This window comes from Vulpes vulpes, chromosome 10 (assembly GCF_048418805.1).
Source record: "Vulpes vulpes isolate BD-2025 chromosome 10, VulVul3, whole genome shotgun sequence".
NCBI classification, from domain to species: Eukaryota; Metazoa; Chordata; class Mammalia; order Carnivora; family Canidae; genus Vulpes; species Vulpes vulpes.
Window position 1 is genome coordinate 45166197 of NC_132789.1, and position 1082453 is coordinate 46248649.

The 1082453-nt window shown below is 51.6% G+C and overlaps 5 protein-coding genes, 2 long non-coding RNA genes and 1 pseudogene across 13 annotated transcripts; 4 read left to right on the top strand and 4 right to left on the bottom strand.

The window, feature by feature from the left end:
• Positions 1-390719: 390719 nt before the first annotated feature.
• On the bottom strand, positions 390720-424997 carry C10H1orf94 (chromosome 10 C1orf94 homolog). The gene is made up of 7 exons (XM_025992296.2): positions 424669-424997; positions 407382-408055; positions 404445-404705; positions 403192-403367; positions 398201-398278; positions 394960-395156; positions 390720-391088 (listed from the first exon to the last, which is right to left on the bottom strand). The coding sequence occupies exons 1-7, from the start codon at positions 424995-424997 to the stop codon at positions 391013-391015; spliced, it is 1791 nt and encodes a 596-aa protein (XP_025848081.2). The 3' UTR covers positions 390720-391012.
• A 13817-nt stretch (positions 424998-438814) lies between these two features.
• Positions 438815-932841, top strand: CSMD2 (CUB and Sushi multiple domains 2). 6 transcript variants are annotated; one of them, XM_072723914.1, is made up of 71 exons: positions 438815-439168; positions 494894-495110; positions 535178-535290; positions 601299-601493; positions 611079-611286; positions 669007-669119; positions 678056-678133; positions 682018-682105; positions 682791-682915; positions 689189-689310; positions 702668-702771; positions 705358-705470; positions 715655-715837; positions 736253-736579; positions 740116-740310; positions 752243-752381; positions 753339-753526; positions 754762-754950; positions 755188-755304; positions 761553-761768; positions 763018-763206; positions 767416-767585; positions 776910-777066; positions 778124-778315; positions 782275-782401; positions 796870-797072; positions 801040-801231; positions 804815-804953; positions 808135-808322; positions 816381-816575; positions 817127-817243; positions 817678-817791; positions 824268-824363; positions 825410-825613; positions 825900-826024; positions 826877-826973; positions 828174-828278; positions 832600-832718; positions 832944-833013; positions 834694-834810; positions 838017-838226; positions 842173-842361; positions 844523-844700; positions 846009-846154; positions 855679-855759; positions 856180-856293; positions 867445-867633; positions 870268-870414; positions 872547-872735; positions 877006-877191; positions 878132-878326; positions 879633-879806; positions 881010-881183; positions 886625-886798; positions 888374-888562; positions 896482-896655; positions 899628-899810; positions 903423-903599; positions 904387-904566; positions 905025-905198; positions 915580-915753; positions 915985-916058; positions 916229-916340; positions 916785-916964; positions 924013-924078; positions 924717-924878; positions 926757-926869; positions 928187-928274; positions 929337-929417; positions 929883-930092; positions 932213-932841. In XM_072723914.1, exons 1-71 carry the CDS (start codon positions 439030-439032, stop codon positions 932380-932382), a joined length of 10938 nt encoding a protein of 3645 aa, XP_072580015.1. In that variant the 5' UTR covers positions 438815-439029; the 3' UTR covers positions 932383-932841. The 6 variants fall into 6 exon arrangements, with proteins under 6 accessions (XP_072580015.1, XP_072580009.1, XP_072580011.1 ...); XM_072723908.1 differs by having other exon boundaries at positions 438929-439168; positions 924016-924078; XM_072723910.1 differs by having other exon boundaries at positions 438929-439168; positions 929279-929417; positions 932213-932599.
• LOC112914944 (annexin A2-like) lies at positions 480844-491504 on the bottom strand (annotated as a pseudogene).
• Positions 652855-653430, bottom strand: HMGB4 (high mobility group box 4). The gene has a single exon (XM_025991799.2). The coding sequence runs from the start codon at positions 653428-653430 to the stop codon at positions 652855-652857; it is 576 nt and encodes a 191-aa protein (XP_025847584.2).
• Positions 655454-659463, top strand: LOC140594190 (uncharacterized). The gene is made up of 2 exons (XR_011994792.1): positions 655454-658018; positions 658569-659463. It is a non-coding gene; the product is annotated as an uncharacterized lncRNA (long non-coding RNA).
• An 8149-nt stretch (positions 932842-940990) lies between the features above and the next one.
• Positions 940991-966881, bottom strand: GPT2 (glutamic--pyruvic transaminase 2). The gene is made up of 11 exons (XM_072723915.1): positions 966548-966881; positions 959723-959812; positions 957788-957896; positions 952933-953066; positions 951503-951746; positions 948052-948131; positions 947086-947222; positions 946014-946188; positions 944803-944958; positions 943896-944008; positions 940991-943055 (listed from the first exon to the last, which is right to left on the bottom strand). The coding sequence occupies exons 1-11, from the start codon at positions 966785-966787 to the stop codon at positions 942965-942967; spliced, it is 1569 nt and encodes a 522-aa protein (XP_072580016.1). The 5' UTR covers positions 966788-966881; the 3' UTR covers positions 940991-942964.
• Positions 966882-997518: 30637 nt separating this feature from the next.
• LOC112914706 (uncharacterized) lies at positions 997519-1021988 on the top strand. The gene is made up of 4 exons (XR_011994793.1): positions 997519-997709; positions 998565-998731; positions 1007102-1007198; positions 1020973-1021988. It is a non-coding gene; the product is annotated as an uncharacterized lncRNA (long non-coding RNA).
• A 7814-nt stretch (positions 1021989-1029802) lies between these two features.
• On the top strand, positions 1029803-1059170 carry C10H16orf87 (chromosome 10 C16orf87 homolog). Of its 2 annotated transcripts, XM_072723916.1 has the most exons (4): positions 1029803-1029946; positions 1036362-1036458; positions 1051850-1052032; positions 1058118-1059170. In XM_072723916.1, exons 1-4 carry the CDS (start codon positions 1029881-1029883, stop codon positions 1058234-1058236), a joined length of 465 nt encoding a protein of 154 aa, XP_072580017.1. In that variant the 5' UTR covers positions 1029803-1029880; the 3' UTR covers positions 1058237-1059170. The 2 variants fall into 2 exon arrangements, with proteins under 2 accessions (XP_072580017.1, XP_072580018.1); XM_072723917.1 differs by lacking the exon at positions 1051850-1052032.
• The last annotated feature ends 23283 nt before the right edge of the window (positions 1059171-1082453 follow it).

The following is a 1082453-nucleotide window of genomic DNA, read 5'->3' on the forward strand; positions in this document are numbered from 1 at the left end:
GACCGCAAGTCAATTTGGTTATTAATTTCCTGTTGTTAACAGAAGCTGTACTGTCTGAAATCTCTGCTGTGCCATCTGGAATTTTTAATAGAAACCTGAGGAATTTCCAGGGGTTTCTGTGCATTGCTTCCGTGTAACAGCCAGGGGAAAAAATATCGCTATTTAAAACCAGAGATGCCTACAGCCACCCTTACACTCCAGGTGGGGGTGAGGGGCTGCCCAACAGAAGGCAGGCTGCATTTTTTATTTAAGAAAACACTATAAATAGGTTTTTTCTTTTTTTGATTATTCAAAGGAAGGCTCCCTCCTTCCCTGCCCCCAACCTCGCATAGTCTGGAAGGAGGGGGCTCCGCTGAACCTGAGGTTGCTCAACAAAGCAAACCAGTAGGAAGCAGACATGGTACACGGGTGGCGGCTTGTTGAGGCAGGGAGTTTGCAGCATCTTGCAGGGCCCGAGGATGAGAGAGGGTTGGGGAAAACTCCTGGTGGGGCAGTTAGTGCCCTCAAAGGTGGCAGCAGGCTCTGGCCCCAGAAGAAGACACTGATGGAGTCCTGTGTTGGGCTGCTTGGGGGACTCTGAGGTCGGGGCTCTGTCTGGAAGGTCTGCAGTTGTCCGCGGTTCTGTAAGGTCCCTGCGGCTCAGTTAGAGCTGCCTTTTAGGGTGGCAGGTAGGGGCACCGGCTTCCTGAGCGGGGGTGGGAGCCAGGCAGCAGGGGTGCAGAGAGGGAGGTGGGAGGAGCCTTGAGATAGGGGACAGGGAGCCAAACCCCAAGAGACCCTTCACCTTAGGAAATAAGCTGCGCGTGGCAGGATGGGAGGGGGTCGGGGTGACGGGCACGGAGGAGGGCGAGATGGGGGAGCCCCGGGAGTTATATGGAAGGATCCCTGGCCTTGGCCTCTGCAACTAATAATGCATGCTATGTTCATCGGTTGAATTTACATAAAAATAATAAAAAAAATAAAGAGGCCCCAGTAGTTACCTCCATTCTGGCCTTGAGCTGTACTTTCTGATTCAGATGTGTCAGCTTAGTTTTTCATGCAGGCGAGAGGCCTGGTGGCAAAGCGTCCCGATGGCCCCGGTGCCAGTGGGACCCCGCGAGCCTGACGCCCACCATCAGGCCCGAGCTGCCCACCGACCTCTGTCGTGCGTGTTTTCCGTGTGACCCGGAAAGCAGGAGTCGGGCTGTGTGACGCGAGCCTGCTGTCGTCGGGGCTCCTCTGGTTTCACGGCCCCCTCTCCCTCGGCCTCGGGGTTGGAGGCGAGTGGCTGAGCCCAGCTGTTTGCAGACCCCCAGGGCCTGAAGCTCAGGGGCTCCCGGCCCCGGTTCGAGCCCTAAGACCGAGTGGAGAGCAGGGGAGCGAGAGGGGACCAGGTGAGCAAAAGCACCTCTGACAAGGGTAGGACTTGCTGGAGAGAAGCCTATTCTCCCCGCAGATGGCTGGGCTGGAGGTGGAGGTGATTTCTGCAGCCAAGAGAGGAAAGAATGTTCTGAAAGACACCCCACTTGGTGGAGAAGTGGCTCCAGCGGGGACGGGGGGTGCCCAGGGCCGTGTACCCCACGTCCGCACTTCAGAGAGCGTCCTTTGTAATGACAAACACAGCCAGGGCCACTCGAGGTCCTCTCTGGCGCATCTCCGGGGCTGGCGTGACTCAGAGAGGTGCCCTCCTGCAGCTCCTTGATTTCCGGGTAGTATGATGCGTCGCTGAGATGCACGAGGAGGGCGCCGCTTGGTCTCACGTGCCCAGAGCCACCACCCGCGCTCGTGGCAGGTCTACACGGCTGCTGGGGGTTGAGTCCTTACTACGTGTCCCGCCCTCCGTGCAGAGCACCTATAGGGTCGGCCTTGTCCGCTCCTGACGGAGAGGACAACAAGGCTTAGGGGGCTCAGGGCTGCGCAGCTGGATGTGCCAGAGCTGGAACATGAGCCAGGACCCCTCTGTCTCTAACCCTGGCGTGGCTCGTAGCCCCAGCAGCTCTATCCTTTGTCCTTTGAAAGGACCGACCGGTTCTTACGTCCATACTTTGTCCCAGAACTTCCCTCTGCAAGGCCGGAGGAATCTGACCCTTGCCGGGCCTCACCCCCCCAGGGCCTCCAGGTGGAGCCTGGAGTTTGCATTTTTGATGGGTGATTAGGTGACCAGAGGAGCTGCCCTGAGGACCACAGCCGAGAGGCGCTGTGCGAGGCTCCTAGAAGTTGCTAGATAAACTGGCTGGCATGCTCTGCTGCGTGATCCTTCTGCAGCCAGACATCTAGGCTGTAGACGGCCTGATGTGTCATCCTCTGGGACTGAGCTCCAGGCGGCTTGGGGTGTCATCCTGGCCAGCTCCTCAGCCCTGCCTGGGCCGGGCTTGTCTGGTCTGGGCGCTCTCCCCTCCTCCTTGTGGGAATAATCGCACTGTCTGTGGCTCCAGCTACATCAGTGCCGCGGACCTGGTGGGCCGGAGGGACAGGGAAGCAGGGCCCTGCAGCCGAAGTGGATGGAGGTCGCTGGCTTCGTCTCTTCCCTCCTTCTAGGAGCTGGGGTGGCGCTCGGGGGCTTGGGGTGCACCTGCTTGGGGATCCAGATGGCCTCTGCAACAGCTCAGTGTCTCCTCCGTTCCCCCTGCCTTGCATAGACAGCCTCAGCCTGGGAGACAGACAGGTTGGAATTCTAAGCAGAGAGAAAAACATCTCAATACATCAAGTGTCTTTGGGTGGTGGTTTAAAGGGCCCAAGAGACAGCCTGTCAAATGCAGTCCTTGGATACCCAGACCAATATGCCTCTGCTCCCGATGCCTGTCTCTCATCTCTACAGCTAGAAGGGGAGCAGCAGCGCGTGATGTGGCCACGATGAGCTAGCCCTGTGTTCCCGCCAGGACGGCTGACATGAAGCAAGCTGGCCAGGCCAGGGCTGCCGGGGAAACGGAGGGGCCGGAACTCTCCTACTCTGCTGCTGGGAATGTAAAGTGATGCCGCTGCTCTGCAAGTCAATTTGGGCAGGTTTTTTTTTTTTTTTTTTTAAAGGTAAACGTCCGGGATCTCTGGGTGGCGCAGCAGTTTAGTGCCTGCCTTTGGCCCAGGGCACGATCCTGGAGACCCAGGATCGAATCCCACGTTGGGCTCCCGGTGCATGGAGCCTGCTTCTCCCTCCTCCTGTGTCTCTGCCTCTCTCTCTCTCTCTCTCTCTGTGACTATCATAAAAAAAATAAATAAATAAATTAAAAAAAAAAAAAAAGGTAAACGTCCACCTGTCATGGGAATTGCCGTTCCATTCCTAGGTGTTTACCCAGGAGAAAAGAAAGCATAGATCCGCCCAGAGATGCAGATCTGTATGCTCCTAGCTGGAAATAACCTAAACGTCAATCAACAGGTGAACTGATAACAGACAGCGACAAACCCATACGACGGAATAATACAAAGCAACAGAAGGAAACGAACCCTCAATATGTGCAGCCACACAGATGCACCTCAAAGCAGTCACGCCGAGTGAAAGGAGCCGGATACAAGAGGATGCACACTGTGTGATTCCATTTATATAAAATTTGGGAAAATACACGCTAATCTGCAGTGACAGGAATCAGATGGGGGGCCGCCTGAAGACGGGGCGGGGGTGGGGGGAGGCGGTGATGGGGAATGGGGAGGGCCTGGCGGGGGCTTACAAGGGACACAGGGACATGTCGTGGGGGCGGAGATGTTCATTATCTTGCTTTTGGCGCCAGGTTCAAAGATGTATATGGGTGTTCGTATTTATCAAATGTGCACGGCAAAGGCGCAGATTTTTATAGGTCAGTCACAGCTCAATGAAGCTGTGAGTAGTAATAATAATAGTAATAATAATAATAATAATAATAATAATAATAAGACCCAGCCAGTAGTTTGCATCTAGAGCTGGCACTTGTGTATCCACGACTGTGTGTGCTCCCTGCACCCCGGAGCAGGCCTGGCTGCATGTCCGTCCCGGGCGAATGACAATAGCAGGTGCTCTGTGCTGGGTCCTCCACCTGCCGGTGGTCTTCAAGCAGGTCCTATTCTTTTTTTTTTTTCCTTTTTTAATTTTTATTTTATTTTTTATAAATTTATTTTTAATTGGTGTTCAATTAAGCAGGTCCTGTTCACTGTGCCCGCTGAGCATATGTGGTTAGAAGAAGTCGAGACCTTCTTGGGAAGACTCAAGGTCGCGTGGGTGGGACCTGGAGGAGAGTGAAACCTTCACAACCGCTGCTCGGGGAGGGAGACAGAGCAGAGCCTCTGGCCGAGGTCTACGAGCAGGTGGGCCAGGGCTGCGGACTCCTCCTCCCTCGCAGGCCTTGGACAGACCGCTGAGTCCCTCCGGTCCCACCGTCCTCAGCCCCCCCCCCCCCCCCCGAGTCTCTAAAAGGAAAACGCTTCCGTTCCTTAAGGGGCCGGCCACCTACAGAGGCTCCTTGGCCTGTGTTTTATTAATTTTTTAAAAAATGTTTTATTTATTTATTCATGAGAGACACAGATTGAGAGAGAGAGAGAGAGGCAGAGACACAGGCAGAGGGATAAGCAGGCTCCATGCAGGGAGCCAGACGTGGGACTCGATCCCAGGACCCTGGGGGCACGACCTGAACTGAATGCAGATGCTCAACCATGAAGCCACCCAGGTGTCTCTGTTTCTGGGACTTTTTTTTATTTCGTGCCCATGGAACACAAGCTCCCCGTTTCTAGATCCCCCCACCCCAGGCCCTCCACTGGGGTAATGACTCCCCTCCTCTGTATCTCCCAGAACTTGCCTGTTCTAGGTCCCTCGGGTAAGGGGAGCCATACGATACCCTACTCGTCAACCCCACTTTTGGTTTTGGTAGCAGGGATAAGAGGAGATGGGACCATGGTGACTGCTTTGTAGATAAGGGAGCCTGCTGTCCCCAGAGCAGAAGATGGGGCGCTGGGGTGTTCCGGCCGGGACGGGCCCGGGGCTCTCCCGAGACTGGACTTGGCACCTGCTCTTGCCCAACGGCTGTGTGGTTCGCAGATGTTTCCGTGTGTCCTACTAGATCGGGGCTGCGGCTCCCAAGCCATTCAGCAGGTGCCTCAGGAGTTCTGTAAATGCCTGATCTGGATTTCATTTTATCCTTTAAAAAAGGCCTGTAAACACACCCGCTCATGCATACCTCACATGAACACGCTGGTGGTGCGGATTGGGCAGGTGCTAGGATGGGACGGGCTCTGACATTCCCGGTTAATTAAAGAGAATCCTGAGATTGCAGGAACTTCTACCATGTGCATCGGCCTCTGATCACGATTAGAGATTGCCGGGAGGTGTGGCGATTCACTGGCCGTGGAGGCGGCCGCCGGTGGCGTGCAGCATTGTCCTAAGACGGTGACACTATCTCCCACTGTCTCCTTTTAACGTGACTGGTATGGTTTTACATGTGTCCCCAAATTGCTGTGTTGAAGCCTTGGCCCCCGGTTCCTCAGAAGGTGACCTTATTTGGAAATAGCGTTGTTGCACATGTAATTAGTTGAGCTGAGGCCAAACTGGAGCTGGGTGGTCCCCAGGCCGATAGGACCAACGTCCTTACTAAAGAGGAGGTTTGCACACAGGATAGAACACCGCGTAAAGAGAAGATAGAGACCGGGCGGCGTGGCCATGAGCGCCAGGGCGCTAGAGACTGCAGGTGAAGCCCTGGGAGCTTGGAGACGCCCCCGGGAAGACCTGACCCTGTGACCCCTCGACCATGGGCTTCAGGTCCTAAGTGGGGACGCACAGTCCTGCGCTCAGAACGGCCTGGCCTGTGCTATTCCGTTGCAGCCCCTGGGGTACCAGTGCAGTTTAGCTTTCCCAGAGCAGGTGCTTACGGGTGTGCTCTGCGGGCCCTCCCCCGGGACCGGGGGGCTTTTGTGACCAACAGGTTGGATGGATCTTTTGTGACCCACAGGTTGGAACAATTGGTTGGACAAACAAGGGGCAGCGGAAAGACGTCATGTGGCTTCTGAGGCCAAGCTGGGCGTGGGGGGATGCCGACTGGGGGGGATGCCGGCGGCACGGCTGGTGAGAGTCCACCCAAGGCTGCACAGCAGAGATAGAAGCTTCTTGAACTCACCGCAAGGGAGCAGCCGGGAGGACTGCGCAGGAGAGGCGGGCTGCGGGAGGCCATGGTGGGTGGCGGGGAGACCCGGAGAAGTGCCCCCTCTAGGCACCTGTGCCGGCCGTCAGCGCCGTTGGGCAGCCGGGCTCAGTGGACTGGAGGTGGGCCTGGGGTGCCGGGGCGCCCTGCCTCCCGTGGCCGCTGCTCGGGCTGGTGCCTCTAGGCATCGGAAGCCTGAAGCTTCAGCCGGCTTGCTGTGACACCTGCTCTGGACGCCTTCGGCCACCGTGCAAGAGTATGAGAGCCCAGGCTCCTGCCGTTTTGGGGTGCGGGAAGCAACGGGATCTCTAAGGTAAGGGTAGGGGGCGGGGAAACCGCCTCTCGGTGGGCGGCAGCACCGGGCCCCTCTCTGAAAGCCCCCCATTTCTGATCTGTTAGGGGGGTCATTGTTGACCCCCCTAACAGATCAGATGCCACACCACGTCCAGTTGAGAGTTCTAGAAAGCCATCTGCACTCAGGTGACTGGTTCTTTCTCCCCGCTGGGGGAGCGGATCATTGTCCACAGTCCAAACCCCGAATGGAGAGGGGTCAGCATATCGGAGGCTCCTTCCTGCAGGGAGGCTACCCCAGGCGGGGGCCCAGACGCGCCCTCTGCTCCCCTACGTCTTGTCTTCCCCTACATTGACCGTGCCTTCAAGGAGCTGTGGTCACTCACCCTCAGAACAATTTCTTTGTTTGGAGGGCGGAGAGGAGGTCCCTGCCCCTGCCAGCCGCTTGACCTGCATGACCTCATTCAGTCCCCGCAACAACTCTGGCAAATGGGTTTGTGGTCTTTCTGCTGCACCAGCCACATCTCAGTAGGGATCACGTAACCAGGCTCATCCTCTAAGCGAATCTCAGTAGCACCAGGAACGTTCCAGAAGGATCAGGCTGTACCTACTGTGGAGGGAGGCCGGCCCCTTGAGGGAGAAGTCACCGCCACCAAGAGCCTAAGCAGGTTGCAAACTGTTGAAATCTGCTGAGCTCCCGAATGGAAATTTCTTTCAATGCAGATTAGGCCTTGGCTGGGGGGGAGGGGAGCCCAGGACCCCCGGTTCCCGCGGCAACCGCCTTCCTGTCAGAAGGAGCCCAGAGCTCAGAGAAGGAGCCACTAGGAAGGCGCATGGGACTCGCCCACGGGTGGGCAGGAAAGTGAAAAGCAGCCGCAGGTGCAGCTATGGAGGAGAGGGTTTCTCCCTCCTTTTTATCAACCTGCTGAGGTCTTGGGGGTGGGGGATCCCAGGTCCCGAGGAAGGGGCCGGGCCTGCCTGCCCCCGGGTCAGAGAGAAAGTTGTCCTGTCTCCCCCGAGAGCTCAGAAGTCTTCCTCTGCTCCGTCCTCTGAGCATAGAGACAGAGGAGGTCAGACAAGGTGTCCCCGGAGTGTGCAGGCAGCTGCTGGAACCTTCCGGGCAGAAGCGCAGCCCTGGCAGGGGCACGAGCACCTTCAGTAGAGGCCAGGAGGAAGGACAGGGAGCTCCAGAAATGCCAGTGGCAGCTTCCTCCCAGAGCCCAGCCTCTGATCAGAGTTGATGGAGAGGGGCGCCCGGGGGCTCAGCGGGTGAGCTCTGCCCTCGGCCCAGGGCGTGACCTAGGGCTCCTGGGATCTGAGTCCCACACTGGGCTCCCTGAATGGAGCCTGCTTCTCCCTCTGCTTGGGTCTCTGCCTCTCTCTGTGTCTCTCATGAATAAATAAATAAAATCTTACAAAAGGAACCCGCAGATCTGATGATGGCACCCCCTCCGCGGAAGCATCCTCACATGTGAAATACCGACTCCCTGGTCGGTCACAGAGGGCCTCCCTATCCGACCTACCCCACTGCATTCCTGCTGCTCCAAAGCCCCCAGGACACTTGCTCGAGTGTCCCTCTTCCCAGGGCAGGGCCGGCGTGTGCACCCCCTTCCCCGATGCCCGCTCTCACTAGGTGAAGCCACTTCTGAGAAGCGGACTCCTCTGTGGGACCGTTGGGTAATCACAGACACAACCAACGCCGGAGCACAAAGATGCAATAATCATAAACCTCAACAATAATTTTAGAACAAGAAAACAAGTGTTGAGTTCTAGGAAATGAGCACACGAACATTAATTGTACAACAGACCCTCATGTGCCATAAGGTGTGAGTAAAGAAAATCCTCCTCAAATATACCATAAACTGGATATAACGTGGATGTGCTGGGAGGCAGAGTCGAATGCTACCCGTGCCACCACTGGCTGCACCCCTCGGGGCCAATAAACCTCTCTGAGCCTCAGTTTCCTAGACAGTAAAGAGGAATAATAGTAACCTCCAGGACGTGATGGTGTCAGGAGCATTAAATGAGATGATATGTGCAAGGCTCCGAGCAGGGTCCTTGGCCTTGTGCTTCCTGACCCGCAGGAGACATTAAACAACAACCAACAGCGACTCTCTTTGCTCTCAGGGTGATGTTCCCTAGAGGAGAGCCACGTTTTGCCGTGTGACATTTAAACTCCTTCCACAGACTTGGAACCACTTGGAGACACTTGGAATCTTTCCCCGGGGGCGTTCTTCAGGGTGGCCCTAGGCCCATGCACTGCCCCCTGATGGGTTGTGGAGGGCTCTCAAAATCAGACATCTTGTTTTCTTTGGTTTTGTTTTGCCTTTTTTTTTTTTAAAGAAGGCTAATCCTGTGCAAAAGCCTCCATAGTTTCGTTTTTGTGTAGGATTCAGCTTTACTTACTGAGTGAGTTAATAAAGGGTTGCCAACATCATTATTTAAAACAGTTATTTACTAATTTGTTAAGTGATGGAAACCTGTAACCTTTTTAGGTCTTTTTTTTTTAAACGCTTTATTGAGATATGATCCACAGACCACACAACTAACCCACTGAAAGTGTGCTGTGCAATGGTTTTTAGTATATTCACACATTTAGTATATTTAGTATATATTTAGTATATTCACATACTATATTTTGTTTTAGTAAAACAGAAAAGCTTTGTTTTTCTCCATTTTTTTTCTATCATAGGGCTTTTCCAACTCTCTCCCCCCTCTAGAAAGTTTTAACAGGTGGGGAGGTTAGTGGTGGGTCTCCTGCCTCAGCTACAAGGGTGCACGTTATTTGGAGGCCCTGCCCGGGCGCGGCTGTATGCCTGGCCTGGCACCGAGGCTCTGCAGACAAACGCGAACAGAAGAAAGGGGGTAAAAATCAGACCTCATGGAATGATTAGAGCTTTAAAATTTCCTGTGTTTTACTTGGCCTGGGCTTGGAAAACTGCTTTACATTTGCTTAGGCATTTGGCAAAAAAAATTAGAATCCTCTCCTCACCCTCCTGCCTCCCAGACTTATTCCTTCATTTCAACATGTCAGGAACCATACGTGTCGTTTGCCTACCCCAGACACTCCCTGGCTGTTTATGTACATTATCACATTCAATCTTCCAACAGCCCCTGCAAGGAGGGATCTATTAGATCTGTTTTTCAGATGAGGAACCTGATGTACCGAAAGATACAACAGCTTCCCCAAGATCTGAGAATATAATTAAATCGTACGAGCCAGTGGTGCAGTCGGATGAAGACTCAGGCAGTGTGACTCTGAAGCCAGAATTTGAACCAGGTCTGATCCACTCAAGGGCTCAGGCACTTAGCCACCAGGCAGGATGCCTCAGACCTTCCCCTAGAGCGCCTTGGTTCTGAAGACCACCAGGACGACATTTGATCCTCATCTAAACCATGTGAGGTAGGAAGGAGCACGTGTTTATACTGTCATTTTACAGCAAAGAACATTGCAGATCAAGGGGAGAAAGGTTTTTCTTTGATCATCTGTGCAAACAAAACAAAACAACTCTGATCCATATCTCACACCATATAAAAATTTTCTTTAGGGGTTGATCATCGAAGTAAATGTAGAAACCCCCAAGCTATAGGATTTCCAGAAGAAAACAAGAGAAGGTTTTTGTGCCCTTGGATTAGGCAAAGATATCTAGAGAAGGCACCAAAAAGCACATCTATAAGAGAACAAGTTGATAAATTTGGACTCATCAAAATTAAAAACTTTTCTGCTTTTGAAGAGACTCTGTTAAGTGAATGAAAAGACAACTCACAAACTGGGAGAAAACGTTCGCACAGAATATATCAGATGGAGGGCTTGTGTCCAGAAAATATGAAGAACTCTCAAAACCCAATAACACAAAAACAAATAACCCAATTAAAAATTGGCTTAAGATTTAAACAGACAGTTCACCAAAGAAGATATATGGACTGCAAATAAGTGCATGAAAGGAACACAGCATCATTAATCATCAGGAAAATATAAATTAAAAGCTATATACTGTATGATTCTATTTATATGAGATTCTGGAAAACTACACTTATAGAGGGTGGGTAAGTGGTTGCTGATGGTAGGAGGAGAACTAGACTATGAAGGGGCCGTGGGCGGGCATTTTCTGGGGTGAAGAAACCGTCTCGTTCCCTGATTGTGGGGGTCGTTATATGAATCTGTACACATGTTGAAGCTCATCGAGCTATACCCTGAAAAGAAGTCAATTTCACCGTATTTAAATTAAAAAAATATTAATGTGACGCAGCTAATGCTGTGCCCAAGCAGGAAATTTTTATCATTGTGTGCTCTTATCAGATAGGATGAAAACCTGAAGATTAATGGGCTAGAACAGGTTTTCTCAACCTCATCCATATTGACATTTGGAAATTTGTTGCAGTGGGAGGCTGTGGGGTGCATTTAAGACCCTGGATGCTCCCTTCCAGGTCAATACCAGCCTCCCCCAAGTTGTGACAACCAAAGAAAGTCTCCGGATATGGCTAAATGTTCCCTATGGGGCAACATTGCCCCTGGTTGAGAAGCCCCAAACTAAATACCCAACCTAGGAATTCAGAAGTGAATAACAGGGGTGCTTGAGTGGCTCAGTTGGCTGAGGGTCTAACTCCTGATTCTAGCTCAGGTCATGGTCTCAGAGTCGTGAGATTGAGCCCCGCATTGGGCTTTGCCCTCAGTGTGGAGTCTGCTTGAGATTCTCTCTCTCCCTCTCCCCTCACTCATGCTCTCTCTCTGAAATAAAAAAAAGTGAATAATATGAAAATTATCCACAAAAGTAGGATATAGGAAATACTAATAACAAGAGCAAACATTTATGAAATGGAAATGAAATGTACAGTAGAAAAACTCCATTCAGCCAAGAGTTGTTTCTTTGAGAAAACCAATAAAATTGAAAAATCTCTGGTGAGATCGACTAAAGGAAAATGAAAGAAGACAGACAAAGCCATAGAACGAGTGATAAAGGGAACATGTTTCCAGATGCAGCAGAGATGTAAAAATGAGAAGGTGTAGTGGGCAACTTTATGTTAATATTTTGGAAAATTTAAATGAAATGACAAAATTTCTAGAGAAATATAAGAACTAACTCAATAAAAAATATAAAACTTGAACAGTACTTTAGTCACTAAATAAACTGAATTATTAGTTTAAAAATATACCCCAAAAGCAGGCAGCCAGGGTGGCTCAGCGATTTAGCGCCGCCTTCAGCCCAGGGCATGATCCTGGAGACCCGGGATGGAGTCCCACATCGGGGTCCCTGCATGGAGCCTGCTTCTCCCTCTGCCTGTGTCTCTGCCTCTCTCTCTCTCTGGGTCTCTCATGAATAAAGAAAATCTTTAAAAAAATAAAAATATACCCTAAGGGAAACACCAGAACCTCCCAAATGATTTAACTGTTGAGTTCTACCAAACATTCAAGAAATGGATATTTCTGATCTTATAAAAACTGCTCCATAATGTAGAAAAAGAGGAAATATGACCCAACCCACTTTATAAGGTTAGCATAAACTTGATACAACACTAAATCCTGACAATTGTAGTATGAGAAAAAAAAATTATAGGGTAACCTCACTCAAGAACACAGATACCTAAACCAAATATTGGCAAGTCAATCTTGCAATGTAGAAAAATGATAATATGCCATGACCTAGTTTATTCAAGGTATATAAGATTGGGTAAATATTGAAGCATAAAAAATTAATGTGATTCCCTACATTAACAAAATAAAGAAGAAAAGTAGGATAATCATTTTAATGGATGTGAAAATTTAATAAAATTCAACATCCATTCATGATTTTAAAAAACAGTCGTCACAAACCAGAAATAGAACGAAATGTCCTCACTTGATAAAAGGAAACGATGAAAAACCTACACCAAATACCATATTTAAAGTGAAACATTGATGAGGTGCCTGGGTGGCTCAGTCTGTTAAGTGTCCCACTCTTGATTTAGGCTCCAGTCATGATCTCAGGGTCGGGAGGTGAAGCCCTGGGTTGGGCTCCATGCTCAGCACAGAATCTGCTTAAGATTCTCTGCCTCCCCATTTGCTCTTTATTGTTGATGCAGAAAACACAATTAACTTTTTGTACTACTCTTATACCCAGTGACCTTGAGAAACTCTTTTATTTATTCTAATAATGCATCTGCATATTCTCTGGGGGTTTCTAGATTTATAATTATATCGTCTCAAAATAACAGCAGCTTTTCTTCCCAATCTTTAGGTCTGGTTTTCTAAAAAAGATTTTATTTACTTATTTGACAGACACAAAGAGAGAGAGCCAGAGCACAGAAACAGAGAAAATAGCAGGAGAGGGAGAAGCAGGCTCCCCATTGAGCAGAGAGCCTGATGTGGGGCTCGACCCCAGGGCCCTGGGATCATGACCTGAACTGAAGGGAGACACTTAACCAACTCAGCCACCCTCTCATTGTTATTGTTTTAAATCTTTCTTCTTCTTCTTCTTCTTCTTCTTCTTCTTCTTCTTCTTCTTCTTCTTCTTCTTCTTTTTTGGCCTTGTTTCATTGACTAGGGTCTTTGGTATGTTGTTGAAGAGATGTGGCAACAGCAGTCACCCTTGTCTTGTTTCTTATCTTAAGGGCAATGCATTCTATATTTCACCATTTTTTTTTTCTGAGAGCAAATGAGAGTGTGAGTTCATGGATTGGGAGACAGGTAAAAAATATCAGTCCTCTCAAAATGATTTATAGATTCAATGCAATTTCAATAAAAATCCAATAGGTTTCTTTTTCAAGGACCCTAATGAACTGATTCTAAAGTGTATATGGAAGGCTCAAAAATAGCCAAAATACTGCCAAAGAAGAATGAGGTGGAGGAGTAGACTTGTCAAATATCATTATAACACTGTGGTAATTAAGACAGAGTGGCACTGGGTTAGGAACAGATAGACCAACGGAAGAGAACAGAAATTTCAGAACAGATCCCACACACAAATGGGAACTTGATTTATGACAACATAGATATTACAGTTCAGTAAGGAAACAGTCAATTAGAAATTTTTGCTGGGTAAATTGATTATTCATATAAAAGAAATTGGGCTGATACCTCACTATATATATATATATGTATATATATATATACATATATATAAAAATTTCAGGTTGATTATAGATTTAAGTGTTAGAGACAGTATTATAAAATTTTTTGTGATGACGATGGTGATGGTGGGAATGGTGATAGTGATGGTGATAGTGATGATGGTGGTGATGGTGGTGATGGTGGGGGTGGTGATAGTGACCATGGTGGTGATGGTGGGGATGGTGATAGTGACGGTGGTGGTGATGGTGGGGATGGTGATAGTGACAGTGGTGGTGATGCTGGGGATGGTGATAGTGATGGTGGTGTGATGGTGGGGATGGTGATGGTGATGATGGTGGTGATGGTGGGGATGGTGATAGTGATGGTGATAGTGATGATGGTGGTGATGATGGTGACGACAATGAAGGTGATGATGGAGATGACAACAGTGACGATAATGATGATGGTGATAATAGCTGGCACATACTATTCACCATAGGCCAGTGTTCTAGCTGCTTAGTTAATCCACAGAAAGACAATGTGATGTAGGTACCAAGATCATTTCCATTTTTCAGATGAATATACTGAGGCACAAAAAAGGGTGAGGAGTTTGCTCAAGGTTTCATCACTAGGATTTAAATCAAGGAAGTTTGGCTTGAGAGTGCATGTACTTAACTACTGTACCTACAGAGGAGTATAGGAAATAACTTCAGCGTAGGGAAAGATTTCTTAAAACCCTAAGTTTTAATTAAAAAAACCATAACAAAGAGATCGAAAAACCTGAAGACATTTAAATTAAGCACTCTTGCTTATCAAAAGGCACCCTAACAGAGTAAAAAGATAAATTGCAAGCTAGAAGAAATGATCTGCAACACCCACGTGGCAAAAGATTAGTATTGAAAATATGCGAAAAATACGCCAACAAATCAATCAGAAAATGACAAACAACCCAACAGAAAAATGGGCAAAAGAAATGGAATAGGCATTTAGTCAAAAATTAAACCTGAATGTCTGGACTCAATGCTCAGTCTCACTGGTGATCAAAGAAGTGCAAATAAAACAAGATACATCTATCAGATTGCCAAAAATGAAAAAAAAAAAAAAAAAGAAAAAAATCTGATAACATCTAGTGTCGGCAAAGGCACCGAGGAGCGGGGAGTTGTAACGTGCAGGTGGGAGTGTAAGGTGACCTGGTCCCTGTGGGATACCTTCAGTGTTGTCTAGTCTAGTTAATAATGCACATCTCCAATGACGCAGACATCCTACATCGAGGTCTACCGCTGGGAGAAGCTTAGACAGGCGCACCAGGGCTCACCTCAGGAAAGGCCTCGAGCAACGCTGCTTGTGGAAGCAAAACAGTGAACCATGTGCATCCACGGCAGAACGGATGAAGACATTTGAGGCAACTGATCCAATGAAACACTATACAGCAACGAAAGGAAAGATCCATGGGCAGGGATGAAGCTGAGGACGGTAATTCTGAGTAAAAAAGCAGGCCAATAAGGTAGTGACAGGGTGGGAGGAAATACTTTCAAACTGTAAATCTCTAACAAAGAACTAGTATCAGAATGTCTCAAAACAGAGATAAAAACCCAGACAACCGGTAACGATGTGAACAGATATTTCGCCGAAGAGGCTATTTGGATGGCACATCGGCACGCTGAAAATGTGCTCAACACCATTAGCCGTCAGAGAAATGCAGATTTATTTTTTAATTTTTATTAAAAAAATATTTAATTTATTTATTCATGAGAGACACAAAGAGAGAGAGAGGCAGAGACACAGGCAGAGGGAGAAGCAGGCTCCCTGCAGGGACCCCGACGTGGGACTCGATCCCAGGACCCCGCGATCATGACCTGAGCCAAAGGCAGACGCTCAACTGCTGAGCCACCCAGGTGTCCTGAGAAATGCAGATTTAAATCACGATGATGTATCACTGCATTGATCTGAATCACTAAAATTAAAAAAAAAAAGTGGCAATCGTCCAGGATGCGGAGAAACTGGCTCGCTCCTGAATTTGCTGATGGGATGTAAAGCATTGGAGCCCATCTAGAAGTTTCTCATCACGCCAAGCCCGCACATGACTCTGCAAGTATGCTCTCAGGCACACATCCCAGAGAAATGAAAAGTATGTGGGAAGCGGAACACACCCAGCAACAGAAAGGAAGAAGCTACTGAGACACAGCATCATTGATTGTCCACGAATCATCACGGGTGAAGGAAGTCAATAGGTCACGTACTCTGTGGTGCCACGTATGTGAGGTTTCTGAAATGAGTGTCATACACGGAGAGCCGTTTAGTGGTTATTGGGGGTTAGGGATGGGGTAGGATGGGAGGGAGACTGGTGTGGTCACGAAAGGGTGGCAAGGGGTCCTTGTGGTAATGAATTGTCCAGTGTCCTGACACGGGGGGTTGTGCTCACCAGCCCGCACGTGTGATCTGGTCGTAAAAGTCGGTATCAACAGGCCTGTGAACTCAGTTTGACTATAGGGAAGTGTGAATAAGGTTGGCGAATCCTACTGTATCAGGGACTCTGCGCGGGGCACTGCACTACGGCTTTGGAAGTGTCACCACCGGGGGAGGCAGGGCAAAGCCCGGGTAATGGACTCTGTGTCCATTCTTACAACTGTATGTGAATTTATGGTTGTTCCAGTAAAAAGATTTTCAATTACAAAATGTAATGCATACCTCCAAATTAAAAAAAAAAAAAAAAAAAAACACCTTATGATAGTTTTGACTTGGGCTATCCAGGAAAAGGAAGCCATAGATTCGTAAGTAATGGCATGATGCTGGTTTTTAGTATCAAACACGCATATTTTAAACAAAACAAAACAAACACGCATATTTGTACGTCAGAATATTTGTATGAGTGAACTTGTAAACAAAAGAATGTGAGAGAAATAAACGCAGAACTCAGATTGAGCTTCCTCCGGGTCAGTGGAAAGGGAATGTGCTCAGAGAGGAACACTGAGGGATTTCAGATGCAAAGGTCATGTTTCCTTTCTTTTTATTTATGTATTTATTATTTCTCTTTAAATTTTTTTCCCTTAAATTGGGTAGTGGGGTATGTGGGTGATCCTTTCATTGTCATTCTTTACGTGGTAGGTGTATTTTATGTGTGTCTCAGGTATCAACTCAGTTTAATAAAACATTTTAGAGAGTCTTTGCTGTGTGTGCTGTGCGTGTGCTTCTGTCTGGCAGTGCATTTCTAGCTTCCGAGCCTGGCAAGCCCTTCCCAGCCACAGGGCCTTTGCACTTGCTCCAATCTCTGCCAGGAGCTACGCTTCCCTGACTCTCCATGGATTTGCTCCCACCTTAGCCCAGGCAAGAGAAGTGAAGAGCTTACGCATCCTGTAGTGATCTAGCTTGGTCATTCAGTTACCTGTCCCTCCTGACTAGGGGGTCAGCTCCCCGAGATCAGGGACTTTTCCTGACTCACTCACCCCAGCACCTCAATGTCAATTGACAGACCAAATGGATATTCATGCCTATGACTTTAGTTTTTTTTTTTTTTTTTTTTTAAGTCAGGGGAAAGTTAAATTCCTGAGCCTAATTAGCTCGTGTCACTGACTTGTCCTTTCGTGGCGCTGTGGTGACCCGGGGAGTAAATTGCTTTTGAAAATCGTCAGAGACACCTGGGGCCGCCTAGCTGGCTCTGTCTGGAGGGCACGTGACTCGTGATCTCAGGGTCATGAGTTCTAAGCCCACGTCGGGTGTCAAGATTCCTAAAAAAAGTAATAAATAAATAAATAAATAAATAAATAAATAAATAAATAAATAAAAATAAAATGAAAAGAGCTATTGCAGACATCTGATTGAAGGGGTTACGGGGCGTGACCAAGGGCTCGTGTCTTTGAAGGACACGGGGGACAGAGCAGGATGAGTTTGAAGGTGCTAAACAAATTAGGCTAAAGAAAGAATATGTTTAAATTGGGAGATTATTGGGATACCCAGGTGGCTCAGCAGGTGGGCCCCTGCCTTCGGCTCAGGGTGTGACCCCAGGGTCCCGGTATCGAGTCCCACATTGGGCTCCCCGCGAAGAGCCTGCTTCTCCCTCTGCCTGTGGTTTTGCATCTCTATGATTTAATTTTAAGATCCAGTAGTTCTGAGTTCTTTACTAAAAGTGTAATTCTGTTACCCGTGGAACGGTTTGCATTTAAGTTTCCTGGAAGTGGGTTCACACGCGGTTTGGGTCTTTACAATTAATTTTGATTGGTACAATTGCCATGGAATACAAAACCGGGAGGACAAAGTAGAGAATTTAGTTCATGCCTCTCAGTATAATTGATTTGAATACGTTGAGCCAGAATGTGTGCTTATGGGGAATTAAAGGATCAGCCAATTACAAACGTTGCCACTATAATCGTATCTGAGAAAGGAGTAGTAGGACCCACTGAGCGATGTGAGGCGACGGGGAATGGATCTTTTGACAGGAACCCACATGCGGAGGGTTTTCTGTAACACGAAATGGAGTGGGTGCGCTGGGCTGGGCGGGAAGCCACCAGTTCCCAGACGAAAATCATAAGAATGATTATAATAATCACAACTTATTGTGCATTAACCATGTGCCAAGCCCTTTACTAAGAACTTGTCTGTGTTATTTCATTTGATCTCATAAGAACGTCTGAGGGTGGAGCATGCGGGGCTGTGTGTTGTCCACCTGGCATCACCGCTGCCTGTCGTTGGGTGTCTTTGTGGGGCAGAGGACACACTGGGACCTGCATTCCCCACAAAGCCCTTCCCCATGGGGATGCTGGTTTGAGTCGCCCAGACAGACGCTCAGGGGGGATTTGGAAAGCAGAGAAGGTGGTGAGGTCATTACTCTCCAGAAGTAGCCACGGACATGCATGTGGGACTTGAAGCATCTTCCATCCCGACGGGCTACCTGGGATCCACCTGCCCTGTTCCTGGGCGCCGAGGGGGTCGGTGGGAACTGCGCAGGGACGCAACCTTCGGAGGCGTGTGGCTTCTGTCCTCAACGTAGCTTCCCGGGCTGTTGTCACCAGGCCCTTCCAGCAGCCGTGGAAACTTCTAGTTCCCTTCATCAAGGACCTTTCTGCTTGGAATACACAGAGCAGTGTCCATGTTTTTTTTTAAATTTTTATTTATTTATTCATGAGAGACAGAGAGAGAGAGAGACAGAGAGAGAGACAGAGAGGCAGAGACACAGGCAGAGGGTGAAGCAGGCTCCATGCAGGGGGCCGGACATGGGACTCCATCCTGGGTCTCCAGGATCACGCCCTGGGCTGAAGGCAGACGCTCAACCACTGAGCCATGCAGGGATCCCACATCCATGGTTTTGATTGGACCCTGACTTAATGCAGAGGGGTTGTTCTTATTTCTGTTTTTTTTTCGGGTGAGTACACTGAGGTTCTCGAGGTGAACTGCCCAAGTGCACATAGAAAGTGGCGGAGTAGGACTGAGCCCCAGCCCTGCCTGATGCATGATCTTCATCACCAGGCGCCACCATGGGACACAACCTGGACCTCCAGGTACTGGATACATCTGCTCACAACCTCACGGCGCAAAGTGTGCTCCATCCCACTACTGTAGCCCCACTCTGATTCAGGAGCAGGGTCTGGTCCACGTAAGACACCTGGCACCGGCTGGCTCGGGTGCGCTTCCTCCTTGGAGAGCCAGGCAATGTGTGGAGATGCATTGACTTGAGGATGAAAGCAAGGAGCTTATTTTCAAAAGTGGCTTTGCTTGTGCCGACTGCCATTACAGAGGGCAGATTTTTTGCATCAGTGATCCCAGGGACACCTGAGGTCGTTCATAATAAACATCCGCTCGAAGGTTACATTATAGGCTGTTGACATTGGTCCCGGTGGAGGAACGGCTGTGACGTGGGGACCGGGAAAGCCATAACTTATAACCTCTCCTTGGTGTGTTCCAACGGTTCTATTGTTCGGAGTATTACTTTTGTAATTTGAAAGGCATTTTGTAAGAAACCGGAAAATAAAAGGAAAGGGTAGGTCCCCTTGGATACAACTGTGTGCGGCATGACGTATGCGGGGGTGACACCAAGTTGACAACGGACGTCTATAATGCCACATGGTGCATTTTAAGGAGACGGCGCAGGACCTGCTGTATTCGGACGCAAGACTGAGAGCAGGTGTTCTCAGATTTTTGTTTAGTTACCTAGTGGGTGGACGTTATGTCTGGTATGCCTGTTAGACGCCCAAGTGGAGGCTGGAATGTGCCGTCAGGTACCCTGGTCTGAAGCTCAGAGAAGTGGGCCTGCCTGGTGACGTGCACGCAAAAGCCACCACCGTACAGATAGCATCTCAAGCCGTGGGACTACAGGAGAGGTTTCCCTCAACCCTTTTATTTTATTTATTTATTTTTTTAGGTTGTGCTGCAGTAACAAGCAACCCCTAAACTCCAGTGGTTCATAAACGACACGGATTTACGTTCCGCTCCCTTTACCTAACACCTGCAGGCCACATGCTGTGTCTCTGCTCCGCCTGCCTTCTTCGTTCTGGCAGCAGGGCTGGAGGGCAGCAGCCCCTGTGCAGGGCTTGTGGTTCCCAGGGCAGAGGCACAGAGCAAAGACAGAGCAACGTGACAGCACCGGGGGCTTTTGTGTAGCACGTGTCACATGGTTTCATCAGAACAAAGGCCAGGGACGCCTGGGTGGCTTGTGCTTGAGCGTCTACCTTGGGCTCAGGGCATGACCCTGGGGTCCTGGGATCAAGTCCCACATCGGGCCTCCTGCATGGAGCCTGCTTCTCCCTCTGCCTGTGTCTCTGCCTCTCTCTCTCTCTCTGTGTCTCTCATGAATAAATAAATAAAATCTTTAAAAAGAAATAAAATCTTAAAAAAAAGAACAAAGGACCGTATTCTGTGCACATGCCCCCATCCCCCCGACACGCACATCTACATCCTTAAGCACGTGTCCTCAACAGATACAGCCCCTGTGTACTCCCTGCACAGGCTGGGCCCGCTGAGCCTCATCCAGCCGGCCTGGACACATGAGCACGAACGGTCCACGATGACTTGGAGCCTGACGGCGTGTCTCCTCCTTGAGCACGTCTTCTCGTGTGTGCGGCACCTGTGCCCACACCTTTCCCTCCCCACCTGTGCTACCTGGGGAATCCTCAGGCTGCTTCTGACATTTCTAGATGATGCCTCTGCTGGGGGTGGGGGGCGGGTTCTGAGGATGGGGAGAGCGGGCGACCCAGGTGGAGCAGATAAAAGAAGCCATCTGGATCTAATCCCTGAAGAACAGAGAAGAAACCATGGTCTGTTGCCAGGAGGACAATGAAGACGTAACGATCGGTGTGCATCTGCGCCACTGAGTGCCGTGTCCTTGAGTGTGCACCTTGGGGGGCAGGGGACGAGGGGGAACGTGGAGGGGATGATGGGTGACAGGACATGGGCCTTGGTAGGAAGGGCCAGCGGATGGTGCCGTCTGCACGGTCGCGTTAGTAGGGGTTGGTACAACAATGTTGGGCCACGGTTCCATGACGTGGTTGGGGGAATGACATGACCGACCACGCGGGGGGGGGGGGGGTTCCAGGTGCCGCGCCGGGCACTGGGCAGGTGGCTCAAGGCACAGGACCTCACTGGGCAGGTGGACACGCCACTGGGAATAAAATGCTGCCATTTAGTGTCTGCTGGGGGTGCCCTGAGCCTCACGACTCAGCGTGGATCACCACCGGGGGCGGGTAGCTGTACCCGCCCCATGAAGAAACTGAGGCGCAGGCCCGGTACGTGGGTAACCCCACACAGAGCCGGGTTTGCAGGAGGTCCCCTGGATTTTCAAAGGGGCTGCCCTGGCTCTTGGTGCTTTGCTACATCCGGATCAGCCCCGCAGGACCGAGCAGTGACAGGTGGGGAGCCCAGCAGGTCTGTCTGAGGGTCACAGGTGCTGGGCGTGTGGCGGGGGGGTACAACTGGAGAAAGGGAACAGCCAGGGGAAAGATGCGGTGTTCCAGACTCAGCTCGTGCTTCCCCTGCCCAGTCCTGGGAGGGCCCTTTAAAAAAAAATAACTTTGGTCTCTTCCGGTGGAGAACGGCGTTTAGGGACGGAGGTCTAGGCGCTAGGGGTGCTGTGGCTGCCGGCGGTTCTCTGCTTCCAGGCTCTCTGAGGACACAGGGCCGGGGACGAGGATCATGCGAGGCAGACACTCGCACGTGCAGCCATCTGTCCCCTTCTGTGCTCATGTTCCTGTCTGTCTCTGTATTGCAAACTCTGGGGCCACCCTGAGGCCTCCCCGCTTTTGCGTCTCCAACACGTCAGGTGCTGTAATATGAATGGGCCATGGGGTTGGATGGGCCGCAAGGAAGGATGGGCCATGGGGACAGGTGGGCCATGGGGACAGACAGGCCATGGGGATGGATGGGCCGTGGGGTTGGATGGGCCATGGGGTCGGATGGGCCATGGGGATGGATGGGCTGCAGGGTCAGATGGGCCGTGGGGTCGGATGGGCCATAGGGACGGCACGTGCCAGGGCAGGAGGCCACCATCCATCCTGCTGGGATAGGGACACTCGGGGAATGCAGCTGGAGGCGCTGTGAACGGCATGGTGAACCTTCCACCCGCCTCGGGCGTCTGTAAGAACGCCGGTGACTCCTGCGAACGGGTCTTGGGGTCCTGCTCCAGGGTCTGACACTTTCTTTGCCTTTGAGCCAGGGGAAGTGGTCGGGGAGCAGGGCCTGCCGCTGCTGTGGGTGCTTGGGGTGTGTGGCCACCTCTCACCCATCGGGGTGAACAAACGGGGGATTGTTTAAGGCTCGTCAGTAGGAGCAGGTTGGAAGAAGCACTTGAGCTCTGTCCTGCACAGCGCTAACCACTGGCTGGCTCTCCCTCAACGCTTCCCACGGTGGCCTCACGGCTGCATCGTGGCTGCCGCTCCCAGAGGGTGTGCGCCTGCACAGGAAACCCCCAAAGACGTGGGTGGCGGGGACGAGCCACGCAGACCTCATTTCGATGGCTCTCACTCTGAGTCCCATCTGCTTTCTTGGGGCCTTTACAACAAGTCCATGGCCCTCTCCACTGCTCGGACTCAGAAGGGCCTGCTGCACTGGGCTCGGGTCACTCGGGTCACTCCCCAGGCGGACGGGGATGACCATGGGCGAGGGCAGCCCGGAAGGAGGGAGAGCTCGCGGGGCTCCAGCCAGGGGGGCCTGGGCAGGCCAGCATGCGGACCCAGGTGCAGCAACCTGGAATGAGGTAGAGTTCATCCCTGGGGTAAGACCAAGGCCCTTGGCGGGGAGGGCGGGGGGGGTGCGAAGGCCTGAATTGGGGCAGGACTGCAGTTTGGGGTCCAAGCACGGCCGGCGGGCAGAGGTGGTCACGTGACCTCAGCTCTGGGCTCCAAGGCTCTTTATGGGAGTGATTAGCTCTTCCCCGGGTGTGGCGGGCTTGCTCTGCGATCCCACCAGGGGCTGGGCACCTCCTCCTGGGGACAAGGGATGCACCGTGGTTGCCCGTCTCAGCATGAAAGGGACTGGGAAGTGGGAAATAATCCAGAAGGACTTCATTTCATCCAACAGGATCACTTTCCAAGGATCCTCTGTCTCCCCGATGGCCGTTTGGCGGTCAAGGCCCGACCTTGGCACTTTATCGGCCCGGCGGTGCCGCGTGTGCTGTAGAGGTCGCCGGGCACGGGGCAGGGAGCACTGCCCCCAGCCTCCTGAATTGGAATCTGCATTTTCAAAAGCGTCTCCAGGGTATTCCTTCAAGCCATGGGCTGCAGTCTGCTTGCCCGTGGGCTGGGAGGATGGAGGTGGGTGCGCACCTGCCATGCGGCTGTGGAGATCATCAGTGCACGTCCCCGGCGGAGGGGACAGGCGGGGGCCGAGTCAGCCTGGGCTGCAATCGCCGGGGGGGGGGGGTCAGCCCCGACTGGGGGGGCTGCCTTCTAAAACCCTTACACCACGGCTGCCGGGGGGCGGGGGGTGGGGGCTGCAGGCGGGGACGGGGAAGGGTGGCCATTTCCCACGAGTCCTGTGGTCACAGTTTCAGCCTTTGTTACTTCCTAATCTGAAAAAAGTCCCCCAAAACAAAAAACAACCCCATGCATATTTTGTGTTCCAGCCTCCGTGTGGCCTTTGGGTCCTGCGATTCCTCAAATGTGTCGTGTTTCTTCACTGCTCAGGCCCTTTCCTCTGCCACTGTCTACACCCCAATTGGTCATGAAGCCCTGGTTCCATCCCCGCGGTCTCGGTGTAAAGGTCACTTCATCAGGGAAGCGCCCTTTCCCCCAGGTGACATCACATCCCCAGGTTGCTGGTGGTACCTCTTCGAGGCACGCGTCTCTGTCTATAATTAAATAACTAATTGCATAACGAGCTGTTCCACGCTCGTCTCCGCCCTCCCATTGAGGTCAATGCCTCAGAGCCTGTAGCCCTGGATTCTACTTTATACTAATCTGCTCCAAGTGCTCAAAAAAGAATTTGTTGAGTACACGAGTAGGATGTGGAGCAGCACCTGCCCGGGACTACTCAGGGCAAGCTGTCTTCTTTCCCGTCGTGAGCCTTCCTACGGCTACGCCTGGAGCCAGAGTCCTGGCCACACTGCTCTTTACCCCAAGCTGGAGCTTTTCTGATGCCTCCTGCAGCTGCATGTCTTCAAAGGGAACAGAGATTGGCCCTAATCTGCTCTGGGTAGACATCGGAGTTTCCCTCTCCGCCTCCCTGTGGCACAGCCTGTGTCTGCACTGCTTAGGTCGACCAGAGAGCCGACAGAGTCATCTTCCCACGTCCCTGCCTTGTGTTAGTAGGTGTTAGGTTATGCGTGTAGGTAGTACCAATGCAGGCTGGCTGGGGCCCGGGACCCCCAGAGGGCCCTACAGCACCAGCTGGGAAGGTCCTTGGCTTCGTGCAGGATAGAAATTCAACCTAAGTGGAGAGGAGGTGAGAGCGAGCGAGCCGACACAGAGCATCCAGCGGGACTTGGAAAGGAAAGGAAACTAAGCCTCACCTTTGTTTGGGGTCTGGGGCTTTTACTGGAGACTGTGGTCTCGGACACGTGTCTTCTCAGGCATCCAGGAAATGGTTAAAACAAAGACCGGTGTTTAGGGGTCCCCTATAAGTCACTTACGCCCTGGAGCCAGGGGTCCTGGTGAGTCAGCATCTGGAAACCACACATGATGACCCCCGCTGGCCACTCCTTAGATGTCAGCTATGGTTCTGGAAGCCTCCAGAGAAATCATTAACTCCTCGACTTTTTAAAGGAGGACATACACCATCTCTAAGGGGTGTTGGCAGGGGTGAGGGCCCAGTAAGAACGGAAGCAGGAGAAGGAGCAAACGGTCGTCCTTCGTGGGGTCCCCTCAGGTTTCCTCTTCCAGCGCTGTGCAGAGAAGAGCCCAGAATTCGGCACAGACTTGACGCTAACCTCTAACTATGTGCCTTTGGGGAAGTTTCTCTTTCTTTCCACCTATAAGACGTTGGGCAAGGTTTGAGGTGGCACACGGGCGCTGACCCCCCTCCCCACGCCCCTGGCAGGCAGCATGCGGTGATCAATGAGGTCTTTCTTGCTGATTCAGACAGAGCCTTCGAGCTCTTCCTAAGGCTGTGTTCTGGACAACCCCCAGCCGTCGATCTGCATTGGCACTTACGTTGGACGCCGTCCACCAGCTGAGGACCGCGTGTCCCCTAAGGTTCCCTCTTGCTCAGGCCTTGGAGATTGTGTCTCCTCAGCTGTTCCCAGCAGCCCTTCCCAGGACAACCCTGTCGGTGCTCAGCCCTCTGCAAAGCCCCCTGCCTGGTCCACCCTCATTACAAGGTGGGAAGCAGTCTTGGCTGAGCATCTTGGACCTTCCTCTTCTCTCCCACGTGTCACGGAAGAGAGCTGCCCCACAAGCACGCAAGCCTGTCCCCCAGGTCCCCAGACTGGCCAGGGTTTCAATTCACTGGAGTGTGCATCGAGCAGGACACCTTTAGTCTAAAGAAAGTGGCAAAGCCTTCTCCAAGCTTTCTGCAAACTCCCGAGGTGGTTTTGCTCTCCAGCTTACCTCTGAATTCTGACCTTGGGCCTCCCCTGACCCCCGAGTCACACGCTCGCCAGTTCCCCTCTGCAGCTGCCCCCTCTGTGCGTGGACTCTCCCCATGATGGCCTCCCCGCTCTCAAAGCATCATCACCGCATCATCCGTTGGACTTTTCCTGAAGGTTTGGAGTAATGGGGGGTAGGAGTGACAGCACCGGGCTGCACAGTGTCAGAAAGACTTTAAACCTTGGGCGCCCGGGGCAGGGCTCCGCCAGTTAGGCATCTGCCTTCGGCTTAGGTCATGATCCTGGGGTCCTGGGATGGAGCCCCTCCCTGCTGAACAGGGAGCCTGCTTCCCCATCTCCTCCCAGCTTGTGCTCTCTGCCGCTATCTCTGTCTCTCTCTCAAATATATAAATAAATAAAAATCTTAGGAAAAAAAAAAAAGGAAAATACCGTAAACCTCAATAGTCCACATCCCGTGTCTCCGATGCCTCAGCCCACAGGGCCTGAGAGATGGCTACTGTCCAGCTCTCCCCTTGAGCCTCAGCCTACTTGCTGAGGCCTGCAGGGGCCACTTTTGGGTAACGGGCTTGAGCCATGCAAACGTGCACCACTGCCGGGCTGACCGCACACTGGCTCATGAAGCGACCCACCTCAAAGTAACCGTGGGCCCTAACTGATGCACGACAACCAGAAACAGTTGCTCAGATCACCGAACAGGGGGAAATTCTACGGGGTGCCTGGGTGGTGCAGTCGGTTAAGCATCGGACTCTTGGTTTCAGCTCATGCCATGACCTCAGGGCGGTGAGCTCGAGCTCCATGTGAGGCTCTGCACTCAATGCGGAGTCTGCTTGACATTCCCTCTCCCTCTGCCCCTCTTGCTTGTGCTCTCTCTCTCTCTCTCTCTGGAATAAATGAATAAATCTTAAAAAAAAAAAGGAGATTCCCTGTGTCCCCAGTAACTCTTCCCTGGAGCTATGTCCCCTCCCCACCCCCCAACCCGACTGTCTTGTGACCAGGCATCTCCTCTGCCGCCCTGCCCGCTGCTCCCTTGTGGTATGTTCAGTAAACCCCTAGGTCCTTGTTTTGCCTTGGGTGAACTCCATCACCACCTGGGCTGCCTCCCCCCCACATTTGGTGGCCCCCCCGATCCGATTGAGGTGCCCCACGGGGCTCCTATCCTCTGTGCCCCTTTTCACTCACTCCTCACTTCCCTCTGTTTTCCCAAGAGCCACCTGCCTTCTCTCCTGGACGGTCCCGGAACTCGACTGTTTCTTTACTTCATCATGCAATTCACCTCTCACTTTGATGTGCTCGCTCTTTCTGGACCATGCCTTGCAGGGCTATCACGTTTAACTCCAAAGAGGTGCTTCTTTGTATTTTCCTAAGTAAAAAGCCATCTACTCTGATCAGAGTTTTGCCGTTCCTCTAGGACGGAAAAGCAGCTGCAGTCGGTTCTTGTGAAGAGCAATCGTTCTTTCCTCTTGGTCCCACAGAGGCACAGGGTGCGTCTTGGCCCTCCAGGTGCTCGCAGCTGTGTGGCAGGCACAGGCAAGTAAGCCATCGTTTGCCTTGGGGGGAGAGCAGTGCCGGAGAGGGGGCCAAGTGAGACGAGTGAGGGCACATGGTGCAAACAGGGGAGGGGGTTGGGCGTGTGCAGGGAGGGGGTCTTAAAGGCGATGTAGGGGTTAGAAGCTGGACTGGCAAAGGGTAGGGCGGGAGATACAACACACCACCTGAAGGCAGCTGCCGGCACAAGGGCGTGGGGTCTTGAAGGAGCATCTCGAGGTCAACAGGTCAACAGCCCTCTGGTGCAAGTGGGAAGGTAAGAGACAGGGACGGGTCCCAGGGGTCCTGGGTAGGAGCTCCTACTAACCTGAGGAGTGTCAGGGCTCTTTGAGGAAGACCACTGGGCAGCCCACTGTTGTGGAAGCTAGACCAGGGTGGAGAGAGGGAACTAACAGGGGTCCAGAGAATTGTTTTTCTGGTCTCTCTGGTAGAAGGATTAAGGATCCCTCTAATCAGGAGCAGAGGCAGGTGTGATGGAGACAAGACAACATATGAAGGACATTAAGGGAGCATGTGTGGGTGGGACTGGGCTGATGGGGGGTGAGGCTGGAGTGACAGGATTAACGTGTCGATCAAATATTTACTGAACGACAAGTGTGAGGGCCTGATCAGGAATCTGGGTCCCCTGCCTAGGTGCAGACCCCCACCCCATAACCTCTGACCTGTCCCCACAAATAACTCTAAGTACCTCCCCGCCCACCACCACATCCCCCCCTTGGTGTGCACACCTGGGCAGCAGGCGACCCAATGGTCAGTGGTCCCACTGACTTCTCACTAGAAGCACCTGGATTGCCAGCGGGTTGGACATCAAATTCAGTCAAGGAAATGGTGAATTTCTCTTTTTCTGGGACATTAATGAGAAGGTTTTCGGATCTAGTCGTGCAGGCAAGTGAGAGCGCTGGACTCTCAGAATCGTGTCTCTGGTGGTAAAACTCAAAGAGAGCTAGTTAGAAGAAAGTCCCCCAGGAGAGCTGAGAATCACCATTTTCCCCAGGGGAGAGCCACCATAATAGGAGCCCCAGGATGGGGATCGTCCCCCCCTTAGTGGGGATTCCAGATTCTAATAGGTCTGGGACACGGGGACTAGGCTTTGAGTCTGCACACCTCCTTACGGGCTGTGCTTTCAGACTTTGTTCCTCCTTCTTGGGGAAGGGCCCAGGTCCCTCCATAACCTTCCCCGCTGCCAGCCGAGACAGGGCATGTGGAGTTAGAGGGGTTTGGTATGTTCTCTAGGCTCAATGGCGTAACTCTCAACCATTCTGAGAACTTTAATTAAGATTCATTAATTTGCAAGTATCAGAGACCAGCTTTCCTTAAACAAAAATAGAGATTTTTTTTTTTTTTTCACAGAAGTCACTGACTGGGAAGCCACCAAGAGCCACAGCTGTCACCTTGTATACGTGTGTTGCTCCTTCTGGAGCCAGAGGATGTTTCATCTTGTATTTCCTTGAGATTGTGCTTCACTGTTCAACCTTTCTCTCTCTCTTTTAGTTTTATCTATGCTTTTTGACACATGGCGTCAGACACTTACCCCACAGATTCCAACTTCTTTAGCAGTGAGAATTATGAATCCCACCCACTACAGGAAGGATCTGATTGCCTCAGATCGAATCACATGCTCACTGCTGTCTAATCAGTCTGAACCAGGAGGGTGAAGTCCTGTCCTACAGTTAATGCTGCCGGGGTCAACCATGAACGATCCCCATGTACACAGGGTGGCTGGGCCTGTCACGGCTCTGCCTGCATATGTGTGAGCTTTGTCTCTGCCCCAGAAGCTCTAGGAGAGGACAGCAGAGCCTGCGATGAGGGTGTGATGGCAGGAAGATCAGAAAGCCAAATCCCAAGGTGATGCCGGGCACTGAGTCACAGAAGCATCTGCATTCTGGGAATAAGGGACTAAGGATTAAGCTCGGGGCGATGTAGGCAACTTCCTTTGGACGATTTGTGTGCTATCAAAACCGGATTTTATTGGGGCCTTCATCAAAGAGATTAAGATTCTTTCCACAAATCACATAGCATATGAGCGAGGGACAGGTGGATGCAAATTCATCCTGTTGGACTCCAGAGCCATCGCCTCTCATCGTCTCTCATCATCTCCTACAGGTATTGGGAAAAGCTCCCCCGTCCCCAACTCCAGAAGGTTCTTCCTTGGAAAGGGAGCTCAATTCGTGGAGCTCCAGGTGCCTTTCCACTCCATTTAATCTTGCTGCCCTGGGGAGATGGAATGATGCCTCTGCAATCAGTAGACTTAGGAAGAATGATGGGGGTACTTCCTCCCTCCTGGGAGGGATCCGGCCCAGAAGAGAACCCGAGGGCTCCTCTCTGCTGCGTGGCTCCGTGGTGCCGCCTCCCGTGCAGAAGTCTGCTCTGGTCAGCCGCAGCAGCCTGCAAGCAGGATTCACGCCCGGTGCAGTCCCTCTGCCCCCACGTTAAGCTGCATTGTCCAAGTCAGCCTCTGCTGGTATGAATATTGATATTTTGATCTCTATCTACTTGTTTTATACAAAAATGATCTTCAGCACTGGGCCAAGAGGACTGCTGCCATCTGGGCAGCCCGTGGAGAGCACATGATGCTACTAAGGACATAAATAGCCCTATAACAACAATGAGGATAATAACACGAGTGGTTCCCGCCTCTGGGGACTGCCCCGTGCACTGACATCCTTGCGCGGGTCACCTAGAAACCCTGGCAACCCTGAGGGGGTGGGAGCTACTGGCAACCCCACGGGACAGGTAAGGAACCAGAGGCTGAGGGTGATGCGGATGTGAGCCACGAGCCAAGTCCCGCAGCCCAGAGTGGCCGCACGGCCTCATGGGGAGGGACGGTTCCGGCCATGGCCTGGTGGGAGGCCGCACGGAAGCCTTGAGCGCAACCTCGACGGATCCACAGAGGAGTCCTCGGCGCGCCGGCTTAGCCATTCTGCTTGGCTGTGTTGGTTAGCAAGTCCCAGGGGTGTGCACTCCACAACCTTTGGGCGCCTCTGCTTCGAATTTAGAGATCATATCATTTGTTTAACTTGCTGAATAAAGTAATTAGTACCTGGGCGCCTGCCTGCCCGGCAGCATGTGTCGGCGGCGTTGACCCAGTGAATGCCTCAGGCCGCACCGTGGAAGTGGATGTAATCTGTCCCAAGGTTAGGGAGGACGAGGGGCGTCTGGGGTCTTGTCCGTCTCTGTTGTGGGGCCATCTGGGCAGGGATGGGACTCCAGAAGCCTCCCTGCGGGGGCCCGACGTGCCTTCTGGATGCAACCCATGCAGCCAACAGCCCCCCTTCCTGGGGAGAGGCTAGGCCTCTGGGAGGCCTTCGAGAGCCCATCCTATTGCCCCAGCCTCCACTTACGAGACCGTGCCCCTGCTTCCCATCCCTCTGTCCTCTGTGACAGGAAGGCCCCAGGCCCCCCACAGCCTCTGCTTTAGCCAGTGTCATCCTGCGTGCCTGCTGCTTGCGCCAGGCCCATCCCTCTGCCATCCCCCCACTGTTCTCCTGAACAACAGCCTTTCTGTGTCTCTAAATTTGTGAATTCCCCGCACCCTTCTGGTCTCCCTTCTAACCTCCCTTCTTCTGTTTCGCTCTTCCCCAGACTGCTCCATATGCACAGTTGGGAAGGCGGCGTCGTTCAGAGGCTAAGAGCATCGGCCCCAGAGCCTGCGTGCAAACGCCAGCCGTGCGGCCTCTGTGCCGTGTGGTCCGGGCCGAGTTCCCTAACCTCTCTCTGGGCTGGTTTGCTCCTGTGTCACCTGGGAGACATCTGAGATTACCCTCCCAAGGATAACGAGCTCATGGACACATAAGCACACAGAGCAGCGCTGGTCTGGGCATCCCGATGCCCATCACTCTGTCCGGGCCTCCCGGGAGCTCCTCGCCTTCGGGAAGCTGCTGGGACTGCATTTTGTCCCACCGCCACCCTCCCTGGGCCCGTGCCCGTGGCTCCAGGTCCCGCAGGCAGGCTGCACCTTCCTTTGGGCCCTCGACCGTGGTTAGTGGATCCCAGGCCATGCACAGGAGGCCGAGCCGGCGTTCCTCCTCCAGCTCTCAGTTCTGCTCAGCTGCCCGTCCCCATCCTGACCACCTCGGTGGGTTGGGCTGGCTCACTGGGTGCTTGTGTTCCTTCAGCTTCCATGGGCGGAGGGCTCTGTGGCTGAGGCCGCCTTTCCAGATGGAAAAAACACGGGTCTTGCCCAAGAGAGGGGGTGGGAGGAAGGCTCGGAGGTCCTAACCTGATGGCCAAGGGCCTTGCCATCCAAGCTCAATGTACTGAGGGTGCAGGTGGTCGAGGGAAGATGAGCGACTCACGAATGCCATCTCGATCTGTGGTCTCTGAGCTGCAAGAGGAGAAGGGTTGGTGCTGCTTTCAGGGCAGAGTCGAGACGCCGGGGAAGGGGGGACAGGTTTCTGGCTCCTAGCAGGTAACTGTTCTAATACTTAGAGCTTCCTGAAAGCATCAAGGGCCTGGTAAGATAGTGAGCTCCCCGTCCCCAGAGGGGGTCCATACGGCCTTGCATGGGGCCTGTTATGCTGATAACACTTCTTAAGAGCTTAGGATGTGCGAAGCCCTGCATTAAGTCCTTCATTGCCTCATTTAACCCTCATGTCAACTTTACAAAGGTAGATACAGTGGTCATTTCCCTCATATTATAAATAAGGAAATTAAACCCCTGAGGGCTTATGTGGCGAACCCAAGTCAGGAAGGCCAAGGTCCAATCCTGGCTTCACCACTTGCATATGTATATGTGCATACATAGCTCACTGCGCACATGGCGTTCATTGCTCGGCGCCTCGACTTCTGCACTCAGAAGCCCATGAGCTCCAAGTCAGTGTCCAGCAAATGTGAGCTACTCACATGAACACCACGGGCTCCAGCTGCTCCTCTCTGGTCAGGTCCCTGGGGCCAGGGGTTGAATCAGGCTCCATTCCTTCTCTCTTACCCATGGTCAGAGGTCTTAACCGTGCCAAGAAACATGTTCTCGAAGACGGTTCTGCAGGATGTTCCCAGGTATCTGCAAACAAGGTCCCTTAATCAAAGCGACTTGGGAAACAGCGGGTTAAAAGAGCAGACCAGGTTATTTCCTGCAGGACTTCTCTGCAGTCCTGACCCGTATGCTGCGTTTCCCCAACTTATTCAATCACATACATCTCTCCAGCCTTTTATTTTTGGTATCGTTGCCCAGGACTGCTTGCTGACTCTAGAGCTGATCACTTCTGGAGAAGCTCGTGTCTCTCTGGTTATTGATAAGGGGCCAGGATAAGTCCTCAAGACAGGAGGCATCAGGTTAGCCTCCGAGAGGAATCCCAGAGGCTGCTGGGAGGATGGCCTTGCCAGCTCCTGGCCAGCGGGAGGCAGGTGGGGGCATGGCGGGGATCTCCGCGGTTCCTGACGCGCCGCGCGTGGCACCGTGGCGGTAGGAGACGTGCCAGCAGGGACCAGGCCCCGACCTTCTGGAGCATTTGGGTTTCATGCATATCTCGTCCGGCCCAAGCCTGGCCCTGCGCGTGTCCTTCTCTGTCCTGGGCGCAGGTGGCTCCCAGGTGCCATTCTGCGATTTCCGTCTCAGGCTCCAGGAACGTTGGGAGCGTTCAGTCTTTTCCTCACTGTCCTCCCTGGGCGGCCGAGGCACGTACTGACCACGGTGTTGACTATTCCCCCAACTCGATCGGTTCCGCGTCTCCCAAGAAAGCACAACAGGTAAGCTCTTCCCAAGCGTGCATTACCCACGCCGTACCCTTCTCCTCCTCATTATCCAGCCAAATTATTCCTCCCTATTATAATACAGCACGCTTTCCTCCTACTCGCTGGTCCATTTGGGAGTCGCGCTTTGGAGACATCTAGGGAAAGAGGGCGAGGGGCTTTGCGGGGTGGCTGGTCGGGCCGTCTCCGGGCTGCAGGTCCGGAGGTGCCAAGGAGCACAGGCGGGGGCATCTTCCAACCCCAGGAAAGGACCAGCCAGCAGGTCTGACCCTGTGGCCTCTAGGCCCCTGTGACAAAGAAAAATGAGTCAGCTTCAGCTCCAACGTTGTTTGCTTCCCTCCTAATCGGTGCCAGGGCCCCAGACACCAGGGCTGTAATTACTTATGCTGTCGAGAGAAGGGAGTTCTTAAAGTGATTTATCATGCAGGCGACAGAAAATGACAATTGCTCATCACTTAAAACAATGAGGCTGCCAGACGCTGACCACGCAGGTGCAGGATGCGGAGGGGGCAGCGTTCCGCCTCCACGGGAGGTCAGTGGCAGAGTTAATAAGCGACGAGCCCCCTGGGGGATCCCTCAGGGGAGAGGCACCCCATGGCATCCGTAAGGCCCTGGTCACAGCTGTGCCATAAGTGCAGGTTAACCAAAGGTTTAAAACATTTAAAACCAAAAGGTTTTAAAACATTTAGCGAATGTTTACGGTGTCAGGTGCTGTGCTGTTTTGTGTGTGTCATGTCCTGACAACCAGTACTAGGTAGGGGTTGTCCCTCAGGTGTGCCAAGACCTGCAGGGAGGCAGAGGTACCCACAGTGGGCCACCCTGAGGGGCCAAGAGAGCCAGCTGCCATGGCGCACTCATCGCTCCTGCACCTGCTTCCAGGGTGGAAGCTGGTGGCTGGGCTTAAGGTTCCAGAGGCAAAGGCCAGCTCTGGGGCTCTCTGTGCACCCACGTTACACCCCCCAGGTCATGGACATCCCCCCACCCCCCCCACTCAGGCCCCCAGGGTGGATATGGGGATGTCCTTTTCTGACTTTTCTCCCAATTTTTGTTTCCTTCCGGCTGGTCTCTGCACCAGTGCCCTCCACCTCTCCAGTCCTTCCTGGGACGCTTCACATCCCTTCCACTGTGAATACCTGCTGCTGAGCCACCTGCCTGCCGTCGGATCCCAGCTCCGCTGTCCACTGGGTGACCTTGAGCAAGGTTTCTGACCTTTCTGTGCCTTGGCTTTCCTGCTCGTAGAGCAGAAAAGTACGGAAAGTATCCCCCTCGGGGTTCTTACAGACTTACAAGAGCTAACGTGTGTAAGATACTTAAAATGACTTTGTGAGTTAACTGTTATTACTTCTTTCATTAATATTTTAAGCACCCACAGGTTGTAACACAGTGTAGCTGCCACGGGAAATGGTATGGAAATTCCTCAGAGAATGAAAAATGGAACTATCGTATGGTCCGGCCATCCCACTTCAAGGTGTGTAACCACAAGAATTGGAATCAGGATCTCAGAGAGGTTCCCATATTCTCACAGCCCATGCAGCATTATTCACAACAGCCAAAATAATAGAAACAACTGAAATATTGATGGAGGAATGGATCAAGAAAATGTGTACACTCACAATGGAGTATTACTCAGCCCTAAAAAAGGGGAAATCCTGCCATATGCTACAACCGTGACAAACCTGGACGTCTTTATCCAAAGCGAAGTAAGCCAGTCACAGAAGAGCAAACACTGCGTGATTCCACTCACGTGAGCTGTCCAAATAGTCAAATTTGCAGAAGCAGAGTAGAGGGGTGGTCGCGGGGGCTGGAGAGTGAGGATTGAGGCCTTGCTGTTCAATGGGCATGGGGTTTCAGTTAGCAAGCGGAAAAAATTGCAGAGATTTGCTCTACAGCATAGCACGTATCATTAATAAGACTCTAGTGTGCGCTCAGAACACTTAAGAGTATAGATTTCATGTTACGTGTGCTTTGCACAAAAACAAAAGCAAAAAAAAGAAACCCTAAAAACCAAGGGGACATGAGGAAAGTTTTGGAGGTGATGGATGATGTCTACTGTGTTGATTGTGGTGTATGAACTCATCAAATTGTATTCCTTAATTACGTGAATTTTTGTATGTTGTTACCTCAATAAAGTTGTTAAAAAAGAAATGAAATTCAAACAATATGAATCTTTATCAAAATGAATAAATGGAAAAAAAAGTATTTTGAGCACCTGGCAGGTGCTAGTGCTGGAGCTGTCGCTGGAGATACAGTAGACACCCTCACAAACGTAGCCTCTGCCCTCAGTGTGCATAGCCTTGTTGAGCAAGCAGGCATTAGTCGGTTAATCATATAAATAATCATGTACTTAAAATCATGACAAATGCTGCAAAGAGGGAGTACAGAAACCAGATCATACAACAGGGCTGTGTGACCTTCTGTGGACAATCAGGAAGTTTCCTGGGAAGTGATGTTTAAACTAAAACCTAAATGATAAGTAAGGGGCCACCAGGCAAGGGGAGAAAAGGAGTTAGTGTTCCAAGTATACCTCAGCGCCAAAAGCAAGCATATGCTAAGGTCCTGGGGTGGAAAGAAGATGGCTTTTCTGCTGAGGCAAAAGGAAGACCAGTGTAGTCAGGGCACAGAATGGCGTTAATGATGTGAGGGGCATGTGCTTATTTTCCGCTCCTGGTGTTTCTTGGCTTCTCTCTACCCCTTTCCTCTCTCCTCTTGGAGAAGACAAGTGATTATTCTCACTTGAGAGTTTGGGAAAAGGGGCCGAGTATACTGGGCTCAGCTACCCCTTCTGTCTCCTGTAGGGATCTCTGGGGGGAAGCCTGCTGGTCTGCTACTCCGTGTGGCTGGCTGTGTGAGGTTGCTCAGTGCTGAGGTATAATTAGGGAGCTCAGTGTGGCCACCTGAGCACGGTCCCTAACAGCACACTCTCTGGACTCCCTATGGTTATAAATCCAGGCAGGATGAGGGAGAGGGGTCAGTTCCTGAGCCTTAGCGGAGGGGACCAGATTGTACAGGCCTTATCAACCATCCTCCTTTTCTCTACTTGCCAGACCAGGGCTGAGTGATTATCACTTCGGAGGGTTGGTCAAGGGCTAAGTAGCCACCATTTATGTACAGCCTCGTTTTCCTTCATGGTTGGAGCGGTAGGCATGGGGGAAAAGGAATCAGGGAACCTATTTAATACTGAGTGGCCCGGGGATCCAATTATACATCCCTTCACCAGAAAGTTAGTCCATTTTAACGGAATACATCAACAATTTAAACGGTGTTGCCGGCTTCTCTCCCTGATGAGAAATTTGAGCTCTCTGGTTTTGCCTCTGAGCCCACCCAGGTTTTGCAGCTGGATTCTGGCCTGGAGCATGAGAGACCCCTCACTCTTTTACCCCAACTCAGACTGCAGATTGCGGGAGCCCATCAGTCCCCGTGCAGCTCATTATAGAAGGAACATGCCTTCCATCTCATCTCATCCTTAAGAGAACCCTGCAAAGGGAACAATATTGCCCCATTTTATGGCTAAGGGGACCAAAGCTCCCAGAGAAGGCAACTGGCCCAAAGATATAATGCAGAGTGGAGGCTCTGGGAGTCTAGTCCAAGTCTCTGCGATCTCAAAGGCCCCGCCAACAGCCGTTGGGAAGCTTCATCATTTTATTGGTCAGGGTTTGCTCATTACTAGCCTATGAAGGAAAGATGGCGTGCCTCCGAAAATGAGAGGCAGAAGCTTCAGGAACTTCAGACCAGGAGCCGGGGTACCATGACCTTTAGGATCCTCTTTATCTCTCACCTACTTGCTTCCTTTACTCTCACAGTGGGCCGGCTTTTCCCATGTGCTGCAGAATGGGGCCACTCACGAGCCCAGCCTCCTATCTCCCCGCCAGTTCCTGGATGACTACGCACCTCTCAGCTTAAAGACCCCTTCTTTAGGGAAGCGCTCCCAGATGGCAAGGCTTGATCTCTGTGTCATTCACCTCCACGGCACTGATCTCAGTTTTAAATTATATATTTGTGTGGTTGTTTAATTAATCTGATATCCTCCATGAGACAGACTCTGAACCTCGTGAGGACAGTGCCTGACACATCCCTGGCACTCGCTAGACACTCACTGAATAAACTCAGCAAGTGAAGAAGAGGTGTTTTATGCAGGGAGAATAATAACACATGCCCAGGCCCACAGCAGAGAAGGAATCTGACACTCTCAAAGCAGGCATGTCAAGGGTCTGATCAGACTGGGCCAAAGGCTAGATGGTTAACGCATTGTCAGCCCACTTAAGGATTTTGGATTTTCTCCCAGTCCAATAAGAATTCGGATTTGCTAGGTTTTAAGGGAGTGGAGAGGTAGGAACTGTGTTTCAGCAAGATCGTTTTGGTTGTAGCAAGGGGTGAAACTGGAAGCAGGGAGAGTGGGAAGGAGGCCATTGCAATAGTCCAGGAGAGAAGCCAGGCTGACTCGGAATAGGCTGGTGGCAGTGGCGTTGGAGAGAAATGGATAAATTTGGGGATAGGATGGATAGGACTTGGCGTTGGGTGTTGAGAAAGGTGTCAAGGAAGATGCTCAGGTTTCTAGCCCAGGGAGCAAAGGGCTGTGGGTTTCAGCAGGACAGAAGTGGGGTACAGGCCAATTCACTGTGGCACTCCCACCGGGCTCTGGAAATCCTCCCACATCTTTTGAGGAAGGGCTCAGTGGTGCCACTTAGTGCCACCCTCACCAGGTAGATTTATTCCATTACAGATAGCTGTTCCAGTCCAACTCTCTGGCCACCTAATGTTTCAACTGGATCAGCTACAGGAGCTCACGAAATCTTTGCTGAGCCACAATGCAGAATTAGACATGCTCACGTGGAAACCAGAGGGACAGTGTCTTCTCAGTCCCGAAAGCCCAGCTGAGCCAGGACAGGGTTTAGGAGGTTTGAGCCATTTTGGGTTTGTTCACACAATCCCAGATAAGAGCACCAGGGGGCTCACTTGAGTCTCAAGAAAGATTATCCTGGGCCAAAAAAGGAAGTTGGGTTTGTTACCTTTGTCTTGCATGGATTTTAATAGATTTAGTAAACTTAACAGACACAAGGCTTAATGCCTAGAGGAGTAGCACAAGAGGCTGAGATCGACTGATTGATTATCATTCACCCAACAAATAGTTGTTGAGAGCTTGGAGTATTATGGGATTGGAAGACTTGTACTTGCTGCTCATAGACCAGGTAACCCTGGACAGCCCTTTCTCCTTCTCGGGTTGATAATTATAAAAGCCGCACTTTACCGAGTCATTAACATCTTCAAGGTGTTGATCACTTTAATCCCTCAAAGTGGTTTGACCTCTGAGGTTGGTGGTTTGACTTTTGAGGTCAGTATAATTACCCCCATTTTACAGAGAGGGAAGCCCTGAGTTGGAGAGATTTGTTCACGGCCACATGGAAGGTGGCTGGGTTCAAACCCAGTGCTGAAGATCAAGGGAAAACCTTACTAACTTGTGCCTCTAAATACTAATTACTGTCCCCTGGGGTATCTTGGCAGTGCAATACCATGAAAGGATTGAAGCAGAAGGATGACATGAGCAGATTCTTTAGAGAGGATGGATATAGTGGGGAGTGACCAGAGAGGAGAGGTCATACTGGTTTGGCCAGGGATGGGGTTGGAGAGAGGGCAGAGTGGGACAGGATATGAGCTGCCCTGCCAAGGGCCAATCCCTGCAATGTGGGGGCTGAGTGCACAGTGGGGCGGGGGATTCTGAGGATGTCTTGTGTGTGCTACAGGATGGTGGAGCCATTGGCAGGAGTAAGGAGGGTGGAGGAAGAACAGGCTATGGGGGAAGATGAAAGCTCTACAGCGTAAGGCGGCCTGGCTGAGCTGTCCCAGGCAGTGGTGCTTGAGAAGGCCCTGGTCTTCTTTGGTGTGAAATTCTATCATTTTTATTTATTTATTTTTAAAAGGTTTTTATTTATTTATTCATGAGAGACATACAGAGAGAGAGGCAGAGACACAGGCAGAGGGAGAAGCAGGCTCCATGCAGGAAAAGCCTGATGTGGGACTTGATCCCAGGACTCTGAAATCATGCCCTGAGCCAAAGGCAGACACTTAACCACTGAGCCACCCAGATGTCCCAAATTCTATCATTTTTAAATGATTTCTGAGACAGGGGCCATGTCTTCCTGTTCAGTCTTTAAGAATTGTTTGAAATTGTGTGTGTGTGTGTGTATGTGTGTGTGTAGAAGTGTGTGTGTTTATTTTTCAGCTTTTAACCTTGCTAACTTTGCCTCTTAAATACTAATCATCCATTGGATTATGATAATCCTGTTTTCTTGAAACAGCTCCACAGGCCCTTCCTTTCTGTGAAAGGCCAAGCATGTGGCTGTCTCTGTGCAGAAGGCCTCTGGACAACACCAGTCCTGGGCTAATTACCAGGGAGGCCAAAGCTCTCAGAGCAGACAAGGTGACTTGGGGTTGGCAGCCATAGTATCTCCACAGTGGAACTCTGGTCTCCAGGCAGAAGCTGCTACAGCAAGCCACTGGCCAAGATGCCTCCTGTCCCCTCAGGCCTAATGAGAAGAGATAGGCCAACCACGGAGTCTGCTCGCCAGAAGGCGAGGGTGTCTGTGGGGACCAGGTGGGTTCTTCCCTGGGCCGGCTGTCAGCCTGATTGATGCTGGAGGGGAAATTATCTTCTTCCTGTGGGGACAGAGTGGGGACACTGCATAGTCACCAAGCTCCCTACTCTCTGGAACTAACTCTGCCAACTTCAGAGCAGAGCCTTTCGTTAAGGCAGATCATGGGTAGAGTGTGTGTGTGTGTGTGTGTGTGTGTGTGTGTGTGTAGGGTGGCAAGTGTGGGATCTTGAGGAGATTTGAAAGGTCAAGGTCTTCCTTCAAGGATGGGGGTGCAGGGAGCAGATATATGTGAGAGGTGATAAGAACCATTCAACCCTCTCCCCAACTCCAGCACTCTATGCAGTGTGGGATAGAATAGTGGTTAAACTATGTATAGGGGAGAAGAAAGAATCGTCACTTTGCCCTTCTGAGTTCTTGCCTGAGACCCCTGTAATAAATGATAGAATAATAAGAGAAAGACAAATACAAGTTTACTAACATGTGTACCTCGTGACTGCATGGGAGATCCCCAGGGAAAAACGAGTAACTCAGAGAGGTGGTTTGGAACTTGGGCTTAAATACCTTCTTCAGATAAAGGCAAGAGAAAGAAAGGTGTGGGAGGTTCGTTATGGGGCAGCAGAGTGGTGACCAGGAAAAGCACAGTAAACAAGAATATGGTTTGTTGTGCAGATTTAAGTTGGTGCCATTTTCACTGGTGAGGGTCTAAATATATCCCTGGAGATTGACCTGTGTCCTTCCTGGTAGGTTTGTGTCCTCCTTTTAGGCAAAGGAGAGAGAGAGAGCTTTTCCTGTACCTGCTTTTTCTCGATTGCCTTCAGCTCAAAATAATCCTTAGGCCAAAGAAGCATATTCTGGATGACACATTCTGGGTGGAACCTTTACCTGTTTGGAACCTGACAAAGCTTGCTTGGTTCGAATTCTGACTCTAGTTTTTCCTATCTGTGTGCCTGTGGTCAGGACACTTAACTCCTGTGAAGTTTAGTTTATGTAAAATAGAGACAATAACAGAAATGAGCTCCCAGGGTGGTAGCAATAGCTAATGAGATTGTACGGCATCCTGGGTGCCTTAGACAAGAGAAATAGATTCTCTCACAGCTCCGGAGCCTGGAGATCAAAGTGTGGGCAGGGTGTGTTTCTTCTGAGGGCCATGAGGGAGGTGTTAGGTTTTTCCCAAATGAACAGCGGAGAAATTAAAAACAACAACAACAACAACAAAAAAAAACGGCAGAGCCAGGCAGTAGGTTTGAGAGTGCTTTAATGGGGAGTGCTCCCGGGCGAGGTTCCATGACTCAGAGGGGCTTGAGTCAGGGAAGTTGCACCCAGGCAAACTGCAGGGGGTCTATAAAGAGTTTTCGGTGGGAAGATGGGGGCAGGGTGGCATTCTAATTAGGGCAAGGGTTACAGGTCTTTGTAAGCTAAGTTAGGGTAGGGAGGTAAGATGGTGTTGGCAGGGAAGATGGGGGTAGGGTGGCATTCCAGTTAGGGCAAGGGTTACAGGTCTTTGTGTGCTAAGGTAGGGTAGGGAGGCAAGGCGGCCTTATTGGGAAGCTGCTGGCCTGGGGTCGCCATCTGGAGGTCCCCAGTCTTGCCAGCCCAACAGGAGGGTCTGTCCCAAGCCTCTCCCCCTGGCTTGTAGATGGCCACCTTCTTGTGCATGTTCGCCCCCATGTTCAGGGTCCCTGTATGTGGATCTGTTTCTAAATTTCCCCTTTTTATAAGGACACCAGTCATATTGGATAAGGACCCACCCTAATAACCTCATTTTAATTTGGGCAAAGATAAGCAAAGATCCTCTCTCCAATTAAGGTCTATGTTCTGAGATACCGTGGGTTAGGATTTCAGTTTATGGATTTTGGGAGTGGGGCACACAATTCGACTCATGACGCAGGCAACACATTTAGTGCTGGGCACAAAGTGAGCATGTTGAGACTCATCACTATTGTCACCAGCATGATTCTAACCTCCAGCCCCATCTCACACTGTATTTCAGCCTCCATTACCTGCTTGTTCCCTAATGCTCCTTATCCTATTCATTCCCACCCTAACCTCTACCTCCTGTCCTTCCTGACCTGAGGATTCAACTGGCATCCCCAAGACAGAAAAGAATCCTCAGTGAATGGTGTGACAAAGGTTGGGATCATCAGGAGTGGGCACCACAGGTCCAGGCTGACAGGTGAAGTCTTCCTCGGGCATCCGTGATGGGCTGTACCCTGGGACTTGTTCACTTCTAGAGAAGGATGCGCGTAGTGGTTAAGAACTTGGACTCTGATGTCCAACTACCTCCTAGCTCAAGGATTGGCACACTATAGCCTGTGGGCCATATCTGGCCCTCTGCCTGACTTTGTAAATAAACTTTTATTGGGACTCAGTCGTGTTCATTCATTTACATATTGTTTATGGTCACTTTTGCTCTTCAAATGTAGAGTTGTGTAATTGTAACCGAGACCATTTGGCCTGTGAAATTGGAAGCATTTACTCTCTGGCCTGCCACAGAAAAGGCAAATATCTTAACTTCTCTGTGTCTGGCCTCCCCATTTATTAATTGGAAACGGTAATGATACATTCCTCATGGTACCTTCTGCCTATTGCAATGGGACTGTTGTGATTATTAAGCGAGCTGATGCGTGCGATCCTACACTGGCAATTAGTACTATTATTACACGGCCATTAGTGTCACTATACAAGCCACAGCCAAACTCCACGGACCCAGAGCCATGTGCTCTCAGCTGAGCGTGTGATCAGGCCAGAGGCCCAAGTACTCAGCTTTGATGGAGGATCTAAACCTCTAGCATTTTTCTGCCAGAGAAGACCTCCTCTGGCTACTTGTGGTTTGCACAGATAGATGTGCGTGTCTCTCCCGTCTTTATTTCCAGGCCTTTCCGGGCCTGGATCTCACCCCTGGCCCTGTCTATGCTACTCCATTGGGTTCTTACTTAACGAGAACCTATTATGTGTGTGCAGAGAGCCCAGGGGTGGGCATTAGTATGTCTACAGATAAACACGACATCATCCCCGTCTTTAAATTCATCATCTTCCTTCCGATTCTTATGTAACAGGGCACCTGGAAGATCGGACGAACAATTTTTGAAGCCGACAAACTGATTTTAAAAATTATGGGCAGCTTCTGTCTTCAAGGGTGGAGACTGGAATTTACCTTTAGGGCAGACTGTCCCTTTGTTCTTGGCAGCACCTCGTGAGGGGCCCTCGTAGTTATGTAAATGAGAAGCGAGGCTAGTTCTCCCGGGCTTTTGGAGAAGACCTAAATGCAATTGCTTCCAACCGAGATGTTAGGTGTGCGGCTTAGTAATGTAAATCAGGGGAGTATTTTAGTGGAACCATGCCTCTGCAAATGATGTTTCCTTTACAGAAATGTTTCCTTTCTAATTCTGGATTCACACTGCCCCATGCTTGTAAATTGTCGCATTTGTACCGAGATGGTGAGATTTTTTTCCTTTGAGCTGTTGTTGGAAGGGAAGCGGGTGCTGGTGAGGTGCAGAACACAGGAGGGGCTGCAGCCCACCTTCTGGTCACTGCTGAGGGAAGAAGGGGGACAGGGGCGGGACCGGGGGAGACCCAGACCTCGGGAAATGTGCTTGGGGTTCTTGTAGGGTTGTCCTGCTGGGGATCTGGTGCCCCTCTGAGTGGGTGCGGGTCAGTTTCTGTGCCGGTCTGTGCTGTCCATCATTTTGGGATAAGATCTGAGGACTTTGAGGCAGATTTGTGTTTGGAGAGGGAAGGCTGGCCGGCAGCCTGCGGGGAACCGGTTCGGTAAAAGGTTTAGAGGGTGGGTTTGGGCCTGGATGTTCCAAGAATGGCCCCTCAGAGCTGTAGCCCTCAATGATGCTTTATGCTGTACTTACTCTCATTAGTCCCAAATCTTCAGTAAGATCTTGCTAAAGTTCCAGCCTGTCTGCAGCAGGGATGTAGGAATCAGGGGGGCAGAGCTGGGTAGGTGGTGACTCACCATACGGGAGGAGCAGCCACATCCTGAGTGAGGGCATCAGAGGGGGACATCTGGTGGCATCAGGAGACGTTGGCTGGGCTCGGCAGCCTCTTGGCCTCACTGGAGACCGCGGCGGCAGCTCGTTCCACGACACCTGGGCTGTCCTCAGGAAACCCTCAGAAAGAGCCGGAGGACGGGGTGAGAGGTCAGTTTCCAGCAGTTAGGGGACGTCCTCCTGGATTAGGAGAAACCGGCCACTTGTCACCCTTCATTTCTGTACCTGTTACACAATCGTGTACCTGTTACACGATCATCTGGCAGTGATCGGTACTTCCTTTCGTCGTCGTGGAGTAGTTCGTTCCCTGCCACCTTTTCCCTGGCTGACATGCAGGGTCCAAGCAAATTGGGTATCTGTCCTATCGATGTGGGGTATGACGGCCCTCAGATAATACCACTGTGACCAGCTGTCCAGAGGCACCCAAACCCTTCAGGACTCATCGACAGGTGCTGCAGGTGCCAGATGCCGAGAGCTCATGAGGAGGGAAGAGGAGGGCACCCCCTAGGACAAGCATCCCTCAAGTTGGAGCCATGGTCACCGCGGCAGGTGGCCCTCCTGGGAATCGTCACGGTGGTGTCAGGCCTGGACACTGAAGGCGATTGTGCAGGGCTGCGACCCGAGAGGAAGGCTCCTCTGTGCCACCCAGGCATGCTGTGAACGACCCTCTGGACCTTGGCAGGACTTCTTGGTCTTTCGGTAAAATCTCTGGAGCTTCCGAGAGCCAGACACTGGACTGTGTCCCCTGGAGCGGGCACTGGGATCATTGCCGTGGGGAAGCTGGGGGGTGCTCTCTGGGGGTGGGGGAGGCAGCCCGTCAGGAGCCAGTGCCCTCGGGGGACCTCCGGAAGAAGGGATCTCAGGGGAGCCGGAGAGGAGAGCCCAGGGAGGAAAACCCGAAGCGCGGAAACCAGCCCGTGGGCCGGCCGCAACCTCTAAGGGGGCCACTTCCCTCGGAGGCCCCACCTCCCTCACGGGCTGCTGCTGGCATCAGGCTGCTGGCATCAGGCTGCCCTTGAGGTGAAAGGTTCGGCCAACTGCCCGCCTTGGCAGCCTGGGGAGCCGCTGCCTGTTGGTGCATACTGTATGCCAGCCCACATGCTAGGCGCTTGCCCAGGTGGGCCCCGGCCCTGGAGGGGGCCTGGCGCTGCCCCCGTGTCTCTGCGCAGCCCTTCAAGGTCCTCAGAGTGTAAGCCTGGGAGGGCAGGACCCAGGGCTGCAGGCCCCGTGTGAGGATGCGGAGGAGGCCGCGGCCCGGATGCGGCTCCCAGCCCGGGTGTCCAGAGACCCCTGCCCTGGGCCTGGGTGCTGTGGGCTCCAGAGGAGGGAAGGCCTGCCCGGGGGTCTGGGTGCTCCATCTGCGGAGGAGGGAAGCCCTGCCCGGGGGTCTGGGTGCTGTGGGCTCCAGAGGAAGGAAGCCCTGCCTGGGGCCTGGGTGCTGTGGGCTCCGGAGCAGGGAAGGTCCGGGCCGCCCAGGCCCCCCTGGAAGTTCTGCGGAGCAGGTCGGACGCCACTCGCTCGGCCAGGCCTCTCTTCCAGGGAGGACTTTTAATAAGTTTCATGGAGGAAGTCTCAGTTACCAGTAACGACTTAACAAAGTTAATTAGACTAAACAGCAATTATCGTGTCTTCTCATTGTTCAATTATCTGCTGAACTGGTGTTTCCTGATTAATTTTCTGATTAAAATGTATTAAACTGAAAAGACCCGCAAACAGGTCCTGACAGGCTCCCAAAGAAGGGGGGAAGCTGGAGCGGGCTACACCGGGCGGCGGGGCCGGTGGCAAGCTGAGCTTGGGGAGGGGGGGTATGCGGGGCCAGGGTCAGGGCAGGGGGAGGAGCCAGCGAAGGAGAGGGGGTGTCCTGTTCATCCCCATCCCCACAGACCAGACTTTGTGTCTCTGCTCAGAGCCCTTCCTTCCCCAAACCTCCGCTGGTGCGGGTGGTGTCCGAGCAAGGGCAGCTGCCAGGAGGTAATGTGGTGCATGCAGAAACCTGTGCCTTGCCTCCCGCCCCCCAGCCTGCCCCAGGTGTCTCATAATCACTTTACCATAAAAGTCCTTAAGGGTCTTCCCTGTGGCACTTGCGTCCTGGCCTTCGGCTCTGGCCAACCTCGCAGGTAACCCCAAGGGGCCTGCACAAGTCTGCGGACCAGGCGGGCTTCGAGCTCCTGACCTCGCACCCTGGATGGCAGGGCCCCCGGCTTCCTCCTCCGTCCCCTGCCCTCTCCCCCAGCGCCAGGCTGCCCCCTCCCTTCCTCGCCCTTGGCTGGTGACTGATGCGCCCGATGCGCCCCAGACGCAGTCCCACAAGAGCCCCCGGGTCTTCCCATCACCAGACCCACAAACCTCCTCCTCCGGCTACAGTGAAGGACACGTCCCTACTGTTAACAGGCGCCGACCCTTCTGACGGGCCCTGGATCCGGATTCCTCACCTTCTCCAAGCCTCTGTCCTTGTAACCGAGCCTCGTTCCTGCACCACCACTTTCTCCACTGGCTCAGTCCCATTAGCACACAAAATGCCTTGGTACCACTCCTCTTAAAAAAATTAAAAAAACCCGCAAAGTCAAGCCCCTTCAAGCAGAACACAGGCTGTCTCATTGTTTTGGATGCCGGGTACACCTGGCGGAAACAAAAGGGTGAAGCAAAAGCTCCTCCCCTCGACCCCACCGTCCGTCCCTGTGTTGCCCATTTCCTACTATATCCTTGGTGACAAAACTGACCAGGGAGCTACATGGCCTCCCTGTCCTCACTTGCCGCCCCCCCCGCCCTCCTCCCCACCCTGGGCTCCACCTGGCTGCATCCCCGCTGCCCCTGAACCCGCTCTTCTCACCACCAGCGCCCCACGTGCTGGTCAACCTCTCCTTCCTCCCCTTTTCTCATCCTCCCCAAGCTCCCAGCAGCCTAAGATGCAGTGGACCCCTTTGTCCTCGAGACGCGCTGCTCCCTAGGCCGGCCTGGGCCTCTCCTCTCCTCGAACCCAAGCCCCGGGGGTTCTGTGCCTTGTCTCTATGGTCTCCTAGGTTGTCTCACAAGCCCTGGCTTTAGACACTGTGGCTGTTCTTCCCACAGGCCGAGCGGCTCACACATTAGCCCCTCGAGCGCAGATCTCTCCTTGAGCTGCGGGGTACACGTCTGACCTGGACCTCAATGTCCCGTGGGGACGGCGACGGACACTGGTATGGAAGCCCGTGCAGGAGTCAACGGCCGGTCGCCGCCACACCTAACCCAGATCCGCTCCTCCCCGACTCTTGCACATCTAGTAAATGCCAGTTTGTTGTTTGCCCAATCCCGCAGGCTAAAAATGTGGCCTCTTTCTTGAATCTTCTCTTCGCACCCCCGCACGGAGCCAGCAAGTGTTGCCCGTTGCCTCCACACTGGATCCTGTTTCCGCCCCTCCTGTCCATGTCACTGCTACCATCCGGGGCCGAGTCACGGCAGTTCCTCCCTGGACCACTGCCTTCCAGTAGTGGCTCCTGCTCCTGGTCCTGCAGAGAGTCCTTTCTCCACGGAGCAGCGTATCTGTTATGCACTGCTGTGTAACGAGTCATCCCACGTACGTGGCATAAAGCAACGACCATCTTACTTGCTCACGATTCTGTGGGCCAGCAACGTGGGCCCAGCTAGCTGGGCAGTTTCTCTTCTGGTCTCACCTTCTTCTCTTCTGCTGCCATCAGCTGGGAGATCACCTGGGGCCAGTTGGTCTAGGGACCCTCAGTACACGGAGGCCTTGTCTCTGTCCTACTTACTTTCATCCTCCAGGAGGTGACCCTAGGTTTCCTCACATGGCCAGGTGATTTGTGCCTGGGTCTTAATTTATAAAGACGCCACATGGAAAGGACATTTAATGTTATACACAGAGCTCCATGCAAGGCCACAGGGGGAAGCAGGAGGCAGAAAGGAGTGAGGGGACTGCAAAAGCCACAGCCTTTATAGGGGTTTCCATGGGGAGCAAGGCAGGGCAGGGCAGATGGCTCAGGATTAGCTAGTTTGAATAGTTCTGGAGGGCTTTGAGGCATAGGGGCCATTCTTAGTTGTCTGGGACATTGGACAGGTTGCTTTAGGCCAATATTTCCCCTGGTGCATGAGAGACAAAGGAGATGGCTTGGGAGGGGGGCATGGGCTTGGCTGGTTTGTTTTTGAGAGACAGGCCCACTGAGTTGTTTGCTATCTCTAGGAGTTAGCTAGCTCTGGGAGGGGTGGTCCTGCCCCAGCCAGCAAGGCCCCCCAAAGATGCCATAGATTAATTCTATAAAAATGTAAGCAGTACACAAGATAGCAAGAGGGTGGAGGCTTAGCCTTGGAAGTCCCAAGCATCACTTTCACCGCCTTCTATTGAGGAGAGTAGGTCCTGTCCAGGTTGGCTGGGACAAGTGGGTGGGTGGAGAAGCAGACTCCTCCTCTTGATGGGGGCGTGGCAATATCACACTGGGGATCGGAGGGATGTATTTTGCTACATATACCACAAGCAGTCAGAGAGATATTTTGAAGGTAGGAATCAGAGGATGTATCTCTCCTTGCAAAACCCTCTGGTGGCTTTCTTCCTGTTGTTACTGAAATACAAATCTGTGGCCCTGCAGGTCCTTCATAATCTGGCCCCCCTGCCAACCTCTTTAATGTTATCCTTCACCCCTACCCATCCCTACCCTCCACCATGCTCAGGTCACCCTGGCCTTCTATTTCTCGGATGCTTCTAGCTAAGCCCCAGACCCGGCTCTTTCCTGCTGTCTGGAGCACTCTTCCAGAGAGTTAGCAAGTTTGGCTCCTTTAACCATTCTTTTAAGGTCTCAGCTCAAGAGTAAGCAACCAGAGAAGGCTTCCTTAACCTGCTAACCAAAGCACACCTTCCCTACTTCTACCACAAAAGTCCCTCTCTAATGCATTTCTGTGTATTTCTTCTTACTTAGGATAACTAATGCTTGCGTAGTACTTACTACGGGCGAGGCACCGTTCTAAGCCCTTTATAGATATTACCCCACTATATGCTCACAACCACCCTGTAAGGCCGATACTATTGGTGACCTCCATTTTGCAGACAAGGAAACTGAGGCATGGAAAAGTTAAATGACTTGATTAAGCTCACACATTTCTATCATTTCTATCACCTTTACTTTTGTTGGCTTCTTTATTATTATTTTTTCACCCCACCAGAAAGTAAGTTTCATGGGGGGTAAGACATTGGCTCTGGGGTCCAGCGTTAAATTCCCAGTGTCTAGAATAGTGCCTACTATCCAGTAGATGTTCCATAAATATCTGTTGAATAAGTGAATAAACCTTCTGGTCCACTTTGTTATCACATTCATCTACCATACTTCCTCATGTGTTAATTTGAACTTTTCCCCCTCTCTGTAGCCATCTCTACCACGTAAGTAAAGATAATTCCATACCTGGTCCTTGTACCTGCTTCTGTAGGCTCACTCTTACTTTCTCCAGCCCACGGCAGAGTGAGCAAGCTGAAATAAAAAGTTAGGTCACATTCTTCTACTTAAAAACCTCTCCTAGTCTTCAATTATCATCACAACAAACCACAAACTCCTTAGAATTGTGGACCTTCCATTTATTTATTTATTTATTTATTTATTTATTTATTTATTTATTTATATTTTATTTAATTTTTTAAAAATTTTATTTAATTTTAATTTAATTTAATTTAATTTATTTATTTTTGAATTGCGGGCCTTCCTGATCAGAATCCCTTTGCCTCTTCTCCAGACCCCCAGCCCCAAACTCTCCACTACTGCCCAAATTTGTGGGCTCTTCCCACATCCCTGCTCCTGTCTGGGTGCCTTTCCTCTCTTTCTCCTTGCAAACTCCTATTCATCTTTTGAAACCCAATTTAAATGATCCTTATTCATCTTCCTGGGTATGTAGTTTGTAGCTCACGCCTCCATACTACGGATACTCAGCCAGCCATCTATCCATCTATCCAGTAAATATTTACTGAGCATTGCTTTTGGAAGCTCCGTCTATAGGTTAGAAAGGCACATGAATGGTTTTTGAGCATGTGTGGATTTTTTCATGGATTCATCTGCATGTTTGTTTCTTCCTTTACATTGAAAGCCTCATTTGGTTTTATATCCCTAATGCCTTGCTTAATAAAGGCTTGCTGGATAAATGAAGATAATTATGAAACAAGCCAGCACAAACTATTGCGGGAGAACCTGCAGCAGACCTAATCCGGGGTGGGAGGGTCAAGGAAGGCATCTGGGATAAAGGCGATGTTGGACATCGCCTGAGCTGAGATTTACCTCTATCTTGTTTTCCCCCCTCAGACTGTGAGCTTCTTTTTTATTTTTTAAAAATATTTTATTTATTTATTCATGAGAGAGAGAGAGAGAGAGAGAGAGAGAAAGAGAGAGACAGGCAGAGGGAGAAGCAGGCTCCATGCCAGGAGCCTGATGTAGGACTTGATCCTGGAACTCCAGGATCACACCCTGGGCCAAAGGCAGGTGCTAAGCCACTGAACCACCCAGGCATCCCTGACTATGAGCTTCTTAAGGGCAGGGATTCTGTGTCACTCATGTTTGATCAGGGCCAGCATATAACATAGTGCTTGGCACATATTAAATAACTCAATAATTTTTTTTCAGTTTTAAAAATTGTGGTAAAATACACACAACATAAAATTTGTGGTCTGAACCAAGTTTTCAGTGTCCAGCTCAGGGGTATTAAGTGCACCAACGTTGTTGTGTGACTATCACCACCATCCGTGTCTAGAACTTGTTTTCATATCACAAAACAAGAAATGAGTTTTGAATGAATAAATGAATAGCCTTTTCCTTGCTCCCTATTCCCGTGCACCTACCCCACACCCAGGGTTTGAGGCGGCTCAATAATTAAATTTACCCACAGCATCTCTTGCCTGAGGTGAGACCTTGTCACACTACACGAAGCCAGACAACGTGATAGAAATCTACCAGGAGCAATCAGATTCAGACTGGGACCACATGGCACTTTGCCTTCAAGCTCTTTGTAAATCAGGGTGTTCCCATACCCCAGACCTGGGAGAGCTTTGTTTTATCAACTCTGCCACTGAGTTGGAATTCTAAATTGGTCCCTGGCATCTGAGCCCAAGGGTCCTAATTGGAATTGGGAGGCTGATGAGTGGCATGCTTACCCCTTCCCCTACTTCCATCCTCCCTTGTGTTAACCGTGTATGCATCTGTCTCCCCACCAGATTACAAGCTCCTTTGAGGCCAGAGACCACACCTGGAGCATGTTTGTATTCCCCACAGTGCCTGCCACATCGCAGGCAGGCATCAATAAAGGGTTGTTAAATAAATAAATAAATAACCCGCACTGAACGATTTATCCTAATTAACTCCTCAGAAGTAGTTCCCGCAGGATGGATTCAATATGTGGTTTTTCCCATCTTCTAAAAGCCTTCGCCTTTTTCTACACCAAATTATGGCCATTCCAAGTTCTACACCATTGGTCTTTTCTACAATCTACTTGTGTAGGACTGTCCATCCTGAACTGGGATGGCTGGCTTGACTCCCCACCTGCCCAACCCCCCCCATGCGCCCCGCCCCTCTTGTCTCCCAGCTTGATTTCTAGGCATGAGGTTTGGGCTCATTGATTCCCGGAAGTACTATTGCATTGTGACTGAGATGTGCGGTTGTGATGTTGGTACATTGGGAAGCCGGGACAACCCAAGCATGCTCTATGCACAGGAATGCTGCATCACTGGGGCCTTGGCTCCAAACCCAGTGGGGTACATGAGTCAGCTAGCCTTGGCCATGAGAGGCTACCTCTGCCTTAGCTATACTGGTATCAGTGCCCTAAAATGTCTGGTTTGGCTCATCTTCTTCTACGATGAAGCTTGGACCCCAATCTCAGCTCTTACCATTTCAGTGGGAGAAAATATTAGTCTAAAGCTTCAATGTCAATGAGTAGAACCAGAAGGACTGAGAGGATTTACCTCGATTCTTAGAGCTCAATTTACTTACATCTCAGACCAAGGCTTTCCCCTTCCCACCCTACAAAATTCCCTTTGAGTACCTCTTCCTCAATCTCATGAGAGAAGAGAGAACATTCATAAAATGGCCACACCCATATCTGCTTGACCTTGTCCCATTCAACGAGACTACAGCCCAAATACTGGTCCTGAACTTGAGCACTGCAGAGCAGCATCCCTCCTCCAGAAGGTGGAGAACCATGAGGACAGGAAGATACAGATTCTTTGATCTTCCCTAGAACCCAGTGTCTCCCTTACTACCACCTCCAGCCCCTGAGCCCAGTTCAGTTCTAAGGAAGGAGGAATATAAGGGGATCTCATTTAGGATTCAGTATCTCATGGACTCAGTCCAATCTTGGAGAAAAATCTTCTGCTTAGTCCTGAAACCAACAGCCCTCCTTTGTACCCCTGGTAGGAGGGCTTATTTTGCATGTCGCTCCCTCCCCACTGTATGTCCTGGCCTTCTATCCTAGCCATACTGGCACTAGGGCCTTACCTGGCTCAGACCTTCCTTCTGGGAAGGTGTGGGGCTCTCGGTTTCTGAGCCCAGGGCCTGGGACATTAAGCTTCCTTACTCCCTGCCAGGTTCTTTGCATTTGTCTGTTCCACTCACCCTTTTTTTTTTTTTTAATTAATTTGAGAGAGAGGCAGAAAGGGGAAGGGGAAAGGAAGAGAAGGGGAGACTCTCAAGCAGATTCAACCCTGAGCACAGAGCCTGATGTGGGGCTGGATCCCATGACCCAAGAGTCAAATGCTTAACTGACTGAGCCACCCAGGTGCCCGTGTTCTGCTTACCTGTGACGCACACTGTCTTCTAAACCTTCTTGCTGCCTGAACTTGCTTAGACAACTGATCATCTGTTGAGTAGTTGCTAGCCCTTCTCTAGCTCCTGGACCACCACTGGCATGGGTTGACTTATTTCAATCAGCTTAGCTGGGCTTACCCTCCAGCCCTGGCCTCATCCCAGCTGGTGTGCTGGGTCTTCAGGCTGTAACCTCCCCTGGGCCCATTCAAACCTCTGCTTTGGAGTTTCTAGTTCCTCTGCTGATTGATCTTGCGTGAAAACTAACTAGGTCTGGACACAGCTGCTTCCCTCCTGATCATATTTCTATTGTTTAGTGTCACCCAGATAGCAGCTTAAAATAATGAAAAGCTTTATTTTTTCAGCATTATTGATTTATGATCAGTCATTAGTCCCCAAAGAGAAAACATTTAAGAGTGAGCTCAGACTAAACCATAACAGGAGAAGATAGTAATGGTCCCATGTTAAATAGAATAAAATATGATTGTGCTCTTTTATTTCAAATTTACGTTTAAATAAGTTAACTGGGTTTTTAGATGACCTAGATATATCTGCTCTTGCCACAGTAGTTTTGGAGACAAACATGTTTTCTTGTCCAAGGACTGATTTGATAAGTGTAAATAAGGTTTGAGAAACTATTATTTTATTTATTTGTGCATTCATGCATTTGTTCATTCTACCAAACACCTTTTGGATGCCTAGCACATCTCAGACACTAGGTGAGGTGTTGGAGATTCAGAGGTAGGAAAACAAGGGTCCCAACTTCAAAGAGCAATTGCTCTACAAGATCATTACAGTGTGACAGGTGTGATAGGCAGCCTCTAAGATGACGTCCAGTGGTCTCTGCCTCCTGGTGTTCATGCCCAGATGTACTTTCCTCTCCTTCTGTGTGGGCCAGACCTAGTGACTCACTTTTAGTAAATATAGGAAAAGTGATGGGAGATGTGATCTGGTTACAAAAAGGCTCTGGTTCCATGTTGGGCTGCCTCTCTCACTCTTACCCACTTGCTCTAAGGGGAGCCTGCAGCCATGTTGTGAGGCTCTTTATGGACAGGCTCACGGAGCAAGGAGCTAAGAGCTCTGGCCAATACCTGGTGAGAACCTGAGGCCTGTCCACAGCCACATGAATGAGCTTAGAAGTGGATCTCCTGGGGCTTACCAACAGCCACATGAGTGAACGTGGAAATGGGTTCTACTCCTCTTGGGCACAGCATCCTGAGGGATTCTGAACCAGATGCATGGAGCTAAGCCATGTACAGATTCTTGATGCACAGAAACTGTGAGACAACAGATGTTTCCTGTTTTAAGCCACTAAATTTTGGGATGATTTGTTACTCACCAATAGGTAACTAATACAACATGATAGTTTTCTGGAGAGATGAGGACATATCGTAGGAGCACAGATTAAGTCTTCATGGAGAATTCGGGCAATGTTTCTCCAGGGAGGGGATGGTTCTCTCTCTAGAGAAGATGGGTGCAGATAATTGATGGTGAGCCAGCCTCCTTGTTCCTTCTTTCTTATTTCCAATCCCCCATTCCTCCCCTAGAGTCCTTTGCACCTTGCAGAGAATATGTCATGTCATTCCATAGATCTGGCTAATACACCACTGGGTCTGCTTCTCTCCCCACACCTCTCTCAGCCACAGCGGATGGGCTCTGTCCTGGCTCTGTCACCCTGATCCCAATCCTAGCTGCTTTCCCCCCAAAGGGGTCACAGACATTTCTTCTTTCGTCTGCAAAGTCTCTGCTCAGCACAGCTCGACTATCTCCCTGTGCCCTCTTCAATTAAAAATGACACAAAAGTAAAGGAGACACATAGCTCTTTGAAAAAGCTTCCAGATCCAAACTTTTTAATGAAGACGGAATATAAAGAGCCCGTCTTATCTCTCCGATGCGACTCCCATGTGCTGTAATCAAGCAGAATTAATTAAAAGCAATCAAGTGGCGAGCTGGCATGGGGGCCTGCGGCACCAGTCTTTCATCTGAGCCACATGAGTGCTGTCCCCAAGGGGGTGGGGTTGCGGGGGTGGGGGAGAGTGGGGTGGGCCCAGCTCTGGGAGGGAAATCAGCTTCCCCAGCGAGCCTGCCTTGCCAGGGCATGACCCATGCCATTGGAGGGAGTTGGGTCTGACTCAGAGAACCATTTCTGCATTGTTCTGGGTGAAGGGTCTAGGCTGTGGTCTCAGGTTACAGCCATTGGGCTGGATAATTCTTTGTGGTGAAGGACTGTTCTGTGTATTGTAAGTGATTTGCCAGCATTGCTGTCCTCTACCCATTAGATGCTAGTAGCACCTCTCCTATTGTCAAAACCAAAAATGTCTACAGAAGTCACCAAAATTGCCCCCTCTCAAGGACCACAGCTCTGGATTACAGTGTTCTTTGATAAAGATGCCTTGTACCAGCTAGATCAGTACAATCTTTCAGTCACTGTGGCCCTTTGGACACTGGTGTAGCTTAATGATGACAAAGATTCTCTAGCCTACGGTAACTTGGGAAATTTGATGATCTGGATTGGGCCCAAGAACCAGTTGCATGGAGGCAGGCAATGTGAAGCTTCAAATCTAAGGAAGGGTGATCCTCCCCAAGACTTAACATAGAATGCTGGAAACCCCTCCCCCGGGTGACATTTTATAGTCACTGCCAAGCATTGCACACTCTCTTCTAATGTCAGCCATCTTCCCATGCTGTGACATTTCCAGTGCACAGCAGTGAATGGGGCTGCTAGGGTCGTGGTAGTGGGAAGCCAGAGGACTGTGTCTCTAATTTGGTGATGTTTGTTCTCACTGGTCCTCTTCTGTCTCTGAGCCCACAAGCATCTTATGGGATCTTGGGATATTGGCACCTGTCATACCCAAAGAGCATGAGCCTTTTGCTTGACTTTTTCAACACCAGGAGTATGACCTGGACAACTCTGTCCTGATCCAGCAACAGTAAATTAGGTGAATGAAATCATATCCTATATAACAACCAGGAGGGAAATGAAAAGCATGCTAAAGTACCAAGGGAGTGCAGGCTTTCACCCAGTGGCCCCGTTTATTAGATAAAGAAGGACAGAGAGTTGAAACATCCCTTAATGCAGGATGGCAGGGGCTGAAGTATTGCCTGGTCCTAAAGAACAAAGGAGGAGTTTTTGCTCAAGCTTGCTTGGTGCTGCTTAAATGGAGAGTCTATTATAGCTCCCTTTTCTCATCGATTATCTATCTTTTTTAGCCTCCCCATCAGATGGGATGCCTGCAGGATGACAGAGGCATGGAATGAACCATCCTTCCTGGAAAACAACAGGTCACCTTTGAAGGGGATAGGGAGACTAACCATTTTGAAAGCCCCCATTATGTGCCAGGCACAGTGCTCATACTTCATGCACCCTATTAGCTTGGAGAGGCCATGGCCATTATCCTCCCCAGGTGCAAAGGAAGCCGAAGCAACTAGGAAGTGGCTGAACCAGGATTCAAACCCAGTCTGCAGATTCTCAAGCTTATGGTCTTTCTCCTACGCCCATTCCTTTCCTTAATCTTCTAAGATAGACTTAAGGACCTGGGGCCTCAGAGCTCTTAGGATAAGGGCTGGTGACTGGCAGGCTGTGTGACAGGATCCCAGTTCCAGAGGAGGCAGGGGCAGGTTCAGGCTGCAGGCTCTGGTCTACTCTGGTCTCTTCCAGGGTTCCTGGGGGGCCAGGTACATTAGTGCAAAATAGGGTACATTTTAAGGACAAATTGGCTGACACTTTGGCCCTTTTTGTCACCTTCCTGGGTCATACTGCCAACCTCACCTGCTGCTTGTATTTCCAGGAAGGTCCTATCTTCATCCCCATTTGGGCTGTGAAAACAAATTTCCATAGACCGGGTGGCTTATTATCAACAGAAATTTATTTCCCACAGTTTTGAGGCTGGGAAGTCCAAGATGAAGCCACCAGCAAGTTTGGCGTCTGATTGGAATCTGTTTCCTGGTTCATAGGTGGCAGTCCTCTCTCTGTGTCCTCACGTGGCAGAAGGGCTGAGGGAAGTCTCTGGGTGAGGGCACGGATCCCATTCATGAGGACCCCATCTCATGACCCAATCACCTGCCAAAGGCCCCAAATCCAAATACCATCAGATTGGGGGTTAAGTTTCAATGTCTTTAGGTGATACAGACATTCAGTCTGTAGCCATTCTTCTGTGCCAGAGTTATTCCTGTCACGTCATTCTGTGGCCAATTCCCCCAAAGACATGTTCATGTTCTAATCCTGGAAGCTGTGAAAGTGACCTTATTTGGAAAGAGTGTCTTTGCAGATGTAATTAAGTTAAGGATCTTGAGAGGAGACCATCCTGGATTATCTGGGGGGCCATAAGTCCAATGACAAATGCCCTTATAAGAGACAGAAGAGAAGACACGGAGAGAGGAAGAGAAACAGTGTGAAGACAGAGGCAGATTGGAATGGTGCAGCAACAAGCCAGGGAATGCCGACAGCCGCTCCAGCCTGGAAGGCGAGGAAGGCCTCTGCCCTCTAGGCTTTGCAGGGTCTATGGTCCTGGTACCACCTTGATTTGGGGCTTCTGGCTTCCAGAACTGTGATCTGCATTTCTATTATTATACTATTTATCATTATAAATAAATTTCTGTTGTTTTAAGCCACTAAGTTTGTGCTAATTTGTGCTAGTTTGTTCCAGTAGACCTAGAAAGCAAATGCAAGGTGCCAAAGTTAAGTGTGAGGTCACTGATGTCTACTACTGCTCCATCTGTGCCCATCGTCGGGGTACCCAATGCATGTGTGGCTCCCTGTCCCTGTTGCAATGATAGAGCATAAAGGGAGGCACGTGAAAGCCACATGCCACAGCTGAGGCACACAATCGAAGATTCCATGGGTAGGAAGCTGTTTTGTAGCAACCGATGGAGAATTGATAGTACAGATGGAGAAGAATGCGAGCTCTGAGAGATGATAACGAGCCAGAATAGACAGGACTTGAGGATTAGTGGCGCGGTGGGTGAGGAAGAGGAAGGAGTCTCAAGTTTCTGGCTTGTGTACTGGAGCAGGTGCTAGCTCCCTCCATTCTGACAGGGAGGTCAGGGCGTTCTCTTCCATGTTCCCATATATCTCCATGAAGCTCTGCCTTTTACTAATGGGTTGTTCCCACTTGGCCAGGGGGGCACACTTGGGAGGCGAGTTGGCACTCTTGGTTGCCAGCCAAGCTGTGCGGGGAAATCACGCTCACAGTGGTGGACCTGTTGTTTGTCAAAGCTCTTCAGGCATTTGAATTTTTATTTGTCACCAAGATCTCTCTGCCAGTGGCCTATTTCCATGCAAGTCATCACAGAAATTGTTTTTTAAATCAGGCCAATTAAATTAAGGTTTCCCTTCAGTATCCTGGAGAGACTGGAGGTCAGTGACTCTGAAAAGCAGACCCGGCCAATGACATTGAGATCCACGGACCTCTCCACACAGCAGCAAGGCAGTTAACCAAATGTTGGTGAGTTTTGTTCCACTTAAGTTGACAAATGGAAACAGAAGCAGCTTTGGGGTCTGGGGCGGGAGCCAGGACCGAGTCAGTGCTTTTGTTTGCATTGAGAGGGAAAACAGAACCACCGGGCTGACGGGGGCGGCCCCCCGCTTCTCACTACCATACGTACAAAGGCTCTGGCTCAAGCACAAGGTAATCACAATTCCGTTGGACATCCTGTTGCCTATGGGCTCAGCTCTAAAGTCTTCTCAGTTTGATATTCAGTCTTCTGCCTCAATGGTTCTCTTATATCCTACCCTCCGCTTCTTTCCACCTCTGAGGGCTGACACCCTGCCAGGGCTTGTCCAAGACTTGTTTATTGCCATCTGTGTCTTTGTTGGCTATCTTTGCTCGGTTCATCTTCCTGTTTCCTCTCCATCCAAGCTTTGTAGTATATTCGTTAAGTGTGTAGTCCTCGAATTATACTCCCTGGGTTCACACCCCATCTCTGTCACTTACGTGAAATAAAATATATAAAGCTCTGAGCACAGAGCCTGACTTAAAATGAGTGCTCTGCAACGTCGGCTGTGACAGTATTATTATTACCCCCATGCATCACTTCCTTCAAGTGTCACTATTCGCTTCTTTCAAGAAGTCTTGGCTAAGTAACATCGGCCTCATCTTTCCTGACCCTGCTCACTCACAGATGATGAAGCCTCACCTGGGGGATCTGGGCAGAGTCCCTTTAGAGTGTTTGACCCCACAGCTGGGCCTGCGGTGACAAGTGCTTTCTGCTCCTCTTTGGCCCATTAGTTAGTATGTTTTGATGAGTTTCTGCCAAATTGACCCAAATCGAGCTTTCTCTTCACATCAGCCACATGCCATTTACCCACCCAACCCACCCATCTATGCATCCATCCTCCCATTCATCCACTCAGTTGTTCAGCAGTACTGTTGAACACCTATTTTGTGCCAGGCACTGTGTGCTAGGTGCTGGAGGGACCATGCTGGGCAGACTCTGACCCATCGTCACAAAGTCATGGTCTAGGTAGGAGAGATGACACATGGATGGAGTTATGGTAGAATGGCAAGTGTTCTGGAAGCAAGATCGGGGTGCTGAGATAACCCAAAAGCCCAAAGAAGTTCTTAACTCTGCCTCGGAAGATCAGGGATGAATTCCCAGAGGAAGGAAGGTCCAAGGTAAGATTCAAAGAATAAGCACAATTTAGTCAGATGAAAGGGTACTGCAAGTGAAGAGTTCCAGTTGAAGGAACTACATGTGAAAAGATATTGAAGGAATGGAAGGAACGGTGTATGAGAAAGCTCGGTGGAGAGAGAGAGGGAGTGTGCGTGTGCATTTGTGTGTGTGTAGTATGTGCGTGCACACGCATATCACAGGTGGAAGTGTGCAATGAGGCTGGAGAGGCAGGTGGGGGCCGAGAAAGGCAGGGTCGTATATACTGTGTTAAGAAGGTTGAACTTAAAAAAAAAAAAAGAAGGTTGAGCTTGGGGCACCCGGGTGGCTCAGCCGTTGAGCGTCTACTATTGGCTCAGGGCTTGATCCCAGGGTCCTGATATCAAGTCCTGCAACGGGCTCCCTGCATGGAGCCTGCTTCTCCCTCTGCCTGTGTCTCTGCCCCTTTCTCTGTGTCTCTCATGAATAAATAAATAAAATCTCTAAAAAAAAAAAAAAAAAAAGAAAGAAGATTGGGCTTGCACATCACAGGCACACAATTAATGTTTGTTGAGAAAGTGAGTGGGAGTGTTTCAGTGGGGGATGGAATGCTCAGATTTATAATTTAGGAAAATCACACTGGCTCTAGTGTGGAGAATGAGGATGGCTGGTTTGTCAGTTGCTGTGACGGAGAGTCGGCCTCACTTCTTTGCACAAGTATCCCCGTTCCCCTCTGGGTCTGACCCCCCAGCTGAGGTCCTGGAGTCTCGCCTGGTATTGGCCAGCCCCTTGTCTTGGAACTAAGATCCCGCCCGTCCACATCAAGCCTCTATCTGTATGGGAGCTCTACCTTGGTTGGGTCTTGTGCATACTGATGTTCTTGTGCACTGGTCTGGGTCAAGCTGGGGATGGCTGCACATGCTGGGATGATACAGTTTGGACCTTTGGCTATTACTTCTTGGGTAGCAGTAATTTTATTCATCTCAAACATTGACCAGTTATTTACTATGTTCCCAGTGATGCCTCCTAGTGGATATCCAACAGTAAGCAAGGCCAACTTGGTTCTAGAACTCATGGCAATTATGAGAGATGCATCTCAAGTAAATATAAATTGAGACCTTTGCTCATGTTCCTTCATTATGTGACCTTACAATTTGCCAATGGCCCATCCAACTCCTAATTGTGATTCTTCTGAGATAATTTGTCAGGATGTGTGAGAGGAAAAAGGGAGAAAAAAGGCAGGCAGGAGGATTTATTACTTGGGCATCTGGAGAGAGATCGTATCTCCTCCTTTGTCCATCTCATGCAGACTTCACCTAGATACAAAGGGGTGGGATTGGGTTTCTGGGGCAAAATTGAACCTCTTTGGTTCGACTGGGTCTAAATTGAGGGAAAAAATAGTGAAATAAATATAAATTCTTCTAACTGTGATTAAGAAAAAGATTAAGGTTCTAACTTTGAGGGCAACAAGGGGAACGTACCTCAGGTTGGATGGTGTGCCCAGTTTCTGGTAGGTGTGCTGGCAAATTTAGCTAATGGCATCTCCAGTAGGAGATGGGGAGGGGGGGAGGGCGGTGCGGTTGGAGTGTTTCCTCTCCTAGCTTCTCAGTGCAGGATCACCCTGGGCTGGCTGCAGCCATTGTCCTGCTCCTTCATCCTTCTGGCCCAGGGTTGTTTCTGCTCTGTCCCTTGTGGGCTCCCTTTGTCTTGCTCCATGCCTTTATAAATAGTCCTTTTATCAAACCTCCTTGAATTATCCTCATGCAAGTGTGCCATTGTTTCCCGCCAGCACCCTGACAGATACAGATGGCAACCGAAAGCCTTTCTGAGGAAGTGACATTTAAGCTAGACTTGTGGGATGAGGGGAGCCAGCCATGTGAGGAACGGGGGGGAGTGAGGCTCCTGGCTGAAGGAAGTTGCGTGTGAAACTGGGGGGTGGGAAAGAGCTGGTGGTTGAGCCCAAGGAACAGAGGAGAGAAGGGCGATGCGTCTAGGTCATGGCGAGGAGGGGAGATGGAGGAGCAGGCAGGGGGCAGAGCATCTGGGACTCTGCAGACTGTTGGGGGAATCCGAATTTTATCTTGACCACAGCCAATAGCCAAGGGAGCCCTTGGCCTGACTTCCATCACCGCTCTCCGCGTGGTGGCCCTTACTAGGGATAACGAACATTTACTGAGCACCTACTGCGTTACAGGCATCGCTGTAGGGGCTTTGGGGACGTTGATTCATTTACTCCTTAGACAGCTTCCCGAGGAAGGGGTCGTTTCCTGCATTTCGTAGATGAAGAAACAAAGTTCAGAGAGATCGGATCGAGTAACTCACCCCCATTCCACAGTCGGTAACTGGGACAACTGGGATTTGAAATCAGTCCGCCTGGAGCCAGGGCCTTACTCTGAACCATTTGCTAAGACCCCAGTAAACACAGAATGGCTAAGTCCTCTGCCCTCACTGGTCCTTCCCTTACTCGCCTCAAACGTGTAATGGTTTCCTACGTCTATCAGTCATTTCTAGTGGTTTCGTATCTCTGTCAATTGTTTAATACATTTTGCGTATTTACTCTGTCTCCTCACGTGGATCATAGACTCTTTAAAGACCTAGGTGCATTCTTTTCCTTCTCTACCACCCGTAGTACCTTGTAGAGTGGTGAGTGCAAAGAAGTACTCACAGTAAGTGCTTTTGGGCGCTTGATATAAATTTACACAGTGGGTGTAAACTAATAGTTTCTGGAAAATAGAAGGTGTTTAACAGACGGAATCTGTCACTGGCGCTTTTCAGGAGGAAGCAGGAAAAAAAAGGAAGTCAGTTTCCTAGGCAATTGCTAACCCCAGATCACACAGAACTCAGTGGCTTACCACCCAAGGTCATTGCCATGGTGCCTACAGTCCAGGATCTTGTCTTAGTCCAGGATGTTCAAAAGCAAATTAGGGAAGAACGAGATTGTTCCCCTAGATGTCAACGTCACTAACGTCACTCTCTGTCAATAATCCAATATTATCTGCAAGTTTGGGGATACTATTTGTTTTTCTAGCTGCATCTCCTCTTGGGATGATGAGTTCTGAAAGCTTGTTCCCTGCTGTGTGAAGGAGCACTTCCTTTTATCAGTCCTGAATTTACCTCCTGCAAATTTCAAGTTCCAAGATTCCTCCCCTCCCCACTCCTTTGTCTTTCCCTGGAACTGGTTCCTGGGGCTAGGTGAGCAATTTCCTATGCTCCACCCTGACCTTGCATCTATCTTACTGTGCATCCCGGGAGATCTCGAGATTTTTTTTCTGTGTTTTCATTTTTTCCCATATTTTTCCTTTCGTTCCTTTGGCATGGTGGAGATAGTAAGTAGAATGGCCTTTCAAAAATAACTTTCCTAAAAATGAAGGCAACCCAGATAGGAGAGAAGCAGAAGATACAGAGTCGAAATTGTCCAATGGCTCGAACATAAGCCCCTTCTTTGAAGCAAAGAAGCACCTCCCTAGGCCTCTGCTTCCCAGGCACCAAGAATGCTGTGTTTGTTTTCTGAGTGGTTGGCTTGCTCTCCACCTGGTCTCCTGTCTGTCTGTTGGCCAGGTAGTCACCAGGGATCTTGCCATTGGAAAAAGCTCATCTGCCATCTTTTTCTCCTAAACAAGACATTTGGACAGAGGAGAAATTCATATTAATCACTGTGTTACCACATCAAAATGGCTCCATCACTTTACAATGTCCATATTATTTGTTATGATGCATGACATACATTTTAATGAGTAGGTAGTATGGCTTTTGGACCTCTCTCTGCCTCTCTGCCCCTGTGTCTCCTTCCTTTCTGGAATTGTGCACCATACCCGAGCCTTATCCCAACTGAGCTCTACTCTGGAACTCTGACCCTGGGCCAACCGTCCACCCCTGTAAAATCAGAAGTGTAGGGTGAGGAAGGAAGGTTCATGCAGATCTGCTCCTCCCAGAGGGTCTGGGCAGGAGAGGCAATGAACAAGTCTTGTAGAGTAAGGGTATAAGTTTCACATATTCCTTGGTTAAGAAAACCCAGCGGCATAAAGGCTAATTTTTTGTTTGACATGAGGATGTCACTGGCATCTAAATAAGTTTAAGTACTCACATCAGAATATTATTTACTATGGAACCAGTAGTTCTCGACCCTGGCTACACATTAGAATCCTGTTGGAGCTTAAAAAGAAACAAATAAAGCAGTCTGTCTCCCTCTTCCTTCTGCCCCCAATCCAGGTCATTGAGAACCTCTGGGGATGGGGACAAAGCATCACCATTTTCTGAAAGCTCCCCAGTCGTGACTCTCAAGCACAACTGAGGTAAAGAACCAGTGTCGTCATTGAGTGTACAGCTTCTCAACACCCAGACGTGATCTCTCAGTCTATTTTTTTTTTTTTTTCAGGAATGTCCACACCTCCAGTGACAGTCAAGGGGTGGGGCCGAGAGGCCATGTGGGAGACTCGTTCAGGAGAATATTGATTCTGGACACTGATCAATGAGTGCTGTATTGACATTGGTTTTGGTTTTTAATTTCTTTATTGTATTTTTATTTTTATTTTTTTATTTTTAAATTTATTTATGATAGTCACACAGAGAGAGAGAGAGGCAGAGACATAGGCAGAGGGAGAAGCAGGCTCCATGCACCGGGAGCCCGACGTGGGATTCGATCCCGGGTCTCCAGGATCGCGCCCTGGGCCAAAGGTAGGCGCCAAACCACTGCGCCACCCAGGGATCCCTCTTTATTGTATTTTTAGTATCCAGTTCCATTTTCTGGAACTGCTTGGTTTATGGTTCCTGCTAGGAATTCATTCCTGGTTTATGCCTGAGTTACAGGCTTCAGTCAAACTCATGTATTATTTACTCATTTATCTTCACTCATCTGCTCACTCATGTAACCAGTGATCTGCCAATTCATGTATTCACTTTCTCACTCACTCATTCATTCATTCATCCATATCTCTGCCCATCTCATCCATTTATTCATCCCTTTATTTGACTCATTGACTCATTAATTTCATTGATTTACTCAATTGTTCATTAGTTCATCCATCTACCATTCACCCATCTATCTGTTCATTCTCTCACTCATTTGCTCATTCATTAATTCTTTGTGAATTTATCCACTTTTTAGAGATTTTTCTGATACTTCAGAGATGAAGTCTCCTGAGCCTGGCTCTGGGTAAACAAGATGGTTGCACAGAGGATAGGGTAGTAGTTGGAGGCTGTATTTATTTGCATTTTAGGGTCAGGGAATCCTGGCCTTTTGCCCTGTTTATGATCAGAGGTAGTGACATGCGGTGGGAAACACATGCTGCATAGTGATAGTTATCACTATCCTATTGAAAAGTCTTTACAGGCTAGGGACTGTCCCAGGACTGGACCAGAAAATCTCCTTTGGACACAGGTAATGGGTCTGTAAAGGTAGCTGGTGAGGACGGATGGGGGGAGAGGAGGAGAGACATTTAGTGTTCATGACTTAGAACAAGTCAGCGGCTTAGAGCTACACCTTCTTACAGTGGAACTTCCTCTTAAATAGTAATAAAGGAAACAGGAAAACAAGAGAAAAACACAGTAAAAAGGAATGAAGTAGGCTAAAAATGGCATAATAAAAGGAAAATGGAGGTAGAGTCAAAGCAGACTGCTATACTAAACACAGCATAAAAAATAACACAGATATCAATCTCCAGGAGACTGGTGGTACAGGTGGGTGAGTTAAGCATGACAAACCTGGTAGCAGGTCAGGGACAAGGTGGGCTATCCTCTAGAAGGTAGAAATGTAGACTGGCATTTTCTTCTGTGCTCTGTGGTTAGAGAATCTGGCTGAGAGTACTTGAGAGAAAGGTTTTAACTCTTAAAGCACACATTTGAAACAGAAATTTATTATCTATTCAGCGAGTATTTACAGAGCCACTGCCTTCTTGCAGCTTCCCATAGAGCGGAAGACAGGTGCTCAGACAGGTAGTTATACTCAGGGATGATGAGCGCTATGAGGAAGGAAGTACAGGCAGCTATGGGACCATGTAATGGGAGAAACTAGTCTAAGAAGCCAGGGAAGTTTCCCGGAGAAAGGGAGGGTGAGCAGTAAGGTGGGGATGCATGTAGTACAGGGGGAGAAGAGAATGTGAGGAGAGAGTAGGGGAGGTCAGGAAACGAGAGCTAGCCTGCATGGCTGGTATGTAAAGTGCAGGAGGAGAGGGGGGGAGAAAAGAGACAGAGAAATGGAAGTGTTATTCATTCATTCATTCATCCATTCATTCATTCAACAAAGCATCACTAAGCATCTCCTCCCTGCATGGTCCAATGGTCCAGAGCTGGGTGTTGGGAATGTAAAGACGAATAGGACAGTTTCTGTCTTCAAAATCGTTTATAGTCCAGGAGGTTCAAATGGCAAACAGCAAAGGAATGGTTAAGAGAAAATTGTCGGGGTGGTCTCCGCTGACTCACTGACTTAGATACATGACTCCCTGCTGTGGCTGAAGGAAGCAAGCACAACATGCTTTGTTTCTTGGGTGTGCTATGCCTGGGTGGAAATGCCTGAGCACTGGGCCTTTCCAGCCGAAACCAGAGGGTTCCCTGATGAGCCACTAGCTAGGCCATCATACTGTGTGGTGATTTTATCATAGGAGGAAGCAGCAGCAGGAGGAGGAAGCAGACGAGGGATGGAGAATATGATCGGGTTGTCCAGACCTGCTACAAGGGCAGTAGAGCCTTGTAGGGCTGGTCTTACCAGGAGTGGAGTGACAATAAGGGGACAGTGCTGGAAATGGAAACTGTGAGTTTTTTAAGAAGAAAGAGATTTATTTACTATGAAGAGTTAGGTGCTTCTCAAATTGTTGGAAGGGTTGGAGGAGAGACTTTAAGCTGGGCCCTAGGCATGACTTCCAAGAGCAGGGATTCATCAGAAGAGCTGTTGCCTTGGATCAGTCTGGATTGTGGGAGCTCAGGTGGTTGACTCTGAAATCACTGAGTCCAAGAGCACACAGCTGTATGATCCACACCTCAGTTATCTGCTGCTGCTGCCACCACTGCTTCCTGGACACTGAGACCTAGTCGGACAAAGGCCTACTGGCATCTTGATCCCTTTGATTGTCAGCAGGAAGATGGTGTCTGCTTTACTTTCATCTGCAAATATCTCCTTTAAGTGCATCCAATTGGTGAAACCTATTTCTTACTCAGAACCTAACCCTCAAGGGAGTCTGGGAAATTTAGGTTAAAAAGAATTTCCAGCCTTTCCCATATGCCCGGAAGAAGGAGACGGGAATGGATGCAGAAAGCTAGTTGGCCATGTCCATCACACCTGGCACATGTAGAATTCAAATAATAGGATTTAATTATGTGACTTGAAAGCTGAATTGTGTAAAGCTAAGACATCCTGAAGAATCAACCTCTACCTTTGCCACAACACGCCGCTGGAGACTGAAGGATCAAGGCCTTGGAACACAGTGATCTGAACCCTTGGGCCTCGCATGGACATTCCAGTAGTTCTCCTCTTGTTCTGTGATTTTGGCTGACCAGTTCCTATTTTTGTTCATAAATAGTTTCTTTAGCCACAACTCGCCCATCAAATCTTTACCTGACTTTGCTGATCTCAGAAAATATTTGTAGGCTTATTTGTATCATTATGTTGAATAAGCATGACTTTCTGGGATGGAATCGTAAAGCATCTTTATTTTTGTCCTCCACTGTCCCAGTTTAAATCCATCTGTGGGGGCTAGTTCCCTTGCCTCTGGATGAAAACTCAGCTGGGCCCCTGACAGCTATGGTTGTCATTAAGTAATACAAAGTCCTATGCATTCTTTAAGTTCCAACTCTATTTCTAACTTGGTAATTACAGCATGTGGCACCGACCGCCATTTTCCCGAAAGGCTCGCCATCCTCCCCCGTCCACTGCGGGCTGTTGCAGGCTGCAGGCTGCGGGCAACGGCGATGCGTGGTTGGTGTTTTCTCCTTTCTTCCCCTGGTACCTCTACTCGTCTCCCATCTTGGTGACCGTGTTTATAACGTCTCTGTGATGGGACAGGGGAGTGCCTGAAGAGGTGGGTGGGTGGGGGGGAGCAGAGGAGTCTCACTTGGATGTTTTCACGGAGGTGACCAGCTTCAACACTCTTTGGACTTGGCAGATGTTGACAGTGACCTCTTTCTCTGATGAGTGCTTTTGTGGGTGTTGGAGATGCCCATCTCATCACTGGGGGTCTTTCACCTGCAGTTGCCAGTCTAGAACAGATGCATCTTTATTTGGGCTATTTGCTTTCTCCTGGGCACCCATCAGTGATTGTTTTCTCTTTCTGACAGGACCTAAGGTGACCTCCACACTGGCTCGCTCTTACAACTTGACTTACTTCAGAGTCTGTTAAACCTTTGTCATTCCTGTGCTCTGGTATATTCTGGAAGTTAAGTTACTTCCCAAACTATAGCCCTCTCCTCTGCACTACCGGCTGCTGCAGCCAGCCTCTTGACATTTGGATTTCTCAAGTGAGACTACAGGGATCCCATTTAAGTTTTCCAAGTGGTCTCTCAAAGCCACTCTCCTGTCACCCTGGGGTTAGGAGGTAGCATCTATGCACTCATCAGACCAGGCTAGGTTATGCTGAGTTAACAGCATCCAACCTAAGTGCTTAATACCACGCAAGTTCATTTCTGGCTCTCAGTCCCCTGTGGCTCTAGAAACTCTTAAGGGGAGTTGTCCTCCAAGGGTTGACTTGGCATTCCAGGCTGCTTTGGTCTATGGCATCCCCATTTCAAACTGCATCTAAAAAAAAAAAGTGGGGGATCCCTGGGTGGCTCGGCGGTTTAGCGCCTGCCTTTGGCCCAGGGTGTGGTCCTGGAGACCTGGGATCAAGTCCCGCATCGGGCTCCCTGCATGGAGCCTGCTTGTGTCTTTGCCTCTCTCTCTCTGTGCCTCTCATGAATAAATAAATAAAATCTTAAAAAAAAAAGTTCCAGAGATGGATGATGGTGATGGTTGCACAAAAGTGTGACTATATGCTGCTGAACCGTACACTTATGAATGGTTCAAATGGTAAATTTATGTTATGTATATTTTACCAGAATTTAAAAAATATGACATGGGGGAAAATGTATTTTTAGCAAACTTCACTTTTGCTTCAAGTGAGAAAATGATTGTTATCTTCACTAGATGCTAGGCATTTGTTCAGGTATTGTCAACATTATCTCTTTTAAGCACTCAGCGTAAATACTGATGAGTTTAAGAGCTTCAGGAGAATTAAATAATAAGAAAAAAGGGCTTCTACAATTGCCACAGGGAGGGAAGAGGGGGCTGGAGGGCGGAACACTATCACGGAATTTGTTGGCCAAAGCGAATTATGCAGTCAGCTCTGACTTGAAGGCGAGTGGACGGGGTACAGGGTCCCTGGCGCCCAGAAGTAGAGGAAACTCAAACCCTGGAGAACTGTAGCAGTGATTACCATGGCCTCCCACTCCTCTCCCTGGGAGGGGGTAGGATGCACGACACAGCTCACGCCAAGAAATTCTTTGCTAAAATAGTTCCCCCCAATCCAACTTTGGACCCACATGTGCACTTGATGTGAAACTGGCTTTGACAAACTCCTTTGTAAATTCTATATAAGGTCTAGCACCTTCTTTGAAATATGAGAGCTATTGTCTCTTGGTGCCCTGGCTAACACTTTCATTTAAACATCCTGTTATATATTTGTTCATTGTCTGTCTCTCCTACTTGACTGAAGGCCCTTGAGATCAGTGACCACATTTGTCTTGTTTCTGGGACAACCCTTTAGGCTGCACGCTCAGCACAGGACCTGCTGCGGATTCTCTATAGTTATCACAGACAGGAGGGAAGGAAGAAGGAAGGAAGGAAGGAAGGAAGGAAGGAAGGAAGGAAGGAAGGGAGATTAGAAGGAATGAGAAGGAGGGAGGAACAAACAGGGGAAAGGCAGGATGGACTTGAGGCAGGATGCAGAGTCAGGGCTCTCAGACAAAAAGTGAAATTCCAGTATTGGAGCTCAATGCAGGAGGAGCAAAAGCAAGTCCAACATCTCAGGACTGGATCAAGTTAGACCTAGAAGTGAAATTATGGTAGAATGGCCAGGATGTGGTGGCTGAATGTGTGAGATAAGGCTCGGTGCTTCCTGGAAAAGGGGTTTCGGGTCCCTTTCATTCCCTCCATGGGATGGGGGAGAAAAGAGAACTGACATTTGTTGAATGCCTGCTTCCTGCCAAGTCCTTCCTATTGGTCATCTCACTGAGCTCTCACAGGAACCTTATTTATAAACCTGGGGAACAGCTCAGAGAGATGAGGTGGCTTCTCCAAGGTCACACAGCTAATGAGTGTAGTGGGAACTCAGATCTGGGTGCCTGCAGCATTGGGCCTGTCCTCATTACAGACGGATCCTTCTTAGGGCATCTCTCTCTCCCAGAACTCATTTCCGAATAGCCATTTCACTAAGTGGATCGTGTAAGATGCTTGCTTCCCCATTTCCTACCTTCTGAGATGTCAATAGCTATTGTTTGAGGCATAAAACAACTTTAGGATAAACCTGACTGCCTCCACTCCATTGATGTTTGGTTTCAAGCTTCCTCCTCTCACCGAGTCCCTGACCTGCCTCCCACACAGGGCCACTGGGCTTTTAAGTAGATAGCTTATAGTGTTTTCTGCAGCTCCATCCTCTTTGAAAGAAAGATACACATGTCTGTATTTGTAAATGAGCATGTGCAGCATTGCTTGTGCTGTGCTGTCTAGGGGGCTTCAGATGTGCAGGTGCGATGACAGTGATCGTGTGCTGAGTGTGCTGTGCATTGTACACAAGACTGTTTACAGCAATGGTCCCCATGGTGGCTTTGGCCTAACACGAGCCTCGAGGGTTGGTTAACGTTCCAAGAGAACTGCTGCGAAGGATCCCCCTCGGGTGTGAAAACACTGTTATTGATTCCAGTGCTGAGCGTCCAGGGGAAAATGACACAGTACCCCGTCGCTTGTGCTGGACGGTGTCCCTTCAGTGAGGCTGGTCAATGTGTAAGGTTGGACACGTGTGCACCCATGCTTCAGTGATCCGAGGTCCACCTGGCCAGCGGTGGGGATGGTTTGGGGCTCTGCAGGAAGACATGTGTCCTGTGAACCCTTCCTGAGCACATGGGAGGGGGGAGGGCTATCTTTCTATCTTAACTCAGTGGTGACTGCGAGTATTTTACATCCAGTCTGAGTGAAATTTGGGCTGTATCTGCGGGACTCCAAGACAACTTACTCAGGCTTGATGAAAACACGCAATTGTAGTGGGTGGTCCCATTACATGTTTACTATAGCCCCCCTTCTTCTTTCACAAGGCAGTGTCCCCTCTAGGGAGCAGGGGAGAGGTCTCCCTCCTCTCGCTCCTGACTTGAGTGTGATGGAATATTCCATATGCCACCTCCACCTCTGCAGATCTACTGCAGATCCCCACCCTTCTCTGCCCTGCTCTGTATCTCAGGAAGCAGTTTAGCCCCTGGGGACCACTGGCAGGAGACAGAGGGAGGGTGGAGAACAATGTTTGCACAGTTTTTTTCCCAATTCACTGCTGCGAGTGAGTTCCCCTGGGATTCAGAATTGAACATTCCAGCTTGAGCTTGGTGGGCGGTGTTAACTCCAAGGGTCGGCTAACTGCACCTGTGGGTCACATCTAGCCCGCTGTGTGTCTGTGTGTAACTCTGGTGCTAAGAATGTTTTTTTTAAAAAAACATGTTTTAATAGTTGAAAAAATTGAGAAGAAGAAGAATATTTAGTGATGCATGAAAACTATATGAAATCCAAATGGCAGTTTCTGTAAATAAAGCTTTATTGGAACACAGCTGTGCTTACATTATGTGCCGTCTAGAGCTGCTTTTCTGCTACAGAGGAAAAGTGGAGTAGTTGAGACAGAAACTGTGTGGCCTCCAAAGCCTAAAATATTTATCACCTGGCCCCTCACTGACAAAATTTGCCAACCTTTGGTGTGCGAGAGTGGGTCTCAGACTTTAGGATCAGAATGACTTAGAGGGCTTTTAAGGTGCAGATTGCTTGACTCCACCCCCAAAGTTTCTCATTCAGCAGGTCTGGGGGGGGGCCTAAGCATTCACATTCTTTTTTTTTTTTTAAGATTTTATTTATTTATTCATGAGAGACACACAGAAAGAGAGGCAGAGACACAGGCAGAGGGAGAAGCAGGCTCCATGCAGGGAGCCCGATGTGGGACTTGATCCCTGGTCTCCAGGATCACGCCCTGGGCTGAAGGTGGCGCTAAACCGCTGAGCCACCCGGGCTGCCCTTACATATTTTTTTAAATTGGAGTTCAATTTGCCAACATATAGCATAACACGCAGTGCTCATACCATCAAGTGCCCCCCTCAGTGCCCGTCACCCAGTCACCCCCAGCCCCCGCCCTAACAAGTTCACAGATGCTTCTGCTGTTGCTGGTCTGGGGGACCACATTTGAGAAGTATTGGTACACTGGGTTGGGTTAGGGAACGTTGAACCTAACGGCCTACAGATAATAGGATATTCTGGTTTCAGTGGTCACTCACCTTCTTGCCTCTTCAGGTCAATCACTGCACCTTGTTGTTATAAACGCAGAATGCTGACCATTCTTGTGGTTTCCCTACACCCTCCCCATCCCTTTATTAATAGCTCCTTCATTAAACTCTCAAGTCATCCAATCCCTGCCAAGATCCTTACTCATACATGGGGTCCTGACCAGGACTCTGACTCTGGAGCAAATTGTGAAAAAAGAAAAGGAAGAAAGAAAGAAAGAAAGAAAGAAAGAAAAAAGAAAGAAAGAAAGAACCATGGTTATTTATTTATTTATTATTATTTTATTGTGGTAGCCATGTGGTATCTAGCAGTGGCAGCAGCTGTGGGTAGTGTCAGTGGTGTCCTTCTATAGTGGCCATAGCATCCTGGATAGATCATTTTAGTGCTTGGCCCTTGGGGGAGCCCTTGGCCCTTGGTTCTTGCTTACCTTCCAACCCCGGCCCCTAGTCTCCTAGTAATTCTGTGAGCCTTCAATATTATTCCAAAAAATTCTTTTTAAAAAATAAATATAGCCAGAGATGTTTCCAATGCTTGCAACCAAGAACCTGGACTGAGAGTCATTCAAGCAGATGTTTGATATACGGTCCAAAGCTTTAGTTTTTAACTAAATTGTGAGTGTGTGGAGCTCTCTGAAAAGAGCCACCTCCCTTGGCATGTACCCCTTTTGTTCTTTGCCCTTGGCATTTCCCCTTGTTTTTAATTGGAATGTGGGCTGATGTTGGAGGGATGCTGCTCTTCTGTAAGCGTGAGTTAATCATTAAGGAAAAGGCCAAGAATATCATAGAGGTCTTCCTCTGGGCCAGGGCTGGTAACAGTGTCTTCCAGGCTTCTTAAGAGAGAAAAAAGAAAAACCCCACTTGGCCTAGGTCATTGTTTCTTAGATTATTATTAGCAGCAGAACACAATTCCTTCAGCATTATTTCCTTTCATCTTTAAACAACCCTGGCTGAGACGGAATTATCTCTGTTTAACAGCTGGGGGAACAGGCTCAAAGCAGAGAAGTGACTAGTCCAAGTACATTCAGCCAGCATTGAGGAGAAGCAACTGAGAAGGATTTCTCATAAATATGTTTTGATCCTTTTATCTGTCCACTCATTCATTCATTCACTCATTTATTCAGCCAGAATTTTCCCAGTTCTTACCTTGGGCCAGACTTGGGTGCAACAGTTGAGATACAAAGATGGATACCCCTGGGCCCCTGCCATTGGGGTCCACTGAAGCGGCCCACGTAAGAGATGATAGAAAGTCGGACAAGGAAGATGGAGAGGGGTGGGCAGATTAAAGAGATGTTGAGTAGGAAGAGTCAGTAGGACTTGGAATGGGTTGATTTAAGGGATCCAGGGAGAGGAAGGTATTTCAAGTGATGACAAGATCTCTGGCTTGAACACTGGTGAGAAACATGCAGTCATGACCGGGATAAAGAATGTCAAGGGAAAGGCGGGGAGCTGGGAAGCAGGTGGTCTGAGCAGAACGGCTTTCTGAGGCAAGGCTGTTCTGGGTGAGCATGAACTCCAGGATGTTGTCGTGGGAATGGTGACTGAGGTGGAGCAGAGGTGCAAGACGAGGCCCGGTTAAGTATTTAACTACTAAAAACGCCTTAGCTATTCAACCCCTACCATGTGGCCCTTGCAAGGAAATAGCAAAGGAGACCGTATTCTTACATCGGCCCGACAGAGGGCCTTAGCAGGGCTCCGCTCCCCTCCCCAGACATTTCCTGGGCTCCAGTTCAGTGTTTGGTCGATCTCATTAGTAGGAGCAGTTCCATGGGTCTGTAGGACCACTCAATACATGTGAGGGAGCCAACCCCAGGAGTTCCTCTGGGTAACGAGTACTTAAGCCCACCATTAGCCATCATTAAGACTGTACTTACTGCTTAATGATCACCAGCTACAAGGCCTGGTGGGGCCGGACAGATGGAGAGCAGGGAGGAACTTCCCCACAAAGAGGCATTTCAATGCACTTCTCCAGAGACTCCACAATCGAGGCTGCTTTGTCCCTGGATGTACGATTAGTTCCAGTTCAGCGGCCTGTCTTGGTTAGAACTGGTAGGAATCGATGTTTGATGAGTCTATGGAAGGAAGGAAGGAAGGAAATGTTATGAGAGTCTAATGCTCTGCTTCTCTCTAATGAGTGGGACCTGGGGTGTTTGTGCTGTGTGTGTGTGTGTTTACACGTGTGTGCATGTATGTACGTTTAAGGGAATCTCTGCTCTGAGGAACCTGGGATTCGGGGTCACAGATCCCAATTTGTAAAATGTAACTTTCTCCAGCCTCCATCCGTCTGTGGGTATCAACGAGCTGATTCGGGTTTCACTGCCTTGCATCCCCACCTCAGCCGACTGTGAAAAATCTCATTGAGTTGCTGAGAATCCCCACAAGTGTCTCTGGCCTGTCTGAACACGTCTGCTGCGGTTTCCCTGAGGGCTGTGGTCTCCTGTAGGGGGTGCTGCTGCTCCACTGGGCATGGCTGACCCCTTTACCACCTCGGCTGCTCTGCAGGTGCTGGAATCCTCAGGCAGGGCTCCTTGGCTCCTTGGCCCTGAAGCCTCTCCCCTGCGCTCCTGGGCTACCTGCTGAGCTCTACAGCTCCTCTGCCCTGCCACCAGGCCCACCACTGCCTCACTGCTCTGAGCGAGAGAGCAGAATGACGTCTGTGGGGAGGGTGGAGAGAAGAGGAGAAAGCCTTTGTGTCTTTTGTGCGGCCCTCTCCTGGAGACCTCCCAACGTCCTATAGAGCTTGATGAAACAGCCCTTCCAGTCTTTACTGACATCGCTTATCATGCAGCAAATATTCATTTCCTTCTCCCAAACCCACATGAAAGGAGGGTATTTCCCAGCCAGGAATGTTGGGCTTGGCCCTGTGACTTGCTTTGGCTAAAGGGATGGTGGCAGATATAAAATAGGCCAAGGCCTGAAATGTGCTCACGCGGCCGGACTTGCCTTCTTGGACTTTGGCCATTGCCAGGAGAAGAGTGTGCCTCTCTGGATGGACCGCTGTCCTGGGGGAAGGAGAGGAAGAGGGGGCAGCACCCAACAGAGCCGGCCTGTGGCTTGAGGCAGAAGCTCCCTTCTCAACCTGCAGGTGCCAGAGAGAGGAACGGGTGCTTATGGCTGTGTGCACTGAGCTTTGAGACGGTTGGTTATGCAGAATTATTTGGGCCGTAGCTGACCGAGATAAGCCCTCTTTCCTCCAAGATTCAGACACGTATCTGCGGAAACGGGCTGAGGATGCGATGGAGTTACAGCCGCTGTACAGTAATGAGAAGTCTTCTTCTGTGCATTGACTAAAACTCTCAGACTGGGTCAGGCCACTTGAATTTGGTCCCTTCCTTCCTTAGGGAGAATTCTCTCAAAGGATCTCATGCAAATGGGCTTCGGGAGGGTCGTTTATCCGAGCGACCCTGGGTCTCAAGCTGTATGTTCCTCTACCTGCAAACTTTAAAGTTGCTAGTTTCCATAACTGCTTCAGAGCAGAGATTGGCAAACTTTTTCTGCAAAGCTCAGCTCATAAATACTTCAGGCTTTGAGGACAACACGATCGCTGTCACATCTATTCAACGCTGTCATCTGAACTTGAGAGTGGACGTATAAAATAGGCGTCGTTGTGTTCCAATAAAACTTTATTTACGAATAAGGCTTGCTCCCCCGCCACTTGACAGCAAAAGCACATCAGCTCTTCCTGCCACCAAGAGGTGGCGACAGCGGTTGGCGCGCTTGTTGCTTGATTTATTAGGGCATGTTTGCAGTGTTTGTGCTTAGACTGAAGGTGTTTCATAAACGTTGTTATCATCATGACCAATAAGTGGAAAAGCAGTGAGGGAGCGTGTTGAAAATGCTAGTTAGAGGAGACATATGGTTACGATGGAAACCAAAGTGGCATAATAATTTCAGAAATGGCAAGTGGTGAGAAAATGGATGTTGCAAGTGAAAATGGGATAAATCTTTCCACAATGGCGTGATTGTAAAGGACCAAGAGTGAATCAGGAAACGTCTAGAAGGTGCTGCGCCCATGCCATCGACAATAACCAGCAAAGAGGATGAGAAACAGTTGAAAAATCAAAAAAGTTGGAAGACTTTTGGTATGTGGTGGAGAGGAGCAGCATCAGTGGAGCCTCACTCTCCTGGCATGAGCCCAGGTGAGGCCTGAGGGGTCTGAGGACCTGGTCACGGCAGACGTGCTCAGGGCTCCTACGATCTACACAAGGTCAGAGCGATGTCAGTACTGTGGCTGCCACCGACTTCTCTAGTAGAGATTTTGAAGGAAGGGTTTGCGGATTTTCAAAGTGGGAGAAGTGGGGATATTTTGGAAAAAGAACACCTATCAGAGCAAAACAGAAGATTATGTGAAGTGCCAACTCACTCTTCTATTTGGTGGAAAACGTACCTGGGGATTATAAGCTTAACCTTCACTAGGCTCTTTGGGCTTGCAAACAAACGGACTTCCAAACGGCTTTTGGGACTGAACTTACTGTTAACACACATAGGCACACACGCTTGTATCCATACGTGTGTGCTTGGATACGTGCATGTGTGCGCACACGGGCAAATAGAGGAGGGTAGAGAGGTAAAGAGCAGACTCCGTTGCTTTGCAGAGCACAGTCTTCAGGTGGGGGAGGGAGGGGAGGTCTCAGCTCAGCTGCTGCTCCTCACTCAGGGGAAGGAAGGAGGATTAAGGAGACAGTCTGCGGATGGAAAGCAGTGATACAGTGGAGTGAATGTGGGTTTTGCAGTCAGGCAGACCGGGTTTCTTGGAGTCTGAATGCATCCCTTACTAGTTGTGTGACCCTGCGTGCTGCTGTGAGAAGCTTCCAACTTCCTAAAAGAAATGCATTCCTGGGAAAGCGTGGAGGATGCCTCTGCTTTGGAGAGCAGGGGGCAATCTGGGCGGAGCCTTCATAGCATTGACTGAAGGAGAGGAGCTGAAGGCGTTACAGCAACACAAGATATTCTAAGTTGAGATGGTAAATAAAGGATGGCTGAGGGGGAGCGAACTGAAAAATAAGTTAATAAAAGGGCAAACCCAAAGAACGGGCAGAAATGGGGAGGCAGGAGGCATGAGGAGGATTCCCGATGGAGGAGCAGGACGTGGGCTGGGAGTGGGCCGACACCTTCCTTTGCGGGCCAGGGTTGGGAGGCGGTGGTAAGAATTTGAGAGATGGAGGTCTGCTTCTCTTATCCCAGGCTCCACCAGCTGTATTAGTTGAGGTTCTCTTGGTTGCAAGTGATAGAAACCAATTCGGAACAGTGTGAGGAAAAATATATTTGGTTTACTGGAAATCTATTCCAGCGTCTCACAGAATTCAGAGAAACATGGAACAATCTAGTTGAATTCACAGAGTTCCTTCCCTCCAGGGCGAAGCTTCTCTGACTTTAGACAGAAGCATCACCTGGTGGCCTTGCTGGACCCAACTCCCTGCAAGAACCTGCCTTTCGTTCCCAGGTGGTGCCACCCCTTGGTTGGCCCAAGAGCACTGCCCTTAGCTTGTTGCAGCTCTCAACTCTCAGCTCGGTCCACCGGTTCAGATTTTGGGATGGAAAATGGGCTGGCCCGTCCTGGTCATGTGTCTTCCTATGATCCAACCACTGCATCTTTACGGACCCACCGAGTAGCTCCCTAGGAAGTACGATCCTGGGAGACAGCTGCGGATTACCCGGACCCCTGCCTCTTCTGCTTACTCACATCCTCCTTATTTATTTCTTGGAGGATAACAAGCCCAAAAAACCCCAAAGAAACAAAACAAAACAAAAACTGCCTTCCTTGGACCAAACCCTAAGAAGAACAAGGAATGTGTTGCCTGCTTCTGGGGAGGCATCCTGGGCAAGAGAACAGAAAGGACCTCTGCTGCCGTTTGGCACAGTTTTTTTTTTTTTCTGCCAATGAAACACCTCCTCAAAGTGGCGAGGGACACACAACTTGAGCAGGAGAAGCCTTTCTTAAGTGGAGAGGCTCCAAGAGATCTAGAATCACGGGCTGAGGGCTGGGAAGGACCTTTACAGATTCACGCCTTTCTTCCACAACTTCTCCACCAGCCAGTTATCCAGCCTCTCCTTGAACCATTCCAGTGACAGGGAGCTCGCTACCAGGGAGGTCAACATGCTCCTTCTTCAGGAGTTTCTGATGTTTAGAAAGCTCCTCCCTATACTGGCCTGTAACCTCTCCACCCTCCAGCATCCCACTGGCCAGGTTCTTTTGCAGTTGGGTCCTTATGCCAGCCTTGGGCCCCCAAAACATGAACCAGACCAGGGAACGTATGAGAATCAGGCACCAAATCAGGACCACTTCAATTCGAAAAAAGAATTAGACTTTTCCTGAGACTCTTCACCCAAAAATCGACACGAAGATTAAATGTGAATGGTACTCAAGCTCATAGGCAATCTGGTGAGGCCCCTTGTCATTGAGCCAGTGTTCATCAGGGAGGTCTGGCGATGGCAGAGAATATGGAGGGGAGCCGGGCAGGGGTCCTTTCCTATGGGCCCAGGGTCGTGTGATGGGCCATCACTCCGTGGTCTCTTCCTTCTGCTCAGTCTGTGTCGCGTGCACTTGCTTTTATTAGTGGGGTAATGGGAACTCTCTCTACCGGAGGAAGCCTCAGCTTCTGATTGGCCAGCAGCTCTGGAAGGCGGCGGGAGGACGGGCCGCTGGTGGGCCAGCAGCTCAGCTGTGTCCACGCTGATCAATGGAGGAGGACCGGGGCCAGGTGACCCTTCCCATGGTTGTGGTGATGTTGTCGACAGTTTCCATTCATGAGTTCCCTGTGGGCAGGTCTGTCTTGTGATGATGAAAAGGAGCTTCGTGCAGAACTGGCCAGTAAGCTTGCAGCGACCGTGGGGGCTTCACAGGTCGGCGCTTCCACTGTGCTGTCATGATTTTTCCGCTTGCTCAGTCTCTGAGGGCTGAAGAAGACATGGGTCATGGGGATCCCTTGAGGTCTGGGCCTCGCCTGGTCCTTCTGATCTGATAGGGCTTAGCCCAGTCTCACAGAGCCCAAAGCTGGGCTGCCATAGCATCCCCTGAATGATTGGTGCCTTCAAAAGGGGTGGACTGGGGCAGACCGCTGGCTTCAGTTGTAAGATGCTGGGGGTAGAGTCTATCCCACCTGGTGGGGTTGGGGACAGGCTGACCAAAGCACCTGTGATGTGTGAAGGTCCCCCGGGCCAGCTGGAATAAGGAGCCAGGTTTTACCCGGCATTACCCCGGGGGAATCTGACCCGTGGGCCTTCTTAACCTTCTGTTCTCTTTCAATAGACATTTTGTGACGTGGGATCTCGTTTGGTTAGTAGTAGAACCAGGATTTTAGTTCACCTCCTTAACCTATAGATCCTAAACTCTTTCCACTCAGGTTAGTCCGCTTTGAAGACGGTTCACAGGCAGAGATTGTCCCCGTACAGCTAAGGGGTTGCTCAGTATTGAAACAGCTCCAATACCGCAAGTTATGCAACTATAGGAATGACAGTCATCTTAGCAGCAGGGGCAGCAGTAGACACGCATGCAGCACTTTGCGTCTCAGAGCGCCTTCTCCGGGGGCAGGAGAACACCCTGAGAGCACAGGAATGATTAGGACCAAGCCCTGGCTTGTAGGACCTTCCGGTCTAGTGTGGGATCCAGATCCGGCAATGGGGACACTGCGGCCAGGGTAAAGGTCAAATGGGAAAGAGCAAGTGCTGAGGACTCGCTGGGGGGGGGGGGGGGCAGGGGGTGGATTTCGGGGAAGCCTGAAGAATGGCCAGGGTGCAGGCAGGTGGAAAGAAAGAAACGGGGCATTAGTGGCAGGAAATTTAGAAATGGGACTATGTCACCCCCGTTTGAAAATCCTTCAGTGGCTTCATCATCTTCCAAGATGAAATGCCGGCAGCACACGGCATCCAAGACCTTCTCCATCTCTTTCTCGGCAGAATCCTCGTCCGTCACTCGCTGGCACGGGCTTTGCATTCCAGCATCCCAAATGGCTTGCTCCTCGTGTGCGTTGGGTTCCAAGCCTTTATTCCTCGCTCATCCCCTTTCTTTGGTTCAGGACCGCTTCGCCCTCGCTCACGCTCTCCTTCCCTCCCCTCCGCTGGCCCCTTCCCTCTACCACAGCCTCTACCACAGCCTCTACCACAGCCTCTACCACAGCCTCGACTTCTCCGGGAAGCTTTCCCTGACGCTGCCGGTCCTTCCAAAAAGGGCTTCTCTGTGCTCCAGCAGCACCGAGCATGGTGTGGCCAGAGCTCTCAATGCCAGTGTTAATCTTCTGTTTGCACGGCTGTGTCCCCCAACCGCTCGGAGCACCTCGGGGGCAGAGGAGTCCACACTATGCACCCTGCACCCTGGATGGAGAGGACAGTGTGTCTGCGTTGCGACCTGAGCCGCAGGCCACTATGCTGGGAAGTCCAGCAATCCTGGTCTCTGCTGATTCGTTCAGCGTTGGTGCCTCCTTGGCCCCTCGGCCACCGTGCGAGGCCTCTGCTAAAGTCTGGAGCACTACAGGCCACGTGGTCCATGCGGGCATCTCCGGGACACCTCCCGCACCAGGGCACTGGACGGTGCATGCCAGCCATCCTTCAGGGACCTGCCTTACAACCATTCGGCCTCCTGGTGTTGGTGGGGCTCCTCATAATGGAGTCAGGGTGTGGGTTTCTCAGACGGGGTGAAAATTTGGCACCCTTCAAATCAACACTCTTCCTGGGTTTGCTCAGCATCTATAATGAGGTGGGGGTGCAGGCAGAGGAGGCGAGATCAGGGCTGCCCCCTCAGGGCCGCTGGGCTGCTCACCAGATTCTGCTTCCTTCGGAGACACTGAGGCACCTGCTGTATCTTATGCACAAGCCTCGAGGCTCTAGCCCACAGCGGGCCCAGCAAAATCTACCCAAATCTCTGAGCACAGAGAGTCGTCTCCTGAGAGATCTCTGTGTGAGCACGATTTTCTCCATCTTCACTGTGAACCGACCAATATCTCCGTGTCTCTACTGCTTCTGCCCAGGTTTGATTGAACCTCCCCCTTTGCACTCTCTCTGCCTTCCCCTTGGGGTCTCAGATGTTTGTTTTGGTCTTAAGCTCTGCTTCCTGGAGAACCCAGGCAGACGTGTGTGTGTGTGTGTGTGTGTGTGTGTGTGTGTCGCTGTGTCTCTACTTAGGTGGACTTAGTATTCTTGTGACTCTGATTTGGCCTTGGGGGGTCACATTGGCACCGGCGGGGGGGCCCCAGACTCGTTCTGAAGCTGGAAAGCTTTGGAGAGAAGGGAGTGGCAGGTGCCCTCTGGGCTGAAGGAGGGGGAGTGGAGCTCAGAAGTCCTGTGTCCGGCACATTTCAAAAGGGAATGGTCACTAAGGGACCTGCTTCCACGTCCCCAGGCCAGCCCCGTGAAGGGAGAGTGACTAATTTACGAAGCCCTCGGCTGCTCCCTTCTCCCGGCCTGGAGAAGTCTTCCCAGACCTTGTTAACCTGAGACAGCCGCTTAGCCTCACAGACCTCAGCTCTCAGCCGGGCTGTCTTCCAGGTGTTGTCATGGCAATGCTGGAGGCAGGTCGCTTGCCCCAACTCTGCTTTGACTGTAAGAAGTAAATTCCTCCTTCCTTTTTCTGGAGGTGTTGGATGCAGCCTTTCCTGCTATGGGGTGAGGGTGGGGGAAGCGCCCCTACAGGTGCAGGTGCAGGTGACTGGCCCCACATGCGCTGTTTCTGAGCCAGCCTGGGTGGGCTCCAGAGGGGACAGGCGCTCAGGGTGGATCGCTCATGGGGGGTGGGCGGGGAAGCCGGGGGCCACACAGCTGACCAGCCGGGTCCTCTCCCAAGCGGGGGACAGTTCAAGTGATCCGTGCCTCCCATCAAGTCCACCTCTGATGCTAAGGTGACTTAAGAAGTAGAATCAGCTTGTCTATCCCAAGCCATGAGGTGGGCTGGGGGGGTTCCTTGGTAGCCCCTTGTTAACAGCCACAATGTTTGCTAGCACTTGTGTAGGTATTTACAGGTTCCAGGCACCATTCCAGGGCACATGGTAAGAAGCTTGGATTTACTGCAGTTGTGCATGTGAAATGCCTAGCGCAGCACCTGGCATGGGAAAGTGCTCAATAAATGGAGCTGCTGTTGCTCATGTCAGACTCCTTGGGCAGCGGTGCTACCTCCTACCTCCTCCAGCCAGTCTCCTTGGCTGCCAGCACCATCCCAGACTGGCAGGAGGCTACCCCCAACCCGGCCCCCACTCCGCATTGAAGACATCATTGTTCATCAAAAGGGCCAGACTGAACACTGCACCCCCTTATGCCTGGTTCCCTGGAGCCCTGCCCTGGCCTCAGCCACGTCGTTCCCTTCTGTGAGAGCTCTGAGGAGTTCCTAGAAGGTCAATCTCCGCAGCCACTCCGGGCCAGACCCCTGTCCTAGGGGTCAGTTTTGTGAGGATCCGATGCAGAAAAATCCCCAGGTTGTATCTGTGTCTTGCCATGAGGCTCAGCACAATGGCACCGATGGTTGAAGTAAGCAATTGGCCAAGTTCCTTCAGGAACGTTTGAAATAAAAAAGCAGTTTGCCTGAGTGGAGGAAATTGTGAGAGCCCCAAATGGAATTGCTTAAATTTATTGCTGGAGAGTTTTTACATATTGAGCCAAAAGCATATCTCCCTGCGCTCAGTCTTGGGTTTTCAGGGGTGCCGCACTGCACCAGAGGTGGAGGGTTCTGGGTTGGTTCCAAAGTTGGCCTGCAGGCGTAGAAACCTTCATCCTACCACCAACCTTCCAATGGGAAGTCTGAGATCTGCCCCATGAGGGTGGAGAAGATTTGCCTTTGGGGAAGGGCAACATGCCAGACTTTTCCACTGGAAATCCAAGAGTGGTACCTGCATCCCAGGACGCTGACCAAGACTTAGCGTCTGTAGCATCAGCCATGACCCTCGGCTGCCAGGCCACCCGAAAGCTACAGGGGAGGTGGCTTTTCAGGAGGGGCTCCCAGACCCTGAGTGGTGTGCTCAGGAGGCAGGAAATTTGGGGGCCACCAGGAAAGAGCTCTTTCAGCAGTGTTTCCCGGATGGGACAAAGTTTTGGAAGACACTGGAGGCTTTTGTGCAAGTCAGCATCAGACTAAGAGGTAAATTACTTGCAGACCAGCAGGCGGATGTAGCGGAAACATTGGCCAAGCTGTTGTGGGGCCTGAGACCCGGTCTAACCTGGTGTTAGTTTCCTGTATGGCCACAGGCAAGTCTCATTTCTTCTATGGACACCTGTTTCCCTATCTGTAAACTGGGGTTAGACACTGAGGTCCTGCCTAGCTCCTAGGGGCTGTGACCTGTGCCTCCTCAGGGATCAAACCTAAGACCTTACCCCTCTTTACCCCTCCAAGTAGGACTTGCGTATTTTCTGCACGTGCATGTCGAAGATCCCTCATCACAATGTTGACCTCAGTGGGTTTGCATGCCCTGAGAGAAATCATCTGTGTGCGGTGGAGAGTAGGGGCCCGGGAGTTAGATGGACCTAGTCCTTCACTTGCTGGACCTTGTACATGTCACTTGCTTTATCGGATGCCCGTCTCTTTATCGAAACCTAGGAATAGTAAGGATGAAACTAGGCGGCGTCATAACCCATTGGGGGAATGGGCAGGGCAAACAGAGGTGCTCACCCAGCATGAATATCCTGCCTAGACCCATATGCCCTCATTATCTGAAGCACTGCAGCGTGAGAAGGAAGCCCACGCTGGCTTTTTTTTTTTAAATTTATTTTTAATTTATTTTTGCCCCCTCTGGTTTTATGCAGAAGTTTGTAACCCTCAAGAGCAGGTGTCATGTTTTGTGTTATCCTCTGAGCAACTGGAGTCCAAGGTTCTTGGAGCACATCATAGATGTGCTTGGTCGAGCTTCTTTGACAAATGGCTCGGGTTGGAGATTGAGTGAGGCCTTTGGGATTGTCATTAAGTAAAACAGATTAGAGCTAAACTGCCCTTTAAAGAGGGTGGGTCCAATTAACTGCAGGACCTCTGTCTGGTTCAGCAAAGAGACTGAGTGGGGCGTAGGGGGCTGGGAACAGAGTTGATTTACTCTGAGCAATGGGGAGAGGGGTGTTAATGGGGCTGGTGGAGAGAAGAAAGAGCCAAGTGGTGGCCTCAGAGAGGAGACTTTTTATTATTATTATTATTATTATTATTATTTATAAATTTATTTTTTATTGGTGTTCAATTTGTCAACATATAGAATAACACCCAGTGCTCGTCCCCTCAAGTGCCCCCCTCAGTGCCCGTCACCCAGTCACCCCCACCCTCCGCCCTCCTCCCCTTCCACCACCCCTATCTCGTTTCCCAGAGTTAGGAGTCTCTGTCTCCCTTTCTGATATTTCCCACTCATTTTCTCTCCTTTCCCCTTTATTCCCTTTCACTAATTTTTATATTCCCCAAATGAATGAGACCATATAATGTTTGTCCTTCTCCGATTGACTTATTTCACTTAGCATCATACCTCCAGTTTTGGAGGGTATGATGCTAAGAGAAGAGATTTTGGAGAAAGGATGGCAGCCTTTAAGAGGGACTTCAGTAAAGCCGTTGTGCTTCTCAGATAAACGTGCATACACAGAGATGCACGCTTGTATTGGCGATGTCACACTGAGGCACATGCGCTCTCACACGCGGGCATGGAGTTAGCCTGATGCACGTAAATGAACTCGTGTGTGTGTGCACATGAACACACGTGTGCTCTGGCACTAGACACACCTGCTGTCTAGGCTCTTATGAAAACAGTCTGTAGGTACCTTCCACGCCTGGGCCAAGACACCCGGTTGGGTTCAGAAGTGCTCTGTCCTCCCAACTCTGCACGGGCTCACCAGCTGGAGTAGGATGGTGGGGGTACCCACAGACAGTGACACTTCTCACTCACTCGCAACATCTAAGGGACAGTAACGTATTTTTCTGCTTGTAAAGGTGACACGCTCAATCATTACCAAGTGCCGGGCTCTGTGCTGGGCACCGGGTGTGTAACAAGCGGCAAAGCAGGCATGGCCTCGACCCTCCTGCCCTCATGCAGCCTGTGTTCTCATGATGTAGACAGACATAAAACAGGCCTGGTACCTGTGATGGGGGTCATGAAAGGGGGTGCTTGGGGTGCTCCGGCGGTGCCTGAGAAAGGCACGAACGCAGCCCTTGAGGACCTGTTTGAAGTTGCAGAGGAGGGAGAGAGAGGCAGAGGTGAGGCTGGAAATGGACCTGGGTCGGATCACAGGCTTGTAAAATATGTTCAAGGATTTGAACTGGATCCTGTGGGCCCGGGGAGCCAGCCAAGAGTTTTTAGCTTGGGGGACGAGCATGCTTAGCTTTGCCTTCTAGAAAGCTCACTCTGGCTTCAGTGTGCATGTGAGTCCTTCCTTTTCAGGAGCCTCTGTAATGAAAGATCAAAGCCCATCCAGGACCCAAGATCACAGGCCTGGGCCAGGCCTGGCTGCACAGAATGGGCCCGTTTCCTCTTCCAGGCACTCGAGTTCACTGTGCACAGCCTGAGGACTCGCGGTGGCAACATGAACTCAATCATTTTAGGGTGTTGGATTTTAATGAACGTTTACCGAGTGCACGCAATTTGCCAGACTGGATTGTGGCACATCAAGTTCTCAGCAACCTTCGGAGGCATGTGGAAAAACAAGTCTTATTTTAGAGATAAATGGAGAGAGGAAGGGACAGACAACTGGCATCATGAATGCCTTCTACGTTGCAGGTGAAGAGCTTCGGGTCGGCCTTACGTAATCCCATCTGAACATCTAGGAGACTGGGCCTGTTATCCTCATTAAAGACAAGGAAGCTAACGTCGGAGGTGAAGCAGCTTATCCAAGAGCACCCAGTGAGCGGTGCACCTGGGATTCCCACCCACCGGCCCACCGTCATAGGACTGCACGGCAGGTTCACTCAGCTAGGTCATCGCTTGAAAACTGAGAAAATCTTGTCTTGCCTAGGAGAGTCGTCCGGGGTCCTGGGTGCTGCTTGGAGACACAATGAAGTGGAGATAAGGCAACTACAGAGGCACAGGGCACCCTCTCGCTTGGCTCTGGGGGGTGGGGTGGTGAGCTCTCTCCAGCTCCTTGGGGGTGGCACAGACTCCCTAGCCCTCCTATTAGCTCCGCGGGAGATGGAATGCAGGACGCTGCGGTCAAGAGCTCTAATGGGCACTGGCTCACATAGTCACCACATGTGTTGGCTCTTTTGGGAGCTGAGTTGTGGGAAAACACAGATGGTCAGGGACAAATGGCAGGAAGCAGCACAGTGTAGGGAGGGGGCATGAGTTTCAGAGTCCGAACTCTCTGGGTTTAGATCCAAGCTCTGCTCTTTAAGAGCCGTGGAACCTTTGTACCCTCCCCGTCACCTTGCGTCACCATCTGTCCCCTTTGTGACTACAGGAAAGCCTCTGTGCCCTAGTTTCCTCATCTGCAAAATGAGGATACTAGCACTTAACTGACAGACTGGCTGTGTGGATTGACAAAATTACACAGTGCATTAGCCCAGTACCCGCATGGTTTAAATTCTCTGTTGTTGGCAACACCTTACTTATGAGCCACATCTGCAGAATGAGGATAATGCTCCCCTTGGCATCGAGTCTGGGGCATGGTGGTAGGAATTAAATGACAAAAATGTGTGCAGAGCATCCAGCATAGCGATGACCCACAGCCCAGTACATACAGGGTGCTCAAGCCTGGGTGTACTTCGGCTTCCTTTTCCCTCAGCCTGTGTAAGAGCGAGTGTCAGATCTTTTTATCAACTACAAATATTTGCTGAAAATTTCAAGGCTGGTCCTTTGCTTTGTCAATCCTTCAGGGAGTAGCTTAGATTGTGTTTGCTGCTTCACTCCCGGTCTCTGCCTTCACGCTGGGCTGCTGGTAGAGCCATGAAATAATAAAATGATTCCTCTCCCCAGATAGCAGTCCCCCCACATCCTATCACTTTATCAATTACACTGGTTTTTCGAGCTGAGTTCCCCCTGGGCCCATCACCAAGGACAAGGATGGGCGAAGCCCTGCTCTGGCTGTCATTTCAGCCGCAGAGCCTCTCTCCACTTATATTTTCAAGTCACTTCAGCAGCACTGAAATTCTCAGAGCCCGACCAGCAGGGGTGACGGGGGTGGGGTGGGGTAGGGGGTGGGAACGCTTGCCGGGTCCTGGTGTTCACATTCTACCTAAGTCGGGAACAAGTTGGTTAGGAGCTCTGCAGTTAGCATGCAGGCTGTCAAGTTGGAGAAACGTATGGTTTGGATATCAATTACCCTCTACTTAAGTCAAGTCCCTTTGTGGTTGCCAGAAGCCGACCTTGACCTTCATGTCTCCTGGTCTTTTCCATCCATTTTCCTGCTCGTTTTCCCAGCACAACTCACGAGTCATCTATTCCTCTGTACTTCTCTCATCACCAGGAGGGGTTAAATCTGCCGTGTGCTGGTTCTGCTCTTACTCATAGTGCTTATTTTCCTTGTGTATTTGGTGTTCTTTGAATGTGATTTTACATGTGGTCCATCTTAATAATCAATAAATTGAGGATATTTTCCTCCAGAGAAGATTTATATTTACCTGTGTCTGGCACAGAGGGTACCATTAACCACAAATCTTTTTAGCCTCTTTCAAGATTCTTGGCTAAACCTGAGTCTCAGATTCAGCTCTACAACCATGCCACTGGCTCAAGGCTCAGTCCCTAGGTCGCATATTTTACTGTAACTCCACACTTCACTCTTGCTTATGGTTCATGGTCTTCTTCCAGCCCTTTGGAGATTTATCCCCATCTCCTGAGAGTTCAGTAATATGGCCAAAACTGTGTGGTATGCAGGATACAATTGTTTTCAAGTAGAAGACCCTTGCGTTGTATCTCATTGGTCAAAGCTCCAGAAGCGGAAGCATCTTCACTCGCTTGGCCCCCTACTTATCCAGTTTTATTTTTTCTTATATCACCTAAGAAGCATCTAGATATTATATGTTTGTTTACTGGTTTATGCTGTGTCTTTCCTCACTGAAATACAAGTCCTATGAGAGCCGGAATTTTGACTGGTTTGTTCATTGCTATATCACTCGTTCCTAAAACAATCTCTTGCATATAGTAGATGTTTGATAAGTATCATTGACTGATTCAATAAGGACTCCTTTCAGTTGTTTCAAGCAGAGGTGGTTATTTTAAGACATGAAGATATGAGAACTCTCCAGACAATCCAAGAACAGAAGTAGCTGGGCTGGGCTCCAGAATGATGGGGGCACAGCAGCTGCTTTTGGATCTAAGGTGGTTCTGGATTTTTCCCCTAGCAGCAGAATACTTCTGCTCTGCCACTAATGTGTGTCAGCTACTCCACATACTGTCTGCTTCCTCTCTTTCCATATACATTTCCATCCCATTTGGCCTTGATTTTCCATTGTTAAACTCAATGTATTTTTGTTTTTTCAAATTTTCCCTTGGTAAACTTTTTTTTTTTGGTCATAGTCTTAAGAAAGGGGAATAAGTTGATTCAGTTTTGTTTGTTTTTGTTTTTAAAAGTCAGCTCACATGATTTCTGGCTCACCCATGGATTTTAAGAATGAAGATAGAGAGATGGAAACTCTCAAGGCAATCCAAGGACAGGAGGAAGAGTGGGCTGGGCTCCATGAAGCTTGGAAGCAGTGGCTACTTCTGCACCTAAAGTGGTTCTGGCCTTTGGTCAAGTGTCCACTCTCCAACCCTCTCAAATATGGCAAGTCAAAAAAATGGTCTGGTAAGATAAAACATGGAAGGTGGCCAGCTGAGTTCTGGAAGTAATTACTAAATAAGGACAAATAAGGAGACTGCTAAATTCAAAACAATCTCTGGGAGCGAAACTATGAAGACTCAACATTTGACAGAATAAATCAGGATCTTGAGAAGGTAGAGACCCAACTTGAGTGATGACAAAACATACAAGTCTAATCAAGGGAATGAGGCAGGAGTCTCAGGAAGATGTGATTACGGTGAAGAGAGTTATAGTCAGATCAATTATATTGAACCATGTTTTAAAAGAGTATGTTTTAACCAGCACGGAGGAGGTGGCAAGTGGTCAATCAGAGAGCAAGGAATAGCAGCATCACTTCTGCTCTGGCCAGGGGAGAAAGTCTAACACACAGGGAAACATGTTGTTAAGCATGAGCCAGATAGTCTAGTAGACAGACATCAATTAAATAATTTTCCACCTCTTCAGGCTAAATGGTGCTTAAGGCTATTAGGGAAAAGAACAAGGAGCCATGAACACTTAGAACAGTGGATTTGATCTAGGCTATGAGGTCAGAAGAGCTACTTGAGGAAATGACCTCTGACTGGACATCTGAAGGTCATTTGGAAATTGAAATGGGAGAAGCCGGGAATAGGAAAAGTATTCCCAACCTTGCAAATGCCCTAGGTTTCTTGCTGTTCTTCAGATCCATGTGTTGAGCACTTTCCTGCCTCCAGTTTTTTCATATGCTCTTCTCTCTGCTTACAAAGCTCTTTCATCAGATAATGTCAGATAGTGGGGTGGCTCACTCTTTGCTCAAAGTTGAGTTCTTCAGAGAGGCCTTCCCTGGCATTCCGGCTAGTACAGCACCCCAGGACATTTGTTATTTCCTTTCCCTACTTCATGCTCCTTCACAGCACTGTTACCCCCTGCTTTTGAAGTATACGGTGATTTGCTCATGATCTGTCTTCCCTCGCTATATCATAAGCTCCATGAGGGCAACAATTTTGTCTATTTTGTTCACCACTGTACATCCATCCCAGTGCCTAGTATATAGGTTTGCTTTAACAAATATATAGTAAGTGATTAAACAAAAAGGAGCAAGGTACATCTAGGAACGGAAGGGAGGCCAGTGTAGCTGGACTTCGATGGGTTAAAGGGCCTTGTTGGTCAATGTTTGGAACTTGGACATTGTTCTAAGTGTAATGAGAAACCATTGGTAGGTTTTAAGCAGGGGAGTGATCTCCTACGATAAATGTTTTTAAAGGTCACCCTCACTGCCATGTGGTGAATAGACTGGACGGGGCAAGAGTGGAAGGAGGGAGTCCAGCAGGGAGGCAATGTGGGAATTAGGGCGTGGTAACCAGGTTGGGGGCTGTGGAATGGATGAGCTGGCTTTGGGGTGCATTTGAAGGCAGAGTTGTCAGGCCTTGCTGCTGGATCAGATGTGGGAGAGAACGTGGGTTTTGTCTTGAGCTCCTGGGTGAATAAGGGTGCCATTCACTGAGCCCCATCACATGGAATGCAGACCTTCCCAAGAATTCTGATGTCAAGTTGCTGGAAAGTCATAGGGATTGTTGAGCTCACATGGACAGGACCTCCTGGCTGAGGCAGAGCAGAGGGGAAGACCCTGAGCCAGGACCGGAGTCCTCAGGGAGGTGGAAATAGGACTTGGAGAACAGATGTGGCTGCAGAGGGGAGGGGCAGAAGGAAGGCATTCCCATTTGAGATGGTACCGAGGTGAGCGGGGTGGTGGTGAGCAAATCACTCCTCTACCTGGGAGCTCCGGGGGCTTAAGAGAACAAGTCCTGCAGCAGAGTGGGTCTCAGTTCCCCCAGGAAGTGGAGGGGGCACTTGTGCAGGGGAGAGGATGTCAGGATGTGGTGTGCAGGCAGGGTCGGTCCAATCCGTTGAAGTTTGGTCAAGGGCAACAGTGCATTTTGACATCTGGAGTCGATCAATCTTTCAACAGTCTCTTCCACTATTCAATAACATATTTTCAGTACCAATCATTAAAAATGAAACCAATAATAATAATAATATCTGGAAAACATACTCCATAAAATCTTATTTGGTATTGAATTTCACATATCATCACACCAGTAAAAAGTAAAAAAAAAAATTAATAAAACATTACAGTACAAAAGTCTTAGAAAGTAACAGATTGATGCTTTTTAATTATCTTAATGTATGTTTTGAAAAAAAAAAGGAGGAGGAAAGCTTATATTTACTTATTGGTCTGTCCCAATAACAAATGATAACATTACAATTTCTGTTTTTCAACGTCAAAGATAGTATCCAACCTCGGCAAGAGAGTTCACGTGTGAGCTAAAATTTGCACTTTCCAAACAAAAGAGAGTACACATTGCAGCTCGCATTCTGTTTCACTGTTTTAAAAATTTATACAGAAATAAAAATTCCACGTGGGTGCATAGAAATACAGGATGGAAGTAACTCAAGTTCAGTTTTTTGTTTTTTCAAAGAGTCTCTTTACCATCACTACCCTGTGGTGGTGTATTTAGAAGCTTCTGTTTAAACACCGGTTAGATAGTATCATGGGAGAAGGAGGCATAAAGTGTGCCCAAAGTGAGCTTAAATGATCCCGAACGGTGGAACGCTCTGGAAATGAACATGCGTAGCTGGGGTCCCACATGCAGGGGCCTCCTGTGTGACTGGAGGGACTCAGGATTATATATATATATATATATATACACACACACACACATACAACGTATGTATTAAAACTCAATGTAGCCACAGCAATTATTAGCATTTTTACCAACCAAAGAATTTTTTGGGGGAGAGTATTTTATTCCTTCGATGTTTAGGATTGTCAATACCTGGTGAAAACAAAAAGAGACAGACTTTTCGTTGTCTTTATCACCCTTTGGAGCATCTGTTCAGACAGCCCATCCCTGTTGCTTATACCGGGGAGGGCCGCCCCTGCCACCCTGCCCCACCGGGTTTGGGAAGGGCAGGTGATGACACCCACCTGGATTTGGTGGTGGTGGCAGGGGTGGGCAAGGGCCCCCCGGATGTGCGGTGAGAAGTTTTGTCCAAGAGGACCTGCTGGCAGCCTTGGGTGAGGTCTTCTGTGGCCTCTGCATGCAGGTGGGTGTCCCCCTGCAGGGACAGCTGTCATGGGTTCTCCTGCTGAATTTGTTTGTCCTCCTCTTCTTCATCTGTTCTTTTGTCCTTGTCTCTGCCTGTTTTCCATCTTCCCTGTTTGTATCACTCCTCTCTCTCTCTCTCTCTCTCTCTCTCTCTCTCTCTCTCGACCTCAGGGTCCAGCTTTGCTGTCCTAGCCCCTGCTTTGCTGTCTCTTATTGTCTCTGTCATGCTGGTTTTTCATCTTCCTGGCCTGCCTTTCCTGTGTCTCCAGATGTCTCCGCTCTTTGCGCAGTGCACGAGTCTCTTAGATCCTCTGTTAGGAAACTAAGTCAGTGGCAGGGGCCCGAGGGGGCTTAATTCAAACTGTGCATCCCCCACATTTTATTGAGATATCCTCCCCAATGTTCATAGAGATGCTCCATCCCTTGGGGGCACTTCTGAAAGTCAGAGGGTCAGGCCATCAGGAACGACAGTCTGTTCTTCAATCCCAGGGCTGGCTCACCAGGCCCCACACTGGTGGTTAGGGAGGGCGTTGGTGGCTTGGGGATAGGTAGGAGAGGGACCCAGATAGATGGGGAGAACAAACGCAGGTGGGATCAGAGTCCTGGGGCTCAGTTGGAGTCTCTGCAAGACTCTCTTGGGTCTGTGCTCCCTTCTTCTGGCTTAGCCTGGGGAGGGAGAGAGTCCTCACTTTCCAGGAATAAGAGCTGCCCTGATCCTGGTTTCCCCAGAAGGGCTCCTGCCCCGGCCGAGATGGCACCCTGGGAACTGAGGAAGCTGAGTCGGCCTCCTCTCTACCCTCTTCTTCACTTCTTCCTCTTGGCCTGTGGGTTTCGTCCACAGAATGTGGGAACTGTCTGCTGCCCCCGCTCCCCAGTTCCTCTCACACTGTGCCACCTCACATCCCTGTGCTTTGGTTCCTGGTCAGCTGTCCCTTGGCTATTATTTAAGGTCCCCTTTCCTGAAACAGGGCAAGATTCAGACCCCAAGGGAGAGGGCAGTGGAAACCATAGGCATGGAACATGTGGTCACTGGGCGCCTGTATAAGGGGGTGCACCCCTTATACAGATGAAAAGACTAAGGTACAGAGAGGTCCCCAAGAAGGTGGCTGGAGGCCATTCAACACAATCACCTTCTTCCCACTCCCTCCACTCGTTCTTTGCTGCTCCTCAGACACCAGAATGTCTCTGCCCTGGGGCTGTTGTACCTGCTGCTTCTTTTGCCTGGAAAGCTCTTCCCCCTACGTATCTGCTTGGCTCCCTCTCTCTCACTCTTTCCAGTCTTGTGAAAGACTTATGAAGCCTTCTCTGACCACCTTGTTCTTCCAGAACTCCCTGCTTCACTGCCTTTCCTTGCTTTGTTTTTCTGCGCAACTTTTGTCACTGAACACACTGCAGAATAAATTAGTATTATTTGCCTTTCTCACCAGAGTGTACGTTCTTTCAGGGCAGGGAATTTGTCTATCTTGGTGAAGGCTATATGCCCAACTCCTAGAACACAGTCTGGCACTAGGAGGTGCCCAACACGTTTGTTCAATGCATTTAGAGTGCCTGGCACTGGGTCCTGTACAGAGCGGACGCTGCCATTGTGAGGCTAGGATTTATTGAGCAGCCATAGTGTCTCCAGCTCAGCCGATAGCTGGAGCTCTGGCTGGAATGCCCTTTCCCCAACACCAAGGGAGCCCCTGCCTGAACTTGAAGGCTCCACCACATTTTCTTCAAGGTCTCTCCTGTCCTCCAGGCAGATTTGGTGTCTGTCTCCACCTGCTCCCCCTTCATTCTCTGTTAAACACTTGTCATTTTTTATCTTTAGATTTTATTTATTTATTTGAGAGAGAGAGAGAGAGAAAGTATGAGCAGGAGGGAGAGGCAAAGGGAGAAGAAGACTCTCCACTGAGCAGAGAGCCCAACACAGGGCTTGAGCCCAGGACCCTGAAATCATGACCTGAGCCAAAGGCAGATACTTACCTGACTAAGCCACCCAGGTGCCCCTAACACTTGTCACTCTTGAAAGATCCTGTGTTTTTGAGCCACCTGGGATTCACATCTTTGTTTCCCCTCTTCCTAGCCTTGGGCAGATGACTTAACCCCTCAGGGGTCTCAGTTTCTTTATCTGTAAAAAGGGGGTAACGTCGCACACATTTCTGAAACAGCAGTTCTCAGCAGTCGTGGCCCTTGTACGTGGTGGACTTGACACTGAAGGCTTAGTCTGGGTGGCCATGCTGGTGGAGGTGGTGTGCTCTTGGCAGCAGGAGCTCCAGACCAGATTCCAGAGGTTGTATCCATCTACTGCAAGCCAAGAGGTACAGATGTGTCAATGTTTGGTGAGCGCTTGGGTTCTGTGAGGAGGATCCTGGCTGGGCAGGTACCCTGCCCTTGAGATCCCATGCTCATGAGGCCATGGGAAGAGCCTGACCCAGATTGCCACTTCTATGGGCTCCCTGTGTCTGGTGGAGCCCAGAATGAGGATGCCGCCCCCACACTGTCTGAACCTGCAGGTGAGGCTTGAACATCCACCTGCCTATCTCCTTTGGAGTGCCAGGCCTTTGGTGAGAAAGGTACAGAACCTCTTCGAGCTGGCCGAAAGGGGTCCTCAGCCTTCACAGAGGGATGTTTTGTGATTTGTGGGAGATTAGATGTGCCAACCTTGAACAATCCTTCCAATTCTGGGAAGCTACAGACCTAGGAATATTTATTCTCTACATACAGCCAAAATTTCTTTCTCTTACTTTTTATTGTTCCTCTTTGTATTTGGAAACCAGAAAGCAAAATGCTCAGATTTTGTGTACCCAGAGGCAAGTTCCTTTTCCTCTAGTGCCCCTTGGAGGCTGGGAAGGAATTCCTGGTCAGCCACGGGCAGCAGGCTTCTTAGAACATTAGTAAATCAAAGGCAGTGGAAATCTTTGGAGGGAAGAGAAAAGCGACTCTGGCGCATATTCAGCCAATTAGCAAAATGTCCAGCAGCTTTTCTCAACAGAGCATCTTCTCTTTAATGATCTTATTTATGCCTGTGCAACCAATGAATACATTTGTTTGGAGACTTTTTTTTTATTCATGAAATATGATGTATTGGATGCTCTAGGTTGGGTATTGAGGAAACCCCGTGCTTGAGACCAGAAACAGAACCTGCCCATTCAGCACTTGGTATCTAAGGACTGACAGATGCTTTGACCAGTAGGATTTCTCCCGGAGGAGGATAAAGGTAGGCCGGTGTTTCAATCAGGGGTCAAATAACACAAGAATCAGATGCCGACTCAGGTGAGCTCAGTAAAGAAAACTCATGGGCCCTTGTGTGGGATGCACGCTCAGGCCTTGTGGGCCTTGGAAAGTCTTCAGGCTATGCCTCTTTGACACTCTCTACAGTCCTGCTTCTACAAGAGCCATCCTAATTGCCCCCAAGTGGTGAGCTCAATTCATCATATCTATGGGCCTTTCCGGCTTGACTCCCTATATTGTCAGGGGTCCACCAGAACACAGATGATCTGCTCAAAAGAGGTATCAAAGAAAGTTTAAGGAGGGGATCATTTACTAAGGCAGGGTCAAGGTAAACCAACAAGAGATGTCGAAGCATCCTGGGGCTGGCAATGTAGGAAACCATTTCCTCTGTAGATGAGAAGGAGTAAGGAGAGGGAATGGTGTTGCTGAACCTGGAAAGGGCTGCAGCAATGGGAGAAGGGCTACGTGACAAGAGTCACGGCCTTAGGTGGAAAAATTCAGCCACTGCCAAACTCTAACCTGAAAGGAAGAGATCTATGGGAAGAGATACCCCTCCCTCTCTCTGCTCCTCTTTAGTCTCCTGCTGATGCCTCCTATTGGCCAAATAGGATTGGAATCCAGGAGGTCAGATAGGCCAGTTGCTATGATCCACAATTAGAGGTCAGCCCCCGTACCCCCCTCCCCGCCCCGGGGACACAGAACAGGGCAGAGAAGGGTGGAGAGTGGATCTGGAGGGGCAAATGGAAATTATCTATAGCCATCTAATGTGGGCTCTCCCTCTCACTTTCAGATGCCCAAGAGAGAATCGAATTGGAGTGGCTCAGGCTGAGACAACAGGGGAAGGAGCTTCTGGGGGAGAAGCATCATCATCCTCATTCTCAAGATGAACCAACCAAGGCTGATGGAGGGAAAGATGGATGTCCAAGGTAACACAGATGATGAGTGGCAGTGCCATTGTGCCAGAGATTACCAAGAACCATGAGCTCGAATGAGCTACCGTCCCTGGAGACTTTCTTAGGGACATTCCTGGCTTGGGCTTAGGAATGCATTTGCTGGGTCTCTCTCTCCCCAGGTGTTTCTGACAGGTGCTGCATTTAGACGCCTCTTTCAAAACCATCAAACTGAAGATCATAAAGAGCTAGATATGGGTGCATGTGTGCCCTTCAAAGTATGTTCTCTCCCAGAAGAGCTCTATTCCTGACATTCTCTTGAGCCTACTGTGCACTGTCTGGTCCAGGATCCTGGATTCCCATGAGGCTCCTCTGTACCTGCAATCTGACTCCAGTATGCTTCTTCGCTAGGCTTGCCTAGTGGATTGTTGGACAACATGGTGTCTCCACACTGCTGTCATTGTATCTTCTTGATGTAGGCCTGGGCCATGCTTTTGGCTTTGTTGTGCCTGGATTAGCACTGACACGTTGAAGGGATCCACTACCATCCCGGCCCAAGTCAAAGTGGTACCAAGGAGCCCCTGAGTAGACCCGCCACCCAGGAAACCTGTAAGTGCTTACCTGGGAATCTTCAAAGAAAGAAGTTCTTTGCGGTTGTATCTTTAACTCTTCTGGTTAGGAAGTCCTACTACGTATCTTGCCCAACTCCCTTTCAGCCTGATTGAAGCTCGTTTTACTTAGTGAGAACAGAGTAGTCATTTGAGGTGTGTTCAGAAGCTGTCATAGACTCCATGGTAAAGAGCAAGGAACAGTGAGAAGAAGCTTCCCAGACGGTGCAGCAGCCATTCTGGGGCACCGGTTGTGTGAAATAGGTGCCAGCTGTGAGGACCTGGCCTCCAGCCAGCTCTGTGGGCTGGGTCACCATCTGTGTGGGCTGGGGTGCCAGCTGTGTGGACTATATTACCAGTCAGCTGTGAGGATTGAAGTGCCAGCCAGTTGTATGGACCTGAGTGCCAGCTGCGTGCATTGGGTGCCAGCCAGATGTGGGGACTGGGTTCCAGCCATAGGGACTATATTACCAGTCAACTGTGAGTATCGATGTGCCAGCCAGTTGTATGGACTTGAGTGCCAGCTGTGTGCATTGAGGTGCCAGCCAGGTGTGAGGACTGGGTTCCAACCATAGGGACAATATTGCCATCAGCTGTGAGTATCGACGTGTCAGCCAGTTGTGTGGACCTGAGTGCCAGCTGTGTGCATTGGGGTGCCAGCCAGGTGTGAGGACCGGGTTCCAGCTGTAGGAACTGAATTACCAACCAGCTATGCAAACCTGGTTCTAGCTGTGTGGACTAGGGTGCCAGCTCGCTGTGTAGATTGGGGTCCCAGCTGTGAGACTAGGGGTGCCGGAATGAGCCTAGTTGAGACCAGACCCCATCTCAGCTGTTCACTGCATGCGCTTCTGTTTATGGCACTGATGTTCTCCTCAAGCAATTTCAATAAATCAAGGTCACTGAATCAAATCGTCTTTCTTGCAGAACTGAAGATGTGCTTCTCTGATGCAAAGAAAAGAAAATGTTCTTAAGAATGATAAAAGCATCATTAGAAATTGGGGAAAAAAGAGCCAGACCTTTCAGCATCATACATTCAAGGGAAATAATGGCCATTTATATTAAGACGGTTATTTGTTCATATTTGTTGACTGCCTACTATGTATCAGATATGGTATAAATAATCATATTAACAGCAGTGATCAGAGGTCAAGATGAAGTCCCGGTGTTATTTATTTGTACATTCTATGAGTCCGCCATGGCTGAGGCCAGAAGGGCTGGTTAGGCTCTCATCTTCATCCTTTCTTCTTATGGGAAGCAATCTTCACCCTCAGTCAGTAGGGGCCTTGCCTCCAGAGCCAGGTCACTTCTGCAGCAGCCACAAAGGACCCCAGTAGGGTGCTGGCCCTGGGGCCTGGAGCCCTGGGTTCATAGAGGTGCAGCTCGCAGCATCTGTACTTCCACACTTGTTCCACACCATTCCTGCCCCTTTTCAGCTCACCCTAGGATTTTACAATGTTCCCTTTGGGGAAGTATATTTGATAGTTGTTCTGAAAAAATATATCAAAGGAGGACCTGTTAATATAGCTTTTTCAAAAAGCCACTGGAAAGAGAGAGACACACACAAACACACATATGCATTTGATTCTCCTTCTTTACGGTCCTTGTAGTCTACAGAGTTGCCACCAGTGCTGAATTAGTGAATACTGAATCATTGCTTCTAGGGCAAATATAGGGTTAGTTTCTTGTGAGCCTTCAGGTCACAATATTTCTGTCAACTGATCAGTATATAACCTTGTTTTATGCATGTTTCTGTTTAAAGACACCGTATCTAATATACAGTGTTGATTCACTAACATTGAACTCATGGCCAATGCACCGTAACTCATGCCAGAATGGAGCTCATCTATTGTGTATTTTCTCCCTGAGGCTCAACACAGCCTCCCTGTGCTTAGGAACTAGACAGCTCTTCAGTGCTGTGCTTGGGGGCTAGTTTAAAGAGCAAAATCACCAACAAAAAGCATACAGATGCAAAAAAAAAAAAAAAAAAAAAAGACAAAAAAATAGACTGTGAAAAGGATGCTTGTTTATTCTATGACAGTTGAAATAAGAAAGCAAACCATGGCCTGTTTCCACCTCAGCTGGAAACATGGATATCATGAGTGTTGACTTTTGGGGTCACGGATAAATTTTTTGAAGCAGACGAATTCACAAACACGAAATTTGTGAGTAATGAGGGTCGACTGCTTATATACTTGCACATATAACTGTGCATACACACATACACAGTGATGTTACTCTAAGGCTAAGGACATAGCCTAGAGGCAGAAAACACTGATTAGAAATGACCCAGTACTTCAGAGATGTGTGAAGAGGAGTTCCTGTGAGATTATCTCCGTGAGGGGTTTCTTCAAGCATCTCTGAGTGACCGAGGGTAGGGAAATTTCTACATCTGCACTTCTATGGAGTCTATGAGGAGCTGAGTCATGAAGTTGTTGGGTTAGGTTCTGGGAAGACCTTCGACTCTCCTCGAGGGAATATGAAACAGTAACCGCGAAGCAGGACCAGGTATGAATATAGTGCACTGAGAAATGAATAGTTAGTTATAGAACAACAAGTTCCAGGCCTTGAGAGGGCCCTGGGAGCAAGAAGTCAGTGGAGATTCTTAATTCTGGTGCCATGTCCTGTACAGGTCAAGGTGGCCAGTCTCAGTCTAGGCAACATGCCATCACTCTCTCATATCCTCCAAGTTGCACACCTGAGAGGCACCCTAAACTACCTTTCCTTTTGAGATTTGTGATTCTACTTCCTTTATATTTCTTTAACCAGGGTGTTGGCCATTCTCTGTACCATCTCAAACTGGAAGTGACCAGTACTATCCTCTGGGTGTGGCCCATGAGTGTTTTATATAAGAGGGAGAAGTACATTTGATTATGTTTCCAGGCCTACACAACAGGCCCCAGGCCCTGGGTAGCTGGGTGGATAGAACAGTTGAGTGAAAATTGTCTTCATTCAATATTTTTTTCTTATAATTATCCAGGTGTAACAGTCAGTGGTCTATCACTATCTTTCCTACTAAATTGGATCACTTGGTGAGAAATAATGATGATGACAGGATAGTAATGACAGCTACCATGCTCCTCAATGTCAGGTGTTGGACCAATGTTGTTTTTAATTTTTATTGGAACACAGATACCTGGTTTCTCCCCAAACATTTTATTTTGGAAAAAATTTTTAAATGACAGAAAAAAATTTTCTTTCAACAAAAATGTTGAAAGAAAAGTACGTGAACATCTATATGTCTTTTATCTAGATTCACTAATTACATTTTGTCACATTTATTTATTTTCTCATCCATCTTTCATCTTATTTTTTCCCTGAATGATTTAAAAGAATTATCACAGACATTGTACTGCTTTACGACTACATGCTTCATCATGTATCTTCGAGGACTAAAGGCATTCTCTTATATAAATATAATACATTTATCATAACTAGGAGATTTCACATTAATTCAACACTATCATTTCACATGCAATCCGTATTTAAATAACAGAGACAATTTAAAAAGAATAAATATCTATATAAGGCTTTGAAGGGAAGGCAGCCCTCTTCCTTTCTCTGGATTCCTTCTCCCCTAAGGTAACTCTTTTAGCTGTTTTCTTTCAGTGTTAACTCCATAATTCTAAATAACATGCTTAGTCTAATGTTTTTTTTTTTAATTTACTTATCATTTATTAACTTCTTTTAATGTAAGAAGATTTAGCTCTCCTATCTCCCACAAACACATTTCCTCGCATCCTCCCAAAATGATTATATCATCATCTTTTGGTAATATTAGTATTCAGTATTTGTGTTATTATGATATTACTCTCAGCTTGAGATACACGGTGTGCCATGATTATATTTCTTTCCTTGCACAACTTTATTGTTTTTCTTGGGTTGTAATTGCTCTGATCTGTCATTTACTTGGTTTCCTATGTACCTATCACTATTTTATCCTTGAGCTCTCTGGAAGAATTATAATTTTCTTTTAAATATGTTGACATATATAGAATTATGTATTGGTTTAGTTCTTTTCTTGGTCTTCCTGCTCCAACTTGTTCCACCATTCATCAATCATCCTGAAACTTTTCATCATCATCATCATCATCATCATCATCATCATCATCAAATTGGGAATTTCCTTAGCTTTCTCTTGTATTAAATTCTTTATTTCCTTGGTCCTGGGTTTCATATTTCTTGATTTACTTCCTTGTCTCTGTGGAGAACATCCTTCAGTAGCTTTCTGAGTAAGGGTTCATGGGGAGGCAATATTTTTGAGATGTTGTATGTGTGAGATGATTTTCTATTGTATCCTCACACTTGATTAATAGTTGGGCCAAACATAAACTTGTAGAATGGAAATCATCCATTTCCGTACCCCCTCAGGATTTTGAAAGCATTTCGCCACCGTTTCTAGCTTGCATTGCTGGTGTTGAGAAGACTTATGTTGTTCTTCTTCCTGAGTGTTTGAATATCAGTGAGTGAGGGATGTTTTCCATCCTTTGTTCTGGCAGTTGGTGGCCCTTTGAATCTGGAAACTCATGTCTGGATTTATTGCTTCACTAATTTCCCCTCTGGGTTTCTCTCTTTCTGGAACATCTGCTATTCAAATATCAGCTCTCCTCGTAGGTGTTATAATCTTATACTTTCTCTTATTTTCCATCTTTTTGGAGTTCTGTGCTTGTCTCTGGAGTTTCCCTTGATTTATTCTTACAACCATTCCATTGAATTGTTTATTTCTGTCATATTTTTATTATTCATTTATTTATTTACTTAGAGTGTGAGCAGGGAGGAAGGGGCAGAGGAAGAGGGAGAGAAAGAATGTCAAGTAGCCTCTGAATTGAAAGCAGAGTCTGAAGGGGGCTTGATCTCACCACCCCGAGATCATGACATGAGCCAAAATCAAGAGTCAGATGCTTAACTGACCGAGCAACCAAGATGCCCCTATATTTTTAATTTTAAGAGCTCTTTTTTTTTATTATTTCTTCTTTAAATAATTATATATTCTTGTTTAAGAATATAATATTTCCCCCATATCCCTAAGAATATCAGTTATAAGCTTGTGTTTTTCCCCCTTTCTATATTGTTGCTATTTCATGTGATATTTTTTCCTGTTTGCTTATGTTAGTCTTCCCTCCCACAATAGAGTGGTTCCTTAAATATCTGGTGAAACTTGATGCCCTTCATATTTAAGAGGGAGGCACCAGAGTTCACTGTAGTTCATGTGTGCAGGTTTAGGCACTGGTGAGTTCTCCTAGGATGACCTAGTAGGGTGTGGATGTTCCAGTAGGAGCCCATAAATACCAACACCATAAAGTCTCTTCTCTTGGATAGGTCCATTGCTGCCCATTCCAGCCCCATGGACAGCCATACTCTCCTCTCCTCACCCTCTCCCCCATCCAAATATACACATAGCCCTGCAGTCTTGATGCTTCTCCCTATTGATACCCAGAAGTGTGTGGTTACAGGCTTTTGTGTGGATATTTTGCTGAAATGCATTTTCTCATTACTCTACTTGCCTGATAGAGTCTCTGAGAATCACTTCCCTTGCCTCCACACTTCTTTTGTCTTCCCTCTGCTCTTCACTCAGGGACAGAGTTAGCCTCTCTGTGCTACCTGCCTTCATGGTTCCCTGTGACCCTTAACGGGCATCCCACTCCACAGCATTAAGATCTGTTTGTCTCCTCCACTAACCTCAATGCCTTTTGAGAGCAGAAGCTCTTATTCTGTTACCTGGTCATGGTTTGGCCAGTTCCTTTAGCAATAGTGACACCTTAGCATCCTGAGGGGATACAGAGAAAATAGAGACACTGTGATTCCCGGAAGGCAGAGAGATTTTATGGACCTGCTGCCATCACAGGCAGCTAAACTCAATTCAAAGAGCTACATTTTGATCAAGACTGATGAAAGTTTTTAAAAGCCTACAAGACCCTCCCCCGTCCCACATTTTCTTAATTCCCTCTTATGACAGCAACTAGATAGACTCACATCATCATTTGTCTACCACACCTTATGTCCAGGATGGATCTATTATCTGGATAAACAGGAGGAAAATGCCACAGTAAAGACCTTTGACCTCTCTCTGAAGCCATCTGTCTGTGGAGGTGTCAATCAGTCATGAGCATAAAGTCTCAGACGGAGTTGGGTTCTCCCATAGTCTCTACACCTGCACTTCTTGCATATCCATCATCAACAGATCAGAAAAATGTCAACATCATATGAATACATATAAACTAGGGCAGGGTTGGCAATTACATTTCATCTCCTGGGTAATTCCACCTGACGAGTGGGGGCTGCCTGAAGTGCTTGTTAAGAGTTCTGAGGCCTTAACCAGGTTCAGTATGAAAGAGTCCCTGTGATCAATTAGTGATGTCTGCCATGGGCAGTTATTCACCAGCCCCAGAACCAGGGGAAAGATGAAAGTAAAATGTTTTTACATAGTGTTTCTCAAACTTCACTGATGATAAGAATTACCCAGAGGTGCTTGTTAAAAATAGATTCCAGGGGTGCTGGGTGGCTCAGTAAGCTTAGTGTTCAACTCTTGGTTTTGGCTCAGGTCATGATTTCAAGTTCTTGAGATCAAGCCCTATGTTGGGCTCAGTGCTCAGTGTGGAGTCTGCTTGTTTTTCTCCCTCTGCTCTCCCCACTTCTTTCTCTCTCTCATAAATAAATACAATCTTAAAAAATGATAGATTCTGGACTCTTCCCCAGAAGACTTAGATTCAAAAGGTTTTGAGTGAGGCCTGGGAATCTGCACTTGGTAAGCACCCATGTGACTCATGCCATCAGGCTAGTCTAGAAACAGTGTTCTAAGTGAGGGTGGATTTCTAGGAATCCCAGCTTAAGAGAAATGCAAGAAATGCAGGAAAATGGAGCAACAGAACCTGGTCTTGGGGAAAGAAAGGACTAATGGTTAGCCCAAGTACACAGGACTCCAGACTCCTACACTTAAGTGAAGGATCCTTATGAATCCCCAAATCCTAACCGAAGCCCCTAAACATATTTAATGTTGAACCCGTGGACTAGCACAGTGCCTGGTGTGCAAAAGGCATAAATCAATGACTGAAGAATAAGCAAATCATTAAGTTTTGGAAATACGCATCTCAGTATCTTGTTTAACTTCCACTTGCCCACACTCAGATCCATGTGTATTGCTTTTGTCACCTCTGTTCTGAGATGACCTAGTGATGCCCCAGAGGAATGGTTAGATAGAGCCCATAAGAAATTACAAGGACCTATGTTTGTCAGTCAAGAAAACCAGAGATTGAACAAGAATATGGTCTCCCGCTTTGCAACATAAATGTCTCCTTAGCAGACTCACTAAATTCTTGATAAGGGAGCCCCCTGAACATTGAATGCAGTCAGTTTAGACAAACTTCAATAAATCATGTCTCATCAGTGAGGAATCAGTTCCTAAAAGCAGTCTGCCTGCCTCAAAAAAAAAAAAAAAAAAAAGAATTCCTATAAAAAGTCATAGCTAATGTGGACTCATAGCCCCTTTTTCCAATATTCCAATATCAACAGTGTGTGCTTGTGCTCCAGTGAGGAAGAGTTAGGTCTTAGATGCATATTTGATGAAGAATCTATACATATATCACGTAGCAAGAAGAGAACACTAACATTTAATGGGCACTTACTCTTTTAATCCTTTTATGTATTGTTTTATCCTCTCTAGATATCATGAGGATATATTATTATTATTATCCCCATTTCATAGCTGTGAAACAGGCACAGAAACTATTAGTTATTCACCCAAGATCACATAGCTAACACAGTGCTCATATCTTTTACTTGTTGCTACATAACAAACGACTCCTGAATTTAGTCAATAAAATTTATCTCACATTTTCCGTGGGTCAGAAATCTAGATGTAGCTTTCCTAGGTCCTTTGGGTCAGGATTTGTTACAGGGCTGCAGGCAAGGTGTCTGCTGAGAATACAGCTCAGCTTAAGGCTAAGCTGGAGGAGGATCCATTTCCAAGATCATTCATGTGGCTGTTGGTAGGATTCAGGTCTCCCTGGGCCTGTTGAACTGAGAGTCTCTCTCTGTTTCTTGCCAGGTAGACCTTTCCATGAGGATAGCTCAAAACATGGCTCTTGGCTTCTATCAGCGAAGTAAGAGAAAAAGGGGGAAGAGTGAGCAAGACTGCAGCTAGGATCTTTCTGCAAATCTATCTTGAAAGTGATATCCCATCATGGTTGTTATATTCTCAAGGGAAGGAGATGACACACGGCATAAATACCAGAATCACTGGGGGCGTGTTTTAGAACCTGCCGGCCACGTTGACAATAGCCTAAGCAGTGAGTCTCCAGAGCTGCCTTCCTAACACCGGAGCTGCTCCTCATAAGATGCAAGGAAGGGTGAGCACAATTCAGGATAAAGATTATTCTCTCGGAGGGAAGGAAGGAGATGGGATATAGGAGGCACGTATCGGTAGATGCAACAATATCGATGATATTCTAATTTTTAAGTGGGTAGTCTCATAATTATCATGGTATACAACTCACGTGTTGGTTACATTTTTTTTTTGGATGCACCAAATTTCATGACAATTCATTAAAAAATAATATATTAACTTATTTCCTTATGGAAGAAACAAGAGCAGATGCCAACTCTGAAGAATCAAGGATCTTTGTGTGCTTGGTGCCATGCAACAGGACTGCACATAAGTAACTGAGGAACTTTTAAAAAAATTAATATGTATTTTTTAGAACTACCTTGGTTTATAGAAAAATTGAGCAGAAAGTACAGAGTTCCCATACACCTTCCTTGCCCATCTCCAGCTTTCCCTATTTTTATTTTTTTATTTATTTTTATTTATTTATTTATTTATTTTTTAGCTTTCCCTATTATTAACCTATTGCATTAGTGTGATACATTTGTTATAATTGATTTTTTTCCCTTTATGGATTGTGTTCTTGGTGTTATACTCAAAGGTCATCTCCAAGCCCAAGGTCGCCTGGGTTTTCTCCTGTTATCTTCTAGAAGTTTTATAGTTTTATGCTTTACTCTTATGCCTATGATACATTTTGAGTCAATTTTTGCAAAAGATTGAAATCTGTGCCTAAATTCCTTCCTTCTTTTCCTTTCTTTCTTTCTTTCTTTCTTTCTTTCTTTCTTTCTTTCTTTCTTTCCTCTTCTTTTTTTTTTTTGCATGTGGATATCCAGTTTTTCAGCAATATTTATTGAAAAGACTATCCTTTCTCCATTGAATTGCCTTTGCTCCTTTGTCAAAAATCATTTGGCTTATTTCTGTGTGGATCTATTTCTGGGCTTTTTATTTTGTTCTATTAGTCTATTTATCTATTCTCTCACCAATACCACATAGTCTTGATTACTGTAGCTTTACGTAGTAAGTTCTTAAGTCAGGTGGTGCCATCCTCTGACTCTTTTTCTCCTTCAATATAGTGTTGTCTATCCTTGGTCTTTTGTTTCTTCATAGAAACTTCAGAATCAGTTTGTTTGTAATGTACTAAGTAACTTCCTTGGATTTTGACTGGGATTGTGTCAAATCTATAGCTCAAGTTGAGAAGAACTGACATCTTAACATTATTGAGTTTTCCTAACCATGAACCATGATAATTTTAAAACAGCTTTATTGAGTCATAATTCACACACCATGTAATTAACTCATTTCAAGTGTAGAATTCAATGTTTTTTTTTTTTAGTATATTTAAAGCTTGTGTAACCATCATCATTATCTAATTTTATTTTTAAAGATTTTATTTATTTATGAGAGAGAGAGAGATGGGGCAGAGGGAGAGAGAGAAGCAGATTTCCCTTTGAGCAGGGGACCTGATGCAGGGTTCGATTCCAGGACCCTAAGATCATGACTTGAGCACACGTCAGAGATGCTTAATGGACTGAGCCACGCAGATGCCTTACTACCATCTAATTTTAGAAATTTTTTGTGTTCCCCAGGTAAACTTAATGCCCATTAACAACCATTCCTTATTTTCTCCCAGCCCTGATTCCAGCCCTGGGCTAGCATTAATATATTTTCTCTAAACACAGATTTTCCTATTCTGGATATTTTACATAAATAGATATTCTATGTAAATATAATATGTGGTGTCCGTGGCTGGCTTCCTTCACTCAGCATAATGTTTTCAAGACTCATGCATGTGGAGGCATTTATCAGTACACCACTCGTTCTTACTGTGGAATAATATTTCATCGTATAGATACATCAGATTTTATTTATCCATACATCAGTTGATGGACATTTTGATTGTCTCCACTTTTGGGCTATTATGACTAATGCTGCCATGAACATTTGTGTAAGTGTTTGTGTGGATGTATGTTTTCGTTTCTCTTAGGTATATGTCTGAGAGTGGAATTGCTGAGTCACATGGAAACTTTATATTTAACATTTGAGGAGCTGCCAAACTGTTTTCCAAAGTGGCGGCACCATTTTAAAATCCTACCAGCAATGTTATGAGGGTTCCAATTTCCCCACATCCTTGCCAACATTTGTTATTGCCCGTCTTTTTAATTATGGCCATGCTAGCACTCAAGTATGAAGTGGTATCTCACTGTGATTTTGATTTGTGGTGACTAATATTGTTAAATATATTTTTATGCATTTATTGGACATTTGTATATCTTCCTTGGAGAAATGTCTATTCCGATCCCTTGACCATTTACAAATGTGTTTTTTTAAATTGTTGAGTTGAAGGAGTTCAAAAAAAGTATTCTGAATACACATCTCTTACTAGACATATGATTTGCGAATATTTTACTTTATTTGGTGGGTTATCTTTTAGTGAAAAGATATCTTTTCACTATCTATCTTGGGGGTATCATTTGCAGCACAAAAGTTCTTAATATTGAGACAGTCCAATTCACCTTTTTATTCTTTTGTTGCATGTACTTTTGGTAGAGGATTTAGAAACAATGGTTTCTAACAATGGACCTAACTCGAAGTCACAGATTTACTCCTATGCTTTTGTCTAACAGTTTTATAATTTAGTACTTATATTTAAGTCTATGATCCAGTTTGAAATAATTTTTGTGTATAATTAAGGGAGGGATACAACTTCATTATTAGCATGCAGATATCTTGTTGTCCTAGCTCTGTTTGTTGAAAGATTGTTCTTTCTCCATCAAATTATCTTGACACTTTTATTGAAAGTCAATTGGCCATAAATGTAAGGGTTTATTTCTAAACTATCAGTTCAATTCCATTGACCTATATGGCTATCCTTATGCCCGTACAACACTGTCTTGATTACAGTGTAATTTTGTGGTAAGCTTTGAAATCGAGAAGTGTGAATTCTTCCAAATTTATTCGTTTTCAAGATTGTTTTAGCCATTCTGAATCCTTTAGATTTCTACATGAATTTGAAAATCAGCTTTTCCATTTCTGCAAAAAGGGAAGTTGGGATTTTGATAGGAATTGTGTTAAATTTGTAGATGATTTGGCAAATATTGCCATCTCAACAATAGTAAGCCTTCCAATCCATTAACATGGGATGTCTTTCTGTTTATTTAGATCTTTTAAAATTTCTTTCAACAATGTATAAGTATATATGTATAATTTCTTTCTTTCAATGTGTAAGTCTTGTACTTTTTGTTTAATTTATTCTTTATTTTATTATTTTTCATGCTGTTGTAAAGGGAGTTGTTTCCTTAAATTCATTTTTCAAACTGTTTATTGGCAGTGTATATAAATACAACTTGTTTTTGTAAATCGATCCCACATCCTGCATTCTTGCTGAACTCATTTGTTAATTCTAATTTTTTTTGTAGTGTATTCTTTAGGATTCCCTAGATATAAACCGTATCATCCAAAATAGAGATAGTTTGACTTTTTTCCTTTCAGTGTGGTGTGACTTTCATTTCCCTTTCTTGCCTAATTATATTGGCTAACACCTTAGAACCCCCCCCCCCCAGTGCAATACTGAATAAAAGTGGCAAGAGGGGGCATTCTTGTCTTATTCCTGATATTAGGAGAAAAGTAGTCAGATGTTCACCATTCAGTGTGTGCTAACTGTGGGTTTTACTCAGATGGTTTATCAAGTGGAAGAGGTTTCCTTCTATCCACAATTCTTGAGTGTTCTTTATTATGAAAGGATATTGGACTCTGTCAAATGCTTTTCCTGCATCTTTGGAAATCATTTTTGTTCTTTATTTTATTAATGTGGTGTATTACACAAAACCGATTTTCAGATATTAAAACAATGTACATTTCTGGAATAAACTTCACTTGGTCATGGTGTATAATCCTTTTCATATGTTGCTGGAATCAGCATGCTAGTATTTTGTTGAATATTTGTGCAAGTATATTCATAATGGTTATTGGTCTGTAGGTTATTTTTCCCTTGTGATGTCTTTGTTTTGTTTTGGTAGAAGGATAATACTGGCCTTGTAAAATTAGTTGAGAAGTTTTCTTCTTCTACTTTTGGGAGAGTTCATGAAGGATTGAAGTTGATTCTCCTTTGAGTGTTTGGTAGAGTTCACGGTGAAGCCATCTGGGCTTTTCTTTGTGGGGAGTTTTAAAATTACTAATTCAGTCTCTTGCTTGTTGGAGATATATTCAGAGTTTCTATTTCTTTTTGGATTAATTTTGATAATTTGTGTCTTTCAGGGGATTTCCCATTTCATCTAATTTATGTGATTTGTGGGCATACAGTTATTCACAGGATTCCTTTAGAATTGTTTTTATTTCTGTAAAGTCAGTAATTATGTCCTGCTTTAATTCCTGGTTTTAGTATTAAGTCTTCTCTCTCTTTTTTTCCTTGGTCTCTCTAACTCAAGGTTTGTCAACTTTATAAGTCTTTTTAAAGAACCAAACCTTTGCTTTTTGTTTTCTCTATTTTTTACTATTCTATATTTTATTTTTTACACTTAGTCTTTATTATTTCCTTTCTTATGCTTGCTTTGGGTTTAGTTTACTCTTACTCTTCTAGTTTCTTAAGGTGGAAGCCTAGGTTATTGATTGGAGTTCTTTCTTATAGTTTTGAATATAGGTGTTTACAGCTATAAATTTCCCTCTGAGTACTACTTTAGCTACATTCTGTGCCTCTTGGCATGTTGTATATTCCCTTTCCTTCATCTCAAAATATTTTCTAATTTTTCTTGTAATTTTTTCTTTGGTTATTTAGGAGTATGTTGTTTAATTTCCATATACTTGTAATGTTCCCAAATTTCCTTCTGTTATTGAGTTCTAATTTAATTACTTATGGAGGCTTATTTTGTGGTCCATCATGAGAGCTGTCCTTGAGAGAGTTACACATGTGCATGAGAAGAATATATATTCTTCTGCCATTATGTGGAGTGTTCCATCAATGCCTTTTTTTTCCTATTTTTTTTAAAAGATTTTATTTATTTATTCATAGAGACAGAGAGAGAGAGAGAGGCAGAGACACAGGCAGAGGGAGAAGCAGGCTCCATGCAGAGAGCCTGATGTGGGACTTGATCCAGGGTCTCCAGGATCACGCCCTGGGCTGCAGGCAGCGCTAAACCCCTGTGCCACCAGGGCTACCCCAACCATCAATGCCTTTTAGGTCTATTTGGTTTATAGTGTTGCTCAAGTCTTCTTCTTCCTTTTTTTTTTTTTTTTTCTTAATTGAACTTCTTCCTAGTTGTTGTGTCCATTGGAAGAAAAGTATTGAGGTCTCCACCTATCATTGTTGAATTGTCTATTTTCCCCTTCAATTGTCTCAGTTTTTGCTTCATGTATTTTGGGTCTCTGTTGTTTGATGCATGTATATTTGTAATTGTGATATCTTTCCCATGAGTTGAGATTTTTTTTCATTATAAAATGTCCCTTTTTATCTCTAGTAACATGGAACCTCTTTCCTACAAGAGAACTGAAATAAAGCAGTGGGGATCCCAGTGGTTTGGCCCGTGTGCCTAGAACAGAGCTTCTGCCCTATGAGTGAGGGTGGAGTGAGGGAAGGGAGAGGCTGGTCATTTCTGCAGCATCAGCCAAAACAGGACTTTTGCATCCTGGGGCTCGGAGGGGGCTGGGAAATGCCAAGGGCCTATCCCTGCCCAGATGAATCTATAGCTCCAGATTGGGAGCTGAAGGGAGAGGAAACCCTCTTCTTCTCAGCCACAGTGACCTGGAGTAGAGCTCCTATAACATGGAACTAGGGGTAGGGGACAAGGAGCAGGGGTTGTGGCTCAAGTGCCACAGACTCTCACTGTTCTCCCTGGGATATAGTAGATTTTATTAAAAGAATGTTTCTTTCTTTGCTGTATGCCCCTCAGGATAATTTCTAGAGACTTTAAGTAATTTTTAAAAAAATAGTTTTCACCAATTAAAGAGTGGTTTTGCAGGACAGAGAGTCTGCCAAGCTCCTTCTACACCTTTCAGGAAGTCCTGCCCTTCCATGTAAAATTTTAAAAGAGTAAAGAGGACTAGGTGTAGCTTGCTGGGGTTGAATGCTACCCAGAAATTCTTAGCTGTTGAGGTTGCCGTGACCAGAAATGAGGAAAAAACAAAACATAGTCCTTGGCAGCACCAAATTATAAAGAAATAAGAGTTGGCTGCTGAGTGGCCACATATTTGCCTCTCACTTCTCTCAGAAATCAATCTCATTACTCAGCAACTCAAAATTATGGCAGCAATAAAAGTGCAATTGCATTTGTGTGAAGGCCTAACCTAGCCCAGTGCTTCGGATTGCTTATCAGCTCTGTGGGCAAATGCCAAGCAGGAGGCTGATTAGCAAGAAGCCGTAGATTAAAAAAAAAAACAACAAAAAACCCAAAACAACTAATTATGCGTTTAAAAGGGAAAGGGGATCTTGGTAGAAGTGAATAAGTACATTCTCAAACTGAGTGTCTCTTGTCAGAAGAGAACCTAGTTTGTGGTGAGCAGATGTAGTCTAGGGAGGTCTCAGATCCAGAGGTTAGACATGTTTCCTGGACAAGGGTGACCTTTGCTATGTGAATGAGGTGACTTTGGGGCTGCACCTGCAGATGGGGGTTGGTTTAAGAGAATTAACCATGTGGGTAGAAAGCTGAAACTTTTGGTCTCACCCCACCAACCTCTGGGAGAGTGAGGAGGGTTTGGAGATCAAATTAATTACCAGTGGCCAATGATTTAATCAGTCTTGCCTATGACATGGAGCCTCTAATAAAAACCCCACAGGAGTGGGTTTGGAGAACTTCTGGCTGGTGGACATGCGGACTTACTGGGAGAATGGCACACCCAGAGAGGACGTGGAAGCTCCATGCCCCTTTCCATGTATCTCATCCTGTGGCTTGCTTCCTTCTGACTGTTCCTGAATTATATCCTTTCGTAATAACCTGGTAAATAAGTGGTAACCTAGTAAGTAAAGTGTTACTCCAAATTCTGTGAGCCACGGTAGCGTATTAATTGAACCCAGGGAAGGGTCATTAGAACCTAGAGTCTATAGCTGGTCAGTCACAAGCACAAGTGATAACCTGGATTTTTCATTTGGCATCTGAAGCAGGGAGCAGTTATATAGGTTTGAGCCCTTAACCCGTGGGATCTGAAGCTATCTCCAGGTCGATAAGGTCAGAATTGGGTTGAGTTATGGGACACCCAGTTGGTGTCTGAGAATGGCTTGGTAGTGTGGGGGGGAAACCCCATCCTGGAACTGAGAGCAGAAGTGTAATTAGGTTCCTGGAAATCCACGCAAAAAGTCAAATGTGAAGTTACAAAGTTCAGATAACCAGAAAGGAAGCCACAGGCCAGTTTCTTAGGGCAAGTTTTTTTTTTTTTTTCTTCTCCTTTCCTCTGCTAGCACTGGGCTTTGACACCTTGAAAGCAGGAAAAGACAAGTTCAAATTTCCCTTAAAGACAGGACAGAAATTTCGCAGTGAATATTCATAAAAGAGCTTTGCTAGGCTGCATCTTGAAAAGTGAAAATAAATACTATTAAAATAAGTTTATTTTACTGTACACTTAACACAATTGAAATTGCACGTGCAACTGTCCACCTGCTCATTGAATGAACAGAGTGAAGCATGGGCTGACTTTTTGGTGGAATTTTCCCAACAAACACACATGACAGAATGAATATCATTCTCAAATTCACTTTTGACTTTTGCAGCATGATCATCAAAAGGGTTATTTTCTGCAAAAACTCTTTGAGCACTTTATCAATTTTCTCAAGAGCCTCTCTTATTCCTTTGATATTCAAACCAATCTCTTTCAAAGTCTTTGTGGGATCATCATCCTTGCTGCTTTCCCCTCTTCAGCTGTTAACTGCTCTAATGCTCCCAACTACGCATTTGTCACATCCTTCGCACATGACGCCAGCAGTTCTGCACTTCACTCTCATGGACTTTGTGAAGTTCTGCCCCTTTCACTGCAATATTTGCAATTATGCTTTGCAATCAGTCTGTATCGTATTCCCGGTGTATTGATCACCTGTCAACCAACCAGGGAGAGGTAGAGTGACAAAGATGTCTATGGGACAGGAAAGCGTAGACCCTAGAGTGAGGGTGGGAGGCATGAGAGGGAGGGAGGCCCCATAGTGCAAGAGGAGATTTTTGCTTCCCTGGTGAACTTGTGACTATAAGTGTTCACGTAATGAACCCTCGAATCAAGGCAAACCTTGTGCTAAACTCTTGAAGTGTTTCTCCCGTGGCCCCTTACACAGACAACGACAAAATTAGTGAAGCGGTAAGCAAGATGTGTAATAGCAGGTGCACAGCAAACCTGGCGGCACATTTCACATGGCTGTTTCCTGTATCCATCTCTGATGAGAGTTGGCGCCGAACATCCGAACCCAGCACGTGGAGGCGATTGGGGGGCGGGGGCTGACCTGATCTGACCCAACGTGTCATTGGCCTGCGTTAGTTTTCCATCGCTGTATGACAAGTGACCCCAAACTTGTTGGCTTAATGCAACAACCATTTATTGTCTCATTGTTTCTGTGGGGGAGGAATCCAGGGGCAGCTTAGCTGTGCATCAGCCAGGACTGCAGTCATCTGGGGGGAGAGGCCTGGGTCTGCAGGGTCTGTTTCCAAGCCCGCTGACTTGTCTCTTGGCAGGAAGCTTCCATTCCCTGCTACGTGGGACCTTGTCATTGGGCTTCTCATGTCGTGGCCTCCTCCAGAGCAAGGGATTGAAAGAGAGAGAGAGAGAAACCGACACAGACAGGAGCCACGATGGCTTTGCAACTTGATCTTGGAAGTCACATACCATCATTTCCACAGTGTTCTATCACCCTGCACAGTGTGGGAGGTGACTACACACGGGTGTGAATGCCAGCAGGCAGCAGATGCTGGGGGCAGCCCGGGAGACTGGCTACCATACTGCCTGGGAGTTGGCTGGCGGTGAGTAAGGGAGAAGCAGTTTTAATATAGCAAAGGACTGGGAAGGGGAGAGGTGTGGAGAGGAGGGTAAAGTGAGGGACTAGACAGAAAGAACTTAGGGAGTAAGGGGTGTGGGTGCTGGGGCAGGACTGCCCGTACGGTTTTGCTCGTTGGGCGCTGCGCTGCTTCAGGAGGTTCTGTTACGCAGACCGTGCAGGGCCCTCAGTCGAGGTGAGCACAGCCCCTTCTCTGCGGGAGTTTGACATGGAAGGGGCCTCACTGCAGTGAACTCTTAAAACTCACGCAAAAATGGCCCAAAAGTCCCTGGAAGCTGGGTTTGTGGGAGCCCATTCTCCGTGTAAGTGAGGTGGGGGGTGGCTGCCCGGGGACGAGGGGCTCAGTGGCTCACAGATGTGAGCGCCTGTCTGTGAGATGACACTCCCTTCCACTAAAGGAACTAGTGGAGGTGGGTATCATGTGGGTGTCACAGGAGATCCTGGCTCCACTTGGGGATGGTGACATGACTCGCTAAGCAGGAACAGCAGTGAGGCACAACTGCTTTTTTCCTTAGCGTCTGCAATTCCATTTACACCTTTGTCAAAAACAAGGGTTGACAGGGACACGATGACTTTGGAATAAGCTCCAGAGTCTTATAGATGGGAAGTCAGAAAATATCAAGCTCTATTTCTGGAATCATCAATGGCTTTCTGTGTTGCTCTGTGTTACGGGTTGAAGTGTGTCCCCTGCTCCCCCCTCCCCAAATTCGTGTGTTGAAGTCCTAACCCTCAGTCCCTGAGAATGAGGCTGTATTTGGAGAGAGGGTCTTCAAAGGACATGAACGTGAGGTCGTTATGGTGGGGCCTTAATTCCAATATGACTGGTGTCCTTGTAAGGAGAGATGATGAGGACCCAGGCGTGCACAGAGGGAGCAAATGAGGACGCAGAAGGAAGGTTGCCATCGGTTAGCCGATGGTCACCTCGAACACAACTTTCTAGCCCCCAGAACCGCTGTAGTTGAAGCCACCCTGTCTCTACTACTTTGCTATGGAAACCCCAGCATGAATACGGTCTGGAGAAGTCCTTCTCCTTTCTGTGTCCTGGTCTTGTCATACTTAAGATAATGACGCTCCTTGTCTTGGGTGCCTGCATACAATGCCTGTTGCACGTGTGGGTGGCTGCTGACCCACGTGGTGCTTTTATGTTGGTTAAGAAAAGACGCCCCTTCTCCAAGGCAGTTGCAGTCCTGTGTTAGGCCCTTGTCCTGGTGAAGGGAGCATGGGTGACGCTCCAGGACTCTCTCCTTTCTATGCTGGCCACGACCTGCATCTATACTGGCGATCCTACCCACGCGAGCACTCTGGATCCTTAGGAGGCCAGCTCTGGCAGGGAAGCCAACCATGCAACTCTCCTCAAGGGGAAAGGGTGAGATGACATCCCTTTTTCCTCGTTGCCCTTTCTTAGAGCAAACTCAGTGGAAAACTTCTGCAAATGGTGCGTTAAACTTTTAGATTTACAACATACTTTGCAAGTCTACTGTACCTTAATAACACAACACACCAACGAGTTGGAGAGAGCTCCTTTAAAATATTTTATGAATTCATGGCTCTCCCTGTCTCATTCTCATTCCCAACCACAGATACTTACAAACTCAGAAATTTACATATTCATATATAGAGAAATGCCACCTCGTGCTCTATATAAATACATTTTAATATCACTTTGAAGAAATTTGTAGACCTGGCTACCTTGTCACAGATTAATGAATATTTGGTTAGACGAAACTGAGTCTTGCTTGACAAATTTTCTCCTCCGAAGCCACAAGCCCAGGAGATGCCATAATTCTCTTCCCACTGCATGGTCCTCTCGAGGAAGCTCAGGAGAGCAAGAGCAGCTCAGGAAAAGGAGTCATACTGACTGAACTCAGGTACGGAGTGGCCACTGATGTCTGGGGCAAAGTGCTGAGACCTGTCCACGGTACCTGCAGCTCTGGTCCTGGGGCTTTCCCTACAACCACAGGAGGCTACTCTGCATGTGTTGGGACAGAACCAGCCCTGGGAGCAGCCCTCAACTAGTGACTGATGCGAATTTGTACATAAAGTCCCTCAGCTACTTTGCTGGGGTGTGTGTAAATCATCTTGAGGCATGTGTTTTACAGCATTTCCCAGAGTTTCCTCATGGGATTATGCAGCACAGCCTCACTGAGGGGAGCTGGCTTATTATCACAACATTTTGGCTGCCTTTCTTTCCCTGGATCACTTCCCACTCTCCCATTGTGTTTCTGGTGTCCTCCCCCCAGTAAATCATTAGCATTTGAATCCTGTCTCAGGGTCTACTTCTAGGGGAATGTGGACTAAACCCCCACACCCGTTTTTATATTCTAAGAGACTCTGCTTCAAACTGCAGATAGTTAGCTAATTGCTCAAAGAGCTTGGTCAGAGGGGTTCCTTTCACCAATTCGCTGCTACAGGGCACCTTTAAGGTTCCTATCCTGAAACACATCCGGTGTGTTTTGCAACAGCCTGATGGAATAGATATTATTATTCCATTTATAAATTCTCAAGGTAGCTAGAGCAATCAAGTTCAGGAATTGGAAGGATGGAAAGGGAATTTGCAGCTATTGCACATCTGTTACATTCTAGATTCTTAAAAACTTACAATTTTGATCTAACAGAAAAGTTGCAGAAATAAGATAAAATGTTCTTTTTTATTTCTCTCTTCGCTTTCACCATGCAAAGCCAGAGTACGGCACAAAGATACAGAAATACAGATGCGCCTATTTGCGTGGGTTGGTGCACGTACTGACATTTCCTGGCTCTGTCTGATGGCGGGGCCTCGAAGTCGTGACACCTCAGTAACAGTGAACACATGTAGCACTCAGTTCTTGGCCTCTAAACACCGTTCTCCATGAAAAGGAACTGACATTCCTAGAAGAAGTGATCGATGCCAGGGGCGAGGAATGGTACCTACAAGATGAGCGTGGAACATCTGGAGGCTTGTTGAAAGAAGTTGGGAGCCAACCTAATGGGGCCTCTAAGGGGGAAAGCTGGAACTATTTGAGGTGCAAAAAAATAATGCTGCCACTGGATTTAAAATCAGAGAATATAATATTTACAATAATTTAAAATTTTTTCACAACAACCCTATGAAATAGATTATAGACTATCCCCAGTTTATAAATTTTTGAGGTAATGGAGGAGTGAAGATTCAAACTGAGGTCCATATAATACCCAAACTCCCCTATACAACACCTTCCCCATTGTAGCAAGGCAAATAGCATCACATTTAAAGTCTTACTTCTACTTTGAGTTGAGAAACACAGAAGCTCTCATTCCAATGGGATTCAGTTCTTTTTTTTTTTTTTCTTTTCCCTCCACCTTTCCATCTTTTCAGCAAAGATTGATTCCTACAGGCCCCTCACTGACTTCCTCACTGAGTTCACTGTTCACTCTGCTGGCTTAAAGCAGAGATCCCTGGAATGAGCTTTACAATGATCTCCCTTTTCAAAGTCCATAGATGTTTCCAGGTGTTTTAAAGCAAGTCTTCCATTCTGGTAGCACAACTCAGAAAAATCTCAAGTCCTATCTGGAAAATTCTGGGGGCATGGGAGGGATTTAAAATAAGAAGTAAGGAGGGCAGAGGGCTGGAAATGTGACGTCCTATCCTTAATCACCCCTCTGTGCTCCGATGCCTTCCTTGATAGCTTGGGTTCCAAATTTCTCATTTGTTCACATTTCCTGGGGTTGGGGGCCTGGCAGAGAGAGCGCAGCAAGCCACACCGCTATAAAAATAACGGAGGTGATGAATGGCCTCAAACAGCAAGGAAGGGAAGAAATGGCATTTCCTCGCCTCTTTCCCTCGGCGGCTGTAGATAAATTGCACCTGTCGCGGCTGGGCCGGGGAGCTTTAGCTGTGATGTGGCGGGTGGCCATCTGCCAGACTCGCCCTCCCCCTACAGCAAGGCAACTGACCCCGTTGGCTAATTTTAAAAAGAGAAAAAGGAAGAAAGAGGGTCCAGTCTACTTAACATCTAAAAGCTCTGACTCTCCAGAGCCTAGAAACCTTCACCTCCACGTCGGGCAGCTTCCCTCCTGTGCGCTGCAAGGAGCGTTTGCCCTTCACTGCACTCATGGCTGGCTTTTTAGAGGGTTAAATGCAGGTGGGGGCCCAGGCAGGGGGTTGGGCGAAATGACCCCTGACAGGCTCCTTCCTGCTGCAGGCTGAGACTGCATGATTTTTTACAGCTTGATTGAAGTGTGGTTGATGCACAAAAACTGTATATATTTGATGTAATTTGATAAGTTTCAACATACGTGTATGCCTGGATACCACAACCACAGTCTAGGTAAAAAACATGCCCATCAGCTCCAGAACTTTCCTTTTGTCCCTTTGTTTTGTTTTGTTTTAGGGTGTGTGTGTGTATGGTTAGAACTCTTAAGATCTACCCTCTTAATTTTTTAAGTGCCCGGCACCGTATTGTTATCTCTAGGCACCATGTTGCACAGCAGCTCTCTAGAAATTGTTCATCTTGTATAAATGAAACTTTATATTCACCGAACAACTTCCCGTTTCTCCCTCTCCCCCTTCCCACCCATCCTTTGGCAACTGTCAATCTATCTTCAGCTTCTATACGTTTATTTTAGATTCCTTATACAAGGGGAATCGTGCAATATTTGTCTTTCTGTGATTATTTGTGTCACTTAGCATGATGTCTTCCAGGTCGATTCATGTTGTCACCAATGATAGGATTTCTTTCTTTCTTTCTTTCTTTCTTTCTTTCTTTCTTTCTTTCTTTCTTTCTTATTTCTTTCTTTCTTTCTTTCTTTCTTTCTTTCTTTCTTTCTTCTTTCATTTATTTATTTATTTATTTATTTATTTATTTATTTATTTATGAGAGACAGAGAGAGAAAGAGGCGGAGACACAAGCAGAGGGAGAAACAGGCTCCATGCACGGAGCCTGATATGGGACTCGATCCTGGGACTCCAGGATCAGGCTGTGAGCTGAAGGCAGACGCTTTAACCACTGAGCCACCCAAGGATCCCGGATTTATTTCTTTTTTAAAGTGAAGTAATGTTGTACTATATGTGTCTTTACCACATTTACCACATTTTCTTTATCCATCCATCTGTTGATGGACAATCGGGTTGTTTCTACATCTCGACTAGTGTGCAGAATGCTGCAATGAGCACAGTAATGCACGGACGACCTACAAAGGACCAACAGGCCTATGAGAGGGTGCCGAACGTCACTCTGGTCAGAGAAACGTAAATCAAAACCACAAGGAGACGTCGCCTCACAGTTGTTAGGATGGCTATCATTTTAAAAATTCAAACAATTAAAATATAACAAGTGTTGGCATGAGGTTGTGGGGAAATTGAAACCCTTGTGCTCTGTTGGTGGGAATGCAAAATGTTGCAGCAGCTGTGGAAAGTGATGAAGAGATTCCTCAAAAAAGTCAAAAATAGAACCACCACGTGAGCCAGCAATCCCACGTCTGGATAGATCTCCGAAAGAATTGAAATCAGGATCTTGAGGAGATACCCGCGTGATGGTGTTTGAATTCCAGCCCCAAATGCATCTGTGGTGAAGCTGTGTTGTTTTAGGCCCTGTTGGGGGGAGTGCTGATGTCACTTGATTTTGCCCGTTGTGATTTCACTTGGGCCCAAACCTAGGAGTTGCTCTCGGCTCCTCCTTCTTGCCCATCCCCATGTCAAGTAGGATTGCCTGTCCTGATGCTTCTATCTCCTTAGTATCTCCTGTGTGTGCCTCCTCTCTCCCCAGGGGCCCCGCCTTAGGGCTTTCGGCTCTTCTGTGCCCTAATCCATGTAAGGGTTTCCTGGTGGCCCCCTGCCTCCACTCACGTCTTCCCTAATCCACCCTCTAGTAGCTGCCCGAGTCAGCATACATCTAGGCCCACATCTCCTCCAAGTATGGCCTTTCCAGGGCCCCTGACGTCATGGAGACAGAATCCACATTCTACTGCCTCGTGCCTGGAGTCTTGCGTGATGACCTGGCCCCCGCTTGTCCCTCCAGCCTGGTCTCTCCCTGGTTGCTCTGCACCACGGCCTGGGAATATCGAAGCGCCCTGTGAGCCCTTACAGAAGACTTGCTCTGTCTTGCCTTCAATAAGATGCCCGGACATGTTTCCATCTGGAGGACTCCTGTTGTGTCAGAGCCTCAGTTCCGGCATCACCTCTTCTGCTCTTCTGGGAAGCCCTCCGACGGCTGGATTTAGAGGTGACTCTCCACCAGGACATGGAGGCCTCCTTCCGTTACCCACTTCACAATCTCACCAGACTCCTGAATAATGAGGCTCATACCTGCTGGGCTCGCACATGACCCAACTGTTCAACCCCGTAACCCTGCCCTCCGTTTAGCATCTTCTCCTATAGATGAAGCCGCCGAGGCCTGGAGCGGTTTAGTGACTTTCCCCAGATTACAGAGTTTGTAAGTGACAAAGGCAGCCTCGAACCCGGCCCATGACCTTGGCCCCTTGGCTGTGCCCCTGGCATTAAGTGACTGGCAGGGAGTCCTGCTTTCTCATAGTTTTGCAGTTTTCCTTGGAGCAGCTGGGCTGAACGCCAGCAGCTGTGATCGGGGTTGCGAGTTGCCCCTGCACTGGGAGGACTAAGGTGAAGAGGGGCCAATTACGCCTCGAGAGAGGGCTGCCTGTTTCTGTAAATAGTTTTATTGGGACGCAGCCATGGCCACTGGCTTATGTGTTGTTTCTGGCTGCTCTGGTTCTATAGCACAGAACTGGGGAGTGGGGAAGACGTTATGGTCCCCAAAGCCTAATATTAACCACCTGGTCCTTTAGGAAGAGGTTGGCACATCCTTGCTAGACAGCCCCAAACAGCAAGTAAGCGCTGGGCTGGGCTGGGGATGACGACCTCGCAGGCTCCGAAGCCCGTGCCCTGGTTTCTGAGGCCTCCCCCATGCAGCCAGTTGCCGAGGAGGGTGAGGCACAACGGCAACACGCTGGTCCCTAGGAGGAGCTCTGTCGCTTGCATGGCTCCCTCTCCCCTGCCCACCTCTGTGTCTTCTCCTCCCCGTTGGGTGTCTGGTGTCTCAGCTGAGGCTGTCGGTCTACACAACCCATGGGCCACGCATCTGCGCCTCCATCTCCAGACCTGCACTGAAGCCCCTCCTGGCTCGACTGGTCAGCCTCCTCTTGTCTGGCGTCAGCTCCCTCCTCCCAAGCAGGTGTCAAGGATTCGTGCCCGCATTTCCTCCAGCCGGCTTCCTTCCCCAGGGTCCCACTCCAGGCTGGTTTCGGTGCCACAGATGGAGCTGCTTATAAGAGTGCATCAATAAATGCAATTGGCAAAAGATAAAATGCCCAGCGTGGAGAAGAGCTGTGTGTGTGCGCGTGTGTGTGTCTGTCTGTCTGTCTAGCGGGGATGCTGGAAGGGAGGAGTGGGAGGAGAGCTCTGCAGAGAGGGAGAGAGGGCAAAGGCCTCGGGAAGGGAGGGTTGAGGAGGGCTGTCAGCAGCAAGAAGGGTGATTTAAAATCAATTTCCCAGCCAAGAAGAATCACTCTTGCCAGGGTGAAATATAATATGAAATAGGAAAGGAAGGCAAGCTTGGGCCCTGCCATGATGTGCCTCGGGCCCTCCTGCTTATGAAGCAAATAAATAACCTCCTCTGTAAGGCAGCCGGCCCGGCGCCGTTATCCCGGCAGCAGCCGATGCCACGCGCAGCCATGCCGGTTGCCAGGCTGGGGACGTCAGGTTCAAGTTGCACACGAGGCCCCCGAGGGCTGCTCTGGTTCTGCCGGCGAGTGGCTTCAGCACCAACCTTCCCGGGGGCCAGACTCACTGTGAACTCCCCCCCCGACCCCGATATCCGATATTGGAATTGAAAGGGACGGAAACCCAATTTGATTCAGTTTATGTTCCAAGGGGCCCTACGGACTCGAGTCCCGGGCTCAGGCCAGGCGGGGCAGAGTGGAGTGTCCCACGCTCACGGCCCTCAGAGCGGGACTTCTGTGTCCCTGAGTTCTCCTACGCGGGCTCCCTCCACCAGCCTGGGGTCCTGAGCCATTGGCCACTCCTGGCCTCCGAGATCCCAGCTTCGTCCCTAGAGAGGAAGATACTCTAACCCCTTTGTTCTAATTTGACATCCCAGGAAGAGCTCTGATTGGCGTAGCATCAACTCATGGCCTCTTCTGGATGCAGGTCCCACTAAAACCAAATGGCTACAGTTGGGGAGGCTATGACCCCAAAGAGGTGGGCATGTGCTTCTAGAAGAAAGCAGTGGCTGGACATAGAAACCACGATGTCCACCACAGCACCGGAGCTCCTGGCCCACCCCGCCTCCCACCAATCAAGTCCAGGCCTTGGATCTTGAAAGCATCATCTACTCCCCCTGCCTTGGTTTCTCTGCCCCCGTTTTCCTCTCTGCACGTTGGTCTTTCCCCTTCGTGGAAAATCTCCCTTGAGGGTGTTGACAAGCTGGATCATTTGACGATGCCCTCAGTCTTCTCTCACTCCCTTGGCCTCCCCACAGGGGCTGTAGGATCGTCAGCTGACTGCAGCTGGGACGTTTTCCCATCCTTTTTGTATCCGGGCAAGTGTGCTCTCCTGCTCTCCACTCACCCCTCCGACCGCTCCTTCTCTGGCCCTTCTTCGTGAGCCCGTCCCATAATGATAGGGTTTCACACCCTTGGGTCTTCTTCACCTGGCTGCTTTCCTGTGGTGATTTCAGTTAGGCTCCGAGCTACGGGAATGGAAGCCTAGTGCACAGGGAAGGGGAGGTGACATTCCTGCTCTGTGGACAGGCCCCGTGGACGGTGACATTCTCAGTTCAGGGCAGCATTTTTTTTTTTTTTTTCAGGGCAGCATATTTGTAAAGGCGCACTGAAGGAGTGGTACGTGCCCGAGGCCACACGAGGATAGCAAGAGACTTAACACGTGGTCATACGGGTGACAAATGCAGACATAGAAATGTTCAACCCAGACAGAAGAAGCACCGCCGAGCTGGAGAGGCTACTCCTAAAGGGTGGGCCACCGCGTCGCTCCAGTGGTGGGATGAGGCTAGGTCTTGCAGCGGCGCCAGAAATGCAGGGCAGCCAGTTCCATCTGTGTCCCCAGCGCTAGCCCCAACTTCAGCACTGGGATGAGGGCCTTCAAGAGAGGACTTGGTCATTCTGTGTGAGAGAGAACCGCTCCGTCCCCCAACGTGAAAACACGCAGGAGGACACTGGCAGCCGTCACTCAGGACACACTGGAGGGGACTCAGGCTGGGCGGCCACTTGGACTCCTTGACACTAACCAGTCCTTCCCGTCTCTCAATCCCCAGGGCTCTGTGGCTCAGGGATGAGATTTTTGAAACAGGCCCGGGTCCTCTTTGGTTAAAGGGCGGCAACAGTGAGTCACCCCCCCCCGCCCCCCCCCACCCCCCGGGTGGTCTGGTTCCTTCAGTGGCCTTGGGGAGATGCCTGTGCTCAACCTCACCCTCCTCCCCAGCTCAGGGGGCCTTTCTTCTCTGTTCAGTTGTCCTCAGAGTGTTGATTCAGAACCTGCAATGAGCCGGGTGGTGTTGCCGGACCTAGTGCCAAGGTGTGTGCAGCAACAGGAACAGCACTTGTAGAGAGCCTACTGCGTGTTGGAAGGACGTCAAGGCAAATGGGTCACATGAGGTCTCTGCCCCTATGGAGCTTCTACTTTAGGGAGCTGATGAGCATTAGCAAGTGAAGACACTTGCAAGGTGCTTGGGTGATGGGAGGAGCCAGGCCGGGGTTAAGGTGGGCAGAGAGAGGGAGCCCCCTGAGGAAGGACGTTGAGGGAGGGACCCCCTGGCTCAACCCCCAGCCCAGCCTGACAGCTGCTCCTGGCCTCCCACTGGGAGTTCGGCCTGCTTTAGGAAGGGACCAGACTCCCCACCGAGGCCAATAAATAGGAGATTCCTTGCAGATGTCTCTACACCTAGAAAACACTCTAAGACATTATATCAAGAGCATAATGGGTTTTATTTGCTCCTCCCCCCCCCCCCCCCCCCCCCCCCGCCACTTCTTTTGTACCAGAAGGAGGTTTACCTAAGTCTGTGCATACGGGTTGGGCGAGGGGCTGCACAAACTCCTGCATAAGCTCATCCTAAATCGTCCCAGTTGTCACCTTCCCGCTCACCCACCCAGGGCCCTTCGGAGCTTGGGGGGACTCTTCCTGGAGGAGAGTCGTGCGCAGTGCAATGGGTGCAGAGGGAATGTGGGAGACAGCGCCCTGAGAACCACCGGCATCATCTCTGTGCATTTAGAATTCGAGTTTATGGGCTTTGTCTCTTTTGCCAGCGGCTTCCTCGTTGTGGAGCTCACACTTTTATTTGCGGGAAGCAAAGCCAGCAGCGCTGCTGTGGCCCCTTGACCTTACCTTCCCATTGGGGTTGGAAGCCTGAACCGGTGTGGGCAATGCGGACGGCCTGGAAAATAATCATCATAATAGGCAGCAAAAGGGGAGGCGGCTCACGGGAGGGGGCTGGTGGATGGCTGTGGACTCTGGCACACCTGCCCCCCCCCCCCCCCCCCCCCGCCCCCTACCGAACGACCCCTCCCCCAGCCTCCTTGCAGCCCTGCAGGAATCCCAGTAAGAAAGGCAGCACACGGAGAGGCTGGCATTCACTTGGGAAGGACGCTGGTCCAGGGGGCCCGTGACTGGGAGCCTAAGGGAGCTGCTGGGATGAGAGGGAGGAGCTGGAACAGGGGAGGGGGGGGCGGTGAGGCTCCCGGAGCCTCGGGTTCTCCCTCCACGTGGGATGAGCGTGCTCACCGAGGACCGGGTAAGGAGCACAGTGCAGGGCCTGGCGCACAGTAGACCCTCTGTGGACCCCAGTGTTGTTCCCTCCCTCCCATCCCAAGGCCGAGGATGGAACCAGGGAAAGAAGAGAAACGCAAGGGGAAGCCAGTGGGTTAGATGCGGCCCCCGGCAGGGGCGTGAAAGCGCCACCAAAGGCTGGCAGGACCCTCCCCGCCCAAGTCCATGTCCTCCTTCTGACCGCCCGCCCTGCCCCCCCCCCCCCCCCCCCCCCCCCCGCCGCGGCTCTCCGCCTCCCAGCCCTTGGGCGTTCATGGTCCACATCCAGTCTGTCACCTCGGCACACCTGTGTGTCCTGCGTCCAGGTCCCCTACCCTGCTGTGCGTGGGCTCGTGCTCACTACGACATGACCAGGTGCGCCATTTCTTTCTTTGAAGGAGACCTAACATACTCTGGGCTCCCACCACGTGCCGATGCTGTATCAGTCATATTGTAGCATCATTTTTCTGATCCTAACACCATCCTAGGAGGTTGGGGTTGAGCTCTGCATCTCATGGAGAAGCCTGCTTGGGTTCTGGATGCAAGAGTGACTTCGTGGTGGGTGAGCTGTAACCCGGGGTGTCAGACCCCAGGGGCTGTGCTCTTTCTAAGGCACCAGGCTGCCTCCAAGGAGGTGAAGAGGCCTGAGCTCTAGGGGGCATTCAGCTAGTGGGCTGAGCCGGGCGCACCTGTCCCAGCGCTACGGCCCTAGGCAGCCTTCCCGCCCAGTCCCAGGCTCTGGGGCAGCCTTGTAAGGAGCGTCTGCTGGAATCCGCCTTTCTGAAACCACCTCTGTGACCTCTGCTTGAACACTTGCAAAGATGGGACACTCACTCCTTCCAGCCACCAACGTGTTGCAGTGCAGCGGTTCTCAGGGTACAGGACCCACAAGAGCAGCTTCAGCATCACCTGAAAACTTGGTAGAAGTGCAAATTCTTGAGCTCCACCCTGGAATCGGAATCAGAAACCTTGGGGGTGGGCCCAACAACCAGCGCCTTCCACAAGGCTGGGGGGGAGGGGGGATTTTGATATGGCTGAAGTTTGAAGCTCACTGGCTTAGTGGAAAGGAAAAGGGCTTTGGCGTCAGGGAGAGGTGGGCTCAACACCCTGTGTTGAGCTATCCTGTGACCGTGGGCAAGGTGGCTGGGAGGGTCTTATAACAATTAGGAACATTTATTGACCACTATGGTAGACCGTGGCTATCCTGTGACCGTGGGCAAGGTGGCTGGGAGGGTCTTATAACAATTAGGAACATTTATTGACCACTGTGGTAGACCGAATCAGGCCTGCTCTTCCCCCAAAGATTTCCCAGTCTCCAGGACTCGTGGTAACGTCGCCTTCCGTGGCAGGATGGACATTTAAGGATATTGACATGGGGAAATTATCTGGGTGGGCCCCATTTAATCACGAAAGTCCTTCTAAGAAGAAGGCAAGAAAAGTGAAGAGAGGAGAAGGTAACGTGAGGACAGAAACGGGGACCGGGATGACGTGGCCGTGAGGCAAGGAATGCCAGCAGCCTCTAGCACCCGGAGGAGGAAAGGCCTGGATTCCCCCCTGGAGCCTCCAGAGGAGCTGGCCCTACCCACACCTTGAGTTGGGTCATATTCAACTCATCTCACACCTCCGACCTCCAGAAGCACAAGGGATGCATTTGTTATTTTAGGCTGGGAAGCGGGCACGGAGGCCAGCCTTGGGAGAGCCGTCTGGAAGCTGGGCCCAACCAGAATGCCCTTGCTGGCCGGGTGCCAGGCTTCCCCTGAGGTTCTCAGCCACCCCACAGTGAGAACTACATTCTGGCTCTTGTTGCAATGTATACACGTGTGTGGGCTGCACTTCATTCATGCCAGAATCTGACACATGGGCAGAATTTTTGTAGTAAGCATATGGCTGGGAACCCTCAGATAGCATGCTCAGTGGGGACCCATTTTGAACCAAGATTTTGAGTGGAAGCATAATTCAGCAAAGAAATGACTGGGCTATGCACAGAAGAGCCCTTAGCCTCCACGTGTAGACCTTCCAGGGTGCGTGCGTGCGTGTGCAGGCGTGTGTGACACACGTTAGACTGCGCATGTTGGAGCAAATCTGAACATGCGGCCACGTGGGGACTGCATGGGTCCCTGTGTGTCGGGACAGTGTCGGGTCTGAGGGTTCTCACGAACCTCAGAGTGGGCGCGTGGTTTCAGAGTGTGAGTGTCTGCACGGGTGTGTCTGTGTGTATACAAGCGTGTCCTGAGCAGGTGTTCGTGAATGCAGGTGGATGTGTCACGTGTGACTAGCAGGGTAAAGATACGTGCATCTGGGAGTGCGGGCACGTGAGTGCACAGTGGGAGGGTTGGGGTGACCGTGCATGCCTGAGTGTGGGCTCGTACACGTGCACAACGGTGCAAATGAGCACACGACAGTTCTGCACCTCCGTGCTTCTGCATCTCAGTGAATGCTCTTGGCTGAACAGACTCAAGGTTGCCTCCCCAGCCTCTGTTTGCAGAGCCTGGTGTTTTACGACCGAGCCTTCCGGGCACAGTTTCAAAGATGCCCAAACAACAAGGCCGCTCGGCGGACGATCCTGACAGATGGGCCACAAGTTCCTCATCTCCCGGCCCCAGGGTCGTGCAGCTGAATTTAGATCCTTGTTTTAGCAAGAGTGCTCTCAGTGGTCCTCCCGGAGCGCCTTGTGGCCTGGGGCACTTCTGTGCACGCCAGACGAACAAGGGCCGTGCCTGCTGGTGCTGTCCCCAGCCAGCAGGGGACACAGTCTATAAATTCCCTCTGGACTCGGTCATCAGAGGTTGGGCCTGGGTCCGCCCCCTCCGTCCCCACTGTCTTGCTCTGCAGCCTCATATCACATGCGAGAGTGGCTTGTCCCGGCCCCTTCAGAGGGAAAGGAAACGATCAGAAAGGCTCACGAGGCTCCTCCGAGACGCCGAAGGCTTGGACTTGGACTCCTGAGTCCCATTTCGGCATTTTGCAAGCAGCCCGGGAGCAAGAAACAGGTTCCAGGTTTTCCAAACGAGGGCATTTTCTCCAGTAGCTCTAACGGAGAGTTGGAGGTTGGGGTGAGTTCGGGGAGCTTGGCAGATCTCGGGGAGGGGGGGGTGGGCGTGGGCTGCAGGAAAGTGGGCGCCCACGGAAGGAGCCAGTGGTGATTCTTCAGGCTCTCGTTGTGGTTCAGGAAGTGCTTTCACACACGACACCACACTCCACGGTCACGACAATCTTGGGGAGCAGCATCATTTGGGTTTTATAGGTGACAAATCCAGGATGTGGAGAGGATAAGCGACTGGCCCAAGGTCACATAGCTGTAAACCACTGGACCTGGATCTGAATTCGGGAAAACAAGACTCTGTCTTGACACTAAATACGTGCTGACGAAGGTCCCAGCCTCGGGCAGGCAGCTTGTTAAACATCACTGGCAGCTTGTCACGGTGCCATGTTCTCCTTCCACACTCAATCCCTGGGCTTTGTCTTCTATCATATGGGTGTTTTTTTTTTTTTTTTTAAGATTTTATTTATTCTTGAGAGACACACAGAGAGAGAGGTGGAGACACAGGCAGAGGGAGAAGCAGGCTCCCTGTGGGGAGCCTGATGTGGGACTCGATCCCAGATCTCCAGGATCATGCCCTGGGCTACAGGCAGGTGCTAAACCACTGAGCCACCAAGGCTGCCCGTTTTTTTTTTGTTTTTTTGTTTTTTTTTAATCATCTGTCCTTGACCCCCAAATCAAGACAGAAAGTTGTCAGGAGCTACTGCTGGGAGGGCCGCCGTGAGTGTGCTCTGAGCCGGGTACTGTAAGGTGATCTCTCAGAGACAGAACCTGCGGCCTTTGTTCAGGACCTGCTGCAGGAGGCAAGCCTCAAACACCCGTCACTGTCTTGCTGGGTGACTGTAGGTAAGTCATTTGTTCATTTACTCTCCTTGACAGGGCCATCTGTTACTTTGGCTCTCGAGCAGCTACTCTTCCCTCTTAGCACTCCACTCCAGCTTTCCTGGGGGGGCCTCACTCCTCCCTGCCCACCGGGCGCTCTCTGCCATGCTTTAGGCCCTGCTGTCTAGATAGAGCCAGCGACTCAGGCGTGAGGAGTCACAACATTGCACTCACCTGGCCCCTGCGGCAACTGGCTCAAGGATGGGCAGGGGGCCCAGGCAGAGCCAATGAGATCTAAGGAGGCTTTGGCTGGACCAGTGGGAGGGGGCCGGTGCTAGATTCTGGCCTGGACCCAACCTGGCTAGAGAGAATCTGGGAGGCAGGGCTGTCTGGGGGAGGCTGCGGCTGTGTGAGCAGTCGGCCTCCAGATGGAGCTGGAGCAAGGAGCCAGTGCCTACAGAGGGCCAGAGTCTGGCTGGAGACAGAGCTCAAGTTCTCCGGACATCGTTTCAGCCTTGAAACCAGTGAACCAGTGATGCTACACCTGAAGGTGGCACCTTAGTTAGTGGTGCAGACCAAGGGCTGCAGTGGAGACACTGACCTACGCCGCAGTGTACACGAAACCCATTTCCCTCCCAGGTAACAGCCCAGCAATGAGTGGTCCAGGGACAACAGGATGGCCCTGCATCTTCAGTTCATGGCTTCCACCTGTAGGTCCAAGGCAGCCAGTTCCAGTGCTTGTCTTCTCCATGGCTGGAAGGAGAAGGGGAGAAAGGGAAAGCGTTCTTAATAAACTTTATTGAGATACGACTTACAGCCAATGTAATCAGCTTATTCTTTTTAATACATTTTTTATTGGTGTTCAATTTGTCAACATAAAGAGTAACACCCAGTGCTCATCCCGTCAAGTGCCCACCTCAGTGCCCGTCACCCAGTCACCCCCACCCCCGCCCACCTCCCCTTCCACCACCCCTAGTTCGTTTCCCAGAGTTAGGAGTCTTTCATGTTATTTTAAACATCCCGTCCCATGATTTTTGACACATGCATACAGTCATGTCACCACTGCTACAGTCAAGACATAGAATATCTCCACCCTTTACTGTCAATCCCTGACCCCAACCCCAGCCCCAAGAAATACCAACCTCTTATCTGTGACCACAGTTACGTGGTTTCCAGAATTTCGTATAAATGAAGGCACAGAGTGCGAATCCTTTTCATCTCGCGTCTTTGACTCAACATATGCTTTGGAGATTCAGCCGTATTGTTGCACGTGCCATTTATTGTTTGTCTCTTTTTATTGCTGAGAAATAGTCCATCGTATGGATCTACTGTAAGTTATTTTTCCATTCACCGGTTGGTGATCATGCGGTCATTTTGTTTCTATCTGTTATGAGTCGAGCTGCTGGGAACCCTTGGGTAGAAGCCCTGGTGTGGATATTTGCTGTCATTTCTCTTGGGTAAATGCCTCGGAAAGGCATTGGTCCGTTGTAAGTTGAGCGGTTGTTGAACTCTGTAGGATCTGGCCCTGCTCTTTTCCAGAATGGCCGCGGAATTTTGCATTTCCATCATCGATACGTCAGAGTTTCAGTTGCTTCCTATTTTTGTCAGTATCCGATATTTTCCGTTTTTTAAGAAGTATGATGTTTATCTTTAGCCATTCTAATAGTTACGTAGTAGTGTCTCATTGTAATTGTTATTTCAATTTCCCTGAAAGTAACTCTTTGAACATCTTTTCATGTTCTCATTTGCTAACCATGTCTCTGGTGTTCAAATCTTTTTGCCATATACTAAAAATAAAGCTTCATCCATACCTCCTACCATATGTAACAATGAACTCAAAATGGATCATATGGGTTTTCAGTTCTTCCAGCACCATCTGCTGAAAAGACTGTCCTGCCTCTGATGGATTTCCTTGGCACTTTTGTTGAAAATAAATTGACCATCTATGCAGGGCCTATTTCTGGACTCCCTTGTGTTCCGTGCATCTAGTGTCTATCTATTTACACACCACAGTTCTTCATTAATGTAACTTTATAGTAAGTCTTGAAACCAGGTACCATGAGCCCTCCCACTTTATTCTTCCTTTTCAATATTATTTTAGTTTATTATATCTCCCTTGATTTTCTATGAAAATTTTAGAAATAGCTTATGAACTTCCACAAAAATTATGTTGGAATTGTAATTGAAATTGTGTTGGCTCTGCTGATAAATTTGGGAGAATTAAAACCTGACTAATATTGAAACTTCTAATCCATGTATATGGTATACCTCCCCATTTCTAGGTCTTCCTTATTTTTTTCCATTAATCTTTAGTGATTTTCAGCATGTAGGTTTTGCACATATTTTGTTAGATTTATATTTAAATATCTTATATTTTATGGTGCTATTGTACATGATATTTAAAATACAATTACTATTGCCACTAGTGTATAGAAATATGATTGATTTTTGCATATTTTCCTTGTATCTTGTGACCTCGATAAAATTGTTTATTAGTTCTAGTAACACCCCCTCCTTTTTTTTTTTTTTTTTTTTTTTGCCTTATTGCATTGGCTAGAAATTGTGAGAATGGGAATTTTTGCCTTGTCTGCCTCTAATTTGAGAGGCAAAGCATTCAATCCTTCAATATTAAGCATATTAGTTTTTGGCCTTAACAGTTGAGGAAGTTCCCTTTAATTCCTAGTTTGCTGAACACTTTTTAAAAGAGATCTATTTATTTAAGAGAGAGAAAGTGTGAGTGGGGGGAGGGTCAAAAGGAAAAGGAAAGACAGAATCTCAAGCCAGACTCCATTCTGAGCACAGAGCTTGATGAAGGGCTGAATTTGATGACCCTGAGATCATGACCTGAGCCAAACTCAAGGGTCAGATGCGTAACCCACTGAGCCACCCGGGCGCCTCTGAACATTTTTTATCAGGGATGATGATGAATTTTCTCAAATGTTTTTCTGAATCTATTGAATGATCATTGTACTTCTCCTCTAGTCTGTTGATGATGAATTATATGGTTAACAATAGTCAATCTTGCATTTGTCGGAAGACTTCTCTTGGTCATTAGGTGTTATCCTTTTACATGTTACAGGATTAGATTTATTAATATATTGTTAAGGATTTTTACATTTATAGTTATGGAAGTTATTTTCCCATACTTTCCCCCCATAATATCTTTTTCAGATTTTGATATTAGGATAATATGGATCTAAGAATGAATTAGGAAGTGTTTGTCCTCTTTGGTATTTTCTGAAGGAGTTAGAATAGGATTAGTTTTTTTTTAAGTGGAATCACCTGTGGAGCCATTTGAACTTGGAATTTTCCTTGTGGTTAAGTTTTAAACTACAAAGTAAAAAGTCTTTAATAGATATAGGGCTTTTTGGGACACACACACTTTCTTTTGAGTGTGCTTTTGTAGTTTGTGTCTTTCAAAGAATTTGTCCATTTCATCTAATTTGTTGATCTATTGGCATAAAGTTGTTCGTAATATCGTTTTATCCTCTTACTGTCTCTAGGATCTGAGGTAATGCCCTCCTATTCTCTATATTGGTATTTATGTACCTAGTAGTTTTTCTTGATCATTATAGCCAAAGCTTATTAATTAATTAACTCTTTTAATTTTATTATTATAAAATAATTTATTATTATTATTATGCTCTTTTAACTTTATTATTTTTTCTCTATTTTAAAAAATTTTATTTTTCATTGATTCTGGTTCCTATCTCTTTTGGTTCTTTTTCTAGTATCTTGAGGTGGAAGCTGAGATTGTTGATTTTAGCCTTTCTGCTTTTAATATAGCCATTTTAATGTAAATTTTTCTCTATGCATTACTTTATCTACATCCCACACACTTTGATATGTTGTGTTTTTATTTCAGTTAAGTTCAAAATAATTTCTAACAACCTTGTAATTTACTCATTGACCTGATGTGTTGATTAATTTCCAAGTAGTCGATGTTTTACATATATCTTCCTGTTATTGAGTGTTAGTTCAGCTTCAGTGTGATCAGCCCTTTTAAATTTATTATGGATTGCTTTGTGGCACAGAATATGGTCTATATTAGTGAATATTCATATACCGCAGTTGAATGGAGAGTTCAATAAAGGTCAACTAAGTCAAATTTGTAAGTGAAGTTAAAATATTAGTGTCTTTTTTGTGGTCTACTTATTCTTTCAATAACTCAAATTGGTGTGTGGAAATCTCCAGCTACATTTGTGGGTTTGTCTTTTTTCTCCTTTCAGTTATATCTGTTTTGCTTCATGTATTTTGAAGTGGTAGCAAGAGGTGCATGAACATTCCTTATTGTTATATTGTCTTTTTTAAAAAATATTTTATTTATTTATTCATGACAGACACAGAGAGAGAGGCAGAGACACAGGCAGAGGGAGAAGCAGGCTCCCTGCGGGGATCCTGATGTGGGCCTTGATTCCCGAACTCAGGGGTCATGCCTTGAACCAAAGGCAGACACTCAACCACTGAGCCATGCAGGCATCCCGATATTGCCTTAATTAATTGATCTCTTTATCACAATTGTCATTTTTTTTGCCCTCAGAATATTCATTGTTCAGAAATATTCTTTATCTGATATTTATATAGCCATGCAAACTTTTTTCAATTAATGTCTTTGTGTTTTTTTTTTTCCGTCTTTTGATTTCTAACCTGTCAATGTCTTTCCAATGAAAATGAATTTATTTTAGGCAGCATACCATTGGGTCTGGCTTTTTATTTGATAATCTCTGCCTTTTAAATAAAGTGTTTAGTCCATTTGAATTTAATAAAATTGTCAATATGGTTAGATTTTGTTAATTTATTTTCTATATGCCTTGTTGTTCTTTATTCCCTTCTATTCTCTTCCTGTCTGTTTTAGATCAAATATTTTAGATCAAATATAATTTCATTTTATTTATTATCATGGCTTATTAGTACATACATGCTTTTTTTGTTTTACTTACTTTAAGAGTGTATATATTTACTGATCACAGGTAACCTTTAAGTACTATTATGTCACTTCACATGTAATGTAAGAAGTCTTGGTCTCTGTGCTACAGTTGTTATACATTTTCCTTTTTTTTTTTTTAAGATTTATTTTTATTTATTTTTGGTAGACATAGAGAGAGAAAGAGAGGCAGAGACAGGAGGAGGGAGAAGCAGGCTCCATGCCGGGAACCCGATGTGGGACTGGATCCCAGGACCCCAGGATCGTGCACCCGGCCAAAGGCAGGCGCGAAATCGCTGAGCCACCCAGGGATCCCCATACATTTTACTTTTATGTTGATATGCATCAGAAATTCATTTTCATTGTTTTGCTTTAAAAAGTCAATTATCCTTTAAAGTTATCTTTAAAATAACAAGATAAATAAATACTAAATAGTAAAAGTCTTTTATGTATTACTATATATTTACCATTTCTGGGGATCTTAATTCCTTCGTGTAAATCCAGATTTACTTCTGTTTATTTTCCCTCTGCCTGAGGGGCTTTCTTGTGTAGTCCTCATTAGGTGGAAATGAATTTTTTATGCTGCTATATGCCTGAAAAAGTCTTTACTGTACCTTCATTTTTGAAAGATGACATTCTTTCAATATGTTAAAGATGCAGTTCCACTGTCTAATGGCTGGTATTTTTCTATTGAAGTCTGCTGTTATTCTTAACGTTTGTTCCTTTGTACACGTCTTCGTTCCTCCCCGTTCTATACTTGATTTTCTTTTTTCTCATTGGTTTTAGGCAATTTGATTATTAAGCACTTTGATACAGTTTTCTTCATATTTCTTGGTATTGATTGAACTTCTTGATCTATGGTTTTCCTTCAAATTTAGAAAAAAATCAGCTATTCTTCGTCTATTTTCTGGCATATATTTTCATACATTCCCTCACCATAAATAACTAGAAAAACAGACAAAACATAGAAGACAACTTTTACAAGATATTGCACAACAGACACCACAGGACTGTGATCCCTGAGAGAAGGGACATGACAAGGTTAGCACATGGTAGCACTTGCTTACTGTCTGGAGGCAGTTTCCAGGATGTAGTATATGAAGGAGCCCAGTGGTCTTGTTAGTTGAGGAGACAGAACAGAGATTGGCGACACTGAAAGAATGAACTAGAATGAACCCTCAAGCGCTTATTTATTTATTTATTTATTTATTTATTTATTTATTCAAGTGAGTCCAGAATGTTAGACTGCTTGCTCTTGTCTCACAGATCACCAAGGGTTATTTTTTTTAAGTCTTTTTTCTTTCTATGCTGCATTTGAAGTAGATTTTATTGTTATATCTTCAAGTTCATGGATTTTTTTCTTCTGAAGTCTAATTTATTGTTGAGCCTATCCAGTTTATTTTTTATTTCAGATATTTGTACTTTTCATTGGTAGAAGCTCCATTTCAGGGTTTTAAAGTATCTTCTATTTCTGAGCATATTTATAAGATTTATGGAGCTATTTTAAGGTCTTTCTTCTCCAAAATCCATAATATCTTGTCATTTCTGGGTCTTTTTCAGTTGATTGATTTTCCTACTGATTATGAGTTATATTTACTCATTATTTGCATGCCTGGTAACTTTTGATTCAATTCTGGAAGTTGGGTATATAATACTTTGCTAGATTTTTATTTTTCTTTAGAGTTTTGGGATTTTCTGAAGCACGTTTAAATTACTGAGGATCAATTTATCCTTTTGAGGCTTTCTTTTAAACTTTATTCTTGAAAGTACAGAGCAGCTTTTATTTTAATTTAACAACACAACGAAGGCCTGAACCTTCTGAGGACTCTACCCATGATCTCTCCACTCTAGATTTTGGAAATATAAACTATTTTCAGTCCTGTGTGAAGTTTGACCATCTTTGGCCTACTGATTATGAGTGCTTCTTTTTCTGGCCTTGAGTCTTAATCTAGGGAGTCACACATTAGTACACAGCCAAAAAACTTAAAAGGAACTTTTTGCAGATGTCTGGAGCTCTTTCTGAGTGCGGTTCCCTCTTTTCTGACATTGTGTCCCACAAAATCTAGTTCATTCTTTCAGCATCCCCAATCTCTGTTCTGTGTTCTCAACTAGCAAGACCACTGGGCTCCTTCATATACTACATCCCGGAAACTGCCTCCAGACAGCAAGCAAGTGCTACTATGTGCTAACCTTGTCATGTCCCTTCTCTCAGGGATCACAGTCCTGCGGTGTCTGTTGTGCAGTATCTTGTAAAGGTTGTCTTCTATGTTTTGTCTGTTTTTCTAGTTATTTATGGTGAGAAGGAATTTATCTACAAAAGAAGCAAAGGCCCTTCAGGGGGAATATTTTTAAATGGCAAGATTCTGAAGTTGCCTCTCTTACTTCTAATAACATTTGATCGTCAGAACGTAGTCATCCGCAACACCTAGTCATAATGATGGCTGGGTAATGAAGTCTGTCTGAGTGGCCATGTGCCCAGCTAAAACTGTATTACTATGGAGGAAGAAGGAACTGTATGCTATTGTTACTCCTGGTCTTTTCGCTTAATTGTGCACCAGTTTGTGTTTGACTATTTGTCCCTTGTAATTTGGAGTCCTGGCTGGAGTCTAATTAGTCCTGACTAATTAGAATTAGTCAACAGACAGAGGGAAACAAATGTTCAAAAATAAGGATACATTTAATTTTTACTTAACCTTTTTGTTTCTTGTTTTGTTTTGTTTTACTTAACCTTTTTGAAACTTAGTTTTCCTATCTGCAAAATTGGGATATGTTATTATTCATCTTTCTGGTTCTTCAGTTTAATGATTTCATGAATGAGAAAGCCCTGTATAAGCTGCCTAGTACTATACAATCATGGATTATATTAATCAGTCTTTTTCTAACCCCCAAGTTCAGTTTGTTTTCTTCACCTATTATACACTCTTAAAACATCTGGTACTCGTTCCTACAGTTTATCTCAATTGTAATAAGTATTCATTTGCATAATCATTTGTTTCCAGGTTGTATTCCCCAATAGAGCAAAAGATGCATGGGATGCTCAGAAAGTTGCTATTTTTCTTGTTCACAGCTGTATTGCCAGCCCATTGCATAGTGACTGGCATATATTGAGTTTTCAAGATGTATGTAAGCGAATAATGTTAACAATATAAGATGATATATCATTGTCTGACCTCTATGGACAACTCAAGGCTCCTCTGCAGTTCCTGTACTTCAGCCAAAGAAAGATCTGGATAGAAAGTACAGTATTTCTCAGGTCGGGATGCTTGGGAGTCTGTGGGAAGGGGGTATATGGACAGCTTCTTATGAGAATAGATAAAGATTAAAAGTAGTTGTTTCTACATAGCCTATCTTCTGAGATTATAATCTCTCTTTGGTTTGCCCTTGGAATAGTTATCTCCTGTGGAGCTGTTGCACTAAGATGGGCTGGAACTACCTCCTGTTTAAAAGATATGCCCATTTTAGGAAAGACTCAAGATCCAGGACTTCAGAAGAAAGCTTTCTCTTTCTTAGGTTGAGTTGAGTGGTAAGACTGTGAGATCACAGTCAGGATCAGGGTCCAAATACAGAATGTAAGATTATTTTCAGAGTATGTCCCATCCTTGAATGATCAATTTCTTCCTCTCTGTCTCATATCTTCTATTTTCAAAATCATCTTTTGACCCCAGTCTCCCCAATTACTGTTCCATTTATTTGCTTCCATGTACAGCAAGCTTCTTGGAGGATTGATTCTGATCACTGCCTGCTTATCCTCATTTTCCCTTCCTTTCAACCAACACCCAGCAGCCAATGACTCTTGTCAAGGTCATCAATAAAATTCAATGATCAACCTATTTTTCTTTCTAACTTGTCCTCTAAGCAACATTTGACACAGTTGATTCTTCTGCTTGAATCACTTTCTTTTGCGACCTTCCGTGATACCACAATCTCCTTGATTGATTTCTCCTTCTCTATATTGCTTTTAAATGTTGGAACATCACAGAGTTATGCTTTCTCATTTCTCTAATTACATACTTTCTCTAGGTGACCTTATCCAGTTCCATAAACTGTACCTATATGCTGATGACTCGTGAATCTTTATTTGTAGTCCTATCCTTCTCATGGAACTTCAAACTCCTATATCTGACTGCTTACATATCCAATGGTTATCCAATAAAGTCTTTTCAAATGAAAAGTGGCCCAAGTAAAACTCTTGTTTTGTCCTTCAAATCCTCCCCCTTCTTCCTCATATCAGAAAAATGGAAACAAATTGTTCCAAATTGAAGTGTTATCCTCAATTCCTTTCTTTCACTCCCCAAATCCAACTAATAAGCAAGTTCTGCAGACTCAACTGTCTACCTATTTCTCTCCAACTCCAGTATCTGTCCTAGCTCAAGCTTCTTTCATTTCTTGCCTGGATATTGCAGTGGTCTCCTAATGGTCTTCTTGGAAGCCATAAATAGATTTGTAAAGCACAAATTTGATCATGTCTGTCTCTCTTTAAACATTCCTCTACTTCTCCCTATAACATGAGAACAACATTTGACATTTTATCCTGGTTTTCAAACTCTCTTGTGACTTGAACCCTGCTTACCTTTTGAAGTGTACCCTACACAACTTTCCTTTTCCTTTTTCTGCTGTGCTCTTGCCATGTTGGTTTGATCTCTCTTACTCAAACTTGCCAAACTGGTTCCCGCTTTGGAGCATTTGTGCTAGCTGTTTCTTCTACTTAGACCAATTTCTACCACGTCTTATCATGACAGGTTCCATCTTCTTTCCTTACCTTAGTCTAAATATCAGCAACTTAGGAAGAACCACTAAATATAAACTAGCCATCTGGTTTTTATCCCTTCACTCTATTTTGCCTTTCTACATAACATCTTTTTACTATCTGATATCGATCTTGCAATTTTTTCTGTCTCCCTTTTTCTTCCCACTAGACTGTAAGTTTGAGAGTAGGGACATTATCTCCCTTGTTCACTGCTATAACTTCAGTACTTAAAATCACTCACGGCACAATAAACGCTTGCTGAATGTAATAATGAAATCAGACCACTTATTTGTTTTAGGGTAGGTTGTCCAAGTCTGCTTCTACCTAGGCGAAAGGGCTTGTCTTAGAACACTTGGTCCAGCTGAATTCACCAGAAGATCATAATGAAGTCCAGAGCCATTAATACAGACCATGATTTTGTTGATCTCTGACCCTGGTTTGCCTCTGTTGCCGACCTATGGCAGCACTACATACCTAGTAGAAGATTTGGGGCCTCATTTCAATGAACATCTTGCAGAGTCAGCAAGGTTTAAAGATCCTGGTTAGTTGTCATCACACACTACTCCCTGACTTCCTCCTGATTGTACTTACTTTTGTTAGAATTGCCTGTCCTCACAGTGTTGAAGTGCAGTGGATAATCAGAGAAGGGAAATATTAGCCGGCTTGCAGTTTTCATGGGCTGTAGCTGGGCCATGGTAGGATTAGGATAGATGGTTGCAAGAGGGCAGAGTCCTGACAGAAGTGTGGTAGGGAAAAGTAAGGTGGGAGAATGAGAAGACTTCTGAAATACCTGGAAGCATTGGATCAATTTTTAAAAGTTTTGGGGATGGGATTTAGGGATATAGGGTACAATTGAGCCATGTGCAATACTTGGTTTCTTTTAATAGCTTTTAAAACTCTAAAAAAAAAGAAGATTATTATTATCCCATTCATTAACCTTTTTACCCTCGGCAGGAATGCTCTCTACCATGGAACTAGAAGGTGGCTTCTGAAATACTAGAGAACTCACTCTCATGCAAGGAAGGCAATTTAAACTTTAGGAGACTGGTTATTAGAAATATGTTCCTTATACTGAGCACAAATTGTCTTGAATTGGCTGTTTAATGGTCCTTGATTTGCTCTCTGGAGCATCACAGAGTGAGCCTAAAACTCCTTCCCCCCTGACAGTCAGTCAGTAATGGACTGAATTATGTCCCCTCTCCAAATTCAAATGTTGAAGCCTTGATCCCAGTGTGAATGTATTTGGAGCTAGGGCTTTTAAGGAGGTTATTAAGGTTAAAAAAGATCATAAGGGTAAGGCCCTAATCAGATAGGATTGGTGTCCTTACAAGAAGTGAAAGAGGCATCGGGAATGAATGCACAGGGAAAGAAAAGCCATGTGAGTACACAACAAGGAAGGGCCTACCTGCAAACTCAACAGAGAAGCCTCCGGAGAAATCAAGCCTGCCAGTACCTTGATCTTGGTCTTCAAGCCTCCAGAACTGTGAAACAAAACAAAACAAAACAAAACACATTTCTATTGGTTAAGGCACCCATTCTGTGGTATTTTGTTGTGGCAGCTCTAGCAGTCTTTGTACACCTCAGGTAACAGAGAATAATGCTCTTTGTAAACCTGTCTTATTCAAGCAAAGTGGCTCTAGTTTCTTCAACTGCTCCTCACTAGAGCAGAAATGTCCATTAGATGAAGGGTAATGAGTAGAAGAGAACATAATACCACAGTGAAATATGGTGGGCGCCGGCCACAGCAGAGGGACCATCACCTTACTTGTTCTATAGATATTATTTTCACAATAATCAACTGAAGAATAATGCTCTGACAGCTCTGGACTCAGATAAACCTCCCAGACAACTTAATCCGCTCACTCATAGGTTTTGCTCACAAGTTCACTGGCATTGTGCATTAAGTGCCTGATTTAACATTGGTCTGATTAGATTTCATCATGTTAGATTTGCCTCATTTTTTGAGCCATCCAAAGACACTCACTGTCTGCCCCCAACTGCTTGTTATCAGAAAATCAATGCCCTTCTTCAGACATTTCATAAATATGTTGAGTGGGTAGGGGTCAAGAACCGAACCTGATATTATGAATGATAATAGTAACAACTTATATCTGGATAGAACTTTACGGGTTATAGAGCTTTCTGCCAGTTTAGGGATCCTGGAAAAATAGGAAATGAGTTTCATCTTTTATGACCTTTTCTTTATGAGTTGCTCAGTATGATGAAAAAGGACGGGGAATCAAAAGTGCTAATCTTAGCTTTGAAGCCACATTACCTCTTTGAGCTTTGAAGCCCACCTGTGAGTGAAGGGAAAGACTGGATGATCTGCAAGGTCACTATATCTTCAATACCTTCCACCCTGGATAGCCACCCAGCATAACATTTCCCTTCATATAACAAGATCTACGGATATATAAAGACCTACATAGATATAAAGTCTCTTTCAAGCCAAACATCCCTGATTCCTTAAATAAAACTCTGTGTTTGGTAAATCCACACTGATTCCCAGGCTTCCTGCTGTGTCTCCAGAGCATTCACAAAACTTCTCACTCGCTGATAGTTTGATGAATGCACCTTCTTCTTCTTTTTCTAAATTAACTACCTTCCACCATCTGCAGCCATTGGCATCCCACCCGTCATTCTCCTTGATACCTCATAGAAAACAGTGGTTTAGTGACTGCATCTGTAAGTCTTCCTAGGACTGTGGGGTGCAGTTCCTCCAGCAGAATCTTTTTTGGCTTTGCAAGAGCAGCCAGGTGCTCTCCTGCTCGCTGTTCACCCATTGTGAGTGCTCCTCTCAGCTTTTTCATCTGCACATTTGATATTCATGCCTGCCATATCTTTATTCAAGGTGCCAATAAAAATGCATTATGTATGACTTGGTCTGCCCAGAAAATGATCATGTTTTGTATATTTAGGGATGTAAGAGCTTGTAAATGAGCAAAAAATTGGGGGGAAAGTGTGTTATTTCTTGACAAACAAAAAATCTTCAGAAAAATAATATTTTGGTTTCACTTCTCTTTGTCAACCCGCTCCTTACCCACATATTCACATCTCAATCTAAAGCACATAGTGCCGGAGGGGAAAGAGAAGGGGTTAAAGCTGGATCGATGGTGTGCAGCCAGAGAACCAGGCCAAGACATTCTGGTTACATACAGTGGGCAGCGGGTGACCACTTGAAGATTTTAAGCAGAGGCGTGATGCAATGATGGCATGTTTCCCTTTTGTCTTTAGATAGTTCTGATCAGACCAATCCTGAATTCCCACAGCCAAACAGATGTGCTTGAAATTTCTTTATTGAGCAGCAGTAGCTTTCAAAGTAGGTTTTTTCAATCTCTCTCCGTGTGTGTAATCTGTTATTACACAGATTAATGAGATCTACCTCCAGAGTTTTTGGTTAAGTCAGTCTGACATGGGGCCGTGGAATTTGCACAATTAACAAATTCCTAGGTGATACTGATGTTGCTGGTCCAGAGACACTCAAAGCATCACTTCTTTAAAGAATCGCATATGGGTCTTCCCCTGAACTTTCTTTGCTAATGAGATGAAGGCAGCAGCTTGGGGTCCAGGAGTGGCCTCTGAGGACAACCATGTCTCCTCTGCCCATGGCAGGACTCAAGGCTGCATGTTGGTATATGTCCAGACATTTTTCCTGGGGAGGCTTGCCTTCAGAGGATAAGTTTTTATAGCCCAAACCATGGAATTTGGGGCTACGGTCCATTTATTATAAGCCGAAGTTCTACTTCTCAATTGAATGGGCTAGCTCATAGATGCAACACTTATCAGATCATCTCCATCTTCCCAGGGTGTTGCAATTACCCTGGGAAGGATATAGATTAGATACCAAGAAGAATCCACCTATAATGAGAATGTAGAATGCACTCAGGGGACACAAGGGAAGTTATGGTAACTCTTGTCTGGGCAAGAATTGGAAACAAGTTAGATTTTCTTCACTGTAGATTAAATTCAAATTTTAGAATCAGAGAGAACATGGTTTGAATAAATTTTTTCTGTCTCTCTCTTTTTTTTTAGATAATTTGCCTTGAAACAGTCACTTAAGCTCTTTGAGCTTCTGATATTATATACATGAAATAGGGATTATCAGGGCTTTTTGTAAAGTTTAAGCAAAATAAAGAGTGTAAACTGTTTGGCACCTTGCCTGGCTCATAGTAGTCGCTCAACTAATGTTAATTACCTCCCTTCTAATGTCCCTCCCCAACCCTATAACAGAGGCCACTTGACCACTGGATATTATGATTACTCTGAAATATAGCAGGAAGGAAAGGAGAAGCAGGTTTGGAAGGGAAGAGTCATTTTCAGAGTCAGCCCCCTTGCTGCCAACCTGGAGATTAAACTTTCCTGGTGGCTTGAGAACATCAGCATAGTAAGGGATTTACCTAACTGCAGAGAGAAATGGATTCTGCAGGGGGCCAGCTGGTTCAGTGCTGAGTTCCCCTAGGAATTGGCTTCCTGCTGGAAGAGGGGAGCCAGCAATAAGTATGTTGGGCTTCATCCCCTTGAACAGGGTGTCAGAGTCTCAGGTCTGCAGCTGGGCACTCACTAGGCCGGGGTAATGATCCTTGGCAGTCTTGTTAATGGCCTTAGGGTTTTGCATATTTCTGTAATTATTCAATCATTTGAAAGTTTTGAGTTTCTAATTATTAGACACAAATTAAAATATCCTCTGTAATTCAGTTCCCTCCAGGCCTTGAACTAGTGGTGCTGGGTTCCTGTAGCATCATCCTTCTAATGAATGGTGGGTAATCATAGTTGCAGTCAGCTTTCTTATAATTTCTCCATGTATTTTACCTCCAGGACTTCCTTTTTGCCATCAAGTGCCTAGCCCATCACACTGATGTGCTCAGTGATAAATGCCAGATGCTCTTCCTTCTAAGTCTGGCCCTTAGTGCAAGGTAATATTCTCAACCCTGGCTGCATATTAAAATCACCTCATGAGCTCTTAAAACACCCATGCAAGGCTCCATTCCAGATAATGTGATTTAATTGGTCTTAGGTGAGACGTGGCCACAGTATTTGTTAAGTACTTTCTAAGCACTCCCCCGTTAATCTTAATGTGCAGCCAGGGTTGAGAACAACCACTGGTCTAGAGCTGGACTTCTGGCTCTCCTAATAGCTCACCAGACTTCATTGCAACTTCCTACTCATGATTCTGCTGGGACGTAGACTGAACTCAATTTCTGGCTTATTGATTTATGGCGTGGACAGAGCCAAACCCGGCATTGCGACTTCATCTTCCTCAAATGTAGAGTGGGGATACTGACTGCCCTATTTACCTCAAAAGCTTTGTCACAAGAATAAAACAAAATGATGTGAACGTTGAGAATTGCAAGTAAAAATATTTAGTGTTAATATATGGGGGAGGGGGAGAGTCTAGGGAAGCAAAAGAAGGGATCTCAGTTCTGATACAGCCATTCTCGAGCTCACTTAGTGAAATTATGCACACACCCTAACCCAGCAATTTCACTCTTGTGTATATATACCCAGAAAACTTCAGGTAGGGATGCATCTTGGAACACGGACAAAGATGTTCATAGCAGCACTGTTTGTGACAGCAGGGAGTTTTAGGCAATCACACTATCTGTCACTAAAAAGCTGACAAGCAAAATGTAGAGGACACATTTATGGACTGCGGTGTAGAAGTTAGAACAATGAAATGGGTATATACACAGCAACACGAATAGACCTGTAAGAGAGTGATGAAAGAAAACAGGAAAAAGCATGAAGTCTATAGCACATGCCACATATGCATATTTAAAACAAACTCATAAAAAATAAAAAAAGTAAAACAAACTCATTCACAAAGCAATATTACAGATTTTTCATGGAGACATTTCATATTCAAGGGCATGTGCCAAACACAATAGAGTAAGTGCTTATGGGAAATGAGACTAGAGAGAGGGGATGGAGGGGCAAATAATGAAACAAAATCGAGCAAGAGCAGAACCTTAAACAGACAGATGCTGATGGTATGTGCTATGAACTGAGGAGTATGATTACTCCTTTACTCCTTTGGAAGGAGCAGCTCATTACTGCTCCTTCCAAAGGCAGAACAATCCAATGAGAGAAGAGAAGCGAGTTCTGACTGTTTGCAGGTAGGAGGAAGACAAGCTAGAGAGAAGAATGAGACCCTGGGAACCCAGAAAGAGAACCAGGAAACTGCCCTGGGCTGGAAAGAAAAATCTAGCTTTATTGCTCCCTGCAATGAATTGGAGGAGGAAATGAAAGAGGCTTTCTAGGTTGGTAATAAAGGCATTTACAAAAGCCCTGAGGTGGAAGGGGAGAAATTTAAAGATTGGAGCTGAGAAATTGTATTTCTAGACCTGGAAGGGAGTTTTAAGTGGGAGACTCAAGGATATTGCTGCTGCCTCAGTGAGCACCCGGTGGGTTCTGGTCCTCCTAATACTCTGACTTTCAGAACAAAGGAGTTTCCAGGAGAGGATGTTCCCCCATGATAGACTGACCCCATGCCTAAGGTCTCCTTTTCAGACGTTCCAGGCAGTGATCTAATCATGGAATCATCCACCGAAGGTCTCAATGGGCCTCTACAATTCCCAGAACAGGGGATGTAAAAGTGAGGTTGATCCCAGCTTCAGGCAGGGCCTATATAGAGGCCAAAAGCATCCTTTGCTTTGTCCTAAACACTGAGCTAGGGCCATGCAGAATTTCTTTGAGCCCTGACATCAGGAGATCATCTATCCACAGAATGAGAAGCCCAGGGACTCATTCACGTCAACCCAGAGAAACACACGTGTTAACGTGAAGTCTTTGTATCTGGGTTACTTACTGATAAAGAATAATGACTATATTAATTAATATGTAAAGGAATCACATCCTGAGCTTGTTTTCTTTTTTTTTTTTTTTTTTAAAGGATTTCTTTTTTTTTTTTTTTTAATTTTTTATTTATTTATGATAGTCACACAGAGAGAAAGAGAGAGGCAGAGACACAGGCTGAGGGAGAAGCAGGCTGAGGGAGAAGCAGGCTCCATGCACCGGGAGCCCGACGTGGGATTCGATCCCGGGTCTCCAGGATCACACCCTGGGCCAAAGGCAGGCGCCAAACCGCTGCGCCACCCAGGGATCCCCTGAGCTTGTTTTCTATTAGAAGTCTAAGAAGAACAACACAAATACAGTCAACTTATAGTTAGGAACAGCTTGTATATCAGATCAGACCTGGGTACTAGCTAGTCAGGTCCTGCTGCAGGTAGGTGGGACCATGGAGCTGTGAAATCAAATGTAGACCCCGAAAGCTAGGGCAGGGAAGCTAGTGTTTGGGGGAGCCACCCTGGCTGGCCCCTGAAAGTCACACTGGAGTGGCTCTGAGAGCAATTATCCTGGTAGAGCAGCTCTCATTTTGCATTTAAGATTGTCCTCCTGAAAAGGTCATGTGTAAATCAAATTTAATAAATCAAATTCTACACTTCATACCTTGGGGAAGCTCTCTCTTCAAAGGAAGCTGTGAGTGAATCCCTTTTTAATAGAAGTAATCAACTCTTCATTTATCTGATTTGTAAGGTATGATTTTTATATATCAGATTTTCTTAAAGTCATCGGCAGAGTTTTCCTTTGTCAGTGACGGAAAACCCAACACGGAATGATGTTAAGGAAAAAAGCAACAGCAGACTAATCATAGGCGCCCGTAATGAGAAGTTTAGGGCTACGCTGGCTTTAGGCATGGCTGGACTCGGGACCCACACGGCAGCGACACTAAGATTTTGGTTTTTCGCATCTCCCACATCCGTCTTCTCTTGGCTTTGTTCTCGCGCGCTCCCTGGGTGAAGCAGCTGCAGCATCTTATCTTGCCAGGTTCGGGGCCAACAGGTGAGATTACTTGCTTTTTTTTTCCCCCTCTGTAGTCTCAGAATTGGCTCTGATTGAGTCATCTGCCCATCCCTGAATGAGTAAGGAGTGAAGACCTGATTCTCGTAGGCCTGGTCACATGGGGCTCTACACCAACCACACAGGCTGCGAGTGAGCCAAAGAAAGAGAAAAAAGCAGGAAACCAGGCAGTTATCAGAAGAAATGGGGGGCAATGTCAGGGAAGGGGGACAAAAACTCAAGTCTTCCCCCTCCCTCACTTTCACACTCAATCCATCACCAAGCTCTCCCTCCCGTCCTAGAAATCTCTCTCCAGGAGTTGTCTGCACAGCCTCTGCGTCAGAGCCTCTGGGGTGCTTGCTGATATACATGGGTTCAGAGTCCTCCTCCAGGTGAACGGAATTGTTATCCTGGAGTGGGCCCGGCATCTGCAGTTTTGGATCATCTCCCAGGCAATTAAAAAATAAAAAGTGTGCTGACATGTAAGAACAACTTCCCAACACTGTTCCATCCTTTCCACGTCCACAGTTGATTCAAGACCCACCATCTCGCTGCGGGCCTCTTCTAGGTACCTCCTTGCTGCTCCTAAGTCTTCAGGGTTTTCTCCGTCAGCCACAGTCCCCTCTTTGGCCATGTCTGCTTATGCGAATAGCCACGATTTCCAAACTCTGTCACTGGTACCTCCCTATCCTGTTTTACGCGATCTTGTTGACTCTGGATCCCAACCACTGCCGTGTCCCCTCGCCCAATCCCTGGACTTTCCAGGTCCCTTCCCCACATTCACCTCCTCTGCTCCCGAGCTCCCCTCTGCCTCCAAAGCCATTCCCTCTTTTCTCTATGTGGCAAACGCAAGCCCCAGCGTTAAGCCCAGCTCAGCTGCCTCCTCCTCTGTGAAGCACCTCCATCCTTCCCCCCACTCTCCCTGCCCTACCTCGTTCTCCCAAAGAACCCTGTTTGTGTCTCCTCTACGGCGGTTGAACATGCTCTCTGGAACTCACAAATCTACATGTCTGTTGTTCCCTCTGGCCCAGCAAAGGGGCTCGATAATATGGGTTAAGTCCTAAAAGCAAGTCATACAGCTCAAGCTATTGAAGAGACATGTGACTTTGGGCGAGTCACCGCCCCTTCCTGAGCCTCAGTGTCCCATCTGTAAATGCAAATATTATACCTACTGCATAGGTTTGCTGATGGGCTCAGTCGAGATAATGAACAGAAATCTCTTAGCACAGCACGTGGCAATGCAATTAGTGCGGCGAATGCTAAATTTAAAAAATTAACCTTCAAGTCAGGGAAGCAAGAGCCCTCAATCGTACATGTAAATTCATATTTATATGACACTAAGCGACTGTTTCTTAAAACCACATTACTCAGACTAATCCTGTTGTGATGTGCGGGTCAAATCTGAAATGGGGCAGATGGACTCCACACCTTAAGCCACTTTCCCGTGTCCCTGGGACCTGCACACCCCTCTTCGTCTTCTCCCGAGCTGCAGGCAGCTTTAAGTCTGTCCCTCCGAAGTAATCGGCCTCGGCCCACGGAATGCTGACACGGGCGTAATGCAGCTCCCCACAGTGCGATCGCTCTGGACCATGGGAATGTTTGGGCTCTGTGAGAATTAGGAAAGCAGAGGGTGCCTGATGGGGGACAGCCAGTTCAGAAGTGGCAGCCTTGAGCTCGCATAAATGAAAGTCATTAAAGCTGCTTGAAGTGACAAGATTGGTCCAGGAATCCGAATGAAATGATGACAAGTGTGAGAGTGATAAACATTTCATTGAAATGAGCAGCAGGATGAATCTCAAGAAATGTAGCCCCTCTTCTGGTGACTCTTTCCCGCTTGTTTTATAATCTGCCTGAAATTTGTCACTCCCTTTTACAATCGTGCATCTTGCGCTTGGCGCGCAGGAGGTGATGCAAAAGGCATTACAGGCAGAAGTTGGGGAAAGCAGAGACGGTTCGAGAACAAATGACTCCAAATTCCTGGCTTTCCGCGATGCCCACTATAACGGAACAGGCAAGGGGAACCTTTACATGGTGCATGTCTGATGCCCGAAAAGTACCCAGCACAGTAGCTGGTGCTTTGTAGCTTCTCACTAATGCCGACTTCTTCCCTTCCTTCCATCCCTCGTGGAGTTGAGTGCGTAGGGGATGAACAGGTGCATGTGTGTGTGTGTGTGTGTGTGTGTGTGTGTGTGTGTTTCCACATCCGTGCGAAAGGATGCAAGAAAATTATTTCTGGGCCCTTGTGGATTGTCAGAATCTAGAGTACAGATCACAGCGCTAACCTGATTGTATTTACCTAACGAACATGTGAGCTATTGTAAATGCAGCCCTCCCCTCGGCCCAGGGAATATGAAGTTTAAGAAGAACACAGAGGGCAAAATCCTTATCTTCCGGGAACTCGTGATTAGAGCCTAAAAATAGATAAGTAAATAAACAAAACATGAGATTAGGCTCCCTTGAAGGCAGAGATTACGTCTTAGGGATTTTTGTTTCCCTAGCACCTCTAGGTTGTTTCACGACCTTCCTAGGATTAAGGGACTATTAGTTTTAGAGACCTGCCTTGTTTAAAATCAAATATGTTAATTTAATTTATTTTAATTTATTTTATTTTTTAAAAAATCAAATATGTTATAATGTCACTGCCGCATTAAATACAATTTTTATATAACCATGTGACTTGTGCTGAAAAGCAGTTGACAGGTCGACATAAGGTTATTCTTTGTAGACTTGCAAGTAGACGCTTGTTGATTTAATTGCTCAGTCTTAAAAAAAATAATTGCTCAGTCTTTGTATTATGGAGATGATATTAATTATTTTCAGGTCTCAAATATTTCCAGGAAACCTTGAAAGGCTCTTGGGTCCTGAAAACTGCTCTGATAGTGTCTAATAGATTGCACAGCCATGGACACTTTACACTGTGCCTGGTGCCCAATGAGTTCTCCATAAATACTTAATGAATAAATAAATAGATTGAGGATAGCAAATAATGAATAAAAACCATGTGTTACAGTCCAGTTCCATGAAGCAAGGAACTTTTCTTATGACTCTGGAGTCTATTCCAGATCCTGGTTGTGATCTTTTTGAAAGCAGAAGTGTTTGGTTGCTGAGGGATCACGGTGGCTTGGAGCAAATATCTCCTTCCCCTTGGAAAACTAAAAAAAAGCTCTAGTCCCAGTGGGATTTTTAGCAAAACACTTGGAATGATCCAATTTGCACAAAGTGCAGTTAAGCATTGTGGAAGTAAGCAGGTACTTTTGTCTGAGTTCAAAACGAAGGGTGATAGTGGGGTACGGAGTCTGAAAACCTAAGGCACTAGGGGTAGAGGGGAAGAGCATGACCCTGGGGGTCAGACTGCCCGGGTTTAGATCCTGGCTCTAGCACTTCGGGGTATGTGCCCTTGCAAATCACTGTCATCATCATTATTTTAATCTAAAAAGAGGGAAGCATTACAGAACCTAAGTCACAGGGTTGTGGCGAAGATGAAATGATTCATGCGAAATGCTTATCGCGGTGCCTGAAATGTGGTTGGCATCTCCAAACTTCAGCCATTATTTTGATTTGCTTTAGTGCTGTCAGAAATTAGCAGGATGATCTTGGACAAGTCTGCATCTATGTGGAGCCTCCGCTTTCCTTCCTTTTGTACTAATGGATCCGCTGGGGAGAGACGGCCGATGAGGTCCCTAGAGATGGCTTGGAGTTAGAGGCATCATGCTGAGGCAGGCTCACAGGAGCCTGTTAAATTTTCAGGAATTCTGTAAGCTGGTTACCAAATGCAGCCATTTAAAAAAATTAAATTATACATATGGATCATTTCTAATGATTTAGGTAATTTCTAATTATATTTACCATAATATATAGTCTGTTTTACTGCTATTGGGGCTCGCGCAGTGTTATTTATGTCTGTTTTGTCTTTATTTTTTTTAAAAGATTTTATTTATTTATTCATAAGAGACACAAGAGAGAGAGGCAGAGACACAGGCAGAGGGAGAAGCAGGCTCCATGCAGGGAGCCTGATGTGGGACTCGATCCGGGGTCTCCAGGATCATGCCCTGGGCCAAAGGCAGACGCCAAACCGCTGAGCCCCCCAGGGATCCCTGTTGTGTCTTTATGACGGAAACACCATCTGATCTTGTGCTGTTGTGTGTCTCTTCCCGACTCCACATTGGAACCGTTACCCTGGCATGGGTGGGAGCTGTGGTGGGAATATTTACACCATGAAAATTGACAAATGCCACAAATGTGGGCTTTTCTTCCTCTTGAAAAGCCAATTGTTAAACATTTACCAGTTAACCACTGATCAGAGCGATCCATAAAATAGTCCTAATTTTTGTCTTGTGTAAGCGGATTTGTGATGCCTTCTGGGCCCATCTGGTAGCATGAGTGAGACAGAGCCATACACTGGGCTCAGTAGGAAGACCTTGACCCTCACCCAGCTGCTTATGGATGCACCATCCTAGTCCAGCCCACTCCTGGCCAGCACCAGTGACCTTGCCACATGCCTCACTGAGTTACAGACACAATTGTCGCCGTGCTCCTTTTTGAATCAGCTTCAAGACCCTGTTAGAAAGAGAGAAGAGATCAGGCCTTTTGGAATTTTTCTTATGCGGATTTTAAGAAAAAGTAACTCTACGTTTTCTCTCCTGTGGGAACCTGGTGACATTGCCTTCGCTGAACATGTAATCCATCAAGGCCCTTTGAGCATCTCTGCTGGGGTGGCCCAGGCTCTGCTGCGCACTCAATGAAGAGGTGGCCATGGATGAGACTGTCACCTGGCCCACAAGAAGGTCACAATCCAGTGGGGAGACACACATAAATTAACAACCACAAGAAACCGTAATGTCCCTAGGAGGGGAGGCAGGAACTGGGGACGACTTTCCTGCATGTGTGTGTGTGGAGGGAATGGTCGATGGGAGGTAGCAGGAAAGGGAGTTCTGGAGATTTCAGGGCAGGGAAGCTGTGTCAGTCAGAGCTCTTAGCTACAAACGCTTGAAGCCATCCTGGCTCATCGAACAGCAGAGATTTAAGAGAGGATATTAGAGATCTTGGGGGAACTTCTAGGAGCATCTAGAGATTATGCTTTTAGGAGCAACACCCCAAATAACACTGCAGAACTGGCTCAGTAGAGACATCCTGGCAGCCGCCCTGGGCGTGGTCGCAGGAGCCCTGAGCCACTCTGTGGATGCCACGCCTGGACACTCCATCAGCCTCCTGCTGGGGCTGGTGTCTCCGCAGCTGCTGCGGCCCCACCTCTACACTCCACGTGGTTCCTGATTCTGGAAGTCACAGGCTTCCTGTTCAAGGCCCAGGGCGATGTGCCTGATTGATGAAGCCCAGATAACATCTCTCCCTGTGTCCTAGGTGCAGGGGAAGCAGAGGAAAGTATGGCTTCTGTTAGGGGATTTGGAAGACGGGTAACTCTCCAAATATAGGAACGGTGTTCAAAGAGCTAGTCAGCCCAAATAATGATGCGTGTCCATTATAGTGTAACCTTTTGGCTGGTTTCACAGGAAGTTTAGATGCAGCATGCTAAACACAGCAGGAGAATATTCAAAGGCTGGTGGCCTGCGGAAGTTGGCACGGACAAGTAATTTAAAATATTTCAGTCTGGCTGGAGTGAAAGTCCTATGGGTCTGTGTGTGTGAGTGTGTGTGTGTGTGTGTGTGTCTGTTTTTCCTCTGATTGCCTTAAAGATTTTCTTTCTTTCTTTTTCTTTCTGTACTTGTTTTCCTCTTTATTTTTTTTTAATTTTTTAAATTTTTATTTATTTGTTTTTTGTTGTTGTTTTCCTCTTTATTATAAGCCAATACCAAGTCTTGTGGAAAGCTCTACCAAAAAATTTTCATTTTTTTTCTTATATGTGAAAATTTTTCTCATTTCATAAAACAATAGTTTATATCAAACTAAACAAGATGGATAGAGTCTCTGCAGTCAGTTTACATAGGATGTTGTATACATATATTGAGGCATTTTGTAAAAAAAAAAAAAAAAAGAGGGACGCCTGGGTGGCTCAGTGGTTGAGCATCTGCCTTCAGTGCAGGGCGTGATCCTGGAGTCCCAGGATCAAGTCCCCCATTGGGCTCCCTGCATGGAGCCTGCTTCTCCCTCTGCCTGTGTCTCTGCCTCTCTCTCTCTCTATGTCTCTCAGAAATAAATAAATAAATAAATAAATAAATAAATAAATAAATAAATAAAACCTTAAAAAAAATAATTCAAAGACAAAAAATAATAGCTGACATTGAATACTTACTTTTTGCCAGGTCCTGTTTCATTTTTGAAAAGTTTTTATTTAAATTCCAGGTAGTTAACATATAGTGTAATATTAGTTGCACGTGTACAATATAGCATGCGTCACTTCCGCATGACACTCAGTGCTCAGGGCATGTGCCCTCCTTAACCCCCACCACCTATTTCTCCCATCCCCCACCCGCCTCCCCTCTGGTAACCATCAGTTTATTCTCCATAGTTAAGCATCTTCCTTTGCTCCCTCCCCCTCTCTCTTTTTTCCCCCTTTGTTTTGTTTCTTAAATTCCACATATGAGTAAAATCATATGCTATTTGCCTTTCTCTAAATGACTTATTTTTCTTAGTATTATACTCTCTTGCTCCATCCATGTTGTTGCACATAATTAAAGATTTTCTTTGTCTTTTTGGCTTAAGTATAATGTACATAGATGTGTTTTTCTTCATATTCATTACGTTTAGGTTTTGCTGGGCTTTGGGATATCTGCATTAAATTTTTAAAGTCAAATTTGAAAAAAAAAGAGCAATTCTGTATTTATATATTTTAAAATTACCAGTTATCTCTCTCCTCACCTTCTGGGACTCCACTTACATGTATGCTAGATTTTATGTTAGCGTACACGTAACTGATGTTTTGTTTAGCCTTTTATTCTCTGTGTTTCAATTTGGGTAATTTTTAGTGACTTGATTTTAAGTGTACTGTTCATTACGTTTGTTGTATCTAATTTGCTGTTAAGCCCATAAGATTAACTTTTAATTTCAAATAAATAAAATTTCAGATCTGTGATTTCTACTTCGTTCTTTCTAACTTTTAATTTTTTAATATTTCCATTTCTTTCCTAATACTCTACTTTTCTTCATGTATTTTATTCGTTTTTCCCTATAAATTCTTTAATATGTTCATAGTAGTTATTTTAAAGTCCTCTGTGAGTCTGCTTCTACTGACTGTTTTTCTCTTGATTATGTATCACATTATTCTGCTTTTCCCATACCTTGTACTTATTTTATCGTGTGCCAGAATAGTGCATATAAAAATAGCGGACACTAAGGTACGATTTTTTAAAGTATATATGTACTTGTTGTTATTCCAGACATCACAAGTCTTTTTCTCTGTTAGGTAAGATTCAGATTTCACTGAGAATTTAACTGAGCCAGCACTGGAACACAGCTTTAATTAGATTAGATTTGCCTCTTATATCAAATGGGACATCTTTTTGGCTCTCATCTGAATCCTTGACATTGACCTTGACCAAAGGGCTGCTCTCTTTGAAATTTCAGAATTTTACTGGAGAGGGAGTTGGGCTGCAGGTTCAAATAGATTTGGGTCACTTTTGGATTAAATTCTAGCAAGGCCGCAAAGTCTGAGAAATGCAAGGCTGTACAAACTTCTCTCCTTTCCAGCTACATTTCCACTGGTGGCTACTCAACAAAATCCCTAAATGGGACAAGTGATTGACATTTACGTTTGGGACTCTTCCCAGATTCCTAGATTTCTTGTCTTCAGGTATGGAGGCACCATTACTTGACACTCACCTATGAAGGACTCATTCCTCTCCGGAATTTAATTTATCTGGGCTTCCTTGCATGTACTGCTCTTTGATAGTTTAATAGTTTATTTTTGCTTGCTTTTTCCTTGTTGTCACCATGGAAGTTATAGGTCTTTTACATGCATTTACATACTAACCAGAAATAAGAATGCATTATCTCCCATTCCAGAGTATTATTTTCCTTTGGCAGAACACTCTTTGGATTTCTGCTTTGAAGGGAGGCCTATGACTCTGAACACCCAGAGATCACTCCCTCCGTATCTATCTGCCACTCAGGAGCGCCCCACTTTCCTCCCCTCGTCTTCCTGCAAAGACCACAGCTACCGTGGTGCTAAATGTTATGAGATAGGCTTGGAAAGATGCCCAACTCTCAGTGATTTCAGAGCATCCACTTTGTACACTTTCGGATACTTCCCTTTTGTATCCAGCACATACATTTAGGTAAATTCATAATTTCCTCTTTTGTGATTGCATTAATTGTTAAATGCCCTATGGGAGTTTTCTATTTAAAGGAAGCTTGTAGTTAATCCTTTCATAATATGAATAATGAGAGTAACACGTCACCTCCCACTCCTAGACACCCGTCTCCATTCCAGCTATTGAGTATAACACAAAGAGCTTGGATGTTGCAATCAGGGAGGTCTGAAATCAAACCCTTTTCCAACCACTGTACACGTGTGAGATCTTAACTTGTTTGCCTCAGTTTCATTATTCATTCAAATTGTTCTTATTGTCCTAGATATTTTTCCCATCTTCCCTAGTTAGATTCTACTCCTTTTCTGATCTCAACTGAAGAGTCACTTGGACAGAGAGGACTTCTCTGACCTCCTCGACTAGGTCAGATATGCTTAGCTTACATTCTTAGAACCCAGATACCTCTCACTTGTAGCACTTGCCCCAATGATGAATATATTTATGTGATTGCTTGTTTCGCATCCTCTTTCAGTCTAGAACACAAGCCTCATGAGGGCAGGATTATGTTATGTATGCCCAGGGCCTAGCACAGGCCTTGGTAAAGGCTCGGTGTTCAAAGAACAGATTCTAACACTGAGACTAACGATGCTTACCTCTGCAGCGTTGTCGTGAGGGCTGACATAGCCAATAGTTTGGACCTCCCAGAAACAGGGATTTAGATACAAAATGTTTATTTGGTTGTTGATCCCAATGAAGACAGTGAAGGGGCGGAAGAGTGAGACAATGGGGAGAGTAAAGCCAATCAAGAGTGAGTTTATGAGGGGGCTCTCACTGTGGGGAACTGGGACTCATTCCTGCTGGGGAATCTCTGAGAAACTATGTACAACATACCTTGGAATTTTCCAACTGGGTTATTTATTTATTCACGGTCTTCTAAGCTTCATTGTTTGAGGGTCATTCCTGGAGCTTCCCCTGCCAAGCAGTCACTCCCTGGCCTCCAGAGAACAACCTTAGGTTGAAGGTGTATGAAGCCAGGAGCTATAGGTAAGGAAATTGTCTGCAGGTGACCCAGGGGTGGGTGGGGTGCCTTCAGTGACCACTACGTAGGGGACACTGTCTGTGCAATGTGAATGCATATCAAGGCTGTTTCCAGAAATTCCGCCCTCTACCTCATCTCCCACAGCTTCACTGGCCCCCGCAGAACTGGGCCCAGTTATGGAGCTTATGCCAGGCTTCAGAGTATGCCTGTCTTTACCGTTGACCAAAGGCATCAGGACAGAGGGACAGGAAGGATGGTGTCATGAGTCCAAGCGTCACCTACCCTGGGGAAGCTCACCTCCGAGGTTTACCTTGGGGACAATTGAGGAACACAGGTGAAGTCACCTTGGTGTGGTTATCTGGAAGCAGTGGGTACTGATCCAACACTTGCCCAGGATACGAATACATCGCCTACAGCCAGGGCAAGACCTGCTGTTTACCCTGGCATCCAGCTCAGTCTAGGCCTCGAACTCGGTAGGTGCATAATAAATGCTTATTAACGAGCACTGAATCCACCCCAACTGAGGTGGTATCGGGAGCAGGAACATCACAGTAGAAACACACGAATATTTCAAAAGGCCAGTGGCAACAGGAATGATTTGTGACAATAAAAAGCTTATTTCTTTGAGAGATGAGATGGGACGATCCTAATCCCCCGAATATGGAATTAAGCTTTCTTTATTTTCACAATGAGATGAGAATTTCTAGAACATTTGTGCTGCCAAATTTTAGCTCTGATTTAAAACACCTTGATCACAAATTCTGGCTGAGCATAGCTTTTTAGGACGTAGAGAGCTGATTCAGCCCTCCTCCTGAAGAGGAGTAGGTAAGTGGGGGAGGGAGGGGGAGGGGAAGGAGGGAGGGGGAGGGAGAGGAAGGGAGGGGGAGGGAGAGGAAGGGAGGGGGATGGGGAGGGGGGAGGGAGGGGGAGGGAGATTTCTTTTCCCGGCTTTGCCAACACTACTGTGCTTTCCAACCCTGTGTGCGTCTCCCCGGAGCGCGCGTGCTCCTCTTTGGACAAGAGGGGAAGAGGGGCTTCTTCTCTGCTTTCCTCTTTCCTCTGGTGTCTGCGTTCTTGCCTCTGCGTGTCTCTGCTTCCCTGCCCATCTGCCCATCTTTTTTGGATGCTTTTCTGTCACAGTCTGTTTATCTGCCTGCCACTCCTTTTCTGCTGCTCTTTCTCTCTCTTTCTCTGGCATCGATCTTCCCTTCCCTCATGTCTTTGGCATCTGCCTTTCCGGCTCTGTCTGCGGCTTATTTGTCTCTCTACTTCTGTTCATCCCCTTCCTTCCCTTTTCCTCCTCAGTTTCTCCCTCCCTCTTCCCCTCCCTCCTCTCCCCCCCTTCTTATTCTCTCTCATTCCCTCCTCCCCTCCCTGTTCTCTTCTCTCTGAATCGAAACACAGACATCAACACGCAGAGACATACACACCATTTCTTAAGACAAGCACAGAGCTATTTTAAATTTTATTAGAAGGAAAGTGAAGTATCTTCCATTTACCTCAAAAAAAAAAAATGAAATAAAACAAGGGGAAAACATCTAAATCACCTTGCTTCCTCCTCCCATGGCCCTGGGTGAGGCTCTCTGAGGACCTGCAGAAAAGGGCTTCCTTGCTCCTCATTTGGCTTTGATGGGCGATCTGAATCTCAGTGTATGGTTTTTTTTTTTTTTTGTATGTTTGTTTTGTTTTGTTTTAGGCGTGCTCCCTGCATCCCAGGCTCTGGACCAGGCGGTGGGAGGGCCCCAGGGAGCCCGCCGGTGACCCGAACCACTGAGTACATCCTAGGTCTTGTATCGTGTGGATGAGACTCCCTAAGGGCCCAGGGCTCCTTGCCTCCACTCCGTTCTGTAGAGTCACAGCACCAATGACAAGTGTTCGTTTGGGGCAAACGTGCTGAGTTAAGTGAATTGTTTCAAATTAACTGTGTTCCTTCTGCCCGCCGTTCCGCATTTAAGTGCAAGTCCCAACACCTGCTAGCGAGTGGCAGGCAAACTCCTTCACCCTTTGGTGCCTTGGCTTTCTCAACTGTTAAATGAGATGATACCCGTGTTGAAGAGTTGTTTTGGGGTTCGGGGAGGGGATGAGCGTAGAGTGGTGAGCAGAGCGCTGTGCCCGAACTGCAGGTGCAATACGGGGGAGAGGCTGGCCTGGCCGCTGCACACAGTCACTGCTAGTGTTAAAGGAAGCGACAGTGGAGAATGTGCTTTGGAAAAAGGACCACGCATTACATAATGTTTACTCTTGTTATTAAGAAGATAATTTTAATAGCTAACATTTATTGAGCACTTACAATAATACACTTAAAAAACCCTCCGAGGGGAGGGATCATTTCTCTGTTACAGATGAGGAGAAGGAGGTACAGAGAAGCTAAATGATGACCAAGTCACACTAAACAATAATAAAATGTATTTATTAAGCGCCTCCCATGTGCCAGGCACCGTGCCCAGGCCCTTACATGATTATCTTATTTCATTTTCACAACTTCGCTGAGGCAGTTATTGTCTCCATGTTTTTCTCTTTAAACCCAAAAACCAGAGTTTAGAGAAGTTAAGTAGCTCGCGTGGCCAGGGGCCGGGTCTGTGCCGAGACGTTTGTCCTTGAACCTTCTCGCTCTCCTGGTGCGTAGCTTCTGGAGGGTGGACCCAGGCCTGCGTCCCGTCCCTTGACCCTGCGTTGTGGTGAGGGGCAAGCAGGGGCATGTGGGGCAGTGGGATCAAGGCTCAGGGCCTGTAGGAGGTGACACAAGCCTGTTGGGTTCTTTGGTTGGTTCTCCTCTGCTCCTCTCATTGCTCATCTTCCCCTCCATAAGCCTCCCCTCACTCCTCTCCTCTTTCTTTTCCTCTTCCCCTTCCCTCTGAGCCTCCTGAGACTTCTTTCCTTCCATCCCTTCCTCTGACTCTTCTCCCTTCCATCCCCCACCTCCTCCTCCTCTGCTGCTAACTCCAGGCCCAAAGAGCAGAGCTGCCTGCTGTTGCTATGGAAACCCTCAGCCGCTGCTGCAGCCTTTTCCTGGCTCTCAGCTGGCCTAGGACCAATAAGAGAGGCCTGATGGAGTGGCCAGCACTTCCTTCCTCTCCTCCTCTCAGAGACCCCAGGAGCCCCCCGCCCTCTCCTGGGCCTGAGCCAGCTGTCCCCGAAGTGCTAGGGGCAGAAACACGAAGGGTCATCAGGAGCTCAAGGGCACTCGTGGGCGTGGATCTGGGCGGCAGTGACCTTCACTGATGTCATCAGCCCCATCCTCCAGAGACTACCAAGCATCCTGGGCACAGCACAGGGATCGAAGCCTGACCTCCAGCCCCAGCTGTGCACTGGGGGCTCATAAAGCTGACTTGGGCCTGCCTTCAGCTAAGCGCCAAGTTGCGGCCACATTGAGAGGATGGATGCGTGATCCTCACTCCTGCTGGGTGACTGAGAGCTTCACTTTGCATCTGTCATGGGGAGAGGTCCCATGGGGCCTAGGAGCCTCCAGGGCAGGCTGGGAGCCCAACCCACGGGTCATGCAGGCTCTCCTGGCTTCTCCTTCCCTCCCTGCAGGAAACCCTTTCTGTGGACTTGCTCTTCTGCAGGGAAAACAGTCTCAATTTGGGCTTATTCTCTGCATCAGCTGCAGCCACCCACCAACTTTCTCACCATGGAAGGGAAATTCAAAAGACCTTGGCCACTTTCTCCTTCATCTCTCACACTCCTGAGTCCTCTATGGCTTCATTGTTGAGGTTTTCGAGAGCATATTTCAGTCCCCACTTATGTGCCAGAATGCAGTGGGCTGGTATAAAGGCCATCTTTACAACCAAATGGGTTACTATTTTGCAAAGCAGGGAACTTGGCCCGTCCTCTCCGTTGAGTTGCCTATTCCGTTGGAGTGGAGCTTGCCTGGTTTACTCCCCTGCCCCCCAGCTTTTGATGTGGCCACACCCTCCACTCCCTCCTGCCAAATCCCAGGGGTTTACAAGAGCAAACATTTATTCCCTGCTCACAGTACGTGAGGGCTGCTGGTCAGCACCAGCTAAGCTGGGTTCTTCTGGGCTCTGCTGGGCTTGGCTCAGTGCCACTGGGCTCCTCTTGCCCTGGGAACCTGGCAGAAAAGGGCAACTCCCATCTGCAACTGCTGTCCTCACGGCCGAGGATGGGAGCTCCGGGGAGAAGGAGGTCAACCAGCAGGCCCATTGAAGGGCTCCGCTCAGCTGCGGGGCAGTCAGATCTGCTGGCACACGAGCAGCTCAGCCTCGGCTCAAAGGGGCACGTAGTGGGGTTGCCGACGGGGCAGGGTGACAAGGACAGGGAGGGGGAAAATGCAAAGAACAGAGACTACCACAGTGTCTAAACAATCCCAGACGGGAGTTAATCTCTTGCCAGGATTCTTCTCATTTTACTTTGAACAAAAGAACTGAAAGAACAAAAAGCATGTCCAAGTTGGGGGTCAACAAAACATGCACTGAAACCTGGCTTCCTCCGCTTACTGCTGTGGAAAGCCAGTTGGCTAATCGCTCCGAGCCTCAGTTTCTGCATCTGTCAAGTGGGGGTAATAACATGGTTTCACGTGCTTGTTGTGGGGGCGAAGAGGGACCGCCCAGGGCTTGGCACGTGCTAGGTGCTCGGCAGACCATAGGCAGCGCCGTTATTAGTACTAGTGAATGTGAAGAGTGAATAAATTACTGTCATCAAAATAAATAGCTGAGGTATAAATACCCAGATAGTCCCTGCTTTTTCCTAGTCACCCAATCTAGGCCATAATCCTTGGCGGAGTGCCATTAGAGTGGTAATAATAGCCAATGCCAGCAGTTGTACTGTCTAAAGGGCTTTAGCTATGCTGATCCAATCTTTACAAACCCAGGAAATGTTTCCACTATTATCCACAGCTTTTAGGAGGTAGCACAGAGGCACACGGAAGGCGGCTGGAGGGAGGGCTTGCCTGTGATCATGGGGTTTGCTAGTGGCAGAGCCTTGGACCCAGGCAGCTCGGCTGGCAGTAGATGCTCTTAACTACTGTGCCATGCTGTCTCTCAGCTCAGCTGCAGGCCAGTGGATACACAGAAATGTAAAAAGACGTGTGGCTGTCGATATGATGCTAAGCCTAGCTCATTGGACTAAGAGAAAGCTTGGCGAATGACTTAGATTCAATATCTATTTGGACATAAAACAAAGGCGCTACTAGGGGCAAGAGCAAGATGAGAAATCTGGGACGGCCCGTAGCCGGTTCAGATGGAGGGTGATCCCAGTCGGAGGTGAGGGGGATAGGGGATGACTCTGGGCGTAGGGGATGACTCTTCCATTCAGAAGCTGCGGGCCTCGCTCTCCAGCTGGAGCAGCTGTCTTTGGGAAGGCAGGTCTCGGAGATTTCAGCGGCTGGCAAGACTGGTTCTTTTGGCCTCTCTACACACCGAGGCAGTAGGATGGAAACTTCTCTAGGGAGCATCCTCAGCTGAGAACACTGACACCCCAACTCACCCAGGGTGGCTTCAGCATCTATAGCAAAGGGGCGAGGAGGTGATGCTGCAGGTGATGCTGGAGCCCACAGAGTTACCCATCCTCCTCTCCCACATGCCAAAAGCCAACCACTAACTTGCAGCCCCGGGTACTAAGAAGAAAGGAGGCAAACACCCACCTAAGTCTTAAACGTAAGGGCTACTTGGGCCTTATTTGAGTTGATTCATTGTTTTGGTTTTGGAATTGCTTTCTGAATCCAGCCCCAAGCATCAGCCTGCTGGGCCAGAGCCCACGGGTTGGCCTCATCTCCTTGCAGGACAAACACCGCTCTGCTGCGACTCAAGCACCGTCCTTGGATTTCACTGAGGTCTCCTCTGGGGAACAGGGCCAGGACTTTATACCAGTCAATGGGGGAAGAGCATTATCTCAAATTCATTCCTTTCAAAATCCAGACTCCCTGGATCTCTGATCTGTGAGGAGAGCGCTGCCGTGCCCACCTTCACTTCCACCTCTAGGCTGGCGAGGCTGCTAGCCTCCTCCTTCAGGGAGCCAGCTCTCTCGTCCTGGGTATTTTCTCTAAGAAAAATCCCTGCAAGCTTTTCTCTCTGCCACATGGGCTTTTGCAATTCCTCATGGCTCTGCCAAGATATATAGTTATATCATCTCTTTAGATGGGTTCTTTCTTGGATGATTAAATTGTCAAATTTAACAAAACGAGACATCAGGTTTTACCCATCAGATTGGCCAAAATGAATATGATTGGCAATGCTTGGAAAGGGTGTAAGGAAACATACTCTCGGCATTCGTGGGAGTATACATTAGCACACATTTCTACTTTTTGGGGAGGGTGGCTCGAAAATATGTAGCAAAATTTTGACCTCAACAATTTGCCTTCTAGGAACTTATCAGGGAATTAACTAGATGACTTTAAAAAAAACATATATGTAAGAGAATGCTCCTTTCAAGGATGTTCCTGATAGCAGAAAAAAATATGTGGAATTTGTTAAATATCCTTTCAAAGATGTTCCTGATAACAGAAAAAAATATGTGGAATTTGTTAAATAATTTATGTGACATCCATACAAAGGAATATAGTGCAGCTGTTAAAGAGCTTGTTATAGAGTCACATGCATTGATATGGAAAGATATCATGCCATCCATACTGCTGAGTAAAGAAGCAATTTGCACAATAGCTTGTCTAAGATAATCTCAGTAAATGGATTTTATTTTTATTTATTTATTTTTTTTTTAGTAAATGGATTATATATATATATATATATATATATATATATATATATATACTTCAGGGAGCTCACAGTCAGGGGGTAGGTGCTGATGGACACATTCGAAAAAGATAATTATGGAATTACGTGGTATGTAGGGGTCATAGAGAAATGCAGGATGGAGAGTCGAAGAGATTCAGGGAAGCCTTCCCAAACAGAGTGATCACTAAGCTGGGAACTGAAGGAGGAGAAGAAAAGTTGGTAGAGGGAGAGGCAGAGATCCGAGTAGAGGTGTCTGGTAAACGGTTGGGGCTGTGGGCCTCAAACCATAGCTGTGACCTAGACCTTCTGCTCTATCCACTGAGATCACCGGCCACAAGCCTCAAACATACAGAAAAACTTTCATGGCACGGGTCCCGTGGTTGGGTCTCTGGGCAACAGGTCGACTTGGACGGGAACGCTGAACTTTGGCCCTATGCCCACTGATTGAAGGCAGAGAAAGGCTCCATCTTCTTGAGGTGACTTTCCAAGTTCTCCTTCCCTCGCTTGCCCTGCTGTGCCCTACAGCAAAATGACACTTAGTCACACAATCCATTCCATAGTTAAACTTGCACTTTATTAAAATTGCTCTGAATAACTCTGGGGGGGAAATTGTATCCGTCTCCATTCATCTTCAATGGCTTTTACACCTCACTCGACACAACTGTCTCCTTTGATTAAATCTCCATTAGGGCTCTGTTCCATATTCAGCAGCTCTATAAGCCAATTAACCCACCGTTCCATAGGTTAGGACAAAGAGCAGTGCTTCTTGAGAGAGAGAGACACACACACACACACACACACATAGAGAGAGAGGGGAGAGGAAGGGAGGGAGCGAGAATGAGATCGGAAAGAGAAACTTGCCTCCCCTGCTGGGGCCGCGGTTATTCAGTGTTTATCATCATGCTCTCATTTCTCCACACTTCACCTAAAGGAAATGGCAGGAACGTTGCCAGCAAGATGCAATGTCAAGTCCGGGAACTCTGAGCTTGGTTGACCCACTAAGCCGGGCGCCATAGAAGGGTCGCTAATTCCTGAGCCAAGGGGTGCTTGCAAGGGTCCTCGTCCCTCTCAACCTCCTCCTCTCCTTGCTCAGCTACGATCTCCAAGGGTGCTCACCCCAGGCTCAGCCCAGGTCTGCGTGTTAGAAGGCCAATCTCCACTAGCATGTCTAGTCTAGTATCATGGCCTAGGCCGTGGGACTGGAGACCGGGGCCTGAGTATCCACAAACCACCAGGTTACTACCTGTCCCTTCTCAGCCCTCTCTTACTGGAGCAGAGTGTAGAACTGGCTTCTGAGTGGAGATGTGGCCAGTGCTTGAATCCTCTGGAAGGGCTGGAGCCCCTACAAGCCCCTACGTCCCAGCCTGCTGTTAGGGTCCCTCTTCCTGCCTGGTCCTGGCTGTTATTTCCCCTGGGGGATGGCCAGTTGCCCACTCCTGGCCTTGGGATGGAATTCTGCTCTGAGGGGCAGCGTCTGTCCACATCTTGGCGTTGCCTGAAGATGGGTAATCCAACTGATTCTCAGTATCCTGTCGACCGCATATGAATACCACTTATTTGGGGCCCTAAATGCCTCAACAACCTGGACCCATGGCTGGGCTGAATGAAGTGACCTTGAGCAAGAATTCATGTGATGTCTTGCACTGAGGCCAAATGCTCATGATTAAAATGAGATGACTCAGAAACACAAGACAAAGATAGGACTGGAGGTCAACCCGAGCCCAGGGAACAAGCTGATTCAGACCTGAGTCCATCCAGCTGCTTGGAGTGGATCCACTAGTTTCAGCCTCTGCCTACCTCATGGCAGGGATAACGGGAGGAGAATCCACCTAGCAGACTGTCCGAAGCTCGCTCTCTGTCCTCCGGCAAGTGGCCTTGGGAAGAGACTTCTGACTGTTATTTTTTTTTTTCTTTTTAGATTTTATTTCTTTATTTGAGAGAGACGGCATGAGCAGGGTGGAGAGGGAGCCCGATGTGGGGCTTGATACCAGGACGGTAAGATCATGACCTGAGCTGACGGCAGAGGCTTGACAGACCGAGCCCCCCAGGTGCTCCACGTCCCGCTCTTCCGTACAGAGGTGAGGTTTTAGGGTAGCCAGGGCCTGAAGGTGGCATCTCCCTGGGCCTCTGTAAGGGGCTGCGTGCATGAGCATCTGGAGCCCTTTAGCTTCGTCTTCTGACCCCACGTGGAAGCCCAGCCATGGTCCCCAGCCCACTAGGGATCTTTCTGTTCTCCAAGGACCGCCCAGCCTTTTTCTAGGCCTTCCTTGATTCATGCAGTTTCGCCTGTAGAGGCAGGTCTCTGACCCTGGCTTGCTGGTCGCCTCTGCTCTGCCCCCAGGTCCCGCTCTGGATCAGGGCTGTTTCTTGATCTACCTGAGGGAGAGAGAGAGCGAGTGAGAGAGCACAAGGGCAGAGCGAGAGGGAGAAGCAGACTCCCCGCTGAGCAGGGAGCTCAAGGAGGGTCTCAACCCCAGGACCTTGGGATCAAGATCTGAGCCAAAGGCAGGTGTTTAACTGATAACCACCCAGGTGGCCCTGGATCAGGACCCTTCAGACACGGAACTTGTCTTCAGTTGAGGGTGTCTGTACAACCCTTTCCTCAGGGACTTGTGCATTTTTGTCCCTTCCCTGGAAGAGCACAGAGGATGCTCTTCCTTTCAGCTTATGCTGAAATGCTTTCCTTTCAGCATTAGCTCTCCGCCTCCCCACCCGCAGGCCTGGTGGATTCTAGACATTACATGCTGGACACCCGTGGCTCAGGTCAACACCCTCCTGGCATCCCTTCTGTCTGCTGCAGAGGCCCCCGAGACCGAGTTCAAAGGCAGCAGTAGCACATGTACAGCTTCTGGAACGAAGGAGTCGACTGTCCATGCCCAACCTTCACGTGCATGGGCTTTGCCGACACATGTACCTAACCTTGTGTCTCAGCTCTGTGGCACACGACTGTGTGATCTTGGACGGGTTCATTCATCCCTTTGAGCCTCAGTGTTTTCAGCCATTAAATGGAAAGAAAAATATTTGTTTCACAGTGAGTTGCGGTGAGGATTGAACGAGATCGTATACATTAACTGGCATCGGGTAAGTGTTTGATAAATGATAGCCATTTAGTGAGGATGGTGGAAAGACTCAAGCCATTTTTATCAGGAATGTTTGGGAGCACTGGGTCAGCCTAGAGAAGTCCAGGATACACATGATGGGAATTTTCAAATACTGGTGCTGCCTCCGTGACGGGGATGAGGGTCCGGGGAGTGCCCGCTGTAGCGACACCCAGAGAGGATCACTTTTCAACACCCATCTCCTCTGTACCACAAAATGATTCTCACTGATAAACGTAAAAATAAACGAACAATAAAAATGATCGAAAAGGAGAAGAGTGAACATCTTCTTTTATTAAACTTCATAGGTTCATAATCACACCAGTTAAAGAATACAGCAAATATTGCAAGATAAAAAAGGAAGAAAGCCATGGATTAATATTTTTTTTATTATGTTGGTATAGTTTTTTTTTTTATTTTTGTTGGTATAGTACCTGAGAAAAGGGGAAACATAGATACAATAGGCTGCAGTAAGAAATAATAACATTACAGGTTTATTTTCCTGATTAATTATTTAGTTTAGAAACAGTTAACAATTAGAAGAGGACACATTTCAATTTTAAAGATATTACTCTGATTCGATGCAGATGAACTAAAAACTACACTTACCAAACAGGAAAATACTGCACCTTGCAGTTTTCACTCGGTTTCACTGTTTTAGAATTTATTTATTTATTTATTTATTTATTTATTTATTTATTTATTTATTTAATTTTTTGGTTTTAGATTTTATTTATTTTTTATTTTATAATTATTATTATTATTATTTATAAATTTATTTTTTATTGGTGTTCAATTTGCCAACATATAGAATAACACCCAATGCTCATCCCGTCAAGTGCCCCCCTCAGTGCCCGTCACCCAGTCACCCCCACCCCCACCCACCTCCCTTTCCACCACCCCTAGTTCGTTTCCCAGAGTTAGGAGTCTCTCGTGTTCTGTCTCCCTTTCTGATATTTCCCACTTGTTTTTTCTCCTTTCCCCTTTTAGATTTTAAATGCAAGTAAAACTTCAAGTGGCCATATAGAATGTCCGAAGTGAAGTGGCTCGCTTTCTGTTTTGTTTTGTTTTTTGTTTTTTTTTTTTTGTTTGTTTGTTTGTTTCTACCATCATTGTGCTTATTTCTAAAAATGTACCATTTAAACACAGGGAACCGTAGGACCTCACCGGGTGGAGACGTGGGCTGAGATGGAAGCAAGCTGGAATGAAAGCAAACCCTAAGAATTTATTTTTGAAACGCGCACAGGTGGCCGGGTTTGTACGTGTTGGCCGATTGTGTTACTGGAACTCCTCCGAATTCTTAGTGCCCGTGAAGAACCGATGTTCATCAGAGGATCAGTAATCAGAATGTGCTAACTGGACGCTCATTATGCGTAAGTCATTATTAGTAAAACTCAACAGTAACCGTGACACCTGCTTAGAGCTTGACCAATGAAAACTTTTGTCAAGGAGGAGTGTTTGGCGGCTCACGTTGGCAGGATGCCGGCGATGCTGATAAGGAAAGGCAGAGCGCGACTTTTTATTGGCTTCATTTGGGGTTTTGTGTTTCCTGTGGACATGGCTCCGTCCTCCTGTGTGCCCCTGGGTGCCTGTCTGTCTGCCCCCGAAGCGCTCTGATGACAGGGACGCCGGCAAGCTGGGCTCGGCTCTGGGAGATGGAGTGGCCGCCGGGGAGGTCGTAAATCTCCTGTCACTGAAGGTGCTCAAGCATAAGATGACCTTTAAGGTCTTTCCAACTTGGGGACTCAGTGACTCCATGAATCAGGAATGACAGAGCTTCCTTGGGTCCTTGGGAGGGCTGAGGTCTCAGCGGTGTCTGCAGCTTGGGGACCAGCGATGCCTCGCAGGGGCATAAAACCCCAAAACTCCAGAGTCGTCGGCTTCGCCCCCCCTCCTGGCCACAGCTGACAATTCCTGACTCCTGGTGGGAGTGAAGAGGGGCAGGTCAGAGCCTCCTGCGGGACTGTCAGAGGGAAGGTGGCAAGTGCGATGGCCTGGGTGGGGCCTCTTTCCAGGCTGAAGTCCTCCCCTCTGTGTGCAGCTCCTCCTTCCCGCCTCGGCTTTGGGAGGCCTGGTGTGTACCCCACTGTTTGCACCTGGGAGGGATAAAGCGATCTGGAGAAGGAGTATCAACCCTTAAATTCCCATCATTCTGTAATCCCCCTGTGGGAGACTCCCATTATCTCTCTTGTACAAGGTACATTATTAATGGATTATGCCTACAGCAGGTAAAGGTCATTTTTTAATGCTTTTAATGATTCCAGCCTGGATTTTCTTTCCAGAGATAGTATTTTCAAGGTTCTGGCTGTGAATATCAGCAAGAGAATGGATCACAACCGGGGGAGGCACCCAAATGTCTCTGCCGCCTCCTGGGGGGAACACACCCATCCGAGTAGTCACTCAGCAAGCTTTCGCTGACACTGCTCAAAATCACATGAGGTATGGGGCCCTGGAAATCCAGAGATGTGGAAGCAGCCTGTGCATTCCAGGTGCCCACAACCTGCCCAGAGCAGTGTGCCCTGCAAGCAAAGACCAGACCACAGTGCAAGCTGGTAAATGCCCCGAAGGAGATGTGAAAGTGCTGTAGGAGTTCAGTGGGTTGGTCATGTTGGCTTTATTCATTGAAGGAAATGAAAATGGATTCTGGGCAGAGTCAGTGAAAGACACTGGGATATCTTTTGGAAATCAAGGAAGACCTTGATCTCTAAGCTTACAGCACAGAATGGCGCTGGGCAACTCAACAAAGGGAGTTCATGGACTCCTGTCTAAAAGGCAGCAATGTGTAGATCCTCTTCCAATGATACCCTTGCCCCCAACCCCACCCCTCTTAGTTTCTGGGTCATCCATTTAAAATTCCAAATCCTGGGAGAAGGGATCTAATTGGTCTGGCTTGGCTCAGGGTTGGTCCCCTGCGTATTGCAGCAGTTCCCAGAGGAAGGACCATGGTTGTGAGGAAGTCACCCACTGCAGGTGAAGAAACAAAGTACCAGCTAATGTTTTCTGCGGGATCAGAGAAGGCTGTTGGAGGTTGTCCATTAGCATTAAATCTTGAAGGAAGGGGCCAGGCAAAAGGGATAATATATGCAAAATCCTGGAAGAATTAAAGATCATGGCGGATCTGCAGACTTTGAGTACCTCCCTGTTAGAAGGGTCACCCTAACACAGTGCATGAGACTGAAGCCTCTGAAGTCAAACTGCCTGGGTCCAGATCCTGCCTCAACTACCTACCAATTTTGAGACCTTGGGTTAGTTGCTCGATGCTTTGTGTCTCAGTTTCCTCATCTGTGTAAAGGGATAGCAAATAGGATTTATTCCACAGACTGGTGGTGGAGATTGCACAAATTAATCCATGTCAGGGACGTGAATCAGCGCCTGGCACGTAGTAAAAGTTTGTTAAATGTTAATGAGTATCATCACGAATGGACCACTGAGTGAGAGAGTAAGAGGGGAAGTGAGGAAGGTCAGTTAACAGGTCTCAATCCCTGTAGGCCAGTGGTTTCCAAAGAACCAGATGTCCCCTGAGGTGTGGGATGAAAATAATGGAACTTTCTGGAAAATGGCAGAGAATTTAGGCATTACCAGTACTCCCTAAATGGAGTAGCTTGGTTATCCTCACCTGTCCATTCATCAGACAGTTGTGTGTCTCCAGGGGTGCATAAGGTCTCCGGAGGAAGCAATGGGAGCTCCCCACGCTGAAGGCTGCAGAGCCACTGCCACCACTCACCTTCAGCCTGATGAGTCACACAGCAGTTGACTTGGGCTCACAAAGTCTATTTTAAGCGTCAGAATCTTTCAATAGTGTGTAATGAGAAGGGGACCGATGCTACCCCCCTCAGAGGGTCTCTTTCTGGCTTGCTGAGCTTAATGATGAGAGATAGAATTTTCTTTTCCCAAAAGACAAGTTTCCCAAACTTGCTGACCTTTCCGTGATGACAGGTAGCTCTTGCTGTTAGATATTTTCAAAAAATAAACATCTGTAATCTGCCCTTTCAAGATAAAAGTGAGAAAGAACTTGTTTTTTTTTTTTTTTTGAAAGAGGTTTACATGAAAGAAAGAACATTTAAAAATTGGTATTTGAAGTGTTTCCACCATTATGGGATCTTATTGCCTATAATATTGTCAGTATGTCGTTTGCAAAAACTGTCACATCTACACTCTGTAAAAACGGGAAACAGGGTTTTTGAAGCATTAAAAAAATCTTCCAAATAATATATTCTAGAAGATTTTGAACACATTTGTTCAAAATGTAAAAATGTCATGCCTTTTGGTTTGTTTGCAAAAACAACTGGTTGACGTGTGGAATATGGAAATCTACCAGCCAAATCCCCACATCTTCTGTAATAATTGGTAAATGGGATTGGAGAAATGAGTAGAATGTGTAGAAAGTGAAGACGATGATGTACTTGTCCCATATTGATCTCTGTCTTTGGGATGCGTCTTTCTCAGCCTATCAGGTCACTAAGACCATGTTCAAAATAAACATGGTCTCTAACTGACCTTAAAATGATTATATCAAAAAGCGTCAAACTAAGATCTTTAAAGTAACAAAACATTTCCAGCGAACAAGGTACATGATTCTTCTTTTATTTATTTATTTTCTTTTTCTTCTTTTATTTAATTTCACATGCAAAATGGTTTATAATTTTCAACTTTCTATATTTAATTAACCCCTAAAAATCTTCTGCTGGTTGTACAAAATGTCCACATTCCATCAGCACACCACAAGGTGCAAAATTTATAAATAAATAAATAAATAAATAAATAAATAAATAAATAAATAAATACATGATGGTGAAGTTGCATTTTCAGAAAATTTTTACTAATGATGTGTTGCTCATGAAATTTGGAAACTTCTCCTGGATTTGGAATGGTTGTTTCCTCTCAGCTCTGCCTGCCTAAGTCAGACAGGCTCTATTCATGAGTCACAGCTCAGCACCTGGCAATTGCTCCAGGATGAACTTCCTGACCTCCGTGGATTGGCTTGAGTACTTCTCTGTGCCCCCACAACACCGGTCTTTTCCATAGCATAGCTCTTCTCATACTGTTTTGCAATTTGTCTCTTTGGTTTTCTGTGTGCTGCTCTGTCTACCGTTGATTGCCACCGGAAGGCAGGGAGCTGGTTCTTGACTTTTATTTCTGACTCACAGGAGGCACTCTTATCAATACTTCTGAATGAACAATGCAGGATTTGACATGATTGCTTGGATGTCAGGAACTAAAGAGAGGTTGAGGATTTCTGAGATCAACTCTTTCAGAACAGCTTGTCCTGGATCCATGGAGACCTTTTCTTTGCCCTTTTGATGTTCAGAAAAATTTTTAATTCTATGCTAACTAATAATTTGGAGATTTTATGTTAATGTCCAGACTTCCGGCTTCTCTTAAAAAATCAGGAGAGCAGACAATGGGGTCCATCCATACTCCTATTTGGCAGCATCAGCTGGAGTTGGCGAGCTGCTGCCCGACCTGACTGGGGCATGTACTCCATTCATCCATGTTACTTGTCTGGTCCCATTGGGCATTTTAGTTGGTGAAATCTGCTTTAAAGAGCTGTGCATTTAAAAAGTGGTAACACTTGATCCAAGAAAGAAAGCTATTAACTGGGACCTTTTACCCCTAAAATTGCACTGTAGAGATCACTTGTGAATCAGACAAATCTGCTGATATATATATGCCTTGTTATTTGTAACTATTCTTGCTTCTCATGGAACTTTCAAAGTAAAAAAATCGTTTCCTCCCTTCTAAAGAGAAATACCTTTATCTAAATTCTTCCCTTTTCTAAGTGAGACGGTCACTTTTTGAGTCTTCTAGTGGTATTGGATCTCTCAACTTCAGGCTTCTCTGGCTTCTATCCTAAAATAAGAGAACAAAGGTCAGGGAATAGAAGACTCTGCTTCATTATTCTCTGTTACAGAGAAGTCAATGACCCGGCCTGAATTTTCCAGAAAGCAGCACTTGACATATGGGCTTATGTCCATGAGTACTGTCTTGAGGAATACAAGCCCAGAGAGCAGAAGTGAGGAACAGAGGAAAGAGACAGCGAAGGAGAGAGGGTCTATATAAGGATGCATTATTAGGTTCATCATCACTGTGGTTGACCAGTTGGTCGATCCTTTAGGATTATCAACAAACTTTATGAAATGCATCATTTCACAAAGACAGTGTCCTGGAATAGAGAGAAGAAAGTGTTACGTATCATCCTCTCATCCACTGATCAAAAGTTGGCCCCACAGGACATCAACCCTGCCACACTTTGGGATTACACAGGCATGAATACTGAGCATGTTTCCATGATATCCCACACTGCAGCATCGAAAGAGAACCCTCAGATGGAAGGCAGAAAGCACACGGTGTGGGCCTGAGCTATGGTGCTCTTAAGTTTCCCTGTGCACAGCTGGTTAGGGTTTTGTGGAGGATCAAGACAATTAACATCACTTCCATGGGTGACTCTGCGGCAGACAGCAGGAGAGTCAACGTAGTCCTAGCACAAGTGAATGTGTACTCTTGTCCTTCCCATGTAAAGCTAAACTGCTTTTAAATATCCTCACTGATCAACATCCAGAACAATTCATCTGACAAATCAGTGATCATATACAAATGCATGTTGATCTGCTCAGTATAGATACCACACGGCAGCTGTGTTAGGGCAGCCTCCTGGTTAGGTTTATGGCACTTAATTTCATCTGCCACAATCCATTTGATTTTTGGATGAGCCACAAAGCAGAATTACAGAGGGAAACACCTTTATGCCTTCTGTAGTGGCACTGATCTCGGCAGTTTTTTTGCAAGGATGCAAGATGGCATCTGATTTACTATTGTTACTTAAAGAATGGGGTAGCAGTTTTAGGGGCTTCCATTTGGCCTTTCCTACCATCGTGGCAGTCAGTTTATACACTAGAGGGCCAGTGTAGGGGATATTTCAGCTGTTAGGTGTACCTATTCCAATTCTAAACCGGAGATTTGGGGAAATAATTACATGGTGGGCCTAGGATCCAGGACCTCTATGAGAAAGACCTAGATCAGAACTCCACTGATTACTTGCCTTCTGATGTTCTCTGCTTTAACTGGAGAATCATAATAGTGTTTCAGATCTTGTGTTAGTATCACCTCAGTCTCCATACCCAAATAGTCCTCGAAATATCTATTTCCCCTTCCCTCAGCACACAGTCAGCCTGACAAATAGCCACAAGTCCTTTGGGAAATGATCAGATATGTGTTTCCTATATGTATGTGCAAAAGCATTGCACCATCCTTCCTCAAGGGAACTTGACCTCTCCTTCAGTTAATAGCTCTTTGTGGCCTTGGCTGGTATCAGCCTTCTGCTCATAAAGTCTTGATTTTTAAAAAATCATACCAGTGAAGGCATGCATTAGTTGTCTGTCCATCTATTTGCTCCCAACAACACCTTGATACATTTAGGCAGCACGGTTCCCCGGGGACCAAGGCACACTAATTGCCGTTCCAGCCTTGCTGCTCATAATGGAATTATATTAATTTTGCCTCCGATGGTTAAGTGTTGACCCTTGTCCTCTGATATACTGGGATCTCTTCATCCCCTTTGATCTTGACGATCCAAGTTCCATGGCATTATCTTTAACAGTCTACCCAGGCCTAAAGGAGAAAGCCATGGTGTCTCCAAGATGATGATGCCACCCTTGCCCCATGCATTCCTCATTGTTCTATTGGAAAGAGTACCTTCTGGCTCACCCTGGAGCCAGTGGTAGGTTCTTATTTGGCACATTATTCTAAAATTCCCAACTTTTTGAGCATTTAGACCCCTTCCCTGATGCCAAGTACAGAATCTCCCTCTTGTTTATTGTAGGCTATGGTCAGGTCCAAGCTTTAAGTAGTCACTCCCGTAGACTATTAGGACTGGATCCATGCTTCCTTCCAGAATGTTAAATCCCAAGTCACAGGTGACTCCCCCCTTGGCAATAAATTCTCTCCTATATCACCTTATAACCCCAATTCTCTCCTCTCTAATATCTTCCATATCCACTTTCACATGTGTTCTCAAATTTCTGCTTCTACATATAATCTGAACACTGATATTTTCTCCAGGAGCAGGGATTGTGTTTGCAGAAGCTGTGCTGAGACTGACCCCAGTTAGGTCTGGAGGCAGTGAGAGGTATTAGGGGGGATCTTGAGACGGACAAACTTTATTTTGCAAACACTTGCATTGGGTAAAGATATTGCACCACCTCCAGACTGGGAGGCTGTTCTCCTGAGACAGAGGGAAGGGGGTACTTCTGCTAGTCTAGAGGGCTCAGGGGAATCTGGGGATTTAAGATTCTCGAATTGTTTGCTCAAATGTCCCCATCCTGCATCTCAAACGCCCATTCCTCTTCCATCAGGGCTACACCTCTGACAGAGGAGATCTATGAAGGCTGTGCCTTCAGTTTCCTTTGCAACACTGTCACCTTCTCAAATAATGCTGGCCAGGATTTTGGCCCAGGGTGGCTCATGGCGGCAGGAAATGAATGTCTCTTCAAAGCTTCCATAGAGGCCTTTTGGTTTTCACAGCATGGTTTGAATCTGCAACTGGACACCTTGAGTGTTTTATTGTCTTATTTCAAGGTGTTGAATGTGGTTAACAAAAGGCTACACCATTCCATAATCTGTATAATTAATATTCTCTATACACTCAAGGGCCGTAGCCACCATGACTCATGTGCACCTTCCAACTGGCTTCTCATTTCTATCATCAGCTTCAGGTGAAAGTCTTAGCTATTGTGATACCCAGAGAGCCAGGGGTCACCACCCCTCCACTTAGCACTGGCACACAAGAGTCCTTATTGTCGTGTGAATGGTAAGTGGTGCAGCACTAAAATCCTATCCTAAGGGTCTGCATTCAGGGCCACTGTTGGAAACAACCATTTTAACTCGGAACCCTCAACAGTAAAACTTGAGATAAAGGTTTACCTACAAGTATTTTGTGGGTGACCGACCCCAGGGAGCAGAAGTAGAGAGTGAAGCAGAGTGGGAGACTGAGGCAATACAATGCTGCATGACCTTGGCTACAGCCATGAGCAGCTGGTCCCTCAATCTCAAAGACCATCTGAAAAGCCCTCCGAAATGTGTCTGGGACAGTGCACCTAGTGATAGAAGAGGAACATTTATCTGCTGCTTTCTGTCACCCGGAAAGAGTGTCAAAGGTTCAAAGGTTTTCCTCAGGGGGGATTAATTCCCCTGCACCTCCAGACTGTGCAAATGTGGGCTACTGAGCAGGTTCCCGGTGGCATCCCACACTTGGGTGTCACAGAGGAGCCCAAGGGAAGCAGGTGAGAGATGCACAGTGCGCCCAATCAGAGTGCCATCATTTTGCACCTGCGTAAAGCTGACCGAAGCCTGTGCCCACCGGGTTGCAGGAGCAGGGGATGGGATCAGGGGCAGATGAGGCCAGGAGGGTCTGAGGTGGTGCAGAGCCGTGTCTGTCGTCAGCCTGGCAGGGACTTGCGTAAGTGAGCACCATCTAGGGCTGGCAGTGGTAAGTGTGGCGGGATTGTCTCCCTACCAGGCTGGGAGAATCACTTTGAAAGGAATCATGCAGGGAAGGGGTGTGTGTGTCCGTGTGCATAGTGTTTGCTTCCACGTGTGCATGCGGTGGAGATGCAAGGACAGATGCAGAGGTCTTTAAGGGTGCATTTGTCTCATGTCTGAAAACCCAGTTGGAAGTGCACCTACAGGGGCGCCTGGGTGGCTGAGTCCATTGTCTGCCGTCGGTTCAGGTCATGATCCCGGGGTCCTGGGATCGAGCCTTGCATCTGGCTCCCTGCTCAGCGGGGAGCCTGCTTCCCCCTCTTCCTCTGCTCCTCTCTCTCTCTGTCAAATAAATACATAAAATCTTCAAAAAAAGGAAGGATACCTATAAGGATGCTCATTAAGAGCGTCCCATCTCCTAGGGACCGGACCACCGTGTTGCAGTCACCTAGCCAGCGCCCAGACAGCTGGGGTTTGGCTGCTGTTGCTGCTACAGAAGCACTTTCAGAAGCAGAGGGGGAGTCAGCAGCTTTCTTTCTGCCCAAAGCAATTAATGACAGTCGGGACTAGAACCTGGCTGAGGAGGACAGACAGAAGGTGGTCAGATGTCGCTGCTGAGTTCTTGGAAATGCTTTTCCTGGAAGGGTCTCTGGTGAGTAACAAGACCTGTCTCCCAGCCTCCAACCTGGCGGATCCTGCAGAGGGGCAGCAGCCGTCTGCTGTGTGACACTGCTGGGCTCACGGTGGGGAGAGAGAGCATGACGTGACTGAAGAACAAGACACTCAGCACCCCATACGAGGTGTGAGCCCTGGACCGCAGGCCTGGGGACGGTCCCGAGCTGGAATATGCTCCTGTTCTGGCTCAGGAGTCCCATGATGGAGGGGAACCATTCGCCCAACCGGGAGTTGTCTTATCTCTAGAATGAGATGCTGGATGTGTTGGTGGCTGCCTTCCCCTTCATCCCAGTGGCACACGGGACACGCGTTGTCAAACTCTCCTAATAATAGAGATCTACCCATGGTTGAGCACTTCCTTGGTTTGAGGTGAATCCTGAGCATGCTTTGCACCTCGTCTCATTTAGCGATCCCAACCACCTTCTCAGGAAGGGTCTGCTTTCCTCTCCATTTTACAGATGAGAAGTGATGAGACTTTGGTACATTAAGTAGCCCAAGGGCAGCGTCTTATCAGCGTGGGCTGCTGTAGGGAACACTGGACCCTGGATGGCTTAAACAACAAACACTTCTTTCTCTTCGCTCCAGAGGCTGGAAGCCCAAGATCAGGTTGGGGGCAGATCCAGCATCTGGGGAGAGCTCTCTTCCTGGTTTGCCGATGCCTCACCGTAGTCTCCACGGTGCAGAGGGATCACCCCTCTCCTGCCTCTGTCATAAGATACCAAATCCATTCACCTTTGGACCAAATCACCTTCCAAAGGCCCCACCTCCAAATACCACCTTACTGGGGCTTAGGCCTCTACATGTGAACTGGGGGAAGCCAGAACTTTAGTCCACAGCAGCCAGAACGGTGGCAAGCAATGCAAGTAACACGAGGGTTCCCGATCTTTAAAAGCCCATTGCCCCGTTGTGGAAATCTCACTCTGCGCCCCGAGATTCTTGTATGTACCCCTAAAGTGCAGTACAGACTCAGTGACAATCCTTGGGCCCAATCATCTCTAAAATCGTTGTAAAGCCAATAATTCAAGGAGACAGTTTGCGTAGAGCAGAGTCGGAGATGGAGAGTCAGTCCTCAGTGCCGGCAATGTCCACGGCCTTGCTAGCTGCCTCCCCGGCATCTCCTTGCCCCTTCCCTCTGCCCTCCCATCTCCCATTTGCCCAGTAGGGTGGAGTCAACCCACTGCCTGATCAGGAGTGGGCCCCTACTGGCTGCCTCTCATTCACATCTGCACAGAATATCCTTCCAGTTACTCATTCAGGGATGGGCATGTGACCCAAAATGACCCAATCGTGGAAAATCCCAGGATTCCGTTCCAAGTCTCATACTTGCAGCAGGCATGAATATTGTATACCACCAGGTACAGGATAAAATCTCTAAAGGGAAGAGCTGGAAAACATTTTCACTTGAAAACGGAAGGCAATGAACCCATGAAGAAATAATATGGGTCATGCAAATGGAGTAGGAAAGCATGATTGCGGGTCCTTTCCCTTCTCTGCCCCTTGGCCCTCCTGACAGCATCCTCCCGCCCGTAGGTGCCATCCTCCTGTCTCCCCAAAGATCCCAGGCCAGTGTGAACTGAAGCAGGAAACATTTAAGAAGCCGGGCTCCTCCTCAGTCCTGGGGGTGTGGACTTGGGGTGGGGAAGCAATGGTCTCTCTTTCCACGCGTAAGCCACCTGCTGGTTTGACTCGGGGACCCAGGGCTCACCTGGAGCCCCTGAAATGTCACCAGAGTCCCAGGCCATGTACTCCGGAGCTCCCAAAGCCCTTGTTGTGGTCCACACCATCCTCACCACTACCACTGACAGCTAGGCATCGCCTGGAGCCTCTCTGGAGTAAGTGTCCAGGGGTTTTCCTAGCTCCTTGGGTCTTGAGGTGCCAGAAGCCTGGCCTGGCCTGAGCCTGAGGCCCTGGTCCTCAGCTGTGCCCCGTGTTAGCTGCTGCGCGTGGACTGAGCTCCCCGAGGTGGATGCCAGCCTGGATGTCTGCAGACCCCAGGTTAGGGCTTCTGGCACACCCCGCTGCTTGCACCGTGCCTGGTGGCTGCGCCCTGACGTGTGCCCTCTTCCTTGCCCGCCGCTGCACCCCAGAGCCACCCCGACCCCCCCGCCCCGGGGCCCTGCAGTAGCTCGCCCCGTGGACACACAGGGAGGCCTCCACGCGGCTGTGGGTCGAGCCTGTGTCGGCTGCGGAGATGGCCTCTGCGGGGTCAGAGCAGCTGCGGCTCGAGAGGACAGAGGCCAGCGCAGGAAGGAGACGACGTGCTGCTGAAACCCTGCTAGAGGCTGCTAGGGAGCCGGGTGGGCGGAGCGGGGCCCGCCTGAGCCCTCAGCAATTTTTCCTGCTCCCCTGGCCTCCAGGTGACAGTCTTGAAAGATGACCTGGTGCAGTGGCTGGTCAGCTCGAGTGCTTTATTTTTATTTCTTATTCCCAATCAACAACTGCACCGCTTGTATCAGCAATCAGTGCTCCGACAGCAGCGCGCCTTGCAGGAGGCCCGAGGGGGAGTGGGCGGGGCCGGCGGAGAGGGGGTGGGGCCTGTGATGAATGGGAGGTGGGAGGGGCCTGCGGTGAGTGGGCGGGGCCGGTGGGAGTGGGAGGGGCCTTGATGAGTGGGAGGGGCTGCAGAGAGTGGGAGGGGCCTGTGATGAATGGGGAGGTGGGAGGGGCCTGCGGTGAGTGGGCGGGGCCGGCGGACAGTGGGAGGGATGGCTGGTCCATAGAGGATGAGCTGAGTGAGGAGGAAGAGGAGGAGGAGGAGAACAAAGAGGAAAGAGGAAGGTTTGTCCGCCCGGGAGCGTTAAGAGAGCCAAGGCCCGCGGGGCTACTCCGTTGGGAGGCTGGGCAGAGGCCTGGTGAGCTGCTTGCGGCCTCCATATCCACCCCGTTCCCAGGTGCCTGGGCCTCTGGATGTCAGGGGCTCAGTGGGGACTGTTTCCTCCAGCGTCTGCAGCAGGGTGATGCTTCTAGAACGATTCCTTGCTTTCTTTCCTGGGGTGGAGGAAGGAGAACAGAGACCACAAAATCCCATTCAGGATTTGAAATGGAAAAGCTAAAGGGTGAAGGGGACATGACCCTCCCCCTTCCAGAGCTGCAGGCCCAGATGGAGGCCTAAAGCCTTAACAAGCCTATTATTTCACGGTCATAAATGGATCCCTTATTCTGGTTACAGCCTGAAAACGACCACTTGGGGTCTGAGCAGAAATTCAAATTCCTATTTTGCTGTGGAGCTGTTAAGAGAATGAACTTGGGGTCAGGCCCCCTGGGGCTGAACCCTGGCTCTGGCCCTCACTAGCTGAGTGGCTTTGCCCAAATAATGTAACCTCTCTGACCCGAGCCTCTTTGTTAGGGAAATGGAAGATTAGAGGAGATCCAGGAGGCGGGCAGCCAGGGAGGCCCCATGTGCCCCAGGTGCCCCAGCTGCCCCAGCTGCCCCAGCTGCCCAAACTTCAAAGAACCGCAGCGTTCCCTTCCTTGCTCTGCCAGTAACCGGAGGTGTGACCTTGGGCGAGCTGCTAAGTCACCATATCTCTCGACCTGGGTGTTCTCAGGTCCCTGTGAAGACTCCACGTCTGCCAGGCACTGAGAATAGGGGCTGGCTCCTCATGAGCTCTGAGTTGAGCTGATTTAGTAATCTCCTGACTTCATGCGTGGTGTAGTGGGGTGTGTGGAGGGTACAACGGCAACCATGACATCATTGTCTAGGATATTATTATCTAGGCTTGGCATCAGGAAGGGAGAGGCCAGCTGTCCTCATTATAGTGTTCTAGTAGCAAAAAAAAGTTTGCCGCCCCTGCCCTGGAGCCTTACATCACCGACTGCTAGAAATGGGGTCTTTTAAAAGAAATGCAGATTCTCAGGCTCACTTCCGAGCCACTGAGTCAGAATCTGCATTTTAACAAGGTCCTCCAGGTGACTGTGGATAGGAAAATTTGGGAAGCCCTGAATTGGAGCACTGGGAGGGGAGGACCAGATGTGTTCCTGGCGCTCCCTCCGAGGCGGTGCCCTCCTTTGAAGCCCTGCCACCTTGCAAGCTGCCTCTCTGTCCCTCCCTGGTATCATCACCAGTGTCCTCGACTGTCTCCCCCGCTAGCCTGTGGGGCCAAATCTGCCTCAGTGACCCCCGAGAGATGGGACGCGTAGCGGTTAAGAACAGCGGCGTTGGACCTGGATTGTGAGGCCCCAGTGCCATCTCTGTCACTTCCTAGCTGTGTGACGGCAGGCAGGTCATCTTACTTCTCTCTGCCTCCATGTCTTTCTGCACAAATAGTGAAGTGTAACGATCTCACAGGGGTGCGGTGAAGAGTAAAGGATTGAATGGGTGCCAGGCGCTAGGCGTTCGGGAAGAGGTAGCCCTTCCTATTGTTGCTGCTGTCATCGTACCCCCGGTGCCCAACCCAGTGCCGGGCGCACCGGAGACACTCAATACGCATTGACTGTTGAACGAGGGATCTCAGCCGGGTGCACATCGACGCGTTTCACACCCTGCCATTGGCAAAGCTCTTTCAGATATCGGACATTGAACTCTGCCTCTGGTGTGTGACTTGAATCCAGGGGAGATGAGTGATGCGGAGCAGACTCTCTGTGTCCTCTGAAAAATAACCTGCTGAATGTGGGAGACCACGCTAGCTTCGGTCTCGAGGGCCAGGTCAAGGAAAGAACAGCGCTTCAAAGAATATGGTGATTATGGTTTAGGGAGGCAGCCCTTTCGAGCCGAGTAACTTATGATCTAGGAAAAACAAATGCTGCTCATCTATATTTAAGGAAAAGGCAGGGGCAAAGCTTTGACCCAGCTTGAGCAAGACACTGTGCTTTCAAAATTTTGTCTTTTTTCACCCAGGGTCAACAGCTGGAGGAGGCAAATGAGAAGATCTCCATATTAAGTCCTTGGCTTCTACTTCCGTGCCCCCTTCTTGAAGTAATTGGAAACGCAGATTTCTGATTCTGTGCCCTCCCAGGCAGCTCAGCCACCAGGGAATAGCACACAGCAGGCTAGGAATGGTAGAGAGTGTTTGAGGCGCACCAATTCCAGACAAAAACACTGGCTGCAGAGAGACTGTGAAAGCATCTTAGAGCGGATTTCGTCGGTGTCTGTGCTCTTGAATCGTCTTTTCAAGCTTGGTTACCTATGTTCCTCTGACCCGAGACGGTGGGGACTTTGGATCTGATGTCCCCAGGAACTTCGAGCTGGGGTTTCCTTGCTGTGTCCTCCACCTGGCTGGGAGGGCTTCGAGGGCCATTATCCTATGTGATTCATTACTGTGCTCCCAGAGCTCTGGATGTGGCGGGACACAAAGTGGGTGTCAGCAAATATCAGTGTGAATCGAACTTAGGCAGGAATCGGAAGCCCGGCGAGGAGGGGACACTTCTTGGAGACCACTGTGGGCTAAACCAATGGGCAGGAACTGGGAGAGATGGATTCCAGAGTAATGACAGTAAGAGTTTGCCAGCCTGGGAGCGAGCCCCGCGGTGTGCGGGGTTAGCTGGCACCCCCACGTTACAGATGAAGAGACCGAGGCCTCAGAGGAGTTAAGTAACTTGCTCAAGATCAAACAGCCCACAGCCCAATACATGGTGGAGCCAACGTGTGCCTGCTTCTTGCTCTTTCCCTTATGGGCTCTCCTGCTGACAGTATTAGACCATAGACTAGACCCAGCAGTGCTGGCGACCTGGTGTCGGAATCTCTGTGTCTGAGATGCTTGAAGGCTATGGGCCGCTGCGAAGGAGCAGTCCTGAGTGGGGCTCCGGGGGGTGGGAGGCCGCGAGCAGGTGGTCGTTGACTCATGGTGACAACTTTCCGGTAATGAAAGCGCAGCCACCGGGGCATCAGCGCATGCTATTGAATGACTTTAAAAAATTGTGTTTCAGGGAACTCCAGACCTAGACTATCCCTGTGGGTAAAAACAGTGTGAAAGAAGTAGAATTTTGATTTCAGACACTTTGAGAAGCTGCATCCAATATTCCTTCTTGGAGATTCACGATGCACCATCACCGGTTAAACACTCAGAGGCATCCTGAGAGAGGCTGATTGACTTTCTTGAACCCAGTGTTTACTGGACTAGTGAACATCCCATGGAACTACTATTCCACCAAAACTCTGCTGGGGAAGGTTGGCCCGGAACACCCCCTCCGAGCCCCTTCCTGCCCTGCGGTTGACTGAGTAGGCTATGGAGCTCTGTGACAGAAAAGTCCCACTTAGCCAATCTGTAATGATTTCCTAAATTGGGCAAATAACCTCATCCAAATGGCCGAGGTGATAAGCTCCCAGGAGGAGAAGGCGCTGGAGGAAACGCTGTGCCCGGCTGCACGTGGGCACCTCCAACAAGGCGGCGCTGATAGCAGTGTTTTTCTTGGGTGTTTGAAGTTTTCATCCCACAATTATGTCTTAAGCCACAGATAAAATTCACATCCACGTTTCACTCAAGATAAACCTAACATAATAATAATACAAGAAGATTAATTCTTTGGGGAAAAATAGAGGGAGAAATAGCCTCAGCTTAAAAGGAAGTCAACACTCAAGATTTGGAGGATGGGATTTCTGTGGTACGGCCCTCCACACTGACGTGGGGCTCTGTGTGCAGTGCTCGTTAGCATATGCATGTCCGTGCGTGTGCCGCGACGTGCTCCCATGCACGTACCCACAAGTGTGGCTGCCAGAGGCCCACAGGTAAAGCCGTTAACCTCGAAATCCAGTCCACCCCTCAGGACTCACTACAATGTTTTCCCTGTGAACTCTTCCCTGACCATGTCGGCATCACTAACTTTTCTATGTCATCTTGGAGGCGTATCAGTTAGCTCTTACCACGACCTGCTGCATAACCACCACCCCCCGCCCCAACAGAACACAATGGCAAATAACAAGAAGCACTTTTGACCTGCGGCATCTCACGTCTACAAGTCAGCTGAGGATCGGCTGATCTTGGCTGGGCTTTGCTGTAGGTTGTGGGTTTGGGGCAGATCTCTTTGCATGTGTCTCATTCTTCTGGTGCCAGGATGCTACCTTGGACATGTTCTTTAGGATTCTTCTTAAGGCGACCTAGGTTTTGATTCATACATTGTTACCTCCATCCGTGTTCCACTGGCTAAAGCAAATTTCATGACCAAGGCCAAAATCTGTGCGATAAAGGAATGTATTCGAGGTCAAATGCATGGAGGTCAAGGGGAAAGGAGCCAATGTTTGATGAACAGCACATGATGCACTAGAGGGGGTTCGCAGTCATGTCCCTGACTTAGGTGCTTGGTTATATACCCATGTACCCGTGGGAATTGAGCTTCTGTGTATAGCAGAGATGATAACATTGGAGCTGAGGCTTGAGGAGCTGAGATTTCCTGCAGCACCTCTGGGTGCCTTCTGTTCCCCACAGCAGTGCTGAAGGGAGGCTGTAATGAAATGTAAAGTGCACGGATGGTCTTGCAGACATAGGCACACATCCTGGCTCTGCTGTGTGCAGGGGACCCCAGTGAGCCCTTTAAGGCCTCTTCGTGTTGCAGTTTATAAGAGTCATAATTAATCACACCCCTCCCTCCTCAAAGTTCTGACCCAGTTTAGAATTATATGTATTGGGGCAGCCCAGGTGGCTCAGCGGTTCAGCACCTGCCTTCGGCCTAAGGCGTGATCCTGGAGACCCAGGATCAAGTCCCACATCGGGCTCCCCGCATGGAACCTGCTTCTCCCTCTGCCTCTCACTCTCTCTCTCTCTCTCTCTCTCTCTCTCTGTGTGTGTGTGTGTGTGTCTCTCATGAATAAATAAAATCTTAGAATTTTATGTGTTAGTTTGACGGGGATGCGAATACTGACTTTTATGACTGGCAAAGCTGAATCCAAGAACAGCTTGGATCTGAAGCTGATGTGGTTTTCTTGATACCTTCCTCTACATTTGGACTCTGAAGCCCACCTGAGGGTAATTCTGAGCCTTCATAACTGATTTTTAAGCTAGATACATGGGGAGTTGGAACCAGGAGAGAGGCCACCCTGGACGGGATGTTTACATGTTAGAGAACATGGACCAATGGGCGTCAGCCTCTTGCCATCTTGAAAATCATGCCAATCTCTCCTCCACCCACATTAAGGAGGGTGTGAAGGGTGGAAGAAAAGATGGAACCATTTGCTTTCCTCCACACCTCCTCGGAGAGGGAAGGCATTTCTGTTGCATAGAATGGCAGGAGTTGGGGACAAAGGAAGGATGGCTCTAACGACCCATAAAGTGAGGCTGATTTTATGCAGAAAGGGCCACCATTGAGTCAGAAAGCCCAAGCCCTTCTGTGCCGCTTGGTACAGATGAGCCACTGAACCATGTCTAGCATGCCTGTAGTGGCTCTCTCTTGCTGCCGAGTTCAGAAGGGGAACATTCTACCTCCATACCAAATTATTCATCCCAAATCTTAACCCCAGTGTCCCCCCATTTCCAACTGAACAAAGCCTCTCGTGTTTGGTGAATTCATCTGTATATGCTAGCCACCTCCCGGGACGGAGCCCATACTAGTCTACTAGTCATACTAGGGAATGTATTGGAGGTCAAATGCATGGAGGGCAAGGGGAAAGGAGCCAATGTTCTAACAGGGACTTGAATTTGTTGTGTTCAGCCAAATGCTTGTTTACACTGTCCCCTGTTTGTTGTTCAGACAATCAGAAGTTAGAAATACAGCGTGGTGACAGGTCAGAGAGTAGAGAATGTGTAATTAGGCTGAGAGTGAACCTCCAGAGGTTATGAAAAGCTACAAACCAGGCTGGGGGCTTATACTCATTCCGGGACAAGCACTGAGTGAGGTGTAGCTGGAGGGAGATCCTGGGGAAGGGATCCTGCATTCATGAGGGCAGGGGTATCATTATTTACAGTGTTACCTCTGATGGTCCCAACAATTCAGATGGAGTGGTTAAGAGCACAGCTTCTGGAGTAGCTTCCAGACTCCAGTTATATGACCTTAGGAAAGCATGTGCCCCGGTTTCCTCATCTGAAAAAATGGTTATAAAGGAGAATAGCAACAATACTCCCCACATAGTGATAAGTATGAGGATAAAGTGACTGAATGCACATGGCTCCAGGGACCCCTGACTCCAGGCATTCACTCCCTTGTAGATTCCCCATCTCTTGGATATGGGGTGGACCTACTGACTCGCTTCTAATAAGAGAATACGGCAAAACTGATCAGGTGTTGCACTGAGATTGGGGCACAAGACACTGTGACTTTCACCTTGCATGCTTTCTCTCCCTCTCTAGAGTATTCTGATAGAAACCACTGGTTGTGTGAGGTCTCCTGTGATAAGCTCATCTGGGAAGCACCTGCAATGGCCTCTGGTCAATAGCCAGCTAGGAACCAGGCCGTCAGTCCAACAGCCAGCGAGGAACTGAATCCTGCCAACAGCCAAGTGAGGTTCTCTTCATTGAGCATTGAAATAACTGCAGCCCCCAGCACCTTAATTGTGGCCTGCATGAGATATGCCCATGATCCTGACCCACAGAGATTGAAATAATAAGTGTTTGTAGCTTTACAACACTATTTTGTAATTTGTTAGACAGCAGTGGATAAATATAACACAGGCACAATCCTTAGAGCAGTACTTAGTGTATAGTAAGTCCTCAAGAGATATTAATTATCTTTATTTTTTATTTTTTAAAAAGATTTTATTTTATTTATTCACGAGAGGCGCAAAGAGAGAGAGAAGGGGAGAGGCAGAGACACAGGCAGAGGGAGAAGTAGGCTCCATGCGGGAGCCCGATGTGGGACTCGATCCCTGGTCTCCAGGATCACGCCCTGGGCTGAAGGCGGTGCTAAACCACTGGGCCACCAAGGCTGCCCAACTATCTTTATTATGAATAACTCCATTTCACAGATGAGAACAGCGAGACTCAGGGAGAGGTGATGTGCCCAGAGTCGCACAACAAATATGTAGTAGAGCAGGGTATCTGCCCTTGTTCTATCTCTCTCCAAAGTCAATGTTCTCAAAGTATTACTTTTCCAAAGATCTAGCTCGTGGGGGGTCCCTGGCAATAGTTATTGAAGAGGAGAAGGCAGGTTAGCATGGAAAACCTTGGAGAGGAGAATAACCCCCTAAGGTTGCAGAGGGTCTGTACCTGGAGTGGGGAGAGCTATGGCCAGCCCTTTAGGGGGTCTATATGGGGGAAGGGGATTAACTCTTGCACTGAGACTTAGTTAGGGGCTAAGCACATGGGAGAACCAATGCATGGAGGAGTCTGTTCCAAAGGTTTGTAGGACCATGTAGACCAAAGGGTGGAGCTCTGGTCTCTCCTCGCCTTCTTGCATCCCCTCCAGGAGCTCATGAATACAGTAGCTCAGTTAAGCCCCACCCAGAGAAATCCCATCTGGGACTTCATTGCCATCTTGTCATGGTACTGACAATGATGATGAATCATATTAGCTGATTAAAGGGCGGTCATAACCCCTTGGGACGGCATGTTCTTTCAGCATAGTGACTGTTGGGAGCATCAGTGAGATCTCTCGGGCTGTATGAGCAGCAAACGCAGGAAGCCTGCAAGGAGGCAGGTGAAGCTGCTGGGTTTTGAGGGAGCATGTGGCAAGGAGGATGAGGATCTAAGCTTTGCCACACAGACACCCGAAGATTCAGACAGATGCCCAGAGGCACACGGGCACTTTTATTAATATAGCCACACTCCCAGACACGCAGCCACGCTGACACTTCGTACCTACAGAGAGACACACACCCTTGGATATTCAGACAGAAAGACAAAAATGCTCAGATAAATGTCCAGATGTGAGAGAGGAACATTTATGCACCACAACTCGTGTTTCCAAGAAGGGGTAGACATTTGTATTGCATCATCCGGGGAAGAATAATATGGAAGAAAAATCTTCATACTTTTGTCCATCCCTCAACCATTTTCTTTCTTTCTTTTCTTTCTTTCTTTCTTTCTTTCTTTCTTTTTCTTTCTTTCTTTCTTTCTTTCTTTCTTTCTTTCTTTCTTTTTTTTCGATTCATGAGAGATACAGAGAGAAAGAGGCAGAGACACAGGCAGAGGGAGAAGCAGGCTCCATGCAGGGAGCCCAACGTGGGACTCAATCCCAGGTCTCCAGGATCAGGCCTTGGGCTGAAGGCGACGCTAAACTGCTGAGCCACCGGGCTGCCCTCCCTCAACCATTTTACCCCAGAGAAGTAACTTGTCTTATTGGTGAGTTTGGGAGAACTGAGCATGCTCAGCTTAGCCCTTCCAGGGCCTCTCCTTCTTCTGCCCCGGCTCCTTGCAGAGAGGTAAGCACTTTCTGGCCAGTTCTCTGGTACTGGGTAGCCTCCCAGGGCTGGCTTCGCCCCTCTGGGGAGTCCCTGATGTTATCAGCACTGAGCAGAGAGGTCCATGTAGCTCAATGGCCAAGGATTTGCAAACCCATCTGGCTACAGACCTAACGGCACATCTTCCACTTGACTTGACTTTGTAGAATTGACATTCTGATCTCCATCTTCTGTCTCCTGGGTCTTATTTCTCAGCTGATTTCAAAATTAGGATTCCCTGGTTCCAACACCAGACATTCCCACTGATAGAAAAAAAAAAAAAACCAAAACAAAACAGACATGTGGACAGATGTTCAAAGACACAAGCAGAGGCACATAGACGAGACAGTACCTTCATGGTCAGGAGAGCAGTTCTTAACACTGGCTGGGCATTAGAATCACCTGGAAGATCGACAAATGCACGTTGATCCCTGGGTCCCACGCCAGATGCACTGAATCGGAATCCACTGGGTAAGGGCCTGAGCAGTGGTAATTTAAAAAGTTCCCCTGGATCCCTGGGTGGCTCAGTGGTTTGGCACCTGCCTTCGGCCCAGGGCATGATCCTGGAGTCCCGGGATCGAGTCCTGCATCGGGGTCCTGCCATGGAGCCTGCTTCTCCCTCCACCTGTGTCTCTGCCTCTCTCTCTCTCTGTCTTTGTCTCTCATGAATAAATAAATAAATCTTAAAAAAATGATCTGTAAATAAAAAGTTCCCCTGTGATTCTAACAGGCAGCAGCCCATCTCCCAGTGCGCAAAGGCTCACACATACTTTTGCCTCTGTGGGGAGCCATAGTGATCCCCGTGTCCTGATCTTTCCACTCTGACGTGGCCTGCTCCCTGGCGCTGCTCCACATTTAACTAGACATCCTAGAGATTCCAGGGCTGATTGCAAACAGCGATGGGCTGTGGCTGATGCCATTTCAGGTCTTGTGACTCTTCTGATGGACCAGGAGGACCTTCTCACCACTTTTCCCAGCCCTGCCTCAGGGTCTCCAGCATACGTGAATGCTTAGGAACCCTGGATCTCATGGTATCGTGTGTTTTGCTCCAGTCCTGCTTCCCAATGAAACTGTCCCAGTGGCCTAGTGGTGCAGGTGCCTGGGCTGCTGAGCAGAGAGCGGTCCCTGTGACAGTGCGTAAGCTGCTTTTCTTGCAGCCAACAGCACTTTCCTTGCAATGGATGGAGGCCAGACCTCTCCATCAGCAGCCGAGAGGGGAAGGCCGGGGTGGTGGCTCCAAAGTGGGAAGCTTCCCTGGCACTGGACCTGAAGCTGCCCAGATTCCTTCTCTGCCTTTCTCTATGCATCAGAAGAAGCCATTGGCATCCCAACCAGGAATCTGGCCTTCTCCATCTCTCCATCTGCCCCTTGCGCGAGGCCCAGAATTCTCAAATTTATGTGCATCAGAATCATCTGGAAGGCTTGTTAAAATACGGATCGCTGGGCTTCACTTCCAGAGTGAGTCTCTGGTTTGGTAGGTCTGGGGTGGGCCTGAGAATTTGCATTTCTGACAAGTTCCCAGGCAGTGCTGAAGCTGCTGTTCCAGGACCCACACTTTGAGAACCACTGCTCCACACTGTTTCTCCCCCCACTCTTGAGTTAGCTTGGTGGTTTGTTTCTGTTTTTGTTTTTGTTTTTGTTTTTTTTTTTTTTCCATATGAGGATTCAGGGCACAGGAGAAGGCCCCTAAGTCACTTCAACTACAATGTCGACCAATGTGATCAAGCTTCTCCTTCCTGACCCCATTACTAGAAGCCAGACCCCGGGCTGAGCGCCTTACACGCATTCTCTTCTCACGTCTTCCCAACTTCCCAACTACTCTGCTTCCACTTTACCCACAGGGAAACCAAGATTAGGTAACCAAGCCAAGGTAGCATAAAACGGAGTTACGAAGTAGTGGAGCTGGGGCCGGAACCCAACACAGTCATGGTCTTAAAATATTCATTCGTTCGTTCACTCATTCATTCATTCACTTATATGGGACAAGTACATTCAACAAAATGTGTGAAGCATCTTCTAATGTTCCTGGCGCTCTTCTAAGTCCTAATGAGACAGCGAAGGAGCAAGGTGGGGCCAACAGCTGCTCTCATGGGCCTTAGTTCAAGAGGAAGAGAGGAGACATAGCTAGTAGATTAAGAGATGCCTGGGGACTTTGTGGGCCACGGTGAGGGACAACCTGACTTAGCACGTCGTTGGGGTTCAGGGCAGGGCCTCTGCTGCAGAAGCAGGCAGTGTGGTTCTCAGCTGAAGGCTGTGGGCTGGAGCCTGTGGCTCTTGGAAGCAGGGTAGAGCCTAGGGATTAGCAGCGATCCCCACCACCCCTTCCCGCCCTGGAGAGCCACTTAGTTCCCTCCAGACTAAGGGGTCCTTAGCCCTTTGTAAGCCCCAGCCCCAGTCATGGTGGGAGGCCTCGTTCTGGACAAAGATCATCTGATACTCACTGTGTAAAGAGAAATGGTTTATTGAGCCACTTCACTGAACTCATTCACAGGGCGAGCAGGTGAGGGGGCCTGACATGCAGCTTATTTTAGAAAGCAGCCGTCAGCTTGATCTTTATACAACTCGTATTGAATACCCATGCGGATGGTGTGCCAACCTCTTCCCCACTGGTTACGCACGCCATCGTCCCAGCCCCCGCCTGACTCCCCATCATTTATCAATACGTGTCCTTGGCTTCCTGTGGTTGTCGGTTTAACTCAGTGTCAGACTTAAACCTTGGGGGCCCCCTGAAGGCACCAAATGGATCCTAAGATTCTTAATTTCTGCAGCGCCCAGCGGAGTGCCCGACACTTCGATTTCAGCAACTGCTGGCTGGCTGGGCAGTTGGATGGTCGAGTGAAGGCATGAGGCCCTCTCTGCCCTCTGCCTGTAGCTACAGACCCTAACGACCTCCGGCACCCAGGGCCAGACTCCCACTCAGCCAGGCTGCCCCCGAGGAGCCCAGTCGACCACCTGCAGCATCCGGGGTGAGCTCCATTGGGGGTGAGGAGTCATGCCTGCCTCCGTTTCCCCGTCGCCTGCCCGTAGCCTGTGTGGCCTGAAACTTGCCTTGAATCTCCACCTGTCTTTTTCTAGGGCCCCTCCATCCTGCCTGGCTCTTTGCACCCCCCTAGCTGAGGGGCTGGAGTCTGCCCCGTAATTCCAGCTGCGGGCTGGACCCCCCGGGATCGCAATGCCCCCGGGCTCCTGCCACTTCCGTCCACGCACCACATGGGATGGCTCCATCGTAGCTCGTCCCCGCTGCATCCGCCAGGTTCCTCCAGATGCCAGCACTGGCACTGACAGTAGTCAGCACCCTTGGTCTGCCTGGGAGGCACCTGAGATGCCAGCCATGTGGTTCGGCGTCTTCTCCCCTTTCCTCAGTGGCTTACTGAGGCTTCGGCCTCCCTGGGCCCACCCAGCTCCGGACACCTCCTTTTCTCTTTCTCAAGTCTCCTCTGGGCCTGGGAGGCTCTGATGAGAGTCCTCTTCCCTCTGTCTTATTACTCTGGGCTGACCCTCTGCTTCTCTCCAGCCCCCTAGCATGCAGAGGCTGTCACCTGTCCCCTCCATCCCTTCCCTCTCCTCCCCGTGGCTGCCTCTGGCCACACTCCCACGGCCTCCCTGAGCAATAAGCCGCTTCAGACAGGAATCCGCTCTTCCCAACATCTAATGTATTCTGCTAATCTGCTCACAGGTGCCTTGGTGATCCCGGTGAGAAAACTTGCTTTAAATATTTTAAGGAGCAGTTAATGTATTAGTTAATAGCCCAGCCTCTGGTGTCGGACTGTTAGGATTCAGATCCCGGCTCTGTCGTTTTCTAGCTGTGCATCCTAAGGCAAGGGAATGAACCTCTGGGGACTGCTTTCCCCATCTGTAAAATGGGGATAATAATGATGCCTGCTGTGAGGGCTTCGGTGAGAATAAAATGAGCCAGAGTATGTAAAATGTTACAAAAAAGATCTAGTGCATAATAAGCACCCCGTAAACATTAGCTATCTCATTACACACTCAGATTGTGGCCCAAGAGCCGTTTGTGCATCTATTTATTCAAGATACAGTTATCACAAACCTACTAGGCATCAGGCTCTATGAAGCAGTCAAAGATGAAGAAGACGCATCTGGAGCTCCCAGTATGAAAGGAAGCAGGCCCCGGCCCGAGCCGTCCAAAGGGATCTGGGTCTGTGTGAGCAGCGTGGACAGGGCGCAGGCACAGTGGCCCCCAGAGCGAAGCTCACGGCACAGCTGCAGGGGGTGTGTGGGGAAGTCCTATATCTTGTCCTTGAGGCAGTCTTGAAGGTGAAGAGTCCCCAGGGTCAGCAACAGGAGGCCAGGCGGGATAGGACTGCACCTCTCAACCGGGGAAACGAGGCACTGTCCCCCAGGGCTCCAGGATTCACAGGCCCCGGAGCGCATCATGGTGTCCCAAGCAATGGGGCACCTTGACTATGGGGCCACGTGGGGATAATCCCATGACGATGCTGGTGGCACTAGATGGAGTGCATGGGACAGGGCCTCCTGGGCCAGCAGACACGGGTGCGGGGGTCTCAGTGCCCCATTTCCTCTGCAAGATTGTCTTCCGAGGGCCACACCGAGCTTCTCTCTGCTCTCGCCCTCCCGTCCCAGCACCAGAAAGCAATTTCTTTAAGCTGCTTCTCATCATCTTCATTGAAGCTTGAGGTCTTGTAGATTTTTTTTCCCCCTCAGGATTTAGTGGAAAAGCCATGACTACGGCTTCCCTCTCCATTTTGTTCACGGGCTAAGTCCTATCCCTTAGCACAGTTTGCCTTTGCTCTCTGCCTTCCCCAGTCGGCCCAGTTCTGTTCACTCCCCTGGGGACCTCACGCCGGGCTCACCCCCAGGGTGCTTATTATTAGAGGGAATGGGGGGTTCCCTCTACCCGGGGGCGATTGCAGTCCCCCAGCCAAGCCGCCCTAACCACCAATGGTAGATCACGACCTCGGCTCGCAGAGATTTGAGATGTTAGACCAAATAAACCCAACAGACGGAAGACAAACATCCCAACAGAGAAGTCCACAAACGCTCAGGACGTCATTTTCCTGAGATGCCCCTAAGAGATTCCAGACATCTGGTGGGAAGCATGACGTCAAGGGTAGACCGCCCTTTCTAGAAGTTTCTAGTGGAAAGAGGAGGGAGATAGGGTGGGGGGCTTAATAACAGATTAAAGCAGATTTTCTTTCTTTGAGGAGGCTGTGTCTGCCTGGAACCTGAGGGGAAGGGCGCAGAGGAGAGGGGTATAAGGGCACATGAGTGATGAGTGGGGGGGAGGGGCGGTGTCAGGATGAGGCTGGGCCTTGGGTGCACGTGCCAGAGGCCGGGCCTGCAGAGGGGGCGCGAGGGAGGCCGCCACTCGAGTAGGAAGCTCACTGTGCCCCCGACTTCACGCGGAGAACACGTGGAGCGTGTCCTTTCCCGCCGCGGACAGCCACTGTCCTGTCATCGTCCAAATAAAAAATCTGAAGGTCAAAGAGGTTAAGTGGCTTCCTCAAGGTCCCAGAGCTAAAAAAAAAAAAAAAAAAAAAAAATCACACAGAGCCAGGACTTCAGCGATTGCGTTCTCGACATTGCTTTACCTGTGTTTATGTGTGGTGCTTCCTGCACCCGGATGATAACCATCGCTGACGTTATTCCGCTCGTACGCTGAGCTAGACACTGTTTCGCGTTCACTAGCTCCTCGTTTCCTCCTCAGCAGCTCTAGGGAGCAGAAGCTACGGCTGCTCTCCTGTTTCGTCTATAGAGGGACAGACCAGAGGCCACACAGCTAGGAGGGGGCAGCCTCTGCTCTTTTTTTTTTTTTTTTAAATATTTTATTTATTTATTTATTTATGATAGTCACAGAGAGAGAGAGAGAGAGAGAGAGAGAGGCAGAGACACAGGCAGAGGGAGAAGCAGGCTCCATGCAGGGAGCCCGACGTGGGATTCGATCCCGGGTCTCCAGGATCGTGCCCCGGGAAACCGCTGCGCCACCCAGGGATCCCAGCCCCTGCTCTTGACTCTGCTGGGCTGACTCCAGGGCCGATGTTTGGCTCAGGCTCCTCTTCCTGCCCCTTGCTTTCAGTGAGAGCATGGCGGGACGGACGACGGGGGCCGAGGTGAGGGGGTCCCACCCGGTGGCCCCCATGCTTCCTCTCCTGGAGGTGGTGTGGGGCTGGGAGGTAGGCCAAGGGGGAAGGGAGGCGCTAAGGCTTTAAGAGAGGAGGAAGTGGGAGCAGGGCTCAGGACCCCGTTGCCAGTGGCAAGGTGGACCCAGTGCAAACTGCCCCGACTATCCCAGCTTGAAATCCCCTTCATGGCCCTCAGCAGAGAGCTCAGCCTTCAGCCTGAGCTGGGTGCCCAGGGCTAGAGATCATGGGGTCCAAACGCTGAGGCTCCACGAGTTGATGGGCCCCATATCAGCTTTGGGAACATCTGATGGGTAAAAGGGACTCCACTTGGAGAAGATTCCTACAACCAACTGAATGAACTGCCCCTCCTCACCCAAACTTATACGCTGATGTTCTCATTCCCATGTGGTGGCATTTAGAGGAGGGGGGGCCTTTGGGAGGTGATTGGGTCACGAGGATGGAGCCCTCCGGAATGGTGCCCGTAGAAGAAGACACGCCAGGCATTCTCTTTCTCTCTATGCGAAGATATAATGAGAAGTCAGAAGCCTGCCAACAGGAAGGGGACACTCCTCAGAACCCAACCATCCCGAAGCCTTGATTTTGAACTTCTTAGGCTCCAAAATTATAAGAAATAGGTACTTATTAAGGCACCCAGTCTGCGGCATTTCTTACAGCAGCCCGAGCTAAGACAGGATTCCACGGAATACAAGCGACTGCCAGTTCTGGAGACAGAGCCCCAAGAATGTGGCCTTGGGGGCACTAATGGTAGATAAACTAATGTTTATTCTGGCTCAGTTGACCACTGTTCATCTCCAGCTTCAGGGAACTGCCTGATGTAGGCTCTCCAATGCCAAGTGCTCGTGGTCTTTAAACCCTTGGGAGCGGGAGCTGACCTTTTAGAAGAGATCCTGGTAAGAAAGGTCTGGAATTAGCCAGATGAGCACTGCCCATCCTCCCATGTCCCACCAGTCTCTTTCTGCCTTGGCTCTTTCTCCAGGGGCTGATCCTGGCTACTGGCCTTAGCGGTGCACCTCTTGGTCTCTCTCATTCTCTCTGATGATATCTCCTCTTATCGGGCTTGGTTGCTCCATGGGACTATTTCTGAGATCAAGAACAGATTCTGGTTCAGAGTTGACCACTCCACAGCCCAGGACTATTGTCCCTGTGCTTGAAGCTCACTGCTGTCAGGTTCCAGTGTCCCAACAGACAACAAGCTATGAGGCTCTAAGAGGAGGGGCTCAGGTCAAGCTTGATCCAGTAAGATGCAGCTGTGGACAGATGTGGATAGATGTGAGGATGGCAGCTGTTCATTCACGGCTATCCCCTAGGGTAAAAGCCTGAGGCCGGGGGTGGGGAGCTGGTGGGGGGATCCTTGCTCAGCTCTTGCCAGCTGGAAGGAGAGCAGCACTCAGCCTCATTCTCAAAAGAAATCTTAGATCCAATGGTCGGAGGAAGCTGTGCTTAGGGATGCATCTGGAGAGCTCAGAGGAATCATTAGAGCATCCTCTTGCTCTGAGAAATTGCTAGTTAACACTTCATGGTGGGGGATGGCTTTATTGCCCTCCACCGAGAATTCCTACCTCTTTATAGATGCACATTATTGGGAAGGAAGAATTTTATAGATGGTCTAAGTGACTAAACATTCTGAGCATTCCTCAAGTCTCACATTATTATGCTCTTTGGATCTATAGAAACCCAGCCTTGTGCCGACTGGGTGGAAATTAGAGGAATCGTGCTGGAATGGAATTAGGGGACAACCAGACATCCTAATGGTGACAATGGCAGGAAGATGAAGAGTAGCAGTAATTTATGGAGCTTCTATATTCCAGGCCCTCTGTCTAGCGCCTGCGGTAGGCTGAATAATGATTTCCCAAAGTATCCAGGTCCTGACCCTGGGAATCCATTAATGTCACCTTCAGTGGTAAAGGGACTTTTTGCAGATGTGACTGAATTAAGGATTGCAAAACAGGGAGATTGTCCTGGATTGCCTGGGTGAGCCCTAAAAGTAGTCTGGGAAGGCAGAGGGAGCGTCGGCTCAGAAAAGAAGGAAATGTGACAGCAGAAAGCAGAGGCCAGAGAGATGTGGCCACCAGCCAAGGCGTGTGGGCGGCCACCAGACGATGCCAGAGGTGAGGACTGGGTTCCCCTCCCTAGCCTCCAGAAGGAACCAACCCCTTGATGAGGGCCTGACTCTCTAGGTGCCTGTCCTCCAGGACTGCCCTAGAACACCTTTCTGTTCCAGGGCACTAAGTTTGGGAACCAATGCGGCACCTACTGGGCCTTCGCTCGTTCAACCCTCATGTCTGCTTGGCATCAGGTCACCTTCTGGTCTCTATGTGTGGCTGAAGCTTGTGGCTCAGAGGGGCTGAGAGGCTTGCTCAAGTTCACAGAGCCAGCAAGCAGAGGAGCGGGAAGCCCAGCTCCAGTTCATGTCCTGAGCTCATGTCCTTTGCCTTGAGTCTGTAGGACGGACGGAGAGCGGCAGCTTCGGGTCGGCCCCGGTGGAGGTGGCCAGGACATCAGTCAGTCTCTGCAGGACCGGGCTATGAAGTCATGGAACCGCGGCCGAGGCGACTTCATGGAGGTCCTTGCACGTGGTCCCTGTCAGGAGAGAAGCCTCCAGAAGGAAGGATGAGGAGCAGTTGCGTTGCAAGGGGCGAGGGCGAGAATTGGGTGTCAGTGGTCGGGGAGCAGCGTCATCGGGGTGCCAGGCAGAGCGAGGCCGGCAGTAGGGGTGCTGACCTGAGCTTGCGGCCCCCTCGGAGGGCCGGGCATCAGAACTTCAGTGGGCCTCTCAGGTGTGTCCAAGCCAGTGTTAAGGGGGTTATGGGAGAGCCGCCGGTAGGGCGGGGTGCATGCGTGTGCCCGCAGCCCTTCTGGTCTGACAGGCGCGTGCTTCTCACCCGGGGTGGGAAGTGTTGGGGGGTGGGGGAGAAGGAAGCAAGATGCCAGTTCCACGCCCTTGGTAAGGGGAGGAGAGGGCAAGGGCTTGGGCTTGAGTCAAGTGTCATGGGGTTGGAAACAGGGCTCCAGGGCCAAGGCTACCGAGGTGCTGGGCCAGGAAACCAGGGCTGAGGCCAGCCATCGGGCTGCACCCACTCTGCAGGAAGCTGGGACTCATCGGGCCACCAGGTGCCCGGGCTCATCTCGGGCCACCAGACTCCCTGCCCTCCCTCCCCTGAAAGCGCAGGGCCAGGTTCAGCACAAGCTCAGCCCGCAGGGGCGAGGCTGGGCCGAGGCTCGTCGTGGGTAACCAGCCCTGCTCAGGGCCAGCTCCAGGAGCCGTCCACAGCTGAGCGGGCAGGACAGAGGCGGGGAGAGGGCGGGCTGGCAACAGAGGCCCCTGGGAGCCAACTCCCGGTGCAGACGTTCAGGAAGGTCCAGGAGGTCCAGGCCACCGCCTCTCAAGTGTGGTCCCCGGACCAGTAGCATCAGCATCACTTGGGGATTTGTTAGGAATGTCGGTTCCCGGGGCCGCCCGGCATCTACTGAGAGCAACTCTGGTGTCGGGGCCCGGCAATCTGGGTTTTAACAAGCCCTCCAGGTGATTCAGATGCTGAAGTTTAGGAGCCATTCGTGGGCCTGGAGCACCAACGAGGATGCCGACCAGGAAGATTGGGGTCATCGTCTAATCCTTTGCATTTTCTCCCCAAACCACGCAAGTGGCAGATTTTTCAAAGATGTTTGCAGCTGTATCCAAAGCAATCGTCTGTATGAAAGGAGCCTTTTTTCCCCCCTTTTCAGGGATGTGAATTCATATCAGCAGATGAGTATCTCCTTTCACCGGAGCTTTTGAATTATACAGGGCTGAGGGGGAGTCCACGGGAGCAGATATTAACCAGACCTTGAAATCTATTTTTCCAAATGGATGCGTAGTCTTTATTTAAATAGAAAGCGTTTCTGGTTAGATTTGGTGGCTCATTTGTAGGAAAACCAGTGAAAACCTGGCTTCTGGGAGTCTCGATGATTTAAGCCCGGTTAATATTAGCTGCCGGTTGAATCAGAGGGAGAAAATGGACAGATTCATTCTCCCGGGGGCAGGGAGCAGTGGGAGCTCCCAGCTGAGCCAAGAGTCGCCAAGTGTGCGTCCGGGTGATTAATGGCACCAGGCCTCGGGGCCGTCCTGAGCGGTCCAGCCAGTGGCCTCAGGGACCCTGCAGCCTTGGGCTTGTTTGTCTGAAGCAGCTCCCGGAGCAGCGCTGGGGACGAGCGCAGGAGGGCGGCTCACGGAGGAGCCAGGCGAAAGCAGGCGTCTCCAGTTCCCTCCAGAGCCGAGCCTCCAGCCTCCTGCGCCATGAAAAAATGATGACTTGACTTCATTAAAGCCTTGTCATCTTCCCCCTACTGACAGCTTGAAAAGAGCACTCTCGCCTGAGCAGAATGGGATCCCAGAGGCCACCGGGGGGCTTGGGGATCACACACTGAACTCTCAAACGGAAGAATCCACCCCCCTCCCGCTCCCAGTGTTAGGCAAATGCTGATCCTAAGAATGAAGGGGGTGGGGGCAAATGGGGGCAAATGTCTCCGGAGTGTAGGCAATCTGGGGGCACACGCAGCCCAAGCAAGAGACATCCTGTCGTCAGGCCCCGCCCCTGCTCTGGCCTCTTAGAGGAGGGTCCCTGGTGCCGGTGGCTGTCCCCGAAGGGAGGGCGGAGGAGCCGTTACAGGTGCCACAACCAGCAAACCCATGACTAGCCTTGCCTGGCGTCGCAGCTTGTCTGACCCTGTCTTTCTGATTTTGATCTGATCTCACTCCGGCCCACATGGTTCAGGTCCTGGATGTCTGGTGAGCACCTAGACAGCGGTGAGTGTGGTGGGCACAGCCCCACGCATGAGCCCCTGGATGCCTTCCTTGAAGGTGGTATCATCAGCTCCACTTGGCAAAAGCAGAGGTTGGGAGATGCGAATAGAGGCCATTTGTTCAAGGGGACCCTGGGTTGGTGCCAAGTGTGGGGTACAGGCCTGTTTGACTCCGGGGAGGTCTTCGGGTCATTGAGCCACAGAAGAAGGCCTAGAGAGTTCCCGCCTTGCCCCGAACTCCAGAGACTTGATGCCTTGCTGGTTGATGGAGAGACCAGAACAGAACCCCGATCTCAGTCACTCATCCACCAACTTAAAAAATATTTTCTAAAAAAAAAAAAAAAAAAAAAAGGAAAGAAAAAAATTTTCTACCTTCTAAAGAATTTTTTTAGGTAAGATATGCATGTGATTAAAAATAAATCAAATAACAACAGGGGGGATAGGAGCAGTCCCTGAATGGCTTCACCAACTCTTTCACGCATTTCTTTGACTTAACTTTAAGTCTGTTTCTCTACGTTTATGCCTCTACTTCTATTTTGTGATTTGTGTGTTGGGAGACCATAGCTTTCTTACAGTGGCTCCCCCCATCCTCGCCCCCCACCCCCATCATACCATTTTTGGGGTGATAAATATACTGAGGATTTTACTTAGATGAGTGATCAGAGTTCATCGCAGCTATATTTTCCTTCTTGAAATTTTGCTTTTCCTTATACTTGCTAGTATTTTCCTTGCATTCCTCTCTACACATATATCTTCAAACCTAAAAAAATCAATCAGATCTATCATCTGCACATCATCAGTTTTTACTGAAATTTCATCATGTCACATATTTTATCAGCCCTCCCCCCTTTTTTATCCTTAGACCTCCACTGTAAGGAATTATTTCCTCTCACTTCCAGGTGTTCCGGTTAATGTGTGGGCCTCCTGCACAGCTATATTCCAGAGACTTCTTTTACTCCCATCTTGGGTTGGATCTACCATTTCTTAATTGTCCATCTTCCTCTTTCTTGGAATGCTCCCTAATGTTGCTGGAACACACCCTCCAGGAGCTTCTTTTTTTTTTTTTATTTTTTATTTTTTATTTTTCCTCCAGGAGCTTCTTAAGGAAGGATGCATGAAGGGTCATTTGTTTCCAAGATTTTGTGTTTGAAAATGTTTTTATTTTGTTCTCACATAATTTCTAGTGCGGCTGAATATAAAATTTAAGGCTGACAGTAATATTTATTTCAAAATGCTGTTGCATTCATTATTTCATTGCCTTCTGGCTTCCGGTTCTGTGCTTGGGAAGGTAAATGCCATTCTGATGATCTGTCTTTTGCGTAAAATTGTTTTTCTCTTTGAAATCTTTTAGAGTCTATCCCTTATACCTGATGTCCCGAAAATTTATATATAATCCCTGAGATAGAAGATGCATGCTAGTTCCAGGAAATATTCTTAACTCCGTTCTTTGACAATTTCTTCTTCTTTCTCTGTTCTCTCTTCCTAATTTTTCTCTTTGTCAGATATTGGATTTGGTGATTGGTCATCTAAGGCGCTTGTATTTTCTTCTGTATTCCATCTCTTTTTGTTCTGCTTTCTAATCAATTTCATTATCTTCATCCTCCAAGGCTTTTATAGAATTGTTGTATTTTTTCTCTTCTATTCTTAATTTCTAATAGTTCTTTCTTGTTCCCTAATTGTTCTTTTCTTAATGAACCCTATTCTTCTTTAACAGAAGAAGTACCTCTCTTATGGCTCTGAGTGTCCTGATTCAATGTGATTTTAAAGTTTTCTTCTGAGTCCTGCATTATCTCTATTTTCTTCAGTTCTTCCCTCCCCTTTTTGATATAAGAATTATTTAAAAAATTAAAAAAATTTTTTTTGTTATTTCTATGTTGTTGGTGCATTTTTTCAAGTGGCTGGTAATCCTTTGTGCCCGTTCATGAAATAGGTACTACATAGATGTATGTACTCTGTATGTGGGACCGAGGCGGGATTAACAACCGGTAGGTTTTCACCACAGGGCGATCAGATGCAAAACTGTCTCTTTTGGGAAGTCTTATATGGCAATAGCTAAGTCTACTCTTTGGGGTCATTCCACTTACCCAGAAAACAATCTTTAATCTCCTGTCTAGTTGGCATAGTCTTGGCTTCTAAAAGGCCAGGCATGGGACATGGGAGGGGATATCACCTTTCCATGTGCAGCTTTAAAAAATATTTTTTATTGAGGCATAATTCGTGCAAAGTAAAATGTAAAAATCAGAACTGTATGTTAAATGAATTTTTATATTTTATATAAAGATAAATTTCCTTCATTCCTCAATCATGCACAGATTAATTCCTGAAAACAGAAATTAATTACCTGACTGTAATACTTGCTGTACCTGGCTCCCAGGTACAAATATTGTTGTATCTAGCTCCTAGCCTCCCCTTCCCCTACACCCAATGCCCCTGAATCTTGTCCTTTCCCATTTTCCTTCTCCAGAGAGTAATCTTCTCCTCACCCACCTCCAGGGTATAGCTGTAATGGATGGAGCCTTGACTTCTCTTGGCGTAAGCAAAAATATTATTGCATATAACTAGAGGTTCAAAGGTAAGGAGAGCTCTGGATAGAGTATGGATCAGTGGTGCCATGTAGGATTTAGGGGTTTTTAGGCTCTTTGTTTTGCTCTTCTCAACATCTGGTTCAAGTGAGCTTCCTTCATGACCATGAAATTGTGCTACAAGAAATGAGCTATGCTTTTACTCCTCAAAGTGAGGTCCTTGGACCAGCCACATTAGTACCACCCAAAAGCTTGTCATAAATGCGGAATCCAAAGGCCCTAACCCAGACTTACCAATAAGAATCTGCATTTTAATAAGATCCCCACATGATTCATAATGCACATGAAAGCTTCAGAAGTCCTCAGCTATACACTTCCATATCCAACTGAAGAAAGTGAGAGAAAAATCTCTCTCCTAGAGCTTTTCAATTCTATCATATTGGGTGAGTCTGGCTCATGAGCCCACCCCTAGAGCCCATGTGAACTGTCCTCTGCTGACTGGTTCTGACCAATCATGTTTCATCTGCTAGACCTGGTTTCGGGTCTCCCCTTGGAGCATGTGCCATGTGGAGGAGGAGGTGGTTTGCCAAAGGCAGGGATCTATTAGGAAGGAAGAGGCGGAAATGTAGGCAGATTCCTCACATCCCACCAGAAAGTTTTGCTTGCTGTGTGTGTACCTGTGGGTCTCTTTGTGCAGCCCTGAGCTCCTCCTCTGCTCTCTGTGGCACCTGGTGCCTCCAAGCCCTGACCTGTCCAGGGGCCCCTCAGGCGGAGCACATGAGCTGTCCTATCTCTGCTCGTATGATAACCATGTCTGGAGGGACTTGCAGGTGTAGCTTCCTCCTCCCTCATAAAACACCTATCATGCCTCCTTGTGTTTTACATCCTCTAAAAATCGTGAAATCTCTTTTTTTGTTGCTCTTTTCCTCCCTATTCTCTCCATCTTTTAAAAGATTCTATTATTATTATTTCAGTGGGCTCTGGAAGGAGAGGAGAGGGTGTTCAGTCCATCATCTTCAACCAAAAGACTTCGTTGGAGGTTGATAGAGACCCTCCGCCATACCACTTTTTTCTGATCTCTTTCTTTCCTAAGAAGAAGCCAAGCAAAGAGTGGCAAGCTGCCTGGCCACAGACCAGCAGGGGCAGCATCGGAGAGAGGGAAGGACACAGCTGAGGGCAGATACCTGAGTGCAGGATCATGACTGTGAGAACCAGCCGAATGGCACCGCCCCAGGGGCCCCAAAGCACTGCACTGGAAGGCCGATGCTTACCTCCCTTCACCTCTCTGCCTTGTTTATCTCAAAACCGCTCTGCTTTTCAAGTTCCTTCAACAAAAAGGAATGTTTAAATAAATGATAGTTAAATACGTATAAAGAGGAGCACGACTCACCTATTAAAGTGACAATGTCCCTGTCTACTGATATGGAAGGCCTCACACAATATCACAATATATCGTTGAGGTTGGGGTGGGGGGAGTGGATTTCAAAACAACAGGTAGAGTACATGCCTACTTTTGTCAAGTGTCTATTTGTACCCTATTTGTCTAGTGTCTATTTGTCTCAGACGTCACCAGCCTGTGAAAACATATTTCAACTAATACCGTAAATTACAGAGGCTCCAAATCTTGGTTTCGCTCGATGGCAGGAGCAGAGCCTTCCTCAAAGGGTCATCTAGTCATTTTTTAGAATCCTCCAGGGCACACATTGTTCGGCCTCCACTTCCCTGCAAGCGCCAGGATATGGGCCTGGCATCCTAGTATCTGAGACTGGTGACCTTCTGCTGGCCGCCCCCCGGCTCCCCCAGGCTGGGCCCCCGGGCTCCCGCAGGCTGGCCGTAAGAGGGCCACCACTGTCCTTCTCTTTATCATTCTAACTCCAGCCCAGGAGAGCTCTTCCCTCAGCTATGCAGCACAGCTGGCCCCCGGGCCCTCTGACTTTTCACTGGATTTGGGGAACCATCCCCCAGAGCAAAACTGCCAAGTCCCACCAGAAATGGCTGCTTTTGGTCTCACAGCCCAGGCCCATCCTCGGGCTCCCCCAGGGCCTCTGACTGCCTTGCCGCCACCTCTACCAAGCTGCAGTCCAGCCTGCTCCCCGCTGGAAGTCTCTGTGCTGCCCGGGCCTGCAAGGTGCACCCAGTTTGCCCTAGGACCCGGGGAGAGGAAGGCAGGCCTTGCTCTTCCCCTCTGAGGCTCATCTGCAAGGCCCTAGCTTGCCTTCTGTCTCAGGATCACTCTTCCCTGGCTGACCGCACAAATGCTCGTTTCCCCTTCAGTGAGCTGGGCGGGTCCTGTCTAATGGCCTCCAAGTGGACACCGGCATCGAGAACAACGGTTGGCCATCCGTTTGTTCCCCCAGAGCCACAGGAGGGACGCATTCGCTTAATGTGTTGTTCGAAGGGTTTTCCCAAAATAAACAGTTTGCTCCTAAGGTCAATGCTAGTCTCGATCACTTTCTGGACAAAAACTGTATCAAAGCTTTAACCATTAAGGTTGAAAAAAAAAAAAAAAGCCAAAAACCAGGTCCAGAATTTCAGCTAGGCATTTATTTTTAGATGTGCATGTAGTAGAGATGGCAGGTTTGCCCCAAAATGTGACAAAGTGTGGTTATTTCAGAATAGTGGGACAGAGAGTCATTTTTCTTAATTTTTCCTTTGGCCTATCTGCTTTTCTTAAAATAAACATGTATTATTTGTAAAATATTTTCAAAGTCAAAAAAAAAATAAATGAGAAACCACAATGTTCATGTTCTTTCAATCAGATCCTTAATAAAGATGCTAAACGCACTGGTTCCGGGCACTGCCCACGTGCCCCTAAGGAAGCCCGTCACCGTCACGTTTCCCCACCAGTCAGTTGTGCAGCTAATTCCTGTCATTACCCTGTCCCAGCAAAGGTGAATGCATTTTTCAAGAGAAGACCAGCACCAGTTGACCTGTGTTCTAGAATCTGAACAGGAAAAGGGCCGCTGAGAGGGAGGCGGTTTTCTCTGATGGTGCCTGCGGTGGGCCCCGCTGCCACCCCGTCCTGGGAAGAGCCACTACTGGAAGCCACAAAGCCCTAAGCAGAGGACCAACCCCGGCAGGCTCGGGGCTGTCACAAGCAGGAGGCCAAATGGGGGTGGTCCGGGTTCCAGGAACAGAGCTGGGCCTCATCAGGCGTGATCACAGGAGGCCGAAGGAGGCCCCCGGTGCTGCCAAAGGGTCATCAGGACCTGGGGCATCAGGAACAGAGCCCGTGAACTCTCTGAGCCCCTAACTCTGTGTTGCTGGGGCTCGGGTCATGGGATCAGAGGGCAAGGCCGATGGTGCTTAGAGGCTCCCGCCGGGCTCCTGCTCCCAGCCTCTTTAGGTGAGCAGCTCGGGAAAGTGTACCCTGGCTCTGTCACTGGTGGCTCAGGACCTCAGCCCCTCATGGCATCACCCTGGCAAAGGGTAGGTGAGAGTGCAGCTACCTCCTTGGAGCAGGACCCCAGCACAGCCGGCGAGTGGGGTTCAAGGTCCTTCCCACCCTCCGTCTCCAGCAGAGTTGCTGGTTGAGCTCAGGTTCCGCCAGGCCGGCCACAGGGCAGGGGTGTAAGCCCTGGGCAGAGCAGTAAGGCCGAAGCTGACCCGGGGACTGCGCTGCGGGGCCGGTGGCTATGGGAGGGCAGGTGACCAGGAGCCCTCGGAGGTGAGGTCTGTCCCTGTGAGTAAGGAAGGAGTGTCCGGGCACTCTTGACCCCAGCGTGAAGGCGTGAGGAGCAAGTCAATCTCTACCGTGTGGGGTGGCCGGGGCTTCCTCCCGACGTGTCCTCAACACTGTGCACCCACGGGGCTGACCCTGATCTGAGCCGGGTGACACCACGCCACCCCCGCGGGACAGGGCGAGCCCTCAGCCTCAGCCCAGGAGGAAGCAGGTGCAGAGACGGGAAAGTGTCCCGCCCAAGTGGACGGCCAGTTCCAGCAGGCTCGCGGGGTCTCCCTCTGTCTTCACTTCCCCAGGCCGGGAATTAATGACACCTGAATGGAGCTGCCCCAGGAGCCGGGTGGTGGGCGGTGGGGGGGACACACTTGCTGCCCCGGCCCTGCCCCCTGCAGGGACCATTCCTTCTCTGGCCCGGTCACACCATCCCACTGGGGGCACTGGGTCCTTGCACCTGAGGGCGTCCCCATCCCAGCAAGCTCGGCCAGAGGGCAGGACCCCTTGGAACAGTCCCCAATCAGCCCTGGAGATGATGGGTAGCTACACACGCACGTTCTTTGCCCTCAGGTGTGGCAGCTCTGTCACTGCCTCTGTCACTGTGTACACTGTCCCCCGGGGGCTCCCCGATGGGCTGAGCCCGATTGTCCACACCATAAAGTGTGTTGGCCTCCTCGTCTCCCCTATGGGGCTCCTCACTCACACCCAGGACCGTGTTTCGGGTAAATGACGGGCTCCCGTTCCCTGTCGCAGAGTAGGGTTCTGGGGGCCCAGCCCTGCCACCTGTTCCCCGTAACACCTGACCCTCAGGACCTCGCAGGCCCCGCCGTCAGAGCCGGCCTCTTCCTTTGCAGGTGCATTCTCAGGGGTGCAGGAGGGGGGCAGACGCAGTTTCCGGGGACCTGTCGGCTCTGTCCCAGAGCTGAAAGAACAATCGAACGATGCGCTGTTGGAGGCGGCCGCTGCCTTCATCCTCACAAGGCAGACGCAGCAGCGTCCCCGTCTCCGCTGGTCTCCTGGAAGCAGCAGTCTGCGTCTGATCGAGGCCGTCCGCCGACGACGCGTACACACGACGGGGCAAACTCCGCCTCTGCCATTGGACGTCTCTCAAAAAATAATAAATAAATCTTAAAAAATAATGCAGCTGCCGGTGGTTTGACCAGCAAAAGATGAGTTCGTTTGGGAAGAGCGAAGAATTGTAAATCTGGACAAGCAAGCCAAGGCAAAGCCATGGGGAAGTCCAGCAAACGAAGGACGAGGAACATTCCTTAATGGAGAAGAAGGAGCAAGTGGGGGCGGGAGAGAGGGGCACGTGGTCTTGAGCAAAAGTCCATGAGAAAAAAAAAAAAGCAAGAGTTCAGGGTGACAGTTTGTCGTTGGCTCAATCACGGGAGTCACATGGTATAGACGTCCCCGTGGGGCCGGTGTTTGACGGCTCTTTGCTGCGGAGTCTGTGGTTATAGGGTCTGCAAGTGACAATTTTTCCTATAACGGACATGACGTGTCACCCCACCTTCCCTCCCAGCCTCCTGGGGTTGCTTCAGCGAGCTTTCCCTTGATGAACCGAACCGCTCGCACGTCCCTCCTGTCCCCCCAGCGAGCCTCCGGGAGCCCGTGCCTTCTCTTCAATGGCTGTGGGGTCTTCCAGCCGCTGCTCTTGACTCGCCACCCTGGTCGTCAGGCCCCTGTGCTCCTCGCCTCTCGCTGCTGCGTGAACCCATCTTGCCCTCCATGGCATGAGTGCTCCTCGTGTCCCCACCTTCCTACTGGCCCTAAAATCATGGGTCCGATTGGCCTTGTCTTCAAGGAACTTGGGGAGAGTTTATCCAGGGTTCGGTTTGAGGATAGTACCACACCTGACCCTACATACTCTCTCTAAATTTAGCCTGAAACACCTACATTTTATTTTATTTTATTTTATTTTATTTTATTTTATTTTATTTTATTTTATTTTTTATTCTATTCTATTCTATTCTATTTTATTCTATTTTTAATTCTATTTTATTTAATTCTATTTTATTTTATTTTATTCTATTCTATTTTATTCTATTTTATTTTATTCTATTTTATTCTATTCTATTCTATTCTATTCTATTCTATTTTATTTTATTTTATTTTATTTTATTTTTAACACCCTCATTTTAAAATACCTTTCTGTTTAAATGAAAACAACGCATCCATTGGCAGATACGTATTTCTAGATCTAGTTAATCCCCGACCCCGGAACTCCTACGTAAACCAAAGGCCCAGGGAGTGAAGATACTCTGGTCCCAGGATTCCCAGCTCTGCGCCTGGGTCTTCTGACCTCCCGTTGGGTTGGGCCAACAGGGAACGCCAGTAGGAGGTCCCAGGGAAGGGGGAAAGGAAGGGAAGGTCCTATTTCCCCTATTTCCCTTACTTCTCTCCTTGTGGCGTCATCGTGAGCTAGCGGACACCACAAATGAAGACCACAGACCTTTCTGCCTCCAGACTCCTCTGCGTGTCCCTTCCTCTCCTTCCTTCAGGTCAGGGGTCCCCGTGCCATCTTTCATGGGGTACCTGCACCTTGCCCACCCCACTTGTGAGCTCTCCTCACTTGCCCAAGCGTGCCCCCTATATTCTGCAAGGACCCTCAGAGAGCCCCCTATATTCTGAGAGGCATCAGAAAAAAAAAAAGAGCATCAGCGTGTGGACATTGACCTAATAGGTAGACAGACAGGTGAGCAAGGCGGCGGCTGGCATGACTCCGCGCACTCCGCTTGTTTCCCGTAGTTTCATGAAATTGCGCACAGAAACCCCTAACCTTGGAAATTCTGGAGGCCACCCTCTCAACGCCCCCTCCCTCCCTGGGAGCTTTGCGCTTCAGGGGCCTCGTCTTCATCCTTCGAAGCGGCACAACCCCTTAGGCCCTTGGGAGACACAGATCCCGTGGGGAGGGGACGGGACCCCAGGCGTCGCTAGCGAGTTCGCGTCTCTGCCTTTCCGTGATCACTCAGGGCCTTCGACACACAATAAGAAAATGGCTTTCAGCGTTTCTCTCTTTATTTGTAGCTCCTTTGCCTATGGATAATGTCAGTTTTCAGAGAAGGAGCATCCTGAGCCCTGGAACGGGGGAAGAGGGTGCACTTTTGGCATTTTTATAACACTTAACAAAATGAACGGTTCTCAGCATTTTCGATTGATTTTATTTTCTTCCTTGTATGTCTGCATGAAAAGCTCTTTTCTCAAGACTTTTTTCTTCTCTCTCTCTCTCTCTCTCTCTCTTCTTAAAACCAGAATTGCTGTGAGTTATCCCAGGGGCCTGGTATCTGGCTGGAGGTTGTTTGTGAAATTGGCATTTCTCTTTTTAAAAATGTAATTTATATTAAAAAAAAAAAAAACACTAAATAAGCCCATTGTGATAGCTTTACCAGAGATCAGGGCAGGTTTTCAATAAATATTAGCTTTCATCTCGGGAGGCCTTGGAGGGGTGTTTCGACGTCATGAGGCACGTGGGCCTTGGGGTTCGGGATCCCGTTCTGAAGATCCTGGAAAGGGCCGTCGCATTTGTGGTCACGCGGGCAGAGGGTGGCTCGAGGCCGTGGGTGCCCGGAGCCGTGGGCCGGTCCCCGGCGGGCTGGATGGCATCTCCTGGGTGGAGGCCTGCAGCTCTGGCCCGGCCTGGCCGCAGGGGGCTAACTGGGCTCCGGGGTGCTCTGCGCCAGGGGAACCCGGCGGCTGCACAAAGGCAGCCTCCACCCGGGGGAGGGCGAGGGCCTCAGTTTCTCCACCTGGACTTCGAGGCCAGTGTGTCCACCAGGGAGGCGGCCTTGAACGTCACTGAGCCAAGGCCCCGCCGACCGTACTCCCTGGATGCTCCCCGTTCATTGTCGCCCTGCTTTGACCACAGAGGGGGACGTGGCCCTGCGACAGCATAGAACAATGGTCCACACGATCACTCTGCTGCATTCAAAAAAAAAAAAAAAAGAAAGAAAAAATTTTAAGTTCGACCTCTTTTCGGGGCGGGGATTGTGAATCTGAGTTGCTAGCTGTTGGGTCTCAGGAAGGACTGCCTTTGTTCTGAAGCCACGGCCTCTCCGCTGAGCTGCTGAAGTGTCCGCGAAATAATGGCAATCGTGGATGCTCAAGAAGACTCTTGTTCGCCAAAATAAAAAATAGATATATTGTAAGTCACACTTTCTAGAACCTGTTGTAGAGGGTGAAGGGCTTTGGGCTTCTTCGGGGTCCCGGGGAGGGTGACGAGGGGGGGCCCGGGGTGGTGGCCGAGTGTGTGGCCATCCTCCGCGGTGAGGGTAAAGCGCCACGAAGCTGCCCGCGGCCCCAGACCTGCCGCCCGAGCTGGCTGAGCACCTACTGTGTGCAGCCCTGCCCCAGCTCTCGCGCCGCCCTCCTGCGGCTCACAGAACCAAGGACCCCGGTGTCATGGGTACGAGGCTCCACCCTCGGAGGGGGGGGAGGGAGGCCGAGGAAGGCCGAGGCACCTGGAGCAGGGGCAGCTGTGCTTTAGGGCCTGTGTCCCCAGAGGAGCCGGTGCCTTCTAGGGGTCACCACGGGGCACAGCCTGCACCTGGGCCTGTTTCCCCGGTGAGCGGCGACAGGTTGGCCTCTGGAGCTGAGCTCCTGGCGCACGGAGCCTCCTTCCCGAGCTGGGACAGTTCACCTGGCTCATGGGTCTGCCGTGGAGTGAGGACCGTGTATGCCGGGGCCACGTCGGGACGGCGCACGGAGCCCAATTTAGCAAAAGCCGGTCCTCTCCGGTGCAGATGCGATCTGTGATTGGAATCAGAGCGTCTCCATGTGGGGCATCGACAAGCCCTGCACACGGTGGCTGGGCGCACTCGCCAGCAGCTCGTGTGTCGCTCAGTGCGGCCTCGGTGGCACCTGGGCACCAGGTGGACCCCGCCAAGGAGCCCAGCACCTGCCCGTCGGATGCCTCCACCACACTTAGGATGACAGCCTGACGCCATCCGTGGATGGAGGGGCAGGCACTGAGGAGCACACGCCTCCCCACCCACCCCTCGAACCTCTTCAGGCGTCGGCGAGGACCGCGGGGCTGTGCTGCTGGGGCTCCGTCCAGGCCATGGGCTGAGGTGTCTTGATGCACAACACAAGCGGTGCCACCACGAGTTGCCCAGGAATGAGTTAAGGGATGGCTTCTTTGGAGAGAAGGTCACGCCTTGTTTCCTAGGGAGGGAGCAGGTGGAAAACAGGCCTGGCCGAAGTCCCTTGGAGGAAGGCCCCCTGCACAGAGCCGTGGAGCCTGGGAGCAAGGGCCGGAGCCGTGTCCCCGGGACAGGGGCTGAGGCCACGTGGACGGGCATCCAGGAGGAGTCGCAAGCAAGTGTGCAGGAGATGGGTGTCGGGTGCGGGGCCAGAGGTGCGCTGTGCACCAGACGTGGGACGTGCCCATTGCCAGCTCCTGTGTCGCCCGGGCACCAGGCACGGCAAGGGTCTGGCTGTGGACCTGCCACAGGTCAGGGGGCCTGGTGGCTGCACAGGGCCAGTGGAGGGGGGGTCCCGGACTCCTCCTGGTGGAGGCCGGGGTGCGGCCTGCAGGTCAGGGACCCCTGGGGGGGGGGGGCGGCAGCGAGGTGAAGACCTGGCGGCCTAAGGAAGCTCGGGCCACGCTGGGTGTGCTCTGGGCTCCAGCTCCCGGCAGGTCTCACCCTCAGCATACGTGTTGCCTTCTAGTCTCAGGCTGGCGATGCCTGGACCCAAGTGACAGGCACATCACGCCAGCTGGGGGCCTGGCAGGGGCTCCCAGGGACTCTGACACCAGCAGGTGGTTTGGGGCAGACCTAGGGCCGACACGCGTGAGGGGTGGCTGTTGGCAGGCTCTGTGTCTCCTGCTGACCACACGATGCTCCTTTCCCTCCTCTGGCCCCTGGGACACTGAGCGTGAGGCCCCCCCTCACCCCCTGTGCAAGGCGGGGAACCAGGGCAGTTGGGCAGGTGGTTCAGGCAAAGGCCCACACTGCGGCCACCGGGACGGGGACCTACCAGTGGCACCTCCCCTCCGGGAGCCCTGCCTTCTCGATTCCTGCTGCTTTTTGAAGAAAACCCAGACCTTTCATGTTAAAGTCGACTCCGGGGTTGGTGCGGCCGGGCCTCCCCCGCCCTCCCAGGATGGGCGCTGGACGCAATCCCCAACCAACCCCGTCAGAAGGGCGGGTGGGGCTGTGAGGACAGCCAGGGCTCAGCCAACACCCAGAGGAGTGGCTGCAAGCGCAGAAATCCCCACCGGGGACCTCGGCTCAGCCCTCCACGGGCAGGGGCTCTTGCGGGTCCCGCTCCTCGCCTTCCTGAGGAGCAGCTCACCGACCTGCCCAAGGAGGCCACGTCCACACCAGCCCTGACCCGTTTTGAGCCCCCGACCCTGGTCCTGGGGGAGTGTCTCCAGCCAGAGAGGCCCGGGCTCAGGCTGTGTTTCGGGGCCTCCTCCTCTGCCTGGGCACCCTGGCCTCCGCCTTGGGTCTCAGTAATCCTTTGCATGTCCTGGTGCATCTAGAAACAATGCTCATCACAGAGCAATCTTCTTCGTCGTCGTCGTCTTCTTCTTCTTCTTTGTTTTTTTTTTTTTTTCAGTCTTCTTTTTTGGTTGATGGAGGGCCATGCAAGACGGGCAGATGTCCCTGCACCCATGTCAAGCCTCAGCATGCGGGTAGTTGCCATACTCTGAGGAGGCAGCCGGAGTGCTGGGCCTCAAAATCTGTCCTAGGCCCGCAGGGTCCTGGACAGCGTGGCTAGGCCTGGATCCACCTGCCTGCGGGGTCTCTCCCGGGCTGGGTGGGTTGGGCTGGGCTCGGGGCCTGGATGGGCCGAAACTGCGGGGTCATCTGAGTCTAAAGAGAAGTGGGAAGGTGGCAGGCAGCAGGGCACAGACGGCAGGCTGCTGGCTGGTTACACAAGTCGGGACTTGAGCCAGTGTCAGCAACTTCTCATGCCAGCGTTTGCCAACACTCCCGGCGTGTCATACCCTCATGACACAAAGGAGTCATCCCAGACTCCTTCCTGCTCGTAACTCGACAGACTGCGTTGGTTGAGCTTATTTCTGGTCGTCTTTTTTGTTTGCTAATTCTGGAGGTGTCCGTTTGCTACTGCAAAAATACAAATCCTTTTACTAGTATGATCAAATTTAACTCAATATGACAATCACCAGCCTGATGCAAGCATTTCCTCTTTCTCATCCACGAGGTCTCATAGGGAATTAATGTGAAAGCACGCCGTGTCTTTGGAGCTAGGTGCTGAGCCTGAGCGGGGGCCGCAAACTCCCACGTGGCCGCGACCAGCGGTGTGCACACAGGAGGAGGATGCTGTGTCGGCCCAGCAACCAGGGGACCTGTCCACAGGTTGGAACCGCATCCCTCGTGCTTTCAATCTTTAGCTCTCAGACCCAGGTCCCTGGCCGCTGGCACTCACACCTGCTCTGGGCCCTGCCGTTGGGTGGATCCTCCCATCTGTGTGTGTGTGTGTGTTTTGGAATCCAGCTTTGGCTTTGTTCTCAGCTTTGTACAGTCTGTAGGTCTTGACGTTCTCTGGGGTCTCAGGTAAGAAATCCCATTCTTCTCTTGCATTCACAAGGTCAGAACTGCTCGGAGCCTCTGTCTGTCTGTGGATCTTCTGGGCCATTGGAGGTGGAAAAAAAGTACAGACTTGGGAGTTGAATGAGCATGACGCTGAAGCAAGCCTGGGCCTCCTTACCGTCCCCGGGATGGGGCACAGTCCCCTACCCCCCCCCCCCCAATGCGCATTAAGAGATGCTATGCCCAAACAGATGTTCCCACTGTCCTGCTGTCGGGGCTTCACTCCGGTGGGTAACGGGATTGAGAAGGTTGGGTTCTTGGTTACCCGAAGTAATGGGCGTCCTCTACTTTCATCAACTTAGTGTTCCTTTCCCCCTTATTGTGACCATATCGTTTTCCCACTTATCAGTTGCTGTATAACAAATCCCTCTAAACAACCACGTTCTGTAATGTCTCACAATTCTGTAGGTTGATTGGGCTCATCTGGGCGGCTCTTCTGCTCCCGGTATTGGCTGAGTTTGACCTGAGGCTTGATCTGGCTGGGAAGTCCAAAGTGCCCACTCACATGCTTGTCTCTGGTTCTGGCTGGGAGCGGGGTGCTTGGGGGGCCAAGCACCTGGCTCTCCTCCACAAGACCCCTCTGCGTGGCGTAGGCTTCTCATAGCACCCTGGCTGGGATCCAGGTGCCTGAAAGCAGAAGTTGCAAGTCTCTTAAGCCCAGCCTTGTAGTAAAATAGCACCAAGTCTGCTACGTCTTATTGTTGGAACAAGTAAAAAATCAGTCTGGATTTGAGGGAAGGAGAAGTAATGTCCACCTCTCAATGGCAGGCATGCCAAAAACGTTTTGAGCCTTTTGTCTACCATGCTTTCCTTTGGAAAACTGCCTGGTGGGGTTGCCAGGCAGAGGTCTTAGCCCCCTGGCCACGAGAATGGACAATTGGTCCAGGTTTGGACAAAGTTCCCTGTCCATACTTCCATCCCCACAAGCCCCGCCATGGCGGTTGGCCCAAGAATGGGCATGTGACCCAAGCTGAGTCACCCACACTTCTTCCTTGGGATCTAATACATGGGCAACAGAGGAGACAAGTTTGCGCCTTTACTGTGGCGCGGGTCACTGGGATGATGTGACCCGAAGCTGTCCTCAGCCAGAGTGCTGCTCCAAGCCATCCATCATGAAAGCTCATTAGCCTACGGCAACCGTGAAGCCAATATCCAAATAGCAGGAGAGAGAGAAAGAGGGTGGAGAGACCTAGGGAGAGAACGGGGAAGATAAAGAGGAGAATGAACACGATGATGACGGTGTCGTTTGTTGAGACCTAGAGTCCCCAGACTTTCAGTTACAGAAAGCCAACAAATTCTCGACTTCGCTAAGGCTAGTTTGACTTAATTGATGATCCAAAGGGTCCTGACGAGGAGGACGTCACTCATTAGGCGTCGATTCTGCATCTAGAAAATAGTAGCAATTGTAGCCAGAATTTACTGGGCTTCGACACAGGGCCAGGTGCTGTGCTAGACACATTCCATGCTTTTCTTCAGTGTTCATCGGAACCCCAAGGAGCGTGGATACAATGGTGCCCGTTTTACGGGCAAGGAAGCTGAAGCTCAGAGAGTTGTGGATCCCTCTCCATGAGCAAACGGTGTGGCCATGCTTCCAACGTTTTGACCAACCAAAACTTTATTCAGCTCACTACTTTGCATTGCCTCGGGTTGGGTATACAGACCAGCCAGACCAGGACTGGCTAAAGTTGGCGTGACGTCTGGGACAAGGGACAGGCCTAAGGACATTGTGAAAAAAAAAAAAAAAAAAAAAGGAAGGGGGGATCTTGGTCCCTGTAAGCTCTCCTTCTCTGGGACATAGCTTCAGAATCACTAATTCACGGCAGCAGGATCAGGTCATAGATAGTTCTCAACATTTTTGGAAAGGAGCATCTCTTTATGTTTCCGGTCCCAACAGACTGCAGTTATTGAGGACGAGGAGAGGGAATCGATAGGGTGTGAGACCCCCACGCTGGCTCCGTGGTGGGGGTTGGGGGGGGCTCACCAGCTTCTGGGACCCGAGTTCCCAGGGTCTCCTGCTCTGCGTTCTCAGCTCTCCTGTGGGAGTCACGTCCCATCTGTTGTTTGCAAGTCACTGTGACAATCATCAACCAGATGGGTGTCTAACAAGGAGTGGGCATAGCAGAGCAGATTAGGGCCGTTTTGGGATTGGACTGTTTGCCAAATGCAAAAACAACTTCTCTACTCTCGTCCCAAACATTTATCCCACAGGGGTAAGCTCAAGGCCAAGGCCCGGGAGCTGTCAAACGTCTGGGAGGAGGAGAGCCGTGCTTTTCCGTATTATTTACCGGGCACCTACAATGCGCCAGACTTGACCAGCAGTGAACCTTGGATGCTGCTTCTTTTATCCGGGGTTTATTATCCAAAATCTTGTCCCTAGGCTGCTAGCCTTCTAGCCCCGGGCAAAGAATTCTGCAGAATTCAATTTGCTTCCTGATGGAAATGGACTTGAGGGCCTCGTGAAAAATATAAACGAGCGCACACCTGACGCGTGCAACATACCTTTTCCTGTCATTCCTGACTCTGCCTGGGCCTGGCTCACGCCGGACCTGAGGTCCCAGAGACGCACAGGCTGCCCTAAAACCTCACTGGCAGGGCTGGCTCCCTGGTGCTGGAAATGATGCCCCTGCGTTCCGCCCGCCTCCCGCCCCCATTTCACAGCCTGGGGTCGCTCACTGTCCTCAGAATGACCTTCAGGGCGCCAGGTACCTGGAGCAGCTCTTCCTTGCCAAGAGCTGTAGCTCACAGAAACCATCAGCACTAACTGACCACGGGAGGGGCCGCTCCCCATTTGAGTGAGAAGAGTGTGGACCAGCCTTGTCTTTTGAGGAAAGCGTCCTTTCTGGGCAATCTGGGAAAGTGGCTTTTGGACCCAGAAGGCTGCTGGGACGCTGGCCTTCTTCTCAATCCTGGTGGCCCCTCTGCTAGAGCCGGACCCTGCTTTCGGACCTTTCCTGTATCTCCCAGTCCATGCAAGTCGCTCAGGACTCTGGAGGCCACCCCTCACCCCTCCTCATCCCATCCCCCGTGGACTAGAGGACTTAGAAACCAAGGCTGACCTTGAGCTGGCCCCATGTCCTCGGATGTATGATTAGAAGGATCACAGCCACCTCTACTGTCTTCCAAGATGTCTTCCTGCCCCAGAAGGTTGCCTGCAGCCCCCACTAGCCCCCACTGACCCGACCTGCTTGCAGCTGGGGCTGCTCACAAGTGCCAATTAGGAAGGTGCGACCAACCTGGGGAGTTTCGTTTTCTACCCAGACTGTGCTCCCTGCTCCCCGACACTTGCCCTTAGAAGCCTCTGCATCACTGAGGTGGAGGTAGGGCAAGCCAGGAGCGGGGACACGCGCACCAGGGGAAGGGTCTGGGGCTGGGACAGAGAATGTGCCAAATGACCTCTCCGTGTGGGTCTGTTGAGCTTCCTCCCCGCGGGGAGAGGCATCAGCAAGGAAGGAAGGTCAAGTGGACGCTGCGAGCAGCCTTGGACAGGCTGTCCCTGGAAATGGAGCGGCTACCTGGGTGTAGGGAAGCAGACCCAGAGGGGCTGCGGCGGGGGGCCTAGCCGGCCAGCAGGTGCACCTTGCCCCCCGGAGCAGGGCTGGCTGTGGGCCGGGCGTCGGGGAGCTTTGTCGGGAGAGCAGCGGTGCCGGCGCCCGAGGAGGGAGGCTGGGCCCAGCCGCCACCGCCCAGCCCTGCTGCCGACTCCTGGGCCTGAGCTTCGGGCCTCTCGGAGGTACCAGTGGGAGACACCTCCGCATGCCTGTCGGGCGGCCTTTTTCTCCCGCATCGAGGACCTGCCACTGGACTGGTGTGAGCCTCCCCCAGATGACCCAGAGGAGGCCCTGCCTACTGGCTGCATGGAGCCTCCTGCAGGCCGCACCGGGGTCCAGGACTCCCCTGGGGCAGCTGAAGACTTCCGGGCCTGCCTGCTACCTCCCAACTTGACCACTTTTTATTGGCCTCCTTGCTCTCCTGCAGGCTCGTGCATTTTTCATCCGCTCAACAAGTGTAGTATGTGCCTTCTAACTGTGTGGTGGGGCTGCAGCAATGAGCCAAACAAGTCCCTGGCCTTCCGGAGCTCACCCACCAACTTGGAGCGCTCGGTAATCCTGTAAAGGCACAAAGGGCAGGTGCTCCGGTGAGAGGTCACAGGAGCCCTGCACGCACCCGCTGGGGGCCTGCATTCATTTCCTAGGTCTGCTCAACAGGTTACCACGATTTGGGACTTTAATTTTTTTTTTTTAAATTTTGTTTATTTATTCATGACAAGTACAGAGAGAGAGAGACGAAGAGACACAGGCAGAGGGAGAAGCAGGCTCCCTGCAGGGACCCCAACGTGGGACTCGATCCCGGGTCTCCAGGGTCACGCCCTGGGCCGAAGGCAGGAGCTTAACTGCTAAGTCACCCAGGGAGCCCAACTTGGGACTTTAGGACAGCAGAAATGTGGTGTCTTGTAGTTCTGGAGGCCAGACGTTTGAAATCAGGGTGTTGACCGGCCTGTGATCCCTGGGAAGGCTCTAGGGGAGGATTCTTTTTTTTGTATCTTCTTAGCTTCTGCTGGTGGCTGGCAATCCCTGGTGCTTCCTGGACCCCCTGCCCCCATCGCCACGCAGCCTTCTCCTCCTGTGTCCGTGCCCCCATTTCCCTCTTCTTATAAGGACGCCAGTCTTCAGATTTGGGCTCAGCCCTAATGTTACCTGATGCTATCTCATCCTGACTTGCTTCTATCTACAAAGACTCTCTGCAAATAAGGTCACATCCATAGGCACAGGGCATTTGGGGATTTGAACACATTGCAGGGGACCCAATTCAACTCAGCATAGGACCCTTAGTACGGACTTGGCTCAGCAGGGCAGGCTTCCCAGAGGAAGTGAAATTAATCTTTGAAAGTGAGAAGGGGTTGGCCAGGTAGAGAAGGAGAAGGGATGGACATGCACGACGTCCAGGCGCAGCAGACGGTGGGGAGTGCTAGGGCTGTAAAGGGCGCGCAGCCTGGTCGCAGGGAGCTGGAGTGACACGGGGGGGGGACCTCGACAGGGCTGGCTGTACAGGGCCCTATATCACATGTTAGGGGGTTTGGGTCCTGTCCTCAGGTAACGGGAAGACCCTGAAAGCTTTTATGCAAGACACTGATACGCAGCCCAAGAGATTTCCAGAGAGGCTATTTCCACCAACATGGGGAAAGCACAAATTTGGAGGAAGGAAAGCTTCAGAGGGGGGTGGTCCAGGGCAGGGTACCACACTTAAGACCGAGGCTGGGGTGCAGACTCTGCACAGGCAGGTAGGGAGCAGCAAGAAGGGGCTCTGGGCCTCCCTCCTCCTGACCTTCCTTTGCTCTCTGGAGGTCATACATCCTCCCATCCCCTCTGCACCCCCACCCGACCATGCTCGGGGTCGACACTGGTTCTTAGGCTGCACCGGCCCACCCAGCTGCCCTGACCCGGCTGCTCCTGGACTGCAGCGTGGAGGTCTGTCCAGCCCTGGGGAAGCTGCCAGCGGGCTTCCCAACCTGGTCCCAGCCACTGGCAGCTGCCCCAATAGTGGCCCCGGCAGCTGCTGACCCAGAGCCTCTCCCGTCAGAAAGCAGCTGACCACGAAACATGGAAATGAAGTCACATTTTTCCATTCTGAGAATTAGTGGGGTTTGGAGACATTGGGTAAAAAAAAAAAAAAAAGAACCCAGGAGAATAAGATCCTCCGTGTATGAGGCCAAGCCCTGCACCGAGCCCTTCGCAGGCATCGTCCCATTGGACCCCCGCCCCAAGCATCGCTATTTCCCATTTTACAGATGAGGAAATGGAGGATGGGAGAGTGCAATGACCTTCTGACAGTCCCCCAACCGTCCCAAGGTCACACAGTTGGTACACGGCGAAGTCAAGACTGAAAGCCGGGACCGTCGGATGCTGAAGCCTGTGCTGACAGCCCCGCCGTCCTCCGCCTCCCCGCACCTGACTGTGGCACCTCATCCCTTGTGACCCCAACACCCAGCGCCGGGACAGCCCCACCCGAAAGCAGCCGCACAGTAGACTCGCTTGAGATTAAAAGCAAACAACAGATCTCAGATATGGAAATTGTGTTTATTACATTCATGACCATAAAAAAGTCTGTGCCAGGCCCGCTTTTGTTTTATGGGCTTTTCCCCACTTTATCCTCAGTCCTCACTCCTGTCCCTTCTCCTCCCCATGGTATTCACTCCAGCGGGTTTGATAGATGGTCCAACGTACTCATGGATCCTTGTTAAAATATAACGTTGTTTTGTGGTGTGTATGTGTTTTTAATTTACACTAATGGTATTGTGTCATAAATCTTATTCTGTTTCTTTTCTTTTTTTTTTTTTTCACCCTGTGCTACGTTTTAAAGATCTATTCCTATTGCTCTTTACAGTTCATTGCTTCGGGTACATCTGCCACCGTTCCCTTACCCATTCCGCCAGCTTCAGCCACAAGCAGCACCCGGGAGGTCATTCCGGTACACGTGTCTCATGAGCCTGGTCAGGAGCCTCTCAGGCTCTATGCCCGGGAGACGATTGCCAGGTTATAGACGTTACACGACTTCGTTTCCGTAAATATCTCCATAGCACTTTCCAGAACGTCTTTATCAATTTAGGCGTCGCTCACAAGAGTTCCCTCTCTCTATTTTCTAACACTTGGTTTCGTCCGCTTTCCTAAATGTGTAACTCCCTTAGGATTGGTTGGCACCTGAGGGAGGGGATTAAAGACCACGGGCCTGAGCTGGTTGCCTTCCTCAGGACCAGCTGCTGGCTTCCAGAAGGTTCCACGTGCTGGCCTGCCGCTGCATGCCCTGCAGCACCTGTAAACCCCTCTTCGTCTGCCTGTCCAGACTTTCCTAGCCCCGCTTAATGAGAGTCACCCATCAGCATGGGTAGGTCTCAGAATTAGTTGCATCATCTGGTCTTCTTGCCTCTTGGGATATGCCCGCTGTATTGGTCTTCCTCTCGGCCTCACTGAGTTGGCTCCAACTGTAACTGGACTCCTTCCTCATTTCCAGTGCTAGTCCTTCAGGGCCAGACTTCCTACTGCCTCAGTTTCCCTAGTCCTCTTGATCTCAACTACTCATCCGCCCTTCCCACCAACCTACCTAGGGAGCAATCCCAGCATGCTCTCCTATCTATGACTGATGATTATTTGCATAAATAACAGAGTGACCCACTAAGGAACTTGGTTTTGGCTTTTTATTGGTGTAGCAAGACCTTTCCCCGGAAGGGTTCAGAGTGGGGTTCCCTCCCACCCCCCTCCTTGGGAAGCATGGAGCACCCCTTTGTGTTTCTTCCTAATTGGCCATCAAGTGCCGCTGAGGAGTGGAGAGATGGGCAAGTCGTCTGTGTCTCAGAGTTGACAGTGGACATGGTCGGAGGCTGAGAGCCACCCTGGGGCTGATGGTAGATTCCTGAGAACCCAGCTTTGGGAATTTACAAGGGAATCAGGTTAAGATGAAGAGAAACCAAAGACACTGACCTTTAGAAAAAGAATAGATGAAGCAGAAGAGCAGGGAGCAGCTGGGACTAAAGTCCATGAGGAATCTGAACTTGAATAGAAATGGGAAGAATCTTCTTGACGCCCCTGCTGGTTAACAATTGTCCCCGAACGCTGCATAACAAGCAACCACAGAGTCTCGGTGTCACGGGCCCAGTGTTCACGCAGCCTATGCCTCTTTTGGTGAGCTGGGATGCGCAGATCTGGGGTGGGCTCAGTTGACACTGGCTCAGCTTCAAGTGTCCCTCATTCTCCCCCTGGAACTAAGGGCTGGTGTTGTTTTCATGGCAGTGGCAAAGTGCAGGACAGCAAGTCCGATCATGCACGTGCTTGTGGAAGCTTCAGGTGCACGGTACTCGTCTTGCTTTCATTGGCCAAAGCAAGTCACATGGCAAAGGGCATGGAAATAAAGGAGAGGTGAAGGTTTGGGGCCATCAGTGCATCCTTCCACGCAAGCTTTCAGTTTTGTGCGGGCTACTTGTACTCCCTGTAGTTTAGTTAACGAGTGGGACTGCTCTCCCTTACAGGCAAACGATTCCCAGCCAAGGTCGGGTGTCAGGATACAGCATAGGTGAGCAGCTTGGCTTCCCTTGCATCTTTCTTATGGCAGAGGACACGGGGCCGGAACACATACTAGCCCCTTGATAAGGAGAAGATGATGGATTTGACCAGCCAGGAAGAAATGGTTGAGGAAGTAGGGTGGCCTCCGGCAACCTGCCTAAGTCACTGCATCCAGGAGAGCCTGATAGACTCCATTCTCGCAGCGTTGCGTCGAGTGAGATTGTCTGCAGAGGCAGGGCATGGTGAGCACGTGGGCAGGGCCTCCAGGCATGGGGTCCTCAGCACCGGGCGGAGGGCCAGGCAGGGAGGTCTCTCTGGGCCAATGTGAGGGCTTCCCGAAGGAGATGTGTCTGAAGGAAGGAGGAGGGACTGGTGTGAAAGTAGACCCGGGGATCAGAAACCAGCTGATCAGGCTATGAGTTAACGTGAGGCCCAACTCCAATAGGGAGCTGGGTAGGAGCCAGGCAAGAGCCAGGCACCAAGCTGGTGATTGAGGGCAGTCCCGTCAAGGGGCAAAGCTGTGAGAAGGGCTCTGGCGCCATGCTTCTACAGCTGCTGGAAACTGCCTGCCCAGGCTTGAGGAATGGGGCAATCGATGATTCCCAAGCCCAGGGAAGTTCCTTCTAGACCCAGCTCCTGCTGGTCCAGGGCTATGGGTTGAAGCTTTCAAATGTGTGGGTGTGCGTGCGTGCATGGTACTCGTCTTGATTTCATTGGCCAAAGCAAGTCAATGGGCCTAGGACAATGGGCTTCAATGGGCCTAGGACAGGTAGGTGCTACAGATGCAAGAACTGGAAGCCGGGAAATCTAGATGAGAGCCTTTTCTCCCTTCGTCCACCTTCTAGGAGGATGGGAGAGCAGCCTAGGCTGCCCCGGCTGCCTGCTAATGCTGCTTCAGAGTTATTGGTGCTCCCAGGGGCCCTATCCCTCACTTACAACAACTGCTCAGGAGCCAGATCCTTGGGACGTTTATGGGTGATGAGGATGTATGACCCAGAACAAGTTTGACTCCCTGACCCCCCATTGAACTGAAAACAGGAGGAGTGAAATCAATTCTGGTAACCTGAGCAGCAGGAGAAAGGCGGCAAGAGTAACGGGAAACTGTCAAGGTCATTTTCTCACCCGCACAACAGGGAAGAGGAGAAAGAAACGAGCCAATAACAACACGATGATTGTGTATTGATGCCCAGTACGTGGCAGGTCTTGCACTGAATAATGGGATATGAAAGTGCATGAGGGATGGTCCCTGAACTGGGCCGGGTCTGGCTGACATTAAGGGGCGCCCATAAACACATAAATAAAACATGCAACTGTGGGAAAAAAGGCAGAGTGCTGTTTGAGCCTAGAGGAGGCGAGGTTAGCCAGCTCCGTCAGGGAGGATGTATCTGTCAGCACAAGCTAGGGTGTGCTGCAGCAACAAACAGCCCCCCATATCTCGGTGGTTTTGAGCAAAGGTCTCTTTCTCCACTCTGGGTGTGTGAGGCTCTCTGCTCCACATGATCATTCCTCCTTCGAGACCCAGCTTATCAAAGCAGCCGCTATCTGGAATGTTGCTGCTTGCCATGCAAGCAGGTGCTCAGGCCCAGAAGGCACACATGTCATCTTAATCAGGACCCACGGGCCAGAACTAGTCACAGGGTCTCAAAGACAAAAGGCCTGGAAATGCGATCCTATCATCCGCCCGGCCTGTGGGGAAAATGGAATATCTGATGAGCAGCGCTCGGGACTGCCGCAGAACGTGGGAACTGCTTCTCCATAGAGGAGGAGACCCTTGAGACAAGGCTTAGAGAAGTGGACGGTAGGCAGAGAACAGGGAAGGGCGCTCCGGGCTCCTAGGCTTCACGGAGACGTAGGAGATGCGGGGTGGGCTCCTGGAAGCCCGGGGACACAGGAAGGTGGAGCCTGGGGTGGTGGGTGATGGTGGGAGATGAGGCGGGGGGGGGGCCTCAGTATGAAGCTTCCTGTGAGTCTCGTTTGGAAACTCGGAGTCTACCCTCCAGCAACGTGCAGGCAGCAGGAGTCGTTCGGCAGCCCAGTGCTAGGGATGCTTAAAAGGGAAATACCCGGGAGGGTTTGGGGAGAGCTATATTGGGCGCCGAGCTTCCCAGGCAGGGGCCTGCAGTCAGCTGGCCTCAGCCTTCATTGTCTTTGTTTCCCTGGATGATGCTTTTTATAACTGCAATATCCAGCACTCGCTTTTATTATAAGATTTTGGAGACCTGCTGTTTGGACGGGTGTGGGGGGGGGCAGTCGGACTGTCTGAGCTGGGATCCTCAGGGTGAACGCAGCTGTGGTGGTGGTTGTGCTTTGGAGACAATACACGTGGGTGATATCGCGGATGCCAGGAGCTTGGGAGCTCCTGGCTGCGCCAGGGGTCGTTCCCAGGTAGGGCTGTCAGTCTCAAGTCCCTGTAAGACAAGGCTGGGCGGTGTGAGTTTGCATCAGACTTCGGAAGACCAGCATCTCCGGAGAGGCTGTATGGCTGCATTTGGAGGTGCTGCATCCCATGTCTCTCGGTGAAGCCCGTGTCCCCATGAAGGGAGGAGCTGGCTGGGAGGGAGCTCGGAAGGAGTCACGATGCCGGAGGCTGAGCCTAAAATACCTGCGTTGAAGGAGAGTGCTGAGAGCCCCCTGGGGGCATCGTGCAGGCGCCCCCTGTGGAGAGGCCCTTGGCACCCTCCCCGTGCCCTGCTGGGAAAGGGGCTTCCTTCCTGCTCCCCAAGATGGGTGAGTGTGGGAGAAAGCTCTCTTGGCTTCCTCTTCCTTGCATGGCCGTGCTCCATGTCCTAACTGCGTCCTTTCTGGCACGAGGTGAAGCTTCCACCCACAGGTAGACTTTCTCCTTCCTCTGGGAAGCCCCCACCTACTCGCAAGGCCTTTCAACTGATGAGGTCTGGCCCACCCTGGTCGCCTGGGGGTGATGGCGCTTACTTCTAGTCAACGGATCACGGAGCTGAATCATGTCCACAAACCCCTTCACAGCAACTCCCCGGTTACTGCCTGGCTGGACGGTGGGGCGTGCAGGCCAGCCACCCCGACATGGGAAGCCGACCCCCCCCAAGGGGCTGTTGTCTATTTTTCTTGTTCCAGAAACTCTGCTATTGCCGAAGGTTCTTGGGACAGGTACACCCGGGCCTGGGGCTTTGCTCATGTGTGGCCACGACGGCAGAACAGGCTCCCGAGGTGGCTTTCTGTCGGGGGCCACCTGGGGCAAGGGGGAGGCTGGCTGCGGGCTCTCGAGCAGCCTGCTACGAAGTGACCCGGGCACTGAAAGGAGGGCCTAGAGAGCCTGTAGGCGAAGCCCCAAAACACCAGCTGCCGCTTTACCTCCTATGGGACGTGGAAATCCGGACACCCGGCCGCAGAGGGCATCTCGAGGAGGGACGAGGCGCTGGTGAGCTGGGAGCAGCACCACGCGGACGTGCCAGCCTGGGCTCAGACACTCCAGGCAATGATGCCTAAGCACCTGCCTCCAGGCCCGAATGTCCCCTTGACGGCACCTGTGTCCCCTGCCGTTGCCCAGCATCTGTGGCTGTACTACGCGCTGGATTCCAGCAACATCATAACAAAGCTCAGCTTTAAAAGGCACGGACCGGTATTCTAGAAAGTTATGTGAAGCTATTTCAAGAAGTGTGGTGGAAATGACATTTATGTGACTCGTTTTGTACATAATCTTGGAAAACGCCCACTTATCTTTTCACGTCTAACTGAAATGTCACCTCCTTGGTGAGGGCTGTCCTCGTCTCTGCAGGACGGGGTCTAGGCTTCATTGGGGGTGACTATGGGGGACGGCTGTCCAGGCCCGGCCCGCTGCCCGCACCTCCAGCTCAGCTCCAGCCCTCGCTCTCCCCCGGCCCCGGGGTCTCCTCCGCCACTGAGTTTGGAGTCCTACTCCTCGTGATGAAGGGGCGCTGGAAACGTGTCCCCACCGGGCCCGATGTCGTGTGTCCCCAGGCATTGAGCCCTGGTCCCCTGGTGATGTGGAGCTGCAGGTCCTGGGGGCGGCCAGCCGTGTCCTGGGTGCTGTGCTGGATCCTTGCCTGGGCGATTTCTACATATTGGCCTGCGGACCGTCCCCCAGATCCCTTCCTAAACCTTGCCGAGTGCTAACGTACAGGAGCCCCATAATAATCTGCGCTGGAGACGTGGTGAAGCTGAGCGCCAATGCCTCACCCAGGGCCTGCAGGCTGGCGAGTGACTGCCAAGCGCATCCAATCCACAGCCGGTGTCCTTAACCGCTGCCTCGTGTCACCTCCATTAAGACACTTTAGAAATCCCTGCACCTATTTCAGTCCTTGCCGCCCCCACACTCGCAGGCACACGTCGCTCAGGCCCCTAAGAGATCACCGTCGGTGTGGAGCTTGTGGTGACCTAACCCTGACCTGGAGGTCTGGGCTTCTCCTGCTCTCCTGGCTGAGCCCCCCTCCCCGCCCTGGTCAACCCTCCAGGAGACATAAGATCATAGCGATTCCTCGTGTGCCCGTGACGTTGGCCCGGCCTCCTATTCCCCCCTTTACGTCACCATAGTGTCTTTATCTGATTGTGTCTCCAACTCTTCACTGGCCTGCGAACTCCCTTCGGGCAGAGATTGCATCTCCAGCTTCCTCGGATCCTGACTCAGAGGAGGGAATGACAGAGGGAGGTGATCTGCAGCTCTGGGCGGAAAACCCGTTCTTTGGCACAGGGTGCGAATCAACCCAACAGAAACGGTGAAGGGGACCAGCGGGGACCATGTGTGCCCACAGCTGCCGGCCGGGTAGGACAGCAGCCGCCTGCTGGGCCCACTGAGGCCCAGAAGCACCTGGGGGACCAGAGAACTCACAGCAGGACCGCGGCGTGGCCAGGCAGGGGGTGACGACAGTTGGCTGACAGCCCCCCCACTTCTGCTCAAGTATCACTGTCTTGGTTTCTCTGCCGTTCGCATTTATTGAAATTCACTGCTATTTCTCAGGAAAGAAGGGCAAAAATATCAGCAGACCCACCTGTGAAAGCTTGGAGGAAGGAAGTGAGGAAGGGAGAATGAGAGGAAGGAAGGAGAGAGGGTGAGAGGAGAAAATGGGGGAAAAAACCAAAAATGGGGAGGAGAGGAAGAGAATATTCAAAACAGACTTCGGGAGGCTCCGTGGCTGGGCTGTTTGCACCAGCAATCACATGCTAGTGGGTTCTTTCTTTCTTCTTTCTTTCTTTCTTTCTTTCTTTCTTTCTTTCTTTCTTTCTTTCTTTCTTTTTTTTAACATTTTATTTATTCATGAGAGACATAGAGAGAGAGAGAGAGAGAGGCGGAGACACAGGAAGAGGGAGAAGCAGGTTCCATGAGGGGAGCCTAATGGGGGACTCAATCCTGGGTCCCTGGGGATCATGCCCTGAGCCAAAGGCAAACGCTCAACTGCTAAGCCACCCAGGCGTCACCCCCCCCTTTTTTTTTTAAGATTTTATTTGTTTGACAGAGAGAGAGAGAGAGAGAGAGAGAGAGAGAGCACCAGCAGGAGGAGCAGCAGAGGGACAGGGAGCCCGATGTGGGCGGGACCCCACGACCCAGGGTCACCACCTGAGCCCAAGGCAGATGCTTGACCACTGAGTCTCCCGGGGACCTCACATTCGTGGCTTCTGATCTCATCTCCACCATCTGTGTCCAGAGTCTCAGTTTTGCCTCCTGTCAGGTGGGCAGTCACAAATCTTTGTCTGCTCTAAACTCTGCTGTGAAGGAGGACTTAGGCATGATCTCCAGGGCCTGGGGGTTCCCCTGGACCTCCCTCCCTCCCCAAGAAGGCCACGAGTCTCATGTCTTCTGCTGGATTTGAGGGAGCTTTGCACCAAGACAGAGAGGGAGTCACTCAGCAGAGCCCTGGGCGGGGGCCCCTCCACTACTCCTGGTTTGGGAGCGATTGGCGGAGGGCACGGGGACCCCGGCTCTGGGGGGCTGCGTGAGGGTGAGACCCTGTCAGCGGAGGGGCAGCTCTGAGGGCCGGCAAGCCTCCAGGAGATGCAGTGGGGCGGTTTGCTGTGTCTTGAAAATTATTGACGATCCCGAAGGGCTTTCGTGACGTCCGTCACATTGATTACATTTGCCATATTACAAATTAAACCTAAGAGCGTTTTGGGACGGAGAGCACACCGGCACATATAGCCTCAGCGCTCAGAGCGATGACATCACCAAACACAAGGCAGGTGCTGAGGATCTGCTGGGGGCCTCGAGGGGGCAGCTTAGCGTGGTGAGGAAGAGGGCTTTCTCTTTTATTTTTTTAAGATTTATTTATTTGAGAGAGAGAGAGAGAGAACATGAGTGGGGGGGGGGGTCAGAGGGAGCCGGAGAAGCAGACCCCCGGCTGCAGGGTGAGCCCGATGCTGGGGGGCGGGGGGGGTGGCGAAGGCCATCGGGTCCCGGGACCCTGAGGTCCTGACCCGAGCTGAAGGTCAACGCTTCATCGACGGAGCCAGCCAGGTGCCCTGTGCACAGCTTTGACCTCTCGGAGGCCCTGGGAAAGTCTCGGGCCCCCGTGGGTCTCAGGCTCCACTTTGAACACCTGCGACCTGCACACGATGCTGTACCCGAGGCAGCCCCCCACCCCCGTAAGCCCTCGAGCCCCCTGAAGACTCGGACACGCTGGGCCTGGCGGCCGTGCTTGGCACCCTGAGCCCTGGGTGTGCACCGTGTGCCCACGAGCCAGCAGGACTCGCAGCCGGAGGAGCAAAGCTGGGGGCCCGGGGAGGTCCAGGCACAGCTCCGGGAAAACACCCTCCGTAGGGCCCCACGGGCGCTGTGAGATTTGGGGTTTTGCACCCAATTCGTGTCCACCTGCCAGAAGCAGGAAGAGCCCGGGTGTCCCGGAGGTTCCAGCCGGTGAGCCCTGCACTCCCAAGGGCTCACCCCTCCAGCCGGCGCCCGGCCTCAGGTCGGTGGGTGCCCCCCCCCCCCCCCCGGTGCTGCAGGGAGTGACGCACGGCCGCAATCAATGCAAAATGTCACATTCTGTAAACCCGGGAATAGCTGTGATTTGCAAGGAGACAGAAGGCAATTAGCATACGCTGTCAGGCCAGAGCCGATTCGTGGGTCCTGCGTAGACCCGGCTGGGGCCTGTGATGCCATTTGGATCTGTGCCCCTCGGGTGGCCACACCGTACAATAGACTGGGGGCCCGTGGGGAGTGCCGGTGAGCAGCACGGCAGACCCTCGAGCTCCTTCAGGAACGGCAGAGAGGCTGGGGCGCCCCCCGGGGGAGCCGGAGACCCGAAGGCCCTGGCCCGGAGTCCTGCAGCTGCATGGACCTGGCTCTGCTGGTCACAGCTTTGGGGCAGGATGTCCGGAGCAACAGTGTCAGCCTGGTCACCTAGACGAGCCCCGGGGGACAAAGGAGAGGGACATCGCAGCTCCCTGGCGGGTCCCGGGGGGCAGTCTCGGCTGGGGTCCCCCGCTCCCCGCTGCGCGGCATTTGTCTGCCCCTGCCCGACCTCGAGGCGGCCACTGAGCACTGAAGCTGCTCTCCTCACGGCCGTGGGCTCCCCTCGCAGGTCCTGCAGACCCCGGGGCCGGGCGTGGCTGCAGCCTGCCTCCCAGACTCCTCTGCGTGCACCCCTCCTGCTGGCACCTCCTCCCTGGGCCCCCCGGGAGGACACGGCAGCTGCACGTGCAGCCAGCACAGCCCACGGATCCAGCCGAGGCTCGGTTTTATTTTTGCTCCCATCCTCCCCTTGGAATGTCTGCAGCGAGGCCCATTTCTTGCCTGAGGATGAAATCTGTGTCTCGGGCAGGGCCCATAATTTTCTCCTGGCTGTTGGGTAATAAAAGGATCTCTGGTCACTTTAAACCACAAATACAGTCTCAGTTCAGTAATTAAAATGGTCTAGTTCTACATCATAAAAATTCTGAACTTGCTTTAATGCCAGCTCCCCCCACCCCCTCCCAGCCTGGCCCACGACAGAGGTCCTTTGCCTCAGAGAAGCGGCAGGAAGCTTCCTCCAGCTTTGAGCTCAGCATTTCTCCTCCTTTTCCAGCTGAACCGGGAGCCGCTGAGGTGTGTGACCCTTCCGGGTTCTGGCTCTGGGCAGGTGGGGTGGGGAGAGGGCCTGGCTCTTGAGGCAGGAGCAGTCCTTTATCCTGCAGATGCAGATGCAGCCTCTCTGGCGCAGGAACGTCACCTCACTGGAGCCCCTTGGCCTGGATCTAGATGGACCTTTGGCAGAATTTCTATGCTTGGCTTGCAGACCAGTATCCAGACATTTTGCCGGGGGGGGGGGGTGCCCTACCTCCATCCTTAGCTGTGTTGTCTCGGTGGCAGTTGTCTTCCTCCCAACCCCATGGGATGGGTCCTGTGGGCTTAAACCGATCAGTTCCTCTGTCCCTCTCACCATAAGCTCTGGGCGCCCAGCCAATGAGAGCAGAGCAAGGAGAGGGGACACAACCTGGGGATCTTGCCTGGTGTCTCTGTTCTGTACCAATGACCAAAATCAACAGCCTCTGTCTTGCCTGGACAGTGGGGTCTGGACTTGTGATGGCGTTTGTGACATCCAGTGTGGGGCTGCTGGGGCATCACTACGTGGACCTTAGGATGAAGCCAAGACTTTAGAAAGCGTTGCCCTGATCGTGAGAAACCGGGTCCTGGCGATGTCATTTAGTCCCTCGGTCAACGTTCCCTAACACCGGGTCCTCAGTGAGGGGATGGCGGTGGCAATTTTGCGCACCACCCCGCCCCCCACCCCAGAAAACATTGGGCAATGTCTGGAGGCACTTGCATTTGCCACAACTTGGAGGTGACTACTAGCATCCAGGGGGAGAGGCCAGGGATGCTGCCAACCATCCAGGGCACAGGACGGGCCCTCACAGTGAAGAATCATCTGGGGCAGAACGTTGCCGGTGCTCGTCAGTAATCTGTTGAGAAAACGTGGTCTCGAGCCAGAACTATATCTGGACTTCTCCATTATATGAGGCAATGTGTTTCCTTTATTTTTGAATCAGAGTTGGTTTTCTTGTGATTTGAAATAGAATCTTAACCGATAGTTTTTAAAAACAATGCCACCTCCCCTTCCCCCCACACTCTCCACTCCGGGACTGTCCCTGGCCTTGCAGGTTTCCTCTCGGGCGTATTGACATAGTGACCCCTTCTGCCTCCTTGCTGGGCACTGTTCGGAGGCAGAGCCCTGACTATCCCCGAGCCCTTGTCAAAAATCCCATCTCCTTAAGTCTTAAAGATACTCCGGGTGAAAGCATTTACAATCTCGCCTAAAAGTTTCAAGGTTGATATTTAACAATTTTTTATTGTGAAATCTTTCAGACCTGCCAGATGAGTGATATAATAAGCACATTTGTGTACCCATTTTCCAGACTATTATGTCCTCTTTCTCTCCTTCCCCAAGAGAAGCTAATGTCCTAAATTTGAGATTTACCTTCTCATGCACAGTTTTTGCTTTCTCATCCATTTACATATTCCTAAGCACTATTTAATATTTCCTTAAATCTTTTATATGCACTCATATAAAAATGATATTATATTGTATGTGTTCTCCTGTGGTTTGTTTACTTGGTTATGTGGCTCAGAATCCTCTAGGCTTTTAGGCTTTTAGGTAGCTTTCTGTCTTCCAGGTCTGCATGGTGCTCCACTGTGGGAATTTCTAAATCCGTTTGCATGGAGAAACACCTAATTTTTTGCAAGTAGAAAGGATGCTGCCCTGAAGATTTGTGAGCCTCTTGTACGTGTGTACAAGAGCTTCTAGTGGATCCATCTGGGAGTGGAATTGTTGAGTTCTAGGATGTGTGCTCCTTCAGTTCTTGCTATCGGTCTCAAAGGTCACTTTGATTTTGCTTACGACGTACACATTGTATAGTCGTGTTGGAGGACATGGATATTGGCCTTGGACTCCATCCATCTTGGTCCCTTCTGAGACTCTGTGGAATCTTTGTGTACAAAGACCGTATGAATAATGTGGTAGAAACAATAATGGCCTCTCAAAGATGTCCACATTCTAATTTCTGGAATTTGTGAATATGTTTTTATGTGGCAAGAGGAGCTTCACGGATGTTAAATTGAGGATCTTGAGATAAGAATTATCCTGGATTATCCAGGTGGGTCCAATGCAGTCCCTTATAGGAAAGAGGTAGAGGGGTCAGAGTGTGAGAAGGGGGTTGGAGTGATGCAAGGAGGGGCCATTAGCCAAAGACGGTGGATGGTCTCTAGAGGCTGGAAAAGGCAAAGGACAGATCCTCCCTGGAGCTTGTGGAAGGAACCCTGCCCTGCTGACCTATTTACACCTCTAATCTCAGGAACTGAAAGATAATACATTTATGTTGTTCTTGTTGTTCTCTCACCGAGTCAGTGGAGATCTGTTACATTAGCCATTGGGAACTAATAAGCAAGGACAACTCAGAATAAAATCAAGAAGGCAAAGCTGGCCTCTAGTGACCCCATACACTCACTATTGTGCCAATTTACAGTAGATGTTTAACAAATATCTTCCCCTTCCCCTTCTCTCCATTTTTAATCCACCTGCCAGCCCTTCAGGCTTACCTTTGGGGTCTATCAAAGGGCCAACCTCCTGATTCAGGTTCTAATGTGAGGACACCTAGGAGAACCTTGGGAGCCCTAACCCAAGAGAATCACACTTATTACGTATCAGGAGCTGCCCATACCGTGCTTTCACACAGTATCTCATTTAAACCTCACAACAAGGATGTGATGATGATGATGATGAGGAGGAGGATATGATAACTACTTGCTATGGAGAACTTATTATGGGTTCCAGGCTCCATTCGAAGAGTCAGTTTAACCATACAGCTAGGCATGGTTTTCTCTTTTTTGCTGAAGAGGAAGTTAAGGAAGGCTAAGTGACCTGACGGAGACTTCAGAGCTGTCAGGACATAGAGCAAGGGTTTGGAATGCAGATTCACATCATCTCAGAGTCTTTGCTTCTTTTGTGACAACTCCTTGAGAAAACAGTTGTGAGGGTTTCCCGCCCTAGCACTCAGCTCCAGTCTTCCTCCTGCCAGGGCCACACGTCCACCAGGAACCTCCACTCCTCGACTCCTCTGTGGTCATGGGCTATGTTTGCTGAGAGAGGAATATGTTCCGGTTGTTACTAAAGCATGTTGACAGGATACTCCCAGGCAAATAGAGTAGTGACTTCCGGAGGTGGAATGACTCTTCCCCAGTTCCAATTCCTGCAAACATTTCCTCCTCTATCTACTGATGATAACCTCCTGGTTTGCCTCCTCTCCAATCAGAAGCAACTGGCGCAGGGTGTCTATAAGTAAACGCTGATGGGTTGCTGTCAGCCTGTTCCTGTGTGTCTACTTGTGTACGTGCATGTGCATGCACATATGTGAATGCTTGACTCCTGGTGGGCCCCTGTTTGGCAGCTGGCTATGAGCAAGTGACTCAAGCATGGAGATTACTGCAGTCTTTGATCTGTTGATTAAGCTCGAAGACAGGAGGGAGGCTGTGAATGAATGAGGAAGCTCCAGGGTGGCCATGACATTTTCCTAGCCGTGGCAGTCCGGGTAGGCCAGGAAAATAGCTCATCTCTGATCAGACAGGAAATGGGCTTAAATGGCAACTCAGTTTCCCAAAAGGAAGCAGATTTTTAGTTACATCCTCCAAATCCACTGTCCTCTCCCCCTAAACTCCATTGTGCCCTCTCCCAAATTTATTTTCTCCTTCCTGAGCATACATGTGCTCAGAGACTGTTTCTCCAACTTCTCTTGCAGGTAGTTGTGATTGTGTGACTAAGTACAAGGCAGTGGAGCATGAGCAGAAGCGATAAGTATAGCTTCTGGGTCATCTCCAACTAAGACAAGCTGTCTTTCCTGGATGTGGCCTCTATTTCCTCCCTTCTTGAGATCTGAATGCTAGTGTGAGTGTGCCAGTGAATCTAGCTTCCACGATGCAAATCAGGAGAAGGTCCTGCAGGAAGAGCAACGGGGTGGAAGGGATCTGGGATCCTGACTGACTTCATGGAGCACCGCTGCCCATCAGCCTCGACTGTCTGGACTGTTGTATAAATGGGAAATAAACTTCTAGTTCATTCAATCTGCCTTGTCGTGGGGTGTTTTTGTTATGAAGCTGAGTAATTTTACCTTAACGTCCACACTATAGGCTGCACCAAAAGAGTGATTACCCAGGCTTTATACTCGCAGGAAGTATTAAAATGATTTGAGAGAATAAGCCTTGATTTTTGGCTACATGGATTACAAATTGGACCATTCCTCCATCTCTTCTTTATTCTTGACCTTACAGTACAATTGCTTCTTAAATTGGGGTTAATTTCTAAAGTTAGGGCATAAGATAAAAATGATTGCTATTCAAAATATACTTTGACACTCTTAATATGTCCAATGCAGCAATATTTTCTTCCAGCTTTGAAACATAGCTGTCTTTGGTTAAATTCAATGACGACTAACATTTAGGGGCCTTATTGTAGGAAAAATACATTTTTTAAATATGCCTAATTTTTTTCTTTCTCTCCAACTTTTTCTTTCTTCCTAGTGGGTGGAATTGAATGCACCTAAGTTTAATGTGTGTATGAAGCAATTCAGTATAAACACTGGTGGCCAACAGCTTGGCTGCCAGGAATGAACTGGACTCTAAATGCTGGAGGCCAGAGATCTCCCAATCCATCTGGTTTGCTTCAGGTACAGTCCTGCCTTGGGTTAAGGAGCTGGACACAGTGATTTAATGAGATTGCTTTGAGCAAAGACAGGCAGCTCCCAGAGTGGCGGAGGAAGCAGTTGCTTGCATGGGTAATTATTTCTCTCTTTTTCCATCCTCTCCAGCATCTATCCTAACTATAGTCTGATTTACACTTGGAATTCCACAATTAGAAATCTCTTTACTCTGCCTCACTACATTAATAGATACTTCAACACAAATCATCACAGTATTCTCTATTTTCATCATTTATACATCATCTTTGCAGCCTCAGCTTGTTTATTAGATGTTCACTATGGATAATCGGTAAAGAAAAAAATATATCACCGACACTCCCATCACGCTGTCCCAACAACTACCTTTGTTGTGGTTCAATCACTCTCTGTCTTTGTCCAAACTGATATATTTTTCCCTAGTTGCAATTATGTCAGACATACTGTTTGATATCTGACCTTTTTATTTCAAAATTTATCGCCAAAATCTTTCTACATAGTTACGTTTTGTAATTACAGTTTTAAGAGTTTCACAAAAGTCTGTTGAATTTATGCACTATATTTTATTGCACAGCTGCCACAGCCTGTAATGGAGAGAACAATCCACTTCTCAGAGTTGTTGAGAGGATTACATGTGGTGCTTAGCCCAGCACCTGGTATATCACAGGATTAGTGGAGAATATAATTTCTGAACCCAGACTTTCAGGCTTGGAATCCCAGCTTCACCTCTGCCTCGCTGTATAACCCTCCAGAAATTACTCAACCTCTCTGTGCCAGTTTCCTTAGCTATGAAATGGGAATATTAGCAATTCTGGATCACAGGTTTGTCATGAGATTGCAGTAAGTAAGGACTACATGTGTTAGTTGTCGCTTTTATTGTCATTGGTTTTATTTCAATCCAACATACTCCGTCTTTGCCGAAGTCTGAGAATCAATCCTTTCAAATATTTCAATTTCATGTCTTATTACTTTATCTAAAAACTCCCACAATAGTAGTAAACTATTAAAAGATTATTTGGTGTATTTTAAAGATTTTTATTTATTTTATTCATGAGAGACACAGAGAGAGAGAGGCAGAGACACAGGCAGAGGGAGAAGCAGGCTCCATGCAGGGAGCCCGACGCAGGACTCGATCCCAGGACCCTGGGGTCACGCCCTGAGTCAAAGGCCAATGCTCAATCACTGAGCCACCCAGACGTCCCTGAGATTATTTGGTGTAATTGTTCTGTTGCTTAAAGTTGATATGTTTTTATAGTTATCATTAAGCATACAGTGAGGATTTTGTGAACAATGAGTATCACTTTTTATGTAAAAAGGGGGATATTTTCATTCCTTTTGTTAGAGTTCTTAACATAAGGAGTAATTGTTAGATTGTACCAAAGCTTTTGTATCACCTATTGGAACAGTCCTGTTGTTTCTTGCTTACCTGTTGAAGGGATGTGCATTTGTTCTTACTTAAATGTACGAGATTAGGTTTCTTTAACACAATGTTTATTTATTATTCCCTTCCTTTTGATATCCTTCGGGTTTTTGTCCTTGTTCTCCTTTTTCCTGTCTCTGCCTATATCCTCTCTACATATATTAAGTGGTGAGAAAGTTTACAAGGGCTAAGTGAGGCGACATGAAAGTTCATAATAGCCAAGTGAGGTCATATGAAAACCACTTCTATTAACTTTTATACATTGACATTTGCAGATGAGTAGCCACCAGGTAACTAGTTAAAAGAATTTAAAACATTTTGAGTGATTATGTATTTAATATTTGAAAATAAACCTAGTCTTTTCGCAGTATATAATGTTAAATATTTCATCTATTTTGAACTTAAAGGGATTTGCTCTATGTGGTTCTGTGACTATTACAAGAAGGGACTTCTGATAGAATCTGCTTATACTCTTGGAAATGTGTGTTTATTCATAGGCAACACTGTGTGATTCTCTCAAGAATTTTTTCCGGGATTCATTAATTGCTGTATCTGGTAGGAAGATGATTATTAATTGTGTTTACAATAGAATATGTGCATAAATAATAAAGTAGGCAATATTAATAACTATTAGGGTCTTCTAGAACAGCACATGTTATGCCAAGTATGGTTGATAGGAATAGATTTCCTCGTTATAAACCACCTTTATTTTGCTGCAGTAAATAATACATGCTTCCGGTATATTATTCTTATAATGTAGGGCTACTTTATTGAGACCTCATTTCAACACTCTTATCTACATTCAGATATTGTGTTAGCGTAGATTTTATTTTGTTATAATGTCTTTCTCAGATTTCAAGCCTTGATTTGTTCTGACCTCATAGATTAATATGGGCACCCTGCAATTCTTGTCTTTGTTTTGGAATGGTTTATAGCACATAGAAATCACTTGCATTAGGAATAATTTGCAGCACATCTCTATGACCTTTGTAAATAATCTTCTATTGAGGCCTAATAGTATTTTCCTTTTTTTTTTTTTCTTGCATCAGGTTTGGAATGCAAGTCTTTTTAAAAACCTTTTTTCCCCCATTTTATTGAGGTTTTGAATTATGTGACAGTTTGGCATAATATGCCTTTATGATTAAAAAATTATTTTATATTGGTTGTTATATCAGCTTTCTGGTTTTAATGTTGTTAATTTGCGTTTTTTAATTGTCTTTGCTACTTTAGGTTTCTTTATTTTGTCATTTACTTATTTTTTTTCCTTTCTTCCTTTGGGGTTTAGTTGCTATTATTCTTGCCCATATGACCCTACCTCCTTTCCTTAGCCATGGATGTCTGGCTGATGCAGGCACAGGTCTTCCAAAAGGTGGGATTAACCATTATATTCTTATTCACTAGAAATGCAATTAGGAGACCCAAAGACTGTGATTGCTGGCTGTAGGGAGCCGAGCTATGATGTCTCAGTACGTATGAGCCAATATGGACAACCAGCAAAGCCACATGCAAACTGAAATCAAGGGACAAACAGATACAAGTCTGAGCTGTGGAAACTTGTAGGGAAAAAGACATAGATGGGCAGAGAGAAACAGAGGTTAGGGACCTTGTAGCCCCTAGGGAGAGGAAGAAGAGAATCTAGCTGCCTTTTATTCTTCCAATCTCTTGAGGCCTCACTTAATTCTTCACCATGAATTTCCATGAGAATCTCCATTTTTACATAATTTCATTTTGTCCTTAAGCTAGAATTTCTGTTTCATGCAACTAAACACATCTTAAGATTTTCTTTTGCTTTTAAACTTAATGCTCATTTGACTTATTTGGTATTTTTAATAATAGAAAAATTTTAAAATTAAAAGGCTGAAGTGATGCAAATTCATCATTTCTCCCACTAATTATTCAGAAGCATTCATCCTCTATGATTCTTTGATAATCTTTGCTTTGCCCATTTTTCCCTCTGCCTAGCAGCCAATACCAGGACACAGTTTCTTCTATTGTCTTAACTTTCTCCCAAAGAGGTACGGTACCGAATTCTCACCTCATTCTCTCTCTTTCTCTCTGAATTACAAATCAAATTAAGCAAAAATCTTATCAGTATCTCTGTGAATATATATGTAAGTCTACACAGGGGAAAAAAAAGAAAATAGACAAAAATGTTATCAGTGGTTATCCACAGTTTTTATTTTCTTGTTTGTTCTTTCCTGTTTTCTGCAAACAGTAAGAGTACATTATTTTATAATCAGATAAATGTAATTATATGATACTAAAAAATGAACAGTTAATTTTCTCTGAGTCTGAATTTGCTGTACTACAGAGGTTTTTATATATAGTGTTTTTATTTTCATCGATTTCCACATTTGCAATTATTTGGCCTTAATGCAATTCTGCAAAGGATTTTTTTCCTCTTGCAAGCTTTAAAAAATGTTTTGTCTGTTCTAACTTATATTCTTGATAGAGCATTGTTTACCTGACCACTGGGGTTGGAGGAAATAGGGTCACAACACTTGTCACTCTCGACTGCTGTGCGTCACTTCTCTCAACTGGTTCAACTGTCTTTCCCAGACACTAGTAGAACAAAAATGATTGATGCCAGTAACTCTGTTATTTCACTGTTTTCAATAATTGTTTGGGGCTTACCACGTGCCTGTCCTGTTCTAGGGTCTGAGGATGCATCCTAATTATACTGACTCTTCCTACCCAGGAAGGTGTATCTCTCCACTTAATTTCGATCTTCTTGAGCTCTTTTATCAGAGTTTTGTCGTTTTCTTCATACAGTTCTTGTACCTATTTTGTTAATTTTAATCTTAAGTATTTCATTTTGGGGGGTGCTAATGTAAATGGTATTGTATTTTGCATTTCAAATTCCAATTGTTCATTGCTTACCTGTACGAAAGCAATTGACTTAGGTATGTCAACCTTGTATCTTGCAATCTTTCCATAAATGCTTATTAGTTTCGGTTTTTGTTGGGTCCTTGAGATTTTCTATGTAGACAATCATGTCATCTGTGAACAGTGACAATTTTCTTTCTTCCTTCCCAGTCTGTCTACATTTTATTTCCTTTTATTTCATTAGCTAGAGTTTTAGAATAAGGTTGAATAGATTGGTGAGAGGGGAAGTTCTTGCCTTGTTTCTGACCTTGGGGGCATCATCTAGAATCTCACCATTAAGTATAATCTTAGTTGTAGGTTTTTTGTGGATGTTATTTTTTTAAGTTGAGAAAAGTCCACTTTATTCCTAGCTTTCAAAATCAAAAAATTTCGATCATGAATGGACATTGGATCTTGTCAAATGCTTTTTTCTGCATCTCTCTATGTGATCAAAAAAATTTTTTTTAGCCTGTTGTTGGTGTGACAGATTACATGAATTGATTTTCAAATGCTGAATCAGCCTTGTGTACCTGGAATAAATCTCAGTTGGTCACAGTGGGTAATTCTTCATTTTATTGTTGGATGCAATGTGCTAGTGTTTTGTTGAGGATTTTTGCATCAACGTTCATCAGTTTTATTGGTCTGTAATTTTCTTGATCTGATTTTAGTTTTAGCATAATGCTGGCCTCATAGAATGAGTAAGGAAGTGTACCCTCTGCTTGCATTTTCTAGAAGAGACTGTAGAAGATTGGTATCATTTCTTTCTTATATGTTTGGAAGAATTCACCAGTGAAACCATCCAGGCCTGATGCTTTCTATTTTGAAGATCATTCATAATTCACCCAATGTCTTTAATAGATGTTGGCATATTTAAGTTATCCATTTTTTTCTTGTGTGAGTTTTAGTAGATAGTGTCTTTCAAGAAATTAGTCCATTTTATAAAAGTTAGCAAATTTGTGGATATAGAGTCTTCATAATATTTCTTTGTTATTCTTTTATCAGTACGGATGGTCCTACTTTCATGTCTAATATAAGTAATTTATACCTTATTTTTTTTTCTTAATTAGTCTACCTAGAGGTCTATCAGTTTTATTAATCTTCTCAAAGAAATATCTTTTGGTTTCGTTGATTTTTTCCCCATTGTTTTCCTGTTTTTACTTTCATTGATATCTGCCTTAATTTATATTATTTAATCTTGCTTGCTTTTGGTTTATTTTGCTCTTCTTCTCTAGTATCCTAAGGTGGAAACTTAGACAATTGATTTTAGATGGTGATTCTTGTCTAATACATGCATCCATTGCTAGAAATTACCTGCTAGGCATGGCTTTTACTCCATTCTACAAATTTTGATGTTATATTTTCAGTTTCATTTAGTTCACATTTATAGTTTTTCTTTAAGATTTCTTTTTTTGACTCACGTTTTATTTAAAAGTGTATTATCAGGGCGCCTCTTTGGCTCCATAGGAAGAACATACTACTTTTAATCTTGGGGTTGTGAGTTCAAGTCCCACGTTGGGTGTAGAGATTAAATAAATAAACCTGAAAAAAAATGTGTTGTTTACTCTTCAGCATACTGAATGGGCACCAGAGAAAGCAGGGACACCAGTTAGAAGATGTCACAGTCATCCATTCCAGAGCTGATAGCAGCTTGGACCAGGCTGGTAGCCATGAGGGTGGTGAGTAGTGGTCAAATATGGGATATATGTGGAAAGTTGAGCCAATTGGAAAAATACAAAAGAAGAAAATTTAAAAAGACTTCTAATCTCTTCAATCAGAATGAGACTCTTATCAATTGTCTATCTTTCTTGTTTTTTTTTAACATACTTTGATACTTTATCAATTATTTCAAATATTTGTTCACATAAATAAGATGTATTCTAAAGCACAGTTTTAATAAACAAATAAGATTTGATTATGGGATGCACTGAAATTTACTCTGCTCATCGTCTATTTTGGACACTCAGGTTACTTTCAATTTTCACTGTCTTATAAACACATCTACCACGTATGTTTATTTTATTAGCTAAATGCACACATTCCTACTTATTTCTTTAGGATACTTTCTTAGATGCACACAAAGGGTTTGCAGGTTAATATGCATTTGTTAAGTACCCTCCAAATTATCCCCTGATAGCAGGTTATGAATACTCTTTCAGTAGCACCCTTATAAAGTATTATCTATCTACTTACCACAGAGTATTATCATTGCATTTAATCTTTGCCAGGTTTCTAGGCAAACAATGTTATCTCATTGCTTTAATTGGCTATTCTTTGATTTTAAGTGAGGGTGAACATTTCCTTGACTACATCGATTGACTCTTCCCTAGTCATTACTCCGGTCACAGCTCACCTGTGCTGGCATGAAGGATAGACTAGGTGAGGGGGCGGGGCATTTCTATTGCAAGTGACAAACAACCCAACTAACATAATCGAAAAGTCCAAGGGTAGAAAAGCCATATTCAGGTCTAATTGGATTCAGGGCTCAAAGGATGTTTTCTGGGCTTCATTTGTCACTGTTGTTTTTAGTTCTGGTTTCTACTGTGTTGTTTTTTGGTCTCAGGCTCCTTACGGCACCTCTGTAGCTGCAGAGCTTACTCTTCTCAGTGTCAAGCACAGCTGGCAAAAACACCTGCCCCTGCCCAGAAATGGTACCCAAGGTCTCTGGCATCCCATGGATTCTAAGGCCCTAGCTGCTAATCCCGAGCCAAGCCTGGGGAGTGTGGGGTTCTCATTGCTTTGGATCAGGGGCCTGTGTTCCACCCCTGGGACTAGAGGTAGAGATGGCCTCATCTGAATGGACAGGGAAGAGGGAAGCAGGGAGTCTCAGAGTCTCAGCTGGACATTGAAGTACTGTTATCACTTCGGGGCAAAAATGGGCAACTTCTATTGCAAAGGAAGTAGAGCCTGGTCTCTCTCTACCCCCTCAGGTTCCCTGAATTCATCAAGGAGTCTTTCCAACGTGTCTGGCCCTTGGCTGGGCACGAACAGGGTGGCTGACCAGCCTCATCCTCAGTGCAATGCCATGTAGTACGTACGTACTGATTGCATGCAACAGGCAAAGAAATAACCAGGTGCTGGAGAGGAAGGAGGAAGACATCAGGGTGCCGTACACGTGGCCTCACCCCTCGGGGAGTTTTCGTTGAGAGAGGCGGACACAGAGCCATAATTCAGGGTGAAACTGAAGTGAGGTCTAAATGCAGGTGAGATGACCCAGGGAGACCAGATAAACGGGAGGGCGGCGCAAACTGCGGGCAGGGGGGGGCGGGGTGCAGCGCTTGAGCTGACCTGGCCTTCCTCAGTAGAGCGACGATACCCCGAGCCACAGCCTGCAGCGCCTGGGTCCAAGCCGTCTCTCCCCGAGCCCCGTGCAAATGACAACAACGTGTAAAAGTGGCAGGGAAGTAACTGCCCGGTTTCTCTTCGCTCAAGATCCCGGCGGGTCTGCTCTCAGCCTCTGAAGCCAGCAGCGGGGCCACTGTCCCGCCCTGTGGCAGATGCTGCTTCTCTCACTGATGTCAGCTCATCTGGCCCCGCCGGCGGGGCGCCTCCCGAGGGCCGCACCATGTCCCCAGCTCGGGTCCACATGACGTCAGGCCGAGCCCCTGTGATGGGTGTGCGGGAACCCGAATGCTCTCCTGTCCCTCCTTGTCTGGGGACAGAGGCCACAAGCACGTCGGGAGGCCAGCCTTGGAGACAGAGGCTGCGGGCACCCCTCCCTTCCCCGGGCGCCCCATGGGGGATACAGGGCCCAGTCCAAGAAGCATACCTGCAGTTGGGGCTGCGGGAAAAGGCTGCAGAGGACCCCGAAGGGGCTGGTGTGAGGGGGGACTGGGCAGGGGAGACCATGACCTCCTCAATGGCCAAGGGTGAACCTGGAGAAGAACATTCCAGAAAGAAGAGACAAGCCAGGAGTGTGGGGGCTGTGCTGTCCTGGGCTGGGGGCTGGGTGGCATGTGCAGCTCTGGGCCCCCTCCTTCCTTCTCCCTCCCATCTGTTGCTTGTCCCCGCCCCCCTCCCTCATCCAGACCTAGCTGATCCCTCTCGTCAGCCCCTTGGTCTGTCCCATCCAAACTCATAGACTTTTGGGAGTCCAAGATATTGTGTTTTCTTTCTTTCTTTCTTTCTTTCTTTCTTTCTTTCTTTCTTTCTTTCTTTCTTTCTTTCCTTTCTTTCTTTCTTTTTTTTTTTGAAGTTTGGCTCTTGGCAAAGAGCCAGCGCTATTTCCATCTTGTGTGGAAAATATAGAATTACCGTGAATTATATTGAAAAATTAGATTCATTCACTGCTGTGATAATTTATCTCCCAATCTGTCTCAGAGAGTTAGCAGCTGGTGAGAAAATAAAATGTAATTTAGGCAAAAAAAAAAAAAAATCACTTTTAATCTATGTCTGGCAGGGAGAGAGCCTATTAAGTGAGTTTACTCTTTGCCAATCAGGTGGTTTTCTCCAGCACCCCCCAGATGCAGCGTCGTGGTGGAGGCCGGCGGGGAGCTCGCTCTCCTTGGCGGGGCCCTGCCGACGGTGGGCTGAGAAGTCAGAGCAGCGGAGGATTCAGAGCTTCCAGCGAGGGGCTCCTCCCAGGGCTCATCGCCCACGGTCTAGTGGATGCACTTAATAGCCCTGGGGTTTTCTATGACGGAAAGGAGGAGAAGCAGCCCCCAGATTTAAGCCTTATTGATTTACGGTGTTGGAAAGATTCCTCTCCGATGGGTCCTTCTTCTCCGGAGGGCCCGACCATGCACCCTGGGATCGTCCCGACATCCCTGCATGAGTCAGAGCCCTGAGCTAAGTGTGCTCTGCCCCGGGTCAGCCCCGAGCTCCCCGCCTCTGTGAGTCAGCACCCCGCCCCCGCCGCAGGCCCGGGAAGGCCGCCCCAACAGCCGGCTCCAGGCTGCACCCCATTAGCCACAGGCCGGGCCCTCCCCGTTGCATCCCACAGCAGCCGCAGGCCTCTCCCCTCCCTGCAGGGGCTCCGGGCCTGCTGAGCAGAGCGGCGAGGTGAGTGCAGTCTACCTGCTTCCTGGAGAGCCACCTCCCCGACGGGCCCAGTCGTGGGCACCTGCTTCTCTCCTCCCTTCTTCCGGGCCCAGAACCCTGTATCCCTGGGGAAATCGAGGCACTGCTGAGCAAGCACGCTCTGAACAGGAATCGAGAGATTCGGGATGAAGTGCAGGCCGTCCCTTCACTCGGCTCCAGCTGCCTCTTCTATAAAGTGAGGAGCCTGGGCAAGGTGGACACATATCCCTCTGCCCAGAGTCTATTAATCTGTGAATCTGGGGTTCAGGGCACACGGATGTGTGCACAGCTGCCTCCTTCCCCACTGGCTGAATAGAGGCTTTGCATGCGCACTCGGGCCTACATGGGGTCCTTGCTCCACACATGGGGTGTCAGGTGGCTCCGGGGAGCCGTGGGGCGGCTGTCACTTGGGGAGGGGACCAAGCAGAGGGGACCCTTCCAAGTAACAGTAGGGACAGGGAGCCCCCGTGCAGGGGGCCCTCCCGGGAGTCACCTGGCCCACCAGGCGTTACCTTAGGCAGGACTGTGCCTCATCCAGGCCCCCAAGGACCTCGACGACTTCTTGAACATGACCTTCAGGGTCAGGCAAAGAGAGAAAGGGCTTGATTGAGATTCTGTGTGAAGTTGCAGGAAAGCCAGAGCTGTCATTAGGGAGGCCACCTGCCTCGGCCTCCTCCCTGCCCTCCCCGGGCAGGCTGGATTACGGGAGGGATGTAGAAACGGGGAACAGCGTGCAGAGCGGGCAAGGCCCAGAAGTACGGGGCCCTTGCGGGTAAAGGGGGCGGGCCAGCTGGCGGGGGAGGCTTCGGGGGGGGGCGGGCGCTGCTCTCGGGATGGGGGACACTGGTGAGGACAGCAAGGACACACTCTTGGTCGCATGACGGAGGGCATGCACCCGGCGGAGAGGTGGTGCTGTGCAGGGCAGCAGGCCTCCGCAGGTGGTTAGCAGGGCCATCTGGGGGATGTGAGCCCGGGGCCACTACTCATGGAGGGAGGGATGACAAGGGGACCATTCCCGGTGGCCTCTGAGCGGGGAGTGGCCCGCAGGCCACTGTGGGAAATCGGGATTTTGTTTTGAGAGTGATGGGGAGGCCTCAAAGCGGCATAAATAAGCTAGTTTATATTTTTTACAAAGTGCCCAGGCTACGCACGATGGGTTTGGTGTCCTCCTGAGTGACAGCGAGATGCTGGCCGGGTCCCCTCTTCGCGGCCCTGCCCCGCCTCCATGGGAGGGCCTGCGGTGAGGCTGGGCCACAGGGGTCTGGCCAGACCTTGGGAAACACCCCAGCACCACGGGAGTCTCACTGGGAGTCACCCCTGACTGGGCCTGCGGAAGCGAGGGCCGCACCCCAAAATAGCCAGACCGCCTTTGGGAGCTTAGGGAAGCGTCCCGAGGCCCCCGGACTTTGGGGCTCTGATTACCCAGGACACCGACAGTACACCTGTTCTTTCCTCCTCTCCTCTCTGTCTGGACCTAACAGGTTAGAGCAGGGAGGGGCCCACCAAGGGCCCCCCCCGCCACCTCCGCCAGAACTGACCTCACCTCGATCCCGAGCGAACCAAGCCTGTCCCTGGGAGGACAGTGGGGCAGAAAATCATCAGATGCAGAGGACGAGACTAAAGTTCAAAAGAAGGGATCCATCTGGGGCATCGGATAACACGTCTTCCTAAATAGTGAAATTACGGGAAGAAGTGGGAGATAATTTTAGACAACTTTTAATATTCCTCTCAACGAGATTAAAAATGTCATCGCATCTATGAATCTAAAGCAGAAGCTCAGCCGTGAGAGTATGAAGAGGGGACGGATTAGGACAAACGGGGCTCAAGACCATGCTGGGAGGAGGTGGGAGCCTCACCTGAAGAGCAGCCCCACACTCTCTGGCTCTATGCTCCCAGACAGGCTCCAGAGCTTATCAATTTCCTGTAAAAAGGGAATTTAATACAGTGCTTCTTCCCAGAGCAGTGCGCAGCTTAAACCAGATACCACCAACTGATCAACCCTTAGCACAATGCCAGGCCGTCGGGGGGCACCCTACATGCATTCTTCCTCTTGAGAAGGTACAGGGAAACGCGATGGGACTGCCCACTGCATGCATCACACTGAAGACAAAGGAAACCAAGAGCAAAGTAGAAGTCATGTTTTGGGACTCTTCTCTGATTTCAAAAGAAAAATAACAAGCAATGAAAATAATAAAGTTTTTTTTTAAGAGCATAAATCACAGGGGCAGTAAATTCAATACAGGGACAGGAAGCGGGGTAGGTGAAAAAAAGAGCAAATGAAGCTGGATGAATTATTTTTATAAAATAGGAAACCATCTTCTGCTATTTCTGCAAATTGAAAGAAACGATGGAGCAACGGGAAAGGAAAACAGACCCACTGAAAACATCCTCGTGGAAATTTGGAATCGCAGAGTAGAGGAAAAAGGTTTGCTGAATGGCAGAGAAAATAAAAGAGGTTTATTACAAGGGAAGAAAATCGGGGTTGCTTTAGATGTCTCCACAGAACCAAACAGCAGACGAAAGGCAACGTAAGAGGAAATGCATGATGGAAAATTCTGATTGTCATCCCAGATTATCATTCTTGTGAAGGCAGCAGCAGAGGTTGGTCATACATGAAAAAGCTCAGAAGTACACCTCCCATGGGACTGTGCTGGAAAAAAAAATCACTTGAAGATATGGCCTAATGCTTAAGAAATGAATTAAATACAGAATTTCAGACTACGGAAGACATCATTTGAAGAAGAGGAAAATAATCTATGAGATGGAATTAAAGCCAAATGATTATCTTTAATGGAGTTTCACAATACGCAAATTTAAAAAAATAAACCTGAAAATTAGTTAATACTAACTCAGACTTGAAACCTTGAATTTCTTTCGCATTTCTCTGAATATTGAGCCTGGATTGGTGATGTCGAGCATCTTTTCATGTGTTGGTTGGCCATCTGTGTGTCTTCTTTAGAGAAATGTCTGTGCATGTCTTCTGTCCATTTTTTAATTGGATTTTTGTTTTGTTTTGGTTTGATGTGGAGTTGTATAAGCTCTTTATATGTTTTGGATATTAACCCCTTATCACTTGTATCATTTGCAAATATCTTCTCCCATTCAGCCGGTTGTCTTTTTGTTTTGTTGATTGTTTCCTTCACTGTTGCAAAAGCTCTTATTTTGACATAGTCCCAATAGTTTATTTTTGCTTTAGTTTCCCTCGCCTTAGGAGACATACTTACAATAGCCAAGATATGTTAGTGACCCAAGTGTCCCCTGATAGATGACTGGATAAAGAAGATGTGTAAACATCTACAATGGAATACTACTCAGCCATAAAAAAAGAATGAGATCTCGCCATTTGCAACAGTATGGATGGAGCTAGAAGAATGAGATCTCACCATTTGCAACAGTATGGATGGAGCTAGAAGAATGAGATCTCACCATTTGCAACAGTATGGATGGAGCTAGAAGGTATTAATGCTAAGTGGACTAAGTCCATCAGAGAAAGACAAAGACCATATGATCTCACTCATAGGTGCAATTTAGAGAAACAAAACAAATGAACAAAGGAAAAAAGAGAATAAAAAACCTGACTCTCAAATATAGGGAACACACTGGTGGTTGCCAGAGGGAGGTGGGGGGGCATAGGTGAAATAGGTGAAGGGGATTAAGAGTACACTTATCACGCGGAGCATTGAGTGATGCATAGAATTGTTGAATCCCTATATTGTACACCTGAAACCAATATAACACTGTATATTAATTCTACTGGAATTAAAGATAATAATAAAAGGTTATTTCAATTGAAAAAAAAGAAAAAATCCTGAATTTCTTTTTAAAAAAATTTTATTGGGCTACAGTTGATGTGTAACATTACATTAGTTTCAGGGGTACAAACAGCGTCATGATCTGCTATCTGTGTACATTGTGAAGTGATCGCCATGATAAGTCTAGTCGCTGCCCATCACCACACAGAGTTATGACCATGTTTTTTCTTGTGCTGGGACCTTTTAGGATCTACTCTCCTAGCAACTTTCAAATATGCAATACAGTATTACTGATCATAGTCACTGTGCTATACAATACTTATTTATTTTATAATTGAAAAATTATTTTCCAATAATATTTTCTGTGACTTATTTATTTTATAATTGGAAATTTGTACCTTTTGACTCTCTTCACCCATTTCACACAGCCTCCACATCCCCGCCTCTGACAAACACCAATCTGCTCTTTGTATCTGTAAGTTTGGTTCGGTTTCAGATTCCACATGGAAGTGAGTACATGTGGTATTTGTACATATTTCTCTTAGCGTAATACCCTCTAGTTCTATCCATGTTGTTGCAAATGGCAAGATTTCCTCTTTGTAATGGCTGAGTAATATTCCATTGATATATATGCCTCATCTTTGTCATCCATTCACCTATTGAAGGACACTTAGGTTGCTTCCATGTCTTGGCTTTGGTAAATAAAGCTGTGGTGAACACAGGGGTGCAAATATCTCTTCATTTTGGTGTTTTGTTTTCTTGGAATACATTTTCAGAAGTGGAGTTGTTGGCTCAAATGGTAGTTTTATTTTTAACTTTGGGGGGAACCTCCATACTATTTTCCAGAGTGACTGTGCCAGTTTGCATTCCCACCAACAGCGCGCAAGGATTCCTTTTCTCCACATCCTCACTAATACTTGCTATTTCTTGCTTTTTTGATCATAATCAATCTAACAGCCTCTCTTTTTTTTTTAACTGAGAAATGAGGGTGGTAGGAAAGAAGCCAAAATTTATTAGATGTTTCCTCTTTTCAGCAAAGAAGTATTGATAAAGCTTTTTCTTCTGACACAAAGTAGGGAGAGGTTGGTCATTTTTACATTTGAAAACGACTTTTCAGAACAAAACTAGTTATAAATTTCAAATTCATCAGACAAGAAGAAGAACAACAACAAAAATACTTTTCTAGAGGGCAACGATGACAGAAACAGAGCAAAGAAAATAACACATAAGCATAAAACACAAAAGCTTAAAATAGTAGAAATAAAATTACTGATTTTTAAAATTGTGATAATAGCTACGAATGAGCTAATGTCCTTTGTTAAAATGAAAAAGCTCTCAATTAAATGATGAATTTAAGTCCATCACATTTATATCACACAAAAGCTAAAGCCCTGCTCTAGGATATAAAAGTGAATTCGTGACAAAATATACCATGTTCCCGGATAAGCAATCTCAACATTTTAAAGATTCAATTTATTTCTAATTAATTCATAAATAAAATATAATTCTAACAAACATTCATATAGAATTTTTTTAGAACTTGGCAAAATTGTTTTTAAGTTATTCTAGAAGAATAGACTTGGGAGAAATCAAAATAAAAATTAAAAAAACAAAATAAAAATGAAAGCAGTGGAATAAAGGAAACACTTTTTTAAAATATTAAAACCTATTTTAAAGGTACATTAATTCAGAGAATGTGGTAATGATATACAAATGAAGATAGCACTGTAATATCCTAGAAATACCCAGAACAGACCCACATAAAATAAGGCAGCATTTTATGCAATTGGGTAAAGAATAAGTTATTCAAAACATCATGGTGAAATAAATTGCTAAGTATTTGCAGATTAATAAAAGTGGATCATTACATCATAGCACATCCTAACTGAAGACCAGATGGGCTAAAAAATAAATGTCAAGGTCTAAAACAACTAAAATAAAACAAAGGTAAAACAAGGATAAATGTTTGCTTCATCTCTGAGCAAAAAAAGGAATTTCTAGAGGCCAAAAAACAAGGGAAGAAAAAAAACACAATAGAAGAAAGCATAGGATCTCACTATATTGTATAAATATAATCATAATCATAACCACTTCTCTTTTTGAAAAAGCCCATAAATGAAGTTAAAGGAGAATAAGCAAAACCAAAAACTGATGTTTACACACACACACACACACACACACACACACACACACACACGTTAATATCCTGACTATATAGAAATTAATATTAATTAGAAAAAAATATAAGCACCAAGCTGGAAAAAGTGGGCCAAACTCACAGCCTGATGAATTACAAATAAAGAAGCACAAGTGGCCAATCAATATGAAAATCAACCAATATCAACCTCATTAGTAAAGAAAGATATTCAAATTCAAACAACATGCCTGTCAAATTGAAAAAGCTTAAAATGTATACAGCTCCTGAGTGCTGGAGAGGCTCCAAGAAACAAGCGCCCTCATCCTGGAGGGCAGGGGCTTTAGCGACATTCATCAAAATCCCTAAAAGTGTTCATCATCTCGGGTCTAGGTACCCCTTTCCTAAATTCCTAAATTCCTAAATTCCTAGGAATTTATCCTAGGTACATATTGAAGGATTTAAGTTAAAATTTATGTGCAAAGATGATCTCTACAACCTTTCAAAGGCAGGTCAGAAGTGATATATAAGAACCGTGGTAGCTATTTATTGGGCACGTGGAATGGCACGCGAGTTTGTTGAGCACCGTGCCAAGCCCTCCTCCACATTATCTCATTTTATCCCCAAACAGCCGTGTGAGGTCCCTCCCATCATTCCCTCTGTTCTACGCATAAGAAGGCAGAGGGTGAAAACAACTCACATGCCCAGCAGAAGAGGACGGGTAGACGGATCATGGCACAAAATTAATGCAGATGTAGTGCAGCCTCGTAAGACCGTGTTTCTCAGAGGACATACAGGGACATCACTAAGGTTCACAGGACATTTGTGCATGTGTGTGCATGTGCGTGTGCATGTGTGTGTGCGAGAGAGACAGGTGCCAGGCATGTGGTCATAACTTTGGGGAAAAATATATGTAGAATGTATTTCCCTAGGACCAAGGATAATGCAGTGAACAGTGGGAGAGAGAAGAGGCCACGCGGGGCAGAGAGGAAGCTGTCAACACTGGTTTTCTCTCTCTAGCTTATAGAAGGATGGTCATATTTATTTTCTTCTTTTTATTACTATTCTTTTTATTATTATTATTTATTTATCAAATTTCCCTCAATGCATGTGCACTTTTCAAATAAAATAGAATTTTATTTAAGGGGGAGGGGCGAATAATTGGTGTCATTTCAAAGGTCGTTTTATATATATATATATAAAGGATTGTTTTCAGATTTACAGCTGAGCTCTAATGGTTTACCCAGGGTTGCTGGGTCACTGAAGTTCTCAGAGCTACGTGATCCTAGAAGAAGAACAGGGCTGATTTATTTACCTTGGAATAATTCTACCCTTTAGCCCAGAGAGACTCTGGCTTAGAAGACATTCCTTAGATCACTAAGTCCTCCCTCTGGCTAAGGGTTTTGTTCTGAGGCTGAAGCCCTGTGCACTTTCCAGCTAAATATGTATGTCCTGATGCTGTGTATTGGTACGTCTGAGTGCTTGGGCCCAGATGCAGTGACAAATTCCTCCCATAGTTTCCCGAATTTCCACAAGCTAAGCTTTTCACTAATAGGGGAAAAAAAATCCTAAGATGTCCTGATCAGGTCCTTGCCACAAGGTCACAGGGTGAGTGGGCTGCGGAGAGAGTGGGCTGGAGGGTTCGGTCAGGTCCCGCCGGCCTGGCGAATGCGGTCACGATGGCCACCAGAGGCGGTGGGTCACGGTTTGCCCACGGCCAGCGCCCAGGGCCCAGGGGCTCCCTTCAGGAGGACAGAGCATCGGGGATCTTGCGGGGGACAGTCATCGGGCCAGACAGGTCAAAGGCTGCCTCTGGTCAAATAAGGCAGAGGAATATGAGAAAGTCCCACTGCTGTCGGTGTGTGGCTCTCTGTGACCTCTTCACTCACCTCCCCCCTTCGCTCATTCACCCATTCGTTCAAAAAAAATCCACTGACCACGTGATGCGTGCCAGGTGCTGAAGACCTAGGGAAGGACGGAAACAGGGAAAATTCCCGCCATACTGGAAGTTTATAGCCTGAGAGCATTAAATATGCAAAAACACAGACACATGTAGACAAGTCAACAAGCGAATGATGTGATGATTTCAGGTCGGGGTGAGTGCTTGGAAGACGATAAAATAGGGTAATGCGATGAGAGGGGCTGGGAATCACGCTGAGGGGCCGCGGACGTTCTCGACGCCGAGGGGCAGCCGGGCCAGGACGCCTGAGCGGAAGCCAGCCACCCCTGGCTACGAGGGTCTCCTCGTTTCTCCCAGCCTGGCTGCACCTGTCCACCAGGCCCACCTCCTCCGGGAAACCCGAGGTCTCGGCCACGTTGCTGTCCTCCCCCTGCCCCTGTCCCCGGTGCCCAGCCTGCGCTGCACGAACCATCACACCATGCTCCCAGGCGTGTGCGTGGGTGGCTGTGCATGCACGTGTACAAGATGCACACACATGTCCTGCCCCTTCGCTAGGCTGCATGGTCAGGGGGTAAGCCGGGGGTGCATCCTGCTGGTCGGAGGTCTTCCCAGGCACCGGCCCAGATTCCCTTCCACAGCTGCCCACTGAGTGGATTCCCTCAAATCACCCCAAAGCCTTGGGCTCCGTATACATCCAGAACTGAATTCATTACCTTCCCTCTTCCCAAGCCCATTCATCCTCCTGTGTTTCCTGTTTCAGTGACATCTCAGCATTTATTTATTTTTATTTTTTATTTTTTTTAGCATTTATTTCTTTAAGGGTCTGAGGCAGGATCGATAGAATGCTTGGGCAGTTTGTGCAGAGCACAAAGGCCAAGGAGACGAGTAGAAGTGAAACCCGAACTATACTCCCCGTAATGCAGTCAGCCTGGCATGAACCTGGATGCCCCCAAAGGAAGGGGTGCCTCTCTTTCACCCAACCCCATACCACAGGTTGCACTGGCCAGAGCCGATAGCTTTTTCTGATTTGTATGAACGTGCCCTGCAGTTTGCTAGGCCCCGGGTCCCCCCATGGTGTGATCCTTCCCTGCGTATCTTTGGATTCCAAGTCAGTCAATATTCCTTCATCCGCCTGTGCCTTCTCCAACCTCCAAGGTCATTCTAAAATCCTTCTTCCTCCAAGAAGTTCTTCCGGCGCCTGAGCCCACAGTAACCTCTCTCTAGAGACCACAGCACAGGCCACCTGTGCCTTGCCTACACCTTCCCATAAGTGAGTTTTTGCCACTCCAACTGGACCGAGAGTTTGCAAAGGCTGGGTCTGTGTGCTGGGCCTCAGGGTTGCGCACTGCGTCGTATGTCGATCTTGCAAACCCCAAACATGCTGCCTCTCTCTGCAGGCACATGGGATTCTTCCCATGGCACCATTTTCCAGTGCGGTTTCTGCAAAGTCTGCGGCCCACGTTGTATGTACTGCATCAGAATCTCTCGGGAGCAGGTCGCTGGAGTCTGTGTCATTAAGACCCTTTCAGGAAGTTCCTACAAACACTGAAGGGTGAGAACCTCTTGCATTAAATCTCCAGAGGAAAAAGCACCATGAAACAAGCGACCAGGCCAGGCAAGACCCCACAGGTCACCAGGTGGTGGGTCACTGCTCCTTGCGTCCTCCTTACCTATTTCCAACCCTCCAAAGGAATGCCAAAGACCGCTGAGGGCTGCCTGGAGCCCTTTTTGAATTATATCTTTGATTGAATAAAAGCAAAGTCCAGGCTGTGGACGAGAACATGGAGTGTTATGGTTCAGTACAGACAGGTGATAGATGACGGTTAGCTAGAGATGTGCGTATGCGTGTTGGTAGGTGGCATTACTGTCTCTGGGAGGATGCAGGGGAGAGTAGCGATGGACGTTGCTTCTAGGGAAGAGAACTCGTAGGTTAGGGTGGTTGAGAAAGGTGTTCTCACACACTTTTTATAGCCTTTACATAAAAGCAACAAATGTGCAATACAAAGCTTCCCCAATGTTGCTGTAGCCAACCATCCTATGGAGAGCACTACGTGCAGGCGCTGGCTTGCATGGCTGAGCCTCTTCCCATTTCATCACTGGGTAAACGGAGGGGGAGCAGTTTGCCCAAGTTCACGCCAGTAGTGACAGAGGAGGGGCTGAAATGCAGGCACGACCTTGACCCCTGGGCTATGCTGCGCCTTGAGCCTCCAACCCTGGATGGGTCTTCGGGAGACGATCATCTGTGTCTTGGCCCTGGCAGGACCCGTACGATTCCTGACCCAGGCACTGTCTCCTCTCTCTCCAGCTGGTGGGCCAATCGTAACTCCAGGCACAGGACTCTGAGCCAGGTGTAGACTGTCTGAATGTCAATGAATGAATGAATGAATGAGTGAATGGGTGAATCAACCAGTTGGTGAAATTGGAGGCCAATCAGTCAATGGAGCACGGTGAGGTAGACCAGATGACCGGAGAGAAGGGCTGGGGATGTGGCAGGGCCAGTTCATGCAGGCCTCCTCGAGGACTGTGAATGTGTCCCATCGAGGCAGCCCTTGGGCACTGTAGCCCCGCGCTGTCCTGCCTGAAGGCTGCATGGCCGTCAGAGGCTCGGGAGAGAAACAACTGGGGCGGGGAGTGATCCTGTCCCTAGAATGCATGTGGGGAGCCCAAGAGGGTGCCCAGGTGTGCCTGCAGGGGCTCTTGGGAAAGAACATGCTAGAAATCCCTGCTGCTGACTCCCACGCTGGCTCAGGCCTTCATCCCAGCCCATCCCCCAGTCGGCCCGGCCTCGGGCCTTTCTCTGGCTAGAACCTCACCCAGGTGGCCTCATTCTGTAGGCCTCTGAGGCCTGGGGGCAGCGCTGGGAGCGGAGAGGAGGCCAGGCACAGACGCGTCAGCGCCCCGCCATCCCTGAGCCTGTGGCCGGGGTCCTGAGGACAATAGCAAAGTAAAGCACAGTGGCCCAGGGAGGACACACACAGGCCCTTGGGGGGCCCACCCAGGTCCACGCAGCCCCTTGACCTGGAGCACTGACCCAGCCTCCGCGTTGGGCCTGCACTCCAGTCCCTCTCCGAGCCCCAGCTGCAGCCGAGGGCCCCCAGCCACGTCTCCACCGTCTCCCTGGCCGAGTCGGGAGCTGAGCCGCGACTGCGGTGCGCCACCCAGGGGGCACTGAGTGGGCTCCGGGCCAGCTCTGCGGGGGGTCCTGCAGCTGCGGACACACGTTTCCACCTCTGGGACCTACAGGCATCCGAGGAGGCCGACCCCAGGGAGACAGGCCTCTGGTGGAGCTGTGAGCCGGCGCGATGACGGCCCAGCCGGGGGGTCCTCCTGTGGGGAGGGGGCTCTGAGCTGCCCCGGATCCTCTGACCCCCGAGCACGAGGCCAGAGGTGCAGTGAGGGCGAGGCTAGGACGTGCCCCTGCCCTTGGCCTGCAGAGCCAAGCCCCTTGGAGCCGGAGCCCCAGCCCTGGCAGGCTCAGGGCATCCTCTGAAGGTGGCCAGGGTGCCCCAGACGCGCCTGTCCGTCACGAGGGCCTGGAGGACAGGACGCAAATGGCTCCGCTTGAACCGGACACCCTGGTGAGTCTGAAGGCCGCCTGGATGCCCGGAGGCGAGGGGACGCAGTGGCCGCAGCTAGGCCCTGCCGCCTCACGTGCAGGCTGGCCCCTGAGGGCCCCCTGGGAACCTCCGTGCGACCCACCCGAGGCCATTCGGATATAAGGAGAAGAGCAGCCTACCCTCCCCCACCAGGAGGGGCCCCGGGCTGTGGGTCTGGAGCCTGGAGGCAGGCGCCGGGGACAGGCGGCCTAGACGCAGGCCCCAGGTGGCCAGGCTCCCTGCGGCTCTGTCCCTGCAGCTGCTGAAGTGCCAGGCTGACCCGGAAAGAGCAGGACACCAGGGTGAAAGCAGACAGCAGTCCCCCCCTCCCCCGCCCGCCCCTTCCACGTCTACCTCCCCACCTCTGGGTGACCTCGTCATCGGGGCTGCTCGCTCCACCACCATCGGGCCTCTCAGTGCTTGGCAGCAACCAAATTGTCCTGTTTATACCAATCGAGGTGTCCGGGGTGGCGTCCCCTTTAGACCTGACGAGGCCTTGGCTACAGCGGCCCTTCCTTCCTCTCCCCGCCTTGGACCTGCTTCGGCGAAGGAAGAGCCAACACAGGCCCGCGGGGGGCCGACGCCTCCCATCTGCCGCCTGCACGCCCCCCCCCTCCCCCCCCCCCCCCCCCCCGTGCCCAGCGGGCTGGATCCCTGGAGGGCCCTCCAGGGATCCAGCCAGCAGGAGGACAACGTTAGGGGAGCATGGCCCGGCTGCCCGGCTGCCACCAGCGTGGACTCTCTGGAGGCGATCGCCGTCAGCCCCGGCCGAGGACCCTTCTCAGGAAAATTCCTTTGCAAGATGGCATCAGGCCAGTGCTCTCCCGTCCTCGTGTCCTGAGGGGAAGCCGGCCTCCCCCTCGCTCTGCTCTGTGGGTGCAAGGGTCGCTCGTCTCTAGCGCAACCTGGCCTCTCTCTCTCTCCTTCACCCCATCAGCCAAGACTTGACATCTTGCTTGATTTAGATTTCTCAGATGAGTGTCAGGCACAGGTCATTGTCTCCTCTTGTCTCCAAGGACCACATAGCAAGCTTTCCACGCAGTGTCCTCACAGTCCCTTCCCCACTTGGCTTAAGGTGAGGACCATGTGGTGTGGACCCGCAGTGCAGGGACGGCTCTCTCCGATAAATCACTGTGGCTGGCTCTCACCCTGTGACATTTCCGACTGGACCCTTGGCACCCTTGACCTGGGGGATGAGCTAAAGTTCTCGAAACTGGGTCTTCCCACTCCTTCCCACGTGCAAGGCCGGTGTGGGCAGTCATCTGCCTCCTTTCTAGGTTCAGAGCAGACAAGGATTGGGTCTGTCCACAACTGAATGGATATCGGAGCCAGAAGCATGGCTCCCCCATATGCACACGCCCCCATGCACGGAACGAGTGAACACGGTAAGATTCATGGCAGAGGGGATTAAGGTCGCTTATCAGGCCTCGAGAAGGGGAAGATTACGGGATTTTGTGCGCGGGTGCGACATAATCACGGGGATCCCTGTAGGTGGAAGCAGAAGATCAAAGTCTGAGAGAGATTTGAGGATGCAACTCTGCTGCTTTCGGAGATGAAAAGAGCCCCAAACCCAGAAATGAGGGCAGCTTGTAGGACCTGGAAAAGGCAAGGACGTGGATCCTCCAGAGAGAAGTGCAGCCCTTGATCTCGGCCCGATGGAAGCGAGTGGGGCCGCAGACCTCCTCAGAACTTCTGTGAAACGGAGTCTACTTGCGTTGTTTTAAGCCACTAAGTTTGTGGTGGTTTGTTACAGCAGCCGCCGGAAACTAATACAGCCCTGATACAACCGGGCCCACCAAATATTGCTTGAATCACGATACTATTCTGCATGGGAAAGGTGTCTGATGAATGGGGAAGGAAGGACAAAACCCGGAGGGCCCCATCTCCAGGCCCCAGGGAGGCTGCTGAGCACGCCCGCCTCCGGAGCGACAGGCCTTTGGGTCCCCGTGCCCAGGGAGGCTCCTCCACGGCCAGTACTCGAGTCCCCGTGCCAGCTGCTGGCCCGAGAACATCTCCCTTCCTAGTCTGCGTGAGGACCACTCTTTTCTGCACTGTAATTGCTGTTTTTCAAAATTATAAATTAATGTATGCACCCACTGGATGTTTTCCTCACAATTCAGGGAAGTGTAACATGAAAATAGAAGCATCCCCCGCCCTGCTCCCAGCTCCCATTTCTGATCTTCAGAGATTAAACAACTGCTACTTGTAAGGATCCGTTCAGAACTTTTCTACACGTACACAGCCTGCATCTACGTGCCTCTACATATTTGCGTGCACACGTAGGTGCACACGAACGTGCTCGCACACACACGCACCCAGTATCTTGACACAAAATGAATCGCTCTGTACGTATTGTTCTACGTCTTGCTTTCTTCGCCTTACGTGTTGGAGCCTCTCTCCTGTTACCACACGGAGCTCTGCCCCATTCTGTGCACGGCTGCGTCATAGTCCGCTCAACCGTAATTTACCGCCACCACGGCAGCATGAAGACCGATCGGTGTACGATACAACAGATCCTTTAATTTTTAATCACGGTCTCCCAAGACCACACATTCATAGGCATTTTGTGACTTGTATAGACCCTCAGTACTCATTTCAGCACACCCGCATTCCACATCAAATATAAATTCCTGTTGTAAAAACTGAAAGGATTTTTACGATTCTGCTTTTGAAATATTTTGGCTCCGAGTAACATATTCAATTTATGGGCTGACCGCGGTTTCTCGGCAATCACCATGCAGACTCAGGGATTCTCGCAAAGTTGAAACCATTTAACCTGCAAATAGTTTGGTGAGTGTGATGACATTTTTATGGATAGTAAATTTAATAATCAGTGAATGTGACCTAACGCTGCTCTTCACAGACATTTAAATAAATACTTTTTAATCTTTGTTTTGCTGCTTTCTTTGTGTATTTGGAGGCCAATTATTGTCTTTGTCAGACCTCATCTTTTGCTGAGTGCCTGAGAAGATTGCATTTCCTAGAGACGGTGAGTAGAGCACCGTGGGGGTAAACAGCCCCGTTTTCCAGGACTCCTTGCTTGCTGCCTGGGCTTGCTCGAAAGGTGAGACAGTTGAGTTGTGCCTGGGCAGGAAGCTCACCGGGGCCCCAAAATGAATATTTCCCAAGGTCTGAGGCAGCAGAGCAGCCAATAAACTGGAGTGGTCATAAAGAGGAGCCAAAGTCACAGGTAAAGAGTCAAAGGAGATAACCCGGGGCTGGCCTTTGATGAAGGGAGCGAAACTGGCCAGGACTTGGGTGCCCCCCAAATTCCTCATCTCCATATTCCAGTCCTATTTTGTTCATTGTTATGGGGAGGGTCTCCCTCCTTTCCCTCCCAAGGAGTGGCCAAGCCTGAAGGGCCTGGAGGTCTCTAACTTTATGCTTTGCCTACTGTAAAACCAGAGCAGGCGATGGATAGGCATGTGTGGGTCTCCATCAGGAGGTAAATGTCCCCATCTGCATTGTTACACATGAAAATGTCACACTGATCAGAGCAGTAAGTGCTCAGGAGGGAAGGGCAACATAATGACAGAGACAATTTGGCATCTCATTTGATTTCCTCACACACACAAAAAAATTAACATTTTTGAAAAGATTGACTTTCTCCATGGAAATTCCTCTCCAATGTAAGCACTTGCTCAATGATGGGCTATTATAAATGCTTATGATCATGAGGATGAGATTTCTATAGCATCAGATGCTGTTATTACTTTGAATGAAATCATTGTGAGGACAATTTCAGGTCCCACAAGCAGCTCTTAGCTTTAAGAAGTCCCCGTGGATCAGAACACAATTTTCATAGCTCAGTAACACGGGCAGCCAAGAAGTTGGGCAGAGTCATGGGTAAGAGAGGGAGGCCAAGGGCCAGGGATGCTATGTGGTCAAGAAAAAAAATAAACGAGACAAGACAAAGACAAATAATCCCGTCTGTTGGGTTATCCCCCCTGGGATAGGGAAGAACGCACAATTTCAGGCACGCATAGTATTTCCCTACTTCGGTCCTTGTGGACTCTCTGGGACTCCCTCGAAGCCTGTTGCTTAGGTCCATGTGTGCTCTAGATATTATATTTCTTGGCCACCCTCTTCCTCCTGTCCACCCTAGGTCACTGCGGAAATGACTTCTGCCATCGACAATTGGAAACACGTCATCTCTTACAGCGACGTTTAAGACACCAACATTGCAAAGGCCACCAGAGTAGCTGCCAATTCTAGGTCAAGATTGATGTCACCCAGCATCATGGGTGTGTACCTGGTTTGCTCCCCTTGTGGAAGAGAACGCCTGTGGTCTCCCAAACCTATGTACGTCTTTTTTTTTTTTTTTAAATAGAAGAACTCCAACTTTTAGCTAGACATATTGCCATCCAGCAATAAAACTGTATCTCCCAGGCTTCCGGTGGCTACATTAACTGTGAAAGTAAGTTCGGACCAGAAAGATTTAACCAGAAATTGAAGCAGAGATGACGTGAGAGACTTCAGAGAACTCTCAGGATGATGAGGGTACGAAGGCAACCCTCCCATGTCCCTTTCCCTTCCTCCTCATTCTGCCCAGAGTGCAGCAGATGCTCCGGCGGCCGCCTCAGAGCCCAGCACGGCCTTAAGAATGGAAATCACATGCCGAGGACGACAGTCTCGCTCCCCGATGGCACCATGCCGCCACCACGCCAGCTTTCATTCTGGGTATTTGCTCACTCATTCATTTAGAAGTCAAACCAATTCCCTTCTTATTTGTTAAATCAAATTAGAAAATACAAACAGGGGGCACCTGGGTGGCTCAGCGGGTGAGCATCTGCCTTCAGCCCAGGGCGTGACCCCCGGGGTCCTGGGATCGAGTCCCCATCAGGCTCCCCGTGGGGAGCCTGCTTCTCCCTCCACCTGTGTCTCTCCCTCTCTCTATGTCTCTCATGAATAAATAAATAAAATCTTTAAAAAAATACAAGCAGGTCTTATCTACCATAATTTGCAACATCATCTTCATTTTATTTTAAATCAAGATATAATCGACATGTAACACTGTGTTAGCTCTGAAGTACAACACCGTGATTTGATATTTGTAAGAGTAGTGAAATGACCACCGCAAGGAGTCTAGTTAACACCCACCACCACACAGTTACAGTATTTTTTTTTCTTGTGATGAGAACATTTAAGATCTGTGCTCTTAGTGACTTTCAAATACACGATACGGTGTTGTTAACGAGAGTCACCATGCTGTACCTTACGTTTCCAGGACCTATTTATCTTATAACTGGAATTTTGTACCTTTTGACCTCCTTCACCCACGTTACCCACCCTCCCATCTCCCGCCTCTGGCACCCACCTGTCTGTTCTCTTGTATCTACGGGTTCAGGTTTTTCTTCTTTTCTTTCGCTCTCCCTCTCTTTTTATTTTATTTTTAGATTCCAAATACAAGTGAGACCAGATAGTATCTGTCTTTCTCTACCTGAGTTATTCTACTGGGTCTTTGTGTTTTATGCAGTCAAACTGCATGCTAACTTATACACAGCAGTGGCTGTAGAAAGTCCTGGTTCTAAAGCTTCTGGAAGCCATATAGCAACAGTTCTTTGAGATTTTTCTCACTGTCCGTGGAAGTCTTTGTACCCTGTACCCAGACAGGAGTTCACGGAGGTTGAGTGACGCTGAGTAGTAGATGAGGCGCCCTGCAGTCCCACCCCTGACCGCCCACCACATCATCATACCCCCACCCGGTCTTTCCTGGAGCAACTCACCTCCTTAGAGACTCCTCTGCCTCCCACCAAAATAGGCCGCGAGTGGACTGGCCCCAGCAGTTTTTTGGCCCTGCCTCAATCCCAGGGTGGATGCAATTCATGATAAAACCATGAGTCCTGGGCAGCCTGGGTGGTCCAAAGGTTTAGCGCCGCCTTCAGCCCAGGGCGTGATCCTGGGGTTGAGGGATCGAGTCCCACGTCGGGCTCCCTGCACGGAGCCTGCTTCTCCCTCTGCCTGTGTCTCTGCCTCTCTCTCTCTGTGTGTCTCTAATGAATAAATAAATAAAATCTTAAAAAAAAAAAAAAACCATGAGTCCTACGATAGTCTTTCTCCTGTAAAATGCATGTTCTCCCTGCCTCGTGCCTCGCCTTCTTTCAAGGTGGTGTCTTTGAAAAGATGAGAGACCTCGGCTTCTTGTAGTCATGCTGAGCTTCTCCAGCTGGAATCTCCTAGCCCGGCAAGGAGCACAACCGTGTGGGGGGTACTTTCCCCTGTGATGACCGGGCAAATATGCTCTTGTAGGAACTGCGCTGGTTAGATTTTTGTTCCATGGGTAATTTCCGCCCCCCACCTCTGCCTTCATGACAGTAGAGTCTCTCACCCACTGCTGCTATGCTTTGCCATGTGACTTGCTTTGACCAACAGAATATGCGTGGAGGTGATGATACGCGAGGTCCAATCTTGAGATAACGTGCCTCAGGAGCCATCCCATGCCTCTGCGCATCCCTCTGGGAACATCCCACTTACACCGTGAGAAGAACATCCTGGGTTCCGGAAAGATACGCATGGAGTGGACTTCTGCAACTAAGCTGTGGTCTGAAGCAGAGGCGCCTCAGCCAACCAATGGGTACTGTTTTAAGTTCCTAATTTTGGAATGACTTTTAAAGTAACATTATTTCAGTAAAAGCATAGCCAGTACACTATGGTAAGAATCCCCTGGTGTACCTTACGCCATCTTTCAAGCCCCTGGGTGGAAAAAGATCCTTCAAATCCCCTGGGTGTGAGTTCAGACCTATGAATATGCTCTCTGGGGTCCTCTAATTCTTGATTTCTCTCTATCCCAAAAGATAAAAAGTGTGGACCCCGCCACCTGCCTGAGAAGGGCCTCCTCCATCTGATTTGTTGCTGGCTCCTTCCAAGACCCACTTGCCCTCATGTGCTTTCAGAAGCAGTCGATAGTTTTCAAACCACCCAGCAAACATAGCCAGACCTGCCATGTCAGCTGCTCTTCAGAACAGCTTAACCGATCGTGTCAGCCCCATGCTTACAACCCCACAGCGACTCTCTAAGTAACGAAAGCTCCCATTTCTTAGCTGAAGGACACGACCCTTCACGTTCTTGCTCCTTCCTTCCCGGCCTGCCAGTCCACACCACCCCTCTCCCTCCAACTTTAGAGAGGGCCAGTGGTTCCCAAAGGCATCCCGCCACCCCACACCGATGCACATGCTTTCCACGGCTTTGCACACCCTGCTCTCATTCCCTGGGGTGTGACTGTCTCAAGGTGACAGTGATATGATTGATGGAACGATGCCAACAGCCACAGGAAAAGGAAATGAGTTTCTTTAATGTGGAGGATACGGCTAAGTACACAGAGCAGGGGACGCAGCAGCAGGCCCAGTCCAAAGCAGTGGTAGTTAAGATCTAGTCTAACTGCTGTCACTGAGACACCCAATTCCCCAAGGCCTCCTTCATACCCAGCTCAAGCCTTACCTCCGCAGGCCTTCCTTGGTCTTCTTTGCCATCCACTCTCCAAGCTCTGGGCTCCTAAGAGACCTGCTGCGCCATTGTACCACCAGTCTGTACAGGTCGAAGAGCCAGTTTGGGAGCTTGGGGTGGGCAGGTGATCTGGCCTGTGCTTTTTTATTCCGTAGACATTACCTGGCATATTATAGATGCTCAATACCTATTTGATGAGCAACGGGGCTGCTTGAGTTGGAGTGGGAAAGGCAACAGCCCAAGTAGTTGGTATGTGCCACCTGGATGACAGGCCTGCCATGGACTTGGATGTGCCCTTGTAACTGCCTTCCTGCCTCTGGGGTCATCTCCAAAATGCAGCCAAACAATTGTCTATGGCACAGAAGTGGCCATGTCACTCCCCTTCTTAAAACCTTCCAAGAGTCCTCATTACTCTGAGATTAGAGTGTGAACATTCCCCCTGTGATCTCCAAGGAGGGTTGCCATATTTAGCAAATCAAATTGGACACTCAGTTAAACTTGAATTTCAGATAAACCGTAAGTAATTTTGGTATAATTATGTCCCACGCAATTTTGGGGACATACACTAAAACCAAACTTGTTTATCTGAAATTCAAACTGGGTGTCTTGAATTTTACCTGGGAACCCTGTTCGTACATCCTCTGGTCATGCCTTCCTCTGCATTTCCCACTCTCAATAAGCCTCTGCCCCAGCCCTATTGAAAACCCTTTGGTCCCTCCCTTTCTTCTGTATTTGGTCCTGGGAAGATCAAGTGAATTAAGACCCATAAAGTGCTTCAAACACTTCCTGTCATGTTCTGTCTATGGTAGGGGATACTAAAGTTCTGCTGTTAGGACCCACCCTGCTGGGCACTCCCATCCCCCTCGTTGCTCTATGTTGTCAGGCTAGCTCTTACCCATTCTAGAACATGCCATCAATCTCAGGTTGTCAATCTCTTTCTTAAGGAGCTTCCTCCAACTACATTCTTTATTTTTTTAAAAGATTTTATTTGTTTATTTATTTATGAGAGAGAGAGAGAGAGAGAGAGAGAGAGAGAGAGGCAGAGACACAGGCAGAGGGAGAAGCAGGCTCCATGCAGGGAGCCCGACAAGGGACTCGATCCCGGGTCTCTAGGATCACACCTTGAGCAGAAGATGGTGCTAAACCGCTGAGCCACCCGGGCTGCCCTCCAACCACATTCTTAATAAGATTAGGGGTATCTGCCCCCAAGCACCCTGCATCTACCCTCTTTCAGCTCTTATCCCCCTGTGTTAGTATTTCATAGTAGTTATAAGTAGCTTCTGTTCCTGTACCAGACTATAACTTCCTGAGCGGAAGGGATTGTGTCTGTCGTGCTCATATCTCTGCCCTTGGTGCCAAGCATAGCACTTAGCATCAGAGGCAGCCTTCAGCACAACCCAAATGAAGAAATGGCACCCTGCCACCCCTAGGTTATTCAGGAGCTGGTTTCCTAGATAACTCAACCGCTTTGTGGTCAAGGTCAAGAGAAAGCCTCACGCTGCCCAGCTGGGGTACCCATTCTACTCGAGGTGCTCATTCCCAGTCCTGGTAGAAAGGAAGCAGAACAGTAGAGTTTCCAATTCGGTTCTGTGTTAGCACCTGCAAACCATGTTTGACACCAGGAAAGGTGAATCTGAATCGGGTGACACCTGAATCCAATGTCCTCATCTAAGATGTGAGGCTGGTAAGTCCACATGGACAGACCTGGGGAGGAGGAAGACTAATTCTGGTGATGCTGATGAGAGAACCCGGGGCAGAGCAGGCCCTTGGCAAACGCTAGTTTTGTTTTTCTCTCTCTCCCAGTGGGCTCCTTTCCTTTAGAGGAAATATGAAGTTTGGAAGCAGGTGACTGACATCTGGTAATGTATTTAAAGCCATGTATTTTGGTTTCAGATCAGAACCAAGAGACCCCGTACTTTAAAGATGAGAGAGGGAAAATGTGGACGTGAGAGAGAGGCCATGTCTAGGGACTTGAGAGAGAGAAAAAAGAGTTTGGCAGCAGCGGTTCAATCATCAAGGTGAAGACTTAAAAGATGATTGATTTTCCTCCTTGATGTCCACGTTTCAAGGGCCTTGTTGGATTCCTCCTGGGAAATCAACTTTGAGGCTCATCTGCTGCACAAAGTCATTTCCTCTGAGCTCTGTTTCCAGTGGCTCCTGGGCTCTGGGCAGGGAGGAAACACCAGTCCCTTGAGATCTGTAGCCTGACCTTGGGGCCATTCTTCACTCTTCCCCTGTAGCCTGATGGTGTCCAGAGCGCTGAACTTGGAGGACCTGGGAGTGGACAAGGTAGAAAAGTCCATGCTTGCTGAGAGATGGGACAGACATGAGGTAAGGGGTCTGGAATGCCCAAGGCCAAACTCTAGCTATCCCTGGTTGAAGTGGGCAAATCTGGCTTAAAAGCCTAGTCAAGGTTGACCGATGTGACTTTGGCTCTACAATGATGGCGTGAGGGTTACGTGAAGTAGTGAATGGGAAGTCCTGCCACATAGGGCTGGAGAAACGTGCTGAGAAGAAAAATACGAGTCAGGTAAGCAAAGGACCAAAGAATCAAAGTGAAATTTATCTTCCCTGCCTCAGACACCTGGGGACTCTGCTGGACTCCTGGCCACCTCAAGCTCCTATGACAAGTAGGACCAGAGCTGACCTGTCCCAGGCAGCAACTCAAGCTAACGCCTTCCCCACCAGCAGCCCCTTCAACAGTGCTGGGCACTTTCTCTGATTTCCTAAGGCAACTTGGACCCGTGGACCAAATCTGACCCAATGCCTATTTTTGCAAATAAAGTTTTATTGAAACACAGTTATGCCCCTTCATTAGCATACTGTCTTTGGCTGTTTTCGTGCTATAACAGCAGAGCTGAGTCATTACAACAAAGACCATATGGCCTGCAAAGCCAAAGTGCTTATTATCTGGCCCTTTACAGGAAATGTTTGCCAGTCCCTGGATTAGATGCATAAATGTTTGTGGGTGAGGCCAGACTCGAGACTTCCTTTCCCACTCTGGCAACACTTCTTTCCCCAAAAAGCTTTCGAAGATGGCGGCTTGGATTTAGTTGCTCAAATCAGAGGAACAGAAAAGAAGGAGAATTTCAGGAATGGAACGAAGGAATTGTGGAAGAGATAGAAGGATGTATGCTGGCCAACAAAAACTTTCTATCTTGCTCCCAAATTGAGGAGCATCTGGGAAAAGAGGCAAATAGGATTTAAAAAGTTAAGAGCAAACTGGCTTAAGGTTAGTTCAGCTCTTCCTTCTCACTGTGTGACCTAGGCTGTTACTCAGCCTCTCTGAGGCTCAATTTCATTTCCCATATAATCAGGATAATTGAGAGTGAGAATAATAATTCTCACAGAGTGGAGAGTGACATCACCAATGTGGCTACACAGATGGTTCCTGACCTTACTTCCCCTCACAAGAAGAACGCTAAAGTTCCTCACAAGAAGAACTATTTAGGGACAAGACACCAGGGCCACCTGGGTGGTTCAGCGGTTGAGGTCTGCCTTCAGCCCAGGGCCTGATCCTGGAGACCCGGGATTGAGTCCTACATCGGGCTCCCCGTATGGAGCCTGCTTTTCCCTCTGCCTGTGTCTCTGCCTCTCTCCCTCTTTCTCTGTGTATGTGTGTCTCTCATGAATAAATAAATAACATTAAAAAAAAAAAGAACAAGACACTACTGAGGGAATCCTGGAACATGGGGAAGAGGCTGAAGCACTCCTTGCACCACGGATACCAGGACAGACTACATTAAAAGGGCAACAGAGGTGGCTACACAATGACTGCATTGCACTCCCCCTGCCAGCACAGCACCATGTCAAGAGGTCTCCCCGAGCCTCCAGTGGGGGGGACAACCAGCATCCCCACCCCCAGCATTGTGGGTCTCTATGTAGGAGCCCTACTCTGATCTCACCACTGGCATTGTGCGGCTCAACCACTGGGAATCCGACTCTGATGGAGATGGCGGGGGCGGGGGGGGGGGGCGCGGTGGAGCTCGCAACAATCAGCCACGGATCTTGGCAGACCAAGTTCTTACCAGCAGTGGCCAAGTAGTAATCAAACCATAGGCTTTGCTCATTGGCACAGCCAAGTCACAGGTGCACTCTGACCAGGGAACGTAGCAGAGAGCAGATCTGCCTAATTCAGATCCTCAAAAAAGGAGTTTTGCAGGCCGGAGAGTCTAGCATGCCCATGTCAGGCAAGGTGCTAAGTCACAGTGCCAGGCACTGTGAAGAGCACCTTCCAGCCCTATCTGACCAGAGTTGGTGACAACTCCTAGCAGTGGTATAGCCCACCGGCTCCGGAGTGGAGAGGCAGGCAGAGCTGATCGCCCCCAGCACAAAGGGCAGTGTTCCCTGGCAGTGCACATGTAGGGGAGGCAACTCGCAGCCAAGGCTGAAGATAGCTCCTGGTCCCTCCCTATCAGAGAGCCTGGTTGGGAAGTTGAGAGTAGTCTGGAGCTATCTGTTCTCCGCCCACCCAGCCAGGGAGGCTGTGATAGAGCCCCACCTCCTGTGACAAGTATCTTCTGATCTTCTGGGCCTTTGTGACCAGAATGGCTGGTGATAATTCCTCGAAACTGTGTGGCCCAGTGGGGACTTGAGCCTAGAATTGGGCAGGCAGATATGACGGTTTGCAGAGCAAAGCCAGTGGTCCTGTTCAGTCAGACAACTTGGGGTGTGGTTCAACTTAAGACAACCAAGTAAGAGCTTTACCAGCTTTGAAGCTGCATCTCCCACTGCACCCAGGTGGGGAATGTCATTCAGAGCCCACTCATTGCTTAGTACAGCCTTCAGCCTATTCTACTAGGTACCTACCCACAGAGCACAGGAAACTCTGTAGCCCATTGGACAAACCCATGTACAGTGACGTTTGAACAGAGCATAGCCCATGTCTTGCTCCATCTGTAGAGCAATATCAGTGGCTTGATCTGACCAGGAAGTCCAGTGCACACTCTGGCCTGATTCAGGTCCCTGAATGATGGCCCTGAGTTCCATCTTGCTGCCCTGCCAAGGCAGGAAAGCTAACTCATTGCCCCACATAGTACTGAATATAGTACCCTGCCCTGACCATCTAGTAACTAGCCTGACTAGAGAATCTAGGCCGCCCTGGAGTCCATCCTACAGCCTCACTTGGTCAAAGAACCAAGCCAGCAGTCCTATCTGACTATTCTCAGCCAGTGGCACACATCCCCATCCCTGTCTTCAGAGCTTCATCTTTAAACTAAAGATGGTAAAAAAGAGAGAGAGGGAGAGAGACAGAGAAGGTCATTATGTAATGATAAAGGGAGCAATATATCAAGAAGATATAACAATTATAAATATTTATGCGACCACAGTGGAACACCTAAATATATAAAACAAACACTACCAGAGCTAAAAGGAGAAATAAACAGTAATACAATAATAGCTGGGGACTTTAATACCTAACTCTCAACAACGGATAGATCACCCAGACAGAGAATCAATAAGAAGACAGCAGATGCTAACACTATACACCAAATGGATCTAACAGACATATACGGAATACTCTGTCCAACAATAGCAGAATACATATTCTTCTCAAGTAAACATGAAACATTTTCTAGGATAGACCGTATGTTAGATGACAAAAAAAGTCTTAGTAAATTCCAAAAGATTGAAATCATACCAAGTATCTTCTCTAACCACAATGGCATGAAACTAGACATCAATAGCAGGAAGAAAACTGGAAATTTTACCAACACTTGTAAATTAAACAACACCCTCCTGAACAACCAGGGGAAAAGAAGCAATTAAAGGAGAAGTAAAGTGGTTTCATGAGACAAAGAAAAATGGAAACACAATATCCTAGAACTTGTGAGGTGCAGCAAAAGCAGCTCAAAGAGGGAAGTTCATAGCAATAAATGCCTGCATTAAGAATGAAGAAAGAGCTGGGCAGCCCTGGTGGCTCAGCAGTTTAGCGCCGCCTTCAGCCCAGGGCGTGATACTGGAGACCCAGGATTGAGTCCCGCATTGGGCTCCCTGCATGGAGCCTGCTTCTCCCTCTGCTATGCCTGTGCCTGCCACTCTCTCTTTCTCTTTCTCTCTGTCTCTCTCTCTCTCTCTCTGTATCTCATGATAAAATAAAATAAAATCTTTTTTTAAAAAAAGAATGAAGAAAGAGCTAAAAAAAAAAAAAAAAACCTAACTCTACACCTTAAGGGACTAGAAAAACAACAGACTGACCCCAAAGTTAGTAGAGAAAAGTAAATAATAAAGAATAGAGCAGAAATAAATGAAATAGAGACCAAAAAAAAAAAAAGCAATAGAAAAAATTAAGCAAATAAGGAATTGGTTTTTTGAAAAGGTAAACAGAATTGAAAAACCCCTAGCTAGATTAACCAAATCAACAACATTGTAAATGGAAGAAAATTACAACTAAATACTACAGAAATTAAAAGGATCGCAAGAGGCCACTGTGAACAACTATATGCCAACAAACTGAACAACCTAGAAGAAATGGGAAAAATCTTAGAAACATGTAACTTAAAAAGAACTGGATTAGGAAGAAATGGAGAATCTGAATAGATCAATAACTAGGAAGAAGATTGAGTCAGTATTCAAATATCTCCCAATGAAGAAAAGGCCAGGACCAGATGGCCTCGCTGGTAAATTTTACCAAACATTTAAGGAAGAACTAATGCTCATTCATCCTTCATAAATTCTTCCAAAAAAAAAAAAAAAACTGAAGGAAAGGGAACACTCCCAAACTCATTTTATGAGTCCAGTATTACCTGAAACCAGAAAAGGGTGCTATTAGAAAAGAAAGCTATAAGCCAAAATCCCTGTTGAATATAACTGCAAAATTCTCAATGAAATACTAGCAAACTGAATTCGGTAGTACATAAGAAGTATTATTCACCATGTGATCAAATGAGTTTTATCCCTGGGCTGCAAGGATGGTTCAACACCCGCAGATCAATCAATGAGATACATTGCATGAGCCAAACAGAAGAAAAGAACCATGATCTTCTCAATAGATGCAGAAAAAGTATTTGACAAAATTCAACATCCACTCAAGATAAAAAGTCTGACACATAAAGTATCGAAGGAACATATTTCCACATAATAAAGGCTGTATATGACAAACCCACAGCTAACATCATACTTGATGGTGGAAAGTCAAAACTTTTTTCCTGTAAGATCCAGAACAAGGATCTTATTTAATGTAGTACTGGACTTTCTAGCTTGAATAGTGAGATAAGAAAAGGAAATAAAAGCTATTAGAATTGGAAAGGAAGAAGTAAGATGGCCTCTGTTTGCAGATGACATGATTTTATATAGTGAAAGATCTTTAAGACCCAATTTAAAAAAAACTGTTAAGTTAGTCAATGAATTCAGTAAAATTTGAGGATAACAAAATTACCATAAAAAATCAGTAGCATTTCTCGACACTAACAGTGAATTTTTTAAAAAAGAAAAGAATAAATCCTATTTACAATAGTATCAAAACCAATAAAATACTTAGGGAGAAATTTAATGAATGAGGTGAAAGATCTCTATTTCTGAAAATTACAAGACATGGATGAAGGAAGGAATGAAGAAGACGCAAATAAATAGAAAGGTATTTGGTGTGTGTGGACTGGGACAAGTAGTATTGTTCTCATCACAAGGCAAAAAGGATTTTTTTTCTTTTTATTGTGTCTATCTGTGAAGATGCATATTAACTTAACCTGTAGTGGTCATTATTTTACAATATATGTAAATCAAACCATCATGGCGTTGGACTTAAGCTCATAAATGTCAATTATTTGTCAATAAAACCGGGGTAGCAGGAGGGGAGAAAGAAAAAAACAAAACCAACCCTGCTTTCACTATCCAGCTACAACTACTGTTAATATTTCGAGGCATTTGCATCTCATTTGAGTGGTGTGCTTGTTTCTAACGATCGTGTTACGGTATATTAAAACTAAACACTAGGTGATGGGCATTAGGGAAGCCATGTGACTTGATGAGCACTGGGTGTTCTACTCAACTGATGAATTATTGAAAACTACATCTGAAACTAATGATGTTGGCTAATCGAATTTAAATTAAAAATAAATAAAATTAAATATAGTTTTAAGAATAATAGCCATGCTCACAGGGCAAAATGCATATGAAGTATTTAGCGTGGTGCCTGGTACATGGGAAGCATTCATAAGATGCCATTATTATCAATATCATTGTAAACAACCCTTGAGGCGGAGAAAGGGGCCTATGTTCCCTTCCCTCCCAAGTTCCCAAAGGGAGCCATTTTTAAGTGTTAGAAATATGATAAAAATTGTTCATTCATTTGGGGAATATAAAAATTAGTGAAAGGGAATAAAGGGAAAGGAGAGAAAATGAGTGAAAATATCAGTGAGGGAGACAAAACATGAGAGACACCTGACTCTGGGAAGTGAACAAGGGGTAGTGGAAGGGGAGGTGGGTGGGGGGGTAGGGGTGACTGGGTGACGGGCACTGAGGGGGGCACTTGGCAGGATGAGCACTGGGTGTTATGCTATATGTTGGCAAATTGAACTCCAATAAAAAATTTTTTTAAGAATTTCCCAGATTGCAGGAAACCTGCCATAGAAATTGCAATGAAGAAGTCACGGCTCTAAATAGTCCACAACAATGAAATACTAGTAACTATGCATCACGTGATGAAATAAAAGTTACATCTATGTCCCCTGGGTTGGTGCCACTACCCCTGCAACAGTTTTTTAATTGGCCCCTGCAAGTGACTGCTGAGCCCTCTGCTCTGGGGCGTCCTGAAGGGTAGGTACCCTGAAGGGCTGCTTCACCTACTCCTCCCTACTGGGGCTCTGCCCTTTATTCCACCTGTGCCCCGGTTCTGGAGGCGTCCATACTGCTCCTTACACAGAACTAGCTTCCCCTACGACGCAGCCGGTGACCCACCAGTCCATCCCTCCTCCAAGGCCACCTGCGCCTCCCCATCGTCGGCCCCACCCAGCCATGACCTCCCTTCAAGTCTTAACCATTTATTCTCTGACTTGGCTGCAGCCTCCTCACTGGTGTCCACGGCTCCAGACATTCCGCCCCCCAACCCATCCTCCTCAGAGCCACCTGAGAAATTGTTCTAAAACATGAATAAAATGTCACCACCCCCTCCTGCTTAAAAAAAAAAAACAACACATAGAAGGAAACACCAAAAAACTTTGCTATCACCTACAGGATACAGCGAGGAATACTTTCCATTGTTAGAGTAGGATATTTGTTTCATCTTGTTTGGGGCTCGTTGTTGGATCACAGGTACAAAGGGTCAAGTTGTCCCGCACCCAATCCTTGCCCTGCGGGATGCTGACGTTTCGATCTGTATAAGACCACTCTGACTTGTTGGTGCGTGCTTCTGTCTCACTAATCCTCTCCGTATGGGAGGCAACCACGTGACTCTGTTTTATACGTGTTCTTGAATTCCTATGGATCCTTGGAAAATAGGGATTGTTTTAATCCACAGAAGTGGAACTGTGCTAAAGCTCTTGTCATAGTCCCTGTCTTTTCACTCGGCACTGTGTCAACGTCTGTCCGCTCTGCCATGCATGCACCTGTTTCATCGCTTCCACTGCTTTTTGGAGCACCCAGGTGACCTCCGAGAACACCTAGCTGACCTCTGACTCCGCTCCTGCGAGCTGTGCTCCCATGCACGTTCCTGTGCATGGCCCCTGTGGACTGGTGCACGAATTGCTCGGGGGGAATGGTGGGGTCGTAGAGGTCCCACCATGTTGCTCTCCAGTATGGCTGCACAATTTGACCCCTAGGCCCCTCTCCGGGCCCTACTCCTGCCACCCAATCCTCGGTTCTTGCCACCAAAGTACTCACTAATTCACTGAAGCAGAGTGTTTTTGAAGCCTGTGGAGCCCAACTCTCTTATTTTACAGATGAGGGCACAAGGGTCCGGAGAGGGGACATGACTGGCTCAAGTTCTCCTAGCATAAGATGGCTTAACTAGGAGCACCTAGGTGTCTTGATGAGTCAAGACTCCTTTCCTCCTACTCTAAGGTCAACTTTGTGCCCCATTTTGCAGGAGTGGACAAGGAAGTTCCAGAATAATGAAGTCATAAACTTTGGGTTCCATGGGAAATTTTAAGAAGAGGGGAAAAGTCATGGTGCTTTTGACTCTGCAATTATCTTCCTTCCTGGTGTGGAATAAGCAAGAGCTGGATGCTCATGTCAAAGGAGCCTGGGGGTTGTGTTGGGCTCCCTCCAAATCATGCAAAGCCGCAATAGCCGGGGCTCAGATGGCCCACCCCACTGTGCTCACCTGTCACCCAGCGCCGGGCTGAGGCCTGGATGATTGAATGGGCCTTTTATTGGCCCGATCTTCAGGAGACTTCAGCTTGGGGTAGTGCATTGACAGTGAAGTTTGTTTCCCTGTAATTGTCAATTACTCCAATGGATCAAAGTGGGTTTGGGAAACCCAAGGCTAAATGTAAAAATCAGTTTAAGCTTATGAAACTATTTGGGGACAATAATAATGTAAACAAGCTGCCTCTTTAATACATTTTAAATGAATTTGTTTCATTTTTCATGGGGTTTTCATCTCCTGTGTCCCCTCCACCTTCAGGGCATCATCAGTCTTACACTGGAAAAAGGTTGGGAGGGAGAGAATGGAGTGGAGAACAAAGCGATGTGTGGCTGGCGTCCCTGGGGTGACTTTCCAGGCAGACGAGCCACAGGGCATCCTTAGGGAGTGGGGTGCCCACCAGGCGAGGAAGGGAACACCCCATCTGGACTCAGGGCTGCTGGGTCCCACAGTCTGCGCGCCAGGCTGTATCACTTTTTGGCTTCTGGGGCAAGAGGCAGAAAACACGGTCTTCTTTGGAGCCTGTTCTTTTTTCTTTTTTTTTTTTAAGATTTTATGTATTTATCCATGAGAGACACACAGAGTGAGGCAGAGACACAGGCGGAGAGAGAAGCAGGCTCCATGCAGGGAGCCTGATGTGGGACTCGATCCTGGGACTCCAGGACCACGCCCCCAGCCGAAGGCAGACGCCCAACCACTGAGCCACCCAGGCATCCTTGGAGCCTGTTCTTTATGCAAGAACAGCCACATCCTGCCTCCCAACCTCTGCCTCCCCTCGGCTCCCCTTGTCCACCCACAGTTTACAGGCAATTTAACAGGCAGATCTAATCTCACCGGGATTTCAAGGCCATCCCATGAGTGCATTCACACTGTGCCTTCCTCCTCTTCCTCCCCCTCCTCCCAAACTGCCCCTGCCAGAGGGTTAGGAGCATCTCCCCCATTTGACTTTGGCCCTTTCCCCTGAAATTCTCAATGGAGGGAGGGGTCCAGAGTCTGCAGCCCTTCTGGCAAGACGCGGTGCAAACTGCTCGGCATGGACCCTGGAGTAATTTTTCATACTTGCTCGAGCAAGTTGCTTAACCACTCGGTGCCTGGGCTCCCCACTCGGGAAGATGGGAGTACCCCCATGTACTGCCTGTAGCAGGGTCCGCCTCGCAGGCTCGTTGGTGAGATTGAAATGTGCAACAGGGCACCTGGGGGGCTCAGCGGTTGAGCGTCTGCCTCTGGCTCAGGTGGTGACCTCGGGATCCCGGGATCGAGTCCCGCGTCAGGCACCCTGCAGGGAGCCTGCTTCTCCCTCTGTCTGTGTGTCTGCCTCTCTCTCTCTCTCTTTCTCTGTGTCTCTCATGAATAAATAAATAAAATATTAAGATAGATAGATGATAGATAGATAGATAAATGTGTAACGTGCTAAGAACAATGCTTGGTCCACAGTTAGCGTCATGTTGGCCTTTGCTGTGATGGGCACCTTTGATGGTGCTGATGATGGGGACCAGATGATGATGCTGCTGCAGGAGGGGAAGTGACGTAGGGTTTGGTAGACTCAGTTATATCTGGACCTTCTTCCTCCATTCTCCTTGCAGCTCAGAGAGTCTATGTGTATGCAAAGGAGCCTCCAGGAGACGGTCTTAAGTTGGCTGGAGTGAGGTCAGCGGTAGAAAGCCGTCCTGGGCTTGGAGGAGCAAGCAGCTCATCTGATGCAAGACGGCTGATGGCTTGGGTTTTCTCTTCTTAGGACAGAGAATCAGCATGCTGCCCCATGAGGGATTCTAATTTTTCGCTACTCAAAGTATGTCTGATAACAAACAGCATGAGATTCCCCTGGAAGTTGATCAGCAATGCAGAATCTTGGGCCCCTCCCGGATCTACTCAACCAGAATCTGCATTTTAATATGATGTATTTCAAAGTCTGAAGAGTGCTCTTCTTGTCCAAATGCAAGGGAGTGTGGGGATCCCCGGGTGGTTCAGTGGTTAGCGCTGCCTCCGGACCAGGGCGTGATCCTGGAGTCCCGGGATCGAGTCCCATGTCGGGCTCCCTGAGTGGAACCTGCTTCTCCCTCTGCCTGTGTCTCTTACTCTCTCTCTCTCTGTATCTCTCATGGATAAATAACTAAAGTCTTTAAAAAACAAATGCAAGGGAGTGGATTTGGTGGCCCTCTCCTGTGGCCCCCCTGGACCGCAAGCTCCACACAGGCAGGGCCTGTGTCTGTCTTATTGCCCCCAGAGCCCTGGCATCTGGCACCGTTCCTCTCACTTCATAAGCACATGAATGTCCGCAGGGGGATGGATGAGTGAGTAACTGAAGAGGGGAGCGAGTGAGCTCTCAGTGCTGGGCCGAGGCCTCTGTTGGCCGGTTTGGGGGTCCTTGGTGAGCCTCGGTGAGCCGCACTGGGACAGCCCGGCCAGAGGCATATGGTAAAGCAGGCAGACACTCCCGCAGCACCTAATTTCCCACTGAGATTGAGCGAGACTGGCTTGAGGGACCAGAGACTTCTAGTTTTGTGTAGCTGGGCCGAGCTGAGGCAGCCAGGGCCCGACCTCGTGTCTGCCGCATGTCCCGGCTCTCATCCTCGAGTGTCCCTGACAAAGAATGAAACCGGGTCAGTACGACATGACTTGTTCTAAATGTGCCTGCACAACCTGACAGTGAGCCTTGAGTCCTCAGCCGGGCCCTCTGTGTCCGGCCCCTCCAGCACTGGATATGCTTTCCTGGGTCCAGACAATGGCTTAGAGAACTCAGCCTTTCCGAGGCTTTGAAAATATGAATGACGTTTGCCCGTTTCCAGGCTTGCAGCTGCTGCCGAACTTGCATGATTCCTCAAAGATCAACAAATCACGATGGGCAATCGCCTTTGCAAGTGTTTTTAAATGCCTTCGCACGTCATTTGTCTGGGCCAAGAGGCTAGGGACAAACATAGTAGCTCAGTGTTTGATTGTAGTGCCCTCTTCCTCTTCTTTTGGATGTCTTTTATCCCAACTAATATTTGCTCTAACCTTTACAGTCTAAAGATTATGCTAAAGATCTGTGCAAAGGATTGGGGCCGTGTGTGATAGCCCCAAGGCTTTTGAAGATCTGTGGGCAGCTCAGAGAGAGCCCCGCTGTTTAGGGCTCTCTTTATCTTGTTCCCCACCTGCCCCTTCTCCTGCGATGATCCAACTAGAGGAGAATCTTTAAGAATGGAGGGAGAGGGAAAGTGCCCACGGTTTGATGTCAAACAGACCGGGGCTTGGATGCCAGCTGCGGAGGAGCAGACCAGCAGGGAGTGCTGCTCACGAGGCCCCACACAGCTGTGAGTGTGAGGCTTATCCTCGGCCCCTGAGTCCTGCTCCCTACGTCTCCCATGCTCTGCCTCGAAGCCGAACATTCCTACTCCCCCTTTGCCCCATGAGTTGATAAGTGTGGAGGACATGGTGATTGCCCACCCCCAGTATCCATTCCCACCCTGCCTTACTCCTTCCTTATGGAACCCCTAGTTTGTTCTAAATCTACTTTCCCTGTGTTGCCCTTTCCCTTGGGAGAAATGAGTGGAGCCTTGGCCGTGCATCCTAATGAGCCTAAACCAGTCTCGGTTGTTCCTGTTCCTACTGCAGGGGACTAAGAATCAGTTCTGGACAGTGAAGTGTAAAGGGAGTCTGCAAGAGGGCCTCTGGGAGATATTCACTTGCTCTCGAAAGCAGACCCACAGAAAAGAAGGTACTGTCTTTTTCCCAGTGTCAGCAGGTCTAGATCGGATGCTGGGAAATGGCTGTAGCTTTGGGGAGAACCAGACTTAGGACAAAGGGAAGATATTTTGGATAGCAGACAGAAAGTATAAAAGGAGCCCGGGTCCTTGATGACATCTACGGGCCACTGAATTAATCAACCCGGGAGCTGCCCTCCCGCTGCACTGCTTGTAATATAAGATAATAAATCTTCTGATTGTCTGAAGCTGTTGAGTTGAGTTTGCTGCAGCCAAAAGTGAAAAAGCAAAATGTGTGATTAGATATAGACATCTCAGGAGGAGCGGCTGTGCATCTGTCTCCTTTGCAGGATTGATCTGAAGAGAATTCCGGGCCTCGGTGTCAAGCTTTATGCCTCCCATACACACACACACACACACACACACACACGCACACGCACACGCACACGCATGCACGCATTTCGAAGACACTTGCACAGATGCACATGTCCAAAATCGGCCAAGAAATGGAAGCAATTATGTAAATATTCTTACGAGAAGAAGCTAGTTATGCTTAAAGCCTAAAATACAAGGTCCCAGTTTTGTTCAGATCAGGGAAGTGAAGCAACACCAGGTGGGATTGGGTGAGAACAAGCCAATTAAACTGTGGCATTTATTAGTATCTTGTCCTTGAGCTTGGGCCTAATTGGTGCAAATTTGTCTAGGAGAGGACTTTGGAAATCATAATTCTGTTGCTAAAACTAAAACTCATCGTTTTGATGCAAAAAGTCCTTCTCTTGCTCAGAGCTCATCATGTAGTTCAAGAGATATACACTGTGTGATGTATAAAGTTCTTGTGAGAACCATGAAAGTGGCACCAAGCCTGCTGCCCTGAACCTCGGCATGCCAGCGTGCTGCAGCCCTAAGAATCGCCTTGCCTCCATCCTTCTTTAGCCAAGCAAAAGCCAGGACCTTAACGCTGGTCTCAGGAGACAGAGAGTTGCACACAGGAAGTCTGTTTTGCAGGAGTAGGGGCATGGGAGGGTGTGCTCTCAGGAACCCCTGAAGGGGTGCAGGAGGGGGACAGGATTGGGCAAAGGAGAAGGTTGATTGCAACATAGTCGTTGTGACTGAGATCTCAGCAGATCCTACAGCACACTCCAGAACCACAGTGGCCCTTCAAAGTTAGCCTGAATGAAGGCAAGGGGGCTGGGCCTTCGCCTTACTCATAGAGCCCTTATGGGATCTGGGCTGTCCCTGGAGTAGGCACATCACCTGGGGCAAGGCAGCTCCCTTTGAGTGAAGGAGGATAACCCCCAGGGAGGGATTTGTGAGGCATCAGCTGCCAACATTCCTGACCACCTGGGGAGTGAATGACTTAATCCTATGAGGAACTTCAATGGCACACCAGGGCATCTGATGTAGCCATTGGAAAGCACGGAGCAGAAATGCTCTTACTCCCCTTCTCTTCCCAACACCTTCCAAATGCATGTTGTAGGTACTTTGCAAATATTCTTAGAGGACTAATGATGGACATGCAGGACCCAAATGAGGTGAAGGTGAAAGCATCATGTTCCCATCCGCTCTTTCATCCATTACTCCCTTCAGAGGAATCACTGTGTCTTCTAGAGCCGTTAAGTATCGTTTAAATGGCATAGATGGGCACTGAGGGGGGTATTTGACGGGATACGCACTGGGTGTTATACTACATGTTGGCAAATCGAACTCCAACAAAAAAATATACAAAGAAAAAAAAGGAAAAATGACTGTACAACTTTCTGCGTATCCCATTGGCCACTGACCCCTATAAAGCTGCTATGCCTCTTAGTCTCGGGGTCCAAGTCCCTGTTCCGCTGTGTCCTGTGTCGGGTACACTTGGACCCAAGCTCGAGCTTGTAAATAAACCCTCCTGTGTTTGCATCGGAAAAAAAAAAAAGGAAAAAAGATAAATTGCATAGATGGGCTTCAAATTAGGGAAGGCAGAGTGATCTGGTTCTGGGAGGGTTTCTTAACCATCTGGAAAACAAGCTAAAGCTACAGCATTAGCATAACATACCACAAAATAAAGTTCAGTGGTTGAAGAGTTAAATATAAAAGGTTTAATAAACCGTGAAAGAATTAGAGAAACGTTCTAGAGGAATGTTTTTATAAACTTGGGGTGGTTGGGTCTTGCTAGGCATTACCAAGCATCCAAGCATTTCTAAGCATAAACAATAAGGGAAAAGATTGATGAATTTGATTACTTAAATATAAAATCTTCACTGGGTCAAAAAAACACCATAAGCAAAATTAAAAGGAAATGACACACTGGGGGAAAAACTAATAAACATATATTATAGACAAAAGGTTGATCTATAGGTTATGCTCTCAGAAGTCAAAAAGGAAAAGATAAGCACCCCCCATAACAATGGGTAATTGACATAAGTAGACAATTCACTAAAGAAAAATTATCAATCAACAATAAACATATAGGGAAGCATTCAGCCTCACTGGAAACAAAGGATATGCAAATTAAATCAACAATAAGTGTGGAAAATTGGGCATTCCAGGACCCTGCTGGAGGGAGTGTGATTTGGTGCAACCTTTTTGGAGGGCAATTTGACAATATAGATATTGTCTAAAGCCTTAAACATGAGCATAAGGATCTTCAACTCAGCAATTTTCTTTCAGTCAATTTACCTAAATGATCAAAGCAAATATATGTGCAACTATTTATGTATAAGTATATTCAATAGAGTGTTATTTATGTTAATGAATCCTGGAAATAATCTGCATATCCAACCACAGGCAATTGATTAAACAAATTATGGAATAGCCATACTACGGGATGCTATGGAGCCATTAAACTGAAATTATAGAAGAATGCTTACTGACGTGTTTGGAACCTATTGCTGAGTGTGAAGAGCAGGCTACAAAACAATATAGAGAACACCATACGTGGGGGTGGGGGGGGGGAGTCTGTGTGTGTGTGTCTGTGTGTACCCAGAACCATGTATTTTCCAAATATTTACCTTTCACTTGGTGGCGAATTACTGTTTTTCTTTTTTTCTTTTTTTCAGATTTTATTTATTCATGAGAGACACAGAGAGAGAGGCAGAGACACAAGCAGAGGGAGAAGCGGGCTCCATGCAGGGAGCCCGACATGGGACTCGATCCCGGGACCCCGAGGTCACACCCTGAGCTGGAGGCAGACGGTCAACCACTGAGCCCTCCAGGTGCCCCGAATAACTGATTTTCATTTCCCTTGTCTTTTTCTGTGTGTTGTCCGAGTTTTCTGAATTAACCCAAGAATGACTTGGGTTAAAGACTACTTTGTTCAAGACAATAAAATGTCATGAACAAAATGACTGGATTTGGTAGGATTGGCAAATGTAATGTAGTCGTTAGTGTGGAGCATCGGGCATGGAGTCCTAGCTCCAAGGTGAGTCTCACTGGGACCCATCTCAGCTTTGAAGTTGAGGACTGACAGCCGGAGAGAAGCTCCCTTGAGGTCCACGGAAGACGCCCAATGGGAAGCAAATGGCGCTACAAGACTGTCAGTGGTTGGAGAGCAGGGACGGGTCCCAAGTATCTCAGTGACCCAAGCAAGATTGACAATGAGTTGAGTGAAGGCGTGAGCCAGGGGCATGACTATTAATGCCGTCTTCTACCCTCCCCTCTTACGTGGAGTTTACTGCATATAAAAAGGTGAGCTCCACTCCTCCCTCCCCTCAGGAGCCAGCACGATGCCCTTGTGCCCAGGGCAACCTCCTTGGGGGCAGAGGTGTGGCCTGGTGGAGGCCTCCTTCCACCTTGCTTCTCCCCTCTGTGCCTGTCCCTTCTTCCCACTCTTGCCGGAGCCTCTCTCTAGGGACCTTGGGTCGGTCGCACAGTAGAGAGCGAGAGCGTTGGCTGCTCTACACAAAGACAGAACCATATTTTTTCCAAATATTTACTTTTGTTAATATTTACTGTGTTAATCTTGGACCCCAGACACGGCCACATGAAACTCCTGCGACCTCACATACAGACTGTACCGATGCAGCTTTTCTACCAGAAAACAGAGGGTGAAACTGTAGTTGAGCTTGGGTGGATGGACGGCCGGATGTTACATTCCTGTTACCTTAACTCTTACGCCCACCAGCTTCCGGTAAGGCCTCTCTACAAATACCTGAATTTCATTCAGACTCAAAATGGGATCTGCATTAGAGTTGGATCTGTGATTCTCCTCCATTTTCCAGATTAAAAAAACCTGAGGACCAGACAAGTAAAGGCCTTTGTCCAAAGTCACACAGCTAACAAGTGGCAGAGCTGGGACGCAAACCAGGCCCAGTGGATTCATGCCTTTTCCTCTCTCACTCCACTACGTCCAAGAGAAGACATTGGGATCTGTGGCCAGTGAGTACACAACCCTGCCTCACGTGGGAACCACATGACCACTGTCCCCTGTAAGGGAGGCCTTCCCCGACGATGCTGGCACTGCCTGCTTCTCCATCGCACCCCTAGATAGAACAGATCCAAGCCAGAGCTCCCCACGGAGAGCTCGCCCAGCTGCTGGTTGGCCTGCCCGCTGGGAGGAGGTTGGCAGCTCCATCTGGCCAAGCCAGATTTCCCTGCTCATCCGCCAATTGCTCGGCTGCATCTGAGACACCAGCTCTGTGCTAGGAGTCCTCTCGACTCCGCCGCCTGCCGCGGGCTTTCCCAGCCGTCTCTGGCTTAGACAAGCAGCCGTCCTGAGTAGTACCTCTGAGGGCTTCTGGAAAAAAATGGGTCAGCCTTGTGGGGTCAGTGCCACTAGTGGGTGAGAGCCCTTTGGAGTCAGAGGCTCCTGGGTAGGAGTCGTGCCTGCCACATGGGCTGCAGCAGGTCTCCCAGTCCTCAGGCCACAGGCTCCTGGTCCTGTGTGTGTGCTTGGCCCCTCCGGACAGCCTCTGCCCTCGCCCCTGCTTTCTCCTGCCTCCAGGTCCTGCATCGTGGCAGCTCTGCAGGCGGGGGCCTTGCCTTTGCTCCACCCAGAGGCCTCCTCCGTGCCTGTTTCCAACTCTGTCCCCTTAGCCACGGTCTGGGTCTCACAGACGTAGACAGTACGTTGTTAGCCCGGCATGGACAGGATCACTACAGCTGCCTTATTCCTGCTTCTGGGTGTCAACCTTGGCTCAGGTCAGACAAAGTTCCTGGGGCTTCTTGAACTATGGGGTTTGGACTGCTGGCCCTCTCCTAAGCCTGGATAGAGTCTGTGCCTTAGTTGCTGCACGGCAGGGCTATCCTCAGGGCTCTCAAGAGGACAGAGCCGAAAGCAGTGGCATTAATTCCCAGGAGGAGGGTTCGGGGTGGGGGGGTCCTCTTACGCAGGAGAGGGACAGCATCCATAAACCTAGACCCTGATTCTATAGCTGAGGGGCCAGGGGTGCACAGGAGTGAATGCCGGGTGACACTCCGCCCTGCAAGCATCGCTGAGCAGGATCTGGGAATTGGATTCAAGATCGCACGCATGTGCGTGCTCGTGCACATTTTACTAGAAGAGTTTCCATCACTTTTATTCCTGACAACAAACATTTACTCAGACTCACAGTGAGCCAGGCACTCTTTCGAAGCTCTGACATGTTCGCTGATTTAACCCTTATCCCACCCTCAAGGTGGGTACTACTGTTATCCTCACTTTATCCATGAAGAAGCTGAGGCACAGGCCAGGTGTGTAACACCCTCCAGATCACACGGCCAGCAAGAAGGGAAAGGCTATTTTAACCTAGATCTTGCTGAATCTCCTTTAGCCTCGACATCTTATTTTTAAAGACTCAAAGACGCACGTGGCCCAACGAAGGCTCAGAGCCTCACACAAGGTGAAGAGACGGGAAAAGGTAGCGAAGAACCTTGACCGGGTCAACGTGCCGAGCAAGGGGGTGTTAGAGAAGCAGCATCTGCGCCAGGCTGGCAGCAGCCTGCTATTGGGGCTGCGCACACATTTCCTGTTTACTCCTCACGACAACCGTGTGCAACAGGCCTCACAAGCCCCGTTGTGCGGGTGCGTAAAGCGTGCTCAGGGAGGCACAGTAACCTGCCCGTGCACAACTGGCTACCAGTACACGGTGGTGCTCGGAGATTCAAACCCAGACTTGCCCGAACCTCAAAGCAGGGCAGCGTGAGAGGTCTGCTTTGTTACCGTGGACTTGCGCACCACGGGCAGGGGTGGCGGCTCCTCCTTCATCCGTCCTGCTGGCTTCTCCCCTCCCCTGCGCCTCCCACCCCCGCCCCATCCACCACACCTATCCCTCTTCACTTGCTGGGGATTAAGTTAGGAAAACAAAAATGAAATGAACGCTGCTCCACCAGCCCCTCCCTGGAGACGCCGACTTACACGCGTCTGATGCTCTTGATGATGTTATATTGATTTCCCCTCTAATTGCTGCAGCTGGATCTATATTCATTTTCTGTCTCAAACTTCTCCTTTGTTGGTTCAATCAGCTAAATGAAGGGCCCATTTCTTCCTGCTCCTGTCCTGAAAAGCCAAAGAAGTTTCAAATGAAGAGCTTTCTTCAGAAGTCAGAGAGGTCAGTAGACTTAGGGACAGAGAGGGTCAGAATGGGATGACCTCTTCTGATGACTTGGTAAAGAGCAAGGCTGGAAAAGAAAGGCCCAGGAGACAAGAAGGCAAGAAGCAGCAATATCCCACCTTGGATTCACACATCAGATGTTTACTCATTCATTCCGCACCGTTATGGAGCACCTACCAGGGACCAGACCCATGGTAGGATCCAGAAATCTTCCTGACACAGAACCTGCCCTCATGGGGTTAAATGTGAGATGGATGGGAAGATATTAGTCAAATAATGTCATAAATAAATAATTTGTGCTATGGAAAATGTCTATCTAGGTCGATCTCAAGGACCACAGGAAGCAAACTCAGGAGATCAGAATTAATTCAAGCAAGACTCCTCTTTCCCTGTGCTAACTCAGGAAGCTGTGAGTTCCACTCGGCTCAGGATACACCATGGAGACAGCAAAGAGCTGAGGGGGATCTTCAGTCTGGACAAGAATTGGTGACTTTCTCCCAGGAGCTCATTATATTACGGAGAATCTAGATGCTGGGCTATTGCACCTGCTTGCATAGGACCTTGGGTAGAGGGTGGAATGCGTGCAAAATCAACCCTCTTCTTTTGTGATCTGTGTGTAGCTTTGGCCCCGTGGGTAAATGTGTCACTTTCTTTTGCTGCTCACGCCTGACGGTTCATTCCTTGCTCGAGAGCATTTGAGATACAGGCGCTATTCTTGAAATCTGACTGCACCTTATCCTTCCACTCTATATGCATTGCCGCTTACTGGCCTTCTTCCCTCAATCCTTTAATCATTAGGCCAGGTGAGTGCGTGAGTTATACAGTGGCATTAGTCAGGATAAACGAGACTATGCTGCAAAAACAAATAACCCCAAGATATCAGTGGCTGAACACAGCGAAGATTTGTTTTTTTACTCATGCAGAGTCTGCAGCAGGGTCAGGGTCTCTCCAGGCCCATTCCTTCCAAGCAGGGATTCAGGATCTGAAGGTTTTCCATCCTGCGACTCTGGCATCCGAACACATACTCGCCATGGTAGAGGAGAGAGTGGTTTAGGAGCTTTTTACTGCATTTCCCCCACTGTGACACACATTCCTTCTGCTCACAGTCTCAACCAGAATTAGTCACAGGGGACCACCTAACGTCAAAGCTTCCCAGGAAGAAGAAAAGAATCAGATATGTGTAAGTGCTAGTAATGTTTACCATAATTTGCCCCACCTCTGAATAGGACTTGCTTACAGACACTTACCTGGGGCTCTAAATTTCAACCCACTGTAGCCCAGCTTTCTTATATCTCATCCTTATTCCTTTGCTGCAGCCTTAATTCACAGTCTATATCTGTCTTCTCTGGACATATTTCTTAGCCAGTTACTGGTAAGCTATGTTTCAAGCCCTTCAGTATCTTCAAAAGGAAAACACACACCTTTTCCTCTACCTTAGACTGACTCCACTGGGAACACTCATGCCCTTGAAACAGTTCTGCTCTGGTCTGGACAGCAATATTGAGACCTACGTGAAAGGCAAGATGGCTCAAGTGTCAGGGTGAAGGGTTTAGTTTATGAAACTAAACGAAGGCACACGTAAATTCAACTGTCAACCCTGCCATTTATTATTTGGGTGACCCTCAATGAAATGACTTAATCTTCAACTTGCACATCTGTAAAACGGGAATTATAATAGTACTAACTCAGAGCGGCTATGATGCCAAATGAGCTAATGTAGTTAGTAAGGGCTCAATAAGCAGTAACTGCTATTAGTATTATTATAGATTTCTAGAAGTCAATATCTAATTAAGAGTTTGATAGTGTGTTTCAGACTCAATGCTAGAGAATCTGGGAGAGGAGTGGGAGGGAAGCAGAAGCACTGGGAGATCTGAGTTTTCTACAGGCTCCAAATAAGTTGTTGGGCAATTAAGCTGCCAAGAAAGCCAGGATGGTGAAGATATTTCAGGCACACCTACCCAAGAGTAATAGGGCCTAGAGATAGGGGTTGATAAATTCCTGAGTATAACAAAGAGGTTAAGGGTGTGCAAAAGTAACCTCCTTTCTCTATTCTGTAACCTTGAACTTGGGCAGGCTCCAACATTGCTTGCATTAAATATCACCATGCTTATGAGATGCACAGCACAGTCCCAGGCTTATAGTTGATGCTTAATAAATAATAATTATTATCATGATGATAATTATGATTCTCATTCTACCCCAATAAGTTGGCACATTAATATGGGAGACCATAACAAGGAAGTCATCTCTAACTCTTTAGAGATTATTGAATTGTTGATCTCCACCCACAGCTTGTTAGGGGACCCTATTCAAAAGCAAAACTTCCCTTAAATAAAGTGAGTTCAAAACTAAGAAATGCACTGTTCCAGACCCGTGAGGAGCTGTGGTCAAGAAAGAGAATTGGATATGGTATAAAGACAAGGTGTGTGGAGCACCTTGCTTTATATTGTGCACATCACTGACTTTATCTCCAAACCTCACAGCAGTCCAACAAAGTAGGTCTTATATTTCGCATTTTATAGATGAAGAGAATTAAGGCCCAATTCCTTTAGTCTTAAGACAAGAAACATCACTGACTTGCTATGAAGGTTGGGCGCAATACCTGTACAAGGCACAGAATAATTCCAGGCACAGTGAAATTACAGAAGATGATGGAGTCTCCGGTCCCCAAAAAGTGTCTATGTGGTTGCTGCCTGTACTAGGAAGGTATATGGGGGGGGGGTGGTTGGTGACCCAGGAATCTGACAGCAGAGGTATGGGGTAGGAGAGGTGTGTTGAGTGAACTCATAGGCACTGGAGAAGATGGGGAAATGAAGGAGGAAATGAGTGAGTGGATGGGTGGGAAGGAGGTGATATAAAGCCTGCCAGCTCATGGCCACAGGGACGAATCTCAGACCCTCCAGGCTGGCCAGTTGAAGCTCTTGCAGACTGTGACCTGGTATGAGTATGGGACAGCTTTCTCCCTGTCCCAACCCTCCACACCACCCAACAACCAGGGTCAGGATAATCCAAAGGTCACACCCAGCTCCTAGTTGTTCTAAGGACTAAGGACTGCCTACAACTTTGACTTCCTGTGTTTCACTTAAGTCTCCCTTTGTGTTGTTACCAGATGCAAAAGTCAATGGGTAGGGCAACTCCAGGTTTCCCCACAGCCTACCACTCCCTCCCCCTGTATCATTTCAGGATATAAAGTTAAGACACTGCCTCTCATCCCCATTAGCGGCCTTCTGGAGTATGATCCAGTACCATCAGCTTCTCTGCATGATGTTTTCTGATGTTCTCTCATGACTGTATGTCCTCTGCTCCTGAATATATGACTCAAGGTGACATATTTACAGGACCACGAGGAAGACTTTTGCAAGAGTAACAGGAACACATACTTCTCAGGTTTAGCTGAAAATGGCCACCTGTAGGGTGGACTTTTTTTGGAAGCTCCTCAGTCCAAAATACTCCCTTTCATCTATAAAAGGTCTATAAATTCCACTGTCAGAGGTATTTTATTTTAATTTGGATTAAGAATCTTTCAAAGTGCAAATATTTCTAATAAGGGTAACATGATATCAGAGTTCAGAAAAACTCTTAAAAAGAGGAGCTTTTGATGAGGCTGCCTGTGGCAAAGCCAATAGTCCAAATGTTGGAGTGGAGACAGCAATCAGCATGGGCTTTATAAGGCCAGGACCGTGGGGAGTTCCTTCCTGGTTTATAGCAATTTCAGGGAGCATTCCAGATCTGCTCCATCTCCTGCAGGCACCATTGCCTTTGGGCCATCAGGCTCTCTGGAGAAGAGTTGTCTAGCACGGGCATTAGACAACCAGGACTTCATTCCTGGGGGAAGGTAAAGGTCATTTCTCTGGACAGAGTTAGAGCTTCGCTTGGAAGTTGTGCTCAAGAGATCAAATTGGGACTTAAGGACACTGACCCCTTCCGGGACTTATTTTGACAATGATCATGATGGAGATGGAAACAGTAAATACAGCCAACATTCACTGTATATTTGCAATGTTTCAGTGCTACCATTTCAAGTACTTCACATGGGTTAATTCACCAAACACCTGGAATAAGCCTGGAAGGGGGGTACTATCATTACTCTCATTTCGCAGATGAGACAGAGGCAGGGCTTTCTTGTGTCACTACATCACACAAATCAGAGTGTCATTCTCATTGTGGCCCATATGAATGGTGCCCCCTGGAGTTGTGCAGGGCACAAACTGTGCAGTCAGTCTGCAGTAACTTACTTGAGATCACAACGCTAGTAAGGGATGGCTTAGAACACCAGAAATGAAGTTATTGGGTCCCCATTCTTAACCACTACACTTGCTGGGACCCCCTTCATCAGGGCTTTCTCTTCAGTTAAGTGTACTATGGACATAACGGGTCAAGCAGTATTTTTCTCATTCATTTTTATTCTTTATTTGTTATTACAAAGATAATACGTACATTAGCAGCAAATTCAAACATTACAAAAGCAATCAATGCAAAGCCAAAATTTCCAAGCCCACCCCACACCTTCATATTCTCCCCCCATTGGTGTCTCTACCTCAGATACTTCCACCAGTGTCCTACTGACAAGAAATAGGAAGGGAGGAGATGATGCTTGACTGATTAGATTAGTATTTGGAGAGGGGCGGTTGGTTTGGAAAAGAAGGAAATGAAGCTTGAATTTCATGACAACTTTTTGGCACTCAGGGTAGATGTCCCACCTGGATCTCTCCCATCTGGAGTGATGAGATGAGGATTGCATCATATATGCGACTTTGAGGAGCATATTTTTAAAAGCTTTTGAATGGGGCTTTCAGAGATATTGAATCTCACCATTAACTATGACCCTAGCTAGGACAGCAAAGTGAGCATCAGTATATCATACCCATAGCTAGATTATTTCTGCTCTCCTTGTATGACTTTGAAGACTGTGTGGCTCTTCTGAACACTTTCTTGGCCATAATCATAGCTAACAGCAGCTATAGGGACATTATTAACTAAGGGTCATTCGGCCTAAGGTCATCCTTCTAATCTTAAAAACATATGCATATTTTTCCTTTATCAAAATGAGATTATGCTATATTTGTCTACAATTTTCTGCTCAACATACTGTTACATGTCATGCACAACCCCCCATGTTAGTACAAGAATCCTATGCTTCTTTCTAATAGGGGTGTGGTGACCCTCTGTGTAATAGCCCTACAATTTTTTTGTCAGCTTCCTGTTGATGGATATTTAGATTATTTCCAATTTCCTCTTTTTTTTAATGTTGCAAGCAGTGCCATTACAAATATTCTTACATATACCCTTTCATCTTGCACTAATATTTTTGTATGAAGGAGAATTGCTGTGTCAAAGGATAGGCAATTGGCCAGTTTTAATGATATAGCCAGATGGCACAAGAAACAAAGGAGACATGTTCTAATATGAGGGTGCGGGCGTAACGGCTTGGAAGTGGTCATGAGGAGCGAGGAGAATGCTGACCTGAGTTTTTGTACCTTAGCTGAATGAGCAGCCTCGACTTGAGAAGACCACAAAGGCATCAGTGTCCTCTGGGGAGATTTCATTCTCTGATAAGATGGGGAGGGGGTGCAAGGAGTGTTCTGGAAAAAGTCCAAGAATGCAGGGAAGTCTGTTTGGAAAATAAACTGAGCAGGACTGGGAGGGTGGAAGCTGTGAGGCTGGGTCAGGGGTGAAGGACCAAAGAGCAGTGCGGGGATGTGAGGGTAGGAGAAGATAAGACTGGAGGAGAGAAAGGGTCTTCCATCTGTGAGCCACCGATGACAAGGCTGCGGGGCTGGGGGATTGTTGGGCTACAAGATTCTAATGGATCTCAAGTCCTAGTCCCCGAATGGTACCCAAGTCTTAATGACATTTGCAAAATATGGCCTTAGCACAGTGTCTGTCTTGGGTCTGATTCCCTACAAACAGAGCCTGAGAGATTTGGGTGCATATGATTTGTGAAGGGAGGGCTCCTGAGGAAGTCTTGTAAAGGAAGGAGGGAAGCAGGATAGGGAAGGGGAAAGAGCCAGTAAAGTCTGTGGCCTCAGATAAACTTTGCCTGACCCAAAGGGTGCTCTGGGGTATTACATCATAGAGTGGTCATGCAGTGAGATGAAGGGGCCAGGTGTTTGTGCCCTCATGCCAGCCAATTAAGTCATTGGACACCCCCAGAGGAGAGAGTGTAACGTCCCAGGCTTCTCTAGGCCAGCAGGTTCCTATCAGCCACATATGATACGCAGAGAAGGTCACAGTTATGAGCCATTAGTTACAGCACTTGTGGCAGCTTAGGGAGAGATGCATGGATGGGTCAAGGGACCTGTGAAGCCTGAAAGTGCTACCAGCCAGGAAGGGAGTTTCCAGGGTCCTGCTCTTATGACTTTGCCCTCAAGAGACAGTTGGAGTAATCTAATGAGAAAGCCTCCGTAGACATACAAGCTTGGCATCGAAGGGGAGTGGGTTCATTCATTGCCAGGAAACTTTGCCCGCAGCGAAACAACAAGAACTCCAGTAGGTGGGAGGACCCAGACGTCCTCAGGTGAATGGCTTACCAAGGTCTGGCGTGGGCACACTTTAGAGGAACACTTGTTTTGTGAGGAGTGGTAGTTTTGAGAACCAAGACTAATGGCTGGTGCTGACCTGGGACATTGGGACTAGTCATCAGCACTGGTCCATTCTGTAGAAGGATGTCCAGTGGAGCCTGGAAGATGTGTGCTGAACTGCACAACTTCCAGCTGGACACCCCCTTTCCTATCCTCGGCCCACACTTTACCTCACTAGAGCATCTCACACCTACTGAAGCCCTGCTCCCATCATGGGCACTGGAATCAAACAGTCTGGACATGTCTTCAGATTTGGCCCCTTTCTAGAGTGAGCTTAGGTGACTTACCTCATGTCTCTGAGCCTCAGTTCTCATCTGAAACATGCAAGAAATGGTAATCATATTACCAAGTGGTGGTGCAAATGAGATAATCACCATAAAACACCAAGTATATAGTGGATGATCAATACATGGCAGTTGGATTTATAGTTGTATCTTTAAATAAGTATTATTTTCATAGTTCTAGAGTGTCTATGCTGGCTCTCTTTGCCTATAGGCCTAAATCCTAAAAGGATTTCTCCTCGTCCATTCCTTGGAGAATCTTGCCAAGCTTCTGCTTCCTACCTCTGTTGCTCCACTTTGCCCATTCTTCATTCATGACTGATCACAAGACATTTGTGTTTTTATGGTTTGCCCAGAACAGGAAGGAGATAGGACCAGATGGGACCAGGATTGAGCAGGTGGCTATGCCCCAGGGCTTGCATCTCAGAGAGGAAGACATCCATCCTTTATGTAGTGCTTACAGGGGCATGGAGAAGTCAAGCTGCACTTCCACAAGTTTCTGGGTTGCTTAGGAATGCATTAAGCTGCAAGCAACAGAAAAATTGGTTAAAAGTGGTTTATACAAATAAGAGTTCGTTTTTCTCATACCACAAGGAGCATAGAGGTGGGAAACTTCCGGAAATGGCTCGGCAGCTAGAGGATGTCGGAAGTGCTCTTGGCCTTTGAAATGCTCTTGGTCTTTATTTTTGCATTTTGCTTCATGGTTATAAGATGGTTACATCTCTGGACATGACACTCATGCTCAAGGGAGGAAGAGGAAGGAAGGGGGAAAAGGGAGAGACTGCACCAACCTTGCCTTTCCTCTTTGATCACGAAGTAGAAGTCTTCCCAGAACCACTCAAAAGACTTCCACGCAGGTCCAATTGGCCTATATGCAAGAAGAACTCATTCCTGTTTCTCGTACCCTGGCACAGTACCACACTTCCCTCCTGCTTACCAAATGCCCAAGGACTCTCTACACATCAAACAACTCCCCAACACTAAGGGTTCACAACTTAACTTAATTCTCACACTGTCTATGTGGAGTTAGCATCGGATCCCACAGGTTAAGGGCTCAGTCCCACAAGACTCCTCCCTACCCCTTCAGATGCCAATCACAAGTCCCAGGTTATCGCCTGCACTTCTGACCAACCAGCTGTAAATCGGGGTCCACATGACTCCCCTCCTTTGGTTTGATACTTTGCTAGAATAGCTCACAGAACTCAGGGAAACACTTACTCACATTTACCACATTATTATAAAATAAAGGATATAGTAAAGGTATAGGTGAAGAGCCAGATAAAGAAATACATAGGGCAAGGTCCAGAAGGCTCCTGAGGTGCAGGAACTTCTGTCTCCATGTAGTTGAAGCACACCAGTCTCCTCGCACATGAATGTGTTCCCAATCTGGAAGATCTCCAAACCCTGTACTTTTGGGGGTTTTATGGGGGTTTCATCATCTAGGCATGATCAATCATCAATGTAATCTCCAGCCCCTCTCTCTTTCCCAGAAGTTGGAGGTGGCCCTGAAAGTCTCAAGCTTCTAATCATGACTTGGTCTTTCCAGTTACTAGCCCCCTGTGGAAGCCCACCAAGAGTCACCTCATTAGAACAAGAGACTCCTCTCACCCAGGAGATTCCAAGGGATCTAGGAGCTCTGTGTCAGGAACCAGGGACAGAGACCAGTATTTATTTGTTCTTTACTATTTCACAACCCAAATAAGTTCAAAGGCCAGTTCTGATTGCCAGGAAATCCAGGACTAGTATTGTCACATTTGGATTAGACACGAATTATGGCTCATCTCCAAGGATGGGGCATACTGCTGCTTTGAACAAAAATCAGAGTTCAATGGGCAAGAAAGAAGGAAGGAAAGGATATTGAGTAGGCAGTAAGCAGTCTTCCCACCTTCACATCCAAGAAAGTCAATCATTAAGAGTGTAGATCGCAGCAGAGAAGCTGCAGCTAAAGATGGACTACACCCAGAGTGTGGGGTGGGAACACACGCCCTCACAGCTGTGCCCCAGCTCCCCAGATCCCTGAGCCATTTGGGGGCACCCAGATCCCAGGGTGTTTTTGCTCCCCTACAGCTCCTGTGTCTCTCTGTTAAAGGATTGTCGTAAGACACAGGACCTCATTTTGCCTATGTACACAGACTCCCAGATGGGTGTGAGTACCCAGTCCCTTGCCCCTGATTGGGGCAGTTTTGAAGTGTGACGTGGGTTGTCTTCAGAGCCTCTTTATAGGATTAAGCCCAAGTTACCCTACATAGGATTTTGTTTGAAATTATACTTTGCCTGCTTCTTCATTCATTTGTCTCACATACCCACTCCCCTGCTAGATTTTCCCAGAAACCCTTTATAATAAATCACTTTCATGTGGGTCTTCAGAGTCTGCTTTTGGGGGACCCAACTTCATATCCTGACAGTGGTATGATTCAAGTAGTCTGTTCAGAGGAGGACAGGAAGAGGGAAGAGGGGAACAGGGTCCTGGAAAGCCGTGAGCGGTGCATCGGGATCCAGTCAAGGAGGCTGGGATTTAGGACAAGGCTCTCCGCTTGGTAGTAGCTGTGGGGGAAGGGAGGAGATGGAAGCAGAAGCTTGAGTAGAAGAATAGGAACAGCACCACAGGGACTAATCCCAGGCCTCAATCTCCCAGGGGGTAAATGGTCAGTGACCTTGTAGCCTGGGTCAGGATTTACAGGGCTGGGGCATGCTAAGTCTGTGGTACCAGATACCAGCCCAGAGCTCTCGCTGAGCACTGCACACAAGGAGAGTGCTGATTTACCCCACCCCAGCTCACCTCACTTAGGACAGTGCCACAGCCAGGGGCAGTTTATACACTGTGACCCCCAGAGCACCTGTGCTCTCCACACAGAGCTTCTGTATACCATTGCATTTGAACAAAAGGATCTGCTGCTTACGAATGAAAGTTGAAAATTATCATTGTAGTTCAACCCCTTGGTGGAGTCTCCAGATAAAGCTAGTTTCTCCAGTACTCTCAAATTCCACGTGCACCTGTGTTCCCTGAATTTACCAACCTGATAAGTGAGAGTTAAGATAAATATAACACTTCAAGGCATGGCTAAAAGAGCCATAAATTCAGAGTGAGGACCATTCTGCACAAGTGAAGTATCTCGGGCAATTGAGGTAGGATAACCAAACAGTGCAGAGTGTCGGCTCTGGTTCAAATCCTGAGTCTAGCACTTATTAGTCATACTACTAAGTGATAGGAAACCAGCCTCTGACCCCCTATCCTCGTCCATGAAGGGAGACAAATAAAATCCATAAAATAAGAACTATGCCTATCAAAAACTTTGCTTAAGGAAGTCTGAAGATCAGATAAGATGATTTCTGTAAAGCACTTGGCAGAGAGCCTTCTACATAGTATATACAGCTAATATGGCACTAGTGCCAACCAATCAGCATGTTGCACTGACCAATCAGAGCAGATCCACTGTCCAATAAGAATGGATGCCTGCTTGAACCGCCCTACAAAGCAACACCTATGGGTTTTCTCTAGAACTCTTCCAGTAATTTTATAAATGGTCGCCAGCGAGCATGAACCCTCAAACAATTTTGCTTTGCTCTTTGCTATAGAAACTCCAAAATACTCTAATTTCTTTTCCATAGTCAATAAGGATAGAGAGCTGCTTTTCTGAGTGACAGTGACTTTCTGCCTTCCCTTTTCCCTAATAAAAGCCTCCAGTGAAGATGGAGAGAGGGGATCTGAATCCCGGCTCCTCAGTCTTAGGCATGCCCTTGTCTGAGCCAGAGCAGTGAGAGGAAGATCAGCCATAGAGCATCCTCTGGGGACTTCTTCAACTTCTGCGCTGGGAAGCCAACATCTGGATTGAATTTCTCACTGAGAACAGTGTGTTTCACCCTGTGCCCTTGCTCAGGATTCAAAGTTTAGGGAGACAGAGTCTGAAAAGATGAGCTGTTTACATGGGTTTATTTTTCACTGCACCAAGGCACTGAGGAAAAGGATCTACCAGAAGGAGATAATTCTCCAAAAGGAAACTGAGAAGGTGTTAGGAAAGGAAGATGTCCAGAACATTGGGCAGCAAAGACAGACAGACAGACATATCAAACACATAAGGAGGCATATGACTCACTTTTTAATGTTCATCCTTTAAGTTATGATAAGACCTCAGTTGATCAACTTGCTAGAAATCTTATCACATACACTGTACGATACTTAACTCCGTTCATTCCAGCAGTGGTGACCAGAGGAAGGCAGAGAGGTAGGTGTTTGCCACCAAGACTTCCTGGAGGTGTCCAAGTCTTGCTAATTCCAAGTGTGATTTCCCCTTTATGTCGCTTTCAAGTGGTGACTGTCATCACCCCTTGTAGGTTTTCTAATGAATGCCATTTTTGTTTAAGATACCCAAATCTTAATGGAAAGATTATAAATAATAGGTTCCCTTCATGTATATAAATATGGCATGATAAATGGACATTCATTGAACATATGATGTCACAGATTGCACAAAGAAACTCACCCCAAACTTGTTTTGCCACAATTGCATGATGCACCTTTTTGCCTCCATGTCTTATTGCATTTGCCAACACATTGTCCTCCAACCAAATGTCCTGTCTCCTTGCAGTAGCCATCTCTTGGGGTGGACATCAAGCTCATGATGACTCCTCTTTGGAAACTGCCCTGGGTCAGGAGATGAGTCTGAACTAAGTTGCATCTTTAGGTCTGGCCTAATACACCAGGAATGTATCTCTGACTGGACATGGGCCAATAAGATTCTTCCAAGAATCTGGAATTTTCGATTGAGATGCCCAGGGGTGAGACATTGGTGGAGGAGAATTTTGTCCATGCATGCTCTCTAGAAAAAAAAAAATCATAGATTCTTGCCAAGGTCTCCCAAACTTGGGGTCTTGCCATTCTTGAGATTTACTTGTTCATCTCTCCTTTGGGTTCCTTGAAACAACCAGGAGCCTTACAACAACTCTCTTTTATTTTAACTAACCAGTCTGTTTGTTACTTGCAACCAAAATAATATTATTAACACACTCTCAATTCTCTGTTTCTTTAACCCTGCTTTGTCCCCTTTTCCGTGAAGCCATCTCTGGCTCACCATCCCCTGGCAGGCAAAATTTGGCCCCTTTCTCTTCTGTGTTCCCGTAATACTTGATGCTCACTTGCGCTGCAGCATTTTGTACACTATTATGTAATCTGTTGTGTATTTAGATACATGGGTTCCTCAAGGAAAGAAGTGGCTTTATTTATACCGGTGTCCCTAATGCTGATCTCTGTGCTTGCAACATAAGTGTTTATTAAATTTTTTTGATTAACTGATTAAGTGAATAAATAATTAGAGCTAAATTGGAGACAAGCTCCATGAAGAGTTAAACCTTATTGCTTTTTTTTTTTTTTTTTTTGCGTGTAGGTAAAAGCTGCAGAGAGATGTCAGCAGCAAACCTGCTCCATCGAGCTCACATCTCTGCCACAATGAACCCTACAACCTGTCAGAATCCCTTTGTCCTGTTGAAGTGTCTATTTGTTGTATGTTGCTTGGAATGAAAGGCCATCAGATAGGAGCCTAGAGATTCCCTTGGCTGTACTGAGATTTCTTGTTTTCATAGGGCTAGACCTGGAGGACCTTTGGCCATCTTATTGACCCTTGGCTGTCTGGAGTAGGTCCCAGAGGAGCAGGGAAGGATGCTTCTCTGCCTGGGGGAGGAAGGCTGACAGGGACTATAAGAGAGTCTAGCCAACCTTTTCTCGTTCACAAAGATTTGATTCTGACAGGCTTCTGAGAGACTCCTGGGTCTGACTCTGGGCTGAGATTTAAAGACAATTCAATCATGGCTGAACATGAGGCTCCTGGCAAAGTAAGGATTCCAGAACAACTGCTCCAATGAATATAACTCTGACCTAAGCTGCACAAAGCAAGTGCAATTATGAAAAAGCAGAGCAGAGTGGAGAGATGAATCTGATGCTGATCAAAGTTCAAGCACTCAGAACACATGCTAACTGAAAAGTTGGGCCACAAGGCCAACAGTTGACTTCAATTGAGCTGCAACATCTATAAGAAAAATGCAATCTGCTCCAGGGGGCTATAGTTGTGCCATTTGGGCACTGGATTAGAAAGGTAGAAACAGCCTGGAAGGATGAGTTCTCTGAACTAAGGACCTAGGCAAAGAATGGTTGATAATTATGATAAAATAGTGGTAATATAATAACAATAATAAGAGCAAACACGCCAGACACAGTTCTGAGTGCTCTAGATGTGTTATCACATTCAATCCTCACAATACACTTATGAGATCAATGCCTCTATTATACAAAAGTGAAAACAGCTTTAAACCTCACATGACTTGTCTAAGCCTACACAATGGGTCGGTGGTAGACTTGAGAGGCTGACCCAGTCAGCCTGAAACCAGAGCCCTCACACAGAGCCTGAAGGCCATAGATTCTCATAGCCACCCTGGGCTCTTTCCTGGCCCAAGGCCTTTGGATATGCTGTTGTGTTTGAGATACTTTCAATGATGATAATAATAGGGTAACAAAATGGACATTTCCTGCAAACCTCTGTACAGCAGATCTCAGATATTAACATGGGTTATGAGATAGGCCATAATTCTACTGAATTCAGTAAAATTCAATAGAAAAAAGTGAAAAAACAGCTAAGTGTGGATAAATAAACCTTAAACTCTTCACCCTTTTGAAGTAGGATTGGGGGAAAGGGGAATTGGGGGAGAGAATATTTTGGAGAGTGAAAACTAAGGTATTGTGATTTTAATTTATCCAGATCCCCCCTCCCCCAAAAAAGACCCAGAATTTGTCATTATATCTCCTGGATCAGGCTTATGTTGACCTTCAGTTTCTCTTTTGTGGCAGTTACTAAACTGCTATTCACTGAAACCATTTCTTTTTGGGAACCCTTGTGCACTGTTGGTGGAAATGTAAATTGGTTCAACCACTATGGAAAACAGTATGGAAGTTCCTAAAAAAATAAAAAAATAGAAATATCACACACACACACACACACACACACACACAGGAATATTACTCAGTCATAGAAAAGCATAAGATCGTGTTATTTGCAACAACATGAGTGGAACTGGGGGGTATTATGTTAAGTGAAAGAAGTCAGTCAGAAAAAAAGCTAATACCATATGATTTCACTTATATGTGGAACCTAAAAAACAAAAATAGCAAACAAACAGAAACCAGACAGATTCAAATACAAAGGACAACTGGTTGCCAGAGGGGAGGGAGGGGAAATAGATGGAATAGATAAAGAGTATTAAGAAGTACAAACTTACATTTATAAAATAAATAAGTCACAGAGATGAAAAGTACAGCATAGGAAATATAATCAATAAGATTGCAATAATGTTTGTATGGCAACAGGTGGTGACTACATTTATTGTGGTGAGCATGAAGTTTAGAATTATTCAATCAATATGCTGTACACCTGAAATTAATATAATATTGTACTTCAATAATTAATTACTAAAGGCTATCTTAGTTCGGGCTGCTATAACAAAAATACCATAAATCGGATGCCTTATAAACAAAAATTCATCTCTTACTGTTCTAAAGACTGGGAAGCCCAAAGTCAAGTATTCAGCAGATTGGGTGACTGGTGATGGTCCACTTCCTAGTTCATGGACAGCTATCTTCTCGCTGTGTCTTTACCTGGTGGAAGGTGGAAGGCAGCTCCCTCTTTTAGGGCACTGATCCCATTCACAAGAACTCCATCCTCATGACCTCATCACCTCCCAAATAGCCCACTTCCTACTATCATCACACTGGAGATTGCTTTTCAACATATTCATTTTTCAGGGACACAAATATTCAGCCTATAGCAAAAGCTATTGGAATAATCCAGGTAGGAGACGATAATGTCTTTGTCCAGGTTGGTAGCATCAGTGGTGGTGAGATAAAGTCTTATTCTAGCTCGATTTTGAAGGGAAATCCACCAGGATTTGTTGACAAATTGGATATGGGGGATAAAAGGAAGAGTTCAGATCATTCCAAGATGTGGGGCTTGAGTAGTTGGAAGGGTCAAGTTGCCATTTTCTGAAATAGGAGAGATTTCCAGAGGGGCTAGTGTGGGGAGAGCTATCAGGAGTTCAATTTTGGATACTTCAGGTTAGAAACATCTTCAGGTTAGAAGATGTTGAGTAAGTAACGTTTGGGTTGAAGACACACACTTGGGAGTCATCAGCCTAGACATGGTATTTCAAGCCATAAGACCAGATAAGACAATCTAGTTCAGACAAGGAGAGAAGAAGTTTGAGACTGCCCTTCAGTGTGGAAAGGCAAAAGAGATAAGAAGGAGGCAGGAAAGCAGATCGAGAAGACTTCTTGCTCAATAAGGCAAGAAGAGAATCAGAAACTGAAAGAAGAAAGAATTTCAGGAAGGAGGGAGTGATCAGCTGTTTCCAAGGCTGTTGAGAGGCTGAAAGCCCACCTTGGACTAGGGCAGCTCAAAGTCCCTGGTGACCCTGACAAGAGATATTTGGTGGAGCCACAGTAAATGAAGCTGGTCCAGTGGGTTCCAGGGGAATGAGAGGAGAGGGCACAGGTAGAGCAAGCAGAGGTAATGCTTCTGGAAAGCTTTATTGTAAATGAGAGTGGAGAAATGGGGCACTATCTAGGGTAAGGGAGGTCTAATCAAAAGGGTTGTTTTCTTCTTTTTTCTTTTTCTAATCAATCACTGAATACTTTTGAGGATGGTCATAAAGAGAAAGAGAATTGATGTGAGGGAACAGAGAAGATATTTTCTGGTTGACAGCTACCCTCCTGGGGCCAGAAGGGAGGAGAGCCAGTGCCCAAGTGATGGGAGGCTGGCCTAAGACCGAAGCAGGAGCAGGATCGCACTTACTAGCAAAGAAGCAAGTATCAATCAGGACGCTAGCCGAGGCATTCAGAATCTGTGAAGGCACCTTCTGAGTGTCTCTATTTTCTCAAGAAACTAGGAAGCAAGGTTATAGCTGAGGGCGAGAAGGAGGAGGAGGAGGAGGAGGAGGAAGGAGGTGTGAAATGGTTTTCTAGGACACGGGAAAGAACAGGAGCTGGGAGCCTGTAGGATAATCACCAGGTTACACTAAGTGCCTGTTTGAGGTCGAGGACATAAACAGAGGGAGAACAGTCAGTGTGGTGGGGTTTTCCTCCAGCCATGTCCAGCTGTAAGCGTGCAGGTGTGATGCCAGGCAAGGACCCAAGCTGGGTAATGGCAGACAGCTGTGGCGGGGAGGCCGCCTTGTCTGAGAGAGAGCCCACTGATGCCACATTTGCTTTGGGTGGTTCCAAAAGGTCTAGGATGCCTTCATGCTAATAAGAATTTTACAAGCTTCAGTCACGGTAGCTGGGTTGTTACTGTTTGTTGAGCCCCTCTCTGCCGGATCGCGTTCTAAGCACTGTACCTGGATTACCTTATTCAACTTTTGAGAACCTTACAAGGCAGGTGCTCTCATTGCTCCTATTTTTGCTGATGAAAATACTGAGACACACGTAGAGATGAAGATAGTCCGAGGCAACACAGGTAATAAACGACAGAGTTAGAGGTGGTCCCCCAGCAGTCAGGAGAAAGCGCAGAGGCTCCACCACGACCGCACACCTCCCAAGCCCTGGGCTTTGCCGTATATCTCGGTGGCTCATGCAAAATCAGATTCCCTAGATTTGGATACCAGATGGGGAAGCATATTCCAATTTATTGCCTAATTTGTAAAGGGCTCTCACGCAGCTCGAGTCTGGAGGCATGCTTGTTTAGCAGAAGCATCCCACCCCAGTTACCAGAGTTGGAAGAGAAAGGAAAGATGGCTGGTAATTCCCGGCCCGCCTGCCTTAATTGTCAGCAAATGGGAGTGGGAGAAAGTTTGCCTCGATTTCTAAACTTCTTCATGATTAACAATATTGTGACTCAACATCACATCCACACACACCCACAGACTTTGGCATGTTGGCGTTCCGAGGGCGGATGCCGTAACCATCACGCTTCTCTCTGAGTAGCCAAGGAAATGACCTTCTCCATCCGCCCAGAGATATTAAGGAAGTGCCTCAGCCAAATATTTTAAAAATCAGTACATTATTCTCCTAAATCCTATTTTCTTGGGTGTTCCCAATTCCCTGGTTCCCATGCCCCTTGCACACCCCGTCAGCTTCCCTTTTAGCAGCTACTTCCAAACCTTTTCTAGCTGCTGGGATCTGGCCGTTGCTGCTTCACGAAGGTAACCCACCTTGACCCAAGCATGCCTGTTCCTGATGTGACAAATATATTTTTGGTAAAAAGCATCAAATTTCTTCTTGTGTAAGTGGTTGGAATTGTTAATTTTGCTTTCAGCACTCTTCAGAGGATAAACTGACTCACAAGACTCCTACAGGAAGAAGTAGGTCAGTTAGGAAGGGAAGGACATGATGGGGGTGCTTCACGGCCCACGAAGGAGCACAGAACCCTGGAGCGACGTCAGCTGGAGGTTTAGGTAAGGTGAGGAAAGACAGGGCTGCCCAGAGTGGACCATTTATTTCCACGAAGGCCCCAGGGGTCTGCTGGGTGAAATAATGGCTCCTGGACATTTTTTAGATTTTTAAGTAGTTCACCCCGTCAAAATAGGATGGTTGAATATTGCCTCTTTCCCTTTCAGGTTGCTGTCTTCCTAGTGGAGATGGCATTGATTGGCACCCTCCCCTGGGCCCGGTCAGTGAAGGCAGGACAGGGAGCTGGAGTCCTACCCCCGTATTGTCTAGGCCTTCTACCCCCCATTCCCTACCACGGCCTGGGCTGCCAGTGTGGACACCCATCCTTCTTCCATTTCCCAGGCTGCTTGGTTGGGAACACGGCAGCCCCTGAGGATGGCGACCCATCTCTCCCCACAATACCGACGACATGGGAACTGTGGGAGTGTTGTGGGAAGCACAGAGAGGAGAGACAGAGAGACAAATGGTGCTCTAGGCACCCGCAGGGAAATGAAGCCACACAACGGGGGTCAGGAGTGAACTCTGAGAAGGCCCAGGGAGCACACGGCAGAGCCCCATGGAGGACCCAGCTTCACCAAACTGGGCACCCAGCCCGGGGTGGGCCAGCAGCAGGCTCATAAACCCCTAGCGCCAAGTTCAAGCCTGACACTTAGCTGTGGCTCTGTCGCCTGTCTTCATGGTGACCTAGAGTGGCTCTCCGATTGCAATTGTTTTTCAGTGTAGTGAAATAGTGCATTTCATTGTAAAGAAATGAGAAAAACTAAGATAAAAGCAAAAAAAAAATCCTATAATGTCAACACAGAAAGACAGACATGGTCACATTTTCATATCTTTCCACCAAGGCATCTGTGTGTATATCCACACATAAATAGAGTGTACACAGATGGCTTTGTACCTTGTGTACTGTTATGTAACCTTCTTTCTCACTTGACAATACGTCATGTTCAGCTTTCAATGTCAGCACACGTGGCTCTACATCATCTTTAATGACTGCACTGCAAGCCTTTGGATAGGCACACTCAAATCCATTTAACCAACCCCCTATTGTTGGATATTTATGCTGCTTTCAATTTTTTTCCTACTGCAAACAAAGCTGTAGTGAATACTGTGGGACATATGGTCTGTGCCCTGGAGGAGCTCACGGTAGAAGAATCTGGGAGGGGGCTTCCCCTCCCAAATGAAATAGTGAATGTTGTTTTTAATGATGACACTGATAACACGGGCCACTTTAATGGAGCATTTAGTTCGTGCCAGACATGGTGCCAAGGGCTTCACACCTGTACATCTGTCATCTAATCCTTACAACAACTCTGTGAGGTTGGCATCCCTATTTTGCAGAAGAGGAAATGAAGGCTCAAAGGAGCAAGTGACTTGCCCAAGGTTTACACACAGGGTATGTGGTAGAGACAGGACTCACACCTAGGGTCTGAAGGCTCCAAAGGACGAGCTGTAGGCCAAGCACTAGACTTTCTTTTGACAATGACTTGGAACCTGTGTTTCTGGATTTTAGCCTCAGACCCACTCTCTATTAAGCTTAGGTTGGAATAATAGAACAGCAGTCACCGAACACTTGAGGTAGATGCTTTGTTCCCTCCGTAGACACGTGCCCCTTGGTGCTTTGAGCTCGAAACTTCTTCCTTTGAGGGTGGAACCTGTTTCTCGGACTCTGGAATCAGTGCCGGCCTTTGTGGTTTGCTTTAACCAGCAGAATGGGGCAGATGGGGTGTTGTGCCTGTTTCAGGCTTAGACCTCAGGATGCCCCACAGCTCCTGCCCTCACCTGGGAACCTGACTCTGTCCTGGAACGCGCTCAGGCTAGCCTGCTGGAGGATGAGAGCGGTGTGGCTCAGTGGCTCTGTGTCCTTGCCGACAGAAATTAGTTGGCTGACAGGTGACTGAAGATGCAGGAAGACCCCCAACCACATCCAGCACAGCCACCCACCCAAGTGTGAGCTCACAATGCCTACTGCTTTAAGCTCACAAGTTGCGGAATGGCTGTCAGGAAGCAAGAAATGATGGGTACCTGGTTCTGTTAGTGTGGGTGATGCAGTCTGGGAGAGGGGGGCTCAAGTGGGGTTTGTGAACCACGTGGCTGGGATGGCTTCAGAGAAGAGGTGACAGCTCGTGCGTTGCAGGGTGTGCAATAAATAGCAAAGCCTCCTGAAGCAGAACAGGGAGGTGGGTCTGCATGCACAATCAGATAAACCTCTTCGCTGAGGCTGCAGGTTGCCAGAGACATGTCTCCAGAGCCCGAATTAAACAGAAACCTCCCTCTGGCCAAAAAGGCAGCTAGACGTCATTTACACACCAGTGCAAAAAATAAAACACCTGGCAGGTTCCCGGGCAGCCTCTCAGGTGTGCCCTGAGGGCTGGAGCAGAGATACCTTGGGTGATGGGCTCCCTTTCAAGTGGAAAATTGGAATTCCAGTCTCAGGCCAAAGGAAAAGGTTGCTCTTTCTCCTGCATCTCCTCCTGTTGACCGAGGCGTGGCTCGGAGGCATCCTGTGCCCTGGGAAGTCCTGAAGGAAGACCTTTCCTGCACCCGCTGACAAGGTATGGAGTGCAAAGTGTTTTCCAGTAACCCTGACACACATGACCTAGCTGGAATGCTCTCAGCTGCGTCCTGATGAAAGAGTTGAGTCAAATAATCTGCCAAAGCGAAGGACTCAGCAAGTCATTTGTTCATTCATTCGTTCATGCCACAAACACTCCCAAGGGGTCTAAGGTGCCCTGGAGAAGCTCATAGCCTGGTAGTAAATGCATATCTTGAAAATTCTGTGCCTTGTTTTAGCGAAACCAAGCAAGGATGGACCCGGTCGGCTCTGGGTTGGTCATGGGATCAGTGAGCTCCCTTCTCCAGCATCTGAAGAGCCTAGAGGCCTGGGAGAGCAAGAAAGGAGAGAAGAATGATGGGGCATGTGTCCAGAGGCTGAAATTGAAGCACTTCAAGGTTTTGTGTTGCCTAGGAAGACAGCAGGGGACAGGGGGGAGGTGCTGAGCTCCAGTCTTACAGGAAGCGAAGGTGACAGGTTGGAGTCCTAAGGGCACCGTCCTCTGGCATCGTGCCATCCTAATAACAGCAACTGTGTTTCACACCTGAAAGTATGTGTTAGCGCTCATTTGTTAATGGTGTATGGTGTTGGCCTGGTGGGAGGTGTTGGGGAGCGGTGGGGGGGAGGATTCCCGCCTCCAGGACCTCATGGCCTGTGGGACACATAGGTCTGCAGACAAGTTACTGCCTTCCAGGGCAATGGAAACCAGCCCAAGACGCTGAGGGAAAAGAGATAAAGGGCCAGCATAGGTCAGTGCAGGCTTCATATTTGAGTTGGGTGAGTGGGAGTTTCTGGGTGATGAAGAGACATTTCAGGAGGAGTAAGAAACACAGTATGATGCAGCAAAATGAAAAAGCATAGAGCACTCCAGCATCTCTGAGTGTAGGGTGAACAGAGTTCAATGGGAGGCAGGCTGAAGCGTGGCAAGCAGGAGCCAGACCACACAGAGATTTATGTGCCAGTTTGAGGAGCCTGGATTCACACTGTAGAAAAACGAGGAGCTCTTGAAAGGGTTTGAGCAGAGGGATGTGATCAGAGCTGTCTTGTGGGAGGCGTTCTCTGGTAGCTGTGTACGGGATGGTCTAGAGATGGCAAGACCGGGGGCGCAGTCAGACCCTATAGGAGATGCTGCGGGAATCTCAGCAAGAGATGATGGGGACAGTGACAACGGGAGAGCATTATTGCAATGGTTTTGTGCAAAAGCCCTGCAGGCGACCTTGGGGCTTGAAACCTGCCTGTATCCCTTACCAGTTGTGTGATGTTAGACAAGTTATTAACCTCTCTGCACCTGACTTTCTTCATGTATGAACTAGGGATAATAAAAGCGATTACCTCACAGTAGCTGTTCCACGAATGAAGTGAAATGGTCCACGTAAAGCACTTGAACCTCGCCGGGTATGCTGCAGATGCCCTATCACGACTGGTTATTCTCATTTACCCCAGTAGACCTGATGGTGGTTACACGTGGACACCGAGTAGAGGGTGAGCCTAGACTTGCTTGCACAGAGCTAGTTAGGAAGTTGCCATTCCAGAGGTGAGAAATACGAGAATATTGTAAAAAGCTTCCTCCCTTCCAGGAGAATGGCCGTGGTACCCAGGGTACAGCACTAGGCTTTGCCCTCTGCCTCTCTCTGAGCGCTCCTAATGGCATCTTGGCTGTGTGTAAGTAGACGACTCTGGCCTGAGACTAGCAGCAATAAACGTCAGCAGAAGGCATCACACCTGCTTGTCCTCTCCAGGCCTTGCAGTAAGCTTGCCAGACTCTTGAACTGGGCATACTGTTGCCCCCTTTGTACAGATGAGCAAATGGATGCTCAATGCCACAGCCCAGGATGGGCAGCTAAACAGGGAAAGATCCATGAGTCTGATGCTCAGGCCTTTCGACTCCCAAATCCAGCACTCTTTCCAGGACCCCTATTTCCTACCATCCTTTTGCTTCCTTGTGGGCTTGCCGAAGTCCATGTGACAGCCCAGAGCCCCAGTAAAGCTCCAAACTGTGTGTGGTCCTGGCACAAAAACAGACACATAGATCAATGGAACAGAATAGAGAATCCAGAAGTGGACCCTCAACACTATGGTCAACTAATATTCAATAAAGGAGGAAAGACTATCCACTGGAAGAAAGACAGTCTCTTCAATAAATGGTGCTGGGAACATTGGACATCCACGTGCAGAAGAATGAGACTAGACCACTCTCTTGCACCAGACACAGAGATAAACTCAAAATGGATGAAAGATCTTAATGTGAGACAAGATTCCATCAAAATCCTAGAGGAGAACACAGGCAACACCCTCTTTGAACTTGGCCACAGTAACTTCTTGCAAGATACATCTATGAAGGCAAGAGAAACAAAAGCAAAAATGAACTATTGGGACTTCATCAAGATAAGGAGCTTTTGCAAGCAAAGGATACAGTCAACAAAACTACAAGACAACCTACAGAATGGGAGAAGATATTTGCAAATGACGTATCAGATAAAGGGCTAGTTTCCAAGATCTATAAAGAACTTATTAAACTCCACAGCAAAGAAACAAACAATCCAATCATGAAATGGGCAAAAGACATGAACAGAAATCTCACAGAGGAAGACATGGACATGGCCAACACGCACATGAGAAAATGCTCTGCATCACTTGCCATCAGGGAAATACAAATCAAAACCACAATGAGACACCACCTCACACCAGTGAGAATGGGGAAAATTAACAAGGCAGGAAACCACAAATGTTGGAGAGGATGTGGAGAAAGGGGACCCTCCTGCACTGTTGGTGGGAATGTGAACTGGTACAGCCACTCTGGAAAACTGTGTGGAGGTTCCTCAAAGAGTTAAAAATAGACCTGCCCTACGACCCAGCAATTGCACTGTTGGGGATTTACCCCAAAGATACAGATGCAATGAAACGCCAGGACACTTGCACCCCGATGTTTCTAGCAGCTATGTCCACAACAGCCAAACTGTGGAAGGAGCCTCGGTGTCCATCGAAAGATGATGGATAAAGAAGATGTGGTCTATGTATACAATGGAATATTCCTCAGCCATTAGAAATGACAAATACCCACCATTTGCTTCGACATGGATGGAACTGGAGGGTATTATACTGAGTGAAGTAAGTCAATCGGAGAAGGACAAACATTATATGGTCTCATTCATTTGGGGAATATAAAAAATAGTGGAAGGGAATAAAGGGGAAAGGAGAAAAATGAGTGGGAAATATCAGAAAGGGAGACAGAACACGAGAGACTCCTAACTCTGGGAAACAAACTAGGGGTGGTGGAAGGGGAGGAGGGCATGGGGTGGGGGTGACTGGGTGATGGGCACTGAGGGGGGCACTTGATGGGATGAGCACTGGGTGTTATTCTGTATGTTGGCAAATTGAACAGCAGTAAAAAAAATAAATTAAAAAAAAAAGGCTCCAACTGTGATCTTCCAGTCTTCCAGGGGCCGATGGGGGACTTTGAAGTAACAAAGAAAGGGTGGGGCAGGAGGGTGCCCCCAGCTTTGCTTGAGTTCCTGCAGAAGGACTTCAACCCCTTGAAAGCCCTTGCTCCAAGCCTGGCTATCTTGTGATGAGGGAGAGATGTGGCGCTCAGCTGCTCTTTAGAGAGTGATCCAAAGAAGAGCCGAGGGGGAGGTAAGAACCGTTCTTCTCTGAGCCCTGTGTTCCAGGTGCCAGACATTCATCATCGCATCGACTGCTCGCATCCACTGTGAGGTAATCAATATCATTTCCATTTTTCATACAAGGAGCCCGAGAGCCAGCGAAGTTAGGTACCCAAATTCTTAATCATTCTGCTATGGCAATCCTGCCTTCGGATGGAGAAATGAGGACATAAACCCTGGGCTAGGACAGCCTCTTCTCACGCTGGGCACGTTCTCTTACCAACTCTGGAAGGTATCCTACCTCTAATCATTGCTTTTGTGGGGATAATTGAGTAAATTAAGTACTGTTGACGGGGCTCCATGGCATAGCAGGAGTGGGAAAAGGGAGTTGTTTCTTCATAGGCTCAATGTGCATCTGTCTCTAGCTTGGAGGAACGTTTAACCGAAATGTATTAACTGCCAAGAAGTGTGGTAGGTGCTTTATATACGTTATTTCATTTACCAACCCCAAACAACCTCATGAACTAAGTTCTATTCTCATCCCATTAGCTGAGACGTCTGAGGAGGAGTAGGAGTAACCTCTTGTTTCAAAGCCACTCAATGACAGAGCATAGCCTGTGTTCTTAACCGCCTTCTGAAGGAGAAGAGAGTGCCCCTGCTGGTTACACAAGAGGGTGGGCATGGCACCTAGACCACCTGGGACATGTGGACCCACCTTGGCTTGCAGAGGGCAATCCCTGAGGTTAATTAATCCCTGAAATGAGCCTAGAACAAGAGTTCTCAACTGTGGTTTCCATCCCCGGATGGGGATCCACAAGCTAAGAACCCTATGTCATCCCTAATTGGGCTTCCCAGACCATTGCTTAACAGATAGACAGTGACCACTTACAGGCTGACAGCACAGGCCGATGATGTGAGAGGCCTGAGATTCTGGTCCCACCACTTGTTAGCTCTTTGGCCTTGGCCAAGTGGTTTACTTTGTTTGACTCTCAGATTCCTCCCGTAAAACAGGACCAATAACGACGCCCATTGTTCTGGTTATGATCGCTCTGTAACAGACTATCCCAAAGCTTACTGGTTTAGTACAGCCACTTGTAACTTTGTGTGTCAGGAATCGAGGAAAGATGAGGATGGGAAGATTTGCCTAGGGACTCTCATGTGATCACAGTCACGTGTCATCTGGGGCTGCTGCCATGAGAAAGCCCAACTGAGCTGGACATCCACGGCTGACAGTTAGTGCTGTCGCTGGGCTGCTCCTCTTGAGCTGGGCATACTGTTGCCTGCCTTGTACAGACGAGCAAATGGATGCTCAATGCCACAGCCCAGGATGGGCAATGCCTGGGCAAGGTGGGTCCACATGTCCCATGAGTGCTTACACATGGCCTCTCCTGCTTGATGGTCTCAGGGCTGCACATGGCAGCTCAGAGCTGCAAAAGAGAGTCTTCTCTAACAGGGGGAAGCTCCACCCCTTTGTATGCATGAGCCCAGAAATCATGCTGTCATTTCCACGGCACTGTATTGATTACAATGAGTCACAGAGCACTCAAGTTCAAGGGCAGAGAATTAAACTCTGCTAAGGATCTTGAAGAGCAGGTGAAACAGGAGGTATTGTAGCCATCTTTAGAAAATATCATCTGCCAGGCTTGTATTACGGAACTGTACACAGATTAAATGAGACACTGAGTAGAAGGTACTTAGGAAAATGCTTGGTGTATAGAAAGTACTCATATGGGATCCCTGGGTGGCTCAATGGTTTAGCGTCTGCCTTCAGCCCAGGGCGTGATCCTGGAGTCCCGGGATTGAGTCCCACGTCGGGCTCCCTGCGGGGAGCCTGCTTCTCCCTCTGCCTGTGTCTCTGCCTCTCTCTCTCTCATTAATAAATAAATAAAATCTTAAAAAAAATAAAGAAAGAAAGTACTTGTAAAGGTTAGCTATTGTTAGTAGATGTCACATGTTTGTGAGAAGTCTTTCAACATATCAGGATGGTGGAAGGGGTTGTGGAAAGTCTAAAATTCATTCAAAGTAATGGCAAGGAAAGAGTCCCTTGACTGTTTAGCTAATCAATGGAAGGGAAGAGGAAAGGGAGAGGAAAGGATTGGGTATCAGATTTATGCGGGCTGGAGGGCTTGAAGTCCTGGTCAGGGAAGGTGTAGTCAGGAGCCAGGCAGGAAGGGTTGAGAATCAGAGCAGGACTGACAGGCCAAGGTGAATGGGAGCAGCACATCCCAGACTCATGGTGCATGAGAAGAGAAGACAAATCAAGGAGGGAAAAAGAATTGACCAGGCCCAGAAGGGAGTCCAACACGCTGGTGAGAGCTGCCCAGCTTGGCCCATGGAGGCTGGGCTTATGTCTGGGCTGGCCCTCGATGACGAGGAAGTTGGCCTGTAAATATGTTCACTTTGGAGGACAGGGCGGATAGACTGGAGGTGTTGCCTCTCGGTTTCCTAAAACATTTCCTAACCCAGGAACTCTCAGTGAAGGCTGAAGGTGGCCACATCTGAATTCCCTAAGAAGATCCAAAAAACCACTTCACTGTTTTAATATTGCTTTGACAATAAAATCCAAACTCCAGAGCCTAAACCTGAGAATCATTTGTCCTCTGCTAATTCTACACTCTCATCTTCAACATCTGTCTTCTACTTACTAGACTTCAATTCCATTGAGCTTCTTTCAGGTGCTAAAGCTCTAAAGTTCTTCTTACCTCAGGACCTTTGCACCTGCTATTTCCTCTACTCAGAATGGCCCTTTCTCCTCCCCTTTACATGACTGGCTCCTTTTTATCCTCTAGACCTCAGCTGGAATATTGTTTCCCTTCATATCATGCATCACAATTTTGTGTATTTATGTACTGGATTATTTTCTTGTTTAGTGCCTTCTTTCTACTAGACCATGAGGCATATGAGGGCAGAGTAATGACGTACTTTCACTCTATACCCCTAGCGCCCAGCCAAGACCCTCGTACTCAGCAGCTATTTAGTGACTATTAGTTATGAGAAAGTCTATAACCTCAGTGTGGCTGAGCTAAGGGGTATGGACTTTGTTTATTCTGCAGCCCTGAAGCTGGAGTCGGTTAGAATGTACTAGAATGTTGGAAGTGGTGGTGGCCATGCCTTCATGTAAGAACCTGTGGGGTTGAGAGACTGACGTGTTTTTGCTAAGGATGAAGACCTTTGGAAGGCAGCCGTGCATGGAACTGGTCTCCCTCTCCTAGTGTGTTTCTTTTGAGATGATTTTCCACAAAAACACTTTTTCTGTACAGATGAATTAGAACATTTACTGATGTCAGAAAATGAAAACGGTGTTACCCAACGTGCGATTGCTACAAAGAACAGAGTCTAATTTACAGTCTGCCACTTGAGATGGGCTCTGGTCAGGGCCTGACATCATCAGAGCTCACCCGTTAGGCTGCTCTCCTTGGTCCTGAAATGTCCTGCCTTTACATTGTGTCCTCCCAGAAACCTGCATCTCAAAACACCTAAAAGAACACAAATTCATATGAACGTGCACACGCACACACACACACACACACACACCTACAGACACAAATACGTCATAAACTTATCCACATGCACTCTGTAAAGAGTGAGGTAGCAAGACTCGTTTGATATTTATGCGTTAAGCTTCTGCTGAATTCATGCTAAGAACTAGGAAGATATAGGCCCTTTTTGGGTGACAGGCACTGAGGGGGGCACTTGACGGGATGAGCACTGGGTGTTATGCCATGTGTTGGCAAATTGAACTCCAATAAAAAAATAAATTAAAAAAAACACTGAACAAAAATTAAAAAAATAAAAACAAAGAGCCATCATATCTCCTGAGGCAAACTGTTTGCCAATCTGCAGTTATTTCCCTCCATCCCTGATGGCTGCAATGTGAGTTTGCACCATTTCGCATCTCGAAGGAGTGTCTATGTCCTCAACCTCTGCATCTGGGCTGATCTTATGAATTACTTTAGCCAACAGGCACTGAGAGAAATGAGATTGCACCTGTTCCAAGCCTACTTCCCAAGAGGCTTTGAATACTCTCTCCCCCTTGAAAACCTGCCCAGCTGCCACGTGAACAAGCTGACGCATTCCTGCTAGAGGATAAAGAACCACATAGGGAAGAGATGAGCCATCCTAGCTGAGCCCCTTCCAGATGAGCCTGTCCCTATCAGACAGCAGATACGTGAGTAAGCGCTGCTGTAAGTGGCCTGGCCCAGCTCAGACCAGAAGAGTTGCCTAGCCCATCAGTGGACTTATGAGTAATAATAAATGGTTGTTGTTTTAAAATCACAAAGTTTGGGGGTAGTTTGTTACTTTATAACAGCTACCAGATATACTTCCTTACATGAAAGAAAGGATCTGAACTATTCCTGAAAGTGATATGTAGACACCAGTCAGATGTCTATGTAGGACACTGAAGCAATGCTACTGATTATGATAAAGTCCTAACGGGATGTGGTCAAAGAGCACTGCTTTGGAAGCAAGGAGATTTAAGTCTTCATCCTGACTGCCACCAACTGACTGTGTGACCTTGGGTAAGTCACTTGACAACATCTTGGCAACATCCCGTATAAAGGGAAAGAGCAAGTTTAGCTTATTTTAGGCCTCCATGGCTCTGACACACATTCTGTGGTCCCATGATTCTCAGGCTCTGCTACTTTCATCTGTAAAGCAAGGAAAGATAATTCACAATTCTTTCTGTCTTGCAGGATAATCCAAAAGGATGAAGTGTTATTTCCTTGGTGGCACCTCTGCTTCCAGACACTTTCAAGAATGTGAGTGTCTATGCAGCAGGAACAGACACCCTGAGATGCTGGCTTTGTGATAATTCACTAGGTTTTATCAACATATGTGAACACACAGATTTTCAGCTAATATTAGAAGCTGAAATGGAACTGATGACTGTGATCCCCAGACAGTCTACACCACATCTCTTGAAAGAAGAGCAGGCATCCTATTGAAATATGCATCCTGCCCCCACCTTCTTTTCTCCTGGGTTCCCACTGTGGGCCAATAAAACTTTATTTGTGAGATGAGAGTGGTTTCCCAGTCTGAACAGGCAAAAACATATGCACACCAAGATTGGAAGAGGAGATTGCTTGGAGCTCTTTGCTTGCTTCTGACCAGACTTAGATCAGTATAAATGTTGAGTGGGGTAAAATTATTCCTGTGGGCAATTCCAAATGAGCTCTAATAATTTGACTGAAATTGGTTCCAGAAGTGGTATTTAGGGAATGCCATAGACCCCAAAAGCTGGAGCCTGGCTCAGGACAGTGTTAGCGACTAAGGAGATAGCCTTGCAGGTGGACTGTGGGGTTGTGGGACAGGCTCGGGCATTCCTGAGAGAACACCAAAATCAAGCCCAACAGAGAATGCCCCATCAGTCAAGGACCATGCAAATGTGGTCAGCCAGTGCCAGCACTCAACAGAAGATCAAGCAAGTAGGGAAACTTGTACAGGGAAGGTTTAAAGACAAAATGAATAGTGCATTGTTCACATTTTTGGGGCTGCATATCACAGAAAATCCAACCCCAAGTGACTTAATCTGAAAGAATTTAGTAGGTCAGAAAATGGAAAAGGTCAAGGAGAAAGACTGTTCTCAAGCAAGGCTTCATGTGGGCATTGAAACATTGTTATGAGAACCCAGTTTTTTGTCTCTCTCTCTCTCTCCCAACAGAATGCACCAAGTTCTGGATCTGAATCTTTTTGGTCCAATTAAGCCACAGGGTCATACTTGAAGCAATCCTAGTGCCTAGGTTATGCCATACACTGTTTGGCTTAGGTTGATCAGGCAGGGGCCAACCCCATTCAAACCACAGGAATCTAGACAGAGAAAAGTACCTTCCCAAAGGAAATTCAGACCCACAGGCATCCATGAGAGGAAGCTATAGATAGAAATATGGAATCCCAAGCCTTCTGACTTGAAAGTCAATGTTCCCAAGCCTTCTGGCTTGAAAGTCAATGTTCCAAAAACAAAGAGTAAAGGTTGTTGCAGAAAGGCAAGGGTCTAGATGAAGAATATTAGTAAAATAAGCCAAATCATGGCTAGAGAGGAAGAAAACAGGCTTCCTGGAGAGCTCCTTCTGGATCGGAGGGCTCTAAGGCTATAGGACTTCAGATCTCCTGGACTTGGTGTCCAGAAGAGGGATCTCTTAGCCCAGGTTGGGTACTGTTACACAATACATATGAAACTATAAAACCAGTCAAATGGAACTGATGTTTCCAGGGACTAAGACTCAGAGTAAAGATAAACTGCCATGAAAGGAAACAGGTTTGATTTTTTAAAAAATCTAGATATATTTTAAGGCATATATATCAAACCGAGTTCTGATTCTTTTGTTCATTGTGTATACTCTAAATGCAGCCTGCAGATGCAAAGCAGGTCACCTTTAATGCTCAGATTACCATAGCTCCAAGCTCCTACCTGCTGGATTACATTTATAAAACAGGATCATAGTCTTCACTACAACTCCCTCACACTCTGTCACCTAAACCCAAAGCAGTTCTGTTTATCCCCTGAGTCCACAATATCTCTCAACAAAACAACTCAATCAGCTGTTGGCTTTAGCCCTCTAGCCAGTGATGCTTAAAACTGGCATCTGGAAAAACCAGGGAGGAACAAATATCATGGCTCCTCTCCTTTTTGTTTCTTTCTTCTCTATCCTGCACCTGGACTCCAATAAACTGCTGTCCTTCTCCCATAGCTTCTCACTAGATAAAAATAAATATAAGCAGGTGATGGTTTATTCATTCAAATAATATTTATTGAGTACATAATATAGTATGTACTCAAGTTTACAGTTTAGTGGGGATGACAGAGAATGAAAAAATAGAGATGTGTATGTATAATTAATGATAAATGTTATTAAAAACTGGAAAATAATTAATGTAATCTATCACATCAGCTACCTAAAGGAGAAAAATCATATGATCAGATCAACAGATGCAGAAAAAGCATTTGACAAAATCGATCACCGATTCATAATAAATATTTTAGCAAAATAGGAATAGGAAAAGAGGGGAACCTTCTCAACTTGATATAGAACACCTACAAAAATACCCTCCAGCTAACATCACACTTAATGGTAAGAAACTAAATGCTTTTTTTTTTTTTTTCTAAGACCAGGAATAAGGCAAAGATGTCCCCTTTCACCACTCACTTTCAACTTCATACTGGAGTCCTATCTAATGCAATAAGACAAAAGAAAAAAATGTATACGGAGTGGGAAGGAACATATAAAAATGTGTTTGTAGATGGCGTGATTGTGTAGACTATCTCAGAGAATCTTCAACAACAAAAACTAATAAGTGAAACTAATAACTGATTATGTCAATGTTTCAGGATACAGGTTAACATACAAAAATCAATTGCTTTTTTGAAACATAGTATCATTTACATTAGCACAAAAATTAAATAGTTTGAAATAAATCTAACAGGATGTATACAAAATCTATATGAAGAAAGTGAAAAACTATGGTAAAAGAAACAAAAGAAGATCTAAACAAATGGAGAGATATTCCATGCACATGGGTAGGAAGATTCAATATCGCCAAGATGTCAGTTTCTCACAACCTGATACATAGATTAGTGCAATGCCGACGAAAATCCCTGCAAGTTATTTTGTGCACATAGACAAATTGGTTCTAAAGTTTATCTGGAGAAGCAAATGACCTAGAATACCTAACACAATATTGAGGGAGAAAAACAAAGTTGGAAAACTGATACTACCTGACTTTAAGACATACTATAAAGCTATAAAAACAGTGGGTGTTATACTATATGTTGGAAAATTGAATTTAAATAAAGAAAAAAAGACAGTGTTGATTGAAGAACAGACAAATAGATCAATGGAACCGAATAGAGACCAGAAATAGACCCATACAAATATAGTCATTTGATCTTTGATAAAGGAGCAAGGGCAATAAAATGGAGAAAGGATAGGATCTTCAACAAATGATGCTGGAACCACTGGACATCCACACGTGAATCTAGACACATACCTTCTTTCTCATAGCTGAATATCCCATTATATGTATAATATAAATATATATTATAATATATAAAATATATATAGTATATAGTATATAATATAAAATATGTATTATATATTTCTATATATGCATTATATAGAATATCTATTTCTATATATATATAGAGAGAGAAAAAAAAAACAATGAAGCAAAAACTCATTCTTTAAAAAAATCAACAAAATTGGTTAACTTCTAGCAAGACCTAGAAAAACAAAAACAAAAAAGATGCATGAATTGCCAATAGTAGAATTAAAATAGAGGCTATCATTGTGGATCATGCAGACATTAAAAAGATAATAGAAGAATATTACAATTTGGTACTCATAAATTTGACAACATAGAAGAAATTAATCAATTCCCCCAAAAGCTGCAAACTATCAAAACTCAGCCAAAATGAACAATCTGAGTAAGTCCTAAAACCAGCAAAGAAATTGAATTCATAATTACAAATCTCTTGAAAAAGAAATATCCAGGCCCAAATGGTTTCACCAGAGAGTTCTTAGCAAACATTTAAAGAAGAATTAACGCCAATTTTCCACAGTCTCTTCAGAAAATAAGAGGTTGGTAAGCAGGATAATGATGCCAGAACCTGTTAATGTTACTTTACAGAGCAAAAGGACGTTATTAAGAATGCTGGAATGGGAGATTATCTTGGATTATCCAGGTAGGCTCCATTTAACAAAAGGGGACCTTCAAGTGAAAGAGGGTGGCAGTGGGGTCAGATTCGGAGAGAGATTTGAGGATGCTAAACTGTTGGCTTTGAAGATGAAGAAAAAGGCCAGGAGCCAACATCTTAAGTTTAGCCCAATGAATCTTCCTTCAGACTTCTGGCCTCCAAAACTGTAAGATAATAAATTTCTCACATTACTTGTGTTAATGTGTTACAGCAGCAATAGGAGATGAATATGAATAGAAAACTAACACAGAGAGGAAACATTTCTCAGTTCATTTTATGAGGCCAGTATTGACACCAAAACCAAACAAAACAGCACAAATAAAGAAAACAGGCCAATATCTCATGAATTTAGACACTAAAATATGAAAATATTAGAAAACTGAATCCCACAATGTACAAAAATAATTACCTGCCAATATATGTATTGTATATTACCAGTATATGCCATGACAAATGAGACTTACTCCTAGGTATGCCAGGTTGGATCAATATTCAAAATTCAGTGTAATCCACCATGCAAGCTAAAAAAAAGAGGAGTCATATGATCATATGAGTTGATGCAGAAAAGGCTTTTGACAAGATTCAGCACTCATTTATGACAAAAAGCTCAGAAAAATAGGAATAGAGGGAAATGTTTCAACTTGATAAAAGCATCTTCAGAAAACCTGTAGTTAATAATACACTTATTGGTGAAAGTTTAAATCTTTTCTCCCTAAATTTGGGAGCAAGACATGGATTTCCATTCTCAATACTCTAACCAAACAGAGCTGGAAGTTCTGGCTACTGCAATATGGCAAGATAAAGGAGATAAAAGGAATACAAGCATGGGAATAAAGGCATAAAATAATCTCTATTTGCAGATGACACAAACACAAAGAAACCCCCCCCCCCTAAAATTTTCATACCAAAAAACCCTCCTAAAACTAACTAGTGAATTCAACAGGTTGCCAATATCTTTTTAAAAAGGGGAAAAAACACAATATCTCTGCTCCAAAGAAAAACAAGCTAACTAGATATAAAATTAATAAGGCATGTACAGAATCTGAATACTCAAAATTACAAAAAGCTGATGAAAGAAATAAAAATCCTAAATAAATGAAGAGATATACCATATTTGTGGTTTGGGGTTCAACATAATGAAGATGTGAATTGTCCCCAAACTGATCTATAGGTCTAATGCAATTCTTATAAAAATTCCTGCAAATACTTTCATAAACATGAATACGAATATTCTAAAATTTATATGGGAAGATACCAGTCTTAGAACAGCTAAACAATCTTGACCAAAAAAAAAGTGTAAGAAATTACAATATTAAGGCTTACTATAATAGCCACAGTAATCAAAACAATGTGAGATTGATGAATAGATAGATAAACCAATGGAAATTAAAGGATCCAGAAATAAAGCCACACAAATATGCTCAACTGATTTTTGACAAAAGTGCAAAAGCAGTTGAATGGAGGAAAATAGCCTTTTCAATATTTAAACAAAACTTAACTCAAGGGGAACGTAGGTGGCTCAGTCCGTTAAGCGTCTGCCTTCAGCTCAGGTCATGAGATCCAGCCCCGAGTTGCACTCTCTGCTCCATGGAGGGCCTGCTTCTCCTTTTCCTCTGCCTGCCACTCTGCCTACTTGTACTCTCTCTCTTTCTGTCAAGCAAACAAACAAATAAATAAACTTATCTTTTAAAAAAGACTTTAACTCAAGATGGATCATAATTTAAATGAAAAATGTAAAGTCACGAAATTTTAGCAAAAAACCCATATGAAAATGTAAATCAAACCATCAGCTGGATGCCTTTAAACTTCTGCACTGATACATGTCAATTACCTCTCAATAAACCTAGGGACAATACCTTTCATCTTTACTCTATCAATTTTATATCTAAGAATTTGTTCAAAGGAAATAAAGGAAAAATGCCTGCATTCATATTTAACTATTTATATTAGTGAATTATTTTTAAAATATTTTATTATTTATTTACTCATGAGAGAGTAAATACTCATGAGAGAGTATTTATTACTCAGAGAGAGAGGCTGAGACACAGACAGCGGGAGACCCAGGACTGTGGGATCACGACCTGCCCCACGTCTGACCGTGGGGCAGACGCTCAACCACTGAGCCACCCAGGTGTCCCACTAGTGAATTATTTTAAAGCATTCTAAATACACAGTAGATAAGTTGCCAAATAAAATTTATTGCATCCATGCATGGAAAAAATGTGAGGATATTTTCAGGATCTGGGGCTAGTAAAGAGTTTTGTTTTTGTTTTTGTTTTTAAAGATTTATTTATTTATTTATGATAACACATGTTGAGAGAGAGAGAGAGAGAGAGAGGCAGAGACACAGGAGGAGGGAGAAGCAGGCTCCATGCCGGGAGCCCGACGTGGGACTCGATCCAGGGACTCTAGGATCGCGCCCTGGGCCAAAGGCAGGCGCTAAACTGCTGAGCCACCCAGGGATCCCCAAGAATTTTTTTTTTTTAAGATTTTTATTTATTTATTCATGAGAGACACAGAGAGAGAGAGAAGCAGAGACACAGGCAGAGGGAGAAGCAGGCTCCATGCAGGGAGCCCGATGTGGAACTTGATCCCAGGACTCCAGGATCAGGGCCGAAGGCAGGTGCTAAACCGCTGAGCCACCCAGGGATCCCTAGGTAAAGAGTTTTTACACTTGACATCGAAAGTATGATTCCTAAAAGGAAAAAACTTGATGAATTGAATCTCATCAAAGTTTAAAACTTTTGCTCTGTGAGATGCCATGTGAAAAAGATAAAAATATAAGAGTGGAAGAAAATACTTGCAAAACACATATCCAGCAAAGGACCCGTATCTGGAATATGTAAAGATCTCTCAAAATTCAACATTTAAAAAAATTAGAAAATAAGCAAAAGACATAAACAGATATTTCACCAGAGAGGAAATGCAAATGGAAAATAAACATGAGAAAAGATGTTGAATATCACCAGTCATCAGGCAAATCCAAATTAAAACCACATAAAATATCACTATGCATCTATCAGAATAGCTAAAATTAAAAATTGTGGTGGGGTGCCTGGCTGGCACAGTCAGTAGAGCACGTGACTCTTGATCTCAGGGTTCTAAGTTTGAGCCCCATGTTGGGTGTAGAGATTACTTAAGAATAAAATCTTGGGGAAAAAAATTGTGGCAACACCAAATGCTGGCAAGGAAGCAGAGAAAAGATCACTCATGCACTGCTAGGGGAATGTAAAGTGGTACAGTCATTCTGGAAAATACTCTGGTATAAACACGCAATTACCATAAAACCCAGCAATCACAATCTTGAGCGTTTATCCCAGAGAAATGAAATTTTATGTTCACACAAAAACATACACATGAGTGTTCATAGCACCTTTACTTGTAAAAGCCGGAAACTGGAATCCCCCCAGAATTTCTTCAACACATGAATGGTTAAACGACTAGGCTACATACATATCATGCACTACTACTCGGCAATAAACTAGTAAAACTGGTAAGCATATGTCGATGAATCTCCAGGGAATTATACTGAATGAAAAAGCCAATCATAAAATGTTGCATACTGTATGATTCCATTCATATAACATTTTTGAAATGACCAAAGTTTGGGACGTCTGGGTGGCTCAGTGGTTGAGCATCTGCCTTTGGCTCAGGGTGTGACTCCAGGGTCCTGGATGGAGTATCATGTCGGGCTCCCTGCATGGAGCCTGCTTCTCCCTCTGCCTGAGTCTCTGCCTCTTTCTCTGTGTCTCTCATGAATAAATAAATAAAATCTTAAAAAAAGAAAAAAGAAATGACCAAAGTTTAGAAATGGAAGACAAATGTGTAGTGGCCAGGGGTTAGGAAAGGGAGGTGAGGAGATGGGGGAGGTCAGTAAGTATGGTTATAAAGGGGTGACATGAGAGACTTTGTGGTGTTGGAAATGTTCAGTATTTTGACTGTAGTGCTGGGTACAGAGATTTATACAGTTGATGAAGATATATGGAGCTTAATACAACTACACACACACACACACACACACACACACAAGTAAAACTTGGAAAACTAAGGAAATCTGGATAAAATTGATGGATTGTATCAGTGTCCCTATCCTGGTTGTGATATTATACTATTTTTTTGCAAAATATTACTACTGGGGAAAATGGGCAAAAGGAGCAAGGGATCTCCCTGCATTACTTCTTACAACTGCATGTGAATCTATAATTATCTCAATAAAAGTTTATATGTGAAAATCAATTAGCAAACAGTAGACCTAAATTCAAATTTATCAATAACTATGTTAAATATAATGGATTAAACATTTAAATTAAAAGGCAGATATTTTCAAAATGGATTACAAGAATCATGGCCTAGCCATTTGCTGTCTATAAAATATATACTTTAATTACAAGGATATGAGGTGAGCCTGGGTGGCACAGTCGGTTTAACATCTGACTCATGGTTTCGACTCAGGCCCTGATCTCAGGGTCATGAGATCAAGCCCTGAATCAGGCTCTGCTCTCAGTGCAGAGCCTGCCTGAGATCTCTCTCCCTCTTCCTCTGCCCCTCCCACTTTTGTGCTCTCTTTCTCTCTCTAAAATAAATAAATAAATCTTAAAAAGATAAATACAAGGATATAAATAGTTTAAGAGTTTTTTTATGTGAAATTTAAGAAACAAAACAGAGGACTCTAGAAGAAAGGAGGGAAAAATAAAATAAGACTAAAACTGAGAGGAAGAAAAAACATAAGAGACTCTTAACTATAGGAAACAAACTGAGGGTTGCTGGAGGGGAGGCAGATGGGAGGGTATGGAGTAACTGGGTGATGGGCATTAAGGAGGGCACGTGATGTGATGATGTAATGAGTACTGGGTATTATAGGCAACTGATGAATAACTGGCCTCCAGTGCTGAAACTAACAATATGTTAATTAATTGAATTTAAATAAAATAAGATAAAAAAGAGAGTTTTTTTTAAATAAAGGAAAACAATTTCCTATGCACAAACATATATTTAAAAGATGAAATGACATTAATGGAATATTACTCAGCCATTAGAAATGATGAATACCCACCATTTGCTTCAGTGTGGATGGAACTGGAGGGTATTATGCTGAGTGAAGTAAGTCAATTGGAGAAGAACAAACATTATATGGTTTCACTCATATGGGGAATATAGAAAATAGTGAAAGGGATTATAGAGGAAAGGAGAGAAAATGAGTGGGAAAATCTCAACTTTTTCAGTTGCATCTATCTATCTATCATCTATCTTTTTTGAAAAGATTTTATTTATTTATTCATGAGAGATACACAGAGAGAGAGAGAAAGAGAGGTAGAGACACAGGCAGAGGGAGAAGCAGGCTCCACGCAGGGAGCCCGACGTGGGACTCGATCCCAGATCTCCAGGATTGTGTCCTGGGCCAAAGGCAGATGCCCAACCACTGAGCCACCCAGGCATCTATCTATCTATCATCTATCTATCTATCCATCTATTATCTATCTATCTATCTATCTATCTATCTATCTATCTATCTATCATCTACCTTCGTCTTCATGTAGCTTGGCCTTGGATGTTGGTGTAGCTACAGAAGTATGTGGTGGAGTAGGGTAACTAAAGCTCCAGCTGGCTGCCCAAAGAACCAAAAAGGAGCACCCGAATTGCAGAGAAGAAGGAGCTCAAGAAAGAAATCTCATAAAGTTGTTTTGAACTCTTGGACGCCCCCTCCAGATACACATGTGTGAATCCAATCTTAATCAGCATATCAAAGACTTTGAGGATTAGACTAACACATAGACTGATGTCCAGGTCCAGGACCAGCCTCGAGGCAGGGCACGTGGGGGAAAGACTAACACAGCTCTTGTGAATGCTTTGAAAGCTGAACTGACATTGGAACAACAGTCCGCAGAGAGCCTGAACTTGAAGTCTGATGTTAACCAGGTTGGTTGGACTGCTAAAACAATAATATCAACGTGTGTAGGATTTAAATGAGACTGCAACTCTCCTAGCATCAGAGTCAAATTTTTCAGAACACTCTCCAAAAACTACTTGCTACAAAGACACAGGAAAATCTCAGCTCTCATGGTAAAAGACAACCAACAGATGCCAACATTAAGATGGCACAAATGTTGGAATTTTCCAACAGAATAAAATTAGCTCTTATAAAAACTCTTCAACAAGCAATGTAAACACTCTCAAAACAAATGGAAAAATAAAAAAAAATTTTTTGAAAAAATTTTGACCTGAAAAACACAAATAACTAAAATGAAAAACTCAGTGGCTGGGCTCCACAGCAGAATGGAGATTGCAGAGGAAAGAAGGAATTTGAGAACAATCAGTAGAAAGTATCTAATCCAAACAATAGGAAGGAAGAAGTTTTTGTTTTTAAGTGAGGAATAGAGCCTCAGGGACCTGTGGGACAAAATCAAAATGTCTAACATCTGATACATGCTGCAACATACTCATTAGAATAGAAAAAATTCAAAAGATTGACAACAAAATCTTATGAGGTTGGGGAACCACCAGAACTCTTCTACGTTGCTAATGGGATATAAAATAGTACCTCTACTTTGGAAAAAGTTCTGGCAGTTTCTTATAAAGTTAAAAAAAGTTATCTGGAACTACTCTGTGACCCCCTAATTCCAGTTCTGGGTATTTCTCCAAGAGAAATAAAAGCAAATGTCCAATCAAAGAGTTGTCATTGGCAACTTTATTCCAACTTTATTTTTGGTTGTTTTATAACCAAAAACCAGAACAACCCAAATATACATCACTATGAGAATGGGCTTTAAAAATTGTGGTATATTCATACAATGGAATACTAAGCAATAATATAAAAGCATACCACTGATACGCACAACATGGATAAATATCACAGACACTATAGTGAGCAAAAGAAGCCAAACACAAACATTTTCATGTTATATTAGCCCATGTATATGAAGTTCTAAAGCAGACAAAACCAATGATGAAAAATAAAAAACAGAAGAGGTGTTGGTCTCTGGGTTGGGGGTGAGGATTAACTGGGAGAAGATAGGAGGAAACTTTCTTGAGAGGGATGAGGGTCACACGGATGTGTCCATTTGTCAAAGCTACATAGCTTGTATTTGTTTATTTCAATAGAGGTAACAGTTTATTTTGCAAATAAGAACTATTTTTTAGAAATTGCTAAATAAGACACTAAATAAGACTAAATAAGACACTAAATAAGACTAAATAAGACGAAATGTCTCAAAGGTGGAGCATCCGTAAAGCCTGATTGTAGCAAAATGCTTGGTCTGTTTGGGAAAGTCCAAGGTTAGAGGGGGCTGGAATAGAGCTGATAGGAAAAGAATGGAACGAGAACACCATTGAGGTAGACACGGTGCACATTGCCCCAGCCTGGTTTGGCCGGAGTGTTCATAGTCTCTAAAGCATAATGGAAAGCTATTGAGGTTTTAGGTTTTAGCAGGGAAACACCATGGCCCACTTCGTGTTTCTTAAAAGGCTAACTGCCCTTGCTGTTGGGTGAGAAATACATCAAAGAAGCCGAGAGCCAAACCGGGGAAAGCAGAAAAGGCAGGTGCAGTTGTCTGGGTAAGAAATTTAGATGTTGCTGGACTGAAAGGCGGCCATAGCAGAGAAGGGAAAATCTTCTGTTTCTAGCTGTGTTTAGGAGATGGAAAGAATTGGACTTGAAAACGGGTCGGATGGGGCGGGGGGAAGGAACTGGAAGGGGAGGGAAGCAAGGCTGTCATCCAGGTTTCCCACCTGAGAGGTTGAGTAGAAGGTGGCAGCACTTGCAGAGGTATTTAAGACGAGAGGAGATTCAGAGGAGGGGTACATGAAACCCGAGGCTGTCTGCTACGCACGTGAGGGGGTTTGCTGTGGGGTATGAATTGACATGGGTGAGAGCGTGAAGAGAGAGCAGAGGTCCCAAGGTGAGTCCTGGGGAGCACGGAGGAGAGCATACAGAAGTCCAACATGCAGCAACTGGGCAGAGGAGAGGAAATCCGCAAAGCAGCCAGAGGAGGAGGGGGGAAACCAGAAGAGAGTCATGTCATGGGGAGTGTGTTGAGGAGGGAATCATCAAGGGTGTTAAATGAAGCTGAGAGGTCAAGAGCAAAATGAGGCATTAAAGTGCAGGATTTAGTAACAATGAGGTTGCTGGTAGCCTTGCCAAAATCATTACACTTGGAGTGGTGGTAGCTGAATCCAGACTGCACAGAGTAGAGGAATAACTACCTGGGAGTCGAGCAAATGTAAAGTATATGCAGTCATCTCTTTCTAGAACCTTTGGTATGAAGAAGCTAGAATGGGCACAAGAGGTTTGCAAGAGGAAAAACATGAAGTAGGCTTCTTACGGAGTAGGAATTGAGGTACTAGGAGAACCACAGGACTGCTGGCCCCTGCTGAGGGTCCCCCTAAAGGCAGGCTGATTTTCCTGTGGGACCAGGAGGATATTTCTTAGTCTCAGTGAAGAAAGGGGTAAATTAAAAAATGAAACAAAGAGAAGCGGGTCAGTACGGACAATGCAGACAATGGAGACCACGAGTGGCTGAGTTCACCTGTAGTTGGAGTTTTTCAGAAGAGTATGGTACGGGAAGAGCTGAGCAAGGAGGTAAGGCTTTCTACAAGGGGGTGGTTACAGCAATGGACCGTAAAGACTCAGTGATAAAAGGGGGGAAGTGGTGACCAAGGAGAATGGGTGGACAGAGGGCAAGTATACATGCATTGGAGGAGGGGAGGACCAATCATTGATTGGGTTTCAGAATGATCAGCACTCCGGAAAATAATTACAGGGATAGGGTGCAGTCGGAGAGCTGGGTGCTGGAATCATAGTTTTGGAGGTAGCAGCACTCTTTGGGCTGGATATTTTCGAGTCCAGGGGGAAGGTTTGGGCATCAGTTTTAGAGTAGAAGCAAGTGTTGTTGGAGGATGAGGGGGTACAAACCCCTGTAAGATGAGTGTATTAGTCTGCCGGGGATGCCAACAAACAACACTACAGGCTGGGAGGCTGGAATTTAGTTTCTTGCGGGAATTTATTTCCTTAGCATTCTAGAGGCTAGATGTTCAAGATCAAGGTGTTGGCAGGTTTGGTTTCATCTAGAGCCTCTCTCCTTGGCTTGCAGATGGCTGTTTCCTCACTGTGTCTTCATATGATCGTCCCCCAGGCTCTGGGTTTCTGTGTGCCTTAGTCCCCTCTTCTGCAAGGACACCAGATGTATTAAACCAGGGCCTGCCCACAGGACCTTATTTTACCTTATTTACCTCGTTAAAGGCCGTATCTTGACAGAGATTCTCTCCCTTAACCAAACTCTACTCTTGAACTCTTTTCTCAAAAAGATCCTTACTTTGGGGCTTCCATGCTCATCTCCACATTATCCAATTTTAGCAATAATCCTAAATCACTCTAACCAGAATGCCCAGTGTCTGACCACCCTTGATATCTAATCTGATTCCTCATCCTCGCTCACTCCCAAGTGATGTCTCATTACACTGGCCTGCCTCAAACTGAGAATCTCATTAGGTCCTTTGGCCAGATTCCCCCCTTTCCCCTGTGGTTTCACCTTAGTAGCTTCCTATCCACAGATTTCCATCCCTCTCTCCCCCTGCTCCTCAGCTATAATATCTCCATATTTCCTTGTTGTATTAGGAGTCGAACTTGATCTCTCTCTCCCCTACCGCAAAACCCCAGTGTGGCGGTCCCTACACCTAGTGATAGTCCCCCTTAAAAAGTCTGCCTTAGTGTTCTTCAACAAGTATCAAGAGTATATTTTTTTCCTTTAAAAATCTCCAAATAAGGGCACCTGGGTGGTTCAATCAGTTAAGCGCCTGACTGTTGGTTTTGGCTCAGGTCGTGATCTCAGAGTTGTAAGAATCAAGTTGCGCGTCAGGCTCCATGCTCAGTAAGGAGTCTGCTTAAGATTATTTCCCCCTCACTCCGGGAAATGAATAAGGGGTAATGGAAGGAGAGGTGGGCAGGAGGACGGGGTGACTGGGTGACGGGCACTGAGGGGGGCACTTGATGGGGTAGTGGAAGGGGAGGTGGGCGGGGGGTTGGGGTGACTGGGCGATGGGCACTGAGGGGAACACTTGGTGGGATGAGCACTGGAGGGAGCACTTGGTGGGATGAGCATATGCTATATGTTGGCAAATTGAACTCCAATAAAAAGTAAATTAATTAAAAAATGAAACTTTCCACCTTTGATAAATAATAAAAGAATTGGAGCAATATATATATATATATATATATATATATATATATATATATATATACAAAAAAATAAATAGATAAAAAATAAAATAAAAATAAAAAAATAAAACAAACTATTGTAAACAAATGCTAGAGTAGTGCCTGGCACTGTTAGGTATCCAATAAATACTTGTTAACTGAATTAAAAAAATAATAATAATAATTAATAATAAAATAAAATAAAGATTATTTCGGCCTCCTTCTTCCTCCCTGCTCATGCACGCTCTCTCTCTCATAAATAAATAAATAAATAAATAAATAAATAAATAAATAAAATCTTTTTAAAAAACCCTCCAAATACAGTCCCATTCTGAGGTACTGGGGACTTAGGTCTTCAACATAGAAACTTGGAGGAGGATCACAATTTAGTCCCTAAAAATGGGGTGTTAGGTGAGTCCTTATGTGGACCTTAGGTTATGCAGCAACCAGGACATAGAGCAATGTAAAGAACCAGTAGCTGAGTCTTCGGTGAATGGGGGCAGCGACCAGGCCAGCATGCATGTGTATGTCTGAGGGGAGCAGGGTATATCCTCGTGCATGCGTCTCCAAGGAGGGGTAGTTTTGAAGAGACCGACAGAAAGGGGTCTGGGAGCAGCCAAGGAGTGACGGAGAGCAATCAGGCCTTCCTCCCTGTTTGGAAATACAAACCTGGAAATGCTCCTTCCACCTGAGAGGGCTGCATGAGCAGTGACATCCTCCGCCGACAGCCACGTTTTTACAAAGACAAGAGGTGGACAGGATGTTGGGAGGAGGGGGCTGAGGATACAGAGGAGTTAACCAATCAGAGCAGGAGTCTACATTAGCGGCATCTGGGCCCCAGCCTACAGTGTCCATGTGTGTGGGCACATGTGTGTGAATGTGTGTGTGTGTGTGTGTGTGTGTGTGTGTGTGTTCCATCTATTTCAAGACCACCAATCGGCCTTTCCCATCTTCAAAGCAATAATTCTTACTGTCGACTGCCTATGTGGGACGTTTTTTCCTCTGTAAATTGGTGGCTGAAAGGACCACACTTACTCAGTGGTAACATCGGGCCACCGGTGAAATGGCAGCCGGCTCTCCAATTGAACTTTCAAATCCATCTGTCAATTTGTTCCTCGTGAGTAGTGCCCCCAAGAGCTCACACAGTCAGCTTTCTCTCCATCATTCCAAGGACAGCTTGAAGTTAAAGAATCACATCCTGGAATTTGGTGTCTCCATTGGCCTCTCCCATCAAAAGGATCCAATTAAAGTGCCAAGGGCTGAAATGCTTCTTTATTTCATTGATGTAAGGCCAGGTGATTCCTCCCTTCAGATTTGTACATTAATGTTCAAAATAAGAAGTCAGCTGCATGCAGTGGCTTAAACTAATCCTACAAGATACATTTAGCCAAGTAAGCATGTGCAAATGCAGAAATTTGAGTTTTGAGCTGGAACATCTGAAGGACAGGATGTGCCTGCACGTTTAGTACATTTTACTCCGTGGAATGAGCCAGGCACTTTACTAAGATGATGCATTGCTGAAAAGTGTCTAGAAACAGAAAAATGAACCTGAGCCAGGGCAAGCTTGGCTTAAATAGACAGGAATCCAAAATGAAGACCTTAAGGAAATGGGCTGAATTTGAATTATCTTAATCACTAGGAGGAAAAAAAAATTGAATATATGAGAATACCTGAGCATCTCTCTTTAAATAATAATAAAATCATCAAGTAAATAATTCTATTTTCATTCATTCAACCAGATTTTTAGAAACCATTTTGTATTTTGTCCTATACTAGGTGCTGGGGATATTGAAAGGCACAACGTCTCTGCCTGAGGATCTCCCAGTCTGGAGGGGAGACAGATAGTATGAATTGCCATTTGTCAATGGTCTAGACTAGATCATGATTTTCAACCTGCAGACAGGATCCTGGGGCAGAGACCATCCTGATTTGCAAAGTTTTCCTGCACTAGGCATTTTCTAGAAAAAAAAAAAAAAAGATTTCACATGTAGGTATGCCACTTTAAAGGTGAGTCAATAAAGCTGTGATTAACAAAAAGAAAATTCCTTTAAAAGCCTTTCTGAATTCATGAAGCTTCTTGCCATTATGCATTTTTTCATCAATGAATATTAAAAATGCAGCTACATCTGGAAGACCAGGGAGTAGTTTGAAGTTCAAAGAGGGGCTTCAAATGAGGACGAGCTGAGAGCAGGTGTCTCATCGCCAGCATGGGACCTCTGTTTCCGGCATAATCCCAGCGCAGTGGGAGAACAGGGCTAGATGCTTCCTCTGATTCAAGGCTGATCCCCCACCCAACCTGGGTTCCAGATTCCATGCCCCTCTCCTCCTTGGGGATCTCACTCTGACGATTTACCTTGTCAGTTTGGTACCTTCACTTTCTTCTTACCAGAGCTTTCTCTTCTCTGTGTTCATGCTCAACTCTCTTTATTTTTACGAGAATATTTTCTATCATGTCAGGTCCACAGATATTTATTGGGATTGTGTATAACCTCATCCAGAATATTAGGGAAAGACTACCTGAAAAGGTCGAAGTGGACCTCAGAATAATGAGGAGGCATCAGCCAGCAAGTAGGGGAGTTGGGGGAGGATGGGCATTCCAAACCTTTCATTTCATCTCCCAGTGTCTCTCAAAGCCATTTGCTTTTCTCCATCTCCAAAACCAGCTGGTGCAAACTGCCATCGCCTCCTGCCTGGATACTATGATGTCCTCACAACTTGTCTAACTGCAGTCACTCCTGCCTCCTCCTCTCTGGTCTCCATACTGCAGCCAGAGGGGTCTTTTCAAAATACGACTCTCCCCATCTTCTTGCCACCAGTGCCTGGTCCAGCCTCTGTCTGACCCTCCTGCCTCAGTGGACACCTCTCATTTCCTCCCTCCCTAACTTGCATTGGCTTCACAGTACTTTGTGTTTGCTTTGCTTGCTCCCATCCCAAGAACGTTGCACATGATTTTTCAGCCTCAACTCAATGGCAAGGAATTTGATTCCATTTTAAAGGTGACAGGAAGTCTTGAAAGGATATTTGAGCCGAGCAATGACTGCATGTAATCTGGTTTACGTTCCTCAAAGAGCAGCCTGGCTACTATGTGAAGAGTGAGATTGAGAGAGCAGAGGATGAAGCAAAAAGACCAAAGAAGAGGTTATTTTTGAGGAGAAATCATGGTGGCCTGGACCCAAGTGCTGGCAGTGCAAATGGAGAAAAGTAAAGAGAATTGAGAGATATTGGGAACTGGAACCAATAGAATTTGGTGATAGATTCAGGAACAGAGAATGTGGAAAATAGAGTTATCAAAGATGATTCCTAAGAGTCTGGCTTGAGCAATTGAGTGGGTGGTGGTTTCATTTACTGAGAGCCTGTGGAAGAGGCAGAAATGGAGGCTCAATGTTCTACTTCTACCGAGCACCTGCTCTTTCCAGCTCTTTTTGAGTTGTAAGTTGTTAGGACAGTTGGGAGCTGGAGAGCTTGATTAGCAAACTGGAAGACATCGTGAAGTTCACTCCGTAGAGATGAGCTTGAGATGCTACCTTGCTGAGCCATGACACCAGCATTCATTTTTCTCTGCATACCAGCCCCCTCCTGTCTTTCCTTCCTTCCCTGTCCAGCCTAGATCCCATTTCTCGTCACTTCACCCTCTCTCTTACCAAATACCCTTCCCCAATGTTCCCCCGATTCAACTTCTGGCAAAACATCAACTTGGATGAATCCAATTATTGCCCATCTCTGGTTGCTAAGCACTGCTGGAAATCCACACAGATTGGTGGTGTTGCTGTAAATCACTGGTGCCACTTTGAATTTATGGTCTCCAACTCCAAATGGACCCTCAGTGCCGCCTGGCAATCCTTCTTTATTTCCCTTGTCTGCTTTCTCTCATTCTCCACAGTGGCTATTTCAGATTTTAACCATTTCTTAAACCTTACATCCCCTTCTCTCTGAGCAGATGAAGTCACTCCTACCTCACAGAGAATATACAAGCTGCCAGGATGAAGAACTGCCTCAGCCTTCTCCCATCAACCTATATTCTTACTTGAGTCTAAAACTATCCTTTCTTATCCCTCTCCAGTTACATGTCTCTTCCTGTATCTAAAAGTAATACTTCAGTTGGCTCTCATTCCCTTTTACTTTTTAGGAATATTCTTTATTTATCCCCACTCTTCCCTATATTGTTCAACCATTCCTTTACCAGCTCCTTCCCAATAGTACTGAAACTTGTGCAAGGCTCCCCTATCTTAAAAAAAATTTTTTTAAGAATCTATTCTTCTCTCTATTCCTTACTACCAGATTTCTCTTCTTTCTCCTCATTAAAACTATCTGAAAATATCGTCAACACTGGTTATGCCTCCAATTCTTACTGTTCAGTCTCTTCACAAAATCATGGACATCTTGCTTTCACCATGAACCATTTTGCCAACCCCGGCCTCCATTTGGAATCCCAATGGTCACCTTTGGATCACTATGTTCCTTGGAGTCTCAGCAGCCTTGATGCTGTTCACCACATCTCCTGTCTGGAACTCTCTTCCCCCTTGGTCTCTGTGAAACACACTCTCCTGGTTTTCCTGTGACCTCGTAGGCTACTGTTAAGTCTTTCTCTTCGTGACTGAATGATGGAGTCATGTGCTGGGCTTTCTTCTCATTTGCTTGTGTGCCTTAATCGTGGATGCATTCTGTGATAGATTATTTGCAAAAAAAAAAAAAAAAAACCATTTTCTATCCCTCCTTATATCTATACTCTTTGTAATGCAACTTTGCAACTCCTCCTATGAAGAGACAGAATCTGTTTCTCTACTTCTTGAACCTAGACAGCCCTTGACTTATTTGGCCGAAAGAATATGACAAACCAATATTGCACCGGCTCCAAGCCTGGGTCTCACTGCCATGGGAACAGGGCTGAGCTACTTTCCTGGACAATGAGAGTCCTATGACCCAGTCGCCTCAGCCAAAAACCAACCAAGCAGCTGGTGAGTGAAGCCACCTGACAGCAGTCAGCCTCAGCCAATCTGCCAGCTGACCATAGACACATGAGCAAGCCCATCTGAGATCATCTGAGCCTGGCCCAGATCACAGAACTTATAAACTCATGAATAGTTACACATGGTTGTTTTAAGTTACTAAGGTTTGGGGTGATTTGGGGGTGATTTTGCCGTGAAGCAAAAGCTAATTGATACAGTTTCGGTCTCTTTTACACCTCAGTGGTCATCTTTATGTTGATAATTTCCTAGATACATCCCTAACATAGATCTACCTTCCTAAGTCCAAATTCATGTTTATACTTACCTACTAGACAATAACATGTATCCAGCTTTATATATATATATATAATATTATAATAATATATTTTATGTATATAACATATTATATATGTATAATTTTATATAGGTCCAGATACAATACAATGGTACACACACTTCTCTTCATCTTCTCAACCCCTCTATGTGGTGGAGTTTTTCATTGCTCTACCTTACAGAAGAAAAAAATGGAAGCAAAGGGAAATTAATAACATGTGCATGACCCTACAGCATAAATTGGTAGATCTAGGATTTGCACATGGGTCTATCAGACTCCAAAGCTGATGACTGCCACCACTGTATTGCTTTCCCCCACCCCTTGCATTCCAAAAATGTACCATATTCTCGTATCTCTCACTATATTCATGTTGACTTTTCTTCCGTAGGTGTTTTACCCTTCTGCTCTTATTGGCTAACTTCTCAGGCTTCCCCTTAGAATGAACTAGGTGACCCCTTTCTCTGCCGCCATAGCATCCCCTGCATACTTCTATCTAGTCTCACTGCATGGTATCATACTGAAGCTGTGTGTCTCTCTCCCTAGATTGTGAACCTCTTGAGGACAAGGGTTCTGGCCCCAGGAAGGGATCCAGTGGGCCTCAGATTCATTTCATTCAGCCAGGCACCATGATCCAATATATTCCAGAAGAATAGTTGCTCAGATATCACCTTGGCACAGTCCAAAGTCAGATAAGTAGAGCTGGAATACCTAAAACTGCTCCAAATGCCAGCTATTCATATAGAAATGGAAATTTCAGTCCATTTGGCAATTTCTAAGACAGTGCATCTTAGAATGAACTTTTCACAGAGAATTTGCAAAGCCACTCACCCCAGACTCTAACATATGGCTTGAAGGCAAACCGCACAAGATTATAAAGTTTCTGCTCTTCTTTCTTTTGTCGATAGACACTTTCCCGTGAAAACACACTCTAGAAGGTGCTAGAAATGAGTGATTTAAGGAATAGAATGAGTCATGCTGGCCATATCTCAGGCAATGCACAGGATTCAAATGGCTCCAGAAGGGCACTTTGCTTTTGACAATAAGAGCAAACCCTCTCTAGGGTGACCAGGGTTTCCCTAGACACCCCTGTCTCAGAAGCTGCTGTCATCAAGTTGGGAAGAGAAGATGCCATATAGTACGGAGCCATCAATTCCACTTCAGGCATCTTTGATGTGATGAGACAGTGATGAAAAAAGCTGCCTTCAAGAGAGGAGAATTTTTAGAGAACAGAGTCCTGGGTTCTAGCAAATGTCTCAAGCAATTAAAAAAACCATTTCAAAGTATGCAGGGAGCAAAAGCTGATATGGTGATGTAACAAGTCTAGAATACAGTTTGCAAAGTTTCTCAGAGAAGCATCTACCTTTTAAACCATGTGGCTTTTTTTGAGCTTTCTCTTAAAAGTCCTAGATTCTAAAATTAAGCACACCCTCATGAGGAGCTATGGAGCCAGTATAATCATGTGGGGCTTTGGGTTAGTTTGTCCTTGAGTTAATGGTGTTTGCATTGTAATCATGGCTTGGTATTATTTTGGCATGTAGATATGCTGTACATAAGTGGAGGATGACTAGTGATAGCTGCATGGTGATGTGAGGGTATTTAATACTTAAAATGGCTAGAGTGATCAAGTTTATATTATGTATACTTTACTACAATTTAAAAAAAATTTAAGTTTTTAAAAAAAAATTCCCATGCATGCTCAATCATTCTCTTACTTCCTTCCAACTGGCTGAAATAGAGACAATTTCAGGACATTCTTGGAAGCCATTGAAAATATTGGAAGTGACAGTCTCTAAAAGCATGGTTACAAGAACCAGAAATAAGTTTCTATCATATCTGAACCACTAAACATATCAGAGTCTGTATTAATTATCTATTGCTGTGTAAAAAGAAATTGCCCCAAATTATAGTGATTCAAAACAACACCATTTATTACTGCACAGTTTCTGTGGGTCAGGAATCTTGATGCAGCTTAGCTGTGTCCTCTACCTCAAAGTCCCTCATGGGCTGAAACCAAGATATCAGCCAGGACTAAAGTCATCTCAGCCTCAACTGGGGAGGAAAGCACCTGCTTCTAAGCTCACCCATATGATTGTTGGCAGGATTTATTTCCTCATGGGCTGTTGGCCAGAGGCAGCTCTCAGTTTCTGACTATGTGGACCTCTCCATGGGGCAGCTCACAACATGGCAGCTTGCTTCATCCCAGCAAGCAAGCAAGCAAGCAAGGAGAGCTAGAGAGAGTGAGCAAGACCGAAATCACCACCTTTTATACCAAACCTCAGAAGTGACATCCCGTCTTTTAGCTGCATTCTACTCATTAGAAGCAGGTCACTAGGTCTGACACACCCTCAAAGAAAAGTATGAAAGCCATGAGACAGGGATCGTTGTGTGATAGTTCAGGGGCTTCCTACTACAGGGTCTGTTTGTTACAGCAGCGAGCCCAACCTAACTGTTACAAGAAGCCTAATGGAGCAATTTGCAGCTTTGGTATTAGTGAGAGTTTTGGAGGTTGTTTGAACACTGTAGCCCATGCATCCTGCCTATTCCTGGGAGCAAAAGCAGAAGGGCCCAACTTCAGGTTATTCATGACTGAAGAGATAAGTAATGACATTTCAAAGAGGAATGAGTTTTCCTGGGATGATTAACAGCAGCATCAAAGCACAGCTAACCAGATCCAAGACCAAATGGAGAATTAGTTTCTTCTCACTGCCAGATGCTCCCTCTTCCCTATGTCCAGTGACTAAAAACCATGACAGCAGGGTTTTCCCCACAGCGGTGGCTTTGCCACCAACCTGCCTGAAGGGTGAGGCCAGTTCCTGATACTTTGGGAGGTGGAGGAGAGCACATTGGTTTGGCTTTCGTAAACCCTGGATTGAGGAGGGGCTGGCCAGACAGCTGTCAGATGCAAGGATCCTCCCTATGTGCATAGTTCAACTTAATTGCTCATCTGGCTAAGCCCCATTCCTCTCCAGATGTTGTATCACGGTGTTGCTGGAATTGCTGCTTTCAGCCTCCTCTCATCACCCTCATTAAGCCAAAATAATAAGGCAACATGTTAGACACGATGATCAAGTTTTAATTAGACTTTGATAAACCCAATGTGAATTTGGTCTCGTCAGGTGCAACATTTTTGACAAGTAGGGAGGCCGGTGAATCATGAGATGGTTTTGGTATAAATAGCAGCCATGGTTTAGATCTCATCTATGTGGAGGGAAGCCAGGGATTGGTTATACGCATAACCATAATAACCCTTTACACTAGAGGAACACTTTACAGTTTGCAAAGTTCTTTCAGCCCATTGCTATGTGATTGCGTGGGCTAAGGCTCATTTGGCAGCAAGGCACCCAGGTCCAGATGGGGAGAAGAAGGAAGAAGCTAACATTCAGTCAGTTCCTAAGACGTGCCAGGAACTGTGCGAGGAGTGTCAGATATGGAAGAGAAGTCAAATGTCTCACCCCGAGTCTCAGGACTTAAGAAGCATCAGAATAAGAACGCCCACCCAGGCCCACTCATTTCCTTTGTAGAACCCTCCTCACCATTTCATGCACACAGTCTTCCAAAGCCAACCTAAAGGGCAACTATCACAGAGGCAGAACCACAGAATTAGAGCTGAAAGTGCTCTTAGAAATAGGTCTAGCCTCTTCACTGTACAGTTGGGGAAACTGAGATACAGAGAGGCAAAGGCATGCCCCATGGTCACACAGTGATTTGGTGGCAGGACCAGACAAGAACTTAAGTCTGACACTGTCACTCTCTCTAATTCATTTGATCCAACAAATATTTGTTGAGCATCTACTATGTGTCAAGCACTGTTTTAGGGATGTATCAGTGAATTAAAAGAGACAATCCATTCTGGGAGAAGAGGGACTAAAAGTAAACATCAGATAAGTACATTATAAATATGCTGAAAAAGTGCTATGGTCAAAATAAAAAGGTGGAGCAGGAGAAAGGGGACTGAGAACCAAAGAGATAGATGAGCTTAAATTTAAAACAGGATGGTGGGATCCGTGGGTGGCTCATCAGTTTAACGCCTGCCTTCCGCCCAGGGCGTGATCCTGGAGTCCTGGGATTGAATCCCACGTCGGGCTCCCTGCATGGAGCCTGCTTCTCCCTCTGCCTGTGTCTCTGCCTCTCTCTGTGTCTCTCATGAATAACTAAATAAAAATATTTAAAAATAAATAAATAAATAAAACAGGATGGTTAGGGTGGGTCTTATTGTGACCAAGAAGGCTTCCTAAAGGAAAAATTTTCCTTTCATTCATTCAGTCAGTCAGTCAGTCACTTATTCATTCTCTGAAAATTTACCGAACACTTACTTGTGTCCAGTCTTTTGACAGAGATGGGCAGTGATGTCAGTAGAACCCGGCCAATCCTCTCTCTCAAAGGTTTCTGCTGAATTCCCTCCTGGGAATTCACCACTCTGGCCTGAGGCACTTGTTGCTACTAAATGGCATTCCCCAAGCTTATGACCAGGGAAATGGCTTCAGTGCTACTAACCACTTGTACATGGCACAGCATCTCTGGACACAACATGCAAAGTTTGATAGCCAAGCCGTGCTTGGGCCTGGAAGGGACTAGGCTTTCCCAGATGCAGGGGGCTGGGAGTTAGTCTGCAGGAGCCTTCCTCTCCTCCATAATGTACCCCACATTGCACCCATACAGGTCTCTCTGGGAAATGCCCCGCCTAACCTTTACCTGCCTTTCTCCTTCAGAATGTCCTTAGACTGGATTGAAGCCCTGTTTGAAACCCCAGGGTGGCAGCTAATTACCCCTATAGGCTAAATGAACTTGTGGATTCCTGTGTCTATTCCAGTCTGCTAATTGGAGTCTACTGACCCCAGATCATTCATTTTTCTCTCTCCTTCTAATTTGTTGAAGTAGCATTCCAGAGATAAGTGGTCTCTGTCAGAAGCCTTCATATTACGCTATGTGGGAGCAATAATCTTTCTCATTTGGACAGAATTTTACAATTGACAAGGCACTTTCATATCCATAATGTTATTCAAGCCCCACAAAAGTTCTAGGTCATTATCCCTTTTCTTTTCCCCAGATTAGTAAGCCTATACTCTTAGGAACAAAAGAGTTTTCCAATATCATGCAGCCATCGAAACACAACTGGGTGTCCAGTGCTGTTTTGGAAACCCCAAACTGGCTAGCCCCATGAACAACATTTGGTGACAGGCCAGATGGACAAAGTAGAGTGAATGAAAAAGGAATAGAGAGAACAGCATGCAATCCAGAGGCAATAGAGTGTAGTACTTCCCAGCTTCAGTATGTATGAAAACCCACCAGGGATCCTGTCAAAATGCAGATTCTGGGAACTTAGGTCTGGGAAAGGCCTAAAATTCTGCATTTCTTTAAAACTCTCAGGTTATGCCAGTACAACTGGTCCTTAGGCCACACTTTGAGTAGCAGGAGGATGATGTAAATCCACACACTAAGTCATCCTAATGGAAGGAGCTCAAATCCCAGTTCTGCCCTTTAGCTGCCTATGACTTCAGGCAAGTCTCTTCACCAAGTTGAAACTCAGGGTGGTTGTTATTTTTTCCCCCAAAGGCAGCAACAGAGAAGTGCCATGATGTGCACTTAAATGAGTCCTGAAGATGACCTTGACCGACCAATGGCCTGAGACTGTCAGGTAGGGTTATGCAAGATGTGCTCTGCACCCAGAGGAGGGTGGCTGGCTTTTAGCTGAAATCCAGCCCCCATTCCACCCACCATGCAGCACCTCCCGCACAGGTTATGTCTACACAGAGGAAGGAGTGTCATTTCTCTCATTTACACAAGGGCACCACACGGACCAGTGAGGCGTTATATAGCTTGCCACCATCCTTGACAACCGCTCACAATCTAATTTATCTGCTTTTACGAGGCTTAATCGAGTTGCCAGGCTTCTTGTTTACACGGTCTCCTTCTCATTCTGATCCTGTGACTTCTTTGAATCCTCTTCCAAGCCTCTACCAAGTCCCACATCCATTCATAGCTTTGAGGTGGGGTCCATGTTCATTCATTTTCCATTCATTTGTTCAACAGCAAATATTGTGTGGTGCCAGGCATGGATTTAGGCACTGAGAAGATAGTAGTAAACAAAAACAGATAAAGCCTCCGCCCTTCCGGAGGTACCATTCCTAAAGGGAAGACACAATCAAATAATGTTAAAGACAATGGTAGGCAATCATATGTGTCATGAGGAAAATAAGGTAGGAAATGACAGTTGGACAGTACGAGGTGAGGGAGTGAGCTTTGTGGGGTGGCGGAGAAGTGCGGTTGGGCTAGCGGGACAGTCTCTGCAACAGATCCTAGGGCAGCAGCGTGCCTGGCATGGTCAACAGAGCTGCAAGAAGCCCAGTGCGCTGGGAGTACCATGTGTCGATGGGAGCATTGAGGTCATGTGGAGAACTTTGGGCTTTATTCTAAATACAATGAACAAGGGGTAGTGGGTGGGGAAGTGGGTGGGGGGTTGAGGTGACTAGGTGATGGGCACTTGGCGGGATGAGCACTGGGTGTTATGCTGTATGTTGGCAAATTGAACTCCAATTTAAAAAATTAAAAAATAATAATAATAAAAAATAAAAAATTTAAAATAAATAAATACATACATACATAAAATGGGATAACATCTAAGAGCTTTGTGCCATGAGCATTGCTGTTACTATAGTTATGCCGCCGACATGCACCGCTCTCCCATTTAAATGGTTTAAGGAGGCTGGACTGTGGGATAGTTCATTTAACACACTCAACATACGTATCTTGAGTCCCTAACACGTGCTAGTCAGTTTTCCAGGCCTCAGTCTAGGTCTTGGGAATATTAACAGTGAGCCAGATAAGCAAACACCCCACAGTGGTGAGGCTTATATATTTTTTTAATTGAAGTATAATTAACATGCAATGTTATCTTAGTTTGTGATATTAATTTCAGGCATGCAACATACGGATCCAACGGTTCTGTACATTACTCAGTGTTCACCCTGATAAATGTGGTCATTGTCCGTCACCGTACGTTATTACTATGCTAGACTATCCTCTGTGCTGTACTTTTCATCTCCATGACTTACTCATTTTCAATTGGCAGTTAGTACCTCCTAATCCCCTTTACCTATTTCCCCCATCCTCATACCCACTTCTCCCTGGCAACACCAGTGTGTTCTCTGTATTTAAGAGTCTATTTTTTTGATTAGTTTATTTCTTTGTTCATTTGCTTTGTTTTTTTAGATTCCACATGTAAGTGAAATCATATGGTATTTATTTTTCTCTATATAACTTATTTTACTTAGCATAACACACTCTAGGTCTATCCACGCTGTTGTAAATGGGAATCTCTCCTTCGATTTTATGGCTGAGTGATATTCCATTGTATATATGTCCCACATCTGCTTTATCCATCCACCTGTTGATGGACACTGAGGTTGCTTCTGTATCTTAGCTATTGTAAATAATGCTGCTATAAACATAAGTGTGCATTTATCTTTCAAATTAGTGTTTTCGTTTCTTTGGGTACCCAGGAGTGAGATTCCTGGATTATAGCAAAGGGACATGAATCTCCCTACTGCTCTCTTCCTGCTGAGATCCACATGGGGATGAGGGTGAAATGACACTGTTTAACAGAGCCTACCTCTCTTGAGATTTGCAAATTGGGTTGTGGCGTGGGACAAGCAAGAAAGTGCTGAGGGACACACTACTAACTAAACACAAATGTTTTGTGTTGGCGACTCTTGTGGATATCAAGAACAAGAGATTGATATCATGTTTAGGTCAACGTAGAAAAAAAAAAAAGATTTCTGAGGGACCTGGAATTGACCTTGGGTGTGGACATAAACCTTGGGGATGCATATAAATTCTGGGAAGAAAAGGAACTGGGACAGGAAACTTGATGTTGCTTGTATTTGCATGCATGCACACAAGCATTCCGCCAAATTGTGCTTATCCTTCAAGATCTAGCTTAAGTTGCTGTGGCCGAGTTCAAAAAGGGTGTTGCCTGTGTTCTCCTCTAGGATTTTGATAGAATTTTGTCTCACATTGAGACATTTCATCCATTTTGAGTTTATCTTTGTGTCTGGTGTAAGAGAATGGTCTAGTTTCATTCTTCTGCACATGGCTGTCCAACTTTCCCAGCACCATTTATCGAAGAGACTGTCTTTTTTCCAGTGGTCTTTCCTGCTTTATCGAATATTAGTTGACTATAAAGTTGAGGGTCCACTTCTGGGTTCTCTATTCTGTTCCATTGATCTATGTGTCTGTCATTGTGCCAGGACCACAGTGTCTTGATGACCACAGCTTTGTAGTACAACCTGAAATCTGGCATTGTGATGCCCCCAGCTATGGTTTTCTTTTTTAATATTGCCCTGGCTATTCGGGGTCTTTTATGATTCCACACAAATCTTAAGATGATTTGTTCCAACTTCTTGAAAGATCCATCCATGAAGGCAAGAGAAACAAAAGCAAAAATGAATTATTGGGACTTCATCAAGATGAGAAGCTTTTGCACAGCAAAAGAAACAGTAAATAAAACTCCAAGACAACCTATAGAATGGGAAAAGACATTTGCAAATGACGTATCAGATCAAGGGCTAGTATCCAAGATCTATAAAGAACTTATTAAACTCAACACCAAAGAAACAAACGATCCAATCATGAAATGGGCAAAAGACATGAAGAGAAATCTCACAGAGGAAGACATAGACATGGCCAACAAGCACATGAGGAAATGCTCCACATCACTTGCCATCAGGGAAATACAAATCAAAACCACCATGAGATCCCACCTCACACCAGTGAGAATGGGGAAAATTAACAAGGCAGGAAACCACAAATGTTGGAGAGGATGCGGAGAAAGGGGACCCTCCTGCACTGTTGGTGGGAATGTGAACTGGTACAGCCACTCTGGAAAACTGTGTGGAGGTTCCTCAAAGAGTTAAAAATAGATCTGCCCTACGACCCAGCAATTGCACTGCTGGGGATTTACCCCAAAGATACAGTTGCAGTGAAACACCGGGACACCTTCACCCCGATGTTCATAGCAGCAATGTCCACAACAGCCAAACTGTGGAAGGAGCCTCGGTGTCCATCGAAGGATGATGGATAGAGAAGCTATGGTCTATGTGTACTATGGGATATGGCTCAGCCGTTAGAAACGACAAATACCCACCATTTGCTTCGACGTGGAGGAACCTGGAGGGTATGATGCTGAGTGAAGTAAGTCAATCGGAGAAGGACAAACATTATATGGTCTCATTCATTTGGGGAATATAAAAATTAGTGAAAGGGAATAAAGGGAAAGGAGAGAAAATGAGTGAAAATATCAGCGAGGGAGACAAAACATGAGAGACTCCTAACTCTGGGAAATGAACAAGGGGTAGTGGAAGGGGAGGTGGGCGGGGGGTTGGGGGTGACTGGGTGATGGGCACCAAGGGGGACACTTGATGGGATGAGTACTGGGTGTTACGCTATATGTCGGCAAATTGAACTCCAATAAATAAACGCTTAAAAAAAAAAAGATCTAGCTTAAAAATTGTCTCCTTTACAGGACCACCCTCACTTCTGCCTTCCAACAGGTGTCTCACCTGGTATGAGTGCTTCCAGTGCCTATCACAGAACCTGGCGCATAGCACTCAATAGCTGGGTGGGTGGATATATGGATGGATGGAGGAATGGAAGGACAGATATATGATGCCCACTGGGTATAGATTTCTCTCAGACTAGCTTGTTGGTTCCAATGTATATGCCCGTGGGATAAGGGAACCTTCAGGAAAGATCTGAGACTGATTAATCTTTTTCTTCTACAGCACCAAGACTGTGGCCTTATACATAAGAGTCCAAAGTGTGCATTGGATAAGGAGATAAGCTTTGACCAAAAATATGAGCCCAAGGGTTCGGTTTTTCCCATGAAACTTTAATGCCAAAAAGGATTTCTGCATATGAAATTCACCCTTCTCTGCTCACCTCTACATAATTCAAGCAGCATGTGGCTCCTTGGGGACTTCTTGGACATTAAGTTCTCTCTCAACAGTCTAAGGATTGAACAGCTGCACTTAAGCAATTACCATTGATTTGTCATCACGAGGGGGTATGGGAGTCGTGGGAGGAGGGGCACGGAGATGAGAGCCAGGGACAGAGGGACTCAGTGGCCAAGAAACACGGGGACTGCATTTGTGCAGGCAGGGAATTTGGAAAAGCCAGTGTCCCTGGAGGTGCCAAAATGCTGGACAAGGCCATTAACACACCCAGAGGCACGGGGGCCTTTAGGCTGTTTCTTGGTGTCCTTGTTTCTCTCCCCTGATCAGCATCTAGCTCATGCCCCTCAACATCTGCTTGACAAGCACATTTCAACAAGGCAAGACAGAAAAGGGAAGAGGTCGCAGGAGCTGTCTTTGTTTTGCCATGAAAACCCAGGAGATGATGAGGGAAAGCATCAAGGCACGCTGAAGATGAGAGTCCCCTGGGAGCTGTCAGAGAAGTGGGAAGTGGCTCAGGCAGGTTTTGCGGGCTCCTCCACTCTCAGCTCCCAGAAACACCTGCACCAAGAGAGGACTTGGTGAGTATGGATGTCGGGGTGAGGACAGGTCTAGGTGGGAGGTGACCAGGACGGCCGAGGAGCAGCTGGCTAGCACCTTCCCAGAGGAAAGATAGTAAATGGCTCCTGTAGGGAACCCAGAGCTCGGGAAGGGGAAGCCCTGAGAAAAAGAGGGGTGATATCCCTCCCCTGACTCCTCTAGTGGAGAAGGAAATTCCTCAGCGGAGGTGGGGGACAGAAGAAATCCCTCAGCCCCTCCTACTTCATTGTGAATTACTAGTGCAAACCCCTCTCTCGAGGACAGAAAAGCCTTCTGAAAAGAAGAAATGGGGAGAAAACCAGCGTTCCACATGCACAGCCCTTGCCTTGCCAAACCCTTAGCCAAACCCCCCTCTGGGTCCTAAGACTCCCACCTGTAGTGTGTTGTCTTGTAGTCCCTGAAAAGATGTGTCGTCGTGATGTTATTTGGAAACAGCGTCCTTGCAAATGGAATTAAGTTAAGGTCTTGTGATGAGAACATCCTGGATTGTCAGGGGGGCCCTAAATCTAACGTCACGTGTCCCCATAAGAGACAAGACAGAAGGACACCAACACAGTGGGGGATATGAAGGGGGGCATATGAAGATGGAGGCAGAGGCTGGAGCGATGCAGCCACAAGCCAAGGAACGGGGACCACCAGGAGCTAGCAGAGGCGAGGGAGGATCCTCTCCCAGAGACTTTAGGGGGATTGCAGCCCTGCTCATGCCTCGATTTCATGTTTCTGGCCTCCAGAACTATAAAGGAATAAGTAGGTTTGTGGTCATTTACTTTTTTTCTAAAAACTTTATTCATGAGACATACACGCACAGAGGCAGAGACCCAGGCAGAGGGAGAAGCAGGCTCCACGCGGGGAGCCCAATGTGGGACTCGATCCCAGGACCCCGGGGTCACGCCCTGAGCTGAAGGCAGATGCGCTGAGGCCCCCAGGCATCCCGGTTTGTGCTCATTAATATAACAGCCACATTATATCACTATATCATTTCATAGATGGGAAAAACGAGGCTCGGAGAGGGTAGGCAACCTCTCTAAAGACACCCGGCTCCAACGGGATGGTTCTGGGTTATGGACTGTGGAGCAGAGCACTCCTGCAGAAATGATCCAGAAAGGCCGCCTGAATACACTTCCATAGTCAAAACATTGGGACCCCATGCTGTTCTGAAGATGCTCTCTGCTGGTGTGCATGAGCGAAGCTCTTAGAGACCTGCTGACCCATCGCTTCCTCAGTGGGACCTGCCCTCGTGCTCAGAAGGTCAGGAGCTCGCGCCGGCTGTTCCTTCTCATGGCACCTTCCCTGGGCTTCTGCTCCTCGCACCAACAATAGCAAGCCTGAGCAAACTCATATTTGGACTTGCTTGTGTCCAATGCCTTCCTCCCCAGCCATTCCACAAGCTCCGAGAGAAGCAGGACTGTGTCCAGGTTTGTCCCCGCGCTGTTCCTGGCTCTGGGCTCCTACTTGCCCATTAATATCCGCTAAATGGGTGACTTTACTTAGGCTAAGGTCTTCCAAACTTACTTAACTATTAAACCCGACCCCCTACAGCACCCCCTAGAAATTTGGGGAAAGGTGAGGGTTTCTGTCGGGAAGTTGGGCTGATAACACCGTTTTCCCCTGATGTAGGTTTGAGTGCAGCCCTCTCCATCCAAAGGGTCTCTTGACCCGGAGAATCTACTCTCTCCTTGGGAAAGATACACACTCACGAGGCAACGAAATCCAATGATCAGACATAAGGGATATGTGGGGTGAGGAGGAATAGAAAGGCAATTTAAAGTCTACAGGGAAAAACAAACATGCTACTAGCCAGGAACGTTCTGAAATTTAAAGGAAAGAATAAATAAAAATGACAAGCCTTGCCAGATATTAAGACGTAATAGAAATCTATAACACTTAAAACTGTCTGGTACTAAGAGCCGGCCGAGTAAAGGAAAATAGAATCCAGACAGAAATCCAAGAACACACAGGAATTTAGTATATAATGAATATGGTGCTTCAAATCAGGCAAAAAGGATTCTTCACCGGGGAGTGTGAAGACAACCAACTTGCCATCTGGAGAAAAGTAGAGCTGGATCTTGTCTTCACTTCTCATGTCAAAGCAAATTCCAGATGGAGCAAAAATCCCAACATAAAAAATAAACCCATAAAAATACTAGAAAGGAACATGGAAAACTTTTTTTTTTTTATGGCTATAGAGTAGAGACAGCCTTTCTAAGCAAGACACACAACCTCTTAACTGAAAAAGTAAAGAATTGATTCATTTGGGCAGAAAAATTAAAATCTTAGAACTTCAGAAAGGACCGTTAAGTAAACTCAGAAGTCAACTATAACAAACTGCAGGGGGAAATATCTGACAAACAGAGACCTAGGTTACTTAATATATCAAAAGCTCTTATAGATCAATAAGAAAATGACAGATAACCTGACAGGGGGAGAAATGGACAAAATACAAACCAAAACAGAAAACACAGACAGCTCAACGAAAAAGACCCACAGATGGCTGACTGTATAAAGATATTTAAATCACCTCTTATAATTAAAGAAATGCACATTTAAAATGAGAAATTATTTTTTTATCTACGAGGCGATCACGCTGCAGAATTTTGGTAAGACACAGCAGCAGCAGGCATGGGTGCCGTAAGGCCTGTGGTGGGACGTACATTGGGGCAGGCTCTTTGCTGGGGAGTTCGGCGACACCCATCAAAATGAAGAGAGTGAGCCAGATGCTCAACACATACAGATTCCTGCTGCCGCAGTGCTTGGCAGAACCCGGGCCCACCGCTCCGATGTCCCAAGACCACCTGTCCTCTGCCACCTGCTAGGATCTAACCACCACCTCTGGAGACCTCCCTGTAGCCCAGACCACCCTGCACGTCTGTGCCTCCTACATCTACTGTCCTTGCCTCACCCCCCGCCCCCACCAGAGGTAGAAGGGACCAAAAGACCCCAACATGGCTGAACTTCCTTCCGAGCACTGAGAAAGGAGCCTACAGCCAATGGGAAAGCGATGGAACACGGCAAAATGTGCATTTGCATTTGAACAAGAGTGTGAATCTACTGTTAGCAGAAATTGCACAACTCAGCTGTTGACCAGATGATCCCCACTTTGTGAATTCTCTGAGACTCTCACCCGCTGGATAAATGTGATCCATCAATGAAGGAGGTGACCATTGAACCAACTTGTCCACTATGGAACCCAACTTCCATAAGAGGTGGCCCAAGAGTCTGGCAGGGTGCAGGATCTTTTTGATAAGCACATCCTGAGAGACAGTGGCCGTGGGAGCTAAGGCCCCGGCTTCCTTATACCCTTGGGGTGGCTTCCCAGTGCAGTGCGTATGCATGGCTGGGTCACCTTCAACTTTCTGGAAGCTGTATCAAAACATCCACCATGTTTTCTTTGGACATTTCCACTCTTCCTCCCATCAAGGAATCTTGTACCCCTTTGTCAGGACAAAAGTACTCAATAAGAAGGCCCATCCTGTCCTACTGCAGGCCAACCCCACTCCAGCTCTAAGGGAAGGGAGAGCTAGTCCCTGAAAAGGGAACACCTCCAGGTATGGCTGTTCTCTCAACCCAACAGCCTAGAGCATAAATTGGGCTCTTGTTCACGTGTATCATCCAAATTGTGCTTCAACAACCGGGTTCCCAGCAAGGATGGGGTGCCCCCGCCGGACCTCTGCCTCATGACCTGGAGGCAGAAACCCTTTCCTGGGATACGCGTCTCCATTAGCAGCTGCCCTTGATGTGTGGAGTGTAGTCTGCAGGAAATACCCAGCACCAGCCCTTGGAGTCCTGAGTCATACCTCCTGCGTGAACGCTGCCTTTTGGAGTATTTACAACTGACATCTGGAGTATCAGGCCCCACTTTTGGAGCGCTGAGCTCTGCCCTCCGGAAACAAGCTACTACCTGCTGGAGTCATCATCCCAACAAATGCCGCCTGCAGGCCCCGGTGCTGTTCCCTGGGGTCTCGAGTGCTCTGCCGTGACTGCTGATGGCTGGCTGTCCGGAGCACGGAGCCCTGCTGGTCTGGAGCTCGAACACTTCAGTCCTGAGCCCTTCTGCAGGGACCTGAGAGGGCCCCCGGGTACTGAGCACTACAAGCGTGGGCCACCGGCTTGAGTGTGCTGAGGGCTTTGCATGCTGCCCCTGGAGATGGGACCATCGTGCCTGGCAGACTGGAGAGGACCTCCAATGCCGACGCCACCACCCCATGGAGAACCACCAATGTTTCACATCAGGTTTTCTTTCTTCCTGCCATCCAACCCACTCGTCGGCATCTTCTCAGGCTAGCTCTACCCCCCAACAGAGTCACGTATTCATTGAGCGCCTAGTGTGTGCTGGGCACGTGGCGCATGGCACGTGGAAGTCTCATAGGATTGGCGGTAATAGCAGAAGATGGGACCCACTTCCTTGACCAGGTCTTGCTCAGATGCGTGCAGGGTGGGCTGGCAGTTTTCTGAGCTGCTCAGAGCGAGTTTAGCAGCCAGGATATAGATCTTGGCTGGCCAAGCTCCCAGAAAGCCGAGGACGAGGAAGATGGATTGACTTCATTTCAGGAGAGGCCAGAAGATCTCCGATTGGCTGTGAATGTTGATGGATTGGACCCCAAGATGTGCCAAGTTAGTTTCAGTGAGGATCATGGGAACTCGAGCACGTCCTATGGGTCAGAGGCTGGACCAGAGGGGGTCCGGGCTATGCTGTCTGTACCCAAGACGCTCTCTGTCTCTTGCCTTGGCCTCTGCACCGCCCACTCCTCCCCCAGTAACAATTCAGACTAAAGTTATAATTAAACCCTCTAAGTCGGGAAGCCTGGGTGGCTCAGCGGTTGAGCATCTGCCTTTGGCCCAGGGCGTGAACCTGGGGTCCTGGGATCGAGTCCCACGTCGGGCTCCCTGCATGGAGCCTGCTTCTCCCTCTGCCTGTCTGCCTCTCTCTCTGTGTCTCTAATGAATAAATAAATAAAATCTTAAAAATAAATAAATAAACCCTCCAAGTCATGATCGCAGATTTTGCCAGGTGCTCCCTAGTAGGCGGCATCAGCAGCTGGCTTGCCTCTGGGCACATGGTCAATGGTTAATACGTGGCAAATTTAGTAGTCACTCTCTGCCGGGGTCACTTTCTCTCCCACTCCTTCCCCGTCCTGATCTGTACCCCCTGTGCCGACCCAGGCTTTCTGGAGAAAGATGCCTCCAAGGCAGTCTCATGCCTACTTGAGACTGGACACGGACTGTAATATCGACCAGAAGGTGCTGCAGCCATGACTATCACGTGTGACATCCCTCATGGTGCCCAGGAGTAACCAAGCATATATGAGCACCTGGCTGCAAACTAGAGCCATGGCGAGTTGCTTAACTTTTCCATGCCTTGGTTTTTGCCCTGGCAAGAGAAGATGAAACTTGTGTCTATTTCATAGGTTGCCGTGAAGATTAACGTATCAAAAACCACTTAAAATGATGCCACCGCACACCGAGCGCTCACTGAACATTAGCTAATGTCCCTGCTGACAACGGTACGCGGCCTGTCGGACGCTGTCCTTCACATCCACCGTCTCCCTAGGTGTTCACACAGGGCTCGGGGGCAGGTATTGTCACCCCCCTTTGTTGATTAGAAAATTGATTCACAGAGAAGCAAAGTAGCTTGTCCAAGGTTTGAAGTCTAGAAAGCGGTGGCGCTGACGTGGGAACCAAGGGCGTTGGTCCCAGAGCCCAGGTCAACCCTAATCACGGTACCGTACTGCCCAGCAAAGCAGCCTCCTCAGACGGGTTTGTTAGAAGCTTTGCTGGACATGAGGTTTCTTCAGAGACCGGCGGTCCTGCAGGACTGCCCTCCTGGCGTGCCATTCCTTCCTCGTGGCCCAGAAGGCCGCCTGGCTAAGGTCACTGCAAGAGGAGTTCTTGGTGTCGGGGAGCCGGCTCCAGGGCGTGCAGGCCCATCAGGGCCAGAGTCCATGCTCACACCAGCTAGCATTTACCCGGCGCTGAGTTGAACATTTCCTCCTCACTTAAACTTCAAGTGGCCCCGTGAATTAGCTCCAGTTTAATCCCATCTTATGGATGACGAAGCTGAGACCCAGACAAGTAATCACACAGCTGGGAAGGGACAGAACCAGGACTGAGCCCCAGTCTGGCTCCAGAGGCCGTGTCTCAAACACTCCCCCGAACTTCCTCTAAAGTTGGCAGCTCAGAGCACATCCCCAGAGAGTGAATGGTTGCCCGCCCCCCCCCCCCCCCAGGGCCTCCTGTCCTTCATCAAAGCAAGGAGACCAGAGCCTGAAAAGATCCAGGAAAATCTGACAACCCGATGGGAGCATATATCTGGAACTTGCCAGGGGGTGCAGGACTCCGCTCACCTGCCGTTGTGTTGCGGTGAGACCTGCAGGGAGGAGGCTACAGAACACGGGGCTCAGGACCTGGGGAACTGGGTTCTGGCTCCGATGTGTGACCCCTAAAGTGTCATCTCCCCTCTCTGGGCATTGGTTTTCTCGTTTGTGAGTTAAGGTCAGCAGTTCTCTTTCGTCTGCCTCTCTATCGTGGCAAGAGAATTAGGGCCCGCTGTGGGGACAGAGACTTGTCGTGGGTTGATCCACCTGAAGCTGACACCTCCTAGAGGGTGAGGATTACCCCTCTCCTTGTCATGGGAGGGGCCTGGCTGGGGGCAGCAGATGTCATCAGCATCGGTGATGTTGGGAAGGTGACGCGTGCACCCCTGATGCGAGTGGTCCCTCAAAGGTCCTAGGAGGTGGGTGAATCCTGGGCAGCCCCCCTGCCAGGCTGTGGGCAGGACTGAGCTCGGAACAGGGGAAGCACTGGAATGGGTTCTCTGATGAAAGAGGGAGCTCCCATGGCTGAAATTATCGTGCGGAGACATGTGTTCATCTACAGGGGCCTCGGACGGGGAGTGTTCCTTCCCCAGTGGATTCAGAACGAAGCATAGCTTAGTCTGTTCACTTACTAACCATTTACCCCCCGCCCCAGTGGATATTTAACGGGCATCTACTTTGTGTCAGGCACAATTGATATGGAGATGGACAAGGTTCAGTCCTACCTCTGACTGCAAATGTATCCTGTGGTATCGAGGTATGACAAAGGACTCTCGGTCATGGCGTTGTAACCTTTTGGTGAGTCATGCACCCCCTCGAAGCAAGCTTTGGACGTGCACACCTACACAATATTTTATTCTAAATTTGAAGTCCACAGAGGAATGGAAGATGGTATCCCAGAGTTCATGCTTCCAACCTATTAGCGCCCATGCCCGCACAGCTGAGCAGGGACTGGCTGGTGGCCGGCTGTGCTGGGAAGATGGCAGACACAACCGGGTGCAAGAGTGAGGATCTAGAAGGGATGCAGGGCAACTGTGCTCTGAGCTTGTGTCAGGGGATGTCGGCCACAGTGACAGATCCAAGCTCTAAGAGGGCATGGATGGACCTATTCCGTTAGTTTTGGGTCTGAGAGAAATTAATGTTTCTAGGAGGATGAGCAGGAAAGGGTGTTTCTGAAGTGTAGGATGGAAACTAGAGGAGGGACGCCTGGGGGGCTCAGCGGTTGAGCATCCGCCTTTGGCTCAGAGTGTGACCCCAGGGTCCCGGGATCGAGTTACGAGTCGGGCTCCCTGCATGGAGCCTGCTTCTCCCTCTGCCTGTGTCTCTGCCTCTCTCTGTGTGACTCTCATGAAAAAAATAAATAAAATCTTTTAAAAGAGAGAGAGAGAAAAAAAAGAAAGAAAGAAATTAGAGGAGAGAGAGAGAGAGAATTTCAGGAAATTCCTCCTGGAATTTCAAGAGGAAAACCAAACTAGGAGGGGAGGTGGGAGTTGAAGTCCCAGACAAAAAGCAGGGACCCTTCAGTCTCTTGAAGCATTAGATGGAGAGGCCTGGTCAGGCAAGAGCGGGCAGCTAGCCAATCTCCCACAGGGATTTCTCTGCTTTCTCTCTGCAGAGAGCAGTCAAAACTATTTCTATTTCACTGCTGTTTCCAGGACAAAATCTCTTTCCATTGGGCTAAGTGGGTGGATAGGGCTGGCCACGGACCAGGCATACGCAGAGGGGTAGAACTTGAATGGGCAAGGGCTGCCAAGAACCCACAGAAATGCCACTAGCCTCCAAGCCCAGGGTCAATCCAGGTCATGCTGGGCGAGGGCGGGGGGCGCCGGGCTTCCAAGCAGCCTTCTGAGGCAGCCCTGGAGAACAGGGGGCCCAGGACCTCCCCGCACAGGCCTTTGAGGTAGCAGAAAACTAGAGGAAAGTTGGGATTAGAGGACCTGTCTCCGCAATGAAGCTGACCTTTGATCCATCTTCCATCAAGAAGGGATGCAGGGGATCCCTGGGTGGCGCAGCGGTTTGGTGCCTGCCTTTGGCCCAGGGCGTGATCCTGGAGACCCGGGATCGAATCCCATGTCGGGCTCCTGGCATGGAGCCTGCTTCTCCCTCTGCTTCTCCCTCTGCCTATGTCTCTGCCTCTCTCTCTCTCTCTCTCTGTGACTATCATAAATAAATAAAAATTAAAAAAAAAAAAAAGAAGGGATGCAAAGAGCTTCTGTCGGGGTGATGTCCTTCCCAGCACTGGTGTTTCATCCCAAGAGCCAGGGTAGCTGCCCCCGTCAGCAGGAAAGCTCATAGCAGCCCGTCTCCATCCACCTCACCATCCACCTCACCGTCGGCTTAAAAAAATAGAGCCCACGATCTCTCTCCTACTCTATGCCGGCCACTTCCGGCCAGTTGGCTCACGCATCTCCTACAATTAGCAAAGACCATAGTTGTCTTTATTAGCCTGGTCGGCGGTGGGGGTGAGGGGAGCTGAGATGTGGAGAGTTTCAGTAATTGTCCAAGGTCACAAGTTAGTAAGAGTAGAGCCGGGACGCAGACCCGGTCAGCCTGGAGGGACAACCCTGCCCCTTGTCACTTCCAGAACCTGGCTCCTCCGGGGATGCCCCAGGGCCGCTTCAGTTCATGGCTTCTCCTCCTTTGGCATTCGACGACCACGACAACCACACTCCTCGGTGGGGATCTGGACTCAGCTTCCAGCTGGTCCCCTCTCTGGCTTTGTCCCTCAGATGGCAGCACGAGCTCTGGGCTGCCGGCCCACCTCCACTGCCACCCCCAGCCCTGGCCTCCTCCTCGTGGCACTGACACCTCCACGCCGTGGATCCTTAATGCCAGTGCTCCCCCTTGGTAATATCCTTCTCCCAGACTTGACGACAGTGCTATCGAGCTGCCTAATCCTCACTTGAGTATCAGCCCACCCACGGCTCAGCCCGCTGAGATCCTGGAGGCCGGCCGGCTGGACCTGATGCCATCCACTTTGTCTCCCCCTCACAGTAATCCCTCCCTAAATATCCTCTGATGATGTCACAGGCTTTAAGCTTGAGCCTCATCCACATTTAGTGGATCATCTTTTTCCAAAACTGGTCCTGCCAGCTGAAGTTTTCTATCCTCAAATGGTCTAGTCCAGGACGTCCAAAAAACCTGCCTCTAAGTGAAGTGAGGTCTGCTCTTGCATCCCAGCCCGGGGTAGAACTAGAAGTTGGGCCTATTGGCCACCAGTAGCCGTAGGAGGAGACGGACCCGCTGCTCCACCAGTAGCCATAGGAGGAGATGGACCTGCTGCTCCATCGGGCACACTTCCGAACACGCCCAGGCATGCGGACCTTAGACAAATGCCACTGGGAGTCGTGCCTTAGCGGCTTCTTGTCTTCCCTCCCACCGAGATGCTAGGCTCTTAAGGCTAGTTTCATACAACGATGCATTTGAAATCAATGCCCGGATGAGGAGGAGAGGGGAGCTGTCCTTTACGGGACACTTTGAAAAAGGCACTGAGGAGCTGCTATGAACTAAACGCCGTCCCCTTCAAAAGCTCTATGCCGAAGCCCTAAGGCCAGCGTGATGGAACTTGGAGAGGAGGCCTTTGGGAGGCTGAGTTAGGTGAGGTCATGAGGGTGGGGCCTCCACGATGGCATTAGTGCCTGTGTTAGGAGAGACACCAGAGGGCTCGTCCGCCTCCCCTCTCCCATCTCACCACTCCTTTTTCTCTCTCCCTCTGTCTCTCTTTCTCCCACCTGCGCACCAAGGGGAGGTCGCGTGAGCACAAAGCACAAGGACAGCTGCCCAGCACCCAAGAGAAGGGGCCTCAAAAGGAAACGTGCCTTGCTGCTTCCTCAACCTTGCATTTCCCAGCCTCCAGAACTCAGAAATAAATGCCTGCTGTGGAGGCCTCCAGGTCTATGGCATCTCATTACGGCAGCCCGAGCCAGGAGGACAGGGGCGCCGCATCTGCTCGTCTAACCATCTTGTGAGCTATCAGGGCAAGCAGCTCTGGTTTCTACCTCACGCCAGCCCCCCTTCTCCCTTAGTTCATAAAACCCCAATTTGGCTTCTGTATTAGGCAATTCTAATGCATCTGGGGAGGTAGGGCCCTTCCCCCAGCTCCAGCTTCTCAAATTTTGCCGGAGTCTAAGGCTGAACCATGAACATGGCCTTCACTGAAGTCTAGTTACAGAGCCTGGGCTTGCAGAACAATTCCTGGGTTCACATCTCCACCTCTGACAATTAGCAATTGAGTAGCTTTGGGCATTTTTTAACAAAGGCTTTTGTACCTTCGAAGTGGCGCCTCTTGATCGGGAGTTTTGAGTATTACGCTAGCCCACGTGGGTATTTAGGAGGTGCCCGTTATGAACTGGATACTCCGTAAATGTCACTATTATTATTGCTGTTGTTCCCACGAGCTGTAATGGGGAAGTCTCCTGGCTGCTTCCGTGCAAGATTATGCTCCTTGATAAAAAGGGAGGTGACAAGAAAGACCGTCCCCTTCTTTCTGCTTTGAATTTGGTCGCGATATGATCTGATGCCCGGAGCTGCCATCTTGGGATAAGGACAAAAAAAAGCGATCATGCTAATATGGCAAGATCGAAACTTGGAGCAGCCTGTTTCCAAACTTCTCTTCCTTTGAGCTAATGCTTGGCCACACTCGGCGGTTTTTAAATTTTTTGGGTATATAGTTGACGCACAACGTCACGTGAACGTCAGGGGCGCCACACGGTGATGCAACAGGTTGATGTTATGTTGTGTCATGTTCGTCACAATTATGCTGCTATTATCCCTCCAGTGAGGCTGCCGGCTGGGGGAGGGCTGGGGAGTGGCTCAGGAATATGCTCAGGACCAGCTAGATGGAGGATCTGAGATTCTAACCCGAGGCCCAGGCTCTTCCCTTGGAACCCACGGGCCTGGAGGCCTGGAGGAGGCAGTGCACGCCTTGGAGGGGAGGGGAGGGGAGGAGGGGAGGAGTGTGCTCTGCCTGACTCGGCTTCCTCTGGAAGAGGTGTATTGGAGCAGGTGCCTGCCTGCCTCCAGTGCCTGGGCTGTCAATAAAACCCCCAGCCTGGCTGTGGCAAGCTGCAGATTCATGCAAATTCAGGGCCTATATTTAGCAGTAATTTAGCTGTCATCAGTCAGAGGGAGAAGAAAAAGCCCTCCCCGATGTAATGGTTATTCATATCAACTACCTACTCCTCCGGTGCCTTATAAATCCAACGGAATCTGACTCAAAGCGGTGGTGGTGCTCAGGGGGGCTGGCTGGCTTGGGTTATTCCATGCCCCCAGTCCCCAGCAGCCCCCGGGCGGAGGTGATAGGGCAGTGACCCAAGCACAGAGGGAAGGGAGCTGCATTTCTCAGGGAGGGCGATGCAAAGGGAGAGAGATGGAGACATGAGCCCATCGTAGAAATCTAATAAAAAAAACCCCGAAACAAGAAGGATGCCAATGAGTCAGAGGATGTCGGAGCTGAGAGGGCCGCGGGAAAGAAAGCAGTCCAACCCCGAGGAAGCCAAGGCCAGGGAGGAGGAGAGTCATCCTAATAAAAGCTATCACAATTACCATAATTGAAAGCTTGTTCTCTGCGCCGGGTGAGGTACCGACCACCTCGCAGGCACACGGTCCCCCGGTCCTCCTAGTAACCTTGCGGGATCGGAATCAGTGTCCCCGCTGTGTGGAACAGGGGCCAGAGATGTGGAGAGATCCGGCCGCTTACCTCACATCCAAAAATGGCAGAGCCAGGATTGGAACCCGGGTCTGCCTGAGGCCACAGGCATTGCTCACAATACAAATAACACTGTGAGATTTGTCAACAGTTTCGGGGTCAATGTCAGTGCCGGGCCTGCTCTTGGCTTGACCACCTCCTGGTCTTTTTTTTTTTTTTCCTCCTGCATCCTCCACGTGGAAATGAGTGCAGGATGGAAGGAGAGGGTGAACATGATGGGTGGAGGGAGAGCGGGTTTGTGCTTGAGGTGGTTGGAAGCCCGGGGAAGGAATGCGCTGTTTTCGCCCTCTCGTGATGCGTCCGATGGATTTATTTGGGGGCGCTGGGGGTGTCTGGGGCTGACAGGAGAGGCTGCTTTGGGAAGGGCTGAGGGGCGCACGTCAGGGAAGGCACGATTACACGGGGCCTCAAGCATCATGGCCAGCCAGGGGTGGGGGACTGGATGCCACGCTCACGCATGTCTGGGGGCCAACGTTCTTCTGCGCCCTTGCCCCAAACAGGAACTTCAGGAAAAAGAAGAGCCCTGGGGGGGGGGGGGCGGTGATCCATAGCGGTGGGGCCCGGAGGGAGCTGGGCACAGGCTTCAGGAGGACTCAGGACGCCGGGACCCCACAGGGCCCCCTCCGGGCCTAAGCACACGGGCTCTGGGGCCCGGGCAACCGACTTCAGACCCTTAGCAGCCGGCTGACCTTGAGCAAGTCACTTGACTTCTCCGAGCCTCAGTTTCCTTATAGCAGGAATGATGATGTGCCCGCCGCCCGCCGTGGATGCGAGGACGAGAGGCTGAGTGATGTGAGGCGCCCAGCACGGCGCTGGCACGGCCGGGCCCGGTGAGCCCTACCTGCCACTCGCTACTCAGTCCGAGAGGCTTTCGTCTGCCCCGCAGAAGGGCTACGGGGCCAAGCATTTTCCCTCCGTAAATTCAAGGTGATTGAATTATCCCAGCTCTGCCACGAATGTGCACACCCGGCAGGTGAGATGCAAAAGTACTGTTTCCATGCCCATGGCCCTCTACCACTCCTCGCCGCGCCCCCTGCCCAGCGCGCTGCCGCCACCTCCCAACACCACCTTTACGGGGTAACAGCAGTGAAGCAGGTGCACCACTCTGTCCTCAAACTGCCCGGGTATCTGGAGGCCAGGTCATCTGGGGGTACCTCAGCCCGGGCCACTTGGCCGCTGCAAAGCCCCTGAGCATCCCCAGCCGAGCTGCCCTGGCCTCTGGGGCCACAGGCCCAGGGCCCCCCGCCCTGGGAGGGTCACACGGCTGGTGTGGCTCCGAGGCCAGCACTTTCCCAGTGGCAGCTTCACTCACTGCAGGAAGGAGTCTCATGGCCTTGGGGTCTCGGCTCCATCCTCCCACTGCCGGGATGCCTCCCTGATGCATTGGGGAGGCATTGGGATCCCCCATGGCCGGGCCCGCCAGTGAGCCGCGGGCCTAGGGAACAAGCTGGCCAGGCGGCGCCACCTGGGAACGCGGGGAAATCCAGATTTCGGGGCCTCCCCACGTCCGCACAGCAGAGTCGGAAACTCTGGAGGTGGATCCCTGCAATCTGGGCCTTAACGAGCCCTCTTGGGAGCTCCACAGCTCGCAGGTGGAGGTCACCAGCCTAGTCCGTAGTTCTCAGACTTTGCTGAACATCAAAACCACATGGGGAGCTTTTAAAACTCCCAGCGGCCAGGCCACACTCCGGCCCAGTTAAATCAGAGTCCCTAGGGGTGGCATTCAGACATCAGAGCTTTTAGGTTCCTCCAGGGGATTCTGATCTATGTCGAGCGGCGAACCACGGATCTCAATATTTAATAGGCGATCCACCGGCGTGACATCCCCTTTTCACTTTTATTTATTTATTTTTTTTAAAGATTTTACTTATTTATTCATGAGAGACACAGAGAAAGAGGCAGAGACACAGGCAGAGGGAGAAGCAGGCTCCACGCGGGGAGCCTGATGTGAGACTCGATACTGGGTCTCCAGGGTCACACTTGTCCAGTAGTCAAAGTCAGAAGCAAAGCCCCCACCAGGCAAAGTACGTCCTACCGCAGGGCCTCCGGCTGGCCTGTAGGTTCAGAGCAGACCACAGGCAGAGTAAAAGGTGTGCAACGCTACTATCTGGACCACGGCAGCCCCCTAACCTGGGACAGCCACCACCAGCCGACAGACCTCACATCCCTGCAATCGGCCCAGACCACAGGCCAGTCAGAGCTGTGTGTCTACACTAGCAGTGCGAGGTGGAAATGAAACGGTGCATGTAGAGGAAGTGGCGTGCTATAGGAAATATGAAAAATTCATCGCGTCTGGCTAGCACCTAAGAAGAGAAGTTAGGGGGATCCCTGGGTGGCTCAGCGGTTTGGCGCCTGCCTTTGGCCCAGGGTGCGATCTTGGAGACCCGGGATCGAGTCCCACATCGGGATCCCTGCTTGGAGCCTGCTTCTCCCTCTGCCTGTGTGTGTGTGTGTGTCTCTCTCTCTCTCTCTCTCTGTCTATCATAAATAAATAAATAAATCTTTAAAAAAAAAAAAAAAGAAGATAAGTTAGAAGTCTTTAAGCACCGCGCATGGAAGATATGATGTTACAGGTGAGAGATCAAAGTCAGGTTAGGAAACAAAACGGAGACGGTGATTTCCTCCTTGCTGGGTTCACACACCCGCCTTCCGCCTTGGTGCCTCAACCAGTAGGCTTCAGCGCTGACTCCCAGCTCCTCCTCCCCGTGAACCCCAAGCTCAGGCACTCAATACTACTCTTGAGGACCAATCATTAGGGAAGAAACTTCTGCATAAGGATGTTCGTCGGAACATGCGGAACTACCTATAGTTCCAAAAAAATTTTTTTTCTTTTTGAAAAAAAAAGCACAAGGGATCCCTGGGTGGTGCAGCGGTTTGGCGCCTGCCTTTGGCCCAGGGCGCAATCCTGGAGACCCAGGATCCAATCCCACGTCGGGCTTCTGGTGCATGGAGCCTGCTTCTCCCTCTGCTTGTGTCTCTGCCTCTCTCTCTCTCTCTCTCTCTCTCTCTCTCTGTGTGACTATCATAGATAAATTAAAAAAAAAAGGGACAAAAACAGAAAATTAGCAACAATAACAGTAGTGTCTATCCTTACTGGGTGCTCTTGTGTTCCTGGGACCCTGTGCTCAGAACCCGACATGTGTCATTCCATTTTAATTATATGTTGTGAAAAGTATCAAAAGTTTCCAGTTGTCCCTGAGACACGAGGTAAGATGGAATTTCTGCCCCCATTATTAGTGGGCCAGGTCACGCTGTCAAGATAGTCGTGAACATGTGATACATGATTCTTCATCAGCTTGAGTCTCCAAGTAACTGCAGTGAGCAGAACCACAGTACCACCTTCCTACCACCAGTTATTTTTTTAAAGATATTATTTATTTATTCATGAGACACACACACACACACACACACACACACACACAGAGAGAGAGAGAGAGAGAGAGAAGCTCAGGACCTGAGCTGAAGGTAGATGCTCAACCACAGAGCCCCCCAGGCGCCCTTCCTACCACCAATTAATCCATGATGCATATGTAATATGAGGAAATAATAAACCTTTGCTTGGGGTTGCTTGTTACCACAAAATAATAGACTATGTTGACTGATTATACACACACACAATATATATATATATATTTTTTACATATAATATATTTATAATATAAAATGTCATTTTAATAACATCCCTGATTAGTATTTTTATTTATTTTTTATTTTTTTTCATCCCTGATTAGTATTGATTCCACTTTATAGATGTGAAAGCTGAGACTCCATGATTAAGACCATGTTTTTAATCACGACACTAAGGAAATGGAATATACACCCCGAAGGACTATTATGAAATCATCAGGCTCAATAACTTAAAGATTATGTGGAAGCAGAGACAGAATATGTATGATGAAATAAGCAGATTACCAAATGGTGGAAACACTGTGATATATATAAATATAAATACACATATTTGAGATGAGCCAAACCAGGAAGGAAATATGCAAAAGTGGAAATGGATGCTCTATTCGAACAATGGGATTGTGCACGACTTGTCAAAAGTTTCTCCAGTGTTATTGCATTAATAAATCAACCTTTTCTAAATGTCTACATCTGCACAATGTCAAACACGTGGGTGGAAGGTAGAAAGTGCCATACGTCAGCAGCATGCATCTCTTGCCCATCAGACATCTGGAAAGTCTGAATGAGCCAAATGACTGAATTTTTCATGCTTCACTGAAGATTTTGGGGAGTGGGGAGGACGGATCTCTCTCAATAGCTGGTGAGCTTCATGAAGAGACTGACTGAGGTAGAAACGTTGCGGACAGCAATGCCCTACTGAGAAAAAGTATGGGAAGAGGCGGAGTCTCCCAAGCAAATCGGACGAAAGAAGTTTCTCAGCGCAGCCACGTCTACCTCAGGTCCCGATGAGCAACATGGTCACTGAGGAGTGGACATTTAGCTGGTGACAGTGTTGGGATTGGTGGCTGCTCTCCAGCGAGGCCCTTGCAGACCCCCACCCCTAATATGGGAAGCTCTGAAGGCTGTTTCACCCCCTTGAAGGAAATGATACTCAGGTCAATATTCACCAAAAGACAGTGCAGATGCAGCCTCCAAACAGGCATGCCCATCAGGCCCTTAAAATGGAACCTTCCTCAAAAGCTGTCATGCTGGTGATACGTGACCACCTTCACCGAGACCCCAGCTGCTGCTAGCACAGGAGAGCACCTGAGCCAAGGGGAAGACAAGCTACAGGCTTTCCGGGGGCCTCTTGACTTGGTAGAGCCAGAAAGCTCTACTCAAAGGACAATGTCCTCTCACAAAACCAACCCAAATATCTCTCATGGGGGTAGTAACACCAGAAGGATTTGGGGCAGTAGATAGCAGCAATGGATATGGGCAGAAACACAGGGAGAAGCTGAGACGAGGACAGGCTCTGGCTACCATCACAGCAGAGCATTGCACGTACCCTTCTTCTTCTGGTGAAAATGGATGGTACTAAATGGCCTGGTGTCATTAATTAGTGTCAGCTCCTGGAGGATTTTCCAGTTCCCACACTATCTTCCAATCCAAAAGTTGTGCGGCTGCACAACTGGTTCTAGGAACCTCATTTGGGAATGTTGCCTAGGGTCATTCCTTCTTGGAGGGACAAGAAGTTTTACTCAGGGAGCGGGTCTAGGGCAGGGATGCCAAAGCAGCAATGGAGGGAAGTGACCACCAAGTTCTTCGGTATGCTCCCAGGACTGATCTGTGGGGCCGGGAGTCAGCAAACTTCAGAAAGGGCCATTGAGTAAATATTTCAGCTTTGGGGGCCAAATAGACTTTGTTACAATGACTCAACTCTGCTGTTATGACTCGAAATGAGTCACAGACAATCTGTAAATGAATGGGTGCCAATAAAGCTTCACTTATAAAAGCAGGTGGTAGGCTAGATTTGGCCTGTGGGCTGTAGCTCGCTGACCCCTGGGTTAGGCCATCAGGTTCTCTCACCTGATGGTAACGTGTCCCCACACATCTCAAGGACATAGTGCCCAAAGCTCGTTGAACGCCTTCGCTGCGCACAAGCAGCTGACAAGGGTAGTGGAGGGATTAGCTCCAGGGAGCAAAGGCATTAGTCTCCAGCTAATGTCATCCTCTCCCACTCTGTGAACCTGTAACTCTTTTGCAGCTCCTGGATTGCAGGGACAGCCCGATAATGAGGAGATATAGGGATGACAGAGGGCCCTGGCTCTCCTAAAAACTCTGCTTTCTGGGGGGGAAAAAAAAAAGCTTCTTAAGGTGTGCAGAGATGGTGACTGTTTTAAGAAAGAAAATACCATCTGTGAAGATCCCCAGCCTCTAACACCCTCCTTGCTCACAGTGCTCCTTCCACTCTGGTGTCCTTTCTTTTCCTCGAATCCAGCAAGCTCTCTCTAGCCTCCAGATCGTCATGCTTGCTGTCCCCCCACCTCACCTGCATCGCTCTTGCTCTGGTTCTTGATATAATTGGCCTATGGTCACTGCTCAGGTGTCAGCTCACGTGCAGCCAGCTCGTGGAGTCTGCCACATGTGGAGCCCAGCCCCAAGTTACTGCCTCACTGGCCGTCCATTTCCTTCACAGCCCTTATCTGAGTCTGAAAGGATCGGTTTGAAGGTTTGTGCAGTTGTTGACTGTTGCCTTCCCTACCAGAATCTAATCTCCAGGAAGACAGAAATCTTGTCGGTCTGCTCTGCTGTTGCCTCTGGGAGACCAGGCACAGAGTGACCAGTAAGTGACTTTGGTTGAATGAGTAACCTCGCCCCACAGGAGATGGGACCGGGTGGGAAGAAGCCAGGGGACCTCCTCTCCTTCTCCTTCTACGTCTCCCTAACCACTCAGGGTTCTTGGTCTTAATTACTTGGCTCAAGTTTCCACCTCACAGAAGGAAAGAAGGGACTCGTGTGTGTGTGTGTGTGTGTGTGTGTGTGTGTGTGTGTGTGTGTGTTAGGAACAGTTAACATGCGATCTACCCTCTTTACAAACTTTTAAGTGTACAGTGCGGTATTGCTAACTATGAACACAAGGCTCTGCAGAACATCTCTAGAATTTATCTTGTATACCTGACACTTTATACCTATTTTTTTAAAAGATTTTATTTATTTGTTCATGAGAGACAGAGAGAGAGAGAGGCAGAGACACAGGCAGAGGGAGAAGGAGGCTCCCTGCAGGGAGCCCGATGTGGGACTCAATCCAGGACCCCAGGGTCATGCCCTGGGCCCAAGGTGGACACTCAACCACTGAGCCACCCAGGGATCCCACTTTATACCTATTGAATGGTATTCAATTCTCTATTTCTACTTCCCCTCCAGCCCCTGACAACTTTTTTTTTTTTTAGTTTGATTATTTGAGATATTTCAAATAGGTGGAATCATGCAGCATCTGCACGTCTTTCTGCCACTGGCTTATTTCGCTTAGCAAAATGCTCTCAAGGCTATCCATGTTGCCACATATGGTAGGATTTTAGAAGGGACACCTTTAATTGTGTCAGGGATCCCACATCAACCTTGCCTCTTAGCCAAGAGCAAAAGGAATCAGATAAGTGAGGACAAGTGAAGTACAGGATCCCAGAGCAGCAGCGATCCTCCACTGGCCTTTTAAATTCTTGACTCCAGGGATCCCTGGGTGGCGCAGCGGTTTGGCGCCTGCCTTTGGCCCAGGGCGCGATCCTGGAGACCCGGGATCGAATCCCACATCAGGCTCCCGGCGCATGGAGCCTGCTTCTCCCTCCACCTGTGTCTCTGCCTCTCTCTCTCCCTCTCTCTGTGACTATCATAAATAAATAAAAAATTAAAAAAAAAAAATAAATTCTTGACTCCAAGGAAATCCCTCAGCTGCAGGTTTCAGTGCTCTGCGATGGGATAAGTAATAGTACCTTACAGGGTACTATCAGGATTAAGTGAGAGAACACATAAGAAGCCACCTTGGTGCAGAGAAACTCCAGAAACTTGGGGTGGGAGTAGGGTTTTAAGATACTGCCTTGGTAAGCATGGCACTTCAGAGGAGTTTTCACATCAAAAGCCACTCTAGAGGAATACAAGCTTTGTGGAGCAGATACTTTGTTTTGTTGTTATTGTCTGCCCAGTGGCCATAGCAGTGCCTGGCATGTAGCGCGCACTCAAGATTCAAGGTGAATTTATCAGTGGAAAACAAGTGTTCTTACTTGTTAGTCATGAAGAATGAGAATCCCTTTTTGAACTCGGCCACAGTAACTTCTTGCAATATACATCCATGAAGGCAAGGGAAACAAAAGCAAAAATGAACTATTGGGACTTCATCAAGATAAGAAGCTTCTGCATAGCAAAGGATACAGTCCACAAAACTAAAAGACAACCTACAGAATGGGAAAAGACATTTGCAAATGACGTATCAGATAAAGGGTTAGCTTCCAAGATCTACAAAGAACTTATTAAACTCCACAGCAAAGAAACAAACAATCCAATCATTAAATGGGCAAAAGACATGAAGAGAAATCTCACAGAGGAAGACACAGACATGGCCAACATGCACATGGGAAAATGCTCCACATCACTTGCCATCAGGGAAATACATATCAAAACCACAATGAGATACCACCTCACACCAGTGAGAATGGGGAAAATTAACAAGGCAAGAAACAGCCAATGTTGGAGAGGATGTGGAGAAAGGGGACCCTCCTGCACTGTTGGTGGGAACGTGAACTGGTGCAGCCACTCTGGAAACTGTGTGGAGGTTCCTCAAAGAGTTAAAAATAGATCTGCCCTACGACCCAGCAATTGCAGTGCTGGGGATTTACCCAAAGATACAGATGCAATGAAACACCAGGACACCTGCACCCCAATGTTTCTAGCAGCTATGTCCACAATAGCCAAACTGTGGAAGGAGCCTCGGTGTCCATCGAAAGATGAATGGATAAAGAAGATGTGGTTTATATATACAATGGAATATTCCTCAGCCATTAGAAATGACGAATACCCACCATTTGCTTCAACGTGGATGGAACTGGAGGGTATTATGCTGAGTGAAATGAGTCAATCGGAGAAGGACAAACATTATATGGTCTCATTCATTTGGGGAATATAAATAATAGTGAAAGGGAATAGAGGGGAAGGGAGAAGAAATGGGTAGGAAATATCAGAAAGGGGGACAGAACATGGAAGACTCCTAACTCTGGGAAACGAACTGGGGGTGGTGGAAGGGGAAGAGGGGGGGTAGGGGTGACTGGGTGGTGGGCACTGAGGGGGGCGCTTGATGGGATGAGCACTGGGTGTTATTCTGTATGTTGGCAAATTGAACACCAATAAAAAATAAATTTATTATAAAAAAAAAGAAGAATGAGAATCAGAAAGATGATTCTTTCTGATGGGTTAACATAGCTCAAATCCTCTCCTTAGTTTTAGTTAAAAGGGAAGGGAAGGGAAAGGAAGGGATAGAGAGAGAGAAGAGAAAGAAAGAAAGAAAGAAAGAAAGAAAGAAAGAAAGAAAGAAAGGAAAAGAAAGAAAGAAAGAAAAAGGAATGGAAAAGGAAGGGAAGGGAAGGGAAGGAAAGGGAAGGGAAGGGAAGGGAAGGGAAGGGAAGGGAAGGGAAGGGAAGGGAAGGGAAGGAGCCTTGTTCTGCTAGCCTGTTACTTTGTCCCTCCCTCATCTCTCTCCTGTTTGGACTCAATATCTTTCCCAGCAGCAAGCCTTCCATGTTACTTTCCTACCGTGCTTCAGTTCCTCTAGACAGACTCTGGGATTAACATGGGCATCCGTGCTGTTCAGATGGGGGAACCCTTCATTTGGTCTGATCAATGTGGAAATGCAAGTAAATTATTCGTTCACAATCACTCTTTGTCAGCCGTGGTGAGAGCAGCCCTCTGGACTCCAGCCTCACCACCTCCTGCGCTGGTGCCTGAGGCTGATGGTAGTGGGGTTCCTCCAAAGTCATTCAGTCCTGAGAGCTACCGCTTTCCTCCTAGGTCAGTTCCCAAAGTGAAACAATTTGCAGTAGTCATTTGGGTATCTGGACATAGCCTGAGGCACAAACCAGGGACTACTACTGGCTTAGGACATGGGTCTGAGCTTTCTTAGGAAAGTTCAGCATATGGATGAAATTGGGGAAGGAGGAGGATCCCAGAGGCCATCTGGTCCCAGCCCCATTCTAACCACTCTTCATCTCACAAATGTCACAAGCCTCTGCCTGGGATGCTTCTAGAAGAAAAACTCTCCCCCCTCCCTTTTTTTTTTTTTGGAGGGGGAGCTTATTTGTCCCTCAAGAGTTAGTATGCCTACTTCTAGGGTATCTTCCATGATTTTACTGAGTCAAGGGTCCTTTTCCCAAACCTTGTACTGGCCCCTAACACAGCCCTTAACTCACTATCTCCTTCACTACACTGAGAGCACCCCCCATGGCAGACCTTGTCTTATTCCTCTTTGATCAACAATGTCTGAAACAGGAACTGTTACTGAGTAGGCATCAGTGAATTATTATAGGCATCAGTGAATCCGTTGGGTTTGAATAAACAAAGCAACTTTCTGAAGATTATACAGCCTAGAAGTAGTGAGGCCTGGTATATTTGTCAGCTTTGAAGTATAACAAACAGCCCCCCCATATCAAGGCTTCACAAAACACACATTTACTTTGCGTGTATGTTGCATGTCACAGCTGCAAGACAGCTGTGGTTCTACTCAGCTCTACTCTGTGCATCTTCCTATTGGGATGCTAGTAGAAGAAGCATCCCCTGTTTGGGATGCACCCATTCTCAGGGCCGAGGGGAAGAGCAAGAAGCTGACAGGAACCACACATTTAAGACTTTTGCTCAGACATAATATATGTCAGGTTCACTCACATTATGTTGGCCAAAGCAAGTTACGTGGGAGAGCCCAAAGTCAGTGGGGTGGGGAGATACCCTCCTCCTTTGGAGAATATTTAAGTAGAATGAAACAGTCTGCCACACAGTCTGGAACATTATGACTCCAAAGTGGCCCATCTTTCCTTTGTACCCACCTTCTAGGTTAGCATTTCCTTCCCTAGGCTTGAGCCCAGGGATGGGGAGGGATCCAGACACAGAAACAGAGGCTAGTGGTGAGGAACAATCAGAACACCTTTCTGAAAAAGCTGTGTTTATCTTCTATCTTGCTGAAAAATTTGCAATGTTCACACCATTGCTGCCCAAGTAGAACCATGACTTAAGTTTCACATCTCCTGTAACCAATTTCATGCATTTTTGGCAGTCATATCACATTTTCAAGGAATCATAAATGTTCTTTCTCCTCCAGGAACCAAGTCCTGAAAATACAATGCTTATGGAAATAATCACAGGAACACAATACAAGCTCAATTCTTTGCCCTAGTCTACATTTCTTAGTCCCAAAATAACAGGTGATGTGAGAAAGAACTGTACTGAGCTGGTACCTGCAATGCAAGCCAACATTGCAATAATACCCCCCAGCTGAGAGGTGACATGTATCCTCAGGAACGTGGGTCTGACTTTCCCTTCTCCTTCAATGCCCTGCCTGTTTGTGGTGCATGTAGCATCTGGGTATCATTTTGACTCCCCAAGAAGCTGGGAAGGAGAAGAAATTCAGAGAAGGCCTAATGCCTACTTGCAAACCAGACTCCAACTAGTGACAGGAAATATTAAAAAAATCTGGAGATATCACTCAAAAACCCGGATTTCTGCTTTCTAGAAAAATTAGAAAATGAAGCAAGATTAGTCTGCCTCCCCATGTGGCAATAATTGGCTTGAGCTGAGCAATGGTGCAGTTGAATGATGGCTATCCCCTTTAACAGGGCCAGGAGCTCTGGTCTCCGATGGACACAATCATCTCCCAATGTCAAATGTGTAGCTACCTGAACATTCTAGCCTACCTCACTCATTTATAGGATTGGTCTAGTCCTTGTGAGTATCTCTAGTTTTTAACTTCTTTTTTCTTAAGTGCCTACTGTGTACAAGGGACTGTTCTAAAAGCTACTTAGTCTCCTTTTTCAGTGGCCTTCCCAAAAATCAATGGAAAAGGCTGGCCCTTTCTTTCCAAACTTCCTATTAAATTCAGTGTTCTGCCAAGGGGATCATGTAATGACTTTGGAGCCAAGTGACTGACACACCTAAGGCCCAGTGAATGGTCTTGTTTAGGACATTGATTCCATTCACCTCTGGAACATTCCCTAATAACTACACCAATGCTAGCTTCTAGCTGAAAGAAAAAGGGTTTTGGAAAAACTGACCTAAACTCAAGTTCCAACTCCAAATCACATCAATTCTCTGAGCCTGAGATTTCCCATTTGTAAAATAGGCATATTAATTTAATCTTGATGGGTTGCTATGAGGATGGAATAAATGAGATCATGTATGTAAAAAGCAGACTTTGCATTATAAAATATTCGGTAAATGTTAGCTCCCTTCAAAAATCCACTTACAAAATATGAATACCTGACACATGTTATAATTATATATAGAGAAAGTTAGCTAATAGACTTGAGTGGGAGTATTCTCACAAAGGAACAATGAAAAACTAGGTAGGTCCTTTTGTCTAAGGAAAGGAATGCACTATTACCTGTAAACACCATGTCCTATGATATGGCTTCCTGTGGACCAGGTAGCTCTGTTTGGGGCTGTGAATATGTTTTCTTACTTATTTGTGTCATTATTTCTGACCCTTGCACTCTGCGTTATGAAGTTGGTTGGGCAGACATTGTCCTATATTACAGATACAGAAAGTAAGGCTTCAGTGTTCTCGTCAGGACTCTTGGTTGCAAAAGCCAAAAGCTACTTGGGCTAGCTCTGATTCAGTAGCCTAAGGAACATGCAAGGACTGGTGCTCAAATATAGCTGAAACTGTCAGGGACAGAAACTAGCAAGTCAGAAACCATGCTGTTTTTTTCTCTCTGCGGCCTTACATTGTCTCATCGTTTTTGTCTGATTATTCAGCTTGCAGTTGGGCCAATATGACCAGCAGCCAACCTCTGTCCCATGTCCTTTTAACTTATCAGTTTCTCATAGCCCAAGGTTGAGCCTCAATCCTGGAGTCCGAGTTTCTTGTCCAGCTACTGGAAATAGGATGCTTGAAGGGTGTTACATTAGACACTACACCTGTATCCATGAGTTTTTCCTCCCTTCTGGCCATTTTTCGTAATAGAATGGAGCAAAGGGAATAATCAAAGTAATAGTAACTTGAAATTTTCCAGAATTGGTAAAGGAATATGTTAATGTGTGAGCACATCCAAATATATATTGACCATATACATAATAATCATAAGCATAATATCTAATTGGGATGTTACAAATATTGAACAACAATAAACTTGAGACAGAAGGAGAATAATTATAGTTCAAGTCCTTGAATTTGGGGGATAGTAAACCTATATTTACCTAATCTATTAAATATACATAGTAAAATGTCTAAAGGAGCACTAAAGGAACAAATATAGGATGTATAACTTCTATACTATTTGAGAGATAATGGATAAGTTTAATGGGGAATCGATCTAAAAGAAGATCTAATTAATCTAAAAGAACAGAGAGGGAACAAAATTAAAGAAAAGAGCAAGGGTAATAGGAAGCACAAAATAAAATGATAGAATAAAGTCCAACTCTATAAGTGATCCAAAAAAAAAAAATAAAGTGACTAAATTTCCCAGTTAAAATAAAAGTTTACCAGAATAAAACCAATTTGCTTCTATACTGTATATAAGACAGAAAGCAAATAGAAGTAAACAGATATATTAAAGCATAAAGATGGGGAAAGGTGCATCACTTAAATACTAAACAAAAGAAAGCTGACATAGGTACAATCATATTATCTAAGTAATTAGATTTTAAATAAGGCAAAAGCATTACTGGAGATAACAAGAGTCATTTTGTATTGATAAAAGTTCAGTTCACCAGAAAAATTAAACAATTCTAAAATTGCATGCGCATGATATTGCTTCAAAAAAATAAAACAAGAGCAGTCCAGGTTGGCAGTGTTTCTGTTGGTATAAAATTCTCAAAACTCTTGTAGGCCTCCCGTGCAATTAATGGGAGAGCAAGCTATTAGACAAGAAGTCCTCCATGTATCTTTTCTAAATAACACCGTCTCTATTCTTGGATTATGCTAAGATGGTTGATTGGGTCCATCAGTCACATTCCTAGTCTTTTTAGCAAATGGTTGTCCAGCCACACTGTTAGCCTCGTTTCCAGAGCATGCTATCTGGATAGACTGAGATTCTTCCAATCAAATGCTGTATTCTTTTTGCTTAGTAGTTCCTTCTTCAATTTATTCCTCTCTTCTCACACCAAGGAGACATCATACTGAAACTTCAACACTTTGCTTAGAAATCTCCTTAGCTAAATATCCAGATTCATCACATATAAGCTCTGTTCTCAGTCCAACAAAACACAATTCAGCCAAGTTCTTTGCAACATTAAAACAAGGATTGCCTTTCCTTCAGTTTCCAATAACATGTCCCTCATTTCTGTATGAGAACTCACCAAAAGCATCTTTAACATTCATATTTTTAGCAAAATTCTATTCATGATGGTACATGTGTTCTCTAAGACAACAGAATCTTTCCTTTCTGAGCTCTCACAGAATCTTCTTTAACATCTATATTTTTACCATAAGTTTCTTCAAGGCAATGTGAGCTCTAATTCAACCCACAACAATGTTGAAAGCGTAATACATTACACATTACTTAAATCAGACTTAATATGTTAAAAAAAACACATTATAAATCCCAGGGTATTTGCCAAAAAAATATTTTTTAGACACTGAAATATAGTTAATAAGCCAAAGTCGAAAGGAAATGGAACACTAAAATATGAGAGAGAGAACTTGATATGAGAGAAGGTAGGAAAAAGAAAAAGAAATAAAGAGCAGATGGGACAAATAGAAAAAAATTACAAGATGGTAAATTTAAATCCAACCATATTGATAATTACATTATGTATAAATAGTCTATGCACACCAGTTAGAAGACAGAGATTGTCAGACTAGATTTAAAAAGCAGAGCTTAGAGTGACATCAGAAAGATGAAAGAACAAGAAGTTCGAGCCTTTGTCTCCCCAACAAAAACATCAATTTAATAGTCATCCATGGATAAAAATACCTTTATGAAAAGTAATCCCGCTGAGAAATTACAGCACCCCAGTGGACCACAGAAATGTGATAAAATACATTGAGAAGTATAAGGACAGTTTTTATTTACTCACATCACCCCTCCCCATAGCCCAACACAAAGAAGCACCAAGATATCTTCTTGACTCAAGTTAACTCACAGGGGAAAGAGAGAGCAAGCCTGCCTCTGGACTCTGGCACAGTCCTGTCCACTTGTGGACCCCAATACCAGGTCTTCATCCCCCACCACCACCACCATGGGTTGTGCCACCTAGCCTACCCAGAACCTCTGGCTAGCCTGACTGGTGAAGCCAGTCTGTAAAGACTGGAAAAAATGACTACTTCCTCAAAGGCTCAGACACCAACAGAAGACTGTAAGAATCATGAAAATTCAGGGAAGCATAACACCACCAAAAGGTCAAAATAAATCTTCAATAACTGACCCTAAGGAAATGGAGATCTAGAAACTGACTGACAAAGAATTAAAAATATTCATCTTAAGGAAGCTCAATGAGCTACAAAAGAACACAGATAACTAAATGAAATCAGGAAAGTAGTACATGAGTGAAATGAGACATTTAATAAGGAGATTTAAAAACATTATTAAAAAGAGAGAGAAACTTTGGGAGTAGCAGAATTTAATAGAGGGGTACCTGGGTGGCTCAGCTAGTTAAGTGTCTAACTCTTGATTTTGGCTCAGGTTGCAATCCCAGGGTCATGAGACCGAGCACCATATTGGACTCCGTGCTTAGTGGGGAGTCGGCTTGAGATTCTCTCTGTGTCCCTCCTCCACCTCTCCAAAATAAATAAATATTTTCAACAACAGACTCAATCAAGTAGAAAAAAGAATGAGCAAACTCAGACAAGTCATTTGAAATTATCCAGTCAAAGGAACAAGAAGAAAAGAAAAGAAAAATGAAAAAGAGTGAAGAAAGCCTGTGGGACCTATAGTACATCATCCAAGAATCAATATATGCATTATGGGAATCCTGGAAGGAGAAGGGAAAGGGAAGCAGAAAACTAATTTAAAGAAATAATGGCTGAAATTTCCCCAAATATGGGGATGGACATGGATATCCAGACCCATGAAGCCCAAAAAGACTCCAAATAGGTTGACTCTAAAGAGATCTGCACCAAGACACATTTTTAACTGAATTGTCAATAAAGATAAAGAAAGAATTTTGATGCAGCAAGAGGAAGGCAACTTATCACACACGAAGAACCCTTCTAAGACAATTAGAATATTTCTTAGCAGAAATCTTAAATCCAGGAAAGAGGTAGAATGATATAGTCAAAGTGCTAAAAGAACGGCAAACCAAAAATACTATACCCAACAAAACTGTCCTTTAAAAAATGTAGGAGAGATAAAGACTTTCCCAGACAAAAACTGAGGGAATTTGTCACCAGTACACCTGCCCTACAAGTGCTAATGGGAAGTTTTCAAGTTGAAATGAAATAAAGCTAAACAAAACACAAAAGTATAAATCCCATTAGTAAAGGTAAATATGTAGGCAAATACAGAGTAATATACTACTACAATGTTGGTGTATGAATCACTTTTGACTCAAGTGTAAAAATTAAAATACAGAATTATTAAGAATAACTTTTTATAAATTAAGACTAACTATAGCCACAAAAATTTGTGAATAGATACACCATGTAAAAAGAAGTAAATTATGATAATAACATGAAGCATGGAGGAAGTAAAAGCCTAGAGTTTTTGTATGTGATTGTTACCAGCTTAAAATAGATCATTATAACTATAAAGAAGTTTTATGCAAACCCCATGGTAACCACAAAGAAAAAAACCTATATTTTAAAAAACAAAGAACCCAAGTGTATCACTACAAAAAAAAAAAAAATCAAATCACAAACGGAGACAGCAAAAAAGGAATAAAAGAACTATAAAAAGAGACAGAAAACAATGAAGAAAATGGCAAAAGTAAGTCCTTATCTAACTGATAATGATTTTAATGTAAAGGTATTAAGCTCACCAATCAAGAGACATAGAGTGACTGAATGGATGTTAAAAATGCACTTATATGCCATCTGTAAGAGACTCCCTCTAGATTTAAGGACACATGTAGCTGAAAGTGAAGAGATGAACAAAGATGTTCTACTCAAATGGTAACCAAAAGATAGCAGGGGTGGCTATACTTATATCAGCCAAAATAGGCTTTATGCCAAAAACTGTCACAAGAGTCAAAGAAGGTCACTACATAATGATAAAAGAGTCAATTGAACAGGAAAATATGACGATTCTAAATATTTATGCATCCAACCTCAGAGGGCCTGCATACATAAAGTGAACATTGACAGATCTGAGGGAAGAAATAGAGAGCAATACAACTGTAATAGGAGACTGTGATATCCCACTCTCAGGGATGGATAGATCACCCAAATGGAAAATCAATAAGGAAACAGCAGACTTAAATAACACTAGAGACCAAATGGACTATCAGACAAACAGAACGGTCAACCCACCCACAACAGAACACGCACGTTTCTCACGTGCTCACAGAAAATGCTCCAGGACAGATCACATACTAGGTTACAAGAAAAAAAAGTCTTAACAAATTTAGGAAGATTGAGAATAACTTCAAGTATCTTTCCCAATCATAATAGAATTACAAGAGGAAAATGAGAAAACTCATAAATGCATGGAAACTGAACAACACACAGTAACAGAGTTTTGAAATGCATGAAACAAAAAAATGGCAAAACAGAAAGGTGAAATGGACAAACCCACAATTACAGTTGGAGATTTCAACAAATATTTTTCAGTAAATGATAGAATAGACAATCAGTAAGGATACGGAGTAAATGAATAATGCTATCAAAAATTGGAAATAATTGAACACCAATAAAAAATAAATCTATTATTTTAAAAAAATTGGAAATAATTGGTATTTACAGAACAATCTTTGCAACAATCTCAGACCACGAATTCTTTTCCAGTTTACCTGGAACATTCACCAATCTAGACCATAAATAACAAATTTAAAACAAATTCAATAACAAATTTAAAAGAACTGGAATCCTATAGAGTACTTTCTCTGAATTCAGGGAAGTTCAATGAGAAATTACTAACAAAAATATATCTGGAAAAACCCATGGATATTTGGAAATTAAGGCAAACTTTTCTAAAGAATCCACATCTAAGAGGAAATCACAAGATTGATTAAAAAATACTTTGAAAAGAATATTTTGAACTGAATGAAAGCAAAATCAAGACATATCAAAGCTTGTGAGATGAAGCTAAAAGAATGCTTTAAGAAAAATGTATGGCTTGGGATCCCTGGGTGGCGCAGCGGTTTGGCGCCTGCCTTTGGCCCAGGGCGTGATCCTGGAGACACGGGATCGAGTCCCACGTCGGGCTCCCAGTGCGTGGAGCCTGCTTCTCCCTCTGCCTGTGTCTCTGCCTCTCTCTCTCTCTCTCTCTCTCTCTCTGTGACTATCATAAATTTAAAAAAAAAATTTAAAACAAAAAAAGAGAAAAATGTATGGCTTTACATGCTTGTATTAGAAAAAAATAAAGGTCTCAAACCAGTTATCTACACTTCCATCTTCAGAAAATATAAAAGGAAGAACACATTAAGGCCAAAGTAAGTAGAAGGAAAGAAACAATAAAAGCAGAAATTAATGAAACAGAAAACAGTCAAAGAATTCAGAAAATTAATAATATCAAAATATAGTTTTTGAAGAAGATTAATTGTTGATAAAACTATAGTGAGCTTGATTGAGAAATAGAGAGAAGACATAAATTACCACTATTAGGAATAAAGAGAAACTATCATTACATATCCTGTAGGAAATACTATTAACTTTATGCTAACAAATTCAACACTTGAGATGAAACAGGCAAGTTCCTTGAAAGACAAAATATACTACAGCTCATTTAAAAAGAAGTATGAATATGAATATCTTATATCTATTAATGAAATTGATTTCTGAATTTAAAGACTTCCCACAAAGAAAACACATGGTTCAGACGATTTTGCTAGTAAATTCTATAAAATATTTAAGAGGAAAAATAATACTAGTTTTATACAAGATCTTTTAGAAAATGGAATAAGAAGAAACACTTCCCAAATAATTTATGAGTCCAGAATTACTGTGAACCAAACTAGACAAAGATATTACAAGAAAAGCAAACTCTAGGCTAATCTCATTTGTGAGCATAGACGCAAAATCCTTTGCAAAATACCAGCAAATTCAATTCAGCAATATATAAAAAGATAAATTCTTCTTGACTAATTGGGGTTTATTCCAGGAAGGCAATATTGGTTAACATTAAAAAAAATCAATGTAATTCAGCATATTAACAGAATAAAAGAGAAAAACCTTATTATCACCTTAATAGATAGAGAAAAAAGCATTTGAAAACTTCAAGATCTAATCATGACACAATCTCTCAGCAAACCAGGAATAAAAAGGAACTTTCTCAACCTCATAAAAAGACATCTACAAAAACCCTACAGCTGGCGTCATACTTAGTAGTGAAAGATTAAATGCATTACCTCCTATACTGGGAACAAGGCAAAGATGTCTTCTCTCACTGCTTCTATGCAGCTTTGTACTGGTGATCCTAGGCAATATAAAACATCTGAAAAGGGAGATAATAAAAGCCCTAAGTAGAAAATCTCAGTGATATTTAAAAATAATCCACCAATACTATTTAAGTGAGTTTAGCAAGGCCAATATACAAAATAGATTGTGTTTATATAAATTACCAGCATTCAATTGGAAACTGGAACAAGAAAACCATGCCATTGATAGTAACATCACAAAATATGAAATTCTTAAGTATAAATGTAATAAAATATGTCCAGACATGTATACTAAAAACTACAAAATAAAAACAGAAAGTGAAGAAGACTAGCTAATGGAAAGATGCATCATATTGACGGATCAGGACTCGATGTTGCTATGATAGTTGTCAATTTTCCCCAAACTGATCTTTGAGATTCAATGCAATCTCAATCAAAACTCTAAAAACTGAAGAGATGATCCTAAAATTTATATGGACATGCAAAGGAACTAGAATAACAAAGACAATTTTTTTTAAAAAAGAAGAGCAAATAGAGAATTTACAATATTTAATTTTAAGATTTGTTATAAAGCTAAGTATCAAGGAAATGTGGCACTGCCAAAGGGTGTAAAGGTAGACACCTAGATGAATAGAACAATATGGAAATAGATCCACATATATATGGTCACTTGATGGTGCCATCTCAGTTTTCCTTTACTGCTATAACAAACTACCATTGATTTAGTGGCTTAAAACAACATAAACTTATATTATGGTTCTGTAAATTAGAAGTCCAACACGGAGCTCACAGAGTTGAAGTCAAGATGTCACTAAGGCCACGCACCTTTTAGAAGTTCTAGGGAAGAATCTCTTTCCTTGCCTTTTAGAAGGTGCCCGCAATCCTTAGATTATGGTCCCCTTCCTCCGTCTTCGAATACAGCAGTGATAGGCCAAGTACTTTTCACATTGCCTCACTCTAACTTCTATTTTGCTTTCTTTCTCCATTATTAAGGATCTTTCTGATTGTATCGAACCAACCCAGACAACTGGGAATAATCTCCCTATTTTAAAGTCACTCTAATAGCAAACTTCATTCCACTTGTAACCCTAATGACCCTTGCCACGTTAATTAATATTTACATGGCAGGTTAGAACATGGGCATCTTGGGGGAGAGGGTCATTGTTCTGCCTCCCGCGTTCAGATGCCAAGGTAATTTCATGGGGGGAAAAGGTTGTCTTTGCCATATCTGGTGTTGGTACAACTGGATACCCACGTGGAAAAAAAGAAATCTCATCATGACCTTAACCTACCCACAAAATCATCTTGAAAAAACATCATATATCTAAATATAAAAAGGAAAACTATACAACTTCTAGAAGAAAATCTTTATGGCCTAAAGGAAAGCAATGATTTCTTAGGATGGAAAGGACACAGACTATAAAAGAAAAATTGGCTGATTGTTTTTGTAATGACATTAAAAATTTTTTACTTTAAAAAGTCAAAAGCAAGCCTTAGACTAAGAGAAAATATTCACATATGTTTATCTGACAAAGAATTTGTATACAGATTCTATAAAGAATTTTTACAAATCAGTAATAGAAAGACAAAAAACTCAATTTCAAACATGGGCAGAAGATTTGAACAGACATGTCTCCAAAGAAGATACATAATAGGAAATAAGTGCGTGAAAAGATGTTGGACATCATTAGTATTCAGGAAAATGAAAATCACACTGAGATGCTTCTAGATTTCCACTAGAATAGCTAAAACTAGCAAGATTGATAATGCTAAGTGTTGATAAGAAGATGGTGCAATGGGAACTCTCAGATTCCATGGTGGGAATGTAAAATAGGTCAACCACTTTGGAAGTTTCTTATGTTAAACCTACACTTAATCTATAACCCAGCAATTCCACTTCTAGGTAGTTACCTAAGAGATATGAATACATTTTTCCATACAAAGATGTGCACTTAATGTTCATAGCAGCTTTATTTATAACAGCCATTAATTAGGAACAATCCACAGATCCACCTTTAGGAAAATTACAGTATATTCACACAGTGGGATATAATACAGCTGTGAGAATGAGTTGATGACTATTAAGCACAATGTTGATTGAAAAAAAAAAGTCACAGAAGAATGAATACCTACAGAATGGAGTCCATAGGGACACCCGGGTGGCTCAGTGGTTTGGCACCCACCTTCAGCCCAGGGCGTGATCCTGGAGACCTGGGATCGAGTCCTGCATGGAGCCTGCTTTTCCCTCTGCCTGTGTCTCTGCCTCTCTCTCTGTGTCTCTCATAAATAAATATTTTTAAAAAATGGATTCCATATATAAAATGCATAAACACATATATCATTTCTGTGCTTATGTACCTGGAAGAATTATTTTTAAAGCCAGGGAAAGATATACATGAAATGCAATGTGGTGGTTATCTCGGGAAAGGTTAGGAAGGGTATGGGTTTGCAGTGAGGCATGAAGAAAAAGTCAAAAGTATTAGCAATGTTCAATCCAGGCACCCCGGGATCATGACCTGAGCTGAAGGCAGACGCTTAACCAAATGAGCCACCCAGGTGCCCCTCGCTCACCATTTCAAATGGCAGTATTGGGTCTTTTTTTTTTTTTTAAAGAATTTCACCTAACTTTATATTTCATCGTATATTTCCATTTGCCTTATTTTGTCTCTAAACTTTTTTTTTTTTTACATTTTTATAGTTAAGTTCTATTTGCCAACATACAGTATAACACCCAGTGCTCATCCCATCAAGTGAACGCAAGCCTCTTGACCCCCAGCCTCCCTGAGTCTGCGAACTCTGAGCTGGGGGAAGAGAAGCAGATCTTCTCTCTCTGACTCCAGGTTGAATCTGAATTAGGAGGGAAGGGAAGCAGTGCAGCAGCCTTTGCCCTGCCCTCCGTCACCTACGGATATAGTTGGTATTATTTGCCCCTTCTCTCCACCACGTATCTCCTCTGGGTACTAAGACACCAGGCAGCAGATTAGATTCTATACCCCAATACAGATCCTATGTATACACCCATGAGATCCTATACAACTAGACAGCCCATTAGATCCCCACCACAAAGGGAATTCTTTCCTTCCTAATGAATAGCGATAAACAATGAGGGTGCTGGCTACCGGTGGATATTCATTCCATCCTGAGGCAGTTGGGATCTTGGGGACAAGCTCCCCAGAGGGTGACGAGCAGTCCGCTGGGCTCCCTCCCCTAGCCACAGGCAGTATGGAAAATCACCTCTGACACCAAGGAAGGACTCATGAGGCTCTCTGGAAAAGACGGTCTCCATGTGCCAGCCACCCTCCAGGTTTACATGAGCGCCCCACCATTTGTCGCTCCCCTGGGACTATATTGAAATGCACGTCCTTTACCTTGGGCAGCCTGTTGGCCCTCTCCCGGGAGCACGTCTACACTGATGAGATCAAATCTCTAGAGACGGCTCCTTCGTCCGTTCATTGGTCTAACATGTATTAAGCAGGAACCAATTGCAAGAGCTGTCTTAGTGCATGGGACACGACGATGAGGAAGCAGACAAGGTGTCTTTGCATGAGGAGCTCATAAAAGGAGAGCAAAATTTATCGACAATTACAACACATTAAGGCTGTGCTAATTGAGTTTTGTGCAGAAGAAAGCGTAGCAAACTCCTGGCCTCATCAGAGGAGGTGGCATTTGATACAAGGTTCGAAAAAGGAATAAGAATTCACCAGAGGAGGTGGTGGGGACAGAGAGCCTCTGAGAAGGTGTGAGGTTCTGGTGTGCTCTGGAGAAACAAAAGGGATTCCGTGGCTGGAGCTTACATATATATATATATATATGGAGACATTGTGCACAGAGGCCCTTTAGAGGAGTGGCAGGGAGCTAGAGGTTTGGAATTTTAGTTCTAGGCCAATTATCTTCAACCTGTGAGCCCTCAGAGCCTTTTTTTTGGGGGGGGGTTCATAAAGTTATGTGGAAGAAGTCACATTCTTATGCTCACTGACTTGTGACTATTGGATGTATATATGGTACTATTTCAAAATAGAAATAAATTTTACAATAATTTTTAAAACTCAGATACATTTGAAAGTCGTGGTATTTTTTGGCATTATGCATTTTCCCCAGGGACAGTTACTGCTAGTTCAACTGCTGTCATGGCTTGAGGTGAAAGGAGGCATCTAGGAACATCATCAGTGGTAAAGTTGGAGAGCGATGGTCCTGATCGAAGTCCTGGCCTCCTCTGAGGCAATGAGGAGAAACTAAACAGTTTTAAGTAGGAGAAGGACTTGCCACTTTTCTGGTTTGGAAAGGTTTGCCTAGCCTGCCCGGGGTGGGTGGGGGGATGGATAGGATACACTACAGAAGGGAAGTCCCCACTGGAGACAGAGCCACCAGTTTAGGGACTCTTGGAGTGATGAAATGAGACATCCAGGTGGCCTGAGCCAGACAAAGAGTGGTGAGTATGGAAGAGAGAAGTATTTTAGGAGGCGTTAAAGAGTCAGAATCGTGGGGAAGGGATGGGTAGGAAGAGCATAGAGGGATCTGTAGGGCAGTGAAAACACTCTGTAGGATCTAATGATGGGTACATGTCATCATTCATTGATCCAAGCTCATAGAATGTGCAACAGCAAAAGTGAGCCCTAATGTAGACTATGGGCTTTGGGTGATTAGTATGTGTCAGCGCAGGTTCATCAGCTGTAACAAATGTACTACTTGGGGAGGAGAACTCGATAGTGGGGACACTACTATACATGATGGGGGACAGGGGGGATAGGGTAAACCTTTGCATCTCCCTCCCAGTTGTGCTGTGAACCTAAAATTGCTTTTAAAAATTGAATCTTTTGGCACCTGGATGGCTCAGCAGTTGAGCGTCTGCCTTTGGCTCAGGGCATGACCCCGGGGCCCCGGGATGGAGTCCAACATTCGGCTCCCTGCATGGAGCCTGCTTCTCCCTCGACCTGTGTCTCTGCCTCTCTCTGTGTGTCTCTCATGAATAAATAAATAACATCTTTTTTTTTTTAATTGAATCTTTAAAAAAATAGGTAGAAAGAAAAAGTCAGAATTGTTAGTAGTGGCCAACTCACTGTCGGAGGTGCAGCAGATGAAGGAGCCCAGGGTGGCTCCAGGGTTCCAGGTCTGGGTCTGATAGTTACTGGAACGGCTCCATCCTCAAGGCTGTCTGCGTTCTTGAGATGTCCTGGGCTTTGCATTTGCAAATCACTAAACTCTGCATTAAAAAAAAAAAAAAAAAAGGGCATGACCAAGTGTTTAGGATGTAAAGAGGCAAAAGGAATGAAGTGAGAAGGTAAAAGGTACTGATGGGATCCTTAAGGGGAGGAGAGCGTGAATGACACTGGTCCCTATGTACAGCGGAGTAGTCATTGCCAGGCTGTGGCCAAGCGGACTGAAAACATTCGGAGCGTGGAGGTGGCAAGGCCTGCCGGTTAGCCGGCCTGGTCGCTCAGGGGAGTGAAGGCCCCACTGCAGGGTGGCACGGGCACGGCTCTGTAGCTGAGGCCTGCATCTGTCCACGTGCACAGGGTTCGCAGCTGGTCGTGGACAGGGCTCCCCATCATAGCATCCGACACTCACAGGTTGCTCACGGACTGTCAGCAGCTGTCCTCAATTCCTGCCAGGCATGGGTTCACTTAGTAAACATCCTACTCGGTGAAGTAGGCCGTATTCTTATTTTATTTGTCAGTTCATTCATTCGTTCATTCATTCATTCCCAGGTTAGAAAACTAAGGCCCACAGAGGTGGAATAAGTGATCCCAGAAAGCAGATGTAGTAAGCGAGGGAAGCTAGGAATTAGACCCCGGCAACCTGGAACCAAAGCTTGAGGTCTTGGCTGCTGCTCAGCAGCCCGAGTCTCTGTCCACCTTGGAGACAGTGCGAGGCTCAGCGCTTCACCCCAGGGCCCCACTGCTCCGGCGCAGGAGGGAGTCCAGGTGTCACGGGAGGTGGTAAAACCAGTCCCGTTCAGGGCGCTGAGGCCTGAACGGGCAGGGGGCCCCCCGAGGCGCACCTGCTCAGTGAGGTGGGTCTGCGTGTGCCCTGGACTGGCAGCCACAGCTTGTGGTGGACGGAGGTGGGCGAGGGATCGAGAGGCTGCAACCCTCCATCCAGGAGGAGGGGGATTGTACGCCGGGCTGCAGAGGATGTTGAGATCCTACAAGGACCCTTCACAGCAATCAGGCTTTCTGGGTCTTATGGAATGGATTTTATTTCCATGTCTTAAGTTCTCATCTGGATGTTATTTCTCAGTTGAATTCCTCTGACTACATCTTGTCTCCCAATTACACTCTCCTTCCTCCAGCAGCCGTGCGTTGGTTCCCATGCAGACGGATGAGCCTTCTTCTGCCTCTTGGCCTTGACCCAGAAAAGGAGCGCTTTTCCGAGTCCCCTGACCTGTGTGAAGTCGGCCCTTCCCCCTTAACCATCCATCACTGGTTTTGCCTTTTCTTTCTTTTTTAAAATTTCTATTTACCACATCCTTTTTTTTTTTTTTTACCTTCAGAAACTCAGTGACTGTGCACGTTGACGGATGACCAGGATCACTAACCTTTGGCCTCGGCTAACAGGCTCCATCCAAACCTCAGTGCCCTTGGCAAGGCTCCGTCCTGCTTATGACTCCGTTTTCCCCAGAGGTCGACCTCACAGAAGCAGCCTTAGGAACGAGCTGAGGGGAAAGGGGGTGGGGGTGCATATTTACTGAGCTCGAACTCTGTATCCAGCAAACACCAGGCATTCTCTAGGCTCATAGTCACATTAATAGGTGTCCGACTCCATGCTGAGTACTTTACAAAAACCGCAGTGGTCTTTCAAAACACAAATCTACGCCTGCCATCTTCCTGAAAAAAAAAAAAAAAAAAAAAAAAGCCATGCAAGGGGTTCCCACGGCTCTCAGGATGGAACTCAAAGTCCTGCTGTGGGCTGGGAGGCTCTCTGCGGCCTGGCCCCTGACGGCACCCGAGGCCTACCTGCTAACCCCCTTCTCCCTCAAGCGCTACCTGAACTGGGCCACTCAGCCTCAGAACCAGCACCCAACTCAGATACTGTCGCATGTGGGGTGAAGGGGGGGTGCTGTGGTTTCGGGACTTCTACCCCCAAACTGTCTGGGTTCAAACCCCAGCCCTGGGCCTGGCTGCTCTGGTTGGATCAGGTGCCCGTCTTTTTTTTTTTTTTTTTATGATAGTTACAGAGAGAGAGAGAGAGAGAGAGAGAGAGGCAGAGACACAGGCAGAGGGAGAAGCAGGCTCCATGCACCGGGAGCCCGACGTGGGACTCGATCCCGGGTCTCCAGGATCGCGCCCTGGGCCAAAGACAGGCGCTAAACCGCTGCGCCACCCAGGGATCCCTGGGTGCCCGTCTTTAAGCCAAGCGCTGGTCAAGGGGATGGATCACCCAAGGCTGCCCCGGAGGTCGGGGAATGAAATCAACTTTACTGTGAGCACCTGGCTTAGGACCTGGGCATGTGTTTCACCGGGGCAGGTCTGGAAATGCTGGCCCAAGAAGGGAAAGCACATACAAGAGTAACAAATGTCCACTTTGTGGTCATGCTGTGTTTTCCAGACCGTGGCCGCTGTGCCCGCTCCGTGATCCTGGCTTTATCCGTGTATTGCTGCACTGCTATGTCATTCTCCACCACTCCCTTTGTGTACTTAGAGCCTTATTTTAAAATAAATGTATTTACATGAGCACCGTAAATGAAAAGCAAATGTTACTTCCCTAAATAGGAGGTAATCTTACTTATTTTTTACCGTGAAAACAAAACAACGTTATTAAATCCTAGCTAGAGATGGTGGCCTGCTAAAAATGTTCTGGGATTGTGGCCTTGTTCTGTCTTTGTTAAAAAGAGAGATTATCAAGTGTTAGAGAGGCGTAAAGACGTACTAACACCAAACTGAGCCTTTCTCCCTGATGTAATCAGAAGGCCTAAGAAAGAATTGAAAAGGAAATTACTTTCTCACTATGTGATTCGATGTGATGGGATGCCGTGTCCATGCAGCACTGAGAAGTCATTTTCCATGCCACTGGCAATCGCCGGGTTTACCCCCAGTGCTATCCGCCCAACACTTTAGAGAACACGGTTTTGGAGTATTTGACCTTGGTCACAATTGTTGAAATGAATGTCCAACCTGAGGACTGGTTGGTTATCAGAGAGGGAGGGAAGCAAAACAGGAGGCACTGACAACAGGAAATCACGTCCTTGTCTAACTGGCCCTTTTTGATAAGACGCAAAAGGAATCAGTTCAAGTCGTCTTGTTTCTCGCCTTGCTTCCAGCCAGCTGTGCCTCCTCTGTGTCACACACTGACCTACCAGGCTGTGCCTCCATTGTGTTCCCAATAAATGACTCCTTCTGCCTCAGCAGAAACCTGACCTCCATCCCTGACACCTCTATGTACTCGTCCCCCTCATGGGACGATTTCCCTGGCATATTTGGCCATTTCTACCATTAAAATATTTTCTCAAATCTGTCCCTTTCTGCTCCTCTCCCCTGCAACAGCCATAGGTCAAACCAGCATATCTCCCGTCTGGACTACTGCAAGTGCTCCCTATCAGTCTGCCTCCCCTTTTGCCCTTATTCCTTGATCCGCTTCCCACCCACCATTGAGGGTGATTTTTTTTTTTTTTTTTTTTTTTAAGAAAGGAGATTGGAGCATTCGCTTTCATTAAGACTTCAATGACTTAAAAAAAAAAAAAAAAAGACTTCAACGACTTAGGGGCACCTGGGCGGCTCAGGGTTGTGAGAACAAGCCCAGTATCAGATTCTGCATTGGGCATGGAACCTGTTTAAGATTCTCTCTCTCCCTCTTCCCACTTTCCCTCTCTAAAAAGAAAAAATATAAAAGAAAGAAAGAAAGGAAGGAAGGAAGGAAGGAAGACTTCAATGGTTTGTTGAGGTTGGAATAAAAGCAGTAGCTACGCCTCCCTGGCTGTGCCATCTGGACCTGCCTCAGTCGCACACCTCACCTCGTTTCCACCCACAAAACACAAAGTCCATCCCTGCACTGGAGCCCCATAATTCCCTCTCCTAGGATCGTGGATCAGTAGGCTCCCAGTCCTTTGTGCCCACACTCTGCGCCAGCCCTTCTCGGACTCATTCCTTCTCATCCTTCCGGAAGGCCTTCCTTCACCCCCCATACAAAGTGTACCCCTCATCCCAGGACCCCATTCTTGGCCTGTATAGCACTTCTCGCTATTTTAACCACACATAGATGCATGAGTGTTTGCTCAATGTCATTCTCCTCCATCTGACTAAAGATAAATCCCCAACTATTTTAGCCTGGAGCCTGGCACTCATTCATGTTTGTTGAAAAGCAAAAATAAATACTTTCCATAAAGCAAATAATGTCCTTAATGTCTAAAATTGGCTAAGAGGGAAATGCATTGCGTTAGGAGAGGGGAATCTGTAGGTTAGGAATTAAGTATATTGGATGGATTTGGTAAGAGGTTTGATAGTGGATAAGGTATAATTATGTAGCTAAATATGTTTAGGGATGATTTGTGTTTTATGTTTGGTTGGTGGAAAATTTTAAAAATCTCTTAAGTTGAGGAATTCAAGAAAACATGAAGAGCTCATTAAGGCTTGGACAAAATAGGCAGGACAACTCAGAGGATGCTAAGTGTTCACCCCCTTGAGACACAGGTGTGAAGTGAGCCATGGACATGGCTGGATTCCAAATAAGCAAAAAAAGACCTCACAAAGACTAAACCGTGTGGTCACCACTCAACTTATTCCTCCTGCTAATTACGCCAGAAATGGAAAATCCCCCTACAAATGGGGTGGTACAACATGGAGTCTAGCTAGCTCCACCTCAGAGAGGAATTGGGTACAACTAGGAGGGGGTTGAGGGGATTATGCCAGCATATTGGGATGACACTGAGGGGTAATTACTTTAAAAATATCCTGAGCTTTTGCACTTGAGACAATCTTAGCAAGTTACATCATTGCACATTTCTCTTGAACGCATGTAGCAGCCAGTGTTAAGAAATTAAGGATTTGTGCAGCCACGTTTCTACCCCCCCACCCCCATCCTACTCACCACTGCTGCTGCTTAGAAGGGAACCCCATGGGGAGTAGGGGAAGGGAAAGTCAATTATCTCCACCAGCTTTTAAAAGTCAGCTATCAGGGCACCTGGGTAGCTCAGTCAGTTAAGTGTCTCCCTTTGGCTCAGGTCATGATCTTGGGGTCCTGGGATTGAGCCCTACATCGGACTCCTTGCTCAGTGGGGAGCCTGCCTCTCCCTCTCCCTCTGATAGTGCGCGCGCTCTCTCTCTCTCTCTCTCTCTGTGTTGAAAAAATAAATAAAATCTTAAAAAAAAGTCAGATGTCTTCTTCCCATTATGCTGATAAGGCCAATAGGGCGAGTAGACATGAAATGTTGACAGGATGGGCCTTGATGATGGGTCAGTACATTCACAGTGTAAGCGCAGTCAGTGCACAGTCCCTAGAATTTAGAAGTAAGATCACTCTTTGTGAATGAATCTATGAAAACTGTCAATGAGGGTGAGTTTGACCATTAGCACGAAGCCCTAACTAAGTAAACCAGAGGCGTGTTGGAGCCAGATTATACCAACTCTCAAACGTCGATTGGTGAATTTTCTGGAATTTTGTGAACTGGTTGTCAAGCATAGACATTATTAAAAATTTAATTATCTCAACCTACAATGAAATAACTTTTATTACAAAGATAGCAAATACTCAGAACTCCTACTTCTTAATTATTTTGCATTTTACTACTATCTATGCTCTTGGGGTTATTTACTTCTATTATATCTGTATGGTGGAAATACCTCATTAACAGTGTACTCACTGTCGCATCCCTTCTTAGGGTTTGGTGACCTCATGTTGGTGGCTTGAAATCAGCCAAAACGGAGTGTTTTTACCATGGAAATCAGAAAGTGTCACAAACTACAACTTGATTTATTGTTTTGTTGATTGTCTAGGCTTAAGAAAATGACGGAGAAAATATTAATAATGCAGATAAAATGTAAAAGCCTTCCGTGTCTATAAATGTCACACTGGGAATGGCACAGAAACTGAGGAAACAGTCTTCCAATATTTGGAAACTATTACCTGGTTCAGCAAAGCAGTCACTCACATCACTGGTGAACAAACGGAGTTCCAGCATATGCTCTTGTTGTTTCACTTCCATCTTGCTTGTTAGTGTGAAAGAGAATATCAGCCAATATCCACGTCACCATTCACCAATTGCTTCCTTGGGTTGGCTGTAGATACAAACGCTAAGGAACAATCAATGAAAGCATTCTGCAAGAATCAATTGGCTGTACGGAATTTATAAGAAATAGTGTCACATATTATATTATTTGCAAATCACATGCTACACATCCTTTACATCAGTAGAATTTTAGCAAACATATGCATATGTGTACAGTATGCACCTATCTTTTTGAGAGCTGATTATTTTGACCAGCACATCTCTCATTGTCTCCCAAACCAAAGCAGAGGAATGAGCATAAGAGGTCACTGGGTCCAAATCAATGACATCGATAGTATTGCAGAAAGACATGCCAATGGGAGGAAGCTGAGCTTCACAGATCCCGAGAGGATACTGTGAAGGGGGATTCCACTCTCTAGCCAGTCCTGTCTAAGTAGGGGACACACGCAGGCTGGCAGCAGCAAGCTTTAGAGAACAAAGGCTTCCTCAGATCTGAGTCTATACTGCACTTTCTTAACCTTGGCATGATTTTGGGTCAGAATACTCTTAGTTGTGAAGGGCTATCCCGTGCACTGCATGGTGTTTAGCAGCCTCCCCCGCCTGTACCCACTAGATGCCAGCAGCACCTCCCCGGTTGTGGCAACCAAAATGTCTGCAGACCTTGGCCCTCGGGGTAAAATTGCCCCCTGGTTGAAAATCACTGGCTTTGATCAAATATCACTTCCATGCCAGTCAACTCAACAAGTAGTTATGGTCATCTGCTATGTGTGAGGCACTGTTCTGGGTTCATGGGATGCAGAAGTGAACAAACCAACAAGGAGGCTTGCTCTTGCAAAGTTTCCAGTCTTCATGCCTTTGAATATCCACTGGGTTGATTTTCTCTACCCCTCAGTGGGCTCTTGGATAGCAGAAATTGGGTCTCTGGCTCTCCAGCCTATTTCAGTACAAGGCCTAGTGCCCAGGTCCTCAGTAAATGTTGAGCTGGACTGACCTGAACACTGCAGCTGGGTGAACACACTGCCTGCCTCTACCACCCCACGCCTCTATGCACCACTGAGCCCCAGCGGCCGAGACCTAGTGCAGTTAGCACCCCAATATCCTCATGCCCTCTTTTTCTTCAATATCTTCAAGGTCGCCCACTGGGTGTGTTGGTTTTCTGTTGGTGCACAACAACCTACTACAAACACAGCAACTTAAAACAACACCCGTTGATTACCTGACAATTTCCACAGGTCAGAAACCTAGGCACACCACACCTGGGTTCTCTGCTCAGATTCTCACAAGTCTAAAATCAAGGTGTCAGCTGACTGAATGCTCATCGGGACTTTGGGGCTCTTCTCCCAAGTTCATTCAAGTTGTTAGCACAGTTCAGTTCCTTGCTGTGGGACGAGGCTGTGCCGGGGCTCTGGGGAACCGCACTCGGCCCTGGAAGGCCAGTCTTCTGTCCTTGTTACATAAGCCACTCCGTCTTCCAAGCCAGCAGTAGAGAACTTGTCGTGCATCAGATCCTCCTCATGCTTTGAATCTGACTCTGATCTCTTTCTCCAGGAAGGGCCTCGTGACTTTTAAGGGCTCACGTGAGTAGGCCAGGCTCACTGGGGATCATCTCCCTTCCTTCATCCAGGTGCCCTGTAATATCACCTAATCATGGAAGCAGCGTCCCACCATTTTCACAGGTACCTCTCTCCTCCAGAGAGGGGATTCCACAAGGGCAGCGGCCTTGAGGATTGTCTTAGAATTCAGTGTAGATGTCACTAATGACATTAGTTTCCTCTTTTTTAAAAAATTTTATTTATTTATTTGAGAGAGAGAGAGAGAGAGCATGAGCAGGGGCAGAGGGAGAGGGAGAAGCAGACTCCCCACTAAGCAGGGAGGCCGATGTGGGTTTGGATCCCAGAATCCTGAGCTGAAGGCAGACACTTAACTGGGCCACCCAGGTGCCCCGACAATAGTTTCATCTTAATGAGTCATCTCTAAAAGCTGCATGCCACCCTTTACCTAACAGTATTCGATTTGCTTTTGGAACAGCCCTGTGAGGTAGGCACTGTTTTGTGCTGAGTTCCCCCTGCCTAAAATCTTCCAGATAATCTTCATGTTCATTCCTTCACTCCTCTCTGGTCTCCACTCAAATATCACCTCCTCGGAGAAGCCTCCCCTGATGACCCCATCTAAAAACAGTTGGTAGTAGGATAGCAACTAATGAATGCAGAAGGAGTGGTGGGAGGAGAAACTCGCCACTTGGCAACCATCATATTAGTAAGTGATTCAGGCAGGAATCATCAGTGGATGCTAAACCTGATGAGTAGCAGCTTGATGAGGAGCAGGATAATTACACGGGCTCGGAGTATCTCCCCACAAAATACGTATTAATTATAAAGGAAGGAATAGTGACTTTATGATGGAGAAAGCTGGCAAACACCACCTTAACTAAATGAGTAAAGTTAATATCACCAGTAATTACACAAAGCTACCTTGCGTGCCTCTTAGTACGATGCGCTGAGGATGCGTTACTTCTGTGGTTTTCCTGTATTACCAGATTTGCCCAAACTGAGGAATCATGCTACAGAATAACTAGGCTGTATTCCTCAAAAATGCCAAGACCAAGAAAAGCTGAGCAGCAGCTATTCCTAATTAACCGAGATTAAAGAGATGTGACAACTAGGTGGAACATGTGATTGATCCTGGGTTGGGTCCTGGACTAGAAAAGAGAAGCTTGTTTTGTGTGTGTTTTTTTGTTTTGTTTTGTTTTTTGTTTTTTGTTTTTTAGTATGAAGGATATTATTGGTACAAATGTTAAAATTTTAATAAGGGCTGTAGAATAGATAAACAACATTGTTAATTTTCTGATTTTGATAATTATACTGTGGCTATATATATATATATATATAAACTTAGAAACTATAAAGTAGTTAAGGGTTAAGGGGCATCCTATCTACAACTTACTGTACTGAATGGTTCTGAAAATAAATTTAAAAAATAATGATAAAGCAGGGGCGCCTGGGTGGCTCAGTCAGTTAAGCATCCCGCTCTTGATTTCAGCTCCGCTCATGATCTCACGGTTGTGAGAGGCTCCTGCAGCGCTCATGTGCTCATGTTCTCTCTTTCTCTCTCTCTCTCTCTCTCTCTCTCTCTCTCTCTCACATAAATAAATAAGAAGCAAAATGTAGTAAAATGTTAACTGCTAGGGCATCTGGGTGAAAGACTTATGGGAGCCCCTTGTACTCTTCTTGCAATTTTCTTGTATATTTGAAATTGCTTCAAAATAAAATTTACCAAAAGAGAGGGAAATAGAAGAATAGCTCACTGCCCCATTCTTCATGCCTTACTCTACATTGCTTCTCTGCACGGCTCTTACGACCACTGGCTGGAGCATGTACTTCGGTGCACTTCGACAACACCGAACGAGGCGAGTACTGTTATCATGCTTTGCCTTTGTGATCCCCTCGGCCCAGACTGCCCTCTTCCCCGGGTCTCCACAGGTCACTCCCTCACCTCCTTCTGGCCTCTGCTCAGGTATCAGTGGTGAGAGCAACGATGCTAACATTTCTTCCTTCACTAGACTGCAAACCCCAGGAGAGCAGGAGCTTTGTTACTGATCCTCATCTCCTTCCACGGTAGTTGGCACATGGTAGGTATTCAATAAATATGCATTGAAAGGAACAGCTCCATTTTAAAGAAGGGACTTAGGACAGATCATAGGTCTTGAATCCAGGCTTTGAATTCAGGCAAGGTGATTCTAGAATTACCATTAGCTGCTCTGGTTCCAGGAAGCCTCCGAGCCTCCCTTACTGCCTTGCTCTTGAGTGGGTCCTAGACCTTGTAATTCACTTTTAATGAACAAAATATGGCCCAAGTGACAGGATGCCACCTCCATGATTAGGTGCATTGCAAAAAGTCTGCGACTTCCATCTTGCTGGCACTTTTTCTTGCTTTCTTGCTTGTTTGCTGCCATGTTGTGAACTGATCTATAGAGCCGCCCATTTGGTGAGAAACCAAAGGGCCTCTCACCAACAGCCAGTCTTGCCAACAGACACATGAGTATTCACTTTGGATGGGGATTTTCCCTAGTCGGGTCTTCTGATGGCAAGGTAGCTCCAGCAGATGCTCGGGCTACATCCTGTCTGAGATCCTGAAGCAGGGGACCAAGTGAGCCATACTCAAGTTCCTGACCCACAGAAATGATGAGTCATTAAATACTGTTTTTAAGCCCCTACCTTTTGGAGTAATTTCTTAACCTGCACTAGAAAACTCACACTACAGCCCTCTGTATCTCCAGAGCTATGTTCCACTATTCCAGGGGCATTTTGCGTGATATTTACCTATATTTTCCATCCTCCCAGCACCTGCCATATAAGGTCTTTGTGCACATGGACTGTGGCTAGTTTTATCATTTTATCTCCGTGTCATAGCACATTGCCTGTTTCATACCTGGCACTCAATAAATGATTGTCAAAAATTATTGAGAAGTCCTGCATTAGAAATAAATTATAGTTAGGTTTATACATCAACCTATGCATTTCATCAGATGGAAGGACCCCCCAGTAATGGTCTTGAATTTTCAAAGCTCAAAAGCACAGCCTCAACTATGAGCATTCACCAGGTCTCTCTCCCTTCCTCCACAAAAGGCCCCATCTGGGTGGCCAGCTGGTCCCCTAGCTGGTGTCTCTCTCACCTTCTTTAGGACCATAATTCTCAAAACTGGTGTTTGTAATACTAAACCATATAAGAGGACAAAGTGACCTGCCCATCCACCTATTCTGATTAAAACACTTTTAAACTCCTCAAGAAAAACCGTTTCTCCTCCTTTCTTTACACCAAACAAAGATTTAGCCATAAAATTTCGGTTTAGAGTAATCACATCCTGAATCAATGGCTTCTGTTCCGAGTTAAGGAAAAAAAAAAAAAAAGAGCCCTCTAACATGTTCATTTTAATTTTAAAAATGCTATTTTAAATGGTAGGGAGCCTTTTAATTCTCCACTCTGGGTTATAAAAAAATAATAGATAGGCAGAAATGTGTTATTAAAGCTATTTTTCTTGGCATTCTGGTAATTTAATAAACTGCTGAAGCTAAGCCTTGAGACTTTATGATGCAGCAAGAAGACGACTTGTCTGTTGATTAATAGTTTCTGATCATCCCCCACCAAACCCCCCTGCCTCCTGGGGTGATTCCTGAAGGACAACGGGTGTTTTCTGAGGAGTGGAGATGTGGAGAAACGTTGTGCAAAAATGTCTCGTTCAAGGAAGTTTAATTTCCAGGAGCACCCACATACCCTCATCTAGGACTAGGGTGCTAGGGAGCTGGCTGAGGCGAGTCCCACAAGGTAAGTCTTAGGGTGGTCACTCCCATCTATGACAACTTCAGAGCATTTCATTGATGTCAAGGTCGCTGGGGAACATCTGAGTCTGCTTGAGTGGCCATGACAAAATACCCCAGACTGGGTGGCTTAAATAACCAGATCTTTATTTTTCACAGTTCTTGGGGCTGGGAAGCCCAAGGTCAAGGTCACAGAAAGGTGGGTTTTATTCTGAGGCCTCTTCCTTCGGGTGGTAGGCGGCGGCCATCTCGATGTGGGCTCACAAGACCTCTTCTTCATGTGCACGTGGAGAAAAAAAGCAAGCTCTCTGGTGTCTCTTCAAACACGTGTACTAATCTCATCATGGGGGCCTCACCCTCCTGACCTCATCTGACCTTAACTACTTCCCAAAGGCTTCATTTCCAAACAGCACATTGGGGTTGGGGCTTCAACATATAAATTTGTGGGGGACGCAAACATTCAGTCCATAACAGGAGGTGTTGAGTTATTAAGACTTCATTACTTGGCTTCGAACCCACTCCTAAAGATCCTGAAGCCCCCCTCTGCAGATCACTTTTCCGTTTTGTCTGCTGGCCCTCAGGTTCTGTGGAGAAGGGTATTCGAGGGAGCCCCGAGGCTGGAAGAGGCAGAAAGGCCCTGTTCATTCTGGTCTGGATCCTGTTCTGGTCCATGTCACCTAGCAATGCCCATATTTTCCAATAGCAGCCATGTACCTAGGGTGCCATTGTCCTCATGCTGGTAGAACCAGCCTCACTCTGCCTTCTTGGACTCCAACACTGGTGGGCTGATGCCTCCTCCTGAGAGGTCTGTGTTTCCACACCAAGGACCCCTTCCTCTGAACCCAGACACCAATACCAGCCAAACAGTCCCTGTTCCCCAGACCCAAATGCCCAAGCCTCAACTCCTCAGGGCTCCTCCTCTGGGCTCCCAACTTTTAATAATTCCACCCTCTTCTCTTAGGATAGTATCTGCTTCCTGCAGTTGCTACTTCTGTGCTACCCTTCAATCCTTTTCTTCTTCTCTTTTTTAGTTTTTTAATGGAGAGCTGATAATTACTTATATTAAATCCTATTAAAATAACTGAAGTGGCTCTGTCTCCTGTCTGGGCTGGGCCCTGACTGATAGTGGGTACTTGGCCTCATTCATTCGGTAAAAAGATGCAATCCCCTAAAATGTAGAATGACTACTTTTGCGTTGTCTAGGCCTGCTTCTTTCCTCGTAAAGTGGAGCAACTGGTGAATATATTTCATGTAGTCAGTCATGAGACCGACCTCACTAAGTCAATTTTCTCCTTCTCCTTTTGGGAATCACGAGGTTGTATGATTATGACAAGGAAAACCTTCCTTGTTGGAAAGTTTTCTTTAATTATAGTCAACTAGCTCTGTTATGGCAGATAATACGATTGTCCAGGTATGTAACTCAGCCCCTCGCCCAATGCCCAATGTACTGGGGAGGGAGTCATTAAAGTGACTAAGTCAATAAAGTCACTAAATGATGAATGAATGAATGAATGAATGAATGAATGAATGAATGAATGAACAGGAAGATGGATGATGGATTGATGGATAGATGGATGGATGGATGAATGAATAGATGGGTGGGTGGATGGGTGGAAAGATGACATTATCTGATCTCAAAAACATTTAATAGGGAAAAAAGCCTTTTTGAAGAAATGGTGTTACTTCATTTTTGAGTGTGTGAATTAGGATTAGATTTGGCTACTTGGGGGAAAAAATTTTAAATAACAGTGGCTTTTCAAAGGTGTTCGCTTTCCTCTGACATAAGCAAAGTCTTCGGACAGACACTCCAGGGCTGGCCTGGCACCCCCACTGTTACAGGCTCCCTCCTTCTGTCTTCTTGCTCTTCCTACCAGTTTCATACTGTAGCTTTGACCTCCAGAAATCACGCAAGCACTTTGCCTGCATCTCATTCCGTTAGAACTCGGTCACATATTCCAGGTGGCCAAGTGCCGACCTGAAAAATGAGGTTCTATTACTAAGGAAGAAGGGGGAAGACGCGTGCTTGGTGCCAAATGGAAATCCCATCATACAGAGGAACGAATAACACAAAGCTGAGGGTGCCTTCCCCAAGGAGGGAGCCTTGGAGGACCTCAAGTCCTGGAGGAGGAGTTTCAGGGCTGAGACTTCATCTTGGGACCTACCTCCACATTTCTAGATAACTATGGGAATCCCATTCTCTGAAATCATCCATTTTGGATACCACATACCGACTTTCTCTTGCAGCAAGTGAGGAGTTTAGCTTTAGCCGCACCTCTCTCTTCACCTCCATCCTTCCACGGCAGTTATAACACGAGTTTTGGTAAGGTCTATATTTGGGCTTTTTATTGTTTATGACCGCGTAAATATTGTCCGCGGCCAAGTTAACAGTTGTTGCATTTTTCACTTGAATTTACAGCTAAAGTCTTCCCACCCCCACCAACCACTATAAAACAACTCTCAGCACAAGTTTCTACCCAGTCAACTCCGTTGGGATAATCTGTTTTCTTTTCCTCCAGCCGCCTGGCCCCCGTGGATATACCTGCTGTCTTAGGTCTCCAGCTTCCTGCTGCTGCCTGGCCTGGCAGTGGTGGTGGTGGTTTCCCCGGTTCTGAGCTGAGCCCTTCCTCTCTCACCGCCTCGGATGCCTCCTTAGCCTCCCTCCTGCTCACGTTCTGTTGAATACCTGCTTCCAGATTCCGGATCCTCTTTCTTGGCCTACCTGCTCATCTTAGCCGAGCACACCCTCCCTTAATTTGTTGACAAGCATGCAAGGAGGCAACATTTTTTTGAGACTTTGCATGTCTAAAAACACCTCCATTCTATACCCATACAGATAAAAATTGAGCTTTAAAATTCCAGGTCAAAAATCATTTCCAATCAAAGTGATGACAGCTTTGTCCTGGGATCCTTTACGTTCACCGGGTTACTGTTGAGAAATCTGATGCCTTCCTGATTCTTGCACATTTGTATGTGAGTGAGGTTCTCTGCAGTTATTAGCATCCTGCCTTGATCCCTAATATTCTGAAATTTTACAGGGAAATGTCTTGGGAGAGATTCTTTTTTTAATTCATTTTTTTCAGCACTGGTCTGAGACCATTATATTTGGGATATTTCCCTGTTTTTGTGTGTGTGTGTGTGTGTGTGTGTGTGTGTGTGTGTTTAGTACTACCCTCCCCTTATTGTTGCTATTGTGCCTAGAACTCTTGTTAGGTGGATAGCTGGTGTCCTGGACTGATCCTCTCATTTTCCCATGTTTTATCTCCTATAATCCATCCCGTGTCTTTTTTTAGTTCTCTTTTCCATGAGATCTCTCTGATGTTAGCTTCCAACTCTCTTCACTGAAAAACATCAACTATCACTGTTTTAATTTCAAAAGCACTTTCTTGTTCAGATTTTTAAAAATAAGTGTATGGCATATTGTCTTATTTTTTTTAATGTACTATCTTATCTCCCTGAGAGTATTATGGTCTTTTTTTTTTTTGGTTCCTTTTTTACCTTTGTTTTGATCCATTTCTTTCTTTTTGGAGTTTGTCCATTCCTGTTAAGACTCAGGTCTTTGAAAGTTGATTGGCAGCTCTTTGTAATGGACATAATCATAGGGTAATTTTCACTGGTACCCTCAAATGCCTTTGGGGCAGTTCAGTTTTTCCAGAGGACCCTCCAGACTCCTACCTCTTGGTTAAAACTTAGCGGTGCCACTGGATGTATACATGTATTTCACTTAATCCCCATTTTCAACCTGGACTCTCAGCTCCACGATCCTTATGCATGTTCTCCAAGTGTTCCCCGGCCTTCTGTCTTCTATAGAACTGCCCGTGGCCCCTCACTGTGTGGGGCCAGGATAGAAGCTACCTCTTACCTCATGGCCTCCCTTTGAACCATCTCCTTCCACGGCATCCAGCACGGGCACCTCCTGAGACCTTTAGGAGTTGGCAGGAGGAAATTGCTCCTTGTTGATCGTTCTCCTTCAGTGGGCTCGTCAGCACAATCCTCCCCTGCTCCACTGAGGCGCTTACTCTTCCTCCATCCCGTTTCTGCCTTTGTATATAGTGGATGGGGGCGGGGAGGGGGGTTGCTGGCTTCTCCTAGTTTCACTGAGAAAGGAGTTTGCATAGGTTTTCTTGCTCTCCTTGCTATTTGAGGGCCAATTTTAAGAGGGACAGAAACGTCTTCACTCCACCATTGTAGAACCACAAGTCTGCATTAAGTAGACATTAAACCTATATTAAGCCCACATGATCTTTTAATCCTCTCAACTCTTAACATTACCATTAATAAAGCCTAAGTTCTCGACCCAAGGTCAGTGTTGGAAAGTGGCTTAGAACCCAGGTCTGGCCAAAGAAAAAAAAAAAATCAATGTTTTTTTCTCTTACTCTCTCCTGCCTCCGAAAAGCCTGAGATCAAGAGAAAGTAGTAAGGTACGGTCCAGCCTGGGGTTCATACCTGGAGATACAATGTGAGAAAGCCCCTCAGGAAAGAAAAGTGCTCCTGAATTTGTCAGAATCCTAGGGGACTAATGTTTCTTAGAGTCCATGGAGAGTCTAGATTGTTAGTCAGATAAAAAAATAATAAGATATACTAGAAACAGGGTCCGGCCTTAGGGGCAGGGGCTGAAGAACTTGGGGAGCATCCCAGACTTAGACCATGGATAAAGGAAGGGGGCCTGTGTCTTAAGAGAACTTAGAGGAGAAACTAATTTCCAGGTTCCCAGGAGAGGCCAGTGAGGCCAATGGCCTCATGATGTGAGGGCAGGAGAAAGGCTCTCGTGGGCATGGAGCCACAGCCTGTCCTGGGACATCAGAGATTTCCAGCCCCCAGCCTGTCACTGCTACCAGGATCGGACTCAGCCAGGGTAGGTGGTGAGCCGTCACATAACTAATCAGATCGGCAATAGAGCAACTTAGAACTGATAGTGTCGGTCTATCTTTTCTGTGCATAGCTCATTTTTTTCCCCCCAAGAGTAGGTCCTTACAGTAACCTGTTTAATTTGAACTTGTTGGAGTCTGCTGAAGGATGGCACACGGGTGTCGCTTCCTGGACCACCCTGGTCAGTGATGGCTGGCGGGACCACCATGGGGAGAGCCACTCTGGCTTTGTCCCGGCTCCGGGCAGCTGCAGGGGTACAGGGGAGTTCAGTACATGCGCGGTCCCCACCGAGGCGACTCCTGTCCCCAGATTTGTGTCCTCCACGCATGTGGTCAGGAGGCTCCCAACGCCCTTAGTCAAGTCGCTGGTAAAAGCTGATCGAGATGGATGCGTGAGCAGTGCCAGCTCATGTGGCTTGGAGGCTGGCCCGGAGCTGGGCACCGGCGCACTGTCCCTGCCGGGGTCTACCACAGGCACGCTTACTTCCGGAATGGATTTCCAGGTCACGTTTCCCCATCTCACATGCAAGAGAGGCTTTTCCTGTAAAACAACCGCCTGAGGAGGGTGCTCTGCTCAGTCTGCTCCTAAGATGCATGAACCCGGAGGTTGAGAAATGAGTGGGGAGAGAGCAGCTCTCACAGGAGAGAACAGCTCAGCCCTGGCGGTTATGGCCTTCCCCCCCACCCGGCCCGGGGGCTCATATTTAGACAGCAGCGCCACGAGGGCTCCAGCCCGTGGTCTCCTGTCATGTCCTGGGTCAATGCTGTATGTCGTGCGTGGGGAAATGAGCAGTGAAGATGACACAAAGCGTGACAAAAATACACAGGCACATTCTGTTTCAAGCAGCTCACACTTTTATCATAAAATACAAACTTTCTAAAATTAAGCATCTTACTTCTATTTTACCAACAACAACAGAAACAAAAATCACTCATGTCAGCTAAATACAGGTGCATATGTGGTCAAGCAGGGGGCGGGGGTACGGATGCGAGGGAGGCGTGTGTGTGGGGTGCGGGGTGTGTGACACAGGTGGTCAAGAGATGAGCCCGGTCTTGCCGTTTTCTGTCTGTGACACGGTCGGAACTTTGGTTTTCCAAACCCCCGGCCACGCAATTACAGAACCCGGAGTTCCAGAGCCCTCAGCCCCGATCTGAGGGCTAAGGTAAGAGGAGGGAGGAGAGAAGATCATCTAAAAGTTTATGCCATTCCCACTGGAGGAAAAATAGGGGCTGTTCACCAGGGGCCCGCCAGCCGTCGAGCCGAACCTGGAAGAGAAAGAAGAAGGACCTCATGACGGGACTCCTGGGGTTGGCGGAGATATTGGGAGAAGTGTGTTGTCTTATGGCTGTCGGGGACCGGGAAGGCTGTGACAGGTTTGGAGGCTAAATGCTCAGCATCATTAAAAAAAAGTTTTGGTTCTGGGAAAATAAAATACTGCAAGGATACAACTGGAGGACAATTAAGAGCTTCCAGGGCCACTTCCTTAGATCCGGGAGGGCCTAGCGGGCTGCAGGGACTGCCTCCTTGGGCCCAGCGCTGTCCCCATCTCCAGGACCGCACAACAGGGGGCCTGTCTGCACCTGAGCACCTCGCCGGCCCTTTGACCTGCCCGGGAAGACCCGTGTGTCCCCCAGGGGGTCCGCAGCATCACGGGACTCAGGGTCGGGTCCCAGGGTGAGCCCCAGAGTCTGCACGGTCCCGGGGCTGCCTGTCCCCTTATGGGTGCCAAGCTGAACCCGGTTCCCTATTTTAGCACCTGAGCCCAAGCACCCTGACCCCTGCCAGGCCCTCCAGGGAACGTATTTGAGCGGCGCACCTTCCCGCGGGGAAAGATGACACCCGCCCACCCCCACTCTGCCTGGGTTCCAGGGCTGCTCACGCCTCAGGGGGGCCCCAACGGCGGCTCCCCCATGACCCGGCCTGACCTTGCCCCATGGGACCAGCTACTCGCACGGCCCTACAGGGATATCGTCCTGTCCCGTCCGCAGGGGAGCCAGGCTCTATACACACCGCAGCAGGGCACCCGGCCACACGGAGTCTGACCCCGGGGTTCTCGGGCCTTCCTGCGGCTGGTGCGCAAAGCAGGAGACAGTCTAAATTAATGAAAGAAAAAAGAAAAAAAGGGGGGGGGGAGAGGGCGGGGGAGGGAAGAAGCGATGGGAACAAACCGGCGCCCTGAGGGGCTGGGCAAGCTGGGCTTCGGGTTAGTTTGATTCGCTTTTCATTAAGTAAATCCCAAGAGAGCGGAGACGATATCCGCCCAGTTTGCAGCCCGGGACCTGGCACGAGGAGGGGCCTCTGCTGGCGCCCCCCTCCTCGCCCCCACCCCTTCCTCCCTCTGCCCCAAGCTCACACTCAAAGGAACTGATGGAGACTCAGGTCGGGCCAGGACGCCCCGGATTCTGTGCTGGTTTATGAAACAAAAACTGGAACCCGCAGCTCAGCCTAATAACCATCGGTAATGAATCACTGGGGACACGCCCGACCGCTGATGCCACGTCCCCACGCAGCCAGGCCACCCGGCAGGGGGGTGGGGGAGATGCTCTGGGGGGCTCACCTGCCCGGGGCCTGGTCTGCACATGACACTCGCCAGAGTGTCGGAGGGAGCCGGGGGTCCTGGGGGCGAGGGGCATCAGGGAGGGCTTCCTGGAGGAAGAGCACCAGCGCCCTGGCCTGGGGCATGGTCGCTGGCAGCAGCCTCCCCACTGGCGCTGCCTGTGCCACTAGGACCTGTGCTCCTTTCACCCTCGAGCTTGTTATGTGTGGGAGGTAACTGCGTGGTAATGGATGGGGCAGGGAGGGGGGAAGGTGAGTGGGAAGGGAGGGGGTACGGAGGGGCGGGGGAGAGGCGAGGGAGGGAAGGGGACAGGAGGAGCGAGGGGGGAAGGAGGGGAGAGGAGGGATGGGAGAGGAGAAGGGGGAGGGAGGGGAGAGGAGGAGGGGGAGGGAGGGGAGAGGAGGAACTAGAGGGAGTGGGGGAGGAGGGAATAGGGGGGGCAAGGTGGGTATGGGAGCCGGGGTAGGGGGTAAGGAGGGGTAGAGGGTAAGGAGGGGTAGGGGGGCCGCCTCATCCCCGGAGCCCTGCTCCTCCCGCCAGCCTCTCCCCTGCCCCTGCCCGTCGCCCCACCACGCCATCCCTGATGCCCTCGTCCCCCCAATGGCCTTGCGTGCTTCCCCCAGCCCTGCTCCCCCCACATCCTCCAGGAAATGCCTCCTCCTCTGCCCCCCGCCCCCGTGCCCTACCCCCCTACAGCAGCCGGTCCGGCCTGCGCCCCTGCCTGAGCCCCGCTCCTGGTGCAGACTCCGTGCAGGCCACCTCACCTCCACCTGGGGAAGTTTCACCAGTTCCCCAGGGCCTGGCCCCCAGGCCCTGCTGCCCCGCAGCCACTCCCCCCCCTCCAGCTCCCACCTCGGGGCCACTGCCCTGATGCACAGCGCCCCTATGTATGCTGTCGCTTCATTCAGACCCGGCTCCGGAGGTGGCCCTCCCTCATTCTCTGTCCTCCCCTCCCCCGGCCCCTGCCTGCCTTTCCTGCTGCCTTATTGCTCCCCGTGAAGGAGACAAGGAAGGCCTTTTGCCTCGCTCCTCCTTCCTTCCCTCCAGGAAGCGCTGCCCACGACCAGTCATGCTTTTGGGGGACTCGGGCCTGCGCTGAGCCCCTTCCCTGGCGTCCCCAGCCCCTTCGGCCACTGCCCACCCTGCCAACTACGCCCCCCCCATGGCACCATCCTCCAGCGCCCAGCGCCTCCGCCCGCAGCCAGGGCCCAGGTGGGGACCCTCCTCCCCTCCTTCCCCACGGTGGTGCTCGTCCTGCACCAGGCTGCAGGCCCCGGGCCTCCCAGTCAGAGCCTTTAACACCCAAACCCAACCTCCCTTTCTAATCCTATTTTCCACCTTTTTTACGGGTAAATCAAATACTTCAAGCACGCACCTCTGCTGCCCCGGCCTCATGTGTCCGTCCGTGTGAGGGCTGCACCCCCCTCCCCTCCTCCCACGGCTGCTCCCTGGGGCCTTGCGGGCCCACACACACACCCCCCACAGCAGGTCGTGCCACCGCCCTGGGCCCCAGGATGCTCCCCACATCTCAGCCACTCAGACTCCGAAGGGAGGAACCTCGTCCTCGACCGCTGTGGGTCCCCTGCAGGCTACATTCCCATCAACCACAGGACCCGACACAGAGCTTGGGGGGCGGGGGGTGCAGATGACATGCACCCTCGTCTGTGGTAGGAGAAGCAGAAAAGATGGGGAGGGAGGAAGGAGGGAGGAAAAAGAGAAAAGGAGAAAGAAAATGGGCTGTGGATTTGGGGCTCAGGTGAGGCCACCGACCCCACCCCAGGAACATTTCCCAGGCACTTTGGCAATGAAGCCATCTGAGGGCCCCGATGGGTAAGAAACCCGTTCACCTGTGTCTCCCTCAGCTCTTCCCAAGCATCCTGACCACAGAAACCTCTCGCTAACGTGTCATCCTTCTATAAGACGCAGGACTGAGAGGGTGAGGGTCTGGAGGCGCCCAGGGGGCACCACAGCAGGGGTCTGTGCAGGGACGTGGAAGGCTGGGGACCGACGTCCCTAATCCCGGCAGTGGAGTTTCCCAAGCTCAGACGCGCCTCCCCAGGGTGTGTGGGGACTGGGGTCCCCAGGGGGACCTCAGGCCCCACCCTCCTCCCAGCCTCAAATATGAGCTGAAGGTTTGCAGATGCAAGTGGGCGACCGCCAGTCCTTTCATTTAGGACAACAGCCGTCGTGGAAAGTGTGTGTCGAGGTTTGCATCACCTGCGAAGCCCTGCCCCTGCCGCCGGGCCTGCTACACCCTCCGCAGGACGTGGGGGCAACTGGCCTGTGAGGGAGCTCAGGGTCCCCCGCGCCGCGGGGAGCCCAGCAAACGGGCCTCGGCAGATGGGTCCTGCTCCACTGCCGGCCCCGCTGCAGGCCGAGTGCCCACGTCCACGGCCGCGTGGCTAGGATCCCGTGGGCCCGCGGCCCTGAGCAGCCTGGCCTGCGCACCAGCTCCCTCCGGCGCCCACAGGGCCGGGGACAGGCCAGGGCCCCTCCCTCCCCAGGACCCTGCAACTCCCCTCCCGGCTCTGCAGCTTCCCGCGAACGAGGTGCGCCCAAGGAGGGGGCTGAGGACTCACCCGTATGCCTGGGGGACCACGTACTGTGGCCCGTCTCCCGCCATCGGGGAAGGGTCGCGGGGATGGCTGCACAGCTTTGGAGGTGTCCTCTGAGGGTGCGGGTAGCCGGGCTGGATGAAGGGGATGTAGCTCAGCAGGGGGGCGTAGGGAGAGCGGAACACCTGCTGTCCCACCTGCTGTGGGCTGTACGGCGTCACCTGCAGGTCACAGACAAGAGGGGCCGCGTCCACCAAAGCCCGCTGCTTCCGAACCTCCAGGGCCTCGCTCGGACCCCAGCCTTAACCCCGGCACGGCGGGTGTGCGGGAGGCCCCACGAGGACTGTGGCGAAGCCCAAGCCTCCCCCCTGCGCCTGGCTGCCAAGGTGCCCAGGTCACCCAGGCCTCAGTTTCCCCGTTGGCAGGAGGGCGAACACTCCCTCCACGGCACGGACACCGAGTCGGCCGACAGCAGCCTGATGAACAGCAAATGGACTTTATTTCCATTCTCTGCGCTGCCCTCCCCTCCCCACCCCATCCCCTGCCAATAGCTGCCCCTGAGAGCCCTCGTTCATTTTTACCTAAAAAAAAAAAAAAAAAAAAAAAGGCCTGTTGATATTTCTACGGCCCTGGCTTCGACCTCGGGGCGTCCGGGACAGGGTGGCTCCGCGGGGATGTTGGCACCCAGCCCCCCCGTACGTGGGCCACCACCCGCCCGCGGCGACTTGCGGCCACTTGAGCTGCGCCTGCCGCGAAGGGCGAGGAGCTGAAGGTGCACGCTCACTGTAACTGGTGTGGGTTGAGGTGGCCGCCCGGGGCCGGCGGCAGCGTCGTACAGCGGGATCCAGGCTCCGTAGAGCTCAGCACCCCCCCACCCGCCCCCCGGATCCGACCTCCACCAAGAGCCGGGGCCCCAGCGGTCTCATCGAGCGTTGTCTTCTCGGCCCTGGGATGGGGCCTGGCCCACAGCAGCTGCTCCATAAACATGCGTTAAATGAAGGAGCGCAAGACAAAAAAGAGGGGAGAGGGCAAAGAAGAGGCCACTCGGGGTCCGCTCGAATCCCTGCAATGATGGGGAGCTCGTTACGTTGCAGGCACTGTATTCTACGGACGTCAGAAGACCCTCTCCTGTACGGGGTGACGTCCGTCCTCCCGCACGCTGAAGGGAGCTGCAGTCAAAGCGAGGGAAACTTCTGGACGTCGTCTTTAAAAGCAAGAGTCCAGCATCCAAGCTGCCCGGGGACCCAGCACAGCAACAGCCCTCTCTCACCCTGCGGATCCTTCTCTAATTTAAAAAAAAAAAAAAAAAAAGGATCACAAAGGCTGGGGCTTCCAGAGGGCTCAGGCCGTGCCAGGCCCGTGCGGCTTCTCTCCTTCCAGTCCCAGAGCTTGGGCGGCAGGAGCACGAGCCAGAGACGGAGGAGGCGGCTCAGGAGCTCGGACCTTGCAGGTAAGCACTCCACGGGCTCCACGGGCGTGACTCGCAGTCGGACCCCTAAGGCCCACGCGGACCCGGGGCCTGTGTGCTTGCTCCCGCTGAGCCCCCTCCTACACCAGGCTGCAGGTAGGACTCGCGGATGCTGGACGTGGGCCCCCAAACGCCCAAGATGACACGCGGACCGTGACAAAGAGCCAAGAACTCACAGAGAGAGGCCAGGATGCCCTCCCCCCCGGGGACAGGTGCCTTGGCGGACGTGCAGGGAGGCCCCCCACCGGGTCTCCTGGGAGTGGGACGGTCCAAGGCCTGCACAGGGGGATGCCTGGGGGCTCCCGCGGGCCTCCTGGGGGACATGTCCCCAACCGCACACGGCGGGTGAACCCCGTGACACAGCGCGCACAGCTCTGGAATCATCTCCAGGATGCGCTTCGCCGGCAACGGCAGTGACAGAGCCGCGTGCCCGGAAAGCCACATTCATGTAAAGTGTGTGTAGATAGATTCGGCCGGAAGGACCCTGCGGGAACCGGCGACGGGACCACCTCTCCGGGGTGGTTTGTCTCTGTTTGGAACCAAGGGCCTCCAGCGCTTTCTCAGACAGACGCGGGCACCTGCGTGGGGCTGTCGGCCCCCCCCCTTCCCCGAGCCGGGGTCACTCTCTGTGGGCCAGGTAGGGGTGCCCGCTGAGGCTCCCCGGGCCAGGCTGGGCCTCAGCTCTGCGCTCCCCGAGGACGCAGAGCCCCCACTGTGACACGAGCAGCCCCGGGCCTCCGGGCTCTTCTCTGCTTTCTGGAACATTCCAACACAGCTCAGGTCAGAGGTGCGGTTTGCTCCCTGCCGGGCAGGAAGAGGCCCCCAGACAGTGAGTCTGAGTGTGGGGGTCTGTCCACCCGCGGTGGAGCCACGCTGGCTGGGGTCCCACAGCCGGACCCGAGGCCGCCCCCCATCCTGCAGTTTCCGAGCTGGAGTCCACTGCTGGACGTGGGGGGGGGGGCACTCGGCCGAGCAGCCCACAGACAAGACGCGCGTGCGATCAAGTCTCAGTTGCAGATGAACCAGCCAGTAATTTGATTTTTATTGCGCTTCCGGCCCGGGCGCTACTTGGGGCCCACATGCACCGGGACTGCCTCTGCGGCCTGCCTGTGACTTCGGTGTGACCAGACGGCTTGTATTTGAATGACACGCTGACGGGAAAGGGGGTGACTCTGCAGCCGGCCGCAGCTGGGCCACACCGTGCGGCTTTCCTGGGCCACGGAAGGTAGGTGCCAGTTGCCAGGCGCTAGCCCCAAGCCCAGGCCCCAGCAGCAGGCGCTCTGCTCCCCCCCCCCCCACACACACACACTCCTGTCTACATGGCAGGAGCAACAGCTGCCGTGGGTCCAGCAAGCTCCCCGAGGGGGGGACACATGACACAGCCTCGAACCCAATACCAGCCCAGCACAACCAGCCCAGGGAGCTGTGGCTGAAAACCTCTCATTTATTATTGGAAGTCCCTGAAATGCCGAGGCCGCCGGTGGCCACCGCACAAGCTGGTTCCTACGGTGACTCGGTGACCCTGACAAGGCCTCCGTCTCCCTAGGCCCCGTGCCGTGAGCGCCAAGCCGCCCCCTGGGGGGCTGGGACGTTCGCGTGGGTGGAGCCCCGACACAGGTGGGCACGGGGGCGGGGGGGCTCCAAGGGGCAGCCGCGAGCCCCAGGGACGCCATCGATGGGGGGCCCAGGGCAGGCGGCGAGCACGGAGAGTGGCCCGCGGGCCCGTCGCAGGACACAGTGCCCTCTGGGCGCAAGGTCATGTGGAGCCGGGCAGGGCTGGGGACGCGGCCTACTCACCTGCCTGGAGGAGCAGCCCAGCGGGGGCTGCGGGGGCTGCTGACAGGGCATCCTGGCTGCGCGCGGTGGGTACAGGCCCTGCGGAGAGAGGCGCGCTCAGCACGGCCGGCCCCACGCCGCTCCAGGGCCCGCGGCCGGGGCAGGGGGACAGCTGCACGCTGGGCAAGCACGGCTCGGGCCCGAGGCCTGCGGAGCAGCTCCCATAGCCGCCGGGCGGAGCCTTCTCTGTGGCCCCCCCCCCACCTCGAGAGTCCCAGCTCTGCCCTCTGGGAGGCCCGTCACCTCAGGAAGGCCCCTCGCATCTCTGCGCCTCTCTCCCCACGGCTACAGATTTACCTGCGTCCCCACCGTGAGGCCCGCGAAGGGGCGAGTTCTGTAGACCTAAGGGCCTTGCCCCAAACTCCATCCTGCCCCATGACGTGGTCGTCAATGCACATCTGTGTGTGTGTGTGTGCACGGGAGTGTGGGTCGCCATCCACGTGCTTGTAAGCACGTCGGCACGGGCGCTCCCAGGTGTCCACAGCTCCATGTCCAGGCGTGCACACCCACCCTGGGCTGTACCTCCTGACGAGCCCAGGCAGGAAGGTAGAGGAGTCTGCGTGTCCCCAGGGCCCCAAGCAGCGCCCGGCGTGGAGTCAGGATCTTGCTAATGATCCCACTGCTCCCCCACTCTAGGCGCCGGCCGCCGCGGAGCCAGATGGGAAGTTGTGCTTCTGGTCAGCGCTCCATGCAGGGTGGCCGCGGGCCCCTGTGTGCACACACACCCGCTCTGGGGGCTGGGGACAGATCACACCCCTGCCGGCCGGGGCGGCCTCCAACTGCCAACCCACAGTTTCCCCCGAGGATGCAGCCCAAAGTGCCCCTCGGGCCTGTGTGTGTTTCTGGAAGATTCTGAATCCAGAGACGCTGCCCCCAAGATGCTGGGCTCAGCTTGTGCCACTCACCAAAGTGCTGACGGCGGACACTGTGCCCCTGGGGCTTCCTCAGGGCCCTCGGGCTCCTTGGAGAAGCCACAGCATCCCTGCAGGGTACCCCCCCTTCCCCCTCCATCCCAGAACCTCCCCTTGCTCGCTGCACCCAGGCCGCTCACACGGCCCTCGGTCGGGCGGCTCCTACTTCCAGCAGCCAGAACACCTGCGGCCAGGACACCCCCCACAACACCCGCAGCCTGGCCCCTGCATGCCCCTCCTCATGCCTCAGCCGGAGCCTGGACATCGAAGTGGGACACAGGGCTCGGTCCTGGCTGGCCCGGCACACGACCTGCTCCCACGTGGGGTCCGCGTACCCGTCTCCCGGCCCATCAGCTGGGGCTGCGCTGCGAGGCCAGCTCCCCAGGCCCCCGGCCTCCGTGGGACACAAACAGCCGCCACCCCTGCTCCCTCCGGGCCGACTATCACACGCGCAGCACATTCTGGCGCTCAGGACATTGCCGGTTGCTCAAGTTGCAATTCTGTGATTCTGTAAAATCATAGGCACGGGCAGGTAAACATTCATTCTTCTTTTTTTTTTTTTTTTTGCCTGAGGTCAGCGCCTCTTTCCAGCTTCCCTCCTTGGCCGGGCGCCACGCTCCTCCAGGCCCAGCGGCCCTGCCACCTCGGGGGCTACTTGGCGCTGCAGACTTAGTCTTCCGTGGCTCCACGTCACTCCACAGGGGAGCTCTGAGTAAATTGGATTTGGGCCCTCATCTTTATTCCTGACGCCACACATGAAAAGGGGCGAGGAGCGACTGCTCCCTGTTTCTCCTCTCTGTCTGCTCAAGGTCTGCAGAGCTCCCTGACCCCGTTTCCTAGGAAGATCAGGGTTGAATGATAATAAAAACCAATGTCTGCATCCTACTTTAGGTTTCTCAAAGGCCTTTCTCACCCACGGACTCCATTAGCCTTACAGCCGAGTCAGGTAGAGGCTGCTGCTGATTGTTATGAGCCCATTTCACAGGTGAGGAAACCAGGGCTCGGGGCATTTAGCGGACTTCGGCTTGCCCACGGCCACACAGCTTGAAAGCAGTGGATTTCTGTAAGGCCAGGTCTGCCAATTCCAAAACCTGCCTTCTTCTTATTGTGTCAGGCCTCCCGATGAGCCATCCCGAAGCTGGATGATGAAATCACTAGACGCTGGGAGGAGGTAAACTGCCCTGGTCTCCATCACAGCCTGGGAGGTGTCAGGGGGCAGCCTTTGTGCCCAGATACGTTGAAGCCTCACTCCCTCTGCAAAGCCAAGTCACAAGCAGTGGACGGAGCCATCGTGAACGGCTTCACACGCTGAGCCCCGAGCACACCGAGAGTGGATCGGTTCACACTGCACAAAATCCTACACTCGCTTCTCTTCCAGAGGTGGGGTGCACGCAGCGCCCGGCTCTGATCTGCACCCAACGTGCGCCGGGCGCTGAGCGTCCTCTCCGAACGCCCTCACCTCGCCAGTGCCCGGCCTGTGGCCAGGGCGGAGCCAAGGTTCTTAAAATTGCTTAAGCGAATGAGTCAACAGGTGCATAAGAAGAAGGGACGTGTCGGCGGCTAGGAGGTGAATAAAGGACCGAAGAGCAAAGGGGCAGACGCAGAAACACAGGAGCAAGGAGTGTGAGAGGAGAGGGTGGCAGATGGACGAGGGCACTTCTCTGAGGACCCGGGTAAGGGCGGGACAGATTCGGGACGGACGCACTCCGGCCTCCCCGTCTGTCCGTCAGGCTTCCTTACAGCCCCACGGGGAGGCTTTCTGTCCTGCAGAAGGTGAGGGAGGGCGCTCATCCTTTTTAGCAAACAAACTAACAAAAAGGCTTGGAACAAAACATGAGAGGGAGAGAGAGGGAGGCTCTGCTCAACTCCCTTAGCTTCTGTTTACGCTCCCGGATGGCTAAGTCTGGTGGATCAGCTCAGAGAGGCTCTGTATGGGGTCGAGAAGATCCACCCTCTGCGCACGGGGCTTCTGGGCTGCAGGCTTTGCCGCCCGGTTGTAGAAGAGGAGGTGACCCAGGGCCCCCAGAACAGCGGCAGGGGCAGGAACACAGAGGAGCGACTGTGGATTGCAGGTGTATTGTCTTCTCCAGGCCTTGCCGGGCCAGCAGGGCAGCAGGCTCCCGAGGACCCGGCTGTACAGGTTGGGGTGTCCGGCCCGCACACCTGTGTGCCATTCTGGAGAGGAGCCGGGGCAGAGGCCAGGGGACCCCAGATGCTGAGCCCCCCTCTCCTGGAGAAACAGAACACCACCCGAAGGGCCTGCTGAAGCCATTGAGTTGGACTAAGGCTTAAACCAGAGTGGACGTTGATTTGATTTTTTCCCCTCCTTCCGCCCAGCAGGAGGCAGCTCGTAAGGGAGACCGACTTTAAATAGACAAACTATAGAAACTCGGTTTTCCTGCATAAGGAAGCTCCGTGAGTAGAATTTCCAGCCCTGCTACTCGTGTTTCACCATCCCTTTGTGTCTGGTCACGGATGCCCCCGGAGTGTAGAGCCCAAGGCTGAGAATGTGCACTGAGACCAGCTAAGGCTCCTCAGATGCTATTACATCTGAAATAAGGTGGCCACGTAGTTTGGCATCTGCACCAGGACGCCGGACGGTGAAAGGGGGGGTGCTTTTGATAATTATGCTGGGATAAAAACTAAACTGGGACTGTCCTGACTGCTCTAGGACACACATCATCCAACTCTAAAGGAAGTCCTAGCAGGTGGATCAGAAATGAGGACAAGGCCATCAGCCTACGCTGGGAGCCCAAGGACCAGCTGTCACCCTGCGCCGGGAGTCCAAGGAACAGACACCACCCTGTGCTGGGAGCCCAGGGAGCCCAAGGGCCAGCCATCACCCTGTGCTGGGGGCCCAAGACCAGCCATTGCCCTGTACCAGGAGCCCAAACAAGCCATCACCCTGTGCCAGGAGCCCAGGGAGCCTAAGGGTCAGCCATCACCCTGTGCCAGGAGCCCAAAGAGCAGCCATCGCCCTGTGCTGGGAGCCCAGGGAGCCCAAAGACCACCATCACCCTGTTCCTGGAGCCTAAGCAGCCCAAGAACCAGCCCTTGCTCTGTTCCTGGAGCCCAAGGACCACCCATCACCCTATGCCGGGAGCCCAAGGAGCAGCCATCACCCTGTGCCAGGAGCCCAAGCAGCCCAAGAACCAGCCCTTGCTCTGTTCCTAGAGCCCAAGGACCACCCATCACCCTATTCCCGGAGCCCAAGGACCACCCATCACCCTATGCCCAGAGCCCAAGGACCAGCCATTGCCCTGTGCCAGGAACCCAAGGAACAGCCATCACCCTATACCGGGAGCCCAAGGAGCAGCCATCACTCTGTGCTAGCAGCCCAGGGAGCCCAAGAACCACCATCACCCTGTTCCTGGAGCCCAAGGACCACCCGTCACCCTATGCCCAGAGCCCAAGGACCAGCATTGCCCTGTGCTGGGACCCCAAGGAGCAGCCATCGCCCTGTGCTGGGAGCCCAGGAGCCCAAGGACCACCTACCACCCTGTTCCCGGAGCCCAAAGACCACCCGTCACCCTATGCCAGGAGCCCAAGGAGCAGCCATCACCCTGTGTCGGGAGCCCAGGGAGCCCAAGAACCACCATCACCCTGTTCCCAGAGCCCAAGGACCACCCATCACCGGGGCCCAAGGACCAGCCATTGCCCTGTGCTGGGAGCCCAAGGAGCAGCCATCACTCTGTGCCAAGAGCCCAGGGAGCCCAAGGACCACCTACCACCCTGTTCCTGGAGCCCAAGGACCACCCATCACCAAAGCCCAAGGACCAGCCATCGCCCTGTGCCAGGAGCAGATCTGGAATACACAGCACAGTTTTGCTGGCTTTCAGACAACGGAAAATTCAAGAGTGCGTGTGTGTGCGTGCCCACGTGCCCGTGTGTAAAGCACGTAGATGATCTGACGTGGCCATGGTGAAGAAAACAGGCAGTCTGAGCCTCTTTGTGATTTCGGCGCCCTGCAGGGCACACTCCTGGGTGGCTGGGAGCTGGGAGCTGGGAGCTGGGATCCAGGCCCGGGACCCACTTGCTCACCTGATACTGTGGGAAGGCAGAGTGATTTGTGAACACAGGCGGAGGCGGGTAGCTCAGGTTGAGCCAGAGCGGCTGGTTCAGGGTGGCCGAGGTCAGGGCCGTGGCAAAGCGTGGGGTGAAAACGTTCCCTGTATACTTGAGGTTGCTCTTGTCGGCCACGGTCCCCGGCGGGTTAACTGTGAGTCACAGGAGGGGTAGAATGTTTCAGGGACTGCGGAAGGGAGAGGCCAGCGCCCCCCGCCCCGCCCCCTGTGCCGTGACTACCCCGGGATTCATGTTCTCAGATGTCAGGTCTTTGAGCTCCAAAAGGGTTCTTCAAAGTTTGGGTGGCTTTCCCACTACGGGAAAACATCGTTAGCACACACCTGGCCAATTGGGAAGAGGTGCGAGTCCCTGCGTGGCCTGGCTGGGAGTGCTTTCTCCATCCCTCACTAGGACAGGAGGCGGCTTAGCAAGGGACAACCATAAACCAGGTGGCCAGGGCCACAGCTGACCTACGTGGAAAACCAGATTCTTCTCTGTGCTTTATGAAAATCCAGTTCTTTAGCAATAACTGCTGTGCCTTTGGGATCCGCTCCTACCAAATTATTAAAGCACCCCCTGCGGACATTTACGCGGCAACACTGAGGCTCTTGCACCGACTAGTGTGTCTATACTGGCTGCATATATATATATATATATTTTTTTTAATCTTAAACATTATATAATTGACATAGCGTGACCCCCACATTAGTCTAAATGAAGGTTTGGCTGAGTTGTCCTGGGAGATGAATCCTAGATGCTCTCCCCGTGTAGTACGCCCCGTGGGCTCACAGAGTCAGAGATGGGACCTCAATTTCCCCTTTTCTTTTGGGTGGTGGGGGAAGGACGTTTGAACGGAACACTCGTAGGGAGAGAAAGCAGGGCCGTTGAATCATATTAGGGTAGAAGTCATGTGAAGCGTGGATTTCCCTGTTGTTCGAGCAATCTGGGGCGCTGCTGTGGACCTGGCTCAGGGCCGTACTCAAGCTGACCGCCAAGGACACCCATGGGGCCCCGAAAGCCACCTGCATCTCTCTAGCACTTGCATTCCTGATACGGGACATGGGATAAAGTCAATTCCCCGATTTCGTGAGTCGGAGGATGTCACCGGGGAAACCCCATGAGCTGCCCGTGGCTGAGGCAGCCATTTGGAGGCAAAGCCATCACGAGCCCGTGAGAGTTTCTGGAATCCCTTCCCCTACAGACTCTCCCCCCGGGCAGGGTCAGCTTACGTTTCAGCTCCAGTCCGTCCACCTCCACTTTGCTGCGAAGCTTTAGTGGCCCGCTTGGGTTCTTGGCGACCCCAAGAAACTCATAGAGCAGGTTCTTCTCGGCAGGCCACATGGACTTCTTGGCCGGCAGGGCCACGGACACGGAGCCCCCGGGGTCATTGTAGCCCTCCTCGCCGCAGGTGTCCTTCCGGGTCTGGGGCCACTGACTGAGAAAGAGGCTCTCTCGACCCTTTGTCGGCTCCTTGGTGCCAGGGTTCCATTCTACATCAGGGGGAAACTGAGTCAACGGCTCTGGGAGGCCACGTGCTAAATGTGGGGAGCACTTTCTTGTAGACAAAGTGATAGGCCCTCCCTGGAACACACCTGGGGCTCCAACCACTCTGGGGTCTCCCTCCCAGTCCAAGCCAGGCCTAGTGTCCTCGCTGAAGCTCTTTGAAGACCACTGCCCATTGCAGTCTTCCCCTCCCACCCACGTGAACCCACTCACCCACCCATCCACCCATCATACCTGGACCCACCACTCATCCATCATACCTGGACCCACCCACCTGTCCATCGTACCTGGACCCACGACCCATCCATCATACCTGGACCCACGACCCATCCATCATACCTGGACCCACCCACCTGTCCATCGTACCTGGACCCATGACCCATCCATCATACCTGCACCCACCCACCTACCCATCCATCCATTGTACCTGGACCCACCCACCCACCCATCCATCCATCCATCCATTGTACCTGGACGGACCCACCCACCCATCGTACCTGGACCCACCCACCTGTCCATCATACCTGGACCCACAACCCGTCCATCATACCTGGACCCACCCATCCATCATACCTGGACACACCATTCATCCATTGTACCTGGACCCACCCACCTGTCCATCATACCTGGACCCACGACCCATCCATCATACCTGGACCCACCCATCCATATCCCCCCATCCATCCATCCATCCTCCCTTCCTTCCATCCAAACTTCTTTCCTCCCAATTACCTTTGTTTTCATCTCTCTTCCTTCCTTCCCTCTTCCTCCTTCCCCTTTGCCCTGCTTTCTTTCCTTGCTACCTTTCCCCCTGTCCATCCACAGGGCCAAGCTTGGGAATGCAGAGCTGCCTCCAGGGCACCCCTCCCCACTCCTCCGTGGGGGGACCTGTGCGCCTATAGAGCACGTGGTCTGAGGTCCGGCCCCGCACCACGGACACGACTCCTGCTTCGTCGCTTACGGGGGATCCAGCCCGGTCGCCAGTGCCAGGCCCTGACCTGAGTCCTGAGGACACTGTGATGAGTCAGAGCCAGACTCAGCCCTGCAGGAGCTCACAACAAGAAGGGAGAGAGAGACAGACCCAGAAATAGCTCCAGGACAAGGCAGATGGGGACCGCGAGGTGACAGAGGGACACAGTGGGAGAAGACGGTGGCTGGGGCGGCTTCTATCTGAGAGGGTCAGAGGGTTTCCAGAAGGAAGTGGGCCTACAGTGAGGCCCTATATCCGGGAGTACGGGGAGATGGCGCGGGGGCGCTGGCGTCGCAGGCACAGCGAGGGCCTGTGCTCACGGTGTGCGTGGTCGGGCCAGGCCCGGGGCTCTCTCCAGACAGATGGAGTGGCCCCGGGTGCGAGGGCACCACCTGGACCCCCCAGAACCCCCCTCAGCCGTGATTTTTTACCTCGATTTCCCTTTGAGCAAAGGGACTCATTCTTCAAACTGAATGAACTATGGGCGGGATCGCGTTCATGTGGGTCTGTTTCGAGGAAGGACCCCTCGCCCCCTCTCAGCCTGGAGGCTTTGCAGGTGTCCCTGGGCCTTGGCTGGGAAGCGCCCTGGGTCACTCCGTGGCGGCTGGACCCTGCTGGGCGTGGGTCTGCTCCCACCCGCTGTTGCCCCAGCGAAGCCCAGGGGTCCCACCGCTGGGTCTGGACGGGACTGGGCCGGGCCTCCATACACCAGCAGCACAGGACCGACTGCGCCAGCCCCCGCCAGTTCAGACGACAACGACATCTTTAGCAAAACATGTCCTGAGAGTCTCTTGCAAGAGCGTCTCTGGTTGCTGAGTTTAGCCCACGGCCGGGGCGCTGGACCGACGGTGGCCGCTAATTATAGCCCTTCCCCCGGGACCCACACACCTGCAGGCGCTCGCGCACCTCCTGCCGCCCGGAACACTCCTGCCACTCACGCACCCCAAAGCTCCTTTTCCCGGCGCCCGTGACACAGACGGACACACAGACACGCGCACACGCTCCGGCCTTGTCGCCGCCCCGCCTCACGGGACGGACACCCCCACACCCACATTGCCTCTTACAAACACTCACACCTGGAAAGCTCCCTCGGCCACACGTCTACACAGACACACACACACGGGGTGGGACGGGGGGAGGAGGAGGTGGCGGGAACGTCCCTCGTGGGCACAGCTCCCAAGAGCCCGCTGGGTGCCAGAGGCCATCCGGGGACCTGGAGTCGGGCCAGTGTCCCTGAGCTCTGACGCCTCGGCCTCCCCACCACGTTCAGCCATCCCCTCAAGGTCATGGGTCGAGCCCTCCCCACCCAGCGCTGCATCATCCGTCCACGCTCCTCCATCCGTCTGCCCTGGGGCCGTCCAGTCTGAGCGGCTGGGTCAGGACGGGCACCCAACACGCGGAGCCTAGGAGCGGGGTTCCTGGGGCACCCTGGGGTGGGGCCTGGGCTCTCGGGAGCCCCGGGGAGCCCGTCCTGGGCTGCACACCAGGGCCTGGCACCTTCACCCTCAGAGCCCAGACAGAGGACACGTCCCCTGTCCAAGCGTGCGGGGCTCAAGGTCCCTGTGTTTGCTCCCCAGGCTGCCCGCCCCCCGCACCCATCACGGGGCCAGCACTCCCCTCGGCACGCAGACACTGTGCACCTGTGCTGCCCCGACCGGCTGTCCGCCGGTGCCTCCCCGCGGGCCCCACTCACCCACGAACGGACGCTCCTCCGTGGCCGCGTCAGCCTCGGGCTGGGAGCAGATCTTGGCAAACACTGGGAGCTGCCTCTTCTGAGCGGGGAGCTCGGGGAGCTTGTCAGGGGTTGCGGACAGGGGGGCCGGCGGGGGCGGAAGCAGCAGGAGCGGGCCGAGCGCCAGGGCGTCCCTGGGCCCCGGGCCGCCGAGCGTGCCGTTCTGCAGGAAGCCCTCCTTGATGGCCCTCGTGTGCTCCTGCACCGCCCCGGTGTCGGGGGCCTGGCTGGCGCCCGATGGCTTCAGTGGGAGCTGCGCCAGGAGCCTGCCGACCTCCGAGTTGGGGGCCCGCGGCGCGCGGCCCCCCGCGTCCGCCCCCTTGACGTTCTTGACCTTGGCAGCGCGCAGAATGCCCGTCACCGTGGACACGACTGAGTCACAGTCCGGCCGGCCGCTGAGGACAGACCCGGCCACCTTCGGCTCCTGGAGCGTGTCGCTGGCCGCGATGGGGGCTCCCGAGCCCTCGGTGCTGCCTGTCCCCCGGAGAGGCGCGGGCAGGCGGGGAGCCGGCCGTTGGGGCCCCGCGGGCGGCAGGCTCTCTGTGACGAGGATGAGGTGCTCCTGGGTCAGGCTCAAGAACTCCTGCTCCACCAACAGGGAGATCTCGTCCTTGCCATGGCGGGGCTCCGGGGCTCTGCAAACAGGTCAGAGAGGGGCGGCTGGAGCGCGGGCTCACTGGGGTGGCTCCCCGGTGGGGCCCGGGCCCCCAGAAGGTGACAGGGAAGGCACATCGCCGCCCGGGGACAGAGGCCTAGTGCTTTTTCGGGGAGGAGCCAGCCGGGCAGTGGGTTCCGAAGGCCTGCAAACACCAAGCCTGCCCCGGGAGCCCCAATCCAGGAAGCAGGACTTTGGGGTCCCCCCCAGGGAGCCTTCCTTTTAGCTCACCACCCCCCCACCATGTGGAAGGGCAGCCCCACAGGGGTCAGGAGGGAGCCTGCAGCTCTGAGCACGGAGGCCGAGCCCGGGGAGCCCCAGGCCCACGACCGAGGCTGGGAGACTCGGGGAGGGCCCCGCACGCCCCTGGGCAAGCGCCTGTCTCCTCATCCGCTTAACAGCAATAGCGCAGGTGCAGGTGCGCCCAGCACGTGGGGCGGGGTCAGCACAGAGTCAGAGATCCCGGGTGTCTACACCTGTGTCAGCCGGGCTGCAGCCTGGAGTTCGCATCGTGGCCCTGTCCCCGCCTAGTGCGGCCCCTGACCAGACCTCGGCCTCTGGCAGAGCCCCAGCATCTCCCCGGCCCACGGCCAGCTTCCACCTGCACCCCAAGCCCCAGGCCCCCGTTGGACCCCTAATGGTCAACACCAGCCTGGTGGGGCTGTTGGACCCACGAAGCCTGGGCTCCTGCTGCCCGGCTCCCACCAGGTGTGGGAGAGGAAGGCAGCCCTGCTGGCCTGGCCCAGGGCCCAGCTGCCCCACGGGTGGCATCGGCAAGGGGCGCCTTCAGCCCGGCACTGCCACGAGGACCTGGCCCCATCCTCTCTGCTGTCCGTATAGATGAGGCGGTCTACGAGGAGCCTTCTGGAAGCTGCTCCATGCCCCCCCCGGGGGGGGGGCACCGAGGCCCATGGAGAAGGCGCTGGGTGAGAATGGAGGTGCCCATGGGGAGGCCCAGGGTGCACTCCCACCTCGGTCCTTCCCCATGCCGCCCCCCCCCCCCGTGTGGAAGCCCACACCCGCCCCCCCCCCCCCCCCGCACACGGGAACAAGCGTGCACACGTGGGGGTGGGTCTGGGGCCATCCTGGACGTGGGGAGAAGGCACAGGCCCCGTCCCAGGGGCTTCCAGCGGCGCCAGGCTCCCCCCAGCTGCGGGATCCTCAGAGGCCCAGGGTCCCGGGAAAGCAGCTGGGAGGCCAGGGCTCCCGGGAAACACGGGACAGGCCTGGCACTGGCCTCACGCCTAAACAGCCCGCGCCCCCTCATCGCCGGCCCCGCATTGCAGCCGCAGGGTCGGGAAGAAGCAGACCCCAGCCAACCAGACCAGGGCCCCGGGGCCCCAGCACCCACTTCGTGTCTGGGCCTCCCCGGCCACGGGAAGGCACTGGAAGCACCGTGTAACCCGGTGTGAGGCTGCGGGGAGGCTCCCTGGGGGTGCCTCTCCTCCCGCCTCCCCTGCTCCCAGCCCTCTCCGTCCCACGTCTAGACGGCAGCTATAAATAGGACCCACTCTCACGCGCTGTCCCTGCCGACAGAATAAAGGGGAGCCCCCCCTTGTCACTTGTCCTCCTCCACCTCCTCCTCCAAGGGAGCAGGTGAGGCTCAGGCCACAGACGCCGGCGCGGGAAGCATCAGGTTTGGACTCGTCCCTCTACAAAAACACGTGCAAAGCGAACCGTGTACCAATAGGTTTTTTTTTTTTTTTTTAGGGAGACCCACTACAATTATATCCACCTCAGGACATCGTGGTCGCGTTATTGTGGTTTATACGCAGATAACAGCAACAGCAAGATGAGTCCTTATCTCTTGGACATACATGCGAGTGTGCATGAGAGTTGCTGCAGGGGGAAGACGTGGGGCGCGGATGGGGCAACAGGCCGGACGCCGACCACCACTGGGACTGCGTGTTGGCAAGTACGCGGGCTCATCGCCGACAGTTCGCTCTACTTCAGGCTATGGTTTTGCTTTTTTTTTGGTTTTTTTTTTTTGCATTTTTTTGTGTGTGTTTGTTTTGTTGTTTTTTTTAAATACAGACGTTACGCGGTAGCTGTGCACGGAAACCGTGTCGCCGCGGAAACTGCAAGGACAGGTCCAGGCGGATTCTAAAAGACCCTCAGGACCCCGGGTCCCTGTATCCAAAACCACCCATGGGCGGTTCCTTGTCAGCGTGGGAGACCGTCCAACCCCATCCCCGACCCGGGGCGCAGCAGACACTGAGCGGGAATCCCTGTTCTTACTGCTCCGGATGCAACCCTGTGTCCCAGAGACTGCCGTTCCCAGAGAGGTAGGTGAAGCGGCAAGGACAGAGGGTCCCCGGGGCCCAGGGCGCCCGGCCCTCCCTCCGGCCAGCCTCTGCAGCCCCCTCTTGCCCTTGCATCGCTCATGAATGCAAGGGGAAGAATCTAGGCACCCCAGCACACGCCATCCCTCATCCTCTCCACACCTCAGGGCAGTGGACGCCCTTATCCCCAGGTACAGGCGGGCAACACAAGCCTGGAGGAGGCTCGAGAGCCTGTCGCCTAGAGAGCGGGGGGAGGCGGGGGGAGGCAGGTGGGCCCAGCTGCCTTCACCACCTCCTCCAACCCCACCCGGCTTCCTTTCCAGGACTAACCGCTCCCTGGCCCCTGGCTGGGCTCCGTTCTGCAATTTGAATGCAGGCGGGGCCGTTGCTGGCCCCATCCCATCACCCCATCCCATCACCCCAGGCTCTGGAGGCCCGTCCCGGTGAATCCCGAGCTGTCATCCGCAGCATCAGCTCCGCATCGGCTGCACATCCCATGAGCGCATCTTCTGGATCATCCTCCAATTTAAGGACAGAAATGTCGAAAGGAACGAGCCCAGGCCTGAGCTTTGGAGATGCTGCCAGAGTCCCCACCCCCAAACACACACACACACACACACATACACACACACGGGGTCGGCCTGGCCGTCATCCTACATCCACGCTCTGGGGAATGAATCAGTCCAGTCGCTATCAGCCCACGCCCTCTTCTCCAACGACAGCCTCCATCAAGCACCTCACCACAGTCAAGACTCCTCGCCCAGGCACGGGTCCGTCATCAAGGGTGTCCCTACCTGCCTGCCGCCGCCCCACCCGCCAGACAACCAGATTCCTTTGTCCTTGTCTGTTCTAGAGAACCGCACGCCTGCAGAGTCAGGGCGTCCTCAGGACTCACATCAATCCATCCATCGCTCTGCTGAAGCTCTCGGGTGGACTCTGACTACGCGCAGGGTACAAATCCAGGCTCTGTTCTGACCGTCGGGATGGTAGGCAAAGTGGCCCCGTCGCCCCTCCTGCTTTGACCCCGTCCATCATCCAAGCCATGTAGGCCTGAAAAATACTCCTTGGCGTAGTAGGCCAGGGTCATTCCCGCCCCAGGGGCTTTGCGTCTCCTACAGAATGCGAGATGGTCCCCTGACTGCTTCTCCTCATCATTCGGGCCTCAGTTCACGTGTCTGACTCCCAAAGTAGCCTTTTCTGCCTGTTTTTGACGGGCACCCCCCCCGCCCCTGCTAGGCATGAGCCCCACAAGTCTGCTTCCCCTCCTCGGCCATGAGCCATCGCAGCGCCTTTCTCCCCACGACAGCAGCGCCTCCCCGACGGCCGGGGCTCTACTGCTCAGCACAGAGCCCAGGGTCCAGGGCAGGGCCCGGCATGTGGCTCCAGCCCAGGTGGGCCCGTCGAGTCCATGAGCTCACGAAGCCGTCTTCCCCGCGTGGTCTGTCTGTCGCGTCTTGGCATGGAGGGCTCTGTTGCCTGAGGCTGCTCAGCTCCGCTCCTTCCCCGGGCTGCAAACTGGCCCCGCTTCCGCTTCCCGGCTCCCGCCTGAGGCCTGGCACTGCCTGGGTCAGACGATACCTGCATCGCCTGCCAGAGGAGCTCCGCAGCTCTGCACAGCGGGCTCCATGTGGAGCCCGCCCGACCTTTGCAACCCCCCCGGGGGGGCTCCCAGCAAGATGCTTTTGTTCTTCCTACACTTCACCAGGTTCCATGTCTGCTCCCCTGCGTTTCCTGGAATCTGCCTTTTATTCTCTCTTCCTAAGAAGTTTTGCCGATCCTGGCGCCTCTCCCATGCTATTTGCTTTCTCCTTTGAGTTGGTTAAAAAAAAGAACAACAACAAAAAAAAAAACCACCGTAAAATCTGCCACAGTGAATCATTCAGGAGGTTTACCCCAGCTCCCAGACGCAGACAAAGGAAGAGGCCGGGATGGGTGCTGTGACCACAGCGGCTGCCCCCACCTCCAGGAGTGACAGGTGCCCCACGGCCACTCCGGACGCGAGCGCTGCGCTTGGTTTCTGCATTTGCCGCGGACGAGGTCATGTAAAAATAAAGGCTATTGACTGGTTGGCACCCCTTCCCAGAAATAATGACTAAGCAAGCACACTGCGAGCTCCCAGCAGTGGTTCTGTGTACACGATAACGCAGAGCAAAGATGAAAACTGCTATTCATCAGAGCCAGACAACGGAAAGATGCGGGCAGAGAATCGTCAGCGCCACAAGAGGACACCCAAAACAGTTTTCTCCCCGCCGTGGCATTCCAGACCGATGGCAAACGCGGTACCCGGGCCGGGTGTCCGTGCAACATGGCTCAATGTGAAGGTCCCCGGGCCCCGCACAGACCAGGCCTGAGTGGCGGGCGCTCTGCAGATGGACCTCCTGGCCGAGGCTGAGCGGCCAGAGCAGCAGAGGGTAGCGGCCAAGAGCTCAGTCCCTGGCAGGGGGCAGAGGCAGACGGACACCCCTGCGGGTTAACGGGGACGACTCATCACGCACGTTGGCTGACGGGTCCAAGCTGCAGGTCCCGGGTCACCAAATAATAAGGCTGATTATCAGTTAGCTCTCCACGAGCTAACTCACTGGCCTGGCCCCACGCTACGTGCCGTCCACGCCAAAGTCTCCTTGTAATCCCCACAACAGCCCCAGTGAGGCCGACCGATCGTACTAACAGCCCCCGTCTTATCATGCCTTCCTGTGCCCGGGCCCTTTGGCAGCTTTAACCCACCTTGACCCAGGAATCAGCAGAGATACCGAGGGATAAACGTAATCAAGGAGGTGGAAGACCTGTGCTCTGAAAACCATAAGACGCTGTTGAAACAGATTGCAGGTGACACGAACAAATGGAAAGATACGCCATGCTTGTGGATTAGAGGGATTAATGTCGTTAAAACGTCCGTAGGACCCAGAGCAGCCAGCGGCCAGTGCGACTCCTGCCGAAATACTATGACTCGGAGACAACAAACGGCCCTTAAAGTCCGAATGGGACGGGATGAGCGCTGGGTGTTATTCTGTATGTTGGCAAATTGAACGCCAATAAAAAATAAATTTATGAAAAAAAAATCCTTATGGAACCACGGAAGACCCCAAATAGCCGGAGCAATCTTGAGAAAAAAAAAAAAAAAAGGAGGAAGCTAGGAGTATCATGCTCCCAAATTTCAGACCATACAGCCCCGAGCCATCGTGACCAAAACAGTATGGACACACGGGCCAGTGGAACAGGATGGAGAGCCCAGAGATAAAGTCACGCTTGCATGGTCCATCAATCTGCAGAAAGGAGGCGACAGTGGACAACGGAGAAAAGACTGTCTTTTCGATAAATGCTGGTGGGAAAACTGGATGGATACGTGCGGAAGGGTGAAACCGGACCACGTTCTTATACCGTCTGCAATAATTGGCTCAAGATGAATTAAAGACCCTCATGCAGGGGACGCCTGCATGGCTCAGCGGTTGAGCACCTGCCTTCGGCCCAGGGTGTGACCCTGGGGTCCCGGGATCGAGTCTCGCGTTGGGCTCCCTGCGGGGAGCCTGCTTCTCCCTCTGCCTGTGTCTCTGCCTCTCTCATGAATAAATAAATAAAATCTTAAAAAAAAAAGTGCTGGGGAGGACCCGGGGAAAGGGGGGGCCCTGCACACGGCTGCTGGAACGCAAAGGGGCGAGGCCGCTTTGGAGAACGGTGGGCAGGCTCCTCGAGAAGCAGACCAAATACCTGGTGCCTGGCAATGCTAGTACCGAGCACTTACTGGAAGAAAGTGAGGACGTTGATTTGGAAAGATGTGCACGTCCCCGTGTTGACTGCAGCATTCTTTACGACCCCAAGATAGGGACGCCGCACAGGTATGCACCAGCAGATGGATAAAGATGTGGGCCACGAACAGGGCTATCGCTCGGCCGTGAAAGAGAATGGGATCTTGCCATCTGTGGCCCCACGGGTGGGACTCCAGAGCCTTCCGCTAAGGCACGTCGGGGAGACAAACACCAACGCCGTCTGATTTCACGCGCACGCAAAATCCAAAAAACAAAATGAAGGAACAAACCAGACAACGTGGAAATGGGCTCAGACGCCCGGAGGCTGCCAGAGATGGGGAGGCAACGGGCAACATCGTGGAGGGGGGATTAAGAGACACGAAGTCTCCGTCATGAAATACACGAGTCACAGGGGTGCAAAGTGCCGCGTGGGGAACGCCGGCCGTGCTGTGCGCGGTGACCTGGCGCGGCGACAGGTGGTGATGGGACTCTGGGCTGCCATTTTGTGGCGTCCGTGGGTGTGGAAGTCCCTAGGTCGTACCAGCCAAGGATCGGGTGGCATGGCGTATCGACTACATCGCTATGGGAATATAATCCACATCCAAAAATACATTAAATACAGCAAAGAAAAGGCAACGAGCAGAGACTCATAAAGCGTGTGGACGGCGGGGCTTCCCGGCTGGTGTGTCCTGGTAGGCACGTCCGGTCCGTGGGAAGGAACGAGCAGAGGCTGCCAGAGGAGAGCGCACGGGAGCCTCAAGGGAGTGGAAAAAGCCTCCCACAAGTGACAAGCTTTGGGAAAGCTGTGGGGGAAGGAGCAGAAGGAGCCCCGGGGGCAGGCGGGGAGCAGCTCTCCAGACACGCAGACATGGCCAGGGCTCTGCTGCATGGGTGGGCCTGCTGCTCAAGCACGTGGGGCGTGGGGCGACCTTGCAGGTGGGGGCAGGGGCGCCGGGGTGATGCTCCAGGACTGGACTCTAAAGGCGCAGACATGTCAGCAGGGAAGCGCCAGGTTCTGGTGTCCACGGAAGAGGGACCTTCCTCCAGGGAGCAGCCCCTGGGGCCTGAGCCACGACCGGCGTGGGTCTTCGAGGTGCCGCGTCCTTGCCGCACACTTGTCCTCACAACCACTGTGACGCGCAGGTGGCGTCTTTGTTCCCGGCTTAGGACAAGGAAACCGAGGCTCGGGAAGTCCGGGGGTAGAGTCAAGGTCCCCCAAGCGCGTCCGGTGTTGCAGCAGGAAGGGACCCGAGGCCCCATGGCGGCAGGCCTCACCCATAGCCACGACCCTACAAGGGCCGGAGACGTGGGCGCAGCGGCTGGGCCTTTGCAGTCAGGCCTGTGCCCCAGGCGGGAGCCAGGCAGGACGTAGGAGTGTGGGCACGAGGTAGGACCTGGGGGGGGTGCAGGGGGCTGGGGGGGGGCCCAAGGGCCCCAGACCAGGGGAGGCCCTCATCGTGGGGGCGGAGGCTCGGGCTTGGCCGAGGGTGCTGGACACTCGGGGTCTTCCTGGCGCCATCACCCACTCCGGGCACCCGGCCGGAAGGGACGGCATGTCTGTGCACGCTGCCTGTGTCCTCCTCAGCCTCGCCTGTCCTCCTCTCCTCCTGTGGGACTCACCCAGCTGCCCTGGGCGTCCTTCCCTGCACACACGGCGCAGCCCCCCCGCCCCCCTGCGCCCCGTGCACACACACCGCCACAGCCTCGTGCACAACCCTCAGGAAGGAAGGGACGAGGGTGGATTCACCGCGCACGCTGGGCCTGGGCTCCGAGTGCGTTCAGGTTTGGGGCCCGAGCACCTGGGGACCCGCCTTGCTCAGCGGCAGAGGGGCCTTCAGAAGGCTTGACCTGCTGCCCGCCTCCGTGCCTCAGTCCTCTGGCTGGAGAGGATTAAGTGAGGCGCCACCGAGGCAGTGGGTAAACTGTGAGGAGCGCTATGCAAATGTTAGCAGCTAGAGGAGAGCGTGTGGGGGGAGCTGTGGGGAGCGGCTGCAGGCCTGGAGCCCTGCCGACCCTCCACCGCCCAGCCCCCGCCCCGACCGGGCGCCTCGGGGTGCACAGGGTGCACGGGGGAGCGGGGGAGGCCTCGGGACCTCGGTCTTATCACACGCTGAGCGGAGGAGGCCACCCTGCGACCTCCCCCCGCTACCCCAGGCCGAGGCCCGAGGCCCGCTCCCGCCTGAGCAAAGGCCAGTGCCCTGCGTAGACCCCGCGCTGCACCACATCCTTGGCACAGCCGGCAGCTTGCTCAGGGACCTTCGGGCTCCTGCCTCGGGCTCCTTGGAAAGCTGTGTCCCTTTTAAACCTGAGCTTCCGTCCTCTTTGACCCAAAGCCCCGGGGGACTTGCGTGCACGCGCACAGGAGTCTCCTGGGGCGACTGTTCCAAACGCAGACCCCGGGCCCTCCCGGGAGGCCCAGTCCCCTTTTGAGCAGGTGACCCTCCTCCACCCCCATCCCTCGCTGCCTTGAGGCAGGTGAGACACCCAGACAGGTGCGTACTGCCCCGAGGTCGGGGTGGGGGGTGTGCAGAGGGGAGCCACACCTGCCACCACCGCCTGCCCCTCGTCCTGCCCCCCCCTCGCTGCAGGGTTTGTTTCGGGGCAACGCCGTGCGCTACGACTGCAGGTGCCGGGGCGAGAACGCGGCAGGAAGGGAGCTTCGGCGGCAGCGGCGCAGCAACGGAGTGATTCGTATTGTTCAAATTATCTTTAAAACTTTTCATTTGAATCTGTTTAATAAGAGAAGGCTTACCCTTAGGAAGACATATATATATTTTTTATTTATTTATTTTTTATTTTTTAATTGACTTGGGAGCTGAATTGGAAAGAACGTTGCAACAAAGATATTAAAAAGGGGATTAAACCAAACCACTGGTGGCCCATCTCCGCAGGCTCCCACAACCTGCAACGCAGCTCCCGAAACCATGAAATTAAATTAGAAAAGGGGGACACGGGATGTGGACGTTAATCAGGAGTCGCCTCCCCTCTGCCGCTCCCGGCTCCCGGCGCTGAGCAGACACGGAAGGGCCACCCGGGGGTGTGGGTCCTTGCAGCCCCACATACCTCCTATCCCTGCTCCACCCCCCTGGGCAAGCCACCTCAAGCCTGAGCCTCAGTTTTCTCACCTGTGAAACGGGAGCGACATCGACCCTCTACGGGGAAGGGCTGCTAAGACAGGGAGCTAAACCGAAAAATTAAAATATAGAGCCTGCTGGGAGGAGCACGGGGTGTTTTTAACTATATGTGGCAAACTGAATTTAAATTTTAAAAAAATGTTAAATAAATAAATAAATAAATAAATAAAATGTGATTAATAAATTAATTAATTAAAATAAAACTCAGAGCCTGGCATGTGTTGGATGTACGAGAAAATGCCAGTTCCCCTCTCCGCAGCTTAAGCAGAAGGAGGAAAAACCCCTGCGACATCTTGCCTTATTGCTATTCCGTCCTTGGGACACTCAACGCTTCGCCTGAGGACGGTGACCCCTCGCTTGGATCCCAGCCACCTCCGGGCCTCACCCTCCTGACAGTGGCGTTTTTATGGCCCATCTATCACTCCCTTCCTCATTCATTCATACACGCTGCCCAGCGGCCACCGGGTGCCAGGAACTCTGCTGGGCACTGGGGAGGAAACAATGAGTAAGACACAGTCCTTGCCCCTCGGGAGCCGTGGTCAAGTGAGGGAGGAGGGGCCGAGGTCGCGAGGCAGCGTCCAGTACGCGCCCGATGGTCGGAAATCTCCCGCCAGGACGGCGACGACACATCCCGGGGACGCCGTGTCTTCCCCGTTGGCCCACGGTCAACCCAGCAGTTGAGCCTCAACCGACTCTTCCGTCCCATCGTGATCAAGCCTGGAAGCTGGGGAGCGTCCGTGTCTCCTGACGATCCCTCCCGTGTTCTCCTGTCAGAAGGCATAAGTCCTAGAAACCAACCGCCGTGTTCCCACCGGGGCCCCGGCGGCCGAGAGCCTCGAAGCGAAACGCCAGCCTTGGTTGAGTTGGTTTCCATTAGCTTAGGTTTTCCAGTGTAGCGTCTCCTTCCCGCCCCCTCCCGGATTGTTCTTAATCACCTAAACCTTGTTATTTTATCCTTGATCAAAACAATAATGGTGATGATGATGATGATGATGACGACGACGACAACGACGATGGAGAATAACCTGGCATCCTCATCTCATGCTAGGTGCTGTGGGAGCTGTGCACACATTCTTTTTTTTTTTTTTTTTGGTCTTTTTGTGTGTGTGTGTGTGTGTTTGTGTTTTTTTGTTTTGTTTTGTTTTCTGTTTTTTTTGTTTGTTTGTTTTTGTGCATGCATTCTTTCATTAACCTCCACAGCAGTCCTTTCGGGTGCTGGGTCGCTACGATTTTTTTTTTTTTTTGCATTTTTCAGGTGGGGAAAATGGGGCCTAGAAAAGTCCGAGCAACGTGGTTAGAGCTGGGGAGTGCACTGGGATTCTAACCCACCTGCTTCCTCATTTTATTGTTTTTCTAGCCACCCTGAGAAGCTGTACGTACTTGCTTATATTAAAAGGAAGAACACAGAAGAGGGAGGAAGGAAAAATAAATTGCTGAATGAGTGAGTGAGCAGCAAAATATCCAAAGGAGGAGAAGCTTACTCTAGGTTTTTAAGGATCGATGGGCTTTTGAAGGACGGAGGTATGTGTGGAGGAGAGGCAGTGGACCGACACAAGCAACAGCGGGGAGACGTGCACCTGCTGGGGGTTCATGTGGGTTTACAGAGTGTGGAGAAGGGGGGCTGGGGCGTGGGCAGGGCCAACGCGAGGCTCCTGAGCTCAGGTCCGGGGGTTCAGATGACAAAGGGGAGCTGTGGAGACATTCCTGAGCAGCACGGTGCACAGGTGGCAGGCGTGGGACGCGGGCGGAGGGTGGAGCGCGTCCGGGAAGGAAAGGAAATAAATTAAAAAAAAAAAATCTTAAGTGTCCAGGAGCACAGGGTTCCAACCGGGGGCCCACGCGGGGTGTGGGGGAGCCTGACGCCCACAAAACGTGAAGGGATAGACGCATGTGCATGAAGCCCAAGGGCGCACAGCAGCTTTCCTCAGAGTCCAAGCCTCTCCAGAGCCGGCTTCTGCTCCAAGACACCCATCTGCGTGTCCGCATGTCCGCGTGTGAGGCTCGTCCCCATCACCCCCATCGCCAGGTTCCAGGCTTTTTGCAAGAATCCTACTAGTACGCAAAAGTGAGCACATATTCCAAGCAGCTCTCCCGGGAAAGAGGGTTCACCCAGCTGTTCGCCTAACAGTGGCGCAAAAGACTGGTTTGTTGGGGGAGCAGCTTAAACCAGGCGGCACGTTGGGTTCCAGGCCCCGGGGGCCCCGGGGGCCTGGAAGACTGGTCAGGGGGGCGAATGGTGAGGATTTACTAAAGCCAGTGTCCAATAGGTGACTCAGGAAGTTGTTTCTTTCTTAAATCCTTAAATGCATTCGTGTAGACTCCTCTTCCCTCTCAGGTCCGGCTCGGGGTGACACCCACCGAAGCCTTTGGATTCCGCAGACCAAGTCCTGTCTGACTTTGGGGAATGGGAGGTTCCCGGGGTGCAGCCTGAGAGCCCAGAAGCGCCTGGCGAGCTCCCAGCCACCTCTCCACCCCGTCCACCCCCACTCAGAATGCGCCGTCTCCGGGGAGCTGCCTGGCTTTTCCTGCACCTGCAGGATGCTCTCTCTCTTCTCAAGACCTAGCTCAGGAGATGCTACCGCACAGCCCTTCACAGTGACAATCCCACCACCCTGGCGCCCAAGGGGCCCTCCCTGTGCCCTTCATCGCATGCATATGGCAGGGGTCTCATCGCTCCACCTTCAAGCTGGTCTCCCACAGCATCCTCCAGGAAGCCCTCCCTGCGCCCCAAGCCCAGACCTCGAGTCTCCCTTTGCGTCCCCCCTTGCACCCTCGGTAACATGTTGTGACCTGCCTTCCTCGAGATGGCGGAGGTCGGCGGAGGTCAGAGACCGTCCCCATCGTTCCCACTGTGGCATCCACGCAGCGGGTGCACGATCAATACGGCGAAGGTCGTTGCCGCTGTGTCTGGGTCGGTCCCGGCCACTAAGGTGAAGTTCTTAGAGAGAAGGGCTCCTGCCCTGCTCATCTCTGTGTCGTGGGACCCAGCACAGGGCCTGGCAGCCCAGAGGGCAGCCAGGAGTGTTTGTTGAATGAATCTGCAAACACAGGAATGGACAAATGCCACTTCCCGGTCAGGGCAAGGGGGTCACTGCAGACCCAAAGCCCTGTTCCGAGGCTGTGGATTGTCAGCGGTGGGGTGGGGGTGGGGGTCCAAGAGGGCCTTGGTCCTAGACTAGGAGTCAGGCGGTGGCTTCCCACGATTCTCTAAGCCCAAGAGTCTAATTAAAACATAGCTCAGTAAGAGTCTGGAGTTTGATGAACACTAGATAGAGTCATCGGTTTCTCCCCAAAAGCCCATTTGTCCCGTTTCTTCCCCATCTCAGGGAATGGCCCACGGTCCAACCCGCAGCACAGGCCGACGGCCTCGGAGGAGCCCTGCTGCCTCCGCACTGGCCGCTTTCCCAGCGGTCTTCCCGCGTCCTCACGCAGGCCCGCACACCCCGTCCACACCGCAGCTCGAGAGGCCTTTGAAGAGCAGTCAATTCGCTCATGCTACAGCCCTGTCCCCAAGGCCTCCACTCGGGTCCCACCCCACGGAGATTCCCATCGGGGCTCTGATGGTCATCCCCCGGGCCGTCTCCACCTTGCCAGCCAGCTTCCCATCGCTCTGTCCCGTGTCCCCCCGACCCCCGGCACCTGCCCGGGTCCCGCACTCCCTCCCCAGGCTCACCTCGATCTCGGGCTCCTCGTAGTCGCCCTTCCCCGGATTTCTCCCGACCGGCCCCAATTTCAGGTCACATGACCACGTCTCCCCAGAGGCCCTGCCCTGACCCCCTCCCCCACCCCCCACTGCCTCGGGGTGCTGTGCTGGGACCTGCGTTCTTTCCATCAGAGCACTCGTTGCCACCTCAAGTGATTCGGTCTCTTTTCACGTGTTTGGTTCCCTCCAACTAGCATGCCAGTGCTTCTCGCGTTCCAGAACCACCAGCGCCTTTTGTTCACTTGCTTTCTGCTTCTGTCCCCTGCTTGAGAGGAAGCTCCCAGACAGAAAGCCCCACCCAGCCCGGGGCTCCATCCCACTCCTTCTCAGCGCGCTGCCGGGCACACAGTTGACGCTTATTGAGGATTTGCTGAGTTAATAGCTGAATGAATGGATGAGCTCAGAATGTGCACACACCATGAAGCTGGCTCGTGGAGGAGAGCGAATGCGTCCTATTCATCGGCTTTAGCGTGAACATGGAATACGGAGACGATCCAGTTTGCACTGACTGGGGTCACCCCTGGGTCACCGTGCTCGGTCCCGGTCACCGCGCTGTCACGGGGACCACAGTGAGCGTAGAAAGCTGACCGGGTTGGCGTGGGAGGGGAAACTTAGGAAACCAGCAACGACCAGCTACGGAAACAAGAAATCCCAGGAAGGACGCCGGCACCATCGTTTAATAGCTCAAGAGCGGCTGGAAGAACGAGGGGGTTGACGTAGCTTGCAGCCCTAAGCCCGTGGATCTGAATCCAGATCCATGGGTGTTCGTTTGACAGAAACAGATGCCATGTAGGACGGAAACGGTCCCTTGACAGCCTGCATTCGCGTCTCGGGAGGTGGTGAGCTTGTCATCTAAGAAAATGTATGGGCGGGTAACGCCTTGGCGAGGATGTTGAGGGATTCAAGCAGCAGAAGACGGCCTCCGATACCCCTTTCAACCCTGACACGTCTGGGGTTTTGTGATATACAGGGGTTGAATCCACAAGACGTTTCTGGCCAACAGGGGTTCTGGAACTTACTTATCTAGCCACCCTGATAGCAGAAAACATCACCCAAACCGGGTCTGCACGTTAAGCAGTGGGAAGACGTGCTGAGGGGTATCTCGGGGGCTTGCAGCCATCCCGCAGACACACCGGGCAGCTCACTGGGTTCGAAGCCCGCCGTCTGTGTGTGACCATTCAGCCCACGAGGCTGTCGGGTGGCGTGAGGACCCAAACGCCGCTTCCACTTTCCGGGAACAGCCCGCACTCCCTATGGCATGGTCGCTCAGGTGAACCTGGGTGTGCTTTCTGAAACCCCAGCACCCCATAACCGCCGGGGCCCCGGGCAGAGATGCCAACCCCCCAGCCTATGACCTCTTCTGCAAAACGGGTTTCATTAAAACCCCGGGGAGGGGAGGAATCGGACCGAGAATGGCACAAATGTGACACTTCATGAACCTCGGAGACAGACCTTATTCTATTGTATACATGGGAACATCTGCATAATAAAAAGTAAAAAAAAAAAAAGAGGGGGAGTTTAAAATAGTACCAACCTCACATAATAATTGCATAATAATTCACATAATTTAAAGTCATCGTCGTCATCGTTATTGTCCCAAGGAGTTTATACGGATCCTAGTTATTACCATTATTGCCAGGGACATTTAAATATCCCGCTGAATCATCCCAACAGGCCTCTTCGGTGGTGGAGATGGTCTCCACGTGGCAGATGAGGAAACTGAAGCTCGCAGCAGTTAAATCCCACAGCGCGATCTGAAGCAGCTACGGGGCTCCGCCATCAGGCTGCCTGGGTTTCAGTTAAGAGCCCCTCGTATTCTACTTGGGTGATGTCCACACACTTCTGACATGGGGTGTTCATCTCAGGCGGGGGTTTCTGAGCTTTCTCAGTGGCAAAACCATTGTTTTTGTTTTTGTTGTTGTTGTTTTTCCAAATGCTGCTTTTCCTGCAAACTCCAGGGAGCAAAACCCCAAAAAACCAAACAAGCCCTCTGGCCGAAGTGGGTATGGGGCCCCACCCACCTAGCCCCTTGATTCTAGGGTGGCCCCTGAAGCCCCTTAGGGTCCAGGAGCAGAGTGTGACAACCCCGACTGAAGCCAGCAGCAACAACAACAACAAAAAAACCCTAAGCTCTGAGAATTCGGTGTGAGGACAGCCTCCTTTGCGTAATGCAGCTTTGGAGGTGGGGGGGGTGGGGGGGCTCCTCTCTCCGAGGCCTGTGATCCTCATTATCAGCTCTGAGGTGGACCAGGCAGGGCAGATGACCCTCAATTTGCAGATGAAAGACATCAAGGCCAGATGGGAGTTGAGCCACTGGGCAAAGGTGCACCAGTTCACTTTGGGGCCAAGCGCAGACTGGAAGCAGACCTGAGTCCATTAGCTCAGTGTGACCTGGCAGAGAGGGTGCCATCTACTGGAAATTGCCACTGACCCTTGGTCCACAAAGTGAACGATCAGCGTCTTGGCCACCGAGTGCTGAGCACAGCCCCGAGGCCCCCTGCCAGGGCTCCATCCCGGAGCAGATGGCAACGGGCAGCAGAGGGGGGCTCAGCGCCACTGGGGGGATGGTGGCGGGATTCTGCCAGTAGACGGGCCATTCCCATCCCAGCCGCATGGTGCTGGGCACGGGGCAGGGTGAGCAGTGACAGCCAGGTGCCTTCCACCTTTGTCGGCAGCCCGAGAAGGGACAGGCAGGAAGTGCACCTGGGACACCTGCACACGCTTCGCCTTTCTTCCCAGCTCTTTTCTAGAAATCCCCGAAACCAGACACCGTTGGTGATTGCCTAGACGCCCCCCCACCCCACCTCCGGCATCTCCGATTTGAACTGGAGCATGTGTTGGAGCAGGCGACACTTAATTATCACTTAGTCTTCAATTAGCTTTTAATTATTAACACTTAATCCATCTGTAAAATGGGGACACCAATACCTGCCTCCTAGGGACCCTGGGAGGATTAATTAACGTCTGCAGCCCACTCTGAGGATGCTAGACATGACTGGGGGCTCACAGTGGCACTGACGGCCGTGGCGCTTTGCTCGCTTTTCCTGACGCGCTCTCTCCTTCCTTTCCCTGCGAATTTCCAGCCCCAGTCATATCTGCCCAACATTGAGCTCTGTGTTTCCCAGGCACAGGATTCCCCAACTAGGAAAAGGGCTATTTACAGCCATCCTCCCGCACTTTAATTTTCTATTGTGCCCTCTGAATATGTCAATGCCTTCCCAGTAAATATTTTGATGTGCGCTCTTGCAGCGGCTTCTGTGGAGGCTGAATGGGACAGCTGCTCCCTGTATTAGGGAATTCCAGATGTGGTTTAAAACCACCAGACTCATCTGTGCCAGTGCCTAGCCTCTGGGAGCGGGAAAGGGAACGTATCGCAGAGCTGCCTCGAGGGAGAGCCACGGGTATCTGACCCTCAGCCTAGGCCGGTGCAGGTTTTTGAGGGCCTCGGATCTACACCTGGGTGGCCCAGGCAAAGGGAAAAACATCCCCTTTGTGGGCTGGTCAAGAGGCAGCCGAAATACAGCCCTGGTCTGGCTCTTCACCGGGGAAGCTCAGGATCCTGGTCACCCACCCTATAAAGATTGGACAAAGGACCCCAACAGGTAGAGAGAAGGCATATACAGCCTTTAGGGTTTAACCAGACTCAACAATGGGCCAGAACATTCCCCCAGAAGGTCGGACCTCGGCTCCTCCCTCCTCCCTTGGTGCCAGCCACAGACGGGGACACTCACCCTTCTTGGAAGCTGAGCCCGTTGTCTCTCGGAGTCCCAGCCACCGGGGCAGAGAGCTGTTCCTTCGCGGTCCTGGGCTGCAAGGCCTCGGGCAGGCCTTGAACTCTTTTCCAGATTTCGTGGCAAGTCTTGTCTAAGCTGTCTTGGGGTGTGTCCTGGTGGATCCAGATGTATCTGGGGAATGGGCCCAGGGCGGAGGGGCGCTTGGCCACCAGGGCTGAGGATGAAGGGAGCCCATTTCCACTGGCCATCCTCCTCCTGTCTTTCCGGAGGCCCCTTCGTCCGCCCAGGGCTTGAAGACAGGGGGACCATCCACCACCACCCCTCATTCACCGGAGAGGGAGATGAGGATGGGCAGACGCAGGTCAGTTCTGCGTGGCTGTTGCTTCAGCAAGGTGGCTGTGCTCAGAGGCCTTCGCGGTGGGTGTGAGGGGAGGATGGAGCACCGCTCTCTTTTGGGGAGGGGGAGCTTATTTTGATTTGCTTTTATTTGCTCTCTTCTGACTTTTGCCCCCCTCCCCCTCTCCCGTAGAAGAAAATATTTGAAAGTCAACAAAAACCAGTAGCTTAGTAACCGTGGAACCCCCCTGAGCTCAGGAACCGGGCGCCTGGGCAGGCAGAATGACATCTGGGAACAGCTGGAGGGGGAGGGCGGGCTCTCCCCGCAGCCCCCTCTGTCCCGTCGCCACGCCCCCGTGACACCTGCGGCGCTCAGCCCAGTCCAGGGCTGGTGGGCAGGTGCTAGGCCAGGGCCCGGCGCAGGTGCTGGGTCAGGGCCTGGCGCAGGTGCTACGCCAGGGCCCAGTGCAGGTGCTAGGCCAGGGCCCGGCGGGCAGGTGCTGGGTCAAGGCCCGGTGCAGGTGCTAGGTCACGGCCTGGCAGGGAGGTGCTGAGTCAGGGCCTGGTGCAGGTGCTGGGTCAAGGCCTGGTGCAGGTGATAGGTCAGGAACCGGCAGGCAGGTGCTAGGTCACGACCTGGCAGGCAAGTGCTAGGTCAGGGCCCAGGGCAGGTGCTAGGCCAGGGCCCAGGGCAGGTGCTGGGTCAGGGCCCGGGGCAGGTGCTGGGTCAGGGTGCAGGGCAGGTGCTGGGTCAGGGCCCAGGGCAGGTGCTGGGTCAGGGCCCGGGGCAGGTGCTAGGAGCGGTGGGGGCGGGGTCAGCCCTCGGGGTCCCGCCCACCGTCCCGGGGCCTCCCAGGGACCCCACCCCCCGCGCCCTGGGGCTCCCGACTGCAGACCCCGGGGTGCCCCGCCCCCCCGCCCGGCGCCCCCAGCAGATACCTGCCCGCAGGCCCGCTGCCTGGGCCGACTTTGCCGGCGCCCACACCCTGGGCCCAGCGCCGGGTTCCTCTGCGGCCCAAGCGCAACGGCTCGGAGCGGAGCGCGGGCGCGGGGTTCGGGGTTCGGCGCCCAGGGCCCCGGGCGGGTGGAGGCGGGGCCGGGACGACCCGGGGGCACCTGCACCTGCACCTGCCCCGCCGCACCCGCTGCTCGTGCACAAGCTCCGCACCTGCCGGGAGCCCTGCCCGGAACCGCCGATGTGGCCCCAAACTGACATTTTTGGGGGGCGCTTACCGTGTGCCAAGCTCTGGGCTTCCCGTGTCCTAGCCAACCCACCAAGCTCGTGACGTTAGTACCTTTGTTACCGGTGGGGCCTGGAGGAAACGCAGTCTGCGGGTCAGAGGGGGTCGGTCCAGAGCCCACCAGGAAGACGGGAGCTGGGATTCACACCCAGGCCCCCACCCTCTAGGCCCCACCCAACCTTCGTGGCCTTAGGGATCCGCGGGTCCCTCCTGAGCTGGGTTCAGCAGGTCCCCGGGGTGGAGGGGGAGTGGAGGGGGGCAGTGAGGTCAGGGGCTCCCGGCCAGAGAGAAGGGCTAGGTTAGCAGTTTGCGGCCCAGTGAGCTCACCTCTCTCCCTGGATGGGCTTCATTAAACTCAGAACTGATACGGCACTTTGCCTGCCCAGGGCTCCGCGGCCCCGGGGGTCAGGGGTCCACCCAGGAAAGGGAGAGCGAGCGAGATGACTGGGAGAAGAGTGGATGGGAAGAGACCAGCCATGGCCACCTCCTGGCTGGGGGGGCCCACCCCCACTTTTTTAACCTCCCCCATGCGCCTTCCTTCCTTCATTCCCCAGGATTGGCTGAGCACCCTAGGTGAGATGCGGGCACTTAGGACGCATGCAGGTGAGCAAACTGGCACGGTCCCTGCTCTCCTGAGGCTTGTATTCTAGTGCAAGGAGAAAGATCGCACACTAGCGAAGTAAATAAGCACTAATTACAGACAAAACGAGGGCTCTGACGGAAACTAACCATCACCACGTGTGCCAGTGCCTCGCCTTTGGGCATAGAAAAGGGAAAGTATCACGGAGTGGCCTCCAGGGAAAGCCACGGGCATCTGACCCTCGGCCTAGGCCAGTGTGGGTTTTCAAGGGGTGGATCGACAATCGGGTGGCCCATGCAGAATGAAAAATGTCCCCTTCGTGGGCTGGTAAAGAGGCAGCAGAAATACAGCCCTGGTCTGGCTCTTCACCCGGGGAACCTCAGGACCCTGGTCACCTGCCCTATAAAGACTGGACAAAGGACCCCAACAGGTAGAGGGAAGGCATAGGGGAGGACAGGGGGAGGAGAAAGGTGGCAGCATCAGATGGATGGCCAGGTCTCCTTGAGGAGCTCAGGTGTAACACTGGAGATGAGACAGAAGGAGAATCCTTTTTTTTTTTTTTTATAAAATGGTGTTGAAAATTCTTATGCAAACCACATTTCTGGCACATAGTAGGCACTCAACAAATACATGTTGGATGAATTAATGCTATATCATTTGTAAAGTACCTGGCATACAGTCGGTGCCCAATACACAGCTTTGCTCTTTAAAGAAGGCCTGAGTTCCTGGGAATGTTGACTCTCAATTTTGAAATCCGAGCTTCATTCGCCTTTGATTTTCATTATAAAATTGAAGATGTGCTCCTTTGGGGAAAATTCTGAGGACCTAGACTGAATAAAATTATAGTTAAGAATGTAGAAAACCTTTTAAGATAGTGTATTTAAAGGAAAAGTGATCATTTCTGATGAAATATTAATAGTTCTGAAAATGTCACTCAGTGTTTGTGCTGCTTGGCATTTGGTTGGCTAACACCCATGCTTAGAGCAGAAGGCCAAAAGCCCGGCCCTGCCCCGGCCACAGGATTCTGGAAAGTTAGCCAGCTCACTCGCTCCTGTTCCTTCTCCCCCCACAGCAGGAGGCTAGGCAACAGGGGCTAAATTGGAAAAGATTGAAAAATAAATAAAATAAAATAAATAAAATAAAATTCAGCAGGGATAGGGAATAAAGATAGGGGCATGTTTCTTGGAGCACACAGCAGCTGAGGTTTCCAGAAGATTCTGCAGAAAACATAAGCGAAGTAATTCGAAATAGTATAAAACTATGTCTGATATGGTAGCTGCTAGCCACATATGGCTATTTTCATTTTAATCCTATTTTAATGTAAATTAAGTTAAAATCTGAGTTCCTTAGTTACATCGGCCACATTTCAAATGCCGCGTGTGGCTCGCGGCTGCCATTTTGGACTGCAGGGGCGGGGGGGGGGAAGCATCTGCGTGGTCATGAGACACATGGGCTCTAGAGCCAGACTACCCGGACTCGACTTCTGAGTTCATGGGTTCTGGCGACAGATTACCCTGTGCCTTGGCCTGTTGGTTCTCTAAGGATGTAGCAGAAAGGGAGGCTAAACCCGAGAAATGCATTTCTTCCCCGTTCCAGAAGCTTGGAATTCCAAGACCAGGGTATCGGCAGGGCCTCTCGTGGGCTCCTGGCTGGCTGTCTTCTCCCTGTACCTTCATATGGTCTTCCCTCGGTGCACCTGTCCTCCTCTTATCAGGACCCTGGTCATACCAGATTAGGAGCCAATCCAGAGTCTCATTTTCTCTTAATCACTCTTTAAAGGTTCCATCTCCACCTAGAGCCATATTTTGAGTTTTTTTTGGGGGGGGGGTCGTTAGGGCTTCAACATATGAATTTGGAGGGACACTATTTAGCTCCTAACACTTGGTCGTATCTATAAAACGGGATGATAATGAAGAACACCTGCTTTGCAGAACTGTGGTGGACGTGCTATTCCTGAGTAAGGACTTAACACACGGGATGCGTGGCCCCGTAAGAGACGCACAGCAGTGCCGTATATCCGTCCCTTTGTTGATTATGCTGAAATGTGTGCCACCGGGGTTTCTAAATAACAGCTTTTGTGCAATGCGTAGGGAGGGGAGGACTTGAGCTGCACTGGGGAAATTGCTCTGTGAGGAAGGGACAGACTCAAGTCATCAACTAAGCCCTTCCAGGCTTTGTTCGTTTTTGAGCGCCTGCCACGGGCCAAGATTGTGCAAGACACAGGGTGAAGAGATGAGTAAAACCTCTAACTTAGACGTCGTCACAGGCGCGCGAAGGGAGCGAAGCTTTCCAGAAGTCCCCGGCACACAGCAGATGTGGGGACATTAGAGCCTGTTGGGGTCCTGCTCAATGTATGTTGTGGTGCCCCTGAAGCACGCAGGCGTCTCGGTGCCCAGCGCACGGAGTGGTGTCTGTGGAATGGGCGACCATTGAATGCGGGGACCAGGCCGCCATTGGCACCTTGAACGGTGGGTTCAATTGGTTTGAACAAATTCTTGAACTGCCTGTCACTGCCCTCGTGATGCTGGGCGGATTGCTTGCCCCCAGTATACCCCCATTTGCTCATCTGGTGAAACGGGGACGATAAAATGCTGACCTCGTGGAGCTGCTCTGTGACAGGTACAGAGCTCAGGACAGGGGGCCAGTGAATGTTAGCTACCATTATCTAGGATTCCGAGAGCCTCGTTTTTCAGTCTGGAAGCAGGAAAACCTCAGGAAGAAGCAACTCTCCCTCCCCACTCCCCAGCCAAAGCCTCCACTCATTCACAGGGCCTTGGTTGCTGTCACCTGCGCAGCCAGGGTGGGGAACGCGTCCAGGTGGGTGCAGCCTGCGCTCTGTTAAGACCTTCATGGGCCCAAAACCAGCTTCCTCTTGGAGGGCCCTATCCCTCATCTAACATAGTTTAAACACACCCACCTCTCACCACAAATATAACTTTTTTGGCTGGAAAAGAAAATTGAAAGGATTTTTGCCATTTTGCTTTTGAAAATGTTTGGCCATGAGTGATTTATTTAATCTACGGTCGGCTCTCGTTTCTTACCGCTCTTGGTGCTTTACCTGGGAAATCTTGCACAGCGAGGAGACTCCAACCTACAAATTGTCATCAAACGTGATGAAATTTTCATGACTACTAAATCCAGCCATTAATGAAGCTGACATAACGTCACATTTTGCATTTAATTAAATATTTACTGATTTTATTTTATTTATTTATTTTTGTATTTACTGATTTTAATGTTGCAGTTTTCTATACTGGTATTGTGGAGCTAATGAAAACACGATTAGGTCTCAAACTTCCTTGCAGGCCCCCCCAAGCCCCATAGAGGACCCCCCTTCATCCCCAGGCCAACGGTGCCCTAAGGGGTCCGGCTGCCCAGAGAGGGAGCCGGGGGTGGGGGCGGATGCCAAGGGGGATACCAGGTAAATTTCCCGAGGGACAAACCATCAGAGGTAGAGGAGGGTGCAGCCATGTGTCACAGGTGCAGGCCTTCCTGGATGTTGTCCCCGAAACCGAACCCAGCCACAGAGCGCCCGGCCACCTCCAGGACTTTGGAAAGGACACCAGAATGCTCTAGAAGCAGAGCTGACTCTGGCTTCTCCCTCCCGGCAGCAACATGAGCAATCCTCGCCCTCACCCAGGGGATTTCTCCTCTTGTTCTCATCCCCACTCCTTGCCCGCATGTGAGGAGATCGTTAAGAGTTCAGGCTGTGGGGTGGATGTCCTTGAACTCCCGCTCTGCTGCGACTACGGGGCCTTCACACACGCTTAACTTCTCTGGCGTCTCGTCATCTGCAAAGCGATCGAAACAAGAGGCCGGTGCCAGGTGCCGAGGGGGGAAGAGCTTCGGATAGGAAAATGCCAGGTTCTCGGCACAGATGCCGACTATTGTTTATTACTAGTTATTAAAGTAAAAGCGGTAGCTTATGAGGGGTCCACTTGAAGTTAGGGAAAAGGCGGGCGCCTGGGTCGGTGGAGCATCTGCCTTTGGCTCGGGTCATGATCTCAAGTTCCTGGAATCGAGTCTCAAGTTGGGCCCCCTGCTGCTCCCCCTGCTTGTGCACATGCTGTCTCTCAAACAAATAAAATTTTTAAAAAAGATAAAGTTAGGGAAAAGGAGAGTCATAGTTGATGGAGGAAAAGAATCTGGCTGGCTTGGCAGTGGTGGCCCCAGGAAGGTAGCAAAAAAGTCAGCATGCATTTGGCCTTTCACCTCCTGCTCTGGCTTCCCCACCAGGCTCATCGTGACAGGTGCCCCAAGAATTTCTGGAGAGGCTGTCTCAACTAGAAGCCTGGTGCTCTGCCCCTCCTCCCATAACTTCCGTGCCAGGACATTGGTCCCCAATATGCATTCATTGAAGATTTATACAAGCAGACGGCTGAGATGATTTGAGGCAGCTTTCAGATTAAAAAGTAAAAATCACGGCATTGAAGAGTAAAGCAAGAACTCACTTCATCTAAAGAAAACAAAGAGTTGCTACTTTCAGGCACCTGAGCTGGTCAGAACGCACGGAGGTAATAAGGTAATAAAACTGGGTATCCCTATTTGTCAGCTAACACAAAAATGGAAACACATCAAAGGCAGAGTTTTTATTTTCTGACAGCAAAAAAACACACATCTTCATCTGTGGAGACAGAATGTTTCCTGGAAATAACCCCAAGCATGAATTTATCATGAGTCCTTGTAGAAAGGACACTGAGTGACATAGTGGGCAATATATTCAATTCTGTTTCCATAAAGACAGAAATGCCATTAAGTTGGTCAGTTTCTCACATCAGGGTTCTCTGAAGACATAAAGCATAACATTAAATCATAACTCAGAGAAGGCATTTCTTTAAGGAACTCAGATAATGAAGTCTAGGGGAGACCCCTTTGGGACCATTCCACAAACATTAGCGAGCACCCAGTCAAGCATCTGTCCATCCATCCATCCATCCATCCATCCATCCATGTATCCATCCGTCTATCCATCCATCCATCCATCCATCCATCCATCCATGTATCCATCCGTCTATCCATCCATCCATCCATCCACCCATCCATCCATCCATCCATCCGTCTGTCCACCCATTCATCTGTCCATCCATCATCCATCCATCTATCCATCTGTCCATCCATCCATCCATCCATTCATCCATCCATCCATCCACCCATCCATTCATCCGTCTATCCATCCATCACCCATCCATCTGTCCATCCATCCATCCATCCATCCATCATCCATTCATCCATCCATACATCCATCCACCCATCCATTCATCCATCTGTCTATCCATCCATCACCCATCCATCTGTCCATCCATCCATCACCCATCCATCTGTCCATCCATCCATCACCCATCCATCTGTCCATCCATCCATCCATCCATCCGTCTATCCATCTATCCATCCATCCATTCATCTGTCTATCCATCCATCACCCATCCATCTGTCCATCCATCTGTCCATCCATCCATCCACCCACCCATCCATTCATCTGTCTATCCATCCATCATCCATCCATCCATTCATCCATCCATTCATCCATCTGTCTATCCATCCATCCATCCATCTATCCATCCATCCATCCATCCATCCATCCATCCATCCATCCATCCATCTGTCCATCTATCCTGCAGAGCTCCACTGAATGCCCACTATGTAGCAGACCCTGTAGGTGGCACTGGTGAAGATCGCCTGCAAGAGCTGACACCTGGACTGAGTTCTGAAGGACAAACAGGAGCACGCCAGGGAGCCACAGCCACAAAGGCCCAAAGCACAGGAAAGAGAAAGCACGCCCTTCTCAAGAGCACAAGGGCATCTGAAAGGCTAGAGCATGAGGTGGGCGGGGGGAGTGGGGGATGGGGTGGAGTGGGGGGGCTAGAGGGGCAGGTAGGGGCAGATAATGGAGGCCCTTTTAGGAAGACTTTGGCAGGGAGCTTGAGTTTCACTCAGTAGGTCCTGGGGAAATGTCAGAGGAAGGTGGGGAAGCTGTGAAATGAGGGCAGAGCGGGGCGGGGGCACCTGTGACGTGGCTGACGTAAGAAACTGGAAAGAAAGACTGCAAGACCTGGGAGATATTAAAGAGGCAGGACTTAGAGGACTTAGGGGCTGCCTGGGGGTGGGGGCCGAGCGAAGGTGTCCAGGGTGAGCTGCTCAGCTTTACGGCTCAGGAGCCCGCGGTGGTGCAGGTGGGAAGCAGAGGCGGGTGTGCTGACCAGTTAGAGGCAGAGGGGTCCTGGTGTGAGCAAGCTGGGGCCTCGCACCCCTTGGGACATCCATGAGGACAGAATGCCACCCACCCCGCAGACACTAGGGGCTGAGACCTTTAGAAGGAGGTTCCCGCGGGAGCCAACTCCCAGTCCCGGGAGTAAGGAGAAAATGACCCAAGGAGGTCATTTCCCCCCCAAGGCTGGGGGGAAAAGTGGGCCCATTACAGAGCCTGAAGGGTGCAGAGGGAGGCCCCTGCCCCTCGGGCCCTGCTGCCAGTATCCTGAGGGCACCAGCGCCATCTTCCTCCCAGCGCTCATCCACACTGCTTGCTCCCCAGGCCTGTCACCCTCAGCTGAGCCCGGGGAGCCCTCCTCCCTGCCACCACATGTGTTTAATGGCTGTGGATCCCCCTCCCCAGTAAACTACCAAGCCCCCCTCGGCCCCCCCAGGGCAGGGCCTCCTGACAATGTCTCATTCTTCTTTGCTCCTTCTTTATTTGCTTCCTCAGCACCCAGGTGGAGCCTGGCGCGCAGAGAAGCACTGGAGATGGGGACAGTGAACGGGCGAGGAGTAAGGCCACGACCACTCCAGAAGGAAGCCCCACTCGGGGGGCTGTGGAAGGGCCCTGCCCGCCGCTGGGGCCTGCCCCCATCTTCCATGGGCTCAGGGCCGTTACCCAGCAGCTCCCACATCAGGGCTGGCCCTGGTGTCTCTGATGGGTGGTGGTGTTCCTCCACACAGCCATTTGAGATCCAGGCTTCCTCCAGCCTGTGGCTGTGCCACCCCCGGGGGACCCAGGCGATCGGTACCAGCCGGCAGCTGGAGGGGGCAAGGATGGGAGGATCCTATGGGATTAGCCTTGGAGCAGCGCACACCCCTTGTGCTCACACTCCTTTGGCGGGGACACAGTCTCATGACTTCTTCACCCAATTACAAGGGGGCCTGGGAAATGTGGCCCCTTCTCAGTGACACTTAGCATTATTGACATTTTTTGGCCGAGTCAGTGCTGGAGGTAGGGGGCAATCTACCTCCCGGGGCATCATAGGATGTTCAGCAGCATCCCTGGCTCTGCCCCCAGATGCCCACACACCCTCCAGGCCAGACACCCCAGAGATCTCGCAGACATGCTCAACTGCCCCCCCGGGGGGCAATACTGCTCCTGGTTGAGAACAGTTGCTGCATCTGTGGACGGGGAAGCGTGCACTTTTGAGACCCGGCTAGCAGGCGGGTGCTGCAGGGGACCCCCAGCAGGGGGAGGGGGGCTAGGAACGGCTCCCCGGGAGAGGTGACATGGGCTGAGGGGTGTCGGAGGAGACAGGGGGCCCCTGCCCTGCACGTGCGGCTGCTGAGCACAGAGGAAAAATCCCACCTGTTCCGCCACGGACGTGAGCGCTGTCCCTTTCCTTGGGTCACCGACAGATTTTTTCCATGAGAAATGTCAGAACGTGGTGGCCCCAGCTCAGCCCCCAGCCCGCAGCCCGCTCCCTTCTCCCTCCTGATCCCTGAGGCCACAGCCTCAGTGCTGGGCTGCTGTCACCTTTCTGGGAGAAGTAGATGGTGTCGTCCCCACAGTGACAGCCTTGCTCTTGGGACGCCCTAACTTCTGTAGGGTCCTGCTCGAGCTAAAATCCCCATCTCCCCGGGGGCTGGGCTGTGCCTCGGAGCTCTCCCAGCCCTTGCTCTGGGGCCCTTCTCGCAGCCCCATCCACTCCTGCCCTCAGGGACAGCCTCCTGTCTGCCCCCTCGGCCCCCACCCCTGGGCCTCAGAAAGCTCCTTCATTTTCTCCTTGGGTCAGAAGGAAATGTGCAGACGGCCAGGCCCACAGCCCCTACTGCTGCGGAATTCTCCAGAGCATCAGGTCTTGTTTTCCTTCCCAAAGGAGCTCTGATCTTATCTGGACATCAGGCTTATCTTGCGAGTCACTGTAGTGCACTGAGCTTTTTGTGCAACGTGATATTGTGGAGACGCCCTGCCCTGCCTGCAGCTCTGGGGAGAGTGGAAGGGGCGAGTGGGGGGCTGGCCCTGGGGGCTGGGCTGAGAGCCACATTCTCCTAGGCTGGGGGGAGGTAGCATCCCCCGGGCTCCTGCCCAGCCCTCACCCTGCGGGTGTCCCCAAGGCTCCAGCTGTCCCTGTCCCCACAGCACAGGACTGCTGGGGTCGCCTTCCAAGTGGCTCCCTTTTCCCGCCATTCATTCCCACCCAGTCCCCGCAGGGACGTCCGTGCACACACGCGCCCTTTGGCTTCCACCTCCTGGAGATAAAAATCCACATCTCTGGTATTCAGAGCCAGCCACCCTCCCAGAGTAGCTCCCACTGACGCAGTCGTGCTGGGCTCGGTGCTACCACCCCGCTCTCTAAGTACATGTTCAAACCATCATGCCTGTGTTTTCTTTTCTCCTCTCCCACCTTCAAAAGTTCTGACTTTCTGTTGTGGGTTGATCTGTGTCTCTTTCCCCAAATGCATATGTGGAAGTCCTAACCCCCAGGATCTCAGAATGGGACCCTATTTGGGCACAGGGCTTTGAAGAGGCGATCAAGTCCAGATGAGATCAGGCCCTAATGCAATGACTGGCGTCCTTCTAAGAAGAGGCGATGTGGCCAGGGACGTGCACGGAGGGCGATGTGAAGGGACATGGAGGAGGCCGTGGACCAGCCAAGGCGGGAGGCCTCAGAAGGAGCCACGTGTCCATCAAGGTGTGGACACCTTGGTCTCCGACATCGGGCCTCCAGGACGAGGAGAAAATGAATTTCTGTTGTTTAAGCCGCACCGTGCGGTACTTCGTCACGGCAGCCCCGGCGAACTCACACACCTTGTGTTTCCCGCGGCCTAAGACTCAAAAGCAAACGCCTCACCATCCCCTGTGCCTCCCGGTGATCTGGTTCCTCTGCTCCCCTCTTCCCTCATCTCCTGGGTGCCCCCTCTTGATGCAGCCCCACACTCTGTCTCCTGTCCGTGTCCCTTTTCAGAACCCTACTCATGACCCCTGTTCTGAAAACCCCTTTCCCACCTCTCTGCAGGGCTGTGTTGCTTCATCCAGATCCCCGCCCCGAGAGGCCTGCCCAGACCGCCTGTTTAGGTTACGCTGCCCCCGCCCACCCCGTATTCTTTCTCAGAGCACCGTGAACTTTTCCTTCAGCGCGTCCTTAGTTAGTAATGTTATATGCGTTTATCTGTCACTTGCCTTCATTAGGCCGGGGACTGTTCACCTGGGTGTATGTTCCTTATCCAGCGCGGCGTCCAGTGTGTAATGATGCTCACTAAATATTTGTTGAGTAAATCTTCATCTTGCCAAAAATCTCTATCCAGGCCTCGGGGTCCAGCCAAAATCCTACTTCCTTCCTTAAGTGAGCCTTTCGATCCCCCAAGTCCAAACCAAGGTCTTGGTTTGTCTCTGTAGTGTGTCCCTTGTGTCACAGTGATCACTACTGCATGCGTGTGTGTGTGTGTGTGTGTCGCGTGTGGGGCGCCCACCACTGCCCCACATCCTCCCACGCTGGCCTGCACACCGTGGATCTCTGCATCGCCCACGGCAGAGGCTGGCACACGGCCCAGAGCCCGGGAGGCCTCAGTAGATGCGCGTGGACCCAAATAGATCACAGAAAGGCACCAACGGTGGAGGAGGAAGTAACCGGGCCGTTTGCAGGGATGAAAAGTGCGCCCCTGCCCTCCAAGCCCCCCGAAGAGGATGACAAACATTGCTTTTGCCAGGGGAGGCGCAGGGGCAAAGCTCAGCTGTGGGTTGCAGCCACTGGGGAAGTTCTGGGGCTAGAAGGGGTGGGGGCAGTGCAGTGGTCTGGAGCCCCAAACCCTAGAGCAGCCCAGACTCTCTCCTGGCCAGCTGTGGGCTGCTGGGGCGGCTGGGCATCGGCTGGGCATCACCAGCTCTTCTCTAGGGGGAGACCCAGCAGGCAGGGGAGGGGGGCCCAAGCTTAGGGGCCAGGAGCCCCCCAAGGCTGTCGCCCGCTCACCGCAGGGCCAGTCCTCGTCCTCCCCGGGCTGCTGGGAAGGCCTGGCCAGCCTGGGCTGGCTGAGCCCTGTCTTTGGGGGGCCGGGACAATGGGGAGCGAGGAGGAGCCCCCTCCCCGCCGCCCTGGGGACATAAAGCAGGCCTTTCACTGGGTTGGTCTGGCTGCCTCGGGGCGTCTTGGCACCGGCAAGGGCGTCGGGAGGGGAGGGGCGGGCCGGGAGTGTGCAGGGGGTGGGGCCGGACTCGCAGGGAGCTGCCCCCGGGCCACCGGGCAGGCTCCCCAGCTGTGGGATGAGCTCATGCAGGGAAACCGGAACGAGTTGGGCTGGGGGATGGGCGGCAGGGGAGCGAGGCCGCGGCTCCCGAGCAAGTTTTCGCGGGGAGCGAGAACGAGCATCGCCCCCACCCCACCCCCACCCCGCCCCGCGCCCCCTTGCAGACCTGAAATCCTCAGGCCCCGCCGGAGCCCCCCAGACCCCCGGGCCCCCGACTCGCGGAGGTGCGCCCAGCTCAGCGCCCGGGGCAGAGCGGCCCCCGCCCCCCCTCCCCTCCTTTCCCCTCGCCCCCCGGGGCTCGCCCCTCCCCCCGGAGTCGGGCAGGCGGCGTAGACCGCGGAGGAGCCCGCGTGCCCGGCGGCGGCCCCGGGGACCCCAGCCGGAGGGGGGAGGCAGGGTGGGGGATGGGGTGGGCCCGGGGGCAGGCGGCCTGGGAGCAGCTCCCCGGCTGCTGGGGCCGCCGTGGGGGAGGGGGGAGCGGCGGGGCCGCCTGGTGAATTTTGAGGACGGATCGTACAAGTAACTCTTGCATCGTCCTTCCGGCACCCTCCCCTGCCCCACGCACCCCTCCCTCCTGCAGCCCGACTGTGTCTTAGGGTAGGGGTGGGGCGCGCCGAGCCCAATCACCGCCCCCCTCCCATTCTTCACCCTGGGCGTGAGCGCACACACGCTTCTCCCGGGATGGGGATGGGGATGGGGATGGGATGGGGATGGGGATGGGGTGGGGAAGGGGATGGGGTGAGGATGCAAATGGGGATGGGTTGGAGATGGGGATGGGGTGGGGATGGGGTGGAAATGGGGATGGGGTGGGGTGGAGATGCTGATGGGGATGGGGATAGGGATAGGGTGGGGATGGGGTGGGGATGAGGATGGGGTGGGGATGGGGATAGGGATAGGGTGGGGATGGAGATGGGGATGGGGTGGAGATGGGGATGGGGTGGGGATGGGGATGGGGTGGGGATGGGGTGGGGATGGAGATGGGGATGGGGTGGGGATGGGGTGGGGATGGGGATGGGGTGGGGATGGGGACGCGGGGGGCGGGGGAGGCTGCCGCGAAGGGCGCTCCTGCACTTCCGCCTTGACCCCAGGATTGCAAGTTCAAAGCCGCCACCACCCTGATGAGCTCCCGAGAGAGCCGTGACTCGGGGAGCCGCGTCCTTTCCCGGTTACCTTCTCCCAGACAGTATTGCAATTTGCAAACGTGGGAGAGGCGTGTGCGCGCGTGTGAGTGTGAGTGTGTGTGCGTCCGTGTCCCCGTGTGTCTGTGCGCGCCCGTGTGCACGGGGAGGGGGGCGCGCGTATTAACGGGCGATCTTGGAAACGGAAGCGAGAGGACTGAACTTAAAAGAAACTGGTCCCTCGTAAAACCAACGGGGATAAACAACCGCTCCGCTGTGCTCTGCGGCTCGTCTGGGGGCGGAGGTGGCGCCGGAGAGGACCCCCCCCTCCCGGCAGCGCCTCCTCGGCTGCGCCTCCACCCCCGGCGTTTGGAGCGGCGGGGAAGCGGCTCCGGAGTGATTAATCCGGGGATAATTCACCCCCCCGCCCCCCGGCGCGAACCCCGCGAAGCGGGATTGGAGCGAGTCATTTCCGAGAGCGCGGCGCGCCTCTCCCCGGCCGGCGGACACTTGGTTCATTCCAGCCGCAGCAGCTCGGGGCTCCCGCGGACCCGGGCTCCGCTCCCGAGCACCGGCGCTCCCCAGCTCTCCTGACCTCCTTTCTCCTCGGCGGCGAGCGGAGCCTCCCCCGCGCCCCGGCCGCGCCATGCCGCGCTCGCGGGCTCGGGAGCTGGGGCGCTGCGGCGGCCGCCCCGCGGGGATGTGGGCGCCCCCGCCGCCGCCCCCGCCGCCGCCGCTGCTGCTGCTGCTGGGCTGGGGGCTGCTCGGAGCCTCGGCCGCCGCGGGTGAGTCCCCGCCGCGCCCCGCCCGCGCCCCCCGCGCGCCTCCGCCCGCGCCCCCCGCGCCCTCGCCGCCCCCCCTGCCCCAGCCGCAACTTGGCCGGATCCGGGCGCCGCGGGGGCCTGCGAGACACGCGGCCCTGCCCGCGGCCGGGGGCGCCGGGCCGTGGCTCCGGCCCCCACCCCCCCCGCGGGTGCCAGGCTTTTCCGCGGTAAACTTTCCTGGAGCCCCCCCTCCCCCGCCGCCTCCCATTCGGGGGGCGCCCGGCCTGGGGGCGCAGAGCCGCGGCGCACCCCCACCCCCAGTGTCCGCGGCGGCGGGGTCGGCCCTCCGTGCCCGCGCCCATCTGCTCGCGGAGGGAGCCCGCGCCCCGGCCCCTCCCCGCGCGCCCCCTCTGCAGGGCGCGGGGCCCGAAGGGGGGTCAAGGGGGGCAGGCGCCCTGCTGGGGGGCCATGGGGGACACACGGCCTCGGGGATGGGGGGGTGGCCCACGGCCTGCGGAGGGTCGGGGGGGCGCACGGCCTGCGGGGGGCCAGTGGGGCGCACGCCCTGGGGGGGTCAGGAGCGTGCGCCCTGCGGGGAGTCAAGGGGGGCGCGCGCCCTGGGGTGGCCAGGGGGACGCACGCCCTGCTGGGGAGTCAGGGGGGCGCACGCCCTGCTAGGGGGGCTGGGGGGCGCACGGCCTGAGAGGAGTCAGGGGGGCGCAGGGCCTGCGAGGAGTCAGGGGGGCGCACGCCCTGAGGTGGCCAGGGGGGCGCACGCCTTGCTGGGGGGTCAGGGGAGCGCACAGCCTGCGGGGGGGCCAGGGGATTGTGCGCCCTGGGGGTGCCAGGGAGACGCACGCCCTGGAGGGGGTCAGGGGGACGCGCGCCTTGCGGGGGTCGGTGGGGGGGTGGGGGGGCGGGGGCCTGGCGCCCTTTCCCGCGCCCTGCTGCAGCGGGTGCGGCGGGACCTGCTCCCCAGACCGAGCCGGGAGGGGGGCGCCCCGGAACTTGGCGGCGGGCGGCTGCAGCCCGCGGACCGGGACGCGGGGACCCAGGCCCGGTGGGGGCCGCTGGCCGCGCCGGTGCCCTTCCTCGCTCCCGCGGCGCCCCTCTCAAGCTCAGCCCAGCCGCCGCCTGGAAAGTTCCGCCGCCCGGTGGGGACGGGTCCAACAGGCGACGCCTGGGGCTGCATTTCCCTTCTACCGGGAGGCTGACACTGGGTGGGGGGGGGGGCGGGGGAGAAAACCCCAAACACCTGCTGCCAAGCCTGGACACTCCGGGCTGGATCCGTGGAGGGGGTGGTTATGTTTTGTATTTTTTTGTTTTTTAAACCACGGACTGGAGCTCTGGAGGCTTGGCCTCTGCCACTACACGCCCCCGGGCGCCCTTCTTGGAAAGCGCACCCCTTCCCAGAGCCTGGCCGCCCTCTGTGGGTGCCAGCCTGCTGTGAGCCGAGCCCCGCAGACCTGGGCCGGCTCCCTGGCGGGGACGTGGGCGCTGCGGAGCGGGGAGGGCACCCCAGCCAGCCTCCGTTCCCATCCCGACTTGACAGGACTTTCTTGGTTCTCCTAAGAATCATAGCCGCCGACACCCAGAGAGGGGCGCCCGCAGCTCGCTGGCCTCGGAGCGTTGGCCTCGCGCACACCCACACCCACTGGGTGGCTGCGCTGCTCGACACCAGTCGCAGGTCACCCAGACTTGCCGCCCCGGGCGGTGGGGGGATGGCAGGTGGGACGGGGACCGTCAGGGCTCCACCCGGTCGTCCAGGTGTGGCCCGTGCTCTGGCTCAGCCCATACAGACCAGCTGTGCTGTGACCCAGCTGTTTTTCGGGCTAGATCTGTCCCTCTGTCCCCTGGGCACGTCATGCCCCCGGGGAATGAAAAAGACCGGCTCACCGGAGCTTGCACACTGCTGGGCGGAGCTGGAATCCTGCCCTGTAGACGTCCACTGGCCTCAAGCTCTGTGGTCAGTGGAGCAGTTGGCTGCGGCGGTGGGGGGGCCGTGAATGTTGTGGGGGAGGGGGCGCGGGGCTCCCCGGCTCGGCTTCCAGGGCTTGGCCTTTTAAGCCTTTCCCACATGTAGATGTGCCGCTTGGCCTTGCAAGTGGCAGAGGTTTGGAAATGGACTTGGTGACAGATGACCGTGGGGTTCAGCACTCTAGACAGAGGCACGTTCATTTTGTGTTCTCTTTACACGGTTGACTTTAAAAGACGCTCAGGGCCGTGCTGTTTCCCCTCCTTGGACCAGTGATGACAGAATAAGAGGAAGAAGGGATGGGGAAGGGGGAGCTTCCTCACCGCCCTTTCCCTGGGACCCCAACCCTTCCGTGTGGGCCCCGCCTCCCACCTGCCCCTGGCTCTGGCCTCCACAGACACTTCCCATCAGTCACCTCCTCTACTAACGGTGACTCAGTCTGTCTCCCTCCTTCTGGGTCCCCTTGGCTACAAACAGCCTCCTCTTCACTCTAAAACCAGCCGAATGGCCTTGACCTTTCAGCCACCGCCCCTCTGTTTGCCTTTACAAGCTTCTTCCAAAGGGCCCTCTACTCACTTGCTCCTGGTGGCTCCCTGCAGGCGGCCTTCTGTCCCCAGGACTGGATCTCTCTAGGAAGGATCCCTAGGGACCGTCCTGATTGTCGAGTTTGTGTCTACCTTCCTCTCCCTCTCTGCGACTTGGAACCACTTGGGGTTGCCCCTTTCCCAAAGTCTCCCTCGGGCCTCGGGATGCTGTGCTTTGCTGGTTTCTCTCCTACCTCTTGGCTGTTCCTTCCCAGCCTCTGGTAGTAGCACTTCTTCCCCTCCTGCAGCCTCCTATTCCTCGTGGCTTTCCTCACTTCCTGTCACCACTTAGTGGGTGAGCTCATCCGGGCCCATCCCTTCCACCACCACATTCTGAAGCTTCCAGACAGATGTCTTCTGCCAAGACGCTTCTCCTGATATATCTATTGGCTCCCCTAGACAGCCCGTATATCCAGCGGATTCTTGGATATCTTCACCTAGATGGTTCCCTTCCAAAGCAAACTCATTAGCTCCTTTCCTGAGCTCCAGTATTCCCCGTGTAGGCTGGTGGTTCCCCCAGTTACCCAGCCCAGAAGCCTTCACATCACGCCTTCAATGCTTCCCTGTCGGGGGGCCGTCCAGCGCGTGCCCTCCATGGTTATGACACATCGCCACTCTTCTCAGGGTTCAGAGGCACGGGCGGCACTGGTGTGCCTCCGCGTGCTTACTGGGTAATGCAAAATTAAAAGCAATATCGACCTGTAGATATAAGGAATTCCAGCAAAGTTCTGATGTTTCCTGTGCTAACCATGTCATTGCTTTTTTTTTTTTTAAAGAAATCAAATACCAAATTATGACTTGTTTTTAATTCTTCCTGCTTTGCTTGCTCCCGAAGTGCTTGTTTCTAGAAGTCTCTTGCAGACCAGAGCACTGACCGAACCGGGGGTTCCATTACGGGACTAATTGGATTATATTTAAGGGATTTATTTCTTTGCCTCACGTGCTGAACTGTGAACTTCCTGAAGACAGGGACAGTGCGACTGTATGTCTCCAGGTATCCCCAGCACCCGGCTCAGGACCTAGCATAGAATTAGGCCCTGATGGTTGGTTGTTAAATTGGCGAATGGTTTTTAAACGTATATATTTTATTCTTGGGTGGTTTTCCAGGGGCAGATAAGGCCGAATGAAGAGTTTTAGCAGTCAGGACAGCCAGAGGCAACAAACACGCCTGGTCCCCGGTTGCTCCCCCCCAGAAGTAAATGTCACAGATGGGTAGGATGGCTCCTCAGCTTTCAGAACCGATGCACAAGCTCCTAGATACAGCTCTTCCCCACGCCCCCAAAGGAAAGGTATTTAAGCGCCTGGTCACCAGTGTATGATTTGAATTTTCATTTGCAATCGAGCTGCAAGCTTATGGTTTTCAAGAAAGAAGCTGACCAACGCTGACGGTGTTGGCCATGTCTCGGGCTGGCAGGTGAGGCTGGAATCGTGTGCAAGGGGAAGGGACAACCAGATCGCGGGATCTTAGATGGCAGGATTTGGGTTTGTCCAGAAGAGTCCAGCAGGTGGCTTGGGCAGCACCACCTTGACGCGTGCACGTGACCCGCTTCCGCCTCCTCATCGTTTTCCTGCCAGCAGGGTTGAGGGAGTCGGACTGCCCAGCAGAGCCAGATGTTCCTTGTGGAGAACTGGTCCATCTGCAGACCCCTCTGAGGCTCCGGTTCCTCACTTGGACAAGGGGCAAGTCATTCCTGTGTCGGGGGAAAGACTAGAATCGGAGCTGCACCCGACGGCCCAGCCACTGTGCCCTTGTAGTGGGAGCTGGGGCTGCAGCAGGACCCCTGAGGGTAGAGGACTCGGCCCCCCAGGTGCCCCCGAGGCACCCAGGGGAGTGACACGAATGGCCGGTGGGGTCACTGAGTCCCCACCATGTGCCGGCACCATCCCAAGCCCTTGGTCCTATTAACCATTATCCTCCCCATTTTGTACAGGAAGAATTAGGCTCCAGGAAGCTACGTAAGCGGACACACAAGTCGATGGCCAAGGCAGGGCTCGAGCCAGTTTGTCCAACTCTAAATCCTTTACTTGTAACCGCACTGTCGTCTGACTTCTAAGGGGACCCGGCTGATGTCACGCCCTGGGAATCCTCTGCCCAGGCTGCCTGCCCTCCCCACCCCCGGGCTGCTCCCCCTCCAAGTGATGCTGCACTGCTGTTGGTCCTTGAGCCCCGGACCCCAGACTTCAGCGCCTCAAGCGACCGTGCTCTGTGCATCCTCGCTCTGCTGGTCCCAAACACCCGTCCCGACCGAGTGCCCCAGTAGGCTCTCCTGCCGGTCCCCTGAGCTGCTTCAAGAGACTTTTCTCTCTGTTCTTCCCTTTGAAAGTGCCCCCCTAAGTACCTGTCCCAACCCTGTCAACCCCTTCACTCCCCTTTGCACAGGGGGGAAGGGGGAGGGTCTTCTTGCCCCCCCCCCCTGCAGGTTGCACAACGTCTCCCTGGGGAGTGGCCCCTTGAGAGCCCGGTATGGCCTCCCAACCTCTCCCCGCCACCTGCTGCGGAGATGTTCCACAACAACGGGGAAACATCTGGGTGAACCTGAACGTGGGGGGTTATTCCAGAGTCCTTGGGTTCACCGGCTTCGACCAGAAGACCCTGGCTCTCCCGTGGCCCCACAGAAAGCCCAGGGTAGTAGGCTCTGCAAAAATGTGCAGTTTTCTCAGCTTGAAAACGGTGATGAGGTTCTTCGAGCTCCTTCCTGGCTCTTGGAAGTTAAGGGAGACAAAGGCGACTCATTGGGTTTCTTTCCGGGCTCTTGAGAGCTCGGTCCCCTGGACTGTCTTTGCATAGGCCCCCTTTAAAGATGACATCCTGGCCTTTTCCCTCCGCTCCCACTCACCTACACGTTTAACTGTTAGATGTTTGGGGGAGACCCTTTGGCTTTTCCCAGGTGGCTTCAGGTCGCCTGAAGAATGGTCTCACCCTGTGTGCGACCACGGATGAGAGCTTTGACAAAGCAGGGCACGGGAGGGAGGGAACATAAGGGAAGACCGTGGCTTGGGATTGAAGAAATGGAATCGTTTGAGATGGACTCAGACTAAGTAGGAAGGAGTGAGCTGGGGTAGGATCAGGAGCCTCTGGGGGGTATTGGGATGGGATAGATCGATGGATTGGGGTGGTGGAATGGAAGGGAATAGGGTTGAGTGAAATACAATGGTTGGGGTGGGATTGAGAGGGCGGGAGATAGAGCGTTCCCTGGGATCGACTGGTGAGATGGGGTGGGAATGAGTCAGAATGGATTGGGGTGGAATGGGGTGGGACAGGATGGGTGGAGTTTGGGTGGGGTGAAATGGGAAAGTTGGGGTTTGGTGGAGTGGGGGTGAATGTGTGCTGGTGGGATGGGGTGAGGTGGGGCTGAGTTGGAACATGTTGGGACAGTTTGAGTTGGGTGGATGCATGGGATACTGGGACATTCGAGGTTTACAGGCAATCATGGCAGGAGCCCCGTGCAGCCCAGTGCGGGAGGAGGGCACCGTGTCCTCCCTAAGTGGGTGGGGTGGCTGTACCCACAACAGACGACCTCCTCAGTGGCTCAGGGCTTCATCTCCATGGCACCCCTCTTCTGAGGTGTCTCCCCACTGGGAACTGCCTTTTACTCCCCACCTACTTTGTTTCTGTAAAACGTCAGGACGTTTATAAACTGAACCGATGTCTATGAGGATGCCCATCCTACTCTTGGAAGTCTTGACTATAAGGAACTTCTATGATGCCAGAAATAAGGTATATATGGTCAAATTACTGACAGCATCAAGATAACCCTTAGGAATTCATTTGAGCATCTCCCCCGGGGTCTGGAGCCAAGCACAGGGGTCCCGCATCGCACAATTAGCCAATTTCTAATTTTTTAAAAAAAAAATTTTTTTAATTTTTATTTACTTATGATAGTCACAGAGAGAGAGAGAGAGGCAGAGACACAGGCAGAGGGAGAAGCAGGCTCCATGCACCGGGAGCCCGATGTGGGATTCAATCCTGGGCCTCCAGGATCGCGCCCTGGGCCAAAGGCAAGCGCCAAACCGCTGCGCCACCCAGGGATCCCCGCCAATTTCTAATTTATACTCAATTAAGTGCAATTATAATCCAGGGACCTCAAAACTCGATGTGTCCACCTTCTGGGTTCTCAGGCTGGAAATCACCTAAATTCCATTACGAAGCAGCCACATCTATTGAATGGAAAGCGAGTGAATGTGACGGATTCGGGTTGAAAGGGAGGGAGAGGAGACCTTGGAAAGGCTCCCGGGGGCTTCTGTGGGATGCGCAGGTGTGGGAGGGAGGACTCAGCCGCGGGCAGGGGGGCTGCTGGGCGCCCCCGCTCTCGCCTACACCTGCTGACCCTCGCCGGCTCCTCCCCGTGGCTTCTGGGACGGGGGTTGAGTGTGGAGAGAGGCCGAGAGATTGGGTGAGGCTTGTGTGGGCTTCCGGCACGTTCCTTGGCAATGGGAAGGAGGTGAGACTGTGGGATGATTCATTTTCAGTCCCCGAGAAAGAGTCCCAAGCCTGAAAACAGCTCCTCCTGGCGGGGCCCCGGGGGCCCTGCCCTGCTGGCCCTTGTCATCCGAGCAGCCCCAGGCGGGCTGACCCCACAGGGACAGGGATGTTCCCCTGTGTGATGCGGGCCTTGACGTCTGGCGTGGGGGGCAGGCGACGAGTCGCCTCTGCAACCTCCGTGAGCGTGAGCATTTCCTCTTCCTTACCTGTTGCATCCTGTTGCCCGCCGGGGCTACGTCCTGCTGGACTCAGAAGCTTTTGAGTGAACAAAACAAACGACAAGGGCCTAGAGATTCCAGGGCGGGCCACCAGGCTCAGCCGCGTCCAGTGGGAGGCCCTGTGCGGTGGCCCGGCTGGCTCGGCTCTCCAGGGGCGCAGAGCCCGCTGTCCCTGGAGGCCACCCGCGTCCGGAGGGGGTGCGTGGAGAAGGCTGGGTTTGCTGGGCGGCCTGGCCTCTTCGGCCACAGTCCGATAGCCTGCGTGGCTGCTCAGGGGAAGTCGGCAGGGAGGGCACGAGCGGTCATCCTGAGACCGCCTGTTGGTTGCCCAGGCCTCTCCCTCACTAGCACATTCATCCGGGGGACAAGCTCTGCATTGAGGCCTTTTAACTCTAGCGAGATGAACATTCCTTCTGTTCCAGGGCCCCCGGGACTCACATCTCCTCTGACATTTTGTTCCAGGGAACACGGAAAGAGGAAAATGTTAGAGACGGAGCTTTCCCGAGTCACGTGGAAAAACACAGGTGTTTTTAATTTGGTGCCTTCTTTTTTTTTTTTAATTTAAATTCAACCTGCCAATGTTTTATTGGCCTTTTTGTTTGCTTTGAGCTCAGGTGCACAGCATTGAATTGATCCCACCCCTCAGACCACGATACCCTGGGCTCCTCGGTCAGTGCAAGGCTCCTCTCTGGTTTCATTTTACATGTTTTCGTCCCCTTTATCTTCAATCCCAAAGCATGACTGCATCCCTCCGTCCGCGCCCACTCTGCCGGGGCTGATAGACGTCCTAAATATGCCCGGATCCTTATAATACTTATAGGGCTGTTTGTGCGTGTGATTCACTTTTTATTTACATAGATGATGGGGAGCTACACGTTTCGTGCAGTTTCTTCCTGACTCAACGCTGCATTTGAAAGATCTGGCCCCGCTCCTGTTTGTCTGGTTTGTGGTTTCTCGTGACGGTGCTGTCCAGAGTGTCGCATCCATCACATTCCAGGGAATCCCGCCCCTAACACCCCCCCCCCCACCCGGGGAGAGACTCCTGGCGCCGCTCCAGCTCCTGGCCACATGTGAAACTCTGAAGAACACCCTCATTCATGCTTTTGGGGCCCTGCGTGAGAGTGACAGGGGGCTCACCTAAAAGGGGGAATTAGGATCCTTAAGTTAATAGGTTAATTTTCTGTGTTCTGCTGTGGTGTTTTCCCGAAAGGCAGAGTCAGGGCCCAGGTCCCCCAAGAGCATACGAGGGTTTCCATCTCCCCATGTCATCACCAGTACCTGGTATTATCCATCTTTCTAATCTTCGCCATTCTTGAGATTCAAGTGCAATCTCATTGTTTTCATTTGCATTTCTCTGATTCCTGGTCAGTTCGGGGCGGGGGAGGGGTCCTTTATATGCTTGTTAGGAGTCTGAGCTTCTCTCTTTGCAAATTTTCTATTATCCTTTGCCTGCCTTTAAATAGAGCTTCTTGTGTTGATTTAGGACCACTTCTGGTCAACCTGCAGAAGCTCTCTCTACAGTCCAGGTCTTATTACCCGCTGTCGACTTTAGAGCTTACAAGTAACTTCTCCCAGTCTTTCATCCATCTGTGTTGTTTATGGCGTTTTTCTTTGGACGGAAACACTTCAGGTTATTTGGTCGGATCTATCAGTGGTTTTTTTGTTTTTTGTTTTTTTTTTTTAAAGATTTATTTATTTATTTATTTATTTATGATAGAGAGAGAGAGAGAGAGGCAGAGACACAGGCGGAGGGAGAAGCAGGCTCCATGCAGGGAGCCCTATGCGGGACTCGATCCTGGGACTCCAGGATCATGCCCTGGGCCAAAGGCAGGCGCCAGACCCCTGAGCCACCCAGGGATCCCCAGATCTATCAGTGTTTTGCGGAAAGGCAGATGTTGAGACACGTGGGGACGCTGGTGAGCCGGGGCAATGCCGGTTCCCAGGCGCCCCCCCACCAGGTCCACACGCTCCTAGGACCTGCTCTCTGTATGGAAGGCTCTGAGCATTTCCAGAGCCTTCCTGTCCATACGGGGCTCCTGGATCTTGCAAAAGGTCCATTTTCTGGCTCAAAGCCCTGTGCTTTCTGAAGGTGTCAGCTAAAGTAGGATTTACTGAATGCCTTCCACGCTTAGAGGGTGTGAGGGTTTCCTGGGCGCTTCAGCGAGGTGCTAGAGGGTCTGCTGCACCCGAGCTCTTGGATGCTCTGGGCACGTAGGCAAACTTCACGAATGAGCCTACAAAAGAGAGGCTACGACAAACATGCTCATAGCCACATTTATTCAGTTTCCAAAAAGTGGAAGCAACCCAAAGGTCTGTCAGCAGATAAGTGGATAAACCGGATGTGGTATAGACTCACTCAGTGGAATATTATTCAGCCTCAAAAAGCAAGGAAATTGCAGGACGCCTGGGTGGCTCAGTGGTTAAGCACCTGCCTTCAGCCCAGGGTGTGACCCCAGGGTCCCGGGATCGAGTCCCGCGTCGGCTCCCTGCATGGAGCCTGCTTCTCCCTCTGCCTGTGTCTCTGCCTCTCTCTCTGGGTCTCTCATGAATAAATAAATAAAATATTTAAGAAAAAAAGCAAGGAGATTGTATTCGCTGCAGCATGAATGGCCCTTAAAGACATTACACGAAGTGAAGTCAGCCTGTCACAGAAGGACCAATACTGCAGGATTCCACTTGGACGAGGTACAGAGTTAGTCTGTAGAGACGGAACGTCGGAGGGGGGTTGTGGGGCCGAGGGGGCTGGGAGAGTGTTTAGTGGGTACAGAGTTTCGGGTTTGCGAGATGAGGGGTCCTGGAGGAGGTGCAGGGATGCCACCAGCTGTGCCCCAAGGGGGTCAACATGGTAACCGCTCTGCTACATGCATTTTGCCAGAGGTAGACAAAACACTGGGGCCGGGAGGGCTCCTGGAGCAGGTCGTGCAGGGTGGAGGGCGAGGAGCAGGTGAAGAGGCTCCGGGGACACACGGCCTGGGCGCCCCGAGAGCTCTTGGTGGAGGGGAGCAAGGCGTGGAGTCTGAAAGAGGTTCCGTGTGTACCCCACCCTGCCCATTTCCCACCTTCCCAGAGGCCGGGAGTCCCTGAACCCTGGGCTGCTAATCCCGCCTCCGTGACAGCAGCACCTCGTGTCCACTCACACATCCGCTGGCCGTTTCACTCCTGCGGCCTCCCCCTCTCCCCCAGGGGTGAGCGCAGGTCCCTGGGTGCCCCGGATCTGGGGCAGGCAGCCGGGGGGGGGGCGGGGGCCTGTGCAGAGGCTGCAAGCGGCCAGTTGCGCGGGGGCCCTGGTTTGCCTTCGGCTCCAGCGGCACCACTGTCTGTGTCCTTTTGGGAACTTTGGGCCCCAGGGGGAGAGCTGGGTGTCCTCTCCCTAAAACTGGTGCTCCTGGAAGTCAGCGGTTTGCTGTTGAGGACGGTGGAGGGAGGTGGGGCTCCTCGCCCAGACCTCACGGCTGGTCTGATTCCGGCCTGATGGGGCAGCAGGTTTAGTCCCTGCAGAGAGTCCCGGGCCCTCCCTCCCTCCCTCCCCGGGTCCTCTGTGCTAGAGCCGCAGGTGCAGCCTGCACCCCTACGAGTTCCGATGATGATGATGATCATGATGATGATGCATTTGAGGTCCCTCTGCAAACTTCTCAGGCAAACAGCTCCCCAGGTCTTAGGCCTTCAATCACCCAGGCCTGCTCATCTTGCTATGCCCCGGCTCTTGAGGGGCGCCCGGGATCCAGCAGAGGAAGCCAGGAACTGAGGCTGTTATAGGAATTCTGGTCCCTTAGCCCCAAGGTCCTTGGTCCCACTGCACTGAGGGATGAAGGGGTGACCCGATGAAGAGTGGTGGGCAGCTGTGAGCGATCCCGAGAGTAAAGGGGGCCCCGATGGGGTTGCCCTCGGGGTTTCTAAGTGCAGGGGTTTTTGTGAGCCCTTTGGCAGAACTACCCTGAGTGTGGGCCTCCCGTGCGCGGGCTGCTAAGATGTGCTAGTCGGGGCTTTGGGCCTGCACCTGTCTGCCCACTGGGTCATTGTTCACGTGTTGATGGTCTTTTGGGCTGATGTTTGGACACTAAGGCCCTCTGCTGAGCTAGGGCTGCCCCCCAACCCCCTGACCCCCCCGGGGGACCCCCATCCCGCTCCTGCCAGGACGGTGAGAGGGCTGGGACCTGGATTCCTTGGCCCCACTCTGGGTGCTTCCTCCAGAAGCCCAGCCTCCCCACTGGGCCCTGACCCCACCCACTGACCCTGCCTTAGCCTGCCTACGGGCCAAGAGGGACCCGTGTTTTATGGGTAATTGTTTTGTCTCGGGATGTTTTGCAAAGGTCACTTTTGCAGGAGTTGCAGGAAAGAATGCTAGTGCGGATTTGTCTTAGCTGCCCGGTTCGTCATCTCCTGGTTGGGGGACTCTGGCCCCCACTGCCTGAGCACTTGTCCATCAAGTCCCAGGGCTGCTCCCAGCCCCGCCCCCACAGGTAGCCGGGTTCCTGCTGTGGGATTAGAGGAGGCAGGAAGCCCTGCAGCAGGTATTTCCCTCCCCAAACTGCTCAACCCACTGAACAAAGAGCCTGTGGGTGAGGGTTGGCCTGGCAGCCTGGAGCTCCTGAGCCAAGCAGCCTTCTCCCCCGCCCCTCCGCACCCCGGTTTGTCAGGTGAGAAGCCAGGGCGGTCAGGGGAGGCTTATCCTCCACTCCCTCTGTGTACTAATTCCCATTATTCCAGATTTAATACTCACCAAAGGGCAGACGCAAAGCGCCGAGATGCCATTTTGCTCAGGCCTTGGTGGGAGGCCGCTGGCAGTTCAGAGAGCAGGGCCGTGGGCAGGTCACCGGTGGGGGCAGCGCCCGGGGCGGGGCTGGGGTTTGGGTGCAGTCACGGTGGGCTTCTGGAGGAAGTGCTGAGTGGGGCCACGCAGTCCAGGTCCCAGCCCTCTCGGCTTCCTGGCTGGGGCTGGACTCCGTCCTCAGGGAGGCGGCCCTGGCTCAGCCGAGCGACTCTTGGAGCCTCCGCCATCCCCGTGAGGGGCCCGGAACTCAGCACGGAGACCGAGGCCAAGGGCCAGTAAACGAAGACTCTGGGAGGCCCGGGGAGGCGTTCGTTTGTGGGGTCAGGACCATTAAATCAGCCCTGGGAGGAGACTGGCTCATGATCAGGGGAGCCTGGGGAGCAGCAGGCCCTTGGTGTCCCGGGTGTGGTCCAAGGCCCGGCCAGGAAGCTTCTGAGATGTGCAGCCTCTTAGGCCTTGCCGTCCACCTACGGCATCGGGAGCGCCTTTTAATGAGATCCAGGTGATTCCTGAGCCCGAGATGCTGAGAAGCTCTAGGGGACACGCTTTCTCAGTGCGGACTTTGGAGGAAGTCCAGCACCGCAGCCCTGGCGCTCCTCGGGCCTCGGTGCCTTTGCATTCGGAAGAGGAGGCAAAGCCTGACCCCCGGGGATGCCTGCATGCGCCTTCATCTGCAAAAGGGACCTGGCTCTGGGCACACAGCCCTCCTGCCCCGTGCCCCCCGAAGTCCACGCCCCACAGGCCCCGTTTGGGTTGCTTTACTGGCCCTCCAGTGCCCCCAGCCCCAAGGGCAGCGCCTGGAGCACCGCAGACGCTCAGTCCACATTTGTCCAGCGACCGAATGCGCATCACGTGCTTATCAGAAAAAAACTAAACACCCTGGAAGCTACTTTCTATTATTTTTTTAAAAAGGTTTTTATTTATGTATTTGACGGAGAATGGGCAGTGGGGAGGGGCAGAGAGAGAGAGTAGACTCTTGCTGAGCGGGCAGCCCAACGCGGGGCTCGATTCCAGGACCCCAGGATGGTGGTTGGAGCCGAGGGCAGACGCTTCACCGACTGAGCCCCCGGGTGCCCCTGGAAGTGGCTTTTGCAGCAGCAAAGATGCAGCGAGGTCTTCGTTTCCGGGTTGCGTTGCTGCATCGGCCTAGGCAGATCCTCCAGGTGAAGGGCCGCGGGGAGGCTGCGGCCTGGCGTGGTGGCCGTTGTTGACGCGGGGCAGGGGGACGGCCTGTCTGCATCAGCCTGCGTCGCAGGAAGGTTGTGTCGCTGCTGTTGGTAGAATTGAATGGTTTCAGGGACATCTGGGCGGCTCAGTGGTTAAGCACCTGCCTTCAGCCCAGGGTGTGACCCCGGGGTCCCGGGATCGAGTCCCGAGTCGGGCTCCCTGCATAGAGCCTGCTTCTCCCTCTGCCTGTGTCTCTGCCTCTCTCACGAATAAATAAATAAAATATTTTTTTAAAAAAAGAATTAAATAGTTTTGAAAAGTGTTCACCGTTAATGCTTCGTAGTAAAAAATGAACTGCAGGGTCGTAGGATCGGGGTCGGCTAGGGTGGTGGGGACCCGCTGTGTGTCTGACACCCTCAGCGTCCCCGGGCCTCAGCCTGGGGCCCCGGAAGTTCACCTGACCCACCTTACTCCGGCCCTTCCTCTCCGTCCCACACCTGCTGCCTGGGCCACTCAGTGCACGCCCAGGGGTGGGGGGTGGGGGGATCTGTCCCGGGCTCTGTGCCCCTTTGAACCATCGGCTCCATCCGGAGTCACTGTCACCGCTGGGGCCGTCTGGCCCACGCGCTGTCCTGAGCAGCCGTGTTTCCCCCTTGTCATTGAAGGAAACCTCACGGCCGACTTGGGGGGGAGCGCCCCCGGCCCCGCGTGGCTGTCCTCGGCCTTCCTGCTCCCCACGGGCCCCTAAACGCGCTTTGCTTTCATCTTAAGCATCTAAACAACACCCTTCCCTGGCTCTTCACCCCGAGGGCTGTCACCGTCTCCCATGGGGAGGGTGTCTGCTGGCCCGTTTCTTGGCACCTGTCACCTGGGTCCCACCCGCCCCGCTTGGGCCCAGCGCGTCAGCCCACGGCGCCCCTCGGCCTCCTCCTCCCCAGGTCTCGGTGTCCGTCAGGCGCAGCTGCCCTGACCCTCCGTCTGTGCCTCCCCTGTTCGGCAGCTGACGCCCACCAGGACCCCCTCCCTGCCTGAGGTGGCTCTCACGCCCTCTGCCCGCAGCCCCCCCCCCCCCCGCCCATCCCACATCTCCTCCTCCTGTGCTGCCGTGCACACTCTACCCAGGGGTGGTGGGCCCTGCCTCGCACACGCGGGAATCCAGACCCAGCAGCACGCACCTGCGCTGACGGGCCCGCCCCTCCCCGCCCCCAGCAGCCCTGCATGCTCACCAGCCCCTGCTCCTGGGCGTCCCGCCCCTGCAAACGGCCACGCTCCCCGTGGACCGTCCTAAGCTGGACATCCAGGGATCACCTTAGATTCTCCCCGCACGGTCCGATCTTGTGGATTCCGCCTCCCACGGGGCTCCCTGGCCGCCCGCGGGACAAGGCCAGTGTGACCTCACTGAGGGCGACTGACGAGTTGCAGCCCAGGCGTGCTCGGCATGTGTCTGGCCTGGGCCATTTCCACGGGGGACAGGCACTGCCCCTGTTAGGTCTCTGCGATCCTGACAGTAGCTCCCAGACCCTCTCGGGGCTGCCTTTGAAGAGCCGTGGGGGTCCGGGAAGCCCAGGCGGGGAGCACCCACCTTGTCCGGGTCCCGCTCTGCGCCCTCCCCCCCACATCTCCCGCTCAAGCTTGCAACGAAGTGCGCGGAAGACAGGAGGGGTCAAAGGGAGAAACGGGGGTGTCAGCCTCACGACCGGGACGCTGGGGGGACGAGGTGGCTTCGGGAATGTGGCCGCTGATGGGCGAGGTCTGCTGGCCTGTGGAAGGCTCCAGGGGACAGGAGATGCCAGCCAGCCTTGGAAGCTCCTCCAAGCCCCTGTCCAGATGCAGAGACGTTACTGAGACATTGGTCCTCTGGGCTGCTTATCTCCGTGACACATTTAAATAAGAAAATAAATTGCTCATTTCTCTTTTCCCTTCCCTGTCCCCTGGAAGAGTAAACGGAGAATGAGCTTCATCCAGGTGAATTGTCAGGAAACAGGGCTGCTGTTTAAAATGCCTCCGCTCTGGGGTCAGTCCCGCTTCTCCTTGGTTGACTCCTTGATAGGAAGTGATGTCAGGTGACGGCCGGCACCGCACGTTTGCTCTGCAGACGAAGGCTCAGAACTGGGTGGAAGAGGAGCACGTGCGGGTGAGAGAGGAAGGGGGTGGCGGTGCCAAGACCCTTCCCTTCTTTCCTCTTCCTCCTGCCTTCCGCCTCTTCCTTCCTTCCTCGCAGACACTCAACCATCCACGCGTCTGTTCACCCCTGTTGTACTGAGTCCGTACTTTGTGCTGCGCCCTGTGTGGGGTTCTGGGGTTTAGCTGTGTCTCCTCACTCCACCCCTAAGCTTCCGTTCTTCCTAATGCATCATCCTCGGGGTGATCTTTTATTTTACTTTTTTTAAAAAAATATTTTATTTATTTATTTATTTATTTATTTATTTATTTAGAGCAGGGGTGAGGCGGGGGGGGGAGAGAGAATCTCAAGCAGACTCTGCTCTGAGCAGGGAGCCTGATGTAGGGTTCGATCTCCCGACCCTGAGATCGTGAGCTGAGCTGAAATCAGGAGCCAGATGCTCACCCGACGGAGCCACCCAGGTGTGCCCAGGGTGATCATTTATTTTATTTTATTTTATTTTATTTTATTTATTTATTTTTTAAATATTTTATTTATTCATCAGAGAGAGAGACAGAGAGAGAGAGAGGGAGGCAGAGACACAGGCAGAGGGAGAAGCAGACTTCATGCAGGGAGCCCGACACGGGACTCGATCCCGGGACTCCAGGATCACGCGCTGGGCTGAAGGTGGCGCTCAACCGCCGAGCCACCCAGGTGCCCCTAGGGTGGTCTTTTAAATGCCAGGAGGTGACTGTCACCGTGGAGTTTGGCCGGGCACTGGAGTGGGGTGATGGGTGCATACAGGTGGGGCGGGAGCCCAGCCTGGGGGCGTCAGGGAGGACGTCTGCGCAGACCTGGAAGGTGGAGCCCGCAGGCCGGGGGCGGTCGGCGTGGGGAAGTCAGAGAAGAGCAAAACAGGGCTCTTTCTCTGGTCGCTGTCGGTGGGACCGGCCCGGGAGGCTACCTCCCTGGGGGGGAATGAGCATCGCCTGGGTGGGATGCCTGTCCTGTTCCCATCCTGATGCCATGGGGCTGTACCCGGGCCCTGTGACGTAGGACTCAGCTGGGTTGTTCCCATTTTACAGAAATGGAAACTGAGATTTGAAGGGATGGAACAAATTGCCCGGAGCTCACACACCAGGCAAGTGTTAGAGCTGGGCCACCGCCCATCCGTGTGGCGCACGGAGTGAAGATGGGTCCACACCAACCCCCATCACAGGCTGTTCCCGTGACCGTGGCGATGACAATATCGCCTTCGGTGGGTGGGTGAAGCTCCTGCCATGAGCCCTGTGCCAGGTGTTCACAGGTGCCAGGTGTTGTGAGTCTCACAGTAGGTTTGCAGGATGGACGGTGTTGCGGTCCCCACTTTGCAGATGGCAGACCCATCCCCGGGAACGGCTCGAGGTCACACACGCCTGGCAGTCGGGCCAGCTCAGGACCGGGCCGGGGCTATGTGACCCCAGAGCTCGTGCTGGTGAGCAGAACCCTACTCGTTTCCTCTTCTGTCGTTTTGCAAGCAAATAGGGAGAGGGGGCCGCCCTCATCGGGTTGCCCCTGCATCTCCTCCCGCCCCTTTCGGGCTTTGGTTTCCTGGTCTGTGTCGAGGGGCCAGTGGTCCCTGCCTATCTTGACCGGGCACGACCTGGTGACAGACTCCCCCGGGGCTTGAAGGGCCAGTTTCAGGGAGCGGGGGAGGCACCTGCTGCTGAGCTCAGGGCTCCTGCCTCCCGAGGCCTGGCAGGTGTTCGTGCCTGACCCGGCCCTTGGGATCCGTGCTCCCTTAGACGTGTCGGGCGTGAGAGGATAAGAGCCTCTTGGAGGCTGAGGAAGTGGCCAGGCCAGGACGGGCCCTGCCTCTTACCCCAGAAGCCACGCAGCCCAAGGGAGGCGCAGCGGTAGCTCGGGGACGTGCTGACCCACGCTCGGGGAACACCGGGGGCCTGGTCACGTGGCCTGGTGAGGGGGGACAGCCTCCCCCTCCCACAGAGCTCGCTGGCCAGGGCACCTGTGGACACAGGCACACGCACACACGGTGCAAGGGATACTGGAAACCTGGCGGTCACCCTGGACCCGCTTCCCCTTTCTCTCCCTCTGCATCAAGCTGCGGGCAGCCCTGTTGGCTGCGCCTTCACCCGACATACCGATCCAGCCCCTCCTGCACCGCGGCAGGGCCCTGGGGTGGGGCCCGTGCACCCTCTGTGCTTTCCCTCCCTCCGCTCTTGCCTCCTGGGGGCCTGGAAGGGCCCAGAGCCCTCCCGCAGCTCCGCTGGCTTCGTGCATCCCCATCCCCATCCCGGGGCTTTCCTCGCCCCCCAGACCTGGCGGGGGCTCCCAGGCGACCTGGGCCACACCGGCGGCTGTGCTCGCGGAGAGTGTCGGGCTCCCGAGCGGGAGGGCCGCGTCCACAGCCCGGTGCCTGCGTCCACCTGCCCGGAGTCCCTTCCCCGCCAACGACCCGCACCTGCTGGCGTCGGGCTGCTCCGCGGCTCCTTTCCCCTGAACTGTTTCTCCTGTGTCTCCCGCTGCAGCGGCAGAGGCCATATCCTCACGGAAGGGGGACACTGTGCACGTTCAGTGCACGCGTGAAGGGGGCAGGGGCTGGGGGCCGACATGGAGCGGCAGCTGTAGTCCTGGGGGTCCTCTCGGAGGAGGTGGCATGTGGGGGCTGTGGGGGCAGCAGGCAGCTCTCAGGGGAGGGGGAGGGAGCCCGGGCCGAGCCCCTAGACCTTAGGGGGCTGTGCTGCGGGGGGTGGGTGTATGGGGGGGCGTCCTGCATGGTGCAGAGCCCCGGACAGGAGCGGAGTGAGAGGCCACCCCATGAAGGGGCCGTGAGCCTAGGCCCGGGAGCCACTCGCCCTGAGGGGATGGGGGACCTGCAAGTCACTCTGTGGGCTGGCCATGCCGTCCCCCCGGGACACAGGGAGCAGCACAGGGCGGCCTCGGGGAGGGGACACAGGTGCCCTGCCCTCCAGCAGCCCGTGCAGACACTGAATCTCTCCCCTGGCCTCGGTGCCCATCCCGACAGTGAGAACAATAGTCCCTGATTCCCGAGCTCTTTGTGGCGCTGCGGTGAGATGATGCACAGCAAGCACTCACCTAGGCCTGGCTGGTACTCAGCTCAGTTGCCAAGGCAACGAGAGGCCTGCCGAATCCAAGGGGATCAGGAACGTCGACAGAACCTTGTTCTCTAAGCTCTCGGGGCCGCGGGCGTTCTCTAGACGTGCCCTGGGTGCCCGCTGCCGAGGGGCCGTGCGTTTGCTTGGAGACCCTGCCCTCCGGGTCCTCAGAGGGCCACGCTCCCTCCTGCCTCTGGGCCTTTGCATGTGCTGAGTCCTCCGTCGGGAATTTTCCTGCCCCTCCCCACCCCCTGCCACCGCCACACGAACCGAGACTTGTCCATCATCTGCCACAAGGTTCGAGATTCATGGCTTCCCCCCTGGACCCCTGGCCTGGGTCATTCTCATAGATTTGTGTTCCTTGCTCTCGGGGAGCTTGTCTCAGGTGACAAGTGTACATCAGTTACACGTGGGTCAGAGTCACTAGTGGGTTATTGGTCTCTGTCGTGGACCTTAAGCCTCAGCAGGGTGGGCGCTGTGTGGTCTTTGGGCCGCGGACGGTCCCCAGGCAGTGGCGGGTGCTCAGTCGCTGCAGAGTGACTCAGGATATGCAGAAAGTACGTGCGCAGCCGTCGCGACCTTGCCATCCCCTGCACCGTCCCAGACGGGGCTGATGAGACTGAGGGAGGCCCTGCCCGCGAACCGCGTGGCCTTAGGAAGGATGCCAGTTCTCCTTAAATTTACAACAACAACAGAAATGATAATAAATAACACATACTCAGGGCCCCAGTCGCTCCGCTAAGTACTCTGCAGACATTACTTCATTTAATTGAAACGTCATTATTATTGAGTGAGAAAAGCAAGATGCTGAGGAGTTGTGTATAATATGATCCAATTTAAAAAAGATAAACAATGTCAAACCCCCACTATATATGTAAATGTGTATTTGGGAGCGTGTAGGTTTATGTTTGTATATGGTTTTTATGAGCGAGGATAAAAATATGGAAGGATGCGGATGAGATTGTTGATGTGGGTTATCCAGGGGTGTGCGCTGGCTGGTGGGTGGTGTGAGTAGGTGAGGGCGGCACCCGAGGGAGAGAGAGCCAAGTGAGTGGAGAAAAAGGAGAAGTAACAAGCCAAGTGACACTAAAAACCCAATATGCACAATAAGATCATACTTAGGTATTCACGCCAGGTTATATAGGAATTTGCATGTAAAAGGAAATACAAACATTGTTCCAGAGCAAACGTCCACCTGGCAGCGGGGGCGCGCCAGGGGCGCCGGGTGATGGGCGCTTCCGCGACTGCCTGTAGGGGCGTCAGTTGTTGCAGGCCTTCTGGAAAGCAGCTTGGCAATATACCCTCAACAGCCTTACAAATAGTCGTATATTTGGACTCCGTATTCTGCTTCAAAGAGCTTTACCCTGAAGAAATAAGCAGAGTTGCCATCAAGCATTCCTGCGGAAGACACATAGTGTGGTTTACAGTAGAGGGAAAATGGAAATAAATAGCCCACAAGGAGAGAGGGAACAGTTACAGCACAGAACGAGCGGCAGTAGTTAGAGCATCATGGCCACCCTGTAGACGGGGCATTCTTAGGGTCTTGGGAGGGGTCTTAGGGCCTCAGGAGTGCTCTTAGGGCATCGGGAGGACTCATGGTCTTGGGAGGACTCTTAGGGCCTCGGGAGCACTGTTAGGGTCTCAGAAGCACTGTTAGGGCCTCAAGAGCACTGTTAGGGTCTCAGAAGCACTGTTAGGGTCTTGCGAGCACTCTTAGGTCTCAGGAGGACTCTTAGGGCCTTGGGAGCACTGTTAGGGCCTTGAAAGCACTATTAGGGTCTTTGAAGCACTGTTAGGGTCTCGGGAGCACTCTTAGGGCCTCGGGAGCACTGTTAGGGCCTCAAGAGCACTGTTAGGGCCTCAAGAGCACTGTTAGGGTCTCAGAAGCACTGTTAGGGTCTTGGGAGCACTCTTAGGTCTCAGGAGGACTCTTAGGGCCTTGGGAACACCCTTAGGGCCTCAGGAGCACTGTTAGTGCCTTAAGAGCGCTGTTAGGACCTCAAGAGCACTGTTAGGGTCTCAGGAGCGCTCTTAGGGTCTTGGGAGCACTCTTAGGTGTCAGGAGGACTCTTAGGGCCTTGGGAATGCCCTTAGGGCCTTGAGAGCGCTATTAGGGTCTTGGAAGCACTGTTAGGGTCTTGGAAGCACTGTTAGGGTCTCGGGAGCACTCTTAGGATTTCGGGAGCACTCTTACGGTCTCTGTCTTATGGAGGGAAGGGGAGAGGGTGGAGAAAGTGAAGCAGGTTGGCCAGTACCGTGGCATATAAGTGGTGAGCAGGATTTGAACCCCTATGGATTGGCCAGGCCGGAAGGATTCCCACCGTGTGGGGGGCGCCTGGGTGGCTCCATCCATCAGGTATCTGACTCTCAATTTCAGCCCAGGTCAAGGTCTCAGAGTCGTGGGATCGGCCCTGCATCGGGCACTGTACTCAGCAGGGAAGATGCTGGAGATTCTCTTTACGTCTCCCTCCCTCCGTCACCCCCCCAACCCCCCAATAAATAAGTCAGTCTTTCAAGGATCCCTGCCTTATGGAGAGGATTAGGAACAGGGCGACCATCGTTCTCCAAACCCTTGCGACCCCGGTGTGGGACCTGCTGCATCGTAGCGTGTGGAAGGGCCCCTAGAAAACTCACCAGCGTGACTTCACTCTCTTTTTTGTGAAGTAAGACACCAAGAGCCTGTGGCCGGCACCCACCACCCAGTGAGCCCCCACTGTATACCGGACCTTATCCTTCCCGTCATCATTTTTTATCAGTTACAGAAGCAGGTGGGAAAATAGGTCTTTCTCTTGCTTATCTTTCTTTTTTCTTTCTTTCTTTATTATTAGTATTTTTTTCTTGCTTATCTTTCTTGATTTCTTCGTTCCGGGTTGGCTTAGAGATTGCTCTCTTGCTGGCAACTTGTGGGAATGAAAAGAGCGGAGTCTTTGGAGTCAGATCTGGGTTGACTTCTGACACTGCCTCTTCGTGGCTGTGTGGCTTCAGACAAATGACTTGGCTTCGCTGAGCCTCCGATTCCCCTCCTCCCAGACTCCCTAACTTGGAGAACTGCAGTGGGAATGAAATGAGGTGTCAAATAGAAAATGCCTAACATAGTTCCTGCCCCGTAGTCGGTGTCTATTAGACGCTCCCGACTAGAAGACACGTTCTGCGGTCACAGCCTCGCTGAGTGGCACCGGATTGTGAGCGGCTTGAGGCCAGGGCAGACCAGCCAGAGGCCGTAATAGACGTAATGTTGGCGCTTCAGCCCAGGCTGGAGTTCAGCGTGGCTGGAGGGGTTGTAAGGAAAGGAGCGTGTGTTGCTCAAGCCCAGGATGGTGCTAGGAGTTACAGGCAAGTTCTGAGTTGGTGTTTTTGCTCTTGGTACCTAGAAGTCACAGCTGATGAGAGACCAGTGGGGGAGCCTGGGCATGAAAGACAAAGGAGGGATGTGAAGTTTGGAGAAAGACTCACGTTGAGAGTGATCAGATAGGTCCTGGGTGCAAAGAGCTTAGTAGGCCTTGGGAATGTAGAGGGGTTTTCAATCACTTTTTTTTTTTTTCTTGTAAAGTCACTGGATGTTGGCTGCTTCTGTCTCTTCACCTCCAGAGGCATACCCAGTTCCACGCTATGGGGTGGGATGAAGAGGCACAGTTGGTGACTGGAAGCATGGATGGATAAATGGATGGATGAGTAGGGTGGATAGGTAGTAGACGATGGAAGGGTGGATGAGTGGGTGGGTAGTTAGATGGTATTAGGGGATGGGTAGACTGTTGTATAGGGCGGCTGGATGAATGCATGGGTGGTTAGGATGGAAGGATGGGGTTGATAGGCTGGTAAGAAGGGAGGATAGGTGGGATAGATAAGATGGGGGAAGGAACTGGATGTGTCCATGGAACGATGAGTGGAGGAATGAATGGACAGATGGACGTATTGGCTTCATAGATTATACAGAGGAAATGGGATGGTTGAATGAGAGGATGGAGGGAATGGACAATGAGTAGGTTCGTTGGATGGGTAGATTTAAGAGTGTTTGAGTAGATAAATGGATAGAAGAAAGGATCCAAGAATTCATAGATGGAAGGATGATTGGATAATGGATGGATCAAGGTTTCCATAAGTTACTGTTCAAGCAAACCCATTTGGGGGCTGGCTGGTCAAAAGTGGAAATAAAAGCTGAATGAGAGCGTAAAATATATTGGCGTCCTTAGAGGGGATAGAAGCCTGAACTGCTCTTCATCGTTCTCTTATCAATTCCCGTGATGCAGACACCAACGTAGACCACGCACATACCTCTGTAAAAATAAACTGTGTCTTTTCTAAAATGCACAGACATGGTCTTTATTGACTCTGACATGCAAATATGAGATAAGTCCACACTGGCATTTACACACACACGCGATTTGTGTTGGAGATGGCCTGTTTGTATTCTCCTGGAAACCAGATGAGACTCCTGGAAACCAGATGAGACTCAGTGGCCAACCGTCCACAGCACACCCATTTGGATGGGATGCGCCAGCAGGAAAGAAAATCAGGTGGCTCAGGGGCCCTTGCCTTGTTTAATGGATATGTTTTTGCTTTTTTAAAAAGATTTTATTTATTTATTCACGAGAGACACAGAGAGAGGCAGAGACACAGGCAGAAGGAGAAGCAGGCTCCATGCAGGGAGCCTGACTGTGGGACTTGATCCCGGGACCCTGGGGTCACGACCTGAGCGGAAGGCAGACACTCAACCGCTGAGTGGGCATCCTGGATATGGGGTTTTATTTTCCATTAAACAAGTATTTATTTTGAAAGCCACCAGTTCAATGAAACCGGTTACTTGCTCTTCATCGAAGCAACCTGAAGACAGAGCACAGAGGAAGCCTCCGAGGTGCTCAGCGGGGCCTGCATAGTCTCCAGGATGCAGTTGTCCAGATGATTGAACCTCCCTCTTCCCCTAGCCCGGCTTCTTTCTCTTGCTTTCTCTTTCTTCTTCTTTCAAGTTAATTAGTTACGACCACTTTTCAATGACTATCATGGTGATATACACTTAGGGCACCAATTCAAACAATGTAGAAGGGCCTACGGTGAATAAAGATCTTCTCCCCATTGAAGATTCACAGTCCTGCTTACTAATAGCTCCTTCTGAATTACTCTAGAAATCTTCAAAACACACAGAAATACGACACAAACTCTCTATCGCTCACGCAAATGGGATCCTTCTAGATACAGCAAATGTACTATTCCGTAACGTGCTTTTTTTTTTTTTTCTCTTGGCAATATATCTCATATGTCTTTCCGGGCAGGCCCACGGCAGTCCCCGCTTCTCCGCGGTTCTGCTTTCCCGGGTTTCAGTTACCTGCAGTCAACCCAGGCCTGGAAGCAGATGACCCACCTTCTGGGGGATGGTCGGGAGGCCAGTACTGGACTGACGCTAAGGCATGCTGAACGCCCGTGTCACTCCCTTCACTTCCTCTCATCATGCCGGCGTTTTATCATCTCACACCGTCACAAGGAGGGCGAGTCGTGTCCAATAGGATATTGTGAGAGAGAAAGACCATGCTCACATAACTTTTACTAGAGCATGCAGTCACGACCTATTTCTTATTAGTTATTGTTGTTCATCTCTTCCTGTGTCTAATAAATCAGACTTTATCACAGACGTGTACGTATGGGAGAAAAACGCATATATACAGGGTTTGGTACTATCTGTGGTCTCAGGGACCCACTGGGGGTCTTGAAATGTATCCCCTGTGGATGGACGAGGGGGGTACTATATATTGATTCACCTCATTCTTGTTATTGATCGCATAGTATTTCATAAGTTACCACAAAGGACTCCGTCCGTCCTTTATAACTGAGGCTTTTCCTCATTCTTGGCCAGCCCAGATGGTTCCACGATCACATAACCGGGTGTGTGTCTGCGGGATTTCTACTTGAGTGAATAGGCTCTAGACTGGATTAATCAATTAATTAATTAATTAGTTAATTAATTAATTTATGTTTTGCCTTAACAGGTATATGCATTTATGCTGATGAAGGTTTCATATGGCATTGATGTAAATATTCCCAACAGTATTTGAGAATTCTTGGTTTCTCTACAACTTAGAGTACACCAGGATCACTCAGGTGGTTTGTCAGAGTACAGATTTCTGGGCCCAGGAAATTCCGATTCAGGACATCTGAGGTGGAATAGATCTGGTAAAGGATTGAGAATTTGCATTTCCGACAAGTTCCAGAGTGATGCTGATGTGCTGGTCCAGGAGCCACTGCTCTGCGCCTTTCCCACAGCTTTTTAAAAATTTGCCAATCTGGTATATAACCCACATCTCGTTATTGCAATTCTTTAATCATAAATGAAATTGAACATCTTTTCATGTTTCTTAGGCATCTTTATCTCGTTTCCTGCAAACTGTCTGTTCATGTACTTTGCTCATTTTCTATGGCATTGTTCATATTTTCTCTTATTGATTTGTAAGAACTTTTTGTATATGAAAGACATAGGCTCTTTATCTGTAGCAGTATGACAAATCTTTTCCCCTGTCTGGATTTTGTCTTCAGATTTGATGATTTTTTCTTCCTTCCTTCCTTCCTTCCTTCCTTCCTTCCTTCCTTCCTTCCCTCCCTCCCTCCCTCCCTCCTTCCTACATATATATTTTCTTCATTTTTGTGCAAATATATCAGTATTTTGGCTTTCCTGTTTGTTTTATACTTAGAGGAAGGTCTTTCTAACCATTCTGAGATTGTATGAACATTAACACTGAGCATGTCTTAACGCTTGTTTTTTTACTTAAAATCTAAAATGGGGCAACTTAATGAAAAAAATACAATAAAATGGGTCACGATGTCAGTATGGCAATGTCGTAATTACTTAATTGAAAATGAAAATGTGGAGTCTTCATATTTCTGAATTAACCTAAAGGGATCTTTTCAGCCGCTTCATCCCTTGGGCCTGTAAGAGAGAAAAGAAACTCCCCCTTGATGGTTTCCTCTTCTTCAGGCTATCGCTGTGATGAGTTGAGATTAAAAAAAAAAGAGAGAGAGAGAGAGAGTTTGAAGTCTGAGGGCAAAGTATGAAGGCTTTTTTTCTTTTTTTCAGTTGAATGGATATTTCTAAAGTGAGGGAGGTACACAAAGAAGCATGGAGGCTGCAAACTCAACACAGCACAGCAAACAAAGCTCCCCCCCCCCCCCCCCCCCCCCCGCCGACCCCAGTCTGGCTGCCAGAGCTGCCCAGGCTTTCCCTTGCACACTCTCTGGGCCCACGCACGCTCGCGTCCACTGAGCCGCAGGGCTTACCGCTGCCAAAGATGGCTGGAAACGTGCGATTATGAGACACGGCCTTTTGCACAATCCCTCACAACGCAGGACAGCATCCTTGCAAGCCCCTGAGCTGGCTGTGCAGGAAGCAGAGCTGCACACAGTAGCCGTCAGGGGGCCCGTAGGCGACGCTAGACTGAACCAAGGCAGGGGCGTGCTTCACTCGCCATTCCGTCCTAGGACCTGGTGTGGAACCTGACGCTTCGGGGCTTGGCCAGTGCTTGGTGATGAAATGACGGACTTTGGGGGCAGGGAAGAGGGAGCAAGCAAGTCTGCCTGGGGAGGGACCGGGGAGGGCACAATGGGGCCCCACAGAAGACAGGTAACAGAGAGAAGCGGGTGTCACCTGTCGCTCCCCAAGGCCAGGGATGCATCCTGCAGCGTCACAGGGCCAGGCTGGGGCTGTAGGTTGTGTCGGGGGAGCGGAACGCTGAAGTCGGGGTGCGGGACAGGGTGGTGCGGGGTCTGACTGCGCCTCAGCCTCCGTGGAAGTGCGGGGGGGCTGTGGGGGACTGCCTGCATCCCAGCACAGGCCCCCCTGCCCGTCGCGCTGCCTCCTTATGTCAAGCAGGCAAACTGCCTGAAGTTCAGAAGGACCCATTGTGCCTGGAAGGGAACAGGTAGCCTGGTGGACAGGCCCCGGAGCCTGCGGGGAGGCTGTGCCTGGCAGCTGCGGACGGGGGGTTTGCACGTGTCTGCAGCCCTCCTGTGCCCACCCTTTCTGGGCTTCTGGGGGTGGACAAGCCCCTGGGGGCTGGGGCCTGGGGGCGGAGCTGTGGGGGAAGGTAAAGGCCGCCTGGGAGAGTGCAGGTTGGAGACGCCCCTGGGCCAGGCCCGTCCCAGGTGAATAAGGGGCAAGAAATCGTCACCGGTTTGTTTATTTAAAAAGCATCAGACAGGAGCCCCCTCCCCACCGGTCTCCGGCTCCGTCAATACAGCTGATCCTCATCTGGTGCTGCTGCTCCTGGCTGTGCCCCGGGGTCAGTGGTGGGAACTTGCCCTCAGTTTTCCCATCTGCGGAGTGGGGTCACAGCAGTCCCGGGCTCAGAGGGTAGCTGGGAAGGCGAGGTGAGAACAGGTCCGTGAAGACACTGCGGGCGCCTGCCCATGGGACACAGGGGAGCTGGGGAGGGGTGCCGAGCCCTGGGCAGGAAGGACGGGTGCCGCACCACGAGCGTGCATTTAGGGAGCGCCCACTGTGTGCTGTGTGCTGGATAGAGACACAAAGGAGACTCGCCTGCCGGCCTGTCCTCGTTGACAATGGGATAGCGTCACCTGGCGCCGCAAACCAGGAACCGAGGGCTGTGTGTGCGCAGAGGCAGAGGCAGCCGGGTGGGGTCTGCGAGGGCGGGTGGCCTTTGAGCCACAGGCTGCGGGGGAGGTGGGGGTGGGCCGTGTGGCCACGGAGGAGGCACCCTGGGCGAGACGCCCCAGGATGGAGCAGGGCCAGGCAGGGTCTCCTGGGGACAGCAGCTCCCTGGTGGCCACTTCCCGACGACATCCAGCCTCCGTTCCTTCGCCAAAGCCAAAGCTGTGAGAGGCCCTAACACAGTGGGGTCAATGCAGGTTCCCCCACCCCGCGCGGCTCGGAGCTTGTCCACTGCGTGAATGAAAGAGGAGGGTGGGTGGCAATTAACGTTTGTCCAGGTCCCTGGGCCTGGTGTCTCACCTCCATAGTCTCATCTAATCTCCCCAGCATGCCTGCCGGGAGCTATCGTCCTCCCCTCCTGTGGAGGGGGCCGAGGTTTGGAGAGGGCCAGCGGGGTGCCCGGGGTGAGCGGGGCTGTGAATTCGGGTCAGCCTGACCCCCTAGGCTGAGCTGGTCCCCAGAGGTGCGCAGCGGCGTGGTGAGCCGGCCGGAGGGGCTGGGGTCCGCAGGGGCGGGGGCAGCACACAGGAAGCCGTAGCCACGGGGGGGGGGGCTGTCTCGGAGGCCCCCCTGCTGCGTGTGTCCTCGTGGGTGTTCCAGTCTTCGTGTGTAAGCACCTGTGTACACAGGCCCACGCGCGTCCTCACCTCGGGTTCACCAGGACATGCACACCGCTCTGCGGCACCAGGTGGAAGAGAGCGCGGAGCTTTGCCCAGATGCCTCCAGGAGGCCACTGGGGTCCTGATGGAGGGTGGGGGGGCAAGGGGGGCCAGCAGCTCTCCACCTGGATGGTGGCCCCCGGCTCTGCAGGGAGGCGCATGCCCCTGTGCAGGGGAGAGCCGTGTGCATGTGGCAGGACAGGTGTGCGAGGCGTGCGTGTGTAATGAACCTGGGCGCTCGCCAGTGGGCGTGTGCCTCTCAGTTCTGTCTGCAGGGGCTGGCCAGTGAGGCTGTCGCCAAGCCTGGACCGCGGCCCCCGCCCCCAGCCCCCAGCCCCCAACCCCCAGCCTCGACCAGTCGGGCTGTGCCCTTCAGGCCCCTTCCCGCCCCATCCTCCTAGGGCCCGCAGGGCTTAGGGGCCAGGCCCCTCCTGGGGGGACCAGACGTCAGGGCTCTTCTTTCTCTCCTCCAGCGGCTTTCGCATGACCCAGGATGTGAGCCTGCATGACCCAGGATGTGAGCCTGCGCTTGGCAACCCTGGGTTGGGGGAGGGAGCTCAGCCGCAGGTGCAGGTGCAGGTGCAGGTGTGGGTGCAGGTGCGGCTGTGGGTGCTGGTGGGGGTGTGGGGGCTGGTGTGGGTATGGCTGTGGCCTTGGGTGCAGATGCAGGTGTGGGTGCAGGTGCAGGTGTGGGTGCAGATGCAGGTGTGGGTGCGGGTGCAGCTGTGGGTGCTGGTGGGGGTGCTGATGGGGATGTGGGGGCTGTGTGGCCCTTGGGGAGGTGCCGGCCAGGAGGGGCCTCCTGGAGCACCCACGACTTCCCTTCCCGGGGGGCCTCTGCCTCCTTGAGGAGCTAGTGCTCCTGTGGTGAGACCCAAGGGAAGGGCCTTGCCAAGGGAAGGGCCTTGCTTCGGAGGAGATGAGATGCCCCAAAGCTCCCGTGAGCCTGAGGGGTTCCTTGCCTCTGTGTCTTTATACTCAGTCTTTGAGGGCCCTGAGGAGCAGCCTCGGAAGCTTCTAGAGCTCCTGGGCTCTTATTGCCCCTGAGCCATCAGCACTGAGCGTAGAGCCGAGGGGCCCTCAAACCAACCCCCCAGAGTGGAGGCTGAGGTGCTTCCCCGCACGGAGCGCTGGGGAGCTGCGGCCAAGGGCGGATGGAGGTCATGGCTGTGACGGGCAGGGGACAGCGTCCGGGTGCCAGGAGGCACGAGAGCTGGGTGGGTGGTGGGAGAGCCCGGCCATTAACCCCCTGCCCCCCGCAGCGTCTTTCCTCTGCCTATCCTCCGTGGCCACTCCCTGGACGGTGCTCCTGGGGCCCCCCAGCCTGCAGTCCTCTGCGGCCCCTGCACTGTGGCCACCGAGCTCGCCTGCACCTGCACTTGCACCTGTACCCGAGCCTGCACTTGTACCTGCACCTGTACCCACAACTGCACCTGCACTCATACCTGCACCTGCACTCACACCTGCATCTGTACCCGCACCTGCACCCATGGCCACAGCCATACCCACACCAGCCCCCATACCCGCACCAGCACCCACACCTGCACCCACACCCGCACCCCCATCAGCACCCACACCAGCACCCACACGTGCACCCACACCCACACCTTCACCAGCACCCACACCTGCACCAGCACCCACACCTGCACCTGCACCTGTAGCCATGCTCCCTCCCCCCACCCAGGAAGCCCTGGGGTCCCTGCTGCCCATGGCAGCTCCCCAACCCCTGATCCCCTCTGTCTCCCCTCCACACCCTCCCTTCTATTTTCCTCTCCACCAGCTTTACTCTTTCAATTTAAAACATGTTCGTAATAAAAAGGGGGTGTCGTCGGGCCTGGTGGCCACCCATCCACGGCAGCAGAGCTGCTCCCTGTGTCTCCCTCCAGGCCCTTCTCCTCTCGCCACGGCCTCATGCGGCCCGTGTGTCAGGGGCCACCAGGGTCTTTGTGGGGACACTGCGCCTCCCCCCCCCCCGCCCGTCCTTGTCACGGTTGCCTTTTCTGCCCCATCTCATCTTTCCCTGGCCCCCCTCTGCCCTGGGCTTTCTGGCTGTCTCCCTTTCATGGGGGCGTCCGTCGTGGCTGGTGTGGTCCAGCGGGTCTGGGGGGCCCTGAGCACACCCCCCCTCCCGGGCCGGTCAGGGGCCTGCGGGACAGAGCCGGCCGGCAGCTCCGTGGAGGAGCACGTGGGGCCCACAGCGCCTCCGGTTACTGTAATTACATTCTTCCTGCTGACAATTCCCACCATGGTCTCAATTGGATGTGACATTCTTATTAAATAACTTCACCGGTAACTAGTAATAATAACACAGTCCTTACTTCGTGACCTAAATTGCTCGGTGCTATTTTGGTGAGCCGCGGCGACAGTGCTGCAGGGCTTCCGTGGCATGGCCTCCGGGTCGCTGCCAGTGCGCACACGGACATACGTGTGGGCACGACCGGGGCCGACGGGCCGGGAGCACACAGGACGGCAGCACCCACTCTCCAGACTGGGAGTCCTGGGTGCCTGTGGGCCCAGCATCCCCGCCAGCAATCTCCCCGCAGCCGGATTATCGCTGGTGGTGGAGACTTGACTCCTGAAGGGTCTCTCAGTCCTCCGGTCTCTCTCCACCCTGCCCCAGCCTCCGTGCACCTGCAGCTGCCTTCCCTGGACTTTGAGTCCTTTTCTTTCTCTACCAGGTGAAGTTTTAGTCATCCTTCAAGGTGCAGTGCAGGTGTTGCCTCCTCCAGGAAGCCGTCTCTGATTCTGCCTTGGTGGAACTCGCTCCTTCCCAAGGTGTCCTGCTCTTTGTCCGCTCTGGCACCGTGTCTTCGTTCCGTTAGCCGGATACAGGAGGGTCTTTTGGCCAGTAAGCCGTAATTTCCCTAAAACCAAGGACTGGGTGCTGAGCACTCATGATGCTGCACCCAGCGGCGTCATAGTGGGACTCACTGTTGACTGAATGGACATGGGTGTGGGCTCACGGCAAGGGGGGGGGTGCGGCTCAAAGCTTCGACTGGTGGTGCTGGGTTGCCCCACAAAGACGGAACGCTCACAAGACCCCCAGTCTCTCCATCTTTGTTTTTATTTTCCATCTGGATTTAAAAAAAAAGTGAGATGTTCACTCTCGCAGAACAAATAGAACTGTGACTTCGGTTTCATGATTTATGTGGCCAATTTTGTCTGCTTTTGACAGTTCTGTCCCGTTCCTGACAGTTACAACTCGGTCTGTCTCTGGGACCTCCGGATGATAGGTTGGGATGCCAAGCTCGCATCGATCCACTGGGGGAGCGCGCCGCCCCCCTGGCCTTCTCCCTGTTCTGTGGTTACGGATTTGGAGCCCTGTGCAAGCCACGGGGAGGACCACTGGGGAGAGAGCGGGACCGCGTGGGTGCGTGTTGGTGTGTGTGCGCCTGGGGAGGGGCAGCCCTGGATCACCTGACCCAGACGACCATCCCTGGGCGTGGCCAGCACCCACTTGGAGATCCCCGGACCTGCTCACCACAGCCGCTTAGCCTCCCAGAGGAGGCTCCTCCCCCTGCGCCCTGTCCTTCCTCCCCAGTCCACCCACCAGCCTGCAGCATGTCTCCATACGGACGTGAGCTCTTGAACTGAAGGGTCACAGCTGATTTCTCTCTGGGTCCTTGTCACACAACCTGTGACCTCAAGAAGCATCAACACGTGTGCCGAGTGCACGATGGATGGATGGATGGATGGATGGATGGATGGATGGGTAGATGGATGGATGGATGGATGGATGGATGGATGGATGGATGGGTGGATGGGTGGGTGGATGGATGGGTGGGTGGATGGATGGATGGATGGATGGATAGATGGATGGATGGATGGATGGATGGATGGATGGATGGATGGGTAGATGGATGGATGGATGGATGGATAGATGGATGGATGGATGGATGGATGGATGGATGGATGGGTGGATGGGTGGGTGGATGGATGGGTGGGTGGATGGATGGATGGATGGATGGATGGGTGGATGGGTGGGTGGATGGATGGGTGGGTGGATGGAAGGGTGGATGGATGGATGGATGGATGGGTGGAGGGATGGGTGGATGGGTGATTGGATGGGTGGATGGATGGGTGGATGGATGGGTGGATGGGTGGATGGATGGGTGGATGGATGGGTGGCAGGGCCCAGAGTGGTGGCTCTGCTCGCGTGGGAGGTGGCACCCTTGTTCGGGGACCCCACTCTCAGATGTTCTCATTTAATCGGTCTGGGGTGAAGGGCTAGTGCTGGGACTTTATAGGCTTCCCTTGGGCCACGACACTGAGAGCCAGCCCTTGCATCCTAGGAGTCAGTCCCACTTGGTCCTGGTGCATGAGCCTTTTGATGGTACCGAAGTCAATTGGTTTGTGTTTCATTGACCATTTTTGCATTGGTATTCAACTGGGTCCGTAGTTTTCTTGTAGTATCTTGGATACTTGGATTAGATGGAAAAATCATACTATCAGCCTCAGAAAACGGGCTTGGAAATGTGTCCTCTTGTTCCGTTTTTTGGACGAGTTTGAGAAGGATTGGCGTTTTTCTTATTAATCATTCTTATGATTAATGTTTGGTAAGAATTCTCCGGTGAAGCCACTGGGGCCCGGGCTTTTCTTTGTTGGGAGGTTTTTGATTACTGATCGAATCTCCTTACTAGTTACAGATCTATTTAAATTTTTAAAATTTCTTCATGATTCAGTCTTGGTCATTGTAGGGTTCTAGAAATGTATTCTTCTAGGTCATCCAATTTTCTGGCATATGATTGTTAAGAGCAGTCTCTTGTGATCCTTTTCATTTCTGTGGCATCAGCTGTGATGTCTCCTCTTTCGTTTGTGAATTTTGTTGAGTCTTCATGCTTTCTTCTTAGCCTAGCTGAAGTTTTGTCACTTTTATTGACCTTTTCCATATATACCATATAATCTTAGTTTTGAGGATTTGGGAGTATTATTTTTCTGTTCTCTATTTTACTTCTGTTCTGATCTTTATTATTTTTTTCCTCCTGCTAAGTTTGGGTGTTGAGTTTGGTGTTGCTGTGTTTGTTTTTCTGTTTTCTTGGGATATAAATTTAGGTTGTTGATTTGATATCTTTTCTTTTTTTTTTCTTTTTAAAGATTTTATTTATTTATTCATGAGAGACACAGAGAGAGGCAGAGACACAGGCAGAGGGAGAAGCAGGCTCCATGCAGGGAGCCCGACGTGGGACTTGATCTAGGACCTTGGGATCGCTCCCTGAGCTGAAGGCAGAGGCTCAACTGCTGAGTCACCCGGGCGTCCCAATATCTTCTTTCATAATGTAGCCATTTGCTGCTATAAATTTTCCTCTTAGTACTTAGTACTGCTTTTGCTAAGTACTTAGTACTGCTTTTGCTACATCCTGTAGTTTTTGCACGCTGTGTTTTCATTTGTTTCAAGATGTTTCCCAGCTTCTCTTGTGATTTCTTCTCTGACCCATCAGTTGCTCAATGGTATGTGCTTTAATTTCCACATATCTGTGAACTTTCCATTTTTTTTTTCCTTTGCTACTGATTTCATTTCATTCCACTGTGGCCAGAAAGATACTTGGTATGATTTCAGTTTTCTTTTTTTTTTTAAAGATTATTTATTTATTTATTTATTTATTTATTTATTTATTTATTCATGAGAAACAGAGAGAGAGAGAGAGAGAGAGAGAGAGAGAGAGAGGCAGAGACACAGGCAGAGGGAGAAGCAGGCTCCATGCAGGGAGCCTGACACCAGACTTGATCCCAGGACCCCAGGGTCACACCCTGGGCCCAAGGCAGGCACTAAACCGCTGAGCCCCCAGGGATCCCCTGATTTCAGTTTTCTTAAATTTATTGAGACTTGTTTTGTGACCTAACATGTGATCTGTCCTGAGGAATATTCTCTGCGTGCTTGAGAAGAATGTGCATTTATTCTCCTGTTGGTGGGCAGAGTGTCTGCATGGGGCTATTAGGTCCACTGTTGATCTGTAGTGTTCAAGCCCTCTGTCCTTACCGAAAGGTAAAGTATTGAAATCTTCTACTATTATTCTCTTACTGTCTGTGTTTCCCTTCAAATTCTGTCAATATTCTCTTCATATAGCTGTGTGCTCTGCTCGTATGTGCATCTGTATAATTGTATCTTCCCTGGTGGAATTGACCCTTTTATCATTATTATGATGTCTTTTTTTTTAAAAAAAAGATTTTATTATTTATTCATCAGAGAGAGAGAGAGATGGAGAGAGAGAGAGAGAGATAGAGAGAGATAGAGAGAGGCAGAGATACAGGCAGAGGGAGAAGCAGGCCAATCAGGGAGCCCGACGCGGGACTCGATCCCAGGTCTCCAGGATCAGGCCCTGGGCTGAAGGGCTGTAGCTAAACCACTGAGCCACCGGGCTGGCCTATGATGTCCTTTTTTGTGACAGTTTTTGACTTGAAGTTTATTTTGTCTGATAGAAGTATAGCCACCCCTGGTCTCCTGGTTACCATTTGCATGGACTATCTTTTCCCATAATATTGCTTTTTGTGCATGCATGTCCTTATATCTGGAGTGAGGCTCCTTGACAACATATGTTTGGATCTTGCTGTTTTCTCTGTCCAGTCTCTCGATGTCTTTGACTGGAGAGTTTAGTCCATTTATATTTAGAGTAGTTGCTGATAGAGAAGGACTTAACCATTAATCGTTTTGTGCATTGTTTTCTGTATATCTTGTAATTATTTTGTCCCTCTTTCCTTCTCTCCTGGACTTTCTTTGTATTTCTTTCCTTTGGAGTGACATACTTTGCTTCCTTTCTCATCATTTTGTGATTTTTCTGTAGATAGTTACCATTGTGATTACATAAAAATCTTATGGTTAGTATAGTCTGTTTTAAACGGTTAACATCAATCACATACAAAAACTCGTCTTCTTTACACTTCTCCACCTAAGTATGTTATTCATGTCACAAATTATATCTATTTACATTTTGAATCACTGACAACGTTTTACAGTTACAGCAATTTTTGTGCATTTATCTCTTAAGTTTTATACCAGAATTAAAAGTGATTTTCTATAATTACAGTATTACCAGGATTCTTTATTTTCTATGTATTTACCTTGATCAGAGAGCTTTATATTTTCATATGCTTTTGTGTTGCTGTGTTGTGTCCTCTCACGTCGGCCTCAAGGACACCCTTTAACTGTGCTAATAAGGCAGGTCTAGCGGTGATGAAATGTTCCGGCTTTTGTTTATCTGGGATGGTCCTTATTTCCCCTTCTTTTCCGAAGGACCGTTTGGCTAGTTGTAGTAATCTTGGTTGGCAGTATTTTCCTTTCAGCACTTTAAATATATCTTCCCACTTCCTTCTGGCCCACAGGGTTTCAGAAATCCACTGGTAATCTTAGGAGAGCTTTGTTGTATGTGGCAAGTTGCTTTCTCTCTTTTGCTTTCACGAGTTGTTTTCTTTGCCGTGACTTTTGACAGTTTGATTATAATGTGCCTCGGTTTGAGCTGTTTGGGGTTCATCCTGGTTGTAGTCTCTTGAGCTTTATGAATTTGGTTGTCCATTTTCTCCACAGACTTGGGAAGGTTTTGGACATTATTTCTTCAGGTAAGCTCTCTGCCCCCTATCTCTCTTCTCCCGTTGGGAATCCTACAATGTGTATGTTGGTCCATTTGTTGATGTCCTCTAAGTCCCTTGGGCTTTCTTTTCTTTCTTTCTTTCTTTCTTCTTTTCTTCCTTTTTGCTCCTCTGACTCAATGATTTCAATTGACCTTTGAGTTCAGTGATTCTTTCTTTTGCTTGATCAAGACTGCTATTAAACCAATGTAGTGAAATTTTCAATTCAGTTATTATATTTCTTTAGCTACAAAATTTCTGTTTATTTCTTTTATAATTTCTGTCTCTGCTGATATTTTCATTTTATTCGTGTGTTGTTTTCCTGGTCTCATTTCATTGTCTGTGCTATTCTGTAGTGCACTGAGCTTCTTTAAGATGATTATTTTGAATTCTTTGTCAGTAATTCTCCATTTCTTTAATTTTGGTTTCTGGAGATTTATTTGTTCCTTTGATTGGACGCAATTCCCTATTTCTTCATGTGCCTATTTTTCCCCCTCTGTGATTTATGTATTTGGGGAAAAAAAAAAAAAACAGCCACCCCTCCCTATTTTTATGGACTGGCCTCATATAGTGGATGACCTTTCCAGTTAACCTGGCTGGAGCTTCTGGACCTGGAGGTCACTCAAACTTTTTCCAGGGCTGTGTCTTCTCTGAGCTTGTGCATGTAGTTTCTTCATTAGCAAGAAGTTTACCATTTTCTTTCTTAGGTTCTTGGAATTTATTGCTCCCTCGCATGTCTGTCTGTCTGTGTTACCTAGGTTCTCTGATGCTACAGCAAGTACTGGGCTCCCTTTTGTTCCCTGTGGCTCCCAGGCATCCAAAGTGTGTTGGTTCCTTGTTTGCACGCTGAGTCAGATGAGACAGAAACCAGTCCTTGGGCAGTCCCCTACTCATGCTAAGCTGTGCCGGCTTGTGAGGAAGGCTATCATGGCTGCTGTGAAATGACTTTTCTTACCTGTTTTACTGAGACTGTTCTTGACTTTGAGCTTGCCTGGGATATTGTGACTTCTTAACTGGTTTCTGGAGTTCTCATAAAGACTCTATGGATCATATATTGTTATGATCCGAAGTTGATGACTATGGTGGGACAGAGTCTGAGGCTTCTTATTTTGCCATCTTGCTGATGTCACTCTTCAAACCTCTTTTTAATGGCACCTCATCCAGGCACCCTCCCACTGTCTATCACCAGAGCTGCTGGACTTTAAGGATTGTGAGGGTCACCTGGGCCTTACGCCTGTAAAGGCCTCACAGGATCATGATAAACTCTCTCCTGCCCAGCAGGATATGTGACAGTTGAGCGTAAGTTTATTCTGCTTTGTTTGACCAAGTGCAGGCTGCATGATCTCCGTGCTTCAGGTGTATGCATGTTCTTAGCCATTTTAGGGACAAATGTGTTTTGAGAGCCCATTGCACCCATGGAATTGTCAAGAGTCAGAGGTCCTAGGTGCCAGCTCCATGACCCCAGTAGATGTGACATCTCTGGTTTCTCTTGTGTCATACATAGTCAGGCCTACATTTCCCTCTTGGGAAGCACAAGGAGATGGTTACATCTAGATCCTAGGAATCCACATAGGAAGTTTCCCCAGGAGGAAACAGGAGTGGAAGAGATTCTTCAGTTTATGCTAAGAGATCTGACCTAAGAGGTGGCCCAGCCAGGGCAGAGCTTAGCTTGCAGCAATGAGAATGAAGCTGGCTCCCACCTCTCCCTCAATGTCTGTCTTGCTCTCCTTTGTATAAATTCCTTGGCCTTTCCTGTTATACACCTGCTTGCCAGCTGCCATTCAACTAAGTAAAAGCATTGTCAGGGAAGCTCAGACTGTCTTGTAGAAGGCCCTAGTGAATACCCATTGAATTGTCTTGAATTCTCTTCTTTCCATGGCCCTGGGTTACTCCTCAAGCCAGCATGTTTCCTGCCAGAAAATCTCTAGCAACTAGGTTTGAGAGCCTCCGGTTAGACTTGCCTTTTTATAGAGTCTCCTATTAGAAGATTCACTCATTCATGCATTCAGCATACACTTTTGATTTTTCTTAAGGCCACCCAGCAGATGGCCCTGGGAATTCCTGTCCTAGTCTTTGGCATGGTGACATCATTTTGGTGTGGCCTCAAGAGAAGGAAGCTAGCTAGGATGAGCAGGATTTCTGGAGGCCCTGAAGGGTTCCCAGGGCTCTCATACACAGGACTTTGCAGAGCAGCCCCCTGGTAAGCACTTTGAGTGGCTGGGTGCCTCTGGATGGGGCTTTCAGCTGGAACAAGGAGGCCACTGGAACAGCAGGTGGGCAATTAGGCAGAGGCTGTGGCTGACCAGATTGGAGGAGCCCAGGGTGAGCAAAGGCCACTAAGGCCAGCACTGGGCATCTGAGGCAACGGCCATAGGGATGTTTTCTAAGCTGAGGCCTGAGGTCACTGGGGCAGGTTCTGAATCAGATGCTTCCACATGCCCAGCCTCATCATGCTGCTGGCTTGCATTGTACGGGGGAAGGGCAACAAGAGAGCTGTGATGATTTCCTTTTATAGAGATGCTAAGAGGAAGTACATTTCTCCATTACTTCCTGACACAATTTTTAGATTATCTATCCACCTACTCAGATACATTTTTCCCTCAGTTCATTCAAGTTGAGCGAGGGAGAGAGAAGGGGAGAGAGAGGGAGGGGAGAGGAATTGAGAGGAAGGTTTTCAAAGAATTAATTAAAATAAAGTCTCTTCTAAGACGAGATGTGCCGTCTCCGTGTTACCTTCAGGTAGGGAGTGGGGTGGGGACAGGGCTATGGTGGAGTTATGTCCAGACAAGGGGGAAAGCGCCTTAGCTCTAGTCAGCAATTTTGGAGCTCCGTGCTACATCTGGCATGTGACCTGCCTGCCATCTTCCTTCTTCCTCCTTCCCTCTTTTCCTCCCACCATCCCTCTCTCCCTCCCTGTCTCTCTTCCCTCCCTCCTTCTGTCTGTGTTTCTCTCCCTCCCCGTCTTCCTGCCTCCCTTTCATCCCAGTGCAGCAGTGGAACATATACTTTCAGAGCTCAGTCTCAGGAGTCACACAAACCTCCGCTGAACCTCAGCTTTGCCATCTATTATTATATGTGTGAACTTGGGCAAGTTATTGAGCTCAAACTTCATTTGTTAAACAGGGTAAAAAATAACACCAACCTCTTTGGAATGTTTTGAGGTTTGAAAGAAATCATGTGAGTAAGATGCTCAGCGCTGTGTGGGGCACGGAGTCAGTGCCAGATGAATGACGGCTGGAATTCCTTCGTCCTTGTGCTAGTTGATTCCTTCCACAGCCCTGTTTGAGGCCCTCAAGGATGTGTTGGTGAAGAAGGCAGGCAGTGTTTTCTGCCCTAAGGAGACCATTCGGGTGGGGAGATGGCCACTCAGGAACCCCCTCCCTGGCTGTAATTCCACCATGGGCTGCTCTGTGGGTCCTCCCATCTCAAACTGCTCTTAGAGCCACAGCATCTGGTTTGGCTTCCTGGGTCTTTAGGGAGCTGTGCATTTATGAGCACACTGAATTACAGTTTATTCATTCATTGAACAAATATTTACCGAGTGCCTACCATGTGCCAGACACTGTTCTAGGCATGTGGGGTGGAACAATGAATAAAACAAGAGACCTTGCTTTTGTGAAATGAGTATTCAAACAGGAGGAAACAGACGGTAAATATACAAATAAACTACATAGGGTCCTACAGAGTGATACATGCTGTGGGAGAAAGGAAACTGAACACATAAGGGAGATTGTTGGTGTTGGGGATGGAGGTGAGAGAGGGTTGTGATTTATTACGGTCAGCTACCAGGTAGGCCTTGTTGGGAAGGGAACGTGGAGCAAAGACTTAAAAGAGGAGAAGGAGTTTGTGAGAAGAGGGGAAAGGAAGTGCAAAGGCCCTGAGGTGAGAGCATGGCCCCTTGTGGGAGGAGCAGACAGGAGGCAGTGGCTGGGGAGGGAGGAGCGAAAGAGGGAAGCTCTGCAAGAGCAGAGACTGTGTTTGTCCTGTGCCTGGCAGGTGGAGGAGGTACAGCGAGTATTGGTTGAATGAAGGAATCCTTGCTGGCATCCCGAGCTGGGCAAGGCCAGGATGGACCTCATCACTAATTTACTTGAACAGAGTGGCTGACTTTTCCTTTTTGATAGGAACAATTTTCAAATCACCAGCAGAGCTCATAGAAAATTCAAATGTGCAATTGGGGGGCATCAAAACACAAAGCTCTTTTCCTTAGCATGTAAAAGAGCAGCGCATCCGCCGGAGAGTGGGAAAAACAAAACAAAATTGCAGATGACCTTTGAATGGCTAATTTAAAGTCTGTACTGGGCTTTCCCTGGAGCTGCTGTGAAAGTCTGTGTGAGCGAGCTGTTTGGATTTCCAGCAGATGTCCAGTCTGAAGGTGCTGGGGAAATGAGGGGGTGGGCCATCTATGGAGGAGGGAGAGCCTGCACCCAAGTGCTGGTGACCATATGTTACGTCCTCCCTCTGGCCCTTGGGATGTCTGATTCTGTGTCTCACGCTGGATCTCAGGTCTCCCCCTCCCTCGTCTCTAGAACGTCAGTCTGCTCCCTGTCCTTCTCCTCCTCTGTGGTTGCTGAGGACTGAGTGTGGGAGCATCTCAAGGATGCACTCCTAAGGGACCACCCCGCCTAACCCTCACCCCAGGGCCCCTGGGGCAAACCGTCTCTAGCGCGGCCTCTGGTTCTGTCTGGCCTGAGGCTGGTGGACCTTGTTTTAGGCACTCAGGACCCTGAATGGAGCTCCAGTGCTCTCTGCCCTCACCTCTGCTGCCCTCACCCCTTCCCCAGCTCTCTCTCTCCCTCTCCCCTCTCTCCAGCCGCTTCTTCGTCTTACCAAGTCCCCCTTTCCTTCTCGTCTGATGCCGAAATCCTGGGAGAAATTGGACGCGCATCTGCAGTGGCCCAGGGTTGGGAAACAATTGCCCCAGGACCATGGACAGGGCTCTCTGGCTCGGGGACAGTGGCCATTCCCTGGGGTCTCCTGACCCAGGGCCGCTCAGGGCCACTCAGGGCGTCTATGGGAAGGTGGCCTTGGGAGGCTCATTTTAAGTCGGGGGGACAGGGGCCTCTCTGACTAAAGGACTGGACCATGTCCCTTGCTAGGAAGCAGCAAAACAAGCTCTGTGATTCTTTCCACGGCACCATATTAAATCCCCCACCTACCCTTTTACATTAATTTTCATGTATGAGTCACAGAAGGGCAAAGGGCTTGTAGTTGCCTGTGTCCCTCGGGGATGAGGCTAGTTCCTCTACGGGTGCATATAATAAAACAGCAGCCAGGAGCTTTTGATAAGTAGAGAAACAGACGAAAAAAAAGGCACAGATGACAACTGGACATATTAAACTGTTTACTCAATAAATATTAGCTGCGTGTCTATGAAATGCCAACTCCCGTATTGGGGATTTAATAGCAAATCAGACGTGGTACTTGCCATCAGGAGGCGCTTCGGTGGGGGAGAGGGACGCAGACATATGCTTGGCCTCACAGGCTTTTGACAAGTCACTTGTTTCCCAGGTTACTTTTTTTCCTTCTTTTGTGAAGTCCAGTGTGCACAGAAGTCCTCACGCGGTCTCCCTCCTGATGACTGAGCTCAGGCTTAGAAGGACGGGCATCGAAGCAGAAAGTTCGGAGTCGGAGCTGGGGTGATTGACACTTGAGTGAAGGCCGCCCAAAGGCAAGGTTCTTTGCCCTAGAGTGTGCTCCGGAAAGAAGTGTGACTGATCGATTCAGGAAAATAAGCATCTAGGCGCACTCTTAATGCCCCCGCCTCCCAATCCATCCACCCCTATGTGGAGAAGTGGGTAAGAAGGCAGATATTGGGACCAGCTTGCCTGGAGTTGAATCCTGCTTCTACCATTTATCAACTGTCTCACCTTGGGCAGGTGACTTAACCTTCCTGGGCCTCAGTTTCCTTGTCTATAAAAATGGGCATCATGATATACCTATCCATTATAGTTGCGGGGATGGAATGGAGTTTATTAGCTGCAAAATACATAAGAAAGTGCTTGGCACAGGAGGAATATGTAATAATCTATTCTTATTAGACTGAGCTCCAGGAGGCCAGGGATGATGCCTGGGATGATGCCTGGGATACTGCGGGTGCTCAATACTATTTTTTTAAGTAAAAATTCAGTTTATTCATCTGTTTATGACATAGTACACAAGAAGCAAAGTGTTTCACATCATAGATTTCACTTCCAGCTCCTTGGAGTGTTCATTTCTTTGGCTAAAAGGAGAGACTAGACATGGGAGGCAGGCAATGCTTGGCAACCAAAATAAGGATGGGGAGGGGGCTATGCTACCACCATCCTTGGCAGGGACGGGCACCGTGGGGCTGCTAGTCTCAAGCTATTTTCTAGGACTGTTAGCTGGAAACAAAGGGGCACCCTCGTGGGTGCTCATGCCACAGTGGGCTTCAGGCGTCCCCGCCCCTCCTGTCGTGCTGGATGTCGTGGTACAGGGACTTGTACTTGTCTTGAATTCAGACCTAATTTTCAACATGTCCACTTCACTGCAAGAGACCAGGATTCTAATCGGGACTTTATCACAAGTCCCCTTGCCCTTCATGGAGTCGTACAGTCGGTCGGCAAAATATAGGGGCTTGTTCTGAAGGCACTGGGCCAGGTTCAGGAAAGCATTTTCCAGATCTTCTCCTTTGCCCTCCTTCTTGGTGCTCTCCAGCGTGTCATAAGGGCTATCGCCCTTATACTTTCCGAGTGCTTTCTGGAGGTGACGCACACTCTTCTCTGTCATGATGTCATGATGCCCACGGGGACCCATCAGTTCCTTTCCTCTTCACCCCAGCGTCATGGAGATTCCAGGCATCTTGGTCAATCAATTCATAATCGATGAGCGAGCCACCCTCTGCTCTTTAACCCTTTGCAAAGCAACCATCAGCCTGCGGAAGTTGCCAGGCGTGTCCGAAGTGACGTCCTCCTCCAGACTAGTCTTGGACATTTCCTTGTAGACTGTTCATTTCCTGAAGCTCTCGGTTGGTCCTTGAGCAGATGACCTCAGTGAGGGAGTCCTCCTCAGTCCCCGGCCCTTCGTGGAGACTTTCAGTTCAGGAGCCTCATACTGAGCAGGTGTTTTCAATAGGCCCCAAATCATGGTCTCCAGGGGGCTGGACAAGGCTGACTTCAGGGCTGCTACAGGTTCCCTTTTCATCCTTCTCTGGTAGGCAGAGGCAATATCCTGTCTCTGTTCATTGCTACAGTTGGTCGAAAGGTTGACAGTGACGACCTCATCCACACCTTTGGTGTTGATGACCGTTTCAATGTTCAGAGCATCACACTCAGCATCAGAATTGGTGTATGCTTTGACCAGCGCTTATGCACTTGGGTTTGTTTTTTTTTTCACTTGGGGTCTTGGAGTGATCACCCTCCAAGCTGAGCTTGCAGAGAATTTCGTGAACAGTAGACATTTTGAAAGAAGCCGGGCCGGGCGCCAATAGCTGTGAGCGTTCCTGGTTATAGAGCAGAGCTGGCTGCCCTGGGTGGGCTCAATACCATTTTTTAAAAGGTTTATTTATTTGTTTTAGAGAGAGAGAGTGTACAAATAGGGGCAAGGGCAGAGGGGGAGAGAGAGAGAGAGGGAGAGACTCTCAAACAGACTCTCCACTGAGCACAGAGCCCGATATGGGGCTCAATCTCAAGACCCAAGATCATGGCCTGAGCCAAAATCAAGAGTTGGATGCTAACCTGATGCAGCCACCCAGATGCCCCTCAATGCTGTTTTTTAAATGAATGAATCGAGCATTTGCTAAGACCTGAGTTTTTGTGTGTCAGCCCCTGTGCTCAGCCACCACCTCTGAGTCAAAGCCACAGCTCAGGTGTCTTCTCAGCTGAGGAGAACTCAATGCCAGCTCTGTATTTTCTCTGAAAGACCTGGCCAGGAGTGGGACCAACCTGGCAAAGGTGCCTGTCCCCAGATGCACCTGGCCCCTCCTCTCCGTGCTGATCCAGGGATGGAGCACAACCTTGTGAGTGAGAGACTCCGCCATCAGCAATGCAGAGATCCCTCTGTTGGTCCAGGATTCCCCGTCAACACAATAAACAACCCCTGGCTGGTGTTGGCTCAAAATGATGACAAATGAGCTGCCTGTGTATTGCCAGGCAGGGAAAATCATATTTGGAACACAGTGGTGGCTTCCGTGTTAAGCATGTCCAGGAGAATCAGAGAGCCTGGAGGTAGAATTAGGAAGCTGAGCGGCATGGGATTACTCCCCCAGAACACTTGGATGTGGTACAGGGGCAGGCTCGCCGCCTAACCCCGTCTGCCGGGCATTGTTTTATACCTTTGCTGGATGCATCCCCAGCTTGAGAGGAGGGAGATCCTGTTTTGTTTGCATGTCCCCAAGGCACGGCAACTGTGCTAAGCTCTTTTCAATAAATCCCAGGCTGTGCCCCCCCAGCACTGGGTGCAGAGTGGAAACAGGACCACAGCTCAGGAGCTGTGTCTCCCGGCGGCGTGTGGGATCCTTGCAGCTTGAGCTTCGCTGTCCTGAAGACCTGGATTTGACTCCTACCTCTTGCGCTGCTACCTTCTTGAGCTTGAGTGTGCTCTTAAACCTCCGTGAGCTTCAGTCTCATCACACGTAAAGTGGTAGGGGCAGGACGCAATAGCCTGACGTCAGAGGCTCATTGCAAATGTTAGGGAGATAATGTCAGTGAAGCGTGTGAATAGATGTTCATTTCCTTCTCGGACCCTCACGGAAGCACCAGTTCTTCTGGGCTTGTTTGTATGTGGTCTCTGCTGTGCCCCCGGGGACCCAACCACGAGGTGTCCCCGGACAGTTAGTAAGCTGGGCCGTGTGTGTCTAACTCCACTTCCCACTCTGAGCTCCTTCGGGACACATACACACTGCATCCCTCCCGGCTTCCCACCCCCATACGCGTACAGGCTGGAACTAGGTAAATTTCCCCAGATTTGCTGAATGGAAGATTGAATTCAGTTGGATCTCCGGGGTTCTTGATAGAATCTAGGGGCTTCCTAACATGGTTGGGAGAAAATTGCGTCTTTATTTTCACTAATTTCTGGCCGAGACTTGGCATTTCTACCAATGATGAATATAGGCAACAAAGTAGTGGCAATGTGTGTGAATTTGTCACGGGTAAGATCACAGGTATTTTCATTACCTGAAAATATGGTTGTTGTAGCCATCCAGAAATAGCACTGATGCTTTGAGCTGCAGTATTTCATCAGGCCCACTGCTAGATCTTATTAATAATGCATTAATAGGGGAGTGCCCGTATTACCGGATGACAAATTTTCAAAATGTTTTGAAAACTGTATTTCAGCATAATTGGTTCCCTTTGTAATTCTATATGCTTTGCTTTATTTAAAACATTTATTTCACAGAAAACATCATTCACGAAGGCTTCATCAGGCCTCCAGAGAGGGTCATCGCACAGTAAGGATGAAGAACCTCTGGTGTAGGAGGTTTGTGACTCCTTCGAAATGAATGAAAAAGATGGGAGGTTAGCATCCTGCGTATCTTGTTCTAGAGAGTATTTGTAGCTTTTGGTAGGAGCTCCAAGCTGGCAAAGAATTAGGTCAGTGGCTCTCTACTCGGGGTGATTTTCCCCTCCTAGTGGACCCTGGGCAATGTCTGGAGGTATGTTTGGTTGTTACGACTGGGATGTGCTACTTGGCAGTCAGGGGGTAAGGCCAGGGATGCTGCTGAACATGCCACATGCAGAGGACAGAATTATTCTTCCCCAAATGCCAGTAGTGCCAAGACTGAGAAACCCCGGCCTAGACATCACGCCATTAATGGGAGTTTCTCTGAGTGTTAAGACCGATAGGAAAAAAAGAAAAAAAAATCAGCGTACAACTTTATGAGAAACACGTGTGCTAATTCTCTTGTCCAGCCCCTAAGGTTCATCTGCGATGCCCACCAGGTGCCGGGCCCTGGGATTACAGACAGAGGCATGGCCCTGGAGGCGCTCTGGGTCTGCCATTCGGTAGGACGTGTGTGCACCTCTGCTGGGCACCTGTTGTCTGCGCAGTGTCCTGGGTGCTGGGGATGGGCGTGAATGTGATGGGACATGGTCTCTACCCCGTGGAGTCCACACCCCTCAGGGATGCGTATGCACGTGTGACAGTGGAGAAGCAGGGCGTGTGTTGGGTTGCGTGTTGGGGTGGGGGCGCGTCTCCTCAATGCGGTGATCTGTAAGGTCTCCAGGAGGTGGTGAATTTTGACCTATGACCTAAAAGATGAATAGGAGTTGGCCAGACCAGAGGATGGGGAAAGGATGCTTCAATCGGGGGGGGGGGTGGGGTGGGGGGGTGGGGGGGGGTGGGGGGACTCAGTTTGGCGACTCAGAGTGAGCAAAGGAGCGGAATGTAGTCTGGCTGTGACCGGAGCATCATTTAAGGGAAAGAGCTGCAGAAAGGTGAAGAGAGGAACAGGGCCTGGCTCATGCAGGGAAGCGGCATCTCTTGCACCATATTGAGGATTAAGGGCTTTATCCAGGGGAGCCATGGGAGGAGTTTAAGCAAGAGTAGAGGCTGCTTTTGTTCGGCTGCAAGGTACAGATCGGGAGGGAAGAGAGAAGACCTGGAATTTGGTGGATGGTGGTTGGAGAGAGGGAAGAAAAGAGGAAAGGACAGATGGAGGGAGGGAGGGAGGGAGGGAGGGAGTGACAGAGGGGCGGAGGGAGAGGGAAGGAGGAAAGGACAGATGGAGAGAGGGAGGGGGAGAAGGAGGGAGGGAGGAGGGGAGGCAGAAACTGCCCAGGAAACCAGGGAAGACTCCTCAAAGGAGGTGCTCTGTGAACTGAGTCGTGAGCAGGGAGTAAAGCTGGGGAGGGGGGGGTAGGAGGCGGGGGAAGGGCATTCCAGGGCAAGCCTGTGAGGGCCTGGGGGTGTTTATGGAGCAAAGCTGGGTGTGTAGGGGAGGGGGGCGAAGACATGGTCCCTGGCGTGGTCTCTGCCCCGCTCCTGAAGGGCCAGAGATACTGTTCGGTTCGCTCCCTGCCCCCCCCCACCCGTCCAGGCAAGGGCCCCGTGCCAGAAGGTGTGCCCACAGCTGGACCATAGTCCCGCTATAGACCTGAGGTGCACAGGTGGCTCCGCGTGGCAGGCGAGTCGCATCCGGTGGACGTGATGGCCTGCGCCACATCTGCGGCTTCCCTCTGCGTTTCCTCTTGGGGGGCTTTCATTAATTACATGGCTTCGATGAATCGGTAGCTCGGCCCAGAGCACACTCCCAAAATTCCAGTCTATAGCCTTAATTGCCTTCTGGCCATTTCCATCTGGATTTCCCACTGGCTTCTCCAACTAAATTTGTCCAAAATTGACCTTATCAGTCAATAAATATTTGCAGAATTGAATTGAATTTTCCTGCCAAACTTCTCAAAAGAGTTATCTCCTCAAAATTATCATTATTTGTAGACAACATGACTGTGTACCTAAAACACCCAAGGGAATCAACCGAGAAATCTTTGGAATTAATAAGAGTTCAGAAACCCAGTTGGATGCAAGATGAATATATAAAAATCAATAGGTTCTCTGTATATCTGTAAAAACAGCTAGAAAAATAAAATCATGGGAAAAATGTTATTCACTAGAGCAAGAAAAAGTGCTTAAAATGTCTGGGAACAACCTTAACAAGATGTGACTGGGACCTATATGAAGAAAAGCACGAATCTTTATGGAAAGATTAGCTGGTATTTATTGACCACATGTCCTGTGCCAGGTACCGTCTGAGCATTTAGCAATTAGCAGGTACCAGCACATTAATCTATACAGCCATCCTTGAAGTGGGTGTTAATTTTAAAGATGTCCAAACTAAGGTTTAAAGGGTTTACATGAAGTGCCCAAAAAGTACAGAAATTTGCTCCCAAGGGTTTTGCTTCCCAAACGCATGCTTTTAACCTTTTCCGAAGCCACCTCCCCAATAAACCCTAACTACACAGATAAATGAAATTGTAGCGTATCGTCTGAATATTATAAAATGATTAATTCATTTCGGTCATGCATGCATTCATCCCCATAGTAGGTACTGAGTGTCCACAGTGGGCAAGGACTGAACCCTTGAGGTGGTGGAGATAAAAATATGAATAGGCTCTCAAGGAGGCTACTGATGGGGAAGCCACGCAAACGTCATCAGGGCATCATTGGGGAAAGCAAGGATATTCCCAGTGGGCGGCTGGTGGGTAGGGGGGACATCCATGCCATTGTCAGGAGGGTTCCAAGACGGTGGCTTGGAGGCCGGAAGGAATCTCGAAGCACCTGTAGCCAGCTGGGTGAAGGAACTGGAGAGCAAGCATCCCGAGCATGGAGTTGCGTAGGCAATTAATATTTATGAATTCATTCATTCAACCCGCAGCTCTTCCGGGAGCATCTGCCATGTGCCAGTATAGGTCTGGGAGCTGGAGATAGAGCAGAGAACAAAATAGCACCTCTGTTCTCACGGAGACGGCATTCTAATGGGAAGGGGAGGAAAGTGAGCAGGAGAGTCCATGGCAGTGGGTGCTGAATGCTATGGAGAAAAAAAAAAAAAGCAGGAACCTGGGACCCCCAGTGTGAAAGCAGCGGGGCCTGGATTTTATGTAGCGTGGTCTCTGAGAAGGCGATATTTGACTCCAGAGCTGAAGGAAGTGAGGGAGTAGGTCATATGGGTCTTGAGGAAAGATGTTTCTGGAATGAAGGGTCCCAGGGTGGGCGTATGATGGGCTCAAGGAATGGCCCGGGGGCAGCATGGCTGACCGTGAAAATGAGGGGACAAGGGACAGGGCAGGAGGTCAAGAGGCGGTGCAGCATCCATTCAGGTAGAGCTTTCAAGGGCAAGGACTTTAGCTTTTATGTTGTTGGCAGAGATGAGAAGCCAGCCGGTCTTCGGTAGAGAGGTCTTTCTAAAAAATATCACCAAGAAAAAGACAGGTGAATGGTACTGCTTGCAAAACTGGACATTTTAATCTACACACACACACACACACAAACCCTAAACAAAGCAGGAAGCACACAGCCAGGTAGACAACAATATTTGCAACAAACATGACAAAAGAGTAAAATCCAGATTCTATGAAGAGTTAGTACAAATTGGTAAGGAAATCGTGGGAACTTAACGGAAGATTTACGTACGTAAAACTTAGGAACGTCTGTATGTTAAATATCATAAAATTAAAAGGCCACAATGGCTACAGACGTATAGGTAGCACATGTGATGCCTAGAGGACATAAATTTGTAAATCAATAAGAAAAAATAAACACAACTGTGGAAAATTAGCCGAAGATTTCATTGGATCGTTCCCAGAGGGAGGATCTAAAATTATTAAAGAAAGTTGAAAAAAAAAATGTTTAGAATCGAAGTTCTAAAGAGATGTGAAATAAAACAAGATAGCTTTTCTTGGGGATCCCTGGGTGGCTCAGCGGTTTAGCGCCGCCTTCAGCCCAGGGCGTGATCCTGGAGTCCCGGGATCGAGTCCCGTGTCGGCTCCCTGCATGGAGCCTGCTTCTCCCTCTGCCTGTGTCTCTGCCTCTCTGTATGTCTCTCATGAATAAATAAATAAAATCTTAAAAAAAAAAAAAAAGGTAGCTTTTCTTTTTGCACCTGTCAAGGAGGGAAAAAGCCTCCAATAAGAGGACACACAATGCGAGTGAAGATGGCTCGAGATAGGCCTTCATGGACACGGCTGTTGAGAATGGAATTGGAGTGTTTTCCAGAAAGTATTTGCAAGATCCAGAGCCCAAGCATCACAAATGTTCATACCCTTTGAGCCAGTAACCTGCACTTCTGGAAGTCTGTCATAGGGAAACTGTCCAAAAACAGATGCATGAGCAACGACCCAAAGTGTTTAATTCTCCAGGATTGTTCTTGAGCCCCAAATGGGTCTTGGCCGTGTCTGGTCACCACGCTGATGGGAGAGAGGGATGGGTGGGTGGGGGCAGCACATCCTGTGCACAGAGGAGATGCCAGGTGCCCGCCAATGGAGTCCACAGCAGCATTCCCGCCTACAGGGCAGTAGGCTGGTCTTCAGGAGTCAAGAACGGAGACTACAAAAACAGTCACTATAGATGACTCGAGGACCTCTACATCCCTTGCGGCTTTACTTACGGTAACTGAGAGTCGGAACAGGCCCGAGCATGTGTCCGTGGGTGGACGATGGGTCGAGAAGAGCTGCTGAGGCACGTGACCCTGGGCTATGACTCAGCCACGGAAAAGGATGGCATCTGGCTGTTTGCGACAACCTGGATGGCGCCAGCGTGTGCTGTGCTACGTGAAATAAGTCAGGGAAAGACGAACGCCGTGTGATTTGACTCATCTGTGCAATTTAAGAAACAAAACAAAACAAAAGATTCTGAAATGCAGAGAGCAAACTGATAGGATGGGGGAGATAGGTGAAGGGGCTCAAGAGTGCACGTCCCGTGATGAGCCCTGAGTAACGCACAGGATCGTCGGATCACGAGAGCCCACGGCTGAAAGTAATAGAGCACTCGTGTTGCCTCCACTGGAATTAAGAAAATAATAAAAATAAGAATAAAATAATAATAACATAATAATAATAAAAAATGAAAATTTAAAGACAATAAAAATTAAAATAAAGAAATAATAAAAATACAAAAAGAAGTGAAGATCAGGAAGACATTCAGCATCTAGGAGGCACATTTAAAAACAATAAAAATAAAAATAAATAATAAAAATACAAAAATAAGTGAAGAACAGGAAGACATTTGGCATCTTAGAGGCACATTTAAAAACAATAAAAATAAAAATAAATAATAAAAATACAAAAAGAAGTGAAGATCAGGAAGACATTCAGCATCTTGAAGGGACATTTAAAAACAATAAAAATAAAAATAAAAATAAATAATAAAAATACAAAAAGAAGTGAAGATCAGGAAGACATTCAGCATCTTGGAGGCACATTTAAAAACAATAAAAATAAAAATAAAGAAATAATAAAAATACAAAAAGAAGTGAAGATCAGGAAGACATTCAGCATCTTGGTGGCACATTTAAAAACAATAAAAATAAAAATAAAGAAATAATAAAAATACAAAAAGAAGTGAAAAACAGGAAGACATTCAGCATCTTAAAGGCACGAAAGGACATTTAGCCCGTCCGGCAGGGACTCCCGCTCTATTTGCTGCTCTGGCTTATGACTTCCTCAGCTCACTCACACACATATGGTTTCAGGGAGACTTCCCGGTGAGTCAGGCTTCCAGGCTGTCTGCGTCCACAGTGCCCCCCACACGGGTCAGCCAGCCGTATGGACCATTCCCGCCCCAGCCTCGAACCCAAAGCTGGGTGCGCTCCTGCGAGCCAAGCATCCCTCTGGGACTCTGGCCACGGGGCAGTGTTTTCCACCATGCGGAGCAGCATTCAATCTGTCACCAGACCTCACTGAGCGCCCAGATGTGATTTAAAAACCGAAAAAATAAAATTCCGGAAACAATTGAAATGTCTGATGGTGGGAGAACAGTTGAGTAAATCTGGTTTAACCCTGGACCGGAACGTCGTGCATCCCTTTAAAATGCTGTTTCCGAACAGATTGACTATCTTGGGGGAGAAGCTCGTGGCATAATGTTTACCGAATCGTTGCAAAAGGAAACCGAGAAGCGACCTGGATGGCGGGCGGCGGGGCAGTGGTTGGGTAAACTGAGATACAGCCGTGCCGGGGACTATTAGACCTGTATATAAAAAAATAAGTTCGGTTTTATGTATCTACCGACCCCGAAGGCGTCTCTGATGTGTCGTTAAGTGAGAAAGCATTCGCAGAGAAATGAGCTAAAGTAGGATTTTGTTTTTAAGCAAAATAGTAAAAATTCTCCCAGAATGTGTCCATTTGTTTGCGAGGGGGGTGGAGGACAACGGAGAGGGACCTGTCCCCGCCTGGTCACTTTGGGTTGGGTGGAGGGAGGACACCTGGGAGATCAGTTTTCGCACGTGGGTTTCTGCAGGTCTACGTGGATTACAAATGCGCCTTGCCTTTTGTATTTTAAGACTAGAATAATTTAAAAAAAAGATTTTATTTATTTATTCATGAGATTTTATTTATTTATTCAGAGAGAGAGAGAGAGAGAGAGAGGCAGAGACACAGGCAGAGGGAGAAGCAGGCTCCCTGCGGGGAGCCCGATGCGGGACTCGATCCTGGGACCCCGGGGTCACACCCTGAGCTGGAGGCAGACGCTCAACCACTGAGCCCCCCGGGGCCCCAGGATGAGAATAATTTACTGAAGAAAGACCACACGCAGTTATATATACAGTCTTAGCTCCACAGTGTGAAATATGTATGGAAAAATGTAGAAAAAAAATCACAGTTGCCTCTGGAAGGAAAGTAAGGTTATAAAGTTTCCTCTTTTTTTTTTTTTTTTTGTTTTAATGTTTGCCTGTATTTTCCAAATTCAACGAGCCAAGTGTCTGGATTATTACTTAAAGCATAACGGTTTCCGCCTCTCAGCCGTGCAGCTGCCTTCCCTTGCTGCAATACAGCCTCCTGCTACCTGCCTGCCCTCTGCTGGGGTTCATGTGTCCACTCGGCCCCGACTTACTGGATTCTTTTTTTTTTTTCAAAGGTTTTATTTATTTATTCATGAGAGACACACAGAGAGAGGCAGAGACACAGGCAGAGGGAGAAGCAGGCTCCATGCAGGGAGCCCGACGCGGGACTCGATCCCCGGACCCCGGGGTCACGCCCTGGGCCAAAGGCAGGCGCCAAACTGCTGAGCCACCCAGGGACCTCCGATTTACTGGATTCTAAGTGCTGGGGACGCGCAGAGGCCGGGGTGGCCTCCCCGCTCTCAGGGCCCTGCTTACAGAGGGACCGTGTAGACGGCAACTGAGGGGCCTGGCCCGGGAGCCTCCTGTAACGGGCGGGTCTGAGGTGCCCCTGTCCCTCCCCTGTCACCGCTGCGGTCCCTCTGCGAGGAGCCCCTCTCTCCTCTCCCGGCTCTGAGCCCAGGCAGCAGCCGGGGTGCTGGGCACGGTAGCCAGTGTCGCCTCGTGGGTCGTCCAGGCCACGAAGGCCACCGAGGCGCGGGCCTGTGGACCGTGTCCTTCAGCTGCGGTGAGCGCACACTGCTGGGTTCCTCACGTCGGCCCCAGGATCCGGCCCCGTGGCCCATCATGGCGTCCAACCTAGAGGGAGGAATGAACGAATGAATGTGTAACGAGTGAATGAATGACACAATGCAATGAATCACCGGGCCTTAAAATCACCAGATTTTTAGAAACATGAGTAGGTCCGGTGCCTGTGCCAATGAGGGGAAGGTTAGGGAACTGAATCGGGGGCCTCCTTTGAAGTTTTGCTTCATCATTCTTACAGCTGAATATTTTTCTGGTTTCTGGGCCGCTTGCGTCTTCTTATAAACTAATTTGTTCACAAGCCTGTATGATTTTTCAATTACAGGGCTTGTTGATTTCCTATTGATTTGCAATGGTTCTTTGTATATTAAGGCTATTGCTTTTGTGCCAAACACTTTTGTATCCCTTTCTTTTTTGTTTTTTTTTTTTTTGTTTTTTGTTTTTTTTAAGATCTTATTTATTTGAGAGACAGAGCGAGCATGAGTGGGGTGAGGGGAAGAGGGAAACAGAGGAGCAGGCTCCCGCTAAGCAGGAGCCCGATGTGGGGCTCAGGCCCTGGGATCATGACCCGAGCTGGAGGCAGACACTCAACTGGCTGAGCTCACACCCAGGCGCCCCTTCTGTTTCTATTTTTGACATAACGCATACATTTTGCATAAAACTACCGGCTTGTCATATTTCCCACAGCTTTTCTGCTCAGAAAAACCAGTCAGATATGTATCTGCCTATATTTTTTTCTAATTATTTTTTGGCTTGAGTTTGTTTTAACTTCTCTCCATCTGGAGTTTATTTTAGTAAATGGTGTGAGTTGAGGAGGTAGCAGTTCTTTTCCCAGTTAATTCGGTGACCGTGCAAAAAATGCTTTTTCTTTTCTCATTGTTTTTTTTTTTAATGTTGTCCTCTATGCATTTCCATTTTCATGTGCGTTTTCCATGTATTAAGGCCGTCTCGATACTGTTCCATATTCAGCCCGTCGGCGCTTAGACCACCGCCCCACTGGTGTCACAAGCATCATTTGGCCGTTCCGGTGACTCCCCTGCAGGAGGAGGACCCGCATTCGCTACCTTTTCCCAAAATATCCATTGTCCATGACCATCTATTTTTCCAGTTAAACTTAGGTATCATTTTAGCAACTTAAAACAGGTCATTGGGCTTTTGATCAGAATTGCATTAAGCTTATAAATTAACTTTTCAAAAGGTTAATGTTCTAAATTAACCTTTCAGTAGTTCGTCTTCCTGCTCAGGATGACGCTATGTCTCTTCAATTATTCAGTTTTTTGAAACCCCTCTCTAGGTCTTTCCATCCAGCACCTGCTCATTCCTTACTGAGTTTATTTCTGCGTATTATATGCAGTTGGCAGTTATCATAAAGGAGATTTTTTCTTTATATTTTTATCTGTCCCTGGCATATGGAAATGTTATTGATTTTGTAAACTTATTTTGCATTTGGCTACTTTACAGAGGCGTTTTTTTTTAAATATTAGTACTAATAGCTTTATAATTGATTTCTTTGGGTTTTGGGTATATAAAAATATCATTTGCAAACCATGTTTTTCCTTGCTTTTTTTTTTTTTATTTTGCTGTGTGTGTGTGTGTGTGTGTTGCATGAGTTAGCTCTTCCAATAAGTCATGAAACCTCACAGATGAGGTCCCATTCTTGATCTTAACCAGGTGTTTTGCCGTAAGTAGGATGTAGGTGATTGTCCTAAAATGATGCCACATCATGGTAAGATCTTTTTCCTAGCTCCAAATGCTTATTTTAATCAGGGTTACATGTCTAAGTTAGGAAATGCCTATTTAGCACTTATTTCAGAAGGCTTTAACTTTTTTCTCCTTTAATGGGGTACTTTGTGTTAAGAGAGTTCTCAACAGTAAAGTCATTTCAGAGATTAACTGTCCTTTGTCAGTTAATCCCTAAATAGGCTTTAAAAAAAAAAAAACTAGGTTGAGGCCATTTATCAGCATCAGAATTGCGAGGCAGGACTGGGGGCGGGGGCTGCTCAGGGGGGAATCCCGCTGCCAGTAACGAGTAACTGTGTGGTTTGGGCTCCCCTCCTTAATTTCTTAGTTTTTCATCTGTAAAATGCAGATGATATTAATCGTCTCCATCCTCAAGGGCAGTTTGTGAGGTTTGAACAACTCGGTGTGTATAACGCTCTTTGAAGGGCGTCTAACCAAACCTCACTAACTAGAAGCCATGTATTGAATTATTAAGAATGTACCAGGTGCGGGATCTTGGATTTGAGGTGTGGATTCAGAGATTGGAAAACCCACATACGGTCTGTCCTTTCCTGGAACTAGCAGCCTGGCGAGAAGATAGATGCTTGTGAAATCATCCCGTGGAAGCATGGAAATGTGCTTCTATGATACGTGCTCTCAAGGGGAGCTTATGGTGTCATGAAAACAGGGAATAGGGCCATTCAGCTGGTCAAGGGGAGACGCTGAGCTGAGATCTGAAAGATCAATGTGCCCAGAAGGTAGGGGAGGGTGTTCTAGGAAAAGAGAAGAGCCTATGCAAAGGGCTTGTGGCCGCAGGACGATGGCGCGGCTGGTACCAAGGATGAGGGAAGGCAAGTGGCCCCTGGGGCCAAGAGGTCATTCAGGGCAGACCACGCTGTCACCCTGTCAGACACCCTGCCGGGCCCACCCGAGATTTTTCCTGATTGATCCGCGTGAGGAGCCGTGGAAGGCTCGGTGTAAGTGGGGAAGGGGATGAGACCCCATCAATTTCTGTTCGGAAAAGATGCCCTTGGCTGCGTGTTGCAAGGGCGGGGGTAGGGAGGCCGGCGGGCAGGCGGGGAGGTGGAGGCAGGGGCAGGGGCCGCAGCAGCGCCTGCGCATCCCGGGGGGCCTGAGGCTGCAGCTCCGACAGTCGCCCCCCTGCCCTGCGCCGTTGGGGGGTGGGGGGAGCCGTAGGGGTGTTGGGGGGCTGTGGGGGGCCGTGGGGGGCCGTGGGGGACCGAAGGGGGTAAGAACACGAGGCGGGGGAGGGGGGCATGCGGGGGGGAGGAGCCCGCAGCAGGGGGGAGGAGCACCTGGTGGGGGGAGGAGCACCTGGCGGGGGGAGGAGCACCTGGTGGGGGAGGAGCCTGCATCGGGGGAGGAGCACCTGGTGGAGGAGGAGCCCACAGTGGGGGGTGGAGCCCGCAGCGGGGGAGGAGCACCTGGTGGGGGAAGAGCTCCTGGTGGGGGAGGAGCACCTGGCGGGGGAGGAGCCCGAGGACATGCGCTCAGCCGTCGCAGGTGTGCGTTGCAGGGCCTGGCTCCCGACTCCCAGCTCTCTGCTCCCGGCTCCCGCCTCCCCTGCTCCCGTGTCAGCCGCCTGCCCCCGCCCTGGGGGAGGCGGGGCTCCTGGGGGATCGGGGCCTTGGGGTCCTGCGCGGATGCTTCCGGGCCCCCCGACCCGGCTGACCTGCCCCCTCCTGTCGCCCAGGCCAGAACTGCACGTTCCAGCTGCGGGGCCCCAACGGCACGGTGGAGAGCCCGGGCTTCCCGTCGGGCTACCCCAACTACGCCAACTGCACGTGGACCATCGCGGCGGAGGAGCAGCACCGGGTCCAGCTCGTGTTCCAGGCCTTCGCGCTGGAGGAGGACTTCGACGTCCTGTCGGTGTTTGACGGGCCGCCACGGCCGGAGAACCTGCGGACCAGGTACCGCCTGCCCCCGGCGAGCTCGGCCAACACACAGCTCTGCTCCCAGGGCTCTCCCCCTTTCCCTTGCTTTCTCGAAGTTTCCAAAGCCCTTCTCTGGCTTGGGAGCAGCCAGTGGGCTGGACGGATGGGCAGCGTACTTGGGGAGGTGACCTGGAGGGCACAAGGGTCGTGGAGAGACTCATGTCTCCGAAAGCTGGCTTTGCATGCATTTGTGCATGTGTGTGTGCATCTGTGGGTGTGCACTCTTTGCTCGCACAGAAATCTGTTTCCTCCTCTCGAACCCAGCGGATAGACCATGTCTTACCTCCTGGACTTGAAAACCATGGATGCTTGGCTGGCATTGGCCTTGCACGGGCATGGCCTTGGCGGTGGGCATAGAATCGGGAGTGTGGCGGGGGCACTGGGGTGGCTCAGATACGTGTAGGGCTCTTGACCTCAGCCCAGGTCATGACCTCGGGATCGTGAGGTCGAGCCTACCTGTCAGGCCCTGTGCTCTGAGTCAGTCTCAAGCCGACTTGTGTGTGCACACCTGCACGTGCACATGCACATGCTCTCTTTGTCTTTGTCTCTTAAAAGGGAGTTTGGGGCAAGCTTCCCATGGTCACAAACCCCATTCTGGTAATTGGAAGAGAAAACTCTGGAGAGCGCCACCCCCCCCCGCCCCCCAGCAGTCTCCCGAGAGGGAGAGTTCACATCAGGGAGGGAGACAGGCAGGGAGGCTGCAGCCTGTGCAGGCCCGGGTCCCGGCTCTCCTGGGGCTGTGGACCTGGTAGCCACCCTGCTCCATGGCCAGCCGGGCTTCGGGCTGCTCTGGCCGCCGGGCTTCGGGCTCCGCGGGGAAGCAGAGGGCTGGAGGCTTAGCAGCCGAGCCAGGAGCCAGGGCTGCTGCGTGGGACGGTGACCAGCTGGGCCCTGGCTGCTGCTTTGGCTTGAGGCTCTGTGTCCTCCGGGTGCACAGTCCCCAGCGGAGTCCCCGACGGCAACATAGGGCCGCATGGCCAGCTGGCTCCCTTCTCTCCCGCCCCCGGGCCTCTGGGGCACTGCAGGGCTGAGGCCGCCCTGTGTGCTGCTCCGGCCAAGGCTGGGCTTACCCATCCTGTCGAGCATCCCGCGGGTGTGGCACACGGCAGGTCCTCAGGGACCTGGGGGCAGGGGCAGGCCCTGGGGGGCTCTTCACTTCTCCGCTGTGTAGATGCATCAGGGGCACCGGCCTGGGCACAGGGGACGTGGCTGTGAGCCAGCAAAGCCACTGTCCATGCTGAGGCCACCTGCTAAGGGGGGCCATAGGCACCGTGCGACCCAAGGGTCGGGAAAGCGGAGACTGGGGCCCGGGCCAGGCTGTGAGGGAGCAGGCCCACCAGCGGGCACTGAGCACGGGTGACGCCTTCTGTGGGTGCTTTTGGACACTTGGCCGTTGGGTGGCGTGGCAGGTTTTGGGGCCCGTGGCGTGCCTGGCTGGGTGTGGCAGCTCTCCTTGCCCCCTAGTGGCCGTGGTGCGGGCCCTGCTGACACCCAGGTGCGGGGCTCGTGGGCTGCAGAGCAGCCGCTGGAGGTGGGGGGCAGCTCCGGCCAGAGGGGGCACAGCAGCTGTGTTTGGGAAGGAGGCTCCTGGGCGGGCACCTTGTCCCAGGGACCCTGGCGGGCTCTCCATCCATCCTGGGCTGATCCCTTCAGGCGGTGCCAGCAGCCAAGCCCGGAAGCTCGCTGCCTGGGGGACCCCGGGAGGGCAGATGACCCCGGGGCAGCCGGCAGGGCACGGGGGGAGCGGAATTGCCCTTCCCGGAACGTGGCTCCCTCGGGGCTGGGGGGCACGCACTCCTGGTCCCCGTGAGTCGGTGTCACGTCCTGCACGTGCTTGCTCACCCAGGTTTCGTCCTTACTCACGAGTCCGCAGCTTGACGCCCGGGTGTCCGGGGACCATCCACTTCCTGGAGCCTGGAATCGTTGCCCGTGTCTGCTGCGTGCGAGCACACCTCGTTCCTCCACTGTGCTCCTCCGTGTTGGTGTTTTCTTCCTTTTTACCCAATTAGCCTTGTCAGGAGGTCGCCCACACTGCGGGCCTTTGAGCCTTCCCCCTGCAGGGCTCTCAGCGTTTCCCTGTCCCCGTCATCTAACTCATTCCTTTCTGCTTCCATTTTTATTCATTCTTCTCTTCCTCTTACCTTGGGCAAATGTTGATCTTTTGCTGATTTCATGAATTGGTTTCATTATTTCTTGTTTGATCACAAAAACATTAATAGTCATTTTCCCCTAAGTATGACTTTGTGTCCCATAAGTTTTGATGGATACTCGTTGTTTTAGGAAGAGTCTCTCATTGTGGGTTTGTGCCTTCCTTGAATTTATGGCTTTCTCCCCCTCAGGTGTCCCCATAATGTTTGTTATACTTGAAACATTATTATCCAGTTGTATTACGTTACGATCAGATGATGATTTCTACTTTGGAGAATTTGCTGACTTTTTTCTTCCCACAGTAGAAGATCATTTTTTTGGTATGTGTTCTATAAGTATTTGAAAAAAATAATTTTTTGGTGAAAAAATTTGTGTTATTAGCATTATGCCGTTTTTTCTAATTTTTTTGTCTGAATGCTGTTTGTCAAGGATAAGCAAGGCATTGTGTTCGCATTTTCACTATTGTTCTTGTCAATTTACCTTTTTATTTCTAAGTTTTTACCCAATATATTTTGGTGCTATGCTCGTCAGTGTGTATATTTAAACATGAGATAGCGAGAGTGAATTTTATGTTTCTTTCAATACAAAAGTTATCTTTAGTCCCCAGGTTTTTTTTTTTAAAGTCCCCCAGGTTTTTTGTTTTTTGTTTTTTTGTCTTAAATTCTCTTTGATGCTAATATAACCACCTTCGTTTTCTTGGAGGTTTGCATTTATTGGGTCCTCTTTCCCAATTTTTCTGTGTTTATTATTTCTGCCATTGTTTTAGTTATATCTCTTAGGACGTCATATCATTGGATTTTTTTAAGATTCAAAAAAAATTGTTTATTCGAAAGAGAGAGAGCAAGACAGAGAGCACGTAAGTGTGGGGGAAGGGGCAGAGGGAGAGAAGCAAGCAGGGGGCCCGACACAGGCTCCATCCCAGGACCCCAGGATCATGAGCTGAGCCAAAGGCACCCAGGTGGCCCTGGATTTTTATTTCTTTACTTTTATTTTTAAAAATATTTTATTTATTTATTTATTTGAGACACAGAGAGAGAGAGAGAGAGAGAGCATGAGTGGGGTAAGAGGCAGAGGGAGCCCAACTCAGGGCTCAATCCCAGGACCCCAGGGTCATATCCTGAGCAAAAGGCAGATGCTTAACCTGCAGAGCAACCCAGGTGGCCCTGGATTTCTTTTTTCTTTCTTTTTTTTATAAATTTATTTTTTATTGGTGTTCAGTTTATCAACATACAGAATAACACTCAGTGCTCATCCCCTCAAGTCCCCCCCTCAGTGCCCATCACCGTCACCCCCGCCCCCCGCCCATCTCCCGGCCCTGGATTTCTATTTCAAACCCTTCCTAAGAGTTAACAGGAAAGCTTCATTTACCCACATTTTTCGGTGACAATCTATATGTTTGTTCTGGCATGATTCTTAATGCTTTTTGTTTTTAAGTTTCCTTACTCTTATCATTTCCTTTTCTCTACTTGCAAGTACTAGTTTTCTTTACTTTTTCCATGATTTTGATTCTACTAGGGGTGACGTTTCTTCTTCAGAAAAACGTTTTAAGGGGTGTTTCTCTGTCAGCATCTTGTCTGGCTAGGCTTTTTCTTTTTTTTTTTTTTAATTTTTATTTATTTATTTATTTATTTATTTATTTATTTATTTGGCTAAGCTTTTTCTTAATCGAGTCTTACTGGCACTGCATCTTGTAGAAATCCCTTAGTGTGTCTGTCTCTTTCTCCTAGTTCCCAGAATGGACAGTTATATTAGCTCTTTTTAATATACCTTCGATTATTTCCATGAGAACCTAGAGGCTTAGGTTGAAGGGGAGTTTGACATGTTAGCTTGGCTCTTCATCTTGAACTACAAGTTTCTTTTACCATTTTTGTTCTTTTTGATGCTATTGTGAATATAGTTATCTTTTTATTTTACATTATTTTATTTTTTTAAACGATTTTATTTATTTATTCATGAGGGACACAGAGAGAGGCAGAGACACAGGCAGAGGGAGAAACAGGCTCCCTGCAGGGAGAGTCTGATGTAGGACTTGATCCTGGGACCCCAGGGTCACGCCCTGAGCTGAAGGCAGACGTTTAACTGCTGACCCCCCCGGGAGTTAATATTAATATTAAATATAATATTATATATTAATATATATTATAAAATATATGATATTTTATATTATTTTATTTTTGAGTTATTCATTGCTAATCGAAATGCATTTGGTTTTGTACATTGGACTTATGTCCCGTGACCTTGTTGAACTTGTTATTAATATTTCTAACGTATTTTTTTCTTGGATCTGTGAATGAATGTTTTAGTTTTTCGTTTCCAATCTTGATGTCTTTTATTTATTTTGCCTAATTTCCCTGGATGGGCTCTCTAGTACAATCCTGAACAGAAGTGATAAACCTGGACATCCTTGCTTTGCTCCTGACCTTAAGACATTGAGGCTTTCGCTGTTAAGTGCGACGTTAACCTCAGGTCAGTGCTGGGTGCCTTTCGAATGAAGGTTTTGGGCAGCGGACTTGGGCACAGTCTGGCTGCAGTGGGGGAACACGGCGTGGAGTAGGGGCCGGCCTCGTGGCTGCAGACCAGGTGGGAGGCAGTGGTAGCCTGTGCGACACCAACGAAGAGAGATGTGTGACTTTATGTGACGGTTACCGGCAAGGCATTGTCTCTGAGCTGAAGGGTGGATTTATAGGGACTGCGAAGTGGCAGGAAGGAGGAGATGGAGGATGACTCCGCAGTGTCTGGCTTGGAAGCAGAAAACAAACAAAATCAGCGTACGGCGCATCCTGGCCTCTAGTAAAAGGTGTTCTCACGGCGCGCCAGGGTCTTTCCCAAACCGGCGTTTTTCTTTATTCGCTTAGTGGACCAGAAGGCTCATGTCCTCTCATGTTCTTTTCCTGTGAAACCGCAGAGTACAATGGGGCAGCCCTAAATTTATCCCCAGGTAGGTTCTCCATGTATTAATGCTGTGACCTGTGTGAGGTCTTGGGTCCTCATCTATAAAATGGAAGTCACCGTGCCCATCGTTGCCCATTCTCCAGGTGCTTGCATGGGAGCCACCTGCAGCAGATCCCTTCATGCTCCATCAACGGTATTTGCATCCTTCCCCGGCCTTCTGTGCCCAGAACCTAGGAATTTGGAGTATTCTAGAAGGTCCTGCTGTCTGTCCTGATACTGTGTCTGTCAACTTTTTAGATCAGAGGACTGCAGGTGAGGAGCACAGACCCTGAAGGAGGAGGAATCGGGCTCGGGGGAGTCACTCACTGTGGTGGCTTTACTGTGGCCACGGCCACCTGGCACTGGGCAGGACCACCAGGATGTCTGCAGCGGCTTTCTCTCGGCCTCTATAGCCAGTGGCTTTCCGTGTTTATTGTCTACGACTCTGCAGGCAAAACTCAAGTTTTGCGGTTCTGCTGCCTCTGCATTTGGGATGCATTTCTTGTCTCTTCTTCTCTTGCTCTGATGCCAACCTTTCTCGATTCGTAGATGCATTCCGGCACCTCCTCGCCTCAAGCCCCTGCCCCCTTTAAGGCTTCTCTGGCTGCTTGCTCACGGGGTGTGTATGAGCCACAAGCTTCCATCCTGGTTAGATTCTAAGCTCCTTGAGGCTGAAAGTCGGGGCTTCTGTGACATTTTGCTGTGGATGACGTGAGCTTGAGTGCTGGCTGGCCCTTCGCTACTGGGCCTCTGCCAATCACTCTGACTCTTAGCCTCAGCATCCCCATCTATGAAGTGGGTATATCAACGTCTGCTTCATAGGTTGGTTGGGGGAGGATGGAGTTAAATAACAAGTGTAAACCGCTTGGGATTCTGACAAGATAGAAACAAAAGGAATACTCGTGTATTTGTAGAAGAAAATCAGAAAACACGATTAAGCAAAAAGACACACAGCCTCCCAGTCAATGTGTAAGTCAGGGTAGAGCCATGGTTCCCGACCCCCCAGGGGACATTTGGCAGAGTGTCCGGGGGCATTTTTGGGTGTTACAACTGGAGGGGGCACTTTGACATGTTGGGGTCAAGGCTAAACATCCGGCCATGCCTAGGACCGCCCCCGGGGACACATTCCCGTGGTACTGACAGGGCGAAATCTGATGGAGGCGATGGAGGAATGAAGGCCTTGGCATCTGACATACGTAGGTTCAAATCCTATTTTTATATCGATGACCTTGGACAAGGAGCCAACCCATCTGAGCCTCAGTTTCCTCCCCAGCAAAATGGGGAGCTCAGTGGTGCTCCGTGCTGACAGCTGCACCTGGCATCGCTAATGAAGAGGTGCCGGTAGACACACTGCGCACAGCTCGTTCTATATGCAGATGCCATTCATCTCCCAGCGACTCCCTTTCTCTACCAGGAGTTCAGAGCCATCTTCTTGAAAGCATCTCACATTTCATCTAGAGCTATTCACAAGCAGCCACATCCCAGGGTGCCAGAAGGCAGCGTCTGGCTGCTTGAAATTAAATTTACAATAGGAGCTGATCAGATTCTTCTCATAATGGATCAGGGTGGGAAGCGAGAGTGGAAGCTGGCCTTGAAAGCCGCGGAGCCCGTCGGAGTTTGGAAATTAGCAAGCAAAGAACAAAGAGGCTCTGGATGGTGCAGCGTCAGCTCTGCCGGTGAGGTACTGACACAGTCCCCACGTCCCTGCTCTGGCGCAATTAGACGGCCTGTCCGTGCTGGCGAACGTCCCGTTGCATTGCAGTTGACTGTGGGATGGAGTTTTCTAATGACACGCAAGCAGACGGAAATCTGCAGACACACTGCTGATGAACGGCCTCGCCGAGCAGGCGTCGGAGGGTTCAGGGGCGCTGCCGACGACTGCGCTGGGTCAGCGCGGCTAAGCCCCCCTTAGTTCAGGCATTTGGCCTCAGGTTGTGGGAAACACTACAACTCTTCCCCCTAATCACCGGCAGTATGCACCCCGTCATCCATCTGAGGTGGGAAGCAGTTCGGGTCGTTTGGAGCTGGTTGCAGATGTCACTCAACTGGCGTTAGACACCTGTTTGCAAGTCGTAAAAATAACTCCACAAATTCGCCAGATTTACCATCTTCTTGGATCAATATGTGTCTCAGCAGAAGCCCCCGAAGGACCTGCCTGTTTGGATTCCTTTAGAAGTGTTCCCTGGGGCAGCCCGGGTGGCTCAGAGGTTTAGTGCCGCCTTCAGTCCAGGGTGTGATTCTGGAGTCCCGGGATCGACTCCCGTATTGGGCTCCCTGCGTGGAGCCTGCTTCTCCCTCTGCCTGTGTCTCTGCATCTCTCTCTCTCTCTCCTTGTCTGTCTCTATGAATAAATAAATAAAATGTTAAAAAAAAAAAGTGTTCCCTGCATGTCAGTAGGGCTGTCCTTGGAGACAGAGCCTGGAGAGTGTGCTGTGCTGTGCTGGGTGGGCCCTTGGGGACCAAGGGGGAGGGGATTGGTGGTGAGCCCCCCCCCCCAACCGGCCAGGCGCACGCATTCATGGCATTGACTGCCTACCAGGAACCCCACGTGTCGGGGGCACAGCAGTCACCCAACAGCCTCTGCTCTCAGGGGACTCACAGGGTCTTCAGGGAGGCAGAGAGATGCGTGGCAGCCAGTCCCGGGCGTTCCGCGCAGTGGCCGGGGCAGCCGTAGCGTTGGGCGGGCCCTTGTAGGTGCTGATGTAGGGCCCGGGCTGCCTCCCGCCATCTGCCCCCATGGGGGTCGCTCATTCTTTCCTACCCCACCTCACTCCTCAGTTCCTCCCTCGGGACTCCTCTGAGACCCCTGTCCTCAACCTGGTCAGACCCTCTGGCTTACGCTCCTGGGTTTACCATGCGTCCATTGTTCGAGGCTTTACACGAGGGGGTGTGTGATTGTTTATGTCCCACGGGACTGTAAACGCCTTGACTGCAGAGATTGTTTGTGTCTTACCTTCCATCGGATCTCCAGGGCCTGGCCTGGGCAACGAATGAATGAATGGATGGATGAATGAGTGCTCCGTGGCGTTTAAGGTTGCCTGACGGGGCATGGAGGGAGGGATGAGGTCCGTGCTTCAAGCCGGGAGACTAGTACGTGTGCAGGTCCAGTAAGGCAGAGAAGGTGAGGAATATAGGACGACTGTGGGCTCATCCGGGATGGGTCGGAGTGGAGAGATCCCCGGGGACCCCACGTGCCGAGCTAGGGAGCCTGGCATGAGTTCTTTTTTTTAATTTTTTAATTTTTTTAATTTTAATTTTAATTTTTATTTTTTATTTTTTTTTTATTTATTTATTTATTTATTTATTTATTTATTTATTTATTTAATTTTTTAATTTTTCGTGGCATGAGTTCTAATGCCAGAGGGGACATAGCAGAAAGTCCTAAACGGGCATTCTCGGTGTTACCTAATCATTCAACGGCACCACCGGGAAATGGGGTCACTTTTCATGGCAGGAGTGAGATGAGTATCTCCGAGTTCTCCTACCTGCTCACGGTCTCTTACCTGCGGGAATGGACTGACCATGGGGCTCCTGGAGCCAGAAACAAGGCTTTTAATTCCCTCCACATCAAATTGCTTCCTTACTCCGTCGGATTCATTTGCATCCGTTTCGTTTCCTTTTTAAAAAATTCATTCCTTTTAAAGCAGTTTCTTTAAGATAGCAGAAGTGATAAGCGCTCAGTACTTTGGGGGAGCCCAGCGATCCTGCGGTGTGTGGGGTCAAACCGCATAAGTGCCTCCTTCCCCAGACCCTCGTCCCAGCCTCGCTCCCAGGAGGTGACCGCTGTGAACAGTTTGGTGTGTGTCCAATTTCTTTTTTAAATAAAGATTCATTAAACTGCCCGTGAGGCTTATTGGGACATCCATCAGCCCTTTAAAAAATTGTTCTGATGAATTAAGTGTAAACTAATTAGAAACATGGATTCAATTACCCTCGAAACACACAAGGGCTTAATAATTAATAGGAAGAGGGCTTGAGGCCAAAGGCATTATGGATTTTATCAAGCCCCTAACATCTGAAAAGTAAATATGTTTGATTCACCCTAAATGCTGGCGGATTTGCCATCCGGAGGCAAACCTGTTGGTAGGAGCTTTGTGTTTTGTTTTATTTTATTCACCAGCAAGCTTTGAGGAGCTTTATGGGGTGCATAAGGTCCCCCATAAATTCTCTGGTCATTCCTATGGGTCCAGAGTACCTGGGCAGCCGCATGGGGCCAGGAAACACCACAGGGTTCTGGGTGGAACGTTCTGCTTATGGCCCAGGGCCATGAGCTATGACACCTTAGATGGAATTGGAGGAGAGCCGGGGGTTGGAATCAATACGTGCCTGTCATGCCAGGTGCTCTGGGAACCGTATCTCATTGAATCTGTACGGCTTTCTCAGGAGGGAGAGTTGCTGCCTCCATTCTTATCACTAAGGACGCCGAGTCTCAACGAGAGGCCCCGTGCCCTGGAGTGCGGGCCGCGTTCAGGCTCCCAGGTCTGCTAGACAGCCATGTGTGCACAAGTCTGCACGAAGCCGAGGACGCCACCACTGGGAGGAGGGGGAGACAGGGCCTGCCTGGCCTGGGCTCAGGAAACCAGCCCCCGTGACCCCTGGGGCAGCCATGGGCTCCGTGACCTAAGGCCGGGGGCGGGTGTGGGTAGACGCGTCGTGGGTGGATGGGGAGGGAGCTTGGCAGCTGAGGATGCGTGAGGCCAGGCGGGTTGCAGCGTCGGGGCCCTGAGCCATCTCGCCGTGCCCAGGAGGACCCCGTGGCTAAAGGTCAAAGTCAGTCATTGCAGCAGCAGTGAGAGTCGAAGGCCCCATGGAGCCCGAGTGAGCGCAGGCACCGCGTGGACCCCTCTGCAGGCCCACGACCACTCGCTGCCGTCTCACGTGCCCCCTTCTTCCCGGGTGGCCGTGTGCACCGGAGCCCCCACCTGCTGCCGACGGGCTGCATCCTGCCCAAGTGGCGCTTGGCGTGCATCCCTGAGGGCCCGAGGCCCATCGTCCCTCCATCACTGGCGTCTGAGCCCTCGCTAGTTCGGGGGCTTTGCCGTGAAGCAGTTTGCTCTAGAACCACCAGTGGCAGGTGGGCGTTCGGGGAGCAGCATCCCTGAGCTCCCTGGAGTTGGCGTGTGGTCTTGTTCGGGGACACGGGGCTCCTGGACGGTCTGCGCTCTGAGGCCACGGACGCACACTGAGGGATTTGTGTAGAGTGGTTGATTGTGCTCCTGGCTTCTGGGGGGGTCTCCCTGGCCCCCCAGGTGCCGGCTGTCGTCCCACCCCCGCCCTGCGGCCCCGGCCCCGGCCCAGAGCAAGATGGGCCTCGCGGTCAGCCGGCCTCCACGCGTGTCCCTGCGCTGCCGCCACTCACTGGCTGTGGCTCGGAGGGGCCTGCATCCCTCTGGGTCCCAGGGCCTCTGCCCTCGGAGTCAGGATTCCAGCAGCAGCCACGTTGTGGGGAAGCTGTGAAATATCCAGCGACCCCGCAAGGCGTGGGGCACGCGTGAGCCCTTGGGAGACCCATTGCCTTGTCGCATCCGAGGCTCGGCTCTTCCAGCCATGTCCACAGCCACCTCCCGGTGCCCCCCCGGCCCCGTGGCCCGTCGCCTTATTATACGGCAGTGTTCCGCCTGGTCTGCCGTCTGTCTTCCAAACCAGAGCCGGGGCGAGCCTTGATTTTTTTCTTTTTTTTCTTTAAAGAACAGTCTTTTGGGGATCCCTGAGTGGCTCAACGGTTTAGCGCCTGCCTTTGGCCCAGGGCGCGATCCTGGAGTCCCGGGATCGAGTCCTGCGTCGGGCTCCCAGCATGGAGCCTGCTTCTCCCTCTGCCTGTGCCTCTGCCTCTCTCTCTCTCTCTCTCTGTGTCTCTCATGAATGAATAAATAAATAAATCTTTAAAAAAAAAAGAACAATCTTTTAATTGAACCATGCAGGAAGAAATAGATTTACAGAAAAGTCGCAAAAAACGCACGGAGAGTCCCTCACTCGGGTTCCCTTGTTATCAGCATCTCCCGTTCATGCGGAATATTTGTCACAATTGAGGAACCTCTGCTGATTTACTGTCACTAACCCAGGATCGTGTTTCATCCAGATTTCCTTTTTACCTAACATCCTTCTGTTCCAGGATCTCACCCAGGCTCCCCAGATCCTTAGGCTCCTTTGGGTTGTGGCGTTTTTCTCAGACTTGTTTGGGATGAATGGACACTTTTGAGGAGTCCTGGTCGGATTGTTTTTTTTTGTTTTTTGTTTTTTGGTTTTTTTTGTAGGATGACCTGCAGTTGGGATTTGTCTGACGTTTTCCTCGTGATTTGACTGGAGTTGTGTTTTTTTTTTTTTTTTTTTTTATTGCTTGATATTTTATTTATTTGAGAGAGCGAGCCTGTGAGTTGGGGGAAGGGGCAGAGGGAGAGGGACAAGCAGACGGCGCTGAGCATGGAGCCCATGTGGGGCTCGATCCCATGGAGTCCGTGTGAGGCTTGATCCCACGATGCTGAGATCAAGACCGGAGCCCAAGCCAGGAGGCAGCCGGAAGCGTGACCACTGAACCACCCAGGTGCTCCAAGGAGTCATGCACTTTTCGAAGGAAGGTGATGTTTTCATCACATCCCATTGAGGGTCTGTACAACCGACAGGACTCGTCCCCATTGACGGTGCCCTCGATCGCCTGGCTGGGGTCCTGTATGGAGACCTGCTCCCGCCTCGTCTGGGAAGGAAGTCGCCGTGTGCATCCCACATCCAAGGACATGTTATGCTTTATCCTGCGGCAGAGCATCTGCATGAACTGTGTGACCTTCTTCTGCACCTGCTTGTTCTCTTCCATTTATTAATTTGTTCACGTCAGTGTGGCTTCACAGGTAGTTATTTTATACTCTGGGTTATGACCCAATACTGGTTTATTTTGTGGCCCAGATTGTTCCAGCCCTGGCCGCTGGGTGCTCCTTTCGTTGGCTCCGCGTATCTCCTTTGACGGTGCCCATCGTCGTTGTTAGTCGTTGTTGAGGACGTCAGTGTTGTTGAGGATGTCGATGTTGAGGACGTCGATGTTGTTGAGGACGTCGATGTTGAGGACGTCGATGTTGTTGAGGATGTAATGGCGCTGCTGTTTCACACACGCTCTCGGGAGAAAAGAGCTCAGGTTCCCTTGATTGGAAAAACAGTATCAGCACCCAAGATGTGGCTCTGCGGGCGCTCATCACCTGGGGGCATCGCTGCTTCCGGGCCCTCTTTGCTGACAGCGGGGAGCTGGGTTAGCGTACGCACACATACCTGTAAATATTTTCACGTGCATCTGTGTCTCTGCTACATGACTGTGACTCTAAACATGACTTCACGCCGATGTCGCCAACCCAGGTGCAGGACCACCTGGATCATTCTAGCCTCCTTCCCTGGCTTATCTGGAACCTCCCACTCCAACCGCGAGACCCCTGGCTGTCCCCATCTGCCGTGCGTGTATGTAATCATTCATTTGCAGGATGCGTGGATAGTGGTATCAGAACTGGTGACCTGCGCCCCCATGGGAAACGACTTTTTCAACTGGAGTACGGAGATTACACTCAGTTCCTCTTGCCTTTAGTCTTACAGACGTCACTTGTTTAAATTATTGAAGATCAGCGCTATGGAGGAAACACATGTCAGAGCAGCAGTGTGAAGTGTAAGGAATGAGGTTTTATTATTTCTTATTTTTTCAAAAATTTTATTTATTTATTCATGAGAGACACAGAGAGAGAGAGAGAGGCAGAGACACAGGCAAAGGGAGAAGCAGGCTCCATGCAGGGAGCCTGATGCGGGACTCGATCCCAGGACCCCAGGGTCACACCCTGGGCCAAAGGCAGATGCTCCACTGCTGAGCCCCCAGGGGCCCATGAATAAGGTTTTAATAGGGTGGCCCAGGGAGCCGTGTCATGAAGGGGACTTTTGTGTAGCAACTGGGAACAAAGTGGGTCGGGTGTCCCCCCACCCATGTTCAGGTGGCCCCAGACACACCTGCTCTGTTGGGTTATGGGTCTTACATGTGTTTCTTTCTCGGGGCCCAGCAGGTTGTACTAAGGAAATTTAAGGGCAAGGAAATATATTTATCAGTAGCTTCAGCTGACCCGAAGGATGCTCGGCATGGCGCACGTCGTGGCCCTTGTCCTCCGGGGGCTGCCGCTGATGGGGGTGTCAGGGCAGGAGGAGAGAAGCAATGAAGGCAGTGCAGTTGGCAGGTGGGGTCAGAGCAGGAATATTTTTTTTTGAATTTTATTTATTTGAGAGAGCGTGTACAAGCGGTGGGGAGAGGGAGAAGCAGGCTCCTCACTGTGCAGGGACCCCGAGCGGGGCTTGGCATGACCTGGCCCGAAGGCAGACGCTCGCCTGGGAGCCACCCGGTGCCCCCGAGAAGCGATTCCTGACCTCCTGATGCTGACACTTCGTGAGGACCCGGCCAATGGCCAGAGGCACATGCCACCCCGGGTGTTTCCGGGGTCCCGCCCATCACAGGCCGCACTCAGCCTTCTGTAAACCCTACAAGGCGAAGGAGAAAGGTGACCCGTTGCAGCGGCAGGTGCACCCTGGCAGGAGGCCGTCCCTCCCAGAAGGCCCCCCCTCCCCCAGGCCCTCGGAAGGGTGGAGCTGAAGCTGGGAAGAGCTCCAAGGCTCCTCCCTCTGAGCGTTCAGGGGTGCTCTTCCCACCCCGTGAGAGGCTCACGCTCCCCGGGCACAGCGTCACTTGCCTCCCCAGGAATCCGCTACCGGCCTTGACTTTGGTCCCGTTTCACAGAGGAGAACGCTGAGCTTCTGCTGAATGAAGGGTGGACCCCCCATGGGTGGCCGAGTCCTCACCGGCTCCGAGCGGCGCCCTCCAGCCGCCTGGACTGCAGGTCCACGGGGGGCGGGAGAGAGGGCCCAGCGGTCCCGAAGGACATGGAGGGCCGCGAGAGAACCTTCCAGAAACTGGGTTTCTGTGCCCGGGGCCGCCCCGTCCTCCTTCCCTGAACGTACCTCCGCGTGGCGAGGCGGGGAGCAGCCTGGGAAGCCTGCCTTGCCCCCGCCGGGCCCCTCCTGCGGCTCCCACGGGGCGAGGGCCCCCACGCGGCGGACGCTTCGCAGGACCTGGGGGAGTGGGTTCCTTCTATCTTGGAGCACATAGAAGAGTAAAGATTTTCTTTAATTAGAGAGTGCCGGATAGATTTAATTAAAGCTTCAAACCTGCAATTTTCTTTGTTTGATTGATCAGTTGGTGCTGATTGCCTCGAGTAATTACGAGGGGGGAGGCGGCGTCTTCAAAGCCTGGTGGCGATACGGAAGCCGCCTGAGTGGGCGCCGGGGCGCAGTCTGCGAGGTGCCCGTCGCCCGTGTCCGCGCTGGCCAGGTGAAGAGTGTCTCAGTCGAGCTCCCGGCTGATGGGCTCCTGTAGAAAAATTCCCTTTTACCTCGTTTTCCAAATGCAGTCGCGCCCCGGAGACCAGACGCTGTTCTGTTACTTTTGTCTCTTTTATTGATTATTTATCTGCTGCTGGGATCACCGAAAGGTGCCGTTGGGAGGAGCCTCCTGAATTGCAAGAGTGCGTGGAGGGTCCGGGCGGGGGAAGGCCGGCGTCTCACGAGCTCTGCATTTAGGGAGTCGGAGTTCCGGGGCCGGGCAGCCCTGGGTTAGAGTCCTCGCTCCGTGACCTCCTTTCTGTGTCCTCAGCTGCGGAGCGCGGGCCTGTAGGGAGGACCCTGTGCACACCCGCTTGCCCGTCCCGTGCCCCAGCCTGCCGTGGGTTCTCGCTGGGTGTGTGCCTGCCTCTTCCCCGTCCTGGGCCCTGTTGCCTCGTTGTGGTCACCCCCGCGACGGAAGCTGGGTGAGCTCGTGAGAGCCGAGCCGTCGGGCTCACCGAGGCACAGCCCCCACCCCCACCCGTATGGCAGCCGGGCCTTGGGACGTGGCCCTTCTCACAACCATGTGCCCAGTGCTGAATTAGGGAATGAACACCCCTTATGTTCATTTAGCATTTAGGTGCTCCCCCAAAGTAGTGCGGCGGGGAAGTGCGGCGGGGAAGAGGTGGTTCCACTCACGGAAGCCCAAGGGGTGACCCTGCTGGACGCGGCATGAACGGAGTGGAGGGATCTGCCGCTGCAGAGCCTTGCGGGGAGAAGCTGTCGTGTTGTCTCCAGACCTCGTCGGGCATCCCTGCGGGCTGACCCTGCAGGGGGGTGTCCGGGTGCTGTCGAGACTGTGGCAGTAGAGAAAGCATTTGGAGTCCTAAAGGCAGAGCAGGCCCTGGAATTGCCTGTGCATTGTGTGCCACGACCCAGGGACGGTACTCAGGCCGGAAACCCTGGCAGTGGAACCGCGGCCTGCTGGTAATGCGGGCATCAAGGTGCTGATAATATAGCCCGGGGGGCTCAGCGGTTGGGCGTCCGCCTTTAGCCGAGGGTGTGACCCCGGGGACCCGGGATCGAGTCCCACATCGGGCTCCCCGCATGGAGCCTGCTTCTCCCTCTGCCTGTGTCTCTGCCTCTCATGAATGAATAAATAAAATCTTCCAAAAAAAAAAAAAAGTCAAAAACCAGGTATTAGGACGGCTGGATGGTGAATAATTTTTTTTTATTTATTTTAAAATGTTTCTGACACGTAGCTGTTATTTTTACCCTAAGAATGCATTTTTAAAAAATATTTTATTTTTTTATTCATGAGAGAGAGAGAGAGGCAGAGACACAGGCAGAGGGAGAAGCAGGCTCCATGCCGGGAGCCCGGCGCGGGACTGGATCCCGGGACTCCAGGGTCATGACCTGGGTCGAAGGTGGCGCTAAACCGCTGAACCACCCGGGTGCCCCCTAAGAATGCATTTTTCAGTGGAGACAAAGTTGGGTGTAAAAGAAAAGCCCAGAGCTTAAGCATGTTCCCTCCCGGCCGTGTCCGTAGAGGGACAGTGACAGATGCGGGTTTTTACGAGGGAGAGCGAGTAGGACTCCGAAGGGATATCCCGTTCATGTTGCCAGATGGACACGGAAGGACTTTGGGGTGTTTGCTTGGAGCAAGGAGGCCCTCGGGGGAAGCGATGGCTGTTGTCAGGGGCCCGGGAAAGGGCTACAGAGCTGCCATCGGGGGCCGCACGCGGGCAGTGAGACCGACATGACCGGGCGGCGGGCTTTGAGTCGTTGCTGACACCTGCCTGTCCCTGGAATGGGGCTCCCTGCTTCCTGCCTCTGGAGGGGTCCGTGCAGAAGCCGGGGCTTCTCGGACTGCCCCCCTCCACCCCGGGGCCATGCATTGCCCCTGCCTCCTCCCGCCCCCCCAACCCGGGAGGTTGAGGCTCTTTAGATAATTCATTCTCCACCTGGGGGGCTTGCCGTAGCCTCGGCCTTGACCCCTGGAGTTGGGGAGGTGGCGCCGCTTTCAACGTGCCGGGTGAGGAGCCAGAGCGGACGCTTGCACTCAGTGGGAGAAGCAGCTTCAGAACCAGCATTGCTTTCACTCGTATTCAATTCTTGCAACGATTTTAAACGTCAGAGGAGGAAGCGATCATCTCACGTGGATCATGAGGGGCCCCCGGGTTGCAGAAGACGGATAAACGGGGGTCTAGGGGGATGCTTTGCAGACGTGAACGGGCGGACAGCTAACCCCGGGGTCCGCTCCGATTCCGAAGGCTGGGGCCGCATGTCCAGTGAGCGTGTCGGTGATGCCGGGCCTGGTTCTCGGCCCAGCCAGCGTGGCCTCCGGGGCCCTGCCCACAGCTCCCGGAATGGCAGCCTTGCGGTTGCCCACGTGCCAGCGCTTGGCCCTTTGTCTGTAGAGTCTGTTAAACGAGGAGGAACTGGGTAGGAATGAAGAGCGGGGCGCAGACGAACGCAGGCAGGACCTGTGCGGCCAGGCGTCTGTGGCTCAGGTTCACGCCTGCACCTGTTCGTGTGTGTGCTCGCGGCTGCTGAGCATTTGCGAGGATGTTCCGTCGTCCCAATCCTGCTTCGACGGCTACTGGTGTGCGTGCGCTGTGCTCCCTGCAAGCGTGGACTTGGGGTGCGCGTGCCTCCTCCACCTGCTTCCCTCTCACGGCTTCCCAGGGCTGCAAGTCGTTGGAAGGGACACAGGTGAGGGCGCGGGATGGTGACGGGGCCCATCCCCTGCAGCGGCGTCCCCGGCTGCCCGCTAGGAGCCTGGCGACGATGGGCTTTCCCTGCGGGGTGAGGAAGCCCCGGGGACTTTCTGCCCGAATCTCCGCGGGCTCAGTTGCCGACACCGGTGGTCGCTGGTCCCGAACCTCCCTCCCAGCCTTTGCCCCTTCCCTCTGCCAGCTTAGACGGTGTCTCGTGATGCGAGCGAGCGGGGGATACCGGAGGAGAGGTAAGCCCAAGGCGGAGAGCGGGGTAAGGAACGAGCGTGAGGACGATGGGATGAACCAAAAACCTGCTTCGGGACGGCAGTTCCTGCCAATAAAACTTAACCCGCGCCCACGTTTGTACATACACACGTATGTGTGCACGTGACAGAGGCGCACGCAGACACCTATGTATCTATAGGTGCACAAAATTATTTTTGTAATTATTTTTGTGCATCATTTATGTGTGTGTGTGTGTGGTTTTGTCCCGTCCCCCGCCACCATATATCTTGTGTGTGTGCTTGGCGCTCTAAGCTTGATGCACGGCATGCCACACGGGGCTCCCAACAACCCCCCGACGAAGGTATCACTGTCCCCGTATTGTGGATGGAAACCCAAGCAGGCGCTGGAGTGACTTGCCAAGGGGACGTAGCGGGCGAGCGGCCGAGCCAGGATCCGGACCTGGGCCGGGCTGCAGAGCTCGTGGTGTCGACCACTGTGTGGCCTGGTCCCGAGCCCCTGGCCGGAGCGGGGTGGGGGTCATGGACCCCTGGGAGCACCTGATGACACCCACGGGCCCTGCCCTCCTAGCCCCGTCCCCGCAGTGTCAGATAACCACGTGCCTTTCCCCCGATGGGCGATGACATGTAGACCCCGGGCACTGAGCTTTGAGCCCTGCGTCCCTGGGCCGACCCGGACCCGAATCAAGACGTGGAGCTTTGGGGCGATGCCGTCCTCCAGCGGCTGCTCCTCGGGGATCTTCATGGGGCCCATTCGCCCTGCAGGTTCGGGCGCGTGCGGCAGGGCTCCCATCCTCGGGAGCGGGAAGCCGGCTGCAGGGGGAGGAGGGCCCCGGCTGCAGGGGGAGGAGGGCCCCGGGTGCCCTGGGCTGCCCGGCCCCCCGCCCTGCTCTCAGGCCCCCGCCCATCTTCCCTGCCGTCCGGGCCCCGGCTTCAGCGCGGCGAGCTCAGGCCTGTGTCCTGAGACGCAGCCCCAGTGGGACCCCCGGCTTGGTCACCTTGGAGCATCCGCATGAGTACGACGGTGCCGGGACATGCAGACCACCTGCAGTGGTCGGGCCTGTGCGCTGGGGACCCTCCAGGTGGACGCCACCGGCACCTGCCCCTTGGTGACTCAAACGGCGGGAGGCTGAAGCCTCTAGGCTGCCTCCAAGTGCCCAGGCGCCTGCGGGGTCGGGTCCAGGGCCGTTCCCCTCTCGGGCCCCAGTGAGGCCCACACCCCACAGCCCAGGTAGGCCACTCTGCTTGCTTTCAGGTGCCGCGCCCGTCTGAGGGGAGGCCCGTGACCCCGCATGGTGGGCTCCTGCCCCGCTGGGTGCCTCCCTGCACGGACCCTGTACCCGCACCCCACAGCCGACACCGAGAGGCCGGACGCAGGCCACCTCCCCGAGCTGAGCCAACAGATACTAAGGTTGTGAGGGCTCAGGGGGGCCGTGGGGCCGGAGCTGGGAGTGGTGCGTGGCGGGCGGCAGGTGCTGCTGGTGCGGTGGGCTACGCCGCTCCCCGATGGCTCCTTCCACTGCGGGACGGGGACGGGGACAGGCGCTGAGCATTGACACTTGCCAGGATCTGCTGTTAATGCTCCCGAGCCTTACTGCCGTGCTCAGAGTTTCCCATTTCACAGGTGAGGGTGCCGAGGCACCCGGAGGCTAAGGGACGCGGGCCTGCGGCATTGGGATTGGGGTTCGGGGGCTGGGTCCCAGCCCCGCGCTTGAGAACGGCACCTGCAGAAACGTAAGCGGTGGCCGTGGGCGCCCGGGAGAAGCCAGGGCCTCGAGGAGCGTCCAGGTCACGCAAGGACAGGCCAGGGTCCAAGCTGCCTGTGGAGGGCCCCGCACAGAGCCTGGCACACCGTTGGGACGCCCTCGGGGCTGGGGAGCTCGTCCACGCGGTAGGATGTGCAGCGACCCCCAGCCCCCCAGCAGCACCCCCGTCCTGGAAGCTGAATTACGCCTTCCGACGTGTCCAGGCCCCTGGAGGGGGCCCAGCTGCCCCCCGGGAATCACCGCTGTCGGGGCGGGAGGGGCGAGCTTTGCTTCCATCCCCGGCTCTTGCCGCTGCCTCCAGGGACCCTCTCTGGTGTCCTTAGCTACCTCTGACTGCTGCAGACAGCTGGCTCCCCTGGCCCCCGGGGAAGGCGGGTGGCTGGGGCCTCTGGGCTCCTGGTGGACATGGGGTGCGGCTGGGGGTGGGCAGGGTCACGGTGCGGCCTGCAGTGGCTCCCGAGCCTTCCTGGAGCCTCGATCCTGCCGCATTAGCAACGTGCAATGCGTTTCGGGTGCGACGTTTCCACGAAGAATCAATTGAAAGGATAAAAAAAATGGCATCCAGAGAGTTTAAAATTAAATTCTTACAAAATATAAAGCGGAAGAGAGAATTAAAAAAAAAAAAAGAGACACAGGGAGCCCCGTGACTTGCATGGATCCCGAAGTGCTGGCCTGGGAACGGAGCTGAGGAGGAGCCCCAGGCTGCCTGGGGCAGGGGACAGGCTGCCCTGCAGACCCCCACGGCCTCCCCGGCCTCCGCGTCCCGGGCCTTCCCTCCCTTTCCATGCTGGGCATCCACGATAGACATAGATGCTCATTCTAGAAAACTCGGGGCTTGCAGACTGTTGTAAAGGAGAATCCTGGAGAATCAGCAGTTCTGTGGGCACCCCAGGGGCCGCTGATGGCGCCCAGGCGCTCATGCACCCTGAGCCGGGTTGGCCACCAGCGCGTGCTGGACGTGCTGTTCTCTGAGGACTGTTTGTTCTCGACTGGCGGGAGGAAGCGTGCTGTTCTGGGGTCTCCCTCCCCCCTGCGACCCCGGGACACCTGCACGGGCCGCCCTGGTGCTCGGCACCGCAGGGGCAGGCAGGGACAGGACGCCGGGGGTGCTCGTACCTGGAAAGGGCCACAGGACCACCGGAGGCCAGGCGGTCGTCGCGAGGCAGCATCTTTATATGAAAGGACAGCCTGGAAGGACCCATGCTGGGCTTTGGGGAGAATCTGTCAGCCTGGGCTGGAAAGGGACAAGGGAGGACCCTCCTGGTAGGGGACAGCATGAGCCGTGGCTGGGGTGGGGGGGGGTCCTGCAGGCTCAGGACATGTGCACAGCAAGCACCTGCCCTCTGACCACCTGGAAAGGCAGGTTCGAGGCTCTGCTCACAGCGGAGCTGGATTTTGCAGGAGGCACGAGCTGGGGAGGCTGGACTGAGGGCCCCCCTCCGCCGCCGGGGGCCCTGGAGCTGCCGCTGTGAGCTGGGCGGCCTCAGTCAGGGTGCCCTGGGAGGTCTCCTGTGCCTGGACCGCCCAGACCCGTCCATCCCGCGGCCAGCCTCACGCCTGCACTGGCCTCCCCGAGCCTCTTCCTGTCCCTTGGCTTCACCCACTCTTTGCTTCTCCGTGTGTGGCCAGGGCAACCTCACAGGCGCGTGACCAGTGCCGTCAGCTGGGACCCTGTGCCGGGGAGGGGCCCCCGGTGGACTGAGGCTCTGCAGTTGTTGTCTTCAGATTCCTAATCACTTTTGTCGAGGGGCCTTGCACGTTTGTTTGGGGCAGGCGCTACGCTCAGGAGCGGGTCTCTTTTCCCCCGGCCGGGGCCCCACACACCTGCCAGGTTCCATCCGTCCCTCTTTGGTGGCGGCCACCCTTCTCCTGGGCTCTCAGGTGCATCCCCACGGAGCGTCACCGCCCTCTGCACCTCGCATTCACCCTCGCTCTGCTCCTTCCCTGCAGCCCACACCCAGGCTGGGTTGTTATCCTTCTTCAAAATTAAAAAAAAAAGGGGGATCCCTGGGTGGCGCAGCGGTTTAGCGCCTGCCTTTGGCCCAGGGCAGGATCCTGGAGACCTGGGATCGAATCCCATGTCGGGCTCCCGGTGCATGGAGCCTGCTTCTCCCTCTGCCTATGTCTCTGCCTCTCTCTCTCTGTGTGTGTGTGACTATCATAAATAAATTTTAAAAAATTAAAAAAAAAACAAAAACAAAATTTAAAAAAAAGAAAAAATCACCCGCTTGTGCACCCGATGCCCGACTCCATCCCAAGGCCCTGCTCTCTCCGCCTCGAGTTTGAAACAGCTCCTGGGACATCTCCGCTGCTTTGTCGGCATCTGCATCATCTCTGGGGTCTTCAGTCCCCCTCGTCCACCTGCGGGATGTCCACGCAGCTGACCCAGGAGCCCCAGGGGCTTCCTGAGCTCACCCTCCTTGCTCCCCGAGCATCTCTCCGGGGCCTTCCTGGACTGGTCCTCACCGTCAATGCCCAGCACCCTGTGTTTTCTCGCCTCTCTTCTCCACCTCATGGGGGTGGCAAAGCCCCAGGCAGGGGCTTCCCAGCTATGCCTGTGGCTTCTAGAAGCTGGGACAGAGGTTGCCCCGGGATGATGGCGGGAGGTTTGGGATGTGGACGTTGGAACCAGTGCAGACAGGATGGGACCCGCCAAGTGATGGTCCAGGCGGCTGATGGGGCCTCAGGCCCCAGGGATCTAGGGCAGGGGGATTAGAGAGGTGAGAGGCCCAGGAGCGGGTGTGTGGCAGGAACTATGTGCACGCCTTCCTTCTGCTCTCCCAGCCCCGGGGGCGACCTGTGATGTGTCAGGGCCACGTGGTCGCGTGCACGGGCCGGGCCAGCGGGGCGTTGCGAGAACAGTGGGGGCGCACGGACGCCAGTTCCGGTCATCCCCGAATTCAGCCTCCAGTGGGAGAAGTTAAGCAAGCAGTGGAACAAGCAAAGCGGTTACGGCTTTGGATGAGGTTCCTGCTGGAAATACACGGGGGGCGGGGGGGAGCCTGCAGCCGTCTTCCCAGCAGGACCCCGGGCGTCCCAAGGGTGGGCTGGGGGCAGGGGGGGGTGCCCGGCACATATGCGGCGAAGGGCCCGAGAGGGAGGCGGCGGCCTTTGCCAGCAGACCCTGGAGGAGGCGTCCACTTTCCCGCGCCAGCTCCCTGGGGAAGGGGGCCGAGCAGAGCGTGGTGTGCAGGGTGTGCACTAGGGCAAGGGGCGGCCGTGTGCACCCTCGGGCTGCCCACCCTGGCCCCCAGGACCTGCAGACGGTGGCCCCGGGAGACGCCCCAGCTGCAGCAGGGCCTGGTGGGCTCCCTGTCCCCCTGCTGCTGCGCCGCCTGCATGCGTTTCCATCCAGTCCCGCAGCCTTGCAGACGCGGCCTGCCAGCGAATGCCTTCCTCCTCCTTCGAGCGTGTCTTGACTTCTTTATCTTCATAAATTTTGCTTGATTGCCGGAGGAACGGAGAGGGCTTGTGTTCAGATCACCACCGTCCTGCCCCCTTACTCTGTGCTGGCATCAGAGGAAATGAGGCTCCGAGAGGGGACGTGTGCCCAGGTCGCGCAGGGAGTGACCGTGTTTGGCCCGGCCGTGGGGGCCTCCGCTCTCCCAGGACAGGGACCACCCTTTTCAAAGGGACACGATGCAGGGGCAGCTCCCTGTACCCCTGGGCGCCCTTGCTCCTGGCCGGTGGCTCTGCTCCGCGCCTGTCCCCACCCACACCCTTGCCTCTGTGCTCTCGGGCCGGCGGAGGGAGGGCCTGGGGTAAAGGGGGGCCGTGGTCGGAAGCTGCTCTGGCCGGTCACCGGCAGCCGGGTGCGCAGCTGGCTTCCTCGCCCGGTCCCCGCTGGCCTGCCGGCGCAGGAGTGCGGTGCTATAAAAAGCCCAGTAGTAATATGCAAATCGCCCTGATTATTTATGGCCAAGTTAGTAAATAAGCCAAAGAGACAAGGTGGGTTGTTGTTTTTACGATCTCTGCAGTCCTCGCAGGAAAATCTATGGTAAGCAGAGTTCGGGGGAGCCGAGCCGGGGCCCACGGTTTAATAAACACAGCCTAATTACCAGGCACCGGGGACAGACAAGTGAGGGGGTTGATCGAGCGAGGGAGGGAGGGAGGGAGGGAGGGCTCAGCAGCCCCGCGGAGGTGGGGGGGGGGCAGGCGGGCAGGGGCTGGCGGCTGGGCCCACTGTCCCCCCACTTCTCTCCTGCCTGACTGCAGGCACCTGCCGGGAGGGGCAGGTCGGCCACCCCGGGAACAGCAGGCTCCGGGTGCTGCCCTGGGTCCTGCAGGGGCCCCTCTCCCGACTGGGGCTGCAGAAAAAGGTGTCAGGAGGGGCCCTCCCCCGGCGAGGGAGGCTCCGGGGAGGGAGGAGGGAGGCCTGTGCCAGCCATCAGCCCGGTGGTGAGGGTGACAGGGCCCCGCTGGCTCCCCAAGGTGGTGCCCCCACCCCTGCCCCAGGAAGCTGGAAGCAGGGTGGACTCAGGGAGAGATGGGGCAGAGGCAGGAGCAGTCCAGGGGCTTGAGGGGAGCAGGAGTCCTATTGCACCTTTGTCCCCTTGTCCCCCCCCCCCACGTTATGTGCTCAAGTATCAGATGGGAGTGGAGGGGAGACCCAGACGGCCCTGTAGGTGCCCCACCAGAGCTCTCTGGGTGGGGCGAGCGGCCGCGGGAGCATGCAGCCCACAAAGGAATGCATCTGGCAGATGAATACCTCTCAGTGGGACGAGTCAGCTGTGAGGGCTACACCCACTCTTGGCGACCCTGGCGGGGTCCAGCACCATCCACTCCCAGTGGCATCTTCTGCGGCCGGGACCCCGTCATGGGTTGCCGTCCCTTTCCCGTCTCCCTGCCCCTCCCTCACTGGGCTTCTGGGGATCGGTCCACAAACTCATTTGCACCCAAATCCTTACCCCAGGTCCTGCTTTGGTCAGATCTGACCTGGGTGACCCTGGCTCCCAGGTGCCCAACGCGTCCATAGAATCAATTATAATAACAGCTACGGGGCACCTAACGGGGTGCCTACTATGTGCCAAGCGCCATTCCAAACATCTCACTTGTGATGCCTCATTGAATCCTGTCAACACTCTAGGAGGTAGTAACCATTAGTAACCCCCCGTCTGGCAAAGGGGAAAAGGCACAAAGATGTTAAGGAACGCGACCAAGGTCACACAGCCAGGGTCCAGACCCAAGCACTACTAACCTTTCGAGACTTTTAGTGGGATCATCACACTAAACTACAGGCTTTTCGAGTACTGCCCAACACGTCTTTACTCCAGGCCTTCTGCTTGGACCTTGGGAGCTGGACATGAACCACGTGTGGGGCCTCACCTTGGACAGCTTGAGCGTCGGTGGCAGAAACATGAAGAAGTAGGACGGTGCAGTTGGAGTCACGTGTCCAGAGCAAGGAGGCCTAGAAGACGAGCACCTGGAGGAGTTAGGGAAGGCACTAGTCACAGGGGTGCCACTTGGGCAATGTCGTAAAGCAGAAACACACCGGAGGATGGTGGGATGGATGGATGGATGGATGGATGGATGGACGGGGTGGGCAGAGTCCAGACGGGGGAGCAGTGGGCGTGAAGGGCGTGGGCGCTAGTCTGCGTGGCTACGGAGCTGGTGTGAGTCGGCTTTTTGCTGGTTTATTGTTATCGTCCGGGGTGGGGTGGGGGATGGTGACAGATGGGCAGAGAGGCAGGGCCCTGTCTCCCAGTCAAGAGAGGGAGAGCGGCCCACGCTCGCAATGCTTCATTTCCTCTCGGGAGTCGAATACACCCACGCTTGTTATATTCTTCTCTAGGTCTTCTGAGGTTTCTGGTAGATTCTTAGTTTTATTTATTTATTTATTTATTTATTTATTTATTTATTATTTTTTAATTTATTATTTTTTTAAAGATTTCATTTATTTATTTATGAGAGATACACAGAGAGGCAGAGACACAGGCAGAGGGAGCAGCAGGCTCCATGCAGGGAGGGGAGCCCAACCGGGGACTCGATCCCGGGTCCCCAGGATCACGCCCAGGGCTGAAGGCGGCGCTAAACCGCTGAGCCACCCGGGCTGCCCAGATTCTTAGTTTTAGCAATGATTTAGGAAAATAAAAGCAGTTAGCAGGTAAACAAAGCCCCACAGAGAGAGACCGGAATCATCATCTCCTCCCTGTGGACACTGGTCCTGAGAAAGTATCCCAAGGGCTCGTGAGCTTTCTTGGCACCGAGTCACACAGTCCGCGTCAGCCTCGAGCTCCAGGAATGTTCGGGTCTAGGGTCCAAGGACACAGCTTACCCTTCGTGCAGATCCTCTGGATTAAGTCAGAGAGGACCTTTTGGATTTGGGCCTCGATCACACCAGCCACAGGTTGACCAGTGCACCCTCCGTGTTTGTTCCCCTACAAGACATTAAAAATCACGGCGCTCAGTGCAAGGCGGTTTCCTGGATTGGGTCTCGGAACGGAGACAACATTTGCGGAAAACCCGGTGAAATCAAAATAAAGGCTGTAGTTTGGTTAATAGTAAAATGCCAGCATGCGTCTCTTCATTTTGTCCAGCTACCATTTTGTCCACCACCATGGTTACGCAAGATGCTCACATCAGGAGACATTGAGTGAAAGGTATACAGTAATTCTCTGTGCCGTCTTTGTGACTTTTCTATGAATCACAAATTATTCCAAACTAAGGAATTTATATAAAAATCACAGTGGAGGGGATCCCTGGGTGGCTCAGTGGTTTAGCGCCTGCCTTTGGCCCAGGGCGCGATCCTGGAATCCCAGGATCGAGTCCCGCTTCGGGCTCCCAGCATGGAGCCTGCTTCTCCCTCCTCCTGTGTGTATGCCTCTCTCTCTCTCTATGTCTATCATAAATAAATAAATCTTAAAAAAAAAAACAGACTTTCTAAAAAGAAAAATCACAGTGGACAGAGGAGGCCGGAGAACTGGCTTCTGTCACAAAGCCCTATTCCCAGGTGACTTTTGTACGTGGCTATTGAGCCAGGAAAGAATGGGTGATTGTGATAATGTCCAGCCCACCTTTTCTCTTCCATGTGTGTGTAAATGCTTCATTGAAACCCGAATATTCCATTCCCGTCACGTTTTCCTGATCCTTCCCCCCCAGTGACTCTTTTCGAAACGGAATGGCGGTGATGCTCATGCACTTTGCAGAGAGCATGTCACTTGGTCAAAAGATGCACCAGAGGTTGCCTTGGAATGGCACGGCTTCTTCGTGCATTTTAAGAAGCTCGGGTTCTAATGTCGTATTCTCACTTGCCTCTTGGGAAATTCCTAGAGCCGTGCAGACCCGTTTTCCCGAAGAGAAAGAGACAGGAAGAGGGCTTTGAGGACAGCAGAGCCCAGCAACGAACGAAAAGGGACTCATGTTGGCTCCCTATGCGTGCCACTAAATTTTAACCTTCTTTTGGAGATTTCTTGCCTCCACGTTGCTTGGAGAGACCGAGAATGGACTAATGAGGAGTCAGTCACCCATGGAAGTCACCACAGGAAGACCCAGAGATAGCGAGGACCTTTCAGTCTTTCTTAGACGGGAGACACGGCAAATTGTCCTCGTTCTAATTGTCCCTGCTGATTAATGAGGTCACTTATGGTATCGGTTATTATCCTACCAAGAGAATGTGTATCAGACTGAAACAAATGCCTGTGAACTTGCTTATTCTATTAAAAAATAAAGTAACGAGAGATGATTAACGGTGTGTGCTCTGGGAGCAGCCGCGGGGAGGGTCGGTCAGGAGAGAAAGGTGGACGTGAGCCTTTCCGAGCAGGGATCTAGAAAGGCTTTTGTTTGAAAGTAGCTTCTACTGACCCTCTTCCTTTCAACACCACTTCTGGGGGAGCCGCCTAGACTCCGTGTCTCCACTTCCTTCCTTCCCGTTAGCAGCTTACCCCACTGTGACCCAATTTCAGCCCTACCCCTCCGCTTGGATCCGCCCTGGAAAAAGTCACCACTGCTCCCTGCCGTGTCCGTTGGCGCCTCACAAGGAATCACCATCACTGACCTCTTTCTTCTGGAAACACTATCTTTTCCTAATTCCTCTGACACCACCAACTCCCCATTCATTCAACGTCCCACGTGTTTATTGAGCACCTACTGTGTGCTAGGCATTGGACACATACAGGTAACCGAGATGACGGTTCTTGTTCTGAGTGGAGCTTACGTTCAAGCAGAGGAGGGGAGACAACAGACAAGTACGTGCACATCAACAAGACATTCGGTGTTAGGAGGGCAGCGGGGCTGAGTGGCCGGTAAGCGTGAAGGCCCAGCAACACCCTCCCAGCGCGGTGTGGTCGGGGGGGCCTCTCTGTGGACGCCACACTCCATCCCTTCACGTGGCAGTCCCTCAAATCCTGCCACGGTCTCCAGGGCTTCTGTCTCTTTGTGTCCTTTCGCCGCTGTAGATGTGGACCAGACCTTGGGGATCAGGGATTGGGCTGGCTCAGTCCCCGCTTTGCACCAAAGACGACCGAAGATGTCATCCAGGGGGTGAAACCCAGGTCCAAATTCAAGCTGACCGTTGTCTAGTTCTGAGGCTTCAGGCAAAGAGATGGGACCCAGGGACAAGACAGCCGTTCTGAGCTCAGGACCACTGACTACCCCTCAAAGTTGTGCAATATGGTGACCCTTAAAAATCCCAGAAGCCGAACTAGAGTTAGAGATTCAGACAGACGCGGGGGAAAAGAGCCTGAGAGATTGCCCGGACCACCTGCAAAGACCCCAGGTGACCAAGCTGGCTCACTGCCCTATGGCTCGGGACTGTCGGGTCCCCGGCCGAGGGCTCAGGGAAGGACCCTTTACTATTAGCTGCACCTGTCATGGGAGGCCACGCTGGGTCAAGGTTTTCCAGGATCCCCCGAAAGCAAATAAAGTCTGCATCTGCTAGAAGGCTGAGCAGCCTCCAGAAAAATCCTCTCTCTTGGGGAGACTGGTAATTAAGCAGTCATGGCAAACACGGGTAGGAAGAACAGCTGGTTGTATCCATTTGTTCTCCTGTCATTGGTTGGAGAACAGTTTCATAAATTACACGTGGGGTTGGATTTTGTCTTTCCTCTGCTCATGCCATCCCCTTTGCTGGAAATGACCTCCCTGTTCTCCTGCTGCCCTCCGTCTGTGCCCTTTGGATGATTGGCTAACAACGTGCCCTTTTAGATCCACTCAGGCTGATGACGTTCAGTTCCCAGGGCACGTCGCTGCCACCAAACTTACTGTGTTGCATTATCATTGTGTCTTCATCAGTAATACGATTAATTATCAGCTCCTACTGTGTGCCTGGTGCTGATCTCTAATGCTGGACATAGGCCGGGAGACCAGAGGGATCAAAATCTCTGTCCTCATGGAATTCACAGGCGAATGGGAAAGATGGGTTTAATAAATAATGATTAATCCAATATGCAGTATGTCAGATGGTGACAGGAAATGTAGAACCGAGAGATTAGGAGCCGGGAAGTGGTGGGGAGCGGGGAGGGTTGCAATTTTAAATAGAATGGTCATTGAAGACCTTTGGCCAAAAGGTGATACAGGAGGAAAATAACCTGGAGAGGAAATGGGACAGCTGGGAAAAGCTGAAGGAACAGCAGGTGCAAAGGCTCTGAGATGGAAACTTGGCAGCTGTGTTCAGGGAGCAGTAAGGAGGCCATCCTGGCTGGAGCGAGTGAGCAGGGGAGACCATTTGGTGAGAAGAGAGAGGGAATGGGAGACGGTGGTGATGGCAGACGTTTGCCCAAGGCCTTTGGGTTCATTAGGAAGCCTTGGGCTTTATCCCAAATCCAGAAGAAGCTTAAGCAGAGAAGTGACGTAATCCAACTTAAAATGATCATGCCAGCTGCTGTGTTGAGAATGGTCTGGAGGGGGCAAGAGGGAAATGGGGAGACCCATTCAATTGGGGAGTTACTGCAATCGCCGTGGCAAGAGAGAGATGGCGGTGGGGCGAACCAAGATGGTGGCAATGAAGGTGATGAGATGTGGCTAAATTTCTGGATAAATTAAAGGAAGTTTCCACTTCTGGGGGCGGACTTCTTGAGGGCCAGGTCCGTGTCTTACACGTTCCTATCGTCGGAGCCAAGCCTAGTATGTGACATTTACCAGGGCACACAGTTAATACTTGTTGAATGAGTGACTGATGAGAGATAATGTTTAAACGTCAATAATAGGAATAAGTCAGCCCCCGTTCTCTGTTGCGGAAGCGGAGTAGGTCACGGGGCAAATCCTGGGAAACAGCCACCTACAGCTACCAAGCTTTTGCCATAAAGAAGGCTCCTCGTAGATGTGTTGGACCAAGAAGCATGGGCATGCTGGCTTCCGGTGCGTGTGTCCATTTTTCTTGCTGTAGGATTTCTCAGACTCTTGTCACGCACAGCTTCCCAGCATTTCTTAGTTTGAAGCGCCATGAAGCGCTTCAGTTATTTTTCCATGGGTAAAATGGGTGAGCTCCGTGGGTAAAAGAAATGCCTATCAGCTCTACTTCTTAAGCAGTTAGGCCCACACGGCTACAGAAGCATTTACACCCAAATAATTTTATAGCTGTCTAGAAAAATAATAAATGTAAATCGAAAGGAACAAATCTAATATTTCATCCCTAAGTGATCACCATCACTTATTCATGGAAGGTGTGTGCTTGTTGGGATCACACAGCTTCTCAAACCTTGGAATCGGATTGGACACCACCAACCTCCTATCCTGTTCCACGCGGATTTTCACATAGCACCTGCTTCATATCACACCAACCACCAAACACCCGGCTCCGCGAAGATACGATGTCACCCGCCGGGATGTAGCTTCATGTTGAAACAGCAAACTGCTTTGAGCTAATACTCCGTGTGTCCAACAGATATTGGATGTCGTAGATTCCCTTGAGAATTTAGAACACTCCGCACTGCTCTTACACGTTTCCTTCCAGCGTGCCACGGCACACGGTCTGGGAACCACAGCGCTACGTTGTGTGTGGCACTTCCCAAAATTATTTGCACATTTTCTCAGGCGAATCTCCTAACGTAACGCTGGGTACAGCACAAAGAGAAAGTACCCAAGACTCCTTCCTGCGGAGTCAGAAGCTGCAGTTCTGTGGGGAATACGCCCGGGTATTGACAGAGTGAGCGTGTTAGCATTTGCATTCTGAGCATACAGTGCTGCTTCCTTATTTTTAGCTGTGAGCCTGCGAGGACTCCAGGCCTTGCTCCTGAGCCTGCGTGCATCCTAGACAGCGTGTCTGGAGGTGGGATGCCTCGCACTGCTCCCACCCAGCCTTGCTCAGGGCGGGTTACTGGCCTTCCCAAAATGGATGTACATGTGCAGCCGAAGGCGGAGGTTTGTAAAGCCAGTGGACATCTTCTGGATGGACTGAGACACTTTAGAGAAGACCTCTTGGAATTTCTCAGCACATATCTGGCTAATGCCACGTCTTGCTCAGAAACGGGGATTTATTGCAAGGATCCCCAATGCTGGGACAGCTCAAGAACCGTCTCTGCAGTTGTTTGGTTGCTGTGGATTCCAGGGCCTCTGCGACCAGGAGTGTCTGTGATCTCGTGGCCAATGTAGCAACGGCCTGGACTCCGTGCCCTGCGTGCTCTAGACATTCCGTTTCCCAGACAGTATTCCACGGGACCCCCACCCACAGGATGCTCTAAGGGAAAACAAGAGCTTGCGACATAGATACTTAAAAGCACAGAAACCCCCCCCCTTTTTTTTTCAAGTTTCCCAGTCTTAGAAGCTCTTGATGCAATGCAAATGGGAATTACCAGAGAGAACCCGTGTCTGTACGGGTGTATGTGTGTGTCTCCGTATTGTGTGATCATGACTAATGTCCATCAATTACCTGCAAATTACTAGACAGTGCCTGTAATGATAGTTCTGTTTTTAGCTTTAATGGTTTATGTATCTAACTAGTGGCTGCTGTCTGGAGTAAGGCTGCTGGCAAATCAAAACACTATTTGCCAAGCCTGTCAGTGTGACAAATGTTGCTTGCATTTACTCTTTTATTCCCAAGGTCAATTGACATGTCATTTTTTATATCACTGTTTGACGTGCTAAGAGCCTTCAATGAGAGCCGTCCAATAAAGGCCCAATTTGCTATATTACTGTTTATTCCTGGATAATTCTCTATTAGTTGGGCTCTTTAAGTTTCAGGGAAGTGATGTGCGTGGATCACCCTCAGAAATAGGGATTTATCACAAGGATCCCCAGGTCTTAGGACAGCACAGGGACCCTCTCCTCGGCCTTTTGGTCACCCTGGTTTTCAGGGATTCTCAGATGAGAAACGTCGACAGCTTCCCGACCATTGTAGTGACAGCGCGGAGTTCATGACCTCCCTTCTCTGGGCATCTAGTTTCCTGGAGGATTTCCCGCAGAACCCCAGCCCATACGCTGCTCTAAGAATAAACGGGTCTCTGGTGCAATGGGTTAGGAGCTCTTGGCATCATCTATCCCTGCCTTGCAAGTTTGCTCTTCACTTATTAAATGCTTCCACAAGCACTTTTTATTTTTATTTTCTCTAAACTCCTTTGCTTAATTTTATTTAACCCAGCGTCTTCCAATTCTGTTAAACTGACAAACACCCTGCAGTATCCTTTGAAGAATAGTCCAGTATTTGTACTCTGCAGACGGATCTGGTTGTGTTCATTTGTCACCCTCTGTGCTGGGAGCCGGGGAGGAGGTCCCTGCAACCACTGTCAGCGTCCACGATGTGCTCCGAGGACTCGCAGGATGCTGCGTGTCGCTGTCCTCGCGGCTCTGATCTGTCACAGTGGAGGCTGCGGAGCCAAACGGCTGCAGGAAACCAGGCACGGGATGAAGTCTGGGGCAAACCTGGCACTGGAATGGAGTCCTTTCCCAGTGGGTTCACACAGAATGCACTTAATTGCCCCAACAAGGAACTGTGATGATGCGTTTGAAATGCCGCCACCAGGGAGGCCCATTGGAGACTGAGGGCCTGGACTTTTTATACTGGGAGCAGGTGACATAGGCACTGTCTGCCTGGCATGGACCAAAGTTCCCGACTTCCAGAGGGCAGGCAGGGGTTTAGCACGAACTGTAATGTTCCTACAGGTAGTTTAGGCGACCCTTCCCGGTTCTGGGAACCATGGGGACGCTCCTGAACTCCAGGTCCAGCAACAGCCGAGGGCTGACCCTAAAAGCTGGCCTCCCCACAACGAGAACCAGGCCTTTGCTGCGAACTCTCTGGTGTTGAATATTCATTCGTTTTGTATTTGCCTTAATCAGCTCGGCTGCTGTAACCAAAGTCCCATAGCCTGGGTGGCTTGTGAACGGCAAAGGCTTGTTTCCACGGTTCTGGAGACTGGCCGGCAAGGTCAGGTGCCAGGACGCGTGGATCAGGTGAGCACTGTCTTCCGGGCCGCTGACCGCCAGCCTGCCCTGGTGCCCTCCCCGGCGGATGGCGGGGGTCCCCGTCAAGTACCTCACGTGACAGGGCGCCACCCTCACCACCCAGTCACCTCCCAAAGGCCCCACGTCCTCATCACGCACGGTGCGGGGGGTTGAGTTTCAACATAAGAATCTGGGGGAGTCATTTGATGACACCGTTGTGTTGAGTGTGTGCACTTCCCTGGGGACGAAGAGGAAAGGGTCAGCCAGCCCTTGCCTTCGAGAGGCTTAACATCAAGAAGGAAAGACAGATACGTCCCAGGTAATTCGACAAGAAAATGAAGCCGTTGCAGTTGGACTGAATATTGCAAAGGAAGAAGCAAGTGCTCAGTCCTCTGAGAACATTGGTCCTGGATCCCTGTGCCCTTCCTCAGAGGAGGTAACGTTCAAACTGAGACCTGAGAAGCTGGTGGGAGATGGGTAGGTCAGGGGGTGGCAGCCTGGGTGGCTGAGGGGTGAGGGTGGTGCATGCAGCTCTAGGGGCAGCAGGTGCAAAGGCCCTGGGGTGGGAAGAGACACGGTGCATTGAAGAGAAGCGCGCAGGCCAGAGCGGGTGGAGGGGACAGAGATGTGAGCTGAGGCGGAGAGAAGGGCAGGCCCAGTGATGCCAGGACCCGGCCTGAGCTGCATCACCCCGGGGGCGGCCTGGCGGTTTCCCGCCCGGGAGCCCTCATGCCCCTGCCTCTGCTTGAGGCGGGCAGCGCAGTGTCCGCCCCCATCCTCAGGAGGCCGCCTGTGCTCCCTTCTCCCCGGAACCCGCCGGAAACAAGGTGTCCCTGCGGGAGGGTCGTCGCCCCACCCGTCGGCCTCACCGCCCTGCAGGGTCATAAAGGCCACGTTTTCAAACATGGTGGTAACAGGCAGCCCTCACGTCACAGTCTTTCATGCACAAAAGCTGCTGTTGTGCCCGCACTGCACGTTCCAGAGCAGCGTCCAGGCCGGGCCTGTGGGTCCTGGGCTCCCGCCACCCTCCCGCAAGGCACTGGCAGAGGCGGCGCCATGGACAGGCCTGCTGTGGGCCAGGCGGGAAGGTGCCCCCGCCCCTCGCATCCAGGGAGGAGCAGAGACTCCACGGGGACCCTGGGGGACGCGATGGTCTCTGGACACAGCTCCTGGAGCCACTCACCTGTGGGACACTCGAGCTGGGATTTGAACACTGAGTAGGAACCCGGAGGCCAGTGGGAACAGCATGTGGAGGCCCCGTGGCATCGCAGGAAGTGAGGCTGGAGGATATGGGGAGGGGGACGCTTCATCGCGCACCGTGTGGCGCACTCGCGGGGACCTTGCTTCGGGGCCACTCTGTGGTCGCTCTCCAGCTCTGGGCGGGCTGCGCCCCGTCACCGTGGCTCGCTCGGCCCAGAAGGATGGCCGGGCCCTGTGGCCACAGGACAGCCTGTGGCTCCCGGGGGGCCTGGTTGTGACCCCACCAATGGGGCACGGGCATCACTGCTTCCATGGCCTGGGACCCGGGGGCAGGGGCAGAGCGAAGGTCCTTGAGACATGGGGCCCTTTGTTGGGGCAGAGGCTTGGCCGCACCGCCTGTTGGCGAAAGGTCGTCTCCTTCGGGACACGTCGTCCTGGAGCCAGGTGGGGGGGGGGCGGGTGGGCAATAGCAGGGATGCCTGCCCTGCTCGCCGTCCTCTCACCCGGTCCCGAGGAGTCTGTGTCCTCACTCCTCTCACTGCTGCGTCTACAGTCGCAGATGAACACGGGGAGTCTGGAGGTTGCATTTGCTGCTTCTGACACGCGACCCCGTGATCCCTCCTGGCTGTGAGGTCATCGGCTTGGCTCCAAGGTAGTCAATTTGGGGGGGATCCAGGTTTCCGTGTCCCCCCGCATCCGGGTGCTCAAGGAATCCCGTGCCTTACATCTCACCCACCAAGTGCGGGAGCCACTGGCAGACTGCGGCGGCTCTGGATCCGGCTGGAGGCCCGTCCGGGGTGCAGGCCATAGGACCGCAGCTGTCACAGTGCGGACTCCCCACGCCCGGCTCCGGCCCACAGGGTGGCAAGAAGTGAGGGCCTAGGAGTCGGGGCGGGCGGAGGGGTCGCGGGGAGCTAGGCCTCGGCATTGCCCCTCAAGGCCCACCCGCTGGGCTGGGTGCCGGCCCCAGATCACTGGGTGGGGGCGGCCTCGGGGAAGGGGGGCCAGCGGGAAGCTGCCCATGGTTGAAGGAAGGTCTCCGCAGCCTGGTGGGACCCCCAAGGCGTCCCTGCCGGGCCTAGTGGGGGGGGGGGGCGGGTTGCCCCTGCTGTGGCTCGGGCCCATGTGTGGGGCCAGGTGACCAGATCCACCCACAAAGGGGTGTGACTCCGAGGGGACAGCTGGATGCTTCAGCGCCAGGGTCCTCGGCAGACGGGACCCGCAAGTCTGGGGCAAGGGCACCTGGCACACGTGGGGACAGGTGGGCGGGCAGCCCTCGCCAGCAGGGACCTGCTGTGTGTGCCGCGGGGGCTGGGGGGCCGCGGGGGCGCAGGGAGCGGCCCGATCACCCCCGGAGGAGCTCAGCTCAGGAGCGGGGGCTCAGGTGAGCCACGGCGTCATTTTGAGGACTTCACGTGCGGAAGCCGTGACGGATCCAGGGAAGGTGGACGGGGTGGTGCGGGCGTTCCGCGGACCGCGGACCCTTCCCACCCCCCCGCCCTCCCTCCGGGGACGTCTGGGGTCGCCGTAGTAACACCTCTTTGATACATGTCGGAGCCCCTTGGCCACTGCCTCGCACCTGTGCCTTGATGCCACCTGCGACCAGGACACAGACCGGGTCATCGCCTCAGACGTCTCCCTCGCGTGTGGTCGCCCGACTTCTCTCCCTCTCCCTCCCTCCCCTTGGCAACCACAGAGCTTTGCTCATCTCTTTCACGTCATTCCGAGAACCCCGGGGTAAATGGAATATCTGGTATGTCAGTTCCTTCCGTCCTTCCTTCCTCCTTTTGATTTCTTTCTTTCTTTCCTTCTTTCTCTTTTTTCTTCTTTTTTCTTTCCTTCCTTTTTCTTTCTTTCTTCTTTCTTTCTTTCTTTCTTTCTTTCTTTTTCTTTCTTTCTTTCTTTTTTTCTTTCTTTCTTTCTCTTTCTTTCTTTCTTTCTTTCTTTCTTTCTTTCTTTCTTTCTTCTTCTTTTCTTCTTTCTTCTTTCCTTTTCTTCCTTCCTTCTTAGGGAGCACACATATGCCCGTGAGTGGTGGGGACAGGGGCACAGGGAGAGGGCGAGGGGGAGTCTTAGGCAGGCTCCGCATGTAGCGTGGAGGCAGCCTTGGCACTTGATCCCAGGACCCCGAGATCATGACCTGAACCGAAATCAAGAGTCGGACACTCAACCGGCTGAGCCCCCAGGAGCCTCCGGCGTGTCATCTTCTGAGATGAGCTGTTTCGTCACGCAGCATAACGGCCTTGAGATCCATCCAAATCGTATCAATAGCCCGTTCCGTTTTATCGCTGAGTGGTGTTCCAAGGTGCACAGTCCCTGCGGGACAGGGAACGGTGTCAGTTATCGCCCGTGCAGGACACTTTGGTCATTTCCAATTGTTGGTTATTACCAAGAAAAAATGCTACGGAGACGCCTGGGGCTCATAGTTGAGCGTCTGCCTTGGGCCCAGGGCATGACCCCGGGGTCCTGCGATCGAGAGTCCCACGTCGGTCTCCCTGCAAGGAGCCTGCTTCTCCCTCTGCCTGTCTCTGGTCTCTCTGCCTCTCTCTGTATCTCTCATGAATAAATTTTTTAAAAAATCTTTAAAGAAAAAAGAAACGCTATGAATGGTTTGTGAGGACACACATTTCCATTTCTTTGGGATAAATGCCCAGGAGTATGGTTGTATGATCAGTGTGTATGTGTGTTGGCTCTTTTTTTTTTTAAGAAACCGCCTGTTTCCAGAGGGTCCATACCGTCTTACATCCTCCCAGCAACGTCTGGGAGATGCAGTTGTGCTGTGTCACTGCCAGTATTTGGTGTTGTCACGATTTTTATTTGATCTGTTCTAACGGTGTGTAGCATGAGTAGCTCGCTGTGGTCTCACTTTGCATCTCCCCAACGGCCAGGGATGTCGAGCATTTCTCATACGCTCATTTGCTGTTCTAGTGTCTTTAGTAAGATGTCGCTTTGTGTCCTCTGCTGATTTTCTAATTGGCTTATTAGATCCTTGACTCATTGTCCGTCCCTAGGGAAAAGTATTCAGTATTTCACCATTAAGTGTGAGGTTAGCTGCAGGATCTCTGTAGACGTTCTTTATCAAACTCAGGAGATTTCTTTCTATCCTTCTTTCTCTGATAGTTTTTTTTTTTTTTTCCTCCATCATGAATGAGCATTGAATTTTTTCAGGTGCTTTTTTATATCAGTTTTTATAGTCATTTACTACTTTGGGCCTGGTTACATGGTGAACTTAACAATGATCGATTTTCAAATATTGAACTTGGAATTTTCAAGTATTTTCAAATATTGCATCCTCAGAATAAACCCCACTTGGTTGTGCTGTGTGATTATTTTACTATAGTGCCAAGTTCTCTTTGCTGATAATTTTTAAGGACTTTTGTGGTTATATTCATGTGGGATGTGGTCTTTCGTCCTATTGATTTGGACTGACTTTGGTTTTGGTATTGGTAATATTGATCTCATACAGTGAGTTTGGAAATGTTCCTTCTTTTCTCTATTTTCTGGAAGAGGTTGTGTAGAATTGGTGTTACTTCTCATTTACATGCTTGTTAGAACTCTCTAGTGAAACCATCTGGGCCAGTGTGTACCGTTTTGGGGATTTTTTAAATTACTAGTTCAATTTCCTTAATAGTAATAAGACTTTTTCAAATGATCTCCCTCATATTGGGGAGCTTACAGCAGTTTGCACTTTTCAAGGATCAGGTCCATTTCATTTAATTTGTCAAGTGCATGTGTATAATCTGTAGTATTTCCTTATCATTTTTCTGGTAGCTGCAGGATCTGTTTTCTGTAACCTTTGCCAAATCTGGACATTTGCCAACCTGAGAGGTGAAAAATGAGCCTTAAGGATTTAGTTTGCATGTTTTTTATATTAAGTAGGTGGATCATTTTCCTGTTTTTATTTGTGTCCTTTTTTCCTTTTTCCTTGTTTACCTTTTGCATAATTTGTAATGTTCTTTATAGATCATGATTGCTCCACCCTCTTCTTGTCTCCTCAGTTTGTATTTTTTTCTCCTTTTTTATTCTTTTTGCAGCTTCTTCTGCTTCGCTACATGCTTTTAATTTTCACATAATTAAATTGATCAATATTTTCCTTTAACGCTTCTAGGGTTTCGTGCTGTATCCATCAGTAATTAATTGCGAGAGAAAGAACCCAAATCAAACTAGCTTGGGCAAAAAAATAAATAAATAAAAGGGAAAAAGGTAGGAAGAACGAATCGATGGATGGATGGAAAGTAGGATGGAAAGAAGGAAGCAAGCAAACAAGAGAAAGAACGTTGGCTCACGTACTGGGCACCGCAGTCTCGGCGTGGCTAGATCGAGGATCTCAGCGCTGGGCCATCAGGGTTCGGCCTCTCTCCCGTCACCCTCAGCTTTGTCTGTACCGGGTGGGACATCATTTTGTAGAGCAGCGAGGCTCTGGGTAATGATAAAAAGGCTGCGGACAGTCCCAAGCTCACATTCTAATGATTTAGGATCGAACGAAAAGACTCTTGCAATCTGTATATCATCCTGTGGAAGGACTCGGAGTGACCCTGCTTGGGTTATGTGCCCTCCTTCTTCTCCCTGCCTTGAGCCCGTCCATAAAGATGAGGGATGTGCTGTGCTGGGTCACGTGCCCCGTTCTGTAGCAGGTGCTACAGATCCCGTGCAGTGACAGCTCCCTAGAAGAATGATGGGAGCCAAAGGTGTCCTTTAAACATATCACTCTTAGGAAGACCTTCCCCAGCACGAGATGTTTACATTTTTTTAAAAAAGTGTTTTTTTCTCTAATATGTGTGGTTTCACTATTTTACATCTAGATTTTTGATGTTAGAAAGTGAATGAGGCAGAGACAGAAAGCCAGGGGTCGGGGAGAGGAGAGCATGTGGGTGATGCAGGAATCTTTTGCTCTTCTCCTGGGGGAGAACATGACCTTGAAACTTACTGGGTCACCTGCTTCACACTCTCATCACGTTCCTCTCTGTTCCTCGAGTTTGCATTGAGTTAACACGAATCTTGTAAGGTTTAGGATGGTGGGAAGGGCAAGGGCTTCATCTAGCACAGGGCTTTTCATGGTTGGAATCAACACATATCTGATTCAACTTGGCTGAACCCTGGTGCTCATGACTCCAGGGGACACCTGGGCATCCAGGTGTTATTAGGGCAACGTGCTCACGACCCCAAGGGACACCTGGGCATCCAGGTGTTATTAGGGCAATGTGCTCACGACCCCAGGGGGCACCTGGGCATCCAGGTTGTTATTAGGGCAACGTGCTCACGACCCCAGGGGGCACCTGGGCATCCAGGTGTTATTAGGGCAACGTGCTTACAATTCCAGGGGACACCTGGGCATCCAGGTATTATTAGGGCAACGAGAGCAATAGAGCAGGATCCGGAGCACCATCGGTATCCCAAACTACCTGAAAAAGAGGGTAAAGGTAAACCTGGAGTTCCCTCGCAGAGCCCTGACGGGGGTGTGGGAGCCAAATGAGCCCCAGGTAGGAGACAAAGGACCCAGGCAGACCAGGGACTGGCCACCTCACTACCTCCTGTGTACTCAGGTCACCTGTGGGGGGCCCAGCCACGGACACCTGCTTTCGTGAAACATGTTCCCAAGTGTTGAGTGAAAGCTTCGTTATTTAATCTTTTTAACGTTGAAGAATCTTTTACAAATGATTCTCTTGAGCTGAAAACATATTTTCTCAGGTTCAACAATTCCTTCTGTTTCACCTCGGTTTCTTTTTCTTCACTGAACTCACAGGGAAAAAAATGTTTTTAAGCATTTTAGTTTTAAAAGCGTGTACAGGTTGATTCCATTTGTATGCAATAATTTCATTGATGATGATCCCATCTATTGATCCCTCCGTGGCTCTTTGTATGTCAGCTGTCAAGAGCGATTATTTCTAGATTGCGCTGGTTTTTTTTTTATTGCTTTCATCTTTTAAAAATAATAAGCACTTATCATTTCTATAAAAGCAGTAGACTCATTCCTTTTAAAGAATAAAGCCCGTGATGAGAAGTATCCACCGTCCGCTGCTTACAGTTGGGCGTATTTTCCTCAGTATCCAAGGAAGGGTTGTCTGTTGGCAACTATTAGCCGTGCATTTGTGGCGAGGTCCACTTGGAGGCTCAGAGGGCTTCGGCCAGGAAGGGCAGGGGTGGGGGAGGATTCCCAGAGAGGAGAGAAGTCCGTGAGGTGGGTCACCAGGTCGGAGCATGGCCTGTGGCTTTAGGGGAGTGGCCCCCACATGCCTGTGACTGCTCCATCTCCCCTTTGTCTTGGGACACCTTGCACCTGCCCCTGCCTATGTGCCTAAGTTAGCCTTGTGCATCCAGCAGGTGCTCAATAAATGCTTCACGGATGCTCTTTTCCCAAGGGGATCGTTCTCCCTAAATGGCACCTCTTTGTCTTTCAGGCTCACAGGCTTCCAGCTGCCGGCCACCATCGTCAGCGCCGCCGCCACCCTCTCTCTGCGCCTCATCAGTGACTACGCGGTCAGCGCGCAGGGCTTCCACGCCAGCTACGAAGGTAGGTGCTTCCGGGCTAGGCCGTGGAGGCCTGGCGCATGAGGTCGTGGCAGCCCCGGGCGCACCCCAGCTGCAGGGACGGGGTGCCCCAGATGCGGAGCTGCCGCCGGTCCTAACGAGGCTGCTCACTAACCAGTAACTTGGTTACCTAAACCGTCGGTGCTGTGTTCCCAGGAAACTGGAAATTGAAATCAGAGCCCCGCTGCCGTAATTTATCCTGAGGCCTGGTGACATCCTCCCTTTCTGTCCCCTAAGTGCGTTTTGTTGTGTTTTTATTTTTTTTTAATTCTGTTTTCTCCTGGGCTTTATTGTATAAGGTATCTCTGGTGCTGGAAATAAGAGAGAGAGAGCATAAGTGAAAGAAATAAAATCAGTATCTGAAAGACATTTCTCCTCGATATGGTGACTGCAGAGGCTCGGAGTTAGATCCTTCCGAGAAGAACGATCCGTTTTTCCTTAATAGCACAGATTAGGGTTTCTTGGTTTGAATTATGCAAATAATTTCCACTTCTCTCAGCTTGTTTAAATATGGTGTTGGCATTCAAATTAACACTAATATCTCCAGATTATATACTATTATTATTATGAGCTTTATTATATTAGTTCAGAAGGTGGCACTTCTAGATCTCTGTCATTTCCCTAGGAAATTTACATCTCATTAATAGGTAATTATGCTGCTCTTGGCTAAGCCCACACTGCTATTTTGTGTCGAGATCATTAATAGGCATAATTTAAGACTGTTAATGATAATTAATAACAGTAATGACATAACACCCTGGTAGAGCATGCCAGTTATTTGAAAGCTTTCTTACCTCCAAGAACTTAAAGGATAAGTGATGCTCTTTTGAATGGAGCTGTGGCAGTATGGAAACAGGACCTCTGTCCTGGCGAGACAGCAAGTCCTACTTCCTTGGCAATCCACCGCTGGTAGTCGGGGTTAGGGGACAGAGTTGGATGCTTTAACCTGAGCGTTTCAGGACTCCTGAGAGGTCTCAGTTATTTTTAACTAAAGGTTCCTGAGAAGGTTCCAGAGAAAATTCTGCATGCCTTCCACTGAGGGCTCCTGACATAACCACGGGTCCCCTTCAGCTGAGGGCTCCTGACATAACCACGGTCCCCTTCAGCTGAGGGCTCCTGACATAACCACGGTCCCCTTCAGCTGAGGGCTCCTGACATAACCACGGGTCCCCTTCAGCTGAGGGCTCCTGACGTAACCACGGTCCCCTTCAGCTGAGGGCTCCTGACGTAACCACGGTCCCCTTCAGCTGAGGGCTCCTGATCCAACCACGGTCCCCTTCAGCTGAGGGCTCCTGATCCAACCACGGTCCCCTTCAGCTGAGGGCTCCTGACATAACCACGGGTCCCCTTCAGCTGAGGGCTCCTGACGTAACCACGGTCCCCTTCAGCTGAGGGCTCCTGACGTAACCACGGTCCCCTTCAGCTGAGGGCTCCTGATCCAACCACGGTCCCCTTCAGCTGAGGGCTCCTGATCCAACCACGGTCCCCTTCAGCTGAGGGCTTCTGACATAACCACGGTCCCCTTCAGCTGAGGGCTCCTGACATAACCACGGTCCCCTTCAGCTGAGGGCTCCTGATCCAACCACGGTCCCCTTCAGCTGAGGGTTCCTGACGTAACCACGGTCCCCTTCAGCTGAGGGCTCCTGACATAACCACGGTCCCCTTCAGCTGAGGGCTCCTGATCCAACCACGGTCCCCTTCAGCTGAGGGTTCCTGACGTAACCACGGTCCCCTTCAGCTGAGGGCTCCTGACATAACCACGGTCCCCTTCAGCTGAGGGCTCTTGACTTAACCACAGTCACCTTCAGCTGAGGGCTCCTGACGTAACCACGGTCCCCTTCAGCTGAGGGCTCCTGATCCAACCATGGTCCCCTTCAGCTGAGGGCTCCTGATCCAACCACGGTCCCCTTCAGCTGAGGGCTTCTGACATAACCACGGTCCCCTTCAGCTGAGGGTTCCTGACGTAACCACGGTCCCCTTCAGCTGAGGGCTCCTGATGTAACCATGGTCCCCTTCAGCTGAGGGCTCCTGACGTAACCACGGTCCCCTTTAGCTGAGGGCTCCTGACATAACCACAGTCCCCTTCCTCTGAGGGCTCCTGACCTAACCACAGTCACCTTCCACTGAGGGCTCCAGATCCAACCATGGTCACCTTCACCTGAGGGCTCCTGACCTAACCAGGCATGTACTGCATCCTTGGAGTCAAGCTTCTGCCACAGAGACCACATGGCTGCAAAATCTAAAATATTTGCTCTGGCCCTTTATAGAAAATGTTTGGTGACCGTTTGCCTAGAACTGTGATATCCACTGTGGTCACCATTAGCCACGTGGAAACGCTTATGTTTAATGTACTCAAAGTTCAATGAAATTTAAAATTCCGTTTTGCAGCCACATTAGCTTCATACCCAGTGCTCGGGGGGCACCTGCGGCCACTGTATTGGACTGTGCAGGCAGAGAGTGCTTCCACCGTGCAGGGTGTTGTCTGGGCCGGAGCGTCCATCCCATTCACGGGGGTCTGCGATTCAACCAGGTTGTAACATAGTAGGGCGGGGTGGGGGCTGATGGGTGCCTCCTCCGCCTGCCTGGCTGGAGGATACGGCCCAGGAGGCTCAGCATTCTGCCGTAGGACCCGTGCGCCGGACCAAGGGCCTGCCCTCGCCAGCCACGTGTGCTGTCCCTGGTGGCCAGAGGACAAAGCCTGGCAGGCGAGGCCGGCACAGCCTGGACGTGCTACCCCGGCACCGAGCCCAACAAGCCCAGGCAGCCCCGCTGACCTGGCCGAGGCCTGGACCGGGGGCCACGTGTGCCTCCAGGAAGGTGTGACTTGCGGCGACTTCCGGAACACCCGAAGTTGGGGGACTGGGATGGGGGCCACGGTGGGAGGAGCCAGTGGGGGCGGCCACTCCGGGGACAGACCACCTGCTACATGTGTTCGCTGCTGGGGCCGGGGCGTCTCTCACCGGGCTAATGGATGCGATACCAGATAATCCCGTATTTGGGGATTGACCAGTAAAGCGTCTGAGGCCACTGACCACCTGACCTTGGGCCGAATGCTGGGAACTGCCTGGGCCTCACCGGACAGGACGGGGTATCCAGGAGCAGAAGGACCCCGAAGGTTTGGCCTCCTGGGAGGGAGGTCGCCACACCACAGAGTGCACTTAGCCATTTGTGGGGCGCAGACGGCCACCGGACAGGCTCCGCCCCCAGCCCCGGTGCCCCCAGCCAGGCCTGCCCCCTTGCCCCCTCAGGATCCCGCTGCGCCCCCTCAGAAGGCCTCGGGCCTATCTAGGGAGCTCCCCATGGCTGTGGCCCCAAGAGTGCGTGGAAGCGAGTCCGTCTCCTCGGCCCTGCAGAGTGGGAAGTGCAGAGAAGGGGCCCAGCGCGTGGGGCCTTCGGGGAAGGGAGAAGCAGGTGCGGAGTGTGCTGGGCAGCTGGCGCTTCAAGGGAAGGATCCTGGAGGCCAGGCGTCTAACCCTGGGCCCACGGGAGATGCTTGGTGTGTAATCCCCGTAGCCCAGGGGCAAGGGATCCACTGTATTAAGTGCTGACTGTATGCCAGGCACTTGACGTGCGATATCTGCCTTAATCCCCGCGGCTGCGCAGACAGACACCAGCCCCGTCCTACAGATGCGGGAGCTGCGGGCACCTCGGGAGGTCTGTGTTCAGCTCCAGAGAGGTGGCGGCCGGGGGTCTTTCCGTGGCTCCTCGGGCACGAAGGACTGACTCGCGTGCGCCGTGCTCCCTGGGGCGGGTGGGCCGGAGAGCAGAGGCTCCGTTTCATGGGTGGGTGGACGGAGCCAAGTCAGAGGTGGGGGTCCATGGGAGGCCTCCAGGCCTGGGGGGGGCATCCCAGGGAGGCGACAAGACGTGTGTCCAGAGTCTCTCGGCTGGAGTTGCCACAGAAACTGCGGGACGCCCAGTTGATCTGAATTTTCAATTGTTCAGACTAAAAACGCGACTTTTAAAGTCTAAGTCCGTCCCAAATTTTCCGTGGGATAGACTTATGCTGAAAACATGTCCCTGATCTTCTGAAATTCAAGTTTAAACAGAGCGTCCTGTATGTTCATCCGCCGGCTCCATTCGGCCGCCGTGTTGTCTGCGCTGAGTCCCCAGGGGTCGCCGCCCCATCCCTGCCCTCCCGCGATGGCCACATCTGCCCCCGTCCAGCCTCCCGTCTCCCCCCGCGGTAAGCGTGCTGGAGCACAGCTCGGCACGGGCATGCGGGCACCTGCACACGGGCGCATCTGCAGGCGAGCTGTAGGTTCAGATCTGTGCTGTGCTTGACAAGGACGGTGCTTCTCCGTGGGGGAGCAAGTAGCCCGCCTGGTTGGTCGTCGGCAATGCATGTCAGCAAGGGGGCCGCCGTGGTCTGCGTGCCTCTCAGTTACTTAAGTGGTCTCTTCCGTGAACACTCAGGCGAGGAACATTCTCGTACGTGCAACTGAAACCCTCATCCCATCCCCTTCGTAGAATGAGCTCTTGGAGGTGCAGTCGCCGGGCCAGGGAGTGCGTGGGCTGTGGGTGTGCAAGTGTGATTCCCCAGTGTTCCTGGAAGGGCTGAGCTGACACACGCCCCCACCAGCCCACGCCAGGGCCCCGCCCTCCATGCCTTGCTGGTGAGTTTGAAATCAGCTTCATGGATTGAAGTGGATTAAAAAAAGAAATGAGATCTCGCAGGTTGTTATAATTTCCGTCTCTTTGATGACCGGGGACGCTGAGCAGCCGTTGTCACTCCCTGGCCTTTTGTGGATCGTGTTGTGAATTGCCTGTCCCTGCCTCTGCCCGTTTTCCTCTGGAGGTGTTAGTACTTTTTCTTATCTCTTTTTTTTGCAAGTGGTTTTTGCATCTGAGAGATAAGAAAGGTACAGGCTGCCTTTGGATGTGCGGGAGTTTTGATTTTTACGCCAACGCCGACTTTAAATTAAAAAGTTTACTCTTATGATGGACCTTGGGCGTCCTGTCGGGAAAGGCCTTTCCATGCCATGATCAGATACCCGCTCGTTGAATTGTTGGCCTTATTCTTTTAGGGTTCTGTTTTTACACGTCACTTCTAAGCCCGTTGGAGTTCGGTTGTGTTGGCTTTGGTTTCTTGGTAGCTCTCTGTGTCCCGACGACCCTCCGCGGCTCTGTCCTGTGTCCCCTTCCTCGAGGGTGCACAAGGTCCCTGCTTCTCGGTGCGTCCCTAGCGTGACTCTCCCCGACAAGTCAGTCTTGTCCTTGACATTACTTCTCCCAGCCCAGCTGCCGGCGCTCGCCCTCTCCACGCCCAGCTCCCGGACACCACATGGGGTTGTGCTGTCAGTTCCAGGCTCATCAGACTCATCAGCGGGTACACAGGAGTCATTATAAGTAGATCAGAAACGTCAGTTAGATGAGGATCTCTGCAGCTTTTAAGGCCCGATCCTGGTTGCACCTTTGTGCTTTAGGACCATTAACCCTGAGTCGTCAGGCTGACACTTTGGGGAGCGAGAACCCAGCCCCACGTGCCGGAGCTCGTCCGTCAGGCCTGTTTAACCACCTAGAGCTGAAAGCAGCTATTCCTGCTCAGCGGAACCTGACTGTCATCCTGGGATCTCACTCTCCAAATATAGGAGACTTCTGCCGAAATCAGGCCTGTTGGGCAGCCCGCGGGGCTCAGTGGGTAGCGCCGCCATCCACCCGGGGCATGACCCTGGAGACCTGAGATCGAGTCCCACGTCGGGCTCCCTGCATGGAGCCTGCTTCTCCCTCTGCCTGTGTCTCTGCCTCTCTCTCTCTCCTTCTCCATGTCTCTCATTAATAAATAAATAAAATCTTAAAAAAAAAAAAGAAATCAGGCCCGTTCTCCTTCAACTTAGCATCTCCGCGGGATCTAGAAGGATGAAGGGCCCTTCTTCTTGCCAGTTCCCTGGTGACTGTCAAGGGGATAGGTGGCGTCACACCCTGATGAAGACCTCAGGCCCGGGGTTCACACGTCTCCAAAATTAAATCCCGTCCCCGCTGCTGACTTGCTGCGTGACCTCAGGGAGTGACTCCATGTCCCTGAGCTCTGCCCTCGCCATCTGTAAAATCAGGGCAAAGAATACGCTCCGCGGGGTTGTGAAGGCTGGGGACGAGAACGCACAAGCCACACCGCGTGCTCAGGACCAGGCCCTGGCAAAGTATCCCGGCTCCCTAAACACTCGATTAGGGCAGTCACCCTCATGCTAACTTCACTTGCCCGGGGTTATTGGGGAGGTGGAAGGAGAGATAATGCCATCACGGGGGGTCACCATCCCAGGTCCACCCCAGTCCCTGGCTCCTGACTTTGCCCCGAACCCTCAGCCCAGCTGTTCAGGGTGTGTCTAACCCACAAACAGAACGTGGCCTGTCTGGGGAAGGAGCAGAGTGTCGTCCATGACCGTGAGCCCCAGCATGCCTGAGAGGGCGTCCAATGGACGGGGACGAGGCCCTGGGCCCTGCTGCCCAGCCGACCAGAGCCGCCCAGGTCCCACCCAGGAACTTGGTCTTCTTTATTATTTTTTTTTTAAGATTTTTTCTTTAAATAATTTATTTATTCGTGAGAGAATCAGAGAGAGAGAGAGAGAGAGAGGCAGAGACCCTGGCAGAGGGAGAAGCAGGCTCCATGCAAGAAGCCCGACGTGGGACTCGATCCCGGGTCTCCAGGATCACGCCCTGGGCTGAAGGCAGGCGCCAAACCTCTGAGCCCCCCGGGCTGCCCTAAAAAAAAGATTTTATTTATTTATTTATTTGAGAGAAAGAAAAGGAGAGCATGCACAAGCAGAGGGAGGGGGAGAAGGGGAGAGAGAAGCAGACTCCCCCCAACCCCCTCACCGGAGCAGTGAGCCCTCCATGGGGCTCGATCCCGGGACCTGGAGATCAGGACCTGACCTGAACCCAAGGCGGACGCGACCCGACGGAGCCTCCCAGGCGCCCCGGGAACTTAGTCTTTTCGTGGCCTCTGCTCTTTATGTCAGAGAGGTTGGCTCCAGAGCTAACAGTGCCAGTAACCTGTCCAGCGGGCCCTCGGTGTGGGAGGTGGGAGCCCCGGACTTGAAAGCTGTGACCGTCTTTGCACACGCACTGTGCACGCTCACACGCTCACACGCACACACCATTTCTCCATGTTTCCTTTCATCTCACTCAGACGCCCTGAAGCCCACCCGTCAACCACCTGAAAAACGGAGCCCAGTGGGGCTGACTCCACACAGGAAGCCGACCGTAGAGGCCCTTTCTTTCACCGAGTTAATACTCGTTGAGTGCCTACTGTATGCAGTTGCCGACGTCCCACCAGGCCCCACCTTGGCGGCCATAACACGTCCCAGCCCCATCCACCCGTCCTCCCAAAGGGCAGCAGAACCAGGGAGGAAGAGGATGCACCCAGTGGAGCACCTTGGTGCGTGGTCGCTACCAGCGGTGGGACGGACACGTGTGCAGGGGACAGAAGGACAAGCTGGAGCTCCCTGCGGGCACGGGACCAGAAGAGGCAGGTTTGGAGCACGCGTCAGGACAGAGCGCACCTCCCTGGCTTTTGGATGTGGGAGCAGGGTCGAAGGTGCCCACGACACCGAGCACGCAGGGTCCAGCCGGGGCGCCCTCCTGGTTTCTTTCCTTCCTGTTATAGGCCTCCCGATTCCCATCTCCCGGTCTCTGCGTCTCAGACAATTGCCTCGTTCTACAGGGGCTCCCCAATTCTGGGACATCATGCGGACATTTCAGACCTGGACTAATGGAAGCAGTTCGACTATACATACACGTCTCCTCGGAATATGCAATTTGCACTCCGCCATCCAGGCCGCCCGAGTCCAGAACAGCAGGCCCGGCGCAGCCTCCTCTCGGGCGGGAGGTGATGAACGTCCATCTCCTGTGCCCGGGAGCCACGGGGTGTGCTTCCTGGATGAACCTGCTCCGCTTCTGATGGCCCTGCCTTGGGAGTTGGAGAACATTCCTTTTAATCAGTACTGTGGAGTAGCAGATTAATACGTAGAGATGTGACATTTGAGACAAATTGGGCGGCACTTCTCAATAAGTGGGGAGTCAGGATGAATGTCCTATCACGTCCTCAGTAATCCCACAAACAGTTCATCACGCGCCGTGATATTTGCCCCCTTTGGGGAACGAGGATTAACATGATTCGACGATGACATCATACCAAAGCGCGGCCTGACCCCCCCTCCCCCATCAGCATCCTGGAGGACTGCGGCGAGGGCAGGAGCCTGTCAGGTGGCCGCCGCACCTGCAGGAGAGGTGTGCCCTGCCCTTTAAGACCCTGCGCCCACCCCGTCCCCATCGGTTCCAGGTGTTGACTGCACACCCGCTCTGTGCCGGGTCTCAAGCCTCGGGAACATGAGTCAGGGAGAGGAGGCCCCGGCTCTGAGGAGCTCCGAGACCTGAGTTTCACGGGAGGTGTCGGGGCAGAGGAGCAGGGCTCAGAATGAGGTGGGTGCAAACCCTGGCTTGCCCTGAGCATCTCCCAACCTCCCCGAGCTGATGCTTTGCAAAAGAGAGACCGTAAGGGCCTCCTCCAGGGATTGGAAGGAGGCCTGAAGGAGTCGATGCAGGCAGCCCACCCAGCCCAGGGTCTCTGGTCCCTAAACACCAGCTCCCCCACCACGTGGAGAAAACAGCTCTCCTGCCTGGTTGGGTCCCTGCTGCGGGACCCCGGGCAAGGCCCCAAACCTCTTCACTCCCTCCTGCACATTCCCACAAGGGGACACCGCTGCATGAGCGTGCTGGCCTAGCGGGTGGAAGACAGGCTGGGGTTAGTTCTCATCACGCCTCTGGTCTAGGCACTCAGCTGAACGACCGCCTGGAGGCCTCGCCTTGGAGGAGCCCGCAAAGAGGGGCTCTGTCCGACCGAAGATTCAGAGAATCCTTAGACGCATGGGTGAAGGATCTGGGGGGCTTTTGCCCTACGCCCCCTGCTTGTCTCCAGCGGGGAGAACAGACTGCTCACGTGGACCTCAGCCCCACCTCCACCCCCTTCTTCCTCTGGCCCTGCTGGCTTTGGGCCCGTCTCTGTCTCGCCCTCATTCCTCAGACTCCTCACCCACTTCCCCCACGCGGCGCTCGGCTCTTCCCATCTCTGCTCGACCCAGATCCACGGGCCACCCGCAGTGCAGATGGCCTCCCAGCCCGGCGTCTGTCTCCTCCCACCCTATGCACGCTCCTGCCTTTCTCGGTCCTCCTTTGCCTCGTCTGCACTCACGTGTGCTGCTGGACAGCGGGACATGCAGGGGGCCACCGAGCTCACCCAGCTCACGAGCTCAGGTGTGGAGGGATCATCAGCCCCCAGCCCGGCAGCCTGGTAGCTGGTGTGGGACTTGACCTCCCCTGTCCGAGGAGGACAGCCGTAATCCCTTCTCTGGGCCCTTCTCGCTCAGAACAAAGGAGGCAGCACGTGTCGGGAGCTCCCGACGGGCTCAAAAGGCCGATGTGGGGACTGTGGTCGTCACGGCTGACAGCTGTGCCCGGCCCGGGGGCTGACACATGGTGGACCCGCCTGAACTATGACTTAACAAGGGGGAGTTGGCCGGTGGTCACCTTGCCGGGTGAGAAGACCCCGACGAGCAGAGAGGTGGGCTCGGGGTACCTGGGACCCTTCCCCGTTGAACGCGAGCTACCGTCTGTTCCGACAGAGCCGATTAAAGCCTGACGTGCTATTGACTATAAGACACATCACGACTTCAGAGACATTAGAATATGGAAAAACGGGTGCCCTGGAACCGATGAGATACGGCGATTCCCTGATGGCTGTTGGCCACCCTGGGCTCGCCGGCGCTGGGCTGGTCCTTTCGACGTCTTCTCCGACCTGGGACTCAGGGTGGTCTGAGCTCTTCCCGTTCAGCATTCAGGTGGCGGCTCTCTCAGCCACGTGACCACCTCTTAATTTATTCTCTTGGCTCCGAGTCTCATTACTTCTCAATTTTCTGCATTGAACTCTATTTAACACCTATTAGCACAGGTCTTCGGTTGATAGACGCCCTTTTTGCGGGAGGCAGCAGGATGCCCGGTCTTGACCTCCCTCCCATGTCGGACCCCGAGGCAGGTGAGCCCATTAAACCCAAACGTGGCTCATCTTGGGCCCTGGGCAGCCCACGGCCAGCCCCTCCCACCGTGACACGATGGGGGGGGTGTGAATGTGGTTTCCCCCGTCTAGATGGGACGGGCTGCCTCTCAGCCTTGTCCTGGCAGAGACGAGCTGCACGCACACCTATCTGCTTCCTGGGGCCTGGGTCAGCTGAGGGCATCGGAGCCTCCTCTGCCGACCCCCAGCCCGGGCGTTGAGGGGACACGTGCCTGTCACCTGCCTCTTCCTTGGGGGCACTTGTCTCCCAAGCCCTGAGCCGAGCATCAGTGAGGAGATGATACCTCCAAAGGGAAATATCAGATTGAATATTCCGATCGCATCTCTTCCCATTATTTGATAATTTGGGGGTGATGGGCCCCTGTTTGCAATTATTCTTTTCAGCTCTTCCCTTAAAAAATGTGGATAACCAAGCGTTTGAACCCACTGAGAGTTCATTTTAACAGCAGGAGAGAAAAACAGCACACTAGGTGGGAGACTGGGACTTGGAGGTTTGGGGGTGCACGGGCTGCGCCTCTCCCCGCTTCCGTCCCCGTGCATGAACTTCACAGCCGTGCGTCCCCGTACAAGCCACAGCATCTGTGCCCGGGGCAGGAGGCAGCACTGGCTGAGCACCTTTGACGTGCCCAGCCATGCAGTGGGAGCTTTGTAGGCCCTGGACGTCACCCCCTGGAGGGCAAGGCCGGGAAGTCCAGGCCCAGAGAGCTTGGGTAGCTAGCTTGAGGCCATGCAGCACCTAAGACCAGGCACCCCTCTCGGCTCTGTGCTGCCTCCCCGGAGGAGCCCCGATAAGTCCCCCACACCCAGCCCGCCCACCGCTCCTGACCCCACAGAAAGGAGAGGCTCGGGGAGAGTCGGGGGACCAGAGCCTGCAGGGCCCGGTCTGGAGCCTTCTGAGGACACTGTTGGCTGCTGGAGACCCTGTCTCGTGGGCGGTGGATTTGCTTCCCTGCTTTTCAACCTTTCCTTCTGGCTCTTCATTTCCTGCTCTTTCCTTGAGACCTTTATCCAGCCCTATTCCTTTCTGAGGCTTTTTCCCACAGTGCATCCCAGGAGTCGTTCCTCGCGCACACCTAATGCATCCCTGCATCGAGGAGTGATGCCGGTTGGGCCTGGCGGTTGCATGACCGGGAGCGGCCTCCTGAGGTGGAGGGGGGCAGACAATCGGGCAAGCCACGGGTCTCCATACGCCCTGTTGCCTTGGCCAGCACTGCCCTGTCCTGGAGGCCCCTCAGCCTCCTCCCTCGTCCCTGCCTCAGGTCTCTACCCAAGTGACCCTTCATCAGAGAGGCCTTTCCTGATCGCACGGTATGACACAGCGCACCGTTTATCCCCGTTTCTCCCTGTCGCCCCTTCACATAGGCCTTTATTTTCTCCCCTACTGGAGTGTGAGTTTGGGGGGCATCGGGGTCTTTGTCTTTTTTGCACTATTGCTGTTGTTGCCTGCTGAGTCCTCAGCTCCAAGAACGGGTCTGGAGGCATGAGGGCGCTCGACAAATATTTGGTGAACGAATGAAATCAGAGATAAGAAGAAAGCAAGCGTGTGTGTATTTGAGCACCCGCAAAAGGGACCTTAGAGGGTGGAGTGTGACTGTGAGAACAGGAGTAGCAGGAGCTGAGCTCCATGAGGGTCAGGGGCCTGCTCCCGTGGGGCCTCGGAGGCCACGGGAAGGAGTTTGGGGTTTCCGTGCAGGGAGAGGCCCTCACCAACAGGTTAGGCAGGGAAGTGAGGCGGTGGGATTTGCACTTTAAGGGTGGTGAGGAGGGCGGGGGGCAGATGGGAGGCAAGGGGGGCATTGCAGATGGGGACTGCTGCCCCGGGCAGAGGAGGGTGCTGGGGCAAGGGGACAGCTCGCCCGGGGCACTGCCCACCTCCCCTGTGGATGGGTGTCTGACCTGCTAGAGAGCAAGAAACGGCTGCACGTGGAGCAGCTTGGCTTTCCCATTGGTTTAAGCAGAAGCCTTTATGATCCTGTCTGCAGGCATTTATGGTGTGGCTGTGATTGAACAGGCTCACGTTCAGAGTCCTGATGAACCCACGGATGAGCACGTCCTGGGGTCTCCAGTTGTCCATGCTGAAGCCCTAGAGGTCACGCTTGGAAATTTTGCAGAGGATTCAGAGTGGGGAGGGAGCACTAAGAGGTAGGACCACGATGATTGTGGGGACGACTCCCACTGCTGCTGCTCCAGCCAGCTGCCAGGCCCTCTGCTAAGTACCTCACATTTTGGCATTTAATCCTCACGATGCTCCTGGGAGGCAGGGCCGGTTGTTGTCCCCAGGTTACTGATGAAGCGCAGAGAAGCTAAGCAGCGTGCTTGAGGTCGCAAAGCTAATGAGAGAGAGAGAGATGCGGGTTCAAACCCAGGCGGTGTGACGTCAGCTGGCCAAAAAAAAAAAAAGCATGAAATAATCTCACACAGCTGGGACTGCTGGATCAAAATAAAATATGTCCCTACAGGAGAGAGCAGCGCCAAGCTTTGTGCTATAAAGGACGTCGCAGGGCAGCCCTGGTGGTGCGGCGGTTTAGCGCTGCCTGCAGCCCAGGGTGTGATCCTGGAGACCTGGGATCGAGTCCCACCCGTGTCGGGCTCCCTGCATGGAGCCTGCTTCTCCCTCTTCCTGGGTCTCTGACTCTCTCTCTGTGTCTCTCATGAATAAATAGATAAAATCTTTAAAAAAATAAAAAATAAAATAAAGGATGTCACAGAAGCAAACAATGTACTGATGTGACCATATTCGAATGTAAAAGTTCTATACAACAAACCATCTCCGATGGAAAGGAAACAGCTGACCGTCGAAGCCCATTATGCCCAGCGTGATGGGGAAGGCTTGTTGTTGGTATTGTGCGACAGGCCCACCCAGGGTGGTGAGAAATCTGGAGTTCACATCAGAGGAAATAGAGTCAGCAAGTGAATATACAGGAGAGCTCTCCAGTCTTGCTGGTCATGCCTGCAAAGTAATGTCAATTAGAAAGAGGAAATGAAAACAAAAAAAAAACAAAACAAAACAAAACAAAACAAAAACAAGGAAATGACGTGTCAGCCCTAGTGAATTAGCTCAAAGAGCCTCAGGAGGAGAGAGCGTGCCGGGGCAGATGCAGAGACGTGGGCACACTCAGGTGGCTGGTGGCGATGCACATTAGTCCTCTGGGAATCCAGGGTGACACGTGTCAAGGGTTGTAAAATGCTTGTGTCATTGGACCCAGTAACTCCTCCCCTGGGATCTATCCTACAGGTAAGAATTCACCAGCAGGAGAAAGTCCCACGTGTAAAAGTGTGGATTTCAGCGATCCTTATAATGACGGGGAATTGGAAACCGTAAAGATGTCCAACAACGGGGGAATGACGAGGAAAATTATGGCAGGTCTACCTAGTGGATTTATGCGGCTGTTTAAAATTATAACAGCGGGCTGCCCGGGGGGCTCAGCGGGATCCTGCAGACCCGGGATCGAGTCCCACCCGCATCGGGCTCCCTGCATGGAGCATGCTTCTCCCTCTGCCTGTGACTCTGCCTCTCTCTCTGTGTGTGTGTCTCTCATAAATAAATAAATAAAATTTAAAATCAATAAATAAGGCTCGGGGGGCTCAGCAGTTGAGCACCTGCCCCTGGCTCAGGTCATTATCTTAGAGACGCAAGATCGAGTCCCGTGTCAGGCTCCCTGCATGGAGCCTGCTTCTCCCTCTGCCTGTGTCTCTGCCTCTCTCTCTCTCTCTGTGTCTCTAATAAATAAATAAAATCTTTTAAAAAATAAATAAATAAAATTATAACAGAATCATTTAGTAATATCAGAAAATGATATTATTTTCAGTGGAAAAAGCAGAATGCAGAGTTATTCCCCCATATTTTTTGCAGGCATGTGAAGTAGGTCTTCTATGGACAGGGACTGGATGAAAATCTCAAAAAGAAGCAATTGCTGTGAGACTGCTGGTGATTTTTTTTTTTTAAACTTCCTCTTAACGGGCGGCTCTCGCGTTGATTGTGTGAGATAAAGAGCAAATAGGAAGAAAAATCTGAAATCAAAGAGTGAACTGAAGTCAACAGCAAGAAGGGAGGGAAAAATAAAACAAGATGAATCCCAAGAAGGAGACAAACCGTACGAGACTCTGAATCATAGGAAACAAACGGAGGGTCCCTGGGGGAGGGGGCCGGGGGGCCGGGCATGAAGGAGGGCCCGTGATGGGGTGAGCAGGGGGTGTTGTATCCAACGGATGGATCGCTGGCCTCTCCCTGTGAAACCAGTAATGCAATCTATGTTAATTAATTGAATTTAAATTAAAAGATTTAATTTATGAAGTCCTGACCTACGTGAAAACAGCACAAAGTTTCAGTTGGCAAATGACGCGAGGCTCTATTAATAGAAGTATAGGCTCCGATCTTGGGAGGTGGAAGGAAACCCACACAATAAAGCGATGATCAGTAACCAGGTGGTTTTGAGGGCCCTGGGCCGGGTCTCCAGCAGGTGCTCGGGAAGAAGGACTGAGACGTAAGGACGTCCGGAGAACAGTTAGAGGACCTGGGGTGGCTTGAGGATGTGTCGCATTGAAGAACAGTAAATGCTTATTCTGGGTCATTCCGGAGAGCAGGACAAGGCCCATGGCGTCGATGTTAGAGGCAGATGAGTCTCAGTTGGGCGTCGAGAAGAAATGTCGCTTAGCTTTCATCATCGAAGCAGGGAGCGCCGGTGCCTGGAGCTGCGCAAGCGGGGTTCAGGCGGCCGGCCGTGCCCGGGGAGCCGTGAGCTCACCGCTCATGCTGGCATCTGCAGCAGCGACCCCCTCGTCGACATTCCCTCCGTGGTGAGCCGCACGCCCAGGGGAGAAGGCACGCGCCCCGTGGAGCTGTGACGCACCCTTGGTTGTGAAGTTCCTCCTAATCCCCAAGCTCTTTGAAGGTTAAATGTGAATAATAATAATAATAATAATAATAATAATAATAATCCGTGGAGCACCCTCTAGGTGCCGCAGGGGGCATGGCGCGGTTGGAGCGCCCACGTCCATGGGCTACACGGCTCACGTCTCCTGGTTGCCTTGCGGGGGCAGCGTTCCGGTTTCTCTGTTCGCGTCTCCACGTGTGAACATGCACGCACGGAGGAGATGACCAAGAGGCAAGCACATGCCAGCGGGCGTCTTGCACGAGGGCAGGAGGCGTGTCAGCCACCGCAGCAGCCTGGCCCCCGGCCCCCACCATACGCACCCACCTCTTGGCCAGCCGAGGGCCCCTTTGGAGTGGGGAGGCGGGCTGGGCTGGACCCGAGCCCTGGTGCCCTCTGCCGTGCTGCTGAAGCTCCCGGCTGCTGATTCCTGGCTCCGGGACGCTTGCTTCTTGAATCGGCGATGCCCATCCACTAATCCGGTTGACGCCGATTGAGCACTTTGTGATCCCCAGTCCCAGCCCGGGCCCCGCCAACACTGAGATGGCAAGGATGCAGGCACGCCCCCCCGCCCCACCCGTGTCCCGGCGCCCTCCCCTCCGGAACCACTGCGGCCCTTCTGACCTGGGACGGAGCTGGACACGCTGTCACCTGGGACGTGAGCCTCCCGCAGGCACAGGTGGGCCTGGCCCAGTGCCCTCGTTGCCCCCCACAGGCCTCCCACTCCCTTTGGAGGTGGGGGCGGGAAGGGGGCAGGAAGCGGCCAGGACCGTGGGAGGAGCTCACACTCTGCAGCCAGATTGTTCCTGGTTTATCTGCCGTGCGCTGCATGTTCTCTGCAGAGCATATGCTGTGAGGTTTCTGCGCCTCGGTTTCCTCAGCTGTAAAATGCAGTTGATGCCGAAGCACAACGACAGCAGGCCCATGGGGCTGAGCTTGCCTCTTCCTGCAAACCCTTTCCTGCTCGGGGCCCCTGGGGGCCTCTTCCATGTCCGTCTCAGAGGGATGTGGGGATGGGGCAAGGTTCCATCCTTGCTTGGAGGTGATGTCTGGAAGGCCGTGGTTTTGGCGGCCCTGCCGATCACAGGCCAGGGAGGCTGTTGTTTCTGGGGCCGTGCACTGGGCTGTGGTGGAGCACAGCATGGGCCCTGCCTGGAGGCAACACAGGGGTGGTTGGCTCCTGGTGAGTCTTCTTGGTTTCTCGATGTTCAGTCAAGCACAGACCCGAGAAAATGTCCTGAACACTGTCAAGGTTATGAAAACCTAGTTTTCCTGTTCATCCATCCATTTGTCTGTCCATCCATCTGTCCATCCATCCATCCCTCCATCCATCTGTCCATCCCACCCATCCGTCCATCCATCTGTCCATCCATCCATCTGTCCATCCCAACCGTCCATCCCATCCGTCCATCCCATTCATCCATCTGTCCATCCGTCCATCCCATCCATCCATCCATCCATCCATCCACCCACCCATCTATCCATCCATCTGTCCATCCCATCCACCCACCCATCCATCCATCCATCTGTCCATCCCATCCATCCACCCACCCATCCATCCATCCATCCATCCATCCCATCCATCCACCCACCCATCCATCCATCCATCCGTCCATCCCATCCATCCGCCCATCCATCCATCCATCTATCCACCCATCTATCCACCCATCCATCCATCCACCCATCCATCCACCCATCCATCCATCCATCTATCTGTGCATCCCATCCCATCCATCCATCCATCCATCCATCCATCTCCATCCATGAATATGCCTGGAACACCTACTCTGAACAAGGGCCCGGGAAAACACAGGTGGGTAAGGTCCAGTTCTTGACCTTGGACAGCCATGATCTGGTTGGGGGGATAAACAAGGAACCCCGAAGCTGTGATGGGAACTTAAGGCTGTGGGCACAGTGGTCACTGGCTTAGGCCAAGGAGGAGAGTGCCCTGGAAGGAATCTGGGGGAGCCATTCGGTCGCCTCCCGGAGAACCCACAGGCTCTGCGTCCGCAGCATTATCCCAGAGCCCCTGGGGCAAGAGTTTGCCTGGCACGTCTGAAGGACAGAGTCGAGCCAGTGAGGCCAGAGGAGAGCGCCCTGTGGGCGAGCTGTGGGAGGCAGTAGAGTCGGAGACAGAGGAAGGGGCCAGACCAGCGCAGCCTTGCCTTCTGGGAAGGACTTGGCTTTGACTCCAGGTGTGATGGGGCCCGTGGGCCGATCAGAGGCGGCCTGACCCCACCGGCCGTTAGCTCTGGGTGTGTAAGCTGTGCACGTGGTGCATTCGGGGGGGCCTGGCAAGGGAGGGAGTCTGCTACCGGGATGTGGGTGCGAGACCAGGGGGCTGGGACGACGGCAGCGCTATTGGCGCCTGACGGAGGGGTGGGGGTGGGACCCTTAACCTTTCAGGGACCTGCCTTTCTTCCTTCATAAAAACGGGGTCAGTGCTGGTACCTGCTGCGGTTTCAGCACATGGTCCTTGAGGAGGTGAGAGGGGGAGCGAGGGGAGGAGGGGCACAGGGGGTCCTTGGAGAGGTGAGAGGGGGAACAAGGGGAGGAGGGGCGCAGGGGGTCCTTAGAGAGGTGAGAGGGGGAGCGAGGGGAGGATGAGCACAGGGGGTCACTGGGGAGGTGGAGGGGAGGTCAGCTGGTCCAGCAGCAGCCCCAGCTCGGGTTGGCTGCGGGGTCCCTCCCCCTGTGCCCCCTGGAGTCGGAGCCACCAACTGATGTGCGTGGGGAGCGGTGGTGCCTCCCAGAATCCCGCTTTGGGTTGCAGCTCTTCCAGGTGATCATTTGTTGGTGTTGGTGAGATCGCCAGGCTCTTCCAAGGAGTCAAAGGACTTGTCCTCCGACTCCGGCTTGACAGCCAGATTGGAGATGCACGTCTATTTTTTATTTTTCATTTTTATTTTTATTTTTTTAGTTAAGACCATGTCTTGCTTTTCTAGATTATGAAAGTGTCACAGGTTCATGGGGAAGCAGGGAAAGTACACAAAAGCACAGAGAAGAAGGTGAAAATGAACCGTGGTCTGAGCCTTGAGATGCCACCACGGCTAACGTACTGGTGTTCATCCTTCCGGGCTCAGATTCTAGAGCTTTCTCTTGGGCTCTGCCCGTAGTCCGGGATGCCCCGGGGTTCACGAGCCGGGCCTCTTTCTGTACCTTCCAGAGGTGGCGAGCTGAGTGGATGTCCGGAGGGCCAGGTGGCTTTGCAGCCTTGTCCCTTCAGTCCTTCCGTGTCATCTGTTGGGGGCGGCCTGGAGCGGTCATGCCCCTGCCCTGGGCCCTGTGTCTCTGCCCAAGAGCAGACAGGGGGGGCACGGCCGTGGATTCAGCCCATCCTGCAGCGTGCTTAGGTGGGGACCGCCGTGGGCACAGACAGGCCGTGGAGCAACACCACCACAGGGGACGGAGAGGCCTCAGAGTGCTTGCTTCCATCACTCTGTAGCCCACGTGGCTCCCTCGTGTCCACCAGGCCCCCGAGGACAGTGTGGGAGGCTGGGCGGGAGTCAGGGAGCGAGGCCCGGGCTGGGCTGGTGGGCTCTGGGCAGCCTGTGATAGGGGTGGGAGGCGGGTCCAGAGGCTGCCAGGGTCCCCAGGGGCCATCGTGGGCAGCGTCCCTCCCGGGGCAGGGTGGTGGCCGCTGTCCTTAGAGCCTGCAGGATGCCCCACGGGCGTCTGGCTGGGCATCAGGCAGCTCAGAGATGAGCCAGGAGGGGTCGGGAGCTGCAGGGAGGGAGTCGGGCATGGACTGAGACCGGGGCTGGCTCCGGGCCCACACAGTGCGTGCTCCCCCCGAAGGCCAGGAGCTTGTAGTCGGTGCGGCCGCCGAGGCTGGTGGGTCAAAGCCTGGTCTTGGTGCCCTGAGGAGAGCATACAGTTCGGGGGTTGATGCCCACGTGGGAGTGGACGGGACGGGTGTTGGCACGGACGCTGTGCTCGTGACCCCTGACCCCGGGCCACAGGGACAGCAACAGGTCCTGAGGCTGAGTGCCAGGGGATGGGGCTGTGACGCTGGACGGGGTCGTCTCTGGGAGGCGTGGGTCCCACTGGAACAGGCATCTGAGGAGCGGGAGCCGTCGTGGTAGGTGCCGCACCGAGCTCCGGAGGAGGGCGCAGGCTTAGGGCGGCCGTCGCAGCGGCCAGGGCAGAGGGGCCGCAGCCCGGGTAGGGTCCAGCAGGCCAGCGTGGGCGCCGGGCTCCCCGTGGTCCCGAGGCCGGGCTGGGGGCCACACAGCTCCTTGGCACACGGCCTCCTGATGGGCTCCTCGCCGGGTCGGGACCAAGCGGGACCTGGGCCCTGTCACAGCCCATGATGCAGGCTGTGCATCATGCCGAACCATAACCCGTGACACACCCGCGTCTGCAAGGGCCCCCAGCCCGCCCCGTCCTGCCCGCCGGAGGCTGTAGCCCCGCGTGCTTCAGTCTGGGAAGATCTCCCCCTCGGCTCCGACGGGCTTCCCTACTGAAGGGCTGTTTTCCCAAAACAAGGACTCAGCTCCGGGGTCGCCCGTGTCGGTGGGAGAGCTATCGATGTGGGTGGCGGGACCGCAGGCCCTGGGTTGTGGGGCTCTGGGTACCCGGCAGCGACAGTGCAGCAGGGTTCGCTGGGGAGGAGGGACGAGTCCAGGAGGACCTCACACCCCCGGAGTAGGAGAAAGTTGGAAATAGTAGAAGGAACGGGATTAAGAGGAGGTCGCCCGGTCTCAGGTGTCCCTTCCTGAGAGTCCCCGGGGGAAGCCCCGCAGGCCTGGGCCCCCCCCCCCCCCCGTCCTTCCCCACAGTGCAGCCCTCCTGAAGCCAACACGCACCCTAAAACCATCAACAAGCGCTGTTCGTGCTACATTTTTCTTTTTTTTTTTTTCAAAAAGGAAATCTCTTTATTTAAAAAAAAAAAAAAAGGAAATCTCTTACTTGGGTGCTGTGGCACGACTGATGGTGCACTTCCATTAAGGAAATGGGATATATAAGCGCGGGAGGCCGGCAAAGGGACCCCTGACCCCATTATCTACTGATAAAACTGTGGTTCCGGGTGCTCTTGTGAGCCATCTGGACTCCAGAGGAAACGCGTTGAGCTTACTTCCGCAATTCCTGTAGTGGTTCACGAGGGAAAGCCAATTCTAGGGAGTTTGATGAACACGAAGGGAAATGTGTTGGCGTAGGTTTCCTGGGATGTCCTAAGGCTGTGTGGCTTCAGGCGCAGCTCGATCCAGCCTTGCTAGGACTCTCTTCATCTTCCCGCTCTGCTTTATCTCTTTAGTGTGGCAGCGACATGGCCTCTGAGAGCTTTGCTCTTCATGATCCTGGAGATGGCGATCCTACTCTTCCCAACATGTATATGGGATCCGCAGGGAAGAGCCGTTACTGGCCATGCCCACGTCCTGTGCGGCCCCCAAGAGAAATTGCAGTGGGCTGGGGACGAGATACCATAGTGATGAGCTGGGGGGCAGGCAGGTTGGACGGACAGCATGCACAGGGCCACGTGGGGTGTAAGCGGGATAGTTCTCTAACGGGAAGAGAGAGAAAAGCTACGGTGTTTGCATTGGGTCGGCCTGAAGGGTCTAGAACCAGAGTTCTTCTGCTCGGAGTCCATTCTCTGACCACTTGGACTCTGACCACTTGTGTTCAAGGAAAGGCCGGTCTAGAAAAGCCCATTGGAGTGACAGAGGACAATATAGGGACAGACGATGGCACTGGGCATGGCACCCCCAATGGGGTGGGACAGGGTGGGGTGGGGGTAGGGGTGGCCTCTGGACACCTTCCCTGTAGAGGGGACGTGAGCGTCTGCAGAGAAGGAGCCAAACAGCTGCAGGGCCTTGGGGCAGTGCCGCCAAGCGGGGGAGAAGCAGAGGAGAACCCGCATCCTCTGCGAGGATAATGCATGGGGATGCTTCGCCCAGTGCCTGGCACCCGGCGCCCAATCAATAAATAGCAGCTATTATTATTACCCATTAGAGATCATCCCTCAGCACCTGCAGTCTGGACGTGATGGATGTGTTTGTGTAATGGGGATTATTTATTAGTCACCTTATAAAAAGCAATGACGGAAGAGGCACAAGACTGTTACCGCAGAGGGATCTTATCTCCTAGAAATCGAAAGCTTCTGTTTTTTCCCCTAGAAAGCAAGACCACTCATTCTCAGAGATTAAATCCGTTTCCCCTGTTAAGACCCCCCCAAAAAACAAAAAACAAAACAAAGAAACCTAAAGGGGAAGGAGATGTAATTCCCACCGATCCCAGCACAGCGTCTAGGAGGATGGTCCTGCAGCCCCTGAGTCCCCAGGGCGTGGGCGCACCTGTTGCAGGGAGGAGGCCTTGGAGGGAACGGGGAGCCAGAGGAGGGAGTGGGGGGCTGGTCCCCTTGGAGCTCACTTAGGCCTTGACCCCTGCTCAGGGCAGAGACCCAGATATGATGTTTCCGAGAACCTGTTTCTGTTGGTTGGGGGAGGCTGGGCCACCGTGACCACCCCCCCGCCCCCCACCAGCCGCACCTGCCTCCAGCTGCCTCCCCCGGCTCAGTGCTGAGCCAGGAACCATGTCCCAAACTGTGACCCTCGACTCGTTGCCGTCGAGCAGCGTGGGCTCATTTAGGACTACTTAAGAAACTGTCTTTCAGTCTGATGGTCGCAGGTCACGGAGGCAGCCAGACCGTGTTCTTGTGGCCGCACCTACGTAATCATTCCACGCAGCCGCAGAGTCGCCGTGCACGGGGTTAGGTCTTTTGCTAATTATTTGTTTGATAACAGCTCTGCCTAACAACAGCGGAAGGCCAAGAGATGGCAATCAGCCGCCTTTCCCCCCGGAGACTATGGAGATGTTTCACATTTCTGCAGATAATAGAAGAAAACGTACAAACCGCTTCCTGTTAGCACGCGGTGAGGCGTAGCGGCCACTCGGCGTCTAACAGTTACTAAGTGCTTACGGGGCCGGGCACCGTGTGCCTCAGTGTTACCTGACGTAAACTCCTCCAAAGCGTGCTCTGACGGAGACGCTGTCGTGCCTGTTTGACGGGTGAGGACACTGAGGCACTGAGGGATTTTAGGAGTTGGGGAGTGTTGGACTCAGCCGGGCTGACTTCAGAGCTGGTGCCCACCACTCCCATCAGATGGGGCATCCTACACAGCCCCCACCCCCACACCAGCAGGTGGAAAGGGATCACGATTTATTTATTTATTTATTTATTTATTTATTTTAAGATTTTATTTTTTATTTATTCATGAGAGACACAGGGCGAGAGAGAGAGAGGCAGAGACACAGGCAGAGGGAGAAGCAGGCTCCACGCAGGGAGCCCGACATGGGACTCGATCCCGGGTCTCCAGGATCACACCCTGGGCTGCAGGCGGCGCTAAACCGCTGAGCCACCAGGGCTGCCCGGGATCACGATTTTTTCCCCCGGGATCACGGTTTTATTATCCTTAAACGATTCATGTCTATGATGCACATGAAAGAGGTGCAGTAAGAGCATAGACACAAAGCGCGCTGTGATTGCGCAGTCGCACCCATGCGAAAGTAAGCCGCTGTCGAGGCCTTGATGCCCTCGCTTCTAGGCACCGGGGCCGCCTGGGGAGACGATGAGTTAATGAGGCTGCTGGACACGACGAATTTTAGGGGGAAAAAAATGCGGCCACTGCATCTCCGTTTTATTTTTACTTTCTGAAAATTCCACTTGAGTTTAACAGATGGAAAAAAAACAAATGAAAGAGAAATGGAAGGAATCGGTCAAACTTAAGATAAATAGACATTAGCTCCGAAAACATCCCTGGAAAGCTAAGGATGAAGATTAAAGAGCACGTTGAGAGGCTGGACTTTTCCTTCTCCTCCTCTTCCTCCTCCTCCTCCCTGCACCCTCCTTCTTTCTGCAATATTTATTAACCTCTCTCCTTGAAAGATGAGGAAGTCCATGCCTGCGTATTTCTTTTCATTTCCTCAACGGCTTTTTTCCTTTTTTTTTTTTTTTATGTGTCATCTCTTTGCCCAGCAAAGTCTCTAACATTTATATTCTTTCCATGTCTTCTCTTTCATGGTTGTGTTGTCTCGGCCCCATATTTATAAAAGGATTTAACACTCACCACCAGTCTTCCGGCCACTTGTTTTATATTCCAGAATCCTGTATTTTGATTGATCTCTTGGATTGCTGAAGTTGAGTCTCAAATACCATTTGCGGGAAGGGCCCCTGGACGTTCTCTGAATTCCTACGTGGTCAAGGGTGTCCGCCTCTTGTCCAAATCCTTGAGTGGTGGTTTCCCTGGGTGTGCACTTCTTAAGCTGTCATGCTCGTCAGAGCCCGATCGGGTTGATCTAAGGCTAATAAGCAGACTCATTTTGCTGTTGTTCAGCTTGTTTTTCTCCTGCTTGGATGCCCATAGGATTCATACTCCTTCCTTGAAATTTAGGAAGTTCACCAGCATGTCCGGGAGGTGATCACTACACGTAAGAGTCTTGGAGACGCCGTGTGCCTTTTGATCTTCAGATTCAGCTTTCTTGATTCCAGGATGTTTTCATTGATTATATCGTTGTATATTTTTCTCTATGGATATGTGGGGCCTCTTTCGTTCAATATCCCGTATGCAGGATCTTCTCCATTGTCATGTTTCTATATTTGATCTTTTCCATTTGTTTACTTTTCTTTTTTTTTTAATTTTTTTTGTTTGTTTACTTAATTTTCACGGACGTGCCCACCACATTCCTATTTTGGGTTTTCCGGCAAACTCACCCGTCCCCCTTTCTTCAGGCGCTTGACTGTGATCTGTCCTTTCCTCTCTCCTCCTCTGCAAGCTCCCTTTCTGTTTTCTGTTTATCTTACTAATTGCCCTTTTAGATACTTGAAACTCTTCTTTGAATTGCCTTTTTTTTTTTTAAGCCTACAATTTCTTTGAGACTAGAGAACTACGTTTTTCTGGACTCGTGTTGTTTCCTTTGACAGTGCTCTCCATGATGGATGCTTTCCGTAGTCTTTTGCTTTATTAATTTCTTCCTTTGCTTTATTTATTTCGCCGATTCAACATGTTCCTTCTCTGCTCAGTTCCTGACTGTCTCTGTTGTTTTTTTTTTTTTTTGAAATCAGACCGAATTATTTGCCAACAGATAGTGTGCCAGACTCTGGGGCATGGGAAGTGAGGGGTTAGCAAGGGGCAGGCCTGCGTGGCAGGTCAGGTTTTGTAGCTCACGTAGCCTCTCAGTAAATCCAGCATTTCTGTTCACCCAGAGTCCAAAAGCTGCTCGGTGCGGTGGTTTGGGATGGATGGCTAACTCGCCTGCTGCCTTACGCTGCAGCCTCCCTCGGACGGAGGCAGGGCCCTAGACCACTTGGAGGAGAAGCGGTGTGGCCCGTCCTTCCCCCGCCTTACCTCCCTTCCTGCTTCCAGTGCCGACTGGGTGGCCCATCTCCTGACACCTTGTCATCTCGTCAGAAGTCCGTGGAAGCCTTTCGGGTGCTGAGCGACTTTGTTTTAGGGAGAACTGCATTTTGATGAAGGTCTGAGGGGGCCTGCAGCATCCCTCCTGGGTTAGTCCAAATTCCGCAGTATTTTGGTGAATATGCCTAGCGGCTTGTGGTTGGGATCATTTCCTTGTTTGACTTCACTTCTTGTTTTTGTTTTTGTCAGTGGATTTTAAGAGAGAGAACAGGTGCAAGTGCCCTCATTGGACATCTTTATTTATTTATTTTTAAAGATTTTATTTTTATTTATTCATGAGAGAGAGAGAGAGGCAGAGACACAGGGAAAGGGAGAAGCAGGCTCCCTGCAGGGAGCCCGACTCGTGACTCGATCTCAGGACCCCGGGGTCATGCCCCGGGCTGAAGGCAGGTGCTAAACTGCTGAGCCACCGAGGGATCCCCGTTGGACATTTTTAAAAGGAAGTCTTTCATGGCATCGTTATTGTGTAGGATTCTCCTGTACCAATGAGCAACACCCAACTAACTAAAATTCTCTGTTAAGGACGTTTCTGGGTTTTTTTCCTTCTTTTTGAATATACACAGTGCTGCGATGACTGTCCTCGGGTGTCCTCGCAGCTGCCCTCACCCACATTTTGGAGACCTGGGGAGAGCCTCAGAGGGTGAGGGAGTCGCCCACGGTAGGGAATCTAGTTACTAGGAGACGTGGGCTGGGTCCGTGGTCCAGAGCTGCGCATTGCTACAGGGGCCCATGTCTCTGTCCATCGCAGCCAAGACCCTTCCCACCACCCAGTGCCTCAAATTTTACTGCCTCTTCCATACTGTGTGCCTGTAGACTGAGCCCCTGTGCTCAGAAGGATTAACTGTAAGAGGATTTCTGTGCTGCTTTTCTTCGGGATTCGCACAAAAGGACTTAGATAAGTCTTGGCTTTATGGGCCCTTAATGGGCCATTAGAGGGAACTAGAGCATCTGGCCAGCCGTATCCAGAGACCCCTGGGAGGCCAGGACATGCCTGGGGCGGGCCTTTCAAAGCCCCTTCTTCATTGTGCCCTTGAGTAGGTACTCTGGGAGGCTGGGCTGTTTATGCGACCCAGATATTTGGAGTTTCTTAAATTGCAGATCTGCCCTTTGGGGGCGTTCAAACGCGGATGACACATCACTGAGTATCTGACACATACTCGGGCCTGGCTTCCTAGACACGGGGCGCTGTGCCAGAAAGGGCCCGGGCTTGGTCAGTGCTGTGCCCTTCCCTCGTGGAATCCTTATTTCTGTTTGGTTTGGACGGGGCCCTGCGTTTTCATCCTGCGCTGGATGCTGATCCTGCGGCCCCTGCCTTCGTGTGCCGGATACAGGTCTGAGCCCTACACCTGCACCGGCCGAGGCTGTCCTAGGGAGAAGCCCAGAAGGAGGCCCGAGGGCCGCCAGGCTGAGCGTGTCCAGGTCCTGTGGGCTGCAGCCCAGGCAGCCCGGGCGTGAGAGTGGCAGCCGTGTGGGCGCACGGTCACCTGGGCAGCCACAACTGGACACTGTGCAACGGCCAGCCATTGGGGTCTCAGGGCTGCACCCCAAAGGCAAGGAAGATGCCCCTCCTGCCTCCCCCGAGCTCAGTCTGCTGACGGAGGCTCTCGGGAAAGGCCCTCGCTCCATGTCGTCCGATCACCTAGCACATAGCAAAGCTCAGGAGCCCAGCGTCAAGCATCGGCAGACAGAGCTCAGTGCTCCTACGTCACCGCGCCTGGAAGACCGCCAACTCCTCTGTCCAAGTCTCTGTCTCTCTCTCTTTTCTGTCTTCTGTTTTATTAGCTGCACAAGAAAGGATTTTTATTACTTAAATGAGCTCTCAGCACGTCTGCTAATACATCCTAATGGGTTTTAAGACTTAAAAGCAACAGCACGGATAGCCATTTGCTTGCTCAGCAAGAATTTGCCTGGTGGGAGGGCAGGACGAGGGAGGGGAGGGAGGCGGGGCGGGGTGGGGGGGCTACCTCCGCTGGCCGGAGGCACCACGCAAATAGGCTGGGATGTGCTCCCAACATACTAAATGGATCAGAGCAGCTTCTTGTTCGCATGTGCAAATTAGATTAATCAGAGCAGACGCAGAGAGGAGAGTAATGATGCGGTTGCTAAGGACACACAGGCACCCGCAGGGACGCGCAGGAGCGCCGGGCGCCAGGTCGCGGCCTGGCTTCTGTCATCCGGCTGGTCCACATCCATCAAGTGATCCCTGCCTGCAGCGGCCGGTCCCTCCTGTTAGGCCCGGCAGCTTCCACCGCATGGATGGGCAGGGTGTCTGCATTTCCAGGCCCAGGACACGGTGTGGCCTGAGAGTTCAGAGCGCCGATGAGTGCGCTGCCCACCGAGTGTCCTTGGTCAGGTTGGGCCCCGATGGCCCTGAGCCCCCCCAAGGCTGGCTCTGCGGGTGAATGGGAGAGGACGCTCAGAGTAGCGCCAGGCGCAGTGCACGTTGGCTGTGCCTTCCCTCCGTTTTCCTTCCCTGTCCCACAGAGCCAGTTCCAGTTTTCTCCAGGTCGATTCAGGGACCCGACTCCATGACTCCTGTGATTTGATCTTCCGGGACAGACCTGCGAACCCGTCCCACCCTGAGGCGGTGGCCATCGAGCTCCTGCTGAGCACCTGCATTCGCCTGTGGGCAGCTGCCGTTTTCCTTCCACTTCCCGGGCTCCTCGGCCACCCTTCTTGGGGCCCTGGCTCTGCCCCTGCTCTGCCCAGGTCTCGGTGGCCCCGGGACACTTGGGACCTGCTGCCGAGACATTGTGTTTGCTGCCTGCCTGGTGCTGTGCGTTGTACGGGCCACGCACGCCTGTGCCAGGTCGGCAGGCAAAGGCGGGAGCTAGGAGAGAGGAACCCGGAGCTTGCCAGGCGGGGCTTCTCCTCTTTGGATGCGCTCTCGTCCCTCCGTGCTGAGGCGGCAGGCGGCCTGGGTCGGGGCGGAGGGCAGGTGGTAGGCGAGGTGGCGGGGCGTGGGCCCTGCATCTGGCTCTGATCATCAGGGAGCCTGAGCATCCTTCTCTGGGTATCAGCCCTTTGCACTTCCTGTGAGTTTTCTCTGCACACCCTCTGCCTTTCTCCTCTGGTCCTTTGAATTTCCTTTTTCAGTGCTTTGCAGGCGCTTAATATCCGTTAAGAGGGCCCTCCGTTCTGTTTGTTATGTGTGGTGTGCATATTTTCTTCCCGTCGTCTGGCCTTCCTGTCTGGCTGCTCATCCTCCCTTCATTGTGTTTTCTGCCTCGCCGGTGACCCCAGGTGACCTCTGGGAGCCCCGCGTGGCCCGGGCTGGGACGCCCCTGGGAGTCAGAGCTGTCTGGCCTGCGTCTGCAGAAAGATCTTGATGGCCGGCCGCTCCCGGCTACTGGTGTTAGCAGCACACCTGGACTCTGGCATCTTTAAAGTGCGGCTTTTCCTATTTGCAGTGAGTCCATTTCTTGCAAAGAAATTGCAGTTGCCCGTGAAGTGAGAGCCGAGGCCCGACGAGCTTTCATGGTCCTGCTGCAGCGAGGAACTGAGTCGGAACGAGACGGGTGGAGAAGAGTCTGGCAGCGGGGGCTGGTAAAACCGCTGAGAACCAAGGTCGGCCTGAGCAGGGCTCCGGGGGGCTCAGGGGGACTCCGGGGGCCTCCGGGGGGCGTGCAAGATCTGCACGGACCCACGTCTCTATCGCAAGGCCAGCCGCAGGTGTGAGTCCCTTGGCAGGATGGGCAGGGCTTTGGCTCCTGGATTGCCAGGCTGGCAGGAGTGGTAGTCAGAGGGCCTGGGGCTGCGGTCACCACCCACCTGGCAGCCCTGACGGTGAGCGTGGCACCGCCCGGCAGCCGTGGTTTCGAATGGATGGTTCCCACGTGGGCAAAGCCAGAGACCCCCACGTGGCCACCGGCTGGGGAGGCCGCTCCGTGAGAAGCAGGCGGTCCAGACAGGAACCTGGGGGAGTCTCCCCGCATCCCTGGTGAGGACCTCGTCCTAGACGGCATTTCTCTTCCCCTTCATCATTGACAAACACGTTTGCCAAGGGCCTAGTGTGTGTGTGTGTGTGTGTGTGTTTCTGGATGAGTATTTGTGCAAGACCCACCATGTGCTGTTCATGGGCCGGGCTCCGGAGATACACGGGAAGGCAGGAGCAGGTGCATTCCCTGCCTTCGTGGTGGAGGGAGGGAGCGAACCAAGGAACGCATGGACACGTGGGGAGGGCAGCTGTGGGCAGGACCCCTCCACCCCTGGGGCCCAGGAGGCCACGGGTCTCGCCAGACAGAAGGGGTTGGATTTCCTGGAACGTGTGGTCTCCGCGCGGCGGCAGTACAATGGACGAGGAGTCGGCTAAGGGGTGGGTGAGGGCCCTAGACAAGCCCAGGGTCCTGAGGCTCCAGGGAAAGCCATTGCAGGGAGCTCCCGGGGCGATGTGAGTCGAGCACAGGACTAGATAGCGGGGTGCGAGTCAGGGGAGCCACGGGCAAGGTGGGAGCAGCAGAGGAGGCAGAAGGAGATGGGAGGGGGAGGGCCAGGGGCTGGCTGGTAGGGAAGGGCCAGGAGCAGATGGGCAGAGGAGGCCCTACAGGGGTGGAGGCCCTTGGGGTGGAGGGCCCAGGGTGGAGGGCCCAGAGGTGGTAGGCCTAGAGGTGGAGGGCCCAGGGTGGAGGCCCCAGGGGTGGAGGGCTCCTGGGGTGGAGGCCCCGGGGTGGACGCCCCCTGAGGTGGAGGCCCCCAAGGTGGTGGCCCCCAAGGTGGAGGCCCCAGGGGTGGAGGCCCCAGAGGTGGAGGGCCCAGGGGTGGAGCCCCTGGGATGGAGACTCCCGAGGTGGAGGCCCCAGAGTTGGAGGCCCCAGGGGTGGAAGCCCCAGAGGTGGTGGCCCTGGGGGTGGTGGCCTCGGGGGTGGAGGCCCCAGAGGTAGAGCGCCCCAGGGTGGAGGCCCCAGGGGTGGAGGGCTCTGGTGCAGAGCGTCACCCTGGACGGGAGGACAGAGGTTCCCTGTGAGAGGGGCCACGTGTTCGGCGCCATTATGGGGACTGTGGGGGGAGGCGCACGTAGGAGGGAGGGAGCCGTCCAACCAACCTTCTATAAACCAAGTTCTTTTTTTTTTTATAAAATTTATTTGAAAGAGAGCACAAGTGGGGGGAGGGGTAAAGGGACAGGGACAAGCATGTGCCCCTGAGCTGGGGCCCCCCCATGGGGCTCAATCCCAGGACCCCGGGATCATGGCCTGAGCCCAAGGCAGATGCTCAACTGCTGGGAACCCTGTAAACCACAAGTTCTTAGGTGGTAAGAGTGAGCCAATAACTAGCACTGAAATCTCCGAAGTGCGACCAGTCTCGCCTCACGGCCCTCGTCCCCCGTTTGCCTCCCAGATTTTCGGGGCTCACAGTTTGCTACGCAATCCAGATCTTTCCTGTACATTCACACCGCTGTGCACACGCCAGATAGAGGTGCATACATATGCATAGACCCAGGCGCGCACACACCGATGGAGTTCTACTTCTTTATATAAATGTGATAATACAAAATGTACTATTCTGAAACTGCTTTTTCTCTTTTTTTTAATATGCCATATGCCTTTAGAGTTCTGTATAGGTTTGTACTCATTCTGTTTGGTGGCCCCGAGGATTTCTGTGCCCTGAGCTATGGGCGGACAGTGTCATGGCCCAGCGATCCCCGGGATGTGTTTCGAGGCCACCGCACCCATCTGCGCACCTGCAAGCCTGTTGACGGTGGGAAGGCTGGGGGTGGAATCGGGGGCTCAGAGGGGGCCAGGCTGTGATTTTTATATTGTGCATTTGCCCTCCCCCAAAGCCACGGCGATTTTCATTCCCACCAATGGCCTAGACTCATTTATTTATTTATTTATTTATTTATTTATTTATTTATTTATTTTTGTCAGTTATTTGTATTTCTGCCGATGGGACTCTCCGAAAATGCTCTCTCGTTTTGATTTGCATTTTCCTGGTGGTTAATGAGGTGTGTCTTGGGCAGCCCGGTGGCTCAGTGGTTGAGCGCCTTCAGCCCAGGGCCTGATCCTGGAGACCCGGGATCGAATCCCACGTCGGGTCCCCGCATGGAGCCTGCTTCTCCCTCTGCCTGTGTCTCTGTCTCTCTCTCGTGTCTCTTATGAATAAATAAATAAAATCCACCCCCCAAAAAAATGAGGTGTGTCTGTTCATAGGCTTATCCTCCATTTGTTTGTTGGCTTGTTTTCCAGTGAATGCCCCGCCCATACGCCCCTTGCCCATGTTTCCCTGTTGGGCCATGTTCTTTTTCTTGTTGTTTTGGAGAACTTCATATATTCCGGGTATCAGTGCTTCTGTTTAGGATGCATATTGTGACTTTTTTTTTTTCCCTCCTGCTTTTCCCAAACTTGTATTTGAACCTTGTCTTGAGGCTCATTTTGTAGATGAGGAAACTGAGTCAGAGAGAGAGATTTGAGATGATTTGCCCAGAGTTGTCTTGGCTCCCGGAGCCCCTTCCTCCACTCTGACCATTTGGGTGCGGAGCAGCGAGGCTGGGTCCCCTCTGGAACTCAGGCAGGCGGACTGGTAAACTCGCCGCTAAAAGGGAGCCAGGGTCTCACGAGGCTGCCGAGCTGGCCCGGGAGGGCAGACCCACAGTGGGGGCTCCCGCTCGCCTCTGCCACCATGGAATAGCTTCAGAGGCTCAGCAGCCCACAGCCCACATTGGCTAAGGCCTGCTGCTGTCAGCATGAGGGCTCCAAGCTGTGTTCCCAGCCCCAGGGTCGCTGGCTCCCGGGACCAGCCAGATTCCACAAACACAAATAACCAGACCCCCAGTTAAGTCGGAATTTCAGATAAACAACAAATACTTTTTTTTAGCAACAAAAACAGCGATGCAAGATTTACTAATGCTAAAAAAAATAAAATAAAAACTCTTGCTGTTTATCTGAAATCAGCCTTCACTGGGATTCTGATCCTATCGGCAACCCTAACCCGAGGGGTGGGAAAGGTCAAGCCTACCTGAGGGGGTGAGAAGGGTCCAGCCTGCCTGAAGGAGTGGGAAGGGTCAAGCCTACCTGAAGGGGTGGGAAAGGTCAAGCCTACCTGAAGGGGTGGGAAAGGTCAAGCCTACCTGAAGGGGTGGGAAGGGTCAAGCCTACCTGAAAGGATGGGAAGGGTCAAGCCTACCTGAAAGGATGGGAAGGGTCAAGCCTACCTGAAGGGTTGGGAAAGGTCAAGTCTACCTGAAGGGGTGGGAAAGGTCAAGCCTACTTGAGAGGGGGTAAGAGGTGTCAAGCCTACCTGAAGGGGTGGGAAGGGTCAAGCCTACCTGAAGGGGTGGGAAGGGTCAAGCCCACCTGAAGGGGTGGGAGGGGTCAAGCTTACCCAAAGGGGGTGGGAGAGGTCAAGCCTACCTGAAAGGATGGGAAGGGTCAAGCCTGCCTGAAGGGGTAGGAGGGGTCAAGCCCACCTGAAGGAGTAGCTCAGGTTCCCCAGGCCCCAGCATCAACCAGAGGGTGAGGCTTTCAAATGTCTTAGAGGCTTAGATTCAGAAATTGAAGGCACCAAGAGATGAAGGGTCTTGGCAGAGATGGAATCTGGATCAAGATGTTTCCTGGAGAAGAACCCACGACTTTCCCCATGTGTCTTCAGTTTGGGGAGGTCTGCTGTCGTCATAGGGCTCTCGTGCTGGGGAGCCGTGGAGGGGCTGAGGAGCGAGACCCCGTAAAGGGCTTCCCACATGGCGGGAGTGCAGGGTGAGCGGAAGTGTAGGGAGGGAGAGTACTGTGTGTTTTCTGTAAGACTCATCGCCTTAAATGGAGCGCATCCACATTAATTCAAATTAAATAACTATCTAATTGGCTCGAACTCCATTTCCAGGGACCCACAGCCCATGAGCGCATCCTTGGGCCTCTGATTACCGCAGATCTTACATCACTACACATCCCATCCCGGTTTCTTGATGTCACCGTTCTTAATGTTGGGTTTTTTTTTTTTAATCACCTTTATTGAGATAGAATTAACATAGAATAAGCCGGACCAATCCTAAACGCGCAGTAGGATGAGCTCTGACGAGCGCACACATCCCCCTAACGACATGGCAATGGAGACGCGAACATCACGACCTCAGAGAGTTCCTTTGCGTCCCTGCTTCATCGCTGGCCTCCCTCTCCCAGCCCCGGGCACCTGCTCTGTATTTCCAGTCCCTGCGCCCTCGCCCTCGTGACTAAGGCCGCTCTGAACGAACCCTCGCGTGGGCAGACGCTCTCCGTCCCAGGGTGGAATTGCCCGACCGTGGCTGCAGTGACCCTCGCGAGCAGTGGCTTGACAGCTTTCTGGAGGGCTTGTGCCGTCGGCAGTGTGTGATGGGCCTCCCCTCGCTGCAACACCGCGACCTCGGTCTTTGCAATTCTGAACATTCTGGGCCCCGGGGTGGCTCGGTCGGTGGAGCCTGTGCCGTCGGTCAGCTCATGATCCCGGGGTCCTGGGCTCCAGTGTCTGCTTCTCCCTCGGCCCCTCCGCCCTGCTCATGCTCGCTCGCTCGCTCTCAAATAAATAAAATCTGAAAAAAAAAAATTCTTTGAATTTCGACCGCTCCAGTGAGGGTGTAGGAGCGTCTGTTTGTGATTTCAATTTGCATCGCCCTGATGGCCAGTGGCGATCAACATCTTTTCCTGTATCTGTGGGCTATTCCGCTCTTGTCTGTTCATGTCTTCCGCTGGTTTTTATATGGAGTCATTGAGTTTTTTGTCTTCGTAGAGCGCGCTACTAAACTCTACGCACCTATCGCTGCGTACACTGGCACATTCCCGCATACGTATGTTTGCGTGCACACGGACACTCAAGGTTCATTTTCTCCCCCATGAATATGCAAGCGTTCCGGCTCTGTTGGTTGAAAGACCCTTCGATTCTATTAAGATGCAACACGGTTGATTCCTTATCAAAACGTTTAGTTTTTCACCTTTTCCCCCAATTAAATACTCGCGGAGCTTCTACATGGCGTGAGTTGTTTTAAGTGCTGAGCGTGAGCATCGGCAGGTGAAACAGGAGGTCGTGGTCTGGAGGCGGAGACGGACGGGAGCCCGGTGACTGGAGACAAACGCGCAAGGAGCCCTGGGCCCCAGAGAAGATGAGCTGGAGCGGGAGGAGGAAGGTGCGTTGCAGAGGAGCCCGCCTGGGTGGACAGGACGCGCGCAGGGGGCCGGACTCCCTTCGGAGGGCTTGCGCCAGGGACCCTCTGCAGGGTCCTGCGTCCTGGGGGGCATCCAGCCAGGCCTCTCCTCTACCTGGAGGATCGCAGAGCCGCATCCCATAGTAGCGATTTTGCTGCAAGTCCAGTGGGAGTGAGCTGAGCTCACTGCAGTCCTTCGTTCACTTCTCGGGCCAGAGGCCACACGGGAGGCCCACGAGGGGTGCTTGACGCCGGGCTTGAAGCTGGGGAGCCAGAGATGAACCAACAGGGGACAGGGTTGAGGATTGGGCCGGAGTCACTACATCACCAGGAGCCAGTGCAAGGAGAGTGTGGGGCGCGCTTGGCACCCTCAGTGTGTCCTCAGCAGGCAGAGGGCTCCGTGGGACGGCTGAGGCGGCGACTGTCCTCGCCGTCGTGTGGGGGGAGCCGTAAGAGTCTACGTAGAACTGTGATTACGTATATTCTCTCTGTAGATACGTAGCCTGTGTCTCTATGTAAGTTCTAGGCCTGGGTTGGAGGCCGAGGTCTGGGCTGGAGGCCGACGTCCCGGCTGGAGGCCGAGGTCCCAGGCTGGAGGCCGAAGTCCCAGGCTGGAGGCCGAAGTCCCAGGCTGGAGGCTGACGTCCCAGCTGGGGACTTAGGTCCGGGCTGGAGGCCGACGTCGCAGGCTGGAGACTGAGGTCCGGGCTGGAGGCCAACGTCCTGGGCTGGAGGCCAACGTCCGGGCTGGAGGCCGACGTCCCAGCTGGAGACTGAGGTCCAGGCTGGAGGCCTAGGCCCAGAGTCCTCATGGAGAGCTCACGGTCCAGGCGGAGGTGGATGAGAGGTGCCAGGAGCCTTGTGAGCAAACACGGCCTCTGTCCCCTTTGCTCCCAGCGCTAGACGCATAGGACAGTGGGTATGACCTGGACTTTGTTTTGCTTTAGAGCGAGAGAGAGCGAGAGAGCGTGTGCATGCGTGTGTGAGCCTGAGGGGCAGGGCAGAGATGGGGGAGAGAGCCCAACTCAGGCCTCACCCCCACAACCCTGAGGTCATGATCTGAGGCGAAACCGCGTCTCCGACACCCCAGCCACGGAGCCGCCAGGCACCCCACGACACTGGCTCTAATGCCCGGCTCCCTGGGGTCAAGTCTCCGTGCTCCTGCCTCGCAGCCACTGGGTCCTCTATGCCCCTGTGTCTTCATCTGCAAGAGGGTGACAGTCAGGCCTTGTCTGATGCTGAGAGACGCACCTTGGGGGGAGGCGGGGAGGATCACAGCGCTCTGAGCAGTGTTCGCCTTGAGGCCACTCACCACCCGTGTGACCACGATGTCCCTTGATTCTCTCCACGCGCTGGTGAGGGGCTTGGGGTCACCCAGGGCACAGATAGAGGGGACTCGGGGTCGTGGAGCCACGAACGAGAAGCAGCAGGCCCTGACCCCACCCTGGTGCGTGTGTCCCTGGCGACCACTGTGGCGAAGGCCCCCGCGTTCATTGCCTCCGTGACCGACTCAGCCCCCGGGCGAGGACCTGTGACATCAGCTCCGTGCAGTCCGCCAGCCTCGGCAGCGTCCTTCTGCCCCCAGCCTGGGCCCAGGGGACCCGCGGATGGCGGGCAGGCCTTACACGCACGAGGACACCTGCTTCTCTTACTCCTCCGGATATTGCAGGATTGCCGTCCCTACCCAGCCCAGTTCCTGGGACCTCAGTTCCCAGGCACCCTTCGCTCTGGGGGCCTGGCCCACTGCCTGGGGTGGGTGCACCCACCCGCCCCGCACAGCCTTGCCCTCTCGGCTGTGACGTTCTTCTCATGCACCTGTGGGTCTGAGTCAGGTGCTGTGGGGCCCCCAGCTCATTGCGGGGCGGAGGGGGAGAGGGGTCCCGAGTCGGTGCAGGTGGGAGCCTGTTGTGCCTGGGGCCCCGGGTCGTGCCCTAGGTGCCTGTCTGGAGAAGAGGGCGAGTCAGGAGCTGGTGGAGAGAGCACGGGGCCAGGGCTTGAGGCGGGGAGAGCAGGCCTCGGGGCTCGGAGGACGCTGGCCAGTGAAGCCCAGAGGGGCCACCAGCTGTGACAGGAGGGGAGGCTGGGGTCGGCGGGGAGGCCCTGGCATCCAGCTAGGAGGGGGACCTCAGGGCAGCGCCCGGAGAATTCCCCGTGTCTCCCCGTGCCACATGAACCGGGTGTCTGCAGGTGTGCCCGGCCCTCCCTCCACGACACCCAGGACCACTGCGCCCCACAGCCGCTCCCCGTTGGCCCTGTTCCCTTCCTTCCCATCCTTCTGTCCTTCTTCCTCCTTAGTTGATCCTCTCCTCCTCACTCCAGATGCATTTCCTAATTCCCTCCCTCCCTCAGTCTCTGGAAAGAATGCCCTGGGGGAGCAGATTTCCCTCCTGCTTCCCTGTGCCCCGGCCCCCCCATTCCTCCCCTGCCACCTCTTTGCTAGGGAAGCTCTGACCTGAGCGACATGTGAAGCAGCTGGAAGGATTCCTTAAAGGTAACGGGGTCAACTGAACACCCTCCGTGTACCCGAAGCCCTGCCTGGCTCCTGCCTTGAACCACCTGACCTGAGCTTGGCATCAGCCCAAGGAGGCAGATGCCCCTGTGGCTGTCTCACCCCTGAGGGGCAGGGCCATCCAGAGCATGTGTGCCCTCCCCTGTGTGCCCACACCGTGTGCCCCTCCCCCTGCCCTCCCCTGTGTGCCCCTCCCCCCTGCACTCATCCCTGTGCCCCTCCCCCCTGCCCCCCCGTGTGCCCCTCCCCCTGCCCTCCCCTGTGTGCCCCTCCCCCTGCCCTCCTCCCTGTGCCCCTCCCCCATTCCCCTCCCCCCCATCTCTGGCAGGTGCTCCCTGTGAGTCTCCGCATCCTGTACTTGAGCCTCCGATATACGGGGGATGTTTGCCAAGAGAGAGAAATGTTATTGGACATTTTTGCGTGTGGTTGTAAAGATTACCTCTGGATGAAAACACACAAAGGAAAGACTTACAAGCCACCGCCAAGGCAGGCAAATGAAAGACGTGTGTTTGCGGCGCCCCCGCGACTGATCGGGCTGCTTGTGGGGCGGGGACAGGATGGGGACGGGGGCGGGGGGGAGGCACCAAGCAGGGGCAGGTGGACCCTGAAGCACAGCGGCCCATTGTTCCGGGCCGTCCTGGCCCCCCCCCCCACCCCCGCGCTCCTCTCCGCTCCCCTTTTCCCTGGGAAAGCCAGCGTTTTCTTCATGGCCCGGCCGACGGCTGCCTCCTCCGCCCACCAGACCACCAGAGAGGCTGGTGCTGGGCGCCCTGGCTGGGCACCGGCCCCTGCGCTGGCACCGGGGCTCAGGTGTTTCCTCGTGTGGAGGCCTGGGTGCAGTGCTGTCCCCGAGTGCCGCAGGCAGGCCACGCAGGGCAGCTGCCCCCCTGGGGGACAGACGTCTGGCAGCCTGTGGCCTCAAGTCTCCAGGACCCGGGACCCCCTCAGGGGAACCAGGCTGCTCTCTGACCTTCCAGGGCACCCGGACCCCACTGCCCTGGCCAAGAGCCCCCTGCGGCCACCCCGGGGGGAGGAGCACCCTCCGCAGCCGGCCGCACTGCTGGCCCCCGGATCTGCTCGCAGCTGGCAGCGAGCGTTCTCCTTCCTGTTGCCCAGACACCTTGGCATAGAGACCAAGGTCTCTACAGCGAGACCACCCTTGCTGTAGCGACGGGGCCAGGCCGGGGTGCCGGGAAGTGAGCCCGGGCCTGTGCAGGAGGCCGGTGCGGCCCATGGCCCGGCCAGGCAGGGCCTGGGGACAGACGGGGCCTGGGCCAGGAAGGGTGGCTGGAGCTGGGAGCTGGGAGCTGGGGTCGAGGCCGAGATGAACTCAAGCTGAGCAAGGTCGGGTGCGTGGCTGCTCCTCTCTGAACTTGCCTTTCCCTCAGCCTGGAATGGGCACGTCCAGTCCTCCGGCTGTGGCACCCACCGCCTCCCTCCAGCCCCGCGCTGGGCCTTGCAGGGGCGTCCGGACAGGGTCGGCAGCCCTCCCGCCCTCCGTGGGGCGGGTATTGGCTTCTTACGGTCGCTGTGACAAACCACTAAGACCCTAGTGGCTCAGGACAACAGGAATTCATTCTCGTAGGTTCTGTAAGCCAGGAGTCCGATATCAGCCCCCTGGGGCTCAAGTCAGGCTGGTGGCAGGGCAGGTTCCTTCCGGAGGCTCCAGGGGAGGGTCCAATTCCTTCCCTTTATTGGCTCCTGGAGGCCGCCCCCACTGCCTGGCTCCGTGAGCTCCTGTCCTCAGGTCGCTTCAGCCTCTTGCCGCAGTCTCTCCTGCTTCCCCCCATTGGGACCTTTGGGCCCCACTGTGCCTTTCAGATGATCGCGGCGACCTCCCATCTCAAGACCTTGACTTAATCACATCTGCTGAGTCCCTTTTACCATGTCGGTAACCACGCCCGGGTTCTAGAAATTAGGATGTGGCCATCTGGGGGGGGGGGGAGGGGGGCGTGCTTCAGCTACCACGGGGGTGACACGTAAAGCCCTCCGTCCAGGAACCATCCAATAAATGTATTACTTTGAGCTCTGACGGCAAGGCCACACGGCAGCACCGTGCTCAAAGGGGTATCAGGGGGACGTGGCCCGGCCCCCGGGGACAGTGGGGCCACATGTCTCCATTGCTCTCCAGCCTTGTCGGTTCCCAAGGCCCCGCCTGCCACCCGGAAGTCCCCGGGGAGTCCCTGTTTGCAGCCACCGTCCGCCCACTCCCCTGGCCGGGCATAGGGGTCACCGGACGGGGAGGGCGGCTGAGGGAACCTTGAAGCATTTCCAGGCAGCCTGTGGCCCGTGGAGAGCAGCTTCCCTGGGGGGACCAGCGACACAGACATAGATACCAGTGTGTGTCGCCTGGGCTGGGAGGAGTACGGGGACCATGTATTTGGCCGGATATGCTGGCTCTTTCCTTCAGGAGCAAAAGCCCTCACCTGTCCTGCCCCGCGGGCCATCGGCCTCTGTGGACGTTGCCCCGAGCAGTGTCAGCCCCGACCCAGAGGCTCCCGCCCCCCACCTCGGCCCCGTCCTGCTACAGGTACTCGCCCTCCCACAGGGCCTGAGCGCCCAGACAAGGCAGCGGAGCCATAGCGCCCTCGGCCCTGGGGGAGCCCGCAGCCCCGATAGCTTGTCGCGCGGTCTGTCTCCCTGAGCCCCCGGTGCCTGTGGACGCACAGAGGGGACACCCCAGCACGTGGGCGCCACACAGGAGCTGGAGATGTGGGGAGCCAGGAAGGGGCCCAGGTGAGTAAGCTGCTTCCAGGGGCCCTCCCAGAGCCAAGGCCGCTCGTGCTGGCTCCCGTGGGCCCGGGGCCCCGGGGACTCGAGCTCACGGCCGCCAGGGTCGGGGCACACTCGTGAAGGGGGTGGCGGCGCTCGGGCGCATGTTAAATCTCGGTCGTCCTCTCCGGGAAGGAGCCCCAGCCAGACCAGAGCCTGGAAGGAGAGAGCCCACGGCCAGTGGCTCGGAACAGCACCTCCCGATGCCACGGAGACCGCTGTCGTGGGGACGGTACTGCCCCTGCTGACGGTCATCGCGTGGTCCCCCGAGCATCCGCGCCATGCCAGCCACTGTGCCCCTCACACACGGCATCCCAGCTCATCCTCCCGGCAGCCAGATCATTATCACCTGGTTTTACTGACGAGGAAACTGAGGCCGAGGGAAACAAGCAGGGACGCGGGGGGCTGGCGCCGGAGGGAGACACTTAGGGGACAAAGAGAACCGTTTTGGAGTTAGGTTTGCCACCTGCCCGTTCGGGGCCTGCCAGTCACGTCCCGGTGCCAAGTCTCTGGAGGCAGGTGACAGCGAGTGGGCGCGCACAGGCCTGCCTCCCCGGGCCCGGGCTGGCCCCACATGCGTTGCCCTGGGGAGGCTGCCTCCGTCCCAGGGGTCAGGCTGGCAAGCGGGCAGGGCTGGGAGTGTGCCCGGAGGTCTCTCCCAGGTGCCAAGCCTGAGCTCGGGCTGCAGGGCCTCCTCTGGGGCAGAGACCAGGAGCAGATCTGAAATGGTGGGGTCGGTACCAACGGACCAGGATTCCAGAGGGAGGGCATGTGGCAGCCTCCCCGAGGAGCAGGGGCGGTGGGGGGAGAGGGGCAGGGGTGAGTGCCTGCGTGCCTGCCGTCTCTCCGACCTGGCCTGGCAGCAGGAGCTTTCGTCACCATCAGAATCCTACGCATTTACTCACCGGCTCGTCCACCTGAAGACCCAGCAGAGCACAGTAGGTACCAGCACCCGCGTTTGGGTCCCACGGACCTGCCTTCGAATTTCTGACTCCGATGAATTCTTACGTGATCGTGGGAAGATCGCCCAATCCCTTAATCTCTCGGAACCTCAATTTTCTCATTTGTTAAATGGAAATAACAATATCTAATTTATAAATCTATTCCTCTGTTTGGTAGGAGTGTAATGTAGATCTCGGACGCAAGCCATGTATGTAATTTTTTTTTTTTTTTTTTTAGTTGGTGGCTGTGTGTCAATTTTAAATTTCTAGGAACCATAGTAAAAGTGGACTGGGGGCGCCTAGGTGGCTCAATCAGTTAAGCATCTGCCTTGGGCTCAGGGTCCTGGGATCGAGTCCCACATCGGCTCGCTGCTCAGTGGGGAGGCTGCTTCTCCCTCTCCCTCTGCCCCTCCCTTCCTCACGTTCTCTCAAATGAATAAACGAAATCTTAAAAAATAAAAATAAGAAAGTACAAAGAAACAGGTAAATTAAATCTAATAATATATTTTATTTAGCCTGACAGATCCAAAATATTATCTTTTAAACATGTAATGCTTGTGAAATATACTGAGATATTTCACATTCTTCCTTCCACATTAAGCCTCTGAGATTGGGCACACGTTTTATGCTTCCAGCACATCTCCATTCAGACTAGCCACGTCTACATACGAGTGTCCCTCAGGGTTCAGTCCTTGTCCTGATCTTCTCTCAACGAGCTCTTTCTCCTGTGATCTCACTGACTCCCATGGTTTCAATTATCACCTCTGAGTGCATGATGATGGGAGTGTCATAGGGGGCCTTCTCCAGGGAGCTAGGGAACAGACAGGATATACGCAGAACATGTCAAGAGGGGCATGCAACCAAGAAAGCTGGGAGTTAACAGAGGCCTAGAAAAGTAGCTTCAGCATGGTAACATCCCAGCAAAGCCGGGAATAGTAGTTATCAGCACAATATCGCTGATCACAATTACAGATTATCATGATTATAAAATCAGCACAAAGTTAACCTAAAACAGCACACGTTTATTCTCTCATGAGGAATAACATTAATGCTGATTAATGGATCAGGAGTCCGGGCACGGGCCAGCCGGGTCCTCTGCTCAGGACCTCACAGGTTGCAATCAAGTGTTGGCTGGGCTGCATTCTCATCTGGGGGCTTGACTGAGGACGAATCCCCCTCCGTGTTTGTTCTGGTTGCTGGAACTTTGTTTCCTTGCAGCCATATTACTGAGGGCTCCCAGATATCTGCTGGATGTCAGCCGGATGCCTCCTTTCAGTTCTGGAGGAAGCTCTTGGGTCCCAGAGGCCGTGTCTAGCTCCTTGTCACTTGGGCTTCTGCAACATGGCATCTTAGTTCACGGAGCCTGCAGGGGGAGTTTCTCTCTCTCCAGTCTAAGATAAAATCCTATATAATGTGACATAATCATGAGAGTGATATCCCATCACCTTTGCTATATTCTGTTGGTGAGGAGCAAGTCACAGGCCCCACACTTAAGAGGATGGTGTTACACAGTAGTATGAACATCAGGAGGTCAGGAATTTGTGGGGGAATCATGTTGGGGTCCATCTGCCACCTGGGACTTGTGAGAAACTATAACGATGAGTAACAAGAGTTCAGGGGAACTTAAGACACTCCTCTGATTTGAGCTCTGAGTCAAAGAAAGGAGATGCAAAGATATCTCACCAAATAGGAACCAGAGAACCAGCGTTACTTCTATCTGGACAGGCTCCCTGAGGTGTGGGACCTCGATGGGGCTAGACCGCAGAATACAGTGGGGCTGGCCATCTTCCTTCCGAAGAGAAGACACCAAGGCCCATGAGGCAGGGCTGACGTGATTTACCCACGTGGCCACAAATAGAAAAGGTGGACCAATGGAGAGAATGGGGCACTTCCCTCTCGAAGGCAGGTGAAATCCAAGCAAAATGTGAGAGTCAGGCCTTTTGCTGTTGAAATTATGGCCTGATGGATTCTAGGTTCTCAGTAATCAGTTGTGCTTGTGGAATACAGAGTGGCTCCGCCTCTCTCGTGTCTGTTTAGACTTTTGGCAGCGACCTAATGGAAAGTTTAGCAAGGACTGTTGGTAGCTGGAGAGCACGTAGCTGCCAAACCAGCAGAGGTGTATCCAGAGTACGTCCCATCAGAAATCAAGAAGACATTCCCATTGACAGTTGCACCGAAACCAATAAAACACCGAGGAATAAACCTCGCCGAAGAAGTGAAAGACCCGTGCTCTGAAAAGTATAGAGCAGTGATGAAAGAAATTGAAGCCAACACAAACAAATGGAAAGGCCTTCCATGCTCATGGATGGGAAGAACAAATATTGTTAAAATGTCCATACTGCACAGAGCAAGCTGCAGATGTAATGCAGTCCCTATCAGAACGCCAGCGGCATTTTCCACAGAACTAGAGCAAACAATCCTAACATTTAGGTGGGACCAGAAAAGACCTGGAGTAACCAAAGCAATCTTGAGAAACAGCAAAACTGGGGGTGTCCCGGATTTCAAGACCTACTACAGAGCCGAAGTCATCACAACAGCAAGGTACCAGCACAAAAATAAACACGCCGATCAATGGAACAGGAGAGAGAGCCCAGAAATAAACCCGCAACCATATAGTCAATTAATCTTCAACAAAGGAGGCAGGAATATGCAAAAGCGGAGAGGGATGGTCTCTTCGACAAACGGGGTCGTTCCCGTTTGTCCCAAATGGACAGCTACATGCTAAGGAATGAAACTGGACCACTTGCTTACATCACACACAAAAATAAACTCACACACACACACACACAAAAATTCACAACGGATTAAGGATCTAAATGTGAGACCTGAAACCATAAAAATCCTAGAAGACAGCACAGGCAGTAATTTCTCTGAAATTGGCCATAGCAACATTTTTTTTTTTGAGATACGTATCCTGAGGCAAGGAAAACAAAAGCAAAAAGAAACTATCGGGACTACATCAACCTAAAAAGCTCCTGCACAGCAAAGGAAACAACAAAACTAGAAGACAGTCCTACTGAATGGGAGAAGAGATTTGCAAGTGACGTATCTGATAAAGGGCAAGTATCCAAACTATATAAGGAATTCATACAGCTCAACACCCCCAAGACAAATAATCCAATTTCAAAAATGGGCAGAAGACATGGACAGACATCTCTCCGAAGAAGACGTCCAGATGGCCAACAGACACATGGAAGGATGCTCACCATGGCTCGTCCTCAGGGAAATGCAGGCCAGAACCACAGTGAGGGGTCACCTCACACCTGTCAGAGTGGCTGGAATCAAAAATGCAAGAAACAACAAGCTTTGGGGAGGACGTGCCAAAAAAGGAACCGGGGTGCACTGTGGGTGAGGATGCAGACTGTGCATCCCCTCTGGAAAAGTGGTTTCTCAAAAAGCTCGAAATGGAACTACCCTAGGATCTAGTACATCCCCCGCTGGGTATTTACCCACAGGACACAGAAACACTAATCTGAAAAGATATATGCGCCCCGTAAGCCTATCGCGGCGTCATCTACAAGAGGCAGACTGTGGAAGGGGCCCACGTGCTCGTCGGTAGACGAGTGGATGGCAATGTGCTGCGTACACGCGTTGGAGCACTATTCGGCCATAAAAAAGAATGGAATCCTTCCATTTGCAACAACATGGATGCGTCGGGAGGGTATGCTGAGCAAAGTAAGTCAATCAGAGGAAGACAAATATGTGGAATTTAAGAAACAAAACAAATGGACACAGAAAAAAACGAGACAAACCAAACACAGACACTTAACTACAGAGGAGAAACTGATGGTGACCAGAGGGGAGGCGGGCCGGGGGATGGGGAAAATAGGAGAAGGGCACGAAGGAGAGCACTTGATGTGTGTGAGCCCTGGGTGAGATGTGGGATTGTTGAGCCACGTGCATGCGAAACCCACAGCATGGACTGTTAACTCCCCTGGAATTAAAAAGTTTTAATTGCTATAGACAGTTGGCCAAGCATTGGGAAAAAATCACAGATGTGGGCAGTTGCCGTGCTTCGTTATCTAAGAGTGCTTCACCCGGGGGCCCTTTATCACCGGAAACTGCTAGAAGGAAGGCTTGATGTCCTTCTGAGTTTCTGTTCTGCTTGGGGCCGCCACTGTCAAACCAGCCCCCCCTTCTGCGATCTCCAGGCTTATGCTGCTCCATCGGACCCTTCTTCACCGACTAGGGTCTGAAAGTGCAATAGGAGACACCCGTGGCCCTAAGGGAGGCCTTTCTGTTGGGTTAGTGCAAGGCCGTTGGCTCTGATCTCAGCAGGTTGGCCGGGGAGCGTGTGCGCCCAATGTGCAGGCGCGGCCTTCCAGTGGGCACCTGGGCTGGGGAAGGGGTCTGGGACTGTCCTGTGTTTTCCTCCGCATGCCTCTAGGAGATCCTGTTGAATGGCTTGTGTGGACTGTGGCTAGAATTTGACCTGGGGTGTGGGGTGGGGACAGAGAAAGGAGGAGATGGGGTTGGCTTGGAAGCAGAAAGAAGCTGGTAATGGGGTCGTGTGCGGGGAGCGGGTGCACACGCGGGAGCCCGAGTGCCGCTGTGAGTGCAGGTGTGCTGGGCCATTGAGGGAGAGCGTGCCTGCAAGTGTGTCTACACTGGGGGAGCGTGTGTGTCGATCCGTGAGATCCGGGGAGCATGCGTGTAGCCTGAGAACCCGACATCCCCAAATCCTGCAGCATTTGTTTCCCCTATTAGAAGATTGGTAGTGTAGGCCCCTGAAGAAATGGTATTGTGGTGACTCCTCCAGACCTGTCACGATTCCGTAAACGTGGGGCCGAACCCATTTATGAAATACTAAAATCAGTTCTCCGCTAAACCGGTTCCTAAGCACGTTGCCCCCATCACGACCCCACAGACGCCGCCGAGAGTCTGGGCACAGCTGCTCGGGCCCTGGGGTTGCGAGGCCTGGAACGGCCGTGCCACCCGCCTGTCCCCCAGCTGCGCACACACTCAGCCAGACGTTTCAGCCCATCCGTGTCTGTGAGCTGTGAGGTCAGTGCGGTGGCTGCGCTCTCCGGGGACGCCCGTAGGCATCGCTGCACTCCAGGCACCTTCGGGGACGGCCAGGGGTTCCCTGGGCACGTTGTCACTACACCCTCAGCCTCCTTCTGTCGCTGTCACCCAGCCGCGCTCCTTCCCCCCCGGGGGTGGGGGTGCGATTCTTGCTCTGGCTGAAGCACCCGCTGAAACGCTTTCCCGAATCGTCCTGTTCTTGTTTTCAGACCCTCGCAAACCGTCCCCGCCGGTGTCCCCTCCGCAAGGCGCGCGCAGCCTCTGTTTCCCAGCTGCAAGCCGTTCCTTCCCGAGGCTCCCCTCGCTTCCTTGGCGCCTCCGCTCCCACCCTGGGCGCTTGGCTCTATTTTAGGGAGATGATTTTTCACGAAAAGATGAAGATGCTCCTCACTCGGGAGGAGTTGGCGCAGAAGGCCCAGAGCAGAAGCCCACGGAACCAGAGCTGCCGAGCAACTAGCTAGGTTTCCTCCCTAGCCGGGCGTCTCACTCGCGTGCCACACCCCCCCCCACGCCCACGCAGCCCATGCCTCAGCCCCAGCCGAATGCAGAGCGAGCAGCCCGGCCAATGCTTCACTTTGTGTGGACGGCGCCTGAGAGGCTGTGCGGCACCACGGCCTCCGTCGGGGATGTGCAGGTGGGACAAGGTCGGCCTAGCGCCGCAGGCCTGGGCTGCAGCTCACTGGGGCCAAGACCCGAGGCTCCGAGGGCCAGTGGGTGCCCTGGGACGTCTTGTAGGCTTCTTCTCGAAAGTCCAGATGGTGCATCCTCTCTCCTGGCAGCCATCCCTGACCCCGTCCTTCCCGGCGCAGCAGGACGGCTGCTCCCATGAGGTTCATGCCTTTCCCCACCGCACCTGTTACTCTGTTCTGCACCCACCTGCTGACTTCTTCCCTCTTCCGTGCCCGTTACTGGACTGCGCAGTCCCGAAAGCCAGGGCTGTCCTCCCCCACCCCTTGCCTGACCTTCACCCTGTCGCTCCGAGGTCTGTGGGGATGACGCGCCCTTTACGTAGCCTCCTGCATTCAGGACCAGCTCCTGCCTGGGACACGAGGCCCCTGCAGACACCGGCGCCGAGGGCCCCGTGCGTGGCTCCGTGCCCCGCTGCCATCTTGAAATCCTTCGCCATGTTCCCAGCAAGGGGCCGTCCGCTGTTAGCTTGTGTCGGGTCCTGCACATTTTGTAGGTGCTCCTGCCCCCGTTTAGTCAGTGGGTGGACGGGAAGCGTTTGGGGACGTGGTGTGCCTGCCTGTTGATGAAGGTCCTCCAGGGCCTGGACCCCATGGGATTTGGACCCAGGCAGTCCTGTCCCAGAGCCTTCTCTCGGTCTCCACACGGCGCTACTTCAACTCCGAGAGCTTTTGGATCCGTTTATTTATTTGTCACTTATTTTTGTCTATTTTTTATTGGAGTTCGATTTGCTGACATGCAGTACAATACCCAGCGCTCATCCCGTGCAGTGCCCCCCTCAGTGCCCGTCCCCCAGTTCCCCCGACCCCCACCCACCTCCCCTTCCACTACCCCTTTAAGTCCATTTAGAGAAGTTGTTCCAAACCCCAAATGCAGGTCAGAACCATGTAGGAGGTTTTTAAATCCCGGCGCTCCCCGTGACTCCCCTGCACTGCGGCTGGAACACGCAGGGGTGCGATGACCATGGAAGGAAAGTTTGATGGTTTCGTAATGACTCAAACAGCCCTGTCACACGTCCCCGTCCCTCCCACTCCCAGCTGGCACCCCGAGCAAGAGAAAGGCATACGTCCACATAAAGGCTTGTGCCCAAAGGCTTAGCCGGCTTTGTTTGTGAGAAGCGAAAACTGGAAATGATGCGGGTTGCCCGCCAGCAGGCGAACGGATAACCAGCCGTGGTGCATGCGGCCCTCGGAGTAGTACTGAGCCACGAGATGGGCGCCACCGACGGGTCTCGGAGGAGTCGTCCCTCAGGGAAGAGCCACACGAAGAGGACCGTGTACCCTCGGAATCCGATTCTATAGGGTCCTCGAGGCTCCAAATTGCCGCAGAGTGAAGGCGGGCAGATGGGTGGTGGCCGGGGGTGGGGGGGCAGGACAGAGGGGGAGACGCAGAGCCAGGGAGGCGGCGCGGGTCGTCTGGAAACCTCAGAGGTCACCGCTACCTGATGGCGGTGATGACGCAGGAGGAGGGCACGTGGGTTAAAGTTGGTCCAGGCGAGCACCTTATGGATGCTCGGCTTGCGGGGTGTCCGTGGTACCTCAACAAGGCTCCAAATTATAGACGGAATGCACACGAAATAGCCCTGCTCGGACCTGCCCCGGGGCAGTGTGGCCCATGTGGCCTAGACCTGCTGTTCTAGAAGCTTCCTGGAGGTTCCCACGGCTGCCCAGGTGCAGTGGGGAGGCGGGGGCCCCAGGGGCCATGGGCATCCCGACGGGCTGCCGACCCCACCCCGGGCGCCGGTCAGGGGAGGCGGCGCAGCAGGTGAGGGCTGAGTCGTGCCCGAGGTCGGGCGTCCTGAAGACCGAGCAGGAGTTTCCCGGCGCAGGGAGGGCGGAGGGGGCAAGACGGGCTGATCCGGGCGGGCTGGGCAGCATCGGGGTCAGCAGGCCAGCACCACATTGCCCACATCGTTGCCGGAGCCGAGCTATGGCTTCGTCGTGTCTTGCTCCTGGGGGTCCCCTGGAGGGTGAGGGGCATCCGTGGGGAGGGAACACTGCTCCCGGGGGGAGCCCGCCAGGGCGCTGGGCTCGTGAGGGGCCTTGCTGACGGGATGCAGTCAGGAGCCAGCTGAGAAGGCGGGGGACGCGGGGCCCCGGCTCCCGACTCTGGACACTGTGCTACACCTGCTCCGTCAGCAGCCTCCAGGCCCCGGCACTGCTCAGCTCAGGGACGGGCGGAAACAGGACCAAAAGGAACCCCGTTCCCCACGGGCTTCCCTGGCAGACGCCGAGAACTACGCGATGAATTCAGACAGCGATGGCAAAGGTGGCTGCCAGGTGCTCAGGAATGCTGTGGAGAGAACAAAAGCAGGGGCAGCAGGTGGGGGGGGGGGGCTTGTGATTGCAAATGTAGGGGGGGTCGGGCCCTTGAGACATCTGAGGAAGCACCTGAGGGCCGAGGAAGCGCTCCCTGCTGATCTCCCAGAGCCAGGCGGTTCCAGGCAGCAGGAGCTGTGCGTGCAAAGGCCCTGAGGTGGGAGGTGGGAGTGGAGGGAGGGTGGGAGAGAGGCGGGCAGAGGGCCTGTGTGGGGCCTGCAAGGCCGTGGCAAGGACTTCGTGCTCAGCCCGAGGGACGGGGGGCTGTTGGCGTGCTGGAGCGGAGGAGGCGGTGAATCTGTTCCTGCAGGGTTGTTGGTCGAATGAATCTGGGTTAGAATCCCCAACGAGCACCGGGTGGACCAAGCGTTCCTGCTTGGAGGCGGCTGGTTCCCGCGGAACAGGTGCCTCCCCGTGGGGTCTGTGTGGGCCTCCTGCCCCCCTTCCTGGGTGAGAACAAGCCCCCCAGGTGGGCGCACTCTCCACCACCAGAGCCCACCCTTGCACCCCGGGGACCTGGTCTGGGCTCCGCTGTGCCCCTCAGAGGGGGCCGAGGCCTCGGTGGAGATGAGAGGGCCTGTGAGGGTGACATGAGGGGCAGCGGCCGTGCGGGCCCTGCGGCCAGAACCGCCGCCGAGCCGGGCCCCACGAATTTGCCGGATGGTTTCTGCCGCCGCAACGGGAAGCGGGTGCCGGGCGTTCACCAGGCTCTTGCTGCCTGCCGGGGTGGGTGGTGGCTGCTTTGCACCATCTCTCACTTGTCGCCTGAACACTCTTGACTCTGCACACGCCTGTTGCGGAGACGAGCTCAGAAAGGTGGTGCATGAGGGTCTGCATTCACGGGGAGGACCGTGGCCCCGGGTGCCCTGCACCCCCTCCCGCCCCCACGACCTGCGAGCCTGAGTCTGAGCCTGGTACGAGCCCCTGTCCCAGGTGCCTGGCACAGGCCCCTCTATTGGTCATAAAATAAATTAATGAATAATTAGGAAAAACCGGCTGCCTGGGAGCAGCGAGGTTGCGAGTCAGCGGCCTGGTAGCGTCCATGCCGGTGAATCTGGCTCCCACGGACTCCATGCGTGGAATCGTTGAGCGGGTTTGCCAGACACAGAGCACATGCGAGATTCTGGAACCCGACACGTGAAAGGGTTTCTGGAAACAGAGGTAGACTCGGGGTGAGACGATCCTGGGGGTCCTTCCTCTGAGTAACCCCGGAGGCTGTGAGCTCAGCAGGAAGAAGGGTGCGGGGGAGGGCACAGCGTCGGGCCTCCCAGGGATGCCAAGAGGGCCTGGGACCCCGAGGGCTGCTGCCCCGTGGGGACCAGAAGCCCTGGGAGATGAGGCTTCGTTTACCCCATTCACCTGCATCCTGGGGGTCGGGAGCCACAGTGAACAAGACGGTCACTCCCCGTGTGGAGACACGTCAGCAGGTAAATCATGTCGCTTCAGGTTGGGGAAGGTGGTGCACAGAGACGGGGCATGGAGGGCAGTGAGCAGGGTGGCCTCGGGGAGGGGGAGGCACACGGGTTCGGGCAGGGGAAGGTACAGGGACTCAGGCAGGGGGAGGTGCAGGGGCTTCAGCAGGTGCACCAGCTGGGGCAAGGGGAGGCGCAGGGGCTGGGGCAGGGGGAGGTGCAGGGGCTTGGGCAGGGGGAGGTGCAGGGGACTTGGGCAGGGGGAGGTGCATGGGCTTGGGCATGGGGAGGCACAGGGGCTCAGGGAAGGGGAGGCGCATGGGCTGCGGCAGGGGAGGTGCAGGGGCTGGGGCAGGGGAGGTGCATAGGGAGGTGCAGGGGCTGGGGCAGGTGCACCGGCTGGGGCAGGGGGAGGTGCAGGGGCTGGAGCAGGGGAGGCGCAGGGGCTGGGGCAGGGGGAGGCGCACGGGGAGGCGCCCGCAGAGGGCCGTGCAGGGCGTCTGCATGGGTGGCTGTCCGCCTGGGGGGGTCAGGAGCAGCTCGAGGCCCCCAGAGTCAGGGACACACGGGGCAGAGGGGCAGGTAACCAACGGTGCCGCCCCACCTGCCCGCAGGCTCAGCCGGGACCGGGATGTCCCGTATTAAACCTGGAAACGTCCAAGGCCGGGGACCAGGTTGGTGACATGGAAGTAGGGCCCGAGGCTCATATTCGGGTTAAGGAGACGGACCTCTGAGTGGCCCACGCAGCCCGGGACCCGGTGGGCACCCGCCTTCACTGCCTTTCAGGCCTTTGCATCCCATCACGTTGGCGATGAAGCCGGCGGCACCACACCGTCACCTCACGCGTGCCCTTCTGCGTTTTCCGACCAGGTTCATGGCAAGCCAAGCAGAGCACCCGTGGGCTTCCGAGCAGGTGCCTCTCTTTTCCGTCCAGGACAACAGGACGCTCTTGGCAGACGTCCTTCTACTTGGTGGAGGCGCCCGGGCCACCCTGGAAGCCGAACACCTGGCCTCACACACCTGCTGGGGGGGGGGGGGGGCGCAGTGATGCCGGGGGGCACGGCCTCCAACACCTGCCGCGTGTCCAGGCCGCGTGACAAAGTGCCATAGATGTAGCGACGTCACGTGCATTTACTACGGCGCAGTCTCCGCTGTCGGGCTTCGGGCGCCGCAGGGCTCACACCCGGGGTCCCACGGGGCTGTAGCCCGCTGTTGGCCATGGGGCCGGGGGCTTGCCCGAGGCTCAGGGCCCTACCCGCAGCTCGCGTGACCCTTCGGAGAATCCGTTTCCTTGCGGCTGTGGGGCCAGGGCAGCTTCCTTCTGGAAGGTCAGCCGGAGAGAGTGCTGCTCGGAGTCGCTGGGCACCAGCCCCCCGGCCTTCCCTGATCGGGCCAGGCCCACCCGGAGTCCTTGCCTTTGGGACTAACTCGGCGCCAGCTGATCGGGGCTATACTTGCACGCGCCAAGGAGCCGTTCAGCGTTGCCAAATACCTTTTTCTAAAGCTGCGGTGCGAGTGACACTCCATCCTGGGTCCCCCCACATACACCCCCAGGGGGAGGGAATCGAGGGGGTGGAACCACAGGATGGGACTGTCGGGGCCCAGAGCAGCCGTGTAAGAGGCACTTTACGCATGGCGACGCGCTTCATCGTTGGAACTGCCCTCTGAGACGGATGCGGTCGTTGTCCCCATGTTACGAGCGGACAAACCGAGGCTGCAGAGGGCGATGAGAAGGTCCCGTGGCCAGGAGGAGCCGAGGCCGTGATGGCTTGATGGCTCGAGAGGCAGTTGGGCAGGGAGGAGGGGGCCAGCCCACCAACCCCAGCCGGTTCACACAGCATTGCCATGGAAACCCTATAGGAAGCGTCACTTAAAGGGCCTCTGATGTTTTTTTCCAGGGTCGCCTTGATGGGCATGGGGGGCGGGAAGCCCGGGAGGTCCCTCCACCCAGGAACGCACTCACGGGCAGTAGTAGAGGCTTGTCACCACCCCCGAGGCAGGGAACACGGATCCGGGGAACCATCCGATCCCCGCGGTCATGGTGCTGCCCCTCTTCACCTCCCGAGGGCCCTCCCGCCTGCTGGCCTGGGCCCCAGGCATCCTCGCGGTACCAACCTCAGGACCTGTGACGCCAGGATGTGTGCGCTCCGTGGAAGGCACGTCCCCCGGGGGGTAGACCGAGCCCTGCGGATGATCCCAGCTGCCACCATGACACACAACGTCCATCCCGGACACGACACCCCCTTGCCACACCTCTCAGAGGGAGAGCCACCCGTGCCGACCCACGAAGCAGGAGGCCTGGGGCTGTGCCGAGGATGACGCTGCTGATCCAGGCCATCGCCACCTGGGGCAACGTCTTGCCAGGCCCCACGCGAAGCACTTGGTGTGCGTTTTTAATTGCTCATGTGTGAATTCACTCAACAAATGTTTATTGAGCGGTGACGCCGTGCCAGGCCCTGGGTCTCGCCGGTGGAGCGGTTGGAGAGTGTCCTGCTCGTGGGAGCTTGCATTCCAGCCGGGGCGGACGATGCGGGGAGACAGAGTAAGCAGAGGGGAAAAGATAGCTAACTGTGGTCGCGTGGTGCAAAGACTCGGGATGGAAGGTGTTGCAGACGGGGCCTCGGGACTCCTTGGTGTGTGTGGGGAGCAGGAGCCTTCCCGGGCAGCCCGCGCCAAAAGGGACAGCAGGGGCGTGCGTGGGGCAGGGGCTCGGCCACGGCCCAGCTCCTCTACCTGGAACGCCCGTCCTTCTCGCCGAGACCGGGCCTGACGCCTCTCCCAGGAGAGCCCTCCGCGGCGTTGGTTCCTGTCATCGCCGAGGCCGTGAGCGCAGCCGGAGGGGCCAGGCAGGTGGCAGTGGGCCGGGGGCCTGACCCGTGGGCGTGTCCCGGGCTCCTCCGGGGCTGGTAGGGCCGCTCGGCCCCACTGCTCTTGGGGTCGGGAAGGCGTCGGCCCTGCCTGGCCCGGGGCAGGTGGCGGTGGGCCCGGGGATGCCCCTGCTGGCACAGCCAGCGTCTCCCGTGCAGTGTCCGGCCGTCTGCTCTCTCCCAGCGCTGGCCTCACCCACGCTGCCTGGGCGCCCTCCCCGGCGGCCCCTGGGGCTTCTGCGAGATCACGTCCCAGATGTATTGGGATTTGTACCCGGGCCGTCCGTGTCCGGGGCCCCTTGCTCACCCATGTGCTCTGCTGACGGCTCCGCGTTAACCGCTAACCCGCTGGCGGTGGGACGCCGGCACCCCTCCCCGAGCTGGGGAGCCCTGTACCTGCCTGACCCCACGGCCTTGCGGCCGCCTCATAGCTCGTGGTCTGCGCCAGAGCTGTGGGCACCGCCCCCCATCTGTGCCCAGGTGACAGGAGCTTCGACCCAGCAGCCTGGCAGGCCCCGTAAGTGTGGGGATGGGGACGCTGGCTTCCCAGAGGTGCATGCCGGGGGGAGGAGACGGCCGTCAGGACGAGTGCATCACCCAGGAGAGGCTGCGCGGAAGATGATTGTCATTTGGACAGAGTGTAGGCTGTTTGTCATATGTGCGGGAGGAGGTGTGGTGCCTGCTGCCATGTGGATGGATGCGAAAGCTACTGACAGTTCTGGGCCTGTGACGTAAGCATGTTCGGGTACGAGATAATGAGAGGGTGTCTCTGTGTTTCTCTGTGTGTGTTTGTTTCTGTATCTCTGTGTGTCTCTGTGTCTCTTTGTGTGTCTCTCTCTCTATGTGTGTCTCTGTATCTCTTTGTCTCTGTATGTCTCTGTCTCTGTGTGTCTCTGTCTCTCTGTGTGTCTCTGTGTGTCTCTGTGGTCTCTGTCTCTGTGTGTCTCTATGTGTCTCTGTCTCTCTGTGTGTCTCTGTGTGTCTCTGTGTCTCCATGTCTCTGTAGTCTCTGTCTCTCTGTGTCTCTGTATCTCTGTGTGTCTCCGTGTCTCTGTGTGCGTAAAGGAGCGCTTTGAACGACGGATGCCCGTGTCAGGCGTAGGACTCTGTGGGGTCCCCAAGCCAAGCAGCTCGTCGGGGGCAGAGCCAGTTCCGCCTCCCAACCCTGGAGGCCTGGGTGCACGGTCTGCACCTGCACAGGAGACCCCACGAAGGCTTTGGACTTCGGGGTGACCGTCCGGTGAGACCCCAGAGGTGGTCAGGGGGCCCCAAGGCCACTGACGGAGATAGGAGGGCTCGCAGATGTCCGGTGGGGACCCGGCTGCAGTGTCTCACCAGTGCCGTGCAGTCGCCGTGTCCCCTTCCCCTGCAGAAGGCCCAGGAAGTGGGGGGTCACAGCGGCTGGGCGCCCCCTTCTCAATTCCTCTCTGGGCCCCTCTGTCAAATTCTTCTTAGAAAAAGGGCAGCCAAGGGGCCCAGATCCTTCGGAATATTGGGCTTCTCCTGCCAGGATCAAGCCAAGGTGCGTCTTGCCTCAAGGAGGGAGACGGCTGTGAGGTGTCCCGGGGCTTCTGGGCCCCGGGCAGGGAGCAGGTGCAGGATGTGGGGCCTGGGGCCCGTGCCGGCCAGGGGGCTCCGGTGGGCTCGGGGCCCACACTGCCTGTTAGCCAGCAGGGTCAGGGGGATGTAAGGCCCAGCCCTGGGAGGGGACTGCGGAGCCAGGGGGATGGGCAAGGGGAGGGGCCAGGCATGCGGCCCGGGGGACAGCCCCGTGGGGGAAGGGTGACTCCCACAGGGCCGCCTCACCCCAGGTACGGGTCTCAGCCTCCTGAGCACCTGCCGAGCCAGGGGGGGCCGTGGCCTCTGCGAGCTCCTTTGCCGAGACTGGTTCAGGGTCGGTGACTCCCTGCGGCGGGGCCGGGCATAAACCTCAGCAGGTGCTGGCCTCCAAGGCCCAGGGCCGTCCCGCACCAGCCCCACAGGGCCCGGGCCCTGCCACGCAATCCGTGTCCTTGCCCTTGTGTGACATGTGCTGCGTTTGGCGGGGAGTGCGAAGCTCGCTTCTCGGATGACAATCGATCTCAGTCCTCAGAGCCGCCGACCAGGGGGCCCTGAGAACCTCGGGCCATCCCGGCTTCCGGAAAAGCAGAAGCATGGAAATGCCCAAGGGGGCTGATGTTTGCAAAAAAATAAAAAATAAAATAAGATCCTGTTAACCGGGAAAGTTCCATGTAGATGTGCAGTGTCACGGCTCCTGCCCTTGCCCGGGAGTGATGATTGGCGTGAACCAGGCAGCGCAGGCTCCTCTCAGCCTAGCATCTCGCAACTCCCAAGATGTGCTTCGTAGAACAATTGAGAAGGTACTAGGTGTTTCGGGGGGAGGACGGTGTGGGGAGCCGGGGGCGTTCTGCGTCCCGTTCCCGGGGGCTCTGGTGGAAGCGGGCCCCGGGAGGCTGCTCTCCTGAAGACTTGGGTATGCTCAGAGCAGTGGCTTCTCCCGGAGGACGGACTTTTTGGAGTATTGGGGAGCTTCCGCCACCCACCGAGCGCTCTCCTCGCGGGACGTCTGTCTCGTCCCGGGGAGCCTGCTTGGCCAGCGTCTCCGGGCTCCGCAGTCGGTCACACTCAGCCCCGAGCTGCACGGCGAGCTGTCCCAGGGGCATCTTGCAGTGTTGCCCCGCAGGTACCAAGGATCCTCCGCCTGGCTCTGTCCCCAGCAGCTTGGTGGCGCCGGGGCCCAGGGGTGGTGGCTCATCGGAAGCCACCGGCTCTTGATGTGGGACAGCGATGTGCTGGCGCAGAGCAGACGCTGGAGGCTCCTGTAGGGACCGACCCAGGGCAGCGGGGCCCACTGCCCCCCCGTAAGCCTGCTGCACCTCAGACGTAGGCAGGCCCCACCCGGGAGGCTCTGCACGTCCCCCTGCACAGCCGCCACCTCCGCACTGTTCGCCCTCGTGTTCCCCTGTGTCCTCTCGTTTTCCTCTTCCCCTTGTTCCCAGAGACATCCCTGGTCCCGTAAGTAGCTGAGGACGTTGATGTGGAGGTGACTTCCCTCTGGGGCAGGGTCGCCGAGATTGGCCGATCAAAATATAGGGCGGCCGCGTAGACTTGAATCTCAGATAATAAATATTCCTTAGTATAAGTATATCCCAGTCATCGTGTGGGATAGACTTACACTCAACCCCATTCCCCAAATCCTCCGTTTGTGTTTCTCTGAAATTCACACTTAACTGGGCATCTTTTGTTTTCACTGGCAACTCTCTTCTGGGGCCTAGGGTGTTGCCCTTATGGCCAGTAGGGGGAAGAGGCTTTGGGGGTCATGTCCTTACCAAGCCGCAAGGAGACGTCGACGACAGCCCCTGTGTGGCCCCTGCTGGTGGGAGCATCAAGGCCTGCACAGCCCCTTGCTTGTTGGGGTGGGGAGATGGGGCCGACGAGGATCCACCCGAGCCTGGGGGTCTGCCCCAGGTCTGCAGAGGGAGCAGCCGTGCAGGGGCCCAGAGCTGGGAAAACGGCCTTGAGGTTACAACCTAACGAAACACACGGCACCAGCACCGTGGTCAAGTGGTGTGGTCAAGTGAGTCTCGACCCCAGCTCTGACCCCAGCCAGCAGTGTGATGCTGGGCCGGAGTTAGCCCTGCTGAGCCTCCTCCCCAGCCCCCAAAACGGGGACCGCATGGGACCTCCATCCAGGGAAGATGACATAGAAGAGCCCGGACAGAGAGCTACGCGGGGTGCCTGGCTCGTGTTGAGCATCCAGGCGATGACCATTGCCATCATCACATCATCGCAACGGACCCTTCCGCTCTCTTTCCCGTCGTGGGGTTCACGAATGCCAACCCCAAGAGCAGCTCGAGGGCTGAGACGTACGATTCAAACAGGACGGGGATCCCTGGGTGGCTCAGTGGTTTTGCACCTGCCTTTGGCCCAGGGGGTGATCCTGGAGTCCTGGGATCAAGTCCCACGTCGGGCTCCCTGCATGGAGTCTGCTGCTCCCTCTGCCTGTGTCTCTGCCTCTCTCTCTCTCTGTGTCTATCATAAATAAATAAAAATAAATCTTAAAAAAAAAAAAAAAACAGGACAGTGGAGACTGAACCCCGGCAGGCCCTTCCCGGCAGCCAGCACAGCACTGCCCGCGCCCAGGGCCGAGCGGAAGGGGAAGGAAATTGGACTTGCGTCTCTGTCCTCAGGGGCTCAGTGCCTTGCTCGCCCTGCCCGCTTCCTGCCAGTCTTCTCCGTCCGTGACTCCCGCCTGCTTGGCTGCTCTCCTCCTGGCCCGTTCCATCCTCGATGCCCAGGAAAAAAAAAAAAAAGTTGTACACCTGAGCTAAGAGCAGGACTGAATCCACGTAGTTCCGGGCTGCCAAACTGTGGCCCGTGGGCTGGCTGCCTGTTTTCTCAGTAAAGTTTTATTGGAACATGTGTTGTCTGTGGATGCTTTTGCACTACAGTGGAAAAGTTGACTCACTGAGACAGAGACCATAAGGCGAGGCCAAAAATATTTGCTATCTGGTCCTTTACAACAAACGGTTTGCCAACCCTGCACTAGTTTGTGGCTTTATATGTATATATTTATGCTAATACATAATGCACATTCTTATATTTATATAATATACATTATATATATATACACGCACACGTATAAAATTTATTCAACACGTTCCAACAAGGCACCCTCTCCCTGCCAGGCATTAAGTCAAACAGCAGATAAATGCAGAATAAGTCATCCCCGCCCCTCGGGGGCGTCCAGAGATGAAAACAGACACCTAAACAAACAATTACAGGCAGGCTTAGCTGCTGCTCGGAAGCCAGCAGGTTGTAAATGGGTGAGGTTGTAAGTGGGTGAGGGAGTTGCAGTGCTGTAGGATGAGTGCAGGGATGTACATGCGACGGGGACTCCAAAGTAGTTCTCGAGGCAGGACCCCTAAACCCCAATCATGTCGGCTGTGGGGTGTGAGGTCACAAAATGACCGGATGACCAGGAGGGCCCCTGTAATCATCGGGCTGGGAGAGTTCCAGGATTCGGGGAGCCAACTGCCAGCGGCACCGTGCTTGCATTTGCATCCTATCACTATGGGCTCTCCTGGGATTTTACAGTTTATACAAGACACGAAGGGTTTCAAGGAAGGCTGCACAGGGAAAGTGACACGTAAGCACGGCTTTGAAGGGTGAGTAGGAGTTCTCCAGATGGGCAATTTGGAAGAAAGGCAAGATGTGCTTGGGGAGCCTGGGGTTTAGAATCACAACCCAACCGTGGACAGGACAAGATTGGGGGAGCTCCATAAAGCCGAGGCTGTCGGTCGGGGTCATATCATGGAAGGATGGAGCTGCGTGAGTGTCGGCCTTGATGTATCCTGACAGCAGTGGGAAAGCTCTCGAGGCTTTCTTTTTCTTTCCTTTTATTTATTTTTATTGCACTTTGAAATCGTTATTTGTTCTTGTGTTAATCACGCAAAAGAATAGAGGGCCTGCATTGGTCCGTGTGCCACGTCGGGCACGTGTGTGCGCCCGATGGGGTGAACAAGGCAGGGCCATGGCAAATTTGCCATTCTAGAATGCTCCCTCCAGAGTCAGTGGGGACCATACTTTGGAGGGAGCAGCAGCAGCAGCAGCAGCAGCAAGGAGATCAGCGTGGGGTGCAGAAGTCCAGGGGGGGACGGATATGAAAGGAGAGGCAAGGATGGGACAAGTGTGATTTATGGAGCACCGTGAGGTCCAGGGGAGAGGCCACACTCGCCGCCCCTAGAAGTCAAAGTGCAGCCTCAAGCAAAGCTCTGGAGATTGAACAGTTCACAGCTCAGAGAGAGAACTCAACGGGGTTAATGGAATGACCGACATGATAGGCCACCGCGAGTGGCTGTCAGTCCCAGCTCTGCTTTGCAGACCGTGGACGAGCCCAGACTCCACTCTGAAACCCTGACTCAGTGGGTTGCAGGACGGGCATTAGTATCTTTGTAAACCTGCCCCCGCGACCCTGATGCTGAAGGTTGCAAAGACTGCAAAGCTGAGCCAAGAGAGCATGCTCTCGGGGAGAGCGTGAGCCTGGCACCGGACAGAACAGGGCTCTGTGAGCTTTGTGGGTGGCGTACCCCGCCCGCGGGCAGGCGGCCTGTAAGGACGCTGCGGGATGCACGGGGCCCCGTGGACCGTAGGCGGAGTGGTCGGTGCCCGCGCGACCCGGTGCAGATGCAAAGTACCGGGGCCCAGCACCCAGGTACTGCCGCGGAAACCCAGCCATGTACCCCCCAGCAATCCCTGGGCCCCGAGAAAACGCCCCGGCCTCTCGGCAATCATGCCCGTCTCAATGAGGGATGATAACAGCATCTCTGTCGGGGGGCGGTTGAAAGGGTTAAATAAGATCACCGAGTCCTCCAGGAAGCTTTCATCAAAGCATTCCCATATGTGAGGTGCGGTGTCCCAGGAACTGGGGCACAGACGTGAACCAAACAGGCTAAACACTCTGTCCGTACGGAGCTTCCATTGCAGCAGAGGGAGACCAAGGATTTCAAGTGTGTCAAGTGTATAATGTGTCAGACGGGCCGAGAGGGAGCAGAGCCCGCAAGTGGAGGCGGTTCTCCTAGGATGGAAATGTGGACGGAGCACTTGGCCCTGAAGAGAGCACATAGTAAGTGTGCAGTAAATTGTGTTTACGAGGCCAGAGGGAGTTTGGTAGGAGTAAGGGAGTTATAAAGATTCACTTTATGAAATAAGGTCACGTGCGATGCAGAAGCGCCCGGCACAGGGTAATCGCTTGGAAGATGCTGGGTTTCATTCCTCCCTCCCCTGACCGTGCCCCCCCACCCCACCCAGAAAACACCGTCTCCTCTCTCCCATATTGAGGGGTGTGGGACGTGCAATCCTTCTCTCTGAATCCGCTTTTCCAGCCATCCTGCCCCCTAGTATCAACCGTACGGCCATGGAGATGAAACAAGTTACTTGGTGGAAGATAAGAAACCAAAACACACGGAGGGTGCTTGTCCAGAGAGCGTAAATGACTCTTCATTGTAATCCGGGAACTAAAGTCTCAAATTAAAAATAAAACAGGGCACAGTGTGGCTTCTGCCACACTCCAGCCACAGAGGAGATTCATTGTCAGACAATCACTGAGAATATTATGTTGATTGGCAAGAGCCAGGCTTTGTGGAAGGGACAAAACTCCCCGCAGCTCATCTACAATGGAATTGTTCAATGTCAGGCACAGCTTTAATAGCATTGTTCTGTGCTGCGCTGGATGTAAACATCCCACTCTTCATTTTGTAAGCAATCAAAGGGAAGTTTTATAGATGGGAGAGCACGAACAGCTATAATATCTGTGCCAGAAAACACACGGGCAAAATAAAAAAAAATCAAAGAGTACTGCACCTCGAAAGGCCTGCTTTGCAGCTTATCTCCCATCTCCCCTGTCCATCCAGCAAGTTGCGCATCAGACACATCACAAAGGCCCACGCTTTAAACGTTGCCCTTGACATTATTAAAAAATACAAGGTTAGTAAATCAGACGGGAGGAAGAAAATAAAAAGGAAGAAAGAACCAGACTGCTAAATCTGGACAGTCAGGTATTCACTCTTCATCTTGTCGCGGCACCTGCAGTAAAGGAGGGGGACTGAGGCGCCCAGGTGGTCGAGCACCCACTGTGTGCTGGGTGCTGTCTGGGTCACAGTGCAGTGAGGGTGCTGATCGGTGGAGCCAGGAAGACCGGTTCATGGCCTAGCTCTGCCGTTTCCTAGAATTGTCTAACCTTTCTGTGCCGCAGTGTTTCCATCCGTAAAATGAGCATGAAAATGACACCGAGGATCCAGGTATCCCACTGGATGGTTTTGAGGATTAAGTAAAATAAATTTGTCGTTGGAGGCGAGGGCCGAGGGGCTAAAACATACCAGGAGCAGTGGATAGTATAGATCTAATATTCTGTAATCTGCACCCCAGCCCTGCTGTAGGTTGAATCGGGTCCCCGAAAAGATATACTGAAGTTGTAGCCGCCTACAGCTGTGCATTTGACGTTACCTGGAAATCGGATGTTTGCAGATGATGAACCTAAAATGCGCCCCTTGGGGTCCTAACCCCAATGCAGAATGATTGGTGTCAAATACGCCCATTAAATAAAATATAAAATACACCAGGATGATCGGTGTCTTTATAAAAGGCTGAAACTTAGAGACACCGAGAAACAACGGCACGTGAAGGCGGAGGGCGGGAGTGACGTGTCTGTGCACCAAGGAACGCCAAAGGCTGCCCGGGGGCCACCACAAGCTGGGAAGAGACAGGGACATGGCCCTGCTGACACCTCGGTTTTGGGCTCCTAAACCTGCACGTTGTGAGACTATACGTATCGGTCGTGTTGGGTTTTTTTAAGCCGTTCCAGCATGGGATGCGTGGTTTCAGTCCCCGGAAGCTACTACAATCCCCAGCATGCGAAGGACACGGATTCTTACCTTCAGATGAGGAACTGAGAGACGGTGAGAGGGCAGAGAGGACGGTTGCAGCTCACAGTCACAGCGGGAGGAGGCAGCCGAGCCGGGCCCAACGCCTGCCCGGCCCAGGAGTCGCGACAGGGGAGCCGCGACGGGAAGGCTGTGCTGCTGGGGCGCACCCTCGGCCGTGGAGGGCCGCGGGGCGCTGGTTGTGTTCAGCTCCTTAGGAGAGAGCGCGAGGGGTAGAGGGCGACTTTTTAAAAAGAATCGGCTTTTATTTATAGTGACGTTCCAGTCATTAATTTCGGAGGAAGAAAGCCCAAAGCAGAAGCAGGTTCATTAAAAAATTTGACATTAGTAATTTAATTAAATTGGGTCTTTGCGTCTCGTTGCGGAAAATGAAACGCTAATTCTACACCGGTTCTCAGCCCATTTCCCCGCTTGGCTCCCTCGCTCACCTCTGCTTTCTCCTCCAAATGTTTATCTGACCCACCCCCCCACCTGCCCCCCACCTGCCTCCACTTGCCCCCCACCTGCCTCCACCTGCCTCCACCTGCCCCCCACTGCCCCCCACTGCCCCCCACCTGCCTCCACCTGCCCCCCACTGGCCACCACCTGCCACCCACGTGTCCCCCCTGCCCCCCACTTGCCTCCACCTGCACCCCACCTGCCCCCACCTGCCTCTACCTGCCCCCTACCTGCCCCCACCTGCCTCCACCTGCCCCCCACCTGCCTCCACCTGCTTCTACCTGCACCCCACCTGCCTCCACCTGCCTCCACCTGCACCCCACCTGCACCCCACCTGCACCCACCTGCCCCCACCTGCCCCCTACCTGCCCCCCACCTGCCCCCCACCTGCCTCCACCTGCCCCCCACTGCCCCCCACCTGCCTCCACCTGCCCCCCACTGCCCCCCACCTGCCCTCCACCTGCCTCCACCTGCACCCCACCTGCCCCCACCTGCCCCCCACCTGCCTCCACCTGCACCCCACCTGCCCCCCACCTGCCCACCTGCCTCCATCTGCCCCCACCTGCACCCCACCTGCCCCCACCTGCCTCAACCTGCCCCCTACCTGCCCCCCACCTGCCTCCACCTGCCCCCCACCTGCCTCCACCTGCTTCTACCTGCACCCCACCTGCCTCCACCTGCCTCCACCTGCCCCCCACCTGCCTCCACCTGCTTCTACCTGCACCCCACCTGCCTTCCACCTGCCTCCACCTGCTTCTACCTGCACCCCACCTGCCCCCACCTGCCCCCTACCTACCCCCCACCTGCCCCCCACCTGCCTCCACCTGATTCCACCTGCCCCCCACCTGCCCCCCATCAGCCCCCTACCTTCCCCCCACCTGCCAACTCGCACAGACACTCACAGCCACCAGCTCCACTGATCTGGGGAGACTGTGGCACCAGCAGCAGGGAATCCTGGGAAACTGGTACCAGCAGCAGGGGATCATGGGAAACTCCGCTGGAGCCAGCAGTGTGGGATCATGGGAAACATACCAGCAGCGTGGGATCATGGGAGACTGTGGCACCAGTAGCGGGGGAATCCTGGGAATCTGTGGAAACCACCAGCGTGGGATCATGGGAAACCGTGGAATCCAGCAGTGTGGGATCATGGGAAACTGTGGAATCCACCACCGTGGGATCATGGGAAACTGTGGACTCCACCAGCATGGGATCACGGGAAACCGTGGAATCCACCAGTGAGGGATCATGGGAAACTGTGGAATCCACCAGTGTGGGATCATGGGAAACTGTGGACTCCACCAGCATGGGATCATGGGAAACCGTGGAATCCACCAGTGAGGGATCATGGGAAACTGTGGAATCCAGCAGCATGGGATCTTGGGAAACCGTGGAATCCAGCAGCGTGGGATCATTGGAAACCGTGGAATCCACCAGTGCGGGATCATGGGAAACCGTGGAATCCAGCAGCATGGGATCATTGGAAACCGTGGAATCCACCAGTGAGGGATCATGGGAAACCGTGGAATCCAGCAGTGTGGGATCATTGGAAACCGTGGAATCCACCAGTGAGGGATCATGGGAAACTGTGGACTCCACCAGCATGGGATCATGGGAAACCGTGGAATCCACCAGTGAGGGATCATGGGAAACCGTGGAATCCAGCAGCATGGGATCATGGGAAACCGTGGAATCCACCAGTGTGGGATCATGGGAAACCATGGACTCCACCAGCATGGGATCATGGGAAACCGTGGAATCCAGCAGCATGGGATCATGGGAAACTGTGGAATCCACCAGTGTGGGATCATGGGAAACCATGGAATCTTGGGAAACCGTGGAATCCAGCAGCATGGGATCATGGGAAACCGTGGAATCCACCAGTGCGGGATCATGGGAAACCGTGGAATCCAGCAGCGTGGGATCATGGGAAACCGTGGAATCCAGCAGCGTGGTATCTTGGGAAACCGTGGAGTCTAGCAGTGTGGGATCATGGGAAACCGTGGAATCCACCAGTGCGGGATCATGGGAAACCGTGGAATCCAGCAGTGTGGGATCATTGGAAACCGTGGAATCCACCAGTGAGGGATCATGGGAAACCGTGGAATCCAGCAGTGTGGGATCATGGGAAACCGTGGAATCCAGCAGCATGGGATCTTGGGAAACCATGGAATCCAGCAGCACGGGATCATGGGAAACTGTGTGTAATCCAGCATGGTGGGATCTCGGGAAACCGGAAGCCAGCAGCGCGGACCGAGGGGAAGCTGGCAGCCAGCCGTCGAGCTTAATCCGATCGGCAGGACCAGGACGCGGAATAGAGACCAGGCGAGGGTTGGTTGAGGCGGGCTTCGGACTTCGGGCGCGGGAGGGAGGGAGCGGGAAGTCGCGCAGGGCGGGGCTCGCGGGCTTTCTCGGGGGCTGGGGTAAGGGGTCGTGTGTGTGGGGGTGACAGGTGTTAGGGCAGGTTACAGGCGGCCCGGCCCCCGCCCTCGTAGGGTCTGGGTGAGGCGCGTTCAGGCTCCTGCGTGGGTCCTGTCTCCCCGGTGACGTGTGTCCCCTGGCAGCCTGCTGGTGGTGGGAGACTTCTGAGGCGGGCCCGGGGTGGAGGGCCCCCCGCCATTCTGTTGGTGCCCCCGACCCCGTTGATCCCGCCAGCCCCACGCCAGCAGCCGGGATCGTGGGTACCGCGTGGATGCCCGCAGCGGGGACGGGAAGCTCGCAGGAAGCAGAGGTGGCTAGTAGTGTGGGACCCGGGAAATGGGAGCGTGGGGTCATGGGCGTGCGGAGGCGGCCAGGGCTGGAATCACGGAGCCGGTGGGGCGGCCACGTGGGACGGTGGGAGACGCTGAGTGGGGCAGCGGTTGGGTGCTGGCCGGGTGCTTCCATCTGAGTCCTCATCCCCCATGGAGGCAGAGCTGGGCGCCGGGAGCTCCGGCTCTCCTTGGCCCAGGGCGAGGCCCTGCCTGTGTCCTTGCCTGCTCTCCCCGGCACAGTAGGCCCGTGACCGACCTTGGTGGCCTGAAGGCGGGAAACGATGTGCGAGCCGCCCCCGCGACAGCTCTTGAAGGCCACGCCGTGATGTCGTGGCAAGGCCAGCGGGCCCAGGCCCCCGGCACATGTGCAGACTGGGCCAGGCCCCTGCCCTGGGGTCCTGCGACGGCCACCGCGCGTCTGCTGCTGCCTGAGCACCCGCCCCATGCCAGGCGCTGGCCCCACGCACCACCCGTGGCCGGTAACCCCAGTGGGTGCTGCTGTTCTCCTTGCGCAGTGCAGGAAGGCGAGGCTCCCCGAGGTCCCATGACTCAGGCCCCAGAGTGAGACCGAGCAGCACCAGGTGCAGACCCAGGTGATTCCAACATCCGCCGTTGTCTCTGCCGCGAGCTTGCTCCTCCTGGAAGGGACCGAGAGAGAGAGAGAGAGAGAGAGAGAGAGAGAGAGAGAGAAAGCCTCCCGTCCGAGGCTTATGGAGCCCCCAGAGTTGGTGGAGAGGGTCCCTGAAGGCAGCAGCGCAGTCGGGAGCCGGGCCCAGCAGGGCTGCGAAGCATTTAGATCCAGGCTGGCCCCGCCTCATCCCTGCCATCCCCACCCTCTTGTTTCAGACTTCTGGAGCTCCTAGATCACGTCGGTCTCAGGGCCTTTGCGTGATGTTTCCTTCTCCTGGAACGCTCTTTGGCCGAGCTAATTCTCTTGTTGTTGTTAAGATTTTATTTATTTGAGAAAGAGAGAGCACGAGTGGTGAGAGGAATAGAGCGAGGAGAAGCCGAGTCCCTGCTGAGCAGGGAGCCCGATGGGGGGGCTGGATCCCGGGACCCTGGGGTCATGACCCAGGCTGAAGGCAGGCGCTTAACCAAGAGAGCCACCCCAGGCGCCCCAGATCTCGCTAATTCTTACTAATCTCTGGGTTCAGCATGGATGTCGCCTCTTCCAGGAAGCCGTGTCCGACTGCCCCAGGTTGGGTTTGGTCCCTTGCTTGCCTGTCCCGTCAGAGCACGTAACAGCCTTTAATCGTGCGCATCTCACTGAGCGTGCACTGGGTGCTCAGGCTCCCAAGTGTTGTACTCCCGCGTGTGCCAGGCTGTGTCCCAAGCACTTTGCATATCTCAGCTCGTTTAATTGTCACGAATATCCAGTGAGGGAGCAAAGTGGTGCTGTGATGTGTGTGTGGCAGAGGCAGAGACTGGGGCATAGGAGGTTAAGAGGCTCGCTCAGGGCCCCCTGGGGAGTAAGCCAGCGGGAGTCTGCACTCCCTGCCGCCCTGCTCTTGGGCCTCTCAGGGACGCCTCAGCGAACCCTTGCCAGATGACGGCCACCTGCTTGGATGGCGCTCTGGACATGGCTGTGAGCCCTCAGCCTCGGCCTCTGGGGACATCTTGGATTGGCAGGAGGTGGCCCTTCAGGACACAGGCAGTTCTGACTTTGGGGAGAAAGGCAGAGGCTGAGGGAGCTGGGTTGGGCCAAACAAGTGACTGAGGCAGGGGCCGCACCCACCCTGGCCCCAGATGGGCGGGTCACGACACTCTGGCACCTTCCACGACTCCCTGTGGGTGACGGGAGCACACTCGCGGCTGCCTGTGATTGCCTTGGCTCGGGTCAACGCTGTACGCTGCCTTCTCCTGCCCCCCCCCCCAACCCCCCTTAAACCGGTCAGTCGGTCAGGACTCAGGCTCTGGTCTTCCCGCCTCTGCCTGTTCTGGCACTAACAACCCCTTCAACTGCCCCAGCCCGCTGGGCCACGGCCCCCCGGCTGCCAGGGCACATGCGCACGAGAGAAAGGGCCCCGGTTAATGAGCACCTACCCTGTGCCCTGCTCCACGTCCCTTCCCTGGCCGTGAGGGCCGTAGATCAGAAATGGGGCAGCCGAGCCCAAGGGATGGAAGTGGTCTCCCCGGGGGGCCCCGAGTGATGGGGCGGGCGTGATCCCAGGAAAGGCGGGGGATCCAATGTTGGGTTACGAACCACAGGCATGGCTCTCCCCGAACGGGAGCCTGCGAGCACCGGGGGGCCCGGCACCGAGGGAGGGCCCACTGCCCACGGGGGACGACACCCAGGGGTGACGTGCGCAGGCAGGCGCTGCGCGGGAATGGGGGGCAGGCATCGCCCGCTCACAGGCAGTGGCCTCCCTCTCTTGCAGTCCTCCCCAGCCACGCGTGTGGGAACCCGGGGCGGCTGCCCAATGGCGTCCAGCAGGGCTCCACCTTCAACCTCGGAGACAAGGTCCGCTACAGCTGCAACCCCGGCTTCTTCCTGGAGGGCCACGCCGTGCTCACCTGCCTCGCCGGCTCCGAGAGCAGCGCCACGTGGGACTTCCCCCTGCCCTCCTGCAGAGGTAGGTGGCCGGGAGGGCCCGGGGCCGTACCCAGAGAGGGCTGCTGCAGCTTCCCGGGGCCTGGCCTTCGGGGGGCAACGCCGTCCACCCCAGCTAGGTCAGGGGTACTTGCTGCTGGCGACCGCTGAGGGCTAGGGCCCCCGCTCTTCTAGAGGCTTCTCAGCCCCACATGACCTTCCAGCCCTCAGCTGTGCACTCTCCATCCCTTTCAGTAAACTCCTTTTCAGCCAGTCTGCCGTCCCGTCTGCAAGAAACACGGTTTCGTTTCTGTTAGGGAGCGTCCACGTGCAAGGATCTCCCGAAGCTCTCCTTCCTGCCGGCCTCCCCCTGGCAATTCTTTTTTCTCTCCTATAAATTTTCTGTAAATTCAGCCTCTCCCTGTGTCAGAGAGCCCTCCTCCAGCCTCCAGACATGCTCAAAACCTCTTGACCCCAGCAGCGCCCCCCAGAACCCACCACCTCCCTCCGGGGCGGCTAGGGTGGCTGGTTTTCCCAGGAGTTTCCCATTTTTAGCTCTGAAATTCCCACACCCTGGCCGTGCCCTGAGCCCCCAGCAGACCGGGATGGTGGGGCACCCTCTTCCCAGCCGATTTCTTATTGCTCGTCCAGCCCAGAATAACGGAGTCTGTTTCTAATTCTCCATGCCTCTCATCTTATGATAAAAATAACACATGATCATTTTCAAGTGATCTTCGAAAATTCAGAAAAGAGTAAAGAAGAAACAAAATTTTAACGATTTTCGTGTGTTTCCTTCCTACATTCCAATCCATACTGCACTCTGCGTCATGCACATGTGTGTAATTGTGATCATTGCCATGTGTAGACTTTTTTAAGCCACCTTTTAAAGGCTGTGACATGATGCTCTAGGCTTTCCCGGACTACCAGGAGCACCCAGCATCTCGAAAGCTCCATCCAGCCTTGCCTCTCCCCCACCCCATTTCCCACTTATGTGTCTGTAGACTGGCCTTTGGCCCCAATATTCTGTATCACGTTGCCCAATCAGATGGGAACTGTTGGGGCCCTTCCTTTTCTTTACCTCTCAACAGCCTTTTGCACTATTGACCATTCTCTTCTCGAAACTCTGGTCTTTAAATTGTGTCGATCCCAAAACACTCAGACATAGGTCCTGGGGGAATTATTTCAAGGAGTTGAGAAATGACTAGAATGTGTAGGTCTCCTTGGGTTCAAGTTTTACCTTTCCCTTGGAGGCAAGTTTTCTGTAATTACTACCCAAAGACTAGCTCAGGGAGACTTGCTCCCTCTTCCCGTCATGTGTGCACAGCCTCTGTGCCGTCTGCACCGGGGGCGGAGAATATTGGCATGTGGATCTCTTCCCTATTCCCACGCCACGGACGGACGTAATTAATGGGTCATAGCACCCTTTCTTGGGCCTACACATGGCTGTGAGCTCTTTCCCGCCAGACAGGCTCCACGCGGCCAGTGTGAGCTGCCACCTGGCCCCATGTTTGTTGATTCCTTCTCAGCCACATCCGTCCTTCTTGATGGAACCCAAGGGAATGAGAGCCTCCCTTCTTACCTTCGCAAGTGCTCCTCTCCGGCCCCATTTCTACCTTGGGACGTGCCTCTCATCATGTGACTGTTACCAGGAACGGCCCCTCCACATGAGTGTGTGGCCCTGAGTGGCCAACCACAGCCTAACAACTGCTCTGCTCCCTACTGTCCGCTCCCCTTAGAGCATCCCTCCCCACCCCCTGCTCAGAGCATGCCCCAGCTGAACACTCTGACTTTCCCAGGACGGGGGGGTCATGTGAAAGAGATACAAAACCTGGAAGTACACGAAATCAACTATTGGAGTCGTGAAACAAGACCCGTCGTTCTCTTTCCTCTTACGACACTCTAACTACCATGCTCTGTTAATAAGAAACTAAAAAAATAACGGGAGCCCAAGAACGAGAGGCAGAGGGGCCGTCACCCCATCCCGTGCAATATAACCCTCCTCGACAGCCGTCCCTCCCACGGTAGGAATTCACTTTCCCTCCCGGATCTTCAGGACATTCATCAGCTTTAGCCTCCTCTGAACCTGGAACTCCCTGCCGTGCCCCACCTCCGCGGGTTCTTCTCTGCAGACCTGGGAACTGGGACTTGCGTCAACTTCTTAGGCACCAGAGCCCCGTTGCCTCTTGGCTTTGCCATCTCCTTACAGGCGAAGGGTGATCTTGTCCTGAACAAAGAGGGCCTTCACCTGGAAGGAACTTGGCTGGCTGGGGAAAGGCCTTTTTGTAAATCAATGTAGTAAAAGATGAGTGATGAGGGCCTCCTCCTGGAAGCCTTCCTTTGCAGGTGGGCGCACGGCCCCCAGTCGAGGGCCTGCACGTGCAGGCGTGGGGGTGGAGTGGGCTAGGGTGATAGTACGCCCCCAGCACTCACAGCACAGCAGTGGTTCATGGCTGTGTGGGTGCCTTTTGGGGACGTGACTCTCCCAAGCCTCTTCCCTTCCTCTTGGCCTCTCACACGATGACGATTCTTCCCCTCTGCTCCCCAGACGTGTCCTCAGTGCCCTAGGGCCCAGCATGGACCTGCTGCTGGCAACATCCTGCATCTCTTGGGATTTCTCATCCACCATGTGGCTTCTTTGTTTTTTTTTTTAAGATTTTATTTATTTATTCATGAGACACACAGAGAGAGAGAGAGAAAGGCACAGGCAGAGGGAGAAGCAGGCTCCCTGCAAGGAGCCCGATGCAGGACTCAATCCCGGGACCCCAGGATCACACTCTGAGCTGAAGGCAGGCGCTAAACCCCTGAGCCCCCCACGGGTCCCCCCCCCCCACCCTGTGTGGCTTCTGTCTTGCTTGGAGGAGACTCTCCAATGTGTGTCTCCTACACTACAGACCCACATGGGTATCAGGCTCAACCGAACCTCTCCCCGGAGTGTGCTTCCAATGAGGCACGTCCAAAATCTAATTCTTTCCCTTTGCATGGTTCCTTCACTGAGGCGAAGAGTGTCACCACCCACGGTGACCAAGCCAGATGCCCCAGTGGCATTTACAGTCCCCCCCCAGCCTGGCCATCAGCCACCATGTCCTGACACCTCTCTCTCTGCACCAGCACTCGCCTCCAAGACTCTGCCCTTGTTTGAGGCTCTGGCTAGGGACAGTCTGGACTGCCTCACGTCTTGTGTGACCCGTCCCACCGCAGAGCAGCCCTCGCTGGCCGGCCGGCCGCCACCCGCGCCCCCACCCCTATCCCAAACCACTCTGAACTGCTGCAGTGGACTCCCTGAGCCAGGGATCTGACAGGCATGCCGCCAGCGGCTCTTCATCACCGACGAGGTCAAGGTCAGGCTCCCTAGCAGGGGCAAGGCCCTTCCAGAAAGAGTCCCAGGCTGATCTTCCTAAGTCTTTCCTGAGAGCTTCCAACATAGCCGCACCAGAGAATGCTTTCCTCTGGAACACACCAGGGGGCCAGCCAATGGGGTCGCGTATGACATGCAGAAGGCTCCGGGTCCCGGAGGCTCCTGGGGGCCTTCGGGGGCTGTGGTGTGGCACCACCACGTGCTGCCCGGGGTGAGGGACAGAGGGCTCGCCCACTCTCCGAGCTGCCAGCGCCTCCCTCATCCTCCGGGCCTCGGGTCCATCTCTGGTTTCTAATTCCCCGCAAGCTGTCGTCTGAGAAGTGTCCGCGGTGAATTTCCAGAAGCGGTGTTCCAAACCCCACTTCCTTAGGAGGCCAGGCTCCCCGGAGCGGCGGGTGCTCATCATGTTCTGCGTGATGCCAGGAGCCACAGTCATGCCAGAGTTAACGGTTCACACTCAGGAAGGATTACAGCCTTTTGGCCTCTTTTCCTCTGGTGTAGACCTCTCAAGGGCTGGCATCTGTGAGTAGATAAACCTCATCCACCGGGCAGTGGTCCGGAAATACTTGCTGAATGAGTGGCTGGCTGGCCGGGTCCGATTCGCCGCTGCATCGTGTGGGCGTGCAAGCCCGAAGGCACATTCCTGGCCTGATTAGCCCAGAGCCGAGTGACAAACACTCAGCCCGAGGCCTCCCAGAGCAGGCCGGGGGCTAGGACACGCTGCGTGCCCGACTGACAGGTAGACGTAGCACAGACCAAGCGGGAAAGAGGACCCACTGGCACATCGGGGGGCAGAGCGGATGTGCCACTGAGCTCCAAGGAGACCCATCCCGAGGCTGCTGGCTCTTTGGGTCTTGGCTTAGCTGGCAGAGGCACTTCTGCCGCTTTGTGTCACCCCGGGAACCTCGTCAAAGGTAGAGGTCCCGGGGGGCTCTGAGCTCTGTGCAACCTCTTTGAATCGCAGGAAGGAAGACCACGGGGGTTTCGGCAAATGGCCTCTAACTCACGAGGGGCCTCGGCCCCGGAGCACAGAAGGCTGTGGGCGTCAGATGTGCTGGGGGCTGCAAGCCAGGTGGCAGGAAAGCAGCTTGAGCAAACAGCCCTTGGCCTCTGGGGTTCAAGCCAACGGCGCCGGCTGCCCCGCCCCGGGGATGGGACGTGGCTGCAGGATGGCGCTGCGTTCCCGGCTTGCTAGCCCCAGCTGGAGGAGCCTGGGCAACGTGGGACAGGCAACATCTCGTGGAAAGAGCGCGCGCGTCAGACAGGTCACAGTCGGCCCCAGCCATGCCGTGCCAGCGCGTAGCCAAGCCGCTCCGCACCGTGAAGTGGGAGCACGAGCTGCAGCCTTGAAGGGCCGGTTACTTACCCGTTCACCGAGGATTCAGCAGCATTCCACGAGGGCCTCCCTCATGTCGGCCAGTTATTAACCCTGTCCTCGTCCTCGTGCACTGACGGCCAATTGTCACACATGTTCTAGACACAGAGAATTGTAGTGACAAAAAGTCAGGCCAGACTCCACCATCTCATGGTGTTTACATTTTAGCAGCTGGGAGGCGGAAAACAGAAAAAAAAAAATCAACTTTCAGATCAACGAGGGAAGTAAAGCAACTGGTGATAGGAAGGCTGCTTTAGATGGAGCTGTCAGGAGCGGACATCTGAACGGACTCCTGAATAATGAGAAGAGCTGCTCATGGGAAGACTCGGAAGAGGGCATTACCAGTAAAAGGAGTGGCAGGTGCAAAGGCCCTGAGGCAGGAGAGAGTTTGACATGTTAGAGACACAGAAAACAGGCCCATGTGGCAAAGTAAAAAGGCAGGGGGTGGGTGGGGAGGGGTTTGGGTTGGGTTCTGAGTTCAGGAAGGAGCCAGGGAAGAGCTTCACGAGCAGGTATGGTGCAGCTGAACTGAGTTTTTTCAAAAACTCACTCTGAAGACCAGAATGAGCGGGACTGTGGTTGGCAAGCGGCCCAGTCAGGAGGACAAGTCGGGGGGTGCTACTATAAGCAGGCAGGCGGGCTAGAGACGGTGCATCTGGATCGGGGGGCCATGGGAGAGGGGAGAGGGGGTATGCGGGGACCGCCCTGCTGATGGGGCGCAGGTAGGCGCCGTGGGGGGAGCCTGACCTGCCAGGGGCTACTCGCCTTCTGAAGAGGGAGCCTGACTCCAGACCCCCCACCTCCACCTGCATGCGGGTAGCTGGCCTGCACCCGGGAGACTGCACGGACCCCCGCGGCCAGTCCCCCGCCCCTGGCAGAGCCAAGGGGGAGCACTGGGAGCAGGTGGACGACGGCCTGGGTCCGGAGTCGGAGCCCCTGGATTTCAAATCCTGCCTCCAGCAGTTAGCAGCCCCGTGACAGTGGGCAAGTTTTAAAACCACGGCCTCAGTTTCCTCATCTGTAAAGATGATACCGTACGGATCTATCTCTTGGGGCAGCGTGAGGACTAAACGAGAGCGTCAGTGGAGCCTCCAGCACAAAGGCTGCCTACGGTGGAAGCCCCAGAGCTGCGTCACTGCGCACCATGTCCCGCCTGCCACGGCACCCAGAGCGCGCCGGGGCGACCGCACCCGTGGAAGTCGCCACAGTCGGAACGGGCAGAAATGGCCGTACTCTCGGCGTTTGCAACGTCTTCGTTTTAAGGAGGGGTCTCCTTGATGGAGCCGAGGACAGAGGAGCAGAACCTGAGTCCCCAGAAGAAGGGACTGGGGCTCCCAGGGTCCCTGAGCCACAGAGCACAAGGGGCTACTCACGCCCTGGCTCCCTGCCTCACACTTGCGTGGTTGGACAACGCGTCCCCCGCGGGGCCATGCGGAGGGTTGTTTCCCCGGAGGCGAGTAGCCTGGGGACTCAGGCCGTGGACAGAAGCCCAGAGCCAAGGGCACCCCGGCTCGCAGGCGCCAGGGTGTGACCTGTCCCACCGCAGAGCCGGGCCCGAGCGAGGCAAGGGAGCGCAGCTGGCTCCTCCATTCCCACCCCAAGTCCCCGGAGGGTCCGCAGACTCCTGAGGGCGGAGAGGGATCGCTCTCTAAAGTTCTCGTTAATCGAAGAAATTTCCGTGGAACTTAGTCATTCTAAGGAAAGTCCTAAACCTGGAAGGGCAGCTCTGGGCGTAACACACCTGCTGCTGCGACCCTGCACAGCTTAGTGGCACTGCAGGACGCCTGCTACGGGACACGGGGGGGTGTGGGGGGGGCGGTCCGTGAGCGCTCAGGTCCGTGGTGTCAGCTGGAGTCACGTTCCAGGGCTCTGAGGCTGCACCAGGAGATCCATGCCTCGTGCACAGTGCGGGGAAACCTCCAAACAACAGGCAGACCTTGGTCCATCAGAGCGGTACACTGGGAACGGGGGTGTCGGGGGAGCCTGCAAGGTGCAGGTGGTGGCCACGGGGCCTCAGGCCCCCGAGTTGTGGCCCCCGAGTGTCCGTGCACGCGGCCTGGAGGCCATCGGCTGGGATCAGGGACCTCAGAAACCTCGGGATGGCCCACAGACCGCTGGGGTGCGGGCGTCGCGGGAGGGGCCCTGGGCCTGGCGCAGAGACACTCCGCGGGACCCCCACAGGACCCGCCGTGTGCACACAGGATGTGCCTCCACCTCTCCGAGCCTCGGTGTCCCTGCCCTTTCACTGTTCGGCAGTGGGGACGGAGCTGCCGCCACCAGGCGAGGCGTTGGTGCCACGGGTCTCTCCCTTCCTCGGAGCCAGCAGGCCGCGGCCCCAGGCCCCACGTGCTCCGTCGAGGCCCTCCCCCTTCCCAGCAACAGACTCCTGCTCTTGAGCCCCCAGGTCGCGGCAAACGCGTGGGCTTTTAAGACGCTTCTTCAGGTGACGCTTAGGACTCGCCTCTGGGACGAGCTTCCGAAAGCCCCTGAGGCAGCTGTGATGGCACAAGAGGCCAGTGGTGACGGGCAGCCTGCGCCCGGCCTCGGCGCCCTCGCGGTGGTCACGCTCCAGACAGGAGATCACGACAGAACCCGTCCACCAGCGCGCGAAACGCATTCATTATGGGAAAGCGTGCGGCGCCCTGTGTGGAAGGATCCTCGAACAGCGGCTCTTAGACTGGGACCTAAAGGCTGCAGCGCGGCCCAGGGAGGCTGGGAAGAAGTTTCAGAAAGAGAAAACCGCACTTTCCGGGTTCTGGAGCCGGGGGATGCTCAACACATCAGAAGGGTGGGGGCGAGGCCAGAGAGGCCTGGGAGGCAGCGGGGAGGCAAGGTCCCGAGAGGCCCCCACGAGCCTCGGGGTGCTCCGGTTCCCGAAGGTTTGCCCGGGAGGAGTGGCGTCCTCGGCTGTTTCCAGGTGGCCCGGGCTCCGGGGTGAGGATCGGCGGCCGGAGGCAAGTCGGGAGCGGGCGGGAGGCCGTGCTGGGGAGGCCGCCCCACCCGGGACGTGGCTGCGGGGGGAGTGGGAGCAGGTGCAGGCGGCGTGGCCCCGCCCGGCCCGAGGCGCTGGGTGCGGAGCGCTGCCCGGCTCCCTCCGGGACGCAGGGCCGGCAGGTGTGGGCCGGCGGGAGGAGCCTGAGGGTGGCTTGGTTGGTGTCTGAGCCCCGGGTCCCCTCGGCCTCGCCGGGCGCCGTGCTGACCACTTGGCCCACCCGAGGGCACCCCTGCCCGGCCCTCACCGCTCTCCCTTCAGGTGCCTTGGCTCCCGCCTGCTGGCCACAGCATGTCATGGCCTCCTGAGCCCTCCTGTGTCCCTGGAGCCACCTGCCTCATCCTGCTGCTCCCGCCTTGCAGGCCCCTGGGAGAGCTCTTTCCCCGGGGAGAGCACAGCCTGTGCACCCTCCGCGGGGAAGGCGCTTGTCTGCCGGGGACCCCATGTCCCCGGGTGGCTCAGTGCCGGCCCGGCTGCCCCGTTAGGAGCCCTCCTGTCCTCTCTGCGTCCTCCCGTCCCTTGCTGGCTGCTCCTGGTGGACGCCGTGTCCTCTCCCCTCGCCTGCCCAGGGAATCCCTTCTCTTCCTTGTCTTCCTCCCACGGCCGCTCACTCGGACTGTGACTGACGGTCACAACCTCCCCGCTCTGAGAGCCGGCATTTAGACACGGGCTCGGCCTCTTGCAACAGACCTCGGCCTTGTGGAGTGGCACCAACGAGGCTGGCCGGGCACTGCTTCCAAATGTTCTCGGCCTGGCGTTCTTGGTCACATGGCTCCCTCCACATTTCCAGTACCTTCCCCTCCACCCCTCCCTGCCCCTCTTGGATAAGCCAGCTGGAGCTCCTCGTCTTGCACCTGCCGTGGGCCTTTGTGCTTCTGTGCTTCAGATCTTCGTTTTCCCATTTTCTTAAATGCAGTCTTCTTTTCTTCTCTATCTAGAGAACTCCTATTCATCCTTCAAAACCTAGCTCCCAGGGCACCTGCTCTGTGAAGCTTTCCCAAACTGACTCACCCAAGCACAGTAATTTGCCGCTTTATCCATGTCCTCCAAGGAGGGCGTGCACTCCTGGGAGATGGAGTGTGAAGGGCACAGGCCCGGAATCAGGTTTGGATTTCCAGCTCCTTTAGTCACTCTGAGCTGAATCGCTGTGTGCCTTGGTTTCCTTACCTGCAAAATGGGAGTCCTCCTTCACAGGGTCGTGAAGACTGGGGTCCCTGGATGGAGCCCCGTGTCCGGCTCCCTGCTCCGTGGGGAACCTGCTTCCCCCTCTGCCCCTCCCCAGTGCCCTCCTCCACTGTCTCTGCATCTCTCTCTGTCTCTGTGTCAAATGAATAAATAAAATCTGAAAAAAATAAAATTAAATCTTAAAAAAAAAATACACATGAGCAGTCGGCCTGCATGATGGAGGGCATCGTAGGCAGAGGGGACGGTGTGAGCGGGGGCAGCCGGCCTGGCCGCCGCCGAGGGCAGGAGGGAGGATTGCAGACGTCTGGCTAGCAGCCCCGTGAGTGATGCCCCAGGGACTTGTGTTGAGTTTTCATTTTGTTTCCCCCACATCGGAGGCTTCTTAAGATCTGGTGGGAAGAAATATCCTGGTCCCCACAGTGGCGACCAGGGCAGTAAAGGTGATGCAGGTGACGGCTGAGCTCAGGGAGGAGCAGTACGTGCGGTGTTGGGAAGGTGCCCTGAGCGTCCGGCTTCCGTACCAGCCCGGTGGCTGTGTGACCCCAGGTGGGCGGCTTAACCGGCCTGGTGTCTCTGTTACGGGGCCCGTTGGGACTGGGCCCGGGCCCACCCTGTCTGTGCATCATTCCCCGAGCCTGCCTTCCCGTCCTGGCCGGAGCCCGCGAGTGCTGGGGCCTGGGAGCCACGCCAGCTCACGTGTACCTCTTGTCTGTGCCCACAGCGGACGACGCATGTGGCGGGACACTGCGGGGCCAGAGCGGCATCATCTCCAGCCCCCACTTCCCCTCGGAGTACCACAATAACGCCGACTGCACGTGGACCATCCTGGCCGAGCTGGGCGACACCATTGCCCTGGTCTTCATTGACTTCCAGCTGGAGGACGGTTACGACTTCCTGGAGGTCACCGGCACCGAAGGCTCCTCCCTGTGGTAAGCACGCCCCCCACCCCGGCCCCCTGAGACGTCGGCCCCGGAGACCGTGGCTCATCCGGTGCAGTCCCCTCGGCATAGGGGCTGGGGTCTGAGGCCCCTTTGCTGCATCCCATACCCGTATGTACCCGTAGCCGGCAGGTCGGCTTCTCGTAACGGAAACGCGCTGCATGTGTCTGGAGCTGGGGCCCATTGGGGCAGTGCTGTTGGCACCTGATGTGAGGTGCGTCCTCACTGGAGAATTCCGGGGTGGGCCCTGTGGGGTAACTGAGTCGAAAAACGCCCCGTTTCGGAGGCCACGGGCTGGGTCTCAGCGTGAGGATGCGAGGTATGGTTGCGTTAGTGGAGGGCATGTCCAAGCCGCCAGCGGGGAGTGGGATCGCCCCGTGGCAGGTCCCCATCCCAGGTCCTGCCACGGTCCACGGGCCACAGGCCAGGCATGGTGTCCGGGTCTCCGATGCGAACGGCCGATGCGCGCCTCCATCGTCCTGGCTTGGCTGAACGTGTGGGCTCCTCCGTGCAGACCTGGTGCCGGCGGGTTCCGGAGGAGAAGGACGACGAGCCTTAGCAGCCTTGTGGCTCGCGCTGCCCCAGACTCAGACCCACGGGGCGCGCCCGAGAGGTGCTGGGCTCAGGGAGCGTCCCGCCTCCGTGTGGGCGATGAGCCTGGAGCGCTGGTGTGATGCTTGGCGGGCCCATTGTCTCCTCCTCTGGCAGGTCCTCAGGTGAGGGCGGGGCCCTGTGTCTGCAGTCGGGTCCTGGCGGGAGGCCGTGTCCGCATACGCTTCAGCGGGCTAGAGGGCAGCCCGTGGGGGTGGGGAGGAAGTGGGGGGAGGCACACGGGGGCAAGGGCACGGTCATGAGCACCTCCTTCGCACCCGGGGCCGTGCCGGGTGGGAGAAACATCTCCGCCGTGTAACACAAGGTCTTTTGAGGGACAGAAAACCAGACAGACCGACGGCGGGAGCCAAGTATGAGCGTTTCGGGGGGTTAGCACGGGAGCTCACAACCCTCGGACACTTGGGGGCCCAGAGAACTCAAATTTCCTGGGACTGTGGAGGGTGATGCAAGCTGGGAGTCGGAAGACCTTGGGGTCATGAGCTTGTCGGGTGAACGCGGCCCGATTGTCCACGACCCTGGACGGGGAGCCGAGAGCAGCACACGTGAGCCACCCAGACCGCGGGGTGTCCTGTCGACTAGCCTGGGGCAGCTGCCGGGCACCCGGGGTTGCGGAGGGGCACGAAAGCCGGGTGCCCCTGTCCCGCACGGGAATCCCACTGCCTCGCCAGCCTGAGGCCCTCTGGCCCCCCCACCTCTTTCTGTGAATTACCAATTTTTGCAATTGTAAGTGGAATACGTGAGCTTCTTACAGAAAACAGAGGGAACGTGAAAGGGTACGGAGAGACGCGTAGGAGGTAATAAGCGTTGGCTGTATTCCCCTTTGGCCTCTTGGCTTTGCTTGGATCAAGCTCCCTGGCTGCTTATGTATATATTAATATTGCAAAATCAGGTTCTTAACATCTATCTGTGCTTATACATTTTTAACTCAGCATCGTATAAGGACAGTCTTCTCCATGTTAATGCAGATGTTTCCAGAACATAAGAGGTGCAATAATAGCATCATGTACTGAGCATTTATCGTCCGTGCGCTGCAGGCTGGTTCTGAGCCCTTCAGGTCATGGTGTCATTGCTTCCTCCTAGGAACTCCGTGAAGTAGGTAACATCGTCCCCCACCCCCCCGCCATTTTACAGATGAGGGAACTGAGGTCCGGAGAGGTTGTGTCACTTGCTTGAGGTCGCACAGCTAGCAAGGAGCAGAGCCAGGCCTCGGCCTCCGGATCGTTGGGTGTAGAGGCCGTCGTCGTAGCTGAGACAGTGCAGTTGTGAGGTCGCCGTGTGCATGGCGGTCCCTCGTCGGGCCAACACGGGGTTACGCGTCACACCCGTCATCAGGTCCCTCCTAAGTTTTCGCTTCTGTAGGCAGATGCCAGGACGATGGCCCGGTCCCGCCTGCCTCCTTCGACTTCCTGCTTTACCTGTGGGCCTCCTGGGCTCCCGCTGCTCCAGACCCCAGGTGCGAATCCACGGGCTGCCCAAACCCCTGGAGTGAAACAAATCTGAAAGACTCTTCCTTTTCCTATTAAGTCACTCAGTGGGGAGGGAATTAAGCAGAGGAGAATGGTTCGGGGAGTCATGCAGAACTCCTTGCTCTAGGATTAAATTATAATTATTTACGGGGTCGGTGTCACCGTTTCCGGGCAGGATGCATTTGTTGCTCTGATTTATACTTGCATAGCAGTTGTGGGTAAACAAACTTGGGGGCTCAGGGCATGTGTGCAAAGACCCCACTGTCCCCTGCCCTCTCCTTTACGCATCCCTGGACTCCCGTGAAAATGTGATGCCGCCGGTTTAGGAGTACGCTGCTGTGTGGCACCGGCATTGAGACTGTGGGGTGTTTCCTTGAGGTCTGTGCCAAGTCACAGGAAGCCTGCGGATCCCGTTAGAAAAGACGAATGTGATCACCTAGGCCTTCCTCACCTGATGAGAAGATAGACGGCTTTGGGAGGAAAAACCCCGCTACCTCCGTTCCCAGATGGCAGATCCCCACTGATACAGGGTGCGGGTGGGCGGGGGTGGGCATGGGATGCTCCTGACTCAGTTTCCCCGCTCTTCTCCTCCCTGAGTGGGATACAAGCAGGAGAGTTTTAATCAGGGGTTCCGGTTACCTGGATTTCGCGGACAAGTAGAATTGCCAATTAGGGAAATACAGGGCTGATCATCTTTGGTTTTGCCAACTAAGGCCTTTAGAAAAAAAAAAAAAAACCTGCCAACTCCTCAGAACATTATTCCATAAAACAGAGGACAATTCAAAGCCAAGAATGTGCCAGGATATAATCAAAACGCTGCCTTGCGCGGGCACGACGGGCCAGGAGGAGCGCAGGGGAGGAGCGGCAGCGCCCGGGCCACGGAGCTGCGTGAGCACCCAGCCCCAGGCTCCGTGCCCTCCGGCCTCGTGGGCCACGCCTGGCCGCTGGGACCCTGAGCTCCGCATTCAGAGCAGGGGATGCTGCTCCTGCCGCGGCACCAGTGCGCGTCAGCTCGGACGTGGTGAGGGATCCCCGGGTGCTGCGGGTGTGTGCTTCCCAAAAGCCCAACTTTACACGTTTGGTTTTCTTAAATTTTTTATTTTGTGATTGTCCATGAGCACAAGCTGGGGTTGACCTGAGAGTTACAATCCAGATAGAATATTTGGTCCACTGCGTGCACACACACACCCACACGCACACAAACACATGTGCACACACACGTGCACAAGCACATGCACACGCACACATACGCACACATACACACAGGCACACGTACACACGCACGCACACATGCACATGTAGACACATGCACACATATGCACACAAATGTGTGCACACATATGTGCACGCACGTACACACACGCACACACGTACGCATGCACACACATGCACACACGTACACACATACACATACACATATGCACACACATGTGCACACGCACACGTACACACACAAACACGCACGCATACGCATACAAACACATGCACACACGTACACACATGCACACATACACGTGCGCACAAGCACATGCACACACACACAGACGTGCACACACAGGCACACGTGCACGCACATACATGTACACACCCACACACACATTTGCACGCACACATACGCACCAAATCGCATGCACACACAGACACGCACACACGTACACACACATACACGCATACACACGCGCACGTGCACACACCGCTCCACGTCACCACCGCCACCTCCACGTCACCAGGTGGACCACTCCTGCACGCACACACTTCTGTCTCGAGTTCCCTGCACCCAGTTCAGGGGCCAGATACTCCCTCGCGATCCTTCCGGGGGGGGGCTGTGCTCTCCTGTGACAGGTCTGTTGGCTGTGACCTTCACGGAGCCCCATTCCTTTCCCTCACATTCTAGAAGAATTCTCTTACCGCTGCTAACTCTGCTCGCGGGGCCCCTGGGCTCCAGGTGGCTGGGGCCGGGCAGGTGCAGAGCTGGGGTTTGATGACTCAGTAGTTGTTTGAGTCCCTGGGTTCTGTGTCCCCAGAGAGCATCAGGACGGTGCTACGAGTACAACGGACTGCCAGCCCGGGACACAGCTGGCCTCTCTGTGGTGGAGAAAATCAGTGAATTAAACCCCACTGAGAAGACCTGAGAGCCACAATCTTGCCCTCCTCCGTCTGCCTCATGCTTCACGCTGTGTGTTTGCATCTCTCTAGGCCCTTCCCGTGGGCTCCAAGGAGGGAGAGGAGGCCAGGCATGCCCTGCAAGAATGGGGAGAGGTCTGCACCTCGGCATCTGAGGACGGGGCGAGCCCAGGAGTCAGATTTGGGCTCAAAACCCAGACCCGCCCCTTCCTAGTTAGAGCACATTTACCTCTGAGCACCTTCCTCCACATCTGGGCAGTGGGGCCCGTCATACCAGCCTACAAAGCACGTTGAAGGCTCTGGACATGTACGGTGCTGCCTGGCTCACAATAGGGTCGATACGTCTAGGGTGGGGACCAGAGTCCGGGGAGGATGAGGCCTCTCCAGCGGCTCAGAGCCTCAGTGGCCCCATTCTCCGTGTCCCCACTGAGGCCGCTGTTCCTGATCTGCCGGCCCGGTGGCATCTTACTGGGCGGAAAGGCACAGCCTGGTCACGGCAGCGGATTCAGCTCCCGGGAGAATTGCCTGGAAACCTGAGTAAGGTGCCCTGGCAGGGAGCCCCCTGGCCGACTGGAGGATTCCCTTGCAAAAGTCAGAGGAGAGAGGGGTGATTTCCTCGAATCCGTCTTCCCAGGGCCGCCTTGGGGGAGCACGCTGCAGGCAGCAGCGTCTGTTCTTGGCCGGGCCCAGCACCGGTCTGGCCACTTAGGTGCCTTGTTAGAAATGCAGAAGAGGGATGCCCGGTGGCTCAGCTACTTACGCACCCACCTCTTGATCTCAGCCTGGCTCGTGGCCTCAGGGCCCTGGGATGGAGCCTTGCACTGTGGCTCCAAGTAAATCAATCTTTAAAGAAAAGCAGAAGGGGGGTGGGCTAACGTGACAGTGGCTGCTCTGGGCAGGGCCAGGAGCAGGGGGGCTTGGTGGCTCAGGCCCAGCCCCCGCCCCAGGAGCTGTGGAGCTGGGGAGAAGGGCCAGGGGGTCGGGAGAAGACCTTCAGGAGACCACCGTCCCAGACGCAGGGGGCACCGCTCTGCCCAGTGCACTCTCGCTGTCTCCGGTCCATGGCCCTGCAGAGCTGGGTGGGACCTTCGTCTCCTCTGCTCCTCTCCATCCTCGGTGGCGGCTTCCTCCTGCAGCAGGGAGGCCAGGCAAGGCTCAGGATTGCGGGTATCCTTTTGCTGGCAGAAGGGCCACTGCAGGGGTGTGTTTGCGGTGGGGAGGGAGCCTGGGAGGACCAGAAAAGCCCCTTCCCTCCCGTGGGATTTCTGTGCAGATCCTACGACGCGCCCCTGACCGCCCTCGGGAGCGTCACCCCATGGGCCAGCCTCTGCCAGCGATGCCCGGCCTCCCTTCCTTGCCCCCGTTGGTGTACGTGGACCTCCGTTCTGTACTTGTTTCACTGGGATCATTTGCAGTCGGCCTGGCCCCACACCCCTGCCGAGTCCCGCCCCCGCCCCCCCACGGGCCTCTAGGTGACAGACTTGCCTGCACCAAACCTTTGGAGTCTGAAAGGAAAGGAGGGCAGCTGCCTGCCAGGCTCCGGAAGAGGATCCTGCCCTCAGGTGGGAGAACCAAGGCCTCAAGGGGGCAGGGGGGCTGCATTTGACACGGGCCTGGCAGATACTGGAGAGAAGGGGGGCAGGGAGGGCATCGCCTAGGGTGCTGCCGGGCACCCTGCCCAGTGGGAGCTCCCCCCCGATCCCTGAGATCGCACCCACCCTGGGCCTCCACCCAGAGAGCAGCACAAGAAAACCTGCTGGACTGCTGGGATTTCCTGCCCCCCGGGCCACCCTATAGACGCCGGCTGTTTCTAGAAAGAGAATTTCCCTGGAAAGCCGTTTCACCCCACGCTCTGGATCCAGCTTTGAGGGTTTTCCTTTCTTTTGTTCCTCTTCCTTCTCTGCTCTTGTTTTCATAGGCAGAGATACAGAAGTTCCCGTCTACTTTACAGACAGTTCGGTTTGAAAATTTTGCTAGCAACATTCTCTTTCCTCTTTGAAAGACTTTAATTATTAAGCGCTTTACACATGAAATTTGAGCCAACTAGCGCCATTTGATCTCAGTGACTTTTAACTAGATATTTCATTCAGGAGTCATTAGATTCAGATATAATTAGGACGGGAACAGCATGCCAACGGGGATTTGTTAATAATAACTATTCAGTTATTTACTCATTCACATGTACTTTATCAAACCATTGGCTTAGATCATTTACGTTCTTTGTTACTTTTCCCCTATTTATTTTTAGTAATCGTTTATGGAGCGCCTTCTACGAATGAGGCTCTCCTAGGCTTGGGGAGGGGGACAAAGACAGTTATTTATTAGAGGAGTTATTTATTCCCTCCACCAATGTTTATGTAACAGCCATGCATCATGCCGGACCCTGGAGCTCACAGTCAGGGCGTAGCGGCACAACATAATTAAATGCTTGACGATATCATATGTTAGGTGCTTTTCTAAAAGGTATAAAGAAGCTCCCACGGAGACTGAAAAGGGAAATGTAATAGTTAGCATTCTCTGGGTTCGAGAAATAAAAACCCACCTCCAGCTGACTCAAGCTAAAAAAGGGAATGTGCTGGCTTCTGTAGCTGAAAAGTAGAGGTGTCGGCTTCAGGCACTGCTGGATCAAGGTACAGAAACACTATCATCAGAATCTGCTTCTCTCCCCCCCACAGCTTTGCTCTCTTACCTGTTGGCTCTCCCTCGGGCATGCTTTCTGCATCAGGTAGCAAAGGAAACGACCATCAGCCCTGTGCATTCTGCGGGGTTAGCAAGCCCAGCAAAAAGGAAGCTTCTCTATCCTGATGGTTCCCACAAAAGCCCGAAGATGAACCTTGAGTCTTCTCGTGGCCCAGGCCCAGGTCACGTGCCTGTCGATCCTGCTCAAACTCCCGGACCGGGAGCGGAGGAGGGTGGTTCACGGAAGGCAAACCGAGTCACAGAGAAGACAATGTCTTCCTGCCATTACGGCAGGGGCCTCCTGTCACTCAGTTGAATGAGCCCCCAGGGGGGTGACTTTTGAATTCAGCTGAGTTGCGGGAGTCACCACGTTATGGAGCAGGAAAGGGCCTTGGTGTGTTGGGGGCATCGCAGGTGGGTGCAGGGCGAGTGGGTCTGGAAGCACCTTGTGCTGGGCTCAGAGGCTGGAAGAGGATTCCAAAGACTGTAGAAAGCTCTGGAAGTGGTCTAAGCAGAGGAGTAACACAGTCACGCTGCATCTCAGTTGGGTCCAAGTGAAAGGCTCAGAAACCAGCCATAAAACTCTGTGTGACCACTCGGGCTAGAGATGACCCATCCTTGAATGACGGCAGCTGTGAAGGGATGGAGAGGAGGGGGTGACCTCAAGAAGCGTCTCAGGTGCAGGATCAGCTGCTTCGGGGGGATCCTCGGAAAGGAGGAATGGAGGAATGGAGACGGGAGAGTCTGGGTTGATCCCACGTTGGTAGGATTGTCCACCAAGCAGTGGGATACAGCAGAAGGAGCAGGGCTCGGGTGGCGGGGGGGGCGGGGATGGTGATGCTCTCCGGCCTCCCCAGAACAAAATGGGCACAGAGAGGGAGTCACGGCTACAGCAGGGAAGGGGGTGAGGTTGGATGCAGGGACGCAGGCACCACTGGGGATTCACATACAGTCTTTGAGGATCTCCAGTGGAACTGGTCAGGAGAAACCAGTAGCTAGGCCTGGAAAGTTTGGTGTTTGGCTAAATACCACCAAGAGGTCATGGTGCGGAGCAGCAGCAGCACCATCATCCTCAGCCTTGTCTCCTCCATCATCGCGGTTGGCCTCGCCAGCACCTTCCAGAGTCCACTCATTCAAGCAGACTACTTAGGCTTTTCTACTGCCTGGCGTCGGGCTTGGCATGGGAATACGGTCACGGAGCAGACGGATAAGTCCCTTTGTGGGACTCCTGGTCTACTTGGGAGAGGCCGGCATTAATAAAAATCACAAAATAAGCATAAAATCTACTTGTGTTGATGCCATGAGAGAAATTTGTAGGATGGGGAATCGTAGCAGTGAGGACCCTACTAAGGTAAAGTGGTCGGGGAGGCCTCTCTGAGGGGGTCAGATTTAAGCGGAGACCTGACTATTGGGAAAGAGCCACCACGGGAAGACCTCGGCATCGGCATTCAGGGCGGAGGGAACGGCACCCGTCGAAGCCTGTCGGTACAACACCCTGTATGTCCTTAAACTTCACACGTGGGAGTGCGATGGGCCTAATGCCTGTGCTCTGGGATTTGGGCTTATTTGAACATCAAGAGCAAGTTGGGGTCAAGGTCTGAAGCTGGCAGAGAAGCTCAGGAAGCGGCTGAGACGTGTGAGCAAGGCTGCCGAGCCCGGTGGCGCGCAGCTGCGGTGGGGGGGGAGGGGGGGACATGGGCCTATTCCAGCGGGGCCCCAACTCCTGCCTTCCTGTGGGCTCCCAAGGCCCTTGCTTCCCTGCCTTCCCGGCCACGTCACATGCCGCGAGCCACCCCAGGGAGCTGCCCTCTCTGCCGGAGCCCGTGAAGCTGCATCTGTTGCCTGAGTCAGGAGCCAGGCCCTAGATACCCCGCCCTTTAAAGCCTCGTCTCCGGGATCTCTCGGAGGGAGACTGCCCTCCAGGCCCCGCGGCGGCCGAGCGGCAGGAAGGGGCTAGTGCCTAGCGTGCCTGGCAGGACACCTCTGCAGAGGCCCGGGGCCGCCTTGCCGCCCTTGGTGGGAACTGGCTCAGAAGGAGGGAAGCCGCAACAGCTGGAAGGGGCAGGAAGGGAGACGAGCTTGCACGCTTGGCTGTGACACTTCTGCGCGCTTGTGGCCTCTGCGGTCCCCTGGTTCACCCTGATTTTCCCGTCTCTTGCTCCTACAACCTTTTCTGGCTTCCTTCATCTCAGCTTGTCCTCTTCTGGGGGCTGGGGCTGGGGCCCGGTATGTGACACTCCCGGCCTGATCAGGGAAACAGGATTCATACAGAAAACCAGCATTTGACAATCTGATCACTGGGCCAGTGATCACTACTGAACTGAGCAGATTGCATCATCTGGGAAGCAGGAGGGCCAGGGGGGCTTGAGAAGTGGGAGGCTTCCTGGAGGAATAGATCCCTGTCGCCTCTGGGATCTCCAGGGTCTCAGACCCGTGGTCGGCCTTGAAGTCCTCTGCATTAATTCTTCACCCACTTCCCCATAGTTTCTACCCCCAGCCTTCCCCCTGGGAACATTCACGTTAAGATCGTCGTCAGAAAACCACCAAAATCCCTGCAACACCAACCACTTCCAGTGCCAAATGCACAAGGTACTTTTTAGGTCTCCTCTTTTTTTTTTTTTTTTTAAGATTTTATTTATTTATTCATGAGAGACACAGAGAGAGAGGCAGAGACACAGGCAGAGGGAGAAGCAGGCTCCATGCAGGGAGCCCGGGGTCACACCCCGGGCCAAAGGCGGCACCAAACCACTGAGCCCCCGGGCTGCCCTGGGTCACCTCTTGACACTCATTCATTCATGTCCCTTGTTGCTTATTCTCTCCTTTTAGAACTTTCTCTTCGCCCTATGCTGCTCTCTCTGACGCTTCTCGGACCTGTCTGACCATTCCTTCTCTGTGTCCTTCGCTGTCCCCAAGCCTCTGCTCGTGCCTTACTGCTCTTCCCATGCCATGAGCGCCCTCCCTGGGTACCCTTATCTCCTCTCACGGTTTCAGGTGCCACCTGTCTGTGTAAACTCTCAAATCTGGCTTCCCAGCCTGGCATCCCTCTGAGCATCAAACTCTAGAGCCGACTAGCTGTTGGACACCTCCACCTTGATGTCACCAGCGTCCCCTATTCGGCCTGTCCCAACGTCACCCATCAGTGGCTACTAAAATGGTCACAGCTAGTTTTTCCTTTCTTAGTTTATGCTGTCACCCTCTACCAGGTCTCCCCAAAACCCGGGAACCATCCCTGTTCTCGAAGTTCTCCCAGCATACCTCCTATAACATCTTTCTCCATCTTTACTCCACCCCCCAGTTCAGCCCCTCATCTCTCCCTCTTTGTGGGCTGTAATAACCTCCTGACTGATCTCCCAGCTTCTTGGCACTCTTCAATTCATCCTCCCCCCTGCTACCAGAATGGTTTAATTAAAATGCAGATCTGACGTGCTAAGCCCCAGGCAAAAGCTTTCAATCATTCTCCATTGTCTGTGGAATAAAATTCCAGCCACTGATAAGGCTCTTTTTGATCCAAGCCTTGCCTGTCACCCTAGCCCTGACTCTTGCCACTTCCTTCCTTGGGCTTCATTAACCTTAAAACTCAGTGGTGTGATACTGCAGAGGTTTCTTTTTCACTCATACGACATGTCTGCCATGGGTCAGTCCACAGTGGCTCCGATCCACATAGGATGGATATATAATATAATATAATATAATATAATATAATATAATATAATATAAATCCATAGAATGGATATATAATATAATATAATATAATATAATATAATATAATATAATATAAATCCATAGAATGGATATATAATATAATATAATATAATATAATATAATATAATATATATCCATAGAATGGGAATATAATATAATATAATATAATATAATATAATATAATATATATATCCATAGGATGGATATATAATATATATAATACATATTATATGTATTATATATATAATATATTATTATATTATATTATATATATTATATACATATAATATATCCATCCTATGGATATATATTATATATTATATTATATATTATATTATACATTATATTATATATATTGTATTATACATTATATTATATATTATTATATATTATTATATATTATAATTATATTATATTATAATAATATAATGCAGGGGTGTCTCCAGGCTCAAGGAAGTTCTACGGTCCCCTGGGCGCACCATCTGGAAAGTGTGGCCTTCTCCGACGCCATGGCAGGGAAGAAGAGAACCTAGCATCAGCTTTTCATGGCCTCCACCCAGATACGATACACGTCACTCAGCTCCTATTTCATTGGCCAGAAATAGCCACGTGGCCCATCCTAGCTGCAAAGGAGCCTGGAAACACGACGAGCACATGAGAAGGTGGATGAGTCAGTACTGCTCTGCCACACCTCATATTTCAGTGGAGGAGATGCCCTGGCTCCTGTCAGAGGCCAGCCCCTCCCCGTATGGTCTAGGCCTCATATTCCCCAAAGACTTCCCTGCTAAATTCATCTCCTTTTTCTTGCATTCATCATTTCTTTTCTTCTCTCTTGAACATTGCTAACAGCACAGAGACGTGCTCTAATATCTACTAATACTAAAAAATAAAAAGCAGCACGTACCAAAATCCCATTACTCATTCCCATTCAGCTACTGCCAGTTGCTGGAAATGGCCCCTTTCTCAGTGTCTGCCCCACCTGCCCCCCCAAACTGACACTGATACGATTGTGGTCTCCAGATCCAAATCCAGTGTTGCTTCTCCACCGTCGCCTGACTTGGCCTCTTGGCAACACACGACATTGGTCATCGTCCTTGGTGAACTGTTCCTTCTCCTGGCTGACATGGGACCACGCAGCCAGCCGCCTCTGGCCATTCCTGCTCCAAAGCCTTTTCTGTCTCCTACGCTGTCCCACCTCTCTCCAGCCATTACATGTGGATCCTAACAGGAATCTCAAAGTGAACACTTCTAAGCAGATGTTTTTTTTTATTGTGCTAAAAGATACGAAAAATTTACCATTTTAACCATTTCTGGGTTTACCACCGAGTGGCATTAACTACATTCTCATGGTTGTACAACCAGCACCTCTGTCCATATCTACAACATTTCTCACCTTCCCAGACTGAACTGCAGTCCCTACCAAGTAACACCCCATCTGCTTCCACCCTCTGATAACCACCTCTCGGTCTCTACGCGTCTAACTGGTCGAGGGACCTCGTATAAGCGGAATCGTACAGCGTTTGGTCTTTTGCGATGGTTTTACTGAGAATGTTGTCAGGGCTCCTCCGTGTTCTGGCACATACCAAAATCCCATTCCCTTTTGTGGCTGAGGAACACTCTATGGTATTGTATACTACGGTCTGGTCAGCCGTTCTTCGTCCGTGGACACTGGCTTCTCAGTCCCTCCCCACCCCTGCCCTGTCCTCTGCCCGGCCTTCTCCACCCCTGCGTGCTCCCAGGTGGAAGCTGCTTGTGCCCAGTCTGTTCCCCCGGCACCTCCGGCTGCTAATCCGTTCTCCATGCAGCAACTTGGATGTCATCAAATCCTGTCTCCCTTGTTCAAGGCTTGCTAACAACTTCCCATCGCGCTTGGAATACAGTCCTTCGGCAGGACTCTGCGTCCCTGGGCCACCGGCCGCCTCCGTGGCTTCCCTCCCACCACTCAGGGCCCGCACCGCATCCTAGCCCACACCTGCCTTCCCCCTGCCTCTCAGTGGGCTACGTGGGTTTCTTCCTGGGGCTTCTGCACTAGCTGTTCCCAGGCCTTGAGATTCTCTTCCTTCAAAGTTGTTTTTTGTTGTTGTTTGTTTTTAAGACCCAGCTTTTCTGGAATGTAAAAGTTCAGTTGGAATATACCTCTTTAGAAAGCTCCCCCTATGTTTGCAAGCTAAAGTAACCCTCGCTCGCTAGCCCCGCATCTTGTTTGATTTTAGGCATCTGTCAATCCCGGATATTTTCTTGTTTGTTTATATGTATGTCTCTTCTCTTTGACCTTCCCCTTCCCCCCTACTGCCTGCAGAACCTTGAAAAGCCCCAAATGCAGGGCTCGGCACTTAGTAGGTGTCCGAGAATGGCTTGTTCGGGGGAGAGACCTGCTTCTGATTCACCAGTAACAATGTCCTGTGGCTAATTGCAAAGGTTAACAGGAGCCTCTCCACCAAGTATTTTAAGTGATAACCTTCCTGGGGGACATTTGCAAATTAGCCCTGACTCTTGCTGATTATTCATCCTAAACTCAGTCTGATTAATAATTAATCAGCAAACTGCCTGGCCAGAGCAGACTGATCAGTGCTAGAAAGGATCTTAAATTATGCAAGTCACTTGGCCAGTACTGAAAAATAAAAAGCTCAGCAGTCGACAGGACTTGGAGAGGTTTGATTGCAATGTGAGTGAGGTAAGGTTTCTCAGTTTTTTGTTTTTCCTTTCTGCCTTTTTTTCCCCCCTTTTGACAAAGAAATCAATTAGGCTCAAACTTGCAAACCTCAGAGAGAGACTGAGTAGCACAGAAATAGAAATGTGTTAAATATCACTTTCTTTCTTTTTTGTTCCTTTCCTTCAAAGGGGTTTCGGTCTGGGAGACAGAGGTTAAAATTAGCCAGTTTGTTAAGCAAATGGTTGTCTGGCACCTGATGTCAATTCCTGCGGCTGCATCAGCTTCCCCTGAGCAGCTGCACGCTGGGCCCGGAGATGAGGAGGTGAGAGGTGTGATGGGCTGCTCACTGCCTGCCCCAGGCCTGGGGCCCAATCCATTTGCCAGCAACCTGTCCCACTGGGAGTCCTTCGTGTACCCTGTGCCTCCTGCCTATAGACCCCAGGGAGACAGGGGAAAAGGCAATCAGAGGGTGATGAACAGGCTCCCCATTGCCAGGAGGGAACTCGGTGACCGCCGGGGACCCTTTTAATCCTCTGTCTGCAGCCTCCATCCTCAGAGGCAGGTCCTGCGTGTGGCTTCACTCTTCTTCCAGATTCCCCCTCCGGTCGTTAGGAACATGGCTGATGGGGAGACTTAGGGAAAGCCAGAGGGGCTGTTAACATTGAACTCTGGGCCCAGATATATAGGATTTAGTAAAGTTATATAGGATTTAGTAAAGTTAGGGCAACTCTGATGTTTGTCAGAACCAGCAGGGATGGCAAGACAACACCCCAGACCAACTGAGTCAGACTGCCCAGGGCGTGGGACCCAGGCCTAGATTTTCTTTCATTTTTCTTTCTTTCTTTCTTCCTTTCTTTCTTTCTTTCTTTCTTTCTCTTTCTTTCTTTCTTTCTTTCTTCTTTCTTTTTTTTTTTTTTAAGATTTTATTTATTTATTAATGAGAGACACAGGCAGAGGGAGAAGCAGGATCCCTGCGGGGAGCCCGACGCAGGACTCGATCCCGGGATCGTGACCTGAGCCAAAGGTGGGTGCTCAACCACTGAGCCCCCCAGGCGCCCCGACATCTGGATTTTCAGAGCCACACTGTACCTAAACGGAGCAAATCTTCCCAGAGTAGTAGTACGAAGAGGGTGGGTTTTTTGCCCCTGGTGAAATGATCCATCTTTTCATGAACGGATCCATTATTAAACCTCTTGGTATGGAAATCCCTGGATTACGTTTGACTTACATGTTTGGTTATGGTTTATGTACCAGTTGGGCATGCACGTCTTTTACATAAAACGAGGCACGGTGACTCCTAAATATTGTTTTTTTGTACGTTTTTATTCATTTAACCAATAATTTTGCCTGCTTCCTCTGTTATAAGCCCCGCAGTTAGGATGCTGAGCTGGAAAGTCTCAACCCTCTGGCCTTGATGTCTAGCCTCGTCTAGCCTCGTAGATTCACCTCCTGGGATGGGCCTTTGCCGCGTCTCCTTTTTGATCTGTGCTGGCTTCTCAGCCCCACCCCCTCCTCCGACCCCCGCCAGGCTCCCGCTGCACTGGCCTAGGCCCCTGCGCTTCTCTGGCGTCCTTCTTCCAACATAAACTCTTTAAAAAGCATGAACTTACCCATCATCTCTGAATCCTCAGGGCTCAGCAAACTGGAACAAAGATTTGCTGACAGGTCATTGAATAATGAAGAGATTATTGGTCTTGACATCCGTCCTGTTACTAAAAGGGCTCTGGGCCCAGGCAGCGTGAGACCAAGTGCTCTTGGGTGGTGGTGAGGTGGCGCTGAGGCTCAGAGGTCTCTTGATGGCTTCCATGGGCCAGTTGGTTCCTATGCCAAATGACGTCACACATCTCATCTCGTGTTTTCAGCACCACCTGCAGCTTAGGTATTTGTATACCCACCTTGCAGATGAAGAAACTGAGTCTCAGAGGCCGAGCCTTCCTCCCCTGCCTACTGCCCGCCTTAGCTGGGTTCTTCCCACGGCACTCTCCCTCTGGACCCTAGGCCAGCCCCTCCCGGGATCACGTCTTGCCCTTCGAGCAGCCCGTGCCCACCTGCGCTGCTGATGCCTCCAGGATTACGTCTTCTCACGTCCCCAGAGAGCCCGAGCTGCAGCCAGTCCCTGGCCTTTGAGCCAAGCGTTTGGTTTTGCCTTGCACCAGGCTAGTGCCTCCTCTGTTCCTATCACACGCCGGTGAACCTTGCAGGCTGCGCCCCGTGTAGGACCTCGGGTCCCGTGGTTTCTGTGAAGTAGAAGTGAAACCTCCTTGGAGGACGTCTGTGACGGGCCCATCCAGAGGATGTTTGTCCAAAGAGCAAGCAGACCAACTCCCAGGCGAGGTCTGACCCCCTCCAGCCCCCGCGTTGGGCTCCCGGGGGGTTTGATCCTCCACCCGGGATGCGCAGTCCTTCTGCATGACGCCATGACTCCGGGTATCCATGGCCCAAGTGGGGAGGTAGCAAGCCCCTGCCCTGCTGCACCTGCAGCTCTGGTTCCTGAGCCTAGGTATGCAGAGAGGAGCCGCGCCTGCCCTCCAGCATCCTGGAAAGATCCCAGGACTCCCCAAGCATGGAACAGAGTGAGGGAAAGAGCATGGCTTTAAGCGGCAATGCTAGGTTCCAATACTGGCTCTGCTGCCAACTGGTTGGCTACCTTACCCTCTCGGGGCCTTGCATAGAGTCACGAGGAACATTTGGCATGAGAGACTTTGAATGGGCCCAGCTCCCCGGCTCCTAAAGCCTGCTTGTGTCCTCTCTCTGACCTTGCCTGGCTAGAGCACTGGGAAGGGCCTCCCCAGCCCCAGCTGCTGCCCCAGCCCCCCGCTGGCCTCCCACCCCGCTCTCCCCGCTTCGCAGCCTCTGTGCAGACAGATGGCTGCATGCCGCCCCGTTCAGGGGGTTACAGGTGCTGTGGGCCTCAGCCTCTGCAGCTGGCGGGTCAGGGGGGCCGCCGGGGCCCGGACCCGAGCAGGAGGCTCTCTCCGGGCCAGGCAGCTCTGAGGTCCCAGGGCCACCTTGGCAGCACCCGCAAGGTCGCAGAGAAAGACAGGGATGAACAACAGGCTTTGACGCTTCCCTCTGAGCAGGGCGTGCGGTTTCTGAGCCGCCCCAGTTTTATAAGGCACATGGTGGGTCCTTCGCATCTCTCCGCACCCCTCTGCCTGCAGAGAACGGGCCTTGTGGGGCCTCGTGGGACCTCGTGGGACCTCGTGGGGCCTCGTGGGACCTCACGGAGCCTCGTGGGGCCTCGTGGGGCCTCGTGGGGCACAGAGGCCTCCTAATTTCTCATGTATAAACACAGCACCACAGATTCCCCTTCCAACGGGATCCTCTCCTCTCAAGGTGATTTTCCTGTCGTTGTTGATGTTGTTTTATGTATTGGATTATTTACTTATTTATTACTGATTTTTAATGCTTTTTGCTTGAAGTAGAATTGACCTACAGGGTCCTGTTAGTCCTGGGTGTGTAGCACAGCAGCGGGATATTGTGTGCATTACGAAACGGTCCCCATGATGAGTCTAGTCACCGTGTGTCGCCGTACAAAGCTATTGTGGTATTACTGGCTACACTCTGTGGGCTGTGTGCTACATCCCCACGACTTATTTATTTTATAACTGAGAACTTTTACCCCTTAATCCCCTCCCCGCAGCCCCCCCAGCCCCCTCCCCACCTTGGTAAGCAACAGTTTGTGTCCTGGAGGATTTGAGGAAGAAAAGACAAGGACCCTGCAGGTGCCAACTGCATGTCAGGCATTTACACTGAATTTTTTTCCTTTGCGTCTTTAAGTGACTGAGAAACAGAGGCAGTCCACGAAGCTGGGCTCACGGCGACATCGTCCAGCACGCTGCGGCCGCCCGGAAGGCCCGCTGGGAGCCAGGACAGGCCACCGGTCGCCGTGTCCTTGCGGACAAACACCCGTGTCGTTCCACTGCATCCGTCTCGCGGCTGCTCTGCGGCCTGAGCTGAGCTGTCCCAATAACCGTGTTCGCTTAGCATCGTCCTTAAGGACGCTGCGACGGTCCCCAGGCAGTGACAGCATGGCCTTCACCCCAGCGAAGAGCAGACACGGGCAGGCCTGCTCTCTGACTTTGGGGGTGGCCCATGGGGCACCTGCGGGTACCCGAATCTGTCAAGCTCCATCGAGGGGCGTTTCTCACTAAAGACAAGTGTCCCTTTGGCCTGGCTCTGAGCGGGGATGGCACCCCGGACGCTGATGTGGCTTCTACCAGCAATTTCCTTCCCAGCTGCGGTTCCCAGCCCTTGCCCCTTGATGCCCCCCAGGCCCCCCTCGGTGCCCACCAGCCCCCCTCGATGCCCCCCGGCTCCCCTCGATGCTTTCCCGGCTCCCCTCGATGCCCCCCGCCTCCCCTCGATGCCCCCCCGCCTCCCCTCGATGCCCCCCCGCCTCTCCTCGATGCCCCCCCCGCCTCCCCTTGATGCCCCCCGGCCCCCCTCGATGCCCCCTGGCTCCCCTCGATGCCCCCCGGCTCCCCTCAATGCCCCCCGGCTCCCCTCGATGCCCCCCAGCTCCCCTCGATGCCCCCGGCCCCCCTGCTTATGATTACTCTCCCCTGGCCCCCAACTCCCCCCGCCCCCCGTGCCTCGGCAAGTAATTACCTTCCAGGGAAGTTGACAAGTCTCTGGCGACTCCTAGCCCAGCTGGAAAAGATTCATTATTCTGTATCTGGAAATAAGCAGGCCCATCAGCACGGGGCTGAGATAACACCAGTGTAAAAGTCCTCTATTCAGGAGAATTAATTAGGGTTCCTTATTAAGGATCCCATTAGGCAAGAGGGCATTTTTATCTGTGATAGTCAGCTGCTCCTATTTTTCTAACGCTATAACTCTGGGTTTTAAAAACGGACAAAACCAGGAGCCGTGTTTTCCTCCAAAACCGTTCAGTGTCAGTTATGTCTTCATCAGGATGCGAAAATAGATTTTTCTCATTCAATTTGCGGTGCTTTATCTCTTCAGAGTCTGGTAATGATTCCACCATGTCCCTCTAGAAGGAACCCCGGCCCCAGACGGGTATTTGGGGGACTGGGATGTTGGGTAGAAGGACTGCGTGAGAAATCGCAATGTTTTAGCAACGTGGGCTGGCAGGAGGTACCGAATGCGGACTCTGTGTGACTCTGGGCAAATCGCTTAACCTCCCTGAGCCTCACTTTCCTCCTCTGTAAATCTAGCTCCCGTGCAGGGGGTGGGAGGGACCAAGGGCACCGCTGACCCACGAGCAACAGGGGTTTGACTTGCAGGAGTCCATTTACTTTATTATTTTTTATAGAATTTATTTATTTATTCACAAGAGACACAGAGAGAGAGAGAGAGAGAGAGAGAGAGAGGCAGAGACACAGGCGAAGGGAGAGGGTCGACTGTACGTGTTAACCCCTCTGACTAAGCCTTGGTTTCCTCATCTGCAAAATGGGAGGGAGAGCCCTCCTCCCGGGCCCTGGAAGGGTCCAGGAAGAGCAAGTACAAGCACCGAGCCTGTGGCAGGAGTGTTACACGTATGTGTCAAGCCCCGGTCAACTCCGTTTTGTGTTTTCCTTAGAGAAGCCCCGGCGAGACGCCTGGAGAGAGCCGGTCCTGCTCCCCACCCCAACAGGACTGAACCCGTTTGTCCTGGCTGGGGCCTGGGTCTTAGCCTCCCCAGGCTGAGACAGCATCTAGGGGGGCCTCGCCGATCCACATGCCGTGTCCTCCGTGGCTCCCAAAGGAGGTGGTACAGGGGCGGGAAACCGGAAGAGTAACAGGATCTGAGGCTTCCAGAAAGTTCCGAACAAGGTGTGACATTGTTCTCCTGCCTTACCCCACACTTCCATCACTCCGCAAACGTGTGGGGCAGCCAAGGCAGAGCCCGGGGCTTTCCCCGCCTCAGCCAGACCTGCTTCCTCCACCTTTGATGCCGTCGGGCGTCAGCGTTCACCACGCTCCGCAGGACAGAGTCCCAGCCGCATTGTTTCCTGCGAGAGCTGCCTCCACACAAAGCTTCCGTCACCCCATGTTCTTCTGTCTGCCTGTCCTGACACCCCCGCCATTGCTTGTGCCTCAGTTTACCCAGTAGAGAAGCCACCTTATCTTCGGGGTCCTCTTCTCACCTCTCCTTCACACTGCTTTGGCTTCAATCCCCTTTCGACGCCTCTGGCCCTGCCGTGTCCGTCCCCGTCCTCTCTGACCTCCGCCGTCCCGTCCTCTCTCGTCTACTTCCTTCCTATTCCCGACACCACCCGCTCTTTCTGCCTCGGGGGCTTCACACTTGCAAGTCCCCCTCCACCTGGACTGCTCTTCCCCGCAGGCATTCACACGCTCACTGCTCCACCTCCGCCCGGGCCACCCCCAGGCCACATCACCTGTTTAAAATGACCAGTGCCCCACTCCTTAGAATGTCCGTTTCTTCATTTTTATTTTTTCTCAGCTGGATTCCCCACAGCTCAGAGCATCTAGTGCATGAGAAGCCTGGAACTTGGGGGGCCCAGCCCCTCCCCTTGTTCCATCCCTGGAAGGTCTGCTCAGAGCTTCGCACTCAGGACCCTCACTCTCCGGGCCAGGCAGCTGAGGCAGGGAGGCAGCGTGCAGCCTCCCCGAGGTCACGCCGGGGGTTAGCATCACGGGAGTGAGTGTGCCCGGTGGTCTTAAACCAGCGGCAAAGAGCGCTGTTTGCAAAGGGTTGTTTGCGCCCATCCCCGTGTCTGCCCCGGGCTTCGGGTGCAACCGTCGTCAGCCCCCACGTCACGGAGACAGATTGCCCTCCTGCACGAACGTGCTGCTGGGAGACAGCGGTCTGGGCTGAGAACCAAGAAATCCTCTCCCCCCGGCGCTCCCCTGCTCGCCCCCCAGCCCCCCTGCCAATTCCCCCATCAGATAATTCCTGATAATGAAGTTAGGATGATTCATTGGTTTTCTGATGAGCATGAATTCATCATCAAAATCTACATATTTCAGTCCCCTGATACGGGTGCTCAGATTCCTAACCTGATTAATATGTAAAGCGCTTTATCCTGTGACTTCGCAAGAGGAAACCCAGCTTGGGGTTCAGGGGCCTGCGTGGCACCTCGGCCGAGAGGAAGTCCGCAGCTCCGAGTCAGGCCCTGGGAGGCCAAGCAGCGCAGCCTCAGGCCCGGCCCTTCATGGCCCAGGAAGCAAGGTCGCCCCACCTGGTGGGCACTTCTGAGCCCTTCTGGAAGGCCGGTCCGTGTGCCACCCGCCTGCAGCAGAGACCCTCCAGGTTCGATCCCCGCCGCTCCGGAGGGCCGGCCCAATCCAGCAAGCAGCCCTGAGCCTCCCTTCCAGGCTGCTGCCCCTGGGCCGGGTCCTGGGACCGCTCGGCTCTTATGCCTGACATCCTGCGTGTCCCCCGTGGCCCCTGCGCCATCCCCTTCCACCTGCCCACGTGCATCCCTGCCCCATCCGCTGCAAGACCCTGCTAGGGCCCAGGCTGAGCCGCCTCCGGCCCACACCTCCTTGGATTCAGACTGTTGCCTCACACCCCCCGGCCGGGCCACCCCACCTCCTTCCTCCCCGACCCACCAACCCGGACACACACGCACAGACGCCTCAGGATCCCCCAGCAGGTGCTGCGGCCCCTGACCCCGCGAGGGGCAGTGTGTCTGGAGCGCCGCAGAGTCAGATGCGGGTTCAGAGCTCAGCTCCGGGAGGGGCCCAGCTGCTTCACCGCTCTGAACCCCTACTTCTCTAGCCTTAAAACAGGCCTGTCAGGAATAACGATTCCTGCGTCAGGCTACTGCGGATGCCGCCCCAGCCCCGAGCAGCTGGTCTGGCGTGTGGGCGGCACGCAGAGGACGGGGCCGTCGTCCACCCTCATCCACCCTCGTCCACCCTCGTAGCACCGACCCAGGTGAGCCAGCACTGCCACCGTCCTGATACGGATGCGGAAGCTCAGAGACATTGAGGTTGGCTCGTCGTCATCTCCGAAGAAGTACCTGAACCTTCTGTCGTGAGGAGGACCTGGGACCCCACAGGAGGTGGGGACCGTCAGTGGCCTGGACACCCCAGCAAGGAGCTGGTCCCCACAGGCGAGCGCCGCTTCTTGGCACGTCGTGCATCTGATGCTGGAACTCCCACCCCCGCAGGGTGGGAATGAAAGAGCGTAAGCCTTGGGGCCTGGGCGGCTCACTACACAGGACTGGGAGCCGGAGCATCTTCCCTTGAGCCTTGAGGACCCGCTGAGGCTTTGGCACATCTACAGAAAGCTGGACAGGGGCACGCTGGCTCTGGTGAGCAGTATGGAGGACGGCAGGACCACTGCCCAGGCAGCCCCATGGCTGCGACGCCCGGTCCCCTCCCGCCGGCTCCAGTCTACAGCCGCCTGGAGACATCCCGGGCCAGGAGGAGGAGTAGACCCCGCGTCAGGCCCCGCGTCAGGGGGATCCTGCCCTTCCCTGCAGGGTGTAGCCACAAGAGGACCCCTCCGGGGACCGGCGCCCAGCACCCCAAGGGGCCTCGGGAAAGCCTAGGCTTCCTGCTAGGTTGGCAATTAGGCACTGAGATTTGGGAAATCAGGGAGTCAGACTGGAGTCAGACTTTGGTCACAAAACTTATTTTGTCGTCACAGAATGGTAAGCCCTGTGGATTTAGGTCACACACACGCACGCTCACACTCAACGAAAACCAATTATTCACTGGCATAGAAGAGCCTGCTGTCAACATTCAGATATTTTTGGAAGGTTTTGCCTTTTTCTGGCTGTGCATTAAGGGAAGTCGTGCTGCTTCCACCCGTTGTAGGCTCTGGGGTGAAGTCACCCAGCGCTCATGCATAGTTCAGCAGCAACGCCCACCTGGGGGCTTTATTTAGACTCACCCCAGCTCCTGCTTCGTCGCTTTCTGGAACCACCTTGAGAAGTTTCGGAACTCGGCCTAGGGAGAAGGAAGAAGGCTCAGGAGTTCAAACATGATCCTGACCCGTTTCCTCCTCCTGCTGCAGGAAGACTTTGTGCTTCCCCCTGCCGGCGCCCCGGCTGGCTGGCCAGGAAGGAGAGGGCGGGACCTGGGGTCAGAAAGACCCGGTTCATGCGTGGGTCAGCTTCGGGCCAGCACCCGCTCTCGGTGTTCCCATCTGCAAAGTGGGTGCAGTATTGCCAACCAGGAAGCCTGGAGACAAGCGCAGCATCGTACGTAGGTGCTTAATGAGCGCGACTCTCCTTCTGTTCTCATCATTCCAGTTCTCTGCTTTAAGTCCCCTCTCCCTCCCTCCACCTCGCAGACTGTGGCAGGGGAGCCATGACCCAGATGTTCCTGCCGGCGTGGGGAGGGGATGCAACGGTTGTGTGACGCTCCATGCGTGATCCCATAAAGCATCATCCTCTCAGTCCACACCTGCTACAACGTGAGGAAAGTCCCAGCGGTCATTTTTCGGGTGAGGGCATGAGCCTCTCTCCAGGCCCGTTGGCTTGTTCCCACACCCGTTTGGTCCCTCACCTGCCCCAGAGGCCGCGGAGTCCGCACTGGGCTCCAGAACCGCCCGGCCGGCCTCCGTGGAGAAGACAGAAAGCACAGTTATTTCACCGAATCGGCTGCCAGCTAAAAGGAGACCATTTAAAAAGAATAGAGAGTATTTGTGTTTTGTTTCCCTTATAGACGGAGCACGCGGTCCTTAAAGAAAATGTAGGAAACAGAGGAAAACTAGATAAAGAGGCTCTTGTGCGCGAGCGCGTTGACGTCCTGCCTTCCGTTTCCTCGGAGCGCGGCTTTGTTTCGTCGGTAACTTAAAGAGCCGTGTTCTGCGGCCTACGGATGCACGGATAGGTGTGGCCTTTTCACTATTTACAAAAGCAATTCATGCTTGTTGCGAAGAATTCAGAACAGACCCGGGAGCCCAGGATTCGCCGTTCGTCTTCTGTTTGTTGGCCCCCCAGCCCCGGCCACAGGCGGACACGGTTATGGGCCGGTACATGGCTTTCCAGATGTGTCCTGGGCGTTCACACACGCGGGACGGGGGCTAACGGCCACCTGCCTCCCTGCAGCTTGTTTTTATTCCCTCAGGTGTGGCTGTTAGATATTTTTCCATGTCGGTTCCTAGATCTGCCTCCTTCCTTCTTCAGCCATCGCCGTCCCGTATTTGTCGCCGACAAACGGTACCGCCGTTAACACCTTCGGGCATCTATCCTCGTGTGCCTGTTACAGCACCTGTAGGGTAGCTTCCTTTTTTTTTTTTTTTTTTTAAAGATTTTATTTATTTATTCATGAGAGATACAGAGAGAGAAGCAGAGACACAGGCAGAGGGAGAAGCAGGCTCCATGCCGGGAGCCCGACATGGGACTCGATCCCGAGACTCCAGGATCAGGCCCTGGGCCAAAGGCAGCCGCTAAACCGCTGCGCCACCCAGGGATCCCCCAGGATTTCCTATTTGACAGTGAGCTCCGTAAGCCGTCTGAATGATGTTTTTTTGTGCTGGGTGTGGGATATAGATCTAACTTTGAGTTCCAAATGAAGAATGAATTGTCCCCAAACCTGTCCTTTCTGGCCTTTGATCATAAACTTGAGTTCACATCTGTTCGTGGTTCTGTGTCTGGGCTTTTTTCCCTTGTATTTCATTTATCCATTATTCTATTTCTGTGCCTGGATCAATTACGATAGCTTTGTAGCCCTCCCCCATTAGGATTTTTAAGACATTTTATTGGCCAATCTTGTGTACTTACTTTTCCAGATAAATTTTAGAGTGAGGTTTTGGACGTTCCTTGTGAAATCCCGTTGTGATTTTGCTTAGAAGCTCACTGAATTTGTAGGTTAATTTGGAGAGAACTGACATTTTTACAATAGTGAACCTTCCTATATAGGACCACGGTGTGCCTCTCATTGTTCAGATCTTTGTTTATGTGCTTTAATAAAATTTTATGGTTTTCATCATTTAGGCCTAGTAAATTTCTTGTTAGGTTTTATTCCTAGGTAATTTTATAGTTTTTATTATTGTGAATAGTGTCATTTTGCTATTGCACTTCTCTAATTGTGGATTGCTGGCGAATGAGAAAACCATTGATTTTTGTACATTTCTTTTGTAAAACTGACCACCCCACTGAACTCTCTCATGGGATCTACCAGTTTTAAGGTTGATTTTTTTAGATTTTCTAAGTCAGACGATCATCTGAACTACATGTATTGCAATTTTCTCTCTTCCTTTCCAGTGTGTATGCTGGTTGGGTTTTTTTTATTATGATTATTATTATTTGGTGGGTGGTGTTTTGGGGGCTTTTCTGGTTTCTTCCATGACTAGCGCCCTCAGAACCGTATTAAAGAGAAATGAAAGGTTTGGCCGCCTCATGATTCTGCAAAGGAGAGACTTACGGGCAAGCACAGCTTTTACTAAATTCTGTATCACGGATCAATACAAATCACACAATTTCGAAAGATGTTTTTATTCCCACTTTATATAAGACTGAGAAATCATGTAGTGTCCAATTATGCTGCTATTTTTTTTAATCTGGAGGGATTTAGAAGGAGCTAATGGGGATCGGAGGGACAAGCCCCCCAAAATGCAACTCCAGGCAGCTCCGTGACCCTATCACTAGATGATGTCGCGTAATTTCATACCCTGATTACTTTGCCCTTACACCATTGGCATTTTTTGTGTTATTATAAACTCTTGGCCCCAAAATATTCCATTAGGTGGAGATATCACAACTTCCTTAACCATCCCTTCCTCTGTGGACAGTTAGATCATCTCCAGTTATTTGTGTTATAAATATTGCTGTGAAGAACACTGTTGTGTGTAAAGCCTGGTTTTTCCCTCTCTGAATTTATGATTATTTCTTTAGGAGCGATTCCCAGAATGAATATTTTTTAAGACTCTTGATTCTTATTGCCAAATTGCTTTCTAAAAGCTTTCGATCATTTTGCCCTGTCACGAGCAGTATGTGAATGTCTGAAGAAATGGGACTTTCAAAACTAAAGATTATGAAATATGTTGCACAGGAAAGAGAATGGGCTTTGGAGTCAGACTGTGGAGTTTGGATCCCAGTTCCTCCATTGACAAACTGGTCGGATTGAAAAAATATAAATGAATGAATGAATGAATGAATGAACGAACGCAAGCAAGCAAGCTCTGGAGCTTCGGTCTCTCTATCCAGAAACCGTGAGACCCACTCTGCAGTCATGCTTAAGGCTGAATGAGAACAAATTGGTGACAGCACTTGGCATGAAGCAACTGTGAACAAACGGGTGTTGTCTTCCCTTTATTTCAAGTCTTTTCAGGGGTTTTTCTCGTCTGACCAGCTTTGGAGACTTCCCCGGGAAAGCGCACCTGCTGCTGCGGTTGGGAGTGACCTCTGGGCCTCAGAGGAGGCCTTTGCCCGCTGCTGGCCACTGGTCCCAGCCGTGAGCTCCAAGCTCCGAGACCTGCTCCGTGGAAGGATTTCCCGCTCTGGCTGGCCACTCGCGAGCGTGCTCCCGGTGCAAGTGCCCAGGTGCTTCCAAGGAGGCCGCAGCTCCCCCTGCCCTCCCGACTCACCGACTCAGCCTCTCCTCCGCGGACGGGGCCGTCATCCTTTCCCACCAGGTCTGCCTCTGCAATATCATTGCCGTTTGTCCCTTTCCCTGCAGCCCCAGGACCCCCGTGTCACACCTGGAACACAGATGCAGCCTCCCGCCAGCCTCCAGGATTTCACCCTCCCCTCCCTCCTCCTCCGTTCTGGCCCAGGGTGATCCTATGAGGAGCCCATGTCCACCCTGGCCATCGCGCTGCTGAAAACCTACCATGGTGGCTGTCGCCCACGGGGGACAGTTCAGACTCTTGGCTCAGCACCTGGGGCCCCCGGCTGGCTGTCACTCCGCAGTGGTACAGCCCACTCATGCCTTGTTGATTCAGGAGACCTTCATGAATGTCCTCAGGGACCAGGCGAGGCCTTGGGGGTGTACCTGTGATCTAAAACTATGAGTGTGGGCTGACACTTCCCACACTCCTTTTAGGCCCTTGGTGCTGGGCTAAGCCCTTTATATGCATGATGTCTCTCAGCCCCTCCAGTAACCCTATGAGGCAGGTACGATTTTCATTTCCCTTTGACAGATGGGGACACTGAGGCTTGCAACGCTAACATAGGCTGCCCAGGGTAGCCCTGCTAGGAAGCAGCAGAACCAAGGCCTCTGGTGCCGGCGCCCCTATTCTCAGCCACTCGTCAGTCCTGGGTTCTCTTGGATGTTATTATGCCTGAGAATTCCTGCTAGACTGGATGGGGGTACCCTCTCCATATGCATATCTTGTAAGCAATATGGGCAGAGACTTCTCAGTAGCAGAATCACAAAACCTGCTGCCAACCCAGAGCTCACACAGGAGCTTGGGCACACTCTCTACCGCCCGTGTGCTCCAGGGCTGGACACAGGACCCCTGCCCTGAACTCTGGCTCCCAGCACTCCCAATTCCTGCCTCGTCCTCGTGCCCCACACCTGGGTTAGTTATGATTTCCCAAGAGGCGTCCCTGCCTTCCTCTCTGGACTTTCCATAACCAGCCCTTCCAGGATGCAGGATGCATAGTGGCCATTCGATAACTGCACTGCATTAAATTGGATTGAATTGAACCAAATTGAATTCAGGAGCAGATATTCCCCAGCAGTGGCTGGGATTTAAGTTCATTGTTGTCCTAATCATCCTGTTGTAGATAACATTGCCTCCTCCATAAGCCAGGCTAAGCGCTGAGGTGTTGGAGGATAGTATGTCTTACGGGGTTTCCGTTCGGGCAGGGTGGCTCTTTCAGCATCTACCCCTGGAAATAGATCTGAGCTGTGTGTGTGCTTTGATACAGTTCTCTGATATGTCTCAGAAGTGGGACAATCTGGGCTTAAGTAGCATCTGTGCCACTTGTACCACTGCATGACCTTGGACGAGTTACTTAACCTCTCTGAGCCTCTGGCTCCTTCTCTGTCTCTGTCTCATGAGGATATTGTAAGGATTAAAATGAAAACCTGAATATAAAGCTCTTACTATAGAGGTTTACTTGCATAGAAAGATGCACGAGGCACAGTAAGAGCTCAGGGGTGTTGACAATAATTTTGATAATTGTTCTTCTCTTCCTGTCTCTCCCGTCTGTGCTGAGCTGCATGGATTGGGGGCAGCGACAGTAAAGAAAGGGCAGAGGGAGGTAAGCAGAAGCGTGGTCTTCAGGGTGATTGCTCAGCCCTGGGCCCGGGAAGGAGGAGGCCCTCTCTGGCTTCATGCCTAGAAAAGTAGCTCAGGAGTGTGGAGAATGGAAATGGGATGAGCCTAGAGAGGTAGACGGAGGCCAGATTATTTGCATCTAATTCCGGGATCGATAGGAAGCCACCGAAAGGTTTCTGGCGGGGAAGTGACACGATCAGATTTGCATGTTTGAAAGACCGCTGCAGCTGCTGCTGGAAAGGACAGAGGTGTGGGTGCAGCCACAGGCGCAGACTGCTTGTTGTTGCTGTAGCCCAGGTGAGAAATGTTGAGACGCAGACTGTAACGGGGGGAAGGGGGGGGACTGCGGGCAGCAGGGGGTTTCGGGGACGGGAACCCAGCAACACAGCCACGCCTGCTCAGTGAACCTGAGGCACAGAGGAGGAGGAGGAGGAGGGGAGGTCGCTCCTAGCTCTTGGCTTGAGTAGCTGGTGGATAGGCAGGCAGTGGCCAAGAAAGCGATGGCATGTCAGGTTTCAGATGCCCATGAGACATCTAAGGTGCATGGACGCAAGGATCCAGAGTTTGGGTGGGTTGTGGGTTGTAAATAGACATCTGGGAGCCATGAGCAGGAAATTGGATGCAAGGAGAGAACTTACCCCAAGAGAAAACGGGAAGAGAGTGCCACACGCAAGAGGGTGAATACATTGGTGGATGTGAGGACTCCCTCGGGGCCCCAGCTCCTCCAGAAGGTGGATCTGGACTCGGTTGCACTGACCTCCAGTGTACTGGGGTTAAACCTGGGCGTTCAGCTGTCCAGCATGAGTTTGCCGTGGTCATGGTGACCCTCCAGCCCGCTCCCTGGCCTGGAGCGGGCCCTGAGTGTCCGTCTGCTTGGCTGGCCCATGAGCCCTGCCCTGCCCAAGGGCTCTTCCTCTCTATGAAGACTATGGAAATAGTTAAAGCCCCTGTGTACCTGGCAGCACACTTCCCGCTTGCACAGTTCAAATCCTGTAATACGGAGGGAACTGTCCCTAACTCTCTCCCTCTGAGAGTAAGACAAGCTGAAAATAGGATCCTGTTTTCAGCTCACAGGCATGTGTCCTCTTTGGGGCATCAGATGGGCCCTTGATTGCGGACCCCCTGAGAAGCCTTGGAGTGTGGCCGGATGTGTTGATGCCTTCCAACTTCTTGACATCGTGGATGCTGCTCTGAACTAAACAAATATGGAAGTTTCCAGATCCCAGTCTCACTGAATGTGTCTCAGTAGAGTAGAAATCTGCATTTCAGTTACTCATCGTAGACCACCGTGATGCAACGGGTCAGCGGGACCTTTGAGAAATAGGACTCAGCAGGAGATGCTTGTCAGGGGACCCAACGTCTCACCACCTGCCACCATTTGCCATACTTCTGACGTTTCTCGTAGTACTCACTACTCCCCAGCAAGGCAAACGCATCATCACATATGGTCTAGGAATGATTTGAGATTCAGAAATGTTTAGCAACTTGCCCAGAGACACACAGCGTGTCACGAGCAGAGTCAAAATTGGAGCCCAGGTCTGTCTGATTCCAAAGCCTAAGACATTTATACTCGAGCACATCACCTACGGAGAGGAAAATGGCACCTGTGTCCAGGCACTTAAATGTCCACATAGAAAAGAATGTGGAGGTAATTGGCAGAAATGGAAACCATGGGTAATTGCAAGAGTCCAGCCTTGACTCAGCACGAGATCTAATAGAGTAGCTTCCTAGGGGCGACCACTGGGGGGTTAAGTAGGTGCTGGACACACAGTCATTGGAGGCATTGGATTTGCGGAGTCTCGTGCTGCTGCAGTGTGACCAAGTCATTGTCAAGCTCGTGATGGCTATAGTAGGGTGTTTTGACGGGATGACTCCCTGACTCAGGACCTCACGTTTGCTCAAGATTTGCATCATCGCATGTGCAGCCATGAAAGGAGGGAGAGCAGAGAGGGGATAGTCTATCTTACAGGGTTTCCATTCAAGATGGCAGCTCATGGTTCAAGGTCATGAGGATCAAGAACTGTGGATTGAGAGTCTTTTATCTCTCACTGGGTCCTCACTTAATGACGAGAGAACTAAGAAGCCCTGCCTTGTGGTGGCTTGTTCTGTAAGCCCAGGGCAGGCAGGAGGAATCCTTCCGGAGTCCACCTCCATGGGACCCCGTGCCCTTCCTGCTGGTGCCAGCCCAAGGCCTGGGCCAACGGGGCGGCACCAGCCAAGAGAGAGGTAGAGATGATTCACTTCTCTTCAGTCTTGAACAGTCGGGTGGGAAGTTAAGATCTAGGCGGCTGTAGAGCGAGTATGAAATTACATGTATTATCTGCCAAACAGCTCTTTTGTCCTCTGACACTCTTTCCTTAGACCATCTATCTTCACCTGAGTGCGTTTCAGCCCTCCAGACCCAATCCCCTCCGGCCACCCCGGTCCCCTCTCCCCGCCAAAGCTCCTGCCATAGCTCCCACGTTCAGTTCTCAGCCTCCCATTTTCCAGCTGTTCAGTCTCAGGCAAGTCATTGAACCTCTTTGCTGAGATTATAAATTGGCACAACCCATTTTTTTTTTTAAGATTGTATTTATTTACTCATGAGAGACACACAGAGAGAGAGAGGCAGAGACATAGGCAGAGGGAGAAGCAGGCTCCATGCAGGGAGCCCAAGTGGGCGGGCTCCTGGGTCACGCCCTGAGCCGAAGGCAGGCGCTAAACTGCTGAACCACCCAGGGATCCAAGTGAGTTAAATTTTTTTACATGCATACATATACAACAGGCATTAAAAAAAAGAAGAGAAAAAAATGGGTGAATGGGATGCTCATATATTATTCATTATTCTTCTGTGTTTTCTAAAAGTTTTACAACTAGCCTGTTGTAATATTACTTTCCGGGTGCAGAAAAATCAATAAAAGTTAAAATGCATTTTGATAGCCCCCACCACCTACTGGATGAAGAGCAAACTTCTCAAGAGATGATTTTCATCATCTGACCCCACCCTAAGGTAGCAGCTTCATTTTCTGCCATTTCCCGTCCTCGTTGGCTCCCGACAACATGCTGGCATGCTTGCCATTTTATAGGTACATCGCAGCCATCCGTCCTGGCGCTCCTGTATCCTTCCTGTGTTCTCCATCTGGAATGGCCTTCTCCACTAGGTTTTGCAAGAACCAGCTCAGCTATCTCTAACCCCTCCTTGACACTTAATTCTTGCATTTTAATCCTGCAGGCCTTTTATATATAAATAAGAGTTATTTAGTCTCTGTCATCCCCACTTACCCCTTTCTTCAAGATTTTGTGGGAACCCCAAGGAGGAAAGATAATAACTGTTTTTGGAGAGTCGGGAAAGCATTCACAGAGAAGACGACATTTGATCGGGTTCTTAAAGAACGAATAGGAGTTGGCCAGGTAGACAAAAGACGGTGAGCATCCCGCACAGTTCTGGAACAAGCCTTTAGTGACAAACTCTGGTTTCTATCACAACCTTTATCTCACTACATCGTGTGCTCCGTGAGGGAATTGTCTGTCTCCTACCAGGAAATCGGTCCTTGGGGGCAGAAAATGTGCCTTGCTTTCCTTACAGCGTGCAGCACAGTGCCTGACACATGCTGGGCCTCATAAATGTATTTGCGTACCGGGGTGTGAAGGCACGAAGGTGCCAGTCCAGGGACCACCTTTCTTCTTGTCATAGTGCAAGTGGGGAAAAGAACATATTCTTATTGCCTCTTATCACTGGTTGCAAGAACAGGCTCAGAGATGCCGAAAATACTCTTATCAATTGTCTGCCGATTTGAACCAAATTGAAGAAGTTGTTCACCTGGCAGGCATTAAGAGGATCTTCTGTAACATTTGGACCTCATTTGAGTATAAAGAGCCCACCAATAGGAGCTTCGCCTCCCCTTTAAACAACGTGCCACAGTTTCAGAATGATTCCTTTTTTTTTTTTAGAATGATGCCTTTGAAATAAATCCTGCTTGAGTAATGTTTCTCTTGGACTCCTAAAATCTTTATGGCGATCTTTTTTTTCATCTCCTAGACTATGAGAAGGGAGAGAGAGCCAGAGCCACTGAGCTAGAAGTGGGGAGTGCAGTAGTTTCTCATATGTGGGTCACACATTTAATGTAAATAGTTTTTAAATGCAAATCTGATACTGACTACACGTTAGCGCAAAAATCCCAGCTCTGTCCAAAGTGCTGAATCCGTGAGTACTCTGATTAAAGAGTAGGTGGTATGGAAATGATACATCCTTTTGGACAGAAGGTTTGGATGTACTAAAACATCTAGTAGCAGCCGTACCAGGGATAACAACACAAACACCAGCAGAAATAAAACACAGATGAACGGCTTAGTCCCCCCACTGCAGAGACAGGGAGGGAGCAAGGGAAGGAGGGAGAGAGAGAGACAAACAGTAAGCTGATGGAACTGAGCTCGTAACTCTGTTGTGCAAAGGAGCACTGAGTTGGGAGTCACGCATTAATTCAACACCATTTTTTGTTGTTGTTGTTGTTTTGAGTGGCGACTATCCGCGAGGCATCGTACTAGGACATCAAATCAGGTAAATCATAATCTGGTCTCCACAAGATCACAATCCACGTTTACTCGACCACTGAGCAGCTGTTGACCTTGGACAACTTACTTAAACCTTTTAAGCCTCAAATTTCTCCTTTAAAAATTTGGGATCAGGGCAGCCCGGGTGGCTCAGCGGTCCAGCGCCGCCTTCGGCCCAAGGTGTGACCCCGGGGACCCGGGATATCGAGTCCCACATCGGGCTCCCTGTGTGGAGCCTGCCTCTCCCTCTGCCTGTGTCTCTGCCTCTCTGTATGTGTCTCTCATGAATAAATCAATAAAATCTTAAAAATAAATAAATAAAAATTTGGGATAGTAGGATCTCACAAGATCACTGTACAAATTAAAGTGATGGTTAGAAAGCACTTTGCACAGAATTTAACGTGTTGTAAGCTCTCAGGGAGCATTACATGTTAGCAACACGTGTGGTACATTCTGCTAAGTTCTTTATACCCATTGTCCTTTATGCTGTCATAGACTCTGCACCAGTCACATGGGACAGATTTTAACCTCCCCTTTACGTAGCCTAGGAAAGTGAGGCTCAAAAGAACGGAGTTTGTTAACTTGCCCAAGTTCCTACAGTTGGTCAGTCATGTGTATAGAATTCAGGGCCAACACTTTTTACCCTAAAGCCAATGCTCGTAATTACGGTGATGCTGGCAGGACTTGAAAGCAGACTGACTGTCCCTGTCAACAACCAAAGAAATAAGGCCAATTCCACCCGCAATCTGAGCTGGCACTTTTGGGGAAGGCACATTCTCAGGGAATGGGGTGGGCACACGACCCACGTGCCTGTCAATTTTAGGTTAGGGACACTTGCATGTTGACAAAGATGAGGAAGATAAATCCCAGCCTGCAGGAAAATAGAGCCAAACGCCAGCCACCCAGAAAGGGCCACAGGAGAGCAAGAACAGGGGCCCGAGACCGGAGCAGACCAGGCAGGCAGATGGGCCCCGCTTAGGGTATGGTGGGTACCTGCAGGGGCTCAATCCCACAGGGCACATTGGATTGGGAGGTTGGCAGTAGACTGTTTCCAGAATCCATTTGACAAGGGAGGACAGGGCTCATGATGGAGGCTCACTGGCACCTCGACAAGGCAGCTTGAACCCTGAAATGTGGCTGAGCAAAGGCTGGGCAAGAGCCGGCCCCCCAGAAGCCGCTGTCCCGCATGCTTCATTTAGAATCTTCAGCTCAGAGAAATCTAGGATTGTTCCGGTTTTGGCCTGTGGAGCAGGGGTGATGGGGCTTCCGAATCAGTGACAACACATTGTTGCCTCCTTGGTAAGAAGTTTCCTTTTCTTCTCATCCAAAGGCTTTTGATGCAGTCCTATAGACTCCACATAAATGTATATTTTCTTGGCTTTCTTCCCTGTGGGGAACGTGAGGCTACAAAGCACAACAAAATCCCCATTCCTCCTGCCACCCCCCCCCCCCCAGCCCCAAAAGCTGTTCGATAAACTATGGGAGCTTTGGACTCCTTTGATTGAAACCAAAAAGGTCACATCTCAGTAGTGTCCTTGGGTCTTGCGTGTCCCATTTGTGACAACCCCGGGCTGTCCTGGGGCCTCCCCTAAGGTGCCTTTCCAGCCCTGACCTTCGTGGGTGTCTTTTAAATGCACAGAGTCATCAGGCAGGTAAACGGATCAAAGTAGGCTGCTCATCCACTGCGCGTCAGGACGGTGGGGGGCACCAGGTAGCCCGGCTGCGTCTTAACGGTGACTCCTTTACAGGGTCTTTCCTAGTCCTCATCCTTCAAGCTGGGAGGTCGGGGCAGCCATGACTCATACCCCAGAAGCTGTGGGGGGCCTGTGGTGGCTTCTGATTAAGGTCATCAGGGGCCTCCGGGGGGGACTGTGTGCTGGTCTCCCACTCACCTGTTGTGCTGTCTGGTCCGTCCCCTTATTATCATTATTTTTTAAAGATTTTATTTATTCATGAGAGAGAGAGAGAGAGGCAGAGACACAGGCAGAGGGAGAAGCAGGCTCCACGCAGGGAGCCTGACGGGGGACTCGATCCCGGGTCTCCAGTGTCACACCTGAGCTGAACCACCCGGGCGGCCCTGGTCCGTCCCCTTAGCTGGGAGGCATAGTTGCCCCCATCTCCGTGTACTTGGAGCCCATGGGGCCCGGATGCATCCTCCACTCAAGCTAAGGGAAGGCATGTTGTGACCCAGAAAGCCAAGCGGGAGCTGCAGGTTATCTCCAACGTCTCACCTTCCTCCAGCGACAGCTCGTGCAATGGCCCGGGCTCGGGAATCCACAGGGTTTATTGAACAAATGCACGGGACAGAAGGTGCCGAGGAACGGGCTCTCTCAGGCACCACGTGGTCTCTTCCCCTCCCCCCGCTTCTCAATCAGCACGCGTGGCCCCAGACGGTCCCTGCAAATGCCGGGTCAGACGTGCTGTATTTCTTGATTCGAATTATCAAGAGAAAGAATCTGATTTGCTCAGCTGGCTAATCGAGCACCAACTCCCCATCCAGGCTGCAGACACTAAGAGGGGGCACCTCCGGTGGTGGCAGAAGGGAGTGCGTGAGGACAGGGCACAGGCTGGACACCAGCCCCACCGCACAGCTTCCACGTCAGCCTGGCCGTTCCAGCTTCTCTTTGGTCACCCTCCGACAGAAATGAGGAAAACTTGTTCCCTTCATCCGCCTCCTTGAGCCAAACAAAATAAGGCGAAAGGCCTGGCGCTCCATGAAGAGAACCTGAGAGCAATTCCACCCGCAATCTGAGCTGGCACCGCAATCTGAGTTGTGCACTCGGCACAAACCGAGAGCAGTTTCGGGGCATCCCCTCCGCTACGGTACCGGCTGGCTGGCTCTCCCAGTCCGCAGAAAGGAAGCTCCGTAAACACCGGGGCTTACGGCGATGGTCATGGATCCTCTAAGAAGCCGAATTTCCCAAGTTCCCGGAGTTGTAATGCTTTGGGGTTTAGAGAGCTAGTTAAGAACAGATGAGCCTCCGAAAGGTCGATGGCAACGCGTGGGGTTGCAGTCCAGAGCAGAGGACGCTGCGAGGGCTCCAGGACTTTGTGTCCCCGTATGGTCACAGAACACAGCCTGGGAAAGGGGAGGCAAGTGGCCCTGAGGACCTCGGTCGCTGGAGTCCGGGGTTCCCCGCCTCCATCTCCCGGAGCTGGTGACACAGCCCATAAACCCACTCAGCAGGTTGGACCCGGGCAGCGCGGAGTCGGCCGTTGACCACGCTGCTGCGGCCCGGGGTAACGTCATGAGGATCCCCCCCTCCAGTTTCCAGTAACGTGTCCTCGCTGCCTTCCGAGCTTACCTTGGCAGCTTCCTCAGAGTCCAGACTTTTCTAAGAAGCTCCACAAAATATTCCCAGCCTCTGTCGATGGTCTGGTTCCAAAGCCAGTCTTAGGGTTCAGGTAATTTTCATGATAACTGTGTCTTCTCTGGATACCACAGTCTGCGTTATTGTTTCTTTGGGTTTGTAACAAAGTACCCCAAAACGCAGTAGCCTGAGCCAACAGCACCCATGAGCCTCGTTTGTGAGTCAAGAATCAGGTGCGGCTCATCTGGGTGTCATCAGGCTACAGCAAAGGTGTGCCCGGGCGCCGGGGAGCACCCCGTCCCCACCCCCCCCGAGCTTACTCGCGGGCGTGGGCAGCACTCCTTCCTGGAAGGCTGTTGACAGGGTGCCTAGTTCTCCTGGGCGTCGGCCAAAGCCACCCTCACTCGGTGCCACACGAGCGTCCCCACAGGGCAGCTTGCAGCACATCGGTCTGCTTTGAGCGAGTGCGAGAGACAGACGTGGTCTCCTGGAGCCTCCTCGCTGGTGAGGGGGTCCTGTCTTCCCACGTTGGCCCTGTGCCGTTCATTAGGAGTGAAGCCGTTAGGCCCAGCCCACGCGTAGCAGAATTAAACAAGGGCATGAGTACCAGGAGGTAGGGTCACCGGGGGCTGCTCTGGGAGCCGGACGTGGGCGGCCGTGCAGAGGCGGCGACGGCTGGAAGCGGGTGACGGGCAGCCACGGGAACACTGCGGTTGACAGGTGGGAGGGGGGGTCTTACGACGTCAGTCAGGCGGCCAGAGCAGGGAAAAGGTTGGAAAGGGAGCGATGGGCACTGAGAGCTGGTGCTTGGAGGCTCACAAGGGGTGGCCCCACGCGGGCGTGGGTGGCACACGCTCATCCAGAGGTCAAAGCCAGCTGGGAACACCACATGCCCCCTCTGGGCCCCTGACTGGCCTTTCTCCTGCTTCAGTTGCCTTTTTATGTGATGTTCCCCTCTTTTAGGGACCAGGGCAGGCCCCCTCGTTCACAGGGCACTTCCTACACATCGGACTTCCCTTGCAGCCATATCCCAGAACATGTCCTTTATTCCCCAGCACACCTGTCAGGCAGCTCTTATTTTGGGGAGCGTGACTAGAGGTGCACACAGAGCGAGAGCATGTCATCGCCTTGGTGATTGCACCCGGAGGACCGTTCATGAACCTGACCCTCGGGCCTCATGGTCCAGAAACTGGATCCTTTGATCCTCAAACAATGGATGATTCAGCAGAAGCTAAAATCAACCATAAAGATCCCAACACAGGGGATCCCTGGGTGGCTCAGTGGTTTGGCGCTTGCCTTCGGCTCAGGGCCTGATCCTGGAGTTCCGGGATCGAGTCCCGCATCGGGCTCCCTGCATGGAGCCTGCTTCTCCCTCTGCCTGGGTCTCTCATGAATAAATAAATAAATCTTAAAAAAAAAAAAAAAAAGATCCCGACACAGTTGTCTGTTCCAGATGGTAATCGGTTGTTTTGCAACCAGGATCAACTTCTCTGCTGGAATCCAAGGCAAACCCAATAAATTCGCTCATTGCCGTCAGGTTTGGAACCAGCTGGCAAGTACAGAAGAAAGACAAATGAGGGTCGTCCTGTTGGCTCTGTTACCAGGGAGCTAATTGGAGTGTGTGCTGTGCAGCCCAACAGTGGGTGGGGACCGAGAAGAGTAGGGTCAGCTCCTCCTCTCCAACCCTGTAGGCAGCGAAGTCCCGATTATTATTCTTCCAAGGGACCGCCCGGCTTGCAGGAGGGAGAAGGATTCCTCTGTGGGCCCCGGGCTAGTAGCATCAGGGTCACCTGGGAACTTTTAGAAACGCAAATTCTAGGTCCAACCCCCAGAAAAAAAATGGAATCGAATTCTAGGAGTGGGGCCTAGCAACCGGCGTGCTCGGCGGGGATTCTGATGTAGGCTCAAGGTGAGGACCGCTGGCCCAGGGGAAACTGTTCTATATGCAAATAGGAGACTTGGGAAGAGGTGTCCTTATGGGACATTCTGCTCCCCGTGCCCACCCTTCTCGTCGTCCCCGGGAGATGAATCACGGGGGTAGAAGTTTCACACTTTGATTTTTAGCTTACGGCTGCTCCCGACAAGAACTTAAGCAGAGGCTCCTGATTATTTCCCCTCCAAAAAAGAAAAGTGTCATGGATTTGGTTACTTGTTGGCCCTGTCTCTTGCTCGTGCAGACCTCAGAGGCGCTAGCACCCTCTTGTTGGCACTGAATGGTTCCTGAAGGCTCTAGAATGACCAATACCCAGAAGTCAAAATGGAGGCATGGGTCCCACCCTACAGAAGACTCTGTGGCTCCACCCCCCCCCCCCCGCATTGCACTTAGATTCCAAAATAAATCCTTCCCAAGGCCGGCCCCACTCCAGCGGCATCTCACATCTTGCCAACCTGGCCTCCCTTCCTCTGCCTCTAATATGCCAAAAGCTCACTTCTGTCTCAGGACCTTTGCACTGGCTGTCCTGCTGCTTGAAGAACGCTTTCTTCAGGACTTGGTGTGCCTGGTTCCTTCTTGTGCTTTAAACCTAAACCCAGATGTCATCTTTGGCCACTGATTTCAAGTGCCTTCCACCCCGCTTGTCATCATTTATCTCATTACCCTTGTTTATTTTCTTCGGAGCGCTTGACACTATCAAAAAAAAATAGAAAAGATCTGCTGTGTTGTTTTTTTTTTTTTTTTTCCCTGCTGTGTTTATTTTTTGACTTATTATCTGTCTCCTCCTGCCTGGAATGTAAGGGATCAAGGCCCTTGCTCTATTCCTAGCACCAGAACGGTCTCTGGTATATTGCAGGCGTAAGATTTACATAAATATTTGTTGAATAAATGAATAAATGAATGAGTGAGTCAACACAGGAAAAGCTTTAGGAGGGAAGGATCAGAGTGCAGCGATTCAGTCATCGAGACGGTGATGGACCCAAACGCCCCGCCTTCCTCGTCCCAAGGACAGGGGCACGGAGCCCGGCTGGCACCACACCAGGCCTCCTGCCTGCCTCTCCTGCAGCCCACGGCCTCGGGCCTGCCCCCCTTCTCTGCCTCCTCCCTGCAGCTCACTGTCATTACATCACGGCCATTAGAAGCCCGCAGATTCACACCCCCCTGTCGACTTCTTCATAAAGGGATGTTAATGGGGTTCATCTTCAGCAGGGGCAATGCAGACTGTTGTCAAAACTCTGGCTTGGCCACCCACGCTCCCGTAATTAATCACACGGGAGGCCAGGAAGGTGCGGCGGGAGAGCCGTGGTGGGAGGCGTGTGGAACAGCACACGGCTGCTGCCCACCGGGAGCCCACGGGCCGGGCTGGAGGCCAGACAACCCAACTGCAACCAGCGTGGAGGAGTACGTCGGGGTCCGTCCGCCCCGGGGCATCTCCTCCACCTTCGGGAGGCTACAAGGGAAAGGAAATCAAACATAAAGTCGAAGCTAGAGGGAGAAATAAGGTCAAAGACAGTCTCTTCTGGAATTATAAGGATGCTGGCATTTATTGGGTGCCGTGTCGGCGGCCTGTTGCCATGAGACAAATTACCAGACATTCACCGGCTGAAAACAACACACATTCACGGTCTGGCAGTGTCTGTGGGTCAGGAATCCCGTAAGGAATCCTCGCAAGGCCGCAGCCATGGTGTCAGCAGGGACGGGGCTCTCCTCTGCTGGGGGAGGACACCTGTCCGGGGGAGGACACCTGTCCGTCCCTGCTTCGTGGTCGCCGCCACAGGTTCCTATGGTTGTAGTACCAGGAGCTTTAGTTTTTTGCCGGCTGTTGGTCTGAGGCCGCGGTCAGCTCCGAGGGACTTAACCACAGTTCCTTGCCTCGTGACTGTCCCCGGTTGGCCTCTTCATCAAGCCAGCGAAGACTCTAGAGAAAATCAGGCAGCAAGATGCAGTTTTGTAGATCATTACATGATCGTGGAGGCCTCGTCTCCTGTCCTTAGCTCCGTTCTGTTGGTTAGGAGCAAGTCACGGGTCCTGCCCATAAGAAGGGATCATAGCTGGGTGTGGACACAGCCGGGAGGGGTTATGAGACAGCCACTTAGAGGATGCCCTGTACAGTTCATACTAAGTGCTAAGGACGGGGCCAAAGGCTCCTGCACGTATTATATCATTTATTCGCTGAAACAGCCCGTAAGGGGGAGGTCCCACAGGGGAGGATGCGGAGAAGAGAACTTGGCTAAGATCAGAACCATCCTGCGGCCCCCGGGTGGCTCAGCGGCCGAGCATCCGCCTTTGGCTCAGTTCGTGATCCTGGAGACCCGAGATCGAGTCCCGCGTCAGGCTCCCAGCAGGGAGCCTGCTTCTCCCTCTGCCTGTGTCTCTGCCTCTCTCTCTCTCTGTGTTTCTCATGCATAAATAAATAAAATCTTAAAAAAAAAAAAAAGATCAGAACCACCTGTATCACAGCACCGTGCCAAGCTGTGCAAGCTTAGAGGCCGAAGGATTTGCATCTTGACAGTGAGGAGCAAAGGTCCCAGGGAGGCAGGGGAAGGGGGTCGTGGGTGCGCCCTGGCTCCCCCGTGAGGCTCGAGACCAGGGGGAGGGGATGGGTGTGGATCACACGCCGAGAAAGAAGGAAACCAGGAGTGCCACTGTGTGATGATCTCTGTTTTCTCAATGAGGCAGAACGAGGGCCTCCCCTGAGAGGGGGGAGGCAGGGCCAAGTTGGAACACCAGCTGTGGGGAATGGGGAGTGGGAAACAGAGATCGGGCCAACACCAGGGCAGTTTGCAAGGAGGATGGAGCTGCCTCCTCCCCGAAGACGTCCGAGGTCTCCTTGGTGGGGGGCACCCCCTCCCACCCCTGGCGCCCCGGGCAGCCTTCGCGTCCAGCCTGCCTTGCAGCGCTGCAGTGTACCCCATGTCCATCTCATCAGAAGGAAAGTTCTAGTGGGGCAGGAACCTGCCCGGAGCTTAGGCAGGGCCTCCCAGGAACCAGCACAGGATCTGCCACATGTGCGTCCTCCATAAATGGCCTGACTCCAGACCCTGCATTTCTGAATCCCTCTACCGTATTCCCTTCTATCCCCTAAAGGCCCTCCAGGTCTGTAGGGCTTTTCAAAGCGTGCGTTTTTATTTTCGTTTTGAGGGTCAGAGTTTAAAGAGCCATAGCATAGCAAAGTCCATCATGGAACAGGAGTGGAGATGGAGTTAGGGAGGCCTGTCGTATGCCTGACTTTGCGACAAAAAAAAAAAAAAAAAAGCAATTTCGCATTGTGACCCAGCCCTTTTGACGTCAAGGGGTCAAGAGCCATTTCAAAATATTACGTGTCAACCTATATTGGTTGATTCGACGCATTGCCCATGGTGTGTCGTCGCCTGAAACATAGAGCACAGATACAGAACAGTCCCATTTGTGTCAAGTTACCAGTTTTGACTCATCCTAAGTGGCCAAAAACCCTAACTCAGACTACCTTAGAAAAAAAAAAAAAAAAAAAAAAAAACAAAAAAAAACAAAGAAACATTGTGGGCTCATTTTCATTGAAAAGTCCCAGACTATCCTCCGATGCCATTTTGGCCCGAGAACAAGGCAGATGGCTTGCCACCGCCTCGGGGCGGCACCGTCCCCTAGGACTCCTTGCCCGAGTCCTGTAGTCCCCGCCAATCAGAACCGATCCATGTGACGGGGACCTCGCCGGAGGAGCGAAGGTGGGTGCTGGGAGCAAGAGGAGGAGGAATGGGAACCGGGCGGTCACAGAGGCAACAAACGTCCACTCCATGTGTGTCACGCTTCCAACCACAAACGGTTGGGTGCACGCCCACCAAGGTCGTGTAGGGCTTGCTCGAAGTCCTACAACTTGGGCAGAGGCAGGTGCCCAAGTGTTGGTAAAATCAGCCCCGCCTCTCATTCCCACCAGAGCAGGGGCCACCCGTGAGGTCTCCTCCGGGCCCCACTGATAGGACTCCATGCTCGCTGGGGGAGCAGTTCTGGAATTCCTGAGCAACCGAGTCCCCCAAGGCCCACCACACCTGCAACCCCGCAACCTCCTCGGGGGCCTCAGCGGGGAAGCTGACCTCAACTCTGGGCCACCTGGCCCTGCTGATGTTCAAGGACGATGAGAACGGTGGCAGGACTGGCACTCACGCACCTGAGCCTGAGGAAGGTCTTGGATGACCTTGGATGCCGCAACCAGGCGGCACCCACCTGGGCCACCTCCGCGTTACACCTGGAGCCCGCCACCCGCCTGCCAGAGCCAAGCCCCGTAGGCTCTGACCTCGCACGCGGCCTTGGACCCGTTTGCCCCTTTGTCTCACGCTGCCCCCCCCCCCCCCCGGCATCAGCTTCCAGACCCCGGGTCCACCACCGCCCCACTCACTTCCTCAAGGCAGCGGCAGCAGCAGCCACCCGGACGCCACACAGGAGGCCAGCGACGGGCGACACAGTCGAACGGCACTTTATTTCTAATTGGACCCGTCGGCTCCGTCCGGGTCGGCTTTCCCTCTGCGCTCGTTCTTAGGCGACCCTTGGAGGCCCTTCCTGGTGTTACGCTGCTGACGGTAGACCTCCAGCTCCTCCTGGTACCTGGCTCTCAGGACAGCTGCTCTTTGCTCGTATGGCTGCTTCTCGGCACCTGACGTCGCGGACCACATCCTCCCTGAGGCCTTCGCCACCTGCACGACTGACCAGGTGGGGTTCTCCCTCTTTAGCTGGGCATAGTGGTCTTGACAGAAGATCAGGAAGGACGAGGGGGGCCGCCTGGGTGCCTGGGGGTCCCGCTTTCTCCGCTTCTTCTTCTTGCCCACGTAATTCATCATTTCTTCCTGGTATCGGGCTTTGTCGAGCTTGGCCAGGGCTTCATATTTGGCCTTTTCATGCTTCGAGATGGACCTCCATTTTTCCGAGCACTTTCTAGAGAACTCTTTAAAGCCCAGGTAGGTGTTTGGCTGCTGCTCCTTGAACTTGTTCCTGTAATTCAGCAAAAAGTGGATGTAAGAAGACACGTTCACCTTGGGCCGTAGCTGGATTTCTTTTCCCATGTTCATAAGGTCATTTTTTTTTTCTGGATTCAGTAACGTGGACAGCAGAGACTTCTGTCTCCACACTCCAGGAGCAATCTAGAAGGTGCTCTGCTTGCGGTGAATTTTTCTCTCTGCAAGAGCTACAGTCAGGGGTCAGCCTTTTCAGGGCTGGAGGCATTGTTGAGTCAGAGGGGACTGTGACATCATTCCCAGCCTGTGGCACGGGCACACGGCTGCTCCTGCTGCTTGGTTGCTGAGGGTCCATTTCTGCTTTTCATGAGACGTGGTTCATCCAGAGGCGGCTTGGAGCTGCTTCTCCTGGAGCCTTTCGCCTTGAATTCCTGGAGGCGATGGGCTCTGCTCAGCTGTGGGAGCTTTCTGTCCCTTGGGTGTAGTAACAACGAGCAGTGGGGTCTGGCTGTCCAAAGCCAGGATGGAAATAATGAACGCGAGGAGGTGGATGGTTCCAGAGCTGTCACGACGAAATGGGAAGTCTTTCTGTTTGCCTCGAATGGTGGCAGCTCACGCCGTTCAAGGAGTTCAGTAGTAAGTCTAAAAATAATCAGGTATGACGGCCGTCACTCGCTTCCTGTCAGGACAACGTTGTCTAATTTAAAACCCGAGCACCTGAAAAAAATTAAAAATTAAAAATTAAAAATTAAAATAAATTAAAATAAATTTTAAAATTTTAAAAATTAAAAAGTAAAACCCGAGCACCTGGAAAAAATAAAAAATTTAAAATCTAAAAAAATATAAGAAATTTAAAGAATTTAAAAACAAAATAAATAAAATAAATAAAAATAATAAAAATAAAACTCGAGCACCTGGAAAAAAATAAAAAATAAAAATAAATTTAAAAAATTTAAAAAATAAAACCTGAGCACCTGGGAAAAAATAAAAAATAATAAATAATAAAAATAAATAAAAATAAATTTAAAAAATTTAAAAAATAAAAATAAATTTAAAAATTAAAAAAAAAAACCCGAGCACCTGGAGAAAAATAAAAAATAAAAAAACAAAAATAAATAAAAATTTTAAAAAATAAAAAAATAAAACCATGGAAAAAATTAAAAATTAAAAATTTAAAAAATTTAAAAAATTTAAAAAATTTGAAAAATTTAAAAATAAAATAAATAAAATAAATAAAAATAATAAAAATAAAACCCGAGCACCTGGGCCATGCACATCTGAATGCTGCATCTCTCCGAAGAAACTGGGGTGTGGTGGGCGGAGGGAGGAGAACCTTGAGGAGGTTTTGCTCATCACTTGAGTCCATGATAATGAGATCAAATTCTTGGCCCCGCTCTCATCACGGGGTCCCTGTGTCTCGGTGGTTAGAGTACGGGGCTCTGCTGGTGATACCTAGACTCATCGGCTTTGTACCCTCGTGGCAGCACTGCAAACATTCTAGCAGCCTTCCAACTGAAGGACAAAGAAAAGACAATTCAAGTGACCTTTGGACACTTTGAGGTCCTTGTGAGGTCCTTGCTTGTATGGGACCTGGGTTAGCCCAACACGGTGGTTGACGATGACAGCCCCAAATTCATAGGACGAGGCAACAGAGCCTCAGTAACAGAAAAATTAGGGTAACATAGCCTAATAGGTGAGAGTCTGAACCTGGACTGATTTGCTGGACTCGAGCCCGTGCTTGAAGCCACCACGTCAGGACCAATGCCTCGGGCCCACTGTGCTGGTGTCCGGCTTCGGCAGCCAAGCCCGACAGGTCAGCTGGCCTGAGACCAGACACATTGATGGGGCTCCGGTCCATTCCTGCAGCCCCACACCTGATGTCAGCTTCCATCCTCTGCAAAAGAGAGGTGGGAACTGCTGAGAGCCCCCAGTCCCGAATTTTAGCCGCAGCTCCACCCCGAGGTGGCCAGACTAGTGACGCCAGCCCCTTCGTTCCTGGAAGCCTCTGATCTCATATCGTAAGTGCCTTAGACTGGCTGGGAAAGGCCTTCCAGATGACATGCTGTAGCTTTGTGGCTGCATGTAGAGGCTTAGAGGATCTCAGATGCCAGCCGAGGACGTCTGGGCTGGTGGTAGGGGTAGGGGGGTCGGGGGTCGGGCTGGGGAATGAATTACTCTGAGAATCTCTCTCGGCATCGTTAGCTTTTTTCGCGCTGCTGCTTCCTCCCGAGGGCCAGGGGTCGGCTCACCTATTTATTGGGTTTGAGCTGGGCTGCCGAGGTCAATAGGACACAGCTCCCTTCCAGTGTGGAAGGATGGGCTGCGAGGAGGTGCTTGGCTAGCATCTGTGGATATTAATCAGACTCTTCTCAGACTCACCCAACCCCCAGCAGCTCATTTGTACCCCCATCCACGACCTTGTACCCTTGTCATGATGGAAGGATCCAGAAGGATTGGCCCTATGATAATCATCCGGAGCCTAACAGGTCTAGGAAGACAAGGCGATGAAAGGTAAGAGCCGTGGCCACGCTGTGAGGTTCGGGCCACGCTGTCGTGTTGGAGGGAGGACGTGGGAGGACGGTCTGGAGAACCTTAGGGAGGCTCAGTATGCCTGGCTTTGCAAGTCAGCGCTCTGTGTGCTGGTAGCTGAGCATCTCCAACCTTCGCTACCCTGCTCTTTGCCCTGAAGCTGACGCATACGGACCACATCCACGGATCTTATGCTGTGGCTTCCGTTTCAGCTTGGCCAAGCTGGACCCCAGCGGTAGATCCGGGGGAGGGGAAAGTGACGTCAGGGCATGTATTCTCCCGGCTTCCTCCTCGAGAGGTCATCCAGAGCTGGGTCTCAGACCCCAGACTGAAGGTCTAGGCTCCTATCAAGGTGTCCTTTCTTTCTTTTTTTTTTTTTTTTTAAGATTTATTTATTCACAATAGAGACACAGAGAGAGAGAGAGAGGCAGAGACACAGGAGGAGGGAGAAGCAGGCTCCATGCGGGGAGCCCGACGCAGGACTCGATCCTGGGACTCCAGGATCATGCCCTGGGCCAAAGGCAGGCCCTAAACCGCTGAGCCATGCAGGGATTCCCCAAGATGTCCTTTCTTAACAACTGACTCTTTCGGGTTCAGCAGTTGCTCGCTCTCCTTGTCCCCTCTTGCCAAGGGTGGCTAAAAACTCTGCTTTTACGGGTTTCTGAGGACTCTGCTATCCCTTGTGGCTTTCCTACACCTCGCTCCTCCCTTTGTAAATAACTTCTTTATTAAACACTCCTCAAATTATTCTAATTTGAGCGGCCATCTGTTCCCTGCTGGGACCCCGACCGATGTAGTTTCTAGCTTTCCACCCTGAACAGCCATGCAAGTGGATAAATAAAGCAAGTGTGGGCATCAGTCCAGGATAGAAGGGTACCCAGCTTCTCGAGGCCCAAGTCCCCAGCAATCCCACAGCCTGGAATGGTCTGCAGAGGCAGGTGCACCTGCCAGGGCAGTAGCAGAACAGGCCACGTGACCTCCATACAGGCATCTAATGTCCCTTGTGTTGGAAGATGACCTCTAGGCTGGGGCTGTGGTCTGGAGAGCCCGATAATGAATATTTCCAGCTTTGTGGGCCATATGGTCTCTATTGGGAGCACTCCACTCCACCATCCTAGGTCAAAAGTAGCCGAAAACCGTATGCACGCCGGTGAGTGTGGCTTGCCCACAATTAAACTTCACGAAAATCAGCAGTTGTCCGCAGGTCATAAACTGCTGACACTGGTCTAGAGATGGGAGTTCAGTGTTTTCTGATTTCTTAATTGCGGTTTACAATAAAGAAATACATATTTTGCATCATGACCCGTTTGTGCACATGCACACTTCACGGTATTTGTGTGCCAGTCTCTGTTCGAAGTACTTGCATCAATTTATTTAATCTTCATAAAAACTGTGTGTGTGTCAAGGGGAGGTGCTTTTAAAAAAATTATTTATTTTAGAAAGCAAGCGTAGAGAGAGCGGCGGAGGGGGGAAGAGAGCAGGCTCTGCCCCGAGCCCACAGCCTGATGTGCGGCTCAGCCTCAGACCCCTGAGATCCCAACCTAAGCGGAAACCAAGGGTCCGATGCTTAACCAGCTGCACCGCCAAGCGCCTCAGGGGTGCTATTTTTATGCACATTGTAAAGATAAAGGTCTCTAAACACAGCGTTCAGAGAAAACAGACATTTTATGAAACCACACTTAACTACCTGTAAAATGTGCTCTCTTCCCTTTTGTTATTTAAAGTGCAACCTGCAGGCCCATCTCATGACCCGCTATGGGTTACAGTCCATGGACTGATTTGATATCTTTTTTTTTTTTAAGATTTATTTATTTATTTATGAGAGACACAGAACAAGAGAGACAAAGACACAGGCAGAGGGAGGAGCAGGCTCCATGCAGGGAGCCCAACGCGGGACTCGATCCCGGGTCTCTAGGATCACGCCCCGGGCCGAAGGCAAACGCTCAACCACTGAGCCACCCTGGCGTCCCCCATGGACTGATTTGAAAAACCCCGTAGGCCAGCTTTTTTTTTTGGGGGGGGGCTCTCCCTGCAGCCCCTGTGGGATCCTGTGGGGTCCTCGTGACTGCACGGTGCTAACACACAGTCGTCAATTCAGATTCCAGCCTTGCCACCTCGTCTCCGGGTGCGGCTCGTTACGACCTCATCGCCAAGAAGCCGTGAGGTGGTAAGACAGCAGAGGGGAACGCCTGGCTGAGGGATGGGAGGCCTCCGGCACCCCTCTACCCTGTGGGTTGGACATAGGCCCCATTTCTAGTGAATCGAGTGTGGAAAAGGGCCAACTGTATATTGGCGGTGGAGACAGCCGGCAGGGACCACCTTAAGCAGTCATGGCGTCCTTCCCCCCCAATTAAACCCCTGATCTAATGGTGAGAAAATACTCGATAAACCCGGACGAAGTGATAGTCTACAAAATACTTGACCAGGCCTCTGGAGAAGTGCCACGGTCTTGAGAAAGCCAGGGAAGCCCGAGAAGCTGACCCGGGTCAGAGAGCAGGTGGGCCCGACGCCTCGGTGCTCCGGGGGATGCCGGGCTGGAGCTGCATCAAGAGAAAAGGCATCAGCGGGGAGCGGGGACCTGAGTGAGGTCCTCCTCTGGGCTAACAGCACCCTAGTTGCGTAAGATGCTACTGTTAGCAGACGCTGGTGGGGGCTCTTCAGGAAACCCCGGTGCTAACCTTGCAACCCCGTTCTTATTCCAAAATGGGGTCTTTCAGAAATCTTCCCAGCGCACCCGGCCCTTGATCCCTCTCCTCTGGGAATCTCAGGGTGGATTTGACCCTCAGTTGGAGCAGCATGTACTCTTGGCGTGTCTTCCGTGACCGTGTTCCCCTAATTTGGGGGCGCGCCAGGACTACCTGAGAGGCTTTCGAAGATCCCAGTGCTCAGGCCCCAAGAGGAGCCAGAGCACCTGCCTCCGGCGTCTGATAAATGCTTCCAGGCCTCCGCCCACACCCTCCTGCCCTTATTCCTGTGGGGTGACCCTCTGGCAGCCCGGGCCCTCTGAGTGGAGGATCTGGGGCAAACAGAGGTCGGCTCCCCGGGGATGTCCACGTCTGACACCCGACAGCCCGGGACGGAGTTCCTTTCCAGGGGAACGGCGCAGATGTGATCACGGAACGGATGGGACACGGGAGGATCACCCTGGGTCACATGGGTGGACCCGATGCAACCACACGGGGCCCCGTAAAAGGGGAGCAGGAGTGTCAGAGCCTGAGACAGAGATGTGACAGACGCAGGGCGTTGGAATCAAAGATTTGAAGCAGCAGCACGGCTGGCTTTGAAGCTGGAGAAAGAGACCACAGGCCAAGAAATGGGGTGGCCACTAGACGTCGGGCAAGGCCAGTGCCCAGGGGCTCCCCTCAGCCAGAGAGCTCAGCCCTGCAGACACCTTGGTCTTCTTGGCCCAGTGACCCCCATTCCGGACTCCTGCCCCCCAGAACCGTCCAACAGCCGCATCCTTGCAGCCGCCACACTCGGAGTAACCTGCTAAAGCGGCGGCAGGGAAGGAACGGAGTCTTTGCCGTCCAACTGGCGGCCCGTAAGATTTCCAGCGCTGTCCTTACCCCCCCCCCCCCGGCCCCGCTTGTGTTAATAAAGATGGAACATTTATGCCGCCGCTTATTGGATTAGTTGTGGGAGCAAGGCGCGTGAGCGACTCAATTTTACACACTCTTCTTCCCTCACTTGCTGACTCATTAAGTCACTAATTCACTCCTTCGCTTACCAGTTAATTCACCCCTGGGTTCTTGCAGCTCATTCGCTCACTCACGTACGCGTGCGCATCTCCACAAATGGCCGTGAGTTGCGGGAGCCGTGCGGCCATCAGGGAACGTGTGACGGCCGGCTAGGTCTCGGGAAAGGAGGTGGTGGTGGAGGGAGGCCACTGGGATCTTCCGGAAGCCAGACTGGTGGGAAAGGAAGGGTCATGAGCGCTAGGCCTAGGCCCTTTGGGACTAACTTGGTGCCAAGAACCGTCAATCACGTGACCATGATATTTTAGTAAGAATGACGATGATGTCGTCGGGATGTCCTCTCCAGAAAAGCCTAGAGAAAGAGAGGAGCTTTTTCAAGCAACGGGTGGGAGAGCTGGCCCTCACTCTCAAGTTGGTTTGACTCTTGCGTCCATGTGTTTAGCTTCTCCGGGGATTCTAGGAGCTCCCTTGACTGAGGTCAAGATGAAGAGGAGCCAGCAAGGACCAAGGCCAAGTATGGCAGGAGGAGGGCAGTGGAAGGAGAGGAAGGCGCCTCTGGGGAGATGGATCCTCACTTGGGTTGATGGATCTTTCGCTCCAGATGGATCCGGCCAGTCCGTCCTCGTGCACACAGCGCCCGGAGCCTAGGAGGCGGACTGACCTTGGGGTTAGGACCACAGCAGCGTGTGCACATGCACAGAACCGTGTCTGCCGCTGGGGACGCAGGCTGCTCGGAGCAGAAGCGAGGTGTCCACACCCAGCCCAGCGGTCTCAGGGGCAAGAGGACAGATAATGGAAACAGATGATCAAGCACAAGAATGGGATCAGCCTAGTGGGGACCGGGCGTGCCTGCTTACCTCTGGCAGGACACAGCAAAGGAGGGGAGGAGGAGACCTGGAACAAGACCAACGTGGGGGGAGACAGAGAAGGCCCACGGTCAAGGGACAGATGCCCCCGCGGCACACGGCAAAGCCACCTCCTTATGCCACAGAGCAGCAAGACCTACTGACCTTTTGTCCAGCTCCTGTCTCTTGCAGGCGCCGTGGACATCCCTCATTTTGCTGGCCTAGCACCGAGCACATCCCTTCTGTTGGAGAAGCATTTCTGAACGGTTCTAGCCCAGCCCACGCCCGTGCCCTTGGCCCCAGGAGAGGGCACCCCGCCCGCCCAGCTGGACAAGTCAGAGGCTTCCAGGGAGCTTTCTCTACTTAAAACTAAGGGAAGGGGGGGGCCTCGTGGCATTTGGGTCCCTGGGGCCGGTCACCCTTGGGGCCAGCGATGGTTTGATTGGGGCAGCCAGTGATCTCTTCTCTATTCCAGGCCCATCTGACCTGGGTTTCTCCCACTTGAAAGCAAATGCTAGTCCAGACATGATGGAAGTGAGCAATAGAAGACAGGGCCCCTCTCCCCTGTACCCACTCTCTTCCTGTCGCCTCCCTCGCCCCTCTACTTGCTTTTACCCCACTGTGCTACTGGCCAGACCTCTGCTTTGTTGGTCAGAAAGTACACGGACAACGCTGACATGCCGTGCGCCCTCCACGCTAAAGCAAATGCCATGTGCCGTGGGCCCAGCACTGCGCTGAGCGCGTTTATACCCATTATTTCACCTAGACCTCCTGTCAGGCTAGGAGGTGGGTAAACGGAGGCCCAAAGCAGGTCAGTTCCTTGCCCACAGTTCGATAGCAGGTAAGTTGGCAGCTGAGACTTGAACCCAGGCCCGCATGCCTCATCTCCTCTCCCACCGGCTTCCTATTTAGTGCTAGCCCTTTGCCCACGAGTCTCCCGTGCTGCATGGAGACATAGCATGATCTAGAACCTGTAGCTGCTGCGTCCGGAAGCCTCGGCAGAGCCTTACGGGCCTCCACACACACCGCAAGACACCCACTGGCGAAGGGAGACCCACAGAGGTGCAGCAGCCTCCCAGGGCCACACAGCCAGCGGATGTGGAGGCTGGATCTGAATCCAGCTCCGTGTGACGAGGACCCCTTGCTCGTCGGCTTGCACACCCCCGAGGTGGGGCAGCCCATCCCTCCTCCGGCCTGCGGGAGGCTCAGGGAGGCTCACGCCCTCAGCCAGGGCTTTGGAGCTGCCGGGCGCTCCGGCAGGGCTGGCTGGCTGCCTCTGGGAGAGGGCAGGGGACGTCGATGATGCTCGAGCTCAGAATGGCAGTGGAGCGGCAGGCAGAGGCTGGCGTGGGAGGCTCCCCGTAAGCCACCTGCAAACACTTCCTCTGGATGATAAGTATTATCCAAGCGTCGTCCCCGGAGGTCTCTGTGAGGCACACACTGCCGCCAGCTCTGGGAGGCGGACGAGTCCCTTCTCTGACTCGTGTTGGCCGGTGACAGGTGGAGATGGACAGACAGCAGGACTGGGGGAGGCCGGGCTGGGGCCACCGAGGGAGAAGGGCGGTGGCCGCCCCATGGACGGGCTGCCCTGGGCGCCAGGGGTGCTCTGTCCTCCTGGCACCCGGATGGATACGAGCATCCTCCTCCAGGGAAGTCAGAGCCAGGCCACGCCAGGGCCCCCTTCTCCCTGTGTGCCCTGGAAGGTGGGGCCCAAGGCCCCGGTAAGATCCCGTCCCTTCTCCTCTCACACCTAAGCAAGGGCGGAGAACAGTCCACATTTATGGGGCCCCTGCTGTGTGTCGGGCACAGTCCCAGATGCCTTACAAACAAGCACAGCTCTTCACGGGACCCCCAGTGCACAAGTGGGGAAACTGAGGCTCAGAGCAGTTTTGGCACATCCCCATATTTATCCAACGAGTGAACGTGGAGCCCAAGCTCATACACAGGGCTGAGCTGACTCCAGAAGGCCGGCCCTTAACCCTCCGCCTCCTTAAACCCCTTGCCTCTAGGGCAGCTCGGGGGGCTCAGGGCCTGATCCTGGAGACCGGGGATCGAGTCCCATGTCGGGCTCCCTGCATGGAGCCTGCTTCTCCCGCCGCCTGTGTCTCTGCCTCTCTCTCTCTCTCTGTCTCAATCTGTGTGTCTCATGAATAAATAAATAGAATCTTTAAAAAAATTTTAAAAAAACAAACCCTTGCATCTGCGTAGGGGACCAGGACAGGTGATGACCCAGCCAGGTGGCATCTCCATGTAGGCAGAGACCCGGAGCCGGGAAGGTGAGAAGGTCCAGGCAGACCGTGAGTGTGCCTTGGTCACCAGGCCCATGGACCCAGCTCCCGGCTGCCTGATGGGGCAAGCCCTGGCATCTCAGGCCATGGGGCCACCGGGTGTCGGCAAGCTCTCAGGTCTAAGCTGGAGCCACAGACTCGGGCTGGGGGCAGGACGTGGCTATGGGCTCAGCTGCAGGTGGGGTGGAGGCTGGAGTCTGTCCCAGGAGGACCGGGGCAGGCCAGGGAGGAGACACAGCCCCCAGTGTAAGAGGGACGGGGAGGGGGCAGGGGTTGGGGGGAGACAGGACGGGTGGGGTGGGGTGGGGGCGGGGATTGAGGGATGGGGTGGGGACCAGTCCTGGTGGGGGGACAGGGAGGGTACAGGGTGGGGAGATGAGATGGGACAGGGTAGGGACAGGGGGATGGAGTGGGGGGACAGGAAGGGGATGGGGGACGGGGTGGGGGGACAGGGTAGGGGGACAGGGAGGGGACGGGGGACGGGGTGGGGGGACAGGGTGGGGACAGGGGGACGGGGTGGGGGGACAGGATGGAGGTGGGGGGACAGGGAGTGGAAGGGGTGGGGGGACACATGGGGTGGGGATGGGGTGGGGGACAGAGGAGGTGGGCTGGGGGGACAGGGTGGGACAGGGTGGGGGAATGAGGAGGGGATGGGGGGAGGGGGTGGCGGTGAGGTGGAGACAGGGGGATGAGGTGGGGGGACAGGGAAGGGACGGGATGGAGGGACAGGGTGGGGGGATGGGGTGGGGCGGGGATGGGATGACAGTGGCATGGGTGGGAGAAATGCTGTGTGGCTGCCACCCCGCGAGGTGACGACCCCTGCTGCCTGGGCCCTGCCCCCCGCTGCCCCCACTCCCCCCTGGCCAGGGCTCACATACAGGCCCTGCAGGGAGCGGTGCATGGGTGGAAAGCGCGTCCCTGATGCTCTTTGTGCGGGGCCCCTGGAGCTAACAGCAGAGCAAGGAGGAGCCCGGGTGACTCCTTGGGCTTCCTGAGCTGCTCCCGGGAGGAAGAGCAGCGGCCACACTGGTTACCAGCCTTCCTGGCCTGTGTCCCCGGGGGACGGGCAGCCCAGGGCGGGGCCGAGGGTCGGGGTGGCCGTGGAGGCTGCTCCCCGTCCCCACTTCTCCCCACGCGTGCCCTCTGCTTTCAGCGCCTCGACCTATTTGTGCACTCGCTCACTCCAGGTTCTTCCTCCCTGTGGTACTTAGTGAGGCCTCCCCGCCCGGTCCCCGTGCGAGGTGCATGCAAGGAACTGGAGGGCGGACGAGCCCTGGGGGGGAAGGGAAGTGCAGGAGGCACCAGGTACACAGGGGGGACAGCGGACTCGGAGCCAGTGGCTGTAAAGTGCCACCTGAAGGGGATGCCCGGGGGGCTCGGCAGCTGAGCGCCGCCTCGGCCCAGAGCGTGACCCCGGGGTCCTGGGATCCAGTCCTGCGTTGGACTCCCTGCAGGGAGCCTGCTTCTCCCTCTGCCTGTGTCTCTGCCTCTGTGTCTCGCATGAATAAATAAATGAAATTAAAAAAATAAAATAAAAGAATCCAGCTGAAGGATGAGCGGGAAGCAGGCGGGGCGGGGGGGCGGGGAAGATGGAGGTGGACGGGGAGCACTTGGCAAGGAACCAACCTTCCAAGCTCTGGGAACACCCAGAGCAGATCTGGCCTGCCTGGCTGTCGAGGCCGCCAATGGGATCGGACACGGATGACCCCAGGCCTGGAAACCCCCTCAGGCCCTCCTGGCCCGGGAGCGTGCGGTCAGCTTACCGCCACCGCGCTGGTGGCAGGAGGGGCGTGAGGACAAGGCATGCCACCGCCGGAGGCAGGGTGCCGCAGTAGGTTCCTCCTTCGCGGAGCGGCGTGATGACCGGGCTCGCCCAGGCCCCGCTGGCCCTCCCAGGGCCCCGCGCTCCCACCCCCTGAGCCGTGTGCACTTCCTGAGAACTGGGTGGTCCCTTGCCAAGTCTCTCGGTGCCAGTCCTACTTGTCATTGTAATTATGTGATTTAAATTAAACATCCCATAAACTGATGAAATACGAGTGTGAAAGGAAATAGAGTTGCAACTGCGGGGACTGAATTGAACCCTTGGAAAGACTCCACGAAGGGGAATCTCTGAAGAGGATCGCCTCCCAGATATCAGGTGTGGACGGCCAGGTCCGCCACGCCCCAGCGGGGCCGCTCCGTCGGGGCCCGTCCTGCCCCTGTCGCGCCCCAGCACCCCACACAGTACCTGGCCCGCCGTGGGTGCCCAGTGGGTGCTTGTTGACTGACTGAGCTGCAGCACAGCTGGTCTCGGGGGCGACTACGCATCACGGGCGCAGCTTATATACGACCGACGGCGCGGAGCACAAAACCACGACCGAAGCAAACACCTCTGCCTGCATTGCACGGATTGACCAATAAATGCGCATTTAAGTACTTGCACACCGTGAGCAAAGCTCGCAGCCGCACAGGTTTCCTTTAGAAAATTACTTTTTGCCCACGAACTGCATCATCTGCAAGGCTTGGGGCAGGTGTCAGGAAAAGGGGTTCATAAAGGGCCATACAAATTCTTGGGATCAGTTATAGTTTCTGTAAGAACTACTCTGGGGGATCCCCGGGGAGCTCAGTGGTTAGCGCTGCCTTCAGCCCAGGGCATGATTCTGGAGACCTGGGATCGAGTCCCACGTCAGGCTCCCTGCATGGAGCCTGCTTCTCCCTCTGCCTGGGTGTCTGCCTCTCTCTCTGCATCTCTGATGAATAAATACATAAAATCTTTAAAAAAAAAAAAAAGCTACTCCGCACTGCCATGGTGGCAAGAAAGCAGACGGTATGTAAAGGAGCACTCACGGCTGTGATCCCGTAAAACTCGATTCACAAGAACCGACGGGAAGCTATTTGGACGAGTGTGTCAACCTCTGCTCCGAGGAACCGATTGGTCCCGGGCCCGTGCTGCGATGCCGGGGTAGCAAGGCCAAGAAAGCCTGTCCCTGCCCTTGCAGAGCGTGGCTCCGACCTGGGGAGACGGTCACGACTTGCTGCATTCGGACCCCGGCGGGGGGGTGAACGTGGTGCAGGGGGGTCACGGTGAAGGCCAAGGCTTCCTCCCGTGGGGGCAGGGAGAGAGTCGGGGAAAAGGAGGCCCTATGGTTGGGTTTATGGGAGCAGCGAGCGATGTTTTCCCGGAAGTCAGGTGAGGCAATAGGAAAGGACATTCCAGGTGCAGGGAGTGGCACCTGCAGAGGCATGGAAGATGTTGGAACTTGAAACGGGTGTCACCAGAGAGGGATGGTGTGGAAGAGTCTGGGCTTCGTAGAAGACAGCGGGTGCGGGTGGGGAGCCAAGAGGGCTTGGGGTGGCTGTAGGGTGGCAGGCGCCTGCGTCCCATGTCTTCCCGCGCCAGCTTTGGGGCTGCAGAGATGGTTTCTGCTTGACCCCGGGATGCAGAGGTCCCTCCACCCCGTGTGGGATCCAGGGCAGCTGCTCTGGGGGCATGAATCCAGGGGCCGCCAACGCAGGGTGGGGGTTGTGCAGACACGGGGACGTTGCAGCAGCTGAATGGGGTGCACTGCAGCTCCCGTGGACCCCCACCCACGTAGGGAGCCAAGGGAGTGGCCCCCATGGCGGGCGCCAGGCCCGCTCTGCAGTTGGGGGGGCCCGCGAGGCCTCCCCGGGGGACTGCGGTTTTCAGGAATTCTCAAATCTAACCCGGGGTCTCCTGATGCCCGTGCCCCTGCGCACGGCCGCGTGAGGGGCTGCGGTTGACCCCCACCTCGGCTGTTTCACGACAGGGTGACCTGGAGGGAGCGCCTTGGCCTCTCTGTGCAGTCAGGGCTGCCGCGGGGGCCAGCACGAGCCAGGTCCTGTGTTCGAGTGGAGACGGCGCGCGTGTGCACACACGGGAGCCCTTGCATGCGGGTCCACGCGTCCAGGGGAGGAAGGCAGGCTGCAGCCAGACCCCGCGAACATGCAGGGAGCCCGACGGAGACTCGATCCTGGGACCCCGGGGTCACGCCCTGCGCTGCAGGCAGCGCTAACCGCTGAGCCACCGGGCGGCCCTAAATGTAGTTTTCAAAGCTTCAACCGAGTGTGCACCCACATGACCACCATCCCCTTCAGAACGTGGACGACTCCGTGGCTCTGGGGCTCCCCCGTCCCCTCGTCCCCCTTGCCGGGACCGGCACCCGTGCCTCTCGCCCCAGCTCTCGCATGCAGGGCCGTGTCCGCAGAGGTCCCGTGGATGGAGCCGCAGCGGGCTCGCCGCCTGTCCGCTTGGCTGTGCATAGTCACGGGTCCAGGGGGTGCCTCCAGGCCGGGACCCCCATACCCTCCGGTCACCACTCCCTCCCTCCCTCCCCGTTCCTGGCCCCGTAAAGGGCCTTGGGTTCTGGGTCATTCAGGTAAATTCTCCCCATTTCCGCGTCCCTCCTGCACGCAGGCTCCGAGCCCTGTCATTGCGAGGGGACTGGATGGGCCCCGGGAAAGCCCGCCGTGCCCCTGGGGCCCCTCGGGCGGGGGGGGACCTACATGGCTCAGCCTGTGATATTTAAACGGGAACCGGTAAGATGCGGTAACGGCTTCTGCGACAGCTCCCACCCGGGGTTCATGGGTTATGTTGTTGGAGTTTGGTGAGAGTCAGCATTTGCGTTAAATACTCCGCTTTGCAGGGCGTGGAGCCACTTGGTGGGTTCCCTTGCTGAGCGCGTGGTTGTGGGGGGCACCATGCGGCATCCCTCGGCCCCCCCCCCCCGCGCTCTCTCCCCGGCTCTCCCCATGTGGGTCCGCGTCTGGGAAGACCTGGCTGTGGTTGCGTCCCTATGCTCCTTCGCTCCTGGCTTCCGAGGGGGTCAGATCACCAGAGGCATCAGCACAGACTGGAGGAGAGGAGGGAGGATGAGTTCCAGGTGTCCACTCCTTGCTCCGGTGTGACTCCCACGAACTGCCTGAGGATCTGGTCCTGTAGGGTGGCCCTTCCCATCCAGCCCTCTTCGTCAGGGTCCGCACCCCCTCGGCACACCGTAAGCGGGCACCTCACCCTTGCCCTCAGTGCCAGCCCTGGGACCCTGCCTTGCTGCTGGTGGTTAGTGTTAGGGACCCCCGTTTTCCCTCGGGATCCTGACGTGCTTGTCGGTTGCTCGTGCAGACGCGAGAAGGTGGGGGCTCCCAAGTATGAGGCCACGGCCAGGCTGAGGCCCAGGTTGCGCACTGCCTCACTTCAACCCGCGAGTCTTTGAAGGAACGGCTGCTATCGTCCCCATTTTACGGATCGGGTCACCGGGAGTTGAGGTCAGCTGACCCTTCTGGAGCCCGAGCCGTCCAGCAGGCCCCTGCACCCGCTGCGAACGGACCCCAGGGGGACCCGCACCCGCAAACCCACGTCTGGAGGCAGGGCTGCAGGGGGGAGCCCGGGCACCCTGGTCCTGGAGCTGCTATGCGGCCCACACGGGGCTGGCCTCCCGCCCGCAGCCCTGCCGTTGTCGCTGCAGCCCGGCGGGCACGGTCCCTGGGTGGCCGGACCCTGTCCCAGGCCAGGCTGGCGCCGAGGGCGAGGGCGAGGCTGGGGCTGGACGTGGCCCCCAGGGCTTCAGAGCCAAGTGGAGCGGGACGGGGATTTCAGGGCATCCTGCACCCTCAGACAGCACGGGGGTGCAGGACAGATGGACGCGGGTGAGCCCATGCAGGGGGGTACAGACCTGGGGGGGCGAGTGGGTGCTTGGGAGAGGGGCGCGGGCTGTCCCCGCAGGGCTGAGGAGCTTCATCCCTGGTCCTACAGGCGGAGGGGCCCGGGGGCTGCGGGACACGCGGGCAGTACCCAGCAGGGGGCCTCGGGGGACACGGTGGGAAGTTGGCGAGGCCGTGGCCCCGTGCAGAGCCCCAAAGCCGCCGGTGCCCCAGGGAGGGCGCTGCTGACCCGGCAGCTGGTCCGGGGGCTGTGCCGGGGGGCGCCCCCCAACGGGCTGGGCTGCAGAGGGGAACCTAAGGGAGGAGGGCAGCCCCCGGGCAGGGGAGGAGCCCCCGGAGGCCCCCCCCAGGGCCTGCCACCCCAAGTACCTGCCCGGGCCCTCCCCTCGGACTCCCCTGCCCGGGGTCACGGGCTGGACTTTGGCCACGGGTCAGGATTCAGGTGGGCGGGCGCCTCTCCCGCGACTCCCGTGTGTCGTGCACCTGAGTGGCCCCTGGCAGCGCAGCTGGTGGGGGGCGGGCTGCGCCTCTGCCGCCGGCCCGAAGGATGCACGGGCCCCGCAAGCCCCGGTAGCCTGGGGACGAAGCTGCCCAGCCCTGCCGTGGGTGTGGGGAAGCCCCTGCGTGGCTGCCCCGGCCGCCCCTGACCCACCCCCTCTGTGCCCGCAGGTTCACCGGAGCCAGCCTCCCCGCTCCCGTCATCAGCAGCAAGAACTGGCTGCGGCTGCACTTTACGTCGGACGGCAACCACCGGCAGCGGGGCTTCAGTGCCCAGTACCAAGGTAGGCGGGCCGCCGGGCGTCCTCAGCGGGTGCAGGGCTGCGTCCTGGGGAGCTCGTCCCGGCCCCGGCCTGGGTCCGGCTGGCCAGGGTGGATGTGCCTCGAGAGTCCTGTTCTTATTGGCAGACCTGGGGTCTCTGTGTCTGCCGTAGTGGCCTGTGGCCCCGGGGTCACCTCGCCCCACTGTCCCTTCCCAGCCCCTCTGCAGGCCGGGTGCTCGTGAGCCGGAGTGCCTCCAAAGAGCCGGGCCGGGCACTCGGGCAGCACCACCTCGATTGTCCTGCTTCATTCCCCTGCGAAGTAAATGCCGTCAATGTCCCCATTATATGGACGAGGAAACTGAGGCTTAGGGAAATTAAGCAGCTTCCCGAGGCAGCTGACGCCCCCTGCCTTTTATTATTATTTTTTTAAGATTTTATTTATTTATGAATAAATAAATGAGAGACACACAGAGAGGCAGACACAGGCAGAGGGAGGAGCAGGCTCCATGCAGGGAGCCGATGCGGGACTCGATCCCGGGACCCCGGGGCGCAGGGAGCTCTTCGTTCTGGAGGAGGCCCAAAGTCCAGGGGGCGGGGGGATGAGAGCAGATGAGATAAGGACGTTCCTTTCGACCTGGAGCTTACTGGGAGGTACACAGCATTTCTGGACACCAAGGGTGGGCTTCGTGACCACCGGCAGTCACACGCGGATGTTGGTTCTCGCAGATTCGGCGGGAACTCGCGTTTCGCACCTGTTCTTCGTAGGGCCCCGGGCTTCCCCGCCGGGGCCAGCTGGAAACAGGGACCAAAGGAGGCTTGTGAGAAGCATTCCCTTCCTAAGCAGGCTCATTTCCTTAGCATCGGGCAGCAGGACACCTTTGAAATATTTAAAACATAAACCAAAAAGAAAAAAAAAAACACCAACCTGGTCCCCTAGGTCGCCCCCCCCCCCCCCCCCCCCCCGAGAGCTCGCCTGCAAATATTTTTCTGGTGCCGACACTGGGCTTTCGTGGAGCAGAGCAGCCGCCTGGATCTTTTTTGTCGTCGTTTCCAACGCAGGGAAGCGGGGATGGACGTGAGCGTTTCATCCGAGTAAGAGGGGGCCCGTGTGTCTACTGTTTCCGGTGCCCGAGGGCCTGGCGGGCACAGTCAGGGTCTGACGCAGACCGTGGGCGCCCAGCCAAGCCGCGCAGGAGCCTCCGGAGGTCGGGAGCGCCCTCCTGCTGCACACACGGCCCCGCACCATCCCACGGGGCCCCCCTCCGCGCCCTGTGGCAAAATGTGCCTTAAATTCGCCCGTTTCCACTAAAGAAGCCGAAGCCCCGAGAGGTCGCAGGGCGCCCCACGCTGGCCCCGCTGGCTGGAAGCTGTGAGTCCCTGCAGGGAACCCCAGCGCCAGCCTTGCCTGCTTCGCCGGCAGCTTCTCAACTTTATTTTGTGAATCTCATCCCACCCTTTAAAAAAAAGGACATTTTCCAGCACAACCCAGGACCCATTTCTGTCTGTGGGACTAAAGAGAAAATGTTACCAAGGGGTGTTGACCCGATCTGAGCATCATGCGCCCTGAACGTTTCCCGTTTCTGATGTTAACGGCGACCACCCCACGGAGTCCATGGCCGGGGACGACCCACAGCCCGAACGTCAGCTTCCGTGACAGGCTTCCCTACCTCGCGCCTTCCCGTCTCCCTGAATACGGCCCCAAACGGGGTTGGCACGTCCACGCGGACCAGGGTTTCCGGAGGGCGTCCTAGGTCTCTGGCCCTTGGCGTGCATCCCTCTGCCCAGTGCTGAGCAGTGGCCCAGCCTCCCTCGTCTCCCTTCACCGCCGTAGTGCCAAGGACCAGAACCGCCCGCTGCTCTGAAGGAACCACGAGCACAGCCCAAGTCATGGAGTCGGAGACCCGGGGGGCGGCAGAGGCGGCTCTAGGGAGGGGGCACGCGGCCTGGCTATCATGGAAGGGGGGGACCTCGGGGATGAGGCGGCCTTGGACCCCCCAGCACGGAGGCCTCCCCACAGCTGGGAGGGCAGAGGGGGTGGGGCACCACCCGCAGACCCACAGGGCAGGAGGGGGCCTGGGTCAGTGTAGAGCGCAGGGTGGGGGGGCCTGGGGTCAGCGACCAGGGCAGGAGGGGAGCCTGGGGTCAGTGACCAGGGCAGGACGGGGGGGCTTGGGGGTCAGCGACCAGGGCAGGAGGGGAGCCTGGGGTCAGTGACCAGGGGGCCTGGAGGTCAGTGACCAGGGCAGGAGGGGGGCCTGCGATCAGCGACCAGGGCAGGACGGGGGCCTGTGGGTCAGCGACCAGGGCAGGACGGGGGCCTGTGGGTCAGCGACCAGGGAAGAAGGGGAACCTGGGGGTCAGTGACCAGGGCAGGACAGGGGGGCCTGGGGGTCAGCGACCAGGGCAGGACGGGGACCTAGAGGTCAGTGACCAGGGCAGGAGGGGGCCCTGGGGTCAGCGACCAGGGCAGGAGGGGGGCCTGGGGGTCGGTGACCACAGCAGGATGGGGAAGCCTGGGGGTCAGTGACCAGGGCAGGAGGGGGGTCTGGGGTCAGTGACCAGGGCAGGAGGGAGGCCTGGGGTCAGTGACCAGGGCAGGAGGGGGGCCTGGGGTCAGTGACCAGGGCAGGACAGGGGAGCCTGGAGGTCAGTGACCAAGGCAGGATCGGGGCCTGGGGTCAGCAACCAGGGCAGAGGGGGACCTGGGGGTCAGTGACCAGGGCAGGACGGGGGGGTGGGGCCTGGGAGTCAGCGACCAGGGCAGGAGGGGGCCTGGAGTCAGTCACCTGACCTGGGTCTTCCGTCCCCCTCGTGTCTGCCGTGCCTGCCACCCGCCCACCCTAAGGGAGCTGGAACAGGGAGCAGGGCCTGCGGTGCCCTGCTATGTCCCCGGGGTGCCCTGCCATGCCCCCGGCGTCAGGCTCCTGGCACAGGGCAGGCCAGGGAGGTGTGAGGATCGGACCTGGGGAGACAGCAGCATGGGGTCGGCTTCCACCGTGCTCAACTTTGTGGCTTGAGTCCCAAGTGATTTATGGAAATTGGGAGCTAATGGTCCCCAAGCTGAGTGTGTCGATGGACAGTGTCTTCCCAGGAGCCGCATCGCACAGGAGGCAGATGAGTGACGGACGCCGGGTGCATCCCGTTCCCGTCTCGCTGGGGGGAGTTTCAGGGTTTCCTGCCCAGGCTCGGGTTCCACTACGGTCAGGGCACCGGGGCCGGGCGTTGCGGGGCTGCTTGGCCTGAGGCCCGCCGTCGGAAGGGAAAGTGGCAGGCGTGTCTGCACGAGGCCAGGCCCGACTGCCTACGTCGCCAAGGTCGCTGGCAGCCCGGGCAGGAGCAGCAGCTCCGCAGCTTCAAGAAGCCCGACGCCGCGTCTCAGCGGCCCGCAGGGTAAACTCACCCGTTGGAATCCAGGTTGCGTGAATCGAGATGCTTTTCTGGTAACAAAGCGAAGCTCCTGCTTTCCACGTGCACTTGTCTCTCCGTCGCCTGCGCCTGAGCCGTGGTCTCAGACCAAGCAGGAGGGCCCCCGGCAGCCTGGGGTGCACGCCCGACGCTCTCTCCTGTTCCTGTGCACTGCGGAGCGCCTGAGTCCTGGCCAGCCCCATTTCAGGGTTCTGGGCCTTCGGGGCCTCCACACGAATCCCAAGGTTGGGGCTTCCAGGCACAGGAGCCCGGAGCCCGGTGCCCACGGAGCCACGCATCCAAACCGAACCAGAAAGTGAGCCTGACGTGAAAACAGCTCGGACACACGGGCTCGGCGCCAGGCGCCTTGGCTGCTTCCGAGCCGACCCCCTCCTCTTGCCAGGAAGCGGCTCAAGGCACATATTCTTCTAACGGTCATTCGTCCACTTGGTCGTCATTTGGGGAATGTCCTGCGGGCTCGCCAGTCACAGGTCAGAGGTGCGGGAGCGCGGGGGACACGGGACGGGACGTCACGGTGCGAGGAGGACCAGCGGATGCCCAAACGGAGCCTCCGATGCCTCGACTTCTCCGGAGTGGGCGCAGCCGCGGGGCGGCCTTGCAGAGAGGAGGGGAGGACCCGAGCCAGGAAGAGCCAAGGGCACGCGGCCTTGCAGCCGGCAGCCAAAGCCATCGGGGGTCCCTCAGCTGCCTTTGCTTCTGGACATTTTCCTTGACTTCTCAGCAGTTGTCTGTGAGGATGCCGCCGGCCCGCTGACGGAGCCACCGCACCCTTCAGGAAGTTAGAGCTCGCGCCCCGACGCGGCCTGCCGTGCGCACCCTCCCGGCGGCTCCCCTTCCCGCAGTCTTCGGGGACGAGCAGCCCCCCAGGAGCTGTGCCTCCCTCATCTTCTAAGCTCCCGCCGCCCCCCAGCGCCCACATCCCTGGTGGAGGACTTGCGAGGGTCTGCGGTTTCCGCACCAACTCTCCCCTTCCTGAGCTGCAGCCGTGCGTGGAAGCCAGGACATCGGCACACGTGGGCCACCTGCGATGCTCAACACGGCTGCACCACCGGGGTCCCGCCACGGGCCCCGTGGCCCCTGCCCCCGCTGTGGCCACCGGCAGCGCTTCCTTGAGTGTCCTCCACTTTGAATCCTGCCACGTTCCCCTCGGAGAAGGCGGCGTCCTCTCTGGCCACGGTAACCGTCCGACTTTTCGTCAGTCGCGAGCAAACTGCCCTTCCAGACAACACGCGGCCCGCGGCAGCAGCTGCAGGGCTCTTTCCACAACCCTGGAGCCTGGAGCGTGGGCTGCTGGAACCCGGAGGCCGACTTCCATCCTGTTGATGGGGGGCCCGGGGCACGTCACAGCCCCACCCAAAGGCTCTCATGGGGCGTTGGTGGTTTCAGGACCAGACCCTGGAACCCTAAGTACCCTGGATTCCCACTTCTGCATTTTCCTTATTTATTCATGAGAATACACAGAGAGGAGAGAGAGAGGCAGAGACCCAGGCAGAGGGAGAAGCAGGCTCCATGCAGGGAGCCAGATGTGGAACTCCATCTTGGGTCTCCTGGGAGGTCTGTACCTGGACGCGCCCAGATCCTGGGCGTCTGCAGCAGATTTCCTGTCTCTGGCAGAAATCTGAGCGAGCTGAGCCGCCAGCACACTAGACGCTGACTTGGTCCAGCGAGGAACTGTGGGTACCGACAGCGTCTGTGCGGGGCCGGTGGCCAGGCCCTCCGTGACGAGACGGGGGGCACAGGCCAGGGTGCGCACCCGCCAGGCTTCCTCGGGGAAAAGTCGTATTCCGGCTTTTAAAAAGAGCACCCTCTGCAACATTTTGTGGGGGGGGGACGAGTTAGAGAGAATGAATCGGTGAACAAAATCCAAGCAACGAAATAAATAAATCAAAAAAAAAAAAAAAAATCCAAGCAATGCAGGGTTTGTTTACGGCAGGAGCATGGCTCCGAATCCCGAACGGCAGACGTTTGTTGGAAACCGTTCTTGAGGCCGAATGAGGTGGGTTTGGGGAAGGAACAGGGGTGGGGAGGTGAAGCTGCACAGCCGGGCGGCAGGAACAGGCAGAGCTGGTGCAGGGCCCACGCCGGGGAGCGAGGGGACTGCGGGTTCCGTCCACTGTGGGACCCCCGGGGTCATGGAGACACGCGGGGCACCTCGCCTCCTGCACCAACGGGTCCAGCCTCCTGCCGGCTCAGCCCAACAGCTCACACCACAGACGGGGGAGGAACGTGTGGTGCCAGATTCCTGCCGCCAAGTGCGCACCGAGTGTCCCGCTACCTGCAGGGCAGTGGGGGAACGTCCTGTAGCCCGCCCGGGCGGGAAGGGGGGTGAGCCGCCTGCCGCCCTTGGCCCCCTGGGGGACACGACTGCAGCCACCCAGAGCCCCGTCAGCCAGCTCCAGCCAGCTCTCTTCTCTGAGACCCCTGACTTGGTCCACGGCGCAAACGCCTGTGCCGGCGCCAGTTAACATCTTGTCCGTATTTGTCGCCGTGTGTGCCCAGGTGTGCATGTGCATTGTCGCAGGTGTGCCCACTGTAGACGCGAGCATGTGTGCACGTGCTAGCATGCATCTGTGCATCCACGCGCGGCCGGAACCGTGCAGCCCGCAGCGGGCTCCTTACCTGCGGTGCATCGACGTCACGAGATCAGAGCTCCGGGGAGATGTCATCGGCACAACACGAGTGGGCGCTCCACAGACGGGCGGGCAGACCAGCAGCACGAACGACGGCGTGCCAGAAACCCTCTAGCCCTTGCCGCTTCCTCCTTCGTTTCCGCCGGGGTCTGTCGGTCATGCCATGGAGAGCTAGAGGGAGATGCGCCTGTTCCCTGACGCTCTGCACCTGATCTGACCCGGTGCGTTGGGCTAGCTCGTGCCAAGCGCATTTTGTGGCTGATTCCCCGTCATGTTCCTTTTTCCACCCCCCGATCACTCACCATCCACTTGGTCAAATGCTTTGAAAGACAAAGGAGCTGTTCGTAACTTGAGGTGTGACACCTTACCCGGGATCGCTGGAGGACTCGGGCCCCAGCCCACGGAGGCGACGTCGTGGTGTCAGCATCCCTGGTGATGGGGATCTTGCATGGGACACATTCCTGGCCTGGCATCGGCTCCCACCGTTGGGTGCCCCTCCCTGGAGCCCGGGCCCGTGCCGGCGGGGCCTGGACGTGCATCTAGAGACTGCGGTGTTGGTGTGAGGAACCACGGTCCGGGGGCACAGCCCCTGCCTCGCCCAGGCTCACGAGTGGTGTGCACAGACCGCGCAGGTGACACCGCTCAGGGACAGGCTCGGAGCAGTAATAGGGTCACAAGGGTCGTACGTGAACTAAGGAGCCCCCAGAGGCTTCTCGGGGTCCTTCCAGTTCACTTTCTCGACCACTTTAGCAAGTTCCTTCCTGCGGGAGTAGCCGGGAGGGAAGGAGGAGGACGGGTTTGATGCTACTGGGGAGGGCGATGGCGTCGTCCGCTGCCAATGGGCCGCGGAGGCGAGGGTGTAGGGCTGACCTGGCGGGTCTCAGCGGCTCGCTCCCTGCCATCCCCTCATGTCCGCCCATGTCTCACGGCTCCCCTGCAGGAGCAGCAGCGGCCCCTGGGAATGGGGTTCCTGGCACCCGGGGACCTTGAGGCTGTGAAGCGGGCGCCTGGGAGGACGCGCACCTGCTCCTGCTGGGCCGGGTGCCCAGAGCCACCCGCACAGACGGCCCCTGGCAGGGGTCCTAGAGACCCAGTCCCGGTGCCAGCTCGAGCTGCCTGGGACCAGCCCTGTCCTCTTCGGGACGACTGGCTGAAAGGATCCCCACTGCTTCGCCGTGCTGGCGGGCCGTGAACAATGCATGTTTCCCGCCCATCCCCCCACTTGTAACAGGCCCACCGTAGTGCCCATCGCAGGTTCCCCTGCTGGGTGCATGCGGAGAGCAACGCGCGTTCATACGAAAGGTGGGGATGTGCGTTGGGAAGCGGCAACTCTGAACTTGGTCGTGCATTCGTGTTAGCAGCTTGCCGAAGGACAGACCCTTGGGGAGCCGTGGATGCAGGCAGAGCGGGGCACCACGGGGGGACCGGGACACGGGCCCGCACCTGCCTCATTGCTGCGGCTGCCGCCTGGGGCACGGGAGGGCTCCTGGAGCAGGTCACGGGGCGCCTGGGGTCACTCCGGGGGCAGGTCTCAGGGGAAGATGCTGAGGTCTCGCCAGGAGCCCTCTGCGTCCCAGCTGCGTGGCCCATGGCGGCGAATCACTTAAACCACCCTGAGCTGCAGGTTAGTGACCAGGTGGCTGCAGTGAGGACCTGCCAGGTTGGGGTTGACGGATGTGTGAGGAAGCAATGGGACGGCCCTTCCTCGGATCACACCCCCCACGTACCAGGCTCTGCTGCGGGCACTAAGGATGCCCCCAGGAACGATTTGGACGCACGTCCCGGGGTGGCCAAAACCACTGAGTCCGCGAAGCAGGGTGCGCCACGGTCAGGGAGACAGGAGGGGTGGGAGCGGGGCAGCGGAGGCCAGAGAAAGCGCCTGCACGGAAGCTTCCAGGGACGGAGGCCACGAGAGGAGCCCCCCGGGGAGAGCACGCAAGGGAACCAGGCTGAGGCGGGGGCGCACAGGGCGGCCTGGGGAGCCACAGCAGAGCGGTCAGGCTGGAAGACAAGACTGAGAGGTGCCAGGAGGGCACCCAAGACACGCGGGCTCCTCCTTTAGGTGCCATGCTGGGGCCAATGTGGGTCTCTCTGCGGCCCTCGTGGTGCCTGCGGGCTGCACGGCGCGAGGGAGCTGGGCGGTCACGGCGACCCGGGGGGAGCCCCCGAGAGCTGCACCAGGGCGGTGGACGCGGACACCACACTGGGGGCGGACGGGGAAGGATCCTGCTGCATCGGGTGTGGATGGCAGTGCCCGCGGGTCCGCGACGCCCACGCAGGGAAGACCTTGAGAGGCCTTTAGCCCAGGAAGTGGGCACAGGAGGTGCCTGGGCACAGTCACCAGCACTGCTGGGTGGTGAAAGCAGTGGAGTCACCCGGGGGGGCAGCTGGCAGGCAGCATGGGGTCGGGGACCCACGCCTCAAGGAGGACACCATGAAGCCCTTCGAGGCCTGCAGAATGCCTTGGGAAACTGAGGCAGTCAGACACAAAGGCCCGGGAACTGTGGCATCCCGGCCCTGGTGCCCGCTCGGTGCTATTTGGCAAAGTCCCGATGAGCCGTGGGCCCCACTCAAGTGGGACCAAAGCCCCGTTCAGCCCCCAGCCGCCCCCCCCCCGGTGACCTGCGGGCCCTGGCCTCCCCGCCTGCAGTAGCTTGGCCCTCCTCGGCCCCCCAGGACCCGCCTCCCGACGTCCACCGGCCAAACCCAGAGCCAAGGGGTGACGTGCAATGGGAATCACTACGAGACCGCGTGGCAGGGGGTGTGGACACTGCTGGCCCTTAATTCCCCCCCGGGGCCGTCCTTGGCCCCAGAATGTCCCAGGCCAGGATCATTCTAGAAGGACCCATCCCCAGTCACAGGTAATAGCTTACACGCTCTTCCCTCTTGCTTCCTCTTTAGTCAAGAAGCAAATTGAGCTGAAGTCTCGAGGGGTGAAGCTGATGCCCAGCAAACACAGCAGCCAGAAGACGTCAGTGTGTAAGTGCCGCGCAGCCGCCGGGCCTGTTGCTTGAGGTCACAGCCGCGGGTGCAGGGACGGTGGGGAAGCCGGGTGATGCGGGGTGACCGCCCTCAGTCCTGGTTCTCCCTCACCCCATTGTAACCCAGTCCAGGGAGTCATTACTGCTCCATCTCTCTCTTTATTTTTCCTTTTGAATCACTTCCACCTGCTAAAGCAGTCCTCTCTTCTGCTCCTCGCCCGGGAGCCGGTGCCGCCCCCCGGGGCCTCACCGGGGAGCCTGGACCTGGCCAGGCGAGAGGCTGGGCTCCCGCGTTGCAGCGGGGGGGGGGGGGGGGGGGGGGCGGGGGGGACTCCGCGGGGGCGCCCGTGAGAACGCGGTCGAGCCGCTGGTGTTGGGACGACTCAGGGGCACATCCGGCGCTGGGCAGGGGGCTGCAGTGTCACCCGGAGGCAGCCGGCTCCAGCCTGTGCTAAGGGCCTTCGGGGCTGGGCACGGGGAGGCTTCAGGAAGGCTCCGGGCTGCCCAGCAGGCTGGAGAGCAGCGGAGGCTTTCCCAGGAACCGCCCTGGTTTTGTTGCAATGCTGGGTGTAGGCGCCTTCTGGGCCCGGGGCCCCCCGGGGCTGGCTGAGGGGTCTTCTCCGTCCCCCCGGGTCCCTGGGGCCGTTCGTTGCCTCTGAGCTTTGTGGCCTCGGGGGCCGAGGGCTCTGCTGGGCGCCGGGGGAGGAGCCGGGAGCCCCCAGGGCCACGCCGGGGCTCTCAGGGAGCAGGCCTGAGCCACAGGACAGCGGGTAAACTGAGGCTGGCATGATTTCATCTCGGAGTTTGCCCGGAAGCCACAGGCACTTTGAGGAAATGGGCCAGACTGGGGGGAGCAGGTGTCTATCCCAGGTGGCCACGCCCCTTGAGGCCCCAGTGTGTTTCCAGCGACCCCCTGCCCTCCCCTCTTCCCCCGGCATGTTGGGTCTGGGACGGGCTTTCCTGGCCTAGGACCTAAGAGGTGCGGGAAGCGGCTACAAACTATGCCACGTGGTGCTGGGCGCGCATCCTGGGCAAGGGGCCAGGCCTGTCCTTGGCGGCTCGGGGGGCCCAAAACGCCCTCAGAAAGGGGAAGACGCTTTTGCCCAAGTGAAATGATGTGGAAGCGCCCCAGGAACACAGACCCAGTTCTACTCCAGGACCCTCCCCTCCCCGGGGTCCCCCCGCCGGGCGGCGGCAGGTGTCTGGCCCTTTGGGTCCTGCGCACGCTCCCCATGGACAGAGGCCCCGAACCTCAAGAGAACTGGAGCCCACGCGCCTCCCGCCCTCACTTGGGTGCCCCGGCCGTGCCTTCTTCCCCGCGGGCCCACGCCCCCCTCCCTTCACCCCTTGGGGGCCGGCAGCAGAGGGGTGCTGCAACGGAGGCCGCAGGAGGTTGCAGGCAGGGAGGCGGCTGCAGGGAGGACGGGGAAGGACTCGCCACTCCGACCGTGGGCTTTGCTGGGACTTGCCCTGTCTCCTTCCTGGAGGGAAGGCCGTGCGCTCAGTCCTCCCGGAAGACGCGGTCTCGGGGGCCTTGCGTACGGAGCCGTGGCTGGTGACTTCTAGAATGGTGCCTGAGCCGCACGTCCAGCGGGGCTCGGGGGGCCGGGGTGGGCCTGCAGGGTTCCCACGCAGGGGCAACGGGAGGGCGGTGGGCACGGGAGCCAGACCCCAGGAGGCCAGTGCTTAGCGGCGCATCCCCCGCGGGGTGAGCGGGCGAGGCTGGCGTACCCAGGACGGGCACGGGTGCTCAGGGCCAGCGTCCTCGTCCTTCCTAGCCCGGGGGGTCCCCGAGGTCCCGTCCCCCCCGTCCCCCCATTGCTTAGAACAGGGAGGCGCCTGCCTGCGCTCACTCTTACGCCCCGGCCCGGAGGGTCCTGGACCCGCAGGAGCGCTGACATGAGAGGCTTGGCGAGGACGGCGTGGGCCCGGGCCGTGCCCAGCGGGCCGGCTGCCTTTCACCCCGCGATCGGGACGCCAGGGAAAGAGGGGCGGCCCCGGGGCCTGGAGCTCAGGCCTACGCGACGAGGAAGCCGCGGGGTGAGCGGCCTGCCCAGACCCGGTCGGTCCCCGGCGGCCACAGCAGGGCTTCCGGGAGCCTGGTCGGGTCCGTGAGCTCGGGACCCGGTGAGTGTGGGGAGGGCCGCAGGCCCCCCAGGGAGGACACCCCTTGCGCCCGCCTCCCACACTCGGGTCTCGGGGGGCCCTGGCCGGCTCTCATCCTGTCCCCCGGCTCCAAGGGATGGGCCGCCCCTGAGCATCTCAGCTGTGCCCTGCCTGCTCGGGACTCCTCAGGGGCTCCCCGTCATTTTCAGGATCGGCCTCAAACCCCTCAAAAGTCTCCCCTGCGGAGCCCCCCCCGCCCGCTCTCCTGTGCCACTCAGCACGCTCTCCCCTCTCCTGGCCTCGCCGGGCAGCCCTCAGTCCTGTCTCCTCGTCTTCACTTCACCCCTGTGTCCTCTGCCTACCTGGACTGCCTCTCCTTTGCCACCATGTGCTCAGTTCCTACGCTCTCAGGTGATTTCCTGTTAAGCGCCACCTCCTCCACGCAGCCTTCCAGGCTCCTCTTAGCGACCTAAGACAGGCCTTCCCTCTTAGTCTCCTTGGAGCTGCGCCTCCTATCACTTCCCCATTGTGGTTCTGCAGTTGGTTTCTATTTCATGTCTCCACCCGACCGGGGGGATCCCTGAGGACGGGGGTCATACCTGACATCTGACAGTGGCGTCTCCCATGGTATCCAAACTGGGGTCTTGTACACACTCGGTGCTCAATTAATGCTTGCTGTGTACCGGTGTATGGGAATGAGTGCGTGGGTGGGTGAGTGAGTGAGGAACGGAGCCGTTGCTCGTATTGTGGGACGGTGAGTGGGCAGAGGGGACGTGGGCCACGGCAGGGAACACTGCTCCACACTCCCCGTCATCTGCGTCTTGGGGCTGCTGCTGGGATCGTGGGACTGGCAAGGCCCCGATGGAAGGCCTCTGGCCGGGCCGCAGCTCCTGGTGGTCCCCAGAGCCAGGGATCCGGAGGTGTGAGGGCCCTGCAGCCTCACGGGCGTGACCGTCCCGTCCCGAGAACAACAAGCCAGCGTCGCCCGTGGCTCTCTGCCCTCTGGACTGCAGGCAGGAGGGAGCTGTGTGCATCCGCCGCCCCGGCCGGGCTTCGCCTCCGGCCCGGAGGACCATGCACACGGCCGTGTAGACCACTGCGGTGTTGGCGAGTGTGAGAGCATCACACCACCTGCCAGGACCACCACAGGGGCCGTCCCCGCTTGGCGCCGCTGGCCCATGGCCGTGGTCGGGGAGGCTCAGGTTGCTGCTTACTCCGCTTGAGAGGTGGGAAGCCGTTTCTTGGCAGAAAGCAGCCGCCTCTGAGCTCACGTCCCTGCTTTGAACGTCAGAGTGCAGCTCTCTCTCACATCCTTTACTGTCCTGATCACACATCCACCTTTTATTTACACGTCCTTTGAGTCATTTCTCCATCTGGGGCTGAGGTTGGGGGTGATCATCTCATCTAGAGTTGCCACCCGCCCCGGATCCAAAGCGCAGGGTGAGGAGGTCCCCCGGGGGCTGCGGACCTTCTGACGCCTCTGGCCGCCGGTGTGGGGCGAGGGGACGGGGTGGCTGCCAGTCCGGGGCGCCTGCCTCCAAGCCCACGTGCTCTTGATGAATTTTGCTTGGACTTTGCTCCTCGAGGAATTTGTCAAAAGCAGCTCCCCTCCTTGCATATTCATGCAGCCTGAGCCGGGAGACCCCGGGACCCCGCACAGCCCCGCGGAGCAGGGCCTCATTCTGTCTCTGTGTCCACCCCCCACCCTGAGCCACTGCCCCGGATGTGCCTTCCTGTGATTACCCATCTCTGTATGTGCTGTTTTTTGCTTTGTAGTAACTCAGGTTGGTGTGTCCCAAGGACATAATATGTGTCCAGACCCTGGCATACCTGAAAGGGGCAAAAGACTAGGCTCAGATTTCAGGTAAGACCTGTTTGGGAACTTTCTCATTGCAGAGAAGGGTGGATGGCCTGGTTTGGGGGGCGGCAGCGGGGAGACAGGGGCTGGCCTTCCTAGAGGTACAATGCAGGGGACAGTGTGGATTCGGGAATAGACGCTTTCCGGAGAAGAACTGTGGCCTCCGGCGTTCTTTCCCGGGACTAGTGCCCACAGCCTTATGGGGAAGGCGAGAGCTGCATATGGCCAGTGTCACCCAGCAGACCCATCCCTGAGTCACAGGAACTGCCCTCATCGGTAGTGATGTCTCCCCTAATCTGGAGAGACTAGGGCCCCAAGGCAGTACATCTCGCACAGTTCCTAATAACCGAAGCATCCTCCCATAACCCTCCATTTTCATTAAAGTTTATGGGTATTGTCCACCCAGTCTGAGCGGTCCTAATTGGTACTTATCTCAGAGCATGGCTGTTGTGCTCACAAAGTCACCTTTAAACTCCATCCCAAAACCATTACATGCCCCCCCCCCCAAGAAAAAGAAGATAAAGAGCAGGTGTTCCTTTCCATGGGGATCTTAAATGATGAAACAGTGGAGTAGAGGTGAAGGGCCAGAGGAGAAATAACGCTTGGGGTGGTACCGCTTTGTGGAACAGAGAAGGACTCGGGTGGGCCCGGGGGCCCAGGGCTGAGCTTACAGACACGCCCTGTCTCCCAGGTTAGGATCCAGCGTCCAGTTCACCTGCAGCGAGGGCTACGACCTGCAAGGATCCAAGCGGATCACCTGTATGAAAGTGAGCGACATGTTTGCGGCCTGGAGCGACCACAGGCCGGTCTGCCGAGGTGAGGGTGCCCCGGGAAAGGGAGGCGGGCCAGATCCCGGGCTGCACGTGGAGGATAGGGCCCGGCTCCTGGTACACCTGATCCCACCTGAGGGTACACACTCTCACCCAGCCTGGCTCACCCCGCTGTGCTCCGGGCCTTGGGCTCTGCATACACTAATTAACTTATGATTGGTCAGCACCTTGTGGGTATGAGGTCGGGAGGTACGGAGGGTGGGGATTGCCCTGCATGGACCTTACAGTCAGGTGGGGCGGGGGTGGGGGGCACAAGGAAGCAGGTTGCCAGCTCATTGCACAGACAGCACGATTACAGCGAGAGTGGAAGGGAAGTCGCCTTGCATAATGTCACCCTGGGATCCCTCCACTGTAACACGTGTGCGTCCCAGACCCTCTGTTTCTTTCTGTAAACAATACACAGGCCTGTCACCTCGAGAAGGGTGCGCTCAGCTAGGCAGGAGTCACGGGGGCCGTGATAGTAGAAGGCTTCTTTCTCCGTGGGATTCTTCTAACCCCACACCTGGGCATCTTGTTTTCAAAGGCCCCGCCACCCCGCAATCCCAACCATCGCTTGGCTGAGGCTGGGCTGCCAGAGGCCCCATCCTCCACATCCTAAAATAGTAGACCTGAGTGTCTTCCTTCCTTGAGATGGGACGGCAGCTCCCTCCTGGCCTCCTGCTGCCCCAGGACTCCCTCCTCCTCCTCCTCCTCCTCCTCCTCCTCCTTCTCCTCCTCCGGCTCCCCATAGCTGGCTGTTAGGCTCTTCTGCTCTCTGTGCGTCTCTCGTCGACCGTTGGTGCGCATGCCCAGAGCTCAGTTCTTGGAGCAAGAGTGAGTTTGTGAACAGAGCCAGCAGGTGCTGTTTGGAGCGGCCCTGTTGAGGGGACAGCACATCGCCCACTGTCCCGTCACGTTGCGGATCCTTCCCTGTTTAAGACGGAGATGCTTTGCTTCTCCCCAGGCTTACGTACCGAGATGAAATTCATGCGTAGAAAGGAGTCCAGGAGAAAGAGCTTGGATGATGATTACCCTAAGAAAGGGACAGAGTTGGAACTGAGACCCACTCTGGTTGGTTGTTTTTTTGTTGTTGGTTTGTTTTTAATGTGTTTTTGAGGCACCTTGGAAGAGGGTCATGAAGATACCTTTGAAAGAAACCTGGGCATATATACTCATTCTCACCGTTGACGTGGCCAAGACCCACCGTTAATAATGCACTTTGTGTTCTCACTCATCTCAGCTACATCATTACCTAATATTTCTTTAAAAATCAAAAGAATTTCAAAGATTGCACTTACTTAATATTTTTTTTAAAAAATCAAACAAAAGAAGAAGCCTGAAGTATAACTCTCAGCTTTGCCACCAGCTGGCCATGGGAAGTTTGGCAAATTACCTGTTTGCCTTGGGCTTGTTTTCTTACCTGTAAACGTAGATAATGGTACCTGTGCTACCCGTCTTGTGTCGATGGGGTCAAATGGAGCTGCGGATATGGACACACGTGGTGAATCGAGAGGAGCTCGCCAAGAACACCCATTTCCTCGCACTAGAATATCAGCTCGGTAGGGCAAGGACTTCTGTTTTGTTCACTGCCGAGAACGGGGCCTGGACCGTAGTAGGTGTTTGATAGCATACGTCGGGCGGGTGATTGAATGAATGAATGAATGAATGAACAACCCAATAGCAAACACCCCACCCGATTTCCAGGGAGCAGAGAAACCAGCTGTGTAGAGAGGCGCAGGATTATCATGTTGGAGGGCCGGGAGACCCTGGGCCGACCTGCCCTTTAAGAATTCCTTTTGAGGGGCCGGGATGACAATGCCTTCGGGCAGCAGTGGAGTCCCGTCTCTCCCAAGACCTTTCCACTGGTGGAAGATTATCCTCTCGGTAAGGGTGGTGACGGACATGCATAGGCCCAGGGAAGGGAGGGCTGGTGATTCAGAAGGAAGGTCACAGTCAAGTGACCATGCTCCTCCTTTTCTCCAGATGTGCTGTGTGGCCCCTTCAGGTCCTCTGCAGTGACTCTAGTGCACTGGACTCTAAATTCTCCGCCACCTGTTAACTGAGCTCCAGGCTAGGCTTTACACCTCCTTCCCTCACATCCCCTGCCACCGGAAGGCAGAGGAAATCCATGGAAAGCAAAGCCAGGCACACCTGCATTCAAATGCAGCTGCCGCCACTGGTTAGCCGGGCCTCCTTGAGCAGGTTCCTCCCTGAATCTCTTTTTTTCCTGCTAAAAGGCAAAGATCATAAGAACGTGACTACTCCCCAGCATGTCCATGAGGACTACAGGAGGCGGTGGACTTGAAAGCGCTTGCTGAGACAGGATCGAGGAGTGCCCGCGAGGCTCGCGTGCTCTCGTGGCACCGTCTGCGCGCAGCCTCCCCGGCCTGGGTGCCCACCCTCACCCCTCGGGGCCTGTCCCTCGCTGTCTCGGCGTGTTCTACGGCCGTCCCTCAGCTGGACAGACACACAGACCCCTGCTGCCTAGCAGCGTGCTGGTCCAGGGCAGGTTCCTGCCTCACCTTTAGCCATAGCTGTGCCCTCACTTATGAGCTCAGAAAACAAAGTCTCCTCTTCCCAGTGACGGCGACATTTGAACAAGCCACGTTAGGGAAGGCGGCCAGCGCCAGCCACGGTGGAGAGGGGGTTCTCAAGGCAGTTAGAATGCCACTGGCCCCCTCCTGTTTCTTGCCCCTGGGTCCCTGGGACGGAGGAGGAGACAAGCCACAGCCTCCTGGGTCTGGACCCGGATGGCCCGTCCTCAGCTTCCCTGAAGGCCAAGGGCTGAGACAGACACTCGCTTCAAGGCTCCTCTCATTGTGATAGTTTTGAAAGTTTTTCTTCTAGAAATCTCTTGTTTTTAATTAGTTAGAATTACTGTCACAATTGTAAATTTTTATAGCGGTGCAAGTGAACTCCACTTCAAGAATAAAAAGGGACAAAACCCTTTGAATTCCAGGATAGCTCCACTAATAAGCAGGTTATCAAAAGATCACACTCTAAAAAGGACTCCACTACCAATAACAGCGGTATTATTTTTTTCCCCTCTAATGCATTTAAAATATGATTTGATTTTAAATATTCATTTTCCACACAATTAATTTCTGCTAAAACACGGGGCCTGGCAAATAATAGGTTCTCAACACATGTTGGAGGGTGACCTGAATGAGGTGATGATTGGAATGAATGAGAAATACAGGACCGTGCCCTCATTTTTGAAATTTGAAATTAGGTATTCACGGGTTTTTCTTTCTCTTCCATCCCACCGAAGAAATAAAGAAAAAAGAAAAAAAAGAAAAAAAAAAAAGAGCGAGTTTCAAGTTTGACTCCTAGACGAGTTTGATCATCCCAAGTAGACTGAGGGCAATGTGAATTCTCTGCAGCCCCAGGTAGAGACGGGTAGGAGAATTCAGAGCTTCTCAGACCTGCTTTACATATGGAACCCAGTATTTAAAAAATGAGCTTTTGCAGAAGCCCACTAATAAAACAGGTACACATGGAGCTTCTTTCATTGAGGCAGGGGCATGAGATTTAGTAGGGCCCCCTCTCAACAGCCCCTGGGCCACCTCCAAGGAACGGTGGGAGGCTGGGGTAACTGGTGACGGGCACCAAGGAGGGCACATGATGGAATGAGCACTGGCTGTTACATCTGAAACCTGTGATGCACTATATGTTAACCAGTCGAATTTAAATAGAATCATTTAGTAATTAAAAAAAAAAAAAAGTATAAAAAGCCTTTTGGTGGATAGAGCACCTGACTCAGGACTCAGAGAACTTAAGTTCAAGTTCCAGCCTTACTGCTAACATACCACATGGCGCAGGGCAGATTACCAAAATGCTCTGAATCATCTCCCTCGTTCTCGTAAGATGGGAGTGAAATGTGGGACATAGGGCACCCGCCAGCGGGATTGGACAGTGTGATGGCTTCCTTCTCGGCGGCCTCTGCTGCATCAGCTTCTCAGCCCCACGCCTTAAACACGAATGCTCAGAGCTCTGCTCTCCCCCCCACCCCTAACCCTCCCTACCTTCCTCTACTCTCCTTTGTAGATCCTTCCCCCCTTGGTGGTGCACTGACTGCCCCGTTGTTGCCTGAGACTCCTACCCCTATATTTGTACCAATGATGAAGCTCCCATTTGTTATACTACTTACACTTGTGTAGGCATTTCAATAGCATTTTCTATCATTTCTGCATGAGGAAAGCGGCAATACCCACATTTTATGTTTAGCTCAAACCTGGAGTGGTCAACCTTCTTGCCCAAGGGCGCAAAGCTAATGGGTTGAGCAGCGGTTCAAGCCCTAACTCCCAAGGCTCTATCCTACTGGAAAATGGCACAGGGATACCCTTCGGAGTCAACGTACTGGATGGAACCACATAGAACACCGTATTCCCCACCTTTTGGCAATTTTTATTTTGATTTAATTGTAAACCAATAGACAATGTGCAAAGAACTATACACTCTTGACCCAGATTTAAACAACTAATTTCGAAGACTCAATGAACAAGAAGGAAGCTGAGAAGGATCCGTCAGAGAGGTAGGAGAGAAGCTAGGAGGCACACAGAAGCAACAAGTGTGAATTTCCCAAAGAGAAGGACCCGTAGGGTCAGATCCTGCAGAAAGCTCAAGTGCAGCAAAGAGCAGAAAGCAACCACTGGGGTCAAGTGGCTCAACAGAGCGGCAACTGTTTGAAGTTGCCTCTGTAGGAAACCATCAAGGAAGCTGAACAAAGACAAAGGAGAGGACCGACCTCAGCTGAAATGTCAGTTGCTATGGAAACCATGAATCCGTGTGGTAGAGCTCACCAGTGGGGGATGTAAGAGTATCGAGGGCAAGAGGATTGGTAAGGGTCTTGAGGTGTGGACTGGGTCGTGAAGGAAGGACCCAGGTAGGGATCTGCAGGCAAGGAGAAACGAGGGAGCCAGAGGGCTGGAGGGGCCTACGCTTAGGACAACAGGTACGTTGAAACCAAGTCTGCTGGGTTCAGAGGCAGCAGGGCAAACAATGGGATGGTGGGGTTTAAGGTCCCATAGATGGACTCTGACAAGTCCCAGAACAGCAGGCCCCGGCTCCGCTCAGAGACGTGCTTGACCTCAGGCAGGGGCACCAGCTTTCACCAGGAGGACCGGCCTCTGGAAGGGGAGGGAGCCCTCTCTCCGTTAGAACCAGAAGAGAAGAAGTAGGTGGGCACACAGGCAGATAAGAGCGCAGACTTGGGGGTCGGGAAGAGGGTGTGCCCGCCAGATGTCCTCCGAGTCATCCACTGTCCTCCCGCCCGCGGTGGCCCTTGCAGAGGACGCTCCCGTCCTAGGGGTTTCTTCTCCCCGTTCCTGCCCGGCCTGTAACAGGCGCTCAGGAAGTGTCGGGGTGACCAACCGCGGGAGCCCGTGCAGGGAGTGAGCAGATCCATTAGGCCCGGGGGCTGTGGGCCCCGCTCCCTGGCCTCCCAACGGGGGCATCCCCGGGAAGGTTTGCGGGGCCGCTACCCACATGCAGGGAGGAGCCCCCGGAGCGTGGCCCCATCAGAGAAAGCAGGTTGGACACCACTTTGACTTTATACACTCGAGCACTTACGCTTGCTCACGGTTGCCTGACTGTTGGGCACTTTGCCTACGATTAGGATACGTTGCCACGTGGGCAGCGACGCGACCGGCTCCTGGAACTCTCTAGTAAAGTAGCCGGGTGCCAATGCTCAAGAGCGATGTGGCCAGAGCCACGGAGCCCGGTCCCGGAGAAGGCAAAGGCCCGCGTGCGTGCGTGCAACGTAGTACCCTGTCATCCGTCACTACTTAATCTAATTAGTCTAGAAGCTATTTTAAAGAGCTTAATTCGATTACGCTGTGATTGATAACACTTTATATCTCCTTGAGGAGAGCACTTCTCCTAATTCACCTTGAATCTCTATGCTCCAGGCAGGAGCCTGTTTCGGGCCTGTGCTGAGCGCGGCGGGGGAACTGGGAAGTACTGGGGTGGCACCCAGAACCCCGCGGGGGCCGGGCACCCGGCCTGAGACCTAGGGGGGGCTCTCAGAAGGGCCGAGGGCAGTGGGGGACCCGCACAGGTCAGCGGGCCTAGCTCGCTGGTGGGTGCAGGGGCCTAGCTCGGCGACACCTGCCCGCGGAGCAGCAGGTGTAGACGCAGGAGCCCGTACCTCCCCTAGCGTTCCCAGGAGAACCGGGGAGGAGGTGGGAGGTGGGAAGCTGGCTGCGTCCGGGGCAGGAGGGGGGACGGGGAGTAGGGCCAGTCTAAACTAAGGTGCTTGCCTTTCGTCTCGTCCCTGCAGCCCGCATGTGTGATGCCCACCTCCGAGGCCCCTCGGGCATCATCACCTCCCCCAATTTCCCTATTCAGTACGACAACAATGCACACTGTGTGTGGATCATCACAGCTCTCAACCCCGCCAAGGTAAGGCCCCCGGGGAGGGCGGGAGGGGCCCGGGGGCAGGTGCGGCCGGTCTGCGGGAGGCTGAAACCCCGAACCTGGTTGTGGTAGATGCTCTGCAGGCAGTTCTGAGACGGTTTCTTATAAATATCAAGTCGCTAAAAAGCCTATTTGTTTTTAAGCCTAAGTAAGATGCAAAGAACGTCAAGACAACAAACAACTGCACAGTCGTTTCCCGACGTAGGAAAAAAAGAAAAAAAGAAAAACCCCACCGTTGCCTTAGTGACGCGTGCCCCTCACCAATCCCATTCCAGTCCCCGTCCCTCGGGTGCCCCGGTTGTGCGCCCCCTGTTACTCAGCTCTCCTCCGTCGTTGGCATGTAAACATGCGCCCTTAAAAATCCACGCTTACTCAGTTAGCCAGCACCTGAACCCCACAGAGACATGACCGTGTCCTCTATAGTCTTAACTTCCCTCAAAATCACGTCGCCACGGTTTACCCACGTTGGCGAGGGTGGCTTGCGCCGCTGGATACACCTCTTCACGTGTTCATCTCTCAGGTCGCTTTTTCCTATGCCAGGCCCTTTGTTCTCCCGTGGACTTTACGAGTATCTTGCCGGGATCCACAAAACCACCGCGAACTTTACGAGTATCTTGCTGGGATCCACAAAACCACCTGTTAGAACCTTTCTTTTAATTATACCAAAGCCACAGATTCGAGAAGAACTGATGCCTTGATGATACGGAGTCTCCCCACCCGTGCGGGTGCTGTGTGTGGGTCCTTCGGGCTTCTTTAATGGCTGTCCATAAACTGGTGTGATTTTTTTTCCCATTCTAGATCTTACTCATTTCTTAATTTTTGTACTTCTAGATATCTTGTATTTATGGTTACTGTTATAAAATCGGATCTTTTAAAATTCCATTTTCTCCCTACTTCTGTCTGGTGTTTGGAGAGGCAATTAATTTTTGTTTTTTGATTTTTTTTTAATATAGCAACTCTTGTGATAATTTACCTCTGAATTATTTGGGGTTTCTATAAAGGACAAAGAATGATGGTTTTTAGTTCTTCCTCTCCAATCCTTAGAATTTCTCGTTATTCTTTTTCTTGCCCTTATGTTCTGGCGAGAACCTCCAGTACAGTGTCAGTCACTGTTTTTTTGTTTTTGTTTTTGTTTTCAATGTCAGTCATTGTGATTATGGTGGACACACTTGCCATTGTTTGATGTTAGAGAGAATGTTTTTATTTTATTAAGAATGATGTTTCAATTTTTTTGTTTGTTTTTTTGTTTTTGTTTCGTTTTTTTTTTTTATTTATGGTTTCTTTCCAACTCTAGTTTTTTTTTTTTAATTTACGTTTCCTTTCTGACTCTAGTTTCCTGAGTGCTTTCATCTTAGATAAATGTAGAATATTATCAATCACCTTTCTTTTTTTTTTTATCTTTTTTTTATCAAGCACCTTTCTATATCTCTTAGTATAATCATGATTTGCCCCTTAATTTTCTCAGTGTGGTGAATCACAACCAGCCTTTCATTCCTGGGATAAACCGAACTTGGTAATTGAGTACTAGAGGCTAAGTAAGCATTTAGTTGTTATAAATGCCTGTATTTGATTCGCTGATATTTTGTTTAGGAATTTGCTTCCGTCTTGTTAGTGAGATTGGCCTTTTTTTTCCGTATTACCCTTGCCAAATTTTTTTCATCAGGATATCGTTAGCCTCATAAAATGACCTGGCGAGTGTATCTTCTCTTTCTATCCTACTGAGTTAATAGTGGAGCTTGGAATAACTTTTGCCTTGGAAGTTTGGTGGAACTTTTAAAACAGCAAAACTATCTGCATTTGGTGTTCCTTTGTTGGAAGATTTCAAACTATAGATTTAATACTCTTAATGACTAAGAGAGTATTATCTCTTTTTTTTTCTTGAGTCCATTTTAGTAAGTTTTCAAATTTCTTGGCCATAAAGTTTTGTGTGTGTGTGTGTGTGTGTGTGTGTATATATATATATATATATATATATATACATATATATATATTTACTATATATATTTTATTTCCTGTTTTTTTCTTTTTTAAGAGAGATGTTTTATTTTTATTTATTTATTTTTTTAGATTTTATTTATTTATTCATGATAGACATAGAGAGAGAGAGAGAGAGGCAGAGACACAGGAGGAGGGAGAAGCAGGCTCCATGCCGGGAACCCAAAACGGGACTCGATCCCGGGACTCCAGGATCACGCTCTGGGCCAAAAGCTGGCTCCAAACCACTGAGCCACCCAGGGATCCCCCCCTGTTTTATTTCTAATTTTGTATCTTTCTAAATCAGTGTTGCCAGAGGTTTCACATTTTATATTCTTTTCAAAGAACCAAAAATTTTAGTTTTGTTAATATTTCTTTTGATATATTTATTTTTTTATTTCACCAATTTCTTTTCCTCTGTTATATTTGGGTATATTCTGGGTTTTACTCCTTTTTTACTGTCCTAACTTTAATGCTTAATTCATTATTATTTTCCAATCTTATTAAAGTATCTAAGGCTACAACTTTCCCTCTGAGGACTATTTTGGCTACATTCCCACAGGTTTTTATAGGCAGTATTTCTTTATCCTTCAGTTCTGAATATTTCCCAGTTCCATTATTCTTTTTATCTTTCAGCCAAGAATATTTTAGAAATATTTCTTAATTATTTCCAAATAAAGGATTTTTCTAGCTCTCTTTTTGTTACTGATTCTAAAGCTTGTAGTCAGAGAACATTGTCTGTAATTGAATCATTTGACTTTTAGGATCAAGAATGTCATTTATCACATATATTCTTTGTGTATTTGAAAAAATAAGATGTATTTTGCAGTTTATGTGTTCTAAGGTCTTAATTACATCAAGCTTGTTAATTGTGCTTATATCATTTATATATGCATTAGTTTTTGTCTTTTTCAGTCAACTGCAAGACAAGGCGTATTAATATCTCCCACTATGATGGTGGTTTGCCTGTTACTCCTTGAAGTTCTGTCGATTTTTATTTTATATATTTTGAGCCTGTTACTAGAGCATGCACGTGGAGAATCCCATATCTTGCAGGTGGATTGAGCTTTTTCAAAAATAGTTATTTAATGACTCTCTTTACCTGTAGTAATGTTTTTGACCTGAAAGCTTCCCCCCCCGCCCCCACCCAGCTATTCCATCAGCTTTTGGTTTGTTGGTTTGGTTTGTTTGTTTGTTTTTGGGGGGGGGGTTGGTTTTGGTTGAATAACTCATCCCTGCTCTCTTGCTTTCAACCTTTCTACTTCCTTTATGTACGTCTTGTGTATAGCTGGATTTTTAAAAATTCCCTCTGACAAGTCATCTTTCAACTGGAAAAGTTAGACTATTTAAATTATATTATCATTCCTATGTTTTAGGGTTACCCTAGATGTCTAGTGTTAATATGCATATTTAATAAAGTCTAATGTAAATAGTAATTGTATGTTCCCCCTGAAAGTCAGAGGTCTTAGGACACTATGACTTTAATTACTCCTTCCCAATTCATACTTTATGGTGTGTGTATTTTCAAGTTGCCTTTCTTTTGCTCACGAGTCATTATTGCTCTTGGTTAATAAAACAGCATCCATTTAGATTTATTCACACATTTACCGTTTTGTTCACTATTTCTTCTTGCATATCAGTCCTTCCCTTTGGAATTTCTTTCTGTCCAAAGTACATGCTTTAGAATTTATTTTCCTGTTGATGACAGACTTTCTTAGTTCTCATTTATCTTAAAATGTCTGTTCTCCCCTTGTCCTTAAAAACACCGCTATTCACGGAGTTGTCTTTCTTGACAATTATGTTCTCTCTGCACGTGGATATATTATTCCAGTGTCTCCTAGCCCCCATTCTTGCTGCAAGTTTATTGTCATTCCTTTGTATGATATTCTTCTGGCTGCTTTTATGGTATTTTCCTTATCTTTATTATTATGCAATCTCATGATCAGGGGTCTAGTTGTGGATATCTTGGTATTTATCCTGCTTGACTTCAGTAAGCTCTGGAATCCGTGGGTTGTAGCTTTCACCAGTTCGGGAAGATTTTTAGCCATTGTCTTTTCAGCTGTTTTCTCTCCTTTATTCTCTCTCTTTTCTGCTCCTGAAAGTCTGACAAGATATGTTCGTCTTTCCCACCCATCTTCTGTGTTTCTTAACTTCTATAATTTTCTCTCATTCTGTTCACCGGGTCTCTGTTAAGCTACATCTAACCTCTGCTGAATTCGATTTCTTTTCATTTCAAATAGTGCCATTCATATTTTATGAGGTCCTATTGGGGTTTTATTTAAGAAGTTCTTGATCATATTTGATAGTATTTTGCCCTCTTTTCATATGTTTAAACTGTTCTTTAATTCCTTAAGCATGTTAAATATATTTATTTTATATTCTGTATTTGCAAATCTCAATTTCTGAAGTCTTTGCAAATTTGATTCTGTTGTCTGTTGTTTCTCACTTCTTGCCTCCCGGGAACCGTGTTTCCTTCTTTGTTTTGTCTGTAATTCTTGACTATGTGGTTAGAATCATAAACTTTCTTCTTTGAGACCTGGGTAGAAGAGGCTTTCTTCCAGACAGAGTTTACATTCACTCCTGCCCAGTGCCTGGGGGCATTACCAGCCAGAAACCTCACATACTAAATTCCTAGTATGAAGTTTCCGACCCACCCAAGTAATGTGTAGACCCACATGAGGGCAGACTTATTGTGAAGGAGTCTCGGGGGTTACCCTCACACTAAGGGTGCAGCTTTTTTTTAAAAAAATATTTTATTTATTTATTCATGAGAGACACAGAGAGAGAGAGGCAGAGACACAGGCAGAGGGAGAAGCAGGCCCCATGCAGGAAGCCCGACATGGGACTCGATCCCGGGACTCCAGGATCATGCCCTGGGCTGAAGGGGGCACTAAACCGCTGAGCCACCCAGGGATCCCCAGGGTGCAGCTTTAATTAGCCCAATGTCATTCGGGGCTGTCATACTAGAGCCCCCACCTTGGTGGGTCCTGACCTTTATCTCCTATTCCCTGTTCCCCACAAGGCCCTGAAAACCAGAGTTCTACTTCACCAGTTTTTAAAAAAATCTACTCAAAGCCAATGCCAGCCTCATAATCTGGGTCACATTTTGGGTCCCTACAGTCCCTGGGTTTGGACTCTGAGTATTCTTACTTTGTAAGTCTGCCCAGGCTGCCATAACAAAACAAAACAGACTGGGTGGCCTTAACAAGGAACATGTATTTTCTCACAGTTCTGGAGGGTGGACGTTCACAATCAGGGTGTCCACCAATTCAGGTTCTGGTGAGGCCTCTTCCTAGCTTAGGGATGTAGGGATGACGTCCTTTTCACATGGCCTTTCCTCTGTGTGCATGCACAAAGAGAAACCCTGTGGTGTCTTCTGCTCCTTTTATAAGGACGCCAATCCCATTGGATTAGGGCCGTACCCTTATGACCTCATTTAATCTTAATTACCCCCATAAAGACCTCATCTCCCAATTCCATCACATTGGGGGTTAAGGCTTTAACATGAATTTTAGGGAGATATAATTCAGTTCAGAGCACTTACTAATTCATAAAAAGCTTGTCTTTTTCTTTCTAAATTCTACTCAACATTTTATTTTTTTTCTCAATTTTTTAAAATAAATTTATTTTTTATTGGTGTTCAATTTGCCAACATATAGCATAACACCCAGTGCTCATCCTATCAAGTGCCCCCATCAGTGCCCGTCACCCAGTCACCCACACCCCCCGCCCTCCTCCCCTTCCACCACCCCTAGTTAGTTTCCCAGAATTAGGAGTCTCTCATGTTCTGTCTCCCTTTCTGATGTTTCCCACTCAACATTTTAAAATCATTTGGCCAGGGTGCTTAGGACCACAATGCTGGCAACAATGGAAACATATTTCCTCTGCAAAGCATTTTACAAAGACTCCCATTTCATCAAACCATTTGATGGTGAACCTAGTCAGTGGGTAAGGACGCTGCAGCCACCTGGGGATGGAGGCTGGACCAGAAGAAGGACTTAACTACCTCGAGGTTATCAAGCCATTGTTGAGAAGGCTCTTTCTTGGACGTTGTTAAAGATGCTTATCTTAGTTTTGTTTTGAACCTGAAGATGGGGTGTAGGGGAAAGTGTAAACAAGGCCTGAGAAGTTGCTGAGAAACAGTTTTATTCACCCTCCCCACAGCCCCCAGAAGGGCCGGTCTTAGCTGGTGTGTGAGGGTCAGCGGCTCCATACCAGTCAGTCCCTCACATGCCCTGCAGGTCATGCCAGCCTGGGTTCCCGAAGCCAGCCCCTCAGAGTCAGGCTGTGAAAAAGGACGTTCCTGTCACCTCCGTGGGCCCTTTATGAGCTTCAGGTAGTGCGGAGGAGCCCCGAGAGCCTGAAGGCAGGCCCTTACCACCACCGCGGTGGAGGAGAGCCAGGGAGCATTGAGTGCAGGAGGGCGGGTGTAAGCGTGGCACCTGGAAATCCCAAACTGCAGAATCAGAGCTGCCTTCCTGCAGATGTCAGGGCAGACGTGTGGTGCATTCCCAGCCCTGCTCACGGGCCCACAGGAGAGCCCCGGGTGTGTCCAAGTCACCCTTGGAGCGTCACCCTCGGCAAAAAGCATCCTCTCCAAGTTCACGGTGCTTGGCCTCGCGCCTCATGAGATGAGCACCTGTTCACTCATTGACCATGATGTGATCTCTGCCCTCGAGGAGCGGGTTCACAGGAGAGATGACAGGCGGGTGAACGAGACCTAGAGGGCGGGTGGGTGCTGATGGAGGGGTGTCCCCTCAGCTGTCTTGGAAAATGTTGGAAGGAGCCACCAACTGGACGATCAGGGAGGCTCTCACATCTGAGCAGGGTCTGCACCCTGAGTGGGCTTGGGAATCCACACCCCAGGGCGGATGCGTGCGCCAAGGCCCAGAGATTTGGAATAGCCTCTCGGAGCTGGAAGGGGTCCAGTGCGTCTGGATCAAGACAGGGTTGGAGAACCCACGGGATCCAGATCGTGACGCGCCTACGTACTCAACAACGAGGCTTGGGCTTTGTCCTGACACAGATTTTTAAGGGCAGGAATGTCAGGCTGTCAATCTTACAAATGCACGTCGTGCGCGGAGCACTGCGCTAAGCCTCCGTACGAGTGATCGTATTTCGTTCTCGTCCCGGCGCAGCTCGTCAGGCGGTAAGAGCCCCCCTGATGGCTGCAGAAACTGAATCCAGGACAGGTTAGCGGGTGGGAAACCTGGTCATGACGCGTCATCAGCGGCAGCACCAGGAGTTAAGCCCAGTCCTTGCGGCCCTCCTACCCCATGGAACAAGGTCCCAGGGGCACAGGGACGGCCCGGGAACGGCAGCCCTGGGATCAGCCTTCCTTGCCAAACCGGGGCAGTTGCAGGACATTCAAGTTTTTGAAAGATGCCTCTGCAGCAGTGGAGGCAACCGGGGAGAAGCAAGACCAGTTAGGAGGCAGAGGCAGTTACCCCAGCAAGAAAAGGGGGGGCATCCACCAAGGCTTTGGAAACATGGAGGAGACGACGGAGTTAAGAGAAATGCAGGGAATGGAATGGGACTCGGAGGCTGCCTGCATGTGAGGGTGGAGGGAGGAGGAGCGTCTGACGAACATCACCCCCAGGTGACCCCCATAGCGGCACGTGGTGGGCGCACGGCACATAGGGAGTCAGTGAACGCGTGATGACGCGAGGCCTTCGGCCCTGGACTGATGGGAGGCGTTCAGAGGAGACCAAAGGGGAGGCACGTGCTCTGCGGGATCAAGGGGGAAACACGGTGTGCTCGGGGTGCATGTTTCGCAGTGACGGCACCGGTTAGACACTGGGTACGTGGGAGGTCAGGAGAGACTTGGGCCCCAGGGCAGGATGCCAAGGAAGAGCAGTGTGAGGGAGCAGACTGGCAGCTGGGCAGAGAAAGGGCAGGAGGGCTCCGGCCGTGGCGGTGAGGAAGCAGGGGTGCTGCGGAAGGGACCACAGACACGCCGTGGGCTTTGGCCCCGCAGGGGGACCTTCCAGGGCAGTGCGGGGCAGACGCAGCCGTGGGCCAGGAGGGGACGGGCAGGGGGCAGCGAGGAGCAGGGAGCCCAGACGGCCCTTGAGACCAGCGCCCAGGGGTGTGCAGGGGAGGGGCACCGGGGGGCGGGCACCGCGTTGGGGCCACTTGGGTGTTTGTTTAGACTTGGAGACAAGGCGGCCGCGTCCACAGGCAGAGAGGCCAAGGGGGAGGTGGAGGCGCTGAGTGAGGGGAGGCTCCCAGAACGCCGGGCTCCCTGCACCGAGCGGGGGAAGGGGGGAAGGAGGGTGGGAGGCCGAGGAAGGCCCAGCTGCCCCGGCGCACATGCAGGCAGCACCACGCCCGCCCCCCCCACTGCCACCGGCACCTGCGGGCTCCTCCATATTGACCCCTTGTCCCTCTTGTCCCCCTTGTCCCCTTCTTAGAACCTCTGTGGGCAGAGGAAGCAGTGACGGGCCCAGGAACCCGGGCCCCGGGAGGGTGGCAGGGAGGCCCAGAGAGAAGCCAACCCTGGGTGGTGGGGGGGCACGGCCCAGAGCCGCAGTCCACACCCCACCTCCTGGGACCCAGGGTCCTGGTCCTACTGCGGAGGCAGGTGGCGGCTGTGCTCCCCGACCCCAGCACCTCCCCCCCACCCTGTGCCCTCCCCTTGCTCCCCGACCCCAGCACCTCCACCCCACCCTGTGCCCTCCCCGTGCTCCCCGACCCCAGCACCTCCACCCCCACCCTGTGCCCTCCCCGTGCTCCCCGACCCCAGCACCTCCCCCCCACCCTGTGCCCTCCCTGTGCTCCCCCACCCAGCACCTCCCCACCCTGTCCCCCTCCTATGCCTCCACGTACCCACGCACCCGCTCTTCTGGCCCGTGAGTTCTCTGGGCAGTGGCCACGTTCACTTCCCCGTGTTCCCCCCCAAAGCCCCCACGCGGCGAGTGCAGTTTAACTGTTGCAGGACCGAGTGAGTAAGTGAATCCATCAACCAGCAGGTGAAGGGGCCAGTGCTTGGATGTGAGTCCGTCACCCTCAGGCCCCCGAATCTCCTGTGGCCGTGGCCAGAGCTCCGGAGCCTCGGAACCTTGTCCGTGTCACCCTGGGCTTCCCCTCGGCCTGCGCAGGGGCGCCCACCCTGCCTCCCATCCTGGGCTGAGGCCTGCCGCCCACTGGCTTCCCGTCCCCCCTCCCCCAGACCCCCGTGCCCCCCTTGGGCGCCCAGCAGGCCCACCCCGGAACAGGGAGTGCCTTTCCTGCCCGCGCTCGTCAGCGCCCTGAGCGGCATTCACACAGCAGTGGGCGGCTTCGGGCTCACACTGAGCCCCGGGAGCCCCGGGAGGGCTGCGGGCCGTGGGGCAGCATGTGGTGCTGGATCCCGGCAGCGGGGAAGCACAGGGCCAGGCCGCGTCGGCCTCTGGTGGCCTCGCCACAATGCTGAGCTTTGCAGTGAGGGTGATGGTTGGCAGGTTAGCGTGTGAGGATGCAGCCTTCCACGCCCGGGTGGCCGTGGGTGGCCGTGGGCGGTGCAGGAGGGACGTGCTGCTGCGAGGCTCACAGGTGCCTGGTTCCCGGGACAGCAGAGTCCCGAGGCCAGCGTGCGCCCCGTCGCACCTCCCTCCGCGCCTCCAGCAGCCTCTGGGTGCCTGTGCCTGGGACCCTGGTGTCGCCGCCCCGTGCCCTCTGCAGGGACCGGGCTGTGAACGGCCGGCAGCGAGACCCTGCCCGCACAGGCCTGCATCCTGGACGACGGCCGGCTTCCCGCTCTGGGACAGGGGCACTGGCCGAGTGCCCCAGCTGCCGCGTCCTGCCTGCTTCGCGGGCGGCCACCACCGTCCGGCCTCAGACACCCCTGCGGCAGCCACTTGATGGGCACTCCACGCCGTGACCGCGGGACAGCCTGGCCGTACACCGGGCCGCCCAGGAGAGGGCCAACGCCGGTCCTGCACCCGCAGTGCAGTGTGCGTCCCACGCTCTCCTAACCGTGATCGCTCCCGCGGGGACGGGGCTGCCCTAAGTGGTGATGCGAGTCCCTCTAGGGTTCCGGGCCGGCCCCCCAAGCAAGGCTCCCAGCGCAGGTGTGATGGTCTAGTCGCCGTCCGGAGGTGGCGCGGTGACCAGAGTCCTGCACCCCGAGGCTGCTGGCGGGAGAGCATGTCTGCAGCCTTACCGCGTGCAGAGGCCACGTCGGCCAGAGGCTCTGGCCTTCGGGGCTGGGATGGAGCCTAGAGCTCAGGAAGGTGGGAGGGGGAGGGGAGGGGGCAGCTGGGCACCTGGGCTCCCCGGGCTGGCATGGGAAGTGCTCCGAGCAGGGCCCCGCACGGGGTCGGTGCTGGCGGGAGGAGAGCCTGGGCAGGCAGGACAGGGCTGGGGTCGGGACCCACAGGGCTAGTGGACCAGGGTGAGGGGGAGGAGGGCGGTGTGGACAGGATCAGGGTGAGGGGGATGGAAGGCGGTGTAGACAGGACCAGGGTGTGGTGGACAGAGGGTGGTATGGATGGACCAGGGGGAGGGGGAGGAGGGTGGTGTGGACAGGACCAGGGTGAGGGGGACGGAGGGCAGTGTAAGCAGATGGTCTGGATGATGCGGTTGGCTGGGTTGGGCTGCGGGGAGTGTGGGCTGAGCTCGTCCCACAGGGGAAACCCAAAGGGCTAAGGCCCCCCACGGCCGCCAGGTGTCCCCTCTGCGCCCAGAGCTGCCCCTGCTGCTGCCCCGCCCTCCTCACCCCTGGCCGCCCGGCCCCCTGTGCTCCTGGCTCCCCACCCCTGCCTGCCCTCCCCCGCCCCCCCCCCCCAGCTCCCCTGTTTCCACCATCCCTCGGTGCTCCTGCTCCTGGTGCAGAGGCGCCATCCAGCCATGGCTCCCAGGTGGCCCAGCACCCCCGTGGCCGTCAGGGCACAGCCCCAGCCGCGCAGAGGCCTTGCCTACCGTGCACCCCGGTCCTCCCGCGGCCCCATCCCTGGGCGAGTCGCCTCCCGCAGCTCTGCCGGTCCGCCCGCTGCTCTGTCTGCCAGGATGGTCCTGCTCCCCTTCCTCACGTGTGTCCAAGCTCGGGCTCCTGTCCACACCCAGATGGGATTCGCCTTCCTCGGGAAGCGTCCTCGACTCCGCTGCCCCATCCTGTGCTCGCGGGTGTTCGCCCCAGAGGTGCCGCAGAGAGGGGCGTTGGGGGAGCCGGGCTCGGCATGCCGGGCAGGGGCCCCAGGATGGGGTGCGCGACGCGTGGCGGGGGCTCCTGCAGGGCCGGGGTCAGCGGGGCTGGGGCTGTGCCCCTCATGCATGTGGGTTTGCATCCAGGACGCTTGCAATAAGGACACACGGTCCCTGGGAGCCATCGGCTCCTCCCGAAGGAAGCCCGGCGCCTCCCCCGGGACCCAGGGCACAAATGCGCACCCGCAGCTGGCGGCTCGTGGCTCGCCCTGGAGGAAAGCTCGCCTTGGCAGGGACGGGGACAGGGCTAGAGGGCAGGAGGCCGAGCAGAGGAGTCTGAGAAGCACAAGCACCCGTGACTCGCCTGGACATGGATTTTAAGAAACAGATGGTCATGGGGGGAGGAAACCAGAGACAAAGCGAGGAATGGAACGAAGTCCAGGGAACCACGTGCTGGTCCCGGGCTGTGGGGGCGGGGGGCGGTGGACGGCGGCGAGTGCAGGGGGCAGGCCGTGCACCCCAGGCTCCCTTCCCCTGTAGCTTCGCGACCTCAAGTGCAAATGGAAAGACTTTTAAACTGGAAACCGACAGAAGGAGGCCCAGGTTGGCCACAGGAGGCGCACGGCCCCAGCCCCGCCGTGCGCGCTCGGCCCCCATGTCCCACTGCACCTGCACCCCGCGCTGGGCCCCATGCACACCCCCATCACCCTCCTCCCTCACCCACCTGACTGCTGCCACACCCGTGTCCACCCCTGCAGCTGGGCCGGCCAACTTGCTCCTCAAATACCTGCGAGCGTCTGCCACCTACTGTTGAAAATGCCACCCCCGCCCCCCGGGGAAACCCTGGCTCTTTGGCAGAGGGAGATTTTAAGGCCCTTTGCACTTAGCTCCAGGCAAACCTCTCAAGTCCTGCACCTTCTGCAGCTGCCCCCCTGCACTGGAGGCCCAGCCACTGTCCCCGAGGGAAACAGCATGGCCGTGCGCGTGGGGCGGAGCTTCGGGGACAGCGGGCACCTGTTCTGGGGCGTCCCGTCTCTGCCCAGACCGTGCCTCCTCACAGCGGCCCTGCCTCTCCCAGCCTCCCCCGGGGCCTGACCGGCCCCCGCGGCCTTCGGAAGGCCCAGCACTCTCACGGCTGGTCCCCCTGCTGCCCCCTTCCCCAGGCTCCCATGCACCTGCAGCCCTACAGAAGGTCCCCCTGCTGTCCCCCACAAGCTCTGTGAGCCTGAGCCCCAGCCCCCTGCACACCTGCAGACCTATGGATGGTCCCCCTGCCCCCCCTTCAGGCTCCAGGAGCCCCAGGCCCCCACGCACCTGCAGCCCTACAGACGGTCCCCCTGTTGCCCCCTGCAAGCCTGAGCCTCAGGCCCCTGCGCACCTATAGCCCTACAGACAGTCCCCCTGCTGTCCCCCTGCAGGCTCCGCGAGCCCCAGGCCCCGTGCACCTGCAGCCTTATGGGGATGGTCCCCCTGCCCCCACTTGAGGCTCCATGAGCCCCAGGCCCCCACGTACCTGCAGCCTTATGGGGATGGTCCCCATATGGACGGTCCCCCTGCTGCCCCCTTGCAGGCTCCACAAGCCCCAGGCCCCGTGCACCTGCAGCCGTATGGATGGTCCCCCTGTTGTCCCCTGCAAGCCTGAGCCCCAGGGCCCCGTGCACCTGCAGCCCTAACGGGGCCACCGTCCCCCGGCACAGACGTGCTGGCTCCCTGCCTGTCCAGGACGGGCCCGCACTCACTGGAAACCCGTGTCCTGAGCCGGACTCGTGCTGTGAGCCTAGTAAATCCTGTGGGAGGCCGGGCTGAGACCAGGAAGGAGAACCTCGCTGAAACCTCCTTCCTGGAACCTTCATTTAGCCAACGAAGGAACGGAAACGGACAGAGAGAAGCAGGCGGAGGGGAGGCTGAGAGGAGCTCCGGTGGGGCCTGGGGGGGTGGGCAGCTGAGGTTCCACGTGAGGCCTGGACATTGGCCACCGTGTCCGGGGGACGTCTGTGCAGCGCGGGGGGAGGATCTGATCTCGCGGGCGGCCACGTGCACCTGGCGTTGCCACAGCAGCCCCGGGTTGGCCGGACTCTGGAGAACCTGAGGGGACCCCAGGGACCGTCCAGCCTGGAGAGAAGCGGTTCCTCCTGCAGGAGGCGGTGTGGACGCGGTGGGCGGCAGGTGGGGAGGCTGGCATGGGGGGGGGGCCTCGCCGACCCCCGCGGCCCTGCCCACTGCCTGACCCCTGCTCCCTCCCCAGGTGATCAAGTTGGCCTTCGAGGACTTTGACTTGGAGAGGGGCTACGACACCCTGACGGTCGGGGACGGAGGCCAGGATGGGGACCAGAAGACGGTGCTCTATGTGTAAGTGAGGCGGGGCTGCCGTCGGGAGGGCAGGCGGCCTGGCCGGGGGGGGGGTGGACATGCACGGGGTCCCCTCAGGGCCACGGCACGGGGCCCGTCCGACCATAGGAAGCAGCCGTGGCCGACGGTCCACAGGCGCCGCAGGGAGAGCGTGCCGGACGGCGTCTCGGGCGCCAGGGCTCCAGTTCTGTGGGTGCGCCCTGCTCCTGCCCCAGCTCGTCCCCGAGGCCACATCCACCCTGCAAGGTCTGACCTCGGTGGGGACGGCACCAGGTCCCGGTGGCCTCGCCACACGCTGAAGCCCTGGAAGGACTGTTTGCAGGGGTGTGCGCCCAGGGGCGCGTTTCCCCAGCCAAGGCAGGCTGGCGTCGTGTGGTCTAGTCCAGGCCTGCACGGGCTGGGGATCCCCTCTGCGGCATCTTGGGTCCCTCGCCCGGGCTGACCACCGGCAGCCTGGCCTAGAGGCAGAGCACGCTCATCTCCGTTGCCCAGGTCGGGGGGACGGGGGGTGGGGGGGCAGGCCTCACTGATACCCCATGTCGACCATATGCCCAGGCGCCCGGTGGGGGACCTTCCACATCAGGGGTCTCATGGTGTTACCCCCACTTAGCGGGGGTGGGGTCAGGCCCAGGGTGGCCTGGCCAGGTGGTGGCCGTAGCGGCCTTGCTCCCGCTTCATGCAGGACGGCGGCCCGTGCCCTACGCTCCCCACTGGCGGCCCCAGGCCAGCGCCCTCCGCTGTTCACGCCGAAGGCCAATGGCTCTTGGGTCCCCGCTGCCTCATGCCGGGGCCCTGCCGCCCTGGGCACATCCCCGCCTCCCCGCATCTGTCAGAGGAGAGCCCGTCGGGGCAGTTACGTGACGCACGAGGTAACCCACTGCCACGGCGGCGACACGGAACCTCCCCGGCCCACGGACCGGGCCGCGCACCTGTGGGCGTCCTCCCTGCGGCCTGCGCCGCCGTGTTACCCCGGATCCTCCAGGGAAACGGAGCCGGTCGGGTCTGGGTGCGACAGCCAGGGGTTTGCTGTGAGGTGTCGGTTCCCTCGCCGATGGGGACGCGCAGGCCCCAAGACCTGCAACGAGTCTGCAAACTGGGGACCGGGACGGTCGATGAGGGCGAAGGCCCGCGGGCTCTGGACCCCGGAGGAAGCTGCCCTGTGGGCCGTCGGCTGACGGGACGAGGCCGCTCCGTGCGGGGAAGGGCCGCCCACTTTGTTGAGTCCAGCGGCTGAGACGGTGACGGCCCCTAAGTCTATGCCCCCGGAACCGGGACAAGGCCACGGTGACGCGTCCTTCGCAGCCCAGGCCAGCGGGCACGGGACGCGAGCGCCCTCCTCCCTCGCTCCCCGGCCCGTGCGGCACAGCAGCTCACTGTGCTCAGAAGGCCCGGATCCAAAAAATAAAAAAATAAAAAATAAAAATTTAAATTAAATTTTAAAAAAAAGGGAGAGAGAGAAGGCCTGGATCCTGGCTCCAGGTCCTCCTGGGACAAGCATCCCGGTGAACTCGGCCACAGAGGGCACCCGGCAGCCGCGGAGCTGGAAACGCCCCCTAGCCACTGTCTCGTCGCTTAACACAGAATGACAGAGCTTGGGGCTCGGGGCCGCGGGGCTCACAGCGGGTCCCATGAGCAACGGCCTGTGCCGCCCGGGCTCTCCCCCGCCCTCGGGGCCGTGAGGTCAGCGTCAGCCCCCGACTCCAGGGAAACACGCCGAGTGTTTGGCCTCCTTCGTGGCCGTGACTGGGTCACATGCATCTGCTCCCGGAGCCGGAGCCGGCCCGGCTGGGCCTCCGTCCGTCCTTACTGGCTGCAGGATCTGCCCCAGCCCCTGGCGCTCCTACCCCGCGGCGCCCCCAAGCTCGGGGACCCCGGATCTAAGCAGAGAGCAAGACCCCCTATCCAGTCGCGCCATCCGCAGCACCGGGATGACGCATCCGGTCCCAGCAGCGACGGGAGGCCCAGCCTCCCCGCCCCAGCCTCGGACCCCGGCCGTGCCACCACCCCTCGCGCTGACCTCAGGGAGGCCGCAGCCCGTTCCGCACCCTTGTCTTCCCGCCTGTGCGGTAGGGGCAACGCAGTCCCTCCCTCCCTGGGCTAACAGGGTCCCTAGAGGTAACGGATGGAAAACCACCCGCTTGGAAGGTGTCGGGTAAACGGGAGCCGAATCCGCCCTCCCCGTGCTTGAACTCTGTTCTTCGGAGAGGACGTGGCCCTGGGGTGTGGGTGGGACGCTAAGCGTAGCTTCATGTGTGGGAGCGTGTGTTTCCGCGGAGAAAGGAGGGGCACGGCTCCCTAGGAGGAAAGCCGGGCCCCGGGGACGGGGCTCCGTGTCCCTGCGGCGGTCCACGCAGGTGGCCCTGGGTGGCCAGGGTGTAGATGGCCCTCATTACACCGGCCGGCAGCAGGGCCAGGGCACAGACGTCCGGCGAGCGAGTCCGGGTCGGCCTAGGCCCTGCCTGTGGCCGGAGCTGGCGGCAGTGAGGGTCCCAGCCCCTGCGCATGAGCCGTGGGGCCCTGGGGGGCGAGGGCCGGGCTTCTGCACCATGGGGGGGGTCACACCTCTAACACTCTGTCTCCCGACAGCCTCACGGGCACCTCGGTCCCAGACCTCATCGTCAGCACCAACCATCAAATGTGGCTCCTCTTCCAAACCGACGGCAGCGGCAGCTCCCTGGGATTCAAGGCCTCGTACGAAGGTAACTGCTGGGTGACCTGACACGCTCGCTCCAGAGTCCGGCTCGAGGTTTGCACGTGGGGACCCCTGGCCCTGGGTTCAAATCCCGACCATGCCCCACGCCGGCTTCCCGGCCCCCCGCCCCCTGTAGGCACGTTGCTCAGGCTGTCTGAGCCTCAGCCTCCGTCGGCCGGCAGGTCCCCCCAGCTGGTTTGGAGGGTTTCCTGGGATTGAGGCACAGACCGCGCAGCACCAGGCACGTACGTGCTTACATCTGCATCCGTACCTGGCTTGTGGCGACCTTTAAAATCCCCCATCAGCTTTGGGAGCTTCCCCAGCCACTGCACGTGGGTGTCACAGGGCTGAGTGACCGAGCGCGGGGCTGCCGAAGAATGTGCACCGCTGGTGGCCTGAGAGGGATCAAAGGAGGGTGCCCCAGATGTCGGGGGGCGAGCGTCCAGGGAGCAGAGAGCCCTGCGCCCAGCAGATGCCCCCCAGCCTTCCACGGGCTTCCCGACTGCCCGTTGCTGATGACTGCTGACGCCGGTGTCTGCAGCGACGGGGACGGAAGGCGTCCCCCGGGCATCGGGTGGGCAGGCCGGGCGCTGGGGCAGACGCATCAGCTCTGAGCCCTGGCGACGGCCCGCACCCGGCGGTGACGCAGGACACGTGGGAAGAGCTACGGGTAAAGCACATGCGTGGCACACAGCCCGTGGGAGCTCGGACACGGGGGCAGGCGGCCCTCGAGCGGCCTCTGCAAAGGCCCCCCCGGGAAGACCAGCCTGGAGTCGAGAAGGCACGGCGGCTCCCGGAGGCCTGGGCGGTGGGGAGGGGGCCCCTGCTCCTGCACCCCGTTCAGGGCCCGGTAACCGGCCGCGAGGCGACTGGAGGACCGGATGCACAAGGGTCTTGCCGGGGGAGGCTGGTCGGCGGGGGGCACGGGGGCGACCGTAGGCCTCTCTGGGGCTCTGTTCACGTGCACCCGGGTCACGGGGCCTCGGTGAGGGTCCAGGGTGCTCGGATGTGACGGTGCGGGTGCAGGGCAAGTGCGGACGCATCGGGGCGGCACGCGGTGGCCAGAGACCCGGGTTCAGGGCCGAGCTCTGACGCGCGCTACTGGGGGGCAGGGAAGGGCTTGGACTCGGGGCTCCAGGCGTCTCCCCCACATCTGAGGTCCTCTGGATGCTCAGCCCCAAATGTGCCCGGCGATCTGGGCGCCACCCCGAGCCCCTAGTCTGCCCATATTTTATCAGCGGCGCGGATGAGACGTCGATAGCGCAGCCGGGTCAGGGCGATGTCACTGCAGTCCGCGTGGTGACCCGCAGGGGAGCTCGCGCCCAAGTTACCCGGGTGGGGGAGGTGGGCTCAGAGTCAGCACTTAGAGGTTACCCAGGGCGTCGGGGGTGGGCTTCGTTGGGGGCCGAGGCCAAGCCGGGGGGACGGTGGAGAGACCCTGCAAGTGTTCCTGCGGGGGAGCTGCGTCCGTGTACGTGAGGGGCTGTCGGGTGGGAAGCAGGCTCGGGCGCGTCTGGCGTCATGTCACCGGAGGACAAGAGGATGGACTGCTGAGCGCCCGTCATGTACTGGAAGCTTCGTTCCCATTTTCTCAAGGGTTTCCCACAGAGTCCCGTGGCTTGGGTGGCCCCAGGGACCGCCCCGTCCCTCCTGTCAGCCCCCCTGGTCCCCGCAAGCCCGCTTGGGACCCGGCGTCAAGGCTGAGCTGCGGGTGAAGCTGCCGGCCGCCTGCGGGTCCCGGCTGGCCCACGGCTGCTCCTCCTGTCAGGGGGACCTGACCTTGGAAGGAAGACGTCCCGCGTGCGTCACATCAGGGCCGGGACCCGTGGGACCTGGGATTCCACTCCGTGTCCCTTTGGTTGCAGAGGCCATGAGAGTCGCAGAATTTCAGTTCCTTGGAAAAGCCTGTAGAAGCCAAAGCTGTGCCCCAGGAAGCCGGTGCGAGCCTAGGTTCCACGTGCCTGGCAGCTGGGGTTTGGTGTTTTTGTACGTCGTGAATCTCCATGGGCCGCATGACACAGTCCCGTGGGCCAGGAGCCGGGGCAGGAATCCGTTCTGTGGGGGTTCTGAAGGCCAGAGCTGCACGACCAGGGTGTGGCCGCCTCGCTATCCTCGCGCTCGCTACACGTGGCCGCCTCCCCGCTGTGCCACCCGGCCTGGGTGCTGACCCCGGGAGACACGGAGCACGAGCTCCTGGAGGCGCCTCTCGCAAGGACCCGGATCCTGTGGATGTGACCCCACCCGATGGCTCAAGGGGCCATAGAGGCCCCGTCTCTTGCTCCAGCCACAGAGGAGGTGAACACCTCACCGGGTGAGTTGGGGACTCAGCACCGTCCACGCTGAGCTCCCAGGTCCATCCAGCTGCGCTGTGGCTCCCATGACCCCCCTAGGCGGACACACAGCGTGTCCACGTCAGGCCTGCAGGCCAAGCCAGCGCAGGTGCAGGAGTGCTCGGTTCACTCGGGACGACTTCCTACACGACAGTCACGCCGCCGTCCTGCAGCCTCCCAGCATCACCCACCCGGACCCTCCACGGTCCCCAGGCCTCAGTCCAACAGACCGGGTGTCCTCGGGGCCTCCTCGGACCTGTGTGTGTTCTTAGCCAGTCTCTCCATCCCTAATCCTGGGTGTTCCAGCCTCCATGTCCCTGATCTGCCTCCACATCCCTAATCCCGGGCGTCCCCACTCTGCATCCCTAATCTCGGGCATCCCCCCTCCACGTCCCTAATTCCGGGTGTCCCCTCTCTGCATCCCTAATTCCGGGCGACCCCCGTCCACGTCCTTAATCCCGGGTGTCCCCCCTCTGCATCCCTAATTCTGGGCATTCCCCCTCCGTGTCCCTAATCCCGGGCATCCCCTCTCCATGTCCCTAATCCTGGACTTTCCCCCCTCTGCATTCCTAATCTTGGGCGTCCCCCATCCACATCCCTAATCCTGGGCATTCCCCCTCCGCGTCCCTAATGCTGGGTGTTCCCCCATCCACATCCCTAATCCCGGGTGTCCCCCCCCTGCATCCCTAATCCTGGGTGTTCCTCCTCCGTGTCCCTAACCCCCGGCATCCCCGCTCTGCGTCCCTAATCCTGGGCATCCCCCCTCCGCATCCCTAATCCCAGGCGTCCCCTCTCCATGTCCCTAATCCCGGGCGTCCCCCTCCACGTCCCTAATCCCTGGCGTCCCCCATCTGCATCCCTAATCCTGGGCGACCCCCTCCATGTCCCTAATCCTGGGCATCTCCCCCTCCACATCCCTAATCCCAGGCATCCTCCCTCCGTGTCTTTAATCCTGGGCGTCCCCCCTCCGCGTCCCTAATCCCGGGCATCCCCCCTCCACGTCCCTAATCCCTGGCGTCCCCCATCTGCATCCCTAATCCTGGGCACCTCCCCCTCCGCATCCCTAATCCCGGGCATCCTCCCTCTGTGTCCCTAATCCCTGGCATCCCCCCTCCGTGTCCCTAATCCCTGGCGTCCCCCATCTGCATCCCTAATCCCGGGCATCCCCCCTCCGTGTCCCTAATCCTGGGCGTCCCCCCCCCGCGTCCCTAATCCCAGGCATCCCCCCTCCACATCCCTAATCCCAGGCGCCCCCTCTGCATCCCTAATTCTGGGTATCCCCCCCTCCGCATCCCTAATCCTGGGCGTCCCCCCTCCATGTCCCTAATCCCGGGCGCCCCCCCTCTGCATCCCTAATCCTGGGCATCCCCCCTCCACGTCCCTAATCCCGGGCGTCTCCCCTCCGCGTCCCTAATCCCGGGCATCCCCCTTCCACGTCCCTAATCCCAGGAGTCCCCCCTCCGTGTCCCTAATCCTGGGCGGCCCCCCCCCTGCATCCCTAATCCTGGGTGCCCCCCTCTGCGTCCCTAATCCTGGGCGTCCCCCCTCTGCATCCCTAATCCTGGGCGTCCCCCCTCCACATCCCTAATCCTGGGCGTCCCCCCTCCGCGTCCCCCCTCCACATCCCCCCTCCGCATCCCTAATCCATCCCTAATCCATCCGCATCCCTAATCCATCCCTCCGTGTCCCCCCTCCGCGTCCCCCCTCTGCATCCCTAATCCCGGGCATCCCCCCTCCACATCCCTAATCCCGGGCTTTCCCCCTCCACGTCCCCGACCCCGGGTGTTCTCACCTGTGAAGAGGGGCTAATAAGCTGCCTTCAGGGGTCATCCCAGGGCTCCTGTAGTGAATCCCGACTCCGGCCAGCAGCTGGGATGTGCTCAGTGAACAGCCCCATCCCTCGTCTGCTTCCCTTGGCCTGCAGCTCCCCTCCCAGCCTACAGCCCGGCCTGAAGCCTCGGGTCCCTCTGCCCAGCGTCTGGGGGATTCTGCCCCGTGAGACGCCCTGGCCCAGCAGGGCGGGGCGGGGGGCGCGGGTACCTGCCATCTCACGTCGCACAGGTGGTCTGAGGCATCCGTGGGCAGAGCCCGCCCCCAGGGACCCCTGCCCCCCTCCAGGGACTCCCGGCCCCACGGTCGTCTGCCCCAGCCTCCTCGGGGTTGGCAGCTGGCACCGCTGGGCCACCCCTCCCCTCACTAGAAGCCTGAGCCCCAGGGTGGGAGAATGAGGGGGTCCTTTGTCTAGAAATGCTCCCCGTCCTGCGTGTCACAGTCGCAGGTCAGGGTCGGGGAGGCAGCTCCGGCGCCCTCAAAGCCTGAGCTCCCAGAGCCTGGAAATCCAGCCCCCTCCAAGGGGGCAGCCAGCTGTAGGAAATGCATTCATAGTTGCAATTGCTTTGCTTCCCAGTAGAACAAGAAATATTTAAGGAACAGGCAATTAGCACTTACCAGAAACATTATAAAATTACATACAACTTGCTAACAAGTTTTAGCATCAATCTGGGAGCCTCCTCGCCTCCTGACTCAGAGCCTGGAATCCGGCAGCCGAAGGCAGAGTGGGGGGATTTGGCCGGCACGGGGGACAAAGGAGCCGGGCCCCTGGCCCCGTAGATACGCAGGCGGGTCAGACGCGGTGCAAGGAGGACGCCCAGGGGAGGGTACCTGTGGTCCTCGTTGTCCCAGAGCCTCGTGCGTGGTGCCGAGGATGGGGCACATGCGTGGTCCCCCATTTGGGACGCTGGGCCCCAAGGACAGGAAGACGGTCTGTGTCTCCACCTAAGTCTCAGCTGGCGTTCAGTAGAGTCGGGAACTTGCAGGAAGCTGGGGAGGTACCAGGGAGGGGGCTAAGCTGGCTCGAGGGCATCCGGGGAGGCTTCCTGGAGGAGCGGGCGTCGGAGGCTGAGGCTGGCACAGCGGCTGCCAAGCGGCTGGCTGGCCAGACGTCCCCGAGAGGACAGCATGGGGGCAGGAGGGCCAACGCACGCGGGAGGATGGCCGAGCTCCACTCCGCGGAGAGTGCACTGAGCTTCCAGCAGCCTCGGCCTTGCACGGGCCAGAAGGAAGGCCACGAGCCACAGACGGGCGTCGCCGGCTCCCCCCCTTTCCGGATCCTTCCTTTGCCTCGTGCGCATGGCCACTTCCAGCATCGAGCCTGCTGTGCTCGGGATGCCGTGCCGCCTCCTGCATCCCCGGGAGCTGAGCGGCCCCCGCACCCGAGCTACAGCCAGGAGGCGCCCGGAGCTCCCAACACGCGCACTGCGTCTCCGTGAGCCCCGTGAAGCCCGCTCGGCGCCAGGAGCCCGGGTCCTTGAGAGGCGGGTGGCGGGAGCCCGCTCTGGGGGGAGCCGGGCTGCACCCTGGTCTGGCCGGCCCCGGGGGGTGGCGATGGCACAGGACGCCGCGCCGTCGGGTCGGCAGGGTCAGCAGGCCGCCCGTGCAGCAGCGGCCACCAGCATGACGACGTGGAGAAACCCGGCGGGACGATCTGCCCGGACATCCACACAACCGACAGCCAGCTCCGGGGTGGGGAGCTGCACACGGCTCGGAGGTGCGCCCTGGCCCCCACGTCCCCGACCAGCTCCTGGAGGAATGAGACAGCCCAGATAGAACGTTCCCCCACCCCACCCCCACCCCGGCTCCATCAGCGTTGTGAAGGCCTTGCAGGGAGACGTGCGACCGCCGAGACACAGATGTGGGCCACGGGGTCCCGGCACCCCCCGCCAGGGTCGTCTGGAGCTCCGAGGACGTGCCCGTTGCTTGCCAGGAGCAGGGCCGGTGGGCAGTGGGCCTGGGCCACTGGACATGAGTAGACGCTGCCCCTGGTTGTACAAAGGCCTTCCAGGGCCCGCGGCCTCCGAGCCCACACGGATTTCACCATTGAGCCCCCAGCACCCCGTGATGTGGCGCGAGCACCGTTTCCATCCTGCTGACGACGACACGAGCCCCGGGAGCGTGGCAGGTGTGCCTGAGGCCTCCCGGTCGTGCCACGGGCAGATCTAGAGCCTCGTCAGTGCCGCCACTGGTTCCTCCCCACGGCCACCGGGGAGCCGGCCTGAGGGGTCGGGGGCCTCAGGGCGGGAGGTGCCCGTCAGGTGCGCCCCGGCCCGAGCCCCTGCTTCCAGAGCCGCCCCCGCCATCAGCCCAGCCCCAGAGCCCCACCTGCTGCTGAGCGTGGCGTGGGCACGGGATCTGCACTCGCGTTTGCTGCCCGAGCTGCACGGTCATCGTGAGGCCTCGCCGTGCTGGGTGGACGGAGCTGGGGGGTCTCTGTGTCCCTCATGCCCAGCACCGTGTGGGCCCACGAGGCCCCGGTCCTTGTCCTCCTCCCCCTGCTGTGCCCCCAGCGCTGGGGGCGGTGACCCCGAGGCCGCATTGGTCCCTCTAGAGGGCAGCGAGCACCGAGCACAGAGAAGGAAAGATGGACGAGAAACCGAGGGGCCCCTCGGCCCAGGGTGGGAGTCCTGTTTGGAATCGGAAAGTGGAAAACCCGGGAGGGGACAGAGGCTGGTCACGGGCGGAAGCCCGGGTGTCTCGGAAGCAGCCCCCTAGGTCTGCGGGCGGCTGCTTGGCGGTAGGGAGAGGGACAGAGGGACGGAGGGACGGATGGAGGAATGGATGGAGGGAGGGACAGAGCCCCCAGCCTCTGGGGGGCTGAGAACCCCAAGCCCCCGCCCCAGCCCTGCTGCGGCCCCGCACACCCGCTCCAGTGCCTTTGCCCCTTTGCTGGGGCTGCCCCAGCCCTGCCTCCCCTGAGGCCGCCCCCACCCCCACCCCCACCCCCACCCCTGGACCCCAAGAGCCGGGAGCTGGGAGTGCTCTCCAGGAACAGCAGCTGGGCCCAACCTGCCCTGTGCCCTTCCCCTACCCTCACAATCGCCCAGGTCCAGCTCTTGCCCTCCTGTCACCATCCCCAGGTCCTGCCGATCCCCTGCTGGACCTCACTGTCTTCAGCACCCGCACCCCCTGACTGCACCCCAGCACCTCCGAGGTCCGGCCTCCCACCAGCCGTGCCACACCCTCCCTTGGCCCCTCCATCCCAACCCCCCCCCCGCTCCCTCCCCCATAGATGAGCCCCTGCCACACCTTGGCTCCTGCTTCCTCCCAAGCCACCCTGACCCCCATCTCCCCCCCAGCCCCTTCCTCACGTCTTCGCGCCCAGCCCCGGAGGGCTTGGGGGACGGGCCCAGGGCCCTGCGCAGCTGCGCCCAATTGTGTCCCCTGCGCCCTCGTGGCCCGGGTGCCGGTGCCCGGGCCGAGGCCTCAGTCCTTCCCATCCTGCCTGGCCCCCCTAGGGCCAGGCACCGTCTGTCAGCAGACACGAGGGCCGCGGCCCCCCCCCACTGAGCCATAGGGCCCATGCAACCCCCGCGTCCCCCTGAAGGCCCAGCGAGCCCCTGGTGGCCCCGGCCCTGGGCCTCGGCTGTCACCCGCCATGCTCCGGGGCTGCAGCCGACCATTCGCTCTGGGCATCCAGGCATCCGGGCATCTGTCGCCTCCTTCCCTCGCTTCAAGCATGGTTGAGCTTCTCCGATCCTAAATCCGCCTCCCTCCGCCTCAGGTCGGCCACGCTCCGTGACGCCGCGGGGCTTCTCCTCCTTTGCGTCCGTCCGCACAGCGTCTCCCCTGCATGTGTCCGGCTCCCCCCATCCCCGTCCCTGTCCCCATCGCCTGTGCGCCCTCTACACCCCAAGCACCTGCCGGGACCTCCCCCCGCCGACCCTCGTCAGCCCCCCCGGCTGCTCCCCAACGTGTCTGGGGCTGGGGAGCTCCTCCCCGAAACCCTCCTCCTCCAAATCCGTGCTGCCCAGGGCCTTAGGCCCGCGTCCTGCTGGCCCGTCCCACGTCCCTGACCCCGTCTGGGGCCGACACTGCCCCATCTGGGGCCGTTGCATCCTCGGTCCCGCTGCTCGTACCACCTGTGAGCGGAGCCCCCAGTGTGCCCCCGCGCTGGGCTCTGCCCTGGGACGTAAGCCCCACGCAGCCGCTGCCCACCCTGCCCTGTCAGCCCCGTGGAGGCTCAGCGGGTGCCCAGGCTGCAGGCACACCCGGCCCGGCCCGGGGCCTCCTGCTGTCCCTCCCGGCTCTGTCTGTCTATCCCTCACCACCACCCCCCCTCCCCACCCCCCCTCCCCCCCCCCCCCACCCCGCGGTTGAGATTGTGCCGAACCTCCCTTGTCAAAGCACCAACACTTGACGCGCTGACGCTGGGGGCTGCAGCAGGAGCCGCTCGCAGGGCCCCGAGCGTCCTTCCCTGTGGGCCGGGCTCTCTCCAGCTTGCTCCCCCCCCCCCTCCTCCCGGGAAGTGGGGCCTCACCTGTGTCCTCAGTCGGTGCCCCGGAGCCCTGGGCTCGGGCCTGCTCCCCGCAGCCTCAACTTCCAAATTTGAGTCACGGGCTCCTTCCAGATGCTCCGCACGTGCACACGCTCACGTGCTCACGCTTGCGCTCACGCACTCGCACACTCACACGCTCGCTCACACGCTCGCTCACACTCACACTCACACTTGCACTCACATGCTCACACATCCGCACTCACGGTCACACACTGGTTCATGCTCATGGTCACATACTCATGCTCACACACGCTCACATACTCAACGCTCACACTCACTTGCGCTCACACACTGGCTCACAAACTCACACTTGCTCACACTCACACTTGTGCTCATATACTCGCTCACACTCACATTCACACTTGCTCACACTCATACACTCCCTCACACTCACTCACACACTCACGCTTACACTCACACACTCACACTCACACACTCGCACACCCCCAGCCAGGGAATGCCTTGTCCCAGCCCCGCGGAGCACTGCAGGCCCCAATGTTCAGGGGGCACGGCGGTGACGAGTGTGTCGGCACAGGGCAGCGCTGTGCAGCCCGGGCTCCCCACAGAGCCCGCGGGTGGTGGTAGGATGGCTCCTGCGGGATCTCGGCTGCTGGGTTCACACACCTGCCTCCCCGGGGCCCACAGTCGCGTCTGCAGCAGAGGCAGAGCTCCCAGGGCCCACATCCGGTAAGGCACCCAGCAGGCTCCCCGACTGCTCCGGCTGCCTCCCCTCCAAGTCAGGGGCCCCCAGCCACCCGTCCCCCACCCCCGTCCCTGCCTCCCCTCCCTCCCTGCAGACAGCTCCTGTCCTCTTCTCCCTCCCCCCTCCCGGCCCCCTTCCCCTGTCACAGCACCAAGCACAGGCTGCTGGCAGTGGAAGTGACTCCAGGGGACACCCGGGGCCCAGCCAGGACAGAGGCCTCTCCCGACGCGTCCAGGGCCCCGCTGACTGTCCCCTGAGGCCGGGCTGTCCCGGGGAACCCACTCTGTGTGCAACCCACACGGCTGAACCCAGTGAACTGTAAAAGCCTGTCGGTGAGCCGCTCGGGGCGCTTTGCCATCTCAGAGTTCAGGGAAAGCTTTGTGAACGCGCCTCCCTGGCAGGAGGCAGCGAATGTGGAGCCTCGTGTGATCTCGGTGGGGGCACGGCAGGCAGGAAGCCGCCTCGTTCCCGCTCCCCTTGGCCGCTCAGGATGGAGCCGAGGCCAGGGAGCTCCGCGCCGAGCTCTGCTCACTCCTGGGATGGGAGTGTCCCAGAGCCCGGGGACCCAGCTCCACGGGGTGCAGCGCCCACACCCCCCAGACGCTGCGTGTGCCCAGCAGGCTCAGGTGTCTGCCGGCCCGAAGGCCCGTCCACCCGGGATGCGGTTGTGAACGGGCCGCGGCACAAGTGCTCGCGGGAGGTCCCCCCCGGGCCGCCCTGGGCCCCGGCCTGGGCAGAGGCACCGCAGACCCGGGACGCGGACCCCCAGCTCCCCGGAAGGTGGGCAGTCACCTTTGTCTCTGTTCTCTCCCCTTCGTGTCTTGCAGAGATCGAGCAGGGCAGCTGTGGCGACCCCGGCATCCCCGCCTACGGCCGGAGGGAAGGCTCCCGGTTCCGCCACGGCGACACGCTCAAGTTTGAGTGCCAGCCCGCCTTCGAGCTGGTGGGCCAGAAGGCAATCACGTGCCAAAAGAATAACCAGTGGTCGGCTAAGAAGCCAGGCTGCGTGTGTAAGTGAGCGGGGACGGGACCGCTCTGGGGACCCCGAGGGGCAGAGGCCCCCACTGACTAGCCGACCCAGGGCCCGTCCTCGGGCACCTCGCAGGTCGTGGCAACAGCTTCGCGCTGCCTGGTGTCTTCCCTCCCCAGCGGTGCGGGCCGGGCCCTCGTTTCCGGCGGTGACGTAGGCAGAAGCCCGGGAACGCTTGCTCTTGCCGGTGGGGGATGCCTTCTGGGCCGTCCTGCCTCCCCGCGGGTCCTCGAGGGCAGGGCAGGGGCCGCGGGGGCCCGTCCGCCAGGCTCCGACCCAGACATGTGCCCCCCGTGGCCGCCCGTGACACCGTGACTCCGACCAGGGCCGGGGCCTGCGGGGTTGCAAGACTCACTGCCAGCCTCTGGGCCCCGGGAGCTCCGGCTGGCCGGGCGAGGAGGGGGTCCCTCGAATTGCTGCTTCTATGGCTGGACTTGGGGGGGCGACCAAGCTGTCTCTGGACTGCTGATCCTTTGGGGTGCTCACCCGATGGCAGCGACAAGGAGGCCCTGCGTCCTCCCTCTGGGGTGGGATGACCATACTGTCCGGCGGAAACTGTCCTTGAAGTCCTGCACCCGGCAGGCGGCAAAGGCGGGCCCCGCGTGGTCTCTGTCGGGAAGTCCACGGCTCCGGCTCCCTGGGCTGGCACCTCCTCTTCGCCCAACCCTCGCCACCCCACCCTCTCCACCTCTTTCCGTCGGCTTCTCACAGGGGAGAGCAGAAGCCTGACCCTGTGGTCACTTCTCCTGCCGCAGTGGGTTTGGGGTCTGCGGGTGCCACAGAGCAGTGTGGCCACCCCCTCCCGGGGCTAAGGCGCAGAGGACGCCGGGGGCTCCAGGGGACATCACAGGACTGAGACTTCGGCAGATGAGCCGGTGCCTGGGGTCGTACCTTTTCAAACAACAACAAAAATCACTTTGTCTTGACAGAGCATCTGTGCCGACTTGGGAGTCTGTGTAAAGATGCTTGCGGAGGTTCCAAGAACAAATCGCTTTTAGACACACGCTTGTTGCAAGAAAAGTAAATAAAATGGCATGAAATCTGCCTGTCTCTCCAGCCGGGTGTGGTTAGGACATAGCGCCAACCTCGTAGCCCCGTAGGGGTCTGGGAGCCAAGGGGGCTGGGCCGGGGGTGGGGGGACTGGGCAGGGCCGCCCAGGGCTGGCGGGAGCAGAGGCCGGAGCTGCTGGACGGACAGGGTGCTGCTCTGCGCTACAAGGTGGAGGCCGAGATGTGGACTGTGGGGGCCCAGCATGGTGGCGGCTTCATCCTCAAGTCTGCTGGGTGAAGCAGGCAGGGAGGACTGGAAGAGGCTCAGGCCCCTGGGCCAAGGGGTAGCAGAGCCGCCGCGTCGTGGGACGCGGTAAAGTCTCCTGCCTCAGAGGCTGAGGGATGCTGGTCAGCAGAAGACCTACTTGACCCTTTGGCCCTCCGGAAGGGTTTTAGGGACTCTTTCTAGAACCTTCCATGAGAGCCTAGGGCCATGAAGCGCCACTCAGCAGGCCCTTCGTTTCCAGGAGCGAGGCTGGTGGCCTCCCACTGCTTGCAAAGGGAGGGGGAACAAGGACGGAGCCGCCTGGCAAGGGGGGAGCAGCGCTCTCTGTGGTTTAAAATGAGAGAGGGGAGCCGAGAGGCGTTGGATGAGCCCGTGGAGCCCGCACCGGGGCGGCGGAGGGTCAGTGTGACCTTGCATCCCCCGGACGGATCTGGGGAGTAGGGGGCTGGCGTCCCCAAGGCGCCCCTGTTGCTCCGGTGTTTCGGGTCCCTTGGGTGCAACAGGACACAGCTGGAGCCGCCGGGACGCTGGCTTCAGTGAAGGGGCTGGAGAGAGCCAGCCGGCCCCTCACCCTGGCACCACCCAGCAAGGGCGTGTCCCCTTCCTACGAAGCCAGGGGAGTGCCAGTGCCAGCTGTCAGCCCCCCATGAGTACCCAGCCCCTACACCAACGCTGCCGTGGGTCCCCGGCATTGCCCCCAAGGGCCGCACGGTCTACTCGGTGGTAAAACAGGACCCTAAGCAGCCCTGGGTCACAGAGATAGCTTGGGATTCAGACTCCGGAGACGTGATTCTGGGTCCTGGCTTGGGCCATGACGGCAGCCAGGGCGCCCTCCTCTGTCTGCACTTTGGTTTCCTAATGTGTCTGGCAGGGTGGCGTCCGTCCTGGCTCCCGATTCTGAGCCCCTGTGATCATATTTACAGAACAGGGTCACTGTGGCCTCAACCGTCCTCACTGCCCATGACAAGTGCTTGGAAGCCACTTCGGAAAGTGGGTCATTGATTGAGCAGATCACGTAGCATCCAGGAGTTGTCAAGCCGCAGTCCTGACCCTGACCCTGACCCCCAATCAAATGTGTCCTAACGGGTGACCCCCCAAGGAAGGGCCGACGTCTATGAGCGTCCACAAAAATATGAAAGCATGCGGTCCACCTCTGTGCTTGGTGAGGTGGGGGTAACGGACAGACAGAAGCCCCTCTAGCAAGAGTCTGCGTAAATGCCCTGAATCTCCCTACACGTCACAATGAATATTAGTACCACACCGAGCAGACCCACTCTTGTTTCCCTCTTAGGATTTAGAAGGGGGGAAAAAAGGATTTAGAAGGGGTTCAGGGCAGTGTGTTGATGGTCCAAATTTCCGTGAACAATTGTCCAAAGAAGTGCAAAGCGGCGCATCATTCTTCTCTTGAAGCATCTCCCTCCAGACGGCTCTTTCCTCGGGAGACGGCGCGAACACACTCTTCGTGTTCCCAAACGTTCCCTGTAGCAAAGCGGAGGCTTCAGAACCATCCGCGGGGCTTTTGAGCGGCCCTCACAGTAGTAAACGCTCGATAGATGGTCTTTTTTGTTTTTTTTTTTTAATCTAGTTGTTAAAGGAGATGATGTTTCTCACAGTGAGAAGCATTTTGAAAGGAAGGATGGAGCCAGCTTCTTTCCTCCAAGTGTCCTCCTCTGCGGTTAATCCACACCTGCAGCTAGAAGTGGGAGTACTTGGCATCCGCCCAGCGGTGTTTGCTACGCGTTTACCCCGCGCCGCGCACCATGCGTTGGATTCAGAGCTGGTCGGCCTCTGCCCGGGAAGCTCAACCTGGCGTCCTGCTGAGCACGTGCTGGCCCCGCCGCATGTTTTCTTCACTTTCCCGGAGTGAATTTCTGCCCACGTCTCCCCATCCCTTGCAGAAGCATGGAGGGCCTGCTCCGTGCAGCCCGGTAGTTTTCCTCCCCCCCCAAGTCAGCCTGGCGGTGCAGGTGGCGCAGGGATCCTCGAGGCTTTGTTGACAGGCCCGCGCACACTTCACGAGGTGGCCAGGAAACCAATTATCGGTCCATTAGCGGCCACTTGCAAAAGAGATTTCAAAACAGGCTTCACCAGAGATGCGCGGAGACCCCACAAACTCCACAAACGCAGCGTCTCTTTCGCTGTTCTGTGCACCACGGGAGGGGCGGGGGAGGTGTGAAGCCTGATCGCTCAGCTCTAGTGGACGTGGCCTGCGTGCAACACGCGAAGGCAGGGCCCACGGGGTGGGTGCAGCGCAAGGCGGGGATCAGCAGCCAAACCTTTGAGAGACCAAGGGAGGACAAGTGGGTCCTGGGGCCCCGGAGACAATGTCCCAGAGGGCACGGGGCTGGGGCCTTGCTGTGCTGACAGGTAAAGGAGGGTGCTCCACGCAGGAATGCCGTGGGGATTGGTCCTCCGTTGGTTCCTACACCCCGGGTTCCTCCCCCTGAGCCCCCCACGCGGCCCCACACTTGACACACACGCACATGCACACACATCTGGACAAAGGGCATGGAGCCACATGGTCGTCTGGATTCTCAGCCTCGGCATTGTCGACATTTTGGACCAGATAATTCCTTTGGTGGAGGAGGGGCAGTCCTGAGCGCTGTTGGACGTCCCTGTCCTGTACCCACTAGAAGCCCGTGGCACACACACCCCTCCTGTAGCCGGTTGTGACAACCAAAATGACTCCCTATTGGACGCTGGCCGGTATCCCCTAAGAGAAGGAGCACCCGAGATTGTGACCCACCAGTCTGGGGCACTCTACACTTGACTTGCCAGATTCGAAAGATGAAGAACTCTTTGTTTTTGCATTTTAAGTGAGGCTGTGGTTAAAGCCTGTAGGATTGCAACGGTGGGAAAGCTTGGGGTGAAGGAGGATGCCAATACTTCGTAAATGGTTTATTAACCATTAACCCTACGGCTTCATGGAATATTCTCTTTTCTCATTTTACCAGTGGAAACGAAGCCCAAGGAGACACGGGGACTAGCTCAGAGGTTGTAGGACCACTAAGGGTTGGGCTGGGATTTGAAAGGTTCAGTGACAGAGCGGGTTCCTACCCAAGCCCTCTACTATCTCCACTGTGCTGGATTTCCAGAATCCAAGGGCTTGTGTGCAGCAGCAAGGACAAGGAGGCCTTAGGGCCAAATTACTAGCGCAGGGTGTTGGCTGAGTTCCTCCCGTGAAGTGTCAGAGAGGGACAAGCATTAAGCAAATTCATGAAGGCTGGACCCAAGACCCTCGTTGGAACCGTAGGAATGTGGTCTGCCCATGTGCAATATGCGGGTGCCCAAGCATTGCCCTAGCTTTACTTTTTCTCATTCCTTCTACCCATCCGTTGATCCATCCATCGTTGATTTATTGAGCACCCACTGTATACAGGCTCAGCTGCATAAGAGCGGATGTTCTGGTCCAGTCGTAACCCGGAAGGCCTCCGGGGATGATCTTGCTCATCTGGGGATGGAGGAGGAGGGGTATCTCTTGAGCCTAGCCTTACGTAGTGTGCTAGGACTCCTTCAAGAAGTATCTGGAGCTCAGGGGTCAAAACTCAGCACAGGCTCTTGGTATATTCTAGTATTTTAAGCATTTAAGTAAATGTAGACTTTACAAGTAAAATACTCTTAATTTCACTTCTTTAAACCAAAACTGATTTCGGCCAAGAGCCTTGGCCGTTCTTTGATTCTTATCCACACGCATCCATAGTACGTGTGGTTTTGAAGGGAACATATCAACCCCCGTTCTGTGTTACGGTTCACATTACCTTACCAGGCTGCTGCAGGTCTCTCGCACTTTCCATCCTTAGTTATCTGCAGAATATTCTATTTACTGGATGGAGCCTTGACCTAGTCAAGAGTCTCGTTCTGTTATTTTACATAAAGCTGGAATGAACATCCTTACGCACGTAGCTTTTTTTCTTTCTTTCTTTCTTTTTTTTTTTTTTTCCTGCGTCTTCTCTTGAACTCTAATTCCTTAGGGTGGATCTCCAGAAGTGAGGTTGTCAGGCTGGAGTGTGAGCATTCTGATGGCGCTGGGCGTATGCACAGCTCCCCCAAAGTGCTGTGCCGGTTCATGATGCCAGTAACAAAAGCTGTACGATCAAGGATGATATTCATAAAAAAAAAAGAATGATATTCACGTACTGTGTGCCCTTCCCACCCAGAAACATGGCGTCTCTCTTTCACGTTCCTCTGCTTTCGCTTTTCCAGATACCGCAACGTTGCGGTTTTCCTCATCTAGGTCACATAACATACTGCTTGCAACCTTTATCTGCATCGCCAAACCCCACGTATCTGGGTGACCTTTTATAAAACTGCTGATTTAATAAGTCCAGTAAATCCCCAGCAGCACACCCTTGCCGGTTTCCGTAAGGGGCCACATGTTGGGACCCGTGCTGTGTCCTCAAAGAGCTTGACCTCAAAGAGCTTGCCCTGATACAGACAGAGAGGGACATAATTTTGCAAATTAAAGGGGGTTCTCGTGGTTCAAAATTTAGTTTTTTCAACTAGAAAGCATTGGTGATACGGATGCATTTAGGATCCACCCCATGAGGATTCATTCTTTTATTTAGCGCATACTTGCGGAGCGTCTGCAACGGGACAGGTATCCTGGTGGGTGCTAAACGGGAGCAACAGCCCCCCACCCTCACGGAGCGTAGAGGACCACGGAGCCTGGAAGATAGGAGGACGAGGTTGTGCTCCTGTTGGGACGGGGATGTGCAGGGAGCAGCCGGGCTCTGAGATGAGCAACGGGGTCTGAGCCCATCCACGGGGACGCCCAGTAGACTCGCCAGTGCACACTGGTGCACACAGGCGTGCACCGCCACCCGGGCCTCAGTGTGTAGCGCTTCCTGCAGCTCCTGGCTGCTTTCCTCCAGCCCAGCCGCCGGCCAGTCCTGTCTACAGGGCACAGGAGCACTTGCTGCTTGCGATCCCGTGTGGCACATGCCTGCCCTGACATGCGGCTCCCCGAGGGCCGTGCTGGTATTTTCCTTTACAATTTGGAGGTGCTCATTCTCCACTGTGGCGAGAAACACTTTGCAGTTTTTTGTGCATCTAGTTTCCCAATCTATTTTCCTATTTTTTATTATTATTTTCCATTTTGCATCGTACATTCATTTTATGCAGACAAACCCTCAATATTAGTGATTCCTCTTCAAAGCCGACAGAGTTATCATCCACCGTGACTCTGAGAGGCAGTTTGTTCTATTTTTGGTTATTTGTCAGTAATTTGATTTTTTAAAAAATATAATTTGCTAATCCATGTGGAGTTTATTTAGATGAATGTATAATGTATAGTCCCAACTATTAAGCAGTTTTCCAACACGATGTATTAAGCAATTCATTTCCCTTTTGATTTGAGGGAAATGAATTGTTTTATCACATACTGAATCCTCACATGCGGTTAAGTCTGTTTCTTGAGACACCACTTTGTTCTGCTGCTCTATTTCCATCTTAGCACCAGCATTGAATAATTTTAATTGTTGTTTTATAATATGTTCTAATATCTGGCAGAGCTAGAAACTACTCCTTCCTCCCTTAATTATTTTCTCTTTCAGAAACGTTCATTGTTATTCTCATCTGTTTGTTGTTCGAGATTAATTTTAGAATCATTTTGTCAGAGTAAAAAAAAAAAAAGAAAGAAAGAAAGAAATCCTATTGGGATTTTGTATGTGCGCTCCTATTAAACCGTAAATTAACTTGAGGAAAATAGGCATTTTTATCATACACAGCCTTCCCATCCAGAAACATGGCATGTCCCTCTTTTTTGTTCATCTACTTTCATTTTTCTAAATATAACAGCTTTGTGGTTTTCTTCATAGAGGTCACATACATCGCTTGCTACCTTTATTTTTAAACAGGCAGATACTTTTTTCACTCCCCTCCTACCTCGACCGCAGTGCCCCAGGCACAGGGGCAGCCCGTCTGTTTTTACCTCTTCTCTATAGCTGAGCCCCGACTTTCCCTGTAAATATATACTCCCAGATTTTCCAGGACAAGAATAATTTCAGACATCCTTTCCTTTGGCCCAGAAAATATGACTGCAACAGCTAGACTCTTTGGAAATTGCCTTTTTCAAATGTTTGCAGCCAGAATTGGGATCGGCCTAGGTTTGACAGCGTCAGCCTCAGCGTGGGGCATAATACTCATGGGCACGGTTCGTGGTCGGGGCAGGAGGCTGCAGCGAGGGCTGTGTGAGCATCCTCAGTTGATGTCAGGCTCTGCTCAGTTCTCTAGGCTTCCCTGAGGGCCTTCCCAGACCACAGGTGGCCCCAGGAGAGAAGCAGGGAACCCGGGGATGGCTTTCGGCCACATTTGGATTTTAGGCCAATTCCTAGAAATTGGAAACCAGCATGTGAGGCTCTGGGGCCCCCCCTTCCCTTGTTACCCAGCCCTCCAGAGCCTGATGCTGAAGACCAGTGGTCTCCCTGTACTAGTCCCACGCAGAGGTTGTGGTCAGCTGGGGGAGCAGACACCCGCTCTGTAGGAGGGCCTCCAGTAATCCAGAGGAATAATTTCCTTGTTCGACGTCTGGGTGGTGATGGGAGGCGGGGAGGCTCTGGGTCTGATCCTGCACTGGAGAAGGGACGCTGTAGTCATGGCCAGGAAGCTTTTCCGGAGCAGAGGGGCCGCCTGGGGAGGGTAAGCCAGGGGTGAGGAGGGCCGGGGCCGGGGGATCTGGTCCCGAACAAAGGGATGGCTCCTGAAGCTGCTTGCCAGCACTTCCCATCAGGAGGCCTTAGGAAGTGGAGTCAGCACTTGTCCTACCAGGCCAATGCAGGTCATGCATCCCCGGTTACCCTTACTCCTACTAAACAGGTGGCTGTTCGTGGAAGGGGGCAGCTTCTGGGTTGATGCAAGGCCTCCTCACGGAGAAGAAGGTCCACCCCTGCAGGGTGTCCCTACCCCAGCCAGATGCTGCGGGATTAGGAAGGGCCTTCCCGGAGCAGGGCGTGGAGAAGAAATCAAGAACCAGAGCAGAAGCCCCATCCCTAGAGAGGGGCACACATGTGGGACGGGGATGACGGAGAGCGGGGTCCTGTCCCAGTCCCGTGGGCCCAGCGGATGATGCCAGTTCTTGGAGGCAAACTCAGACTTCACCCCCACTGGTCGGAGGGCATGGATCACTTTATTTTTAAATAAGCAGATATCTTACGGGGGAAGGAGATATTTATGGGCTCAGATGTGGCTAATCATTCAAATGACTCAAAGGCTTTGTGAAAGCAAGGATCTTCATCCCCGGAGATTCTGGTCCAGCAGGTCTGGGATGCATCCCAACCTTTAGATAGGTTCTAAGAACCTTTAGATAGGTTCTAAAACCTATCTAGGTGTAGATGTTAGGTTAGCTCCGCGCCCCACTAATATGGACAGCTACTGCGTCCCAGCTGCTTGCAGGGGAGCCGTGCATGCGTGCTGAGGGGTTTGGTCTCCCGGCCAGACGGCGGCCTCCCGAGGCGAGGGGCTGCGACGTACGTGGCCCTGTGTTGTGAGTCTTGCCAGCCTGAGGCCGCCGAATGTCACCGTGCCAACCATAATGATGGCGGCAGCAGCGTCCTGTCCTCGTGGTCATAAGGCCTCTTTGCATTATTACGGTAATCGATGCGGCCACACAGTGCCCCCGGAATGTAAAGGAAGAAAAGCATCCCAACTGGAGGATTCTCAGAGGACTCCTTGGAGGATCCTAGCCCCGGCGGACTACCAGCCCAGGCCGACTCGGGAACCTGTCCAGAACCAAACCGCAAGCACCGACGAGCGCAGGGCCTGGTGCAAGTGCTACATTCCCACACCTGGGAGTCCCAGCCCCAGACGGCCTGAGGCCACAGCCCCCTGGGTTTCCACCCAGGGGAGGCTGGGAAAACGGAGCTTTAGGAGTGCAACCCTGCCTATGGGGGCGGGGGGTGGCCCATATCCGCCCCCTTGGCTTCAGTTTTCACCTGTGGGGTCGCTCACGCTCCGAGGTCACGTGTGCACTTAAGTGGCTTCTTGTGGCCTCCCTGTATCCCTGCTTTCTCTGCCGCGCCGTGTTTGACCACCGTGGAGGACACGCGGGGTTTCACCAGGACGGCGTGGGGCCTGTACCCCGCTCGGTGCCCCTCCTCTGTTCCGTCATCTCACTTGGTCCTAATTACGTCGCCAGCAGCCCAGGGCGTTCCGGGTGTCCTTGGACTCTGTGGATCCCGGGGAAGGTACCACTCACTTTCCCTGGATCTTTGGCCTTCTAGGAGGTCTTGGGCCACCCTTCTTGGGTTCACAGGTTGTTCTTCCAGCCCTTGTGTACGAAGGCAGTATCCTGGGGAGCTCGGGGAAGATGGACGGCTGCCATAGGCTACGTGATTAAGTCCCTTCTTGCTCTGGGAGTTAGGTCAGACTCTCCCATAGTCCTAAAGGGGCTCTCTCGGGCCACCCCGAGTTCCCCTGGGTCCCTGTGGGTGCAAGGACATGCAAACACGCTTCCTTATGATCACGATGAGCAGCCACCAAGTGTTCGTTTCCTGTCTTCAGTGGGTGGTGGTCTAGGGTATGGCTGGGCTCTGGGTGGCCAGGACCATGGCACATTCTGGGCTCCCCGGCTTAAGATGCTGCGCCGAAGCAGCCCTACAGGAGATGGCGCTGAGCTCAGCGCTCAGAGGCATCGTCACGGGGAGTCTTCACAGCAGAGGTGCGATTTAGAAGTTATTCGTCCCATATCTTAAAAAAAAAATTTAAAAAAAGTTAGTCCCATTTCTACACATGTAGACATGTAGACACAGCCTCTCACCCCCCAGCCCCTGCCCCCCCCCCAAAAAAGGTGCACAAGTGAAAAATACCAGGCAACCCCACATTTTTCAGGATTAACACATGTTCCAGTGTGGGGGTATGGGCTTGGCTTGGCTGTGTCTGTTTTTCAAAGAATTCATTATCTGTTTTCAAGGCGAAAGCGCAGCCCCGCGAGTGTAGACGCAGTCTCTTCCCCAGTGCGCATAGTGGGGGCTTTCCTCACACTCTGGTCCTTAAGGTTCTAGACCCGTGCAGGAAGCGGTGCTGACGACAGGAGGCCTTGTCAGCAGCTGACAGGCACGTCGGACCCGCGGTGAGAGCCCGGGTTCGAGGAGGGCACAGCGCCAGGCCTGGTCTACACAGCGGCCTCCGTGAAGGGCCCTCAGGTGTAGGGAGCAGCCCACACGTGTTTAGATGCGCTTGGGGCCGTTCCAGTGTCTGTCTTCTGTTCTCAAAAGCGTCCCGTTTGGGCAACGCATTATTGGTACCGTAACCGTGACCCAGCGGACGTTATGCCAAGAAGGACTGGATGCTGAGGGGCTCTCCGGGCCCAGGCCGATGAGGCAGGATGTGACAGGCCCTTCCTACCTGTCCCCGCCCCCGTGCCACTCACCCCTCACTCACTGCGCCCGGGAGTCCCGGGCCCCTTTCCAGTCCTCAGGCTCTCTAAGCTCTTTCCTGCCCCAGGGCCTTGGCACCTGCCGTCCGCAGTGTTGGAATGTTCATCAGGGGGCTGGGTGCTTGCACCTGTTGACCGCCGCATCCCCAGGCCGGCCTTATCCGGCCACCCTCTCCGACAGGCGGCCCTTCACCTTCTGGGTCCTTCACGTCCCTTCTCGAGCAAGTCCAGAGGTCTCGGTGGGCTGCAACAGCAGACACTGGTTTCTCACTCGGATCCTGTGAGGGCCGCGGGGCCACTGTGGCTTGGGCGGTGGCGGGCTCTACGTGGCCCTCACTCCGAGATCCAGGCTGCGGGGCCGTGTGGATGGAGGGTGCGCCGTCCCGGGCGGCAAGCAGGGGCTCAGGACGTTAGCGCAGGGCCGCAGCGGGAGGCGGGGACGGACGGACGGGCCACACGGCTCAAGAGAAGTGCGGCTTGACGGAGTTTCCCGGGTGGACGGGAGGAGGGAACGTTCTAGAAAGGAAGCGTGACCTGGGCGAGACGGAGTTAGCCTTGCTGTCTGCCCGTGAGTCGCCCGCGCGCTGGAATGTGAGAGGCGGGGGGGGAGGGGGGGGGGCTTGCGAGGAGCCTGGGTCCCGGGTCTGTGTGCGGGGAGCCTCTGGGGGCCCGTGCGGCCCGAGAAGCTGCGACTCCCAAGGCCCCTCCGGAGCGGCCCCTGCAGTGGGACGGGGACCTGAGTCGGCAGGCGGGCCGGGGCTGCGACAGGGCCCGGACAAGGGTGACCGCGTGCTTGGCCCCCGGCATCGGGAGGACGGGGAGTGGCGGGAGGGGGCGGCGTTCCCCCTCGAGGTGCCCCGGGATCCCGAGACCAGGGCTCCAGTCCCTCCCCAGGGGGCTGGGGGTGGGAGGGGAGCCCCCAGCCCCACGCAGGGGGCTGAGACGGCGCTGAGCCCCGGGAACATTCCAGACCCTGGAATCCCCAGAAACCGCATTTGAGGGAGCGGACTGGGGAGTCCGGGACGGGCCGTGTTTGCTCTAATCCGCCGCATGGCAGAGTCCCCGCACCTCTCCACGCTCCGAAGCGTCCGGTTCCCAGGAGCGCCGGGTCAGCTTCTCCGCAGCAGCACCCGCGCCCTCCCCCGCGGCCCCGACCGAGGCTGGCCACCCTGACCTCCTCTGGGGAGGCGGCCGCCCCATGCCTTGTCCCCTCGCGCGGCCTGCCTCTGTCACGGCGCCGACTTCGGGGAGCAGAGGGCTTGCTTTGGGGTCTCACCAGCCTCCCCCGCCCAGCCGTGCTGGGCACCCCGCTCACTCCTGCAGTGCTCGGGTGGTAGCTACGTCACAAAGGCCGCAGGATGCACAGGCCTGGGGCCCAGAACGGTGGACCCGGGGGGCCGTGGAGGTGCGAGGTGGGAGACGGCCCCCACGGCCTGTGCGCGTCGGGCGGGGGGAGGCTCGCAGGAGCCTGCGGGCGGCGGCCAGAGCTGTTCTCCCGTGGTGCCGTCCGCCCGCGCCCCTCAAGGCCTCGCCCCGCACCTGGCACTGGGCCGCGACCCCAACCCTGGCAGGTGCGAGAGCCTCGGCCTGCACTGGGCCCTCGTGCTTCTCTCCATCCGGCGACCAGCCCCGCACCCAGCAGGCCCCGGTGGGGAACGCGGCGCGGTGCACATGGGCCTGAGATCGTCAGAGCGTGCGGCCCACCAAGTGCCCACGTCCCTGCTGACCCTGCGCTCAGACACGCTCGTGACCCTGGTCTCCCCGCAGCCTCGGGCTCGGGGCCCAGCGTGGGCTGTTGGAGAAGCCTGCTCCGGGGTCTCCCCCACCCCACCTGCTGGGGTCCTGGCACCTCCTGTGCCCTCCACCCCCCTGCTCGGCCTCCCCGCCCCCGTCTGCTCGGCCCTGCCAGCACCTGTTGAACTTCCCGCGGCTTCTCCCCCGAGACGTCAGGCTGTCCCCCACGCCCCGTCACACTGGCGTCTGGTCCCTTCCCACCTGCCCAGTCTGAGCCCATGTCCCCACAGCCGCCACCAACCTCGCCACCGAGACCCCGAGGGCGGCTTTGTGCCCCCCCAGGCCCCCCGCTGTGCCCCCACCTGGGGGCCGCCCTCAGGGTCTCCTCCCACCTGGCCTCCGCCTGCCGCCCAGCGTCTCTCCATCCTCCTGCACAGTCCAGGCTGTCTGTCCTTCCCCCGCCGCCTCCCAGTGTCGCCGTGCATCCCCACGTCCCCGTGGACCAGCTCGACTCCTCAGCCTCCCTCGGCCAGGCCTTGTGCCCGAGGGTGACCTTCCCCGGGATGGACCCCGTATTTGGAGACCATATAGATACTTAACTGTGATGAGCTGCAAACCTCTCCTCTGCGCTTGCTCCTCGGTATTGGGGTTTTGTTTATGGAGACTTCTGAGGCCCCCAAGTTTGTCGTTTCTGGGGCCACAACACCACTTCCCACGCGGTTTCTGCTGGGGTGTCCCCCCGAGAGAGCCCTCCTCACCACCGAGACCCTCACACCCCCTGTATCCCTCTTTCTGGTGGCTCCGCGGCACGCTGGGCGAGTGCAAGTCTCACCCCCCACCGCCAGTCTGGGGGGACCCTGCGTCCTGTCCCCTCCACCCGCCATGGGCCGCAGGTGAAAGGCAGCCCCTCGCCCTCGCCCAAGGGCTTAGACGCCGCAACTGTTTCTGTGCTTTCCCCACGGGAAGCTCGTGCCTGGAGCTCTTCCTGTCGCAGCTTCGGGATATGTCCCGACACCTGAGCAGCAAGGGGTCCTTGGCTGAGGACATAGTAGGTACCTGCCACGGGCTCCAGAGCAGCCCGACCGGCGCCTGCGAGCCCGTGGCCCCCGCACAGCACGAGCCTTGACCACCTGGACTCCCCTCTGCATCCGCGAAACCACGATGGTGTCCTCCGCAGGGCTGCAGTCCAGGGCCGGCTGGCCCCCCATCCACATCAGTCCCCATCCCTTAAGGGGATGTTGGCTCTTGTCACCTGTGTGTCCCCAATACACGCGGTCCTGGCCGTTCCAAGGTTTCCAGAAAAAAAAAAAAAATTGGTGTGAGTTGCACCTGGAGTCGTGTCCAACGCACACAGTGATTGGAGGATAATTGTCACTTTAAGTGAGCTCGTTCTCCAAAGACCTAGTGCGTCTCCTGCTTTTAAATGATCTTCTCTAAAAAAAATAAAAATAAAAAAATAAAAAAATAAATGATCTTCTCTGCCTTCCAGGCAGTTTTGTTGTTTTCATGACACGGGCTGTGTTTGTTCATTGTTTTAGGACCGAACCTGATTTGCCAACACGTTGCATATGGGATTTCTTTTTTATGTGATGGGTATGTTGGTGTGTGAGTAGGTGGGTGTGAATATGTGTATCATATATACTGTTTTAGGGGAGTATTCGTATCAAAATTAATTTAAATAGCGAGGCTGTTATGGTGTGTTTAGAGTCTTAAAGCTCTAGCCACGAAACCACCTGTTCCTTAAAGCACATTGCAGTTCCCTCGGGTTTCCTCTTCACACAACTTTGGTAATTGAGAATTTGCTAGGAAATTCCGTTTTGTAGAGACTTCAGATTTTCGGCGGGTCACACACGCTGTTCTGTGACTCGCTTACCTCCGTAGCCGCCCTGTCCCATCTCCGCGCATTTGCACCTTCTCTCTCCTTATAGCTTGGGTAGCCCTTGTGGCGAAACGTCTTGAGCGAGAAGTTTCTTATTTATGTACCTTTTCCATCATTCATTTCTGTTTTTTTTTAATTTTTTTTTTCATTTCTGTTTTTTATCTTTACCAAGTTTACTCTCCCTTCCGTCCTTGATCCAGCTCAGTTGTTCTCTCTGTAGCTTTTGAGTTTGAACATGCACTTCACTTATTTCTCTATAATTTAATGGTGAATGAGGCTATGAATTTTCTGTGAGCTACAGCTTTGACCACACATCATCATCATCATCATCATCATCATCATCATTATTACTAGTCCGGGTTCACAGATTTCATTTCCTCTTTGAACTCGAGAACTTATTCAAGAAAGAGTTCTGTGAGTTTTCAGGTGATCTGCAGAGTCTTCTGTCTTCTTGGAGGGTCAACTTCTAGTGCGTCTGTGCTCGCGGCCCCACACTTCCTGCTTCACGGGGAGGTTTATGCAGATTTCCTTGTAGCCTAAGATAAAGTCCATTTCCGTAATATTTCACGGATATTTGTAAGGAGGGTGATGTTCCTTGTTTGGGAGCCACACGGTTTCATATAACACATACACACTCAGAGTATTTTACACATCCTCTTTATTTTTACTTACTTTTGATTTCAGATTAGTGTATTTTCCTCCAACTCTTGCACTTTTTTTGCACTTTTTAAAAAAGATTCTATTTATTTATTCATGATAGAGAGAGAGAGAGAGAGAGAGAGAGAGAGAGAGAGAGAGGCAGAGACATAGGCAGAGGGAGAAGCAGGCTCCATGCAGGGAGCCCGACACAGGACTTGATCCCAGGACCCTAGGGTCACGCCCTGGGCCGAAGGCAGCACTAAACTGCTGAGCTACCCAGCATCCCAACTCTTGCACTTTTTAAAAATAGTTTATTTGTTCTGTCTGAAGCATCCTGTCATATCTTCATTTTGGAACGCGTGCCTCATCCACTGCTTAAATATCACCTTTGGGTTTGGTTTCGCTTTCTCATATGCACCCCCCTCCCTCCCGCCCGCCCCGTAATCGAATTATCATTTTGAAAGCAGCAAAGCCGGCAAAGACAGCAACAAAAGAGAAGATAGTAAGAGAGGGTTTTTCAACAAGCCCCTTGTGTTTCCTACTCCAGATCATATCAGATAATGATCTGATGTTACACACGGTAATTATGCGTACACACCTGTTCGTGAGTTTTCCGCCTTCATCGTTTTTCAGAAGTCTGAGCGATGGCAAGCCCTCTGATTTAAAAGTTTCTCCAAGGCTGAGATCTGTGAGCATAATTCCTTCCAAAAAGCGTAGGCACCTTATCTCCGTGTTTTCACCTAGGTGCTTGATAGCGATGAGATGCAGTCACAGCACTTGATGTGTTCATTCTGGACGCGCAGAGGCAAACCGCGCCACCGAAGCATTTCGAAGTAGCACGCAGCGGGATTTTCCAGAGCGACAACGGTCAGACCTCTGTAGGACAACACATACTCCCTTCCCCTGCCCTCGTGGCAACAAGTCTAACTTATTTCTAAGTGCATAAAATCGAGCTTAGTGGGGCCGCGCTCTTGTTCCGTGAGTGTCCGTTCATGAGCTTCGTCTCCTTCCAGGTGCGAGAGGAAGTGTCTCTTGGTGGCTTTCCGGAGGACTCTTGACCCAAAACGAGGTTTGTCCAAGAGTCCGGTGTGACATTACAGCCTCCATGGGTCTGATCTTGAGATTAAGACCCCCTTCGTGGGTGGTTTGCATTTGCCTCCACCAGCCCTTCTGAAACTGTACATTTAGGGTTCCCTGGGGAAAGCTTCTAGAACCTGCGCGTGCTCTGGACCCGCTGTGGGAGTCTCCGGAGACTCAGTGTGGGTGAACTTTGATCCTCGTCTAATGTAAAGTCTGAGCTATCTTGGCCCCTTCCCTCGTGTCACTCTGTGTAAGCCGTGTGTCTTGTTCCAAAATGAGAATTATAGCTTACCGGGCTAGGCTAATCTGTACACGTGTATTGTCATAAATAATGTTTTGTCTCTTGTCTTCTTTTTTTTTTTTTTTTGAGCATTTACTCTGCATTTCCCCTCTTTATGCTTCCCCGTTGTTCCCTTTGCATTTCATTTTTTGCTAAATTGACTGCATTTCTTTTTCCCCTTTGGTAATTTTGAAGATAAGCTACTTTATAGTCTATTACTAATTACTCTTTACATCTTTGAAAACATGGTCTAACCTATATTTCTCTAATTAACCACAGAAACTATATAGCAGAGTTTCTTGAAGATGAGGAAATTAGCATATCTCCTTGCTCCAACTTTGTGCTTTCTATCAGCGTCATGTGCAATGCTTTACCCTGGGGTTTGGGCAGGAGTGATATCTTTTATCTTCTCTTCGAAGGAATATTTGTTACGCTTGCATTCTGTTTTATAACTACGTTTATAGCAATTATTTAGATTCCTTACTATATGGCTCATTTGCTTGTTCCTAATCTTTTTTTTATTATTATTATTAACCATAACTTTCCCACATTTGAGTTCTTCATTTCGATTCATCTCTTGGTTGGGTAGAAAACACCTGTGAGTGGTTATATTTTGTTTTTGTTTTTGTTTTTGTTTTAGTTTTTGTTTTTTTAATGAATGTTATGGGAATAACGTATTTCTTGAGGTCTGACTTTGTTGTCTTTGCTGTTTAGCCACTTGGCTGGGCCATTCTCTTTTCTCCTCTAAATTATTTAGGAACAGATCTGTACCGTGTCTAAGAGAAATGCATTGAGGGTCATGGCACAATATTTTGTCTTAGTTTCCAAAGCTGACTCAGGTATCCACCTGTTTTTCAGACTTTGGTCAATTCTCTTGCCGGAACGGAGGTGGGGAGGGAGGTGTGGAACAGGATGAGGACATGAGACACACATATTCATGCCCCCATCTTTTTAGACAGTACCACCATTAAATACAGTTAACCCTTGAACAACATGGCAGTAGGGGTGCCAACCTCTCCCCACCCGACCCTGTTCAGTCAAAAAAAACCCATATATGATTTTTGACTCCCCTAAAACTGAACCACTAAGAGCCTACTGCAGACTGAAAGCTTTGCCAATAACGCAAACAGTTGATCAACACGCATTTTGCATGTTACGTGCATGATATGTTGTATTCTTACACTGAAGTAAGCTGGAGAAAAGAAAGTGTTATCAAGAAAATCATAAGGAAGAGAAAAAGCATTTACAGTACTGGGCTACATTTATGAAAAAAAATCCATGCGTAAGTGGACGTGTGCATTTCAAATCTGTGTTGTTCAGGAGTCAACTGTACTCATTGATTCATTCAGCAAGTATTGATTGAGCACCTACAGTGAATGCACCGGGCGTTGTGGGAGCCATTGGGGACTGAGAAGAGTCAAACAGACAAGACTTCTCGTCTCCTGGAGCATGTGTGTATGTGCTGGGGAGAGGGAGGGACAGACCGTAAACGGGTGGCAAGATCGTCTTCTAGAGGGATGGTAACGCTACCGTACGTATACAGCTGCTCAAACCGGTGCGCCTGGAGCTTTACAAGACGGCGACCCACTACAAAGGGGATAAAGAAACAAGAAAACTGTGATGGCGCCATGGTGGTGGAGTGGGATGGGGACTCGGGATGGCCTTCAAGTCCTCCTCTGGGGCAAATCCGTTGTGCGCATGCTCACGGTGCTTCTGACGGCCTCCCCTCTGAAATCACGGTACTCCTTTTTGCCTCCGATCCACCTCGGTGTGGTCCTACCCGTAGGCAGGTCTTGTGATTTTGCCCCCTGGTCCTCGAGGTCATTGGCTTTGTTGGGTTAGGATTCCCCGCGATCTGCATTACGCTCACAGCTGGAGACAGCACGGCCCTGTGGGGGCACCCTAGAGCCCCCCACGCCTGCGCTAATGTGAGGGTCAGGAGTCGACAGGTCGATACTCCGCAAATTCTAGGAACAGCCCATGGACTCCAGTGGCCCGGTGGGTAGTACTGTTCTCTTAAGGGGATGTTGAGGGGTGGCTGAGAGCTTGGCCCCTGGAATCAGATGGACTTGAACCTGCTGTTGCCATTGACTGACCAAGCAACCCTGGCAAATTACTTAACCTCTGCGTGCCTCGGTGTCTTTGTCTGTAAAATGGGCTACCTACCGTCATCATTAGCGTATCACCGCGATCACTATTAACCATATGTTGTGTTGCCTGAAGGCTTTGTCACGTCCATCTCTCCCCTCGGCCCAGACTCTATTCCTCCAAAACAGGGGAGACTGCGGGAACACGACTGGCTGTGTCTTAGGGGCCAGGTTCACTTCGCAGAGTCGGATGGGATGGCTTTGAGTAGCAGGCGGGGAAGGGGATTCCTGATGTAGAAAAGGGGAAGATGGGTCGAGTCAAGGGAAGAAAGGAGCAGCTCAGCCTAAGGAGCCACCAATTCCTTTGTTGTGTGCGTGTGCTTTTTTTGCAAGCATGATTTCATGATTATTTTTTTCACCTTAGCTTAATTATAATTAATAAGCCAAATATTGTGCTCACTTAAGTTTCAGTATCATTAACGGCCCAACATCAATATAAATGTCATAAGGGGACTTAGGTGTTTGCGCATATTAGTTTTTACCCTCTTTATACTTTTACATTTGAAAGTGTTTAGTACTATATGTTGGCAAATTGAACACCAATAAAAAATAAATTTATAAATAAAAAAATAAATAAAAGTGTTTCGTAGAAGCCTATATCATTTTTGCAGTCAGAAAAATTAAACACTGTTTTCATCTTGAAAAAGTATTACCCCAAAACCTATTACTCGAAAACAATTCTTATTCAGGGGCTCATGTCCAGCCTTTATCCACATGTAAATAAATGTGCAATAGCTGTAATCAGAAGTATACATATAATTTTATGATCTACTGTTTTACTTAAAGTGATGCTTAACGCTCTTTTTTCTGCAGGGTCGTATTTATCACTTTAATGATTTCGTTCAAACCCCATCACGTTAAAGGCTATAATTTACCTCGTATTATTAGGCTGGCATATAGGTTGTTCACATTTTTTTCCTCTGTAATGAAATTATGTCACTATAAACATCTTTGTCCACGTGGCTCTTTTTCTTTTGAATTAGTTCCTAGAGATTCCTGGGTCAGAATATTTGAATATATATTGAATATAAAACTATTTGAATAGTTTTGTGGCTATTGATAAGAATTCACCTACTCCCTTCCAAAAGGATTAATTATATCAGCTTTACTCTGCAACTGGCAATAAATACCTAGGAGTTTCCGCGAAGCCTCCACAATATTGGGCTGTATATTTTTTCTTAAATTTTTTTTTTTTACCAGTGAAATGCACGGTGTTTTTGTAGTCATTCTACTTTTTCTCCCACGAATCCCATGAGCCTACCCTCTGCTCATCTTGCTAATGTTCTTTTTTTTATTTATTTTATTTTTTTAAATTTATTTTTCTTGCTGATGTTCTTTTTTTTTTTCTTGATGATGTTCTTAAACAATTCTAAAAGCTCTACTTTAACATTGGTATTTACCCCTTGGCCATATTGGTTGCAGTTTTTTTTTTTCATTCTCTTGTTTTTCCCTTTTAATTTTGGTTCAGTGCTTGCTTGTTTGCTTGCTACTCCATGTATATAGCACATCCCTTGCCTCAACCTCCCCCGGGGGCCTGTTAGTAACTGGCACGAAAAGGGTTTTAAAGTAAGGGGTTTCAGAGGAGTGTGTCCTCAGGGCAAAGCAGGCGGGAGGCCAGTAAGTGGGTAGGCCGTGGGGAGGGGCCAGCCTCACGCCTCCCCCAGGTTCCTCCAATGCTTTGGTCTCTGGAAGACAGTTGCCCAGCACCCCCGTGCCTCTTCGTTCCTGTAACTTTGAGGCTGCCTGAATCCCGCGGGCACACCTGTCGTCCCGTTTAGAGACCTGGGCCCAACGTGCCCTGCCCCCCACTACCCCGGAGACCGTGTCCACCGAGGACCCAGCAGGCCTCCTGCCCAGCGCCCAGCACCCAGCGCCCAGCACCCAGCACCCAGCCAGTCTGCCCAACCCCAGTGTCGCGTTTCTTCCTTGCTCTTTAGGCCCAGCAGGTGCCCCCGGGGCGCTCCCTGACCTCCCCTGCTCCTCTCTTGCAGTTTCCTGCTTCTTCAACTTCACCAGCCCATCCGGGGTCGTCCTGTCACCCAACTACCCCGAGGACTATGGCAACCACCTCCACTGCGTCTGGCTCATCCTGGCCCGGCCCGAGAGCCGCATTCACCTGGCCTTCAACGACATCGACGTGGAACCCCAGTTTGACTTCCTGGTCATCAAGGATGGGGCGACGGCCGAGGCCCCGGTCCTGGGCACCTTCTCAGGAAACCAGCTCCCCTCCTCCATCACAAGCAGCGGCCACGTGGCCCGTCTCGAGTTCCAGACCGACCACTCCACGGGGAAGAGGGGCTTCAACATCACTTTCACCAGTGAGTCCCCGCACGGTGGACAGCGCCCCCAGGGAGGAGCATGATGAGAGGGGCCGGGAGCCGAGGGCTGGGCGGGGTCGCATGATCAGAAACCAGAAAGCGCTGGCTGCTGGCCGGGGTACTTTTCCTCGGATTCCCTCTCTTTTGAGCATTTGCTTACGGTGTGACGTGTAAGATCCAGCCTGGGCCCTCGCTGCTCCCTCCACCCTCCCCCTCCTGGAGGGCAGCTGTGTCACCCATCCTCATCGCCCACCCCCCTCAAGGTGCCCTCCCCTCCCCCGAGCCTTGAACACCTGCTTACGGTTGACATTGGGTGTCCCCAGCGGGGCTCGCGCTCTGCTTGGCCCAGTTCCCACCCAAGAGTCAGATCAGGAGCAAAGGTCTCTAGTGGCGGTGTTTCTGCTTGGATCTGAGGCTTAATTAGCTGTGTTATCGGGGCACTTCCCTGTTGCCCTCTCGGGGCCACAGTCCAAAACCTGTCCCCTCCCAGTTTCAACCCTGGGCCGCTTCTCTAGAAGCAGCCTGAAGCTAAGTGCTAAACCTTTTCATTCCTGTGTCTCCTGGGACCGTAGCGAGGAGGGGGGCATGGGGCCGAGAAGCACCAAGACTGCCAAGGTAGCAGCAGGTGCTCGTGGGTCATGAGGAGCCGTGGACCGTGCGAGCTCAGCCAACACCGAGCAGGTGGGTGGGGCTGAGGCTGCACCTGCCAGGCAGGTCCGCAGATCTTCTCAGGGGGCCGCCGTGAGATGCAAGCGCCCACTTCGCATCCCACCCCACGCACAAACACGCACAGAGCCTGGCACCTCCCCCACACAACTGGGTCCCCGGGCCCTCGGTGAGCTGGGGCCGTTGGGGACCTCGGGTCCCAGGGCACCGCCCAAGCTGGAGCCGCTTCCCAGCATCCCTTCCACACCTTGAGGAACACAAGCACACTTGCTAGCAACAATCTCAGGGCGTGCCTCTTCCCGGGACACCTGCCCCCGCCACCCACAGGAAGAGGACGCAGGGCCCAGGCCCACGGCACCGCCTTCCCAGGCTCGCCCTGCCGCTCCGGCCTCCAGCCCATCCACATGTGCTTGCTCCACATGAGATCGTGAGCCCTGGACAGCTGGGGGCTTGCGTGCTTGCCTCCGTGTCCCTGTGGCCAGCACAGAGTCTGGACCCGCTAAGGATTGGCAAGTGCTCGCGGAACCGAGAGCTCCGTGAGTGACCGATGCCCTTTCTTCCCCCCCCCAACCCGGTGGGAGGCAGGAAGAGGAGGGGCGAGAGGCGTCCCAGGGACAGTGAGGGCTGGCCACCCTACAGGCTCAGGGCAGGTGCACACGGCAGTGGTGAGCCGGGGACGGGACTAGCTACTGTGTCCCGCCAAGGGCCCACTTTCCAGAAAGCAGCCGGCGCTGAGTCCTTGGTGGAGGCTGGAGGGAGAGGCAGCAGGCGGGGACCTGACCCAAGGGAGGCTTCCTCCCCAGGGCTTCTCCGCTCCTGAAAAAATGACACACGTGCAACACATACACATGGTGCAAACAGGGCATGTCAAAGAACAAGTGTTAATTAGGCCCTGGAGCCCCCCCACCGCCGCCCCCAGGGATGATTCTCGCCAGACTTTGCTGTTTCCAGAGATAGTTGGGTGCATAAATAGACATAATTGCTTTACACTTGGCCCCGTTGCTAAATCAGAATACCCAAGGGGATGAGGCCCTGGAACGAACATGTTTGGAGTGTTTGGAGCTGATGCCAGTGTAGCGGGTGCTGCAGGAGTCCATGGACAGGTGTTGGGGGACAGACCTGAGGCTCCTCGGTCACACATGGCCAACGATCATGTGAGCCGAGCTTCAGTCTATGCCACGTGGGGGCCCCCCTCCCAGAAGCCCCTCCGCTGCAAGACAGCACGGGCTGCTCCCCGTCGTGCTTGCTTGAGGTCGGCGCCCCGGTAACAAGGACCAGCGATCCCATTGCATGCCCAGCGCTCTGGGCAAAGCAGGTCCTTCCTCCTTGTGGGGCGTTTGAGCGATGATGCGGGCAGCTGCCGCCCCCAGCACCCAGCGCGGCCGTACCCCGTGGCCGCTGCTGCAGGCCGCCCCGCACAGATTCAGGAACCAGGCTCGGCCTGCCCCTTCCGCACGCCGGGAAACTGCGGCTTGGAAAGGCACACGGGTATTAAATCCTTGACTTAGAGCCTTTGCCCCCGACGTTGGACGTGGCTCCATAGTCCCTCGTGGCCCCAAGCACCGCCCTGTTTCCGCGGCGTCTCTGGAAACGTCAGGCAGCCTCCCGGCCATCGGCCCCCCGTGAAGGAAGCTGGGGCCCAAGTGTGGGGGCGCCTGCCCGGCTCCACAGGGGATCATCACCCCATTGCCACATCAGAGGCCCCTGCGCTGGCCTCCGCTGGGATGGACGCCCGGGTCTGCGGGGCTCTTGCCTCCAGCAAGACCCAGCAGCCTTTGAGGCCCTTGTGTCCCTGGTTGTGCACGTGTTTCAACCACTAGGGGATTTCGGAGGCTTGCAAATGGGTGTGCCCGCCCAGCCAGGGCGCCCGGTCCCCCGGGGGGCTCCGTCCTCACGACAGCAGGGATGCACGGGGTGTGTGGCTCGGAGGCTGACGCTCCAGAACCTGGTGCCCCTGGGGAGGGCGGGCTGGGGACGTGCTCCGTGGAGACAGAGCGGGCCTGGGAGGAAGGCAGGGGATTCATACCGCGGAGTCCTTACCATCTGTCAGGCGCCGTCCCAAACATCCTCCACTGTAGGATTCATACCAACTTTCCTTTTATTTCTGTCCCAAAATGACCCTGCCAGGGAAGTACGGTCCCCACTTTATAGGTCGGGAAACAGGCTCAGCGCAATTACATAAGTTGCCCAGAACCGTGTACTGAATAAGAGGCAAAGCCCAGTGAAACCCGCACGTGCCCTCCCTCCTGTGCCCCGTGCCCCTGCATCGTCGCTTGTCTGGACGGGCGAGAGGCAGCCTGACGGCCGCGAGGAGATGAAGGGAATGACTTCTGGCAGGCTGGGGGCCAGGGCACCTGCTTTCTGATGCTTAGTGTCTATTAGTGTCACAGGACTCGGAGTCCAGCTCATCTGCAACATAAATGACCCCATAACTGTCTGCGGTTAGGGCAGCGTGGAGTGCATGTGACAGTAGGAGGCCGCCCGGCTCCTAAGCCACGTGGAGCCTCAGTTTCCTCATTTGTAGCCTGGGGTCATCGTGCCGACCTCATGGAGTCATGCAGGCTGTGAATGAGCTGACGTGGGATGCACTTGGCCCCGTGCCTGGTCCCGGGATGCTCGTTGGGACCAAGTGGGACTGGGTGCTCCAGACGGCGGGAGAGCCAGTGTGTCAGTGTCCTGCTCTCTGCCCAGGGCGGCTCCGGGTCCTGGGGTCTCTGGTTCCGGGGCACCTGCCCCGCCTCCAGCATGGCCGGTCCTTGTGGAAGCGGCGGGGGGGCCTGGGGCTGGGCTTAGAAGCTCACTTTCTCTGAGGTGGGGGGCCCATCTGCGCGCCAGCCTTCCTAATCACACCCTGACCCCCTTCCACACAGCCTTCCGACACAACGAGTGCCCTGACCCTGGCGTGCCAGTGAACGGCAAGCGGTTTGGGGACAGCCTCCAGCTGGGAAGTTCCATCTCCTTCCTGTGTGACGAAGGCTTCCTTGGGACCCAGGGCTCGGAAACCATCACCTGCATCCTGAAGGAGGGTAGCGTGGTCTGGAACAGTGCCGTGCTGCGCTGTGAAGGTACGTGCGGGCCAGGGCTTCACCGCAGACTCTGCAGAGGCCTGAGAGGGCCGTCCCCATGGTCCTTCCCCCCTCCCAGGCCCCGGGCGGCCCTCTCACCCTCACCCGGGTGGCAGGGCTCTGTGGAATGACTTAGCATAGAAATTTGCATTGTAACTGGAGGAATGCTGGTTTGAGGCCATCAGGCATGAGGACGCCTCTTCTCTCAACGGAGAGCCCTCTCCGAAACCCTGCTTCCAGCTCCTGCCCAGGGGAGCTCTGTGAGCCCAAAGCGTTGGCAGCGCTGCACAGGCTCAAGGCTTTCAGGCTGCCTGGCACTCTCTCCTCCACGTGCCAAGCACCCGGGCCAGCGTGTGGGAAGGCCAGGAGAACGAGCGGGGGAGCCGCACAGCACACCCCGCCCAGAGCTGACAGGTAGGAGGAGAATGAGGGGGGACCGCTGACCACTCAGTGCATATGGCGGAGCGTCTGAGTGCAGGTGGGCTCTCAAGCCCCCGGGCAGAGGCTGGAATCCTGGCAGGTCACCTTCTCCCTCTGAGCCCCTGTCTGCTCCAGCTGAAAGCAGAGGGAGTGATAAGAACAAGGTATAAAGGGCAGCTCCTGGTGTAAAGTGAGTCCCCAGAGGGTTCGCTGTGCTGCTGCTGGGTTGGAAGCTCCTGAGGTTAGGGTCTCACTGCCACAGCTGGCGAATGGTTAGACACTTAGATGCTTGCTCGGTACTGGTTGGTGAGTTACTGGATGGAAGGATGGATGGATGGATGGATGGATGGATGGAAGGAAGGGTAGAAGGAAGGAAGGAAGGAAGGAAGGAAGGAAGGAAGGAAGGAAGATTGGATGGATGGAAGGAAGGAAGGTTGGATGGATGGATGGATGGATGGAAGGAAGGAAGGAAGGATGGATGGAAGGAAGGATGGATGGATGGATGGATGGATGGATGGAAGGAATAAAGGATGGAGGGAAGGGTAGAAGGAAGGAAGGAAGGAAGGAAGGAAGGAAGGTTGGATGGAAGGAATGAAGGTTGGATGGAAGGATGGAAGGATGGATGGATGGAAGGAAGGTTGGATGGATGGAAGGAAGGTTGGATGGAAGGATGGATAGATGGATGGATGGATGGATGGATGGATGGATGGAAGGAAGAAAGGATGGATGGATGGAAGGAATAAAGGATGGAGGGATGGGTGGAAGGAAGGAAGGAAGGAAGGAAGGAAGGAAGGAAGGAAGGAAGGTTGGATGGAAGGAATGAAGGTTGGATGGATGGATGGATGGATGGATGGATGGATGGATGGATGGAAGGAAGGTAGGAAGGATGGTTGGATGGATGGATGGATGGATGGATGGATGGATGGAAGGTTGGATGGAAGGATGGATGGATGGAAGGAAGGTTGGGTGGATGGAAGGAAGGTTGGATGGAAGGATGGATAGATGGATGGATGGATGGATGGATGGAAGGAAGAAAGGATGGATGGATGGAAGGAATAAAGGATGGAGGGATGGGTGGAAGGAAGGAAGGAAGGAAGGTTGGATGGAAGGAATGAAGGTTGGATGGATGGATGGATGGATGGATGGATGGATGGAAGGTTGGATGGAAGGATGGAAGGATGGATGGATGGAAGGAAGGTTGGATGGAAGGATGGATAGATGGATGGATGGATGGAAGGAAGAAAGGATGGATGGATGGAAGGAAGGATGGATGGATGGAAGGAAGAAAGGATGGATGGATGGAAGGAAGGATGGATGGATGGATGGATGGAAGGAAGAAAGGATGGATGGAAGGATGGAAGGATGGATGGATGGAAGGAAGGTTGGATGGAAGGATGGATAGATGGATGGATGGAAGGAAGAAAGGATGGATGGAAGGAAGAAAGGATGGATGGATGGAAGGAATAAAGGATGGAGGGAAGGGTAGAAGGAAGGAAGGAAGGAAGGAAGGAAGGAAGGTTGGATGGAAGGAATGAAGGTTGGATGGATGGATGGATGGATGGATGGATGGATGTAAGGAAGGTTGGATGGAAGGATGGATGGATGGAAGGAAGGTAGGAAGGATGGTTGGATGGATGGATGGATGGATGGATGGATGGATGGAAGGTTGGATGGAAGGATGGAAGGATGGATGGATGGAAGGAAGGTTGGATGGATGGAAGGAAGGTTGGATGGAAGGATGAATAGATGGATGGATGGATGGAAGGAAGGTTGGATGGATGGAAGGAAGGAAGGAAGGATGGATGGATGGATGGATGGATGGAAGGAAGGACAGAAGGAAGGAAGGAAGGTTGGATGGATGGGTGAAAGACCTTAAAATATCTGTTCTAGGTTAGTCCCTCCTAATGGTCTCCAGAGCCTGACCTCCCCCTGCACTGACTGTCCTTTGCCTCCACCCTGGTGTTTACCCTCTGAGTCACCCCGGGCAAGTGACTTGGCCCCTTCGTGCCCCAGCTGCCCCATCTATAAAGTGTAGCCTGGCCACAGGGTCATTGTGGGCATGCACTGTCCTTGGAGCCGTGGAGCCGTGTCTGGCAGGGAGGCAGCATTCAGTAGTGTTGGCCATGAGGATTATTTTAACCCAGATTTTAACCATTTCTTCATCGGACCCGTCAGATAAGTACTGCTCCACTTTGGGGGTTGGGTGGTGCTCGTCCATCCTTCTGGGAACCTGCCTCAGTCCTGCCCTGAGCAGACGGCTTTTCCCCCCCACGTTCCCACAGTGAGGTCCACACAGTCTCACTGCTATTTTCTCCAGTGGAGTGACCTTTTTTGGAAATAACCAAAGCTTTAGAGTCAGAGAAATAAGGTGAAAGTCATAGCTTCACGCCTTCCCAGCTGTGGAACTAGGAGGTGACATCAACCCATCCTGGCAACAGCAGGGTAGCGGTGCTTGCGGGTTGGGGCTGCTTGCGGGTGAGGCACAGCCTCTGCCAAGCCCCCGTGCAGAGTCCAGGTCTGGAGGATTGTCCACCTCTCCTTCAGGCGCCCTCATCCTCCCTCATCCTCCCTCATCCTCCCTCATCCTCCCTCATCCTCCCTTCCGACGATGTCTGTGGTTGGCCTCTCCTTGGCCCGCCTCCTCTAGGACACCTGCTGTATCTCCTCAGCAGACCCTTCCCTTCTCCTAATTCCTTTTGTTCTTCAGGGGCCACTGCTGGGCCACTCTCTTGGACACTTGGTCCCCAGTCATTTCATCTTTCCTGACCAGCTCGTGACCTCTAGTCCTGTCTCCCCACCCAGTTCCCCAGGGGGGCAGGAGCCCAGGCTCCCAGTGTCCCCAAGGCTGTGGGGACCCCATCCTCGTGGGCTGACCAGCACCCGCCCCCGCTCCAGGGCTTGGAAGCTGCAGACTGCACCCTCTGCGCGGCCTGCCCTCCTGGAGCGGGTGCTCCTTGAGCCCAGAGCTGCTGGTGCGTGGGGGCCCCGAGGCTGTGCGGGCATGCCCGACAGGACTAGACCCACTGTTTCACGGGCAAGATCCTGATCTGGGGACTAAAAGGGCCCCGTCCGTCCCTCAGGTGGGTGGGGGCGAGTGGGGGAGTGCCGAGATTGGAGCGCATCAGACGCAGGGAGCACCCCAAGCTCCGCACAGGGACGAGCCTGCTGCTTCCTCAGGGGGCTGGCCGCTCGCTGGCTGCTGGCCTGGCTGTCAGGGACCCAGGGAGCAGCATATGGGGGGGGGGGGCAGAGCAAGAGACCCCAGCTCGGGGGTCAATCCCGGGCTTAACACCGTGGGGCAGTGGGGGTGGAGAGGCCCCTGAGGACACGCCCCCCCCCCGGCTCCTCCCCCCCATCCCAGCCCCAGGAGAAGCCTGCTTTGTAATCAGCATCTTTTGTCTTTTCCATTTTTTTCTCGTTGTATTTTGATTAAGTGTCCCCACCTTGTGGACAATTAAATGCAAAAGCTAATGGTCTTTAAAAAAAAAAATCTTTCAATATATGCTAAGAGCCACTTAGCTTCTAAGAGGCTCTAATGGGACAAGGGAGAAAATGGCATCTTCCCCTAAATTTAGAAAGAAGGAGGATCATCCGGTCTGTTGCTCGGTTGCTCTACGGCAAAGTCAGCGAACTTTTTCTTAAAGGGCCAGATGGGAGGTGTCCTGGGCTTTGGGGCCGGAGGGGCCTCTACTCAGGTAGACGGTACCTAAGTGGACGGGCTGGATTTGGCCCCCAGGCTGCCCCCGGGTGTCTCTAATAAATAAATTTCTTTAAAAAAATCTTTACAAAAAAAAAAGCAGGTTTTGACTTTTCCTGTCCCGGTAGAAAATTAAAACAAAAGGAAGTGTATTGTCTGTGGCAAAAGACCAAGAAGACAGGACCCCACATGGAAGCATCAGAAATTGGCAGCATAAAACAGAATGACAGCGGTGAGACAAACACATCAGTTATGACAGTAAAGGTAATTAAACTCCCTATTAAAAGACAAAGAATCTAAAAAAAAAATAAAAACAAAAAAAATAAAAGACAAAGAATCTTAAAGTGGGTTTAAGGAAAAAAAAAAGGGCTGCTTATAAGAAATACCCAGGGGGGTAAAAGGAGATCGATCATCTACAGTGAGTACGTAGACTCATTTTTGCAGTAATACTTGGTGGTTGTAAAAAAAATCTAAGCAAAACAAACAAAAAATCTAAGCAATACGTAAGTGCGATTAAGTTCAAACTGAAAATCCTCATTTCCCCACCCGACTCCCTCGCACAAAGTGGTTTGAGTTTAATGTGAACGCATCCACGTTGTTGCTCTCCGGTGCAACGCCCCATGTGTTACTTTTATAATCAGAAAATTACAAAGTCCTCTAGAAACGACCGAAGGCCGGTTCTCCCCTTGCGCACAAGAGGAATCGGAGTCGTCGTTGTCGTAGCTCATTTAGGCCTCAGAGGAAGGAGTCGGGGCGATCACTGAGGCCCTGACATGATCTCGCTGGCTCACCTGGTCCCCGCCCCTCCCAGGAGAAGGATGTCGTCCTGCTCTGAGCGCAGGAAAGTGGCAGCCAGTCAGGTGGCTTGTCCTGCCTGCGACCCCCCAGCCACTGATGGCCAAGCGTCTGCATCGCGCCGGGCTCAAGGCCGAGTGCTCCGTGTAGGTCGGTGTACAGAATCCTCACCACAACCCCAGGAGGCGAGAACCGCTGTTGTCCTCCTGTCCCAGATGAGACAGCTCAAGTGCAGGGCAGTGACGTGATTTATCCACAGCGAAGTGCGTGGGACGGTCAGGATCCCAGGCCAACAACCGCTACTTTAAAAAAAAAATTATTTATTTATTCATGAGACACACACAGAGAGAAAGAGGCAGGGACACAGGCAGAGGGAGAAGCAGGCTCCACGCAGGGAGCCCGACGTGGGACTCGATCCCGGGTCTCCAGGATCCTGACCTGGGCCGGAGGCGGCCCTACACCGCTGCCCAAGAACCACTACTTCTAAGCACCAGATGAGGCCTGCGTGGTTCTCGTTCCAGGTGTGTGGAACTGCTTCTGGCCACCGGCACCTCCTCCGAGGGGGCGGTCAGGCTGGCGCTGCCCCGTCCACCCACAGTGGCCGGCAACCCGGGCCCCGAGCCACGCCGGCCGCTTCCTAACTGTGCTTCTGGACCCGTGGGCGGACCCCTTGTCCTGGCTCCCGCTCTGCGGTCAGGCCCACAGCGGTGCCCGCCTCACGGTGGGTCGTGAAGGCGAACGTATGGGGAAAGAGAAAACTCGGCGTCTGGCCCCCGTGAGGCTCGAGGAGGACCCACTCTTGGCCCCCTTGTGCCCCAGCTCTGTTTGCGGGTGCTCCCCGCCTGGCGCAGCTTGAGCGGTGGGGAGCAGGAGGTGTGGGCCCCGTCACGGGGGCACCAGCCCCTCACCAGCAGCCTGGGGCGCCATGGGAACCGAATCCCACAGCTCTGGAAGCTAGAAGGCCAAGGTCGGGGGGTCTGCAGCAGCCGGGTTCCTCCTGAAGCCGCTCCCTTGGTGGCTTCCAGATGGCTGCGTCCTCACGCGGCCTTTGCGTTCTCACCTTACGGGGACACCGGTCCTACTGGACCAGGGCCATGTCCTGATGATCTTATTAACCTTGCTTACGACTCTTTCAGGGCTCTCGCTGCAAAGACTCCTGGGGTTAAGGCTTCATCCTATGAATGTGGCGGGGGACGCAGTTCGGGCCTAACACCCTGTCTGTCTACCCTTCAACCAGGATTTCGTTCCTTCGACAAAGTATTTATTGAGCATCTGCCGTGCGCGGGCACGGGGTCAGGCACGGGGTCCCTCTGCAGTCTTGGTCCTGAGCTCTTGTCTGTGTGCAAGGCGGGAAACCTCCCCGTCTTGGCTTCCGTTGTGTGGGTGCGTAGGGACCATGAGTGTGAGCGTGAGTGTGTATGAGTGTGCGTGCATTTCCTTTATGTGCCCCCCACGCCTTGAGCGGAACGTTCCAGACACCGCACGCCGACCACGCAGCTTCACCGGGTCCAAACTCACAGCCTGTTTTGCGGCATCCGTACCCCTCCCCGTCGTCGCCCCCGCCGCTGCCCCCTTCTGGGGTGATCATGGAGCAAATTCCAGGCGAAATGGTTCATCCACAGCATTTGAGTGTGTATCTCTAGCAGATAAGAAGAACTCTTTAGGACATAAGTACAATACTATTGCCCTCGGTAGCTCAGTGGTTTAGCACTGCCCTCAGCCCAGAACGTGATCCTGGGGTCCCAGGATCGAGTCCCACGTCGGGCTCCCAGCGTGGAGCCTGCTCCCCCTCTGCCTGTGTCTCTGCCTCTCTATCATGAATCAATAAATAAAATCTTTTAAAAATAAACAAATAAATAAAAATTTTAAAAATGAAAATAATTACTTAATACAATCAAATTTCCATAATTGTCCGACACTTTTTTTTTTTTAATTTTTTAAGCTGGAACCCTGCTCGGGTTCCCACGTCACAGTTACCGCACACTTGTCAGCTCTTTCAGTCCGTGGATGTCTCCCCCCGCCCCCCAACCCTGGTGAATATTTGTTGGCAAAGCCGCGTCGTTTATCCTGAATTTCAGTGATCACATCCCTGAAAGGAGGTTGTTTAACACGATTGTCTCTTTCTTGTAGTTCCTTTAATTGGCAGTGGGGTCTAAAGACCTAATCAGATTTAGGTTCCATTTTTTGATCAGGAATATGTTGCGGCCGGGGCTCTGCGCCACCGTCAGAGACACGCAGTGCCCGGCATGCTCTTGTTTGAGGATGTCAAAGCCACCAGTGGGGTTGAGAACGTTGTGCCCAAGATCGCGAATCCGAGAAACCACCGAGGAGCCGACACCGATGCAAACACACGAGGGTTTATTCACAAGCTCGAGCCTGGGTCCAAGTATACCCGACACAGCGGAGCAGGGACTTGGACCCCGAGACTAAGAGGCGTAGCAGCTTTATAGGGACCAGTGGCAAATGGGATTTGCAGAAAGTTGCACAGTCATGTTGGTCCACACGCAGGTGGCTGATTGAATTACATTTTACCCTAAAGTATCCATTTGAACTGGTTTATCACTGAGCCGATTTCCGATTAGGGTGTGCCCTGGACTTGACTAGGGTGGGGCAGTTCCCTAAGCAATAAGCAGGTCAGCACAAGGCGGGTGCAGCACAAAATGGAGTTAGTCCTGCTCTGCTTGTCCAGGGGTAGGGGATTTTTGTTAAATTTCCTGGGTCCCACAAGAAGTGCCCACCTGCCACCATTTCCTCCTGTTGTATGAGCTCAGATACTTAAGGAAAACTTGCCCCCGTCACCTCCTCGGTTACCCTGATGTATAGTTCAGGAAGGAAAGGCAGAGAAAAACCCCATTATTTTCCTTTATTTACCAGTTTTTATTCAATGAGTCGATCCCCTGACATCGCCTAAAGTTGGACGTTTTTAAATATCATTACATTTTAGTGGATTTAAACAAATCCATCGCAATTTTCCCTCTAACCCACGTGCCGGTTGTCCCGTTGGCCGGTGGGAGCCTTTTGGGAGCAGCCCAACCTCCTCTAGAACATTCTCTGTCCCCGACCTGGAATCAGCCATTTCTCCAAGGAGATCTCCAAGGATTTCATGTCTCCAAGGAGACCAAAAACGTCCATTTTTGGTGGAAAGTGGTGTTTGGAGTCTGGGCACCGGGGGCGATCGCTGCTCCGGGGTCGGCCCTTGTCTCCAAGGCTTTTCAATGAACTGAGCTGAAGATAAGGATGCGGGACGGGTGCGCTTCATTTCAGACATCAGAACGCTCTCTTCTCGGCTCCCTTGAGGTCACGTCCGTACCCGTGTCCGTTCCTGCTGAAGATTCTAGCCCCACGGACGCCCACACAGCTTCCCGTCCTCCCTGGGACACCCTGGGGGTCTCCGGGCGGCCCCGCCCCGCCCGCAGCAGCCCCGTGACTACTGAAAACCGTTTAAGCTGCTTTCCTTCCGACTGCTCCTCCTCCCGACGCTCCTGGGGACGGCGGCGGTGCTCTGAGGCCTCTTCCACGAGTTCCTTCGTGAGTGGTCATGCCCCCCGACCGGTCCCGGGCCGTATTCGTGGACTTCATACCCTGCTTGCGAGTTTCGGCAAAATGGCTCATCAGATTCAAACCTCCCTTTTCAGTAGTGAAAAAATATTTACGGAGTCCCAGACATGAGCCTCCAGAGGGAGATACGTGTGCGGCAGTCTGGCTTTGGCCCCGTTTCCTCTCCGCCCTGTTCCCTCCGTCTTTCCGCAGATGATCTGGAGTTGCGGGCTTCGCACAGGTCACTAAGGGGAGTCCGCGTGTGTGCGTGTGTTCTCCCGCCGCTCTGTTTGATGAATCGTGCGATTATTTTTTTACCTCTTTTTTTTTTAAGATTTATTTATTTATTCATAAGAGAGAGAGAGAGGCAGAGACACAGGCAGAGGGAGAAGCAGGCCCCATGCAGGGAGCCCGACACGGGACTTGATCCCGGGACCCTGGGGTCACGCCCTGAGCTGAAGGTGCTGCTAAACCGCTGCACCACCAGGGCTGCCCATTTTTTTACCTCTTTACGTCGCTTTTTATTCACTTACTAGTATATTCCGGGGACCACTCCCTGGCTTCATATAGAACGTACGTTGTTTCGCTCCTGTAGATCATGCTGCTTTGGACCGCCCCGTGCGTGTACGTATATGTATGTCCCTTCCTAACCCAGCAAGAATATCCTCGGGAGAGAGTTCTAGAAGTGGAGTTGCCGGGTCAGGGTGGGTGCGCAGGAATGGTGCCGTCCGTTTCCAGAGTTCCCTTAGCAGGCGTAGTGCCGTCTGTGCTTCCCGTGGCAAAACCTGGAACCTGCTCTCCCCGCGCCTCCAGTGTCACCGAATTTAGGTTCTGCCTGAGTGATGGACGAAGGTGTTTTCTCGTTGTTTTAGTACATATGTTTTCTGAGAATGAGGCGGGGCCTCTTTTTGGACGTTACAGGAGCCCAGAGGTGCCCTCCCTGCCCCGGGGGGTTTTCTCCCTGGTGCGTGAGGATAAGCCAGAGGGTGTGAGGGCCTGGACGCATGGAGAGGTTGAGCAGCCCGGGAGCCGCAGAGACGAGCCTGCGAGGCAGCACAACAGCACAGCAGATCCGGCTCCCCGACGGGGTCGTAGGCACGCCTTGGTGGTACCGAGCTCTGAACAGAGGGCGGCCCGGCCGGGGAGGACCGTGCGATCGACGGCTCTCCGGAAGGTCAGCAAGGAAGCGAGGAGCTCCCAGTGCACCGCCCAGGTGGCTGGATGCGCTGAGCCGAGGCCCGGAGACAGTCCCTGCTTCTACCGCAGGAGGACCCGGGGCCAAACAGTGGCCCCCGCCCCCCCCACCCCGTCCCCACCATGCGCCTCCACGGCTCACGCGTGCATCAGAGAAAGAGCTGAATGCACCAGCCGGTCCCATGCGATGCAGCACTGGGTCCCGAGAGCTGGGGTTACCCAGGAAGTGGCGACACCCCCGTGCCACGTTTGCCGCCAGCGTTTGATGTGAGTGCTGACGTCATCCCTCCGTTCCTCCATGCCTCAGCCTATGAGGACGGGGCGATAATCGCCACCGTCCAACGAGGACAGCCAAGGCATCCGCCTCCTAGGGCTGCAGTTGCACAGACAGTTCTCGTTGGAGCCTGACGCGCGTAGACTGACGGTCCTGGGAGCCGTTCCTGCCAGTCGCGGTGGCCACACCCGTCCGGGCCGCGCAGGGACTTGGCAGCAGGGGCCTTGCGGTCTCCGCTGTCGCCTCATTGGCTCCCCATCTAGTCCCTCAGCCTGTTCGGCCTCCGTTTCCTTGTGCGACAAGTGGGCATGAAGCCGCACAAAGGTCGTGCGCTATTAAATGCGCTGATGCCCACCGAGCAGCGCTGTGCGTCACGGGCAGGAGCTCCCGCCGCGTCCGCCGGTGTCACTGTTCTTTGTCACATGAGGACATGTGAGGTCCTGTGGGGTGCTGCGCAGTCGCCCGTCGGGTGGCTCAGTCAGGCGAGCGGCTGGCTCTGGGTTTCGGCTCCGGGTCGGGAGCTCGAGCCCAGCGTCAGGCCTCACTCCAGGATCCTCTCTGTCTCCTTCCACCCTCCCCTCCCATGGCCTGTCTGTCTCTCTCTGTCTCAATTTTTTTTTCTTAAAGAACGTTGATTCCTTTCAATCTTACCAAGAAGTCCGCAGAATCGACGGAGGGAAGGTGCGGTGTCCTGGACCATGTTTCGTGAAACTTATCACCCAGAGAAACGTCTGAGACAGCCCAGAGGCAGGAGCACCGGGTGGCGCCCGACGCCCTCCTGTCCTGTTCGGGGCTTGTCTGGCACCTGCTCGCCCCACAGTAGGGGATTACGAGGGACACACGGGATCCTCAAAACTGGCACCTGCTCCAGATTCACGGCATGTCCCTCGGCCAAGTCCTGTGCCACCCGCCAGCACGGGGCCACCTGCTTTGCCTCCATAAACCAGTCTCGGCTGTAAAACGGGCCGAATCATAGCCCCCCCATCCCCTCCCGCCGGCAGGGTCCAGGTGGTGAAGAGTGGGCATGAGTGTCCCTGTGAGCCCAAGGGCCAGTGGTGGCGGTGACCATCGCTGCAGCTGTGACGTCCTCCTCATCAGCCGGCAGCTTAGAGCCATTGGTGAACAAGCCCCGCGTCTCCGTGGTTTATAAGCAGGAGCTGAGACTGCGCGCCGTTGAGCTCCGGTCATCAGGTCCCGGTGCTGGCTCTCGGGGCTGCGGGGGCAGGAAAGCACCTGGCGCTGCCCCAGGGGCAGGACGCCGGCCATTTGCATGCTCAGCTCTCCGGTCAAGGTGGTCACGTGGCCAGGCAAACATGAGAAGGGGCGGGAGGGGACCCCAACCAGCTGCAAGGGGGAGGTGCACCAGGGCCGAGGGTTGGGCCGCAGGGGCACCGGGGAGCTGCGGGGTGGGCACACAGAGGCCGAGGGCCTGAGGACGGGATCCACCCCACGCAGCGTCTGGTGCAGTCACCTGCCACGACCGTACTCGTTGGCCCTTCCGCGCGTCCCTGTGTGCACCCAGGCACTGACACTCACTGCTGCACAGCCGCGTGCCTGTGTGCCCGGCCCTGGGCCGCCGGGACCGAGAGCACAAGCTCGGTCCTGGCCTCACGGAGCTCACGGCGGCGCAGGCTGAGCTGGGGTCCACCCACTGCCCAGGGCCCAGGGGTGAGGACGGGGCCCTGCTTTGGCCGCCAGACCTTGATGCAGCGTTGAGCGAGGAGCGAAGGCAAACCCGGTGCGACCTACTAGCCGTCCTTCAGGCCTTCAGAATGGCAGAGGGCTTTGTTTAAAGGATTATTTTTATTGCTCCCCTGTGGCTTTTAATAAAAGTCCAAGTGATGTAACGGGGCATGTCTGTGAAGGTCCCAATACCCAGAACTCACGGTTAATACAGTTTGCGTGATTTTCCATAGAAATGAAAACAGGCAGACACATCTTACAGAAGGTTTTTTTTTTATTTGTTTGTTCACTGGTCCCCCCAAGAAAGCTGCTACTGTCCCTTCTGTCCCCAGCTCCCTGCGGTGGTCACCTGACTTCGCCCAGCGGCACCATCCTGTCTCCAGGCTGGCCCGGCTTCTACAAGGATGCCCTCAGCTGCGCCTGGGTGATCGAAGCCCAGCCGGGCTACCCCATCAAGATCACCTTCGACAGGTGTCTGGAACCTGCAGGGAGCGGGGGCAGGGGCTCCTTAGGGGCGGTGCAGGGGGGGGAACCCAGGACGGAGGGGCAGGGTCAGCACCGGTGCTGGGTGTTGGCAACGCTGGAGCCGGCGGCCCTGGGTGCAGACGGGCTACACGGGCTTTGCCCGTGGCGTCGACTCCACCCCGTAGTGGGGTCTTGTGCCCTTTAGGGCCGGGGGAGTGAGCAGGACGTCGGGAAGCCCTGCCGATGCCAGAGCCCTCTGTCCCCTCGGCCCCAACGTTGGACGGTGGGCAGGTAGGCCATGTCAGAGACGGAAGCAGGCATTGGCCTCTGAGGAGCATAGCTCTGAAAAGTGCGGTGTGGGAAGTCCGACCCAAATCCACTTCCCCCTCCCACCCTGGAGGTGCGCCCCACTTTGGGGACGGTCACCACCCATATGGAAACACGAGCAGCTTCCAGACGAAGCACCCAGGGCCTGGAGGCAGCGCTGCCCCAGCTTTTCCGTGAGAGCCTGATAGTGGATATTACGCGGCTGGGGGCCCCGCTGCGGTTATCGGTTGCACATTTTTGCTTTTCAAAAACACACGCCTTCGTCAGCGTTAGACTCCATTCTTAGCTCGTAGGCCATATACAGAAACAGGCTATAGGACAGCATTGGCTCTGGGCTGCAGCTCAGTGCATCCTGCTCTAGAACATTCTGACCCCCGTGAGGCTGTCGTCCTTGTGCCTCGGAGTCTTAAGGTGGGTCGTGGCCCAGGCTGCAAGGGGGCCCGAGGGGGAGCCCAGCCATGGAGGAGGCGGGCTGCCGAGCGCAGCGCAGGAGGCCCTTCCCTCTCGCTGGCACATGCATGCAAATTGTATTAAAAATGTCCCGACCCGCCCAAGTCGGGTTATTCCGAAGCCCTGGGTCAGGCAGGACCTTTGGTCACTTGCAAATTAATAAGTCTGCGTTCCCATCTTTGGCAGGTTTAAGACCGAGGTCAACTACGATACTCTGGAAGTTCGAGACGGACGGACGTACTCAGCACCCTTGATCGGGGTGTACCACGGGACCCAGGTCCCCCAGTTCCTCATCAGCACCAGCAACTACCTCTACCTCCTCTTCTCGACCGACAAGAGCCACTCGGATATCGGCTTCCAGCTCCGCTACGAGAGTGAGTGTTGGCAGGAGGCAGACGCCTAGGTGGGCAGGGTGGTGCAGGGACCCGGGACTGTTCCAGCAGGGGGCCCTTGACTCGGTCCCCACGCTCCTGGGGGGCCTCCCCTACCCTCTGCGTCTGTCAGGAGCTCCGAGGAGAGCGTTTGGAAACAAAGCTGGTGACCTGCCACTGCAGAGCCGCTCCACCTGTGGGGCCATTGGCTGCCACGTGCCCAGCTCCTTGAGGACAGAGCATTTGAGGGAGGTGAGGTTGAAATGTGATGGCATCTCCTGCCTGCCTCGCCCTCCCTCACCAGCTTTTGCATCCATCTCTCGTGCCTCATGGAACGAGATGCCCATTGCCTCCACCCCTGGTAGACCGGCACAGAACGTTACGGTTAAGAGCACCCTGAGGACAGCCTCATTTTCTGACTCATGGGTCAGAAAATGGGTCCCTAAGACCTGGCGTCCCTAAGACAATGGGTCCCTAAAACCTGGCATCCCTAAGAAAATGGGTCCCTAAGACCTGGCGTCCCTAAGACAATGGGTCCCTAAGACCTGGCGTCCCTAAGAAAATGGGTCCCTAAGACCTGGTGTCCCTAAGACAATGGGTCCCTAAGACCTGGCGTCCCTAAGAAAATGGGTCCCTAAGACCTGGTGTCCCTAAGACAATGGGTCCCTAAGACCTGGTGTCCCTAAGAAAATGGGTCCCTAAGACCTGGCATCCCTAAGACAATGGGTCCCTAAGAAAATGGGTCCCTAAGACCTGGCGTCCCTAAAAAAAATGGGTCCCTAAGACCTGGCGTCCCTAAAAAAAAATGGGTCCCTAAAACCTGGCGTCCCTAAGAAAATGGGTCCCTAAGACCTGGCGTCCCTAAGAAAATGGGTCCCTAAGACCTGGCATCCCTAAGAAAATGGGTCCCTAAGACCTGGCGTCCCTAAGAAAATGGGTCCCTAAGACCTAAGACCTGGGTCCCTAAGACCTGGCGTGCCGTCTGAACCATAGTGGATGCTCAACATGTGTTAATTGAATGAATGGATGGATGAACAAAGAAGGGAATCCGCTTGTTCTGTCCGGCAGATAAGTCCTCAAATACCCTTGCAGCAGATAATGACAGCCACACGTGACATGGGGGTAAATGACGGCCAGCTGTCTGTCACCCAGGTTCCCCCTCCCCGCCTCTGTGACCGCTGGGGTCCCCCTGCGGCGACAGCTAGCTGTCTGTTCCAGCTCTGGGCTCTCTTTTCCAGCTATCACTCTGCAGTCAGACCACTGTCTGGATCCAGGGATCCCTGTAAACGGGCAGCGCCACGGGAATGACTTCTACGTGGGTGCTCTGGTGACCTTCAGCTGTGACTCGGGCTACACACTAAGCGACGGGGAACCCCTGGAGTGTGAGCCTAACTTCCAGTGGAGCCGGGCCCTGCCCAGCTGTGAAGGTGAGACATCCCACAAGGGGTGTTGAGGTCACGGATTCCTTTCTTGCTGTGAGAAATCAGGAGCTGGAAGGCACACAGCCTCTCCCACCCATCAGCGAGGGTTGAGGGTTGAGAGGAGATGGTTCCCAGGCTCCCAGGCTCCCAGGAGGATTGGTTGGTTGGGGACAGGGGTGCAGGGGAGGGAGGGGGGCCTCCCTGGGCCACTGCAGCCTTTCACCACCTTCTTTACTCCCACAGCACTCTGCGGTGGCTTCATCCAAGGTTCCAGTGGGACCATCTTGTCACCAGGGTTCCCTGACTTCTACCCCAACAATTTGAACTGCACCTGGATTATTGAAACGTCCCACGGCAAGGGTGAGTGGTTAGGCCTGTAGCAAGTGTTGGGATGTAATGTGGGCAGGGTGCCACGTTCCTCAGGCCAAAGTGACCTCATTGGGGGGGGGGGGGTCTCCCTACGTAGGGACCTCAGGGCTTGGTCTGCATTTTTTCATCAACAGGAAAACTCCTAGAAGCTTCCCATATCTTTGCATCACAGAATTTGTTCAATGACTATTTTTAAGACTCTAAAATGTCCATGCTAGAAGAGATCATGGAGGTTAGCAGCTGTCTAACCCTACATAATGTAGAGTTCTTCCCTAATTGCTCCCCACAAGATGGCACCACACCTAAACACCCCCAGCGGTGGGAAGGTGGCCAACCCGCTTAGCAAATGGGCACCTGCTGTCATTTTTTTGATAGATCTGACCCATCCTAATAGCCTATTAGGTGTTCCTGAAACTTTTCGCCTTGTTCTGTGTCCTGGAGGAACATAGGATCCATCTGCCCTCTTCCTTCACATTCACCCTTCAGACCCTGGACCCATGATCCTCTTCTTACATAGCTCAACTGTTCCTCAGATGCCATATTCCTCATGTTCCTCATATTCCTCACCAGGTTATCTCATATCCTCATATCTCATATCTCATATCTCATATCCTCATATTCCTCACCAGGTTATCTCAAGTCCCCTACCATGAATGGTCTTTGGAGGTCCAAGTTCAAAGTATGGGTGCTGGTTAGAAATAAACAGTAAGCAATACAGTCTTTGATTTGACAAATATTGATTGAATAATGCTACCGACGTGGGCCGGGAATACACGGTAACCGGGCACATATGGCTTCTATCCTCGGAAGCTTATTCTGAAGCTCATCCAGGGTCGTGGTTCTTAACCCCTCTGCACTTTAGCAAATACATTAGTGCTTAGATTGCACTGTAGAGCTTTCGGTTCTCTACGCCGGACATGGAAAACAAGCATCCTTGAGTTCAGAACACTTCGCTAGTAAACCTGATGCATGGCCTTGAATAAGTACCTCTGATCTAGGAGAATTAACATGTAGAAAAGCCAAGAAAACATTATAAAAGAAAGAGTAACTCTTCCAGATTGTAAAATGTTATTGGCTAAAATAATTCTAACAATGTGGTGTGAGTGTTGGACACACAAACCAGTGCAGGCATATAAAGGTCCAGAAGTACAGTCCTCTGCACATGTGAGTGTGTGTGTGTGTGGAGTTTGTGCACACGCACACGCACACTCATGCGTATGTGTGTGTGGAGAGAGAGGGAGAGACGGTTTATAGTATATAATTAAAGTGTCATTTCCACTCCACTGAAGAGAGAATGGATTATTTAATAAATTGTTTCAAAACAGTAGGCTTAAACACTTGGGAAAGAAGGAAAAGGAACCAAACAGACCTCATACATTCAACTACATAAATTTCAGTATAGAAAAATGTGGGAAAAAAAAGAAAAACATGAAAATCTAACCTCAGGTGGGGATATACTATAACAAGTTATACTAAAAGCAGAGTCCATAAAAGCAAAGACTATAAGATTTGATTAAATAAAACTTGGGATGGGTTTATGTAAAAAAAAAAAAAAAAAAGCCATAAAAAATTCAGATAGTAAGTGAACAAAATTATTTTCAACGTATATAATCAACTCAAGATTACCAACCTGGGGGATCCCTGGGTGGCACAGCGGTTTAGCGCCTGCCTCTGGCCCAGGGCGTGATCTTGGAGTCCCGGGATCGAGTCCCATGTCAGGCTCCCTGCATGGAGCCTGCTTCTCCCTCTGCCTGTCTCTGCCCCTCTCTCTCTGTGTGTCCCTAATGAATAAATAAAATCTATTAAAAAAAAAAAAAGATTACCAACCTGATGCATGAGGAGCTCCTAAAAATTGTTAAGAAAAAAAATAATAAAAAATAAAATTAATATAATTAATTAATTAATTAATTAATGATAAAAATTATTAAGAAAAATACACCTGGTCTCCAGACCTATGAAATGAGCAAAGCTATAAACCCTTCATAATAGAAGAAATAGAAATGAAAGGACACTGACCCCACTCATAATTAAAGAAATGAAAAGTCAACCAGTAATGAAATAACCATTTCTTCTTCCAAGTCAGCAGAGAAAATCCTAACAGTGGGAGACAGTGTGCGGACACAAGCTCTCTTCTTCAGTGCTGACATTGTGTGAAATAGCTGAGACTCCCTAGATGATGATTCCATGGTGTGAATCAGAAGCCTTCAAAATAAACATGGACCAGCAATTCTACTCCTTAGAATTTACCTGGAAAAAAAAAATACTATTGTACATCAAGATGCAGCGGCAATGACATTTCCTAAAACACTTTATTTATTGGAGGATTAGTTAGCTACTCAAATGTCCATCAATAAGGAAATGTTGAGGGGATCCATGGGTGGCTCAGCAGTTTAGCACCCCCTTTGGCCCAGGGCCTGATCCTGGAGACCCGGGATCGAGTCCCACATCGGGCTCCCTGCAGGGAGCCTGCTTCTCCCTCTGCCTGTGTCTCTGCCTCTCTCTCTCTGTGTCTCTCATGAATAAATAAATAAAATCTTTTTTTAAAAAGTAAGGAAATGTTGAATAAACATATACCTGTATATAATGCAATACTGTGTGGCTACTAAAAGGCATAATATGAGGGAATATTTAAAAACCTACAGGGCTAGGGGCGCCTGGGTGGCTCAGTCGGTTAAACTTTCGACTCTTGATTCTGGCTCAGGTCATGATCTCAGGCTCATGGGATCAAGCTCCACCATCTCTCTCGCTCTCTCTCTCTCTCTAAAATAAATAAATAAAATATTTTTTTAAATTTAAAAAAAATAATAAAGACCTACAGGGATAGTTATAATATGTTGTTAGGTCAAAAGAGATGTTTGCCAAAAGAACATACTCAGTTAATAAAAAAATAAACAAGGATATGTGTGTAGAAAACTGTCTGGGGCAGCCCGGGTGTCTCAGTGGTTTAGCGCCACCTTCAGCCCAGGACGTGATCCTGGAGACCTGGGATCGAGTCCCACATTGGGCTCCCTGCATGGAGCCTGCTTTTCCCTCCGCCTATGTCTCTGCCTCTCTCATGAATAAATAAATAAAACCTTAAAAAAAAAAAAAAAAAGAAAACTGTCTGAAAAGATATGCCCCAAGATGTTAGTGGTACTACTCTCTTATTTTCATCCTCTCACTTTTTTCTAATTTTGAGCAATCAACATATATTACATGTAAACTATACTATTTGTATAAAAAAAGAAATTTCAAAAAAAAAAAGCCACTTAAAGACTCCCTACGTGTACTTCAGCGCTTTCACTTTTGCCTTTAATAGGCCTGGCCTAACTGGGATTAGGATGGCAGGGAGATAAGACTCTCCAGGCAGTCCGGGTGAGGCCTGGCTTCCCCACCACGCATGCGGTGTCATTCCCAAGGAGAGGCGGGATCGGGGCAGGGCTTCGATCATCCTGCAGGGCTCTTTCCACCAAGGCTGGGCCAGAGTTGGCCACCGCAGGAACCCCAGGCTGCTCTAATAGGGAAAGAAAGGCAGCCTCCTCAGGATCCTTAGACCAACAGCCTTCTATAGTCATAATTTTCTGTCTGGCGTCTGTGATTATATGGGTGTGTGCTTCTTTATGCCTTTTTCTATGTGTGTCTTTGCCTAGAAGTCAATGCAATTCAGATATTTAGCAAATGCTTATTTTATGCTTGGGCTTACGCTGGGTGCTGGGAGAACCCAGTAGAGCGAGTGGCTCTGGCATTGCCTGCCCTCAGGAAGTTCATGGTCCAGTGGTAGGGACAGACCATCTGACATAGCACGGCCAGGAGCGGTTAGAGGTGTCACTCCTCCGGAGGCCAGCCTGGGGCTTCGTCAGGTGGGCGTCCTGAAGTTGAAACCAGGCGAGCCTTCAGGGACGAGCAAGAATTAGCCAGGATAGAAGGTGAGGCTTCTGAGACTCAGCACAGGGTCACCGGGGTATGACCAGGTCACTAAATGGTCCTCAGAACCATTTAAAGGCTTCACCAGATGCTTAGCGTAGAGCTCAAAATTGTAAAGTCGCTGGTGTGAGCCCGTAGCCCTTGCTCACCTTTTTCAGCCTCCTCCTGAGCCCCGTAAGCACCGAGTCCTAGCTACGTTGAGACTCCTTCAGTTCCTAGAACTTCCCAGACTGTCATTGTCCTCCAGAGCTCTGTGCATTGGGATGACGGCCTTCTCTCTGGAACATTTGCTCCCCTTGCACCATCACCATCGCTCCGCTACGGCCGGCTCTTCATCTTCTGAGCTCACTTCCTCCACTGAGCCTTCCTGACCCCTTCTCCCCGGCTCTGGGTATGGGTTGGGTTTCCCTCCGTGGGCTCCCACACGATCCTGCGCCCTTCTGTGCCCATATCTTACCCCACTGTACAGAACTTCCCTTATCTGTCTCCCCCCAGACCCTGAGCTCCTTGAGAGACATGCCTGCCTGGTTTCCGGCCACTTCCCCAGGCCCTGGCTCTATGCCTGGCACACAAGGAACTCAAGAAATATTCATATGAATTGAATTAGAGGGTGCGTGTAGAAGGATCTCAGGTTAACAGATCCATTAGGCTAATGACTCTGATTGTTTGTTGTGGTCACTCCAGTGAAGTGTGAGTTTGTGTGTGCACCTGTCACACCAAATTTGGGTTCAGACTCCAACGTGGGGCCTGTCTCTGTGACAAGGTCTTCACTGCGTCACAATGGCCACAGGAGCCCCAGGCAATCAGCGCAGCTGGGAAACCCAGGGGGCGCCACCTCGGTCGTTTGCTCATCCTCAGGATGCCAGCCAGATGTTCGCCCCAGTGGAGGCGCTGAACTGTGGGGTGTGGGTCTTGGTGCTTCATCAGCTCCAGTTCCCCGTCCCGCGTCTGATCCGCCCTCCATCCAACCTGAGGTCCGGCCGAGCGGGAAGGGACGTACGTTCCACTGAGCCTTTTCCCCAGCTCTGTGGCCTGAGGACGGTTTCTCATGTGCACACGTGTTTACGTGCTGGGAGGATAGGATACACGTGGGCGCACGTACCTGTGCACCCCCAAGGTGCTCACGCCCCTCATGTCAAAGATTATGACCCCATGAAGCCTTCCCACCCCTCTCACTCTTCTTCTTCCGTGTCCCCATTCTGGACTCTCACTGTTGACGTGTCTCCCTCACTACGCTGGAGACCTTTCTTGGTGCTGAGCCCAGGCCTGGCACTTAGTAGGTGCTTAGGAGCCATTTCTTCGAGGAAATAGATAAATGGATACATCTCAGTTGCCTGGCACGGGGCATTTACCAGCACTTGCCTGGTTGCACCACCCGTACGGGGCTCTGCGTCCCCTACCCCCACCCATAGCACCCCAAGTACCCGGGGTCTCCAGCTCCCATCCACAGAGGGGCAAGACTGTGAAAACATCTAGGGTGTATTTTAGCAGGGAAAGCTTGGCTCCAAGCATCATCCCGCAAGAACCCGTCAGTAATTGTGTAGAGACGTGTTCCTCGGGGTCCCTGTGCCTCCCGAGCTCCCGGGGGTCACTAGCATGCAGGCTCTCCCTGGAAGGTCCCTGGTGGAGACTGACATTCCGCGTTCCTAGGGAGCCCGCCGGCAATGCCGGTGGACTGGGAATAGCAAGTGGATCTAGCCCCAGCTCTGCCTCCTGCTGCCTGGGCAGCCCCGGACAAGTGACTTTATCTGTTTGTGCCTCAGTTTCCTCAGCTGTAAAATGGAGATGAGCATAGAGTCATTGGTGGGATTCCCTGGGTTTTCCTATCTTCTCTTCCAGCCGGGAGGCACCAACCGTGGGGCAGCCGACACCCAGGGCACGGTGACACGCAGCTACAGCGCGTGACTCGCTAGCGAGCGGCACTACCCTGGGCGACCGCTTGGCTTTCCGCCCCCAGCACATGCTGCACTACGTTTGACGCAGCGCCTGTCGCTCCGAACCATAGCGGTTCGATGTCGTGTCCGTCGGCCTCCCCATCCCCTGGCCCTGGGTCCCCGCCTGTGGGACGCACTTGTCAAATATGCAAATACTCGTTGAGGAATGAATGAGTGAGTCTATGAATGAATGAATGGTCCCTCTCTGTGGACCCAGCTGTAAGTCTCAACTCTGATAACCGTGACGCGGCGTCCCTGGCCCACGGCATGTCCAGATCATTCGGGCACCGTCGGGCTGGGCTCCCGGATGGCCAGTCCGTGCAGACCCCGTCCTGCAGTGGCGGTGACGGCGGTGACGGCGGCCGGCTGTCCGTCACCTGCAGCCTTGCGCTCTCTTGGCAGGTGTGTTCTTTACCTTCCACACCTTCCACCTGGAGAGTGGCCATGACTACTTGCTCATCACCGAGAACGGCAGCTTCTCGCAGCCCCTGAGGCAGCTGACCGGCTCGCGGCTGCCGGCCCCCATCAGCGCCGGGCTCTACGGCAACTTCACCGCCCAGGTCCGCTTCGTGTCCGACTTCTCCATGTCCTACGAGGGGTTCAACATCACCTTCGCAGGTACAGCGCGCCAGGTCCCTGCAGGAGCGGGTGCGGGGCGATCGACGTGTCCCTGGGCCGCCAGCCGCCCGCCTCACCGGCAGGTGCAGCAACAGGGACTTGGGCTCCACACAGCGAGGCCCTCCCAGAAGGCGCCGGGAAGCAGGTTCCGGGGGCCCCGAGTCACGGAAGGTGTTTAAGGTCCACCCTGAAAATCAGCCACGCCGCTGCTTGGACCAAGGCGCCCCTCCCGCCCCAGTGCCCTCCGGTTCTTCTCCTGATTTCACCTCCGCTATGTCACGGCCCCAGCAATTAAAAAACAAATCCAAACACTAAAAAACAAATCCAAAACGCATATTTGACAAGTGCGTCCCACTAAGATTAGAAATGAACGTGGCGGAGTCTCTGAGTCCCCCTGTGGGGCCACCCGCCCCTGTGCTGGCGGGGAGTGACAGGTATCTATCTCTGTTCAGGAAAACTGGAAAGGAAGCTCTTTAACTTGGCATTCAGGAAGCCAAGAGGACCCCTCGCTACTCCAGCCCCAAGGCCTCCCAGCGCCCCCTCGAGTCCCACTCTTATCACACGGAGTCCCCAGGGTGGGCAGGAGCCATCTGGCCTCTAGGAACAGGGACGCGGCCCAGCCCAACCTTGAGCCGCCCCTGCCCCAGAGCCCCCCGCGTGCCTGGGCTGCACAGGGCTGGGCCGAGGGCCTTTGTGGCCACTGCGTCCCATCCCGTCCCATCCCGTCCCGTCGAAGAGACCCTCCTCCTCTTTACCACATGGAGCCCGGGGCACTGTGGCCTACAAGGGGGATGCCGTCGGGGACGACGCGAATGGCCACCTCGGTGCCATCACCAGAGGCCGTGGGCAGATCCCCGGTCGTGGGTGCGCCCTGAGGCCCAGCCCGGCCCAGACGGATTCCTTCTCCCGCCGGGTGTTGCCCTCAGCTGGGTTATGCATTCGGATTCTCCAGAACCAAGCTGACAGAAATTACCTGGTCGTGTGGGGACACGAAGCAGCCGAGTTCCCAAGCCCGGGCTTGGGCTTGCGGCGCTGAGGGCCGTCCTCGCACCCTTGGGCAGCACGCTGGTGGCTGAGGGCCCCGGCCCGACCCGCACACGCCGCCTCCGCCCTTCCTGGGAGCTCTCCCCCCATCAGCTCCGGGCTCTGGGCTCCGTGCGTGGGCTCCGCCGTCCGTCCCCGTCCCCGGTGTTCCCGTCCCTGCAGTTCCAGGTCAGCCTCTGAGCCCGCTCTCCGGCCGCTTTTCCAGAGTATGACCTGGAGCCGTGCGAGGAGCCTGAGGTCCCGGCCTACAGCATCCGCAAGGGCCTGCAGTTCGGCGTGGGCGACACCCTGACCTTCTCCTGCTTCCCCGGGTACCGCCTGGAGGGCACAGCCCGCATCACGTGCCTGGGGGGCAGACGGCGCCTGTGGAGTTCGCCTCTGCCAAGGTGTGTTGGTAGGTGGTCACGTGCTTTCATTTTGCTTCACTACCGGGGCGGGGGCCAGACGTCAGCCAATTGCGATTGCGTGAGACAGGAGAGCCCCGTGGGCCGCGAGCCCACAGGCCGGCCTCCAGGGCTGCCCCGGGAAGGCGGGTCAGAGCCGCGGGCCAGGCTTGTCCTTCGCAGGTCCCAGGGCGGCCCTGCTCTGCCCGACGCTGGGCCGTGCGGTGGGCCCGGCGCTGCAGAGGCACCTGTGACCCCGCTGGCCGCTGGCCGGGCCGACCGGCTGGGGCTGCAGGCCCAGGCCCCCGGGTCCCATCCCCGCCCGCCTCCAGCCACGGCGCCAGCCTCCTCCAGTAGAGCAGCCTGCAGGCCTCATTCCGGACCCCACGGCAGTGTTCGCTCAGGCCACATAATCCCCCCCCGTTCGCCAGTTACCTGCTCCTCGTCATCAATGACCAATGAGCTTTGACAAGCTCGGAGGGCGACTGTGGAGTCGCCCAGTGGATCCCGTTCTGACCAGTTAGATCGTCCCTCCCTCCCACGAGCACCCCCAGAACATCCGCCCTCCCAACCCGGACGCATCTTCGCACCCACACGCGCCCCCCAAGGCCCAGGCTCTCTCTGGCCGCCAGCAGCTCCATCCCCCTCCGAGCAAACATCCTCAGCCAAACGGTTCTGGGGGAAATTTTCCTTGAACGGGATTATCCGGGACCACAGATGCGTGCCCTCCGTAAGCTCCTGCCTCATTGATCTCATTACATAAACTCATTCTTTAGCTTATTATTACAATTACTGTTTGTTCACGACACCTCACAACATTTTCATCATTCCATTTGTCTTCTGCTTCGTGTGTCATTAACACTGCACAGCAATTACAGTCACCTCTAATTACCACCAGCCCTGCGACGGAGCCTCGGGCGGAGGTTCCCTGGGAGTGCCCACCCTGGGCGTGCTCCCAGGGGCCACCTGCACCGGGGGTGTATGTGGGTGGCCTCAGCCCACGCGGTGTTACCAGGACACAGGCCCAGCTGCCAAGGAGATAAGCGGCCTGGGCTCTAATGCACGGTGTTATGGGGGGACACGGCCCCTGACCTTGGCATGGAAGAGACAGCCCTGACCCCCGAGGCCCGGCTGCTGCAGGAGACCCGGCACGTCCTTGGGAGCCCCGGTGTGACGGACAAGAGAGAGCCCTCTGCCTGCAGAGCCCCGGACTGATGGACAAGACCCAGCCCCTGCCCTTAATGAGGCCTCGACTGAGGGGGACGACGGGGGTCCCAGAGCCTCAGCCGGCGGCAGCACTGCCCCGTGCACGTGATGCTTGTTTCTCCAGGACATTCATTTGTTTCCACTTACGCTTGCATTTAGTGCTTCGGTGCATCTCTGCTCCCCTGTCACCTTGGAAACACCCCCGGAAGCTCATGTCCTGCCCCCTCTGCCCCCCTGTACCCTCCCTGGTGCCCAAGACAGACGCTGCTGATGGGCCAAGGACTGGGCCCCTCTGAAGCTGCCCTCTGTGTGTCTGTCCTCGTCAAGGTGTCGGGACGCGGGGGAGAGGAGATGGGGCGGCGACGACCGCAGAGCTGTCGTGCGGGAAACCGAGGCTGGGGAAGGTGTCCAGTGACACGCCACAGCCCACGCTTAAGGGGAGCCAGATTTAGGAGTTTAGGGCAGGAGGCGTCAGGGGCAGTGGGTGCAGCCGGTGCCCCCCTCTTGAGCACCTGCCACAGGCGGGGAGACGAAGGAGGAATGACGCTGAGAGCCTCCCAGGTGTGACCACTTCACACGTGTTCACTTGCTTTCTTGTGAAATCTCATGCGTTTATTCTCTGTGGCATTACGAGGACGCTACTGCTGCCCAGGGGAAGGCAGATCAAGAGACCGAGGTTCAGAGTGTGGACACACCTTGGCGGCTGCCCTCTCCCCGGGAGAGGGGACTAGTGTCTGGCTCCAGAAACCGGGGAGAGCAGCTTCAGGAGGCCTGGGTAACGCGTGGCTGCACATGCAGGGCCCTCAGCACCCTCCACATCCTAGGCCCCCGGAAAAGGTACTGAGGCTGCCCGTCCACAGCCGGCCCTTTAGTTTCATGCCTCAGCTCGGCATGTTCCTCATGCACACGGGGACACAGACAGGCCCCGAGACAAATGGTGTCGTGGTCAGCGCAGGCCGTGGTAGGAAACTCCTGCAGGCGGCTGAGCCCCAGGTACTCCTTTCTCGTGGTTCTGGAGCCCAAGCCGGCCACGACCAAGCTGCCAGCACATTCGGGGGCTGCTGGAGCTCCTCTCCTCACTTGCAGACCACGGCCTCCTTGCCGTCCTGGTGAGGCCGGGAGAGGGCTCCGCTGGCTCCGCAGCTCGCTTGCGTGGCCACCAACCCCCGTCACCTGCCCAGGGCCCCACCTCAGATCAAGGCCGAGGCCACCAACGTTCAGCTCCTGGTAACGGCTCATGCAAACTCCCAGGATGGTGAAGCTGTCCTGTGCTACACCGGGCCCGGGGAGTGGGGCCCATTGAAAGAGCAAGGACTTGTTGGGGGGACACGGACGTTGTCCTCAAAGGTCCCAAGGAGCAGCCTTGAGGACAAGAACACACGAGGGTGCAAGTGAGACCACGAGAGGCGCAGCTCTGCATGTTCCTGTACTGCAGGCTCTGCCCACACCTCCGGCTCCAGGCAGTCGGGGTAACTGTGTGGCCGCTGGTTGACGTCCGGGCCCTTCCAGCCAATGACTGTGCCTAGAAGAGGGCCACTGAGGCATGGCTGGGGGAAAGCGGACTCGCTACCATCAACCTCGGAGATTCGAGACATGCTCCTGGTTCCCCATATGTCCAGACAAGTAATGTGCCTGCCATCTGGACGTGCGTTTACATCCTTCTGGAACCTAATTATTTTTAGGACCGTACATCTTCTGAGGTCTGTGTCCTCCAGATTCACTCATTCACTCATTTCGCAAATATTTATTTTACAGGCAATCTGGGCTAAGCTTTGGAAGTTTAGATTCATTAAGCGTGACCCCAGCCTTCAAGGAGCGCACATTTTGGGCAGGGGACATAGGCCAGGAACAAGCAGTCGGGGTGCAGCGTGACAGGCACTGGGCCACCCGCAGGCGCAGGAAGAGGCTTGATGACCCTTGACGACCCTGGGAGTCACCTGCTGGGCACTGGGTGGGGGTGGGGGTGGGGGAGAGAGAAATAGGACCGAGCCCTGGAGGGCCCACAGAGGAAGACACAGAGGTGGTAACAAACAGGGGAAGGACGATGTGCTGACTGCCCTAAATCAAGGGAACGCCGGGGAAGGAGGGCTAATCCTGGAGGCGGAGAGAAAGATGTCAAAAGGAGGCCGTGAGTTCATTAGGCTTTGAAGGAGACAGGGTTTTGGTGCGTCTATGCTAAAACTTTCTCCAAAGCCCCAATGGCCTCATATTCCAGGACCAGGAGGGTTGAACCCTCAGGCCCCTCCTCCTGGTGAGTGGAGAGACTTGACCCCAACTGCTAAGTACCAGATTCTTTATTTTTTTTTTATTTTTTTAAAGATTTTATTTATTTATTCACAAAAGAGAGAGAGAGGCAGAGACAAAGGCAGGGGGAAAAGCAGGCTCCATGCAGGACCCGACGCAGGACTCGATCCCGGGACTCCAGGATCACACCCTGGGCTGAAGGCAGGCTCCAAACCGCTGAGCCACCCAGGGATCCCCAGATTCTTTATTTTTAAAGTAGGGATGATAACGGTGCTGCCTACCCTGTGGGATTGGCGCTTGTGAGTAACGAAGGATGTTCGGAAGACGCTCGCAGCGGTTGTTTAATCCTGAGCCCTCTGAGCTTCTGGCCTGTGATTCTGGAAGGATTCGTCTCCCCTCCCTCGACCACCGCCCCCTCCGCCCCGACATCCTCCTCCGTCATCCTGTTGCTATGACGCTAGATGAGCAGGTGTCAGGAGGGGCTGCCTCGCCCCACTAGGGAAGTGCGGGATGCCTGGTGGGCTAGCTTCTATCCCCACGGGAGAGAGAGACATGGAACGAGAGAGAGAGGGGGACCGGACGGGACGACAGGTGGGCAGACCCGTAAGGACACTTTGGTGAGCAGCCCTACGGGCAGGCGGACAGATGGACAGATGGGCAGGCAGGAGGGCAAGCAGTGTGTCATCCTCGGAAGGCCCTCCGGCGCGGCGGCTTGTGCTCTGGATGGAGCGGATGGGGGTTAATCGGTGGCTATTGTGATTCTCTTCCAGCCGAGTGTGGGAGTTCGGTCACGGGCACACAGGGCACGCTGCTGTCCCCCAACTTCCCCGGGAACTACAACAACAACCACGAGTGCATCTACTCCATCCAGACCCAGCCGGGGAAGGGGATTCAGCTGAAAGCAAGGACGTTCGAACTGTCAGAAGGCGACGTCCTCAAGGTAAAACCGATAGATTCCGCAAAGATGTGCGTGAAAGGAGGTAAAAATGTGCTCAGCGGTTACGTCTGTGGGAATGACCCACAGACCCACAGCTTCTCCTGAGGTCCAGGATCTTATCCTCGCTCGTCCAGGAGACAGTGGGAACCCAAAGGACAAGGGCCTGGGAGGGGCTAAGGATGGAGCTTTGGAGTTTGCTCGGGAGCTGACCGTCCTCATACGCAGATGGGAGCGAGAACGGGCTGGGTTGCCCGCGGGATGAGGAACCGTAGGTGCAGCCGGAGTGGCCGGTGGGTCACGCTTGGGCGGTGACCGTGACCGTCCGCGGGGCAGTGGAGCGCTTGGAGGCTGCGTAGCTGTGTGCGCCCGCATTCCTGCGACCCCGGGTCTGCGGGCTGGCCTGGCCGGGGGGGCCTGCATCAGTATAGTCCACGTGTGCCCTCCCGGGTACGTTGGCTCATGTGTTTTGTAGACGAGCAGGGCCGTTTCAGGAGCTCATTTTGCCATGTTGGTGGCCCGTGTGTGGCAGCAGGGTCCAAGGACGTGGATTCGAGTCACGTGTCCGGGACTCGACAGCAGAGGGGGGCTTGTTAGGGCGCTGAGCACACGTGTGATTCGCGCTTCTCTGTGTGTGTGCGACTCGTGTGGTGCGTGAGCACGTGTGTAATCAAAGCGTGGACTCCGGAGGATTTACCGAAGGGCCACCTCGCTGAAATGGACTACGAGGCAAATCTCTTACAGGACGCATCCCTTTTCATCCTATGCCAAGACACTTTTTTAGCTTATCGTGATACAGCTTTATTCCCTGGAGCTGGAGAGTCTTGACCTTAGAGACCAACAGAGGCCACTACCCTGAAAAGCTCAATGAGAAAGCATTAAATAAGCCCCATCCCTTAGGGTTCTCTCCAGATAGGAGCGTCCTGTGCTTTTTATGCAGAGATGCTGTTCCTGACTCACTGGGGCATGTGTTCTCTGGGGGCGGGGGACGTGCGTGCATTGGGAAGGTGCATCTCCCTCCTACCCGATTATCCTTGAATCCATGAGATGACCGGTTGGGACCGGGTGCACCTGAAATAGAAAAGAACATGCAGGGAAAAAAAAAAAAAAAGAAAAGAAAAAAAGAAACAAACATGCAGAGCGGCCCAATGGGGATTCAGACCCCATCACAGGCTTCTTAGGCTCTACTTTGCAACCTTTGAGCTCCCCAGACATCTCCTTTCAAGTGAGCGTAGACGAGACTTTGTCATTTCTAAGGGCGCGTCTTGAGGCCTCGCCGCGCTCCATCCGTGCACTCACCGTCAACACCAGAGCCTCAGAGGATACAGGGGCCAGTGGGGCCACAGTGCTTCCTCCCTGCAGCGCTGCAGATGGAACTGATGGAACGCAGAGCCCTTCTTGCATGAAGGCTGTTGTCAACCCAGCGGAAAAAGGGATTTGGGGGATCAACTGACCGGCTTTGAGGGGAATATAGCAGCAGCTCTGTGTGTCCAGCGCGATGAGACCAGAAGGGCTCCTTGGCTGCCAGAGGCCATGCGGAGTGCGGCTGGCGCCTGGGCCCCTTCACCAAGGTGGTCTAGGATCGGAGAAGCATCTGACGTCCTCAGCACATGTGCCCACTGTGCAGCTGCCCTGTCCAGGCGGGGTCTCAGGACTAGGTGGGCTCGAAAGACAAGACAGAGGCTTTCTGAGGCATTCAGGCCAAGAGGGGAGACACACGGGCCCTAAAATGCAGGTCAGAGATGAGGGTTGTGGACCCCAGGTGGTCCTGCAGGGTTGTGGGGAGAGGGCAATGAATTCCTATAGGTTAAGGGGATGTTCCCAGACTTCAGACTTTGTCTCACAGCCCCTGCCCCGCTGGCCCTGCCGCCCAGCCTTCTAAGAGTGGGCTCAGCCTCCTTACCGAAGACCCTCTTCCTCCTCTTTAGTGTGCTGCACAGAAGGCTCCAGCTCTGACCTAGCTGGAAGGCCACTCCTGGGACCCTGGGACCCTGGGACCCCCAGGACCCCTATAGGATGGGGCCTGGAGAAGGGAGACAGGGTGGTTTCATAGAGTTCCTTCTGTTCTAAGTCTTCCCCTTGGGGTCCCTTGCCTTCCTGAGGGAGGACCTGGGCAGAGGTGGTTCAGAACTAAAAGAAACCCACAGTTATGGCTTCCCAAATAGGATTCAGAATACGATCCAGCTGCCCGTGGCACGGCTGGGCCAACGCATCACTCCAGTCTACCTTGACAGAAAGGTGTGCAAGAGTTGCCCGGAACAGCAGTCGGCTCCGAGGACATCCTCCCCTCACCCTGCTAGAATTCACCCACCTGCCGCAACGCTGGTGGATTCCTAATCCCAAGGACGTTCTCGTCCCTCCAAAGAAGCCCCGGTGCACACCCGAACTCCTGACCAAGGACACCTGTCGCCTCCAACACACCTTAGTTCCTCCCCAAGATACGATATCTCCTGCATCTCACCAAACCTCCAAAGTTTCTAGATAATCTTGTATTTCTGACCAGGAAATGACTCCTTTCTTGCATTCGTGGTCCCTGATCGGCTTCTTGTCTTCAATAACTTGAAAACTCCTTAAACCACACCCCCTACTCATACTCCTGCTGGTCTCCCAGAACCGATTCCTTTTATTTGGGCCCCCACTAAAATTTCGACCCAACATCAGCAAGACGGGAAGGGCCTTTAAGCTGCGGTTGTGGGGAAAGACGACTTCCAGGTCAAGGTGGCAGACGCAGCGCTTGCATATATATAACTGCATCCTCTACGGGTCCCCCCTGGAATGATGAGAAGGACATAAAAGCAGAGGGATGTGGCCTCACCATTGGAAATTAGGCAAGGGTGCCAGTCACATGTCACTTAAAGGAATTTTTACCAAATGGAATATCCAAGAAAGAATCTAGATTGAGAAAGGGCCTGATCAAACTACAGTTCACGTAAGTGAAGTGAAATCCTGCCTCCGTTAGGACAAAGTGCTGGAAACCTTAAGGAAAAACACATCTCCGTCCACCTCGCTCAGCGCAACGGAGCCTGGAGCCGAGATGGTGCAACACACCATGGCGCCATTAATGGGGACCAGACATCCGTACCACCAAGTCCTTGGAAGTATAGTAGGTCTGAGAGACGACACAGACCATACCATTCCCTCTCGCCAGGACATCCTGGGCTCCATTTGGCTTTGGTTGGCAAGGCAGGTGAAGCCGGGCAGTGCCGGCGTTGGCGCCTACCGAGGGCCGTCAGGCCAATTAGCAAGGAGGCCTCACACTCACACACACACTTAAGCCCCAGGAGCAGAAGAAGGCCCCACTCTGGCCTTTTCTCCCTTAATTCCTCTGCTCCTCTTTAGAGACCACCGGGCATTTCCATTCTCTTCTTTCATCCTCCCTCTGTAATGGCGCGCCAACAAGAAAATTAACCGAATGTGTGTAAATCTTCCGTAGATCAGAAGACGAGGACCTGTCGGAGGAGTCAGAGCTAATTGCCCCTCTGTAAGCAATAAAGAAGAAAGACTTTAAAAGCTGCTCCTACTTTGTATTCTTAATGGGATTGAGGAGAATATTATATTTATGACACAAAAATAGGCATTAATGAAAACAGAGCAATCTGCGACGAGGAAAGATTAAATAAAGATGAGAAACATGATCACCCAATTAAAACATGGGATGGAGGCAATGAACGGAAGAGGGTAGAGCACGGGAGAGTGAAATCAGTTTATTATGAGATAACTTTGAGAACTCCACTCACACCGCATAAGGAAATTAAAAAGAGGATTCTTGTGTGTTACTAAAATGTGCAATCAATCCACAGTAAAACTTTATGTGCCAAATAACATAGCATGAATAAATTAAATAAAAACTGCTACAAATGTAAAAATAATGTAATAAAGTTACAGTCATGGTGGAAGATTTCAATATACCTCCGCTAGTCTCTGACGCATCGCCTAAGTTAAAAATAAATAGGGAGTTGGGTAACTTGAATAATATGACAGTAAATCCAAAGGAAATAGGAGAAAGAGCCTTTTTTAAAGATCTAGTCAAAATGACTGAAAAAACAAAAACAACCAAAAAACAATAGCAGTTGTCAATAAAACCTAATGGTTCCTTGAAAAATAACTAATAAAAAATGTAAACGCTGCAGTACTGATGAAGGAGCAAAGCCACAGATTTACAATTTTAGGAGGGGAAAAAGGAACATAGTCCCACGTGACGTAGAGATAATGAAACGAAACGTCGAGGAACAACTATAAGCTAAGAAATCTGAGTGCTTAGATAAAACGGACGTTTTGATAGGTTAAAAAGTACTAATATCAAGGAAAGATAAAAATCTGAATAAACCAACAATTACTTAAAAATTTTGGCTTCCCCCCATTTCCTGTCTCAAGGGCCCCAGGTGTAGGCTATTTTATCGGTAACCTAACAAAAGTTCAAGGAATAAACAGACGCAGAGAGAATAGCTCTCATCTATGTCCTTGCTCGTGTTACTTACGAGGCAAGGAGATGTATCGATAGCCGACTGAGTAAGACCACAGAAGGACAAACCGCTAGGCCGGTCACTTGTGGTCATAGGTCTAAACGCCCTAAATACAGTGTCATAGTGAATCTGGCCGCGTCTGAAAGCAAAAATAATCATGTGGGATTGACCCAGGAACGTGAGGATGTGTCACTATTAGAAAAGCCCATAGTGTTATATATTAACACTACGACACTGACGTTTTTGCAGGTCAAAACTGGTCACATATCGGCAGCTTCGTGTGGTTCAACCGGATGTCCCATAAAGCAGACTAGAAGCCAAAAATAAGTAATCCTGCTGGTACACGCCGAAACATCACAGGAGGAAATTCCGTACTCGTTCATGATTCTTAAAAATATCTCAAAACTACAAAGAGAACTTTATTCACCTGATAAAAAGTTCCTACCAACGCCTATAGCAAATAGTTTCATGGTCCTTATTCTTTTTTTTTTTTCCGATGCAAACACACAAGGGTTTGTGGTCCTTATTCTTAATGACAAAACTCCCTAAGGATTTCTAGTAAAGTCAGGAGCAAGACCAGAGTTCTGCTCTCACACGTCATACTCAACAGTGTGCTGCAGATCCAAGCCCATCACGAGCAGATCAGAACAAGAACAAAGAGACTATAAAAATTAGAAAGGAATATATAAAATTGCCTCTTCTATTTAGAAAATACAAAAGAACCGATGAACTATCAGAATCGATAAGGACAATGCAGCAAAGCAGCTGATGTGTCTACAACCAATTAAAACACAATCAGAAAAAGGAGATCTCATTCCTAACAGAAGCAAAACCTTATAAAACGCCTGGGGATAAGTCTAAAAAATGTGTGTGGCCTTTACTGAGAAAAACCACGAAACTTTATTTTGAGGGACCTACACCAAAACGCAGGGAGGTTTCCTATTCACGGATGAACAAAGCATATGAACAAGCAATTCACATAAGAAGAAAGCACAACTATAGATAAACACACGAAAAGATGCTCAACATCAGTGATAATCAAAGATGTACAAATTAAAACAATTACCCTGGGGATCCCCGGGTGGCTCCGCGGGATAAATAAATCTTTAAAAAAAATATTAAGTTGTACACCTTAATCATATACAATTTTTATTTGTCCATTATACTGCAATAAATATGAAGAAAGTAAAAACATCTAAAAGAGAAAGAAAAAAGAAAAAAGAATTAGGTGTGATGGATGTGTACGGGCTCTCTCGGGTTTCTCAGAGACAAATCTATTCCCTGGACCATTGAAGCGTTCTTCTAGACGAGCAATATTTTGTTGGAAAATAAATGTATACAAAGGCCAGTTCCCGATTGCAATAAAAAAAATATAAAAATGCCCAAAATTAAGTACAGAATTTTACTGAGAGGCCTATAAAATGACTTTATTCAATAAAGCCAGATGCCACGTATACGAATAAGGAGATTCAATATCAGGTAGGTGGTCTTGTTCTCTTACTGACCCATACATGTGCTGTTAGTGAAGAGTACGCAGGTTGTTTTGGGTTTGGTTTTGTTTTGATAGAGGGAGCAGGAGGTTTTTGGATTTTTTGTTTTTTAAAATGTAATAAAGTTCATCTTGAGCTTATCAAGAAGAATAAACATAGGAGGATGCTTTTTTTAAGTTGATAAAAGACGAACAAAAGGACTTGCCCTACTAAATATTTAAATATATTATAAAGCTATGATAACTAAAATCATGTGGGTCATGCACAGGAAAAGACAAATAAGTAGCAATATATAAAAAGAATAGAAGGGATCCCTGGGTGGCGCAGCGGTTTAGCGCAAATTTTCATCATAAAATTAAACCAGGGATCCCTGGGTGGCTCCGTGGTTGAGCGGCTGCCTTTGGCCCGGGGCGTGACCCTGGGGTCCTGAGATGGAGTCCCGCGTCGGGCTCCCTGCAGGGAGCCTGTTTCTCCCCCTGCCTGTGTCTCTGCCTCTCTCTGTCTCTCCTGAATAGATACTCTATGGAACCTGCTCTTTCACTTAATATAATGTGCATATTTTTTGGATCATTAAATATTTTTCCCCAATGGCATTTAAAAAACTGCGCAAATTTTCATCATAAAATTAAACCAGGGATCCCTGGGTGGCGCAGCGGTTTAGCGCCTGCCTTTGGCCCAGGGCGTGATCCTGGATACCCGGGATCGAATCCCGCGTCGGGCTCCCGGTGCATGGAGCCTGCTTCTCCCTCTGCCTGTGTCTCTGCCTCTCTCTCTCTCTGTGTGTGTGACTATCATAAATAAATAAAAATTTAAAAATAAAAAATAAAAAGAATAGAATAGGAAGTTGACAAACAAAACCAAATTCATAGAACCATATATGTGACAAAAGCGGATTTACTACACTACTTGGTTTAACAGCTAATCAATCAGGAAGAAAAAAAGTAGACCCTTCTCTCCTATTATTTGGCTAAATAAATTCCAGGTGATTCTAAGGATAAAAGTACTAGAAGAAAACTTTTTGGTTTATTTAATTATCATATTTTTATTGAATGCCTCTTATCTGCCAAGGCACACGTTCTGGACAACGATGTGTGAGTAAGTATAGAGTGGGTTGGTTTAATTTTTTTTTTAAGATTTTATTTATTTATTCAGGAGAGACAGAGAGAGGCAGAGACACAGGCAGGGGGAGAAGCAGGCTCCCTGCAGGGAGCCCGACGCGGGACTCCATCTCAGGACCCCAGGGTCACGCCCCGGGCCAAAGGCAGCCGCTCAACCACGGAGCCACCCAGGGATCCCTGGTTTAATTTTATGATGAAAATTTGCGCAGTTCTTTAAATGCCATTGGGGAAAAATACTTAATGATCCAAAAAATATGCACATTATATTAAGTGAAAGAGCAGGTTCCATAGAGTATCTATAGTTAGACCTTGTTTTTATTTTTAAAAATCAAGAAATAAATATATATGAGGAAAAGCATGCATAGAACAAAGCCTGGAAAGATCGTCACCCAAATGTTGTGCGTGCTAAAAGTTGTTTCCATCTTCTGTATGCTCTTCTGTTTTATAAGTTTCCCGCAATGAATATTTTATCATAATGACACATTATGAATATCTTTTTTTTGTCCTTAAGGAGTTAGAATGAATTATGCTTGGAAATTAAGGAAATAATCCTGTTCCCGTTATACTTTTATTAATTAACAATAATCCCTTAACGTCGTCATATATCCAGTGAATGTTCAAGTTTCCAATTATCTTATAAATGTCCTGATTTTTCTTAAATTTACAGTTTATCTGAATCAAGATCCCAAATAAGGCCCATACATTGGATTGGTTGTCTTATATGGCTTTTGATCAATAGGTTTCTGCCTCCATCTTTTTTTTTTTTCTTCTCCATCCCTTGTCATTTATTTGTTGAAGAAGTCCGGTAACTTGCCCAGCGTCATTTCTCATATTCCGGGTTTTGCCGAACATGCTCCCAGAGTCTCATTTCATATCTTCCTCCATCCTCTGTATTTCCTGTAAGTTAGAAATTGGATCTAGGGACTTGATACGATTCAGGCTTGATTTTTTTTTTCATTTTTTTCTTTTTTTTTTTTTTTTTAGCAAAATAACTCTGTAAGTAGTGGTGTGCATGATATCTGATTGTTTCCCGTATGGTGATGGCCGGCAAGCGCTGATGACTAATGCCTTGATCAGCTCCTTCCGATATGTGTTCGTGGGTACAAATATTTTTATTTAACGACTTGGATCCCCTAATCTAAAGGGTGGGCTCAACCCTTTGAACTGGAGTCATCTCTCTATTGGAATTCCCGAATTCTCTCAATCTATCCGTGGTCTCGTACACGGAATCCGGAAACAGACGTGAGGCTCCCAGGGGCCTACACAAGTCCCTGCAACATGCAGCGCTGTTAGCTGGAAGGATGGCTTCCCTTAGAAGGCTTGGCTTCATAAATAGTGGAATGGAAATATCGTTCCAATTTGCTGGCAGCTGGCACCACATCCTGGGCCGTGCACAAATATTCATCACCCACCCATAGATCCCATCTTTGATATTTATCAGAGCACCGGGGGGGGGGGGGCCTGCACTCAATCACAACTTCTGTTGTTATTTGTACAATTATCTGGAAAAGAGCAGCAACCTCAGGACCTGGGGGGCCAGTTCATTATTCCGACGGTGGTTGCCTTTGCTTGTGCACGAGGTTCAGGGGACAGATGGGCGTCAGGAAAGCCAGATGCCTGCATGCCCCCCCCGTTCCCCACCCAGGCAAGCCCAGCAGGCCCTTACTGGGGCCTCGTTTTAGGAGGGAAGGGGGTAGAGGCCCAGCTGGGGGAAAGGAAAAGCACCACGAAGCGCCGGCCACGCTAACGCTGTGCCGCTGGATCCCAGGGGCCGTGTCCAGAAGGGCCGCCAGGACAGGCCAGTGCCACAGGGGCGTGGGGTCAGGGGAAGGTCGGTCGCTCATCTGGGAGGATGGGACTGTTTAGCAACGCAGAGATGCTGGAAGCTTCCGGCATGCCCGTCTGCAGAGACAGATGGCTCGGGCCTCCGTGCAGTGCCCCCCCCCCCGCCCCCGGCCTCCTCGGGCTGCGGGAGAGCAAGCCAGCGCCACGTGGGGCTCAGGGGACACTGCAGAGCTCTGCCAGGCAGGGTCGGCAGGCAGATCCTCGGGGCTGCATCCGTGCCAGGCGGGCTGGGCAGAGAGGCGGCGGCGGGTGGAGACGAAGGGCCCGACTCCCGCCCCCTGCTTGCTCACCGTGTCACGTCCTGGCGCTCGTCCTTGGTGCTCCGCTCCCAGAACGCAGGCTGCGGGGGGACGAACCGAGGATGCGCCCGCACTGACACGGGGTCGGGGGCTGGGGGGGGTCTTGTCCGCCCAGGTCTACGACGGCAGCAACAACTCGGCGCGCCTGCTGGGGGTGTTCAGCCGTTCAGAGATGACGGGGGTGACCCTGAACAGCACATCCAGCAGCCTGTGGCTTGATTTCATCACGGACTCCGACAACACTAGCAAGGGCTTTGAGCTGCACTTTTCCAGTAAGTCCTTGTTGCCTCTGTGTGGACCGCGACATCGGACTTTCCCCGGCTCCTCAGACGGGTGGGGGGCGGAGGGACAGCAGATGCCGTGGACGAGGTGCCACCTCCTCCAGGACCTGTGCCCGCGCTCTGGGGGAGGGGGGCAGTCACCCGCATCCAGCTCTGGGGTCCCGTCTGGGGCTGCCTGAGACGCCAGGCCTGCCTGTGACCCACTAGAGCTTCTGAGACACGGGCAGCCCGGGGGGGCCCAGCGGTTCAGCACCTCCTTCGACCCAGGTCGTGACCCCAGGATCCCGGGATCGAGTCCCACGTCGGGCTCCCTGCATGGAGCCTGCTTCTCCCTCTGCCTGTGTCTCTGCCTTTCTCTCTCTCTCTGTGTCTCTCATGAATAAATAAATAAAATCTTTAACAAAAATAAAATAAAATGAGACCTAAACATTGAGGCTTGCAGCTAAAGCAACCAAGCGCAGCCTCCCCTAATCACAGCATTTACGTAGCGATGTCCGGCCAAGGCCAGATGCAAAAAAATGCAAAGACCAACCGAGGCTGAGAAGGCGGGAGGCGGGGGAGGCCTAGGTGCCCGGCTCTCCAGACGCCGACGTCGGGGCGACTGTTGGGCACGTGGCTTCCACCTCAGTGGGCCCCCTGAGGTGCCTCCTGCCTGGGGCTCCTGGCCGCGGGGCCGCGGGGTCGGTGCCTGCAGCAGCGGCAGCAGAGGCAGGCTGAGTGGAGTCGTGTGCGAGTTCCACATCCGTGGCCTGAGCGGGGCCAGGTCGGCATCTGGGGCTCCCCACCCCCCCAGGTCCCCGGGCTCGGCGGGACGGTGGCACTTCGAGACCTGAGCTGGGGGCACCGTGGCCTCGGGGGGAGCTGCCCCGCTGGCTGCGTGCTCAGGGGCCACACGGAGGACACAGAAGCCCCAGCCCCTGTGCCTGGGACCCCAAGCAGTAAGCCGTCCCCTGCCCCCTGCGCGGCGGCCCGGGCGCACCTGCCGTGGAGGGAACACGGAGCACGGCCTCCACTGCGCCGGCCTCACCCATGTCTCCTCCCGCGGCAGGTTTCGAACTCATCAGGTGTGAGGACCCGGGCACCCCCCAGTTCGGCTACAAGGTCCACGATGGAGGCCACTTTGCCGGGAGCTCCGTGTCCTTCAGCTGTGACCCGGGGTACAGCCTGCGGGGCAGCGAGGAGCTGCTGTGTCTGAGCGGAGAGCGCAGGACCTGGGACCGGCCCCTCCCCACCTGTGTCGGTAGGAGGCCCCTTGCTCCTCCAGGGACCCCCCCGGGCGCCCCGGCCCCCCCCAACCTACCCTCGCGCTCCCCTCGCGTTCCCAGCCCACGGCACCCGGCAGCAGCACACCGAGGTGGTGGCTGGACCCCATCAGCCCCACACGCTGGTAATGCCGGCGACAGAGGCCGCGGGGGCATCAGTTAGGGGGAAGAGGAGCAGCTGCCCAGGCTCCCTGCGACACCCAGGCTCCGGCTCACTCTGGGCCTCAGTTTCCCCGCATGCAAAATGGGGCTTATGCTCCCTTTCCTGGGCCAAGTTGGAAGAAAGAGTAAGATAATGATGATCCATGTCACTGTTGAGAAAGAACATAACGATGAGCCAGCCACTTCCTAAGCGCATGCTGCTTCCAGAAGGTAAACTGAGGCTCACTGAGCTTCCTGCCCGTGTCTCCGGACAGGAGATGGCAGCCCAAGGCAGGAGGATGCAGTAGGCGGGACCCGTCCTTCTGTGTGGCTCACCCTTCCTGCTGGTGCAGGTGCCCCCCCCAGGCCTTCCCCTCCGTTCCACCCACCTCGTGCCACAAGCTCAGTGTGTCTGTGCAGCAGGAACAGCGGGTGCCCACGCAGCGCCTCCCGCCAGAGTGGGTCCCGGCGGGCCTGGGTCGGTGCAGAAGCAGAGAAATGACACGAGTGCAGCGATCGGCCTGCCTCCGGGGCGCCAGGAGCCTGGTGACGGGCACACGCGTGACCAGCTCACGGTCGTCCGTGATGGCGACACGCTGGGGAAGGAGGCTCCGCAGGACGTGCAAGGGTGGGGGGGGGGGCCTTCCGGCCTGAGCAGGGGTGAGGCCGCAGGGGGAGCCGCGGCTAGGCGGGGGCAGTGCACACGTTCTTCTCCCCTAGAAAAGTGGTCCCCGCGGGACCTACAACTCTGACACGACGGAGGGTCCAGAGGGGATGGGTTGAAGCCGACGGGGGACAGAGCCCACGGCCCCCTAGTGGCCCCCGAACATGGGCCCCTTCCTCCCCACATCCCTGCCCCACCACGGGCCTGCACGCGTGTGCCGGGCCCCGTGACGGGCCCCAGGACCTTGGGCCAGAGTACGTCCCCGGCCAGCGGGCTGACACACGGGCCAAAGAATAGGAGGGACCCCGTAAGGTTCTGCGGGGCGGCACGTGTCCAGCCGGGCTGATCATAGCGGCGCTAGGACGGGCATCTCAGCCCCGGAGGTGTCCCCGCCCCCCCGCCCGCAGGCCCCACTCGGGGGAGCAAAGCTGCATGTCGGGTGGCAGGTGTGTAGCCCTGCACGTCCCCCAGCTCCCTTCACCCGACCGTGGACGCTGCGCCCCGCAAAGCTGCCGAGGCCCTAAGTGAGGACGGGTGGGAGGGCCAAGACCTGGTGGTCGGGCTGCCGCCTCCCCGGCCCCAGGGCCTCCAAATACCCCCTTGAGGAAGGCAGGGCTGGGCCAGGGGCCCGACAGCGTCCTGCCGTTGCCCCCCAGCTCCCCCGTGAAGCCCTGGCCCCCCAGACGCCCGGGGAGGGCACCGCCAGCTCCCACCTGCCACCCAGAGCCCACCTTCCTCGGTTTCTTCTAGGATTTGGCTCTGTCGCTCCCTTCCCTCAAAAGCCCCGCGGTCGCCCCCCACCGCCCCCCTTTCCCGCTCATCTACACTCGGGGAAGGCGGGAGCCCTGCGGGCCTCCAGGCAGGAAACGCTTACCATGTGGTCCCTAGTGCCGACGCCACAGCGGCTGCAGGGGTGCAGACACGAGGGCCCGGGGCCCAGGCTGCCTAGAGCCCTGGGAAGGAGGCGCACGTGCCCGGAGAGTGGCCCGCACGTTGGGGTAAAACCTGCTCACGCGGAAACGGAGGCACAGGAGGGCAGTGGCCACCGGCCCCGGGGGAGGGCCCAGGAGGTCCCTGGGGGGAGGCTGTCGGCGGCAGGTGCACGTGGAGGCGGAGGAGGCCTCGTGAGGCCCGACTGGACCGCGGGCTGTTGGAGGGGTCCTGGGGGTGTCGGGGGCCCCTGGGGGTGTCAGGAGAGGCCTGGGGGATGTTGGGACCAGGGGGTGTTAGGGGCCCCAGGGGGTGTCGGGGGCCTCAGGGGAGCTCCGGGAGTGTCAGAGGGCCCCAGGCATGTTGGGGGGGCTTGGAGGGGTCCAGGAGGTGTTGGGGGGCCCCTGAGGCTGTCAGGAGGAGGCCCCGGGAGGTGTCAGGAGAGGCCCGGGGAGGGTGCTGGGGGCCCCAGGGGTGTCAGGGGGGCCTCAGGAGAGCCTCCAGAGGTGTCAGGGGCCCAGGGGGTGTTGGAAGCCCCCAGGGCTGTTGGGAGGAAGCCCCAGGAGGTGTCAGGGGAGGCCCTGGGAGGTGTCGGGGGGCCCTGGGAGGTGTCAGGGGGTCCCAGGGGGTGTCAGGGCTGTCAGGAGGAAGCGCCGGGAGGTGTCAGGGGAGGCCCAAGCAGTGTCAGGGGGCCCCGGGGGTGTCAGGGGGCCCCTAGGGCTGTCGGGAGGAAGCCCCAGGAGGTGTCAGGAGAGGCCCGGGAGTGTTGGGGGGGCCCAGGAGGCCAAAGGGATCCTCGCCGTCGCTTGGGCGTTGTTCCAGGAAGGGAGGTTGGAGGCCCGCAGAGGCCTGGTGGGTTTGCACCCTAGAAGGGTCCTTGCGGCGGCACTGCCCGGGCGGCTGGGGGTGCAGGGCAGGCGGCCGGGGCCTGGGCCAAGGCTCCAGCAGTGGGGCCCAGGGCACAGGTGTCACAAGTGCCCCAGGGGTTCAGGCTGAGGCTCAGAGGCAGGTCCCTGTGGGGGGAGAGGAGGCCAGGGACCCCCAGCTTCTGACCCAGGAGCAGGTGCTAGGACAGGGGTGTCGACCTCTGACCAGGCCCTGCCTCCGGGTCCCCCTCCTTGCCCCTCAGGCGGCAGCCGCAGCCCCGCCCTACCCCGTCCACCAGGACTCCTGCGTCTCCTCCCCCTGCACCACCCCCTGCCTCCCAGGACCCCTGCTGGGGCTGCTGGGGCAAGAGGCGCTCGTCCCCTGAGCCGGCACCTGCCGCAGGTGTGAGTGGAGGTGGCCCCTGGCCCGTGGGCCCTCGACGGGGCTGCCGAGTGTCTGTGCGTCCGTGCACCTCACTCCCCGAACCCGCCCCGCAGCCCACGGGGCTCGGGCTCCAGCGGCTGCTCACCGCGGGGGCTGCAGGGACGTCGGCCCTGTACTGAGGGGCCTTTTTAAAAACAGCCTTGTTGAGCTTGATTCGCAGCCCGGACACGTCCTTTCACAGCATCCGGGGCAGCATCCAAGTCCACTCGCAGGGCTTTGCAGCAGTGGCCACGATCTGGGTTTGGACACAGTGTCCATGCGGCACAGCCCCCCGCAGCCCCCGCGTGCCCCCCGCGTGCCCACGCCCTCCAGGCCCACGGAGCTGCCCCCGCCCTTCCTCCCAGTCACGGGCTGCTCTGTCCCACCGACCACACCAGGCCCAGGCTGGTCACCGCTCATCAGCGGGCAGACCCCTGGGTTGCTTCCATCTCTAGGCCGCATTCTGGCGAGCAGGCGCGTTTCCCTCCCACGGCCTGTGCCCCCGCGTGGGATTCCGGAGTCAGGTGCTGACCTCCAACCCGCCCCCCGCCCCAGTGAGGAACCGGGAAGCAGTTGCCCGAAGCAGCTGCCCGTCGTCGTCTGCACTTCCCGGACGGTTGATGATGTCGAGCACTGCCACGGTCTGCTGGCCATTTGTCCACCTTCTTGGAAGAAACGTGTGTTGAGACGCTTTGCCCACGGTCGAGTCGGGCTGTTTGCCTTTTCGCAGTTTGGTGCTGGGGTCCCTCATAGGTGCTGGATACGGCTTTCACCCAGGGACCTGTCTCTGCCTGTGCTCAGTCACCTGCAGGGAGCAGAGGGGACTCGGGCATAGTGACAGGAGGAGCCGCTGAGTCTGCCGGCAGCGCAGGCGACCCCATAAAGCTCACTTTTTTGGGGGATTTCTTCCAGCTGAGTGTGGAGGGACCGTGAGAGGAGAGGTGTCGGGGCAGGTGCTGTCCCCTGGGTACCCGGCTCCCTACGAACACAATCTCAACTGCATCTGGACCATCGAGGCCGAAGCCGGTTGCACCATCGGGTAAGTGCCAAGGGCGGCCAAGCATCTGCAGCGTCATCGCCGGGCGGCTCAGCTACTGTGGCCCTGCACACCCCCCCTGCAGCGGGGCCTCTGACCCCAGCCTGCCGAGGGGTCCATGCAAAACCCGGCAGGCCGGTCTTGGCTGCATGGGGCTGTGTTCAAGTCCAGCCGCTCTCTGGCCTCGGTGGCACAGTCACAGCCGAGTGGCCAAGGGTGGAGCTCGAGGTCATATGGACTCCAGCGCGAGCCCCAGCCCTGCCACCTGCGGGGTGCGGGCTTTGGGCACAGCCCCTACCCCTCCACGCGAGCGAGCATCTGACCAGCAGGAACCATTGACGGGAGCCCCCAGGTCCCAGAAGAGAGGCCTGTGGCCGTGCACCGCGACCCCGGGCCCGGCGCGGGCGTCATGAGTTCACCCATGGCCCCGAAAGGAGGTGCCGCGGGTCGGCCCCATGTGCTGGACGAGAACGCCGGGCTCCCGGGGTGGGGGGGGACACCTAGAGCGTCCACGTTGGCCCGGGAGGCTCAGGCGAGAACCCGGGTTTCCTGACTGTTCACGCTGTTCACACGGCTGCCCACGCTGGGCCTTGAGCTCCGGCGTGGGTCGGGCGGTGGGTGCGGAGGTCTGGGTGCGGGGGCTGCTCCGGGTAGGAGGGAGCCGCGGTGGGTTCCAAGCACAGCTGTCCCAGCAGGACGTTCACGTGCATGGGAAGGAAAGGTGCGGAGGGCGCATGGGGCGTGTGGTGGCTGGACAGGAGGGTCCTGGGCTCCCAGCGGGATGGTCCTTAGACCGTTGGACTGAAGAAACTCATGAGGTGTTTGCTGCATGCAGGGGTGTGCAGAGGGGGTGTGCAGGGCGCTGGGGACACGCTCTGGGCCTGTGTCCCCGCGGCCCTCCCCACGGAGCCCCTCCCTGCACCTGCCGCCTTCTGTCTGAAACTGTCCTCACCGGCAGCCCAGCCCCAGGCGCCCTGTCTTGGGCTCCAAGGAGTCACGTCCCGTCCCCGCAGCTCCCGTGGCCGCGGCCCGCGTTTCCCTCACGGCCCTGCCACCTCTGTCCCACTCCAAGCCCCCGCCTGGCCTCCGCCCGCGGCCTCTCTCTGCGGGCACCTGCCCCCACGGGCACCTGGGCACCTGCCTCTGGGGGAGCGAGCGGGGCGGGGCTGGCGGGGCCCTGAGAGTCCGTGGTTGCAGGTTCCCCGAGCAGAGCATGGGGCGGCCGGGCCGGCTCCACGCTGCACGTCCCTGTGAACCTGGACGCTTCCCTGGCGCCCCACCTCGGCATCACGTCATCGCTCCATGAACCACCACGTGGCGCTGCGGGCAGGGGCTCAGGCCCTGGGCACTGAGGGCAGGGAGGAGCCCTATGTGCAGTGGGTGCACCGGGTGGTCAGGGTCGGGCGAGGAGCGGTGGGCGGGGGAGCAGAGGTGCTGGCCTGGGAAGGGTGATGCCAGGATGGGGGCGGGGGGGGCAGGTGGGGGTGCGAGGTGCAGGTGGGGCAGTGCAGGGGCTGCTGGGCCCTAGGCGGGGGGTATGGGGCACAGGTGGGGGTGCAGGGGTGCAGGTGGGGGGTGCAGGGTGCAGGTAGGAGGTGTGGGGTGCAGGTGGGAGGGCGGGGGTGAGGACAGGGCCCTAGGCAGGAGGCGACGGAGGCGCAGGCACCGGCAGGAGGCCACCCTGGGGGAGCAGCCAGCCTCTGGGGACCCAGGCTGCAATCGGCTTAGGAGGCCGGGCCCTGGGGGGGCGCAGGGTGGAGGATTAGGGGCGACGCAGGAACCACTGACCCGGCCCCCCAGCCGGTCTCCTCGGTACTCGTGGGAGGTGCCGTCTCTGTGTCCCTGAGTTTGAGCCTGACACGCGACAGCAAGACCCTCAGAAGCTGAGCCAGCGGCTCGGGAGGCGCCGCCTGCCCACCCCACGCCTGCCGCGAACCAGCGGCCGCTGCGAGTGCTTTGCCGTATTCAAGGTCCCTGCGTCCTTATTTCCTGTTGCCCGTCTCCTCCAGCTGAGCCCCTCGAGGGCATGGGGGTCACCCCACAGGGTCCCCCTGGTGCTTCTTCCCAAATACCTTGACCGCCTTCTACGGCACAGGACGCACCCCCTTCCTGGCAGAGCAAGGGGCGGCGCAGCCCGACCCGGGCAGGATCCCCGGGAGGGGGGCAGGCACGGGGGGGGGGGGGGCTGGCAGGGCGGCCATGTGGGGCCAGGGCTGGGGATCCACCAGGGACTTGCAGGTGGGTGATGACCACTGTCACAGGGCGGTGAGTGTGGGGTCAGGACCCAGAAGAGCCCTGCAAGGTGAGGCGGGGGGGGGGGCGGGGGGGGGGGGCCTTCCCCTGAGGCTGAGGCCGCACATGGGGAGTGTGGGGCAGGGCAGCGCAGTCCCCCCACGGAGCTCCTGGGACCCCTGGGACCTAACCAGGGAGCGGAGGGGCTGCAGCTGCGGGGGGACGACCCCGACACGGCCTTTCTCGTTCCTTCCCGGCCCACGGCCTCCCCCTGCGCTGCCCACATGGACGCCAGCCCCCTGCCTCTTCTCTGCCCAGGCCTTCCCCGTCCCCCTCCTTCCCCATGTCCCTGTCCTTCCCCTCCTGCCCCGTGTCCCCCTCCTTCCCCTCCTGCCCCATGTCCCACTCCTTCCCCTCCTTCCCCTCCTTCCCCTCCTGCCCCGCGTCCCCCTCCTTCCCCTCCTGCCCCACGTCCCCCTCCTGCCCCTCCATCCCTGTGTCCCGTTGTCCTTCCCCCTTCCCCCTCGCCTCCTCCCCTCCATACTCAGCCCGCCCCCCTCACTTGCATAACCCAAAGCAAAGTGAAGGGAATTCACTGTCAGGCCTCATTAAGACAAACATGAAAAAACCCCTTTTGTTTGAGTCCTTGTGTGGAGTAAGGTCTGGTAATTATTTTCCCAACAGGTATATCTTTATAGGATGCTTCTATGTTAAAAAAGTACATACAGGGATCCCTGGGTGGCGCAGTGGTTTAGCGCCTGCCTTTGGCCCAGGGCGCGATCCTGGAGACCCAGGATCGAATCCCATGTCGGGCTCCCAGTGCATGGAGCCTGCTTCTCCCTCTGCCTGTGTCTCTGCCTCTCTCTCTCTCTCACTGTGTGCCTATCATAAATAAATAAAATTAAAAAAAAAAAAAGGGATCCCTGGGTGGCGCAGCCGTTTGGCGCCTGCCTTTGGCCCAGGGCGCGATCCTGGAGACCCGGGATCAAATCCCACATCGGGCTCCCGGTGCATGGGGCCTGCTTCTTCCTCCGCCTGTGTCTCTGCCTCTCTCTCTCTCTCTGTGACTATCATAAATAAATAAAAATTAAAAAAAAAAGTACATACATATACATACGCCTTTTTCAACAACTCCGAGTGTGAGTAATAACTGGGTAGAGAGGAGAGGTGTCCTCCTCCTCCTGTGTCCCGCCCCACGCCCCACAAATGACCGCTGGCGTCTGTTCTCCTTGCCCATCCCCAGGCGTGTGCCTCAGTGGCTTGCTTGTGACTTCCCGCCTGGTCCCGTCATACTATCCCGTCCGTGTACAGACGTGAGCCTTGTCCCGCCTGACGGCCACGCAGGAGTCTGTGGGAGCACAGCCCCCACTTAGTTTCCTCCTCCACTATTAACAATATTTTCAGCGTTCACTCCAGCGAACGTCCTTACACACGAGTCTTGGAGCGGCTGTCCAGGGGTTTCCTGCGGAGGGTGCTGGAGGGAGGCTGCCGGGCGCGGCAGGTGAGCATCTCCCTCCGGCCCAGGCTGTGACCCCAGGGTCCCGGGATCGAGTCCCATGTCGGGCTCCCTGCATGGAGCCTGCTTCTCCCTCTGCCTGTGTCTCTGCCTCTCTCTCTGTCTCTCATGAATAAATTAGCAAAATCTTTAAAAAAAAAAAAAAAAAAGACTAAACTTCAGTGTAGATGTTTTGACCCGAGTATTTAAATTTAAAAAAAAAAAATACCAATTAGTATATTTTATACGACTTCTTTTTTTTTTTTTTTTTTGTCAGTTGACTTTGGGAATTTTTGTCTTCTTCATGTTCCACATATTTGAAAAAAGTGAAAAGAGCACAGGGTTTCATATATTTCTTCTCCGTCGAAGGCATTATGCTTTTCTTTCAAACAAAAAGGCAACACTCGGATGTTGCTTTCTTTTGTGTTTAGCTCTTCCCATCGTTAGCCGATTTGATGTGTTTGCCTTTGTTTTTCCTCTAGTGATTTGAAAGTTATGTATCCTTTCCTTTTCTTCTGCCAGCGATCTCGTGATCTTTCATTAATTCTGTTTTCAACATCATTTATCTTGTCCTTTATTTTCGGAATCTTGTTGTTGCTTTCATTTTTACTTTAAGGAAACTATTGCTTTTTGTGTTCAGATTGCTCCTGACAGCTTGTTTTTGGGTTTTTCTTTCTTTTTTTTTTTTCGATGCATTACCATCTAGCATCTCCCCGAGAATGCTATTTATGTTTTGTTTTACAAGGTCTTCTATTTTTTTATTCCTGCATTTATTACATTTTGCAGTTGGCGCATTTCCTCCTTTTTCCAGCCCAGGGGTTTTGTTGTTCCTTCAGTATCGAGTCGTTCGTGCAGAGCCGGACTCTGGCACCGGGACTCCCTCCGCTCTGACCAGCTGTGCAGCCTGGGAAGACCTCAGGCTGGCGCTCCGGGCCCATTTCCTCTGTCAAGCGCAGACGCAAGACGGTCCTTTACGACCTGAGGTAGCTGTGGGGATACGTGAGTTAACGTACCCGGACACTCAGAACAAGGCCTGCAGGGAAGTCCCAGGTGGCGAGCCACCCCCTCCTGCGGCTGGGGAGATGGTTGACCCTTTGCCCAGACGGAGCACCCCAAGCCCAGCAGGTTGCATGTCAGCCCGTGGGGTCACGGGGTGGGTGCTGCGTGTCTGTGGGAGCAGGTGCCAGGCAGGTGCGCCAGATGGGATGCCACGTGGGAACGCACACAGGCCGGTCCAGGAAACCGTTCCGAGGGCACAGACAGGACAAGGCTTGCAGATGCCTCCCCTCACCCTGCCCCAACCCCAGCTGAGCCCTGGAGGTGATCGGAGGGACCACAGGGTCAGCCTCACCCCAGCCGGACAATCTCAGCCAAAAGTGCCCAGGAGGGACATCGGGGAGCTGCAGGGACCCCGCGTGGCCCTGGGTCAGGTCTGAGCAGGACCTCACCTCCCTGGCTGCGTGTGACCGGCATGGGCTGGCAGCCAGATTCGGCTCTTGAACGGGGCCTGTGTGCAGCATCGGGCAGGTGTCTTTCCCTGAGTGGCAGGCATGGGACTGGCGGGCCAGCGGAGCCCATCCGGGCCTGGCAGCTAGCAGCAGCGCAGACAGGGAGCTGTGCCCTCCGGGTCGCTCCTTCCTGTGTGGTCCGTGCATACGACGCGGAAGTTCGGCCCCCGCGGATGAGACCTCTTCTCCGTTTCCAGTGTTGGGTTGGCGTTTTCCATCCTACAATCAGTGGCCCAGCTGGGAGGAAAATTAGAGAAGGGATGGGGGCAAAGCCTTCTGCTCTCGGCCTCCCCTCTGCCTGACATTCACTGAGCACATACAGTGTACCGCTCTCTAGACCCAGTAGGACGTCCCCGTTTTACAGATGACACCACTGAGGCCCAGAAAGGGCGAAAGTCTCCCATTTATCCAGCGATGCGGGTTTCGGACCCGTTCCATCTCGCTCCCGTCTCTTTCTGACCCCAGTTTACGTTCCATTTAAGCAAACACGCATTGAACGCTTCCTCTGTGTCAGGACTGTGCAGTGGGAAACACGGGAGTTAGACGACGGCCGTCTCTGTCTTCCAGGGGCTCACGTGCTGCGGGGGAAATAGTGGAGCAAACAAGACAGAGCCGATCCCGTTCAGTCGGGGAGGAGCAAAGCCTGCAAGGCTTCCAGGAGGGGGAAGGGCAGAGGCACGACCCGAGGCCAAAATGTAGGTCTGTCCCCATGGGGTGCTCCCTCCATGCGGGGACCACGCGGGGACCCGCGAGCCAAGTCGGGAGCTCTACATGGATCGCTCAGGAACGGCGTTTGGTTCAATTAAAATAGTTGGAGCGTCTCCCCAGCGCCAGGCCTCCTGCCAGGTGCCGAGGTGTAAATATAAACAAGGAGCCGTCTTTTCCCTTGGAAGCCTCCATCTCGTAGCCAGAAATGTTACCGGTTAGGAAAGGAAGCTGAGTCCCCGAGGAAAGCTGGCTTCGACAGACGGAGGCTCGCTTTCCTCTTGGAAGGAGAATCTGCAGGTCCATCCAGCAGGTCCCCGGGCAGCCGCTCGGGAGGCCACCGCCTCCCCTCCTGCTGTCCCATCCTCGGGCTCTGTCCTCCCGCTTCACCTGGTTCGTGGCCCCGGCTCCCAGCCTGGGTCTCCGCTGCTGTCAGAGGGCGGAGGGCCAGGCGCAGAGCTTCCCCCCCGCCCCCCCCGTGAGGGTATGTGTGCCGATTCCGCGACAACCCCAGTCCTTGCAGGCATCTTCCTACATTTTATCAGTCAGAACTTGCTGTGTATGCCTGGCTTGGGAACATGGGAAGAAAATCCATTTTTGTTTTGCTTTTACAGTTTCAGGAGTAGAGGTGGATGAGAGTTTTTGGAAATGGAGTGCAGATTGACCGTCCTGCGAGGTCGGCTGCAGATTCTAACGTAACGTGGTGAATGCTATAGTAGAAGCAGGGGTGAAGCACAGGCAAGGAGCATTTGCCAGGAAAATCCCTAATTGCAGGTGGCAGCTGGGGGCAGGACACAATGGAGGAGAGGAGCACGCTGGTCGCTCACCGTGCATGTGCATGGCGGAGCTGAGGCCTCCCAGGCACCTGAAAGGAAGGAAGGGGGATGCACGCGGCTGCTTCTAGAAGAGCCCATTGTCTGGGGGGACATCACGATAGCCCCATTCCTAAAAGGAGATCCCCGGTGACGACGCAGGGGAGGGGTTGGCTGGGAAGCCAGGGGGTAATCCAAGACACGTGTCCTGGTTACGTTCAGAAGGACCGAGCCTTGTTTCTGAGTGTGGATCTGGCGAGGCTCGAGAGCCACCTACGACTGGCTGCAAGGAGGGAAAAAGGGGGGGGGGGAGGAGCCCTAGGGCCCGTGGAGGCGGGGAGCCTTGCTGTTCTGGAAGCTTTGCTTTCTGCTCCTGACGCTCCTATTTAGCTAATGGTCCTAGTTTGTTGATTTTTAACCGTAGGGAGGCTATTTAATGATTAATGCAAAGGGTGACCTGGAAGCTCCGTTCTTGGCTGTTGGAGGATTTTACCGAGAGTCAGAGGCTGCAATTCTGATGAACCAGAACCCCTGCCCTGTGGAGCTTGTCTTCCTCGGAGGAGCCGGGACCAGACAAAACAGGCGGCCGTGCCTGAGACCCGGAGTCCCCGCCTGCAGATTGCCATCAGTCACAGGGCCGCCGTCCCCCAGGGTGGTGAGCGTCGCTTGCCTCCGACCGCGAGTGGGCAGCTGGCCCAGAGGAGCCAGAAGGCAGCAGGACTGAAGCTTCTGTGTGTAGCTCTTGCCAGGAATTGCGGCCGCAGGTTTAGCAGCTTCCAGGAGGTTGGTCTTTGAGCAATGACAGTGAGCTCAACCTTGGACAAGAAGGTCCGTGTACTTGCACCGCAGGAGCCGACCTCCTGAAGGAGCTGAACGGAGACGCACACGCCCGGCGGCATGTCCCTTGGTCTCAGCACACGGGGAACCATCAGAAGGCGCAGACATGGATAACCCCGTCGGTGTCCGTATAAGAGTGGGGGTGCTCGCTGCCAATTTGGTTTCCATGCATCGCTTTTAGGGAAAGAACACAAATTGTGTGAAATCCTGCAAGAAGAATAACCCAGATGACCTACCATAGACAGGCAAATGGGCCAGCAGACACGAACTTGACCGTCTGATTACCATCCCAGAAATGATTTCCAGTGTTTCTTCGAGGGGGATTCCATCCAACCAAAGAAATGCAGACCTGCATTCCCGACCACGCTGCCCAGATCTCGCCTTCTCAAAAGATAAGTAGAGAAGCAAAGAGCAAATAAAGTAAACTCACGTGATGCCACTTAACACACACCGTTCCTAAAAGGGGGAATCATTTCCCTAAAGAGGAAGAGGAATGCATAAAGAAGATGAGGTATATGTATACAATGGTGTATGGCTCAGCCATTAGAAACGACAAATACCCACCATTTGCTTTGACATGGATGGACCTGGAGGGGATTAGGAAGATATTTCCTGAAAAGACTTTATTCTAGTAAACAAAAGAAAATGTAAATGGATGAGAATGGATAATATTGTCATTTAAATGTAAGGAAGAGGGATGATGGGTAGCAGAAGGATAGACGGTGGACCGGGGAGGGGAGATCCTGAGCCAGAGCAGCGGTGATGGAGGCGAGGAAAGAAGGAAAAGCAGCCAACTCCACGGTAGGCCAGATCTACGAGGGCAGCACCTGCGTTGTAAGAAATAACAGCACTGAGATGAAGAGGCAAGCTGGAGGGCTGCGACTACAGAGAACAAGTCTGCGGGTGTGGAAATGACGAAGGAGAAGTTACCGAGTGTGGGAGCCATAGTCACCACCAGGAAGCACAGGTGGAGAAGAGCAGAAGGGGCGGAGGGGCGGAGAGGGGCTGGGGCGTCCTTGGTGGGTTGACCAGATGCACGGAGCTCCAGCCAAAATGAATTAGACAACAATTTGATGAAAAATGGATCTGTTCCAAGGATAATGAAAGATCCCCAACAGCCTTTGGCAAAACACCCTCCCCAGGTAAGCATACAGTCAGTCCCCCTCAATCCACGCACTCATTTACGAGAAACCACCACCACACCAGGTCCAATCCTCTTAAAATCTCTTCTCCGTAACCTCAAAAGCCGAGACCGGTGGTGTTTGTGACACCCAAGAATCATTGATGGAGCCAGGATATAATATGCACAAAAGCCCCAGGAAATTGCCACTCGGGCTTCTTGGAAAAACTCTCAGAGACGTTGCAGTGGGCTGACCGATGGCCCCCAAAGACATCAGGTTTTAATGACCGGAGCCTGTAAACGTTAGCTTATTTGGAAAAAGGATCTTTGCAGCTGTGATTAAATCAAGGCCCCGGAGATGGGGAGATTAACGTGGATTCCCTGGGTGGACCCTAAATTCAATCACGTGAATCCTTACACAAGGGAAGCCGAGGGAGATTTTGTACACAGAGAGGTGAGGACACACACAGAGATTGGGGTGATGCAGGGCGGGCTGAGGAACGCCAACAGCCGCCAGGGACAGGCAGGTTATTTCATGGAAAAAGTGCCCAGGCCTTAATAATGCCAACAACAGTCACAGATCTTTATGCAATAAGGAGCCTAACACGAAAACGGTAGAGTGACATCTGTCATAAGTGTAAGATGCGGACAGCCGTGGAAGGACCTCCGTCAGGGTCGCCTGGGGAGAAATCACAGAACCAGACCTGAGCTGGGTCTCTGGCTCCATGGCCTCTGTTTCTCCCTCTGGGTCATGCAGCCTCTCCAGGAGGCATGAACCTTTCATTTTATGGACATTTCCTCCGGGAAGAGTAAAGACCCATGTGCCCCCCCTAGAATCCCTGAGACCTCCAGGGCGGGTTCGGCTGCAGGCAGTCACGGAGCCTTCGTTTATAAGGTGCCCATGATGAGAAAGAACCCGGTGCAAGGCCACCCGCCAAGGAAGGCTGGTACCCAGGCCGTATCCTACGTCCTGCATGTGCGCCTGCCCCGGCCTCCCCAAGCGCTGTCACCACAGCAACCTCAGTGACCTGGAGCTCAGGTTTGTTCTCTCGCTCGTGGAAGTGACAAGAGACTATTTTTTCTACGGAGCACCGGCTGCCCCAGGGAAGGAGAGCATCTCCTTTAGCTCCAGACGCCAGTGCTTACTCTGGGTTCTGGTCCGTCTTCTCTGTTTGAGCTCTTCGGATGGCAGGATGCTGTAATTATGATTGTCTGCTATTACGATCGTGGTTTAATTCTTGGTTTGCAGCCCCGTGACTCAGAAGGGGGCGCTTTATAAGACAAGTATTATTTTCTTATTGTGATTTCCAGTGTCACTGAGGATAATTTGGGCTGCAGTCTCATCTGGGGGCAGGCATGATTTCGGACCCCCTTCCCCCTGCAGCAGCTGTTCATTCGTGTACGGTTTTGCCCCGATGTAGAGATCCGCACAGGACTTGTGTCTGGGTCCCACCCGTCATGTTCGTGGGGCGGCGACAGTCGGTCGGGAGGACCCAGGGCCCTTTCACTTGCTGAGATCGGTTTTCCAGGGGTTTCCGTGTGAGAGAGTCTTGCCCGTGTCCAGAAACAACTGGAAAACGACATCCAGTCTGTCCTCCTCCCCGTCGTCCCCACAGCCCCCGCAGGGAGCTGTTCAAACAAGTGACTGTGGTAAGTGGCCTGGTGCTGCGGCCTCTGACCTTCGCCAAGGTGCCTCCAGCTGCCCGCAGAGGACCGTGGGCCCCTCCTCCCACCCCCTAGACCTTGTCAGTGCCGGTCCTTGGACTTTAATCTGATCATGCGGTCAGCTAAGCCAAATGCAAGCACCTGGCATTTTTAATTCAAGGCCTGGAAGGTCAGCCCTTTAACCGTGTGTACGACTCACACGGCAAGGTGATAACTTCTGGGGCCCCCAGCCAGCCACCTCCTCCCAAGGGGCAGGACAGAGCGGGAGCTCCGAGGTCGGACCTGGCCTCGTGCATATAACGTACCTGGCTTGCTCTCAAACCAGCCCTTGACCTTGGGCCAGTCGTTCAGCCCCTCGGAACCTCCGTGTTCTCATCTGTAAAGATGGACTGATGCCACCTACAACATCAAGATGCTCGCGGGGCGAAGCAGGACCACGCAAGGGCACATCCTACACACTGTGCCATATAAACAGGTTTCCCTTCGTCTCCACTGGGTCTCCTACTCTCTCCTCGAAGCTTTCCGTCAGGCGCTCCTCCTGGGATTTCCTTCATTCGTCCGTGGATTCATTCACTCATTCTTTCAGTTATTCACCCACAGAGACTCCAGTCCTCCACCTGTATCTATGAAAGGATTTGCTCAGGAAATCCAGGAGATTTCACGTGAATCCTATTAAAACCAACTAGTAACCGAAAATAAGAAACGCACGCTCATATCCGACAATAAGTACATAACAAAAAATTAAATCTCATTCACGTTGGAATAAAAAAAAAGAATTAAATAAGAAGTATTCAAGAGGAAAAAAGATAACAAAGAAGAAAACCATGAAGCTTTCCCAAGGTGCATGAAGAGCCCTAAAGAGATTAAGATATGTCCCATGTTCCCGGCTGGGGAAGACGACATAAAGGTAATCAATCCGTTTGCCCAGATGAGTCCACGCATGTGTGCGATTCCAATCACACATCAAAATATCAATGGTATTGTTTTGGAACTTGTTAACTGTAAAGTTCATCTCAAAGGATAAATTTGGGAAAATAGCTAAGAAATTTGAAGTGGGGGGGCATGAAGGGGAAGTTGCCCCGTAAAAATAAAATACGAGATATGAAAACAGAAGTAAGCTGCGGAGGCGTGTGTGTGGCACAAGTCGCATCCCTTGAGACGAAGAAAGGAGCCCTGGGACTGAAGGAGAACCGTCTAGAATCAGGCTCATGACCCAGACAACACTTCAAACCCATGCGGGGAGTCTGGATTACACCTGGATTACTTGGTGACAGGGGTCTTCAGTCCCCCCCGGGGCCGTGAGCCCCATCCCGAGTGCTGGGGCACGTGGTAGGCACAGAGGCTCCCGGAGTGAACACCTGGTCTCCCGCTCGTGAAAATCATCCTCTCGCTGGGGACACAGGGAGTAGACAAGGGAACACATGGAGTGTGGACACAGGAGCTGCCCAGGAGCCAGCGATCAGGGCCTTCTGACGGTCAGGACCTCGACGAGGCCACCCGGACACGTGCTGGGGCAGTTGGGTGTCCATTTGGAAGCTGTGAGCCTATAAACCTCAAATGATAGAACTAACGAAGTTTAGGGACATAGTGACGTTTGGCTTCGTAATCGTTGTGGGAAGAAGAGGGTTTGCCCAAGCAGAACATGACACCCGGTATCCCTCCAGGAAAAGATGACCATATCCGATTACACAAAATTAGTAGGTCTGGGTGCACCTGGGGGGCTCAGGCAGTAAGTGACCGACTCTTGGTTTCTGCTCAGGTCCTGGGATCGAGCCCCATGCCTAGCTCTGCACTCAGCGGGGAGTCTGCTTGAGGGAGTCTCTGCTGCTGCCTCCAGCCCTCTCCCCCCAAAATAAATAAATAAAACTTTTTTTTTTAAGAAAATGGGCAGCCCGGGTGGCTCAGCGGTTTAGCACCACCTTCAGCCCAGGGCATGATCCTGGAGACCCGAGTTCGAGTCCCACATCAGGCTCCCTGCATGGAGCCCGCTTCTCCCTCTGCCTGTGTCTCTGCCTCTCTCTCTCTCTGTGTCTCTCATGAATAAATAAATAAAATCTTTAAAAAAAAGGAATAAGTCCCCCACCAAAATACACCTCTAAACAAAATTTAAAAAGACACCAGATGCTTAGAGAAAATATTAGAAAAAAAAAAAAAAAAAAAACTAAAAAAAATGTGATGCAGAGCATGTTCTCATGTGCGTGTTGGCCATGTCTAGGTCTTCCTCTGTGAGATTTCTCTTCATGTCTTTTGCACATTTCATGATCAGATTGCTTGTTTCTTTGCTGTTGAGTTTGATAAGTTCTTCATAGATCTTGGAAACTTGACAGGATGAGCACTGGGTGTTATTCTATATGTCAGCAAATTGAACACCAATAAAAAATAAATTTATTAAAAAAAGAAAATATTAGCAATATATAAAAGAGAACTCAAAATATATGAAAGTAATAAATCAAAATCATCCTAGATTTGTAATTAACTGTAAACAGAATTCTAAAAGACAACCCAATTAAGATGGGTAAAGGCTATGAAAATACGGAAGTGAATAAATTTTTTTTTTTTAATAAATCTTTAAAAAAAGGGGAGGGGGGATCCCAGGGCGGCTCAGCAGTTTGGCACCTGCCTTTGGCCCAGGGCACGATCCTGGAGTCCCAGGATCGAATCCCACGTGGGGCTCCCTGCATGGAGCCTGCTTCTCCCTCCTCCTGTGTCTCTGCTTCTCTCTCTCTCTCTCCCTCTCTCTCTCTCTCTCTCTCTCTCTCGCTCTATGTCTATCATAAATAAATAAATAAATCTTTAAAAAAAATACGGAAGTGGCCAATAAATCATATGCAAAGATACACAACGTAACTAAATGATCTGCACTTAAACACACTGGTGAGATTCCATTTTGGTCCAGCAGATGGGCAGGTATTTTAATATGGGATATATTTATAACATCGCAATATCTGACGTGGACGAGGTGACCTTGAGGGAGAAGAGTCACACTGATCCTGTTTAGTGGGGCTGTAAACGGACACAGTCACTTAAGAGAATAATCTAGAAACATTTACCCAACATGGTTAAGTGTGTACCTCTCTCCCCCCAAAAGCTCTCCCTACAGTCAACTGAAATATTAAAGAAAATGTGCAAAGGTTCATGCTGAGGGACGACTCCTTGCAGTCTTATGGGAGATTCCCATAAGTGAAATAGAACGATGTCCACTTTTCTAGGAAAAAAAAATAATGAAGTATATGTCTTATGTCCATAACAACCATAAGTGAAGAAAGGGACATAAAATTATGTAAAATAGGGGCCCCTGGGGGGCTCAGTTGGTTAAGCATCTGCCTTCAGCCCAGATCATGATCCCAGGGTCCTGGGATCAAGCCCCACATCAGGCTCTATCTCAAATAAATTTGAAAAAAAAAATTATGTAAAATACGGTTGGCGGCGGTGGATGCATGTGTGCATGTGTGCACACTGGAGGGAAGTGTGCAAGGATGTTTACCGAGGCTGATCCCAGGTAAAAGGCTTTGGAGAACAGATCGGTTTGGGTAAGAGAGACGTTTTAAAGAATTTCAGTACTTCTGTATGTTGTTTGTCTTTTCTACCTTGAGCTTGAGCATGTCTTATTTTTATGATTTAAAGAGATTTTTTTAAGGATTTTATTTTATTTTTAAAGACTTTATTTACCTATTTACGAGAGAGGCAGAGACCCAGGCAGAGGGAGAAGCAGGCTCCCTGCGGGGAGACTTGATCCCAGGACCCCGGGGTCACGCCCTGGGCTGGAGGCTGAGCCACCCGGGGCCCTCGTCGCGCTTGTTTAGCCCATTTCCTCTTAGCGCCGACTGACACCCCACGGTCTGGACCCACACCGGCTTGCTCCCCGCTTCTATGTCTTGGCCGAGGGGTCTGCTGAGGCCTCTGGCCCCCCTTTTAATCACACTTGCTGGTCCTCTCCCAGGTGGCATCCTCAGAAGGCCTCGCCCTCATCGGGGCGGCAGGTCTGGACCCCCTCCTCCCCATTTGTGGACACGAACGGCCTGCCGGCCCCCTTGCGACCTGGGGAGCGGAGCCCAGACCGCGCCGTGCGGCCGACTGCCTCCCTCTCTCCCACGCAGGCTCCACTTCCTGGTGTTCGACACGGAGGAGGTGCACGACGTGCTGCGCATCTGGGACGGGCCGGTGGAGAGCGGGGTGCTGCTCAAGGAGCTCAGCGGGGCGGCGCTGCCCCGGGACCTGCACAGCACCTTCAGCTCCGTTGTCCTGCAGTTCAGCACCGACTTCTTCACCAGCAAGCAGGGCTTCGCCATCCGCTTCTCAGGTGGGTGCTCGCCTCCCGGCCCCCTGCACCCTGTGCCCCTTGCACCCTGCCCCCCTGGCCCCTGCCCCCTGGCCGTGCAGGGGCCTGGCTGCACCCCCAGCCCCTCCTCCCCTCCAGCCTCCACTCGCAGGGACCTGTTGCTGAGCACTTGCTCAGACATCTGTGCTGAGCCCGCTATGCAGGGCCGCCGGGCCGCTCAACGGGCACGACCGCAAGTTGGTGAGTATCTGGGGGGAGAACCGTAGACGCTGATGCTCACCTTGGAGCATCAAGGGAGAAAGACGTTCCAGAAAACACAGTGCCTGAGCTCAGAGCTGGAGGAGGAGTGGACGTGACCGCTGGAAGGACGTCTCCTCCCAGTGCCCCCCATCACCCCCCCGTCACCCGCCGCCTGGCTCAAGCCACTCTGGGTGGGGGCGATGTCGCTCGTGCAGCAGCTGCCATCATCAGCGTGTCCCCTCCCCACGTGCACGTGGTGTGTTGCCGTGGCGATTGCAGAGCAGGCCCGAGCAGCGCCCGAGCCCGGCCTGGTCTCCACGGTGTCCCCTCGTGGCCGGGTCGGCTCACGTGTGCGGCACCAGCTGGGCTGCAAGGTGGCCACCCCGCTCCAGCTCCTGCGCGGCCGTATGCCCTGCCCGGGACGGGCGCTCACCATCGGCGGGCCGTGGAGGGTCTCCAGGATCCTGTTCCTCCTGGCCGTCTGCCTGCCCGACCAAGCCTCAGCGGGCTCCCCGGCTGCCAGGGAGCAGCTGCTTGCGGGGTTCTCGTTCCCCGACGTCCCGGCACCGTGGCCCACAGACAGTCTCCCCCAGGATTAGGTCCCACCCAGGGCAACAGGGCATTGTTTAGGCAAGCCCTGTGCCCGGAGCCCCAGGCGCTGGTCACTGACATCGCCGGAGGAGAACGTGCATGACCGGGGAACACCGAGAGGGGCCCAGAGCAAGGAGACCCGGGGACCCTGCGAGCCCTGGGCACACTGGTTGGCGGGGGACTCAGAAGCCGTCGGCTACAGGTTGCGGTCCCACACAAGGCTGACCACCGGTGACCTCTGCCGAGGCCGCCTCCAGTGACTGCTGGCACGTTCCGGGGCCGACTGTGGAGGCCGCTGGGATGAGCCTTGAAGTAGCCCAGCAGCCGGGAGAGCAGGAGGCTGGACGGGCAGCTGGCTCCGCTCTCCGGGGAACTGGTGTGAGCAACAAGCCGACGGCTTTCTCGGGCTGTCTCCAAGCCAGTGGGCACGGCTTAAAAAACAAAAAAAGAACAAAACCACCGCTCTTAATGCGGATTTGCGTGATGTGACCTCCCGCCGCCGTCCTGTGGCCCTGCGGGACAGCCCCTGGGGCCGCTTCCTCAACACGGCCCAGCCTGCAGCAGTGTGTCATCCCCAAGGGTTCTGCAGATGCCGCCTCCTCGTGTCCCCATTCAGAACCAGCTGCCGCAGCCTGTGGCTCCCCAAGTACAGGCCGCCTTTGGTTCTGGCACATTGTCCGTTGCAGACAGCCCACCGTGTGTCGGAGGCGCCTGCCTACTTGCTCCTTGGGAGGCAGGGCCACGTCCTGCCCACCGGCTCCTCCATGGCGTGTGCATGCAGCAGGTGCTCACTCCCTGCTCCGGGACAGCGGCACCCGTGAGCGGGTGGTCTTCTTTGACACGCGGCGTCCTGAGCACTGTGCGGGCCCACAGAGAGGGCAGCGGGCCACGCCGGGGATAACTGAGGTTTGGGAAGGTCACCCTCCCCGTTGCTGTCGTGAGTCGGCAAATACCAGGACCACTCCGGGGACGGCCGAGTGGCTCCCCCACGTTCTCCGGATGGCGTGTGTCTGATGGGATTGTGCAGAAATGCCAGGGCCGCTTAGCGCGGGCCCGGCTCTCCAGGCAAACACGACTGCACAACAGCTGACACCCTGTTGGAACCACGTGGACCCGGCACGTCCCCGGGGCTTTGCCCAGCAGTGCGGATTCAGGCGCGTTAGTGAAGGTGGGGACGGGGTGCGGGGGGGACACGGGAGGAGAGGGACGCAGGGTCGCTGCCCCTCGTCGAGCCAGCGCCTCGCTCAGCACCTGCTATAATTGACCAGAAGCCTGAGAGCCGGGGGCCAACCCGTGCTGCCGACGTGGGCTCGGAGGCCAGGGCAGCTTCGCGTGCACGGTCCTCTAGTTAGTAAGCGGCGGAGCTGGCTCAACCCCCCGCGTCTGACTCCCAGGCCTGGGCTCTTCATCATCGCCCCCCGTGGCCTCCTGGGGACGGTCAGAGCCATGGGCCGCTTTCCTCCCAGAGACTCATCTACATGCGTGCGGTGCACCGTGGAGCCGGGGATGAATGCCGAGCCTGTTTTTAATTGGGAAGGAAGAAGATTGATTCTTCCTTGACTTTCTAAATAAATTCAGGAGGTGTCAGATGGTGATGACTCCTGCATGTATTTATTCATTCGACAAATATTTACGGAGCGTGGCTGCGTGCCGGGGAATGTCCTCGGCCCCGGGGATACGGTCGGAAGCACAGCAGCCGAGTCGCTGCTCCCGCAGAGATGCACCAGTGATACACGATAAACAGGCCAACGGACGAGCAGGCGCATTACAGACCAAAACCGGGTCCCATGACAGGTGGAAAGCGGTGGAAAGAGGTCAAGGAGTGAGCCAGAAGAAGGTGATCCAGGAAGCCTGCCCGGGGAGGGGCTGTGGGGCCGGCTTAGGAAGACCCGGGGCGCCGTCGTCCCCAGCGGGAGGGCCAGCAGGTGCCAAGGCCCCGGGGGATGCAGGGGGACGTGAGCGAGCTGTGGTGGAAGATTCTACAAATGGGGCCGGGGCGTAAGCAGATGAGCGTGCCTGTGCCCTAATAAGACTTCACATACAAGAGCAGGAAGAGAGCGGATGAGACCTGCTCGGCCATATATCGTCATCGGCTCCACGGCTCTGTGTACTGACTCCAGACGTGTTCGCACGGCCCCAGCTCCTACGGTTGGTGGCATTCGTGTGTACGGTTGCCCAGGGGCTGGGGCTTCTCAAGCTTTTCCACGGAGGCCGTCCCAGAGCAAAAAGGAGCGAGGGTCCACCCCGATCTAGAGGCTGAGGAGGCTGACATCTCACAGAGATCTGAAGCTTCCTGTTTTCGCTCAAGAACTAATGTGAATGTCACGTTCCGCCCGCGGTACGTTCACTTGGTCTCGCACCTGCTCTTTTTCGCAAAATTGTGGGGAGGAGGATGGAACGGACTCTCTTAGCCAATGAACGTCACAGATCCTGTGGCCTCGGGGGCCTCGTGTCACTGGGGCCACAGTCCCAACGGAGACTTGAGTCCTTCCCCCGGATTCTCCCCTCTGTCCTCTCCTTGGCTCACGATGCACCTGCGCGTCCACTCCCTCGCCTTTCTACTAGTCACTAGCACCTTCCGCCCGCCGCTCATGCCACGTTCACTTTCCAAGCACCTGGTCTGTCTTACCCCGAGTCGGGTGTCAGACGGCGCCCGTCTCCCACATTCCCGCGTTTCCTGAACGTTTAACACGTTCACTTTGATTTGTCGCTTGCCACAAACATCAGCCTTTCCTCGAGTCTTAGCGTGATGAGCCGTTGCACGTTTGCGGCACAAGAGGCGGGGTCTTCACCGGCTCCCAGCCCACTGGCAGATCGTTCCCTCTGCGCTTGTCCATCCTACAAGGCATGATTGTGAAAGTGAACTGAGTTCACGTCCTTTTACGATCACAGCTGTGCAATCACAGCCAACTCGTGGCGTCTCGTGGCAGGTGGATGCCGGCAACAGTGAAGGTTCTGGTAGGGTAGATGGTGGCCCCACTGGTGGCCAAGGCAGTGACAGGAATGGGCATGAGGACACAGTGGGACTGCTGCTTCTGCCGGCGACACGGGCTGGCGGCGACAGAGACGGTGGCTGCAGGGAGGGGGAAGAGCCGGGAGCCCCGTGGTCTGACACACTTCCAGGCGACCCACTTATTCTTCTGTTCTCTCGTCCCAGTGTCTACAGCAACATCCTGCAACGACCCCGGGGTACCCCAGAACGGGAGCCGGAGCGGCGACAGCTGGGAAGCCGGAGATTCCACGGTGTTCCAGTGTGACCCTGGCTACGCCCTCCAAGGGAGCGCGGAGATCAGCTGTGTGAAGATCGAGAACAGGTTCTTCTGGCAGCCCAGCCCCCCGACGTGCATCGGTACGGACCCTGCCCTGTCGTCCTGGCACTCGCATGTTCCACACCCTGCGGCGGACGTGGCCGCTGCACCTGCAGGCTGGCCATGAGAATTGCAGCAGCTGGAAGTGGCAGGAGACCCAATGGTTATGCTGCTTTGCAGGCATACATGCACATGCACACAACCTCACATCCACACACTCACACTTAGTCTCTCCAACAACAAATAATTCACTCTCCAAAATGGTCCTCAGAATTTCTGAGCCGGGCATGTCTGCCTCTTTCCTCCCTGGCTCAGGCTGCGTAGGTCGAAAGGAGGAGGGAGGGTCAGCGAGGGTAGGAAAGTCCGAAATGCCCCTTCTGTTACCTAAAGCACTAGAGGGGCATCCATAGGCTCAGGTCCTTGCCCTTTGTGTTCTCAAGGAAGTTATTGGTTTCCTAGGTGTTGGATCTCTAGGTCTGTCCTTACTCTTAAAAATCTCCCCAACTGACCCATGAAGAAATGGAAGCTCTGCGACTTGCCCAGGGTCAGGTAGCTTGTAGGGGTGAGGGTATGAATCATCGTGCTCCCAGCTGCTTGACCCTGAGAGGGGCAGGGGACTTACGGGGTTTGGGAAAGGGCGGCCAGAAAGAGAGAAAAATAGAAACATTCCAGGTGCTCACTGCCTTTTTCTCAGGCGAAGTGCTGAGTGTATATTTTTTTAAGATTTTATTTATTTATTCATGAGAGAGACAGAGAGAGAGGCAGAGACACAGGCAGAGGGAGAAGCAGGCTCCATGCGGGGAGCCCGATGTGGGACTTGATCTCAGGACCCCGGGGTCACGCCCTGAGCTGAAGGCAGATGCTCAATCGCTGAGCCACCTGGGGCCCCAGGACTAAATGCGCTCATCTCCTGTGTCAGCGGCGGGTGTTAGAAGCAGTCGACCCCACATGTCCCAACCCTGAGCTCGCTGCAGACGAGAGATGTTCCCTCGCACAACCTCACTTAACCCACCCTGCAGCTCTGACATGAGCCCTGTTCCCTCATTTTACATTTCAGGAAACTGAGTCTTTGATGTATTTGGATCTTTTGCCCAAATCACAGTGCTAGGGCAAGGCAGAGCCAAGATTCCCACCCGCATCAGCATAAAGCAAAGCCTTCACGCTAGCTCCTGTGCCCGGGCAGGGGTGGGGGCTCCCAAGACACAGCCCCACGGTCTCCACCCTGGGGGCCCACGCGCCTTCCCACGCAGGCTCAGGGGAGACTCTGCCCTGGCATCCAGGGCCTGGCCTTTGCCAGCCCAGCTCTGAGGGCCGGCCCTGAAGGACAGACGCCATCGTGTCTCAGGGGCGGCCGGGAGTCACCAGGCCGGTGCTGGGGCTGGAGGACCTGCAGCGCACCGGAGGTACACACGGGGGTGCACATGGGGGTGCAGGCCCAGCTTCCAGAGTCAGCTCCCATCCCAGCTCCACGGAGCATATAGGGAGGACATGGGGTGACTGAGGCAGGCCGTCGGGGCCCAGAGCCCGGCTCTACCATCAGCTGGTTCCGTGGCCTTGGAGGAACTGCTGTGTCACTCTGGGTCTCAGTTTCCTCTCTGTAAAGTGACAGTAAATATGCTTCTGGCGGCATCGTGGGGTGAGGACACATCTCACCCAGGTCTCAGAAATACTAATTTCTTGGCTCCCCCCCCCCCCCACTTCTCCCTCCTTCTTTCTCCCTCCTCCCTCTTCCTCCTTCTTTTCTTTGTTTTCCTCCCTCAAGCTTCTGGACTCCCCCGTCTCCTGGGCCCGAATCCTGTCTGGGCGGTAGGACCCCATGAGGCCCAGGAGGGACCCAGGTGGCCTGTGAGGCCCTGTCCAGCTTTAGCACCCCACGGGGCTGTGAATCCTCAGGCTTCTCTTACAGAAAAGCAGGTCCTGAGGCCAGAGCGTCGCAGGTGGAGGGGGGCCGCGCTGTGTGAGCTATTGAGAGCCATCAGGGTGCGCTGAGCGGGGCAAGGAGGTTAATTCAGCTTCATTACCTGTCTTCTAGACTCAGCTTGGGGAACGTTCCTCGGGCAACAAAATGAAGGTCCTTGTCTCTCCTCTCGAAGAGTCTGGAAATCCCAGGGACAGGCCCCTGCTTTCCAGCTCCCTTGGCAGCCTGCCGCGGTGGCCTGGGTGCCCCCTTGTTACCGGGAGGGAGCCCGGGGAGAGAACAAGCATTTGTGGGGCGCCGTCCCCGTGACGGGCGCTGCACTCAACACCTGAGCTGCGTTCTCGCAGACGGCATCATGAGCTGGAAAGCTTAGAGCTCACATTCTGGATTCCAACCACCGAGTCGGGTGGCTTCAGCGCCGCAAGCTGTGTGGCCTTAGACAAAGGGCGTACCCCAGGGAGGAACGACGCTGGCGGTACCTGGGTCTTCGGGCTGTTCTGAACGTGGAAGGCGGCCGTGCTGCAAAGCACTGGGACAGCGCGGCTTGCGGCGAATGCCGTGTGCATCAGCCCCACCTCTGGGTCTGACCCACAGAAGGGAAAGGACAGGACACGACCGAGGGTGTGGGGCAGGCACCCCGGATTAGGAGCGAGACCAAACTTCCCGTTCCTGCGGGCCTGCCCCCCCCCCGACCCCACTGAGCACCTGCTGAAGGGACCGGCTGATGCTAGGATGGTGCCTGGGCTCCAGGCTGTCTGGTTTCCTGCGGGCTGGTGCTGGGGCCTAGGAAGGGGGGGCCTCCCTTCCTCTGGGTGCCCCTGAATCCTCAACCAGCCACGAGCAGAGGAAGCCCCGCAGCTGGCGAGGCAGCTGGGAGCCCGGCCAGGCCTTGACCTCACAGGTGGCTGAGGGCGGTGAAGCCCACGCCGGGGTCCTGAGTGGGAAGCAGACACCTGGACAGCCGTGCCAGGGAACCATCAGGAGGGGAAGGGGGCCAGGGCAGGGGCCTGGAACCCAGTCTGTGAGCATCCTGGGGGGCCGGTCCAGAAACCCTGGACTCCCTGCCTTCCTGGTAAATTGAGGGGAGGAAGCCTGAGCTCCGGCCTCCGGGGCTGAAAAGCAGGAAGGGTGGGCCAGAGCTCGGCTGTGCTGGCATGGGACACGGAGGCAGGGCCCCTGCGGCGTCCCTGGCGCCTCCACGTGGTGCTTGGGGAACGATTCCCACGGAGGCCAGAGGTCCGCTAGTGCCGAGCCCTCGGCCCTCACGCTCTACCGCATTAGGGACCTCAGGGCCCGACCCACCCCAAGGTGGGGCCTCACACTCGGCTCTGCTGCCAGTGGTGCGTCGGGTCAGGCCTTGGCCCTTGGCCGCTGTCCGGGCACGGGTCCTCCGGCCTCCACCAGGCGGCTTTCTTCCCTTCGTGGGCCCCGGCGTCACCGTCAGGGAGCCCAGCCCGAGCAGGGACGTGCCCCAAGGGCGCGGGGCCCCCTGTCCCTCCAGCCCACGCCCTCCCTGCCTGCTTAATGGGGGTGGGATGAGGCCTCGGTGGGCGCACCAGCCCCTCGGCCCAGACACCCCCCCTCCGCCCCAGACACCACCCCCACGCCTACCCCCCCACCCCAGGGTGTCCCCCCACCACCGCCCCTCTCTGGAGCCAGTGCCCTGCTAGCGCCCGTGCCTGACCCTTGTCATCTTCCGTCCCCAGCGCCCTGCGGGGGAGACCTGACGGGACCATCGGGAGTCATCCTGTCACCGAATTACCCAGAACCCTACCCGCCAGGCAAGGAGTGTGACTGGAGAGTGACCGTGTCCCCCGACTACGTCATCGCCCTGGTCTTTAACACGTAGGTACCCCTGTGCCCCTCCGCGGGGGGGCGGGGGGGGCAGCAGGTGCGCACAGTCCGAGGCGGACGGAGCAGGTCTGTGGGCGGCACCTGCTGGGATCCTCCAGGGCGCCCCGTGCGGTTCAGCGGCTCCACGTGCCCTCTTATCTGATCCTTATCAGTGATGACATGGCCATTATTCTTCCTTCCTTTTCTTTCCTTTTCCTGCCTCTGAAGACGTTGAGATTCAGGGGGCAGGGCGTTGCGGGATCCTGTCCCCCCCACACCGTGCTCTCCCGAAGCCCTTCTCTCGCCCCCAGCAAGCGCTCCTCAGCCGCCCCCATCCACCCCTGCACCTCCTCCTTGATCCCCGGATGGGCAGACTCTTCAGAGCAGTGTCCCATGTCCCCTTGGGCTCCGCCCTCCCCTCCTGTTCCCTCTCAGACCTGCTGCCTGGGTTCTGCCTCCCGGTTCCGGGCAAGTCCTCAGATGAGACTTCGGCTCACCCCTGGGCCTGCTCTTAGGGAAGCCTCTGGGCCACCTGCGCTCCGCTCCGTCACTCGGTCTGTCCCTACCCCGTGTTCTGTCCTGGGCTTCCGTGAAGTCGCTCCTTGGGTTCTCCAGCTGCTGCTGTCACTCACAGCCTCCCTTCCACGCCCCCCTTCCCTCCCGGGCCAGGCGCCAGCGAAGCCCTTTCTCTTCAGCTGTGCATCCTTCCTGGAAGGGCTGCTCTGCTTCTAGGGCCCCCTCTGCTCATACAGTGGACGGTGTTGGGAGCTGCAGGCTCTCGTCCTCCTGTGGGGCCTGGTTCTCGCCGAGCCCCCTGGGGGCCAGGGTGCTGCCCTGGCGCCCCTGCCCTGCCCCTGCCCTGCCCCTGCCATCAGTGAGCCAGGCGGGTGCAGCCTTCAGCGCCTGCACCCTCCCCTCTCCTCCAGCCCCACCTGCTGCGCTGCTCGCAGCCCTCGGACTCCCCGTCTGAGTCACCACCACAGGCTCAGCCTGGCGCCCCCACCCCCTTCCTCCCGGGCCGGTCACTGCTTGAGCTACAGCCACGGGAGGGATCTTGTGCAAAAATGCCAGAAAAACCACCGCGCTTGCCCTTGGAACACATGGTAACGGGCTGCTCAGCCGTGGGAAAGAATGAACGGCTGGCTCAGAATGAGACCCGATCGCAAACGCGCCACACTTGGCGGAAACGGACGCACAGACGTCAGTCCACCATGTGTGATTCCACATATGCAACACCTTAAGACCTGCAGAATCAATCTGTGATGATAGAGACCTATTCAGAGGGGACTTCTGGGGGAGGACAGCTTGGGATGGGGTGCGCCGGGGGGAGGATGTCCTCGGTCTTGCTGTGTGCGTCGAGGCCGACAGGGCGATACAGTCATGAGCCACGGGCGTCACGGGGTGTGAGCTGTACCTCGACTTGAAAACAGACCACACGCGAGCAGATCTCCTAGTTTAAGATCCGTAAGGCGCCTCCTCCTGCGAGGTCAGAAGGTTGGCTTCCAGGCCATGCTGCATGCCCCCCACGCCTCCACGCGGGCCGCCCCCCACGCTGACACCAGCCACCAGAGCTCCCACGGCACAGCCTGCCCTGGTGACTCTGCCTCTGCATCTCCCTTCCTGGCAACTTCCGTCTCCCTCCCTATGCGGATCCTGGGGGGTCCCCGCATCTCCCAAGCTTGGCTCCAGCTGGGCCTCCCCGAAAGCTTCACCGCCTCCTGCGCAGACTGTACTTTGTTGTCTTCGCCTCACCGTCACTGCAGAAGACCTGGCGTCTGATGCAGCCCCTTGTCCCAGGCTCCTTGCGCCATGCCAGGCACGCAGGGAGCACACAGAGAAAATGCACGACGGAAGGAAAACAGGGACAGACTGAGGGCAGTTGGGATGTGCTGGAAACTGCGTTACAGGAGTGAGAAGACGGACCCCGGTATGAGGGTGCCGGGGAGGCAGGAGGACACGTTTGGCTCCACCACCCGACCCCAACCCCCACCCACCTGGTCCTGCAGGCATCACGGGTCGCTCTCTGCCACGTGTCAGCGGAAAGAGTGGTCCAGCCGGGTGGAGCACCCGGGGACCCAGTCCATGGCTCAGCGCCGCCCAGATCTGTGCTCAGCTCACGTTCTGCTCTTTTCACGTCTGCACCCTTGACCGGCACGTGCGGCTCCTGTGGAGACGTGGCTGAGAGTGGAGCTGCCGCCCCGCGGGGCCGGCACATGCTCAGACCCGGAAGGCCGTGTGGAGCCGCTTGCCAAGCGGCTGGGCAGACTCTCCCGCCCACCAGCAGGGCCCGGAGCTCTGTAGGCTGCACAGCCACCCCCGTCCTGGTGTCCCCATCGTGGTCCCCCAGGCCAGTGCAGTGGCATCAGCGACCGTCAACAATTCTCATATTCAACTTTGCTGATTTCTTGGATTCGGTCTTTTTCCCACGTGACGGTGGGGATAGCTGAGGAGGCTTGCCTGTGGGTGCCCGGTGTAGGGTGGTACGAGAACCTGGGAAGAGCGGAGCACAGGCTCTGGGGCAAGGACGAAAAGCCAGGTTCTTCCTGAGAACAGACCCCTTCCCGCCCAGGAATGGCTCCCTGGGTGATTCTTTTCCTCCTGGAAAGGAAGGTGCAGAATAAAGACCGTCCGGGGCGGGGAGGAGAGCCCCTGCCCTGCTGACCAGTCCACACGCAGACGAGAACCCGCTTCCCCTTCCGTGCGCAGTGTGGCGAATACAGACGACACCCCAGGATGAGGTCCTAGCATCCAAGGCACTGGGAGACTCGGTCTTGATTATTCCAGCCACAGGAAAGAAGCAGTGACCACAGGAGATGTGACGGAGGGCCAGCTTCCAGCCTGGTGACAAGCATGCCACGACATAAAGCGTAGCCCATCGGCGTGGCACACGCCTTAAGTTTGCACGATATTATATGACAAATGTGTTTCAATTAAGATTTTTATTGATTTTTTATTTTTTTTTCCAGGAAGAGGGTGTTAGGTTTCTAGCTGTGGCTTCCCAGGCACTGATTGTAGGCTGTGCCCTCCGCCCCTGGGCCTCACTTACCATCTCCTGGCCCACCTGGGAGGCACCTGGGGCCCGCGCCCTCCTCCCACAGCTTGCCCAGGGCGTCCGAGCCCGTCCCCGGTTGACTCAGGCCCAGCACGAGCCTTTCTGACCTCAGTGGTGGGGGGGGGGGGGTGTTCCCCGCAGCTTTAACCTGGAGCCTGGCTACGACTTCCTGCACATCTACGACGGGCGGGACTCCCTCAGCCCGCTCATAGGAAGCTTCTACGGCTCCCAGCTCCCCGGCCGCATCGAGAGCAGCAGCAACAGCCTCTTCCTGGCCTTCCGCAGCGACGCCTCCGTGAGCAGCGCTGGCTTCGTCATCGACTACACAGGTAGGCCTGGGGCGGCCGCGCGGGTGCAGGAGGGCAGCGTGGAGGGCACCCACCCTGGTGCACAGCACGCAGGCTGGGAGGAGGGGGCCGGCCATGCCCTGCGGCCCCTCCGCGTCACGGCTCCTCTCCTGGCCCTTCCCCGGGGGAGCACCCCTGCCAGCGGGAGCACCAGGTCCCTGCCCTCGTGTATCCCAGGAGGACCCCGCGGCCAGGCTGTCGGGGCTGGGAACCCCGAAGCAGCCAACCTCAAACTGTGAAGGGCTGGAGGGGCCGTGCTCCGCCGGACGGCCGCTCCTGGACGCAGGAGCCAGGAGCCCAGGCGGTCAGGTAAACTGAGGCCCAGGCTCACATGGGGCGAGTCGCCTAGCCTCTCAACACCTCCTTCCCTTCATCATGAATGGCCGGTGGGCCGGTCCCTGTCCCAGACGTCATGCGGGTTGGAGCCCTCCGTTGGGAGCCCGGCACGGAGTGGGGCTGAGACGGGCTCTCCCCTCAGTGACCTTCTCTTCCCCGTCGAACCAGGCGCCGTTACCCAGATCCTAGCTCCGCCGCTTCCTTCGTTTGTGCACTTGGCATGTTATTACCTCTCGGGGCCCTTCCCTCATCCGGTAAATGGGGTGATCATCGTTACGTTGCAGAAGGTTAGGGTGAAAAGATATTTCACGCGTGCTCACTATGTGCGTGGGTACAATGCCCAGTAGGTGCTAAACACTCTACAGACGCTCTAGAGGGGATGGATTTTGTTAATTGGTGCTCTGACCCAGGTTCACTGGGGCCTCCTCAGCCTGTGTAGACAAATGGGGTCATATTACCAGTTAGAATTAAAAAGTTTCTGGCTCACGTCCCCCATGCACAGAGCGTCGACCTCAGCAACCTTTTAAAGAGCCCCGTAATTAAACACCTGTGGCACCTGCTGGGAGCACACCGCACACGCTCACGGGTAACACCCGTCCCAAGGATCGCTGCCTTAGCACCCGCCAGCTGCTGGCGCGGCCCCAGGACGTCACGGCCACATGTCGACACCCTCGGGATCATGGGTCACCCGTCCCATGGGGCACGCGGGGCTCAGAGTAGAGCACGTCTTGCCGTGATCCTCTCTCTTGCGTGGGCCGGCCTGGATCATGGGTCCTCCCATCCTCCTCTCTCGCCCCGGACACCTGCCATTCACTAAGCCCCCTGCCCCGAGCCCTCCTGCCTGTGCTGCTCTCGGAGCCGACGCGGTCACCCCGTGGAGTTCGGAGAGAGGCGCGGTCCAGCCCTGGGACCCGCCGTCAGCCACCGTCAGCCCCACTGCCGTCTGGTTGTCTCCTGTCATGCCCACAGACATACCCTCAGGTCCCTGCCCCTGGCGTCCCATTACAGCTGTGTCCCTAGTGAGGGGTCTTCTCCCTGCCGGAGATGCCACATGCCACCCCAGCGCCACCCCTTCAGCCTCTTCATGACGGGCCCTAGCTCGTCGCCCCTGCACACCTGCCACTGCACCTGCGGCATCCTGGCTGCAGCCACCTGCCCCCCAGTGCCCTCCACGAAGCCACAAGTTGGAACCACTTTCTCAGAGAAGCGCTTCCCGCTTTCAGCTGTTGGCCCAAGACCGCACAGGGGGTGGGCGAACAAGGCCCCCCTGGGCGGCAACTGAGCCAGCAAAGCGGCAGCCGGAGGCCAGCTCCTGGGCGAGGGAGAGCCTGCCATGTCCCGCCACCTCTTGGCCAGCATCCCAACGTGCCCATTGGGGCGGGAGGTGCCCGGTGAGGCCTGAGGCAGCCTCCCGTCCTTCCTGGGGGAGCACTCCTTGATACCAGCCACCTCCTCTGTGGCCAGGCGGCCCACTCCGTGGAGTGGTCTCCTTCCCGCATCCCAGGGTCCCTGGATTCCGGGAACAGGTCTGCTCAGCTGCCAGGTCCCGTGGCCTCAATGTACGTACCCCCCAAGCTCAGTGCCTTTACAGAGTGGCCTCTGTCACGTCTTAACCTGAAGCAAGTCCCTTACGCTCACCGAGCACCCCTAACGGCCCATCAAAGAGGGACGGCGTCTGCATGAAAGGGCTGGTGTGGGGGTGGTGGACAGGCACAGCACCCAGCACAGCACCCAGCACGGGCCCACCGCCAGGAGGTACTGGGCACACGCTTTGACCCGCCGTCTCCGTCCATTGCCTTCTTTCCTAGAAGTGGATGTTTCCTTTGTTCTGCTCTTTTGGGAAGAGAGAAGGGTCCTGAGCCCTCCTCCTGGGGCTAGCCCAGTAGAGAGCAGACATTTTCTTTTCTGTTTCCTGAAGATGTCAGGGGTGACATGATGTTTGCACACACCTGGGTACGAGTGTGAAATATTTGTAACGTGAATGTTTGGGGGGTGGGAGGCTGTCCTATAGATGACTCCGGTCCGTTGCAAAGGGTTCAGACCCCGTGCTCCGCAAGTGCGTTCCTGGGATGTCCTCTAGGGACCAGCACACTGGGGCAGGTGTGCAGCCTTAGGAAGAGAAGAATTGGCCTCGTCCATCGGGAGGCAAAGAAGATCCCAGGCTCCTCTAGTGCTGAGGTTTCAAGGAATCGGGCTGGGAGGGAAGGGGAAGGATGGAGAGTGAGCACCACTCTCTGAGGTCAGCCCCTCCTCCGACCAGAGGCCTTTACCCACGTCCTGAGGATGTGTTATAAGTATAGTCACTAAGGGAGGCTGACTGGGTTTATTTAAAAAATGGGCTTCTATTCCTTAGAACTGGGAGACTGGGTCATACGATGGTCATGTTAATAGTGTGGCGTACTGTCTCGTAATTTTCAGCCTTTATACCACTAGTGGTTTTTCCCAAGTGGGAAGGAGAAAGCATGTGGTTGCATCTGACTCAGGCAGCATTTAGTTTCAAATTGAGAAACCCACTCAGACGAACTTCAGCAAAAAAGGGGGGGGGGTAATTTATTATAAAAATGCAAAAAAAAAAAACCCAAAAAAACAAAATGCATTCAAACCAACTTCATACAAAGACTTTATTATAAGAAAATTAACAGCCAGACTAACGTAAGCTCAAAAGCGTTCTATATTTTAACAACACACATAAAAATACTCCCTGCACCGTAACACAGAAAGGGAACGTATTTTTAAACTACACGTGCTCAAGGGCAGGAAGCATAAACCTCCAAGGGATCGAAGTCAGGAAGGGAGAGTCAAAAGCTGGGACCCTCCCTGCTGCTTCCTGCGGGCTGGCTGTATCGCCCTCTCTCCGCAGATCCGCGTTCGCTGCTTCCCCTAGGACATGTACGGCCGCCTCGCTCCGGACTCCGAATCGCCTCCCAGTTTGGGTCCCAATTCCCAACCCCAGAGGGTCTGCAGCCCCACCAGACAGGGTTACAGGGGCTGAGAACAAAGCAGGGAACTAAACACAGCTCCTGCCTCCGCAGGCTTCACATCCTCACGACAACCAGTTGGACAGACGTCTCTACCCATGAGCCCTGGGAGGCTTAGCTACTTAGACGGCCGTGATGGGCGAGTCGGTCAGAATCTCCGCCCAGCGGCTGCTGGAAGGGAGTTGCGGTGTCAGAGTCATTCTAGGCTAGCCTTCTAGAAGATTCTGAACGCAGCTGTGTCCTGTGAACTTGTGCAAGACCGTGCTCTGGGGCATCCTCAACTGAACTCAGCCACCTGGGTCAGCTTCCCCCTTTGCTAGAAGGAAATAGAGGGAATTAGGAGGATCCTGGTTTGGGGGTACAGTCACTGAAGATGAGTCCCAGAGAGACTCCATGTCTTTCTCCAAGCCAACCACGTTCGTTGTCATCTCGCAGCAGGTGTGGGGGCTTCTCCTGGGCAGGGACAGGCTAGGACGCCCATGCCCAGGCGTGGAAGCCACCGTGGTGAGCACTGGGTCGTGGCCCCCATCCTGAGGTACCACGAAGGTGAGAGAGGGGAAGAGGCAACACAGAGGAGACCAACACGGAGTGACAAGCGGAAGTTAGGAAAGAGGAAGCCGCCATGAGAACGAGGAACGGTGGGGGGGCCACTCCAGAAGGGCATGGGTGACGGCGAGGACCTCAGCCAGAGGGTGACATTTCAACGGAGGCCTCAGGGTTGAGAAGAAGCCTGCCAGGCCAGCACAGGGCTGGGGTCCATGTCGCAGACAGAGGGAGTTTGAAGAAGTTCAGATGAAGAGTTTGAGCCTGTGTTAGAGAACCTGAAATAACTCAGGAAGGACCAAGGTCAGCTTCTCCCAGAAGGTACTAAAAAGTACGTGTTTTCCCTTCCGAGCCCTTGGATGTGACACTGTGGGCCGAGGAATTACAACCAGCTTCCCACACCTGTTCCCACTACCACCACCCACCACCCACCACCCGCCACCGCCCTGGGTCTTTGTTTTTTACATTCGAAATGGGAATACCCTCATTTTTTGCCTGTTTTTAAAGTAGCACATGTTCGTTGGAAAAATTCAAGCAATCGCGAGCCACGTAAGACGCACTCTAAAGACTTAACACCTACCGTCACTGGCATCCCCTAAAGTTCTCTCATTCCAGCTATTTTATGTAAGTAGACAGTAATGCAAATTCTAGAACAAGGGTTAGCAGACTTTTTCTAAAAAGGACCAGATAGTAAACAGGCTTGGCAGGGCAGATGGTCTCTGTGGCTTGCCCGGCTCCACTCTGCTGTTGTGCTGCCCAAACAGCCGTGGACAGTATTCAGACAAATTCTCTCTTTCTCTCTCTCTCTCTCTCTCTCTCTCTCTCTCTCTCTGTCTCTGTCTCTCATGAATAAATAAATAAAATTTTTAAAAAAAACAGGCAGTGAGACTGTGGGCTGTCGTTCGCTGATCTCCGTTCTGTGTGAACAGAGGTCACGCTGTGGGTTTGTTTTTACTTTGTTTTAGTTTTTGCCCAATGACAGATCTTGATCATCTTTCCGCATCAGTAGTCAACAACTTCTGCGTTTCTTCTTAAAGCCTGCTTGTATTTTGGTGGATGGCTGTGATCCCACCTGTTTAGCCAGTTCCTTGCTGTTTGGGTGTGACAATCACTACTATTTTTCGATGTCTTGCTATATTTGGAAATGTCACTTATCTATTAGGGCAGGAAGAAGCTGGGTCTTTTCCTGTTGTCATTTTGGAGGGCTCGGTTTCTATTTATTATTATCACGGTGATGTTCCAGTCGTTATAGTTTGATTCTTCACAGCTGAGCTCTGGTCTGACGGACTAAAGACCTGCTTTTGGTCTTAATTCTACATCTTACCAGCCGAACGGCTTGGGAAACTCAGGTTTAGCCTCTCTGATCGCCACATTTCTCATCTGTCACCTGAACAAGAGCACACCTGGCCCTGCCTGCCGCAGAGGCTATTGTGAGGCACAAATGAGATAACAGATTGGAAGGTACTTTGAAATATTCCCCTGTACAGGGCCATCATCATTATCATTACCCTTGTCGTTCTCATTAATGTGATAATGCTTGGAGCCATGAGCTCCTCCTGCCCTGACAGGTGAGTAACTATGAAACGCAGCCTGTAGTAGGAATCACTGACGTGACTGTGGGTTTTCCAAGCCCTGAGGTGTTCAGCCAATCAAGTCAGCATCCATTTATTAAGTATCCGTTCCGTGCCAACCAGAGCCGCCTCTAGTTCCGAGCTCCGTGCTAATTGCCGGGGTGACGAAGACAGCAGGTGATGGTCCCCATCCTTTAGGCGTCCAGAATCCACCGGAAAGAAACACACTTATCCAACCTGCCAAGATAATGTGACACATGCTGTGATTCAGGAAATAACAGATTTCTGCCAGATGGAAGACAAGGTTTAGGAAACTGGCTCAAGAGAAGGTGGCATTAGCGAGTGTAGGAGTTCCTGCCATAGAGCAAAGAGAAGAAAGGACTTTCTGATGGTGTAAGGTTCTGGGACAGTTGTGCCCCGCTGTTATCCAAAAGCACAGCCTCTTCTATGAGGCAGAGGTTTATTCTCCTTCTCGTCAGAGAAAGCTAGAGATTGTCCCCCAGGGATGGTGAGGTGACCCTTCCCCTGCCCCCACTCCTCCCGTCTTCATGGCTGTCTCGGGATCCAAGATGGCGCCTGGAGCTCCAGCCATCATGTCTATGTGCAGACCACGAGGAGGAGGGAGGAGGAAGGAAGGAGGGAGGGAGGGAGGGAGGGCCAGTGAGCATTCTCTCAGCTGAGTACTTCCTCCTAAGCAGCCTTTCTAGGAGTCACACAGTTACGCACTTAGAGACACTTACTGGGTGCCTACCCTGTGCCGGGTACGGGGCTGGAGCGGTGGATGAAGCCAGGTAACCATCTCATGGAACCTACATCCTAGTGGAGGAGATGGAGGAGACCCGGGTAAACACATAGTGTGTGCGCCAGCGTCGGTGCCAGTGCAGAGAGGTGGCCGGGAGCGCCGGGGCCAGGACCGTCAGAACCTCAGACAGCCGGTCAAGGAAGTATCTCTAAGAAGGAGACACGGTGTTAAATCCTGAAGGAGAAAGGGCCACGTGGAGGGAGGAACATTGCGGGTGTGGAGGCCAGTGTGGTCGGCAGAGCCAAGTTAGCCAAAGGCTGACGGGAACTGAGGCAGAGACTGTCGGGCAACTGGGGACAGGTAGGGTGCAGGGCACGTAGGCCCATCAGGGTTTGGGCTTTACCCCAAGTGAGACAGAGTGCTCGCTGCCTGCACGGTGTCATCTCTGCGGCCAGGCCGGGGAGCATGGATCTGAGCTGCTGCCTCGCTACTCCCAATACGGTCTGGTCTCCGTTATTCAAGGATGAAGACGGGAGATGGCTACTGGGGTCCATGGCTAATTGTGCCCCTCGGGAGCTTTGTCCACTGAGTCCCTTGATTTCTCTGGACTTCGAATTAGCTTTGACCTGTTGTCATCTGCAATGACAGATAGAGTATAGGACGGCAACGGTGCCTGTGTCCTTGTGATTCTCGGGTGGGTCTCCCCATGGCCCATCGTATTCCGGGGCAGGGCCGGTGGGCTTAGGGAGGAGACGGACTTGGCGGGGGGCTGTAGGCAGCACACAGCCGGGCCCACGGGGAGACCCTGAGGGGTCCTCTGCCAGAAGGGTCTTCATGCAGTGGCTTATGTGGCACGACGGCACCCGTAGCTACAGAGACCGAGCAGGGCCGCATGAGGCATTGGGGGTCGGAGTGGCCAGGCCAGGCGGGACCATGGGCCCCACCAACCCAGGAGATGGGCAGTGGAGCCAGCGCCTCAGTGGCAGCCTCCAGGACGGGCCCTGCGAGAGGCCCCAGTGCCCAGGAAGCCCCGGGAGCTTCCTCACGCTGAGCTCCCACCTCTGAGCTGAGCTCCCTTCTCTTCTGGTTCGTTCCATCCCAACTCCACCGTCTGGATTCTGGGTCCTCCCACAACGCGGCCAGCACCTCTGTGCGCCCCGACCTCCAGGCCCCTGCCCCACACCCCTGGTGCTCCGTGGCATGTCCCTGATGCTGCCCAGGCTCGCCTGTGTCCTGAGCGCCCCCCTGAGAAGCGGCAGTGGGGACCAAGGAGCACTGGCTCCCAAGAGTGGCTTGGGATCTCCAGCTAACAAGAAGGGAGGCCACTCCATGCACATGGGCCCGGCCCCTGCTCCTGGTTGCTCAGGCAACACCAAGTTTGCTCTTGTCCAGTGTAGACGGACGCAGTGGGTGCCCCGGGCACTGCTGCAATGCCTAAGTGGGAAGACGCACGTGGCGCAGAAATCGAGTAGAAGGAAAGCACTGTTTCCGTGAACTCGTGAGCGCCCAGTAGCCCAGCGCACAACCTGGAGCCTGGTCAGGCCTCGGCTGGTGCAGGGCTGGCAGTGGGGCTCCTGGCGTCCTTCCGGGGCCTGGCCTGCGCTCACACCTGCTGCGTGTGGACAGCAGGCGCCTCCCTGGGAAGCAGTGAGTTCACGGCGACAAAGAGCCCAGCTCTGAGCCGCAGCTCGCTCCTCCAGACAAGCTCCAGCCCCAGATTTAGGCACGTTTTCAGGCCTCAAGAGAGAAGGACCACTCATCCCAACCCTGGGCTCCACGCTCCCTGAGGTCAGGGTCCCCTCTGGGTGCTGCACCCTGGAGCTCCACCCTGACCAGTCCTCTGCGGGCATGTGTGTTTCTTTTTTCCCAGAAAACCCACGGGAGTCCTGTTTTGATCCCGGTTCCATCAAGAATGGCACACGAGTGGGTTCCGACCTGAAGCTGGGCTCCTCCGTCACCTACTACTGCCACGGGGGCTACGAGGTCCAGGGCGCCTCCACCCTCAGCTGCATCCTGGGGCCCGATGGGAAGCCTGCATGGAACAAGCCCCGACCTGTGTGCACAGGTGGGGGTGCAGAGGGGGCGGGACGTGGGCCTCCCCCTGAGCGACAGACTCCAGCAGGCGTGTCCCACAGTCACAGTGCCCCGTTCACGTAGACCCGCTTCATCTGCCGGAGGGGGGAACACGGGGGTGACCTGGCGAGTGTCATGAGCAGCCGACATGAGCAGCCGAGGCCACGGGGTCCAGTGGAGCCTCAGACCCTGGCGAGAGGCATGGGTGCAGCAACGCACCCCTCAGGGATGGCCACCCAGGTTGGGGAGCCAGGGTCCTTTGCCCTGGTGATGGGGGCTGGCTCTCGGGGCGCCCACCCCCCTGGACTGGGCACTGCGGGTGGGAACAGAAGGCCGCAGGGTCACTCAGGGATCCTCGGTTCTGTCCCCATACAACACTGGCTGCCTAGGGGGACACGGTCCTCGGGGGCTGAGGCCGGTGGTAGTAATTGGGAGGCCAGAGCTGACACCCCCAGGGGACCCTCAGGAGCATCAGGGTAGACCGAGCGGAGGGTGGCAGTTAATGAGAGGTTTAGGGGGTCACCCATGTCATGTCTCTTGCAGCCCCGTGTGGGGGACAGTACGTGGGTTCAGACGGAGTGGTCTTGTCCCCCAACTACCCCCAGAACTACACCAGCGGACAGATCTGCCTCTATTTTGTCACCGTGCCCAAGGACTACGGTAGGGCTGGGACATTTTGGGATGTCCAAGTGTAGGTTTGTGGGCTCCTGTGGGGCCCCAGCCCCCCATCAGTCATGTCCCAGGCCCCGCCATCTGGCGTGGGCTCCCAGGGCAGGAACGGGGCGGTCCCCGACCGGGGTGCCAGTGGGCAGATGCCCTGACACCCTGTCCGTGCGGCTGCGAGGAGGGCCCTGGGGGCCGCGGGGGGGGCAGCTTGGGGTTGGCAGGGGGCCCCAGACAGGGCGACGGGGACAGCAGGATGGCCAGGACCCCAACTCTTGGGTCATCTGTGGGGTTGCGGAGCCTGGCCGGAGCCGCGGGGGGGGGGCAGGCGACAAAATGGGGAGCAGGCTGGGCGGGCGGGAGGCCCCCCAGGGGCTCAGCATGAAGTCGCGGGGACCTCTCGGTCCTGAGGCCCCGCACCACCCCCGCAGTGGTGTTCGGGCAGTTCGCCTTCTTCCACACGGCGCTCAATGACGTGGTGGAGGTGCACGACGGCCACAGCCCGCACGCCCGGCTCCTCAGCTCACTCTCGGGCTCCCACACAGGTACCCGGGCAGGCGGGGGGTGGGGAGGGGCTGCAGGGGGAGGGCACAGGAGAGGGGGTTGCAGGGGGAGGGGAGGGCGTGGCACGGGGAAGAGGGGCTGCAGGAGGGAGGGGAAGGGGGCTGTAGGGGGAGGAGCGGGGGGCACGGGGGAGGGGGACTGGAGGGGCGGGGCACGGAGAAGGAGGGGTGGAGGGGGCTGCAGGAGCAGGAGCAGGGCATGGGGACGGGGCTGCAGGGGGCGGGGGCGGGGCACAGGGAAGGGGGCTGAAGGGGGAGGAGTGGACGGGGCATGGTGGAGGGGCTGCAGGGGAAGGGGGCAGGGGGGGCTGCAGGGGGGCGGAGCACAGGGAAGGGGGATTCAGGAGGAGTGGCACTGTAGGGGGAGGGGGATGCGAGAGCCACCCGGCCCCCAGCTATCTACACTACCGCCCCAGGCTGTCTACACCACCGCCCAGGCACTGTAGTATTTATTACTCACTCCGTTTATTCTTGACCCAACATGATTTTCTAATTATAAGCATCTTGCATTTTCAATGCAGAAGAAAACTTAGAGGCAAGACAAAATAGCTGTGTGGAGAATTAAAATGAAAACTTCCCAGAAAGAACCACTGAAAGATGGAGTGGATTTCCTCCCCCACCCCAACCTTTATATCCACTTAGCCTTAATCTTTTGCATATTTTATTGAATAAAACAATATACACATTTTTATTGAAATGTTCGTTTTGAGCATTTCTGTCATTATTTTATTCTGCAATAGGATTTTTAAATGCTGCAAAATGGTCTATCATATAGTTATTTAAAATTTATGTAAAACAGTTATATAACTAATTCTCTATTATTGAACCTTGAGACTGTTCCTGATTTTTCACTCTAGGGTGTAGTAGTAACTCAGTGTGTTATGCGTACGTATGCGTACACATCTGACTGTTACCTTGGACTATCTGGAGTAGAATTGCCAAGTTAAAGGATACGTGTGATCTTGAAGGCTTTTTATGGGAATCTAACTATATTCTCTCAAATTTAGTCAACCAGTTGTTTTAACAGAATTCTCAAAATCCCAGATGTTGAAATATGCCAAAATGGCAAACATCCCTCTAGAAAGTTCTTTTCACTCTGTTCACCACCAGCAAGTAAGAGGGCATGCTTTATTCTCACAAAGACTAGCTGATTAAGGAAACAAAACATCATCAGTTTGAAAAGTGAAAATGGTATCTCATTTCTTAATTTGCCTCTTTTTATTACCAGTTGGGTTAACCTTTTTATAATTTAATTATTGGCTCATGTGAATTTTTTTTTAATCTGTGAATTGCCTTTGATTTTTATTAGCACGTATCTTCTTACTGACTTAGGAGCGCTTTGTATTCTTACAAGCTTTACCCCTCGTGTTCCATAAAACCCTCCTGTCTGTATTATGTTCTATAAAAAGCCTTCCCTGATAGTTTGTCATCTGCCATTTAATTTTCTTCAGGGTGTGCTTGAATGTCAGAGAATTTAAATTTCCTGTGATATCAGATCTATCAATGCTTTCTTCTATAGCTTTCTCCTTTGCTTTTATGCTGATTGAGTAAATATTCTGTGTTTTGCTTCTTTTCAGTTTGTTTTGCTTTTAACGCCTTTGGAATTTATTTTGATTTGTTATTTGGTATAGGGAATTTCACGAAGTACATTCTTCCAAATTTAGTCGATGGGTTGGTTGTCCTAACAGAATTTTCAAGATTACATCTATTAAATTTTTATGAAGCTAAGAATATGTTTCTAGAGCTTTTATCCATGCCTTTAAGTGTCTGTTTATTTTTGTGTCAGTATCAAAAAGTTTAGTGTAAGATTATGAAAGAGTTTAATATTATGATAATTTTAAATAGATGGTAATATTAACCCACAAACTTGTTCTTTCTTTTGTATTCTTAGTGGCTGTTCTTGTTGATATTTCTTCTGAATAACTTCTAGAAACCTCTCGTCAAGTTAAAAAAAAACATAGAATTTTCACATAAACTTCATTAAATTTATTAATTGGGGGAGAACTCACAGCTTTATGACAGTCACCCGTCTCCCTTCCAGGAACTTGGTATGTCTCTCCATGCGTCTCCTTTGTAACCCTGGAGACAGCCTCTAATTTTCACTTTGGCCATATTTGATTTCTGTTAACTTTACTCCTAGATATTTCATGGCAATTTTTGTTGTTGTTCTTGTCGCTGCTGTGAACAGGTCTCCCCTGCCCTCCATTATATTTTCTAGCTGCTCTTTGCTCTACTCTATTAGAAGACTGGTATTTTTGGTCCCGTCATTTTGTAGAGTCGATGAGCCCTCCATAATAATGCTAACACTGCCAACTGATTTCTCCCGGGCCTTTAGGCAAGAAGCATTTTCTGCAAATAAATTTGTCTCATTATTTTATCTCTTCCTTTTCTGTGTTTTTTCCTTTTATTTTCTTCCATGGTTATTGGTCTATTCAAGCATATTACCTTGATATCAACATGGATATTCTATATTTTACTAAAAAGCCCATTTTGTAATTATTTTAAGCTCAGCAGCATAGGTTAAATCATATGCTCTGATGCTATCTAATCTCCTTTGTGTTAGCAGCTCTGACCCCCTGCCTTTACAGGCTGAGGGCCGTGTTTTCATGCCTCCCCTTTTCCCATCCTGACCAGAGGCTTTGTGTTGTTTCATTTTTTTTTTTTTTTATTGCTTCCACTTCTCAATTCTTCTGTGGACTTTGTTATTTTTTAATTAATTAACTTCTGGGTTTATTTCATAATGTCTCTCCTCCTATTTTTCTTCAGATTATGTTGCTCTTCTTGTGCTAACTCCTTAGCTAAAAGCTTTGTTATTTTTCCTGTGGAGCGTGCATGGAGTCCCCTCTGAGCAGGGGTCGGGCTTCCTGCTAGGAGCATCGACATGCACTCTTGTCCTCCATATCCTCTAACTAATCTGTCATCATGCTTTCCTCTTTTTGCCCAAGTCCTTTAAGGCTGCCTCTTCTTCTCCTCCAGGAACCTACATTTTGTTCTTGTTACATTTAAACCTTTGTGTTGATTCCTCATTTTATTGCCATGTGGTGAGAGAACAGAGCCTGAATCCTTTCTGCTCTGGGGATTAAATGAGGTCCACTCAGTAGCCAAAGACACTTTTTAAAATTTCTTTAAATATCTAAGAAGCGAGTGTGTTCTCTGCAGGGTTGAGAGGCCACAGAGCGACCCAAGCTGTGGCCCAGCCCTCCCTGCCTGGCCCCTGATCTCAGCCCTCCCCCGTGCCTGCTAGATGCCTGTGGGCTCTGCACTTGACCGCTCTGAGCTGCAGTTCACGCAGCTGTAAAATGCAGACAGGCAAGCCTCTGCCTCCTAGAGCTATTGTTAGGATTGAATTAGCTTTGTAATGGCCATTAGACCAATCTTACTCAATTTTATTATTCAACTCTTTTATCAGTGGTACTCGATGAAATGACTTTCTGATAGCAACACCCCACATACGCACACTAGGCCAACAGTGTGAGTCAGGGTCTCTTGGGTACAATACTTGGTCTAAATCTCTTGATTTTCAAGATAGCTAGAGGTAGAAGTTTAGCTACAGATCCAGAGTATAGACACAGGCAGAAACAAAGAGGTACATTCAGGACCTGTGTATGTAAATGTGGATATAGATATAGGTACCAATGTAGACGTAAAGGACCAATGGACAGAAAGAAGTAGGGAGGGACGGAGGGATGGAAGGATGGAGGGGTGGATGGATGGAACCTGTAGATATAATAGCAATATCCTCAGATCATCTCTTATCCTCATTTGGAGAAACACGGATGAGGAGCCACTGATGCTGGTGGGACTGGTGTGTCCCCACCCCAGAGGCATGTTGAGGGGGGAAGAGAAGCTTGAGGACAGGACAGTCTCAACTTTGCTTTTCTGTTTGATACATCAGTGATCAGGGATGTTGTAGATTTAAAGATCCCGCCACAACTGTGATACTTTGTTGTCTTCTGCTTCCGACCATTTTTGCATCTGTGTTGGCCTGATAGATTTTTTTCCCTCATTTTCTCTGAATCTTTTTCTTTTCAGAGGAAGTTTACTGATTTTACACTTGGGCTGATATCTGTCATCTGGTTTTGTCTTTTTGGGCTTTTGTCTCTTATGATTTGTTATTTGAGACTCCTGTCTCTTTTGTTTTGCTTTTGCTTTCTTGCTTTTCCATTCATATCTGACCCATCTCTCACTTCCAGGGCTTTTCCTGTGTGTATTTCGACTATCATATTAATGTTATTAGTAATTCTTTGTAAATTATGGACTTCTTCCCCCCAAGAATAAGCGTTTATACTTGCATTTAGTTTTTGCTATCTCATTAACAATAACTGTTTGGGTTTAGCTATATTTTCCTGGTTGTCTTTCTCCCTGAGATTTCCCTACTTCCATTCATTTTTTTAGTAGGCTCATCCCTGCCTACTGACATCTTTGTCACCTGCTTGGATGAGTATGCCTTTCCTTTGACGTATCATATAAATGACAGCTTGACTGTAAATCAAATTACGGGTTACAAACTTCATTCAAAACTGCAGCAGCTGCTCCACCTCATTCCAACAGCTAATATCGCCAACAAATGGAGTCCAGCCTGATTCTTTATCCTTGTAGGTAACCTGTTGTTTTCTCCCTGGATGCCTTTCTTTTTTTTTTTTTTTTTTTTTTTTTATATATATTTAAAATTTAAAAGCCCACTAGGGTATGTTGCAGCAGAAATCTCTTTTCATTAATTACACCTGGCACTTGGAGAACCATTTTAGTCTGAACCTCAAGTCTCTCTCAAGCTCAGGAAAGTTATTTTTTTCATAAACACTTTCTTCTTCAATCTCTCCTGCCTTCTCTCTCTCTGGAATTCTTGATGTATGCTTATTGGAGTTCCTTTGGTCTATCTTCCAGGTCGTATGTCGTTTCTCTCATTATTTTCATCTCTTTATCCTTTTCCTGTGGATTCTGAAAGAATTTCCCAAATTTAATCGCCACTTTTCTGTTCAATTTCTGCAGAATCCAGCTGCCATGTATCAGTGCTTCTCATTTTTGAAGGCTTTATTGATTTCAGAAGTTCCTTTGGCATGCCTGGCCTCTCTGACTTCATGATGTAATGCTGGATTTAATCTTGTGACAACCACAGTTGAAAATCTTCTCAGATTCTTGCTTGTCCTTTTTTTATAGTCCACATAAAAATGTTTGCTTGATTTCTGAGTGGTCTTCACTGTTAAAACTTGGGGAGCTTGTCTTTTGTCCAGGGATTTTACTATGTGCTCGTCCGTGGAGAGGGAGGTCTGTGTACATCCAACTATAGTGGTGATAATAAGGAGAGGCTTTTGCTTCATGAGTTTCTTTTTGCCTTGGCAGCCAGAAATTATCTGGGGCAACAACTCCTAGCCAGGCTCAGCCATCTGGGTCACTTGTAAATAGCGTGCTGTGTAACACTCTCTGCCACCTGTGGCCAGTAGAGTCACATGGGCTTTCTAGAAGCATGGGTGGACACCAGGTCTGCTTCCCAGTGGCTCCTTGGCTGGTCCCAACTCCAGCTCTCACTGCAGTGGAGACTTAGCCTGGCTGCCCACAACCCCAACTTCCCTTATGATAGTGGGGTCACTGTCCATCCCAGGGATCCCTAAAACTGTGGAGGGTCAGCGTGCAGAGCAGCCATGTCCCTGCCTGCCAAGCCATGTTGCCTTGGCTGCCTCAAGAAAGTGATGAGAGGCAGGACTGCACTTCACAGCTGTAGGTCCAGTTGGTGCTGTCCTTACCCTTGTCCATCTGTACTGCATCAAGTAGAAGAGAGAACGTTATCTCCTGATAGAAAGGCATCCTGTGCCCCTGCGGTTTTCCCCAATTTGTGTGTTTTTGGCTGGGTGGCAGTACATCTTGCTTTGCTTGTGACAGCCCCAGCTTTCATTTGGTTGTCCCAACATAACATGCACTTTGACTCTCAGAAGTGTCCTAGTGAGAACAATAAGTTATACCGTTGCTGTGGTTACCTATCATTTTGCAGCATCTGGGAAGGGCTACTTACTTTCAGATATTCACATCACCCTCCTTCCCAGAAGCTGGTGCCATTTTTTTTCTTTTTAATGTCCATTTTCCAAGTAAACCACCAGTCAGTTTGGTAATACCCCATCCTCGTGAGTCAACGTATGTCTGGAAGCTTTCTCCTTTCTGGGAAGGTCATTTTTTTCTTTCTGATCGTCTGTTTCTCGACCTATTTGATGGGGCATTGAACTCTTGTCATGCCAACCTCACAATGTCCATGGGTCAAGGTAAGGCCATGGATGCTAGAGCCTTCTGCAAACTTTAAACTATAAAGTGTAGTAAAAATGGTAGGTTTTATTTCAGGAAGGCCTGAGACATGGGAGGAATTGCTGTGGGGGGTACAGGCAGCCCCTCCTGCCTGGCCAGGATTTTCTCTGCTGGACTGACTGCTGGACTCATTGTCTTCTTCTCATCCTTGCCCCTTTTCTCGGCAGGAGAATCGCTGCCCCTGGCCACCTCCAATCAAGTTCTCATTAAGTTCAGCGCCAAAGGCCAAGCACCAGCCAGAGGTTTCCACTTTGTGTACCAAGGTAATGCAGCAAGTGGATGTGAGAGGTGTGAGTGACTCCCCGACAAAGGAACAGAGACTTTTGACTCCTGATCTGGGCCTCAGTCTTAGGCTGCTGGAGAGCAATTATGATGTATAGGGAAGTTCTTTGAAATTCAGTTGAACTTAGATATTCATTTGCTCAACAGACAATTCTTAGACCAAATTCCGGGTCAAATGAGGAAAGAAATCTGACACGGAAGGCTGGTTCCGCCCTCGCCCTCCACCGTTGTCTGGCACAGTCCTGATGGCATTGGGATGACCAGCCTAGGCCTCACCCCTAGGCCCTGTCCCCTGGAGTTTGGTTTTCTCTGCAGAGCACAGTAAAGGTGTGGGGAAAACAGAGACTGGGGATTAAGGTGGATGTAGCTTTGAATCCCAGCTCTGCCACTTTCTAGCTGGGACAGTAGTTGGCGCCACGCAGGTGAATAGAGTCCATTACCTTATTCGTGAGCCTTGAAGGCAAAATCCCAGAGCCCCTGGCTTTGCTCTACAGGCCCTAGCCCCTCCGTGTCTAGAACCCCCCTTTGTAGGGCCCATTCTAAGCATGTCCCCATTCATCCCCTGCCACAGGGGCTGCCATAATCTGGGCCCTGGGGCCTGGGTTGAAGCATCCTGTCTGCCGTGGGGGTGGTAGGGGAGGGAGTTCAGACTCAGGTCATGAGAGTGGAGCCCTAGGCAGCCCTAAAGCACTTGGGGAAAGGGGCCAGAGGCAGGGTGATGGGAGGAAGAATGGCCATTCTCCTTGCAAAGGGACGTGGACACTGATAGTCGAAGGGCATCATGGGAAAGCAGAACACAGCTGGACCTAAAGTTGTCTTCCCATGGTGGTTTCACAAGCTGTGCTGCAGCAATGCATGTCCAACTCTATTTCAGTAAAATGGGCTTTGTCCTGGAAAATCCCCCCCTTGCCCTGGGAGAGGGCGCCCAGGGGTCCCATCCAAACCGTCTCTGGTACCGTTGTGTGTCCATCCCCGAGCCGGTTTCCACCAGTGTGAGGCTGCCCTTCAATGGCCTTGTCCCCTGCAGCGGTGCCCCGAACCAGCGCCACGCAATGCAGCTCCGTGCCAGAACCCCGTTATGGCAAGAGGCTGGGCAGTGACTTCTCAGTGGGAGCCGTCGTCCGCTTCGATTGCAACTCCGGCTATGCCCTGCAGGGGTCCCCAGAAATCGAGTGCCTCCCTGTCCCCGGGGCCTTGGCCCAGTGGAATGTGTCAGCGCCCACCTGTGTGGGTGAGTACCTGAGCCACCGGGACTCCGGGGAGACCCAACAGCAGGCCCTGCTCCCCAGAGCAACTTAGGTGGGGTGTCTTGGGTGTGAGGACAGTCAGGAGGAGCTGGGGTGCTTGGGGAGGGAGGCCTGGGAGGAAGGTTGTAGGGACAGCAGCCATGGGAGGAGCAGGGATGGGGGCCTACGGGAGAAGCCAACCGCCATCAAGGGAGGAGTGCTGGGGGAGGCTCCCCTGGGGGACCAGAGACAAGCAGGAGGACCCTCTGACCAGAACTGCCTCCCCCTCAGTGCCGTGCGGAGGCAACCTCACGGAGCGCAGGGGCACCATCCTGTCCCCCGGCTTCCCAGAGCCCTACCTCAACAGCCTCAACTGCGTGTGGAAGATCATGGTCCCTGAAGGCGCTGGTATCCAGGTAGGGGCTCGGGGAGGCCCAAGCAGGCAGTAGCGTGGAGGAGACATTCCAGCCAGTCCCTGCCCCTTGGGCCAGATGTGGAGGTGAGGTCCACAAGCAGAAAAACACAACAGCTCAAGGCCCAGAAGCTTCCAGGGGTGTGAAGAGAGAGCGGGTAACTCGGGAAAGAGGGGGGTGTCCCGGGCTCGGGCCGTCAGGGAAGGCCAGAGGAGGAAACATCTGGACTGAATGAAATACAGAGATCGGGGAGGAGTCAGAGAAGATGTTTTCAGATGGCTTGAAAGCTGCTTTCCTCCAGGTTATGGGTGGTAGGAGAGGGGGCATTGCAGGAAAGGGGAAGAAGCAAGCAGATGAGGCATGGAGATGCCCCAGGCGCACGCCCGGGGCCATACAGCAGCCTGGGCCATGGGAGCAGCCTGGGGACCAGTGGTAAGAGGCGAGTGGAGAAGGCCTTGGAGCTGGGTGGCAGCATGGAGGCGGTTAGAGCCTCCGAGGCCAACAGAGGGGTGGCAACGGGGGCTCGAGGTGGGTAGGTCTGGCCGGGAGTGGGTTCCCGGGTCGTCCCTGCAGGATGTCTGGTGCAGTTGGGACAGGAAGGTAGGGAAACCCAAGGAACATTGGAGGGATGGGACGGGGGCCTTCGTTGGACATCTGTCGTCCCCACTGGACAGATGAGGTCACCAGGGGTAGGGACGGCTGGGTACTCTCAGTGGGAGGACCTAGCACAATGTCAGCCCCAGGCGAGGGTGCTCGGTAATGGAATCAACTACATGAATGGAGAAGGAGGGACAGCGGGACGGGCAGACAGACACAGGCCGCCTAAGCAACGCTTCGATCCCTCTGCCTTCCCAGATTCAAGTCATCAGTTTTGTCACAGAGCAGAACTGGGACTCTCTGGAGGTGTTTGATGGTGCGGACAACACCGTGACCATGCTGGGGAGCTTCTCAGGTGAGGCAGGGCTTCCAGGGACCTCCGCTCAGGGCGGGGGGTGGACTTCATCATCGTCCCCTCCATGATCACCACCGACGTGTGGTTCACCGGCCACAGAACTCATCATTTTAAAGTGTACGATCCACAGGCGTCACCGGGGCTCATTTCGGTGACGGTGTCGCCATACACACAAGTATGGGTCCGCACATCGCGCACCAGCAACTAACACAGTGTTGCGTGTCGATCGTAGCTCAGGCATCAAAGGATGATAATATCACTACGGTGAAAAGCGAGTGTACAGTTCAGCGGTTTTAGTATATTCACGAGAGTCAAACTCTCACTGCTGTCCAGCGCCCGACGCTGTCATTTCCCCCGAAGGAAGCCAGGTGCTCGTTTGCATGCCCCCGGCGCCCCACGCCCCCATCCCTTGGCAACCTCCGTACTGTCTTCATAGATCCGCTGGTTCTGGAAATCCCATATAAGTGGGATCCTACAATAGGCGGGCTCCTGGGTCTGGCTTCTTTCCCTCCGCCTAATTTTTCAAGGCTCACCATGTTGTAACGAGCACCGACACATCATCATGTGGAGAGACCAGGCTTCACTTGCCCATCCGGCAGGTGATGGACACTGTGGGCTCGTTGTGAACGATGCTGCTATAAGCATTCACGTAGCAGTTTCTGCGGGACATGGTTTCGATTCCCTTGGGCGTATACCTCGCTGTGGAATTTCCGCATCGTACGAGGAACTGACACGCTGTTTTCCACAGTGGCCACATCGTTCCCCATTCCAAGGGCAGAGTGCTCACTGAGTGTGGCTGGGGCAATTATCTGGGTGCCCAGACTTCAGGGTTCCATGTTGCCAAGATAGGAAAGGGAGTCGTGTGCACCGTATAAACGGTCTACACTGCCTGCACTGCCCAGAGAATTACACCTGTCAGTTATCTGAAGATGGCTGGGGAGGGGACCAAACTCCCCACTGCCCGTGGCCCCCACTCCCCACCCCCCTCTGCCACTGCTCACTCTGCAGACAGCTTGAGGTCTCCTCTCTCTGCACCCTGGGGAGGGAAGGGGCTCGTTTGTCACCTGGCGAGTACGATAACTGGGGACATTTGAGGGCCTTGGGAGCAGAATGTCAGCAGGTAACAAAAACCAGAGAAATGGGAAGGAAATCGAGGGCTGGGGTGGCCAAGCGTGAATAGTCCCTGTTTCCTTGCCCTAGGAACAACCGTGCCTGCCCTTCTGAACAGCACCTCCAACCAGCTCTACCTTCATTTCTACTCAGATATCAGCGTGTCGGCAGCCGGCTTCCACTTGGAATACAAAAGTGAGGATCCACAGTCTCGGCTGTGTTCAGGGCTCGGGGTGGGACGGACAGGTGCCAAGGACCTGCAGTGAGCGGGGGCCTCCTGGGGCTGTGCATTCTCCACCCCACAGGCCTAGATGAGGTTGCCAAAGCTCAGAGAAGGTATGAAAGTCTTCAGGCCTGCACAGCCGGGGGCGGGGCGGCAGGAGTCTCACCCCCGAGTCTCAGCGAACTCAGACACCTGGGCACGCCCCCCCCCCCGTGTCCACACCAGGAATGGGAGGGGAGCCCCATCGTTGATTTAGGTCCGGTAGAGAATTGGGGATGTGCAGAAATGCAGGCGCCGTCCTCCAGTCCTACAACGTGTCCTCTCCAACCCCCGGTGATGCCACCGCCTTGTCCTCATGAGGAACTTCACTCCTCTTGCACCAGATTTCTCCCTCCACCCTTGAAACCTTACATCTTGGCTTCCAGCGCCCCGAAGCGTCCACGATGAAAAACTGTTAGAAGAAAAAGGGCTTGTGGAGATGCTCAGTGGGGCAAAAGAGCAGAGGTTGTGGGGGGGCCTGTTTCATCCTGGGCGAGCTTGTCGTCCCGTCACTTCTGAGAGCGGGAAGGAATAGGTAAACGGAGGTACTTGTTATACGCTCATCCAGCAGGTAGCTGTGGGGTGTTCACGATGTGTTGGGTGCTGTGTTGAGCTTTGCTGGGACTGGGCAAGGTCCAGAGCGGTGAGCGTTCCCCGAGTCCTTGGAGGAGAGGCAGACGCGTGGACGGAGAGGCGCGTCACAGTGTTGCAGGGGCCCTGGCGATGCCCCAGGTGCTGGAGCTGTAGTCCCAGGGGACAGAGTGGTCACTTGTACCTGGACAGGTGGAGAAGTGGAGGTCATGCAGGAGTGTGGCAACCCTGTGCTAGGCGCCCCCCCAGGACAGAGACAAACACACAGAGTCCAGGGAGGTGGACGGACAGGGCGGGAATCATTTGCGTGCAACCCCATACGCTAAGCAAGGAGAGAAGAGGGGGCACTGAACCCGGCCAGGCGAGACCTTATGGAAGGGATGCTGGAGCTAGGGTCCGGCGAGGAGTAAGAAATACGGGAAGGTGTGGTTGGCTTAGCGTCTGGGACAACACGGGCCCTTGCCGAGGGTGGTCCCACTTGGCACTAGAGCTGGGTTGGGGGGCAGCGCCGGATGTTGTGCAGACGCTAGGCTGGGCTCCGAACAACAAGCTTTGCCCTGATGGCTGATGGTCAGGAGAGGATTATCAGCCAGGCCCCAGGATGCTCGTGGCCTGAGAGCGCGGAAGTGTGCGCTGGGCAGCAGGCCCAGGACAGCCCGAAGCGAAGACCTGGAGGGGCAGAGGGTAGGACAGGGACCCCGAGACCTTCCTCCCCGTAGACCTCAAAGGCTTCCCTCGCTGGTGGAGTAAAGCGCGCCGTCTTTCTTGAATAATTCACGCTTTTCCTTTTACCCTTTCTCTCCGTTCTCTAGTTCTGTTCCCTTTTCCAGCATTGTCCTTCGAGCCCTTAAATGTTCCCGAGAATCTTCTCTTTCCTTTCCTCTTCCAAAGATATACTTCCTTCCTAAATCTCTTCGTCATTTTGCTGCCTTGTTCCCCGCCCCCCCCCCAAAGAAAAAAAAACCTGCCTCTCCTAGGTTTGCTGTGGTCGCTGTCGTTCAAGGGAACTAAGTGGTCGCCCCCCCGATGCTTATCGAGCATTGTCCTGTCTTGGCGGGAAGTGCTGAGGGAAAACAGAAGCCGCTGGAACTCCTAGGAGCCAAAACCATCTTTGTCTTTTGCTAAAAACGACTGTTCTCTTAATATTCGAGCATCTATCTGCAAAGAGGGTGCAGAAGGGAAGGATTAACTGTAGAGGCAAACGGTCTTGAAGGTCCGAGAGTTGTATCTACTGCTGTGACTCCCTCGATGCTGATTTAGTGCAACGAAAATGGAACAATATGGTTTTGAAAGCAGTAGATCGCCAGGGATAAAATAAGAAATCTTCCCCTGTCGTCAGCCCGGCTTTAATAAAGCCACGCCGCGCGCTCTATGAGAAACGGGAATGGACTTCCTCGGTTTCTCTCTTGGGGTTCACGTTTCTCCCCATTCCACCTTTTCCTCCTACCATGTTCTTTCACGCTTGCTTTCACCTCCTTTCCCCCTGCGCCTCCTCCCTCTGTTGCCGCCGCCACCTGGGGAAGTAGGTCTCGGGCTGCCGTGCCGCGGGCACCCAGTAAGTGGGAGGCAGGGGGAGAAGCAGCCAGGAGGACAGTTGGGGGACGTCCTTCAGATTCAGCGTGGTGATGGCTCCCGTCCTGCCCTTGAGGTCTTCGCCCCGCTGCCGACACTTGTGGACTCACAGGAGCAAACGGCCTTTGCTCCTGGGAATCGTGTTCACTTCTCAAGAGGACATGCAAGGGGTGCCCGGGTGGCTCCATCTGTTAAGTGTCCAACCCTCGATGGCGGCTTAGGTCATGATCTCAGGGTCTCGAGATCGAGCCCCGTGTCGTGCTCCCCTCTGCATGGAGCCTGCTCAAGATGCCCTCGCCCTCCGCCCCTGCCGACCCCTGCTTGGAGGAGCGCACTCGCTCTCACTCTGTCAAAAAAAAAAAAAAAGGCACCTGTACAGCAGGAATTCCCTGAGAGGGGCACAGGGACCTCCTAGATTCAGCGGTGTTCTGCAGTTCCGGTAGGTCTGAGTCGTGCAGGTGCAGGCATTTGTCAAAACTCAGCAAGCATGCACGTAAGATTCACACACTTTGTTACATGAGGCTTTTCCTCGGAAGGAGAAAGCACACGTAGTTACCTGGTGCACGTAGTAACCTGGTGCACGTGTCGATGCCCGGCTCCGAGGTGCAGTGATGATGCACCAGCTGCTGCACAAGAGGATGGGGCCGCTGGTTGGTGGCCCGGGCCGCCCAGCCCTCCCCACCCCCCTGCTCCATGCGGGACATGCAGCCACAGCTCCCCAGGGAGCCTGCCTCTCCCGAGGGGCCTGGGTCTGCTGGGAGGGCTGCCAGAGGCATCCACCGGGGGCCCCAGGCCCAGGCTGCCCTGTCCCAAGCCCTGGGAGCTGGAGGTGCCTGGGGCAGACCCAGCGCCCGTCCCCGGAACACGGCACTGTCAGCCGCAGGCCACCGGCCGCCGGGCACAGGGACGTCCTTAGCACGTTTTACTGCATCTGAGTTAGGGGCCCTGCGGCGTCTGCAGCCGCGGACGGGCCCCAGCTGGGCACAGGGGAGACACGAAGTCCCAGCCAGGAGGTGCTGCCCGCCTGCCCACCCGCCCACTGTGAGTTCTCCACCCTCAGGAGGGATGCAAAGCTGCTTGAGGAGGATTCCAGGGGACAAGGGGCACGGAGCCGGGCCGGGTGGCCTGTGTGTCCTCCACCCGCACAGACCTGCGGTCAGGCTGCACTTGGCCTGAGTCCCAGCTCCATGGCCACAGGGCGCACGTCTCTTCGTCCTCGCCCGGGGCGTGGGGCACGAGGACCTCCTTCAAGGCTGACACGACACCTGCAGCCCGTGTCCCCGGCCCCGCTGGGAGTGGGGGGTCTCCCTAAGTGCCGCTGCGGTGATGACGGCGACAGGAGGAGGGGCTGGGTCCTCACACAGCCCTGCGCACGGCGCTGGGCAGATAATGAAGATCCAGTAACTGCAGGTGAATTGAGAGACTCAAGCTGGGAGAATGCAGGAGCGTTGGGGAGTCCCTAGGGTGATCCTGGAAGGGCTCGGGGTGGCGCGTGAGGTCCGGGGATGTTCCATGAGGGGGGAGACTGAAACACTCGACAGGAACCCACTTGGAGGTGCCGAGTAGGGACGTCTGTGACTGAGGGACGCAGATGCACGGGGTGTGCCCAGGGCGGCGAGGCTAGGGGCCGGCGGTGAGCCCAGGCCAATCGTGGGGGGCCAGGCGTGAGGACCCCCGGTGTCGCCCCCAGAAAGGAGCTCAGGGACACAGCAGGAGAAATAAGGCAGCAGAGTCCCATCCACTGGCCAACGTTTTTCCGCACAGTGTGTCCCGGAGAGCAGGGCCTTCCGAGCGTCCGAGTGACCCCGAGGGCCCCCCCTTCCTCCGCACCTGTCGTTCCCCTCTCCCAACTCCGTTGCCGGAGGAATCGTCTTCTTAGGGCCGGGAGGATGGAGGGAAGTGGGGTCTGGGGCCGTGCGGGAGGCCAGGAGCCAGGTCGGGGCATCTCCCCCGCGCCCCCGCCCCCGGAGGCCTGCGCTGAGCCCGGGGCCACCCACCTCCCGCTGCGGGCACGGGGTAACCGGAGCCCGTCCCACCGCCCTGACCCGGGCCTGCCGTCACCCTGTCCCGTGTGTGCGTCTGTGTCCCCAGCGGTGGGCCTAAGCAGCTGCCCAGAGCCCGCGGTGCCCAGTAACGGGGTGAAGGCCGGCGAGCGCTACCTGGTGAATGACGTGGTCTCCTTCCAGTGCGAGCCAGGATATGCCCTCCAGGTATGTCCCCGGCCCCAGGCCCAGGCGGGTGTCCCCCGAGACGCAGGGCCCGTGGGCCACACAGGACAGGACAGGCCTCTCAGGCCCCAGGACGCGTCCCCGCGAAGCTCCAGTGTGGCCGCACTCCGGCGAGCCTACCCTTCCTCTGAAGGCATCCAGGGAGCTTGGGGGGGTGGGCGACGAGGACGCTTCAGCTCCGGCCCACCCCTGTCCCCATCCCTCCAGGGCCATGCGCACATCTCCTGCATGCCTGGGACCGTGCGCCGCTGGAACTATCCTCCACCACTCTGCATCGGTAAGAGAGCCCGCGCTCAGCCCCTCCGACCCCTGCCCGCGGGGCCCGGGCCGCGCCAGCCTGCTCGGGGGTGTGCAGCCCGCACCCAAGCCTGGCGCCACCCTGCAAGCCGTCCCCCACCAGCCTGGAAGCCACGGGGGCTTGGCCATTGTCCTGATCCCACAGAAGAGCCCACGGCCCTGCTGGACCCTTTGGGCAGTTGAGGCCCCTTCCCCTGCGACACTCCAGGGGACAGACAGACAAAATCCACTAGAAGAGAAATGGGGGCAGGGGGGCATGTGTGCAGCACGGGCTTAGCTTGGTTGGGTTTCTCACCTCGTGCTAAGCGCCGGGGAAGCAAGCCATGGACGCAGGGACTGCAGGGTCCTAGGAGCGTGTGCTCAGCATGGGGCAGGGTGACGCCCCATTTACTGGCCGTCCACTGTGGGCAAGGCCTGGCACCGCAGGTTTGCACACGGCGCCTCTTGGGGGTACCATTGCCTCCGTTTTCACAAAGGGAAACCCAAGGCTTTTACAGTACAAAGTGACGGGCACTGTCAGGGTGGACGCCCGCCGACCCTGGGATGCGCGGCCAAGTGCATGGACGAAGCATCCCTGGGGCACAATGGCATTTCCCTCCCGGGGCTCACCGGAGGCGAGCTCTGGTCACCGCCCCGCGGTCACAGACGTGACCGGTCAGGCCAAGGAGGCACCCCCACCCCCCACCCGCTCCGTATTCCAAAATTCTTGCCGAGGAAACCGCCCATGTTAACCGCAGCTGCTGCTGACAGTGCAGCTGCCACCGGGCCACCGCGTGCACTGGTCCCCGTTGTCAGGGATACTGACGTAGGTGCCGCCCGGGGATGTAGGTGCCGCCCAGGGACGTAGGTGCCCGGATCAGCTCCACTGCATAGGCGGGGGAAGCAGGTGCGCAAGGTTTGGAACTTGCCCAGGAAGTGACGGCGTTGGGGTTGTGTCCCAGGCGGTGGGTCTGACCTGGGCCGCAGCCCCCCCAACCCAGGCACCGTCGCTCTCAGGTCCGCATGTCACCCAGTTCCCAGGATGCCTCCGCTGAGACCCCGCACACCCCTCCCCTCGGTCTCTCTCTGTCCCCCAAAACCAGCTCACATGACCGTTCCCTGGAAGCTGTGAAAGAACAGAGTTGGTGTCCCCTGACCAGGCTGGACTCGGGCTCCAGCCCTGCCTGTTCAGTGACTCTCAGGTCACCTGGGCCGGCCCGTCAGATGCCCCAGCCCCTCACGGCTGGCCCCCCGAGGAACGCTAATCACGGTTCCCGTGGCGGAGGGCGAAGGTCAGGGGCGGAGGGGGCCCCTGGCAGGGTGAGGACCCCATGCACGCCAGCCCCCGCCTCCGTCCTTTTTCTTTAGTCTTGGAAGAGTTGATGGGACGGTGATGGAGGGAGGTTTGAGGCGAGAATGTCACACTTGGCCGAGGCCAAGAGCCATGGCCCGGGCTTGTGGACGCCAGCGCCCCGACCTGAGCAGCCCTGCCCCGACTCAGCTTCACCCACACGGGCACTCGGTCATGGCGGGTGAGCCGTTGGTTCCTTTGGATTCTCATAGGGGTTTATGGCTTGAGAAAGGGGCAGAAACCGCTGCCCTAAGGGAGCATCCGAATGCTGGCGCGGCCCCCGCGCTGTCCCGCGTGCGTCCTCACCCTCCGCCTGCTGTCCCGTCACAGCGCAGTGTGGGGGTGCAGTGGAGGAGATGGAGGGCGTGATCCTGAGCCCCGGCTTCCCCGGCAACTACCCCAGCAACATGGACTGCTCCTGGAAGATAGCCCTGCCCGTGGGCTTTGGTAAGTCTACACGCCCGGGCCCGGGGGACCCTTCGGCGTGCCCGCAGAGTGCTCTGCCCCCACGGTGGCGAGGACGAGTTAAGAACGCTGGGGATGAACATAAAATACGAGAGAAATGACCTCAGGGATTGCGGCTACTATTATCTGGGTAGTGAGCTGGGATGCAGGACCGCGGGATGAGGAATCACCCAGGGACGGCTGAAAAAGAAAGAGGCTCTCGCAGAGGCTGGACCTCAACTTGTGCTTTTAACTTCAACATCCGATTTCTCATCCTAATTAAATTACATAGCCAAGGTCGACACGATTCAGAGTTCGCATTTTTTTAAATTTTTTTTTAATTGGAGTTCAATTTGGCAACATAGAGCATAACGCCCAGTGCTCATCCTGCCAAGTGCCCCCCCCTCGAGTTTGCATTTTTTATTTATTTTTTTTGAGATTGCATTTTTTAGATGCACATTTAGGCCTCATCTTAAGGAGTGGGAGGGCGTTTTTTTTTTTTTTTTCTTTTGGTGGAGATGGAGTATTCCAGGCACGGGGGTTGGTGGGGTGTGGGCACAAAGTCTAACTGCTGCTGATTCGTTTCTGACCGGGAATATAACTCAACCCTGATATCTCTGTTGAGGAGAAAAAAGGTGTGTTGACAAGGAACCGATGGGTCGCCTTGCCTGAGTCACTGCCCTGCTCCTGGGGACGGTGGGTCCTGGGGGTGTCCCTGCCCCTAGGACCTCCTGCCTCCTAGGACCTCTCTGTCCGTGACCTCAGGAATGAAAAAGCCCGATGTATTCTTTACTCTGCAGCCCGATAGGGTCTTCTGAAGGAGAAGGGGCTTCCAGGAGAAAGGGAGCCAACTGGCCTCCTTCACAAATGTACTGAGCGGAGGGGAGGGGCTGGTGACCCTCAAAGGATGGAGACTCCCTTTAAAAAAAAAATTATTTATTTATTCATGAGAGACACAGAGAGAGAGAGAAAGAGGCAGAGACACAGGCAGACGGAGAAGCAGGCTCCATGCAGGGAGCCCGACGTGGGACTCGATTCCAGGACCCCGGGGTCACACCCTGGGTTGCAGGCGGTGGAAACCGCTGAGCCACCCGGGCTGCCCAGGATGGAGTCTCTTATTTAGCACCTTTCAGGGGACCCAGGGGGTGGATGACCAGGGTACAACATGAGGAGGACTTTGGCAGCCTTGGGAAACTCCCGATTTTAGAGATTGGGGAAGGGGAGCCAGGAGCCCCTAGGGCTGCGGATGCAGCCGTGGGCCCCAAGACACTCAGGTGATGGAGGGATGGAGGAAGCACAGACACCAAAGGAAAAGAGTTTGAGCAGGAGTTAGGCCGCCGTCCTCGTCGGTCCCAGTGTGCAGCCCCCAGAGCTCTCCCCGCCTCAGACGCGGCCGCTTCCCAGCGTCTGCACAGGCCAGTCACCGAGGCCTTGCTTTCGGGCGACTCCTGGCCGCGGGCCGGGGCCCCGAGATGGCCGTGAGGAACCCCGGCGATGGCAGCGGTGGCACCCCGTTCTCCGCACACCCTGAGGCCCGCAGGGGCCCCTGGTGAACATGCTGCTCACGGGGCTGCGGCGATGGGGGCTGAGTGCTGGGCCGGGGCTGCCCGCACTTTGGAGACAACCTGCATGGTCGCTAATAGGGTCATATGTAGCACAGCTGCATCATTCACAAAATGAGATCGATTACTGTGTAGTCGAACCAATGAGCTTGCTCCTTGTATCAGCAAGGGTAGACCCCGAAAAGCACAATATTGAATTAAAGAGTTTAGATGACTGTACGGTAGAACATTTACATAAATGAGACAAATCCGACACACATTTGGGAATCTAAAAACATGGACTGGGGAGGTATCTCCCCATTCTGTGAGTGATCCTCAGATGGGACAGCAGGAGACACGGAGGGTCTTCAGTGTTAGCAGCCTTTATTTTATTTAAATAATTAGATGAAAAAAATCACACTTAAATCCCCATTCTATGCAAATTAGAGAAATTTTTAGGGATTAAAGTCCATCTGTGAATCCACCCTGCGGAGATAACCGCCCCAGCCCAGTCCTCAGTGACCGTTTGGCCCCCGTGAAGACGAGGACCTGCCAGACGGTGCCCCCCACGCGGTGCCCAGCACAGCCCTGATGCGTGGCGGATGCTCAGTCAATATTATTAGGGCATCGGTGACTATTCTTCTCATTTTTTAATGCAAAAGTTAGAATTATGGGAGCACCTACTACTTTGCAATCAGACTTTCACAACTAGCCTAATGCACATTTTCCTCTGCTTGGTGAATGTATTTCTTCCACATCATTTTTAATAATAATCTTAATTTTGAGAAATCTCACCAGAAAGCAAATCTCTTTCCACCTCCACTTCGCGGCGTGCATTATCATGTACGTTAAGGGCTCGAAGAGATCTGTTTAGCTTCTCGGGTTGTTAGGAGATCTCGATTAACCCAGTTAAGATCCCAGAGTGTAAACTTCATTGACAACGTGCTTTTCTGCTTTCTGAATTGCCGTAAGTATTCTAGAAGACAGCGGCACCGAAGCTCAAGTCTTTTGAGAGGATACAGTTATTTTTCAGTGAAACGTTCGTTTTAGCAGAGCTGTCTTTGTGCCGAGAGTAGGCCTGTGAACTACAAACCACGCGTTGGTGCCGAGCTTTGTTTTCAAAAAAATAAAATCGGGGTGGGGGTGGGGATGGAGAGCCATGTGGAATGACCGAAGCCCTTCATTCTGAGCAAATAACACATTTTTTTTTAGAAAACGTTTAATTTTTATTTTTTTATTATTTTTTAAATAATAAATTTATTTTTTATTGGTGTTCAATTTGCCAACATATAGAATAACACCCAGTGCTCATCCCATCAAGTGCTCCCCTCAGTGCCCGTCACCCAGTCACCCCCACCCCCCGCCCTCCTCCCCTTCCACCACCCCTAGTTCGTTTCCCAGAGTTAGGAGTAGAAGTGGGTAGGAAAAATCAGAAAGGGAGACAGAACATGGAAGACTCAAATAGCACATTTTTAAGTTCAGTCCTGACTCAAGACAAAAGCCCAGACAGGACGGTGGCTTCCAGACCGCGGTTCCGCGAATCTCGGGCGGGACATCGGTGGTGGGGACGTGCGAGGCCCGGCGGGAGAAGCTTCCAGGAGGCCAGGCCGCGCGTTCGCCGCAGGACTGTGTGGCTTGGGGCACTGTCTGCCTCTGTCTCACTGCCAGGAGCTCACATCCAGTTCCTGAACTTCTCCACCGAGCCCAACCACGACTTCATTGAGATCCGGAACGGCCCCCACGAGACCAGCCGCATGATGGGCAGGTTCAGCGGCAGCGAGCTCCCAGGCGCGCTCCTCTCCACGTCCCACGAGACCACCGTGTATTTCCACAGCGACCACTCCCAGAACCGGCCAGGATTCAAGCTGGAGTATCAGGGTGAGCGCCGCGAGGGCCCGCTTGCTGCCGTCCACCCCTCTCCTACCCATCTGCTCTGCCCTCCACGTGCAGGAGAGGGCACTCGGGGGGCCGAGGGGCAGCGGGGGCTCCTAGGGAGGAGGGCTCCCCTTCGGCGGCAGGTCCCTCCGGCTCCGTGAAGGTGCCCAACCCCCTTTGACCAGCCTTTCCCAGGGTTAAGTCCCAACAGCACCACTGGAGGCCCCCCGCCATCCAGTCCCAGCCCCCAGGGGTTGTCCCCAGCATCCCGCCACCCCTTGCCCTCAGCCTTCCTCGGCCGACTGTGTGAAGCCCCGTCACCCTCAGTGAGCGGCTCCCGTCACACGACGGAGGACTCTGGTCGCCGCCCTGGGGCTCCCACAGAGCCTTCGGATGAGACCAGCCCATCGACCCCACTGAGGGCGCCTGCCACGCTCTCCGGGGCTCTGCTTGCTGAGGGGAATCCGTGAAGGCCCCCGCTCCTCCGGGCATGTTTTTTTCCCGGAACAAGCTCTGTGCTCCCTCACCTCAGGCTGTCCTTGTGTGAGGGGCCGTCGCCTGTGGCTGTGCAGGTGGTGCCCCGTCGGGGGGGGGGGGGGGCTGGTCTGCCCCTCGGATGCCTTACTAATGCGACGGACTGAACCATTTGTTCTAACCTGTCCTTCCAGAGCCTTCCATTGACTTTTTTTTTTTTTTTGCATGATTTTGGACTTTTTTTCCAATCTAATACATGCTTATAAAAAATTAGAACACCACAGGGATTTTTGTAAGTCTGTCGTAGAAAGTCAAAGTTTTCCCGTCATCCCATCTCCAACTGCACCTTGTGCAGAGATACCAACTTTTAAGTTTGCGTTCCCCATTTTTCCAGTGCGTAGATTGATGCAGCTATTATTATTATTTTATTTCAACCAAAATGGCATCATACTATAAATACCACCTTTGTAATTTTCTTTTTGAAAGTTAATTTTTAATTATATTAATAGTTTGCAAACACATTCACCTTGTTAAAAAGGAAGGCGGGGGGAGGGAGGAAGGACAAAGGGAAGGAAGGAAGAAATCAAAGCATCACAGACAAGGTCGAGCTTTCTCTGTCCACAGCCTCCGCACCTGGGCTTATTCCCCTCAAGTTGTCACTGTTGTTTTGACGTGATCTTTCCAGATCTTTCCCACGCGTTGCCACACATATGTTCCACGTACCTGTGAAAATGTGTCCTGTTTCATGACTTTTTTGTTGTGTTTCCTACGTAAGTGTATACATGATGCCCTGACCTTTGGCCTTGCTGTCCCTTGTCAGAGATGGACACGGGCCGATGGTCTGGGCTGCTGGTTTCGGGAGAGCCTCAAGGGTATTCCACGGCCCAGTGACCCAGGCACTGCCGCCTCCCGCCTCCGGTGGAACTGAGGCAGCGTGGCTGCGCTTGCCACACCTGGGACAGCTCAGTGCGGGGGGGGGGGGGGGGGCGGCTGTGCTCTGGCCCCAACGGCACCGGCCTCCTTGGGGTAACAGGCCATGCCCCAGAGGCCGGGGACAGAGGCCGGGGCGGGCCGCGGGGTCTGGCACGTGGTGACACCTCAGCCGCCGCATCCCGTCACAGGAGAGACTCGGACCCATGCTCAGGGTCAGCGTCTCCTTCCTTGGCCCCCCCCCGCCCTGGGGGGCTGCAGCCCTGGGGCAACACGCGTTGGTCCTCTCACCGCTCAGAGGCCGCGGGAACACTCTCCAGGCCTCTGTCCTTGCTCCTGGGGGTTGCTGGCCGTCTGAACTCCCTGGCTAATGGAAATATCACCCCCATCTCTGGCTTCAGATCCCTGTATGTCCCCAAGTTTCCCCTTTTTACAAGGACAGCAGTCATGTTGGGTGAGGACCACCCCCCCATGACCTCATTGCCATCAGGTGAAACGGCAAGATCCTCTCTCCAAATAAGGCCCCATTCAGATGCCAGGGGTTGGGACCCCAACATGTGCATCTGGTCGGGGGATGCAGTTCGATCCCAGAGAGCCCAGCTCGCACAGGCCCAGGTGTTCCCCCTGAGATGCCTCCTGTTGCATCGGTGCAAGTACTGACGACCCCACCACCGGGACCGGGACAGCTTCCTGGGGGCCTGCCCACTGGGTCCACGCAGTGAGGCCAGACCTCACTCACCATGGGCCCCTGTGATACACCCTGGGGGCGTCATCAGCCGAGGCCGCGGGCCTCACTGACTCCTCCCCGTGGAAGAGCCCTCCCCACCTCCACGGGGCCCTGGCCTCCGCCCCTTGCACCCGCTGAGGCTTCCCAGACCCAGGCCAGCGCCTGCAGCAGCAGCCGTCTCTGTGACAGGCCCGCTGCCCTCCTTAGGGGCCCCCTTCTCAGGATTTCCCTTGCTGGGGGAAGCGAGGCACAAGGGCAGCGGACACGCAGCCCCGCCCCGGGAGGTGGTCTGATTGTGTGCCGGGCCCGAGGCGTCGACTCTGGGTGTGTGCAATCCGTCTCTCGCTCACGTTTACCTCTGTGACTTGGTGGGTCCTCCCACGGAGGCCTCCTGATTTACGACAGGCACAAATAGTTCTCCCCGCCCGACGGGCCCTCGTGCTCCCGTACCTGCAGGGCCTGTGGAGCTGGACGCTGACCCCTCACCCCAGGTGTTCCTTCGTGAAAAGACCTGTTCCCAGAGGGGCCACTTGTCCCCACTAAGGCGCTGCTATGGAGCAGGCCCAGCTGCCTGCGGTCCCAGCACTTTGAGGAAATCCAACTCCTTGCTTTTCTCAAAATCCCTTCGTTAGGCGCCCCGAACTCCCTAGGCTAGGGTTCTCCTGTCTCCCCTCAAGTGAACGTTCCCCTGAAGTTGTTACTAACAGCACAAGCCCCTGTCACCAGGCCTCCGGGTCACCGGGCCTCACCGAAGCCACCACAGCTGCTGGGGACACCGGGTTTGCAAGGAGCTGAGCAGTGACCGGACACAAAACTGTTCCAAAGTGCTGGGCACTGTCCTTCCTACCTTAATAACGTGAACGTCTTAGTAATTCTCACCATATTACCGCTATTTGCGTAATAGCAAATGTCCTCACGTGTCACCGCTATTTGCGTTGTGGCGCTGGTTGAAAGTTGTCTCTTCCCACCGTGACGCCTCCCTGGGGGCCCAGCCCGCGTGCCCCTGGGGAGCCCTACTCAGCAGGCCGATGCCCCCCCACGGGCCCGGCCCTGCACCCAGAGGCGCCCCGGCTCCTTGGCGGCTCCCTCCGGGCGCAGGCCCTGAGCGCTTTGGCCCCGTTTGAAAGCAGCCTGGGCGCTCTCCCGAAGGGTCCCTTTTTCTGCAAAGGCCGGTCCCCCTCGTGGGGTGGTTCCCAGCAGGGACCCCGGGCCACAGCCTCCCCTCAGGCACCCGCCCTCCTGCCCCGGCCGGCGACCCTAGGCCGGTGGCAGGAACCCCAGTCCCCCCCAGGGGCTCCGGGCACAAGCTTGGGGTCGGCACCGGCCGCCTCCCCGCGTCCGAGGATGTGCCCCCGTGGGACCCCCGCTCCTCAGTCACAAAGACCCCACTCCGGCCTCCCCCAACTGCTTCCCGCGCCCATGACCCAGAACAAGGTTGTTGAGGTTAAACGAGACAACCCACAGGAAAGAACTGAGGCCCGGCCCCAGGCGGGTGCCTGTGAACCAGCGCCCAGCGTCGCCCTGTCTCCCCCGAGCCCCCTCCCCACGGAGACAGGGAAAACCACGTTTATTACGCTCTGGCTCTGTGCCAGCGCCGCACAAAGGGCCGTGATGTGTTAGCCCCCCTGGTCCTCACGATAATGACGTCCTAAATAAGGACCCCAAAGCCTCCGGCCCAAAGGCAGCGACTGGTAGACGGGGCGGGTCCGTGTGAGTCCAAGCCCCGGCTCCACACGAGGTCGGCTCTCTGCCTGCCCACGTCCTCGAGGAGGAAACGTCCAGAGGGAATACGGTAACCTTCTCTCTAACCCTCGCCAGCCTATGAACTCCAGGAGTGCCCAGACCCGGAGCCCTTTGCCAACGGCATCGTGAGGGGAGCTGGCTACAACGTCGGACAGTCTGTGACCTTCGAGTGCCTCCCGGGATACCAGCTGACCGGTCATCCTGTCCTCACGTGTCAACACGGCACCAACCGGAACTGGGACCACCCCCTGCCCAGGTGTGAAGGTATGTCCCTCCCTCCCCCATCCCTGGGGATTCCTCCCAAGGCGAGCGACTCAGGGGACTCCCACACTCCGAGGAGTCACCCAGGCTGAGGAGCCCAGGCGCACCCGGACCGTCCTGTTTTCATATGGAAGAGCCGCAGCCTACTCAGGAACGGCTGGGGCAGACGCCTAGGCCGAGCGTGGGAGGGCCTGGAGGAGCGGTAGGCCAGGTAGGCCACGGCCCGGGGAGCGCTCAGCCCCAGGAAGACGCAGCCCATCAGAAGGGAAGGCTGTAATCGTTCTCTTTTCGGGCATCTACACTGGGATATCCGGGTCCTTACTGAAGAGCTTCACTTACCCAGAGACATCTAGATCCTAATATGTCCAAAATCAAGGTCACCTTCTCTGCCATTCAGTGGAAGTCCTCATCAGCAAGGGTCACCTCTAGTTGCCTGCTTACGCGGCCCCTATTTGGGCGGCCCCCTCTCGCCAGCTAACGTACTCACTGAGTCTTGATGATTCTACGTCCTGATGACCCTCCGGGTGCATCCGCATCCCTCCGTCCTGCCTCCACCTCAGTCCAGGCTGCCTCTTTGCTGAGGCTCCTCACGGGTCTCCCCACCGCGGCTCTCGCGCTACTCGATCCATTTTTCACAACGGAGCCAAGTGTGACCTTCAAAACCATCAACACACTCCAGACCCTCCCCCGCCCAGAAGGCAGCAAGGCATCCCCACCTCTCTTGGGGTAAATTCCAGACCCTTGAATGAAGTCCCTCAGGCCTGGGCCCTGTACAGCCCCAGTATTGTCCACACACACAGACTGTGTGTCCAGCAGGAAAGACTTCCAGCTTCCCAGTGTGCCGTGTCCTCTTGCCTCCCCTTAGCGCATCCTGGCCCCCCTCATGGAACACGGCTCTCCTCTCTTGCCTTTTGCCTGCTGAGCCCTGTCCTCCCTCAGCTCCAAATCCAGATGGGAACAATACCGAGAACCTTCCTCACCCCCCCAAGACCAGATGAGGGGCCCCGCTCTTCCTCCTGGAGCATCCCACATTGAGACCCCTCCAGCCTACACTGGCTTCTCCATCACTTAGCCGGACCCCGGCTGTAGGTGCTGCAGACAGAACCTCGTGCCTGGGTGCCCTTGCACCCCACTGTCCCCCCAGGCTGCACCTGACACTGCACGGGTGCCCGCAGGTGTAGGAGGGATGCCATCCATGCGTCCACATGTACCCCTTTCAGGATCTTATGCTTCCCTGGAACCCTATCTTCTGCCTGCAGGCACTGGGACGCTTTCTCCTCGCTTCGGTCTGCCCCCACCCCGATGTCTTCTTGGTGCCCAGAGCCGGCCTAATAGACTCATTATTCTGGACCAGCGGTGGTTGGTTCATGTGTCCTTTTTTCTCCTCCCTGGTGACTAAATTGGAACATTATGGAGACCTCAAGGCCTCTTCATCCCCTTACCCAAAGCCAAGGTCAGAGTGAGGCCAAAATTGGGTGTCACTTTTGGGGGACAGGGAAATAGGGAGACAGGCCCACAGCTCTGCAGCACATGCCTTCTGTGAGGGAAGCACCCGGCTGCACGGTTCACAGGCGTCAGTTCACCCAGCGGCTCCCATCGTCCTCTACAGGACCCCTCTTAGTCCCATTGGACAGGTGAGGAGAGGGAGGAAACTACCGTCTAAGCTCATCTAGTTAACAAGCAGTGTAGCCACGCTTTGAACCCGACCCTAGCGCCACAATCCTTATCTCTTAGGTCAAGACCAAACGTGCCCCTCGAAGAATCTTTGAGCAAATGAAGTGAAAGACATAGTTCCATAATTTCTTAGTTCGTCCCAGCAAAAGTACTACGGCGGTGCTGACTCTGACCTGATTCTCCACTCTGTTCCTCGGAAGGGGGGGTGGTTTCAGGGTGACCTTCCCTCCGGGCAGGTCTCCTCCACAAGAAGAAGGGGGGTAGGGGCGGGGGCTGGCCCACAGAGGCACCGGCACTGAAGGTCGGGACCAGGTGGGGAGTGGGTGCTGGGTCTGCGGGGGGGACCCCCACGATCACCCTCAGCTCCATCATCCCTCCCCCTCCCGCCTGACCTTGTGGCGGGTGCTGGCACTTCAGAAGGAAGTCACCTAAATAATTCAGGTGGGGGGTGATCTCCCCCACTCACCGTGCTGCTGTCCCCTCCCGGCAGTCCCCTGCGGCGGGAACATCACCTCTTCCAACGGCACCGTGTACTCCCCTGGCTTCCCCAGTCCGTACTCCAGCTCTCAGGACTGTGCCTGGTTGATCACCGTGCCCATTGGTCATGGCATCCGCCTCAACCTCAGCCTGCTGCAGACAGAGCCGACCGGAGACTTCATCACCGTCTGGTAGGGCTGGCTGCCGCCCCGGCAGCCGACTAGAAAGGGGCATTGGCTGGTCTCTAAACCGGGTCACCCGTCGTTCTGTTCAGAGAACCAAGAGCCGAATGGCTTTAAATGATGCTCAGCCTCCTGGCTTTCAGGTGAACATAGTAAATAGGGGCTGCGCCTCAGCCTTTGGGGCTCCTTGGAGCGAGAGGAAAGGGTGGGCAGTGGTTTCCAACCCCGAGTCCTGCTAGGGGTCGGTGTACCGGTGGTAGGTGTATGAATGGGAGTGGTCAGGGATACCCAGACTTTTCTCATTTTTTTCCAGAGTCCAAACCTAAATTCTACATTTACCTAATATAAGCTACCTAGACCAATGGAAGAGTTTGGGGGCGGAATTCGGTGAAGTCCCATTGGTCGTCTCCCACCAAACCAGAATTGTCCAACACAACGTTCTGCAGTAACGGGAACGTTCCATACCCGTGCTGTGCAGGGCCGTAGCCGCCATCCACGGGTGGCCACTGAGAACTCAAATGTTGACTAGAGTGATGGAGGAGCTGATTTTTAAACTTAAATTAATTTAAATATAAAGAGCCACATGTGGCCTACTGGTCACCAACGTGATAGTTACGCTCTGAGTAATAGGATTAGGATATCTTGAAGTGATTTTAAAATGGGAGTGTGAATTATTAGTCAATAAGTCTCCTAGACAGTTCTTCCCAAACCTCTGCATCTTTGGACGAATAAATAACCCAAGAATTCCTTAGTTCAGGAGTTACTGCCATTTTAGGAATCAGCAGAGGATAGCGGGGGTCTCCTCCCCAGAGCCTCGGGGCTGGATAACCGTCATCAGACTACCCTGGGCTAATTTCCGGTTCCCTGTCCAGGCAATGATTACACATGGATAGAAGGGATTAGATGAGTTTCCGGGGAAGAAAGTCTTGCTTAGAAAGGCAGCATGGGTATGTGTGTGCATGGGGACAGGAAGTGGGGCTGGCCCGGATGGCGGGATGCGCTTCCTCAGCCCTGTCCTACTGCTGCTCAGACAGAGAACCTGCCCAGGGGCTCCTGCTGCTTGGGGGAACTCGCCCCCGGAGCCCCCTACAGAGGCAACCGTGAAGGATCAGGTGAAGGAGGAACCAGTGTGAGATTTGCCAACCCGGTGAGCCTTGTTGGCAGACCGGGTCGGGAGAGATGAGAGAGCTGTGCACGGGGCGTGGGCGCAGGAAGAGCCATGGCCTCTCACTCCAGGGCTCTGTGAGGCCGCTGATGGGACCAGATAAAGCAGGCAGCCCTGGTGTCTAATGCCAGAACCTTGTCTCCTGCATGCAGGGATGGGCCGCAGCAGACAGCTCCACAGCTTGGAGTCTTCAGCCGGAGCTTGGCCAAGAAAACGCTGCACAGCTCATCCAACCAGGCCCTGCTCAAGTTCCACCATGACGCAGCCATGGGTGGGATCTTCGCCATAGCCTTCTCCGGTCAGTGTGGAAGCCTGACGTGGGAGGGAAGGACCGTGCTCCCAAGTCAGGGCCGCGCTTGATCCCTGTCATGTGACTCTGAGTGACTAACATAGCTTCTCGGCCTCAGTGTCCTCGGAGTTAGGAGTTAAATGTGTTAACCTATGCAAGGATCCCGCAGCACAGACCCCCATACATGGAGGTTTTCCTCCTCCACCATGAGGGCAGGGAGGCTCCTGGTGCCGATCCCTGGTGCCAAGTCCAAGCTTAGAGGCAGCGGGATGAGGCTTCTCATTCCACAGGTTCACGTCAACTCATTGGGTTACTCACTCACTGGTTCCTCAGCCTGTCCCTTCACATCTTCTAGAGGGTTTTCCCCCTCCAAAGGAATCTAGGGCTCTGTTGACCTCACAGGGAGTGCTTTGCACAAGTGAAGTCGTGGAGATTTCAAGCAGAAGGAGCATGAACCATTCAGGGTGTGTTTGTCCTTATCAACAGCCAATTTTCTCCTAAGGGTCCGAAGTTACAGGTCTGGGTGCTTCCTCATTTTTGTAATAGTGGACACAGCATTGAAAAACTTAAAGTTTTCTCTGGGTTTGTCCCCATCTATAGAATAATTCTCCGTATTACAATTTGCAGAGCTTTACATATACTTGAACTGGTAATGGGGGAAGCTTGACCTTGTTCCTGGCTCCGTCTTGCAAACACAAGATTTTATCAAATTTTTAAATTTTTTGCCAATATGGCAGATGCATGAAATAGCATTTCACTCTTATGTTAATGACGAGGTGAGCATGTTTTCGTATCTTCACTGATTCATGCTTCCCTGCTCTGCGAAACGCCTGCTCCCCCTAGAGCTTTCTTCCTCCAAGGACAGAGAGATAACAGACAAATAAAATCTTTGCCATTTGTAATAAGTTGCTATGAAGGAAACAAAAAGGCAGGGAACTCTTTTCATGTAAAATAATTGTGGGTAACCTGTCAAGAGGCAATATTTGAGACAAGAACTAAAGAAAAAGGAGGTAGACTTGCAGAGACCGGGGAGTGGGACTGGTGTGGGGGAAAGAATGTCTGCCTATCTATAGGCAAACATTAGCTTTCAATAAATTTCTTCTCATATAAGGACTAATAAGCGGAAAAGTACCTTAAGGAGAGCTATGAACAAGATTCTACAGTATTTTTTCATGACAAAAGTGGATTTGAATTGCAGAGGAAAATGCCCTTGGAAACATGTAGTTTAGGAAATAGAGATAAATTTTGGAAAGTATCTGCTTCCAGCGTAAAAGTCTCGACAACATGGACTCCAAATAAGAGATAACTAGAAGGGAAGCTAAATGTCTTCCCTTCCCTTCCCTTCCCTTCCTGAACAATTCAGTCCTAAAGCTGTTAAATGGGGTGAAGGAAAGTGGGCATCTGAGGGAAGAAGGGGCCATGCTGAGAGGCAGCATCTATATGGAGACGGGGCTGGCATGATACCCATCAAGGCTCTGCAAACTGAGGGAACATTCATGTCGGGTAGGAGCCCCAGCAAAGTGAGGATGCCATCCACGCGGAGGATCCTTCAGACTCCAAGTTGGGGGAGCAGGGCATTCGTGTAAGGGAGGAGTGACAGTTGAGATGGGAACTGGGTCCTCTAGGAGTGACTGATCAAAGAAGTTAATCTATCACCCTAGAGAACCAAGTTCCCATCTCAACTGTCACTCCAGGTAGGAGTCGCACTGTAAAAAAAGAGGGTCAGAAATGTGGCAAGAGCAAAAATTAGAATATACCCAGGGCATTGGATTGGAATTGGAAGTATGAGTATGAGCAATGGTTTTCAATATGTCCACATAGATATAGAAGGAGATATGGATGTAAACATGGGTCTGTACACGTACGTGTATTCCTTAGCTCCTTCCACTGAAAGGGCCTGGAAGCAATGACTCCTCAATAGCAATGAACACATCTAGCTCCAGATACTGGTTTCTAAAACCATTTTCCACTAAAATAGATGAGGACTCCTTAAAAGGGACGCCTGGGTGCCTCGGTGGTTGGGCGCCTGCCTTTGGCTCAGATCGTGACTCCCGGATCCGGGATTGAGTCCCACATCGGGCTCCCTGCGGGGAGTCTGCTTCTCCCTCTGCCTCTATCTCTGCCTCTCCTCTCAATCTGTGTCTCTCATGAATAAATAAATAAATCTTTAAAAAAAAAAAAAAGAAATGGCTGATCCCAGGACTGAGGCAGAGAAAGCACAAGATGAGCCTGGAACATTTTATGGCAGAAAGCAAGAAGGTGCCCAAAGAATGGTGGAGATGTGCCAGAAGGACATAGACGCGGGCTTGAAGGGACTCCCAGTGACCATAATGGGATAATTTGGATTATACTTGGACCATAATACTCGGATAATTTGAGCATCCAAATAATTTGTTTTGGTAACACATGGTAACTGAATGAATAAACCAGGACACTATATATACCCATCCAGGTATAAATTAATTAATGAAACAATTATTAATTTAAAATATTATGAGGAGCAGGATATTTCCATGCCTTCAAACTATCTCCCCACACAGTAATCTCAAAGGGAGAAAAGAGTAGCTGTACAGTGGAGAAGCTGGAGGACATCACTTTAACCAAGTGATCCAAGTAACCATGCTGAGTAACGGGACAAATTGTAGTTATGCCCCCATTTGATTGGGTGCAAAGAGAAGAGCCAGCATCACCTCTGTGATAGCCCAGGAAAGATGCACAACGTGAATCCAGTCGTGAGGAATCAGACAAATCTAAGTTGGGGGTAACATAATATATTATGACAGACTAGAAGTTAACCGATGTATAATCTTCAAAAGTGTGAAAGTCATGAAGGTCAAGGAAAGACTTTGGGACAGTTCCAGACGAAAAAAGACATGACAACAAAATACAGTGCATGATTCTGAACTGAATCCTGTGCTGTTAAGAGCTTTCCTGGGACAAGTGGTAAAACATGAGTGGAGGTGAGGGTGAGTTGGCTACCATTATCAGAGGTAATTTCCTGTTTTTGATGGTTGTATTGTGATTTTGCAAAAGGGAACATGCTGCTTTGTTGAAAATGCATGTTAATGTTAAAATATTGTGGTGATGGGGCATCATGTTGGCAACCTCCTTTCAAATGGTTCGTGAAAAACGTTTTTTTGTGTGATGCTTCCAACTTTTCCTGTGCCTTTGTGATTGTTTCAAATTAAGATTTTTATTTACATGGGGAGCTAGATAATTTTTAAAAAGTTAAAGAAGAAATGCCGCAGCCCAATTAAATTGGCATAAGGATCAGCAAAACGCTGTAGAAAACCAGATCAGAGGAAAAGCCCAACACGAAGGAGAGAAAGAGCAAAGACTTAAAGATTATAGAGGAGAGAATGGGAAATAAAAGAGATCCAGTGAATGAAGAATGTCCTGATAAAAAGCATCCATGACAGAAAGAACCAGACGGACAGAACACAAATAATAAAAGAAAACTCTTCTGAAATGAATGAAAAACTGTGCAAATAGAACAAAAGAGCTCACCGCATGCCGGGGAAAATCACAACCAGCCTGGCAAGCATTTCAAATTACTGGGATGAAGGGCACAATCTACCAGAATCTAGGCCGAAAAAGTTACCTGCGAGGAGCCAAAATCCACAATCCTTTGACTAATTATTCTTGGCATTCAATCCCAGAAAATCAAAAGAGGCATTTTTATAGATATGTAGGGGGAAGATAGTTGGGAGCATCACATGTGCAGGCAAGAGACAGCCATCTGCAGACCTCTGAGCACTCACAATCTGCGTCCCCACATCTCAGTTGAAGTGTTCCTCCAGGATGTGGACCCCCAGGGAGAGACGAGCCAATAACCTGATACAGAGAAGTTGTATAAAAGATTAAAGTGGAAGCACTAACTAGCTAACCACCTTTTAAGCCTAATAATAATTGAAAATATCGATTCCAAACAGATTGCAAATGATTCTTAAAAGATTTTGTAAAATTGTGGCACCTGCTTGGCTCAGGCAGTTGAGCATGAGTCTTGATTTGGACTCAGGTCATGAGCTCAGGGTCCTGGGATCGCGCCCTGCATCAGGCTCCACACTCAGGGGAGTCTGCTGGAGGATTCTCTCTCCCTCTTCCCCTGTGCCTCCCCCCACTAGAGCTCACACTCTCCCTCTCTCTCTCATATAAAAATAAATCTTTAAAAAAAAGATTCTTAAGAATTATTTCATATTAACAAATACCCAAGGAATTAGAAGAGGAATAGGAGAAAGGGAATGTCCTTATCTCTCATGAGGGTGGAATCAGTAGATGTCATTCAATCGCTGATTTTAATAATTAGGAAAATCAGGACTCCAAGTATGTATTTTAGTCACTAAAAAAATTAAAAATAGGTGATAGTACTTTTAAGTCACTAAAAGAAAAAAGTAAGCAAAGCATAGTTCCTATAGAAAAGGTGGAAAACAAAGGAAACCATAGGAACAAAGATACAGCCCAGGACAAAACAGTGAGACCCTGGCCTACGACGGCTGTTGACACGCTGGCTGCTGCTTGGCAAGAGGCAGTGGGCCTCCCCGTCCGTCCGTTACCATGTTCGCCTACATCGGGGTCCGATTAAGCTCTGACAGGGCCTCAGCCCAAAGGGACTGGGGGAGAGGGGACCGGGGGAAGGGAGAAGTCCTGGACGTCCCCCCCGCCACCCCACTCAGGTCTTTAGCAATAACCTGGTAGATGGTGTGGCTCTAGGCGGAGGAGGGATTGTCTGCAAAAGACCAAAGCTCATGCACCAGAAGGCTGACAGCGGTTACGCCTCGGTAGTGGTGGGACTGGGGCAATTTCCATTTTATTGTTTTTCAATATTCCACCAGCATTCTGCATTTCTGAGCAGAAATATATAATTCTTAAAAAATATAATGGGAAAGCTACCCCCACTCAAACTAGTAACCACACTCAGGCTGTGTTCAAGTGGAGATTTCTTCTGAGTTTTTTCTGCAAGTTAAGTGTCATAGAAGATATTTATTTATTTGTTTATTTATTTATTTATTTATTTATTTATTTATTTATTTATTTTGGAATTTGAGGCAATTATTTTGGATTTTTTTTCCCAATTTTACTGAGATACAGTTGGCATACAGCACTGTGTAAGTCTAGGCATACAACGTAATGACATGACTTATGTATATTGTGAAATGATCACCACGATAAATTCTGTTAAAGGCCGTCATCTCATATAGATATCCAAAAAAAGGAGGGAAAATAGGTTTTTTTTCTCCTTGTGATGAGAACTCTGAGGATCTGCTCTCTCTTGACAGCATTCAGATATACCAAACAGCAGTGTTAACATCACGTAACACGTGAAATCCCCGGTACTTATCCAATCTTATAACTGGAGGTTTGTACCCTTTGATCCCCTTCATCCAGTTCCCCACCCAGAAGGTGTATTTTAAAGATTAAGCGTACAGCTGAGAATGGAAGATACCAAATTTTAAAAAATAAAATAAAATAAAAGCCTTGGGTGATAAAGGAAACATCGGGAATTGGCTAAGCAGAGGGGCGCCTGGGGGGCTCCATCAGTTAAGCATCTGCCTTTGGCTCAAGTCCTGATCCCCGGGTCCTGGGATGGAGTCCCCCCCACCATCGGGCTCCCTGCTCAGCGGGGTCTGCTTCTCCCTCTGCCTCTGCCCCTCGCCCCTACTCGGGCTCGCTCTCTGTCTCTGGTAAATAAATAAAATCTTAAAAAAAAAAAAAAAAAAGAATTGGCTAAGCAGAATAAGCAGAAACTTCATGCATCTACGAATCCCAAGAGTGCCCTAGACAAACATAAGGAGAGGATAAACCGTGAAAATATATTTAACAGGCAGAAGTCATTTTTTTTTTTTAAGAGAAGGCAGGGGCGGAAGGAGAGAGAGACTTACATAGGCTCCACACCCACCTCACTGCCCTGAGATCCTGACCTGAGCCAAAATCAAGAATCAGATGCTTAACCAACTGAACCACCAGGTAACCCCAGAAGTCAATCTTAAATACGAACCGGGTTCTTCCAATTTGTAAGACAAATAGGGGCAAAGGACTGATAGAAGGTTAAAAAGTAAACTCCAAAATAGTCCATTAATATAGGAAGAAAATGTTTAACCTAACTTGTTATCAAATGCCAATTTTTTTTTAAAAAAAGAAATGCTACCTTTTTGGTTGCTTAGCAAGCTGGCGACAATTACCGCAGACGACTGCCTTCCCCAGGAGGCTCGGGGTGGCAGGAGGGCGAGGACTGTGTCTTGGTTACTCTTGCACCCTCGCCGCCTGACGCAGCGCCTGACCCAGGCTAGGCCTCTGCAGATAATCCTTCAATGAGTTGGAGGAGACAATGATGAGACCCGGCCCTGTAGAAGCTGCCGCTCCGTGGCCCGTATCAGTTACAGCCCTTTTTCTGCAAAGAAAAGCCAACACCCGCGTGGTCCTCCCGGGTGTATGTTAAACCAAGGTCAAACCCGCGTGGCCACTCCACGGGTGCTTCTTGCTTTGAAAACCGTGTCTCCCGGAGTCCTGTGTCTCTCCATGCAACGTCTTTTCCGCCGACACATCTGTAGAAGAAATTAGTTAAATCATCAAAATGCCCTACAACATTTTTAATGAAACCATCCACAGGAAAAGTCAGGTTGCATCCTAACTGCAGTGGGTAAAGGCCAGGATCCCACGTGAACGTTTGGAACGTGTGTCCCTGTTGCTGCCGGTTCCGAGAGGTTACGATAACGAGAAGTTCATTGTGAACCCAGCACTGTCCTGAACACGTTCCCATGTTGCACTTGTCTTCGGGCGAGGATTTCCAAATGCCTCATGCTGAGAGGGTTGGCGTGGCGCGCTGTGCTATGCAAAGTGCTTGTGCTAAAACACATGGAACCACTGTTTTCTTACAGCCGTATTCATTCTTGGGCGATCAAGCAGTAAAATTTCAAGTATTTAATTTCTAGCATTATGGGTTTTGCATATATATGTATCTTATTATCTTAAATACTTCCTGGATTTAGGGTTATGCACCGTAATTTTTTCCTACTTGAAGTCACGGGAAATAGCATCTTTACGCAGAACATCTGATTTCCAGGAATGGATTACTGACATTCGTTCAGTAGGAGATGCTCATACTTTAAAAAGCTCATACAATGTAATTGTTCCCAGTTTTTTCCCTTTTTTTCCAAATTTTTATTTAAACTCCAATTAGTTAACATGCAGTGTAATATTAATTTCAGGTGTAGAATTTAGTGATCCAGCACTTCCACATATCGCCTCACGAGTGCCCGCCTTAATCCCCACACCTGTTCAACCCATCCACCCACCTACCTCCCTTCGGGACCATCAGTTCATTCTCTATACTTAAGAGTCTGTTTCTTGGTTTTCTTTTCCTTCCCCCCCCCTTTATGTTCATTTGTCTTGTTTTAAATTCCATGTATGAGTGAAATCATATGGTATTTGCCTTTCTCTGACAGACTTATTTTGCTGAGCATAACACTCTCTACCTCCATCCATGTCATTGCAAATGGCAAGATTTCATTCTTTTTGATGCTGGAGCAATATTCCATGTATATATACACCACATCTTCTTTATCCATTCATCAGTTGATCGATATTTGGGCTACTTCCATAATTTGGCCATTGTTGATAGTGCTGCTATAAATATCGGGGTGCATATATCCCTTCGAAGTAGTACTTTTGTATCCTTTGGGTAAATACCTAGTAGTGCAAATTGTAGATCCAAAAATACACAAAGAACTTTAAAAACTCAACACGTAACAAATAATCCAGTTAAAAAAAAGACAGAAGACATGGGAAGACATTTCTCCAAAGAAGACATCCAGATGACCAACAGAGACATGAAAAGATCCTCCTCAATATCCCTCATCATCAGGGAAATGCAAATAAAAACCACGGTGAGATTTCGCCTCACACCTGTCAGAATGCTAGAATCAGCAACACAGGAAATGACAGATGTTGGCGAGGATGTGGAGAAAGGGGAGCCCTCGTGCACTGTTGGTGGGAATGTGAACCGGTGCAGCCACTGTGGGGAACAGCATGGAGGTTCCTGGAAAAAAAATAAAAAATAGAGCTGCTCTATGATCCAGCAATCCTTCCTAGTTTTAAAAAAAAAGAAGAAAAAAATAAATAAATAAAAAAAATAAAAATAAAAATAAAAAAAAAGAAGAAAAAAAATTCATAAAAGATGCATATGTGGAGAAGGATGTTTTATTTTAAAGAATGTTTATCACAACCTTATTTTAAATTGCAAAACTTTGGAAACCTAAATGGTTAATAATAGAGCATCTGAAAAAAAAATAATAGAGCATCTCTAAATAAATTTTAATCATATGACTAAATTCTATGAAGTCATTGCAGTCATTTTTTAAGAAATTTAATTGCATAGGAAAACTCCTGCAATACAGTAGTAAGTGCCCAAGGATCAACACAAAGTGCACCACATGCTGCAAATTTGTAAGAGAAAAATACATATGCAGAAAGTATGTGCTCTACGAACTCACAGTAAAGTGTTAGCAGCGGGTCTTTCCAAATGGCCAGTGGATGAGTTTAATTTTCTTCCTACTGTTGTAGAAAATTTTTCATATTTTCTCTAATGACAGTGTATTATATTTGTAATTTTTTGTGGGCACTGAGGGGGGCACTTGACGGGATGAGCACTGGGTGTTATTCTGTACGTTAGCAAATTGAACACCAATAAAAAAAAAAGAATGTCCTTTATAAAATATATATATATATATACATATATATATATATATAATTTGGGGGTCTGGGGTGACTTTGGATATAACAAGAGCAGTAGCAATGCCAACAGCAGCTCACACTCCCGTGGCACCAGCTGTGCGCCAGGCAGCGGATGGAAGCCAAGCTCTGGGACCATCCTGAGCCTCGTCTCAGCGACACCATCCACACAGCCTAGTCCCTGCCCAGAGGGATGGTTTCCAATTTAGAAAACCCACTGAAGCCAGAGATGTTTAGCCAGAGGTCAGAAGGGAAACCAGCTGGCTTTGTGGGCACTCACGTGAGCCACACACAGTACTTAAATGCCAAGTGGTGGAAAGAATACGGGATTTGAGAGCAGCCGCTCCTGGATTCAAGTTCCTGTGCCACTCACCTCCCGTGTAACCCTGGAGAAGGGAGTGAAGTGTTCGGAATCTCAGCTTCCCCATAAAGGAAGCGAGGACACCTTGCAGGAGGGTCCGCCGGCATCAGAATCGACGGTGACAGCTGTGAAAGTGCCTGGCCCGTGTAGGTGCTCAAGAAATGCGTCTCTCCTTTCCCCTCAGTGCCAGTGCGCTTGTCGCTGACCTCTTAGATGCTCTCTCCTTTATCGTTGCTGTTACTCTACGCCTCCTGGCTTCTGCATCAAAGACAGAAAAGGATGACAGCAGATAAGCAAAATAATACTTGGCTACACTTTCCCTGGGTACGGGTCAAAAGCCACTAGTATCTGTGCCAGGGAATGAGGAATGAGAGTGAACAAGTGAATGACAACGTGCCCTGAGAGTGACGCTCTTACCCCAGCTTGTCTGCTTCTGTCTTTTCAGCTTATCCGCTCACCAAGTGCCCGCCTCCCACCATCCTCCCCAATGCCGAAGTCGTCACAGAGAATGAAGAATTCAACATAGGTACCGCCTCCCAAACCGGCAAGGGCTGGGGGGCAAGGAGGGGCCCGGCCGGGGGCTGTGGGGGGTGGCTGGCGGGCAAGGCACATCGCCCCCTCCCACCCATCCACTGAGTCTGCCCCAAGAGGCAAACACCATAGCCAGGCAGACAAGATTCAAGTCAGTAGGTTTTTGAGAAGTAAATCCATGCAAGACACTCTCCAAAGTTCCTAGAATTTGGAAACATGCTTCGGCTCAGCAAGGCTGAGCTCTGAGAAGTGGGTAGCAGTTTTCTGGGTCGTTCGATTGGGGTTGACCCGGTTATTTAAGTCTGATCAGAACATGACCCACCACGGATTGCCTTGCCTGGACATGGGTTTAAGTACGAAGGGGCGCCCCGCACAGACTTCTCCAGGGAATCCCCATGTGGTCTCTCTTTGGCAGGTGACATCGTCCGCTACAGGTGCCTCCCTGGCTTTACCCTAGTGGGGAATGAGATCCTGACCTGCAAACTTGGAACCTACTTGCAGTTCGAAGGACCACCCCCAATATGTGAAGGTAATTGCACGGAGCCGCGCAATCCCGAGCTCCTCCGAAGCATGGCCTTTGTCTTCCTCCTCCCTATATTCCCAGTCCCTGCTCATCAAGTAATAGGTCATTTGGTGAATGTCTGTTTGTATAAAGGAGTGATTGCCCTGGAGAGATTCTCTGTCCTACTCAGGTCCGGGGCTACAGATCGCCATGGTAACCACTTTGATTTCCGTCTTCCTTTTTTCCGACTGGTATTCTCTGGAAACGGCATACTGATCTTTGAAAAGAGGAAGCTCTGGGACCTCAGGGAGAGGTGGGCTTGCACCCCAACCTGGCCCTCCTGAAGTCCCGATGGGCCCAAGGTCCTGTATGCTGATCTAAACAACTGAGAGTTGTCTTCCTTCCGGTGTGACCCCTTGACAGAAAATGAATTGGCTTCACCACGTTATCCCAACTAAGACCTCAAACAATACTCTCCACTCAAAAGGGGGTTGACCTAGGATGAGATATTTAACTGCCCTGTGCCTCAATCTTCTCATCTGTGAAATAAGGATAGTGATATTACTTACGCCATGGACTTATTGTCAGGAATTAAATGGGTCAATAATGTAAAATGTTTGAGAACTGTGGCTGGGACCCAGTAACTGCCCAGTGTGGGTTATTATTATTATTGTTACTAGTCCTACTACGGCTTCTGGTACTACTGCTACGAACAAATAGTTATCTGTAGAAAAGCAGGTCAGCTTCTCCCCCACTTCCCATATGGCAGGAGTAGAGAATCTGCAGTATGGGTTGCTAGTGAGAAAGAAAGAAAGAAGCCACAGGCCTAGAATTAAGCTGCCTAAAACAATGAGAACTTTATTATCTATGAGTTAAGCTGACCTACTCGCATGCCAAACAACCACCCCCCTATGAAGTGGCCTTTAGCTCTGATCCTGCTCCGGAACATCCCTGCTTTGCTCCAGCCTTACTTTCTCCTCTCTGGCCCCATTTCTGTATCTACACGGCTCCAGGCTTCTTGGCTTTACTCCTACCCTCAGTCTCATGCTTCCCTCTAGGACTCAGTGCTGTACTTGGCTTCTCATGATGTGACCCTTCACCAGCTTTTTTATAATAACAGCTTTATGGGGATAGAATTCATGTACCATATAATTCATCCATTTAAAGTATATACGTCAGTGATTTTTAGTATACTGAGAGCTGTGTAGCCATTACACCATTTTAGAAGATTTTAATCACTCCAAAATGATAAAAATGATGGTAGTCAGCTCCCATTTTATTTCCAGGCCCTACACAAACACACAGTTCTAGGCAACCACCAGTCTAGTTCGTATCTCTATGAAATTGACTATTCTGGATCTTTCTCTGAAATTTCTGTTCATGTCTTTGGCCCATTTCATGATTGGATTGTTTCTTTCTTTGCTGTTGAGTTTAATAAGTTCTCTATAGATCTTGGAGACTAGCCCTTTATCTGATACATCATTTGCAAATATCTTCTCCCATTCTGTAGGCTGTCTTGTAGTTTTGTTGACTGTTTCCTTTGCTGTGCAAAAGCTTCTTATCTTGATGAAGTCCCAATAGTTCATATTTGCTTTTGTTTCTCTTGCCTTTGTGGATGTATCTTGCAAGAAGTTGCTGTGGCCAAGTTCCAAAAGGGTGTTGCCTGTGTTCTCCTCTAGGATTTTGATGGTTTCCTGTCTCACATTTAGATCTTTCATCCATTTTGAGTTTATCTCTGTGTCTGGTCTAAGAGAATGGTCTAGTTTCATTCTTCTGCACGTGGCTGTCAACTTGTCCCAACACCATTTATTGAAAAGACTGTCCTTTTTCCAGTGGATAGTCTTTCCTGCTTTGTCAAATATTAGTTGACCATAGAGTTGAGGGTCCACTTCTGGGTTCTCTATTCTGTTCCGTTGATCTATGTGTCTGTTTTTGTGCCAGTACCACACTGTCTTGATGACCACAGCTTTGTAGTACAACCTGACATCTGGCATTGTGATGCCCCCAGCTATGGTTTTCTTTTTTCAATATTCCCCTGGCTATTCGGGGTCTTTTTTTAATTCCACACAAATCTTAAGATGATTTGTTCCAACTCTCTGAAGAAAGTCCATGGTATTTTGATAGGGATTACATTGAATGTGTAAATTGCCCTGGGTGGCATAGACATTTTCACAATATTAATTCTTCCAATCCATGAGTATGGAATATTTTTCCATCTCTTTGTGTCTTCCTCCATTTCTTTCAGAAATGTTCTGTAGTTTTTAGGGTATAGATCCTTTACCTCTTTGGTTAGGTTTATTCCTAGGTATCTTATGCTTTTGGGTGCAATTGTAAATGGGATGGACTCCTTAATTTCTCTTTCTTCAGTCTCAGTGGATAGAAACGCCACTGACTTCTGGGCACTGATTTTGTATCCTGCCATGCTGCCAAATTGCTGTATGAGTTCTAGCAATCTTGGGATGGAGTCTTTTGGGTTGTCTATGTAGAGTATCATGTCATCTGCAAAGAGGGAGAGTTTGACTTCTTCTTTGCCAATTTGAATGCCTTTTACTTCTTTCTGTTGTCTGATTGCTGAGGCTAGGACTTCTAGGACTATGTTGAATAGCAGTGGTGAGAGTGGACATCCCTGTCATGTTCCTGATCTTAGGGAAAAGGCTCCCAGTGCTTCCCCATTGAGAATGATATTTGCTGTGGGCTTTTCATGGATGGCTTTTAAAATGCTGAGGAATGTTCCCTCTATCCCTACACTCTGAAGAGGTTTGATCAGGAATGGATGCTGGATTTTGTCAAATGCTTTCTTTGCATCTATTGAGAGGATCATATGGTTCTTGTTTTTTTCTCTTGCTGATATGATCTATCACATTGATTCCTTTACCAGTGTTGAACGAGCCTTGCATCCTGGGGATAAATCCCACTTGGTCGTGGTGAGTAACTTCTTAATGTACTGTTGGATCCTATTGGCTAGTATCTTGTTGAGAATTTTTGCATCTGTGTTCATCAGGGATATTGGTCTGTAATTCTCCTTTTTGGTGGGGTCTTTGTCTGGTTTTGGAATTAAGGTGATGCTGGCCTCATAGAACGAGTTTGGAAGTATTTCATCCCTTTCTATCTTTCAGAACAGCTTTAGTAGAATAGCTATTGTTTCTTCTTTGATCGAATTCCCCTGGGAAGCCATCTGGCCCTGGACTTTTGTGTCTTGGGAGGGTTTTGATGACTGCTTCAATTTCCTCCCTGGTTATTGGCCTGTTCAGGTTTTCTATTTCTTCCTGTTCCAGTTTTGGTAGTTTGTGCTTTTCCAGAAATGCGTCCATTTCTTCTAGATTGCCTAATTTATTGGCATATAGCTGCTCATAATAAGTTTTTAGAATCATTTGTATTTCCTTGGTATTGGTTGTGATCTCTCCTTTTTCGTTCGTGATTTTATTAATTTGAGTCTTTTTTTCTTTTTAATAAGGCTGGCTAATGGTTTATCTATCTAATTAGTTCTTTCAAAGAACCAACTCTTGGTTTTGTTAACCTGTTCCAAAGTCCTTCTGGTCTCTATTTCATTGAGTTCTGCTCGAATCTTTATTAACTCTCTTCTTCTGCTTGGTATAGGTTTTATTTGTTGTTCTTTCTCCAGTTCCTTTAGGTGTGAGGTTAGCTTGTGTATTTGAGTTTTTTCCAATTTTTTGAGGGATGCTTGTATTGAGATGTATTTCCCTCTTAGGACTGCTTTTGCCATATCTCAAAGATTTTGAACAGTTGTATCTTCATTTTCATTAGTTTCCATGAATCTTTTTAATTCTTCTCTAATTTCCTGGTTGATCCTTTCATCTTTTAGCAGAATGTTCTTTAACTTCCACATGTTTGAGTTTCTTCCAAATCTCCTCTTGTGATTAAGTTCAAGTTTCAAAGCATTGTGTTCTGAAAATATGCAGGGGACAATCCCAACCTTTTGGTATCGGTTGAGACCTGATTTGTGACCCAGTATGTGGTCTATTCTGGAGAAAGTTCCATGTGCACTTGAGAAGAATGTGTATTCAGTTGCATTTGGATGTAAAGTTCCGTAAATATCTGTGAAATCCATCTGGTGCAGTGTATCATTTAAAGCTCTTGTTTCTTTGAAGATGTTTTGCTTAGAATATCTGTCAATTACAGAAAGCACCATGTTGAAGTCTCCCAGTATTAATGTATTATTATCTAAGTATGTCTTTACTTTGGTTATTAATTGATTGATATACTTGTCAGCTCCCACATTAGGGGCATAAATATTCATGACTGTTAGGTCCTCTTGTTGGTTAGATCCTTTAAGTATGATAGAGTGTCCCTCTTCATCTCTTACTACAGTCTTTGGGATAAACTTTAATTTATCTGATATGAGGATGGCTACCCCTGCTTTCTTTTGAGGACCATTTGAATGGTAAATGGTTCTCCAAACTTTTATTTTCAGGCTGGAGGTGTCCTTAGGTCTAACATGAGTCTCTTGTAGACAGGAAATAGGATGGGTCTTGCTTCTTTATCCAGTCCGAAACCCTGTGTCTTTTGATGGGATCATTTAGCCCATTCACAATCAAGGTAACTATTGAAAGATATGAATTTAGTGTCATCATAATACCTATTCAGTCCCTGTTTTTGTAGATTATTTCTTTGGGTGTCCTCTTTCTTTTACAGAGTTCCCCTTAATATTTCTTGCAGAGGGTTTGGTGGTCACATATTCTTTCAGTTTCTGCCTATCTTGGAAGCTCTTTCTCTCCTTCTATTCTGAATGAGAGCCTTGCTGGATAGAGTATGTTCTATCTCATTTAGGCTGCATGTTCTTCTCATTTAGGACCCTGAATATATCCTGCCAGCCCTTTCTGGCCTGCCAGATCTCCGTGGAGAGGTCTGCTGTTAACCTAATATTTCTCACCACATGAGTTAGCAATCTCTTGTCTCTTGCTGCATTAAGGATTTTCTCTTTATCTTTGGAATTTGCGAGTTTCACTACTAAATGTCGAAGTGTTGACAGTTGTTATTGTTTTTTTTGGGTGGGAGGGTCTCTCTATCTCCTGGATCTGAATGCCTGTTTCCCTCCCCAAATTAGGGAAATTCTCAGCTATGATTTGTTCAAATATGCTTTCTGGTCCTCTGTCCCTCTCGGTGCTCTCTGGAACCCCAATTATACATAGATTCTTCCTTCTGAGACTGTCATTTATTTCCCTTAACCTTTCCTCGTGGTATTTTAATTGCTTTTCTCTTTTTTCCTCAGCTTCCTTCCTTGCCATCAACTTGTCTTCTATGTCGCTCTTTCTTTCTTCCACCTCCTTAACCCTCATCTTTAGGACCTCCAGTTTGGATTTTATCTTATTTAATTGATTTAATTTTGGCCTGATTAGATCTAAATTCTGCAGTCATGAAGTCTCTTGAATCCTTTATACTTTTTTTCCAGAGCCAACAATAGCTTTATAATTGTGCTTCTGAATTGGCTTTCTGACATCAAATTGTAATCCAAATTCTGTAAGTCTGTGAGAGAGAGTACTGTTTCTGATTCTTTTTTTTATGGTGAGTTCTTCCTTCCAGTCATTTTGCTCAGTGCAGAGTGGTTGTATGAGCAGGCTGCATCAAGAATATCAACCACGACCTAAGTAAATTTCACCCTAGATGATTCTGCCGAGGTCAGAGACCAGAAATTAAAAACAAAGATCAGAACAAAATAAAACCAAAGGGCCACTAAAGTGAAAAACAAATTTTAAAACAAAGTAGTAGAAAATACAAGGCCAAGAATCCCAAGAAGAAGAAAAAAAAGAAAAGAGAAAAAAGCAAAAGTAAAGAGGAAAAAAGGGGAAAAAAAGGAGAAGAAAAAGGGGGGACTGGGAGATAGTGGTGGTGATGAAGTTGTAGTGGAGGGAGAATGTAGTCCTCCTGAGGGGTCCTAGAGGGTGATCCTCTTGGTTCTGAGTATATTCTGTATGTTAGAAGATGCTCAGGCCTAAATTTATGTAAACCAGAAATACATATACAAGGCCTGATCAAAACATAAATGAGATAGAAGAGGGGGGCAGAGTAGGAAGGAAGAGAGAATCTAGTCTCACAGAAAGAACCAGCACGGTGTTGCACTTGGTTCTGGGTGCTGCTGGTCATGTTTAGAAGGTATTAACTTCCGCCATTGGAGAACAAAATGAGGCAGAGAAAACAAAACACAAAACAAAACAAACAAAACATATCTTGTATATCTCCCCAAATTAAGTTGAATATGTTGAAGGGAATCTAGAAGTGAAAAATATATCTAGGACCATAATTGTAGAAATATGAAAGTCAAAAAGGAAGAAACTTAAAAATGAAGAGGTGGTAAAATATTGTAGTTAAGGTGAGAGGGATCCCTGGGTGGTGCAGCGGTTTGGTGCCTGCCTTTGGCTCAGGGTGTGATCCTGGAGACCCGGGATCGAATCCCACATCGGGCTCCCGATGCATGGAGCCTGCTTCTCCCTCTGCCTGTGTTTCTGCCTCTCTCTCCCTCTCTCTCTCTCTCTGTGTGTGTGTGACTATCATAAATAAATAAACTTTTTTAAAAATGTAGTTAAGGTGAGAAAAGAGAAAAAATTATAAATTTTTAGTCTGATATAAAAATGAGTTATACTGGAAAAAGGGGTGCAAAAAGGCGGGTTACCCTCTGGTTCTATGTACTGTACATCCCTCGACTTCCCCTGGAGCTCTCCAGTGCTGCTCAGTCAAGAACTTGCTCTCCTCCTGTCCTTCCAGCTGGTCTTCAGGGGGAGGGGCTGCTGTGCTGAGTCTCAGGTGTGTGCACCTGGGGGAGATGCCCTGCCCCCCGCCAGGTGCTGGGCTCAGTGGGAGCTGTTTGTCCTGTGAGGCCTCTGTCTCCTGGGGGCCCCACACCTCCCATGCACAGGGGTGACACCAGGAGTAACAACCCCCCTGGCGGCGCCAGCCCTGGGGTCGGCTCTCCCAGTAACTACCATAGCAATCAGTCCGCATGAGCCTGGATGCTCCCAGGTGGCAGGGGCGCTGACCTGCTCAGCCTGGGGGCGCCTGGGTGCAGGAGCATTCTCGCTGTCCTGGGCCCTCCCTGCCTCTGCCCATCCCGGGGCGAGCACCAGATTCTGGGCTGTGTCCCCCTGCACCCTGGGATCCAGGGCCTGCGCTGCTGGAATCGCACTCCCAAGGCAGCAGGATACGCCCCCTACCCCGGGCACCCCTCCTCCCCTAGTGACCCTGGGGACTGGAGACCTTCCCGCCCCCCTGTGGTTCCCACCGAGATCCCTGCTGAGCGCCTTTCCCTCTGGGAAGAATCCGGTGTGGAATTTTTAAGGTCCCACATCTCCGGGTCGGGGCTCCCCTGTCCCAGAGGCTTTCACCACCACCCCCCTCAGCCCCACTCCTTGCAGGCCCCCCAACCCTTGATTCGTTTTTATTTTATTTTTCTCCACCTTCCTACCTTGTAAGAAGTGACACCCTTCTCTCTGTAGTGTCCAGCTGTTCTCTCCTTAAATCTCAGGTTGAATTCTCAGGTGTTCAGGATGGTTTGAAAGTTACCCAGGTGAGCTGGTTGAGCCAGGTGAGGTGAGGATCCTGCTCCTCTGCCAGCTTGCCCTGCCTCTAGGATTGAAGTGTGTAAAGAAAAAATTGACAATTATAGAGAGAAAAGGATAAATTCACCATTGTAGCTGGATATTTTCACACATCTCTCTCAATGACAGACCAAAAATAAGTAGGGACCTACTATATTTGAATGATATGGTCATATCAATCCGTAAGATTTTGCTGCATAAAAACCATGCCAAAATTTAGAGGTTTTAAACAGTAATCACTTAATTTCCTACAAAAGATGCAGTTTAAATATAAATACCAGATAAATTGCAAGAAAATGAGAGAAAAAATATATATCATGTAAATGGTAAACAAGAATCATAAAGAAATTTTGGATAATACTGCAAGCAAGGAGTATTACCAGAAATAGAGAGATTTTACAATGACAAGAGTTAACTCCATTATAAAGGATATGTATACATAATATGCAGATGATAAAAGAGCTTCAAAATACACGAAGAAAAAACAGGCCTAAATATGAAAAAGAAAAGGCAAACTACAGAATAAAAGAAGATATTCATCGTACATATATTTCTTAAAAGGCCTTATATCTAGGCTCTATAAAGAACTTTAACAACTCAATAATAAAGCAGTCCAATAAAAATATGAACAAAGTCTTGACTAGTCACTTTACAAAATAAAATGTATGAATAGCTAATAAATGTACGAAGAGATGCTAAACATCGTTAGTAATCAAGAAAATGCATATTAAAACCCTAATGAAATACTACTACATACCCACTAGAATAGCTAAAACTTAAGGCTGAAAATACCAAGTGTTGACAAGGATGTGGAGCAAGTGGAATTTTTATACATTGTTAGTTGGGATATAAAATTATATAGTCACGTTGGAAAACTGGTAGTTTCTTTCAAAGTTAGACATACCCCTGCCCTATTTTCCCAAAAGAAATGAAAACCCATATCCACAAAATGTCTTGTATATGAATTCCATAATAATCCCAAACTGGAAGCAACCTAAATGCTTATTAATAACAAATAGAATGAATGAATGAACAAACTGTCCTGTCATTTCTTCAGAGCAGTAAAAATAAACCAAGGGGTAATACACAAAACACCATGGATCGACTCTTAGAAACATGATGTTTAGCAAAAGAAACCAGACACAAAAGTAACATGTCTGATTCCAATTGCTTGAAATTCTAGTATAATCAAAACTAATCTGAAAAGAGTATCAGTGATTTCCTGGAGCCTGGGGCATGAGAGAAGGTTCTGTAGTGATGAAAATTATCTATATCCTGATTATGGTGGTGATTACACAGGTAAATGCTTTGCTAGAACTCGTTAAACTGCGCACCTAATGTCTGTTTATTACTTATTGTACATAAATTATATCTCAAAAATGTTGAATTTTAAAAAGAAATTCGTGAGTCATACAACAGACAAACAGCCTTACTTATAAATAAAAAGAAATGCCTGGAACAAAAAGCCGCAAAATAATCAAGCAGTTCGGGAAATTAAACAAAAGGGAGAAAGCAGGAATGTACAAAAGTAGAGAAGGGAAAGTGGGACATAACCATTGAAGCAAAAGAAAATTTTAAATCATGAGATTATCTTTGGGTAAGCCTGTGCCAATAAATCAATGATATGATTTAATAAAGTTGACCCCAGAGGATAGAGAGCTTGTGCTTTCCCAGTTCTTTAAAAGAAATAAGAACGTTCGCAGAGGAAACCCCACCAAAGACGTCAAGACCAGGTGATTTAATGGAAGAGTAGTATTGAGCCTTCGAAGGCCAGACATCCTGAGCTTAAGAGGAGGGAAAGCTCGTAAACGCCGACGCCCAGGCCTGATAGAGCCGTGCACCAACAGGGGAGGAGTTCCAGGGGGAAAGGCTGGTGGGATCAGGAGCTTTCAGAGGGAAGGCTGTTTGCCTCCAAGAAGCCATTTGCTTTCCTTTCCTGTTTACAAAGTAAGGAAGTTCTCCTGGGAAAAGTGAGTTAGTGCCTTTCAAAGGTACTCAAAGGTGGCGGGGGGTGGGGGGCAGCACGGGTAGGGGGCAAGTTGCCTGGATGGCTCCATTGGTAGAGCTTGTGATCCTAGATCTCGAGTTGTGAGTTTGAACCCCATGTTGGGTGTAGAGATTACTTAAAAAAAAAAAAAAAGTGTGTTTCGGGACGCCCGGGTGGCTCAGCGGGTGAGTGTCTGCCTTCAGTCCAGGCCGTGATCCTGGAGACCCGAGATCAAGTCCCATGTCGGGCTCCCTCTGCCTCTCTCTCTCTATGTCTCTCATGAATAAATAAATTTTTTTGAGTCTATTGCAAAGCTCCTCAACGGAATCCCAGATGAGCTGCGTGAATCTGGGACCACAGCAAGCATTTCGGTCTGATAGCCCAGACCCAGGGCTGATTAACAAGCCCCATTTCTGCAAAGGCAGAGGGTTTGAAGGAAGCAGTAGAGATGGGTGGAGATCGAGTGGCTAAATCCCCTCCCCAGAACGGCCTCATCTCAAATGACGACCCGGGGATTGGTCCTCGGCTTTGCCGTTCCAGAAACTCTCCCTCATCAGTGTCCTAGCATCCAACACATTCAGGAAGCCTGTCTGAAGGCACACGTAGAGCAAAACACCGCTTCCTGCCTTTGTAGTGATTGGGATACTTGCCACTACTGGCCAGGCCAGGCCTGTTTCAAGGCCCTAAAAAGGTTGACTCGGTCCCCAGAACTTCACTGTGGAGTCCTCAGCCTAGGAAAACAGAGAGGGATCATCCTCAGGTGGTTTCACATAGGATGTAGTGACAGGTCCCTGTACCCCCGGGGGAGAGGAGAGCACCTCCCTGGTTTGCAGCACGTGCAGGACCCCCAGAACCAGCATCTTCTCTCACCTCCCTGGCGGCAGACGCAGGAGAACCAACCTAGCCCCTCCAGCAACCCCTTCTCTGAGGTCTACACCGACTGTGCTCCTTGGGGTGGCATGTTTTTCTTGCAATACCTTAATACTGCTAATCAGGCCACAGCCAAGCTCTGCTAGCTCCTTCTGTTCCTGGTGTAATTACCATCATTACCATTATCGTCCCTGGGGTTTATGAAGGCACCAAGCTGCATGCGTTATGTATATTCCTTCCTATAATATTATATACAACATTATTAGTGTGCAATGACGTAACGTGGTGCAGGATACAATAGCCGTGTAAAGCAGGTGTTGTCTTTCCACATCAGGGGTGGAGAAGCCATTGCACAGGGAGGAAATAATTTGTCCAAGACCACCCAGCTAGTAAGTGCCAGGGGCGGGCCGTACATCCACGTAATCACCTCTGCCCAGTACTGTCTTTGTACAAATCCGTCCTGTTTAATGGATCGACTCTTAGATTTGAGGATGCCGTGCCTTGTCTGTGTCACCTTGCCTTCTCCAAAGCCCACCTCTGAGCTAGGAAGTGGTTCCAACCGACTGGCCAGGCCTGCATCCCGGCAGTGAGGTAACGTTGACGCAGAACCTGAGGCCACCTCATGCCGTGGAGCAGCATGTTGGTGGGTGTTGGGATCCTGTTTGCGCCCAAATACTCTTGCCGGTGACTGTCCTTTGTCCCAGGGAAGTTCGTTGGCCCCGGTTCCATCTCCGTCTCATGAACCTGGCGTTTCTCTTTCTTTCTTCCAAGTGCACTGCCCCACGAATGAGCTTCTGACGGACTCCACGGGTGTGATCCTGAGTCAGAGCTACCCGGGCAGCTATCCCCAGTTCCAGACTTGCTCCTGGCTGGTGAGAGTGCAGCCCGACTACAACATCTCCCTCACAGTGGAGTACTTCCTCAGTGAGAAGCAGTACGATGAGTTTGAGATCTTCGACGGTAAGTCAGTCCAATGTTGAGGAGTTGCCTGCCGCCCATGGTGCAGGTCTGCTTCGGAGCCCTAGGGGCCTGCGCCATCACCCCCTGTGAGAGCTTTCTGGAGGCCCCAAGCCACATCTTCCTCTACCACCGGAACCCCAATACCCCTCCCCTCCATGGGAGCCCATGGATTGCATGGCGCACGGGCAGGGGTGCTCGTGCTGCAGCCTGGTCCCGCTACCGAACCCTTTCTTACTCCAGCATCCACCCTTAACAGCACCCAGTAAATGGATCCTAGCAAGATCCCCACGTGGAGAGTATGCACCTCTGAAACTCAAGGGGTCTACCAAACGTTGCACTGCTTTCTTTGTCGTGGAAGGGAAAAGTCACGCTAACTCGCCCTTCAATTTGGAGAAGACATTTCAGCGTGTACTCACACCACTGGGGAAACCTCCCCTGACTCCTTGTAGAACTTACCCTTTATCCCCTGGAGCCATGGGTCTTCTAAAAGCATCTACACTAATTGTCCCTTCTGGCTCATCAGACGCCATTAATACCATGTCATCATGGAGAGAGCCGGTCTGCTACACCCTGCGGGAGGTCCAGATGGCCCACCTCTTTTCATGCTCTATGACGACAGTGAGCAGGAGAACTAGCACCGCTCCGGGGCAGGACCACGAGTGTGTACTGCCGTCTCTCTCATGTGAATGCAAATTGCTTACGGTCCTCCTTTCCGAGGGGTATGGAAAGAACGCGTTGCTGGGTCAATAACTGCGAGTCACGTAACCGAGGCTGTGTTAATCTGCTCTAATGAAGATACTGCACCTGGCACAGCTGACGCAGTGCGGGGCTACCGCTTGGCCAGGCTGGTTCTGTGATGGATGGGCCGGGGCTCCACTGACTGTCACCTAGCAGAGGGGCCACGATAGTGCTTTGGGCACCCAGGGACAGCATCAGTTTACACTCGGCATCCGAAATCTTCGGACCACCTAGACATTCCCTTTTCCCCGGTATTCAGTTGCCTGAGGAAATAGCTGTGGGTTCTTTAGGCAAGGACTGGACAATGACTAGTATATGTAATTAATGTCATTTAGGGGAGTACTTTTTTCATAGGGGACCCAGTTTGTCCTTCAGCCAAAGTGTTCTTTAATAAGAAATAGAACCGGGCTCAAGTCTCTAAATTGGGTGGAGGGGTTGCAGCTTTCCATTGGGGTCAGCTTTCCTCACACTCTGACTATATGTTCCTGATGTTTTGTTCATATATTCCTATATTGAGGGGCTTCCATCTGTCTTGCCCTGAGGAATATCATGTTCTGTGAGGCATCACCATAGACCCTACAAGGTAGGCTCTCCCACCTCCCACCTCCCACCTCCCACCTCGCCACTCACTTTAGTATTTATGCTAGCCTCACTTTTGATTGTTGAGTGCCTCCTCCTGGCCCCTATATTCTAGAATCTTCTCACCCCCCATCAACACTAGGAAGCCCAGCTCTCTGACAGCTTCTCCTTCTGTGAGTTTAGGCTACAGAGGACGGCTGTTACGCAGGTTGTCAAGACTGCTGATGCTCACCCCCCCAGAAGTGTGTTCCTTTTTGCTCTAGGAACTGGAGTACCAGGGATCCCTGGGTGGCTCAGCGGTTTGGTGCCTGCCTTTGGCCCAGGGTACGATCCTGCAGTCCTGGGATCGGGTCCCGTGTCGGGCTCCCAGCGTGGAGCCTGCTTCTCCCTCTGCCTGTGTCTCTGCCTCTCTCTCTCTCTCTCTCTCTCTATGTGTGTGTCTATCATAAATAAATAAATCTTAAAAAGAAAAAAAAAAGGGAACTGGAGTAGCTCCGGGCCCTCCTGAGGGACATATCAGCTAGCAGGCATTCTGGTCCCGTGTGGTGGACCTCTTCTTCCTTGCCAGTTCTCAGAGCCTTGGACCCCTTCCTTCATAGTTTGTCACAGCAGTTCTGATGGTTCTCTTTTGTTTAATGTGGTCCATTAGCTCTGCCAAGTTACCAAGAGCTGTCTTGGCAGATACTAGAACCATCACTCAGGGCTATTTCCAGGGCAATAAATCCTGTTACAGTCATCGCACTTTATATCCTGCCTCCCTGGAACCAGCCACCTTAGGATGCACTCCCGTGGCATTAAAGCTGGGAAAAAGGAAGAGGGAGGGCTTTCTGGAAGAACCTTGGAAAGAAACATTGAGGAACTGTGTTACGTATGACACAGAGACGCCATGTTTCCCTGTAGCCTTATTGACACGTATTCACTCAGCACACACTCTTCTATATGACAAGCACAGAGCTGTTTTTAGCGTGCACATGCAAAGCGGGTGGCAAGGTGGAAGTTCCCCAGTGGCGAACCAGCTCTTGCATTAACCAGCTGCTTCACCTTGGCAAGTCCCAAGATGGCAAATAGATTTCATCTCGCCTGCCAAGTCTTGTAGGATGGCAGTGACTTCCCCGAGCTCTGCGTTAGGTAGGGCTCAGGAGGGAGGAGCACCCAGGGCGGGGATGCAGAGACAGGACAGACGTACAGATCATTGCACTGACCCCAACCGTCTGAACCTACTGACTTCTCCTGAGGAGGAGAAATGAGAGGCAGTTACACCTGAGGTGTCGAATCAAGGGACCTCGTCTGTAATCCTGTGTCCTGTACTCCCTCCAGGTCCCTCGGGACAGAGTCCTCTGCTGAAAGCCCTCAGTGGGAATTACTCAGCCCCCCTGATTGTCACCAGCTCAAGCAACTCTGTGTACCTGCGCTGGTCGTCTGACCACGCCTACAACCGGAAGGGCTTTAAGATCCGGTATTCAGGTGAGTAAACCAGAGGGCCCATGAGAAGGGCCACAGCCCCTGGGCCCCTGAGGTAGCTTACCCCAAACTCCCAAGTTAGCCGTGGGCCGTATCTCCATCAATGGCGGGGGCCTTCCTCCCTCGTCTGAACCTCTCACCACAGCTGCCCAAGTGTCCCCCACGGTTTCCACCTCCCAATTTCCGCTCCTCTCCCTGCTGTAGGCTCGCCCCTCTCTTCTGCTCGTACTGCCAGGCTACAGTGTCTTTTGGATAAGTTCATTATTTATCATCTGGCAATGCCTACAAGGTGACCCCATCCCTAACACTGTTGAAGTATTGATGAACGTTCCTTAAAACTGAGAACCCCTAAGATCTGGGTCTTCGGGTGGGAAATGTCAGACAGGCAGCCAAGGGATGGCCTACAGGGGCCTGTCTTTGGCTCTTCCCACCATAACTCAGGCAGAGGCAGATCGAGGCCTGCTAGGCAGGCACTGACCAGGGCTGCGGTCTACAAGGAGCACACAAATATCCTTGGAAATGTAATGAGATGGGGGGAAAAAAGTGGAATTTATCTGAACTCCCGTCGTGGGGATTATCGTCTGTGGTTGGCAAGAAAACTTAACAAGCAGCCCAGCCTGTTCTGAAGGGGAGCGGGTCCAACAACTGGAGGGGCTCTGCAAGCACGGAGGCGGACGGGTGCTGCTGAAGGCCGTGAGGAGCTCCAGGAGATGAGGCCAAGCCGAGCCCGGGAGGAGACGGGTCTTCACTGCCCCAGGGTCTGCTGTCTCTGCAGAGTGAACCCTAAATTCCTTTCTTCCATGCACACCAGAGGGAGGGTGGCTTCGCGCCCCCAGCGCGGTGGCCGGCTCTGTCCTGGGCTAGCCCAGTGATTATTCCACAAGTCACCCTTCAGATGGCAGTTTCCTTAGGATGAAAACGAAACCTTCGGGTTGCCGTCGGGGAGCTTCGGGCAGTGTCCGGGGGTGGCCGGCAGCTGCTCCGGCCCAGCAGGTGGGGAAGCAGTGCACCACGAAGGAGCTGCCCTGTCCTTGAGGTCTTGGAAGACCCGCCATGTGTTCGGGGGTGACGGGTCGGGCACAGCTAGAGCATGTGCCAACAGAGGTTGATCAACTACTCGGTGAAACCACTAGAACCTTAGTGGAAAAGCAGTGGACACTTTGGCCCGCACCCATCACTAGGACTCGGTGCGTCCTGTGGCTGAGGGGCTTGTTCTAGATGAGGTAAGCCCGGAGGAACGTCCTTAAAGCACCGTTGAGCCAGCACAGGGGTGTGGTCACCAACTCAGAGGCCAGAGGATGTCCCCACGGGGCAGCAGTGCCGAGGGCCTGGGGCCTTCCTCCCCGTCCCTGCCTGCCTGGGGCACTGAGCCTCTTGGAGCAATGGAGGCACATGTCCAGCGTGTGCACTGGCCACTGCGCTGCCGGCCTCTTGGAACTTCCACTGGGGATCCGCGGCAAGTCTTCATGAGCAGCCCCCCGCGCTGGGAGTTGTGACTGTTCTCTTCGCTGTGATATTCCGGCGCTTAGAGCATCACCGGGCACATAGTGGGCCCTCCATGTCTGTCGGATAAACGGATGAAACCCTTTGAGGCCGTTCGCGGAGAGGCCATGGTCCTGGACCGTGCGGCTCCCTCTCCACTGCTCCGTAACACGACGGGGAAGGGCCTTTTGTTGAAGCGCTGGGCTGGGGGCTTTCCCGACGCAGTCCCACTTCAATTGTCCAAAAACCTCTGAGGTTGGCATTTCCAGTCACAGTACAGGTGAGGAAAGCGAAACTCAGGGAGCTTCAGTGATGCGCCCCAAGTCACAGACCCGGACGGTCAGAGCCGGGCCTCCAGAGCCGCTGCCCAGCGTCACACGCTGCTGGAGCCCCCTCCCCCGGGGCCTGTTTCCTGCGCCTCTTGGGAGCCGAAGGGTTTCGGGGGACGGAGCTTAGCTGCTTGAACCGTGCTGCTCCAGGCCACGTGCTTCGTGGTCTTTCTCTTTTCTTTGGCTTCACTGCAGTACCCACCGTGCGGTGGACCTGGCGGTGGCCAAGACAGAAAATGGGGGAAGGAAGGGAGGGCCAGGAGCCTGGGGTGCACCTGTCTTCCTGCTTGCCCGTGCTCCCCTGAGCCTCCTCTTGTTGTGCAGCTCCCTACTGCAGCCTGCCCAGGGCTCCACTCCACGGCTTCCTTCTGGGCCAGCCCAGCACCCAGCCCGGAGGTTCTGTCCACTTTGGCTGCAACACCGGCTACCGCTTGGTGGGACACAGCATGGCCATTTGTACCCGGCACCCCCAGGGCTACTACCTGTGGAGTGAGGCCATTCCTCTCTGTCAAGGTGAGGAGCTCATGGAAAGGGGGTGACAGGTGGCTCGGCTCCCCAAGAGGGGATGCCTGGGCTCCGGCTCCCAGGGCAGGTGGGGTTTGGGCCCACACATTGGCAAGGAGAATATTCTAGGCAACAGCAAGAGCATTTGCAGAACCACGGACTGGAGAGAGAGCAGTGTGGGCTGGGGGAGCACTGGGTCCGAGGTGGCGCGGGCAGAGGGAACCAGGAGGAGCAGAGGCTCGCTGTGCTCGCTCTGCAGGCAAGCCCCCCGATCCGTAGTTTGCATGCATTGCCTTTCCAAGTTGATGGGATTTGTCTTCCCTTAAAGTAACTCAGACGAGGGATTGGGGGGCGGGGGGGAAGGCTAGAGAGACGCGGAGGACGGGTTAAGCGGGTGATGGGGATTAAGGAGGGTGCGTGTTTTGATGAGTCAGTGAATCCTCCACCTGAAACTAATGTTATACTGCGTGGTGGCCAACTGTAATTTAAATAAAGACTTGGCAGGAAAAAATCGACCTGTAATCCCATCACCCCAGATCCCCGTGTAACATTTCAGCACATTTCCTTTCAATCTTTTATATGTTGTTTACACAAACGGCATCCTCGGAGCACAGAGCTCTTAATATTCTTTAATAACATCTGTCACATAATTAAATACACTTCATCACTATTTCTGGCAGTCGCACATTGTAAAGGAAGAACTCATTTATTTAAGTATCGTCCTGTTGTTGGTCATTTGAATTTCTCTATTTTTTGCTTCTGCATGCAGTGCCGCTGTTAAAATCCTCGTAATTCCATCACTGTGGACATCCATATTTATTTCTTAAAATAAATTCCCAGAAATGAGATTGTTGGGCCATAACCTATGCAAGATCTTCGGCTTTTGACACTCACTGCCCTTGAGGACATTTGCCTTCACTTACACTTACACCAGCGCGTGGCAGTCGTCCTTTCTCCTGCAGTCACATCATTTCTGCTGCATTAAAAAAAAAAGAAGAAAAGAAAAGGCTTGCCAACAATATTGGCAGGAAATGACACTCGTGTTTGATTTTCCTGTTCTTTGCTTCACAGTGTGGTGACGTCCTGTCTAGTGACGTCTGTCATCTCTGCCCCTCAGAACCTTCTTGCCTGGGCTTGAGCCTCCTCCAACGATGTGTCCCTCATGCTCTATTTGATGCCCCAAGGGAAGGTCCCAGAGCACATACAGGTGGCCAGTGGCGCCGGGCTTGGTCTCCGGGTCTCTAACTATCTGTCTCCCAAGGCTCCAGTTAGGAACCACCACGCCTCTCATGTCTGTTCTCCTTTGTCACTTCCCGAAACTAAGGCCCCGTAGGCTTCTCCATCCTCGTCTCACAGCACTTCATGCCCAGCCCCAGGCCTCCTGCTGCTGCCCTTGCACTGGGCCCTCCCGCCAAAGGCTCTGGAATCCCGGCTCGCAGCCCATGGCCTACGAGCCTACACCCTTAGTCTCTCCCCGGAAGGCTGTCTCGCTCCTCCCTCCACAAACCAGCTCCCCTCCAAGAACACGGATGCTGGGGCCCTTCAGGGAACGGGTCCCCGTAACCCGGGGCCAGGAAAGGCCTGGCATCGCTCCAATTCCATGTTGCTCCTCCCCAACCATGCCTTTCCACCAAGTGCATCCCAGTAGAGATCCCATGCCTTCTAACGTGTCTGCTGTCCTTCCCCAGCCCCCCAACCCATCCTCTCACTACATATTCTCCCCCTCAGAGATCTCATCCCAGCCCCAGCTTCAAATACTTGGTGATTCTGCGCCCTCCTCTCCTGCCCACAGGAAGTGCCCCTCTCACCTCGGGGTTTGGGGGCTGTTTCGGCGTGGGGATCAGGGGAAGGGCTTTCAGTGTCTCTGTCCTCGGAGTTATCTGCATGGGAAGAGCTGGGCCCAGAGCAGGGAGTCGGGGCTGCCGTCCACTTCCTTCACCTGCCGTCTCCAGACTGACTCCTCCCACACCAGTAGGGTCTTCACAAGAGGTTCAGGAAAGCAGGGCAATCCATTGGTCACAGTTTGCCTCCCCTATTACCACCAGAGGAGCTTAAAGTCCTGCTGTTTAGGCATTAAGAGAATATCATACTCAAACACTCGTCTTCATTCCACATTTTCCTCCTCAGTTCCTCCTCATCCACTATTTTTTTTCTCTTTTCCAGTCTTTGAAGCTGTCTTCCATCTCGATATCCCAATCTCCCTCCCTCTCAAGAGTCCATCCTTCCCTATATCCTACGGAAGCCCTGGCCCATGTCTCTTCTGGGTTCCAGTGGCATCAAGGACCATTGGTGGCCTGGGTGGATGGGAACTTCCTCTGCTTGAGCTGCCCCGGAGTGAGGGCGGCCTGGGCTCGAGGCGCGGACAGAGCACTAGTTCCTCAGCTGTATCAGCTTCTTTCAAGGACAAACTGCTCCTGCCTAAGTAATGCGCGTTCCTCCCATAAACATAGCGTTGACCCTGCTCCTTGTCATGACCCCGGCCACCACGTGGCCGTACACATTTGTTTCATGAGCTGTCACCTTTCTTTGTGCTGCTGCGTTAGCGCTATCATTTTTTATATTTTTATATCCCATATTTCACCCTTTCTTGGTTTTCACCCTCTTTTTCATGGAGCATAGCCTTGAGTAAATCCCTCATAAAGGGTTCATGAGAAGGAAATGCTCCAGGTCTTCAAATGTCTGAAAATACCTTTACTTTTGACCTCACGTATGCTTGGTAGGTTGGCCGGGTTGCAGATCACTTCCTTCAGAAATGTGCTCCATTGTCTTTGGACATCATTGCTGCCGACGGGAAGTGTGATGCCAGCCTGATGCTCGCTCCTTCACAGGGATGTCCTGTTTCTCTCTCTCTCTCTCTCTCTCTCGGAACTTGTAGGAACGTGTATTTCATCTTCTAAAACTCCACAATGATGTTTATAATAATGGACAATGATGTTTATAATAATGGTTCCTTTTGCGTCCCTTTGGCTCCTTTTCCAATCTAAAGACTTGTGTCTCTCCACCTCCGGGAAATTCTCATCTGCGATTTCTCTCTCTTTCCGGAACTCTGACCGGTGGGATGTTGGACCTCCTGGATATCAACCTCCTGTACTTCCAGTGCTTTTTCTCCCGTTTTCAGTTTCTGGCTTTTTGGCCTACATTCTGGGAAATTCTCTTTACCTTTCATCTCAGTCTCTTCTATCTAATACTTATTTTAGCGATTGTACTTTAACTTAAAAGAGATTTTCCTTGTTCTGTTGTTGTTCTTTTTTCAAAGCCCTCTGTTCTTGTTTAATGAATATGATATGTCACCCTGACTTTCTCAAGATATTGCTAATCAAAACCTTAAGGCAGGCAGCCCCGGTGGCTCAGCGGTTTGGCACCACCTCAGCCCAGAGCGTGATCCTGAAGACCCAGGATTGAGTCCCGCGTTGGGCTCCCTGCATGAAGCCTGCTTCTCCCTCTGCCTGTGTGTCTGCCTCTCTCTCTCCCTCTGAATTAATAAATAAATAAATCTTAAAAAAAAAACACAAAACCTTAAGGCTTATATACTTTCTATTTCCTGAGTTAGCCCTGTTTCCTAAAAGAGAACTTTATTTCTATTTTTTTCTATCGGTAATCTTGCCTTTATGTCTTTTATGCTACTGGTTTTCTTCATATGTGCAGTGATCCATGATCATTCCTATTTCAAAGGAAAGGCAAGGTTGATTTTTCCAGGTAGCAAATGTGAGTCACCTTTGCTGTGATTACACGCATTGTCTTTGCCCGCCAGGCCTCCCACGTGAAGAAGTTGAGCTGGTATGTTGAGCATGAGGGGCGCTGCAGAGGGGCACTGGCCTGAGAGCTCTTAAATCCTAGAATCCGAAGAGCTTTGCTCTGGGATGCCGTCTCTTACCTGAGCAGCCCTGATTCTCTCAAGGGACTTCCTATTTTTTTTTCCTCAAATGGGAAAGAAAACTCTCTATTTTATTTGGGGAATAGATGCTCAACTGCCCCTACATTGTATTTGTGGGAGAGGGTGGAGGGGAGCTGGTCTTACCTATAGCTCCCTCGTACCTTTTCAGCTACAGCTTCTCGTAATCTATCAACACTCTTCGATCTGCATTCCATCTTCTGAAGTTTTTTTGAAGTCTTCTCTGCTGTTGATCCTCCCATTTTGTTTTCTGTTACGAGGCTTTTCCACTTTCCTGGTCTTCACTATAATTTTATTAGGGCCTTTGGGGAGAAAGAAGATTAAAATATGTTCTCAGAATGCCATTTGAACCAGACCATGCTCCTAATGTTGTTTTCTCTTTGCTAGCTCTTTCCTGTGGGCTTCCGGAGGCCCCCAAGAATGGGATGGTGTTTGGCAAAGAGTACACAGTGGGTACCAAGGCTGTGTATAGCTGCAGCGAAGGCTATCACCTCCAGGCAGGTGCCGAGGCCACAGCAGAGTGTCTGGAGACGGGCCTTTGGAGCAACCACAATGTACCCCCACAGTGTGTCCGTGAGTCCTCGGGCATGGAGAGGGGTGGAGGCGGGGTTGGGGATGCAGCTGAGAAGATCCTAGAGGGGGTGAGCTGAGCACCAAGTAATGAGAAAGAAGCAGGTACACAGAGATTGGAGATTCGGGAAACAGACAGACGGAGAGTGTCATCGGCCAAGTTGGGCTTCCGTCCGAAATTGCTCTCGAGGCATTGATAGACCAGTGTGCCCGGAGATGTCTCCACGAGCCATCACAGAACTTAGGAATAATTTCCTTCTAGAAGGAAAAGCTACCAGAACATTTGCATGAATGTCCTTGATCACAGAACTCTAAAATGTTTTTTATATATATGCACTTTTTAAAAATTTTTATTTGAGAGAGAGAGAGCGCACACGAGTGGTGGGGAAGGGCAGAGGGAGAAGGAGAGGCAGACTCCCCACGAGCAGGGGGCCCGATGTGGGGCTGGAGATCGTGACCTGGGCCAAAGGCAGATGCTTAACCAACTGAGCCACCCAGGCACCCCCGGGGTTTACACTTCTGATTTGTTTTATTTTGTTTCTTCGACTTACAGTGAGCTTTACGAGATTTCTGAATTGCTTCCCAACATTTTGAAATTGGAGGAGTTCCCATAAAAATCCATATTTCTAGCTTCTCTTGAAAAATAAAGACCTGACCAAAGAGAACTTACAAGTTTCACATCTAACAAGCAGCACTGACTACCACCTCCCCTTTTTTTCTTTTTTCCACTTTTTTGTGTGTGTGTGTGTGGATCTGCCCACCCTGGTTTGCGGCATTCCCTGCCCCCACCCCAGTCCATTTCATGCATTAAACAAACCTGCCCGACAACCGAAGATTCTTATTACCGCATTGCAGTCCCCCTGTCCCCAGCTCTGGACTCTCGCCTGTGTCTTCCATAATTAATGAATCAATGACTCCTCCTCGCTGCTCCTTGTCTCCCCAGCTGTGACCTGTCCCGATGTCAGCAGCATCAGCGTGGAACATGGCCGATGGAGGCTCATCTTTGAGACACAGTACCAGTTCCAGGCCCAGCTGATGCTCATCTGCGACCCAGGCTACTACTACACCGGCCAGAGGGTCATCCGCTGTCAGGCTAATGGCCAGTGGAGCCTCGGGAACTCTATGCCCACCTGCCAGAGTAAGCCCAGGAGGGGAGGTGGGCAGGTTCAGCACAGTGCCCCCCACCTGCACTCTACCACACATGGAGAGGGAGAGGAGGGGCATCACCAGGGACAGCAGTGGACCTCTCTTTGAACACTCACCTAGACCAGGAGCTGGGGAGGTGCCTTCCTCCTTTAAGGAAGTACTTGTTAGCATCTTATCACTTTACTAAAAAGTTGCCTTTGTCCAGGGGAGTATCCACTCATTCACATAGTCAACATTCGTGCCAGCTGTTATAGAAGTGTGAAGATAAAAGATTGTGCTTCCTGCCCCAGAGAATCTTCTAGTCTGCTGGAGAGGCGGACAAAATAAGGAAGCAATGATAACGGGGTGTGACAAGACCTGTAACGGGAGCGTGTGTAGAGGAATGCTGTAGCACAAGGAGTGGCCCCAAGTGGCTGCCTCTCCTTCTGGATGACTGTTTTTATTTCCTCAAGATAGTTTACAAGACCAGGGTCCCTGGGAGGCGACTCTGAGACAGACTTCCTTAGGGAGTACTCCTGAGAGCCCCGCCATGCTGTGTAAGGGAAGGTGGCAAAGTGGACCTCTGATGTGGTGTCAGTGTGGCCCTCGGCTGGCCCCACGGGGAGCTCTGCAGCTCGGACGGTCCTTTGGAACTGCCACACGTTGGGGCGAGAGCCTTCATGCCTGCACGCTGACCAAACACTAGGCGCAGGTGCCCCAGATAGCGAGCGTGATCTACCAGGGAGGACTGTTCATCCAGGGCAGCCCGAAGAGGGCTAGCAGCGAAGGGTCACAAGCTGTGCTTCCACCTTAAATGGGGGTCCGACTGGCCCAGCACAGCACCCGCTGCCGTGGGGTGCACTCATGATACCTCATCAGTGAGGACGTGATAGAGGAGGTAGCTTGTCAGCGAGGAGTGGCAAGTTTGAGACCGGGTGGGACGAGGAGGGACCTCCTCCCGACACCCACGATTCAAGGCACTATGTCTCTAGGCATCCACGTTTGGACCCCACCATGGACCGTAACCGTGGGTGTGGCCAAGCAGAAGTCACGGGCTGTTGCGGCTGCGGTGCAGGGAAGGTGCCCCCACCTAGCGTGGCCTGGGCCCCTGGGCCTCCCCTCCGCGCCTGTGCGCTGCTCTCAGCAGCCAGGACGAAGGAGCCGATGGGCCCGGGCCCTGCAGAGTCTCCGTCTAGCGTAGGGCCTCGGGGTCGGAGCAGGCTCTCCGTGTCGCCCCGCCTACGAGCTTCCCCACAAAGCGCGCACCAGGGGCCTCTCTCAGGCTGTCGCGAGCCACTGAGTTCTTGTGATCCTTGCAGTCATCTCCTGCGGAGAGCTCCCCGTCCCGCCCAGCGGCCACCGCATTGGAACGCTGTCCGTCTATGGGGCGACGGCGATCTTCTCCTGCAATTCGGGGTACACGCTGGTGGGCTCCCGGGTGCGCGAGTGCATGGCCAACGGGCTCTGGAGCGGCTCGGACGTCCGCTGCCTTGGTGAGTTGCACCCCCCCCAGGCCTATTCCACCGCCCTGTTCCTCCTTTAAATGGGGGAGAGCTTTCTAAAGCCAGACTCCAGTCTTTAAACGGCGTCACTTTCCCTATGGCGTAAGATTTTGAGTCCAGACACCAGCCACCGGGCACCTTCCATGCTACAGCCCTGAACTCGTTTCTCCTGGGGGCATCTGGAAGGATGAGAGCTTCAAGCCTGATGAGACAAAGCTTTACTCATATACACACACACGTATACATATGTACGTGCATACATGTGCACACACACGCATACACACATAGGAGGGGTGTCCATGTGCATATAAACATGCAGGTGTTTGTATACATGTGCGTGTACATGTCTAATACATGGTGCACATGCGCGTAATTGCCTACGTACGTGTGTGTGTTTATAAAAGATGACAAACACATAGAAACGACCTGGCTTACACGGGACGGAGTCCTCATCTCCCCCACGGCCCGTCCGTTCTCTACCAAGCCTCCAGATTCTGAAGTATTCTCTTCTCTCGGTTCGTTCTTGGATCCCTCGAGCGCCAAGGAGGGTCCCGGCCACACAGACCTCATGGGGTAGATTTGATTCTGTTCCAGAGTGAACGGTGCCGCCCTCCCACTGGCCAGGGCCGCTGTTAGGGATGCACTGCTGAGTTAGCAATGCTGGGAACACCCCCCCCCCAAACCCCATTCAGTGAAGTCCCTCACCTAGGGTGGGCTGCCCGAGTCTCCTGCCACCCAAGGGGAAGGAAGGACAGAGTCAGCCAAAGCACCTGCTGTGCATAGTTACCTTCAACTCCTCCGGGCTTTCACAGCCCTAACGTAGACCAAGGTGCCCTCCACGCAGCAGATTGCTGTCGACCTGGCTGATGAAAAGAAGAGGGAGGTAATCCCAGAGGCACAGAGGTGACCGTGATCATTTCTAACCCACGGACAGACCCAGAAGCTACAGCTCAGAGACGGATGGATGGCCTTTGGGGATTCAGCCTTGGGATTTGGGGTCACCACTTCCCTCATGTCTGGGATTCCCGAAGCCCCTCGGGGACAGCTACTCTCAGAGGGAGCGGGGGAAACAGTGGGTGGCGGGGGCCCTGGTCCTTTTCCCCACCGTCCCTGACTTCCTGCCCTGGCCAAGCCCCCACTCCTCTTCTCTGAGCTCCCCTCCGATCTATACTCTGTCCTCCTCTCCCCCCGCAGCGGGGCACTGTGGGACCCCGGAGCCCATCGTCAACGGACACATCAACGGGGAGAACTACAGCTACCGGGGCAGCGTGGTGTACCAGTGCAACGCCGGCTTCCGGCTTATCGGCATGTCTGTGCGCATCTGCCAGCAGGACCACCTCTGGTCGGGCAAGACCCCGTTCTGTGTGCGTAAGTATGTCACCCATGGTCCCAAGCCACGGGCTCCGCCTCAGCATGGACTTCCTCCCTTGCCCTCTAGGTTAGGTTCGCTGGAGGTTTTGTACGTTCTGTTAATTCCTTCTGCAAGACGCATCCTTACGTCTCCGGTTTTCGGCTCTTGGCGTCGTTGATTCCTGCTTCCACCTTCGCGTCGCCCTCCCAGCGATTCCCGTGTTTGTTCGTTTTCTAGCTTTTGAGTCGGGGATCCAATTCATTTATTTCCATTTTTTTATTGTTACTGATATAAGGGCTTAAGGTTGTAAAATGTCCTCCAATAACTTCTCTAATCGGATCCCGCAGGTTACAATGATCAATGTTTGATTTACTGGAAATGCTGTAATTTGGGTTCATTCCTTCTGTCACCAAGAAGTTTTTTAATAGTTATCTTCTTCTACTTTCTAGGCAGAAGGGCCGTTCTACTTCTATTTTGTCAGTCATTTCTGATCGCGTCGCACTGTGTATAATATTTCTACATCGTGGAATTTCTCTCTTTATGTCCTTGTAGTTGTAAAAATCAATCAGTTGTTCTGAATGGTCCATGTGCGTTTGAGAAGAAGGCGGATTCGGGTATAAAATTTCTTATATGATCATAAGACGTGCCTTGTGATGTCATCTGTGCCTTCTGCACACTTCTTTTTTTTTTAAGATTGTATTTATTTATTCATGAGAGACACACAGAGAGAGAGGCAGAGACACAGGCGGAGGGAGAAGCAGGGAGCCTGACATGGGATTCGATCCCGGGTCTCCAGGATCACGCCCTGCGCCGAAGGCAGCGCTAAACTGCTGAGCCACCCGGGCTGCCCCACATGCTCACTTCTTTCCACGTCACCCATTTTGCTCTGAGAGATGTGTCTTAAAGTTTTCCGTTCTTAGCGTGCTTCTATCTTTCTTTGCGATTCCTGTAGTTTCTGCTACCTAAAGGTAGTTGCTGTGTTATTTAGCACATAGTTGTTCAGAACTATTATATCTATGTTGCAAATTGTGACTTTAGCCTTCACGATGTCTTCTTTGTCACTCTTCATATTTTGTAGCTTGACTGGCGCTGGGCCTGGTATCGGGCGTACCGCCCTGCTGTCATCCTTTTCCCGGTGGCCGGGTGTACTTTGAACCATCCCTGTATCGTAGCCTTTCCGAATCTTGTAAACAGCAGACAGTGGGGCCTTGCCTCGTGAGCCCATTTGAAAACATTTCTCTTTTAATAGGTTAGTTACGCTCACTCACATTTATCGCTACACCTCAGAGGCTTGGTCTGACTTCTGTTGTGTCCGATGTACCTGCTGTGGGGAAGATGTCATACTCAGGTATCGCTTCTCTGTGTGATGGTTTCCTTGCTCCCACCTTCCGCCCTTTCCTTGGGTATTTAGGGAAGTTTGTAGAGTCATATGCCCCCTTCCTGTAGTCTGTACCCCCGACACACCAGGATCCTTTCTCAGTCTGTTCACATTTAAGATGGACCCTCTATCACCAGCAGTGACCTCACATCAGTATCAGGCCACTCCCTGCTCCTTCCTTCTCTTCTCCGTGCAGCCTTGCTCTCCACAAAGGCTTGCAACACAAGCGGGAGAAACCGTTCTGCGTGGGTGTCGTGTTGGTTTTCCCACTCACATGTAATTTAAAATTTACAGCATTCTCCGTTGGGGTTATGCGGCAGGCCTGGGCTTTCTACAGTTTTATTTGTCCTTTTTAATCTGCAATATTCTTTTTTGGATTCAGATGACCACCGTTATTCTCAGCTGCCTGCAAGTAATTTGGAAAATCCCTCACTTAATAAAGTTCCCCCAAAGTGAGTCTTCATGGAAAGCACGGGGTTGGTTTTGTTTAATTTTTTTGAAGGCAGGTTTTTGTTTGTGATTCTTCCTCTTATTTGGTTCTTCGTCTATGAGATGGAACAATAAAGTAATGAGACGTATTGAATAAGCAATGCGTGAAAAATTAGTCTTGATAGCTGCTTAAGTGTTGGGTTTACACAAAGCCAGACCCATCTATATTCCGTCGCTCTTCCAGATGGGTCTGCACAAAACATTCGGTTTCATCCAGAAGATGCAAATTCAGATGCCTTCAAGGAATTGGCGCGGAGTATGCATGCGGAGATTCGGGTTATAAATAATAGAGAATGTTGGGGTCTGAAAACAAGTGGAGGATGTCTGCGTCTGCCTAAAGATGTTTGGTTGTAAAGCCGGTGGGCGCTGGGAGGCAGGGCAGCCAAGCGTCTGGACAGGTGACCCCACGACCTGGATTGTCTGGGTCCCGCCCAGACCTGCCGCCGTGTGTCCACGGCTGTCTGACCTCAGGTGGGTTAGTTTACCCAAATCTGCTTCCTCATCTACAAAAAGCAGATACCTTGGAGTATTGTGAGGACTAAATCAGTCGTATTTCGGACCCAAAGGAGTGCAAACAGCGCCGGATAGAGACGTGAAGCAGGTGCTCTCGCTGTTGCTGCGGTGAGGGTGGTGTCGACACCGCCGTGGGATGGACCCCGGGACCTCTCGGGCTGCAAGCCCGTCGCCTCCTGGGGCCCAGAGGTGTGCAGGGGTCTGCGGACCAAGACGAGGGGAAAAGGAGAAGCGTCTATGAGTGGCTTCTCTGTGGTGGGCGCTTGGTAGCTGGAGCCATGTGTCAACCCGAGGTTTGCAGAGGGGCCACTCCCACACCGTCTGTTAGCCCCCTGACCACTCCCACATGCTCGCACACGCGCCTGCGACTCCCGGTCCTCCCTGGAGACCTACCCTCTGCCTCCCTGCCCGCACTCTCAGCGGCCCGTGACCGCAGGTGGCAGGTGGCGACCATGGCCCCGAACCAGGGCAGCGGGGCTCAGCGCTCCAGGAGCCACCTGGAAGTCGCGTCCCCGAACCTGTCTCCGACTGCCCCAAGGGTGACGGTGGCGCTGCCCCGCAGGGCTGTAGGGCTCAGATGAGCAGCTACAGAGAGGCTGTAATTACTGGCTGGTTAGCTAACCTCACGTTCGTTTTGCAGAGAGGCTGGAAGGCTCCTCTGCCCACTGCTTCCCACCCCTGCGTCTCCTCCTCCCGCCCTCCACCTCCTGGCAGAGTCTCCCTGCCTCGGGGCCCAGGGTCGTCGTTGTGCCCTCCCTAGGTTCCTGGGGCCCCTCCCACCCGCCTCCTCGGTGAGCTTAAGCTGTCTTCAGCTCCCCTGTCCCCTGGGCTGCTCCGGCTCTTCCAGCCTACACCAGCCAGGGCCCCGCGGGGACAGAGCCCTCCGGGGTCTCTGCGTCCCTGGAGGGTGTCTCAGGGACACCCCCCCTCCACTGCCCATCCAGTTCCCTTTTTCTACCTTGCTGCCCACACCTCCATTTCCTTTGCAGGCGCCTTGGCGACCCATCCTTCCAAAAGGGGCGCCCCCAAAGGTGTCACTACCCAGCACACGTCCCTCTCTTTGCGCCAGTCGTTTTTTTAGCCTTTGGGGAGGGGGGCTTATGGCCCTTTGTGAGTCGGTGGGAGCAGCAGGCCGTGTCCCGGGCGCACGGCACCCCCCAGTACTTGGCATGTCATCAGTGGGGGTCACAGACCCTATGGAGTGTCTGCTGTGTCCCACCCCCGGGTGGCCTGGCCAGGTCTGTTCAGCCCTGAGGCCCAGCCCAGATGGAGTGCTGCATCCTGCCGGCGCCGTCCTGCAACCGCTCTCCCCTGGGGGGGCAGCTGCCCCTCCTCTGCGGGTGCTTCCGTCCTGCTTCCCCCCTTCCCCAAGCGACTGCTGTCCGCTGGCCTGTGAAGTGAGCCCCCTGAGGCCACAGACCTTAGCACAGTACCCCCGGGTGTCCTCAGGGCACAGAGGGCCGAAGACCGAGTGGAAGACGCCTGCACAGTTCGGCTGCAAGCGGAGCCCTCACCTTGGAGACGAGGAGTGAGCCCGGAGTGAACCGTCAGAAGTCAGGGAAGGGCGGAGCCGAGCAGTGACCACCAGCCGTTGTCCCCGCAGCCCACGGCCAGCAAGTGTCCCGCTCTCAGCAGCCCGCAGGCACGTCTGTGGCAGTGGGCGCCGGAGAGCTGACCCAGAGTCAGCTGCAGCAAGACCTGGGCTGTGCCGCCTCCTGCCACCCCATCCCCGTTTGCACCATTTGGGTTTGGGTGGGTTTGGGCTGGACACCCCGTGGGTCCAGTTGTTGGGGAAGAAAACACTCCTCGTGGTTTGTCAGCCTCCAGACCCAGGACCCGGGAAAGGCTGGGCCGGGGCGTCCCCCCCGAGAGCTCCATCTAAAGAGACCAGGCCAGCGGGCAGGTGCGTAGCAGGCCTGGGGACCAACCGCAAAGAGTCGGCTGCTGTCACCCTCCCTGCGTCCACAGCCGCCTGCCCTCAGCAGATACCTGCCAGGCCCTCCCCACACGTCAGGCGCTGGGCAACCCCCAGGACATAGCGAGGAGCAGACCCAAGGACCTGCCCTCAGTAGAGGGAGATGCGGCCGGAGCCCCCGAGCCCCTCCTGAGGGGCGCGTCTGTTACCATGGGGACGGGTGGGCAGTGCTGGGGAGCCGGGGGCAGCCCCACGGATGCGGCGACATCTGGAAGAGTCCGGGGGGGCGAGGGCAGGAGCCAGGGGCAGTTCTGGCTGAGGAGCAGCGGACCAAGGCCCTGGGGCAGCACCTCGTATGTCCCGGCAGCCCCGGAAAGACCAGTGCCCCTGGTGGAGGGGGCCCGGCCCTGGGAGGAAGGGGGCAGACGGGGACAGAGCACTCTGAGTCCTCCTCGCGCCGCCCGTGCCGGAGGAACAGATGAGAAAATCCCGCGTCTGAGCTGGAGGCAGTAGTGGAACGGGAGATCCCGGTGAGGCCGGCGGGAGGAGCCCCAACAGGGCGGCCTCACGGCGTCGGCCCCCTGCGCCCCAGAGCACCTGCCCCAGAGGACGCTGCTGCACAGCGCTGGGCCCAGGGGACGGGGGACACGGGGTGGGGTGGAGCATGACTGCCTGTCGTCCCCCCGGGGCTGGAGGGAGAAGTCATTCCTTCCTCCCGAGGGAGCACGGCGTGGGGGCGGGGGGCGTGCTCTCAGCTCCCGGGGCTCCCAGGGCTCCTGGGGGCAGCAATCCCCGAGCCAGCTTGATGAGCGTGGCCTCTGGCCCCATCCAGTGCCACCCAAGGCCCCTGAGGGGCATCATGCCGTCCAGTGCTGGGAGAGGGAGGTGCCGCCGCGGGGATCCAGGCAGGGAAACTGAGGCAGGAGTGACAGCCTGTGACAGACCCACAGTCCCAGCCCGGGCCCCACGGGGCCTCGTAGATGAGTCCTCCCAAGACGTGCAGGTGGCGGAGCTGCCCTCGTCAAGGAGGGCTCAGCCCCAGGCTGATTTCAGGAAGGGAAGAGACTGTCCCCAGGTGTGGGCTGCCCCCCTCGTGGGCGCGGGAAGGAGGAGCCGGGGCCGCGGAGCCGCAGGGGCTAACCCATGTCCTCTTCTGTTTGCAGCCATCACCTGTGGGCACCCGGGCAACCCTGTCAACGGGCTCACGCAGGGCAACCAGTTTAACCTCAACGACGTGGTTAAGTTCGTTTGCAACCCCGGGTACGTGGCTGAGGGCGCCGCGAGGTCACAGTGCCTGGCCAGCGGGCAGTGGAGCGACACGCTGCCCACCTGCAGAAGTAAGTCCCCCTCTTCTTCCCCTTCACCCCAGTGCCGCTGCCCCGGGCTTCTGCGACGCAGGGGCGGACGCCAGCAGCTTGAGCCCTGGGGTCACTCTGACACGGGTGGGGTAGGGAGGACGGGGCACCGAGCGGGGCCACAGGCTGGGACCCCATCCATGGGGTCACGGGCACGCGGCAAGCAAGGTGCACCTTTCAAGACCGAAATGGGAAAAAAAGAAAAAAAAAAGGCCGAAATGGGAAGCAGGCCCCTCGGTTGCGTGGCGCAGCAAACACCCATCTCTGGACATCCGGCTGTCCTCGCCCGCGTTGCCGTCAAGAGCTGCTGCGCCCGTGGGTGCAGGCGCAGACGTCCTGTGGCTGCAGCTCCCGCCCCCCTGAGGGCAGGCTCAGGGCCCAGATTCAGGGCCCGGGCGCCTCCGTCCTGTCCCACCGCCCCGTCCCTCCTCCATCCTGAGGGCGCCGCTCCCGGCCTCCAGTGCCTCCCCAGGCCTGGCCTGGCCCCAGGCCCCCCACGGCCTCCTGCGACGCGCTCCTTGTCATGCTGCCGTCCACCCAGCCAGCAGGACCCATGAATGCGGCCTCATCTTGCAAGCCCTCCTTGCCCGGCCCCTGCGCTGTCGAGAGCTTCTGGAAGGTTCTGCACTGCCCCCGTCAGAGCGCTTATCAAACTCAGAAACTGCCAGTTTGTCCTCTTCCCTGGAGACCGGCACCTCCGAGCAGGGATGGCGTCATCTGAGCCGGCACCTCCGAGCGGGGACTGGCATCGAGGCGCCCCTCACGGCCCCCTGGAGGGCCCCCCTGGCGTCTGGCGGGCGGAGGCGAAGGGGGAGGTGCCGCTGAAGCGCCCTGAGCGCCCAGGCCATCCCCACCACTGTGGAGGACCGGCCAGCGGGTCTGCAGGGCCAAGGTGGGGAACGCCGGCCCCCAAGATCCTGCGGCATCCTCGGCGCCCCGCACACGGCCTGGCACTCGCTCTGGGCCTCAGGGCTCATCAAACGGAAAATGCTTTATGCTCCAAAAACTAAGGAAAGATTTTAACCCCCCGTCCTGCCCCCTTACTGGGTGAGAAGGAGGCGGTGGTGAGGGAGTGGCCGGGACGGCGTTCTGGAAGCAGGCGCACACCCCGAGCATCACCGTGACCCTGTCATTACCCTAAAATAGGCCTTGACTTGGGGTCAAGCTGCCAGGACACTTCAGCCGCTGGAAGTCAGACTCAGCCCTGGATCGTGCTCTTCAGAGCCATCGAGCCCATTGCCCAAAGAGCCCGAGGCTCGTCGGGGTCAGCTTGGGTGCACCCGTGTCGCAGCTGAGGACCCGCCGCACCAGACCCAGGGCACCAGAGCCGCCCCCAGGGCTCATGTGTCCTGACAGGCCCAGGCTGCTAGCGGGCCGCGGACAGAGAGGCCTGTTGGCACGGGGGGCGGCTTCCCCAGGGCGCAGACCCCTGAACGGCGATGCTGAGGACCGGCCCCGCCGGGCAGGACCCCCCCTAGGCTCCGCAGTCCCGGTGCCCGGCGAGGGAACCCGACCCCCCCCAGCTTTCAGGGTCTGACCGCCCCATTTCCATTTCAGTTGTCAACTGCACCGACCCTGGGCTCCAGGAGAACAGTGTGCGGCAGGTGCACGCCGGTGGCCCGCACGGGTTCAGCTATGGCAGCACCGTGTCCTACCAGTGCAAGCGCGGCTTCTACCTCCTGGGCACGCCCGTGCTCGGCTGCCAGGGGGACGGCACGTGGGACCGGCCCCGACCACAGTGTCTCTGTAAGTACACATGCCCTGGGCTTCGGGGGAGCCCCCACCCTGTGCATGCATGTGCCCGTGTGTGCGTGTGTGTGTGCACGTGTGTGACTCCTGTGCTGCTCGTGGCCCCGTCGGGCCCTGGGGTGGGTTCCCAGCCGTAATGGGTAATGCAGTGTCTGTGCCGGTCCTGATTTGCCTGTCCCCAGTGGCCAGCGAGGTCGAGTGTCTTTTTTCTGTTATGCTTTTTGGCCTTTGGTATCTCTTCTCTAGAGAAATGTCTGTTCCAGCTCCCTACCCCCTCCCAGACTTGAATGTTTGTCTTTGTGTTGTTGAGTTTTAGCAGCTCTTTATATATTCTGGCTACCGCACCCCTATCAGAGGTATCATTTGCAGACGTGCCCCGTTCTCCAGATTGCCTTCTCACTTCTGGATAACGTCCTCCTACGCATGGAAATTTTTGGTTTTAATGAAACCCAATTTATGTATTCTTTTCTTCCATCACTTGTGCTTTTGGTGGCACATTTAAGAAACCATTGGCCAATCCGACGTAACATAATAATCTAAGATCATATCATCCGTGAACAGACATAGTTTTATTTCTTCCTTTCCAATCTGGATGCTTTTTGTTTCTTTTTCTCACTAGATTGCCCTAGCTAGAACTTCCAATATGACGTTGGACAGAAATGGCAAAACAGTGGAGCCTGGGTATCTCACTCAGTGAAGCATCTGACTCTTGATCTCAGCTCACGTCTCAATCTTAGGGTCATGAGTTCAAGCCCTGAACTGAGCTGCATGCTAGATGTGGAGCCTATATAATAGTAATAAAAATAAAAATAAAAATAATAAAAATAAAAATAATAATAATAATAATAATAGAAGAGGCAAAACAGACATCCACCCTTTGTTCCTAGTCCTTGGAGAGGAGCCTTCAGTTTCTCACCATTAAGGATGATGTTAGCCGGAGAGTTAATGTAAATCTTTCCCTTTATGAGTGAGGAATTTCGCTTCTATTCCTAGTGAGGAATTTTCCTTCTATTTCTAGTTTGTTGAACATTTTTACCATGAAATGGTGTTGGATTTTGTCAAATGCATTTTCTGCAACTGTTGAAATGACCATGTGGTTCCCCTCTCCCCGCCATTCTATTAACACAGTGCCTTATATCAATTGATTGATTGATTAATTCTCATATGTTGAACCACTCTAGTGTTTAGGGAACGGATCACACCTCGTCATGGTGTAATCCTTTTAATGTGCTGCTGGACTTGATTTGCTAGTATTTTGTTGAGGATTTTCGCAGCTAAGTTCGTAAGGGATGTTGATCCACGGTTTCCTTTCTTTGTGATGTTGTTGGCTCTGAGTGATGCTGGCTTCATAAAATGAGTTGGAAAATGTCCCTCTTCTGTTTTTAGGAATGGGAAGATTGGTGTTACTCCTTTAAAAATTTGATAGAATTCAGCAGTGAAGTCATCTAGTCCTGGGTTTTCTTTGAAAGTTTTTTGATTATTAATTGATTCTGTTTATTCACTATAATTCGATTCAGATATTCCACTTCTTCTGAAGCCCTGGTAGTCTGTGTACATCTCAGAATTTGTCCATTTCGTCTGGATTATCTAATTTGTTTGCATACAATGGTTCATATTCATAGTATTTAATATTTATTATTAATTATTTAGTATTTATTTATTCCAGCAGGGTAGGTTAGTAGTAATGTCCCCACTTTCATTCTTTATTTAGTTTAGTAATTTGAATCGTTCTCTCTCTCTTTCTCTCTCTCTCTCTCTAGACTACTTACACATTTGTCAATTTTTTAAAGATTTATTTATTTATTTACTTGAGAGAGAGCAGGGGAAAGGGCAGAGGGAAAGAATACTCCATGCTGAGTATGGAGCCCAATATATATATATATTCCTCCTTTGTGCTGTTACTGTTGGACATATTACATCTTTAGACATTGCATGCCTATCAACACAAGTTTCCAATTATGGCTTCATGCCATTTCTCAGATAGGAAAAGAAAATTAAAACAAAAAGATACACTTACACTGTGGTTTATATTTACCTATGTGGTTACCTTTACCAGGGTTTTTCAGTTCTGCATGTGCCTTCATGTCCTTTCAGTTCAGCCTTAAAGACTTCCTGTAGAAATTCTTTATAATTTAGAATTTCTTTCTAGGTTTACAAATGGTGCATTCTCTGTGTTTATCCAAGAATATCTTAATTTCCCCTTCATGTTTGAAGGATAGTTTTGCTAGCTATAGAATTCTTGGTAGAAAGTTTTTTTAAATCACTTTAAGCATGTCAAATTACTGATATATTTAGATTTTAAATCTACCATCTAATTCTGTGTTTTCTGTTTGTTCTACCCATTAGTTTCTTTTTTTTCTTTCTTTAACTGGATTATTTTTATAATTCCCTTTTTTCTTCTCTAGTAAGTTATATGCTCTACATTTAATAGCTATGTTAGAAACTATAACAGGAAAAAAAAGAAATTATAGCAGGAAAATTTCACTTATAAAAGTCTAAAGATAATCTCTCTCTCTTCTTCCTATATCATACAATAACATCAGAACACTTTAATTTGGTTTGTTTTTCTGACTTCTACGTTATTGTTTTCTTATATCTTAATTTTGCCTTGTTTGTTAAACCCACAATGTATTATTATTGTTGTTCTATGAAATTATTGTTCACTTTTGCTTATCCATATATTTGCCAGTTTCTTTGTTTTTCATTTCTTCTTATATCTTGGCCTTCCCCATGGGATCATCTTCCTGCTATTTGAAGGGCATCCTTTAGAAGCTTATTTAATGAAGATCTCCTGGTGGCAAGCACTCTGAGTTTTTGTTTGTCTGTAATACATTTATGTGTCCCTCAGTTTTGAAAGATATTTTTGGTAGGATTAGAAATCTAGGTTGGCAGTTACTTTCTCTCAGTCCATTAAGGAAATCTTTCTAATATCCTCTGACCTCTTTTATTGCTCTGGAGGAGTCAGCTTTTATTGCTCTGGAGGAGGGAAAGGAGGGAGTCTTTCCCTCCTTTGAAAAAAATCTGTCTCTGTCTTTGGTGTTCTGCATTTTCCCTGGTTATTAAATGAGAATTTAGCTGGATCAGAAGTCCAGGTTGACATATCTCCCTTGGTGCACTCTGCTGGCATTTATTCTTAATGACAAGTCTACCTTCAATCTAATCATTGTACCTTTGAGGTAGTCTGATGTTTTGTTTTGTTTTTAATCTTGATGACTTTAAGATCTTCTCTTTCTTGTTGGCATTCTGAATTTTTCTACACTGTGTTTGGATATTTTATTTATCCTTTTGAGGATTCCTTAGGCTTCCCAGCTTTTTGACATCTGGGGAATTCTCAGCTATCAGTTCTAAAAATACTGTCTCTCCTCATTCTCTTCCTTCACTACTTCTAACATGAAGACCTTCTTGCGATTCATCTCTAACATGAGACCTTCTTGTGATTCTCTGTGTCTGAAACTCTCATTCATATTTCCCGTCTCTGATAGATTTCCCCAGGTCTCTCCACATTAGTAATTTACATAAATATTATTGTGTTTTTTAGGTTGAACTAATTTAAAGTTGAACTAAAATTCTGTTCTGGATAATCAGCTATTACACTAGTCTTGGTGGGCTTTTCACCTCTACCTATAAATCTTCTCACTATTCTACATGAGTTTGTTCTTTCAAAACTGTTCATAAGCAACTCATCTGTCCTACCATTCACTAATTATCATTTTAGCTATGTCTTAGCTGAGGTTTAACTATTCACTGAGTTTCTATTTTCAGTTATTTCTTTTGTATTTGAGATGTTTTGTTCGTTGTTGAAATTTGCTTGATTATTTCCATTGTGTGCTGTGCCTCTATAAACATGCTCTTTTTATGTCTTTCACATATTAAATATACTCATAATGCCTTCCATATCTGATAATTACAGTATCATCGTCTTTATGAGTCTAATTCTGTTATATTGTTTCTGTTGATTCTCACTTATTGTGACTTATTTCTCATGTGTTTTATTATGTTTACATTGTGCTCTCTTATTGGACTGATCTTAATCTGCGGGAACCAGAATCAGGCTCTCAGTCTTGCAGAAGCCAAAGCCTATAAACAGGATAGCCACTATCTCTCACCAAAAAAAAAAAAAAAAAAAAGAAAGAAAGAAAGAAAAGAAAAGAAAAAATGACTAATGCTCAATAGTTGCTGATATTTTTTACTTCAGAAAGCCAGTTGTGACTTTTTTCTCATTGGGATTTACAAGGGGCTAAACTCTGCATTCACTAATTACTGAGACCACTACATTATATCATTATTAGGGACAGAGAGATCTGATCTTCTTTTTAGAACACATTCCTGAGGACACCAATGTTTATTACTCACTCTGAATATGAGCTTCAGCAAGATTTCCAGAAAGATAACATACTAACACTAGAACCCAAGTAGACTATTCACTTTTTTTTGATGGGGAAAAGTAAAGTTTTTTCCTAGATTTGGTGAGAATGTTTCAAAAACACCAGACCCTGAGGAAATTTCATTGCCTATAAGATACCAAATGACTCTCAGAATAACCATTTTCACTAATATTTCATGATTGTCATGACATGATTGTTATTTTAGTGGGTTAACTGAATTTTTACTTCTGAAAGACCAAAGTACCTGTGAATAGGCTTATAGAAAATTGTAGAGTACTCTACATATCCCCTGATCAATTCAGTCTGTAAAAATCAGCTGTTCCTTCCAGGTGAAGGCAAACTATTTTAATTGGCACGGATGTGTGGGGACCAAGGGCAATGCATGACTCAGATCCATATCATATGCTTTAGGAAACAGTGGAAGCCCTGGAGGCTGGCCCATCATCAAGTACAATTCTCATACTTAAGGCCTAGGAACCATCATGGGGTCCTTTCTGTTTTGCTGTGGGACTCAGCATAGTCCACACCCAACCATTAATCGTGATTTGTGTTGTTTTTTAATTACAATATTTTACTTTTTCCTCAATCCCATTATGTATGTACCCTTGTAATATAAGAAAGTCTATTATTAGCAGTGCTAAATGTCTATCTTGCCTATTTTCATGTACACATCTCAACTTATTTGCAGTTAGAAAAAAATTAAATTTAAAAAAAAACTTATTTGCAGTTAGAAACTAAACAGCCACTGCAGGATCTGGAGATCCCATTTGGACAAAAGCATAAACATTAAATACATTTTTTAAATGTTTTTATATTGACAAATTGAGAAATGCAGAAGCAGTTACTCACCTTCTCTGTGCTCTTCATCTCCCTGGTTTGTATGCAAATACACACTGAGTGTAAGTTGTTCCTGTTTATTATCTTACATCTTCTTCTGGGTTTTCCTTACCCACAGCAGCCAAATGGTATTGACACTGTTTTATCTTTCCATTTTATTGTTGACTTTTTTCCTCTTTGAAAAGAACAAACCACAGGAAAGGAATAAAACAATAGAGTATACTCTGGTTGCTAATTTTACAGATACCTAAGTAGCCTCAATCAACCCAGTGATAAATAAATAATTTCAGGCTTTGCATACACTTTTTCAGAAACTATTAGATATTACCATAATTTAACACTATCCTCAAATTAACCAAAGAAAAATTGTATAGCTAAATAAGATCTGAAAAATAGCCAACTGCAATCACAGAAATCAGTAAGTAGCCAGCATACATGTGTACATATATGCATTGATAAACATGAAGAAAAATGCTCTTATAAATGTTATTCATAAAAGCCCAAAGCAGAAAACAATCCAAAATTCATCCACAGGAAATGGATGAAAATTGTGGTACATTCGCACAGTGATAGGATAGTCAACCTTGAAGATGGTTCCAATGGCCTCACCTACTGGTGTTCATATCCATATGTCATATCCTCCTATATTGTACCAGGGTTGGTCTGTGTCATGTGGTGATACATGACTTAAAAAGTTAGGTCATGGGATCCCTGGGTGACTCAGCGGTTTAGCACTGCCTTCAGCCCAGGGTGTGATCCTGGAGTCCCCGGATTGAGTCCCATGTCAGGCTCCCTGCATGGAGCCTACTTCTCCCTCTGCCTGTGTCTCTGCCTCTCTGTCTCTGTCTCTCTCTCTCTCATAAATAAATAAATAAATAAAATATTAAAAAAAAGAACTCCTCTGATAGAAAGAACTTTGTTTAAAAAAAAAGGTCATAAAGGACATTTCCACCTCCACCTTGGTCTCTTGGATCAGTCACTCTAGGGGAAGCCAGTCAGTTATCTATTGTTGTGTAACAAATATCTCACAATTTATTGCCTTAAAATAACAACTGTCTGTATTTTCTCACAACAATATAGATCTAGGATTCATCTCAGTTCTCAATTAGTCTGAGTTCTCCAAAGAAACAGGAACAAAAGCCAGTAAGAAATTACATAAATAAAGATATAGGTATAGATTTTATATCTATATTTTATATGTATATCTAAATCCAACTTTTTTTTAAGATTTTATTTATTTATCCACAAGAAACACAGAGAGAGAGGGTGGGGGGGCAGAGACACGGGCAGAGGAAGAAGCAGGCTCCATGCAGGGAGCCCGATGTGGGACTCGATCCCAGGCCTCCAGGATCACGCCCTGGGGGCTGAAGACAGACACTCAACCAACTGAGCCACCAGGAGCCCCTAATCTTTCTTTATTAACTGAGGTATAATTGACGTACAACACAATACTAGTTTTGTGTACCCCACATGATGATTTGATACTTGTATACATCGTGAAACCATCACCACAGTAAGTCTGATTAGCAGCCATCACCATACCCAGCGTTAGAATTTTGTTTCTTATGATGAGAACTTTTAAGATCTAGCCTCTTAGCAACTTTCAAATATGGAATACCATATTTGGAATATGGAATATGGAATACCATATTGACACGGCCAGAATACCGTGTCAGTAACCCTAGTCACTGTTGTACATCACAGCCCATGACTTATTGATGTTGTAACTGGAAGTTTGTTCCCTTCGACCCCCTTGGCCTCCCATCCGCTGCCTCTGGCAACCACCAGTCTATTCTCTGTATCTGAAAGCTCTATTGTTTGGGTTTTCTGTTTTGCTTTATTTTAGAGAAGTGAGACCATATGGTATTTGTCTTTCTCTGAATGACTTCTTTCACTTAGTATAATGCCCTCAGGGTCCGTTCATGTTGCCACAAATGGCAAGATTTCATTCCTGTTATAAGCAAATGACATTCCCACATGCCACATCGTCTCTATCCATTCATTCGCCAGTAGACGCTTGGGTGAACGCCATGTCGGGGCCCCCGCGGCAGCACGGCAGTGAACATGGGGGGCACGTGTCTTTTCAAGCTAGTGCTTTCGTTTTCTTCGGATACTCTGGTGTTTGAATCTTATCACTGGTGTTCAGGTACAATTTGGTGTTTCAGGAGAGGGAACTTGCAGACTCAAGGGGACAAGTTGGGGATGATTGACATGGGCATCTGTAAGATGCAGCTGGAAAAAGACTAGAACTGGCCTTATTCTGGAACCTGTAGCCAGTGCAGACAGTCCTAGGATGACAGTGGTCTCTCCTACCTTAGGTTTGCTATGTGTACTGCCTTCCTGCCCGAGACCCCTTGGGTATGTCCTCCATCAATGAGGAACTAGGGAGAGATGAGCAAAAGAGGCAAAGGAGAGAGGAGACGGATGCCATTGGATACCTGCTACACGCCGAGCAGTTTCCCACTTATTAGCTCCTTTAACTCTTAAAACAAGTATTACTCTTCATGTCACATACGGAAAATGGCGGGTGGGCCTTGTCCGCTGATGGCAGGTGAGCATGTCAGCAGGAGGCAAACTTCAGTAGATATCCAGGCTTCCTCTTCTCTGGTCGTCACTACGGAAAGCCTAGCATGTGTCCTGTGATGATGATCCAACCTTTTGTGCAGTTGCTGACATGTTTGCTCTTCCCCACAGTGGTGTCCTGTGGCCATCCAGGCTCCCCACCCCACGCCCAGATGTCTGGGGACAGCTACACCGTGGGAGCGGTCGTGCGTTACAGTTGCACGGGCAAGAGGACTCTGATTGGAAATGCCACCCGTATGTGTGGGCTGGATGGACACTGGACTGGCTCCCTCCCCCACTGCTCAGGTATGGAGCCTGGCATGAGGGAGCCCTTGGCGGGGAGGGGGGGGATGGACAAGCCCCCAAGGTGTGAGTGTGACAGATCAGTGGGAGGGAGACCCCCATCTCACAGGCAGAGAACACAGCTATTGGAAGTCCCAACCAGACTTCAGCCTTTGGAGATCTAAGCGCAGCTTCCTCCCTTTAGTCTGCTCTGGCCAAGCCCATGTAGCCCAGACATTGCAACACTAGACAAGACACAAGTTTGTGAGGTCCCCTCTCTGGCCAGAGCCCTGTCCAGATACTTATTTCCGTATGTTTCTAGGAGGAGCCCAGGCCTCCCTAGATAAGAAACTGAGAGGTGTGAAGAATAAGTGACTAGACGTGCACTCGTGAGAATATCACTCCTCCCTTCCTGAGACTTACAGACACCATCTTTTGCTGCACCATCTCCTGCCAGTCCTAAGAAATATGCTTTCAGAAACCCAGGGTCATATTTCTGAGGCTCGTTCCATGTGGCCATGCACCTAGGTGACGCGTAACAGGATAGAAGCCCCCGGGGCCGTCAGGGCATGCAGTGAGGTCTAGCTTTGAGACACTCTAGGTTGTACATCACCCATTTCTACCATCCTCATCTTGCTGATACACCTCAGTAGAGGGCCGGTAGTCACCGTCTGCCCCCATGGGACGATATTCCATCCCAGATTCCCTTATATCACCAAAACAGCACCCTAAACGCTACAGTGGGGACCATTCTGTCAAAATAAACTCTCAAGACTGGAGACCTCCACCCTCAGGCCCCAGCTGAGGTCACCTAGCCGGAGTGAGAGTTAGTGTACTCACCATCAGAGCTGCCTTTAGGGGGACCCAGTGCAGCCTGTTGCATTAGCTCCACCCCAGAAAACTTGAACAGGGAGGAAATCTAGGCAAGTGAGATAGGCCCTTTTTCCCAAATGTTTGAGTTGAAGATCGAACAAATCTCCCTTCCTTGGTAGAGAGCAACATCGGATTCTACAGTGTTCTCACACTCTGAGACTAAATGACAAAAGAAAGTAATTCCAAGATCAAGAAGATGGTATGGTAAATGGTGGGGTGTACACAAAACATTTATTTACTCCCACAAGCTAGATGTGTTCACCCAGACGTTACCATTTAATGCCCATACACGTGGTTCATGAGGAGGTACTTGCCACGTCAGATGGCAACCTATCTTCTCATGAAGTTGCCATTTTTTCCTTAGTTTTCCTCTTCCTTCCTCATGCTTCCTTTGGCCTAGTCTGATCTAATGATGTCTCCTCTACGTCTCTGTGTTATGAGGGGTGTTGACTCCCACAAGCCTCAACTTTGTGGCTTTGTCTCCTGTTCTCTACCCTCCTCTGCCTCTTGGGTCCTTAGCACTCTCTTGGGTGGGTCTCTACACTATCAGGACCCAGATAAATGCAGATGGGTGGGTCTGTACGTTATTAGGACCCAGATGAACGTAGATGGGTGGGTCTGTTCACTATCAGGACCCAGATAAACGCAGAAATGTAGCAGGAGGCAAGGGGCAAAGGATGGAATGAGAGAGCCCAAAACACATTGCCCAAAATTCAGCTGTGTTGCTTACTTGGAGAATTCAGGAATCCTCAACTACAGGCCCAGGATCCAGATTCCAGCTGGACTGTTGAGAAGACAAGACTACACTAAGGGCTCTAGACTTTGACCCGTAGGCAACGGGAAGCCAGTGGAGATGTCTCAGCAGGAAAGAAACAAGACCAGATGGTTGACGGCTGTTCATTGTCCAGGTTTGAGGATAAAGTGGAAGATGGGTTACCAGGGAGAGTTTAGGAGATAGAGACATTAGGAGACACTCCCAATAGTTGGGCCAAGAGAATTCTGGGCATGTGAGCTAAAATGCTGGAACTCGGGATTCAGAGTGCACAGAGTCCATAGAGATTGTGGGGAAGGGGTGACGGGAAGGAGGAGGACGGGAGGGAAGGGCCAGCTTGGCCCACTGACATGCCACACTGGCACTGGCCAGAGAGCAAAGGCCTCATCTCCACCACACAGCCTTCCCTCTGCTTTCTCTCTTTTTTAAATTTTATTTAAATTCAATTAATTAACACACAGTGTATTATTAGTGTCAGAGGTAGAGCTCAGTGATTCCTCAGGCCTATATAACACCCACTGCTCATTACATCACATGCCCTCCTTCATGCTTGTCACCCCATTTCCCCATCCCCCCCACCCCCTCCAGCCACCCTTAGTTTGTTTCCTGTGATTAAGAGTCTCTTATGGTTTGTCTCCCTCTGCTTCTGTCTTGTTTTATTTTTCCCTCCCTTTCTCTGTGATCCTCTGTGCTGTTTCTTAAATTCCACATATGAGTGAGATTATATAATTGTCTTTCTCTGATTGACTTACGTCACTTACCATAATACCCTCTAGTTCCATCCACGTCGTTGCAAATGCCAAGATTTCATGTTTTGATGGCTGCTACCCCATTGTATACATAGACCGCGTCTTCTTCATCCATCACCTGTCGATGGCCTCCTCCCGCAGTGTGGCTACTGTGGGCACTGTGGCTGTGAAGCTGGGGAGCTGGTGTCCCTTGGTTTCAGTACATCAGTATCTTTGGGGTGAAGCCCCAGCAGTGAGGTGGCTGCGTCGTAGGGCAGCCCAATTCTGACCCTCTGAGGACCATCCACGCTGCCGTCAGGGGTGGCACCAGCCTGGCTTCCCACGCTCAGTGTGGAGGTCCCCCTCCTCTGTGTCCTCGCCAACACCTCTGCTCCCGCACTTGGCTGCAGCCACTGTGACTGTGTGAGGCGGTTCCCTTTCTCCGTGCTGCGCGGTCCCCAGGGCCCCACTCGGGACCTCAGGCCTCGTAGGCTCTGACTCCTGGGCAGCGAGGCCGGGTCCACGCAGCAGGAGCACGACCCCGGCCCGTGTTTGCGTCTCCTGGTGCCCCCGCCGCGGTCTGGGCTCACCCAGCGGGGCCGCTGTGGTTCTGGCCCCTACAGGAACGAGCACGGGACTCTGCGGCGACCCGGGGACCCCCGCGCACGGCATCCGGCTGGGGGACAGCTTCAGCCCGGGCAGCCTGCTGCGCTTCAGCTGCGAGGCGGGCCACATGCTCCGCGGATCGTCCGAGCGCACCTGCCAGGGCAACGGCTCGTGGAGCGGCGCACAGCCTGAGTGCCGAGGTAACGTCTGTGGGCCCCCACACCAGCCCGTGTCCCCATGCCCTGCAGCTGCCCTCGCACCCCCACTGGACCCCAGCCCGGAGCCGTCGACGGTCCCTGGCCCCGCCTAGGGAAGGCCCCAGAAGGGACCCAGAACCCTGCCTTCTCACCCATCTCTCGGTCCCCCAGCGATGCTGTGTCCCACGCTGTAGTGGGGACCAGGCTCACGGCGGTATGGCCGACACACCACGCACTCTCGCACTGTCGCGTAAGGGAAGAGACTGTAGGGCAAGTTCCCAAAGTGCCAAAAGAAATACAAATCTAATTTTTAAAAGTCCCTAAACATAAGGGAAGCCCGTACTGATGGGTCCTGACGCAGCTCCAGTGGGGGAAGCAACATTTCTCCACCCGCTTCTAAATTTCTGAAAATAACTTGATTTTAAAGCCTCTCTCCCCAGAGTCTAACTTTTTGTAGCTGCTCCCAGGACCTCGCTGTCTCTACCTAAAATATGGCCTGCTAGCTAGGAATCGGCATAGCCGCTGAGAGTTAGGGTGTGTGAGAAGGTGCTGGAAGAAGGAGGAGGCTGCGGGAAGAGAGGCAAGGGGGTCCAATAGGGAAAGAAGCCGTGGCTGGCGGTGCCAAAGGCTCACTCAAGGAACCAGGCCATTGGTTTAAGGTGAGAGCTGCAGCTTCCACCTGTGTCTTTGTCCCACGGGTGTGGACATAAGGTGGGCGAAGCACTAGGCGAACGGCTGGGGTTTTATCAGGCAGCCAAGACGTTGGCAGTGAGTGGCAAGGGAACCGAGGGTGCGTGCAAGGCAGTGACTGTGATGGATTCGGGCACCTGCTGGATGAGGAGGGAGATGGCCAATGAGACAAATAAGGGGCAGTGGCAAAGTGGCGGGACCGGTGGGTTCTAGGTCCCACTGAAATCAAAATGTCACCAGAGAATGAATCCCTGAGGTTAGGAGCTAAAGAGACAAGAAGCGATGGTCAGAGATTGGCCCTCGAGGCTGAGGCTGTGAAGTCCTACAGAGGGAGAGGCGATGTTCTGGCCCCCGTCAGGGGGCACCTGCCCAGGAAAGGCTACAGACGGTCCAGGGCCCTCTACCACCCGTCTGCCTTTCTGACTTGCCTTTGCTTTTGCAAAGTTAGTTTCCATAGGATTTCTTTTTTTTTTTTTTTTTTTAAGTAAGCTTCATGCTCCGTGGGAGCTTGAACTCACAACCCCGAGATCTAACTCGGGCTGAGATCACCTAACCAGCTGAGCCACCCAGGAGCCCCTATTGCCATAGGATTTTGTAGGCATCGTAAGAGATCTGTGGCGGCGGGAGAGTATTGGCAGCAGGAGATTGCAGAATGCAGAATGCTTCCCAAATACCCGCTGTGACCCGCTGTTTCAGGCCACTCAGATCCCAGCATGGAGTCAGTCACCATGTCGGGAGCGTCCAGGGAACAGAAAGTGGGTGGCTGAGAGCGTGGACCTGGAGGTGAATGTCGGATGAGTGTGTGTATGACATGCCCGTGATTCTCCGTGGCTTTCCTTGACAAGCTCCCACTTACCTGTCAAAGCACTACTCAGCCTTCCATCTGCAGCCCCAATGAGCTCCTCCCTTCTTACAGCATTTTCTTCCTTCAAGTGTAAAATTTACTACATATTTTAATTCAGCTATTTATAAGTAGGTCCTTAAGGCTCCTCGAGGATAGGGGACATGACGTCCACTATGTTCCCAGCATGTAGGCAGCACAGATACTTGTTGTGGGTGGGCATTATATAGGAATCATTTGCACATTTGACTTTGGGACCACGTACATGTTGTATATCCGCAGCAAAGTAAAGTTAAATCGAAGATCAGAAATGAGCAATTTTGGGCAGCCCCCGTGGCTCAGGGGTTTAGCGCCGCCTTCAGCCCAGGGCGTGATCCTGGAGTCCTGGGATCGAGTCCCGCATGGAGCTCCCTGCATGGAGCCTGCTTCTCCCTCTGCCTGTGTCTCTGCCTCTCTCTATGTCTCTCATGCATAAATAAATAAAATCTTTAAAAAAAAAAAAAGAAACGGGCAATCTCTAAATATCAAAATCAAAATGAAAACGAATGAACCTAACTACATACTGAAGCGGTGACTCAATGATCCAGAGAATTATCTCAACTGACTTGAAAAAAAGTGGACTTTGACTATGGTGTACATGCCCCGAGGACAAAGAGAATGACAATGAAATCCTAAGTTGTTTTCAGCACTCATATTGTCAGTAATAATATGGATAGTACCATTCTGAAACTTTTTGAGGACATTATTTGTGATTAAGAACCAAGATTTTTGGCATTAAAGAGATAGAAAAATAAAGAAGCTAAGGAAAAACTCTCAATTTTAAATTTGGATTGGTAATCTCAGCATAAACTCTGTGAATTTTCAGCTTAGAAAGTCATTTTCCCAGCTCTAGCCATCCTGAAAGTGTGGAATCCATGAGCACCTCTGTGGCAATGAGTACTCGGAGCTTTCAGATTATGGTTCTTAAGTCCCTTCTCCATCAAAAGGAAGCAGAGCTCTCCATAGAAGTGGCTGATTCCGGGACGGGGCCAGGATATACATGATGAACACGGGCCCTCCTGTCACTCCCGCAGGGAACCTACTGGAGGCAAGTGGGATCGAGTCCGAGGAGCACACAAGCCAACCTGGAGAGGCTCCCTCCAGCCAGAGACCTGCTAATACGAACAATAGCGGCAGTGGGTGGTGACACAATAAATTTAAATCCACGAGCCCCAGGGCCTATGGGTCATCCGCAGAGCTTGCTAGGAAACCAAATCATTATCTCACACCTGATAAAAAAGAAAATCGAACATTCCCGAGCCTTCCTTTATGAATTGTATTTGAGGGAAGGCAAGTATCTGATGACGGGCAAGTCCCGACTCAAGAACACCAGCTGGTGTGGAGAGAACCAGTGGTCGGTGCCACCGTTTTCTGTCCCCCAAGGAGATAAGGAGTCCAGCCGACAGTCATCAAGCGCTTGCCCAGACCATTCAGTGAACGGCCCGCGGAGCCTTGCCCTGGTGACATGGGCGAACCCAAGCCCGCCCCATCGGCCTCAGACTCACGAGGGAGCCACCAGCCAGACGTCCTGTGCCTTGTGACGCGACACAGGGGGGAGACAGGACCACCTGTGCGGCTCCAGCGGCTGCGAGGGACAGAGCAGCCAGGGCCTCGGGGGGGCCGTCGTAATGTCTGGAAAGCGGGGAGTTGCCCCGGAGAAGCCCTGGAGCCCGACAGATGCAGGACGAGGGACAGGAATCCCTGAATTCAGAGTCTCCGAGACGTGCCCATCAGGAGTCCCCTTTGGACCCTGATTCAGACAAATCAACTGTAAAATAAGGGGGGGGGGACACTTGAAGCAAATTAAGCTCTGGTTGGACATCTGGTGACATTAAGGAATTGTTTAAGACTTTAGGGGGGATCATAAAAGAGATGACGGTTAAGGAGAGTGCATGCGGGTGTGTCTTCCCTTCTGAGGGCGGGAGGCCCAGACACTGAAACAGCCTGAAGGTCGTCGGGGGCCACAGGGCCCCCCTGCGGAACACGGGGCCCCCAGCCACTCCCGGCCGCCCACCTGGTGACTAACGCGCCCCTCTGGCCCCCAGTGATCTCCTGCGGGAACCCGGGGACCCCCAGCAACGCCCGGGTGGTGTTCAGCGATGGCCTGGGCTTCGCCAGCTCCGTGGTGTACGAGTGCCGCGAGGGCTACTACGCCGCGGGCCTGCTCAGCCGCCACTGCTCCGTCAACGGCACCTGGACGGGCGGTGACCCCGAGTGCATAGGTGAGGCCGCCGCAGGCTGTCGCCCTGGGGCACGGGCCCACTCCCCCGCCACGCCTGACCCCCACCGGACAAAGGAGTCACTTGGGGTGCACGTGTCACTTGCGGCCCCCCACAGCGCGGAGGACAGGGGGCTTGCAGTGCCTGGGGTTCCCGCCCCCCCCCCCCCCCCCCCGCCCCGGCTTCCCGGTCCCTCTCCCGCCAGACTGTCCGCGCTCAGCCTGCTTCTCAGCCAGGTTACGGCCGCCACCTTCCTCGCTGTCCCCGTAGATCCCCTGGGCCCCAGCCCACCCCACACGGCTGCCTCTCCAGCCTGCACAGCCCCACCGCCCCCTTCCTCCCCTCTTGGGGGCGGCCCCAGACCCCGTCCCTTGGGAAGCAAGTCACTGGGGGTCCCCGATGGAGTGAAGCGAGTGTGATGACAGGGGCCTTTCCAAGCCCTGTGACTTCGGGGCTCCGTCCAGATCCCCACATCCGGGTCACTTCTGTTCCAAGGCCCGAGCTCAGCAGACCCTCCCCCACTTGCCGTCATGATGTCCCGAGGGCCCCCCAGGCAGGACGGCAGGAGCCTCCGCAGCCCTCGGCACCGAACGCGCAGCTCTCCGGGCCCCTGCCGGCTTCCCATCCCAGGGTCGGGGAGCGCTGGGGCTGCAAGGGACCTTCACGGGGAGCCGCGGCCCCTGGGCAGGCCTCTGCTCTCCTGGACGGCTTGGGGCCCGGGGGCTCCTGGGGTGCGGCACGGCGGAGGCCTGTGCAGACAGCGACGAGGCCTTTTTCCCCTTGGTCCTAGTCATAAACTGTGGCGACCCTGGGATTCCAGCCAACGGCCTCCGGCTGGGCAGCGACTTCAGGTACAACAGAACCGTGACGTTCCAGTGCGTCCCTGGCTACACGATGGAGTCGCACAGGGTGTCCGTGCTGAGCTGCACCAAGGACCGCACATGGAACGGCACCAAGCCCGTGTGCAAAGGTGCGTCCAGGCTGCACGGGGGACGGCCACGGGCCCTGAAGCATCGGGGGAGGCGACAGCCGGGGCCCTGGTGACACTTCGTGGGGGGACTGGGGCACTCGAGGACATCGTAAAAGGCAAAGGGACACCAGCTCCCTGACTAGGACGGGGCGTCCTTGGGTCTCCCTGTGTAGCCTAGAGCCCCAGCGGGCATGGGGGACTGGGACACGGGTACCAGGGTGCGGGGTGTGGGGCTTGGGACATGGGGTGTGGGGCTGGGAGGTGGGGAATGGGATGTGGGACGTGGGGTGCAGGGCATGGGGCACAGGGTGCAGGGCGTGGGATGTGGGACGTGGGGCATGGGCCCTGGGCCTGGGGTGCAGGGCTTGGGGCCTGGGGCATGCGGTGTGGGACGCGGGGCGCAGGGTGCGGGGCGGGGGCCAGCCGCAGAACCCGGCACCTTGGTCTCCCGGCCCCAGCCATCGTGTGCAAGCCCCCTCAGCTGCTTCCCAACGGAAAGGTGGTGGGATCTGACTTCACGTGGGGCTCGAGCGTGACCTATGCCTGCCTGGAGGGCTACCAGCTATCCCTGCCCGCCGTGCTCACCTGTGAGGGGAACGGGTCCTGGACCGGAGAGCTGCCTCAGTGCTTCCGTAAGTGTCCCGACCACAGGGCTTCGGTGGGGGCCCTGCCGCCGTCCGGGAAGGCCTGGGGCAGCACGGCCCCCCGCGGGGTCAGCCGGGCCGGGGACGTGGGGTCACGTTACCATGTAATGTATTACTGCTTCCAGGGGTGGAGGTCGGTGTCCCTCAAGCTCACGTCACCCCAGCGCTCCTTGTGCCCTGAGCCCTCCTTACTGCCCGTGACCCCGATACCCATCCCCCCACCCCCTCCAACCCCCCTCAGTCTGCTTCCTGTGATTAAGTCTCTCAGGGTTTGTCTTTGTCTCTGATTTCATCTTGTTTTACTTTTCCCTCCCTTCTCTATGACCCTCCGTGCTGGTCCCTAAATTCCACACGAGTGAGATCATATGATAATTGTCCTTCTCTGATTATGTTTCACTCAGCATAACACCCTCCAGTTCCATCCACATTGTTGCAAATGCCAAGATTTTGTTCTTTCTGATGGCTGAGTAATATCCCATGTACACATAGACCACAGCTTCTCTATCCATCATCCTTCGATGGACACCGAGGCTCCTTCCACAGTTTGGCTATGGTGGACATTGCTGCTAGAAACATCGGGGTGCAGGTGTCCCGGCGTTTCATTGCATCTGAATCTTTGGGGTAAATCCCCAACAGTGCAATTGCTGGGTCGTAGGGCAGGTCTATTTTTAACTCTTTGAGGAACCTCCACACAGTTTTCCAGAGTGGCTACCCCAGTTCACATTCCCACCAACAGTGCAAGAGGGTTCCCTTTTCTCCACATCCTCTCCAGCATTTGTGGTTTCCTGCCTTGTTAATTTTCCCCATTCTCACTGATGTGAGGTGGTATCTCATTGTGGTTTTGATTTGTATTTCCCTGATGGCAAGTGATACAGAGCATTTTCTCATATGCGTGTTGGCCATGGCCATGTCTTCCTCTGTGAGATTTCTCTTCATGTCTTTTGCCCATTTCATGATTGGATTGTTTGTTTCTTTGGTGTTGAGTTTAATAAGTTCTTTATAGATCTTGGAAACTAGCCCTTTATCTGATACGTCGTTTGCAAATATCTTCTCCCATTCTGTAGGTTGTCTTTTAGTTTTGTTGACTGTATCCTTTGCTGTGCAAAAGCTTCTTATCTTGATGAAGTCCCAATAGTTCATTTTTGTTTTTGTTTCTCTTGCCTTCATGGATGGATCTTGCAAGAAGTTGCTGTGGCCAAGTTCAAAAAGGGTGTTGCCTGTGTTCTCCTCTAGGATTTTGATGGAATCTTGTCTCACATTAAGATCTTTCATCCATTTTGAGTTTATCTCTGTGTCTGGTGCATGAGAGTGGTCTAGTTTCATTCCTCTGCACGTGGATGTCCAATGTTCCCAGCACCATTTATTGAAGAGACTGTCTTTTTTCCAGTGGAGAGTCTTTCCTCCTTTGTCAAATATTAGTTTACCATAGAGTTCAGAGTCCACTTCTGGGTTTTATATTCTGTTCCATTGATCTATGTGTCTGTTTTTGTGCCAGGACCACACTGTCTTGATGACCACAGCTTTGTAGTACAACCTGACACCCGGCATTGTGATGCCCCCAGATATGGTTTTCTTTTTCAATATTCCCCTGGCTATTCAGGGTCTTATCTGATTCCACACAAATCTTAAGATTATTTGTTCCAACTCTCTGAAGAAAGTCCATGGTATAGGATTTGATAGGGATTGCATTAAATGTGTAAATTGCCCTGGGTAATATTGACATTTTCACAATATTAATTCTTCCAATCCATGAGCATGGAATATTTTTCCATCTCTTTGTGTCTTCCTCCATTTCTTTCAGAAGTGCTCTGTAGTTTTTAGGGTACATATCCTTTACCTCTTTGGTTAGGTTTATTCCCAGGTATCTAATGCTTTTGGGTGCAATTGTAAATGGGATTGAATCCTTAATTTCTCTTTCTTCAGTCTCATTGTTAGTGTATAGAAATGCCACTGACTTCTGGGCATTGATTTTGTATCCTGCCACATTGCCAAATTGCTGTATGAGTTCTAGCAATCTTGGGGTGGAGTCTTTTGGGTTTTCTAGGTACAGTATCATGTCATCTGCAAAGAAGGAGAGTTTGACTTCTTATTTGCAAGTTCGGATGCCCATGTATTTCTTCTTGTTGCCTGATTGCTGAGGCCAGGACTTCAATGCTATGTTGGACAGCAGTGGTGAGAGTGGACATCCCTGACCTGAGGGGAAAGCTCTCCATTTTTCCTCATTGAGAATGATAGTCACTGTGAGCTTTTTGTATATGACTTTTATGATATTAAGGGATGCTCCCTCTATCCCTACACTGTGAAGAGTTTTAATCAAGAAAAACTTTGTACTTTGTCAAACGCTCTTTCTGCATCTATTGAGAGGATCATGTGGTTCTTGTCTTTCTTTTATTAATGTTGTGTATCACACTGATTGATTTGCAGATGTTGAACCAGCCTTGCAGCCCAGGAATAAATCCCACTTGGCTGTGGTGAATAATCCTCTTAATGTACTGTTGGGTCCTATTGGCTAGTATCTTGGTGAGAATTTCTGCATCCATGTTCATCAGGGATATTGGTCTGTTATCCTCCTTTTGGGGGGGATGTTTGTCTGGTTTGGGGATCAAGGTAATGCTGGCCTCATAGAGTTTGGAAGTTTTCCTTCCATTTCTATTTTTTGAAACCACTTCAGAAGAATAGGTATTAATTCTTCTTTAAATGTTGGGTGGAATTCCCCAGGGAAGCTGTCTGGCCCTTAACTCTTGTTTGTTGGGAGATTTTTCATTACTGCCTCAATTTCCTTGTTGGTTATGGTCTGTTCAGGTTTTCTAGCTCTTTGTTTCAGTTTTGATCGTTTATATGTTTCTAGGAATGCATCCATCCCTTCCAGATTGCCTAATTTTTTGGCATATGATTGCTCATAATATGTTCTTACAATTGTTTGTATTTCTTCAGTGTTGGTTGTGATCTCCTCTTTCATTCATGATTTTGTTTATTTGGGTCTTTTCTCTTTTCTTTTTGCTAAGTCTGGCCAGGGAGTTAAGGGTCTTATTAATGCTTTCAAAGAACCAGATCCTAGTTTCATTGATTTGTCCTACTGTTCTTTTGGTTTCCATTTCATTGATTTCTGCTCTCATCTTTATTAATTCTCTTCTCTTGCTGGGCTTAGGCTTTGTTTACTGTTCTTTCTCCAGCTCTTTTAGGTATAAAGTTAGATTGCATATTTGAGACCTTTCTTATTTCTTGAGAAAGGCTTGTATTGCTATATACTTCCCACTTAGGACCACCTTTGTTGCATCCCAAAGGTTTTGAACAGTTGTATTTTCATCTTCATTTGTTTCCATGAATCTTTTTAATTCTTCTCTAATTTACGGGTTGACCCATTCATTCTTTAATAGGATGTTCTTTAACCTCCAAGTGTTTGAGTTTCTTCCAAATTTCCTATTGTGATCGAGTTCATTTCAAAGCATTGTGGTCTGAAAATATGCAGGGAATGATCCCATTCTTTTGGTACCAGCTGAGACCTGCTTTGTATCCCAGTATGTCATCTATTCTGGAGAATGTTCCATTTGCACTCAAGAAGAATGTGTATTCTGTTGCTTTAGGATGGAATGCCCTAAAAATATCTGTAAAGTCCATCTGGTCTGGTGTATTATTCAAAGCCCTTGTTTCCTTGTAGATCTTCTCCTTAGATTGATCTGTCCATTGCAGTGAGTAGGTTGTTAAAGCCCCCAGGACTTTAAAGTTGTTTCACTTTAAGGAATCACTTTTCTCTCGAATTCACCCCTCGTGATCCAGTGGTTGTTTATCTCTCTTTTTCTCAGCTTCTTTATTCTCCATCATTTTGTCCTCTATATCACTAATTCTCTCTTCTCCACTTATCCTAGCAGTTAGAGCCTCCATTTTTTATTGCATCTCATTAATAGCCTTTTTTATTTCGACTTCATTAGATTTTAGTTCTTTTATTTCTCCAGAAACGGATTTTCTAGTGTCTTCTATGCCTTTTTCAAGCCCAGCTAATATCATTATAATCATTATTCTGAACCCTAGTTCCAACATCTCTCTTACATCTATACTCATTAGTTCCCTGGCAGTCAGTACTTCCTCTTATCCTCTTTTTTGTTTTTTTTTTGTTTTTTTTTTAATTTTTATTTTTTATTTATGATAGTCACAGAGAGAGAGAGAGAGAGAGAGGCAGAGACATAGGCCGAGGGAGAAGCAGGCTCCATGCACCGGGAGCCCGACGTGGGATTCAATCCTGGGTCTCCAGGATCGCGCCCTGGGCCAAAGGCAGGCGCCAAACCGCTGTGCCACCCAGGGATCCCTTATCCTCTTTTTTGAAATGAACTTTTCCATCTTGTCATTCTTGCAGCAAGTGGTCACTTTTCTATTTGTAGAATTGCAGCAATTATTTTCTTACATCTCTGGTTGAATTCCCAGGTCTTCAGAATGATTTGATAGCTATCGAGCTTAATTCCTGGGACCAAGCAAATCTAAGGTCTCCTACTCCTCTGCCATCTTGGAAACTCCCTGCCAGAGATGCTTTTAAAGGGAGTTTAGGGATCCCTGGGTGGCGCAGCGGTTTGGCGCCTGCCTTTGGCCCAGGGCGCGATCCTGGAGACCCGGGATCGAATTCCACGTCGGGCTCCCGGTGCATGGAGCCTGCTTCTCCCTCTGCCTGTGTCTCTGCCTCTCTCTCTATCTCTCTGTGACTATCATAAATAAATAAAAATTTTTTAAAAAATTAAAAAAAAAAATAAAAATAAAGGGAGTTTAAAGGAAAATAATGAGAAGATCCTAACTGAGCCCTGACTGTGGACACTGTGTGGAGTCATGGTGGAAGGAGGTTAATAAGCCAGAAATAAGGAAGGTGTTTCTTAACATGAAAGATTATTCAGTGGATGGCTAGTTCCCAAAGATCTGGAAGGGGCCTCTGCTGGAAACATGCCTGTCTTTATGGAAAATATCCTGCACAGAAAAGATCCTGGGGCACACATGATTTTTTGGTGAAAGAGTTTCTTATCCATCTGGTCTAATTGTGTCCCCAGGAACCCAAGTCCATCCCAGAGCTCACTTACTCACTTATTCTTGTCATGCCACATAATTGGGTTCTGGTAGGTTTTCTTGGTGCCCATGCTTTGAACAAACACTAGGACCAATTTTTGTTCCTACTAGGCATTTATCTAATTCTGTAGAAAACTGTCAACATACCCATGACATTGGATTCCTCTGAAAATGTGCTTCAGTTTGGGATATTTCAGCAGAAGTTAGGACCAAAAGCTCAAAAGTGGACTCAGGAAAGACAGCATTTGGTGTCTGGTCATCCCTTAAGGTCTTTGGACACCTCCAGGGAAACATTAGGAAGGTAGCAAGCAAGTGTCAAGATGGAGTATGGACTCAGAAGCCTTGCTTTTCTTCTTTCTACTTCTTTTTTTTAAAGATTTTATTTATTTATTCATGAGAGAGAGACATTGAGAGAGAGAGAGAGAGAGAGAGAGAGACAGGCAGAGGGAGAAGCAGGCTTCATGCAGGGAGCCTGACGTGGGATTTGAGCCCAGGTCTCCAGAATCACGCCCTGGGCCAAAGGCAGATGCCAAACCACTGAGCCACCCAAGGATCCCTTCTTTCTACTTCTTGAGAAATAGCCAAATTGCTTTTAAACAGTGAATTATGGTCTTCCTAAAACAATGTACCATATCTGAAAAGACACAGAATGTGAGTCATCTGAGCTCTAGCCCCCCAAAGATAACCAGGGTTGAGCTCTTGACTGTGCTTCCACCCCAACCGCAATGCTTTTGTACACAAATATGTACAATTTTCTGTAAATGGCATTAAATCATGCTGTGCAGACATGTTTGTGACTTGTCTTCATCGATAGACCATAACCACCTTTCTCCATCAATGCATACTGATCTGCACATCATCGTTTGTAATAGCTTAAAGAATCTCCTTATTGTAGCTACCACAACTGGTTTAATCTCCTACTGGCGGATGCCTGGGTGGCTCAGGGCATGACTCCGGGGTCCTGGGATCAAGTCCCATGCCGGCCTCCCTGTGTGGAGCCTGCTTCTCCCTCGGCCTGTGTCTCTGCCTCTGTGTGTGTGTGTGTGTGTGTGTGTGTGTGTGTGTGTGTCTCATGAATAAACAAATAAAATCTTTTTTAGGGGATCCCTGGGTGGTGCAGCGGTTTGGCGCCTGCCTTCGGCCCAGGGCGCGATCCTGGAGACCGGGATTGAATCCCACATCAGGCTCCCGGTGCATGGAGCCTGCTTCTCCCTCTGCCTGTGTCTCTGCCCCTCTCTCTCTCTCTCTCTCTCTCTCTCTCTCTCTCTCTGACTATCATAAATAAATAAATAAATAATTTTAAAAAAATATATTTTAAAAAAAAATCTTCTACTGATGGTGAATTTAGGTTTCTTTGGTTTAATCACATTAGAAGCAGTTCTGCAATAACTGTTGTTGAGGATAACATTTCTTTACTCTGGTGGTAAATTCCTAGGAGAGAGAAAATGCTGAGCCAGAGGGCATGCCTCTGTATGTCTTGCTACATGTTGCCAAACTGTCTTCTAGAAAGAATCCCACCTCACGCTCCTGCCAACAGTTTATGAGAATATTTCTTGACTCGTGTCCTCATTAATAATGGATTTTGCCAATATCTTTTAATATTTACTAGCCCAGGAAGTTTAAAAAGGTGTCTTGTTGTTTTAATTGGCACCACATTTCTTATCAAGAGAGAGCTGCTCTTTGTCATCCATTTGTACCTCTTGTTCATTGAGCTGCCTCTTCCTGGATTTGGGGACTTCTGATCAAGTCAGCCTGTTACTGACTTCTAATTGGTCTAGACTCCCCAGCTCCCATAGAGGCTTCCCCCAGCAGAGGTGCTGGTCCTGCTTCCACTTTATCTTTTTCAATTTTCAAAAATTTTTTTAGAATATATCTTTTTTCAGACTTTTATTAGTTTCATAAGTAAAATTTAGTGATTCATCAGTTGCATCTAACACCCAGTACTTATTACATCATATCACCTCCTTAATGCCCAACACTCAATTACCCTTACCCCCACTCCCTCCCCTCCAGCAACCCGTGTGTTTTCTAGAGTTCAGCATCTTTTATGGTTTGACTCCCTCTCAAATTTCATCATATTTTATTTCCCCTTCCTTTCCCCTATGTTCATTTGTTTTGATTCTTAAATTCCACATATAAGTGAGATCATATGGTCTTTGTATTTGTTTTTCTCTGCCTGACTTATTTCACTTAGCATAATGCCCTCTAGTTCCATCTACGTCGTTGCAAATGGCAAGATCTCATTCCTTTCAGATGCCTGAATAATATTCGTATATATATGCATACACCACATCTTCTTTATCCAGTCAATCTGTTGATGGACATCTGAGCCCTTCCCATGTTTTGGCTCTTGTGGACATTCCTGCTATAAACAATGGGGTTCATGTGTCCCTTCGAATCACTATGTTTGCATCCTTTGGACAAATACCTAGTAGTGCGATTGCGGGGTTGTAGGCAGCTCTATTTTTAACTCTTTGAGGAACCTCCATACTGTTTCACAGAGGGGCTGCACCAGCCTGCATTCCCACCAACAGGATTTCCCTTTCTCCACGTCCTCACCAACGTCTGTTGTTTCCAGGGTTGTTAGTTTTAGCCATTCTGACCAGTATGAGATAGTATCTCACTGTGGTTTTGATTTGTATTTTCCTGAGACTGAGTGATGTTGAGCATTTTTTTCACGTGTCTGTTCTTTGGAGAAATGCCTGTTCATGTCTTCTGCCCATTTCTTGACTGGATTTTTGTTTTGTTTTGTTTTGGTTTTGGGGTATTGAGTTTGATAAGTTCTTTCTAGATTCTGGATACTAGCCTGCTTCCATTTTATTTTGTATATGATTATGAACCTCTGTGCACACACATACACATTCACATCGTAGCAGGAAGGGTGTTCTTCATGCTTGCAGTGACATCTTGGGGAACTTTCACTCTGGTAGTCTGCTTTCTTGTAGCTCACTGTAAAGAAGTCAAATATATTTATTTCTAACCTGCTGTGTTCTACAACATATTTTCTGTGGCCAAGTGGATGACCACTGAGATGGGCAATAACCCTTGGAATTCTTACCACTGTTTGTAAACTTTGCATCTGGGCCTTCCACAGTGCTTGGTGCTCCCTCTTCCTGCATAGACCTGCCACTCAGACCTAGTCTGTCTAGGTATCCACTTTTTCCTCTTAATATAACTCCCTAAATCAGGGATTTTGTCCCCATCAGGATCGAGCTCATTTCAACCTCACCCACTTCCTGCAGGCTTCCCCAGACCTGCTCAGCTCTTTCCATGCCACCTCCCCATTTGGTGGACTGCTCAGTAAAGTAGCTTCTGAAGTTGACTTTTCCCCCAATCCCACCATTTCCAAATGACCACCTAATGCACTTGTGTACTTTCAGTAAGTTTTGTTGATGTTCAAGCCATATAATTTATCTGTATCTTCCATCTGTTGTACTCTCTTGTGTTACCTGGCTTAGACTCTAAGATCTCAAAAGGCAGGGCTCGTGTCTGTGGACTTATTTGGTGCCAAAAGCAGCAGAAAATCAGGAGCTGAATATGTTTATTAAATGGTGTTTGAAAGTTAATGGAGAAGGAAGTGAATTTAATTCAAGGCAAGACGGGGGTGAGGAAGAGGAGTCACACTGAGCTGTTAGCTTTGGTGATTACCCACATGTGATCCCATCAGCTGGGAGGTCACAGCATATCAGCCTGTGCACAGAGATAACATTTCGCATTTCACAGTGCTGTGCTGCTTCCTCAAGGGACCTTTGCACACAGGGTCACCTCTGATTCTCACAACGAGATATCCTAGGAGGCTAGCAGCAGGGAAGATGAGACTCAGAAAAAGGACCTGACCTTGTGAGCTAGTAGCAAAATCTGGTCTGAAAACAATCATTTCTCCAGACAATTTTCTCTAAAATTCTTACTTAAATTTACAGCTCATGTTATCACCACTAGAACTTTTAAAGTAGGAAAAAAGAATAGACATAAAATTTAATTTTGCGTTTTAGACTGCTTCAGTCCAAAACTCCAAAACCACATATGATCGACATGAGACTCTTTCTTTTAAGTAGAGCCTATTCACAGAGTACGTGGGGCCCATCTGGTGTTCCCCACGGCAACGGGCTTATTCTGGTAAGTGCTGCAGTGAATGTTTATGGGAAATAAGTGCAAGCTCAGTGTGCTTTCTGACCAGCACAACCCAAGAGTGCTGGTGGGCCCATGGGCCTGCTCACGCCATACCACAAACCACTGGCTGGTATTGAGTGCCGTCTTTGGTCCTGAGGTCTGTTCAAAAGTATATTGGTTCTCAGGGCCACCTGGTAGCTCAGCGGTTGAGCGTCTGCCTTCAGCCCAGGGCATGATCCTGGAGACCCGGGATCGAGCCCCACATCAGGCTCCCTGCATGGAGCCTGCTTCTCCCCCTGCCTGTGTCTCTACCTGTCTCTCTCTGTGTGTCTCATGAATAAATACATAAAATCTTAAAAAATAAAATAAAGTATATCGGTTCTCAGAATAAAATCACAGGTAGATCCCTTTGTGCTTATTTCAAAAGCATCAAAATCACATTTGCAGCCAACGCCCTCTAGAACACATTCCGCAACATCCTGGGGAAGTAAGCATTTCAGTAGGCCATGTATGCAAACACCCAAGAGCCCGAGCAGGAGGGACAGAAGAGGGGCCTGTGTTTATTCTATTTGTTGTCACAAATTTGCATTCGGTAGTGGTTCTTTTGGGAATCTCTGAGACCCTCCATGAGGTAGGTGCCTTCGTGGCCACTGCGTGTAAACACACACCCTTCAGGAAGACATTTGGCAGTTCACGTGAGGAGCTGCCACCAGGCTTGAACTGACCAGGTCCACTCCCAGAGCCTCTGCAGGAGAGAGCCCTGGGGGGGGGGGCGGTGGGCACGGCTCACAGCGCAATAATAGAAAACACCTGATAAGAAGGCTGGGACAAAGGGTCAGTAGGGCACGACCTCTTGCGGTGAAGTCGTGTAGCCGCTGAGGGTTGTAGTGCCATCAACGTGGAAGGGGTTTACCGGCCAGGAAGTAAGTGCACAAAGCAAGATTTCCAGCGTTGGACGTTGGGCTCAGAGCCACACACAGGCTAACACGCAACCAAGCAAAGACTAGAAGGGAATGAGCACGAAAACAAAATAGTTTGGGCTGCTGAGTTGTAGTTGTTCCCAAGTTAAGCTCCTCTAGGGCCTCCCCCGGCTCGGGTGGCCTTGCCCAGCGCTGCGCGGGCGCAGGCTGAGAGGCTGCGGGGTGGCGGGGGGGCGGGGGGCGCGGGTGGCGGGGGGCCTCAGACCCTGGGACCCGCCTCTCTCGCTTCTCCCCAGCCGTGTTCTGCGGAGATCCTGGCGTCCCTGCCCGCGGCAGGAGAGAGGACCGAGGCTTCTCCTACAGGTCATCCGTGTCCTTCTCCTGCCAGCCCCCCCTGGTGCTGGTGGGCTCCCCGCGGAGGTTTTGCCAGTCAGATGGGACGTGGAGTGGCACCCAGCCCAGCTGCATAGGTGAGCAGGCGCCCGGCGGGGCTCGCCTCCCGGGGGGCCCAGGGCGATGCCTTCCCCGCCCTCGGGCTCGTCTGCAGGAGGCAGGGAGCGGCCTCTGGGCCCCTAGAGCAGGCCGCGGGCCGAGCCAGCCTGGGGGGCAGGGGCAGCAGGTGGCTCCCCATCCTTCCCGCCCCTGGCCCCACAATGAACGGAGGGCCGAGAGCCCCGCTGACCACACGTTCTGCAACCTAGACCCGACGCTGACAACGTGTGCCGACCCCGGCGCGCCACAGTTCGGGACACAGAACAGTTCCCAGGGGTACCAGGTAATGCGCTGGCCGCCAGCCCGCCCGCCTGGGCCCCTGCTCGGCAAGGGATGCCCACGGGGCGCTGAGGACGAGGCCTAGGCCAGCAGAGGGCAGGGAGGCTGCAGCGGGGCACGGGGGGGGGGGGGGGTGGGCAGCAGCCGCAAGGCTAAGGGTGCCCGGGCCTGCAGGTGGGAAGCACCGTGCTGTTCCGCTGCCAGAAGGGCTACCTGCTGCAGGGCTCCACCAGCAGGACCTGCCTCCCCAACCTGACCTGGAGCGGAACCCCACCCGACTGCGTCCGTAAGTGACACCGCGCCGTGGCCGGGCGGGAGCCCGAGGCCCAGGACACCCCCGCAGGGCGCTCACCGCTCTCCGGGGCCGGTAGAACTCCGGTGGCCTCCGCCCCTGGGGCCTCGCGGAGCACATCTCCCCACGATAGCCTTTCTGGGGGGCTCCAAAGGCAGCTCCTGTGCCTCCGGCAAAACACAACTGTCGGGGCAGCAAACGCTAACAGCGATGAGGTCAGCCCTCGGGTGACAGCTTGCAGGCCAAGCGAGTGGCCTGGTCGTCCGCATCCCGGCCACGTGTACAGACATGGAGGCTGGGGTTGGAGGGGGGCCCGGGAGGGGGGCCCGAGCGCCAGGGTCCTGGCGGGGAGAGGAAGCGAGTATTCCGTCCGGGGACAGCAGCAGTCAAGGCCTCCCGAAGAGCCAACCCGCGTGGCCCAACACTGTCTCCCTCCAGCCCACCACTGCAAGCAGCCAGAGACGCCATCCCATGCCAATGTCGGGGCCCTGGACTTGCCCTCCATGGGCTACACGCTCCTCTACTCCTGCCAGGAGGGCTTCTCCCTCAAGGGTGGCTCCGAGCACCGCACCTGCAAAGCCGACGGCAGCTGGACAGGCAAGCCGCCCATCTGCCTGGGTGAGTGCGCCCGCCGGGCGAGCCCTGCGGGGTGGGAGGCCAAAGGTGGCCACGGAGCCAGAGCGGGAGGCGGCACACGAGGGGGGAGAAACACGGTTCCCGGGAGCTGGACCCTGCTTCTGCATTCCTGGGGTCTCCAGCCTCTGGGAGATGAAACCAGAGCAGTCGAAGGACACACGTAGTGAGGCCGACCTAGGTTTGGGTTTGCTTCCTCCTGTTGGGGCTTAAATATCTGTTTATTTATTTGAGAAAGAAAGGGTGTCCACAGTCTCTCTCTCTCTCTCTCTCAAAAAAAAAAAAAAATGTAGACCTCCCTTAAAAAATGGAAACTGAATCCCTCTGACCTAAGGTCAGGGAGGCCCTGCGTTTCCTTGCTCATTTGCCGTGTGGAGGCTCAGTCTGTGCTTAGAAGGAAGGTCCCGGAGTCCCCTCCTGTGACCGAGTGCCTGTGTCTGTGCCTGCGTCTCACCCAGACCTGTTAATATTTCCTCTGTATTTAGCTGCGCTGATGTTAGGCACATAAATATTTATATTTGTTATACCCTTGGGGTGAACTAGCCCCTTATCAAAATCTTATGACCTCCTCTGTCTCTTGGTACAGGTTTTGGCTTAAAGTCAGTTTTGTCCAATAGAAACGTGGCTTCCCCTGCTCTTGGTTGGTTTCCGTCGGCTTGGACAGCTTTTCCCTTCACTCCACCTTCAGCCCTGTGTCCTTGACGCTGAAGTCAGTCTCTCATAGGCAGCATAGAGTTGGGTCTGCGGTTTTCTGTTTGTGTTTTATTTTGTCCATTCAGCCACTCCCTATGTTTGGGTTGGAAAATTTAGTCCATTTACATTTAAAGTAATTTTTGACAAGTACGGACTTCCTATTGGTATTTTTTTAATTTTTTTTTTTTTTTTTCTGGCTGCTTTCTTCTTTCCTTACTCTTCCTTCAGGATTAGATGGGTTTCTGTGTGGTATGTTTTAATTCCTTTCTCTTTACCTTTTATGTATCAATTAAAGGTTTTCTTTCATGTTTACCACGAGGCTGACATAAAATATCTTATAGTTATGACAGTCCTCTTAAAGCAAATTGCAGGGGGGAACCTGGGTGGCTCAGCAGTTTAGCACCACCTTCAGCCCAGGGTGTGATCCTGGAGACCCAGGATTGAGTCCCACATCAGGCTCCCTGCATGGAGCCTGCTTCTCCCCCTGCCTGTGTCTCTGTCTCTCATGAATAAATAAATAAAATCTTAAAAAAAAAAAAAAAAAAAGCAAATTGGGTGCCTGGGTGGCTCCGTCAGTTAAGTGTCCAGCTCTTGGTCTCAGATCTTGGCTCAGGTCTCGATCTCAGGGTCATGAGTTCAGGCCCCACACTGGGCTCCATGCCAGGTCATGGAGGCCTACATAAAAATAATTAATTGAAAAAATAATAATAATTAATTAATTAAAGCAAATAAGAACTTAACTGTGAGTGCATACAAAAGCTCAACATTTTTTACAACTCCCTCCATTTTATGTTTTTGATGTCACAGCTGACATCCTTTTATATCATGTATTCATTAACAAATTATTGCTGTTCTAGTTTTGGGTTTTTTTTAATATTTTACTTATTTATTAATGAGAAACACAGAGAGAGAGAGGCAGAGACACAGGCAGAGGGAGAAACAGGCTCCATGCAGGGAGCCCGACGTGGGACTCATCCCGGGTCTCCAGGATCACACCCTCGGCTGAAGGCAGCACTAAACCGCTGAGCCACCCGGGCGCCCTGGGTTTTGGTTTTGTTTTTTTTTTAAGTAGTCTCCGCACCCAGCATGGAGCCCAATGCAAGGCTTGGACTCATGACCCTGAGATCAAGACCTAGGCTGAAATCAAGAGTCAAACGCTTAACTGACTGAGCCGCCCAGGTGCCCCTGCAGTTGTAGTTATTTTTAATACTTTTCTTTTCATCTTTATGCTAGAGTTATATCTGGTTTACCCACCACAATTACAATATTAGAGTATTCTGAATTTAACTGTCCACTTACCTCTATCAGTGAGTTTTATACGTAGATCCTTTCTTCTACTTGAACTCCTGCTGTTGAACCATATGTAGCTGTGTGTTCGGTGTGTCCATGGCAAGAGGGGGATTCAGGAGCCTCCTATGTCACCATCCTAGTCCAGAGTCTCTTCCAGAGTTCTTTGTATATCTAGTATATGATATTCATCAGATACAAGATTTGCACATATTTTCTCCCATTTTATGGGCTGTCTTTCACTTTCTGTTTTTAATTTACAAGTACTTTCTCCTTTATTTCACTCATCACCTAAAATGAAATTAGACTATCACATTTTAAACTCCATTTCAGTCCCTAGATTAATTTTTTTTTCAAATTATAGCGTGGTTTTTTATAGCCTTATTGAGATATAATGGATATATAAAAATGGATATATAAAAAATTTAATGTATACAATTTGATGAGTTTGGATCTTTTGACCTACTTTTGGTGTCCTTTTAAGCACAAATGTCTTTAATTTTAACAAACTCCAGTTTATCTATATTTTCATTGTTTGTGCTTTCATATTATACCTAAGAAACTATTGCCAAGTCCAAGGTCATGAAAACTTATGTCTATGGTTTTTTTTCTAAGAGTTTTGCAGTTTTAGCTCTTACATTTAGGTCTTTTGCTTATTTTGTGGGGGGTTTTTTTGGGGGGGAGGAAGGTCATTTGGAGTCCAAATTCATTCTCCGCATATGGATATCCAGTAGTCCCAGCTCTGGCTGTTGGGAAGACTATTTTTCACTATTCTTCATTAAATTGTCTTGGCACCCTTGTCAAAGATCCTTTGACCGTAAATATGTGAGCTTATATATCTGGATCATTGGTTTTATCCATTGACCTGTATAGCTGCCTCCCTGCCACCACCACAGCTCGAATTATAATAGTTTTGTGATAAGTTTTGCAGTTGGGAAGTGTATGTCCTCCTTTTTCTTCTTTTTTCCAGATTGCTTTGGCTGTTCTGGGCCCCTTTTATTTCTATATAAATTTTAGGGTTGGATTGTGAAATCCTGCAAAACAGACAGCTGGAATTATGACAGGAATTATGATAAATCTGTAGGTCAGTTTGGGGAGTGTTGCCATCTGAACAGTATTACATCTTCCAATCCATGAGCATGGGATGGGATGTCTTCCCATTTATTTAGAACTTTAATTCCTTCTAACGATGGTTTGTCATTTTCTTTGGGGGGGGGGGGTATTTAAATTCAGCTTGCCAACATATAGCATAACACCCAGTGCTCATCCAGTCAGGTGCCTCCCTCAGTGCCCGTCACCCAGTCACCCCAACCCCCTGCCCACCTCCCTTTCCACCACCCCTTGTTTGTTTCCCAGAGTTAGGAGACGCTCACGTTCCATCACCCTCACTGACATTTCCCACTCATTTTCTCTCCTTTCCCCTTTATTCCTTTTCACCATTTTTTATATTCCCCAAATGAATGAAACCATATAATGATTGTCCTTCTCCAATTGACTTACTTCACTCAGCATCATACCCTCCAGTTCCATCCATGTCGAAGCAAATGGTGGGTATTTGTCGTTTCTAATGGCTGAGGAATATTCCATTGTATACATAGACCACAGCTCCTCTATCCATCATCCTTCGATGGACCCCGAGGCTCCTTCCACAGTTTGGCTATTGTGGACATAGCTGCTAGAAACATCGGGGTGCAGGTGTCCCGGCGTTTAATTGCATCTGAATCTTTGGGGTAAATCCCCAGCAGTGCAATTGCTGGGTCGTAGGGCAGGTCTATTTTTAACTCTTTGAGGAACCTCCACACAGTTTTCCAGAGTGACTGCACCAGTTCACATTCCCATCAACAGTGCAGGAGCGTTCCATTTTCTCCACATCCTCTCCAACATTTGTTGTTTCCTGCCTTGTCAATTTTCCCCATTCTCACTGGTGTGAGTTGGGATCTCATGGTGGTTTTGATTTGTATTTCCCTGATGGCCAGTGATGCGGAGCATTTCCTCATGTGCGTGTTGGCCATGTCTGTGTCTTCCTCTGTGAGATTTCTGTTCATGTCTTTGGCCCATTTCATGATTGGATTGTTTGTTTCTTTGGTGTTGAGTTTAGTAAGTTCTTTATAGATCTTGGAAACTAGCCCTTTATCTGATACGTCGTTTGCAAATATCTTCTCCCATTCTGTAGGTTGTCTTGTAGTTTTGTTGACTGTATCCTTTGCTGTGCAAAAGCTTCTTATCTTGATGAAGTCCCAACAGTTCATTTTTGCTTTTGTTTCCCTTGCCTTTGGAGACGTGTCTAGCAAGAAGTTGCTGTGGCCAAGGTCAAAGAGGGTGTTGCCTGTGTTCTGCTCGAGGATTTTGATGGATTCCTGTCTCACATTTAGGTCTTTCATCCATTTTCAGTCTATTTTCAAGTATGGGGTTAGGAAGTGGCCCAGTTTCATTCTTCTGCACGTGGCTGTCCCATTTTCCCAGCACCATTTATTGAAGAGACTGTTGTTAGACTGTTATAGTCTTTCCTGCTTTGTCGAATATTAGTTGACTATAGGGTTGAGGGTCCACTTCTGGATTCTCTATCCTGTTCCACTGATCTATGTGTCTGTTTTTGTGCCAGGACCACACTGTCTTGATGACCACAGCTTTGTAGGACAACCTGAAATCTGGCATTGTGATGCCCCCAGCTATGGTTTTCTTTTTCAATAGTCCCCTGGCTATTCGGGGTCTTGTCTGATTCCACACAAATCTTAGGATTATTTGTTCCAACTATCTGAAGAAAGCCCATGGTATTTTGATAGGGATTACACTGAATGTATAAATTGCCCTGGGTGGCATAGACATTTTCACAATATTAATTCTTCCAATCCATGAGCATGGAATATTTTCCCATCTCTTTGTGTCTGCCTCGGTTTCTTTCAGGTCTGTCATTTTCCCTTTATACGTCTTAAACTTCCTTGGTTACATTTAGTCTAAAGTGGGTCTTTTTCATGTTATTATGTACTTGTATATAAAAATACAAAATGCTTTAGATGCATTTAAATTTCACTTCCACCCCTTATTGTGTGATTTGGGGCAAGTCTCTTCACCTCTCTGCCTCTTAACAAGTCTCTCTTCTATAAAACAGAGATCGTAATCTGTACCTCACAGTTTTGAGAGCAGGAATAAATGAAATAATGTAAATAACATGACCCGGCACAGCTCCTGGCCCATAAAGTGCTTTCTCCCTCTTACTGCCGTCCTCTTATAAAACCTAAGACAATAGAGACATTATATTCGTAACAATACTTTGAGTCACCATGGAAAGCTTCTACACAGCCTTCTTCATGTACAAACATAAGCTGCCCTCTGGAGCTGGGAGGACCGTGCTCGAACCCCAGCTCCTCGAGGAGGCAGTAGGGACAGTATGCCCTTCTCTGGTGGTAAAGCAGGTATTTCTGTTGTTTCTGCACAAAAGAACAAAAGATACTAACACTGGCTAAGTGTGACCTCATGTTCACGGCCTCACTTATTCAGCGTAGACCTGCAAGGTATGTTTTAGCACTTTCCATGTTCCCAGTGAGGAGACGGAGACACCGGGGGTAAAGTGACTAGTCAAGGTCACACGCCAGGAAGGGACCTGAACCTGTACCATCTGGCTCAGGCCCAGGATCTGTGACTTTACCTGTGAGGGCTTCTCGGCCTTTTTTCCTTTCCAGACACAAGTGCTTCATTGAATTCAGTTGTAATATGGTGACTAACTGAATTTAAATTTAAAAAATAATAATAGTTCAGTCGTAGACTGCTGTGCATAGAAACTGCTCTGAACAGGGGCGGGGGGCCAGCCTCAGGCCACGGGCAGCTACTAGTAGCCTCCACAGCCTTTTGTGAGCTCTGAAATTGTTTGGAGCATCATCAGTGAGCCGATGGCAAAGTAATAGTGAACGTAATGGTCAGAAGAATGCCCATGACCAGGGCCTAGATTTTCAAGGACTTGGTGGCAGAGACATAGGCCCGGGCCCCAGCCACGTCAGCTGCCACCTTCCAGTCCCTAGGCCTCACAGAGCAGGCAAACAGCAGGAAGCCCGGGCAGCACAAGTTCGCAGAGACTGTGTCGAACAAGGACCGGAGAGCAGGACCAGGCACAGAGCTCTTGCTGTGGACGTTGATGGTGGTAGTGGTCGCCACGGGAGCTGAGCCCTGGGGCACCCCAAGTGCACCCCCTCGGGCTCCCCTGAGCATCTCATAGGTTGGGAAGGAGGCCAGTGTGGACACCGAAGAGGAAGAGCTGGGAGTTATGGTGCATAGTGTGAGACAGAAGCTGTTACGGGCTTCTCGGCCTTAACATCCTCCCTCAGAGGGAAGGGAGCACCCCACCTGAACCCCCACCGGGCCTCAAGGAGCTCACTCTTGATTGGTGGAAGGTCCTTCTTCGTACCAGGCCTTTGGGAGAAAAGCAGAGTCCGGGACAGGGCTTTTTACACCGGGGTCGTGGATCAGGGCATTTGGCAGGCCTGGGTCCCGGGACCTGGTAGCTTTCCTGGATAGCTTTCCTTTCCTTTCCCTCTCACCGAAATGTAGCGCCTCCTTTAATTTGGAACGTAGACGAAAACCCATCGTAGTGTTAATAACACCTCTGACTCTGTCACCAGCAAACACTGCAGACATTTTGTATCAGATGACAGTTGTCCCTGGTGTTGTGCAACACTGCTTACGTTCCTGACTGCTTCAGGATTATGGTAGTGGCTGGGCTGTCATGTCATGGAGTAATAAAGAACTCACCTGCACCCTCACTCTTGGTTTTTTTTTTTTTTTTTTTTTTTTTTTTTTTTTTTTTTTTTTCTCACTCTTGGTTTAATACTTCAATGACAATAATTGATAAAATGGATTTGCTTTTAACTCTTTATGTTTTATTATTCCCAGAGGGGCCCATGGTATCACCAGACCGTCAAAGTATCGACTCCCAATCCAAGAGTTGTCCAAAGCAAGGTCTCCAGGAATCCATTAACCTGATGTCGGAGAAGTGGCCGTGACTTTCCCAATAGAGCGTAGCCCGAGGCTGAACGTGTTTTCTTCAATTCTCTTTCCCCAGCAGAGGTCCGGCCTAGTGGGAGACCCGTCAATACCGCCCGGGAGCCACCGCTCACCCAGGCTTCCGGTAGGTACGGTCCAGATGTTCGGCTCAAGAAACTGGCATTGATTCCCTCGCCTAGTTAACCAGAAACACGGGCTCAGTGAAAGGGTGTGAAAACTGTCTAAGAGCCAGATTCCCCCGCCCACTACCCACCCCAGCAACTGCAGGGGGAAGAGGGAGCCTGAAGGAAACAGCAGGCTCTCCCGCAAGAGAGCCAGCGCCTTCCACTAACACGGGGAGCACCAGGCTCTGGGGCCTCCCACCACCACAGCTGCCCAGCACGGGCTGGGCCAGGGTCCAGGCATTCGGACCGGAGACCCGACACCTGCCCAGGGAGCCTCCCGGAAACGCTTACACTTCTAACACGGGGCTTGTTCCTTTCGAAGTGCGACGTGCACACTGGGCACGTAACTATAGATACGGGCCGACCGTGCGAAATGACTGCAGACTGCCCTATATTTTTTTGGACTTTATACCTTTACTTACCACGTTGGCATGTGTGTTCCATAAGAAGGAAACTAGAGTCGGCGTCATGCTCAGCTCCCACTTGCTCTGGGTCACAAGGGGACATTGGAGCATCCTGTCCCAGTCACCCAGCGAGTGAAGTGGAGCAGCCAGCAGGGGCCGGGAGTTCCCTCACGTCTGTCTCTCCGCTCCTCCAGTGCCCGGGGACGTATTTGCCAAGAATTCCCTATGGAAAGGGGCTTACGAGTACCAGGGAAAGAAGCAGCCGGCCATGCTCAGAGTGACCGGCTTCCAGGCCATCAGCAGCAAAGTCAACGCCACCATGATTGACCACAGCGGCGTCGAGGTGCACTTGGCCGGTAAGGGCAGGTCATACCTCCAGGTGCGGCGCCAGTGGGGGCAGGCCCGGGCCTCTACAGGAACCGGTCTACGGGTCCCTGCCTCCCCGCGTCCTGCGGGGCCTGTGCGATGGGTGCGAGGACGACAGCGTGTTCATCTTCATCATGATAAGGTCACCAGAGACTAAAGGGAAATGGCTAGATGACAAATATTAATAACTTGAACAGGAAAGGACTCTTAAAAAGAGACCGATATCCCTAAAACTGAACCAAAAATAGGGACAGAGAATTCCCAGGAGCCAAAATATAGACAGTTAATAAACAAAGGAAAACGTACTTTTCAGCAGTAATAAAAGCACTAAAAGTAAACATAAAATGTGATTTTTTCACTTATCCCACTAAGAATTTTTTTTTTAAATGATAAATTTTAGTGCAGGACAAGGTCTAGTGAAGGGAGTGATGCACTTGATGGTCAACGTATAAAATAATACAGTCCCAGAAAACAGTTTGGCAATTTGTGTCAAGATCTTTGAAAATTACTGACCCCGTTAATTATGTTTCTGAGAATTTTTAGTATTACATGGTTATTTATATTACATAAAAACTGGAAGGACAAAATTGTCTGAAAATAACAAAATTAATATTAATGTATATTATACATTTATACACTTATACTGTATGTATTATTATGCATATATATTAATGCATATTAATTATAATATATCTGATAGCTAAAATACTATGCCAATTTGGGGAGAAATGAACCCACTATAGCACATTTATAATGTGACTCCAGTTGTTTTTTTTTAATAAAGATTTTATTTATTTATTCACGAGAGACAGAGACAGAGAGAGAGAGAAGCAGAGACACAGGCAGAGGGAGAAGCAGGCTCCATGCAGGGAGCCCGACATGGGACTCGACCCTGGGTCTCCAGGATCACTCCCTGGGCTGAAGGCGGCGCTAAACCGCTGGGCCACCCGGACTGCCTGACTCCAGTTTTTAAATGAAAAATAACATTCATAAGAAAGACAACTGAGGGGTGCCTGGGTGGCTCAGGTCACGGTCCCAGGGTCCTTGGAGCCAGCCCTGTGTTGGGCCCCCTGCCCAGGAAGGAGTCTGCTTCTCCCTCTGCCCCTCCCCACAATCGTGCTCTCTGTCTCTCAAATAAATAAAATCTGAAAGAAAGAAAGAAAGAAAGAAAGAAAGAAAGAAAGAAAGAAAGAAAGAAAGAAAGAAAGAAAGAAAGAAAAGAAAGAAAAGAAAGAAGAAAGAAAGAAAGAAAAGAAAGGAGAAAAAAATTGGAAGTCGTTCCACCCAAAGGTCGACAGCAGCTATTTCCTAGTAATATCAGGAATGATTTATTTCTTCCTGCATTTTCCAAAATTTCCCCGCTTTTCAATCTTTTTATAATCAGAGAAACTAAATCTCTCAGGAAACAAACATTTCCGGAAGAAACGGACAGGTAAAGGGATGCGCCAGCGAATGGACGTAGACGTTAGGACCCGGCCACACACGGTCCCTCCCGCTCACGCGCACGTGCACACGAACACACAGTCAGCTTCACTCGTTGGCTCCAAGGCAGAGCCGTGAAGACATTTGCTCGGGCCCACGTCCGGGCCTCCCGCACCCGCGGGCTCCTGCGTCAACTGACACGTTAACATGTGCAAAATCACTCTATTATCACATGCGTGTGCACTCAGAGGGTCACAAACACAGGTCAGTAGCCCAGCTGTCTCTGAGGCATGTGCACATGCTCTTGTGCATCCTCGCACTCAGCCCACACACTCGTTCCTGGCGTCACGCACGGAATGTTCACCACGACGACGACGACAACGTGAGATGTGGGCCCGGGGACTCCTGCAAGTCCTGAGTGTACTCTCTGAACTTCCTGTCCCCAGGAATTTACAAGAAAGAGGATTTCCATCTCCTGCTCCAGGTCTACCAGATCGCGGGGCCAGTGGAGATCTTTGTGAACAAGTTCAAGGACGATCACTGGGCTTTGGACGGGCATGTAAGTGCTGCCGAGGCCAGGCCCTGACCCCAGGGCCCCCGGGCCGGCCCTGTGCCCCCATCACAGGCGGGGGGCGCGGGGGGTGGGTACGATCAACACAGGAACTGGGGGGCCGGGCCTGGGGTGGGCACAGGAGACGACCTTGAGGCGGGGAGGCTGGGTGCCCAGGGCCCGTCCGAGCGCTCCGGGGCAGGCTGGGGTGCCACAGCACAGGGGTCAGCAGTGTCCGCGAATTCCCGAGCCGAGGTGCTGCGCTGGTGAGGGCAAAGGCGGTGGTGCCAGGCCCCTCCTTCAAACACCCGCTCCCGCCCAGGACGAGGGTTCCAGACCACTTCCTCGCCTCCCCGTGTGGCAACGGGGCCCACTCTGGGGCACCCCTGAGGCAGAGGGCAGGTCCGCATAGTACCTCCTGATGTCACAGGAGGGGAGTGGGGCAGTGTCGCCTATCAGGCCTCGGCCTCCCTGCCCGGATGTTTGATGCTGGACGTGGAAGGGTGGGAAGGGGCGAGGGGTCCAGGTGGCAGAGAGCTGAGGAGTCAGGGCGCACACGCGGGGGGACAGCTGTGGTGTCGCGCCTCTGCTTTATGAACGCGCCGGAGAGGGGCACCTGGCAGGCTCAGTCGGGAGACCTGTGGCCCCCATGAGTTCCAGCCCCACGTGAGGCACAGAGCACACCTGCCCGAACACGCAAGGAGAAGCGCGGGGCTTCTGTGCCCCAAGTTCCTTCTGAGCGCCCGTGGAGCCCTCTAGGTGCCCCAGCCCTGGCTACCCCGTCGCAGTAGGTCCCAAAGCCACTGCAGAGCAATGGGGCGGGGGGGGGGGGGGGGGCAGGAGAGCAAGGCCGGAGGCCAGAAGGGGAGGGAGCTGGGGGTACGAGCCCCCCAGCAGCCACCCGGGCAGGGCCCCAGCAGGGAGGGAGGGCACCCTGAAGTCCAAGCATCCTCAGGGCGCCCCTGCGGAGCCACAGCCCTGCTCAGGTTTGCCCTTGGGAGTCTGTGCCGTGGCAGCGGTGGTGCCAGGCGACCAGTGTCCCCAGCCGCCTGCTGGAATCAGTGGCTCCTGGAGGGTGTGCTGGGCTGCTGGCTGCATGGCCATCACGAGGGCTCCATGGGCTCCCGATGCTCCTTTCCCTCACAGAGGTGACACCGAGGTCCCCCAGGCCCCAGGTGGCCCCGCGCAGGCCTGGCCGCCCCCTCCTGCACTGCTGGTGCTCCCGCCTGACCCACCAGGCCCACACGAGTGGTGGGCGGCCCTCCCACCTCCGACGGCCCCCGGGGCCAGGGCCTCCTGTGCTGTGACAGCGCCCTGTCTTCACAGGTGTCCTCAGAGTCCCCCGGGGGCACCTTCATCTACCAGGGCTCTGTCAAGGGCCACGGCTTTGGGCAGTTCGGCTTTCAAAGACTCGGTGAGGAGCATCTGGCCCCTAGAGGGGACCCCGGGGGGGAGGGTGACACGGGGGGGGGGGGGTGGAGATGACGTTCAGGGGCCAAATCCAGAGGCTCTCCATCACTCAGGGTTCACAGCCGCCCTGAGGCTTGAGCAAAAGCCGGGACTGAGCCCTCCCTGGGCCGCGGTATTGCCGGCGCAGTTGGGCCCAGCTGCAGGGACCCTGGGTCTTGGCCCGCAGCCCCATGCAGGTGCGGGGCCCCGGGGCCCTTCTCCCAGGGGTACAGGGAGCCGCAGGCCATGGGGCTTCTCGGGGCGGGGACTGACTGGACAGCAGCCCCCAGGGCCCCCGCCTGCCTCAGGAACCCGCCTCTTGCGCAGGCTGCAGTCAGGCCTGCCCCCCCAGCAGCCCCCCTCCCTGGGGCTCTAACACCCCCTCCACCCCTCACAGCAGGGACCACAGGGCAGCCAGGTCCCCCGCGCCCCTCTGGGCCCTGGCCTGTGCCAGGAGCCCCACTGGGAGGGGACTCACCTGGCCGCTCCCTGTCCTCGCCTGTGCCCAGGGGAGCGGCCCTCGCCCACCGCCCGCCCTCCTCTGCCCCCCTCCCCCCTTCTCCTACCCCTACCCCCTCCAACTCCTCCTCCTCCTCCCTCCATTCCCCTCCTCCCTCCTTCCCTCCCCCATCCCCCTCCATCCCCCCTCTTCCCCTTCTCCCCTCCCCTCCCCCTTCTCCCTCCTCCAACCCCCTCCTCCCTCCTCCAACCCCCTCCCCCCTCCTCCAACCCCCTCCCTCCCCCTACCCCCTCCCCTTTCGGAACTTGGGCTTCCAGGTGAGGTTTCACCAGATCAAAAAGCTCCTGCACTGAAGGAAGTTTAGAAACTTCTGAAGGCTCCGCCCTCTTAGGATTTCGTCCTGCGGCCGGTGTGGACTGGGGGCGACTGTCCCCTGAGCCGCGGGGCCTCCTCGGGGCGGGGTCCCCGCTCACCCCGCGCCCTGAGGTTTCTGCTCTGGGACTTTGCAGACCTCAGGCTGCTGGAGTCCGACCCCGAGTCCATCGGCCGCCACTTTGCTTCCAACAGCAGCTCCGTGGCGGCCGCGATCCTGGTGCCTTTCATCGCCCTCATCATCGCGGGCTTCGTGCTGTATCTCTACAAGCACAGGTGGGGGCGGGGGGCATGGAGGGGGGAGGGGGGAGGGGGCGGGGCCGTGTCTCTCGGAGCGCGGGGGGTGCGGGGGAGTCACGGAGGGGCGGGGCCGTTGTCCGGAGCGCAGGGGGCCCGGGGCTAGGGGGGCACGGGGGACCGGGCCGTGTCTCGGAGCACAGGTGGGGCGGAGGCGCGGGGGGGCGGGGCCGCGTCTCGGAGCACAGGTGGGGGCGGGGGGCGGGGCCGCGTCTCGGAGCACAGGTGGGGGCGGGGGGCGGGGCCGCGTCTCGGAGCACAGGTGGGGGCGGGGGGCGGGGCCGCGTCTCGGAGCACAGGTGGGGGGCGGGGGGCACGGGGGCTCCAGGACGCCGGGGCCGGGGCGGGGCTGCAGCACGCGGCCAGGCCCATCTCCGCCCCGGGCCCGCCCCGTGCGACCCGGACCCTCGGGCCCCCGTCCGGGTCCCGCCCTCCCGCCCCCAGGAGAAGACCCAAAGTTCCCTTCAACGGCTACGCGGGCCACGAGAACACCAACGTCCGGGCCACGTTCGAGAACCCGATGTACGACCGCAACATCCAGCCCACGGACATCATGGCCGCGGAGGCGGAGTTCACGGTCAGCACGGTGTGTACCGCGGTATAGCCCCGGCCGCCCGCCGCCGCCGCCACCGAGAGAACCGCCTCCGGCAGCCGGTGAGGAGGGGGCGGGGCCTGGGGCGGGGTCTGGGGGCTGGGGGGCGGGTCCGGGGGGGTGGGGCGGGGGCCTGGGGCCGGGGGCGGGGCTGGGAGCTGGAGGCGGGGCCGGGGGCGGGGCGGGAGGCGGAGCTGGGGGCGGGGCCGGAGAGTCGGGGCGGGGCTGGGGGCGGGGCCGAGGGCGGGACTGTGAGCTGGGGCGGGGCCGGGGGCGGGGGCGGGGGCGGGGCCAGGAGAGTACTGCCGGGGACGGGGCCTGGGCGGGGAGCGGGGGGGGGGGGGGGGGGGGGGGGCCAGGGGAGCTGGGGGCGGGGCCTGCGCGGGGACACTGCTCCTGGGGTCGGCGCCCTGCTGCGCCCCGCCTGACTCAGGGCCACCCCACCACTCCCGGGCGGGTGCCGGCGGGAACCCCGTTGGATGGGGAAACTGAGGCCGGGAAGAGGAGTCGGGGGGGCGGTACCCAGAGCCCTGGGGGGGTTGACCAGAGCCCTGGGGGGGACCCGGAGCCCTGGGCAGGGACCCGGAGCCCTCGGCGGCGAGCTTGCAGACCTAGCAGGTGCCTCACCCTCCCCCGTGGCCGCGTAGACGCCTGCATGTCCCCATCCACGCGCGGAGCCGTAGGGCTGCAGGGACACGTGGGTGCAGGGAGCGTGGACAGGGGTGGCAGAGGGTCAGGGTCGGGAGCTGGTCCCAGGGCCGCGTGGCTGGAAAGCCTGAGGGCCTCAGGACAGGCCTGCAGCCTGGAGGTTTCATCAGGGGGACCTCACCCTGACCCAGGGGCCTCCGCTGCCTGGAGGAGGCCACCACTGTGGGGCGGCCAGGCTGCTCCAGAGTCTACTGATGTAAACGCGAACACACCTGAAAAAATTCGTTGGCAGCAACGTGTAGACTTGCCCCTAGTGCTTGGCCGGCGCCTCAGGAGGTGACGCGTGGAGGTAACCGTCACCTGGGGCGCGCCGGGGCCTACCCGTCCCCGCCTGCCTGGGTCCTCCCCAGCCCTCCTTGCCGCCATTTCCCCGCCCAGGTTATTTCTCTGCCTCAAGTATAAGCTTAGAATGGCAGGTATTAGGATCATTTATACAGAAAGAGATGAAAGTCATTTTCAGAAAACACAAAGGCCACCCTTGAACACAACTAACTAACTTACCGAGTCTTCCCACATCCTTGGCATCCGTCTGACACAAAGGTTCAGAGGAGGAGGAGGAACCGGTGCAGGATCCAGGCTCAGTTCCTGGTTTCATCTTTGCGATCCCTCCTTCTTTCTCCCACTCAGGGCTCGTACAGACAGAAAGCAAAACAGAAAAAGTAAAAGCCCCTCTGCTGACGTAAATCGGGCCTTCCGGGGGCTCAGCGGTGATGAGAGAAGTCAGATGCCCCCTGACCTGCGTCCCCCACCACAGCCCCTGCTCCCCGCCTGGGGCTCTGTTGCCCCCCCCCGCCCCCGCCCCGGCCGGGGTCACATGCAGTTGGCGGCTCCAAGTCTGAGCAGCCTGGCGTCGGCCTTCAAGGACTCAGAACCTCGCACCCAGTGCCCAGCTCCCCAGCGGGGCTCCTGGGGAGGCTGCCCCCGGCCCGGCCCGGAGCAGGACCACCGTGAAGACATGAGAGAGCATTGCCCGGCCCAGGGAGGGGCGTGTGGGAAACCCCCCTGAACACGCACACACAGTATGTTTAAAATGAGAAATTAGGTGATAAATCCACGTGGGGCGTAACAACAGCTGGAATCAAAATAGGAACCGAGATAGGAAAGTCTCGAGGCCAGTGGGGTCGGCGAGGCCGGCAAGGCCGGCGAGGGCTGCGCCGTGGCTTGTGTGGGCCCTGTCTTCCCTTACTGCTGGTCTGGAGACGCCATGGTCGTCGGGCCAGTGCAATCGGCCCGGACCCAGTCCTCGGTGCCCATCAGCCTCACTGCCCTGTTTGTCCTCCTGATTCTGAAGCTAAAACGAAAGCATTTCCTGGGCCCCTGGGGCCTGGGGGCCGTGGGCACCGGGCGCGGGGTGCGTGGTGGCCAGGGCGGGAGCCAGGAGGCCTGCACCTGCGCCCGCATCCGCGGGGGTGCGAGGCCCCGCCACGCTGACGCCCCTCCTCCGTGTCCCCCCCCCCCTGCTGCTCCGGCACAGCCCCCGCGACGCGCCCTCGGGCCCCAGTTCTCCAGGACGGGCTCCAGGCCCGAGCAGCGCGTGACCTCGCCTACCCCCCGCCTGTGTCTGCTGCTGGGCCCGCGCCCGCACCTGCTGCCCAGAGGACACCCGCTGCGCCCCGACTTGGGGCAGGAAAGGAGTGGGGCTGAGGGCCCGGGAAGCCTGCGGAGCTCGTGGACGTGCCCGTAGGGGGCCTGCGCACACGCACACGCCTCCTCCCTCGAGGCCCACGCGGGACCACAAGCCCAGGAGACAGAGCCGCGGGGAGGACAGCGAGCGTGTGCTGGGCCGCGAGTGGATGGAGAGCTAGGAGCGCCCCGTGCAGAGGAGCGTCTTGGGAAGTACTTTGGGAATCCATTTATTTTTTCCAGCAGAATTTTATTGTGTTTAAACCCAGTGAGTCGCAAAGTCGTTCTGGGCCCCGGGCAGCACTGGGGGGGCAGGAATCCGGCCCGGAGCCCCAGGCCACGTCTGCCGTCAGCGAGCAAGGACAGCGTGTCCGAGGTCCTGCAGCACCTGGGGGGGGTGCCGGCGGGGGGCAGGCTGACCCCCAGGCCCCAGCCCCAGGGCTGCCCTGCACATCTCTGTCCGTGCAGCTTCCAGAGCTCACGACACCCCAAATCTAGGAAGCATTATTGCTTTATAAGTGAAAAAGCAAGGCCCACGTCAGAGGGGAGGCCACCCCAGGGGCCCGGGCGGGAGGGGCCCAGGCAGGGCAGCGGGTGCCTCTGCAGCAGGACCAGCCGCCGGCCCCCAGCGGGTGCAGCCCCCGGCTCCACGGACACGGCACCCGCGGCTCCCGAATGCAAAACACAGAGGGAAGGAAGTCACCTTGTCTCCTGTCCCTCGCAAGCACGTGCAAGCGTCCCGCGGTGCCTCGGTCGTTACCGTATTTCGGATCAGTCTTATTGGGACGTGAACGAGTTTAGGAATCAAACGGGGGCTTTAGAGCCACCTCTCTGCCCCCAGGAAGGCCCCGCCGGGCCCGTGCCACATGCTGGCCTCGGAAGGTCCATCACACGTGGAAAAGCAAACAGAAATGGGAGGGAGTGGGGCGCTGGGGACCCCGCGTCCTTAGGCAGGCGGCCCGACCGGCCTCCCGTTCAGGTGGGCGCGAGGGCGCTGCTGCGAGGCGGCCGGTCCAGCAGGTGGGCCTGGCCCGGGGCGGGGGTGGGGGGTGGGCGGCCCAGACACACTCGCTCACACGCTCCTCTGTCCCCTTCCCTGAAAACCGAGGCAGGAAGTCCTCCGGCTGCTTCCCTTCCCCGCTCTCCACTCCCTCTCCGGCCCCACCTCCACCGTCCCCCTTGTGTCCCCGTGTGTAGTCCCAGGAGACCCCCAAGGGGCACAGCCGCTGGGCACCCAGCACTCTGCCGTGCATCCCCCATGCCCACCTCTGGCATCTTCACCCCACCCCAGAGGCTTGGCAGGAACCGGGCAGACAAGGCCTCTCGCCCGCCACCCACGCCATACACGCCCACCGCCATCCCATGAGAGAAAAAAAAAAAAAGTAAAACAAAAACAAAAAAAAATCTTTTGTACAGAGATATATTTTTATTATACAAAGTTTGTACAGTACCAAAAAAAAAGAAAGAAAAAAAACGGTGTAAATTTTTTTTTCATTATTGTAGGTAAACGGTAGTGGAAGCCTTTTTTGTAAATGTAACAAAATGTATAAATATGGTTTTCAGAAAACATCAAGTGCTGTAAATATGTAATCTACACACCTTCTCGGCTTGTCTGCAGTATATACATTTAATTTATCTGTCTCTGTATATGAGGCTTCCCCTGGGGTCCTGCATTATGGTACTTTCCTGAATTTGAAAGCAATTTTAAATTTTTTGAATTCAAATAAAATATAAATTTTTGCATTGGTTTCTTACATTTTAATGGCCTTTTTCGTGGTTAGGGGCAAGTGTGCCATGGGAAAGGGAAGGAAAGGCGTATTTGGGGCCAGAAGCCAAGAGTGGAAATGTGGAAATCTACCAAATGCAAAAATTAACACAGAACGGAGCACGGACCTAAACAGATGACCCGAAATACAAAAAAGTCTTACAAGAAAGCCCAGGGGAGAGCTCGTGACGTCGGGGTTGGTGGCGATCTCTGGGCTCGGACTCGGAGAGCACGGGCAACACAGGAGAAAGGTGCCAGCCTACGGGATGGGAGGGGAGATCCGCACATCATGTGCTGGTAAGGGATCAGTGGCCACACTGTAGGGAATTCCTACAATTCAACGATGGAAGCTGATTTTTTTTTTTTCAAAGATTTATTTATCTGAGAGGAGCACAAGCAGGGGGAGCAGAGGGCAGGGGAGCGAGCCCCCAGCAGAGTGCGCGGCCGAGCCCTACCCGGCCCTGACGCCCCAAGCCTGAGCGGAGCAGGCACTCTCCCAGGGGGGTGGGGGGGCTGTGGCCTGGCCTTGGGGCTCTGCACCTGCCTCCTCTGTGAGAGACACTTTCCGGTCCAGGAAGCTGCAGTGACTCACAGTGGAACCAAAAGCCACAGAACGCGGATCCATATTTGAAGGGGTCCGCTTGGCTTCAGCAGACACAGGAGTCGGGCACAACGCCACCCCTGGGGCCCGCCGGGTGACTGCAGCGCGACACCCACATGCCAGCCTCATGTGCTGACCCTGGTGTCACCCGGGATTGGGCTTCCCTCGCGGGCGACTAACAGGCTAGACTCCAGCGTCCGGGGCTTGGGCATCGAAGGTGGGTCGAGGGCTGAGCTGTTTCTTCAGAGATGTTGTTGGTCCCTCATCAAGACACAGAGCGCTGGCATGACCGACAGTGACCCGTCATCCCAAGCCCCTCGTCACATCGGCCCGGGGTGTCTGATGGCTGCAGGTGCCCCACCTCGGTCCCGGATGGGTGGCTGGGTGGCACCAGAGGGCCCGTTGCACAAGCAGGCCGGGGCTCACCCGTGGGGCCCAGCGAGCCGGGTCGCCCTGGCACCTGCCGCAGGACCCTGTGCTCCACACCGGCCCCGCACTGCGCGAACCAGACTCCCCGCCACGGCAGCGCCCGGCCCGAGCCCTCGTCCCTCTGGAGCTAACCCGAGGGGCGCAGGGCTGCCTTTGCTCACCCGCGATCCCTCAGTGACATGGCCTCAGGCGCGCAGACGGTCCTGAGGCTACCCGGCCCCGACCTCACCTTTTCTTAAAGATTTTATTATCTATTGGGGGGGGGGGGCATGTGCAGGGGGAAGGGGGAGGGCCAGAGGGCGAGCAGGGAGCCCGACCCGAGCTCGATCCCCGACCCCCGGGTCCAGGACCTGAGCCAAGGTGTGTGTGCATGTGTGCACGTGTGTATACGTGTTTGTATATATGTATGCGTGTATGTCTGAATATGTGTATGTGTGTGCGTATGTGCACATGTGTACATGTGTGCATGTGTGTCCATGTATATGTGTGTACGTGTGTATATGTATATGTGTGTGTACGTGTGTATGTGTCTATGTCTGTATACGTGTGTGCATGTGTGTAAATGTGTATACAGGTGTATATGTGTGTATATGTATTATCTGCATATACCTGTGTGTATGTCTGTGCATATGTCCATATATGTGTGTATGTGTGTGTGCGTATCTGTGTATATGTGTATAAAAGTATGTGTGTACATGTGTATATGTGTGTACGTGAATATTGTGTCTATGTATATGTGTACGTGTGTATATGTGTATGTGTGTATGTGTGTACGTGTGTATATCTATATGTGTATATACGTGTGTACATGTGTATGTGTGTATATGTATACAAGTATGTGTATGTGTGTACACGTGTGTATACGTGTGTGTACGTGTGTATATTATGTGTGTATATGTATATGTATACGTGTGTATGCGTGTATGTGTATATGTGCATAAAAGTGTGTGTATATGTATATGTGTGTATACGTGTGTGTACGTGTGTGCACGTGCCTGCGTATATGCATACACGTGTGTGCATGTGTGTGCACTGTGTATATGCATGTGCGTGTGCATGTGTGCACGTGTGTACATGTGTGTACACACGCGGTGCAGGACACGCGTGTGTGCTGGATGACAGCGTGTGTGCTGTGGACCGACAGCCTTGACACGGTGGCCACTGCCCACGCCGCAGCAGCCAAGCGGCCCCAGGCAAGGACTGGAATGCGCCAGCGTTGCACACGTGTTCCACCCGGGAGCCCCGCGCCAGCTGTGGTGGCCACGGCTGCTGCCCCGGCTGGCCGCAGGAAGCGAGTCTCCGGGAGAAGCGACATCATGAGGGGCCACGGAGCCAGGAGATGCAGGATCCCGAGGCTGGCTTCCCCCGATGTCGCACCGCCCGTGGGCCCCCCCGGAAAAGCCCCGGCCCCTCCTCCGCACTCCCAGCACTCTCGGGTGGCTCCCCTGCAGGCCTCGAACCTCCTCCCCGGGGCAGGTCCCCCGTGAGCCTCCCCGATGACGTGACCAGGCAAGACCGCCACCCGCACGTCCGCAGACCAGGGCCACGAAGGTGACCGCGCTGTATTTCGTGGGCCTGAGACACACCAAGTGCCCGCATTGGCTGGGCGTGGGCGGCAGGTGCCGCAGCCTTGGCTCCCCCGGCCTCTTCCACGTCATGAGCGGCTGGAGCGGACGGAGAGGGAGAAGCGGGGTCCCTGCCTGACGGAGCAGGGGGCTCCGTGGGGCTCCATCCCAGGACCCTGGGGTCACACCCCGAGCCCCCAGCGAGCAGCAGAAATCTGGGAGGCCCTCCCGGGAGCACTGTCTCTGGCGGGGACTGGCCTGTAGGAGCGCCGCGGCCGGGCAGCTCGACACTCTCGAGGAAACTCAGTTGTTCAATATCTTTTGTTTTTTCTTTTTTCTTAACTTTTTTATTAAGCTTTTATTTTTAAGCAACCTCTACCCCGATGTGGGGCTCGAACCCACAAACCCAAGACCAGGCGTTGCACGCTCCAGCCACGGAGCCAGCCGGGCGCCCCTCGATTTCATCCGGATCGAGTCTGATCGAGTCCTCACAGCCAGTCGTCAAGGTAACCACGAGGCTGGTGAGCATGGACACGAACGTGCCAGAAGCACCTGCCCCATGAATCACGGGACGGAAACCTGTTCACCCCTCGGTACGTCCCGGCTTCCGTGTCCGCCCACCACCCACTTCACCCCATGACACGCAGAGTCTCCGACCCCGGGCGCGGGTGTACTCGGCTAACCCGGGGCCTCTGAGCAGCGCTGGGATAGGGGTTGGAGAGGAGTGAGCTCAGCTCGAGCTCTGACGCTCACCTTAAAAGAAATAAGCAGGTGAGAGCTGCTTGGGCCCAGGGCGTGACCCCGGGTCCCGGGATCAAGTCCCACATCGGGCTCCCGGCGTGGAGCCTGCTTCTCCCTCTGCCTGTGTCTCTGCCTCTCTCTGGGTCTCTCATGAATAAATAAAATCTTAAAAAAAAAAAAAAAAAAAGCCTCCTGCCTGCGGGGATCCTGTGGGCGACCAGCTCCCCCTGGTGCTTGAATATTTTTCCATCTGGAAATCCCCGTGGAGGCTGATCCCGCAGGGAAATGACGCCTGTGCGACAAGATTCAATACAAGATCGTTCCCTGAAAGACCACAGATGACAGCGAGAAATTGGAAATTACCCAACAACACTCCATTACACTTTGTGACATCCGCTCAGCGCGTCGTACGTACGTGTTCAGACACAATGTTTTAAAGAATGTTTTATGACGCGACGTTAATTATATAACAGAAAATGCATTCGATGTGGCACGATCTTAAAAATAGATCACGAGTGTCGTGAGAGGAGGTGCACGAGGCTGAAAACAGTGATGTCCTTTGTGTTTCACATTTATGTATTTTTTACAGATTTTATTTATTTATTCATGAGAGACAGAGAGAGAGACAGAGACACAGGCAGAGGGAGAAGCAGGCTCCATGCAGGGAGCCTGACGCAGGACTCAATCCCGGGACCCCGGGGTCACGCCCTGAGCCAAAGGCAGCCGCTCAACTGCTGAGCCCCCCGGGGCATCCCATCCTGAAGTATTTTAAATCCACTACCGACTGGCACTGGGTTTTCTCCCCATGTTCTTCCACGTGCAATTGTAAAAATGACATTTCCAAAAAAAAAAAAAAAAAAAGGACATTTCCGGGCACCGGGTGGGCTGAGTGTTGAGCATCCGACTGGGTCAGGTCGTGACTTCGAGGCCTGGACGAGCCCCGCATGGAGCCACCCCAGGCTCCCTTCCCGGCTGGGGTCCTCGGGCCCCTCTCCCTCTGCCCCGCGCCCAACTCACACACTCCCTCAAATAAATAAAATCTTTCACAAAATAAAAATAAATTTTGAGAACCTGAAAGGGCCTTTCCGAGGCGTGCGCAGCGCCATTCTGACGCTCCACAACATGACCGCAGAGCCCTTTGGCTTCTGCGTACCCAGGTGCATTCACATTTGCAGGAGTGATTTTCCCTTTTTTCTTATGTCTTCTAACTTTTTTTTTTTGTCTTCTAACTTTTTATGATGAATGTAACATCTATTATTTAAAAGCAACAATTTCACAAAATGAAAAACTCTGATTTATACATTTCCCCCCACCCCCACCCCCAGGAACATACTGATTACATTAAGCGATTAAATATTAAATCTGGGGACGCCTGGGGGGCTCAGCGGTTGAGCGCCCGCCTTCAGCCCAGGGCGTGACCCCCGGGGTCCTGGGATCGAGTCTCATGTCGGGCTCCCTGCATGGAGCCTGCTTCTCCCTCTGCCTGGGTCTCTGCCTCTCTCTGTGTCTCTCATGAATAAATACATAAAATCTTTAAAAAAGAAAAAAAAAACTGGGGAAAAAACCCACATGAAACCGTGGTTTGCAGACACTAACCAGGGGCAGGGGTGATGCTCCCGGAGCATCACAGAGCAGACGAAGCGGGGGGCGCAGTTCTCCTCCTATGGGGCAGGAAGGGAACCCCAAACCAGCTCCCCACACAAGGCTTTCGGGGCCACGTGTCCTGTCCCTGTTGCGCAGGGGCCCGGCCAACAGACCCTCTCAGCCTTCCTTCGGGACGCCCCATTTCGGCTCGCGCCCCATCTGCGGCCTGACCCAGAGGTTGCCGCGGGCCTGTTCGCGGACCAGGCTTTTCTTTCCCCTCGTGCAGCTTCGTGTTGGGAAGCATCTGGTCAGTCCGGGCGCGCGTGAGCTCCTTCTGTGCAAAGGCCTGTGCTCGAGGCCCATCCCCCACTGTCCTTCCACCGCGTCGCCCCCGGGACCTGGCCGTGGGCCCCTGCCTGCCACCTGTCGGCCGCCCCTAACGCCCTCCATGGCCTGGAGCTCTCAGTTTACGGCCACACGGAGGAGCGGGGAGGCTGGGAGGGGCCGCTGTGACGCCCCGGGGCCAAGGACAAGAAGCCGGATAGACTCCAGTCCCTTGAGGGATCCCCCCGCCCCGACCACATTAAGAATATTCCCAGAAAAGGGACAGTAAGGAAACGTCCCAGGGCTCAGGCTTGCTTAACTCGGTTAGGGGCCTTCCTTCCTGGGCGCTCCTGCGGCTTCCAGCTTTGCCCCATGAACACGTTTAATAATATTTTTGAGCTTTACACTTTTCTGTAATGTATACTTCTGTGGTCTAAACCCGTCACTAGGATTCTGGATACTTAAATATCTTCAAAATTTAATTATCTTTACTTTTTTTAATATTTTATTTATCCATGAGACACACAGAGAGCGAGGCAGAGAGACAGGCAGAGGGAGAGGCAGGCTCCGTGCAGGGAGCTTGAGGCAGGACTCGATCCCGGGACCCTGGGTCACACCCTGGGCCGAAGGCAGGTGTTCAGCCACTGAGCCCCCTGGGCTGCCCCCCAAAATTTAATATCTTTAAAAGGACTTCAAGGGGATGGTCACAGTATTTGCATTTGGAGCAAAGGAGATAAAATTGGGGAGGAAACAAAAAGATGTCAGTACATACATATTTTTTAAATGAGAAAATGAAATCTCAGTAGGAAACTGCAGCAGACCTAGGCCCCTTGAGGTGAGCCCCTGGCTGTACGGTCCATCCTCTTCTTGGGGGCCGGGGTGTCTCCTGGCTCAGGGCAGGAGGCCGAGGGGATGGGGGCGCCACCCACATGCTGCTCATGCCGGGGACCCTGGGACAGGGGAGTCCTGAGTGCTGGGCTAGCCAGTGGCCACCATTCCGACGGCTGCGGCAGGACGGGGACCCCACCCTAACTCGGATGCCCCACTCCCTGGAAGCCGCAGGCCGGGGGCGCTTATCCGACGTCTGCCAATGGCGCTCAACCGGGCCAAAGAGGACAGAAGGGGAGCCCTTGCGGCCCTTGGGGGGTTAGTAAAGTCGCCTAACGGAGCTCAGCCCGCAGATGACGCGTGTGCGGCCTATGGGAACGGGGAGGGCAGGTGCAGGGCTCCTCTCGGTCCCCTTGCTCGGCAGTCAGCAAGGACCCTTGACCACCACCCCCCAACGCACCGCCCCCAGACCCTCTCGGAGCCTCCACCCTGTCGAGGCCACATCCGGGCCACGAGGGACCGAGGCCACGGGCCCGAGAAGGGGAAGCAGGTCGCCCGTCAGAGTCATCCCCTGGGACGTGGCCGCGTTGAGCCGGACAAGGGGGCTCCGTAGCAGAGCGGACGGGACCCTGCGAGTTCCTCTTCCCCATCCCAGCCCCGGTAATCCTGCTCCCCCTATGTCTCCCAAGTCTTCTCTAATAAAGATGGAAGCTTCAGTTCACGCAGGTGCCCGGCTGGAGCCTGGTATCCGCTCAAGCAGATTTGAACCGCAAGGAAAACGAAACACGGGCGCCACTTTGGACACGGACTTTATTGTATAGAAATTTCCAGCAGAGCTACCACAGGGTCCCTGGGCGGGGGCGGGGGCTGCAAGAACCTAGTGGAGCTGGGCGGGCAGGCCTGGGGGCTGCTCCTGCCGGACCCCGCAGGCCCGGACCCCAACCGGCCACCGCGAACAAGGCGAAGGAGCAGCCCAGGCCCCGGCCCCCCCGCCCCCCTGCCCCGCAGACTGACCCGATCCACCGAAAACCCTGCAGGTGCCAACTGAAAGCGCGACCCCGAACGACAAACAACTCTCGTTGGTGGGCCCCGAACAGGACACTGGAACACAGTCTGAAAAATCAAATGTGTCGCCCTCGTGCTCCGCCAGGGAGGAACCCCCGACCCCGTGGGCCCCGGGAGGTCCTCGTTGACTTGCACAGTAGGCCGCGTGCCTACGGTGTCGTTTGAAAAGTCATGTAAATGTTGTAAAGTCTTCAGGTGTCCAGCGTCATCTAAAGAGGTTCGTAAAAAACTACCGGACTTGTTAAGACTACAAAGACCGGCCCCCGGTCCCCCGTGAAAAAAGCAATTGTTACAAAAATATAAAAAATAGCCCAGCTCCTGCCACGGGACCTCTGCGCCAGGAGCCCGGGCACCGGCACCTCCCGCTCTATCGGCCGTCCGCCGAGCACAAGCGCCATCTCCTCGGTTTGTAGGAAGGAAAAGCTCCAAGGCGGTCCCTGTGCCGCGGGGGCTTGGGTGCCAGCAAGCGGGCGCTCCGACCCTCCCCCACAGCGCTGGCCCTGGGGACCTTGGGCAGACCTGGGGGGAGCCCGCAGTGCGTGGACGCCGACACGTGGCTCTAAGCTCAAGTGTCTCCACGGATGTTGAGTCCACCTACGTGCACCTGGCGCAGCGGCCAGGCCGCCGGGCACTCGGACCCCCTGCGAGCTGGCGATGGGCTGGATCCACGTGGACAGCGGGCACCGCGGAGGGGACGGTCCTGGAGGACGGCCCTCGTCCACCGGGCACCTGCAGGGCCTCCTTGCCCCCGATGACACCCCGGGCCGCTGTGCGCAGGCTCGGGGAGCCCTCGGGGGAGACGGGCCGCTGGCCCACGAGGCTGGGCACCCGCAGGCAGGGGCCCTCCGCACTTTGGGGAGACTGCCGGGCGCACCCTGCGCCCCCAAGGCCCGGAGCCCTCGCACGGGGCCCCGCCTGCACGTGCCCAAGAGGACGCTCCACCCCGAAGCCCTCACGACCTCCAGCTTCACCGAGGTGCGCGGAGCCTCCCTGCCCGCGACGGGCTCCCGCGGGCCCTGCTTCACCTACAGTCTGGCTCCCCCCCCCACCCCTGCGGGACCCCTCGCCTCGACCGTAGCCACCAGTACCTGTCACAGGCCCGCCTGGCACCCCGTCCGACGCCGCCTGCCGCGGCCGCCACTACCCTGGCCTGAGACCCAGGCCACGCGCCTGCAGGCGGGAGCGGTGACCCTCCTGCGCCTCCAGCGACCCCGAGGCTCTCCTGTTCGGAAGAACCACATGTTCACACCGCTGAGGGTTTTATTTCACAGATCACGGAGGTGAGGTTAGGATCCCAGCCCTGGCCACGGTCGGTCGTCACATGTTTCCCGACACCTGCTCGTGTCTTCGGATCGGAAACCTCTCCCCCTACACACCCTGGCTGTTCTAGACCCCAAAGAACCTCCCCGAAAGCAGCGATGATTCAGAGAACACTGGCCACCTGTGCTGAGCAAGTCCCCTCTACTTTGGTTGCTTCAAAAAAGAAAGAAAAAAAATACCCAGGACTTCTTAGTCACCCCCCATCACATCGCTCAGAAGAGAAGAGCTCCCGACATCAAGGCACAAGGAAAGAAGTCTCTTGGGGCAAAATGACAACGAGAGCGACTGGTGACCTCTGTGAGGCCTGAGGCCGGGTCGCCGGGGCGGAGAGTCTAGCGCGGGGTGGCCGGGCACCCAGAGGGAGGCCGAGGCCAGCGGTCCTCAGGCGTACTTGTCCAGGAACGTCATGTGGAAGTCCTTCACCTTCTGCAGGACCGTCTTCAGCTTCTCCACCGGGGGAAGGATGGTCATCCTGTCCGGGAACAGCGTGGCCTCAAGCTGCGCACACGGCGCCCGCAACGGGACGCGGGAACCCAGGCTTAACCCCCCACCCGGCCCACCCCCCGCCCACCCCCCATCCCCCATGGACACGCCCGGAGGCAGCAGGATGGGCAGCACAGGGCCGCCGCCGCCGGGAAGCCCGTCCAGCTCTAAGCTGTGTAGACCCTTCCTCTGTGGCCGGACTTGCTGTTTCCCGCGGGTGCAGAGCCAGCGGCTCCTCCTGCGGCAGCGGGGGGGGGGGGGGGGGGGGCGATCTCCAAATCCCTTGGCGGGAGAACCTCCGGGCTCAGCTGCCCTCCTGGGGCATCCCGGGTCATGGGGTAACGACCCTGGCAGGGCCAGGAGCTCCCCCGGGAAGGCCGCCCACGAGCTGCCAAGGAGAACCAAGAACGCTGGGAGGCCGACCCTACACGAGCGTCTAGGCTGCAGACGCACCTGCCCGCTGGGCCCGCGGCCAGGGTCAGGCTGGGCTCCAGGCTAAGCCCAGGACACCGCCCTGCGCGGAGACCCCGGCCCCTCGCTCAGCGCCAGCAACCTCCCCGCAGGGTCCGCACCCCCGGGGTCATGCACGTCAGTACGTGGAACCCACTGCATGGCCTCTCGCAGACTCTGGATGAGCTGCTGGGCGCTGCACGTGGGGTCGGGGGAGGGCAGGGAAACTGATGTTCCATTGGGAACATTCAGACGGCTCGTGATGGGCCGTGCGCGTCGCCCCCCACGGCCCCCGCAGCCCCGGGCCCTGCTGCAGGGACGACAGGGCCAAGCCCTCGGGCTCTGGAGGTGCCGGGGCCGTGCAAGGCGGCAGGAGTACCTGAAGTGGTAGGTGCCTTCCCTCTGCCCGAAGCCGCTGCCGGGCACCACGCAGATGCCGGTCTCCTCCAGGAGCTTCATGCAGTAGAACATGTCGGGGGCCATCTTGTGCGCCTGTGGGCGGACACGGCTCAGGGCCCGGCCAGGCTCCCGCGCACTCGCCACTGCAAACTCGGAGCCTGCGGCCCAGGCGGCAGCTCTTTCCACGGCCAGGTCCTGCCCCCCACCCCACAGGGACCGGGCCCCAACAGCCACGATGGGGTGGCCTGGCTGTGGAACCGCCGCTCCTCGCCCACGGCTCAGTCTCCCGTGGTGACCCTCACCCGGCAGGAGCTCAGCAAACCTCGGTGGGGGTCCCCCCAGCACCCAGCACTCAGCCCGGGGTCTGCTCGGGGGGCCTGCGGGGAACGGCGCCTCGGGGTCTGTGCACCCCCCACCCGGTCTACACAGCCTGTGGCGCCCGCGAATCGCATCCTGGCTCCAGCACCAGGGACTGAGCCACATGCTGAATAGTCACCAGGGATTGAGGACGTGGTGGGGGGGCATGGGGGCAGCACCCTGAGGAGCACCAGGGGGTACAGCACCTGGAGGAGCCCCAGGAGGGGACAGCACCCTCAGGAGCAGCACCCAGGCCCTCCATCCTCAGCGCACGGCCTGCACATGACCCCAGGCCCTCCCGGCCCCTGCACTCTAAGGAGACCCTGGGCGGTATCGGGGTGTCACGTCCTTGCCCATGGGTCGAGAAGCCCCCACCCAGGCGGCCACCACTTCCTGGCTCTCAGGTCGTCGGTCACATGCGGGACACCCCCCGCCCCCATGAGCACCAGTGCCCAGAGCCCGGGTCCACACGCTCGCCCGGGCACCCCCTCCTGTGATCCCCTCTGTGCCCCGCCCGCCCCAGGCCCGACCTGCGCGGCCTCCACGGCTCGGCCAGGGATGAAGATCCGAGGGAAGGCGTACATGGCACCCTGCAGGGGGTTGCAGTGGATCCCTGGGACCTGGTTGAACAGGTCCTCCGTCAGCTTGGCCTTCGCCGCCAGGTTCCCCAGCACTGACTCCTTCTCCTGCGGGGACACAGGACAGGCTCCCTGAGCCTCGGGGTGGCCACACGGGCGACACGAGCATGGAGCCCCAGGCGGCGCCTCTGCCGCCCCACAGGACATCCTTCCCCAGATGACAAAGCCCCGGCCCTACCATCTGAGCGCACTTGGCCCCGGATGGACGGAACGCCCTAGAACAAGCTTCCAGGAGTCGGCCCGCCACGTCCTTGGGGGCGCTGGGTCCGCGTGCTATGCGTGGGGCACGTGACACAAGCAAGCGTGTCGGCGACCGGCTGGGAGGCGAGCACGTGTCCGCCCAGGACGTCGGCCGGGCCGGGGGCTGCGGCCTCGGGGTCAGTGACACGTGGCCCACGCGCACATGGAGCGTCGCTCAGCCTTGGACGGGGAGCGGGTGCAAAGGTGCCTCGAGTCAGGACGCCGTGTGAAACGCCCCGCACAGCTCCGCGTGGAGCAGCAGCCACAGCAGCCCCATCACAGCCGCGGGACGCGATCGGGGGTCAGCGAGCGGCGGGGAGGACGGGCCAGCGGGCGGTGTGCTCACCGCGTGGACCGGGACAGGCTGCTGGGGACGGTGGCGCTGCCGTCGCGCCATGGCGTGGACGCACTCACGCACCAGGCTGCTTGGTTTACCACGGCTAAGATGGCAAATAAATTTTACGTCCGTGCGTCTTACTGCAGCTCCAAATCCCTGAGCCTGGAGCAGCCCGGGACAGACTCTGCGGGGACACAACCCGTAGGTCCTTGTTCTGACTGGTTAACGGGCTGTCGACCACGCAGCTCAAAGGGGCGGAGGGACCATGGGAGCTGCGAGGCCACCGCTAACGCCTCGGCCTGGGACCCGGCCAGCTTGTCCTCCACTCCATGTTGGAGCCCGTGGCACGGAGGCCTCCACTCAGGGTGCCCGCCCGCCCCGCCCGCCCCACACCAGCCCCGGGGGCGGCCCAGGCGCCAAGAGGGCCCGCGAGCACCCCGCAGCCCGTTGGTGACCCTGAGCGCGGCATGAACCCCGAGAGCTTGGTGCAGCCGTGGCGCCGGGCGCCAGGGACACGGCGACTCACCCTGTGGAACTGCTCGTAGGACTCCTCCCCGGGCACAGGCGGGTTCACGACGATGTCCATGGCAGCCTGCCCGGACACCGGGGGGCACAACCGCACGGAGAGCAGCTTCACCAGCTGACCCTTGATCTCGGGGTGCAGGTTGATCACCTCCATGTAGCCTCCTCTGTAGCCACACCTGCAGAGCGAAGGGAGGGGACCAGCAGTCAGAGGGGCCTCGACTAAGGGCGGGGTGGCCACCCAGACGCCCTGGAAGCTGTCCCCGTCCTCCTCCCGGGGTCCCCAACCTCCCCAGGGTCCCCATCCTCCCCGCCCCGTCTCCGTTCTGGCCCTACCACTGGGCAGCCAGGCAGCGTGTAGTACCACGGGGTCCACTGCAACCCACTCCTGCGCTCACCCCCCACAGCTCCTCTCCTGCTCCAGGGAGAGTAAACTCCAACCCAGGGGGCCCAGGCGACCGGCCACCTTCCGCCTTCCACCGCTCACTGGTTTCCAGCCCCGCTTCCCCTGCTTCCCCTGCACACTCCAGCCGCGCCCAGGGCTTTGCACAGGTACCTCCTCCTGGACACCCTCCCCTACCCCCGCATTCCCACTTCCCCTCTGCGCATGCCCCCCGACACGTGATTCTCCCCATTTGTCTACGCCTCTGTCTTCGCTAGAACATAGCGGCCAGGGCCGGAAGCACCGTGCATCACCCACTGCCGTACCCTCAGTGCCAAGACCGGGCTTGGACCCCGAGCGGGTCACCTTGTGCGACAACCACCACGGGGTGGCAGGGGCAGCCCCGGCCCCGGGCTCTGAGACGCCCCCACCGCGGCCCACCGCCTCCTGGCACCTGCCCACCCAGCTCCCCTCCCGGGCCCCTCAGGGTTCAGTACCAGGGCAGCAGTGTGGGCGCCGGCAGGAAGCGTGGGGAGCCCGGGGCCCCGGCAGGACCTCACCACACGGGCGCCCCTGCACCAGGGCTGAGCTCACGCACAGGCCCCCTGAGACGGGCCCGTGTTCCCCACGCAGCAGGCCCACGGCAGGCAGGGCCGAGGGGCGGGGCCGCGGGAGGGAGTGGAGGCCAACGTACTCGCCCATGTAGCCCTTGGAGGTAGAGTGGAAGGACGCAAGCTCCACGTTGCTCGAGTACTCGGGCCCCATCTCGTAGAGCACCTTCTTGAAGGAGTGGAATCTGCAGTCTGGAGAGTACACGTTGTCCTGGTAGACCTGGGGGGACAGATGGGGACAGGACGGGGACAGTCACCCCGACTGCCCCGCAGCCCCGAGCCGGGCAGCTGCCGCTGCCCAGTGACGAGCCAGACTCCGCCTTGGCCAGGATCACCTGGAGGCCTGCCACCCGGCCACGCCTGCACCGTGGTTTGGGTCGCCTGATGGGCTCCGTGAGGGCACTCAATGGGGTGTTATTGTGTGTTGGCAAATTGAATTTAAAGAAAAGATCTCTAAATAAATAAATAGGGGGACCCTGGGTGGCGCAGTGGTTTGGCGCCTGCCTTTGGCCCAGGGCGCGATCCTGGAGACCCGGGATCGAATCCCACTTCGGACTCCCGGTGCATGGAGCCTGCTTCTCCCTCTGCCTGTGTCTCTGCCTCTCTCTCTCTCTCTCTCTGTGTAACTATCATAAATAAATAAAAATTTAAATAAATAAATAAATAAATAAATAAAATACTAAATAAATAAAATTAAATAAATAAGTTGACTAATTAATAAATTAACAAATAAGTGGTTTGCATTAACCTCCTGAAATTTGTAACCACTCGATAGGGTGTCATCGTGTGTTGGCAAATTGAATTTAAAGAAAAGATCTCAAAAGTAAGGAAAGAAAGGAAGAAAGAAAGAAGAGGTTTGCATTAACCTCCTGAAATTCGTGACCAAGAATCCAAACCCATATAGGGAGGATTTGGGTCACCGTGTCATAGGTCGTGACCTCCTCAGGCCGGGTCAGGACCCCTCCTCCGACACCTGGAAGGTTCTCTGGGTCACAGGCTGGAGCCTGGCCCCCTCCCGTCGCTCCCCAGGGGGCCTAGCCCCATCTCACCTCATCCGCCAGGAGAAAGAGCTTCTCTTCCCAGGCAAAGTGGATGACGTCCTCTATGCACTTCCTGCTTTGCACCTGACCTGGAAAATCCCCAACAAAACTAGAAGGCCGCTTGCGATGCCGTCCCAGGGGTCCCTAGGTGAGACCCCCGACCACGCGGCGCCCTGTGTCCCCACGGGCCCTGGGCTCCCACTGCAGCTGCCCTGCCCTGGGGGGGGGGGTGCAGCCAGCCTCCGGGGCCCCGAGTGCGGGGAGCCGGGGAGCCGGGCGCGTGGACTGAGGAGCCTTCCACACCCAGCTGCTGTCTTGTTACTGTTACGAGGTATGTGTGCGGACGTGGGACTGTCTGTGCCAGAGGACCGAGTCCTGAGGGCAGGATGGTAAACTCCGCGCGCTGGTCCACACCCCACAGCACCGGGGACTGCTCGGGGGCATGCATGCCGCGGGGGCCGGGCGGGGGCCGTGCAGCTCACCAGCTACCCCTGAAGCCAGGACTCCGCTCTCCCCACAGGTCGAGCTGCCTGCAGGCCCTAAAGCGCTCGCCCGGGCCCCACAGACACCCTGTTAGGTCTGCGCACCGAGGGCGGCGGGTGCCCCGGGAGGGCGAGGAGGGGCAGGGGAGGACGGGGCCTCACAGGCCTGCAGCCCCGAGGGAACGGGCTGCCCTGTGCAGCCCTAAGGGCGGGGGCAGCGATCCTGGAGCCAGCAGGCGATCCCGGAGCCAGCAGGCGCAGCAGCACCTGGGGGGCTGCACAGGGAGGGGCGCCCAGCTGTACCCAGCAGGGGACCCCCCACGGCAGCGGCCACACAAGGAGGCTGACGGGCCTCTGGGGCCTCGCAGCACAACTGTCCCACAACCCGTTGAGAAAACCCGCCACTTGGCGACCGTCCTTCCCGAGTGACAGGCAGTTGTTGTACGGGGACACGGCCCCTCTGCATCCAGCAGGCCCGGCAACAGGGATCTGGCCAGAAGCCTGGGGACGGGACCGGCTCAGGGACAGGCAGTGACCCGACTCAGGTGGAGGGGAGTCTGGCCTGGGGTCTTCGTTAAAACTCGGGGCGAAGCTCTGGGCTGAGGTTGCTCAGAGGGCAGATGACAGCCAGAGGGGTCCGACCAGGCCTGGGGAACGGACCGGGTCCCCGACGACAACTGCTTACCCCCAGACTTCAGCCTGTGACCCACACCTGCGGCCTGAGCCGGGGGTCTGCCTGAAAACCCAGGGATCCCGCTCACCATCCCCGGGGGTCCCCACTCATCTTCCCCGGAGGTCCCCGCTCACCGTCCCCGGGGGTCCCTGGCTCACCGTCCCCAGGGGTCCCTGCTCATCCTCCCCAGGGGTCCCCGCTCACCATCCCCAGGGGTCCCCACTCACTGTCCCCAGGAGTCCCCATTCATCCTCCCCAGGAATCCTTGTTCACCGACCCCAGGAGTCCCCCTTCACCCTCCCCAGGGGTCCCTGCTCACCATCCCCAGGGGTCCCCACTCACTGTCCCCAGGAGTCCCCATTCATCCTCCCCAGGAATCCCTGTTCACCGACCCCAGGAGTCCCCCTTCACCCTCCCCAGGGGTCCCTGCTCACGTCCCTGGGAGTCCCCCTTCACCCTCCCCAGGCCCCCCCCCCCCCGCCCCCGCTCACCATCCCGGGGGGTCCCACTGACTGTCCCAATCCATCTGGACACCATTCATCCCAAGTGGCCTGGCGTGAGCTCCGGACAAGGTACGGGGCCATCACAGGTGGGCTCCTCCTCCTCCCATCCCCTGCGCCTCCAAGAGCCCGCCTCCAAGAGCCCACCGAGGTCCACACGCACACACTCAGGCCCCAGAGCGCAAGGCCAGCCTCCTCCGCACATCGTAAAGTCACTCTTTAAAAAACACTCACATTGCATACACGCACGTGACCCCTTTGCCTAAAATACTCTCTGACGCGAGGTTTCTTCCCAATAAGGCCCAGCCAGGAAGTCATGGGTCCCTGAGCAGGAGCTAGGTGCAGGGAGCATTTCCCAACACTTCCCGCACGTAGGACCGGCTGCGCCAAGCTGGGACCAGCAGCAGGGGCATCACCTGGAAGCCCCCCGCCCCCCACCCTAATTTACACCAGGGGACCCTGCAGTGGGGCCAGGCAGTTTGTTTTTTTTAACAAGTGAGAGTCTGAGAACCGCGGTCCTGTGCGCAAGGAATACTGATGCCTGGGCCCTGCCCCGGAGTCTGGCTCGCAGCCGGCCTGCGGCAGTTTTAAAAGCTCCCTTTGTGATGCTAACGTGCAACCCGCACAGGGAGCAGAGCTGGCGGTTATTTTCCTACCCCCCCACCCCGTCCCCACTCCCAGGAAGCCCCCCCCAACCCCGCACCCGCACTCAGGAATTCAAACCCAGGGATCCCGCTCACCATCCCCGGGGGTCCCCACTCATCTTCCCTGGAGGTCCCCGCTCACCGTCCCCGGGGGTCCCTGGCTCACCGTCCCCAGGGGTCCCTGCTCACCGTCCCCGGGGGTCCCCACTCACCATCCCTGGGGGTCCCTGCTCATCCTCCCCAGGGGTCCCCGCTCACCATCCCCAGGGGGATGGTGCTTTCCCTGCCTGAAGCCTCGGTTATGTTCCAAGGAAGCAGATCCCACAATCGACTCAGAGGCGCTTGGCCCTGATCCGACTCCTCCCACAAAGGAGGAGAGAGGAGCCCTTGTTCCCGCATCTGCACACCACCGGGGCAAATGAAGCCAGTGGCCCAGAAACAGGGAAGCAGGCAGAGCTGTGCGTCTGTTCTTGTGGTTGTTTTGTTTTTGTTTTTGTTTTTTTTTTAAAGAAAAATATGTAAAATTAAGAGTGCCTTTCAGCTCTCAGAGACGGTTTTGTTCGGTTTGTTTGCAGTTGTTCCTGACCTGGTATTTCCTCCTCGGGTCTCAGGGTACCCAGGGACGCCACGGCCAAGAAAAACAGAAACGCACGCACCGGCGTTCTGAAAACTGGGTCAAAGAACCAGAAGTCAAGGTAAAACGAGGCCTATGATTACGGGCTGTGCGGGAGCAAGCTCAAGGGGACTCCTTGCAAAGGCAAGAAAAAAAAAGTGATCTTAATAATAATGTAACCTGGGGGGCCCTGGGGGGCTCAGCGGTTTGGCGCTGCCTTCAGCCCAGGGCTCCCTGCATGGAGCCTGCTTCTCCCTCTGCCTCTGTCTCTGCCTCTCTCTGTGTCTCTCATAAATAAATAAATAGTCTTTAAAAAAAAATAATACTATAACCCTCTCCAAAAAAATAAATAAATAAATGCTTGCATTTGTCCACCTCTTAGTGTGGCCTGCGGCCAACTTTATGGCTTTGTCTTAGCAAACCTGCAGCTGGATCGGGACGCTGGGAGCCAAGAGAACAGCCCATTATTTAAGTCCTTAGGTCCAGGCTGTGGAACCCCAGCTGCCCCGCCCCCCGCCCCCCAGAAGCTGACAAAGCAGAGCACACACCTGTGGGGTTCCCGGGGTTGATGATGCACAGCACCTTGGGGTTACAGTGGTCCTTGGCCTCCTGCACGGCCCGCCGGAGCTCGTTCACGTCGAGGGCCCAGCAGTTCTCCTCGTCCAGGTAGTAGTTCACCTGGATGGCGTCGAGCTCGGAGATGACGGCCGAGTAGAGGGGGTACTGTGGGATGGGGATCAGCACGCCCGTCCGCGACTTGCCGCCCCCGGACACCAGGATCTTCAGGATCGTCTGCAACACAGAGGTCACATCTCCGGGGACGCCGCCACTCCCCGCCCCTGGGTGGCCCTAGCCCCGGCAGTCACCAGCCACCCCTGCCTGCCTTCGCTGCAGCCCCCGCACCCCGGGAGCTGCCTGGCTTCCCCAGGCTCACTCACTCCACCTGCACAGCCAGGTCTGCTCCGAGAAGACGGGAGAGCAGATGGTCAAGGTTGTCAGCACAGCCGTTCAAGGACTCGCGGCTCATACTTTCTCAAGAGGGTGTCTTAGAGCAGCAGCCCCCGGGGGCCCCGTGTTGGCCTCTAAGCTCGTTCCCAAGTCCCGGCAGGGGACGACAGGGGATGGTGGGGCCGGTCTGGTTGGTGATGCCCAGGCCCCCCCACCTCTGCTGGACAGAGGGACAGACTCCCCAAAGGATCCTTGAATCAGGATGAAGTCCCCGCCAGGGGACACCAGGTGGTGTTCCAACCCGCTGTCCCCGCACTGTGACACCCGGGAACCCAGGGGACGCTGCCTGCAAACCCCGCTCTGCAGGGGCTGCCAGCTCGCTCGCAGGCCCCTGGCCGCAGGAGGCCCTGTTGCAAGCAGCTCCACACCGGATCCTCCTCACCAGAGCCCAGCGGCTCCTCCCTTGGCTGCTCCAGGCCCTCGGCCGTCCCCGGGCCTCCCCGGGAACTAGGGGAGGCCCCGACAGCCTAGCACAGAGGCAGAGGCGGGGCTGACCCCACCGCAGCCTCCCCGCGCACAGGCTGACCTGCTGGACCCTGAAGGGTGCCGAGCAACCAGGCACCCACACATATCACCAACAGGAGCCTCAGAGGTCAAGGGGCAGGTGAGGCCGCGAGAGGGAGGGCCGCACAGTGCCGGGAGCTGGGGCCGCAGACCCAGCACCTGTGAGCCCCTGCCACCCTGGCCCCCCTCATCTCCTGAAGGCTCCCCCATATCACGCCCCCTCCCCGCCAAGGCCACAGCTTCACACAAACCCAATTACTCCCGCACCACCTGCCCTCCCTCCGCCTTCAACTTCTTCAGTGGATGCCGGTCCTAAGACAGGGACCTGAACCCCCCCTGTGGCCACTGAGACCCTGCAGGACCCAGGGCCCAGGCAGCCCTCCTCCCAGTGGGTCCCTGCCGGCAGGCTCACACCTTAGCCGTAACACACGGGTGGACAAAGGGTCACAGCCACCACCACACTTACAGAAATGCCGTCGCTGGCTCCAGTGGTCAGGTAAATGTTGTCCGGGTCCGCGGGCACCCCGCCGTCCCTCCTGGTGACGTAGGCGGCCACGTCCTCGCGGATGCAGTTGACGCCCTGGCTGGCACTGTAGGACCCTGGAAGACAGCAGGCAGGACTGTGACCAGGGGCGGGGCAGCTGGCTCTACAGAGGTGGTAACCCCAAATAACCCCCAGGGTGGGGCCGAGGAGGCCCTGGGACCCCACTCCCAGGACTCGAGGCTATAGAATCGTGGCCACCACCAACCGGGGGCACATCCACGACCCACCCGTCCACCCACATACCTGCCTCTCCATCCCCTCACCCGTCCATCCGTCCGTCCATCCATCCATCCATCCGCTCGTCCACCAGCCCCTCCGCCGTCGGCACCTCTGTGCATCTACCCACCTACCCCCCACCCACTCGTCTGTCGATACTCCCGGAGCAGCTACTGCGTGTCGAGCTTCAGTCCAGGCCCTGGCTCCCCATCAGTCGGATGTGCCCAGACCTATTTTCCTCCACCCTCCCGGGATCCATACACGTCCTACAACCTGTGGAGCGAGGCCGCTGGGCCCACTGGGTCGCTACCGCCTCGGCCCGCACGAGCTCCAAGCAACCTGGAGGCACACGAAGAGCCTTCGGCAGCCCTGGAAACGTCGGTGTCCTGACCTGCGTGAGGGCCGCGCAGGCGTGCGCCGTGCAAAAACTACTCATTCGTTTTATACCTCAATAAAGAGGGTTTGGGGTTTCTTATTGTAGGATTTTTGGTTTTTTTTTTACTGTCAGGCCACTGTTTTTGGAAAGAATTTAAAAAATAGGTGCTTGTGCAAGCGCCCAACCTGGTCGGAGTCCCAAGCTGGTGAGCTGAGGTGGATGGGCGGCTAGGGGTCACGGGGGAGGCAGGCTTTTCACTCTGTGGCCTTTTACGCCCCTAGAACTTTACACCAGGTTTAGGGAGACCCAGCCTATTCCTTCCAAGGCTCCTGCAAAACCACCACCAGGAGCGGGATGGGGCTCTGGGCCTCAGGATCAGCCAACCTTGAGGCACCGCCGATCCCCCAAGGATGAAGGGCAGGCAGCAGGAACCTCGCGCATATTCTAATGCGTCTGGAATACTTTGGGGATTAGAACAGTGGGGAGGCGCCCGCAGCACTGGAGAGGCCTAGTCCAGGGTGCTTGCCTGCGCCCCCAGGCCTGGCCATCCTCCCCCGCCCCCACCAGCAGCCAGGCCTCCCCGCTTCCTGCCTCCAGCTCACCCACGTCCTTACCCTCTTGCCTCTGGCTTTTCTGCTACACCCCAGACCACGCCGGTCCTTCAGAGCCCGACTGGTCTGTGTGGGGTCGTCACAGGACCCTGCCCCGCCTGCCACCCCACCCCCCCCCAACCGCAGCGACCCCTCCAGCCCCTTGTATGCACGTGAAGCCCGGCCTCCCCATTGGCCCTAAGCTCCCTGAGGGAGGCGCCATCACCCATTTCCTCTGCATGTCTCTACCCCCGGCTTGGCCCTACTGCCCCCGACAGATGGCAACCGGAGCCACGGCCCACAGACTGGCATCACAGGCACTGCCAGACTTCCCAGCCCCATCTGGACCTCTTCCCTTGATGACACTCTGTTCTCAGACCACAGGGCCTTTGCACGCACACATATCAGCCTGGCACGCACCTGCAGGTTCTCTAGGACTCACCGTCCACATGAATTTGAATCTTATTTGCTCCTTAAACCCTCCCTCAACAGAGTCCCTTGTTAGAGCCCCACAGCTGTCTTTTTCTCCAATAACTCATGAAAACTAGAGATTACTTTTTGCGTGAATTCTTCTTGATATTTGTTTCTCCCAAATCCGAGAGTGAACTTCGTGAGCCTGAAAACACCCCCACCTGGTCCACCAGCACCTAGAGCAGTGCTGGGGCGGGGGAGGGGGGCAGATAAGGGTCTGCACCTCCCTGGATGTCTGGAGTCCACCTTAATCCTAAAATCCAAGATACAACCTGAGAACTGAATCATGCATCAAACAGAAAATAAGAAAACTCTACGAAAAAGCGATTTTAGGGGCGCCCGATGGCTCAGCTGGTTGAGCATCAGAGTCTGATTTTGGCTCAGGTCATGGTCTTAGGGTCATGAGACTGAGGCCCACGTCCAGCTCCAGCAGGGAGTCCGCACGAGATTCCCTCCTTCGCCCTCTGCCGCTCCCCCCAACTTGGCTCTTTCTCAAATAAGTATTTTTTTAAAAAGTGATTCCAAAGGGCACGATTAAAACATGTCCAGATGCGCTCTAAGACCTGTGTACATAGTTAACAATCCCGAGCTGGGTCAGGATAGCCCTGGGCATGTTCCCTTTATGTCTATGGGCAGGTAGGCCCAGGTGACAGGCGCCTGCCCCAGGAGGTCCCTGCCCTACCCCTGCAATGGTGGGGGGGGAGGGCGACCCCAGGGCAGGGCTTCTCCACACCAGCCTCGGGCTTAGCCTCCTTGAAAAGGCCAGGAGGTGAGTGTAGAGGAGGAGAGGCCAGGGGTGTGCACCCCACCTGCCCTCGTAAGGTCCCCACACAGAGCTCAGGGCAGGTCCCCAAAACCCCGAGACCAACCCTCCTCTTGCTACAACACCCCAGGCGGGGGACTCACGTGAACGCAGCCTCCCAAGCTCCTGCCCAACAGCCCTTGCACACAGAGCTGCAAAAACTCCAAGAAGCTTCCAAGGCTGAACAAAGGGCCCTATCCCTCCCCCAGACACCGCAGGAGGCAGGCAGCGGGGTCAGAGGGCGAGCCGCCTCCTCCCGCCTCCCGCCTCCCGCCTCCCCCTGCAGCCCCAGGAGCCTAGCCCACAGCCACAGGGCTCTCAGAAGTGCCTGGTGTGGGGCAAAGGATGAGGGAGAGGGCGAGGGCGAGCCCGAGGCTGGTTCACCCAACGGCGTGCTGGCACCCTGCCCAGTCCAGCGGGAGGAAAGCAAGGGCAGCCGGCCCCCACCCGACAGAGACACCATGAAGGACAGCGACCAGACTCGGACAGAGGGACAGAGGCGAGCACAGGGCCCTTGTTCCCCGGGAAGACTGGAAAAGGCAGGGGAGGGGCAGAGGCCAAAGGGAGCTGCTCCTGTGCTGAGCAAGCCTCAAGAATCCCTCTTCACGCTCCAGAACACTCAGGCACATGTCCTAGAAAACCCAAGAGCAACTGTTTTTCCTGCTGTGAGGAAAGCTGGACCCCCGCTTGGCTCTGGGCAAAGGGACAGCGCAAAAGTAAACAAGGCAAGGAACAGGAGAGAACAAAGAACGAGGCCGCAAGGCTGGAAATCTATCTCAGCAGCAAAGACCAGAGAAGATCATCTCCATATCCTTCAGGGGCCAAATTCCAGGGCTGTTCTCCGAGGGGAGCTCCGGGGCTGGGCAGGTTCCCTCCTGGGGTGCTGTGGGGCAGGATGTGCTCCCTCCTGGGGTGCTCCGGGGCTGGGCGTGCTCCATCCTGGGATGCTCCTGGGTCAGGATGTGCTCCCTCCTGGGGTGCTCTGGGGCTGGGCGTGCTCCATCCTGGGGTGCTCCTAGGGCAGGATGTGCTCCCTCCTGGGGTGCTCCTGGGGCAGGATGTGCTCCCTCCCTGGGTGTTGGTTTTTTTTACTCCCTGGGTGTTCTGGGGTAGGACTTGCTCTCTCCTGGGGTGCTCTGGGGCTGGGCCTGCTCCCTCCTGGGGTGCTCCTGGGGCATGTGCTCCCTCCTGAGGTGCTCCAGGGCTGGGCATGCTCCCTCCTGGGGTGCTCCTGGAGCAGAATGTGGTCACCCTCCCCAAGGAATCCCTTGGGGATTCCGGGGAATCCCGAAGACAGAGGTACTCCGGGGCAGGACTTGCTCCCCTCCTGGGGTGCTCCTGGGCTGGGCACGCTCCCTCCATGCGGTGCTCCACTCACTCCCTCCTGGGGTGCTCCACTGGCTCCCTCTGTGGGGAGCTCCGGGGCTGGGCCCGCTCCCTCCGTGGGGTGCTCCAGGGCAGGACTCGCTCTCCTGGGGTGCTCCTGGGCTGGGCGCGCTCCCTCCATGCGGTGCTCCACTTGCTTCCTCCTGGGGTGCTCCACTCACTCCCTCCATGGGGTGCTCCCTCCGTAAGGAGGCAGATGGCTGCACATGGGCTTCCAGCAAAGAGGCCCAAAGGCTGCAGCATAGTGGGAAGGGAGGATCCCCCAGGCGGCCCAGGCCCCTCCCAGCTCCCCCCACCCCACCCCGACTCCTGCTGTGGGGTGACAGCAGGGCGAGCAAGGGGCCTGCACAAAGCCACCCACGGCCCTTCACAGGGCCTGTCCCTGAGGCCAGTCACCAGGTCAAACCCCCTCAGGGGCATTGGGGGGACAGGTTAAGCCCCTGACTCTGGATTTCCGCTCAGGTTGTGATCTGGGGTCCTGGGGTCGAGCCGCATCGGGCTCTGTGGGGGGGGGAGCCGGGAGGATTCTCTCTCCCCCTCCTCCTCCCTCTCCTCTCCCTCTAGATTAATCTTAAAAATACATACATACGTACATAAATATAAAAAATTTCTAAATATCAGTCTTAAAAAAAACAAAAGAAAAATCAAGGCCCGAAGACCCCCTGCCCTGACCAAAGGCTCAGTCGCTGGGGCCGGCCCCCGGGGGTGAAGCCCAAGCCCCTGCAGCTGTGGCCTCCCCCTGGGTGCTCAGCTCCGGGTTCCCAGAGCCTGCAGTGAGGAGGGAGGGGCTGCCCCTACCTGTCCCGTCCACGTCACATAGTCACACTCGCTCGCTCACAGGGTAACCCCCTTGGGGCCAGGGCAGAGCCAGGGCCCAGCCCACACCCAATCCCGCCCGCTGGGACCCGCTGGGACCCGCTGCTCAGGGGGCCTCACCCAGGCTGTTCCCGCCACAAGCCTGTAGGATCCTCCGGGCTCGTTTCTTAGCATCTTCTGGGAAGCTGGGGCTGTCCAGCAGGTTGGGGTAGGTGCACAGTGCCATCACCTGGGGGAACAGAGGCACGGCTGGGCCCTGGCACCCCCACCCCGGGGTGCCCGCAGGGGCGTGAAGGGGGCCTGTGCCAGCAGGCCTGCCCCCTGAGGCTCGGCCCTGAGAGCTGTGGGAGGGCCGGGAGGGATGCTGGGGGCGGGGGGTGCCTCAGCCCCGACTCGGGACCCCAAGGGGGCTGCCAGGGAGGAGCCAGGGAGCATGAGGGTGGCCCGCAGTCCCTGGCCCCCACTCCTCCGAGGACAGCGGCTCGCACACCCACCCCAAGCCACAGGTCCAGGGTCCCCTGAGCAGGGTGGGGGCCGGGAGCCCGACCCCTTCCTAACCTGCAGGGCCCCCCACCCCCACCCCTGCCCCCACCCCCGCCCTGGCGCCCTGCTCCTTTTCTCTCCATCATCCCCTTTCTGCAGCCAGAACCAACAGCCAAGCCGGGTCAGCTTTCCTTTCCCTACGACACAATCACCCTCGCCTCACAAATTAAGAGGATTAAGCAAGGAAATGTTTGCAAAAGTGCCAGTAACCCCAGCTCGCAGGGCAAGCCCAGGCTGGCAGGTGAAGAGCTGCCCCAGGAGCACGCACGGGAGGGAGTGGGGAGGGAGAGAGAGGAGAGGGGAAGAAGGAGGGAAGAGGCGGGAGGGGAGGGGAGGGGAGGGGAGGGCCTCACTCTCCTTGCTCCTCGGAGGTCAGTGACCCGGCCTGCACCCCCCTCACCCAGCCACTCTGAGGACCAGCTGGGGAAGGCAGTGGGAGCCCCACAGGTGGGAGAGCCCAGGTCTGCGGCAGCCGGGGCACAGCTGCACAGGGGCCACATCGGCCTCTTCGTGCCCGGAGCACGTGGTGGGGATGTGCCCCCCCAGCCGCAGGGGGTTCCAGGACAGCCAGGTCCCTCACCTCCCCTGGCGCAGCTGCTCCGTGTGGTCCCCGGCCTGGTCTGGGGCGGCTGCGTCCACGGGCAGCTGGTTGGCAGCAGTGGCCACACAAGGGTGGCCCGGTGCACATGCCCCGGCCAGCACCGGCCCAGGTTCCCTTCCCCAGATCCCGGGTGGACTCCCGGAGCAAAGCGGGCCCCGGCACCCCCGCGACCCCCACGCAGGGAATAGGGCAGGGCAGCCCGTCCACGCTGGTGCTTCCCGCAGCTGCCCTGTGAACCCTGGCCACGTCAGGGCTTCGTCTGTCTCGGCCCCCCGGAGGCCTCCTTCCCACAGTGGCGTCCAGGCCCTGCCCTGCGCTCTCCCCGCACACCCGCACCCGCCTTCTCCCCTCAGCCCACAATCCCACCCACGTCCACATCCTCTCGGCTGGTGCTCTAACTGAAATGTCAAAACCTGCGTCCTGAGACCCCGGAGCAAGCGGGGTCACATGCCACCCTGGTGGGAGCATCACACTCACCGCGGCACCAAGGCCCTAGCCATCCCCGAAGGCAGCACTCCGGGCCACCCCGTTGGCAGGGGCAGAGTCCACGCTCAACCTCGGGGCATCTCGCGGCGGGGCGCCCGACCACCTCCCCGCCCGCTGGGCCTCCACCGCCCAGATGGCCTCTCTGATGCCCTCGACCAAGCTGCGCACTCAGGAGCCAAGACCCCGGGCCGTGGGAAGGCAGCGCGTCCCCGAGGGCAGCCCCCCATGAGCCCAGTTTCCTAGAGGACTCTGGAAGGGGAGGCGGCGGCCAGGAGACACCCCGGCACTGGAGGGGGGCCACCCCGACGGTGCCTGCTGTGGCCCACGGGGGCTGCTCACGGGGAGGGGGAGGCAGGGATGGGAGGAGCCCCGGCAGCCTTGGTCCGCACCTCCCCAGCAGCCTCTGCCCCCGAGCGCCCACTTACCTGTCGGAGGAAGGTTATAGGCTGCTGGCCCATGGCCTGGGCGTCCCCGATGTTGGCGCGGATGACCTCGGTGAACGGTTTCTTGATACCCTGAGCAGAGAGGAGGCAACAGGTGGTCAGGCCCTCGATCCTGGATGCCAGAGGCCACGCCGGCCCCGCGAGATATTAATAAACACCCCTATTTTGAGTCTTACCCAGCGTCAGGCATAGCGCCAAGCCCTGGACGCGGCCGGCCCCGTTTCACCTTAACCACGGCCCCGTGTAGAGCCAGCATCGGCCTCACTTTACAAATGAGGACAATGAGGCTTCAAAGGGCTGACAACCCGCCCGAGGTCACATAACTCAACACAGGCACCCGGGTTTGAAGCCAGCCAAGCCCCCCACCCCCCCACCCCGTCCCTAACCACTGGTCTCACCGCCCCCTACTTCGTACGGAGGCTGCGAGAGCTCTCCCGGGCTACCGGGCACCCCGAGGCCGTCGCATGTCCAGGGTCCACCGACGCGGCCTGGCGGGGACACCTCAACATGGGGACCCGCGGCAAAGCGACCAGAAGGAGGCAGGGGTCAGCAGCAGAGGCCGCGAGACGCTGGGCATGGGGACAGGGGGCACCCGCAACCCGCCCCAGAGCTCAGCTCCAGCCGGCAGCCAGGCCACCGTCCTCCCAGAAGACCCCACAGCAGGGACCTCTGGTTGCTGCCCTGCAGCTTGGCTTCGCACAACAATGTGGCCTGATTGTCACTTTTTTTTTTTTTTAAAGCATCAGGGACAGAAAGACTCATGGCCGCGGCCTGGGCAATGTGTCCAGCACAGGAAGAGGGTCCCAGAGAGGAGGGACTTGGAGACCACCCGGGGGGGGGGGCGGGACTGAAGGACCTCATCCCGGGCGGACGATGTGGGACCTGCCGATGCCGGGGGCTCCATGGAATCAGCCGCCAGGAGCAGGTCAGGACCTCCGGGCGGGCACAGGCATCATCACCTTACAAAGCAGGGGCAGAGGACGAGGATGAGGCGGGGAGGTCACAGAGGAGGAGGAGGAGGAGGAAGGCTAGGGCCGGTGGAGGGCGAGGAGGGCCTGCCAATCTCCCTCTCCCAAGGGCATGCTGGATTCAGATTTCAAAGGGAAGATTCCATGACTCCACGTCTTTTTAAACATTTTTTTAATTTAAGTCAATGTCGTTAACAGAAACCCCTATTATTGGTTTCGGGGGGAGTTGAGTGGTTCACCCGCCGCGTAACACAGGGCTCAGCGCCCCCCTGCACCCTCCCTCATGCCCCAGCCCCGGGCCCCCTGCCAGCAGCCCCCACTTAGTTTCCCAGAGTCAAGCGCCTCCTTCTCTGTTTTCCTTCCCCCACCTCCACCCTGTGTGAATAAAAGCACCTTCAGGAAACTTCCTGTTTTTAAAATCAGTGACCTACACTTTAAGTAAAAAATAGTGACCTTAGGGGGACGAAAAGCAGCGGCACACACGTTGTGAGCCTCATGGATGCCCCCAGACGCCCCCGGAGAGAAGGTCCAGGCCGGGAGCTGGCCCCAAAAGCGTGTGGGGCGCAGGTCTTGGAGACCCTCCCGCCCCTTCTGCGGCGCTCCCCAGGGCTGCTCAGGATGAGGGGGTCCAGGCTTTGGGGAGAAGGAGCCCAAGGGTCCTGAGGCCGCGGCCCACGGGGCCACCCTCTGCTCCAGGAGGAGGACGGGGTGAGAGCGGGCTCGGGCTGGGGGAGGGACTCAGGCCCTGTGTGCCAAGGCCAGGCCTGAGCCGTCTGGCACCAGCACCCGCCCCCGCCCCCCCCCCGCCCCCCGCCAGCGTATGAGCCGCCGCAGCGCTCTGGGCCTGGCCCCGTGGAATGAGCACAGCCCACTCTCGGGTCCACATAAAGCCTGCCTGGGCCAGCACCAGGGACCCTGCGCAGGCCGCTACAGGGGGGACTGGCCTGGAGCAGGGCCCTGGGTGGCCCCGCGCTGCCCGCCAACACTGCGCCTACTGACAAGGGGCCTGGGAACACGGAGCGCCCCTTCCCTTGGGCCTGGGCACCCGCAGGCCCCCAACGCTGCTGCAACGCATGAGCCGGGGCGGCGGGAACTGGCTCCCTGGACTGGGCAGCAGGGCAGGACGCTGTTCAGGGCCACCTCTGGGGTCTGGGCACTCGAGGTCCACATGGGATGGGGGATGGGCTCACCAGGCCCGGGTCACCCGGTGGTGGCCCCGCCTCAGCCCGGGGCGCAGAGGCCAGCAGGCCGTCACCCAGCTCACGCTCACACCCCCGGTGCACATCCGGGTGACCCGCCCGCGTCCATCCACCCCGAGCTGCCTCCCTGTGGGGCCGGGAGATGAGGTCCTACCCAGGGGAGCTCCTGCCCCTGTCCATCCTAGTGAGGGTCAGGGAACAGGCCTCCAGGCTGGAGGGACGGCGGACGTTCGAGGGCGTCTGCAGGGAAGAGGAGCACGACGACCACGGTGCTCCCCGGCTCAGGCTCCAGCAGCACCACAAGAGTCCAGGGACAAAGGCAGCTCCTTGAGCGAGGGACGGCTTCTATCATCTCGTGGGACCGCCCGTTCCCAGAGAGCCTCCCCCCCATTCTACGAACACTTATGGGTCGCCCAGGCCGGGCAACAGGACGAGCAAGCCTGGAGACACCGCGATCCTTCAGAGCCCGGGCTGGTGGAGAACCGCAAGGGGGCACAGGGAGGGGATGGCCCAGCGAGCCCCACACCGGGCGCACCGCGTGGAGAGCCCTGGGCGATGGACCTGGGTGATGGACCGGACCGGGGCAGGCGGCAGGTGCTACAGGGAGCCCCCAGGACAGACACCAGACACCAGCCAGCCCCCACGGTCCCTGCGCACAGGCACATCTCACAGCTGGGGAAACTGAGGCTCAGCACAGGGTCTGGCCCCAACCGTGGTGGAAAGACAAGCGGAGCTGGAGGGAGCGCGGCGGGCGCTAGAGCTGCCCAGGACCAAGCGGTCGGCGGAGCTGCAAGGGCTGAGTCCTCACTACTAACACGGGGCAGGGGGTGCAGGCCGCTGATCTCTGGGGCTCTGAAGGAGGGTCACCCGTGGAGACCGAGACGCACGGAGAGCTGCTGAGCCCCCAGTAGGGTCCTGCGCGGCGGCAAGACGGGGCGAACCCCAAAGAATGCGCTCCGAGCCCCAGAGAGGGGAAAGGGCTCTTCAGGGCACAACTGGCCTCCGCTGCCTGCAAAGCAGCCTTGATAACAACTCCAACCAGTCTTTAGGAAGCATCACCTGGCCCATCTTGCAGAGGGATAGACTGTGGCCAAGGTGCTCTCGCTCGTAAGGCAAAGCCCAGGATGCAGGTGCGTGGTGGCCTCTGAGGGGATCCTGGGGGGCTCGGTGGTTGAGCACCTGCCTTGGGCTCAGGGCGTGACCCCGGGGTCCCGGGATCGAGTCCTGCGTCAGGCTCCCTGCTTCTCCCTCTGCGTCTCTCAGGAATAAATAAATAAAATCTTTAAAAATAAAAAATAACTAAAAAATAAAAAATATAAGGCGGCCCCTGAGCTCTAAAGAAACTGACCGGGGAGGTCCCACCCCCTGGGCCTGGAGAGAGAGCCTCCCAGTCTCAGCCCTCGGCCTAACCCCGGGCTGCACGGCGCCGCCCACTCTACCAGTGTAGACGCAGTGCACACTTGTGTGACACTCGCCACCAGTTTCTCCCCTGTTTAGGAACGTTTTGCCCCAACCCTGCGGACTTTACAAACAGAAGTGAAGCCACGGCTCTGCCTCCACGTGTGCCGCCGTCCTCCCCTCCCGCCACAAAGGAAAAAAGCAGTGGGTGGAGGAGGAACCCAGAGGCCTCAAGGCTCCTGTAGGGCTCGCTGCTCCGGCTGCTCGCGCCCCGTGGCCTGCAGAGCTGACGGCTTCTCCCCCGGAGCCTCAGGGCGGGCCAGGGCAGCCCCACTGGCCGCCGAGAATGGCCCCTTTCACGCTGGGCCGGCCTCCCATGGACCCGAGGACCCTGGACCGGGCCAGGGACGGGCCGCCGGAGCCAAGCCAAACAGCAGCAGCCGCAGCCGCCCCACAGCGTGCACTGTTTGCAGAGCACTAGGCGTAAGGGCGCCGGGCACGGGCCGGGGCGGCTACAGGGGCAGCGCACGGGCAAGGTGTGTCCCCGTGCAGCCAGGGCGACCGTCACCGCACCCCCTGCGGGCCCTGACCCCCCCCCCCCCGACGCCCCCACTCAGGCCCTCATGACAGTGGTCCGGTCCGGCCGCCGCAGTTCAGAGGTGGGAGCATGAAGCTGTGCAGGGCCGAGCCAGAAAAGGGAAAAATAGGGGAAAATGCAGCTCTCCCGGGGGTGCACTGCGCATGCCAGCCGGGTGCAGAGGGGCTGCCCCCCAAAACGGTGGCCCCCCGATGCTGCTGGCTCCAGCAAGTGGACAGAGTGAGACGGAGGGAAGAGCTGGGATGGAGGCACCGGGCCGGCAGGTGGACTTGGGGCCACGGGAGTCACAGGCGCTGCCGGCTCACACCACGGGCTGTGTGTCCCCCTCACTCACAGCCCGCCCCGCTGCAGACCCCTCACAGTTCCCCACCTCGCACCAGAAGCCCTGGGACCCCTGGGACCCCTGGGCGCCTGAGGCTCCTCCACCAATTCCGTCTCATGCATGTCCCATGACCTCCGAGCCCCACCGCAGCGCTCTTCGCCTTCCCCTCCTGCCCTCTCTGCTCCCCCCTCTGCTCCCCCTTCTCAGCTCCCCCCCATCTGCTCCCCCACCCCCTCTGCTCTCCCTCCTCCCTCTCTGCTCCCCCCTCAGCTCCCCCCACCCCCTCTGCTCGCAGCCCTGCTCCCACCTACGGGGGCCCCCCCTAGCTCTCTCTGCTGCCCCCCACCCCTGGCTCTGCTCCCCCCACCTCTGCTCACAGCCCTGCACCCACCTACGGGGGCCCCCCCCAGCTCTCTCTGCTGCCCCCCTGAAACACCCCACCGTCCTTAAAGAACCGGTGGAGGAGAGGCTCTGCCCAGAGACAGACTGGAAGCCGGCCTCCCGGAGCCCAAGACAGGACACCCTTCTGTCCTAATCGTCCTCATTCCTCCCGAGTCCACACCCAAGCTGCTATTCAGCAAGAGGCAGACTGAATCCCGGGAATTTTCTCTTTCCTAACCCTTAGCCGCTTGGAAACCGGAGGAATCAGGTAACCTGATAAGCCAGGAACAACTGAATCTCAGCTTTGTTTGAACAGGGAGACTTGTTGCAAGGACAGGCAAGCCCCTGGGCCGGATGCGCAACAGAGCACAGCGGCCAGCTCCCGCGCTCTGTCCCTGGAGCTCTGTCCCTGGCGCACGGCAGGCCAGGGACGCCCGGGAAGCCGCCGTGCCTCTGCGAGCCGGGCCCGAAAGTCAGCCTGCAAGGACTTGGAGGCAAGACCCCGGGCAAGGACTGGACTGTTCAGCTCGCGGCTTCCCTCGCGTTCAAGGAACACGGCGATCACCCGGCCCCGGAGCCCTCCAGTTCCAGCGCAGCTGAGAGCAAACCCAGGAGCCCTCCCCCGCCCGCATCCTAGGCTGGAGCCGTCTTGAGCAAGCAGCTGTTTCATCAGATCTTGCGAATCTTCCGAGTGTTTACTTTTTTTTTTTTTATATTGCTCTTGACTCGGCCTTCTAAATTCCACTCAGGTCAGAATGCGTATCCTCAGGGGCATTTCTTACACACACACCCCCAGTGACCTTGGTTGTGGGAAGGGAGAGATCACTCCTGACCATGTGGCCACTTTTACACACAACTGCCCACTAAAGCCAAGATGCCAGCCAGCCAGCCAGCCAAGGGGCGACCCGCACCATCCCTGCAGGGCCCCAGAGGCTCAGGACCTGGAGCAGCCCCGGGAATGAGCCAACCCTCAGACAAATGCGGTGGTGGAGCAAGGCTCCAGCAGGCGCCCGGGACAGGCCTGCTCCCCACCTGGACTCACAACCCGCAGGCGACCCAAGACGTCCAGGAAGAAAGCTTTGGTGCCAACACACCAGGGTGCCAGAGTCTTGTCCCTGCCGCCCGGCACACCCCTCCCCAGCACCCCCTCTCCCCCCCTGCACCTTCTCCCACCCCCCCATCACTCTCGGGGCTGCAGGCGGGCGGCCTCCCAGTCCCAGTCCCCACAGGCAGCCTCCTGGCACCACTGGGCATCATAAGTCAGGAATTCAGCTCAACAAGTGAGCCGTGTGCGCAGCCCTTGCTCTGTGCCAGTGTGGGGGGCAGCGGGAGGGCAGCGGGAGGGCAGCGGGGGGCAGCGGGGGCAGGTTGGGAGGAGGGACACAGGCTGTGGGCGACCTGGGGTGGAGGTGAGCACGCCAAGCGGGGTACCCTGGCTGTGCCCAGCGGCTGCACCCTGCAACCCCTGTGAGCACGCTGAGCAGGGAACCCCCACGCCCAGCAGCTGCTCCCCCGTGCCCCCTGTGACCCCACCGAGCAGGGGACTGAGACCATGCCCAGCGGCTGCACCTGTCACCCTGTGACCTCTGCGAGCAAGTTTAGCAGGGGCCCCCGGCCGTGCCCAGCAGCTGTCCCTCTGCAACCCCGCGACCCCCAGGACCCAGGCGAGCATGCAGAGCAGGGAACCCAGCGCCCAGCGGTTGTCCCCCGTGACCCCACCGAGCAGGGGAACCCCCTGCACCCAGTGGCTGCATCTAGGTGTTTTTTAGGCAGAAAAGCAGCCCAAAGCTCCCTCACCCCAAGGAACACACACACCCCCGCGCCCCCACCGAGCAGGGGACCTGGGCCGTGCCCAGTGGCTGCCCCCCGTGACCCCCGCGCCCCCACCGAGCAGGGGCCCCGCCGCCCCCCCGCGCCCCCGAGCAGGCCCCCCGCGCTCACCCGCTGCAGCTCCAGCTCGATCTCGCCGGCCTTGAGCACGATGGGCCCCCGCACCGCGTACTCCACCGCCTTCACCTGCGGGTTCATGGACTCGGGCGTCAGGATGCGCTCGCGCCGGCCCCGCGCCGGCCGCACCTGCAGCGCCGAGGCCCCCGCGGCCGCGCTGCTCCGACGCCGACCCCACGGGCCCGGGGCTCCGGGGCCGCAGCGCCGCCCGACCAGGGCCGCCGCCCGCTGCATCGCGTCCGCGGGGAGTCGGGCCGCGAGAGAGGAGCGTGGGTCGCGCCCGCCGGGCCCCGCCGCCGCCGCCGCCGCCCGAGTCCGCGCCCCGCTAGCGCAGCCGCCCGGGGCCCCGCGCCCGCAGCCGCATTTCAGCGCCCGGTGCCCGCCCCGCCCGGCCCCCTGCGCCGCACGCCCCCCGCCGGCGGGCCCGCCCCCGCGCACGGGCTGCTGGGACCGGTAGTTCCGCGGCGGCTGCCGGCGCCCAGGCGGGGCGCGCGCGGGACTACAAGTCCCAGGGGGCCCCGCGTCGGCCCCCCGAGGGGCGGGGCGGGAGGCGGGAGCGCAGTCCGCGCGCGGGCGGGGGCGGGGCCGCGGCGGGGGCGGGGCCTCTGCGGGGGCGGGGCCTCTGCGGGGGGCGGGGCGGGGTCCTTGCAGCGCCCCAGAGCTCCGAGCTCCTCGCGGGGTCCCCCCCCGGGGGCGCAGCGCGTGCGCAAGCCCCGCCCGCACAGCTGCGAGGCCGCGGGCCGGGATGGTGCAGTCCTCGCCCCGGGTTTCATCATCCCGGGCCCGCAGGTGCCAGGCGCGCCTGCAGCCCCTGCGCACCTGCACCCCCTGCCGCCGCCCCTGCAAGCCGCTGGCATCGTCCCGCTGGCACGCCTGCGGGCCTGCGGTCCCCCTCCCACGCCCGGCCGAAGCTGCAGGAGGTCCTGCTTCCCTCCAAGGCTTCGCGGCACACAGGTAGGCGCTGCTGCATAGTCGTTGAAGAATGAGCGCTCAGCATAGAGCGACCATTATTACTCTTGGCAAAGGTGTTCCCAGGTAGGCAGGGGCACCTGGGTCCCGCAGAGCGAGCTCGGGGCAAGAGCCAGCGCCAGAAACCAGAGAGCACCCCCTGTCTGGGCCTCAGGCTCTCTATCTGCATAGTACATGGAATGAGGTGACCCCTGAGCTCCCTTCTCATCTTGGAAATTCTGCATCTAGGTGTTTTTTAGGCAGAAAAGCAGCCCAAAGCTCCCTCACCCCAAGGAACACACACACACTCCACATTAGATTTGTGAAAGTAAGGGGCAGGGGGGCACCTAAAAAACACAACAGCGTAGGGGAGGAGGTGCTAGAAAATCTGGGTTTGAATGGAGATGCATGTAATCACTCACCTCTTGGCTGACTCTGAGCATGTTACTGAGCGTTTGTAAGCTAAGTTTTCCCATCTGTAAAGTGGGGTCACGCACTCATCTCACTGTCTGTGATGATAGTTCGGGGAGGTGACCGTTAAAAAAGCCAAGAGTTTGGAACCTGGTGCTGTGGGTCACTCTTACACATCCTTGTCAAAAGAACGAACGCCATGCGCTTGGATTAAATACATTGATTGCCAATAAAGGGGAAGAGGGGATGGAGAGAGAAGCAGAAACGAAAGATGTCTCTGAATATTCCTGTGTTAGGAAACTGGCTTTCCCACAAAGGAAACTTATTCGGGCTCCTCATCAATGGTTCCGCCCCCAGCATCTAGATCTATGCTGCCTCCTTCCTGGCTTCTGTCCCAGTGGACAGGGACGTAGTCTCCAGGTAAAGGATCCCCCCCCCCCAAGGGAGTTTGGCTTCTCTAAGGACCCCGCTGCCTTCAACACCATGTTCTCACCTACTCTACCCAGTCGTGGAGCAACACCCCTACCCTTGCCAAAGGGTCATGCTTCCTGTCGCTTCCTGTCGTCTCCACCCGTGATCAGAAGGGGCCGAGGAGCTGGGAGGGTAGATGGGTAGAGAGAGGTGAGCACAAATCCGTTTGCAAAACTGGGAAAAACAATGCCTAGCACGCAGTGCATCCACGTGGGCTCTCACGTCATCATTTAGGAAACAAGTTAATGTCTCAATTATGTCCTTTGCCAATCTGTCGTGGTTGTGTGAGAAGGAAGCTCCCTTTCTTTCCTCTGAGCCACACTTTTCGGTTCACGAAGCGCTTTCATACTCATCACCGCATTTGAACCTGATAGACCTCAATGAAGTGAAATAGGCAGGCGTCATCCCCATCTTACAGACGAAGCTCAGGGACACCAAGTGACATGTTCACGGGGCACAGTCAGGTGCAGAGCAGGGACCGATTTCCAAGCCCGTGCTGCAGCCCATACACGCAGGGACCAGGCTCATGTGGCTCTCGGGGTTTGGGGATTTGCACAGGCATTGCAACGCGCTGAGCCCAGGAGGGCTTTGGGGTGGTAGCTACGGAGGTGATGATGATGGTGACAGTGAGAACTTTGCCCACATCTTGCCCTCTAGACCAGACTGGGGAGGGGGCAGGAGCTGGCCTCTAAATATTGCAAATAACACCTGATGGAACAGTCACGACAGTCCCGCCTGTGCGCTGGACGAGAGCTGCAGGAGCACAGAACCCCTTGCTGCCCCGCACAGCAGGGAGTCACCTGCTTGCAGGACGCCGTGCCCGGCATTGTTCCTTAGCGACTTTTGACCCAGCACCCCCTGCGTGTCCGGGGCCGGCGTGGGCTCTGGGCCGCAGGGAGTCGCACAGGTTCCCCGCCTCCACACAAGTGCTCAGGCAAGGCAGACCCCCCTAGATAAGCCCACGCGAGCTGTGGCTACGCTAACTGTCGGGCGGGAGGACAGAGTTGCATGATGGCCCAGCCATCTGAGGGAAGGTTTCCCGGCAAAGGCAGCCCGGGAACTGCCGGGAGGCGACGAGCAGGGTGAGGGGCGCAGCCCCGGTGGGCGGGGGGCCATGCAGTCAGCGAGCCAGGAGAACTCGCCCTCAGCCTCGCCCTCCTGGCGGCCCTGCCCTGGGTGCCCTCACCCCGCAGGCCTGGCCCGGGGCTGGCACAGGCCTTGGGCAGGAGGGGACGCCTCACAGGGGCTCGGTGTCGGGGATGGGGCCCCCAGGTGCAGGCCAGGCTCTGGGGTGACAGCGGGGCGGCCTTGGGCAGGAGGGGCCGGGCTGGGAGGCCAGAGTCGGAGGGGTGAGCAGTTAGGACCGGCGGCCTCCACCCGAGTGTGCAATTCCGGGTTGTACCCACAGAGCAACCAGGAGTCTCTGGCAGCTTCGGGGACGGGCCACGGCGTGGTACTGGCGCTTACAGTCCTGCTGCGGAGGGTGGACTGGGGCAAAGAGCTGGGGGCGCGCGGGGGGGCAGTGGCGCTGCCGGCCTGGGCTCTCCTGCACCCCGGAACCTAGTGAGCACCGTGCCCTGCGCACCTGTCCCACAGCCTGGGTGGAGCGAGTCAGGTGGACTCCGGAAGGCCCGAGCTCCCGTGGCGGGTGCAGGGCAGCAGGAGGGGGTGCGGCCCCGGCAGCCCCGGGGGGTGCAGAGGGTGCAGAGGGTGCAGCGCGGGGCCACAGCGGGATGCTGTCCCACAAAGAGCAGACGGGCTTGGGGGCCACGGAAGGGGCACGAGGTCCTCCGGGAGGTCACGGGGTGCCGGAGCTGGGGCTGGGGGACCTGAGGGAACCCTCACTCCCGGTGGGGGTCAGGGCCCTCGACCATCAGCTGCCTCGGCCCGGGCAGTGGTTCCGCACAGCAGCCCCCACGTGTTTGCCTAAAACACGGATGCCAGAGTCCGACACGCGGGCTCCGGGGCTCTAGAGCTGGGCTTGCCCAGGGACTTCTATCATCAGGGTTTTTCTTTTAAGTTTTGGTTCTTAAGAGAGAGTGTGAGCAGGGAGAGGGGCAGAGGGAGAGAGACCCCTCATCAGTGCCCACGCCCAGCCCAGGGCCTGATATGGGCTCCAGCTGACGCCCAAGGTCGCGCCCTGGGCTGACGCCAAGAGTCCGCAGGCACCTGACCGCCGCCCAGCGCTCGTCCCACAGCTGGGTCTCGAGGTGCAGCGAAGTGGAGGACCACAGGGACTCCGCAAGGCTCGCAGCACCGAGGGGGAGGAGCACAGGTGGGAGTTCCGGACTCTGCTTCCAGGGTTGTCACTAATGTGTCCCACGACCTTGAGCCAGGGCCACCCTCACCTCGGCCTCCTCATCTGCACAACTGCCTGCACGTCCCCCTGATTTCCGAGCCCCGGGCTCCAGCTTGAAGGCCTTCAGTCTCCTCTTCCAGCCACCTGGCTCCCTCGCGGGCACGGTTGCAACCTCTGCTCGCTGTGCCTCAGTTTCCTTACCTGTCAGTGAGGTGACGACAGTGCCTCCCTCAAAGGGTTGCTCAGAGAGAAAGAAATAATATATAATTATAAATACAAATATTTATATATGATACATCATATTATAAATATTATCTATAATATAAATATCATAAATATAAATTATAATAAAATTATATATGACAGTACTTTTATTTTTTTATTTTTATTTTTTAACATATAACAGTATTTTTAAAACAAGGTCTAGGGATCCCTGGGTGGCACAGCAGTTTAATGCCTGCCTTTGGCCCAGGGCACGATCCTGGGTCTCCAGGATCGAATCCCACGTCAGGCTCCCGGTGCCTGGAGCCTGCTTCTCCCTCTGCCTATGTCTCTGCCTCTCTCTCTCTCTGTGTGTGTGTGACTATCATAAGTAAATAGATAAATAAATAAGTAAATAAATAAATAAATAAATAAATAAATAAATAAATAAATAAAACAAGGTCTGGCCGGTGTTATTAAAGAAAAATTTTGCGGGATTGACTTCCACCGGTCTGTTCTGGCATGCTTCTGATAATATTAGAATCCTCTGGATCAATGACAGCCGGAGCGCATACTCTGACGCGTTTCCCATGTGTTGGGCCCAGTTCAGTATTTATTGCCACCGTAGCGACGGACACCAGTTTTGGGCAACATGGCGCAGTATTCCCGTACAGATTTCCTCAGGGCTGGGCAGTTGTTGGCGAGCCGGCCAGGTGCCCCTAAATTGATATTTTTACTTTTTTTTTAAGATTTTATTTATTTATTCATGATAGAGAGAGAGGCAGAGACACAGGCAGAGGGAGAAGCAGACTCCATGCAGGGAGCCTGACGCGGGACTCGATCCTGGGACCCCGGGCTCACGACTTGAGCCGAACGCAGACGCTCAACCGCTGAGCCCCCTTGGGATCGCTAAATTGATATTTTTAAAGTTTTTTTTCCTTTGGATATTAGGGTAGATTAGAAAGTCTGAAAGACCAAACACTCCGTTGCTAATGGTGGTTATCTTCGTGTGGTGGGCTTATTGGTGACTGATCTTTCTTTTCGCTTGATGTATTATCAATGTTTTAAAAAATAAAAATAAGTTTTTAAAAAAGCAAAAGCAGCATGACCACATTCTAGGGAACTGTATACACAGAGGAATTGAAGGCAGGGACTTGAGCGGGTATTTGTACACCGATGTTCAAAGAAGCATCATTCACAATTGCCAAAAGGTGGAAACAACCCAGACGTCCCTTGACGGACGAATGCGTGGGTAAACAACCTGTAATGGGATGTTCTCCGATCTCTAAAAGGAAGGAAATCCTGACTGTGCTGCACAGAAGTGAAACGTAAAGATGGGACAATGCTAAGTGGAAAGGACAAAGGCCCATTATGCAGGCAAGAGAGAACAAATATTGTGATTCCACGTCCATAAAGGGCACAAAGAATAGGTAAATTTATAGAAGCAGGAGTTCCCAAGGGCTGGCGGAAAGGTCGAGGGGGAAGGTGTTGTTTAATGGGTATAGAGTTCCAGTACGAGATGACAAGAACGTTCTGGAGCTGGATGGTGGTGATGGTTACGCAAGAACGTAAATGTGCCTGATGCCACTGGGCCGTACACTTAAAAATGGTCAAAATAGTGAATTTTGTATTATGCATATTTTATCGTAATAAAAAATAACCACAAGGATTTCCCATATAGCGCCAGAAAATGTGTAAAGGGAAACGATATACGTCTCAGAAAGCCGAAGGCTGCGGAGAGCTTCTGGGAGGCGGCCGCTAAGGCTTCTCCACCTCCCGCCCTCTCTCAGCTGCACACCGGGCAGTGCCCATCCTCGCCCTTCATGATTACCTTTCTAACCGGAGGCCCCCCCCCCTTTTTTTTTGTAAGTCAGGTTTCAGGTTTTAGGAGAAAATTAGGGGTAATTTTGTTGAGATTCCAGCCGCTCTGAGTCAATTTGAGGCAAATTATCGCCTCCCTACGAAGCAAATATGGTTGAGTTGAGCTGATAGCCGGGACACACACGTGGGTGCAGCTCTCCAAGTGATGTGTGAAGTGGGTTAAAGATAAACTCGTAAGGCTCCAAATCCAAGCAGACCAGGCAACTGCAGGGGCGAAGCAAGGGTGGCCCACAGAGACGGAAACCGAGCAGAGACATTTCCAGAAGCGGCGCTTACACCGCGGCGTTGCCTCGACGGCGTTTCAAGGCAGGGGCAGCGCGTGGTCCTAGCGACAGGCCCAGCCAAGCGCAGGGGGTGCTGGAGCTGAGGGCAGGAAAGGGTGTGGGACAAGGGGACAAGGAGCCAGTACCCGCTTCGGGCACTCATGCAGCCGCTCTCACCCGGACTCTTCGAGGGTCCACATTCCTTGGTTTCTTGCTTCCTGGTCCTACAGGGGTATGAACCCCTGGCTCTACTCCTTCGGTCACAGACCTTCGGGAAGGATTTTAGAAACCGTCCAAGGGACCAACATAGAGAATCCTCAACAGCCAACTCGGTGGCTGCAGCCACTTCGCCCCTTAAAACACAGACTAAATATTAAGCAACAGTTGCAATCAATATTCCCAGCCGGGGGTGGGGGGGCCGGGGGAGCTCAGCGGTTTGGCGCCTGCCTTTGGCCCAGGGCGCGATCCTGGAGTCCCGGGATCGAGTCCTGCATCGGGCTCCCTGCATGGAGCCTGCTTCTCCCTCTCCTCTGCCTGTGTCTCTGCCCCTCTCTCTGTCTCTGTGTCTATCATAAATAAATAAATAAATCTTTAAAAAAAATTTTTTTCCAGCTGGTTTCCTCTCCAACTTTTCCCAGATATTTTCTTCACGATGCCACAGAATCCTTCACCTGGAGAGGCTTGCTAAATAGGTTCAGGATCCAGGAACGTAGGAGATAAAGAATATCTATGCCGAGCCTTATGCTTTGTAGTTCTCGTTTCTTCCTTTAGCTTTTAAATGCTGGTTCTTGTGCATTCTTCAGACCCCTCTGTGTTAGGGAAGCAAATGTGCTTCTTGTTTTTCCACTTGAGGAAATAGAACAGATGTTTACCTAGAGCCTTATCTGTGCGTTTATCTGTCTCTCGTAGGCCGGGGTTAGCCCCAGGGGGCCTGGCACAAAGCTTCGTTTACATTCCTGCTGATATCTATTAAGCAATTTTAGCATGTCAGGCGCTTTGCTGCGTCGTCTCGGACACACCCAGAGCAACACGGTGACACGTGCACCATCGGGTTCCCCACGGCAGGGACGGCAATACCGGGGTTCCGAGGGACGGGGCGACCTGTGAGGATCAAGAGCTGAACTAGAACTTGGGACCTAGGAGGTTAAAGGCTCGGTCCCACAGAGCTGCCCCCGCGTGCCACTGGTCACAAGCAGAGTCCCCAGGCTACCTGCACTTGTGCCCCAATGGCTACAAATCCCGGGCCCCACAACCCCGTGTGTCACTCAGGCTCAGCCGTTCTCTAGAAGGACTCCCAGAGCTCAGGAAAGCACTGCCCTCGGGATGACAGTCTTGTAAAGGACACAACACAGGAGCAGCGCCGCGGAGGGGACGCGTGGGAGGCTGTGGGTCGGGGCCACGGCCAGGGCTGCCCGAGCGGCCCCCCCGCGCCCGCCAGCTCGCCAGGCCTCCTTCTGATCAAGGCTTCATTGGGCGGCTGGACTGCTGACGTCCTTAACCGTTGGACTCAGTTCCCTGGAATATCTGACTCAGTTCCCTGGAGTTCGCCAGGCGGGGCTGAAAGTCCCAGCCTTGAGCCCTTCCCTTGCCGCCACCGCCACAGCCACGCCACTGCCACCGCCACCAAGGCTCCCGCAGGCGCCCGTCAGCATGAACCCCCCTGTGCTCGCGGGGACTCCCCAGGAATGACGGAAGCCCCTCCTAGTACTCAGGCTGCTCCAGAAGTTTTGGAGCTCGTGCCAGGAACTGGGAACAAAGACCAACAACATTTTGTTCTATCATTTTATTTCACTTTTTTTTTTTTTTTTTGCATTGTGATAAGTGTCTCTTTAATCCCCATCACCTATTTCACCCGCCTGCCCTTGGGTGGCCATCAGTTGGTTCTCTACAGTTAAGAGTCTGTTCCTTGGTTTTTCTCTCTCTCCTTTTTTTTTCCTTTGCTCATTTGGTTTGTTTCTTAAATTCCACACAAGAGCAAAATCGGGTGGTATTTGTCTTTCTGTCACTGCGCCTTCCACATCCATCACACTCTCAGGCTCCGGCCATGTCTTTGCAAATGGCAAGGTTGTGTTTCCAACGGCTGAATACTATTCCTTTACATCGACACCACATCTTCTTTATCCATTCGTCTGTCGACGGACACTTTGGGCCGCTTCCCGGGTTTGGCCGTGGTTGGTACGGCCGCAACACACAGGGGTGTGTGTGTGGTTTTGCACTTGGGGAGTAAATACCTAGTAGTTCTATTTTTAACTTTGTGAGGAGCATTCATACTGTGTCCCAGAGTGGCTGCACTGTTTGCACATCCACTGACTAGAGGGTTCCTTTTTTCCTCCACATGTTCATAAACACTCGTGGTCTCTTCTGTTTTTGATTCTAGCCGTTCCCATAGGTGTAAGGTGACATGGTGCTGTCGTTCTGCTCTGCATTTCCCTGACAATGAGTGACGCTGAGCATCCCTCCGTGTGCCTGTTGGCCATTTGGACGTCTTTTTTTTAAAAAAATATTTTATTTATCTTTTTATGAGAGACACAGAGAGAGAGAGAGGCAGAGACCCAGGCAGAGGGAGAAGCAGGCTCCCTGCAGGGAGCCCGATGGAGGACTCGATCCCGGGTCTCCAGGATCATGCTAAACCGCTGAGCTCCCCCAGGATCCCCTATCTGGATGTCTTCTTTGGAGCAATGTCTATTTACATCTTCTGCCCATTTGTAAATTGTATTATTTGTTTTTTGGGTGTTGAGTTGTGTCGGTTCTTTACGTATTTTGGCTACTAACCCTTTATCAGATGTCATTTGCAAGTATATCCTCTGATTCTGTAGGTTGCCTTTTGATTTTGTTGATTGTCTCCTGTGCTGTGCAGAAGCTTTTATGTTGATGTAGTCCCACTAGCTTATTTCTGCTTTTGGTTCCCTTGCCTCAGGAGATATATCTAGAAAAATGTTGTTATGGCCCACGTCAGAGACATTACTGCCTGCGCTGTCTTCTCGGATTTCAGGTCTCACATTTAGGCCTTTGATGTATTTTGAGTTTATTTTTGTGTGTGGCGAGAGAAAGTGGTCAAGTTTCTTTTGCTTGTGGCTGTCCAGTTTTCTGAACACCTTTCTTGAATGTCTTTTTCTCGTTGTATATTCTCTCCTCCTTTGTCAAAGATTAATTGACCATATAACTGTGGGTTTATTTCTGGGTTTTCTGTTCTATTCCACTGATCCGTGTGTCTGTTTTTATGCCAGTACCATAATGTTTCCATTACTACCACTTTGTAATATAACTTGAAATCTAGAATTATGATACCTCTACTTTTATTTTTCTTTTTCAAGATGGTTTTGGCTTTTTGCTCTCTTGTGGTTCCATCTATATTTTAAGATGGTTTGTTCTAGTTCTGTGAAAAAAGGATATTGGTATTTTGATAGGGACTGCATTAAGTATGTAGATTGGTTTGGGTAGTATAGACATTTTAACGATATTTGTTCTTCCAACTCATGAGCATAGAATGTCTTTCCATTTCTTAGCATCATCTTGAATTTCTTTTATTAGTGTCTCCTAATTTTCAGAGCACAGGTCTTTCACCTCTTTGGTTAAGCTTATTCCTAGATACTTTATTGGTTTTGGTGCAATTGTAAATGTGTTGTTTCTTAATTTCACTTTCTGCTGCTTCATGAGTACTATATATGAAAATGCAACAGATTTCTGTACGTTGATTTTTGTATCCTTCAATTTTACTGAATTCATTTATCAGTTCTAGTTTTGTTTTTTGGTGGAGTCTTTTAGATTTTCCTACATAGACTATCATGCCATCTGCAAATAGTGAGGGTTTTACTTCTTTCTTACCAATTTGGACATCTTTTTTTTTTTTTTTTTTTTTCTGTATGTTTCCTAATTGCTGTGGCTAGGACTTCTAGTATTATATTGAATAAAAGTGGTGAGAATGAACATCTTTGTCTTGTTTCTGACCTTAGGGGAAAAGCTCTCAGTTTTTCACTGAGTATGATGTTAGCTGTGGTTTTTCAGATAAGGCCTTTATTATGTTGAAATATGTTCCCTCTGGACCGGTTTTGCAGAGGGTTTTTATCATGAGTGGATGTTGCACCAAATATGAATTGTACTATGTCACAATAGCATATAGATGAATCCTGGGTTTTTTAAGCCATTCTCCCAACCTATGTGGTTTTTTTTTAAATTCAAGTATAATTAATATACAGTGTTATATTAGTTTCAAGTCAATCTATGACTTAAAAAAATATTCTATTTATTTATTCATGAGAGACACAGAGAGAGGCAGAGACACAGGCAGAGGGAGAAGCAGGCTTCCTGCAGGAGCCGATGTGGGACTCGATCCCAGGACCCCAGGGTCATGGCCTGAGCTAAAGGAAGATGCTCAACTGCTGAGCCACCGAGGTGCCCCTATCTATGACTTTTGATTGAGAGTTTAGCCCATTTACAATAGCAGAATTACTGATAAGAAAGGACTTACTATTGGCATTTTGTTATTTGTTTTCTGTTTGTCTTGTAGATTATTTTTGTCCTTCACCTCCACTATCACTGCCTTCCCTTGTGTTTAGTCAACTTTCATAGTGACCTGGTTTGATTGTCTCCTTATTTACTTTTGTGCATATTCTATAGATAATTTCTTTCTGGTTTCCATGGGGATTACATGTAACAACCTAATGTTAAAACAGTCTATTTTAAGTAATCTCTACGCCCAGTGTGGGACTTGAACTCACAACCTTGAGATCAAGAGTCTCACGCTCTAATGACAGAGCCAGCCAGGCGCCCCATAGCCGTCTACTTTAAATCAATACCAACTTAGCTTCAATCACATATAAGAACCGCACTGCTTTACAGCTCCATCTCCCCACACTTTGTTTTTAATGTCAGAGTTACATCTTTATGTACCTGTTAGCATGGATTCATGACTATTCACAAGGAGGAACTGGGAGTCTATACTTAAAGAACTAACACCTTGACCTTCCAGCTGCCACGTGCTGGTTCTGGGCCCCAGGTTTTCTTTCTTGCCTCAGACTCAGTCACTCAGCTTGTGGGATTTGACACTTGATTAGATGCTGTGATCCCAAGTGCAGAGCTCCTCATTCTTACGGCATCAGGACCCAGAGGACAGAAGCTCTTCGCTTTTGAAAAGTTCGGGGAAATAGAGCATAGAAAAATAATATATCTGAGAAAAAAGCAAATCCTACAAAGACTGGATGATCTTGTGCTAGTCCAGAGGACCCAGGTCCCTACTATGGTCGGGGTTTCACAGAGGTCAAGAAAGGCTCCAGATGATTCCATTTTTAAGGGTCATTTTAATTAAGGAGGATAAAAGGCCAATGCAGGGTTCAACAATTGTGATATCCTTTAATTTATTTATGTATTTAGTAAATTTTTTTATATAAAAATGTTCAAACTCATAGAAAAGTAAGACACCCATATACCCACCAACTAGATTCAATGACTGTTACATTTTTGCCATATTTACTTCATTTAGATATAAATACTTCATCAAATCAAAGATGCCATTGATTGTAAGAGGCCCCATTATTTTATATAACAATAAGAAAAGAGAAAACACTGCCATTAATTGTTTATGCACCACCAATTTCTAAGATACATTCTAATTTCGGGGATATTAAGATATAAAAGAAGTGTGTCTAGAGATTATGTATTATATAACTCCATTATATGAAGTGTTACATCAAGTAAAACTAATCTGTGGTGAGGGAGATCATCAAAAGAGTGGTTCCCTCAGGGAGGTGCTGGAGAGGAGATTAACTTGGAAGAGGCAGGAGGAAATTTTCTGGGGAAAATATTCTGTATTTTGATAGAATAATGGCATTTGTCAAAACTCATTTCACCGTAAGACTTAACATCTGTATATAATGCATAATATTGTAAGTATTATACCTCAGCTAGAAGCCAATGGGGCACCTGGGCGGCTGAGTCAGCGAAGTGTCTGACGCTTGATTTCGCCCAAGTCGTGACCTCCGGATCCTGAGCTCGAGCCCCGCATTGGACTCTGTGCTGAACACAGACTCTCCTTAAGAGTCTCTCTCTCCCTCTGCTCCTCCTCACCCTAACAAGGAAAACTTTAAAAAGAAGAAATTAAAATAACAAAACGTGACTGGGAATTTGATTTTTTTTGATAAAACATTTTAAAAGTAAAATTACAGTAAATTCTTTAGCAGGCATCTCTAAAAAATAAGAGCATTCTACTATACAGCTGCAATGCCATTATATCATACCTAAATATTTAACAGTAGTTTCATAATATCGTCTTTGGTCCATACTCAAATTTCTCTAAGTATAATCGTCTAAAATTTTATATTTGTTGTTTGTAAGCTTTTTATTAGAAAATAAAATACATATACAGAAAACTACACCAAACATACATAGCCACCACTGTGACAAAAGGTAGACCTGTGCTGGCCACCTCGGAAGGAATCCATATGTTTCATCTCAATCACAACCAACCCTTTTTCAAAGTGACCACAATTCTAAGTAAGATTCCCTGAGTTTCCATGTGCCGATAGCAGGTTGGTTGTTTCCTTACCCTTTATACTCAGTTGGATACAAAATCTTTGGCTCACATTTTCTTTCCTGGATATCTTAAATATATGACTCTGTTTTCTCCACCATAAAGAAATGCTATTGAAAGTCTAATGAAAATCTAATTTTCTTTCCATTATAATTCACTTGGATCTTTGGCCTAGTTACAAAAGGGGCCAATTTTATTCTTTTTCCTTTAAAGTTTAGAATATGTCTTAGTATTTGTCTTTCTGGGTCAATATTTCCAGTTTTAAGGTATACCTTTTCAAAATGTTTCAAATCTTTATTTATTTATTTTTTATTTTGGAGGAGGTGGAGGGAGAGGGAGAGAGAGAGAGAGAGAGAATCTTAAGCAGACCCCATGCCGCCCAGTATGGAGCCCGATGAGGGGTCCACAACCCCCTGAGATCTCACAACCCCTGATCTCACAACCCCCGAGATCATGATCTGAGCCAAAATCAAGAGTTGGACACTTCACCAACTGAGCCACCTGAGTGCCTTGTTTCAAATCTTTATTTTAGGAAAGTTTTCTTGAATTATAATTTTTACTATTCATCAGGTTCTGTTGGTTTTGTTTTCATTTGCAGTTACTCTTAATGTAACATATCTTATTTACATGGCTTCAATATGTACACTTTCTCTCAAATTCTTTTTCTTTTTTTATTTGGAATTTAAAAACCATTCTTGTAAAAAAAAAAAAAACCATTCTTGTTTCACCTTCTATTTCTCAAATATCCATAGTATGTATTCACTCTTGTTTTGTTTTGTTTCTAGTTTAGCTTTATTTCTGAATGAAATTATTTATTCTTGATCTCCCCTAGGTTTTGTCACTTAATCACAGTCTTTTTCTAGTTCTAATTCGTGTTCATCTTTGATATCTTAAATCTTTTGAAGTATCTCTTAGCCAGTTTTAAAACACTAGTTTATATTTTTCATCAGTTTTGTTGAGGGCAACTTGGTCACTTAGCTTTATGACCCCATGTTGCTTAAACTATTCCAGCCTCATCAGGCCTTCTCAGAGACCCCTTGTACTCCCCCACTACTGGAGCCAACCGCCACTTCGACTGCCTGGCTCGCATTAGTTCGCCCTGCCTTCTGCGAATACAATTATCCGGCCCATTAGTTGCCCTGTTTCCTCCCCCTGTGTCCTCCTGTATAAATGTAAATATAATGCGGGTCCTACAGGGGTGCTACCGGCTGTCCTCACTCTCTTGTATTTCTGAATTTTGTGGGGATTCGCCATCATCTGACTTTGTTGTCGATCGATGTTGTCCATTGTTGTTTTTGGATTTAGCATCTAGTTACTCTGATTTTTTATTTGTTTGTTTGTTGGATGGATGGATGGAAAGAGGATTCAGGGAGATTAAAAAACTATGCCACTGCTATCTCTTTCCAGAATTGTCATGGAGAGAAAAAGAGCCAGGATGGCTCAGGAATCAAATTACTATATTTTCATCAAGACCATGTGTCTGCTGGGGCTCCCGGGTGGCTCAGTCAGTTAGGCATCCGCCTTTGGCTCAGGTCATGATCCCCGGGTCCTCGTATTGAGCCCCCCATTGGGCCGCCTGCTCAGTGGGGAGTCTGCTGCTCCCTCTGTTTGTATTCATTCTTTATCTCAAATAAATAAAATCTTAAAAAAAAAAAAAAAAGACCACGTATCTGAACCAAGGTTAAGTGTGAACAGGAGAAGGTGGTTCCCAAGAAGCAAGCTATCATATTTTTTAGTTCTATACCAAAGAAGAGAAACACAACAAATGTTCCCTATGTATTTTATATAACATTTCACTTCAGGGGATCCACTATTTAAACAACAAGTATGGTAGCTCTTCCTCAGCACTGCCTGCAGCGGTGACAGCCATCTCCTACTTGGCCTCAGACCTCTGGTGAAGCCCAAGATCGTTCAGGAAAGGACCAGGAAGTTCATCCAGCACCAGTCAGACCCGTATGTCAAAGCTAAGTGCAGTAGGCGGAAACCCAGAGGCATTGACAATACAGCACACAGAAGATTTAAGGCCAGAACTTGATGCCCAACGTTGGTTACAAAAGCAACAAGAAAACAAAGCAGGTGCTGCCCAGTGGATTCTGGGAACTCCTAGTCCACAGTGTCAAGGAGCTTGAAATGCTGCTGATGTGCAACAAGTCTTACTGTGCAAAGATCGCCCACAATGTCTCCTCTGAGAACTGCAGAGTCACTGTGGAGAGAGCAGCCCACCTGGCCATCGGAGTCACGAAGCCCAATGCCAGGCCCTGCAGTGAAGACAGTGAATAGACAGCGTATGTGTGCATCATGTTTGTGTTACTAAAACCATAAAACTACCCAAAAAAGTATGATCATGCAATTACACGACTTGTCCTTTAACCCTATTTTAAAGTTAACTTTTAATTATATGAATGATTTACAAATACATTCCTTTCAAAGAGATTAATAGAGAGTTGTGTAAGGCTAAAGTCCTCTTTGACCACCTCACCAGCCCAAATTCCCTGGCTATGTTTTGATGCCTGGCTGACCTTGTCCCATCTCTGGTCCATGACTTTCTGCCCTGCTGAGAGCATTTAAAGTCATTTTAACATGGTATCAAGTTAAATGTAATTATGAAGGTGAATCCATTAATACCTATTTGGGGAGGATTGTTTCTACAAAAATGTAACTCTTGAGAATGGTTGAGAATTTAAGAAATTTGGCTCTTTCTCTGTTCTTTAGCGTGGGGAGAGCCTTAAGTCATGGTTTCACCCTTGATCAATAATCTTTCTGTTCCACCATGGTAACTAATGGGATGTTTGGCTCTGCTATCACAAGGTTTGTTGAGCTTGTTTTGAATTATTGTGCATTATGATTCAAGTTGCAAAAAGCCCTACTTGTATTGGCTTTTAAAAAGGGATACCTTGGTTCATGGGCTCAAACAGGATGGAGGTATTTGGTGCTTCAAGAGTTGTTGGATTTAGGGCTCCAATCAGGTCATGGCAATATGCCCTACCCACCCTCAGGCCCTCCCCTCCCCCCCGTTGTATTGCATGGCATGAGTCCAACGCTGTGTCCTCTTGGCAACGCCCTGGTAGTTCTGTGCTGGAGGTTCTTCTCTTTGTTCTGCATTTTTTGTTTGTTGACTCCTTCTCAGCGGCCTCCCTTCATAGCAGTAAAAGTGCTGTGGTAGCTCCTCTCCCCATATCCTCCCCTCACCAAAACCAATAAAGAACAGAGGACTTTCGTCTCCCAGATGCCCCAGGAAAAGTCCCATCATGATTCACTGGCTCTGATAGAGTCACAGGCCCAGCCCCGAGCCAATAACTGAGGTCAGGGTAACACTGATAGGCTCATTGGCTCATGGCTCATCAGAGTTGGCAGCTTCTGAACATGTCAAATGGTGGTGGGGTTGGGAGCTGGGGAGGTAGAGGGGGGCCAGGCATGGCTGACAGTGGGGATGTTACAAGGGTTAGCTCCCTGGCTAGGTGGCACCCTCTCTTACAAGGCAGCATATCACAGTAGTTGAGAGTGTTGAGTATGGAGCCTAATGACCTTGGTTCCAATATGGGTGTAGCTATGCCATTTAAGGGCTATGTGACCTTGGGCAAGTTACCAAACCTCATTGGGCCTCAGCTTCCTCATCTGAAAAGTGGGGGATGATAGCAATGTCCCCCCTAAGATTGTCATGACATAAATTTGATTATATATGCATAAAACACTTGGAGCAGAGATTGGTATGGGATAAGATCTAAAGTCTTCGCCATGACTGAGAGAGACTTAATGATCCTGAGGAGAATGTAGGGGAAATGGTCTGCATAGCAAGTATTGAATAAAGGGCACGAGATAAAGTGATGGGAAGTTACCCCTTTATTAGCTCATCCATCTCAGTATGGACAGAAGAGCTTCCAGGTTCCGTACGTGCCCGTGATGGGGTGTGGTTTACATGGAGGAGACCTGGGGTGAGGTCATAGCTGGAGAATGCCATTAAGGACAACCCATTGTGAGATTTGATTCACAGACATTGTTCTAGAACTTTAGACTCTGATTCATGGTTTTGCTGCCAGCCTTGGGAGCAGCAGCCGCTTCAGTTTGTGATGAAACATGCTGATTTATAAAACCATTTATAGCTCTCCTCCGTGCTTCACACAGCCATGCCACAAATGACTCAGGTTGCAACCAGAGGGGAAAGCGGGGACTGAGACTGAACTCTCTCTGTAATAGAGTGTAAATTGTCCTTTTGAATAGTGCTTTTTTCATAAATCCCACGTCTCAAACATAGTAATTAAGAGAAGCCTGAAAAACAAAAGAGGCTTGTGTTCCAGGCCTCCTTTTCAAGCCCCAAATATTGAGTTTTCTGGGCCTGTGTCTTGGCCTGGCATCTGATTCCCCCCAACAGCCTCCTCCCACCCTTTTCTTAGTAACAATCTCAGATCCTGGCAGCAAATGGCATGTGAAGCTGGGCACTTTTTTTATTCTACACACACAGTGTTACATAAACCTTCCTGCTTTAAAGTAATTTCTTTTGCCCTTTATCTCTTTTGTGTGCCTTTAGGAATCTGCTTGGATTCTTAATGAGCCGTATCCTTGGCTGGCTATGTTCTTCCTTTTAAGCAAAACCTATTTATTTTGAATCACTTTCATCCAGGCATTTGCACACTTATCGAGGGCCTACTATGTGCCAGTTGTCTTGCCAGTTGCTGGTATAATCAGAGAGCTTCTCCCTATCCTTTTAAGCTAGTTTTCTTGTCCAAAAAAAATCTACTTTATTTTCCCAAAAAATTCTACTTTAGGCACTGCCCCCTTTTCTTTTCTTTTCTTTTCTTTTCTTTTTCCTTAAAAACATAGTCTTAGTGAAAAGGCCTAATTCTTATTTAGTTACCTCTGTTCTAGACAGTTAAGTGAAATGAAACTGACCATCAGTTCTCCCAGGAAATAGTGGGCTATGTTACACTTCCATGTTTCCTAACATAATTCTGAGGGCCTCCTCCTCTCACTCATCTTGCTTATTTTTCTCATTTTTCTAAAGATAGGTCAACATCCTAACTCTTCAGGAAAACTTTCCTAGATCCTTCTGATCTAGATGTTCCTCCTCTTGGCTCCCTTGAGTCCACCATTCCTGGAGAAACTGTTGCAGTTGGACGGTGAGCACTGATTTACTTGTCTGTCGTCCTCACTCATGTAGAAGCCGGACAGAGACCATGTCCGACTAGACTCACTATCCCCTGTGGCTAATAGGTAAGTCCGCAGTGAATTGATGAATATGTATTTACTGAGCACCTACTGTTGCGGTGACTGTACTGTACTCTACTAGGCTTTTGGGACACCAAAATCTTGTTTCTTTAAAGATTGTAATTTAGTGGAAAGATGCACACAAGGCTAATAATTGCATGTACTATACAATCTTGAACTGATCAGTGCTTTGAGGGAAAACAACAGGATGTTAGGAGACTGTGCAGTGGGAGGACACAGAGGTTGAATAAACAGGACTTTTGCCTGCGTAGGAATGTGGAGGGAAAATTGGAAAGGCTTTCTGGTAAGAGACTTTGAGGTGTACTAAATGAGTCAGTAGATATGTGAGGGAGTGGGGCAGAGGAGAAAGGGAACTAGCCTGCTTGGTCATCACTGGGCATCTGTTGACGTGGCTCGTCCTGTGTCCTTCTCCAGGTGGTAATGCCCTGAGTCTTCTTCTTTGGAATCCAAGCCTTCCTCATTTCCCTTCTGACCTATGCCTTCTCCGGTAATGGGCATTTGACTAGTGATCATGTGATTAGTCTAGGGATGAATGTGAACCTAGGTCAAGTCTGGGAGTCTCAGCAAAAATATGAAGAAAGACACATTTCTTTCACCACTTAGGAGTTTGTGTTCAAAAGAAAAGGGAAAAGATAGATGGAAACTCATAGATTCCTGATGATTTTTTTCAGCACCTGGATCCAGCCGTGCCTAGAACTCCCGTGGATACAGTTGTGTCTAAATCCACATATGTAGAAGGGCACCTTGGTGGCTCAATCAGTTGAGTGTCCAAAGCTTGATTTCGGTTTTTAGGGTTGTGAGATCGAGCCCTGTGCCAAGCGGGCAGTCTGCTTGGGATTCCCTCTCCCTCTGCTTCTCCCCCTCTTAGGCTCTCTCTGTCTCTCTCTCTCTCTCTCAAATAAATAAATAAATTTTTATAAATTCACATATGTATGGTTCTCAGCTATTGGCTAAACAATTCTCCCATCCTTCTATTTGGCTTAAGCTCATTCTCACAGGGTTTTGGTTACTTGCAACTAAAAGGGTCTCTATTAATACAGTGATTTTAACTGATATCACTCATTTGCTAAAGCCAGAGGGGGCGGGCACCTAGGTCAGTTGCTGGAGCATCTGACTCTTGGTTTTGGCTCAGGTCATGATCTCAGGGTTATGGGATCAGGCCCTGCATCGGGACTCTGTGCTCAGCATGGAGTCAGCTTGAGATTCTCTTCCTCTGGCCCCCAAACCCCACAGGCTCTCACTCTCTGTCTTTAAAGTAAATAGATACATCTTTAAAAATATATATATATAGCCAAAGAGGGTGTGAGTAAAGGTGAGCTGAAGCCACCGTGGAGGTCAGTTAGCGGCAGAGGCAGCCTAAACCCCGCAGTTCCTCTGCTGAGAGGGATTTCCCCGAGCCCTTGGGGTCTGCAGCCTCTGCCCCGAGTCCAGACCCTTGGGTCGGCGTCAGTGTGTCAGCGGCTGGGAACAGATGCCCTGAGGGAGGGCTGCTGTAGGGCGACGCTACAGAGCTTCCCAGGCTCTGGCGGGGCGCGGAGGCCCAGGTACCCAACATGCTGGAAAATCACGGCGTGCCTCTGTTTTGGAGGAATGAGGGACAACCCTGGTTCAAGAGCCAGCTCGGCAGGCAAACTGGTTTTTGCTGGACCTGCAGAGCCAGAAGCTGGGACTGTCCCTGGCTTCTGTGAGCACCAGCACTGGCGGGTCACAGCTGCCATCTAGCGCCAGAGGTCACCTTTTGCAAGTTGTTTACTGGTTCTTTCCAGCTGGAAGGCTCTTGAGGGCCAATTGGAAGCTCTGTCCTTAAGTCAGGAAGAACCTGAAAATCAGATTTTTAAAAAAATATTTTATTTATTTATTCATGAGACACACAGAGAGAGAGGCAGAGACAAAGGCAGAGGGAGAAGCAGGCTCCATGCAGGGAGCCCGATGCGGGACTTGATCCCAGGACCCCAGGATCAGCCCTGAGCCAAAGGCAGACACTCAACTGCTGAGCCACCCAGATGTCCCTGAAAATCAGATTTGTGATATTGTCTCTCATTTAGCTTATTACAGATGCCGTCCCAGAGCATAATTGATTGGATAGGGTGAAAGGTCAACCATTCCACGATGTTAACCTTCAGTCTCATTTCAAACTAGGTAGGTAGGAAGGTAGGTAGGTGATAGATAGATAGATAGATAGATAGATAGATAGATAGATGATAGAAAATTTAAAAAATAAATCCTGTAATGGTGAGATTTATGATTCAGAGTTTTGGCAAGAAGCAGGTCGCGCACTCCAAAGCAGGGACTGGGGGCAGTTACAAAGGTGTGGGAAGGAGCCCAGGGAGCAGTCAAGGCCTGGGGAAGCGTGCCACAGTTATGGCCGCAGGAAGCAACAACAACTCAGGTCTGATGGAGCAAAAAGAGGGAGAGAACCCCGCAGGGTTTGTTCTATGGAAGAGGCCACGTGACCCATGCTACTGGGTGCCAACCACCGGTTCTTGGTTGGGTTCTTGAGAAGCATGCTAAGAGGAGCATTCACGTGTAAGTAGTTTATTAAGGGCAGATGGGAAGTGAGGTGGGAGAGGCAGGGCAGTGGAGGTGAGAGAGCCAGGCCAGGTGTGCCCCCAGGCAAAGTCCTACAGGGGTCACCTCAGCCTGATGCTGCAGGAGAGCTCCGGGGGGCTGCCTGGAAGCAGAGAGCCTTGGCATTGAAACTCTCCACCTGCCAGTCACCTCGGCGGTCAGGTGGGAAGGAAGGGGAAGAAGCATGGAAGTAACCTAGGCCCTGGGCCTTCTGAGTGTTCAGGTAGGGTGAAGGGCTGACCCTGGGGCTCTGAGAACACGGCCTGCACGTGGCCGGTAGGTGCCGGAGTCAGAGGAGAACGCTGAAAGTTCAAAGGGATCCAAAGAGATCTTGGTGAAGCAACGACGTCTCCCCATGTGGGGATGGGAGCTAATGAGATGTGGGATGTCAGTTGACTCCTGAAGACCACAGGTACGTGTAGGGCAGAAGGTGATGCTCAGGAAAGATACAGGGAGAGCCTCAGGACACAATCAGATGACATTCTCAGCCAATCCGAAGGGAACCCTGGAGCAAATGTTGACCACGAGAGGAGTCATGCGCTGTGCAGGGCTGACCAGGGACTAGCACTCCTTGCCATGTCCCGCCGTCAGCTGGTAGTTGATGTGGAAGGACACGGATCCTGAAGGTGGTACAACTGGAGGCCCAGCCAGTGGTGCTCCTTGAACTTGAATAACAACTTCTTTTGGAAGGGGGATCCGAACGGAGCACCTCCACAGCTACCACACTTAATGCAACGGAGCATATCTGGTTGCCTCAGCCATCTCCCTAACACCGAGAAGGACGAGCCTGCTTGGCAGGAGTACGGGAACAAGGGTCAGGGGAGAAATAGGGTCCTGGTGGTTCACATGAGCACATGGATCCAGCTGTGCCTGAGGCCCATCCTATGCTTGGCTTTCTTGGTTATGTAAACTAATAAATACGCTTTGCCTAAGCCATTTAGAGCTTGGGATCCCTGTTTCAGCAAAAGAAAGGTTCCTGATAATTCACTCCCTGAGCTTCATTTTGCTTACCTGTAAAATGAGGCTCCTGAAGCCACCTTGCCAGGTTTGAGGAGGAAGAGGGACAATTAACGTAAAGCACAGGCACAGAGTAGCTGCCCAGTAAATAGGACAAAGCAAAGGAGGCAAAGCACGGAATGGACATCTCTGGAAGCCCCTCTGTGTCCGGAGCTGGCCAGGGGGCTGAGTCCAGTGCTCGGCAAAGACCGGTGCCGGGCTTGGACCGTCCACAGGTATCCAGCTGTAACGGAGGACTGGCCTCTTGAGTTGCTGTGAGCCTGGGGCTTCTCTGCAATGAGTGGTCCCTGACCCAGCGCGTTATTGTCCATGTAGGAGGAAAAGAAAGTCTTCTTTCTGGCCAAAGATGAAGATTCTCATCCTCTTTTTCGTGGCCTGGACAGTTCTTTGAATTTTTATTTGTTATTGTTGTTTGCAAACTATTCCTTTGGAGAAGTATGCAAGGTTTATAACAAAATAAAAAGAATAAACATGACCACACTTGTAGCATTGTGGTAATTCCAAAGCTTTCGGGGGGGCGGGGGGGAAGCAAACCAAGAAAGAACAAAGACTTCTGATTTATAACTCAAGAGCTATTTTCAATTTTCTGAGAGAAATGGGAAATTTTATATTTTAAAAATCTGCTGAGCTTCCCACTGCTTTTCTTCTGTTCTCCTACCAAAAATGTAAAAGCTTTAAAAGACTCGTTGGTAGAGACTCTGTGTTCTGAATGTTAAAGCAATGACGGCATAGAGGTGGGGGCTGCTGCATCTCAAGGCTCCTCATCTCCCTGAGGAAGCTCGTGTCCTAATTATTACAGAGAACAAAAAGTAGCTTTGAATAGCCATTTCAGTTCACCAAGTACTTAATAGCTGTTATTAAAGAAGCTCCTGCCTGGTCTAATTGCTTATGGTGAGGAGGGCACCTACAGGGCTCTGGAAGCATGCATAAAAGATCGTGAGCAAGATTAGAGATAGCATCAGGGCCAGTGGAAAGGGGACTCCTCCAGCACCTGCCACAGTTCGTTCCTTCTGCCGTCAGGTCAAGGATAGACTAGAGGATCTCTCCTGGTTTTTCTCATTTTTTCCCTTAGGGTCAGTGGGACCCCAAAAGCCCACTTTTATGTCACTTCCCTTGTGACATAAAGAGAATGAATGGCCTTGTAGAGTGAATTGTTGCTTCCCTTGGGTACCCGTGGTAGCCAGCACCCAGCATGGACCCCACCCATCCCTGCCTCCTGGGACATACGCCCTTCCTGAGACCTGCCTCCACTGAGCGGGGCTGACCCGTGCAACCAGAAGCACGTTGCAGAAATGACATTCTATGAAATGAAATGAGTTACAAAGAGTGTAACTTCTGAAACTAGGCCATAAGAGACATTGTGGATTGCGTCTTGTTCTTGCTTGGATCCCCTGCTCTGCGGACGTCCAGCTTCCAGGTCATAAGGCCACTCAAGCAGTCCTACTGAGAGGCCCCCATGGTGAGGAATGGGGCGCCTGCCATCAGCCAGCGTGATAGCTTTAAAAGATGTCCACAGATTCTTTGATACACATCCCTTCAAGAAAGGGAGCTTAATTCCTTTCTCTTTGAGTGTGGACTGGACTTGTTGGCTCACTTCTAATGAACAGAACATAGTAGACATGATAGTTTGGGATTTCTGAGACTTAGTCATGAAAGGAATCACAACCTTATCCTTGCTATGTCTCTTAGATCACGTGATCTGGAGGGAATCCCGTGACAGGTTATGAGGACACTCCAACATCCCTGTGGAGAGATCCATGAGACAGGGGACTAGGATTTCCTGTCAGCAGCTATGTGGCTGAGTCATCCCGGAAGCATACCCTCTAGCTCTAGCCAAGGCTTTAGATGGCTGAGTCCTCGCTGACAGCTTGATTGCAACCTCCTCATGACAGCGTCTGTGCCAGAACTACCCAGTTGAGCTGCTCCTAAGTTCCTAATCATTTAAGTTTTTAATTAAGTCTCAAAAAATATATGTAGTTTAATATTATTAGCTAAATCAGAAGAGGAAAATGTATTATTTTTCACCCTAATATGACAAAAGAGACTTTATTGTTTTTGGTTTTGCCAAGAAAAGCCAAAATTAACAATCAAGAGCTAGAACTGTAATGTATTACTTGTGGAGGCATACTGACTAAAGAAACAATAAAACTGTTAAAAAATTAATGGGATTTACATACAGAACACAAAGAAGGGGCATCTGGCTGGCTCATTCAGTACAGCGTGTGACTCTTCATTTTGGGGTCCTGAGTCCTAGCATCACACTGGGGGTAGAGATTACTAAAACAAACAAACCACAAAGAAATAAATTCAAAACCAAAATAATTTTTTTTAAAAATCAACAAAGCAGGGCAGCCCCGGTGGCACAGTGGTTTATCGCCGCCTTCAGCCCAGGGCATGATCCTGGAGACCCGGGATTGAGTTCCACATCGGGCTCCCTGCGTGGTGCCTGCTTTTCCCTCTGCCTGTGTCTCTGCCTCTCTCTCTAGCTGTGTCTCTATGAATAAATAAATTTTAAAAAATCAACAAGGCATAATTAACATATAACGTTATATTAGTTTCAGGTGTATAATGATTTGTATATGTATGCATTGCTAAATGATCACCACAATGTCTAGTTAGCACCTGTCATCATACAGTTACAAAATCTTTTTTTCTTTTGAAAATAGTATTTTTAGAGAAAGATTATTGGATTAAAGAGACAACAGAAAAAGAGTGCAGCTATTTTGCAAAACAGTTTGACAATTCCTTCAAATGTTAAACATAAGGAGAGGTTTTAAGATAGCAGCCTAGGAAGATCCTGACCTAACCTCCTCCCATGGACACAACAAATCTACACCTATACTCAGAATAATCGCTTCTAAAGAGAACCTAGAACGTGGATGAACAGAACTTCCACAACAAGGGATGGCACTGAGATGGACAGAAGAGGCAGAGATGTGGTCATGCTCAGGAAAAACCACACACCACGTGCAGTGTTCTACTGTCAGAAGGAACCTCAAATGTATAGACCTTTTCCCTGAGGAGTGAGAGATTCAAACTCCAAATCAGGGACCCCAAACAAATCCTACACAGTAGAGATGAGCTGCAAAAAACCTGTCTTTGAAACTAACAGGGAATACTTCAAGGAAAATTTCTTCTTCTTTTTTTTTTTTGAAGATTTGTTTATTTATTTTAGACAAAGAGAGGGATAGTGTATGTAACAAATAAAGCCCCAAATTGGTAGAGGAAAGGAAATAAAGATCAGTACAGAAATAAATGAAATAGAGGCTTCAAAAAATAATAGAAAAGATTAATGAAATCAAGAGCTGTTTTTTTGAAAAAGAAAATTAAAATTGATACACTTTTCACAAGACTCATCAAGAAGAGAAAGGAGCACCTGAATGGCTCCTGGGATTGATCCTGGGATTGGCTCTGTGCTCTGCAGGGAGTCTGCTTGAGGATTATCTCCCTCTCTCTCCCTCTGCCCCTCCCCCTGCTCACATACACTCTCCCTCTCTTTCTCTAAAATAAATAAACAAATCTTCAAAAAAAAAAAAAAAAGAAGAAAAGAGAGAGCCCAAATAAATAAAATTGGAAATGAAAGAGAGGAAGTTAGAACCAATGCCACACAAATACAAAGGATCATAAAAGACCACTATGCCACAATGCCAACAAATTGGACAACCTACAAGAAATGGATAAATTCCCTGAAACGTGCAATTTACCAAGACTGAATCAGGAAGTTTGGAAATTCAGACATAATGATTACTAATAATGAAATTGAATCAGTAATCAAAAAACTACCCAAAACAAGAGTCCAGGATCAGATTGCTTCACAAGGGAATTTTAGCAAACATTTAAAGAACAGTTTATATATTTTCTTCTCAAACTATTCCAAACAATTGAAGAGGAAGGAATGCTTCCAATCTCATTCCATGAGGCCAGCATTACCCTGACACCTAAACTAGACAAAGGCATACATAAATCAATAAATACAATAAATATTATTGATGAACACTGATGCAAAAATTCTCAACAAAATATTAGCAAACAAAATTCAACAATACATTAAAAGCATCACATACCATGATCAAGTGGGATTTGTTGCAGGAATGCAAGGATAGTTCAACATCCAAAACTTAAGGAGATTCAAACATTAACAAAACAAGTAGGGACATAAAAATCATACCATAAAAATGGATCATATGATCATCCAACAGATGCAGAAAAGCATTGGGCAAAATTCAACATCTATTTATGATATGAAAACTCCCAAAAAAGTGAGTATAGAAGAAGTGTACCTCAATATGACAAATCCACAGCTGACATCATACTCAAAAGTGAAAAGTTGAAAGCTTTTCCTCTAAGATCAGGAACAAGACTACGATGCTCGCTCCTGCCACTTTTGTCCAATGTAGTATTGGAAGTCCCAACTACAGCATTTAGATAAGAAAAACAGTAAAAGGCATCCAGAAGTCCAGCAGGAACCCCTGCCCACACATATCTTCTGACCAGAGAGTTCTGCAGGACCTCAGTTCTAGAGGAAGTAGTATAAGGTCTCATTTAACAAGCGGACCAGAGCACACTTAGTTACAACTTGCCACATTCTAGCCAAGGACCAAATGCTCCCCACTGCAGGCAGGAGATCCTCTGCAGACAAATGGCCTGAAGGATAGAGAAGCCAAAACACAACAGCAAAGTGCATGGAGCACACACCAGACACACTCCCTGAAGCACCAGGCCCGGGACACCGTATGACCTCTTCTTCATAAAGCCATTACTTTCAGGAGCAGGTAACACAACAGGCTTTCTGACACACAGAAGGCAGCAGAGACTTAGACAAAATTCTAAGACAGAGGCATTCATTACAAATAAAAGAACAAGATAAGGCCAGAGATCTAAATGAAATAGATATGAGTAACATGCCTGATAGAGAATTTAGAGCATCATATAGGATACTTGCTGGGCTTGAGAAAAGAATGGAAGAGATCAGGGCAACCCTTACCACAAGCATAAAAGAGTTCAAAAGCATCATCCAGAAATGAAGAAGGCGATAACTGAAATTGGAAACAGGCTTGATGCAATGAACAGAATGAATAAGTGATTTAGAAGACAAAATAATGGAAAAAATGAAGCTGAACAAAAGAGAAAAAGAATTATGGAACATGAGAATAGACGTTCAGAACTCAGTGATGCCATCAAATGTAATAACATTCATGTTATAGGAGTGCCAGGAGAAGAAGAGAGAGAAAAGGCAGCAGAAAATTTATTTGAGGAAATAATAGCTGAAAACTTCCCTAGTGTGGGGAAGGAAACAGACATCCAGATTAAGGAAGAACAGAGAACTCCCATCAAGGGGCACCTGAGTGGCTCAGTGGTTGAGAGTCGGCCTTGGGCTCAGGTCATGACCCCGGGATCCTGGGATCGAGTCCCGCATTGGGCTCCACACAGGGAGCCTGCTTCTCCCTCTGCCTGTGTCTTTGCCTCTCTCTGTGTGTCTCACGAATAAATAAATAAAATCCTAAAAAAAAAAAGAACTCCCATCAAAATCAAAGTGACACCAAGACATATTGTAATTAAATTTGCAAAATATAATGATAAAGAAAATATCTCAAAAGCAGCAAGACAAAAGAAGTCCTTAACTTACAAGAGAAAACTAATAAGGCTAGCTAGAGTTTCATCAACAGAAACTTGGCAAGCCAGAACAAGGGAGTGGCACGATATGGGTGAGAAAAATCTGTAGCCGAGAATATTCAGCAAGGTTATCATTCAGAACAGAAGGAGAGATAAAGAGTTTCCCAGACAAACAAACACTAAAGGAGTTTGTGGTTAGTAAGCCAGCAAGAAATATTAAAGGGGACTGTGTGACTGTAAAGGAGATCAAAAGTGACAAAGACAAAGGATCAGAGAAAATCTCGAGAAACAATGACACAGCAAGTAATAAAATGACACTAAATACATATTTGTCAATAATTACTTTGAATGTAAGTGGATCGGCAGCCCAGGTGGCTCAGCGGTTTAGAGCCACCTTCAGCCCAGGTCGTGATCCTGGAGACCCGGGATCAAGTCCCGCATCAGGCTCCCTGCATGGAGCCTGCTTCTCCCTCTGCCTGTGTCTCGGCCTCTCTCTCTGTGTCTCTCATGAATAAATGAATAAAATATTTTTGAAAAATGAATGTAAATGGACTAAACTCCGTTCAAAAGACATACTGCATCAGAATGGATAAAAAAACAAGACCCACCTATTTGCTGCCTAAAAGAGACTCATTTTAGACCTAAAGACACCTGCAGATTGAAAGTGAGGGGATGGAGAAACATTAATCATACAAATGGATCTCAAAAGAAAGCCAGAGTAGCAACACTTATATCGGACAAACTAGACTTTAAAACAAAAACTGCCATGAGAGGTGATAATAAGAAGGACAGCCCATAAGAAGATCTTACAAATGTATATATTTATGCACCCAACATGAGGACACCCAAATATATAAAACGATGATAACAAACATAAATAAATTTATTGATAATAAGATAATAATAATAGGGACTTTAACATCCCACTTACAGCAATGAACAGATAATCTAAACAGAAAATCAACAAGGAAACACTTTGAATGACACACTGGACCAGATGGACTCAACAGATATATTCAGAACATTTCATCCTAAAACAGCAGAATATACGTTCTTTTCAAGTGCACATGTAACGTTTTCCAGAATAGATCACATACTGGGTCACAGATCAGGCTTCAACAAATACGAAAAGATTGAGATCACTCCATGCATCTTTTCTAACTACGACACCATGAAACTTGAAGCCAGCTACAAGAAAAAATTAAGAAAGACCATAAATACATGAAGGTTAAACAACATGCTACTAAACAATGAATGAGTCAACCAGGAAATCAAAGAAAAAATGGGAAAAAATAACCGGGGAAATAAATGAAAATGAAAATACAAATACAATGGTCCAAATGTCTGGGATGCAACAAAAGCAGTTCCAGGAGGAAAGTATATAGCAACACAGGCTTACTTTAAGAAGCAAGAAAAATCTCTGATAAACAACCTAATCTCGCTCCTTTAGGTGTAGTCTTTATTATATTATTATATTAGAAAAAGAACAACAAATGAAGCCTAAAGCCACTTGATATGTCATTAGGGAAATGCAAATTAAACCAATGAAATTTTTTTTATAAATTTATTTTTTATTGGTGTTCAATTTGCCAACATATAGAATAACACCCAGTGCTCATCTCCTCAAGTGCCCCCCTCAGTGCCTGTCATCCAGTCACCCCCACCCCCTGCCCTCCTCCCCTTCCACCACCCCTAGTTTGTTTCCCAGAGTTAGGAGTCTTTCAGGTTCTGTCTCCCTTTCTGATATTTCGCACTCATTTTTTCTCCTTTCCCCTCTATTCCCTTTCACTATTTTATATATTCCCCAAATGAATGAGACCATATAATAAAACCAATGAAATTCTAAACATCTGTTAGAATAGCTAACTTCCATGACATTGACGATCCCAAATGCTGGTGAGGATGTACAGCAGCAAGAACTCTTACTCATTGCTGGTGGGAATGCAAAATGGTATAGCCACTTCAGAAAGCAGTTTGGCAGGGTCTTTTGTTTTTAAAAAGATTTTATTTGAGAAAGAGGGAGATACAGAGAGAAAGAGACAGCAAGCATGAGTGAGCACACAAATGGGTGGGTGGGCAGAGGGAGAGGAAGAGCAGATCCTTCACTGAGCAGGGAGGCCAACATGGGCCTGGACCCCAGGACCCTGGGATCATAACCTGAACCAAAGGCAGATACTTTACCGACTGAGCCACCCGGCTGCCCCCATTCGGCAGTTTCTTACAAAACTAAACACACTCTGGGTGTGTGATCCAGTGATCGTGCTTATTGGCATTTACCCAAGTGACTTAAAAATGTATGTCCATACAAAAATCTGTACGTGGATGTCTATATCAGCTTAATTCATAATTGCCAAAACTCGGAAGCAGGTAAGATGTCCCTCAATGAGTGAAGGGAAAAATAAACTGTGGTGCATCCAGATGATGGATTATTATGCAGCACGAAAAAGAAATGAGCTATGGAGCCCTGGAAGGACATGGAGAAAACTTCAATGCAAACTTTCATGCATGTTACTCAGTGAAAGGAGCCAATCTGAGAAATCTACATACTGGAGGATCCCAACTACATGACCTTCTGGAAAAGGCAAAAATGAAGGAGTCAGAAAAAAAAAAAAAAACATCAGTGGGTGCTGAGGGTGAAGGGGGAGGAGGGAAGAACGGAACACGAGAGATTCTTATGGGCAGTGAAACTATTCTGGGTGACACTTATAAATCTCTAAAATCTCTACACATTATCCAAACCCGTGGAAGGTATGACACCAAGAATGAGCTGAAGGTAAGCTGAGCTTTGGGTGACAATGGGTGCGGATGTGGGTTCACTGATCATAATAAATATATTATTCTGTTGCCAGATTTTGACCGTGGGAAAGCCCTCTGTGTGGGAAATCTGTGCACCTTCTGCTTAATTTTTCGGAACCTAAAACTGTTTTATTTTTTTAAAAAAAACATATTGTAGTCTGCATATCCTGCAACTAAAAAAAATCAACTTTAGCTGTAACAGTAAGTAACTTTTTCCTCCTCCTTTCTTTCCATTTGTCTTCCCTCCTCCTTCCATCCTTCAAGGCTCCCAGCCTTTTTGGTGTCCTTCCTTTCTGAGCAGTTCAGTGTGAAACCCATCAGGTGTTCACATTTGTCCGGCAGAATCGGCCTTCGGTGACTATCGGACTTCACGGCGGACCCAGGTCTCGGCGCCGAGCCCGGGCAGGTGTCCGCCCATCCCGTCGGGCCCGAGCCGCTCACCTCCGCGCGCTAGGAGGTCCAGGCCAGGCCCCCACCTGCGCTCGGCGCAGACCCCCCTACCCCGTCGCTAGGCCCCGCCCCCGGGGGCGCGTCCAGCGCTTCGCCCCGCCCACCCGCGCGTTCGTTGGTCCGGCCCTACGCTCGTTCCGGCCGCGCCCCGCCCAGGCCCCGCCCCCGCGCCGTCCGCCGGCCGGGAGGGGGCGTGGCTGCGCAGGCCCACGCCGCGCCCCGCCCCCCGGCACGCAGGCTCCGCGCACGCGCGCGCCCCCGCCTGAGCCTCGGTCCGGGCCGCGGGGAGCGGGCGGGTGGAGGCTGGGCCGCGGAGGCCGGAGGGGAGGAGCCCGGGCCGCCGCCGCCGCAGCCGCCGCAGCCGCCGCAGCCGCCGCAGCCGCCGCAGCCGCCGCAGCCGCCGCCGCCTTGCAGGAGGGGAGCATGTCTGCGAGTCGAGCCAAGAAAGTGAAGATGGCCACCAAGTCGTGCCCCGAGTGCGACCAGCAGGTGGGGGCCGGGCGGGGGCGGCCCGCGGCGCGGGAGTCAGGGGGGTCACGGGGGCGCGGTCCGGCCGGTGCCCACCTGGCGGCGGGGGCGCGGGGGTCACGGGGGGTCGCCCGGTGACCGGGCCCGGGGCCGAGCACGGCCGCGCCCTCCGCCCGGGAGCCCGGCGGCCGCTTTGTTCCCGCCGCGACGACACAGTGACCTGCTGGAGGCCGGGAGGGGGCGACCTCAGCGCGCTCGGCGGTGCCCCGCGTGACCCGGTGACCTGCGCTTGTCCTCCGAAGGCGCAGTTTCTCTAGGCTCCCCCTCTGTGAATGGTAGGTCGTTGTCTGGCTTCAAAAAGGTGAATTTACCTTGAACATTTAGTGTCTACTTTATGAACCAAGTCCACGCGCGGTCCAGGGCTCAGCCAGCCCCCGAGGCCCAGCCCTGGCCCAGCTGGAAAACCTGCGTGGACTCGGAAGAGCCTCGCGCGCTCGCAGGTGCGCGCTCACGCCCCGGGCGCCCCCTGTGGGCCCAGAGGGCAGCGCGGCGGTGAGAACGAGCCTGCCCACGGCCTAGAAGCCCCTTTGCGGAGCCCAGGAGGGAAGCCGCTGCCTCCAGGGTTTTGCAGGGAAAGGCCCGCTTGTACTTCCTGTACTTGGGGAGCCTGAAGCTGTGGCCCCTCACCAGGTGCCCGGATTCCCGCTCAGATGCCAATAAGGGACCATTTTTACCGCGAGCAATACCGTCTAGTAACATTACCTGATTAGGCCGGAGTGCCGAATTTCACCAAAAGTCTATTTTCTCCGGAAGGACTTTGGTTAATCCTTTACTGACATGTCATAATCCCATGAAGTTTTTTTTTTTTTTTTTAAGATTTTTGTTTATTTATTCACGAGAGACACAGAGGCAGAGACACAGGCAGAGGGAGGAGCAGGCTCCATGCAGGGAGCCCGACGTGGGACTCGATCCCGGGTCTCCAGGATCACACCCCGGGGCTGCAGACGGCACTAAACTGCTGCGCCACCAAGACTGCCACCCAGGTGCCCTTCTGTTGCATTCCTATACATTAATGAAACAGTGAAATTAAGAAAACAGTCTGTTTACAATGGCCAAAATAATAAAATATCTAGGAATAAACTTAACTAAGGAAGTGTGAAAGATCTGTACTCTCGGGGATCTCTGGGTGGCTCAGCGGTTTAGTGCCTGCTGGGCCCAGGGCATAATCCTGGGGTCCCAGGATCGAGTCCCACATCGGGCTCCCGGCATGGAGCCTGCTTCTCCCTCCTCCTGTGTCTCTGCCTCTCTCTCTCTCTCTCTATCATAAATAAATAAATCTTTTTTTTAAAAAAAGATCTGTACTCTGAAAACTATAAAACAGTTATGAGAGAAATTGAAGGCGACACAAACAAATGGAAAGGTATTCCATGCTCATGGACTGAGAACCAATATTGTAAAAATGTCTGTCCTGCCTTAAGCCATCTACAGATTTAATGCAGTCCCTATCAAAATACCAAGAGCATTTCTCAGAGCTAAAACATTCCCAAAATTTGTTCTACCACAAAAGACCAAGTAGCCAAAGTAATCTTGAAAAGAACAAAACTGTGAGGTATCACAATCCTAGATTTCAAGGTAGACTACAAAGCTGTAGTAATCAAAACATTATGATACTGGCACAAAATAGACACAGGGATGCCTGGGTGGCTCAATAGTTGAACATCTGCCTTCAGCTCAGGGTGTGATCCCAGAGTTCTGGGATCGAGTCCCACGTCAGGCTCCCTCCATGGAGCCTGCTTCTCCCTCTGCCTGTGTCTCTGCCTCTCTCTGTGTCTCTCATGAATAAATAAATAAAATCTTTAAAAAAAAATAGACACAGATCAATGGAACAGAATAGAGAACTCAGAAACAAACCGACGATTATATGGTCAATTAATCTTCAACATTGGAGGCAAGAATATGCAGTTGGAAAAAGGCAGTCTCTTCAGCAAGTAGCTGTTGGGACAGCTACATGCAAAAGAATGAAACCAGACCACTTTCTGACACCTTGCACAAAAACTCAAAATAGATGAATAACCTAAATAGGAGGCCTGAAACCATAAAGATCCTAGAAGAGAGCACACAAGCAGTAATGTCTCTGACATTGGCCATAGCAGCATTTTTCTAGATAGGTCTTCTGACAGAGGAAACAAAAGCAAAAATAAACTATTGGGACTACATCAAAATTAAAAGCTGCATAGGAGAGGAAGTAATCAACAAAACTATAAGATAACTTAATGGGAAAAGATGTTTGCAAATGAAATATCTGATAGAGGGTTAGTATCCAAATATATAAAGAACTGATAAAACTCAATAGCCCCAAAACAAATAATTCAATTAAAAAGAGGGTAGAAGACAACACATTTCTCCAATGAAGACATCTGGATGACCAGCCGGCAGGCACATGAAAAGATGCTCAACATCACTCATCATCAGAGGAACGCAAATCAAAACTACAGTGAGGTATCCTCTCATACCTGTCGCAATGGCTAGAATAAAAAACAAGAAACAACAAGTGTTGGTGGGGATGTGGAGAAAGGGGAACCCTCGTGTACTGTTGGTGGGAATTCAGATGGGTACAGCCACTTGGAAAACAGTGTGGAGGGTCCTCAAAAACTTAAAGATGGGGGATGCCTGTGTGGCTCCATGGTTGAGCGTCTGCCTTTGGCTCAGGTCGTGATCCCAGGGTCCTGGGATCGAGTCCTGCATTGGGCTCCCCATGGGGAGCCTGCTTCTCCCTCTGCCTAAGTCTCTGCCTCCGTGTGTCTCTCATGAATAAATTTTCAAAAATCTTAAAAAAAAAACAAAACTTAAAAACGGAACTACCCTATGATCCAGTGATTGCACTACTGAGTACCCTTAAAATCCCCCCCCCAAAAAAAACCCAACACTTATTCGAAAAGGTACATGCACCCCTGTGCTTATTGCAGTAGTATTTACAGTGGCCAAGATGTGGGAGCAGCCCAAGTGTCCACCAGTCAATGAATGGATAAAGAAGTGGCACATATAGACAATGAGATATTAGTCATAAAAAAGAATGAAATCTAGCCATTTGCAACAGCATGAATGGAGCTGGAGTGTAATGCTAAGGAAAATAAGTCAGTTGGAGTAAGACAAATATTGTATACTTTCACTCATGTGGAATTTAAGAAACAAATGAAGAAGGAAAAGAGAAAAACCAAAAAACAGACTATAGAGAACAAACTGATGGTTGCTGGAGGGGAGGCAGTTGAGATGGGAAATAGGTGAGCAGGATTAAGGGCACACTTACGGTGGGCACCGAGTCATGCATAGGATTGTCGGATCACTGTGTGGTACACCTGAAACTAATGTAACCCTGTGAAAAAATTATGGTCACCCTAGAGTATGTGAAATACGTAAATATTGCAATAAAGCAAGTCAAAAATGAAATTTCTGGTTCTCCAGGGCACATAAAAGCTGTATTACACCATCAGTCTATTCAGTATGCAGTAGTAGCTTTGTGTCTAACAGAACAATGTATATACCGTAACTAAAAAATACTTCACTGCTGAAGAATGCTGTCATCTGAGCCTTCAGTGAGTTGTGATCTTTTTGCTTGTGGAGGGTTTTGCCTTGATGTCGACGGCTGTTGACTGATCGGGGTAGTGGTGCTGAGGGTTGGGGTGACTTTCGCGATTTCTTGACGTAAGAGAGCAGTGAAGTTTGCCGTCGTTGATTGATTCTTCCTTTCCCAGTTCCTCTGCAGCATGCAATACTGTTAGCATTCACCCGCAGTAAAACTTGTTTCAAAATTGGAGTCAGTCCTTTCAAACTGTGTTCCGTTATCAACTAAGTTTATGTAATATTCTAAATCCTTTGATGTCATTTCAACAGTCTTCACAGCATCTTCACCAGGATAGATTCCATCTGGAGAAACCACTTTCTTTGCTCATCCATAAGAAGCAACTCTCCATCCATTAAAATTATGAGATTGCAGCAATTCAGATCACCTGCAGGCTCCACTTCTGATTCTGGTTCTCTGTCACATTTTGTATTTACTTCTGAACCTCTCAGAGTCACCCATGAAGTCTGGAATGAACTTCTTCCAAACTCCTGTTGATATTTTTACCTCTTCCCAGGAATCACAAATGTTCTTTTTTTTTTTTTTTTTTTAAGATTTTATTATTTGAGAGAGAGCACTTGCAGGAGAGCACAAGCAGGGGGGAGTGGTAGAGGGGGAGAGAGAGGGAGAAGCAGACTCCCCCACTGAGCAGGGAGCCTGGTGAGGGCTCAATCCCAAGACCCTGGGACCATGACCTGAGCCAAAGGCAGACGCTTAACCGAGTGAGCTATCCAGAGACCCCTGAATCATGACTATTCTTGATAGTGTGCAGAATGCTGAATTCTTTCCAGGAGATTTTCAATCTATTTTGTGTAGATTCATCAGAGGAATCACTATTTAGGGATCTGTAGCCTTACAAAATGTATTTCTTAAATAAGAAGATTTAAAATGGTTCCTTGATCCATAGACTGCAGAATGGATGTTGTGTTCGCAGGTATGAAAACAACATAGCTTCATTGTACCTCGCCAGAGCTCTTGGATGACCAGGTGCCATGGCCGTGAACAGTGACATTTTGAAAGGAACCTTTGTTTCTCCACTGTAGGTCTTAATAGTGGGCTTAAAATATTTAATAAGCCATGTTGTAAACAGATGTACTATCATCTAGGTTTTGTTTTCCCATTAATAGAACATAGTCAGATTTAGCATAATTCTTAGGAGCCCTAGGATCTTTGGAATGGTAAATGAGCTTTGGCCTCAACTTAAAGCCACAGATGCATTAACCCCTGCAAGAGAATCGGCCCGTCCTTTGAAGCTTTGAGGCCAGGCACTGACTTCTCTCCAGCTGTGAAAGTCATAGGTAGCATCTTCTTCAAATATAAGGCTGTTTCATCTACATTGAGACTATTAATCAGTGTAGACACCTTCATTAGTTATCTTAGCTGGGTCTTCTGGGTGACTTATTGCAGCTTCTCTGTCAGCACTTGCTGCTTCACTTTGCACTGTTAGGTTATGGAGGCCGCTTCATTCCTTAAGCCTCACAAACCAACTTCATGCAACCAGACTTTTCTTCTGCAACTTCCTCACCTCTCTCAGCCTTCATAGAATTGAATAGAATTAGGGCCTTGCCCTGAGTTAGACTTTGGCTTAGGGGAATGTGGTGGCTGGTTTGATCTTTTTCCAGCCCCCTAAAACTTTCTGCAAATTAACTATAAGGCTGTTTCACCTTCTTATCATTCGTGTGTTCACTGGAGTGAGCCGTTTCCTTCAAGAAATTTTCCTTTGTGTTTATAATTTGTCTGACTCTTTGGTGTAAGAGGCCTTTCTTAGCTTTTGACATGGCTTTCCTACTAAGCTTACTCATTTCTAGCTTTGGATTTAAAATGAGAGATGTGTGCTTTTTTCCTTTAACTTGAATACTTAAAGGCCACTGTAGGGTTATTACCTGGCCTAATGTCAATATTTCCATGTCTTAGGGTACAGAGAGGCCTGAGGAGAGGGACATAGATAGGGGAATGGCCAATTGGTAGAGCGTTCAGGATACACACATTTATTAATTAAGTTTTGTGGTCTTGTATGGGTCTTGTATAGGCAGTCCAAAACGATGAAAATACTAACATCAAAGATCATGGATCACCATAACAGGATAATAGTGAAAGAGTTAGAAGTATTTCAAAAATTACCATAATATGATAAAGACACGAAGTGAGCAAATGCTATTGGAAAATGGTGCTGATATCCTGGCTCCATGAAGTATTGCCACAAACCTTCAATATGTAAAACCTAGAGTATCTGTGAAGCACTTTGCACAAAGCAAAGTGCAATAAAATGAGGTATGTCTGTAATTAAATCTCTCTCTCTCTTTTTTTTTTTTTTTTTTTTTTTTGTCTCTAGGAAAAGCCTTGTCAGTTTTGTTCATCTTTTCAAAAAAACCCAACTTTTGTTTCATTGATTTTGTTTCTCTATTCTCTATATTGTTTATCTCTAATCTTTATTATTTCCTTCTTTATGCTGGCTTGGGTTTCATTTGCTCTTCTTTTTCTAATTGCTTAAGTTGTAAAGTTAGGTTGTTGATTTGAGATCTTTCTTCTTTCTTAACGTAAGCATTTACAGCTATATAACTTTCCTCCATAACATCGCTTTCACTATGTCCTATGATTGGTAGGTTGTATTTTTTTTTCATTCATCTCTAAGATTTTCTAATTTTCCTTATGAGTTCTTTTTTTTTTTTAAGATTTTTAATTTATTTATTCATGATAGTCACAGAGAGAAGAGAGAGAGGCAGAGACACAGGCAGAGGGAGAAGCGGGCACCATGCTGGGAGCCCGATGTGGGACTCGATCACAGGACTCCAGGATCGCGCTCTGGGCCAAAGGCAGGCACTAAACCGCTGAGCCACCCAGGGATCCCTATGAGTTCTTTTTTGATCCATTGGTTATTTCAGAGTATATTGTTTAATTTCTAAAATGCTTTGAATTTTCTAGTTTTCCTTTTTGATGTTAATTTCTAACTTGGTCCTGTTGTGGTTGGAGAAGATACTTTGAATGATATACTGTCTTAAAAAATGAACTTAAGGCACCTGGGTGGCACAGTCATTTAAGCATCTGACTTTTGGTTTTGGCTTAGGTCATGATCGTGGGGTCATGAAATCGAGTCCCATGTCAGGCTCTGCTCTGAGTGTAGAATCTGCTTAAGTTTCTCTCTCCTTCTTCCTCTGCCCCTCCCCCCTGCTTTCTCTCTCTCTCTCAAATAAATAATTCTTTAAAAATGAACTTTAATTCTTACCTGTGCCATATACAAATAATATTTCAAGAAGGGCTGTAGATCTACATGGAAAATTTTAAACTATGAAACTTCTAGAAAATACTAAAAAATCTTTGTGAACTTAAGTTAGGCATTTGTTTGGTGTTGCAACACCAAAAGCATGACCCATAAAAGAAGAAAATGATAAATTGGACTTAATCAAAATTAAACTTCTGTTCTTTGAAAATCACTGTTTAGAAAAAGGAAAGACATGAACCAATAACAAGCTTTGCAAAGCATGTATGTAATAGAAGACTTGTATCCAGAATATGTAAAGAGCTCTCAAAGCTTAATAATAATAAAAAAAAACAATTAAAAGGCAAAAATTTGAATAGACATTTGACCAGAGTAGACTTAACAGCAAATAAGCTCATAGAAAAATGCCCGACATCATTAGTCATTAGGGACACGCGTATTACCACAGTGAGATCGTATGGGAATAACTAAAGTTAAAAAGAACATACCGAGTATTGACAAGGATATGGAGGAAATGGACGTCTCATCCTCTGCTGGCGGGAATGTAAAATGGTACAACCACTTTGGGAAATAGTTTGGCAGTTTTCTTTTTTAAAAACCTACCATATGATCCAGCCATTTCCACTTTTAGCTATTTATTCAAGAAAAAAGAATGTGTGTGTGTGTGTATACACACATATATATAAAGACTTTTCCATGAAAGTTCATAGGAGCTTTATTTGTAATAGCTTAAGCCTGGAAACAGTCAACATGTACAGATACACTGAGGTTTATCTTTACATGGAATAATATTCAGCAATAAAAGGAATGAGCTTGTTACATTCAAAAGCATGGACAAATCTCAAAATAATTATGCTAAGGGAAAGAAGCTAAACAAAAAAAGCATGTATTTATGATTCCGTTTATATAAAACTCTAGAAAATTCAGAAAGCTGATCAGTAGCTACTTGGGGATATTGAAGGGGATGCTAAGGAGAGGTAAGAGGGTAGATTACATGGTGTATGAGGAAACTTAGGGATGATGGATATATTCACTATCCTGATGGTGGTGACAGTTTCATGGGCATACACAGTTGTCAAAACCTGTCCAATAGTACGTTTTAAATATGTATAGTTTATTGTATGTTAATTATAACTTAATAAAGCTGGTAAATGACATAATCATTTTTTTACTTAAAACTGTTAAGATCACAGACTACTTCAGGTAGTAAAGACCTTAGAAAAGAAAACAGAACCCTGCCAGGCAAATGAGATCTGTTCCGGGTCTTTCCTCTACAGGAGCCTGGGAGAACCTATGTCTAGCACCTATTTTGTAGTCTCCCTCAAACTGGCAATTGTAAATAAATAATCCTTTTCCAGTAATTGATCCTGGCCCTCTTCCTCTCTCATGTTCAAACTCTTGAAGGCAGATTTTTTTATTAAGTATTTTCTAGAAGTTTTCTAGTTTAAAATGTTTTATGTAGGTCTACAGTCCATCTTGAAATATTTGTATATGGAATAAGGTCAGAATCAAAGTTCATTTTTTAAGACCAATATCGTTCAAAGTATCTTTTGCAACCACAACAGGATGAAGTTGGAAATCAACAACAGAAAGGAAAACTAGAAATTTCAAAAATTTGTAGAAATTAAACAACGTACTCTGAAATAACTGATGGGCTAAAAAAGAAATTACAAGTTTTTATTTTAATTTTTTACAGATTTTATTTACTCATTTATGAGAGACACAGAGAGAAAGGCAGAGACACAGGCAGAGGGAGAAGCAGGCTCCATGCAGGGAGCCCGACATGAGACTCGATCCCGGGACCCCAAGATCAGGCCCGGGGCTGAAGGCGACGCTAAACCACTGAGCCACCCAGGGATCCCCTAAATTACAAGTTTTTAGTTCTATTTTATGATTAGTAATGAATTTGTGTCCAAGACTTATTTCTTTCTCCCTTTAAAATGTCTGTCAAATATATTGTTTGGTTTTTTTGGGGGGGCGGGGAGGGATGCATTCCCCTGCCAGCATCCCAGAACAGGACAACAGCCTCTCATCCTGGGACTAATGTAATAATTTCCTAACCTTTTTTTCTAGTCTAACCCACATTGTAACTATTCTGAGACTGACATTTTAGGAAATAGTTTTTTACTTGACATACTTCCTGTAGCCGCTTACATCAGTGTTATTAAATATTTACCATATGCATGGTGCTGTAAAGGACTAGGAGAGTGGGAGGGGTATGATTTCCTATCTCAAATCGTTTTTATGAAGATGTGGAGTTTATTTTTTTTTTAAGATTTTATTTATTTATTCATAGACACAGAGAGAGAGAGGCAGAGACACAGGCAGAGGGAGAAGCAGGCTCCATGCAGGAAGCCCGACGTGGGATTCAACCCTGGGTTTCCAGGATCACACCCCAGGCCGCAGGCGGCGCCAAACCGCTGTGCCACCAGGGCTGCCCAAGATGTGGAGTTTAAATTAAAATAATCTCTACCTTCAAGTAACTTGTTGTTGAGTTGAAGAGACCACATAAACATTTTAGAAGTTCAGTAAATAGTAAAATAGTAACATTTTTTTTTCCTTTTTCCCCCCCTCCAGGTTCCTGTTGCATGTAAATCTTGTCCCTGTGGTTACGTATTTATTAATAGGAAACTTCTAAAAGTAAAACACTCAGAAAAATCATCACCTTTTACAGGTAATTGAGAAATTGAGAGAGTTTATCACTTTTCTGTCTTTTATGGTTTCCATTATATAAAGTTAAAATTAATTTTTGTGAGGTTTTTCTTTTCTTTTTGGCTGGGAGAATTGTAATACTAAAGTCTATTGAAGTATGTCTTTGGTTTCTATTAGGCACAATTAGTCATTTACATTGATTTTCTTTTAAGATTTTATTTATTTATTCATGAGAGACACACACAGAGAGAGGCAGAGACACAGGCAGAGAAGGGAGCAGGCTCCATGTAGGGAGCCTGACGTGGGTCTTGATCCCGGGTCTCCAGGATCACACCATGGGCTGAAGGCAGCACTAAACCGCTGAGCCACCCGGTATTAGTTTTTTAAAGTACTAGTAATTTTTTTTGATTCGCTGATTTAGACTATCTAAAAAAATGTGCACTTCAATTTTGTTTGAATTTTTATTTTTTTTAAGAGATTTTATATATTTATTCCTGAGAGACACAGAGAGAGAGGCAGAGACACAGGCAGAGGGAGAAGCAGGCTCCACGCAGGGAGCCCGATGTGGGACTCGATCCCAGGACTCCATGATCATGCCTTCAGCCAAATGCAGGCGCTAAACTGCTGAGCCACCCAGGCATACCCTTGTTTGAGTTTTTGCTTTCTCTTTAAAGTTGAGAAATCTAGATTTATACCATAAGTGTATTCAGAGGTGGGTTTTTGTTACTCCTAGTTTTTTCCTGTAATAAAATCACATAACAGTAGTGAATCCAAAATGGTAGAAGATTTATTACAAACAATTATTAAGTGCCTAACATATGCCAGGTACTATATATCTTGGGCATACAGTAATCTACTTCTAAGACAGCTTTAGTACCGTCATAGTGGTTGAAGGTGTGCGCATAGGAATATACATATGGGATATGTGGGGAAAATACCAGCTCATGATAAGTGCTAGGTAGGAAATTAGAATAGGGTACTGCCCTAGAGGTTAACTGGAAGGCTACTCTTGATTGAGTGGTCCAGGGAATGCATCTCTGAGGAGGAGATATTTTATAAGGTCTGAATAGCTGAAGGGGCTAGACATGAAAACTAGGGAAAGCAAATTATAGGCAGAGAGAAAAGAGGCAGAGATTCTAAGGCAGGATTTATTCCAGGAATGCAGGATTGGTACAATATAAGAAAACCTATTAGTATCATATATCATGTTAATAAATATAAAGAAAAAATAATAAGGTAATTTCTGTAGATACTGAGAAAACCTTTGACAAAATTAAGTACCCATCCATGATAGAGAAACTCAAGAAAATAGGATTTGAAGAATACTTTTTTAATTTGATGAAGTATATATCTTAGTATTAAAGCTATTTATTCTATCTATAAAATCTTAGCATTAAAGCTATTTATTCTATCTATAAATAAAGCTATTTATAGCTATCTATTTATTCATTCATTCATTCATTCGAGACACAGAGAGGCAGAGACACAGGCAGGGGGAGAAACAGGCTCCATGCAGGGAGCCCAACGTGGGACTCAATCCCAGGACCCCGGGATCATGACCTGAACCAAAGGCAGATGCTCAGCCACTGAGCTACCCAGGCATCCCTAGTATCTTATATAAATGGGGAAACACTACAGGAATTTCCATTCAAGTCAGGAACAAGGCAAGCATCCTCACTATCTTCACTATCGTTCAGCATTATGTTAGAGGTAAATTAGCCAAGACAAATAAGAGAAATAAATAAGAGACATAAAAATGGGTAAAGAATAAGTAGAGGGCAGCCCGGGTGGCTCAGCAGTTTAGTGCCACCTTCAGCCCAGGGCATGATCCTGGAGACCCGGGATTGAGTCCCACGTCAGGTTTCCTGCATGGAGCCTGCTTCTGTCTCTGCCCGCCCCCCTCTCTGTGTCTCTCATGAATGAATAAAATCTTAAAAAAAAAAGAACAAGTAGAGGGATCCCTGGGTGGCGCAGCGGTTTGGCGCCTGCCTTTGGCCCAGGGCGCGATCCTGGAGACCCGGGATCGAATCCCACATCAGGCTCCCAGTGCATGGAGCCTGCTTCTCCCTCTGCCTGTGTCTCTGCCTCTCTCTCTCTCTCTCTCTCTCTGTGACTATAAATAAAAATTAAAAAAAAAAAAAAAAAAAAGAACAAGTAGAACAGTATCTATTTGCAGATCATAGTGTAACTGGACTCCAGAGAATCGATGATAAAACTAACTCCTACAGTAAAAGAATTCAGTGAAGGATCAGGATTTAAAATTAACATACAAAAATCAGCTTTCATATATAGAAATAGCTTAAACTGGACATAATGTTAGAGAAAAGCCCATTTACAATAGCGACATGAAGGATTAAATGTTTAGGAATAAATTTATTAAGAAAGGCATAAAACAAATTTAAAATACTCCTAAAAGCCAAACTGTGGAAGGAGCCTCGGTGTCCATCGACAGATGATGGATAAGGAAGCTGTGGTCTCTGTATACAATGGAGTATGGCTCAGCCATCAGAAATGACAAATACCCACCATTTGCTTCAACGTGGATGGAACTGGAGGGTATTATGCTGTGTGAAGTAAGTCAAATGGAGAAGGAAAATCATTATATGATTTCATTCATATGGATAATATAAAAAATAGTGAAAGGGATTATAGAGGAAAGGGGGAAATATCAGTGGGAAATACCAGTGAAGGTGACAAAACATGAGAGATTCCTAACTGGGAAAGGAACAAGCGGAAGGGGAGGTGGGCGGGGGGTGGAGTGACTGGGTGATGGGCACTGAAGGGGGCACTTGATGGGCTGAGCACTGGGTGTTATACTATATGTTGACAAATCAAACTCCAATGAAAAAATATACAAAAAAAAAAAAAACTTCTCTGAAGTTTCACACATTAAAAAAAATAATAATAAAATAAAATAAAACACTCCTAAAATACACTAAAGCAGATTTAAGGAAATGGTAAAACATCCCTTGCTCTTGAATATGATGATTCAACATCCTAAAGATGTTAATCCTCCCAAGTTAATTTATTAAATCAATGCAATTTTAATAAAAATCCTAACAAGTTGTTTCATTGAGTTAGACAAGCGGATTTTAGGGTTCATGTGGAAATACAAACATGCAAAAATACCCAGAATAATTGTCAATTGACTTTTAGTAAAGGTCCTAAGGAAATTAAATGGGAAATAATAGTCTTTTCAACAAATGGTATTGGGATATGATGCTAGATATGCAAAAGAATGAAGTTGGGACCCTACCTCACGACATACATAAAAATTAATTAAAAATACGGGGCGCCTCGGTGGCTCAGTTGGTTAAGCATCCAGCTCTTGATTTCAACTCAGGTCATGATCTCAGGATTGTGAGATCAAACCCTGTATCAGGCTCAGCGTGGAGTCTGCTTGTCCCTCTCCCTCTGTTCCTCCCTGGCTTGTGTGCTCTCTCTCTCTGATTCTGTATCTCTAATACATTTTTATAAAATCTTTAAAAATTCATAAACCTAACTATAAGAGCTAACAAAGCTATAAAACTCCTAGATGAAAACAGTAAATCGTAGTTACTTTGGGTTAGGCAATGTTTTCTTAAATATGACACCCAAAGCTCAAATGACATACATACACACATACGTATATAGGGCTATGCAAAGTTTAAAACTTTTTTTATTTTGCTGCAGATATTATCAAGAAAGCAGAAAGACAACTCACAAAATGGGAAAAACTTTTTGCAAATCATATATCTGATAAGGACTTCTATCCCTAATATACAAAGAACTCTTACTCCTCAATAGTAAAAAGAGAAATAACCTATTTTTAAAAATGGGCAGAGGATATGAATGGAATTTGTCCAAAAAAAGATCTATAAATGGCCAATAAGTACACTAAAAGATGTTCAACATTATTAGTCTTTAGAGAAATGTAAATCAAAATCATGAGATCACTAAGATGCAGTAATAAGAGAAAATAACAATTATTGGTAAGGAAATGGAAAAGTTGAAACCCGTATCCCTGCTGTTAGGAATGTAAAACAGCGCAGACACTTTGAAAACCATCTGCCAGTTTCTCAAATGGTTAAATATAGTTATAATATGATCTAGCGATTCCACTCTTAGGTATAAACTCAGGAGAGTTGAAGACAGAAGTGGGCACAAACATTTATATGTGAATGTTATTAGCAGCATTAGTCATAATAGCTAAAAAGTGGAAACAGTCCTGATACCCATCAACTGATGATAAACAAATGTCATATATCCATACGATGGAACATTATTTGACAGTAAAAAGAAAGGAAGTATTGATATGTGGTACAGGATGAATCACTCTTGGAAATGTGCTATGTGAAAGAAGCCAGTCACAAAAGATCACATATTTTATGGTTCCAATTATAGAAAATGTCCACATAGACAAATTTATAGATTGTAAATTTTTTAAATGTTATTTATTTATGATAGTCACACAGAGAGAGAGAGGCAGAGACACAGGCAGAGGGAGAAGCAGGCTCCATGCACCGGGAGCCCGATGTGGGATTCGATCCTGGGTCTCCAGGATCGCGCCCTGGGCCAAAGACCGGTGCTTAACCGCTGTGCCACCCAGGGATCCCAAATTTATAGATTGTAAATAGATTAACGGTTTAGGGCTGGTAAAGGGAGGGGGAAGAATAGGAGACAACTGTTAATGGGTACAGAGTTTCTTTTGGATGTGGAGAAATGTCCTAAAATTGGATTCACAATCCGGCAAGTGTACTAAAAGCCACCATCTGTATTTTAAATGGGTAAATTGTACAGGATGTGAGTTCTAGCCCAATAACACTGGTTATATTATTTTTAAAGGTTTGTTTATTTGAGAGAGAAAGACAGCAGGAGCAGGAGGGGCAGAAGGAGAGGGAGAGAGAATCTCCAGCAGAGTCTGTGCTGAGCACAGAGCAGACTCAGGGCTCAATTTTAGGATCCTGAGGGCATACCCTGCACCAAAACCAAAATGCTTAACTGACTGTGCCACTCAGGTGTCCCAATAAAACTGATTTAGAAATATCCAGGAAAATACTTAAAAAGAGAAATTGTAAGGGTTGAATAACCCTATCAGTCATTAAAATATATTATGAAAAAAAATGAAATCGATTATAAAGCCTCTGGGGTGCTCTCAATTTGTAGAGCATGCAACTCTTGATTTCAGGGTCATGAGTTCAAACCCCACATTGTACGCAGAGCTTGCTTAATTAAAAGAATATATATGTATATATTATATATATATGTACACACACACAATGAATCCTGTATAATTAAAACCTTGTGGCATTGGCAGGGATAAATAGAACAGTGGAAAAGAATAAAAAGTGCAGAATTAGACCCAAATTCATATGGGAAGTTAGTATATGACATACTAACTAACATACTAACATAGATCACTAGGGTAAAATGGACCTTTTCCTTTTTTTATTGGGGTAAAATATGTGTAACATATTTATCATTTTAACCATTAATAAGTGTACAATTCAGTGGCATTAAAAACATTCACAATACTGTGTATCCATCACTGGTATTTTACTTAAAACTTTTTTTTTACCATCCCGGACATAACTCTGTACCCACTGAACAATCTCTTCCTCTTCCCCACTGCCCTGCCCCCGTACATCTCCCCGCATTCCCTGGCAACCTCTGCTTTGTATCTCCGAAAATGTGCCTATTCTGGGCCCCTCATATATAAGTGGAATCATGTATTTATCCTTCTGTGTCTGGCTTATTTTAGGAAGCATAATGTTTTCAAGGTCTATCCATTTGTAGCATTTATCAAAATTTCATTACCGGGATCCCTGGGTGGCGCAGCGGTTTGGCGCCTGCCTTTGGCCCAGGGCGCGATCCTGGAGACTCGGGATCGAATCCCACGTCAGGCTCCCGGTGCATGGAGCCTGCTTCTCCCTCTGCCTATGTCTCTGCCTCTCTCTCTCTCTCACTGTGTGCCTATCATAAATAAATAAAATTTAAAAAAAAAATCAAAATTTCATTACCTTTTATGTCTGAATAATTACCATTTTATGTATATACCACATTTTTAAATTCAGTCTTCTGATGGGCAACAGGATGTTGTAATGAACATTGGTGTCTAGATACCTGTTCAAATCCCTGGTTTCAGTTCTTTTGGATAGGTACCTCGGAGTAGAATTGCTGGGTCATATGGTAGTTCTGTGTTTAACCTTTTGAGGAAATCCCAAACTGTTTTCCGTAGTGGTTGTGCTGTTACAGGGGTTCCAATAATTCATATTCTTACCAAAATTTGTTGACTTCCCCCCTCTTTTTTTTGGAGAGAAGGAAAGTGCATGAGCAGGGGTGAGGGGAGGTTGGGAGGGGGGGCAGAGAGAGAATCTGAAGCAGGCTCCATGCCCAGTGGGGAGCCAGATGAGGGGCTCCATCTCACGACCCTGAGATCATGACCTGAGCTGAAATCAAGAGTCAGATGCATAATGGACTGAGCCATGTAGGTGCCCCCAATGTTTTTTTCTTATTATTATCACCATCCAAGTAGGTGTGAATTGTTTACCTTACTGGGTTTTGATATGCATTTCCCTAAACACCATGTTAAGCATCTTTTCATTTGCTTATAGGCATCTGTATATCTTTTTTTTTTTTTAAGATTTTATTTGTTTATTCATGAGAGACACAGAGAGGCAGAGACACAGGCAGAGGGAGAAGCAGACCCCATGCAGGGAGAACCATACAGGACTCGATCCCGAGACTCCGAGATCATGACCTGAGCCAAAGCAGACACTCAACTGCTGAGCCACCCAAGGGCCCCCATTTGTATATCTTCTTTGGAGAAATGTCTATTCAACTCCTTTGCCCATCTTTAACTGCATTGTTTTGGTTGGTGGGTAAGCTGTAGAAGTTCATTATGTATTTTCAGTATTAATCCCTTACCAGAAATATGATTTGTAAGTATTTTTTGCCATTCTGTGGGTTGTCTTTTCACTTTCTGGATAGTGTTCTTTGATGCACAAAATTCTTAATTTTGATAAGGTCAAACTTACCTAATTTTTCTTTGGTTTTTATTAATTATGGTAAAATACAAAAATATAAAATTTACCATCTTAACTATTTTCAGGTATATAGTTCAGTAGTGTTAAGTAGATTCACATCTTTGTGCTGTCAGTCTCCAGAACTTTTTCATCTCCTAAAACTGAAATTCTATAGCCTTAACTCTCATTCCTGCTAACCTCTGTTTCTGTCTCTAGGAATATGACTATTCTAGGTACATCATTTAAGTGGAATCGTACGGTATTTGTTTTTTGTTTTTTGTTTTTTTATGACCGGTTATTTTACTTAGCATCATGTCTTCATGGTTCGTGTATGTTATAGCATGTGTCAGAATTTCCTTTCTTTTCAAGGATGAATAATAGTCTGTTGTCTGCAATTACTATGTTTTGTTTATGCATTTATTGGCTGATGGGCACTTGGGTTGTTTCCACTTTTTGACCATTGTGAATAATGATGCTATGAATGTAGGTGTATAAATACCTCTTTGAGACTCTGTTTTCAGATATTTTGGATATATTCCCAGAAGTAGAATTATTGGATCATATGGTAATCCTGTTTTTAATTTTTTGAGAAACCAACATGGTTGTTTTCCATAGAGGCTTCCACCATTTTCCATTCCTACCAGTTGTGCCCAAGGATTCCAGTTTTGCTGTATCTTTGCTAACACTTGTTATTTTCTCTTGTTAGTAGCCATCCTAATGGGTGTGAGTTGATGTCTCATTGTGGTTTTGATTTGCATTTCCCTAATGATTAATGATGTTGAGCATCTTTTCAAATCCTTGTTGTCCATGTGTATATTTTTCATTGGAGAAATATTGAAGTCCTTTTGTTCATTTTAAAATTAGGCTATTTGTATTTTGTTGTTGAGTTGTAGGAGTTCTTTATATATTCTGGATATTTACCCCTTATCAGATAGGCAGTTTTTAAATATTCCATTCTGTAGGTTGCCTTTTCACTATTAATTATTTCTTTTGCACAGAAGTTTTAAATATCTTTTTTTAGAAGTTTTAAATTTTAATGTAGTTTAGTTTACCTATTTTTTTTTACTTTTGTTGTCATATTCGTTACATTATTGCCAAATTCCAATGCCATGAAGATTTTCCTCAATGTTCTCTTTAAGACTTTTGTAATTTTAGTTTTTATCTTTAGGTCTCTGATCCATTTTTTTAATCAATTTTTGTATGTGGTGTGGGTTAGGGTCCAACTTCATTCTTTTGCATTTGGATATAGTTTCCCCAGTACTATTTGTTGAGAAACCATCCTTTCCCACTAAATGGTCTTGACACCATTGTTGAAAATCAATTAACCATATGTGTGAGGGTTTATTTCTGGGATTTCTATTCCATTGGTCTTTATGTTTGTTCTTATGCCCATACCATATTTTTTTAATCATTGTGGCTTTGTAGTAAGTTTCAAAGTTAGGAAGTGTGATTTCTCTAACTTTATTTTTTTTTTTTTTCAGGATTATTTTGCTTATTCAGGGCCCTTTGCAATTCCGTGTGGAAAAAAAGGCTGTTAGACTTTTGATAGGATTATGTTGAATCTTTAGATTGCTTTGGCTAATATCGACATCTTAACAATGTTAAGTCTTCTTGCATATGAATATGATTGCGTTTTCATTTATTTAGATCTTGTTTAATTTTTTCAGCACTGTTTTCAGCATAAAAGTCTTACTTCCTTGGTTAGATATATTCCTAAGTATTTTTATTATTTTTGATAGCTGTTGAATTGCTTTCCTAGTTTTCAGATTATTCATCACTGGTGTATAAAAGCAGAACTGATTTTTGCTCTTGTCCCCTACAACTTGGCTGAACTTTGGAAAGTTTTTGGAAACTTTTTTGAAAAGTGATCTACTTTTTTTTCATGGAACAGTGAATGATCCACTTTTAGCATTTCCTAAATAGCTACCCACTTGTCCCTGCACTATTATTAAAAGAGCCATCTTTATATCCGCCACTCACATGAGTTAATTCCTCTGTAATTTTGGTGTAGAAAAAGGCTTGCTAACTGTAACTTAAAATACAGAGGCATTAAAAGGAAAAGATAGATAAATTTCACTAAATTCTTGGAAACAAAAAAAAAATGCCATAAATAAAAGTTTGTCAAAGAGAAACTGGGAGAAAATATTCACAATATATACTACATAAAAAGAACAATATATTTTATATTTAAACAGCTCTTAAAATCTAAGGGACAGGGCACCTGGGGGGGCTCAGCTGGTTAAATGTCTGCCTTAGGCTTAGGTCATGATCTCAGGGTCCTGGGATCCAACCCCACATCGGGCTCCCTGCTCAGTGAGGAGTCTGCTTCTCCTTCTCCTTCTGCCCCTCCCCCTGCTCATGCTCTCTATCTATGTAAATAAATAAATAAATAAATAAATAAATAAATAAATAAATAAAATCTTTAAAGAACATATGAGGGATAAAAGCTTTTCTGGTTGTGACACCACGTGGTGGAGGTCTCTTGTCTACATTGTCGGCCATGCAGTCCAAGGGCCCACTGCATTCTGGTCCTTAGACACAAAATGATGGCCCCAGGTGTGGTGCACTGCAGACAGGGCAACAGTCTTATACAGGTGAATGGGCAGCCCCCAGAGATGATCTCGCAGTGCACACTGCAGTACAAGCTACTAGAACCTGTTCTGGTTCTGGGCAAGGAATGATTTCCTGGAGTAGACCTCTGAGTCTGTGTGAAGGGTAGTGGTCACATGGCCCAGATTAGTACAGTTCTTCAAAGCTCTGGGGTCCAGAAATACGTGGATGAGGCTTCTAAGCAGGAGCTAAGATGTCTTCATCCAATATGACCAAACCCTGCTGGAGGTCATTGATCCCCATCTCAGTGAGTCCAAAAGTTTTGGAGGCCCTTGGGTGCTCCCTCTGGTGCTCATACTTGCTACCAGAAATCCTATTGATAAGTCCCTCAGGAAGATCAGAGTTCACCTTGGCAATAAATAGTGGTTGTGAGACTTACGGTTTCAAAACAAAACAACATATTTCAGGGACGAAGTTCTAAAAACCTGATATAAAAATGGGAATCCGATATGAAGAGACAACTCACACACAAAAAAATAAGACATAGTAATGTCCTGAAATATATGAAAAAAGTTCAGGTTCACTCATAATTAGAGAACTGCAAATTAAAATAATACCTACCAAGAGCAAAAATTTTTAAATATGACAGTATACTTTTTTGGTAAAGCTGTGGAGAAATGGGCACTCCTACATCGCTGGTACGAATATGAATTTTCATAACCCTTCCAAAGGGAAATTTGGCAATATCTAAAAATACTACGTATGTTTTGATTTACTTTTTGACCCAGCAAGACCATTTCTGGGTTTTTACCATTAAGATATACCTCCAACGATACAAAAATACATATGCACAAGAAATTCACTACAGCAATGTAATGCAATTAATTGCAAAGTATTGGAAACAGTCTAAATGCCCACACAAAGCAAAGTATCCATTTAGTGGAGTAATGGAACTACTTAAAAAAAAAAAAAAACAAAAGGATGAGAATGATTTGTATCAACTGATACAGTGTTTCTCAGATAATATACTGTTAAGTGACAAAGGTAAAGCACAGGAGTATCTATAGTATGAACTTTTGTTTAAGAAAGAAGGAGATAGGGACGCCTGCCTTTGGCTCAGGGCGTGGTTCTGGGGTCCTGGGATCGAGTCCCACATCAGGCTCCCTGTGTGGGGCCTGCTTCTCCCTCTGCCTGTGTCTCTGCCTCTCTATGTGTCTCATGAATAAATAAAAAAAATTTTTAAAAGACTCAGAAAATTATGAATATTAAAAAAAAAGAGATACAAGACAGTTCACGTGTATCAGTCATTTGCATAAAATCAATACTGGGAGGATAAACTGGAAACTAAAGTGATGTGATTGGTAACCTGCGGGGGGGGGGGTATGTGGGAAAGGGGTGCAAAACAGTGGGGAGATGGGAACTGTGTATCAGGAATGAGGAAGGAGTGACATTAAAGGGGATGGGGAAGAAAACTTTATTCCAAGTTGTTTTGGAAAATAACCTCTTGATTGGATGCTGTAATGGTGAAGATAAAAAAGAACTGCAGATTAATGCTGTAATGTAGTCAGTAAATATATTTGTCACAGGGGCATAAATTAGCAATTCCAAAATTGCCATATGTGTGCACTTAAACTGAACAAATCAGTAAATAATGTTTTAGACAACAAAAACTGGGTTTCTCACAAATACAGAAAGGAGAAGGCTAAAATGAACTCTGTTGGGTCAGTTTGGAATCTGAAATATCAGTATATGGGTGGGTTACTATACATGTATTTCCTAGCTGTGTCCACTGAGAGTGACTAAAAGGTATGACACCCCAGCAGTAATGAACAAACATAGGATCCAGGTTTTTATTTCTAAGTATGATTCTCCACTTCTTGGAGAAGTGGTTGATTCCAGGACTGACACAGAAAATACTAAAGGTGCTTGGAACATCTTGATGTGTGCCAGGTAATAACAAAGTACTAAAAAAAAAAAGAAGAAGAAGAAGAAAAGAAGAAGGAGAAGGTGGTTCAAATGGACAAAGCTGGAGCACTTTGAGCAAAAGAAATAATGAAATCATTGGATTATATTCCATAGAATAATAAAGTAAATATCCGTGAGTGCATACTGATACAGATATAAAATGAGAAATGAACATTTCTCACTTATAGTAGAATTCCAGTTAATACCTGTGGAAGGATGGATGGATTGAGGGAAATAGAAAATAAGAATTAGCAAAACAGTATTAATTGTTGCAGACAAGATCCACCAATTGATTGTAAAATTAGTGAAAATGTGAGGATAAGTAAAATTTAGGTAGATTCAAAGTATGGTCCCCCAGGATCGTCATTAATCACAAAGGGAAAGATAACTTTACTAGGATGAAACTTGCCAGAATTTATCTTAGTCGGTGATCAAGGTGAACATCACAATAATAAAGCGTATGCACATCTTGAAACCCATGATACCATGCACTAGAAAGGATACGTCATGTCTGTGTATTCTTGCCAAAAATGTATAACCTTAGTCCAGTCATCAGGAAACATCAGCCATACCCAGACAAGGTATATTTGATAAGGTCAAGGGCATGGAAAATAAGGGAAGACCAAGGCATTCTCAGAGATTAGAGGAAACAAAGGAGATGTGACAAGTATGTGGGAGGTGTTTGTTTTTTTTTTTTACAATGATCCGTTCTTGTTTATTGAAATCTATTTCTGTTTTCTCTTTGAACATTAAAGGCATGATTTAAAATGTCTTTTTGTAACTTGTCTTATAATGTCTCTTTCAGATTGTTCCATTATTTGTAGTTTGAGATACGAATTCTATTCATGTGTCCCTTCACCACTGTGGTTTGTTTTGTTTTTTTGTTTGTTTGGTTTTGTTTTTGTTTTTGTTTTTTAGCTTTTCTCACTTTCTTGCATTTGGGAAATTCTCTTTTGCTTTTGGACTTAGCTTTGTACTAAAACAAGTTTTGATTTTCACTTATATCTCAACTAGCACGTTTGAAGTGGAAAAGGTGGCTCCTTGCATTAATTAAATCTACTATATTGATGGGAAACCTCTCTCCCCTATTCCTATTCCATTTATGAACAATAGGATAATTGCTCTCAGGGTATTAGGGTCTAAAATAAAGCTACTCACTTTCCAGGGATTTATCTTACAGTTGCAATATGTATTTTTGTTTGTTTTTAGGTAACAATATATTGTAATTGAGGTCAGAATTTTTTTCTGCTTTTGTAATGGAAGACATCAACTTATTTGAAATAATTTAGAACTCAAGTGATGGTAGAAAGGAATAGAAACCTTTTCCCTTTCCACTTTACCATCTTGGAAGCATAGGGGAAGAAAAAGGGAGAAAAGTTAACTATTGGAGGATTATGTACTTGTAAGGGACTGGAATTAAAGCTGCTGAAAAGAAGAACTCCCCTCTTCATACCCCAAGATTTCTCCCAAACATTGTCTAGATTTGAATTCTGCTGAGTCAATCTCTCTCTCCCCCTCTTTTTTTTTTCTTTCTCTACCCCTTCGGTAGGTTTAGGGCATGTGTATGTTATGGTCTTAGTTTTAAAAAGTCTAGTGGCCAGTGGATCCTAGTACCATTTAGAATACGTGACTACCAGGGGAGAATGGAAAACAGTTCTTTCATATATCTGAAATATCATTTTTATTCATTTACACCAAAATTAACTATGAAGCCCAAGAAAGTGAAATAAGCAAAATAAGAAAAATTCCATAGTAAATAAGGATCTAGAAAACATAAAGAACTTGTGAAGTGGCAGTCATTCAGATCATATGAAGCAGGGAAGAGGAAGATCTACAAATACTTTTGTCAGAAAACATTGGAAGCAATTATTTATCAACCCATTATGGGAGGATTTTTTCCCCCAAGCATTAGATGGATCTGAGACCTTAATCTGATAGCACTGGAAATACTGTGTGGCAGGCATTAAGTTCCTAGACGTAAGAGCACAACTCCTATTTTAGTTCAAAAGCATTTCTTTCATGGCAGTGCTTATCAGATTACTGGAAATTGTATTCCTACTTACAGTCATCTGCCTGCTGGAAGCTGTTGGCAGGAGAACAGCGATAAAAACATGCATCCTCCAGATGAAATTGCTGAGATTTGACAAGTCAAAGCTTGATTGATCATGATTGATTAACTTGATGTTAGGTCTATTTTCAGTTGCGTTGTGTAGTATTCCTGATGATATTATTTATGGCCTTTGATGGCTGAGTCTTTATTGTTTGTTTCCTCCACAGAAGTGAACAGTGCCCCGTCTTTGAAAGATTTGCGAATACTATTTTTATATGAATTTAAACTAGGACATAGTGCAGCCACAGCAAGTAGAAACATCAATTCTGTCTTTGGAAAAGGCTCTGTTAGTGAGAGGACTATCCGGTGGTGGTTTGAAAAATTTCGTTCTGGGGATCTGAGTCTGAAAAATGAGCCTCGAGGGAGACCCAAATCTGTTTTAAATGAAGATCAACTGAGAGCCATGGTGGAAGCTAACCCCAAAACAGCAATTCGAGGCCTTGCGGCAGACTTAGGAGTTTCTGCTACAACAATTTCTCGACACCTGGCTGCAATAGGAAAGGTGAAAAAGTTGGACAAGTGGGTAGGTAACACCAACTGACGGATGATCATAAACGGAGATAATTACAGGTGTGCTCTTACCTTGGGATTTGAAAGAGCAGAGACCTATTTTGGAGAAATCTTAAGCTTTGACCAAAAAAAAATGATAGTGGTCTGGACAATGGTTGGATGTTGATGTAGTTTCCAAACGTGTTAAAACCATCACTGCAATCAAAAAAAGGTTCTGGTAACTCTATGGTGGTCCACCAAGAGAGTATTTCATTGCTTTTGACTCAGACAAAACTAATAGTAGCATCTTTTTGTCAAGAAGTTGAAACTATTTGTCAAAAATGGGTCTAAAAGCGCTGCATTGGTGAGCAGGTATGGAGGGACCTGTACTTTTCCATCATTTGACCACTGAAACCCCAGACCACCAATGGGAGTAACTGCATTGGGCCAAGGACTTTTGCCAAATCCATCACACTCACCTGACCTTTTTTCAACAGATTACTACCTCTTTTACCATTTGGAACTCCAAGAAACAGAACATTCTCCAATAGACAACAGTAATTGAAGGATTTGAATAAATTTTAACAATGCTGAATTTTATAAATATGTAATATTTGGAGAAATTTATCGTTGGGGGAAAGTAGTGAGTGCTAACTGCGTATTTTGCTCGAAAAGAACTTCTTTTTCTGAAAAATACAACATTTTCATTTTTACGTAAAGCCACTTTCATATTTCTCAACTTAATAGCTTCCCAGACTCTGGCAGAACATGAAGACCTACAGGTACCTAAGGTTCTGGAAAATTACGAGCTGCCCCTGAGTTTCGGGCTTCTTCCCTGGAGGAATGAGGATCTACCCAGAGTGTGTGTGTTTGTGAACGATGCTTAGGGCTCAGACATGCGAAGATCTGGGTAGGGGGCTGTAGCGGGCTTCAGGGAGATGAGCAACTTCGTCAAAAGCTCTCAGGCTCTCGGAAAATACTTTTTAAATAAAGAAATGAAAGCATGTCTCTAATACCAAAAGCCGTGTACACAGGAGATGGGGCACAGTGGTGCTTTTGGAGGATGATCCCTGTTCTGTCGCCCGGAGCCGGTCCCTTCTTTCATGTGGTTCCCACGCTGATTGTTTTTTTTTTTTTTTTTTTTAAATGTCAGTGACCTACCGGAGACCATAATTAGTGGCCTCTTTATGATTCTGTAGCTCGCTGGCAGTTATTCCTCATGGCATCCGGGGATTAGGTTGGGGTAGAGACCCTGGGATGCTCCTCTTCCCGTCCCTCTCCTCCTGACCATCCGCGACGGCTGTTCTGTGAAGGAGGGCCGAGGAATCCTAGGAGCTCAGGGCGCCAAGGACGTCCTGGATGGATCTTAACTGGAGGGAGAGACCCGGGGGAGGAATGGAGGGAAAGATGGACAGAAATGTCCTAAAGCAGAATTGACTGAGCTGAAGAATGAAAGACCATGGGATGCGTGTCTGAAGAGATGTCCCTTCCTTTGGACGGAGGCAGCCTGGTGCTGCAACGTGGGCTTCGTGAGCAGAGGGCCTGGCCACCCAGCCTGCTCTGGGCCATCTGCTCGCCTTCCTGCCCCGTCCCCGGGTCGTCAGGGACTCTCAGCAGTGTTTCTGCGGCTCCTGCCCAACGGCTGCCTCATCCAGAGAGCGAGGGCCAACGCTGAGCTCTGATTATACGGGAACAAGGCTACAACCAGACGTGTGGGAAGGACCAGGAGAAAGGCCCAAGGTAGGCCTGATGGCCTTGGAGAGGGGCAGTGGCCTGAGTTCCCTGGTCTGTCCCTGGTGGGGAGGAGCTGCCTCATGACCGCCCACCCTTCCCGCAGTTTTCAGACCCCTGTCAGACCCCCAGGGCTGGACAGCGTGCTGGCCTGACGCAGTCAGTGGATGGCCCAGGTCAGCCTGATGGGTGGTTTCTTCCAAGAAGCAGCAGTGACCTGTGGCAGGACAGGGAAAGGAGCAGCTACGGGCCATGAGCTCTCCCAGCAGTCCCTCTCACCAGGCCCAACAAGGGGGCAGACTTGAGCAGCAGTGAGAACGGCAGATCCTGTGGCTCCTGTGACTGAGCTGGGCCCGAACCATTAGTGCATTTGGTTCATGTGAGGCAGTCATTACCCTTTCTGCGTAAGCCGTTTTTGCAGAGCTTGGCTTTCCATGTTAGCAAAAGAAAGATTGCTGACTGATACCCCCTCCCCGAGCCTTCCTTTACTTAACTAAGATAAAGTTCATGAAACCACCTTGCAGGGCTTGGGGAGGAAGAAGGACAGTTCATATAAAGCACAGGCACAGAGTAGCTGCCCAATAAATATTATTTAATACCATGAAAAGTAGAAGCAGAAAAGGCAAAGTCAGGTGTAGGGGACACCTTGGAGGCCCCTCTGTGTGCGGGGCCAGCCACATGGCTGAGTTCAGTCTCAGTGAAGGCTGGTGCATGGCCTGGACCGTCCGGAGGTACGCAGCTGTAAGGAGGCTGACTTGTTCAGTCACTCTGAGCCTGTGGCTTTTCTGCAGTAAGTGCCCCCCGCCCCAGTGTATCATTGGTCCCACAGGAACCAAAGAAAAGCTCCCTTTCAGGACAAAGATGAGACTTCTCATTTTCTTTGTCTTTACTTTTTTTTTTTTTTAACGATTTTTCTTTTTTTCTTTTTTTTTTTTTTTTAACAATTTTCCTTATTCATGAGACACACAGAGAGACAGGCAGAGGGAGAAGCAGGCTGCATGCAGGGAGCCCGATGTGGGACTCGATCCTCGGTCTCCAGGATCACGCCCTGGGCTGAAGGCAGACACTTAACCACTGAGCCACCCAGGCGTCCCTAAGATTTTACTTTTAAGTAATCTCTACACCCAACACGGGCCTTGAATTAACAACCTGAGATCAAGAGTTGCTCACTCCACTGTCTGAGCCAGCCAGGCGCCCCATGGCAATTATTTGTATCTTTTTAAAAATCATTCCTTTTTGAAAATGTGAAATATAAATGTTGTCAACAGCATCAACATGGAATCATGATGATCATAGCTCCATTGCTTTGGAAAAGTAGAAACTATAGCTTAAAATTCATAACTATTTAGGAGCTATATTAGATTTCCAAGAAGAGAAAAAATTTTTTAAAGATTTACTTATTTATGATAGAGAGAGAGAGAGAGGCAGAAACACAGGAGGAGGAAGAAGCAGGCTCCTTGCCGGGAACCCGACACGGGACTCCAGGATCGCGCCCTGAGCCAAACACAGGCGCTAAACCGCTGAGCCACCCAGGGATCCCCGAAAAATAAGAAATTTTATACACACAAAGGGCTGCCAAGTGTCCTAACTGCTCTTATTTTCCTTTCCCAGAAAAGAAAGCTTTCGAAACTTCCTTGGTTGGTTGTCAAAAGAAGGGAAGGAGTGAAGGTGGAGGTTGCTACATCCCATCTCCCCATCCCTGAGGTAGCTTGGGTCCTGATTACAGGGGAGTAAGAAGTGACATTGGAGGGCACCTGGCTTAGTGAAACATGCAACTCTTGATCTGGGGGTCACAGGTTAGAGCCCCGTGTTGTGGGGGGTTTACTTAAAAACAACAACAACAAAGAAAAACATTTTAAAAAGTGGTTTTGATGTTTGGTTTATTATGTCCATAGTGGCTGTTACTAAAGAAGCTCCTGCCTGGTCTCCTTGCTTACAGTGAGCCTAGAGCATCTACAGCCCCCACATGACAGACCTCAGGTGAAGTGGGAGAGAAGCCAGGGGAAAGCAGACCCTTCCGGGACCTGTCAGGATGGTGGGCTCTCTTCCTCTTTCTGTTGGTGCTTTGGCCACAGTAGCCTCCATTCACTTCCTTTGACTCCAGCTACTCCGTCCGTGCTACCATGGCTCTTCACCTCATTAGCTCTCCCCATCACGCACATTTCCTGCAGGATGTCTTACATGATTACCCCACCCCACTATAGGTCAGGTCCCCTTGTCAGGGGCCTTAGGGCCCCAGTATGGTTCCTTCGTAACTGTGATCACAGTTGTTACATGTTTGTGTGATCATATGTGTCCTCTTCTCTACTAGATTATAAAATTCACAATAGCAGAGATTTTTTTTAAGATTTTATTTATTTATTCATTAGAGACACAGGCAGAGGGAGAAGCAGGCTCCCTATGGGGAGCCCAGTGGGGGACTCGATCCCAGGACCCTCGGGTCACAACCTGAGCTGAAGGCAGATGCTGAACCACTGAGCCACCCAGGCGTGCAGGGAGTTTTTGGTTCCCAAGATTATACCCCCTGAAGACTGCAAAATCCAGCACATGGTAGGTACCTAGTAAATGTTAAATGAATGAATAAGTGTCAGAGCCAGTCTCAGCCACTTTGTAGAAAGCCCTTGTTTTGGTATCAGTATAAGTCGGGAATATGTTGATAGCAAATAATTGAAAACCTAAGTAGGTTTTCTTTACTGTAATTTATTAAAATTTTCAAACATAAAAAATACCTGAATTTTACAGTGAACACCTGTATGCCAACTGCCTAAAGCATACCATTAACATTTTACAAGACTTTATCACTTCCCTACTCCTGTAGCTATCCTTTTTTTTAAGTGCATTTCAATACAAAGTAGCAGATATTAGCTCATTTCACCCTAAGCGCTTTAGCAGCCATGTCATTACCTAGACTTCCGTGTTGGCTTACAGTTCTTGTTCTTATAAATTGAAATTTGATGAATGCCCAAATCTTGACTGTATGTTTTGATAAATGCAAACATTTGTGTAACACAAACACCTCTGAAGGTGCAGACTATTACTATCAGCCCAGAAAGTTCTCTCATACCTTTTCATTTTATCCCTACTCTTACCTGCTGGAAGCAAACACTGCTCTGATTTTTTTCTACCATGGAATCGTTTTGCCTGTTCTAGAACTAACATAAATGGAATTGTACAGTATGTGCTCTTTTGTGTAAGACTTCTTCTACTAAGCATAATGTTCTTAAATTAATTCATTGTGCTGTATCAACATTTTATTCCTTTTAAAAGCTTATTAGTATTCCATGAAATGAATATAACAATTTATCTGTTTACCTGTTTGATACATTTGTGTGTTTTTTCCCCACAGTTTGAGCCTATTATAAATAAAGCTATTATGAATATTCTTGCACAAGTCTTTTTGTGGACATATATTTTCATTTCTCTTGGACGGATACCTAAGATTGGAAATACTGGGTCACAGGCTATGTGTATATTTAGTTTTCCTAGGCCTTTTTCCAAAGTGATTGCACCATTTTATACGCCCCCCCTTCACTAACATCTGATGGTATTTTTATCTATTCTCATGGGGGTGGGGCTGTATCTCATTTTGAGCTGTTTTCCCTCTTTTACATTATAAGGAATCTAGGGAGACAGGCCATGACTGGGGTAGGTACTTAACGATGCAGTAAGTCCCAGGTGCTTTCTAGCTTTTTGTTCATCCTTAGTGGATTGATCATGGTTCCATGTGTGGCATCTGAGGTAGGCAGCCTGCTTCTTGGTATTCTTGCCCTTGTGTGCTCTCCTCTCATTGAGTGTGGGCTGGACTTAGTGACTAGCTTTTTTTTTTTTTTTAAGTAAGATTCATTTATTTGAGAGAGAGAGCTCGCGTGTGCATGCAAGGGGGTGAGTAGGGGCAGAGGGAGAGAGAGACGGAAATGTTCAAGCAGACTACCCACTGAGCATGGAGCTGGGACCCGGAGCTCGATCCCAGAACCCTGAGATCATGACCTAAGCCATACTCAAGAGTTGGTCGCTCAGCTGCCTGAGCCACTTAGGCGGCCCTAGCATCTAATAGAAAACAGAAGTAATGGGATGCCACTTCTGAGATTAAGCCATAAAATGTTTTTTAAGATTTTATTTATTCATGAGAGACCCAGAGACACAGGCAGAGACACAGGCAGAGGGAGAAGCAGGCTCCACGCAGGGAACCTGACGTGGGACTCGATCCCAAGACCCCGGGGTCACGCCCTGGGCCGAAGGCAGACGCTCGCTCACTCGCTGAACCACCCAGGTGCCCCTGAGATTAAGTTATAAAAAGAATGTGGCTTCTGTCATGCACATCCTTTCTCATTCTTTTTTCTGGGGAAAGCCAAAATGCCATATTGTGAGGCCCCCCACAGTTGCCATGTTGTTAAGAGATGAGGTGATGAGGGACAGAGAGGCCTGCCAACGATCCAGAGTGAGCTTAGAAAGAGATTCCCCCCCTAGCTGAGCATCAGAGGAGATTGCAGAACCACACCTGGATTCCTGGCCCACAGAAACAAAGGTAATAAATGTTTGTTGTTTTAAGCCACCAAGTTGTGAAGTCATTTGTTACATAACAATAGATAACCTCAAAAAAAAAAAAAAAACAATAGATAACCTCCTCCTGGTCTCCTGTCAGAAGGTGGCTTCTGTACCTTCAGGGTCTCACGTTCATGCTCCACAGAGAGTAAGAAACAGTGTGAAAGGCAAAGGACATGAATCTGTTCATTTTTACCAGGAACTCAAAACCCTTCCGAAAAATCCCACCCAGCAGCCTGGTTTATATGTCATTGGCCAGAGGTAATGCCACAAGAGCCCTGTTAGCTAGAAGGCAGCCAGAGAGAAGGGGGGAACCCAGGTGGAGTTCGTCAGCCAACTCTCAGTCTCCTTAACCATTAAGTTAAAGACCTCTCCCTTATCGCCGACCCCAGCCAAGTGGCCTTTTGAGGAGATTTCCAGAAAAAGGACCTACTCAAATGAAACTCTCAGAAAACTCCTCAGGGCCTGGATTGCAGATTTGTGCCCTATGTCATTCTCAGAAAATGGTAGCACTGTGTTCCACGGCTACTCCTCTTCCTCCGGTCCTTGCAGTAGAAACTTCAGAGTCATCCTGAAAATATCCCTGATCCTCAAGTTTTACTATGAGGCCTTACGTTATGGCCTCCATATATATTTTTTTAATCTCTCCCCTCTCCTTCACTGACCTTTCTTTCCTCATGTCTGATACCTGGGGCATCTTGCTAGACCAATCATTCTCAAATTCAAATCGAATCCTATTACTCTGCAACCTAAAACCCTTATAGCCCCATTGCCCTCAAGATGAAATCTGAACTTCTCCCGGTGGTAGCAAAGACCCTGCATAACTGGATATGGCCCACCTCCCCAGCCTTAACTCTTTGCCCTGGACCTGGCGTTCCCCCAACACCAAATTGCTGACCAGACAGTGCCGTCTGCCTGGTAGGTCTTCACTTTTGATGAGACCTCCCCTTGACATCCTTGGGGATTCAGCTTCAGTGACTTTTCCAGAAAGCTTTCTAGGACTAATTCCCTCAACAGCGGGTCACCTGGCTTACTTGGTACCTCGACAGTCGTGTTCAAATCCTTTTCCCTTTATGGGTGAAAGGCCACACTAGGTTGACGTAGTAGAAAAATCAAATACTACAATAGGATATGAATGAAAAATAAGTCTCCCTCCTGTCCTTGTCCCGCAGTTCCTTGTCTCCAGTGTCTTAATGCATATGCAAGTACAAATATATTCTCATATTTTTGCGCAATCTTAAGGTTTTCCAATGAACACAATGTGGGGGATCACTGTATCCCTTCACATTGCTCTGCGGCGATATTGTATGCACACCTTAATTTGCTCAAGCAGTTTGTTGTTGGGACACCTGGGCTGTTTCTGATTTTGCTCTGAAAAGCAGTGCCATAAAGTGCAGCATCTTTGCACAAATGGATTTGAGTACAGGTGGAAAATACCTTTTCCAGTGATTCTTAGGGGCAGAGGCGCTGGGTGAGTGCAGCATCTTTGCACAAATGGATTTGAGTACAGGTGGAAAATACCTTTTCCAGTGATTCTAAGGGGCAGAGGCACTGGGTGAGTGCAGCATCTTTGCACAAATGGATTTGAGTACAGGTGGAAAATACCTTTTCCAGTGATTCTTAGGGGCAGGGGTGCTAGGTGAGTGCAGCATCTTTGCACAAATGGATTTGAGTACAGGTGGAAAATACCTCTTCCACCGATTCTTAGGGGCAGAGTGCTAGGTGATAAGGCTAGGTCAAAGGCCAAGAGGATTGTACATTTTGATATAAAATTCCAAACAGTCCACCAATTACTGCCGTCAGCAGCCCAGCTCTGCTGTAATCTAGTCCGGCCACGGGCCACACTCGCCTAGTGAGTACGGACTTCACGGCGGACCCAGGTCTCGGCGCCGAGCCCGGGCAGGTGTCCGCCCATCCCGTCGGGCCCGAGCCGCTCACCTCCGCGCGCTAGGAGGTCCAGGCCAGGCCCCCACCTGCGCTCGGCGCTGACCCGCCCACCCCGTCGCTAGGCCCCGCCCCCGGGGGCGCGTCCAGCGCCTCTCCCCGCCCACCCGCGCGTTCGTTGGTCCGGCCCTACGCTCGTTCCGGCCGCGCCCCGCCCAGGCCCCGCCCCCGCGCCGTCCGCCGGCCGGGAGGGGGCGTGGCTGCGCAGGCCCACGCCGCGCCCCGCCCCCCGGCACGCAGGCTCCGCGCACGCGCGCGCCCCTGCCTGAGCCTCGGTCCGGGCCGCGGGGAGCGGGCGGGTGGAGGCTGGGACGCGGAGGCCGGAGGGGAGGAGCCCGGGCCGCCGCCGCCGCCTTGCAGGAGGGGAGCATGTCTGCGAGTCGAGCCAAGAAAGTGAAGATGGCCACCAAGTCGTGCCCCGAGTGCGACCAGCAGGTGGGGGCCGGGCGGGGGCGGCCCGCGGCGCGGGAGTCAGGGGGGTCACGGGGGCGCGGTCCGGCCGGTGCCCACCTGGCGGCGGGGGCGCGGGGCTCACGGGGGGTCGCCCGGTGACCGGGCCCGGGGCCGAGCACGGCCGCGCCCTCCGCCCGGGAGCCCGGCGGCCGCTTTGTTCCCGGGCCGGGTGCGGCGTCCGTGTGACAAACGGGCCGCGGTCGCCGCGCCTTCAAGTTTGGCCAAATTTGGACATTTTTTTCCTCACGAAATATTCCTTCCGTTCCTGACGGCGGCGGCCGCGAGCCCCCGCGCTGGGTCCGTGGGACGTGACCGCCGCCGCCGCCTCAGAACCGGGCGTTTCTGTGCTTTGAGGTCTGTTTAGTCACCGACGTGTAGCTCCATGAGCCCTGAATGACTCGTTTCCACACAGAATTAGTGTCACGGCTGTGATTTTAAAAACCTGGTTTTTAAACCGTCTCTTGGCGTGAGGCGCGCGTCCCGCTTTGCGGGAATAATGGACGTTCCCTCAGCCCGCGGCCAGTCGGGCGCGAACTCGGGGAGAACCGCCCCGAGGCCCCGATTTCACGCCCGCGCGCGCGGGGCTCGGGGTGATTTTTTTCTTTTCCTGCTTTTCTCAGAGAATTTTTTTCAAAATGACTACCTCCCTCCTCCCCTTTTCTTCAAAAAAAATTTTTTTTAAATATTTTTTTAAAATCAGGAGTAATTTGAAATGGCTAGAGACTTTTTTTTAAATAATATTGTATTTTATTTTTTAAATTTTTATTTATTTATGATAGTCACAGAGAGGCAGAGACACAGGCAGAGAGGGAGAAGCAGGCTCCATGCACCGGGAGCCCGAAGTGGGATTCGATCCCCGGTCTCCAGGATCGCGCCCTGGGCCAAAGGCAGGCGCCAAACCGCTGCGCCACCCAGGGATCCCTTTTTTCTTTCTTTCTTTCTTTTTTTAATTTAGAACCGACGGGCTGGTGTCGGTTCGTTAAGGGCGACCTCGCGGGCTGAGCGAGCCTGAGGGCGCGTGCTGCCGCCTTACCCAGACGCCTTTGCGGGCCGGGGGGCCCGAGGAGAACACGGTTCCCGGACCCTCCCGGCTTACGCGGCTAAAGGCGACTCCTCCGTGTCCCTCCAAGTAGAGTGAAGACGGCGTTCTTGCCGTTGAAACTGAGTTTGCCACTTAGAGTCGTTAAATTCTGGCAGAATTGGGTTTTGTGATTGAAGTCCCTTTGGCAGGAGATCATATCCATATTTAAGTCATTTCCATTTGTTCCAATTAACTGTGCTCCAGGAGCAGGTTCACGCGTTCCAGTTTCTGTAGGGCACAAGTTACTGCAAATCTTGACCTTATTTTACTTGGCATAACGTACTCTTTTGAGAAAAATAACCTGTTTTTAATATCTTTAAAAAAGAAAAGGAGTCACAGAATCGAGTCCCGCGTCGGGCTCCCTGCATGGAACCTGCTTCTCCCTCTGCCTGTGTCTCTGCCTCTCTCTCTCTATGTCTGAGAGAGAGAGAGAGAGAGAGAGAAGGGAGGGAGGGAGGGAAAAAGAAGAAAGAAAGAAAGAAAAGAAGAAAGAAAGAAAGAAAGAAAGAAAGAAAGAAAGAAAAGAAAAAAGAAAGAAAGAAAGAAAGAAAAAAGAAAAAAGAAAAAGAAAAGAAAGAAAAAAAAAGAAGAAAATCAATCTTAAAAGGGGGGGGCGGGGAGGACAATAAGCTTGTTGGGCATCCCGGTAATCATTCAACAAGATGTACTGGACATTTAATTTGGGAGCACACGTTCATCTCGTTATCAAGGACACCGTGGCCCCTTGCCCCCAGCTGCTATAACCAAAAACCAGAGGTTAAGTGGCTCAGACTATTTTCTCACGGTTCTGGAGCCTGGAAGTTGGAGTTGTAGCAGAGAGAACTCTCTGGTTCCCTTAGAAGGCCGCTAATCCACCGTGAGGGCCCCACCCTCATGACTTTAAACCTGACCCTCTCACCTCCCAAGTACCTTGAGATTGGGGGTCAGGGCTTCAACATCTGGATTTAGTGGGGGACACAGTTGAGTCCATGGGGAGCTACTACATAATTTTAAATGTTGGTTTTGTTTTTTATTTATTGTATTTGAGAGAAGAAAGTATACATGAGGACTAAATTAAACTTCTGATAATTCTTGAAATTGCTTCACTGAAAGTTACTGGACTGAAGGAAATAAAAGATTTTATTTTTTTAAAAGATTAATTTTAGCTAATTATTAGGCAGTACAAGCTTCTTATAGTTATAAATGAGAAAAAAATATATAATCCAGAAAGCTGTTTTTTAAACGTCATGAGATTAATGTTATTCTAAGTCTTTGATGAATATTAGAATAGAATTTTGGTATACTTTATAAACATAAAAGAATATGTAAATTCTTTAAAGTTTGTGAAGACTGTGCCACTTAAATAGATTTACCTATGTTCTGTGTCCGCGTGTGTGTAGGTTTAAAAACAGGTTCAGAGATCAGCAAACAAGGCCTAGATTTCAGTTGTTTTATAACATCCCCTTTACGGGGCCTCCATTGAAAATACCGTTCTGAAACATCTAAACCACAGTACTTTTCATTTTCGAGAGATTTCACATCCAGTAGCTCACATTACTGAACCATTTTGTATGTAGCCACATTAAAGATTCTTGTTAGTTGTCTGGAATCTTTTGTGTATGTGTCTGTTTTTTAATTTTTTATTAGAGCAGCTATTTTTTTCCTATTTATAGGAAATTTTATGTGTTATATAGCAAAACGTGTCCACTGTAGGTCACTTTGATTCTCTTAGCACCAAAGAATGTAAATGAGTTCTCTATAATGTGGTTATTTTGAACTTTGTAAGATCAAACAATATAGGACCAGGATGTATTTTGCACTTTTTTTTTTTTAGTGTTTTACTTGTTTTTACGTGATTTATTGTAAACATATAAATAACCCAAATGCACTTTTCGAGGGATAAATTAATAAACAAGAAGTCATCAATAAACAAAAATTTGGGTTTTTTTCTATTTTAAAACCCTAAGAGTATAGCATTAGAATTTTCATTAGTGGGATCCCTGGGTGGCGCAGCGGTTTGGCGCCTGCCTTTGGCCCAGGGCGCGATCCTGGAGACCTGGGATCGAATCCCACGTCGGGCTTCCGGTGCATGGAGCCTGCTTCTCCCTCTGCCTGTGTCTCTGCCTGTCTCTCTCTCTCTCTCTCTCTGTGACTATCATAAATAAAAAAATAAAAAAATAAACATTAAAAAAAAAGAATTTTCGTTAGTATCATCTTTGGTATTACAACTAAAATTTGAAGGAAACATAGAATTTTTGTTTGAAAAACAAATTATACTGTAAAGAGATTAATATTATTGAAGTCCACCTTATGTAAGAATTCTTTTACTAGGATTTGGGTTGTGGTGGTGGTTGGTTGTATTTTTTCAGGGTTGGGGTTGGGAAAAGGAGCTTTCCATTTTAAAAGGGATTTTAGGGTGACTTAGCTCAGGCGCATAAATGTTTCTTGATCATAGAAGACTCATTAAGGAGTGAAAATCAGCCTATCAGTTAGTGTTTGTGCATTCTTTCATGCCAAAGTCATATGTACATGTCTCATCTAAGTGCAGCCCTCTCCTAATTCAGGATATGTGTTGATAATATTTTTCTTGCATATAAGATAGAGACCTAACTTTAAATTTTAAAATCCAGTTTTAGTAGCTGGAAGAAAATGCTTGCCAAGTGGCAAAGGAGCTTTTGAATAAGGACATCATGTTTCTGTGTTTCTTGGATAACATTAATTTAAAACAATTTATATTACAGTGAATGTCCTTAATGATGTAAGTGTAAAGGAAATGAGTCAGTACCTTTGAGTTTAGTTTCTATGAAGATGTGAAATTTTTAAAATAACCTCTTTTGGATGCGTTTTACAGTATTAGAAAATGTAACGTTTCATTTTCTGTCCTGGCTTGAAAGAATCTCATCACATTCTTAATGCTAAGCATGCTATTTGGCCTATCTGGAGTTTGACTATTTTTATAGGATTCAATGTTATTTTTCTTACCTGCAAACTAGAGATCATTTGTTTAGTACTTTTATGCAAAGAAAATTCACCCAAAATACTAATTTAGCTTAATTAGATCAAGTATTTATATTTCAGACTATGAAGCATTCTTTACACAGAGAAAGCAAGCTTTATTTTTTTGGGGGGTGTGTGTGTATATTTATTTTAAAGAGAGAGCACACTTGGGCAGCCCTGGTGGCTCAGAGGTTTAGTGCCGTCTGCAGCCCAGGGCATGGTTGGAGACCCAGGATCGAATCCCACGTCAGGCTCCCTGCATGGAGCCTGCTTCTCCTTCTGCCTGTGTCTCTGCCTCTCTCTCTCTCTCTCTCTCTCTCTCTCTCTCTCTCTGTGTGTGTGTGTCTCATGAATAAATTTTTAAAAATCTTAAAAAAAAAAAAAAAAGAGCGCACTCAAGTGGGGGCAGGGAGAGAGGGAGAAAATCCTCAAGCAAACTCCCCACTAATCATGGAGCCCTGCTTGGGGCTCAAATCAGGACCCCGAGATCATGACCTAAGCCAAAATCAAGAGTCATCCACTTAACTGACTGAGCCATCCAGGCGTCCCTGGATAAAAAGCTTTATAATTGTAACTAAACTTTTACACAAGCAGAACAATGGGCAAATGGAATTTATCTTACAAAAGCAAATTGCAATTTTCTGATCATAAAATATTCTGTGAGTGCTTTTGGTTGAGATTAATTTCTGGTTTTTGGTGAACATGTTGTGATTTCAAGGATTTTTACAGTTAATATTAGTGAAATGATTGTGGAGAAATCAGACATTTTAAAAATGATTTTTAATGACATTTAGCTTTTGAAAAATCATTGTAGACTTGAAATAGGGAAAGGAGGCAGTTGTAATTTACACATGTAGAAACAGAAGTTTGAAGAGCTTGAGTTTTTTTTTTTTTTTTTAAGGTTTATTTACTTATTCATGATAGACACAGAGAGAGGCAGAGACACAGGAGGAGGGAGAAGCAGACTCCATGCCAGGAGCCCGACACGGGACTCGATCCCGGGACTCCAGGATCACGCCCCAGGCCAAAGGCAGGCGCTAAACCGCTGAGCCACCCAGGGATCCCCGAGCTTGAGTGTTTTATCCAATGTCCTTTCTGGAGCTGAAACTAAAAGATGCTAGATCTTGATTCCTACCTTCTCCTACATTCGCTTTGGTTTATGGTATGCTTTTGGCCCTCAAAGTAATTTTAAACTGTTCTTTTTTATCAGTGGTAATTGGCATCTTGCCCTCTCATATTAGTACGGGAGCCATTTTCAGTACTTTCCCTTTTAAAAAAATTTTAAGACAAGTATATTTGGCCTACAATGTTAACATTAGTTCAGGGTGTACAAGGTGGTGTTTTGACAGCCCTGTAGGCTCACCATAAATGTGGCTGCCATCTGTCCCCATACAAGGCTATTATTCTAGTACCATAGACTGTATTCCCTGTGCTTTCAACTCCATGACTTACTTGTTCTATAATTGGGAACTTGTACCTCCTACTCGCCTTTACCCGTTTTGCCCATTCCCTTACCCCCCAGGAGGCCATCAGTTTGTTCTCTGTATTTATGGCTTTGTTTCTTCTTTTGTTTGTTCATTAGTTTTGTTTTTTAGGTTTCACATATAAGTGAAATCTATTGATACTTGTCTTTCTCTGACTTACTTCCCTTAGCATAATCTCTAGGTCCATACATGTCGTCCTAACTTCAGTGGATACACACCTGAGATGTATATCACATCTTCATACATTTGTCTGTGGATGGACACTAGGGTTACTTCCTTTTCTTGGCTATTGTAAATAATGCAGCAATAAGCATAAAGGTGCATATATCTTTTCAAATTAGTATTTTCATTCTCTAATGAAATGGAATAATGGAAGTATTTTCCCCTTTTGAAATGTCTGGCGCATCTATCTTTCTCCATTTCCATTCTCACTATTAGAGTTGGGCCCTCATTCTTGTGCTGGGATTACTTTAATTCCCAGCCATGTTCCCTTTTCCAGTTGGTTTACATAAATTGCCATCAAACATATTTTAGGAAATACTACCTTTTTCCCCCATGTATTTTCCCTTGGTCTGATTCTGTTATGGTTTTATGTTGGTCACTCCCATCAGCACATTTTTCATGCATTTTCTATATACATGGTATTGTAAAGCATTAGGAGAATGTGAAGATGTATTGGACACACCACCAGTCTCAATTTGTTGGTAAGGAGGCAGGTTTAAATAAATCCATGATTCCTAAATAAATTTATGACTCCAACTTCCTTAAATAAATCTATGATTCAGTTCAGGAGACTACATAAACATTGAGAAGTCTAATAGAAAAATAGTAATATAATTTTTTTATTTTTGTACAGGTTCCTGTTGCATGTAAATCGTGTCCCTGTGGTTACATATTTATTAGCAGAAAACTTTTAAATGCAAAACACCCAGAGAAATCACCACCTTCTACAGGTAATTGTGAGAGTTTATCACAGATTTAGCTTTTTGATGTAGAAATGTAAAATTAATTTTTGTGAATATATTATTTATATCTGTTGAAGTTAAAAATTAAAACCTATTGAAGTATGTCTGGTTTTTATTAGCTGTTGGAAATCAGCTTATGACATTAGTTCGCTCTTCATTCCATTTAAATGTTAACTCCCTTATAATGCTGATAAATCTTATAGCAAATTTTCTGTTTTCTATTATTGGAGGATGGAGAGACATTGAAGGGTTTTAAGCAAGGGCATAATCTAATTTTTAAAAATTAAAAAATAGTTTGAGGTATAATTGACAATAAGTTGCACATATATAAAGTGTATAGTTTGATAAGTTTTGTCCTGTGATTACACTAGTCACCACAATCAAGATAATGAACAATGTCCATCATTCCCATGAAGTTTTGTAGTTTTTCTTTATTATTCTCTCCTTGCTACCCCTCAACCCCAGATAACCACTGATGTGCTTTCTGTCACTATTTCTACTACTTTATGTATGAACAGAATCATACAGTATGTACTTTTTTTTTTTGCCTGACTTCTTTCACTGAGCGTAATGTAAGATTGAGCTGTATCATTATGTACATCAGTAAGAATTCTTTTTACTGCTTGGCAGTGTTTTGTTTACCTGTTCACTGGTTGATGGACGTTGGGTTTTATCCTCCTCAGTGCTAGTAAAATTTATAACAACTTAGATTTTTTTTTGAATTAGTATCTGGAAAAATATAACTTGATTTTGATGTGAATGTAATTTTTAGACACTAGTTACTTTTTATAATTCTCTGGTTTAGAATATCTGAAAAATAATTTTACTGGAATTATACTTTCTCATTAATGTAGTCAAATTGGCTTTATTCAATGGATTGAATTTTGAAGTTCAAAAAGATGAAATTTTGTTATTTATCCTCGGATAAAATCATAACAGTGGGGTGATCTCCAAATAAGAGTAGATTGATTACAGATAAATTTTGAGTACCAGCTCTATGCCAGGAACTGTTCTAAGACTTGGGTATAAAGTAATGAACGAATCTACTGTCAGGGCAGGTTCACTGCTGTTGTGGAGCTTACATTCTTGTAGGCATGAGATAGACAGTGAATAAATACAGGGAGAATACAAGCTTTTGACAAATGATAAATTAAAATTAAATGATAGATTAAAATAGATTGTTGTCCTAGCATGTGACTAAAAGGCTACTTTTGGTTGAGTGATTGGAGAAGGCCCCTCTGAGAGGGACATTTAAACTGAGGCTGAATTGGAACAAAGGGGCTAGCCATGATGAAATCAAAGAGAACATTCTTGGCAGATGAAATAGCAAATGCAGAAATTTTAGGGCTGGAAAAAGTTTGGTATATTTTAGGAACAAAAAGTCCTTGTGGTTGCAGTGTAGACAGTAAGAACAGGAGAGTGTGGGAGATGAGACCAGAGGGATAGGCAGAGGCCAGATTGTGTAGGACTTCGTAAACCAGAGTAAAGCTTTTTTTATTTTGTTCTTAAACTATGAGGAGAAACTATTCCTAGGGCGTGGGATGGAGTGAAGGGAAGGTAGCGTGCTCTGATTTGCCTTTTAGAAATACCATTTTGGCTGCTGTCTGGGGAGTAGATTGTGGGGATACAGGGTAGAAGTGCACTATTGCAGTATGTTAACTGAGTGAGAATGCTGAGTTAGTGCTTAGGTTATAGTAGCAGGTGATTCAAGAATTGTTTATATCTGGGAGTTCTGTTTATTCTAGATCTCTATAGAGGTAATAAGTCATTCAATCCCATCTCTGCCTTTGTTTGAATTTGCTCTCTTTTATCAAGATAATAAAGGCTTTGCTGGATTAGCTATATAGAAATCATCCAGAGAGCTTTTAAAAATGGGTCCCTGGTTCTTATTTCCTCAGAGTTTGATTCAGGTATGGAACCCTGGAATGATTGATTCAGTAGATATCTGGGGTGGTGTGTCAACTCAGTTCCGGGTCTCCAAAATGAGTAAGACATGGTCTGTGCCCTAGTGGGACAAGTTATTGTTGGATATTGTTATTTTATATCCAACAAATATTTTCAAGCTCCCTCCATATGCCAGTGGTTCAGGTGAGAAATGAAGTAAAGAAGAAACCCAACAAGGACAGAGAGAAGGGACAGATGCTGCAAGTATTAATGAATCAGGATCACTTCAACCAGAGGGAAGAATTTTAGAGTTACTTCCAGTGACTTGGGTTAATTAATTAGAAAGGGAATATAAAAAGGAGGACAGATTTTTTTAAAAGATTTATTTATTCATGATAGAGAGGCAGAGACACGGGCAGAGGGAGAAGCAGACCCTGTGGCGGGAGCCCGACATGGCACTCGATCCCAGGACTCCAGGATCGCGCCCTGAGCCAAAGGCAGGCGCCAAACTGCTGAGCCACCCAGGGATCCCCAAGGAGGACAAATTTTGAGGGAAAGATGAATTAAGTTTTGGATATGGTTATGAAATATCCATGTGAGTTTTTTCCCCCCCAGTTAGACATATAGTCTAAAGCTCAGGAAACAGCCTCAACTGGAGATAAATCTTTTGAGCCATCAGGGAATAGATGGTAGTTGACGAGAAATGGATGAGCTTGTCCCAGAGGGTCCATAGGGTAGGAAGGGGAAGTTTAGCGACTGAACTCTGGCAAACACCGATCTTAACGGCTGGAGGTTATTAGGGAGTTCAGGCCAACTGAGAAGTTGCACATGTACATGTCAGTTGTAGGAGAATCACCAGTGGAGAGTAGTGTTACATAAGTCATGGTGATGAGTAAGAAGCAGTTCATCATTATTTTACATTTGGAATTTTCTAAGGTTCTGTTGTTTAATAAGAGTAGCCCTCTAACCTTGAAGATGAGACATTAAAGCCTAGAAATTCCCTGGAGGAGGAAGAGGAACCAGCAAAAGAAACAGAAAAAATAGTTTAAAAGGGTGGAGGAACATCAGGAGTAGATTATGCCATAGAAACCAAAGGAGGGGAGGGTTAAGAGTGTTGAAGCCTAGAGAACAGTTGGTATAGTACAGATAATGGGGGGTGGAAACCTTGGCTTCAGACTTAGATTCCAGTTTTGTCACTAACAAGTTAATTAACCTCTGTGAGCAGCTGCTATTTACTTGAGTATAATACAGGCTTATAGTAGAAGCCTTAGATAAAGGATTGAAGTGCAGATGAAAATGGCTAATGTAAACAAGTTTAGTATATTCATTTCTACAATTAAATTTCTTAAAAGTAAGATTTGCCTTGGATAGTTTGTAGTATGTGGGAGATAGAGAAGAGTACATAAAAGTACTTGATGAACATGGCATGGTCAGTGGGATCCAGGAACATTCCAGTTTTAATTAGAGAATTCATAAAGAAAAAAAATGAAAATGAATAATATATATCTGGAAAGATAATGAACTTCGCTAATAATCAAGAAAATGCAGTTGAAATAAAATGCCATTCTTTTTACCCACATCCTGACAAAGCTGTCAAGGATTTCCAGGTGCTTTCCTTTTTTTTTTTTTTTTTTTTAAATTTTTATTTATTTATGATAGTCACAGAGAGAGAGAGAGAGGCAGAGACACAGGCAGAGGGAGAAGCAGGCTCCATGCACCGGGAGCCCGACGTGGGATTCGATCCCAGATCTCCAGAATCGCGCCCTGGGCCAAAGGCAGGCGCCAAACTGCTGCGCCACCCAGGGATCCCCTCCAGGTGCTTTCCTGAGTCTGGCAGCATCCAAAGTCTCATACTAGTTGTACATCATCTCAACCTTTTGGTAGGATAGTCTGACTGTAGTTGTTAACAAGTTTTAAATGCACATGACTTAGGATCTAGACATTTTTATCAGTGGGTATGCATCCTGAAGATATAGTTGTTTTTAATACACAATGAGATATATATTAGATTTATAAGCAACACTGTTTATAATAGAAAGTTTTAGCCCAAATATCATCAGCGGAATGGTTAAGTGGGGTACATCTTTTAGGGAACAACAGTATGTGCTAATTAATTAGATTGTATGTACTGACTTGGAAAAATCTCTAAAAGTTAATATAGGGAAAAAGTATAAAACAATACTTGCATGAACTCATTTTTTGTACAAAAATTTTTTTCTTGTAATGAGAACTTTTAAAATTTACTCTTAGCAACTTTCAAATATGCAATACAGTATTATTAACTATAGTCACCATGCTTATGTTACACCATCATGACTTATTTGTAGTATAGAAACTTAGAGAAGTTTGTACTTTTGGACCCCCTTGCCCCCCAACTCTCACCTCTGGCAACCACCAATCTGTCTGTTACTTACAAGCTCAGATTTGTTTTTTAAGATTCTGCATATAGGTGAGATCATACGGTATTTATCGTTCTCTCTCTGATATATCACTTAGCATAGTGCCCTCGAGGTCCATCCAAGTTGTCAAAAATGGCAAGATTTCATTCTGTATTACAGCTGAATAAAATTCCACGTTATCTTCATCCATTCATCCATCAGTGGACACTTAGGTTGGTTCCATATCTTGGCTGTTGTAAATAATGCTGCAGTGAGCATGAGGGTGCACATATCTTTTCAAGTTAGTATTTTTGTTTTCTTTGGATAAATATCCAGCAGTAGAATTACTGTATCATATGGTTCAATTTTTCATTTGCTTTTTAGACCCCACAAAGTGATTTCTACATGTGATACATAAATGGATAGATCACTGAATAACAAGGGAGGAATTAAGGAAGACTTTTACTTACATAATTAAACATTTGAAACAAGAAAGAGCCATCTGTGAAGTTCAAGTTGCACTTATTTTAAAAGTGAAATCAAAGCTATAAAAGATAATTTTAAATTTCAGTGGGTTGAAATTTCTTTTGTAACTTTGTGACACGTAGGAGGAAAATAATCTGTCAAGTCAGATTTACCTAAGCTTGAATTGCTCAGAACTCACATTTTTTCAAATATACTAATCTGTATATCTTCCTAACACAGTAGAAATAGGGAGGGAGGGAGGACACTAGACTTGTATAGAATTTTATCTAGGGGATCCCTGGGTGGCTCAGTGGTTTGGCGCCTGCCTTTGGCCCAGGGTGCGATCCTGGAGTCCCAGAATCAAGTTCCGCATTGGGCTCCCTGCATGGAGCCTGCTTCTCCCTCTGCCTGTGTCTCTGCCTCTCTCTCTCTATGTCTATCGTGAATAAATAAAATCTTAAAAAAAAAAAATTTATCTAGCTGAAAATACATTTAAAAATTTATTATGGAAATTAAAGGATTTTTACAAGTTTTTTCATGTTGATGAGGGGAAGAGATGAGTGTTATAAGTAAATCTGTGTTAAAAAATGCTCAGTGCTTTGTATGAGTCCATAGAATCTCAGGGCAATTAATAATTCTTTGACAACCTTCCTAACTAATGTCCTCATTTGTTAGGTATGTGTTTCTTTTACTCTTTTTTGGGGGGCCAGTATTAAATGAAGATAAATTTTTAGAAATTAACCATCTTGTTCATGTAGGACCTTATTTCTAAAGTCAGTGATTGCTTTAGAGTTTAAAAAATAACCTTGAAATTAAGTCTTTCAGGGGCCTCTGGGTGGCTCAGTCGGTTATATGTCTGCCTTAGGCCCAGGTCATGATCCCATGGTACTGAGATCAAGCCTCACGTTGGGCTTCTGGCTCAGCAGGGAGCCTGCTTGTCCCTCTCCCCCATGCTCATGCTTTCTCTCTCTCTCTGTCTCTCTCTCTTTCTCTCTTTTTCTCAGGTGTGCTGAAGTAAAGTCTTTTTTAAAAAAGGAAAAAAAACTAAGCCTTAAACTCAATTTGAAGTAATTTTTTTAAGATTTTATTTATTCATAAGAGACACAGAGAGAGAGGCAGACACACAGGCAGAGGGAGAAGCAGGCTCCATGCAGGAAGCCCGATGTGCAGCTCAGCGGTTAAACGTCTGCCTTTGGTTGACAGGTTGTGATCCTGGGGTCCCAGGATCAAGTCCCACATTGGGCTCCCCACATGGAGCCTGCTTCTCCCTCTTCCTGGGTCTCTTCCTCTCTCTGTGTCTCTCATGAATAAATACATAAAATCTTAAAAAAAAAAAAAAAAACCTGTTTAAAAAAAAAAGTGAAATGACTATTGCCAATTGCTAGTACCTTTATAAACCCAGTGATTGAATGTTACTAATTCAGTAGTTAGTGATCCTCAATTCTTAATTACTTGACAGTGACATTGGTTTTGTTATTTCAGAAAACATTGTTTCTTATGTGCTAATCACTTAAAATTGCTGTACATTCACGTATAGGACATGGCTTTAAGTTTTTATTTTGTCTTTGGTGGAAAAATGCATGCCTATATTTACCTCTGTGCCTGTACATTTGGGTTCTTAATCATATAGTTTATATAATGATGACTATATTAATTTTTAAGACTTTTTTTGTAGAATCTTCTGATTTCTTCTAATTAAGACTGATTTTAGGTCTGCTGCATAGCTGTCATACTAAGATTTCTTTCCTTTGTACTCTTAGGATAAGCCTATTTTTCTTGTGTGCCATTTTGTTTCTAACTTGTATGTTTTTGTTTTTGAAATAAATTTTCCAGAAAGTTGTTTCAGACCTGAAAAAATTTTTTTCATAGAAATATCTGTTGGTACATTTCCTGTTTTCAATTGTGGAAGGCCTTTACTTTGTACTCACATTTATTTACTTATTTTAGAGAGTATGTGTGCACTAATGCAAGTAATGGGAGGGACAGAGGGGTTGGAAGAGAAGTAATCCCAAACAGACTCTGAGCTGAGCATGGAGCCCATTGTGGGGCTGGATCTCACAACCCTGAGATCATGATCTGAGCTTAACTGACTGAGCCACCCAGGAGCCCCTGTACTCACATTTGAATGTCATTATCGTTTTCCTTTCCATCTGAGGGCTCAAATCTTCAGTGTAGAGCTGTTTTTACCTATGATTCTTTTTTTTACCCCATTTTCTTTTCTCTTCTTCCTGGCATATTGCATACTTGTTGGATGATATATCAGGATTACCATCTACTGAGACTGACACTGCGGTGGGGTTTTTTTCACTGTTTAGTGAAGAAAGATGAAGTTGGCTCTACAGCACTAGTGATTCAATGATACCATCAAAGACCTGGGTTCTTTTTTCTTTTGTTCTGAGATGTAACTTTCATCCTCATTGTTACAAGGTAGCTCTTGTACCTCCAGGTACTCCATAAGCATTCCAAGTAGGAAGAAGAGAGAAGGACAGAGGGACAAAGGGACATGCCAGCTGTGATTGCCCCTTTAAAAAAAAAAAAATTGTTCTGGAAGCCTTACCCAATTCCACTTACTTATTGGCCAGAACAAAATTCCATGGCCACATCATCTGCAGGAGAGTCTTTGAATGTATATATTTCAGCTGGGCCCATTGCCCTCTTGATCAGAACATTCTGTGCTTTTAAGAGGGGGGGAGAGGGGATCCCTGGGTGGCGCAGCGGTTTGGCGCCTGCCTTTGGCCCAGGGCGCGATCCTGGAGACCCGGGATCGAGTCCCACATCGGGCTCCCGGTGCATGGAGCCTGCTTCTCCCTCTGCCTGTGTCTCTGCCTCTCTCTCTCTCTGTGACTATCATAAATAAATAAAAAATTAAAAAAAAAAAAAAGAGGGGGGAGAATGAATACTGGGTAGATAATTAGTAATTATGTCATGGGTGAGTATTAGATTTCTGGGATCTTTCCTTCATTTCTCTTCACTTCCTGTCACCTATTCTCTGTTTTTTTGGTGTTCCAGGAAATTTCATTGATTTCTCTTTTAGAGCTATAAATCTGTCTTTCAGATGTGTCCATTATTTAGCTTGTCTCCTGCACTTTAATTTTGAGCAGTTCACGGATCCCTGGGTGGCGCAGCGGTTTGGCGCCTGCCTTTGACCCAGGGCGCGATCCTGGAGACCCAGGATCGAATCCCACGTCAGGCTCCCGGTGCATGGAGCCTGCTTCTCCCTCTGCCTATGTCTCTGCTTCTCTCTCTCTCTCTCTCTCTCTCTCTGTGTGTGTGACTATCATAAATAAATAAAAAAATTTTAAAAAAATTTAAAAAATAAAAAAAAATTTTTTGAGCAGTTCATTCTGTTTTCTAATTTCTTCTTTATCATTGACTCATACTTTTTCATATTTTTTATTGTGGTAAATTATACATAACATAAAATCAGTATTTTAATCATCTTAAATGTACACCTCAGTGGTATTAAGTACATTCATGTTGTGTACTCAAAACCATTACCACTATTAAACGCCAGGACAGTTTTCATCTTCCCAAACTGAAATGCTGTACCCAATTGAACAATAATTCTCCATTCCCCTTCCCCACTGCCCCAAGGCAACCTCTGTTCTTTCTGTACCTGTGAAAGACTAGTGTAGTTACTGCCTATTTAGAATCACACTATATTTATCTTTTTGTGTCTGGCTTGTTTCACTTAACATAATGTTTTTAGACTTCATCCATGTTATAGCATGTGTCAGAATTTCCTCTCTAATATTTCACCTTATGCACATGCCACATTTTGTTTACTCATGCACTTGAATTGGCTTTCACCTTTTTGCTTTTGTAACTAATACAGCTATGAACATAGTTGTTCAAATATCTATTTGATTTCCTGCTTTCATTTCTATCATATATATGCCCAGAAGTAGAATTGCTGGATCATATGGTATCTCTATGACTGTGGTAATGCCATATCGTTTTCCAAAGCAGCTGCACCATTTTATGTTAGCAGTAGCAATACCCAGAGTTTCCAATTTCTCCACATCCTCATCAGCACTTACTTTATGTGCTTTTGATACGAGCAAAGCTTTTGATAAGAGCCATTCTAATCAGTATGAAGTGCTAACTTGTGGTTTTGATTTGTATTTCTCTAATGATTAGTGATGTTGAATATCTTTTCATTTGCCTGTCATCTTTGGCGAAATGTCTATTCAAGTTCTTTGCTCATTTTTGAATTGAGTTTTTACTGAGTTCTTAGAAGTTCTTTTTGTTCTGGATATTAATCCCTTATCTGATAAATGTTTACAAATATTTTATCCCATTCCATGAATTGCCTTTTTTATTCTGTTGATACTGTCCTTTGGTGCACAAAAGTTTTTTTATTTTGTTAAAATCCAAGTTGCTGGGCAGCCCGGGTGGCTCAGGGGTTTAGCACTGCCTTCTGCTCAGGATGTGATCCTGGAGACCAGGGATCGAGTCCCCACGTCAGGATCCCTGCACGGAGCCTGCTTCTCCTCTGCCTGTGTCTCTGCCCCCCTCTCTCTCTCTCTGTCTCTCATGAATAAATAAATAAAAATCTTTAAAAAAAATAAAAATAAAATCCAGGTTGTCAGTTTTTTCTTTTGTTTCCTATACTTTCATTGTGATATCCAAGAAATCATTGCTAAGTCCAATGCTATGAAGTTTTTCTCTCCTTTTTGTTCTAAGCATTTTATAATTTTAGCTGTAATATTTAGGTCTTCGATCCATTTTGAATTAATTTTCATATAAGGTATAAAATAAGGGTCCAGCTACTTTTTTTTTGTTGGGGTGTGTGTGTGTGTGTGTGTGTGTGTGTATGGATATCCAGTTTTCCCAATACAACTTGTTGAAAATATTATCTTTTTCTCCTTGAATCATCTTGGCACTGTTTTTGAAAATCATTTGACCATAGATTCAAGGATTTATTTCTGGGCTCTCTATTTTATTCTGTTGGTCTATATATCTGTCAGTACTACACTTATTTGATTATTGTAGTTTTGTAGTGAGTTTTGAAATCAGGAAATGTGCAACTTCTGACATTGTTTTTCAGGATTCTTTTCGCTATTTCAGATTGCTTGGAGTCTGTATGAATTTTAGGATTGAGCTTTCTGTTTTTGCAAAAGAATCTTAATGACATAAAGTCTAATCAGATCTTCTGAAGGTATACATTAGAATGTTTTAAGATTATTTTTTCTTGGTTCTTTTTTTTTTTTTTTTTTTTTTTTAGATTTACTTAATTATTTGAGATGGTCAGGAGCAGAGGAAGACAGACAGGCAGACTCCTCACTGAGCACCGAGCTCAACATGGGGCTGGATCCCACGACCCTGAGATTATGACCTGAGTTAAAACCAAGAGTCATATACTAAACCAACTGAGCCACTGAGGCACCGCTGTTTTTTTCTTGTTTCTTGAACTGCCTTTTTCTTTTTTTTTTTTTTTTTAAGATTTTATTTATTTATTTATAGAGACACAGATAGAGAATGAGAGGCAGAGACACAGGCAGAGGGAGAAGCAGGCTCCATGCAGAGAGCCCGACGTGGGACTCGATCCAGGGTCTCCAGGATCACACCCTGGGCTGCAGGCGGCGCCAAACCGCTGCACCACCGGGGCTGCCCATGAACTGCCTTTTTCTGTTTTATCTTCTTCCTTCTCTGTTATATTTTTTATTTTCCTTAAATTGCTGGTAATCCTTAATTGCCTATTGATATTTATAAATGAAGGATTTGATTTATCAGTGTAGATAACTTGCATTACTATCCTACACTGTTTTAAGGGTCTATTTTGACCATAGAGCTTATTGGCAGGCCTTTGGGTGTAAATTACATGAGCTGGGAAGCAGTGTTGAATTCCATGATTGCCAAAATTGGGATACCTTCATCCTGGGAGAAAATGTGAAATTCCTAATAGGATTTCATTTTTATGAGGAGCTGCCATTTATTTGTTTGTATCTTCTATGTTTTGAAGGTTCATAGTTCCTTTGAACATGACTTGGTTCCTGAGAGTTTCACTTCCTTATGTCAGTTGTTCTGCTGTAGTTCTGTAGATATTCTGATGATCACTCTGTGGCCTGCCCTCCCTTACTGTCATTTTTGTCCTGTTCTGAAGTATTTTCACAAAGAACAGCTCTCCCTTCGATAGGAGCCATATTTTGTGTTTTGGATTGTAGTGTCTTCTATTTCTAGTTGTTTTTTCTTCTTTTCTTCTTCTTCTTCTTCTCCTTCTTCTCTTTAGATTTATTTTAGAGAAAGAGTATGAGCAGGGAGAGGGGCAGAGAGAGAATCTCAAGCTGACTCCCTGCTGAGCCTGGAGCCTGACACTGGACTGAGTCCCACAACGCTGAAACCATGACCTGTGCTGAAATCAAGAGTTGGAGGCTCCACTGACAGAGCCACCCTGGTGCCCCCTCTTCTGGTTTCTTAATCAGAACCTGTGAGCTTGCTGGTTTGCTGAAATTCTGGATGTTTGATAGCATCCTTTCTTTGTTTCCATCACGAGAGATTTACTTTCCTTTTTCTCTTTACCTTTTACCTATGTTTATTCTCATTTCAGTGGGATTTTCCAGAAAGGAGGAAGCAGATGCATGTGCTCAGTCTGATTTTATTTATTCAGTACCACTTAATATATGTAGGTAATGTTCTAGATTCTGTGAGACAGAGGCATCCCAATTTTCAGAGTTTATATTCTAATGGAGGATTGAGCATATAAGTAAATAACAGATTATAAAGGTAGATTATAAAAAGAAATTTGGGCTGTGAGACTCAGAGGTGGGTAACCTATAAACATTTTAAGTAAATAAGTAGTCTCATTCAGAGTTTTGGGATGAGAGCTCTAGGCAGAAGGATTAACAAATGCAGACACTTGAGGAAGGAACTTGTTTATTGAAAGGAAGGCATGTCTGGGGCGTAGTGAACAAAGTGTTGTAGTAGGAGAGAAGATTGGAGAAAGGCAAATTCAGATCTTATAGGCACTGTAGTCTTTGGTTAAGAAATTCGGCTTTATTTTTAAATACAATAAAAAGCTAATGAAAGATTTTAGAAAAGAAGCTATACAGATGAATTTTTTGAAAGATAATTTTGGCAGCTCTGAAGGAAATATATTCAGTTTGGATGCTGCCCATAGAGGTAGAGAGATGAAGAAATTATAGATACATTTTGCAAGGAGTACCTGTGGATGTTTGTGATGATAGAAGAAGCAGCAGCCTGAGTCACAGATAACTACAAATCATTTGGCTTTTGCAAACGGGTGGTGCAGTGAAGCTTTGCGGGAGGGAACATCAAGAGTAATTTTTTAGTACATTTGAAATACTTGTAAGAAATTAGAGTGAAACTGTCAGGCAGTCTGGAGCTTTGGGAAGAGGTCCTAGTAGAAAGTATAAAATTTGGAACCATCATAAACAACAGAGTGTAATGTTTTAGGTCTATGGATTATCTCTCAGAGAAGAGAGCTCAGGTCAGAGTCCTAGGGCTTTAATATTAAAGATGAGAAAGTACTTGAGAGAGAAGACAGCAAAGGAGCTAGAGAGGAATGATGGTAAGATGGGAAACCTGGAAGCCTGAAAAATCAAGTGAAGAGTACGTTAAGAAAAAGAGTAGTCCTCTTTGTTGGATTTTTGAGAGCTGGTATTTAGGTGATTAAAGGGAGGTGCTGTTAGATTTGATAACAAATTTTTGTCCTTCTTGATCAGTTTCATTGAGTGGGCAGCTATATTGAAGTGGATTGAATGGGAGGTAGAAACTGAAGGCAGAAAGTACAGAGAGCTCTTTTTGGAGAAGTTTGGCTAATAGAAGTTTGCAGAGATGGGTGGGTAGCTGGAGGAACAAACTTAAATTCATTGTTGAACTTTAAAAGGCATACTATAAAAAGCTTTACCTATTCCTTTAAACCTTTTCTTTTTTTGAGAAATTCTAAGCATACACAAGAGTAGAAGGAAAATGGCCAAACCTGGCCCCATTCACGCCCATGTCTATTTCCTTCCCTTGCATATTTTTTTAAGCAAATCTCATATAATTTCAGTTATGTATGTTTCTGAAAGACAGCCCATTAAAAATATAAGCACAATTAAAATTAATAATTCCTTAATATTAAATACCCAACTGGTGGGGCGCCTGAGTGGCTCAGTTAAGCGTCTGCCTTCTGGTCAGTCATGATCCCAGGGTCCTGGGAATGAACCCTGTATTGGGATCTCTGCTCAGTGGGAAGCCTGCTTCTCCCTCTCCCCGTGCCTGTTTCTCCTTCCTACTGCTCCCCATGTTTGTGCTCGCTCACTCTGTCAAGTAAGTAAATAAAATCTTTAAAAAAAAATACCCAACTGGTGCTGAAATTTTCAGGTTTCTCATAAAAACTTTTTTTTTTAAGTTTTAAGATCTTTACAGTACATATGGGCAATATCTTTTTTAGCTCTCTTTTACCTATTGTTTTCTTTCTTTTTTTTTTTTCCTTGCCAGTTGTGTTAAAGAAGCTATCACGTGTACATCTGGATGTCCTATTTGGCTTTTCATGGTGTAGGAATGTAGGAGAATGCACTCCTCTAGTGACTTTTATTTTTCTTGTAAATTGTCATTTGGATTCAAAAGTTTGATAGGATTTGATTTTCTTGATAAGACTACCTAACAGGTAGGTATTGTCAGGTGGCATATAAAATCTGCTTGTCTCTGTTTTTGTAATATTAACAGCTATTTCTGTTTAGCACTTATATCCTTTAGTTCATTTTTGTTGAAAATGGTGATACCTGGTGCACCAGGAGCCACTTGCTGCCACTGCCACCAAACAGGAAAGCCTTTCAGGACCAATGAGGTGCCCTCTCACAAAGGCTCTATAACCTATGACTATATCTGTTAACTGACCTAATATGAAATAGGTCATTGAACAGCACTACAACTATCAAGGAAATTGAATTCATAATTTTAAAAAGCCAAAAAAGAAATCTCCAGGTTTCTCCAGATGGTTTCACTAGAAAAATCTACCAAACCTTTAAAGAATTAATGCAAGCTAATGAAGGGAACACTTCCAAATTTGTTTTATGAAGCTAATATCCTAATACCAAAATTTTGCAAAGACAATGTAAGTAAAGAAAAGTATAGGGGCGCCTGGGTGGCTCAGTCGGTTAAGCATCTACCTTCGGCCCAGGTCATGATCCTGGGGTCCTGGGATCAAGCCCAGGTCACACTCCCTGCTCAGCAAGGAGTCTGCTTCTCCCTTTCCCTCTGCCCTGCTCCCCCACTCGTGCTCTCTGTCTCTCAAATAAATAAGTAAAATCTTTTTTAAAAAAGAAAGAAAGTTGTAATACTTTAATTTTATCATTCTTCATTTTTTAGCCACAGTAATTCTTAAATGACAAACCTCTCTTTATCTGTACTTCGGTTACTGAGTGAATAGTAAAATTGGAATAGAAAAGGCAGGATAAATGCTTTGTTCTTTCTATTCTATTTAAGTTTTCAAAATAGGGAGTTCCTTAGTTTTTGCTTGTATTTTTAAAATTTAGTGTCACGTACTTGTAGTTTTAAGTATATTTGATGTTCCAGTTTGTTATTACAGTTACTGTTTGTATTGATGCCCAAATTGTCCTACGTTGGTCAGTGGGAGCCTTTTCAAGTTACCCCTTGAGTCCTTTAACAAGACCCTGGTTGTCTTTGATAACTTCCCTGCAATCTTGAATACTTAAGTGTTCTTGCATCATCAGGTATATGTCTGAGATTAGATTTAACTACTTCTCTGGGGGTATGATGTTTGGAAATAACCATTACCATTTTACTTAAACAGTTTTTGTTTGTTTGTTTGTTTTTAGTTTTACACTAGCTTATTAAGCATACTTATAAGTTTTTTAAATTGGTCTCTTCTTGGGATATGAATTTTATATGTTTTGGCCCTTTATCATTGTGGTTTTAGGCATTTGGGGAATTCTCTTTGTTGCTTTTGAGTTCAGGTATATATTAAAGCAAGTTTGTTTTTTGTTTTTTGTTTTTTGTTTTTTTTTTTGCCTTCTCCAGCATTTTGAATTGTTTGGAGTAGAAGGATGGCTTATTGCGTTAATTAAATCACCATATTGAGTAAAGTTCCCCCTTTTGCTGTTCATTTAGAGATCTGCATGCTTGGAGAATGTCAGAAATGACCTCATCTGTGGCTGAAGTGCAAACTACTTATTACTTCCCTAGTGTTTTTATATTTTCTGTGGATGCTTTCTGTTTGCTTTTTATTGGTAACCTTAATGTATTATGGCTAAAGTCAGTTTTGCTTCCGTATATTTGATGTATTTCAGTCTGTATTTTGAGTAGGGGGCAAAAAGGAATGGAATTTTTTTTTTCCTTTGCTAATACTTTACCATTTTTAGCTTGGAAGCAGAGAAGGAAAAAGGCAGAAAGATTGCTGTGAAATTGTGTGAACATGTAGGGGCTGAAAATAAAGGTGCCAAATAAAGAAACTGGTCTTCTGTTACAATTCTTCCTACCTCCTGAGTTAATGTGGATCTGAATTCTGTTGAATTTCTTTTTTTCCTGTGTGGGTGTGAGGAACAAGGATGTTACGGTTGTAGTTTTATAAAATATGCCAGGCAGCAAACTCTAGTGCTATTTAGAAAGAAAAAGAAGACAATGAGAACTTGGGCAAACAGTTCTTGCTAAGCCCTAAAATATATCACTTTTATTCATCCATACAGAAAACAAGCATGAGGCCAAGAGGAGGCGAACAGAGAGAGTTAGGCGAGAGAAGATAAATTCTACAGTAAATAAGGATTTAGAAAACAGAAAGAGGTCTCGAAGTAACAGCCATTCAGATCATATCAGACGAGGAAGAGGAAGACCTAAAACTGCATCTGCCAAAAAACATGAGGAAGAAAGAGGTATGAATAAATCCAAGCAGTTTTGTTTTTCAAGTATTAAATTTTTCTAGACTTTAATTAGGTAGTAGTGAAGAAAGTGTTTGGTAGGCATTGAGCTCTTGGACTTAAAATCACAACTCATATTTTAGTTTGAAAACATTTCCTCCAGGGTAGATGCTTGTTTTAAAATCAAAAACAACAACAACAACAAAAAACACAGAATTGAATTCTAAAGCTAACGGCTCAAATTAGGTAAAATTCACCTTGCTATAAACTGATATTAGAGTTCAGATATAATAATTTGTATTATAGAGAAGCCTGTTAAAATGGTTGTTTTTTGTTTTTAAAGATAAATCTGAGTTTTGTTAGACTTATTTCAAACTGTTGCACTATGAATTTTAAAAATTTACTATTGAAAGTATTCTTCAGTATGAATTTTTAAATTGCTGTTGTGTCTTCCTTACTTTGAGGCAGTTTTTTATGTAAATTTTTCTTGGTCCAAAATATATTTGTATTTCTCCTTACAGATTTTCTCCTTTCTTCTGATAAGTAGTATGTCTGCCAAAACTTGTTTTTAACCATTAACTAAAACTTCAGCTTCTCTTTTTATACATCTTCTAAAAAACCTTTTATCATGGAAGATTTCAAAGATGATACAAGAGTAGGGAGACTAGACTAGGATAATGAACCCCTTTATGGCCATGAATGAATATCTTTTGAAATCGAGACTTCCAAGCCTGTAATTAATGGAAAAAAGTGATAGTTGCTCTTTATAATTACTTAAAAACCTCTATCAAAATAACTTCATCTTCAGTGAAATGCATTTATAGTTTCTTGTTGGTGGGTTATGCTTTGCTTTTTCAGGCATTCAGTTTTAAATATTCAAGCATAAGTATAAATTTCTCCTATTTTAGACATTGAGAATTTTTTTATCTGTTTACCATTTCTCTCTGCCTTGTATGCTTTTATTTGAATAAAATTATGACTGTTAGGGAAAATAACTTCACTGGTATAGCTGTCCTTAGCTTTTTCAGAGTTAATGGTTTCTTAGTATTGTATGGATAAAGGAATAAGGCTTATATCATATTTGACTGTTTTCTTTGAAGAATACTTAGATACGCCTTAATTCCTTGGATAATTTTACTGCATTTTCTTTCTCCTTCTCTTATGCTGCTCTTCCAGAGAGTTTAAATTTTTTTCTAAACTTAAATGTGTTTTTTAACATGGGATGATCAGAAGGGAAACCAGGCAAAGAAACTAAAAACTGTTTCAGAAGGGAAACCAGGCAAAGAAAACTCAACAGAAAAAAAACAAACAACAGAGAAATACTGCTTGGCCCAGAAAACAGAACATTCTTTTCAGTTGAAGTAAAGGGAATATAACCCAAAGAATGGAGAAGGAATGCTTCTGGTGGTGAGTGAGAGGAGATGAGAAAACAGATAATGACAAGTCTTTTAGTTGGGGAAATGAAATCTAGATAATTGTGCTAGGAATCTGGGTGTGCAGGTCTGAACTTTTTATTCATGTTAACTTAAACTAGTTGGCTATAAATTTTTTTTGTCTGATATTTTCAGCTTATTATAGAAAGTTTTAAGCTATTTCTAGAGTAGGATATGCTCTTGATTTATTTTTAATACAAACAGGAAGATGTTCAAGGCAATTTTTGTAAAACTGGAATCTTTTCATGTAAGCTATGGGGGCGGGGTGGGGAAGAAGTCAGCACACTTTTTCTATAAAGAGCCAGATAATAAATATTTTAGGTTTTGTGGGCCATACAGTCTTCTGTTGTAGCTACTCTGCTCTGTCATTGTAGCTGGAGAGCAGCCAGAGACAATATGTAAATGAATGGGCATTGGCTGTGTTCCAGTAAGACTTTATAAAAACAGGTGGCAGGCCAGATTTGACCTTGGGCTGTATTTTACCAACCCTTGAGGCAGACCATGTTCTCTAAATATAATATGGATAAGAAACAGGAACTTTTGAAATCTTCTGTATTTTTACATATCTAGACTTCTTTCATATGCTTTTTACTGTTAAGTAGCTATTTGCTTTAATTCAGTTTTTATTGATTCCTTGCTCATAAGGTACTTGGAAACTTTGAAGCAAGCTTTACCTTAAATAAGGAGTGTCTAAAAACACATTTTTAATTGACTTTGTATTCTATATTTTAAAAAAGAAGAGAAAGAAGAAAGAATGGAAAGGAAAGCTTTTTAGACATCTAGATAGCATATTTTTATACAATCATAAAAACAAACCATTAAACTTAAAAATTTTTGGTTGGGTTAAGATAAATTTTCATTTTATGTGAGGGGGAACTATGATTATTTTAAATACTAGATTTAAATTATTTTAAATACTAGGAATGACATTTAGATTAAAATATAGTGGGCAATTCTGGAAATCTTATTAATGAACATACAAGATTTATGTAGAGATCAAGTTAATGTTGGTAGATCGAATAACAATACCTAGCTCTCCATCATCTTCAAATCCTAGTAATATTATAGTAAAAGGATTTTTTTTAAAAGGACCAAATTCAAAAAAAATAAAAATAAAAAGGACCAAATTCCACAAGAGCAAGGAACGGGAAAAGCAGCAGAATTCTAGAAAGCGATAACTGCTTTGGTAGACCCATGAAACCTGAATTGTTAGCCCCTTTGGGGAAAACTAAAAAAGAAGCAGATTTTTATTATACAACTGCCTTAAGATCAGGAATTTTTGTGTCAATTATATTTGGAGGTGTAGAAGTGAAGATGAGGCTAAAAAAATGAGAGTGTTTGGAAGTCTGTTTTTTAATGGCTGTTTACCTCATTTTCCCTCCTTCCAAATGTATCCTTTCAAAAAGATGAGACAACTCTGATTTAGAGAACCCCAGGTGTCATTGAGGGCAGGGCTACTATACAGAGATCAGGAAGGTTATGTGAAAATTAGAGTTGATAAATACCGAGTTCTGTGGTTAGGTTTGGATCATCCAGGTAGGAGATTAGCAGTATCTTCTCTAGGAAATCTAGAACACCTAAGAGAAAGGGCCTAAAATAAAGGTATTTTCATTAGGGATTTCACAGACAAATGGCCCAGTCAGATCATCCTAAATTGGTGATCACAGTCAAGCTCCACAGATGTATATGAACTAATCAGCTTTTTGGATCCCATTCTTAAATATGAGCATATTATCAAGAATTACCCAGAGAAACGAACTAGGGGTGGTGGAAGGGGGAAGGAGGGCGGGTGTTGGAGGGGAATGGGTGACGGGCACTGAGGTGGACACTTGACGGGATGAGCACTGGGTGTTTTTCTGTATGTTGGTAAATTGAACACCAATAAAAATTAATTAAAAAAAAAAAAAAAAAGAATTACCCAGATATATAGATGAAAGTATCTCTATGAAAGGCTAAGACCAAATTAACAGGAAAAAACAATAACTTGGATAAAACAGATTTTTGCAGGAAAAAGAAAAACTTAAAACTGTCATTAATGTTTTTAGCAAGAGAAGATATTATAGTCATGAAACGAGAATAAGAAGATATTTAAATGGAAAGGCAGCTGTCAAAAAAGTACCTAGAAAATGAACTTTAAAATACAAATCTAAAAAAAAAGTGTGTTTATAAAGATTTGCAGAAATGAAACACTAACAGGTTTATTGAAAGAATCAGTTGTACCAGAATGTAGAGAAATAAAAAAGAGATGAAAGGGATGCCTGGGTGACTCAGTTGGTTAAAATGCGTCCAACTCTTGATTTCAGCTCAGGTCATGATCTCAGGGTTGTGAGATTGAGCCGCATGTGGGGCTCTGCTTTGAGTGTGGGAGCCTGCTTAGGATTGTATTTTCTCTCTCTCTCTCTCTCTCAAAAAAAAAAAAAAAAGGAAAGGGAAAAGAGATGAAAGAATAGAATGGGAAAGATAAGAAATTTAAAGGACCAGTTTAAGGTTCAACATCTATAAATTATTGATGTTCTAAAAAAAAGAACTGAGAAGATGGAGGAGAAGGATGTCATCGATGAAATAATTCAAGAAAATTTTCCAAACCTGAAGGACATTGAGTTTCCACATTGAAATGGCCCACCAAATTCTGAGACCAGTGGATGTTTAAAAGTAGAGATTATGCCAAAGCATATCATCACAAATCCTATCTTTTTGATTAAAGGAAAACTCCTTCAAGGGCTCAGGGGAAAAAGAGCGAGAAAAGAATCAAAGTGGTACTTGGAATTAATGCAGTGAAATACTACCCACCAAGGAACACACTACTTATATATGAACAGCATCAATGAATTTTAAAAACATACTGAATGAAAGAAGCTAGACACAAAACAGTTGATGCTATATGATGCCATTTATATGAAATCCATGAACAGGCAAATGACTCTGTGGTGATAGAACAGTAGTTGCTGGTGAGGTGGAGAGGTACTGACTGAAAAGAAGCATGAGGAATTTCCTGTATCTTGATTGTGGTGTGGGTTTTACACATGTATATTTTGTCAGAACTCATCCAATTGTACATTAAGATGTGTGTATTCACTGTATGTGAATTTAGCAATAATTTTTAAAATAACTGTGAAAAAAAATTATTGGCTTTTTTTTTTTAAAAACGTGGCACCATTAGTTGGAAGATAATTTTTTGCCTTCATACTCGGATCTCCATGAATCTTAGTCAATCATACTATGCGTTAGCATGAAGGTAAAGACACTTTCTAACTAACATTCAGGGTCTCAAAAAATTTGCTACCTATACTCCCTTTCTCAGGAAACTACTGCAAGATACATGGCATGAAAAGAAGTAAACCAAAAAGAAGTATTCTGAGATCCTGGACACAGGGTTCAACTCAAGAGAAAGATGTTTATATCCAGCATGATGTTGAAGAGCAATCTCAGTGATAATTGTGTAGCAGGTCTAGAAAGCAACCATTTTAGGTTGGAGCAGACGACTTGGAGAGATTTCAAGAAGATAAAATAGATGTAATACCTAGTATGTGTAAGCATTCTGAAAGATCTATGCAACTTGGAGAGAGTTTGGGTTCAATTAGTAATGAAAACTAAACAGATGAAAAAAATCTCTTCAGGGAAAAAACAATGCAGGAAAAGTGAAATCATTTACATAGTCGGAATAATGTAAACATTGAATATTGATCTCACCAAAATTGTGATATAACGTAATGGGAAGATGAGATAGGAAGAGTATATTAGGGGGTAAGAAATAGAAAACAAAATTATAGCTTTCTGTGGTGGGAGGTCAATTAATGCCTAAAACCAAGAAATAGCATCACATAAAAATGTTGCTTAGAGAGGTAAAAACAAGAAGAAACAACTGAGAAAAAGTAGTTGCATTTGGGGAGTGAGAGGTGTTGGGGGGGAGGACTTCTGTATTATAATTTGACTCTACTTAGATATGTGTTTAACTTTGATTAAAAAGTCAAAACAAAACAGACAAAAGTACAATCATAGAAGAACCCCCCCCCCCAAAAAAAAGAAATTGGCAAGAAAAAAAAAAGAATTTGGCAGATTGTGCACAAAGATATTTATTGTGATTTCTGCTGGCTTATAACATAGTATAGGTGGTTTTTTATCCTTTTTTGTTTTTCTGTACTTTTCAATTTTCTACCATGAACTTGGATTACATTTGTAATCAGGAGGGGAAAAAATAGGATTAAATGTTGGTTATTCTTATTTTGTTTAGCAGGGCTAAGGTAAGGAAGTTAATATATTCATAAAGGCATATTGGTAGGGGGGTTGAGGGGACCATCTTTACGGTGAGAAAATTTGAGACAGCTCACTCATCCTAGTGAAGAGAAAGAAATATTTGAGACTTACAGAAATTATGTAGATATTATAGACTGTATATATATATATATATATATATATATATATATATATATATATACACACACACACACAGACACACACACATATATAGTTTCCATTTAGTTCATGGCATTTCAGTAACTCCTTTATGTAATTTTGAAAAAATTTTAGTTTTAGTAGGATGATACTATATAACATTTCATGTATGTTGTTAGTATTATGTATATTATCATCTAAAGAAATAATTGAAAGCTTCATGTATTTTTTTTAATTACCTCATTTACATTAGCTTTCTCTTTTTCTTTTAACAGAGAAACAGGAAAAGGAAATTGACATCTATGCTAACCTCTCTGATGAAAAGGCTTTCGTGTTTTCAGTCGCCTTGGCAGAAATAAATAGAAAAATTATCAATCAAAGACTTATTCTCTGATACTTGTCTGCAAGTGTGTTGCAACTGTCTTCAGGATTACATCAGCAAACTCTCAAACAGTTGAGGACTCTCAGGAGCATGCTGACTGCATCAATAAGGGCCATTGATTGTTTTTGTTTTTGTTTTTGTTTTCCCCTGTCATTTAGCCTGTGCCACACTTTGGTAGCAAAGCTGTAGGCTGGGGACTGTTCTGGGATTTCCTTGTTTACCAAGGAGTATTGTCAGTGTTTTTTGTTTGGGATATAAGTAAATATATTTACCAAAAACAAAAAAAAAAATAAAAAACAATGGATGGCTGTTAAAGGATAAAGGTGTAGAGGTGGGAGTGGAAGAATGAAAACGAGGGAAATAAAATGCTTGATAGTTTTCAGGTTTGCCACCAGAGATGCAATATTTTAAGTACTTTGAGAAAGAGTGACTTTTAAGAATATTATATTTCAGATTTTCAGCACTAACAGATTGCATATATACAGTTCATTTACTTTTAATAAATTGGCAATTGATATTTTATTGAATGGGGAATTAAGAATATAAACTGTAAATTTTGTCTTAAATTGATTTTTTTCTTGGCCTTTATTTTTATGACTTAAGGTATGAGTTATATTTTGGGAGATACTTTCTAGACATTTGGGAAGTTTGGGTGCTATATGAAGAAAAACATTTAAGGGGATATATCATACTTCAGATATAAACATCTTGTTTTCTTGAATGTAATTTATTTATTGGTTTAAAATACCTTTTCTGCTCTCAAGATGGTGCCTGTTAACCTAAACATAAAATATATTTATTACATACAAAATATTTCTTAGATAGCCACTTTTAAGTAGTAATGTTTTATCTGAATGGATGTTCATTTATACATCCTGATAATTATTTAAATTGTTACTTAACCTCACTCTGGAAAAAAATAAATAAACCTTAATATTGAAACCAATAGATTAATACTGTGGTATAAGTTTTTGTTCTATGAAGTTTATGAAATATATTTAAATTCTTAATTTTTTCTAGTGATAAATGGTAACTTTATAGTTGATTTATTTTATACTAAATGCTTTTGCATTTTGGCATATCAATTTAATATTCAAACTTGACAGTAACTTCCCTTATTTTAGGTACCCTTGATCCCCACCCCAGTGTCCGAATCTGATTGAAAGTCCAGGGATCCCTGGGTGACGCAGCGGTTTGGCGCCTGCCTTTGGCCCAGGGCGCGATCCTGGAGACCCGGGATCGAATCCCACATCGGGCTCCCGGTGCATGGAGCCTGCTTCTCCCTCCGCCTGTGTCTCTGCCTCTCTCTCTCTCTCTCTCTGTGACTATCATAAATAAATAAAAAAAAAAATTAAAAAAAAAAAAAAAAAGAAAGTCCAGAAAAAAAAAAGTTCAGAAGCCTTACTTATTAGGGAAGGTAGCCATCAGTTAGATTTAGCCTTAATAGAATTTTCCTTTCAGTATCAGTAGTGCTCTCGGCCTTATCCTGCTCTCCCATCACTTCTCAAAAGAAAAAAATGGGTCACCTGGATGGCTCAGTAGGTTGAGTGTCTGCCTTCTGCTCAGGTCATTATTTCGGGGTCCTGGGATCAAGTACCTCATCAGGCTCTGCTCAGCGAGGAGTCTGCTTCTCCCTCTCGCCCTCCCTCTGTGCTTTGAAACCTCGCTTTGTCAAATAAATTAATTAAATCTTAAAAGGGGGGGGGGTGCAGCCTGGGTGGCTCAGAGGTTTAGCACCCCCTTCAGCCCAGGGTGTGATCCTGGAGACCCGGGATCGAGTCCCACATCGGGCTCCCTGCATGGAGCCTGCTTCTCCCTCTGTCTCTGCCTCTCTCTCTCTCTCTCTCTCTCTCTCTCTCAAATAAATAAAAATTTTAAAAAAAGATTATCATTTTTTCCTACTTTATTTAAATGGTAGCCAGCAGAGGGAGCTTAAAGGGTACTCTAGGTAGGAAGTAGAATTTTTCTAAGAATTTCTTTACAACCCCAGTATTGACCTGTAGGTACTACTAAATTGTCTTCTGTGCGTTTTAAAGCCCAGTAACAAAGTTTATTCCTAAGCATGCAAATGTGATTTGATCTTTGAAATACAAGAACACTATCTTCGTTTTGACAAGAAAATATAAAAGTAATGAACATCTAAAAATGATTTGAATATGTCCTCAGAAAAAGGAAGAACAGCTTATGGAATAGGCATCTTTTTAAAAGAATATTGGGCAGCCCGGGTGGCTCAGCGGTTTAGCGCTGCCTTCAACCCAGGGCCTGATCCTGGAGTCCTGGGATCGAGTCCCACATTGGGCTCCCTGCATGGAGCCTGCTTCTCCCTCTGCCTGTGTGTGTGTATGTGTGTGAGTGTGTCTCATGAGTAATGGATAAAATCTTTAAAAATGTATAAAAAGGGATCCCTGGGTGGCTCAGTGGTTTAGAGCCTGCCTTCAGCCCAGGGCGTGATCCTGGAGTCCCAGGAGCCTGCTTCTCTCTCTGCCTCTCTGTGTGTGTGTGTGTCTCTGTGAATAAAATCTTAATCATTCAATCTGAAGACCCTTAGAGGAAAGTCATGTTAAAATAATCATGGATACAATAAGGAAGGAGACTGGTGACTAGGCTGGAGCTTGCCATTTAAAGAAGTAATTTATTTCAGATGCTCATGATGTTAAAATTGTTGGCTTATTGAAAAAGTTCCTTGGCAGAGGGGCAAATTAGGTTTCCCCTGTTTGTGATATAACAGGGAAACAGGAAGTTTGTCTAAAAATATTCTCTGATATGTTTATAAGCTATCTCATTATAAAGCTGAATTTGTTGAAGAATGTTGTAATGGTCTTGGAGTATATTACCTGTCATTCATTGGTGTTAAACTTAACTCTCTTCTGAGCAGATGTCCTAAGAGCATAGTTATGGTAATTTAATTACATAATCCAAAATTTGTTCTGCTCTAATACCTATAAATGATATGACTATTCACAATGCCCTTATTAAATGGTTCCATAATTAGATTAGGTCTGTTGAAAATAAGTTCATTCTTAAATGTGAACAAAATTAAGTAAAAGTTATTTGGGAGTTGTTAGGCTAAACTATACAAATATGTGTTTACCTCCCTACCCAATCCTATATTCCAAAAAGTTTTGGGGGAGGCACTTAAGTTTCTGAGATTTGATTTTTTTTTTTTTTTTTAAACATGAACATGGGCAGAGAAGGCTTTGGTTATGTTCAATGTAAGGTATGTAAAATTAAAAGTAAGGAAACACTGCAAATTATTTCTTCTGTAACAGTTGAAATGATCAAACATCTTGAGACAATTTATATCATGAAAAAATGTAAAATTACAAATGACTTAAAAATGTAGCCAGAGTAAATTCACATTTCTTGAAGTTTCAAAAGTACTTTAAAAAATAAAGCTCGGGGATCCCTGGGTGGCTCAGTGGTTTAGCGCCACCTTCAGCCCAGGGCGTGATCCTGGTTCCCAGGATTGAGTCCCACTTCGGGCTCCCTGCATGGAGCCTGCTTCTCCCTCTGCTGTGTCTCTGCCTCTCTCTCTCTCTGTCTCTCTCTCTCTGTCATGAATAAATAAATATTAAAAAAAAAAACAACATGTCAGGACATCTGTGGTGTTTCCTAAAAGTAACGTGTTTTTTTCTAAGAATTCAAATTGAAAAGTGTTTGACTTTTCACAAATCAAATTGCATTTGATTCTCTAATTCTGACTAAAAATGTCTTAGTAATAATTATTAAATAATTAATAATAATTAAGTAATCTCATTTTTACTTTCAACCTGCATATGTTTATCCTTTAAATTTGGAGAAATTAAGTCCTTTGCAAACCTCATATGAAAGTATTAATCAGATTTGTTTGATTCTGCATACAAAATATTCTCTAGATTGATTTTTTTTTTTAATTTTATTTATTTGAGAGAGAGAATATAAGTGGGAGGGAGTGTCAGAGGGAGAAGCAGACTCCTCACTGACCTCCTCACGCCAGGTCCCCATTCCAGGACCCTGGGATCATGACCTGAGCCAAAGGCAGATGCTTAACTAACCGCCACCCAGGTGCCCGTCCAGATAGAATTTTTAAACTTTTTATGTTTAGCTGTTTTTTTTCTCATCTTTGACTACTGTTATTATAAGGCTTGTATTTTACATTTGGAGATCTATATACATGTACACCTATTTAATTTTTTCTAGTTACTCTTTTGTGCTATTTTAATCCACTTATTTTATTAGTAGTGTTCATTGCTCAAAGATTACAACTATAGTGATGAGAATCCTAACATACAAAGCAAACTCTCTGGAATGAAACGTATGAGACATAAGAGAGGCTCTAGGCTGGACTAGAATAATTCTTTCTACCACTGTCAAAATCTTCCTTTATTATTAAGGAATCTTTTATCCTCTTATTGTTGAGAGAATGTCTGCCCCTCTCCCTAATGTTTTTATTTTTTTACCTTACTGCACTGGTGAGGACCTTAATACAATGTTGAAAAAGGATGTTGAGAAGAGGAAGATCCTTGCCTTGATTCCAGTCGTGGGGGAAACAGTCTTACGCCGTTAAGTATGATGTTAATTAACTATAGGTTTTTGTGTTGTAGAATACCTCTTATTAAACTGAGGAAAATCCCTTCTGATTAGCCGGGAATTTTTATTATGAACATTTGTTGAATTTTGTCAGATGGTTTTTTCAGGTAAATTGATGATTTTTTTTTCTCCTTTAGAATGTTAATATGGTAGGTCACATTGACTGATTTTTGATTATTGAAGCCAGCCTTGGATTTCTGATATAAATGTTACTTGGTTGTATTGTATTATTATTTTTATATACTGATTAATTCAACTTGAATTAAGATTTTACTGAGGATTTTCATGCCTATGTTCCTAAGGTATATTGAACCTAGTGTTTTTGTATTTTTATCTGGTTTTGTAATTAGATGATCCTGGCTTCATATAATGATTTGAAAAATATTTCATCTTTTTCTACTTTCTTGAAGAAATTGTATAGACTTAATGTTATTCTTTAAATGTTTGGTAGAAGTTGGCATTGAAGTCATCACGGCCTAGATGTGTATTTCAAAAGGATTTTACTAGGAATTATATTTATTTAATCGATATTGAATAATTTCAGTTTTCTCTTTGGAATTTTGGTAGTTTGGTCAATTTCATCGAAGTTATGGAATTTTTATGTGTAAAATTCCTTGTGGTAGTCTCTATGTTTTGGGGATCAGCGATAGTCATCTTTTTTTAAAAACCATTTTATTTATTTGAGAGATAGAGAGCAGGGAGAGGGGCGGGGGAGAAGCAGACCCCCTGCTGAGCAGAGAGCCCATCACGGTGACTGGATCCCAGGACGCTGGGCAGACACCCAACTGACTGAGCCACCCAAGGCGCCCCTTTTCCTTCATTTCTGACACCAATCGTGGGGCTTTTTGTCTAAACTAGAGTCTCTTTTTTTTTTTTTTAAAGATTTTATTTATTTATTCACAAGAGACACAGAGAGAGAAAGAGGCAGAGACACAGGCAGAGGGAGAAGCAGGCTCCATGCAGGGAGCCCAACGTGGGACTCAATCCCATGACCCCAGGATCATGCCCTAGGCTGAAGGCGGCGCTAAACTGCTGAGCCACCCAGGCTGCCCTAAACTAGAGTTTCTTAATTGTGTTCTTTTTTAAAGAAACAGCTAGCAGTAAAGTTTCAATAATTTTTACTTTTTATGATTTCCTCCCTTTTGCTTGCTTTGTTTATTTTTTTCCTCTTTTTCTGGTTTCTTATGGTGGAATCGTAGATTGTTGATTTGAGACTTTTCTAACAAAAGCATTTTTTAAAAAATATTTTATTTATTTATTCATGAGAGACAGAGAGAGAGAGAGAGAGGCGGAGACAGAGGCAGAGGGAGAAGCAGGCTCCACGCAGGGAGTCCGATGTGGGACTCGATCCCGGGTCCCCAGGATCACACCCTGGGCTGCAGGCCGGCACTAAACCGCTGCACAACCGGGGCTGCCCTAACAAAAGCATTTAATGCTATAAGTTGTCACACAAGTATTGTTATATTTTTATTGTTCAATTCAGAATTTTTTCTAATATTCTTTGATATTTCTTCCATTTCTAAACTTTTGGAGGCTTTTCTAGTTATTTTGCAGTTGTTGATTTTCAGATTCATCATCAAAACATATTTTGTATGATTTCAGTTCTTTTAAAATGTTAGAGTTTGTTAGGAGATAAGATCTGGTCTGTTTGCCAAGTGTTCCATGTATACTTGAAAAGAGTTTGGATTCTCTTGGTATTGTTCAGTTCTATCTTTGCTGATTTTCTACCGGTGTCATTACTGAAAAAGCAATGTTGAAATCTCCAGCTTTAATAATGGATCTATTCTTCCTTTTTTAGGACTGTTGGTTTTTGAAGCTCTGTAGTTTGGTACATAAATATCTAGGATTATTTTCTTTTGATTAGTTTTTATATGGTAAGTCTTTTATATTTTATTTTCTTAAGATTTTATTTATTTATTTGAGAAAGCCCAAGCAGGGAGCAGGGCAAAGGGAGAGAGAGAGAGAGGCAGACTCGCTTCACCTCAGCGGAAGGCAGCTAGTTGACCCAGCTGAGCCACCCAGGCATCCCATCTGTCATTTTACTTTTAACCTATCTTTGTCATTACATTAGAAATGACTTTCTTACGGAGAGCATATAGTGATCCATGCCTTAATTTTTCTGATAATCTCAATATTTTACTTGGTTTATTTAGACTATGTGCATTTATATATTGGATTAGAACTGCCATTTTATTATTTTCTGTATGATTTCTCTTCTACATTTTTCCATTTCTCTTTTCCTGCCCTCTTTTGGATTTCTTGAGCATTTTTTTTAGTATTTTATCTGTTGTGGTTTTTTACTGTATCTCTTTGTCTAGTTTTTTACTTTTTTTTAAGGGATTACCCTAAATGTACTTAAACTTTTACAGTATACTTAAAATCAGTATTTTACCAATTCAAGTGGAATGTAGGTATCTTATCACCATTTACATCCCTTTATAGTTGTAAATTATAAAACCCCTTTGGATGATGTTGTATATTTTGTTTATGACTATTGTACATATTTTTAAGAGCTCAAGAGGAAAACAGTCCATTACATATATCTGGATATTTGTTATTTCTGTTGCTCTTTCTTAACACCTGCTGTTCTGAGTTTCCATTGGTATCATATCCTTCCCACCTGGAAAACTACTTTTAACATGTCTTTTAGAGCTGATCTGCTGATTTCTAATTCTCATAGTTTGCCTTCATATGAAAATGTCTTTATTTTACTTTAATACATGAAAGATATTTTTAGAGGATATAAAATTCTAGGTTGACATTTCTTTTCTTACAACACATTAAAAATTCCCACTTCCTTCTGACCTCCGTGACTTTTGATGAGAAATATGCAGCCATTCAAATAATTTTTTCATCCCTATGAAACATTTTCTCTGGCTACTTTCAGGAATCTTTGTCCTTTTTATTAATTTGATTATGATATGTTTGGGTGAGCTTTCTTTGACTTTTTCATTTGGGGTTTTCTGAGGTTCTTGAATGTATAAGTACATATCTTTCCACAACTACATAAAATTTTCAGCTATTCAGATATTTTTGTTGTTCCACCTCCTTTCTCCTCTCTGACTCAAACTCCAATGATGTTAGACGGTTTGGTATTGTCTCACAGATCCCAGGGCCTCTCCTCAGTTATTTTTTTAACCCCTCTTCTGTTCATATTGGATGGTTTCTATTGACCTATCTCAAGTTCACTGACCCCTTTTATCTCCATTCTGAGTTCATCCAGTGAATTTTTTATTTTTGTATTTTTTATTCCTAAAATTGCCATTTGGTCTTTCTTTATATTCCTTTTTCTGAAACTATCTTTCCATTTGCTTCAGAAATGTTCACATTTAGTGTCTGGTTATAATAGCTGCCTTAACATCTTTCTCCGGTTATTCTAAAATTTGTGTCACGTCATGATTGGTTTTTGTTGATTGTGGAGTTGAAATTTTCTTAGTTCTTTGTATGCTAAATAATTTTGGATGTCATCTTTGACCTTTCAGATATTGTGTATGAATCTCTGGGTAACTAAGGATAATAGTCAGCCAAGTTAGGTTCAGGCTGCATGTTTTGATGTGCTTCCATGACCTAAGGTTCCAGTATCAGTTCAGTTTCTAAGTGATTGCAGTACTACTTGGATCACTGCTGCATGTGTACTACTCAGTGGTAAATTAGACCTGGACAATGGTTCTTCCCGGTAGCTCACTTCTCAGAACTTGTACTATATTATATAGGGTCAGACCCATTGTATGTACAGCTCAGAGGTATAATTGAATAATTCAAACAACTGTGGGATCACACTCTTCATCTTGCTACTTTTTATAGAGTCCTTGACACTTTCTGGCTCCTTGGAGACTCCCTTCCCAGTCCTTCATCTAAAGAGCTGAGACTTTAGTTTCTTCCTTCTGCTGTACACTTCCTGTGACTGCATCTGTGGTGAGAAGGTAACGAGACGGAAGGAAGAAAATCAATGGAGATTTTCCCACACTCTTGGGATCATAGCTCTTTTGGTCAAAGAGAAGGGATCTATTCACTCTGAATCCTCTGAGATTTAAGTGCCTTACCAGATACGGTTGCTGTGGTATATCATCTGGGACCTGGAATGGTGAAGAAGTAAGAAAAGAAGAAGGGGGGGGGGGAAGCTGTGACCCACTCTCTGATCTTCAGGAGCCCTCTTTCCCACTCTTAAGTCAGGAAGGGAGGGTTTCTCTTGGCTCCTTCAGAGCATACTTCTGTGTTTCTGGCTGCCTTTGGGTCCAAGCTGTGTAGTAACTGAAGAATTATAAAGTCGTTGCCAGTTCTGTGGAATTTAGAACATAGGTCTGCTTTCCTAATTTGTCTGCTACTACCATTTATATTTTAGAGTTTTGAGGATCCAATCCATGCGTTTTGTCTAGGATTTAAAGTTACATTCAGTGGGAGAGGCAGGTGTGTACTTAACTCTGTCTGCCTTGGAATTAGGACCTCACAGTTTTTGTATTTAAATAGGATCATATGCCACTGCTTACAATATGTTTTAGAGTTCTTCCTGTGTCTCATAAGGTCCTTTACTTTGGGACTTTATGGAGATAATATTTTGTTGAGTTAATCAGACTCCTCCATAAATGATAAATGGAGTTTACATATGCACAGATAAATACAGCTAAAAAATAATATAGTAGATTCAGGAACCACTTTCCAATTTTTTCTTCACCAAGGAATTAATGATAATTTTTTATTGTGGTGAAAAGTCTTGTTCTGGCCTACTCTTCAGTCAGAAATAGAGGACCTCTATTCTATAACTAATGCATGCTTTTCATTCTAGAGTGTTTATTTTGTAGGTTAGGATACTCATTACTGTAGTTGTGATCTTTGAGCAATGGGCAGAATTGTTGCCCTCCAACGTGCTTTGCAGAATGGTTGCTATGTGATACTACGTCTCTAGCCTGAGTGTTCCTGCATTCCTTTGGTGACTGTGCTACGGCCGTGGTCTTCAACCTGGGAAATAAAAACACTTTCCAAGTGGATGCACAGGTCCTGATAATTTTTAAATATTTTTTGAGATAAAATTGATTTATCCTACAGTCCACCCAGTTACACTGCACCTTTGGTATGTTATGATAAATTGTGGTAAAATATGCATAACAAAATTTGCCATTTTAACCATTTTTAAGTGTATAATTTAGGGGCATATATTCACAGTGGCATTCATTGCCACTATTTCTAAAACTTTCATCACACGAACTAGGGGTGGTGGAAGGGGAGGTGGGTGGGGGGTGGGGGTGACTGGGTGATGGACACTGAGGGGGGCACTTGACGGGATGAGCACTGGGTGTTATTCTATATGTTGGCAAATTGAACATCAATAAAAAATAAATTTATAAAAAAATAAAAAATAAATAAAACTTTCATCACCCCAAATAAAAGTTTGGTAGCTATTAGGCAGTTACTTACCATTCCTCCCCTATCCCCTGGTAAGCCGTAATCTACTTTCTGTCTCTACAGGTTTGCTTATTCTAGGTATTTTATATGAGTGGAATCATATTTGTCCTTTTGTCTCCAACTTATTTCACTTGGCACATTTTTTTCAAGTTGTATCATATATCAGAACTTCATTCCTTTTTATGGTTGAATAGTACTACATTTTATATATATACTACATTTTCATTTATCCATTTGTTGATAGGTACTTGTGTTTTATCTTCTGGCCATTGTGAAAATGCAGTTTCAGAACATCAACATACGAGTTTATGTTGGAGCCCCTCTTTTATTTCCTTTGGTTAAATACCAAGGAGTGGAATTGTTGGGTCCTATGGTAATTTTATATTTAGCCTTTTGAGGAAGAGCCAAACCATTTTCCACAATGGTAACTGGCTACACCAGTTTCCATTCCCACCAGCAATGTACATGATTCAACAATTTCTCCACATCCTTGCCAATGCTTGTTTTTTGTTTTTGTGTAATTACTACAGCTATCCTAGTAGTGGCATCTTGTGGGTTTTTTTTCATCTTGTAGGGTTTTTTTTTTTCATCTTGTAGTTTTGATATGCAGTTGCCTAATGACTGATGATGTTGAACATCTTCATTTGCATATTGACCATTTTTATAGATTTGGAGAGATGTCTGTTCAATACCTTTGCTCATTTCAAATTGAGTTGTCTTTTTGTTGGAGTTCTTTATATCTTCTCCATATCAGGTGATTAGCAAAAATTCCCTCCCAGACTGTAGATTGTTTTTACTTTCTTTCTTTTGTCTTTTTACTTTCCTGATAATGTCCTTGATGCACAGATTTATTTTTTTTCTAGAAATATAAGATACAATGTTGTGTTGGGTTCAGATGTACAACATACTGATTTGATGGTTCCATATATTATTCAGTGTTCACCATAAGTGTAGTCACCATCTCCTACCCTACATTATTACAATATTATTGACTGTATTCCCTACTTTTCATTTCCATGACTTATGTATTTTATACCTGGAGGTTTTTACCTCTTTATCTGTTTTGCCCTTTCACTCACCCACCTGTCCTCTGGCAACCACCAGTTTTCTGTATTCAAGAGTGTTTGTTCATTTGTTTTGTTTGATTCCATGTGTAAGTGAAATCATATGATCTTTGTCCAAACGTTTTTAATTTTGATGTTTAGATTATCTATTTTTTGTTACTGTTTGTGTGCTTGGTGTCTCTACAAATCCATTGCCAAATCTAAGGTCATAAAGATTTACCCCTATGTTTTCTTCCAAGTATTTTATGGTTTTAGCTCTTATATTTAGCTTGTTGATCCATTTTCAGTTAGTTTTTGTATATAGTATGAGGTAGGAGTCTAACATTATTTTGCATGTGGATATCTAGTTGTCCTGGCACCATCTATTGAAGGGACTATTCTTTCCCCCACTGAATGAACCTGGCACATGGGTTGAATAGGATGTATGGGTTTATTTTGGGGCTCTCAATTCTATTCCATTGATCTACATGTCTTAGGTCTATGCCAGTACAACCCTGTTTTGGGTACTGTAGCCTTGTAAGTTTTGAAACCAGTATGAGTATGAAGTATGAGTTTTCCAACTTTGTTGGAATTTTGAATAAGGATTGTGCTGAATTTGTAGAGAGGTTTGGGTAGTGTTGACATTTTAACAACAGTTAGTGTCCCTATCCATGAACACAAGTTGTCTTCCCATTTATTTAGGTTTTCTTTAATTCCTTTCAGCCATGTTTTATTCAGTGTATGTCTTCTATCTCCTTGGTTAAATTTAAACCCAGATATTTTTCTTTCAGATTCTACTATAAATGGGATTACTTTTTAAATTTCCTTTTCATATTATTTATTACTAGTGTATAGAAACATAACTGATTTTTGTACCCTGTAATTTTGCTGAATTTGTCTGTTAGCAATGGTAGCTTCCTTGTGGATTCTTTAGGATTTCCTATGTATAGGACCATGTCATTGTTAGTAGAGATAGCTTTGCTTCTTTTCAATTTGGAGGCTCCTTGTCTAGTTGCTTATCTTAGGGAGAAGGCTTTCAGTATTTCACTGAAATACTCCCCTGCAGGGAGCCCAATGTGGGACTCGATCCTGGGACCGTGGGATCACGTCCTGAGCCAAAGGCAGATGCTCAACCGCTGAGCCACCCAGTGTCCCAGTAAGAGGTCTTTAATGTGAGGCTTTATATTAATCAGGTTAGGAGTTGGGCTGTGGTTATTGTTCACTGTAGTTGTGGGTGCCAGAAGCTTCAAACTCCTCTGTTGTCCAAACTCCTCTGTTTTACCTCTGCCATTAATTTCCCAGAGAACATCTCCTTAATAGAGCCTATACCTTGTTCTTTCAGCTGTAACCCAGTGTTGTACTGGTGAGAAGGTGTGGGGAAGGGGAAACATTCTTTAATCTTTTGATTACATTTCAGTCTTTTAGTGGCAGGACTATATTCCTGGGCTGTCACCTTCCCAAGTGTTTCTTGGCTTTTATTTGCCCCCTAACTCTCTTCTGTGAGACAGGAAGGCTAGAGAGGGCAGGAGTTAGATAAATGTCCTTCCTTCTAGGTAGAAAAGACTCTGGAAAGGCTTTTCCTGTAGAGAGTAGGTTTTGTTATAGAGAATGATCTGGGTGGATTTCAAGATGGTTATTTTTTCCTCTCCTCCTGCCAGATCTATGATCTTTTTTTCTTGGTTCTTAACCTTGAGAACCTGGTAGGAGTCTTTGGAATGAATACACATAAAAACGTGTCCCTCTCCCTCCTCACCAAGACTTCAATCCCAGGAGTTTCTCACTTTCACACTCACCCATACAGCTTCCAGCATCCAGAATTATCATATAAGTGTTCTGTTTATGGCTTCAGAGGTTTCTGCTCAACGTAAACAGATCATTACATGATTCTCTGTATTTGCATATCTCTCCAGCTTTTAGGGTGGCAATTTGTTCCTCAAACTCAATTCTCCAACCAGCCCAAGAAAGTCGTTGCTTTTTCAGTTTCTTCAGCTCTTGTAAGGATGGAAGTGATGATCTCCAAGCTCTTTATAGGTCAGAAACCTGATTATGGTCTTTATCACATCTATGAAACACCTTCATAGCAATACCCAGATTCATATCTGAATAACTAGGGATTGTAGCTTAGTCAATGGACACACAGAGCATGGTCTACCCCCTTGTTAGCTTGCTACCCTTATACACCTCAAGCTATGCTTAATCTCAAATAAAGGCAATAACAAAGTTACTTCTGCCTAACATGATACTGATGTGGAGCCTTCTAGTGCACGGTCAAGAAAGAATTCTTGGGAAAAAAAAAAAAAGAATTCTTGAGATGCTTATAGTGCAGCTTAATAAGTTTTTTTAAGTAGCGTGGGGACAGGACCTATAGCTGCACTTTTTGCTATGTGAGGCTGGTGGTTATATACTTAGTAATCAAAGGGAAGTGGGACATGCAGGGAGTATCAGATTATAAAAATTTCTTCCAATTTCCTTGAATTACTGCTCAGAAAACTACTCTTGCAAGATTCATCGGGTGCATATTGTAGAGGCTGCGTTTAGGCAAACGGGCTTGAGTGATGGAATGTGCAGAGGGCCCACAGTGACCCCCCGGCTGAATACAGACAGGTCCGTAAGGTGACCCATATCAAAATATCCGTAGGCCCTCACTGACCAGTGGGCTACTTACAATCAGGCACAGTTACCCAAAAAGAGAGAATTCCATACTTCACCAGACCCTTCTCGCTTTCCATTGCCTCTCCTCTCCTCTCCTCTCCTCTCCTCTCCTCTCCTCTCCTCTCCTCTCCTCTCCTCTCCTCTCCTCTCCTCTCCTCCCCTCCCCTCCCCTCCCCTCCCCTCCCCTCCCCTCCCCTCCCCTCCCCTCCCCTCCCCTCCCCTCCCCTCTCCTCCCCTCCCCTCCCCTCCCCTCCCCTCTCCTCCCCTCCCTTCCTCTCCTTTCCTCTCTCCTCTCCCGCACGCTGCCCCCTTGTGGTGCCTTCAGTAAACTTCTATCTCCTTTGTTCTATCTCAGGTGAATTCTTTCACCACCTGCACCACTGGCTTCCCCCCAATCATCACCCCACATTTGGGGGTCCCCGTCCAATCAGGACAGACATCCCATTTAGACACCACACACATCATTCAGTTTGATATTAACTATTGGTGAGGCAATCATGATACCCTTTAAAGAATGTAGCAACCAGCATGTATTTGATTCTTATCAAAAAACTATGCAGGCTTTAGGTCAGCCTTCTGGGCTAAGGGTAAACGTTTTCCTGCTCCTGTCCCTCATCAATACAATTGCCTTTTATACAACCCAAAGTTTGCTCTTACTCCAGGAGAGCATGCAAGAACATTAAATTCTGTGATCTGCAGCCCGGTGGCTCAGCAGTTTAGTGCCACCTTTGGCCCGGGGCCTGATCCTGGAGACCCAGGATTGAGTCCCACGTTGGGCTCCCTGCATGGAGCCAGTTTCTCCCTCTGCCTGTGTCTCTGCCTCTGTGTGTGTGTGTGTGTGTGTGTGTGTGTGTGTGTGTGTGTGTTTCTCATGAATAAATAAAATATTTTTTAAAATAATACTTTAAAAAAAATTCTGTGATCTAAAGTTAATTTATTAGTATATCTTATGTTAGAGATAAGAGGATAAGGAAGGGAAGAAAACAGTATCTCTTAGCTTTTGGATACTTTCCTTTATACTATACACCAGGGCATTCTTTACAGTGTGCCAAGGCAAGTTTCAGCTTCATTTGGTGTAGTTGAAACCTTTGGATCCATGGTACAGTTGACCAGCCAAACTATTAGATCCTTTTCTAACCCCCTTAAGTTAAAACTTTGAATTCAGAATCTCTGCTTAGTAGACTCATACCAATATAGTCAGCTGGATCCAACTTTGTATTCTTTCTACCATCATCTCACACCCTTAAGGTCTGTTCTCACATATGACCCATATTTTACATCTCTATTAATAGGAAAAAATCATGCAGACCTGTCGGTGTACTAGGGCATCTTTTGGTGCATGGGTTACACTGTGTGACTCACCCTTTGGAGCCTGCTGGGACTGACCTCAAGTTACAGTCTCCCAGAAGTACGGAGAGGAGCAGATGCTGAGGACAGTCAACAGTGCCTCATAAGACAACTAGTTCTGGAAAAGAAGGGCTAATCTCAGGCAAGAGTCAAAGAGCTGATTCTACCGGCCAAGAGGACCTGGGGGAATTGAGAGATTCCGTGTCCCCAGTTTCACGTCCCCCTTGCAATTTTCAGAATCCCATTCCCAATCGGTGCTCTCCCCTTAACGGAAAACACTTTTAGGTCAAGAGCCCGTTTGCATTGTAGTTCCGCCCCTTGCAGTAAGAGCCACTAGGCTACAGGAGAGGAGGGCTCATCCCAGGGCAGATTTCCCTTTCAGGTCAATGTGATGCTGAAGCTGGGAATCAGAAGCCCTCTTGGCATTCTCCACCGCAGCTCAGACAAGCAGCCAATCTCATTAGACTCCTTAGTTCCACTGAAATGTCTAATGTAACAGATACGTGGTCACCTAGAATCTCACTTTCTCCAGGTATTCGATTTCCTAATGATTTCCTATCAAATGATGATATTTTGCACATGTCTTGTCATGGACTACTAGTGTCCTCTTTACCGCTAGAAATAGAGTCAATATTGTCTTTAATGAGATCAGGGAACCAATCCCAGAAAACCGAGAATCAGTTTGGAAAATTCATCTTTAAGATTCCGTTTCTCTAGAACCACTTCTGGCACCAGCGTCTGTATCGGTCAGAATAATTGAGCCAGGGGAAGAGAACCAGAAGCAAATGATACATATAGTAAGAAATTTATGCAAGGATTTGGCTTCTGTGACTGAGAAGGCTTGCCAGGTAAGTCCGAAATCAATAGGACAGGTCATCCTGAAGGGCAGATTAGAACTTGGGCATGGAGTGAGGAGCCATTCACAGGTGGAATTTTTTTGGGGGGGGGTGGTGGTCCAAGTATACCAGACCAGCGGAGCAGGGACTTGGACCTCACAGGTGGAATTTATTTGGGGAAGCAAAGTGTGCAGCGTAGTTCAAGAAACATCTATAATTATTACATAAAAGAGGGTAGAGGAGCAAAAATGGACCTTTAGAGTCATGAATTTATCTTTTTATCGGTCAGCCTTCACTATATCTGGCATCGATGTTTTCCTTTTTAAGTAGGGATACAAGAGAATCCATCTAATGTAGAAACTTCCCAATCTGTGCTCTTATTCTGGGGGGTCAAGGAAGCTTGGGTTATAACTGGGTTATCTCCAGTGAGAGCTTTGGCATGGAGCACACCGTGCCTTGCTGAGTTCCTAGACAGCCTAATAATGCTCAGAATGGTGGACCCTCACAAAATCAATAACCCAGTTCTCTTGTTCTGATTTTTTCTTAAGTAGGCCCCCTGCCCAGTGTGGAGCCCAGTGCAGGACTTGAACCCATGACCTCGAGATCAAGACCTGAGATGAGATCAAGACTTGGACGCTCAACTAACTGAGCCACCCAGGCACCTTGAGAGAGAAAATTTTAAGCAGACTCCTCACCCACTGCTTCATTTTTCTATGCTAATTGTGTGACATGTGAAAGATATTTTTTAATAAATTATTTTTTATTGGTGATCAATTTGCCAACGTACAGAATAACACCCACTGCTCATCCCGTCAAGTGCCCCCCTCAGTGCCCGTCACCCAGTCACCCCCACCCCCCTCCCACCTCCCCTTCCACCCCCCCACTAGTTCGTGTCCCAGAGTTAGGAGTCTCTTATGTTCTGTCTCCCTGTCTCATATTTCTCACTTATTTTTTCTCCTTTCCCCTTTATTCCCTTTCACTATTTTTTATATTCCCCAAATGAATGAGACCATATAACGTTTGTCCTTCTCTGACTGACTTACTTCACTCAGCATAATACCTTCCAGTTCCATCCACGTCGAAGCAAATGGTGGGTATTTGTCATTTCTAATGGCTGAGGAATATTCCATTGTACACATAAACCAAGATACTTCTTTGTAATAGTTGAAACAGTGATTCCAAGTTGCTTCCCATGTAGGTGGGCTGTTTTCAGAGGGTGCTTCTGCTGTTTCTATGTGGCAAACTTCCAGAAAAGGGTGGTTGATTGGACTAATGGACATGATTTGGGGATGAGACTCCCTAAGGCTTCAGTGATAGACTTTTAACCTTCACTCTTCTTTGGGTTGGAAAATTTTCTCTCTCGATGAGGTATAAAACATACAACAGACAAAACCGCCCTCACTGTCTGGTATAAGGCCGCTAATGAGACCTGCAAATGGACATTTCTCTTGGGGACTTTCACCCGTCACCATTAAGTAAATCTGCTTTCACTCCAGTAGTAGGAGCTCTGACACAAGTTTGCTGTCTGCCTCTTGCGGGTTGAGAGCCACGTATATTTGATGCTAAAGACAAATGTAACTTCTGTCCTTCAAGAAGTTCAGAGCTAAAAGTTTTAAGTGTGATTTTGAGGTCATAAAAATGTCCAACTCCTGTTTGTAACAAAAGAATCCGTTGAACACATCCGAGGCCCGTTGTTGGTGTCTTTACGGTAGTGCCAACACGTGAGTGTGATTAAAAAGAACAATAGTGGGGATCCCTGGGTGGCGCAGCGATTTAGCGCCTGCCTTTGGCCCAGGGCGCGATCCTGGAGACCCGGGATCGAATCCCACGTCGGGCTCCCGGTGCATGGAGCCTGCTTCTCCCTCTGCCTGTGTCTCTGCCTCTCTCTCTGTGTGTGACTATCATAAAAAAAAAAAAAAAAAAAAAAAAAAAAAGAACAATAGTGAAAACGGTAGACGAGAGCTATGGTGTAGGGTGTACTTACTATGTCCCAGGCCCAATGCCGTGAACTCCCCATGTTTGCTTGTGTTTAATAATTCTGCATCAGGAAAACGAAGCTCACAGAGTTAAGAAAATTGCCGAGGGTCATGTATTTGTAAATGGCAGAGTCTGGGTAGAGCTGGGCCCGCGCGACCTCAGTTCCAAAACAGAAGTAGGACAGCTCGGGGGCTCCTGGCTCCCTCAGCTGATTGAGCGTCTGTCTGTCTGCCTTGGGCTCAGGTCATGATTCCAGGGCCTGGGATCGAGCCCCACATCGGGCTCCCTGCTGAGCCAGGAGCCTGCTTCTCCCCCTCCCACTGCCTGCTGCTCCCCTGGCTTGTGCTCAATCTCTCTCTGTCAAATAAGTAAAAAAAATTTTTTTAAGTATAACAGCTTGTAAGGTGGAGAACAAACAGGGAAATACGTTTCAAGTAGCTTAATATTACTGGGAGTGGCCAGGAAAGCAACATAGACATCACCTGGAAAATAGGGGAGTTAAGTAGGTAAAAGACCTTTTTAAAAAAACTGTTTCAGGAATATTACATAAAAGTACAGAAAGCTAAGTGCCCGTCTCACCTTCCTGATCATGCAGGGGTCCTCTCCAAGTGTGTGTTGCAGCGTGTCTTTCAGATGCCATCTTTTTTTTTTTAAGATTTTTTTTAAAATTTTTATTTATTTATGATAGTCACAGAGAGAGAGAGGCAGAGACACAGGCGGAGGGAGAAGCAGGCTCCATGCACTGGGAGCCTGATGTGGGACTCGATCCCGGGTCTCCAGGATCGCGCCCCGGGCCAAAGGCAGGCGCCAAACCGCTGCGCCACCCAGGGATCCCTAAGATTTTATTTTTAAGTAATCTCTACACCCAGCGTGGGGCTCGAACCTACAATCTCAAGATCAGGAGTCACATACTGTACTGAGCCAGCCAGGGGGCCTCAGATGCAAATTTTGGATCACGATATTTTGTTCGTATTTTGGCTGGCTTTTACCTTGATTACTATGGTCTCCACATTGGCCTTCCTATGTTTTCCTGAACAAAATGCCACCTGAGCTACTCCTTCCCTAAGAGTCCTTACCATGCCCGCGTCTCTCCCTGTCTTGACTGCTTCCTAAAACCTGTCTTTAATGGATTCAGCTTCTTCAGTTGAGATCTGAAGGTCTGCAGTGAATCTACCTTTGCCTCTATCATAATTCTTGGTTCTTGACAAATATATTTTTGTGCCTTTTGTCTTATACTTACTCATTTGTGGCTTTCTTGATTTTTTTTTTCCCCTTTTTCAATATATAGGATTTTGTGGCCCTGCTTTGTAGGTTGGAGCCTAATGACTCTCTCTAGAATCCCTTACTGGACCAATATTCAGCTTTCTAGAATAGAAAATCTGATTGTTCTAAATTGATCAGAAATCTACTGTTGGGTTAGTCAATGGCTCTCTCTAGAATCCCTTACTGGACCAATATTCAGCTTTCTAGAATAGAAAATCTGATTGTTCTAAATTGATCAGAAATCTACTGTTGGGTTAGTCAGTCATGACTAGTTGGTTGGGCACCAGAATCTCATAATACAGACACGGCTGCTGGGATTCCCATAGTCCCGTTCCTAGAAAAGGCAGGGTGTTTACTAGCCAGGCACTCACCTGGGGGTGCCTGCTACACTCTGGAGACCAACGTGTTGCAAAAAGTCATGACATCCTTATAAACAAGATGGAGAAACGAGCTGAAGCCTGGGGAGGTGAGTGAGATTATAAGCAATTGAATAATCAGATCCAAACGGTGGACTGATGTTTGCCCGGAGGAATGTCATTAGTGATAATCTCAGGGCTCTGCTCACCCTGTCCTAATTTTAGCATTTCTCTGGATGAGTCAAATGAGTTATCCTTTGGGCCCAAGTGTCCACATGAACAAAGACCATGTCCTGGCTTCCTTGGTGCTATTAGGGCCACATTAAGAAAGTAGTAGAGGGCCGCCTCGGTGGCTCAGTCGGTTAAGCATCTGCCTTCGGCTCGGGTCATAATCCTGGGGTCCTGGGATCAAGCCCCATGACGGCCTTCCTGCTCAGTGGGGAGTCTGCTTCTCCCTCTCCTTCCCCCCACCCAACCTGCTCATGTCCTCTCTTGACCTCTCTCTCTTTCTCAAATAAATAAAATCTTTTTTAAAAAAAAAAGAAAAGAAAGTAGTAGACATTTGTCATTTTTGGCTTCCCTCAAGTCCCCTTCCTGAATATACCATCCCCCAGTCTTGATGGGACTGATGGTGATCCAAGAGGCCCCCCTGGGAAACAGGTAACGCTAGGATGCGGAAGGGGCTGGGCTTCATTCAGCCCTCCCCTCTCACTCCCACCTTTTCTCTATTTCCTTCTGGGATTCCATTTGGTTAACATTGGACTTCTGCATTTTATCTGTTCTTTCACATTTCCTCTCTTTATCTTAATTCTCTGGAAGATCTCCTTTATGTTATCTTATGATTTTAATTTGGAACATTTTATTTTAGCTGTTGCATTTTAAATCTCTAATCATTTTTCTGATTTGTTTTTCAAATCAACACCTTCTCTGTTTTGTTTTGTTTTGTTTTGTTTTGTTTTGTTTTTGTTTTGTTTTGTTTTGTTTTGTTTTGTTTTGTTTTGTTTTGTTTTTGCAAGTGCATGAGGGTTTATTTGCAAGCTTGAGCTTGGGTCCAAGTATACCTGACACAGCAGAGCAGGGACTTGGACCTGTTTTTGTTTTTGTTTTTTTAAGATTTTACTTTTTTATTCATGAGAGACAGAGAGAGAGAGGCAGAGACACAGGCGGAGGGAGAAGGGAGCCTGATGTGGGACTCGATCCCAGGACCCGGGGATCATGACCTGAGCCAAAGGCAGACGCCCAACCACGGAGCCACCCAGGTGCTCCATCCTCTTCTGGTTTTATAAAATCTTTGTTAAATCTCTTTCAGCCAAGTTTTCCTTTATTCCATGATTATGTTTGATTCCACCAGAGTTTGTCTTGGTCCCTCTCAAGTTTCTGGATCTGCTAATATCTCAACGACATTTGTGTGTCTCGTTGTATTTCAGAAGGAAGGTCCATGAGCTGGGTTCTGTAGACCCCAGTGAGAAGTCTGACTGGGGGCTCTGGGCGTGAGGCCGGGTGGGGGCAGGGCAGGACTCATTTTGAGTCTGAGGGCACCCGACCGCCCGCCAGGATGAGGACTTTCCTGGAGGCCGTCAAGCTGAGGACCCAAAACCTTAGGCCCCAACCACGAACTGTCTGACGTCCCTGGAGAAGAGGACTTGTTTGCACTCGCCTGAGGCTGAATGCCAGCTGCTTGTCCTGGCTGGGTGCAGGCGAGGGGCTGGGAAGTGTAGGGGGGGTGGAGGAAGGCAGGTGGGACCCCTCAGGCTGCGGCGCCCTCCTCTGCCCCGGGGCCTCCCCCAGTCACCCTCTCCCTCAGTTTCCTGCGCCTACCTCTTCCCTACCTGGTCCTCCCCTACCTGGTACTCCCTTACCTTCTCCTCCCCTACTTGACCCTCCCTTACCTGGTCCCCCCCTACCTGGTCCTCCCCTTCCTGGTCCTCCCTTACCTGGTCTTCCCCTACCTGGTCCTCCCCTACCTGGTCCTCCCCTACCTGGTCCTCCCCTTACCTTGTCCTCACCTACCTGGTCCTCTGCAGGGCTGCTCTCCCTCTGGCCTCCCTCACCTCGTGCACTTCCGTTGCTTTAATACAGAGTCAAGGCTGAGAGCGTGTCAGGTTCGTTAACAAAGATCAGAAGAAGCCACACATTTACCATTTGTTACCCCACAGGTAATATTTCCAGCTAAACCCCCGAATATTAATGAAATATTTCCATTAAAATAAATACTTTGTCTTTTATTGCTTAAAAGAGTAAACAAGTAATGTACAAAAACATGCTCCTTATAAAAATGCAAACACAAAAGCACATAGACTATAAAGGGAAATTGGCTTTTCCCTTCTTTTTCCCTAACCCAATTCTGCTCTTTGCCCAGGAAATAACTGCTGTTAATAATTGGGTGTACGTCCTCCACGATTGTTAATGGATCCACATACCTCTGTCTGTCCGGTTGTCAGAGGATTTATCTTTGTCATTCAGATAGGATCCAGTTGTATGTGTTGTTCTGTGAATTTTAACTTGGCTGTATGTCTTTTTATGGCAGTGGATGTAAAGCTATGCTTCTTCCCCCTACTGGTTGACATTTAAGTCGTTTACGGCCTTTCTTTTTCCTAAAAATGGCAAAATCTATTACATTCCTGTTTCACAGTTTCTACCCTAATGGAGAGACCCGTGTCATATCTGCAAAGAATCTCAGTAGATTGAACTAAAAAGCCTAATTGGAGGGACTACAGCAAGCGAACGCATCATAATATACGACAACGTTTGGAAGCATAGTGCATGTTGCCCTGTCCCAGCTAAAACAAGTGGAACACAGTCAAATCACATTTATTTTGCTCAGAGTCCAAGAGGCGAGCCAGCGTGCAGGTCATCTCTCAAGCATACCAATAACAAACACCCAGATTCATGTGTTCTTGTTCCCCCTCTACGGTTCTCTTCCTACTATTTTATGCCTGTTTTTCTTAGTTTATTCTCTATGCTCCAAACTCTTGATTTACTGTGTTCTTTATTTTTTATTTTTTTGCTCTAGGTCTTGAAATTGGAATCACTTTAACCTCAAGAGGCCCATCAGAGTGTAATTCCCAGATGAATCCTATTCATAACATGGCAGGAATATCTATCGACAAAAATACACCTTTTGGGGACCCAGGTCCCCACTTGTCCTGGAGAAAGGTCACATTGTCCACTTTCGAAGAGCAGAAACCCTTGGCATGGCAAGTTCCAGCAGGACTTTATGGTTTTGAAAGTTCTACCACTTTTGCTCAGCACTGACTTCCCTCGGCTCTGCAGTAGAATTTCCTTTTCTTCCCATTTTCGTATTTCTTTGTCCTTAGAAGCCTGGTGCTTGCTCACTGACCTCTGTCTGCCAAGTCGGGTCCAGCTCCAGCTTTAACAGAAAGGACCCCACTTGCTCCCCTGGCTCTGACACCCCACGAAGCCTCCACTCATGCATCTCCCGCTCCGCGTGTCCTGCATCCTGCGGTCTGGCGCGTGGCTTGCGGTCCCGCGGGAGCAGGTGGTGGGACTGGCCTTCGACTCCCGGCTAGTCGGCCCGAGCCTGCGCTCTTACTTGTGAGGCTCCGGAACCCGCTTCACCCTGTGCAGGGAAACCTGGGGGCTCTACCTCCTGGGGGGCCTCACGGGCTGGACTGGGCCCCGGGTCGTGTGCCCCCGGCTCCCTGCACTCCCGGGGGGTGGCACCAGGTAGCAGCAGGAGGACTTCGCAGAAATGCCTACTCGAAGGACCTTGAGATGCCGAGGTCACGCTGGGTCACCGAGTGGGAGCCACGTGTGATGTCCTGGCCGTCCTGCGCAGGAGGAGGTGTGACACAGAGACGGGCGGCGAGCTCGGGGGGCGACGCTGAGCAGGTGGCCCGAAGCCCAGAAGCACAGCAGCTGCCACCAGCTGGAAGATGCAAGGGACAAATTCTCTTAGGACCTTCCGCAGGCAGCACAGCCCCCCGGACAGCCCGGGTCGCCGGGGGTCCTGGCTGTGGGCCTCCGCCCCCCGAATCTGTGACGGGGTGGACTTCTGTTGCTTTAAGTGACTAAATCCATGAGAGTCTGTGACGCGGGCAAGTAGCCCCAGGATGTTGTGGCTCCTCTAGGTCACTTGGCTCGGCTGAGCGTGAGGTCATTAGTGGTAACACCGAGGGCCTGAAAGAGCCGGTGGCCGTGACGCGTGTGCCGGGGCTCCTGGTAGGGAGCTCGGGTGTCCTCGCTGCCGCCGGCCCGGCGGGGACCGAAGGCCCCAGAGCACATCTGCAGCCCGCTCCCCGAGGCCCGGCCGCACCCGAGGAGCTCGCCCTGCCGCCCCCGCCCTGCTTCCCAGCTCGGACCCCAGCGCTCATCCCAGGACACTCACGGCAGCTGGGCGGCCGGGGCGGTGCCGTCACCTGCGAAGGTAAGGGTCCCCAGCCCCTCCGCGGGGCGCCCGGGCAAGTGACGGCTGGACACGCACCCCGGGCCCGGGGAGCCAAGCCTCCCGCTCACACAGGCTGAGGCGCCTGTGGCTAGTCGCGCTGCCCTGGGCCAGCTGCCAAAGCCAGAGCAGGAAGCAGGAGGCCACCCCCAGCACCAGGGAGACGTGGTGTGTGCGCGAGACCCAGGCCAGGCCAGCGAGGGGCTCGCAGGGGCCAGGGGAGGCAGGGGGGCAGGGAGGCTGGGGGCGGCTCGCGGGGATGTTGTCTTGGGTTGTAGCTGTTGACGGGCCACCTAACTGCCCACGTGTCCAAGTGCGTCTGAGTCCGGGATGGAGGCGAGGACACTGACGCGTGTCACCGGGACTTAGGGAGCCGGTGTT

What these genes read in the sequence shown, in the direction of transcription:
- C10H1orf94 (XM_025992296.2), bottom strand. Translation starts at nt 424,997, where the DNA reads ATGAGGGGTGGTGGTGGATGGTCCCCCTGTCTTCAAGCCCTGGGCGGA. An exon ending in GGACGGACTGGAGCTGAAAC is followed by an intron (nt 403,368 to 404,444) that starts GTAAGCTGACCC and finishes TGTGACTCACAG; the next exon opens with TTAACCCGCCGGGGACCGTG. An exon ending in GTGGTCCCCCAGGCATACGG is followed by an intron (nt 391,089 to 394,959) that starts GTGAGTCCTCAG and finishes TTTCTCTTCCAG; the next exon opens with GTTCGGCTCGACGGCTGGCG.
- CSMD2 (XM_072723914.1), top strand. Translation starts at nt 439,030, where the DNA reads ATGCCGCGCTCGCGGGCTCGGGAGCTGGGGCGCTGCGGCGGCCGCCCC. An exon ending in CCACAGGCCGGTCTGCCGAG is followed by an intron (nt 682,916 to 689,188) that starts GTGAGGGTGCCC and finishes TCGTCCCTGCAG; the next exon opens with CCCGCATGTGTGATGCCCAC. An exon ending in CACCCAGCCCAGCTGCATAG is followed by an intron (nt 915,754 to 915,984) that starts GTGAGCAGGCGC and finishes TCTGCAACCTAG; the next exon opens with ACCCGACGCTGACAACGTGT.
- HMGB4 (XM_025991799.2), bottom strand. Translation starts at nt 653,430, where the DNA reads ATGGGAAAAGAAATCCAGCTACGGCCCAAGGTGAACGTGTCTTCTTAC.
- GPT2 (XM_072723915.1), bottom strand. Translation starts at nt 966,787, where the DNA reads ATGCAGCGGGCGGCGGCCCTGGTCGGGCGGCGCTGCGGCCCCGGAGCC. An exon ending in TTGTGGCGGGAACAGCCTGG is followed by an intron (nt 953,067 to 957,787) that starts GTGAGGCCCCCT and finishes GCTGTCTTCCAG; the next exon opens with GGTCCTACAGTGCCAGCCAG. An exon ending in TCCAAGGGCTACATGGGCGA is followed by an intron (nt 946,189 to 947,085) that starts GTACGTTGGCCT and finishes TTCGCTCTGCAG; the next exon opens with GTGTGGCTACAGAGGAGGCT.
- C10H16orf87 (XM_072723916.1), top strand. Translation starts at nt 1,029,881, where the DNA reads ATGTCTGCGAGTCGAGCCAAGAAAGTGAAGATGGCCACCAAGTCGTGC. An exon ending in GCCCCGAGTGCGACCAGCAG is followed by an intron (nt 1,029,947 to 1,036,361) that starts GTGGGGGCCGGG and finishes ATTTTTGTACAG; the next exon opens with GTTCCTGTTGCATGTAAATC. An exon ending in GAAATCACCACCTTCTACAG is followed by an intron (nt 1,036,459 to 1,051,849) that starts GTAATTGTGAGA and finishes TCATCCATACAG; the next exon opens with AAAACAAGCATGAGGCCAAG.